This window comes from Emys orbicularis, chromosome 1, assembly GCF_028017835.1.
Source record: "Emys orbicularis isolate rEmyOrb1 chromosome 1, rEmyOrb1.hap1, whole genome shotgun sequence".
NCBI classification, from domain to species: domain Eukaryota; kingdom Metazoa; phylum Chordata; order Testudines; family Emydidae; genus Emys; species Emys orbicularis.
In genome coordinates this window covers 162,560,172-163,713,604 of record NC_088683.1, presented here as the reverse complement: position 1 = coordinate 163,713,604, position 1,153,433 = coordinate 162,560,172, and the positions used below count along the sequence as shown (strand labels likewise).

Sequence of the window (1,153,433 nt, the reverse complement as noted above, 5' to 3'; positions counted from 1 at the left end):
CGAGAAAGTGAGCTCTCTTCTTCCCTTTCCCTACCAGCTCTGTAGTAGAGATGAAGAAATTATTTGTGAATAGTTCATTAATTCTGGTTTTGACCATGTTTGGGCCCCTATTTCTCACTTTTTGATAACATTCACGTGAGCTAAATTCTGCTTCTATGTATGTTTTTGGGAAAACTAATTTCAAACCTGTAGCTGAAACATTTAATTTTGTGATTAAATGGTGGACAGTAGTAGTTTAGATTATCCAGTCGGGGACTGGAAACAATACTATGTGGTTTAGATAACAAAACATGCAGTTCAAATAATAAATACTCATACTTGCACAAAATGGAGTCCGAGAAATCCACAGACTGTAGTTTGTTTGCACAAAAAGTTTCAAATAATTACAAAGAGCAAACAAATTCATAAGTCAATGAGCTTGTGTATAGGTGGTGAACTGTATAAATTCATTTCCAGTTGCTGATTCAGTTCTAGTCTCTGTGGATCCTGTTGCACAGTCAAAGGAATATCCCTTGCATTCAAGAAAATTCCTATATCAATAGAGATGAAGTGGGTGCAAAGTGATTCTGCTATAACGAGACTCTTTCTTGTGGGTAATGAGTATGCGTGAACCTCCCTTTGCAAGCTCTCCTGGCCTGCAGAGCAGGCAGATATTGATCCTGGCAACTGCTTTCCACTCATTGCTATAGAGCCATGAGTGGTATAAAATCTTCTGTTCTCACTGAACAAGAATGGACCCATGTGCCTGGCTCTCTTATGCATTTGCAGAGCTCCTAACACTGCAGTAGGTAGGCACCATTCCAGGACTGGAGGCCGAGAGGCTGCTTTTTGTGTAACTGCTGAGTTGTTCAAGCAAAGTAAACAATCACATAGACTGTTGGCAATCGCGCAACCCATAACCAAGAGTGCAAAAAGGCCCAGGAACAATCTTAGAGCTTGTCTTTACTGCAGAGCTCACTCAGCTCAAGTGAGAGGGCCACACAGCAAAATAACCCTCAAACAGCACAGAGTGTTTGTGTTAGCAGTACAGTGTAGCTATGTCTCAATTGCATTATTAGACCCAGCAGCACTTGAGCTTCTACCTACACCCCCGAAGGGCCAGCTAACTTGAGTTTAAAGCACCAGTTAACCTGAGGTAGAGATTTTTGCACGTGCGTGGGAGTCAAGTTAGGGGCAACATTCAAATTATCTTGAGCTAATGCTGCAGTGAAGACAAGCCCTTTTGTAATTCTGCATCTTGTTTAATCTCTACAACGTGCCTTGTACTATTTTTCTACAATGTCATTCCACTGCCAGCTGTACAATGAAAAGCCAGATGGTAACGGATGTTTGTATGTTTTGGTTTTTGAGTGATTGTCAAATGTATAATTAAAATAAATGAGAACTTCTAGCCATTTGTATCTGTGGTCTGTCCTTCCTACTTAGACCAAGAAATGTAATCAAGTGCTTAAAGCAGAAGAAACGGAATCAGAAAATCTTTGTTCTAAGAGTGACTCTAGAACTAGCCTTAGAGCTGCTCGGACCATGTTCTCTCCTTCCCCCTGGAAAATTTTGACTTTTTGTCAAAACGAGAAAAATCAGGGGGTTGGTCAGAATTTTTCAGTTTTCAAATGAAAAATTGAAATTTTTCAAGGAAAGCAGACACAGACCCAGATCCACAAATATTTTCCCATTACTCGTATTGAGGTGCCAAATTCCCAATGAAATCCATACTTTGAGGACATGGGCCTTGCTTTTGTTTAAAACGCAATCTCCATCAAGAAATAATTTTGACAGAGAATTACAGGACCTTAATCAAGTCACTTTACAAATCCCTCTGTCTCAGTTTCCCTCACTGTCTGTCAAATGAGATAACGATACTTATCCTCTGGTTGTAAACCGCTTTGAGCTTATAAGTGACAACAGAGGTAAATAGTACTATGATGTGCTTATTAATTGGGTCTTGTTTTTAAATGAACTCTCTTTGCTTTTTCCATATGTGAGAGAAGAACAGATAGTAGATAATGTTTTCACCCCTCAGCTCATAGAGAAATGAAATGAAATTAAATGAAAACGGACTTTTCATTAGAAATACAAAAATACATAGTGTAAGAAGAGGAGAATATAGCTGCTGTTTGCATAGGTGCTCAGTGGGAATGGGGGGTAGGGTATGAAGCAAACACTAGCTAAAGGCTCAGGATCTAGTCTCAGCTGGACTGACCCTTCATTAACAAATCCCACTCCGAGCAGGACTTGGGACTCTGCACCTCCTGCCCATCCCACTCATCTGACCCCTGTTGTGAAAGAGCCAATGTGAAGCCAAGCATGACCTCTGACCCACTTGCTATCTCTATATTAACTTTGTGTAAGTGCTTGTGTTTCAGGCACACTTCTACCCCTGCTTCTGCCAGTGAGAGAGAGAGCGAGGTAAGAGCAACATTCCATCTGCCGTTTCCAGCTGTGCGAACCTTGTAACTGATTGGTGTCTATATGGAATGTACAGGAGGGAGTAGAACAGGGAGGCTGTTTCTACCTCATTTCTTCTTACAGACCAAGGGCTGGATTCACTCAGGTTGGTAGCCCACGACCCCAAGGCAGTAATGCTCCCTGGAATGGGGGTGCATTGGCAAAAACCATCTGCAATCCCTGTTCCCACTAGGGATCTGGAGTCAGCTGGCACATTTCCAAAAGCTGGGTAGGGCCAACGCAGGAAGAGGTGTGCTGATTCAGTGCTTTTCCCAAGCAGCCTCCACCAGCGGAGCTCCAGGCTTTAAAGAGGAGAGATTCCCTATCCCTTCATGACCACATGGATGCATATTATACCTTAGGTCCGTAGGGGTGAATGTGGCTCCAGGACTAACAGAGAGGAAGCTACCTAAGCAATAGCTGTCAAAGTGATAGCTAGTAACCAGCAGCTGTCTGGTTGCCATCGGCAGCATAGCTTCTAATGTGGACTAGGAAGGTGCTGTGGAGAGAAGCAGCCTTAGGGATGCAGGCTAACGGGGAGCATCCCCTTGTAGCCACCTGGTGTTAGGTTAGCAAAACCCTCAGACTTGGCAGCCCAGCAGCCTTCCCTGCCATGGGAAGTCCTAGCACTGAAATGATTTGATTTGACTAGAGGTGTTGTAACTTAATTTAAATCGAAGCATGTTAACTTTCGAGTTATTTTCCAGTATGTGCCCTTTGAAATCCACTGTGTTTTAAAAGCTTATTTAATTTTACCCCCATGGCTTGGCCTCATATTAGCTTTGCACTTGACCAAGCAGAAAATAATGTCCAGAGAAAGAAGCTTGGATGAGAACAAAGCAGGATTTGTGCTTAGAGCGTTAACTACATAAACAATGTTTTTGCTCTTAATTATCCCCAGCATGAACATGCCAAGAGAAACTCTTTTGGACTCCCAGGCAGGTCATTTCTCAACCATAGGAATACAAACAAGAGATCAGTTCAGGCCATCTGGTTCAGTATCCTATGGCCAACAGTAGTCAGGACCAGATGTTTTAGAGGAAGGTGCAAGAATATAGTGTACAATTTAAGAAGCAACCTGCCCATGGGGGAAGTGTCTTTCTGACCCCTGTGTTAGGTTAGTGGTTGGCTTTACCCTGAAGCATGTGAATTAACTCTTATATAGGATAAAGCATTTTTGCTGTAACATAGCTAATGTACGCTTGGATGTTCTTACTAATTATGCATATTCATGGTACCACATAGGTGAAATAACACTGTATTAGCTTTTTGCATTGAATGTCCTCATCTTTTAAGGAGGTAAAGGATATAATGCAAGAATGATCTTGATGTCTCTCTTTGACTTGTTGCCTGTTGTTAATTCGGGGTATACTGTTCTTCTCTAGTCAGTATCAAAGTGTTTAATTGTGCCTCCAGCTGGTTTCTGAGGGTACTGCATTGAGCTTGTGCTGCAAACCATGCTTCAGTCCAGGGCTTTGGCGGTGGCTCTGATTCTGCTCCTCAGCACCAGTCTCTCTGGTAAGTCTTAAAACCCTTCAGGCTGGCGGGGATATTCCTCAGCTTTATATGCACTTAACCTGCTTTGCACAAGTCTATCCCAGCCATGAACTAGGATTAGGTAGAGGGTAGAGTGCATGAATTTTCATTGTGACTGGGAGTGTGAAGCCAGTTACTAGTGCATCCTCCCACACCCACGGCTTAGTGGGGAGTATCTTAGCACTGTGTTCTGCTGTCTAAAGTCCCACTGCATGTACAGGTATGAGAACGCTGGCTGTGCTGTTTAAGTTTCTGCAACATGTAGAGACTGAAGGTTTGTTGCCTAGAACCAGTGTTCTAGAGCAGGGGCGGGCAAACTTTTTGGCCTGAGGGCCGCATCGGGTTTCGGAAATTGTATGGAGGGCCGGTTGGGGAGGGGGTCGTGGCCCGGCCCCCACCTCCCATCTGCCCCCCCCCCCCCGGGACTCCTGCCTCATCCAACCCCCCCGTTCCCTGACGCCCCACCCCCAGGAACCCTGCCCCATCCACACACCCCCGCTCCCTGGCCCCTGACCGCCCCCCGGATCCCCACCGCCCCATCCAACCCCTCCTCTCATTTCTGATGGCCCCCCTGGGACCCCTGCCCCATCCAACCACCCCTTCTCCCTGTCCCCTGACTGCCCCCAGAACCCCTGACCCTGACTGCCCCTTGCTGCCCCATCCAACCCCCCCTCCTTCCTGACTCCCCCCCCCCGGGACCCCTGCCCCCAATTCAACCTCCTGTTCCCCCCCCCGAGCCCTATCCACACCCCAGTCCCCTGACCACCACCCCGAACTCCCCTGCCCTCTATCCAACCCCCCCTGCTCCGTGCCCCCTTACCGCGCTGCCTGGAGCACTGATCGCTGGCAGCGCTACAGCCGCGCTGCCCAGCTGGAGACGGGCCACTCCACCACCATGCAGCACAGAGCACTGGGTCAGGCCGGGCTCTGCAGCTGCGCTGCCCCAGGAGCTCACAGCCCCGCCGCCCAGAGCATTGCGCCGGCGGCGGAGCGAGCGAGCTGAGGCTGCAAGGGAGGGGGGACAGCTGGGGAGGGGCTGGGAACTAGCTCCCAGGCCAGGAGCTCAGGGACTGGGCAGGATGTAGTTTGCCGTAGTTTGCCCACTTCTGTTCTAGTGTGTGGATCCTACACTTGGACACTGGCCTTTGAATTCTGGGGAGACTTTGAATCCTGCTACAGTCTTCCAGCTGGTCTCTTTCCACTGCACCTCTTGGGAGAGCTCAGTGCTATCATGGAAAATGGTCATTAAAGATGATTAATATTCTCTTCCTCCTCCCCAGAAGTGGGTGCTAAGGCAATCTCAAAGAGACACGTCCGTCGTGACTGGCTGATCATACCGGATTCAATTGCATTTTACATGTACGAATCTGTGAACAAAGTGTCCCCAAAAGCTGGTCAGTTCTTGGCGGAAGCTGTTCAGACTCCAGTAATCCTTGAGATCAGGTATGAAAAGGTTTCCTCTATTCCTGGGGTGGCTTATGAGGAAATGGGGAGGATTAACTACATTTCCATACAGAGAGATCTTTGGGACAACAAAAAGAACCACTCATCATAGAGTAAACATTATGAAACCCATATACCAAAGCATATTTCTCCTCTCCTCCCCCCCCCCCCCCCCCGGTCGGTCCTTCCTACTTAGACCAAGAAATGTAATCAAGTGCTTAAAGCAGAAGAAACGGAATCAGAAAATCTCTGTTCTAAGAGTGACTCTAGAACAGAGGTGGGCAAACTATGGCTCGCGAGCTACATCCGGCCCGCAGGACCGTCCTGCCCGGCCCCTGAGCTCCTGGCCCGGGAGGCTAGCCCCTGGCCCCTCCTCCGCTGTCCCCCCTCCTCTGCAGCCTCAGCTGCTTGCTCCGCCACCGGCGCAATGCTCTGGGTGGCAGGGCTGTGAGCTCCTGGGGCAGCGCAGCTGCAGAGCCTGGCCTGACCCGGTGCTCTGAGATGCGTGATGGCTGCAGCAGCAGCGTGGCCTGTCTCCAGCTGGGCAGCACGGCTGTAGTGCCTCCAGGCAGCGCGGTAAGGGGGCACAGAGCAAGGGCGGTTGGATAGAGGCCAGGGGAGTTCGGGGTGGTGGTCAGGGGGCGGGGGTGTAGATAGGGGTCGGGGGCAGAACAGGGGGTTGAATGGGGGCAGGGGTTCTGGAGGGGCAGTCAGGAAGGAGGAGGGGGGTTGGATGGGGCAGGGATTCCGGGGGGACCGTCAGGAATAAGAGGACGGGTTGGATGGGGCGGCGGGTGGCAGTCAGGGGCGGGAGCCCGGGGGCGGTCAGGGGACAGGGAGCAGGGGTGTGTGGATGGGGCAGGGGTCCCGGGGCGGGGGGCATCAGGGAACAGGGGGTGTTGGATGGGGCAGGAGTCCCGGGGGGGGGGCAGATAGGAGGTGGGGGCCAGGCCACGATCCCCTCCCCTAACCGGCCCTCCATACAATTTCTGAAACCCGATGCAGTCCTCAGGCCAAAAAGTTTGCCTGCCCCTGCTCTAGAACTAACCTTATCATTAGAGCTGCTTGGACCATGTTATCTCTCCTTCCCCCTGGAAAATTTTGACTTTTTGTCCAAATGAGAAAAATCAGGGGGTTGGGCAGAATTTTTCAGTTTTCAAATGAAAAATTGAAATTTTTGACTAGGAAAGCAGGGGTGGTAAATATCTATTCCCCAGGTAACGGATGATGGCAGGCAGAAACAAGAAGTGTGCACACCTGGGGGATACACAGTTCTATATTGCTACTCACAGCCACACACCTATCTTCCTCCTGAGTTGAATCCCTACAGGGCAGTTCAAGAGTCCCACAGCCATATTAATGGACTCATTTGCCAGGACTAATTTGTCCCACAGGCAAATATGAGAGAGTGGCAGCCCTATGAAAATAGAAACAGCGGGTACCCCACCCAGACATGTACCTTACTGATGTGTTACTGTCTCCTACAGGAACTTCCTGATGAAGGAGACCTCTAAAATCAGTGTGCTGGCAGAACAGCTGATGGAAAAATTAACAGGTCTGTGGAAGAAGAAAGAGGAAGCCCCAGCCCAGCAGTAGAATTGAGACAAGTCACAAGGCCGCTTGACATAAGTAATTAGAATGTGCAGTGTTCCCTCTCCTTATGAACTGAGATCAGCTACTACCATAGAATTTCAGAGTAGCAGCCGTGTTAGTCTGTATCCGCAAAAATAACAGGAGTACTTGTGGCACCTTAGAGACTAACAAATTTGTTAGTCTCTAAGGTACCATAGAATTGTTGTCCCTGATGATGTCACTAGAAGGGGTGGGAATACCAGCTTCAAAGATCAGAGAACCTGTCTCCCTGGGGGGGCAGGGGGGGAGGGAGGAAATGCACTATCAAAGTCGCTGCTGGATGTGGGAAAGGGAATAGAAGGAAGACAGATTCTGTAGTTGAATCTTGAAAGCCAATTTCTCCTTCAACAATTGGGTCACTTGACCTTCCACCTCACCCCAATAAAGTTTTGGATGTGTTTATAGTTCAGTTGTTTCCTCCTTTGCATTAAATGTTTAAGTGGGTGGTGGTTTTATAACATCTTGTTCTGCTGCTGTGAGAGCTGATATGATGTAAGGAAAGTGATAAGGCTCAACTGTTATCAGTGATACTAAGCATCAGCCAGACAAGTGTAACCAAAATCAGACACTTCCCCTCACCACCTTCCTCGTAGGGGGTCACCTGACCTGTGGTGTAGTCTTTTGGGGGCACTTGGTAGCATGCCAGCTGTAACAGTCCAAAGACAGTCCTGTAGCTGCTTCAAACACTGTCAGATAGGTTCTAGCACCAGAAACTACTCACACACACATCAATGGATAAATACTACAGTTTAGCACACTAAAGCACCTTCTATCTACAAATACCAAATCACTTTGAAAACAGTAATTTATCTCAGCCTCAACACACACCCTCATGTGGGTGGGGAAGCGTATCTCCAGTTTACAGGTCGGTAAATTGAGATCAGAGGGGGTAAGTGACTTGTCCAAGGCAGTTTGTGGCAGAAATTGGAATAGTACACAGGTAGTCTGGTTCTTAATTCTCTCTTATCATTCCAGCAGGCAGGCCGGATGGCCTAGTGGTTAGGAGCTCCTTACTAAGACGGACAAAAAGCTTTTATTAAAAATGAGACGTTAACCTTCCAAATATGAGGCAGGTATAAATCAATGCAATGATGTCTTCCCAAGTCCGTTTGCAGCACTGATTCTGGGATGTGTTAATGGGGACCGGGGCATTCACTTCATTGGGGTGTTAAATGTAAAGCCCAATGTCAATTTAATGTCAGCATTACCTATGTCATTGTTGATCATTTTAGCAGATGGAATTTAGCAATTTCCCCATAAGAATTAATGTAAAGAGGGAGGGTTAGGTTCCAGGGAAATTTTTTTCACCAGACAAAAGACTATATTTTATACTGTGTGTGTGTGTGTGTGTGTATATATATAAGTTTTAAACAAACAATTTAATACTGTACACAGCAATGATGATTGTGAAGCTTGGTTGAGGTGTTGGAATCAGAGGGTGGAAGAGGGTGGGATATTTAGCAGGGAATGCCTTACTGCTAAATAATGAACTTGCAATCGGCTGAGCCCTCAAGGGTTAACACGTTGTTAATGTAGCCTCACACTCTACAAGGCAGCACAAATGGAGGAAGGGGAGACAGCATGGCAGAGAGAGACAGAGAGACACACCTCGTGTGTGAGAGAGATGCACATTGCCCCTTTAAGGTCGCTGACACCACTCTAAGTACATTGCCTTTTTAAGTAAATCAGCAAGTTGAGACAGCAGCTGCTGCCAGCAAGCTGCCTCTGTCCTGAGCCTTGTGTGCCCCCCTGCCCCACTCTGTGGAGATGGAGTAAAGGAGTGGGGGGCAGGAGTGGGGAGGAGGGGGACACCCTGACATTAGCACCCCTCTTGCCCCCCCTTGCACAGCAAGCAGGAGGCTCCCAAGAGCAGCTCCAAGGCAGAGGGCAGGAGCAGCACATGGCAGTGAGGGGAGGGACACAGCTGAACTGCCCGGCAATTGATAGCCTGCTGGGCAGCTGCCACACAGGTAACTTAGGGGAGCTGACAGGGGGGCTGCCGGTCCACCCTTCCACCCTGGTTCCATGCCCCCACCAGCTAGCTCTAATGGGCTGCTTTTCCTGCAAGCAGTGGACAAAGCTGGCGGCTGCCAAACAACATTGTAAGGGAGCATTGCGCAACTTTAAACGAGCATGTTCTCTAATAGATCAGCAATGAAACAACGTTAACCGGGATGACTTTAAGTGAGGAGTTACTCTATATAGTCCTAAAACTTGTAGCCTGGCCAATAGACAATAATTAATAATGGTATTTGGCCCTCTCAACAGAATGAGTTTGACACCCTTGATCTATGGTATCTCTATCACCTTGGAAGCATTTAAAAAAAAAAAAAAGTGTCCTGCTCTAACAGAATGGTACTAACTCTTGATATTCCTCTGTGTATCCAGGAGCCTGAAAGAGTCTGTGATCCTTTTCTCCTCTTTCTTTTTCTTCCCTTTCTCAATGTTGCGTTTAAGCACCACAGGCCAGAGGGGCTTGCCTGAAACACTGTCTGATACTTCCAACCCTCCGTCAGTGGCCTCTCACAAAATCTCTGCCCCTGAAAATGGGCTCCCTCCAGCGGCTTTGTTCTCACAGAGCACTTGGAGGGTTGCAGAGGGTATGGCAGGTGCTCTCTGGGGAAATAACACCCCCAGTCCATTCAGAACTGTAATTTTTGAAGTACCAAATGGACAACCTACCAAAACTAGCCCCTTATTCAGCTGATCATTTGTCTGAGGTAATAAAACTCACTCTACCTTCCCCAGATTACAGCAGGCTGATTAAGGCTATGGACAGCAGCTTGGAACCAATTTTGCAGATCCTTAAACAGTACCTCTGGATCCGTTCCCTCTACAGCACAGCCATAAACTGTGCTGTGCACTTCGCTGCCTTAGTTCTGATTTCACTGCTGCTCTTTTGAGGACCTGTTTTGTGGATTTCTTTGTGGCTGTCATTTAGATTGAGGCTTGCTTGGTCAAGCAGGCATGTGCGCAAACACGTACGTATATGAAAATATGCTGGTACGTACGGGAAGATGTAACAGGGTTCAGTTTTTGTTGGAGCTTACCACATGAAAAAGTCAGAAACTTCGGCTATTTTCATTATGAAAATACCCTACTTTTGTGTGGTGACATCTCACCCTGTTTTTTCTCCTTCCCTCTCGCTCCACTTTCACTAGTTTTTATTCAGTAGTCTAAAAGCATTCCTGGCATACTAGGTCTTTAAACGACCAGGGGATTTTTCTCTGGGTTGTGCTTACCTGTTGTCCTGCATAAAAGAGGAAGTAGCTCTTTCTTCTAGGGCTAGGAATCCAGGGTCTGCAGGAAAGAACCTGACTCCACCAATAGAGCTTGGTGGCCAGCAATGCTGGCTGAACTATGTTTCAAATATATATCTCGTTTTGTTTAGCAAATTGTTCAGGAATGAATCCTGATTTCTTCTGAATATATTTTTACATATTTGACAAATGGGTGGACAAACAGTTTTTGGACTAAAAGTTATTCATGACCTCTCCATTTCAGCTAGACACTATTTGTTGTGTCATGAGATTTAAGACACCTATGCAACATAGTATTATTTTTCCTCTCTTTCACTGGATAAGAACATAAGAACGGCCACACTGGGTCAGACCAAAGGTCCATCTAGCCCAGTATACTGTCTTCCGACAGTGGCTAGTGCCAGGTGCCCCAGAGGGAATGAACAGAACAGGTAATCATCAAGTGATCCATCCCCTGTCGCCCATTCCCAGCGTCTGGCAAACAGAGGCTAGGGACACCATCCCTGTCCATCCTGGCTAATAGCCACTGATGGACCTATCCTCCATGAATTTATCTAGTTCTTTTTTTTCTTGGCCTTCACAACATCCTCTGGCAAAGAGTTCCACAGGTTGACTGCATTGTGTGAAGAAACGCTGGATTACTGAAGCAGGCAAATCACGTGCTTCCAGTATGAATTTTCAGGTAAATAATCTGTGAAGTTTTTGATGTTCACAAACATTCTTAGTGGCAGCCCTTCAATTCCTCTCAAGTAATATGTCCCCCCTGCCTGCCCACACACACACACACACACACACACACACACACACACAAATCTTATGGCTAGGCCATGTCTACACTAGAGACCTTACAGCAGCACAGGTGTACCAATGCAGCTGCACTGCTGTAAGGTCTCCTGTGTAGCTATTCTATTAAACCACCCACAATGACCAGAAGAAGCTATATTGGCGGGAGAGCATCTCCCACAGACATAGCACCAGAGTAGACAGCGCTTAGGTCACTGTAACTTGTGTCGCTCGGGAGGTGGCTTTTTCACACCCCTGAATGACGTAAGTTATATCGACATAAGCGATAGCGTAGACCTGCCCACAGTGAGTAAATGTTCATCAGCTATTTCTGCTATTTAACTAGTATATGGGTAAATCTGAATAAGCCCAAAGTTCTTTGTGTTTGTATTTGAGTTACCTGGTCATTCTTCTATTTGTGTGCACGTGTGTGTGTGTGTGTGTAAAAAGCAGTGGCTTGCAGATCCATTAGCCTGCTAATCTTGAATAGTCTGCAAGAAGCAAGGCTGTGGATGCCTCTTGCCTCCATGCTTCTGGCCAGCCCCACTTGCTCAGATCATCTGTTGATATAGTTAAAAAGCTGGAGAGATGGCTAAGAGAGCAGTCAGTCAGGGACAGGGGAAGGAGAAAAATCTGCTCCCAAGCTGAAACAGTAACTCATGCTCTATTAGTAAAAACACCGAACTGGGATCCTATATTTTATTTCCACAGACTCATCACACGACTCTGAGCAAGTCACTTGATGTCTTTGTGACTCAATTTCTGTCTGTAAAATGGAGATGAAAACACTTTCCTGACTCAACTACTAATTTTCATTAAAGTTCATGAAGTTCTTTGAGATCCTTGGATAGAAAGTGCTGTAAAAACAAAACATTATTACCTCTCATTTAGCAGCTTTGGGAAAGTTTGAGGTAGAGCTGGTTCAACAGTATTCGTGAAACTAAAATTTCAACACATTTGCATGGGGGAAAGGGAGTGGTGGGTTGGATGGATGAATTGTTCCTGATTTCTGCCAGTACACCTTTTATTTCAAAGTATCCACCCAAAATAATGATGAATAATTTTCAGGATAATTTGTTTGTGAACTGTTCATAAGCTGTTGAATTTGGACTATTGATGGCATATGCTTGTTCACAGGGTATACTCTTGGGCTCTGATTGTATGACTGAAATCTTGGGGAGGATGAAGATTGACTGACTAATAAATTTCCAGTCTGCATAAGCTGGGGTTGCTGAGCGTTTTTGTGACTAATGGTAGCTATGCATGTTCACAGACAATGGCTGACACCGTGAATACCAGCAAATTGAAAGTAATTTATTTGCAAAAAAGAGATGTCCAAAGAATAGAAAAACACTATTGTGAAAAATTGCAACATTTTGAAGTTATTTTTGGTTAATTGTGTTGGAAGCAGATCTGTTTGGCTGAGTTTTTGGTGACATTTTTAATAGAAAATATTATCAACATTTGTGTTAAAATCGTTATCAAAAGTTTTCACTTACTGAAAACCCTGTTTTTGGTAAATGAAAGTTGTCTATAATGATTTCAATACCATTTTTAATTAAAAACGTTTACCAAAAGAATCACAGGAAAAGTAAAAATGTTTTTGAATAAAAGGCCACTTGTAATCAAAGCTTTTAATATGAAAAATGCCAAGTAGATCTATTTAGAACCATGGCATGCAGCTGTTTTTATTCTTCAGCTAGCTGTGAGTGCCCTGCAGACTGATTTCTAGGAGACATCTGCGCCCCACTCCTGGCCCCAACTCGGGGGGGGGGGGGCGGTAAAAAGTTTGGGGTGGGGCCCTCTGGCTTTCAGCACCCCCACTGTACAAAATGTTCCAGCGCCACTGTCCTCTCTATCGGCTGCACTGAGATGCCTGGCGTTAGCTCTCCCTGGATTCCTGCAGCCCCCTTTGCTGCCCCTCAAACCAACTCCGACCCTGTGGATTCTCGGTACCTCACTCACAGGGCCGGTTGTTTAGAAGGGAAATGCTGCAGGTGTTTAGATTTACTTCAAAGATAGAGATCAAATACCAGTGCTCATTCCCACTCGATCTGATTCTTGTCTTGCAGCTTTTAACTCTCTTTCTCTCTCTTTTTTGCCGTCACGTTGCTTTTCCGTTTTCTTTTTATCTCCCTGCCTCGCCCCGTCCTCCTCGTGTGCATTGCTTCCCCCGCCTGCACGCTTTTCCTTCATCTATCTCGCGATCTCTCTGCAGCGGTTAGCTGTCTTTCATATATGCATTTCTCTTTCTTTGCCTTGCTGCACTCACTTCCCAGCTGCTCTGCTGTAGCCTATCTGGACGGTTAGGAATCTGAACTGAAACGGAGAGAGACTCTCTTTGGTTTCTTCCTTGAGCACAAAACCTTTGCGTGCAAAGGCTCGGGGAGAGAGATCAGTCAGCATCTGCCCCTTTCGGCTCAGATTTCACCGATTCTCTCTCAGGGAGTGAGAATTGACTCAGCTCAAGCACGACAGGCCTTGGGGTTCTTCAAAGTTTGCACGCGATGCTAACCCATTGAGCAGCGTGCCACGGGGGAAACCCATCAATCTTTCCTTCTGTGTGTTCTAAGCACGCAATTCCTCCCTGCCCCCCCCCCCCCCCATCTCTGCATAACCATAGACTATTTCATTGTATCATTAAGCACTGCAGGAGATGGCTGTTCTGTACCTTCACCCTTCAGGTAGGATCTGAGACTAGCCAGAGTTTTTGCAATGGTGGGCTGAGGTGTTGGTTGGTTTTCACAAGTGCCTTTCCTTGATTGCTTCTCTCAAGGTGGTTGTGTTTTACAAGTGTGGTTGCAGATTGTTACACTTTAAAAAACAACCTCCAGTTCAATTCTTCTATTCGTCTCTCGGGTCCGAGATGCGCGGGGGAAGCACACCACCCTCTATGATTTTGGTTGCTATTTTCAATTCATCCATTTTCTGAAGCTTTCACCTGTGGGGCTGAAATTCTCCAGGCCTGGCCTCTGCTTGGTGTTGTGTTCTGGAAAGTTTGAACAAATGGAGGCGGGAGAGACAGGAGTAGCAACTTTTCCTTGTTATTAAAAAAGAAAAAAAGGCTGTGAATTTTTATTTACGTACCTCCAGCACCAAAACAGCTGTAGAAAGTACCAGAGTGGAAAGGTCTTTCTACTGAACCCACTCTGCTAGCAGATATTGAAATTCTGCTGGGAGGCCTAGGGGATCCCAGCTGACTCAAGTGTGGCTTGTTAATTCCAACCTGGCTATAAGGAACATGGAAAGGGAAAGTAGAAGTGGCTCTCTGGGTAGATTTCAGAGTAGCAGCCGTGTTAGTCTGTATCCGCAAAAAGAACAGGAGTACTTGTGGCACCTTAGAGACTAACAAATTTATTAGAGCATACGCTTTCGTGGGCTACAACCCACTTCTTCGGATGCATATAGAGTGAAACATATATTGAGGAGATATATATACACACCCATACAGAGAGCATGAACAGGTGGGAGTTGTCTTACCAACTCTGAGAGATCTCCCCTTGTAAGTATTTTCACACTTGCTTCTTATCAAACTGTCTGTACTGAGCCATCTTGATTATCACTTCAAAAGTTTTTTTTTTCTCTTACTTAATTGGCCTCTCAGAGTTGGTAAGACAACTCCCATCTGTTCATGCTCTCTGTATGGGTGTGTATATATATCTCCTCAATATATGTTTCACTCTATATGCATCCGAAGAAGTGGGTTGTAGCCCACGAAAGCTTATGCTCTAATAAATTTGTTAGTCTCTAAGGTGCCACAAGTACTCCTGTTCTCTGGGTAGAGGAATTTAAGATCTGGTGCAGAGAAGGATCAGAAGTATTTCTCTGCACCTAAAGTTACTCCAAAAACATAACTCCATGTTGTGGACACTTTTATTCTGAAATAGGAGTATCTTGTTCCAGTTTAGCTTAATCCACTTTGTACATGGATTAAGCTAAATAGGAACAAGGCACTCCTCACAGAATCAGAAGCATCTTCACATGGATAAATAATTAGGAATAGTTATCCATTAAATTCACACCCTACTTCAATCCAAACACTTGCTCCAGCCACTCCAGCAAAGAAAGGTCGGGCAGGAGGTAGATATGTTCTTATTAGTTTGTTAATAAAGGCAAACCCTAGGAAAGGAATACAATTGACCCCATAGAGTGTGCACATAATTTGTTTGGAGCAGAATAGGTAAATTACAGTCGTAATAGTCTACTCGAGGGAGATGTCCCTTTCCAGGCTCTGGGGGAAATTGCTTTGGATTTGACTGAGTTATAATAGTTTGAAAATCAGAACTAGTGCAGTAAAGTACTTGGGACTGAAGTTCATTGGTAGTAAAAGCAAGAAAAGGTTGCCTTGCACGTATATAGGTATCTAACTTAGCTGCATAGTTGCTAAGGTATGGCTTGAATGGGGATGGGTATCCTATAATTTAGGTGCATAGTGAATATGGTGGTGCTCTACAGAACTGAGTGAAGATGCACATTGCAATGAACAGGGCATTCTAGGGATGTCAAGCTGAGTGGCCCCAGGTGATGGAATTCTTCTTTCTCCATTCTTTTGGAGGGAGGGAAGACTCCTAGGAAATTCCATTAGAAAAAGTTACCTTGGTAGGATATTAAGCTTTCACCATTGTAAGTTTCCAAAAGTGAGGGAATGCTGAAGTTTAAGGTTGCATGTGCAAATTTAAACCCATCACCATGAAGGTATGTCTTATACAGTCTTTAATTATGTGATCACATACTATTTCCCAGATGACCTAGTATGCAATGTTTCCTATGACATTAGTTATATATGCATAGCATCTTGTAGAAAGCAATAATCTGGGCATCCAAGGCAAAGATTGTCCATGAAAATCGGTTATACCAAAAGTACCCAGCAAACTGTACTTACACCATCTACTAAAGCTTTTAACAATGCAAAGGAGCAGTGCAAGTGTGCTAGGGTGACCAGATAGCAAGTGTGAAAAATTGGGACAGGGGTGGGGGGTAATAGGTGCCTATATAAGAAAAAGCCCCATAAATTGGGACTGTCCCTATAAAATCGGGACATCTGGTCACCCTAAAGTGTGCTGACATATATAGGCCACCTAAAAAGGCAGATAAATTATCTGCATAGCTGCTTCACCCTGAATTGTAATGGGGCGGGGGAGAGAGAGAGGAAGTGTAGATGAATTACAGCGGTTCTCAAACTGTGGTTTGGGACCCCAAAGTGGGTCGTGACCCTGTTTTAATGGGGTTGCCAGGGCTGTCTTAGACTTGCTGGGACTTGAGGCCAAAGCCCAAGCTGCAGGATTCAGGTTACAGGCCCCCGGCCTGGGGCTGAAGCCCTTGGGCTTTGGCTTTGGCCCCCAGGCCTGGGGCAGTGGGGCTTTGGCTTTGCCCCTCCCCCCCGGGATAGCGGAGCTTGGGCGGGCTCAGGCTTCGGTCCCCCCTCCTGGGGTCCTGTAGTAATTTTTTTAGTCAGAAGGGGGTCATGGTGCAATGAAGTTTGGGAAGCCCTAAATTAGATTAATAGTTAACTGCTTCATTCACAGAGCTGCACCTAAAGAGAGCGGTTGGTTGAAAAGAAAATGTGTAAGACATGGATGTTAAGAAAACTTTTGAAATAAATGCCTGGAGAGGAGAGAAAAGAAATTATCGTATTTAAATCAAAACAAAACAAGAAAAAATTCAAGGCTAGGTCATCCCTGGCACTTGTGCAATGTGAGAATTAATCAATTTCCTACTAATGGTGACATATGTTTCCTATTTTAGTATTGCATGAACTAGATCTTCCCAAACAACCCAGACCACAGGGACAAGAGTTCAAAATTTTGAGTGTTGTTCCTTCTCTTTTGAAGTTTAAGGCCTTCTGACGATGCCAAGTGCTATGGCATACTTAACATAAGGCATAAGAACAGTCATCTATCTGATCCACCTAGAGCCAGGAATAATCTGTTCTGCATTCAGCAGAAGAGGGCTGGCGCTGGGGGTAGCAAGCAGGACAATTGCCAGGGAGCCCCACAAAGCTGTTACATCATATCTACAGAGTCCCTGTGGTAAATGTAATGCGAGTATTACAGTAATTTAATCTCTAAAAGTGGAAATAAATCACACTAAAGCAAAGGTTTTCAAACTGTGGGGTGCGCCCCCCTAAGGGGTCTGGAGGAACATTTGGGGGAGTAAGCGGCGATGGCAGGCAGCTCAGGCTTCAGCCTCGGGCGGTGGGGTGTGCCCATTCCTTCATTTCTGCCCTGGGCCCCAGCGAGTCTAACGCCAGCCCTGACTCTGAAGTATATTCTTAAAAAACAAAAATCCTTTTAATAATACTGAACCAAATCCTGAGGCTCTTTCTCAATTTTACTCATTCTTTTGTGAGGCAAACTGCCACTGGAGTCACTGAATACATTATCTTTCTTAGGCCAGGTCTACACTACAGACTTCTGCTGGCACAACTGTCAGTCATGGGTGTGAAGAGTTGCGATCTCTGACAGACATAGCTGTGCCAGCAGAAGCCTCTACTATAGATGCAACTCTATGGACAAAGCTGTTTCGTTATTTTTTTTTTAACCAATATAAATTGTTTTCCTTAATGGGGTTTTGTTTTACTGTATCAGTACAAAGTGTAGCTTTGACACCATAGCTCTGTGTCCACACTAGAAGTGCTCTACTGGTATCGTATGCCCGTATTCCTATACTGCTAGAGTACTCCTTGTGTAGACATGGCCTTAGGGGTAGGTACTGCCACCTATCACCATAGCATCTGAGCATCTTTTACATAAAACAATAGAAATAGTGAAGTCCTTAGAGGACTTCATGGAGCCTCCGGCATTTCTCCTTTTTGAGGTCAAAACTGTTTGGAGGCAGAGATTTTGGTTTTGATTTTTTTTTTCTTTTTTAAAGATTTTATTAATTGCCTTTGTTGTTATTGTTGGTAGGGGCTTAGGGTTAGAAGGGGTGTCAGAGTTGTGCTAACGAGTAAGGATATTGGTCCAGTAAAAGGCAAAATCTAATTTTACAAGATACAATTATCAGATCTCCTTGAATGCTGAGATCAATCATTCTATTGTCAGGTTATTCTTTTTCAAACTGAAAGAATTTTTAGGATACCTCAAAAAGCCAGCGTGCGCGCTCTCTCTCTCTCTCTCTCTAGCTAATCTAATACAGCATCTAATGCATTTTGCATGAAGCGTTGTTTCTAAAACATATGGTACAGTGACTGACTGTGCCTTCAAACAATCACAAATAGCTTGACTCTTCAACAATTATTATAAGTCTAATGGGATGTCAGAATATACTCCTGCTTTGCTTTTAGCTACAGTGCCAGATTTTCTGCTAGGAAAAAGCCAGTGTTGTAAAGAGAATATAAAAGGTCAGCTTCTAACTGTGGGAAGGAATCTGGGGGTCATAGTGGATCACAAGCTAAATAGGAGTCAACAGTGTAACACTGTTGCCAAAAAAAAAAAAAGCAATCATCATTCTGGACTCTGTTAGCAGGAGTATTGCAAGGAAGACACGAGAAGTAATTCTTCTGCTCTACTCCATGCTGATTAGGCCTCAACTGGAGTATTGTGTCCAGTTCTGGGCACCACATTTCAGGAAAGCTGTGGACAAATTGGAGATAGTCCAGAGAAGAAGAACAAAAATGATTAAAAGACTATAAAACATGATCTATGAAGGAAGATTGAAAAAACGGGGTTTGTTTAGTTTGGAGAAGAGAAGTCTGTAGTAAGAGGAGGCCCTGAGACATAAACCCTTGTATCAGAGGCCTGGTATGAGGCCTAAGGCCTGAACTAAAATACTGGTCAAGACTTTGCTAACATAAAGCAAAGTTAAGCTGTAAGCCAGAGGCAGGCCCTGCTCACAGAAGCTGGCAAGGAAAGGGCTGATGCTGCAAAAAGAGACATACCTAAAAGGTACTGGACACCAGATATCAGAACATTTGCATACTTGTACATTCCACACACAAGGAACAAGCTGACCCATCCCAATGACAGGGCCAAAAGGGGAATATGATGGATAGAGTTGCTTTGTTCAAACCAACATGTACAAGGTGAGAGGCGGCACCTTACTATGTAAAGGGGTTGTACCTTGCTGCGTAGAGGGGTTGCACCTCAATACGTCAGGAGTGATGTGTAACTTGTTTGTATCTGGGTATAAGAATGCATCCCTGAGTGGATATCTTTGTCCAGCCTAGGGGGCAGTGGAAAGTCCCGCCACTGACTGAGCTGAGTCCATTGTCAGGGATCACATAAGTACTGGCTAGCCGCACCTTAGCAGCACCTTAGACTTCGTTTGCCAGGGAAAGCTGGAGACTGTGTTTCTCTTCGACAATAAACCTGGCCAACGTGCTTTCATACGCAGCCAATTAATATCAACATTGAACAGAGCAGAGCATCACACCGGAAGCGTCTGACAAGCAAGGCTAAGGGGGGACATGATAACAGTTTTCAAGTTTCAGAGTAGCAGCCATGTTAGTCTGTATCCGCAAAAAGAACAGGAGTACTTGTTAAAAATAGGGCATGTTCACATGAAGGAAGCGCAAAAGGCTGATGTACAAAATTGAGGACCAAATTCATTTCACCCTTTCAAAAATAACTCCTCTTTTGAGAGAGATCTCAGTGAAAACTGTAAAGGTGGCAGCATCCACACACTGCCCTCTCTTCTGCACTAGGGGTAAAGAGAGGTTTCAGAGTAGCAGCCATGTTAGTCTGTATCCGCAAAAAGAACAGGAGTACTTGTGGCACCTTAGAGACTAACAAATTTATTTGAGCATAAGCTTTCGTGGGCTACAGCCCACTTCATTGGATGCATAGAATGGAACATATAGTGAGGAGATATATATATACATACAGAGAACATGAAAAGGTGGGAGTTGCCCAACCAACTCTAAGAGGCTAATTAATTAAGATGAACTGTTGTCAGCAGGAGAAAAAAAAACTTTTGTAGTGATAATCAAGATAGCCCATTTAAGACAGTTTGACAAGAATCTGTGAGGATACTTAACATGAGGAAATAGATTCAATGTGTGTAATGGCTCAGCCATTCCCAGTCTCTATTTAAGCCTAAACTGATGGTATCTAGTTTGCATATCAATTCAAGTTCAGCAGTTTCTCGTTGGAGTCTGTTTTTGAAGCTTTTCTGTTGCAAGATTAACCTCTTAGAGTTGGTTGGGCAACTCCCACCTTTTCATGTTCTCTGTATGTATATATATGTCCTCACTATATGTTCCATTCTATGCATCCGATGAAGTGAGCTGTAGCCCACGAAAGCTTATGCTCAAATAAATTTGTTAGTCTCTAAGGTGCCACAAGTACTCCTGTTCATTTAATAGTTTTCAAGTACATAAAGGTTGTTACAAGGAGGAGGGAGAAAAATATGTTCTCTTTAACCTCTGAGGATAGGACAAGAAGCAATGGGCTTAAATTGCAGAAAAGCCAGTTTAGGTTGGACATTAGGAAAAACTTTAGGGTGGTTTTGAACATCAGGGTGGTTAAGCACTGGAATAAATTGCCTAGTGAGGTTGTGAAATCTCCATCATTGGAGATTTTTAAGAGCTGATTAGACAAATACCTGTCAGGGATGGTCTAGATCAGGGATCAGCAACCTTTGGCATGCGGCCCATTAGGGAAAGCCGCTGGTGGGCCAGGCCGGTTTGTTTACCTGCAGCATCCACAGGTTCGGCCGATTGCCGCTCCCACTGGCCGCGGTTCGCCGTCCCAGGCCAATGGGGGCTGCGGGAAGCAGCGGCCAGCACATCCCTCAGCCCGCGCCGCTTACCGCAGCCCCTATTGGCCTGGAACAGCGAACTGCGGCCAGTGGGAGCTGCGATCGGCTGAATCTGCGGATGCTGCAGGTAAACAAACCGGCCCGGCCCGCCAGCGGCTTTCCCTGACGGGCCGCGTGCCAAAGGTTGCTGATCCCTGGTCTAGATAATACTTAGTCCTGCCTTGAGTGCAGGGGACTGGAGTAGAAGACCTTTTGAGGTCCCTTCCAGTCCTACAAGTCTGTGATTCTTTATTCATAAAAAGTTCTTCTTTTTCCCGCTTAAATTCTATGTTTTTCTTTTCATGATTCATGGTAAGTGGGCAGATTTAAAATCTGTACTTCAGCCCTCAACTCCTTTAGCACTTCCAGTTAATCATTTATTATTGCTTAAGAGTGTGTTTAGAATAGAGGGGGCTTTTCTCCTGTTTTAACTTGTTTATTGATATTGGTATTTATTAACGCAAGTTAATTGGCCATTGGTTAACTCAAGTTAGCTAACACTCCACAAACACTTATCACAGGACACACACATTTGTGGTTTGGTGGTTGTGTGTCCTGACTCTAGCCCAGCTTTTAGAAACCTCAGCTAATTTGAGTTAATTGACCATGTGTTGCCAATTATCATGATTTTATTGTTATTCTCCTAGTATTTGGTGTTTTCCTTAAAGCCCAGCTCCTGGAGGGAAGCGATTGCATGAGAATCTCATTTTACTTTTTTTTTGTTATTAAAGTTTCTAGCCTTCATGGTTGCAGAGCAAAGCTTAAAAATGTGACCCAATCATAACTTAATGGCTCAAAGGCCAGAAAGCAAATAAAAAGACCTCCCCACCTTTTTTTAAATCTCATGATTATTTTGTGGCTGGCACTATTTTTGAATGATTGGCCCGACAATCTGTGAGGTAAACAGGAACAAATACTCTAGTCTTGATGTAATAAGATGTAAAGGAAAAACATAATAAATGTCATACTTTGTCTCCTTTTACCTTGGATAAGGTTCTGTCAACACTGGTGACTTTTAGTACCTTTAGCTTCAAGCAGCACACTGTACCACCATCGTGTTTTCCAGGTGCATTCAGCGAAGTGCATCACCCTCTTATTTTTCTCCTCCACCCTTTCCGCATTTCACACAATAACCGATACTATATTAACCTTGTGAGAGAATCCTTGTTGTAGTGTTCTTAACCATAACAGCATGGCCACTTCCTGCTATGCTTGAGTCCAGCTCACAACAAATGACATCTGCTTTTAGTTTAGCGATAAGATGGAAAGCATCAACTCTAGTGTATGCTCTGTAGCGGAGATCCTGTTTCCATTCTTATCTCCACTTTTCAGTGCCTCGGAACCTAATCAGAGAACTTGATTTGGGTCTGAGATTTTCAGGCCGGGCTCTCAGTCCAAAGGTGGTTTTTTATTTTTGAAAGTCTGAGCAAAATTTGTCTCTTTCAGCTACGTCAACAGGAACAAATAGGCTGTCCCCACTGACAGTTTCTGCCTGATTGTTCTGTGAGGCAGAGGGGAGGGTTGGTCCCTGCCCCCCATAATTGGTAGGGGCTCCGACCTTCCAAACCTGTGGAATTCCTGTGATTCACAAGGCTGTTTTGCCATGAGGAAGGCCCTGTGCTTTGAGCATATCAGCCTCAAGGAGAATACTGTGGTATCATGGGCTGCCTTACTGACCAATTCCTGTATTTTTTTTTAAACTGGGGGGGCGGGAATATTAATAGACCCATTAAATCTCCCCTTTCCCTGATTGAGCATGCTCTTCTCAAGAGGAAAAGTGATAGTGCTGCAGGGCATGCCATGCCAGAGGTGGTTGCATTTCAGTGATAGGGGAAGTGATCCGGATTCTGTCCGTTATGCATTTTGGGGATCTTTTTGAATTAAGGGCAATATCCAAATGTTGGAGTAAGGTTGTTGCTATATTTCCCTTCCTGCTGCAGTCTGCAGCAAGAATCTCTGCTGGAATTTTCAGCCTAATGCTGAGTGTCCTGGTTCGTGTTTCCCTCAGACCCTGAAAGTTGCTTTCTCATAGATGTTTTTTGATACTTTGAGTACAGTATCTGTGGTGTGATGTTTGAATGTGTTGGTGAGTCATTCCTTTACCACGGCAATATCTTAGTAGAGAGAAAAGAGACTATGAACCAGGCAACCACAAGTCACCAAAAAGAGAACAAATCAGGGACCCGATTCAGCACTTGTCAGGAGAGGCCAAAGCTCTCTGAGAGCTCCTCAGCGAGGATGAAAGGGACTTCCGAAGCAGGCAGGTACCAAGAGAGAACGTCAGTAACCTTCAGTCATTACACAAGGTGTGTGTGTTTCCCATGTCCCTCTTTTATGTGAGGGCAGCATTCAGCTAGCTAACAACAGCCAAGTAAACCCTGGGAGCCAAATCCTCAGGTCTGGAGTGTAGGCTGGGATCCACATATTAAGGGGGCCCTCCTAATGTGGATTTCCCCTTGCTGGTGCTCACCTTCCTAGTAATCATCAGAAGGCACCTTTCCCTCTTCTCATGAGTGCTGCATGCAGGAAGGGCTCTGCCACAAACCGGAGACTGAGAGAGGAGCTGTCACGCTCCAGTCCCCCTAATCCCATGGATTTGGGAGTCAATGCTCACTGAGCAGCATGAACTTCCCATGACTCCTGCCCTACAGTTGCTATTGCCAGCAAGGATCCTGACGCAGTGGAGCCAGGAGCAGTCAGCAGTCCATGTGAACGGTTCCTCTCTTTACAGATAAAGGGGGTGGGCATGCAGGTGTGCAAATTTCACGAAGCCCCAATTCCCTCCTCATTGAGAGGAATGGTTAGTAGGAAGCTCTGCATGGGGACTCCATGGACTTTTCCATCTCTTCATGCCTGGCCTATAGGTTTCTCCACCAGAGGGTGAATGATCTGGGGCTTAGATTTTCAGTCCTTACTTCAGCCCAACTGCCATTGATCCTGTTAAAATTAATAGTATAAAACTCCCACTGATTTCAATGGGACCAGGATTTTGCCTGTTGACTTCAATTGGTGTTTGCTGAAGCAAAAACGGGTAAGGAGATGAGAGTGTAATTTGTAATTCTTACCCTAATTATACGAGTATAGCAGCATGAGCAGCATGGTGGCTTTCTACAGCTCCTTTCGTATGCATCCAGGTATGCTAGAGGAGTCATGCAGGAACAAAATGGATATGGACTGCATAGTCAGTCAGCAAATGAAGCAGCCACCCTGTGCTTGGCAATTACTCTCACAGAATTGGGCATTAGAAGCTATTTTATGGAGAGAGAAAGATTTGTCTAGGACAGGGGTCGGCAACCTTTGGGAAGTGGTGTGCCAAGTCTTCATTAATTTAAGGTTTTGCGTGCCAGTAAAAGGTTTTGCGTGCCAGACCGGCAGTGCGGGCAGCAGACGGAACCCCAGACCGGCAGCGGGCTGAGCCACTCAGCCTGCTGCCGGTCTGGGGTTCCGGCCGCCGGCCCCTGACAACCAGGGTCCCAGCCGCCAGCACTGCTCAGCCCGCTGCCGGCCTGGGTTCCATGCATCCAGGCCAGCAGCGGGCTGAGCAGGGCCGGCGGCCGGGACCCCAGCTGGCAAGGGGCCAGCGGCCGGAACCCCAGACCAGCAGCGGGCTGAGCGGCTCATCCCACTGCTGGTCTGGGGTTCCGTAATCCAGGCCAGCAGCGGGCTGAGCGGGGTCGGCGGCTGGGACTCTGACTGGCAGCAGCGTGCCACTAAAAATCAGCCCGTGTGCCGCCTTTGGCACACGTGCTTCAGGTTGCCGACCCCTGATCTAGGACACTGCTTATCCCTCACTGGTGTTGGAAAGATCCAGGCTAGGCCTGTCCATCTCTCTTCTCAGTGGCTGTGCCCTGTTACATTTCACACGTACACCCCCATTGCCAGTTGAATTCACTGTTAGACGTTATATGTTAATATTCTGAGTCTGTCTTTCGAAACCTGTTCCATTGTCTGCATGAAAAAGCTGCATCGCCAAAACTCCCTCCTTGTTTTGTTAGCTCGTTTACTTATTGAACATTTTTGCTTCTCAGTTCTTCTCTGTCATGATGTTCCCTAGGGATACCAAATTATTTAGCTCTTAGATTCTAGAGGTAGTGAGAAGCAGTGTTGGCCAGTGGACTGGGAGTCCAGGAAATTTGGGTTTTGTTCTTGGCTCTGCCACTGATTTGCTATGTGACCTTGGGCAAATCATTTCACCTCTCTGTGCCTTTGTTTCTCTCCTCTCCCCTTGTCTTTCTTTCTGTGAACTCTTTGGGGCAGGAACTGTGTCTTATGCTGCATGTGTACAGTACCTAGCATAATGAGGCCATGCTCTAAGATGAACAATATTACTCACAAACAACTATGTTAACCATTATTCAGGTTTCAAAATCAAGCACTCAATCTAGGAAGTGCCAGAATTAAGGTTACTTGTGCCAGTTGCTGTGCTTGCCCAGTCAGTCCTCACCTCCACATCTGGGCTCACTGCCAAAGTCCCAGTCTCTCTATCTCCCCACACCAGTCCATTTCCTTGTGCAGCCAGTCCTAGTCTTCCCCATCCTCTCACCTTCTCATCCTATTTCAGTATTCCCCCCCCCAAGCCAAGTGACACCCAGTCCCCACCCAAGTTTCCCTCACTGGCTCCTAGTCTCCTTGCTCAACCAGTCCCAGTCTCCCCTCTCCCAGAGCTCCAAGTCCCAGTCTCTTCTTTCCAACTCCTAATAATAGTTTCTATCTGCTCCCACCCAGTCCCAATCTTACCAGACTCCTTATCTCAATCTACTCCTTTCCCTTCCTCCTGATCCAGCTTTTGTCCCCTCTGCATTCAGATAAGACGGGTTCCTGCTCCATACAGCCAAGCGTGGGGGGTCACTGACAGCACAAGCTGCCTGCTCTCCGGTCCAATGTCCACCCCAGTCCAGACCAGCCTTTACAAGGAAAGTCCCTCTGAGCCCCCCTGTAGCCCTGGGCTGGAGCATGCTTGGTGGCTGTGTGGGGAAGGCACTTGCATGGTCCTGTCACATGTAGGAGCTGTGATGTGATGGAGGCTTTGGAGCAGACTCGGGGAGGATGGAATCTTCAGAGATTTTGGCTGCTAAATTCTAGCAACTCTCTATTGTTATGTGCAAAATGTGATTTCCCCCCCCCCCCCCCCAAAATTAGAGCTGGTCAAATTTGGGTGGATTTTTACAGGGATGGCAAAAGACACATCACTGACACAAAGGCCAACCCCTGGCCATATTTGAAGTCCCTGCCCCAAAGCAAGGGGGTGCTAGAGCATATCAAAGAAAAGGTCCTCAGAATTTTTTAACACTGGCAAAACAATATCTTTTTCTTTAGGCTCATTCTCAGAAATGGCTGCACCATTTTGGCTGACATTTTCTTTTTAAAAAAATATCAGACTGAGGCAGACACCTGGCAGGGAAAATTTCAGCCCAAGAGGTCAAAGTTTTGCAAAGTTCTAAGCAATTGAAAACAGGGTCTGATAATGGGAAGTGTCGAGCATGCTTAATGTGTCACCCTTAAGTGAGGTCTGTCCTTAATATCCCATTTTCTATAATTGGTTATAATTATGAAGAAAGGTTAGACAAATATGTTTATGCTAGGACTCTCAGTCCTCTGTGCTCTCTTCTCCAACCCTCTTTTTTCTCACACACATTATTTTTGTCCTTACTTCTACCTGTCAAAGTTGTCAAACCATATTGCCCAGAGTACACATATATATTTTCCCCATTATTTGAGATTTTTTCTTTGTGTGTAAGGGTGTGGGTAGATGTTTGTGTGGTTCTGTCAGGGAGGGGTGGTGTGGGTGAGAGGAAGTAAGTGTTGATGGGTGAGCTTGTGGTTGTTGTGCAGCTGTTTAGTCAGTGCCAAGGGGGGGGGGGGCAGGGGAGGGAGATGTGTGTGAGAGGGTCAAGCAGATGTGTATGCTACTATATAGGGCAAATGTGCATTGTGTGTATTTGTAGACAGTGTCCTCACTAGAAATGCTTTTCAAGACCCGCTTTCCAGACCAAATGATCTATTTTGGGGGCAAACTCAAGGTTTGAATTGAGTTTGAAACCACTGATCGAGTTTCATTCTCTAACTCACTAATGTGCCACACAGGTTCACAGTTTGGTTTTCCTCTGCCTCAGATAGTGGGTAAAAGAAAGGCCATGCCTCATGTAATCTCAGATCTTATATTGTTAATATGAACGAACTACCTACCAGGTTTCAAAGATTCAGCAACAAAAGTCTTACATTTTCAAATGTAGTGGTTGCTCAGCACTTTCGTAAAATCAGTCCTCTCTAAGACATCACAAGTTGGGCACTCAGGAATTGAGGCATCCAAAATCACTAGTCATTTTTGAAAATCTTAGCTTAGGACCCCACATAAAAAAGCAGCAATTCTAGTTTTAAATGAGAAAAACGTTCTCCACTGGTTGTTGGCTTGCCTGTCACACAATCCCACATGCTTTAGGAAATGTGTTAACAATAAAAGAACCTTGTCTAATAACTTATACCAGCAGGCGTAGTGATGGGAGCTGTGGATTCAGATTCTTCTCTGTAAGTCAGAGAGAAAGTTTTTGGAAGTTTGAAGAAGTTGGGGGTATAATTGTTCTGCGCTATTATGTTACTGTAGGGCCTACAATAAGCTGTGTGCTCTTTAAATATATAAGAAGGTGCAGTCACTGCCCCCAGAGCACTTGCAATCGAAGACAAGTGGCATATGAAAGGTGAGGGAGAAGGATAAAACCTACAGTCAATATTTTAAAAATAAATATCAGCTCTCCCCACTGGCTCTCTGCCTGGCCATTGCTAGCTGGCAGTTTCTTGTAGGCATCACAGGAGAGGTGGATCCTCTTTTAGGTAATTTCCTTTAGCAATCAATATTTCTTGAAGTTCTGGGTTTCTCACACCCCTTGCTTTTTTGTGCCCTTCTACAATCTTATTTCTTGTTCCTCTTTACTGTAAATCCCTACTCTATACCTGGGATTTTCAAAGGAGCCTGAGTTTGGGGCCCAAATCCCATTGACTTTCACTGGGAGTTGGACAGCTAATTCCCTTAGGGCTGTCTGAAAATCGAGGTGTGCATGCTGATCTGAGCATCTAGCACTGGATTATGGGTGTCCTGTTGAGGTGCCCACATTCGAAAATTGGAGTTAGTTGCTGTTGAACCTTAAATGGCAATTATGATGCAGTAACTGGAGACTTGTATGGTAATGATTATATTATTACTGGGGATAATAAAGGATAGATTCTGTTTTTTTCAAGTTAGATTCCAGGTAACATGGTAATTACTTTTGGATCCACTAAGAGAAATATCAAGAGTTGGCAGAGTTTTTAATTGTGTTTAATATGCATTATGAATTTAGCCCTTCTTTCTGTTCACAAACCAATCCCAGTTTCTTTGAATGACCATGTTACTCCTTAGTATTCAGTAAATAGTTTATGCGAATGAATTTCACATTGTAGGCAAACTGTTCATTTGGATCAGTGGTCCCCAACCTTTTTGTGGCCAGTAGCACATTCATGTTTTCAGAAGAGTGTGGCGGGCGCCAACAATTTTTCAAGGCTTATTTTGTATTTGTACATTAAATAATATGAAAAACATCATATTTAATATTACATAATATATGAATCCAGAGAGAAGGGAGAAGCCGGAGAGAAGCCGCGAGGCCAGAGAACACCAGCGCCCGCAGCCCCGGAGTACTCTGTCCCCAGCAGGCGCGGGGCCCCGGCTTCTCTCCCCTGCTGGGCACTAGGCGGGCCCCGCACCTGCCAGGGACCGAGAACACTGGCGCCCGCAGCCGGCAGCCCCGGAGTTCTCTGTCCCCGGCAGGCGCGGGGCCACAGCTTCTCTCCCCTGCTGGGCACTAGGCGGGCCCCGCACCTGCCGGGAACAGAGAACACCGCGCCCGCAGCCTGAGTTCTCTATCCCCGTCAGGAACGGGGCCGCGGCTTCTCTCCCCTGCTGGGCACTAGGCGGACGCACATAAATGCCCCGGCGGGCGCCATTGCGCCTGAGGGCACTGCGTTGGGGGCCACTGATTTGGACTATTTGCTCTGCGATATTTGCAATGTCACATGGAGTTATTCCCTGCTGGATGACAGAAACGTTTTACATAGGAGAGTAACAAACTCATTTTCCTATAGGAATTTTTGGATGTGTAATAATTTGTGCTTAAATTCCTGATTAACTTTCAAGATTTGCAAACATTTCAATGGATATCTGCAGGGCTTCTGAATACTCATGAATAACATGATCCTACAAATTATTATTTATTATTTGTATTATGATAGAGCAGGGGTGGGCAAACCTTTTGGCCCGAGGGCCACATCTGGGTATGGAAATTGTATGGCGAGCCATGAATGATCACAAAATTGGGCGTTGGGGTGCGGGGGGGGGGTGAGGGCTCCGGCTGGGGTGTGGACTCTGGGGTGGGGCTGGGGATGAGGGGTTGGGGTGCAGGAGGGTGCTCCGGGCTGGGACCGAGGGGTTCAGAGGGCAGGAGGGAGATCAGGGCAGGGGGTTGGGGCGCAGGAGGGGGTCATGGGTGCAGGCTCCCGGCGGCACTTGCCTCAAGCAGCTCCTAGAAGCAGCGGCATGTCCCTTCTCCAGCTCCTACGCAGAGGCGCGGCCAGGTGGCTCTGCGCGCTTCCCCGTCTTCAGGCGCCGCCCCTGCAGCTCCCATTGGCCATGGTTCCCGGCCAATGGGAGCTGCGGGGGTGGCCCTTGGGGGGGACAGCGTGCGGAGCCCCCTGGCTGCCCCTATGCATAGGAGCCTGAGGAGGGGCGGACATGCCGCTGCTTCCAGGAGCCATGTGGAGTGGGGCAATCCCCAGACCCTGCTCCCTGACTGGAGCGCCGGAGCAGGGCAAGCTCTGGACCCCACTCTCCGGTAGGAGCTTGAGGGCCAGATTAAAACTTCTGGAGGGCCGGATGCGGCCCCTGGGCCACAGTTTGCCTACCCCTGTGATAGAGCCTACTGGTATGTCTACATTGCAATAAAAAAACCTCATAGCTGCACAGACACACTGAGTGGCTTGCTGCCCAGTGAATTTGTTACAGAGCGGGACTAGAAGCGTGGGGTGAGATCCTGTCCTATTAAACCCAACAGAAGTTTTGCTGTTGACTTCAGTGGAGTCAGTATTTCACCTCCAGTCTCATGAGTGCCAGCCAGTACCTTAACCACCAGATCTTCCTTCCTTATTCAAATAGTAGCAAACTAACCTCCCCACTTCTACTTCTGAAAACAATCTTCAGTCACCATTTGTATTTTTCAACCAGCGCTATAATCGGCTGGAAACTTAATTACTATTCAGTTGCTGCATATTTTCCAAAATTAAGTTGCCCTAAAATGAAACAGTAGTCACACAAGATCTTTGGCCATGTAACTGAAAATACTTCCCATTTGTTTTGTTTAATTTTAATTAAAAAGAAGAAAAAGTTAGGTTTAAAAAAAAATTCCCAGTCTTACCAGGTCCGCTTGCATGGTTTCCTGTTTCTTTATTTCAAAATTATACAAATGAAAAACAAGCAGTAAAAATTACTTTAAAAAGTTGTGGCTGGGGCTCACATCGCAATTACATAATTTCCAAACCACCCTGTAATCACTTCTGTCTCATAACAAAGATCAAATGCATTACTCATCATAGCTGGCTAGATGACATTTGAAATCACTATCATTTATACATCACTATAGGTTTACATGGCTCTATGAAAACTAATAAAAAATCGACAGCTCCCTACCTACAGGTACTTACACTCATGATTAGAAATAAGCAGAAATAATGCATAAGCAAAATTGCCATTGTCATGACTTAAGGTAAATATTGTTTAAGTGAAAAAAACATATAATCAACTTCACACACTGTCTGAGTGAAATAAGCATGCTCAAAATATATTGTTATAACATGATGACTTGTGCCCAATAAAAATATAAGTGTAAAGTGTTTTGTTTTGTTGGACTAGTTTTTTTTCCCCCTTTTCCCTTTTATATTCCTCTAAACCAGGGGTAGGCAACCTACGGCAAACGTGCCAAAGGCGGCACGCGAGCTGATTTTCAGTGGCACTCATACTGCCTGGGTCCTGGCCACTGGTCCGGGGACTCTGCATTTTAATTTAATTTTAAATGAAGCTTCTTAAACATTTTAAAAACCTTATTTACTTTACATACATCAATAGTTTAGTTATATATTATAGACTTATAGAAAGAGACCTTCTAAAAATGTTAAAATGTATTACTGGCACGCGAAACCTTAAATTAGAGTGAATAAATGAAGACTCGGCTCACCACTTCTGAAAGGTTGCCGACCCCTGCTCTAAACTAAGCTTTCACTGTGGTTTTTGTGGAAGACCCTGCTCAACTTTTGTAATGTTTTGTGAGCTCATTCAGTTTGCTGCATTCACTGGGGAGGCAGCCATGGTAAGATTTTGTAGGTAGAGTGGATTCAACTCTGACATTTTTTTTTAAAGCTTTCAAGAGGAAAAAAAATAGTAACCTAAAGTTTAAAATTATTAGAGTCGTTCTTAGTCTAATTTTATTCTAGAGAGATTGCTATGCTTCATGTGGGTAAAGAGGCTAAGGGAAATAATTGGTATTGTAGGGATCTGAGATAAAGAATTACTTGTATTGATTTTTTAAGGCAATCCTCCTTTAAAACATCACCCACACTTCTTGTGGAATATAAATAATGAATAGTCTTCCTGGCCTAGAGATTTCATCCTTCTTTTTTTTTAATAATAAATTACATCATTTAATGAGTTGATAAAAGCAGGGGTATTGTTGAGAAATCTGGACTGGTCTACTGTTTTCACGTTTCTACATTTGTTCCTTCTCATGGGAGGGTCATGCAGTGAGGTAGAAGGCTTGTTTTGATAAGAGATACGGTGCTCTCCAGGAATTTCTGATGTGACGGGATTAGAATCTGAAGGGAAGCTTTGCCTAATTTCAACCGTTGTAGGTTTGAAAATAGAGAATAATAGGGTTCATACTCGTTCTGTGTGAGTCTGAAAAAGGGAGCAAGGGGGGGAAATCAAATGCAAAGAATAGGATGCAAAATGAAGCAATTGTGGGGAGGGGAAGGACACAGAGAAAGGGAGAATGTGTGTGGTAGGGAGATCAGAAAGAGGGGAAGAAGAGAATGACAGATTCTAATAGAAAAAGAAGTTGATTCAGTTGTTGATATTTTTCAAAGCTGTCTAGGGGTTTTAGCCACACATCTTCTATTAAAATTAATAGAAGATATATGGCTTAATCCCCCAGGCAACTAGAGCACACTTTTGTACTGGCTTAATTTTTGGCATGCTTTTCCATCCCAGAATTTAGCATAAATTTCCATTTTAGGGATAAGAAAACTATTTAAAAAACCCCAAAACAAATAACTTAATGACTGCCACTCCATTAATTGCAACCACTTGCAGCATAGCAGAGGAATAGCATAGAAACTTTTGTTGTTTTTAAACACGTCATGTGCAGGAGGATTTCCTCCCGTAGCAGAGCTGCATCTCTTCACCTTAAATAATTACAAATATCTATAAGATCTCTTTACTTATATTGAAAATCATGAATTGCAACATGTTCATTTTATCATATGGTGATGATTATCAAATGATTTCTGCCCTCTAAACCCTATTGTGGATTTTGCAATAACTAGTTTTGGATCTAGAAAGGCTAAATGCAAAAGGAAAAAAAAGGAATAAAGAAAGATAAAATTGTAAAAACTCAGGAAATTCAAAAGGGAAGTATCTAATCTTTCAAATGGCAATCTCTAAACATTGCAAATCCTGGATGCTTTATGGTATAGATTTATTATTTTTATGACAAGCAATAGTAGATTAAGCTACATATTTAACAAGTAAAGCAGGAGTATGGGACATGTTGCAACACAACGGAGTTAACATTTCTGGTAGAACCTTAGTTCTCAGCATTTTAACTGTATAAACCTAACATTGGGCTAGCTTTTAGGGGTGAGTATTTACATGACTGGGCTTTTAAAATTGAAAAAGGGGGAGAAAATGAAAAAACATGAAATTAGTTGGCTTTACAGAATTTATAGTCCCAATCTGTGGAATTTACATGCTCCTCCAGTTTTGCCCATAGTGATAAAAACAATCCCATTTGCCATTAGAGCTGGCACTATTTGGACAATTGGTGTGTTTGCTACAGCATATCAAATGTACAGTTCTATGGCATAGGCATTTCTAAAAGCTCACTGGTGGTTTAACCACCAGCAAAAATGAGAACCCTGCAATTGCTGCAAACCTGTTTTCTGTGAATATTCTCTCACCTTTTTAACAAACTAACACTTTTCCCTCTTTTGTGTTCCCTTCTATGAACATTTATGTGACTGAATCTTGCTAGCATGAATGCTCACAGAAAACAAATTCCAAACTCAAGCATTCAAATACTTGTGTGACACACATTTTAATTTTGTTTTCCACGAACATCTGCACCAGAAACCGGACTGCAGCAGCTGCACTCCTCCGATGTGGGAACTGTAACAATACCAGGTGACTGAAATTATTAACTGCGATAAGCAACACAAGCTGAATTTTGGATTTCGAACAATACAGCATTGACAACTCAAGCATTCAAAAATCATGAGTCAAGCCCCAAAATATCATGGTTGTCTTAACATTCAATATTTTATGAAAATAATAAATGTTGGGTTCTTTTTATTTGCCATTTAGCTTTGAGCTTCCAAGTTACACTTGGGTCACATTTTCCAGCTTTGCTCTGCAACTGTGAGGGCTAGAAACTTTTTTTAAATGAAATTTAGGATGCTCCCATAATTCCATGCTTCCAGAAGCTGAAGCTTTAAGAAAAACATCAAATATTGTGAGAATCGTGATAAAACTGTGAGAGCTGACAACACTGGAATGAATAAACAAAATACACAAAATCAAAAACCTCAACAAATTTTGAATAACAAATACATGTTGAGAAAATCATGACTACTTGGATTTTCCACAAACAAAAAAGAAGGTAAACTCAATAAACACATTATTTTTTCTGAATTATTTGCTTCACTCTAATGAGCATTTCCGCTCACAGGCTTCCTGAGTGTGACAAGCTAGTTCTGAATCTGGTGAGTTGCTCTATAGTTTGTAGTTATTTGTGCAGAGCATTGGGATTTTGATTTTAAGCATTTGTGTGTATTTCTCTGTAGGCTAGTTTTAGATCTGCTCAATGTAATTACACGGTAATCTGCAGAACCCTGTAGTTATTCTATAGTTACAGTGTTATATTCCAATTATAACTATATAATTAAAGGAAATTAACATGATATTTTCCTCTGTAACTAGAAGTGCTACCATATTACAATCTCTCACTCATTCTCTCTACCCCTTTCACTCTCACACTCTTTTTCTTTTTTTGCCTTCATGCTTTTTTCTGTGGACCTTTTTCCCCCCATCATCTCTCCATTGGAAGAAATGTCTCCTTCCAAAGTCCCCGCTCCTCTCAGAATGACAGAGAGCGCCTCCGTTTCCTAATGGCATCCTCCCCATGAATAAAAGTGGACAAGGAGTAGCTGATGCGAGTGTCCAGGGTGTCAGAACTGCTCCCAGTGCTGTGGCCCTTCACCCATGGACACAGGCACTGTGAGATGTTCCTGCGAATATAGCCATCGAAGCAGTAGTAGATGAAAGGGTTGGCACAGCTGTTGGCAAATGCAAAGGGGCTGCTCACTTCCATGCCCGCCTGGGCAAGGACATAAGGAAGGCAGAAAGGTGGCTTCAGGTCCTGGAGCCCAGAGATGATAGCCAGAAGCTTGAAAATGTTGTAGGGAATCCAGGAGAAAACAAAGGCAGCCACTACAATGAAAACAATCTTGATAGATTTCCTCAGCTTTTTGTCATGTTTCCCAGATTTCTGGTAATGCATGCAGAGCTTCTTGGTGATGGAGCAGTAGAAGGTCAAGATGCTCAGCAAGGGGAAAAAGAAGGCCAGAATTAACATTACCAGTGACACAATCCGTTTAGCAGGTGTGAGCTCCACATCTGTGCAGTAAGCCTGGCCATTATATTGCCTGAGTTCTCTGGACAGAAGGGTGGGAAGCCCTAGGAGGCAGGAGAGAATCCAGACACAGATGCAAAGTCCATTAGTGTAGAATCTTGTTCTGACTTTCCTGGCTACAGAGGGGTACATGATGGCCAGGTACCGATCAGCACTCATGCAAGTGAGGAGGAAGATACTGCAATACATGTTGACTGAGATGATGTAGGAACTGCCCTTGCAGAGAAAGGAGCCTGACCTCCAGACCCCCAGCCAGATCTCCTTGTGCACCCAGAGTGGCAATGTGAGGAGGAAAACAAAGTCAGAGGCAGCTAAGTTGAGGATAAAGGTGTCGATCAGCCTGCGGACTCCAAATTTGAAGACCAGGGCTCCCATCAGGATGGAATTGCCGACGATTCCCACCAGGAACACAGTGGCATACAGAATAGGAAGGAAAATGCCCATATATGGCATGTGCAGAGCTTGGCAGTACTCTTCAGGACTCTCAGTGGGAAAGAAATATTCATAGCTATCGTTATAGTTGAAAGGTGTCTCAGACATCTTAAAGAAAAAAAATGATTGAACTCCGTCTCCGGATGAGCTAACACCACCCTTACTATTATCATCAGAGATAGCAGTGCTGATCTTTCTTCTTTTTTTCAAAAGATCTTAAGAAACATCTTAAAAAAAACCACACCCCCATACACACCCCCGCACACCCCCTCACACACTTTGATATTCACAATTCTGCATCCCTCTCAGCCAATCATATAAAGACAAGCAAAAGGAGGGTCTGATTAGTCAAACCCACTCAAGTCAGACATTCTGTAGGAGTTGATTGGGTTAAGTTGTATTTTTTTATCTAACTGATTTTTATCTGCATTTTGCATTTGACCATGATGGCTTTTAAGATTGGCTTTTTTTTTTTAAAGGTTTTGAACTGTTTGGGTAAGGTTTTTTTCTTTCTTTCTCTTTAAGTGGGATATTATTATAGGTGAGAAGGTTTGAGGTGATGGAGAGAAACCAGGAAGTGGTTAATACAGCATTATGTTCTTTTTTCCTCTCTCTCTCTCGACTAAATTGTTGTTAGTCTGTTTATATATTTTTCTAAGGCTTGGAGGTTTATACCTTGGCTTATTTTGTCAACTGATTTTCTGGTTACAGTGACTATCACCTATACAAATGTGTAGTATCTGTCCTTCCCAGGCACAAGGATAGACTAGATTTATGAATCATCAGTGATCCAGGGAACTTTCCCATTGGTCCACTGAATGAAAGATGTTGAGAGCCAACTGGTTTGGGATTTGGTGTTTTTTGGATATGAGGTGGTCTGTGAAAAGATCTCTGTTATGAAGTGATCATAGAATAGAAAGGTTTGAGACCCCTTGGACTGAACGAGATAAAAGATCTTTCCCATCTCTTATTTCTGTGATTCTGTGGCACAGTGACTAGAGATGGCTGAAAAATAAGAATAATTTTCGCAAAACTTTGTCCCCGTATTTCTTTTTAAAATGTTTAAATTCAGAAGTTTTCAACCAGCTCTAACAGTGAGTTGAGAACTGAGCCAGTTTCATTCATTTCTATTCAAAGGGACTTTTTCCTTCAAAAATCACTTGCAAAATTGTATACCCAGATGGGATGGGATGGGCATTCCTTTCCCTTCAGTCACTGTGTCAGGAAATATGCTAAATTAAAATTAGCTCCACAATAATTCCAGCATGCTAGCAAATACATATGATATATTCCTCTATAGTGTATTTAGAACTAGATTCAGGGGACGCTCATAAATGTATGCAGGGCTCTCTCCCCATCTCTCATCATTAACGATTTAATAGCAGTTTCTCCTTAAGATTATCTTTTTCCACAATGCTCACAAGAAGTGAATCAGTCATAAATATTTAAAAAGACGTTAACTGAGTCATCAAGATATGCATGTGCCCAAATTGAAAAACTACAGAGTTGTACCTTTATAGTTTCACACTCCATCCCTTCCCTACAGTTTGTTAAGCACATTTGTTTAGTTAAAAATTAGAGTGTACGCTGTTTGCAACAGGGCTCATTTCTATTTGTTCTGTAGAGTATCTAGCATGCTTTCTGGGTGCTGTAGTGAGTTATCATATTACTAACAATTATTTTACAAATAATTCAGAACATTTACAAGTCCAATGTGAAGCATTATCATAAATAATTAAAAAGTGATCTATAATTGTCAAAAAGGCAGCAAAAAAGTATTAGCCTTGCTTTTGTATTGTGTTGATTCAGTAAGGACTCTTATTCATGTAGGGCCAGATTTTCTGGCACTCACAGCTACAACCAGGTTTTCAATAGAACTTAGCTCCCATTTATGCACCTAAATTAGGACCAGATTTTTCAAATGTGCTCAGTACTTCTGAGCCACCATTGTGACCAGATCGGTGGCCAGATTTTCAAAACACTCAGCTAAGATCGTTTGAAAATGCAGCCACATGGGAGCTGAAGTCTTCTGAAATCTGGCCCTAAATTCAGTCATTTCTAAGCACTAGTTTGAATTAGCACTGTTCTCCTTTAATGTTTATATTTTTGCAATGTTCAAAAAGGCATCTTGGGACAATTTAACATATGTTTGTCATGCTTAAAATGTACTAATTGCCTTAGATATAGAACTAATATTACCTCAATATTTGCAGTACTGTATTCCCAGTCTTCCCTATGGGAAAAACCAAGGTAATTTAAGGCAAAATTAGGACGCTCTTAAGCATGATGGCTGTAAGTTGAAGTGTAATTGTGTTTCCCCTAAAGCTGCAGCAGCTTTGCAGAAAATAGCGATCATACCAGTTGATTTCCTTGTTCTCAATGGTGAAAGGCTGATAGTACATTTGTGATACTCGCCTTCTGATTCTGTGATAAACTCAGAAATGAGATACATGGCCACACTATCGGCATAGGAAGTCTAAGGCAATATTGATTTTAATTTCTTGAATGCAAATAAAGTTTTCTGTAATCTTAGATTCATGATTCAGCACTTCCAACATCAAGATTTTTAATCGGCTGATAGTCTCTCTCTCTATATTTACTTATTAAATGTGCTTTTCTTGTAAATTTACATGTGCCTCAAGCTTTTTGCCCAGGGGTGTTTATATAAAATGAAATAATAAATACATCAAATAAAAAGTGACAGTAATAAACAGTGAGATAATATGAGGGGAACAGAGGTAAATTTGGATATAAAACAGAATGCAATAACTCATAACCGGATACAGTTCAGAAGCCTGCACTAAGGGGAAAAACAGCAGGATCTGCCCACCCATTAAAGAGGAAAGAATGTATAGTCTTGCTGACACTGACTATGGCAAGTTTGCAGGCACCCAGCTAATACAGATTCCAGCCTGGGGTCTCTTTAACACTTGTCATTGTAATAGCAAGAGGCATGCCAGCTGAGAGGGGTCATTTTCTCTGTTTGGTACCAGTTTAGGATACCTGAAATGCTGTTTATGCCAGATGTAGGACATGTTGTTCCGTAGGGTCCTGCAACACTGGGGAAGCTGTAACACTAGTTAGGGTAAGAACTGCAGGCACTGAGTCAATATATAGGCAAGGGGGTAGTTTTGTGGATGGAGGTGCCAACCGAGGCTATTCTTCAGGATGGTTGTGGCAGATGTAGGGCACGTTCTCCCCCATTGGGTTTCTCTCCTAGTGGAAATTACAGTTGACAACTAGGGTTTGGAAAAACAGAATCGATCTGTTGGTTGGCTGGGTCCTGGGCCACTGATAAAAATAAAGAGGACAGAAGAAACCAAGTGAGCAGTAAAAACCAAGTGAGCAGTAAAAACCAAGAGACTATCTGAAAAATTCTAATGGAGTCTACTGGCATTTCTACTGCGGTTTAGGGGGATTTGAAATGATGGTCATTAGAGTGGGTTACAATTTTTTAACCAAAATTTTTTAATTAAAAATGCTCTTTTTACATAGATATTTTTTTTAAAAAATCTATTTTTGCTATTTTTTATAAAACTGTTGTATTAGCCTTCATTATCTTTCCATACAAGTATTAAGAAATCTTATTAAGAACCTGTATTTTTCTTTAAAAGACCAATTTATGCAAAACTTTTAATAATTATTTATTATAAAAAAATTCATTTTTTACTATTTTAAAAATAGCAAAATTTCCAATTTTTTAAAATTTTTAAATACATTTAAAAAAATCTTGCTCTGTGGCTAAAATGACCAATCAAATATTATACAGAGGGGAAAGGGGAAAATAAGAGAAAATGAAAAAGAGAAGAAAATTTTTTTTGTTGTCATCATCTGTGTAATTTTTATGTCATCTTAATCACATGGTGGGATTTGAAAAAATGTTTCAAAATTTAAAATAAATCCTTTTTAAAAATTTCCATTTAAAAAATGAACAATGCTAAACGAAAATGTTTGAAAATAAATGTTAAAATATTGAAACAAATGTGTGTGAAAACTTTTGTAAAAAATAAAGTTCTGCTTCAAATATTATTTTGAAACCAATCTCTCTCTCTCTTTCCCCCCCCCCCCCCCCCCCCCCCATTGTTAACAGCATTCTGGGTCATGTGGACTGTGGAAGGCTTTCCAGCTGGTCAAGAGGTGGAGTTGGATGGGACTGTCCTATGAAAAGCATTAGAGATGGGGAGAACCAGGATGAAGGGCAGGAAGGACATGCACTGTTGATTGGGCAGGAGGGAAGAATTTAAAGATTCTGGTGATGTTCAGCAGGGTTCAGGGCAGGGCATATACACCCTGGCAGAAATCCTGGGGGCCTCTGACCTCATGTGCCGCCTCTCCCCCCAATCCCACACCGCATCTCTGATGGAGGCTTCGGTTTTAGTTTTGCACAATTGTGTTGGTCAGTTTTTGGTTTTGTAAAACCAAAGCTGGGAGTGGTTAGACTCTAGGTTTCTAATCAAAACACACTTAACATATGGATTCCTTTGCCCATTATAGGCCCCTCATTTAACCTGTGCAGGATGTGTAGGAGGGGTGGGGATTTTATTAAATGGGTTGGGGAGGTAATTGTTGTCAACACTTGTGAATTTATTGCTGGTCTCACACACTTTGTTGTTTTCCTTAAAGCCCCAGCTCATACTGCCAGGGCAGTGTGTGAGAATCAGCTTCCATTTGAATGGGGCAGGGAACATCTGGGAGACATGACGTCATCTAAGGAATGTTTTTTAATAATTTTTTAATTATGATTTTTACCATGCTGACTGGTGAGTTGCAGGTGCCCAGCCACACTGGGGGATTGCAGAGAATTTGCTCTCTATCCTCAGAGGTGAGGAGAAGAGCCAACCAGATGCATGTGAGGCGGCCCTAACTCTGCTTTGCCCAGGCACAAATGTAGCTGCTCCCTGCCCCACCAGCGCCTAGGGGGCGCACTGCCCAGGCAGTGACAGACTACAACTCCCAGGATGCCGAGCGCTGTGCAGACTACAACTCCCGGGATGCGTTGCGAACAACCCTCCAGGTGAACGACAAGGCCCAGGATGCCCCGCGCCGGGACGGCCGCGAGCGCCGAGGAGCCAACGGGGCACTACAAGTCCCAGGATGCCCGGCGGCTGGGGGGCGGATGAGCGTCTCCGGGCTGCTCCCTCTCCCCGCGTGGTGCGGGGGTGGGAGACGGAAACGGCACCGCGGAGCCGGAAAGGGGGAATGAGGAGGTGGACGGTGAGTGCGGGGCGGGGAGGGATATGGGTAGTTGGGGCACGGGTGGGGGGATAACAGGAGGAGTGCACTGAGGGGGTACATTGGGGGGAGTACAGACAGGGGGGACAGGGCACCGAGGAGGGCTTGGGGGAGGACAGAGGGAGGTGGGGGCAGGGCACGGGGGGTGGGGAGAGGACAGAGGGAGGTGGGGGCGGGGCGGGGCAGGGCACGGGGGGGGGAGAGGACAGAGGGAGGTGGGGGCGGGACAGGGCACGGGGGGGGGGAAAGGACAGAGGGAGGTGGGGGCGGGACAGGGCACGGGGGGGGGGAAAGGACAGAGGGAGGTGGGGGCGGGACAGGGCACGGGGGGGGGAAAGGACAGAGGGAGGTGGGGGCGGGACAGGGCACGGGGGGGGGGGAAAGGACAGAGGGAGGTGGGGGCGGGACAGGGCACGGGGGGGGGAAAGGACAGAGGGAGGTGGGGGCAGGGCACGGGGGGGGAAGAGGACAGAGGGAGGTGGGGGGCAGGGCACGGGGGGGGGGGAAGAGGACAGAGGGAGGTGGGGGCAGGGCACGGGGGGGGGAAGAGGACAGAGGGAGGTGGGGGCAGGGCACGGGGGGGGGAAGAGGACAGAGGGAGGTGGGGGCAGGGCACGGGGGGGGGGGGGAAGAGGACAGAGGGAGGTGGGGGCAGGGCACGGGGGGGGGGGGGAAGAGGACAGAGGGAGGTGGGGGCAGGGCACGGGGGGGGGGGAAGAGGACAGAGGGAGGTGGGGGCAGGGCACGGGGGGGAGGTAATGGGTTTTTTCCTCTTCTGATGGTTTTGTGCATATTGATTTTTATTCCCTTTTATTCATTTATTTTCACTTTGAGTCACACCCCTTCTCAAATCCCTACAATCTCCTCCTCTCAGAGGCTGGTGCCTGTCATGTTTCTCCTTCTACCCCGCCCAATTAAATATAATGAAATACCTCTCAACACCACCATTGCCCTTGCTAGCCGCCTGTGTGAGATAAAGGACACTGTCAGGTTAAAAGTCGTATTCTCTCCTTTTGTTAACTTTCATAAATTTCCTTACTAGCGTCACTGATTATCTGAGAAATCATCAGGACAGAATTTGAGGAACTTAACTATTCACCCACTCATTTATGGTTCATGTATCTTGGTCAGTGAAACTGGACTGGCTACTTTCACCTCCTGCTTCCTGGGTGTGAGCATGGTGGTGCAATATTAGGACTACACACAGGAATTTTTGCATTCAAGCAGATGTTTTCATTGACTTTTTTTAAATTAACAATTTTGTAAGGTTAGTTATTTAAAATAGAAGTTAAATGGTAGGCTTAAACTACCTCATTTATCAGAGGGGTAGCCGTGTTAGTCTGGATCTGTAAAAAGCGACAGAGTCCCGTGGCACCTTATAGACTAACAGAAGTATTGGAGCATAAGCTGTTGTGGGTGAATACCCACTTCGTCAGACGCATGTGGTGGAAATTTCCAGAGGCAGGTATAAATATGCAGGCAAGAATCAGTCTAGAGATAACGAGGTTAGTTCAATCAGGGGAGGATGAGGCCCTCTTCTAGCAGTTGAGGTGTGAACACCAAGGAAGGAGAAACTGCTTTTGTAGTTGGCTAGCCATTCGCAGTCTTTGTTTAATCCTGAGCTGATCAGTTTCTCCTTCCTTGGTGTTCACACCTGAACTGCTAGAAGAGGGCCTCATCCTCCCCTGATTGAACTAACCTCGTTATCTCTAGACTGATTCTTGCCTGCATATTTATACCTGCCTCTGACGAAGTGGGTATTCACCCACGACAGCTTATGCTCCAATACTTCTGTTGGTCTATAAGGTGCCACAGGGCTCTTTGTTGCTTTTTACTTCATTTATGTCCCTCTAAATAGATCATCATTTGTGAAATGATGGTGTATAAGAGAAAGCTGAATGAATGGAGCCGTTAGGGCAGATGGGAAATTTGCACTTCATTTTTCTGCTTGCTACAAAAAAAAAAAAAAAAATGCTCAGTACCTTCGATAAATAAGTTGCTCCACAGTGAACTCAGCACCAGTGATCCCAGGGCAGTTCAGAGGCAGAATTTTAAGTTAGTTTTGAATAACCTCCCTTCCTCTCGGGGTCTTAAAAACAGGGCACTGTTTTTATCCTTATACAGAGGGAGGATCACCACACTGTAAGACTTCTGAAGAAAGTAAAAAAGGGTAAATAGGGTATTCTGGGATTTTCCTCCCTCACTTCCAAAAAGAAGCACATTTTGTGTAAATTGGATGCTGCAATGTGAAAGAGGCATGCTGATTTTAGTGCAATAGAGGAAACAGGAGAAAGTTAATAATTGGAGGCTAGGGGAGGGGGGTCAATGCTAATTTGAGTTCTTTCATTATCTGCCTTCAGTTAAATTCTCTTGAGTGCTATTTTCCTGGATTTTTGGTCCCATGAGATTCAGTGCAGTCTGTCACAAACTCACAGGTCATGCCCACTCTTGGCCCGTACGGCCCCTGGAGGGAACACCCTTCAGTGTGACAGCCCTTCTCGGGGGTCCACTCTCTCTCGGGGGTTAGACCCCCTCCACCTTCTGGAACCGCACCTCTCTGAGCCTTAGCACACCTGTCTCTCGCCGTGGGCCCCTCAGGGAGTCCATTCGCTCTGGAACCCTGGGGCCTCCACTCCCAGAGGGAATAATGCAACCATGTTCTCTAGACTGGAGTGACTCTTAGCCAGCATAAAACAGGAGAGTTTATTGAGTGTCTGAACACAGCATAGGAAACTCTCAGGGCCCTCAGGCCTGGCCTCCCTCAGCACAGCACATCTAAGTCTCTCCTGCATCCAGGTGGGCTCTGCCTGCTTTCCCTCTCCAGTCCCAAATCCCCATGCTTTCCAGCTGGGCATCTGATATCACCTCCCCCAAGCCCCATCTCTGTCCATTGTCTTCCATCCAGGTAAACAGGGTTGTCTGGACTTCCTCTTCTCTCAGCTATCCTTTGCACCCCACTGGCCAGAACCTGCTGTGACTCCCGAGCTGGGCCACCAGGTCACCAGTTGCTGGAGTATCCATTCTCCAGGCCATTGGCTGGGGTCCCAAGTGCCATCGCCGGTCCTCTGTAACAACTCACTAAACCAGTAACACCCAGGGAAACTGAGTCTCACCCCCTCTGCATGCAAACCATTGAAAAAACCAAGAGAACCTCCCCCCACTTTGTGTCACGGTCACTTTCTGACTGTTTTGTTAACAGGTGTAAAACTAAGGCCCTGATCAATACCCAAGATATTTTTCCCTAGTGTCCTGAGCAAATTTCAGTTAGGGCATTTACGTTCTCCCTATTCCGGTTGGATATATTATTTACTCCTGGGGGAATTCTGCACCAAAAAATTAAAAATTCACACAATATTTTAAAATTCTGCATATTTTATTAAAATAACACAATATAATCATGCCAGTTTCAATTATTTTGGTAATTCATTTCAAAATACTCATCAGCAAATATGTCTAACAATACAGATGATAAAAAAGATCCATGGAATGTTTTTTTACAAATATTCTTTAACAGGAATATTAATATAGAACTTTGAATAATAATACATTTCTGTATTGTATTTAAATTAATTTCCCACACTACTCAGAAGCAGTGCAAAGGCATGGGAGAGTCAGGAGTAATGGAGGAGCTGAGGGAGAGGGAAGTAATTGCTGGGAAGGAGCTTGGGAGTGAATCTGGAGGGTTGTTGGGTGTTGGTGGGAGACATATGGAACCGTTTTTTGGAGGGGGAGGGATTGTTAGGGAGTTGGGGAGCCTCCCCCATGCAGACCCTAGCTAATCCGTAGTCTCTCACATTCAGTCAGGCATATCTGCACATGTTCCCGTGTGTCCCTGCACCCCCACTCAGCCACTCCCCCATCCCCGTGTGTCCCTGCATTCCATCCCCATGTGTCCCTGAACCCCCAATCTCCTGCCTCCTTGTGCCCCTGCACCTCCACTCCCATTCAGATCCTGGCTTAGTGCTGTCACCCTACTAGTTCCTGTGCCCCCACCTGTCCCCTCCCACCCCCCCTTGCCCTTCTGAACTTAGTCTATGTGACCCCCACAGCAGCCTTGTTTGCCCTGCATTGTCTCTCCCCGCCCTTATCCAGTGCCTCCTCACCTGGTCCCACTGGCAGGGCACTGTGAGGAAAGCAACCTTTCCTTCTCCCACTCAGGCTTTGTCTTCACTACCCGCCAATCCGGCGGGTAGCAATCGGTCTATCGGGGATCGACTTACCGCGTCTAGTGAAGACGCGGTAAAATCGATCCCTGATCGCTCTGCCGTCGACTCCGGAAATCCACCTCGGCAGGAGGCGGCAGCGGAGGCGGCGGCAGCGCAGCAGCGGTCGACTTTCCCGCGTCCTCACCGCCAGGTAAGCCGACCTAAAATACTCAACTTCAGCTACGGTATTCACGTAGCTGAAGTTGCGTATCTTAGGTCGGACCCCCGCTGTAGTGTAGACCTAGCCAGAGACTGGCTGCTCCAGCCTGGAGCTTCCTGCTCTCTCATCTGGCACCACAGCAGCCCCTGGTGGGCAACAGTTGTAATTACAGGACCTCCCCAGGAGAATGTATTTTTTGTGGGGTGGGGAGGAAATCTGCATAGCAGTGCAGAATTCCCCCAGGAGTAATTTCACTTAGAACCCTGCCAGGCTGTGAGGCTGGTTTCACCTCCTCTTTGGCCTTGCATGGTCCCATCTTTCCTATCCTGCAATCCTACTAAAATGTTTTTGTAAAATTCTCTTCCTTTCTTGTTACTCTGACTGTGACTTCCCCCTTTTTTCAGCTCTCTGATGACTTTCTCTTTTCTTCTATATGAAATGTAAGCTGCTGCTTGCTGAAAGCTTTCACTCCATTCTTTACTTTATCACCTCATCCCCAGTTTCATCACTTGCTGCTGTGAAAATAGCTTTTTTTCTTGTGTGCACTTTCTCCTTCACCTACTCCATTCTTTGGGCATTCTCTCACTTCTCTTATTGTTGTAATCAGTGTACATCAATCTCCCTTACCTACTTTAATAAAAACACATAAAAACAAAACAATATTTGACAGAGCATTCGTACTTCAGGGTCCGTATGCTGCTGTGTTTTGTGTCCATCATCCCTTTTTAGACTCTAAGCTCACTTATTACTTGCTTGCCACTACCCAAATTGTATAGAACCAAGAACACTGACACACTCAGTGCTACTAAATATACCTTCTGTAAAGCAATTTTAGATCCTTGTGGACAAAAGAGAAAAGTGAGACACATCACTACCAAGCTTTATAAATCTTAATAATTCCCTCCACTCTCCCAGTCACTGAGGGTAGGTCTACACTGCAGTTAGACACCCACAGCTGGCCCGCTCGGGCTAAGGGACTGTTTGATTGCGGTGTAGATTTTCAGGCTTGAGTTGCAGCCCGAGCTCTGGGACCCTCCCACCTCACAGGATCCTAGAGCCCAGACTCTAGTCCAAGTCTGAACACCCCCACAACTACACAGCTCCTTAGCCCGAGTCAGTTGGCATTGGCCAGCTGTGGGTGTCTAATTGCAGTGTAGACATATACTTAGTCCCTTCCCATCTTTAAATCTCAATTAAAGCACTTCCTATATGCTTTGGCACATAACTGACAATTTGTAAAAGATTTTATGGTATGACATAAATATTTAAAAGTGTGCATTGTACTCCTCGTGTTCTCTCCCAAGCAGTTATTTTACTGTGTCTGCTTCCTACTCCTACTGAGTTTTGCCTGGAGCTAGAAGCATGACAGTTTCTTTTCTGTAAACGAATACACCTGTGGTAATTGAGCATGAGTGGATGTCTGTTGCAAATGAAGTTGCATTGGGTGTGGGCACTGTAATGGGCCGGACAGACAAGTGAAGTAGGATTACTGTGGTAGAAGGGACCTTGGTTAATATTTCATCTTAAATGTTCACTGAACACTTGAGCCGTTTATAATCAACTGAAGGTTCAGGATTTGGACGGAAACATTGCTCCTTCATTGCCGCATGTTGAACAAGAAAAGGAAGAGATATTGTTATGCATCCAGGGAGGGATTGGTCGATGGATAAAGGGAGCAGTTTATCCCAGCAGAGTCAACCTTGTGCTTGGTCTCGTGGGGTTACCATTATTATTAATTGAACCTCTGTGTTTCTCACCTTTCTCTCCCTCCTCCTCCTCCCCCCGCAGTTGGAACACCATGATGGATAACCGCTTTGCTACAGCTCTAGTAATTGCCTGCGTGCTCTGCCTCATTTCCACCATTTATATGGCAGCCTCAATCGGTACAGATTTCTGGTATGAGTACCATAGCCCAGCTGGAAATGCCAGCGAACTTGGCAGGAGTATTTTGGAGGAATTCATCAGTATGGACGCAGATGAGAAGAGTTATACAGATGCACTGTTCCGGTGCAATGGCACAGTTGGATTGTGGCGGAGATGTATCACTGTTCCCAAAAACTCTCACTGGTATAGCCCACCAGGTAAATTAGTCCATCCTCCAAATAGCATTTTCCTCCACCTTCCCTGTTCCTTCCTGCCTTGAGCTGCAATTTAAGGGTTGGATATCAAACAATATTTCCTCAAAATGGATCTCTTTTCCAGAAAGGTTCTCTGGTTATTAAACAGTTACGGCAAATATAAAGTTTTAAAGATGCAAAAGGAAAGCCTTATGCAGCTGCTAGTGAGTGTTTAGAGAACAGGATTTGATATGTTAAGGTCTTGTCTACACTTACAGTGGCTCAGCTGCACCAATGCTACCGATGCCGACAGGAGAGCTTCTCCCATCAGTGTAGGTATTCCACCTCCCTGAGAGGCGGTAGCTATGTCAACGGGAGAATACCTCCTATTCGCATAGTGCTGTCTACACCGGGTGATGTGGATTTTCCTCACCCATGAGTGATGTAGTTATACCAACATAAGTGGTAGTGTAGACCAAGCCTCAGTTGCATCTTAAAGTGAGTCCAGTGTAATTTGTTTTTTTCTGCACTTTGTTTTCCAATTGAGAGAAATATCATTGTTACTTTTTATTAAAGTTTAAAAAGTGAGAGTAAATATTACTTGCAAAAGTGAAAATGTTATTGTTTCTGACACTTTAAAAAAAAATTTTTTATTGTTTTCCCCACTTTTTTAGAGGAAACATTGTGGTTGAAAAGGTGGGCATTTTCTCACAATTTCTAAATGAAAAATTTTGAATATGCTTAAATTGTGTGTTCCTGAAAATTTTCATTTAGAGACTGTTTTTTTGAAAAATGAAAAATTGTCACAACGTTTTCCCATGGAAACGTTTTCAGTGAAACCCCATTTTTAATGAAGGATCTTTTTGATGGAAATTTCAACCAGCTCAACTCAAAAGCATCTTTTAGAACTTCAAAGTGGCGATGGACAAATTTTCAGTGGGAACAAATACCATGAAATATTAAAAAAATTGTTTTAAAAATAACAGAAATAGAAGTGTTTAAAAAGTGTACTTGTGTTCCATGAAATGTTTAACAAGGCATTGAGCTCTTCACATTGAGCTAAACACAGCTGCTTTGTTTGGATATCTAATTTAAAGAATGGAGAGCACTGACCATACAATATTTGGGTATCTTGCATCACATTTATTTCAATCTGTTGTATCAATAAGCGCTGGTGTAGACCTCTCTAGATTGCCTGGGGGTGTGGCATATTTTAATTTTATGTCACACTTTGAAATAAATGCACAATACGTTTATTTTAATGGAATATCAGTATAAAGAAAATTATGGTTGCATAGTTAAGCACTCACTATAATAATTTGGTCAGCACTCACGCATATTAGATACTTTATTTTCAGCTACCACAACAACCTTCCTGAGGTGTCATGTAAGGGATGAGGCAGGTGGCTGTAAAGCTAGCTTGACACAAAACTTGAGTGACCTGTATATGCCAGCACAATTTTTCAATATTCCTCTGATGTAATACTTAATCTCTAGTAAATGCAGTTTACTATTGTAACTCCTAATAATGACTCATTAAAATGAGAGTATGACAGAGTTGTTTATCCTTCTGACAAGGGGACATATTTCTTTCCTGATTTAAGAGCACTGAGAGTGCTGAACTGTGAAGGAGTTATGGTATTTATTGCTTTGGCTGTAAATGTGTGATGTGAATTGATCCAGGAAGAAGTGGGATAAGGGGGAGTGGCTAGTCTCTCTAAAGATTAACTATTTTTAGGGTGAGAACAGTTCTCAGAAGTAAAGGGATTTCTCATGTAAAAAGAACAGCAGATACTGGATGAAGCAGGATTGTCAAATGAAAATAAGGAATAAAACTAATGGTGGTTATTGCATTTTTTCCCCCCCCGCTCCAGAAACTGATATGGTCAGAAGCTGCATCAGTTTTTCCCTCTCTGATCAATTTGCGGAGAAGTACATGGAGCCTGGGAACCACAATAGTGGTAGTGACCTGAACCGGACCTGTAAGTGCCTTTCACCTCTGGCAGGTAGATGTGTGGGATAAAGGAGACTGGGAAGGAGAAGAAAAGAGGACATTTTCACTTCCAGATTCAATCATTAGTGAGAGAATAAGGAGAGAAGTAACTCTATTTTGATCTGCCCACCTCAGCTAACACTTCATATAATAACCCTGGGTATTAGTCATGACTTGAAGGCAAGGGTAGGAGATTTGTTTGTTTGCTGTAGGAAAGGATTAATTCAGAGAACAGTGTTGTGGGAAAACTCAGTAAGTGAACACACATTCAAGTTCCTCCCTCTCTTTTCACAGGAGGCAGTGGTCCTTCCTAGCTCAGGTTGAAGATCCCTGATGGCGTAGTGTATGGGAATGAACATAGATGGGCAAGGAGAATGTCAGACACTGACATGTTTTTAACATACTTGTGGATGTCTCTCTCATACACAGATCTTTGGCGTTTGCAGTTCCTCCTGCCCTTTGTCAGCCTAGGGCTGATGTGCTTTGGGGCTTTGATTGGCCTTTGTGCTTGTGCCTGTCGAAGCCTCTACCCTGCCATTGCCATAGGAGTCCTACATTTCCTTGCAGGTGGGTCCTGTTCTGTGCTCCAATCCTCTCCCTCTCCTAGCAGTGTAACTTCCGTGACCGTGTCAGCCAGGGCATCTGTACTGTGAACTGATTGTCCTTTACTGTTTATTCCCCAGGTCTGTGTACGCTGGGCTCAGTCAGCTGCTACGTAGCTGGAATTGAGCTGCTCCACAAGAAGCTGCACCCACCTGATGAAGTGCAGGGTGAATTTGGCTGGTCCTTCTGCCTGGCTTGTGTATCTGCTCCTTTACAGTTTATGGCAGCTGCCCTCTTCATCTGGGCAGCCCGCACCAACAGGAAGGAATTCACGCTCTTGAAAGCGTACCGTGTTGCATAAGTAGGACACTTCATTCATGGCCAGTTGCTGCTTCACAGTATTTTGTTTCAATATTATAGGCCTTTTCCCATTCATACCCCATCCTTCTTTTGGTCAGGTATTTGCTCCATGCACTGCGTGCTTCTTGCCAGTTGAGTTTCAGTGGTCTGTAGGTTTTGAAGACAAAGACCTCTGGGCCAAATTACCAAACTTGAACAGCTTTCTCTTGCCAGAAGTCTGCAGAATTTTAACAGACTTTTATTATATAATTAAAAAAAAAAAAAAAAACTTTTTGTTTTGTTTGTGGAAATAGTCTTAAGAGCTCATTCCCCTTTTTAATTATACTACCCTAACTGGACACTCGATCTAAATCTGATCGGAAAAAACTGGAGAGGCATTGTGGGGCACAGGATGAATAGGGGAAGAAAAGAGGGAGATGCAGGAGAAGAATGAGAGAACTGCAGAGTGTGAATAATAGAGAATTGGGCACTATGTGTTATGAGATCTCAGCAGGTGATGCACCCTAAGAGCACCAAGCAGAGATGGATGTGCAGAATTGTGTGTAGAAATGTTATAGCTACATCTATGTTGTTACCTAGTTTTTCTTTCTCTTACTCTCATTAGTTTCTCCTCTCAGCCTCTTCTGACCAGGTTGATGTAATTGGGGCAGTCAGCTGTAGCTTTTGTGCCTGTTGTAAAATAGGGCCCCTCCTTTATTGTGTTTGAAGAGACAGGCCTCATGCAAGGTTTGGATTTAATTTGGTTAACGTGTGTGTGTGTGTATATATATATATATATATATATAACTTTTTTTTAAAGCTTATTTATTTACCAATGTAGCACACAACAGGTTTTTTTAAAATGTGCTGCTTGTTTCCCACCTTGCCCCACACCTGTTTAAAACACAAATAAACCAGAGTAAAGGCTCAACAATTTTATCAGAGTTGTTGTGAATTTGATTGAAAAAGGAAATGGCCTAAAACAGATTAATACAATCTTGTCTGGTCACTGTTGTTCATAGTGCTCAAGTATGGGAGAGAGATGACCAGTTTCTATACAAAGCCTTTTTCTCTTTGCCTTAGGGACTCTTTAATGGAGGAAGAGAGTGGAGTGTTTTTTTTGTTTTTTTTTTTTTAAATCACTTAATTTTAAGGGTGCATGTTCATCTTCACATCTTTGAGTTAGAGGCGGAAAAACCTTAGTTCCCAGTAAGCTCATCCCGTATAGAAATCTGCCCTTCAACTGCTCAGAGTCCGTTCAGCCTTTGTTGTACGTCTTGGAGGAAAACAAGCCCAACATTCAGAGAGTAAATAATTCTGTTCCCAGTTCGTTAACAAGTTTTAACCCCCTTTCCTTGCTTGCTGCTGGTTTGATAAAAGAAACATCTAAATGAAAGTGAATTGAGTTGTAACAACTTTCTGAACAAGAGTACCCATCAGGATTGCATTTGCTGACTCAGTGAATCACACCGAACCGGATTCTCCTGTCTATCTCACCTGTGTAAATCTACAGTAATTCCATTTCAATAGAGTTGCTTTGGATTTACACTGGTGTATCTGATAACAGCAGAATTTAGCTCCTGTCCCTTTGTTGGGCAGACAGAATCTTTCTATTACTCTGATAGCAACTGTCAAAGTATGAAGAGATGAAGTTATTTTGTGTTCATTAGAAGAAGGCACTTCAGCAGAAGCAAGTGTAGTATTTAAACATGCTTACACTGATACATCCTGCTGCTTAAAACTGGCATGTGCTGAGTAGCAGTGTGTGTCAGCTAAACATTATAGTGCCTCTCCACCCTTTTGGAATTAATCATTTGAAAGATTTTGCACAGTTGTCTCTACTCAAACCAAATTACTGTGTAAAGGGATAAATTTTAAAAAATAAAAATGACAGTTGGAAGGACATGCTGATCATGTGCAATACCTTATTCTACTGTGATACACCAACATCAAACCAACTGCTAAGGAGTGCCTGTATATAATTGTGTATACTTCAGCATCCATACTTCTATCCAAAGGTACCATACACCCAGCATGAGTGTTCACCATAGAGTTGAGAAATGGACAGAACAGGCTTTGGAATTCTGCCAGCCGTCAGCTAAGGATAGTATCAATTTCCAAAGCCTTTTGCAGCAATAATGTTAACACATAGCACCCATGAAGCACTGCGAGTACTAATAGAACAGCCATTATGGGATATAGAACTAAAAATCTGTGATATAATCTGTTAGTGCTCTGTTGTAAATTTGGTGCTCTGATCCTTGTGCCTGTAGGGGTGATGATTTATTATCAGTGCAGGGATCTTTACAAAATGAAAGGAGGTAGGTATGTCTGTGATACCAGAAAGCCACAATCAACATGAAATGTCAGTTGATGCATGTTGTTTGGTAGTTCCTTTCCCTCCGTTCCTAAAAGGTCCAGAATGGTGATGCTTCCTTCCTTCCCCAAAATGTCCCAATAGAGTCAATATCTAGTCCAAGAGAGCGATGCATTCTTCTGTGCAGAGCTAAGAGTAACCAGAGAGCTTCTAGTTGCTAGTTCGTGACCTGATCTGTGGGGGGTGTTTTTTTTTCTCCCCCCCCCCCCTCCTCCCCCCCCGACATGTTAGTTCCCTTGGTGGGAACTTTTCTCTGGTTGTTTCTTTCCCCTTTCTTCTTAAGAGCTAAGGCATTTGAACCCTTACTGGGACATTTGTCTGCTTGGGTCAAAAGGAAAGAAGGAGGTGCTGCTATTCTCCCCCTTTGAAAAAGCAGAGGAGCTGCTATTGCCTAGAAGTCTGTACCAAGTTCTCTCTCTACTCTTACTTAATAAATGGTTGGTACTGTAGCTCTCAGCTTTCCTGCATCAGGTCCGGGGCAGTGCAGTTTACGGGCACGCTAGCTTTTTTGTTTCAACCAGATGATTGTCAAGGTTCTGGATCCTTGATCCCTTTTCAGCCTAAATCATGGGACCCCTCTCTCTTTTTGGAGCCAGACACTCTTCTCCCCCCCCCCCCCCCCGTGTAAAGCTGTAGATGTTTCTCAAATCCTGAAGCACTCTTTTTTTGACACTAATGGGGGGTGTCCACCCCACACAAGGCTTGATTGAGTAAATTAGGCCAATTAACCTATAAGCAACACCTGGAGGAAAGCCAAGGAGTGCTAAGGCCTAATTGGCTGAGGAAGTCCAGCTGTGGGAGGAGCTGGGCCAGATTTATAAAGCCAGGAATCTGGCAACGGAAAAGGGCTGCAGGGAAGTAGTCTGCAGTCACTCTCTGGGAGAAGGGAAGTGTGGTTGGGGCTACAGAGGCAGGTAACCTATGGTTATTCCCTGGGAGGTGGGAATTTGGGCTGCAAACCCAGAGGAGTAGGGAGAGCCAGAAGGTATAGAAGCAGCTCGGGGGGAGGGGCAGCAAGGTTCAGGAGGGAACAGATGGCTGCTGACTAGTGTCCCTGACCTGGAACCCCGAGTAGAGGGTGGACCTGGGTTCTGCTACCAGCAACTGAGGGAGTGGCACCTGGGGCAGTGAATGGGAAGGTTGTCTGAGACTGCTGGTGAGAAGAGACTTTGACTCACCCCCGGAAAGGGAAACAATATAGCGACCTGGCCTGAGTCACAAAGAGGAGGCTGCAGTTCCTGGGACTAGAGAGGAGAAGAGATGGAGTGCCGGATGGGCTGTTGACCTGGCAGAGCTAATCCCCAGAAGCACCACAAGGCAGTGCCATCCACCAGCGAGTAGAGCCCTCCGTCACACACGCATTACTAGGGCCCTACCAAATTCACGGTCCATTTTGCTCAATTTCATGGTCATAGGATTTTTTAAATTGTAAATTTCATTATTTCAGCTATTTAAAGCTGAAATTTCACAGTATTGTAATTTTAGGGGTCCTGACCCAAAAAGGTGTTATGGGGGGATCGCAAGGTTATTGTTGGGAAGTTGCTGCTACCCTTCTGCACTGCCGCTAGTGGTGGCGTTGCCTTCAGAGCTGAGCAGCTGGAGAGAGGCGGCTGCCGGCTGGGCACCCTGCTCTGAAGGCAGAGTCACCACCATCAGCAGCGCAGAAGAAAGGATGGCATGGTATGGTATTGCCACCCTTACTTCTGCGCTGCTGCCATGGCATGGTAGGATATGGTATTGCCACCCTTACTTCTGCACTGCTGCTGGCCGGGCACTGCCTTCAGAGCTGGGAGCCAGGCCAACAGCCACCACTCTCCGGCCGCCCAGCTCTAAAGTCAGTGCAGAAGTAAGGGTGGCAATACCATGATTTCCCCAAAATAACCTTGTGACCCCCCCCTCCCCTGCAACTCCCTTTTGGGTCAGGACCCCCAATTTGAGAAACGCTGGTCTCCCCTGTGAAATCTATATAGTATAGGGTTAAAAGCGCACAAGACCAGATTTCATGGTCCATGATGCGTTTTTCATGGCTGTGAATTTGGTAGGGCCCTACTCATTACAGTTTGTTTTTTTTATATCTACATAGATCTCGGTGCTTTTTAAAAACAAAAACCCAACAATGAAATTAATAAATTCTGAACAACAGAAGCTCTAATTCTGTTGCAGGCTCAAGGCCTAAATAAGGTGAAAAAGAGAGGATACAACTGGAGGAAAAGATCAGGTGGGTGAGTAAAAAGGCAGGCTCTAAAATATCTCTGGGCCTGAGCACATGAGATGCTGAGCACCCTTGATTTCTGTTGACTTCACATTAGCACCTCACGTGATCGAGCCTAGAGAGAGATGAAAAAGGTAAAAGCTTTGGAGTGGGGGAGAAACTGCTTAATTATATCACTAAAGCACAGGCCAAGAGGAGTGGAATTCTGAAGACACTTTAAGATATCTGGAGACACTTAAATAGCATGAAGGCAAAGGAGAGAAAGTAGCCCTGAGGTATTCAGCTGTGTGTTCAGAGATGGAGTGTGATTAGAGGCATCCTTGTGTTTATTTGAGAGCAAGCTGACTATGAGTACTCTAACCTTTAGCATAGTGGGTAGCTAACTTAGTAAATTTAGTCACAAGTACCTTGCAGAGTTCCGTACCCCCAATGTTTTTCTGTTAGCAACTGAGAAGAAGATACTTCGTAACACTTTGAACACTGGGCTTCTTTTCCTGTCAGCACAGGGAAACCATCAGGAATACAGAATTGCAAGGGGTTAGCAGAGACCTGCACAGAGGAGGGAAGTGGTTAAAATAAACAGCAGCATTTAAAAGCAAAGTTTCCCCTTCAGTGTAATAAACATAAGGCGGGGCACTCAGCACTGCAGGTGAGAATTAATCTTTATTAATGCAGTCATGCAGAAATTCCCCATCAGTGTTATAGGAGAGAGTGCCAAAAACACCCAACCAGAAGAATCTGTAGATTGCAGATCACTCACAAAAATCTAGAGACCAAGAACATAAAAATCTTGAGAACAAACTCTGTCCCGGTCTTTGATTCTTCTCTACCATTTCTTCATTATTTATCTGTGGAAATAATGGAGAGAAACCAAAATGTATTTAAGATTCAGTAAAGAATAGTGGAACTGTTCCTTGGGGAAATCTATGGGAATTACCAGCTGAATGTCAGCTTCCAAGCACACACCTACAGGTCTTTTGATGTCAGTGTAAATAAATCATTCTTAAAAGGGAAGCTCATCTTCTAATCTACTACTGAATGTGTTAATCATATGACCAAATTGGGAAAAATAAGGCACTGCACCTTAATTGGTAATATTAGATTAACCAGTGGAGATATGATCATTCATATCCTTTTAAGAAATTAGTATTAGAATATGGAGGAGACCTCTGGATCATCAGGTCCATCTCTCTTCCAAGGTTTCCCACAGGTTGTTTTCTTGTGTTTTGTGCCATCTAAGTGTAGATGTCCCAGAGGCATTCACCTTTAGCTTTCCATTTCTGAATTTCACCCTATTATCTTTAGATTTTAAAGACCATACAATCTCAGTGTGAGACCAGCAATGGCCAGTTCCCTCCTTGTCAGTTTTTATATACTATATTTGTCCGGCACATCTAACACCAAGTTATGCATTGACTCGCAATCTGTTTTACCATACTCAGGACAGGTCTACGCTAGAAGCGCTACATGGGCGCAGCAGCACTGCTGTAGCGCATCTGGTGAAGATGCTGTATGCCAACGGAAGAGCATCTCCCACCGACATAACACCGGTGTATACAACGCTTAGGTTGTTGTAACTTGCATCACTCAGGGGGTATCTTTTTCACACCCCTGAGTGATGTAAATTAGATTGAATTAAGGGGTAGTGTAGACCTGCCCTTGGTCAATTCTATGATTTAGAACAATGAGTGTTGAAAACGAGCGTCCTTTAGTATTATGTGAACACATCTGACACCTGTTATTTATCGTGACAATCTGAAATGAACATCCATGACTTATTGTCTTTACATTTCAGATTCTCTATTGCCTTAGATGTGTGTTCCCTGCTAGTGTGATTTGTGTATTTCAGCAGATAAAGATAACGTTCCCTTTCTTTAATCTACTCATTCTTTTCTCTGTTGAAATAACTACACCTTGGAGTAACGTTTGCTCTTATTATTTGAATTACTGTGGAACTTAGGAGCTCTAGTCATGAACCAGTACTCCATTGTGCTAGATGCTGTACAAACAGAGCAAAAAGGTGGTCCCTTCCCCAAGGAGCTTATAATAAGACAAGGGCTCTTGAGGTTTTTACAGCAAGGCACCCAATAGGGGGTGAGGGAAACTAGGATCAGAAGTCGTTCTATGAAGTATTGTCACAAAACCCTCTCTTACTGCAAAAATGTTACTTCTTCCTCTATTTTTGAACTGGAGCTTTCAAAACCTGGAGCAGCACTACTAACCTTGGTGGGAAATCAACTCTGTAATTTATATAGCTGTACAGACACCACATATGTGGCAGTGAGAGCCACATGATAAACTGCAGAGCCATGTGATAAATTGTACTTATCAGGGAATTTTTTTTTTACCAACTTTCTTTCTTCCTTCCTTCTCATCCTGTTGAAATGTTGTGTGATATTAAATGGATGTAGAATATTGCCTCGTGTATCTTACTGTTTACAAAAAAGATAAACTCACTGTATTTTGTATCATTTTATTTACGAAGGAAAAAAACCCTTAATATATTTTCTAACAAACCAATCTCTACAAATCTATGACTTTAAAATGGTAAACATATTTTAAAAGTATTTGAAATAGTCACCTAAAGAACAATATTGATTGTAGTGTATTCTTTCAGAATTCTTTAATAGCTGGGGATTGCCAATACATATATGGTGTTGGGTATTGTGCACATCTTGTTGCTGTACGGTGCATTGGAACCAGACACAATAAATCTGAGCTCTTGCAAGCACCCAAAGTACTGAGTGATACTGAAAATCACATCAGTCAAGGAGCCTTTCTGTGCCTCTTATCTCCCACAACTGTCTATCCTTAATATTAACCCTCTTCACTGTTAGCGGTATCCTATATATTTGAAATAGAACTTCTTGTTGTATGATGGACAGAAAATTCATGATCTAGTAACATAAATCCCACTCTGGGACCACTCACCAGCAGTTATGATTTTAGGTTTACCATCTCTGGACTTAAAGGGTTAAACCATAGAGCTGCTAAACTCTCCCATTTCTAGAGAGAATCAGAAAGCCCTGGCCTAGGGAAGGAGAGAGGGGATGTCATGCTGGAGGGAGTTTCCTGTGCCTGGCCAGCTGCCGGTCCCCTGGAACCTGGTGGCTGAGCCTTAGGCTATGTCTACACCAGGGGTCTCAAACACGCGGCGGCCCGCGGAGCTCTTCCCTGCGCCCGTGGAGCTCCCCACGCCCCCCCCCCCCCTTACTTCCTGTCAACGCCAAACTCCCCTCACCCCTGCCTCCCCGAGTTATTTTCTGTGCCTGTTAAGCTCCCCATCCGCTGCTCCCCAATGTTTGGGGCACCTGCCGCCCCCTCCCCCCCCCCCGAGTGTCTCCCGGCACCCACTTGCTGCCTCCTCACTGCCCCGGAGCCTGCAGCACAAATTGAATCTGCTCCGCTCTGCAGGCTGCCGGCTTCCGGCAGGTCCTAGTGTCCTTCTTGCTAGGGCCAGGGCAGGCTGCCCTTCCCCTGCCCTTCTGCCCTAGTCCTGAGCCTCTCTCTTCAGTAAGGTGCTGCCACCCTGGAGTCGCTCTAGGTAAGCGGCGCCAGGCCGGAGCCTGCACCCCAACCCCCTGTCCAGAGCCCCCTGCCACATCCCACACCCTCCTGCACCCCAACTCCCTGCCCTGAGCCCCCTGCCGCACCCTGCACCCCAACCCCCTGCCGCACCCTGCACCCCAACCCCCTGCACCCCACACCCCAATTCCCTGCCCTGAGCCCCCTGCTGCACACCTCCTGCACCTCAACTCCCTGCCCTGAGCCCCCATCACACCCTGCACTCCTCCTGCACCCTAACCCCCTGTCTGGAGCCCCTGCCACATCCCACACCCTCCCACACCCCAACTCCATGCTGCACCCCTCACCCCTCCTGCACCCCACACCCCAATTCCTTGCCCTGAGCCCCCACCGTACCCTACACACCTCCTGCACCTCAACTCCCTGCCCTGAGCCCCCATCACACCCCGCACCCCTCCTGCACCGCCTGGGGGCAGAGAGGGGGCAGAGTTGGGGTGAGGACTTTGGGGAAGGGGTTGGAATGGGGGCAGGGAAGAGATGGGGTAGGGGCGGGGCCTCATGGAAGGGGTGGAGTGGGGGCGGGGCTGGGGGCAGCAAGGGGTGGGTGTCAGTGATGCGGCTCTCGTGGTCATTTGAGTTTGAGACCCCTGGTCTACACTGTAGCTGGAGCAGGTGTGATTTACCACGAGTGCTGATGGCAGCTGGTGGCCACAAGGGGATGGATCCCTGTCTCTGATGGAAACAGCCTGCTGTGCACAGACCACAAGGGACTCGCTGCACCCGCTCCCCGGTGTGCTGACAGTAGGAGCGGTGAGTCTGGGCGAGGCGCTTCCACGGGATGGGGAGCAAAAGGAGAAGGGAAACAATCCAGCAGCCGGGCAGGGGGGAAGCTCTGTCAGCTTCAGCCAGATCCGGGGTAGCACAGGGGGAGGAGTGACGTGTCTCAGCTGCAGCCCAGCAGGGACCACTTCCCTCCAAAACAACACATGGAGGGGTCTGTGTAGCTACAGGCCCCTACTAGCCAGCCAGCACAGAGAGTTTGTGGAGGGGTGAAGGTAATCCAGGGCTTGTATAGCAGAGGAAGCTGTGGGTCAGGGCTGAGATGCCATAACAGAGCTGTGAGGGGAACCAGGCCAGCTTCTCTAGCCTCCAACCCAAGAAGCTGGGTGTTCCCTCCCAGACCTAATCCTCTCCTTGCTGTAACAAGCACCAAAAGATAAAATAAGACAGTCAAGCAGGGAGACAGTGTAGGCCTGGTCTATGCTACAGAATTTCCCCCCAGTTGAAGCCAGTTGTGAACAGTCACAATAGCTCACCAGTCAATGTAGACCAGGACCAATCACACTGAGCATTACATCAGCTAACCATAATTAAGGCCATATCAAATTGCATTCTTCTTCTTGCAGCTGACCATGATTAAACTCCAGGTCTAAGCCCAGTTAGCAGATGTCGTGCTGGACACAGTTTTTCTTGGTCCACACAGATCACATAGTCGTGTTCAGACTCGTGCTAGCTAACTTGTTTTTTCCCATGCATGTTCAAACACAGTAACATTTAGTAGTGAAGACAAGCCCTGAGAGGGCATTTTCTACATTGACTGGGTACAGGCGGCTGGCATTACAGGCTTGGAGGAACATGTGGGTGAGTTGCGGTGGGACCTTTCTGTACTGACTGGGTTTCCTTGTTAATCCTCCGAGAGTCATTTCTTGCTCCTAGAAGTTTACCTGCACAAATAAAAATGCAAATTTACATTGACCTTGATTTAGTCATTGATTAAATCTACAATGTAATCATTGAGAAGACTTTACATTTATTATAGAGACCTGGCTGGATGATACTGGGGGGGCTATCTGGCTGGTAGGAGTGTGGACAGTGAGGCACGAGTTGCTCACCAGTGCTCAGCTGTTTGCTGTTTAGTTTCAGGGAGGCATTATTTCAAGAGGCTGCAGAACCATCTCCTCAGCCCCTTGAAATGGTGTTTTTTACCTGTTGGAGCTGAGCACTGCATGGTTGGGGGGCTGTACGGAGGATTCCCTTAAACCTACAATTCCCTGGTTAATGGACTTCTTCTCTGGCCTGCTGTTGGAGTCACTGTCATTTATTACCCTGAGTAACTTTAATGTTGATGTGGACAATGACTCTACAAGTGAGATGGTTTGGGTGGTGTTTCCATCAGTATCTGGGTAAAATTCAGCTCCATTTTCCCAGAACTGGAGGGCAAAGTTTCTGCTTTCCACGTTGTGATGGGTTGGATCACAGAAACTCAGACTGCCATCTGATGTGCCTAGACTACCTCTGAGCCCGTTTCCCCTGCCAGCTTGGGACTTCAGTACCTTACCTTGTTTGAGCCAGACACGCTTGCCTGCTGCAAATACAGATCCAAGTCTGAACCACATCCCCCACAAGCTGCAGGCTTAACTGAAAACAGCTTAAGAAGTGTTCCTGTCTCCAGCACTCAGATACTCAGCTCCCAATGGGGTCCAAACCCCAAATAAATCTGTTTTATTCTGTATAAAGCTTATACAGGGTAAACTCATAAATTGTTCGCCCTCTAGAACACTGATAGAGATATGCACAGCTGTTTGCTCCCCCAAGTATTAATTAATTAATAAGTAAAAAGTGATTTTATTAAATATAAAAAGTAGGATTTAAGTGGTCCCAAGTAATAACAGACAGAACAAAGTGAATTACCAAGCAAAATAAAATAAAACACGCAAGTCTAAGCCTAATACAGTAAGAAAACAGAATACAGATAAAATCTCACCCTCAGAGATGTTCCAATAAGCTATCACAGACTGGACGCCTTCCTAGTCTGGGCCCAATCCTTTCCCCTGGTACAGTCCTTGTTCCAGCTCAGGTGGTAGCTAGGGGATTTCTGATGACTGCAGCCCTCTTTGTTCTGTTCCACCCCCTTATATATCTTTCGCACAAGGCGGGAATCCTTTGTCCCTCTCTGGGTTCCCACCTCTCCTTCTAAATGGAAAAGCACCAGGTTAAAGATGGATTCCAGTTCAGCTGACATGATCACATGTCACTGTAAGATTTCATTACCCACTTGCCAGCACACAGGTATACAGGAATACTTACAAGTAAACAGAGCCATTTACAACCAGTTGTCCTAGTTAATGGGAGCCATCAAGATTCCAAGCCACCATTAATGGCCCACACTTTGCATTATTACAATAGGACCTCAGTTATATTTCATATTTCTAGTTTCAGATACAAGAATGATGCATTTATACAAATAGGATGAATACACTCAATAGATTATAAGCTTTGTAATGATACTTTACAAGAGACCTTTTGCATGAAGCATATTCCAGTTACATTATGTTCACACTCATTAGCATATTTTCATAACATCATATGTAGTGCACCGTCACACACGTATCTTTCCAGGGTTGTGGCACTAGCTTCTTTTTGCAGGCAATGAGCTTAGTTATATTTTGATGTGTTGTTTTTTTTTAATCTGTATTTATGTGCACCAAGGAGTTGTGATAGATGCACTGAAAAATAAATTCATCCAATAAATAAGTGTCTGATTTGTGTAAAGGTTTTCAGTCTCTGAAATGTCTCTCACAGGTCCATAAATGATCAGGACATCCCAGATGGTATCAGCTGCAGGATATGACTAGAAGTGTTGACCCAACTATGGGACACTAAGGCCTGGTCTACACTAGGAGTTTATGTCGAATTTAGCGCCGTTAAATCGAATTAACCCTGCACCCGTCCACACCACGAAGCTATTTAGTTCGACATAGAGCTCTCTTAAATTCGACTTCTGTACTCCTCCAAAACGAGAGGAGTAGCGCTAAATTCGAAATGGCAATATCGAATTAGGCTAGGTGTGGATGGAAATCGACGGTAATAGCTCCGGGAGCTATCCCACAGTGCACCACTCTGTTGACGCTCTGGACAGCAGTTCGAGCTCGGATGCTCTGACCAGCCACACAGGAAAAGCCCCGGGAAAATTTGAATTCGTTTTCCTGTCTGGGCAGTTTGAATCTCATTTCCTGTTTGGACAGCGTGGTGAGCTCAGCAGCACTGGCAACGATGCAGAGCTCTCCAGCAGAGATGGCCGTGCAATCTAATAGAAAGAGGGCTCCAGCATGGACTGATCGGGAAGTCTTGGATCTCATCGCTGTGTGGGGCGATGAGTCCGTGCTTTCAGAGCTGCGCTCCAAAAGAAGGAATGCAAAGATCTACGAGAAGATCTCTAAAGCCATGGCAGAGAGAGGATACAGCCGGGATGCAACGCAGTGCCGCGTGAAAATCAAGGAGCTGAGACAAGGCTACCAAAAAACCAAAGAGGCAAACGGACGCTCCGGATCCCAGCCCCACACATCCCGTTTCTACGAGGCACTGCATTCCATCCTAGGTGCGGCCGCCACCACTACCCCACCACTGACCGTGGACTCTGAGGATGGGATATTGTCCACGGCCGGTTCCTCGTCGGAAATGTTAGTGGACGGGGAAGATGAGGAAGGAGATGAGGAGGACGAGGCAGTCGACAGCGCTGGCACCGCTGATTTCCCCGACAGCCAGGAGCTCTTCATCACCCTTACCGAGATCCCCTACCAACCGTCCCCATCCGTTACCCCGGACACCGAATCAGGGGAAGGATCAAGCAGTGAGTGCTTTAAACATCTAAACATTTATTTTTAACATAACTGGAATATTTATATTGTTAACAATGGGGTTTTCATTCACTCATTTAAACATATAAACTTTTATTTATAACACAACAGGAATATTAATAATATCAGCAATTGGGTGTTCATGATTTCTTTGCCTTAGGCAACTATTTAGTCCCAACTATGTAAAAAAAATCAAATAATGTCCGGATTTTCATGATTAGGCAACCACAGGACGCTCCACTCTGTAGTCCCTTGCAGTACAGCTACACCAAAATACGGTCTATATGTCCGGGAATTGACACAAAGTCCTCATGGGAGAGCTCTCCTGGAGGTACTGCTCAAGCCTGTGCATCAGGTTCCTTGGCAGGGCGATCTTGTTAGGTCCACCGTGGTACGACACGTTCCCACGCCATGACTCTATCAAGTAGTCCGGGATCATAGCACGGCAGAGCATGGCGGCATACGGCCCTGGTTTCTGCATGCTCTCCCGAAGCATCCGTCCCCTGTCGCTCTCCGAGATCCTCATCAGCGTGATGTCGCACATGACGCCCTGCTTTGAATTAGGGAGGGGAATGTTAGTATTGGGACTGCTTTACAGCCACGCGGTGGAGGTGGCAGAGGGGCAGCATACAGGGATCTTTCCCTGGGACAGCCGCGAGGTGGTGGGACAGGGGCAGAGCTCCTGCTTCCCTGATTGCTGCCAGCAGAGAGTGGCATTGCTTTCAATGCGAAAGGAGCCCAGTGCTACTATTAAAGTTTTAAGCTGCCACAAGTCTACGGCTTACCATGTTTTCCTGCTACAAAAGTTGAGGTGTCCTGCCACGCTTCTCAGATCGCAACTGCAAGACCCCAGGCACTGAAGGCGAGGGCCGAAAATTCGACCTTGTCCCGAGTGCGCATGTGAAAGGTGCAGTGCATGGTGTTGTTCACAGAGAAAGACTATGTTCTTTGTTAGCAACTTCATTTATCTGTCTTAGGAATTCACTCCCTTTTTCCCATTCCCACAGACACATCTGCGACTGTCTCCCAACCCAGCCTGGCATCACACTCCCAGAGGCTAGCGCAGATTAGGAGGAGGAAGAAGAAGACGCGTGAGGACATGTTCTATGAACTAATGGACTGCTCACGAGCGCAGGCAGCCCAGCAGACACAGTGGAGGGAGAACTTGTCACAAATGCACCGAGCAGTCATGGAACGGGAGGAGAGGTGGCGTCAGGAGGACCAGCAGGCTACTCAAACCCTGCTTGGACTAATGAGGGAGCAAACGGAGACGCTCCGGCGCCTTGTGGATGTTCTGCAAGACCGGAGGCAGGAGGACAGAGCCCTGCTGCAGTCTATCTCTAACCGCCCTCCCCCGCCACAAAGTCCCACACCCCCCTCACCCAAAGTCCGAAGAAGGAGGGGCGGCAAGGGCCGTTAAAACTTTCAGTCAACCCCTGCAGACTGCTGTAGCACTAGAAGGCTCTCGTTCCACAAAGTTTGAAAAGTCCTTTCCTACCCATCTCACACAAGCCCCCGTCCAAGTTCCCCCCCCCCTTTTCATGTGCGGTTCATAATAAAATATTTGTTTCTGTTAAGTACTGTTTCCAAGATTTTCTTTTAGAGGAGATTCTGTCTGAAGGGGGGGAAGGGGTTTGGTAATTGGACAGGACAGTCACCTTTAGCAGGCTACAGAGGCGGGGGCAGGTCCAGCATCAGGACACATACACAGTGCAGTCACCAGTTACCCTGGTCAGTCTGGGAGGTGGTTTTCATGTTCTGGGGGGCGGGGGGGGGGGTTGTTCTGTGACTTTGTGTCGGGGGAGGGCAGTTAGAGATCTTATGCCGCGGTCCTTATCCTGGATCACAGAGCCACGCAGCAGGGGGTCTGTAACCCTCCGCCCCCTGCCAGAAAGTCACTTGGCCGACACATACACGCAGTCCCACCCAGGACTGCTGGCAGGCTCCGTTGAAACAACCAATCCACCACTGCGGAGCCTGTCATTCCCGGAGTTTAGAAGCATCATTTGCATCAGAACACTAAACCTGCCCCCCGCCACAGTCTGCGTCCCCGGTTTAAAACATTCCCGCGAAAACAGTAAGAAAGACAACGTTGTTCATTAACAAAACGGAACAGATTTTATTTCTTGGGAAGGTGGTGAAGGGGGTATGTAACTTGGAAGGATAGTCAACAGTAACTGGGTAAAGAAACGGGGGCAGGTTCAGCATCTGTGTCCACAAACTAAACAGTCACTGGAGACCCTGCTCAGTCAGGAACCTAGCTTTCAAAGCCTCCCTGATGCACAGCGCGTCCCGCTGGGATCTTCTAATCGCCCGGCTGTCTGGCTGGGCGTAATCAGCAGCCAGGCTATTTGCCTCAACCTCCCACCCCGCCATAAAGGTCTCCCCCTTGCTCTCACACAGATTGTGGAGCACACAGCAAGCAGCTATCACAATGGGGATATTGGTTTCGCTGAGATCACAGCGAGTGAGTAAGCTTCTCCATCTCCCCTTGAGACGGCCAAAGGCACACTCCACCACCATTCTGCACTTGCTCAAACGGTAGTTGAACAGTTCTTTCTCTGAGTCCAGGGCGCCAGTATAGGGCTTCATGAGCCAGGGCATTAGCGGGTATGCAGGGTCCCCGAGGATCACTGTAGGCATCTCCACATCCCCAAGACTGATTTTGTGCTCCGGGAAGTAAAGACCTTCCTGCAGCCGTCTAAACAGACCAGAGTTCCTGAACACGCGAGCGTCATGAACCTTGCCCGGCCAGCCGACGTTGATGTTCGTAAAACGTCCCCTGTGGTCCACCAGTGCTTGCAGCACCATTGAAAAGTAGCCCTTTCTGTTAATGTACTGGCTGGCCTGGTGGTCCGGTCCCAGGATAGGGATGTGAGTCCCATCTATAGCCCCACCGCAGTTTGGGAATCCCATCTCGGCAAAGCCATCTATGATGAGCTCCACGTTTCCCAGGGTCACTACCTTTGATAGCAGTACCTTGACGATTGCGTTGGCTACTTGCATGACAACAACCCCCACGGTAGACTTGCCCACACCAAAGTGGTTCGCGACTGACCGGTAGCTGTCTGGCGTTGCAAGCTTCCAGAGGGCTATGGCCACTCGCTTCTGGACAGTCAGGGCTGCTCGCATACGGGTGTCCTTGCGCTTCAGGGCAGGGGACAGCAAATCACAAAGTTGGATGAAAGTCCCCTTCCGCATGCGAAAGTTTCGCAGCCACTGGGATTCATCCCAGACCTGAAGCACTATGCGGTCCCACCAGTCCGTGCTTGTTTCCAGGGCCCAGAATCGCCGTTCCACAATATCCACAAGACCCATTGCCACCGTGATGTCCTGGGCGCAGGGTCTCGTGGTTTCTGAGAGCTCTGAGCTACTCTCCGACTTCAGGCCCTCACAGTGGTACCGTAGCCTCCTCTCCTGATTTCTCTGCAGCTGCCTCTGGTAAAGGTGGATGAGAAGCTGCGAGGCGTTGAGAACGGCCACAACTGCAGCGATGGTCGCAGCGGGATCCATGCTCGCACTGCTGTGGCGTCCGCGCTGTCACTGATCAGAAAAGTGCGCAAACTGATTTCCCGCCGGCGCTTTCAGGGAGGGAGGGAGGGCGGGAGTGACGGACGGATGACGACAGGTACCCAAAAGCACCCTTGACACATTTTTTTACCCAGAAGGCATTTGGGGCTCGACCCAGAATTCCAATGGGCAGCGGGGACTGCGGGAACTGTGGGATAGCTGCCCACAGTGCACCGCTTCCAATGTCGACGCTTGCCCCGTTAGTGTGGACTCACAAAGTCTCACAAAGTCGAATTACTGTCCTTAGTGTGGACACACACGTTCGACTTTGTAATATCGATTCCACATATTCGATTTAAGTGAAATCGAACTACTCTTGTAGTGTAGACATACCCTAAGGTATAAATCCAGAGGTTGTGACCAGTGCTGTTCAATATATTAATAAATGATCTGGGAAAAGGGGTAAACAGTGAGGTGGCAAAGTTTGAAGACAATACAAAATTACTCAAGATAGTTAAGTCCAAAGCAGACTGCAAAGAGTTACAAAGGGAGCTTACAAAACTGGGTGACTGGGCAACAAAATGGCAGACGAAATTCAGTGTTGCAAAGTAATGCACATTGGAAAACATAATCCTAACTATGCATATAAAATGAAGGGGTCTAAATTAGCTGTTACCACTCCAGAAAGATCTTGGAGTCACTGTGGATAGTTCTTATAAACATCAGCTCAAGGTGCTGTGATAGTCGAAAAAGGCAACAGAATGTTAGGAACCATTAAGAAAGGGAGAGAAAATAAGACAGGAAATATCATAATGCCACTATATAAATCCATGGTATGCAAACACTTTGAATACTATGCGCAGTTCTGGTTGCCCCATCTCAAAAAAGATATATTAGAATTGGAAAAGGAACAGAGAAGGACAACAAAAATGATTAGGGGTATGGAACAGATTCCATATGAGGAGAGATTAAAAGGATTGAGACTGTTCAGCTTGGAGAAGAGATGACTAAGTGGGGGATATGATGGAGGTCTATAAAATCATAAATGGTGTGGAGCAGGTGAATAAGGAAGTGTTATTTACCCCTTCACATAACAGAAGAACTAGGGGACACCCAATAAAATCAATAGGCAGCAGGTTTAAAACAAACAAAATGAAATTCATCTTCACACAATGCACGGTCAACCTGTGGAACTCATTGTCAGGGGATGTTGTGAAGGCCAAAAGTACAACTGGGGTCAAAAAAGAATTAGATAAGTTCATGGAGGATAGGTCTATCAATGGCTATTAGCCAAGATGGTCAGGGATGCAGCCCCATGCTCTGGGTGTCCCTAAGCTTCTGACTGCCAGAAGCTGGGACTGGATGACAGGGGATGGATCACTTGATAATTGTCCTGTTCTATTCATTCCCTCTGAAGCATCTGGCACTGACCGCTATCAGAAGACAGAATACTGGGCTAGATGGACCATTGGTTAGACCCAGTATAATCGTTCTATTATTCTGATGTTCTTATTCTCCACCTGGTATATGACTGAGGTATGGAGAGGTGATGACGAGAACACAGACCAAAGCTCGAATAAGGCAATCTCCCAGAAAATGATAGTGACCACAAAGCATGAGTTAAGTTTCCAGCCACAGGCTCTGCCAGAGCAGATGGGACAACCTAAAATAAATGTGGAGGAGCAAGGTGAGGTAGACCCTGGCCCAAGAGAGGAATGGAAGCGAAAAGGAAGGACCTGGGCCTTCGCACTTGCCTGCTCCTACTGAAGTGAATGGCAAAACTTTCATTGACTTCAACGGGTGTGGAACTAGGCCTTTCATTGTCAAAAGTTGTCTGTGGGGGAACACCAGGGGAGGGTGTCATGTGGAGAAATGGAGTTGGCAGTCAGGACAAGAAGCAGCAGAGTTAATCCCTATGAAATGTAAAAATCCCTGCGCAGCTTGCAGACTCCAAAGGGACTTCTGTCACTGATCAGTTCATCAACATTTTTTATAAATGGAAGGAAACTCCCCATGTGCTTTAAAGTGGAGTTAAGGTTGAAGATAAGTAACAGTAATTTAAGGGGAAAATATCTTATAGGAACAGTAGTAGCAGATTCACATAACTATGATGTATCCAGGGTTGCATGTAGAATGGATCTCCATCTTGAACGGTCCCTGGCAAGTCTTCTTTCTTCAGCAAGAGTCAGTGTGGGAGGATTTGGGCTTTTAAAATTCCTCAATATTGTATCTTCCAACATCTTTCATGGTCAGCCTTATGCCTTACTTCCTTCAACCTCAGCGCTATAGACCTTCTGTAAAAGCATACCTTCTCCAGTATGTTGGACATGACCCCACCACTGCAGCTGTCTTGTTCTCAACTGGTGCAAGATTGCAAGTTGCTGGGATCATCTAAGTATCTCCTTGTTGGTAACAAAATCAAATTGACAGGTGTTAAGAATACACCATAACTTCTGACACTGAGTACTGTTTAGTTTCCTCTCCTCAGCTCTTTTTTAAGTCATGTTTCTGATCCATACAACAGGGTTGTCATCAGTACCACACAGAATACTTTTATCTCAGTTGTCACACAGACATCTTGTCACCCAAACAGGTCTTTGAAGATGCTCAAATGTCATTGATGCAAGACTGATCTGATGTGTGAGTTCTTTGGTTATAGAACCTCCTGCTGCAACTGACTTCCCAGATAGATAAAACTATTCACTCATTCAGTGTTGCCACGCACATGCAGCATTGGTAGGTCATTCATTGCCATCTATATTCAGCATCAGCGGGTCATTTGTTCCTGTTTTATAGGAAGCATGCATAGCTTTGGCTTTATCACCATTGATCTTAAATCCCATAGATTCTGCTTTTTTCCCCACAGTTCTAGTATTAGCTGTAGTTGGTCAGTAGTGTCTCCAAGTAAGGCAATATTATCCATATACTTGAGATCCTCTAAGGATGAATCTTTAAAGATCACACCTTCTACTTTGGCCTCATCAGCTTTGTCATCCATTTGTCCATTAGAACATTAAATAACATAGATGAGAGAATGTGTCCCTGGTGGACCCCTGAATCTCTTGAAAACCAGTCTGTAATACAACCATTGACCCTCACACAGTTAAATATACCATGGCATGGTTCCTCCACTATGCACACTAAGTCCTCAGGCACCCCAAACTAGCATCACAGTATCCAAAGTGCTGATCCATGCACTGAGTTAAAAGCAGCTGCAAAGTCTATAAATGCATGTTAACTTTCTATTCTCTAGGAGTTTTTCAGTAACATTCCGCAGACCAAATATAGTATGGGTTGCAGAATGAACGTCTGGAAACCACATTGGTTGTCTCTCATTTTGGGGTTGAGACAGTATTTTAGTTAGTTCTGTAATATGTATTGTAAACACCTTCCCTGGACCGACAGCAGCATTATTCACCTATAATTTGAGCAAGTTGACTCCTTTCCTTTTTGAAAAAATGGAGGATACAGCTGCTTATCCAGTCTTCTGGCTGTGACCAGTTTGGGAAACTTTCTAGACAACTCTGAAGCCAGTGAACTAAATCCAGGCCTCCACTCTTTAGCAGTTCTGATGAAATAGTGTCAAGACAAGGTGCTTTATCATTTTGTAACTGTTTGACCACAAGCCTCACTTCCTTTAATGTCACTGGCCTGTTTTCTGCTGGATTCATTTTGGATTAAGTTCTCATTTGAATCTTGGTGGCGATCTGTTCATTAATTCACAAAAATGCTCACACCAATGCTTAAATTGTGCATCAGTATCTTGGCAGCATTTCCCATTTTTGTCCTTAACTGGCAGAAGGTGCAAGAATGGATGTCCAGTTAGGACCTTTAAAGTCTCAAATATACATTTGTGCTCATGTGTTTCAGAGGCTTCTTCATTACGCTGCACCATGCTATTCCACTATTGATTACAATCATTCTGACTGGCCCACTGCTCATTCTAGACATTTCTTTTCTTCTGTTGCCCATTTCCTCCTCTCTTCACTGACTCAGCTCTGATCTTCCCGTGTGCCCATTTTGCACCGTGCCTCTTTTCTTCTTTCCTATAATTTAATCGTATTATCTGTAATCCAACATTACTTTTTCATTCTTCTTAGTCCTAGTTGTTCTTCAACACTCTCAGTGATAGAATTCCAAAATAGATTCTTCCATGATAGACAGCTGGTCATCCAACATAGAATATTTATTGCAAATCACTACCATGTAACTCTTAGCGATCAATTCATCATGAAGCTTATTAACAATGAAGCATTTTGATGCAGCAGATACGCATCTTTGGAACTTTATTAAACAGAGGATCCCTATTGCTATTAGGAGTCAATGATCAGATTCTGGAGCAAAATCAGCACTCCCAAATATACGTACATCCTGGATAAGTTTAGTCAAGGGTTTCCGAACTAAAATGTTGCCCAACAGATATTGAAATGTATACTTATGGGAATTCTTGTGCTGAAATCAGGGGGCCATGAAAAGTAGTCCAGGTGTGGAAGCAAATTCTAATAGACACACACCATTATCTGATTTCTCTTTTGGTAAGCTCTGTAGTCCCAGTCCCAGTTCAAATCCAATTCGGCCAGTTCTGGCATTCATATAGCCTAAGACAACAATGGATATAAACTGGACATTAGGAAGTTTAGACTTGAAATTAGACGAAGGTTTCTAACCATTAGAGGAGTGACGTTCTGGAACAGCCTTCCAAGGGGAGTAGTGGGGGCAAAAGACATATCTGGCTTCAAGACTAAGCTTGATAAGTTTATGGAGGGGATGGTATGATGGGATAGCCTAATTTTGGCAATTAATTGATCTTCGATTATTAGCAGGTAAATATGCCCAATGGTCTGTGATGGGATGTTAGATGGGGTGGGATCTGAGTTACTACAGAGAATTCTTTCCTGAGTGATGGCTGGTGAGTCTTGCCCACATGCTCAGGGTTTAACTTAAAGGTGCCACAGGACCCTCTGTTGCTTTTTACAGATTCAGACTAACACAGCTACCCCTCTGATACCTGCTGAAATAGCTTCAAGGACTCAGGACTCTTCTTTCTGCAGCAGTACAGACCCCAGTGCCCCAGAATGGTACTAGGGTGCTGAGCTGGCATGCTTGATGAGAGAGAGAGCAATTGTACTGAGGTCCTGAACTCAGGGCCCCCCAACATCTGTAATAGGGTGAAAAGGGGGGGGGGAGTCCCAGCAAACATGGTGTACTGGGGCGCCAAATTTCTTTCCGTGGGCCTAAGTGCTGCTGAAGGTGTTGTCTTTTTGATGGGATAAGTCCTGGGCATTGAGGGTCATTAGAAATCCCATTGCACTCTTTAAATAGGGTTGCCACCCATCCGGGTTTTACCCAGACAGGCTATGTCCGTGTGCCGAAGAGTTGGGGTATTAATTAACCACACTGTCCTGTGAGTGCTGATGCCATTCTATTAATATAATCAACTTCTAAGCTACTTCAACTTAATTAAATCAGGTTTATCCGGGATACTGCAAGAAATTGCCATATCTGTCACAATCTTGGAACTGCTAGCAATTATCTTGGCGAACTCATGGGGGATGGTGAGGTCCCAGAGGACTGGAGAAGGGCAAACATATTACCCATCTTTAAAAAAGGAACAAAGATGACGTGGAGAATTATAAAACTTCAATAACTGGAAAGATTCTGTAACAAATTACTAAACAATCCATTTGTAAGCACCTACAGAATAATAGGGTTATAAGGAATAGTCCGCATGGATTAGTGAAGAACAAATCATGTCAAACTAACCTATTTTCCTTCTTTGATAGGGTAAGTGGCCTAGCAGATGGAGGGAAACAGTAGATGTGATATATCTTGATCTTTAGTAAGGCTTTTGACTCAGTCCCACATGGCCTTCTCATAAGCAAACTAGGGAAAATGTGGTCTAGATTAAATAATATAAGACTGGTGCACAACTGGTTGAAAGGCTACTCTAAAAAGCAGTTATCAATGGTCCGCTGTCAAATAGGGAGGGTGTATCTAATGGGGTTTCGCAGGGGTGAGTCCTGGGTTGGCTGCTATTCAATATTTTCATTAATGACTTGGATAATAGAGTGAAGAGTCTGTTTATAAAATTTGCAGATGATACCAAGATGGAAGGGGTTACAAGCACTTTGGAGGACAGGATTAGAATTCAAAATCACCTTTACAAATTGGAGAATTGGTCTGAAATCAGCTAAATGAAATTCAATAAAGACAAGTGCGAAGTGCTACAATTACGAAGGAAAAATCAAACACACAAGCACAAAATGGCAAGGTGGTAGTACTGCTGAAAAAGATCTTGGGGTTACAGTTGGGTTAAATTGAATATGCGTCAACAATGTGATGCAGTTCTGAGGTATATTAACAGGACTGTCACATGTAAGACATGGGAGGTAATTTTCCCACTCTACTCAGCACTGGTGTGGCCTCCTTTGGAGTAGTGTGTCCAGTTCTGGGTGTCACACTTTAGGAAAGATGTGGATAAATTGGAGAGAATCCAGAGAAGATCAAAAAAATGCTAAAAGTTCTAAACAGCTTGACCTATGAGGAAAGGTTAAAAAAAAAAATCTGGGCATGTTTAATCTTGAGAAAAGATGACTGAGGGGGAACCTGATAACAGACTTCAAATATATTAAGGGCTGCTATAAAGAGGACTGTGATCAGTTGTTCTCCATGTCCACTGAAGGTAGGACAAGAAGTAACAGGTTTAATCTGCAACAAGGGAGATTTAGGTTAGATATTGGGGGTTGGGGTGCGGGAGAGACTTTCTAACTATAAAGATAGTTAAGCGCTGGAATAAGCTTCCAGGGGAAGTTGTGGAATCCTTGTCATTGGAGGTTTTTAAGACCAGGTTCCACAAACACCTGTCTGTGGTGGTCTAGGTTTACTTGGTCCTGCCTCAGACCAGAGGGCTGGATTTTATGACTTCTGGAGGTCTCCTCTAGCCCTACATTTCTAGCATTCAATAATAGTAACAGTCCAGTGGCTAGGGCACTGGGATGGCAGTCAGGAGCATTAGGTTTTATTCCCAGCTTTGCCACTCACCTTGTGTGTGAGCTTGGGCAAGTCATGTCCTCTCTCAGCATCTCTTTCCTCATGTGTGAAGTGGGGATACCTTTGAAAAGAACTTTGAGCTCCACAGTCAAAAAGCTGCTAGATAAGAGACAACTATTAGAATAAATTAACTTTATTTAGCACCATTGCACACCACTAAGGATAAGGAATCTGTAACTGCACCTGTGGGAACAGGAATAATGGGAAAGGGAAGTTCTGCAGGGCATGATCTGGCCATAAGATACTCGAATCCCTAGACATCATGCAATCCCATAGCCTATCCCATAGCTGGGGTGAATATACAGACTATAATAGTGGTGAGGATATTTCCTCTCCGGCCTTCAGGAAGGATCTGGCAAAGCAGATCAATGCTTCCTCTAATTTTTTCCATCCATGTGCGGAATAAATTTTGTTATGTGCACCAAGGTATGTGTGGATGTGCACCACCAGTAGAAACAAAAAAACCTAGATATAATATATATTTTTTAAAAGTTACCATAGGCATAGGCGCCGACTCCATATGGAGCCCCCTCGGCAGCCCTCCTATCAGCTCCTCTCCACCCACCCCCAGCTCCTCCCCCTCCCTCCCAGCACCTCCTGCCTGCTGCGAACAGCTGTTTCACGGTGTGCAGGAGGCTGGGGGGGGGAGGGGTGAGGAGCAAGGATGTGGTGCACTCGGGGGAGGGGGGCAGAACTGGGCAGGGCAGGGGTGGAGTGGGGGCAGGAAGAGGTGGGTAGGGCCTTGGGGAAGAGGTGGAGTGGGGGCGGGCCCTGGGGCAGCCAGGACAGATTAGGCATTTTAGATCTCATTACTCAAAGAATTAAATTTAAGTGGAAGAGAAATAAAAATTATGAAATGCATAGACCAGTCAAAACACTAAAATAACAGACTTTAAAAGAATAAAATTACAGAGAATATATGTGCATTGTAGGAAGCACCAAGAAGTAACAAAAACAGTAATACAAGTATGTGTTGGGAGGTGAGTGTGAAAGAGACAGAGTGTGTGTGAGAGAGAGAGACACACACAAAGAGACTGTGTGTGTGTGTATCACAGAGACAGTATGTGTGTGTGTGCGCGTGTGTGTGTGACATAGAGACAGTGTGTGTGCTGGCTTCTGGGGAAGTTTCTGAGAGACGCTGTGTGCTGTCTCTTTAAGGCACTCACTGAAAGCTCTCCTGCTTTGTCCTGAGCCCTGTCTCCCCTGCCCCCGCTTTGTGAAGATGGGGTACGTGGGCAGGGGGAGAGAGAGAGAGAGAGAGTGTGTGTGTGTGTGTGTGTGCGCATGTGTGTGTGTGAGGGAGAGAGAGAGACTGTGTGAGCTGGCTGCTGGCGAAGTTTCAGAGACAGTGCACTGTCTCTTTAAGAAAGGCACTCACTGCCCGGAGGCTGGAGTCTTCAGACCTCAGACCACAGCAGCTCCAAGTCCTGAGCCAGGCTGTCCCTTCTGCCCTACTTTGCGGAGATGGGGTACAGGGGTGAGGAAAGGGGGACACCCTGACATCACCATACTCCCACATCAGCGGGGGGCTCTGCACAGCCAGCAGGAGGGTCCCGGGAGTAGCTGCAGGAGCAACGTGGCTGCAAAGCAGCCTGGGGAGGGGTACATGAACACACGCTGCCGGATGTGCACGCTCTGCTAATCAGCTGCATGGCACTTGAATCTCTCCTGGGCAGCTGCCTAACCGTGCAGCTTACAGGGAACACAGAAGCAGATCTCTGATAGGGTGGACTACGTCCGGAGGCCCCCTGCTGGAGGCCTCGTGGCCCTGCCTCAACCCACCCCAAAAAAGAGCAGAGGAGAAGTCCTCCAGGCAGCTCAGAGTGGCTGCTGGGGAAGCAGCCAATCAGAGGGGCTGCTGGAGTGACCAGTAAGGGGCAAGGAGGGCCATATAAAAAGGAGCAACAGGAACAGAGCAGTCAGTTGCTGCCTGGAGCTGAAAGAGGGAATACAGGTTCGTGGCTGGGTGGAAGAGCAGCAGGACCATGGACAGCTCAGTGTGGGCAAGACTAAGTCCAGGGCGGCTGTGGAAGACTGGGGGAACTAAGAAGGAGCGCCTTGCTGGCTGCGGGGATCGAGCAAGGACTGAACCCAGAGCCTAGTCAGACCAAACGAAGGTCCTGTGATGGGCCCTGCTGATCTAGTTAAAGACTGAGCACAGGGAGGGCTGCCAAAAGGAACACGCCAAATGAGGGTGCCATGGTGGGCCCCTGTTGGACTGTTATAGAAGACAGAGTCTCCAGGGAGGAAGTCTTGGCAGTACAGCCCCATGCCAGGGACGTGGGGGAAAAAAAGACCATATACCCCAGAAGGTACAGACAGTGTGTGTGACTCAGCCAGAGGACTGAGTCACTGAAGACCTGCCAAAGAAACCATCTGCCAGGGGTGCGCTCATGAGAGGTGGGTACCACCCCATTCCAAAGCAGAGATTGTAGACACATCACTGGCCAAAGGGGGGCCGCTCACAAGAGGTGAGTGCTCACCCTGTTACAAGATCTTAGAGAAAACATCATTTGTAGGAGGAAGAAAATATTATTTCTTAGAGGTATCATCATCATCATATGGTAGAGCATTAAATAAGTTGCCAGCCAGGAGTTCACTCATCTAGAGAAAAATATCATCAAAGGTGAAAAAAGCGTAGTAAAATCTGTTGCCTTCTAAAATATTAGTTAAAACAGAAAGTTTTATTAAATGACAGAATAAAAGATTTCAGATCTTTAAAACCAAATGTGATTGCTCTGTGCTGCAGAGAGCGACATTCCCCAAGGACTCAGCAGGTTGCTTGTTATTGACAAAGAGTGTTAGTGACTGGTGCAGCTGAACCCATGTTAAGCACGGTCAGTATAGATTAGGACAATGTTTTCAGCCCCATTTTAGTCACTGTGGTTTAAGGGCACACATCACGTAGGCCTCCTCTACATTAGGGCACTGAATCGACGGTGCTTCATTTGAGTGCAGTGCGCAAGTGAGCACTACTGATTGAGTGCATCCAAGCTACTCACTTTAAATCAGTGCAAGGTTTGCACTTGTGTCCACATAAGCCTACCTTATATTGATTCAGTGATATCTTCTTCAGACACGCTACACATTGCTTAGAGCCCAATTTCTTGTCAGCACCCAGCATTTTAGGGATCCAAACCAAACTGCAGTGGCACAGTCCTACCAAAAACCACAGCAGCTCTAATACACACGACCAGCTGGGTTGGATTTGAAGGGTTAAACATTGACTAGCAACTGCTAAAAGTAGGGTAAAAATTTATTTTTAAAATTGCTAGGAGAGAAGTTATGGTTCTCCTGACCGACAGACTGCATTTGAGGACAGATGGAGCTTAGACTACAGAAAAGAGCCATTCAGCCAATTTTTGGTTCTGCATAAGGGACATGTGCCCCACTGATTACTGCTTTGGAATGATGTTCCCCAGTGGTTATTGCTTTACATAAAAACATAAGGACAGCCACGCTGGGTCACACCAATGGTCCATCTAGCCCAGTATCCTGTCTTCTGAAAGTGGCCAATACCAGATGCTTCAGAGGGAATGAATGGAAAAGAGCAATCATCAAGTGATCCATCACCTGTAGTCCAGTCCCACCTTCTGGCAGTGAGAGGCTAGGGACACCTACAGCATGGGGTTGCATCCCTGACCATCTTGGCCAATCACCATTGCTTGAGAGAAAGAGAGAGAGAGAATTTACAACATCATGATTACACACACACACACTCTCCCAAGAGTGTAGAATTTCAGCTGCCATTAATAAAATCCATTTTAACCAACTCTGTGGGCTGATTGCCCCCATATCAATAAAAAAGCCTGTTACGTACGGTTCCACACAGACCTACGCGGCAAAAAATATTTATACTTCAAAGCAGTCTGTTCTCAGTTAAAGGCAGCACTCTGATGGCTCAGTGACCTTTGCTTTGACTACAGTTAGCAAGCAAATATTTTGAAACAATCAAACAGGGTGGTACTGGTTTACGTAAGAAACTTTTCTTAGGGTGCTGCTGAAATCTGCCTGCATTATGAAAACTAAGGACGATTCTAGTTGACTCATGCAGGCGCATGCAAGGAGACATCTGATACTCCCTGCCCCCCAAATGTTTGCACCCCACACTGGGGCTAGCCACAATTGTAGTTCCTGCACTTCACTGCCTGGACCTCCACCTGAAAAGTAGGTGATGATCATAGCACAACCGGGAGATGTTTACTATGCCCCTAGTGTCCTTGCAAAAGGCAAAGGTTAGGTCCAGGGTGCATCTCGCTGTGTGAGACCACTTGGGATAATCCTCGTGGTCACCAGGGTGGACAAGAGATCCTGAGCCAGCTTGCTGGAAATGGCTTCCCTGCAGATACTGAAGTCCCCCAAGGCTATGGATGCACGGTATCTGCTTGCCCAATGTTGTGACAATTGAGCCTCTAACTTTTTGCCTGCTTGAGAATTAACCATGAAAAGTAGGTCAAGTTATCTTCAGTAAAGAATGCTATAAACAGTGCAGGCAAACCAGACAGAGAGAGTGAACTAGTCCAAACGAAAAGGCCTAGTGATATAACTCAAGGACTGGTTAAGATCTTGATCAACAAGAAGATGTGGATCTGGAACTTCATGGTGGATATGAGGCTTAATTAGTGGACAAAATAATGAAGGAGTGAATTATGCTGCCCACCTTACCTTCCCCTGCTTTTTGGGGTTCTTAAGAGAAGACTTTGAAACACTGTCATGGCTTCATTTCCTAGCTCGACTCATCTCAACCCAGCTCAACTCATCTTCCCAACCTCAAGACAGTAGGCGCAGACTAGATAGAAGGACTTTCTTCCTGAGAAGCTGTGGCTTGTTCTTGTGGCTGAAGGGTGAATATGGATAGCACTGAAGAAATGAGCTAGCTAGTTAGATCAGTTTAGAACAAATGGGCTGGGTATATATTTTGCTGTGGCATGGCCCAGAATAAACTCAGTTGGTTTATATTTAGACACTTGCCTTTCATGATATTTCAGTCAGATTTTATAGTTTTATATGTTCAGTGTTAAACAAAAAGGAATTATCTGCAAGGAAAAGCCCCCCCCCCTCCACCCCCCCCACACACTGTGCTACACCACAGCTATCAAAATCTGAAAGTCCAGGTCACAGAAGCCAGGACTCCGACTTCTCCTGTGAAGCAGCTAGGAGGTTAACTGGGGTCTGTAGGCAAACAGCTTAGAGAAGGAGCACAAGCTTAGAGACTTGTCTGTAAGAGACTGTGCCAGTCTAATTCCCTTCCAGCAGCCCCTCCCTACAGGAGTGATATGCAAATAGAGGCACAGAGCCCTGCTGGCAGAAAAAGGGGAAAGGACCGTGCAGCAGGCTCAGCGCACAGGGCACTTGGGATTTCAAAGGAGAGTGTCTTACTTTTGTGTGTTTGTGTATGTATATATGAAACTTTGGAGCAGATATGGGAGCAGCAGCCTAGGAAGAGTGTTATACACACCCACGCCTTGGTTCACCTGGTATACCAGCTGAGAGCAGCTCTGCAGGGACCCCCCAGCCGCTCAGGCTGAGTGTACAAGACAGTGTTAGAAAGGGAGAGGCATACAGGGCGCTGACAACCCTCTAACTTCCCAATGGGGCTCTGGCTGCTGATGCTGCTGGTGCTTCAGGCAGGTGAGTACAAATTCTGTACAGCTGTGGTTGCTGGACCCCTGGGAGCACCTATATCTCTGCCACCCTCTTGTTTCTCCCACTCTGTGTGTAGGGCAGCTTCCCCCTTCACTTTGGCAGCCCACGTACTGTATTAGCCTTGCCTAGTTTTACTTGCCCAAGGCAAATCATTGGCATTTGGACCAGTGAGTTAACTATCGTTCATTTTCTCATTATCACGGTAAAGAAAGTCTGAGTATATTTTGTGCCTGGGCTGATTCATTTCCATGGTAATTCTGTAAGACTGTAACTGTAGGAACATGTTTTATTTTCTCTTCTAATTTAGAAAGTTTCCAGTTTTATTCTGAAAAGCCTCATGTGTTGACTTTTCTTCTCTGAAATATTGTTTTCAGTTTCACCCCTTTTCTTTATACCAGTGACTCTTGAGCAAATTGTTTCCAATTCATCTAACATTCAAGAAAAAAAAGGAGTTAAAAACGCAAATCCCTTTATAAAAACACAGCTGTATTCTATAGCCCCTAAACACTGAGGTAGCATTAAGGTTAGTGATCATTAGTGCAGTACAATTTGATTAAGTGCAAAATCCTGTACTAATGCACCATAAAGGCTGACAATTTAAACACCGGAAATAACAGGAAAGTTTAAGTTTTCAGATCCATCTTAACTCAGCCTGATTTCATATACAAAACAGATGAAAGTGCACAATTAGTGCACTAATTGTGCACTTTCATCTGTTTTGTATATGAAATGTATGTTCATATACAAATGTATGTACATGTACATTTTGTATATGAAATGTATGTTCAATGCCAATTGAAAGTACTCCAGATGTGCCATTTGGCTACATTCAGATTGCTGTGGGGTTTCTCCAACTTTTCCAAGGATCTTACAGCAGTGTTGAGTCATTGACACATAAAGAGTCATTTCAATTACTATTTAGGTTGCTAACTGTGCAACTGAATGTATAGTGTGCTTGCAAGGCAAGCAAGTTAGAGCTGACTTCAGAACCATAAAGGGATACTAATGTCAAATTGAAATCTAATCAGTTTTCAAAAAAAGAAAAAAAAAAATAGTAATGTCAGACACTACACTGGCCCCTGTTTTGTTTTAAATGCAGGGGGAGCGCAGATTCTAAAGCAGCTCATTCAGGCTCAGTTCACTGGGGTTCTTTTTGTCCCCCAGGAATAACTGTGATGTTGTTATAGTTCATAGTTTCTCAGGGATGTTCTTCTGGGACTGGATGCATATTTCTGAGAAAGAAACAGCCTCCCTCCCATACATGCTGGATATGATCCGGATATAGGTTATCTGGGTGCAAATCCAGAGAAATGTTGCTAATTCCAGTGGAATTACTCTGGATATACCCCAAGGTAACTGAGAGAAGAATCTGTCTCTTACCCCCATTCACTTGGCACTTATAGCAGGGAAATAGGGTCTTCTCTATGGTTTCTAATAACGGAGCTGTTGTTTGCTTTTACCATTTTAAAAAAAACCTGAATACTCAGGGTAGTGTTTAGTAAAGGGAAGTTGTTACTTTTTCAGGAATGTGTATTTAATCCCAGAGGGAATGGCATGAGAAACAGTAAGAAGCCTGTGTAAAACACTATAACATCAGTGCACGGAATTCCTCCTGAAAAAGGCTGCTACAGTCACCTAAAATGCTGGAAAAGATTCAGTGTGTTGTCTTTTCCTTGATTGTGCTTATGCTGCTGTTGCACTTTTGTCAGAGGGTTCTTGATCATTTTAATGCTTAATATTCGGTTACTTTATGAGGTCGTTTTTTCCTCTGAAGAAATGAACCTCTAACTTTTCAGGACTGGGGAAAGATTCCCATTGACTTCAATGGGCTTTTGAATCAAGCCCTTAGAGAAAGCTACGGCATATGATACACGCAGGGAAGAAGGATTAAAACTGCAGGTTTTAAAAGGAAAGCAATGGTCTTAATAATAGCATCTAGTCCCTACCTCACATGGATGGTTTAGGGGATTAGTCAATGTTTGCACAGCACTTTGAAGATGTCAAGTGTATTCAAATAGCAGGGAATAAGTGGCCAGGCAACTTCAGTCTGGGGTTGTTGGTTCTGAAATATGATCCCACTCTTGAGTGAAGAATGCTGAAAAATCCATCAGTTTATTTTAGCTTTTACCTTAGGGGTGGGTTGAGTGGTTATGAATGGATGGAGAGAGAGAGAGAGGCGAAAACTGAAGAACAGAGGAGCTGGGTGGAAAGTATGGGGAGGGGCTAATGCTAACTGTTAGTATGATGCACTCAGACCAATGGATAGGTGCACTGAGGCATCACAATAAGTGAAAACAGTACTAATTGCTGCTATTGTTATCATCATGTTAGGCACCAAAATCCATATTTAATCATCCAAATAAGAGGCTTGATTTTCAGAGGTGAGTCCTCGGAGCTCCCACTGCAGTCTATGAGAGGCGCAACTTTGAATAGGAGGGATACAAGATAGAAATAAGTGTTTCAAATCAGGGTATTGTTTAAAGGCCTGCAACTGAAAAATGGTTTAAGGAGATTGCTTCAAACTATGCAGGCACATTCTCCTTTGCCTTCAGAATAAATCTGAATTTTTTAAGGCCAAAATTAGTGGGGTGGCCCTAAAATAAGGCTTTATAATGGAAGGTGGATATAACCTTTAATATTACCTTAATAAAGCTGCCATCTCTTCAAAATAGGGAATGGAATGTTATTGTATGTACTCAGTGACTGTTAAATGACGCAGGCCTTCCATTGCTGATAAAGGTGTAACTTTACAGTCTGTGTGGCTTGTAGATATTACTCTGATACAACAGTAATAAGGAATAATAAGGAAAGTGGCAGTGTGTTTGTGCACTGGGCCCAAACGCACAATAAGGCCTAAAATCTGCAGTGGGAATTTGAAAGAAATCAGCAATGAAAATCCTTAAAGGTGTTGTGCAAACCCTGTGTGAAACAACATCCTCTCTTTGCAGTTTGGAAAGGCGCACTGGGGAAAACCCATTCTTTGCACACAAGAGGACTCCTTGAATTAGCAGGAACCATATCCTGTGGCACAGGACGCAATGCTTTGGCGTATCTAGGTTACGGATGCTACTGTGGTCTGGGAGGACGAGGTTGGCCTAAAGATAAAGTGGACTGGTAAGAACATCACTTATATGCCCATGTATACTTCTGGTCTCGCCACTAAATTCTTCCCTCAGTTACATCCATGTATAGGGTTGCCAGGTGTCCAGTTTTTGACCGGAACACCTGATCGAAAAGGGACCCAGGGGGCTCCAATCAGCACTGCTATCTGGGCCGTTAAAAGTCCAGTTGGCGGCGCAGCGGGGCTGGCAGGCTTCCTACCTGGCTCCGCGCAGCTCCCAGAAGTGGCAACATGTCCCTCGGCTCCTAGGCAGAGGGACAGCCATGGGGTCTTCTTGCGTTGACCCTGCCCCACCCTGAGCGCCAGCTCCGCAGCTCCCATTGGCCAGGAACCACAGCCAATGGGAGCTCAGGGGCGGTGCTTGTGGGTGGAGGCAGTATACAGAGCCACCTGGCCGCACCTCTCCCTAGGAACATGTTGCCGCTTGTGGGGAGCTGCCCAAGGTAAGCGCCACCCAGAGCCTGCACCCCGAAACCCCTCCCACACCTCAACCCCCTACCCCAGCCCTGAGCCCCCTCCCTCACCCAAACTGCCTCCCAGATCCTGCATCCCAAACCCCGTCTGCACCCCAACCCCCTGCCTCGAGCCCCCTCCTGCACCTAATCTCCCTCCTAGAGCCTGCAACCCAAGCCTCCTCCTGTGCCTCAAACCCCTGCTCCAGCTCAGAACCCCCTCCTGCACCCTAAACCCCTCATTCCCAGCCCCACCCCAGGGACCACACCCCCAGCTGGAACCCTCACCCCCCTACACCCCAACCCCATTCCCCAGCCCGGATCCCCCTCCCACACCTTGAACCCCTCATTTCTGGCCCCACCCTGGACCCCGCATCCCCAGCCCAGAGCCCGTACCCCCTCCCACACTCCAACCCCCTGCCTCAGCCGGAGCGCCCCACACACACACACTCCAAACCCTTCAACCCCAGCCCAGAGCTCCCTCCTGCACCCCAAACCCGTCATCCCCAGACAACGCCCTCACCCCCTCCCGCACCCCAACCCCCTACCCCAGGCCAGTGAAAATGAGTGAGTGAGTGAGGGTGGGGGAGAGCGAGTGACAGAGGGAGGGGGAATGGAGTAAGCAGGGGTGGAGCCTCAGAGAAGGGGAGGAGCCTTGGAGAAGGGGCGGGGCCTCAGGGAAGAGGGGGGGAAGGGGCAGGGCAAGGGTGTTCGGTTTTGTGCAATTAGAAAGTTGGCAACCCTATAAAACCCCATTGACCCCTTTGCCAAATGCAAACCAAGAGAAAATTAGGCCTGGTTTGGGACCAGAAACGTAATTTAAAATGTGGTAACACAGACACCATTGTAAGTGTATGTCGCATGGACATTGACAGCGGTATTGCCCAGCATATTCATGAGGACTTTTAACCTCTGGTGAATGGTGGCAGAGTTCCCTGGAGACAGAGACTCCACTAGGGGACCAGGTTGTGGCCACCCAAAACTGGTGCAACTTCACTTACTGGGGGTAACCAGTATAGTGGGTGGTGCTGACTGAAAAGGGGTCCCACCCTAGGGGAGTGGATGCTTGGCAACACAGGGAAGGGCAGTAGTGGAAACTCTGCTTTTCCTCTCCTATGAGAGAATCCCATATTGGTGCAGGAGCGACTCAAGCTCCTTGCCTTCACCCCACGTCTGTTTACTATATTAAACCAACAGATGATTTTGGCGGAACAGTATATTGTAATGGGTAATATTCTCTCCCTTCTCTGGCTTTTGTATTTGTTGAGAAGATGTTGAGCTATTTATTTTCAAAGCAGGAGCCAATGCTTCTATAAACAGGGCTGGCTTTAGGCCGATTCCCCCGATTCCCCGGAATCGGGCCCCGCTGGTAAGAGGGCCCCACGCCTTAGGCTCACCCGGGGGCGGTCTGCTCCGGTGGCATTTCGGCGGCGGGGGGTGGTGGTGGTTCCACTCCGGGGTCTTCGGCGGCGGCGGCGGGGGGGGGGGAGGCTGCTCCGGGGTCTTCGGCAGCATTTCAGTGGTGGGGGGGTCCTTCAGTGCTGCGGAAGACGCAGAGCGGACCCCCTGCCGCCGAAGTGCCGCTGAAGACCCGGACCACGGAATTGGGCCCCACAGGTCCTAAAGCCGGCCCTGCCCCTGTTCCACTGCAATACTTTTACTTCTCTTACGCACACTGACTGGCGTATATTTAATTATTTTGTCTGATAGGCTGTGATCCGTCTGAATGCCTGTGAGCTCTGATCCTTTTGCTATAGAAAACTTTTGCCCACGTTGCAGTCCATCTCTGCACCTTCAAGTTAGCCACACAATTCCATCTGCTTATCTAAAATTAATAAGCAGGGTGGCTCTTACACTTACCTTTTTCTTTCTTCAGGAAAGAAGGCAGGTGATATCAGCCCATTTAGTAAATAACTCACTGTGCTTTACCAACATATCCAGCTGTTGCAGGCACTTGCAATTTTTCTATACAGCCTGGCCACATGGAAATCAATGGGAGTTTTGACATTGACTTCAGAGGGGCCAGAATTTCACCCTAAGTGGCTCAAATCAGGGACCCAACAAGTGGAGGCACCCAAAATTAGTGGCCACTTTTGCAAATTTAAACTTAACCCTTTAACTACAGATATTAATACTCCTTGCCTGCTTTGCTTGGTTACAGAAAATTATTTTGTAGGCCCCCAGAAATTCTGGGTCAATTCCTCAGCTGTTATAAACCAGCTCCATAGCTCCACTGGATCTGGCCCTAAACATTTTCCTTCTCATATTTGTTGGAGAAAACTTCTGGGTTCCTCTCCCTGATGACGCCGTTACAAAAATCAACACATCATGCCGTGTTAGTGATGATGAACCCGGCTTTTGCAGTATTTCCCATTGTAAGTATAATGAACACCACAAATACTGTGGTAAAGCCAACTTCCTTGAGCAGTAAATATTTAAAATGACTCATCCTTTAAACATTTCTGCTTTTGCTACTGACACCATTATAAAATCAGTCATCTCTGTCTAAATATTAAAGTAGGTCTAAATATAGACATTTTTTATTCTATAAAAAGGCATATTTTTGGGCAACTGGTTTAAAAATGTTGGTTTCAAACACTGGCTTTGATGTGCTATTCTAGTCATTACATTTCCCCCCTCCTCCTTCCATCCTCTCTGTTCTTACAATGAAATGAACAAGTAGTGCTCATCTCCTGTAGGTAAAGGTCAATAGACTTCCTTCCCCATCGCACTCTGCTGGATGTTTTGTGAATTTCCCAGAACTTCAGATATCGCTGTTTAAGCTCAATGAGCATGCAGAGGACTTGAGCCACAGTCACCTAACTAAGGGCCTGATTCTGTGAGATACTGATTGAAATCAATGGAAGTTAGGAGCCTAAACCCCTTTGAGGATCTGGGCCTGTGTGAATGAGCCATCTAGCCTTCTGCAAGACACAAAGAATTAAACAAAAAGGACAGAACAGACGATGGTGTCTGTTCCTCTAAAATTGCAAACAGAACCTATTGCCACAGTGACATTCGCTCATTGCACTGTTCTCCTAATCTCTGGTTGTCCTGGGCAAGGAGTTAGCTAGTCAGAGCTGCTTATATCCTTAAGTGCAGGTTTTCTAGCACATACTTTATGAATAAGCAGTTTCCAACTAGTAGAGGAAACTGCTTTCATTCCTGTTGCCCAGTGCTCAGCCAGCCTGTAATCTCGCTGGCTGACACTGATTGCATTTGGTTCTTCTCATTAGCCCTTTCTTTGCTGTCTCTGTCTGTTTTTCCAGCTCAGCCTACTCTCCTCTTCCCTGTGTTCTGCTCCTTCCTCTCCCTTTGTGCCACTGTTCTAGCTCCTTCCTTTTCTCTGGCTCCCCACTACTACTCCTTTTCTCTTGTCCTCTGGCTCCTTACTCCCCCTCCTCCTCCCTCTCTCCTGTCACTCAGGTCAGGCCCTCCACCAATGGGCTGCTCCTCCTATCCTCACTGCTCCTGAATTACCACTCCTCCTTTCACCTCCACCCACATGGCCAGCACCTCTCACCCATCTGCCAGCTGCTGCTAATTCTTCCCTCCCTCTGATCTTGGCCTCTGAACTTTCAGAAAGAAAACCAGGAACAAGGTGATCTGAAAGTAGGGAATAATTAACCTGTGACTCATCATCACTACTATAAACCCAATAGAACCTTCCTTCTCTGTGTGTTGCATTGTGGGCAGCATAAATTGGTTTGCTTAGCCATTAGCAAGTGCTACAGTATCCAATGGGAAAACAGGACCTCAGTCTGAATGTTCTGTTAGGTTTATAATGTAACAGGTGACCGGTCGCATTCTAATGTCCTTTAGGTGTTGGGTTGCTGCTTTTAAATTACGTTTCTAGAATTCTGAATGTAGCGAATAATCTTGTGGTCATCATTGCTGATGTCATACAGGCAAGCTCAGAATAAAACCTGGCATTTATCTGGCAGACAAATCTGTGGGATGAAATTGCTGCTTTACTAAATTGGGAGTGCAGATGGAAGGAAAGCACACTGGGCTAAATTCAGCCCTTGTATAGTCACAGGAGGTAAACGAAGGCTGAGTTTGACCCAATGGGCCTGATTCTCTTCTTGTTTTCACAAGATTTACCTGAGTCTAGCTCCATTGACTTAACTGACAAGAGTTACCCCGGTGTGGGATCCGAATCAGACATGTTATCTTTGCTTCTGATCACTTATGAACATAGGTGCAATGTATGGCTAGGGCTAGAGGGGGCTCAGCCACCCCTAATCTATCTCGGTCTGCCCAGCTCAGCAGGCAAAGGCCTGCGGCTGGTGGCACCAGGGCCAGGAAGGGGACGGGACATTGTAGAGGAGGAGCCCTACCGGTCCGGGGACATGTGCATCATGTGACGTGGTGAGCGCCTACGAATTCTGGCGAGAGCCAACAGACGGGCATGGAAAGCAAGGCCCAACCCTTCAGGACAGGAGCCGCCACTGCAGGGTGAGTGTGGAGTGAGCTTGCTCTCCAACCCACCCTCTAGTCCTCCCTTCCACACCAGGCTAGGATAGAGACTAGGACCTACATACGGAGCAGAGAGCAGGGCTTGACACGCACGCACGCACACACACACACACACACACGCGTGCACACACACACACACACACACACACATCCCACCCCCAGAGAGCACAGTAGTTATTAAGTTTTGCTCATCCCTCCAAATAATATTTTTACCAGCTGTCTATGCTTATGGACTATCCCCATTTCAAGAAACCCAGCCTTCTGGGCTATCTCTTTTCAAATGACATGTTAGTACTCATGGCCATAAAGCAGTTTCCTCTATATAAAATATGATTGTTTGTTTGTTTGTTTGCTTGGTAGACACAGAGCTAGTTTTAAGAACCAAATAATCAAAGGGAGAGATCTTTTTTCTATCTTCAGAATATGGCTAGGCATAAGGTCAGAACATGCATAACTTCTGTGAATACTTACTGGATCTCGTCCTGTAATTCTGGGCAGGAATTGAACGTCCCATCCCATTGCTCTGAGTCTGGATCACAGCAATTCTGAAACCCACCAAAGAAGCCATATGAGCGGCAAAAAGGATAGATTAGATCTAGTCTAGTTTAGAGGTTCTTATGCCACACTCATTACTGTAGTGTCTGAGCACCTTGCAGTACTGCATTACGCAAAATGCGACTAACATCTGCCACATGATTTGGTTTTGGCACCCTCTTGCTAGAGGGAAAATTGTGCGCTGTGGGGTGTTTTGATTTGATTTTGTTTTTTAAATGAGAGAGGGAGAGAGATGTTGCTCTGTATTTATGTTAGAGAGGGCAGAGTCAAAGCAATGCACCTTGCAGTTAGAGCAGAAGGTGGTGAGGTTTGTGATGGCCCTTAGTTCTTGGGCGAGTCCATTCCACAGTCTCGGACTGGCCCCTGAGAAAGTTCTGTCTCCTGCACAGGCTTTACTCTTATTATACAAGTTCCATTGTGCCAGAGGAGCAAAGCTATAAATCATGGTCTTCATCTCAGAGCAATAATTGATCTTTTAGATGCCCTGGGCTCAAGCCATTGAGGGCCTTGAAGATAAGGACCAAGACTTGAACTTGATTCAATGTTCTACGGGAAGCCAGTGCACAGAGCGGAGGATAGGCCTGATGTGCTCACAGTAACCCATGTTGCTGAGTAGATGTGCTGGAGCATTCTGTATTAGCTGGTATTTCCTACATGCTGAAGGCTTCATGCCCAGGTATATTGCATTGCTGTAATCTAGCCAAGAAGTGACAAAGGCATGAAGTAGAAAATTTCTACCAAACGTGAAGTGAGTGGGACAAGAGGGCCCTGACCTGTTACACTCTGAAATAGAGAGGTTCAACACAGAGATGGCTTCTAATTTTTTTTTTTTTACCATTTTGTTGGGGGAGGGAACAACACCCCAGAGATAAAACCAGCATTAATGATCTCCCCTAGAAGCTGATATCTGTCCCCTAGATGACTCCCCAGTCAACTACAAAGTAAGAAGGTAACAACTCTAGATGAGGAAAGGGGAAGAAGGAGACATGAACCTCTGTCAGATCCCTCACCTGTCTGAGCAGATAAATAATACATAATACACACATTTTGTGTGAAATCTCTCTTCTGAAATGTCCGGATCTAAAAGTAACTACATGGCAGATGCACTTGAAATGCCATATAGGGATCTATACTGTTGCTTGGTGAGGAAAGAGACATGAACCTCTGTCAGATACCTTTCTCATAGAGCTGGAAGAGACCCTGAGAGGTCATCAAGTCCAGCCCCCTGCCTTCACTAGCAGGACCAAGTGCTGATTTTTGCCCCAGATCCCTAAGTGGCCCTCTCAAGGATTGAACTCACAACCCTGGGTTTAGCAGGCAAATGCTCAAACCACTGAGCAGCTTGGGACTTCAGTACCCTGTCTTGTTGAGCCAGACATGCTAGCCTGCTATAAACACAGACCCAGATCTGAACCACGTCCCCCAAAAGCTGCAGATGTAATTGAAAATGGCTTAAGAAGTGCTCCTGTCACTCTCACCCAGATACCCAGTTCCCAATGGGGTCCAATCCCCAAATAAATCCATTTTACTCTGTATAAAGCTTATACAGGGTAAACTCATAAATTGTTCGCCCTCTATAACACTGATAGAGAGATATGCGCAGCTGTTTGCTCCCCCAGGGATTAATTACTTGCTCTTGGTTAATTAATAAGCAAAAAGTGATTTTACTAAATATAAGAAGCAGGATTTAAGTGGTTCCAAGTAATAACAGACAGAACGAAGTCAGTTACCAAGCAAAATAAAATAAAACACACAAGTCTAAGCTTAATAGAGTAGGAAACTAAATGCAGGTAAATCTCACCCTCAGAGATGTTCCAATAAGCTTCTTTGATAGACTAGACTCCTTCCTAGTCTGGGTCCAGCAATCACTCACACTCCCGTAGTTACTGTCCTTTGTTCCAATTTCTTTCAGGCATCTCTTTGGGGTGGAGAGGCTATCTTTTAAGCCAGTGGAAGACAAAATGGAGGTGTTTCCAGGGCCTTATATAGTCTTTCTCTGGTGGGTGGAAACCCCTTTGTTCTCCTGTGTAAAATTCCCTCAACAAGACGGAGTTTGCAGCCACCTGGGCAAGTCACATGTCTATGAATGATTCAGCTTTTTGCAGGCCGACGCCATTGTTTACATGTTAATTTGAACATTCCCAGGAAAGCTCAGATGTGGATTGGTGCCTCCCAAAGTCCATTGTGAGTTAAGTGTTTCTTGATTGGGTACTTACTGAGAATAGTCCTTTCTCAAGAAGCTTTCTTCACGGAGGCTACTTAGAATCAAACAAGTACTTAGCCAATATTCATAACTTCAAATACAAAAATGATACACCCATACAGACAGCATAATCATAACCAGGAAACTACAACCTTCCCATAGACACCCCACTTGGCCTCCTTTGTATAAGAACTGGTGCAATCATAGGACCCTGGTTGCAACAATGGTCTGTACGGTCACAGTTTATGTCAATAACATCACACTTACAGTTGGGTTCTTCTCAGGGTCCTGATCTAGTTCCACATTCTGAACAGCATTTGACAAAACGAGTGGAGGGAATTTTGTTCCTCTGTAAATATTTGTATTTATGACTCAGCGGCTGAGAAAACGAGTGGAGGGAATCTATACCCATACGAGTGGAGTGGCTGACAACAAGTGATTTATTTATCCACAGCCCAAGTATGGCACAATGCAAACAGCTCCACTTTTAATTTCCATTTCCATTGTTCAGATAAACCTCTCCAGCATTTCCTGGCATTAAATCATTCTTCCCTTTTATTTGTATTGAGTCAGCCATAACACCTCCCTGGACCAGTAAGGACTGCTGTGCTCTAGGTTAGGGCAGTTGACTTGCCCTAAGGAGAAGGCATGCAGTGTTTGCATCGCTAATCTCCATTGGGGGTTATGTGAGGGAGGGCAGCTGTTAGCTGCTGCATTAGAGAAGGGCTAGTGGAGGCTGTCACAGGCCCTTGCCTTGGCTTACCATAGAGTTAGCTCAGTTCTATTTAACTCACCCTCCAAACTCATTGCTCTTAGCCCTGCCCCTCCTTCCTAGCTCAGTAATACCTGACTCTGCACTTGTAGGTGCAGGAAATCCCCGTGGGGGGGAGCATTTATTCTGGCTGGGTCCAGCTCCTGTGCTCCCTGGATCTCTCAACACCGAGGGCTTTCTCCTGTGAATTTGCTTCAGTGACCCTTGGCTGGCCCCTTTGCTTTCTGAGTTGAGCAATTCTATGGTAAATAGCCCATTGGCTGGCCCACCCAGCACCTTTCCCCCTTTATCCCTGTTTTACCCTTACTGGGATGACCTGGAGCTGAGCTGGGCTGGGCTGTGGTCTCACTGGGTCATCACAATGTCTGGGCCTATCCCTGTCCCTCTGACCCTGTATTTTCCCTTTCTCCTTCCCTGCCAGCACCTCAGGATCTCGTGGACACATTCCCCTCTGCTAGTGCGGCAGCCTCTTGGAGGGGTTCACACAGAGGCCTTTACAGCGCCCCTCGGGAGCTGTTTTAAGGGTTGTGTGTCCCTCGTTTCCCCATGATGTCAGCCTACACCAGCTCCACTCATTGATTAAAACAATTGCTCCTTTGTGCCCTTAGCTTCACCAGCTCCTTCTGGGTGCAGCCATTGGACTGGCCAGTGCCATTTCATCTCTGGCTGCAGAGGCTGCAGCTCTAGTCACTGTAGCAATGTCCCTGCGTCACCGGCAACGATGACTAAATATAAAAACACCTCACGCAAGAATCTTTCCCAACAAATTTTATTGCAAATTGTCAGCATAAAATCCCAAACCAAGCCAATTATCCTGCCAAATGTGGAGTCCTCAGGAGACTAAACTGTCCTTAGCCACAGCCAGAAAACAGGCAGGGCCAAGGTGCCACCAGAGCTTGAGGACCCTGTCGTGAGAGGAAGCTGGTGTCTGTGTGATAGGCCCAGGTGATCCTAGCAGATGAACCTACTCGATGCTGCAGAGAAAGGCGAAAAACCTACAAGGTTTGTGCCAATCTGACCTGGAGAAAAAGTCCTTCAGACCCCAAATCTGGCCATCAGTTTAATGCTGAGCCTGTGAACAAAGATCACACAGCTAATCCACATCTGGGCTCAGAAGATTTATAGTTATTGTCTCAGACCATTGGTCCCTTTGGGCTTGTGTCCGGCCTCCAGCTGTAACTAGGATCTGATGCTTCAGAGGAAAGAGAAGAAAAAAAACAGATAGTTCATTCAGCCAGTTGTGAATTGGGGGGGGGGGGGGAATCCTTCCTGACCCCAGCAGAAAATCAGCTGAAGCTCTGAAGCATGAAACTGGATTCCCCTAATTATCTTACCAACGTGGATACAAGTGTGAACATTGTGTGGAGAAAAATAAGGTGTGGACATGGTGGATAGAGGAAGGAGAGGGATGGGGGAAGATTGTATTGTCTCTGGGGAATGTTTGTGGGTTTCTCCTATTTACTCTGCGTGTTCCTCAGGGCAGAGAAGTAGGTTATCCATGTTCTGTGAACTGCAATGCTGGTAAAAATACTTTCTCTAGCTCGGTAAATATGCATTGTACTTTGGAGAACCCAGATAAATCAAGTCCCCGCCACAAAAAACTCACAATACCAAATAGCACAAGATAAACACTCTGACTTCCTGCTTCTTTGTGACCTGTGGATGCTGGGCAGGCTTTTCAAACTGCTCTTTGCTAATGGGCTCCAGTCTTTTGCTGCAGAGCTCTGCCTTCCCTCCCCCTCTGTCGGTTGGCGACGCTTGCGCATTGTGAGACCTATGGAGAGAAGTTGTATTATTACTGTAGCCCTGCTGTGTTCCCTGTGATTGTGCAACTACAACCTTGACTGTAGAATGTGACTGTGATGTGCTCCCCCCGGGGTGCCACCTGGAACTGGGGGTACCACTGAGCCCTCTGATCCACCAGCCTGGGCTCCTTTTGATACTGTGCTGCTGCGACAAGCTGCAAAGCCCTCCAAGCTTGCACTTTCACCAGCATTCACACAGGTAGGGGGACACCCAGCTGCAGTTACATGCTGGCTCTAACCACCAGCCTAGGACCCCAGAGCAGTACCGTCCTGCCCTGGTCAAATCTGGCCAGTATATGGATTTAACACCCGGTCCGCCTCTCCCTCACTGTGAAGATGACCATGCACACTTGTGGTAACCAAGCTGAGATTTTCCCCAGACACGCTCACTGGTTTGGATTAAAACATAAAATAAGTTTATTAACTACAAAAGGATAGATTAAGTGATTATAAGTGATAGCAAACAGATTACTTAGTAAATAAACAAAACCGCAAACTGAGCCTAACATACTAGATAGGTAGGATATGAATTAGCAAATTCTCACCCTGAGTGATAAACAGTCTGGCAGATTCTTAAAGCACAAGTTGCCTTGGCTTTGCAGCTTGGGTCTCCCAGGTTTTCATACACAGTCTAGAAATCCCTCTAGCCTGGGACCACCACTTCCCCCCTGTTCAGTCTTTGTTCCTCTGGTGTTTCCAGGTGTGTTGTTATAGGGAGAGTGAAGTCCTCCCATGATGTCATTTCCCCGCCTTTTATATCTTCTTCCCCCTTGCTGGAAAGCTCTTTTGCTGTGTCCTGGGTCAAACAGTTCCCATTGTGCAGTGCTATCTCTGAGAGGTGTCTATTGTACACAGTTCCTAGGGTAATCCTTGTGCTTGTGTGCATTTCCTCAGTGAGCCATTAACATTGTTTGGCCTTTTTACTGTTGTACCTGAAAGGCTGCTTGTGGGTGTTTTCAACCTCACATGTTTCAGTAACACATACATAGCCAAATTTCATAGACAATAGCACATACAATCCAACGAGATTTTTTGCCTTCCTCTGCAGCGTGGGACATGGGCCACTTGCTGGTGGATTCTCTGCACCTTGAAGTCTTTAAACCATATTTGAGGACTTCAATAGCTCAGACATAGATGAGGGGTTTGATACAGGAGTTGGTGGATGAGATTCTGTGGCCTGCATTGTGCAGGAGGTCAGACTAGACGATCATAATGGTCCCTTCTGACCTTAAAGTCTATGATTCTATGATTACTATCTAGCAGATCAAGACTTTTAGAATGATACCTCACAAGGCATACTTTGTACAAAACATACCCTAATTACATGACAGTGGTGAATATTGGGGTGCCAGGGTGTCACGTGACATTTGGCCTAAATTGCACCAAGTTCAGTGGTGCTGCTGCGGAGGGCCTGTGTCACCTTTGTACAGTAGCCAGGGGTCCAACGTTGCATTTTCTGCCTGTGCCCTGTAGCTGGCCATTGCTTTCCAGCTTTCCCCACAAGGGGAGTTAGTGGGATTATGGTGCTTACTCCCTGCACTGTTCCAGGGAGCTAGGCAGCAGGAGGTAGGGGAGACACAGAGGGAGTCCAGCTTGCAGCCAGGGAATGAGGAATGGGGGGTAGGCTGTGTGAGAAGAATGCCTGGACAACAGTGACAAAGGGACCAGAGAGATGAGCCGCAGAATCCCTCTCCCTTTCTGAGCCAGACCACTTGGAAACTATAGCAATAGCCGGATCCAGGACAAGTGGAATAGTGCCCCTGGAGAACATGGCAGGAGACAGGTGCAGGGATGGGGCTGGGCCCCTGGAGGTCATGGGGATCCTGTTCATTACTGAAGATATTCATGAATGAAGTTTACACCCAGGAGTATTTTTGACCCTGACCCTGAAAATACTCATGGACCAAAGGCCCCTAAGTGTATATTTCTTGCAGTGATTATTTCTGACACTGGATTTCTTTGCTCTATTCTCCCGGCCGCCAAGCTCCTCTCCCTGACTTCACAGGCCTTTTCTGGTGCCTCCCTTACTGGTTTATTCCAATTGTTCTCAGTATTAGTATATTTCCCCCATGTTTCAGCTAAGTGTTTGTCTCCTTAGCTTCAAGACATTGCTCCTGATTCTGCCACCATGCAGGGCTGTGAGAAATCCCCGTTCTCACTTATACTGTTCCCTGGAAGACACTTACAAGCAACGTCCTGTCCCCTCACACCCTTAGGACCCAATCCAAAATGCCCAATCCCAGATTTAGCACCCTTAGGACCCAATCCAAAATGCCCAATCCCAGATTTAGCATCCTTAGGACCCAATCCAAAATGCCCAATCCCAGATTTAGCACCCTTAGGACCCAATCCAAAATGCACTGGAGTCAACAGAAACACTTCCATTGACTTCAGTGAGCTTTGGATCAGACCCTTAGTTCCCAAACCAGTCTCGTATTTTCTCTCAAGCAGCATCATTTCAGCCAGTATAGGCTGAAGGGGGCCTGGAGCAAATTCCTGGATCTAAAGACCCCCAAGCTCTGTGGAGGTTTGGAATCTGAGCCAGGATCTGGCTTGGAATATCAAAACTCTTCCTCTCCCCAACCCATCCCCTGTAACGGATCAAACCCATACCTGAGATCCAGACACTGGGGCTTTTGAAATCTAGATCTGAATTTAGCACCTCGGCCCTTTCTCTATTTATTTTATTACAGATACGTCAGTCAGTGACCGCTCAGGGAGACCTGTGAGCCTCCTCTTTCTGCCTTACACAAACAGGCGGAGGGAGTGAGCACAGACCAGTTGGGAATGGGCAGCCATCCCCATTAACCCATGCTAAGTACCGTCCTGAGACTCGTTGTACTTACTTATTGGAAGATCAGGTGCTTTGCTGACAGCCCGCAATGCCTTGCTGTGTTGTTATCACTGTATCAATTAGAGATGGGCCTGAACCAAAACCTTGGAACCCAGCATCCCCATTCTTTGGGGTCAAAGTTCGGGTTGGGATCCAAATCTTTTTGCTCAGGCCCATCTCTATCAGTGACAGAGCCTGGCTGGGAACGGCCCTGGTGGAATTGAGAGAACTGACACTGAGGTGCAAGGACTGGCTCTGACAGAACATAGTGGAGAGATGAAGTCATCAGCATTGTGACTCCCATAATGATCTCACCCACTCTGATCTGCTGCTGACCAATGAGATCACTGTATTTCAATTGATCTCACAATCAGGATGTAGAGTAGTAGGAGGAAATGAAGCAGTTCCCTTCCCTTCTCCTCCTCGCCCTCTCCCAGGCTTGAGAGGCCCAGCTCCTCCTCATTGCCGACTGGTGAAGTGCGGACTCACCAGGCAGGGACATGGGAAGAGGGAGCAGCAGGAGGAGCTGGTGTCTGGCTGGGGAGATCCTGGGGCTCCCAGTGTTTTCTGCCAGTGGGTGGAACAAGAAAGGTGGCAGATGGGGTAGAAGAGATGCCCAGCTGGGAGTCCCCTGTTCACCTCCTCTCCTCACTCAGCTGGCTCCCCAAACCCTATTGGGAAGAGGGGAAAAGGGACAGACCCCTGACTGGCTTCCCTGCCCTGCAGGGGAGAGGGGATGAAGTAGAGCAGATTAATAATCTGTGACTGACAGAGACTCTGCTGAAATGTCCTGATCTAAAATACAAGCACTGTCATGGAAGGTGTCACATTTCACCTTGTAGTATTCTGGCCCTGACTAATGGCCTGCTTGGCCGTTGCCGTAAGATAGAGCAGCTCTTGGGCTGAGAATACTTGGTGCATGTAGTGCTCTGGCCCTACTCCGCTTTCCCATTTCCTGAAGTATGCCTCCTAAACCAGGAGTGCAAAGGAGTCTGGCCTAGAGCCATTCCGCCAGCTCTATACCAACTAGGAAAGCTTCTTACACTGGAGATGTTCCCCAAGATGGGAGATCCACTGCCCTTGAGCAAAAGAGAATCAGGCCCACATCCTGGACTAAGCAGTCACAGAAAGAAGTGTTGATGACACACGTTCTTAAGCACCTGCTGTAAGTGTACATGAGAAAGGGCAGCACAGCCTAGTGTCACTCCTCTGTTTGCTCCATTAGCATCTGCAGAATATTAATAACAAACTCTGAAGGGTTGTTGCTTTTCACTGTAATGATCAAACACTTGTCTGAACAATAGAGAATTTCCCCTCCAGCCTAGGGAAATACCCGTGCAAATAGTCATAAATTGTTTTGTGTGACCACATAGTTCCTGCTGCATACTGGGAAATGCCCTGAGAAAAGCCCACAGAAAGTAACAGACACAACTCAATCTCTTTGTTGCGGAAAGGTGTTGCCACAAGCATGACTGCTGCTATGACAAGGCAGAGCGGGAAGGCTGCAGCCCCAAGATGCTGAGATACGAATGGACTTGTGAACGCAATGCTGTGGTGTGCGGTAAGGAAATGACTCCACTTTCCTTGTGTGTTTTAGATTTATTCCATTCCCTTTACATTAGGAGCCACTTCTATTTAAATTCATTTTGTTTGGGTACTGCAAATGGAGCAGGAGCATTTAAAAAATATTTTCTAAAACCATGATTCTCTCTCCGTGGCCTCAACTCCTTCCAAACTCCTTTAATCCCTTCCCTCCAGATCTTCACCTATGGAGGGACTATCTTGATGTAGCTAGTCAAGTTCAACCCCAAATGTGGGGGGCGGGGGTAGTAGCTACAGTCAGGTAAAACTACCTGTGCCTCGTCTCCACTTTGATTTGACTTTGGGTTAGCTATCTTGATGTAAAAACACACCTATTTTTTGCTGTGAAAGAATAGCCATAGTGTGGCTGTGAGGCACAGCCGTAAGTGCACTAAACACAGGTATGAATGTTGTGTGAGGATGCACTGATTCATGGTCCCTACAGTCACACAACAAACATGAGTTAAATAGAACTGAGCTAACTCTATGGTAAGCCAAGGCAAGGGCCCGTGACAGCCTCCACTAGCCCTTCTCTAATGCAGCAGCTAACAGCTGCCCTCCCTCACATAACCCCCAATGGAGATTAGCGATGCAAACACTGCATGCCTTCTCCTTAGGGCAAGTCAACTGCCCTAACCTAGAGCACAGCAGTCCTTACTGGTCCAGGGAGATGTTACTGCTGACTCAATACAAATAAAAGGGAAGAATGATTTAATGCCAGGAAATGCTGGTGAGGTTTATCTGAACAATGGAAAGGAAAATTAAAAGTGGAGCTGTTTTCATTGCCTACTGTGGGGAGGAAGGGATAGCTCAGTGGTTTGAGCACTGGCCTGCTAAACCTAGGGTTGTGAGTTCAGTTCTTGAGGGGACCTTTTAGGGATCTGGGGCAAAAATCTGTCTGGGGATTTGAGCGGGGGGTTGGACTAGACAACCTCCTGAGGTCCCTTCCAACCCTGATATTCTATGATACTTGAGCTGTGGGTTAATAAATCACTTGTTGTCAGCCACTGAGTCATAAATACAAATATTTACAGAGGAACAAAATGGAAACCCCTTTTACAGTGGGACTTATTTTTTCCCTCTTTTGCTGCTACCGTGCAATTTTATTTGCTGAACGAAAAATGGAGATACCATTTTCTTCCATTCAAACATGCTTCAGAATGTGCTTTGCTCTGTCTTCTGCCCATCTGCATGTGAGAATCGCATTCCGTAAACACTCAAAATACTAATATGAAATACTGCAAGCTGCAAGGCAGGCTTAAAGATATGAGTCCGCTCTCGCGGCAATAAGTGCCAAGCCAAACTGCTTTAAGTGCAATAAACTGAAGATGCTGGGCATGCTGCAGAGAGAACTTGAGAGGGGAGGGCAAGGCAAAAATAGAAATTTTTGAGGTGGGGCTCCCTCAGTCGCTCCTGTTGGTGTGGCACTCTGGATAAATGAAAGTCATTGGAACCCAAGAGTGAGAGAACCCAAGCATGAGAACGACTCTGTAGGCTGGTGGGCTGAGCATTCACCCAGGATGCAGGAGACCTAGACTCCAGGCCTCCTACTCTCAAGTACTCATTAAGTATTTATCTACAGTGGAAAAGTTTCAACAGCAGAGACTGAGGGAACACCCACCCCCAACACAATAGTGCAGTAGTTAGAGCATTCATGTGAGAGGTTTCAAATCCCTTCGCCTCATCAGATGGAAGGGGGACATAAACTGAGGGTCTCCCACATCCCAGGTGAGTGCCCTAACCAGAGGGCTAAAAGTTATGTGGAAGCTGCTCCCCATCCCCACTTCTTGCAAAAAATGCCTTATGTGCCCACCTCCAAAGAGGGTTCACAGCTGAGAGTGGCTAGCAGCAGAGATAGGTGCCAATCTACACAAGATGGGCTTAGACAGCTTGTGGCACCTATTTCTCTACATTCGTTGTATCAGGAGCCTGGGTGCCTAACTCAGGCTTTGGAGATTGCAATGTGTTCCTGTGATTTTCTAGGTGCCTAAAAGTTTGGTGATGTGAACTGGGTGTCACAGCACCTACATACCTTTGTGATTCTAGGCCTAAGTTTTTACTGAGTTTTATTCTGTACCCTGCAAAGCCAGGAGAGCTCTGGAAGAGGAAGCAGGGTTCCACTCCTCCTTGAGCACCATCAATGGAATTGCTTACTAAGTTCCAATCAGTTATGCCTGTGCAAACCTGTCAACAACAAAGGGGCTATACAGGGGGCCCTTGAAAGTCTAATTTGGCCTGCAGATCCTTTATGACAGGGGTGGGCAAACTACAGCCCGGGGGCCGCATCCGGCCCTTCAGACATTTTAATCTGGCCCTCAAGCTCCCGCCAGGGAGCGGGGTTGAGGGCTTACCCCACTCCATGTATGCTGTGGCTCCGTGCGGCTCCTGGAAGCAGCGGCATGTCCCCCCTCCGGCTCCTATGCATAGGGGCAGCCAGGGGGCTTTGCACGCTGCCCCCGCCAAGCGCCATGCCTGCAGCTCCCATTGGCTGGGAACTGCGGCCAATGGGAGCTGTAGGGGTGACACCTGCAGATGGGGCAGCGCGCAGAGCCGCCTGGCTGTGCCGCCGCATAGGAGCCGGATGGGGGACATGCCACTGCTTCCGGGAGCTACTTGAGGTAAGCACCGCCAGGAGCCTGCACCTCTGACCCCCTTCCGTGCCTCAACCCCCTGCCCCAGCCCTGATCCCCCTCCTGCACCCCCAACCCCTCATCCCCAGCCCCATCCCAGAGCCCACACCCCCAACCAGAGCCCTCACCCCCCCCACACCAACCTCCAGCCCAGAGCCCGCTCCTGCACCCTGAACTCCTAGTTTCTGGCCCCATTCCACAGCTCGCACCCCCAGCCAGAGCCCGCACCCCAAACCCCAATTTCATGAGCATTTATGGCCCGCCATACAATTTCCATACCCAGATGTGGCCGTTGGGCCAAAAAGTTTGCCCACCCCTGCTTTATAACCAGTTATGGTGTTTCTGAGAAGGAAAGAACTCAACTTGATTCTCAAATGCATGTTGAATTTCCAGGGCTGAGAGCTGAGAAAAACACCTTCTTGTAAACGGAGTCACCTTTCAGAACAGAAGCAAAGTTTAATATATGCAGCTTTTTGAGAAGTGGTGGAAGAAGAGGAGTAACCACATTACAGATGCTTATAATAAGTACAAAGTGAAAGGCTGGTTAAAAAAAGATTTAGGTGCAAATTTTCAAAAAGGGTCACTGAATTTGGGTGAAAACTGAGGCACTTAACCCTCATGACCACTTAGGAAGATGAGTTGAACATGTATTCAGTGGGTATCGTATGGCGGGCACCATTTTCTAGACACTGCCAATTTGCCGCTAGCTATTACTGTCTGATGCTCTTGGTCCGATTTGAACTGTTCACCCTCTGTTGTCATTTTCTTTTTCAGATACACTGACAGATAGATGCCAAAAAATGGTGTGCCAATGTGACCAAGAAGCAGCCAAGTGTTGGGGAACAGCCTCTTATAACCCACACTACGTCCTCTGGCCAGATTTCTTATGTGGACAGACTACTCCCATGTGTCATGTTAGTTAGATATTGGGGGACAAGACTAATCTTCCGGAGACATTTTTCTAATTTCTAAGCTACTGTAATAAAATTGTTCATCTTTGATCAAGACTGATAGTGGTGTTAGAGAATTTCTGGCAGCCTGGAGATGGTGGGGAGGAGAAAAGGATTGGTTAGGCACCTCCTCGGTCTTTGGAATTAAGGATCAACCCACCTCCTTAGTTGAGGAGGGCCAAAGACATCCAATAGCGTACCACAGCAACGCCACACTGCTGTTATAGATAGAAAGAAAAAGTGTCAACAGCAGCCGCTGGCATGCTGTCCTTTCACATTGCCTTACATTGAGTCCCCATATGTTTTGGAAAGCACAGGGGTGCTCTATTTGGCTGTCTTTAATTAATTCCCACTGATGGCTACACTGTCCATCAAAGCCCCAAAATGGCCCGTTCTGGAAGTGCAGAAGTCATACTTTAAGTATGGGGGCTCCTGGAGATGGGTAGACAGGCATCCTCATTTTCTCTGTCATGGGGGACAAGCTTCCAAAGGGCATGGTCACTTCTCTTTGTAAAGGAACCTGGACTCCTGGCAGGAACCGTGGTCAGGGCAAGAACTGAACATTTATCAGATTTTTGTCTCTCTAAAAGTCCTGACCAACAGTCTCTTCTTTTTGTCATCTCACTTCACACAGCTGGGAACACCTCTGAGAAGAACCTCAGAGGTGAGAAGAGAGTCACATTTTTCTTTTTCTGTTGTAGGGGCAGTAACCATTCATGGCTTCTACCCATAGGCTCATCAAATCCTGGACACACCAAGTGTATAGTTCCACTGCTTCACATTTTAGGCTCTGATCTGCTTCTGTCCTGTACAGAACTTAGCTTATCCCACTTTCTCTGCTGTATATGATTGCCTTCAGAAATATTAAATCATGCAGCTGAGTTTGTAGACAGCATTATTCATGTTAAAGCAATCAATTCCACCTCATGTAAAAGTTTCTCATTCTACTCTTAGTTGTGTCCTTTATTTTTGGGTCTCTATCCCATGTTTGAGTCATAGCACCAGAGAATGGACATGATGTCAGCTTAATCTCATCATCCAACATGAGGCTGGGTGGAACTGCAATGTGGTAGGTGGCTAGTCATGAAGGTTTTAGCAGAGTGTGATAGCCTGCGTACCACAAGAGAGACCCAATTGTGTGACTGGAGCCTGCCCAGAGATGAGGGCCTGGGAATTTGTGCCTGAGGTGAAAATGTGGTCTCTTTACATGAGAGACCTCTAGGAGCATCAGGGTGCATGTATAAAGGGTGAGATTTTCAAAAGTGCTCCACATGGGCCTAACTCTGCTTCCACTGAAGTCAATGATGAAATGCCCATTGACTTCAATAGGAGTGAAGTTAGGCCAATGTCCAGTGCTGTTGAAAATCCCACACAGAATCCCTACTGTGTTCCAAGGAACTCACTTGACCTCAGAGGACAGACCTTAACATGGGAGATCTCCTGGAGCCTCTGAAAAGCCCTTGGCTAAATTACTCCCAGGCTTTGTTGAAGGTTCAAACTCAATCTGGAATGTTTCTGGACCACTGTAAGAGTGTTGATGTTGCCTTTAATTATCTTATTTTGTTAGAGGCTTGAAATCCCTTTGTTTTCTGCCTAATAAATCCTCTGGGTGTGTAAAATCAACCCTCAAGAGTACTTCAATTCCTTTGGCCAAGGTATTGTAAAATGGCTCTTCCTCTACCTCTACATTCCTTCATTACAAGAGCTCACCATGACAACCAAGTCAACAGAACAAGGTAAACTATACTGGATGGTGCTGATAGGTTAGAACATTGACTTTCCTTGATCCCCTGGAAGGAATGCATTCAGGACAAATAATATGAGGGTACCAGTTAGCAATTGGTGAGATTGAGTATTTCACTCATCCATCAGTCTCTGTTGAAACAGGTGCCAGGTTTTATGCAAGAATTTTGTAGCTGAAAATGCGAGGGCACTACCTTTTAAAACTTGAAACAATGCAAGGAAAGATCCAGGGTGACGTATAAGAAATACACCTATTCTTCCAAGATACGTTGTCAAGTTAACCAGGACTATAGCTAATAATAAGGTTAAACTCTTATAAAAGGCTGTTTTGGTTCTCAACCAGGGCCCCGGGGCCCCCTGGGGGGCCGTGAGCAGGTTTCAGGGGGTCCGCCAAGCAGGGCAGCATTAGACTCGCTGGGGCCCAGGGCAGAAAGCTGAAGCCCCACTGCATGGGGCTGAAGCCTGGGGCCCTGAGCCCTGCCACCTGGGACTGAAGCTGAAGCCTGAGCAGTGTAGCTTTGTGGGGGCCCCATGGCATGGGGCCCCAGGCAATTGCCCTGCTTGCTACCCCCTAATGCCAGCCCTGGCTTTTATATGCAGAAGAACAGTTGCTGTGACACAGGTGGGCTGTGGAGTTTTTATAGCATGTTGCGGGGGAAAGAAAAAGTTGAGAACCCCTGGTGCATGCTATATGAGGCAGTTGACCATACTACTGTGTATGTAAAGGCAACAGTAAAGAGTCAGCATGTACTGAAAGCAGGAATGTGTACTGAAGCAAACATTTTTATTATAGCTATAGACAGCACACATGGATAGCTCAAAAAACTGCCCCTTTTGGTTCACAGAATGTGACAAGTTATGACACACATGGAAAAAACTGTTTAGTCTTCTGGTATTTTCTGTAACCATGCAGCTCAAGTTATGCTGTGCAGGAAGGAAGAGAGAACAAGTGAGTGATGCGGATATAATACAACACAACCAAGTATCCTACAACCGCTAAACTGTCATAGGCGTTGTAGAAGCAAATGCGTTAGTGAAGTCTACCCATCCATGTGGTTTGGAACGCAAAGTCTTGAAGCAAAAGGGGCTACCACTTGGGGAGCTATTCCTAGAATCAGATAGAGGACTTAGGCTAGGGGTGGCCAACCTGTGGCTCTGGAGCCACATGTGGCTTTTCAGAAGTTAATATGCGGCTCCTTGTATAGGCACCAACTCTGGGGCTGGAGCTACAGGCACCAACTTTCTAATGTGCCGGGGGGTGCTCACTGCTCAACCCCTGGCTCTGCCATGGGCCCTGCCCCCACTCCACCCCTTCCCGCCCCCTCCCCTCAGCCTGCACTGCCCTCACTCCTCCCACTCCCCCCCAGCCTCCTGCACGCCAGGAAACAGCTGATCGGGAGGTGCGGGGAGGGAGGGGGAGGTGCTGATCGGTGGGGCTGCCGGTGGGTGTGAGGCACTGGGAGCGGGGTGGGGGAGCTGATGGGGGGCTGCTGATGTATTACTGTGGCTCTTTGGCAATGTAAGTTGGTAAATTCTGGCTCCTTCTCAGGCTCAGGTTGGCCACCCCTGACTTAGGCAGCCAAGGTGGTAATTAATATTCAATAGAGTGGAATGAAACAGAGCAGTGTGCGGACTGCGAGCCCTTTCTAGGACTGACCATAAGGTGGCAGCACTGCTTTAGAGGAAGAGGTGTGTATGTGTGTGCGTGCGTTAGAGGAAGAGGTATATAAGTGTGTGTGTGCACATCGCTTTGGAGGAAGGTGTGTGTGTGTGTGTGTGTGTGTGTGTGTGTGTGTGTGTGTGTGTGTGTGTGTGTGAGAGAGAGAGAGAGTGTGTGTGTGTGCATTGCTTTGAAGGCAGATGTGTGTGAGTGGCCATGGCCAGACTTCAGAAGTGCTCAGAATCAACAATTGGCCAGTTTTTCAAAAGAGCTCAGCTTCCATTTGGCCAAATAAATAAGGTTTTCAAAGGTGCTCAGCTCCCATTATGACAGTTAGCTAAGCACTTTTGAAAAATTTGGCCACTTCTTTTGTCGCCTAAACAGGAGTGAGCAGCTTTGAAAATTTGGCCCTCTGTATCGCTGGGATCTTTGCAGCCACTCGGAGAAAATCCATGTAAGGTCTTAAAGGGTGAGGGTAAGAATGGTGGTTCAGACTGAAGGGGGCAGGGGAAGGGATTGAAGACAACTCAGTATTTCTGAACGGTCTGTGTCTGTTCAACGTGTATCTTTGTGTGGGAGTTTGCAGGCAAGGCAATCCTTCCAAGCTTTTTGTAGGTGAATGATGTGCTGTGTCCACACAGGCTGTTACAGCCAGCGTAGGTTTGTCTGAAAAACAGACACAGATTTACATCTGTCTTTGTCACTGGATTTCACCAGGACTGTCCAGCTATCCTGTTCCTTGCATGTTCCCTGCCCAGTCTGTGACTGCTAAGTGGCTAAATCTACAGGAGTTCTAAAGGTACTTTGGACACATGTAACATGTTGTCTGTGTTTTATGAGAAGCTCATATTTTTATAGTAACTGATCTGAGAATTCACTGTCTCCTCCATACCTTGGTGAGGTGCTTGTTTTATGCACAGGAGACACTTCCTCAACCGAGGAGTTAGAACTATAATCAGAACCACCAAGCCTCCTATACCAGCTGCCACAACCCCAATGATTGTTCCAATGGATTCTTCTATGCCAAACAACCCTGAGGAAAGAGGCACAGTGACACAAGACATATTACATGGAGCTATATGCCCATGGAGGATAGTACACAGGAGAAGTTACTGATTTCTACAGTATCTTGCCGAGGATGCTGCCTACTGTGATACAGATTATATGGATTTCTTGATGGGCAAGAAACTGCAGGTCTCTACAGCAGAAAGAGAGAGTATAGTCCACTGCAGATCATGTGGATTTATTTCAGCATAGGCAGGAAGCAGCAATACACTATGGGGACTGGAGACAGTGTATTGCACACTGATTTGTTTCAGTGCAGGGCTGTAGGCTGTACTATGCTGTGAGGTGATAGTGAATTATGAATCAGGCTGCATTTATAGGGATCTCCCCTGTATTCTTCACGCACTCATAAGGTATGAGCAAACAGTAAAGAATACTTTGCAATATTCTGAGTATTATAACTTTTCTGCAACTTTCCAAAGGAGACAGCACCAAAGAGGGGTAAGATCTGAAGATGTTTGTTTCTCACTGGGACATGGGGGCATCCACCACCACTTGACAGGTAGGTAGAGATGTGACAGTTCCACATTCTTTGGGATCATTACATCCTGAGGTTCTGGGTCAGAATTCACTGGAACTGAGTATTGCTTGGGGGACATAGAAGGTCTCTGATCTGGGGAGGGTGGTAGAATGGAGAAACAGCAAGAGGAAGTATGTCTTTAGGAAGAAGGAAGTGAATGGGAGAACAGGTCAGGGATCAGCAGGGTGTGGCTAGACCAGACTTAAAATGGCATTTTATCTTTACATCTGAAATGCAATAATTTCCCCAGCGAAACTGCCAGATTGATGCACAATCAGACCTAGGTCAGGTATTCATTACATCCCTGTTTGCTGATAAATTTACCAGGCACTAGAAAATGTGGACAACATTGTCCACTGTGATGGCTGCAGGACAGATACTGAGGTCCTTACTCAGTTTTAAACAAGTCCTCAATTAGGAAAGCTCCCACTGACATCAATGGGAGTTGTCTGAGTAAAAATAACTAGACCTCAGAATTTGGCCATGATTCATCATTTCTTAAGTTAATTCCACTGACCCACTCATCTGCTTAAAATTAAGCATCCTTTGCAGAATAGTGATAGGGTTGCTCCCCATGCATTAAGATAAGCATCTGTTTGAATGCTTTGCTGAATCAGGGCCTACATGCAGAGGAGGCAGCTTATCAGCAGGTGTCACTAGTTTAAAGGCCTTTGCAATGGACCTCTTTTACAACCATGTAAAATGGGACAGAAGGAAAGCAAAGTGCTGGAAGATTTTGTCTGAAAGGACAGTCAGAAGGGCATGGAATAGAGGAAAAGGAATTGCTTAAGAGAGATACAAGAATAAAGGAATTAAAGCGAGTTAAGGCAAATATTAGGCACAGCTTCAGGAAAAATGTCTTAATATGAGATCTATTACAATGTACAAAAACCTCCTATGAAAGGTGAGGAAATGCCAAAACTAGTGTGGGCATAGCCAAGAGAATATATTATGGGGAACAACCCTGTAGCTTGATACACAGTTTGGCCAAGAGGTGGACTAGTCAACCTAATAGATCTTTTCCATCTCTAAAGCTCTGATTTATTTAGATCAGTTTTAGGAGGACCAAGTTTTGTGGTAAATAATGTCCATTGTGAGTTAGATTTCTCTCAGGGCATGTCTACATTTTGCACTGGATCGACGGGCAGCGATCGATCCAGCGGGGGGTTGATTTATCGTGTCTAGTCTAGACGCGATAAATCAACCGCCGAGCGCTCTCCTGTCGACTCGGGTACTCCACCGGAGCGAGACGCGTAGGCGGAGTCGACGGGGGAGCGTCAGCCATCGACTTACCACAGTGAAGACACCGTGGTAAGTAGATCTAAGTACTTCGACTTCAGCTACATTATTCACGAAGCTGAAGTTGCGTAACTTAGATTGATACCCTCACCCGCAGTGTAGACCAGGCCTCATTCTCTGGTCCCTTTCATTCAAGCATATTGCTGAACTGATGCATTCCACTGCCCCAGAAAGATGGAAAAGCAGCTACATTGGTCATGAAGCACAGCTTGTGGGGATGACGTGTTAATGAAGCTATCAAAACAAACAATGTGAGATTTCACCAGACAAAGGCCAAGATCTTGTGAGAGGCATACACTATACTGTCACAGTTATTTTACCAATTAGTATCAGCTCCAGACCTCCTCTTCCATCTACTAGTGCACAAACCAACTTCAAGGGGGGAAAAAGAAGAATTGAAATTAACACAAAATATTACCTAGTGCTCTCCTGATCCTGAGCTTTGTACCACTCCCCATCACCACCTTCCCACTGGACAGTGTCACCTGGCAGAAATAAATGCCGTGATCACTGGCTGTCACATTGAGGATAGTCAGGGAGGCATCTCCTTGGGATAAGTTCCCATGTATGAAAGCCCTGGAGTAGTTTGTCAAGACAGTCACATTGTTCTCCAGTAGGTCCCTCTGCCCCTTTTCATCCACTTTGTACCACTTCACTGTCAGCTTGCTCAGGGATGGGCCCCAGGGACTGTGAAATTGGCAATTCAGGACCACAGTTTCACCCTCTTTGGCTTTCTCCTTGGCTGGGATCTGAGCCACAAATGGATGCCATGGCTCAGGGGTGGTCACCACTAGGGGCAGCACCGCTGTGTGAGCAGTAGCAGGAGAGTTGAGGGTGATGATTGCGTTCTCTTTTGCTGCATCTTCAGCACAAATTAAGACAGCTGCACAGAGAGAAAGATGAACGGTATTGAGGTTAATAATAGGGTTGCCAGGAACACCCAGTTGAAAAGGCAGGCTCCCTCCCTGCCCTGGCTCTGTGCAGCTCCCGGAAGTGGCCGACATGTCCCTGTAGCCTCTAGCTGCAGGGGCAGCCAGGGAGGGTCCGCGTGCTGCCCCCGCCCCGAGTGCCAGCTCTACAGCTCCCATTGGCCGGGAACTGCAGCCAATGGGAGCTGCAGGGGTGGCGCCTGCAGGTGTGGGCAGCGCACACCATGCAGAGCCACCTGCCCACCCCTGTGCCTAGGAGCCAGACATGCCAGTTGTTTGCAGGAGCCGTGCAGAGCCAGGGCAGGCAGGGAGCCTGCCTTAGCCCCACTGCGCTGCCGCCTGGGAGCCGCCTGAGGTAAGCACCGCCCAGCCGGAGCCCGCACCCCAAAAACCCTGCCCCAGATTGGAATCCCCTCCTGCAAACTAACTCCCTCCCAGAGCCCGCACCCCAATCTCCTGCCCCAACCCTGAGCCCCCTCCTGGAGCCCGCACCCCCACACCCCAACCTCCTGTCCCAGCCTGAGCCCCCTCATGCACCCAAACTCCCTCCTGGAGCCAGCACCTCTCCTGCACCCCAACACAAGCCCTGAGCCCCCTCCCCCATCCAAACTCCCTCCCAGAGCTTGCACCCCCTCTTGCACCCCAACCCCCTGCCCCAGCCCTGAGCCACTCCCGCACTCCAAACCCCTTGGCTCCAGCTCGGAGCCCCCTCCTGCACCCTGAACCCCTCATTTCTGGCCCCACCCTGGAATCTGCACCCCCCAGCTGAATCCCTCACCCCCTCCTACATCCCAATCCCCTGCCCAAGCCAGGAGCCCCTTCCTGCACCCTGAACCCCTCTTTTCTGGCCCCAACCTGGACCCCGCACCGCCAGCTGGAGCCCTCACCGCGTCCTGCACCCCAACCCCCTGCCCTAGCCCAGTGAAAGTGAGTGAGGGTGCGGGAGAAGTGAGCAACAGATGGGGAGGGGACTTGGGGAAGGGGCAAGGGTGTTCGGTTTTGTGTGAATAGAAAGTTGGCAACCCTAGTTAATAGTGGAACAGTGGGAGCTGCTAGGTACTTAGCACAGCTGAAAAGCAGGTCACTTACTCAGATGCCTAGATATGGACTTAGGAGCCTAAGTTTAGGCAACCATTTTTTAAAATCTTGGCCCAATTGCGTGTGTGAACTCATGGAACCTCCAGCCCAAGTCTCTGTTCAAATGAGTTTAAGGGTGAATGTGAATATTTCCCATAGCTCTCGTATTTCCCTCCCATTAACTTTTAAATACATCATCTGCCCACTTTCTACCTGGGAGAACCTGATTTTTATCCACACTGCCCTCAACTCTAAGTGCACCAGGCAGAGTAGAGCACTGGTCAGAGGGGAGAGGGGACAAAATGACAGAAGATGAGAAATTAAAAGGGAGGGAAGAAGAGAGCTCAACCAGCCAAGAGAGCCCAACAAGGAAGGCTACTGAGCTAAATAACAGTAGGTAGCTGCTTTATGGGTCATGGTCTGGCAGGAAGGACAAGGATGGGACTTGCTTTGATGTTTGCTCAACAGAAAGGTGATTGGTAATCAGCCCATTCACGGTCTCTCTCCTTCAACGGCATGAAGGTTGGAATCCAACAATATCCTAATGTCCCACACTGTTTTGACAGCTGGCATCTTGAAAGACAGAAGAGGTACTCAAGAACACTGCCAACAGACTTTTATCTGTTTATTAACAAGTCTATTGACAGTACCCAGGGTTATGTTCAAAACCAGAGAAGAGGCAGCACTACCCTGCTGCTATTTATATGTATAAATAGTAGAGATGCTGTGCAGGGATTTCAAACCACATTTCCCCGGGCTGCTAATCATAGTATCAAACAGCCACGAGCTCTGGGACAGTTGAGTGCGCCTCATTTCTGGAAACAAACCTCAGCTCACAAAACAAGAGGAATCTTTTCCCTCTGAATTGCCTAACTTGAACAACTGGATGGGGTGCCAAGCACGAAAACAAAACAGCAGTAGAGGGTTTAGAATCCATATTTAAAATATTTTTTATTTTCTTTAAAAAACAGTTCCCATTCCCCCAGTAACCACCTCTAGAATATCATGGAATACAAGACATTACATGGTGAGGGGCTGATTTTCCATTGCCTTGAGACTGCTGTTGCCATTTACAGAGTGCAGAGTGAGTTAAGAGGATGTCAAATGCTATTATTCTCCTTTAGTAGTATTTGACCCTCATGCTGCCCTCACTGGGCACAGTTGAACATGATGACGCAAAGTGCAAGGCAGTGGAGAATCAAATCTCTAGTCTCCAGGTTAAGAGTGATCAATTAGAGTGGCTTCTCCATACACACACACGCAAAATCTCTTTTGTGTTTATGTGATGCTGTATGATTGGATATGACCATGACCATTTATATCATTGATATTACCACTTTATACAGTTGCAACAAATCTTGGACAAAGTATGTCATGTAAGGTGTCAATGCAAAAGTTATGATTTGCTAAGTATGATTATCCTGTTTATATGAATGTATTATCTTTGCATCTGATGTTATGAATATTGGCTATGCACTGGTAGCTTACACTTGTGCAGGGCCGGCTCCAGGCACCAGCCTAGCAAGCAGGTGCTTGGGGCGGCCAATGAAGAGGGGAGCGGCACGTCCGGCCCTTCAGCTGCGGGGCCGTCACTCCCTCTGGGAGCGAAGGACCTGCCGCCAAATTGCCGCCATAGAATGAAGCGGTGGTAGAGCTGCCGCTGATAGCGATCGCAATTGCGATCGCAGCTTTTTTTTTTTTTTGCTGCTTGGGGCGGCAAAAATGCTAGAGTCGGCCCTGACATGTGTTGTATTCATGGGTAACACCCACCAGATAAGATTTACATCAAGGCCAGACAGCTATATGTTGATGGCCCACTAAGGACACTTCACTCTAACATCAGAGGGGTAGCCGTGTTAGTCTGAATCTGTAAAAAAGCAACAGAGGGTCCTGTGGCACCTTTAAGACTAACAGAAGTATTGGAGAAGACGCAGATGCGTCTGACGAAGTGGGCATTCACCCACGAAAGCTTATGCTCCAATACTTCTGTTAGTCTTAGGCCTGGTCCCCACTATGCCCCCACTTCGGACTAAGGTACGCAAATTCAGCTACGTTAATAACGTAGCTGAATTCGAAGTACCTTAGTCCGAACTTACCGCGGGTCCAGACGCGGCAGGCAGGCTCCCCCGTCGATGCCGCGTACTCCTCTCGCCGAGCTGGAGTACCGGCGTCGACGGCGAGCACTTCCGGGATCGATCCCAGAACATCGATTGCCTGCCACCGGACCCTCCGGTAAGTGTAGACATATCCTTAAAGGTGCCACAGGACCCTCTGTTGCTTTTTCACTCTAACAATGGGCCATAGAAGAAACTCATCCCACCCAGTAAGCCTGCCTGTGGATTCCTCAGCAAGAATATGGGCAATGGCTGCCGCTGTGAGTATCAACGCGTGCAAGGACATGTGATATACTCATGTGACCCTGGACTCCATCTTGAGCCAGTAACTTTCCACAAACTGGGCTGTGAGCTTTTTTTTTTTTATTATTATTTTTTGAGACAGTAAATTTCCAGGCACCTGGCAGAGGATATAAAAGTCCCCTGAGATATCTCCATTTTTCTTCTTTCCTGTCCTGATTCTCTGGATTTACAAATAAAAGGAGTATTTTGAACTATGTACTAAGGACCTTCCAATCTTTTGGAAGTTACCAGAGACTTTACAAGCTAGCAGTGTATATCATCATTGCTACAAAACTGATATAAGAACTTTGCAATTATTTGTATGTATATGATCTATTAACTGTTATTAACTCTCTTCTTCTTTTATTACTAAACTTTTAGTTTTTAGTTACTAAAGGATTGGCATCAGTGTGATTATTGGGTAAGATCTGAGCTATATATTGACCTGGCTAAGTGGGTGGTCTCTTAGGATTAGAAGAACCCTGTTTGATTAAATTGGCTTTCAATAACCACTCATCATAGAGTCCAGCGTTTGGGTGGTGAGACTAGGGCTGGAATGCCTAAGGAGACTGCATTTTTGATTTCTGGTGAGACAGAAGTTTACTTTTGTTACTGGCTTGGTATAATCCAATGAAAGAATAACCACCAGTTTGGGATGAGTCTGCCCAGTTTCTCAGCAGTTTGTCCTGAATCTGGCATTCTCAGCTGTGACCCACTGAGGCACAATGACAGTTTATAATTAGAATTATTAATTATTTGTGTTATGGTAGTGACTAGAGGGCCCAGTCATAGGGCCCCATTATGGTAGGTGCTGTACAAACACAGAACAAAAAGACGGTCCGTGCCCTGCACCAAAAAGCTTACAGCCTGCGTGTAAGACAAGAGGCAACAGATGGATACAAAGATGGGGAGAGTACAAGGTAGTTGTTAGTAAAAGATCCTAATTGGTTATAAAATCAATGTTAAACAGTTATATGGTGATTACATTCTGAAATGCTTTACAAAATGTGCCGTACAACAGACAAAACAGTTGCCTGTGAGGTAGCAATCCACATACTAGAGAACAGCATGGTAGTAGCACAGCATACTAGTGGCTGTAGTGTCCCCTGTGATATAGAAGAGGCAGGACTCAGTTGTAATGAATATAAAAGTGATTTTTTTATTAAGGCAACCAGATATATACAGTAGCTGTGATTCTCTCAGGCTCTCTTGCTCCGAGATTGGTTAATACAGCCTGTGCTGCCTCATGTCACCATGCAAGATGGCTGCTGTGTCACCCCCCAGAGGTGGCTGCATTTCTGTGGTGAGTGAGTAATCACTGTACATGTAGTCTATAAAGCTCTTTAGAATGAAAGCCATTTCAGTTAGTAACAATTTCTTTACTTCCTATTCCTAACAGTGACAGTTCTCTGTCAAACAGCTACCCCATTCCACTCCAGAGCTCAATGTCAGTGCTGTTAGGCCATATTTTAAGGATTCCTATAAAGCACTTTGGAATTAAAGGCATTTCAATGGGAAAGATATTCTCCTTCACTTCCTGTCCCAAACTGTTCTGTAATGTTGCTGTGTGCTGTTAAACAGCTGCCACATTCCACCCCAGAGGTGGCTGCATTTCAGTGGTGGATGAAAAAGATTAATATATAGTTAGGTAGGAAAGTTTGTAAAATGCTTAGCGATCTGAAAGGTGTTATGGAAACATAGAATGATGATTATAAATGCAAGTTATCTTCATATTTTCTGCACATTTTCTGACCCTTGATATACATTTGCTCTGTCAGTATCATAACATTGTGAGGGATAGTAAAGTGCCAGTGAGTCAGCCACCTTTCCTTGCTTGTAAAAAGCTGCCTTGGGCCATAATCAGAATGCATTGTAATAGGAGGAGTACCCTAAAATCTCTCAAAATGGTTGCATGTGATTAAAGTCTGCTGTACCAAGAGTTTATCTCCCAGGATTTCAGAACTATAAATACAGGCATCATCATAGTTATACATAGGGCCCCATTGTATCCCCACTTCTAGAAGGGGGAAGGAGGTGAAATCCATGGCTATAGCTTGGGAAGACACAGAACAGGGGCAAGATACAGCTCTGTAGCATACTCCCCACTTCCTCTCCATTAGAGTTCCTCCAGGATCCAGCACCAAGTGTAGGGAGGGGAGCAGAAAAGGTTGGGAGGGATCAGGACGGGATGCGAGTCACTCTACACAGTATACTCCTCCCCACCCACCTAGGGGAGGTGGGTCAACAGGAGCAAGTTACCGCACGCCAGGACTGGTTCGAGGGGCCCGTTATTGAGGGGGCTGAATGTTGCTATTTAAAAATCAAACCACCTTCCAGGGCTAATTAGACCTGTGGAATATATTGGATTTTAAGACATTTTAAAAGTAAAACGTGTCTGTATTTTGCTGTGATTTATAATATAGATAAAGGATGAAGACTCTCCAATCGGCTGCAGTTCCACTGCTTAATATTGAATATCTTTGTGTATAATTTGGTCTTTCTGACAATAGTTTGGGGCTCCTTGAAAATCGTTTGTGTGTGTGTGTGTGTGTGTGTGTGGGGGGGGGGGTTACAAATGTCCCCGTTGCCTTCCCAGTAGCGCCAGGCCTGCTGCAAACCGAGTCTGCAGTAACATGTGCAAGGGACTTGTGTCTGAAGGTGACTTGGGAGAGTGAAGGTGGAGAGGGGACAGCTGCAGTCTGGGAAGTGCTGAAGAGCAGGAGTTCCTGGAGCTCTCTCTACTATCTGGGATAAGCCCTGCCTGACCACTTCCCCCCAAAAAAACATATGAGAGGGAACTCCCTAGGGGAGAAAGCATCAGGTAGCCCAGCTGCTGAAAAGATACTCTTCAGTAACTGAGGGGTCAGGGAGAAATGTAAAGAGCCCTGTACAATTAGGTCCTTCAGCGTGTGTCTACACTGCATCTGGATGTGAGCCTCCCAGCCCCACTCCACAGACTTTTTGTCCTATAACTACAGAGGTGTTAATGGACCCCTTAACCTTGAATGATCCCTTAGAACATGTGCTAACTACATATGCTAAACTATCTGCTCCATCTTGTCCTTACCTGTGATACTCTGCGTACCTTTCCCAGACCTGAGGAAGAGCTCTGTATAAACACAAAAGCTTGTCTCTCTCACCAAAAGAAGCTGGCCCAGTAAAAGATATAACTGCATCCGCCTTGTCTCTCTAATGAACTGTTGCTTTAATAAGAGTGGTGAGCACCTCTGCATGCCCGCTTTCAGGAGAAGTCAGAATTGTTTTGTCATTAAATAGCCATTCTTTCTTCCTATCTATTTTGAGTATCCTACTCTTAGGGCAAATCTACACATAACCTGATGCAGCTGCGCCACTGTAGCACTTTGATGAAGATGCTCTAAGCCAGTGGTCCCCAACGCAGTGCCCGCAGGCTCCATGGCACCCGCCGGGGCATTTATGTGCGCCCGCCTAGTGCCCAGCAGGGGAGAGAAGCTGCGGCCCCGCGCCTGCTGGGGACAGAGAACTCCGGGGCTGCCGGCTGTGGGCGCCAGTGTTCTCGGTCCCTGGCAGGCGCAGGGCCGCGGCTTAAGCCGGAGAGAAGCCACGGCCCCGCGCCTGCTGGGGACAGAATACTCCAGGGCTGCAGGCGCCAGTGTTCTCTGACCTTGCGGCTTCTCTCCAGCTTCTCTCTGGATTCATATATTATGTAATATTAAATATGATGTTTTTGTATTATTTAATGTACAAATACAAAATTTCGAGGGGAGGGATAGCTCAGTGGTTTGAGCGTTGGCCTGCTAAACCCAGGGTTGTGAATTCAATCTTTGAGGGGGCCACTTAGGGATCTAGGGCAAAAATCAGTACTTGGTCCTGCTAGCGAAGACAGGGGGATGGATTTGATGACCTTTCAGGGTCCCTTCCAGTTCTGAGATAGGTATATCTCCATAATTATGTTTAAAATAAGCCTTGAAAAATTGTTGGCGCCCGCCACACTCTTCTGAAAACATTAATGTGCTACTGGCCACGAAAAGGTTGGGGACCACTGCTCTAAGCCGACAGGAGAGCTCTCCTGAGAGGCAGTAGCTATGTCATCGGGAAAAGCTCTCCCACTGAACTAGCGCTGTCTACGCAGGGGGTTAGGTCAATATAATTACGTTGCTCAGGAGTGTGGATTTTTCACACCCCTGAGTGACATAGTTATACCGATATAGGTCTGAAGTGTAGACCAGACCTTATTTCATATATCCATCTGCAGTATGATTACTATCTATTTTCCATTTATTGAGTAAGAAGGTACCATTTTTACATTGGCACTTTTCTGATCATAACTGCACATTAATTGTGTTTTCTAACATCATCACTGTTCACCACGAGTTTTACTTCCACCTTGATATAACTGACCTTGTCATCTGTTGTGATCCTGTATCTTTGTCTCAATATACATCACTGAGATTGCAATTAATCACTAAGAATCAGAACCCAAAAGAGTGGTCTGTGTCTTTTAGTGCCAGCTGTGTTTTTGGGTCTTCCCTGTGAAGGTCACAGCACAGACTTTTTTTTTTCCATGTTGCGCAACTGGGAAGTGACTAGTTCACTGATATTTAAATAGACAATGCCCTTATGTTGGCATCCAGGAATATTTCTTGCCAAATGCTTTGTTGACTCTGCCAATAAGCTCTTTTTATTCCATTCTCTTCATTAGTATAGAGATGGGTATCTCCACCTGTCATGTGGAAGTCAGGTGGACAAGCTCTATGTTTATTTGCTTTTAAGATACTTAAAATTAGGCTGACCAATGCACTGGGAAATATAGTGCAGGGGACTATCCCCTCGGGCCAGGAGGAATGCATTAGGGAACCTATAAGTAATTTTAATATAAAGCTGAGATTTTCATATCTAGGGCCAGGTCCTGAGGAGCACACAAGGCAGGTTAAAGGGGGTGGGGTGGCTCAAAGATGGAATAAAGTTTACTTTTGCTCTACCCCAAACTCTACTCCCTGGAGTAAATCAGAGCAGCCTATGGGCGTCTTTAACTTACGCCAGATGCAAACAACCTCAAGGAACTAAAATGGTAGCTGGAGATTGGCAGAGGGCATAGGTCTCCTGGTCATGCCCCCATTCCTTTGGCCATACCTACTAAGTGGACATTTGGGAGGGGAGTGGCAAAAAGTCATTATACCAGGTTTCCACCATCAGAGAATTCCCCTACACTACAGCAACTGGTTATGCTGGCTTTACAGCTGGGATCTGCCAGCAATCCAGTGCAATACGGTCACATCACATCCCAGGAACTGACCCCTAAATTCTATAATTAAGTGATAAATGACTGTATATACCTCTGCTTAATTTATAAGAATTTTTGGCTGAGGTTGGCTTTGGAAAATTAATATTTATGACTGTTCTGCGAACACACTGGGTAGCTAATATGTCAGAAAAACAAACAAGCCATAAAGCTTCTACTAATGAAGGTACATAGTCAGCCTTCTCGAGAACTAATGGAAATGGAAAGATACATTTCCCCTTTGGGATGAAATGCAAACAAACATGCCTATGAGCTAAATAGGAATGGATCTATAAACAAGAATGTGTTTTTCAATGCAAAATCCAGTACTGAATTTGACCCACAAAGTTCCTTCTGTATCCTGAGAAGTCCTTAAGGGAGAATGGCTTTAAAAAAAAAAAAGCCTCACAAACCAAATTTCAGAAATAAGTCAAACTCCTCCATATTAAGGAAGATGTTTAAACAGATCAGCACTTACCCATCCGCAAGGAGAACAGGAGAAGAGGCACTGCATAGACGTAGAATTTCCCAGCTTGCAGTTTCATAGCTGTTGAAGTATATAGTCACTTTGCCCTACCCTGTCTCTCAGATTGTATGGGCAAAAAAATATCTCTGCTGTTGCAACAGGAGTTCGCATTCTGCCCAATGAAAGTCACACTTTCTAAAGTTACTACAGCTTCAAGTTCACAGCATGCTACCTGGATGACTGCCACATTTTAACTTGTTATAGTGGCTTCCATGCTGTCGAAATGCAGGGGAGGACGGGAACACAACAATTATTCTCTTTATTCCTTTGGACTTGTGTACACCAGCACCGGAACCTGGAGCTGATGAGTGCATAGTCAATAGAGGGTTCCTTGTCTGTTGAGCCCCAAATGGAAGTGAAAAAAATCCAGCATTGGCTTGATTTTCTCAACAGCTGGGCCTCCGTAGTTCCTATTGATTTTATTGGGAGTTGTGGATACTCGGTGCCTCTGAAAATCTGGCCATATGTGCTGTGCGTGTGATGAAAATATATCCCCCCCAAAGTATTTTTTTCAGTGTAGTAGAAATCCTGATTAACCAAAGGTTGGTTAGTGTTAACCGTTGGTTAACTGAAGCTTGGTTATGGGTTATATCCCCTGGGAATGGGGAAGCGGGTTGAAAATAACAGACCTGTCTGCAAAGCTGACTAAGGTACTGTCTTGTTGTTTGTGGAAAGTAAAGCCAGGCTCGCACATAGGAACAGGTCCAACACTATTTTATGGGAAGAACTCCAGTAGCCAGCTCCACATGTTGCAACAGCTCACTCAGTACCCACTGATCCTGCTGGCAGTGTTACAGCTGCATGGTGGACACACCATGCCAGCTGCCTGGCTGGCATCTCTTCCCTGAGCTCTGGGATTGTGAACCCAGTGAAGCTTTCTTGAAGCCCACTGGCTGTTTTTCCTATTTCTGCAATGATAGCTGAAGATTTTGGCTGTTCCCCAATGTCCTTCAGATAAATGGGAACGTACTATTATGGTCTGGTGACGATTCTGTTCCACATCCATTTAAAAGTTTCCAGTAAGGGAGCCTGAGTACTTTTTTTTTTTGTACTGGGGGGGGGGGTCTGGGGGGGCACAAAAAGATTGAGGAACAAAGCTGTAGTGCTATTGAATTGTATTGGTATTATTATAGGCCTGTTTCTTAAACACCCCTGTGGACTATTCTAGTGGTTTCATTTTTAAGACAATGACACCCAAACTCTCACATACTCATTCCCCTAACTCCACATCATATCCTAGTTCCTGGCTTCCCAAATCTGGCGACCCGATACTATGTAGGAGGTTACAGGTTTAAGAGTGATTGCTTTCTTGCTGTAATTTTGGGCTGTGTTCATAGGTGCTGGAACCAGGGGTGCTACTGCACCGCCAGGTTTGAAGTGGTTCCCCTGATATACAGGATTTACAGTTTGGTTGAATGGCTCTCAACACCCCCACTATAAAAATTGTTCCAGCACCCCTGGCTGTGCCCAGATACTATGCTGATAGCTAGACAGATGGATGATGGCTCCAAAAGGTCCCCTGCAAGTGTTTTAAAAGAGCTGAAAAAGGCAACATTTTCTTTCATGATTTAAGCTTTTAAAAATAATTGTGAAATCTTCATTTTGCAGCTTTGTTGTAAATGCAGGGTCTATCCAGGTATTTTCTTTTATCTCCATGTTCCTCTGGGGAAACCCAAGAGCTCTGAGGAGGAATGACAGCATTGGATTGTCTGGAGTCCTAGAACTCGAGAGGACTGCAACTCTATAACCCTGCCTAGTGCTGTACAAGGGGGCCCTTTGGTTTCCAAGCCCTGGTGCAGCACTGAAGAGTTGTCCCTTTTGACAAATAATCATTCGGAACTGGAAGGAGTAGAAGTCCACACTGATGCTTTAAAACTGGAGGCCTGTGTTTCTGCAATAGGGGGCTCTGAATGATGCTGTATGATGAGCAAAAGGAAATATTGTCAGGGATCCTAGAAATGCATTTGCCACGGGAAAATGCGGAATTTGCCTTTTACAGAGAAGCTTTAGTTTTTACATTTTGTGAAAAAATAAAAACATATACAATAGAACCCCCGTTTATCCAAGCCTCCATTACCCAGCTCTCCATATTAACTGAACCACCAGCCGCCTGGGGCTGACAGCAGCAAGGGCTCAGGTGGTCAGCCCCCACACGGTGGAGGCTTGGGCAGTCAGCTGGAGCCCAGCTGCTGTCAGACCTTGGCAGCTGGTGGTTCGGTTAATATGTATAATGAAGGCTTGGAAAAATGCGGTTCTACTGTATATCAATAAAACATTGTGTTCAACTGATACCTATATATATTGTGGTGAGGGAAACTAAAGTTCAGCATTTCATTTTAATCACAAAAAAACCATGTAAAAGCAGCAAAGAGTCCTGTGGCACCTTAGAGACTAACAGACGTATTGGCGCATGAGCTTTCGTGGGTGAATACATGCATCCGAAGAAGTGGGTATTCACCCATGAAAGCTCATGCTCCAATACAGCTGTTAGTCTATAAGGTGCCACAGGACTCTTTGCTGCTTTTACAGATCCAGACTAACACGGCTACCCCTTTGATAAAAAAAACATGGATTTCTATGTTTTTTTATCAGATAACTTTTTTTTCCACAGAAAACTAGGAACCCTGATGATCACATAAAGGAGTTAAACACCAAATTTGAGGAAGTGGTACTGAGACATAAAACCTCATGTGTGCCCTGAAGGAGTAGTCCATGCTGAATCATTATTGCAGTGTTTTTGTTTATGCTTACCTCATCCTGTATTCATATTTTGTTTGTGCATCTCCCAATAAATTTGTTACTCCTGAGAAAAAAGATATACCAGCAATTTCTAAACCAGAGAACAAAGAATTGATCAGCTGTTGCTAAATCTCATGATTTTATTGCGAATCTTGTGATATTTGGTGTTTTTCTTAAAGCACCAGCTCCTGGAGTCATGGGATTATGAGAGATCTCAGCTTTCACTTAACATTTTTTTTTCCAGCCCACTTGATTGTGGAGAAAAGCTTGAAAACATGAACACTAGAGACTCAAAAGAATCCAGATTTTATTATTTTTAAACCAATCTCATGATTTTTGAATGCTTGATATTAGCAATACTGGCACTGGCTTGTCTGCTCCAGCAGCTGGGTGGGGACTCCAGTCACAGAGATCATTATCACCTTGAGTAATATGACACTGGGTGACTGCCAGAGCACTGTAGTTTATGGCCCATAATGCTTCCCACAGCAAAGGCCTCAAATGGCCTCCCTGGAAAGCAGCAAGAGAAGCAGATTTCTCTGGCTGGAGCACATGTAGGCTTCACTGTCACAGGACAGGCAGCGCTGCCGGGTTTGGGGAGGAAAAGGATGAAGAAACACAAGTTTGGGGGAGGAGGGCTCTGCTGGAAGAGGGGTTCCCAGGCTACGGGAGTGGGATCTGGTGGGGATCCCAGGGGGAGGGAGCAAAAGGGGTCAGGTTGTGTCAGGAGAGGAGGTTCCTCAGACAGGGGAAAGAGGCTGTATTGGATGGCTGCACCCTTCCTGGGCTGTGCCTTGGGGTTTGGGTGGGGAGAGGGGCTGTATTGGGAGGGTGAAGTCTGGGGGGATTGTGCCCTGTGGGGGTGGGGTTAATTAAAGCGAGGCAAGTGCAACGTACATGTGTAATCCTTTTGCCACCACTTGCTTACACAAATAATCAAGGAAACAAAATGGCTGCCGAGCTTGGCTGGGTGGGGGAGGGCGGAACCCGGAGTGGCCTCTAACGGCTGCTAGAGGGAGCCACGCAGGTGCACCAAGTGTTTGTGGGGAGTTGGCAGGAGCAGCCCTGCCCATTGCGGAGAGATGGCGCCTGCGCACGGGCTGTAGGCAGGAGACTCGTGTTCTGGCAGGAGAGGCCTTTGGGCCCAAGATTGAAGCTGGAGAGGATGGAACCTGCCGAGACTCCTCTGAGCCCCCAACAGGTAACAGGGCTGCAGGGCTGTTGCCTTCCATAGGCCAGGATGGGGGTTGTGGACCCTAGGGCAGAGAAGTCGCGGAGGAGAAGACCCACAGCGCTTGCCATGCACCTCCCTATCAAATCCCAGTCCCCCATACCCATTGTATCCTATACTGCCCATAACCACACACCAGCCTCACCCTATGACCAATCGTATCCCACGCCTCCCTCGCCCACGGCATCTCAGTTCATGAACCCTGGCCACTGCAACTGGATGTGCCTCTCTGACCTGAAACACCTCAGGCCCCCTGCATGGTCTGCTGTGCTTCAAGCCTCCCTGATTCACCAGGCCCAGTCCCCTGAATGATCACATGTCTGATACATTGCTCTCCGCCGCCCACAATCTGGGGCATCCTTGCCCCCATGCAGCTTCTCACTGACCCATTGGTCACTGAGGTGGAATTTTTCCTCTTTGCCACACTGCTCAATTTGTGTTTATAATGTAGGGATTTAAAGGCACAAATTTGTAGGCATGTATTTTCAAATGTGCCCACTCATGTTGGGTCCCTCTATTTGTGGGCATCCAACTTGAACCTCTCCTGGCCTGATTTTCAGAGATGCTGAGCACTCACAGTTCCAATAGAAATCAGTTGGAATTGTCTCCAGAGGGGTCCCCAAAAACTGACCGCCTGAAATTATGGAAATTTTAGTCTTTATTGATAAGGATACTGGCTAGACACACCTATATTATTAAGAATATGCCTTACCTGAGTTAATACTAACATATTCAGCTGGAACTGAAAGTACTAAAAATATAACCTACTTTTCATTATGCTGTTCGCATTCTTTGTTTATTTTACTGACCTCAGATAGTGAAAAGAAGCTGGTTTTCTTTTTTTACTATGTATTTACATATTTTATTACTTAACAATGAGTGAAGTGAACAATTAACTACAGTTTGTACAGCACCTAGCACAATGGGGGTCTCGGCCCCATGACGGGGGCTCCTAAGTGCTACTGCAATACACATAATAAATAAAGATAATAATCAAGAGAAACAGACACCTGATTCTAGAGGATGTCTTCATACATAAAGGAGAGAGAAGTGAGAGTGTTTCTCTACTTTCATAGTTAAAGTACATACATGTCAAATGTGTCTACTTAGGAGAAAAAGTCTCTATTTTTACCAGAGACACAACAAGTATGATAGATGTGAATGGCTTTTTAAAGACATTTAAACAAGTCCATGCTGCTAAGGAATTTGCAACTTACAAGGCATAATTCTGCTCCCATTGAAGTCAGTAGCAAAATAATAATAATAATTAAAAACCCCTAGCTCTTATATTGCATTTTTCATCCATACATCTCAAAGTAGGTCAGTATTATTATCCCTGTTTTACAGATGGGGAAACTGAGCCACAGAGCAGCAAAGTGACTTGCTCAAGATGATCCAGTGGCCAAGCTAGGAATAGAAACCAGGTGTCCTGAGTCCCAGTCCAATACTCTTTCCGCTTGCCCATATTACCTCCCAAAAGTTGACGTGATCACAGCCTGAGGTGGCACAACACCAAAACTCCCATTGCTTTCAGTGGGAGCAGGGTTGGGCCCTAAATTAGACCATGGTAAGAGATGACAGACAAAGTCTGGGGGACACGAGAAGGATGGGGGTTATAAAACAGCAGAACAGTATGAGATACGCTTTGTTATGTACAAGTCTTGGTTGCTTTACTGTTTTATTTATTTATTTTGGATATGCTATTAATATACTTACAGCCTGAGGGAGTAAAATCCACCAGTCAGGCAGGAGTGGTGGAGAAGAAACTACTCCTGGCCCAGTATTATTCAACCAATGAGCTCATGGCTTCAGGAGGTATTTAAAGAAGAATGTGGTTGCATGGGGCCAGCTTTTCAAGTGAGCTCAGCAGCTAGTCATTTTTTTCAAAAGAGCTCAGCAGGTTGGGTGCAAGGCGCATCCTGAGCTCTTTTGAAAATCTAACCACAAGCATCACTCTGTGAGCTGCTGGGTGCTGAGCATGTCGGAACATTTGGCCCCATTTGTGAGCGCGTAACTCTGTTGAAAATCTCACCCAAAGTGCCTAGGATCAAGAGGACTATTCCAGGAATAAAAGCCAGTGTGAGAAAGGACAGAGAGTTAGCTATGGGAGAAAGAGACCAGGGGAAGAAGATGCATTAATCTGGCAGAGTGTAGGGTGCAACTGAAATCTGTCGTAGATGTAACCAAAAGCTGGAAAGCATGGATGGTAAATCAAAACACTTACCGAATAAAGTAATTCATGATGATTGCTCCCTCCGAGAACACATCTTCAGCAAGCTCTTGTGCGTGCTTGAATCTAAAAACCATTAAGCCCAGTCATTACTGTTGTTTTTTATTTACTCTCATCCCCATCATAGGTGCCGACTCCGTGGGTGCTCTGCCCTGCCCCCTACCCCAGCTCACCTCTACCTCCGCTCCGCCTCTGCCTCCTCCCCTGAGCACGCCGCCGAGTCCTGCTTCTCCCCACTTCCTCCCAGCACTTGCGCCGCGAAACAGCTGTTTTGCACGGCAAGCGGTGGGAGGGAAGGGGAGGAGGAGGAACGTGGCGCGCTCGGGGAAGAGGCGGGGCCGGGGTGGAGATTTGGGGAGGGGTCCAATGGGGCAGGGAGGGGGCGGAGTCGGGGCGGGGCTGGGGCCAGGGGGGCGCGAGCACCCACCGGCGCTAAAGAAAGTTGGCGCCTGTGATCCCCATATACTATATTACTTCACCTTCTTGTTCCCCTGCACTGGCAAAATTCTGTTTCCAACATACCAGGGCAACATTTAAATCCAGTTATGTTTTCACAGATTTTTGTTAATTTCATGAACATATTTCCATTTCTATTAGGTTTAATAACCCTTGTTTTTCTCCTGGAAACATGTTGGGGCTAGACTACTTTGAAACATTGTTCAGTTATATATCAAGTTTACTTTCTTCAACTTGAAGGCAGGTTTTCACTCTTTCCCCTATAGGTGGCTCTGTGGAGTAGCATTTAAAATTCATTTTACATTTAAACTAGGGTAATCCATTTGTGTAATAGACCTGCAGGATCGGTCAACGCTACGCACGGCTCATGCGGTGCCTCATGGTCTCAGACACTATCCGATGGTCCAGGGACCTCTACACTGAACACATCACCAGCCATCAACAGTACCAGGAGGCGTGAGCCGGAGCGACATCGAGCATCGACTACGAGAAAGGGACCGAGAGACTTTTTCCGTTGGACCATATGAACCAGAACCATAAGATCACTGAACATTAAATCTCACCAAATGAGGGTCAATCCATCCTCATCATCGTATCCACTCATTATACTCCACACCCGAACATAGCCATTATATGAACAATATGCCCTCATATCTCAATGTCTGTACTTTGACCTGTTAACCTTTTACCCCCAATCGGGGATATTGCAGATTATGTATTCCTTACGCCATCTGATCTTAAACCGAACTTCGCACCCCTTAATAATCTGTATGTTATTCCCTGATAACCAGAAACTCCTACGCTTAAACTCTGTACCGTTCACTTTTTTTTTTTGTAAACATCATCCTAATAAATTTTTTAAATCAGATTGATGGACTACATGACATAAAATGCCTACTATCACTCCATATTTAGACAGGACCTTTCATTCAGAAGAACTGGTCCCCAAGGTGCTTTTTAAACGGCTAGGGATCAGTTCATCACATACCACTAAAACAACACAAATAATAAAATAAAATAAATAATAATAACACCTAGCTCTCAATCACTACAGAAGTTGGATTTCTGAATTCTTTTTATTGATTTTACTTTATTCAGGTTTAAATCTAGTTACAGAGTTAACAGTGAAAGAAAACAGAAATGAAGGTCTGCTGGTAAAACTACAGCCCAGAACATATTCTTCCTGTGAAACTATTTGTGGGGCTGGAGAATGGGAAAACCCAGTGAGGGTCCCCTCATGGAGTTTTTCTTGGGTCGTCCTTTTGGGGGGAAGGGCCGTGGTAATAGGTCCCCTCCAGATTCCCAGGAGAGTAGGGCCTTCTGTGCTGGAAGCTTTGTGACCCTGCACCAGCTCTGGGATACCCCTTAGTCTCCCTTCTGAAACCTTTGGAGACAGGCTGTCATTGTCCAAGGGACACACCTTTTAAGGGGTGTTTCCCCACTGCAGAGAGGGTCACAGAAGAGTTAAGGCATCCCCAGGCTGTATTAGTGCTCTTTTGCTTCTCTTTGGGACTGGTGGGACATGTATCCCTCATGGTTCCCCCTCACAATACTTTCTTCCAGCTGCAGATCCCTCTCTCTGCAGAGTGGGCTTTGGGGAGTTAGGGGGGATGAGATGGGAAGAGTGCCAGGGAGGCAACCAACATCTTTCCTTTGTCCAGGAAGTGGGGACCATGCAAAGGAGCTATTCCACCAAACCACTCACTCATAGGATACAGGAGTCTGTAGGCAAAATGTGATTTATTTTTCAGGCTGTGAACAAAAATTTAGATGTCCCCGCATACAATATTAAACATGCTAAGGAAGGTGCTAGCTGTAAGGGAAGCTCTATACCAGGCCCTGACCCTCAGGTGGCTAGCTTCATATCTCTTTTCATTAGCCAGCTTGTTCTCCATAGCACTTAGATATCAGCTAACTCTTTTAGTGTCAGGTTTACTCCTTTTATATATAGAAGCCTTTCTCCACATAGTCTTCTTATTGCTGCTGGCCCTTTAAATTGCAGATAAGGCAGCAGCTGCAGCCCTATGGTGCTCATTTTCCAGGCAATCAGCTTGCAGGTTGCATCTCTTTCTCCTCTCTATGGTAAGCATTTGATTCTTCTTTCTTAATTCTAGCTTTGCTAAGGGCCTGCTCCTTTCTGGGGTGGTTTTTAAGCCACTTGGCTTTTTAACCAGAGCTTTAATAGTCTCCTCAAACTCTGTGTATGTGAGACCAACGCTGAACCAGTTTGTTTGCTTCATCCTGAGTCCTGTAATGCCAGCTGCTGGGCTATTGTTCCCTTGCAAGCTAGCTACCCAATAACAGCTGCTAAAGCAACAAGCTACCTAGATAGGACCTACTACAGGGGTGGCCAAACTGTGGCTTACAAGCCACATGTGGCTTTTTTACTGTTAAAGTGTGGCTTGCAAGCCCCCCATGTGCCCCGCATTCTCTGCCTACCAGACTGGGTGGGGAGGAGCTCAGGACAGGACCTCTGCCTTGCAGTGGGGTGGTGGGGTAAGGGCTTCTGTCCAGCAGGGAGGGGGGTCTAGGGGCTTCAGCCCTGTGGGGTGCACCTGCCAGGGCTTGGGGTTTCAGCAGGAGTGGAGCTGAAGCCCCGAGCCCCGGCAGATGTGACCCGGCTCTCAAACTTCTGCAGATTGTCGTGTGCGGCTCGGAGGGCCAGTAAGTTTGGCCACCCCTGGCCTACTGTGACTAAGAGGAGTGGTGTTGCTCGCAGCCCCTCATCTCTGCTATATGTGAGGGTTGATTGGCATGGGGCTGTCCATCTTCACTCAGGGCTCTGCAGGGAAGGACTCCTTTGCTTGCTTCCTCATCAGTCCTGTATTTGTGAATGGGGACTGGGGATGGGGGGGTAGTAAGTCAGCTTGCTTTCTGCACTTCATCTCACACATACAGTCAGTGTCTTCAGGGGAATGGGCTGTCTGCTTGTCCCACTCTTAGGCAGCAACATTCAAAACTTGACTTTGCCTTGAACTCGCTCCCACAGCACTGTTCTGTTGGGGTCCCTGGATCCTGGCAGTTATGATGTCTTTGCTTAAGCTGGTTAGCTGCTGTTTTGCTGAGGGTAGATTTTGTACAAATTTAGGACAGGAAATGAATATTCCACATCCCTTTTGCAGGTAACTATAGAATATGTGTTTTTAAAGTATTTTTAATGATAGTTGTGCTGGTGAAAGGTATCCGAGAGAATGAAGCCTTGGAAGCTGTAATAAGCTATCTACAGAGCATACAGCACGGGCAGTGGTGATGCCTGCTTCCCCACGCTAACCTGAGGATTGGCCTCTGTTCTGCAGGGACTGCTTTAGGAGATGGCTGTCCTGGCTTTGCTGAGTCTGCCAGTTTTATGGTTTTCCTCCTGCCTACTAGAAACTGGCTGGCAACCTGCCTTCTCCTTTCTTATAGCCACCGAGCATCCATCAGATAGTAACCACTTTTGGTCACTAATGATCTGGGCTGGGTTCTAAACCACAGCCTAGTGTTGATCTGTCCTATGGCCTTTCTAAGCTTCAGACTTTCCAAAAGGAGATTATTTTAGCTAGCAGTGTTGCAAGCTGTACTCTGAAAGACCTCACTGTAATGAATACACACAAGGGAGCTGAGTTAAGATTGCTGTGAGAACCTCTTAATTTTAATTGTACAAATGGTCAGGAAATTCAGGCTCCTCGTGTTGCACTAACAAGTTTTTCGGGGTGATATGTAGACAATAGCCGTGGTGAATCCCAGCTGTTTAGAATGAAGGTTGCGTGCACGTGGGACATCTTGAGAAAACCTACTTCTCTTCTCATCCACCCCGTGCTTCTCATTACATCTCATCAGGGAGGTGAGAGCATCTCATCTTTCTCTCTCCTGTGGTGGAGAAGGTTGGCGTCTATTGCTCTGCGACAGGTGTTCCTATTACTGGAGGGCACACAGCAGCTGCCCTGGTGGCTGAGTGTTCCCCCTATTCTGTCTCATTGCAAAGGGAGAGCTCCTGTGATTGTCACTTGGCCCTCTCCGCTTGAGCTCAAGAGCGCTGTACATGAGTGCTTCCCCTCAAAGCAGGCAGAGTAAGGAGTGCTCCTGTGACTGGTGCCATGCTCATCCTTAGGCAACCCCAGCAGAGAGTAGTATGGTGCTGATCAGTGGGCTTACCCCCCCCCTCACCTCCCAAAGTGAGCTGATGAGCAGATCAAGGTGCCTTACTCATGGCAGCTCCATTTGTTAAAAATGGGATAGTGCAGGGGTGACCAAACCGCGGCGCGTGAGCCAGATGTGGCTCTTTTACAGTTAAAGTGCGGCTCACGGACCTTCCCCCCATTCTCCACCTACCAGGTAGGTAGGGGTGTGTGTGTGTGTGTGTGTGTGTGTGTGTGTGTGTAAAACTCGGGGTTTCTGCCCTGTGGGAGGGTAGTGGAGCTAGGGGCTTCTGTCAGAAACAACTGGTGCCTGCTGGGGAGGGGGCACAATTTAAAGGTTCGCCCCCTCCCACAGCTTGAGTCACGCCCCCTTAGGCATGCCGCCCTCTTACCCTCAGTGGCCCCTCCCTGCAGCTCCCAGGTATTAGTTCTGTGTGGAGAGGCAGCAGCAAACAGCTGGGAGCTGCAGGGAGGGGCCCCTATTTTAGCTCTGCAAGGAGAGGCAGCAGCAAAAGCAGTAGCTCTCCCTGCAGCTCCCAGCTGTTTGCCACTGCCTCTCCCCATGGCCGCAGCTCCCAGCTTGCTGGCTCCAGCAGCTGCCGCACAGGGAGGGGGCCCAGCAGCACCATGTGACCGAGTGGGGCCAACAAACCCTGGCAAAAATCTGGGAGGGTATGTGACCCCATGTGGTCCCCACGTGTCGCCTCTGGCTTCTGCCCAGTGTGGAGGAGGTTTTCAGGGCTTCAGCCCCATGGATCAAGCCTGCCGGGGTTTGAGCAGGAGCAAGGCTGAAGCCCTAAGCCCCGGCAGGCATGCCCTGGCTCTCGAATTTCTGAAGACTGTCATATGCAGTTTGGAGAGTCAATAAGTTTGGCCACCCAGTGATAGTGTCGTGTCTTTTTTTTTACAGGCATTATTGGATATTACAGGCAGTGTGGTTAAGTGGTTAGGGGCCTGGACTGGGACTCAAGACTTGGGTTTTATTCCTGGCTTTGCCACTGGTCTGCTGGGCAAGTCACTTTGCCTCTCTGTCTGTTTTCCCATCTGTGAATAGTGCTAATGCTATGGATCACCTTTGTAAAATACTATGAGATCTACTGATGAAAAGCTCTATATATGAGTAAAATATTAATAATAATACAATTTGACATTTCTGAAGTGCTGTGTTTATGTACATGTGTATGGACAGTGAATAATTAAGATTGGAATCAGTAAAACCAGATCTCCCCCCCCCCCCCTCTTTTTTTTTTTTTTTAAAAGGATTCCTTTGTAGTTTATTTTTTAATAATTTGCTTTGAGATTGTCAGTTTAATGGTGGTTAAAATAACATTTATGACTGCCTTTTGATTGTTTGCAAAACACTGATGTCCGGGTTGAGGGACATTTGGGAATAAAACCTTAATGTTTATAATATAATTGACATTGAAAAATGTCATTCATTAGTTAAGAATCAATAAGTGGGAAATGTTTCCTCATCATTCATCCTGTTAAATGTAGCCCTTTAAGATTTTATTTATAAAGCCTGCAAACTTTTATTCCAACACCTTTCCCCTCCATTATCAAACTACATGGTATGCTTGCTTGCTTGGTTCACAGGAAATCCATGAAGTGGATCATGGTCTTATCCGCCAGTTGCTTGCAGATTCAGAGGAGACTCTTGGTGCATGTACTGAGAAAATGCAGGCCCCCGCTCCATATAACTGGAGTGCTGACTGGAGCTTTTGGGTAACTCGATTGTTTTTTCTCTTAATTCATTGTTATAAATTCTAACGCCCGAAAGGACCATTGTGATCATCTAGTCTGACCTCCTGTATAACGCAGGCCATAGAACTTCCCCAAAGTAATTCCTAGAGCAGATCTTTTAGAAAAAAAAACATCCAGTCTTGGTCTAAAAATGATCAGTGATGGAGAATCCACTAAGATCCTTGGTAAATTGTTCCAATGGTCAATTACCCTCACTGTTAAAAAGTTATGCCTTATTTATATATAAACTATAAGTGCTTTTTATGCAAATTTAATCATAGCCTTTAATTAATACAGCCTCCCAGCCCATTCTGGGAGATAGGTAACTTATCGTTATCACTTTACTGCAGGATAAATGGAGACACAAGGAAGTGAGGTTATTTACCCTATGCCGTGTATCAAGTCAGTGGCAGATCTGGATATAGAACCCTGGAGTCCTGACTCCCAGTTCCTTGGTTGGGTCATTAGATCATACCTCGTCCCTGTTTTATGCTTGTAGAAATTTATTGTTGCTACTTTTTCTCTGTAAAGGCTGAATTTCAATCGCTATGAGAACGTAGCATGATCTGATGATACTTTTATATTTCACCACAAAATGAATATTACGCACCTCCTTTTTGGAAAATGTGTCCAGGCTTGGTATGCGTCTGCATAAGAGAAAGAGCTACTGTAGACTCAAGCTGTGTGTAGGCATCTATTTTGCCACACCTGTAAAGATGACTTAATGCTGAAAGGAGTGAAGGGCCATTGGTTATAGAGTTTAAGGCCAGAAGGGATCACTGGACCATTTAGTCTGACCTCCTGTATATCACAGGCCACCAACACCACCCAACCCGTGCACACTAAACCCAACAACTGAAATAAGACTAATGTATTACAGCACATAGGAGACTAGACTAGTATGTGCCACAGGCAGAGAACAGGAGAGACCAAGGTGCACCAGTGCCCAAGGCCCCCACAATGGCAGGCAAATGATTAAGTGAGAGATACCTGGATAATCCTGGCAAGTGACCTGCACCCCCATGCTGCAGAGGAAGGTGAAAAAACCCAAAGGTCCCTGCCAATCTGACCTGGGGGAAAATTCCTTCCTGACCTGACATGGTGATCAGTTAGACCCTGAGCAGCTGAACAAGAACTAGCCAGCCAAGCCCCTGAGAGAGAGAATACTTAGCACACCTCAGAGCAGGCAATAAGAATCATTCATTTAAATCCTTCTCCCATTACTTGCTGAAGATTTCTTTGAAATAGCACCAGAGAGGCCTAGGAAGGGCCACATATAATGTGTCTAGAACTGGTGTTCCTGTTCAACACGAAGGAGTGGGGAACATGCACTGTGCCCAGCCAAAGTTAGATTATGAGGAAAATATCCTGACCAAGGGGCTAAGGTTCTCACTCCAGAACTCAGTCATTGCAAAGTAACTCATGCTCCACCCCATGTGGCATTGGAGCCTGAGTGGTAAATAATCACAATGCTGCAGCTATAGGTTTGGGAGCATTAACTGTAACAGCTCTGGCGGCAGTCATGTGAGGCGAGTAAAGAGTATTAATCACATTTTTCAGATGAGAGGAGTGAGTCAGAGAAGTTAAGTGACTTGCCTAAGGTCACGCAGTGAGTCAGTGAATCAGTGGAATAACCAGGAATACAAGTCAGCAGTTTGATTCCCAGTCGCATGCTCATATCTCTAGCATATGTCTTTCTTTTCCCACTCCCCACCTCTCTCTCTCTCTCAAGCTGGAATGTGATATTTTAAATAATCAAAGCATTGACTTTGAAATAAAAACCTCCTGGAAACTTAAACCTATTAGGGTTGACTCCGCCCTTCCCTCTGCTGAAGCAAACGGAATGTTATGTTTTGTACTGTGTATCTGATGAAACCTTGCAAAGTCAAAATGCATCATAGAGTTCCATGTTTATCCTATCTGTTACTCCAGATCAAATTTGTTCAGTTTAAAAGTAAACCTGTTTTTCTGTCAGCCCTGCAAACATACACTAGGATCTGAGATTCACATTTATTTCTTTTCTTTTCACATGTTCTCACCCATGTTAAAGATCCTACAGGCAAATATTCTGCCTGCTCAGCTACATCTGTGTACCTGAATTAAGGGCTAATCGAGTTACACAGATGTAGTAGCTGTTAACTACGTTTTGTTTACGGGGCTAAATGAGGTTGCACATGTGTCATTGTGTAATTCAGCCTACACAACTGTTGTTGTTGTTGATAATTCACAGAAAGAAAAAACCCAGTTTGACTCTCAGATCTCAGGGGCAGTTTGATGGTCTGGCACTTAGAAAAAGACATCTGAGTTTTACTTGTAAGCTTGGCAAATCTGAGCTGAAGTCATTGAGTTACAAGTTTGTACAGTGCCTAACACAATGGGATCCTGGCCCTTGACTTCCAGGTGCCATGGTAATACAATGAATAATAAATACAGCACCTCATCATGCCACTATCACAGTCACCTCTTCAGGCAGAATTGCACTTTTAGGATCCTGTGGCATTTTGCCTAAAGGTAGAAGCTAGGCCCAAATTTTCCCTCCTGCCCATTTTTGTACAGTGTGTCATTCATCCATGGAGTGCTGCAGTCTGCCTCAGAAATGGTTAAATTTCAGTGGTGCTGTCTGTGTGTAGTTTGTCAAGTGTTTGGGATTCTTTGCTGTGATGAAGGATGCTATGTAGGTATTCTAATATATTATGTATCTCTGTATTATCTAGTGAAATAAAATAACACTTTTTTGTGATTGCTATTTCCTGAACTCCTGGATGTATTTAAGCCTGTAATTCACGTTTACCTGTTTATATAAGTATTTTCCTGTATTTAAAACAGGGGACTTGTATAATAGTTCCATATACTTGGCCATTGAAAGGCACCACTGTGGTCTGAAAAGCAATACCTATGCTGCAGGAGCCAGATGCTGTCATAGATTATCTCAAAAAAGCCTCCCAATTATTTGCTTAAAAAAAAGAAAAACCCATAATTTAAAAATGGGAAGTAAATCTTTCACCTGCTTGTTAGGGGCTGTGGTAATGAGATGTTTATTTTCCAAGTTTAAAGGTGACAGCATAATTAGTGGGGATTGAATGAAGAAGCAGCAGGAGGCATAAAGAATGATGTCATGAGCCACGTCAGACAATAGCATTCCTGTGCTAAAATGAAATCATTAGACTCCCCTGCCATTAAAATGGTGTTATGTCATTTTCTGCCTCTATCCCAGGGAATGAAAATCACATGTTTCACTAATGTCTTGCCTGGTTGGCTATCAGCTGTTGGATATAAACTGGTTCTTATAGCTCCTGTGAATCATAACAGATGTGTAGGTGATAACACAGCAAACGATGTGTGCCATTACATAAAGCATATGTCAGTAACATTCAGTCAAAGATGATGTAGCTTTCTATGACAGGTATAGACTTTTAGTAGGCTCCTTCCCACTCTTTTAGCCAATAGAAAAGCTGGGAAATTGCAATAAACACGGGGCTACTCCATAAACATTAGCATACACAACACTGAACAGATGTCAGCTCTGCTAACTGGAATATTTGCTGCACAAAACTGTACTTTGCTGACTAGCCACTGACTTGTTCCAAAGGCTTTTCTACTTTTCTTCTCCAGGTAAGTACAAGGATTTCCTTGAAGATGAAAACCAGGCACTTCTCTATAAAATCCTGATTGGTCTGATTTTCAAATCTACAGTGTCCATTGACTTGAGTGGGGGTTGGGGATGCTCAGCACCTCTGAAAGTCAGGCCAGAGGTGACTGCCATTTTACAGAGACATTGTGATCTAGTGGAATGAGCACAGGATTGGGAGTCAGGAACTCCTGGGTTCGGCTCCTTGTTCTGACACTGGGTGATTCTGGGAAGGTCACTTAATGCCCCTATACCAATTTCCCCCCACTCGTCCCCCAGTCTCTAAAATGAGGATAAATACTTACCAGCCCTACTTCACACAGGTGTTGTGAGAATTAATTGGTTAGGGCCTGATCACCTTACTAATGTAAGTAGTTCTCATGTGCGTAGACTTCTCACATGTATAAAAGTTTTCAGGACTGGGTCCTTAATGTCTGTACTGCTCTTTGAATGTGTAAATCATTTCTTAAATGCCTAGTATTATTTTATTGCTACAGAATTTTAATAGCAGCGTTTCAGTTCACTCAAATGCATTTTTACTAGAGCTGGGGGGAAAAGCAGGGGTGCTTTAGATTTGGAGGTTGTAGAGTACCATTTTTATCAGAACAGGAGTACTTGTGGCACCTTAGAGACTAACAAATTTATTAGAGCATAAGCTTTCGTGGGCAACAAGTACTCCTGTTCTTTTTGTGGATACAGACTAACACGGCTGCTACTCTGAAACCTATTTTTATCAGAATTTCTAATCTAAAGCTTGTGTGTGCTTCTGGATAACTGGTTCTGGTTGGGTATAATCTAATATTCAAATATAAATGGGCAAAAACAGAGGGGCATTGAACATAGCAGTTATATCTGGGAGCTCTGTCCCAAGATTCTCTACTTTTTATCTTTTTTATTATCTTCCAACAATATAATTACGTTCCATTTCCTGGGGTGAGGAAACGTATAAAAACCTAACACCTCACTTAATTAAGGGGATTTCAAAACAGTGAAAAAACTAGTCAAAAGGACCTTCAAGTCAAAAGTAAGGAAGTTAAAATTCTTAGACTCAGTATGGGGTTGTGTCCTAAAGCATCCCAGAAAGGGTGTATCCCTCTAAATTGAAAAGGTCAGCAAGAAAAAAATTCGGTCTTGCTAAATGTCAAGGTTCAGGAAGTTATTTGAACCAAACCAGGTATCTTTCATCAAATGGAAATCCAGTCCTAATTAAGCCAATAGAAAAGAATATATGCTATGGCAGGGGTTCTCAAACTGGGGGTCGAGACCCCTCAGGGGGTCGCGAGGTTATTAGATGGGGGGTTGCGAGCTGTCAGCCTCCACCCCAAACCCCACTTTGCCTCCAGCATTTATAATGTTAAATATATTAAAAAGTGTTTTTCATGTATAAGGGGGGGTCGCACTCAGAGGCTTGCTGTGTGAAAGGGGTCACCAGTATGAAAGCTTGAGACACTGTGCTATGGCAAGTAACATGTCCATTGGAAATGAGGAGCGCTAAGAGGGAATTTGAAGAGCCAGTAGCCAAAGCCATTAAAACAAATAACGCAAAATGTCAAGTATACGTATAGTTTAAAGAAGAGATAAGAAGGGACAGAACAGAGATATACAGAATAATGAATGACACAGTGAATGTAAACTGTGTGCTTCTATTTACCCTTTCTCATGATATAAGAACAAGGGGATGTTCAGTGAAATCGAAAGGGAATACATTTAAAGCGAATACATTAAAATGCATAATTATCCCATGGAACTTATTGCCACAAGATATTAAGTAGGCCAAGAGGAGAGCAGAATTAAAGGATTTGATATTTATATGGATAATGGGCGCACCCATAGTTACATTAGACCGGATTAATTTATTGAAGGGATATAGAATGTTATGCTTTGGGGCATGAGCCAACCATTAACTGACAGGGGTTAGGAAAAAACTTCGCCATGGGCAGATTATTCTATAGTTGTCCACTGTGGCACTTCTTGCACCTTCCTTTGAAGACTGATACTGTTCACTCAGAGACTGCACTCAATCTGATCTGGTATGGCAATCCCCATATAGGGAGCATGTAGCATTATAGCCTGTTAACAGTTGCTTCCTCTTACATGTTATTTACTCAGTATTTTATATTTTCCTAGGCATTTGCGGAGAGTTGAAAGGTAGAGATTTGCTTGGATTGTGTTGAGGTACCTCCATTAGTGGACTGATGGTTGTTTGTCATATTACAGCAAGTTATTTTAGCCTGATTTTTTTATTTTTAATTGTATGATATAATATTTAAAAAAGGAAGTGGGGAGGGGTAGAGGACCACATGGATGGTATATGGATCCAGAGAGGTCAAATAAATATTGGCTGTGGCTCTTGAAATAATAAATAAATATTTATTATTTCCATGGGCATATTTTGTAACATAAAACCTCAGTATATGCTCTTGTTGCTTGTAGCATGTATTGTAATTGCAATTATTTGGAAGCAGTGTTTAGTTATCTTGGAAAAAAGAATAACAGTGCTTTAACTACTGACACCTCAAGGAGCTCTCTGGTAACAGGAACTAAAAAAGGAGAAATTGATTATTCTTTAGTTGGCCTAGAACTTTCACCAAATGGGCTGTCTCTACATTAGACTTTTCTGGGAAATCTGTCTTGTTGTATTGCCGTGATGGTGCAGCTAGAATAGCTGTGGCTCTGGCATATGTACTTCGTTGTTGAACTCTGTTCAGAACAGGCTGAAACAGGACTGTGATAAAAATGCTGGTGCCCCATCTATCACTATTAAACTGTGCCAGTGGTAATGCAACAGTGGGAGATTTTTAAAAATAAATCTAGTGTAGACAAGGCTCTTGAGGGTGAGCCTCGAATCAGATTATCTGGTTTTGGTTGGTAGGGGGGAAAAAATTTCTTTAATTTTAGGTTCAGAGCTTTGTTTTTCTTTTTCAGGTGTTGCCATTGGGAACAAAATTCCATTAGAAATACTTGAGTTATTGTCTAAGACCAACAGGAACTTGTTTGATTGAACATATTTATACCTAAGGCTAGATGTACACTACAAATGTCTGCTGGTATAACTATGTCAATCAGGGATTTGATGGGATATGATCCCTGACACACATAATTGTGCTGACAAAAACATTTAATATAAATGCCGCTGTACTGGGGGGGCGGGGGGGGGGGAATGCACTTTGTTTAGTATATCTTACTTCACTGAGGGGGTATAAGCTGCGTCCACATTAAGAGCTCTTTGCAGGTAAGAACAGATTTAAACATTTTATTAAGCTGAAGTTTAAAAAAAAAAAAGTGAACGGTACAGAGTTCAAGCGTAGAAGTTTCTGGTTATCAGGGAATAACGTACAGATTATCAAGGGGTGCGAAGTTCGGTTTAAAATCGGATGGCATAAGGAATATATAATCTGCAATAACCTTTTACCCCCAATTGGGGATAACGGGTCAAAGTACAGACATTGAGATATGAGGGTATGTTGTTCATATAATGGCTATGTTCAGGTGTGGCGTATAATGAGTGGAGACAATGATGAGGATGGATTGACTCTATTTGGTGAGATTTAACGTTCAGTGAGTTTATGGTTCCGGTTAATATGGTCCAACGGAAAAAGTCTCTAAGTCCCTTTCTCATAGTCGATGTCGCTCCGGCTCATGCCTTCTGGTACTGTCGGTTGCCAATCATGTGTTCATTGTAGATGTCCGTGGACCATCGGATGGTGTCTGAGACCATGAGGCGCCGCATGAGCCATGCGTAGCATCGACCAATTCTGTACTGTACCAGCATAGCTATACTGGCAAAGCCTTCCAAGTGTAGACTTGGCCTTGGAGGTAGGGGTCTCCAGAGTGCACTTGAAGGAGAACTTTAAAAGACGACTTTCATTTTTTCCCCTCTATGTAAGCTTTTTACATTTGTGGCTTGATTGCAACTTAAAGGTTGTTACTGTAAACAAGCAGCAGCAAAATAGCTTCCCCTGTTTTTCTTTAAAAAAATAAAATAGTCTGTTCCAGGTGAGCTACTTATGTTCCTTTGGGAAAGCAGATAAGCAGAGAACTGCAGCAGATGTATTTGTTTAGAGTCACTTCTCATATTATTGATTAGTCATTAGAAATGAGTGGGAGCAGAAAATCCTAAAATAGGTTTTAAAAAAAAGCACTCCGGATTTTCTTGACCTGTATGTGTAGAAGATTTGGGGCATTTACATACTTTCTGATACAGGTAAGAGTTTTCTGGAGAGACAGATAAATGACTGGGGCTTTTTTTGTATACAAACTACTTTGTAACTTGTTTTACCTTGGCCAGAACTGTTTAGGATATTCTTGTATTCTCTATCTAGCTTTAGTACATGATGATTTGCTTTGTCAAGATGTAAAATATTACTGATATTACTAAAAATATCATTGGCAATAACTTGGAATAAGTTAAGTAAATCCAGGAATCCCAACAATAAACAAAGTGCTTTTTTTTCTTATTGCAGTCAGAATCGCTGAGCTAGTGCAGTTCAAGACTGGGGGAATGTTCCTACACAAACTAAAAACGTAGGGCATGTCCTCTCAACAAAATTATGTCAACCTAAGTTACAGCCACTGCAGTAATTCAGTAAATTGGTTTTGTGTGTCCACACTATGCTGCTTGTGTTGGCAGTGCGCGTCCTCACCCGGAGAGCTTGTACCGATGGTACTGTCAGTGTGGGGCATTGTGGGATAGCTTCTGAAAGACAGTAACAGTCAATGTAAGCAACACAGTGTCTACCGAACTACATCAACATTGACTCTACATTTTGTGTAGGTGGAGTTAAGTCGATGTAACAGAGCAGTTACGTTGGCAGGACCAAAATTTTAGTGTAGATGCTTCTGTAGTTAGGTCAATGTAAAATGCCTTGAGTCGACATAACTCTGTAGTGTAAACCAGGCCTTAAAGTTAAGATTGTTAGACTGACACATATCCCACCAATGCAAATCCTAAAAAAAGGGAGAGAGCGAGAAAATAAATTAGTAGTTAAGTCATTCAGCACCCAATTTACACTATCAATTTCCCATCTCATCCTCAGCTTCTTCCCTCCGTCTATCACCCACAGCCCACATATCTCCACACTCATTTTGAACGCTGACAGCTGTCTTGGAACTCAGCCATGTTGTAGTTTTGTTTCGATGATTGATATCAGGTTTTTCATTGGTGTGTGTAAGTAGGGTGGAAAACATGAAAACAGAAAAAATGTGACTGCACGATCCATGTTGACAGAAAGTTCTAAATTTGGCAGCAATTTTTATGTAGAAACTACAGAGCAAAAATTTGTATTATCTAAATAGGTTAGAAACCTGGAGAAATGTCCAGTGAGAGGTAATCTAGTTAGAGATGATATTAGGAAATAAAACGGATGAAGGTCCTGATTCAGCAAGGTACGTAAGCACATGCCTAACTTTAAACATGTGAGTTATCTCATTGACTTCTGTGGGACTACTTATGTGCCTAAGTACCTTGCTGAACTGGAGCCTAAGTGAAAAGCCTGGGGGATTATGGTTGATACAAATACAAAACCTTATTTAGCCAAATTCTTAAAGGAAAACTTCATTGATCCATTATGTCACCTGGGATTGCTACATAAAAAATCACAAATTTCTATTTTTAAAATTTTAATTTTCAGCATGTCTCCATTTTCAAAGTATCTTCGTAACTGTGAATGTTTCTGGTGTCCCTCTCTAAGAGAGTATTTCACTGACATTTCCCAGCAACCATTGGGGATCGGTGCTGAGTTCAAGCTGCTGGGTGGGAGACTACCTGGTCCAATCCTGAGGTCAAGCTACAAATGGGAGTGTTGGGGACTCTAGTACTGAGGTCATCTTAATTTTATTTGTGTGCCCTTGTATCTATACGTGTATTATGTTTAAAACAAAATCTGGGACGATTTTGAGGGTCAGATGGGGAAAATTCAGGGGGGAAAGTGCAGTTTAAACAGTTTTTTCTTATTTACACAGCCTAAGTGGAAGTGCTGGTGAAGGGAAACTAATCTGAATGGGGCAGATGAACTTACAAATAATATTGCCTAATATTTGCACACGTGTGGGATAGGAAGAAACATGAGTCAGCCAAAACAGATACTCAGAAAGGAATGTAGTTTTGTTCTGAAGTAAATTATCATCTTGGGCTGATCTGGAACATGATGCAATGTCAAGTCAGTAGATTTCAGACTGCCGAAGCTTGAGAGTTATATCTACAGGGCTTACAGTTAAACTGCGGATACAGACGTGTTGAGATATGTCAAATGGACTGAGCCAGCATCAAGAGGCAGACATCTTGGGCGTTGAGGACAAAAAAGGTTCTTTTCTGCTATGTAATGTAGGTAATATTTCAATAATAATGGCATTCATCTATTCAAGTTAGTTTAGACTTTTGTTTCATGTTGTCGCTGTGTTCTAGATTTCTGTATAATTGCCAATAAAAGGTTATCTTAACTGGGCTTTGGTGCTGTTAGTTCAGGCATTTACTGATTTCCCTGAGACACAAAATGTGATCTGATCTTGGTGGAAACAGTAGTAGGTAACAGCTTGAATACATGGTCGCAGGCACAGCAGAGAATAGTGGTGAATAGTGCCACAGACAAGCTGGAGAGGGCCAGTGAGGACACAGGTAGAGCTGAATGACTTGAAAGGTGAGAGGTATATAATTTGTTTTTGTTTAATATAGTCACATAATAAATTTACATATTCTTTTTTTATGAGAGTTTCTGTTAAAAGTGTTTGGAACAGTTATGTAATGAACATAGGACTAGAGCTAGTCAAAACTTAAAATTTCTAGTTTGCTGGAAATTTCAACAATTTGAAATTTCTTCGTTCACAAATATTTTTGAAATTTCCTGTGAATCAGAAATTTGGGCAAATGTTGTTTCAGGTTTCCACATTTTGTTTTGGAATTGTGTATTTTCACTGAGGAATTTCAAAATTTGTTTCAGATTATTTTATTTCGCAGTGTTTTGTACCCATGTTGGTCCCAGGATATGAGATACAAGGTAGGTGAGCTAATATCTTTTATTGGGCCAACTTCTGCAGCTGTTACACTACATAGAGGAAGATGACAGAAATTGGTACAGTGAAAGATATTAGCTCACTTAGCTCGTCTCTCACTTTATTGTATGATTTTTCTTTTTTATATTTTATTATGTGTCAGTAGTAACATAATACACAGTGCTTTGTGTCAGTCTCAAATTGTTTCCTTAAAACAGAAATAGGAGACACTGATTTAGAAGATAAAATTTTTAAATCAGTACTAAGTAGCAGCTGCCCTTAATGATTTAAAAATAAATAAAAACCAGACTGTTTCAACTATTCTATCATATTATGACATGAGTAATAGTACGTATTATGCAGTACTACTACTGACACCATGAAATAATGTAAAGTAATAAATGTAATACAAAAATGAAAAAACACAAAGTAAAATGCAAAACAAAATTAAAGTTTTCTGAAACTGAACATTTTTTGTTTCAAACATTTTTTTTCCATGGGCATTTTGGTCAAAGTTGACACATTTTTCAAAAAGCTTCAATTTGGACTGAAATGGGATTTTCTGTCAAGAATGTTTTGATGATAACTTTCTGACCAGCTCTACATAGAACTTGATAGTTCTGATGTTCTTAATAAGACAATCGAGCCTTTACCCTCTCCCTCAGTGGTGTATATTTGATCCAGGATAGCGCTGAGCGATAGTTGCTGCAATGCCCCATAATGGTTGGACAGTGGCCTCAGTTAGATTCCTGGGAGGCACTCAGTCAGATACCGCAGTGATGGATGCAGTAAAGACTCTGAATAGAGCTGTAAATACATGTCCGCAGGACTAGTCAGTTTTCTCTTTGTTCTCTGTGAATGAAAATCTTGGAATCTCTTCCCTGTCACTTCTCAATGATTCCCTTAATTCTTGTGACGTTCTAGGAGGATGTATTTCGGAAGACCTTAACATACAGTTTTCTGTGGTTCAGGAGAAGTCTTCCCCCCCCATCCCTTTTTGAATATACTAGACCTGCACCAACCTATAATTGCACTAGCCAGAGTTTCAAACTGGCTTTCTAGCTTAGCTAGAGCTTATTGTCATAAGGCATGGAGACTGTTAACAACTTTAATAGCCTTATTGTGTGTGTGTGTGTGTGTGTGTGTGTGTGCGCGCGCGTGCACGGGCGGGGGGTGGGGGAGTGGAAAACATGCATAGAAATGATCACACATCCATTTACATGGAGCCCATCACTGAAGAAACTGAACAGATTTTACATGGCTTGAATATGATCATTGTTCCAAAGAATAGCTGAAAAGGCACTTTGCTTCCCTGTGGCCTACATCTTTAAGGCACAGGATGGTGAGGGACCTTGTTAATCAGTTAAGAGCTTAGGATTTCACAGTTCGGTTATCTGAAACCTAGGCAAAGAGATGCATCTCACAGTTCTTAATGCGTATGGTCAGGCTTATGCTTGAATGTATTTCCATCAGTGAATTCCAGAGGAGCAGACCTGGAATTGAGAATGCCCTCTATCTCTCTCAAGCTTCACTCTTCTCCAGTATTCTCAACTAGCATAGGGTCAGATGGTGTATAGGAGATGGCCTTTAAGGAAATCTGGGCCTAGGCCATTTACAAGCACTTGGAATTTCAACCAAAAATCATTTGGCAGTTAGTGCGGAGAGCTGAGCACAGGTGTAACATACCCTTGTTGGCCCACCCTGATCAGAAGACAGGAGGCTCTAGCCAGGTTGGTTTCCATAGTTAGACAGAGAGAGAGCATGTCATAGGGCAGAGGTCCCCAAACTTTGGGGCATGCCCCCGTAGAGGGTTGCGGAGGAACATTTGGGGGGGCACGGCTGGGGCCCCAGCCAGCCCCCATGGGGCGGGGGCATGGAGGGAGCACCACCCAGCTCCGCTCCTGGCCCTGGCACCAGCTACTGGCCTCGGCTGCCAGCCCTGTGCCCTGAGCCCCACTACCTGTCCTGCGCCCATGGCCCCGGCTACCAGCCTTGGCCCCCAGCTGAGACTCAGCTCCTGACCCTAGCTGTGGCCCCAGCCTTGGCCACCCTCCCCCTGTCTGCATCCCCCCCCTCCTGGAACCCCAGCCCTGCTCCTGACTCAGGGGTGGTGGTGGCAGGCAGGCATAAGGGGGGGACGTGAAAAAAGTTTGGGGACCACTGTCATAGGGCATGGAGCCTGCACCCCTAACTTCCTTATAAGTGGTCTCTATACTATAATTCAAGGTTGTGACACGTTAACAAAGTAGGATGAGGAAGCATGTACCACTGCTGTCTGGATAGAAACTGACTTCAGTGCTTTCAATCAGGCATGTTTACCGAGTACCAAACCATCTGTAAAAGCAAAGACCAGTATCTTGGGACACTTGACTAGTGGTGGCTTTATGTTAGCAAGAGTGAATAATTGTTCCTATAAATTCCAGAGAGGAGGAGTAAATGCTATTAACATATATTAATAGCACATGGTGCGAACAGGAAGTATTAGTTGCTTTTTATTATTGCACTTACCTCTATCCTTTTTCCATGTTAGGGTGACCAGATGTCCCGATTTTATAGGGACAGTCCTGATTTTGGGGTCTTTTTCTTATATAGGCTCCTATTAACCCCCCACCCCCATCCCGATTTTTCACACTTGTTGTCTGGTCACCCTATTCCATGTGTACAGTTTGTTCTGGAATTTGTAGCTCTGGGCTGTCAGTGTCTTGTCTAGTGTCTGTGCTGGAGTGTATTCTGTGGGCAATATGCTTGTTAACCATCCCTGCTGTAGCAGGAAGACTGGGTTAGTCTGTGAATGAACTTCTCATGATATCACCAAGAAATAATAGTGGGATAGCACAGCATCATATGCAGCATTAATTTTAATTTATTTAATAGTATACAAACGCATTCACTGTCCCAGAGAGTTTCCAATCTAAGGGGCCTAATTCTTTATTATCTTAGTAATTAATGCTGGGCAAAAAAAAAAAAAAAAAAAAAGTTTGGATGAAACTTTTCACCAAAAAATGCAGATTTGGGTTGACCAAACATTTTGCAAATTCATGTTGATCTCAATAAATTGGTTTGGCTGAAATGAAAATAAAAAAGGAAATATCAAGACAAAACATCTCAATTTTGGGGGGCTAGATTCACAAAGGGATTTTTTCATCAGGAGAAGGTGGAAGTGGTTCTCCCTCCCCCTTATACTTAATAGCACAGTGGTTGGGTCACTCACCTGGGATATGAGAGATGCAGGTCTGAATCTCCACTCTGCAGGAGGGACTGGAACCAAGTGTCCCCCCATGGCGAATGCCCTAATCACCTGGCTACTCTAGGGTAGGGGTCTCAATCTCTTCCCTTGAAACTGTTCCACTTTGTATAAATAAGTTGTCTTTGAAGCAGGGACTGGAACCCAGGTGTCCCCCCTCCCAGGTGAGTGCCCTAACTACTGGGATATAGAGTCAGTCTCACTCTTTCTCCGGTCCAGTGACTATTCAAGTATTGCTATACAAGGTGATTATGTGGCGGTCACGAGCCCAGCCCTGTGCAGGCACTGTCAGCCCTGAGCCTCTGTTAAATTAAAAATGAGGGCGTGTAATTTTAATTTACAAGGGGGGGTCTCACTCAGAGGCTTGCTGTGAGAAAGGGGTGCCAATACAAAATGTTTGAGAACCACTGCATTATAGCCTGGTGGTTTGGGCATTCCCTGGGAGGGGGGATACCTTGGCTCCAGTCTCTGCTCCAGATTGGGGATTTGAACCTGGGTCTCCCACATACCAGGTGAGTGCCATGATGACTGGGCTATGATTGGGGGCATGGGTACCCCCTCCTCCTTGGTTTTTGTTAATCTAGTCCTTCGTTTCCTGTGCTTTTACTAAAAATAGCCAAAGCGTTTCCGTTGAGCCAAAATGTTTTTCCGACTTTTTTGTTTTGCTGAAAATTTTTTAAAATGTTGGGTTTTGTTTGATCCAAACCAATTTTTTAATTTTATCAAAACTGCCAGCAAACTGAAAAAATCAGTAATTCACACAGGTCTAATACCCAGGGTAATACTAATTTTCAACAGTAATCCTGTTAGTTTCAATCCAACTACTTGCTGTAGTTAGCACTAAATTTGATAGGTCCCAAAACCAGACATAAAGTAGCCTTCGGGTAAGGGTAAAGGTAAGGTAAATGCCAGTATTTACTAGATATTGGTAAGCATGTGGTGACCTTATGGTTACTGATCAGCCAATGAGAGCTGTTTTGATGACCCAACTCTGTTTGTCTCTTGTGCCTGAGCAGTTCTTCAGTATCCTGTTGGCACAGAGCTGTGGTGTTGATGTTTCTTTGAATTGCCCCCACATGCATTAATGCTATTACTCCAAGCAATTCAAACTTCCTCATACATTTCCATGTCTGCATTCCTCCTTGCCTTCAAAATTGGCAGGGTTTCTAGTTCCTTATTAAAAGAGCCTGTATAAAGAAGATTTTGGTTAGCTGGGAATCCCAAAGGAATCTGGCTCATATCCTATCTAACTGCCTGGGTATCTATAACCACCTCAATAGTTACATTGGTCTATTTTAGAAAACTTTATACAAGCTGTACCACCTTTCAAGAAGTGAGGGTATGCAGGGTAATACAGAAGTGGGTTTGCCTCAATCAACAAAGCACTGTATAGTTACTGATTCAGAGCTATGGAGATTCTTTTTCTACCAGTAGTTTCGCAGCCCATTTGGGTTTTTTAATTTTGTTCTTTCATTTAAAATTTGAATATGAATCTAAAAAGTTCGTATACTAACTTGAGGCTGCTTCCTGGTAACTCTGTTATTAACCACCTTCTGGGCTAGTAAAATCCTCAGACTTTTTTTTGCCTTGGAGTTGATTCACTTTGAACATTTGAGTCTGGTAATTCAGACAGCCCAGGAGGAGATGATGATGATCTCATCAACAGGAAGCACCCTCAAATTGCAATTATAATACCTGTGCTCTTGGTGTGTAGCCTAGAGTCTCGTGGCGTACCTGAGTCGTGCTGGCATCCTGGTATTGCCAGTTCTGTTCGCTGAGATCATTTTCACGTGCCTGAGGTCTTCCTGAAAGGAAGATGCAATCAGTGAATATTCACTGTAGTGTTATTGTAGGTCTCTGTCTCCAACCCTAACCCTCTATGCTAGTAACACCCTATGACTCCATGTTATGTATGCATGCTATGTATTCCAGTCAGGTAATGGTTACCTTGTTTATCTGGAAAAACGAGTTCCTGGGACTTATTTAGGTATTTGACAGAGTACATACTGGCCAACTATATTGTTACTACCCAGTTATACACCTCTACCCCGATATAACGCTGTCCTCGGGAGCCAAAAAATCTTACCACGTTATAGGTGAAACCGCGTTATATCGAACTTGCTTTGATCCGCCGGAGCACGCAGCCCCGCCCCCCCGGAGGGCTGCTTTACCGTGTTATATCCGAATTCGTGTTATATCGGGTCGCATTATATCGGGGTAGAGGTGTATGTAAATAGGCATTTGGATAACAGTAAAGTGAAATTATGGTCAACTGTCTGTAACTATGGCCCCTTTTTATACAACATATCTGCTCCTTTCACACATTCAGAGTCGCATCTATTGACTTCAGTGATTAAAATAATTTTTTCTTACTATTCCTCTTTGTTAACCCTCCAGAACTATACAGGTCTGGGAGAGGGAGCGGTGTTCTTTTCTGCCTTGTGTCTTATTAGGAATATTTTAGGCTAAGTTCCAGAAAAGGGCTTGATCACCACCCTGGTGTGCCCAAATGTCCAGGTGAATGAAGTGGATGTAACATGCAGAGCTTAAAAATTCTGCATGCTTCTCCTCATGGCGATTAAAACCTTTGTATGTATGTATGCATTTATTTGCTTATATATATTGTGGTAGCACCTAGAGGCCATACTAATGAATCGGGGCCCAATTGTGCTAGTCAGCATACAAATGCATGAAAAAACAGGCCCTGCTCTGAAGAGTTTATAATCTAAATATAAGAGAAGAGACAACAGGTAGATGCAAGAAATGGATGGGAGGGAGCATGAGACAACAATGAAGACAATATTTAATATCTGCAGATGAGATCTGCTGGGGTTGGAAGCTCCACATACTGTATTGGTAAGTGGGGGAGGAACATGCATTTTCTCTTTACCTGCCTGGGAACTGACCTCTCCAGGCAAGACCAATGTCTCCCTGGTGGTGGTGGATCCCTTCTCCTACCTGGGATTGGACATCCTGGTTTGGATGGACTTGATTATAAACTAGCCCACTCCACCACTAAAAATGGACTTGGTTTGGCTCCCAAAATCAACTGATACAGGAGTGTTTTGTATGAGGATGGGGAGGAAGCATGGCACATACTTGTATATACCCTCCTTAGACTGCACATTGAAAGAGATGTGTGTGTGCTCCCACCTGCACTGAAGCCTGAAGAGTACGCCAGCTTTGAAAACAGGCAAAAACTGGGATTGGCAAAATACCGCCAGGTCTGTTGGGTCTCATCAGAGCATTCAGAGCAAAAGGGGTTACAGAGGGGAACTGTAGGGACTACTTTTCATGGAGCAGGGATTTCCAAAGTGGTTAGGCTTTGCCAGGGATCTGTGTGGATAACAGCAGATGTCTGCAAGAAAAGTAACACAGAGGGCATGTTCATTGTGCGGTTTTCACTGGCTTCTAAATTTATGGGTCAACCAATTGTTTTTTAACTGAACAAAGTGTTCCTGAATTCAAAGTACATTCCAAGTTTGAAGTTCTACGTCCAAATTGGTTTTGAGTATTCAAAGCACAACAGTATCTGAACTTTTTTTTTTTTTAATGCCAGAGAACATTTTTCTGGGACTTTTCATTTAAAAAAAAAAAAAAAAAAAAAAAAAACTTACACTTCTGAGCTGAGAATAACAGTTTGCAGGGCAAGAGAGATAATACTCCTAAATCCAGGTTTGCATGAATGCCATCTCAGCTGTAACTGAAGCATTACTACCATGTTTCCAGCAGGGATAAGTACTTTTATGGTTATAAAGTGTGTTTCCTCCTGCATCTGGAGGACGAGGTACTTAATTAGGGTCTCTCCTGTATGGATAGGAAGGAGGTGAGGGAGGGCAATTAAATCCTGAACTACCATTTGTGTTAATGAATATAATTGTGTGCATAAATCCCACTTACACTGAGTGGAGAATAAAACCCAGTGTGGTTTACTATACAGCTGGTCGGAGATACTTTGATGAAACCTTATTCCATGAGACTATGCAGTTCCATCAGAATCAAAACACTTTGCGAAATGGGGTTGATTTTGTTGGAATTTTGTTTAGGTAGAAAATGGGGGGTTGGGGGGGAGTTCAGACAATTTTGAAGTGTCCCACTTCTACGTTTTTGGAATGGAACATTGAGATTTTTCATTTTGAAACAACTTTTTGTTTCTAAGTTTTAAAATTAGAATACAAAATAAAAGAGGTTAAAATCAAAATGAAATGTGTTGATTTTGTGAAAATGAAATGTATTAAATGACCTGAAACCAAAATTATCTATCTATCTATCTATCTATCTATCTATCTATCTATCTATCTATTTTAATTTTTCTTCATGGAGAATTTTGACATTTTTGGAACAAGTCAAATTTCAAAATCCTCTGCGAATCAGAGGCTCGGCTACGTAGCTCTAGTTAAATAGCTTGTTTTACTCCTGCGGGAATTCTGCATCAAAAAATTAAAAATGCTGCACACAGTGTTTGAAAATTCTGCATATTTTATTTGTCAAAAGAACACAATATAATCACGCCACTTTCAATTATTTGGCAATTTATTTCAAAATACCTGTCAGCAAAGTATGTCTGTAACAATACAGAAAACAAAAAAAAATTCAGGAAATGTTTTTGACAAAGAGATTCCTTAATAGGCATATTAATTCATTTAAACTTTGAGTAATAATTCATTTAAACTACAATGCAGAAACATATTTCCTGCACCTGTCAGAAGCAGTGCAAAGGCTTGTGGGGGTCAGGGGTAACAGAGGAGCTGAGGGAGAGGGAAGTAATTGCTGGGAAGGAGCTTTGGCATGAACCTGGAGGGGTGTGGGTGGGAGAAGTATGAAATTGGATTTTTTGGGGAGGGGTGAGGGATTGTTAGGGAGTTGGGGAGCCTTCCCCATGCAGACCCTGGCTGACTCCAGCCTCTCCCATTCAGTCAGGCACATCTGCCCCCATCCCCATGTGTCCCTGTACCCCTCACTTGGACACCACCATCCCCATGTGGCCCTACACCCCCCATTCTGCCCCTGCCCCAATCTGTCCCCCCTCTAGCCCGTCTGAATCCCAGTCTATGTGACTTCCCTAGCAGCCCCATGTGCCCAGCTCTCTCGCCCCCCCCCCCTTATACCCCGTGCCTCATCACCTGGCCCTGCAGGCAGGGCGCGGTGAGGAACATAGCCTCTCCTCCCTATTGGCTGCTGGCTGCTATGGATGGTGAGTTGGAGGCCCTCTGTTCTGGTGCCACAGCAGCCCCTGGTGGGCAAAAGGCGTAACTGCAGCACCTCTCTGACAATGAATTTTCTGTGGAGAAAAAAAATCTGCAGGAGACATGAATTCTGTGCATGTGCAGTGGTGCAGAATTCCTGCAGGAGTAACTTTGTTTTTAACAACATGTTCCTAGTTTTTTAAGCAACAGAATTATATTACTCTGCTAATCTGCACTATAAATGTGACTGTTCAAGAAATGTGCTTTGATATGATAGTGCCCTGACCTGGTTATAACATAGTTTGATCTTGCCTATGTGGATGAAACCAACCTATGTTGTTGCAACCATATTAAGAAACTGTGGTCTAGGCTCTAGTAAAGACCAGGGAGTTGGTGAGATCTGTGTGGTGGGAGGAGCTGAGTGTGTGCAAATAATTTACTTCTAAAGATCAGAGTGCCAATCCAATGGAGTCAGAAGATTAAATAAGTTTGGTGATGAGCTGTGCCTGTTTGTGAACTGTTTGACAACAATATTCCAGTACCACCTTCAGCTGCTTTTCAGAAAAGCATAATATGCTGCAGGTCAGGACTGAGGTGCCTTGGTCAAGGCCCAGGACTGGGATAACTTGGGTTACCGTTGATCAGGACTGAGGCATATCAGCACAGAGCAGCATGTGGGGAATCCAGGACTGGGCTACTATGAGGGTGCTATGCTCAACATGGAAGTGAGTTGGCAGGGCAGTGTAAGGGGCAGCTTGCATAGCATCTGATTGTACTACACCTGGCTTTTAAAACTAGGGTGACCAGATGTCCCGATTTTATAGGGACAGTCCCGGTTTTTGGGGGGCTTTTTCTTATATAGGTGCCTATTACCCCCACCCCATCCCGATTTTTTACACTTGCTATCTGGTCACCCTATTTAAAACTAATGTTAGAGGGACAATGTGTGGGTAAGGTAATATCTTCTATTGGACCAACATCTGTTGGGAAGAGAGAGAGCTCTTCCTGAAGAAGAGCGCTGTGTAGCTCAAAAGCTTGTCTCTGTCACCAATAGAATTTGGTCCAATAGAAGATATTACATCACCCACCTTGTCTCTCTAATATCCTGGCTACAACTACACTTCAAAAAAACAAATATTGTCAGTCTGTCTTGAATGCCAAATTCACTCAATTTCATTGTGTTGGTGGTTGTGTTTTTTGTTGTTTTTTTAATTATAAATGGACATCCAGTAGCTGAGAAATGGTGCCAGAATATTTGATCTGAGAAAGTATTTTTATAAATGGACATTCACTTTTCAGACATGGTTTGGATTTATATGGATATGTGTTGGGCTGTGTTCCCTCCAAGGTGCACGGCTGCACAGGAGCCCATCAAGGGCTGCTCACTTAATTAGCAGAGCCATGCAGGCGTGCACACCGCACAGAGGTGCAGCCACAAGTGGACCTGGAAGATGGCAGTGGGGTGAGGTGGGGGGTAGTGATGGGGGAGCTTGGGGCATGCAGGGCTGCGGCGGGGAGAGATGCAGCAGCCCCGGGTCTGGGGGTGCCCCTTCAAATCCCCAAACCTATCCCTGCCAAACCCCTGGCTTCAGGATTTGTGAGGCCCCCATGGAGGTCAACGTATTTCAAGCATAAAGAAAGTGTAACAATTATTTTATTTCATGCATCAATACTAATGATAAAATATTTTGTTTTCTATGTCAAGAAAATGGATAATTTTGTTTTATGCCTCAAAGGAATAGATACATGTAAGATTCGAAAAGGCTACTGAAAATTTTGCAGTGTTAATTTTCTTTTTATTTGAGTTCATATTAAAGCAACATCTCAAGCAGTGCACCTTGTTAATTATTCCTTGTTTTAATATTCTTTCTTCTTCCATACCTATAACTTTTAAAAGATATATTATATCTAGGCTTTTTGTTTCTACTGGTGTCACACATCCACATAATACCTCCATATTGGTGCTGTACGTAACAAAATTCATTCCGCCCATGGATGGAAAAAATTAGAGGGAACATTGGTAGTGTTCCTTCACAAAATCTTCTATACAGACACTTGATATTTGGATTACTATGCTCCTATACTTATAGCCTACTGTGCATCTGTGGTAGCCATTAGTGCTTACACTTTCATTTGATGGTTTGGGACTCTTGGGGTATGTCTACACTCCATACTTACGACAGCATGTGGAGTACATACACTACACGCCCCCTAGCATGGGTATAAATAGCAGTGTAGATGGTGAGGCACTGCATAGGCGAGTAACATGCCAGAACCTTAGGGTATGAACCCTACATGGCTCTCTACATGCTCAGGCAATGCATCCCCCATCTACACTACTGTTTTTAGCACTGTAGTGTTATAGCCTTTCCCCGCTGCAGGGAAAGACTCCATTGGGGAAATGCTCTGGCAGCTCTCTGCAGCAGGGAAAGGCTCCAGCAGCTGCTAAGCAGTGAGACCTCATCTCTGTGTTTCAGCTGGAATATTTAGTACATGAGCATTCACCTTGTGTTTTGTATTTTAATGTCCCTTTTCTAGAGATTTTCTGTGTTGTGCTCCTAAAGCAGAAATGATGTAGCTGGAATGAAACCTTTTGTAATCCTACTGGAGAACATCTCACCTGACCCCAGGTCTGACTGAAGGAGTAAACTATCTCTCTCTCCATTCTGTCAGCACAGATAATCTGAAAACATTTAAAATCTGTTTCTCCTTCAGCCTCTGCAAATAGGAGGGGGGCTGGGCCAGAGAAGGGGACATAATGACACTAGAACACAGACCTGTGCCTGCCAGTGGCCAGCTGGAAGAGTGCCCTGTGCTTAGGAGACTCTCCTCTCCAGAGCAGCTCAGGGTGAATGAAGAGGATCCGAAAATGAATGTAAGTAAGGCCTACTCCTGGCTCTTTAAACTTTTTCCTACAGTGGCTATGAATATGCTTGCATTTCCTTCATTGCCTGCAAATTTCTGGTAAACAGACTTCTACAGATCCTACAGCAACTGGGATGCCTCTTCCAGCATTATATTTATTTTCCCTCTTCTTATTGGTTAAGAAGTGCCTCACGTGACCTGTTAAATGAAGCATGGTTGTTTGGAAAATCTAGGAATAGGTGACTACAGATGCTCAGATGGCACCATTTTCAAAAAACAAAATGGTTGACAGCATGCGCACACTCCCTGTCCAGGAGGGTTTAAATCCCCCACTCTACATGCTAGAGAAAAGAACAGTCTGGTGCATGGTTGGAACAGGACAAAATTCATGTACAAGCTACCTGTCTGAACATGTAGCCCATGTTGATAGTGATTGAAAGTTGTTACCATCATGCAGCTTTTTGGCTTATGTGAAACAAGACTATGGCCTCCATCTACCTACTCTTGGTTAAACGACATTTACCGAAGTTAGACATTTTTAAATTAGCAGGGCCAAATAAACTCACATCCAGAAGTTTCAAAAGAGATGGCCGAGGAGCTGTCTGAATAGTTAATATTGATTTTTAATACTACTTGGAAAATTGAAGACGTTCCAGAGGGCTGGAAGAAAGTTAATGTTCTGCCAATATTTTTAAAAGGGTAAACGGGATAACCCAAATAATTATAGGCCTGTCAGCTTAACATCAATCCCAGGCAAAATAATGGAATGGCTGATCTGGAACTGGATTACTAAAGAATTAAAGGAAGGTGATTTAATTAATGCCGATCAACATGGGTTTATGAAAAATAGATTTTGTTAAACTAACTTGATTATTTTTTGATTAAATTACAAATGTGATTGATAAAGGCAATGTTGATATGATATACTTAGGTATACTTCTGTAAAGCCTTGTACTGCATGACATGTTAAGGAATTAGAACAATACCAAATCAACAAGGCACATGTTAAATGGATTAAAAATTACTAAATGATAGATCTCAAAACGTAATTGTAAATGGGGAAACATCGGTGAGTGGGTGTGTTTCTAGTGGGATCCTGCTAGGATCAGTTCTTCACCTTACTTTAACTTTTTTTTTAATCAGTCTCCTGGAAGAAAACATAAAATAATTACTAATAAAATGTATGGATGACACAGAGTAGGGGAGTGGTAAATAATGAAGAGGACAGATCACTGATGTGGAGCGATCTGGATCGTTGGTTAAACTAGGCGCAAACAAGTAACGTGTTCCAATATAACCAAATGTAAGTTGTACATCTAGGAACAAAGAATGTAGGCCATACTTATAGAATGAGGGGACTTTATCCTAGGAATCAATGACTCTGAAAAAGACTTAGGGATGGATGTCTGATCCTAAGGAGCTGAAGTAAGAGACGTTTGAACAGGAAGAAATTCATTACTGAAATCCATGGGGAAAACCACTGGGCTTCAAATGCTGATTTTAGGTAAGTTTCAATATATATATATTTGAGTGTGGTGGTGGTGGTGAGATAAATGCAGTTTGATTGTAACCTAAGTGGTGTTTCTGAATTTTATTGCTAGACAATGTCCAGGAATTCCAGATGAAAACAGTTACCCTGCACTTCACTATCCCTGAGAAATGGTGCACATCTGGTCTCTATTCTTCTGTTTCTTCAGCCCAGTCTTCTCAAAATACACCACTCCAGGCCATATTTACTTCCAACCTGCAGGCTGACTTCAGCACTGTGTTCCTTCTACTCCTCTACCTTGAAGGATTTGCATTGTTGGTGGAGAGATGAGGTGGCTCAGCACTGCTTGGCTGTAGACACTGGGAGCAGAAATGAAAAGACAGGCGTTGCTGATTGTAACTTGAGGGCTAAGTGAGGCTAATGGCTATAAGCAGTGAATATCTAATGCTGACGGCCTGAGGGCTTTACATGGCACTGGGACCCAAAGTGCTGCCCTGAGTACTTAGCAGGAATTGGTGCTAAGGTCAGAAAGCACTGTTGGGTGTGAGGGTCTGTGGTTGAGATCAGGATATATGTGGGGGTATGTCACCACTGGTAAAGCCACAATTTTGTTCATAGCTATTTATATTTGTGTTCATGTCTGTAAAATAAAATCCAGAGAACACAAGATGTCCACTAGTGTGTGATGTGGTTTGTCGTTTCTGCTCTTGGACGCTGCAACCAACAACAAAAAAGGCAAATGCAATAGACTATATAGCTCTTCTCCTTCAGGTCCTGATTCAGCAAGGTTCTTAAGCATGTGTGTTGTCCCATTGACTTATACATGTTCTCAAGTAACTTCCTTTCCTAGTGGTTGCCTGAGATGTGTTCAGATTTTTTGCACTTTCTAGGAAACATTACATCTTAGGGATAGAAGGACAAGATGCAGTTTAAACAGTTCAGTTTACCTATGGAGCCTCATTGGAAGAACAGCATAGAAAACTCTAGTTCCTTATCTGCTGAATACATTATTACCTGAAGGTATTTTTTAGTAAGACTCTATTTTATTGCAAAGAGACAGAGCTAAGGTTGCTTTTGGAACCTTGACTCTGAATTTCCTGACTGATGCAGTTTTAAATAGGACAATCTGGAAAGCCTATGGGTTGGCTCGGTGCTTCCTAAAGATACTGTGTACTGAAGTAACAGTCTCTTCTGTAATACTTTTAGTTCAGGAATGCGGGCTAGGCTTTGCTTAACTCCGCTGATATTTTTTCACAAATTGCATGGCATACATAAGGGCATTTATATAATGGACAACAAAATTTCATAGATTAGTCTTCATTCCCTACCCGACCTACAATGATTTATTTTAATACTTACAAAAATTGATAAGACAGTTGGTGATATGGTAGTGCATAGTTTTTCACAGGTTGTCTCCACATCTCGCTATCTAGTTTCATTATAGTATTGTCCTCGTGTGGTGTTGCATGATATCACATGTATGATGACGACATTAAACTGTGAGAAATGCCCAGGCTCTATAGTGCTAAAATTGAGACATCTACTTCCCCTATAAAATGCTAGAGCTTCTGTCTATTCAATGCCTGTCCTCTACATAACCTCTGTGGCATCTCATGTAGCCCAGAATGAAAGCCTTTTATACATTTCACTACACTTAAGCTTGTAGAACAAAAGTACAATACGGTAGCTTGAAAATACGAGGTGTAGTTCTTGGAGAAGTTGAAATGTCTTAGGAGTTTTTTGTTTTTTTATATTATTAATTTATTTGTATTATCACAGCACCAATGAGCCCCAGCCGTTTTGTGCCTGTGGTCTGGAAATTTGTCCCATTTGTCTTCCAGCACAACTTGCCCTGCTGATTATGGCTGGCTGATTTAAAAGATTGGGGTGGCTGGAAAGTCAACACTTAATTCTAGCCCTAGGAATGCGAACCAGTTGCTATACAAAGCAAGGAAAGGAGAAGGTTAAGAAAGTTCAATGTCTAAATTCCTTCTAGTGGAACTGGACTGATTAGATAAGAATTCAGAGCAGGTTTTTCCTAGCAGTCTGAAAAGCTTAGTGTGCAAATAAGCAGGATGATTTCTTGTTGTTGTCTTCTTTTCAAATGATTGGAAAAACAGACATGATTTCATATGCCAACAAAGGGCTCTCAGGTAAGGAACACAGAGATAACAGGTTTAATGCCCTAGAGATTGAGGTTACTTAATGTTTAGATTCTGGAGGCTCTCTAGAGTTTTGATTCTCTGTGCTGTTGCCTGAGTTGTGTCAAGCATTAGCCTTCTACAGACACATTCACAATTTCTCCACTGCCTGATCCCCTTTTCCTAATATCTAGATTTTGCATAGCTCTTTTCTCTCACACACATTGTTTGGAGACATTACGTCTCCTTCCCCTTGGAGGGGTGGTTCCTTAAATTGGTGCTGAAGCCAGCGTGAGAACGCTTGTAGTTTGATTATCTGCATCACATTTACTGTACTGGACTGTAAATACATTTGTTTGTGTGTGTGTACTAGTGCTCCATCATCACAAGCGCAAATTGCAGTCATCAAGCATCAAGTTCAAAATCCCTAGACTCCCTGAAACCACAGGAATCTCAGCAGGGTTGACTCAGGGACCTAGGTGGCGGAAGGTCCCGCCCCCGAAATGCCGACGATGACCGGGGCGGCCGAAGATCCGGCCGCCGCCCCCCAAATGTTAGCGCCCTAGGCGACCGCCTAGGTTGCCTAATGGGTTGCACCGGCCCTGCATTGACTTGTAGAACACGCTGGTCCTGATTAAATGTAGTTTCCTGCAAATTCCTTTCCAAATGCTATCCAGCCTTTGAATTCCCCTGCCAATTCTTCTTTACAAATCACATCTTTTTCATTTTTAAAAATGTTTTTTTCTCCCCTGTTGCTGTATGAAAGCCGCTCATCAACCAGGCGTGCTGGCTGTCCCCAAAGTTCTGTTTCAGTAAACAAACTGAAAAAATAAAGAGAAATATTTTTAATCCCTTTTATTTGGAGTCATCTTAAGTGGTATTTGTAACATTGCTGACTTTTTAAAAAAAATACAGTTAGCTAAATGAAAAAAGAGCACTTGCTAACCTATGAGGACTATTCATTTCAACCCATCACCTCATAGTACCTATTTCCTTGTCATCCTGACTAAAGAACTTGAGTCCTGAGCATACGCAGACAACCAGTGTTTGATTTATACAGGGTCATCAGTTCTGGCAGTATGGAGCAGAAGTCCCAGATGGGAATGTTAAAATCATAGAACTGGGGTTACATGAGGATTCCTTCACTTAGGAAGGAAAAATCAAATGGCACAACTACAAAATGGGGAATAACTGGCTAGGCAGTAGTACTGCTGAAAAGGATCCTAGGGGATATAGTGAATCACAAATTGAATATTAGTCAACAAGGTGGAGATAGTCCAGAGAGCAACAAAAATGACAAAAGGTTTAGAAAACCTGACCTATAAGGAATGGTTTAAAAAAAACTGGGCGTGTTTAGTTTTGATAAAAGAAGACTGGACCTGATAACTGTGTTCAAATAATGTGAAGGACTTCTATAAAGAGGATAGTGATTGATTGTTCTCCATGTCCTTTGAAAGTAGGACAAGAAGTACCGGGCTTAATTTGCAGCAAGGGATATTTAGGTTAGATATTAGGAAAAAAATTGTGATTATAAGGGTAGTTAAGCTTTGAAATAGGCTTTCAAGGGAGGTTGTGGAATCCCTGTCACTGGAGATTTTAAAGAACAGGTTGGACAAACACCTGTCAGGGATGGTCCCGGTTTACTTGGCCCTGCCTCAGCAAAGGGGGCTGGACTTGAGGATCTCTTGAGGACCCATCCAGCCCTACATTTCTATGATTCTATGCCTAGAGCTAATGTACTTGGGCCATCACTATCATTCCTTTACTAAAAATAACTCCTAGCTAAAGACTAATTTACTCTAGGGTGGAATTACTTTGAAAACTTAAAATTCACAGCTACAACTGGCTGTTAACTGATACAGTGCACATCGTAATAGTGCATGGAAAATGGAGTAAGGGTTTATAAAGGAGTCTGGTCAAATGGCCAAAAGTGATTCATTGTATTTTACACTGAACTGCTTGATACGATGGTACAGAAATGTGTGTGTATGGGACATGTCAAACATCTGTTGACACCTTTATTATTCAGAAAGAGCAATGGCCAATTGTTGCTTACATCTCTTAATAAAAGTTTCTCACACACTAGATTTAACGAGGCTTTTATGGTATGTTTATATCTCATTGTTGGGACACCGGGAGATGAGTTCTTCCTCTTTCAGTTGCAATGTTGCTAAAACACGATGATTTGTACAGCAGCAGTTTAGTTTATTGTAAATCACCTTACTATTAACAGGGAATAGATTAGAATTTGTTTTAACAATACCATTTTATACTGAAGGCATTCCAAAATTCTTTATATATTATTGAAGTTTAGATCCACATTGCAAAAACCACCACCATGTTAGTACCAATTGGCCCCTTTGTTGGCAGCCTCAGCAGAGAGGCTAAGGCTTGGTCTTCGCTACAGACTTATGTTGGTATAACTACATCGCTCAGGGAAAATCCACATGCCTGAGCGACGTAGTTATGCCACCTAACCCCTGGTGTAGGTAGCGATATGTGGACAGGAGGGCTTCTCCCATCAGCGTAGCTAATGTCTTTTGGGGAGGTGGATTAACTCTTCCAATGGGAGCAGCTCTCCCTTCACTGTAGGTAATGTTTTCATTAAGCACTACAGTGGTACACACTGCAGTGCTGTAAGGCCTGGTCTACACTGGGGGGGAGGGGTCGATCTAAGATACGCAACTTCAGCTACGAGACTAGTGTAGCTGAAGTCGACGTATCTTAGATCGACTTAGATTGACTTACTTCACGTCCTCGCGGCGCGGGATCGATGGCCGCCGCTCCCCCATCGACTCTGCTTCTGCCTCTCGTTCTGGTGGAGTTCCGGAGTCGACGGGGAGCGCATTCGGGGATTGATGTATCGCGTCGAGATGCGATACATCAATCCCCGATAGATCGATCTCACTATCCGCCGACAAGCCCATAGTCTTAAAGGGGCCCTGGAGACCAAACTACCCTGTTACCCCTAAAAGTGGTCCCTTTATTAAGGGGTGAATCATATAGGTAGAGCAGGATCTGGAATCTGGTGGTGCTGGTACCTGCCTTGTACCTGTTCTATGGACTTTGGTCTTTAGTGTCACCAGTCTACCAGTTTAATTACTGAAAGTGGCAAAAATCCCATTGTGCAGCTGCATTTCTGAGACAATGCTGTATATAACAGATCTGATATTTCAATTTGGGGTTGTAGTTTATAGCAGCATAGCATTGTCTAACAGAGCATAATGACAGTGGTAAATACATTTAGATACTGTCTATTCTTTTCCAGTCTTCTGGTGTTTATTTTCTTTGCACTATATCGCTAGTTTCCTGCTAGTATGAAGATAGTTGGTAGCTGAAAATAAAGCTGTTTACTTTAACCTTTCACCTTTCATTGTTGCAGATCTCAAGTTCCACTTATAAATATAGGAGTGAGGAGTTTAAGAGACAGTTTTCACATCTGCCAGATTTGGAGAGGCTCATAGTAGGTAAGATGTGAACAAACCAACCAAACTCTATTATTGTTGATAATGCCAAAGTTGCAGCAGCAGGTGTTTGTAAGACAAACAACTTTAGCGATAGCACGGGAATCTGTTTCACTCCTCCCTCCTATGTGGACTAGCAGCAAACTGCTTTTCAAAGAAGAGCTTCCCAGCTCTTCTCCCTGTAACCCTGACCTTAAAAGTAGACTCCTATGCTGGAGGAATGCCTCCAGCCCCTCTGGATGGTGGTCATGGGGTGTCTCTTAAGGTAACTTCTCCTATCCTTCCCATAGATGGCAAAACACCTATTGGCCATGGAACGTATGTAAGGTAGCACCTGTCACAGGCAATCATGAGGGGAAAGGAGAGGCCAGGCCATCCTGAGAAGGATGTGCTGGGACAGCATATTGAATAGATAGGCTCAGAAATGTTTGGATTATGACTGGCTTGGAGAATGTGAGGAAAGAGCAGAGTTAGAATTATATCCTAGACATTTTTATTTGTGCCACTGGACTCTTTTCTGGCATGGGCAATACATTTGGTGCATCTTCACATTTTGCTGCTTCAGACACTTAACAGATGTTGAATGAGAGGGAGGTGAAGGGGGGCAATTTTTTAAAATGGTAACTAACAAAGGCTAACTAGGTCTAACAGAGGAGAGGGGGTTAATACAGAATCTAAACTCAAAGCTCTCTTGAAATGAGTCTCAACAAATGAAGCCTAAAAAAATTAAATAAATCATGTTTCTCATTAAGGTGACACTGGGTTTAAGTGAAGCATCTTTAAAAATGTGTCCAAGTGCAACCATTTCTCAGGCTGGCAGGGAGTTGAGCACTGTGTTAGTGATGCCTATCAGTCCATCTGTCTGGCTTCTGCAGGAGATAAAGTCCCAGAAAGCATTGCTCACAGTTGTCATTGCATGAGTCCTGTTTCTGGCACTGCCAGTAGAGATTTTGCCACCCATGAGAAAGCAGCAATGGCACAGAGGATAGTAGATGTTACCTTGACAGACAGACAAACACATGTCCAGAGGGACTCCTGAAAGCTTTCTCCTTGCATAGAAGTCTGTTTTTTAAGAAGGTCAGGATTGCAGGGAGAAGAATTGGGATGCTCTTCTTTCTGAAGCAATAAACAGCCCATGGCGGAGGGAGGAGAGAAACGGACTTGCAGCACAGAACTGTCACTTCTTCCTGGTATGCTATTTCAAAGGACTGTATAAGGCAGAAGTCTAATATGAAGGCATTTCTTCTGGAAGGTGATATGCCATGGCACCTATGTCAGGTGTCTTATCAGGCAAATGGTTTGTGAAAAATTCATTTGCCAGGGGCGGCTCCTATGTCTCAATGGTGGCGTTTTTGTGGTGGTGGGGGGGGAGTAAAGGGAAAACTCCCTCTCCCCAAAGTCATGGCCTATGAATTGTGTTGCTAAACTCCTTGCTTTGAGGCAAGGTAGTGAATGGGAAAGAGAGAGAATCATATCATCAGGTTTACCAAAGACTATACAAGAAATGAAGCACAACAAGCAGTGTCTTTCTGAGGGATTAATGTACCTCCCAAGGGGCATTCTCAGGTAAAAATATTACCTATTTCTTGGGGTCCTGTGATGCTAGCCTAGTGCTAAGCAGAAAAGGGAAAAGATGCACATTTTAAATTCACCATGACCCAGGCAAATAAGTTTGGATTTTTTTTTGTAAACATGTCAGAATATTTTTGGATATTAGACAGGTGGTAAGAATTTCTAAGGTGTCTCGAATAGCTAGGTAAGTCACGCTTACCATGAGCTCTGTCCCTGCTCCTTAATAATCAGCTCAGAACCTTTATGAGAGAGCAAGGACCTCACTAATAAGTGGTCTGCAGAATTTAGGACCATTCCATGGAGTCTTTTCTTCAATCTAAAAAGAACTTTGGGTTTGTTGGGCTCAGAGAGAAAATACAATGATATCCGCTACCACCAGCCCATTTGCCTCAGATACTTATAAGAAATGCATAGTGAAAATCGCTCCAGATCTCACCATAGTTATGGAAATGAATTGGAAAATATGTAAACTACTCTACAAACTTAACTGGATGACTACTGCTAAAAAGGATAAAGCTTGCTGATCACCGGGGTGAACTGGAACCATGTATACTATCAAGAGGACATCAGTGGGACTGCAAGGACAGGATTACAGATCTGGAGAAAAAGAATGTTTCGACTAGAAGAAAAACAAGGGGTTAGTGAGAAAAGAACATCAAGCTGTTGTATTTACCTGAAGGCACTGAAACACCTATTTTGAGCCCTGCCTTTCCATTCTGCCAGTTGTTATCAAATGGAGAGCTTAAAACCCAGCAGACCCACTATCTTCTTGCCTCTGTACCTGATGCTGATGACACACCTCACCATTTCTTAATAGGTCACTCAGCAAGCAAGCCTGACTGTACCACTGGAGACCCACTTAACAAATACACTGTATCAGAGATAAGTATTCTGATACCAAAATAACATCATGGTTTTTCAGGGTTTATCTCTTGCAACAAAAAGGCAGCCTTTAATCCAGGAAGACAGTCTTGCTAGATGCTTGGTGTTGTGGCTACAGCACAGTCTACCCAGAAACAGCAAAGTGCTTTTATAGAAGAGAAATTAGAACCTTCACGCACCTGGAAGCAAATTCTATTAAGCATATTTGCCATGAACAGACTACCTGGGATTTGAAGAATACACTTGCTGATGGACTAATCCCAGCAATATAGCACCGCCTCAGTCAGAAGCAAACAAAGTCATTATTTTATGTAATTACTCTTTTACCCCATGGGAGCAGCATTCATTTAAAAGGACCTTTTCTGACCTCCAGTCTTAAAACCATTCATTTGCTTGGTATAGTGGATTTTAACCCAAGCTGTAGTAGTTATTATTCATCTACAAATATTTAACGTAGTTATCACCTACTCATTGTTGTCAACAGAAATGTAACTACTGCTGTTCTTTATAATATGTTTTTCTTTTTTGTAGTTACTCTTGTACATTCTTATAATTATGAGAATTAGAGATAAAGATTATACAAAAATGACAGTGATTCCATACCTATCCTATAAAGTAAGTGCCTTAGATTTTCATAGTGTAAACGTTTAAAAAATCTGATTGGAAGAGCACCAGTTCATTAAAAAGTTTGTTTTCATCTTTAACATTTTATATCTGTTTTTACAATTCGGCTCATAGGTTACTAGCACTGGGATTAACATTTAGTCTCAATTTTCGGTTTGCCTGTTTTGTGCATTTTGACATCCCATTGTGTATAGTCAGTTCCACTGTTTTGTTGCTGATCACTTGCATCATGCTCATGCTCTACTCTGGGGGGATCCCCATGTGCATATTCTTCCCTGAGCTCTGCAAGGAAGCGTGTTTACTAGTAGCAGCAAAGCTGACACCAAAGAGGCAGCTGGTTGGCAGGTATACAGAGAGAAGGGAGATAGGGTGGAGAAATGGCCCCAATATGTTTTGGTGGTGACGTTCTTATACCTGTCCAAAAGACCCTTATAAACACAGAAGGGCATAAAAAAAATTAATAAAAGGGTTAAGATGGAATTCTTTTAAAAGTCAGGACACAGTATTTAAAGGTTTCTCTATCAGAAGACTGATTTGGACAGTGTCTCTTTTAATATTTTCTATGCTGCCTGTTAACTTGAATTTCTTTCAGCCTGTGCTAACTTGTTTCTTGTCAGTTCCGCTTTCAGTTTCTCATATATTGGGGTTGCAAATATTGCCGGGTAATTTTAATTTGTTGAAAACACTGTTTCCATTTGAATGTGGGGGGAAAATTCAAGGAAATTTTTATCGGTCCTCAGTTTGTAAAAGTTGATGTGTATTAAAGCTAAATTTTGGCCCAAGTTTCACCTGACAATGTCCCCGTAACAGTCATGGTTGTTTCAGCTTCATGCATGTAATTTAATACCTCAAATGTGTAAAACAAATCAACCTAGTATTTATATAGAATTTATATTCTTAGGGTGGGATTTTCAAAAGGGCTTAATGTTGTCCTAACGTTGCTTTCAGTGTAGTTAATAGGAATCTTACCCTTTACTTCAGTGGGAGGAATGAAGCCAGTACTAGGCATTTACGAAAATCCTACACTTACTGCTTCAATGGTGAATCTTTCTGCTCTTTAAATCACAGTGACACCAGTAAAGAGATGAATTAGCTCCTTGCTGTTGTTAATAGAGATCCATTAATGCAGGGGTTCTCAAACTGGGGGTCGGGACCTCTCAGGGGGTTGCGAGGTTATTACATGGGTGGTCGCGAGCTGTCCGCTTCCACCCCAAACCCCGCTTTGCATCCAGCATTTATAATAGTGTTAAATATATTTAAAAGTGTTTTGAATGTATAAGGGTGTGTGTGTGTCACACTCAGAGGCTTGCTATGTGAAAGGGGTCACCAGTACAAAAGTTTGAGAACCACTGCATTAATGGACTGTTCAAGATACAGTCAGTTCCCAGCAGCGATATTTCAGCCAGAGGCCATTTCATATAGGTAATAAAAGTAAAAAGAAACCTTGACTGAAAAAGACCTCTGACTGAAGTGTCCTGGCCAGATATCTACTAAGTATGGATTTTTTAGCTCTTTGTGAGTTGTGATATGATAAGGAGTGTAAAATGATTCACCTTAGAAATGTACAATACATTATATTGTGGTATGTGTGACTGGTTGACTATATATTCTGAATTAGTAGACAAAATATTGCCTTTGTATTCTGCCACTTCATTCAAGTGGCCTGTAGCTTGACTTGTAGAGTGCAATTTCTATATTCTGCTTGATTTTCTTTGCAAAACAGAAGTTCATTGACTGCCATGCCTTGCCAGATACCTGAAACCAGAGGGTAATACACAATGGCCAGAGTTCTGCTTTCCCTGATCACACAAATAATTCCATTGACTTTGGTGATGTAGGACATCAACAGGATTCCTTGTCATAAATAAAGTAAACTAGATTTGGCCCAATATGAGTTTAATTTTTATGGAGTTTTCCTTTGAGTAATGAAAGTTATTCCCCTAATTTTGAGTTCTAAATCAAAGAGAGTTGGGTTAACAGAAAAAAATAAGGTTGGTCCTATTGGACTGTAATGAGTGAGTAAGCTCATCTTGGTCTTTGTGTATAGATTATGCCTGTGCCCTCCAGAAGGATATTCTGCTGCAGGGACGCCTGTACCTCTCTGAAAACTGGCTCTGTTTCCACAGCAACATCTTCCGATGGGAGACCACAGTAAGTTATTTTGTGTATTTGGTTATTGGTTTGCTTAAAAGAAATCCCTTGTCCCTTTTTGTTTTGGGGGATCATATCTGAAGCTTTCTGGTTGAGGTATCCTTCTTGGTGATGGTAATCATGGAGGGCATCCCATTGGTGCTGGTCCTGCAAAAGGCAGCCGGCCGCTGTGACTGGAGTTACAAATCTCTATAGTACAGTAAAATCAAAGAGCAGCCTGGAAGTCAATGGAACACTAAGATCTGTCTGTTCAAAATTGTCTCTATCCCTATATTGGATAACTTGATCTGATACCATTTTTTGCAGGTTTTCCCCCTACATATACTTGAGGTGCCCTTTCACTCTTTGACTTTTTTAATCCTCTGCCAAAAAAAAAGATTCTTCATGAAGACACTTTGCCTTTTATGAAAGAATGGGTGTATTATATTATGTGTACTCAGATGGATCTGTTATCTGTTCTCATCTGGTTTGTTTTGGCATTCCCTGTGTTGCATACTTGCAATTTGGTTTAGCTGCTGATGTGGGCTTGCCTACACAAACAGTTAATTCACGGTAAGCGGGGATGTGAATGTACCCTGCACTAGCCCACCACGGATTAACTGTCCATGTGGATTCCACTGACGCAAATTAACAGTTTTAGAAATAAGACTAGCTTGGACCTACATCAGAACTGCTGCAGAATACAGATCCCCTGTAGGAGAAATGTTTTCTGTAAAATATCTTAGCTAAAGGTTCTGAAATTATGGTCAGTGTCTTTCCAGTGGTCTGAAGAAAGCTGGATGTCCACATGGTGCTGTCTCCTTCTTATTTTCAACTCCTAAAGTGCATTAAAAAGCAGCTACAATTATATTACTTTTTCATGAGAGCAATTGCTGTAGTTGCCACAGGGATGTTATGCAGTTGAGAATAGGGAAGAGAAGGGTGGTCTGCCCAATTGCCAACGGAAGGGGATGGAGGCGTTAACAATTTCTGAATTAAAATGTAGTCCACACTGTGAAAAAGTTTGAGATCTTTTGGATTAGACAGTACCAGTGCTTTTTGAAGAATGCAGGAGAAGTGATAAATAGCCTATTTATACATAAAATATAGAAAAACTGTTAATGTTTTATTCAGCATAATGATCTAGGTTGTCTATACCAAGAAGTCAAATTCATCTGCGGGGTTACTCCATTGAGCTTAATGCTGGAGTTACACCGGGGATGGATGTGAGGTGAAGTGTTTAAAAAGGAAATGCCAAAAGACCATGATGAGATTTTTCTATTTGGATCTTCGGCCTTGTGTGTATAAGCTATGCAAAGATGGCTTCCAGCTGAAACAAGCATGCTATAACTCTTACTGACTGACCAGACGGAAGCTCTTTTTTGGATCACCTTGGGGAGCTGCTTATTAACATTCTAGATGGTTGCAGTTTAAGTGTCACCTGTACTAATGTGCAGAGCACATGCCTGCACCCCACACGTCAACTGGGAAGACCCCACAGCAGTGTTTATAGACTCATAGACTTTAAGGCCAGAAGGGATCATCGTGATCATCTAGTCTGACTTCCTGCACATTGCAGGCCATGGAACTTCACCCACTCCTGTAATAGACCCCTAACCTCTGTTGAATTACTGAAGTCCTCAAATCATGGTTGAAAGACCTCAAGATACAGAGACTCCACCATTTACACTAGTTTAAACCTGCAAGTGACCCGTGCCCTGGGCTGCACACCACTTGGCAAATGTACCTGCATGCACATCTGTCAGGCTGCTAGCAGAAATGAAACATTACAGCAGAAAAAGCGAGTACAAATGTCTTCTCCAGTGTAGCAGCCAGGATTGGCATTCAGATTTGTGGGGCTCAGCTTGCTGTCAGGATAGGGTTTGTGTCATGAATCTTCTAGTCTTGCTGTGGGAGGGTAAGGGTGCAGTGAGTTGTCAGTTCACTATTTGGTCCTGGTGCGCTCAGCTGGGCTGGGCAGGGCTGTGAATTATAAGGCTTTGGTATGCTTGTGCTTAAGGCCGGTCCTAGTGTCCTGCACCCTACATCTACTATGCTTTATTCAAGTAGCGTGGGTTAGTTTGATGTTGAGTTCCTCTTGCGTGTCTTGTACCCTGTGGATTTCTGGGATTTATAACTTTTCTATGTGTGTTTTTGTATCTATTTCTGTTCAGATTTCTATTGCCTTGAAGGATATAACCTTCATGACAAAGGAGAAGACTGCGCGGCTCATCCCAAATGCCATCCAAATTGTAACAGAAGGGGAGAAGGTGAAAAGCTAGTATTTCCTTTTTTCATAATAATTCCTGGGGTGGAGCATTTGTTGATTCCTGTTGGCTAAGGCAACTGTCCCAATTGTATATTTAAACTGCAGTTATGATCAGAGAAGTGACTGTTTCTTTAAAAAAAATATATATATATATCTTACTCCACACACCTGCTCCCTGTGTGTGTCACAATCAGATCTGATAACTTTGGTGACTACAACAAGTGTTTGCTACTCTTTACTTGGGTTAGCACTGCAGTGTCAGCACAGCTGTGGGAGAGGATGTCAAAGTCTATTCTGTAACATCAACAGAATTGTCAGCTAAGTTTCAGTTGCAAAATCTTTATTACTAGTGATGATGCCTAGGCCAGAAAGAACCCAGTGAGTCAGAGCTAAAAACTAGTAATATCTTTTTACTTGTTATTGGAGCACAGTTGCTGTGGAATCAGTGAACACAATAAACACAGGGCCCCATGATGCCATTTTTAGGGATTTCCTTTTCAGAGTGGGTTTGCATTGGAATTTGATGTTTTGCAACCTCTATAAATAAAACACATTCTTGGAAGACAGTTGCTAACTGCTAATAGGGCTGTTTTGTAATGGGTTTTGGTATAATTAGGAGCTTCTCCCTGCCTCCTGGGTGCTGTATTCTGCACTAGCTGTAGCTTCTGGGTGAATTTCAAAGGGATTCCAAAGAGCAAGTTGCAATAGGTTAGCTTGCCCAATCTGGATTGGGATGGGAGTTGGCCCATCACCAGCTTTTCAGTAACCTTCTCTCACAGAAAAACAAAACTGTTAGGCCGAAAACAGGGTGACAGGTGCCTAGTATGAGTCTGATGTTTTTGAGGAAGGGTCCAGTCGGCTGCTTATTCAATATAGCTGACACTGAAGGGAGACCCTTGCAGTTCCATAGTGGGTCCCATGAGTCTTACTAGTTTTTACCTGCTGCGAAGGACATGATTCTATCCCTGTGCTGAACAGGTTACAAACTTTAAAAAATGGAATGAGTAACAGTGAATGACAAGGCAAAACACAAGAGAGCAGATTAGGTAAACCAGAGATTCTCAAACTTTTGTATTGGTGACCCATTTCACACAGCAAGCCTCTGAGTGCAACACCGCCTTATAAATTAAAAACACAGTTGTTTATATTAAACACTGTTATACATGCTGGAGGTGAAGCGAGGCTTGGGGGTAGAAGCTGACAGCTTGCGACCACCATGTAATAACTTCATGACCCCTCTGGTCACAAGCCCCAGTTTGAGAACCCCTGAGGTAAAGGATGATGTGCCAGGCCTTGGTGAGAAGCTTAGCAAGAAAAAATCATGCAAACAGTGGGTGTGAAGGAGGAGGGTGAGGGTACTGATAAGTGGAGACTGTTGCAAGCATAGAGGGATACATGAAGGTGCAAGTGGGAGAAAGAGGTTAAGGGAGCAGATAAATGATATACAGGACATTTTTTATACTGGAGTAAGTGCTTGCAAGTAGATGCCACAAAAAGCAACAAAAATGTTTTATATAATGTATAGACAGTGGGAATCTAGCCCTTTGTACAGGCTTCAGTAAGTGTCCTCAATAGCTGCATATCACATTGACTGCCTAGTTGTAGGTATTAATCCATTTCCCTGGGGCCATGATTTTGAGGGAATTCAATAAAGCAAGCTATCATCTTATCTTCCATACAGTTTTTCTTCACATCCTTCAGTGCTAGAGATAGAAGCTACCTCAGTATCTTCCGCTTATGGCAGAATGCACTGCTGGACAAGGTAAGGTTTTTTGTTTTTTGGGGGGAGGGGGGGAGAGTAATGTAGCTGATCAATACTATTAAAAAAAAAAAGGCTAAGGATCACTTTCTCTAGTGAGCACTAGACCTGCACTGGAGGCTAAATGATTTCAGAAACAGAGGTTTGGTTCTTCAAGTATTCCAATCAATAGTTGAAGTTGGGGTGGGGTGGAAGAAAGTATTGGTACTCTCCCAGGCTCCACTCACTTCAGATTCCAGAATGAGACTCCAGTCAAAGAAGATCTTCATAATATGATGATTCTTCTCTTCTTGCATTTACATTTAAAATGTTGTCATTATCTGCAAAGTTAATAACTCCGTTGGGATGGCAGAGCAGCTCACACCTCTTTTGGAGTTATTGTTTCAGGCTATCTGTAAACTCAGGCAGATATTACTGGATTGATTTATATTTGGTTCACATTTTTAAGGTCATCTTTGTGACCATAAGAGAGAGAGACACTTTTTTATGAATAGGCTTAGATTCTGGAAAACAAATTGGCATCATCTCAAGAAAAGTAAACTAGGTTGAACCCTCTGCCAACCAGCTCAATATGACCCCTGAGCTGAAAAGACACAACAAAGATGAAGGCTGAACTACATACAGGTGTGTTTTGGCAACTTCTGCTAGGTAGCTTGAGTCATATGGCAACTTGTGTACACTTAATCTGATGATTCTTCCTGAAAATGCAACGACATGTTTGTTGCAAAGAGTCAATGCAAATAACATGCTTCTCTGGATCTCTTTCCTATAACTCACAGTTCTCATTGTTTCAATATTTCAAAACAGAGGCAGCTAAGCACCAAGATACACAAATATAACATTGAAGGAGAATGTCCCCCAGAGACTTAAATCTGCTGCACTGTTTATATACATATCCTGCACATAATCTTAGCTAACTTAGAGTTAAGGTGGCTCAAACGTGTTTAAAAGAAATACAAACACTAAAATTCAAGGAAAACACCATTTAAGGTAACATTTAACTTCCAGATCAGCCACAAATCCACATCCCTTACAAACCGAATACTGTCACACTCATAACTCCATGTCAAACTCTTTTTCAATTCCAGCATCCAGTATAGACAACTACAATGTATCCACCCAATTCCTCACTATCTCCTATTCAAGTGCGCAACCTTCACTCCAACCTCATATTTTTCTTGTACTGTACACATTTTCTTGTAGATGTTACCACTACAGGAATGGGTATGGATACTGTATCTTAATCCAGCTCATCGTGGATAAAAATTGATGTTACTAATAATAAAAGGAGGCAGGGGCATGTGCAGGAATTTAAATTTCACTGTTTTTGGAGGGGCACATTCTGGGCCCCGTCCTGGGGCTGAAGGAGCTGTCAGCTCCCGCCCCGGGGCCGGAGGAGCTCTGTGCCCCAGTCAATTACTGGGGAGCCTGTGCCCCTGCTTGTCTCCCCTTGTGAATGCCTTGGGAGGGAGAAAAATGATTTTCACTTTGTCATGGTGGCTAGGGAAGCTGAATGAGGGGGAAGCCTATGGCATTAGAGAGCTATTGTGGCAATATTTTAAAAAATTATCTCTGTCATTACTCAAAAAGGGAGCATTTTGAAAATTTCCTCATCAAGTTAGTCAATATTTTAAAAAGTGTATGCTGTCTTAATGTAGAGTCACTATTGACCTATCCGTAATATAATAAATTTCACAGACACTGAAATGTATATTAGTAGCTTCACGTCCTATAGTCCCTTGGTGTCATAAATGTCCATTTGCATTTTGTTGAGGGAGAATCAGCAAAGCAAAATCTAATCAGGCATGTCATTAAAACCCTGAACAAACATAACAAAAGTGCTCCTGATTTCTAACAGAACAAGTATAACTTGTAATCAGGTTTCAGTTTCAACTCCTGCAAGTTTTCTTCCTTAGCAGTTTTGGATTTATTTTTCACTCTGAATTTTAGTTTAGTCAATTAGCTATTTTGAGCTTTCATAGAATCACAGGGTTGGAAGGGACCTCAGGAGGTCATCTAGTCCAACCCCCTGCTCAAAGCCGGACCAATCCCCAGACAGGTTTTTACCCCAGTTCCCTAAATGGCCCCCTCAAGGATTGAACTCGCAACTCTGGGTTTAGCAGGCCAATGCTATCCCTTCCCCCTTTGCTGGGTACAGAATTGCTCCTGAGTGCAATTACATTGCAGGAGGCAGAAGAGAGCTTTAGGGGTGTGGGATCAAGTAGCTAGAATTCCTCTTGATGTTTCCGAGGCATACATACCAGAGCAATAGCTCTGCCACCCTTGCAGCCAGCCAACTCCTCAATGCTGATGGGGGTATGTGGGGGAGTCTTTTCCTCACTCCCTTTTGAGCAGCTAGTGCTGTTGTAGAGAGCTAATTGGGAGCAGGGACTGCATTCTCCCAGACTAATTCTAGCCATCCTTGTGCAGGGGCACAAGGGAGTATGGGAGGGAGGGGAATTTGTTGTGCTTCTCCCTCCCTACTCCCCTGCACAACTGGCCAGAATCTATTAACTTTTATCTTGAAAGTCTGCAGAGATGCACAGAAAGGACGTCTGTTTAGTTTCTCATCCAAACTCCTATAATTGTGAAAAATGCATTCCGTGCTCATTCTGAAGTATCGTAGGGCAGTATCAATAGGGTTACCATTTGTCCGGATTCCCCCGGACATGTCCGGCTTTTTGAGCTAAAAATAGTGTCCGGGGGAAATTTGTAAATGTCCGGACTTCCCCCCCCATGCAGAGCGCGCGCCGCTAACAGGGCAGCCGGCCGGATGGTGCCATTTACATGGGGCTCCGACAGCCAGAGAGAGCCCCTCCTCCTCTCCCCTGCAGCAGAGATCACTCCCTCCCTGCATTCGCAGATCGCCTCCGGCAGTCTGGAGCTCCTCCCCCGCTCCCCAGAGTGCCGGGACGAACGGCTCAGGCCGTTCCTGAGCAAGCTCACAGAGACATTTATTTATTTATTTATTTATTTATTAGGCGAAGGCCAACAACAAGGGGGCCAGGGGGTCGGAGAAGGGACAGGGAGGTTCTGGAGGGGGCAGTCAAGAGACGGGGGGGGGGGTCGGGAGTTCGGGGGGGGCTTTCTGGGGGTGGGGTGTGGATAAGGTTTTGGGCAGTCAGGGTACAGGTAGGGGGTAGGGTGCTGGGGGGCATTTTGGGGGGGGTCCCAGGAGGGGGCAGTCAGGGGACAAGGAGCGGGGGGGGTGTTTGGGAGTTCTGGGGGGGGGCTGTCAGGTGGCAGGGGTGGGGAGAGGGATCGGAGCAGTCAGGGGACAGGGAGCAGAGGGGTTTAGATGGGTCGGGAGTTCTGGTGGGGGGCTGTCAGGGGGTGGAGAGTGGTTGGATGGGGCGTGGGAGTCCCAGGGGTCTGTCTGGGGGTGGGGGTATGGATAAGGGTTGGGGCAGTCAGGGTACAGGTAGGGGGTAGAGTCCTAGGGGGCCAGTTAGGATGGGAGGAGGGTCTCAGGCGGGGGCAGTCAGGGGACAAGAGGCAGGGAGGCTTAGGTAGGGGGTGGAGTTCTGGGGGGCAGTTAGAGGCAGGGGTCCCAGGAGGGGGCAGTCAGGGGACAAGGAGCGGGGGGAGTGTTGGGGGTTCTGAGGGGGGGAAGTGGGAGGGGCAGGGCGGGGCTAGGGCAGGATGGGGTGGGGCTAGGGCGGGGCTCCTCCCATCCTCTTTTTTGCTTGCTGAAATATGGTAACCCTAGTATCAAGAACCGCATGCTAGTGTTGGATTGTAACATGTGACCTCCTGGTCCCGAAGGAAGAACTATATTGTTTGAGCCATTCTTAAACATGTAATGTGTTAATATGAGAGAGTCATGAGTAAATTGCATGCATTTGTGTTCTCTTGACCCTTCCACCTGTACTTTGCCCACTAGTTCAGCTATACTTGAGATAACATCTAATGTTTCTGAGCTGCTTCAAACAGGTCCTAAAAGAACCACAAAACTGCCTGCCCCAAAAATAATTTTCTCCCTCCCAAAACTGCACTATCCTGAATCCTAGGACAGGCAGGATTTGATATTGGACCAGTGACCGGTTTAACATCCGTTATCAATTACCAGAGCTAGAAACAGAAGAGTTGAGAATATCTTCTTTCCAGCGGTGTAAGACTTTTGTTTCTAGATTTAGTAGATTTTGCAATATCAGCCCTTTAATACTGCAATGTTATGAATACGAAAACTATTTTATGGAGACTTTTTAAAATGCATTAGATATTTTCTTCTCCCGCACCGTGTACAGTTGGACTCGTACTAAGGCAGTCTGATTTGTGAGTTAGAGGGATATGAAAAATAGTATGATTCATCTTTTAAACTCTCTAGCACCTTTGCAAGTTGGTCTTCTAGTAAATTATGTCATAAAATAAATGATGATGTGGTATGTGGTCAAGATTTTATTAGAAGCAGAACTGGTTTCATCCCAGCTTTGAAATCTGTGGAAGAAAAATCCCGTATAGGATCAACATCTATATATAAAATGCAAGGTGGTATTGTTACTATGTAAAGCACAAAAACTTGCCTGCTATTAAACTGTAATAGACAAGTTACATAATTCAGCACTGAACAGATAAAGGTAGCAAGGACACTTTCTCTTTCAGTGTGGTTGGGCATAGGATGTCCTGCTTTTCCATTTAAAACTCATGCTGTGGCACATGCGTGTACTGACAGCAGTGAAAAGGTTAAATGAAGAGGCCTGATAAGAGAGCTGTGCTAGCAATGCAGGAATGTCATTAAAAAAGAAGGTTCTCTCATTGCAGTAAACAGTGGCTTAACCTGCTTTAAATGGAGCTATTAGTGACAAAAGCTGCAGCTTCTGAAGCCACTCCCTTGAGAAGCAGTGTGTTGGATTCAAGGCATTCTTTAATGTCTTTAGATATTTAAAATACTGCTTGAATGAATGGGCATTCTAAAACTCAAAATGAGTTTAAATAAGTCTGTCTCCAGCTGTCTCTTGCTGAACTTTAAGTGCAGTTTAATGTGTCTGGGAGAGGAAAGGAAAACCAGACTGTGTCTTTAACAAACCCTGCTTACCTACGCTTCCTTAGTGGGAGCGGCCTAGGAACCAGTCCGGAATCTAGCACAACTTCCAGTTCTGCAGGCAGACCAACCCCCTTGTGAACAGGTCTGATACTGCCAAGCAGGAAGTTACGGAGAAACAGGTTTGAAAGAACAGCACAGTCCATCTTCGACAAGGCAAAGATACGTCTTAATAAACAACAATGTAAGCAGCCTGCTTACCCCAGGAGTTTTGCCACTGTGTAGTGGAGTCGTCTTCATGTTGACAGCTCAAGGCCCATTGTGTCTTGATTAGAGCCAAACTAGCATGTGCTGGGAATTCTTCTTCTGAGTTTTTGGACTTGCTTGTTAGCCATGCGGCCCATTGGGTTCATCTGCTTCACAGAAAACTCAGCCCCTTGGGGTGAAATTACATGCTTCTGAATGCAGGAGAGTTCTACAGCCCCAGAAGCACAGGTTGCTGTCTTTTGGTGAGATCCTGTTTCCTGAGCATCAATATGAAGTTGGCTAAGTAGGTGAGGAGTTTGAGAATTGAAAATGTAAGGTTCTCCCCACTTTCTGTTGAAAGGGACACAGAGCAAATGTGATTAAAAACCATGCTTTCATAATCAGAAATCTGCTAGTAGCCTTAATAAATCAATAGTTGTTGAAGCTGAACATTTTAAAATAGAACTTCCAAATACATTCTGCATTTGTGGAAGTCTTAAGATATAATAGTAATATAAGAAAAATCAAGTGTGTGTGTGTGTGTGTGTGTGTATGTATATATGAAGGTGTGTGTGTGTGTGTGTGTGTGTGTGTGTATGTATATATGAAGGTGTGTGTGTGTGTGTGTGTGTATATATATATATATATATATATATATAGCTACATATTCGGGCTTGTGTGTTACCTTTTTTGTATCTTTAAATTGCTGTCACTATTGCAAAACCCTGCAATTTGAGTAAGCAGAAAAATGGTGTCTTTTTTTAAAATGTATTTAATGCACCGATATTTTGATTTTCACCGATAATGATTTTTCTTGTAAATTGTTCTTACGTTATTACTTCATTCATAATGTTTGATTCCATTGATCTATATGGATCATGGCTGATACACAGTTTCCAGCTTCTTTAGAGACCATTAATGACACTCTTCTTTCACATCCATAAACTACTTATGCCTTCTTTTCCACTTTTTTCGAGTTCTTTTAAGCAAGGAAAATGGACCTTGAGACTTGTTGTTTATTTTATGGATATGGATTTAAGTGTCCGGATCCTTTCTCTTTTTCTTACCCTTCTTGAGAATACCTGAGAGCACTTGAATAGGTCAAAGTGTGAATTTTATTGGTGGATGGGGAAATCTGGCTCAATTTCTTAACAATGAAATGAAAAACCTAGCACTGGATTTCTATAAAGGAGGTATCTGAGCACATTTCTAAGGGCTGGTCCACACTGGGGCGGGGGATCGATATAGGAAACGCAACTTCAGCTATGAGAATAGCGTAGCTGAAGTCGACGTTTCCTATATCGAACTAAAAGTACTTACTTCGGGTCCACGCGGTGCAGGCAGGCTCCCCCGTCGACAGCGCTTCCTCCTCTCGGCGAGCAGGAGTTCCGCAGTCGACGGGGGAGCGCTTCTGGGATCGATCTATCACGTCCAGATGAGACGCGATAAATCGATCCCAGAAGATCGATCTCTACCCGCCGAATTAGGCGGGTAGTGTGGACCAGCCCTTAGATTCCCTTCACCCTTCCCGAGAGTAATAGCCTTGTGTATTCATAAGAATAACCATACTGTCTCATATCAGTGGTCCGTCTAGTCCATTATCTTGTCTCTGGCAGCCGTCAGTACCAGATACCCGCGTCTGATGAAGTGGGTATTCACTGTTAGTCTTAACAGTGAATCTGTTAGTCTTAAAGGTGCCACAGGACTCTCTGTTGCTTTTTACCAGATAATAGTAACTTACTATTTAGGTACACCTCTACCCCGATATAACGCGACCCGATATAACACGAATTCAGATATAATGCGGTAAAGCAGCGCTACTGCGGGGGCGGGGCTGCACGCTCTGGTGGATCAAAGCAAGTTCAATATAACGCGGTTTCACCTATAATGTGGTAAGATTTTTTGGCTCCCGAGGACAGCGTTATATCAGGGTAGAGGTGTAGTTCTGTCCATCTGTAAAACTCAGTGTTTTACAGAAGTGTGTAAGCTTCATGCGGAAACTGAGGCACATATCTTTTACACAACTTACCCAAAGTCATAAGGGAGTCACTGGCAGAGCTGTGAAAAGAACCCAGATCTCCTAAGTTCTAATCTAGTGCCGTATCCTTTCGATCTTGAGAGGGAAGCAGACGGTTCTTCTGTTCTAAGAATGTCCAAGAAAACATTCATGACAAGTGAAGAAACACTGAAGTGTGGCCATTAATACATTAGTTGCATTTTAAACTGTGTATATTACTTTTCAAAACGTTGTATGCATATGATTTATTTGTAGCTGAGTGCTAACGGTATATGGGGTCTTTACAGAGCATGGGGCAGACAGGGTACAATGTTCAAAAGTGACTTAGGCACTTAGAAACCTAAATCAGACAATGAGACTTCAGCTCCTAAATCCCTTTGGACAAATGTGATGAGGAGTTTGAGTAAACAGGCACACTGAGGAAAGTTAATCTGAGTTAACTGGAGGTGTGAATTAAAGTGGATTAATTCAACCCTGTTCGGACACTTTTATTCAGAATTAGTGACCTTCATTAAGTTCAGTTTAAGTCACTTTGGAAGTGAATGAAGCTACACCGAATTAAGATCATGGTAATTCTGAATGTCATTTAAGCACTTTTGAAAAATTTACCCAAGGTGCCTGTCTTGATCTGTGTTTGTATTCTAGTATTTATTTGTATTGCAGTGTCACCTAGAGACTCATATCAGGCTCAGAGCCCTATGGTGCTAGGTGCTGTACGAACATATTAAAGGGACAGTTCCTGCCCTGAAGAGCTTGTGATTAAATACACTGTGATTTGTTATCAATAGTTTGCACAAGTACTACTTTGTCTGTGACCGATTACCAGCACCAGATGATGGGACTCAGTACCCAGTGCATTGTGGATGCTACCAGAAATAAATATTTATAAACAATAGAGACTGAGGATGCACAGTAAGTGGGCTTTGAGGAGCTATTTGAAAGAGGAGGGATGTGTTTTATTGCACTGGGATAAGGAAGCATTTCAGACATATGAGGGCAACACGTTGGGAAGGTGCAGGGATGAGTGGGAGTAAGGGAGTGGCTAGAGAGAGCCTTGGTATTTATGGACAGACTTATGAAACCATTTTTCTGCCACCTTTTGTGTTCAGTGATCACACCTCTATGCCCAGAAGCAGTTTAAGGATTTGGGGATTTTCAAATCACTCCTTCAAACAAGCTTTTCGCTGTGCATCCTCAAAGCTATTACTAGAAACAAATAGCAGTATTATTATTTAGTACAGTGATAGTGTGCTGATCTATTGGATCTGCTACCCTAACCTGTGCTAATCTTTCATAAAGTGACACTTGTCTGATTTTTGTTCTTGGCGATTTCTATTAGATTAGACTGTAAACTCTTTGAAGGGATTGTCTCCTATGCTGTGTTTCCACCGTGCCTCATACAAGAAGGCTTAGATCCTGATTGGGACCTGTAGGCATTACTTGAATCCAAACAACAAATAATAGTAGTAGTTCCTAGAATGTAAGCAAATTAGTGAAAGGCAGCTTGCCTGCTTTATGTTCTCTAGAGTGCCCAGTTCAACGTAGGCGGTCTCATAGAACTAACACAACCTTGTGTGTGTGTAAAATATGAATTTAAAAGGGATAGTTGTCCAAATAAGCTGTATGGTTTGTGTACTATGGTGAATTCTAGTGCATCATAGGCATTGACTGCTTACTCCTTACATCTCCCCTATGAGGTTGGTAAGTGTGATCATCCTCATTTTTCAGATGGGGAAATTGAGGCATGGAGAGAAGTGAGTTGATAAAGGCTACCGAGGTAGTCTGTTTAGAGCAGGGATTTGAATGTAGCAGTCCCTTGTGCTTAGTCACTGACTAGACCAGGGTTCTCAAACTGGGGGTCGGGACTCCTCAGGGGGTCGCGAGGTTATTACATGGGGGGTCGTGAGCTGTCAGCCTCCACCCCAAACCCTGCTTTGCCTCCAGCATTTATAATGGTGTTAAATATATAAAAAAGTGTTTTTAATTTATAAGGGGGGGGTCGCACTCAGAGGCTTGCTGTGTGAAAGGGGTCACCAGTACAATAGTTTGAGAGCCACTGGACTAGACCATTCCACCTCTCGAGCTGCTGAACTGTCTTGTTATTCAGCGAAGAAGCCAGCTGAGCTGCATGCAATTTGGCTGGGAGGGAATTTGTGACACCCCACTGTCATCAGTGGCAGCCTGAACGACGAGGCTCAAGTCAAGGGACTGTGACTTTATAGTTTTCACGAGCCCTAAAGGGCAGCTCTGGGCAGCTGTTTGGGGGTTGGGGTGGAGGGGTGGAATGGGAGTAACCTGTGATATTAAGGAAAAACCAGTCATGACTTTTCAGCTCTAGTGATCAGTTTATATTGGGTTATGTTATCAAACCTGTTTTGGCTAGAAGATTAGCTATTTAAAAATGGAAGCTGAGAGTCTCCTTTATATTTCTAAGGAGGGCTACCAAGTGCAGTGGGGTCTAAAATGGGTGCTGTTTGTTAGGCAAGAAGCTTTCTTAAAAATAACAGGGAAGGATCCAGATATATCTGGGATCAAATAATCTGTTTGTGAACAGGTAGAAGAAGTAGCTCTTCACTGCAGCTTTTGACCAACAATGTGCTTTCTCTTTTCAGAGACTGACCAAACAGGAGTTCTGGCAACTGGTACAACAGAGCTATGGCTCTGAGCTGGGCCTGAACAGTGAGGAGATGGAGAGCTTTTACTCCTCCTCTGAAGACAATGGACAATCTAGGTAAGAAGATACTACGGATACTTATCTTTTATGGAAATAGAAAACTGTTTCCACAACTCTGTCTTAAAATCCTCCTTCAAAATTGCCTCCATTACTGGCACTAATCTGTACGCATTTTAGCAGCCTTAGCAAAGGGGCTAAAGTACTGACTAGGCATAAAGACTCGATTGCCTTCACTCTATTGTAGGTTGAGCAGAACTGAGACCCCCTTAGTGTGGAGAAGTATGAGGAAGCTCGTGTTTCCATAGCTTTTCCTGGTTCTGTTCAGGTAAAGGAATCTAGGAATTATGTATGTCATATTTTAAAAAAATCCCATATTGTATTACTAATGCCACTTTAGATTGGGGATTCTCAATCTTCCCCATGCTAGAATCTAGTCAGGCCCATCATGCTAGTAAGCAGGATATTGCTGAGGGATTATGACCCTCTGCTACCTTTTCATGAACCCCAGGTTGAGACCCTCTGTCTTAGATTATTAAAACTGAAACACTTAAAACTGCTGCTTTATTTTTCACCATTTTACAGTTGGTTAATTATTATTATTATTGGCCAATGAAAGTGGATTTATCAGTGTCTCTTTCTGGTTCTGATACAGTTTATTTGACTCCTTCAAATGACCTGGAGCAAAATTGTTAATTTTCAGCTTTACTCTTTAAACAATGTGGTTTTAATTTTCTACATGCCCTTAGATGGGCACATCTTATAAAAGTGAACAAAAATTAATGAATGCACTAACACTTAGTGCAGTTGTGTTTTGAATGAAAATGCTGAGGAAATGTGTATATCCCAAAAAAAGCCCCTTCCTGTTTTTTTTTTAATGTTTCATAGTATAATCTTCAAACTATTTTGACATAGGATGCTAGAGGGATGGGTGTAAGAAAAATGCCTGTTATAATAATAATTAAAAGGACAAAACTTTTCATTTTGAGGCCTAAGATACTTTTATCTCCCTACCATCCACAACATTAACTTTCTCCCTTGGTTCACCATAGCCTTGATTTATTAACTTTCCAGACACACTGCTAAACCAGGGTTTTCTCACGGGCACTTGGGGACAGGGTAGCTTGATGGGTTAATGAACTGGATGTGGGATGACTGAGCTGGCAGTCTTATGTGACAATTCAATTAATGGTTTGTAGTGCATGTTTTTAAATTAAATAAATCTCCAAAAGTATGAGTTTGGTGCCATAAATGCTAAGAAATTAAATTAACACTGTCTTTATTATCTTTTTGCTTTGGACAGATCCAGCATTTGTGATGACTCTGGAGACAGAGATGAAAAATTACCCAAAGCAATCCGTGAAATTCATGAACCCATCATTCAGATAGTAGAGGCAGAGCCATTCCATGGAAACACACTGACAGGAGTAAGTATTTAGAAAGCCTCTCTTGCTGTACTTAACAAATACAAATGTGTAAATCCTACATCCTTAAGTGTGTGTATGTGAGGATACTCCTTCTCCTACCTATGAAGGATGTGAAGATGAGGACAGTTTAGAAGATTTTAGCATCTGGAGATGAATGGGTTAAGGTCAGTTATTCATCTTTCAGTGTTTTAAGACTTTTGCCCTGCTGGCTGCTAGCATTCACATGAAATGGTAGTTCTGATCACTTTTGAATTTCTTTTACTTAAATGATACATTATTATTTATTGGCAGTGTGATCAAGTGGATAGGGAACTGGGTCGGGAGTGGGGAGCTCCTGGCGTCCCATTCCCTGTTCAGCCATTGACTCACCATGTGACTTTGGACAAGTCACTGCAACTCTTTGTGACTGCGTTTCTTTATCTGTACAAAGAGGATAATTCTATTTATCCATCTTTATAGAGCACTTTAAGATCTACAAATGAAAAGTGCTCCATAAAACCTCTTATTGTCTTTTTTCCATTTCTATGTTCAGACCCACTTGCCTGATATTTTTGTTCCAGATTAGAATCTCCTCACACTTCCCTATAATTATTCTAGGTTTTGTTAAAAGAACTGAGCTTAGAGGGAGGATTGGACTACTGGGGGAACAGACTGACCTAGAGATTGGAGTGTGTGGGATAAGTTAGACCTACCTAGGCTTTAAGTAAGACAAGGTGTGTGTATAGGCTTTGTAGTTTTAGCCCTTTTCTCAGAATGCTATGTTCCTATGGATAAGTAATACTCTGAAAGAAACTATTCTGAGTCCCTGCATTGTACTGGTCACAGCTCAAAAAGGGAGGTCTCTTACACTGCTAAATGCATTTGGGCCTGCTGAGGAATCATGTATGGTGAACAGGTGCTGTAGCCTAGGGTGGGAGAACCGTGGGATTCCACCCTGAGAGGAGTGGAGGTGCAGGACCTGTCATTTGAAAGCGTGTGCTCAATGGAGACCTAACAAGGGGAAAAGTTACAGCTAACCCTGTAACAATGAAAGTGCCTTTGAAAATCTCACCCAGTAGTGCCATTTTGATGAATATAGGCTCCAATCCTATGCACAGGCTCAATTTGTTCTTCGCATCCGAGCTCATTGAAGTTTGAGAGAGATGAATCTGGGGTATCTGATTATTGCATAACTTACAAAATGTATGACAGTTCTATTTAGGTATACATTTTGTGTGATATTTGCTAGAGAAGTTGAGTGACAGAATGCAGATATTTCAGGATTACAGAAGGAATAGAGATTTTCAGTAGTTATTAAAGTATTGCTGCCATAAGATGTCTGAGTAAATCCATGAAAACTCATGATGTAGTTTAGAGGTGACCTGCAAAAGGGGAAAAACTGACTCATTCCCTTTTTGCTGCTTTTTGATGTATAAAGAAGGACTGAACCTTTTTCCCAAAAGAAAATTAAAAAAATAAAGGGCTGAAGGATTCTTCTTGTTTTTCACATGAGAAATTCAGATCTTGTCTGCTGCTGAAGAACCTATGGAGAACTAGTAGGGTTTTGACATCATAGGAACTAATGTGATGTGATATATGTATGGTGAATATTTTAGCTCCCGTTACACATTTGAGTCATCCATGGAGATCTCAGAAAGACAAGACGCCAACAATCGTGATTGTTTTCATAGATGTTAAGAATAGAAGGGTCCTCTGTGATCATCAAGTCTGGCCTCTAGCATAACCCAGACTGAAGAATTTCTCCCAGTTACCCCTGTACTGAGCCCAGTAACTTGCAGGAGGAGGGAAAATATTTCATGCCTTATTTATTCTTCCTAAAGAAGAAAAACAAGGGAAAAGCACAGCATTTCCCACCCTTTGCAGGCCACCTTTAATGCTGTTTAAATACAGCAAATATTTGCCAGGTTGTGCTTTTGAATGGAGTGTTTTTGCTCCCATTATTATTCCAGGTGGTATTTCCAGTTACATTAATAAATCCATCCAATGCATGTCTTCTGAATCCTACATGCATCCTGCAGACAAGTCACAATGATGTGAGTTTATTCAATAATAAATATTTCAGTAGCCATAAGGAAATAGGCCATCAGCATACAGCATGACGGCTCCTTGATCCTCACAGTGAGAGGGGTGCGGAAAGTATAGCCTGGTTCTAGTAAGCCCCGTGGCAAAAGATTCAAGGAAGAATGAAGAGTATTGCAACTTCATCACCATTTATGACAAATCCCACTTGAGTTTTTGGGGGGAGGGAGAGTGGGCAGTGTCAGACCTCTGCAAACAGGACTTGCCCCAGGGTCTTGAACAGCCATCTCCGCATTCAAGTCTGTCTTCAGTTTTACTAAGATTAACTTTTAGTGATACATTTTAATACTTTCATAGTTGATATAATGTAATCTCAAGAACATTTCAAGGGCTCTTGTATCCCACAGTTAATGTTTGTTTCTGCTTGACAAACTAGGAATTTGTTTTTATTAATTCTCTAATTTTTTTAAAAGAAAGTGTGCAGCCTTTGTGTGCACCATCAGTCATGGTTTTCTTTTAAAGCACAGTGCATCTAACAGTATACACCAGTCTGTTGCCTAATTTTCCCTGCCGCCAGAAATTGGTGCACAGCCATCAAGACTCATGGTGCTGTTCTCCTTGACAAAAATTGCATGCACTGATCCCCATTCTTGGACTCTACTAGGCACTAGTAGCACCAAGAAAGTCTTAGGAGAAGGTTTGCCAAGCTTGGTGCCAAATTTGGGGTTTCAAAGAGATGTACGACACCACCTCCCTCACTGTACATTTTCAGCTCCTCTTGAGGATGCATGGAACCACTAGACTATGTATGTGCCTCCTACTGCTTTTTGATTTTTAGTAGCAGGTGTTTTTTTTTAAAGTTAATATTTCTCTTTAGCCCTTGTCTTAGGTGTGTTATGGCTGAAAGGTACGAGAAATCTGGGTTTATAATGCATATGTCATGCATGCATAAAAAAAATCTCTCGTGGGCCAGTATGTCTTGGGAAGGGCTTTCTTCTCAGAAGTGTCTTGCTTAACCCATTGCCTTGGGTTAAGCCTGTGCAGGGTGGTTTAAACTCCCCTGTCTTCTTCAAATCCATGCTCTCTGTCAAAATACCATGAGAATAAGAATTCCTTGTATCTGTATCAGGTGTGGAAAGATGGATGGGACCTTTGTCTGCTATCTGTACAAAAAGTGCTTGCCACAAATGGCTGCTTCATTGCTCTCCTCACCCAGACTGGAGAATCTTGATGCTGAAATACTGATGCACTGAATTATTTTCCCCCCCTCCCATTGTCCTACTTCTTCCTTTGCACTACATTGTGTTGCATGGAATTCACTAATTGCTTCCGATTCAATACCAGTGTCTGATTAATTTGCTTCCATAATTCAATCTTCCCTTTATTTTGGTGTTGTAAATACCTTGCCTTTTTATATTGACTTCACAAATTCAGTGCTGGCTTTTATGCCCTTCAGCCATCCAGCTTTGTACTTTGAATCTCTCAATCACCCAAGATATGTAAGGTCAGGTCTACATTTTGATAACAGACCGCCAAGGAACATTCGAGTGCTACAGAAAATTGTGATGATGATTCACGTAGATGGAGCTCTTCCTTATGAATCAGTACTGAATTAATCTTCCAACATGGTGGTAAGGCAGATGAGTTAAAATCATGTAGGAAGAGAGCTTGATCGCATTATGCGCCACACATCAGAGCTACAAAGTTTAAGGCCATATACTGCTCTTGATCCACAACCAATGTCCCACTGAAGACGGTGAGAAGTTTGCACAGAGACTGAGGATAGAATATGGCTCTTATGTAGGAACTATACCAGTAGGAGGACCACCATCCCTGCCCTTTCTTTGGCTGTGTTGTTTGCAGTTAGCAGATTTGCATGCCCAATCTCTATAAATGTATGCAAATTAGAATGATAGAACCATAGAAATGTAGGACTGGAAGGCACCTCAAGAGGTCATCTAGCTCAGTCCCTTGCACTGATACAGGATCATCCCTGACAGGTATTTGTCTAACCTGTTCTTAAACCTCCAATGACAGGGATTCCACAACCTCCCTTGGAAGCCTGTTCCAGAACTCAACTATCCTTATAGTTAGAAGGATTTCCCTAATGTGTAATCTAAATCTCCCTTGCCACAGATTAAGCTCATTACTTCTTGTCCTACTTTCAGTGGACATGGAGAACAATTGATCACAGTCCTGGACACAATACTCCAACTGAGGCTTCACCAGTGCTGAGTAGAGCATGACAATAAACTCCCGTGTCTTACATACGACACTTGTGTTAATACTCTCTAGAATATTAGCCTTTTTTGAAACTGGATCATGTTAACTCGTGTTTAATTTGTGATCCACTATAACCCCTACATCCTTTCCTGCAATACTACTGCTTAGTCAGTTATTCCCCATCTTGTAGCTGTGTATTTGATTCCCCCTCCCCTTTCTAAGTGTAGTACCTTGCATTTGTCTTTATTGAATTTCATTAGGTGTGCAGTTGCTTGCCTGAATTTCTAGAATAGTCTGGCCCCACAAGTGTCATAGTTAGGGTTCAGAGTTAAATCATTATGAGTCAGTCAGTCAATAGGATTGATGGGGATAATTCACACCTTTGAGTGTCTCAAATGGTGCTGCATCATTTCACTCTTGAAAGGTTACCTTCACAGAAATAGTGGCTAGGAACTGATTTCAGCTGAAAGCTTCCATTTGGCAGAATCTGCCTTGGAGCTATATAAATAGATGAGGGAGGCTGGATCCAAAGAAGGAATTTCACAGTCCAGTGTTAGGGGCAGTACTTGCCCCAGGTAAGTGGTAAATAGAATTTGGACAGCTAGCTTGTTTACACTTGTCAATTGTAACTTTTTTTAAACTAAGGTTGTATATAAAGTGTTTATGAAGGTTATTACAGTCAATTATACCATTTGCCGATGGCTTTTCCCATAGGGGTCTGAGCAGGAGGAATCCCAAAATGAGAAACAGGACAAGAGGAGCCTTCTGTTGCCTTCAGAAAAGAAACCAGTTAAGCTAGAGAGACGCAGGCTCCCAGCACAGTCCCTGGAGCCGATCGAGAGTGAGAATCTTCTGGAGAAGAGCAGTGCCTCAGATAGCGAGGAAGAAGGTAAATAGATGCTCATTTAGAAATCCAACTGAGAGCCATAACATGACTGTAATCTGGATCTCAAAGTACTCTACAATCCCCCAGGAGGCGATTACATGTCAGAGCTGCTTGAACATTTTCTGACCAAACTTGGTTTCATCAGAAAATATAGCTTTTGACAAAACCTTATCTTTTTACAGAAATTCATCTTCCAAAATGTTTTTGAAATGACAAATTTGGGGGGGGGGGGGGAGTTTTAGAGTTTTGAAATTGTGGGGATTTCCCCACTTTTTGACTTTTCCAGCTTTTCCCAACAAGAAAGCATGTGGGAGGGAAAGCGTTTCCCCACATTTTTGAAACTTTTCCAATGGGAACATTTTCACAAGGGGATTTTTCTCTCTGATTTTCACAGAGAACAATGCCTGTTTTCCATCTAATTCTTTATCCCAATTGTAAAGATGGGGGCTGGGAGGGAGGGGAGAGGAACTGAGTCAGAGAGCAGGGAGAGATTTGTCCAAGATCACACAATGCATCTGTGACAGTGTCAGGAACATAACCCAGATCACCTGAGTCCTAGTCCATTATTTTTACTATTAGAACATGTTTCCTCTTGAAGGCTTTTCATCTTCAAAGATGATGAGATGGGAACAAAGAGGAAAAAAACTTTACAAAAGGTTTGTGACTGTGACTGGGCTTTCTGTTTCAGAATAACAGATGAATGATAAACTCCCCAAAAGAGCATGTGCAGCGCTATGAATTTACGTTTGCATTACACGTGTACAAATCTTACATGGTGTTGTGTAATAGCTTACCCCCTTTCTAGTTTGTGTGCTATATAAATAATTTACATGCATTTCTCCATCACAAATATATTGCCTATAGCAGTGGAAAGTTGCAGGCGCTATCATTTTAGAGTCCTCCTACAGTTTTCTTGTTTGTCCTAGAGCCTTAGCTTTTTATAGTCTCTCTTTTTTTTTTTTTTTCCATTTTGAAAACACTTATAATGTAATCAATTGACTCTTTGTCCTATTCACCCAGCTGGGCAGAAAATGTACCCAACATTAAAAGAGCAGCAACAAAGATAGGCTCTATCTTAATGGTAACTTTAAAGACTAGTTGAGACTATTTGACTTCTAATGTTAAGCAAATAAAATCTGACAAACTCAAGTAGATTCAAGGCCTTTTGTTCAAGAAAGAAAAACTCCTATTCATGCTTCTTGTCCTCCTGCTTTTCTAGGGTGAGCTCTTTGTTTATTCTTGAAAGCAGGACTTTCTGGTCCCACTGCATAAACTGGAAAGAGATTAAGGTTTACTCTATGCATGCTTGGATTTTTTCCTCTGTTTCCCAGTCTGTTATCTAGCACAGTGTTTCCCAAACTTTTGAAAGCTGATCCCTCCTCAGAAACCAATTGCCTTTCAACACCACCATGTGACGTTTTACGCCTGCCCATTTTGATTTAGACCTCATCTGTGCCCTCTGCCTAGTCCGTTGTGCCCACCCGTTCTGCGCGAGCTGTGCGTCACGCTTTGGGAAATGCAGTGCTAGCAGGTGCAGTGGGGAATGATCACATGTCTGTCCTCCTCCAGCAGCTTCTGAATTTTACTGGTTACCACAGCATCAACTAAACCTGAGCTGCCAGAGTCTTGCCTACACTAGGGATCCGTTTGTTGCTTTTACTTATTCCGCTCTATTTCAGTGAGCACCAGTGGCATTTTTTTTTCTATCATTCTCTAGTGCTGACAAGGCTTTAACAGTGCACGGCTGTCTGGTGGCCCAGGTATATGTATTTCTACTTGTGGTACCATAGTCCTGGATTCAGATCCTGTGGTTGCCCAACATTGACACTCCCTTGTAACCAAAAAACCCCAACAAAGCTCAAAAAAGAAATTAATAAAATCTAATTAATTAAAAATGAAACCCTCAATCCCAAATGGTGTTTACCTCAGAAAGGGAGACGTGCCAGAGACCGCATATGACTCCAGGGACTTCACTTTTTGTTAGCAATTTTACATGGAAGGCACCCACATGGTACCATGATGGGCAGCAGTAAAAAACCCTAAGATGGTACACAGAAAATAGACTAGCCTGTCTTTTCAGTTACTTAACTATGTACAACAGAGGGACAGCTGTAAGTGTCTTGAATTCTTTGTTTAAAATCTTAAGACACACGTATTAATTATCTTTTTTGGATTTAATTTCCATTTTTAAAAATGAGGGTTGGGATGAAAGAGAGAATATAACTGTCTCTACACAAGTGTTTGCTTGAATGTGTGATGTGAGAGCCAAGTAAGTGCACTGAATGTTTGATTTTTCTCACAGGTAGGTGGGATCACGCGTTTGAAATTTGGGATGACTGAAATAAGTGCAGTTGCATTTGTTTGGGTGTGCGTGTTTCCAGATCCACAGTACACATGAGAAACAGGAGCTGTGTATCTCAATACATTGTTTATAATGTTGTTAAAAGCATATTCTGTGTTTAGTATACAAATGTCAAATGCTTATAGCTTTGAAGTTTTAAAATCTATTTGAGTTATCTAAAATTTAAAAAAAATTGAAGCTTTTTATTAGTGGAAAAACAAGGTTTTCCTTTCAACATTGACTCAGAAATCATACGCAAAATTTTAAATTAATATCACTTTTGAGATGAGATCGATCATGTGAGTAATCAGCCCAACCATGACTAATGTAACTGGTGCAATCCTAAAATGTGGCCTGTCTGGCCTGCATAATTGTGCTCATTCCTTCTATCACACTCCTGTCTGTGAAGAGGTTTCCATGATTTTGAGTCCAGTTGTTTCAAGGGCTCTGTTCTCTGTGCACAACGTTGGTGATATTTTTCCAGTGGAGTGGAAATCTGTTTGGTTCCTTACCTTTACACCAGCTGTTTCTGGTTGCCAGGTCTCTCTGTGTATACAGTATGGCTGATATATTTTTTCCATTGGAGTGGAAATCAATTTCTCATTTGTTTGATATGCCCTGTTCTTGTCAGTTTGGCTTCTTCAGAGTTCGTTGCTCTGGCATGTATTATTTTGGGTTTCTTGTTCTGCTGTTAGGAGTTAATGGGATTTGAGCTGAGGCATTGGTTGAAAGGAGAGCAATTAGATTTTGAATGTCTTCCCAATTGTCTAACCTGTAGATGAGGGATTAGGGTTTTTATTCTTTTTTTAAAATTTATTTATTTAATTTTGTGCAGCAAACCTTATAGGAAACCTTATAATGTAATGGGTCTGATTCCGCATTGTCCAGCACAGTCTGTTGTCATTTACATTGGTGCAAAGTATTGCAAATGCTACCAAGTCCAAGTGGTAGCATTTTATATTCACTTTGCACTGGTGTGAATGAGCACATAAAGTACAGGGTACCAGAGAATCAGGCATGCTGTCTCCAAGTTGAACCAGGACATTTGAGGTGATGGGTTTACGCTAGGTTTTGGTTATACAATGTAATTTTTATTTTTCATGTAATCTGTTCAGGCCAAAATATGCATGCAGTTGCACTCCATATACTTGCCTTACAGGCTTAAAAACTGAGGAGCTAGAGTGATACATTAGGCTAGCAAACTAACTTTTCACTTGTAGAATCTTTATTTCAAAGCCTGATCCAGGATGTTAGTAAAATGAGTTTGGTGTCCACATAGGGGGCATGTGCCTATGACAAATTATCACTACATGGTCCAGCACAGGACTGGAAGAGCAGAAAAAAAACCTACCTAAAATTTGTTGGTGCATAACAACTCATCACTTATGCTGGTTAGGAATCCTCAAATGGTCTATATCATCCTTAATTAATCACCGCTAACATTGACAGTGTCCCTTTATTTATTTATTTATTTATTTATTTATATATATATATATATACTAGATTTATTAGAGAGAGTCAGTCAGTCAGTCGTACTGTTTCTGCCCCCAAATCTCTGACAAAGTTACTGGGTTTGTATAATCACATGTAAAAGTGTTTCTCCCCCACTGCTGTGTGAATAGACCCAGACAAACCAACAAATTTTAGGTAGGTTTTTTTTCTGGGAGATGTTAAAATAAAGTATCTGACTCCCTGTAGATCAGCTGGCACCCGGTTGTTCAAAATGGATGTTTATACCAAACTGTATAAAGCTTGCTCTCTCTCTATGAGGATGGTAAATAGGCAGTACAAAAGGCAAGAAGCAGGTTAGAGTTGGATGTTAAAGCTGTATAAGCTAACATGATAAATGTAAAGCTCACCCATAGTCTGGGCTCTGATGGCATTTACGTGGAACTCTACCCATAGTAAACACTGAAAATGTCACTGTGTAGGCTGTAAACACTCCCTGACGTCCTGGCTCCTTGTAATGTATTCCAGTGCAGAAAAATTCTTACCATAGGGAGTAATCACTTTACAGAATTGGTTGGCTAAATGGGCATCTCTGTAAACATGGTCTTGATCTTCTGGTCCACCCTGTACTTACAACTGGAAAAGCATATTTTGTAATCAGAACATATCACAGGAAGAGAAGTGCATGTGTTTATGTAAACCTTATTTTAGTCTCCTGTTTGGGATGTAAATAGGGCATTCAACTTTGAATTTGGGACCCCAGAAGTGCAAATGTGATGGTATCATAAAGGTGATTTTTGTTTTGGGTCACTTGTCTGCGTATCACAACTGGAAGTTTTGAATGGGACAGATACAGGACTAGAATACTAGCTGGCTGAAAGCATTCTCAGGGGGCGGGCATGGGGGAGGGGAGGTAGAGAATAGATTATGAGCTGCCAAGGACACCATCCTCCCTTTAAAGGAACCCCCTCCCTCCCCCCCCGCTATCACATCTGAAACCTCAAAAGCTCATTCCTGCCTGGTAGCAGAGGCAGGGCTGGCTCCAGCATTTCTGCCGCCCCAAGCAATATATTAAAAAAAAAAAAAAAAAAAGCCGCGATCGGCGGCAGCAGTTCAGCGGCAGGTCCTTCACTCCTTGAGGGAGTGAGTGACCTGCCGCCCCCGAATTGCCGCAGGTGCCGCCCCTCTCCCTTGGCCGCCCCAAGTACCTGCTTGTTAAGCTGGTGCCTGGAGCCGGCCCTGAGCAGAGGGTGAAGGCAAAAGCAAGTAGCCCAGCAGCTAAAGAATGAAACTCTGCAGTGGAGCAGCACTGGGGCTCCATAGAGACAGCAGGACAGTGGATGCGGGAGCAGGAGAAAGCATCTCCTCACAGCTCTGTGTTAATGGGGGATGAGGGTAGGGCAGGTACCAGTGCCCGACCCAGGATTACAGGGTGGGAGCATATCCCCTTCATACAGAGACACATGGTAGGTGAGGAAGGTATTTTTTGTTAGGGGCAATATTTTTTTTTCCAAATTAAAAAAAAAAAAGTCAATGAAATATGTTTTACAAGTAGTCTCCTGCAGCACTTACACAGCAAACATTGTAGCATCCTGCAAGAGTATGGCAAGCTGAAAACCAACCGGACTAGAAAACCACCCTGACTACATTGTCCAGATTGAGTGATGTATACAATGCAAACAGCTGGCCTAGAGTAAATAGTGTCAAGTAAATCAATAACATAGTATTCCTTCTATTCTAATCCCCTCAGATGGGTCTAGGAGGGCTGGTAACGCATTTAAGAAAGATTTTTAACCTGACAGGGACCATGTTATTGAAGGAGTAAGTGATGCTATTGAAAGGGACTGATTGTCACCAACTGAGGCTTTCTACATGGAAAAGTATTGGTGAAAGGATAGTGGATGGGACTGGTTGAAAGACCAGCTCTGGGCTGTCTCATAATGGTAAATACTGTGCTGTTAGGATTGTGGGAGTGGAAGAGAAGTGTGGATTAATGTTTGATTATTGGTTGAGCCACAACAGAGGATCAAGCATTAAAATGTCTTTTTTACTGTGGGCAGATGATGGGTCCCATCCATTTCCTTAACCTGTTCCTCTCCATTTCCTTATCAGCCAAGGAGACTGTCCCTGAGAATGACCTGCACGGGAGACTCTTTATTAATAGAGTTTTCAATATCAGCGCAGACAAGATGTTTGAAATGCTTTTCACCAATTCCCATTTCATGCAGAGATTTCTCAACACCAGGAATATAGTAGGTAATATAGTTTCCCCTTTCAATTCATGTAAAGATTTATGCTAGAAAAAATTACATTCTCAATCTTGGTGAGAGAAGTGTTAATGTCGTCTGAGATGAATAACCAAAGCTCAACAGATTCCCCCCATAAAGGGGGAATTAAACCTGCTTTTAAAGATAAGGTTCTGCTTTGAAAATGACTACGTAAACCTGGCCCTTTCCTTCTCCCTGTGTGTGTTAAGACTCAAAGCTCTGACCGAAGTAATAAGTGTTTACACTTTTACTTCTTTTTGCCAAGTTCAGCTCTAGGACAATGAGCTGGAGTCTCTTCTACCTACTGCATCAGAATTGCTAGCTATGTTCCAGTGACAGGACTAATCAGTTACATCTATACTACCTCACTGACGACAACAGCTAGCACAAGCGTAACTGAGGGAAGAATGTGACGGTAATAGGGTTGGCCAGGAGTAATAATGGCAGGATCTTTTTTACAAAACCTTTCTTCTTCAAAATGAAAAGAAATCTAACTGAACTACCAAGGTGTGTACAAGATTAGATTGATTAACCTCATGGATTTTATCGCTGTAACCTATGTGTGTCCTCACCCCACACCCTCTTTATTGTTTTAACCCCACTCATTATGTCCTAGATAATATCAAATCTTAATTTCTTCGGAGCAAGGACCATATCTTTCTATCTGTGCTGCACTTTGTCTAGCATATTTTTGGTGCTGTAAAATAATAATGCTTATACAAGAGTCAAAAAGAAATGAGCTTGACTTTTAGATATGAGGGTGAGTGTTCAGGACTGTCAGAAAAACATTTTTTATTTATAAAATGAGTGTGCTTGTTCTGGAGTTAGAGACAATGAACACAGAAACAATACCCTCTTTACATTCACTTTTCAGAGTAGAACCTTCACAGTACATATTAATGTTGTAACATTAATATCAATCACATATTAAATTATTTAAAGTCTCTGCTTTATTGATTAGGGTATTGGCTCAATAGTTGTTGTTTTTTAAATCATGTTATATTCAAGTAATAGTAAAGTTCATACAATTTGCACGTAGAATAAATCCTTGCATCCTCCTAAATAACACTCACAGGCTTTAATTTTCTGGGCAAGTAAATTTTATTTATTGAGATCATAGAAACAGAAGATAAAGTCCAAAAGAGAGTAATTGTTCAGTGTCAGATTTTAAGGCAAATCAGCAAGAGCTATCTCACTAATGCTAATGAACCTTATAACCTCCATCCTAGGCAGATGGAACACAGTGTAGCTTTTCATTTAAAGCCTTTCTTTAATTTTTCCCATGGTCTATTCTGCTCTTCTAGCATCTAGCAGACATAAGAGTCCAGAAATACTGGCCAGTGCTTCTGTCACTTTTCCCTATTCTTGTAAATTACCAGCCATCTGGATTGGTTCCAGGCTTGCCTTTCCACTGGAAAACTCCTATGTCCAAAAGCAAGAAAAGAGTTACAAGCAGAAAGTGACAAGACCGTGTGTGTGGAGGTATTACCTCCTCCTCCTCCAACACACTTCCGAATTCTGACCTCTAAACACTCAGGCCCCATTCTCCATTTCCTTACCTTTGTGTCCTTGTTTACACCTATTCAGAGTTGGTGTGAAATGGTCTCCAACCAGAGTGATGGTGTTTTGCAGTCACTGACATTTCACAGGTGTGAATGATGACAAGGTGTGCAAGGCAAGGGAGAATCAGGCTCTCTGGCATCCCTCAGTGAGTAACATGAGCTGATTCTACATTGCGTTACATAGTAAACATACAGGATCTCATGAAGGAGAGGAGCAGACCTTTAGCCTGAAACTACGTTCAACCAAGTTAAGGATTGAGACCGCTCCCTGTAAATTGTTGGACATTAATAATTATACATTTTATGACTAGATGCTGTATCGACCCCTTGGAATATGGATGGCAGTGGCAATCAGTTGAGGACCCTCACCTACACTATAATGATTAACAATCCGCTCATTGGGAAGTACACAACTGCAACAGAAAAGCAGGTACTGTGTGCATTCACAATGTGTGCCAGAGTAAGAGAAACCCTCACTTCAGTATCTGCTACAGTGATGACCACACTGCAGAGTTTAGGAGTTTGAATGTGGCTCAGCAGTTAAATGTGTCATTTGTGATGATGGTCAGCTGCCTTCCTCATCTTTAATAAACACTTATGTGGTGCCTTTCATCTTCACAGAGGTTCGTAAACCTCACTTCTTCCCCACAGTCCTTGCGGGAGTAAGTGTGAGCCTGATTTTGTAGACAAGGAAACTAAGACACAGTCAAGTGAAATGACTATTCAAAGGTCACACAGTGAGTTAGAGGCAGAGCCAGGACTAGAACTCAGGAGTTCCTGGTCCCCAGGCCCATGCTGAGAGTTCTAGACCAGTGGTTCTCCTCTTTCATACCAAAACCATCCTGTCCTGCTGGGAGCTAACTAGGAGCCTTCTCCCATTTGGCAATGTGGGAAGGACAGTGGTTGCCAACCCCCGACCCCTATCTGTGACCACCATGAGTTCTCCACCTGTCTCATTTTCTCAAACTATTTCAGATTCTTTCCCTACTGCCAGTAGCTTTTAGGTGGTAGTTTTGCTGGCATGATGAACCCAAAGACTGAAGGAAAGAGAACTGAGACTGTGTATTTAAAATGTCTTTTTCCCCCTTCTTTTTTTTATGGGTAGATCCTGAATAAACTGAGCCAGAAAGGTCAGTCTTACCGGGTAGACGCAGAGGTGCTGACACATGATGTCCCATACCATGATTACTTCTACACTGTGAACAGATACTTCATCACCCGCACATCCAATCAGAAATGCAGATTACGGTGAGCCAGAGTGGTGTGCAGCAGGTGGGGCGGGAGAGCCATGTTGTATGCACTGAGGTGTGTTTACTAAAAGAGGTCCCTACAGCATGGGAAAGTTGAATTTCTTTGCACAAATTTCTTCCCTTGAAGTGTGGTTCCATTGTGAGAAATATGTAAAAATGGCCCCTTCTTATTCATTGTATGTGTTTCCTGCAAGTATTAGTCAGCTCTGTTGGCTTTTAGTGACAAAAATAAGGTTTTACTCTTGTGACCTGCACAGCCAACATAGCTTCAAGAGAATGAGCTGGGTTGTACTCCTCCTTGGGAACTCTACATGAAATTGTTTACCAAGTACCAACAAATTACATCTGTGCGTGCTCCTGCACAGTTGTCATTGCCAAAGGCATAACTTGAAGCTATTAAATTGCCCAGGTGTAAGTGAAAGTGGAATTTGGCCTGCACCCCCTCTACTAGTGGTGATGGTGCTCAAGAGAAAGAGAAACCAGCTTGAATCTCGGATCCCAAGCTGACTTTGCAGACTTGGGAGTCATGAAAATCATCTTGTAAACTGAGCACATTTGATGTGAAAATCACTGAGAGATAATGAACATGAACCCTCCTAATACCATTTTTACAGTCACTTTTTGGAGCTGAAGCACACTGTGTAAGAGAATAGGTCTAGTAGCAGTTAATGCTCAACACTGCTGTGTGGGAAACCTGGGTATGATTTTAGGCTGGGATCTTTGCCACTGGGAGTATGAAGGGAAACAGGTGAACTCTCTGCCTGGGGAAAACTGAATGCCTTGAGCAACCTTTCTAGCTGATGTAAGGACTTGTCTTCATGCACAGTGCTACCGCAGCGCAACTGCAGCACTTTAGTGAAGACACTAGTACACCAACGGGAGAGCTTCTTCTGTTAGCATAGTTAATTCACCACCCTGAGAGGCAGTAGCTATGTCTGGGAGAAGCTCTCCCATCAGCATATGCAGTCTATACAAGGGGTTAGGTCGGTATAACTACATCACTCAGGGGAGTGGATTTTTCCCACTCCTGAGCAATACAATTATATTGATATAGGTCTGTAGTGTAAACCTGGCCTACAAAGCAGCATTGACTGGCTCTGAAGGGAGACTCCTCTGGTCCTCTTTATATAGATATATGGTGATCATAGCATCTCAAGGGGAGAGGGATAGACAAGCAATGCATGTAGAGTGTATGTGTTGGACGATAGCAAATACACCATGTAACACCATTTGTAACACTGAGCTATAATTAGAGCTGGTAGAAAAATTTCTGATAAAGTTTCTTCTGTTGGAAAATTCTGTTTCATCAAACCAGAAACTTCCCAAGGGAACGTGTTAATTTCAACAAAAGTCTGTTTAAAACAATTGGGGGAGAAAAAAGCATTTTGATAAGGTCAAAAACATTCCATTTTGACATTTTCAGAAAGGTACATTTTAACTTTTTTTGTTTTGAAATTTATTTTAAATTACACCTCTCCCCGTGGGGAGCCAAAAATCCCTACCGCGTTATAGCTGAAACCCCGTTATATCGGGGTAGCGGCGGCAGGGCTCCGGCAGTGATTTAAAGGGCCCGGGGCTCCCCGCAGCAGCCGGAGCCCCGGACCCTTTAAAGTGCCGCCGGAGCCCCGCTGCTACCGCGCTATACGCGAACCCGTGTTATATCAGGTCACGTTATAGCTGGGTAGAGGTGTATATTAAAAAAGTCAAAGTCGAAATGAAACATTACAAATTCCGATTGGGAACTAAAGCAAATTTTGAAATTGTGGAATGTCCTGTGAAATGGAACTTCAAGTTCCCACAGAGCTCTAGCTGCAAGGCAGTTTACAGTTTTTCTTTACCCATGTCTAATCCCTATCTTTTCAGTGTGAGTGCTGCCAACTGACAATGTCTTACCTATTTATAATAGTGACTGTTTTGGATTATAGACAGCCACTAACTTTACCATTTATCACTCACTTTACCATTCCATTCTGTGCTGTTGCAGGCTTTCCACAGATGTGAAATACAAAAAGCAGCCATGGGGCCTCATCAAGTCTCTAATTGAGAAGAACACCTGGAGCGGGATAGAGGAGAATTTCAAACAACTTGGTGAGGATTTACTTTTTGTAGTAACAGGGTGAAATCTTTTTTGTGGCTGGATCTGGTAAATTTTAGTGGTCATGAAACTGATTCTCCTAGAAATAAATGTACAAAGTGTGAGATTCTCTTTGTGTCTCCTTCAAGTCAAAGGATCCCCTAGGTCAATATACTGCTAACTCTGGGGTGCCACTGTATTGTGCTTCCAGTATGTTATCAAAGGGCTCCTACAAAAATTTTCCTCTTAGCAATCAATAGTCTTGTGCCCAGGGGATGGGGGTCAGCTCCCAAGAAGGAGGTGTGAGGATACAAAAAAAAATCCATTAATTTGATTTCCCATTTAAATCAAAGTGCTTCCTTGGTTGTAGCTATGAGAAAGAAAGCAACAGTGCTTAGCAAATACATTAAGCTGTACTGTGCTGGAAAAGTATATATTTCATACCTGTAAAGTATCGAGTGTAATGATGTTAGTACAAGTCGATGGTACACAGTTTAAGGAATCTCTTATGTATCATATATATTTTCTAGAAGACAACAGCCTCTATTGATTTGTATGCCTTGCCTAGTATTGTCTCTATCATAGCCAGATAAGGTGAACTTTCCATTTGAAAAGCGAAGGGAAAAATAAATACTTATTTTCAACTGTAGAATCAGATCTGCTAATGGAAGAATATGCAATAAACCAATCTCTAGAAGATCCTGGGAAACTTATTGCCCTAAGAAGAAGACGACGGAATTTACACCGAAATGTGGCAGAGCTGCTTCCTAAGCGTTCTTCACAGCACTCTTCCGGGGACATTGGATTAGAGTCCCAGGGCAACATAGTAGGTGGGTATAGCAGCATCTTTTCTATTTCAGCTGCTTGTCCAAACATGTGTGTTAGAGAGGGTGTTTAATTAGTAAGACAGAACAAATGTGATGCCACTATGTGTATTTGTTAGACCCATTTAGGTAAAGACAGCTGGATTAATAGTTAATGTTTATTTTATATTACTAAAGCTTGGATATACAGGATCTGGCGCATGTCTGATCCTCTTTGCAGTGACAAGCATCTGCTGAACTCAAGTGCAATCTATAATGTATTCTGCTCCAAGGTAACTCTAAACCCAGCACAAAGCTTGCACAGGAAAAGCAATGCAACCTGATTTTAAGAACTTGCACAAAATCCCAAAGCATTTAATTTTTGGACTTTAACTACACAGGTAACTGAATGCAGTCCTTGAAACGGTTACCATTTTACAGTTGCCCCCTGGACTAATCATCCTAAATCTTCTTGTTGTTTTGTATTTTTAATTAAACTGACTTCTTTTTCAATCTCCTGGCTGCTTCAGTCGTTTCTGGGGCACCGAAACTGAGCTAGCACTATTGCCCCTTCCTGCCACTAGACATGACAGATTGACTTGTAATCAGTCATGGCGTACAGTAACTACTTTGAAAGAGAAGAGGAACGTTTGTGCACTGAGTGCCAGAGAACTCTGACTTATATGAAACAACTTAAATTGTAACCACTGAACTGAGAACACAGACTTCAAACCAGGAAAAAAGCCCTTGAGAATACCAGAGTAAGCTTGGGTTAGTAGCATATGTAATTGTGTTAATTCCCACATTCCTAATCTGCCACCACTGCTCCAGCTTTCCAGGCAAGTGCTTTTGTCTCCATGCATGTGGCAGCCTGAATGTATGTCCCTTTGCCAGGCCAGGAAATCTCAATGTTAGGAACTATTGTAGGAGATCAGGTAACTTACACAATACTAGGTTAACCAATCGGTGGTGGTGGGTGACATTCTTTCAGTTTGAGAGGAAATGTACACTTCATCCTGCCCTATGCCAATATCAGATTCCCAAAGGTGTCCAACGGGGAGCGGTTTTGCACTCAGTTGAATTTAAAGTGTTTTCTGCAGGATGATAATTACTGAAACCAGGTTGATTTTTGGTGCGATAGACAAGAAAAGAAACTGGAATGGTTACTGATATGCGGCATTGGCAATGTGATCGGGTAGGCATGTGGAAGTGAGTACCCACTGGGAGCTGCTTTGTCTAAGGGTATGTCTACGTAGCCGAACTGCAGCTGTGCTGCTGTAGAGTAGACACTTGCTACAGTTACAGAAGGGGTTTTTCTGTCATTCTAGTAAATCCACCCACTCAAGAGGCAGTAGGTAGGTCGATGGAAAAATTCTTGTGCCGACCTAGCAGTGTCTGCACCAAGGTTTAGTGTAGTGTAACTATGTTTCTGAGGGGCATGAATTTTTCACACCCCTGAGCAACATAGCTAGGTCAATCTAAGTTTTAAGTGTAGAACAGGCCTAACTCAGGAACATACTTCACAGCACTGCTTTGCATTAGCATAAGAGATGGACATGTAAACTGGATTCTCCAGCTGATTCCTCCATTGGGATGGATAGAGAAATAGTTTCTGTTATGTGCATAAATGGGCATCCCAAATTGCACACAGCTGGTGTGTCTGTCCATTGGGGCTGCCATCTAATCCACCACTTGTTGTGCATTGTAGACTCCTATTTAGGAGAATTAATGTTGAGCATTTCTAACCTGATCTTTTCCATGCCCTACAGGAAGGAAAAGGGATGCTGCAAGGAAGACCACAGCCATCATTGTGGTATTGAGCATCTTGTAAGTACTCACTGATGTTAAACCACAATTTGACTGATGTCTGAGAGCTAATCTTATTTACACCTATATGGAAGCAGGAAAAGACTATTCATGCAGTCCAGTGCTTCTCAAGCCTATGGTATATGGGCCACTAGTGGAGTCGTCTTTAGTAGTCTTCAGAGTAAAACCCTTTGTTGCTCATCATTCTTAGATTGTAAGGGGACTCTCTCTTTCTTTGTGTTTACATGGCACTAGCACAGTGGGGTCCTAATCAGGGCTGGCCTTAGGGGCAAGGGATCAGGGTGGTCACCCTGCGATCCCAGCATCCAGGGGAATGGGAGGAAGACTCCAGGGGAGGAGCTCAATTACTGCATGGTATGTAGAATGAAAAAGCTGAGTGGCTGAACTAGTCTGCTGCTGCTGCTAGTTCATGATTGTTCGTACGCTACATTTTCTAGTATTCATCCACTCTAGTTTTAAAAATGTCAAAGGATGAGACTTCCACCACTTCCTTTGAAAGACTATTTCACAGCCTAATATATCCCACTCAGATACTCTTGATACTTTAAATTCCCACATGTTGCTTTCTCAGGTTCTTTCCTGAGGGTTTGTTCAGAGAGGATAGAACATTACTCATTCTGGCCATCATGGCCCTAGTAATGCTGCAGAAGCAAAATGATAAGCAATGATTAAACCAGTCTGATTTTCTTTATACAGTTTGCTGCTCTTGGTTTTGCTGAATGTGACTCTCTTCCTTAAACTATCAAAGATAGAGCGTGCAGCTCAGTCATTTTACCGGGTCCACCTTCAGGATGAGAAGTCTTTAAAGTGAGTGAATTTCTGACTGAATTCTTCCTCGTCTTCATCCAGATATAAGAACCTGATAGCTTGGACTGGACTCATAACAAGCAAATTTCAGGAGGCAAATCTTTAAATACTTTTGTGACTTGTAGCCATTTTACAGTTAACACTGCTGTCCAGCAAATGGCTTCACATTGCACCACTGGCTTTCTCCCTCTCCAAGACATTTTAGGATTAGCCTGCCCCTTTCCGCACAGTCTACCCTGCTGTATTTCTCCATCTTGTCTCATGGAGATCTACACAGAATTACAGCCTCCTCCTTTCTGCTGATCCCTGCAAGGTACAAATGTCTCAAAGTTCATGTCCCGCTCACTTTTTAAAAGGATGAAGTGACCAGTTTTGGAGTGTGATGTAATTTAACACTTAGTAGTTCTGTTGTGCTTTACATCTTCAAACACTGTTCACATGCTATCCAATTAAATGCATTACAATGTTTGCAAAGGGACTTGAGATTCTCAAGAACCAGGTTTGTGTATCTGACTTGGAGGAGACAATTTGGGAACTGGTATCTCTATATTTAAAGGATTTTATTGGGAGGGCTGATATGTTCATGACTTTATGATGCCTTTGGCTACCCCTCTTCCATTTGTTTAATGCAGACCTTGACACCTGTCTTGCTTCACCTCTGTTGGACATAGCAGTGAAAGACAGAGTTTCAAAATCTAACCTAAACTTTAGCAGGGACAGAGAATGACAATCCTTCTAATTTTGTGCTAGGACAGACCTTTGCAATATAAGATTGGTAGAAGAACTAGATCACTTCAACTTTCCTTCATATGGAGGAATTTACTCCTGTTTAGAAGCCTGAGGAATTCAGTTTAATTACATGCATGTTCCCTCTTAGTGTCCGGTGTATACAATTGCACTAAGGCAACATCTCTAAGAAAGTGGTAACATAGTTTCAAATGTAACTGTACACAGTCTTAATGTGGTCCTGGCTTGAAAAGTGCTAATGAGTGTAGGTAGAGACCAGTGCTTGCTGGGTATGGATGTACAGATATTTATTCCATGGTATTGATGTTTCTCATCGTGTTCCCTTTTCAGCTTAGCCCCAGACATGGTGTCCAGAGAGGATATCCCTCAGCGTGACCAGGAACAGGTTCAGCAGGTGAAGGGAGTGCTGCAAGACTCTATTGCAATGCTTGAACAGGTAGGCTTCCTCCCCACACATGCTTTTGTTGCTTCTGAGGTAGCAGTGAGGAAACAAAACATAGAGGTCATTTTTCAAAAGTTTTAAAATCCCCTTTAAAAAGTGTCTTGCTCTGTGAAATAAATGAGCCGGTCTGTGGCTGCCTGTCTTCAGGAAGAATAAAGCTGCAGCAGGGTGTGTAAAGAAAGTGGCAACGTTTTCAGGCCTTGCCCCTTTTCTTTTGCCGGGCTTCATTTGTCTTTCTATACAAATTGCCTGTTTCTTGAGCACTCTGTATTTCTGTTTGCCTAGAGCACTGGCCAAGCAGAAGAAGAAATAGAAAAAAACCATTGCTTTGATATATTCGTTGCACTTTGAAGAATCATAAAAATTAGAAGCCCAGCACACCTATTGAATAATTTAGTCCCTCCTCCTGCCAGTGGTGGATTCTTCCCTAGAGAACGTGCCCCATTGGTTTGCTTAGTTCAGCTTCCTATGACTGGGCTTCAACACTATTCTTAGGAGACTGTTCCACAGCCTGGTAGATCTAACAAATGGCAAAATTTCATTGTCTAAATTTTCCTTTAAATTTTTTTTCTCCCATAATGTATAGTTCTGCTCCCTTGGATCACCCCGTGCTAAGGCAGAAATCATATCTGCCAGCATAGATAACTCCGGGAATCCAGGAGCTTGAGGCATATCATACTAAAATGCTTAAAAAGGGAACATAGGCAGGTAGATTTGAGTTTGCTTCTATCCTAGTATGGCCTAGCGATAAAGTCCTGGCAGGAAGCATCATACAGCCATTGGATTTCAAGTTGTTTCCAAATGAAAGGTGTTTGTAAGAAGAGTGGACTTGGATATACAGTGGAAAATTTCATGTTATAATTGGATTCAGATTGGATTGGCTGCCTTTCCAAGAGCAATCAATGCAGGAGTGGAGACAAACAAGAAGTCTTCTCAGGCTGAAACTCAGCCTGTCTTGCTCAGTGAAGTTCTAGGATGCCCCGGGGGCTTTGAACTACAAATCCTAGTGGAAGAATATTTGGTCCACTTGTTGGTGGGAGACCATCAGGCAGGAAAGGCACCAGCATCTCACAAACTGGTGATTTAGGCTGACACTTAAGAACCCCCCTCTTGATATGGATAATCCTTTCCAATGACATCTTTGTTTCTAACTTTGCTCCCTTGTTTTGGTGAAAGTTGTGGTGAGGCAGCTCTGGTGTTATCGGGAGACCACAGACTTCCTTGACCATTGTCGGTTTCATTTTAAGCTTGAATATAGTAGAGAGACTGTGTTGGTCTTGCTGGTAGATTATCATAAACGAGGCTGTTGGCTGTAAGCTTGTTTGGGAATGGTTTCAAACACTGTTACAAGCCACAGTGTAGACAGGACCTCAGATACAGTTGTGAAAAAGGCTAATATAATTCTGAGGTGTAGAAACAGGAGTTGTGTGTAAGACACAGGAGGTAATTGTTCTGCTCTACTCAGCACTGGTGAGGCCTCAGCTGGAGTACTCTGTCCAATTCTGGGTGCCACACTTTAAGAAAGATGTGGACAAATTGGAAAGAGTCCAGAGGAAGCAACAAAAATGATAAAAAGTTTAGAACACATGATCTACTAGGAAAGGTTTAAATATGCTTAGTTTTTTGTTTTGTTTTGTTTTAGTCTTGGAAAAAGAAACCCAAAGGGGGGACCTTCTAACAGTCTTCAAATATGCTATGGGCTGTTATAAAGAGGACAGGAATCAATTGTTCTCCATATCCACTGAAGGTTGGGCAAGAAGTAATGGACCTAACCTGCAGCAAGGGAAATTTTGGTTAGATATTAGGGAAAGCTTTCAAACTATAAAGGGTAGTTAAGCTCTATAGTAGGCTTCCAAGGGAGGTTGTGGAATCCCCATCATTGGAGGTTTTAAGAACAGGTTGGACAAACACCTGTCTGTGATGGTCTAGGTTTACCTGGTCTTAGCTCAGAGCAGGGGAATGGACTTGATGACCTCTCAAGGTCCCTTCCAGTCCTACGTTTCTACGATTCTGTGATTTCCCCTTTGCGATGGACAAAGAGCAAGTGTCCATGCTGATCCTTTTACATCTATCAAATACCTTTGATGTTGGTTATGAGGTGGCTTTGGCGCATTTGTGAACCCAGGAAAAGTTAAGATAGGGTTGCTTTTGAATGGCTCCATTCTCTTATTTCTGAGAGCACTGGGCAATTGCTCAATTTGCTCTGAGGATTTTTTTTGTGCAGGGTGCCACAGGCTTTTATCTGGTCATCCCTCTTGCTCTATGTGTATGTAAGATGGCAACAGGTAAAGATGAGCTGGCTTCACCTGCAGTGGCATCAATGTGCAGATATTTGGCTCTGTCTCCATTTCAGTATTTATATTAAAAACTCCACATTTTTAAAATATCTGTTAGAGGGTGTTCGAGGGAGAGCAGATATTTGTGGGATCATTCCTTTCGTCCTTCCTCCTTTCCAGGCTCCTCCAGTTGCTTAACGCTGTGGTTTCAGGGCCGCCCGGGGGGGGCAAGTGGGGTAATTTGCCCCGGGCCCCACAGGGGCCCCATGAGCCCTGGCCCGGCAGCAGTCCGGGTCTTCGGCGGCAGGGGGCCCTTCAGTGCTGCCGAAAACGCGGAGCGACTGAAGGGCCCCCCGCCGCTGAAATGCCGCCGAAGACCCGGACGGCCGCCGGGTCTGTACAAGCGCCGCAGCTCCCCCGCTTTGCCCCAGGCCCCCTGAATCCTCTGGGCGGCCCTGTGTGGTTTTCAAACTTTTCCATACCATGACCCTATATTATAACAGGAAAAAGTTTGGGGACCTGCCCCACTTCCATCTAGCTATAAAAACAAGGAGGGTGCAGACCGCTGGATCGAGAAGCCATGGCTTAGCAAATGAAAGATTTTATTTTTTTACTTTTTAGCCTATTAACCTTTTAAACTTAATTATTTATAAATCATAGAAATGGGATAGAAGAGTCTGTTTGGGTACAGAAACTGTGGAGAAGCTCCAAGCTACTCCTGCCTGTCAGCTGCTTAATCAACCTTTCCCCATGCTCCCAAGGAAAATCACATGAGACAATGGTAGTTTTTGTTCTTCCTTGTCACAGGTGTACCCTGCCCATAAATTGCTGCTGATCTGATATTAACCACTTCTAGCACAGTTACAAAAGTATCTCTATCAATGAGTGATGGAAATCTCATAAAGTAGAAGCGGATTCCCCATATTTTTTTTCTTATCTTTCTGACTCTGACTCTCCTCTTTCCTAACTTCCTACCATTCTGACAGTAGTTAATTCCAAATAGCTAAAATGGTATTTTTAAAGAACATAGAAAATTAAATATTGAAATATATTGAGTGAGAATTTCACATTTCCTATCTTAAAAAAAAAAAATCACCCTCCACTTTTTTCCTGTGCAAGTCAAGATACGCTTTAAATTGCTATAATATTGTGCCCTTTCTGCTTGCTGGCAGTTTTCTGCCTTCACCCTTGTGCCTTAAAGCACACTGAAGGCATCATGCCTCTATTATAGGGCACATCTTGTTGCCGTGTTCCTTTCAGTATTTGCCACGTGCAGCAACTATGTTAAAAATGACAATGTGATGGTTTCTTTCTTGCAATGTAGCCAGTGCTACTGCAGCATAGTCTAGCAGGGTAACAGAACTTAGGACAGCTCTGTAACTACGTAGAAATGACAGTCTATGCTGAGTACTGTGCTTGCCTAGCAGCTGTAATATAAATGATTTAGTGCAAACTACTGTTAATATGAAAGGGTGGGAGGGAATTATTCTGAATGTAAAAATAAAACATTTACATCTTATCCTTGCAGCAGCGTAATTTATATACTTTGGGGGGACTGGGGGTTGTATCTCCACAGCTGAAGAGTTCCCTTTCTATGCTTCAGAGAAGCTTTGATCACCTGAACAAGACCAAGAGTGATGAGACTGAGAGTTAACATTATCAACGCCCACAACTCAAGATGTCATGAGAATGAAGATGCTGCATGTCTGTTTGAGGGTGGGGGTTTTGACATTCTGTTGTCTCAGGACTTTTTACTATTTTTTGCTCAGCAGCTGCTGGTGCAGCTAATAAAGACCTCTGGATAAAACAGGGCAAGTTCTGAGGTCCTGTAACTCTGAGAATCTCTCCCCATCCCCCCCCATACATGTGGTTTTCTTATGAACAAGCCAGAGGTGTAAATGAGTGAGAACATTGTACTGTATTGTGTAACTGTGATGTGCAAATTACAGAGAAGAGCAACCTCAGCACAGCAATGATTGTATCTAATGAAATCTGAACTCTTTTATATTGATTTGAAGAATCATTGGCACTAAGCTACAGCAGGGGCAGGACGGGGGATGTTCTGTAAAAAAATAACAGCAGGTAGTGGTTTCACATCGCCAGGGTATTCATATGCTCCTTCCTAGACATACATACTCTGTAAAACAAGTCAGCAGTTTGAAATACCCATATTTATTTTTTTAAGACTGTATTTTTTTGTTTCACTCACAGTGAAAGAGCTCTGTGTTTAATCTCTTATTAAATTGTTCTGCATACTGATGGGCTGTGGTAATTCCTCCCACTCTACCCCACCACACCTGTTCAGCTTGCCTAATGAAATTTCAGCACTCCAGGAGAAATTGTTCCTTGAGTCCTTGGTGTGATGCCCAGCAGTGAGGAAGCTATCTTGTCTCTGCTATCTCTAGCCTTTGCAAATGGTCTGACATATAGACATTGGGAAAGGACCAGATTAGAAACAAAAATGAGGAGGCCCTTATATTGGTTGAGGAAGCCCTGTTAGCAACTTCCTAAAAAACCTAAACCAGGGTTATCCATGGCTGCTGCTACAACATTGCCAACTCTACACTAGAGAAACTGGCATGTATAATCATGCTTGAAAAACATGCTTGTACCCCAGCTGTGTTATGGTTTTCATGTCTTTGTGGACAGCAAAACAACACATTATATATGTATTTTAACCCTCAAAGGTGGTTTCCTGATGTGACTGTGTCATGGGTTTGGTTTTATGTTTACACAAGCAAGAAACAACTATATTATAATGTGGCTAGGTTACAAGTATGTGAAAGATGGCTGTTTTGTAGTGGAGGAAGGGCCACGATTTCCCTGACCAGTATGAACTGTGCTACAAACCCATTTACTGACCAGTGTATATTGTATTTTGGAGTTCCTTTAAAATAGAACTATATCCTGTAAAAACCAGTGTCCTGTTTACACTACAACTATGAACTGTGTCGGGGACCTGCCCGACCCAGTCTATTTTCCAGTATAGAAGGGATGCTGAGTATTTTATAAGTATTTTTATCTAATACAGTTATGGTCTTGTCTGTGTTGCAAACTAGAGCTGTTCCAACCAAAGGACCACAGTTGTTACCAGGTCCCCGATGCAGTTGTAGTGTAGATGGTGCTGCAGACCTATAGCACCCTGTGGCAATGAAAGTGTGAGTTCAGTGCCTTGCTCTGTATCTACTTGCTGGAATGAGCGAAGTCCGTGACAATTATAGGCATTATTTGCCGCTCCTTATGTATTGGCAGGGGGCCAGAGCCGGCTTTAGCAAGAGCCGGCAAGCCCCGCCCCCAGGAATGGGGCTGCTCTCCAGCTTGGATCGCGGGGCTTGAGTCCGGGCCGGGACCGGGGGTGCTCAGCTGGCACCGGGCCAGCGCGCGCGGCCGGGGCCGGCACCCCGGCGCCCGAGCCGGGCCGGAGCCGCTGGGGCCGGGGGTGCTCGGCCGGGGCTGGGCCGGCACCCCGGGGCCCGAGCCGGGCCGGAGCCGCTGGGGCCGGGGGTGCTCGGCCGGGGCTGGGCCGGCACCCCGGGGCCCGAGCCGGGCCGGAGCCGCTGGGGCCGGGGGTGCTCGGCCGGGGCTGGGCCGGCACCCCGGGGCCCGAGCCGACCCGGCCCGGAGCCGCTGGGGCTGGGGGTGCTGGGCTGGGGGTGCTCGGCTGGGGCCGGCACCCCGGGGCCTGAGCCAGAGCCGCCAGGGCCGGGGGTGCTCGGCCAGGGTCGGAGGGAGCCGCTCGGCCGGGGCCGGACTGGGCTGCGCCCCCCCGGATCCCTCCTCGCGCCACCCCAGCTTACCTGCTGCCGCCTGCCCCTGCTTGTTTTCAGCCTTCCCGCCAACATCTGATTCGCGGGAAGCAGGGGAGGGGTAGGCGCAGGGAGCGGAGTGTTCAGGGGAGGGGAGGAGGGGGAAGTGAGCTGAGGCGGGGTGGACAGCTGCGGGGCCCTTTTAGGTGCGGGGCCGATTCAGTGGAATCGGCTGAATCAGCCTAAAGCCGACCCTGCACGTGGCCAGCCTGCCTTTCTTTTTGTAAAAAGCAACAAAGAGTCTTGAGGCACCTTATAGACTAACAGATGTATTGGAGCATAAGCTTTCTTTTTGTAAGCACGTGGGTAAAGGCAGCTCGTTTTTAGCAGTTAGGATGCAAGACTGGTGCTTGTCTACTACTAGGGTGACCAGACGTCCCGATATTATCGGGACAGTCCTGATTTTAGGGGACTTGTTCCGCGTCCCGACCTTACATTGGTCGGGACGTCTGGTCACCCTATATGAGGGGGACCGCGGCAAGCCGGTGCCACCGGCGCCACTCACCTTCCCTCCCTGGGGCAGCGCGCAGCTGAGCTCTCGGCCCGGCTGGCAGGAGCCTGCAGAGCGCAGCCCTGCCCCTGCCCTTGCCCCTGCCCCTGCACACAAAGAGGCAGGGAGGTCTTGCTCTGCTGTGTGCTGCAGCGGGGCGGGGCTTGTAGACTCCGGCAGACAGCCCCCGCCGCCCCTCGACCCGACCCGACCCTAGGAAGGAGCCAGAGGGACTGGGAGGGACCTGCCTGCTGGATGCTTCCTGGGAGCCGCTCCAGGTAAGCACTGCTGGGCTCACCTGGCCCCCTGGCAGGTCCCTGGGGGGGCTCCCCTCAGTCCCACTGCCCTCAGGCCCCACCCTGACCCTGTTCCCTCAGCCTCCCCTGCAGTCCCCCCTGTACCTCCACCCTCAATCCACTGCCCTCAGCCCCCCTGACCCTGTTCCCTCTGCCTCCTCCGCAGTGTCCCCCGTGTTCCCCACCCTCAATCCACTGCCCTCAGCCCCTCTGACCCTGTTCCCTCTGCCTCCCCCACAGCCCCTCCCCCCCCCCACGATCATCTTACCCTGCATGGATGTGGAAATTTGTCCCGGATTCCAGGCTGTCGTTAGCCCCTGGGGCAAAAGATCAGCAGAGGTTTCCAAAGGGAAGTTTGCAGCCTTTGCTCAGACCCAAACATTTTCACTTACATAAATAAATAAATAAATACCCAAACCCATCCTGACGCCCATCTGCTCTTTCCAGATTTGCTGTTATCCCTGTTGAGGCCAAAGTGGTTTGAAAAATTAAAAATCCTTGACACCATTGTGTTGCTTCCCCCTGTGTTGCTCGTTAATCTGATGGACCTGCCGATAATGAATAAAGATGAATGCCCTGGGAGCAATGTGTCAGGCAGACAGTTTGTCAAGTAGGAAACTGAATGCTGAAGCCCCCACAAAATGCAGAGGCTTTTCTTAACCTGAGAACTGAAAAATTGCCAGATACCCTGCATGGGTTTGAAAGTGACAAGAGCCTAGCGAGGGACCAGAGCAGCGCCAGGTTTGAAGTGAGGAGGAGGGTCTGTGTCATGAAATCTGCATTTCCACTGAGGACTCTTCCATCACCAGGGTAGCGCTGGCGCAGGTCTGCCACCCTGCACAGCAATCCTGAGAGGTGCCAGTGTAGACCTGACCCACTGCCCTCAGCCCCCACCCTGACCCTGTTCCCTCAGCCTCCCCCGCAGTCCCCCCTGTACCTCCCACCCTGAACCCACTGCCCTCAGTCCCTGCCCCCCTGAATTATTTTCCTCCAACAGCCTCCCCCACAGTCCCCCTGCTCCCCCCAACCCACTGCCCTCAGCCTTGCCCTACCCCAAATCTCTTCTTCAGCCTCTCCCGTCATCCCACCCCCATCGCTCCCCCTGCTGTCCCACCCCCTCGACTTCCCCCCATTCCAGTCCTGCTCCCCTCTGTCTCATCCCCTCCAGACCCTGTCCCTCTCCCCAACCCCCCGATCCGCCCCAGCCCAGCCCCATTGTCTCCCCTGCCCCGCCCCACTCTACACAGCTCTCTCTACCCTGTCCCATTCATGCTCCCCTCAGCCCCTACCCTACTCCCCCCATCCCACTCCTGTCCTATCCCCCTCAGCCCCCCCGACTCCCCCAGTCCCAATCCTGTCCCCCTCAGTTCCTCCACCCTGCTTCCCCTGGTCCATCCCCCCACACCCACTGACTTCCTCGACCTCCCTCCCCCCAATCCCACTGTCTGAACCCATCCCCGTCCCACTCAGGACATGCAGGAAAAAGAAGCAATGGGCTTAAATTGTAGCAAGGGAGATTTAGGTTAGACATTAGGAAAAACTTCCTAACTGTAAAGGTAGTTAAGCACTGGACAAATTACCTAGAGAGGTTATGGAATAGCAGTCGTTGGAGTTTTTTAAGAGGTTAGACAAACACCTGTCAAGGATGGTCTAGTGTTGTTATTACTCAGTCCTGCCTCAGTGCAGGGGTTTGACTAGATGACCTGTTGATGTCCCTTCCAGTCCTACATTGCTGTGATTCACACTGAATTGCCTTGTGCCACTGTCTAGTAGTAATGGCACACAGTTCTCGGACATGCAGGTTTATAAAATTGTACTTAATATACAGTTTAGAGCATAGCAGTTTTAAAGCTCTGCATGTTCAGACCAACTGAGCTGAAAATTGTGATCTATAATATTCAAAACTATTAAGATGTGGCCTGAAATAAAATCAGCATGAATTGCTCAACAGTATCAATGGAATCAGCATTGCGCTGCTATATATTGTAAAACATTACAGTGAAATCTTGCAAGTATTACATAGCACGCCGCCTTGCCCAAGTGGTAACTAAGCATAACATCTTCCTGTTTCAACATTCTTAACTTGTATCCCATAGCTCCTAGAAGTTGTTTTTTTTCCTGAACACTGAATACTGCTAAGTTATGAGTTTTAATAGGTTTTTTTTCTTTTAAACCACAGCACTGAATGTTATTCTAAAATTGTTTTCCAAATATTCTTAAACTCCCAGTTTATCCCCCGCTGATGTTCATTGTGAAAAGTATTGCAGGTCTAATAATAATATTTGGCACTTTTGTAATTCACTGTCCAACCTGTGTTTTGTGCCCTCCTCTGGTGGATTTTTAGAGGATAACTGTATCGCTACCAGCTAAGGGAGTTATATCTTGAAGTCAAGTAGTAGAAGCTCATGCTTTTAAGTCTGGATGGCTCGGGTTCAATCTTTGGTGACTAGCTATGATGGAGGTTGCTACACTTATAATCCCTTTAATCAGAGGTTCTGAATATGCTTTGTTGTAGGCAGAGCTAGCCTATAGTTAAGCAACCGAAAATTTAGAATGGGAAGTGTTGAAATGTTGGGAAGCCTTATAATTTTGCCAGTCTGGAACGAACATCCCATCTGAGGGATGGGGGCGGGGAGACAAGAGAGTGAGACAGGACCAGGAAACTAGGACAAGGAATCCAGAGCGGTAGTGGGGGGCAGTTACATAAGAACATATAAGAACATAAGAAAGGCCGTACTGGGTCAGACCAAAGGTCCATCTAGCCCAGTATCTGTCTACCGACAGTGGCCAATGCCAGGTGCCCCAGAGGGAGTGAAACCTAACAGGCAATGATCAAGTGATCTCTCTCCTGCCATCCATCTCTATCCTCTGACGAACAGAGGCTAGGGACACCATTCTTACCCATCCTGGCTAATAGCCATTAATGGACTTAGCCACCATGAATTTATCCAGCCCCCTTTTAAACATTGTTATAGTCCTAGCCTTCACAACCTCCTCAGGTAAGGAGTTCCACAAGTTGACTGTGCGCTGCGTGAAGAAGAACTTCCTTTTATTTGTTTTAAACCTGCTGCCTATTAATTTCTTTTGGTGACCCCTAGTTCTTGTATTATGGGAATAAGTAAATAACTTTTCCTTATCCACTTTCTCAACATCACTCATGATTTTATATACCTCTATCATGTCCCCCCTTAGTCTTCTCTTTTCCAAACTGAAGAGTCCTAGCCTCTTTAATCTTTCCTCATATGGGACCCTCTCTAAACCCTTAATCATTTTAGTTGCTCTTTTCTGAACCTTTTCTAGTGCTAGAATATCTTTTTTGAGGTGAGGAGACCACATCTGTACACAGTATTCGAGATGTGGGCGAACCATGGATTTATATAAGGGCAATAATATATTCTCAGTCTTATTCTCTATCCCCTTTTTAATGATTCCTAACATCCTGTTTGCTTTTTTGACCGCCTCTGCACACTGCGTGGACATCTTCAGAGAACTATCCACGATGACGCCAAGATCTTTTTCCTGACTCGTTGTAGCTAAATTAGCCCCCATCATGTTGTATGTATAGTTGGGGTTATTTTTTCCAATGTGCATTACTTTACATTTATCCACATTAAATTTCATTTGCCATTTTGTTGCCCAATCACTTAGTTTTGTGAGATCTTTTTGAAGTTCTTCACAATCTGCTTTGGTCTTAACTATCTTGAGTAGTTTAGTATCATCTGCAAACTTTGCCACCTCACTGTTTACCCCTTTCTCCAGATCATTTATGAATAAATTGAATAGGATAGGTCCTAGGACTGACCCTTGGGGAACACCACTAGTTACCCCTCTCCATTCTGAGAATTTACCATTAATTCCTACCCTTTGTTCCCTGTCCTTTAACCAGTTCTCAATCCATGAAAGGACCTTCCCTTTTATCCCATGACAGCTTAATTTACGTAAGAGCCTTTGGTGAGGGACCTTGTCAAAGGCTTTCTGGAAATCTAAGTACACTATGTCCACCGGATCCCCCTTGTCCACATGTTTGTTGACCCCTTCAAAGAACTCTAATAGATTAGTAAGACACGATTTCCCTTTACAGAAACCATGTTGACTATTGCTCAAGAGTTTATGTTTTTCTATGTGTCTGACAATTTTGTTCTTTACTATTGTTTCAACTAATTTGCCCGGTACCGACGTTAGACTTACCGGTCTGTAATTGCCGGGATCACCCCTAGAGCCCTTTTTAAATATTGGCGTTACATTAGCTAACTTCCAGTCATTGGGTACCGAAGCCGATTTAAAGGACAGGTTACAAACCTTAGTTAATAGTTCCGCAACTTCACATTTGAGTTCTTTCAGAACTCTTGGGTGAATGCCATCTGGTCCCGGTGACAATCAGATGAGGAGCTGGGGCGGGTTAGACAGCAATAGGATAGACATAGACTGGAGGGGACGGGAAGAAGGGTCTTTGACTACTAGAGACCACTCCATTCAGGAGCCTGGGATAGACCCAGGATTCCTGAGTTTCACAGTTCCTCTTCTGTCAGCAGATATCTGTGAAACCCAGTGGCAAAAAAAGTGTCTCATCCCCCTATAGAGCTGATCTATCACATATAGGATGACAACCTACTGCCTCTGCCATCACTTACTCCATTAGCTCAAGTGGCAGAAGTCTGTGCAGTGGATCTAAAGGTTCATCGGCAGGGTTGGAGCCATGCGAGTTTCACGATGATGCCACATGCCAGAATTTCTGGGGCAGTTCAGTTTTGATTTTTACAAAAAAACCTGGGGAAATGCATACAGAAATAGGGTGACCAGATGCCTAAATAGGGGAATCTCAAGCAGGAGTAGAGAGGTTACTTTATCTCTGTATTTGGCACTGGTGCAACCATTGTTGGAATACTGTGTCCAGTTCTGGTGTGCACAATTTAAGAAGGATATTGATAAATTGGAGAGTGTTCAGAGAAGAGTCACAAGACTGATTAAAGGATTATAAAACATGCCTTATAGTGATCGACTCAAGGCCCTCAATCTATTTAGCTTAACAAAAAGAAGGTTAAGAAGTGACTTGGTTATAGACTGTAAGTATCTACATGGGGAACAAATAGTTAATAATGGGAACTTCAGTCTAGCAGAGAAAGGTAGAGCATGAGCCAACGGTTGGAAGTTGCAGCTAGACAAATTCAGACTGGATATAAGGCATACCTTTTCAATGGTAAGAGTAATTAACGATTAACAATATACTAAGGGTCATGGTGTTTTTCTAAAAGCTTTTTCTAAAAGCTATCCTCTAGGAATTATTTTGGGAAAGTTCTATGTCTCTGCTATACAGGCGGTGAGACCAGGTAATCACCGGATCCCTTCTGGCTTTATAATCTCAGAACTAGGTACATCAATTCACATGCAAAATTCTCATTGAATTCAATAGGTGTCCTTGCCCTGTGGCTTGTGGTGCGGGCTGCAGCAGGGGCCGTACAACCCCTCTCGCAGCTTCCTAGGGCCCCCTCTCGCAGCTTCCTAGGGCCCCCTCTCATGGCTCTGTGCACCTGTGTCTGTCATTGTCGTCCTCTCCCCTCCCCCCGCCCCGCTCGCCCAATGTGTCCTGATATTTCACTCTTGCGATCTGGTCACCCTAAGTCTCAGTGACTTAAACAGGAATTGGATTGATATTGAAACTTACAAAGGCAGCTGGCTGAACAACTGTAGCTCTTAACAAGCAGCTTAATCGAGCTAAGCAGCAGCGGACTTAACCGCGGGAGCTCACCAAGCGGCTTAAAAATCAATTAGCCAGTTATTGGGGTAACCGGTTTTAGGAATGAATGTGGTTCATTCATAAAATGAATGTGGTTTCATTCTTAAAACTTGACTTATGAAGTTACATTGATAAAGTGAACAATTAAAAACAATTTCATTTATCACTTCTACACAGGTGGCCGGGGTGACGTGCCCGGAGGCAGCAGGAGAGATGGGGCAGGTTCCCCTTGGAGGGGGCTCTTGGGCACGGAAGCCCCCAGGGCAGGGCAGGGCAGGGCAGGGCAGGGCTCACCTTAACCTTCTGGGCCCAGGGACTGAGGCGTTTCCACAGCAGCCACCAGCCTGAGAGGCTGTCCCCATAGTCACAGAGGTCAGTCTCGTCCTGGCTGCCCACGTCGATGGCGACCACTGATTTGGGACCCAGGTTCCGGGCAATGTCCACTAGTGTCAGAGAGAGCGCGTCAGGCCAACCATACGCTGAACTGCGTGGGCTGAAGGCTTCCCTGTAAGTTTTTGTAATATTTTTTGGAACGTGTGTGACTCAGTTTCCCTATTGTGTAATGCCACCCCCTGGGTATGAAGGGGTTAATCACTCCTCAGGGACGGGGAGATGAGAGATGGGGTGTGGGTGTTACGCAGGCAGGTCTGGGGTGGTTTGAATGAACTATCAAGAACTGTCCCCACATGGACAAAGTTGCCTCGGAGACAGTGACTGTTACAGACTGGGAGCTGAGGGGAGCACAGCAGGATAGCTGCTGAGACAAAGAGAGCAGGTGTATGTGAGTGGAGGGTGTTAAGATGGCTGCTGCCAGGGCCGGCTCTAGGCACCAGCCCTCCAAGCATGTGCTTGGGGCTGCACTTTCTAAGGGGCGGCACTCCGGCCCCGCTTTTTTTATTTTTATTTTTTTGCTTGGGGCGGCATTGCCGGAAGTCGGCCTTGGCCCAGCCACTCGCCCTGTCAGCGCGAGCCGGGATCCGTGCCCCCTGCCCAGCCCGGCGGCACCCTGCACAGCCCACTCGGGAAACGCCGCGCCGCCCTGGGGAGACTCGGAGCGGCAGCAGCAGCGGCTCGGAGCGGCAGCAGCAGCGGCAGCAGGACCCCATCTCCCGCCCTGCATCCCGCCCCCCCCACCAGCTCCTCACACACTCAGGGAGCCTCTCTCGCTGCCGCTGCCTCTCGGGGCGGCGAGAGGGGCTCCCAGAGTGTGTGAGGAGCGGGGAGGGAGGGAAGCGGAGTCCCCTGGAGCCGAGCCCGGGCTGCGGCAGCGGCGAGAGGGGCACCCAGAGTCAGGGCTGCCCGGGGGGGGGCGGGGGAAGTGGGGCAATTTGCCCCGGACCCCGCAGGGGCCCCACGAATATGTCCGAGGCTCCCCCGCCTCCGTCTTCCCCCATCCCTCGGCATCTCACCCGGTAAGGGGGCGGGGCTGCGAGCTGCGGCCGAGCGGCGGGAACTCATGACCCACTGGAGACACCATGCGGCTGCTGCACTGTCCGGGAGAGGGGGTAAGCGGCATGGTAAGGGGACGGGGACGGGCACCCCCCCGACCCCATCCCCCTCACAGCCCTGACCCCCAGCTCCGAGCTCAGCCCCTCTGAGCCTGCAAGAGGCCGAGCACCCCGGCCCCCGGCCAAGCACCACCGGTCCCCGGCCCCCGGACGAGCACCGCGGGAAGTAGGGGAGGGGGAGGGGCAGGAGGCTGGGGCGGAGTTGGGGCGAGGCCGGGGCCTCGTGCAGGGTCCTCTTTTTGGACACTTAAAATATGGTATCCCTATATGGTATCCGGCCCTGCCCCAACTCTGCCCCCTCCCCTGCTTCCCGCGAACATATGATTCGCGGGAAGCCTGAAGCAGGCACGTAGCAGGTAAGCTGGGGATGGGGATGGGGCGGGGGGGCGCGGCTCAGTCTGGCCCCCCCGCCCGAGCGGCTCCCTCCGGCAGTCGGTGTACACCCGAAGTAGGGAAACGGGAGCAGGGTCTGTTTGTGTCACTACACTGGCCAGCCGGCCCATGCCAAGAGGCTCTGGCCCTGGCGTCTCCCGCCCGGCTCGGCTCAGGCCCTGGGGCGTCGGCCGAGCACCCCCGGCCCTGGGGCCCCGGCCCAGCTCCGCCGGCCCAGCGGCTCCAGCCCCCGGCCCAGCACCCCCAGCCCGGCTCCGGCCCCTGGCCCCCGGCCCAGCACCCGCGGCCCCCCGCCCCGCCGGCCCCTGGCCGCCCCGCCCCGCCGGCCCCTGGCCGCCCCGGCCCCGCACCGCCGGCCCCTGGCCGCCCCGGCCCCACACCACTGGCCCCAGCGGCTCCGGCCCCCGGCCGAGCACCGCCGGCCCCACCCTCCCTATTTTCCCGTACATGTCCGGCTTTTTGGGATTTCCTCCCGGACGGGGATTTGAGGCCCAAAAAGCTGGACATGTCCGGGAAAATCCGGACGTATGGTAACCCTAAGGTGGGTCAGAGACCAATGGCAGGCAGGGAGCCTGCCCCAAGGGCCATCACATGGCCCCAACTCCGCAACCTGCCACGCAGCTGCCATGCCTCCAACGGGGCAGGCGGCCAGGATGTCTGCAATGGTGCTCCCAGCATGCACTGCTCCGGGCAGGGTGGTGGGTGGCAGGGTCACTGTCCCAGCCCCACTCCCATGGCTCTTAATGGGAGGCAGTGTTTGTGTACCAGTAGGGACATAGGGCTGGGAGCCAGGACTCCTGGGTTCTATTCCTGGGTTTGTCCCCCCTGCCCACTGTAAAGCTGGGGTTGTGGATGCCTATGGCCCCCCATTAGGGCTGGTTTGCGCCTGGGTGCAAAGGAGTGCCATGGGAATTCAGTGCCCCAGCCAGGCCCTGTCTGAGCCCCTACCTGGCCCCTCCTCCTCCCAACACCCGGGCAATGCTGTTGCCAGCCAGGACCCGTGCCAGTCACTGTGCCGGTCAGCGTCCTTCTCAAAGACCTTTGCGTACATCTCCCTCTGCAGGGCCAGGAGCGAGAGTCAGACAGGCTGCCACCCCCCAAAGCAACCCCCATACAGCACGCATGCACCCCCAGAGCCCACTCCCCACCCCACAGCAACTCCTTCCCACACACACAGCACCCTCCCACCCCCTTATAACAGGGAACCCCCTGGCTCTGCACCCCGCACTCCAGAGAGGTCTGATGCCATCACAGACCTAGGCCAGGCTGGCATCAGGCTCTGCCCAGGTTAATGCCATGGAAGGCAGCAGAGGCACCACAGGGACCAGACTGGCCTGGGGGTCTTTTCTGAGACAACAGCTCTGTGCCCACCCCCATGGGGTCTTGTCTTCCTTAGCACAGACAGCTTCGCCGTGTGGCACCATGCTGCACCAGCCCAGAGGGTCCTGGGGACGAGAGGGACAGTACCAGCTTGTTGGAGCTCCGGCGGGAGAAGACACGGCGTGGGCACTTGATGTGAAGGTGTCCTGAGCACCAGCTGCGCATGTTGAGCCACTCAACAGTACGGGAGGGGCTGGGGCCATCCTCCCGGTGCAGCAGAATCAGCTGCTTCAGGGCACGCATGGCTGCGTTCTCCAGCATCTGCTCCAGCTGCAAGGGCAGAACAGGGGCCCCTAGAATGAGCCAACTCCCCGGTGGAATGATCCCCGCCCCGGCACAGCACACACAGCCCCATCCCAATGCACAGATGCCTTTCCCGTCCCCCACGAGCCTCCATCCCTGCACGACATACACAGCCCCCTCAGCGGGCAATTCCCCCCCACCCCACCCAGCATGAGCCGAAGTTGCAGAAGGGACTTGGAAGCTGGTCACAGATTCCCACACCAGAAAGGCCCTGTGGGATGTGTGTGCTAAGCCCACCTGACCCCTCATCCCGTGATGGGTTTGCAGCCTGGGTCCCAGGTGGTGACATGCCACCATCACCCTGCCCTGTGCTTGCCACCTTGCCCCACACGAAGTCTAGCGGAGATGAACCTTTCCTCCACAGGGCCTGGATCTCGGCCTTGGCTGGCTGCTGGGCTCGGGTGAACGTGGTTGTAGGCTGCTCTCTGGACCTTTTGGCCTGAAGCCGTGGGGTACCCCCCGGATCCCTAGCTGTCCTTGGCAGTGCCCGCCACTGGTTGGCTGCTCTACCCGAAGGAGGAAGCGGGGGCACCCCAGCCTTGGTGCAGGGACCCATGGGCACTCGGGTTCTCACACAGGAGCACCAGCGGCCATACCGGACAGTGTCTGCACGGGTGGGCGAGGACTCCACAATGCTGCGGCTGCCGGTCGAGGCCTTCTCTGCCGTCTTCGAGAAGTACCCCGAGAGCCTGGTGCAGGTGAGTGCGGCCTTGGCCCCCGTCCCATGTGCTGATGCCCTCCCCTCCCCTGCATTGTGCCGCACGCTCAGACTCTCCCCTTCCCTTCCAGATCATCGTGGTGCGTCTGCAGCGGGTCACCTTCCTGGCCCTGCACAATTACCTGAGGCTGACTAATGAACTCTTCAGCCACGGGAGTGATGGGCCCGGCCCTGGAGCTCCTCCCATGGGAGTGGTGGGTCCTGCTCCCTGCACCAGAACCTTCGTCCTTCCCATCCCCGGTCCCTCCTGCCCATGGCAGTTTGGGCCAGACTTGGGCCAGTGTCCAAACCCTGGTCCCACTAGCGGGGCTGGAGGCCGGCACCTGGCTGGGGAGGGGACAGAAAGAGCTAGAACCCCCCGAGCAAAGCCCCTGTGTCTGCAAGGGGGGGATCCCTGTGCAGCAGGGATGGAGCAGGGCCTGGCAGGGTGCCCCCTGCTGGCAGCAAGTCACAGTGAGAGGCCTTAACACCCGGCCTGGTGGCTCTGGAGAGGTGAAGAATCCTGCACCCAAGCAGCCCCTCCCCCTGGCACAGCCCTGCTCTGCCCTCAGACTTGGCTGCTGGAGCAGCGTTCCCTGCCTTGCTGGGTGGAGCACCTGGCTCAGGGTGGAGCCAAGGCCTGTGGGAACAGCCGGGTCCATCCTCTGATGCCAGAGGAACCAGCCCAGTGTTCAGATGGGTCACTGGGCCAGCGCTGTGACCCCCTCGCCCCAGCTGCCAGGGAGCCAGCAGCCGAGAGCAAGCTTTGCGGGGCCATCGTGTGGCGGCAGCACCTGGCGCTCTGGGCTCAGCTGGGCTCTGCGCTCTCCTTGTCTACAGTGGCACATCTGGCCCCTCCCACATTACGCAGCTCCGTGGACACGGGTCTCCCTCACACAAGCCATGCGGCTGCTGGCGTGGAGCATGTTCCCTCCTGGGCCATCAGCCAAGTGAGGGGAGCCAAGCCGTCCCTGTGCCCGTCCCCGTCCCTGTGCCCGTCCCTCTGCCTCAGCTCTGCTCTGGGGTGGGGGCAGGACTCGCTGGGGGAGGTGTTGCCCCCTGCGTGATGGGAGAGGTCAGACAAGGTGCTCTGAATGGCCCCTATTGGCCTTGAGTGGTGGGTGTGGCTGGTCCCCAGGCTGGCACTGCCCAGCCTGGCCTGGTGCTGATGCCAGCTGTGTCATGGAGGAGATGCAGCCACTGCGGCTCTTCCCCCAGCCCAGCCATGCCTCGCGCACCAGCCCTGTCAGACACAGCAAGCGCGTCATCAGCATCTCCTCCATCGACCACCACAAGGAGAGCTCTGGAGGCAGCCAGATGCCAGCGCCAAGGACCTGGGTAAGGGTTGCCCTGGCTCAGGGAGGGGAACGCAGCAGCTGTGCTCCCCCTCAGAGCAACTGAGCTAGGCATGGACCGGACAGGGGTGAAAGAAGTCAAGGGTGCAGAAGGGCTCAGTACGGGGTGCTGTGCTGCAGGGAGCGGGGTGGAGGCCCGGGCACTCCCCTTGCACGGAACTGGTCCACACCTTCCATATGCCATGAGAAGCTGTGGAGTGGCTCTCGTCACCAATCCTGCCCCTGGAGGTGGCCTAGCTACAGGGTCCGACCCAGGGCAGGGGAGGCTCTGGACTCCGTGTGCTCACTGTGCCAGTGTAACGGGATGTGTGTGTCACCCTCACAGCTGATTAGCTCAAGCTGGGGTCCCTGGAGCCCTCTGCAGTGCCACTGCTGAGCCGCTGCATCTCCATGCCAGTTGATATCTCAGGTAAGTGGAACTCTCCCAGGATGGGACCAGGTTAATTTATAAGGGGGGATTGCACTGATAGGCTTGCTGTGTGAAAGGGGTCACCAATAAGAGGTTTACAATGCAAACGCTTGATGTAACTACACCATAGGCTCCAGTGATGTGATAAGTGAGATCAGCATCCTACAAGCATTTCAGTATTTCTAAACACCAAACACATTCTCATCAACTTCGCATCTATTCTAACAGTGCGAACTCACTGGTGAGCCAGCCTGGTTCCCGGCTCTGCATTTGTCAGTGCTCAGTGAGACCTGGGGGCCTTGGCATGAGCTGGCACCTGGTCTGCCAGCATCACAGGGCCTTGCTGCTTCCTCAGCCTCTCACGCTGAGTCCCTCCTTGCGGAGGTCAATGGCACTGTGGCCATAGGTGCTGACGTCTGTTGGTGCTGGGTGGGTGCTGCCCACCTCTCCCTCCACCCCTGCCCTGCCCCCTCCCGCCCATGCCCTGCCCCCATTCGAACCCCTTCCCCAAAGTCCCCACCCCAACTCCGCCCCCTCCCTGCCCCTATTCCAACCCCTTCCCCAAATCCCCTGCCAACCCCCGCCTCCTTCCCTGAGCGCGCCGTGTTCCCGCTCCTCCCCCTTCCTCCTGCAGCTTGTTATGCTGTGAAACAGCTGTTTTGCAGCAGCAAGTGCTGGGAGGTAGGTGGAGGAGCAGGGACCTGGTGCACTCAAGGGAGGAGGCGGAGGCAGAGGTGTAGGTGAGTTGGGGCAGGGGGGTGGGGAGGGAAGCTTGGCAGCGCCCTCGCCAGAGGTTCCCTGTGCGCTCCCCCCCCCCCCCCGGGCTACATGCCTTTTGGGCAGGTGGGATGGCAGCCCCCCCGACCCCGTTTCCTCCTTCCCGGATGCTGGGCCTCAGGCTTAGGAAACATTAAACCCCTGCACAGCTGGAATGGGGAGGGGTTGGTTCCCAGGGAGCTGGGGGAATTTATGCTGGGCTGTGGCTCTGCCAAGCTTAGTGGGGTGCTCCAGAGAATTCAGGCTCAGCCGGAGCTGTAGGCTGTCCCCCAGGTCTGCTGGCCGCCTATCTGTGGGTGCGCACCTTGGGGGCAGGCCTGCCCCTCACCCTGGTGCTGGGGCTGACGTTCCTCTCTATCCTCCGCCCCCACCCCCCAACAGGACGTCAGCCTTCACTTCCTGTTGTGGGGCTGCCTACACGTCTACCAGCGCATGATTGACAAGGCGGAGGATGTGTGCCTCTTTCTGCCGCAGCCTGGAGAGATGGTGGGCCAGCTGGCTGTGCTGACCGGGGAGCCCCTCATCTTCACCATCAAGGCCAAGCGTGACTGCACCTTCCTCAAGATCTCCACGTCGGACTTCTACGAGTTGGTGTCTCCCTTCCCCTCCACATCCTGTGGGCAGGGTCTGCCCACCTCCCACCCCACTTCCATCTAGGCTGGTGGCCTGGGTCAGATTGGGACCAGTGTCCCCTAGAGGAGAAAGGCACCGTGTCCCATTCCCCACCCCCATAAACCAGCCAGTCCCCTGCCCTGGGCTGGATTGGAGCTGCCTCCCCCTAGAGGGGAAAGGCCCCATGTCCCAGTCTTCCAATCGTGCACCTGTTGCATGGGCCTGGATTCTCCTGCCCTGGGCTGTGATCTGTCCTGGTGCCATGTTTTCTTGGCTGGCTCTGTTCCAGAGGAGGTGGGTGACTCAGGGATGGGGCGGCTGCAGTCAGCAGCGCACTGGCAGCAACGGGGCCACCTGTGCACTGACGAGCTGCCCGCTGTCTCCCCAGGATCGTGCGGGAACAGCCCAGTGTGGTGCTGAGTGTTGCCCATACTGTGGCCGCCCGCTTGTCCCCATTTGTGCACCAGATGGACTTTGCCATCGACTGGATGGCAGTGGAGGCCGGACGGGCCTTGTACAGGAGAGTGAGGCCTGTGCTGGGGGGGTGCTTGGAGACCCTGGCTGGGGAACCCCAGCTTCTCCGCCTAGCCCAGGGCACACCTGGGACCAACTCTCCCTGCTGTGTTTAACCCCTTCCATGCCAGGGTAATGGGCACCCCTGTTACTCTCAGCCTCGTCCATGCCCTTCCTGCAGCAAAAATGACTCAGGCATCCCAGCGCTCTGGGCGGGCGCTGTCCAGGCCAGCATCTGTGCTGTTTCCAGAGGGGCCAGGCGAGACCTGACCAGCTGCCTGTGACCCCTCCATGGGACTCAGGTTTTCACCGGGGCTGACCTCACTTCAATCCCTTCCTGACTGCAGATGTTGGATTGAGAGCAGCCCGGGTGCTCTGGGGATGGGGGCGTCCCAGCCCAGGGTGGATGCCAGCTGGGGCTGTCAGACTCGCCGCTCATTGCATGTGCTCTCCCAGCCTAGGTGGTAGGGGACACTCTAGTTCTAGGGCTGGAGGAACCCAGCCCTGGGGAACCTAGGTCCTGCAGGATAGCTCCATTGGGAGGGGACTTGTAGAAAGAAGGAGTAGAGCTCCATATGAACACACAAGTGACATAAGCAGCACATTGATAGAATTACAGACCCCCCCCCCCCAGAAGAGTAACCCTAATCAATGAGCCTACCCAAAGTGACGGGCACATCTGGTAACAGCATGCAAAAAGCCTTTTTCCTTCCTCAGGAAAGTTGGATCCCAGGCATGTTGGTTAATGACGATGCTGGGAGATTGCTTTAGGTGAAAAACTGCTGTAATAATTGATTTTAGCCTGTTCATGTAAAATTTAGACTCTAAGAAGCATGTTATGATTTTCATTTTATATGTAACCAGTTCTGTTTCCATTATCCTGACTCAGTACCTCTTAAATCTAAATCTTTGATAATAAATTTAGGATTATTCCACTATACATATATCTCATTGCTGCGAGGTTATAAACGATCTGATCTTGAGCTGTACCAATCAAGCTGTTTGGATTCTGTTCCCTGGTAATTTCTGTGAGTGTCCTGTGACAGTAACCCGATGCTACTGGGGGACACTTTCAGAGGGGCTTGGGGGCTGCGATGCAACTACTGTTACCGTGCAAGGCAGAGCAAGGGCTGGCAGAGCCCTGTGGAGATTGGTAGGATGGCTAACAGACCGGTGATGTTATGCTTGACTAGATATCAGCTCCCTGAGAAAATCTTCCTCTCGCCAGATGGGTAACAAGGTGACTCAGAGCCTGGGCACCCCAAGAAAGCTGCACACATACCCCTGTAACCTGCTTTCCCTCCTCCAGGGGCCTCTTTAGCTTAGCCAAACCTCAAATATGTTCAAACCGTGTTCAAATATGTTAAGGACTGTTACAAAAAGGACCCTGATCAACTGTTCTCCGTGTGCACTGGAAGTGGGAGAAGTAGGAATCAGCTTAATCTGCAGCAAGGGAGATTTAGGTTAGATATTAGGAAAAACGTTCTCACTATAAAGACAGATAAGCTCTGGAATAGGCCTCAAAGGGAGGTTGTGGAATCCCCATCATTGGAGGTTTTTAAGAACCCATTAGACAAAGAGCTGTCAGGGACGGTCTAAGTATAGTGCCGGATGGGATGATCTTTCTAGGACCCTTCCAGCCCTACATTTCCAGGATTCTCTGAACTGTGGAGTTTAACTGGTGAGCCCCACAGCGAACTGACCCTGCATCCTTCACCCAGCTCTAGTCCAATGTGAATTATTAACAAAATGAGCTGGTCCCTGATATGGAGAAGTCACAAGACCAGTGAGCACAGCAGGACATACCCTATCAGAGATACCCAATGACAGTCGTTCCCTTGTAGTGCAATGGGGGAAGCTAGGGAATCCAATGGTTCCTCTCGGATAAAGTCTTGCAGTACACAAACAGGGACTTGGCTTAGAAAAGCAGAGATGCCTTCCCTCGCCCACTATTGCAGGCACCTATTCGAAGTCTGTAAGTAAACAGACGCGGTTCACAGATAGCCTTCTGACCCAGAAATAGACTAGACAGGAGGGAGGATAACTCACCAGAACACAGTCCATTCCACTTACAACCCAGAATTCATCAGCAACACTGAATTCCCAGAAAAACAAAGATGAGAATATGATTAAGAACCAGACCCCAGATCACTAACTACAGGGATTAGATCTAGCTTTGTTGGTGTCATGGACTCACAGATCGTGCCCACTCGTGGCCCTGTGCGGTCCGTGGGGGGGGCACCCCTTTCAGTGAGACAGCCCTTCTCGGGGGTCCACTCTCGGGGTTAGGCCCCTCCACCTCCTGGAGCCACACCTCTTTGAGCCTTAACACGTCTGTCTCTCGCCGTGGGCCCCCTCAGGGAGTCCACTTGCTCTGGACCCCCCGGGGCCTCCCTCCCCCTGAAGGGGATGATGCAACCCTGTTCTCTAGACCGGAGTGACTCAGCCAGCGTAAAACAGGAAGGTTTATTGAGCATTGAACACAACACAGGAAACACTCAGGGCCTCAGGCCTGACCTCCCTCAGCCCAGTACATCCCAGTCTCCTTGCACCCAGGTGGGCTCTGCCTGCCCCTCCTCTCCAGCCCAGAGCCCCCCTGCTTCCCAGCTGCATCTGAGATCACCGGCCCCAAGCCCCCCTCTGTCCATTGTCTTCTTTCCAGGTAAACAGGGTCGTCTGGGCCTCCTTTCCTCTCTGCCCTCCTCTGGCTGGAACCGGCTGGTTGGGTCATGGGGTCCTCTCTTCACAGCCCATTGTCCTCCCACTGGCTAGAACCGGCTGTGACTCCTGAGCTGGGTCTCTGGGTCAGGGTCTCAGGTCACCGGTCGCTGGGGTGTCCATCCTCCAGGCCATCGGCTGGGGTCCCAAGTTCCCTCTCTGGTCCTCTGTAACAACAAACTCCCTCTCCCCTCACCTCGTTAAACCAGTAACACCCAGGGGCACTGAGTCCCACTCCCTCTGCATGCAATTCATTGGAAAACCACAAAAATATAAGAAAATCCCCCATTTCGTCACAGTGGAGATCCTGGAAGAGTGGTTAGAAACCCCAGAGAGGCACTGTACTGAGGTCTTCTTCCATCTCTGCAGAGAAAGGGTAAGGGAGGAAGCCCCCACATCATGGTTACAGTGGACATGCAGGAAGCCCCAATTTCTCTGAAAGAAGAAATCAGGCCTCTGAGCAATTGAAACAGATACTTCAAACAGTTTAGTAGGAAATGTGTGCACAGTAAATCCAAAATCTGGGGCTGGGTTATTTACATATGACCTTCTTTGTGAGATACTTGGCCAGCACCTGAAAAAGAAATGTGAAGAGTCATGAGTATTTGTCCAGTGCCCCTTAATACACATAAACAGAGTGGAGAATACTAGGGAATACCAATCTGATAACATGGACCGGGAATAAGCTGCTGGATACGGTATAGAAAGCAATCACCAAAACAGGAAACACTACAAGATTAGAGGAACCCATATTACTTAATATAGTCGCTTTTGAATGAGCGGAATGTGTCAATTCAGCAGGGATCTCTATTGATTTCCTTCCAATATTCAACTGTTACAGGAACATTGTCTCCCCATTGAGAGCTATAAGCAATAACATCCCAGACTCCCTCTGCCTTTCACCCTCCTCTGCTAACTGCTGCCTGGTGAATCCCCACAGGCCCTGAACCCAGGGGGACAGTAAACTGGAGAATGAGGTGGTGATGGAGACTAGAAGCCTGATCATTCAGTGACCTTTTTCTATGAGGTGGAGGATCATAGTAGCTAACTTTGGAGGATGAGTTCTATCTGCTGAGCACCTTCTCTGAAGGGCAGAGCATCCTTATCTCCCAATAACATCAGTGGGAGTTTGAGAACACTCAGCAACTCATAGGATTGGGCAATACAAATACAAAGGCCTTGGGTGACTAAAGTTAAGCACTAAAATCTGCAGTTAGATGCCTAAATACTCATTATAGCCACCTGCAGCCGTGCTGATTAAATCTCTATCAGCATTGTGGTGTTTAAAATAGATATTTGAAAAACAAGGGGACTGATGTTTATAGGCATATTTGTCCTTTGGTTGACATCAGACAACTTTATGCCAGGTGAGTGAATTTTCCAAACCTGGATACCTAAACTTTGACTCCTAACAACCACATGTAGGTGCATAAATAGGGGTGGGATTAGTGGTAAAGTCACCTTTTTGCTGCCCTATGTTGCAGTGGAGCAGGACAAAGTAGCCATAAAGCTGCCCTAAGAGGCAGCTAGGATTTCCCCAGCAGGTGCAAATCCCTAACACAGAGAACTAGCATATATAGTGTACTGCCAGTGTAGCTGGCTGTATGTCACCAACTCCTAGCTTCCCACCCAAGTATATGGGGTGTGAGCTGGAAACAGAAGATGGCACACACAGTGTGCGTTGTGCTACAGCAATCTCCAGTGCAGCAATGGCTGTTTCAAGACAGCATAATTTAGAACAACCCAGAGTCTAGAGCTCAGGTGTATTTGAGGATCTGGGACAGTACTTGGCTGTTACTATAGTAATGACCCCTGAGCAAGCAGTATAATGTACATGCTTATCACTGAGCTTGTCCAGAGGCTACATGTCCATCAGAATGACTAGATGTCCTGATGTGTAATAAAAACGCTTTGAGTAATAAAAATCAACCCAGGCTACTTTACAGGGCCTCATCCTTCTCTCACTTACAGCATCTGAGCAGTAGGACAACGGCTAATACTGCCCAGTATAATAGTTGCCTCTCTCTTCTTCCAATTTTGGGTAGCGGGAGCGAGTAGTATAAGGGCCCTACTGTCAATCAAACATTAACCCCACACCTTGACCCAATAAGCCCTGCCCACCGGTCATTGGAAGTCCCACCCCATGGGGGTATTATTTCCGGGGTCAAGGCGGACACATGACCGGAAGCAAGGTGTGTCATGTGACCCCTCTAAGAACTCCTCCCACTGTCCTCTACCAATCAGGATGGGTTTTGCCCTTGATAGGAATGCCCCGAGAGAAGATTTGACCAATCAGGGGGAGTTCCGAGTTTTGCGTGACCCTTCTAAGAACTCCTACCACCATCCTCTACCACTCAGGAGGGGTTTCAGCCGCTGGGGACCACCCCGAGAGGAGATTTGACCAATTGGGGGGAATTCTGGGGTGGGGTGACCAGTCCGGAAGTGGTTCATGTGACCCTTCTAAGAACTCCTCCCAACACTCTCTACCAATCGCGATAGGTTTCGGCTGCAGAGAATTGCCCCGAAAGGAGATTTGACCAAAATAGGGCAGGTTCTGGGATGGGGTGAAGCACCCAGAAGAGGGTCGTGTGACCCCTCTAAGAACTCCTCCCAATGCCCTCTGCCAATCAGAATGCAGCACCGTCACCCCGTAAGTCCCAGCGCTGGGCAGAGGAGGCCATCTCTTACCAAGAAGATGTGTTTTAGAAATCGTGGAAAGGCTGAGAGGAAACATGGACTCCTTTGCCACCCCCGTGAGAACTTTGGACTTTGTTTTAACCCTGAGGACCTTTGGACTTGTGTGGAGAAAATGTTACAGCAGCGACAGTTCCGAAGAGGATGAGGGAGCAGCCGAGGGGATTCCTTTGGCCCAGCCATTGATGGATATGCCAGAAGCCAAACCCGAAGCCCAACCACTCATGAGACACCCCGATGAGCATGGTGGCCTCTCGTCGTCCACCACCCTGGAGGAGGAAGGGGATCATGGCTTGGGGGAGTCACCGGTGGACAAGGTGAATGGAAAAGACATCGCTCAGGTAAATGAATGATTAAGAAGTGACAGTCGATGATGGGGTGTAATGGGGTTAGGAACCTGGGGTTGTGTAAATCTAAAAACAAGCAATGGGAACTTACACTTGTTTCTTGTCTGAAAATCTCTCGACAGCTCGACGATGCCTTTCTAGAGGACCCGGAGGCCCTGGTCAGCATTGCATCAAGCAGCGAAGATGAACTCCGAGGATGATGGCTATGAGTAGTTTAGGAGGAGGTTTGGCATGGAACTCGCTGAGCCAGTGCCACGTTGTGAGCGTAAAAAATTATGCGGACTATTGTACGCGTTGCTGTTTGTGCTGTTCTTAATCACTGTCTTAGGGAAAAGCTTTTTGAAGATTCTGAGGGCTGTGTCATAGATGCACCAGCCCGCCGGCACCATGACCATGTGACTTGGACTTCAATGGATATAAACTGCAAGCTCCAGGGCCTGTGTGCTGAGCTGTGTTTGGAAAGCTTATTGAACACTATTATTGCCATAGGTTATGCTATGCAATTTCTGTGCCTAACCCAAGAACATTTAACACAAGGGGTGACCTTGATAAATGCTGTGCAATTCAGTGGAGACCCTGATCATGTTTTAAAGAAAATGCCCAAACCGGAAGATGCCTGCTTACAGCGTTATGCTGACCGTCTGGTCCGCACAAAAAGTGACAGAACCCTGCTTAAGAAAAAGACTTTTTGTAAGAAATCTAATAGGATTAAGTTAGAGAATGGTGAGGGGACAGCCTTAGAAAGCCTGAATCCTCAGAAAAGTATATTTTTTAATGATTTTGAATACACGCAGAAGACTGGGTTGCACACTCCCAATTACATTTTTGCTATGTCCCTAAAGCCGGAAAAGTCCTGGGAATTTAAGGGCGATGAGTGTCTTTCTTTGGTTGTTAAGACCTTTATTGGCAAAGAGTTCCAGGACTACACATTCCTAGCACACAATTCCAAAGGTTACGATGTGTACTTCATCGTTAGACAGTTACTGAAGGAAAAGATGTGCCTAGAATTGATCACTCAGGATAGTAAACTAATGTATGTGGAAGTTAAGGTCCTGGGCATTCGTTTTATAGACTCTTTAAACTTCTTGCCCATGAAGCTTAGCAAGCTCCCACAGGCAATGGGGTTTGAAGGGTATTTTCCACATTTTTTTAACACTTGAGAAAAATCAAAATTACATGGGGCCTATGCCCGGCATGGAGCACTGTGGTGTAGAAAGCATGATGCCCAGGGAAAAAGCAGAGTTTCTCGACTGGTATCGGGACCATAGGTATGAGATATTTGACTTGCAGAAAGAGCTCGCGTATTACTGTGAGCAGATGTCAAAGTTTTGAGACAGGCTTGTATCCTATACAGAAAAGAGATTATGAAAATGACGGAGAAGGGAGATATAGTAGAGAGAGGACCTGGTAAATTCACTGAGATAAAACTGTGTATAGACAAACGATATCCGCCTATATTACAAACCTAACCCCAGGGAAGAAATTCACTATTATGATTTTACCAGCCTGTACCCTTTCGTAAGCAAAACCCAAGAATACCCTATCGGACACCCCAATATACTTTATGACAAATTTGGACCCCTTGCAAATTATTTTGGAATTGCAAAAGTTAAAATGTACCCCCCACGAGGCTTCTTTTCCCCGTTGTTACCTGTCAGAGTGGGTAACAAGCTTATGTTCCCGCTATGACAAACCTGTGCTGAAACCGAGCAGCGGGAGACATGCATCCATACTGACGAGGAGAGGGCCATCCTGGGGACTTGGGTGCACGGTGGAATTGAATGCGGCCATAGCGAAGGGGTACACAGTGGCTAAAATATATGAAATCTGGCATTTTAATGAAAAATCTGATGAACTGTTTTCAGAGTACATAAAATTACACCTCCACCAGAAACAAGAGGCTTCAGGGTATCCCAGCTGGTGCACAGACAAAGAAAAACAAAATCAGTACATTAACGATTTCTACCAGAAAGAAGGCGTGCATTTACGCCAACACGAGATCAGGTTTAACCCCGCTAAACACCAAATCGCTAAACTGTTTTTAAATTCTCTGTGGGGTAAATTCGGCCAAAGAACAAACCTACCAAATAGCAGCATCGTGAGAGACCCTGATGAACTCTTTCAGTACCTGTTTCCCCCCCCACTACGAGGTTTCATCCTGTGAGTTTATTGACGATGAAACAGCGTGCGTGTCTTGGAAGCATGCAAAAGACTAGTACTCAGTCTCTGGAAATACCAATGTTTTCATAGCCTGTTTCCCCACTGGTTACGCCCGCTTAGAACTATACAACCTGCTAGACAGGTTGCAAGAGCGGTGCCTGTACCACGACACTGACTCGCTGAGATCTGTGAAAAGGGAGGGTGACTGGAATCCCCTCTGGGGGATTATTTAGGGGACCTCACGAGCAAGATCCTGCCAGATCAACACATCACCCAGTTTGTGTTGGCAGGCCCGAAAACATACGGGTATAAGCTGTAGAGAGGAAAGGCCTGTATGAAAGTCAAAGGTATTACCCTAAACATAGCAAACTGTGAAAAGATCAACTTTGACAGTCTGAAAGATCTAGTCCTGGACTATTGCACGAGCCTGTGAGAAAACACCTCAAAAAAGATAGAGGTGCAGCAGCCCTCTATCGTAAGAAACAAAAATCAATGGCAAATAGACAAAAACCCTTAATAAAACACAGAAAGTCGTTTACAACAAGAGGGTCCTAGGAGAAGGGTTTAAAACCCTGCCCCATGGCTTTTAAAATGGATACAAGGTGGAAATACCCCTTTTCTGCAATTCTCGTGGGGCCTAGCAACTGTGGGAAAAGTTACTTTATAAAAAATGTGTTGGATAATGCTAAACAAACATTGTCTGTTATGCCTGAGAATATTGGATAACATGGCTATCAAAATCATTGCAAGATATGCATGTCTGGGCTTGTTGAAACATGTTTTGAGCAAGGCTAGGCATGCCCAAGAATTTAAATTTAGTTTTTACAAAATTCATCACCATCCGGTCGTTTTGCACTAAAGTCATTAGAACAGAATTTTAAAATCCAGTCAAAAGTTAAACCCTTGCTACAATGACGTAAGAAAAACACGCAGTGATAGCCGCAGGCGACAGAGCAGGGGTCTTGTAATTGTCTATTGTGAAACACAATGTCTCTGGCATTTTTGTTTAAAAATTTCATAATGCTTTTAGGAAACAACAGGCTGTTTGGGGGGTGCCCGTATGAGTCAAAAAACTCTCCACGGATACGCTCCGCCAGATACAAGTTCACCAACTTGGTGAACTTGGTGTTCACCAAGTTGGTTGTGTGGATGCGTGTTGACCACCAAAGCTAGGGGTCTGCTGCCAGGGAGCCAATCACAAGGGAACACATCTAAGAAATTCTTTTTCGTGTAATGGGCCATTGATAAGACATGTGAGAGCTGCACGGTGTCCATGTTCACATATAGTCAAACAGAACGTTTCTCCTCTGATTTATCTCTATGACGTTGTCAAAAACCCCATACACGATCATATTGACGGTGACGGTTAAAGCCTTCCCAAAACGTATTTCTGTTCTCAGGTTCCCGGTTTTAATCAGGGAATAGTGATCGGCGCATTGCTGGTCGGGAGACGGGTCAAAGGCAAACAAGGTGTAACCCTATGCAAACTCCTCACGGTCGATTAACAGAGAACGATCTTTCGTGTGATTACCAGCTGTCTGTACCACATTCATGTATTCTCTCACGCAGCGTCCTGCCTCGAAGTCTGGTTGCAGAGGCTTGGTTGGTATCTGTTCACCATCTACATACAAGGCCAAAAAATTTATATCATAATGTTGAAAATGAAAGGGATTTTCTGTGTAACTTCTGCTAAAGGCATCATTATCCACAAACCCCAGGATAAGCATTTTGGGTAACTGTCCCAAAAACAGGTTCTCTGGGTTACTGACCCTGCTGCTCGCGGGGATGCTAAACACTTTCATTCTCACACGATCCATGGGATATTTAGCATTAGTGGTAAGCAGGGCCTCCGTGTGCCCCAGATGAACACTCGGGGCCACCCGTACTTTCTTCACAAAAAGGGATGCTGACACAATGCCATTAAACAGAAGGCGTCTTTACTGCGTGTCAGTTTAATTTTCACATCCACTCCGTTCAATAAAAGTTTTTCTTGAAAAAACAGGTCGCTGTGTAGATGATCCAGCAGCTCTACCGTCCTGCTCTGGGCAGTCAGCTTTGCACGCCTCACAAACCCTAGATTCCCGCCATCCAACTCTGTTTCTTCGTCTTGTCTGGCAGGGTCTTTGTAAAACAGGCCAGTGGAAAATTGCGTGGTAAAGGTGTCGTCGCTGTAATTGAGCGCCGATTCTATAAAGGCCCTGTAAGGGTAACAGTTGTTGCTTTGGCTTACAAGGCGGTCTCCCAGCGTGACATCCAACTGACTGAAAACAGAGGCCACGGGGTAATTCACCAGGCCCACTTCGGCGTCCATGGCAAGTTCAGTTCCGTCTCCTTTTACAATCTTGCAACATAGATACAGCAGTGTGTTGTTTAAATCCATATAATCGATGCCATTCCCTGTTATAAAAACATCAATGGGGGCAGACTCCGTAACAGCCGATAGAGGCGGCACCTCAATGTAGATGCTTTTCTCAATGCTGGTCTGGGTAGGGGCGATTTGAAACAAGTCTAGTTCGGATTTGGTGCACTCTTCAGACCCGCAGTGAACAAAAGCCATGTTGATTAAAATATCTCTCTTTTACCAGGCGGAAAGCGTCTTCTCTTTCGCCCAGGCTTCCTCTTGGACTTTCGCTTATGGCTGGCCCTGCGCATCAAAGCCCTTCTTTTAAAGGGTATTGGGGGACCAGTGCGTTGCAGGTATGATACATTTCTCTTTCTCTTCCTCCTTTTAATGTACATCAGCCCCGATCCTTTCTGTGAAGCTGTATTCGAGTCGGTTTGTGTAAAGTGTAAGCATCCTGGTCTGAAAGCCAAGCTGTTACCTGTCTTCTAGTTAAAGTTTTACCATGCTTGTTGGCCACTTGAAAAAGAGGATTCATCGCGCCAAAGCTCCCAACTTCCCTGGGGGTATAATATATTTTCTTTAACAGAGTCATCTGTGGAGACATGACTGTTCCCGGTACCGTCTTTTACTAACACAAGTATGGAGGGGAACACATTCATATGGACACATTTAAATAAGTTTTATTCATTGCCTGGTTTAACACAACCTTTTACAGCCGCCTGTAAAAATGGATGCCATGACCCCTACAATGAGGGAGTCTGATCTGGTTCATTCTTCTATTTTGTCCTTTTCTGGATTTTCCTCTTGAGATCTGTGTCTCAGACAGGAGCAAAAACAGCTGATGCATGATATATTTACTCCCACAGGGCTACCGATGTGTAAGTTCTCAAAGGCCTCTAGAAAGACATCGTCGAGCTGTTGAGAGATTGTCAGACAAAAAACAGTGTAAGCACCCCACTGCTTGTTTTTAGATTTATGCAATGCCAGGTCGATTCCTAACCCCATTACACCCCCATGATCAACTGTCGCTTCTTAATCATTCATTTACCTGATCAACGTCTTTCCTGTTCACCTTGTCCGCTGGTGACTCCCCCAAGCCATGATCTTCTGGTGACTGGTGGGCAAGGGGTGGGGGTTAACGTTTGATTGACAGTAGGGCCCTTATAGTACTGGAGCGCCTTCTTCTGTTTGTCTCCGTTCCGCTTCATTCCCCAATCACTCGGCCAGAACAGATGTCACTTATGATCTCAGTTGCCACCAGCTGGACAGTGGGACTTGGGTCTTTCTGTAGGACCTGGAGAGCTGAAATTACAGAGGACAACACGTTAGTGAACAGACTGTCAAATCACAGCTAAGTGTGATCACAGAACCTTGAACTACCTCAGCAGAATGATCACATGGAAAAATGTGAGACTGGGCTCAGTCCTTCTATTGGGATGGAAAATACATGAGAGATGAATATGCCTCACTTTTCATATAGTCACCTGTGCCTGAAATAGCTGGAGACTTATTACCTCTGAATACCACACTACAGCAGCTCTCCAATACAAACAAAGCTTTAGGTTCCTCTACTGGGTCCCTTACATGCTCTCAACTAGGGGGAGACCCTGACTCTACCAGAAAGTCATCCACTCTGCTGTAAATGGAAGAAGGCCCATTGTTTCAATAGCTTCCACTTTTAAGTTTATTTTCCATCTCTATTCAGGAGACACTGCCTGAGCTCAAATAAACCTGGAATTTAACAGAGGCCAGGTCCAAGCTGGTTTATGCATGATACAGGGCACCTACTGGAAGAAAAATTGCTGGTGGGAAATTTGAGGTAGCAGAAAGTGGCTACAACTTCTTCTCACCTGGGGAGTCCACAGAGAGCCAATAAAGCCCAAAGAGTGGATAGCACTGGCTGTGGAGGGGGAATTGCCAGGACAACCAGGAGATGTACTGACTCATATCACACCTTCTGCAGCTTCCTCCTTTAGGGAAAATTAAAGCGGACTTTCTACTGGGCAAGAGTTAATTTGTCCTTTGCTGTGTGGCTGATGCACTTTGCACCAGTGGTATCGGTTACTGCTGCTTGCCAGCTAAATTCCTTTAGAACTCACTAATGAACAGGACTTCAGCTGTATTTATTACTTACACATCAGCAGATATTCCAGGTCCAGCCATTTCATACGCTGCCTGTCTGTGTGTTCCACGATGATGCCTAAATACACAATGTAAAATAAATAACAACAATAATAATAAAACCTTCCCTTGTTGAGTGCAAAGTGATATTAGCAGCCCCTAGACAGGTCTTTGGCGTCTCCTACTGTGGGCCTAAGGGTGAGCTGTGGGGCAAGAGGATGCTAGAGCAGTTTAGAGTCCACACTGAAGAGAATGAGAGAGACATTTTTTAAAAAGAATGTTTCCATAAAACCCATTTGCTTGAAACAGTCTGTGTTCCTCTTGCCACTGCTGTCAGTTATTGGAGACATACTAAGATAGTGTCTTGGTCTAGTGGTCTGTGCAAAGGACTGGGGCCAGGAATAAGTGAGTTCTAAGCAGGGATCTCACAAGGTGACTGATAGATGAGACGTAGGCCACAATGCCTGCCTGTCTCACATGGGTGTGCTAGGGTGAAGAGGGCACAGGGCCAAAGAGGAGGAACCGAATGCTTCCTTGACAAGGTGGTGTGGCCAGGAACCTGAAACAGCAGGTGCTATGGGGAGGTGGGCTGCATGCCTCCCAATGATGAAGTAGCAGTGAGGAGCACTGAACAACACTGTGGGTAGGTCTGCACTTTGATCTAGGGGTATCACTCCCAGTTCAATGGGACATGCCCACACTGGCTCTGACAGCGATAGCATGCTAACATTAGAATGTAGCTAAGGCAGCACGAGCAGTGGGAGGAGCTAGCCACCTTGAGAATAGACTTTGGGGTTTGGATGGGATCATACTTGGGGTGGTTAAACCTCCTGCTGCTCCTGCCATCGCAACTACTCTCTATTTTTAGCACGCAGGACTAGTGCGGGTACGTCTCATCAAGCTGGGAATTATACACCCAGCTCAAAGTGTAACCATGCCCTACGTGACAATGTCCCTGCCTCTACTACTAAATGACTGCACCGTGCTTTCCCTGCAATGATCCCGAAGCACTTGATAGCAACTAATCCACCACACTGGAGAGGTAGGGATATTAACATCTCCATCTATGGATGGGAAGCTGAGGCACAGAGAGATTAATGGCAGCTCAGCGCTGCACAGTGGGATTGTTTCTGTCTCCCTCAATGGAAATACCAAAAGGGACACTGGGCATCATCTCTCACCAGCTAAGTTGGCTGCAACTGCCCGGATCTCTTCCCAGCTGTTATAGAAGTACGTGATGGTGATTTGGTACAATTTCTCCAGCAGCTCTGCATTCGTTTTGGCCTAGAGGAAATCAGGGATACATGAGCTCTCTCTGGCTAGAAGTGCCCTTTGACTGCCAGCACATGCTTTTACGAACCCCAGGTAAATAAGATAGAGAACAGGTGGCTGGGTAGAAGTGGGAACAATGGGAATCTGTGGCAGATTTACATTTCCCATCACCCTCAGTCATATATCCCACTCTTACAGTTATTTACATTATCCATCACACATCCCCCCCCCCCACCTCTACACCACCACTCCAGTCAATAATCTCAGACAGTTCAACAGCTCACTCACAAGGTGTCTGCAAATGTCCACCTGGAGCTGTTCAGGCTTCAGCTCGGCTGTGCAACCAAGGTGCTCATTAATTGCACTTCGGAGTCTCTTCAGTCCCAAAAATGGGAAACAGAGTTGAAACGTAGCTCTGCATTCCTGAAAAAGAGTGTCACACCATTGAATTGTTCCCTACCGAGTGCTATGTTCATTCAAAGGGAACTCATCTGCGTGACTGCTCATCTGTTCCAGGATCAAAAAAAGGGATTCATCTGGATGTAATTGGCAGAAAACATGCAGGAATGACTAATAGACGGGAGAGCTTCAACTGAAACCTGGAGATAGCATCAATGTCTTTTGGGAACAGATATACCGATGAAAGCTGCTACACCAGGCATAGCTGTGGTCTCTCTGTTCTGGGGAGGCAGGGGCCTGGGGTGCAGAGACAGACAGGAAGAGAGACCTGTCGGGGTCAGACCCATGACCTCTCCTGGATTCTGGTGAGGCAGCCATGGACCAACCTGGCTGGAACTGACTCAGCAGGAGGGCAATGAACTGAGAGGAGAATTTGGGCCTCCACAGCAGGCAGGAATAGCAGAGCTCCCGTGGCACTGGGAGGAAGATTCCTTTTGCTTAAAAATAAGTCACTGTCGGTCTTACCATTGAAATCTCAGGGTTTGGGTCTTGCAGGTGCAGCAGAAGTGTGACCCAGCTCTTTTTAACCTGGTCGGCGAAATAGGTCTTCCATTTTCTCTTTGTCAGCTGGGCCAGGATGCCAAATAGGACAAAGGCCATTGAGCGAAGAGCATCATCCTCCTACAGCCAAGAAAGCCCTGCAAGTTAGTAACTAAGAAACAATCACATCATGCACTTTGCACAGCCATCTCTTCTACGCTAAAGTAGAGTGATTCCAACTACAGCTAGTCGGAAAAACGGTAATTAACCAATTTTTTGTTCGAATTTGCTGATTCATCAAAATATTTTAGAGACAGTTCAGTTTTGATGAAATTCCTCCGGAAGCCAGGTAGGGGTCCTTAGAAACTTGCCTGCTGTCTTTCCAGTGCACCCATCCATCTCTGTAGCAGCCAATCTAGCAGGCTGATTGGGATCATGGGCTTCCAGGCCCCCAGCTTCTGGGACCCCTGGCTCTCAAATTTGCAACTCCCTGGCACCTCTAGCTCCCAGAGTTTCCTGGGTTCCCAGCACCGGGATAGTCTGAGAGCAGACTGCCCTGGGCCAAGGCTTCCAATAGAGCTAGGTTGAGAGTTTTGAACTTTGGGGAGAGGGGTTCCCACAAATAGGAACAAAACCCAAATTTGAAATCTCTAAATTCTGTGCAAAACAGAATGATCATTCCAACCCTCTCACATAAAAATGGTATAGAACAGGCCCAACACTCTCTATTGTACTCTGTAACCCCCATTTCATGGTTATCTAGCTACCTAATCTAGTATTCAGACTTTCTTTGAGGTTCTCAGTGGCAATAAAGAAGAATAGAAGGGTGAGACTGTGGGAGCAGGGATGTCATCCCCATCCTCCTAATGTTCTCCTCCTCTGTAAAACACCTCTCTTCCCTGGGGCCTAAAATCTCTTCACTCCGACATGAGCAATGCCCAGGGAGTCCACATCACGCATTGTAAATGGAGTCTAATCAAGATCGGTTGAACTGGGGTTGGAGAGATCTGTTCACATACATCGTCAAAGTAAGTCCGGATCTGTTGGGTGAGGCCTTTGAAGGAGGAACCTATGTCCTTCTCTTTCAGCTCCTTCAGGACTTTGGCCAGTGCTTTCATGCTCTCGCCAATGACTTCCGAACTGAAAATGTCATGTAAGGCCCCGATCAGTATGTCCAGAAGAAACTTCTTGTACTTTTTCACCTGTACAAACATATGACATTAAAGAACACTTATCACTGATCACACTTCTAATAAGTTTTCTTTAGCAGTTATGAAGCTGTGGGAATTTCATCAACCCCGTCTCCCCCCCAGAGACCTATAGCTATATTTCAGACCAGGTGCTAGCTACAATGAGCCCAACTTGGTGCCATAATACACCTGTGTAATCCAATTATTAGATTCCTAGTTACTTAGATTCCAAGGCCAAAAGGGACCATTGTGATTATCTGGTCTGACCTCCTGCATAACATACAACTTCCCCGAAATAGTCTCTGTTTGAACTAGAGTGTATCTTTTAGAAAAACATCCAATCTTGATTTTAAAATTGCTAGTGACAGAGAATCCACCACCACCTTTGGTAAATTGTTCCAATGGTTAATTAAAATTACCATTAAAAATGTATGCCTTATTTCCAGTCTGAATTAGCCTAGCTTCATTTTTCCCCATTGAATCGTGTTATACCTTTGTTTGCTAATGTGAAGAACCCATTATCAAAATTTATTCCCCATGTGAGTAGTTCTAGACTGTCCTCAAGTCACTCCTTAACCTTCTCTTTGTAAAGCTAAATAGATTGAGCTCCTTGAGTCTATCACTAAAGGTATATTTTCCAATCCTTTGATAATTCTTGCGACTCTTCTCTGAATCCTCTCTAATTTATCAGCATCCTTCTTGAATTGTGGATACCTGATCTGGACACAGTATTCCAACAGTGCTCACATGAGTGCCATATTCAGAGGGAAAATAACTTCTTTACTCTTCTTCAAGATTCCTCTGTTTATACCTCCAAGGATCATTTCAGCCCTTTTGGCCACAACTTCATATTGGGAGCTTATGTTCAATTGATTATTTGCCATGACTCAAGTTTTTTTCAGCATCATTGCTTCCTGGAATAGAGTCTCTCATCCTGTAAGTATGGCCTGCATTTTTTGTTCCCAGATGTATACATTTACATATGGTCATATTAAAGTGAACATGGTTGACTTATGCCCAGCTTACCAAAGGATCCAGCTTGCTCTATATTTACTGCAAAGAGGTTACTAGGGTATATGAGAGAGCAGAATTTGGCCTAGTGCATTTTGTGCAGCCTCTGTAAACTCTGAACAACTCTCTCTCTTGGTTTCTCTAGTTATGCTGCATTCTATTCAGTAATCTCTCTTACCTTCTCAGGTGCCCCATAGACTAAATTTCCCAGGCCTCTCACAGCCATCTGGCGGACAATGCTGTTCCTATCGTGTGACCTTTCTTCCAAGATGCTCAAGACAGACTTAAGGAACTTCTTCTCCCTGAGCATGGAATCACTCATTAGCTGAAATAAAATCAACATGTCCATTAGCCCCAATATGATCATTAAGATTGGGAATATAATTTGAGCAGACATGGAATACACTAAAAACAACAAGGAGTCCTCCTACAGCCACAGTCTTGTGGATACAGACTAATATGGCTACCCCTCTGATACTTGGCACATAAGACACTGTAACTTTATTATTCCTCACAAATGAGAAATGTCTTAAAACATGGAGCTTTCCTTTTGGGCACTATAATAGGGATCCACTCACCTCTTGAGAGCCTCTTAGTGGCTGGGTCTGGTACCACAGTCCTTTTCTCACCCCTGGCGCACCCTGCCAGCCGACCTCAGTGAGTCTTCTGTGTCTCAGGCCTCTGGCTGCGTCCCAAAGTCCAAATGAACCCCTTCTGGGGTAGTCAAGAACAATCCCATCGCCCACACTAGGGTCTCCAGCCCCAACTCTGGGTTCTTGAAATTCTGCCCTTTGTTCAAGCTCTCCATAAGCATTGTCCCCTCCGTGGGGCTTATGCCACTGTAGATGGTAGGGGAACCAGGGCCTGCCCATAACTCTGGGTTCCAAACCATGGACCCTGGAAACAGTAGCTAGGCACTGCTTGATTTCAGTTCATTTTTGCTTCTTCCTACCGGTCACTTTTAGCTTCACCCTCACCTCTGGGTTAAAGTTCTTAGGGACCCTCTTCCTGCAAATCCAGCTTAAGCAAATGCTGCCAGAATCAAACTCTGGCTATCCCCTGAATGTCTGTGGCCAGAGAGCAGCACCCTTTCTTGCCCCTCCAGGTCCTGCCAGGAACTGACCTGCTAAGGCCCTGCAGCTCCTTTTAGCTGAGACTGATGGGCTCTGATTGGCTGCTTTCATGAGTCCTCTCTAGTCAGACCCAGATTTGTGGCTGTTTTCCTGGGGCAGGGTGTAGTAGGACCACGGGGCCTCTTGTAAGGAGCCTCAAAGCCCAGGTACAGCCCATCACAGGCACAGATCAATTGTTTTTCTTAGAACCAGATGAGCCCCTAAGATAGTTGCTTAGCATAAGTGGGAAATATGATGCCGATGTTAGAGGAAGGCTGTGGAAAGGGCGGATGGTTCAGCTGTTATCACACTAGCCCAGGACTTAGGAGACCCAGGTTCAATTTCCTGCTCCCTCAAAGACCCTGGGCAAGTCACTTAGCCCTTCTGTGCATCAGCTCCCTGCCTGTAAAATAGGAATCATTGTGCTTCCCTACCTCCCAGGAGTGTCGTGGGGATACAGACATTAAAGAGTTTTGAGGTACTCAGATACTACAGTAATGAGAACCTAAGATAGATGTGAATGTATTTGTATGTTGCTTGTTTTATAGTATTAGGACACTAGGTTCATTCAGAAGATCTGCTGAGCTAAACCAAAATCAGGAGCTGTTGGTTAGTATCAGCACTAGGACTTGGCAGAAGAGGTCCAGGAATTCAAACTCTGTCTGTATCTCTCTCAGCCAGCACCAATGGTTGTGTAGCTAGCATAGGCAATGACAGCAATAAAAATATCAGAGAGAGAATGACTCAGAAAGGTGTAATGAAATTCCTTGTGAGGTTTCCATATAAAGGAGGACCCATTCTACTATCTAAAATGACAATTACTCCTATGAACTGAACTGTACAACTCCCGAAAGAAAGGCAAACATGAGACAACAGTCTAATGGTGAAACTGCTCTTCAGGGCCCTGTGTCTTACCTGGGCAAGGAAAGCTGTGCTGGTGACTCGGAGGTTTTCTGTTGGGGAATTCACCCAGGGGAGGAGGCTCTGTAAGATCTCAGGTGTTATTAGTCCAGCTCTTAGCAGAACACTGGAAGACAAAATAAACCGCTTATGGGGTAGTTTGCACACTTCAAAAACTCAGCTGCTCTGAGCATACAGCACTGATATCTATGAATGGGAGCTGTGTGTTTCCACCCAAGGCACCCCCCACAAAGCTATAAACTGGAGGTTCCCTCTCAGCCACTCTATTTGCTACTGATTCCCAAGGATAAAATCATGCCTCCTAGATCTCTTACCTCACCAGCAGACACACTCCCTCATGGTGAGTCTTGGGGTTTTCAAGCAGACTCCGTGTTCTCTGCTCCCTGAGCGCTCTCCCCAGTCTCTCATTCCCAGCTTTGAAAAGCACAGCCTCTAATGCTTGGATAGAAAGCCTGGGGAAAGAGAGGCACAGAACTGCAGCAATCAGTAGGAAGGTGCAGCCTGAACAGAGCGAGGAAGCCCTGGTTACTTGTCAGGTCTGCTGTTCATCGACAGTTCATCCATTGGCAATATCCTGGACACCAGTGTCCCTGGAAGGACTTGATGCTGGGAGGTAAGTTTCAGTCTCATATATCTCATATGACTAGTTTTGCTAGGGACAAAATTTTGCAGTCATTTTTCCCTTTCTGCAAGGAGTATGGGCACTAGCAGAGTACAATGATATGGAAAAGATACATGATCAGGACCCAAACACTGGGGACATAGAGTGTGGTGATCACTAATGGACATTTTGGGGTCATATCTCCAGATATGATGTGACAGAGAGCTGAGGGTTTGCACTTGAATCAGCACTCTGGTCACTATTAGTACTAATTTGGTTCCTCACAGAAGGCCTAATTGGACAGAGGTGTACCTGATTACGAGGTCAGATTGGGGCTAGTGAGTCAAGGAACCAATCATTCCATTAACAGGGAAACTGTATAAAAGGACATGGGCAGGAGCTCTTTGAGGGGACAGACAGAGAAAGAAACTTGGGTGACCAGATGTCCCGATATCTGGGGCTTTATCTTATACGGGTACCTGTTACCCCCCACCCCCTGTCCTGATTTTTCACACTTGCTGTCTGGTCACGCTAGGAGAAACAGAAAGACAAAAAGCTAGGAGAGCCTGACAAAGTGAGGTCTCTGAGTGGAAACACCTTAGCCCCCACTTTTGGAGAAGAGTTTAGAAAGTTGAGATACAATATAAAGGTGCTATGTATTGGTAGGGGGATTAAATAGACTATATGTTGGTGCTTACAAGCAAGAAAGTCTCAACGCGGTCTGTGTTTGTGGAAGATGTGGGGGTGCAACACCCCTCTCTGTCACAGCTGGGGGCTCATCAGGGATTTCCCTGTTATCTATGCAAATGGAGAGCCTGTTGGAGAAGCCGGTGTAGAGGTTTTGGCAGTCCGGGTGATGGAGGGAACACTGAAATGGATGGTGAAGCAGCAAAGAGAAGTGTAGAACAGGGGTTCTCAACCTTTCTGTTTCTGAGACTCCCCCCACCCTCAACATGCTACAAATACTCCATGGCCCAGTTCCAGGCCTCTGCCCTGCCAGGCATCAGAGTTTGGGGCTCCTGGCTCTGGTTTTTAACCTCATGGGATGCAGAGGCTCGGGGCTTTAGTGCAGGTGCTGGGCCTCAGGGCTCCAGCGTGGCTGGGCTCAGAGCTTCAGCTTTCTGCCCTAAGCCCCAGCTAGTCTAATGCCAGCCCTGCTTAGCGGACTCCCTAAAACCGGCCTGGTTGAGAACTGCTGGTGTAGAAGACCCTACAGACCTTCCAACAATCCCACCATGCAGAAAAACAGCCTTTGCTTGCCTGGTAGGTTTAACAGCAAAAGAGCCTTCAGGAATTTATACAGGAGCAAGCCCAGGTCTGGCAACAACTCCTCCAAAGTTTGGCCAGTCCTGTGACAGGAAATGGAAACCAGGCACAGGAGATCAGACTCTGTAAAATGGGACCTGCGAACAACCCTGATGTGTTTTTGATTACTCTTAAAGGAGCAGCAGTGAGACCTCATAGGGCCAGAACAACGTGGGGCCTTCAACTGACACCCTATTTAACCGGGGAAGCACATATATGGGTTTTAGTGATTAGCAGGCAAGAGATTATGACATGATTAAGGCAGCCATGCTGGACTAGGTGGGGCCTGTCCACAGAAAAGTACTGCCAGAACTGGAGAGTTGAAAGATGGATTGAGGGATTATGCTTCTGTGCATTTGGACAGAAATTAAAAGATTGGGCCACTCATTGGTAAGGCCAGATACTCAAACTGTGGGGGAGATCATGGACTGCATGATTCTGGAAGTTTCTTCAGAGTCTCCCTGAGCATACCCGAGCATGGGTTACGTGGCGCCAGCCAGTTAATCTGGACCCCACAGTTAAAGTTGCAGAGGAATTTGCAGAGGCGGACATTCCCAGAGTGAGGCAGTGGTTTAAGGGACTAGATTTGAGAAGGACCAGAGTGCCTCCAGCTGGGAAGGGCAGCAAGAAGAAGAGGGAGGCGCCTCAAGGAACTGTAGTGGGAGCTTGTCCTACAGTGTGCTACCGACATAGACGTGAAGGACATCTAAAAAGAGACTGTCCTAAAATGGACTGTGGGTTTGCACAGTTTTGTGGCTGGGATAAGACTCCCAGGCAGGGAAGAAAAAAGAAAGTACCTACCATATCGGTCTGGGTAGGGAGGAGCCACCAAAGGGACTAATGGACACAGCTTCATCCTGTTTGTTAATTGGGCAGGAGTTAGTGAAACCCCACTGGATACTTCCCAGAGGTAGGATCAAAACTGAATATGTACATGGGGACAATAAATTCTGCCCAATGGCAGAGGTGACTCTGGAAATCAAGGCGAAGTTTAGGCAGAAACATGTAGGGGTAGTGGATGGATTGCCCCACTGCCTTCTACTGGGCATGGACTGGCATCCCTTTCTAACAGGGACACCAAGGCATGTATGGAGGCTCAGGAGGGTGGAAACAAAACCTGAAGGGCCAGGTAAAGAGGAAATATATGTAAAGGGGCTGGAGGAACCTAGACACGAAAGTACAAGCCACAGAGAAGGTGAGGATGCAGAAGTCCCCTGAGAGACAAGAGGGAGGAGAAAGAAAACAAAGGTCAAGAGTAAAGGTGACTTAAGATCATCCATTGGGGTCAAACAGTCATCAGAGCCCTTACCACCAGGATCTCAGGAGCGGGCATCCCGAGAACACTTTGGAGGGACTCAGCACAGTCTGTGTTCATGGAAGAGGCCGGGGCACAGCATACCACCCCTCACATATAGGTACCTAAAATAGGCCTGCACATGGGCCAACAGCATGAGCAGAACACTTGTGTCTGCAGCACCAGCAATCACATAGCTAGGTACCCATCCATGTGAACAAATTCAAGTTTTGTGGACAAAGCTTAGGCACCCATGTTTGAAAACCTGACTCACTGTGGCCACTACATAAGACCAGCCTTACTGGGTCAGTCCAATGGTCCATCTAGTCCAGTATACTGTCTTCCAACAGTGGTCAATGCCAGCTTCTTCAGAAGGAATGAACAGAACAGGGCAATCATGAAGTGATCCAATCCCTGTTGTCCAGTCTCAGTTTCTGGCGGTCAGGCATAGGGACACCCAGAGCTTGGGGTTGTATCCCTGACCATCTTGCCTAATAGCCATTGATGGACCTGTCCTCCATGAACTTAACTAATTCTATTTTAACCCAGTTATACTTTTGGCCTTCACAACATCCCTTGGCAATGAGTTCCACAGGTTGACCATGTGTTGTGTGAAGTAGTACTTATGTTTATTTTATAGCCACTGCCCATCCGTGAACAGAGTTTAGATCCTGGTTTCCTAGGAAAATTCAGAGACATTATAAAACCATGAAGTCTGTAATTTGAGCACCTTGTTGGCACAGAATAAAGAAACACAACAATAATAGAAACTAATAATGTTGTGAGATTGGTGGGAAATGTACATTAATGGGCTATCAGAGCTGAAGTCAACTGATGACTCAGGAATCTCTTAGTGTTAACTGGCGAGGGGCACAGAGTGGGTGCCGAGTGGTCTGGTATGTACATTCTAGTTCACTAAAAGATTGCCATATGAGTCTCAAATAAAAGCCCATGTCACCAATATCATTGTGAAACACATGTACAGATGCGGTGTAAAGAGTCATGTATATGCATTGAAAATTACATTTTTATGATCTGTGTCTAGGGACTAGTCACCAGGAAAGGTGAAAAAATGGTTTTCTTTCAGGCAAGAAATGTTTATCCATCTGTTTCTTTATCTGTCAATTAAGCATGTAGGGTTCACATTCAGTTCAGAAGGACTGTGAGAACTTCAAAGAAAGAAAAGTAACAGGAAGTAGACAGGGGGTGGGGACCCAATTTTGGGGTACACATCAAAGGTGTGCTCTAGTATATTTGGGGGACAAAGAAGACACCCTGGCATCTTTCACTTAGGAAGTAGATGGACAGTGATATGGACAGCGGGGTTGCTATCAGGCGTGGTTGAGAACTTTGGGTGAGAAACATCTTTAGACAGGGGGTTAACCTGTTGGTTAAGTTTAGTCTCTAAGAGCATGTTATGATTTCATTTTACATGTAACCATTTTTTGCTCGCATTCTTACTCACTATCACTGGAATCTCTGTTCTTTGATCATCTCTGTTCTTGTTTGCACTATAAATATATCTAAGTGCTGTGAGTTTTGCCGTATAGTATAAGTAATAAAGTATAGAGTCTAAAGTATAAGTAATAAACTGGTGTGTACTGTTCCACTGGGAACAGCAGGCCTGGTAATTCTGTGGGTGTTCAGTGGATAAAGGTCTGGACACTATATGGAACGGTCAGAAGACTCGGGGGTTGGTGTGTGCCTATCACTAACCTGTACAAAGAGACTGAGGTCTGAGGAGGCCTGGATGGCAGTGTTTGTTTTGCCAGAGCCTGGTCGTTTCAGGGAACTGACCCACAGCAGGCACAGACAAGACTTCCTCACTCTAAGGGCCGGTGATGGTAAGGTGCCTCGTAACCCTGGGAACTCCTGGGGAGTGTCACACAACTCTATTGGAATTCTCTTTGTTTCTCTCCCTTCCTTCTAATTACCGGCAAGGGTCGCCCTCAGTATGTTGTAGGTCTTCTCGGAATAGCATCCCGCTGCTTCTCCTGGGCAAAGGCATCTCTTGTCCTAGGGTTCGGCTGACCTGCTGCAGGAGAACAGGAAACAACTCTGGGAGCAGCTCCTGCACAGCTTTGCTCGACTGCAGTGCTGACACCACCTCAGAGATGGCACATGTTGCCTGAAAGGAGAGAATGGTAAAAAATGAGAGCTCTTCCCAACACCATCACACCCTCTCTCCCCTTCTGAGATCTGCTGTACGAAATTCTCACTTCTGCCAGTAACTTGAATGACTGCGAGCAACTCGCTTAACTCGTGGCTCAGTTTCCCACATCTGTACAAATGTGGATGACCTACCAAGGCATGTTGTGGGTCCTAAGGAATATTTGCAAAGCACTGTGAGAAACCTGGTTCAAAGACTTTCTAATTGCCAGATGTTATTAAGTAAATCAGCCACGTACTCTAAACCTGCCGTATTTGTTCCACAGACAGCAGAGCTGGACTCAGGGAAACAGTACATCAGAGGAGAAGTGCCCACACAGCAATATTATACCAGACTTCTAGCTTTGCATCAGCAGGATTGTCACAGGGCAGAGGAAAGCCTGAAAGTCATGTCTGTCTTTACTTACTGAGAGAGGTTCAGCAGCTGCCAAATCCCTGTCGATTTCAGTCTCTGAGGTGATGCGGCCTTCTTGTCTTGTTGGAGTCTTTATCTTGTCTATCAGGATCTTTAGGACTTGAGTGGCAAGCAAGGGGTCTCCCCCCAGAGATCTCCACAGCTCAGTGATGTCACTGCAATTTAACAGAAGTTACATGTGACCCCTGGACACTTTTGTGGCTCAGACTGAATACGTCATATTTAAGTAAAGACCAAATTTTCTCCTTGCCAGGGTTGTAGCCCACGAAAGCTTATGCTCTAATAAATTTGTTAGTCTCTAAGGTGCCACAAGTACTCCTGTTATTTTTGTCCTCCTTTAACGCTCCTCGTGTTTAAATATTGAGTTTCCAGTTACAGAACTAGGTTAAGTGACCTAGTCTTACTGCAGCCTCACCATTAATACTAGACTTCAGAAGGACAGGACACAGAGCGCCAACCTCAGTTCCTGCTTTCCCATTTTCCAGTAAATATGGAATCATGAACATGTGGCTACAAAGATCTAGGGTTTGGAAGGCAAGTTGATGAAGGAAAAGCCATATTCCTACTAACTGGTGTGATATAGCACGGCCAGAGGACAGCAGGAGAGTGATAGATGGGAGATATGTAAGCCCCAGGATGATGAGAGCCTTAGTCCCTGTAGAGGGAAGAGAGGCTGCTACAGATTAATTAGAGCACCTGAAACCAATTAAGCCAATTAGAGCACCTAAAGCCAGTCACCTGATAAACCCCCCCTGCTTCAATCAGACAGTTGGAGGAGTTGAAGCAGAGTGGTTTGGTGTTGGAGCAGAGAGCAGTTTGGAGGAAGCAGTTTGGAGAAGTGCTGTGGCGGGCCAGAAGACCAAGACCCTAGGTAAAGGGAAACCTGGGTTGTGCAGAGCAGAGGGACTCTACAGGCACAAGGGGTTGGGAGAAACTTGGCCCAAGCGGAGAGAGGGCAGGAAGCCCCACAAGCTGAAGGGCCGGAGAGGGAAGTAGCCCAGGGGAAGGAATCGCTAGTTCAAGTGGTTCACTGCTATCCCTAGAGCCCCTGGGCTGGGACCTGGAGTAGAGGGTGGGCCCAGGTCCCTCCCTCTCCACTCCCCTTTTCTGGGACACTAATGGGACAGTTGATACTCCAGTTCAGGGGTGAGAAACGGTGCCCTGCACCCCCACAAGAGGAGAAAGTGCGGGACGCAACATAATAGTGCCGGCAATTTGCCACACTGGACATACAACTATGAGACCAAATATTCGTGGCCATCCTATGTCCCCTTCACAAAGGGTGTCCCTATCCTCTGTTTGCCAGAAGCTGGGACCGGGCAACAGGGGACGGATCACTTGACAATTACCTGTTCTGTTCATTCCCTCTGGAGCATGTGGCACTGGCCACTGTCGGAAGACAGAATACTGGGCTAGATGGACCTTTGGTCTGATCCAGTATGGCCGTTCTTATGGTCTTAGATTCCAGCACTGATAACTGATAACTCAGTTAGGGATCTTTAAATGAAATGATGGATCTGCTTCCAGTCCAATTTTAAGTACCCAGGACAGCAACTCTATTCTAGCAGCCACACCCTGACTGATACCAAGCAGAGCTCTGATGATAATATTGGCTCTATTCTTTGTAATCAGCCAGGGATTTGGACTTGAAGCTGTCATGCTACCAGGAAACCAACAGCCACTGCTAATTTCCAGAGTGAGGTCAATTCAGGTATCTAGAGAGGTAGATGTTTCCAACAATACACTCCAGTTATACCAGTAAAGATAGGTCTTTAGGATATCAAAGCAGCTATTAATTAATGGAAACAGAATGACACTTAGTTTCTCTCCGCACCCCACCTTAACATGCTCTTGGACCTTTCTGCAGAAAGACCCAGGCTATTAACCTTTAGGAATTATCCCAAACTGTCTGCTGCTTAAATAAAGCCCTACATATCCCAGTAAAGCTGTGGGATCCATGTTTCACCAAGATGAATGCAATAGGTAGCGGTATATACCTGTCCATCGGCAGATGTTCGCCGAGGACGCTGGAGATCACTGTCTCTAGGTCACGGTGAGCTAAAATGGCCACCGCCTCCACCAGGAACTGCCTCAAGCTGCCCTCCTGGATAGTAGGCATGTGGCTATATATTATAACCAGGATATCTGGCATCTGGAAGGAACAAAACCAGAAAGAAATGTCCCCTTTTCTTTCTCTCCATTCATTCTACAGAATCAAAACCTTTATTTAGCCATTTAGCCAGTTGCTGCTTTTTTAGAAATTCTTCACTTCAAGAAACAAATGTTCAAATATGTCTGCATAAATTTAACCCACAAAAATTGCCCACACTTGGCTGTAAAAACTAACACTGACACACACATATACATACCAGGTAATTTAATGTGGTGGTGCCCAGCTAGGCATTAAATAAACCAGTTCACATGCACAAAAGAAGGCTTTGCTTGCCCACATTTTGCAGGTGTGATTTAAGCAGCCAAATCTGACCATTTGCCTCGAAGAATGCGGAGTTCATAAACAACCACAAGCACAAAATATGCAAGTGCTTTAAACACAGTGTGCAAATGCCTGGGACTATGAACAGGTGATGACCTCTCATATTCACTCCTAGCCCTTCACATCTTCAAAACACTGTGCAAACATGGCAGTTCTGCTGCGAGGGTTCCCTGTCCTGAGACCTTTCACCAGCCTCGTTAGAAGATTTGTGGAGTGCTCCTTTCATCTAGCCCTAACGCACTGGGCTCCAGAATAAGGCATATAAATAGTGGATCCCAAAGACACTATAGTTTTCTCCCTCCCTCCCCCCTTCTATTCTTAAAGGGTACGTCTACACAGCAAAAAAAATCCCACAGCAGTGTAAAAGTGTAGCTGTTCCTGCTCGGGCTGGAGCCCAGGCTCTGAAACCTGGCAAGAGGGTGGGTCTCAGAGCCCAGGCTCCAGATTGACTGGGAATGACCACAGTGCTATTTTTATCCAGGTAGCCCTTAGCCATAGGCCTCCTAAGAACTGGATGATTCCAAGTGCCAGTCATTCTGTCTTGTTGTATTTTCCCCAGAGTCTGTTTTTTCAAGCCTTTCTTGGCTGAATACTGTGGCAACAAGCTAGACAAATAAATAACCAACCATCTTCCTTTTCCCTTGGATTATCTCTGTCTACTGCGATTGATTCTGCCATTACCTATCTTAGGGTAGGAACAGAGATGGAATCGACTCTATGTCCGAGGGGGAGAAACAGCAAGATTTTTGTTCATTACACATAAGGGCAAAGATCTAAAAGCCTAGAGTTTAGGCAGAAAACCTCTCCAGTTTCCCGTTTTACCTTGTCCAGCATGGCATCTCCACACTCCTTCAGGATGATCTTCATCCACAGTCCAGCTGCCGTGGCACAGGTGGGGCTGGCAGACAACATACCACCCAATGTGGCCTTAATAAAGTCTGTGGCCTGTTCTGAGGGAAAGTACTCACTAACAACCTGGGAACAAATCAAAAACAGGAGAGACTGCAATGATGTCTGGCTTTTTAAAAATGGAGGCCTAATATCTCTATGAAAAGATATATGCATCAACAAATTGTTAATTAGCCTCATGTCTAGCGAGCCATTTGTGATTACAATTCTCTCTACAGTCTATATACGACATTTTTGTATTCTACACTAATGATATCAGGTTAGAGGCAAAGCCTCTGTTGCACAGTTAGCACAACATTGTACTGGATATGCAGGAGGTAAGTTTCCAGTTTGTATTCTCTTATATATACTGCATCTTTTTACAACTTATAAAATGAAGTAAAGAGAGGCATGCACACAAATATAGGCTAAGGCAAACCCACAAAGTGACAGAATGAAGACTGGGTGGTTTCTCAGCTTGATGTTCCACTAACACAGTTTTTTCTCATGGATGGCTGGATAGGTACATGTGTGCTCAGCTGCGTGCGTATTTTCATGTGCGTGCAACATTCTGTGGAATCTGGTTTTTACATGGCATTCATAGCACACATCTATGAAAAGCATCTTGCTGGTTACTAGCAATGAATGCCCCGCTCCCACAGCTCACTCCAAGTACTGAAAGGCATCATAAAAGCTTAAATGTAAAATGAATAGTGCCCCGTCACTAGAACATCCGCACAAGCTTTTTGAGTCAGTTACCCTGGCCATTTTGGAAGATGCCTGAAACAGAGCCTCAGGGTCTGGAGCTGTTAGTGCTTCACGAAGACCTTTCAGCTCCTCCGCCGCTGACCCCAGGTTCATGGTCTGGCCTGGAGTGGAGAAAAGGAGAAAAAGTACTGTAACGATTCATGAAACTGAACCTCTATTGCATGGATATTCATACAGAAGGATCCATGTGCTATGCTGTTATCAGCATAGTGTAAAATCTTGGCCCCATCAAAGTCAATGGCAAAACTCCTGTTGACTGTAATGGAGTCGAGATTACACCCTAAATGTCTGAAAGTTAACAGTAGTGGTATGTTATTGTGAATGATACAGGATTGAACAAGCACTGTATTCAGCTTGGAGCAGCTTTCTGGGTGTGTCTGGTTTCAGTAGCCTCTCTGTTCTCAGTATTTAAATCTAATCTCATAATCAAGTACAACTCATGCAGGTAGATCTGAGGTTCCAATGTAGAGGTGAATCCCTCCACCAAACTCTCATTGTAAAAGAGATGGGGGTGGACAAAACCTTCGGCAGGAAACCTAGGCTCATCAGTCACTTCTAAACAATGCTGGGATTTCTATCTTGTACATTCAAAGATTGGAGTCCCTTCTTCTGTTTCTGAATCACCAACACTGTTTTTAGGACTGATTAATAATAATTGGAAATAGGGTGACCAGATGTCCCGATTTTATAGGGACAGTCCCAATTTTGGGGTCTTTTTCTTATATAGACTCCTATTACCCCCCACCCCCTGTTCCGATGTTTCACATTTGCTGTCTGGTCACCCTAATTGGAAATGGCCTTAAACGATAACCAAGCTCTATCCCTTTACATCTAACCATTAGGTGAAAAGAATATCCTACTCTTTCACAAAGGGGAAAATGGCCTACATTTACTCCAATAGCTTTGAATGCTCATGACAGAGGGCTGCTAGAAGAACTTTTTGTTTAAAGAATTATTCCAGGAAACCCCTCCAATACAGTCAGTGGCAGGGTAAAGAGAATGAAAATGTTTAGTACCAAGGGCTTGTCTACCTGGAGATAGTCAAGAAAGCTAATCCAACTTAATTTTCAAAATGCATTAGTTAAACTTCATTAAACACCTATGGGGACACACTTATTTAGAATTAAAGGGGCCTTATTTCAGGTTAGTTTCATTCATGTAATTCACTAAAATTAATAAGGGCCATTTTAATTCAGAATCAGAGCATCCACACATGTGTTTAATGCCACTTTAAATTTACACCTTTAGTTCATTTGGATTAACTTTCCTTAGTTGTCCCTGTGTAGAGAAGCCCTAAGGAATTTGGCAGTTATCTACCTGTAGGCAGACCATTTATTATTTGTACAGTTCCCAAAAGTGTGCTAGGCTCTTTACACATCATAATCTTCTCTTCTAATGAGGTATTTACAAGATGCCCACCATTCTGTTATCTAAATGCCAACAGACAGGACAGAAAGAACTAGACAGGCAGAAAAATGGACATTACAACAGTGAAAGAAGGTGAAGAGTTACTTATACCTGCTAATGGTGAAGAATTACTTATACCTGCTAATGGTCTCCTCACCTTGTATACAGAGAAGGCAGCTGATACAGTCAACCACCCACTGACGGGACGTGGCCAGTGAATCACAGCTGTATGGTGCTATTTGTCCAATCAGAGATCCAAACTGATTAAAAGTTTCCGGAGTCTAATTAAGAAAGAATGAAGAATGAATGTTCTCCAGCTGTACGAGCCTTCACTTGCCATCCTTATTGTTGATACCAGTCAGATCTGTGTTTTTGGGGAACCAGGGCGCAGTATCTAGCCGATGTGACTCATGAAGGACACCCCTCACCCCGTCTCTGTTTGAACCAAAACCGATCGGAGAAAAGGCTTGCAGAGAACAATGAAGGGCATGGGGAGACACACCTAGACCCCCCCTGACAAGGGTGACAAGATTAAGACGTCTCCATTTTTGCATACAGAATGTAGAACAGAGACAACTCCCCTAGCCTCATCTGCATGAAAGATGGGATAGGGATTTGCATAAAGAATGAGGAACGGGGAACCGCACTGAACTCTGGGACCAGAAAAGCAGGGACGCACTGCATCATGGGAATCCCTGCTCCAGATGCTAATGAACTTACACCTGCGCACACCCAGCTCAGCAATTATCAGAGCAATTCTAGTAATAAATCTTTGATTGATATCCCAAAATACTGTAGCAGCCTAGTTGCCTTGTGAGCTCCCTGTAAGAAAACAACACCCATAGCCAAGAGTGATCAGCTCCTATTGTCTAGCCCAGGGGTCGGCAACCTTTCAGAAGTGGTGTGCCGAGTCTTCATTTATTCACTCTCATTTAAGGTTTCACGTTCCAGTAATACATTTTAACGTTTTTAGAAGGTCTCTTTCTATAAGTCTATAACGTATAACTAAACTATTGTTGTATGTAAAGTAAATAAGGTTTTTAAAATGTTTAAGAAGCTTCATTTATAATTAAATTAAAATGTAGAGCCCCCCGGACCGGTGGCCAGGACCCGGGCAGTGTGAGTGCCATTGAAAATCAGCTCGTGTGCCGCCTTTGGCACGTGTGCCATAGGTTCCCTACCCCTGGCCTAGCCTAAAGAAAATCCTTGAGCCATCAGTTTACCCATAAACAAATCTAGTGTTCTCCCTTGAGCCATTGTATTTTCTCTACAAAACCCCCGACCTATGCCCAAGTAAGGGTTCTGATGTATAGACCCAAACTCTGCATCAGTTCCATTGGGATTCCATCTCCTGACTGATCGTGCTGGGGGCTCTGCCTGTCTCCAGCACTCAGGACCCTGAGCTACCACCATCACCTGGGAACCCCGACCAGTTCAAGCCTCATGGAGTGGGGGAGATCCCTCTCTCTCTCTGTTTTCTTTTCTACCTCAGGTATTAACCTTTAAAATGTAACTGTTATGTTTGTTTAGCCCTCCTTGTGTAGTTATCACTATTATTCAATAAATAACTTTTATGGTTCAGCTAGTTGCTTCTCTCTCTCTCTCTCTCTCTCTCTCTCTCTCTCTCTCTGAATTTTACTCTTTTGTGTTTTTAGCTTCCCCCATTTACTCTGCAGCAACGCTTCTTGCACCTAAGCTAAAGATCCCTGTAGTGCCCAAAAATACTGTGGGGTTTGCTCATCAAGTGTGTTACTCCCAGTACAATTGTAATGTGAAAGTGTGATAGGGACGTGTTAAACTTGGGGCACATAAGGGAGGGGCAGCTGAAAGTGCTGTTCAACCCAGCCTATTGAGACCAGGGGCACATAAGGGTACCAGCTTGAAAGTGCTGCTTAACCCAGCCCACTGAATACAGGGACATATGAGGGGATCAGCTGGGGAGTGCTGATTGACTTGCTCTGCTAGTGTGTGTGTGTGTGTGCGCATCTTCATCTAGTTCTAGTTATTAGCCCTGGGGAACCTAGGTCCTGCAGGATAGCTCCATTGGGAGGGGACTTGTAGAAAGAAGGAGTAGAGCTCCATATGAACACACAAGTGACATAAGCAGCATATTAACAGAATTACAGAAAACTCCCCCTCCCCCAGAAGAGTAACCCTAATCAATGAGCCTACCCAAAGTGACAGGCATATCTGATAACATTGTGCCTCTGATTCCTGTACTGAACTGGGTAATGCACATTGGAAAACACAATCCCAATTGTACATACAAACGGATGGGGTCTAAATTAGCTGTTATCACTCAAGAAAGAGACCTCAGAGTCATTGTGTACAGTTCTCTGAAAGCATCTGCTCAACATGCAGTCAAAAACCATAACAACATGTTAGGAACCATTAGGAAAGGGATCGATAATAAGACAGTAAATATTATTATGCCACTATGTAAATCTATACTACCCCCACACCTTGAATACTGCGTGCAGTTTTGGTCATCTCATCTCAAAAAAGATATGTTAGATTTGGAAGAAATACAGAGAAGAGCAACAAAAATTATTAGGCGTATGGGACAACTTCTCGTACAAGGAGAGATTAAAAAGACAGGGACTTTTCAGCTTGGAAAAGAGACAACTAAGAGGGAATATGATAGAGAACTATAAAATCATGACTGGTGTAGAGAAAGTCAATAAGGAAGTGTTATTTAGCCCTTCACATAACACAGGAACAAGGGGTCACCCAATGAAATTAATAGGCAGCAGGTTTAAAACAAACAAAAGGAAGCAAAAATAACAGGAGTACTTGTGGCACCTTAGAGACTAACAAATTTATTAGAGCATAAGCTTTCGTGGGCTACAACCCACTTCTTCGGATGCATATAGAGTGAACCATATATTGAGGAGATATATAAAAGGAAGCATTTCTTCACACAATGCAGTCAACCTGTGGAACTCCTTGCCAGGGAGATGTTGTGAAGGCCAAAAGTATAACTGGGTTCAAAAAAGAATGAGATGAGTTCACGGAGGATAGGTCCATCAATGGCTATTAGCTAACATGGTCAGGGATGCAACCCCATGATCTGGGTGTCTCTAAACCTCTGACTGCCAGAAGCTGGGGCTGGGACTGTCCAACAGGGGATGGTTCACTTGACAATTGCCTTGTTCTGTTCATTCCCTCTTAAGCATCTGGCACCCACCACTGTCAGAAGACAGGATACTGGGCTAGATGAACCATTCTTCTGGGGGATCCAGGATAGCCACTCTTATGTTTTATGTTCTTAGCTGATTAAATAGAAATTCAGCTTTAGCATCCTGGGAGCATAAGAACCAAGAATGCATTTGTGACACTGGCAGACCAGTCAACCTGTGTATGACCCATAATAACTTAACAAGAGGCGCTTCTACTGTATCAAGACAGTTCACTTGCATGTGAATTTCTAAGAGATGTATTAGTCTAGCAATCATCAACTCATTCAAAAATGAACAATAGAGGCTAAGTGTATTTGTCTGTGTTTATCTATACCCGGTTAGAAGTTTCACAATGTAACCAAATTAGCTTGTAGATGCTAATTCCCTTTCATGTCTTAATTGCCTTAATTATGTATGCAAGGTGTTCAGTTAACCTTAAAATCAAAGATGTAAGACACTCCAGGAAACCAATCATTTCTACATTATCTTCAGCTTAACTATCTGTGTTATAATGGAAGAACGGCTAATTACCTTATGTGAAGGAATGTAACTAGTTTACTGTGTTAATAGAATGATAATAGAAGATTATCTTCAAAGCAAAGTACAACAGGTGATCTGCATTGGGGGAAGGTCTTTCTGTGAGGTAGGCTTGTCAGCCTGCTAGAATAGCTATAAAAGAGAAGGCTCGGGCCTGAGCCTATCATCTCTAGTCTGCTTAAACTTTGAACAGGGAAAGTGTAAGCCACAGGACAGAGATTTTCCAAATAATCATTTGGAATAACCTGGAAAGTGCATGGAAAAAACTAACAGACTTTACATCTAAGCTGCCTTTGGATTCTGATCTGTTGGGATGATTCCAGAGAGACTTTTACAAACCAGCAGTTTATTCCGTCACTGTTGTGATCTTGAACTATGAACATTGAAAGTCACTTGTATGGATATTGATCATTTAACCATTTGTAACTCTCTTCTTTCTTTTAACAATAAATCTTAGATTTAGTTATTAAGGACTGGCTGACAGCATGATATTTGGGAAAGACCTGAGATTCATATTGACCTGGGGATAAGCATCTGGTCCTTTATGATCAGTGACCCTCACATATGGTGAGCCAGGTTTTCAGTAACCCCTCACTATATTAGACATAGAATATCAGGGTTGGAAGGGACCTGAGGAGGTCATCTAGTCTAACCCCGTGCTCAAAGCAGGACCAATCCCCGGAGAGATTTTTTCCCCACTTCCCTAAATGGCCTCCTTAAGGATTGAACTCACAACGCTGGGTTTAGCAGGCCACTGCTCAAACCACTGAGCTATCCCTCCCCCTTTTTCCAAGACATGGATGTTTAGATGGGAACCAAGGTCTGGACTGCCAAAAGGGGACTGCGTTTGGCATCTTGTTAACTAGGGTGGGAGCTCTTCTGTTGTTGACTTGGTGAATCTAATTATAGAATAAGCCATCAGTTTGGGGGATTGTCTGCCCTCTACTTCTTGCAGTCTGCCCGGAGTGTGGTCACAGCATTGTTGTGTAAACCTCTCTTCTGGAAGCAGGGGGATCTTAGTCACCTTGAGATCCCAGCTGCTGCCCTGGAAGAGTTTTTCATGCATTTGCGTTGAGTGTCAGATCTGATATAAGCAGGGAAGTCAGCTCAAGGAAGAGTAAGAGGCTATACTCACTGTGCTATTAACTGCCTCTTGATAGGCAGTCAGCAGCTGGGTGCTGGCCTGCAAGGCCCTTTCTCTCTCCCACTCCTTCCCTGAACTGAACCATGTCCTTAGTAGCTGTTGGTAGAGCAGGGGAATGGACAGAGTTAGTACCAGAAAATCCCTCCCAAATGTTCCTCTTAAACAGGTTTAATTGTCACTAAAATCCCTCTCCAAAGCATCTGATCTCGGTGTAGCAAAGGAATTACATGTCTAATGGAAGAGCCCCTTAGATATACAAGTCCCAGGGACCAGATTCACCTCTGGTGATTGAAGCCAAAGGAGTTACATGAGAGATGAATCTGGGCCCGTGTATGTGATGTCTGCTGTAGACTGTCTGATGGGAGCTGTCTAGCACATCGCATGCTGGTTGATGTCTGCTGCTGTGGTCTGTTTCCTGGGCAACTTCTCCCACGTCGAGTGGCAAAATGACAGAGAGGAGCATTTCTTTATATTAATTTGAATAAGAGCAGAGAAGTCCCCCCCGCCTTTTATAACTTCATTTTTATACTGAAGGTGCATCAAACTCCCCACCCCTCAGCTCTTCAAGATATTCTGTTCATGTCTGAGGAACAGGAAGTCTCCTCTGAATGAGTTTCCATACACAGGGCTTAACTCAATAGTAATGAATTCCTCTTAGAAGAAGTGATCAGTTTCAACTGGTTCTCTTGGATTTGGCTACTGCAGTGGTGATTTTCTTGCCGGTCCAAGTAGTGTCAACTCCATTGTAAGAACTCGATCCCAATCCAGCCCTGGCATAAAATGGCATAGCTTCCGTGGATTTCAATGGGGCACATGCCCACTTATCACAAGGAAGAATGTAGTGCTTTCTCCCTAAAATTAACTCCGTTGTGGAAAATTCCTCCACAACTGAAGCTTGACCCCCTAAATCTCTGACTCTTCCCTGCTGTAACACAAGAAACAATCTCCACCGCGGTTCAATGGTCTACTCACTTCAAACATTTCCTGGAACCAGTCTGCGGTTGGTTCTTCCTCCAGCAAAGTCTTCATTAGCTTGCCAAGGGCTTCCAAGGACCTCACGTACAGTGACTGAAACCAGAAGAGAAGGAGTGAGGCTCAGCACAGATCATTTGTGTGTGTGGGCCGGGGAAAGCTAACCATAACCTTGCCAGGGAGGCCATGTGTGACTGCCATCACCCAGTGCCTGTTGGGCAGAAATACAGTGGATGGTGCCAGAGGAGAATTGTTGTCACGTACCTGTCTATGCAGAGCATCCTTTGCTGTCTCGCCTTCCTCTTTCATCTTCTCCAAGGGAGGAAGGGGAAATAAACTTTTACAACACTCATCAAGGAGCTCACGGTTTTCCTCCAAGGTCAAAGATGGTTTGAGTTTGCTGGCAGAAGAAAGAGAGAAAAGTCATGCATTAGACTCAGTACCACCTCCAAGTAAAAGAGTGGGTCCAATGGCTAGAGATTGCCCCAGTCTAGAACCCCAAATGCAAACAACCCTTCACTTTGCAGCTGAGCACCTCTTTGCACCTCTATTAAGTATTGGCTCATCTAGAAGTAAAGCTAAAGCTTCAAGTCCCCTTTTTAGAGAAACCCACAAGCTTCCTTCCCCCTGCCAGCTAGCCAGACACCTCCCTCCCCATCTGAACTCTCCTCCATTGTCCTGCATGCCCCTCAACCTCCAATCTTGTGTCTTTCAAGCACAAACCTCCAAATGGACACATTCAAACCCTCAAGAACGAAAGTTCTGCTGGTGAGCAGCATGTGAGCCAAACCCTGCAGGCATCAGACTGCTCCCAACCTGACACTCATGAATTAACAAATAAGAAGTCACCACAGTGCCAGGAAATATGGCAGAAAATAGCCTACCTCAGATGTCCAATGGCAAGAATTGCCTTGTAGCGAACTGGAGATGCCAGGGAATCCAGTGGTTCCTTTTTAATGAAGTCCTGAAATGCATTAATAGGGACATAAAAAATGGGAAATGGATTTGAAAGGCAGAGAGGTCTTCCTCTCACACCCTGAAATAGGGCCATATGCCAGACCTGTAATAAACAGACACCGGGCTCAGCAGGCTCTCTGCCTCTGAAATGGACCGTAGGGCCATCTGCAGGCTATACAGAGGACAAAAAGATAACTCACCAGACACAAGCCATTCCTTCCAGTTACAGCCCACAATATGTCAGTGTCTCTGCCGAGCTCAGAGTGGACCCAGCATTCGGGGTGCCATGCAGGTAGCTCATGAGACTGCAGTAGTACAGTCACAGCCAATGGATAAAATAACATCTCCCTGGAAAACCAGTCTTATTGCATTACAACAAACTCCTTTGTACTTCAGTCCTCAAAGCTCCTAATCACTCACCAGCATGTAGCCAAGGAGCTCCTGTTTGTAAGAGAATTCGAACTCCCGGGAGTCTCTGGTCTCCAAGATGGCACAGCTAATCTCCGTGACATTCTGGATGAGGGTTAATTTTAGGTACATGTCCTACATAATCCAGAAGGAGAAACAAGAGGATGTGGATGAGAAACTGAGAGAAGAACCAGAGTCCAGAAGATAAAGATCAGGAATTAAATCTAGCCTCAGGAGAGGAGAGAGGTGTCCGCAGACCCCAGAAGGCAGAGGACCCCAGCTCTGCACCCACCTCAGAAGAAAAGAAAACCCAGGTTCATCAAATAAATCCAGGTCCACTTACACCAGAGCAGCCAGGACTCCTGCTTGATGTAGCAAGGAAATCAAGCTCTGTGCAATTTAAACAAGCAACTTGTGTATAGAAAATGCAAGACCTGTGAGCAGATTATTTAGAATTTACCTTGTTCGTAACAGTGATGCCCAGCACCTGAAAAACAAAATGCAAAATAGCTATTAGCAATGTATGTCCAACATAACACACATCCTCAAAATGTCCTGGCTGGTGAATATGGAGCAGAGAGAAATCACTATTGTTAAATCTTCCAAAAGGCAGGAAATGTATCCAGAGGGGGTGTTTAGCAGAGGTCAATATCAGGGGCCACACTACATAATATTTGCATTTGTGAACTACTAGAAGATATCAGTTTGGTTCAACTGTTTTTGACAATGCCTAAATGAGAGTCTCAGTCAGACAGGGCAGAATTGAATGGCAAAGTGACGTGGAGAGGTTGCACGGAGATGAGTCAGTGCCAGCAGTCAGACACCTAGGGAACAGAAATAAGGAGCACACAGACAAACAAGAAGACAGATAAGAGGTAAGGGAAGTAGTGTGTCCAAGAAACAGAGTGACAGCAAATCAACTGAATACAAGCTAGCACTAGTCTCTCTTGGGTAGCGAAAGATAGCGCTAGATACACATACATATTAGGGGAGTTAGAGTGTTATTCTGAATAGCCTGAGTCTGAATGCATCTGAATTACTGTGTAGCTGTGGTCTACAGAATTTCAGAAGAATATAGAGAAACTAGAGAAAATACAAAGAAGAGCAACAAAAATGATACAACATGTGACAGCTCACGCTCCATCCATTACAGTTTTAAATTTGAGTTATGTGACAAATTATTGCTCAAAGGAGAGTTTTAGAAAATACAAGCCCTCTCTCTATAAACTCAGAGGCAATGCTATAACTTCAGGGTAATGCCCCTAACACTTATCACACAAAAGCTCTTACCTGACAACTGGCTCTGTAATGGTGAAGGATGTTCCCTGTGATGTCTGCTTCTACTCGGGAGAGAAGCTGGTCTTTTGGAGCATGTATCAGAGGGGTAGCCGTGTTAGTCTGAATCTGTAAAAAGCAACAGAGGGTCCTGTGGCACCTTTAAGACTAACAGAAGTATTGGGAGCATAAGCTTTCGTGGGTAAGAACCTCACTTCTTCAGATGCAAGTCTTGCATCTGAAGAAGTGAGGTTCTTACCCACGAAAGCTTATGCTCCCAATACTTCTGTTAGTCTTAAAGGTGCCACAGGACCCTCTGTTGCTTTTTTGGAGCATGAACAGCCACGTTGCTGTATGTCAGCATGAGGGTGCTGCGAGTCTTGCCTCTTTTTCCACGGTGGTAGTCCTAGACAATCGGAAACGTCACTAGAGACAAGTTCTTGTGATTCGTTTTGCCTTGGAATTCTGATCTGCTGCTGACCGAGGAATTGCTCACAGCAGCAATGGCAGTTTGCACTTGCAAAGCTCTTTTCAGCCAAAGATCTCAAACCACTTGCAAACAGTATTTAAGCAATATAATAACTGTGTGAGGTAGGGAGTTATTAGTATCTCCATCATTCCCACGGGTCACTCTGACACAGAGAGCCTAAAATGCTGAACCTACAGCAGTGAAGTACACGGGAGCTTAGTCGTTGACACTGGTGGGTACAAGATCAGGCGCTAAATGTCTTGCCTAAGGCTGCACAGTGAGTAAATGCAGAGCCAGCAATGGAAGCCCAGAGGCCTAGTCTCCTGCTCTATCCTTTAGATCAGTGGTTTTCAACCAGGGGTACTTGTGTACCCCTGAGGGTCTGCAGAGGTCTTCCAGGGGTATATCAACTCATCTAGATATTTGCCTAGTTTTAGAATCATAGAATATCAGGGTTGGAAGGGACCTCAGGAGGTCATCTAGTCCAACCCCCTGCTCAAAGCAGGACCAATTCCCAACTAAATCATCCCAGCCAGGGCTTTGTCAAGCCGGTCCTTAAAAACCTCCAAGGAAGGAGATTCCACCACCTCCCTAGGTAAAGCATTCCAGTGCTTCACCACCCTCCTAGTGAACTAGTGTGATTCTATCAACAACTTATTGTAAAGTTGAACTGTTTATGTTAATACATATCATGGATCCAGTCATGGAGCACAAAGTGTCTGGAGCCCCTGGCTGTGTCCATGGATAGAAATACGGATTGAAGATATTTTTAAACTAGTACATGTAGAGTAGAGTATGTAGTGAGGGAAATATGCAGCAAGCTTTTCCAGGCTCCTGACAGTCTGGGATGCAGCCTGCATAACCTCGGTGTTTTGCTGATAGTTTATGTATGCTTCAACAGCCACAGAATTGGGCATCATTATGTTCTCTGGAGAGTCTATTTAAAACAAAAAGATGTACTTCCTTGTACAAGAACATTTCACTGAAAAATGGTGTTTTCAGAATTTTCAATGTCTCATCAGAGGTTTGAGTAACCTAGATAACTCTGTTAGATGTAAATACCCAGTGTGAGATTCTGATCTCTGTTACACTAGTATAAATCCAGAGTAATGCCACTAAAGTCAGTGGAGTTACCTTGACTTTACACCAATATAACTGATCAGATTCTGGCTCTAATCATTCATGTCCTTGAGTCAAAACTCCCACAGAAGGCAAGGGGAGCAATCAGCATGCAAGTATGGTAGGACCAAGTCCTAAGTGTTAAGAACTCTCCTTACCAGTTTGCTGGTGGACACACTGAGCTCGCGGAAAACATATGCTACCATATCCCATTCTGCACAATTCTCCACACTTCCTGAACTGAGCAGCTTCCTGATGAAATGAAGAACTGCCTTCCTCACCTGCAAGAGTAGAGATTACACACAAGAGTTATTGTTATCCCTTCTGCCTGAAATAGGAGATAGGATATGAGACTCCTTATGCTTTTGAGTTTATCTCCTTCGATTATAAACGTGGATACATTTAACACTGGCAGGAGAATGACATGCCTTCTCTAGTCTGCAGTCTCTCCTCTGGATCTGAATGAAAGCTCCACCCAGATATCCATTCATCCTATATCATTGAAAAAAATGGAAATATTTCACTGCTCCACACACAATCTTACCTTAGCATTCTGATCACTGAAAGTGGATTTCACTGCCTTCACAATCAGAAACTTTTTAACTCTTGTCTCGGGCACTGAAAGATAAGGAGAGGTGTACAGTACTTCTTTGTTCCACTCACTCACTTTCCACATTGGAATTAATCCTGGATTTCAAAGGGCCCTATTTAAGAATAGTACCGAGCTTCTCTCATCTACAGAATCAGTGGGAAAAACATAGGACCAGACTCTGGTCTCAGTTACACCAGTGTAAATCTAAAGTAATTCCATTTCTATAAAGTGTGCCATCATACTACCATGATGGAAATATTATAAAAGCGTTAGATAGACTGAGGTCACTGAAGTTAATCTGTGTTTACACCAGTATAACAGAACTCAGAATCTAATCTATAGTGTATAATACTGACGAATATCGAGTCAGGAGTCCTATTTTATTTTTATCTGATTATTGTTAACATGCATTAGCCCCAAGTTAACTTCTGTATTTGAAGTTGAAAAATATCTTGGGCTACATTCAGCACTTAGTTGAACCTGTTGATTTCTGGGTGGCCATAGGTGGCTAACTTAGGGCAGCATTTGGTCCCTTAGTGGAGATCCAAACCACTGGTGACTGTGTGTTATAGAGACTCTGTGCCCCATTTGCAGAGGCGATGAGTCTGTTACAGCCCTGCCGTGCCTACAAAGCCTTGGTTCTTTAGCTCAATCTATAGTAGCTCATGCTTTTAGCTCTGGATCAGGGCCGGCTTTAGGCCGATTCCCCCGATTCTCCTGAATCGGGCCCCGTGCCTAAGAGAGCCCCGCACCCCACGCCTAACAGGGCCCCGTGCCCAGTGGCCTTTTTAATTTTTATTCACCCAGCGGCGCTCCGGGTCTTTGGCGGCACTTCGGCGGCGGGTCCTTCACTCCCTCCGGCTCTTCGGCGGCACGTGAAGGAGCCGCCGCTGAAGTGCCGCTGAAGACCCGGAGCGAGTGAAGGACCCGCCGCCAAAGTGCTGCCGAAGACCCGGAGCGAGTGAAGGACCCGCCGCCGAAGACTTGGAGCGCCACCTGGTAAGTACAAGCCCCACGAATCGGGCCCAGCACTTCCTAAAGCCGGCCCTGCTCTGGATGTCCCCAACTCAACCCTCAGCATGTCGGCCAAGAGGGCAGCTGGCACAGTTGCTCCTGTGTTACTTACAGTCGGCACCAACAATAGTACTGAGCAGATTCAAAGAGGCCACACGAACAGCCTCATTCTCAATCTCCAGCTGCGAGAGCAGAAATGCTATCAGATCATCAGGAGAAGAACGGGCTGCAAGGGAACAAATCACGTCCTCACTGACAACAGAACTCTTATTCTTACCATACCTGACAAAGGAAGTTACAAGGAAACCACTGTGTAACTCTTCCCCTTACCTAGCAGAACTACACAATTGAACAGCTCTGCGTGATTTTCCGTGCTGAGCGGCTTAGCTTGAGAACAGATCTGTGGGAAGAAGGGAAATGGTCAAAGAAAAACTAATCAGAAGCAATTGAAAAGAAAACGTTCAATTAATTTCTAAGCTTCCACTTCCTACTTGTCCAAATAGAGGTCTGAACCCCAGGTAGATGGTACTGAATGCACAGCAAGAATCAAACACAATGACCAATACATTAGATAAGAGAAGCTAAAGGGTTTTGAGCAGCAGAGCTGATCTAATCAAGACACAGCCACAGTTTTTACTATACAACTCTGACTCCCCCTGATAATAGGCTTATGGTGAAATTGCTTTACAAACTGAGCTGGATATTAGCTAAGAAAATGAGACCGCTACCTCCTTACTCCTGAGCCTGCAGAAATCAGTAAGGCATGAGGAGGTCCCCAGGCTCTGCACTATCATTCGATAGATTTTGATTGTTAATATGCTTCAGGTCTGCTGTGCCTAAGCTCAAGCGATCCAAGCAAAACCACCCCTCACCTGGTTGTGCAGAGCACTGCAGATGGCTTGAAACTTCTCTTTAGGTAGAGGGATCTTATATTCACAAGAGACCTCCAAGAGCTGGCTCAGACTCTGCAACAGAGGGTGAAAGTCAGATGGTGGGCACACACAGGAGCAATATGTAGTGACTGAAGCAGCTTCAGGGGATTCGTAGATTCCAAGGCTGGAACGGATTATTGCCATTGTCTAGTCTGACCTCCGGTACAACACAGGCCATAGACCTTGCCCAGAATAATTCCCAGAGCAGAGCTTTTAGAAAAACATCCCAATCTCAATTTAAAAACTGTCAGTGAGGGAGAATCCGCCTCGGCCCTTGGTAAATGGTTCTAATGGTTAATTATCTCACCATTAAAAATGTACGCCATATTTCCAGTCTGAATGTGTCTAGCTTCAGTTTCTAGCCATTGGATCAAGTTACACCTTTCTCTGCTAGACTGAAGAGCCCATTATAAAACATGAGTCCGTCGTGTAAGATATTATAGACTGTAATTAAGTCACCCTGTTACAGGACAGGTCCACCCCGTCAGGTTGGTACCAGGTTGTGGAGGAATTGAAGTAGATCTGGGGCGGCCCCACTGGCCTAGTCTCCCTAGTCACCGCAGCAGTCCTGGCTCCAGCCAGGGCACCAGCCCTTCTCCACTGGCTCCTACCTATTCCACAGGTCCCAGCCCAGGGCCCTGTCTTGCCGCAGGGGTATCTGCCTCCAACTCAGCGGGGATCCTTCCAAAACATGCCGAGTCAAAGCCCGGTACCTCAACTGGATCAGTGCTTAGTCCACCTAGGCTACTTCCCACCCGTTCTTCCGCAGCTGGTAGTCTCCGGGATTCTGTGGTCTCTCCTCCATCTCTGGCACTGGGTGGCTGGGGGTCGGTTGCAGCCACAGTCTGGCTGGCCTCTGAATCCTGGAGCTCTGGCAGTCTCTCTGCGGGAGCCTGCAATGCACCTCTGCTCCCTTCGGCAGTCATCTCAGCCTGAGCTGAGCGGCTCTTTCATATCCTGGTTCCAGCTGAAGCATGCCCAGCAGAGATGGGGGGGCATGGCCTCCTCGGCCCACAAAGTATGATTAACCCCTGCTGAACCAATGCGGGGTAGGTAAACCCCATCACACACCCTTTTACTGTCTGTTTGTTAAACTAAATAGATTTAGTTCCTTGATTCTACCACTATAAGGCATGTTTTCTAATCCTTTAATCACTGTGGCTCTTCTGTCAATATCCTCTCCAATTTATCAACACCCTTTTTGAATTGTGGGCACTAGAACTGGACACAGTATTCCAACAGTAGTCACACAAGTGCCAGATTTAGAGGTAAAATAACCACTGTACTCCTACTTGAGATTCCCCTTTTTATGCATCCCAGCTTTAGCTTTTTTGGCCACAGCATGAGTTCGTGTTCAGCTGATTATTCATCATGACCCCCAAAATCTTTTTCAGAGTCACTGCTTCCCAGAACAGCATCCACCATCATGTTATGTATGGCCTAAATTCTTTGTGCCTAGATGCATACATTTACATTCAGCCGTATTTAAATGCACCTGTTTGCGCCCAGTTTACCAAGTGATCTAGATCACTCTGAATCAGTGAGCTGTCCTCTCCATTATTTACCACTTCCCAATTTTTATCTCATCTGCCAACTTTATCAGTGATGAGTTTATGTCCTCTGCCAGGTTATTGATAAAAAAGATGAAAATCTCATTCCTTCCTGCATCTAAACACTTTTCTCCTTTGCTGCTTGAAGCTTCCAGAATGTCTCTGATGCCATCTACATATTTGACTATGTTTAAGCAGTTGTGTAGTGCCCTGATGCTATCAAACAAGTCCATGATGCATTGGTTCCCTCCAAATCATGGGTATTTCAACCCCAAAAGTGACCACATACTCTGTACCAGAAAGCTTCAACCAACAGAGATGGTGAGTAAATATCACTACCAAGAAGTTATAGCTGGTCTCATGACTTCATTTACAACTGTGTAGCTCCACTGAAGACAGAATATGGCCCATTACTTCTTGCTCATGTGGTACTGAGGTAGATGAAATAGAGAGACAAGGGGAGTGAGACAATATCTTTAATTAGATTATCTCACTCACCTTCTCACTCTAATATCTTGGGACCAACATGGCTACAACAGCACTGCATAGAACGGTAGATGAAATAGACAGGCAATGCTTTTATATCGATCTAGTTATATAAGCCAAAGCAATCACCCTCAAGCCTCCTTAGTATTAATTTTCAACCACTGACAGTTGGTTTGGTACTGACCAGAGACAACAGATGGCAGCCCCTGCTCTGAGGAGCTTATGATCTAAAAGAGAGACACAGAGTTGACAGGATGTACTGGGAAATCACAAGGAGGGAGTATCTTGTTGGGGAGTGGGGCAGGTGTTTTGTTTATCATCTCCTTATCATCCTCCCCAGGAAACAGAGGATGCTTTTCATAAGAGGCATTTACCTACAAATCTTGTTTCCTGGGTCACCATGTGCATAAACCCAGAACTCGTGTGGATATTTATTATCTAACAAGTCACTGTCTAGACCAGGAAACCCCACTGGCAGCAAATTCCTCATGCAGTTCATACATGCACACGCATAGACAGTTACCTTAATGAGTGGTACCTCACCTTGGTGACGTGAAAAACATCAATGTCCTCCTTATATTGCTCAAGGAGCCATGAGATCGGTTCAAATACCCGATCGTGATGCTCCTCTTTGTGTAGCAGGAGGCTCATCATGGGACCAAGGGCTTTGATGATGGCCTGCTTGAGCTGCATAGATGAGATACAGAATTTATGTTCCTAAGAATTCATTCAATATCATCCAATGGGCACACCTTTTCTACTTCTAATGAGTGCAACTTCCCTTGTTCCACTGTAGGAACGGCCCTATCTCAATATTTCCTGGTTAAAGAACCGGGATTCGTAGGGTTGGTTTCAGGATTATATTCTAATGGACCTCACAGCTATACCAGGTAAAATATTCCCCAGATTAGTATGCATTCTCAGCCAACTCAAAACTGCTGTAATTCCACTGGGGCTGAATGGACTTATACCAGGAATTAATTTAGCCCACTATCCCGTGTTCATCTGCACATTAGGTGCATAAAACTAGAAGCTGTGTACACTGTGTACAGACAGAATTTCCATGATGTGGTGACATTATAAATATATGGGTTTTAGATGTTTTACATGACACTCTGTTCCATCCAAAAGGACCTACCATTAAATGCCATCATCACAGAGAGTGACAGATACATAGAATTTAACATTACAATTTCTGCTAAAGGTTTAGAAAGCCAGCAATTCTCACCTGCAGCTCCTCACATTTCAGCCAGTTGCTGGTCACATGACAATAGAATGAAAGAATTCTGTCGAAGAATCGCAATGTACCTATGCTGGGGAATGTGTTCTTACACCAGGTAGTCAAAAATAGATTGATTGCCCTTGACCATTTTTCCAGAACTGCATGGAAGGAGAGAAGACAGGCAATGTGAAAAGGACATATTAGTAACGAGGAGAAGTTGCTTTATCAGTGAACTCACCCAGGCCTAAAGTTTACTACAATTCCATGGCAGCTACTGCTTAGTTCAGGACTACACGCTGAAATCCCACATCAATTTTGAGCTATTTCTCTTCCCCCCATTCCATGTCTTGTTTCTGAAAAGGCTTTTAAATTTGTATATCTCTCAATCTTTTGTCAATTACCATCATTTGAAGACACATTTTTTCTCCCTTCCTTGTTACCTCTTAATTAGAGCTGGTTGAAAAAGCAGTTTAAATTAAATGAAAAATCTTTACTGATAGGTTGGTGTTTTTTTTTCAAAATTGCAAAGTATAAAAATCATTTATATTTTTCAAAAATCAAAAAAATTCAGCCACCTCTTTAGCTGCTCCAAAACACTGGATGCACACTTCCTGACCAAAATTGTCATTGACATTTTTCAGGTTTGTTTTTCATCAAATTTGGAAAGAAAAATTATGGAAAATATAATTAAAAATCAAAATATTTCAACCAGCTCTCCTCTGAATGACTCGCGTCCTCTGCAGTTATTGTTTATTTAACCCTAACACTGTATGATTTCATCTTGAGTTACAGTTTGTCTGAAAGATGTTCAGTGCCCCTAACATCCATTGGCTTTACTGGGATTTGAAGGTATTGGGGAGCACTTTGCCCTAAAAGTAGGTGTATCTAGTGTCCTTGCTAAGAAGAATTAGGGCCCAATCCTGTTCTCTAGGAAGTTGATGGCAAAATTCCCATTTACCTCAAAGGCACAGGATTAACCCCTTACTGAGCATCACCTGAAAAGCAAAGGAAGAGAGAAGTGGAGAGGAAGAGAAGACAGAGAAAGAGGGTGAAAGGAGATGATGATAAAGAAACTAAGGGGAGAGAATGGGTGGAGGAGTGGGAAACAGGGGCTTTTTAAATGTACAGTAATGAAATCTGCTCCCTTCACCTCCTCCCCCAGGAGCCTCCTGGCAGATGGGCAGCGTCAGCCTTTGTGTCTGTTTATTTTAAATTATATCCATGAGTCATAAAGGGCCTGAACTTACAAATGCTCAGCACCTCCTGCAAAGTACGGAGCACTCTCAATTTCACTGAGTGCCACGGCAGCCAAGGAACGCAGCACCTGGTGCAATCCAGGGCAGGGAGCATAGTTCAGGGCCTGTTTGCAAACTTGGTCAGTCACTTCAATCTGTACCAAGACCCCCTCAATATCCATTTTGGGCACTACAGTAAGTGCTGCACTTACCACCACAAAATGCTTGTCTCAGCCTGCTGTCCTTGACTAACCCCAACATGGAGAACATGGCGTTCAGGGTCCTTCCCACATATGGGATACACTCAAATGCTGCAGAAAAAGGCCAGAAGAGAAGGAAGATATCTCAAAAAAGATATACTGGCACTAGAAAAGGTTCAGAAAAGGGCAACTAAAATGATTAAGGGTTTGGAACGGGTCCCATCTGAGGAGAGATTAAAGAGGCTAGGACTCTTCAGCTTGGAAAAGAGGAGACTAAGGGGGGATATGATAGAGGTATATAAAATCGTGAGTGATGTGGAGAAAGTGGATAAGGAAAAGTTATTTACTTATTCCCATAATACAAGAACTAGGGGTCATCAAATGAAATTAATAGGCAGCAGGTTTAAAACAAATAAAAGGAAGTTCTTCTTCACGCAGCGCACAGTCAACTTGTGGAACTCCTTACCTGAGGAGGTTGTGAAGGCTAGGACTATAACAGAGTTTAAAAGAGAACTGGATAAATTCATGGTGGTTAAGTCCATTAATGGCTACTAGCCAGGACGGGTAAGGAATGGTGTCCCTAGCCTCTGTCTGTCAGAGGGTGGAGATGGATGGCAGGAGAGAGATCACTTGATCATTGCCTGTTAGGTTCACTCCCTCTGGGGCACCTGGCATTGGCCACTGTCGGCAGACAGGATACTGGGCTAGATGGACCTTTGGTCTGACCCGGTACGGCCTTTCTTATGTTCTTATGTTATGTTCTTATGAAGAAAGATAATCAGCTGCTCTCTGCCTTCTTACAATACACTCAGAAACACCGTGGGGCAGGATGCTATGGGCTCCTAGGCCATTTTGTGCTGCGTAAGCAGAGCAGAATGGCTTTAAAGCAGCCATTGAAAGCCAGTGGGGGATTCACCCTGAAGAGGGGAATCCTCTACCAGGGTACAGCTGTGCCCGATGCCCAACTCACTCCCAGAGTAAGGAGAGAGAGCACTGGGGCAGGATGGGAAGTGGGGTGGAGAAGAGCTCCACTAGACCTGATCTTCCACTCATTCCCATCCTCAAGGAACTTCAGTCAGGGGCATAAGTTAGAGCTTGCACCTCCGTCTGGATAGCTCATGATCTGGAAGCCAAGAACTAGCAACAGCAGTTAATCTTGTGTCTCTCCCCAGACACACACGCATGCACACACGCAAACAGAGCTCTGTTTAGCTGTAACATTTTTAGGTAGAGAGTGTAATCCCCTGTCCTTAAATGAAAGACAATAACTTTGAAACAAAAGATGGAAGTTACCATACCATAAGCTGATGACAGGTTGCCCAGCGTAATGAAAATATACTCTTCAGGCTTCTCCAGTAGTTTCAGATGATACTGCAGCTCATACATCACCTCATAGAAATAGCAGCGTGCCAGGGTCACTAAGGTGTTGCTAGCTGCCACTTTTAGTTCATTTGTTGCTTCCTAAAAAAAAAAACAGAGAGAGAGAGAGAGAGACTGAGGTGACTGAAGCCGGTTGCACTAGCCAGAGTTGTTTATATGAGTCAAGTCCTTATTTCTGTGCATAAGTTGTGAATGAACCCTCCCAACTTTCTGTGGATAGAGTCATTAGTCATAAATATTCATCGAGTCATTTGGCTAAACAATTTTCAGCCTTTGAGTTCCTTGCAAGCTGCTTAGTTAGACTATTTACTATTAGCTACTTGTGGTGGATGTCATATGATATTTTCCCCTGCTCTTCCCTGAGGAGGTAGTGAGACACAGACTGGGCAGCTTCAAGATATTCAGAGAGCTTTCCTGGAATAAACTGTCCCCCAAAAGGAGGCTGACTTCCTTTGGAACAAGAGAGGGATTTTTCCATGAGTTTTCCTGCTGGCAAACTATATTCTAAATCCAATGCTGCTTCTTTTGGAGATAGCTCAGATTCTGTCTGTCTTGGGGCTTTATACTGCCACTTATCGCTATAGTATCAGAGCGCCTTCCACATAACATCAGGATCAATAATGAAATCCCTAGTAGACTTTGGGAAAGACTTGCTCGTTAAGAAACCATAGGCCTCTCTCTGTGTCTGATATCATGTGTCTCGGGTCCTGATCCTGCAAAGCACTTAAGCACATGTGTAACTTTCGCATGTGAGTTCTCCCATCCTATGCATGTGCACAAGTGCTGTCTAGGACCTGGGCTTTGGTCTGGAGGAAGGTGTGGGCCTCTAACAGGAGAATACATTTTCGTTTCAGTATATAGTTTACCCCCCAAAAAAGAGAGTTTTAATTAGTTAAAGCTTTGGATCCTTTGATTAGTATCTCGGGAGAACTAACTTACCTGAGTCTCTCTGATGTGGTTTGAGGCCAGGGTTATTATTTGGTTCAGTAGCCTACTCTCTAGGGCCCCGGTGTCCTGCTGTAATACTTTCTCCAGGACACAGTAAATGTCAACTCTGTCTCGCTGCGGACAAAACATAAAAGAGAATAAACAATTGGAAAAAGGTTTTCTTGATGACCACACAGTAATTTGGCTAATAAGCCACTGCCCTAAAGAGTTTACAATCCACACATGAAATGACTAGCCCAAGTCTTATCATAACAGAGCAGGTCCGTGGCCAGGAAGAGAATCCATGTCTCCTGAGTCATTATCCAGAGTTCTATCCACTAGGCCACACTGACTCCTCAGCCTGCATGCTCACACAACTAATCCATTGGCTTAATTGGTGTAAAACATGCCGTGCCTGCCACAATCACTGCATTTAGCAGCACTTCAGAAGCAGCTGAGCAATTTACATATTTTAATCTTCCTGGAGAGAAAAGAGCCAGAATAAGCGCCCTTCGCTGCCCCCTTATCTAGTGTCATTTATTTAAAACAAACAATAAAAATGAGCACCTTGCCCTTGCTCTATCCACTCCAGACAGAATTTGTAAATTTGTAATTACAAAATACCCAACTCCCGCAGTAAGTCCTCAACAGCTCCTAGGGGAAATTAGCTCAGCAGTTAGAACTACATTGACAGTCGCACACTCGAAGGTGTCTTTTATGAGGCCCATCAGTGTAGAAATTCACAGATGATACTAAATATGGAGGAGTTGTGGTATCAGTTGGGACAGACAAAAACTAAAGAGGGACACAGAGAAATTAAAAACCTGAGCAGAGAACAAGATTCATTTCAGAAAACTGCCAACTAGCACATCTGGAAAGGAGGTAGAAGTAACTGACATAATGGGAGGGAGAAAAGTGGGAAGCAACAAGTGCCCTGGGGGTGACAGTGAAAAACAAAGTCAACACGTATATGCAAGGTGTGATGGCTCCCACAAAGAGCCATGTGGGTTGGGTCTTTTACACACAGGGATCATGGCACAAAGCAGGAAGACACCAGTTCCTCTCTGTTCAGCTGAGGTGTGACTGCATCTGGATTGTTGCATTTTCTAGCACCACATTCCCAGAGAGCGCAACAAATTGGAAGTAATTCATGGGAGAGCAAAAAAAGAATGCAGGGGGGTGGCGGAATTGACTTCTGAATAGAGCCCTGCAACCTGACCCAAATCCTACGGGACCTGACTATAGGCGTCAGGGTCAGGTTGGATGAGAAAACCCCTCTTGGGCTCGGGTCAGGTCGGCTCTCCTCCTTTAGCCCATGGGATCGGCACAACCGTGACTGTGTGTTCCTGCCAGCCACCACCTCCTTTCTGCGCTGCATGCACTGTGGAGTGAGGATGCCAAGGAGTCACAGCATCTCTCTCTCTCTCTGCAGCACATACCGAGCACAGCAGGGGGCAGTGTCAGAGGATGAAGCCATTGCTGCACATTGTTGCAAGATGCGGTGACAGAATCCGGTTTAGGGGGAAGGGTTGGGATCAGGATGGAAAATGATTCAACCCTCTCAGGGTGAGGTGAGTGGGCTTGGGGCCAGTTCAGGTTGGGCTTAAAAATTGGGCCCAAGCAGACTTCTACTTATGAAGACAGCCTGAAAGAGCTGCCTATGGCAGATGCGGCCAAGGGATGACTATGAGGGAGACATGATAATACTATACAACTATCTGAAGGGTGTGAACACCAAGGAGGGAGAGGAATTTTTTAGTATAATACATTTAGGTAAAAGTAGGAGTAATGGGATTAAACTAAAAAAAGACATACAATTTAATAACAGGAAAAATGCCCCAACTGTGAGACAGGTCTATTAGGCTATGACATAGTCTTCCTAGGAAAGTGGTGGAAGCTCAGTCATTAGGGGATTTTAAAATTAGTTTGGCCCAAACAGTGAAAAATGACTGCTGGGAATTCTCCTGCATTAGCGGGGAAATGGACTGGATGATCCAATGGGTCTTTTCCATCTCTGTCTCCTGTGAGTCTCTAAATCTATGTGACCTGCATGCCAAGGTCATAAAGCACCTTGGAATGTTCAAAGCCAATCAGATCTCTTGACTGGCTAAACATTCCAGTGGTTCTGCTTGAAAAGGAATGCTTCTGCAAACTGCAATCATACCAGACAGCTCCACTGGGGAGAAGCTCCTTCCATTCATTTTTAAATGGAAGGAGGATTTGTTTAATTGAAAATTGTCTCTGATAACTTATGAATACATAGGCACTATGTAATTCAAGTAATTAATCAAATTAATTAACATAATTAATTGAGTAATTCAAATAATTAAAGTACTAGGAGGCCATGTTCAGTTCTGAACTGAACTGCTTATCTTGGCCTTCTAGTACTTTAATTGAAACTAAAATGCCTTCTGTGTTGGCCCTTAATAGAGAAATGGACTTTGTTGGATGCAAGTATTAATAAATGGAAAAAGGGGTCTGAATATTACTCCTAGGGGAATTCTGCACTACTGCGCATGTGCATAATTAATGAGCCTAGGATTTAGAGCAGGGAGTCAGTTCACTTGGGTTTTATTCACATTCTTTTACTAACTTGCTAAGTGGTGTTGAGCAAGTAACTTAATTCCCTGTGACACAAATCATCCATAAATGGGGATAATGCTTACCATTCTCACAAGGGTGCTGTGAGTCTTAATTCATTAGTATTAGGTAAGTGCTTTAAGATTTTTGGATGAAGATGCTAAAGAAGGGCAAAGTATTATTGGAAGAACTTACTGCAAGTCCTATAGTGTACTTTTACTATATCCAGCCCATGTACTCCACTGTGTGTAAAAGGACAACGCTTTCTTTATAGAGCATTATATCATCCTGATCTGTAATAACAGCATTTTGCATTCTGAGTTTATGCCTGAGGACAGAAGGATGAATACTGATTATACTGATGGTGCGCCAGGCCAAGTTCTATACTGAATTACCCCCAGGCATTCCCCTATACCCCCATGAAGTCAGGTAGAATTTGGTGTGGACACATGGAAAGCAGATGTAATTTCATGAAATTGCCCTACCTCATCCTGTTGCAGTTTCTCTAGCAGAACTGTCACAACGCTAGCCAGCTTGCTCTCAGCTATACAGGCAATCCTGAGGGCAATTTTGCCCTTATCTTGGTCATCCAGGAGGGAAACAACCACATTATAAACACCTGAAATTAAATAAAAGGATTTGGCTGGTTACCACTGATAGTAGAAATTGATGCCGGCCTCTTTAATTCACTGTCCAGTAAAGATTCTGCAGGAGCCCAAACACTGTGAGAAGTAGACCTGGGAATCATGTAAATCCTCTTCCTTGCGCCTGATGACCAGGTTTGTTTGCTGAACTACCCAATGTGTTTGGGGGGAAATCATAATGAAGAAAATTTGCTCCTTCCAAGTAGATACCCACATAAAATAATCTTCCTTTCCCTCTTTACTATCAATTCAAGAGTTTTGATCGCATACAAAATAATAATTTATGGTCAAAATTTTCAAAACTGGGTGCCTAAACTTAAGCTCCTAAATCCATATTAAGGCACCTATGCCCTGAGTCAGCATCCTAATCACATGCTTAACTCTAAGCCAACAAAGAGACCTACAGTTAAGCACATGTTTAAGAGTTTTGCTTAGTCAGGGCTTCATTTTCAAAAATCCTAAGCACCCACATGTACCTATTGGCTATGCTGGGAACTTTTTGGGGCTCAGTATCTCTTGAAAATCAGGCCACTTTTTTAGACATTGGTATGAATTTAGAAGCCTAACTTTAGGCCCCCTGTTTTGAAGAAAGCCTTTCATCTTATTTTATGGTCGTTTAAATACTTGCAGAGAAGACTCATGGAACAGAGTTCATCCGGTTGCCTGTAGAGGTCATAAAGGACTTTTCCCCCCATGTACAATTGACTAGGTGTACGCTGTGAGTGGGGTCAGGTGGTTCCCTCCAACCTTCATCTGAAGCATCAGGGATTGACCATAGCAGGAGAAGGGACACCTGGTAAGGTGGACCAGTGCTCCAAGATGGTTCAGAGAATCTGTTTCCTTAGATGTTCTGCTCACATGCTCAGGGTCCAACTGATCTCCAGAGTTGTGGGTGGGAAGGAATTTTCCCCTGCTCAGATTGGCAGGGACCTTTGGGTGGGAGGATGGGGCACTGATCACCTGCTAGGATCATCTGGGTATATCTGACCTAATCAATTCTCTACCATTGCAAGGGCCTCAGGCATTGGTGGAATCGCAGTCTCTCCTGTTCTCTGCCTATGGCACACAACAGTTTAGTCTCCTAAAGACTGAAATGTTTTAGTCCAAGACAAGTTTTTGGGTTCAGTGTAGGGTTGCTAGGTGAAATTTTAATGGCCTGTGAAATACAGGAAGTCAGGCTAGATGATCTAATGGTCCCTGCTGGCCTTAAACTCTATGAAACTATGAAATAGCTGATATATTAAAAGAATCTGGATTTTATCTCCCATGTATCTCTTAGCTGTGGGCAGAAATTCTCCAGGAGACTTACTATTTAACAAGAACTCTGAAATGCCATATTTATCTGTCTCCATTGTAACAGCATTCCAAAGCATGAAGGAGGAACTAACAAGATTTCCCCTTCCCAGGAAAGACTGCTTGAGGTTAGGTGATTGCCCATCCTTTATGCAAATTGCATCCTTCAGTTCTAACACCCAGATGCAAACTGAATCATAACTATCCTACATTGCCCATCTAGCTGCAGTAATGATAATGTCGGATTAGAAGCACTAGTATTGCTAAGAAATGTGACCCCATGCTTTCTTATCCTGCATTTAAGATATTAGCAGAGCTTCATTTAGACAGCTAGAGGAGAAGTCCTTCTGCATTTTTTGTTCTAATTTCTCCCATCTCTGATGGATTCCACAGCTAGATGTTGGCTCCATGGATGCAGAAGACACAAAATGAGGACCCATAATAAACATAAAACAACTGGGAGAAAGATGGAAGATCTCCCCCATAGCATTCAATAGAAACTCAGATTCTCAGGAAAGTTTGCAGGTCCAGAGGCTGTAGGCCAACTCCTCAACTGGTGTAAATCAACACAGCTACAAGGAAGTCAACAGAGCGACACTGGTTTACAGCAGCTGAGGTTCTGGTCATATAAATGGAGAACATTACAGCTAATCTATCTGTATGCCTATGCTTTCTAAATGTGTTTGTGATTATAGAATGGATATCGAGAATACAATGCTGACCCTTACCTCTGTCGGTTACCTCCTGCTTACTCACAAATTGATTCATGTTTAATACTTCCTCCAGTCCAACCTCCAAAGAGCTCCCGTACTGATAGGCAGCTGGCCTCTCAGTCAGTCGTGTCCAGGATAACCAGTTAAGATTATGCAAGCACTATTATGACATCCATGTGATTGTGACACACCACATAAGCTGCTGCTGACCAGGTATGTGCTGTAATTACATGGTCAAGATCCTCAAAGTTATTTAGGCTCCTAACTCGCACTGAAATCAGTAGATGTTAGGAACCTTAATACATTTCAATATCTGGGCCCATACATGTAAGCAGTCCAATAGGTGGCTAAATTTGCTCCAGTGTCGAATTTCTCATTCTCTCTACGTCATTTTGAATTTTGGTTCGGTCCCTCTCTCAGTTTGCCACACTTTCCAATATCGGTTTAATCTGAAAATCTGCTCCTGGTTGAATTTATATAAAATAAAAGCACCAAAGAAAAAGAAACGGCCTTGGAGAATGCACAGTGACACTTGAGTGTGGTTGGTTGGTTGGTTGGTTGGTTTCCTTTGCTTTTTACTTTGGTTGATCAAAAAGCCAGATGAAACCTTATTGAACTGTATTACAAATATTGATTTGATATTGTTTTACAATGAATTGAAATTTATACTTCATTTCCATGTCCTGCCAAACAAATCAACGGCATTAATTTTTATTGTGTTTAATACAGTGTGGTGTCATATGTATGGCCATATGTAGAGCCAACACTTGATTTTGGAAGTTATGTTGCCTTTAAAGCATTCAGAGTGATGACACTCTTTGCAGTAAACCATATGGAAAAAGAATTCCAATTACATTTGTCCCTTGCTATGCATAACTTATTTTGTGCCTTTCTACCCTTTCTGATTTTGTCCTTACACATATATGCTATTCTTTTGTACTCCGCCTTAGTAATTCGTCCATGTTTCCACATTTTATAGGATTTCTTTTTGATTTTCGTGTCACTAAAAAACTTCTGATGGAGCCATATTGGCCTCTTACTATTCTTCCTGTCTTTCCTTTGCATTGCCAGTTGTGCCTTTAATATTGTCTCCTTGAGAAACTGCCAGCTTTCCTGAACTCCTTTATGCCTTAGATTTTTTTCTCATGGGTGGCTACCGACCAATTCTCTGAGTATGTTAAAGTCTGCTTTTTCTAGTCCTTCTTCTATCATTCTCACTCCTTCCTTTCCTTAGAATCATGAAATCTATCATTCATGATCACTTTCACCCAAATCACCTTCCACCTTCACATTCACAACCAGCTCCTCCCTGTTGGTCAGAATCAAGTCTAAAATGGCTGTCCCCCTGGTTACTTCCTCCATTTTCTGAAACAAAGCATTGTCCCCAGTATATTCCAGGAACTTATTGGATAATTTTGTGTTTTGCCATATTCCTTTTTCAACAGATGTCTGGGTAGGTAAAGTCCCCCATTATTATCCAGATTTGTGTTTTGGATATTTCTGTTATTTGTTCTAGAAATGCCTCATCTCCCTCCTCTTCCTGATTTGGTGGTGTCATAAGTATAAAGGGAAAGGTAACAGCCCTCCTGTGTACAATACTGTAGAATCCCTCCTGGCCAGAGACTCCAAAGTCCTTTTGCCTGTAAAGGGTTAAGAAGCTCAGGTAAGCTGGCTGACACCTGACCCAAAGGACCAATAAGGGGACAAGGTACTTTCAAATCTTAGTGGGGGGAAGGCTTTTGTTTGTGCTCTTTGTTTTGGTGGTTGTTCGCTCTTGGGACTAAGAGGGACCAGACATCAATCCATGCTCTCCAAATCTTTCTGAACAAGTCTCTCATATTTCAAACTTGTAAGTACAGCCAGGCAAGGCGTGTTAGTTTTATCTTTGTTTTCTCAACTTGTAAATGTTCCTTTTGCTAGAGTGTTTACCTCTGTTTGCTGTAACTTTGAACCTAAGGCTAGAGGGGGTTCCTCTGGGCTCTTTAAGTTTGATTACCCTGTAAAGTTATTTTCCATCCTGATTTTACCTTTCTTTCCTTAATTAAAAGCCTTCTTTTTAAGAACCTGGTTGATTTTTCCTTGTTCTAAGATCCAAGGGGATTGATCTGGACTCACCAGGAATTGGTGGGGGGAAAGGGAAGGTGGGGGGGAATGATTAATTCCTCCTTGTTTTAAGATCCAAGGGGTTTTGGATCAGTGTTCACCAGGGAATTGGTGGAAGAGTCTCTCAAGGCTACCCAGGGAAGGGACTTAGCACATTGGGAGTGGTGGCAGCAAAAGCAGATCTAAGCTGATAGAGAAGCTTAGAGGTTTTCATGCAGTCCCTACATCTGTACCCTAAAGTTCAGAGTGGGGAAGGAACCTTGACAGGTGGTATGTAATAGACCCCTACCAGGACATCACCCCTGTTTTTTCCCCTCTTTTATCTTTACTCAGAGACTTTCAACTGGTCTGCTTCTCACCTCCTTCTGGACCTCAGAACAAGTGTACAATGCAATACTTCCTCTTTTTTTTTCCTGCCTGTCCTTCCTGAACAAGCTATAGGCCTCTATACCAATATTCCAGTCATGAGATTTAACCCATCAAGTATCTGTGATGCCAGTTAAGCTGAGTTATGACTTATGTACTAAAACTCCCAGTTCTTACTGTTTATTCCCCATTATTATCACTCCTTGCATTTGTGTATAGACATCTAAACAAAAAGTGAGAACTCTGTTATTCTCCGACAGATGTTAAGCAGATGCCCCCAGAGATTTCCCTCTTGTTTCTCCTATAATTCGACTGCAATTTTCCACATCTACTTCTCCTCAAATATCTAGTCCTCTATTAAGGTCACCTTTTTTTACCTGGTGGCTTTTTTCACCTGCCCCCTCTGAACTTAGTTTTAAGCTCTTCTCATAAGGTTGGTGAGTCAGTGCATGAAGATGTTCTTCTCCTTCTTGGTCAGACGGACCCCATCTCTTCCCAGCAAACCTCCTTCCTGCAATAGCAGCCCATGGTAGAGGAAGTCAAACCCTCCCATAGACCCATCTTCATAACCCTATTATGTGGACATGCCTACCATTGAGTGTGTATTGAGCAGAAAGAACACTCAGTGCAGGAGACGAGGAGACTGAGTTAAACTGCAGATGTCAAGTTCACATACTTCCATTTTCAGTGACTAATCTCTTGAGCCAGTGGGGATGGCCACGGTACAAAAGTATTTCTGTAGATCAGCATGTGATTATTTGTATTGCAGTACAGCCTCATAGTCCCAGTCACAGACCAGGATCCCATTGCGCTAGGACCTGTACAAACATGGAACAAGATGGTCCTTAACTGTCATTAATGAACACATATTAACAGCACAACAAACAGACAAGAGGATAATAAAGCAAGCAAAAAAGCCCCCTTTGACCAGGTACCAGCATATAACTAATAGAATGCTACATATTTAGGGAATGTCAGGGCAGTTCACAGTCTGTGCCTCACGCTCCCAGGTCTCCTGCCCAGGCCCTGGCTGTGCTGCAGGGATGCTGCAGGTCGGACACTTGCTCTGGTGGTGGCCACACGCCCTCTGGCTCTAGGTGTCAGGACCCTTGTTCCCAGGGTCAGTCCCCCTGTCAGGGTTATGATCCCCCTCCACGTCTGGCCTGAAAGGCCTCTTGGCTGGGGGGCATCTCCCTGCGCTGCGCCCGCTGTCCAGGTTCACCCCTCGCTCCCCACAGTGCTCACTGCTCCAGCTCCAGCCCCAGCACTGATGCTGTTCTGCCTCCAGTTCCCTGGGCTGCTTTTCTGGCCAACCAACCGCCTCCCTCCCCCCCCCCCCCCCCCCCCCACACACACACACACACACACTGAGTTTCAGTAAGGGGCCAAGAGTAACCTTACACAAAACTGGGGCCGTACCGCCAACCCTGTAGATCTGAGACACAGTCCTTCCAATGTGAGGAGACATTAATGGGATGGAAACGTAGAATCATAGAAGATCAGCGTTGGAAGGGACCTCAGGAGGTCATCTAGTCCAACTCCCTGCTCAAAGCAGAACCAATCCCCAACTAAATCATGCCAGCCAGGGCTTTGTCAAGCCGGGCCTTAAAAACCTCTAAGGATGGAGATTCCACCACGTCCCTAGGGAACCCCTTCCAGTGCTTCACCCCCCTCCTAGTGAAATAGTGTTTCCTAATATCCAACCTAGACCTCCCCCACTTCAACTTGAGACCATTGCTCCTTGTTCTGTCACCTGCCACCACTGAGATCAGACTAGCTCCATCCTCTTTGGAACCCCCTTTCAGGTAGTTGAAGGCTGCTATCAAATCCCCCCTCACTCTTCTCTTCTGCAAACTAAATAAGCCCAGTTCCCTCAGCCTCTCCTCGTAAGTCATGTGCCCCAGCCCCCTAATCATTTTCGTTGCCCTCCACTGGACTCTCTCCAATTTGTCCACATCCTTTCTGTAGTGGGGGGCCTCAAAACTGGACGCAATATTCCAGATGTGGCCTAACCAGTGCCGAATACAGGGGAATAATCACTTCCCTCGATCTGCTGGCAATGCTCCTACGAATGCAGCCCAATATGCTGTTAGCCTTCTTGGCAACAAGGGCACACTGCTGACTCATATCAAGCTTCTCGTCCACTGTAATCCCCAGGTCCTTTTCTGCAGAACTGCTGCTTAGCCAGTCAGTCCCCAGCCTGTAGCAGTGCATGGGATTCTTCTGTCCTAAGTCCAGGACTCCTAAGTGATTTCCTAGGCACCAAGTGTGAGGCTGACAGGCAAAGAGCCAGCTCTTGTCCTGGCTGCAGGCATTAGCTAAGAACCAATGACCTCAGAGCTGGAGATCAGACAAGGTTAGTTTTGCAGGTTAGTTTTGCTCAAAATAAGGATTAGTCTTATAAGAATGTGTTCAGTGTAGACTCTGTGAAATGCTTGTTTGTTGCTGCTGCATCAATCTCACTGGTAATGTCTGTATCCCAAAAATTCATAAGATAAGTTTCAGTGTTTGCTCTGAAACTGGAAGCCCCCACAGTGAGGAGAGAAACATTACCAGGTGTGAAATACTAGTTTGCCGCAGGAGCTGTCATCTTCTGGCCAACAAAAGAAGGCCCATAGACACCAGACAAACCGTTGTGGAACATCAGAAGACAAAAGACTTTTTTGATTGCTCTGCCCCCCCATCCGCCAAAGAAGGGATGTGCACATGGACTCGTCCCATCACCTTGAACTGTGGGGGAAGGGAATAAAAATCCCTGACAAGAAGAAACGGCACCTTTGTGTCTGTTTGAACTCTGAAGGGCCAGAGACTTGAAACTGAAGCCAGAGATCCCCAGAGGCTGCCTCCTGGGGTGCCTTGAAAGATGCTTTGAATTGACAGATCACGACAATTCTGTCACTCTCAGGAGTTAGATGGTAACTCATTGGTTGTACATGTTCACTTGCTTTGACCTGTAAATGACACTCTTAGTCACCCATTTATATATCTTTTGCATAAGGCGGGAATCCTTTGTCCCTCTGGGCCCCCCCCCCCCCCAATGGAAAAGCACTAGGTTAAAGATGGATTCCAGTTCAGGTGACATGATCACATGTCACTGTAAGACCCCAAGCCTTCATTCCTCCCAGCCTGACTCAGAGGAAGGCTGCCTGTAAACAGGGGGCTGAGCCCACCTTTTCCCCTAGAGGCAGGGCTGCTGGACAGTTTGTATCGTGGGGGTGCTGAGAGCCCTTGAACCAGACTGTAAACCCCATTTAGGTAAACCCCATATAGGATGGAAACCACTTCAGCCAATAGGGGCTGTGGGAAGCTGCGGCCAGCACATCCCTCACCCTGCACTGCTTCCCGCAGCCTCCTTTGGCCTGCAGCGGCGAACCAGATAAAAGTGAAACGCTTTCCAGTGACTAAAACTGAACCTAGCAAGATACAGTCTTTGTTCAAGATGGCTTTTCTCACTCAAGGTCTTCCAGCAGGATGGTGGCTGTCCCTCCCACCCTCAGTCAGAATCTCCTCTAGAAGCCAAAGTGCTGGCTCCTTTCTTAGGTGAAAGAGATCATTTGGGGCTCTTTGCCCCTCTCTTTTTTAGTCCAGGGAACCTTTGCAATAGATCCTTCTGAAGGTTACACCTCAACATTTAGTCAAGCTGTGAGGAAGGTGACACTGAGCCTGGTGGCGAAGGAAGGGCCACGGATCATTGGTGTGCGGCTGCTTCTGCTTCCACAGCCCGTAGTGTGCTTCTTCTTGCTGCTGCTTTTCTGCCTCCCTCTCCTGGGCTCCTGCTTCCCAATTTTGGTGTTCACACTCTTTGGCTTCCTGCTCAGCTAAACAGTTCTGGCGTTCATGCTTCTGTCGGAATTTGTCACTCTCCAATTTGGCACTCCTGGTTTTGCTTTACTTTTGTTCTGTTTCCTTTACCCAAAATAAACAAACAGAAAATAATAAAATTGTAACCTTTCCTTGGGCTGTTCTCAGTCCCTACACTTGAGAATCACGTAAGTGGTTCTCAACCAGAGGTACGTGTACACTGGAGGTACGCCGTGGTCTTCCAAGGGGTACATCAACTCATCTAGATATTTGCCTAGTTTTACATCAGGCTACATAAAAAGCACTAGTGAAGTCAGTACAAACTAAAATTTCATACAATGACTTGTTTATACAGCTCTATATATCATACACTGACATGTAAGTACAATATTTCTATTCCAATTGATTTATTTTATAATTATATGGCAAAAATTAGACAGTCAGCAATTTTTCAGTAATAGTGTGGCTGTGACACTTTTGTATTTTTATGTCTGATTTTGTAAGCAAGTAGTTTTTAAGTGAGGTGAAACTTGGGGTACACAAGACAAATCAGACTCCTGAAAGGGGTCCAGTAGTCTGGAAAGGTTGAGAGCCACTGACTTAAACTATTAGCTGTAAATCTCAGTTCAAATAGCAAGCAGTATGTAAATCCTGCATGACTACACCACTGTCCCACAAAAATTCTTCGTCTGCCCTCTCTGTAGCAATTTTCCATGTAACTTGAATGTAGCATTCATATTTAAAATAATGTTTCAACTATTGATTAGTTCAATAGAAATCATCAAAATTATTTGCGTAAACAGTAGCATGTATTAAAGCAAAGGTGTCATGATAGCTTCAAAACTGTCGGGATAACATACGAGAGTGAGAACCATTTTGTATATTTCCACAAACATGGTCAAACTGAGCGCTGGCATTTCTATGATGGAGTTTGGGGAATGTAAAAGGAAAGGAGGTGTAGGTATTCTAGCCATATGATAGAGTTTTCCAAACTCTATTAACGCATACCAAGCCACATTGCTGCTGTACGAGTCTCCCTAAACCACTCAGGATGCTAGCTGGTTTAACTTAGTGTAGTATATAGGACTAGGATAGTATTTCTTTAAGTAGTTTGTGAGCACTCTACTGCTTCGAGACAGACTCGAATTTGAAGAAGGACTCAGAGATCCGACCCCACAGTGATAGGATTAGGGCTAGAAGACAAAGAGTTTGTCAGCACTGTAGTGTTATTCACTATTGTCTATATTTTAGAAGCCATCAGAAATCACTGAGAACCGCAGGATAGGTTAAGCTAGACCTTGGATGTTGGCACATAGTTAATAAACAGGGTTATTTGGGAGCCAGCTATGCCCGAGCAGTGTCTTCATATGAATTTTGCTGCGTAACACGCAAAACACACAACTTTCATAATGTGTTTTATTATTTTTATTAACACAATGAAACAAATTTAGGTAAATGTTGACATTTTCCTGTTCTTAATTCACCAAACAACAAACTCCTTCATTTGTAACTAGTGTATAATGTCCCCAGACGGGGTGTACCAGACCCGCCGAGGCCCTGTGCTGGAGGCCTTGTGGCCCTGCCACTCCCTGCCCCAGAAAAGGGCAGCAGAGAGGGTCCTTCAAGCTGCCTAGAGTGGCTGTGTGGAACACAGCCAATCAGAAAGGGGATGAAAGGAGCAGCCAATCAGGGCCCAGCAGCATAGTATAAGCATAGGCGTGCGCAGCACATTTCGTTAGGGTGTGCACCCAGGGAGTCCCGCGCCCGTTCTGCCCCCATCCACTCCCTCCTACTTCCTGCCCCCTGACTGCCCCCCTCAGAACCTCCAACCCCCCCTGCTCCTTGTCCCCTGACTACCTCCTCCTAGGACTCCTGCCCCAACTGCCCCCCAGGACCTCACCCCCTATCTAAGCCTCCCTGCTCCTTGTCCTCTGACTGCCCCCTAGGACCCTACCCCTTACCTGTCCCCTGACTCCCCCGACCCTTATCCACACCCCTGCCCCCAGACAGGCCTCCGGGACTCCCACGCCACTCCCTGCCCCCTGACAGCCCCCCGCCAGAACTCCCGACTCATCCAACCCCCCCCAGTTCCTTGTCCCCTGACCACCCCCTCCAGAGACCCCCCACCCTAACTGCCCCCCCAGGACCCTCCTTGCTTCCCGTCCCCTGACTGCCCTGACCCCTATCCATCCCCCACCTGTGACAGACCCCGGGACTCCCATGCCCCATCCAACCCCCTCTGCTCCCTGACTGCCCCCTCCAGAGACCCCCCCACTCCTAACCACCCCCCCTGGGATCCCACCCCCTATCCAACCCACCCTGCTCCCTGTCCCTTGACTGCCCCCACCCCTTATCCAACCAGGGCTGGCTCCAGGTTTTCGGCTGTCCCAAGCGGCAAAAAAAAAAAGCGCCGCAGCAGCGCAATCGCGCCGCTCCACTCTTCAGCGGCAATTCGGCGGCAGGTCCTTCGCTCCGAGAGGGACTTGCCGCCGAATTGCCGCTGAAGACCCAGACGTGCCACCCCAAGAGCAGCCGGAGTGCCGCCCTTTAGTATCCTCCCCCCACCTGCCTAAGGATCTGGGATGGAGTGCGGGTGGGGGTGGGGGAGGGGGTCTGGGGTGCAGGCTCTGGGATGGAGTTTGGGTGCTGGGTGCAGGCTCCGGGCTGGGGTAGGGGGTCGGTGTGCAGGAGGGGGTGAGGGCTGCAGGCTCTGGGAGGAAGTTTGAAAGTGGGAGGGGGTGCAGGCTCTGGGAGGGAGTTTGGGGGCAGGAGGGGGTGTGTGGGAAGGGGGAGGGGGTGCATGCTCTGGGAGGAAGTTTGGGGATAGGAGGGGGTGCAGGGGTGAGGGCTGTGGGGCTGAGGATGAGGGGTTCATGATGCAGGAGGGGGCTCAGGGCTGGGACAGAGGATTAGGGTGGATGAGGGCTGGGGCTGGGGATGAGAGGTTTGGGGCGTTGGAGAGGCTCAGGGTAAGGGCAGCCTGCCCTGCCATTGGGGTTGGGGGGCACTAGGACCCTGGGGCAGCAGACAGCAGTTGAGCAGGAATGTGCTACACCAGCAGCACAAGCAGGCACCGGAGAGGTGCTTTCTTTCAGGCAGGGACGCCCCGGGGTGAGGGTGGGGGTCAGAGGCAGGCGAGACCCACGGGGGGTGGGTGGCAGGCGAGGTCCGGCCCGGGAAGGCAGGGGAGGGGCCGGCGGCTTGCTGCTGACCGGAGAGTGGAGCCATTTGCCCACCCGTGCATTAGGGTGTGCCCGTGCACACCCCGTGCGCACGCCTATGAGTATAAGATGAGCTGCAGGGCCATTCTGAAATCAGTTCCTTACTAGAGTTGGGGGAGTGCTGTGGGAGCTATCGGACCTCAGACAGAGCAGTGCTGGTGGAAAGAAGGAGCTCTGGGCTGGTTGCTGCTGAGGAAGGGATGGGGATACTGGGAAGTGGCCCTGGGAATTAGAGCAGTGGTGTGGTGTAGATAAAGGGGCACGACGGACACTGCTATCTGCAGGGGTAGTGAACGGACCAGGGTCTTCCTCACCTGCCATTAGCCACTGGGGGAAGTGGCCTGGATTTTGAGATACCCCAGATGGGGAACTGAACTCTTTAGTGGCCCAGTAGGAGAGCTGGGGCCTGAAACGCCCTCTGAGGACATTGCCTCCAGGGGGAAGCCCTGGAGTAAGGCCTGCTGTCAGAGTTGAAACCACTACTAGACTATGGGACTGATTAAGGATAAGGACCTAAGCCCAAGAAGGAGCTTTAGGGAGAGGAAGTGCAGGCACTGCACGCACTCAACCAGGGGTGCTCATGAGACATGGGTGCACCCCTCTACACTGAGTGAAAAAGTTATTGCTGGATTTAAAACCCACGAACCATTGCTTGTTGTTGATTTGTACGTACATATTGTGTGTTAAGGGACAAAGTAAACCCAAAATAAAAATGGGGTAACACATCTGTCAGGCCAGAAATCAAGGTTCGGCACCAGGAGTGGCATAGCCTTCTCTCTCCATAACACAAGAAGGGTTACGTGGGGTGGCACTTTGTCACCTCCCACCTGGCTGCTCTGTATTGGAGCCCCGTGGTTAGAGGCAGGAAGCCCTTCACCGGCATTGCTTCGTGCAGCCGCTAGGCGTCCCCGCGCTGCACAGAGCCCCGGCCGCCGGCGGGAGAGGCCCCTGGTAAACAGCCGAGGCCAGGCTGGAGCCGAGCGGGGTGGAGGACGCGGGCTGCAGCCGGAGCTCGGTAAAGCCGGGTCCTTCGGCGGCGGGGCGGGCATTTGATGTCCTTGGCGCACCAGTGGGGGCCTCTGTGCGGGGGTCGGGCTGAGGCGGGAGTGGTCGGGCGGCCGAGCCCCCGCGGCATGGTGACAGGCAGAGGGGACGGAAGCGGGGCGGGGCTGCGCAGCACAGCGGCCCCGAGCCTGCTCCAGGGCCGCTCTGGGCACGCTGCAGCCAGCCCGGTCCACTCCCCCGGCCCCAGCTGGCTCAGCGTGTGGGGCGGACAGCAGCCCTCCATCAGCCAGGCCGCTACACGGGGGGGTGCAGAGCTGCAGCCTGCGAATCTGCCCCGCCCCCCAGCCAGCTCCGGGACAGCTGGTATGGTGTGCGGGGGGGGGGGGGGAGGGCGGTGATCGGGGTCTGTGCAGAGGGGTGGGCTGGCTGCTTTCTGTGCAGGGGTGTGTGTGTGTGGGGGGGGGGTTGGCTGCTCTCTGTGCAGGGCTCTGTGTGTGTGCGTGGGGGGGAGGGTTGACCTGTGCCTGTGCAAGGGTGTGTGTGTGGGGGGGTTGTATGCTCTCTGTGCAGGGCTCTGTGTGTGCGTGGGGCGGGGAGGGATGACCTGTGCCAATGCAGGGGTGTGTGTGTGTTTGGAGGGGTTGGCTGCTTTCTGTGCAGGGGTGTGTGTGTGTTTGGGGGGGGTTGGATGCTCTCTGTGCAGGGCTCTGTGTGTGCGTGGGGCGGGGAGGAGTGACCTGTGCAGGGGTGTGTGTGTGCGGGGGCGGGGTTGGCTGCTCTCTGTGCAGGGCTCTGTGTGTGTGCGCGTGGGGCGGGGAGGGGTGACCTGTGCAGGGGTGTGTGTGTGCGGGGTGGGGGGTTGGCTGCTCTCTGTGCAGGGCTCTGTGTGTGTGCGTGGGGGGGAGGGTTGACCTGTGCCTGTGCAGGGGTGTGTGTGTGTCGGGGGGGGGTTGGATGCTCTCTGTGCAGGGCTCTGTGTGTGCGTGGGGCGGGGAGGAGTGACCTGTGCAGGTGTGTGTGTGGGGTTGGCTGCTCTCCGTGCAGGGCTGTGTGTGTGTGCGCGTGGGGCGGGGAGGGGTGACCTGTGCAGGGGTGTGTGTGTGCTGGGGGGGGTTGGCTGCTCTCTGTGCAGGGCTCTGTGTGTGTGCTTGGGGGGGAGGGTTGACCTGTGCCTGTGCAGGGGTGTGTGTGTGGGGGGGGTGTTGGCTGCTCTCTTTGCAGGGCTCTGCGTGTGCATGGGGTGGGGAGGGGTGCCCTGTGCAGGGGTGTGTGTGGTGGGGGAGATGGTTGGCTGCTCTCTGTGCAGAGCTCTTTCTGTGTGTGCGTGGGGGGGGGGTGACCGGTGTCTGTGCAGGGGGGGGTGTGGGCAGGCGGGGAGTGACCGGTGTCTGTGCAGGGGTGTGTGTGGGCAGGCAGGGAGTGACCGGTGTCTGTGCAGGGGTGTGTGTGTTTGTGGGGGCGGGGGAATCAGTTCTGGGTTAGGGTTCTGTCTGGTTCTGTTCAATATCTTCATCAATGATTTAGATAATGGCAGAGAGAGTACATTATAAAGTTTGTGAACGATACCAAGCTGGGAGGGGTTGCAAGTGCTTTGGAGGATAGGATTACACCACTAGTGGTGTTATAGTCAGGAGCAGAGGACTGAAAAGTATAATGTAAGGGCCGGATCAGATGATAAACAGCCACATAAAAAAGAATCTGGCACATCAGAAAAAGGCAGGCTAATAAACAGGGACAAGTTTTTAAAGTGCTTTTACACAAATGCCAGAAGTCTAAATAATAAGATGGGTGAACTAGAGTGCCTTGTGATAAAGGAGGATATAGATATAATAGGCATCACAGAAACCTGATGGACTGAGAGCAATCAATGGGACACAATCATTCCGGGGTACAAAATATATCGGAAGGACAGAACAGGCTGTGCAGGGGGAGGAGTGGCACTATATGTTAAAGAAAGTGTAGATTCAAATGAAGTAAAAATCTTAAGCGAATCCACAGGTTCCATAGAGTCTCTATGGATAGAAATTTCATGCTCTAGTAAAAATATAACATTAGGGATCTATTATCGACCACCTGACCAGGACAGTAATAGTGATGATGAAATGCTAAGGGAAATTAGAGAGGCTATCAAAATTAAGAACCCAATAATAGTGGGGGATTTCAATTATCCCCATATTGACTGGGAACATTTCACTTCAGGACGAAATGCAGAGATAAAATTTCTCGATACTTTAAATGACTGCTTCATGGAGCAGCTGGTATGGGAACCCACAAGGGGAGAGGCGACTCTAGATTTAATCCTGAGTGGAGCGCAGGAGCTGGTCCAAGAGGTAACTATAGCGGGACCACTTGGAAATAGTGACCATAATACAATAGCATTCAACATCCCTGTGGTGGGAAGAACACCTCAACTGCCCAACACTGTGGCCTTTAATTTCAAAAGGGGGAACTATACAAAAATGAGGGGGTTAGTTAGACAAAAGTTAAAAGGTTCAGTGACTAAAGTGAAATCCCTGCAAGTTGCGTGGGCCCTTTTTAAAGACACCATAATAGAGGCTCAACTTCAATGTATACCCCAAATTAAGAAAAATAGTAAAAGAACTAAAAAAGAGCCACCGTGGCTTAACAACCATGTAAAAGAAGCAGTGAGAGATAAAAAGACTTCCTTTAAAAAGTGGAAGTCAAATCCTAGTGAGGCAAATAGAAAGGAGCACAAACACTGCCAACTTAAGTGCAAGAGTGTAATAAGAAAAGCCAAAGAGGAGTTTGAAGAACGGCTAGCCAAAAACTCCAAAGGTAATAACAAAATGTTTTTTAAGTACATCAGAAGCAGGAAGCCTGCTAAACAACCAGTGGGGCCCCTTGACGATGAAAATACAAAAGGAGCGCTTAAAGATGATAAAGTCATTGCGGAGAAACTAAATGGATTCTTTGCTTCAGTCTTCACGGCTGAGGATGTTAGGGAGATTCCCAAACCTGAGCTGGCTTTTGTAGGTGACAAATCTGAGGAACTGTCACAGATTGAAGTATCACTAGAGGAGGTTTTGGAATTAATTGATAAACTCAACATTAACAAGTCACCGGGACCAGATGGCATTCACCCAAGAGTTCTGAAAGAACTCAAATGTGAAGTTGCGGAACTATTAACTAAGGTTTGTAACCTGTCCTTTAAATCGGCTTCGGTACCCAATGACTGGAAGTTAGCTAATGTAACGCCAATATTTAAAAAGGGCTCTAGGGGTGATCCCGGCAATTACAGACCGGTAAGTCTAACGTCGGTACCGGGCAAATTAGTTGAAACAATAGTAAAGAACAAAATTGTCAGACACATAGAAAAACATAAACTCTTGAGCAATAGTCAACATGGTTTCTGTAAAGGGAAATCGTGTCTTACTAATCTATTAGAGTTCTTTGAAGGGGTCAACAAACATGTGGACAAGGGGGATCCGGTGGACATAGTGTACTTAGATTTCCAGAAAGCCTTTGACAAGGTCCCTCACCAAAGGCTCTTACGTAAATTAAGCTGTCATGGGATAAAAGGGAAGGTCCTTTCATGGATTGAGAACTGGTTAAAGGACAGGGAACAAAGGGTAGGAATTAATGGTAAATTCTCAGAATGGAGAGGGGTAACTAGTGGTGTTCCCCAAGGGTCAGTCCTAGGACCTATCCTATTCAATTTATTCATAAATGATCTGGAGAAAGGGGTAAACAGTGAGGTGGCAAAGTTTGCAGATGATACTAAACTACTCAAGATAGTTAAGACCAAAGCAGATTGTGAAGAACTTCAAAAAGATCTCACAAAACTAAGTGATTGGGCAACAAAATGGCAAATGAAATTTAATGTGGATAAATGTAAAGTAATGCACATTGGAAAAAATAACCCCAACTATACATACAACATGATGGGGGCTAATTTAGCTACAACGAGTCAGGAAAAAGATCTTGGCGTCATCGTGGATAGTTCTCTAAAGATGTCCACGCAGTGTGCAGAGGCGGTCAAAAAAGCAAACAGGATGTTAGGAATCATTAAAAAGGGGATAGAGAATAAGACTGAGAATATATTATTGCCCTTATATAAATCCATGGTTCGCCCACATCTCGAATACTGTCTACAGATGTGGTCTCCTCACCTCAAAAAAGATATTCTAGCACTAGAAAAGGTTCAGAAAAGAGCAACTAAAATGATTAAGGGTTTAGAGAGGGTCCCATATGAGGAAAGATTAAAGAGGCTAGGACTCTTCAGTTTGGAAAAGAGAAGACTAAGGGGGGACATGATAGAGGTATATAAAATCATGAGTGATGTTGAGAAAGAGGATAAGGGAAAGTTATTTACTTATTCCCATAATACAAGAACTAGGGGTCACCAAAAGAAATTAATAGGCAGCAGGTTTAAAACAAATAAAAGGAAGTTCTTCTTCACGCAGCGTACAGTCAACTTGTGGAACTCCTTACCTGAGGAGGTTGTGAAGGCTAGGACTATAACAATGTTTAAAAGGGGACTGGATAAATTCATGGTGGCTAAGTCCATAAATGGCTATTAGCCAGGATGGGTAAGAATGGTGTCCCTAGCCTCTGTTCGTCAGAGGATGGAGATGGATGGCAGGAGAGAGATCACTTGTTCATTGCCTGTTAGGTTGACTCCCTCTGGGGCACCTGGCATTGGCCACTGTCGGTAGACAGATACTGGGCTAGATGGACCTTTGGTCTGACCCAGTACGGCCTTTCTTATGTTCTTATGTTCTTATGGATTAAAATTCAAAATGATCTGGACAAACTGGAGAAATGGTCTAAAGTAACTAGGATGAAATTCAATACGGACAAATGCAAAGTTCTCCACTTAGGAAGGAACAATCAGTTGCACACATACAAACTGGGAAATGACTGCCTAGAAGGAGTACTGCAGAAAGGGATCTGGGGGTCAGAGTGGATCACAAGCTAAATATGAATCAACAATGTAACACTGTTGTAAAAAAAGCAAAGATCATTCGGGATGTATTAGCAGGAGTGTTGTAAGCAAGACTCGAGAAGTAATTCTTCTGCTCTACTCCACACTGATATGCCCTCAACTGGAGTATTGTGCCCAGTTCTGAGCACCACATTTCAGGAAGGATGTGGACAAATTGGAGAAAATCCAGAGAGGAGCAGCAAAAATGATTAAAGGTCTAAAAAACATGACCTATGAGGGACAGTTGAAAAAACTGGGTTTGCTTAGTCTGGAGAAGAAAAGGCTGAGGGGGGACATGCTACCATTTTTCGAGTACATAAAAGGCTGTTACCAGGAGGAGGGAGGTAAATTGTTCTCTTTAACCTCTGAGGATAAAGACGCCATGGGCTTAAATTGCAGCAAGGGCAGTTTAGGTTGGACATTAGGAAAAACTTCCTGTCAGGGTGGTGAAGCACTGGAATAAATTGCCTAGGGAGGTTGAGGAATCTCCATCATTGGAGGTTTTTAAGAGCAGGTTGGACAAACACCTGTCAGGGGTGGTAGATAATACTCAGTCCTGCCATGAGTGCAGGGGACTGGGCTAGATGACCTCCCGAGGTCCCTTCCAATTCTGTGATTGGGGGAGTCGGGAGAGGGGCTGCTTTGCAATGGCAGCACCAGCTGGCGATTGCTCTTTGGCCAGTGGTAGCATTCAGAGCCACTTGGAGATCAGGCCTTATGGTGCCGGGCCCTGCACAAGCACAGAACGAAGACGCTCCTTGTGCCAAGGAGTTGGGGCGCTGTCCCAGTGGCAGGGGTCCCTGGGCGTGCTGTGGAGTGTGGGGGGTTTCCTCATTAGTGTGAGGCGCTTCCTCCCTAGGTCGAGTCCAGTGGGGTGATGCTGTCAAGTGTTTCCAGCAGGAGCACGCTCAGGGCTCTGTGGCTCAGAAGACCACAGAGCTGTTCCCTGTAGAGCTCCGATGGCCAGGCTGTGAGCTCTGAGCTGCTTTGGGGCTCTTTCGGGAAGGCCGTGGTCGCTTTCCCCTGCAGGGTCTGTGTACGCAGTCTGCTCTGGAAAGCGCAGGAGTCTCTGCCAGCCCCTTGTGCCCGAGGGGATCGCTGGCTCTCTGCCCCATGCAGTGGGGTCCCCGGTGGGGCCGTTGGCTCACGGGATGTGGGCTGAGGTAACTGGCGCTTCCCGGGCTTGCTCCTTTGCACGGAGTTGGTGTTCACCACACAGGGTGGCATTAGCCAGGCCAGCTGTTTCCCACCAGTCCCGTTCAGAGGCTCAGTCCTGGCGCCGCACGGAGCCAGTTTGGTTCAAGTCTGAAGCCGGCAGGGGGCTTTTATACCCCTGTGTTAGTGAGCGGCTGTGGGGCCACGCTGGCACCATGGCTCGGGGATCCCATGGGGTCGTCTCCCCTCCACTCTGATTGTTTGTGTCTGAATTGACCCTCTTGTGTTTCCAGGGGCATTTCCTGGCTGTCCCGTCCATGCCAGCCCCGAGTAGCAGATGAACGCCGAGCTCGGCGGGTATTTACCTGGATCCCACCTGCTCTGTTCTCACCCAGCAGGGCCCCAATCCCAATACTGGATGGAGCGAGGGGAAGAGCTGCATGTCCCAGATCTCAGCAAAGGCGAGGACGATGAGAGCAGGCCGGGCCCCCAAACAGGTGAGGGATAAATAAGCCCAGCTGAGAGGGGTGGGGGCAGCGGCAGGGCCAGTGCAACCACTAGACGACCTAGGCGGTTGCCTAGGGTGCCAGGATTTGTGGGGGCGGCATTTCAGCGGTAGCTTCTCGCGGAACCGCCCCTCTCCTGTCCTCTTCCATCCTTTTTTGCCGCCTGTGGCAGCAAAAAAGCTGGCGCTGGTCCTGGGCAGCGGGGAGCCCCCACATCCACCCCTGCAAGCCCTCCTGGCCCAGCTCCTCTCAGAGGTTGTCACCACCCTCTCCCTGATCTGTGTGCACCACTGCACCCATCCCACCACCTGCGCCAGGGCCCCCAGAACCATATGAGAGCCATGTCTTGGCTCTCACTGAAAAAGCAAATAATATTTCCAGCCCACACAGAGGCAAAGAAAGGCTTGTGAACCTGAGCTGGGTGGTGCTGACACCTGCCTGAGTCTGCAGCAGCCTGAAAAAGCTGCAAGAGGTGTGACCGCCTCCTTCAATCCCAGCTCGGAAACCGGCTCCGGGGAGGGGCAGGGCCACTTGAGTGGTGCCTTGGGCTCTGACTGCCGTAGTTGGGGCCCTGTCCTAGCCGGCCTCCTGTGGGGACGGCTCATGCCTGATTGCCCGTTTGTTCCTGCAGGTGAGAGGCTGGCGAGCGTGGCTGGGGCAGAGGATGCTGCACCGGGAAGAGGCGGCACCAGCACTGATGTGGAGCTGGTGGGAGCGTGGCACAAAGACCCTGTTGCGGGGGCAGAAGAAGCTGTGCGAGGAGGCAGTGCCAGGGTGGAGGAGGCTGTACCAGGAGGTAGCGCTGATGCAGAGCCGGCGCGGCACAGAGGCCCCACCGTCAGGTGGCCCTTTAAATGCAGTGAGTGTGGGAAGAGCTTCTGGCAGAGTGCCACGCTGACAAGGCACCAGCTCCTCCATGCGAGCGAGAGGCCTTACATCTGCACCACCTGCAGCAAAGGCTTTTGCGACTACGCGGCGCTGGCCACGCACCAGCGGGCACACACAGGTGAGCGCCCCTTCCCCTGCCTGGCATGCGGCAAGGCCTTTGCTGGCAGCTCGGCGCTGCTGGTGCATCAGCGAGTGCACACCGGTGAGCGTCCCTACCGCTGTGGGGAGTACGGGCAGAGCTTCCGGCAGAGTGCCCACCTGGCACAGCACCAGCAGGGCGCCCACGCCAGCCAGCGCCCCCACGCCTGCGCTCACTGCGGCAAGAGCTTTGGGCTGTGCTCCACGCTGGCACGGCACTTGCAGACACACAGTGTCGAACACCCCCACGCCTGCCCTGACTGCCCCCGCCGCTTCCGCCAGCGAGCCCACCTGCTCCGGCACCGGCTACCACACACAGGTGAATGTCCCTTCCCCTGCCCGGTCTGCGGCAAAGCCTTTGCCTTGAGTGCCACGTTGCTGTGGCACCAGCTGGTGCACACGGGTGAGCGCCCCTACCGCTGTGGGGAGTGCGGGCGCAGCTATACACAGAGCTCCTACCTGCGCCAGCACCAGCGCAGTGCCCACGCTGGCCAGCGCCCCCACACCTGCCCTGACTGCGGCCGTGCCTTTGCTGACCGTGCCAACCTCCTGCGGCACCAGTGGGGCCACACAAGTGCCCGACCCCACACCTGTGCTGAGTGTGGGCGGTGCTTTGCCCAGCTGGCACACCTATGGGAGCACGGGCGCACACACAGCAGGGAGCAGCCATTCCGCTGCAGCCAGTGTGGCCAAGCCTTTGGGCACCGCTCAGCCCTGGCTGCGCACCAGCGCGCACAGAGTGGGGAGCGCCCCTACCCCTGTACCCAGTGTGGGTGCCACTTTGCCCAGCTTGCCAGCCTGGTGGAGCACCACTGGCGGCACACGGGTGAGAAACCTCACGAGTGCTCCCACTGTGGGCGCCACTTCTGCCACCGCTCAGCCCTGCTTCGCCACCAGTGCTCCCATGCTGGGGAGCGCCCCTTCATTTGTGCCGCGGCATCCTGGCTCCAAGACATGTCTCTTTGGGGGCTTTTGTTGCCACCACATTGTGTGTGAACATGGGCAGTGCCACCTCCCTGGTCTGTGCCTGTCACTCTGAGAGGAGCCAGCTGCCTCCCTCATCTCAGCGGGGCACGATCCTTTGCACTGTCAGTAACTGTTTCACTTCCCAGCCTCTCAGCACCGCAGCTGGAGGTTTCTGTTCAGCGTGCAGTCCCAAAGCGTGCCCTCTCTTCCAGCCCAGTTTCTCCGGCCGCCAGGTGGGACGGGGCTAGGCTGGCTCTGGTCACAATCCTGCTGTGCTGCGAGACCAGCCTGCATGAGGACACCATCGTCAGCTGCCTCTGGAAATCACTAGCACGCTGTGGCCCTGAGCAGGCTCTGCATTTCCTCTGCCTGGAAGTGTCTATAGCTGCTGCAGAACGGCCTGCAGCAGGCCTGGGTACTCAGGGCCTTGCTTATGGGCCCAGAGCTCCAGATCAGCTTTACGCCTCATCTTCCCCCTGTGGGGTGGGACATGGCTGCAGCAGCATGGCCAGGCAGCCAGTGCTGAGTGGCAGGTACAGCCTGGTGTCAGCAATGCGGGCCGACAATGAGCAGAGGGGAGACGGCTTCAGGCCAGGGGTGTCTGTGCCCGGGTCTGGTGGAGAGGGGCAGCGACTGGGTCTTGGCTTTCCTAGGAGCCCCAGCTCCTCATAGTTCCAGCTCCCTAGACCTGAACACTCCCTGCTAGGCAGCAGGCTGAGGGGCACCAGCTCTGCTGCATGCTACTGTGGGCCTGGTCACTGGCAGCCGGCACCCTGGCCGTTAACCCCTGGAGCATCGATTCCCGGTAATGGGGCCTGCATGCTGCATGGTGCCTTGGCCCTGGATTTAGTGTAAGCATCACGGGTGCCCAGCTGAGGGGTGTCTCTCTGCTAGGGGGCTGGTACCTGGGGGAGGGGGCTCTTGGGGGTTGCAGTAAGGGGGTGGGCCTGCAGTTTGGGTCTCTGGGCAGGCCTGAGCTTTGACATATAGTGGAGGCTTCCTAGAGCAAAGCCGGGGGGCAGCTCCTGGACTCCCGCTGGCCCCTGCTGGGAGCCAGACTGGGCCGCATTTCCTGGGTGGCTGGAGTCACTGGTGCAGCGGTCCGGGCCAGAGGGAAGCCCTTAGAGCAGGTGGGAGGTGCTGCTGCAAAGGCGGGAGGCCACCAGTGCAGTGATCCAAGGGCAGTAACTGGGGAGTAGCTGACAGGAGAGCCAGGCCAAGCAGCAGCCATGGCCAACTCCTTGCTGCTACTAGACCAAGGTTAATTGCAGAAGCTGGGGCCACATGGGTCCTGGTCCTTGGGTTGGGAAGTGACAGTGACTGCTGGCCAGCAGATCTCATCGAAGAGCCTGGGCCGATGTGCACCCCCTGAGCTGCAGCCGGTCCCAGGCCAGGGCGTCCTGCAGCTAGAGCTGGCACCAGGGCCAAAGCCACCTACAGGAGCAGCCCCCAGGGCTTTGCTGGGAATTCAGGCCTGGGGGTTGGGCTGCCCAGCTGGGAGCAGTTGCAGTGCTGGGAGGGGGGTAGATTCACCTTCCCAGCTGCTGGATGCAGGCTGCAGGGCCCATGGGGGATGCAGCCAGGTGGGCACAGCGGAAGGGAAAGAGTCCCACACAGCATGGATCTGCTGGGAGCTGATCCTGCACCACATGGCGGGGGGGCGGGGGGGGAGGGAGAAGGGCATGAGCAGGCACAGAGCCTGCCGAGCACAGGAGCTAGGCCCCAGTGCAGCACAGAGGATGGAGTTGGAGCCTCCTCTGACCTACCAGGCACCTCCCCCTGCAGTGAGTTGGGGGGCCAGGCCCAACCCCAGTTTCCTACATGCTGGAGCCCACGAGGGGAAGGGAACTGTGCATGGCTCAGTGGGCGCACAGCTTGGCAGGGGCTGCACCCACCTTTGGTGGGACACGACTCATGGTCTGAGGGAAAACAAGCCAACCCCTGCCCCAGCAGCAGCGGCTCCACAGGCTGCCCAGAGCAGGGGCAGCAGCTCCTGAGCACCTTGCTTTCTCCTGCAGGAGCCAGCCTGGGCTGAGCTGGGGCCAGTGGAGCCACAGGCCCACTCTTGTTATTCCCAAACATGTCCCCGGGAGGAGGCTGAGCCGGGGGCTTCCCCGGGGGCCCCGGGGGCTGATCAGAGAGTTGGCCGAGAGTGACCGTCAGCCCGGCCAGTGGAAGCTTTTATTCTGGCAGGATGGGCAGACCCCGCTCCAGCCGGGCAGCCACAAGCAGGTTTCTTTTAAATAAAAAATAAATAACAAAATCCCAGTGCCCAGGTCTCTCCGTGCCAGCCCCTCCCCCCCCTGCAGCTCCCACCCTCAGCAATAACTTAACAATCAGTGGCATCTAGGGTTATATTGCTCCCACCCTGGCCGCAGCTGGGATGTGGGCGCTCTATGACAGTGATGGGGTGCCTGGAGGGAGGTGCAAACAGCAGCTCAGCCAGGAATGGGGGGGTGCCCAGGAGCTGGGGGGTGAGGAGGGGAGGGTCCATGCCTGCTGAGCCCAGGATTTGCTTCCCTGGGGAAAGGGGCTGCCCCAGGAATAGCAGCCTGAGCTGGTAGAGTTACATGCAGCCAGGGAGCGAGGCTCTGGCCTAAATCACCCACCACCCCCTGGCTGTGGGTCCCCTGGCTTCCCCTACAGGCCAGGCAAGCTGGGGCTATAGCAGGCCCTACTGATCCCTGATCCTGAGTGCAGGGCCCAGCCCTGCCCCCCATGGCCCCAGGAAGCCCAGGCCCTCTCTAGGGGTGGCAGGTGGGGCTGGGAAGGAGAAGCAGCTGCAGGAGAGATGCTGAGGGGCATGTCCCACAGCAGCAATGCGGAGGAGGGCAAGAGGGAAATGACACTGCCCCTATACACAGTGCATGTAGGGGAGGAGGGAGAGGCAGTGTTTTCACCAAAGCACTCAGCCTGGGTGGGGGGATACAGGACTCCCAGGTTCTGGACTCAGTGCAGTGTTCAGGACCCCAGGTGGCGATCCAGGGGAAGAGAAGCTGGCAGAAGCTGGGGCTGGACCTAGAAGGGCTTGGGGGCATTTACCTCACCCCTCAGGCACCTCCTCTTGGGAACCCCACCTCGCAGCAGCACCTGGCCAGGAGGTGAGCCCTGGCACACAGCAAGGAGCGTGCAGGGATAGGGCCATGGGGGGAAGGGAGCAGGGCCCTGCCTGCCAGCTGCGCCCCGTGGCCCTCCATGAGGCAGGCAGAGGGCAAGCGAAGGGAGCAGCAAGGAAGGGCCATGGGCCCTCGTGTGTGTGGCGGGGAGGGGGCTGGGGTAGTCCTGCCCCAGTATCCTGCCCTCATCCCCACCCCCTACCAGCGGAGGCTGCTGGACTGGGCCCTGCTGTCCCTGGAGCAATGCAGGGCCTTGGAGTGAGCAGCAGTGGCCTGTAGCTGATACAGCGGGTAGCGGTGGGTGCCCCGGGACCTGCAGCTAGGGTGACCACATGTCCCGATTTTATAGGGACAGTCCTGATTTTGGGGTCTTTTTCTTATATAGGTTTCTATTACCCCCCACCCCCTGACCCGATTTTTCACATTTGCTGTCTGGTCACCCTACCTGCTGCAGCACTGGCCTGGGTCAAGTACTGGCTGGTGGAGGGTGCTGGGCCCAGTGGCTGCCACTCCACCCTGAGGTGAGCCCGGGCCAGGTCCCACTGCACACTGGGAGATGTAGAAGGGCTGCTGACCCCAGCAGAACCCTGGCCATTAACCGAGTGGAACCAGGCTGGCCTCAGGACTCCAGCAGCAGATGCAGGCCGGAGGCTCCAGCGCAGGATGGGCTCCAGTGCCCCAGCCACATGCAGGCTGCAGTCTCCTAGTGCCAGCCCTGGGCCTGCAGGCTCCATCTGTCCCAGTCTGGGAGCAGGCGGCTGGGCTCGCTCCGGGGGCGGGGAGTTGCGGTGCCGCAGACTCTTCTCCTCATCCGGGAAGAAGACACCGTGTGATGGCACAGACCCAGCCCTCGGGGAGAATGGGGCCCGGCCAGCCACCAAGCGGCAGGAGGGGGCAGCAGTGCTGCTGTCATGATGGGCCCTTGCCCCCAGGCCAGAGAGCTCAGGGCCAGGAAGGACCAGCAGGATGAGTGTGAACTCAGACTAGAGTCCAGTCAGTGGCTGAGTGGAGAACACACCCGCCATCCCTCCATCCAGTCCAGAGTGAGACCCCCGCGCCCCAAGAGAGCTGCCCCCCGGGCAATCGCCCTGCCTCTTCCCAGGCCGAGGCAGGGACGATTCAGGCCTGTTTAGTGAGAGCTGGGTAAGGACGAGCCACGTGGCCAGGAGCCCCCCTCCTCCCGAGCACACCAGGGTCATCTAGGGCATTGGTTCTCAAACTGGTGGTTGCAACCCCTCAGGGGGTCACAACCCGGTTATGTGGGGGGTTGCAAGCTCCAACCCCGAGCCCTGCGCCGGGCTGCCAGCCCAAGCTCCTCCAGCCCAGCTCCACCCCCAACTCCACTCCACTCCACCTCCAGCGCTGCTCCGCCTCCAAAGAAAGGGTGCCAAATAGAAGTTTGCCCAGGGCGCCCTTTTTCCTATGGCTGGCCCTGGTACTGAGACAACATTAGAGGGCTTGATTCGCAGCTGAACAAGTACTTTATTAATTAACAGTCAGAGACATAAGTGCAAACTTTTTCCTGAAAATAATGGCCACTTGTACTCCTAAAACCGCTAAAAAACGAAAGGATCTCGAGTCTTACATTAAACTTGGCTTTACCAGGATCATCACCTCTGGTATTGAAAAATCGCAATGTGTCATTTGCTGTGAAGTTTTGTCTGCTGAATCAATGCAACCATGCAAACTGCAGTGACATCTTGAAACTAAACAACCTGAGCATAAAAATTGAAACATGGATTTTTTCAAACACAGAGAAGAAGCAACAAAGGTCAATTCATTTTAAGCAATAGGGTTTAAAATTAGTATTTAACATAGTGTTAAATATAAAAAATGTGCTTTTAATTTCTAAGGGGGGGTCGCACTCAGAGGCTTGGTGTTCGAAAGGGGTCACCAATGCAAAAAGTTTGAGAACCACTGATCTAGGGCAACATCTGGGTCCAGACAAGCCCCATGTTGCGGTGGGTGGTGCTGGTTCCCCCCCTCAAGAGGGGAAGGTCCATTTCCCACCCTCTCCCACACGACTCTTAGTCCCACCCCCAGGATCTGGCCTCTCTGGACTCCGGAGTTGGGCAATGCCAGCCTGTGATGAACTGGGACTGTTCTTAATGTGGTCTTTGAATGCTGAGTGGGGAGTGTTGGCTGGGAAGGCAGGGGAGTGTGGCTAGGATGGTCTGCATGGGGGGATGGGAGACTGGCCGAGGGAAGATACCTGAGCATGTAACACGAGAACCCAGGAAGGGGTTAGAGGCCAGGTGACACCTTTGCCCGGGAAACTGAACAAAGGGTGGGGGGAGAGTTTCAGAGCTAGCTGATGGAATGGCTGGGAGGCAGACGGGGCTCTGACCTCCCAAGGGGGCTGGGGTGCCCTGGGACCCCAAGATGGACCTAACTGAGGGGGTCCTGTTGTCTGTGCCTGAAAGACCTGTCTTGGACTGTGTCCCTGTTGTCTAAATAAACCTTCTGCTTTACTGGCTAGCTGAGAGTCATGGTGAATCGCAGGAAGCTGGGGGTGCCGGGCCCTGTGTACCCCCCCACTCCGTGACACAGCCTGAGAGCAAGGAGCCCAGGAGCTGGCATGGAGAGTGTGAACGGGAACCCTCCCCCCCGAGGAGTGGGGGAGTGTGGAGAGCACCCCGTGGTGAGCCTGCAATATTTGTGCAGGGAAGGGGGGCATGGTCCCAGGGGCTGGGGAATCCAGGCCCACCCTTGCTCCCTGGAGCATGGGCAGCAGCATCGGGGACCAGCGCTCCCTACAGCTGCCAGAACAGTGACACAGACGGAGCCCCACCTCGGCCAGCTCCCCCATCTGGAGAGGGCCCCAGGAGAAGCAGCTGGGCCCAGCACACGCCATCCCCAGGGAGCAGAGGCCAGAGCTTACAGTCTCAAATGCCTCAGTGTGGGTCCACTCAGCCGGCGCTAACAGCTCCTCCTCTCCCCGCGCGGGGTCCAGCCCTTCCTCCTCGTACTCCGTCAGGTAGTCAGATTCCTCACCTGGGATGGGAGCACACATGGGGCTGGCAGTTGCTCCTGGCCTGGCCCTGGTGCCCCTCAATCCCGACCCGCAGTCCCCCTTCTATCCCAGCCCTAGCTCCCCTCCCCCAGCCTTGCTGGGGCCCCAGAATCCTACTGGAGTGACATGGGCAGAGAGCCCTGCGTCGCACCCCCTGCCCCCACTCACCATCAGCGTAGCCATCGGACAGGTAGCTCTTGGCCGGCTCGATGCAAGACACGATCTCAGCCAGATCAGTGAACCCCGCGCTGGGGCAAGTCAGCACCTGGGGGGTGAGAGCCAGGCTAGAGATGCCCCCGTGAGGTAGCCTGGGGGGGCTGGGACACAGGGAGGAAGTGCTATGTGGGCCGAGCTAGAGAGCGGGTGGTTCAGGAGGGCTCCAGTGGGTGAGGACAAGGAGTGGGGGGCATTGTGGCAAAGGGTGTGGGTCAGGCTCTCACCCCATGCAGGTGGCTCTGAGTCCAGCCCCGAGGGGATCCCCCACTTCGCCAAGGGGCTCGGCCTAAGGACAAAGGGACCAGAGCCACACGGCGGCCCCTGCTGGAACTGGGGTCTGCACTGATGAGGGAGGGCACTTCCTTGCCAAGCCCCCCCACTCCTCTTGGAGCCCCCAGCCCTACTGCTTGGGGCGCCAGGGCTGAGCTGGTTGTTCCCCTGCCCCAGGCACTGGCGCTGTGCCATGGGGCTGCTACAGCCAGGACCCTGTAGGAACGTCAGCTTGGCACAAAAGGGAGCTAAGTGGCTGGAGTGTGACGAGGCACAAACTGTAGCTACCCATCCCCTGCTGGCCCATGCCCCACTGTTGCCCCCTCACTCACATCCATGCGCTTGCTCTCGTAGAAGTCGGCCGAGCGCCGGTCCTTCACCATCTTCTCAATGATGTCGCCGCGGCTCCAGCCGCTGGACATCACCTTGCCGTGCTGGTAGCCCACGTCCTGCATGAGATGGATGGGCAGGATGCGGGGCCCACTCCTTTCAGCCAGCTGCGGGGGGACTGGCCAGGCCAGGCAGCACCTGCTGCAGAGCAAGACATGGATTTGCCCTGGGTACTCCAACGCAGCTGGGGGGCTGCTCCCCACAAGGGTGGCCATCAGATTTCCAACCCATCCCCTCAAGCAGGGCCTCTCCCTCCCCAACCTGGGCACAGCCAGTGGCCCAGATCGGGACCTCCCACCCTCCCCACCCCCGGCCAAGCGCAGCCCCCAGTCTCCCACACCCTGCTGAGCACTGACCCCCCCCTCTCCCAAGATCAGGGCCTCCCACCCACCCCCGTCTGAGCACAGACCCTCCCTCGGCCCCCCCAGATTGGGGCCTCCCACCCTCCCCACCGCTGCCCGAGCACAGACTCCTCTCCCCCTCCAGATCACGGCCTCTCACCCCCAGCCCAGTGCAGCCCAGGGCCCAGATCAGGGCCTCCCACCTCCCCGTCCCCAGCCGAGCACAGACACTCCCCCCACCCCCTAATCAGGGCCTCCCACATTCCCCAGCCCCGTGGCCCAGGCCATCTGGACTCACGTAGATCTCGTCGAACTTGCCAAAGTCCATGGTTTTGAAGCGGTCGATGGGCAGGCAAATGTATTCGCAGTAGGAGCTCGACTTTACCACCTCCAGCTGGCGCACACACGACACATAGGCCAGACGCGACTGGATCTCCGCCATGTCGGGCACCTGTATGTGTGTGGGGGAAAACAGGAGTGTCCTGCAAGGGGGTGGATCAGCCCCACCTGGGACAGCATCCTGGGGCAGGGGGCTGCAAGGGACAGTCTCTCCTACGTTCTGCAGGTCTGACCCCCTCCCCCCCCAGCTGGCTCAGTCCAGCTGAGTGGCCGGAGCCGGATCCCAGCAACTGCCACTGGGGCCTGCAGAGCGCAGCCCTGCCCCTGCCCCTGCCCCTGCCCACAGAGAGGCAAGGAGGTCTCACTCCCCTGCGTGCTGCAGCAGGGCGGGGCTTGTAGACTCCGGCAGCAGGCAGCGGTCGCCGGGCAGAGAGCCGCCCCCCTCCCCTCGACCCGACCCTAGGAAGGGGCCAGAGGGACCTGCCTGCTGGATGCTTCCTGGGAGCCGCTCCAGGTAAGCACTGCTGGGCTCACCTGGCCCCCTGGCAGGTCCCTCTGGGGGGGCTCCCCTCAGACCCACTGCCCTCAGGCCCCACCCTGACCCTGTTCCCTCAGCCTCCCCCACAGTGTCCCCCTTGTGCCCCCCATCCTCAATCCACTGCCCTCAGCCCCCCGACCCTGTTCCCTCTGCCTCCCCCACAGTCCCTCCCCTCCCCCCCATCATCTCACCCGACCCACTGCCTTCAGCCCCCACCCTGACCCTGTTAACTCAGCCTCCCCCGCAGTGTCCCCCCTGTGCCCCCCACCCTCAATCCACTGCCCTCAGCCCCCCTGACCCTGTTCCAACAGCCTCCCCCACAGTCCCTCCCCCCACACCCCCGATCATCTCACCCTGCATGGATGTGGAAATCTGTCCCGGATTCCAGGCTGTCGTTAGCCCCTGGGGCAAAAGATCAGCAAAGGTTTCCAAAGGGAAGTTTGCAGCCTTTGCTCAGACCCAAACATTTTCACTTAAATAAATAAATAAATAAATACCCAAACCCATCCTGACGCCCATCTGCTCTTTCCAGATTTGCTGTTATCCCTGTTGAGGCCAAAGTGGTTTGAAAAATTAAAAATCCTTGACACCATTGTGTTGCCTCCCCCTGTGTTGCTCGTTAGTCTGATGTACCTGCCGATAATGAATAGAGATGAATGCCCTGGGAGCAATGCCTCAGGCAGACAGTTTGTGAAGTAGGAATGTGAATGCTGAAGCCCTCACAAAATGCAGAGGCTTTTCTTAACCTGAGAACTGAAAAATTGCCAGATACCCTGCATGGGTTTGAAAGTGACAAGAGCCTAGCGACTGACCAGAGCAGCATCAGGTTTGAAGTGAGGAGGAGGGTCTGTGTCATGAAGTCTGCATTTCCACTGAGGGCTCTTCCATTGCCAGGGTAGCGCTGGCGCAGGTCTGCCGCCCGGCACAGCAATAGTGAGAGGTGCCAGTGTAGACCCGACCCACTGCCCTCAGTCCCCACCCTGACCCTGTTCCCTCAGCCTCCCCCGCAGTTCCCCCTGTACCTCCCACCCCAAACCTACTGCCCTCAGTCCCTGCCCTACCCCAAATCTCTTCTTCAGCCTCTCCCGTCATCCCACCCCCATCACTCCCCCTGCTGTCCCACCCCCTCAACTTCCCCCCATTCCAGTCCTGCTCCCCTCTGTCTCATCCCCTCCAGACCCTGTCCCTCTCCCCAACCCCCCGACCCTCCCCAGCCCAGCCCCATTGTCTCCCCCACCCCGCCCCACTCTACACAGGTCTCTACCCTGTCCCATTCATGCTCCCCTCAGCCCCTACCCTACTCCCCCCATCCCACTCCTGTCCCATCCCCCTCAGCCCCCCCGACTCTCCCATTCCTGTCCCCCTCAGTTCCTCCACCCTGCTTCCCCTGGTCCATCCCCACACACCCACCGACTTCCTCGACCTCCCTCCCCCCAATCCCACTGCCTGGACTCACCCCCGTCCCACTCAGGACATGCAGGAAAAAGAAGCAATGGGCTTAAATTGTAGCAAGGGAGATTTAGGTTAGACATTAGGAAAAACTTCCTAACTGTAAAGGTAGTTAAGCACTGGACAAATTACCTAGAGAGGTTATGGAATAGCAGTCATTGGAGTTTTTTTAAGAGGTTAGACAAACACCTATCAAGGATGGTCTAGTGTTGTTATTACTCAGTCCTGCCTCAGTGCAGGGGTTTGACTAGATGACCTGTTGATATCCCTTCCAGTCCTACATTGCTGTGATTCACACTGAATTGCCTTGTGCCACTGTCTAGTAGTAGTGGCACACAGTTCTCTGACATGCAGGTTTATAAAATTGTACTTAATATACAGTTTAGAGCATAGCAGTTTTAAAGCTCTGCATGTTCAGACCAACTGAGCTGAAAATTGTGATCTATAGTATTCAAAACTATTAAGATGTGGCCTGAAATAAAATCAGCATGAATTGCTCAACAATATCAATGGAATCAGCATTGCGCTGCTATATATTGTAAAACATTACAGTGAAATCTTGCAAGTATTACATAGCACGCCGCCTTGCCCAAGTGGTAACTAAGCATAATATCTTCCTGTTTCAACATTCTTAACTTGTATCCCATAGCTCCTAGAAGTTGTTTTTTTTTCCTGAACACTGAATACTGCTAAGTTATGAGTTTTAACAGGTTTTTTTTCTTTTAAACCACAGCACTGAATGTTATTCTAAAATTGTTTTCCAAATATTCTTAAACTCTCAGTTTATCCCCCGCTGATGTTCATTGTGAAAAGTATTGCAGGTCTAATAATAATATTTGGCACTTTTGTAATTCACTGTCCAACATGTGTTTTGTGCCTTCCTCTGGTGGATTTTTAGAGGATAACTGTATAGCTACCACCTAAGGGAGTTATATCTTGAAGTCAAGTAGTAGAAGCTCATGCTTTTAAGTCTGGATGGCTCGGGTTCAATCTTTGGTGACTAGCTATGATGGAGGTTGCTACACTTATAATCCCTTTAATCAGAGGTTCTGAATATGCTTTGTTGTAGGCAGAGCTAGCCTATAGTTAAGCAACCGAAAACTTAGAATGGGGAGTGTTGAAATGTTGGGAAGCCTTATAATTTTGCCAGTCTGGAACGAACATCCCATCTGAGGGATGGGGGCGGGGAGACAAGAGAGTGAGACAGGACCAGGAAACTGGGACAAGGAATCCAGAGCGGTAGTGGGGCGCAGTTGAAATCAAATGAGGAGCTGGGGCTGGTTAGACAGCAATAGGATAGACATAGACTGGAGGGGACGGGGAAGAAGGGTCTTTGACTACTAGAGACCACTCCGTTCAGGAGCCTGGAATAGACCCAGGATTCCTGAGTTTCACAGTTCCTCTTCTGTCAGCAGATATCTGTGAAAACCAGTGGCAAAAAGTGTCTCATCCCCCTATAGAGCTGATCTATCACATATAGGATGACAACCTACTGCCTCTGCCATCACTTACTCCATTAACTCAAGTGGCAGAAGTCTGTGCAGTGGATCTAAAGGTTCATCGGCAGGGTTGGAGCCATGCGAGTTTCATGACGATTCCACATAACAGAATTTCTGGGGCAGTTCAGTTTTGATTTTTACAAAAAAACCTGGGGAAATGCATACAGAAATAGGGTGACCAGATGCCTAAATAGGGGAATCTCAAGCAGGAGTAGAGAGGTTATTTTATCTCTGTATTTGGCACTGGTGCAACCACTGCTGGAATACTGTGTCCAGTTCTGGTGTGCACAATTTAAGAAGGATATTGATAAATTGGAGAGTGTTCAGAGAAGAGTCACAAGACTGATTAAAGGATTATAAAACATGCCTTATAGTGATCGACTCAAGGCCCTCAATCTATTTAGCTTAACAAAAAGAAGGTTAAGAAGTGACTTGGTTATAGACTGTAAGTATCTACATGGGGAACAAATAGTTAATAATGGGCACTTCAGTCTAGCAGAGAAAGGTAGAGCATAAGCCAACGGTTGGAAGTTGCAGCTAGACAAATTCAGACTGGATATAAGGCATACCTTTTCAATGGTAAAAGTAATTAACGATTAACAATATACTAAGGGTCATGGTGTTTTTCTAAAAGCTTTTTCTAAAAGCTATCCTCTAGGAATTATTTTGGGAAAGTTCTATGTCTGTGCTATACAGGCAGTGAGACCAGGTGATCACCGGATCCCTTCTGGCTTTATCATCTCAGAACTAGGTACAGCAATTCACTTGCAAAATTCTCATTGAATTCAATAGGTGTCCTTGCCCTGTGGCTTGTGGTGCGGGCTGCAGCAGGGGCTGTACAACCCCTCTCGCAGCTTCCTAGGGCCCCCTCTCATGGCTCTGTGCACCTGTGTCTGTCATTGTCGTCCTCTCCTCTCCCCCCGCCCCACTTGCCCAATGTGTCCTGATATTTCACTCTTGCGATCTGGTCACCCTATCTACTACTGACTGGAATACTTTGGTTTGAGTTTGGGACCATAGGCATTACCTACCCACCCACACTATGCTGTCACTATGAATGTCTAACGGAACCAAGAACTTCCCAGGACTGTGTATTGAGCAGGAAGGATAGTTGTAGTTGCTCCTCTCTGTTGCAGCTGCGGGTGAGTCGGATTCTCCGGTAGCCTTTGGCTTTGTCTTCACTACCTGCCGATCCGGCGGGTAGCAATCGGTTTTTCGGGGATCGACTTACCGCGTCTAGTGAAGACGCGGTAAAATCGATCCCTGATCGCTCTGCCGTCGACTCCGGAAATCCACCTCGGCAGGAGGCGGCAGCGGAGTCGGCGGCAGCGGTCGACTTTCCCGCGTCCTCACCGCTAGGTAAGCCGACCTAAAATACGCAACTTCAGCTACAGTATTCACGTAGCTGAAGTTGCGTATCTTAGGTCGGACCCCCGCTGCAGTGTAGACCTAGCCTTTGTCTACAGATTTCTGTTGTACAGTTTTGATTTTGCAAACTGCCCCTGGGGACGTGCTGTGTCTTGCTTATCAGCTGCTATTTTGTTGGGCAGTTCCTTTCCCTTTGCGCCTTTCAAAAGTCACTAGCGGGGCCTGCAGCGGTGCGAGGATACAGCGACGTTAAACCGGAGCAAGCGTGCGTGGCGCCGGCCCATCCGTTGACAGCAGCGGTAGCGTCCACCCGCGGAGTTGCACCGGGGGCACGGCCCGCGCTTAGTTAAACCGATACAACGTCTGGGGCGGGTCCTCAGGGCCTGGGGGAGGGGGCGGATGCAGCGGCGCTGGCTCGCAGAGGAACTCGCGGCTCCTCCAGCCCGACCCGGGCTCGCTGGGCGGGAGCGGAGCGCCCCAGCCTGGCCGGGCAAAGCTACGGCCGCGCGTGCGGCGCTGTCTGGGTACCGGCCGGGGCAGGGAGCACGCGCGCGGCCGGCTCTGTGACGTAGCGTTCTGTGCCAGGCTCCGGGCAGGCTGCACCCCCACCTGTCGCTACCCTCCTCGCCCTTTAAGCAGGCGGGCCTCTTCCGTGACGTCATGGCTGGCCCCGCCCCGCCCGTGTCGGCATTGGGCCGTCCCGGCTAACGTTGGCATGGGAGGCGAGGCTGTGCGGAAGCGGTAGGGTCGAGGCGAGGGAGCAGCGGGTGGTGGCGGCGGCGGCTGCTGGCTGCCCACCCTCAGCCGGGAGGGGCGGCGGGGCGCGCCCTGCTCACGTGAGGTGAGCGCCTGCAGGGGGCGTAGCCAGTCACAGCTGCTCTCCTGAGGGGGGGGGGGTGAATGGCGAGTGGGGTGCTGGCGCCGGAGGAGGGGGCTCGGGTGGAGCAGGGCTGGTGGGTGTGCGGGGCCGGGGCAGGACGGGCTGAGCAGCTGGGTGGGCTCAGGGGGCACCTGGGACCCCACGTTCTCCCTCCGACGGGCTGGCCCGAGCCAGAGCAGGGGGGCCCCGGAGCTGCTGGTCTAAGCCGGGGAGCAGATGAGTTGCTCCTGAAGCCCCGCGCCTGGCCCCGCAGCCCTTTTTCAACTCACGTCTTGCTTTTGTGTCAGAAAGAGCCGGCTCCTAACTTCTGCAGTGCCGGGATAGCCCGGTCCCTGTGCCCTTCCCCGCTGCACCCCCCCCCCGGCTGGAGTCTCCATCTCATGCTGGCCAGAGCAAGCGGGAGCCACAGTTGCCTGAGGAATCAGCTGCAGGAAACCTGGGAAAAGGTCGAAGGGTCCGAGATGGAGGAGCCGCTCTGCTGCTGCGAGTACATTGACCGGACGGGGGAAAAGAACCACCTAGTGGCCTGTTTCTGTGACTGCGAGGACCTCGATGAGGGCTGTGAAAGGTAAAGAGCCTGGTCTTTAATCTGCCTTCACATAGGGGGGCTCATACCACGCTCATGACCATGGTATCTTGAGTGTCTCTCTCTCCCTCTCCCCCCCCCCCCTTTAGCCAGCTTCTTTAGAATGGGGCACTGTGTGGTCAGGCTCAGCTTTGGAAACCCAGTCTACACATAGCTGCTCCATTTGGCACTTTTAAACATCTCCCTGTCTGATAGGAGTGGTTGTCTGTGCCAGTTGACAAGTGCCTGGCCATTTCGGGAATGTCAAAAGCCTTCTGCCCAGTTAGGATAAAGGCTGGGGCAATAGAGCTGGCTGGGAATTTCCAGGCAAAACAGGATTTCATCAGAAAATTCTCATTTGTCAAACCCAAAATGTTTTGTGGAAACCTACTGGGTTCAAAGAACTTTCACTGAACCACAGGCAGGGTTGCTGCCTGCCTGGTTTCCTGCCAGCTTGCATACAGGGCTGCTAGAGACCCAGGACTTCCAGGGTCTGCAGCATTAGGGTAAGCCCCACAGTGTGGACTGCCCCAGAGCCAGAGATCTGTGGACACCCAGACCTGATTCTTGTCAGTTTCACAGCTGCTATTCAGCTGGTTTCTGAATCAGGGCTAGATTTTGTTGAAGTGGGTAGATGGAATCACAGAAGTTAGAGAGCGTAAAGGCCTAATATTATTAATAGAATAACCATGCATGGGACTTTAGAGATTTCTTTAAAAAGGCACAGCTCCTGTCCCAGAAAGATTACAGGCTACATCACATGGGCATAGAACAGGAAGAGGCTAAAGAAATGGGAAGGGAAATGGGGAGTGAGAGTCAATGTGATTGATGTGAAGTGATTGAATCTTGTGGGTTCTGATGGATTGTAAGGAGTGATTGAACTAAGAGGGGAGCAAACAGCACAGAAGTGTCTCATGTATGAGAGCAAAATCTGTGCTTTTCCCTAACAGGTGGCTGACGTGCAAATCTTTGCCCCCGGGGACTTTAGAGAGAATTGCAGACACCATTTTGGATCGCTTCCGCATTCCCTGGCTTAAGGGGGCCATAAAGATCAATATCACCCTGCTCCCACCACTCGTCCTGCTGCCAGTCTTCCTCCACGTAGCAGCTCTGCACTTCCTGTTGGCACTTGTTATTCTGACATCCCTTCCTGTGGTGGTGCTGTGGTACTACTACCTCACACACAGGAGGAAGGGACGGACTCTCTTCTTTTTGAGCCTGGGGCTGTTCTCTCTGGGGTACATGTATTATGTGTTTCTCCGGGAAGTGGTTCCGCGAGGCCATGTGGGGTACACGCAGGTGGTTATTCTCACCTGTGGGCTAATTCTCATGCTTGTGGCCCTGTCTCAAGCCAAGAGAGACCCTGGCTACCTTGCCAGCCAAATGAGCAATGACAAATCACCATGCCAAGGCAGCAATGGCTTGCCAAACAGGAAAGTCCTGGGGAGCTCCAATGGGCTTCACGGAGCGGCTGTGTCTGGCATTGCCAGCTGTCATGCTAAGAACGATGATGCCAAGGGCTATTCCAGAATGTTGGCCGAGGGACTAGACAAAGCAAAGGACTGGTGCACCAAATGTCAGCTGATTAGGCCACCTCGGGCTGGACATTGCCGGTTGTGTGGCGTATGTGTTAGGAGACTGGACCATCACTGTGTCTGGTAGGTGCCACAGACTTCTGAGGTTGTTATTTAAGGTTAAAGAAGTTGCTGCTCTTTGATCCAGATGCTACCAGTCAAATAGGGCTGCCACTTGGATTTGGTGCCTTTCCTCTTGGTACAGAGAGCTGTCATTTGTCCTAAGTAGGGTGACCTGATAACTAGCCAACTCTGGTGTAGATCTGTTTCAAGACCAGTTTTTGGTCTCTGGGCCCCTAGTCTGTCTGCAATGACAGTTTTAGGGAAATTTCCCACTGTGATTGTAGAACCAGTACATTCCACTGAGGGGAATGCTAGTGATGTAAGAAAGGGCTCAGGTTTTTTACCACCATGATGTTTAAATGTCCTCTAAGGAGGTATAAATGTTGTGATACACTAGCACTCCTGCAATTGCTTCCACCACTGGAGCTGCACTGGTGCTACAGCAGCAGGGGGAGAGTCCCTAAAATTACCAGTGTAAATGCAGCCTGAGATCCCAGGGATGGTGGTGTGCAGCCATATCAAGCAAGGAGACATCACCTTTCTTAGGCTTTTAGGAAAGGCTAAGAGCCTTCCAGCAGGCAATCGACAGGATGCGGGAGGCTCTCCCAGAGCTATATTGATACTGGCAGCATCTGAATATGCTGTTTTTACATTTCCTTCAGTATTGGCCTAAACTACTAGCCTGTGCCCTTGAGTGGATTTTTGTGCACTCTGGTAAGTGTATTATACAGACACATCTTGGAGCCAAATTCTCTGCTAGTCAAGGGAGAGAAACACTTTTTTTTTATTTTTTAAAGTAAAGAAAAAAGTTTTATAAAATGTTCTTTCCTTTGGAGGATTAACAGCTGCGTAGGGGAGCGGAATCACCGAGCCTTTATCCTTGCGCTATCACTCTTCCTGCTCACCTCCGTTTATGGAATTACACTGACCCTGGACACCATCTGTAGGGGCCAAAATATGTTCATAGCGCTGTTCTACTGCCCAGGGACCTATGCAGACTACAGGTGAGAAATCTTCTCAGGGACAGGGCAAGGGGTGGGGACATGGGTCCTTCCTCGGAGGTCAGATCATGTAGCTCAGTTCCCACCTATTACTTGATTCCAGTTCCGGAGGCCCCAGTCCATCTCCTATGGCCTGCATTGTGCCTGACAAACAATGAATTTATCCTCAACTCCTGGGAGACTGAGAAGTGCTGTCCCCATTCTACAGCAAGGGATGCTGAGGCACAGAGTTAGTTTCTCAAGGTCCCAGTGAGTGGCAGAGCCAGGACTGGAACTCAGTTCTCCTATGTCCCAGTCCTTTGCCTTAAACACAAGACCATCCTACCCCTCAGTGCTTGTCCCTCCTGCTCTGTCCTTTCACCTCATCCTCAGTGTATGAGTCTTCCAAACTGTAGCTTCTTCATCTGACTCCCTCCACCAATCCCTGCTGACTGTGTCCCCAGACTTCTCTTCTTACTCTCTGGCTCCCTCCAAAGACCCTCACATGCTCCCTTCCGCTGCCTCTCCGGTGCTCAGGAGCCCTCATGTTGCCTGGCTGCATCCCACCACCCCTTCACCAGCTCTGCAGACCCTCCTTCCATCCAGCTGTGTCTGTGTTGTCCTATAGTTCCAGTATTTATTTATTTATTATCCAGGAGCACCTAGAAGCCCCCATTGGGATGGGCTCCCCTTTAGACTAGATCCTGTACGGCTTACACAGTAGCTGACAGCCATTGCTTTGAAGAGATTACAGTCTAAATCAGGGGTGGGCAAACGACAGCCTGTGGGCCGGATCTGGCCTGTCAGGGCTTTGGATCCAGCCCGTGGGATTGCTACCCCCGTGGTGCTGCGGGGCTAAGGCAGGCTCCCTGCCTGCCCTGGACCCGTGCCGCCCCCCAGAAGCGGCCGCCACCACCTTCCTGGGGAAGCGGGGGGCAGAGGGCTCTGTGCGCTGCCCTTGCCTGCAGGCACTGCCCCCCGCAGCTCCCATTGGCTGGAGGTACCCACAGGCGAGGGCAGTGCACGGAGCCCTCTGCCGCGCCCCACCCCCTCGGGGCCACAGGGACATGGTGCCGGCCACTTCCGGGAGTGGTGCGGGGCCAGTGCAGGCAGGGAGCCTGCCTTAGCCCCGCTGCACGCCGCTGCCACCCCAGAGCTGCTCAAGGTAACCTGGGCCAGAGCCTGAACTCCTCCTGCACCCTAACCCCCTGCCCTGAGCCCCCTGCCACATCCCTCCTGCACCCCAACCCCCTGCCCTGAGCCCCCTAGTACACCTCGCACCCCTTATGTGCTCCAACCCCTTGCCCTGAGCCCCTTCCTGCACACCGCACCCCCTCCCACACCCCGCACTCTCTCATGCACCCCAGCCCCCTGCCTTATATTCATGGCCCTGCATGTAATTTTCCTACCCAGATGTGGCCCTCAGGCCAAAAAGTTTGCCCACCCTTGGTCTAAATAGACAAGATCGGGGGTGGGGAGAAGGAATTCAATATACAAGGAAGTGGTCAGGGAGGTTGGGAGATGAAATGCCAGGTCCAGGAGTTTGGGGGGTTACTGGGTGGGGTATAGCTGGGGAGTGGCAGTGATGTAGGGAAGGAAAGAGGTTGAGTTGTAGGAGAGGAGGTGGGAGGGCAATGGAGAGGTTGGCTTTGTGACTGCAGCAGAGACCTAACCAGTCCAAGTTATGTATCAGTCAGGACATCAAGTGGTTGTCGCCATGCGGAGGTTGGCCTTCATAGTGTAGCACTTTTTATAAGCTGCCCTGAAAGCTCACCCCCTTCTACTCCAATGCAAATGGTGTGGGAGAGTGGAGGCTGTTAGTGTTTAGAGCATTTGAGTGTCTAGATCCAGTGAATAGACAGGGAATGAGGGCTGGTGGGGCCCTGACTGCAGCTGCTACCTCCTGTGACTGTATAAGTTGAGCTCCCCTTAGAGTCTGATTGTAAACAGTGTGATCTAGTGGTTAGGGCAGAAGAATGTGAGTCAGACTTCCTGGGTCCTTTATCCAGCTTCACAAAAGATTTGCTGGTGTAACTCTGAGCGTGTCACTTCACATCTCTGTGCATGAGTTTGTCCAGCTATAAAAAGGTCTTAGTGCTTGCCTCTCTCCCAGGCACGGTGACAAAAACATTAATGTTTATACAGTGCTGACCTAGAGGCTGGAACACTGGACTGAGACTCAGGAGGACCGGGTTCAAATCCTGGCTATGATGGTGACCTCAGTTTCCCCATTTGTACAATGGGGATATTGATACTGCCCTCCCGTGTAAAGCACTTTGAGATCTACTGATGAAAAGCACTAGATGAGAGCTTAGTTTTATTATGATGATGATTAGTCCCCAATCTGGGCCTCACTTTCCCCACCTGTAAAAGGAAGATGATACTGACTTTTGTAAAACACATGGCATTCTATTGGTGAAAAGCGCTGTATAAGAGCTGGGTGTTATTATTATTGGAAATGTATATGGCTGTGTAAGTGCTAAGCATCATTATTAGGGATGTTGTGGGGCTTTAATGTCTGTAAAACCCTTTGGGATCATCTGATGAAAGGGGCTGTTGTAGCAGATGTGGAAAGGGACAGAAGGGAGATCTGTTACCAGGGGAAATCTCTCTCTAAATCTCTGAAGCTACAGATTAAAGCAGCTGTGCCCACATTAAATGGCTTCCTTCCCATCTCTTTCCCCACTGCCAGCTCTGCTCTGTCATTCACGTGTGTGTGGTACTGTGCCATTGTAACGGCCGGGATGGGCTACATCCTCCTCACCCAGCTATTGAACATCAGCTACAATGTGACTGAGAGGGAAGCTCGGCTGGCTCTGCGGGAGGACACCGGGCGCAGGCTTCTGGGCGGGATTGTGGTAGACACGGGCAAGTATAACCGGGGCTTCCTGTACAACTGGGGCCAGTTCTTGACCCTGGGGTCACCCACTCCTCAGTGCTCTGCTGAAGACATTGTATGAACCCCCTCTCCCACTGATCGCAGTGATGTTCTGTGGAAGTGAATGGCTCCTTCCACAGGGATCCCATTGCTATTCCCTACTGACTTGGAGGCTGGGCCCATCATCGGTGTCTTAAGAGGCATTAAAGTACAGATAGCTCTCGTACACCAGAGGTCAAAAGTAGGGTGCAGAATGAATTAAGCCATATGCACCAACTGGGAGACGAAATCACACTCCTCCCCCACCTGCCTCCACACAGAGAAATTATGCAGAATTCAGCAAGATTAACAACAGCACAAGACTTTGAGAATGTGGGTACTCCACATCTGGATTTCAGAGCCAAGATAATCAAATGCCAGGCTTCAGGCCTCAGCTGGACACTGCAGGGGTCAGGACAGACTCCCCTCTCTTACTCACGTGCAGCATTTCACAAATGATGTGATGCCTTGTGCTGATGAGGCGAACTATGTGTACCAAGAGCAAGCTATTCCAAGAGACAGGATCGCAATTATAATGGACCAAGGGGAAGATGTTTAAAAGGGGCTTTGTCTCATGGTAGCTTCAAGAACTAATTAGGACCTCTCTTCTCTCTTGTGGGCATATTTTTCAATCTTCCATTCCATCCCATCCATAAAACTGCATCAGCTGTTAGTGCTTCTCTTAAGTGCCTTTGTGAGCAGTACATCTATAGGGCTGTTTGAGGTCCTGTCCTCTCTTAGCCCTCCCCAAAGGGACTATTGCATCTGTGTGTGAGGGGGAGGACTGGTCCTGCCTCTATGTGCCAGTGATTTCTTCCCTTTGCTTCTCTGAGTTGATCCAAGGGCTTGACTCCCTTGAAATATTTTTGTTCCATTAGCAATTGCTAGCATCACACAGCTGGTAAATATTTTCCAAGTAAGAAAGCTGTAAGTTCCCAAGTAGCTGTTACTCATTCTGGGGCAGTGGCCCAGGTGGGAAGTAAATAGACCCTTGTCTGATGCTGCTACTGGCTTGTGATCCCCCTCCCTGTGATGAGAGAGGAATAATAGTACTCCTGGGAGATAGCTCACAGCTGAAGTACAGCTGCCCAGATCCCTCTTCCCCCAATCATTGAGAATGTGCTCTACCCCCGATAGACCTGTTTCTCAAAGGAACTGGAGAGGCAAGATTCAACTCGGATGCCTGGGGATGAGCGGAGGGTTTGTTGGCCTTACAGAAGACTGCTGAATGAAAATGTTGGTTGCCATGTTGTATAATCAGGATATTAGAGAGACAAGGTGAGTTAGGTAATATCTTATTGGATCATCTTCAGGTCACATGAGCTTGAAAGCTTGTCTCCCTCACCAAAGAGAAGAGCTCTGTGGAAGCTCAAAACCATGTCTTTCACCAACAGAAGTTGAGCCAATGAAAAAATATTACCTCCCCCACTGTGTCTCGCAAATGAAACTGTTGGCGGGGGTTACAGTGGGGTTGCTAGAGGCCCGTGAGGACTGAGTGCACCTGCGTCTCAACCGCACATAGGTGGGCTCCACTTAGCTGAAATCACAAGTGATGTCATTTGGCAGATCTTATCCCAAGCCCTGTTTGTGCGTGTTGTAAACACCACTGTAATTTGATATGCCTGGCTAGATAAGCCCTGGGCTCGGAGAGCATTGGAGTATTGTAGATCCGGACTGAGATGCACAGGCAGAGCTGGGAGGAATCTCACTCTAATTATTGTGTGTCCACTCCACAAAAACAGTCAGTGAGTAGCCTCCTTGGTGGCAGACGGACCAAGGACTGATTGGAGACTTGAACTCCCCTCTCCTTGCTTAGAGGTCATCTCTTTAGGGCAGGGTTGATAAAGTGTATTACCAAAGGGTGTGTGGGGGGGAGGGGGAGCAGGAGAGATAGCAGGGCAAGCTTTCCCTCCCCATCTTACTGTACATTCAGCCCCCAGTCTGCTGGTCTGGCATCTTTCACCATCACCGTACCCACTCATGATGCAATGCCCAAGTTCAAGTCGATATGCCCCTCTTTGCACTGTTCTGTTGCTTGCTAAAGTGGTACATGCAACTTCTGTGCCCCAGAGCATAATTAATGAGCCTTAGGAACAGCTGTGCTTGGAGCCCAGTGACATGGAAAGAGCTGCTGACTTGTGCAGTCCCCTTTTTGTGATCACTTTAAAAGGGAGAAACCTCTGTCTCCAGTCAGAGGGAAGGAAAGAAGAAAATCAAGAGATGTGGAGACCTCTGGCCCTTTATTATCCCCATTTCAATGAGAAAGCAGTCACATGGATCACAATAATCATGCCGGGGATGAGCATGATGATCTGACTTCTCTTGGGACTGGAGTTATGCTCACATCAAGAGCTTGCCTCAATGCTACTTAACTGCAAATGTGTCTGTAGCAGAAATACATTTAGAGGGGCTGTGGGGAGCCTAGATGGAGGGGTTCTGTGTCATGCAGTGATCTCTCACAAACCTGTCCTGTTGGGAATTTGGAAAGGTTGAGATAATGTTGCCTTCTGGGCAGAAAAAAGCCACTAGAGGGCATGTGGTGTAGAGCACAGAACTAGGAACCAGGACCTTGGGCAAGTCACCTAACCTCTCCATGCTTCAGTTAACCCCTCTGTGAAGTGGGAATAAAACTCTGAACTAGTGTGTGTTTACCAGTGCCATCTAGTGGGTGGGATTGGAGCTGCTCAATTGCGTGTCGGGCCCAAACAGAGCTTCAAGTGGTTAGAGGCCTGTGTTGTTGCCGCAGGAGGATCTGAATTCTATTCCTACTGCATGGAAGTTCTAAGTGGCCATAGAATGCACTCTGGTGGCAAATGCACTCTCTTAAATGGCCACCTTCTTGTTTACAGTCCTAGTCTTCCTCAGAGCGGATTACCTCATGAATGTCTTTGGAGAGGGAAAGCACAATGTTAACTTTCTGCTCTGTGTTTCTACAGTGCCTAGCACAATGGGGTTCTGGTCTATGATTGGGGCTCCTAGGCACTATAGTAATATAAATACTAATAGCGGGAAGTATGACCATGAAAAGGACAGAACAGCATGAGCTTCAGATTTACTTGGGTTTGGAGTTTCCTTTGAGTAAACTCAGTGCAACAGAAAGTCCAAGAAGGGCAGTGCCCCCCTTTTTCATTTCTATTGAGCGTGGATTATCTCACATTCTTTGCTTTAACCTTGTCTCATTGGACTAAGGGTGGGCAAACTTGCAGCAAAATGTTAAAATCCACCACAGTACTGGACATGAAGAGAGTGTCTTGGGGCTGTGAAAAAGGGATAGAGATGCAGTAAAGCAAGGCAGGCTGGTGAGGGATAGTCATGTGAGTAATGATAGATGGGGAGCATGCTGCATTTGACAGATGAGCTGCAGGGTGGGCACCCAGCTGGGTCCAACAGATGCTTAAATGTAAGCTCCTTGGGGCAGGGAGTAGCCACTTACTTGTCTGTAAATTGTCATGCATACACATAACAATGAAGAAATCATTACCATTCTGGCCCTTTAAAGGCTCTCCTGAGCGGCAGAAGAGGCATGTCTAGAGCTGGTAAAAGACTGAGGACTCTAGCAATTTTTTAAATTGTTTTTCCTAGTTTTCTGCCTCAACATTTTGAAATGTAAAAAAAGGGGGAGGGGGGGAGATAACTCAGTGGTTTGAGCATTGGCCTGCTAAACCCAAGGGTTGAGAGTTCAGTCCTTGAGGGGGCAATTTAGGGAACTGGGGTAAAAATCTGTCTGGGGATTGGTCCTGCTTTGAGCAGGGGGTTGGAATAGATGACCTCCTGAGGTCCCTTCCAACCCTGATATTTTGATTCTATATCCCACTCTGGTAGCATCCTTTTTAGAGACTTTCTGTGCTATTGAGTGAGATTCACTTTACAGACCAGGAAGAATTTTAAAGGGGTAGGACTGTCCTAATACTACTAGAATTGCAGATACCAGTGTGCTTTTTGGTGAATTTAGTGAAAGCTGTTGCCCAGTTAGATGCATGGTATGAGCGACAACTTGGCACTCTGCCGTAACTGCCACTTGTCAATTTTGCATTCGTGCTCTGGTAGACGAGTGACTTTTTTTTAAGACCATTTCCTGACTCTCACCTTTACCCAAATGACTGAAGTCACTGCTGACCAAGAAATGCCAGAGATTCCAATTACATTTCAGACTCCATGCTGTAATGGTGCTTTCCCCTTCAAAATAGACTGCTTTCAAGTGTCTTAAAAAAATCATGTGCTGTAAAGTTTCTTCTCTAGACAAATGAATTCTGCCTAGTGTCTTAATAATCACATACTCTATGACTTCCTTCTCTGTATAAATGCATATTGCCTCATTAGAGCAGGGTGTGTGTGTGATTATGGATGTATTTTCCCTATCTCTGCTATTCTCTACTATGTTTTCAATGGAGGCATCTGCTCCCTAGGACTTTCTTCCACCACAAGGATGTTTGTCAAGTGAAAACCCTGCAAGGGACAAGGTGAGATTCTTCCTGAAATCAGGAATCTGACTTCCCAAGAGTTTACATCTTTCGGGAAATGGTTTTAATGGTAAAATGAAAAATACAGGGTCTGAAAGAAGAATTGTTTCTAACTTGGATGTTTTTTTCCTAAATAAATGTGAAATGCTGTAGGTGTGAGCTTTATTAAAAGGATTGTATTGAGTGGCCACTTTGTAACATGCCCAGCATTTGCAGAGGGGTGTAGTTATGAGTTCAAATAAATAAAAACTATCTATAGAGTGGTCTTGGTTAATTTATACTATGTTACAGTGCAGATGAACTGAATGCTTCCATCCAATTGTACTGGGTTACAGAGACTGGCATTTCTATTCAAATCCAGCCAGGTCAGTAGTGACTGAAAGCTACCACCATCTAGTGGCTGTGAAATGAATTTGGATGTTGGAGGGAGTCGGCCCAATTGCCAGTGAGTAAGCAGCCATAGCACGACACCATCATCACATCTGGTATTGCCTGGTCCCATCACTCCTAGTCTCAGAGGGAAAAGGATTGAATTTCCCCAAGTGTTTCCTCATAATCTCAAGGACATGGGTTTCTACCATTAAATTCTGCATCAATTCAAGCTTTAAAGCCCTGAACTGTCCTGTTGCCAGCTGCCTGCAGCTCTATCTTGCTGAGAAACTCAATGTGACCCTGCCTTTGTCATCGCACTAACTGCAATTTTACCTATACCAAGAATCCAGCCTTAGAGGGGGGAGCAGGCGAACATACCGTTCCCACATGGCAGCTTCCTGATTGGTGCACAAATACAGCCGGATGAGAGAGGATTAAAATGTTCTCTCTATAAAAAGGAGGCTGGTAACCTGAGAACGGAAGGGCTGGCTCTAATGCATCCTAGTATGTAGAGACTGCACTGGCAAGATTTCAGCGAGGCCCGTGTGCACCAACAGGCAGACACTGCTGCTACTGTTCTATCATCACACATTAGCTAGGAACGCACCAATGAGTGGAGGGGAGTCTGTAAATTGGATTGAGGAATTGAAGCTGGCAAGGTTGGTCCTCTGCTCTTCCCCTCTGCCCATGTCCCCTATCTGCTGATCTTTCTCCAAAGGAGATCTTATACCTTCTGTAGTGCCCACCCTCTCCCCCCTACACAAGCGATGCCCCAACCCCCTTCCAGCTGCTGTTCTCTCACACAATCTGACCTTAATGCTTCCAGCTGATCTCCCACCACAATCACCTATCCTTCATCCACACACTTCCAACTCCTTTCCTTTGCTAGATAAGTGCCCACATGACTTGACAACAGTTAGGTCTGGAACCAAGATTTGGGCAACAGGCATGTCTTGCATTCCTTAGCATTTGGGAAGTAGGCTGTGGGAGGGAAAATTAGGGAATGATAGTCTTAACTTGTTAGGATAGAACTGAGAACCTGTCTGCCTGTCATGGTAGAGGGTCTGCTTTGTAACTCACCCTGCTCTCCAGCCAATCCTTGCACCCAAGCAGGCAAAAGCCTGAGAAGAGAGGAGCCCTTGTTTCCAGCTTTGTTACACCAGTGAAAGAGAAGCAAATTCCAGTCTCCCAACTGCCTGTCTCCATTGCTCGGGTGTTCAGAGCTGAGGACTGTTAGCAAGAATGCCCCAGCAGATAGATCTCAGCAGACACAACTAGCTAATATAGACAGGAGACTTTTTTAAACAACTGTACTAACCAAATCCCCATGTGTACGCTAGAGCAGCGTTTTTCAAACTTTGGGTCGTGACTGGGTCCCTAGAAAAAAAGTTTGAAAACCACTGGGCTAGAGCACTATTTCTTAACTCACTTGCAACACTATAACATGTTAAGGCCTAATCTTGACTAGGATATAAAGGGGTGATGGTAGCTCATGTTAGCTAGTGTCTAGCAAACACTTTCTAAACCTCTAATCGAGACAAGGGAAGTTGTACTTCAGCACATGCTAAACTGGTAGAATTAAATTAACCTGGGGGGAGCCCAGGCTTCAACACCACCAGTTTAGCTTATGCTAAAGTTCAGTTTGCCTTGTTCTGGACTAGAGTTTTAGAAGTTATCTGATCATGGTAACTAGCTTGATCTAACTAACAATACATCTTTAAATCCTAGTCTAGACAAGGGCTATGTGTGGATACAAACAAAGGATCTGGCGGCACTAGGAACAGACTAGGAAAAATGGGGCTTTTTAAAAAATGGACCTAGTTGCCATGATTTGAAACACCACTCAGCACCACGCGTAGATAGTTTCATGCCTATACACTTGAGTTAGCTGGTTGTGCTATAATTTAGACTCGCTGCTAGGGTCAATCGTCAACCAACTAAAGGTTTTAACGGTGTTCAAGTGTCTACACAAAGTGCTATGTTTGTGTTTCAAATCCTGTTAGCTAACTCAATGGCAAAACACCTGCTTCTAAAGTTTAGCCTCCCTCTCCTCCCCCAACACAATGGTTTAGTAACTGTTCCTCATGTGGGCAGGGCTTTGTGTAATGCTTAGCAAGACATGGGTTGTTCAAGGATGCAGCTATCTTTGAGGGTAAAAGGACTCCATTCATTTATTCGCAGATACAGCCACATTGTGTCAAACCACAAGGTGAGAGTACTGACAACAGAAAGGCATCCAGGGCTCTGCTCCAGCACAAAAAGGCACATTTTGGTTCTGCGCTTCCTGTCTCTTAGGGAGGAAGTTCAGTGTCTCAATTCGACAGCCCTATGCTGAAGGCAGCAAAAATCCCTGGGGAGGTTTGGAAGCAAAGTTTGCATCTGGCCTGGAATTTATCCTGCCTTGATTCTCGTGCTCTAGCCCCACTTACTGCCCATCTGACAGGGTGTTGCTCTGGCATGTTCCCACTGTGGGAAAGCAGCCTGGTGGCTAGAGAGTGATGCCAACAGTCCAGTTTTCACTGTCGTCCTCAGGTTAGACTGAATGTTAAAAGTGGCACTTGAAACACAAGTGGCCATGGGCCCTAGAATGCCCCCTTTGCCCCCACTGCACCAAACCAGGAAGAGCTCCTGTCATTCACAGGGGTGAGCTCACATCACTAGCTGAATCCTTCCACTTAGGTCCACTCTGCTCATCAAGGACGGAGCGTTGCCCAGAGTCCTTCCTGTCATCTTCGGAAGTCGGGGAGAATTTCGGCTACTCTCTTGCGTAGCTGCTCTCTCCTTGCCTCTTTCTCTCTTTCCTCCTTCATCAGTGCTGGGTACTGCCTCCAGGCCCTGAACATGGTCAATGTTATTCTCCTTTAAAAAAGGGAGAGGGAAAGAGATGAATGGACAGAGCCATCACACATGGCCATTAAAAGCCTCCGCTCTATTCTAGAGCAGCCAGAGACCCCCAGGATTCATCCCCTCTATTGCTACAGTCAGGGCAGTCACAGGTTAAAACTCTCCAGTGCAGGCAGTTTAATTACAGATGTCAGTCAACCCAGAATACTAACACTTTGCCCTTCTCTCTTGCCTTCCCTCCAGATTTCACTCCTCTCACTGGCAGCATTCATTAGTCAGAGTTTGCTGAGCGCTCTGAAGAGAAAGGTGTTATATAAAGGCTAACGAGGGTCCTTGAGAAAGAGAAGGTGAAGGTGGCTTCTTCATGGGAGGCTCCCTCATGGAAGGATTGAGAGAGAAGAGCAGCCTCATTCAGTGCAATTGAATGGCTTGCAGGCCCAGTCACTTCACTTCTAGTCTCTCCGGAGTCTCCTCAAGTTCACTGTGCCTGTCACCGATACCCAGGCACCATCCCGATCTTAGCCCTGTCAATCAGGTTCAGCATTAAACTATGCAGGAGTGTGAGCTAAACTTGCAAACTAAAACCAAAAACCACGTTGATTTCATTGACTCTTCCCATGAGCCGGTGATGGAGCTCGTCTGCACCGATCCCACATTTATTACACAGCTGAAATGCCATTATAGTCAGAAGGGGGAATGGGATTTGACTTCTCTGCTTCCTGCAGTGACTTTGAGACTTAACTCTTCACTGTACTGACTATAACAAATGTCCCGTTAAACCTGCACTACAGCACAGCTATGGGAGAGTACATTGGAATCTGTTCAGCTTCATTCATCATCCACAAAACTGTCAGCTGAGTTCCCACTGCAGAATCGGGTAAGAGGTAGGAAGAACCACCTGGATTCTCAGATCCCAAGTGGCGTTTGCAGCTAATCAGTTTTGGATTCATAACCTGAGCCCATTCAATCTGCAAGGTCATCAAGAAGAACAGCTCTGGAAACCCTGCAATGTTATTCCCATACACTCACTTGACTCACTATCACTGTACTTAACATTTTTTTCTAAGCTGGCTTTTTAACAGGAGCTGTATGGCCAGATCCACTGACTGACTCTGAAATTCTCAACCATTCATCAGCTTCTCCCTGCCCCACCTCCAGGGAATTCAGAATTGCTGAAAAGATTAAGGACCAAAAACTTCCTTTTCCAATCTGCATGGAGCCATCTTACCTCAGATGTTCTGCACCCTCTGTCAGCTCCGTGCATATCGTGAGACCAGAACATCACAAGCAAAAGCTGCCTTTCACCCGTAAGAGAACAGCAGGGTATTGTCTTAATATAGTGGGTTGAAGGGGAAAGGCCAAACACTCAAAAATGTCCCACAGGGTAGACACATGCCAAGTAAGAAGAACTCCCACTAGGGGAATATGTTTACCTATCACTGTGCTCAGCTGCGATCTTCTGCTTTTCCCATAATGCACTCTTCTCCTCGTTGAGCAGGTCAAACCATGCCCACAACAACTTCTTCTTGAGGGAGGCTGCATAGAGCCTGCTAGCTCTCTCTTCCAGAGCAGAGAGATAATCCTTGTACTGGAGAATGGACAGAGGGAAAGAGGTAAGCATGTTCTCCTGGCCTCCCCACTAAACAACCACAGAAGAGTATCAAGAAAACCTCTAGTGAAGGTAATGGGCATGGGAATGAGAAAGGCAGGCAGGGAGGAGCAACAGGCAGTGGAGTAAAGGGGTAATGACTGAGGGGAGCAAGAGGAGGCTTGAAGGGGTGAGAAGACGAGCAATAGGAAGGGGGAGTGATAAGGGGAGGAAGGGAGCAGAGTGGAGTAAGGGGTGATGAGGACGGGGAAAAGAGAAAAAGGGGCTGAGGAGGCAAGTGACATATGTGAAAGGGAGGTCAGTGTGACATAGCAGGCAGCATGCAATGTCCATGTGATGCAAGGCTCACCTGGAGCCTGTGGGTGCATGTGGTAGGCCGTGAAGTTGGGTTTGGAGTGTGAGAGCAGTTGGTTGGGTTAGTAACATCCCCTCCCCTTTGGTCTGGGCTCACCTTTAACCAGCTCCTGAAGCCCCTTCTAAGTAACATGCGGGAAGAGAATTCCTGAGCCCGAGCCATCTTCTCAGCGAGGCTCTCCTGGACGTGCCGGAGCCAGGCCAGCAGGCACTTTCTTTGCAATCCTGAGCAGCGGTGCTTTTGTGCCACCTGAGCAGAGTTAGGAGGGAGAAAAAAGGGCCAGTTACCTAAATAAATATGTTGTAGGGCCACAGCCATGGAAACTCCACTGCAAAACCACCTCGCAGCTTTAATGTAAAAGGTCCCATGACACACCATGCCCAACTGTGCCACGCTCTACACTGGCTTGCATATGTCTTTCTGACCAAGTGGCTGATCAATTTGTGGCCTGACGAATGAGGACTGAAAGCCCCTCATGACTGCGAGTCATTTTTGTCTTTGTATAACTGCAGATGCCCTCCTTACTCAGAATGTCACACTGATCCTTACCACACTATCAGCCTCAAATCATGGGAGTATCGCAGGTAACTGCATGCTAATCAGAAATTATTTGCTTTCATCAGCTTTGAATTTACTGTCTTTATTTCACTGTGTGGCATTTTGTTCTTGTACGCAGGAACATGGGAGCACCCAGTTGAGGTTTTGTCTGTCCTTCTTTATTTCATATACAACTACCATGTCTCCTCTTGCTCTTCTCCTTTCAGATTAAATAGTCCTAGAGTCAAATTTTCCAAAGCACTAAGGCCCAGACCCTCACAGGTATTTAGGTACTTGAAATTAATTGGTGTTAGATACCTAAATACCTTGAGGATCCACTGCTGTGTGAATTTAATATTGGAAACATCCTCTGTTAAGGAAGGTTTCATAGTAGCAGCCGTGTTAGTCTGTATCCGCAAAAAGAACAGGAGTACTTGTGGCACCTTAGGGACTAAGGAAGGGTGCAGTGCCCTGCTCTTGCAGGGGGAGGGACTCAGTCAGTCAATAGTTTTTTCCATCTCCTTCTGACTTCAGAGTCCATTACCGGTTTCTCCCCCACAACCCATTTGGCTGCTGCTTCCTCCCTTTCTCTTCCCCTCTCAAGAGCCCACTTCCTCGGTTTTGTCCTCAGTAGGCATTTTACCACCATGTTTTCCTTGGCTTGGTCCGTCAGCCTCTTCCAGGGCTCCAGCCCCTGCTTTCTCAGCAGGACCTTCTTGTAATGGTCTCTGGCTTTTGCCAGGAGCTGCTGCTCTTTCTCCAGCCTTCTCTGCTTCTCCAGTTCTTTCTGCAATTCAAAGAGCAGCAGTTTAACTCATCTGGGGTGAAATGGATGGTAAGGCACATAACCACAGACAGTGAGTAGATGGGGATCCTGACCTGGCCAGAAATTAGTGTTTAGCTACTACCACAAGGTGGCCAAACATCTCTGACACATACAAACGCACCCGCTGCCACTGGAATGAGCCAACCATGGCTGTGTGGAGCAAGGGGAACAGTCTCCCTCAAGAAATCATGAAGGCTTGAAACCAAATGGAAGAATGACCACAGTACTAGAGAAGGTCACCCCAACTTGTATGTCAAAGGAATGGAGAATCTAGCACATGTATACATCGGTATGGCTCTGTCTCTCAGGGGTGTGGAAAAATTCACACCCGAGAGACACACCTATACCGACCGAGCTCCCTGGGTAGCTACCGCTATGTCAACGGAATAATTCTTCCATTGACCTAGCTACAGCCTCTCGGGGGGGTTAATTATCTACACTGACGGAAGAACCCCTCCCGTCAGCATAGGAAGTGTCTACACTGAAGTGCTACAGCAGCGTTTAGGTCACTGAATGGGAGAGAGGAAGCATATCTCTGGGATTTAAAAAGCATCTTGCTGCTTGGGCTATTGCCACAGCTCATTCCCAAGCAACAGCCTTAAGATGGCAGTTCCTGCCTGGCAGAAACTGCTGGTGTACCAGAGGAGATATTTCCATTCTTTGGGGGGAAGCTGCCACACTATAGAACTCTTTCTAGGGCTTATTTAGTTTAGGCTACATATTTGTTACTGGTGTATAGGGACATGAATGAAAAGAGCAACCCAGAACGAGGTGTGGATACAGCACAGCCAGTCACAGTGCAGGCTTCCCCCACACCGCCTCACTGATGCACCTCAAACCTGACAAAGCATCTGCAGGGACCATCAACTGGACAGTGAGTGCAGCATCCACGGCCCATTCAATCCTCAACCTCTGTTGAAACTGCCAGTAAGGGAACATCCAACAGTGGCAGTGGGTTTTATTCTGTGGACACCAGTACACTAACTGAGATCCCAAATCTTTTCATTCTGGCCACTGAACAGTTGCCAGAGGGTAATGGCTTTTGCTCTCTACCGTCGTGGTTGTGCGGAGAGGCATGCAATGTTCTGCGCACCAATTTCTGTTGTCTCCTCTCCTCCCGCCTCTTCTCCAGCAGGGCCTCTTTTTCAGCAGCCTCCTTCCTCTGACGCTCTTCCTCTTCAGCCTTCAGCTGCACCTTGGAAAGAAGGACGTGGCTGGGATAAAACCAGATTCACCACATTTGAACGTTCACAGGAACAAAGGACATTCAGACCAAAGACCAGCAAGGTGAGCGTCCTGCCTCTAGCAGTGACCAGCAACTGTTGTGCAATGATGTACATTAGGGTGGGGAAGGACACTGCTCCCTGCAAGTGATCGCTGTACAGCCTGAAGCATTGCATTTGACAACCCTTCTCTGGGCCTGAATAACTTTACACATTATTGAAGGTTATCCAGCCCCCATTTCTCACTCAGCCCTGAGTTCCACAGGCTGCCTCTATGATCTGGGATGTTCTACTTTTACTCCCACACAAAACCATCATGAAGTTAGTGTTATGGTGGCTCAATTTGTATTTCCCTGATGTGCCACGGACACTAAAAATCAAGGAAGTTGTTTCACTGAGGCAACATTCACACCCAGCCCAGCACCATTCTCCAAGTATTCACCCTCTCCTGTCACAAACTTCCCATCTCCCAACACCTTCTGTAGCACAATCACTTTCAATTCAACAATGCTGTCACCTTGAGCACACACATCGAAGACCAAAAACCATACTGCCTAAGCCCTCAAGGCTTGTCAGTCACAGATGGGCAAACCTATTTGGGTACACAGTGAAACAATCTGGATCCTGGCCTGCCCACCAATTAAAACCTTCTCTACGGTTTGGTTAAGCCTCTTCTACCCACTTCCCTCCCACAGGAGGCAAAATATCATTTTCTGGAGGATCCTTATTCTGAACTTCCTGATTTCAGTGCAGATAACATCACAACCTCAGCATTATAGTAACAGTTGGTTGCATTTAAGAGGGCCCCTCTGTCCAAGGGACATCTATGACAGTTTCCAGCAGAGACTATAAACCCACGAGAGCACCTGTGATAGAAGAACCATGGAGACTGGCTTGGCCTCCTTCCATTCCACCTAACTCAGGTCCTTGGTGAGATGCTGCTTCATCTGAAAGCAGCTGGGCTCAGGATTTCATGTGGATTATCTGATCATCTGACTTTCAGGATTTATTTCCCCTATAATAAGATAATTCACATCTAAACAACTCCCTTCCTGCCTCTAGCCTTCCAGGCATTTGTTTGAAACTGCTGCCTGAAGATACACAGGTTGGAGATCCTGGAAAATACTTTCCACGGGGTAGAGTGGGGCTAACCACATTAATTACACAGACACACACATACATGGTAAATCATCCTTATTTGCTGGCAGACATTTGCTACTAAATAAAGAACTCTAGGATTTGCTGTACTGGATCAGATCAAAGGTCCATCAAGCTCTGTGTCCTCCTGATGTTACAGAGGAAGGTAGAAAAAAACCACACACCTGGCTGCATGTAAATGGGTGGAGCAGGCGAAAAAACCCCATCTGAGCCTGTCTATGATAACAAAAATCAGAAGTCCAACCATTTTCCTTAGGTTTAAGGACCTTGTGGAGGGAGAGACGGATTGGCAGGTGAAGAGATGGTGACACTTTGGATGAGCCCAGGATTTTCAGGGACTCTCCCCGGATGCATAAGAGATTTCTTATTTCTAGGAGTGCTGAAGATGCAGCATGTTCATCCAAGGAGCAAGAGAAGCAGAGAGTCTAGTATTTCACATCACTCAGTGGTGACCCATGCGGACCATTCGGTAATGGAACTGATGGGCTCTGAAGAGAATCCCACCCCATCCTCCTTGGCTGGAAGGTTAGTAGGCATGATGGAGGGGCTTGGAAGAGGGGCAGAAGTGGGGGGAAATGAGTGCCTTCAGCGCTCCAGCAGGGAGGTCAATCACTCACCAGGTTGTGTGGGTGGGGATGTCCTGTTGTGATAGGGTTTTTTATCCGTTTTTGGGGTGTCTATCAGACACTTACCAATGGGCTCAAGTTCATCATGTAAATGAAGGAGGTGCTTTTCCCTGCACTTGACTGTGAGGGGCTTCCTTTCACAGCCACACTCTCAGATGGGGTGTCTCAGTTTAACTCTCGGCTTTACTTACCAGTTTCTCCTCCTCTCTTTTTCTCTTGGCCTCTTCCAGTTCCCTCCTCCGTTCTGCTCGGTGAATTGCTCTCTCTTCCATGGCTAGAGAATTAGGACCAAGGGGACACGAGGATTAGTATATACGAGCTACAAGGCCATGGTAGCAGTTTGGGAACAGGACGAATGTGCAGTTCTGTCTCCAAACTCACACTCAAGCTTGGCTTGGCATGGTCAGTGTTGAGGAGCTCGGGTCCCGCCAGCTCTTCAGTCTGGCAGTGCAGTGGAGGACTTGTGGGAAGAGTTGGGAGTGCCTGACATTGGTTATGTCTGACCCCCTGTGGCCACCTCTCAGAGCAACATTGATGGGCTCTGGTAGGAGCCACGGCCAGAGTTTCTGTAACACAGAACCTTTAAGGAGGTAAATGCAGAGAATCTGTTCCTTTCCTCTTTCCCAGCCCTATGAGACACATGATGGCCTTAGTAAGAAGCTCTATATGTGGTCAGGATATGCTAAGGCAGAGGTTCTCAAACTGTGGTCCGAGCTCCATTCAGGTGGTTCCCGGATAGTTCCCTCTAAGGTGCGCGCCTGGGCGGCGGCACACAAGAGAATGAAGGGGCACCCACCTAATTAATGGAGCTGTGCAGATGTGGCTCCACTAATTAGGTGCCTGGACTCTAAAGAAGATGCACATGTAAGGTGAGGTGGTGGCCTTGGGGGGAATAGGGGGTAAGTGGGAGGGGGAAGTGGGGGTGGGGGGAATTTGGGACCTGCAGGGCTGAAGTGACCAGAGAAAGAGGTGACTTTCCCCAGCTCTAGGGCTGTGGCTGCCGGGGAGAGACCCCCCTCCTTCCCAGCATCAGCTCGGGGGTTGCCGCGGCGGAGGAGAGAGGGCACATCCATCGCATTAGAAAGGTAAGACTACTGATATTAAAATATGAGTTGTGTGCATTTATTTGTAGAATAAAAAAAGGTAATTATTATTAAAGTTTTTTTTTATAGAGAGCTTTTATCCAAAGCGTTTTACAATAGTTAGCTAACGGTACAAACAACATTTGGAAAGATCATTAAGTGGTCCGCCAAGACCCTCAGCAATTTTCAAGTTGTCTGCGGAAAAAAAGTTTGAGAACCACTGTGCTAAGGATATTGAGCAGATAATACAAGAGTGCAGGTTCAATATAATGGTACAGGACATTCTACAAGCAGCCCTTCTCCATCCCTGGAAGTGGCCAGTTTAGGTGTAGCAGAGTGTTCACACGGATTTTGCTTGAGAAGATACGCAATGCTTCCTTGCGGTGCTTGGGGAATCATTCAATGTGGTTATAAATTATTCCAGCATCCACAACAGTCTCATGTAGCTAGTCAGCAAAAATGACCCACACCTGGGGTAACTAATACAAAAGGAGACTCAATCCCCCAGAAGGCCTCATGTCTTTGCAATTTTGTTTTTACTGAATGGATGTGCTTGTCCATTGAAGCCTCTGCCAGCAGAAGAGACACCTCACATTGGAAATAAACCCTGCCTAGATGGTCAGCTTCCACCCATCAGATCCGGGATCACAAAAAGCCCTGGGGGTTCACGTATCTGAGTGAACAATTGATTTGAGACCAGAGGTTAGTCCATGGCAGAGTGATTGGGCTGACTTTTGACCTCTACTGTTCAAAGTCACAGCTTACCATGTACTAGAGTTAAAACGGCGAGAACTAAGAGAGAGAGAGAGGGCATAAGCTAAAAAGGCCTCTCAGCAAATGTCAGCCTGATGCATGTATCATAGCAAAGCTCCTACCCAAGGTTTTAAGATGGGCATCTCTTATTGAGAGGAGAAAGCTGGGTTATGGGCATGATAGGAGAGGCCTTTGCTCTACACTCCTCAAAAGCGATGAGTTTTGTCCTAAGTACAAAAAGACAAAGTGTCCAAGGATGGGACTGAATAGATTCACTCTCCCTGTGGTAACTGAAAACGGACTTACAAGGCCGGGAACAGAGAGAGAGAGTTGCCAGCATGACAATGAAGAGTCAATCGGGCACGGTCCCTAGGTTTTACCCTTCTATGCTCAGGCCATCCACATAAAACATCCTTGTCACAGCGTGGCTGGCACTTTAAAAGGAGATGGGTCTCAGCCAGTGCTTAATTTGTGCCAGGGCTGAGCCCCAGCACCGCTAGGCTTCCCAGTTCGTAGCCCCGGCACCTCGGGGCTTGCTGCATCAGTTATACATGTAAAAAAATTGCTTGAGCCTCAGCACGTCTTTCATTATAAATTAAGCACTGGTCTCAGCCCCAGCTGTGACATTGCCAACTGTACTCCCCAGGTGGGGACATGTGACCAGTGGGTCATGTGATTCAATCAGGGCCTCTTGGATAAATGAGGGAGAGGCCTGGATAGAGAGGTGACCCGGAGGTAGCAGGGGAGAGAAACTTCATCAGTGGCCCAGCTGCTGAGAGCAGCTAGGCTCTTGCAGGGACCCTGAGAAACCAGGAAAGCAGCAGAGGGGTTTGCCTGATGACCTCTTGGAGCCAGAGAATTGGACAAGGCAGGCAGAGGCCTGGGTAGGAAAAGCCTGGGAGTGGCTGCTTCAATTATTTTTGAGACCTTAAGGATGGTTTGAATTATTCTGAACTTTATGTTAATAAACCAGACCCCAAGAAGGGCTGCTCTTATTGGACTTGTGACAAGAGTCCAGGAGGGGAAACTGAGGCAGAGTGCCACAGAGCTGCCACAAGGGGGTGCTTAGGAGGCAGCTCTTATTGCAACCCTCAACAGCCATCCTCTCCATCCTACAATGGCTGGGGCTGTTATCTCCCTTACCAATAAAAACTGGCAGTACTCATCAGTCAGACTTTGAGAACAGTCCCTTGGAGAATTTTTTTCCCCGATCCTTCTGTTTGGGTGCAGAGGTGCAATGCAATCTCCAAGAGACCTGGACAGATTGGCTGGTGAGAGAGGTAAAATCCAAGGGTTCAGTCCTGGAGGCGTTACTCATGCAAGCAGCTTCCTTGGCTTACTCACAAGGACTTCAGGATGGAGCTCTTCATGTTATTCTGACTCTTGGGGTATGTGTACAGTTATTGAGATGCCACTGCTTCTCACATGGCTTTTGTGAGATCAGTTGAAATGCAGCACTCTCATTGGTCAGCAGAGAGGGTGAAATCATCATCAAGGTGTCATAGTGCTCATGACCTCATCTCTCCTGTATGTTCTGTCAGAGCTAGTCTTTGCCCCTCAGTGTCAGAGTGAGGCAGTGACAGGTGCAGTCAACAACCAAAGGCAGTTCAGTCTTTTTATCACAGTAAAGAAATTGCTTCCCCAGTTCTGCCAGGGATTTCCCAGCCAGGCGGTTTTGCTGTTAGAGATGGGCCCAAGTCAAATGGATCTGGATTTTGATCCCCTCCTTCAAAGACTTGCGTGGGGGGAGAGGAGGGGGTTGGTTCAGCCGCATCTCTAGTTGATACAGTGATAACAACAGAGCAGGGCAGTGGGAACCATCACAAAAGCATCTCATCTTCCAATAGGTAAGTGCAATGAGTCACTGGACTGTACTTAGCAGGAGTTAGTAGGGAGTGAGGGAGAGAAAGAAGAGGCTCACAGGTCTCCCTGAGATCTCACTAACTGATGTACCCATAATAAACACTAGAGATGGGACTGGGGTGCTAAATTCAGATCCAGATTTCAAACACCGTAGTGTCTGAATCCTGGGTTTGGTTGGATTCATTATAGGGATTGGGGGGCGAGGGTGAATAGCTCTGAAATTCTGGTCCAGATCCTGGTTTAGATGCAAAACCTCCCCAGAGTTTGGGAGTCCTTTGATCTGTGAATTTGGTTCAGGCACCTCCCCAGTTAGTACAGCCCGATACTGGCTGAAATGAGGCAGCTTGAGAGAAAGTAAGAGACACAGGTAATGACCGAGGTGTTAAATCTATGCAACACAGCACAGAAAGGACACATGGGCTGAGGGGACTTGATGAGTGTTGATACATTTCTGCCAGGGAACAGAATAAAGAGCGAACAGGAATTATTCACGGCTTCACATGGTAGTAGGAGCAGTAGCAACGGCCAAAGCCAAAGAGGGGGAAACAGAGCTGAGACACTAGGGAAATATATTAACAGTGATAGGGATTGGTTATTGGAATAAACTAGCAGGGGCAGTTCCACCAGTGCAGAGATTCATGAACAGCTGAGGAAAGGCTTTAGCACAAATGGCATTTGGGTGGGATTTTTAATAGTCCCTAAGTGAGGTAGGAGCATAATCAAAATCAATGGGACTTGTATCCCAGGGCACTTTTGCAGATCCCACCCATAGTCATTAAGCAGGCTTCAGACACGATGATCTATTGTCCATAACTATTTATCAATGTTTTTCTCTCCTTTTCTCATGTATAGTTTTCTCTCTTTCATACAGTTCCTTTCCTATCTGTCTCTCCCTTCATGCCTGTCTTGAACTTTCTGGCTTAGTGGATCTTCTATTCTATATTAGTTTGCCTCTTTTTAATAATTGCAAAGCATCTTGGTTAAGCTTGATTTTTTTTTTTTTTTGTCCCGAGGATGTTTCCTGGCCCTACTGTGCATGATTTTATGGACTCCGTTGCCTTGAATGGAACCAGAAAACTAGTTGTAAAAGGAAGAACAAGGATTCAATTCTGGTGGAAGTTGAGTGGTTGAATAGACAGGCACAAATAGTGGACTGGGGAAATGCAGCAACCCCATAGGGGAGCTGCAATTCAAAAGGGCTGTCTCAGTGGGGATGTCACATTGGCGATGGCACCATATTTCTATCACTGTCTTTCATGTCCCAGGCCCTTGGGGTCAGGCTGGGGGATAGGGAGGCAGAGCCAAAACCAAGCCAACTGTACCATTTTGCTAGACTAATTAAACTTCTCTGCACAGGTCTCACAATGACAAGCATCTCCAACCTACAAAGAGGGAGAGGCACAAAGTGCTGCAGCAAGAGACTGGGGCCCATAAGCAAAGCAGCCCAGGCCCCTCAGGGCAGCATCAGCCACTCCTCACAAAGAACCATCTCCCACTGATGCATGTTAAAGGGAATCAGGTGCCAGGACTCTGGAAAGTGGATGCTGAGAGATCTATGGAGCACAGGAGCTGGATTAGCCAAAATAAATGCTGCCTCTCCCCTAAGGGGATTTCCTGCACATGCAAATGCAGGTTCAGGTATTACTTAGCTGGGAAGGAGGGGCATGGCTGAGAGCAGTGGGTCTGGAAGGTAACTTCCCATCTGGTGTGATCTTAGAGGATGGTCTGGAGGAACAAACTAAGATAGCCTGTATTGTTAGAGATGGAATAACATTAGTCCCAAGTGGCCTAGAACAGCCTTGGAGCTCCTCAGGGCTAAGCAGATGGCACCAGCTGATCCTTATTTGTGACCTTAGCAATGGTTAGCATGTGAAACTAGATTTGGACTCTAAGGAGAATCCAGCTGTAAGTACCTACCAAAATCTGTGGTTACTTCCTTTGTCCTATGGTGGTACTGCAATGGGGTGTCCACCTCACACAAGGCAGAGCAGATTATTAGGACAGTTAACCTGACAGGCTGCACCTGGGGGACAGCCAGGACTGAAAGACTAATTGATGATGAAGCCCAGCTGGGCAGGGGCAGGCTGAGCTTGTATACAGCCAGCAAGCTGAGACCAGAAGGGGGCTGCAGGGAAACAGTCTGCAGTTGTTCTCTGGAAGAAGGGAGGTGTGTGTGGGGCTACACAGTCTGGTGAGAAGTCAGAGGGGGAAATAGCCTCTAGTTACTCCCCGCGAGAAGGAGTAAGGGCTGGTAAACCCAGAGAAGGGGGGCCAGAGACTAAAGCAGGGAAGTAGGAAGGCATCTAGGAAAATAGCAGCAGTGTCTGGGAGGAAGCAGACTGTAGTTGCTAGACATGAGGTCCCTGGACTAGAACCTGGAGTAGTGGGTGGGTCTGGGTTCCCCACCAGCTGCTGGAAGAGTAGCACTGGACCTGCCCCTGGACTGGAAGACTGTCTGGAGCAGCACGAGAACAGCTGGTCCAGTGATATTTTGATACTGTAGAAGGGGAGGACTGTACAGTGGCCTGACCGGAAGGCTCAGCCACGAAGAGGAAGGGGGAGTTCTGGGATGGGAGGAGGAGCACGGTGTGAGCAACTGTGGGAAGTGGGGGCATCAGACCGGAATAGAGCTAATCCCCAGACATGGCCACCAGATGTCCCCGTGGTGAGTAATGAACCCTGTGACAGGTATCAAGTATCAGAGGGGTAGCTGTGTTAGTCTGGATCTGTAAAAAGCGACAGAGTCCTGTGGCACCTTATAGACTAACAGACATATTGGAGCATACGTCTGACGAAGTGGGTATTCACTTATGCTCCAATACGTCTGTTAGTCTATAACAGGGGTTGGCAACGTTTGGCACGCGGCTCGCCAGGGTAAGCACCCTAGCGGGCCGGGCCAGTTTATTTACCTGCTGACGCGGCAGGTTCGGCCGATCGCGGCCCCCACTAGCCGCGGTTTGCCGTCCCGGGCCAATGGGGGCGGCGGGAAGCAGCGCGGGCGAGGGATGTGCTGGCCGCGGCTTCCCACCGCCCCCATTGGCCCGGGACGGCAAACCGCGGCCAGTGGGGGCCGCGATCGGCCGAACCTGCCGCGTCAGCAGGTAAATAAACTGGCCCGGCCCGCTAGGGTGCTTACCCTGGCGAGCCGCGTGCCAAACGTTGCCGACCCCGGTCTATAAGGTGCCACAGGACTCTTTATCGCTTGTGATAGGTATCGTAGATTGCTCTATGTTGTCTGAAGAACATCTGCTATTTTACACTCTGCAATGGAACAGGTCTGAGCAGCACCTGATCCTGCATTGTGTTCTCTTGATTATAATTTAGTCACAGGGATGTCTGTAGAGAAACACCCATTAATGCTGGAGAAGTGCTTACGCGCCTAGAGCAGCAGAGAGTCTGAGTGAAGCAAAGTGTGGGATATCTAGGCTCATGCACTAAAGATGCTGAAGACACACTTGGGCGCTGAAAAGACTGCAGTCAGGCAGGCACCACAGCCAAAAAACTATGTTACTGAATTTTTGTTATTCCTAGGTCTGTTTAAAATATTACTATGGCCACATTTTGGGAAACCTTTCAAGCAGGCTAAGGCCTTACATAAGTTTATACAACGCTACAGGTCCCTGGGAATGGTTAAAGAAACCTGATCTTGCTTTAATAAATGCAACCTCCTCATCTCTGATGACATTTACACACCACTTGATATAGACTGCAGGGGGGAAGGGTGTGAAATCACATGGGATGGCAAATGGGAAGGGAAGCCAGACAGCTTTTGTCTCTACAGCTTTAGCCTGCAGTGAAAGGGATAAAGCGTGAAGTGAACAAGATGCCAGCTCTATAATTTCTTGTGGAAAAATCGAGCATGGTCTTTGGGGACAACAACTCACTTTGGTTTACTGACCACAAACCACAGAACTTGCAAGGACCCATATGCTCCAAATGCCTGACTTGGATATTAAGGGCCAGACCCTGTAACAAGCTGCAGTGCACGCTTAAAGCAACCCATCCTGTTGTTGTTTAGTAGCTTTGATCCTGCTGGGAGGGGACTGAGTGGGTTTTGCTCATGCACTGTTGAACACCCATATGGAGGAGGGATGTGGACAGGAAAGAGATGCTATTCTCTGGGAAGAGGGCAGGAATGGCCTTTACTACCAAGCAGAACGATACCTTTCAGTATGGGATGAGCTGAGGTCAGCAGATTTGAGCTCCTCCTGCTTTGGGTCACTTTCTTTGTGCTCTCTGGCCCCAAAGGCACAGGTGAACTGTGAAGTGAAAGAGAAAAGAAACTAGTATCATCACCTTCCATAGCAAGGAGGCTTTGTGTATAATAATCAAGGGTGAGAGTCGGGATTCATGGCTTCTATTCTGTTTTGCTGCAGTCTCATTGTGTGACCTTGGGGAAATCACTCAGCCTCTCTCGGTCCCAGTTTCCCCATCTGTAAAACAGGGTTAATGACATATTCCTACATCACAAGAGGGTTGTGAGACTCAAGTAATTAGCGCCTGTGAAGTGTTTTAAGATCCTTGGCTGAAGGATGTTACAGAAGCACAAAGTACTGATAGTATTGTTGTACTAAATAAATCCACTTTGCTCCTATCTTTAACAACAATAGAGCATTTTGCATCCCAAGGTGCCTTACAAGTTTAACATGCCTTTGGAGCAATGCAAAACAGTCAGAGCAGCATCAAGGATCTGGCCCAGCTAACACCAGGCTTGGCACTGGCTCAAAAGGAAGAGCAACACCTAGTGCACCATTAACACCACTTTCAGCTGCACAGAGGTATTACATGGAGGTCTACCATGCAAGTGCTGACCCAAATGACCTTGTTCGGCTTGTGAGCGGGAGTAAGGTGCTCTGGATAGTACAGTCCACCCGCACTATGGCTCAGTAAGGTGGCTGTACCTTAAAGATGACACACTCTTGCAGCTTGACGGATCCCCTCTCTTCAGCATTTTTTCCTTAGTTTTTGGGACTGGATTGTTGAGTGCCATGGTGACAGCTGTGGCTTGCTCCGCCTCTTGCTTAGCCCTCCTCAGCCGTTGGTTTTCCTGCAGTTCGAGGATCACCTCCTGCTGTTCTTGAAGCTGCCTCCTCTGCTCCTCAATCAGCTGCTGCTGGAAGGCATGGCGGTGCTCAAAGTGGCCCCTGAAGGCAGGGGCCACTTTTTTGCCAGGTGCCCCAAACCATTGTATGGGACTGACTGTTTGATTACTGGATTCGGCGTGATCCTGTGAATTCACAGCAGCGTGTTGTAGGGTAACCTGCCAGGCATACTTGGGCTTCTTGCATGAACGAAGACTGGGGGTCTGACCAGCACCCCGACAACAGGGTTCTACCGGATTGATGGGCTCCTCCTGAAGAAGGGGCGTTTCAGTCACCTGCAAGGGAAGGATTCTGCACTGACTGAAGTCAAGACCTCTGCTGCCCTTGAAGAGCTAGGAGCATTTTTCTGAATGGAGCAACAGTGAAATCAGTCTGAGAGGCAGGGTAACCTCAGGTGTGTACTCTCGATACAATTCTTACCAATAGTAGTGCTGTCCCAGGGTGGGAGGAGGTACAGGAGCTACAAGGTAGCTCTACACCATCCAAGACTCCTGAACTGGCCAAGTCCATCTGGTTTATGGCTGGTATGTACCCCTGAGGCATCAGACAGGATTCTTATGGGGAGGCCCTGTGGCTCAGAATTTTTGTAATGCAGTTGATGACACGGGGGATATTAATTCAGTGAGAGGGTCTAAACCCAAACAACGTTAATGCAATCTTATTTGGACTGAGGTGTTCTGATTAGGCATTAAGGCTAAGATTAAAAGAAATGCAGCTGCGACAAGGTGGTCTACAGGACCAATCTATCTGGCTAATTAAGGAAAACGTAAAAGGGACTGATTCACTATGATACTACTCTGGCTTTACACCACAGACCTGCACTGAAATTAAAGTAGTTACATGATCATAGAATTAGAGCATAGTGACAAACCAGGCCCAGACTTTAAGACACGTGGCCTTCCCTCTTAGAATTGTATGATTAGGGAATACTTGAGTCTCAGATCTACTTCCTAGGCCAAATTCTGCCCTCAATTACAAACATGACGCTCCCATTAGAATGGTGTATCTCAGTGAAGAAACTGTCCCACTGGGGTTGCAAAGATGGAACTGGGGAATTTTGCTTTCACTTATCCCCATGCAACCCCACTGAGCTCAGAAGTTACACTGGTGTAAGTGCAGGAAAAGTCTGGCCTGACGGGAATATATATTCATTTTTTATTTTTTATCTATATTATGGTAGCACCTAGAGGCCCCAATCAAGTATCAGGGCCCTATTATGCTAGGAACGATACACACCTAAGGAAGATGGTCCTGCCCGACAGCTTACAATGCAATTGTGCACACACTTATTCTTTTCTTTGATGTGCATTACCTGGACACTTCCTGGGCCAAATTCAGCTCTCGCATTCTTTAAAGTCGAGAGGGTTGCACTCTGTTTAACCAAGGGCAGAATTTAGCACTTTCTTCTAATACCCTGGTTTTAGTCAACCTATATGGTTCTTTGGCATATTGAGTCATTTAAAAAAAAAAAAAAAAAAGTGACTTTAATCTCCCTTCAAAAGAGATCCCGAGGGCGCATGCCTCAACTTGGTAGCCGATATATGGTGGGATTATACTTTGAAAGCACTAGAGGCGGATTTATTTTTTTAAAGTCTACTACCTTCCCATCCACCTCTGATCTTTAAAGACTTGTTTCTAGAGTGCCTGAACTACTGCTGGAATGTGCACGTGACATCGCAGGTACATGAAGCTGCACTAGGAGAGTGCCCGTCCCTGTGTCATAAAACACCACAGAGGTTAACTTTTAGAGCTATGATTAATCACTGTGGGAGGGACTGGGATGAGGAACCATATGGGAAAGAACTTTACCTCCTCTTGCCTCACAGATTGATCCTGGGTCACCTGTCTCATCCTGGTCCTGCCGACATCCCATGATCCGTCTGTGCCAAGTTTCCCCACTGATGCTGCCTCCAGCAGCTGCGCCATCTTCTTCCTAGTTTCCTCCTGTCTCAATTGTAGCTCTCTCTTTTCAGCCTCGGCTCGGCTCCAGAGCTGCCACTCAATAAAGCAGCACCGTAAAACCTGTTTCCGGTTATGCTCAATAGCCAACTGTTTTTTCCTGGAAAATAAAGCACTTCCATTAACAACAGACATTGAACAGGCCTCTCTCCTAGCCTGCTTAAAATTAATATACCCCACTCTTATCTAGCACTTCTCATCAGTGGATCTCCAAGGGCTTTACAAAGGAACTGAGTGTCATTATCCCCATTTTAAAGATGGGGAAATGGAGACACCAAGACCTGAAGTGACTTGCCCAAGGACACCCAGCAGGCTAGTGGCAGAGCTGGGCCTAAAGCCCAGGTCTCCCGAGTCCCATCCCAGTGCTCTATCCATTAGGCCACACTGTCTCTCCAGGTGGTGGCATTTACCAAATGGGTGGAGCAATCCAGAACAGGTCATAAGATTTCATATTTTTCTGAGTTCTGCTTGATATCACTTGATTCTGGAAGACTTTTAAAACCATCAACTATTTAAATATAGTTCTTTAAATATATTTTCCTGCTTGTTTTACAGTCCCCATCCATTCTTATCTTTGTGCTATAAGAGGAGTAAAAGGGATACACTGTTGCCCTCTCCAGCTGTCTGGAGGTGAGGGATAGCCCCACTTGCAGAATATGCTGCTGTCTATGGGGAGTCCAACCAGCAAGCTCCTTCTTGAAGGCATCAGGCCTAACTAATCGCTGATGTAACTCCAATCGATGAGTGGATTAATCAGGGATGAATTTGGCTCTTCACGTGCTTGGGGCCTGGAGGAAAGAGTGAGCCAATGAGGGAGGTTCCACGAAGGACACCCAAACAGAGAAACTGGAGGTTGTTGGAAAGAGGTGTTCAAGTCCCTGCTCAGATCCAGCTTCGTTTCAGTCTATGCCATGGTGTCTCCAACTGCAGGTGACGAGTAGATTTACTAGAAACAAGGCTTTCCACATGCTCATAAACAGACCAGACCATTTCACAACCCTCCGCTTAGCACTAGACTCTGTTTGAAGGCTGCTAGCTTCCATGTGAGAAGGAGGCATTCCATAGGCTAAGGGGCACTACCTGTTTTGATCCCTGAGATGAGTCTCCAACTGCTCAGTCTCTTGCTTCAACTTCTGGACCCATGTATAGTCCCTCCAGGCTCGCAGGGCCTTCAGCTGGCACTTCCAGTCAGCAAGCGCCCTGGCTTTCCCCATTTTAATCCTATGATCCAGAATGAATTTGTACCAAGCGGAGAAATGCTGCTGTAGGCACTGCAGTGAAAAGGTGTATAGAGCCAGTGAGCACGAACATTTCATCACACAAATGCTGATCCTCACAATCCTTCCCTTGGCCTTTCCTTTTGAACAACCTTATATCTTCAAACCCCCAGCAAACACTTCCGGAGGGTGGAGAACTAATGTGAAGAGAGCAATGCTTATTGTGCAGTTCTACTGTGAAAACTGACTGTAAAAATAGCATCATGGGACTCCATGTTTATTGTTTCATGGTGACTCCAAAGCAAAATGTGCTCAGTTTACAAGTAAAAAGGAATAAACCATGAGAGAGAAATATAAATTCTAGAATCAGGATTGTCCCTAAATCTAGAAAGCATAAGATTCTAGAGAAGACTGCCCTCTATGTAGAACTTTTTCAAATTACTCCATAAACTATAAGCTGCTCTTTAAAGACCAAGCACAAACAAGACAATTCCCAGTGCTAAAATTTACAATGTGACCTAATCTTACTGTCATCACTGGGAAGCTAAAGTTTTCTCCCAAGGAGTAATCATACTGGCTACCTCTAGGAGTGATTTACCTTGGACAGAAGAGCAATTTGCTATCTAATCTACCTCTTAATTCTAGCCCTGTCACTGGAGATGCTGTTCATTTTGATCCTCCAAGTGGGTCAGCTCATAACAATTCCTCAGCTGTTCCTCTTCTGTCATAATGTACTGTGTTAATTGCATCAACATTCTCAGACATGGAAATCCAAACAGAGAATTATGCAGAGGACAAAATGTCAACACGCTAGCTACTTAAGTTAATAATGAAGGATTCATTATTGCTTATCTCTGCTCAGCTGTAGTTTCTGCCCTTGAAAATGTACAGCTCAGATTATACCAGTCATAAATCCCCCTGTAGTTTCATTTGGACTCTTCGCTCCCTGTTTTAAATTGTGGTGTAGTGTTGCTGTGCACATTCCCTCCAGCAGCAGTAGCATTTGAGTTATAGACAAAGTGATCCTTTGGGATAGCTGGCTTCTCAATTTGAGTGCTATGGGATTCTTCTGTATTAAATGTGCTACAGGTATATATGATGTAAGTGATGATTCCTTCTATATTAATTAAAAATATATTATGGGGTCATTCATGTTGCCACATGAGGAACCTTATTCCTTATAATGAGTTTACTCACTCTATAGGGTGTTCAATACAAAAGGGTCTTTTCATTTCCAGATGTTTAATAAACCTAAATTTTTAGCACAGACTTTGTCTTGCTGTTTGAGACTTTCCCTTCCACTCTGCAAACTCTGTCTTTGACAATTAGCAGAAACAGCAAGGGAAACGTCTGGGGAAACATATAGAAGTTCCTGTGCCTGCATCTGTGTTTCATGAGACAAAGTGTAGTTGGTCTCGGCATGCAAGTCTGTAAGACAGATGGTTTCCTATTGGCTGTTTTAACCAAGTTGCATCACCTAAAACTGTAACTTGACATTAAGAAGTGAGGAGACAGGTTTATTATGTGCCATTGCAGGAAACCTGAAACTTCATGGCCAGTCAACATTCCTTTCCTGGATTATTTTTCTGAATTATGAAGGGTGGGAGAAAGTGCTCAGGGCATATGTCCAACAGCGAACCAGGGCCACTGGGAGCTGCGGGGGGCCGTAGCTGCAGACGGTCATCAGCAAAATGTCTCGTAGACTGCAATCAGATTACCCAGATGGGCCACATGCGGCTCGCGTGCTACAGGTTGCCCACCACTGCTCTTGGGGCTTCCATGTGCTTCATGGAATCTCCACAGCCCCACATGCTGTGGCCCCACTCCCTGGCCAGCCTCAGCCTGCTCCCACCCTTTCCTATGCCAAGGAATGAGGGAGTCCTCAAAGGGCAGCCCTATGGCTGGCTCCACAGTGCTTATAGCAGAAGTGGGTCTTTTAGGGCCCCTTTATACCACTCCAGACCTTTTACTTGGTGCTGAAGGGCTGGACTGGGGGTGAGGATCTCAACATGAATTTTTCAAGGCACCCTCTGTGTGTCTGCTTGATCTATCACACTGGGCTGCTCTCTGCCCACAACTGCTCCAACAGCGAAGTTTTACCCACAACTCCCTTTGAAGCCCCTCTAGAGAAACTGAGGCACAGAGACATTAAGTGACTTGCCACCGTGGACACCCAGCAACAGAATAAGGATTAGGATTCAGGAGTCCCTTGCTCCCAGTTCCCTGTTCTAACCACTAGGGAACAGTTCCCCAAGCCATTCTCTACTTTCTCTCTCGATGGATCTTTTATCTTACTCTCCCTACACAGGACACTCAGGAGGAGGCAGAAGACCTGGCAGCCAGGGCTTTTGACTTCAGTGAGAGTTGCGTGAGCACATAGCTGAGGGCAGAATTTGGCTCAGAGTGCTAAATACATGAGGAGGATGCTCACTCTCTGGTTTTCACTGTGAATCTTGCTCATCAGCTCTTGCAATCTCCTTTGTTTCTCCTCTTTCTCCTGCTTCAGGGGCTTTGGTGTAGTGTGAGACAGGCCCACCGCTGCCAATTTCTGAGCTTTTTCTAATTCTTGCCTCTTCCTCTCTCTGCAAGTAAGACAAACACCAAGAACCAAAGGTAGACAGTAAATAAAGGGAGTACTTCAGTATGGGTCTCACCCCCTTCTGAACCAATCCTGTGAGAATGACCTCTGTAGCTTTGACAGATGATAGCTACTGAAGCCCAGCCTTTATAGAGAACAGGGGTAGCTTTGGGATTTGGGTGCCCAGTGCCTATGAGTTACACAAATTCAACACAGTCAGGAAGGGTTCCAGTACACAGCAGTAAGAGGGAATTGGGATGTCAAGAAAGCACATATGGAGAACTAGGATCTCATAAATGCCTATGGAGATAAGTGGCCATCGCAGTGCCCCCTGGGGACTGCAGCACTGTGGAAGGTATGAGCCCTATGGAGCTCCTAAGCTCAGCAGAAGCAAAGACTCTGCCTCTGCAGAGCTTTGAGCTCCATCGGACAGGCACGTTCTTTCCCCTCTCTAAAGAGAGGATGTCTCCAATTTTAAATGCCAGAGTTTTGACGTATACAAGCTGATAGATGTCGGCATTTGATTCCTTCTTTCAGTCTGTCAGCTTCTGTGATGTAACTAGAGACAGTAATGTAACTAGAGACAGTAATGACGCTGCCTCCAGGATTAGTCATTTAAAAATATATACGTTATGAGAGGTCAGGGCCCCAGGAGGCAGTTTTCCTTTGAGACTACCCTGTCTTCTATTTTTAGAGCGCTCACTGCAGCCAGAAGCTGATGACTGAAGAAATTCCCTATCATTTGGGGTTCATAGGCCCTGTAGCCCAAATGACTAGATGGAGCTTGAGTTCCACTCTCCCTCCCCACCCCATCTTACATTCTTCGTGCTTCTCCCATGATGTGCCTCTTCTCTGCCATCTCCTTCCGCAGCTTCACCATCTCCCGCTGGATCTCCTCCTCCTCCTTCCTGGCCTTCAGAGCCTGCCTTTTGTTCTCCTCCTGCACTCGCTGCTTGGCCTCAGCCAGGGCTAATTTTTTCAGGGTCTTTTCTCGTCTCTGGAGCTCTAGCTCCTTCTGACGCCTTAAACAGTTTTCTTTAACCTGGGAATCAAGAGCACAGCAATGAGTCAAGGCAGCGGTAGTGACAAGAGTTATATCATCTGAAGAAAGGCTTCTGGGAGTCTCTTTGAACTGAGAGGGTGGGTCTCAGTCAGGTTGCCAATACACAGATGGCCACACCACACAAAATCTCATTCTTTCTTTGTACTCCCCCATTGATTGGTTCATTTCCACCTATCTCTTGTCCTACACTTAGACTGTAAGTTCTGTGGGGCACGGACTGTCTGTTTGTTCAGTGTTTGTACAGTACCTAGCGCAGTGGGGTCCTGGTCCCTGGCTGGGGCTTCGGGGGTGTGATGATGATGATAATAATAATAATAAAGAAGCTGTCATCTCTATATTTGGCATTAACTGGATATGACTGTGTTCTTAGGCACACCATTGGGGGAGTGGGATGGGGTATGTGAACCCCATACTGGCCAGGAAGGGGTTAACAAGCTGCAGGGTCTACAATGAACCCCACCCTGCTATACTTGTTCTCGAGTCAGGCCTGGAAAGAGGAGTTAAAAAGAGGGAAGCAGAATGGCAGCCTCTGTATTGTGTGAGAAGCCTGGTTGTAGCCAGGAGCTGATTGGAGGCTATGGTCTGCTAGAGCCTCCCTGTAGGAGGACAGGCCTGATCCTGACTGTGATTTAAACGTAGAATCATAGAATATCAGGGTTGGAAGGGACCTCCGGAGGTCATCTAGTCCAACCCCCTGCTCAAAGCAGGACAGGACCAATCCCCAACTAAATCATCGTCAAGCCTGACCTTAAAAACCTCTAAGGAAGGAGATTCCACCACCTCCCTAGGTAACCCATTCCAGTGCTTCACCACCCTGCTAGTGAAAAAGTTTTTCCTAATATCCAACCTAAACCTCCCCCACTGCAACTTGGGACTATTACTCCTTATTCTGTCATCTGCTACCACTGAGAACAGTGTAGATCCATCCTCTTTGGGCATTAAGGTAAGCTGCTGCAGCTGGGGTCAGCCTGAAAGCAATGGGGCTGTATGCTGAGCCCAATGGGCTGAAGGTTCTTTTGGTTTGTATTTATGTTGGACTTTGACTTGAGGACTCTGCCACCCTGGAAAGTGTTAAAACTCCCTCAGTGACTTGGCTGTAGGGCTAAGCCACATCCTTAACTGAAGAGTGCTAAACTCTGTTGGGGAAACTGAAGCAGAGCGGCTGCAGCACCATATCATGTCATAAGAGGGTTACAGGGATGGCACCTCTGTCACGGGGGCTCAGGATTAATGCTTCTGAAGTCAGTGGAGTTATACCAGTATAAAACTGATGTAATCAAATATCTGAATCAGTGTCACGATCTCCCTTGTTGGTAGTCTTGTCAAAGGAGTCAAATTCTGAACATATCTAGTGAAAATTAGTTATTGCTTAGGTGCAAGTGATCATGACTTGATTACACTTGTGTTCACAGAGTAAAATCCCAACCAGTAGAGTGTGTATATGTCTGTATATATACACTGTGACGTTATCTGATTAGAGCATGACCATTCAAATCATTGTTGCTACCACTGTTATATAATTGCAACAAATCTTATACAAAGTGTGACGCATGGCCAGAAAGGGTTAAGCAGCTTGCAGGCTATTTGACCCAGGTTCAACCTTTAGGAACATATTGGTAGATAATGTTTGTGTTTTTGTGTGTTTACATATATATTGTTGGAGGTTAACAATGTGATCAAATAGTCCCTGTCTATGATGTATTCTGTTAATTCAGAGATCAAAAGGAAATCTCAACATTTAAATGAACTGAAAACATAGGGTATCGCTGTATTCATCTCTCTTTGAAATGTATAGCAAATCACCTGCGAATGGTGGAAAACAAGTAATTGCCTTATGTTAATCCATGCAGCTAATTACCGGCGATGCTTAGGAAATGGGTTTCAAAGTCTCCATGATTGCCTATTGTTCGCCTAAGGACTCCGACCTGTCAAGAGAAGGCTTGGAACTGTATAAAAATCCCTTGGGTCCTGATCCTTTTTATCTCAGATCTGGTTGATGCTTCAAGCAGGGGATGCTTAAGCCAAAAAGCTGAGATCTCCAGTCCTAATCTGGTTCACCCTGAATATGAACATTGGACTATAACCTATGGACTAATTCTGAAAGAACTCTTTGCAACTACAAAGCTCACCATCCCTACTATGAAACTGATCTCAGAATTTTACTCATGTCTGTATGTATATTGATCTTTTAACCAATACTCTCTTCTTTTTTTAATAAATTTTAGTTTAGTTAATAAGAATTGGCTATAAGCGTGTATTTGGGTAAAATCTGGAATATTAATTAACCTGGGAGGTAATGTGTCCTATCTTTTGGGATTGGTAGAACTTTCTTATATGATGAATAAGATTTTCAGTAATCCTCATCATATTTCACTTGGGTGTCTGGATGGACGCCTGAGGCTGGGTTGCTTTAAGGGAACTGAGTTGTTTGTTTCTGGGTAACCAGTAAGGTATTATAGAAGCTGTTTTGTGCTGGTTTGGTAAATCTAAGTATTGGAATATCCACCCGCTTTGGGAATTGTCTGCCCCATTCTTTGCAGTTCACCCTAATTGAGTGACCTCAGCGTGGATACCCTGGGATTACTTATACACACACACACACACATTTGGTGCTTTAATAGGACCAATTTCAGAAAGCTGAAAACAATTATGAAGCAAGTCAGCTGGGAGGAAGAATTTAAACAGAAAACAGTGAATGATAACAGGAACTGCCTAAGACCACTCTACCAGATGCCCAAAAAGCCTCATTTGACTTTGAGGGAAAGTGAAAGCAGCAATAAAGAGATACTACATGCAACAAATGGAAAAAAGGAGAAGTTGACAGTAATGAATATAACACATTAAAGGCTAAGAACTGTAGAAAATTGGTAAGGGAAGCAAAAGTACACACAGCGAAATCTATGGCAAATTAACAGTTAAGGATAGTAAAGAACATTTTAAAGTATATCAGAAACATAAGGAATATGATACAACATAAGATAACTTGCATCCAAGTTTGAGGAACTTTCTGGATCATTAATGTTGATTTTTAATAAGTCATAGAAATCTGGAGTAGTTTAAGAGAACTGGAAGAAAGCGAACGTTGTGCCAATAATTAAAAAGGGTAAACGGAATGACCTGACTAATTATAGGCCTGTCAGCCTGACACCTATTCCAGGCAAAGTAATGGAATGGTTGATATGGGACTCAATTAATAAAGTGTTAAGAGAGTAATATCATTCATGCCAATCAACATGGGTTTATGCAAAACAGATCTTGTCAAATTAACTTGATCACCCTGGAGGGTTACAAGTTTGGTTGATAAAGGTAGTTGTATTGACGGGCAGAGCTTGTGAGGCCATACACTCAACTTTCTTGAGAGAGACAAGATGGGTGAGGTAATATTTTTTTGAACCAACTTCTGTTGGTGAGAGGGGCAAACTTTCGCACTTACACAGAGCTCAGACCTGAAGAAGAGCTCTGTGTAAGCTCAATAGAGCTCTGTGTAAGCTCAACTTCTCATCAATAGAAGTTGGTCCAATAAACCTTGTCACACACCTTGTCTCTCTAATATTCTGGGACCAACACAGCTACAACACTGCACTCAACTTAATGACATTTCTGTGTTTGCATATATGTAATGCAATAATGATCAATTCCAAAATTTATGCAAGTGTTCTAGGCATCAATGGGCAGAACCCTACTGCTTCTGAAGGAAAATCAGGAAAACCAAAAAGGGGAAAATGGAAGACATATGGAGCCCCTACCATCTCTTTAGCACAGCCACAGCTTCAAGCACCTCTGCAATTGTCTATAGATCAAACAACAGCTTCCCGCATAACACCACCCCATCTCAACTCTGCCTGTCCTCCCAAGAGAATTTAACATGCTGACATCTTGAGAAATAATTACTCTCCCTGCTGAGAGCTGTGGAACAGCTTTGGGATGGATGCTCAGCCAGAGGGAGAGGAAAGAAAAGGAGACTTCCTTCCAGCCTCCTCAAAGCCTGCTCCATGGTGTGGGGAAGACACCAGCTGTGCACCCATCCCTTCCATTCTGGGAGGAAGAAAGGTACTTTGGGAAGGAGAAAAAGGAGAGATACACAGTGTATATTTTCACTGCAATTAGACATCCATGGCTGGCCTGTGCCAGCTGACTCGGGCTCACAGGGCTCAGCCTAAGGGGCTGTTTAATTGCAGTGCAGGTCCCAGAGGTTGGGCTGCAACCCCAGCCAGAAAGTCTATCCTGCAATTAAACATCCCCGCAGCTGGAACCCGAGAGCCCCTGGCATGGTGGGGGAATGGAGGGCCTGGTGTGGGGGCAAGGAAGGGTAGAGGGTGTCAGGGAGTCCCTGAAATAGAGGGGGGATTGGAAGGTGGCATTCAGGGAGCTTGTGGGACAGAATGGAGGCATGCAAGGGGAGCCTGTGGTGTGCAATAAGGTCGACCTACAGACAGAGTGTGAGCCCCCTAGTGTAATATACTTCGACTTCTGCAAGGCTTTTTACTTGGTACCATATGACATTTTAATTAAGAAAATAGAAAAATGCAAAATCAATATGGCACCCATTAAATGAATTAAAATGTGCCTAAATGGTAAGTCTCAAAAGGTAACTGTAAGCAGGGTTCATCATTGAGCAGGTGTTTCTAGTGGAGTCCTGCATCAATTGGTTCTTCACCCTACACTATTTAACACTCTTATCAATGACCTCAAAGAAAACATAAAATCATTACTGATAAATTTGCAGATTAATACATAAACTGGGAGAATGGTAAATAATGAAGAGGATGGGCCACAGCTATAGAGCAATTTGGATAGCTGGGCACAAGCAAACATGTTTTAATATATCCAAATGTAAGGTCATATACAAAGAAACAGAGCGGAGGTCATATTTGTAGGATGTGGGGATTCTATCCCGGTAAGTAGGTACTCAGAAAAAGACTTTTATTCTAGTCTATATAGGTTTTTATACCGCATTCATTGCCATAACATCTGAGCACCTTCCAGTTGTGCATTAAGCAACATGACTTCACTTCTGTCATCCTCTCCCCTGGGGGAAAATCCGTGTGCAGTGAAGTGTCTTGTTCTGGTATAATGTTTTTTTTAAATTAAATGTACCCATTGCTATGTGTTTATATTAGAGAAGGCAAGGTCAAAGAACTACACCTTGCACTTGGAGCAGAAAGTGGTGAAGTTTGCGATAGTTCTTAGTTCCTGGGTGAGTCCATTCAACAGTCTCAGACCCAGAGAAAGTTCTGTCTCCCACGCCGACAAACTTTACTTTTGGTCTTGAGAGTTCCATTGTGCCAGAGGAGTGTAGTTGTTGACCATGGTCATCGTCCCAAAGTGTTAGATGATTTTTTAGATATCCTGGGCTCAGGCCATGGAGTGCTTTGAAGATGAGGACTGAGTCCTTGCACTTGATTCAAGAGTCTATGGGAAGTCAGTGTAGAGAGAGGAGGGAGACAGGCTTGATTTGCTCGCAGTAGCCTGAGTGCTAAGGAGATGTGCTGCAGCGTTCTGTACTAGTTGGAGTTTCCTAAGGGCTGAGGCTTCAAGCCCAGCTATACTGCATTAGTGTCATCCAGCTGTGAAGTGACAGAGGCATGAATAACAGACCAGGTCTTCATCCACCAGCATGGAACGGAGCTTGCTAATCCAGCAGAGACGGTAGAAAGCTTTACTCGCAGATGCTGCTATAACTTGGGGGTCATGGTGGGAACATGAGCTCTCAGGGTGATGCTGTGGCCCAAAGGCCTAATGCGATCTGAGTCGAAGCTACACAAACTCAGACTAGAAATAAGGCACACATTTTTAACAGTCAGGGTAATTAACCACTGGAACATGTTTCCAGAGGTGTGTTGAACTCTCCACTACAGGAAACTTTTAAATCACAACTGGATGTTTTTCTAAAAGATGTGCTCTAGTTTAAGCACAGCTATTGGACTTGAAGCAGGAATTCATTCAGAGAAGTCCTATGACCTGTGTTAGACAGGAGATCAGACTAGATGATCACAATGGTTCCTTCTGGATTCTAAGTCCAGAAATCAAGAGCCGAACACTCCTAAGGAACTCCTAGGGCAGGAGTGAGGTATTTTGGTGGGGAAAGCTTGCCCTGCTGCCTGTGGTGTACACTCTTCTGTGGATTTATGAAGACATCAGCATTTTGGGCTATCAGTCTTGTAGTTTCCACCAGTGCTACCGTCTCATTTTTTAATTTTTTTTTAAAGCATAAGCAGAATGTAGAGGGCCTTTCAGAGCAAGCACAATTTGAAATAGATGGTGGCAGAAGCACAACAAAGGCCACCAGACCAGTAACTGGGGCACACAGCCCCAGAGCACAGGAGGTTTAAAACTGTAGGACGGACTCCCTTTGATGCTATTGCAAGGTGAAGCATTAAAAATCATCTGGTTTTGAGACAGCATCAGAAATGACTGAACATTCCTTCCCCCCCCCCCCCCAAAATGACTGAAATCAGAGTATGATGGACACTGTAGCTATCTGTGAATCTCTTGTACTAAGCCTACAGGACAACTGTATAAGTTGCATATGATTTCTAGGGCCCGGACCCTACATCAGTGCTCCACAGTTCAAATGGAGGGCTGGATTAGAGGTAGGGTGATGTGAAAGCAGCATCCCATATGTAGAACAGAGCCCCACGCTGTGCGGTCCTCTGTGTGCATTGGCATAAAAGGGCCAGGTAAATGGCAGCATAGAGGGACACTTCAGCAAATAGGCTAAAATTGCCCAGTAGAACAGCTACATAGCCACTTTGCAGCCTGGGCGAAGGATTTCTTCCCCCACCCATTTGCCCAGGTATGTGAGATGAGTACTAACAGAAGGATTAGACCTTAATGCTTAAGAGGTTGGTTACTGAATAGGGAGATGCAATAAACACTCTGCTTACTCCTGACTTGAGCAGGGAGGCTAGCAAAGAACAGTCACTTGCTGTCCATTCCTGGTGACCAGATGTCCCAATTTTATAGGGACAGTCCCGATTTTTGGGTCTTTTTCTTATATAGGCTCCTATTACCCCCCACCCCCGTCCCGATTTTTCACATTTGCTGTCTGGTCACCCTAATTCCTGGAGTGCACAGATCCTTACAGCCCTGAGCTAGTGCAAATGCTATCCTCATTCACAGAAATGCCTAAACCTTTTGAGAACTGTCCTAATCTGTTTGCATCAATTATATCATGTGGCAATGAGTTCCACAGGTTAATATGTTACATAAAAAGAGTGTTTCCTCATATCAGTTTCAATGTACTGCCTTTTCCTCACCTGCTTGTGTCTTAGCTCCATAGTAATTCGTGGGTCCCTTGTTTTTTTCTTTTCCTTGATTTCTTCAATCCTGAGGTCTTCCAATGTCCCACAATCTACCACTTCATTTTGCAGAAGATGCTGCAGAAAATCCTGAACAGTGGTACTTTCCATTTCTTGTTCCAGATAACCACACAAATCTATAACAAAGAATCCAGATCACCTCACACTAGTTTGTAATTAACAAACCCCAGAGCCTAACGCCATCAAGCATAAACTGATTAAACAGAAAACTGCCCAGTTTGTGAATGTAATCCTGATGAAAGAAGCCATATTGCTTGCACTCCATTTAGCCTCAAGAATCTAAAGCAGTCTCAAATTCACTGTTTAGATGATGATGATGATAATACTTTCCCAATCTTTACTGCCCTGCATCTTAGGATCTCAAACTGTTGCACAAATCTTACAAGCCTTATAGCCCTTCTGAATTAGGGAAATATTATCTCCATTTTACATAAGGAGCAAATGAAGCACAAAGAGTTTTAGGCTTATTTCTGTAATGTCTCACAGCAAGTTAATGTCAGAGCTGGGAAAAACCAAGGGCTCTACTGACCCTGGTTGTTCCTAAGGAGACTATTACCTTGGTATGTACATGACTCCTGGCTTTCAAGCCTATGAACTAACCACTGTTATCCCCAAACAGTCTTTAAAAATAAGTTAAGAAATGTTTTGTTGTGCTCTCACCATCAAACCTCTCGTACTTCAGAAAGCCAGCAGGGGCCTCTTCAGCAGGGGTAGAGTCAGCAGCAGCATCTCCAACATTCTCTTCTTGGTCACTTTCTAGCTCCAGTCTCAGTTTGGAATTCATCCAATCATTGAGCAGCTCCTGGGCTACGGTGAGAAAGGGATCAAGGGTTTTACTAGGATTAGAAATATCATAGTAAGTTTAGGACGGCAAAACTCTGTCCTCTTAGGATCGTTATGCAATGTGCTATGCAGTTTGTTTAAAATGACTGAAGGGTGATCTGTAAAGGAAAAACTCATTGGGTGGGTGCTTTCCCACCTCTCCCATTCTTGATATGTGAGTAGGCTTGAAAGGTGGAGGGTTTTTTTATTTCTCTTTGTGTTATATGCATTAGAAATTGTCTAGTCTGTTTTTCCTGCAAGACTCTCTGGACAACAAGAGAACTATTAAGATCATGACATCATGGATACCAATAAGGTGAAACCTGATTGATAGATCAAGTGGTTTTTTTTTTTTTTTTTAACTGACTCCTTAAAACGTTTAGTTTTTCACTCACGTTCTGATCCTGCAAATATGTACATGTAGCCTCAACAGGACTACATATGGGCATAAAACTAAAACCATATGTAAGTCTGGTAGTAGGAATGAGGCCATGGTTTTTTTGCTAATACTTAGTTAACTCAAATGCCTGACAAACAGTTGGAAGAAAAGCTTTTTTAAAAAAAAATACAAAACCCTACTCCTTTAATTAAGAACTAAGAAAGCACTCACTCCAAGTCTCTCTGGTACTGCAACTAAGTTATACAATAAAAACGATGGAGGATATAACTTAGCATTCCACATATTTCTAAGAAAAAATATAAGCAACCTTTTAAAAAAACAAAGAACACCACCACCAAAATTTTCCCTTTTTAGGCTTCTTTAAACACTCTATAAAAGTTCAAAAAACAAAAAAGACACAAGTACTCAGGCTTTTTAATCCCTTTCAAGTCCTTTTATCCCAACTTTCAGTCTATAATTAGCCCAGTTTAACAACAACAAAGTTTATTCAATAAGAAAAACAGAAGTCAGTTTATCTTATTGAGGCTGTGTCATTCTTGGACAAGAGAGTGCAGACTCCTCATATTTGGAGTAAATGAGCTTTAACACTTTGCTTATCAGTATGTTTCTTAACATGGTGGGGTGACTGCAGATAATCAATATTCTTATGTATTATAATTGTGGTGCATAGATAAAAGGCTTACAGGCAGTTCTGGAACACTCATAAATAGATTACTATATGTAAAAAGAAGAAACACACAAAGGCAGGGGAAGAAAAAAAAGAAGGCATCTTTCATATTTTAGACACTTGCAGAGAGTTTGCTCCATCTGTGAGAGACATTTGACATTATATACAGAAATCAGAGTGTACACAGATTTATTCATCTGTGCTATTAATAGTGCCTCATATTATTGCAAGTGAAAGAACTGACTCTGAATTTATTAGAATGAGAACTCTCAGAGACCTTATCTTTCTATTTGTTCAGTACTGTGCCTAGCACATTTTTAGGTGCTGCAAAATAATAAACATTTATAAAAATCCAATTTGCTTCCAACTCTTTTTACTGTCAGTTTAGCTTTTGCATTTCCTTCACTTTGGACAGCAGAAATAATTGAAGACAGTTTCCCTTTTGCTTATAGACATTTAAGTTTCAGATTTGTAGTTCTGCAGGGTTTGGGATGCAACATTGCACAAGGAACATTTATTTATTTGGGGAAAAAAAAGAATGGGAATGAAAAAGATCAAATAAAATTATTCATAGATTTTAAGAGACCATTTAGGTCATCTAGTCCCACCTCCTGTATAACACAAAATTTCAGCCCGTTACTCATGTATGGATCTCAATAGCATGTGTTTGACTAAAGCATATCTTCCAAAAAGGCATCTGGTCTTGATTTGAAGACTTCAGGGAGAATCCACCACTTCCCTTGGTAGTTTGTTTCAATGGTTAATCAGCCCCACTGTCAAAAATGTGTATTTCTAATTTGAAATTGTCTGACTTCAGCTTCCAGCCATTGATTTTCATTAGGCCTTTCTGCTCTAGATTAACGAGCTCAAATCTAACCCATATTATGAAATATTTCTATTTGGTCTCAGGTTTTGAAAAAGACTGGTGATACACAAATCTACCCATTGGCCCAGTTGGATTTCATAGGGTTCCTTTAAGCAGCTCTGGGCTAATGCTATTCAAACTCACCTTCTGCATAAGCCTCATCATGATCCTGCAGCTGCTCTACTGTTTCCAGATCCACCACAGGACCACGTGGCCTTTGAGGATAAGCTGACTTTTTAAGGGAAAAAGCTTCAGAAACAGCAAACTCGGAGGCTTGTTCCACTCGCTTTAAAATAAATAAGCGAAGAAAAACATTTCTTATAACTTGCGCATACTCAGTTTCAAACGCTACAGATTCCAGGTCCTGATCCTGTAAGATACTCTGGAGGAGTGGACCCCTGCATGTGTGCAGAGCACCACTGACTTCAGAGGGAGCTGCATGAAATAAGATTCATCCATATATATATATATAGAGAGAGAGAGAGAGAGAGAGAGGACTGGAGCCCAAAGCATTACTACAGTCTCATGGGCATGATGCTATTGATAAGGCTGAGATAGCACTTACATGATCAGATCCTGTCCTTAGGTGCTTATAACTTTCCAAAAATGTTACCCCATGGGGTGGAAATTTCTGAGGTTTGTTTTCAGGCCAGAGGCTGTGGTGGATTTGTTTGGGACAGAGATAGATTTAGGCACATCCCATTTGGTTGTTTTTAAGATAAATAATTGGGGGTGGGGGAGAGAAGGATTACATAAAATCTTCTGATGCTCAGATCACTGAAAATGAATAGTTAGTCTTGAATCAGTATAGCACCTTTCACCCTGAAAAAGGACAAAGGGCTTTACAGATTGTATCTAAGGAACATTTCACTCTCTGGGGTTTGAGCTGGCCAAAGGCCCCCACTGACCCCAGGCTGCAGGCCCTTCTGTGTTAGAGGAGCTAAAACGGTAGCAGAAAATTTCAGCTTTTGTTTTTTAAAATAATGCATTTCTAGACCTCGTGAAGATAGCATTGAAAACATAAATCAATCAATAGGATTGAGGAAACAAGCACAATGGGGTGTCACTTCTATAGCAGAAGGACCTAAACACACTCACACATGCTTTTTATAACAAAGCATGTCCTAAGCAATCATGAAATCCCTCCCCCAAATTCTCAGGCTGACTTTTAGCATAGCAGGGTGATAACAGGGAACAGAGATGTGTTATAAGTAGGGCTGGGGCAGACAGATCCGTGTTTTATAAGCCCATGCCAAAATGTTAAGGGGAGCTCTTATCATGCAAGTGCTGTCACCTGCATGCAACTGCTGTCACCTGGAATGTGGCAGCTGTTTGACAACCCACAGCAACACTTCACAACAGTGCAGGATAGGATGTACAGAATACTGTAAGCAGGCCTAACTGCTGGGAAAATGCAGGGAAGCAGAATGTAATTACCAAACTGGAATTTGGCCAGGATACTTGAGTTTAACACCCAGTCTTGCAAATGGTTTCACAGGATTTTTTAACAATCACTAGTAGTCTGGACCTCAAATTTACATTTCACACAAAAGAAGGCACCACCAGTAGCATAGAGACCTTGTGCATCTTGCCAGGCATTGGCATAGTATGGGCTCTAAATGAACAGTACCATCTACTGAATCATGAAAACCACATCCTGCAGTTAGCTAATTTTTCCTGGATGCATCTTATCCAAGTACTCACTGGTTCAACCAAGTACTAACAGGATCACAACAAAAGGGAATATGGACTGCCACAAAAATTTGCTTTCTTTTGAAACTTCACATTCCTCATGGACTTATTACATTTGACATGTCTGAAGATACTTGATTCATACATAATTAAGTTATAGTCATTGGTATGTTGATGATCACCAGCTGTGGTGGCAGATGCATGTTGTAGACATAGGGAAACCAGACACCCATCAATTTACTCCCTCGAATCCATCAAGCAATTATCAGATGGTACCAACTTTTTGTCACAGTCAACCTGAACTGGATGTAAACATAAGACTGAAAGGCTTTCTGTCCCACTTCCATCCCACTGAGCCTGCATGTTCCCTGACTCAATTACTTTTCTGTTTCACAAGTTCATTTGCAAATGACCTTACCTTGATCCAGTGCTCCACATTATCAGAGTCAAAATTTGGCTGGAAATAAGATGCAAAATGTTAACTTCAAAATGCTTTTTTGCTCACTTTTAATTCTCATTTTAATGTTTCCAGGCCTAGAGCCAGTCACTTGAGTACAATGAAAAAGCCTGTGCTCTTTCTCCAGAAATATTACTCCTATCCTCAAACAACTCCCCATGTTTCTCATTCATTTCTGAATCAAACGGTCTTGTGGTTAAAGCACTGGATGAGGACTTAAGATGTGGATTCAAATCCAGGCTCTGCCACAGATTTCCTATGGACTTCACTGGCACTACTCACATGCTTAAAATTAAGTATATTTGTAAATCTTTGCAGGGTTGGAAACTAATCACTCTTTGCCTCAGTTTCCCATCTGTAAAATGGAGATATTTCTTTTTATCCCACCCTTTGTCTGTATTGTCTATTTACACTGTTAACACTTTACAGCAGGGACTGCGCAACATCTAGGACAATGGGACTTTGATCTTGGTTGGAAAGGGCCTCTATAATTCAAATATCAATAACAGTAATAATACTGCCAGTTAAAAATTGCCCTTCTTGTTTTTTAAAATCCACCATATCATTGGTTTGGGGCTGACAGTGTTGCCAACTCCTGAGATGTTATCACACGCCTCACTATATTTCATGTTTTTCTTAAAGCCCCAGCTCCTGGAGTCAAGTGATTATACAGGAATCTCTGCTCTCATTTCAAAAACATGAGGGATTCCAGTCCTAATGGTGGCCAAGAAAAGCTTGAAAACATGACTGCAGTGAACCCAAACACTCAGAAACCCGAAGGCAAAGAAAAATAAACGCACATTTGTTACTGTTAAAAGAAATCTCATGATTTTTAAGCCAGTCTTGTGATTTCTGAAGGCCTGGGCTTGGCCACATGCCCTAGTTGGGTAAAGCTGAGCACAGGAGGCACCTGCCGGCTTTGGCCTCCATTGACCCTGGGGCGTGACCCGCCACAGGAAGGCTGGGGGCAGGGACCCCAAGGGGCCCCAGTTGCCTGACCCCGAGATTCCTCTGCTGAGCAGCACTGACCCCGGGTGGCAGGGGGAGGAGCCCCCTGATTGGCCAGGGCTGGCCAGGGTGCCCCGCATGGGGCTGACAGTGACCCAGGGAGACCCCTGATTGGGCGCTGGTGACCCCAGGGTGGAACACGATTGGGCGCTGGTGACCGGGGGCGCCCCATGGGTTTGCTGGTGACCCCCGCGTGAGCCCCCGGGCAGGCTCCGGGATTGGGCGCTGGGGACACGGGGGGGGGGTGACACCGCTCCCTCCGTTACCTTGGGCCTGGCCGCGGTGGTGAGGCGCTGCCAGCGATAGAGCTGGGACCTTGGCGCTGGGAAGGCCATTGCCAAGGCTCGGACAGAAGCAGCATCCCCACCCCGCCTCAGCCACACGGGGGGAGAGGAGCCTTGTGGGAAACGGAGTTCTCCATTGGACGGGGCGCACGGAAACCTGGATCAGCACGAACTACAAGACCCAGAATGCACCGCGCCGGGAGGGTCGCTTCTCTATGGCAACGGCGCAGCCACCTTTACTCCCGTCCTCGCGACAAGGATCTCCTACGTCCTTCAGTGATGACGTATCGGATGCGGATTGGACCCGGGAAGAGACGCTTATGCGACTGAGGCGGCTGGCCCGAGCCAGGTAAAGGGGGGAGGGAGCGGCCCCTTCGGGCGCTGGGTCTGTTCTTCCGCCGTCTCGGTGCCGCTCACTCGCATTGGGCCCGGCCGCCCTCGGTCACCACGACGGGGCCGTCGAGGCTAGTTAACCCGAGCGGGGCTGCGACCCCCCCCGTCCCCGCCAGGTCCCAGCGCCCCAAGCAGGGAGCCGGACCCGGCCCGGCCCGCGCGACAGCAGCCGCCGCTGTGGGGTGAGCGCGGGACGGGCTCGCTCCGCAACTCCCCCCCCCCCCTTCCAGCACAGGGCCCGAGACCCGCCCGGCGCCCCCCGGGGGTGAAATGAAATAGCAGGAAAGTAGCGAAAGGCCGCGGGGGACTCGGATCCTGGCGAGCGAAAGAGCGTGGCAAGGCCTGGCGGAAACTCGGGCTGCTCCACCTGCAGCGTTGTCATCCCCACACGTTCAAATGTCCATTCCTGCGTCTCCCCCCCCCCCCCCCCCCCAGTCAGGAGACTGGCTTAAAAGTCACGAGCTCTAAATGTATCTGGGGGAGTTCTGTTCCCATCTGCCTTCTGAGTTGTGAACCTTCAGGGTTCCCATTTTCAAACTCTTTCCTGGACGGCTAGAAACAGACTTCTTAAAATGAAAGTTTTAAAGAGGGAGGGATAGGTCAGTGGTTTGAGCATTGGCCTGCTAAACCCAGAGTTGTGAGTTCAATCCTTAAGGGGGCCATTTAGGGAACGGGGGTAAAAATCTGTCTGGGGATTGGTCTTGCTTTGAGCAGGGGGTTGGACTAGATGACCTCCTGAGGTCCCTTCCAACCCTGATATTCTATGATTCTATGAAAGTTGAGATTCTAAGGGATTTGCATAATTCCAGGTTTTTTTATTATCAATATTGAATATTGGGGTACACATCAAATTGTTTCAGAGTAGCAGCCGTGTTAGTCTGTATCCATAAAAAGAACGGGAGTACTTGTGGCACCTTAGAGACTAACAAATTTATTTGAGCATAAGCTTTCGTGGGCTACAGCCCACTTCATCGGATGCATAGAATGGAACATAGAAGAAGAGTATATATATACATACAGAGAAGATGCCATACCAGTTCTAAGAGGCTAATTAATTGCACATCATCAAAGATTTACAACCTATCCTGAAAGACGATCCCTCACTCTCACAGATCTTGGGAGACAGACCAGTCCTCGCTTACAGACAGCCCCCTAACCTGAAGCAAATACTCACCAGCAACCACACAACAAAAACACTAACCCAGGAACCTATCCTTGCAACAAAGCCCGATGCCAATTCTGTCCACATATCTATTCAAGTGACACCATCACTGGACCTAATCATATCAGCCATGCCATCAGGGGCTCATCCACCTGCACATCTAATGTGATATATGCCATCATGTGCCAGCAATGCCCCTCTGCCATGTACATTGGGCAAACTGGACAGTCTCTATGCAAAAGAATAAAAGGACACAAATCTGACATGAGGAATCATAACACTCAAAAACCAGTAGAAGAACACTTTAGCCTCTCTGAACACTTAGTAACAGACCTGAAAGTGGCAATTTTGCAACAGAAAGACTTCAAAAACAGACTCCAAGGAGAAACTGCTGAGCTTGAATTGATTTGCAAATTAGATACCATTAACTCTGGCTTGAATAGAGACTGGGAATGGCTGAGTCATTACACTACTTGAATCTTTTTCCATATGATAACTATCCTTACACCTCTTGTCAACTGTCTGTAATTGACCATCTTGATTATCACTACAGAAGTTTTTATCCTGCTGATAACAGGTCATCTTAATTAATTAGCCTCTTAGAGCTGGTATGGCATCTTCTCTGTATGTATATATATACTCTTCTTATATGTTCCATTCTATGCATCCGATGAAGTGGGCTGTAGCCCACGAAAGCTTATGCTCAAATACATTTGTTAGTCTGTAAGGTGCCACAAGTACTCCTGTTCTTTTTACATCAAATTGTGATACCTAAAAATCACGAGTCAGCAACTCTGCCCAAGTTATCCTATTCCTTTATCAGTCAGTTTATTTGCCTTTTTAAACCACAGCTATGTATTGAACAGAGGTTTTCCTTGAACTGCCCAGATTTTTTTTCCTGGGTGTTTACAGTTAATTTAGAATCTTCCCCTCCCCACCACCATGTTTGTGAATAGTTCAGATTATTATTCCCAATGTACATTACCTTGCATTTATGGACACAGAATTTTATCTGCCATTGTACTATCTTGGTTTAAGTTCCTCATAATCTTCCTTAGTCTTGACTAATCTAAGTATTAATAATAATAATTTGTATTGGCACCCAGAGGCCCCAGTAAAGACATGGGTCTCATTGCACTAACTGCTGTACAAATACAGTGAGGGACAGTTCTTGTCCAGAAGAGTTTACCATCTATATAGACAAGACAGGCAAAGGGTGGGAGAGGAGATGGCACCACTGGGAAATGAAGTGACTTACCCAAGGTCACACAGCAACAGAACTAGGAACAGATCAAGGTCTCCTGCAGGGTGGATTTGATTTAAATCATGGTTTAAATCACTAGTCAGGAAGACTCAATTTAATCATGGATTTCTACATAAAAGTGCATTCTTGTTGGTTGTTATAACCTTAATACATATTCTTCACAACTCAGAGATAGATGAGACCCAAACTGGGTCTCTTTTATGGCCTGCTGTCATTATTGGTTTTCCCTTCTAGTGAGGGAATGGTATGGTAGATCTCAAATGAATGAAGGCTACACTCAGAAAGAACTCAAGACTTCTGGAATATGCTGCTCAAACATTTTCACTTTTGTTTCTCCTGCCTGTCCCTCCCTTCTCACATTTATCTTCAGACTTCTTCTCCTTGTCCAGATCTATTCTGCCTCCAGCAATCTTCTATTCATTGAACTTTTTGAAACTTTGCACCTTTTAGAGAGAGAGAAGGGATTGCCTCTGTGTACGCAGATTTGCAGAGGGACAAATAGGGTTGAGGTCTGTTATTTCTCACCTCTCTATATTTATTTATTTAAAAACATTTTTGCTGTTAACAAGCATGTTATCTTGACACACACACCCACAGTTTGAGAATTGCAAAACTAAGCATCTCTGATGGTATCTTCTAGACTTAGCACTGAGTCCCATTGGGTAGATAGAAATATTAACCTAAATAATCTATACAGAAGCCCCTGGAACCCTGTAAGATTGGGTCTCTAATCCATGAACTATTGGAACTCATTTACAACACTTTTCTTAAACATTACATGAATATATTGTCTCATGCTATAGAATTAGAATTCATAATCCCTATTACATGATGAGGTATCTTTGAGTTATAATATATCTTTATCTTTAGATAAAATTATTTTTGAGGAAAAAACCTATAAAAAAAAATCCGATTTTAAAAAAAAAAACATAGATTTTTATCCACCCTTGTCTCCTGAGTGAAAGTTCATACCATAATACCTCTCTTGTGAGCTACCTCTTCCCCCACTGCTACTAATGGATCCATTGCAGGTGTATTAGAATCCCCAGTAGCCTTAGAAACAAACAATTTACTTTTCCATTTCCGTCAATTACTAAGCTTTTACAGATACAAATATTAACCCAAAACCTTGATGGAGCAAGACCTACCTAAATAATCTCTTTCTTTTAAGGACCTGGACGCTGCCTAACAGTTAACCAGGATGAAGCTGAGTCTCTCCAAAGTGGTCAGTGGGTGTCGTCTTGGGACACTGACAAACCTTGGCAAGAATGGGGTTCAAACCATGGAGCTTCCAGGCTGCCTACTGTATACCAAAACAGGATCCCCACCACACCTCGCCCATGATACACTGCAGGCAATTAAAGGGGTTCCTGCTGTTGTACAGCTCACGCTTTCAACTCTGTGAGTATCAAGCCTAGCTGGGACACCGCTTTTGTGTTCTCAGTTTCCCCATTGGAAACAAGAAACAATACTTCCTTGCTTCACCAGAAGGGTTTGAGACTTATCTCATTAAAGTTCATCAGGACAATGAGATTATAGAGAAACAGCTATTCCACCTCAGACCACATGATGTGAGACTGTTACAGCCCCAGATAGAGAGTATTGGCATTTTAGCTCAAGATGTAGCCGCTCATGATTTTTACCAGTGGAAGTCCCTGATTCGGTCCCTGGTGTGTTGGCCAAGATGTTGACCATCACACTCTACCTTATGGTTGGATTTCTTGAGGGTGGATGGGCTGCTGTGCATTTATTGTAGGTGAGAGCTAAGAGCAGATGTATGTAAGGGGAAGCCTTTTTTGAAAAGTGAACAGGATGGTGTAAATGGCCTTTCCCTGTTTCTTTATGACTTTTTGTAAAACTCTCTAATGAGAAACCTCTCATCACCCTAATCTAATTCTAAAAGTTGTATTCTTAGGCTGCATGTACCTTGACAAAAACGGGACCTGTAACTCCTCACTTGTGCAGATCCACTGTGGTACTAATGGTGGAAGTTGTAGTGTAGACAGGGTTTAGGTTTCTTTTCCATTATCTAGTCTAATCCAAATTTGGACAACACTTTAGTGAAGAAGCCTGAATCTTATCTATATGACAGCTCCATCTTGCAGGTACAGGGGCAACAAGATCTTGTGAGATTTGGTGTAGTGACTATGTCATTCCTCCATCTCCATTCTGACTCCATTCTGTGGCTGAAACTTCAAGGCTCTTTTTGCAAAGATTGAAGTGTGTCTTCTAACATACTGAGGAATTAGCTCATCCACAGTCCTCTCTGCAGGCTCATTCTTATTATTTTTTTTTCTAATGTGTATTCTTTTATGTTTGGACACAGGGTAGAACTTCACGAGGTCTTGGAGGAATATAAAGAAGGAATTGGGAAATTTATAGGTAAAATTCTGTCTGTGTGTTTAGATGTAGTCTGATCCCATCTAATGCATCCTCTACACTTCCATGTTGCTTGGTGCAATGAATTAGGGGACAAACTGTCCATCCCTAGAAACTTGAGTGCAAATCTGTTGTGGATCCCAAGTGAGTTGTGTGAGAAGCTCTTTTTTTCTATTCAAAGTGGATTTAATGCAGTTGTGAACTATTACACTCACTACAATAGAAACTGAAGTTATTCACAGTTACAGCTTCCCCCACAACGCTCCAGCAATGGGCTTCAGCACTCATTTGGAGGGACCCAACTCTGGGTTAAGAAGGGAGTTGAGTATCCCTGGACCTTTCAGTCCTTGACCTCTGTGCTGTGAGTGTGAATAAGTGCCATTTGTGATGATTTTTTTGGCGATTTTTTTTTTAACACCTCTCCCACCAGAAACAATACAAAGAACAACTTTCTTCACGCAGTCTCCAGAAGGTAACAGCTTTCAGGTCCCTGCTGATCTGGGCTAGGTTATTTCACCCACAAAACAAAATCAGTTTAGTTTGATACAAAGCCCTCATTCAGCCTCGGCAGTGCAGAGCAGCACAGAACAGTCAGTCTCACTTAGAAAAGTGGTAGGATCTCTTGACGGGTATTCCTGCCCCTAGAGCAGATCGGTTCTGTTAACTGAAGGAGCTGTTTTGGGTGGCTGTCTGGGGAAGGAACCATGTTACAAGCCTGCAGAAATCCCTGAAGGGCAAGCTTAAGGATGTGGACAAACTAATCTTGCCATCCTTTCGGACCAGTGGGGAGCTCACATTTACCTATCCCACCAAACTTCTCCTTATTTTGCTCCCTTTGTTCTCCATCTTTTTTTGCTTTGCTCCATGGTGGGTGGCTGGCTGGCTACAGGAATGCTCCTTTTGTTTCAGGAAGAAACACACACAGGAGTTCAGACCAGTTGTGCCCTTCACCCCCCAGGTAGCCAGGGAAAGAGAAGTAAGGGCTCCAGGGCCTTTCACCAAGGCACCACTTATCTACCTTAGACAAACAGACACTTCCTGTCTTCCTCTTTCCCCACTGCATCACAGTCATCTAGCAGCACTGAACCAGTGTCCTCCTCTGAGGTCCCCAGGACTCCTTAAAGGAGTTGTTTGCACATGAAACCTTAATTGTGGCATTTCCTGGTTCTAGAATTCTTAACATTGCAACCTTTGAGTTCTCCTGATGTAGTTTTTTTTATGGTATATACACAAATTTGTCATGTCCCCTGTGTTGATTAGGAATATATTTATGTGATTAAAGACCTGACTCTGCATTCTTTATGCACTCAAAACACCTACTGGAGGGAGTTCTGAGTGCAGAGAATGCCCGGTTAGAGGATTTAGACAATTTTCATTAATTGTAGTGGAAGTTATGGTTGGAATTTTCAAAGGAGTCTAAGGACATTAGGTGAAATTCACTTCCCAGTGAATTTCAGTGGCATTTGGGTACCTAACTCCTTGGGCTCCTTTGGAAGTCCCAGCCTTTGCATCAAATCCCCTAGATCAGGGGTTCTCAACCTTTTTCTTTCTGAGGCCCCCACAACATGCTATAAAAACTCCATGGCCCATCTGCGCCACAATAACTGGTTTTCTGCATATAAAAGCCAGGGCAGGTAGGGGTAGCAAGCAGGGCAATTGCCTGGGGCCCCATGCCACAGGGCCCCCCACGAGGCTACATTGCTCAGGCTTTGGCTTCAGCCCCAGGCAACGGGGTTCAGGGCCCTGGGGTTCACCCCCATGCAGTGGGGCTTTTGGCTTTCTGGGCCCCAGCAAGTCTAACCCTGACCATGCTTGGAGGACCACCTGAAACCTGCTTGTGCCCCCCCAGGGGGCCCCGGACCCCTGGTTGAGAACTACTGCCCTTGATGGCTTTGAAAAATCTCTTATCAGTATCTATAAAACAGAGACCTTTATTGCATTCATTGCATCTAGCTTGTTCTGTGTCTTGTGAAATGTTCATAAATCTCTCATTGCTACAGCTCATTCTACTATCTTGGTGTATATATTGCCCTTCCTTTAAACTCCAGGTCTGAGACTGTTTATGTCACCCAGCCTAGACGATGTCAGATGTCCCCAGAGCATTCATTCAGCGGACAAGTGAGTCAGCTGTCATTGCGTCTGGTTTACTTTTGGCAGCAGTAGCATTAATCAAGTAAACAGTCCAAAGGCTACATATAGTTTGTGGCGTTATATAATGCTACTCTTGTGGTTTTCTTCGCTCTTCCCTGTAACTAGTAGAATGTGGACAGAGCTGTCCAACTGAATGTGTTGTTGCTATGGAGATCCAACAAGCCATGTCTGTCTCTGACGAAGATGTCAGGTGTGTGCATTTATTCCTGGGTTACCCTTTTTGTAAATTCATAGCCATCTCTTAGCAAGTTGCCAACATAGCCGTAGTGGTCTACAAGATTACAGCTGACATTTATTTTTCTGTTGTGCCTCCAGATATGCCAGAGTCAGTGCTGTACTGCTCTCTCCATGACCCCGGTACCCCCTGCCCACCTGGCTACAACAACAACAAGGTACAGCGAGTGTAAAAACTTATGAGAGTCCAACTTAAACCTCACAAAACTTATGTCTCCTAGATGCCATCGTGTGTGCCCTGCTTAGCAGCTACAGAATGCCCTCTTTGGGGTTATAGGAAAGTGAACCAGTGTATGCTAGGATACAATGTCCAGATTTTCCCCACCATCTTCCGTTGGGGTTTAAAGTGGAGGTATGGTCAGATAGAGGCACTTTTTTATGCACCAGACCTGCTCCTGGGTGTTCTTGTCCTGTCTGCTGACTTTGTAGGGCCACACAAATATGGATGAGCAGACTGGATTCATGTGCAGTTGATTATATGTCAGTTAAAAAAGTCGTGGCTTGTAAATTGAGCAAATTTTCTCCAGTTTTATTGGCAATAAACATGGAGCCCTAGGAGACCACATCATATTTTGAGTCTCACTTGTACAGCCACACATTCAGGAGGACCACATGAAGGGAAACTTAGTGCTAGTGGAAGGTGCTGACATGAGTGCCCAAGAGTAGGAAGTTTTGTGTATATTCACAGATTATGTACAGCAGCAGTTCAGGCTCCTTGCACACACTTTGCTCTGCCCTTACTGCTTACTGTCGTGCCTCAACCATAGGGAAGCCACCTCTGAGGGGCTGTGGGAGGGAGTTTATTTTTCATGAACCGTTCAGTCTTGGAAGTATCTGGTGAAGGTGTCAACAAAAGGGGATAATTATTTTTTCTTTTTGTGGTGGTGATTTTTGTGAAGAGGATGCCTGGGAACTGGGCTGAATCCCACCCTACTCATTTCACACAAGCTACAATGTTGTCAAATGGCAACAACTTCTTATCGCTACTCACTTAAGGCTTGATCCTGCTGTCATTGAAGTCAGTGGCAGTTTTAACTTCAAAGGGAATAAGATCAGGCTGTTAGGGCCCGATACTGTAACTGGATCTGCACTGGCAGATGCCCACCCTGGTATGAAGTCTCTTTAAAGTTACTGCGACTTTAGTCATAAAGATCTGCTTTGCAGAATCAATGTCCCGGGTTGGATTTGAACCTCTGGTCTGAGGCTCTGTAGTCTTTCACCAGTCATCTGGGCCATCTCTTTCCCCATGGTTTAGTTTTATTACATAAAATAGCTATTCTGCTAAAAAACCAAAACTGTGTTTATATTTTCCACATCAGCTTGAGAAGTGAAACAAATCTGATTAGTTTCACTTTGTGGGTCTTGTGCACTAACACAATGCTGATTATTATGGGTTTCCAGTGCAGCAGAAGAGTGAATTTTATATTTAAATACAGAAAAGCTGTTCAGTGAACCAAAAAAGTAATACAAAATCATGAAAACACGTGTATTCATGTTAGAGTTTGTAAAATCCTCTTTTTTTTAAATGTAAAGCCCTAAATTACTTGGGTGTCCATTAAAAACCTAAGATCACAAGTGTAGCAAGAACAATAACAACTCAGCTGGAGCAATTGCCAGGCAGCCCAGACAGTGTAATTACATTATCCACAGATAGAGATGAAACACATTATGCCCATGGTGGTGATGGCTTCAATAACCCTTCCGAACTCTCGTTCAGGCCCATGCGTGATGCTGAAGAAGGCTGGCACTTGAAGAGCAACGCCTTTGTTTGCTCAGAAGCTTGCATGCAAGAATGACAGTGTTGGGCCAGTGCTTTATCTTCCTAATATAAAAAGCCTACATGGGATAATATGAGAATAATGAAAATGGAAGATGAAAGCCAACACACACAGACATGCTAGGAAGAATGGGAAAACATGTGAGAGAACTTAATTTCAGGCCTCACATCTGACCACTTGGGAAATGATGGAATTACCCTCAGGAGTGTGTGTATGTATAAGTTCACTGTTGTGTAGGCACTGCAAAATGACTTGCAATTCCTTTTGCCATAGTTGGCAACTATTCATGGGGTAGAGCAGAGGCTGGGAGTCAGGAGATCTAGGTGTTTTCTTGCTCTGCTACTGATTTGTTGGATGGCCCTGGGGAAGTCACTTCAGCTCTCAAGCCTGTTTCCCAACATCTCTGGGAGGTAGATTAGTGTTGCCATCCCCATTGTAAAGATGGGGAAACTGAGGCATTAGATGACGTGACTTGCCAAAGGTCTCACAGGGAGTTAGTGTCAGAATCAGGAAGAGAACCCAGTACTCCTCATTCCCAGTCCCCTGCTCAAACCACTGGACCTTCATGCCTTATGCTAGAGGCGGTTGGTTTTCTGAGCTGTGTCCCTTTGAGAGTTTGTCCAGGGAATGTTATTGCAGTGGCAGGCATTTTACCAGGACCAATTGTCCCCCTGAAAGGTCTCTTAACCTCTTCAATTAACATCCATCCCTGTGTTCCCTTTGCTTGCGTTTGACAGACAGTGTCCGTATGGGGATACGGAGGGCGAATGGAAATGACAGCTTCCAAGTTCATGAGCATGCAGCGTGCTCTCCAGCCAGATTGGCTTCAGTGCCTCTCTGACGGAGACACTATTTCTGGTGAAACCTCCAGAAAGCGGGCCAAGAAGTCTGTGGACCGGTCGCTTTCCTTCCTGGATGAGTGCCTTCAGCTGCAGGAGAAATCACCGGTAAGGTCCAAATGTATCAGGGGCAACAGCACTGCAGCTGCTTTTCTGTGTGTGCTGAGCCTTGTGAAGGTCCCAGTGTGTGAGCAAAAGAACACCTAGTGCGCACAGTGGGGTTAGACCTGCGTGATTTTAGGGTTGGAGTGGAGATGGAAATCTTTAGGCTATCCACAGATCAGGTATAACATGGGCAGCAGCCTAGCAAACTTCCCTCATGCTGCCCTTGTGCCTCACCCTTGACCCAGACGGACTAACCTCTAGGAGTGAGGAGGAGTTCAGCCTCCATGGCTTTTAATTCCTTCTGTTTTCACAGAACAGTGGTCTCCTATCCTTTAGAGTCACATTGTATTCCTGGGTAGAGCAGGGCATAGGATTTTCTCCTTGTTCAGAAATCAGAGATCCCACCTACCCTGCCTTTCCATTTAATTTTTTCCAGCTTTAACCCTGTCTAGCCCTGTGTTGCAACCACAGTCCGCCTAGCTGAGGGGAACTGAATAGGACTCGTCAGTACTACTCCTTAGCCCCTCCAGTGGGTTTGCGAGACTTCCCCTGTTCCTAGTGTTGGGGGGCATGGCTGGACCTGGACTAGCGAGGAGACCTAGCCTGAGGCTGCCAGGAACTGACGCTAGAAATCCCTTGAAACGCCATGAGACATGCATAGTGGTGGGTGACAGCCATGGTAGCAACAAGGCATTGGGGCAGGGTCTCCCTAATGTGTTCTGCGTTGATACTTGGCATTTCTTTAGTGCTTTTGCCTAAGAAACACAAGGCAGGTTGCCAGGGTGGGTCAGTCTTATCTCTTTATGGGAGATGGGGATAATGAGACGCAGAGATGAAATGAGTTGCTGGCAGCATCAGAAACAGAACCTTCATATTCCCCTGTTCTAAACCCTAGACTACACTACGTCCTACTTGGTCCTAATTGATACATCCGAGGAAGGTTCAACTACCACTGAACCCAACGGTGCCCAGGAAGCAAATGTAGAGTGCCAAGTGGCCAGACTCTGTGCCAACGCACCAACTCCTGGGGGGTGGTGGGCTTTCCTGGAACAGCTTTGTTTGGTGAAGTGCACTTCTCTTACATTTGCAACTTTCATCTGGGCCAGGAGCTGCAGGGCAGTGTGATGGTTGGAGTGATCGAAGGCGGGGACGTGTTGGAGGAGAGACTCAGGTCGGCTAAAGAGACTGCCAAGCGACCTGTGGGTGGTTTCCTGCTGGATGGTTTTCAGGGACAAGCCATGGCCAAGGAGACCAAGCTGAAACTGATGGCCTCTGTCACAGCGGAGCTGCCAGAGGATAAACCAAGGTCAGATTTAAGGGGGGTGTAGAGGTTCGGACTCACCACTGCAGCGCCTCCTGCTGGTCGTCCAGGGAATTAGCTCACCAGCCTCTCGAGTGCCCTTTGCAGGCCAGTGATCCACCTGTCCCCTTCTGGCGCTCGTGTCCCTCCCAGGACCCAGTGCCCCTATTACTGGGATGCTGCCCCCCTGCCAGTACCCCACAGGTCTGGGTCTCCCCTCCCTGGGGAACCCCCACCCACTATCCCCACCTTGCCTCAGCCCTAAACCACTGCCAGTCACCAACTAGCCCCTGCTCCCTGGGGCAGACTGCAGTATAGGCCACTCATCGCTGGCAAGGGGGGTTTGGACCTGCTGCCTTGGATTAGCCCTGGGCTGCCCTCTGCAACCCCCAGTACCCCTTGGCCTTCTCCTAGGCCACAGCCTGGGGCTTTCCAGGCTGGAGCTCCCCAGCTCCTCAGCCTGTCCCCAGCCCTGCTCCACTCAGGTACGCAGTCTCTAGCTTGCTGCAGCCAGGCCCTTCTCTCTCTCTGCACTCAGAGAGAGACTGCTGAGCTTCTGGCTGCCCTGGCCTTTATAGGGCCAGCTGAGTCTGTTTGGGGCGTGGCCCCAGCTGCAGCCACTTCCCCCAATCAGCTCAGCCTAAAAGCTGCTTTCTCCAGCCACAGCCCCCTCTGGACCGGAGCGGGGTTACCAACCCGCTACAGGGGGATAGATCAAAACCCATGTGTTCTACTGCAGGTAATTACCACAGTAATCTATTTATACTCTTGAAGGTTCTTGAGTGAGCCAAATGCTGAGTCCTTTGCTATTTAAATACTGACTTTGATGGCCCCAATTTTACTTTTAAGGAATAGTTGGCACAGGGCAAGAAATATGGAACAGCCCACAGTATGGATGTGATCTCTTCCTTTGGGGAGGATTCAGAGTTTGGGTTCAAACCTATTTCTAGACAGAATCATGGGTGGGATTGGTACGAGCCCTTCACCTTTGGCCTCCGTGGATCATGACTAACTTGGAACATAGCTAAAACCAGTTTTCAGTCATTGCATCTGCAGTGAATGTTTATCCACCTAGCCAAAACTCCGACCCGGTTTGCTGTAGCTGTCTCCTCTCAGAAGACTGGAATAGGAGGGCTGCAGATCAGGAGTGAGAGGCATTGGCAGATGAGGATGGGGAACACTTGTACATTGCCTGCATGAACTGTGCCTGGCTCCAGCCATTACCAACAATACCCTGAATCTTATAAATGATAGACACCCATTCCAGATTCCCAAAAATGTTTATAAACATGCCAGAGGCTCCAGAAAACACAATCCAGTGCATGTTAAGAGGGCCAAGATGGTGCAGTTGGAGTCTTTTGGGAGGAAGGGGTAAACACAGATGCCTCGTTTATACTCTTCTGTGGCTCTTATGGAGCTCCTGTATCAACTCAATGAATGCTGCCTTTTCCAACGTTTCCTGAGGAGAATGATTCACGCTCTGCTACCTCCTGTAGCTGAGCTTCCCTCTCAGGACCCCCCTTGTCCTGGCCACCTTCTAAGACTTGAACCCTCCGTTTATGGTGATCAAAGGGAAGGGAAATGCAGGAGCCTGGTTCTAGCCTTGCCGTTATCTCTTGCTCAGAGGTACCTGGAGTTTGGAGCTCTCCATAGCTCATGTTGCTGCCATCCAAGCTACCTTAAATAGGTTCCCCAATGAGCTGTAGAGTCTTATCAGTCCAGCTAACCTGAGTGACTGTACAAGTACATCCACCTCATCTATCCAATAGTTTACTTCTCTGTTTCAGACAAGTGATCATGACCGCTCTTTATAAGAGTAAAGGTGTTAGCCCTGGGGGTCCTGTTTGAATTTCACTTGGTACTTACATCCCACTTTCTTACTTTTAGTTGTAGAAGCTATTTTTTACACACACACACGCACGCACGCATGCCCCTATTAAAAATGTGTTGTGTAGTTGGTGAAGAACAGGTGTTGTGTCCCACTCCAAAGATGGCTGCTTTCCTATGGTGAAGGAGTATAGCCTATGTACATAGTCTCTAAAGCCCTTTGGGATCTTTTAGAATGAAAGATGCTGCCTAAACCTATTGCTTAGAAGGTTTTGTCTTCTCATTGTGACCAGAGCATTCTTAGAAATCTCAGCATCTGCAAGAAAGGTTGTATACCCTTGCCCTCTGTAAGAAACATTGCAGTCAGGGAGTTGATCACATGTATAATAAGTACTCATTGTTTAACTATTAAATAGCTTTTTCTTCCTATCTGGAGCAGGGAATGTAACAAAATCATCTTGTAAGCTTTTCCCATCCACGTTCTGTGCTCATACAGATCTTATATAATTATGGTCAGAAAAAAGACTTAAAATGGCACCTTATTACTGCACTTCTCAATCTCTGTTTATTTTCCTAGTGATCTGTTCATGGCCGTACATTAGCTTTTACTGTTGTCAGCACAGCCAGTGCACCTGGGGGAAAGCACGACTATTATATTCTCTTCTGCCTCACCCATCCTCGACAAAGCTGCCAGCTAAATTAGGACAGGAGTAGTATCTGTGTTACCACTGATGGAGTAAGAGGCAGGAAGAGCCCAGCTGGATTGCCAAGTCCCGGGGGAGTTGATAGTGCTGGCTGTTGGGGGGAAATTGCCTCTTAGGAAAATCAGCTAAAAGGAAATCCCCTTGTGTGAACTGGGCACATTTGAGCTGGACATGGGGAGGGGAGGAAGGGGGAGGAAAACTGAGCCCTCCCACAGTGACTTTTCACATTAGTGCCTCTTCATGCAGACAGATCCCAAACACTTTATAAAGTAAATATGTGCTCCTTCCCCCCCTTCCCCCTTCCCCCCTCCCCGCTGAGATGTATCATCTGCTAATACCCTTTGCACCTGTTGGAATCTACTCCCATAGCCTTCCAAATACCTTCTACTGAGGATCAGCTGTCAATTATCTCCCATGCACCGTGATGGAAGAGTAGGGTGAAATAAGTATGAATTCCTTTCTTTGCTCTGAGGACCCAGTTCTGTAAACACAAGTAACATTACTTGCATGAATAGTCCCACTGCCTTAAGGAGGACTACACACAAGTAAAGTCACTCACGTTACCTATGTGTTTGTGGGTTCCGGTTTTGGGAATCCAACTCCACCCACTATCCTTGGGGTGGATTTGTGACTTTGTTGCTGGATTTCAAAAGGATCCTCCAACACATGGAATGGTGCTTTGCTAGTTAGGAGTCCCATGTAGTAAATAAATCCCCATACCTGGTAATCATTTGCTACCCAGGGCATAGAATGTGCAACAAAGTATCTGACCCAGAACGTAAGGTGTGAGATGGATCGTGAGATAGAATCATTGTACATGGGTGTTGAGGGAGCCAAATCACTTTAAACACAATTTATAATGTTTTGACGTTATTCTTGAGTTAATGTGTGGCTGGTGTAACCTTCTAAACAAAGGCAGAACAGTGGGCACTGGGAGGTAAGGGGAATTCAAATGTGCTGCTGTATACCAGACAGATGGGACGTGGGAGAAGCATGGTCTCATGATTGGTGATAGACCGTGTGTCAACTTTCACCCTGTTTAATAACTGTAGGGCTCACATGTTACTGTTGTCACTGGCTGAAACACATTCCAGTGTATTCCACTCTTGGGGTTTCTTATACCTTTCCTGAAGCATCTGGTGCTGGTCACCGTGAGAGGCAGGATGCTGGACTGGTTGACTCTCAGGTCTAATCCATTAAGGCAATTCCTATGTACCTGTGTCCTCTCCTTGGAGAGAGACTGCAATGACCCAGTAAGTTCCATTCAGTACACTTTAGACCTATATTGTTTTATCTCTCTCTTAGACTCATTCATGGTATTGGCAAGCCGGACGAGGTACTCGAGTGCATCGAAAGAGGAGTGGACGTGTTTGAGAGCTTTTTTCCCTACCAGGTGACAGAGCGGGGCTGTGCCCTATCCTTCAGCTACAATTACAATCCTGACCCTGAAGCTGCAGGTAAATTTTCATGATAGCCTTGCCATTGTGATTGTAAGATGATGTAACAGTGGTATCATGCCCAACATAGTTCATGCTCCACAGTCATCTTCCATGTACCTCATTTGTCATGGGAAAAAGTATTGTAACCAGTGAAGTCAGAGAAAAGCAGCTGAGTCCTGCTCGTTCCAGGGGAGAAATTACTTGGGATGAAGTTAAGCAAAGAGAACTTGAGACCTTAATTTAAGACCTGGGTTATCCAAATCCAGTTAACCAAAACATGGTTATACATCCTCTGAGGTTCATTGAACAGAAGCCTTTGTATGCCTGATCCTGTCATGTGCTGAGTCCCTGGTTCTCCCTTTGGGCCTGCGCCCACTGGAGTCTATGGCAGAATTGCCCTTACTTTCAGCAGGACAGGCTTGGGCCTATACATTTCAATGGGATTTGAAGGCACCTGGCAGTGTCAAATTCAGTGTGTAATGTAGCTCTTCTCTCCCTCTCCAGCTGGGCAGTGTTGGGGAAGCCAGTCTTCTTGGGCAGTTCTTTTTCCTTGCCTTCACCCAGTTTGCTCCCTTGATTAATATAAATGCTGCCAAAATAATGCAGGTTAGTCAAATCCCCATAACACAAGGTATCTGCTTAAATGAGTAAGTAAAGGCTTGGTATTACACATGGTCCCACCAAATGTCTGAGCAATGCAGAGAGACTGTTATCCTTCCTATACAAAAGTGTTTTAATACAAAGAAGTATCTAACAGTTCTCTTAATGGCTGGAATCTAGTTTTGTTTTTCATGCCTGGGTAATTCAAACCAGCTGAATAGACTTTCAGCACATTTGTTGTCTCATTGTTTCCTTGTGCTCCCTCCTCCACCCATCTGCATCCTTGTGTCTCGTGTCTTATACTTAGGTTGTAAGTTCTTTGGGCGCAGGGACGACCTCTTTTTTCTGTGTTTGTTCAGTGCCTAGCACAATGGGGTACTGGTCCATGACATGGCCTCGTTGGCACTATCCCAGTACAAATAATACATCATAGTAATAATTTCCCAGAAACATCCCCTCTGACTTGAGAGCAAGCCTGAGAAATTTCAGATGCCAAGGTAATGATTTGTCAAAGTTATGTGCTGCTGAAAATCCAGGTGTGGAACCTTCACCCATAACTGCATTATCGCTGCCACAACAGTCAAGACTTTCTGACTTAAATTGTTCATCCAAAAAAAAAAAATCAAACTCAGCAACTGCAAAAAAGTGGATTGGATGCGCATGAATCCCTTGTCAACTCCAGCAGAATCTAAATCTAAACTGTGGTATGTAAATGTTTAAATCAGCCTCTGTACCAGAAGACTGGTGGATAGCTAATGTAATGCTGATTTTTAAAAAAGGCTCCAGAGGTGATCTTGGCAATTAAGCCTAACTTCAGTTCCAGGCAAATTGATTGAAACTATAGTAGACTATGGTAAAGAACAGAGTTATCATGCTCATCTGTGTGTCTGAGATGTTGGGGAAGAATCAACACTGCATTTGTAAAGGGAAATCATGCCTCACCAATCTATTAGAATTCTTTGAGGGGGTCAACACACGTGGACAAAGGTGATCTAGTTATATAGTATACTTGGACATTCTGAAAGCCTTTCACAAGGTTCCTCCCCAAAATTTCCTAAGCAAAGTAAGCTGTCATGGGATAAGAAGGAAGGTGTCTCATGGATCAAAAAACAGGAAACAAAGGGCAGGAATAAATGGGCAACTTTCACAATGGAGAGAGATAAATAGCAGGGTCCCCCAAGAATCTGTACTGGGACCAGTGCTGTTCAACATATTAGTAAATTATCTGGAAAAGGGGGTAAATTTTGCAGACGATACAAAATTACTCAAGATAGATAAGTCAAAAGTGGACTGCAAAGGGTTACAAAGTGATCTCACAAAACTGGGTGACTGGGCAGCAAAATGGCAGGTGAAATTAATTGTTGATAAGTGCAAAGTAATGCGTGTTGGAAAACACAGACCCAACTATACATACAAAATTATGGGGTCTAAATTAGCTGTTTCAATTCAAGGAAGAGATCTTGGAGTCATTGTGGATAGTTCTCTGAAAATATCAATTCAGTGTGCAGCGGCAGTCCAAAAAGCTAACTAAATTTTAGGAAACATTAGGAAAGGGACAGAAAAGATCATAATGCTGCTAAATAAATCCAGTGTACACCCACACCTTGAATACTGTGTTGAGTTCTGGTCATCCCATCTGAAAAAAGATATTAGAATTGTAGAAAGCACAGAAAAGGGCAACAAAATTGATGAGGGGTATGTAACAGCTTCCATATGAGGAGAAATTAAAAAGCCTGGTACTGTTCAGCTTAGAAGAGAGACAACTGAGGAGGTTATGATAGAGGTCTATCAAGTCATAAATGGTGTGGAGAAAGTGAATAAGGAAGTGTTATTTGCCACTTTACATAACACAATAACCAAGAGTCACCCAATGAAATTAATAGGCATCAGGTTTAAAACAAGAAAAAGGAAGTACTTCTTGACACTACACACAGTCAATCTGTGGAACTCATCACCATGGGATGTTGTGAGGGCCGAAAGTATAACTGGGTTAAAAAAAGAATTAGATAATTACCTGGCGGACGGGTCCATCAATGAGTATTAGCCAAGATGGTCAGGGACACAACCTCATGTTCTCTAAACCTCTGACTGCCAAAAGCAGGGACTGGACAACAGGGGAGGAATCACTCAATAAATTGCCCTGTTCTGTTCATTCCCTCTGAAGCATTTAGCACCAGCCACTGTTGGAAGACAGGATACTGGGGTAGATGGGCCATTGGTCTGACCCAGTATGGCCGTTCTTATGTTCTTACGTTAAGTTAAATAGATCAATAATCCAGGTGATCACACACTGTACAAAATGCAATTTAGACTGCAAGGATTTTTAATGACTTTAATAAAAGGAATTAAACTCAGATCAGCAAAAAACTGTGCAGCTATTTCAGTTCAGAATTTTTATCAGATTAGCTGAGTCCCTCCCACCTCACTCTTCTAGATCTGAGTTTGATCACTTACAATTTATTTGGCTTAACTGTTGTATGATAATTAAAGGAAGATAATGGAGATGGAAGTTCAGTCTGTAACAAGGGGCAGCTGAGATGCCTCTTGTCAGAATATTTTTCACCTTTACTTGTCTGCTTCTGCCTATTGATGAAGTGATATTGTTTTGTTACAGTCATTAAACAAAATGGGATCCAGGATGCAGGAAAAAATGGCACTGAAAAAGACATAAATGAAACCTCAAAAGCTGACCCAGAAATAACTTCGTTCGAGATATTTTTGAAGGAGAAAAGGTAAGTGGGTTTGTGTGTGGTGGCTTTTAAATAGTGTCTGTAGCCTTCACACTTGGAGCTGTGATTTCATCCTCCATGCAGGGTCACACTTGGACAGTCACTGGACGGAATATCCACTGAACGGTTAGGGTGTTGCAGGAAATGTTGGTCACTAAATGGGTGGCCCTCTTCCCTCTGAGTTGGTATTGGACAAATGCCCCAGATTGATACTGGGGGGCAATGCACTGCTGAATGTGTCATCTTTCAAATGACTTACAACCAAGGTTCTGACCATTTAGTTACTAAAAATCCTATGGCAATTTTCACAGTATGTTGTGGCCAACTTGAGACTCATTGGAAGGTGCTGATTTTCAGCTAGTGGCTGAGCCCCCACCCATTGAAAATCAGGACCTTTTTTGTGTCTCAGGTTGGGCACCAAAAATGGAGGCACCCACACTTCTGAACATATTGGCCTATATTCCTTCTCTCTCTCCCTCCACCCGCCATAATATCAGCTATGTTACCACTACAGAAATGGTGAACGTAGCGATGATCTAATCTACCATCCCAGAGAATCCTGCGTTTCAGAGGTGGATATAAAGGTCCCCCATGGAAAATGATTAAAATATCACCGGTGTGGCACCCTCAGAACACACTCAGTTGCAACCACTATTCTGTTCAGCTAGTGCCAGGGGTTCTCAAACTGGGGGTCGGGACCTCTCAGGGGGTCGTGAGGTTATTACATTGGGGGGGGGGTCGCAAGCTGTCAGCCTCCACCCCAAACCCCGCTTTGCCTCCAGCATTTATAATGGTGTTAAATATATAAACAAGTGTTTTTATTTATAAGGGGGGTTGTACTCAGAGGCTTGTTATGTGAAAGGAGTCACCAGTACAAAAGTTTGAGAGCCACTGGACTAGGGCCTGAATCAAAAGCCATTGAAGTCAATGGAAAGACTCCCACTGATGTCAGTGGGCTTTGGGTCAGGCCCTTAATGTTTGCTCTCACATTATATCCATGAATGAAACTGTGTTTATTTCCCTTGTTTCCCCCGGTCTGTCAGTTCATTTTAGTGTGTTGTGATGCAGTGGGAGTGTGACTTTAAAAGCAGTAATTTGTTGATTTAATAATACCATACAGTAATGCAGGCAAAGCTGTTTTGACTTATTTCATGTGTGGCTATAATATCACCGCTCACATAGCCTGTCAACTGGCATTAAAACAATGCTTTACTGCACTCAGTTCATGAACCTGCATGTAGTGCTCTTTGCAATGCAGTTAGTGTCAGAGGGGACCACATCAGACTCCACACCCCAAAGAGCTGGACTGAAACCCACAAACCTTTTGACTCAGGCCACCAAACAGCTGCTACGTGGTAACTATGGGTGCTCCCTACTACTTGCGATTAATTTTTTTTCCCATTGCCTTTTTACCCCCTCTACCTTCTTAGGTACCGGGATGATTTTGGTCCCTTGGTGCACGGATGTACCTGTTACTGCTGTCAGAACCATAGTCGAGCCTACATCCATCACCTCCTGGTGACCAATGAGCTGTTGGCTGGTGTCCTGCTCATGATGCATAACTTTCAGCACTACTTCAGCTTCTTCCACTCCATCCGAGATGCACTGAGAGATGACAGGCTGGATCAGCTGAATGAGCTCATCTTCAGGCAGGCACTCTGAGCCCCAGGAAATGCATAGCCAGGCCAGTGAGTGTAGGGGAGAAGAGGTGAGAGAGAACTAGTGAAGGGGGGAAGGCTCCAGGTTTTGTCACTTCCCAAGGGGATCATATTATCTGGAGTGCCTGCAGTGTATTCTGGATTTGTGAGGCTAGACGACAGGAAAGGAGGATTTTTCCCCTCGCACCAGTTAAGTGGAGGAATTGGAAGGGAGACTAGCTGGAAAAGACCCTCTAGAGGCTTGCAGGACCAGTGCAACTACCTTTATATTCAGTGATCAAACAGCATTTCTGGGGGCAACAGAACTCTCAGGCTTGGGGTGGGGAGAAAAGGAGACGGATGCATTAGGGGAGACTCCCAGCTGCCATTTTGGGCTGTTGCTTCAACCTCAGTGAATGAAACAGATGAATGTCAGTCTAATTAGGATTTGTATCTCTTTAAAGAAATCCTTGTGGGGGACAAGGGAAGGGATAGTCTTCACGTATTTGCTTGGAATGAGGTTCAGCCTCATCCTAACACCTCTCTTCTCAAGGCCACAGCCAACATTCCTCCTACTGATGTTGACTGCATGGGAGGCTTTCGAAGCTGTTCCATGCCAGCCCCTCTTCCTCCTCTCCTCCATGCTGCCTCACAGTTCCTGTCCAGGGAGAGAGGGATAGTATATAGCTTATAGCTATCTCCCATGTCACAATTCAGAGCACTTGCCAATAAGCCAGCACACCAATCCCCCTTGGGACCCTCCAACCTAGGTCTGGCCTTGCATGGTACTGCAGAGCATCAGCCACAGGGCTGGTCCCCATCCGTGGCTCTTTGGGCATTTGATCTATAGTCTTTCTGGCTATATATTCTGCTACAGGGTTTTTTGACTCTGCCATTCTGCCTTTATGAGCTACAATCTCACTCCCAGACTGGCATGTGGATGGCACTGAACATGCTACAGTCACGTTGGCTATATTTGGCTGCTGAGATCCTAGTGGATTACACAAACGCTGATGTGAGATGAAGCCGCATAAATGATCGAGACCCCACAGGACAAGGCATTGTTTTAAAACCATATGATTCCTTTTTTAATATTTTTCTCTGTTATATTCCTCTTACTAGGTTTTTTATGTCCCTTATACTGGAATCATTGATGTATTTATCTCATTTTATGAAAACATCAATAAAACTATTTTTCACACTCTCTGAATTGCTTCCTAGTCTGACCAACGGACCACAGGCCATACGGTTTCCCTGTATTAATTCCTGCTTCATTCTTACGGCCTTCAAACCTACATGGGAGCTGCACCTGTTTCTCTTTAAGAAAAGCTGCTCAGTATCACAGGGAAGTTTTCAAGTCTGTAATTTCCTTTCCTGACTCTTTTGAGCTGTTGGCACATGCCATCATAGTGACAGGTTGTTTAGTTGCGGTTTTTTGATTTGGCAGTAGAGATGGATTCATTGATTATTTTTCTTTTTCACCAATTGGGAACTAGGATCAAAACCAAAGCTAACATGAATGTTTACGTACGCCAGTTTAGGGCTAGATTATGAATGCCTCTGCATGGCTATGCAAAGTGGAAGAGAGGTCACATGCTACACACCTTGTGAGCCAGAATTCCAGTGGTTGTGCTCCTTGAGTACAATGTGCAGGTCAAAACAAACCCCAAAGGGGGTTGTGTGGGATAGGGGGTTACAGCACTGACTCTTCATACCCCTGGTGCTCCCAGAAAAGGGGTGTGCATGCAGCATCTCAAAAAACGTGTGAGAATTGCACCACCCCCACCTATCAAAGGCCTTCTTCTGCCTGAAAATTCCCTAAGCAGAATGCCTGTGGGAACCTCTTCTGCTGTGGAGTACCTCCACACCCATCCCCAATACCTGGCTTTAGATGTCTTGATTTGGTATGAATTATCATACTGGAACACAGCAATGGTCTAGCTTACATCCTGTAACAATGGCCAATCTCAAATGCCTCTGAGAAAACCCAGACCATAGACCAGGTTGTGCTATACATGGCGTTAGTTGAGGGTGTTCAGTGACTCTGAAAAGAGTAAGCAGCTCTTTTCTTGATAACCTACCAACTTCTCAGATCTGCTTCCAACCAGATACCTAGTTTCATTTGTGGCCTATAATACCCTTCTCACTATAAGGCAATTTCCCCTCCCTATCTGTTTTGTTACTGAGATGCAAAAACTAGAAGGGATGGATGGGAGTGGAGTGCTACCCTGTACATAACGCCATCTCTGGAAGCTTTCTTGGGTGGCTCACTCCCCAAAACTACTGGAGGCAAGGAGTGGAAGTGAGCGGGTAAGGCACAGAAGTATAATGTTCTGCAATATCATTATCTCAGCTGCCCTGTTTAGCCCTGAGCAGCAGCTGTAAAATGTTGTTCTATGTACCACATGTGGTGGCGATAGTTCACAGGGTCCTGTGATAAATCATATTTACCACGCTTCTCTGACCACTCTGCCTGCACGCTGCTCACTATTTCATTGCTCCCAGGGCAGCTTTAGCATTCCATCCTCTCAGCAGTTTCAAAGATCTGCTTGTTTTATAAATTCAGATCAGTCTGTCACAAAAAATATTTCCTCCTTTCCCCCAGATGTGTGATTTCTATCTCCCCTCCCATAAATTATCCAGTCCTACTACCCATTACAGGCCATATTCATTCCTGCACCAATGGCAGGTTTAAGGGCAGATATCATGTGACCCTGCAGGTTAACAGAAGTTGTACCCCACTAGAAATGGGGGGTTTCCAGCTTTCCAACTGAATGGACAATTTCCTTCTAAACCTGGCTGGTCCAGAGAGCTTTAAAATCATGACACTCATGGATAGAAAATCAATGTTTTTGGTAAATTCTAGAGGTGCTTTAAATAGTAGCTATTTTCTTTCTTTCTTTTTTTTTTTAAATGGGTCCTGCTCATTTTCAGTCATGACCTGGCCTTGCAGGTAGAGGGCTATAAAAACCATCTCCAATAAAAAATTTAACCCCCTTCTAAGTTATGTTTGAAATAGTTTTTCTATGGTTTTGTCTACACTACACAGCTTTTAGCGACATGGCTGTGTTGCCACAGCCATGCAGCTAAAAGTCACGCAGTGTAGCTGCTGTTTGTCGGCTCGCCTGTCGACAAAAAACTTCCACCCCCAACGAGCGGCATTTGTGTTGTCGGCAGGAGCGCTCCTGCCGACAACACGCTCTTCACACTGGCACTTGTCACGGCAAAACTTTTGTCTCTTGGGGGGCGGGGGAGAGGTAACAACTCTGAAAGACAAAAGTTTTGTTGTTCAATTGCCAGTGTAGACAGCCTAAGGGTACGTCTTCACTTACATCCGGGTCCGGATGTAAGCAATCGGTTTTCTGAGTTCGATTTATCGCGTCTGGTTAAGACGCGATAAATCGATCCCGGATCGATCCCGGAAGTGCCCCGGATCGATCCCGGAAGTGCTCGCCGTCGACGCTGGTACTCCAGCTCGGCGAGCGGAGTACGCAGCATCGACGGGGGAGCCTTCCTGCCGCGTCTGGACCGCGGTAACTTCGGACTAAGGTACTTCGAATTCAGCTACGTTATTAACGTAGCTGAATTTGCGTACCTTAGTCCGAAGTGGGGGGGTTAGTGTAGACCAGCCCTAAGACATGGACAGGATGCATAGAATTGATGATAGTGCAGAGCAGTCCAAAGGATTAATCGGTGCTGCTTTGAGGTGACCCGCATAATTCACTAGTAGATTCGTCTCTCATCAGTAACGCAGCTAGCCTCTGCACACATTGGAGAAGGCTTTAGAGCGCATGCTGCCATCCAGTCTGTACCTGTCGTAGGCATGGTAACAGCAATCCGACAAAGAGGGAGTGGAGTTAAAACCCTCTGATAACTTGGTTATAGGCAGACCTGGCTCTGGCATGAAAGGGGATAAAGAAGAGTTAACATCCTACCATAGCAAAAGGCTTCTGCTCTTTCTGCTTTGGAGCTGCCACTGTATGAAGGGCAGAGGGTACAAGATCATCTACCTCCATCTTCCCATTAGGGCATATCAGATGGGAGATGCAGTGGCTTCTGTGCTGTGAGGTGAGAGATGAAAGCTGTCAGCCCTGTTATTTCTACATCCATTCAGTCTAATTAAACAGATAAGGAATGAGAGCTGTGAAGGCAAGAGACAGACTGACATTATCTAAGGCTTCTGACAGTTTCAATAGGTCTCTGTCTCACTACCTCTATCTCATTAAAAGTGCAGCAGAAAAACCCCTCCCCTCTTCCTTGCTCAGGCCCCCACCCCTGCAGTTTTTTTATGCCTATATGCGTATGAATACTCCACAGAGCACTTTGTGATTGTAGTTTCTATGGAGGGGGCTTGCTGTGTTGTTGACCTGGCTTATTTAAACTTCAAGGCTGAGATTTTGAAAGCTGCTTCTAAAAGACTTGGATGCTCAGTCAGTTCACATTGAAATTAATGGGAATTGAGCATCTAGATCCATTAGACAGCTTTGAACATCTCAGCCTTAATATTTTCCACCATGTATAACACATTCTAGCCAAAGAGATGGCATAGGGGTCTAAGTATCAAGTTTGAAGCATCCAAACGCTCTAATCGAACCTCAGATGTGAAGGTCATCGGTTTTATCTTAGCCCTTCATCCTTCCGGGGTAGATACACAGCAGTTTTCATCACGTGGGTCCTTTAGAAAAAAACTTAAATCCCAAGGTCCGATCTGCTGTGCTTAGACATTAGATCCCACTGACGTTTCATGTGGGAGGGGTTCGTTCCTAGAGCCTTGGCCAGACTTTCCCTGCTCCCTCTGTTCTGCTGTGCACCCGCTGACTGCTACCTTCCAACTCAGTGATGGCTGCATTTCAGTGGGGCTGTGTGTTGTGAAGCACTCCCTTGGGCTGAAGGATGCTGTGTAATAATGCTTTGTACTTATGTGGACTTGCAGTGCCCCACAGGATATAGCTCAGACTTATCCCTATTTTACAAACAGGGAAACTGAGGCACGGAAAAGTGAAGCGACTTCTCCGAGATCTCACAGCAAGTCAGTGGCAGAGCTGGGTATAGGAATTCTTGATTCCTAACCATGTGCCTTAATATTGCCCTTTCTAGTTGTACTGCACTCTGCTGCACAGTACTGTACTTGACATTTTGCAATGTGTAAGAACACTTTTGTGTGCTGTATGTAAAAGGGGTGTCTTCTTTATGTCTTAGGAAATTAAATTAAATGGAGATATCCTATCTCCTAGAACTGGATGGGACCTTGAAAGGTCACTGAGTCCAGCCCCCTGCCTTCACTAGCAGGACCAAGTACTGATTTTGCCCTAGATCCCTAAGTGGCCCCCTCAAGGATTGAGCTCACAACCCTTGGTTTAGCAGGCCAATGCTCAAACCACTGAGCTATCCCCCCCAAGTTAGATGCTAAAATAGAGGAGGAGCAGGTGGGTTGGAACAGAACAGGGATTGGGATGGAGTAGGTGTCATGGAAGAGTTACAGATGGCTTTCACGGAGTGGATGAGGGAATGGAGATGAGGTGTCTGGGGGGATGGAGCAGAGGTTGAGATGGTTTGGACTTGGCAAGGCCTGCACAGAATAGAGTGGGAGCTGTTCCGAGTGCCCACAACAGGCATCGCCAAGACTGGCGTAAAGGTGTTACTGGGAACTAAGTTTCTAATTTCTTTTGTCAGTTTCTCTTTTTTTTAAATAGTGGGGAGGAACTCTTTTGGTGTTGAGAAAGTTCTAAACTAGGGCTGTCAAGCGATTAAAAAAATTAATTGCAATTGCGCTGTTCAACAATAATAAATACCATTTATTTAAATATTTTTGGATGTTTTCCACATTTTCAAATATATTGATTTCAATTACAACACAGAATACAAAGTCTACAGTGCTCACTTTATATTTATTTTTTATTACAAATATTTGTACTGTAAAAAACAGAGAGAGAATTTTCAATTCACCTAATACAAGTATTGTAGTGCAATCTTTTTATCATGAAAGTTGAATTTACAAATGTAGAATTATGTAAAAACAACAACCCTGCATTCAAAAATAGAATAATGTAAAAGTTTAGAGCCTTCAAGCCATTCAGTCCTACTTCGTGTTCAGCCAATCACTCAGACAAACAAGTTTGTTTACATTTGCAGAAGTTAATGCTGCCTGCTTCTTGTTTACAATGTCACCTGAAAGTGAGAACAGGTGTTTGCATGGCACTGTTGTAGCAAGATATTTACATGCCAGATGCGTTAAAGAGTCATGTGTCTGTTGATGCTTCAACCACCATTCCAGAGGCCAGGCGTCCATGCTGATGACGGGTTCTGCTTGATAACAATTCAAAGCAGTGTGGACTGACGCATGTTCATTTTCATCATCTGAGTCAGATACCACCAGCAGAAGGTTGATTTTCTTTTTTGGTGGTTTGTGTTCTGTAGTTTCTGCATCAGAGTGTTGCTCTTTTAAGACTTCTGAAAGCATGCTCCACACCTCATCGCTCGCAGATTTTGGAAGGCACTTCAGATTCTTAAACATTGGGTCGAATGCTGTAGCTATCTTTAGAAATTTCACGTTGGTACCTTCTTTGCATTTTGTCAAATTTGCAGTGAAAGTGTTCTTAAAACGAACATGTGCTGGGCCATCATCCGAGACTGCTATAACATGAAATATATGAAAGAAGGCAGGTAAAACAGAGCAGGAGACATACAATTCTCCCCCAAGGAGTTCAGTCACAAATTTAATTAACACATTATTTTTTTAACGAGCATCATCAGCGTGGAAGCATGTTCTCTGGAACAATGGCCAAAGCATGAAGAGGCATATGAATCTTTAGCACATCTAGCATGTAAATATCTTGCGACGCCAGCTACGAAAGTGCCATGCAAATGCCTGTTCTCACTTTCAGGTGACATTGTAATTAAGTGGGCAGGGTTATCTCACATAAATATAAACAAACTTGTTTCTCTTAGCAATTGGCTGAACAAGAAGTAGGGGACTTGTAGGCTCTGAAGTTTTACTTTGTTTTGGTTTTGAGTGTAGTTATGTAACAAAATAACTACATTTGTAAGTTGCACTTTCAGGATAAAGAGATTGTACTACAGTACTTGTATGAAATGAATTGAAAAATACTATTTCTTTTGTTGATCATTTTTACAGTGCAAATATTTGTAATAAAAAATAATATAAAGTGAGCACTGTACACTTTGTATTCTGTGTTGTAATTGAAAAAGATATATTTGAAAATGTAGAAAAACATCCCAAAATATTTAATAAATTTCAATTGGAATTCTATTGTTTAGCAGTTTGATTAATTGCAATTAATTTTTTTAATCGAGATTAATTTTTTGGAGTTAATCATGTGAGTTAACAGCAATTAATCGACAGCCCTATTCTAAACCAATGCTGCATGTCTGACTAGAAGGACAAAGGGCTGAAATGGAACTGATGAGCTTCAAGCCTGTGCTTCCAGAGAAGCTGGATGCTCTTGCTTCACACCTGATACTCAGGCCCATTATGCCATCCCCTCCCAACCCACAGACATCTACAAGACAATCAGCCACCCGCATTTACCCAGCCGGTTCACACACCGCAGCTGGATAGAAAGGCTGTCATGCGACAGCTGATACAATGTGCCGGGTCACCCGTATCCACTTCCTCGTCACATCCAGGCTCCTTCTTGCTAACACAGGCAGCGAGGAGTTGCTGAGAAAGCGGCAGGGTGAAATGGTGAGCTGTTCCTGCCTGATTGGAAACAGCCTTTGCTGTACTGTTCAATTAGTCTCATTTGTGGCTATGGGATAAAGCTTATTAAAACTGACAATGATCCCTGGGGCAGGGAGCCAGAAAGGTCAGTCCCACGTTGCTGATCAGAAAGCAGCCTGGTTTTGCCTCTTAAAAATATTTAAGTAATTATACTGATATTAATTTTTAATTACATTAATTCTCTTGTTGGTTGTGAGGTTTTTTTCCCTGCCTCATATTCCTGTGGGGTCGGGAAGGTGAGAGATACAGCTTCTGCCTGGTGCTTGGCAGCAAGAAGAAACCCATGTGTGATCAAATTCATGAGACAGTCTCTCATGGGCCTTCCTCACTTGCCCCCAGCACTGTCATGTGGTTAAAGCAGGGAGTGGAACTAGGAGTCAGAAATTGTAAGTTCTATTTGTGGCAGTCGGAGAGGTGCTGGGCCAAGGAAGGGCTGATATGGATGATGGCCAGGGAAGCAGTGCTGGAAGGGCTTTTGCCCTGCAGGGGGTTGAGAATGGCTAGTTTGGGAGTAACAGAGCTGGACTGAGTCAGTAACATCTGACCGTGCAAGGACTCATTGAACAAAAGCTAGATGATACCATGCTTAGGATTTGTCCAACCTCAGCCTGCCAGCGTGTGATTCTGTATGTTTGAATACGACCATTTATTTAATTGATATTACCACTTTATACAGTTGCAACAAATCTTGAACAAAGTATGTCATTTAAGGTGTCAATGGAAAAGTTCTGATTTGCTAAGTATGATTATCCTGTTTATATGCGTATATTATCTTTGTATCTGAAGTTATGAATATTGACTATGCACTGGTAGCTTACACATGTGTTGTATTCCTGGGTAACACTCACCAGGTAAAATTTACATCAAGGCCATATAGCTATGTGTTGATGGCCCACTAAGGACTCTTCATTCTAACAATGGGCCACAGAAGAAACTCATCCCACCCAGTAAGCCTTTCTGTGGATCCCTCAGTAAGAATATGGGCAACGGCTGTGCCTGTGAGTATCAAAGCATGTAAGGACATGTGATATGCTCATGTGACCCTGGACTCCATCTTGGGCCAGTAACTTTCCACAAACTGGGCTGTGAGCTTTGTTGTGAGACAGTAAATTTCCAGGCAGATGGCAGAGGATATAAAAGTCCCCTGAGATATCTCCATTTTGCCTCTTTCCTGCCCTGATTCTCTGGACTGTGGATTTACAACTAAAAGGAGCATTTTTGAACTATGGACTGAGGACCTACCAACCTCTTGGAAATTACCAGAGACTTTACAAGCTAGCAGTCTGTAACATCACTGCTACAAACCTGACATAAGGACTTGCAGTTGTTTGTATGTATATGATCTAGTAACCATTATTAACTCTCTTCTTCTATTATTAAACCTTTAGCTACTAAAGGATTGGCATCAGTGTGATTATTGGGTAAGATCTGAGCTATATATTGACTTGACTTGGCTAAGTGGCTGATCTCTTGGGATTAGAAGAACCCTATGTTTGATGACATTGCTTTTCAGTAATCACTCATCATAGAGTCCAGTGTCTGGGTGGTGAGACTAGGGCTGGAATGCCTAAGGAAACTGCATTTTTGACTTCCTGTTAACCAGTGTGGTGAGACAGAAACTTACTTTTGTTACTGGTTTGGTATAAGCTAATGAGAGAATAACCACCAGTTTGGGATGAATCTGCCCAATTTCTCAGCAGTTTGTCCTGAATTTGGCATCCTCACCTGTGACTCACTGAGGCACAATGACACAGAGACATGCAGTAACTCTATGGGAGTATCAGAACGAGCTGTTGGTAAGTGTCGAACCCAACTACTTGCAATCATTTGAAACTATGGTATTTTATCTTTCTTTGGTACTAAGGCGAAAGATCAGATGGGAAGCAATCAAAGAATGGCTAACTGCTCCCAAACTTATTCACTGTTACTCTTGAGAAGTAAAATGCTCAGTTAAAATGTTCACCCAGAGGGCAGTGTATTTATCTAGACTGAGTGCCTGGATGATGTGTAAAATAAAACGGACATGACAGTTTTGTCTGAGGGCTGGTCTACACTGGGGGGGGATCGATCTAAGATACGCAACTTCAGCTACGTGAATAGCGTAGCTGAAGTCGAAGTATCTTAGATCGAATTACCTGGGGTCCACATGGCGTGGGATCGACGGCCGCAGCTCCCCCGTCGACTGCGCTACCGCCGCTCGCTCTGGTGGAGTTCCAGAGTCGACGAGGAGCGTGTTCGGGGATCGATATATCGCGTCTTAACGAGACACGATATATCGATCCCCGCTAGATCGATTACTTCCCGCCGATCCGGCGGGTAGTGAAGACGTACCCTGAGAGATAAAGTTACTCACAGTGTCAGCATTTGCAGCTCCCCTGGGGAAAAAAGCAGAGCTGAGCTTGGGGGTGTTGTTATGCTAGCGTGTTAATGGTTGCTATCAAGGGATTCTTTGCTCTATAAACAATTATAGAGGTGGTTGAAGCCACTTGGTCTGCTAACCAGATGCCAGGGACTCCATGCGTCGCTCCCTTTCTCCTTCTGGTTTTCACCAACATCAATTGGGTTCTGCTCATTGATGCATAGAACATTCCCTGAAGTTTTGGAAGTGATCAGATGCCGTGTTCCAAAGTTATCACATCACATTAGATACAAACAGATAATTGAGTGTTGGGCCTCACTTTGCTCAGCTAATGATCAATAAATACTCTGATTTGTGTTTAAGGCTGGTCCCAACTGGAAGAGCTGATTGGAGCTGATAACCCCACGGGCCTGCGTCCACACTAAATTGCAAGCAGAGAATGAGTTCCACTAGGCAAGCTGGCAACTGTTCTTCCCTGAGCCTGTCCCAGATAGGTTGTATGTTCTTGTGGAGCTGTATGTAGTGATTGTCTAGGTGCAATTGTCTGAAGGGGCATTGCTCACACTGGGTCTTATAACAGCATTCTACTGAACTCAGTCTGTTAGACCAACTGATCCAAACCATAAGGATTTTTGAGGAGGGAATTGACTGCCTGGTATGGTATCTTTGTTTTGTGTCTTTTTTTCTGCTCCTGCTCCGTATTTCAGCAAGTTGCTTCATTTTAAGTCTGGATGCAACAGGGTTTGGTAAATACACAGAGGTGCATAATCACTTCAAACCAAAGATGTAATTGAGTCAATCAGTCAAACAGATTCAGCAGCAGAATGACAGGGCCCAGACTTGTTGAAGAAACATGTCTCCTGCTCTATTTCCGTACCCTGGCTGCAGGCAGCTTCCCCTTCCTAAAGCTTGTTTTAGCTTCTTCACAGTTAGGTTTAATTCTCTTCCACCTAAAGAGACGCCACAGCCTAGATGATGTGGTTCCTTCCTGCAAGCGTAACCCCCAGGTGTGAGCGTGTGTTATAGGTTCCCTTCTGTGTCTGATCTGCAGACAATATGTCCGCAGCAAAGACCATTGCCACTACAGGGCCCCCTTGTTGGCAGAGGCCAAAGACTGAATGGCTCTGAGCGTTGAGACTGAACTTCTCTCTCATCCCTAGAGACTGTCCTTCCAAGTCAGGGGTGAGATACACTGTGCTTGCATCTGATTTATGCAGCTCAGGCAGATGGAGAGAGGATGTCAGTCTCCAGGACTGTCAAAATGGTGCATGGTGCATCTCCCGCCACAACACACACCTAAGGGGGGGGGGGGGGGGCTTTTCCTGATTTTGGTGGGCTCCACCCACCATCCCAGTTATCAAATAGACTGGTATCTCTCAACAGCCATAAAGGAGCCAACTGCTGGTGCTCGGTGCAGCTGTTTATGCACAGTACCCAGCCTAGCTAAGGCTCTCTTGCTGCCTGTCAGGTAAGGGGTGAAGGGGAAAGTACTATTACAACCCAGGCACATGCTACATAAACCTTCCCTGTTCCCTGCCACTTGTCCGGCCACAATGGCAACATAGGTTCTTCCTCATCCCTGGCACTGGGAGCTGCATCACAGCACCCGGAGGCTGACCCCCCTCCCTCCTGGCCTCCATGAGTGTATTTGTATACTCTATCTCCCCTAATGTGATTATCCGTATCTTACTGAAAATCAATAAAACAGCCAAGCTGCAAAACGAGACAACTCAGGCTGGTTGGTGTCCCTGAGCAGAGAATACAAAGTCATTGCTCATCTCTCCCCTCCTGTTATTTGATGTTAGAAAAAACAAACAGCAAGAACAAAAATAATAGGGACTGGAAGTTAAGAGAAAACGTTTTAATTAAGAAACAAGGGAAGGAATACAGTCCACTAGTCAGAGCAGAGGATCATGAAGCAAGACTCCTGGGTTCTCACCCCAGCTTGACCACTGATGTGCTGAGTGACCTTGGAAATCACTTTTCTGTGTCTCAGTTTCCCCAACATTCCTTTGAGGAACTGTAGCATTACCATCCCCATTGTAAAACAAGGGCACAGACCAGTGAAGTGACTCACCCAACGATGCACACTGGCAGAGCTGGTCAAAAGGATATTTGCTTGTAAAGTGAGCTGTCTGAAATACTCTGCTGGAAAGGCAGTAACGGTAGAGATGCAAAGCATTAGTTGGCGCCAAACTCTGCCTGTGTGACAGACTGGACCAGGGTGATTGGAATGCCTAAAGAAATCTTTACTTGTCAGGTAGGTAGCTTGTATTTGGAGAGATCAATGATTGTTTTAAGATCTGATATCTCCTAGCTCATTACCAACCAGGGACATAAACTAATACTAAACAGTACACCAGTGGAAAGCTAGCAACCGCACACAGCAGATCTGTCCTACCCCTGGTGGTTCCCAAGAAATCTGACCTTAAAATCACATCATTCTGATTACAGCTTGGGCTTTTATCACTGCCCTCCGCATGCCTCCCTCAATTCTGAAATGACCTTAGAGGTTAGAGAACAGTTCCATCTTGAACCAATGCTGCACACGCCATCTGAGGGACTGTGTTCCCACTTTCTGGAGATATAGTTGTTGTTATTTGTATCGCAGTTTAGGAGCCCGTCATGAACCAGGACCCCATTGTGCTAAGTGCTATACGAACACAGAACAATTGAGGTTGGTGCCTCTAGGCACTATCATAATGCAAATAATAAATAGAGGGGGAGGGATAGCTTAGTGGTTTGAGCATTGGCCTGCTAAACCCAGGGTTGTGAGTTCAATCCTTAAGGGGGCCACTTAGGGATCTGGGGCAAAAATCAGTACTTGGTCCTGCTAGTGAAGGCAGGGGGCTGGACGTGATGACCTTTTGGGGTCCCTTCCAGTTCTATGAGATAGGTATATCTCTATATATTAATAGGTTTCAGAGGGGCAGCAAACTTCTTGGCTCAGAGCATTAGCAGCAAGACAAGCTAGAGCAGGGGTGGGCAAACTTTTTGGCCCGAGGGCCATATCTGGGTATGAAAATTGTATGGTGGGCCATGAATACTCACAAAATTGGGGGTTGGGGTGCGGGAGGGCTCAGGCTGGGGGTGTGGGCTCTGGGGTGGGGCTAGGGATGAGGGGTTGGGGATGCAGGAGGGTGCTCCAGGCTGGGACAGAGGGGTTCAGAGGGCAGGAGGGGGATCAGGCCTGGGGCAGGGGTTTGGGGCACAGGAGGGAGTCAGGGTGGCAGGCTCCGCGTGGCACTTACCTCAAGCAGCTCCCAAGTGGCATGTCCCCCCTCTGGCTCCTACGTGGAGAGACAGCCAGGCGGCTCTGCATGCTGCCCTGTCTGCAGGCGCTGCCCCCGCAGCTCCCATTGGCTGCGGTTCCCGGCCAATGGGAGCTGTGGGAGCAACGCTTGGGGTGGGGGCAGCATGCGGAGCCCCCTGGCTGCCCCTATGTGCCAGAGAGAGGACATGCTGCTGCTTCTGGGAGCTGTGCGGACTGGAGCAAGACCCCGACCCCGCTCCCTGGCTGGAGCGCCAGAGCAGGCAAGCCCCAGACCCCACTTCCCGGCGGGAGGTCAAGGGCCGGATTAAAACGTCTGGAGGGCCAGATGTGGCTCCCGGGCCGTAGTTTGTCCACCTCTGAGCTAGAGGCTAAATTCCTGCCCCACCCCCCTAATGTTCCACTTATTGAACACACTGTGTATGACAGTTTGTATTGCCCTGAGACGCGAGCCAGGTGAAAGGATGACACCATGGGCTTGTCTTAGCACAGATCAGAAACACATCTGCCACATTTTTCAAAGTACAAATATTACTATATGATGTTACTAGTGTTTAGAGCACAGACTGATTTCCAGCTATGTCACTGATATACTGTATGGCACTGGGCAAATCTTTTCTTCTCTGTGCCTCATGTTCCCACTTTGTAAAAAGGGGGTAATGATGCCAATCTCACAGAGTGTTGGGAGGCCAGTCATCACTTAATGTTTGTAAAGCATTTTGGGTAAGGCAGATGAAGGGTGTTATAGAAGTGCCAATACTATACCAAGCCACAACCAGCAGCTGCAAACTTGCTTTGCATCATTCTATTTGATTGATACAGTTTCCAGGGCACCTTCCCAAGCAAACAGTCCCAAGGACGCCAATTGCTAGCATCCAAAAGGATATTAATAAATCTCAGCTATAGAGCCCAGAAGCTAAGGAGACTGTTTAGCCTTTGTGCTAAAGAGAAAGGAAGCACTTCCCAAAGGAGCTGTGGCATAAGCAAGGGCGTGAATAGATCGACAGCTTCAGACGACAAGTGTGTGGGTAACAACACATTGAAGTCTGAGCTCAGGAGCAAGACAAGAGACTGAGCTGGAGCCACTGATGTATCAGGCTTAATATTGTACAATGAGAGAATCCGAAAGAAATGTTGTGAGATCAGCCGGGGAAGGGCTTCTTGTGAAAGGAGACACGCTTTAGATGCCTTGGCTCTTGAGATGGGGCCCATGCCGCATAGGGCTGATGTGATCAACCTATACTGTGCTTCAGAGCAACAATTGCATTCAGGAATTATGAGGGATGAATATCCGCCAACAAGGGATGGGATCATAAAGGGACAGTAGTTAACAACTCATTCCATGATTGCTTACTCCAGGCCAGGACTTAGGGAGACCCTGTGTGGTGACACAAGGCAGCACAGGCTGTGTCAGTCTGGGAGCAAGAGAATCAGAGAGAATCACAGGGTCTGCGTGCATCCAGCAGCCTCAGTAAAGAATCCTTCTATTCTAGTCTTTACAATTGAGTCACCGCTCTTCCCTACCACGAGGGACACTATGGGGCAATTGCCATAGCTGTGTGTACTTGAATATTATAACATCAGTAAAAACAAAGCTAAGCCCTTACTCAAGCTGTGTTCTTGTGAGGGACAGCAATGTGAATAGAGCAGTCAAATGGGTCAGGGACTAGTAGGATAAACCCTTCAACAGTGGTCACCTCCCTCCACCTATGTCTCTTTCTAGCTATTGGTTCCTGTATAGCAGCTAGGCAGCAAGAAGACCACTCTTGGCAGAAGACAGAAATATGTGGCTGTCACCCATATTATAGTGGAGTCCGAATCAATATCGCTTGTTTAATGGCCCTAAGAGATGACAGCATATACAGTAGATCATTAGTTGCCAATTTATTGCTGATCCTTGGGTTAGGAGGAAAGGCAACATTATACATATGGCAACCTGGTGAGCTTCTGCTGACACAATCTAATTTACTAATACAAATCTCACCAAGGGAACAATAACCCCTCCTGCTTGAAGTATCAACACAGCAGACTCTTATGCAAGCTAGACTATGGTGGCATCATCAAAACTGATTCTAAAATTACTTAATTTTAGGCACAGTCACATGAGTTTATATATAACAAACAACAAAAAGGTACCAGCAGCAAAGAGGCTGTGTGAAGTGAATGATATCACTGCTAGGAGTGAAAGAACAACCTAAGCTTTGAAACCTACAGGCAGATCTTAGGACCAGATCCTCAGCTGATGTAGATGGGCATAGTGCTAGTGACTTCAGTGGAGCTATGCTGATTTACACCAGCAGAGGATCTGGCCCCTGATCTGGTTTAAAGGCTTATTCTATCCACTCTGTCTAGGTTTTCATACTACACTGCTCTGTAATATCTGAGTGCTTGGATTGTGGTCTTTTAACTACTGAAACTGAACTGATTGTAGAGGTCAACCCCTCGATGGAGACAACATGGGGACACTGGTTCCTCTGTACATTATTTACTATCTCACTTACTTAGTCTCATCGGTAGATTTGTGGGGAGCAATTTCTCTCTTGTTCTTATACACCCCAGTGGGCACATTCCTGACATCTCATCAAGAAGACAGTACAAACACCACCCGCTGTTAGCAATGTGCTTTCCACAGTGAGAGAAACCAGCAACGAAAGGATGAGTAAGTTCTTAAAGCATATGCATGGATACTAAGGATATGGCTACACTGCAGTCAGAGGTGTGAGTGCAGCACATGTAGACAGACCCAGATGAGCTTTAATCTAACTAGCATCATACTAGCCACAGTAACACCAGCTTCAGTGCAGGTTGTACAAGCCCACCCAGGACCCTGGGTATTTACTTGTGCAGCCAGTGCACACTTAGGTTCATATTGCCACAACTTCACTGCTGTTGGTACTCATGTTAGCTAGGGGCTCATCTACACAAACATTTTGTTTGTGGCAAGCTGGGCTGTGAATCTACCTTGCGCTAGGCTGCCATGGACAAACCGATTGTGTGGATCCTGCTGACATGCATTAATAGTTCATTAATATGCTTTGATCTAGTCCCGGCTCATCAGCAGGGTCCCCATGTATAGTTAACCCATGGCAGGCTTGTGTGGGATAGAGTCGCACCCCAGCTTGCCGCAAATGAAATGTGTGTGTAGATAAGCCCTAGATTAAAGCTAGTTGGGTACGTTTACATGTGCTGGAATCACACCTCCCATCACAGTGTAGACAGATCCTAAGACTCCCATGTGGCTGCTATATTCCTAAAGGCTAGAGATGCCTGAGAACTCTTAATGAGGATACACTGCTGCGATTAATGTTCCAGTGTGTGCTCGTGTTTGAATTAGAGAGCCACTGAGGTGTGTGCTGCTTCTTTGGCTCTCCACCTCCCCAGAACCTTTAGCTGTGCTTTTGAGGAAACCTTAAGCATTTAAGGGAATCCAAGTGGGAGCTTTGTGATTCAGTGAATGAAGCCAGCCAAACTTGGCCCGCTCCCATTTGTTTTGCACTGGGCAGTGTATGTGCTCTGCACTCCAGAGACCAGAGCGCCTGACCTGCTGAAGTGTGTGGGATCAGGCTGCTCTCTAGTGGCTACAGCTTGCAGGGGATAGAAACCCCGATACAGCAACAGCCAGTGGAGATTCTTCTTTAGCTGAAGCGTTTGGGACTTGTGGGACAGAAGATCCTGAGCTTTCTCCCCGTTGATGGCTGAGAGCGTCTATCCATGTGGCCTCTCACTATGGAACTACCTCAGTAAGCTCCTGCCTGCCACACCCTCCTGGGTTTACTATTAAATCAAGCCTTTGTCCTTCCACCCCCGCTATCAGCAGCACAAGATCTTGAGGAAAGCTTTGCGGAACTCAGTGTTAAAGGTCGTGTAAATGATGGGGTTGAGAGCGCTGTTTACATAACCAAGCCATGTGGTGGCACTGTAGAGCTCCCGGGTTATGTGACAAGCCTGGCAGTGGGTGTTCAGGATGTGGGTCATGAAGAATGGCAGCCAGCAGACTACGAATGTCCCTAGGGTTTAAAGGAGAGATGAGAGAACATATTGATTTTGGATTAATGCTGTTGCTCAGGGCTAAACTCTGCCCCCACTTATACCAATGCCAGACTGGGTTCTTCTGCCAGATGTGTGACTGGGCACGTCACTTCACCTCTCCATGCCTCATTTTCCCCTTTTGTAAAGTGAGGTTCATAACACCCACCACAGTCATGTTCCCTGCATGCACATGTTCACCAACTCAGGCTGGTTCCTGCTCTTTAAGACACATGTAACTCACTAAACTACAGAAACCAATAGAGAGGTGTGGTCTTATTTACAGAGAGAGAGACATCATCCTAGTCTCCACTACTGGGAGATCGACACTGTTGCAGTCGAGGCAGCAGGGATTGATTTAGTGCATCTAGTGAAGACCTGCTAAATCAATGGCAGAGTGCTCTGCAATCAACCCTGGTTCTAGGGTTGCCAACCCTTGCGGTTTTGCCGGGACTCTCCCAGAATCAGGCTTGATCTCCCAGAGGCTACTGCAGCCAAACCGGGAGATTTTAGGTGCTAAAACTCCGGCGGCGCAGCAGGGCTAAGGAGGCTCCCTGCCTGCCCTGGCTCCGCGCCACTCCTGGAAGCGGCCGGCATCTCCCTGCAGCCCCTGGGGTCTCCATGTGCTGCCCCCACCCAAGCGCCAGCTCCGCAGCTCCCATTGGCCGGGAACTGCAGCCAATGGGAGCTGCGGGGGTGGTGTCTGCAGGCGGGGGCAGCGCGCGGAGACCCTCTGGCCTCCCCGCCTTGTAACCACTGCCAGAGGGATGTGCCAGTCGCTTTCAGAAGCCACCCAAGATAAGCGCCACCTGGCCGGAGCCTGCACCCCGATCCCCCTCCCCAGCCCTGAGCCCTCTCCCGCACCCAAACTCCCTCCCAGAGCCCGCACCCTGTCCCGCACCCCTGCCCAGCCCTGAGCCCGCACCCAAACTCCCTCCCAGAGCACCTCCTCCTGCACCCAACCCCCCTGCCCCAGCCTGGTGAAAGTGAGTGAGGGTGGGGGAGAACAAGTTACGGGGTGGGGGATTGGAGTGAGCGGGGGGCAGGGCCTGGAAGAAGGGGCAAGGCTGTGGCCTCGGGAAAGGGGCGGGGCAGGGGCGGGGAAAGGGTGTTTGGGTTTGTGCGATTAGACTGTTGGCAACCCTACCCAGTACTCCAGCTCTCTGAGAAGAGTAAGGGACGTCAACCAGAGAGTGTCTTCTGTCAGCTCAGCACGGTGTAGACACCGCAGTAAGTTGACCTAAGCTACGTCGACTTCAGCTACGTTATTCACATAGCTGGAGTAGTGTAACTTAGGTCGACTTACCCCGGAGTGAAGACAAGCCCTTAGGGACTTTTCTTATTGACCTACACCTGGGGTGGTGGTGGTCAAAAATAAGTGATATATCAAAAAATTCACTGTCCAGAGAGGCACCGAAAAGTTGAGATGATTATCAGAACTTTTAAGTCTCTCTTCCTTGTCCCTTAATGTTTCCTTCTGCGGAAGAAGAGATCTTTCTGAATTCAGTGGCACTGCAACGATTCACACCAGCTGGGGCCCTCAGTTACAAAAGTCCCTTATGTTACTTTATGCTGGTATTTTGCATTTCAATAGCATCTTCCATGTGGAGATCTCAAAGCACTTTCCAAACACTTAGCCTCACAGAAACCCGCCCCGTGAGATGGTTAAGCAGAATGCTTCTCACTCACCCAGAACGATAGCCAGCATCTGTGTGGCCTTCCTCTCTCTCAGCTGTACTGTCCGGGGCTGCTGGTGCACTAGCTTCAAAGAGGTCAAGATTTTGCCATTGCTGAGTTTATGCACCTCCAAGCCCTGTTCCCTGCTTCTCCTCTCCTCTTTTAGCTCATTTCCATTGGTCCCGGCCCTGGGGAAGGAAGCTTGGTGGCAGAAGCTGCAGTACTGCTGCAGGTCAGAGGGGGTCAGCAGCTTCTTTTCAGGGGAAAGCTCTTGGGTTGGGGATTTTAGCTGCAGATGGGATGAGAGGGGATCTTGGTGCCCATGGTGCAAAGTTTTCCTCTCTTTGTGCTCCTGAAATGGAGGAATCCACAGAAATGTCAGGAACTATGGGTGAACAATGCAGTTTGCCAGGCCACGTGTAAAGCGGGACTCAGGGGAGCTCTTGTTCCCTTTTGGCAGCAAGGAGTAGGCCTGAATCAACACCCAGGATGCAAATTCACCCAAACTTTGGGGAGGTTCCAGATCCATTCTTGGAGCTGGAGCTGAACTTTGCACCTGACCCCTATCTCACAGTGGGATGACCTAGAACCCCGCATCTCTACTTTGCACCGAGGCCCAGATCCTTAAAGGTGATCAGGCTCCTAACTTGTACTAATATCAGTGGAACTTAGGAGCCTAAATTAGGACCTGTGCCCTAGCTCTATCTTTAATTGGATGAACAAGCGCCCTGGATATGAACCCTCCACTTCCCAGCCACCCGACTTCGGAGTATATTTGTGCTTAGTAGTATTCCCTGCCTCCCCTTATGCATATTTTCCAGTGTAGCATTATTTTGCGAACAGGGGCTGCTAACAGGGAGTTTCGCAAGGGAGTTCTCCAGGTGAAGGAGGAGCAAAACAGCACCCTTTTGGGGTAAGTGACTGTCTGTAGTGTGTGTTTGTTTGTGTTTGGGGGTTACTTGCTGTGTGCTGAGCTTGTGTTTGTCAGGCTGTTTGGTTGGTTGGTTGTTTGAAGGACCGTGTGCTGTAGCTGGCAGTTGGAAGCTGTGAGCTTCAAAGGAAGGTTTGAAACCTAGAAGCCTCTGGTAATTGGCTGAGCCTTAATCAGTGGGCGGGGCATTCATACAGGCCAGGACTTTATAAAGCAGCGCACAAGCGACCAGGGAGCTTTTCCAAACAGGGGCTGCTAACAGGGAGTTTCGCAAGGGAGTTTGGAAGGGGAGTGGGAAGGGGCGAGGGTCCCTTGCCGGTTCTATCTGTTTTCCCTTTATTCCCCTTAAAACTTTAAACTTCTTGCTTAAACAACCCTTTCAGCGGACAGGGGGCTGCTGACGGGAGTTTGACAGAGGGAGGCTTACGATGGTTAGGAAGACCCGCAACACCTGTGCCAGCACTGCTTCTGTCTCCTCCTCCTGCGCCTGTAGCCAGACAGAGCGCCTGAGCATGGATGCTTCTACCCAGATCCTGGTGTGGTTTTGCAGAGACTGTAACTTGCAATTTCCACTTACTGATATCCAGGCTGGGGGGACCATCCAATGTGAAAGGTGCCTGCTGGTGGAAACTCTCAGGCAGCAGGTGGGAGAGCTACAGGAGGAGGTGGCTAGGTTGAGAAGCATCTGAATCCACGAGCAATTCCTGGACAGTGTCCATGTGGAGACGGCTGAGGTAGCTGTCCCAGTACACAGGACTGCTGATACACCACTGGTGGAGGAGGAGATGGCTCAGGGTGGACACTGGCAGCTGGTTACTTCTGGCAGCAGGCAGTGCTCCACCCCTGCTCCGAACCCTCCCGCTGTGGTAATAGGTAACCGTTATGCTCTTCTTGATACAGGAAAGAAGGCATCACCCCCTACAGTAAAGGAGGAGAAGCCTCGTACCCCTAAGGCTGGGAGGTCCTCTGCCACCACTGCGAATAGGAAACGTAGGGTAGTGGTGGTCAGAGACTCTCTGCTGAGGGGGACGGAGGCGCCCATCTGTCGCCCTGACATTTCATCTCGGGAGATATGCTGCCTGCCGGGAGCCCGTATCCGAGATGTTACGGAGGCATTGTCGAGGATTATCCAGCCCTCTGACTACTACCCCATGCTACTCATCCATGTGGGCACAAATGATACTGCACGGTGTGACACTGAGCGGATCAAGAGTGACTACAGGGCTCTGGGAGTACGGGTGAAGGAGTTTGGAGCGCAGGTGGTATTCTCTTCGATTCTTCCTGTCAAAGGTAGGGGCCTGGGCAGAGACAGATGCATCATGGAGGTGAATGCCTGGCTGCGAAGATGGTGTCGCCAGGAGGGCTTTGGCTTCCTAGACCACGGGATGCTATTTGAGGAAGGACTGCTAGGCAGAGATGGCGTTCACCTTTCGAGGAGGGGAAAGACCCTATTTGGACACAGACTGGCTAACCTAGTGAGGAGGGCTTTAAACTAGGTTCGACGGGGACAGGTGAGCAAAGCCCGCAGGTAAGTGGGGAACATGGAGACCTGGGAGATGGGTCGGAAATGAGAGGGAGTGTGGGCTATATTGGCAGAGAGAAAGGAGGGTCAGGACAAAACTGGGAGGAAAGATCAAACCAGTATCTTAGATGCCTATATACAAATGCGAGAAGTATGGGTAATAAGCAGGAAGAACTGGAAGTGCTAATAAATAAATACAACTATGACATTGTTGGCATCACTGAAACTTGGTGGGATAATACACATGATTGGAATGTTGGTGTGGATGGATACAGCTTGCTCAGGAAGGATAGACAGGGGAAAAAGGGAGGAGGTGTTGCCTTATATATTAAAAATGTACACACTTGGACTGAGGTAGAGATGGACATAGGAGATGGAAGTGTTGAGAGTCTCTGGGTTAGGCTAAAAGGGGTAAAAAACAAGGGGAGGAGAGTTGGCAGTTTTTCAAAGGGACACTATTAAGGGCCCAAAAGCAAGCTATTCCGCTGGTTAGGAAAGATAGAAAATGTGGCAAAAGACCACCTTGGCTTAATCACGAGATCTTCCATGATCTAAAAAATAAAAAGGAGTCATATAAAAAATGGAAACTAGGACAGATTACAAAGGATGAATATAGGCAAACAACATAGGAATGCAGGGGCAAGATTAGAAAGGCAAAGGCACAAAATGAGCTCAAACTAGCTACGGGAATAAAGGGAAACAAAAAGACTTTTTATCAATACATTAGAAGCAAGAGGAAGACCAAAGACAGGGTAGGCCCACTGCTTAGTGAAGAGGGAGAAACAGTAACAGGAAACTTGGAAATGGCAGAGATGCTTAATGACTTCTTTGTTTCGGTCTTCACCGAGAAGTCTGAAGGAATGCCTAACATAGTGAATGCTAATGGGAAGGGGGTAGGTTTAGCAGATAAAATAAAAAAAGAACAAGTTAAAAATCACTTAGAAAAGTTAGATGCCTGCAAGTCACCAGGGCCTGATGAAATGCATCCTAGAATACTCAAGGAGCTAATAGAGGAGGTATCTGAGCCTGTCGCTATTATCTTTGGAAAATCATGGGAGACGGGAGAGATTCCAGAAGACTGGAAAGGGGCAAATATAGTGCCCATCTATAAAAGGGGAAATAAAAACAACCCAGGAAACTACAGACCAGTTAGTTTAACTTCTGTGCCAGGGAAGATAATGGAGCAAGTAATTAAGGAAATCATCTGCAAACACTTGGAAGGTGGTAAGGTGATAGGGAACAGCCAGCATGGATTTGTAAAGAACAAATCATGTCAAACCAATCTGATAGCTTGCTTCGATAGGATAACGAGTCTTGTGGATAAGGGAGAAGCTGTGGATGTGGTATACCTAGACTTTAGTAAGGCATTTGATACGGTCTCGCATGATATTCATATCGATAAACTAGGCAAATACAATTTAGATGGGGCTACTATAAGGTGGGTGCATAACTGGCTGGATAACCGTACTCAGAGAGTTGTTATTAATGGTTCCCAATCCTGCTGGAAAGGCATAACGAGTGGGGTTCCGCAGGGGTCTGTTTTGGGACCGGCTCTGTTCAATATCTTCATTAACGACTTAGATATTGGCATAGAAAGTACGCTTATTAAGTTTGCGGATGATACCAAACTGGGAGGGATTGCAACTGCTTTGGAGGACAGGGTCATAATTCAAAATGATCTGGACAAATTGGAGAAATGGTCTGAGTTAAACAGGATGAAGTTTAACAAAGACAAATGCAAAGTGCTCCACTTAGGAAGAAAAAATCAGTTTCACACATACAGAATGGGAAGAGACTGTCTAGGAAGGAGTACGGCAGAAAGGGATCTAGGGGTTATAGTGGACCACAAGCTAAATATGAGTCAACAGTGTGATGCTGTTGCAAAAAAAGCAAACATGATTCTGGGATGTATTAACAGGTGTGTTGTGAGCAAGACACGAGAAGTCATTCTTCCGCTCTACTCTGCTCTGGTTAGGCCTCAGCTGGAGTATTGTGTCCAGTTTTGGGCACCGCATTTCAGGAAAGATGTGGAGAAATTGGAGAGGGTCCAGAGAAGAGCAACAAGAATGATTAAAGGTCTTGAGAACATGACCTATGAAGGAAGGCTGAAAGAATTGGGTTTGTTTAGTTTGGAAAAGAGAAGACTGAGAGGGGACATGATAGCAGTTTTCAGGTATTTAAAAGGGTGTCATAAGGAGGAGGGAGAAAACTTGTTCACCTTAGCCTCTAAGGATAGAGCAAGAAGCAATGGGTTTAAACTGCAGCAAGGGAGGTCTAGGTTGGACATTAGGAAAAAGTTCCTAACTGTCAGGGTGGTTAAACACTGGAATAAATTGCCTAGGGAGGTTGTGGAATCTCCATCTCTGGAGATATTTAAGAGTAGGTTAGATAAATGTCTATCAGGGATGGTCTAGACAGTATTTGGTCCTGCCATGCGGGCAGGGGACTGGACTCGATGACCTCTCGAGGTCCCTTCCAGTCCTAGAATCTATGAATCTATGAAAACCTCACACGTTAATGCAATATTGTGGAGCCACATATGGAGCAGAGCAAGCAGAATTCTGTAGCTGTTTGACCCTTTGAGTCTGCTAGGTGAGGAGAGCTTTAACAGGTTGCAATCCCTGAGGCTCTGATCATTAAAATAACCGTAAAAATTAAAAGAAAAAAAAAGCCAGAATGCTGCAGGGTCATTCTGTCACAGCTCTGAAGAAACACTGATTTAGGCCTTGCCCTTCTCTGCTGTGATGGTCTTAGAGAGTGGAGATATGGATACAAGCTCCAGAACAGTATCCCCTTGTTTGAGACTGGGCAAGGCTTTAGTTGGAGCCCCTATTCCAGGGGTGTTTCTGCTGAGCAACAGGCGGTATTTTTCTTCCTTCACGCCTAGCACTGAATGCCTTGACTCCCAACCCCTCCCAGATTGGGCAGCAAGAGTCAAACCCGGGTTTCCTATGTAGTGATGGAAAGCGCTAAGCAATAGGCTCCCCAGGCTCAGGTTAAAGGACGGGGGTGGAGGCAGAGAATGCTCTGACATCTGATCAGTTCAGACTGCGTTCACTTGGGTCTTACTTTCTGTGTGTAACAGGCTCTGATGCTGATGCTATGGCTGGCCTGCATGGAGAGGCTTCGTTTCCTCTGTCTCTGCCTCAGCACGAAATAAATCCGGACATAAAGCAGCAAGGTGACCACGAAGGGAAGGTAGAAGGATACCACCGAGGAATAGATGACAAAATCAGGGTTCGATATAGAACAGACACTAGGATCCCCTGGAGAGAGAAAGAGAGAGAGAGAGCGGGGAGTGGTTAATGTAGCCTAGGGACTATGTCACAGAAGTGCAGCTCTAGAGATATAGGTCAGCATGCCAAGTTACATCTCGGCCTATCTATCTATCTGTCTGTCTGTATATGTGAGTGCCTCCACTTTCTGGGTAAAGTCTAGGCTCAGCTAATCAAGCACAGACCAATGCACTAGAACAGCAGCAGGTGCCACAGTCCAATGTCAGACTGGAGAGTGCCCTAAAATATAGGGCCTCCTTGTGAATTGAACCCCTTTTCCTCTTTAGATGCAGGATTTGTAGTTCTTAGCAGCTGCCTCTGACGGTCAGACTTTGTAGGCCACGTTTGGCCTTTGGGCCAACTTTGGGGACCCCCATTTCTAATCCTGCTCAGACACACCTGCTCTGGAAATTGCTGTTACCTGTGGTATTGAAGCCAAACAGGAGGGGGCAGGACACAGCAAATGCCAACATCCAGACCATCACGATCATAATGGAAACCCTCCTGCAGGAGCTCTTCCCTGTGCCGTACTGATACTGAACTGGCATCACCACTGCCGTGTACCTGCGAAAGGAACCAGCTCCAAAGAGAGGGGGAGGAGGAAGAAAGGCGTGGAAAGGAGACAATGATCAAAACAAAAGAGAAAGTGAGAGAGAGAGAGAAAGGGCCCAGGTTTGACAGGGAGGAGCGAAGGCAGCGAGAGAATGGGAGACAGGGAATATGGTAGTGAAAGTAGTGGATATAAGAGAGAGGGAGAGACCCAGGAGATTGAATAATCAGAGCAAGGATTTGCAATGGTGGTAAGCAGGGTGGGAAAGGGAGCAAGAGGAACAACAGAGAAGCAGACGGTCACTTATCATCCCTAAGGTTAAGATTTTGATGAACAGCTGATATTGCCCCAGTGATGAGGCAGAAGGCTAGAATGGAGGCTACCAGCTCTGGATGCCGTGAGGTCTGGGGAAGATGACAGATACGGCTGGAAACTCAGAGTATGAGCCAACTCATTGATACTGTCATTGAAATCAGTGGAAAGGCTCCCACTAACTTCAGTGGGCTTTGGGCCAGGCCCTCTGCGAGGCTTGCTTTGCACAGTTTCCTCTGAATCATGGCAGAAGGCGAATGGCAGGATGTGTTTCTCCCCCAGTTTCCCAAACCCTAGGGAATTCAGCCCCCTAAAGCTGCACCTCCTGAGGTCTGTGCCGAGTTTTGTGACCATCCCTATCACCACCACCCACAGACATTCACTGCAAATTGATTTAAACACTAATCCCTTCAGTCCCACAATGTTACCAGTCATCTGCTCCACTTCAGGGTGCGTTAAAACTATGGCAAGGCTGGAGAGCACATCCAGATAGTTTTTCTCTCTCTTTTAAGCTGTGTTTATTAAAACCTCACAGGTGAGACTTGCAAAGGCAAAGGGCACTTAAGTGCCCACTCCCATTGAAAGTCAGTGGGAGTTAGATGCCTAATTCACTTTTGTACTTTTGAAAATCTTCCCCTCTATTATCGAGGCATGGAAAACCACCCCATGAACACTTTCCTTGTATGATGTGCTTCTTTTCCCCACTCTCTGTTTCCCTGCCTTTTTATAGCATAAGCTCTTTCCATCAGGGACTGTGCCATCTTCCGTGTTTGTACAGCACCTAGCACATGGGAGGCACGACTGTAGCAACAACAGTACTAGTCACAATGATGATGGTGGCTGGAGACTTTCAAGAAAGACTGGGTTCTCACAGATATCTGCTTTACCTTTGGCATTTAGACAAGGTATTTGTACCCAACCATTGTGCAAGCAGGCCCAGCCTGCTATCCCTTCCATCCCCAGTCCCGAGACCTACTCCTAGCTTCATGCTAATCTCCTTGGCTCCTACCTGTCAATGCTGATAGCACAGAGGTTTAAAATGCTGGCTGTGCACATCATCACGTCCATAGTGACAAAGATGTCGCAGCAGACACGGCTGAAATTCCAGACTCCTCCAGTCACCTGAGCATCAATTTCAAAATATTAGCCTTGCTTCATACTGGATACCAATGCATTGCACTTCTATTGGTCCTTCCATCTGACGATATCAAAAGGACTGTATGAACATTAATGATTCATTATTATACCCTTTTTACAGAGGGGGAAACTGAGGCATGTAGTGTTTAAGCAATTTGCCCAAAGTCTCTCAGTAGTAGGCTCAAGAATAGAACCCAGGAGTCCTGATTTCCATTCCACTGCTTTGTGTGTGCTGCAAGGGGATGAAGGTGAGAAAATTAGGAGAAAACAGCCCCTACCCCAACGTTTTAGCATGAAGACTGCCACAGAAATTGAATTACAACTAATGTAATACACAGTTCCTCTGTTTAAGGAAAATCACAGACAAAACAAACAAAAAATGAGTGGCTAAGAATGTTTCCCAGCTTGGCTTCTGGAATTATTCCAGAGCCAATGAACTGGGAAAGTGACTCTGTTGCCCAGGGATTTTGCATATTCACATGACACACAGATCCTTCTCCAGAATCTTGTCTGAAATCTTATTTCACTTGTTCTAAAGGAGGGCCTGAGCTGCCAACTGTGAATATTACATCTGGATCCAAACTTTCCCAAAATTCACAGGGTCGTGAAATTTGGGGGTTTGGTTTGCGCCCATTTCTAGTTTCCTTTCATTTACATTTAAAATATAATGTAAAATATATGGAATAATGTCATGGAGGTGGCTAGTGACGGATAAATCACATGCTCAGCCCAACTGTCAGATTTTAGTGAGGACTTTCAAATTCTGCATACGCTCAGTTCAACACTTTGGCATGTAAATGCCTGTTTTACCTAGCTAAGCACCAGTGCGGAGGCCCAGTTGCAGGATTGTAATGTCCTCTTTAAGTGCTAGTGTTGGGAAGTTGAATCTACAGGAGATGCTTTGGGAATTCTGAACACACCAAGGTCAGATGTGAACACCTCCTAGATTATTAGTTACTGAAGAACAGGCCATAGCTCCTTGGACCGTTCATTTCCCCTAGATTTCTAATGAAGACTCATGTTGCTGACTCACCTCTGACACTGATGCCAGGCTCGAATTCCACTGGCTAGGTTGTAAAGCACCAAGGATCATTAAGCTGTTCAAAGCACTTGATGAACTGTCCATTACAGGACCTCTAATAAATTTGTTGCTAGTGCTGGTGAAAAGTATTTGAGTGACAGCCACGGAGACAGAATGCTTGTTTTTAATCCACAGAAAATCAAGGGCAGCAGAAAGGAATGCTGCCCCAACCTTTCCACCCCACAGAAATAGTGGAAGAAAAAGCTGCTTCGAATGAGGGAATTTGCCCTACTTTTTTACTCAGGATCACAGTTCATGGTTTCAATAGGCTCCTCACCTGCCTCAATGCAGTGACAGCAGCAATGACCAAGAGCACTTGGTCAGGCTGTTGCGACCTTTCCTTTCAGATGTGGGTCTCATCACAGTGATCCCTGCCTTTGTTCCCTCCAGACGGGATCATTGCAACGTGCTCTACGCCTGAAAACCATTTGGGCACGTCAGTTAAGTGCAGAATGTGGCCGCCAGCTTGTTGAATTGATCATATTACCCATGTGCTCTGTGATCTGTACTGGCTCCCAGTTTATTTCTGGGGACAGTTTGATGTGTCGGATTTAAGCAATTAATCCCTAAAGGGGATGGGTGCTGGTTATTGCAGCAGCTGCCTCCCTCCCTGGGTGATACCACGGCAGCTGTGATCAGCAGAGGTGCTCAGACTTACTGTCCCCTCATTGATAAGGAAGGGGGCTGGGGGGGGGGGGAGTGTTTGACTCCAGAAGTAATTTTCTGTGTTGTTCCACAGGAGCCTGAAATTGTTGACTTTCAGGTCATAGTGCAAAGCCCATCCATTCTTCCAGGCTTTTTCTAGGGTGCAGAGCTGAGTGGGTGATGGAGACTCTAAGTCTGGGTGTGATCAGGAGGGTGTTAGATCTGGATGTGGTTATATTTTTGTACCGACACCATTTTTAGTTGACTGGAAAACAAATGAGTTTTGACTCTGGAGGGGCAACCTCTAGGGCTGAAAAGGTTGTTCAGTCTCCATTCAGTCCTTGGCCTGTGTGCTGAAACTGCCAGCAAGGAGGGGTTACTGTGATGTGGACACCTGTCCACTAAAAAGCATACTGAATATAAATTGGATTTTTAAAGTCTTTTGGACACTATTGATCTATTAATGGCTTTTCTGATGTGCCCATCATTGTAGTAGTTAGCTATTTGTCATTTAAACCAGCAACCTGGCACTTAAAGTCTCTGAGGCTAGTACTAGGGTTGCCAACTTTCTAATTGCACAAAACTGAACACCTCTGCCCTGCCCCTTCCCTAGGCCCAGCCCCCACTTACTCCATCCCCTCTCCCTCCGTTGCTCACTCTCCCCCACCCTCACATTCACCCGGCTGGGGCAGAGGGTTGGGGTGCAAGAGGGGGGGTGAAGGGTTTGGGGTGTGGGAGAGGGCTCCAGGCTGGGGCAGGAGGTTGGGGTGGGGGGTGTGAGGGATGTGGCTGGAGGTGTGGGCTCTGGGGTGGGGCTGGGGACAAGGGGTTTGGAGTGCAGGAAGGGGCTCAGGGCTGAGGTAGGGTGTTGGGGGTGTGTGGGGTGCTGGCTCCCAGTTTGGGTGCGGGAAGGGACTCCGGGCTGGGGCAGGGGGTTGGGATGCGGGAGAGGGTTCAGGATGTGGGGTCCCAGCAGTGCTTACCGCAGCTCCCGGAAGCAGCTGCCAGGTGCCTGAAGCCCCTAGGCTCAGGGCGGCCAGGGCAGTTCCACGCGCTGCCCTCGCACCCTCAGGCGCCACCCCCACATCTCCCATTGGTCGCAGTTCCCGGTCAATGGGAGCTGGCAGTAGGGGTGGGGGCAGTGCATGTAGCATCCCTGGCCGCCCATGTGTCTAGGGGCTTCAGGGACCTAGTGTCCGCTTCTGGGAGTCGCGTGGAGCTAGGGTAGGCAGGGAGCCTGCCTTAGCCCCGGGCCCCCACTGCGCTGCTGACCGGAATTTTAATGGCCCGGTTGGCGGTGTCGACCGGAGCCACCAGGGTCCCTTGTTGACAGGGCGTTCCAGTCAAAAACCGGACGCCTGGCAACCCTAGCTAGTACCAGTCCCCTAGCACTAGCCTCCCTGTTCTGGATATCAGGCTCAGAGGGGCAGGATCTCTCTCTCTCTCTCTCTCACTCACACACACACTCACTCACTCTCCCCTCCTCCCCCAAGTCTGCTAATGAATCTGGTCTCCTGATTGGTTGAACTCCAGCAGGCACTTTTTTAACACCTGAAGCAGGGCGGGGTCTCTGGCTGCTCAATACAGTTCTATGCTGGCAGCTGTGTTTCTGGTCTTGATCTTGCCTACTCCTTGCTCTTTGTAGTTGGTTCCTGCTCCTGCCCTTGCTGCTACTCTGGTTCTGACTCTTGCCCCCTGCTTCCTGGCTCTGGCTTGTTCCCTGGACTTGGTAACTTGACTCCTCATTTGGGTTCTGGCCCCTAGGCCTGATCACCCCTGTTCAGCCATTAGGCCAGCCTCCTGTCCTGACCATTAGGTAAGGCTGTCCACAGCGTGCTTCTTAACACACATGCCTCTTTCCATGCTGGCAAAGGGAGGGGAACTTTCAAAAAATAAAACCAAATTCATTTTTTGAAATGAAAATGTTACCTCTAGGAGCATGTTATGTCTGTAACAAACACCTCTGTTTCCCAGCTATTGGGATGGCATGAGGTCTTGCTCCCAGCTCCTGCTGCCATAGCGATCTGTGTAGGAGGAGAGAAACCAGAAAGAAGCGTCCCTTCCATCAACTAAGTATAATCAAAGGTGCAGAGTGAGCTACTGCCAGGGCCTGATTTTATCCTCCAGAGGGAAAACCTGTGGGGAGGAGTAAGGAGGAATCCAAATTCTGATTTCAGGAGGTTGGATTTGCCCTCCTTTTGCAGAGGAACTGGGGGTTCAGCTTCCAAACTCTGCAGATTTCCTGGAATCCAAGTGGCTCCTGGATATCAGCCAGGCATTTGCACTGGCTCCTTACCAACCTACCCCAGCTTCCTGAGAGTGTGGCTTCAAGGACTCCTCAATAGACAGCTGCTTCCCCGTAATAGGATGCATCACAGCAGAGAGGCTCTGCAGGAAAACTAATGCAGTATCTGAGTGTAATAATTTTCCTCCTCATTTCCTGTGGGGTAAGTGTGGAATGATGCGCTCCCCCTCTTATCCCGAGTCTGCATCCAGCCTTCCTGGGCCTACAGAAAGTGATGCATGACATCTGGAGCAGAGGATGATGGTGTCATGAAAGCAGCTTCCTACCACACCATGGGCAATCAAAGGTGTACAATTCCTCACCTCAGGAACACTCATGCAAGGTCAGTCAGTACGTGGCACTGTTATTAATCTCAGCTTCTAAGGCAACAGGCAGTGTGGAAAGTGCAGAAAGCAAACGAGGAGGCAATTCTCTGAAATGAGACCACTCTGCTGCTTACTAATGTTTTTAATTACCGAAAACTATGTGCTTGAGTGAATAAAGCATTCAGCATCTGTTCAGCTCCCCTTTATGGTCCTACTGCCCAGTGTCTGAAATGCTCATTGTTATTCATTAGTTACTGTTTGTTTCATGCCAGCATTCCCAGAGATGTGTAAGCAGGTTAGAAGCAGAGCTGTGCAAAATGTGGTGATGTATTGTGCTATCTGGTGTCTTTCTTGAAAGCTAAGATTCTCACCTAATCATGTCTCTCCTGGAGACACATGATTAGGTGAGAATCTAACTTTTTTTTGTTTTGTTTTTTGTTTTAACGAAAGCTAGGTTTCTAGCCCTCATGGCTGTGGAGAAAAGCTTGAAAACCTGAACCATAAAGGCTATGAAACTAGAAAACAAAGACCCTACAAGTTATTTTTATAAATCTAAATTTGTAAGCCCATGTCATGATATTTTGAGACCAAAGTCATGATTTTTTGAATGTGTGAAGTTGACAATACTGAAAACTTTTGCAACAGAATCACAAAAAGGGCATCTAGCTTCATAGTTTGATGCAAACACAAAACTCATTACAAGTTTGTCATAAGTAGGGTTACCATATTTCCACAATCAAAAAAGAGGACACTGGGGGGGGGGGGAAGCCCCGCCCCATCCACTCCCTCCCACTTCCCACCCCCTGACTGCCCCCCTCAGAACCCCAACCCCCCCTGCTTCTTGTCCCCTGACTGCCCCCTGCTGAGAACCCCCCACCCTAACTGCCCCCCCTAGGACCCTACCTGTCCCCTGACTGCCCCATCCCTTATCCACTCGCATGGGTGGCAGGGTTGTAGAAATTTTGGTGGTGCCCAGACCCCCCCCCCCCACCTGCCTAAGGCTTTGGGAGGGGGGAGGAAGTCTGGGGTGCAGGTCCTGGGCTGGGGATTAGGGTGCAGGAGGGGTGCAGGTTCTGGGATAGAGTTTGGGTGCTGGGTGCAGGCTCCGGGCTGGGGCAGGGGGTGGGTGTGCAGGAGGGAGTGAGGGGTGCAGGCTCTGGGATGGAGTTTGGGGGTGGGAGGTGGTGCAAAGGGAGGGGGTGCAGGCTTTGGGAGGGAGTTTGAGGGCAGGAGGGGGGGTGTGGGAAGGGGGAGGGGGTTTGGGAGGGAGTTTGGGGATAGGAGGGGATGCAGGGGTGAGGGCTGTGGGTCTGAGGATGAGGGGTTCATGATGCAGGAGGGGCTCAGGGATGGAGCAGAGGATTAGGGTGTGGGGGGATGAGGGCTGGGGCTGAGGGGTTTGGGGCATTGGAGAGGCTCAGGGCTAGGGTGGAAGGGCAGGGTAAGGGCAGCCTGTCTTCCCATTAGTGGATGGGGGACGCTAGGACCCAGGGGCAGCAGACAGCAGTTACTGCTGGCTCTGGCAGTACAAGCAGGCAAGGGAGAGGCAGGCAGGGAGGGGTTCCACGAGGGGGGGATGCGCGGAGGGGGGGGGTGGCAGGTGGAGGCCAGGGACCCATCCAACACTCCCCCGCTCCCTGACTGCCCCCCCCCCCGGACTCCCCTTACCATTCTGGCTCCACGTGTTTGCAAAACACGCTGCCCGGTGGGTCGGTTTGTGTGTTACACAGGGCTGCAGACAGAGGGAGGGGGGAGCAGGGGAGGGCTCTGGCTGCTGGAGGCCAATGGGAGCGGTTCAATTGGCCCAGCCGCCCAATCAGCAGCCGCACTCTGCATGGAAGGGAGGGAGGGAGGCAGGCGAGGGAGAAAAAAACCCTGGACATTTTAACCTTGTTACCAATTCCTCCCAGACGGCTATTTAGAGACGCAAAAGCCGGACATGTCCGGGGAAATACGGATGGATGGTAACCCTAGTCATAAGGTCTGTGGAGGTTCAAGAACCTTTCACCAGGAGTTTGGGGTTTGCATCAAAGCCAGGTGCAGATGACACAGCTCACGTATGTCAAATGTGGTAGCTTCCAAAGTTCTGGGCTCATTAGCACAGGAAACTCTGGGAATATGAACCACTGGAAGTGAAACTGAAGAAAATCTTGGCAGAAAATGCTCTGAAGTGAAACCTCTCAGGGTTACACATTCAGACTAGACTGACTACATACTGAGTGTTAGCATATAGAAAAGGGATGTTTGTCAGATCAAAATGATGAGTTGAAATCTGTTCTCATTTGCCCCAATCAGCACTTCTAAATGTGGAATAACTCCATTGAAGTCAGTGGAATTACTTAATATTTGTTCAGGGGTAGCTGAGATCAGAATTTGACGTAGATTATTACAACTGAAAAATTTTTATAGACGTAATTTGCTTTTTGCTATTTTTGATCTTTCTTTTCTTCTTCTATTCCACTTAGCTTTGTTAACGAAACTAGAACTTGCCCGTTTGCCTTTCTGGTTCTCATATTCTAGTGGGATACTTATGTGACCTTCCTAGTGCCTTTCATCTGAGGATCTCAAAGCATTTTATAACTATTAACTAAATTAATCCTCACAACCACCCTTGTGAATTAAGTGGGTTTTAACTCGATTTCACAGATGGTGAACCTGAGACACAGACAGATGAGGTGACAGGCTTCTGAGATCACGAGTCAGTGACATTGCTGGGAATAGAGCCCATGGGTGAAATCCTGGCAAAACTCCTATTGACTTCAGATTTCTTGACTGCTAGTCCTGTGCTTTATCCACAAGACCAACGTTATGTTTAGCTGTTCCAGCACTGTTGCAAATATTGCCAGTGAAAGGTATTGGATTGACAGCCATGGAGACTCAAAAAAAGGTAGAAATGATAAATGAAAAAAATTAAAATGTGAATGTCTTAAACACATCTTGAATAATAGGATTATTATTCAGCACTTTTCAAGGGGTGGCACTCTGTTTTTTTTGTTTGTTTGTTTTTTGTTTCAGCGGCGGCAAAAAATCTGGAGCCGGCCCTGCCTAGGAGTCCAGGAGCAATGATGAACCACATAAAAACATGAGGTTGAGAGTCACTTTGATAGTAGGGGAAAACATGCACCCTTAGTTGAAAGCTATTGTTGACTTGACTGTCTACTTTATTGTGCTTCTCATTGTCAATTAGCATTGTCTCTCTTATTTAAATGTGGCTTCCGCCATCTGGTTTCCATCCGGATTTCAAACTCTGCCAGACACTGGTGATGGCTACCTTCTAGGTCTGAAGAAAAGGTGCTGGGTGTCATTAGCCTTCCGATGTTGTAGCCCGTGTTCTGCATTGGCTTTACAGAGATGTAAGGAAAGAAAGGACTAACTGCTGTAGGACTCCACAACAGAGAGGCCACTAGGGGGACAAGCAGTTGCCCACCCCACTCCTCTGAGATGTCAGACAATTCCATCCACCCCTGTGGAGATGGAATTTGCATCCACTCATGTCAACAGCAGCTCATGATCAATGGTATCAAAGATTTTTTTTTGAAAGGTCTATGGTAGCAGTAGCCATAAAGGGGATTGGGCTTCACTCACTTCCCTCAGCAAATCATCAAACACTGTGATGAATGGGTGTTTTTGTGCCAAGAAACCTGACTGGTTGGGCTCCAAGACTTTGAAGCTATAAGATGATGCTATGGTTGGCCTGCTAGCACCATCTCAATCTTTCTCAGAAAGGGATGGCTATAGGCTGAATGACATTTGGCAAGGACATTAGGGTCCAGAGTTCATTTCTTGGGCAGGGTCCAGGCCAGATTGTAAAAATTTTGATAGGCAACCTTCACACAAAGTGCCTTGGGATAGCAAATGACTTGTAAATGTAAAACCTTCAACCACCTTTGGTCGTACCATAAATTATGAGATGGATGGCAGCAGGCTTCAGATGTGTCTTGGCAAACATGGACCCTGGAAATAGCTATTTTACATGACTTTTGATATTGGAGTGGATTATTCAGTCTTCCCTGGGAATGGTTGGTCACTGCACTATTAGATGAAACACAACAGATTCACCATTGTACTGGAGAATGATGCTCACAGGTGAGAGACTGCAGCCAATAGGTGGGATCACCTATTCTATAAACTTGGCAAAATCCACCTTCTGTACTCTGAGTTTCTCATCTTTGTATTACTAGATGCATAGGAAGTGCTGTGTAATGGTCAGAGTAGTGGACTGGGAGTCAGGACTCCTGGGTTCTCTTCCTGGCTGTCCTTCTGATTCTCTGTCTTCTTTTGGATAAGGCACTTCACTTCTCTGTGTGTCGGGGGTGAAAAGGATTTTGCTGCTACAAAGTGGACCACCTTCCTATTCTTAAGCTGTGACCCCAAAGCTACATGGAGATGGAATTTGCACCACAACGTGCTTCAGTTTCCTGGTCCATAAAATGTGGCTAATAAGAGGATTAATGAACTCATTAATGCTTACAGAGCACTTTTCATCCTAGGATCTCAAGATATTGTAGATGCAAAGTGGTGTTGGTTTGAAATGAGGATAGTTTTCTAACAGCATTTCTCTTCCACCATTAAAATTTCATTCACTCCAGTCTCTCCTTCCTGAGTGTTTTTATTTTCTTTATTCCTTACCTTTTCTCATTGTGCACCTCATTTTTTTGCCTCCTTTCCATCTTTGTTTGCTTTCTCCTCTTGAGGTCATAGATCTAACACCTTAGTACTAGATATTCCTTACGTTAGCTGTGGTATAGTTCTAGATAGATTTTTCTGTATTTTGCTACTGACTTAATTAGGAATGTAATGTGGCATGCAATATGGTATTCTTTCATTTCTGATCCACTATGATGTCATAAATAATCATCAATGTCACTATTCATATCACCTGTGAATAGAACAGGTCCTTCATTTCTCTTCAGGGTGATTCTGCAATGGATGTCAGTTTAGGAGAATGACCCAGACAACATAAAGGAAACATTAATGGAATAACAGTCTCCAAAGCCTTTGTAGGTTTAACCAGGCTTAATGACTATAATCGATGCGCGTTAGCTACAATTGTTACATATCTCAGTGGGTTTCTCTGAACTTGTGCAAAAATAGCTTTAAAAAGCCTCATGATCGAGCTAGGCATGGCCCCACCGTTAGTGTTCTACACTGCTGTGTGGGGAAACTTGAATTTTAGGGTCATATTCTCCATTGCTCTGCACCACCTGTAGTCATTTACACCAATGCAAAGTCAAAAGGTACAATTTTCTACCCATTTAGCACTGGTATTTGACTGCATTGGATGCTGGGCAATGGAGAGTCAGGTTCCCTGTCTCTCTCTTTCTCTGTGCCAGCAGGGCTTGGAAATTATTGCCAGGGGCTGGCCTAACACTATTAGCGCTTTGGTACACTTTGTACTCCTGGGGGAATTCTGCACCAAAAATTTAAAAATTCTGCACACAATATTTTTAAATTCTGCATATTTTATTTGTCAAAATAACACTATATAATCACACCAGTTTCAATTATTTTGGTAATTTATTTCAAAATACCTATCCGCAACTATGTCTGTAACAGTACAGACACAAAAAAATTCCTCCAGGAGTAGAGAGTAAAGGAAACCCCTACAACAATCCAGTTCCTGTTTCTCTGCCCCCAGAGCCTAGTGGGGGTGTCAGACACTTGCAATCCCTTCCCCACAGATCCCAGCTGCAGTGCTCCCCAGCCCAGACAGTTGCACCCCCTCCCCTCCAGAGCCAGGGATCCAGAGGGAGAAACAGTCTGATGCTGGTCCCGAGGTTGTGTGGAGTTTCCTGCATGCCGCCTCCTTCCTTCAGGGCTTGCTGAGAACTGCAGTTGCCAGGAAGCCTCCACTCCCTCCCCCTCCTCCCGGCAGTGTCTTCTACTTGCGAGCTGTGCTCTGCTGGGTCCAGCAGCCCCTAGTGGCAGCCAACAGCTCTGCAGCCCATTTCTGTGGAGGAAAAGGAAATTCTGTGCAAAAAATATTAACTTCTTCACAAAGTCTGCATGTGGAGAGGTACAGAATTCCCCCAGGAATAACTTTGTAGGAGGCCTGGATTCAACTTCTTTCTCCAGGCCTTCTGCTGCTTAGACCAGCAGAAGGAGAGACCAGTCTGGGCAGTAGGCTCAGCTTGTGGAAGTATAGCAATAGGGAATGCTCAACAGTGGCTGCTGGCTGATTCAGGAGTGGCCTTCATGTGCTCTGAATGTGTCTCATTCATGTATAAATGCCACAAGGCACTGTTGCTATTTAAACATAGCCTAAGATGTACTCACCTCCAGGTATACCACCCACGGCATCACCAGTGTGGCCACCAGCAAGTCTGCCACGGCCAGGCTCACCACCAGGTAATTCGTTGTGGTTTGCAAGGTGCGTTCTCTTAGCACTGCTAGGCAGACCAGCACGTTCCCAAAGACAATGGCCAAAATCAGGGTGCAGTAGCAGAGGGCGTAGTAGGCATGGGAGTATGGCAGGCCAGGCTCTGTTGAGTTCTCTTGCCCATGTGTGACAGAGCTAGTAGTGTTGAAATAGCTGTTGACTCTAGTGAAGAGCGCCATTGGGAGGCAGGTAGAGAGCTGAAAATAGACATAGAGCAACTCTAGTAAGCAATTTCTTCAGCTATGACCTGCATCTTTCATCCAAATTATTGCACCGCCCCTACAGGCCATGAGCCAGATCCTGAAGCCTTTACTTAGGTGAAGTTCTTAAAGCCAATGTGAGTTTTGCCTGAGTACAGAGAGAGTAAAGGATTCAGAATTTTAATCTATTTGTGTATCTAATGCACATTTCCGCTGCCAATGAAATGCAGCCATGTGGAGTTGGGCAGCTGTTTAGCAATGTGCAACAACACTGCACAACTGTGTAAGAGAGTTAGTGGAAAACACCATCTAACTGAGAGAGCAGAGGAAATCCAGGAGGGCAGAATTGTAGTTACCTGAACTAGAATTTGGGCAGAACCCTGAGGCTAACCTCTCTTCTTTTGCAAAAACTGCTATGGACTCCTTAATAACTGCATGTGATCAGGATTTTGGTTGTATAGTTTGGCTGAACAATGGCACCTCCAATATCAGGAGCACCCTACAGTCATATTTGGCCTTAAGTTCAGTACTAACTCAGAAGGCAAGCTGAGAATTCAGCCCTCAACTCTGTTTCAGCTGTTGCAGGTCTCAGGCTCTGAGCACTGTGTGTTTCTCTTGTTCTGTTGAGTACAGATCATGCCTGCTGTAGTGAGAATCACCATTATTGAATTGCCATTACCATTTTCTGCAGTACTTCTCTGCTGAAGAAGGTATCCCATCCAACTACTGATCAGGTCCAATTGTATTTTAGCTTGTAGGCTTATTACTTTTTCTTGTGGCACTGATACTGTGCTTTGCCCTTTCTAAATGCAGTAGAAGGCGCAATCGTTGCACTAAGGAGCTCAGCTGATAGACTCCTCACTCATGGTAGCAGGGCAGGAGCCAAATTCAGGGGGCTTCAAATTGCTCTCTTATAAGGCAGCTGCAATCATCCTCAAAAAACATACTTTTCTCCATTTACTTAGATGACTTATTTTAATTTTTTCCAGATGTATTAAGGCTGCTGTCCCAGTGTCCCATTCTGTGACATTTAACTCATTTGCTTACTTAGGGTTACCATCCGTCCGGGTTTCCCTGGACAAGTCCGGCTTTTGTAGCTTTAAATGGCCGTCCGGGGGGGATTTCTAATAAGGTAGAAATGTCCTGGATTTCCCCCTTCCCCTCATGCAGAGTGCGGTGTGGCTGATTGGACGGCTGTGCCTGATTGAAAGCCGCTCGCAGCCACTGGGGCCTCTAGCAGCCAGAGTCTCCCCCCTCCCCCCCCCCGCAGAGCAGCGCCTTATTTGTTTGGCTTCATGTGGAGCCTGCAGCTCTCCCTCGGCCTAGTGGGGGGGGGGGCAGGCAAGGGACAGGGAATGGGGGGGTTAGATTGGTCGGGGGTTCTGGGGGGGCTGTCAGGAGAAGGGGGTGTAGTGAGTGGTTGGGGCAGGCAAGGGACAGGGAACGGGGGGGTTAGACTGGTTGGGGGTTCTGGGGGGGCTGTCAGGAGAAGGGGGTGTAGAGAGCAGTTGGGGCAGGCAAGGGACAGGGAACGGGGGGGTTAGATTGGTCGGGGTTTCTGGGGAGGGCTGTCGGGAGAAGGGGGTGTAGAGAGCAGTTGGGGCAGGCAAGGGACAGGGAATGGGGGGTTAGATTGGTCGGGGGTTCTGGGGGGGCTGTCAGGAGAAGGGGGTGTAGAGAGCGGTTGGGGCAGGCAGGGGACAGGGAATGGGGGGGTTAGATTGGTCGGGAGTTCTGGGGGGGGGCTGTCGGGAGAAGGGGGTGTAGAGAGCGGTTGGGGCAGTCAGGGGACAGGGAGCAGGGAGACTTAGATAGGGGGTGGGGTCCTGGGGGCAGTTAGGATGGGGGAGGACAGGTAGGGGGATTCTGAGGGGGGTGGGAAGTGGGAGGGGGCGGGGCTGGGGCAGGACTAGGGCGGCACCCCGTGTCCTCTTTTTTGATTGTTGAAATATGGTAACCCTAGCTTACTTCAATTATTTTCCTAATGCCCCCATCACTGAAGCATCGGGGAACATGTTTATTAAAAGCAGGCATAGAACACTGCACAGGACTGTCCAGGAGGTGGTGCTAATGATAGCCCTGTTCCACCCAACCCGTCTAAATGAAACCTCCCCCGTAATAATTGAGACTTGTGCAAATGCTTGACCAGAAACTGTGTCATGAACAATAAGTATAGTGGACAGATAGACAGATTGCCAGTGGACAGAAATCCACATAATTAAAACCAGCATTAACTGCCTCCCTTCTTGACAATCTCATCAGAGAGGCCAAGGGCTGGATGGGCCATGGAAGCTGAAGTCGTCTCTCTTCCCTAAATGTGGGTCCCCCAGACGGGCTGAGACCTATTGGGAATGGGGTGTGAAGGAAGCTTAGCCTGCTACTGTCTATGCCGCACCACCTGTGGGGATGCATAGAGATGCCCAGATACGTTAGTGCTGGCCCTGGAATAAGAATCGGTATGGAATAGAATCCAGTCTCCAGTGCTGATGAGTCAGCACTTTCCACCAGCAAGAAATTGATATTTAAAAAAAAAAAAAAAAAAAGCAATCAAAATTAATGGAGCTTTTCCACATCTTGCACATGGTCGTGTGTGAGTTTATGCTGGTCCTGATTTAAAGCAGACCATCTAGAGCTATGCCCAGCCACAATCCATTCTGTGATCTCTCTTATGGCAGAGCACTTCTGGTACTGTAAATGCTGTGCTGAACTCATAGCAATCAATCAGCTTTTACTCTCTTAAGCTATGTAATGCCAACTCTTTCACCTAAAGAAGAGGTTGTGCTAAGGATCTGCACCTCTGATAAGCAAGCTCCATGTCTTAACTACATAGTTGGTGAACAAGCCAAAGGACCAATACAATTTTAATGAAAAGCTAAACAAAACTGAATTGGAAACTTGTTTTTCTCCTAGAGCTAAATTGCTGTTCTAGGCTTGCTCCCTCCAGATTTACATGACAATCCTGACTTGCTACCTCTGCCTGATATTTCAGTCCCAGGCCCCAGACAGCTTTGCCAGTGACCCTCAATCCTGTCCTGGAACTCCCCCTCCCCCCGCACTGCCCTGCTATTCCTGGACTTCCCCCCACAACTCTACCAATGCACCTCAGTCCTGACCCGTAACACCCCTCTGCTATTCTAGTCTTTGGCTCTGCTCTGATAGCGTACCTCACTCCTGATCTGCAGCTTCCCCTGCTATTTCAGTCCTGTGCCCACCCCCCCACCCCCCCCAGCTCTACTAAATGTGTCTCCATCCTGACCTGCAGCACCCCTTACTATTCCATCCCAGAGTTCATCTTGAGCACAGACTCCCTACTATAAATCATGCCAAATTATGCTATAGTTTGTAGTGCATAATATGAACAAATATCAGCTAGGGACTCATTATATAGGATTAGTCACTTTCTCCATGCACATGCATACAACTGCTCAGTATGCTAATGGAAGCTCCCAGAGTGTGCATGCAAAAAGGACAGCTGTGCTATCTCCTGTAGGGAGATAGCACAACTGGAGAGTGGACAGACCTCTCATGTCCAAAATCCAAAGCTACAAGAATGTGCAGAGAATTACACCAAATCAAGAAAGCAGCAAACAGTTTTAAAGAAACAGAGCTCCTATGTACCCAGCGAAATAAGGGCAAGCTGAGAATTCAGCCCTCAACTCTGTTTCAGCTGTTGCAGGTCTCAGCCTCTGAGCACTGTGTGTTTGTCTTGTTCTGTTGAGTACAGATCATGCTCGCTGAAGCGAGAGTCTGGTTAAAGGGACAACTGATCAGAGCAGAGATGATCCATTGCTAGTTTTGATCCTGTCCATTCTGTTCCCCATTGTGATCGTTTGGGATACTTCTGTCTGGAGGAGCAGCAACAACTTTGTGAATCTCTTTCCCTATCAGCTCCCCCTTTATCCCCATCTCTTTCCTTGCTCTCAGACCAGGTAGGCATTCCCCATTCACATTCAAGGACAAAAACACCAAGATGACCTGGAAGTGGCAGACTTTAGAAGCAGAGTCTTAAAAATCCATAACCCATCACAGACACTGGGAATATCAGACTCCATGTGCTTCAGGTGCTGCTGCTCTGTCATTTTGTGTGTATTTAAATCAAATGCATGCAGTGGAAGTAAAGCCTAACTGCTGTGAAAACTAGGGCACTAAATAAAGTCAATATCCCACCCCATGCATGTGTTTTTTAAAATGCCATCAATAAAGACTATGCATAAAATTCCCATTTTGATTAGCATTTCTCTGTTGGAGAATAATCTTTCCTGTCTGGAAACCTGTCTCCTTTGAAATATGCGGTGCTGTAAAAAGAAAAGTCTTTCTCTGTCAGAGATTTCTAAGTTGGCTCACCGCAGCATTAAAATGAAGGAATCTAAAGTAAAAGAGCCTCAAAATTACAGGAACCTAGGAGGGGAAAAAATATCAACTTACTTCTGACTCCAAGGTTCCTTTTTTCCAGTCCCTTTTTAATGCCTTGTCAGTGTGAAAGAGGTGAGTGAACCTCAGAAAATCCAAGTGAATTTATTTGGGAAAAGAAAAACAGGAAGAAAGAAAAGGTCAATGCCCCCCAAACACCCAGACACAAAGGAGAGGATTTTTTGCAAACAAGATTGAAGTTTGAGAGCAATGTTTTTGGTGCAATAATTCATTTTTCTTTCAGACTGAGTGTATTCTTAGAGCCTTGCAGAAACTGTAAGCCAGATCTTCACAGACACAATTAAGAAACAACAGAGAAATAATTACTTACCCTCACAATCTGTTTGTGTTCCTGAAGAATGTTGAACTGAACACCTAAGCCCATGCAGCTGCTTGGAGCTGACAAGACATGCCCAAGGAAGGCAAACTTTGCCCTTCTCAGGGCACAGAAACGGAGCAAACGAAGGGAGAAACAAATTGCCCGTGTTCGACTCCAAAGTGAAGTCTGTGCTATGAATGTTCTTCAGGCGCCCCATCACATCTTACTTTGTGCCTTGGAGCTGATTGTAGAGCCATATGTTCCCTTGATGATTTTGGGAGGGTCTCTGAGGGCTAACATGGACCAGCTGCTCCAAGTCTTCATCCTTGATGCTGACAAGATAAAAGGTGGAAGGTTCGCTCTGTTCTTCTGTCCTCTTTTTCTCTTCTCTCTCTTCCGTCACTGTCTCTTCCCTTCAGTATAGACAGTTTCACAATTTTTCTGTCACACACATCTAATTCTACATCATCTCATTGTCTCTTTAATTTGACGTTATCATTTCTCTTTATCTCTCTCTTTCACTCACACCCTTCCCTCCCTCCCTCTCTCTCTCTCTCTCTCTCTCTCTCTGGTATTGCTAGAGCAGCTGGTCCATCTTTGTCATCTTCCCCCCCCCCCTTTTGTTGGGATGAGTTTTTGCAGTGCAAGTTGAGATGTGAGACAGGATTGGTGAATGCAAACCGTAAATATACAATAAGGCTTTCTAGAAAAAAAAGCAGGTAAAAGGAGAGGGCTTTAATAGGCTAAGCCTCAGCTCAGACTGCTTGGAAACATAGGTTAAAATTCTGGGCTCAGGCTCAAATCCAGTGAGGCTTAATGTTGAGCAGGGCCATATCCACTCTGACACTCAGAAGGATGAACTCAGTTTACTTTGCGTGAGTTTTCCCACTGAGAACTTTCAAACTGAGGTCCTCTGCAGAGACTTTAAGGCCAACACTTTCAACCCCCCTGAGGGCCTAAAGCCAAGTTCCTAAATCCCTGTTCAAACACCTACACAGAAGTGGCCTGATTTTCAGAGGCGCTGAGCAAGTCTGGCTTCTGCCGAAGTCAAGGGGAACATCAGGATATCATCTAATGCAAATCAGGCCACTTCCATGTAGGTGCCTGAAACAGGGATTTAGGAGCTTAACTTTAGACTGCCACATTTGAACTAGGGTTGCCAGGTGTCCGGTTTTCAACCGGAACGCCCGGTTGAGAAGGGACCCTGGCGGCTCCAGTCAGCACTGCTGACTGGGCCGTTAAAAGTCTGGTTGGTGGTGCAGCGGGGCTAAGGCAGGCTCCCTGTCTGCCGTGGCTCCCAGAAGCAGCGGCATGTCCCTCCTCCGGCTCCTAGGCATAGGGGCAGCCAGGGGGCTTTGCGCGCTGCCCCAAGTGCCAGCTCTGCAGCTCCTACTGGCTGGGAGAGCTGCAGGGGCAGCGCCTGCGGACAGGGCAGTGCGCAGAGCCGCCTGGTCGCGCCTCCACATAGGAGTCGGAGGGAGGACATACCGCGGCTTCCGGGAGCTGCCTGAGGTAAGCGCCACCCGGAGCCTGCATCCCTGCCCGCCTCCTGTGCCACAGCCCTGATTCCCCTCCTGCCCTCCGAACCCCTCGATCCCAGCCCAGAGCACCCTCCTGCACCCCAAATCCCTCATCCCCGGCCCCACATCAGAGCCCGCACTCCCAGCAAGAGCCCTCACCCCCTGCACCCAACCCCCCTGCCCCAGCCCAGAGCCACCTCCTGCACCCTAAACCCCTCATTTCTGGTCCCACCATGGAACCCGCACCCCCAGCCTAGAACCTGTACCCCGTCCCACACCCCAACCCCCCTCTGCCTCAGCCAGAGCCCCCTCCCGTACTCCAAACTCCTCAGCTCTACCCCCCCATCCCAGAGCCCACACCTCCAGCTGGAGCCCTCAACTCCTCCTGAATCCCAGCCCACTGTCTCAGCTTAGTGAAAATGAGCAAGTGAGTGAGGGTGAAGAGAGCGAGCGACAGAGGGAGGGGGCTGGAGTGAGCAGGGGTGGGGCCTCGGAGGAGGGGTAGGGCAGGGGGCAGGGCAAGGGTGTTCGGTTTTGTACGAGTAGAAAGTTGGCAACCCTAACTTGAGCATTTTGGCCTAAAGAATTCACATCACTCCGTATACGAGTAGGGTTTTTCCTTTGGCCACAATTTCTCTTCCCCAAGCAATTGTGTTGTGTGCTGGTTGACTGTTACCCTATATCCCCCAGACAGCTTCGCTTCAGAGGTTCTATGTGTAATATAGCTCAAGTTTAAAGGTAAAAAGTAATTAATATTTGAAAGAAACATATCAAAGGAGAGAGAATCTAAGTTGAGACACAAAAGGAAAAGGGAGAACATTAAACACACCCATGAAAACTAAGGTGGAAAGCAAAAAAGTACTGGTCACTAGTGTGTATGAACAGCAGGAAAAATTTAATCACAGCAGTTCTGTTGCCTACAAGATTTAGCAGTGCATGCAGTTCAATTCAATAATACTTCATTGGCTTGATAAGCTATACAAGCGTGCCCAGCATGTGAAAGAATCATAGAAATTAGGGCTGAAAGAGACCTTGAGAGGTCATAAAGTCCAGCCCCCTGCTCTGAGGCCCCAGACTTCTGTACAAATCTGCCCATGATAGGGCTGCACGGTGTGTTTGGGATTTGATCCCCTTTATCCAGGTGCCATTACTGTATAGTCCTGATTCTGTGGGTGTGCTGTGTACTGTGATGCTATCTTAGCTGGCTCTCTTATATTTGGCTGGCTTAGGCACATTTGCTTCTCCCATTTTCAGCTCCAGTGTGCCTAAATGATGTCATGTAACATGTTTCCACGCAGGTGAATGGAGTTTAAACCCATCCTTGATTTCTGCCTTACTCAAGGTGCGTTTATTGACATAAACTCATGGGAAATCCAAGCCCTCGACCGACCAAAATGGAAAAGGACCTTGTGGCAGGGATCCCAGTATTTTGAGATCCAACAGGAAACAGAGAAACAGGAAAGGCGGAAAGAACACGCCGCAGCCTGACTCAACAATCCAGATCCACCCCTTCCATTGGGAAATGTCTGCCCCAGTTGTGACAAGATCTGTGGATCCCAGATCGGTCTCATTAGCCACCTTTGGATCCATACCTGGCTATCGTTTTATGGAGGACAATCCTCCTCAAACTCCGGGGGATCGACAACGACTCAAGGTGGGAGTGCTGCAGCAGGTGCCTGGTGGAACCAGCTTTCAGGAAGAAAGTGTTGTTCCCCCGACATACAAAAGTTAGTGACATCAGGCTAGCTCGTAGATAGAAGAGAAGGAGAGGAAAGGTAACAGGTCATTTAGCTTACAAATGGCCTATCTTGGCCGGGATACCGTGGGACTTTCACTGGCTGGGTTATGAAGCCACATTGGTAATGCCTAAGAGACCCTTGTCCTAGGAGAAAATGGAGCAGGGTTGCAGATATGAATCAAGCGTATGTGAGAAGTTGGCAAATGCTTACATTGGACTGCTTGGGAGGAAAAGAGGAGGGGAGAACAAAGTAAAGCAAGTATGGAGGACTGGATGTTTGTGGGACAGAGCAATGAGTGCCACAGACTTTTACCTCTAAGTGAGGCATTCAAATCCAGCCCAGCTTGGGAGTGACACTTGTTACCACCCGAAGGCTATTCAATGGCCTGTAATAGATGAACTTGGTGGGTCTCCGTCCTGTTCTTAATAGACTACTGTTCACATCCCTCTTACCCCCAGCACTGCTCCTTCACTGTTGTGGCGCATCAGTGGGTTGAGACACAGAGTGACAGAAATTTTATTGCCTATGCTGTAACTGTTCTGCTGATTAACAGAGAACCAGAGCTGTCAGTCCTGTGCTGCTCACCCACAGGGAATTCACTTTGAAACGATAGATGCAATACTGGAAAAATATCTGAACAGAGGCGCTTTAATGCCTAACAGCAAATACGCTGAGCTGGGAAACAGCCCAATACACCCACATCTGGGTGCCAAAATCAAGGGGAGAAATAATGATCATTTCCACATATTCCTTCTGGGAGCAGATTCCAGGAGCACAGGAAAAACATTCCCAATCACCACTCAAATCAATGATGTTTACCAAGGAGAAGTGCCACCTCATGAGCAGTGGGAAGCAGAGGGCTGGAGTTTTCAGGCAGACGGTTGTGGAGATGGATGTGAAATGCTGGAGGCCTTTCACTGGTTATTTGAAGAAAGGATGGCCCCTGCCAACAGCACATTTTTACTTGACAGAACAAGTTCACCTCTTTCTGTACCAGTGAGGTCAAGGCTAGAAAGTTAGGAAGGATGGTCCTATGGTTAAGGCAATGAACTGGGACTCAGGATACTGCCAATCAGGTCCCAGCTCTGGAATGGATTTCTTTGGATAAGTCACTGAATCTCTGTTTCCCATCTGTACATTGAGGGAAATTTCATCTCCACCCTTCATCTGTTTTGCCTATTACAGGTAGCGCTGCCTATAGTTAAGGTTGCCTAATCTTTTCCATGATAAGACCTTGGTTCCAGTTGCTTATAACTTTGACAAACTTTAACCACTTAAGTTGAAATTTTCCATGCTGGGTGTCTGGTTTAAATTGATTTTTTTTTTATTTTTATTTCAGCAAAAATCGTTCAGCCATTTCCAAAAACAAGATAAGGGAAAATATTTTGTTTTTTCCCATGTTAAAAAATTCTTACAACTGTTTTGTGGAGAAGCTCTTGTGCCTCCAGACTTTGGAGCAGGGACATGAAATTTGGTGGGGGATCAGAGCAACTGGCCATCCTCCATTCCCTCACAGCTCCTTGTGCTGTGCTGACCAGACTGCCCGTGAACTATCCTCACCCAGCAACTGAGCACGCTCCATTCAGCCAGGGCTTCAGGAGCTGAGCAGGACTTTCCCTGCATTTACTCCTTCTATCTGCTGGGAGGATGCCAGATGCAGGAACTGAGGGCAGGTCTTCACTACAGGGGGGGGGTCGATTTAAGATACGCAAATTCAGCTACGCGAATAGCGTAGCTGAATTCGACGTATCGGAGCCGACTTTACCCCGCTGTGAGGACGGCGGCAAAATCGACCTCCGCGGCTCCCCGTCGACGGCGCTTACTCCCACCTCCGCTGGTGGAGTAAGAGCATCGATTCGGGGATCGATTGTCGCGTCCCGACGAGACGCGATAATTCGATCCCCGAGAGATCGATTTCTACCCGCCGATTCAGGCGGGTAGTGTAGACCTAGCCTGAGAGTAGGGAGTCTCTCTCTCCTGTGCTCTCAATGCTGCCCCTGCTGGCACCCAGGCAGCATGGAGGGAAAGGAGGAAGCAAATGACTGTAATGCAGAAGGGTGAGGAGCTGGGTCTGGGGGCAGGTGACCAGTGGGGAGACTGGGATAAGGAGCTCAGGGTAAGGGACTGGGATGTGGCTGTGAGGATGAGGGGGGAACTGAGATGAGGTCCCAGGGAGGTGGAGGTGAGCAACTGAGATATGGAGTTGAGTTGGGGGACTGGGACTGGGATGTAAAGCTGAGAGGGAATGGGGCTGGGACAAAGGCCGGGGGGTCCAAGACACAGGTGCAGAGGTGGAGGGACTGGGACAAGGAGCCGGAAGGGTGTGTGAACTGGGATGAGGAGCTCACAGGGATTTCTGGGGCAAGGAGCTGAGGGGGCTCAGGTAGGGAGACTGGGACAAGGAGCCAACGAGGTGCACTGAATGAGACAGGGGTCTGGTGGATAAAATAATATGTGGTCATGTAATTAAAGTCTGTATCATAATGGATATGCATAAGTTGCACAGGCAACCTGAATAATGGCATTTCCTAATTTTTGAGTGCTTGGCTTTGGCTTAATAAATGTTCTTTTAATGTAGTTTTGTTGTATATAGTTTAGATGCAATGCATGTGTTGGGGGCAAGGACTGTTTCCTAGCTTGCTGGAGCCTCTACGAGGTGCCACTGTAGTATTTCTACTAATAATCCTACATATCTGATGCAGTGGAAAAGGGGGAATCAGTAGAAAGACACAATGAGGAAGGTGACATGGACTGAGCTGAGGAGAGAGAGATTGTGATTTGCCGAATCTACTGATTTAACCATAAGACCATCCTTCCTCTGGTTCAGGTCCATATCCTTCAGACGCTTCACAATTTAAATCTTCCCTATTTATTTGCTTTTGTATGTTGTTCTATCAATTCCCTCATCCCCTCCTCTCTTCCAAAAATGCCAACCTCCATCATTTCTCTGCTTCTGTTAGAAGCCTTTTTGCTTTATTCCCTTGTGCATGGAGCACCCTTCTTCTTTGAGTGCTTGCTCACATCCATTCCATATTAGGTGTGTGTGTTTGCCACATGCACCGGTGCTGGACGTTTTTCCCTCAGCACTATCCGTAGGGGACTGGCTCTGGTGCCCCCTGGAGTCAGGGCCGGCTCCAGGCACCAGCTTAACAAGCAGGTGCTTGGGGCGGCCAAGGGAGAGGGGCGGCACCTGCGGCAATTCCAGGGCGGCAGGTCCCTCACTCCCTCTAGGAGCGAAGGACCTGCCGCTGAACTGCCGCCGCCGATTGCGGCTTTTTCCCCCCCCAATTGCCGCCGCCAATCGCGATTGTGATCGCGGCTTTTTTTTTTTTTTTTTTTTTGCTTGGGGCAGCAGAAATGCTGGAGCCGGCCCTGCCTGGAATGGCAACTGCATGGTGCAGTATAAGGGGCGCCGCCGGCTCCCCCCACCCTCAGTTCCTTCTTGCCACCAGTGACGGTGCTGGAACTTCTGCTGCTTCAGCTAGCGTTGTTCCGTTCTCAGTTCTTGCGAACTTTGAAAACCTGTAATATAGTTGTATATATTTAGTATTTCTTAGTTACCCTTAGTAGTAGTTCTCAACTCTTCGTTAGTCCTGAACGGGACTCAGCCGGGGGATGGGGCATGCCCCAGTCCTCAGGCTTTAAGCCCTGTGATCACTGCAAGCGGTCTATGCCCGTCAGCGATCCACATACCAGCTGCCTAAGGTGCTTAGGTGAGGAGCACATAAGTGACAAGTGCCGTATGTGCAAGTCCTTCAAACCTAGGATGAAGGAGGAGGCGCAACTCTGCACCGAGCACCGTGGCCTCCGTGCGCAGTGCTCCGTCGGCACCATCCTCGAGCCAGCACTGGTCCCCCTCCACAGCTTTGGTGAAGAAGCCGAAAAAGACTGTGAGGGGAAGATCTCCTACCTCCCGCAAGGGAAAGGAGAGGGCTGGGGGCGAGCCACGACCCGTGCCGGGCAGCTCAATGCCCCCATTGGGAACTCGGGCCCCAGCTCAGGTCGAGCAATCCAGCCCATCCCATACTTCACCTGTGACCCTGGATAGTGGTGCAGGCCCCAGCTAGCTTCAGGTGCTGTCGATGCAGGAAGCCCTTCAAGCGGCGCAGGAAATTCTGACCCTCCTGGTGTCACCCACCCTGGCTCCAGACGTACCCCGGTCTCGGGGAAAACCCGGGTTGGGACCTATACGTCTGTCCCCCACTCAGCGGCGCCATTCCCCATTGAGAGGGACATCCCGCCATCACTCACCCACCCGAAGCTGTCACGCCTCAGGACTAGAGAGGCAGGATCAGCTGAGCCCTCTTTGGTCCCTGCCCCGGGGGCACTGATTGAGGGACTTGAGGTGTACCTTGCCGGTGGATTGGCTCAGACTCTCTAGGCCACGTGCCACCCGGCAAGAACTCCAGGACCGTCCCAGACTATCTCCAAGGGCCCGGTACCGATCAGACACCAAAGACCACTGATTGCCGGGCCGGTATCACCCATCTCTGAGAAGTAGATCGCCCTACTCAGGATGATCCTCCCAGCAACTGCCCTGTAATATCTCCCGGTCCCGTTCGACGTACCCCTACCGGTCGAGTGGCGTGAAGCGTGGATTGCCGGGTATCTGACGCAGATCCGCCAAACGACATCGGTCCCCGAGAGCCTGACCAAGCCAATCTCGCTCGGACAGGTCAGCTTTGGGACGCAGCAACCGGCACCGGTTGGACAAGAGCCACCGCTCAGCCCAATCCTGGTTGCCCGGGACCGATCGCTCTGCTGGTAGCTCCATCTCGGAGCGAGGTTCCCTGACTGTGGGACAAGCCCCAGTACTGGCAGTGCCGACTACGTTATCAGCACTGAAACCTGCCCCATGACCCCAAGCGCAGTGGCCGGCGCCATGGTAGCCGTGAAACCCCTGGGGGTTCACCCAACCTTTTCAGGCTGCTTGATCGGTGTCGGGAGCCTCAGAGAGGCCAGTGGCCTCAGTATCCCGTCCCCCTCCGGTGCTCGAGTCTTCAGGGGGTAAGACCCCGCAGGTCCAGGAGGACCCAGGGGAGCAAGCTGCTGGATCATCAATGGATGTGGAGGTTCCCGCGGCACCGGCATCAGCCTCGTCGTTGCCAGACGAGGCTATCACGGGGTTCCCTCACCCAGTTCCTCAGGATGACACCAAGGTGCACCTGGAACTTTTGAAGAGGGTCGCTTCTAACCTGGGGCTTCAGGCAGAGGAATTGCAAGAGCCCTTAGACTCTCTGTTTGACTTCCTTTGTTCCTTGGCTCCCGCCATGGTGGCCTTACCCCTTCATGAAGTGGTCTCCAAAATCACTAATGCCTTATGGCAGACCCCCTCTTCCCTGGCCCCTATCTCTAAAAGGGCTGAACGCAAGTACTTCGTGCCAACCAAAGGGCATGAGTACTTATATTCCCACCCAGCCCCCAATTCCCTTGTGGTCAAGGCAGTTAACCACGAGGAGCGGCAGGGACAATCCAGGGCCACCCCCAAAAATAAATTCTTGAGGAGGCTGGATCTTTTTGGATGTAAAGTTTATTAGTCTTCCAGACTTCAGCTGAGAGTAGCCAACCACCAAGTCCTCCTTCAGTATGACTTCAGTATGTGGCAAGCCATGGCCAAGTTCGAAGGGTCTCTCCCCGAGGCTTCCAAGAAGGAGTTCTGAGCGATTCTTGATGAGGGCACGACTGCGGCCAGGGCGGCCCTGCAGGTGGTATCAGATGCTGCTGCTGCCTGCACCATGGCTTCCACTATCTCCATGCGGCGAGTCTCTTGGCTGCTCCTCTCTGGGTTGTCCGCCGAGGCCCAGCAGTCATTGCAGAACCTGCCCTTCAACAGCGGGACCCTATTTGCAGAGCAAACAGACAGCAAGTTGCATGGCCTCAAGGATTCCTGCACCACCCTGAAAACCCTGGGTCTCTATGTCCCAGCCCTGGCACGTAAGCAGTTCAAACTGCAGCAGCCTCAGGGCCAGGGGAGCCAGCCTCAGCAGGACCAGCCCCAGAGGTAGCCTGAATGATCTTCCAAAGGTGGGGAACTCCCCAAGTGGACCTGTTCGCTACCAGACAGAACAAGAAATGCCACCAGTTTTCTTCTCGATAGGGTCTGAGCAAGGACTCCCTCTCTGATGCCCTCATCCTGTCGTGGTCAGGGAGCCTGATCATAGAATATCAGGGTTGGAAGGGACCTGAGGAGGTCATCTAGTCCAACCCCCCTGCTCAAAGCAGGACTAATCCCCAGACAGATTTTTGCCCCAGATCCCTAAATGGCCCCCTCAAGGATTGAACTAACAACCCTGGGTTTAGCAGGCTAATGCTCAAACCACTGAGTTATCCCTCCCTTGTTAATGTCATTCATACAAAGGTGATTATAAGATGTACGTGTTCCCTCCGATTCCACTCATCAGCAGGGTCCTGGCAAAGATCAAGAGAGACCAGGCGCAGGTTATCATGATCGCCAGCACTGGTTCAGCACGCTCATGAGCCTGTCAGCAGCCCCTCCCTAGCCCCTGCCCAACCGACCGGACCTGCTGTCGCAGGACCACGGTCGGCTCTTACACCCCAACCTCGGGTCCCTCCACCTCCCAGGGTGGATGCTGATTGACTGAATCCGGAGGAGCGGACCTGTTCGAAAGGAGTCCAAGAGGTCCTCCTGGGAAGTAGGAAGCCCTCAGCCAGACTGACTTACCTGGCCAAGTGGACGAGGTTTTCCCGCTGGGCGTCCGACCGGGGCATCTCTCCCTCGTGTTCCTCCATACAGGCTGTCCTGGGCTACCTGCTCCATTTGAGGAGCCAGGGCCTGGCACACTCTTCCATTAGAGTGCATCTTGCGGCCATCTCCTCATTTCACCCGCTGATCCAAGGACAGACGGTGTTCTCCCCTGACATGACGGTCAGATTCTTGAGAGGGCTGGAGAGACTCTTCCGCAGGTGCGGGCTCCCGTCCCACAGTGGGATCTTAATTTGGTCCGTTCTAGGCTCACTGGCCTGCCCTTTGAACTGCTGGGTTCCTGCTCCCTTTCCCACCTGTCATGGAAGGCCGCGTTCCTGGTGGCAGTGACGTCAGCGAGACAGGTCTCGGAAATTAAAGCCTCAACCCCAGAACCGCTGTACACGGTCTTCTACAAAGATAAGGTTCAGTTGCAGCCCCACCCGGCCTTCCTGCCACAGGTGGTCTCCACCTTCCATATGAACCAGGACATCTTCCTCACGGTGGTCTGTCCCAAACTGCACAAGACCAGTGAAGAGAGGCGTCTTCACGCCCTGGACATCCGGAGGGCCTTGGCTTTTTACTTAGAATCTACCAAGACTCTCCGTAAATCGACTCAGCTTTTCATTGCTACAGCGGATAGGATGAAAGGTCAGTTTAAATGACAGTATAGGTCCTATGGGCCTGAACCAAAACTCCAGTTCCTTACAGCCCTGAAGTTTGTGTTCCTTTCTAACTTCCATCCCTTCTGGATTTACACTGGTTGATTGCCTGTGTCACTGACATATAGACACTGGACAGCATTAGATTTTTCAGTGCTGTTTATGCTGCTTCGATTCATTTGGGCTATATATCATGTAGCTTCTTGCAACATAAAGGGTTTTCTTGTATATTCATTTTCAGTAATTATGCAAGTGCCTTTAATTACAAATCTCATGACATCTCCCACTCAAGCCTGGCAACTTGGCCCCACAGGTTCTCAGCTCAAATTTCATTTTCTGACATCTCTGTTCTACTCTCAGTTAAAATGTTTATTTTTATCACACTCCTATCAAAAGACTTACATTATCTGTCTAATTCCTCTCTTGCATGAGATAAAGGTGTGTGTGTTTTCAGGGCTCTTGTGGGAAGGCGTGTTTGGGGCCCTTTCTCCTGTTTGCGGTTAACTTGGGTTGAATGAGCTGAGCAGCTAGCTGGAGGTGAGGCTATGGATCTGACGAAAGTTGACTGTGAAAACCATCACTTTGGGTGAAATGCTGTTGCAACCTCTAAATTTTTTTTACTAGGGAGCTAATTTGTGTATGTGTAGTGCAGCTTTCTCTCCCTTAGAAGGTTGGGAGGTAGTTCTTGAAGAATCTACTGTTTATAGGAAGTCTGATCTTTCAAGTATCAGAGGGGTAGCCGTGTTAGTCTGGATCTGTAAAAGCAGCAAAGAGTCCTGTGGCACCTTATAGACTAACAGACGTATTGGAGCATGAGCTTTCGTGGGTGAATACCCACTTCATCGGATGCATGTAGTGGAAATTTCCAGAGGCAGGTGTAAATATGCAAGCAAGAGTGAGTCAGGCTAGAGATAACGTATATCTTTATACCTGCCTTTGGAAATTTCCACTACATGCATCCGACGAAGTGGGTATTCACCGACGAAAGCTCATGCTCCAATACGTCTGTTAGTCTATAAGGTGCCACAGGACTCTTTTTGCTGCTTTTATGATCTTTCAGAAGCTTTACTTTCAAATCAAATATCCCCAAATCCTCCAAAGCACTTCTTAGATCTCCTTTCTAAATTTCAACTTTCTAGTCCCAGCCATTCTGACTCTACTGCTGTGCAAAGAAAATGCCATTAGATACATTGTTATAAAGAGGAAAATATATTTTCTCCCATTCTCCTCATTCTCAGAAGTGCCCTAACCATTTTTGCTCATACTCTTTTTGATCATTGGGCGGATGGCAGAACTGTAGAATTACAGCCCCGAAGGTGACAATGCCAGAAAATTATGAGGAAATGAAGAAAGGGAGGTTAGAAAGGAAATGCTCTGGTAACTTTAACTATAGCTTTCAGTGGAGCTTCAACTGTAACACACACACACACACAGAGCACATAATAAAATAATCTCAAGTGAAAATTGCTTCTGTGAACCTAAGGTGTATGCACTAGACAGGTAGCTCCCTGGGTGTGAACTTGAAATCAGTCTGTGTGCCCTCATTTTCCCAACCAAGGCACCTCTGATTCCTTGCCAACTCACATCTCAGTGACTGACTTGCTGACTCAAGCCCCCTCTCTCTTCCCCCCCCCCCCCCGTGACTCTTCTAGCAAGCTCAGCACAATCTGCCTTGCTGCCTGTCTTGAAAATCTTTCAATACAAACTTTTGCCACGTTCTCTCTGGCTGGTGGGGGGAAAAAATGATAAGATGTATTGCTGCCTCTCTGTGTTCCTACTTTGTACAGTTCCTGAAGTGCATCTAGAAGAGAAGAGCAGACAGTTTAACACTCTCTTCTTATTTGCATTTCCCTTTTTAGTTGCCATTTACACGCTGCTCAGGTTTTAAAATCTTGGTTTAAGAGCTGTTCCCGAGGGACCTAATAGCAGCTTAATCAGAATCCATCTGCACTTGCATTTGTGAAATCTTAATGTAGCTGGGGATTAATTAATTTATTTCCATAAAACCAGAGCTCTGTGAAAAGAACTGACTAGAATTCTGGGATATTAATGTACAGCCCTGCAATGATAATAGAGTTTTCTGGAGTTTTCTTTTTGCGATGTATAGATTAGTCAGAGCAGAGTGTATGAGAAGGAGTGAGAACAATGGGGATGTCATGCTGTGAAGCTTTAATGGAGAAAGATACACTTGATAAGTTCTATAGCAGATCAAACTATTCAGAATTATTGTGACTGATGAAGTCGGGGGAGGGGGGGCCCTTTTAAGAGCACTGGAACAAAAACAAATCCAAGACTCTGTGGTCGAGGACAGAGTTGCCAGCCCCAAAGATCACAGGATTGGCTTAAATGTCAGGAGATTTTAAAAAAATTACTACATGTTGTTTTTTGTTTGCCTTCTGGTTCCCTGGCCTTTAGGGTTTGTGTTTTCAAAATTTTCTCAGTAACCACAAAGGCTAGAAACATTTTTCTTTTAAATGAAACCTGAAACTTCTCCCATAATCACATGCTTCCAGGAGTTGGAGCTTTAAAAAAAACGCCAAATATGGTAAAACATAAGAGTGGCCATACTGGGTCAGACCAAAGGTCCATCCAGCCCAGTTTATCCTGTCTACCGACAGTGGCCAATGCCAGGTGCCCCAGAGGGAGTGAACCTAACAGGTAATGATCAAGTGATCTCTCTCCTGCCATCCATCTCCAGCCTCTGACAGAGGCTAGGGACACCATTCCTTACCTATCCTGGCTAATGGCCATTAATGGACTTAACCTCCATGAATTTATCTAGTTCTCTTTTAAACCCTGTTATAGTCCTAGCCTTCATAACCTCCTCAGGCAAGGAGTTCCACAGGTTGACTGACTGTGTGCTGTGTGAAGAAGAATTTCCTTTTATTTGTTTTAAACCTGCTGCCCATTAATTTCATTTGGTGGCCCCTAGTTCTTATATTATGGGAACAAGTAAATAACTTTTCCTTATTCACTTTCTCCACACCACTCATGATTTTATATACTTCTATCATATCCCTCCTTAGTCTCCTCTTTTCTAAGCTGAAAAGTCCTAGCCTCTTTAATCTCTCCTCATATGGGACCCATTCCAAACCCCTAATTATTTTAGTTGCCCTTTTCTGAACTTTTTGTAATGCCAGTATATCTTTTTTGGGATGAGGAGACCACATCTGTACGCAGTATTCAAGATGTGGGCGTACCATGGATTTATATAAGGGCAATAAGATAGTCTCCGTCTTATTCTCTATCCCTTTTTAAATTATTCCTAACATCCTGTTTGCTTTTTGGACTGCCGCTGCACACTGCGTGGACGTTTTCAGAGAACTATCCACGATGACTCCAAGATCTCTTTCCTGATTGGTTGTAGCTAAATTAGCCCCCCATCATATTGTATGTATAGTTGGGGTTATTTTTTCCAATGTGCATTACTTTACATTTATCCACATTAAATTTCATTTGCCATTTTGTTGCCCAATCACTTAGTTTTGTGAGATCTTTTTGAAGTTCTTCACAGTCTGCTTTGGTCTTAAATATCTTGAGCAGTTTAGTATTGTCTGCAAACTTTGCCACCTCACTGTTTACCCCTTTCTCCAGATCATTTATGAATAAGTTGAATAGGATTGGTCCTAGGACTGACCCTTGGGGAACACCACTAGTTACCCCTCTCCATTCTGAAAATTTACCATTTATTCCTACCCTTTGTTCCCTGTCTTTTAACCAATTCTCAATCCATAAAAGGATCTTCCCTTTTATCCCATGACAACTTAATTTATGTAAGAGCCTTTAGTGAGGGACCTTGTCAAAGGCTTTCTGGAAATCTAAGTACACTATGTCCACTGAATCCCCCTTGTCCACATGTTTGTTGATCCCTGCAAAGAACTCTAGTAGATTAGTAAGACATGATTTCCCTTTACAGAAACCATGTTGACTTTTGCCCAACAATTTATGTTCTTCTATGTGTCTGACAATTTTATTCTTTACTATTGTTTCAACTAATTTGCCTGGTACTGACGTTAGACTTACCGGTCTGTAATTGCTGGGATCACCTCTAGAGCCCTTTTTAAATATTGGTGTTACATTAGCTATCTTCCAGTCATTGGGTACAGAAGCCGATTTAAAGGACAGGTTACAAACCATAGTTAATAGTTCCGCAATTTCACATTTGAGTTCTTTCAGAACTCTTGGGTGAATGCCATCTGGTCCCGGTGACTTGTTACTGTTAAATTTATCAATTAATTCCAAAACCTTCTCTAGTGACACTTCAATCTGTGACAATTCCTCAGATTTGTCACCTACAAAGGACAGCTCAGGTTTGGGAATCTCCCTAACATCCTCAGCCGTGAAGACTGAAGCAAAGAATTCATTTAGTTTCTCCGCAATGACTTTATCGTCTTTAAGCGCTCCTTTTGTATCTCGATCGTCCAGGGGCCCCACTGGTTGTTTAGCAGGCTTCCTGCTTCTAATGTACTTAAAAACACTTTATTACCTTTTGAGTTTTTGGCTAGCTGTTCTTCAAACTCCTTTTTGGCATTTCTTATTACATTTTTACACTTAATTTGGCAGTGTTTATTCTCCTTTCTTGTTAAGCCACAGTGGCTCTTTTTTAGTTCTTTTACTGTGTTTTTTAATTTGGGGTATACATTTAAGTTGGGCCTCTATTATGGTGTCTTTGAAAAGTGTCCATGCAGCTTGCAGGGATTTCACTCTAGTCACTGTACCTTTTAATTTCTGTTTAACTAACCTCATTTTTGCATAGTTCCCCTTTCTGAAATTAAATGCCACAGTGTTGGGCTGTTGAGGTGTTCTTCCCACCACAGGAATGTTAAATGTTGTTATATTATGGTCACTATTTCCAAGTGGTCCTGTTATAGTTACCTCTTCGACCAGCTCCTGTGCTACACTCAGGACTAAATCGAGAATTGCCTCTCCCCTTGTGGGCTCCTGTACCAGCTGCTCCAAGAAGCAGTCATTTAAAGTATCAAGAAATTTTGTGTCTGCATTTCGTCCTGAGGTGACATGTACCCAGTCAATATTGGGATAATTGAAATCCCCCACTATTATCGAGTTGTTTATTTTGATAGCCTCTCTAATCTCCCTTAGCATTTCATCATCACTATCATTGTCCTGGTCTGGTGGTTGATAATGGATCCCTACTGTTATATTCTTATTAGACCATTGAATTACTATCCATAGAGATTCTATGGAACATGTGGATTCATTTAAGATTTTTACTTCATTTGATTCTACATTTTATTTCATATATAGTGCCACTTCCCCCCCGCACGACCTGTTCTGTCCTTCCGATATATTTTGTACCCTGGAATGATTGTGTCCCATTGATTGTCCTCAGTCCACCAGGTTTCTGTGATGCCAATTATATCAATATCCTCCTTTATCACGAGGCACTCTAGTTCATCCATCTTATTATTTAGACTTCTAGCATTTGTGTACAAGCACTTTAAAAACTTGTCACTGTTTATTTGTCTGCCCTTTTCTGATGTGTCAGATTCTTTTTTATGTGAATGTTTCTCATCTGATCTGACCCTTACATTATCCTGTTCCATCCTCTGCTCCTGACTATAACCTGGAGAATCTCTATCATTAGACTCTCCCCTAAGAGAAGTCTCTGTCCGATCCACATGCTCCTCTGCAGCAGTCGGCTTTCCCCCATCTCCTAGTTTAAAAACTGCTCTACAACCTTTGTAATGTTTAGTGCCAGCAGTCTGGTTCCACTTTGGTTTAGGTGGAGCCCATCCCTCCTGTATAGGCTCCCCCCATCCCAAAAGTTTCCCCAGTTCCTAATACATCTAAAACCTTCCTCTCTACACCATCATCTCATCCATGCATTGAGACTCTGAAGCTCTGCCTGCCTACCTGGCCCTGCGCGTGGAACTGGAAGCATTTCTGAGAATGCCATCATAGAGGTCCTGGATTTCAGTCTCTTCCCTAGCAGCCTGAATTTGGCCTCCAGGACGTCTCTCCTACCCTTCCCTATGTCATTGGTACCTACATGTACCATGACTACCAGCTCCACCCCAGCACTAAACATAAGTCTATGTAGATGCCTCGAGAGATCCGCAACCTTCGCACCAGGCAGTCACCATACAGTTCTCCCGGTCATCACAAACCCAGCTATCTATGTTTCTAATGATCGAATCTCCCATTACTAACACCTGCCTTTTCCTAATGACTGGAGTTCCCTCCCCCAGAGAGGTAACCTCAGTGCGAGAGGATACCCCAACATCATCTGGAAGGAGGGTCCCAACTATGGGAAGGTTTCCCTCTGCTCCTGTTGACTGCTCTCCTTCCCTGAGCCTTTCATCCTCCTCAACAGTGCAGGGGCTGTCTGACCGGAGGTGGGACAAATCTACAGTGTCCCGGAAAGCCTCATCAACATACCTCTCTGCCTCCCTTAGCTCCTCCAGTTCCGCCACCCTGGCCTCCAAAGCCCGTACTCGGTCTCTGAGGGCCAGGAGCTCCTTGCACCGAATGCACACATATGCCACCCGCCCACAGGGCAGGTAATCATACATGCTGCACTCGGCGCAATAAACTGGATAGTCCCCAATCTGCTGCAAGGGTTATCATGAGAGTTGGCAAGACTGAGTTGATTCCCCAGTTCCTTCCTTTCTTTTTTCTTTCTCTGAATGCTAAAGCTTAAGATGTAAGGCGGGGGGAAGTCATCACTTCAGTGACTGGCAAGATAATAAACTTGGGGGCAAATTTTCCACATGCTGATGACTGGTTTCCCTTTTTCATGGGAGAGACTGTGATCAATTGTACCTCTAATTGTTTGATTTGCACCTGCAAAATGGAGGGCCACCCTTTTGAACATACAGCCATTCAGCCTTGGTGACAGATGTCTAATTGACAGCTCTGGAGACTGAAGTTCCCTGCTTATTCCACAGAACAGGTAGTGGCACAAGCTTGTCCAAAACCTCGGGCCAACATGCTTCCCACCCTGACCAAGGGGACCCACTCTGGCAGTGAAAAAGGGAGTTCAGTCTCTGCCTGTCATTCACTCCTTCATCTCTGTGCTGAGAATGCTGAGAAGGGGCCAATTGTGGCAATGTTTGTGGTATGATTGCTTGATCACTGGGCGCTTGACTCAGAAAAGAAAAATTACAGACTACTGAACAGCCATCAGCTGGTAACAGCTTTAAGTTGCTACTAATGTGTGCTGGACATGAATCAGTGATCTATTAGTGAAAGACACTATACACCAGTACCAGTCACCGGTGCCATCCAGTCCCCAAACTGGGGACTTTGTTATTTCCTCCAGGTTGTTTTGACTGAACACTGTACTCAGATGGAATGAAGAGTCTCCATCAACAAATGTACTGATTGATTAGTGCAAAAACACACCACTCCAGTAGGGCACATATAATGAGTGAAGAACACACATTTTGGGTGCTTGTATGGTTTCTTTACTCTGGACAGAATCCCTTTGAGAGTAGGAAGGAGTGGTTATATTGAAGAAAGGTTTTACTAGAAGTGGAGGTAGTGAGGGTAGTAAATTGGCAGTTGATTCAATATTATAGATAAGTAAGACACTTCTGTGTCTGATTTCCATAATGCATTAAATAGATTGATAGCTCCTTGGTGCAGGGACTATGTCTCCTTCAATGTTCTATGCACTGTGAAATACACTGGTGTTAAGCAAATTGGAATGTAGGATTTGCCATATTGGATTAGACCAACAGCCCATCTACTTCAGTATCTGACAGTACCTTTAGTATAGGCAATGCAGGTAATGTTGCCTTTAGTTACTTTCCATTATAAGACCTTGTTAGTTGCTTATAACTATGCCAAACTTTGCCCATTTGGGCTGAGATTTTCCATGCCAGATGCCTGCCTCAAGCTGATTTTTTTTTTAAAGTTTCATCTAAAACAGTTAAGCTCTTTCCAAGCACAAGCTTAGGGAAAAATAAGTTGTTTTGCCCATGTTAAAAAAGCTTCGACAATCGTTTTATTGAGGAATGCTAGCTCTAGTGTCCAGGATGTGAATTTTCCTGGTCCTGTGAAAATTTGCCAAAATTTGGCCAAGGTGTGACCCTCTGAAAAATCGGTTTGCACATGCTCAGTACAGACTTGTTACGAGTTTGCAGCCAACTTCTCTGAAGATTCTGTCTGCATTGGGCATGCTCCAGCCCCACACAAGCCTTACGAGCCAACAGGACTGTGTATGCGCCATCTCTGCAGAGCAACTGAGAATGCTGGGGAAAAAATATTATGTGATCACATAATTAAAGCCTGTATCACAATGCATACATACGGGGGGAGGGGAGCGGGGGGGAGGAAAGGTTGTACAGGCAATCTTAATTCTGAAATTCCCAACTTTTGAGTGCTTGACTTTGCAACCTTCATGTCTTTTTTTTTTCCAGATGTAATTATCTATATTAAAGCAACCCTTCCAAAGCCCGAACTGAGCTCATGATCCCATTGTGCTAGGTACTGTACATATAGTAAGAGATGGTCCTTTCTCCAAAGACCTTAAACAGACAAGACATACTTCCTTTCAGATAACCTTTGTATTATTCTTCGAGTTTTACAAATGGTGGTAGAGCAATTAAGTGACATGTCCAAGGTCGCATAGAAAGTCTGGGAGGAGAAATTGAACGGCATTCTCCTGAGTCCCAGTCAGTACCTTAACCATAAGGCCTATCCTTCCTCTGAGTAGCAGGTGCTTTAGAGGAAGGAGTACAGCCACTTTGCTGGACAATTATGCAATAACATACCAATGTGAGACGTTTCTTCCGAATGTAGGCCAGTCAGTTTGGCTTCTGCCCTGAAGCATAAATCTTGATATCAATTATAAATGTTTATCCTAGCTAGGATAACTGGGGATGGTGCACTTGCTCTGCAGATAAATATCTAATTCTTGCTTGAATCCTACTAAGCAGTTTGTCTGAAAAATATCTGGCGGCCATGAGTTCCACATGTCAATTACATGTTTGTAAGCAAAGTTTCTCTTTGTTAAAATTGTTGCCTTTTGGTTTCATTGAGAGTTGTCTTGTTCTTGTAAGATTATAATATCAGTAATGAGAAACAATAAATTCGTAAATTGCATTCACTTCCAGGAAAGTTTTGCTAGGCTCATAATGTACTTATAACCCAAAAGTAAGTGAGTGTGTGTGTGTGTGTGTGTTTTACAGGTCCCAATCTAGGTCTGAGCTGCAGAGGATGTGTGTCTATTACAGTTGGCTCTTTAGTTGTAGCAACTCATTTTTTTGTCTCTTGAGGTCCCTGGTTGAATCCCCGGTGTGGAACCATAGAGTATTGAAAAATCTATAATTCTTAGCAGATCAGAATTTTATCCAAAGATGCAACACAGAAAAAATGCAGAGAAGGGTGAAACAGGAGAGGTAGGTGAGACTATTGTGTTGGTGAGAGGTGGCAGAGGGGCTATGGAGAAAGCTGCATGGGGCAGTGAGGAAGGTGGCACAGTGAAGCTGAGTGAGGCCGTATCAGGGCAGAGAAAGAATGAATTAATGTAAGTGTCATGCAGAGAGAGTGGCAATAAAACATATTCTTAGTCTGAGTCGATCTAAGAGTTGCCTGGAAGCTTTGTTGGTAATTGATGGGCCTCAAACAATAAATTGAACCAGTTTGTTGGAAGTGAGAAGGCAGAGCCTCCTGGATATGCGACTGCGGTCTGGAGTGAGAAAGGGTGTAATCGGGCCTGGACATGTATTAGAAAGTGAGTTCTCACTTAGTAGATTCATCATGGTATTTGACATTCCCTTGCTCCTCCTTCTCTCCCCTTAGTCTCATAGGTTTATTACTGCAATGACAAATGCTGGATTTATCTCCGATAGTGGCTAAGGACATTTTAAAGATAAATGCTTGATTTTTTTTCAATGAGCTGCTTTCCTTTGAACGGCTTCTACCCACTGCTTCCTTGCACAGTGACACTGGGGACACCATGTGGCCATGGAGAGAACTGCAAAATGTGAAGTTCAGGTGCAGACAGATAAATAGAAGCATGATATGGGCATTCACATATGCAGACGCATGCACACACAGAGAGGCCAGTCTGTTGCTCCCCCACCAGCAGTGTAATCCTAATCCATTTCACTCCCAGGCAGATTTACCACATGGTATGGTCATTAACACCAAGCTCTACATCTGCCACTACCCGCAGTAGAAGGAACTACATTGAAGTCAGTAGAGAAGTGCTTCCTAACACCAGGGATGAATTCCCACAGAGTGAAGCTGGGCCTATAGAAAGGGTGGCCAAACTTACTGAGCCTGCAAGCCACATATGACAATTTTAAGCAGTTCGAGAGCCGGGGTGCCCCTACTGGGGCTCGGGGCTTCTGCCCCATGGGAGGCACCTGCTGGAGCTCGGGGCTTCAGCCTCGCTCCTGGTTGAAACCCCGAGCCCTAGCAGGCGCGCCTGGTGGGCTGAAGCCCCGAGACCCTCCTCCCTGCTGGGCAGAAGCCCCTACCCTGCTGCAAGGCAGAGGTCCCAAGCTCCCCCCCACCAAGTCTGGTAAGTGAAGAATGGTCTAGGGGTGGGGGCGGGCTCAGTGAGCTGCACTTTAACTGTAAAAGAGCCACATGTGACTCGCGAGCCGCAGTTTGGCCAGACATGGCCTATAGCAGGGGTCTCAAACATGCAGCCCGTGGGGTTCTTTCATGCGGCCCGCCAAGCTCCCCATGCCCCCCCCCGCCCCTCTGCCTACCCCGTGGCGCCGCGAGCCCCGCACCGCTCCCTGAAGCGGCTGGAACTATGTCCCTGCAGCCCCGGGCGGGGGGGAAGTAGAGGGCTCCGTGCTCTCACTTCCAGGCACTGCACCCCGCAGCTCCCATTGGCCGGGAACGGGGAACCGCGGCCAATGGGAGCTTTGGGGGAGGTACCTGGAGGAGCAAGAGCAGTACATGACACCGTTCCCCGCCCCCCTCCCCGGGACTCCGGCTGCTTCCTGGAGCAGGGCGGGGCCAGGGGCCAGGGCAGGCAGGCAGGCAGTGCTGCCACCCCGGAGCCGCTCTTGGTAAGTGGCGCCGGGCCGGAGCCCGCACCCCAACCCCCTGTCTGGAGCCCCCTGCCACATCCTACACCCACCCACACCCCAACTCCCTGCCCTGAGCCCCCTGCCACACCCTGCACCCCAACCCCCTGCTGCACCCCTCACCCCTCCTGCACTCCACACCCCAAGTCCCTGCCCTGAGCCCCCTGCCGTACCCTGCACACCACCTGCACCTCAACTCCCTGCCCTGAGCCCCCATCACACCCCGCACCCGTCCTGCACCCCCTGGGGGCAGGGAGGGAGCAGAGTTGGGGTGAGGACTTCGGGGAAGGAGTTGGAATGGGGGCAGGGAAGGGGTGGGAAGAGGCGGGGCAGGGGCAGGGCCTCATGGAAGGGGTAGAGTGGGGGCGGGGCCGGGGGCAGCAAGGGGTGGGTGTCAGTGATGCGGCCCTCGGGCCAATGCACTAGTCCTCATGTGGCCCTCGTGGTCATTTGAGTTTGAGACCCCTGGCCTATAGAGTCACAGGCACAGCCTCTCTTCGGTCCCAGTCCCAGAGCATAGCTCTCTCAATGCAGAGAGGATGAGCTGCGTGTTGAGCTTGGTGAGAAACCAAAAATAATGTTGCCCCAGGTATGTATTTAAATTCTACACAATAGCTCCCTGGAGTGAATTCCTGAGGAGGACAAGAAATACCATAGTCTGTGTTCCTCCTATGAGATGACACTGCATCCGAGGGCTTAAAAACAGCCTGGTTAAGGCTGGTGAAAATTGCTTCTCATTGCAAAACAATGAGACCTGGAGAATAGAACAGTTAAGGCTGAAGCTGGCTAACAGTTTTCAGCATTTTACTGTGTGTGTTTGTTTTTATGTGGAACATTCACTTTGAACTTTCACTTTATTTAACAATTGAAACACTGTCTTAAGGTTTTTTCTCACTAAAAGTTGACGGTACCTCTGCTCAGCATTAACTCCAGGTTAATGAAGGTTTTTTTTGCCTGGCAATCTGGTACAAAGTTGGCTGCCTATGCTCAGCAGCAGACAAGGACTGGAGTGTACAAGGGTATGTCTACAATACGAAATTAGGTCGATTTTGTAGAAGTCGATTTTTAGAAATCGATTTTATACAGTTGACTGCGTATGTCCACACTAAGCGCATCAAGTCGGCGGAGCGCGTCTTCACTACCGTAGCTAGCATTGACTTACGGAGCGGTGCACTGTGGGTAGCTATCCCACAGTTCCCACAGACTCTGCCGTCCATTGTAATTCTGGTTAAGCTCCCAGTGCCTGACGGGGCAAAAACATTGTTACAGGTGGTTTTGGGTACATGTCGTCAGTCGCCCCTCCCTCCGTGAAAGCAACGGCAGACAATCGTTTCACGCCTTTTTTCTGCGCAGACACCATACCACGGCAAGCGTGCAGCCCGCTCAGCTCACTGACACCGCCGCTGTTGTGTCCTGGGTGCTGCTGGCAGCAGACGGTGCAGTAGGACTGCTGACGGTCGTCATACACGGCTTCCGCTGCAACTCTGCTTTGCTGATATTGCTTCAACAGTGAATTTCTCCATGTTGTCTGTCATGGGCTCCTGGGTACTCGGGAAATGTGTACGGTGCTAACCGTTGTCCTCCACCGCTTCCACTGCAATTCTGCTCTCCTGGTGCCATGAATCCACCTTGCAGGGCCTCTCGTCGTTCGGTATAAATATCTATTCTCGTGGCATCCGTCGTCATCCACCGATTCCGCTGCAACTCTGCTTTCCTGCTCTCCTGCAGACGCCATACCACGGCAAGCATGGAGCCTGCTCAGCTCACCGTCACCGCTGCTGTTGTGAGCATTGTAAACACCTCGCGCATTATCCTGCAGTATGTGCAGAACCAGAACCTGCAAAAGCAGGCGAGGAGGCGATGACACCGCGATCACAATAGTGATGAGGACATGGACACAGACTTCTCTCAAAGCACGGGCCCTGGCAATTTGGACATCATGGTGGTAATGGGGCAGGTTCATGCTGTGGAATGCCGATTCTGGGCCCAGGAAACAAGCACAGACTGGTGGGACCACATAGTGTTGCAGGTCTGGGATGATTCCCAGTGGCTGCGAAACTTTCGCATGCGTAAGGGCACTTTCATGGAATTTTGTGACTTGCTTTCCCTGCCCTGAAGCGCAAGAATACCAAGATGAGAGCAGCCCTCACAGTTCACAGATGAGTGGCGATAGCCCTCTTGAAGCTTGTAATGCCAGACAGCTACCAGTCAGTCGATAATCAATTTGGAGTGGGTAAATCTACTGTGGGTGCTGCTGTGATCCAAGTAACCAATGCAGTCACTGAGCTGCTGCTATCAAGGGTAGTGGCTCTGGGAAATGTGCAGCTCATAGTGGATGGCTTTGCTGCAATGGGATTCCCTAACTGGGTAGGGCGATAGATGGAACGCATATCCCTATCTTGGGACCGGAGCACCTTGGCAGCCAGTACATAAACCACAAGGGATACTTTTCAATGGTGCTGCAAGCACTGGTGGATCACAAGGGATGTTTCACCGACATCAACGTGGGATGGCTGGGAAAGGTGCATGACGCTCGAATATTCAGGAACTCTGGTCTGTTTGAACAGCTGCAGGAAGGGACTTACTTCCAGAAAATAACTGTTGGGGACGTTGAAATGCCTATAGTTATCCTTGGGGACCCAGCCTACCCCTTAATGCCATGGCTCATGAAGCCATACATAGGCACCCTGGACAGTAGTCAGGACCTGTTCAACTATAGGCTGAGCAAGTGCAGAATGGTGGTAGAATGTGCATTTGGATGTTTAAAAGCACGCCCAGGGCCGGTGCAAGGAAGTTTCGCGCCCTAGGCAAAACTTCCACCTTGCGCCCCCCCCAACTAACCCTGCCCCCCCCATGGCAGCTAATCCAGCCCCCCACCTGGGGAGCCCTCCCCCCGGCAGCAGCTACACCCCCCCCGCGGCAGCTAACCCTGTCCGGGGAGCCCCTCCCCCGCCGCAGCTAACCCCGCCTCGGGAGCCCGTCCCAGCTCACCTTGGCTCCGCCTCCTCCACTGAGCACACCGGCGCCGCTCTAATTCTCCTCCCCTCCCAGGCTTGCGGCCCCGATTGGAGGAGATTTAGAGCGGGGGCTGTGTGCTCAGCGGAGGAGGCAGAGTGGAGATGATCTGGGGCAGGAAGTGGTTCCCCTGTGCGTCCCCCTCTGTTACTGCGGGCGGCCCTCCCCGCATCCCCCCGCCCCAGCTCACCTTCACTCCACCTCCTCGCAGGGGTGGCATGTTTGTAGAAACTTTGGTGGTGCCCAGAACCCGCCCCCGCCCAAACTCCGCCCTCCACCTGCCCAAGGCTCTGGGAGGGAGTTTGGGTGAGGGAGGAGGTCTGGGGTGCAGGCCCTAGGCTGGGGTAGGGGATTGGGGTGCAGGGTGCAGGCTCTGGGAGGGAGTTTTGGGATGGGAGGGGTGCAGAGGGATGGGGTGCAGGGGTGAGGGCTGTGGAGTGTAGCTGCAGATGAGGGGTTTGGAGTGTGGGAGGGGCTCAGGGCGACAGTAGGAGTGTGGGGGGTGAGGGCTCTGGCTGGGACTGGGGATAAGGTGTTTGGGGTGCTGGAGGGGCTCAGGGCTCTGGCAGAGGGTTGAGGGTGCAGTGGGGGGGTGAAAGCTCTGACTGGGGGTGTGGGCTCTGGGGTGGGGCAGAGCTGGGGATGAGTTTGGGGGTACAGGCAGGCTGCTCTTGGACAGGGGCCAGAGAGGAGGACTCCCCCCAGCTCTTTCCCTGCCAACAGCAGCAAGCTCTGGGGTACGAGCCCCCCTTTCCCGTCCCCCACCCCCACCAGCACACTCACCCCCACCACTGTCACTGCATGTGCTCCTAGGGTCCTCTCAGGTCCTGGAATCTCCCTTGCCTACCCCATGGTGGGGCGCTGCGTGTGCCTCCTCCCCTGCTGTTGCTGCTGACTGTAGCCTCACTGGGGGTGAGGGATGGGGGTGCCTCCTTGCCCAGCATGGGGCAGCCTCCTTGCCCAGCATGGGGCAGGAGTGGTGACTGCGGGCAGGGGGGTCCCCGGTGCTGCTGGAGGGTCCCATTGGAAAATGAAAGGTTCTGAGGGGGAAGGGCAGGCTCAGAGTCAGTCTGCCCTGGCAGTGGACAAGGGGGGCACTAGGACCCTGCAGAAGCAGTTGGTGCAGGGAAGCAGCATGGAGGAGACAAAGACAGGCTCTGCTCCTGGACAGAGACGTTCAGCTCCTCTGCTCTGGGGGCCCGTGAAAGGCGAGCGGGGGGGTGGAGGCAGCAAGTCGGGGCCAGAGGACACTCGGGGAAGGCGTGGGGGGGCTGCTGGTGGGGCCGGGGGGGGGAGGGGACGCGTGGTGCCTGAGCACCACGTGGATAAGGAACTCCCTGCCTATGCCTCCTCGCCTGAGCGGGCTTTTAGGCGCCCCCAACCACTAGGCGCCGTTTGCCTAAATGGTTGCACCGGCCCTGAGCACGCCGGCGCAGTTTACTGACTTGGTTAGACCTCAGCGAAACCAATATTCCAATTTTTATTGACACTTGCTGCTCCACAATATTGCAGCTCCACAATATCTGTGAGAGTAAGGGGGAGACATTTATGGCGGGGTGGGAGGTTGAGGCAAATCGCCTGGCCGCTGATTACACGCAGCCAGACACCAGGGCGGTTACAAGAGCACAGCAGGGTGCGCTGCGCATCAGAGAAGCTTTGAAAACCAGTTTCATGACAGGCCAGGCTACAGTGTGAAAGTTCTGTTTGTTTTTGTTGATGAAAACCCGCCCCCTTGGTTCACTCTACTTCCCTGTAAGCCAACCGCCCTCCCGTCCCCCCTTTGATCACCGCTTGCAGAGGTAATAAAGTCATTGTTGTTTCAAATTCATGCATTCTTTATTAATTCGTCACACAAATGGGGGGATAACTGCAAAGGTAGCCCGGGAGGGGTGGGGGAGGAGGGAATCACGGGGTGGGGGAGAAGGGAAGGACAAAGCCACACTGCACTTCAAAACTTATTTATTGAATGCCAGCTTTCTGTTGCTTGGGCAGTCCTCTGAGGTGGAGAGGTTGGGTGCCCAGAGGGCCCCCCCCCCATGGTGCTGCAAGAACTGGTGGATCACAAGGGACATTTAACCAACATCAACGTGGGATGGCCGGGAAAGGTACATGACACTCACATCTTCAGGAACTCTGGTCTGTTTGAACAGCTGGAGAAAGGGACTTACTTTTCAGACCAGAAAATAACCGTTGAGGATGTTGAAATGCCTATAGTTATCCTTGGGGACCCAGCCTACCCCTTAATGCCATGGCTCATGAAGCCATACACAGGCACCCTGAACAGTAGTCAGGAGCTGTTCAACTATAGGCTGAGCAAGTTCAGAATAGTGGTAGAATGTGCATTTGGACGTTTAAAAGCACGCTGGTGCAGTTTACTGACTCGGTTAGACCTCAGCGAAACCAATATTCCCATCATTATTACCGCTTGCTGTGTGCTCCACAGTTTCTGTGAGCGTAAGGGGGAAACGTTTATGGCGGGGTGGGAGGTTGAGGCAAATCGCCTGGCCGCTGATTACGCGCAGCCAGACACCAGGGCGGTTAGAAGAGCACAGCAGGGTGCGCTGTGCATCAGAGAAGCTTTGAAAACCAGTTTCATGACTGGCCAGGCTACGATGTGACAGTTCAGTTTGTTTCTCCTTGATGAAAACCCACCCCCTAGGTTCACTCTACTTCCCTGTAAGCCAACTGCCCTCCCCCCTTCGATCACCTCTTGCAGAGGCAATAAAGTCGTCATTGTTTCAAAATCATGCATTCTTTATTAATTCATCACACAAATAGGGGGATAACTGCCAAGGAGCCCGGGAGGGGTGGGTGTGGAGGGAAGCACTGGGTGGGGTGGTGGATGAGGGTAGGAGGGAAGGACAAGGCCACACTGCACTTCAAAAGTTATTGAATGCCAGCCTTCTGTTGCTTGGGCAGTCCTCTGGAGTGGAGTGGTTGGGTGCCCAGAGGGTCTTCCCCCCTCCCCCCTCCCCCCCACGTTCTTGGGCGTCTGGGTGAGGAGGCTATGGAACTTGGGGAGGAGGGCAGGCGGTTACACAGGGGCTGCAGCGGCGGTCTGTGCTCCTGCTGCATTTCCTGCAGTTCTACCAGATGCCGGAGCATATCGGTTTGATCCCCCAGTAGTCTCAGCATTGCATCCTGTCTCCTCTCCTCTTGCTCCCGCCACCTCTCATCTCGCTCTTCCCTCCTGTCCTTGCGTTCATTTTCTGCTTTCCTGGACTCTGACATTGTTTGCCTCCATGCATTCTGCTGAGCTCTTTCATGGCGAGAGGACTGCATGAGCTCAGAGAACATTTCATCGCAAGTGCGTTTTTTTTCTGCCGCCTTATCTGCACTAGCCTCTGGGACGGAGATGATGGGGGAGCGTTGAAACATTTGCAGCTGCAGGAGGAAAAAAAGAGAGAGTAGTCTTTAAAAAGACACATTTTAGAGAACAATGGGTAGACTCTTTCACAGTGAACCAATCTGTTAACATTAATAGCACATGTGCTTTCGGTACAAGGTCGCATTTTGCCTCTTATATTGAAGGCCTGCCAGTTTGGTGTGAGAGATCACACACGCAGGGCTGGGCAACAGAATTCGGCTTGCAGGCAGCTATGGTAAGCCACAGTCTTTCGGCTTCTTCAACCTTCATAACATGTGGGAATGGTTTCAAACAGCAGTGCCCTCCTTTCCCATACCAAGCACCCATTGGGTTGGCCATTTAAAAGGAGGGGCTGTACTGCCCGAGAATGCATCCCAAGTCTTCAGGGCAAATTAATCATTAAACACACTTGCTTTTAAACCATGCATTATATTTACAAAGGTACACTCACCAGAGGTGCCTCCTCTGGCTTCATGATCCGTGAGCCAGAGTTGGGGAGGGTATTGACTCCAGGGTGATAAACAGTTCCTGGCTGTCAAGGAGAATGGTTTTTCCGCTTGCTTGTTGTGTGCTATTCTCCTCCTCCTCCATCTCCTCATCCCCAAAATCCTCATCCCTGTTGCGTGAGACTCCCCCCTTGCAGATGTCCACGGACAGGGGTGGGGTAGTGGTGGGGGTCCCCCCTAGAATTGCATGCAGCTCATCATAGAAGCGGCATGTCTGAGGCTTTGACCTGGAGAAGCCGTTTGCCTCTTGGGCTTTTTGGTAGGCTTGCCTGAGCTCCTTAATTTTCACGTGGCACTGCTGTGTGTCCCTGTTGTAGCCTCTGTCCTTCATGCCCTTAGTGATTTTTTAAAATATTTTGGCATTTCGTCTTTTGGAATGGAGTTCTGATAGCACGGATTCATCTCCCCATACAGCGATCAGATCCAGTACCTCCCGTTCAGTCGATGCTGGAGTTCTTTTGCGATTCTGGGACTGCATGGTCACCTGTGCTGATGAGCTCTGCATGGTCACCCGTGCTGATCAGCTTGCCACACTGGCCAAACAGGAAATGAAATTCAAAAGTTCCCGGCTACTTGGCCAGTGCATCTGAGTTGAGAGTGCTGTCCAGAGCGGTCACAATGGAGCACTCTGGGATAGCTCCCGGAGGCCAATACAGTCGAATTGCATTCACACTACCCCAAATTTGACACAGCGATGTCGATTTCAGCGCTAATCCCCTTGTTGGGGAGGAGTACAGAAATAGATTTAAAGAGCCCTTTAAGTCGACAAAAATGGCTTTGTCGTGTGGACGGGTGCAGGGTTAAATCGATCTAACGCTGCTAAATTCGACCTAAACTCATAGTGTAGACCAGGGCCAAGAGAAAGAATAAGGTGCATTCACATTGCTACGTACGGCCCTGCACTAGCATAGCAGAGAATACTGCAGGTCAGGCTTTATGGTTCACTGGCAGAGCTATGTGGGAGTTCAGGATTGCAAAAGCAGGAAGGGTTGTAGGTCAGAATGGAGATTCATTGACAAATCTGTGGGGAGCTCAAGATTGGAACACCCGGGTGTACTGCAGGGCAGAAGAGAGGAGCATTGGCAGAGCTGTGTGGGGAGCCCAGGATTGGGATAGCAGGGGGGCTGCAGGTCTGGAGTGAGGGGCATTGGCAGAGCTGTGTGGGGAGCCCAGGGCTGGAATGGCTCCTTTTGTATACATGATAGAGGGCCTGATCTTCAAGTAGATGCAACCATGTGTTACATATGGGTGTGTGCACACACCGGAGCCAGTACCCGTCGGGGCAGCACTCACACCCTGCAGCCATAGTCCCTCCCCTGGTTGTATAAGGGTGGCACTGCCTTGACCCCTCTCAGTTCCTTTTAATCACCTGTGGCTAGAGTCGGCGCTCGGTGTGTTGTCTTCACCTCATGTTTTCACTCTCTCAGATTTCTGAGACCTCTTCTTGTATATTCTAGTAGTAGTACGTTAGGTGAAGCTTAAGTCTTAGTTTAGTGTTAGTAGAGTAGTTGGCTGCCCTGTGTGATGCCCTCACCAGGGTTCAAGCATTGTCCATCATGTAGGGGGGACCACCCCAACAGCAACCCCCACGTGAGGTGCTTGTCATGTCTTGGCGAGGGACACATTAAAGAGAGGTGCTCCATCTGAAAGTCATTCACCAAGAGGACTCAGGTGATGAGAGACTTGCAGCTGAAGTAGCACCTTCTGCAGAAGACAAGCATAACGTTGCTCTGCAAGGACTCCCTTGCAAGTTCTGGTGTAGGGGGCATGCTGGAGATAGGGCCATGGCGTACAACATTGCAGAGATTGTAGGCAGTGCTGTGGCCCACAGGACAGCCTCAGGAAGGCTGCTGTAACTTGGACAGGTCCCGAGCCAATATCCCCTCTCCCTGGGCTGAAAATTCTCTGTTCTGATGTTTTGTCTAGTCCATTCTGAAGGCAAGCAATATGTTCTTAAGAAGTATGTTTATGACCCTCAAGGCATACATCTCATTCATAAATCCACCATAGCCTGTGCTTGTATAGCATCTGAGCCTATGACCCAGCCAACCATCACTTTGTCTGCATGTGGTGTGGAGCCCCAGGAAAAGCAATGCCCTGTGAATTTCCTCATAAACCCAGGCCAAAGGCCAACACTGATCATGTTTTTTGTTGGCTTTTGCATTAGTTGGCTCTGACAAGTTAACAAAAAATAGGTTGCTTGGTTCAGCTACAAGTGGAAACGTTTTTTTTCAGAAGTTACTACTTACATTCTAAGTGGTCACCACAGGAAACCAGAACACTTTGGTGGTTAGGTAATAAACCTTTCTTTAACGCTCTCGTGACAACATGCAGAGACAGAAAATGAAGATTGAAGGTCACCAAATTCCTGAGCATATTTAGAAGTTGCAGTGCCTGTTTCTTCCCTCTGGCTTCTCAGAAGCATTCAGGACATCCGGAGATGGAAACAGATAACAGTGTGTTTACACACTGAAGAGGTCCGGCACTATTGGGCTCAGACAAGTATTTCACTCCAGATAGGTCAGACCATTTCTGAAAAGCTGTTTGGATCACACTAGTGGTCCAACTAGTCCAGTATTGTGTGTTTGACAAAAAAACCAAAATGTAGTAATGCCTATGTTTATAAAAACTACCCTGCTAAAACAAAACACTACACTGCACACACAATTCTCCTCCTGAGGGAAAAGAACAAATCACATGTAACCGATATTAGTCATGTCACTTAATGCACTGCTGGAAGGTGCTCATATACTATGGTGAGCGACAGAGAATAGACAGAGGCCTGTTCTAGAGAGACTTCAGGAGAAGGCGCAAGAAACTTTGTATTGCAGAATTGTAGAATAATTTGCCCTTAGAGGAAGCTTCTTTCTAACCTGAGACAGTTAGTAGCTGGCTGGTGTCCTGATGCATGAGAGTTTTTAATATCCCTTATACATAGTTTTTCCAGACTAATGTAACCATGTATGTTCTCATTATCCATATAAACGTCTAATCTTTTTTTGAATTCTGCTAAGCTCTTAGCTGCAATGATACCTGGTGCCAGTGAGTTACACAGGATAATTACGTGTTATGTAAAAGAATGTTTGTTCCCTTTTTTTCAGTATTAACTTGGTCGCTTTTTAACATCATCAAATGTCTCCTATATGAGAGAGGAGAAATAGGAGCGCACAACTTCTCTACACCAGTCATTATTTTATATACTTCTTATTTATCTCCTGTGTTAGGTATGGGACCTGTATTTGCACCAATTAAAGGCAGTATTTGGCCAAATAGTGAGAGGTATTTTTCTGTCTCCCTAATGGATACCTCTGCACTGTTTGTATAGTTATAAAAATGAGTTTGTGTAGCTTTAAATCTTTATTTCTTTGTTGTACTAAGGACCACAGATCTGCTACAATTGGTACTTGAGCCTGCTTCCAGCTTGGGGGCAGAATCAGACTTGTCAGTCATTGGAAGCAGGGGAAGCCCTAGCCCCAAAGGTCCCTCCAGTTTTCTCTGACTCTCCAGTGGTCGGTGGCTCAGCCAGGCCTCATAGACTTTAAGGTCAGAAGGGGGACCATCATGATCGTCTAGTCTGACCTCCTGCACATCATAGGCCACAGAACCTCACCCCCCACTCCTTTTAATAGACTCCTAACTTCTGGCTGAGTTACTGAAGTCCTCAAATCATGGTTTAAAGACTTCAAGTTACAGAGAATCCACCATTTACACTAGTTTAAACCTGCAAGCAACCCGTGTCCCATGCTGCACAGGAAGGCAAAAAAACCCCAGGGTCTCTGCTAATCTGACCCGGGGAAAATTCCTTCCTGACCCCAAATATGGTGATCAATTAGAGCCTGAGCATGTGGGTAAAACCCACCAGCCCGATACCCTTGCTCAGAGCTTTTTCTGAGGGAAATTCTAAACTTTTTTCAACTTTCTGACTATCAATTTGGTTCAATGATGTGTGCATCTAATTCCTAGCCATGCTCCAGGGCTTCCTTTGCCCGTCCCATCAGCTCTGCTTCCCCTCTGAGGCATTTGCAGCAGCTGGTGCCCCTCCAAGCTTCAGGGAGTGAGTTGGGCCAAGAAAAGCGGGAGCCAAAAGGGAGAGTCTGTGTCTTCTGCTGCCCCCGATCCAGTATTTCCAGCGATCCCCTCTGCATCTCTCCATCTCATCCCTTGGCAGAAATCTAGGTCCAATTGTATATTCTCTGCTCCCTTAGCTGGAGAATGGAAAAGGTCAGATTTTTTTGAAGGGAACCTCCCCATTCAGTTGAGGGAATGCATACCAGAAAGAAAGAGGACAGCATGTACCAGCTGGGGTACAATGATTGGTTGAGGTCACAGAGCACTGTGCCATCCAAGAATCAGCAATCTGTTCTGGTGGTAACAATCAACACATCTGATGGGGTTTTCATAAATCACTAGGAAGAACATAATTGGCCCTACCCATAGACAAATTTTCCTGTCCGAGGCAGAGCAAAGTTTCCCATTGCTATCTCTATTGCCCACCAACGGGGTGATGAACACCAAGGCCAACATGGCAATTTTGGATTAGCAGAGTGGCTCAGACATCCAGAAATCTCTCACTGATTGTAAATTAATTTGGTGGGACGTGAGGTTGTGAATGACCTCTCGCAGGTCTGCGCAAAGTCCCTGCTACGTGTCTTCCCCCCTTTTCCGCTGCTCCCCAGGACAATACAAGAGATAGGAACAAGAGCGCAGTAGCGATATTGTTTATGCCTTTCTGACTGAAGAGGCTATGACTCCCAGGCCTGATTAATGTAGCACTGGGTCTTCAGAGGCCGTCTCTGTCTCACAGAAGAGATCTGCTATTGCTCTCGTGGACCCCAAAAGAAAGGTCAACAAATAGAAATTATTCTGCTGGCTGGTGCAAAGCCCATAGTTTAAACAACATGTTGCACCAGTGAAACATAGCCTTGAGTTCTGCCATGAGGGTCTTGTTGTGGGTGTATAAGAGTATCCAAGCAAAAAAGGTGAAGTTTCAGTAGTATGGTGTTCTCAGCATGTTCAAGAAGAGGATGTTTTGTACAAATCTCAATAATTTAAATGCTTCCTTAGCATGTCAGTCCTTATTCCACTCCCACACCGTCATAAAATGCAACAGTGGAACCTCATTCTGCTCCCTGCAGGACTATCCAGGTTGGGTTCCTCCAGAAAGTCTCATTCTATTTCTATCCATCCAATGGCTACTATCGCCAATCAGATGATTTTTTTTTTTTAAGTTGTGAACTTTCTCTAAGGAGACCATGTCATGTATGTTTAATTCACACAGGTAGTCCTCACAATTGTCATAGCATTCATTCCCTAATTAATTCAAGACCTATTCAGTTAAGCATCAAAGCCCAGTCCTCAGTTGCACTGACAAGCTGAGGTGGAGTAGTCATGTCTCCTGTATTGACATCTGCATGGCCATCAGTATTTAAATTCACTAAATTCTGCATATTGATCATCCAATATTAGACAGTCTTTTTGGTGCAGACATCGTCTTAGCACACCTTAGTGTCCAGGGGAATATGGAAAATATACATAATAACCCTCATTTTGGATATTCATATTTAAAGCATGATCCTGCTTTCCAACCTGGAGGCACACGTCAGGACAAAATAAATAAAGTTCAAATGCAAAAAACAAACAAACCATACACCCAAACTATAATGTTGTTATATGGGTAAAGGCCACACAACATCTTGAGAATAATAAAAGCAGTCCAGTCAAGTTAGAGATCACATTCAATAGCAACTTTGTTTATATATGCATGGTGTTCACTTATTTAAAGGGCATATATAAAAATAACCAACCAGAAAGAAAAATTTAAGTATGGGTAGGGATGAAATTATACAGATTCCAAAGAGAGAGAGAGAGAGAATAAGTCCTTGCAATGATAGGGGGTGGAGGAGCACATGTTGTAGTTCATGATTTATATTACAATAGTGCCCAAGGCCCCAACCGGGATTAGGTCCCCATTGTGCTAGGCACTGTACAAACACATAGTGAAAAATAATCACTGCCTCAAAGAGCTTACAGTCTAAATAAGCAAGTCAAAGGATGGGAGGGGAAGGAAAGACAAAATGTGACTGGCCTAATGTCACAGATCAGTTCAGTGGAAGAACGAGGAATAAAATTACTGCTCAATGGCTTGCTGCTTTTCCTTTGGAGTCACACCCCAGAATCACACCCACAAAAACTAGAGATTTTTTTTGACTTAAAAAAAGATGTTAAAATTCAGGCCCTAAATCAGTTCCACTGAATCTTAAAGCCCTTAGCAGTGTTGGTTGAGGTCACAAGTAGAGACCTCTTCAAGGGTGAGTGTTTTACTATTGGCAGCAGGCAAGACTCCAGAAGTGGGATATGTTCTCGTTCAGTTTGTCAAACCCTGTGTTTTTGGAGATTTATGTGCCGTAACATAGGAAAAGGAAGTTTGTCTTAATCTTTGGAGGTCTCTGGCCAGTTTGTGCTGTCTTGGAATGTCAGGATTAAAATGCAGAGTCTGAGCTGTGCTAAGAGCTGGCTAGCTCTGAGCTAGCGGCAGCGCTGCTCGTCAGCACTGAGGTGCATTGACAACGTTTTGTTAGTGGCCGAGAACTGGAAGAGGAGGAGTGCTGTTGCTCATGCTGTGCAGGGAGCCCAAGATTGGAATGGCAGGGTGTGTGCTCTTGGTGAAGACTGAGGTGCATTGGCAGGGCTGTGTTTTATATGGTGCTTTAGGATATAGGCCCAGATTTCCTCTTGCAATCTGGTCCTTGTACTCTTCTCTGGCAGCAAAAGAGGCTGGAAATTGGCGCTATTTTCCCAGCTGATAATTCCCCCCAGTGTGGAGGAATCCTTAGCTTGCATGAGAGCAAGCATGGTTGGCGCTTACACTCCTAGGCACAGTGTGGGGCTAAGAGCAGGAGGAGGTGAGGCCAGTGCTGGTGCATTCCAGCTAGTCTCAGATAGTCCCTTGGGACCTGTTACCAGCCCTGGGCTGGGGTTAGCCTGGAGCTGGCCTGAGAATCAGGAAGATGTAACTGGCTCCTTGGAGGCCCTCCTCTCCCCCCTGCATTTCACAGAAAGTGGGCACAGAAGAGAGAGAGGCCCATAGTCTCTGCATACAAATGATCAGGCCCACTGAATCAATATGGAAGACTTTGTGAGAAACCACCTCTCCCATAGATTTTGTTGGTGGCCCATTTGCTAGATTCTCCATGTGGCTCTAATGGCTACTGGAAATCCAGGTGCTAGTAAGGAGACTACATGGCTGTTCCTGTCTTCTAAACTGAGTCTAGCCCCTGAAAACCAAGTAAGCCAGCCAAACTGCTCCACACTTGATGGCTGCAGAAGCAAGTGCACGAAGCGCAGCAGCACAATGACGAAATGTAAAGAAGGGCTCATCAGAATGTGGTTGGAACATTTCCGATGTCAGCAGCCCATGCTTGTGCTGTCCTCTGAAGTGCAAAGAACATTCTGCTTCTACAGAATGACCAGCACACATGCTGCAAGAATATAAGTGTAGAGGGTTGTGGTTACGATACTAAATTTGAAATGATTTTTCCACTGTACCCTCCAATTTTCAATTGCATGTAACTTCCCCACCCACCCACCCACCCACGTCAAATTACTTTTTGGGCTAAAATTTCTCTCACACAGTCTCAGTTCATAGGGGAACCTTTGTGTAGAGAAGTTTCATATGTTAATTCATCTCTTTTTGAGTTTTCCAAATGTGTGGAGGGGGATGGAGCAGGTGTTGAGTAATTTAGGAAAGTATCCAATGATGTAGTTATCAAATGAAGGTTTTTCCTTACTGGGAAAGAATTGTTTTTGGCTAGAAATTTAACCAGAAGTCTCTGCCTCTAAGAACAGCCGGGCTGCCTGTCTGCTGAACTAAGGGAGAAGCTGGTTTTCCCTGTCAGCCGTAGTTCTATTTGAGGTCTGTAAGCAAAAATGTGATGTCTGACCAACTCCTTTTCCTTGGGAGGGTGATCAGTGCTTGGTACATTCCAGGTCCTTTGCTTTGCTGTGCGTCCATTCTGGGCCTCTCCAGCCACCTGGCAGCATTGGGGGAGGGAGGCCACAGCCTCCACTGAGCCTCTGACCTTTTGTGGCCTACTTATCACCCACTCTTGGTGCTGCTGCTGCCTCCAGGGTCAGGGTAAGATTCTCTCTCAAAGATGCCAGCCAATAGATGTCTCAACTAATAGCCCCATTCAGGTAATTTTAAATAAAAAGAGGTTTTATTGGCAACTGTACAGAAATGGAGCGGGGGAGGGGAGATTATCTGCTTCCTTTGTGCTGTTACGGTGTAAGGTTGTGGTAATACAGTGATGAATCAGGTCTAGGGTTGCCAACTGTCTAATCACACAAACCCAAACACCCTTGACCCGAGGCCCCGCCCCTTCTCGGAGACCCTGCCCCCACTCACTCCATCCCCCCTCCCTCCGTTGTTCGCTCTCTCCCACCCTCACTCACTTTCATCGGACTGGGGTAGGGGGTTGGGGTGCGGGCTCTGGGCTGGGGGGGTGGGGTTGAGGGGATCGGAGTGTGGGCCGAGGCTCCAGGCTGAGCCTGGGGCAGAGGGTTGGGCTGCAGGAGGGGTTGTGGGCTCTGTGAGGGGGCTCAGGTGCAGGAAGGGGCTCAGGACTGGGTCAGGGGCTTGGGGTGCAGGCTCTGGCCAGGCGGTGCTGCCAGACTTTTAGCAGCCTAAAATCTCCCGGATTGGCTTAAGTAGCCCCCGGGAGATTGAGCCCGATTCCAGAGGACTTCCAGCCAATCCAGGAGGGTGGCAACCTTAATCAGGTCCTAAATCTCAGGGCATCGAAGCTGGTGTGATCTCCATGTCGAGGTGAGTCAGGTGTAAGGAGGTGTCAGTTACACCATCTTAAAGAAGATGTAAATTACACCAGTTTAAATTCCCTCTAATTTCTTAGTTCACCTCTGAATTCAGCCTGTTAAGCATGCTTTTATGAGCATGAAGCCTGAGATGAGAAATGGTCCTCCCCAAGCAGTGAAGAGACTCACCTTCCTTTCTTTTCAGTCTGTGAATACAGAAAGCGGCAAAATGAGAGAAGAGTGGGAAAATCTTCAGTTAAGGCCTGTGGCCTGAAAACTTTCAGGACAGAACAACAAATCAGTCCTGCCATTGTCCTCTAACCCTGAGAAGTGCTGGAGACGGGGAAGATCTAGAACTACCTGAGACACTGTGGGAGCTCACTTGTACTCTCTATCTCTCTGAAGCAGTAATAATTAACTGGCAAAGACATGAGGTGCTTGAATGGCAAAAGCACATCTAGACAAGCGGCCTGCATGGCCATGTCATTCAGCCATTCTGCACTACAGTAGAATACAGCTGAATGACATGGGCATGCAGGCAGCAGACTACAGTTGAAACTCCTTGGCTGTTTTGTTTTCTATGCCAGGGGTTCTCAACCTTTTTCTTTTGGAGGCCCCCCCAACACGCTAGAAAGACTCCATGGTCCACCTGTGCCACAACAACTGTTTTTCTGCATATAAAAGCCAGGGCCGGCATTAGGGGGTAGCAAGCAGGGCAGTTGCCTAGGGCTCCATGCCATAGGGGTCCCCACAAAGCTACATTGCTCAGGCTTCAGCTTCAGTCCAAGGTGACTGGGCTCAGGGCCTCGGGCTTCAACCCCATGTGGTGGGGCTTCGGCTTTCTGCCCTGAGCCCCAGCGAGTCTAATGCTGGCCCTGCTTGGCGGACCCCCTGAAACCCCCTTAAGGGGGCCCCGGATCCCTGACTGAGAACCACTGTTCTATGCAAAGCCCCAATCAAATACCAGTACATAACTGTACTGATAGCAATACTATTGCTTGTAGGAGCAAGGATAGCCTTACAGAGTGTGTGGCCTTAAGCAGAGATGATTGGGGGGAGGGGTAGCTCAGTGGTTTGAGCATTGGCCTGCTAAACCCAGGGTTGTGAGTTCAATCCTTGAGGGAGCCACCTAGGGATCTGGGGCAAAATCAGTACTTGGTCCTGCTAGTGAAGGCAGGGGGCTGGACTCAATGACCTTTCAGGGTCCCTTCCAGTTCTATGAGATAGGTATATCTCTGTATATTTATGTCAGATGGCCACCTCAAAACACCAAGCCTCCATTCCCACTATGCTATTTTCAGGGGGACATTGGATTGAGAGTTGCCTCCCCCTTCAGCCCAGCTGCAGCAGGGAAGAGGAAGAGGCTACATCTTCCTGAGTCTATGGGAGATCTTCCTGAAGGGCAGGGCAGTGACTTGCTGGCTTCAGTTTAAGACCAGCCTTTTGTGTGATAGGAATAACTGGAGCGAAGCAATAGCAATACACATGATCGGTGTTAGCACTCAGTGTCTGAAGGAACTCACTGATTCCTTGTAAGGTGGAAACTTTTTGCTTGGTAGGTTAAGTTCCTGGTGACATGGAACTTCATGGTGATCTTTCAAAAGTAATTATTAATACAAGGGGATGAGGAAGGGGCTGCTGCCCAAATCAGTTATCACAGGATTCCCGTAAGCCACTTATCAGAGTTTGAGGTCAGGAAGCCTAAATAAGGGCACCTTTGTTAATGAGTGAAGTGGTGTTTGAGTCACCTGCAGTTACAAGTAACCACTACCTGTTGTTGCTGTAAAGCGTTCTCTGTGTTGTCTTTTCTGAAACACGCTCTCCACGGCTCTGTGGTTTGTGTTGCGTCAAGAATGAGTTGGCTCACCCCACCCGCCCCAAAGCTCTTTCTCTTTCCCCCCAACTCGAGCTGCGGTGTTTTCACAGCTGCAGTTCTGCAGCCCTGCCAGTCTCCAGAGCAAGCAGCTGCTTTTTTCATGACTCTCTGGTAGCATGGGTTATCCTCTCCTTCTGGGACAGCTGCTGTGGCATATGGCTCCTCTCCTGCATGTTTCAGGTATAGTTCTAGGAGTTTGCTAGCTTATTATGATTTCTTATAAGTTACTGCAGAGACTTGTGAGTCAGGGATCCTGGGTTCTATTCCTAATTCTACCGTGCATTTGCTGGGTGACATTGGGCAAGTGAGTTTTGACCTCTCTATGCTTCATTGGATGCTGGTGGCATCTGAAATTGAGTAAGGAAGACAGAGTTAATCAGGAATAGCTATTCTGAAATAACTTCCATGTAGATAAACCCTGATTCACTTAGGTGCTTTGGAAAATTTAACTCACACGCCATAGATCTGAGTTATTTGTAGTTTTGTTGGCAGTCTTACCATTTTCTTGGATTTGGGTCCCTCTTCTTTTTTCCATCAGCAGCTTTCTTTTTAGTCTTGCTGATTATCGGAATCACATTAAAACCGTACAGCTACCTTGTTCGCTCTGTCCCAGCCATCTGGTAATATAATTAATGCTAATCGACACGGGCTTATGGAAAATAGATCTTGTCAAACGAACTTGATATCTTTTTCTGATGAGATTACAAATTTGGTTGATAAAGCTAATAGTATTGATGAAATATACTTAAGACTGCTATAAGGCATTTGACTTGATACTGCATGACACTTTGATTAAAAAACTAGAATGATACAAAATCAACATGGCATACACTAAATGGATTAGAAACTGGGTAACGGAGAGATCTTAAAATGTAATTCTAGAAGATGTGTGTTGGTTTTTTTTGGTTTAGTGGGGTACTGCAGGTATAGGTTCTTGGCCCTCTGCTATTTAACATTTTTATCAAAGATCTGAAGTAAACATAAAATCATTACTGGTAAAGTTTGCAGATGACAGAGATTGGGGGAATGGTATTTAATGAAGAGGACAGGTCATTGATACAGAGCAATCTAGATTGTTTGGTAAACTGAACTCAAGCAAACAATATGCATTTCAGTACAGCTGAATGCAGGTCATACTTAACTTTTCTGTTGTTGTTTATTAGTAGTACCTTTCACCCAAAGGTCTTAGAGCTGGATGAAAATTTTTACGCAAAACTTTATTTTTTTTGGGGGGGGGGGGCAAAAATGTACATTTGGGCTGACCAATACAATTAATGAATTCAGATCAGTTTTGGACAATTGTGTTGGTTTTTTAAAAAATCAGAAATGTTGAAATGGTTCATTTTGGCATTTCCAAAACAAAATATCTTTCAAAATAAAAAGTCAAAATGTTTTTATTTTGGAATTTTTGGAACACTTTTGTTTTGGGTTGACCCAAAGAGAATTTTTGTTTTTCAGACCTGCCCCTGAACTGAATATTCAGTTATTTGGACATCTCTAGTATCAAAGCACTTTACACATTGATGATTTAAACCTTGCAGTAACTCAGAGATGTATTACTGTCCTTGGTTTACATATGGGGAAACTGAGGCATGAGGCAGTTAAGTGATTTACCTGAAGCCACACAGGGAGTCAGTAGTAGAGCTAGGAACAGAGTCCAGGAGCCATCACTTGGTTATTTTGCTCTGGCCACAATGCCTGCACCAATCTAAATGAATGAGTGACTGCACAACTAGATTTTGCATCTGTTTCCAGTTTTTAAGTCCAGTGAAATTGTGAGGACAGGAAGGAATTTTGGGTGTGTGGGGGGGAGAGTTAGTACTGGGAACATAAACTAGTGGTATGAATCGACTGTTGGGTTTTTTTTTTTTTTAATCAAACTTACCTGTACACTCAAGAGACTTTCATCCCATAGAAGTTGCCCTAGCAGATCAAACTATGGGTCATCTAAGTCAGTATCATTTCACCAGCAGGATTCTGTACATAGTGCTTCAAAGATAAGAGTAAACTGCCCACAATCTCCCTCCACCCCCGAAAAAACCAAACAGTCAACCAAATAAATAAACAAAAACCCAATTCTCCAAAAAACTGTTGTTGATATTTCCAAACCTTCTGAAACCAAATATTTCAAATCTGGCTTTTCCCAAATTCCAGGCCAAAGGAGGTTTGATCATTTAAATGAGTTTCAGATAAGTACCTGGACATTTGAGTGCTAATCTGAAATTTTGGGGATGCTTGTTTATGGCAGTTGCATACTGCTATATAAGCGCATCTCCGTCTTCCCTGACTGGAAGAAAATCCTTCCTCAGCAATTTGGTCTTCTATTATCACTCAGTCCTGGGCTTCCATACATTTCTCCACCAACAGATCTGAGCCCTCCTCTTCTGGGACCATCTTCCCTTAGAATAAGAGAAGAATGTGACATTGCACTCCATAGGTTTTATGGAAATATGCTTATGAGTGTAAATATGATGTAACTGGAATATGCTTTATGCAAAAGGTCTCTTGTAAGGTATCATAACAAAGGTTATAAACTACTGAACATATTCCTCCTATTTGTATGCTTGTATTATTCTTGTATCTGAAGCTAGAAATATGAAGTATAACTCTGAGGTCCTATTGTAATTATGAAAAGTGTGGGCCATTAATGGTGGTTTAAAATCTTGATGGCTCCCATTGACTAGGACAATTGGTTGTAAATAGTTTATTTACTTGCAAACCTTCTTGTGTACATGTGGGCCAACCCAGGAAGAATGGAGACTAGGGGTCTTACAGTGACATGACCATGTCACATGATACTGGAATCCATCTTAATCCTTGTACTTTTCCATTGATGAGGTAGGGGTGGGGATAAGCACAGACAAAAGATTCCTGCCTTGTGCCAGAGCTATAAAAGGGGGTGGAGCAGGACAAAAGGGGCTGCCAGTCATGAGAAAACCCCTGCTTACCACCTGAGATGTCTGCTGGAACTAACAAGGACTGTACCGGGGAAAGGATTGGGCCCAGACTAGGAAGGAGTCTAGTCTGTGAAAGAAGCTTATTGGAACATCTTTGAGGGTGAGATATTGCCTGTAATCAGTTTCTTAATGTATTAGGCTTAGACGTGCGTGTTTTTGCTTTATTTTGCTTTGTGGCTTACTTTGTTCTGGCTGTTATTACTTTAAAGAACTTAAATCCTACTTTTTATACTTAATAAAATCACTTTTGTTTATTAATAAACCCAGAGTAAGTGATTAATACCTGGGGGTAGCAAACAGCTGTGCATATCTCTCTATCAGTGATACAGAGGGTGAACAATTTACGAATTTACCCTGTATAAGCTTTATACAGAGTAAAATGGATTTATTTGGGGGTTTGGATCCCATTGGAAGTTGGGTGTCTGGGTGCTGGAGACAGGTAACCTGCTGAGCTGTTTTTAGTTAAAGTCTGCAGCTTTGGGGACGTGGGCCAGACCCTGGGTCTGTGTTGCAGCAGGCTAGCGTGTCTGGCTCAACAAGGCAGGGTTCTGGAGTCCCAAGCTGACAGGGAAAACGGGCTCAGAGGTAACTTCAGCACGTCAGGTGACAATCCCAAGGGGATCTCTGTGACCGAACCCGTCACAAAGAATTCCCTTCCTTCTCAAATATAGTTCTTTCCTGTTTGGTTATTGCTTGTTTTATCTGATTTCAATGACTGCAGTGGAGTAGGAATTTAGGTAATCAAATGAACCTTCTCTCTCACAAGCTGTGGGGAAGCCCTACACTGCATCACTCTCATGACTACGCTTTGGTTTGCTGTCTTCCAGGGGACACAACTGAGAAAATTCTAACAGCTGGGAATGTTTCTGCAGTTGAAAACAGCAACATCACCCTGCAGTGTTCTCTCTCTTTGACCAATGCCATTGTGTCACAGGTGAACTGGAACAGGTGTAACAAGGTCATGCTTGCAGTTTACCTAAGCAAAGATAAAGCCATGGTCCAGCCGGCATTCACTGAGAAGGTATCGCTGGCAGCAGAGTATGGGATAACAATCCACTTATTAGGAGTCAATGACACTGGGGATTACTGCTGTGAATTTCACACCTTCCCTTATGGGATATATGAAGGGAGAATGTTCCTGGAACTGACAGGTGAGCCAACAAAATTACAGATAACTCAGATCTATGGAGTGCGGGTAAAATTTTCCAAAGCACCTAAGTGACTCAGGGTTTGTCTACATGGGAGTTATTTCAGAATAGCAATTCCTGATTAACTCCATATTAATCAGAGGGAATAAGGCACTTTTTGGAAGCCGATTAAGCTAATTGGTAATAAAATACTCTTATTCCAGAATAAGGGCTTGTCTACACTGGCAACGTTAACGCGCTTTAACGTGGCTTGTGTCATCGCGGCACAGCACTCCCAGCGCTCTAAAAACTCACCTCCACAAGGGGCGTAGCTCCCAGTGCTGGGAGTGCGGCTCCTAGCGCTGTAGCAATGTCTACACTGGCACTTTGCAGCACTGAAACTTGCAGCGCTTGGGGGGTGTTTTTTCACACCCCTGAGCGAGAAAGTTGCAGCGCTGTAAAGTGCCAGTGTAGACAAGCCCTAATAGTATCCACACATGGAGTTAATCAGGAATAGCGAAACTGCTTTAAATTCACACCCTATCTTATTCTGGATTAAATTTGTGTATGTAGACAAGCCTGTAGGAGAAGAGCTGCATGAATAACTGATTTTTTCAGTTTGAGGGCTGTACTGAAAAACCGAAAGAAAAAAAAAAAAAAAAGTTGATGGACCAAAAAGTCGAAAATTAATTCATTTCAGGTAGAATGAAACTTTTTGATTGACTAAAAATGATTGTGAGGTTTGTTAACCTTTAAGACAATAAAATTGAAGTAAATTTTGAAACCAAAAAAGCTTCGAATAAAAAATTGAAACGTTTTGTCTTGACATTTCAAAATGAATTTTTTTGATTGATACCATTTTTGAACATGACTTCTTGAAATGTTTCAGTTGACTCAAATCTACATTTTTCGGTGAAAAAAAGTTCTAGCTGAAAAGTGTCACCCTTTTCTATTTAGGAGCCTAAGAGTGGTGTTTTAGGCACTTTTGAAAATTTACCCCTTTAGACACCTTTGACAAGTTTATTTTGCAATTGAAGAATTAGCATCATCCAGAACACCCTCTTTCTTTCCCTAGAATAGATTCATTTTATGGGTGACATGGCCAAAATTATTATTTTTAACGTTTACCTTTTGCCTTTGTTACTAGTAAATTATATTATTAAAGCTGAAAGGTTTTAAGATCTAATTTACTTTTCATCACTTCTGTGGATTGTGTACTGTTTGTTTACGTTTTGCACTTCTCACTTAGCTTGGACAATAAAGCTAGATTGGTCAATGTCACTTTCTGTTTGTGGTCAATTTCACTTGCCATTTCTCCTTCCACTAGCCCAGTGCTATGCCAGATCTGTTTACTTGAATTACAAAAATACTTGCCTACCATACAGGGAGTGTGAAGGCTAATTGGAGCCAAATTCTGCCCTTAATACAAGGGTACAATTCTCCCTGTAAGGGCCTGGTGCTGCTGGGGAGAGGGGAGAAAGCATACAGCAGCTGGTGGGGGTGTTACCCGAGGTTTTCAGAACCCCCAGCAGGGGCAACGTAACTATTTCACTCTAGGTGGGTCAGGAATAAATCAATACGAACAGAGCTATTCTGTCTGATCAAGGATTAAATGCAAGTAAGGGTGCTCTTGTCTAACACTGCAGTTTATTAGATGTAAGCACACGCAGACATAAGCAATAGGTTTAGAACATACAGATGTTTACCTAATATCTGGAATGGTATTGAGTAATTAACAGCAGGTTCGCGGTGGCCAGTTGCTCACCTGCTGGGGAGAAAAGGTGTTAGGAAAAACGTCTCTCAAGATGGCTTCAGAGGACCGCTCCAAAGTACACTCTATTTGCTAATCTTTTATAACTAACGTCTACAAAACATATAGGTCATAATGACCCCTACTGTATCATCACTTTTCTAATTTTCAATAAACTTTTAATATCAACGGCATCTAGATTCAAGGTTTTCCAGCCACCGAGGTTTTCAGACTCAGTTGTTTACTTGTCTGTCCCCTTCTCCCATTCTGATTAGCAGAAACTGTAGCTAGTTTTGACCTTGCTTCTGAAAGCCTGTCTCCAAATTAACCCTTAACTATGTGGTGGGTCTATTTTATTAATTCAGGTTGGCTAAATGCACATAATATGGTTGCACGTAGCTTGATCACATTCTGGGGTATACACACCCCTCAAATCCAGGGCTACAGGGGCCAGAGGGTGGGCCACTTGTTGAGACCAAGGAATACCACTTACAATTCCTTAGAGCTAGAAGTCAGAATTCCAGGGCGGTAACTGCCAGAATCACTCTTCTTTTCTTTTTAGCAGATTGGTACCATGTTTGCCTCCTTTTCCCATCCTGCTCTCCCCACCCGGTCCTTTGGTAGCCAGTTCTCCAGGGCTTTCCAAAAACAATTGTCACTTGGTGGTAATAATCTAATGTTCAACAACTACCAACAATGACATTGGCCTTGCAGGTTCTGTATCTTGGGATACAGTTATTCGTTACCTTGTCAATAGGAAGAACCCTCGGGGTATTAAAATATCAGCTTATGGCAGGCAACCTACCAAAGTGAGATTTGAAAAAAGAATTGTTTTGGTGACAGTTGGACAGGTTGCTTTTGTGTTTTACTCAAGGTTGGCGTTAGAGCCCAGGTTTATTTCAGGCAGTTCACTACAGGCTGATTGTGCAGTGGTATGAGCGCTTCTCCTAGGAGGTCCTGAGCACAGTCAATGTAGGATGGGGCTCCCCATTGAAGTGTTGGTGCACATGTGTACCCGTGATCTCTGCTGGAGTAAGAAAGACTTGGTACAGTTGTCAGCAGTGCCTCTTCTCACGGAGACACAGAAACGGAAACTGACTTAGTCTGCAGGATTCAATGTCCTGAGCTGGATACAGCATATCTTTGAGTTGTATTATGCATGAAATAATTAAACAAGGTGGTCTCCATGGGGCATTTATAGTCACCAGGTTTTACCCCCAGCATTGTTTAAGATGAAACCAGTTGGAGGAAGATCCAGACTGTCCTGAGGAAGAAGGAGGTAGAGTGCCCTCCCATCAGGGTTTCTTTGTCAAGCCTGGACACGTGGGGCCTGATTCTGATTTCATTAAAACAACCGTCATTGAGGAGTAACTCTCCTGAAGTCAATGGTGTTACACTAGTGTAAAATAAGTGTAAGATTAGCATCAGGCCTGAGGATCACAGCTGTAGCCTTGTACCCCCTTCTGCATGCCTTTGGTGAATGTGGCCAAGGGTGATTTTAATGCCAAACTCACATTTCTCTTCACTTAATTTCAGGAGCATCAGAGGAGACGACCCTTTGGAAGAACCTTCCATACATAATCATCAGCCTGATATTGGGAGTTCTGCTCCTAGTGTGTTTCATAGTCTGGATCCTCAGGAGAAAGGTAACCGGAAGTTAGTCCCAATAAGGTCACCAGCTCCCCTTCCACTCATCCCATTACTTTTCTTAGCTATTGAATCTTTAATTACATTGACTGGATTAAACACAAAGATGCAGTGTAACTTTGATGGGAAACATGGCGTCTAAGTGGACAGATTTCTGCTGTCCCCAACTCCAGCATTCACTTAGAGTTGCTCATTGTGCTTCCTAGTGTATTGACCTTAAACTGGCTCTGCTGCCCACAGCCTCAGGAACTCACTTGATTTGGCTGAATTTTGAGCATCTGCTGAAAAATCTCCACCGCATGGCCAAGAAATCATCTCAGCCCCTGTGCCCTAGTAACTCAGCACCCAGCTCAGACTGAGGGCTTTGCTATGGCCCCTAATTCCCTCCCCAGTGAGTGTAAGGGCTCTGCTGACCACGCTAATACACCTGGGCTGAGTGTGAGGGAATTTCTCATATCACCCATCCTGTGACTGACTATGATGGAATATCTGGGGTCCCTCCTCATTCCCCTAGCTGAGGGTGAAGGCACAGTTCATGTTTCCCCATCTGGGCTGAATGCATCTCAGCATCCCCCCTTAGATGAGTGTGAGAGACCTTTTCAGAGTCAGCAGAGAACAGGGTGTATATTTGGGCCCCCTTTCTTTCAGACTGCTTGCTGAGAGCATATTTCAGGCTCCCCTGAAGTGTGACAGTGTGTCTTAGTAATCACCCCTCTTTCATTTCACTAGCTACTATGTGGAGACCTCTCAACTACTGCAGGAATGGTCTGAATGTGAGGGTACATTTCAGGCCCCATGCCCATCCCACTGGCTAAGATTGGGGTCCCCAGCTAGGTGTGAGGGCATGTCAGATGGGGGCCCCAATCTGTCAGCTGTCAAATATGTGGGCACATCTCATGGGCCCTGTCAAGGCTCCTTCCCCACTCTGAACTTTAGGGTACAGATGTGGGGGCCTGCATGAAAACTTCTAAGCTTAACTACCAGCTTAGATCTGGTCCGCTGCCACCACTCCCAATGGGCTAACTCCCTTCCCTGGGTAGCCTTGAGAGACTCTTCCACCAACTCCCTGGTGAACACAGATCCAACCCCTTGGATCTTAAAACAAGGAGAAATTAACCATCCCCCCTCCTTTCTCCCACCAACTCCTGGTGGATCCAGACCCAATCCCCTTGGATCTAAAAACAAGGAAAAATCAATCAGGTTATTAAAAAAGGCTTTTAATTAAAGAAAAAGGTCAACATCATCTCTGTAAAATCAGGATGGAAAATAACTTTACAGGGTAATCAAACTTAAAGAGCCCAGAGGACCCCCCTCTAGCCTTAGGTTCAAAGTTACAGCAAACAGAGGTAAACACCCTAGCAAAAGGTACATTTACAAGTTGAGAAAACAAAGATAAAACTAACACGCCTTGCCTGGCTGTACTTACAAGTTTGAAATATGAGAGACTTGTTCAGAAAGATTTGGAGAGCATGGATTGATGTCTGGTCCCTCTTAGTCCCAAGAGTGAACTCCCACCAAAACAAAGAGCACAAACAAAAGTCTTCCCCCCCACCAAGATTTGAAAGTATCTTGTCCCCTTATTGGTCCTTTAGGTCAGGTGTCAGCCAGGTTACCTGAGCTTCTTAACCCTTTACAGGTAAAAGGATTTTGGTGTCTCTGGCCAGGAGGGATTTTATAGTATTGTACACAGGAGGGCTGTTACCCTTCCCTTTATAGTTATGACAGGCCCGTACCTGCTTCACTGGACAAGGGGGCTGGTGGATGATGGGAGGGGTTTTATTCCATACTGGCTGAGGGCTGGATTCATGGAGGACCCTACTCCACACCAGTCAAGGGTGAGGTTGCTTCTCAGGGGGCCACCAGTGTAAGGGCACATCTCAGGCCCCCTTCATACCCAACCTTCTCAACCCCTCCATAACCCACCCTCCTCTCTCTCTCTCCCCTCTTAGGAAATAGGTGGAAGGATGGTGGGAACCTGAGGAGCTGTTTAAACGTAAGGATGAGCCTGATCTCAACCTGTAGACAGCAATCCTGCCCAGACTCTGGGAAAATATGGATCTGAACAATGGCCCTTGGGGCTGTCTCTGATTTAAAATGATTGGAGGAAAAAAACCTTGTGGCTTTGTTTTGTAGAAACAAACTCAGAAGATCCATGTGCCACCCCATGTCCTGCAGAAGGCGCCCTCCAGCAGCAGCGGGGAGGACTGCAGCTCACCAAACCCCACCACAGGCAGCTCAGCAGAGGCCAGCGTGGCATCTGCCAGCAGCGTGGGAGCTCAGGAGGAGTCTGATGATGGTCACGACTATTTCAACGTCCTGCGATACAAAAGCCACAGCAGCAGTAGCACTGTGGTACAAATGGGGTAGCTGGGTGGGGAGGAGGGAGTTTTGGCCTTGGGGAAGCATAGCGATCCTGCATCAGATCTTTTGTTAAAACTTTTCTGCTTCCTCCTATCAAGTCCCATAAAACGGTCTGGAGATTGGCTGGTCAAGAGAAAGGGTATGTGTGGTGGTGGTGGTGGAAGGGAGAAGTACACAGCATTGATGTAGACAGGCTCAGGGTGTTTGCACTGGATGAATCAAGAGATTGGGAAGGGCCTTTACCTTCTAGGGTTTTGTTCAAAATCCCATCCAGGCTGGTAGCGACAAGATGTTGTTACTAACTGAAGGGCTGCGTGGAGGTCTCAGGCCAGTTTCCTAGGGGTACCAGTGATCACATCACAACTTGGGGAAGAAAACTGGTTCAGTAGAGAAGCAAGGTAATGACTGAGCCATGGACATTGCCTTCTCCTCTCATCTCTGGAGATGGTCTCTCAAGAGCAGGGCTGAGGAACACTAACTGGGGGGCTATGTGTGGGAATGGTGCCAACCCACCTGCTGCTGCCTGGACTGTACCTGATCTGATGGATGGATAGAGGACTTTAGTCTCCAGAGCTGTCAGTGCAGCACCATTCACAGAATTTAAGCATGAAAATGGATGTGGGGCAGCCAGTTGCCACTCACTTTGCATATGGGACCTGCTGGATAATGGGAAGCAGCCTTTTGATCCCACAGGACCCTGCTGGTTAACAACATGCCTTGGGGTTGCAATCCTCAGGCTGAGAACCACTGGAATACATCCTTGGATTGTTAATATGGCCTTGGGGTGCAGTTTTGGTGAGTTTACCTTGTTTTGAGAAGAGTGCCTCCTGGCTGTAGCATGAGAAAAAAATTCTAGATTCCCGTTAAACGGCTCTTTCAACCCCTGCTATGGAAATGATTATCCAATGTGTTTCTATGACCCTCATCTTTTAGCAATGATGTTGCTTTGCCAGGACTGTGGGGACGATTCTTAAGCATCCCATTGGGGGAGGATCTCATTTTCAGGCTTATGTCTTGAACTTCTAATCTTTTAGGGCAAAACCAACAGCCTCGAGGAAGGAGGGTGGGGATGGGGGTGTGTTTCCTAACTTTCACAAGAGGACACCTAAATTAGGATACCTTGTTTATACATTTGGACTCAATCCAAGTGCAGAACTGGGTGCCCTAAATTAAGCCTCCCCATTTGAAAAGTGTGCTCCAGAGGTGAAACTGTGGTCCCGTTGAGTCACTGGGAGTTTTGTTGTTAGTTTCAGTGGGACCAGGATTTGGCCAAGGATGTGAAAGAAAAATCAAAACTAGTAATTGAGTTTGGGGAGGAGGGATGGGTTAGGGTACGCAGGGCACCTGCCTTCTCAACTCTTGCTTGGCCTTCCAGTGGCATCTCCAGCCTGGCAAGTCTTGTGCTCTGGCTTGAAACCCTATAACTGCCAGCAGCCATTGCTGCCTTTTTACCAATGGAGTCTTGGATTCAAGCTTGACTTAGGTCACCAATGAGAGAGTTTGGTGACCTTTGCCTTATCTTAAGAGGAGGTTTATGCAAATCACGGAACCAAGATATTGCAGCTCAGAACTGAAAGAGAGAAGCTGAATTGTACAGGGGGTGTAGAGTAGTAAAGATATTGCAGGTTAAGACTGAGCTGCACTAGCTGACCTGTAAGGGGTCCCAGGACAGGACTAGCAGGGGGACTGCAGATCAGGATGGAAGGGCATTGGCAGAGCTGTGTGTGAGGAGCCAAGGACTGGAATAGCAAGGGAGGGATGCAGGGCAGGTTACGTACAGTCTGCTGTTGTAATGGGATTTTTAAAATATTATTTGACCAAAAAGCTTCTATTTGTAAGAAGTCTCCTTTTTGCCATATTTTGTGATATTATGCTTCCATTCAGCGAGTTCTCTGTGTTACAGGGTCCTCTGGAGAAGTTTAGCCCCAGAGTCAAATGTTGCAATATAGTCATACAGTGAGTGCGCCAATGTGGTTCTGTCCTATCAACTGCAGGATTGTGTCTTTACATGCAACCTTGTATAGTCTAGGAGGAAAATAAACCCACAGACACCTGCCAAGTTTTTTACCTTTTTTTTTTTAATTATTCCTTCATATTCAAACTTCACAAACAGTGTGAACTTGTACAATACCTCAGAAAGTGAAACTTACAAAAAAAGTGCTGGTAACATTAAAAAAAACCCAAAAAACAAACAAACAAACAAAAAAACAAAAACAAAAAAACAAACATCATTCTTAGCAACATCAATTACTCTTCCACACAAAACAGAAACCTTGTAAAATTTATTTCCGTATTTTTAAGGCGTAATACTTCCGTATAAAGTATATGCAAGAGATAAAACTTCACAGTATTCCAAAATGTCACAATAATAATAATAATAATATAGTATAATGAAGCGCTAGTTAATTTTCTTTTTTTTCTTTTTTTTTTCTGTTTTAAATAACAAATACAAGTCACAGGTAAATATACGTGAGAAAAATACGAGGCTAATATTAAATGGCAGGTAAGGATACTCTCACTGTAAGAAAAAACTGGCAGGATGTGTGTATTTATTCTATATTTTAAAGCACTTGATAGAAAAGGCGTATGCAAGGGTTTTTTAAAACAATTTTCTGTTTGCTTGTTTAATAACTGACATACCATTTACAGAGTATAATAAGAGAAACAAAAGGAACTCATAATCCCTCTAAACTTTTGACCTGCTCTTCATATCTTCACAAACCATATCTCTAGAGATATCTGTGTAGCAGTGTGTGTGAGTGTATAAAAACACACACAGCCACAACAACGCACATTGGTAGAGGCAAAGACCTGTCTCCTGAGAAGCAGCTTTGCCTGCTGGGGACCAAATCATGAAGTCTTTATTCTGGCATAACTGCCACTGAAAGCAGTGGGCGGGGAGGCTGCCTGCCCAAAGACTGCAGGATTTAGGCCTGGATGCAGTTTCCCATTCACTCAGCTTTGAATGATTGTTGGGAATTTCTTTGTTCCCAATAAGGAAATGTCCCCTCCCTCAGCCATTGATGAATTTTTAACTTTGTCCGCCAAAAAGGGCAGAGACCGGTTAAGAAATTTCCCTCTAAATTCAAACCAATCCGATGAGGAACGGGAACATAGATGGAGCATCACACACACACACACACACACACAAAGATATCACAGCGGGGTGTGCGTGCATGTGGGTGCACATGTAGCATTTCATAGAAAGGCCTGTGTGTATGTGGAATGCACTAGGTGCACACACAGCCATCCTTTCGCCCCTGCATATGTGTGTACATGTTAACAGCCAGCCATTCAGCCAACAGGTAACAAAAAGACAGCAGATAGCATAACACATCAATAAGGTGCTCAAAGAAAAAAGGTGGCTACCACTCCTGGAATGGGAAGCCACATTAAGGTGCTTCAAAAAAGTTTTTTTTTTTCTTTCTATTTTTTTTTTGTTTCAGACATTAAAAAAGTACTGATTTTGCATGTGCTGATTGAGAGCAAGGCCAAGAGTTTTGAGATCTGACATCTTCCATAAACAAGGGCTTTTTCAGGACAGGGTTTGTTTTTGTGGGAGGATCATCTATTTTTGCAGATTAATTAAAAAACAAAAACAAAAAACCCCCAAACAACCAAGCTGAGAATTGGTGTAGCACTTTAATTGCATTATTGGACTGAGAGGGTTTTTGCCCATTCATTCAGTTGCCTTCAGTTAGCACCGTTCCTTTTTATTCTGGTTACAACCCACACCTACTATAGTTATTGAATGTACAGAAAGAACCAAAGTCACTTGGCAAGTAGCTGTTTTCATTTTTTGTGATGTGTTTCAAGAGCCCAACCGTAATTCCTCTGCTGCCTTTGTGTTTGTGTAGCATCTGGTTTTGTGAGCTTAACTATAGACAGACTCACTACTTAAGCTTTGTGTGTCTCGTAGTGTGTATATGGATATGGGTATGTGTGTGTGTATACACACGTCTATACATACACACACCACAGAGTATATTTTAACTGGAGATAAAGTGAACTGGGTTCAGACACTCATGCACTATCTTCCTCCTGTGTATTTGAAACAGTCTGGAGCATTGATTTTTTTTTTAAAGTGCATTTAAAGCAAAATAAATGGCATTCATGTACCCCATGGAAAACACTTACAGTAGTGGAAAAAGCCTGACTCATCTAAACCTCCTTGGACTTGACAATGCCAACAACAAATGGGGCTATGCATGACAGGCCTCTGGTTGGGCAGCTATTCTTGGGCAAACTGGACTCCTGGCAGTATAGCAGCACCATTGGCAGGGAGCGGGGAGGAGAGGAGGAAGAAATATTGCTCAAATTTGGAATGTTTGAAATTTTCCAGATTTCAAGGTGATTGTATCAATCCCACCATGGCTTCAGTTATTTTTGCTAATGACCTCTACCCTTCCTGTGTGTGGCTCTGAGGTACACTTTGACTCTTCCCTCAGTTTGTGTTGTTTTTGAGGCTGAACTTGTGTGTGTATGGGAGGGGGGTTTGTGTTTGAGTGCCAGCATCTATTAGGAATAAGGCACTGTAGAAGTCACAACTTTACAAAAGCTGGGGCGGGGGGAGATACGACTACCCAGCCAGCCAACCAATCCATTTCCCACAATACTCTCCTCCCCTCATCAAAATATTGCATGTGATACAGGTTATTCTTGTGTACATTAACTGTGTTAAATCCAGGTCTTGGAAAAGAGTTTTAACCCAGTCAGCACCAAAGACCTCTAGGAATGCACCCTTTGTCTCCACACCCACCCACACACCCAATACATGCAATAATGTGGGGAATAAATTCCCTCCCCCCAGAGCTTAACATTCAAGTAGAAATTTCAAGTCCTTGTCCAAGGTTAGCAACTATTTATATATATGATGTTCCAAATAATTTCATGATGTTGAGAAATTTTTCATATCTTTCTTTGTGTTATTTGCTATTGATTAGAACAACATTGTGGGAAATTTGGGTTTAAAATCCCTCCCCTTTCTTGCCAAATTCACATTCCAGGTGCAAACTTGTTTGTTATAGGTTTGCTAGAGGAGGGGGATTCTAGCACGAATTCTTTAAAAAAATCTCCTTACAATGCATCCTGCCCACCCCTCCCCCCCCTAAAAATGACCCTGCCTATATGCAACAAGATAATATGTGGGGGAAAGTAGGTCAGCGTTTGGGACGAAGGACTGACAGTCTCCCTTTAAACAGTCTTTCTTTGAACAGTAGCAGTTAGGTGGTTGTAGCTCAGTTTTAATTAAGCCAAAGAGCCATTTTACTTTTCATCTTTGGCCTGGGGACAGCACAGATGTATTACAGTGATTTGATGGGGTTTGTTGACCCTAGGCATACTGCAATCAGCCCATCAGAAGCTTCATTTGCTCTAGCAGCTGTTATGCCCTTTTACCGCTAAAAGATCCAGAACTATATGAAATCCAAATCAGCCACCACGGACCTCCCATTGGGTCACCATAATACTCAAGTTGACTAGTAAAGCAGAGAATGCAGTGGAAAGGATGTGAGTAAAGCAAGCAGACAGCAGGGCTCTGGACTGGATTGACGTATAGTAAGGGAAGCATAAAACTAGAATGTCCAAATTTAATTGCTAGTCTACCAGCTTAGCCTCCATCATTACCATCACCCTCAGGATGGACTGAGAGAAAAGGTCCTAAAGGCTGATTATAAAAATGATACAAACTTCGGGCACAAATGGGTTGGCCATTTTTAGGGTGAAATCATGGGTTAAAAATCATTTCCATAAGGCCACAAACTTTTTTTCTTCTTGTCACTAACATTTTAAGGGGCGTGAACTCTGCCCAAGAGAGAAATTGTTTCACTGTGCTAGGATGGGAACAGGAGTAACCCCCCGCCCCATTTCCCATTAAGATTGGATTGTGGATAAGATGCGTGTGTGGGAAGGAGAGGAAGATGTCTCCCTGGGAAGATCTGTGTAAGTGTGTGAAGAGAAAAGATTTAATAAAATATTCCTCCTCATGTTGTTTTGCTGGATGCCCAGTAGACAAATAGCACTTTTGACAGCTTCCTCTGTCTCTTACGTGTGCAAGCTGTGGGGAAGGGAGAAGGGGGCTGAATTACAAAAGGGGGAAAAGAAGGCACATGATTTTTAGTCAATCTTGACTGAACCCCATGTTTTGAAAGCAAGGGCTGTTTAGGTGGAGGGTGAAAAGTGCTTACTGGAACAGATGCCCACAAAGCAGTAGTTTCAGGGGAAAGAGAAAGAGGCAGAGAGGGAGACTAAAAGGCAGGAGAACTGAAGGCCACTGTTCAGCTTTCTGTCTGTTTGACAATCTCAAGATTTGGCTCTTATTGTCCAGAACAGAGAAGATTCTGGTTGGCCTAGAATGTAGCCCAGTTACATATCTCCAGTTGATTATTACAGCTGTTGGTGTCTCCCCTTTCCCTTCCCTCCAACCTAATGAGTTTTTAGATCACAGCTTTACTCTTACTTTAGCCCTCTTCTTTCTTTTCTTCAAACATGAAGAAGCTATGTGGCAACCTCCAGCCTTTATCCCTCCAATTTAATAGTTAGCCAGGGCTCCCCACTGATGGAAGGCAGGAACGCCAAGGAAGCTGGACTTGGTGGCTGAAACTACAACCCACCCCAGAGCTCTAGTTTACAGAAAGCAATTGGAAACAGTTACAGAGCTCAGAGGTCTCAGCTGGGTTGGTTGGTCACAAAGATCCAGGTGCTCTTACTTGGCGAGCGTGGTGGGGCTTACAAGAGCAGGGGCATGGTTACTGAGAAGCTGAGGTGTCATTTACAGACATGGATATGAGCACCGCTATTCTCACTCAGACCCTTGTAAGCCTCTCTCCTCACGCTGCTACAAGGAGGAGAAGTGAAGCTGGCTGATCACATCATAGGCAAGATTGCACAATACAATTTTGCCTTTGCTTTTTCCAGCCTTTGTGTTGAAGACTCATTTGTTTCTGCCTCCCACCCCCATCAGGCTCTACCTTGTTACCCCTCTGCCCCTGAATTCACCTCATTCAGCAAGTCATAAGGCAGAGGAAGGGAAAATAGAGTCACCAACAGCTCTGTGAAGACACAAGGTGGTAAAATGCTTCCACACAAACTCACCGTCCAGTGTTTGTGACATTTCATAAATAACTTTCTTAAAAAAAAATAAGAACAATCCCTTTACTTACTCATCTGAAACAATATTTAACAGCAGTGGATATAAACTTCTTCTTGTAACAATTACAAAAAAACCCAACAATACAATCCCCCAACTTTAACACGTCATGATTTTTTTTAAAACCTCAGAACTGCAGCATATCCTTAAGGGCAAACTTTTCAATTAGTTTTTTCTTTCTTTTCTTTTTTTTTTAAATAATGTCTTCACAAGAAAAAAAAATCCACAAAAGTCTTGTACCAAGAAAATGCATTCAAAAATAGAAAATATTACACAACAAAAATATGTACCCCTCCTTTCCAAATAAATCTTCCAAAAAAGGTAGAGAAAAAAAATCTGACATCTTTTTTTCCCTTTCCTAAACATTTATCTTTCAGCCTAGGGCACAATTATTTATTGATTTAAAATGTATGTTTTTGCATAAAACATGGAAGATACAAACCAACTATTAGGACTGTGAAGTGACAAACAATGGATCCTGCCTTCTCCCCACCCACATACCCTCCTTTGAAAACAAAACAGAAGCAAGCAAACATTTGAACACATGATTTCAAGCCAGCAGGCTAGGAAATATTGTGAGCTGATGGAGGGAAATCCAAAGACTATGGCATGCGGGGAAATCATCTGCCTTTTAAAATGTTGCATCTGTGTAGTTTATTTCAACAGGAATATCAGCTCTCCTGTCTTCAGTGACAGGAACCGTGCTGAAGGGATATTGTTCAGGGCTGAATGAGCTATACAGAGAACAGGATAGTGAGAGGTTGTTCTACTTACTTTACTTGCAAAGGAACTTTGTAGCTCTTTTGAAAGACAGAGAGGACTTTCCCATATGCCCTGAAAGTGCAAGTGAGTGGGGGACTTTTTTTGGATCAGACTATGGAAATGTTTGACTGTTTTGAGTACTCAAAGTCAATTTTCCTGCAAGGGCAGGATCTCAGCACCGGCGTCTGATCATATCAGTTATTACCAGTGGGGTGAATTACATTGGAAGGTTGACAGGCAAAACTTATGCATAAATGGTGCACACTGAACCCATTTACTCAATAGGGAATGGGTTTTGCCTACTCTGAGCAACCTCCACTGGCTATTATGCTAATAGCACACATCACCAGAAGACCATTCTGACATCAATTAAAAAAATGGCTGTAGGGACTGGGGTGCCAAGAGGAAGTCTTGCTGTAGATTGAACACATATAGTCAAATCCATCCCTGGTGTAACTCACTTGACTTCATTGCAGTTATAGCTGCTTACAGCTGGGATGAATTTGGCCCATGTGTGTGTGTGTGTGGGGGGGGGGGGGACTGGGGATTTCATAACTGTTGCCCAACCCTGAAAACCTTCTGTGCCAAATACTCCCAATTGCATTGCTGGGATCAACACCGCTGCTCTGGGCTGTTTGTTTGGGTTTGGTCTTTTTAGCTTCTATCTACAGGGACCTTTTTTAGAGGCCATCCCTGAAATATGGAAGGGTGGGGGCTGGATCTTTCCTGGCCTGTTCCTTTAGGTGGGGGCGTGATTTCCTTTTAAGCAGTCAAATGTTTTCAATTTTACTTCCAGTGCATTTTTTCTCAAAAATTCAAAATAAAAAAGAAAATTTTGTCCTGTCCTTCAAAAAGAAACCAACAGACTGATAAAAAAAATACAATACAATAAAAACCAGGCATTGTAAAAGACAACATTGTGTGCATCGGCAATAACAAACAAAAGGAATATATATATACATCTAGGATACAAGCATGAATGAGCAGAGAAATCTATCTGACCCCACTACTGGGTGACTAGTGAGCATTGGTTAAGAAATAGGTAAGGCTACGCTTAGATTTCTAACAACATGATTAACCATTGCTTCTCGCTCACCTTTTCTTTTGAATTGTCACCTTTCACTCACTGGTCTTGTATGTCTAGAAACTGATTTTTCTTTTCATTTTTTTTTTGGTCTGCAGAAGAATGACACATTAATAACAGCAAAATAAAAACCAACTTATCTTGAGAGGTTGGTAACACAGCCACGGCCCAAAAGAGAGAAGACACAACGGTTGGATTCCATTTTTAAAACATGGGTGCCAGCAGGGACTGAGCAAAACAATCTTGGCGAGGCAAGCAGCAGAGGCTATAGGCTTATATAACCTCCCAGCAAACTGAGCCTGGCCTCTAGATTTTGCTGCAGTCCTCAAGGACTTCAGCAAGCCAATCCCAACTCAGCATAGTAGCTTGTCATTTGGACCAAAAATTTATCTGTCATCCACTCACCACTAATCACACTACTGCTTTGGTGGAAAAACCAAAAAGAGAGGGGGGAGACGACACCAAGACATGTAGGCTGGGCCAAGTGTTTTGGTCTTCTTGATAGCCTTTAAAACCCATCAGACCAGGGCAGAACTTGGACTGTCTAACAAGAATGAGGCTGGCCATAGCGGGAGAGACTGAAGTTCTGGATCCAAAGTAAGACTGCACCAGACAGTGTGAACATCTGAGATTTCCCAGCCTTCTCCTTAAAGTGGATGATTAATCTGGGGAAATGTGCACAGTTGCCCTACAAGCATAATCTCTCATTTTTGCAGAGACAGGGATGCATAACCTTTCTACTGTTTTGAAAACAGCCTTTATGGTATTCAAGCATGACCAGCCACCAGAAACATGTTCCCTATAAGCTTAGCTATCGCGCTGTTACTATGGCTCTGTAATGTTTTCTGGGCCTTTTCTGTTCTTCTGATACTTCTGAAAAGTGTCAGTGTCATTTCTCCCCATCCCTCGCCACAGTTACGGTGTCAAATTACTGCTCGCAGAGCCATTATAGTGCAAACACCATCAGCATTTTATTGACCCCTAGCTATGCCGCACAGTTCTGAAGAGCGTGCATCCATAGTGTTTCTCAATGACTAGGAAGAGAAGCTATATAAACAAGACGATGATTAACTAGTAAGGCGCAGTTCTGTTTTGGATCTAACCAACTGACCAATGCCATTTGGGCTTAAGAGAAAAGAAGCACGCTGAAAAGTGGGAGGAGGATTGTGGAAAAATAGTTTCTCTCCATCTGGCGATAACACGGGACATTAAATTATGTGGCATCTCTAGTTGACACTACTTGTTTTGGATTCTTAATATAAAACTCAAGTTAGCCTTAGTTTCTCACTCAAGCATTGTCTAGAGTGAGCTTTGGAACCATGCTGGAAAATTTTGTTTTGTATTTAATCTCAGGTCTAGTTAAACTGGTTTCAAACGTGGTTTGGCTTAACATGTAACTTGGAACAACCTATTTTAAAAACATTAAAAATAAACAACCATGCTTAAGCCCAAGGTGGGACCTGATAGAGCGGTGGCACTGTGAAAGAACCTAGGCTTGAATGTGGCTTTCAAAAGCAGTTTTAAACTAGCCTGCTCCTCATTTACAAGCACTAGCCAAACTTTGGGTGAAACTGGTTTGGCTGGAATCGAGTTTAACCTGAATTCAAACCTACTTTTTGAGCATGGTTCAAAGCCCAGTGGGGACAGGACCTTTAAGTCTCCAGTTTGCATTATTTGTTAGAATCTAGTGCAAAATGTCATCTTATCACAGCAGTGCAGGCACGCAGTGTTCTACCCCCTGCCAAAAGATGGCCAACCTCCAGTCAGATCTCATGGAAGGAGTTTGCAGCAATCAGCCAGAAGAGCTCAAATTAAAGAAGTTTGTTATTTTACCACAGCAGAAAAGGCACTCTGGACACAGCAGGCTCAGACAACCTTCAATTTCACTTTTCTCTGGAGTAGTCATGGGACTGCCACTGGCAACACATGCAGTTGGCTTCACTGCAGCAGAAGACATCCCAAATTATTCTCTCCCAAACTTTACTAGAAGGGGTGGGTAAAAGCTAACCAGTCATCGGCACTTCAGGGCCCCCTAGAGAGACACTCCCTTCAAACCAAACACTCCTCCCCAGATAGAGTTGTTTCTTCCCAGCCCCTGCGACAGACCCAACACTCCTAAGTCCGAGATCTTTTTCTCGACCGAGCAGCAGCAATTAGCTGTGCCCTGTGACACACCCTGCTAAATAAGGGGTGACTCCCTTCTGAGTGTAGGGTTCAGCTCCAATCCTTCCTTAATTCACAGCAGGGTGCCCATGAAGCCAGACGTTATTTCTCAACCTAAAATCTGCTGTGAAATTTGTTGGTTTGTGGAGAATCATGGGGAGGATTTCAAGGGCACAGATGGACAGTTAGTTAGGCACAAAACTGGGCGCTCAACTCCCATTGTTCAGCTTTTGAAATCTTCACTCCCTGACCATTTTGTGCCAAGAGTTGACTCCTGCACTGCAGAACTGGAGCAGATGTGCTCATGTGCTTGCTCTTCTCCGTGAAGCGCAGAGTTTCCATACGTGGAGTAATCTGATTAATCTCTACCCTTTTGGCAGAGGTTATACCCACGCTTTAACTTTATGACATTTGATCGATTCGACACAATCTTTTGTGAGGTTGTGGCCCACGTGCACTTACAGCAGGGGTGAATCTGGCTCCATATTACTAACCGTTCTTTTGTATTACGCTTGTTAAAATCAAGATATAGACCAACCTACACCATGAGTACAAAGATTCTGTTCAGCTCAGGGTTCTGTTTGGTTCCAGCCAAAAGACCCCATTAAGGTTGGCTATTCACTTGAGGGCCACATGAAAGAATCTTAGAACACTGATCCCTTCAGGAATCTCAACAGGAACACTGAGGATGTTCTGTATAAGCAAGAATATTCTAATCTGGGGCAGTTCCATTTCATCTCTTCCCCCGCCCCACATCTCTCCCCAATGGTTTGACCAGCACTTCTTAAAACACGTGTTCATAACTCTTGTTTATTGCACTGTTCCCTTAACAGCCCTCTAAAAGAAGTGCTTTTTCAATGATCTTCCACCCTTTGGTAGCCTTTTTCACCTTTTGGGCTGAGAGTTCATGCTTAGACTGAAGGAATACAAACTAGGGATACAGAGCAATCAAGTGCTCTGCTAGGAGTTTGTCTGACATTTGAATCTGTACTAGAGATTAGTGACTTGGTGCTGAAGCCTAGAACAGGGATTTCAATTTCATATTGAACAGTTCTCCCAGATCTCCCTCAGTCCACATACAAAGCTTGTTTTTCAGCTGAGTTTTCTAACACCTTGAAACCACTTGTCCTAGGATGCCTGTTTAGTTTCATCGGCAGCGCTAACTCTTTCCCCCGTAACTGATGGCCAGAAGACATTCAGTAGAGCTGTCTCAGTGTCTGATTAGTTGCCTGGAGTAAAGATAGCGCCAGCGTTATCCTGCCAGATGAAGGTGGATCTGAAAAGATGTAGTGTTTTGCTGCTCCCTGTGCTCTGTCCCTCCCCCGTCTCTTCTCCCTCACTGGGCCCTTGTGTACCCTTCCAATCCCACCACATGGAAATACATTTCAGTAGTGCAATGCAGTGCAGTCATACTTAGTGCAAAAATAAAAAGTCTTATCCAGACCAAAAGCTCAAACCTCCCCCCCCCCAAATCAACTCTCATTAAAGTATACACATGCCCCCAAACAAAGTGGGATTTGCAGTCTCCCAGCCATACTTTCACATCCCTCGTCTTCTCTCTGCCCACTCAATGCAGAGTTGTCATTAGCAGATGTAACCTTTATTACTTGAAACAAAAAGGAACAATAGAAGTCAAATGGCTGAAAAGCAGAGGAGGCAGGTCATTGTGAAGGGGCAAAATGAGGAAGAGAGAATTGAATTGAATGGATACAGCAAAAGGTCAGTAGTGGTTTTTACACAAAGATGATCAGATGGCTCCATCGTAAAGGGCCTGTGTAAGTGTAGAAAAGATATAAAGCTTCTCTGTTCCCAAAACACAGTCCTTACTTTAACAGTGCCCAGTTGAAGGTTCTGTAGTGCAATCAACTCATTGAAGTGGCAACTCTCAGCAGCCACCCTAAAACAGACAGACAGATCAACACTAGCCGTAGTCCTTTCCCTCTCACACAGACACACACACACATATATTCTCAAATAAGGGCCCTTTTTGGGTGGGACGGGGGTGGGGGGCTGGTAGAGGTGGAAATTATCAGCACAGATATGAACTGTTCAGTATTTAAAAACAAAAATGCCCAAGGAAAACAAAATAAAGCACACTTATAAAATGGACACGTGGGTTACTGAATCCCAATCAGTCTGCAGTGCTCACCTTCCCTTGTTGTTTTTATTAAAACAATAACCATCCAGGGCTTGCCACTTAGTTAATGGTCATTAGAAGATTATCTTGGAAAGCACAGGAAGGACCCGGGAGTACTCAATAGTTTGAAGATTATTTACACATCTGAGGGTCTTCAAGAGTCCCCCTTTAAACCTCACACAATCAGAAAGGAGTGTGAGGAAGCCATTGAGAGCATGGAAACAGAACAGGCCCCATCGCAGAGCAATGAGCTAAAACATAAACACATGCAAAGTGCTATACGGTAGGGTGATTTTCCCACTGCCATTCAGCAGTACACAGAGTCCAGACAAACACCCCCACCCCGAATCCTTGACTAATAGTGGAGGGGGGAAAGGAAAAAGACCTACTTTCTCTCCCTTAGCCTTCTCAGGAAGACAGGAGTACTCATCACACTCTGTTCCACTTCAGTGCAGGAAAGATTTAACACGGTTTCAAATAATCAGAAAGAAGAAAGGAAGGAATCAGAGATTCCAAGGCCAGAAGGGATCACTGTGATCAGCGGTGTAACACCACCCCTAGAACTTCCCCAAAATAACTCCTAGAGCAGATCTTTCAGAAAAATATCCAATCTTGATTTAAAAAATGCTAGTGATGGAGAATCCACTACCCTCCCCCACTGGGAAATTGTTCCAATGGTTAATTACCTTCACTGCTAAAAATGTACACCTTATTTCCAGTCTGAATTTGTCTCGCTTCAACTTCCAGCCATTGGATCATGCTACACCTTTCTCTGCTGGACTAAAGAGCCCATTGTTAAATACTTGTTCTTCATGAAGGTATATATAGACTGAAACAATCTCTTTGTTAAACTAACTAGATTGAGCTCCTTGAGTCTATCACTATAAGGCATGTTTTTCTTTAATCATTCTTGTGGCTCTTCTCTGAACTCTCTCCAATTTACCAACACCCTTCTAGAATTGTGGACATCAATGCCAAATACAGAGATAAAATAACCTCTTGACTCCTACTTGAGATTCCATTATTTATGCACAGGATCGCATTATCTCTTTTGGCCACAAGCGTCACACTGGGAGCTCATGTTTGCCATAACCCCCAAAGCTTTTTCAGAGTTACTGCTTCCCGGGATAGAGTCCTCCATCCTGTAAGCATGGCCTGCATTCTTTGTTCCTAGATGTATCTAAGCAGGCAGAGTCCAAATAGGGATGTGGAGATCCTGGAGGTACATCGCAAATCTACCCCGTATACCTCAACTGCAGAAAAATGACAGTTGTAAGAACTAGTTTTGTTGTTGAGAGCCCACTGTGAAAAGAGCTATATGGAATCAGAGTTGACAGAGATGGAAAAGATATAATCATTCTTTGAAGTCCTTCCCCAGAGCCTCCGCATGGCAGAGAATCTATAAACTATAAAACTGATATAACACTCACTAGCTCTTATGTAAAATATGTAACACCAACCTACCCAATACAAAATACTATCATCAAAAGTCCTAGATACTCATCTGGCTGCACTTCAGGGCCATAATCTCTATTTGCTGAAATGTTGAGCTCAGGCCACTTGGTAGTCACTCACATCCATTCTCCTTCACAAAACAGTGTGGTACCTTATGAAGAGAGGTTGCCTACAGACAACCTTGCATAGTGCAGTGTGATTCTAAACTTCAAAGGTACTGGGGTGGTACTGGGGTGGCAGGTCTATTCTATTGCACAGAAGCAGGGTTGTCTCACCCACCTTGTTTTCATGAGATCTGTGATACGTAAATAGTTCTGCCTAAAGTAGCCTAATGACTAAAATCAATTGACTCCAAGTAATACCACTGGAAATTCACAGGGCCTGCTGCTCAGTTACACTAGGACCTCCTTTGCCCCACTCTGGCACTATAAAGGTGTCTCACGGTTGGTAGAGAGTAAAGGGGTCTTCATGTAAATGATTGTGTCCATACTTTGGGCTCTCTTTTTCGTTATTTTCTAGTTACGATAAAATTAAATTACATGTTTAAAGGCCAACCAAAAATATGGACTTGTGGGAGGAAGAAAAGGTCCAGGCTAGTAATGAGGCTAACACAAACATCTTGTGCCTTGTTCTAAACGAAGCAGCTTCATCTCCGTTCAGTCTTTCAAGTAGGAGAAGCATCAGCCTAGCAAAGCAAAGCAAACTTTTAACCATCAAACCCTTGAATGAGGTGAAAGCTGCCTGGTGGGGGAAACCCAAACATTGAGTCAGGTTCACCTGTGGGCAGAAACAGGCCATGTTCACGCAAGTCCTGTGACATGCTAAAGGGAGTAGGTGAAATTGATATTTAGGGTTCTATCATTCCATATGGCTTGGTTTGCCTTCCTGATGTGAGTGGGTGCACGGAAGCCCAGGAGAATGCTCACGTGAATAAGGCTTGCAGGATGAGGCCCACAAAGTAGTGCTCAGAGCAGCTTACAATAGGAAGTAATGATCCCACTGACCCTGACTAAGAATGTCCATCCTTTCTGTGCTGACTAGCTCCTACTGCCCAGTTTTCTAGGCTGAGTTATGGTTACAGATGGAGTTACTGGGAAACTCAGTCCTTTCCCAAATTTTTATTTGAGACTTTGAACCTGAAACTCAGAGCAAAACTTCAGGGGTGTGCACCCACAACACATCTGAAATCAGGAATAAACCAACAGGTTTGCAGATAATGCTGACCTACCTCCTGACATTAATTAAAAAGGAGATGAGACAAACTGTAAGGCAGTGAAACTTGTTTAGGGCACTTATGAACAAGTGTAGCCCTCAAGTGACTGCACCCCCACCAATAAAAAGCATTCGGAGCTTTTAAAAAAAATCTTTTTTAAAGCGGAACAGAAACAGCAGATGAAGCTTCACTCTTTTCCTGTACTGGGCATGGGTGAACAGAAGTCCCTTGTGTGGAGTGTGCAAGCCCTCCTTTTTCCTGGGAAGTCTCCCTTTCTTTGGTGCAATACCTCTCATTTTGGTACAAGGGCTCCAAAGGAGAAACTTTCCCTCCTTTATTATCCAACCTTACAGTGAAAAGCCTTAAAGAAAATCCCTTTCTAGCCATGTATAAGTAGCACAAACTATGTTCTGTTAGTATAAGTGCTCCCTCTAGTGGTGACAATGTTACTTAACCTGTTGCGTTAGTCAACTGCTGTGTAAGAATAATAATAATAATAATAAAAGGAACTTGAGATGGGTGCCTGCTGAATACAAGTGCTACAGTCTATAGAAACATGAGATTGCAGCTTGCATTAGTCTATAAGGTCTAGTTAACCAGTTAAGGATTAGAAAGAGAAAGTTATAATGAATGATATACTGGAATAAAAGCTTTCCTTGATGTCTATGCCAAGGTAGGTATCAAATCCAGGAGTCTATAAGTTTTCAAAACCTGCACAGTAAGAGAATGGCAAAGCATGCTAGTTCAAAAATGGGTCCTTAGAACATCACAATACTTCTGGTTTACATTTCTACAGAGAATACAAAAGAAAAGATAAGAATTCAAAATGCTGCTCAAATGCAAGATTTCTGGATAACAAATGACTGTCTTGATATGTTAAAGTAGTTTTCACCAGCGGGTTATTTTTGTTAGTTTCACTTTCATTTAGGCGATTGTATCCTATACACACTACATTCTAAAAGTACAATCACTAGTGTGGATAATCTACAAGTCTGTTACCATCCTGTTTGTCAGACCACTTTTAGCCTAAAAATACACACTGTAAACTGCATAATTGTAAAATGAACCGAGGTTTTGCAAAAAAAAAAAAAAAAAAATGCATTGGGAAAAATAAAAGCAACAGTAAAGATAACAAATCAAGAGACATGATGGTAACTAATAATTTATCCTAAGTGAGTTACTGAAACTTACAAAGGATTAGCAGAGGAAAGTGTGGAATGGCTGTGTAGTTGCTTAAATGATCAGGCATTCACACCAGGGAGAAAAGGCTCTTTAGGAAAATAAACATGATTTCGAAACTAACTAAAGGACAAGGCAAGGGTTGTGATGAGAAATCATGGACCTTTGGATCAGTGCTCTCTGTATCATGAGCTTAATGGAATTAGCTTGATGAATATGGCAAGCAGTAATTCCTTGGACTAACTGGACCAGAAGGTGCCTGTCAGGAAAAAAAAAAGCCTCCTCTATCTCACAAAATGCTACTATTTGTTACCTGTGCAATTGCTTTAGAGAGGCTGCTCCCTTCCCCCTCGTGTCTCAAAGAGTCAAAACGATAGAGAGAGAACAAAGAAAGGTTGGCTGTTGACATCTCCGTTGGAAGACTGCAATGTTTAAATTGCAAGTGGAAATGGGGAAAGGAAAGAAATGGGAAGCTGTAGTAGTCTTGTTTCCACTGAAGTGAGTATGTTAGATGATCGGAATAGAGTATGTAAAGAACGTCAATACCCGCTGATCTCCAAGTTGAAGTCCCTACTTCGTTATTGTACAAACAGAGGAAGAGCTAGTCTACACTTAACATGCTGCAGCTGCGCTGCCATAGTGCTTCAGTGAGGATGCTGCCTACGCCAATGGGAGGACTTCTCCTGTTGCCGTAGATAATCCACCTCCCTGAGAGGCGGTAGCTATGGCGACGTCCTGTTGACATAGCACTATCTATACTGGGAGTTAGGTCAGTATAACTGCGTGGCTCGGGATGTGGAAATCCCCTGAGTGACGTAGTTATACAAACATAAGTTGCAAGTGTAGACTAAGCCTGAGGATAACATTTTCCCTCCAACACCAGTTCTAAGTAAACTGATTTATGGTGACACAGCTCTTCTCACATCTGGGGAAGTATGACTTCTATATGGACTATCCCTCATTCCCAGCAGCTCTGTACAGAGAATGAAGAAATTAGGTACAATAGATACTTTATCCCCATCCACTTAGCTTTAGCCATATTCAGTTAGAAGAGAATGATAAATCTTACCCAAAGAGAGATGGGTCTGAAAGAGAATAACAGATCTAAATTCCCCCAAACTCGTATGTAGTTTAGATCTGGACTTGCAGCTTGGGCCCATCTGGTGTATCAATACCAATTCTCTGATGAAAAAATAAAGGGAAAGAAAAGTCACTCTGTAATTTCAATCAAGGGAGGCATAGCTGTTGCACTGACTCTAGAGATGGGTCTGAACCATGAAGTTTGGTTCCAGGTCAAATCTTCCCTACAGTTCAGGAGTATTTGGATATGGGGTTTGGTTAAGCCTTTCTCCAGTTAAATCTTTTCAGCAACTCTGGGGATAAAGTAAATCTGTTTGGATAAAATAAGATCTGGCCCAGACTTCAAACCAACTAGGCATTTCTGGAGTGTTGCACAAAAATTAGAAAAGACAACATCCAACATGGAAACTAAAGCATGAAACCTCCTGAGCTGACACTCATATCTACTGGAGGTTGATGAGATCTGAAAATGGGGAAGGCAAAGATGACACTTAAGGTGTGATCAGAACATGTTTATGGCAACAGGTAAAGATAATTCTTTTTCTGACTCATATCAAACTCCACTGGTCACATTCAAGATAGCAACAGAGAATTTTGTTTCCATTATCGTAACATTAACTTGGTGGGGCATCTAAGGAAGTCATAATCTCTCCTTTGAAAACTTTTGGAGAAACAGAATAGAGAAGAGTGAAGGGATCAAGATACTTCATGGCACCATTCTTCTCGGCCAGTAATGGAAGAAGGAAACCTGCCATGTGCTTTCCCAAAATGAAACGATGAAACTGAATATCCTTGAAGAGAGCTCACAGATGCCTTCATGTTTTTTGATTGCTTTTTCTTCTGATATAAAAGGGATATCAGGACACAATCATAAAGTTTTTGTAGAGCCTAATACTGTTTTATGTTGGTTTTTTTTACATTCACCTTCCTACATTTTGCTAAACAGATCAATTAAAAAAAAATCTAGAAAAAAAAACCTGTTAAGACAATACACAAGCCAATAATATAAAAAGCAAACTAGAGTTGTAATAATGATCATTAAATGCTTCAAAGTAGCTGCGGCAGGTTGGTGGTGAATGATAAATGTAAGCGATCATTTTTCTATGATCATAGGCAGATGCAAAATTTAAAATGAATATACTATGTATATATAGAGATATAAAGTTGTTATATATATTGTGTACTGTATGTTCTAGTTTTCAGAAATACTGCATTGTAGTGTATTGTATTTAACTAAGCAGAGCTAAATAGCAACTTCTCTTCTTCCACAAAGTCACTACTACTGTTAATAAAAATAACATATTTTTCCAATAAAAGAAATACCTTCAGTGACAGTCACAGACATTTTAACTATAGAAAGACAATGAACATTTAACAAAATGAAAGAAAAGAAAAGAAAAAAAATTGTTGCCTAACTTAAAGGAGGAAGGAAAATGCCACCAATACTTGAAGATACACGAAGAGAAATAATATGTACTCAACTCTGTATGAGCAAAACTATATATATATATATATATATCACAACAGCAAAACCCCAATCTGGCAAATGAACTCCGGAGTGAAGAAATTGGTTATTATTATTTCAGGGCTATCATGCTTCCATTGTAGGTGACCAAAGCCAAACTTGCTCACTTAGCCCACTAAATAAACTAGTGTGACATGATTTTTGGCAGTCTGATATATGCACGAACTACACCTAGAATACTCTTATAGCTCACTGAAATTTTCCTCCTCCTGATAGTCGATTGGTCTGCTAGACACAGTAAAAACACATACTCCTGGAAAGACTTTGGCAAAGGCCACCTTGGTTTCAGGAGACAGTTCATGAATTATTGTTAGTTGCTGCACAAGGAGACTGGATTAGATATATGTGTACATGTATGCACAGGCCTATGCATAGTATAGTACATGAGCTGCAGAAGCAGCTGTTTGATATGGGGCTTTAGAGATTCTGGACCTTGAAAGTCCCAAGGCTAGTCCTCATTCTCATTAATGCAGTGTGATGATTTGCTAATTTCAGTTCCTATCCGTTTTTTAGGGCGATGGAGGCATCAAAAAAGTCCATTACTGCTGCTGTGCTCGAGTCCCATAACTTATTTTTGTTCTTATTAACTCAAAGGCATGACCACAGCAGATGGAAATAAGCGAGTGACCATGGGAGCAGAGTTACAGAGCAGAGAGCCTTCATGTGTGAACATTTCCGTTGCAGTGAGGAATGCAATGCTGGGCTCTCTTGATAGTGCCGTAAGGCCACATGAGGTGCTGTGAGGCACACTTGGCCATCCCTGCAGTACCGGTATGTGTACACATGAAAATATGCTGGGCAAAATCCTGAGTCAATACTCAGTTTTTAACCAAGATCCTGTTTGGGCAAAGACCCACTTAACAGCATTTGGCCCACAGAGATGGGTGTGTTTATAAAGTAGAGAGACATGCATATATGCTGTAAACATATATATATGTCCATAATGTATTACGGAGTCATGCCAATGGCTCCATAGTTGAAGTTGCAACCTCCCTTTCTTTCTAAGCTCTTTTTCTGATCATCTCTCTTTGTCCAACCCTCCCCACTCCAAAACAAAACAAAGCCCCATAGACAGAGAGCCAAACCTGAAGTCTTTAATCAGTTCTTATTCTATCAAAGATCTCATTGATGTCAATGAGAGTTTAGATCAAATGAAAACTGACTAAGGACTTCACTGAAAGATCACAGGAAAAAGCTGCAATGGATGTTAGTGAAATGTACATTTGTGTGACTATGTCATAATTCCTCAAGAACGTGATATTCTTTTTCTATCGAATATTACATATTCAGTATTGGGTGATTTTTGAGACAACACAAGCATCAACAAATATTGATAGCATCAGTGCTGCAAACTAGAGGTGAGAACAGAATCAAACCTAGATGGACAAGGCACCTAGTTAAAACTAGGAATCACAGCATATACCTGGCTGATACTAAGGAACATGGAGCTGCAGAACCGTCAAGCCCCAGTTTGGGGTCCACGTTCAGTGAATGTCTATCCAAGTTATGAACACCTCTTGAGAGCACTTTTGAATACTGAGTACGGTGGAAATCACCAGTGAGTCAACTGCATGAGATGTACACAATGCATATTGCTGCAATTCTTCTTTTAAGAGCATGTCTACACTAGGAAATTTCTTACTGGGGTTGCACTAGTGCTGCCAGTAGCATAAGGTCTAGAGGAGACGATGCACAGGTGTTTTTGCCACAATGTCACCTGAGTCTGGCCTACCCTAGAGCTGATATCACTGGTAGCAGTGGTGCAGCTGCACCAGTGCTGAAAAACAGGTATGAAACTTCTTAGCATAAGCAAGGTTTAGCTGATAATGAAATCGCATTGCACCAAGAGAGGAAACACAAGCCTGTAGCTCATGGGATTAATCGGACAGAAGTGTCATGCAAGTTGGGACCTCAGGGATACATCTACCATAGTAAAGATTATGGGACGACACTACGTTTTTCCTAGCAGAAGTCATCACTGAACAGTACAAAGGGCCAATGTCTGCTGTCAATGACACCCGTACAATCCCGACATCAAGGGGTTGCATTGGTGTAAACTAAGGGCAGAATTTAACATAAAGACTTGTAGGAAAGAAAGAGAAAGAAAGAAAATCTTCATTAAAGTAGGGATGTAACTTTTCAGTGGAGTCTCTCTCTCATCAACTCTGTTGGGATTGGTGACTGAGTGAGTAGGCCAAATCTCAAAGCCTGTACTCAAGTTATTAACATCAAGGGAGTTCTGCCTGAGATCAAGACTTGTCCTGTAGTGGTTTATGAAGAGACAATGTCAAGAGCAAGAAAATGACAAGAGGACTATTTTAGATCCCAAACCTGGAGCCATCACTGAAATTAACAGACAGCTGAGAATGCAGTGCAAATAGATTCCAGATACTTCTTAATTAGTGCTCATACTTTCCCACTGGTGGAGTTGTCACAGCTCATCTGTCCCCTCCCATCCCAAGTGCTGCCACACATCTTGAAGAGGAAAACACAAAATACTGCATTTCACATAAATAAATGTTTTAAATCAGATCTATTTATATGGCAATACAAAAAATAACGACACTCCACCCTCCCCAGAGGGATTTCTGTTTTAAGGCAGCAATTCTACATAAGGTTGCAATACATTTGCTTCCCCAAGAAACATTCCACTTGATCCTACTTTCCCTAGGTTTTGAATCATAGTGCTAGGGTGGGTTTTATTTCATTTTATTTTTAGCACAAACGTGTAATGCTGAGGGTTAAAATCTAAATTAACAGTGTGCTTTGGAAGACACTCCTCCTTCCTGACCCCACTCACACCGATTTCGTTCTCCTCCTGGCTCCCATTTCTCCCTGGCAGTTCTTACTCATGAGGAGACTGGGTCCTTGTGTTCACTGCATGGCTGTATCTTGCTATGCACAGTCCAGTCCGAGACAAAGGGCTGTAGAGGTTACAGGGGCTATTGATAATCAGATCTCTGCTATGCTAAATTTGCATTAAAGAAACATTAGGTGCTTTCCTAGTATATTTCTTGTTGTGCATACAAGCTCATTTCACTGAGTGCAGGGAAGGGAATGCCAATAGGGAAATAGATTTAATTTTAGGCTGCAGACATGGGATCGTATTTTTAACTTCAGAAACCATGAAGGTGGATTCTCATGGTAATTGCACTCATTCACGTTATCAAAAGTCTCTGAAACTATGCAAGCGTGTCTCCTTTGTTGTTATTTTGGATAGTTTTCAATTGGTAATTAAAGGGAGAGTATTGTGAGATTAAAAACCACTGGCCAAGTCCATCCCTGGTGTGACAACTAACTTCACTGCAGTTACGGTAGGGATGAGTTTGGCCCTCTCCTATTTTATAAAAAACACACAAATATCCATACTTGAGTTACTAACTACATCTTAAGTTATTAGCCTGCAGGAATGTTACAATTCCAATTTACTTTTCCTCGTTCCCTACTTAGTTTCACCTCATTCATGGCGGGGCAGTGACACCTGCCAGTTCCACCTTCTGGTTCTCATGCACTAGCACAGAGCTGTGATATGTGGAGAACAAACATTGCTGGAGACTGTTTAAATGCAACCAAAAAAATACTGTTTGACTCTGTTAAACAATAGCATGAGAACATTTCTAGTTCTATTAGGTTTGTAAAACATTCTTTTGTTTTCTTTTAAACTAGAGAACCTACATTTTGGACCAAAAGTACTTGACAGTGTCCTCTTTAATAACTAGAAATATTAGTTTAGAGTTGGTAAGTTTTCATATATAAAACATTGGGTCTGATTCTCCTTGCATTCACACCAGTTTCACATTGGTGTAGCTCCATTGATGTCAGTTGAGTTACTGCTGATTTACACTGGTGAGAGGTCAGACTTAGTCCAACTGATTACTAAAACTTCCTCCTCTTTGTAGAGAGAGTATTCTGGTTGAATAGATACCAACATCAGGGATAATCAGATTACAAAGCCCGGCCTCTTTCTCCCCTATTGTCATCAGTTCCAGCCCCAGAACTCTCGGTTTCTGATGGTCTTATACTATTTACATATTTCCCTCCACTGTCAATGCAAGCACAACGAAACAAACAGCCTTTTACTTTTAAAATAACATACGAGAGTGAGGCTGCCTCATTTTTAGACAGGTGCTTCTTAGCCTGGGTGAGTGTCATGGCGACGGAATATACCTGACAGTTCTATGCTAAAAGGAGTTTATGCTTTCCTTTGGCTTTTGCTCTGCGCTGAGCTAATCTGTATGAATAAAATGTATCTTTCCTTCTTCAGACCACATGCTTTTTCTTTGTTTTTACACTTTATTTCCACTCCACCTATGATGAAGTAAGCGGGGGGGTGGGAAGGGAAGAAAGCTGCAATTGTTTTTGGCTGGATCAGCAGCTGCTTCAGTTTGGCCCCCTGCTGAATTCACTTATATTGGGTTTATTTCAAGGGTTCATAGGAGCTGAAGATGGGGATAAGCTGATTAGATAATCAAGGATCTAGCTTCCCTCGATAGAGGACGTATCAGGTACTAAATTGATACTGTACTTGATCTTAGAGAAAGAAATTGTTCCTAGACATCCTTTTGTTTAGGAACGTGGAGAGAGAGAATAGGTGATGGGCACTCTTGGAGTAAGTCAGCAGTCACATCTGTGCTGCTGTGGAAGCGTGAGAGTGGGCAAATCTGACTACGAGGCAGGCAAACCAGCAGGATTTCGGCACTGTGGAGAAGCAAAGCAGGCGAGAAAGAGACCTGTGCCATTGCAGTGGCAATCCCTGCTGCTTAAGAAGCAGAAGGGACACTGCGAATAGGGAAGCTCCCTCCTAACAGCGAAGATAGACAATGCTGCGATGTAGCCAGGGATGGGGAGAAGGAAGGGTTGGGCAACTTACTGCAGGGCTGGTGGTGCGCCCTGCTGAACAGGAGTCATTTTCAGCAGTGAGCAGTGCAGATTGCATTAGGATGATGACAGACCTACCGCCTTGGACACTGAGGGTATGTTAACACAGCATTTGGGACCAAGTGGGGTTGACAGACTTGGGCTAGCAGCACTCTAAAAATAGGCCACCTCCCTCCCCAGGCTTCAGATCCAGAGCACCAGCCCAAGCCACAACTTCTAAGTGCTGTCTATACACTAAAATGCAAGTCAAGCCCAAGTCTATCACTGTGGGTTGGGAGACTCAATCCTGCTCAGTACAAAATGCTGGGTAGACATTCCCTGAGGGGCTTGCCATGTTTGAAATGGTTTGGATGTTTCACACTTCAGATTGGATTCAAGTATCTTGAAATGAGTCTCTTTTGTGTCTCATCCTTCAGTGTTTTTGGTTTCGCCCCTAAGAGAAGAAGGTCCCAGTGGAAAACACCCACTGAATGCAAGAGGTTTGTTTCCTAAGCTTGCTGCTTGCAAAGTGAATGATCCAGCATTCAGTGGGCATCTCAAACTCCACTGGGAGTTTGGGTCTGCAAGAAATGAGGGACTGGGCTCATAGTGGTTATACTCATGTTTCTCTTTTGGGTTAAAAAAATTCAAACTAACAAAGAAAAATGGACTTTGCTTGGCCGCTGATCTTGGTGCAAATCTAATTCTCCGAGGACATGCATGGCAGCCTTAAGTGCTAATGCTGCCTTTCCAAAAACATCTCTCCTTCCAGTAGAAATTCATCACAAATTTGGGGTGAATCTGAGTGCAGCTAAAAGCATTGGCTAGAAGCAGGCATAATGGAGACAGCTGCTGTGCAAGCTATTTCAAAGCATCTCGTGCAAAATACCCACATCTATTCCACTCCTCTACCTCCCCTTACCAGAGACTAGTAATTGTGCCAAACTGTGAGAGTTCTGTGACAGGGACAAACACTAGGGCCTTGTGTGAAGCTCGTCCTATTCAAGTCTCCAGAGATCCAGAGGCGTAAGCTGGTGTGTTCAGCCACTGTACTGGCTGTAGTTCCCATGAACTACAAGTTGTGCCATCACCTCCTCTGCAAGAGATAATTACAGTAGGACCTCACTAATTCCCCCCCCCCCCCAGAATTCACACCTACACACAAAACACTTGTTCACTCCTTACTTCTCAACAAAGATATATGGCTTGGTTCTGCATTCCTTGCACATTCAAATCTCCCAGTGAGGCAGACTTCAACTGAATGGCAGAGAGCAGGTAAATCTGGTCCTCCTATTTACCCTTGCATATAATACAAGAATAAAGGGACAATAGCAATATATTTAATACTGGAAAGGAAATATTTTTTATGCAAATAAACACCTCTGGAACTCGCTGCCACAATATATTATTGATGCCAAGCGCTTAGCAGGATTAAAAAAGAAAAGAACTAGACATTTATAGGAGAATGAGAATGTCGGCAGTTATATTAGCTAGAGTACAAAATTAAGGGACATGAACTATCAAGATTCAGGGCATAAACAGATATCTGACTAACAGGGACTTCCCTTACAGGCAGGTTAGTCCATTATTCTTGCTCCTTCCTATGAAGGGGCTGGTACTGGCCACTGTCAAAGACAGGATACTGGGCTAGGTGTACGATTGGTCAGATCTAAAATGGTACAATAATTCCTATACGCTCAGCTGACTTCATTTGGTCTCCGTGGGAGTTCTGGGTGCACAGGGGCCTAATTCTCATTTATCCAAAGGCCAATTTTACAGCATTCTGACATTGTAAAAGGGCCTTAAAGTGGGTGTAATTTACATTAAAAGGAGCCTCAGGGTAAATGAGAATCAGGCCCACGGGATGCAGAATAAGGCCCTTTGTACTGGCGCATGCCCAGAACAACGGGCGTGCTGGTAATTTCAGAACAGCGCGGGCCAACCTGCTTCTCCACTGGCATGACCTTGCACACATGATGAAATAATTAAAAAACAAGGCCTATATTTTCAAAGATGAGTGCCTAAAAGAGAGGCTCCCGACTCCACAACGAGGCATTGAAATAAGTGGCCTGATTTTCAAATGCTGAGCATTTATCAGCTACTACTAAAGCCAAACAGCAGGGTGCTCAGCACTTTAGAAAAACCAGGCCACTTATTACTGAACATTACTAATAATGTACTACAATCAGTTTAAATTTAAGGCAACCATTTTTGAAAATCTTGGCCTGAACTGCTGGTCAAATCAGTTAAAGTTCATTCGGGGATGCATTACCCTTACCTCTTATTTATTTAAAATCTGTTTCTTTGTTTATTCTCTAATTAGCATAACTTAATCATTCATAATGGGTCTTTAATGCACTTGTGAGAATTGATGAGGTCCTGCTATAAATCTGTACTTTGAAGATGATGCTTGTTTGATTTAGGGAAGGTTGAAAATTGAAGCTGTCTAATCTGAACAGGATTGTTCTGTCTAAATTCAACATTCTGAGGATGTAAATCCTGATCTCATGCGCTCTGGTGTATCTCCTTTGACATCAGACTCACATTGCAACTATCCAATGTCTTGGCTTCTTCACAAATGTCTCAATGGCAAATTAAACAGCTTTTCTCCAGGCCTCAGCTGGTGAATGGGCAGGCTACAACTATAAAGGTGTGGGAAAACTTTCATGAGACAAAACTGTGTCCGATCATTTCATTTCATTTCACTTCCAAGGGACACCGTCAAATACTTTTGTATAGTTTTCTCCCCCCATTGTCGTTAGAACATTTTTTCCTGTACAGATTTAGTGGGTTCTTTATTTGGCAGACATTAACTTTTGCTCTTTGTACCATAGGCTCTCTCTCTTTCACTTCCTGGTTCATCATGACAGCATCAATATTATCAACATAGATGTGAGAATAATATTTGCTAATTAACTTGCATTCCTTTCATAGCCAAGTCAAAATATTGGAGAATGATACAAATATGTCACTTTTAAAAACAACTGGTAACAGAAAAATGTAAATTAAAAAAAATAGGGCCTGGTTCTTATTTATATTTAAGCCTGCTCTGAAGTCCCTTTACACCATCTTATTGTAATTAAGAATCATGCCTTTCATATTTAGGATCTTGAGGGTATGTTATACAAAAATGTGAGCCTAAAGTATCTGACAGTATCCCCTTAAGTCAGTAATCGTATACACCTGACCCACAGCAACTAAGTCACCCGTGCTAAATTACAGACATCTGAAATAGAAGTTGTAGGCTTAAGAAATACTCAGCATTTAGTGAGAAAATCTACTGATTCAATTTTTAGAAAGTTGTCTGGAAAGAATGACTTGGAAATTTTCAGATTTTACAAGCAAAGTTTTGTAAACCTAAGAAAGTTTAATTTAAATACAGACCCATTTAAAATCTAAAGAAATAATTTTTCTTTTCTTTCTTTCTTTTTCTTTCTTTCTTTTTTTGCATATTATTGTTAGGTGCTTCTTCTCTGCCTAAAATATAAAGTCTAGAGTGCAGCAGGTGCTAATCCTAGATAAGGATTTCAAACAATACAAAGATAGTGTCAGACACTGTTCCAGCTGAATTAAGAACCCAAGTACTTTGAGAGTTTGCCTTGGGGGAATTCTCACAAAGGTCTTCATGGAGGGAGGTAAGGGAGAACGCCAGATGAGAGACAACAGAACAAAATAAAGACACTGACATATATGCTGATCAGGAATCTTAAATGCTGATCCTGCATTCCTTGCACAGTTTTGGGTGCACAAAGAATGCAAGACATGTCCTTTGATTTGACATTTTTGCAAATGAGAGGGAAGGGCAGATTATTAGAAATTGTTTGGAAAGAAAGTTATTTTGGCATCAATACAAATTAATGGGAGATCAGTTTTCCACACAGCTATGGAAGATCCGTAGTGAGCAAGATGGAAGGGTGACAGCAATACAGCAGATTAACTCTTCTCCAGTGACCACAAGGAAGGGAAATCCTAACCTCCGGATCTTACATACTTTTTGACTATAAATTCTATCATTCCAGAGGCAAAATGAACATTGCTAGAAAACCTGCTTCTCACAATGAACCTCCCTTCAACAGGAACAAAATCCAAGATGGAACACCAAAAAATAAACAACAGGACCTTGATAAGAGCCAAAAGAGAACCAAATATCCAAACAAAGTAGCAGTTCAAATGCCATTGCAGGATGGACAGACTATAGTAGATGACCTCACAGTGCCCTCACAGACCCAGGTAATTCTCAAAACAATAAAAAACAAAGGAAAAAGACAATAATACTAGAATAGAAAATGAAGAAATATCCTTCCTCTTTTTAAAACAAAAATCAGGATCACTCCCCCCACCCTCCCTCTATCTGGAAGCAGGTTAGCTAACCTTAACAGTCTCAATTTAAAAGTTTATATATATACATATATATATATATACACACACACACACACACATATATATATGTATATATATAATAAAAGAGAAGATATTAGTGGCAGTGTACGCAAAACAAAAAAGAAAACAAAGAAAAATTACTTTTAACAATCTCACTTTTTTTGTTTGTTTTTTTTACACAAATACTGTTGTAAATATATTTAAAAAAATCAGCATTCTATCTGGTAAATGTCACTTTTGCCCCTCTATAAAATTTTCAATTAAAAAAGTCCCAAGAACTCTTATTTTTTTTAATTATCCCCTCCCACCCTCCCTCTATTCCTCTTTCTTTCACAAGAATAAATCCTGATGCAACTTTTTTTTTTTTTTTGCAAAGCTTGTGGGAACTAATCCTTCTCTTGTACCTCGATTCGCAGGTTGCAAACCTCTATATTTGTTTTTCCTCTGCGTTTCTCTTTGCCTTCTGTGAAAGTCCCTCTTGATTGTGCTGAGGCTCTAGGCTCAGCGAAGACACTGAATAAATTACAAAAGAAAGCCACCGTTGCTTGTTGTCTGAATCTTCCTGGTGTCTGCTGAAAGGTGGTGTTGGTGGTGAGGGGAAAGTGGGATGGGCGGGTGAGCTTAAGAGCATGGGATGGAGCAGAATCCAGGAGAAGAAGCTGTGATTCTTATTCCTGATCCTGAAGGGATGCCGCACCATCCAACCCAAACTCCCTTGCCCTCTCCTCAGCCCTTTTAGAGTGAGAGTGTGAGAGTGTGTGTGTGTGTGTGTGTGTGAGAGCGAGAGAGAAAGATAAAGCAGACAAATGGTGGAAACCAGCAGGGCCTTGTTGCGACTGGTTGCTGTTCAACCAGAAGTGATCTATTCCACAGTTCTAACTGGATACTGTGAAGTCCGAGAGCGGTCAGAATTGTGAATTAAGTCCATTGAAACACTGCAAGCGGTGTACTTAAAACGACAGTAGGCCTTGTAGATTTCGTAATATACTCTTGTTTTGTTTTTTTGTAGTGCTCTTCACAAGTGAGAAAAAAAAAGATTTTTTAATTTTTTTTTGTTATTTTTTTGTTTGTTTTTTTTGTAGTAAAGAAGGGTTGTATTTAGAGGCCAGTAGCTAGAGATCCAACCAGTGGAGCTCCTGAAGCACTACCTGGCCTTAAGGCCACCATCCAAGGGAGGTCGGGAAAACTATTATTCACCCAGCCTCCGGAAATGTAATGTACCAGCAGGCAAAAAACAGTTCTTCATGTAGTACAAAAACAACGAAACTAAAAATAAAGAAAAAAAGGAAGAAAGAAAAAGGTAAAAAGGAAACAAAAACATTTCTTAAATTCTAGTGCCATAGCTTTTTTGTTGTTGTTTCTATTTTTTTTGTTCATAACAAAGAGACAGAGATTCTACTTATCCGTCTGACACATGCATCCTCATGTGGTCGTTGAAATGCTCGATTTGGTCAAACTTAGCTGGACAGACAGAGCAGACGTACGTGGTCCCCTCCGTGCAGGCCACCACCCCGGCAGGGACAGCCCTGTTGCCGGTGCCTGCTGCGCCGGTCGTGCCATTAGTGGCACTGTGCAGAGCCACATGCCTCTCCAGAAGGGTCTTGTGGGAGAACTTCTTCTTGCAGATGTAGCACTCGTAGGACTTCTCCCCACGGTGGAGGCGCATGTGCACGTTGAGGGAGCTCTTCTGGGTGAAGCGCTTGTTGCAGATGCTGCACTGGTAGGCCCTCACGCCGGTGTGCGTCACCATGTGTTTGATTAGGTAATCCTTTAAGGAGAAGGAGCGCCAACAGATGCTGCACTGGTGGGGCTTCTCACCTGCCCAGTACCAGAGAGAGAGAGAAACATAAACAAATAAACAGGCAAAAAAATTTTTTTTAACAAATTAAGCTCAGTTCAGTGAGGCTCTCTGGAATAGGCTAGTTCCAGGTCTTTCTGGAATCTCTGGAGACATGATCTGGGGGAGGAAGAATGGTTTTGTTAATAATAATACAAAACTTGGGACATAAACAATACTTTTCATCCATAGATCTCAAAATGCTTTACAAAGGGGACGATCATTATCCCCAATTAAACAGAGGGTGAAAGAGATTCAGCCCAGATTTTTAAAGGTATTTAGGCATTGCTGTGCTCAGCATTGCAAAGTCTAACTGACTCAGAAGACTATATCTCATTTTTAGAAGTGAGTTGGGAATGTAGGCATCTAAATTCCATCAACTGTCAATGGGATTTTGGCTCCTAAGTGCGCCTAACTCCCTTTTGAAATGAGATGCAGGCTCTTAAATCTGTTTGGCGTTGCATCACTGAGCACAGTAATGCCTAAATACCTTTTAAAATCTGGACCTTAATGACTTGTCCAAGGTCACACAGCAAGTCGCTGGAAGAGTCGGGAAGAGAACGCAACTCTCCCTTGCTCCCAGATACATGTTCTAACCACTCAGCTACAGTTGCTCTCTGAGTACAGGGCTGGGAACTAGAAAATGTGTTTCATTCTTGTTTTCTAGCGCTCACCTCCTGGCTGGCCTTGGTCAAATCACTTCATCTCTCCGGGCCTTGGTTTCTCCACCTGTAAATATTGGATGGGGATAATGATTCTGACCCACCTCGCATGGGAGCTGTGACCCTTAATACATGAATGTTTGTAAAGTGCTTTGAGATTCTCAGATGGAAGGTGCTAGAGAAGGGCAAAGGATTATTATTTCATAAGAGAGGTTTACATTTGTTGCTCCTTGTTCTGGTCAAACTTGGCAGCTAAACAATTTGCAAGAATAACTACAAAGGCTATTTGAACACACAAAAATTCATGAGCCAGCTGCACAAAGCAAAAGTGCATACAATGGCTACATCTCCAGCATGACAGTCACGAGAATTAAACTGTGTGACTGCCATTTCAATCGAACACCAAAAATCATGGGAATTAGGGATGTGGCCCTCTATCACAGTGAATTCTCCGCCCACAGCCAATCTAAGATCGTTCCCTACAGCGGGTCTAAGTCTGCCCTCAGTTTGATCCAGGCAACCCAGTGACCAGAAGGGTGCAACTGATGGCATCATTTAGTCCAGTATATGTGATAGATTTGTCCAGATTAGGTTCAATTGTCCCACGTGATGTTCCACCCCTTACTTTGGGAGACAATTCCCAGCCTCATATACTGTACTGTCAGGCAATGTTTTCATGATATTCACTCCACATTTTAGCATTCATCTAAATCCCTAAATGCCACACCAAAAACCATAACTCCTTAACTTTATTTCTTAAATCATATTTGGGGCATTCAAGTGTTTTAATTCATCATCCCAAGAACTTATTGCCACTGAGAGGGATTCTAACATTTCATTTAAAAAGATTGTAATGGCACTTTTTTTTTTTTTTTGCCCATTGGTCACTCACCAATTTCCTAGCCCCTGGAGATGCTTCACTTTTTTGAAGAGACATTTCCGCTTTCTCTTAAAGTATATGTGTTGGCTACTTTAAACTCTAATATGGCGTAGTCTCATATCAATGTGCAGAGAAAAGGACATGTCATTGGCAACATTTAATTGCTTTCTTGTGCTGTGAGATTACAGTATACGGCTCAAACTCTGTGTCAGAAAAGATCATTTAATTCGGACTGGGCTGGGAAGGGTTTATACTTTTATTATGAGCCTTTATTCCTCTCCAGCTACTTTGCAGTTGAATAGACAGGGAATGCGTGGGGCCAAATCAGTGGCTAGTGTAAGTGGGTGCAACTCCATTGTCTTCAGGCATTGCACTTCCTTAAACCAGTGGTGAATCTGTCCCATAGCTTGCAAAATTATTGGCAAAAGCACTTCCTCTCTCCCCGTGTACGCCAATGTGGTACAAATTTACACCACTTGTTCTCATCTCTGCCTCTCCAAATAACCAATTCTTTCATCTAGGATTTAAGCAAAAGGTTTAGCAACCCTTGCCAGTCATCACGGTCACAGGTTTTCAATAATCTGCATACATAAACGCGGCTGAAGGGAGAGCTTCCTTCCCATCTGTTACGGCAAACAGCGAGGGTTTTGATCCCAAAGGTCTTTGATGAGATTGGTCGAAAGAGAACTGCTGGGTGTGATGACCACCTACATTGTGCGATTGAGCTTTCTGAGCAAACGAAGCAGAAGCCTGTTGATATCCCTCCATTTGCACTTCCCCCATTTTACTACCTCCTCAATGCAAGTGCATTAGTCTGGATGGTACAAATATACAAAACTAAGGACCTCTTCTCCACTATAGGTTTTTACTGAGGTTTTAAAAAGGTAATAGCAGGTAGTGTGATTGATTCAATGCAAAACATGGTAAACACGATTCCTAAACATGTGGGTTTCCAGCACTTCGACTCTGTTTCTAAGCACATCTGTAACACAACTGCCAGGCTGTAATGGGGCTTTAGCATGGTGAATTTGCTGCATAGATGGGATTATCTAACTGTGCCTGTAACTAGATTAATCAGCTCATCTGACCTATACCTCTTCAGAACCAATCTTGCTCCCATTGAAGCAAATAAGTGTTTTGCCTATTGATTTCAATGGGAGCAGAAGCCAACCCATTACAATGCGTACTCCACACGTTCAATAGTTTATCTGTGTCAACCAGGAAATTCCCCATTTCATATCCTTCTGAACTCCTGTTCCCTGGCTTCAGATGGTCAATAGTTTCCTAGCCAGGAAAATGTATTCTCCTGCCCTTCCTCCATGTTTGCTACTGTTTGCATTATTATATCCTCATATATATTGTGATATGGTATTTACCCCGTCATTTGCTTCAAAATCTTTGTGTGGGGTCTTCTCTCCTAGGAATCTCACAAATAAATCAATATTTTTTCAGATGCAAATTTATTTCCTTACCAAACAATCCTTCTGTCACGTTTTCTTACTGAGAATTATTTGCATCAAAACAAGCAGAGCCATGAAAAAATGGTTACTAACCTTTCTGTAACTCTTGTTCTTTGAGATGTGTTGCACATGTCCATTCCAGTGTAGGTGTGTGCACGCCCCAAGCACAGTTGCTAGAATTTTTCCCCCTAGTGGTGTCCATCGGGTCGGCTCTCGTGCCCCCTGGTGCCGCATTCACACAGCACCGGTATAAAGGTCCCTTTTGACCCTGTGCCCCCTCAATTCCTTCTTTACCAGCTGACTCTGACTAGAGAGGAATGGGGGCACGTCTTGGAATGGATATGTGCAACGCATCTCAAAGAACAACAGTTACAGAAAGGTTAGCAACCATTTTTTCTTCTTCAAGTGCTTGCACATGTCCATTCCAATGTAGGTGACTCCCAAGCAGTTGCATAAGAGGTGGATTCGGAGTTCATTAATATGCTGACTGCAATACTGCTTGGTCAAAGCTGGCATTGTCTCTGGCCTGCTGGGTGATGGCACAGTGAGTTGAGAATCCTCTACTGCTATGAATAGCTGAGCAGATCTATGGAACGGCTTGGTCCTTTGTAGATAGAACGCCAGGGCCAGTCTAACATCTAAAGAGTGTAGAGGTTGCTCCTCCCTGTTTGAATGCAGTTTTGTGAAGGACACAGTAGGAAGATTGCTTGACTGGAGTGAAATTGCAAAACCACTTTCAGGAGGAAAGCCGGGTGCGGATGCAGCTGCACCTTATTCTTAAAGAAAATCATATACCAGGGCTCCGACATGAGGGCACGAATCTCCAAAATCCATCTGGCCGAGGTGATGGCCACTAAAAAGGCTACTTTCCAGGAGAGGTGAACTAATGAGCACGTTGCCAGGGGCTCAAATGGGGGACCCGTAAGCCTTGATTAGACGAGGTTTAGGTCCCAGGAAGAAATGGGATCCCTAACCTGGGGTACAACCTCTCTAGGCCTTCAAGGAAAAGGATAACCATCTCATGCGAGAAGACAGACTTCTTGTTGCCTGGGGGATGGAAGGCCGAAATCACTGTGAGGTGGACCTTGACTGAAGAAATAGCCAAATTTTGTTGTTTCAGATGTAATAGGTACTCCAAAATAAGCTGCAAAGAGGAACACAAGGGCAGAACTCCATGTTGGGAAGACTGGATGGAGAATTGCAAAGTAAGTGGTCCTGGTGGAGGGCTTCCTACTGCCTAGCAGGACCTTACAGATCTGCTCCAAGCATGCCTGCTCCTCTGGATTCAGCCATAGAACTTCCAGGTCATCAGATGGAGGAAGCTGAGGTTTGTATGGAGTAGCCAACTGTGGTCTCAGGAGATCAGATCCAGATACAAAGGAAGCAGGAGTGGGGCCTCTGCCGAGAGGCCTAACAAAGTAGCAAACCAATGTTTCCTTGGCCATGCTGGGGCTATGAGAATGACCTTCATCAGAACCTCTTGCACTAGTGGGATAAGATGAAAGGTGTAATACAGGTGATCTGTCCACGGTAGCAGGAAACTGTCCATGAGAGACCCCAGGCTGTGGCCTTGCAGGGAGCTGAACTGGTGGTATTTCTTGTTGATCCGGGTAGGTCTAATGGGGGAATTCCCCACTGTTGGAAAATGATCCTTGCAATGTCCGGCCAAAGGGACCGTTCATGGTGAGCAGAGAAGGACCTGGTGAGGCAATTCACCAGCTGGTTCTGTGCTCCCAGGAGGTGAGAAGCCTTGAGATGGATTGAACGTGCTATGCAGAACTCCCACAGATTAATTGCTTCCTGACACAGAGGGGAAGAGCATGCTCCACCTTGCCTGTTGAGGTAGAACATAGCTATCATGTTGTCTGTGAGAACCAAAATGACCTTGTTTACAATGTGAGGTAGGAATGCCTGGCAGGGTAGGCGGACCACCCTGAGGTCTCTGATGTTGATATGGAGAGAGATCTTTTCTGAGGACCAGAGACCCTGAGTCCTGAGGGACCCCAAGTGGGCTCCCCAGCCCACGATGATGCATCTGAGATCAAAGACATTGAAGGTTGGGCCGCAAAAAGGGTACACCCATACAGACCATGCAGTGGTCCAGCCTCCGCTCCAGGGAGATGAGGACTTAAGAAGGTATGATGAGAACTGAGTCCAGATGGTGATGGGCAGGTGAATAAACCATGGCCAGACACACTTAAAGAGATCTGAGACGCAGCCTTGTGTGTTGCATGATATGTGATGCCATGTGGCCCAGGAGACTCAGACAACTCTGTGTTGTCATAACCGGATGGGCCTTGAGGGACCTTCTCAGGGTCATGATCTCCCAAAACTGGTCTCCTGGGAGCAAGGCTCTGGCCTGAATGGAATCGAGAACTGCCCCAATGAACTCTATCCTCTAAACCAGGATGAGAGTGGACTTTTGTGTGCTTATTAGCAGGCCTAGGGCCTGGAAGGACGATTGGATGAAGCGGATATTGGATTCCATCTGAGTCCTGGACTGGCCTTTGACAAGCCAGTCATTGAGATACAGGAAGACGTGTACTTTGCATTTGGTGAAGACTCACGGGGCAGACTCACAGGCTGAATGGAAGCAAAGCGAACTGTAACATACCTGGTTTATGATGAATCTGAGGAATCTTCTATGGCCTTGGAAAATTGATATGTGAACACATTCATCTTTTAAATCGAGGGTGGCATACCAATCCCCTGGATTCAGAGAGGGAATGATGGAAGCCAGGGAGACCAGGCAGAACTTTAAGTTCTTGAGGTAGTGGTAGAGGCGGCACAGGTCTAGAATAGGTCTGAGACCACCCTTGGCTTTCAGAATCAGGAAATAATGTGAGTAGAATCCCTTTCTTCTCAAGTTTTGTGGAACCTTTTCTATGGCTCCCACCCAAAGGAGAGACTGGACTTCTTGTATTAATAGTTGCTTGTGAGAAGGGTTCCCGAAGAGAGATAGGGAGGGAGGGTGGGAAGGTGAGGTATACACAAACTGGAGGGTGTATCCCACTTCCGAGCTCAACACCAGCGGTCCAAAGTGATGCAGGCCCAGGCACTGAAGAAATGGGAGAGGCAGTCCAAAAACAGAGGGGTAACTGGATCCAGTATCACGGGGACTGGGATGTCGACCTCGAGCATCCTGACAAAAGGAGCGCTTTGAGCTCCCTGAGTGCCTGGGGGCAGTTTGCATTGGACCCGAGGTGAAAGCTGGCGGAGGAGGCCTATGCCTAACCCCCCTGTTCTTTCTTCTCTGTGGGTCCTCCTGGGCTGATGGGGCAAAGTACTGGCCAGCCTGCTGGGGCCTGTAATGTTTCCTAGAAGCTGCTGGGGTATACAACACCAGGGACGTCAAGGTTGCCCTGGAATCCTTAGGAGTTTAGCATCAAGTTTGCTCCGAGAAGAGCAAGATTCTTCAAAGGGGAGATTCTGAGGGTTTGCTGAACCTTCTGAGGAAACCCAGACGACTGCAACCATGAGCTCCTATACACGATTACAGCTAAGGCCATGGATCTGGCCGCAGAGTCAGACACGTCCACGGCTGCCAGTAAGGAGGCCCTCGCTACTGTTTTTCCTTCATTGACCACCGAAGAGAACTCCTGTCTGGCTTCTTGAGGCAGCCAGTCTTTAAACTTTTGCATGGCATCACACATATTAAAGTCATACCAGCCCAGTAGTGTCTGCTGGTTTGCTATGCGAAGTTGCAGCCCTCCCATAGTATACACCTTTCTGCCAAACAAGTCTAGTTTTTTGGGGTCCTTCGCTTTAGGCATTGCTCCCGACTGCCCATGGCAATCTCTTTCATTAGCAGTTGACATTACCAGGGATCCTGGAGGGAGGTGTGAGTGTAAGAACTCATAACCCTCCTCTGGCAATCAATAACGCCACTTCGTACACTTTGCCATGGGAGGAAGGGAAGTGAGGGTCTACCAGAACACCTTAACTGGGTCCATGATAGCTTCATTGAGTGGCCCACTGCCATCTGCCTGGATGCCCAGATTTGAGGCCACTCGCTTTGAGGCCACTTGGGGAGCTTTGTGGTTATCCTGGGGAGGAGACACACCAGCTGTCACCACAGCCTCATCTGGGGAGGAGAATGAGGAAGCCACCACCGGCTAGGGAGCCTCCACCCCTCCTTCCATTTTGCTGCAGACCCATGGGGCCTCCTCTTGAAGTTCGGTACTGGGCTCAGTACCGGAGTTCAGATCAGGAGTCTCCTGGAAAGGCACTGGCGGTGCTCTGCTCTCAGAGGCCACCAAGTAGGAGCATCCTGAGAGAGACCCCTGGGCTGGGGGGAACTCCCATGGATTCCAGAAGGGCCACTGCATGGGCACTGGCCCCCATAGATTTCAGAAGGGCCATGCACTTGTTGGCACCCCTGCGTTTGGGGCCATAGAGGAGTACGAGTGCCTCAGGGAATAGCGTGGGCGGCTGTGAGGGCAAGAGGAGAACGACCCCATTCCCCACTACGATGATGAGGAGTCTCAGTGATGCGACCAGGGCAGTGTGGACTGGGCTGGTCTACACTGAGGGGGAGGGATTGATCTAAGATATGCAACTTCAGCTACGAGAATAGTGTAGCTGAAGTTGACGTATCTTAGATCGACTTACCTCGCATCCTCACGGCGCGGGATCGACTCCGCTTCCGCCTCTCGCTCTGGTGGAGTTCCGGAGTCTACGGGGAGCGCGTTCGGGGATCGATTTATCGCATCTAGACGAGACGCGATAAATCGATCCCCGATAGATCGATTATTACCCGCCGATCCGGCGGGTAGTGAAGACGTACCCTTATATAACTAAAAACTGACTAACTACAAACAACTGATTAACTATTTACACTAGAAAGATAGTGAAAAACCACTGGGAAGTTTGCTGAAGCAACCAGAGGAGTCCCAGCAACCGTCATGGGCGGTAAGAAGGAACTGAGGGGGTGAAAGGTCAGCAGGGCTCTTTATTCTGGCTCTAGGAGTGCGCAGCACCAGGAGGCACCAGAGCTGACCTGATGGATACCACACTAGGGGGAAAAATTCCAGCAACTGTGTTTGGGGCGGGCAAATACTTACATCGGAATGGAAATGTACAAGCACTCGAAGAAGAAACTAAGGTTACAGGAAACATTACTTTTCAGGACACGAATCCCATATCAGTTTTAGCCATGTGCACTTCTAAAATGCATGTGTTCCCCATTTTGGGTCTTTCTCCCATATCTGAATCTCACTAAGGAGAGTGGCAGGAAATACTGACCAAAAATTATCAAACCATGACATGAAGGAAAAGGCAGTGAGGCTTTAAAATGTGTAAGGAAGGTTTTCTAGAGCTTTAATTTCATAATACTGCACATCTTAGTTAAATAATTGCACTGTTGGATAGGTTAATGCCAGTCTACATGAGACAGAGTATTGATCCTATATGTGTGGGAATGAGGCATGCATACATGTATGTGTGTACTACAGCACCTTTGTTGTATGCAAACCCCACCAACATTTAGTTTTTGGAAGCATGGAAGCTGGGCAGATATTTTATAGACTCCAGGTCTTTGAATTCTCATTTGGGCTCAAAGTCTCCTAAGAGTCTTGGGATTGCATTTCATATAGCAAGTCCAATCCACAGCCTGTGCATTTTATGGTTCCCCACTTGTTCCCTGCTGCTCTGATGCCCTTCTAGAGCTTCTTCTCTGGGATTCTTTTCACAGGTCTGAGCACTCTGACAATGAAGCCACTCCTCCAGCCACCCAAGCAGTGGACACAGTTGGTCTTCTACTCCCCTGGCCTCTGCTGTTTGGCCCAGGACCTAGTCAAATTTGCACAGTACTCTTAAAGATTCCTTTCAGGTGTGCCTGGAATCTGCTCACCCATGTACTGGTTTTCAAGAGTATCCCAGATGTCAGTTAGCTCCCAAATGGAAATGCAAGTCACTTGGGAAATATGTTAAGATTTCCCCTTTGCCTCTTCGCCCACTGAAACACTTGTCACTGAAAGTATATGAATTTTGAATTCTCTAATCCACACAAAGAGAATCTTTGCTGACTCAGGACTGAGAACATCTAGAGTCAGTGGCAGCTCTAGGTCAAATATTTAGGCAGGGCCCTGTATGTTTCCTTAACTACTCCACATGTGCTATCCTTCTGCTGTCTTGAAGCTCCTATTACAACCTGCAGGATATATTCTTAGCTACTGGAACAGCTAACCCAAATGGATCTTTCATAGAAGAGCCATTCTAGCTCTGGGAATTGGGATGAAACTCTGTGACTTGATTTTCCATTTTTTTTGCGTTAGGCAATGCCACCAATGCAGAGGCTTTAGCTACATATCCATGACTGGAAAGAGGGAGCTGAGATACGGCCACACTTGGTACCCTTTGGATTCAGGACTGCTTCACCATTGATTTGCTTTATATTTGGCCTAGAAATGAGAGGAAGTGAGAAGTATACGGAAATGCTCCATTTGGGACAAGCAAGGTGAATCTCATGTTGAATTGGTTCACCTGGGTGCATTTCTATGGTTGATCCTGGCTATTTCTCAACCACTAGTCTAATGTTTTGCCAATTAACTACTGTAGGTATCAGCTGGTGATGGCAAGATATCCTGAGACACAAGTGCTGCATGTAGAGAAGGCTGGCAAGGGGATGCTATGCCAGTTTTGCTGTGTCAACCCTGAACGCCACAATACTTATATACATAACAGCTCCCTGCAGTCCATCCCTGGGTGACCCTTAAGTGATTCTATAGTGTATGTGAGTGGATCAGGGAAGGGGCTCTAATTCAGCCGGATGATTTTTAAAACTGCTTTCTATGCATTTGCATGAAAGATTTCCTCAATGCTGATCATGTGATTTACCTAAAGCAGCCTGCATAACCATCTCCTATAAGGTTTTACAAGGCAGAAGTCCTTATTGCTTCTGTAACAATTACTGTTTATAGAGCAAGAGTATATATCAATGCCACAGGACTTTTATATATGATTTATAAAGCAATATAATATATAATATATAACCAATAATGTATATCTTAGATGTTTTAGAGCATGCTTCACAATAGCATCTAAGTGCTATTTATATATAAATATAAATAAAAATATGTACACGCTATTTTATATATACATATATGCCAGGTGTGTGGAAGTGATATCTATGTGAGAAATTGGAGAGGCATGAGACACATTTCTCTCTCTCTTGTGACTGCCTCTCCTGCCCATTTCCCACCCCATCCATATTATTCTAATATTTCAGTGCTCACACAGCTAGGTAAATATTTCTTCCTTCTCCTTCCAAATGTGGAATTTCCTCCCAGAATTATAACTGCCTGATAGCCGGGATTCAGTCCTGAACCAAGGACAGCTTTTCCATACAATAAATGTCATTGTTTCAAAGTCTCAAGACTCTACAAGGCTAGAAAAGGGAGCTTTATCCCAATGGGAAGTATAGATTCCCAGTTTCCCAGTGGGACACAAATCTTTTACTTCTAACCCTAGAAGGTCCCAAGACACCAGCCTTTAATGTAGATACATTTTGGATGTATAGGAAAGCTGTTGTAGGTCATTTTTACAAGGTTGTCTTGGCACTTGTTTAGGCTGACCTGCATAACTCAGACTTGGCTTCATCACTCATGAGTAATGCAACCAACTGAACGTCACACCACCACCAAGTATTCCATGCACACAGACGCACATAGCAGTGAACAATACTAATGACCCCTTCTCCAACAGACAAATTCTATCTTTAATGGCTCTCAGTTAAAGATTCCTCATGTTGTTTCCAATAACATTTTGTTTGTCCTTTAATCAAAGGTCAACTTGTGCTAGGCGACATGTGTTAATTATTTCCTTGGATAGTCACCTAAGACACATTTCATTGTATATAGGAAGAGTTTCCTTCCCTGTATCCTTGACACCCTTAGATCCCTATTAACCAGGAGCCTGTCCTGAGGCCCTTACTCATTCACTGACTTCAATAGGACTCCTCATGTGAGTAAAGGCTGATGGATCAGGCACCCAGTGTTTTCCCTTCCCATGTTGTGGTGAACACTAGTTATATTCTCATCACGGCAGTAACAGTGCCCAGAGATAACTGGAATCCTCTAAGGATCTGAAGACTGTCTCACGTCTGCGTTAGGGACTGGCACGCTGGGAAATGGAATACCTGTCAAAATCAACTGCATATTTGTAAAGGCCTGTCCCTGGGCTCACATATAAGCCAAGTGGCCATGCACTCACCTGTGTGTACAAACATGTGCTTGACATAGTTCTGTTTGGCGGTGAAAGTCTTGTTGCAGAGAGTGCACTCGTAAGGCTTTTTTTCACCCTGTCCACCTGCTGTGCTGTGGCCCGCAGATGGGGCCAAGGGCTGTGGGGCTGGCAGCTGGGCAGTAAAGGTTGACAGGCCAGGCTGGGTCACTGTCACAAACTGTGTCTGTTGGCCAGCTAAGGGCTGGGGCAGGCTGAAAAGGAAAGGTTTAGGTCCACTGCCAGCAGACTGTGTGGTAAAGAGGGCGGGCAGGTAGGTGTTGCCAGCTGTGCCAATGACCTGTGTGTTGCTGGTCAGGGTCAGCGGCATTCTCAGATTGCTGGTGAGGGTTTCTGTCTGGCGTAAGTAGAGTTGGGTGCTTGGCAATGGTTGGGCAACTGTTGTGTTGACAGAAGGCTGCAAGGCCCCCTTTTCGCTGTTGTTACTGACAGTGAGCACTTTGCTGTCCATTTCAATGTCATTGCTTCTGTCTGGCGAGGAAGTGTTGGCATCTAGGTGTTGCGGCTGGGTCTGTGTGCCTTCAGCAGGGACTTCATTTTGCTCTGCTTGGGAAGGTTCCTGTTGACCCTCTCGGCCCAGGTTAGCCATGAACTGCTGCTCCATGGAATCAGGCTCAGTCCCAATGGAGGAACTGACTCCAGAGTCAAAACTCTCCCCCTTGGGCTCACTCTCAGTGCCTTCTGCTTGGTCAGTGTCCTCAGTGCATTCCTCAGACTCATTACGCTCCAGGATCTGCACCCTCTGCTGGCCATAGTAGTCATAGTCATCCTCCATCTCCTGTTTGATGTGGATGTTGCCCACCAGGGTCTGGATCCGGACCGGGCGTGGTTGCTTGCGGCAGTGTGTGGTCTCTGGAGTGGTGGAGAGGTACCGCTCCATCTGCTGTGAGCGCTCGTGGATCCGTGTAATCCAGCTGGGGTCTTCCATGTGATGGTCTCTGGGGAGCCCCAGGGCTGTTTCATGGTGGCTGACCACTGCTCCGCTGTAGAAGGAGCGCTCCCCACTGCCATTCTGCATGGAACAGGCATAGAGAGCCGAGTAGATCCTGTCCACGCTGTGCTGCGAGTGGCTCTGCAGGTAGCCAGACTCTGTGTCGCTGCTCTGCCCTGAGGTGCCCGATTCGGGGGTCCCCCTGGGCGTCTCCTGCCCAGAGTCCTGAATCACTGGGTAGACCTCCCCCACATTCTGCGAGACGATCCTTGTGCATTCGTCAATCACAGTCTTGATCTGCAGGATGCTGGCAGCTGTGAGGATCTGCAGGGCCTCTGACTGTGAGACCCGCAGCACCCCACTGTACATGAAGTCAATGAGCTTTTGCACGGACTGGACTGACACCACTGAGGGGATCTCGATGTCGCTGTACCCCAGCAGCAGCTTGTCCTGGAAGAAGGGGCTGCCAGCCGCCAGCACGCAGCGGTGGGCGCGTAGCATGCTCCCGTGGATGCGGACCGTCACGTCACAGAAGTGGCCACGGTTGCGCTGCTCGTTGAGGGTCTCGAGCACAGAATTGCTGAAGTTGTGAAGGTTGATGCTGTGAATGCGCTCTGTCATCCCCTTGCAACTGATGTTACCTGTAGCAAAGGATGAGACAAAACAGAGAGACAGATCAGGGCTCGTCCTCTGCATGTCCACAGCTGAGATGCTGGCTAAAACACCTGCCCACTGGATATACGCTGCAGGGAATATCTTAGAGGTACCATAAAGGGGCACTGAGCACAAAGCATCACCTCTATGCGTGGAGACGATCAACTCCCCAGGGAAAAGATTTAGCAGGATCTCTATGGGATGGATGAGCAGAGACCCACACCTTGAATCTTCAAGCAAAACTAGACAAGACTCTAATGGTCAGATTCTCACTTACAGTAATGATCTTTACACCACACTGGTAATATGATGAGGCTGTCATTTAAAAATTTCTGGCCCTCTATCTAGATCTGGATTTTGAAACCCCCAAAGTTAGGGCATAGTTAGATCCTGTGTATTGTAGTTCAGCCCTTAATAAAGGTGGCAGCCATTTGCAAAATCCAAATCTGGACCATGGTTTGGATTTGAAACCTTTCCAAAATTCCAACTGTATGTGTGTCCAGGGTTTTGGTTTAGGTCATTCATTACTCAAAAGTGAACTAACCCTCGGTCAAGAATCAAAGGAGATCCATTAACTTTCTCCCCTATTTTCACTGCACCTTGGGGTTTCTGACACTACACCGGCTGGGACTAGAACTGCTGCCAGGGCCGGCTCCAGCATTTCTGCCGCCCCAAGCAAAAAAAAAGCCGCGATCGGCGGCGGCAGTTCAGCGGCAGGTCCTTCGCTCCTAGAGGGAGTGAGTGACCTGCCGCCCCCGAATTGCCGCAGGTGCCGCCCCTCTCCCTTGGCCGCCCCAAGCACCTGCTTGTTAAGCTGGTGCCTGGAGCCAGCCCTGACTGCTGCAATACCAAGACAAAAGCTGTCTGAGGGTATTTATTGCCTGACCAGAAGTGGGAAGTAAAAGAAACCTGGCCAAAATGCCTGTTCTCTGGAGAACTTCATCAACTTGGCTTAACCAAGAAGTCTGGATAGTTTGGACAAGACCCGAATGTTCAGGTACAGATCTAACTGGTCCTCTTATTTACCTCTCACTGCTTTTACAGCTGGCTAAAAAATAACTATCTTTTTAATCTCTCAGTCCACTTCTCTCTCTCCCAAGAATTATTTTTGATTTAATATTGCTTCTCTTCCCTCTCTCTTGTCCGTTTAGATCAGTGGTTCTCAATCAGGGGTATGTGTACACTTGTGGGTACGCATGCATGAGAAACTGAAAGTGAAACCGACTCTATAAAATCAGTAAATCAGACTAGCTTATTTTTATGGTTTAAGAAAAAAATGTAAAGCAAATAAACAGCATCTAAGGTGATATTAATAACAAATGTAAGAATGGTTACATTTTTTAATATATGATTTTTAGCCTGCCAGTGTTCTTCTAAGTCCAACATAAAGAACAATTGGTCATTGTTATTATTCTCATCTTAGAGACAGGCAGCAAAATGCTACCAACTGCAATTTGCTGAACAATGCAGCCCCCTCTCATTCACGCCCTTTCCTCCTCATTTACCCATTCCTGCTATCTTAAGCACCCTCTCTTCTGGTGCTTCAAAGAGAAACCATATTGGACACAAGTGGTTATTTAAATTCTCTGATGATAAAAGGGGACCAAAAAGGTCAGGAACTGGACATTCTGACAGGGACAAGCTGCCTAAAGGAGCCTGATGCCTGCAGAAGGAAACAGGCCAGTATTAGGGATTGCACTAATTTCTGTATGAAACTGGTGATGCTCATATGGCAGCAATGCTTGGGAAATCACTAGTGGAATCATGGAGACTGTGAATTATATCTGTTCTGTTCACAAGCTTTGCCAGGACACATGAGCTTTATCCCTGACTGACGAGGACACTGGAAAGGCCACTCCTAGATACTGCAGGTACCTCATAGGTATTCACTCATAGATATTGCAGGTATCACATCAAGTAATGTGAGTGGGCCTTTTCCTCCTCCTACACCAAGACAACCACCTCCCAGAGTCCCCCTGGCCAGCCATGGACACTTCCTTATGTGTCAGATCACAGGAGAATTCAAGATGAACTCAAGATAAAACACAAGGAATCTCCCTCCGAAAGACAGAGAACTTGGAGCACTATGGGGGTGGGGCCCCTGCAGAAGCGGGAGTGAGCTGTGGCTGATTGTTGAAAGGATGGCACCTCCTTTCTTCAAGGCCATCCCTAGATAAGGGCATGACGACGTCTAATTGAGCGGATACACAAGACATTTTCTTTTTCCCAAGTTCTGCCAGGTCAAAACATACCTATCACAATCTGTTTTGATCATGAGGTATTCTTTTCATTCAAACTGATCTTTGAAACCAGTTCTCCCTGTAATTTTAATCCATTTTATAAAAAAAGATTTATTAATAATAGCAAGACGTGCAACAGCCTAGCTTAGCAAATCAAAATGGTTACTGCGCACATCCAAAGAACACTGGAGGGAATACCCCAGAAGCACCAGGCTGATTCTATAAACGTATGGTTTGATTTTCAGAGGTGCTGTGAGTCCCTTCTCCTTTCGATGAACCAGTGCAGCCCACATTAATTTGGAAGTTGTACTTTTGCAAACACATTCATAGGAGAAGATACTTCAGTTCAACTTTATTTATTTCAAAAGAATTTAGCTCTGGTGAAAGTTGCTGGACTGACAAGACTAAAGTCTACTGTTTATTCACAGGACAGGTACAACTTGAGCAGCATCAGGGCAAGCTTTGTTCATACATCCCTCTAGTATTCCCAAGCCCTAACCTGAAGAGAAAGGGGAATTCTGTATCTATGCTCCATTCAGTTATTGGAATAGAAGGGTATAGCTTGTTCAGGAAGGATAGGCAGGATAAAAAGGCAGAAGGTGTTGCATTACACATCAAAAATATATACACTTGTTCTGAGATCCAGAAGGAGGTCAGAAGCAGACCAGATGAAAGTTTCGGAGACAAGATAAAAAGGGGAAAAAATAAGGATGATGTCATGGTAGAGGTCTACTACAGATGACCAAATCAGGAAGAGGAGGTGGATGAGGCATTTCTAGAACAACCAATATAAATACACAAAACACAAGACCTGGTTGTAATGCGGGACATTAACGACCCAGACATCTGTTTGAAATGTAATACGGCAAAACACAACATTTCCCATAAGTTCTTGGAATGTATTGGGAACAACTTTTTGTTTCAGAATGAGGAGGAAGTAAACAGGGAGGCAGCCATTTTAAACTTGATTCTGCCAACAGGGTGGAATTGATAGTGAATCTGAAGGTCTAAGGCAGTTTGGGTGATGTGATTATGAAATGATGGATTTAATGATTCTAAGGAAAGAAAGTCATGAGAAAAGCAGAGTAAGGACAATGGACTTTAAAACAGCAGATTTCAACAAGCTCAGAGAACTGGCAAGTAAGGTCCCATGGGAAGAAAACCTAAGGGAAAAAAGAAGTTCAGGAGATCTGGCCTAAAGGCACAACTGCAGACTATCCCAATGCAAATGAAAGATAGGAAGAATCGTAAGAGGCCAGTATGGCTCCATCACAAGCTCTTTAATGACCTGAAAATCAAAAAGGAATCCTACAAAAACTGGAAACTTGAGCAAATTGCAAAGGAGGAATACAGAAGAATAGCACAAGTATGTAGGGACAAAACCAGAAAGGCAAAGACACAGAATGAGTTATACTTAGCCAGGGACATAAAGGCAATAAGAAGTGGTTTTAAAAATACATTAGGAACAAGAGAAAGACAAAAAGGTCCTCTACTTAGTGGGGAATGAGGGTTAATAACTGAAGACATCAAGAAAGCTGAGGTGTTTAATGCCTAGTTTATTTCATTCTTCACTAAAAAGGTTAATGGTGATCAGATACTCAAAACAATTAATATGAACAACAAGGGGGAAGGAACACAAGCCAAAACAGGAAAAGAAAATGTTAAAGAATATTTAGATAAATTAGATGTATTAAAGTCAGCAGAGCTTGATGCAATTCATCCTTGGGTACTTAAGGAACTAGCTGAAGCAATCTCAGAACCATTAGCAATTATTTTGGAGAACGGCAAACATAGTACCTATCTTTAAAAAGGGGAACAAAGAGGACCTGGGGAATTACAGACCCATCATCCTAACTTCAATACCTAGAAAGATACTCAAACAAATTATTAAATAATTAATCCGTAAGCACCAAGAGGATAATAACGTTATAAGAAAGAGCCAGCATGGATTTGTCAAGAACAAATCATGCCAAACTAACCTAATTTCCTTTTTTGACAGGGTTACTGGCCTAGTGGTTAGGGGGAAGCAGTAGAGGCAATATACCTTGATTTTGACACAGTCCCATATGACATTCTCAGAAGCATACTAGGGAAAAGGGGTATAGATGAAATTACTGTAAAGTGGATGCATAACTGGTTGAAAGACCGTACTCAAAAAGTAGTTATCAGTGGTTCGCTGTCAAACCGAAAGGGCGTATCTAGTGGGGTCCCACAGGGGTCAGTCCTGGGTCTGGTACTATTCAATATTTTCATTAATGCCTTGGATAATGGAGTGAAGAGTATGCTTATAAAATTTGCAGATGACACCTATCTGGGAGATGTTGCAAGCACTTTGGAGGACAGGATTAGAATTCAAAACCTCCTTGACAAATTGGGGAATTTGTCTGAAATCAAAAAGATGAAATTCAATAAAGGTAAGTACAAAGTATTTTACTCAGGAAGGAAAAAATCAAATGCAAAACTACAAAATGGGGAATAACTGGCGAGGTGGTAGTACAGCTGAATAAGATCTGGGGGGTTATAGTAGATCACAACTTGAATATGATTGTGAAAAAGGTAATATCATTCTGGGGTGTATTAACAGGAATGTCGAATGTGAGACCCAGGAGGTAATTGCCAGGCTCTACTCGGCACTGGTGAGGCCTCACCTGGAGTACTGTGTACAGTTCTGGGAGCCACACTTTAGGAAAGATGTGGATGAATTGGAGAGAGTCCAGAGAGCAACAAAAATGATAAAAGGTTTAGAAAACCTGACCTTTGAGGAAAGGTTAAACAAACTGGGCATGTTTATTCTTGAGAAAAGAAGACTGAGGGGGGACCTGATAACAGTCTTCAAAGATGTTAAGGACTGCTATAAAGGGGACAGGGATCAATTGTTTGCCATGTCCACAGAAGGTAGGACAAGAAGTAATGGGCTTAACCTGCAGCCAGGGAGATTTAGGTTAGACATTAGGAAAAACTTTTTGACTGTAAGGGTAGTTAAACTGTGGAATAGGCTTCAAAGGAGGTTGTGGCATCCCCATCACTGGAGGTTTTTAAGAACAGGTTGGACAAATATCAGTTAGGGATGGTTTAGGTTTACTTGGTCCTGCCTCAGCACAGAGGGCGGGACTTAATGACTTTATTTCTATGATTCTCTGCTGAAATGGCCAACCAGGGACCAGTCAGTACTGATTGTGAGGGGATTTTTGATGTGATGTGGACAGCTGGGGCTAGATCCACAAAGGGAACTTAGACTTAGCGTTGCAGTTCCCTGTTGCCTAATGGAATCCATACCCCTGAATTAGGACCCCAGGCTCCCTATAGAATGCATAGGGAACAGTAGGCTCCTAAGGCTGGGATTCACTGAAGCCAGCAAACTGAGTGGGGAACTGCCTCAGCTAGCCAACAGGAAATACTGAGGAGAGGCATGCAGGGTTCGGGCCCCGGTGAAAATTTTTTTTGGGGCCCCCCAGCAAGGGCGGACCGGCTAAACGGGGCCAACGAGGGGGGGGGGAAGCCAGGCCCCAGGGCCCCTTCTGGACCGCCGGGCCCCGGTAATTTGTACCGGCTTCCCCCGCCTCTTGTCGGCCCTGGAGGCATGCAGGCTAAGCCCCACTGCTCAAAGAAATGTAGGTGCCTAATTCTGATCCTGAGGAAGGTGGTGTTGGTGCCCTCTCCCTTTCACCCTAGAGCCCAGTGATTAGAGCACTCACCCATGCTATGGGACACTCAGGTTCAACCGCCACTTTGCCTGAGATGAGCAGGGCGCTGAACCCAGGTCTCCCACCTCCCAGGAGAGTGCTCTAATCACTGGGCTCTGGGGATTTTTTTGGAGGGGAAGGGGAAGGAACTCTCTCAGTCTCTCCTGTTGAAGCTTTTTCATTTTGTATAAACACTTAAAAATGCCTGCTCCACAACAGGCAGAGAGGGGATTTGAACCTGGGTTTCCCACTTCCTGGGGAGAACAGGTAATACCCCCACTTTGTTTTGTACTGGGCCCAATCCAGTAGCACACCTATTGGATCAGGCCCCACAGGTGAGATAGGTGGGGGAATGCTTAGTTTGAGAATCCCATTGAGGCGTAGGCATGTGATAGACTCCAGGCATCAGGATTTAGGCAGCTGGGTGCATGCCTATTGGCAGAAATTTAGGCGCCTGTGGAATTTAAGTGCCTACTGGGTTAGCTGGCAGCTGAGCAGGGGCTTTTGAGCCTCTACATTTTGGATTTAGGACCTAAAGTGGCTGTGAAGTGCCTAAATCCCTCAGTGACTCTAGCCTCTGTCCTCTAGGAACTGGACTGACCCCCACTAGAGTCATTTCATATACAAGCCAATGAGCAGACAGTAATGGCTTTTGGTTACTAGCATCATGGCAAAACTTTTTGTTTGAAAAATCCATTGTTTAGTGACTTACTACAAAACTTTCATTTATCTGCTTCCTTCCCTCCTTCCTTCCAATCATCACACCCAGGTTCCAAGTCTACACACCTATTACAAATGTCAAAAGGAGCCCTACCCCACTGTGTGAGAGTGAGGGGACCTGCAGCTGAAGTGCCCATACCTATGAGAGCCTCAGCTAGAATACAAATAACTAGGACAAACAAGAGAGACTTGGGGTGCGTAGGAAAAACAGGGAGAGAGTGGGGGCAGAAAAGCATGGAAAGAATATGATGAAGTTCTTTCTGGGTCTCTGTCTGCCAGTTGTCACTAGATATAGCTGTAGGTATCCAAGGTAAAGACAACCCCAGAAAGCTTGAAAACAGATCATTTGCCACATTGTCAAACGTGCTAATACATGAAATCTAGTAGTACAAACATGCAGTAACGCCACCCAGGCAAGCACATTAACTATAGGGATTGGCCTGAATCAAAGCTCCAGGTGCAACAGCACCTCCCACACTCTAAGGAAGATTGAATTCAGACCCAACCTTTGTGTCTGTCCCTTACCTATACAATGTGCCAAACCAAAAGTCCAAAGTCAGACACCCCCATAAAATGTGAGCTTTGCAGTGTGGGTCTGAATCTAAAATAGACATTACTTCGCTACAAAGAATAAAGAGAAGGGTGAACACTATATTGCAAGCAAGAATGTGTGTCAATTTCTTGAAAGCCCAAGATATCAGAATGAAGTGTAATGAAAATATGCTTACACACCCCTACCTTACAGTCACTGCATAGAATGTCTGGCAAAGGGGAAAAGACTGCGGTCCCGGTTTAGTCCAAGGCCTTCCACTCTTTTTAGAGTTAAGACAGTGGGAAACCTTTCTGTGAAATTTCAAGCAGCCTTTGTTAAGTGCTCCCTTTCTTTTCACCCGGTGAACAGCAACATATAGATCTTGACGGACTCATTCTGAGAAGCTACTGTAGGAGGGTTTTGTCCCTGTTCTGTGAAAGCAACTTCTGATTGGAGGAGTATTTAGAAACTGGTTAGGAAAGAAAGAGTGTGAAAATGCAAAAGCCATTAGATAGGCAATGAATAGGCATTTGGTCCATTCAGAAAGAAAGAAAGAAATTTTTTTTTGCACAGATTATGCACATTTGCAGCTCTCCTGGGATTGGGATATGAAGCTGCCATTGTAGAACGGTGAAATGTATTACTGTGCATGTCTGAAAAATGCTCAGTTTCCCCATAAGCAAATGTATTGATTAAACTGTCAGATTATTCACAGAAATATGCATGGAATTCATCCTCCACTGGTATGAAGGAGCACAACATGGATGGAAAAGGGGAAAGACGTCTGTTGCGTAATAAATGACCAAATGTTTAGTTTACTGCTTTACTGAATCCAGCACTTCCCGCTGACCTTTATGCTGCAGGTGTCCAAAAAGAAGGAGGGCTTTAACATTAGAATAAAAATGAGAAAGAGACATTGATGCACAGTACTGTATGGGAAAGGGATGGCAGAAGGAAACAGCAGGCAGCAGTCTCCTGGTAGATGCTATGGAAAATGTAGATGGTAGTGATGAGAAGCTGAATTATGGAGCAGTTTTGAATGTGGATTTCTATGTGCAAAAATATTGCAGAGAGAGCTGCACAACGTTCGGCAGTTCCCGTATGTTTAACATAAATGCAGAAAATGATCCCTGGAATCCTTCAGTAACAGTTCAGTTAGCAGGGGATGTAAGTGGTGCTGAAGACCGCTAAGGCCACCCATGAGTGTTAAGTACTTTAAAGCTTATTTACTGTAGTAAGTTTCTACTGTGTGGCCACAAGGTGTCCTCAACTGCAAAGTAAATGCTCGACTCTTGAATGCTGACAGCTGAAAAAAAAATCACAGAATTTGATTTTCTATAGTGTTCTTCATCATGATATCTCAAAGCTCATTACAATGTAATGACTGTTGCATTGCTAGAGGTGCAGTGACCGGGCAACCACAGAAGCCATTATTGCTCAGCAGTATCTCTACAGACAGCCTTGTACTTTAAACCTCTTTGACTCAGAAAGGGAATGGTGGGCAGGACACCAGCATTATCTCTTATTCTTTTTTGAAACATACGAGGGGATCTTTAATGTGGATAACCAGCAGAGCTGAGCAGAAGGGCCCTGCTTCACTTTCTCACCTGAAGGGGAAAAAGAAAGATGAGCCTATATCCCGGAAGAGTTTTTGCCTAGGTTTTCCCCAGATGCAATGGAGAATTGTTTGGAAATCTGTCAAACTGACATTTGTGAGCTTCTTCGCCTGCATACCAAATGCCTGATCCTGAGAGGTGCTGAGCACCTCCTGAATGGTGCGGAGTATCCTGAACTCCCACTGATATCATGATAGGATCCCAAGAGGAGTTTCCCACTCGTGCTACTTTACCCTTGGGATACATTCTAATATGCCTGTCACAATGCATGTCAGTGCTTCTCCTGAAATGTCACACTGGATAAACCTGTTTTTTCTGCTAATTTCTTTGAAAAAGCGTATTTAACTCTCACACTCCCGTCAGTGCCTGTCCATCATCAAAATGCCACTTCCTACTCAGAAGGGTGCAGAATCTGATTGGTAGGGCAGTAACCTGGGAGTTTGGAATCCTGAGTTCTCTTCTTGGTTCTGCCACTTACTCACTGTATGCCAGTGGCCCAGAGACTAGCTCCTATATGCCCCATCACAGCAAACTAATATAACCTTCTTCTGCTACTGCAGCCCAGCTGGGTCCCAGCATAACCACCTGCTCCTCCTAGCCCACTATTGTTGCAACCCTCTGCTTCCCTACAAGCATTGTTGGAAACCTGCAATTTCTGGTTCTACAAAACTGCTCCAAAAATGCTGGAGCTACACAATCTTCTGACTTTTCAAAGCAATTGTGGGAGGCCAGTAATCCTGAATTCTGATTTACAGAGGGGTAACTGTGCATCTGCTATTGCTGCTGCGGTTACTTCAAGCACCTTCTCTTTGCCGATTCAACAAGTCATCACTGTGCTTCTTCAGTGTTGCATTTAGAGCTGACAGAGGTGCAGCAGGTTGAATACCACTTAGGAAGCTTTGCTTGATGCATTTCAGCACTCCTGCTCACACTTAGAAAACAGTGGCATATTATACCTGCAGTCCTGATGTTCTAAAATCTAGACTGAAATACACTGGAGACTTAGTGAATGTTTCCTTTCATTTTCCCCCAAATTAACCTTCTGAGATGGGAACCACGTTCTCACTAGGACTGCGCGAAATAGACACGAAATCCCCCAGATCTGAAGATTTCTTCATTTTATATTTTAAAAATTTTCGAATGTTGCTCCCTCTCCCCCCCCCATTGGAAATTTTATAGGTTTTCATTAAAAAGCAAACCCACTTCTGAGTGAAAAGGAACTTTATTTTGGAGTGAAAACTTCAAGATTTGCATAAATTTGACATTTGGTTCAGCTGAAGTTCAGCATTCACATGAAAACACATGAACATGTTGGTAAGTCCTAGGGTGACCAGATGTCCCGATTTTATAGGGACAGTCCCAATATTTGGGGCTTTGTCTTATATAGGTGCCTATTCCCCCCCACCTCATCCCGATTTTTCACACTTGCTGTCTGGTCACCCTAGTAAGTCCTACGTTTTGAGGAGGAACCAGTCAATTTCCTAAATATTTTGAATTTCCTGAGCTGGAAAGGACCTACAATGGAATGCTAATATATTTTCATAAAATTTCACCAAAAGATTTGTAGTCAACCCCTTGATTCTGGCTGAGAATATATGACAAGTCCACATGATAAAGAAAAGGTCAAAGAGAAAAGGGAACTATTTTTCCTTTCCATTTAACAGGTTGTGGGCCTGATTCACCACTGTTTTACTTTCCACTTATTTCAATGGAATTACACCAAAATACGACTGGTGTAATGCAGTTCAGTGCTTTTATATACCTGGCCTATAGCAGGATCCTACCTCCTGAAGCCAAGCCTAGTGGGAGAACTTCTGTTGCTCAAGGGAATGATCTGCTTTCAAATCAAAATGCTTGGAAGTCTCTCCTGTCCTGCTCAGGTTGGTCCTTACGACCGTGTGGCCTCCTTGAAAGGGGACTTTAAGGGGAAATGCTGGTAGGGAGTTGTGGGAGGATGGATGAACATTTGCAAACTCTACGGGAGAGCTGACCAGGAACACCCCGGCTTTCTGTTGCTTTAAAGGTTTACTGGAGTTTTCGCCTTATCATCTGCTTGAACATCTTGAAAATCAGTATCTCTTTGTATAGTATCTGTCTAAAACAAACACCAGATGACACTACACAAGTTGCCTTTAACCCTACCAGATTGTTGCTAGAATCAAAATATGTAGCAGTCTACATCTAACAGGAAGTACTGTATTTTTACTAGCATAACAACCATTAACATGTCAGTAATGTACTCTGTGTAAGAAAGGACTGTGTGCTAAAATCCACCAAACATCTTTTGATTTTCTAGTCCAATAACTAAATCTATTTGAGAGGAAGAAAACAACATGGAATAAAAAATGTAAAACCTCTCCAGGTGTCTGGCAAATGAGCAAGAATTTGCACTTCCCATTGATTTCCTATCTTTGCCTTGAAATCTTAGTTGAAAAGATTTTTACTTTTATTTTATGCAACACAGATTCTTCCCCTTCCCTGCGCAAACTGTCCTGCACAATTCCCTGCTCGTCTGCCCAGTTATGACGAATCCATTTGGCATCTAAACAAAGACTAAATACAGACCTTCCTCAAATAAAACTGCATGGTGCCCAGGATTTGAATGTCCTACCTCCAGCAAGCACAAACCCCCATGCTGGGGATGGCAGCCTCTCTATCACCCCATGGGCTGGAGGAGCAATCACCATGGTTCTAACCCAGGCTCTGCCTGCAGGATGGGAGGAGGATTCTGCTTGTTTACTCCAGCTTTGTGAAATGTTGTGGTGCGTGTCTTTCACTCTCTTGTGCCTCAGTTTCCTCATCTGTAAGATGGGGATAATACTACTGGCCCTAACCTACAGAAGAGATGCAAGCATTACAAATTGTTTGGAATTCCTTGGATGAAAGGCACCAGAGACAGGCCAGGTATTAACTCCTCTGATTCCTTTAGAGTTTTGTTCTCCAGGCTTGAAGACACTGAGTTTTCTTTCTACACTTTTTCAATGCCTTGATCCCCACCCATGTCTTCTGACACTCTGCAGCCTACTTATAATTGCAATGCACTGGTTATAAGTAGCAGTTTCCTTTCACAGTATCTTGGTGACCATAGGTTTCTAACTGCCAATGACATGCCCAACTATTTTTAAGTTAAAAGATTTATTCCTGTTACAAGAAATAGGATTTAGCTCTCACATTTTCTCTTCAGACATGTACTTTTGGAACATAGGGAGAGTAGAAGAGATGAAAGGTCCATCCAGCACAGCATCCTGCCTGCAAGCAGCATCCTGAACCTTTACAGTTCCTTGCAATTCAGAGGAATGCTTTAAAAACATATGCAATGTACCTGACCTCTCCTCCCATCTACCACTGAAGTTGCCTCTGCCTTAGGGTTTATATACCTTGGAACATGGTTCCTGATTCCTTCCTCCATCCTTCCACAGTGGAACTGGATTAGCACTACTATGGTTAGGGCCCTTCATACCCACAAGGAGGCACAGAGCAGAAGGCATTATTCCTATAGTCATTTGTATCCTTTCAATTTTTGATAAACAAATGTAATCTGTTTTCTGGTTTTAAATCACACACCACCGCCTCCAGCATAAATGCGCGCACACACTTACTTCCCTTCTCTCAGTCCTGTGCAGGGTTTGCTGATTTTTATCTCCAAGACTGACAGCAAACTGGACAGAAAACAGCAAGGAATCAGATGATAAATCAAAAAACTCCAAGGCCAGATCCTTAGCTGGTAAAAATCAGCATAGCTTCATTGACTTCACTGGGGTTACGTGGATTTACACTAACCTCCACCCCCCAGTGTATTAAAAAAAAAGAAGAAGAAGAAAACAGTTTATAAAAGTGCCCTCCCATAATTGGACACAAACAAAACAAAATGGCCACACGATGGCACCATTTCCTCAGATGAGAAATCAAGCTACTACTACTGCTACTGTCTTTATTACTTGAACTTTTTAATGTCTCAGTGAAAACTGTTTCTGCTGTGCTCACCTGTTCCCAAAGATACAGGAGTGAGAGCTGCTTACACCAAATCCAAATTTGGCTCAGATTTCATTTATCTGCTATGGGTTTAAGGCTGTTTGACTAAAATCCGGGTGTTCTGTACTGCTAGTATTTCCCTCACAGAGCCAATTTGTATTACTCATAGGATATGCTGTACTTGTTACAGTGTATCATCTACTGAACAAATGAGATGGAGCCAACAATGCCCATGAAGTTACTGTGTCTTTGCGGGTTTTTCCTTCAAGTTTAAAATGGAGGGATGTTTACTGGAGAAGGTAGGAATTTGCTCCTAGGAAAATGTAGGCTTCACTGGTGATGTATCTTTCTTCTTTAAGGTCCTTATTCAAAGCCCAGTGAAGTCTCTGGGAATGTTTTCATTGGCTCCAATGGACTTTGACCAAACCCTCAAGGTGCCCCTGAGATTGAAGCCCCATAAGAAAGATGAGTGTGGGCTCTTCTTGCTCTTTTCTCTGCATACTGCAGGGATCTACACCGTCAATGGAAACAGTCCTTAGGAGGGGAGTGAATGTAATAATTGGCACTGCTGCACTGATGACCGTCTCCCAAAATGGTAACTGTTACCCTTAAGCGTCTCTGGATTTGCCCCTGTATCAATTACCTTTTCCCAAGACTGGGAGGAAGTGTATCAGTTTGAGTGTGGTTAAATACAGTAAGGCTAAAAGCCTGTGGGCTTTGGTTAAAAGGAAAATATAGATTAAAACCCCTTAAGATAATTACCTGTTTAGAAGGTTTTTACTCAACCCAGAATCCCTCTATAGGGAGTATTTGTAGCAGTCTGTGAAGGAAAGGGAGCCTTTATAGGGAAGTAGTGTGTGGAATTTGTTTTATCTACAGACACAGTGGCTGATTGGAATAACTTGGAGTGGGGAAGCAGCTTGTGAAAACCTGAGCCAGAAGTGGGAAAGGGGTTTCTGTCTGGACAGAAGCTACCATCAGACCTCAGGCGGTAGAGAAGTAACTGAGGGCGGCTGGACCACACATCGCTATATATACGTCCCGCGCACAGCACGAGAGAGGGGAGTTGCGCATGTGTGGTCTGACGGACACTGCTATTGAAGATCTCCGACTCCAGACACAAAGGCATTGCTGCACCTACAGTGGAGCACCCAGGGGGACATCACTTGAAGAAGAATGCTTGGTTTTGTTTGGTTAGTCTTTTGATGTGTCTCCTTGATCTGTTAACTAAAGGGTAATTTTTAACTAGCAAGACTGGCTGCTGCAGTAAATTTTCCAACCCTAGAAATAACATGAGAGAGAGAGAGAGAGAAATCTCAAGAGTTGGACTGTGGCTTTTTTACATTGAGTTTTCAGGGAAAGGAGGGAGCTGTCTCCTCCAGAAGGAACACCAGAGAGCAGGAGTGCACAGACGGCTATTGTGAAAGTTCCTTGTACAGTCCCACGCAGGAAGAATCTCTGTGCATCCTTCCATCTCTGCATGGCTGTTCCCATATGAGCAGAGTGATAGTGGCACATACTCAGCATAAGACATGATTTTGTTTCTGGATATTACAGCCTACTAAAACAATTTCTGTCCTCAGCTACACCTGTGCAACCATAAGCAAAGGTATATCGCCAACATCACCTCTTTTAGTTTTGGTGTGATGTAAGTAATAAAAACAGATTCAGCCCTAGGCTACATTTAGGGTTATTTGATGTTATTAGACTGATCTGTGGCAATAAGCAGATATTGCAGTTTTTAATATTCCAATAAAACATTTGAATTTTTTTAAAAAAATTGGTGTGATACATATACTGACACTAACAGGGGATACTAATATCGTGGATAAGTTATCACCTCTGGGTCAAATTCTGCCCTCGGTTACGTCCCACACCCTTCTCAGTCAAGAACATCACCTTAAGCAGGGGTTTTCTCTCATTCATGTACTGGCCTGGCCCTACCTTTTCCAGAATGACTGAATGGAATCACAGCACAAGGTACACCTATTAAACTCAATGTGGTTGCATAAGGTATCCATGAATCTGTGTGGAGAAGTCACCCTTTTTGTTTTTATTTCCTCTAGCACACTCCCCCCTTCCCCCCCCAAAATCTACTTTGTCTTTTTTTCTCTATCTGTATAACATCAATAAATTACATGTTACCACCCCTCTCCTCCAGGTATAAAGAACTTTTCAAGATTTTTAACAGATGTACAATATTGCCATACTTACATTGTCACTGGTTAAAACTCAAAAATAGCTTTTGGGAGACTACTTTTAACTCACACTACTTCTCTCTTGGGGGCTTTCACGGAGAAGCATTACCCCGCACATGTCACATACTGGTACAGAGTATGCTGTGTATCCTACCTATGCAGAGATCTTTTCAGTGTTTAACATAGCCAAGCATAGTGCACAAACTAGGGATGCGTGAGGGTTCTAGTATTTGTTTTTACATGTGTCGTGGGCTTTGAGAATACCTCAAGGAACCTTTTATAGTGATGAATTAACTAGAGATCTAGACTTCTCACAGTTTATTTCAGTTCCTGAATGGTGGAAATGTAAGACTAGATCTCATGTTATTTTGTCCTCATAAATGACTCCATGAAACAACAAAAACATTCACAGCAAACATAAATACTGAGACAGCACTGAACACGCTGTTGGTGCCACTATAAATAGTAATATTTGAATTGCTATGGAACCCAAATGCACAATGCTTCCATAAACAGACAGTTGTGTTCACTCATCACACAGCAGGCTGGTAAGACACGGTATTCATGATAAAAGCAGCAGGTCGGTCAGAAGTTTGGGTGGCACCCTTCAGTCACAAATACCTTATTTTCACTTCCATAATAGTTCAAAGCATATTGTATGTACTGTAATACTATGATCTTCTCTAGTGCCTTCCACCAGAGAATGAGAAAATGCTTTGCAAACATTTATGGACTGTAATGACTAGGATCTCAATTTTATGTTTTAGTATCTCCAGCAGCACAGCCCATGCGAGAGCCCTACCCAGTCAAGAACATCTCTTCAAGTAGCACCTGGGTTTTTCCTCTCCTTCAGGGGCTGACCAGGCCCTACCCTATTTGGAATGACTGAATGGGATCATGGCACAAGGTACTTAGGCTGCTTTCAAGAGAGAAAGCAAAAGAAATGCAGAGCAAGTGAGTCTGGAACGCCGAATGAGGTTTGCAAAAAGTTCCTAAGTTGGAATGATGAGAGAACAGAATGGCAACAAAATCTACCCTACCAATAATTGTAAACTTTGGTTACACAAAGTAGTTGGGTAACAGGACATGGTCTGGTTAATAATTCCTCGATCCCTTAAATCAATGTTTCCTAAAGTGTGGGTTACACATCCTAAAGGAGTGCAAATGACTAGCCAGAAGGGGCATGGAAGATGTGTACCTTCAGATGAGTAGTCCTTTAACAACACGTGACAGTGCTGAAAGGGGTGTGATTACTTTTCATTTTCTTGATGGGAGACTCACCTTTCAAAAGGGTGGGAATTGCTGACATATAATTGTTGTGTGAGACAGCTCATTCTGGAGCACACTAGGAAGGAGCTACTCTTAACAAAAAGTCTTCATGCACCTGAGTAGGAGGTGGCTCAGGAAATATGTGTAGTTAAGCCATCAAATTGCAGTGACCAGAATATTATTAAGTTTGACACCCTTGCAGGAGGATCATATCACAAGGTAGGCTCTGACATGCAACTTCAAGGAGGAGGATTATTAAGAAAACTGAAGAAATTAGTTTGAAAGAGCCTGAAAGGAAAAGATAAGAAATTAAAATCCATAAAATCAGCAGGGAGGTGGCCTTAAAAATCCTTTATTAGGATCAATATGCATATCCCAGGACAACAGCAACAACCGAAAAAGGACGTGGAATAACACCAGGATGGTTAAGTAACAAGGCACAAGAGTTTATTAAGGCTGAAAAAGTTTCCTTCCAAACATGGAAATCATGCCTAAGTGATGCTAATAGAACAGAGCATAAACTGTACCAGGCAAGATGTAACATGGAGATTAAGGAAGTGAAGAGGAAATTTTAAGAAAAATAGCTGAAGGTATAAAGAAAGTACTGTAATAACAAATTCTTTAAATACATCAGAAAGAAGAAGGTCACAAGGCAATGACTGGTGCCTAAGAAATACCTTAGATAGCATGGACAGACAGATTAAATAGACAAGAGACTTAGTGGATTAGGTAGGCCACCGGTGCGCAAAAAAGGTAGGGTAATCAAAGAGGATACAGCAATTTCACAATCTATGTGATTTTTTAGCATTGGTTTTCAGCATGGAGAATGATGGGGCAAGGAAAATGATCTCAGGGTATGAAGGTGATGGCACCTTCCAGGAGAACATTATAAAATAAATAAACAAACAAGCAAATAAATAAGTAAATAAATAAATAAATAAAGGAGGGGGTAATAGAATATTTTAAGAAATTAAACTGTAATGGATGGCATTAATCAAGGAACTATGAATGAAGTTGCTGAGCTACTAATACAAGTATGTAATTGAGGGATTACAGGGTGACTCACACCTTTAAAGAGTGATACTAATGGGTGATCTTGAGAATTAGAGAGACCAGCACATTTTACTTTAGACTAGAGTCAGGAAAATAGTTGGGAAATGTTAGTGGATAGCTATAACGTATCTAGGGGAGTGTAATGTGAGTCACAAACAAAAGCATCACAGTACTGCCAACCCCAAGTGTCCAAAAATCATGGGAGTAATAAATAAATAAATACAATCCTGGCCCTTTTTCTTTGCCTTCTGGTTTTTGAACCTTTAGGATACACTGGGGACACGTTTTCAAGCTTTTCTCTGCAACCACGGGGGCTAGAAACTCTTTTTTTTTCTTTCAAAAAAGGAAAGCTGAGATTCTCATGTAATCATTTCACTCCAGGAGCTGGGGCTTTAAGAAAAGCACCAAATATCATGAGACCTGATAACACTTCATCAACTTAACATTAATGTCACTTAAAAAGGAAATTAGCAATTAAGGTCATTACATATAGTTTTCAAATGCACCTAAATGACTTACAATCCTAAGTGCCATTGACTTACACGCCAATGGAACTTAGGAGCCCAAGTCACTTAAGTGCTTTTGAAAATTTACCCATTGATTATGTAACTGAAATACCATTCCATATCACATGCAGTTTAACAAAAATATAGATGAGATAACTGTTAATGTGAACACGCTGTCTGACCCTGCACCCAAGGAAGTCAACAGGAGTTTTCCCCTGGAGTTCAATGGGAACAGGACAGGGGCCCTCCTGAGGTGCATTCTAACCATGTGTCCCAGCATCTCCCCTGTGCTGTGCTGAGCTCTAAGGTCCCAGTGCAGTCCATAGGAGGGTTGAGCAGTGAAGCCCAGGAGAAGGAGACAGGAGGATACACATCCACCTTGTTCCTACTACAGAACCTCAGAGAGGGGACATATAAAAATTAAAACAAAAAAACTGGAAATGACAAAATTCCACTAATCTGCAACTTCACAGAACCCAACACTAGCACTAGGCAAAACAGCCCCACTGAGTCACAAGGAAGGTGTATAGACCCTTATTGATTGCTCAGGAAAAATATCATCCTGAGTTTCCTTCCCCCCTACCTCAGTGCCCTGTGGAGTTTAGGAATCCCGAAGGGTATTTGCCTCCCTCTCTCTTCCTTTCCCTTAAAGGCCCTGTGGAGTTTAAACGGCAAACAGCCATCAAAATAAGAAAGTCAGATTTTACTAAGAGAAAAATGCAAATAGAATCTGGCTCAATGTTTCTGTCCTGGTCTGCAATGCGGTGAAGCCCACGTCTGGATCTGGACAGGCACGAAATGTGGGGGTTTACGGACAGAGGGTTGTGGTTCAGGCCCATCGCCAGAGATTAAAAAGTGCATTCCTTTCTATATGCAAGAACTGTCTTGGCCCCCAATTAAACATAAATGACCTCTGCATCCCTTCATCCCCTCCACTTACTACTGCTGTTCCATGTTTCTTCTTTATCTTGTCTTACTTTCCTGCTTGGACTTACATTCACTGTGACAATTTACCTTCAGGCCAGCCCCCTTTTCTGTGTCCTCTTAAATCATAAACCCCATACCACCCATTTTTTTCAATAATCATCCAACCTGCTCCTCAGTCCCATGGAAACTCTTTGCTAAGGTGTTGTCTTTCCCTTATCTGGAGCAAATTCCTTCATAGATGGGCCGTCTTTGCCCTTTCAATGTCTAAGAATAACACTTTTAACTATCAATAGACACAAAGAGATTCAGCTGCACCATTCCTGTGGGATTCCTATGAGTTTAGACACATCTGCTAAGATATATATATCTATATATATATATATATCAGAGTCTGAATGAAGCTTTATTTTTATTATATCCCTAAGCATCTGTTGAAATTTTCTGCCGGAATGTTCTTATCTTTTGGCACTCCCAAAACATAGGTCTATATAGTCACTGATGTTTGAACAGCTCCTGTGTTATCTACACTCTTGAAAGCCTAGCCTATTCACATGGGGCCATGTTCTGAAGTCCTTATTCACTCTACATGCATCGCAGTCAAGGGGAGTTTTGTCCAAGTAGAAAGTGGAGTATGACCTTAGGTTTTGGCCCCTACTAACCGTTACCATTTGCTCTTTTGGTGATTAGGAAAGTGTGTGGAATCTGTGCACCATCTGACAATAGCCTCATTGCTTCCTTGTAACTATTTCTGAACATATAGGGCCAGATTTTCAGTGGAGACTCTTAGCCTGTGTCTGCAATTTACACCCAAACTCTTCAAATTTCACAACTCTTCACACCAACATCCGCATGTACACCATGAGGTATTTAGAACTCTAACGTCTGGTATAACTCCAAGGGAATTCAAGGTACTGGTTGCTATCTGCAAAGCCCTACACGAACTAGGACTCAGCTATCTCAGGCCTGGTCTACACTACGTGTTTAGGTCGACTTTAGCAGCGTTAAGTCGAATTAAGCCTGGAAACGTTCACACGACGAAGCCCTTTCTTTCGACTTAAAGGGCCCTTTAAACCGGTTTCTTTACTCCACCTCCGACGAGGGGATTAGCGATAAAATCGGCCTTAGGGGGTCGGAATTGGGGTAGTGTGGACGGAATTCGACGTTATTGGCCTCCGGGAGCTATCCCACAGTGCTTCATTGTGACCGCTCTGGACAGCACTCTCAACTCAGATGCACTGGCCAGGTAGACAGGAAAAGCCCCGCGAACGTTTGAATTTCATTTCCTGTTTGCTCAGCGTGGAGAGCACAGGTGACCACGCAGAGCTCATCAGCACAGGTAACCGTGATGGAGTCCCAGGATCGCAAAAGAGCTCCAGCATGGACAGAATGGGAGGTACGGGATCTGCTCGCCATATGGGGAGACAAATCACTGCTAGCTGAACTCCGAAGCAGTAAACGAAATGGCAAAATATTAGAAAAGGTCTCCAAGGCCATGAAGGACAGAGGCCATAACAGGGACGCACAGCAGTGCCGCGTGAAAATTAAGGAGCTAAGGCAAGCCTACCACAAAGCCAGAGAAGCAAACGGAAGGTCCGGGGCAGAGCCGCAAACATGCCGCTTCTACGCGGAGCTGCATGCCATTCTAGGGGGTGCAGCCACCACTACCCCAACCGTGTGCTATGACTCCCTCACTGGAGAACACAGGGAAGCGGGTTCGGGGTACGAGGAAGATGAGGATGGAGATAATGTAGATAGCTCACAGCCGCAAGGAAGCGGAGAAACCGGTTTCCCCAACAGCCAGGATATGTTTATCACCCTGGACCTGGAACCAGTAACCCCAGAACTCACCCAAGGCGTGCTCCCAGACCCTGAGGGCACACAGGGGACCTCTGGTGAGTGTACCTTTGTAAATATTACACATGGTTTAAAAGCAAGCGTGTTCAATGATTAATGATTAATTTGCCCTGGCAATCGCGGCCAGTACAGCTACTGGAAAAGTCTGTTAACGTGTATGGGGATGGAGCGGAAGTCCTCCAGGGACATCTCCAGAAAACTCTCCTGGATGTACTCCCAAAGCCTTTGCAAAAGGTTTCTGGGGAGGGCTGCCTTATCCCGTCCGCCATGGTAGGACACTTTACCACGCCAGGCCAGTAGCACGTAGTCTGGAATCATTGCATAACAAAGCATGGCAGCGTATAGTCCCGGTGTTTGCTGGCATGCAGACAACATCCATTCCTTATCGCTCTTTGTTATCCTCAGGAGAGTGATATCATTCACGGTCACCTGGTTGAAATGGGGCAATTTTATTAAGGGGACATTCAGAGGTGCCCGTTCCTGCTCTGCTGAACAGAAATATTCCCCGCTGTTAGCCACGCGGTGGGGGGGAGGGGTGAAGTGATCATCCCAGAGAATTGGGTGTGTGGGGGAGGGGAGTTAGTTGGGTTTGTGCTGCATGTTAACCCTGAAACCGCAGCCCCTCCTTTTACATTGCAAACCCATTTTAAATGGCCAACCCAACGGGTGCTTGGTATGGGAAATGAGAGCACTACTGTTTGAAACCATTCCCACATGTTAAGAAGGTTAAAAAAGCCAAAAGACTGTGTCTTACCATGGCTGCCTGCAAGCTGAAATCTGTGGCCTGGCACTGCGTGAGTGATCTCTCACACCAAACCGGCAGGCCCTCAATATAAGAGGAAAAATGCGACCTTGTAACGAAAGCACATGTGCTGTGTAATGTGAACAGCAAAATTTAACGTGAAAGAGTGTACCCATTGTTCTCTAAAATGTGTCTTTTTTAACCACCTCTCCCTTCTCCTCCACCAGCTGCAAATGTTTCTCCTTCACAGAGGCTAGTGAAGATTAGAAAGAGAAAATGTAGGACGCGGGATGACATGTTCACAGAGCTCCAGATGTCCTCCCTCGCTGACAGAGCACAGCAGAATGCGTGGAGGCAGTCAATGACTGATTACAGAAAAGCACAATATGAACGAGAGGAGAGGTGGTGTGCTGAATCGCGGGATGAACAGAGCAAGTTGCGGGCTGAAGATGATAGGTGGCGTCAGCTTGCAGACAGAAGGCAAGAGTCGATGCTCCGGCTGCTGGAGCATCAAACTGATATGCTCCAGCGTATGGTTGAGCTGCAGGAAAGGCAGCAGGAGCAGAGACTGCCGCTACAGCCCCTGTGTAACCAACAGCCCTCCTCCCTAAGTTCCATAGCCTCCTCACCCAGACGCCCAAGAACACGGTGGGGGGGCCAGCGGCCACCCAGTCACTCCACCCCAGATGATTGCCCTAGCATCAGAAGGCTGGCCTTCAATAAGAGTTAAAGTTTTAAACTGCAGTGTGTCCTTTTCCTTCCCTCCTCCCCCACCCATCCCGGGCTACCTTTGCAATTATCCCCCTAGTTGTGTGATGAATTAATAAAGAATGCATGAATGTGAAGTAACAATGACTTTATTGCCTCTGCAAGCGGTGCTCGAAGGGGGGAGGAGAGGGTGGGGTGGTTGGCTTACAGGGAAGTAGAGTGAACCGGGTGGGGGGGGCGGAGGGTTCATCAAGGAGAAACAAACAGAAGTTTCACACCATAGCCTGGCCAGTCACAAAACTAGTTTTCAAAGCTTCTCTGATGCGCACCGCGCCCTGCTGTGCTCCTCTAACCGCCCTTGTGTCTGGCTGCGCGTAATCAGCGGCCAGGCGATTTGCCTCAACCTCCCACCCCGCCATAAATGTCTCCTCCTTACTCTCACAGATATTGTGGAGCGCACAGCAAGCAGCAATAACAATGGGGATATTCTTTTCGCTAAGGTCTGAGCGAGTCAGTAAGCTGCGCCAGCGCGCTTTTAAACGTCCAAATGCACATTCCACCACCATTTGGCACTTGCTCAGCCTGTAGTTGAACAGGTCCTGACTCCTGTCCAGGCTGCCTGTGTACGGCTTCATGAGCCATGGCATTAACGGGTAGGCTGGGTCCCCAAGGATCACGATAGGCATTTCAACATCCCCAACGGTTATTTTCTGGTCCGGGAAGAAAGTCCCTTCCTCCAGCTTTTGAAACAGAGCGGAGTGCCTGAAGACGCGAGCATCATGTACCTTTCCCGGCCATCCCACGTTGATGTTTGTGAAACGTCCCTTGTGATTCACCAGGGCTTGCAGCAGCATTGAAAAGTACCCCTTGCGGTTTATGTACTCGGTGGCTTGGTGCTCCGGTGCCAAGATAGGGATATGGGTTCCGTCTATGGCCCCACCACAGTTTGGGAATCCCATTGCAGCAAAGCCATCCACTATGGCCTGCACGTTTCCCAGAGTCACTACCCTTGATATCACCAGGTCTTTCATTGCCCTGGCAACTTGGATCACAGCAGCCCCCACAGTAGATTTGCCCACTCCAAATTGATTCCCGACTGACCGGTAGCTGTCTGGCGTTGCAAGCTTCCACAGGGCTATTGCCACTCGCTTCTCAACTGTGAGGGCTGCTCTCATCCTGGTATTCTGGCGCTTCAGGGCAGGGGAAAGCAAGTCACAAAGTTCCATGAAAGTGCCCTTACGCATGCGAAAGTTTCGCAGCCACTGGGAATCGTCCCACACCTGCAGCACGATGCGGTCCCACCAGTCTGTGCTTGTTTCCCGGGCCCAGAATTGGCGTTCCACGGCATGAACCTGCCCCAGTAACACCATGATTTCCACATTGCTGGGGCCTGTGCCTTGTGAGAGGTCTATGTCCATGTCAATTTCCTCATCACTCTCGTCGCCGTGCTGCAATCGCCTCCTCGGCTGGTCCTGGTTTAGCTTTGGCATGTTCTGGCTCTGCATATACTCCAGGACAATGCGCGTGGTGTTCATAGTGCTCATAATTGCCGCGGTGATCTGAGCGGGCTCCATGATCCCAGTGCTAGCTATGGCGTCTGGTCTGAAAAAAGGCGCGAAACTAGTATCTGACGGACCAGGGGAAGGAGGGAGGGAGGGAGGGAGGGAGGGGCGAGTGACGACATGGCGTACAGGGAATTAAAATCAACAAAGGTGGCTGTGCATCAGGGAGAAACACAAACAACTGTCACACAGAATGGCCCCCCCCAAAGATTGAACTCAAAAGCCTGGGTTTAGCAGGCCGTTGATTTGATGGAGGGAGGGGGAAGCAAATGAATACAGAACAAATCTATTTTTTACATCTTAAGACGACGGTGCAGCATGACTGATAGCCCTCGGCATCTTCTGGGTGCTTGGCAGCAAATACTGGGCGCTTGGCAGTTAGTGTACTAAGACTGATAGCCACTGCAGTATGGCGACGATGGATACCAGTCATAATATACTATCTACTGCCAAAAGGCAAGGGGCTGCTGCTGTGTAGCAGTGCAGCCCCACGTCTGCCAGCCCCACGTCTGCCAGCACCCAGATCGCCCTCGGCCTCTTCTGGGTGCTTAGCAGAAAATACTGGGCGCTTGGCAGAAAATAGCATACTACGACTGATAGCCATCATTGTCAAGACAGTTCGATAGGACTGAGCATGTCTGCCCAGGTGCCCATGATTGACAGCCACTGCAGTACGATGATGACGGTTACCAGTCGTAATAAACCATCTACTGCCAAAAGGCAAAAGGCAAGGGCTGGTGCAATGCAGCCCTACGGCTGCCAGCACCCAGATCGCCGATGAAGGCTACCAGTCATGCTGCACCGTCTACCGCCAAAAGGCAGTTAACTGCTGCTGCTGTGTAGCAATGCAGTCCCACGTCTGCCGGCACCCAGATGACATATGGTGACGGTGAGCTGAGCTGAGCGGGCTCCATGCTTGCCGTGGTATGTTGTCTGCACAGGTAACCCAGGTAAAAAGGCGCGAATCTATTGTCTGCCGTTGCTCTGATGGAGGGGGAGGGGCCTGACGACATGTACCCAGAACCCCCCGCGACACTGTTTTGCATCATTCGGGCATTGGGATCTCAACCCAGAATTCCAATGGGCGGCGGAGACTGCGGGAACTGTGGGATAGCTACCCATAGTGCAATGCTCCGGAAGTCGACGCTAGCCTCGGTACTGTGGACGCGGTCCGCCGAATAGAGCACTTAGAGCATTTTATGTGGAGACACACACAATCGGCTGTATACAACCGATTTCTATAAAACCGGCTTCTATTAATTCGACCTAATTTCGTAGTGTAGACATACCCTCAGAAACCACCTCTCCTTCTGAACTGCCATTCCACCTGCATTTGCCTGGAATGCTTAAGCTAATCTCTCCCAGCAGGGAAAGCAATGGGAGCTTGAAGCAATGCATTCTAGATTGAAAGTCCTTGCTTCAGGAATTTCCTCTCACTGGTAATATGTCTAAGCCCAAGAATAGGAACATTTAAGACCCAATCCTACAGGGGGCCGAGTCAATGTGGCTTCAGTGGGGGTTGATGGCACACAGCACCACACAGGAGGCACTCACCACACAGGATGGGGCCCTTAAGAGAGCATTGTATAATACATCTCTTTGCCCAGACTTTTTGTTAACTGCTTGCCTCAGCACCGTTAGCATTCAAACTACTGCCTAAACTTTCTTTGTCTTTGTCTTTTAAAGATGAGGTGCAGCTGGCTGTCTTGGTGTATTTGCTACCTATATTCGGGAAATTGCTCTTAAGCTGAACCATGTAGAGAGTCCAAAATAAATAAGGACTCATGTAACCTGCGGTAATAGATTCAAATACCTGGTACACTGATCTAATGCTTCAACCACCTTACAAAACAAACCCAAATCCCAGTCTTATCCAGTGACAGGCATCTCAAATTTGAAGAGAATTTTCCTTTGCACCAAATTGTATGGTGCTTCCTTTTCCATTGTCTCATGCCTCTTTCTCTTTACCAGGTCACAGGGCCAGCTTTAGGGAAGCCTCCTGATGCTGTTTATTGGTTCTATTAAAACTGTGATCTCAAGAAGAGGCTCATAATGAATAAAGTCAGAAGGTGGCAGGAGTGAATTGCCGCTGAAGTGATTAGGATAGCAATTATCCCAATAACTTGGTTGCTTCCAAGATTGGCCCTCAGGCAGGTCGTTTAAATTAAAAAAAAGAAAATATCTTACTTTTTACCTGGTATTTTTATTGCCATGCCCAGATTTTCTTTTTATTGACCTCCGCAAAGTTTAGCTGGCTTCTGAGTTCTTGGAAGCTGGCTTCCTCGTCTTACTCCCCCCCCCCCCTTGTACATTTTAACAATATCTTAAAACCACTCCAAAAGAGGCAAACTACCACCCTTAAAAAATGGTGAACGTGAGAGCTGACATAACCCAATGAAGGGATGGTTGTAAAATTTCAATATATTGAAGATCTGCTATGTATTTCTGTCTTTTCAAAATCGAGTTCCAATTGCTCATTTCCTTGTTTTGGGGTTGTGGGGTTGTTGTTGTTTTTTTGGTGTCCTGGATGAAACGGAAAAGAACATTTTAAAAAGGCCAGGAAATCTGTGCTGACTCATCTTTGAGTTAATACACTGAAAACATATCAACAGCAAAGGAGTCTGGCCTATCTGGTTGCACTGGGCCTTGAGTCCTCCAGGTCCCCACCATGCTAAACCCAATCCACCTCACAGAGCATCACCGGGATTCTTTGCCTGAAGCCCTGTTGCATCCCGGGGTCTGCTAGAGATTTGCATTCCCTAATTGCTGTCCTCCATTGTGGCCTGGGTTGGGGTTGGGGTTGCAGTCAGAAGACAAGCGGGGATGAGGAGAAACACAGCTACATGAAGATGAGGAACCCCAGTCCTAGGGAGGGAGGGAGCTGGTGGGGAGCCATGCACATATTATTTCACAGAAATTAGGGCCAGCCCTGCATACCTGATCTGTGCAACTCTCTCAGCTTTCTTAGGCTGACTGAATAATCACGACTTTATCACAGAAAACTTCCTGGAAAATATTCTGAAGATAAATGGACCAAAAAAAGGAGGAGGGAAAGGCTGATGAGGTCTTGCTGATGACATTATGGAAACAACATGCATCAGGCTGGGAAAGCTGGTCCACGGTGTGGAATGGTATTTCACCAGCTCCCAGCAACTCGTCAGTACATTGGTGTACTCACAATCAGATGACCCTGTGTGTGCGGGCAGGTTTGTTGGTGACTGTGATGAGTGGGTGAGGGCTGGGCTCAGAGGTGGAACAGCTTCAAGGTTCAGGCAGGGAAGGCCTGGCTTGGCGCTGCATGCACCCGTCTGAGTAATCTCATTCTCCTCAGACGCCTTCTGGTTTTCAGCTGTCTTGGGTTTCTTCCTGAAAATAAACAAAGAAACCTTTGAAGGGACTAACTGCGTATTTGGGAAAAGGCATTTTTAGAATCTGTTAAAGATAACTTGCTTTTTTTTTTCCTTAAAGGGAGGTAGCAGAGAGGACTCCATGCCTCTTGTTTGGAAACAAGCTGCTCCTTGTTTTCACTCTGATGCAATGGCCCTGAGACCACATTAAAGCACAGAGACCAAGTCAGAAGCTCCCCATTCTGCCCCTACTGACTACATATAAATTAAAACCTGTCTGAGTTCTTTACACAGTCTGAGCTCCATGTGACAAATATTAATCAAGGCTGCATCACTCTGAATTGAAAGTTATACAGAAATATATAGCAAATGTATCTGGAAAACAAATAAACACTGATGTTTCCAGTTCAAGAAGTGTGAAAGTATAAGCTGGTACTTTGTGAAGAAGATTGTGGGTGCAGGGGGCAAGGATGGTGAAAGGGGGTAATTTAGAGAGGCAGAGGTCATTTATACAGGTGAAGCAATAAGATTTAGAGCCTTACACAACCAGCAATAGCCACACTGCATGCTGGCTTCCTCTACGTCCCTTAAAAGAAGAGAGCCTTTAATTACTAAGTCTAATATTTGTACTTCTTTAGTGCACTCCATCCAGGACCTCAAAGCACTTTGGAAACGTCCAGAATGAAGCCTCAGAAATCCCACGTGAGGCGGGTAAGCAATATTATCCTAATTTTACAGGTGGGAAAACTGAGGCGTGAAGAGGGAAAGTGACTTGCCCAAGGGCATACAGCAAGTCTGTCACAGAAAGGAAAAAAGCCCAGAGCTCTGTGCTTTAAATCCTAGAAAATGCTACCTCCCTCTTTATAGAAGTAAGTTACAGCTGGAGCTCTAATTGCAGTGTTTAGTTTGCAAAATCATTGTCTTGGAGAAGCAATGACTTGTAACTTTTGGCCAGCAGACTGGCTGCCCTACTGTATGTCTGGATCCAGGCAGGTGCAGTGCTCATGGAAGTGAGCAGAAAGTTACGGGGGGTAAACATAGCAATTCAGGTACTACCTGCCATGATGGCAGCATGTGTCACTTACTCCTGTTCATAGTACAACCTAATGAAACCTGATTTCAAAAGCTCTTCTTTGGCCTAGAATGATGCCCACTTAAAACACAAATAACTGTTGAAGAAAGCAACCTTCTTAAAATGTTTTCTCTACAACAACGGCTATGCATTATTTTTCACCCAGGGAGCCCTCCATTTGTGTTACAGAAGTTCTGAGGGTTCTCCTGTTGTTTTATCCAGTTTCCCCACATCACAGCAACCATTCTACAAACAGAGCACCAGACTATTCATCACCGTAATTCCTTAAATGGCTGGAATGGTTGCTATGTCAGCAGCCCCTTCTGAAGTGCCTATTGCCCTGGTAAATGCAAATAAACAACACAACCAGTTTTCTCCTATTTCTCCACCACCAAAATCCTTACTCAACGTGTCCTGCAAAGATACAGGCTCATTAAGACAGCAAAATCATATCTTTGAGAAATAGTCCTGCCTCTTGCCTATCTTTTTTTTTTTTTTTTTTTTTAACAGATTTTACAAAACCTGTTCTAGGGTCCAAGCACCAGAAAGGAAAAAAAAAAAGAAAAAAGAGAAAGAGATACACACAAGAAAGAAAGAGCATCTATCACGCAACAGAGAGCAAAGCCACTTTGCCATTAATCGAGAACATTGTCTCCGGATATATAAAAGAATTATATAAGCCTGGCATATCTGAGGGCATAGCATGTGGAAGCGCTTGTCAAACCTTGGTGGCTGCCAGTACTAGCTGGTCACCTTCAGAGGGCAGCAGAGCACCACCTGGCTCCAGGCTACATTGTAGTGAGACAAAACCTCCCTAGAATCTTCCTCCTGGTCACCATGCCAGAGGTTAAGTCTGCCAAGCTCCTTTTTTTTTTTTTTTTTTTTTTTTAAATTCTTTGCCGTAAGTGTTAAAATTACACACTCCAATGAAGTGTCTCCTCAGCCGGAAAATGAAAGCTCAAGTGAAAAAAGTTAAACAGGCCTGCCCTCAGCCCACCCCCCCAATAAAACCCAGCTGAGCACCCAAACCCAAAGTAAAACAATAGAAAAAGGAAGGAAAATGTGAAAAAGAAAAAGAAATAAAGAAAAGGCAGACACTGCATGAAGAAACACAAAGCAAAACTGGGTGTGTGTACACACACACACAGAGGCATGGAGAATCCAGGCCAACCTCCTTGGGTTTCCTCATGCCCGAGTGACCGGGTTCAGTGGTCAAAACTACATGGCTGCAGGCACCTGTCTTGTGCTGGTCAGTTCTACTTGAACCTCCCAAATTGGATGAAAAGCACAAAAACATTTTGGTCTTCCCACTGCTCATGTTTCTGTTTCCAAAGAGGCTGGTCCAGGGTTTTAGATGGGAGTTTTAGGTGAATCCAGGCTGAGTTAGATTTGTTGTTAACCCCAGTGGTGCTGGCAGCTTTAGTGTATTTTATGTTGGGGGAGCCACCCTTCCCAAAATCAGAGGCTTAGTGCAGTGGAGAATACTCCGTCCTGTACACTGTATGGTAGGGAACAACATATATTACAAATATGTTGAAAATATGGGCCAAATTCTGATCTTACTTACACCAGAGTAAATCTGAAGTAACTCTATTAGCTTCAGTTGAGTTACTCAAATTTGTATTAGAATAACTGAGGCTAGAACTGCATCACTGTAAATTACATGAAAATCAGACAGTTTTGAAATATTGTAAGTATACTTCATACAGAGAAAGGTCTGAAAAATAAATTAAGCATCTCAGTCCCCCCCACCCCAATTCCAGCATGCTTGAAATCTGGATACCAATTCTGCTGCTAAAATCTACCTCTAGCCACACAATCTATTGCCACACAGCAATGTATTTTAGAAACTTGAGTAAGGAAAGTATACCTTTTGTCCATGAGAATACTTCAAACATTATCACAGGCTAACTCTTGTCACATTTCCTAGGGCCTGTAGAGAAATATCCCCCCTTCCGCTCATTCCCAGTACCTTCCTCCCTCTGCACATGTGTGTACGTACACACACACAAACACACACACACACACACCTCTTTCACAGCATTGTTAGTTGTGAAGCTTTCAGGCAATGCCAGTTCTTGTTCAGCCAGCAGTGGATCTGGGGGGCGGTGGTGGTTGGAGTGGCTGGATATATGGTGTAACGAACATCCCCATCCTTGGTAACAGATTTACAACATCTAAGGGTTTGTCTTCACTGCAGTTAACCCGAGCTACAACTCAAGTGTTGCCCCTAACTCATGTCCCATCCTCACACACAAATCCTGCACTCGAGTGTGTTGATGGTTTTAACTCGAGTTGGCTGACCCGTCATGGAGTATAGGCAACAGCTCATATTAGCACAGTTCATCAGCTGCTAACACTAGCACTCTGTGCTGCTAATCCAACCACTCTGTGCAGCTCAAGTATTAGTTTGCAGTGTGGCTGCTCTCACTCAGACTAGGCTAACTTGAGAGGAGTTAACTCAAGTGTAGATAACTTGAGTTAATTCTGCAGTGAAGAAATAGCCTGAGTGCCATGTTGCTAAATAATTTCTACTTCTCTTGCATCACAAGCACTCAGAATCAAGTACAGAGGCAGGTTAGAAAATGTTTTAACTATAGGCTAAAAAAACAACGAGGAGTCCGGTGGCACCTTAGAGACTAACAGATATATTTGGGCATAAGCTTTCGTGGGTAAAAAACCCATTTCTTCAGATGCATGGAGTGAAAATTACAGATACAGGCATAAATATATATTGGCACATGAAGAGAAGGGAGTTACCTTACAAGTGGAGAACCAATGTTGAAGGCCAATTTAGTCAGGGTGGATGTAGTCCACTATAGGCTGTGGCCCCAGTGACATTATGGATAGCATCCTCTACTCCCATCTCTAATCTCTTTCCTCTCTGAATGGGTTTATTTGCTACCGTTGCTCTCAAGGGAGACAGTATACTATCAGGAGGCCCTCACAACAGAAACCATTCCAAATCAGAATGCTGTGGCCCTACTACATGTACTCAGTGGAAAGGGAAAGGAGGCAATGATGCTGTTTAGCACCAGGGAAATAAGTGTTCACAACATTACTCCTCTCCTTTCTTACTGATTAGAGAGCTTTCTCTGTATCTGAGTAACTTAAACATATGAGAGGGAAGCAGCAGGAGGAGGGAAGCTCAGGTAAGGGAAACATCAAAGCCAACTTAGAATTTAGAGAAAACTTATTAGAAAAAAGGCTCGGCACTCACTTTGATCAGAAACTACCTATGTAGGAGCGCAGGCACTGAGGCCTTATGAACAGTCCTCTCCTCATTTCTCCAATCCCCAAGCTTAGACTCCGATAGTCAGTGCTATGGACAGGCAGCAAATCCTGAACCGTTTATTACACAACGTGTTCTTATCTCCTTATTCCAGGAGGTAAATTGGAGCACTGTCTCACCTCAGTCAGTAGCTTCAGAATGTGCCCACTGGTTGGCTGTGTCAAAAGGAATGGAAGAGCTGGATTTGGTTGGTGCATAAACAATGGGAGAAGGAGGCAACAATGGCTGGGGTTTGGTGGGAGGGGCAGCTTCTCTAAGTGACTGTAGAGTATTCCGACGTCATTGCAGTTTGTACATCTTCCCAGATTCTTACTCTGAGCTGGCTACAGTGCTTGGCAGTAGCACATCATAATTTCACCTGTGGGTGTCAGTGTAATGCACTACTTCAGTACATGTGATCATGTTTCCGTCTAGTAACAGCCTATTTACTCCCAGCTAACAGTTACTCAGTTTCATAAGGCTATGAATCAGGCCCCAGGTGCGGGTGGTACCAGGTTTGATCCCCAGGGAGGACCATGCTCTTTCTCTGTATGTGGTTGTGGTTTATTATATTAGCTCTTCCAGTCATTGAAGCTGAGTCTGAAAACACTCAAGGCACCACCATCATCATCATCTTTACCCTCATTATAAGGAAAACAGGGCCAAGACACTGGGAGAAAAGGACACTATGGTAGATAGCCCTGATGTATAGAATCCTAGAAGTTAGACATGGTGAAGACTCATTTATCTTACTCAACTAGCCAATGCAGGATTGTTCCTTAGAGTTCATTTAGTATGGTTTCATTCAGTCTAGTTTTCAATGGCCCTTGTAATAAGGCTTCTACCCAATTCCTTTGGAAGACTCTTCCACAGCCAGATACATCTCTTGGGAAGTGTTTCATGATATTCACCACTTAAAATATTTCCCCTTCTTTCTTGGCTGTATACTCTTCAAATATCCATAGACTGTTATCAAGTCCCCACCATGTATTAGTCATCACTTAACCAAACTGCACTTATTTAGTAGGTCTTTCAAACTTTTCTTGTAAATCAGTCCCTCCAGCCTCTCATCCCTCCGAAGTGCCAATATCTTTTTGGTAACGAAGTATTCCCCCTTTTATCTATATAAGCACTGCAGCATTCTTTCATAAAGGTCTAGAAACCTGACATCTCACAATAATGCAGCTTCAACATGATGTTAGGCACTGAATGTAGAGTAGCACAGATTTTTTTTGTCTGTCTATTTTAAAGGCAGAATGGATCAGAACTGACTGGGTGTGGTAGACTCAGAGCTATACAGGTAGGGAGGCCTATCTCCTTGCTTCAGGATGCCTCTCAAACCCAAAATTGTACTTACTTTGCTTGCTACCATATTGCATTGCAAATTCACACGCAATTTGCTGTCCAGCAATCCTCCTCAGTCTCTTTCAAACGTTGTCTCCCCAGGTTTCTCCCTCACAACAATTATCTGTGTTTGGGATTAATTTCCCCCAGATGTATTAACATGTCACAACAAGCAAACCTCTCAGTCTGGTCTCCCTCAAAGACAGGCAATTTAGTTTGCTCAGCTGCTAGCATTTCCCACATGTCAGCTAGCGAACATTTGAGGCCCTTTGAAACAGACATCGGCCCGAATCCCAGTTCTGGAAATGGACCCAAATGCGCTGTGTCTGAGGTTCTCCACTTTTAGAAGCATGTCAAGCCCATTTCAACTGATGTAGGTTATTAAAAGGATTCAATTTCTCCTGGTTACTCTTCACTCCGGCATGATCTGGGATTAATGTATGAGACAGGGCAGCTGAGTGGTTTTTTTATGAGTTTCTACTAGTTACTTCCTTAAGCCCCATCACAGAGCACAACACACTATCAAACAGCTAAATTGAGCAAGGTATAGGTGAGCCCAAAGGTAACCAAGATGCCTAGGGCCCTTCAGATCAGCATCTGTTAGCATGGGGAGGTGGTGAGCTGGTAAAGGTGGAGGCTGAACTCTCTAGCCTCTAGACAAGGGACTTATTTGCGGGCAGGGCTGGGGTGCTATGGCAGCAGAGAAAAACATAGAGCAGGTACCTGTCCCATTCTGTAGAGTAAAGCTTTTCAGTGAGAAATACAAAACTGAATTATTATTTAATGGTCAAATTATGATTGCTCCTGTGTGAATGCACTGGGAACGGGAGGTGGCAAAAAGGTTAGAATGAGCCCTGCCTTCCCTAGTGCATCTGTAAAGGAGGTAGTCATAATAAGACCATTTGCACTCCCTAAGCACAAAGGGTCAAGCAGAGATGCCACATAACTGTTGATAGTTGGGGGTGGGGGGGGGGGTGAGCACAATTTAAAGGTTTTGGTGGTATGCAGCGGGGTTCAGGGCAGGGCAAATAAACCCTAGCAGAAATCTGAGGGGGGGGGGCACATGGCTCCAGGTGACCCTCCGCATAGTCAAGGATATGTTAGCACTGCTAGCAGCACTACACACCCTAAGGAGTATGTCTGGATGGGCTGGGTCATGGTCAAGCCCTGCTCCCTGGAATACCAGCTAGTGCTTGGAGGACAATGCCAGGGGATTGCTAATGATGTAACAAAGACTGCTACTGACTGAGTTTCCGCCCTCCACATTCCAAGTATTATGCCTAACAGAGGCATAATGTCTCCCTCCAGCCACTGCCCCCTGAGAGCAGCATCTGTAGTATCCAAGCAAGCATTCCACTGGCTTTTTGAGTCATAATTTGGCTTTAACATAGTTAGTGCACACAGTATATATATAAATCGAGGCATCTGGCCTTTCCTGTTTTAAAAATGTAAGAGAGAACAAGCTATTCTTCAGAATTTTTAAGCAATATTTTTGAGTGTTTTACTACACATTCATCTCCCGCCTGCATGTATGATACTCATGCCACTCCTGATATCAGTGCTTCTCACTGTGAGTCCTGACCCTCTCTCAGATGTGACATTGACAATATGTGATGTGTGGTTAGAAACTGATTATGCAAGACAGAGATATGAGTACGTTCAGTTAAAGACAAACCAACCAACCAACCCCGAGAGAAGCACAGAAGTCTGACCAGATACCTGACCACAAAACTAAGATGGAAAGATACACAGAATTCTGAAAGCAGCACCATAAAAAGTTACAAGAGACAGAGAAATCTGAACAGAACACAAAACTGGGATGGGAGGTAGGGAGGCTTGATCAGAATGGCACTGGGATCCAACCCGAGCAGGATAAAACTATCATGTGAGGCACAAAAACCTGTGCATTGAGGCAGGAAGCTACAAGTGAGAATCAAGTCAATTTCACTAGAACAGTAAAAAAAAAAAAACTATATTAAGAGGAACAGAGATCTGCCCATTACAGTTTAAAACTATAAGATTATGCCCTCCAGGGCAGCAGGTAAGAGATCATTTCAGAACACTGTGAAACTACAAGAAGCAGAAAACCCACTGAGAACATCAGAAAGCTCCACTGAGAAGCACATAGTCCAACCAAGCTTCTGCAAAACTACAGTGACACACAGAGACCCAACCTGAATTATACAGAACTACAAGAATCATTGAGACTTGACAAGAGCAGCTCAAAACTTTAATGAGCTGCAGGGAAACTAAACTGCACTGCATGGAACTGCAACAAGAAATAATATGCACTGATCGCATCAGACTAGTAGTTCTACAAAAGACAAAGAAATCTAATAAAAAACAGGGCAAAACTCCACTGAGAGACATGAAGACACCACATTAAACTTGAGTAATAGGCAGGGGGCTCCTACCAGAGCAGTGCACAACTAGAAGATGCACAGAGGTCAAACCACTGCTGAACTACAACATGATGCCAATACTTACCAACTTTTTTACTGGTATGTTTTTTACCACTTACTTCCCAGGTAAATGTGTAATGTAAAATTTAGCTCGTGTTCACCAGCAATGGCCAGGTGTTGAAGGTTTTTGGGTGTTTTTTGTTTTTGTTTTTTGTTTCCTTTCTGCTGAAACAAGAAGTCTTTTGTAGGACATAAAATTTACTTACAGTGGTTTCCAAATGGTGTCACTCTTCAGGTAAATCACTCCAAGCCTTGGCCCTAGTGCAGACATTCATTGGGGCAGGGGACAGAGAGAGGCTGTGTCTGTACTGGAAAGAAACAAAAGGAAAGGAGACGGGGGAATTGTTAATGATTTATCAAGAGTGAGAGAATTTGCTGCAAGGTTAATCAGTATTCTCCACATCTATATGGCAGAGTGAGGCCTAGCAGGGCAAAATTCTGTCCTCTGTTACATCTGGGCAACCCCAGCTATAAATGAGGATAGATTCCAGTCCCTCGTCTCCATGGCCTAACCATCCAAACTATTTTGGGTAGGTAAGATGGGGGAATGAAGCAGCAAACTGCCACACAATAGAATTCCTTCCTGGTCTTGCAGGTTTCCTGCTATGACTGCAGCCGCACTGAGCAACAGCAGGTGCCGTAGTGTAGAAAAGGCACCCGAATTTTCCCCATCATGTCATCTAACCCTGCTCAGAGGAGAAGACAGAAAGAGCTGCCTCTAAGCTAAAATACAGGTGAAGGAAGGAAAAGGACCTGCCTTTCTCCTCCTGCTTTCTTTGTATCACAGAAACAGTGGCTAAAATAAAAGTATATCAGTCCAAAGGCAGAAACTCCACCTACTTCCTCATTTGGACACCAGTGGGTGCTACTTTAGTGACAAAAACCAACCAGGGAGATAATTTATTCTCAGTCTTTCAGCTAACATCAAACCTTAGTAGCAACTTTATGTCTGAAATGTCTTCTCTGGAGGCCATATCCTGCCCAGAGGAGGGGGTAAACTCCATGGTCTAATACAGAATGGGCCCCGAAAAAACCCTTCAGAACCAAGCATCCTTGATATTTGGTAGAAGGGGGAATTCAGCATCCAGACCTGACTTTTGCAATGATTCCTGCTTTTATAACTGGCTAAACCAAATCTCTGGATCGGAACTCTACAAAATATTGGGATTTTTGAAATCTTTTGCAATTGAATCCATCACTAGACTAATAGGACTTCTCTTTCTCTAACTATTATAATCCTTTAGTAGTTGACTGTGGAGGATGGAAGTGTATCTTAAAACAACATGCAGATGACAAGCTAAATCCTGCTCACTTTACTCATGCAAGTAGCTCCATGGACATCAGTGTCTCCAATCCTGCCCACACTGAAGCCAATGGTGCTACTCACATGAATACGGGATTTTCAGTAGGATCAGTGAAGAAAAATGAATATTTGCTTTATCAACAAAATCAAACAAACCCACAGGTGAACAAAAATGATACAAAGTGTCACTGTTATTTCACAGGTAATTAACATTACTGTGCAGGTCAGAATGTATGCTAGGAAATTCATCACAGTAATATTCAAAACCACTAATCAATATAGCAGACACATTGGAATGAGTGCCTACCAACACAATTAAGTATTCTCTCAGTGCATTTTAGATGACACTGTAATACTGCATTTTACGAAGTATACTTTCAAGATCAGTTTAATGTGCACCTTTTGTAATAATGATGGCTAATGGCAAGCTGGATCTGTATAAACAGACACACGATGCACCACTTGGCAGTTGCACTTCGCAGGGGCTCAAGCACACATTTTCTCTGAGGTTCCAGTTTTTGTAGGCACACACCCCTCCCTAAAGTTTGTTTTGAATTTCATATTTAAACAAATTTGAAAGATCAATACAAAACTTATTCAGAACCACCGAGTTTCACTTGTATTTGGAGTCAGCTCCTGATTTGCTTGAAGGGTTCACAAACCAGAGTGACAAACATCAAGGGTTGAATATCAAGGGTGTAATGATGCCCAATATGTGCATAGTTTTAGATTTCATTGCTAACATTTAGCATAAGATTTCCTTTCAATCCTTCTCCCTGCTTACCTTGTTTTCCATACACCCCATATCTCCCCTTCTATTAATTTCGACCTTGCTTCCTATGTACATTTCATCCATGTCATTCTGTCTTTTATTCTGCCCCTCTCCCCACCTTTCTATAGTCCAAATCCTGAAGTCCTTACAGGGGATCCAATCCTACAGTTTATCTGCATGTTTAACTCCCACAGTAGATTTTCAGGCAGAAAGACCAAAGGATCAGGCCCCCAGTCCTTCTTCAGCCAGACAAAATGTCTATTGACTAGAAGTTTCACATAAGTCAAGACTAAGGAGGGACAGAGTTAGCCATATGTATTTTGTTACACCTCTTTCTTTCTACAAAAAGAACAGGAGTACTTGTGGCACACAAGTACTCCTGTTCTTTTTGCGGATACAGCCTAACACAGCTGCTACTCTAAAACCTCTTTCTTTCTGTGTCATTTGTTGTGCCTCTGGTGTTTGGGACTCTAAACTAACAGATCCTTGGTTCTATTGGTGTGGCCAACACTCACTCTGTGGTTCATAACCAAGTGTGGCAGGAAGAAAGGATGTTGGGGATGGGCTGTTCACAATCACACATGGGAATCAGGTATTGAACTCCCATTGAAAGTCAACTGGATTTAGGAGCCTTACTCCCTTAGGTACTTTTGAAAAACCCACTCTGGGTGAAGAGCATGAAGAAAATTGTAAGTCCCAGAACACGTAGCCAGCTTCATTGTTTCTTTCTTCAGAGCTTCTTGTATGGCCTGAACAGCTTGGCTGTTTTCATTTAATATTAAAAACATACTATAGTGGGATACATGACACAGATGATTTTATTTAAAATACAAAATCAATGAAACTGAAGGTTGATCAGACCGGGGGAGGGGGGGGGGAAGACACAGTGGGGAAAGCAGCATCCAGAAACACTCTAGGAAAGGAGTCTTGAGCCAGATGGGAAGGCTAACAGATGACATGGATTTTGGAGCGTGAGAACATTAGGCAAAAAATAAAACATCTTTCACAAATAACAGTAAGGAAGCAGGGGACTGGCTGTCAGGATTCCTAGGTTCTCTCTGTGATTCTGCCACTGACTCACTGTGTGAGTTTTGGAAAGTCACATAGCCCCTCTGCACCTTGGTTCCTCCTGTTATAAAAGAAGAATATTAACATCTACTCCACAGGGTTGCTGCGAGGCTTAATTAAGATTTTGAAGACACTGAGTTTCTTCCATGAATGCACTATGGAAGTTCGAAGTATTAGTTAAAAACTTTCCATTAATGTTACTAACTTGGGTATTTTATACATATTTATATATATTTACATGTATTCCAACCCACCCAAGTCTTACTTAGTATTTTAGAGGGAGGAAGACATATTCATCATTTCATTATTTGTATTAAAGAAGGTTCATTTATGATAGCAGTGAGGTACTTCAGATTGTAATTTAAGAGGTGCACTTTAGGTCAATTTTTGTGATGGCTTCAGTAGAGTTGCAAGGGGCATAAAGTCAGCACAAAATGTGGTCCTTTATAATAGTGCTGATGATTAATGGCCTCCCTTACCATAACTCCACATCCTGATGCTCTAATCCTCCTCTTTCCCCTTCAGTAATTTGTGTCTTCACCCTTCTTTATTTGTTTGCTACCTTACTTGAGCTGTTCATTAATCAGCACCACTGATCAGAAATGATCCGTCAAAGCCTATTATTTAAATTTCACATAAGCATGTGGTGTTTCTACTCTGCTCCTAACACAGTACACACAAGCAAACTAATCTAGATTTATCCACTTTCTTGTGGTTTCCTTTCTTGTTAACTTAAATAACAGCAAACATAAGCTTCCTGCCAGTTCTTGGACCTGAACTTGGCTGTTTCCAGGGGTTGTTTCTTGCTGGACCCCTCTTTCTCTGTCCCTAACTCTAGTTCCTTTTGCCTCAGACACTCTCAGATTCCTTTTCTACTCCCTGTTTGGAGCTAATAGGACTCACATGATCTAGATGCCATGGTCAGTCAGCAAAACAGCTCTGCATTTCTGTGCAGGGATTCAGCGCCTGCTGTCCAGATCTGGAGTTATTCTCTCTCAGTGATACATGGTCAAATGGGCTCAATTTTGTAGTCAAAAGCTGATTTTTGAGGTTGCCAGTGCTGCAAACCTGCACTGGGATCTGCAAATCTTTGTTTCTTTCTGCCTCTTATATCATCCCCAGCAAACTGGTTTGTTGATGATGTGTGCGGCAAGAAATAATCCCACTTGCTGTCCTCATGTGGTATTGGTTCTGCAGGACTAAATGGCAGTAAGAACTTGTTTATGTCATTAAAAGGAGCAGATCTGATTCTGAACACACATAAGGCAGATCTCTTGAATAAGAAGGGATCATTTTTACAGCCACTTTCCTCATCAGAGAGATATTTTAAATCTGGGTTGTCCATGCCAAGTATAGTTTTGGTCTTTGTCATTATTACTTTTTGGAACTGGAGACAACCAGAAACATATTTGGGTGAAATTCTTCAAGCAACTGCAAGGAGATGGTGCCATCCAGCATATCAGGTTCAAGAGTTGTCTAGTGGCACAAATGAATGATTCTAGGTGCACTTTACTGATCCTTTGTAACAGGATGATACGCACCCTGACTCATATGTACTGCAGACATCAGTGTCGAAGCTGGGCTCTCCTCCTAGCAGTCAGCTGATAACCAGCTGTGCTGCTTTACACCCAGGAGGGAGAGGAAGACAGAATTCTGTGTCTGTGTGTGTACATAAGAACATAAGAACGGCCATACTGGGTCAGACCAAAGGCCCATCCAGCCCAGTATCCTGTCTGCCGACAGTGGCCAATGCCAGATGTCCCAGAGGGAGTGAACCTAACAGGTAATGATCAAGTGATCTCTCTCCTGCCATCCATCTCCAGCCTCTGACAAACAGAGGCTAGGGACACCATTCCTTACTCATCCTGGCTAACAGCCATTAATGGACTTAACCTCCATGAATTTATCTAGTTCTCTTTTAAACCCTGTTATAGTCCTAGCCTTCACAACCTCCTCAGGCAAGGAGTTCCACAGGTTGACTGTGAGCTGTGTGAAGAGGAATGTCCTTTTATTTGTTTTAAACCTGCTGCCCATTAATTTCATTTGGTGGCCCCTAGTTCTTATATTATGGGAACAAGTAAATAACTTTTCCTTATTCACTTTCTCCACACCACTCATGATTTTATATACCTTTATCATATTCCCCCTTAGTCTCCTCTTTTCCAAGCTGAAAAGTCCTAGGCTCTTTAATCTCTCCTCATATGGGACCTGTTCCAAACCCCTAATCATTTTAGTTGCCCTTCTCTGAACCTTTTCTAATGCCGGTATGTTTTTTTTGAGATGAGACCACCACATCTGTACGCAGTATTCAAGATGTGGGCGTACCATGGATTTATATAAGGGCAATAAGATAGTCTCCATCTTATTCTCTATCCCTTTTTGAATGATTCCTAACATCCTGTTTGCTTTTTTGACTGCCGCTGCACACTGCATGGACGTCTTCAGAGAACTATCCACGATGACTCCAAGACCTCTTTCCTGATTAGTTGTAGTTAAATTAACCCCCATCACATTGTATGTATAGTTCGGGTTATTTTTTCAATGTGCATTACTTTACATTTATCCACATTAAATTTCATTTGCCATTTTGTTGCCCAATCACTTAGTTTTGTGAGATCTTTTTGAAGTTCTTCACAGTCTGCTTTGGTCTTAACTATCTTGAGCAGTTTAGTATCGTCTGCAAACTTTGCCACCTCACTGTTTACCCCTTTCTCCAGATCATTTATGAATAAGTTGAATAGGATTGGTCCTAGGACTGACCCTTGGGGAACACCACTAGTTACCCCTCTCCATTCTGAAAATTTACCATTTATTCCTACCCTTTGTTCCCTGTCTTTTAACCAGTTCTCAATCCATGAAAGGATCTTCCCTCTTATCCCATGACAACTTAATTTACGTAAGAGCCTTTGGTGAGGGACCTTGTCAAAGGCTTTCTGGAAATCTAAGTACACTATGTCCACTGGATCCCCCTTGTCCATGTTTGTCGATCCCTTCAAAGAACTCTAATAGATTAGTAAGACATGATTTCCCTTTACAGAAACCATGTTGACTTTTGCCCAACAATTTATGTTCTTCTATGTGTGACAATTTTGTTCTTTACTATTGTTTCAACTAATGTGCCCGGTACTGACGTTAGACTTACCGGTCTGTAATTGCCGGGATCACCTCTAGAGCCCTTTTTAAATATTGGCGTTACATTAGCTATCTTCCAGTCATTGGGTACAGAAGCCGATTTAAAGGACAGGTTACAACCCATAGTTAATAGTTCCGCAATTTTACATTTGAGTTCTTTCAGAACTTTTGGGTGAATGCCATCTGGTCTCGGTGACTTGTTATTGTTAAGTTTATCAATTAATTCCAAAACCTCCTCTAGTGACACTTCAATCTGTGACAATTCCTCAGATCTTCACCTACAAAGGATGGCTCAGGTTTGGGAATCTCCCTAACATCCTCAGCCGTGAAGACTGAAGCAAAGAATTCATTTAGTTTCTCTGCAATGACTTTATCATCTTTAAGTGCTCCTTTTGTATCTCGATCGTCCAGGGGCCCCACCGGTTGTTTAGCGGGCTTCCTGCTTCTGATGTACTTAAAAAACATTTTGTTCTTACCTTTTGAGTTTTTGGCTAGCTGTTCTTTAAACTCCTTGTTGGCTTTTCTTATTACATTTTTACACTTAATTTGGCAGTGTTTATGCTCCTTTCTATGTACCTCACTAGGATTTGACTTCCACTTTTTAAAAGATGCCTTTTTATCTCTCACTGCTTCTTTTACATGGTTGTTAAGCCACGGTGGCTCTTTTTTAAAACTACTGCACACAGTGCACCTGTACAACAGAGGGCACAACTTGCACCTCAGAAAACATGAAATCTCAGGAGCACAGGGCACCCTGTAAGAAGATCAGAGTGTGGTTTGTTCATAGCAGATAGAGCTTTAATAAATACCACCACTGAAGGGAAACTTGCCTTTCCCCTGCCCTGCTAGGAGCATTGTGTATCCATTTCAGACATGTGGTCCTGAAACTCAGACAATCATTCCTCTATGGATTGGATATTTGTAGATAAACCATTTAAATGAGATGCACTGGGATACTGCTCTAGTCTGGTAAAGGCCAGTTTCTCATAAATACATCTTTGTAAAAAGTACTGCAGAGAAATACTTTCCCTTGAATCCCAAGGGTTCCTATCGAAATCTGGAACAGCAATTCATGTTTATAGTAAAGGCTGCATCATGTTCCCAGTATTTGTCATACAAAATCTCTATTACTTATCTGTATCTATTTCTCTCTTTCCCTAGCCCCCCCCCTTTTTTTATCTGACAGTGTAACATTTCACCATGCTTAAGCCGCAATTCTTTGCTTAAGCTGGAATTTGGCATTTAAAAAAAAAAAAAAGTCCAGACCCCATCATAATACATTGAATTGTCAGTTCCTGGAGAACTAGCAGGCTGGAGAGGAGGATTTATCAAGGTGCTCTTGTGAATTTTTGTGCTCCTCTGTCACTGATTGGATTGACTCTTAAGTAATGTTCACGGTCAGTATCTGATATTCCTTTCCCTTTTGCAATGAGAGTTCCCAGTTCAAAGTCTCCCCTGTCTCAGAACAAAAGAACAAGCCCCTTCCCGCCAAAATCCCACAGAGTATAAGTGATTCCTTCTGCCATAATGTGCTGCTCTTCGTTGTGTCAGCCCAAACACCACTGGCCCAACACTGTGCTAGCAGACACTGGAGAGGTTGGCTTTCATTTAAGATATAAAACAGAAGACCTGGCTATTTGCTGTTAAGAAAGATCTCATCAAGTCCAGATTTATGCACAGGCATAGATAAAAAAAATGCTCTCACACTCACACAAACATGGTATGGCTAATATATAATGTATATATTTTCCTTTACTACATTTTTGAAATATCTTATTCAAATTTTAAAAATACATTATATCACATCCAATTCTGCCTGTCTACATTCTTATAAAGTGTCCATCATTATTGTATTTGAGTGCCTCGCAAAATTACAAAGTGGGTAAACATTTCCTATCACCCTATAGAAGTCAGACATGAGTAAGTGAGACAAATATTTGAGGCCTGATTCTGGTTTCACTTGTGCAGATGGAAATAAGGAAGAACTCTCCTGTGGTGAATGGAGTTACACCTGCGTTCGGCCTCTGGGGTAGGGACTGTTTCATACCTGCATTAGTACAGCACTCATCACAGTGGAGCCCCAATCCTGACTAGGGACTCTGGGTGCTGTCCTAAGATATAGATGTACTACTTCTACGACTAAAACCAGCGTGAGCTCGGAAACAGGCCCATACATGTATGTGCCGAGAGTACAACACTAAGACACAGCCTTGTACTTACTACAGGTTACAATGAATCAGATGTATGAGTTAGAAGTTCAAAAAAGGAGAACAAGGTCATAGATAGAGGAAGAATTAAAGAAGAGAACAAGCTGCCTTTCAGAAGTTTTTTGAAGCCACAAGCAGCAGCAGTCATCAAAGATGGCCAATGCAGCATGAGGGCAGCTGCTTAGTCACCAAGAAAAACATTTGGACAGAATTACATTGTCGTGCAATTTCAGTCAGCAAAGAATAAAAGTGAGTCCATTCCCAGAAAACATGATTATCACCAATACCCCTGCCACTGAAATTTGAGTTGCCATCACTGCACCCACTAGGGACCAAGAAAATGACTAGGAATTAACAGTGTAACAGTAATGTATCCATCCCCTCCACTGCTTTGGCTAGTTATGACAGATGAGCTTCATGAACATTTCATTGCCAAGGAACCCTGTCAAAATATTGGTGATTTCTCCAAATCTGTTCAACATCATGGAGATGTCAAACGAAGTCTGAAAGGACATTATTTTTGAGGCAGAACAAAAACAATGCAAGCATCAGGGAGAATGGCTGGTCTATGCTTCACAAACTGGTTCAGTTTACTGCTATGCTTGCAAACTTTTCAGCACCTCTCCAAAACAACAGGCTCTTAGCTCCACAGGTGTCAATAAATGGAAGAATTCCTCAAAGAGGAAAAGATCTCCATTTCTCATAGATAAGAGGGTTGCAAACTGACAATCGATTCTCACCTGTCTATGTACATTGACTGCATAATGTAACAATAAATAATGCATCTCCTGGCAACTATCCTGGAGAGAATGGTCAGAAGTGTACAACACTTAATGTAGTACGGTTTGGTCCTTTTTGGTGGCCACAAGATCCTTGGTTCTCACTCTTTCATGGTTATTTGCAACCAGCAGCCTGGATCCATCCCTTCCTGGCTAATTAAAAGCAACTGGCTGCTAACTGATCCATTCCTGTGGTTCACCTTACAGTAAAGATGCTGTAAGTATGTGCAGTAACTTTGCAATATACGTCACAATCATCCCCGGTGTAGTTCCACTGATGTGAATGGAGTTATACCAGGTATGAATCAACTTGTCACAGATATGCAGAGAACAAAAAGAAGCCAAAGAAAATTTGGATTCATCATGTATTTTCATCTACTCCTCCATTTCTAACACACCAATCACCAAAATGTATTAAAATTGGCAAATGCAAGAATTAAAAATATCTCAGCATCATCTTGGTAGAATTATTTTCCTCCCTCAGCAAGATTTTAGCAGGTGACTTTATTTGGAGAGAGGTGTCTTTTAGGAAGAAGAAAACTTGCTAGCTAATATGAGAATGTGATGGTTTGCACTATTACGGTCACCAATTTTACAAGACTATGATAAATTTTGTACAAAGCATGCCTTGTGATGTATCATTTGAAAATTCATAATCTGCTGAACATTAATGTCCTGGTAAAATATGTATCAACATTGTATGTAAAGTTATAAGTTTCTACTGTATAACATTTCTATAACACGCTCCAAGTTTAAGAAAAGCAGACCCAAACCAATTTCTCAAGAACAAAGGACAGACTAACACCCAGCCAGGTGTTAAAGTTCTATTACATGCTTAAGCAGCCATTCTCCAGCAATAGGAAGGTGTAAACAAGAAATTTACATTTCTTCTCAGGGACGGTTCAACCCTCACCTTCACAAGAGACTACTTGTTGCCTGCACCCCAGCTGGGGGTAATCCTCAAAGAGGGGTGGGTGGTATAAGAGAGAGAGAGAGAGAGACAGTGGTCTCCACTTCACCTCTCTCCTCCTTCATCTCTGCTCAGGACATCAATGACTCACAAAGAACTTAACTAAGCGAAGTGTCCAGGGTTGAAAGGAGACCCAGCGTGTGAAATTTACCAGAGTGTATGGTAAGGCAAAACCTTTTGCTTTTAAGTTCACTTAAAAGTGCCTAGGGAGGTTGTGGAATCTCCATCTCTGGAGATATTTAAGAGTAGATTAGATAAATGTCTATCAGGGATGGTCTAGACAGTATTTGGTCCTGCCATGCGGGCAGGGGACTGGACTCGATGACCTCTCGAGGTCCCTTCCAGTCCTAGAATCTATGAATCTATGAATCTATTAACTTGTTGAAGTTAGGTATTAGCTTGCATTTTACACTTTTATTTTCTTTTTGCAACCAATCCTGACTTTTATGCATCATCACTTGTAATCACTTAAAATCTATCTTTCTGTAGTTAATAAATGTATATTATTGTTTTATCTTAATGTGTTTGGATTAGAGCGCGTGGGAAACTCCATTTGGGATAACAAGGCTGGGGCATATATCATTTTCCTTTGATGAAATGATGGACTTTCTATGAGCTTGCATTGTTCAGTAGTGGGCTGGACAGTTTAAGACACACATTTCAGGGGAACAAGGCTGCGACTACGGAGTTGTTGGTATTGCCCTGTATGTAATTCATGAATGGCTGGCCATAGCATTCATGTATTCAGCTGGGAGTGATTTTACATGCTAGGGGCTATGTATGAACTGGCCAGAAGTTGCTGTTTATAGAGAAAAGCAGCGTAAAAGGCACCTCAGGCTAGAGAATTGAGGGGACACAAATATTCAACAGTCCAGATTGTACCCTGGGGAATGTCATAGGGGGGCCTATTTGAAAATGTGTGTTTGGCATTGTGTTCTAAGGGTACGTCTTCACTACCCGCCATATCGGCGGGTAGCAATCGATCAATCCCCGAACGCGCTCACCATCGACTCCGGAACTCCACCAGAGCGAGCGGCGGTAGCGCAGTCGACGGGGGAGCCGCGGCCGTCGATCCCGCGCCGTCTGGACTCCAGGTAATTCGATCCAAGATACTTCGACTTCAGCTACGCTATTCGCGTAGCTGAAGTTGCGTATCTTGGATCGATCCCCCCCCCCAGTGTAGACCAGCCCTAAGAGAGGCAAGACATAAGCTCTCCCTGACCTTGTAGGGTAAGGAGTTCATAACCAAACATCCTTCACTGAGAATGTCTCATCCCCAGCTCCTGAGATTCTCACCATGCTAAAAACGCTAAGTTTCACATGATGTTATCAGCAACAGCATCCCAATTCTCTTGCAAGTCAACAGTTATAGAATCAGTAACCAACCCAGTGAAAAGACTAGGTAAAAAGAACCAGCAACATACTTTTCCAGATGTTTATATGGCTCTTCCTGTATACTTGATGATTCCAGACTCAAATTACACAACTGAATGCTCATTTAATTTATGTCAAAAAGGATTAAAGAAAAATACACAGGATCCATAGTGAGAGAGGGAAACTCTGAGCTTTGGTTTCATTATCCATTGAGTGATAACTGACTGCGGTCTTGGAGTTTGAAGATTTGATCAAAGAGATTGCTTCCTGAAAAACAAGGAGAAAGCCACCGTAGACTTCCTGTTTCACACTTCAGTGACAAAACACTAAGCTAAAAAGTTTTAGATGAACACGTGAATTTATTCCAAACCATTGTTTAACCAAACTGGTGGTTATGCACATTTGTGAAATATATCATTTAAAATGTCAAGTCATTGAATGAAATAGGTCCTGAGGTGTGATGTATATTTGTTATAATTATTTGATATTTTAAATAAGTTAATGTATTAACTGTCTCAACACAGGATTCCTTAAGTATGTCTAAAATGTACAGATGACAGCTCAAGCTGCCATGTTAGGATCTGGCTTTCAAACACTCTGTACGTCTGGTAGGAAAGGTTGGATTCAGAATTTGAGTGCAGACCCATTTGTAATGAATTGTATGTGCTACTTTTCACTTCTCTCCTGAAAGTGTGTATAGTGTGGCTCACACAGAATGACTGCTGAATATCAGTAGCAGGTAAAGTGATCCCTGTTGCATATGGCATAGTGCATTAGTAAGAATTAAATAATAGTAAATATTATTTTAATTGTTCTTATTCCAGTATTTGCCAGTCTTATTCACTTGGGGTTTATTGGAGTTCAGTATTTAGCTCTCTCCTGTGCATATTAAGGGATATTTTTCCAGTTATTTCAAAAGGCTTTGAGGAAAACTGAAGGCAGTTGCCTCTCCTGTTAGATAAGTGCTGCTAATGTAGGAGTGCTGTTTTCTGAGTACTAAAAAGACCATTTCCAACTCCTTAGTTTCTTCTCCTTTGACAGCAGAAGTTACTACGTAGAATGGTTTAGATGCGTTTTTGCTGAAATTTACAGCAGTCTTCCAGGTACTGCAGAGAGTGGCCCAGGAACACTGGCTTTGGGTGAGTAACAGCTACTGCAATCCTTTGCCTTTCCAGGAAGGTGGCATTGTAGGAAATGGTGTAAGTGTGTTGGTTTTGTGGGGCTCACAAATACTCCATTCTCATATCAGCAAGAGGCTCTGAGGGGAATGGTGCTGGATCGGCTGTTAGGGAAGCTCATACCTTCCCTGTGCCAGCAGAAACCACTGCAGAGAATGATGTAGGTGAGTGGGGCTGTGGTGGAGCTCTCAGCTACTTTGAGCCCTGCCTCTCCCAGCAGGAGGCACTATAGAGAATGATGCAGAAGTGCTGGCTGTAGGAGGCCCACAGCTATTTTAGTTCCAATCAGACTTCACAATTTGCTCTAAACTGCTTGTTGGCAGAAGTTCAAAGCTACTCCAGGTCTTAACTCTCCCGGCACATGACTATAAAAATGATGTAGAAGTGTTAACTACAGAGAAGCCAAAAGTTGTTTTCGTTCCAGTCTTTCCCAGCAGAAGTAACTGAGAAATAGAGTAGGAGTGCTAGTTCTGTTCACAGCTACTTCAGTCTCACCCAGCATAGCGGAGACACGGTTGGGAATGGTGTAAAGAGTGCTGACTAGGGTCCATTGTCAAAGCTCCTGCAGACTCAGCCTCTCCAGGCCAATGCCACTGACACAGATGCATCAACTCAGTGAATCTGGGAGACTTCAAGAGATCCAGAATTAGCAACAATCTCCACTCCTGATAACCCAAGTGCTCTGCTTGAGAGGCAGAAGATAGCAGGAGAATGGCTGTACTCAGCCAGCATTGATTTCTCCAGCCTTTTGTCTGTGTCTGCTTTCTGTCTCGTTTGGAGGTGGTTACTGTTACTACAAGTAGCATGAATCATGTCTCTGTTAAAAAACAGAGCTTCACTTGTCTTACATAACCCCTGGTAACTGAATATCTAATAATAGCAAGCCATTTCCAGGTAGGGAATCTGTCTACCTAACACACACACACACACACACACACACACACACACACACACACACACTCTCTCTCTCTCTCTCTCAGGATGGAGTAAAGGTGATTTTTTAAAATTCTGAATTACAGGAGCTGGTGACTATTGTTTTAAAATACAGCTCATATTAAACACCTCAGGAATGTGCAACACTTCCTGCAAAAACAGAGCACCCAGAGGGAGCAACAAGAAACCCAGCCAATGCCTCTGATCTTGAGATGAGTTTGAGCTGCAAAGTTCACATTTGGATCCTGAGCTGAAAGCCTGACTGTCTCTGCATCTGTGGTCCTTCTTTACTCTACCGAGGCAGGCAAATTTTGAAATAATTCATTACTGTATAATTCCGGGGGAGGTGAATTAAAACGGAAACTATATCACTTTGAAACAATATTAATAGCATGTTTCAGGGGTATTTCAAAAAACTAAATGCTAGAAACTCAGGAAATTCACAAGTCTTCAACACCAATCTTATTTCTGAACCACCCAAAACCCTCCACACACCCACATAAAATAGCAAAATAGGAGAACCTCACCAAGAGCCTGATCCAAAGCCCACTGAAGTCACTGAGAGTCTTTCCACAGACTTATATACTGAGTTTTGGATCTAGCTCCGAATGACATAAGAAACTTAAATCTGCCCTTAGAAAGTATGGGTTCAACTATATGAAATGCCACCTCTCACCTACCCTCCTTTCAGCCTACATCAGGTACCCAGGGATCCCTGCTGTGTGTCAGGACAGATTTAGGGTAGATCCTTGTACCTTGGGATTTTAATGAAAAGTGAATTTCATTAGCTTGAGAATTAAAAGATCTGCAATCTAAACTTACAACTAGGTAGGGTGGTCTTTTTGTTAAAGCCCATGATTTGGGATTTGGCACATGTATTCTTTCCCAGCTTCTGACACATGCTTAAGTTGCTTAAAGGCAACAGAGGGTCCTGTGGCACCTTTAAGACTAACAGAAGTATTGGAGCATAAGCTTTCGTGGGTGAATGCCCACTTCATCAAACGCAAGTAATGGAAATTTCCAGAGGCAGGTATAAATCAGTATGGAGATAACGAGGTTAGTTCAATCAGGGAGGGTGAGGTGCTCTGCTAGCAGTTGAGGTGTGAACACCAAGGGAGGAGAAACTGCTTCTGTAGTTGGATAGCCATTCACAGTCTTTGTTTAATCCTGATCTGATGGTGTCACTCTGTGCCTCAGTTTCCCCACATGCAAAATTGGGCTATTAAGACAAACCCCATTCCTAGAGTACTCTGAGACTCAATTAATTAATGTTTGTTCAGCACCTTTAGATCTTCAGAGTAAGGGGTCGATAGACATTCAAAGTATTATTGTAACTCAAAAGTAGCTATCAAAAAGGCAGTGGACAATTATCGAGTGTGAATGAGATCTCACAGAAATTATAAACGTTCAGACTAAAACTAAAAAAACCCTATTGCCATTTTATGTTCTGCAGGATATTGTACCATCTGTACTTTTCCTTAATGGGACAAAACTTAGCATCTGATTTGCCATAATGGAGCACACCATGGGGTCCATCAAATCTAGTATCCAGCCTCTGGTAGTGATAAATATCTGATATTTCAAAGGAAGCCATAAACGCAGCCATAATACACTGCACTTTGATTGTAAGCTCATTGAGGCAGGGTCTGTCTTTCTGTTCTGTGTTTGTACATCACCTAGCACCCTGGGTCCTGGTCTGTGACTAGGGCTCCTAGACACTATAGGAATACAAATAATACACAGTAATAACAACAATAATGGCTTATTAATAACAGCCCAGACTTTGAATACTGTGTGCAGTTCTGGTCATCCCACCTCAAAAAAGACACATTAGAATTGGAAAAGGTACAGAAAACGGCAACACAAATGATTGGGCGAATGCAATAGATTCCATACAAGGAGAGATTAAAAAGTCTGGGACTGTTTAGCTTAGAAAAGAGATGACTGAGGAGAAATATGATAGAGGTCGATAAAATCATAAATCATGTAAACAAAATGCATAAAGAAATGTTATTTACTCCTTCATATAACACAAGAACCAGGGGTCACCCGATAAAATTAATAGTCAGCAGGTTTAAAACAAACAAAGGAAGTACTTCACACAACGCACAGTCAACCTGTGGATCTCATTCCCAGGGGATGTTGTGAAGGCCAAAACTATAACTGGATTAAAAAAAGAATTAGATAAATTCATGGAGGTTAGGTCCATTAATGACTACAAGCCAAGATGGTCTGGGATGCAACCACATGCTCTGGGTATCCCTAAGCCTCTAGCTGCCTAATGCTGGAACGGGCAATAGGAGATGGATCACTTGATGATTGGCCTGTTCTGTTCATTCCCTTTGTAGCATCTGGCACTTGCCACTGTCAGAAGACAGGATACTGGCCTAGATGGACCACTGGGCTGACCCAGTATGGCCATTCTTATGTTCTTATTGCAAAATGATGCTCACAGAGAACAAATTCCTCCTGACCTCTGCAGTTATCAGTTTTCACCCTGACATATAACATCAGTTTATCCTGCATTTCCAAAATAAACTCAGATCCTGATCATCCCAAACTGCTATATTGTAACAAATTTAAGATGGGTTTGAGCAACTAAATTTGGAAGTGGAGTTGGATCTGGACTTTCCTAAAGTTCAGGGCTGTTCAGATCTGGGCATTCAGTTTATATTTATTCCTGCTGTGTATATGGTTGCCAACTCTCCAGGATTGGCCTGGAGTCTCCCGGAATCGGCATCCATCTCCCGGTGACTAATGAAAGCAATCCAGGAGATTTTAATACGCTATTTTAAGAAAATGACATTATGTCATGCTGGGAAAAAAAAATCTCCTGGAACAGCTTTAGTCAGAGTTGACAGCCCTAGCTACGTACTGTGGGCATACAGTAAGTGGTCAACTTGATTGAGGGCCCAGTGGAAAATGGTCGATTACAACTGTTATTTCTCATCTTAATGTTTTCCTCAGCCATGACTATGTTTCCAGCAAATTAGTCACTCTAAAAGTCAGGGAGGTGATGTGGCCCAGTGGAGAAGGCACCAACCTACACATCAGGGGATTTTGGTTCTATTCCAAGTTATGACCGTGACTCACTGTATGACTATGGGAAAAGCACTTCTTCTCTCTAGAGGTAATGCTACCTACCTGCTTTGGGACCTATGGATTATGTGTGATATAGCAAGTATTATTATTATGAAAACAAAGTGGTTCTAAGTTATCAAAAGCATCTGAAATTAGAGATGGGCCTGAACCCAAACTTATGTTGAGATTCAGATATGGTTCAAAAAATTCCACTGGACCAGTATCTCTTAGAAATATTTTATGCAACAAATACCTTTATTTTTCACTTGATGACAAAAAGGAGACCAAATGTGTTGTGTATCCAAAGATCCTTGCTGGTCTGAAACAAGAAATTTCAGACTAAAGGGTTTTAACAAAGGTCTGAAGGCACATGAAAAAAGCTGCTTAGAATTGCAGGCAAAATCATCACTACCATCATGCTAGCATTGTCAGGCAATGCTACAATATCTAGCAATGCCACTGAGTCAAGTGTATGCTCAAGCACATTAGCACCAGGGGAGGTGAAAGAAAGAGGAGCAGGTTTTTCTCTTTCAGTCTTTGGCTGTGCACTGGTTCTGCAGAGCCAGCCAAAACCAGGCTAGTTGCTATGCACATGTGTATGTGTGCACCTGCACAACCTTTAGTGGCACTGATGCATACTACAGCTACTAAAGGAATGAAGTCACTGTTCCTGGGGAGGACTAAATCCTTCCTCCCTGTACAAAGCTGAAGTAAATGTACAAGTTTCTCTACTAAAGTTGTGGGGGGACAGGGGGATGGAATCTTCTCTCTTAGGCTGCTACTTCAGCCCTTGGTCTGCAGTAGACTCTACAGCTATTTCCCCTTCTCCCTAACACACACTGCCCCCCCTCACACCTCTGTTTAACCATGGCTCTTCCTGCCATGCCCTTGCCCCTGTCCCCATTCCTTCATGCTACCATGGATGGTAGACCAGCAGAAGGCAGCCCTGCGGTATGCAAGCAGTTCAGATACACTTCCTGTGAAAACTCTTTGAAGCCTGTTCTCCTCTTCTCTAAGCTGCAGATCCATTTCCAAACTAGATCTCTACTACTGCCTATTACATGTCCTATACACCAGTGAAAAGAAGCCAGGATTTGGGCCTAGCAAAACACCACTAAAGTGGCTCGCTAAACTTTGTAGTCCAGGAAGGGTGTGGACAATGTCAACTCCTGGACAGATATGGATCTGTTAGGAGCATTCAGGATGGAACCTAGTGCTAGTTCAGGATTCACTCAGAAAAGAAAGGTGGTTTATTTCACGTCTTAAAAAACTACATAGCAGCCTTCCCTTAAAAGGTGGAGATGTGGTGAGGACTGATGGAAGCTAATCAGCAATGACAGACTCACTTTCATGCAGAAATGGCCAACCAAATTCTGCCCTCAGCTACAACCATGCAACCTTGTTAATAGGCTTGGATGGGTGTAATTGAGATATAAATTTGGGCCAGTAACTTCATTTGTAGTAAAAAATACAATGAATACAAACAGTACCTTGCTGCACCAGGCATCACTGTAAAAACTCCAAGGAGCCAAGCAAGTAAAAATTCTCCCAAATCATGCTGGGCTGTAACTGCAGATGACTTGTATTATGCAGATATGGTCACAGGACTGTGTTATTGCCCTGAGGCAAGGAGTGTAGCTTTTCTGCAGGGACTGAAAGTAACTTTCCTTCACTGGCTAGTGATCCCCAAGTCAGGCAGTAACACATTCAGGTGTTGGTCACTGTGCTACTGTGTGAAAGTTAGAGAGAAAGATGCAGGAAAGAATCTTGTTGAAGCCTGAGCTTGGACATGAATTTCTGAATCTATAACACTAATTTGGGAATAACGGAGTTAATCTCTTCATTGCTGATCATAGCATGATGTCCAGGACATATTCTCCTCCTAGAGAGCTTGGCACACAGTCTCTAGTGCATCTTGACAATTTTTCTTTGGATTGAAGTTAGTGCAGAAAATTGTCATGAGCAGCACAGTGAAGGGTTAAACAAAAGTTAGACTCAAGTTTACAAAGCCATCTGAACTGGCTTCAAGAAGACATGAAACACCAATGCATCTGGAAAATGGAACTAGCCATAGACAGTTCTTTACCATCTGGTCTCAAGAACATTTTCCGCTTGGGAGTTGCATAAGCAATGAAAAAAAGCACACAAACAGCTTCCTGTACCATGTTTTCGGTCACTTGTAATGACGCATTACAAAGTAAACCAGCTAAATATGCGCAACTGTGCCTCACTCCAGATGACAACATGTATTATATAACAGCAATCCCTGACAGAGAGAGACTTAATGTAAAAGATTAGGACACAGAGCATACCCAGGGGTAAATACTCTCTGTGTGCGAGGCTTGGAGGCAAGCCTTGTTTCCATCCCAAAAACCCCAAATCCATCCTAGAAGCCAGAATAGCGAGGGGTCCCACTTTGTTGTTGTTGCAAATTAAAACAATATGACTTGTTGCATCCAGTGCTTTGAAGGGGAGTTTAACTGAAATGGATGTCAGCTTTGCATTGTTTGGTTTAAAAAAAAGCTAATTTAACACATTTTAGTTTAAAAATTTATTTTAACCAAAAAACAACTCCTTCAAAGATATATCACTTGCTTGGGCTGGCTCTATCTTTTGAGAGACTGTGGGCCAGATTTGCCCCTTGCAGGGTATAAATCAAGAGTAAACCCTCAGAAATGAGCTGCCATAAATCAGAGCAATATTGTCCATCTATCTAAGCTGGTATAAGACTATGTCTACACTGCGTACCTTACAGCGGCACCGCTGTGCCGCTACAGCCATGCTGCTGTAAGGTATACAGTTTAGTCGCTCTACTGCCAACAAAATAAAACCACCCCCAACGAGGGGCAGTAGCTTTGTCGGTGGGAGAGCGTCTCCTGCCGACAAAGCACTGTCGACACTGGCGCTTTTTGTTGTTAAAACGTCTGTCAGTCAGGGTGTGTTTATTTCAACCCCGAGTGACAAAAGTTTTAACGACAAAAGCGCAGTGTAGACATAACCTAAGTGTTAGAGGAATCAGGCCATGTGTGCGTCCCTCTCCCGTTCTTTCAAGTAACTGAACTAATGAAATCAAATGAAAAGTATGGAGAATGCCCGTTACCAGTGTAAGTACAGGGAAGCGTTGTAGGTGAAGGCGGATAGAAGGCTAGAATGAAGCAGAACATGCTACTGAAGGAATGGAGTCTGCATCTTCTCTGGTGCAAGTTTTGAGGTTAAAATCAGTAAGACTTTCCCCACTGGAATTGCTGGGTGATGTGCTCAAGGTTGGTCTACACTGGGGATTTTTGCACTGATGCTGGTACATTGGTGTAACTACATAGGTACAAAAAGCACCGGCGAAGCCACACCCTCAGGCATAAGGAATTTAGGAGGAACAGAGGAAACTGATTCTCCAATCCAATGTCTGTAACTGTCAGAAGTCCAGTTGGACTTGGACCTCCAGATTTTCTAGGATAAGCGACTGCCTGGTTTGGTAATACTGGGTTTTCCTAGAGGATGACCCTGCTTGCTAGAAATTGCAGCACTGGGTTACTTCTCTTCTCCTAAGGCTACTCCATTTCTAAAGAAATGGCTCATCTTACAGCAGCAAGGGCTCAGGTTTGTGCAAACTGTTTTGAGATTTCACCTGAAATCAACTAGATATGCAACTCATGTAGATCACCTCTGTAGGAGGGGAATATTAATATAGCTTCTGAACTTGCCACTTCATTTACAACAAAGTCTGGACTGCATCCACCCTTCTCCCCTGCCTTCTCTGGTGGCCCTACAGCACAAACACCCCTTCTCCCGACTCTAATATTTAACTACCACTCATCAGAAAGATTCTAGGCTAAACTCTCCTCCCACTTACAAGGGTACATCTCCTGTTGATTTCAGTGGCAGTTGCATCCATGTAAATACGAACAGAATTTGGCCCTCTGTTTTTTCCCAAGGAAGACTAATGATCAAATAATTTTCTCACATCTCTGTTTGCACTTTCACAGTCTGGTTACATTGATTTGTGTCTCATAAGTAGACGTTTCCTTTGTTGGTTACAAATCAATGTTATAGACCAAGGCTGCCTGCACATTTCCCCCCCTCCTCCTTGTTTGTGTGAAAAAACAAAGTATGGTTTCAATTCTGCTTGCTTTATACATGTGAACTTTCTTAATCAACCATACATTTAAAAAAACCAACTGAAATTCCAGCTCTCCCTTCAAAAACAGGAAATGTCTTTCCTTACATTTCTAATTACTGAGATGCTTTATGGTATGATAAACACCTTTATCACTTCGGTCCTGCCACTGCTTTGTTAACCTAGTTATAATCCTCTCCTTCAGACATCATAAGATTTCCCATAGTAGCCCACTGTGATATCACAGACAGCTATGACTTCATGGTGTGAGTAACGAAAAAGTAGGCAAAGGTTATAGTCTGCAGCAGGATTGAGCTGCCACACAAATCTCCCGAGAGGAAAAAAAAGAAAAAGGATTTTCAGTTGGCTATAGAGCGGCAATGAGATTTCTGACTAATGTATGAACATACAACACTGAAGATAGCTGGGTATTTTATTACAAGTGGATAAGCATAAAAAAAGAAAAGGATAAACAAGAAAACAGATTCATCAATCAGAACGTACCAAGCAAAGGAAGCTACAGGTGAAAATGCAGAGCAGCAGTTTGATTTGCTTACATTAAAAGAGCTATGCACAACATCCTTTTTTTCACCTCAAAAAGACCCAATCAATTTTGATTTACCTACTGTGAAATAGTTTAGGTATGTCTTAAAGTTCTACTGGTTTGATAGAAAATACATGGCTGCCAGTAAATAGCAGCTATGAAGGAGAACTGGCAGAAAAAAAGGTTTAAAGAACAGAAGATCAAGAAGAAATAATCAAAAAATCCGTTTTTAAAATAAAAAATTAGTCTTACATTGTTTTCATCATCATCATCCAATAGAATGTTCATCAATCAAAGGGAACTATGATCTAGTGGTTAAAGTACAGGACAGGGAGTCAGGAGATGTGCATTCTGTTCCCAGCTCTGCTGCTCAGGCATTGCATGGCCCCTGTCCTTCTCCTCAGTTTTCCCATCTGGAAAATCAGGATAATACTATAGTGACATTCATTAATGTCGAGAAAATTTCCTGAGCTGCTTGTGTGGAAGGTGTTATAGAGAGAAGTGAGAGAAGGAAGGAGGAGATGAGGGAGATGCTAAACACCCCCCCATCCCCAAATCCACCACAAATCAGAATCCATAATACTAATTGCCTCTTGGGAAATAGGCAAGGAAATCAGACCACTTCTTGATTGGATGTCATCTTTTTGGAAGATTCTCATATTACAGTGATGGGTGTGGTACAAAAACCTAGACAGAGTAAATATATAAAATAGGCTAGAGAGACAGAGATAAATAGAGATATGGATAGAGTGCACTAGGATACAGGGATTTTCCACCCCACTTTGCATAGGTCTAAATAACAACAGAAGATGTAAGGCAGACAACAATCAGGCCCACAGAAACTAATCTATCAATCTAGTATTTCTATAGAGCCTGTCAGTGTAGTAACTAACTGCTGAACAGGCATATTGGATTTGCATGGTGGTGGCCATTGTGGACTTTATAAAAGGTTCTGCTCTTCATGCTTCATGTTTTGAGAAGCTTTGCTTGTATTATTTGTTGGCTTGTTTTAAACCAATTTCAATTAAGATAGTAGGGGCTAAAGCAAAACTGGTATCTGAATAGGGTTGCCAGGTGTCCGGTTTTCGAGTGCCTGGCAGCTCCGGTCAGCACTAAAAGTCCGGTCGATGGCACAGCAGGGCTAAGACAGGCTCCCTGCCTGCCCTGACTGTGTGCCGCTCCCGGAGGCGGCCGATATGTCTGGCTCCTAGGCACAGGGACTGCCCAGCTCTGCAGCTCCCATTGGCCGGGAACCGTGGCCAATGGGATCTGCGGGGGTGGTGCCTGCAGGTGTAGGCAGCACACAGAGCCCCCTGGCCGCTCCGCCTAGGAGCTGGACATGCCGGCTGCTTCTGGGAGCTGCCTGAGGTAAGCACCACCCTTCCGGAGCCCACACCCTGAATCCCCTCTCACACCCCAACCCCTGCCCCAGGTTGGAACCTCCTCCTGCATCCTAACTCCCTCCCAGAGCCCTCACCCCATCCCCAGCCCTCAGCCCCCTCCTGCACTCCAAACCCCTCATCCCCAGCCCCACCCCGGAGCCCACGCCCCCTCCTGCACCACAATCCCCTGCCCCAGCCCTGAGCTCCCTCCTGCACTCCAAACCCCTCAGACCCACCCTGGAGCCCCTCCTGCAACCCAAACCCGTCATCCCCGGCCCCATGCCATAGGCCACGCCCCCAGCCAAAACCTTCACCCCCTCCCGCACCCCAAACCCCTGCATCAGTCCAGAGCCCCTTCCTTCACCCTGAACCCCTCATTTCTGGCCCCATCTGGAGCCTGGAGCCATCACCCACTCCCACACCCCAACACCTGCCCCAGCCCGATGAAAGTGAGGGAGGGTGGTGGAGACTGAGCGACGAAGGGAGGAGGCATGGAGTGAGCAGGGGTGGGGACTCAGAGAAGGGACAGGGCAGGGGTGGGACCTCGGGTAAGGGGTGGGGTAGGGGGTGGGGCAAGGGTGTTCGGTTCTGTGCAATTAGAAATTTGGCCACCCTATATTGGAATCCAAACATCTTCAAAGTTCATATATATATGGATATGGGGGTTTGATTCCATCTATTGTTTATATAGGTAGAGGTCAGCCATCTGGGTTCAGCTCCTCTAGAAGTTCAGGATGGGGAAGAAGTCTGGAGCCCACATTTTGCTACAGATCCCATGTCATTTTAAAGTTACTCTCCTGAGGGGCCACTACCCTGGATGTGTGAGATATCACACTTATCCCTACATTACAAACAGCTGCACTTGACTGAGTTTAGTGGGAGTGTATGGCTAGCTGAATGCAAGTTTTTATATACATGGGGAAAAATGGTGTAAAACCCAGTCCATGGGAGTTGGTTCAGGACATAAGTATATCTGAGCCATTAAATAACAGTGACCATAACAACAGCCACAGGGGGAGGGGGAGAGGGATGTCATATCAAAAGTTCAGTGAGAAACTTAAGGAAGTGGAATTTAAACAAGAGAGTTTCAATCAGGAGTGGCCTGAAGGAAAAATTAAGTTCAGCTCCATAGAAACAGCATGGAGGTTGCCAAAGAATCTTTTATAAGCGCCCCAGATGGTGGCCATAGTCCAAACCAAACACAGAGAGGAAAAAGTTAAGAAAAATTTGCACCATTAAAAAATTGAGCAATCACATCAGAAAGGCAGTGAGGTACAGTAATACAGTCTCTATATGACTCAGAGGTGACATCACCTGGAATGCTACATTCATTTCTGGGCACTTCCTCATCAGCGTGATTGGAGAGAGTTCAGAGAAAAGCCACATAAATGATCCAGGTGCTGGAAGGACTGACTTATTAGCTAACATTAATAGCTCAATCTGTATAGACTGGCTAAGTGACGATGATTAAGAGAGGGGAGAGACCCGATAACAGATAACAGTATGCAGTTGACAGGTGTAAAAATACCAAAAAAGGAGAGGAGTTACTTAGAACAGTACAAAAGGTATAGACATAAGATTAAGAGTTGCAAAATTTAGGCTGACAGCAAAATATATTAGGCTGTGGAATAGCCTCTTAAGGAAAGAGACAGAAGCCCCCCTTGCCTGGAACTTTAAAACTAGATTGGAAAAAGCACTAGAGATGTGATGCAGAGAACAATCCTGCACTGGACCCTGGGAGATGTGCTGGGAAGGATTTGATATTGACAGTTTTTCCAGTTCCATGACTCGAAGGTACAAGAGTTTTTTCTGGCCAAAAAAACCCCCCCTTCTGTTTTAAAAATATGGAAACACGTGAAACAAACTTCAGCAGACAAAATGATGAATAGTCAGAAGGAGACTAAATTAATGCCCAGTGGATAATCCATTGAATTAGTCCCAGATGGCACTGTAAAGAGACAGCTGAAATGGCCTTTTTAAACTCAGGTGATATAGTGAGGAGAGACTGACTAGTCGAGCAGGGTAATGACTGAGGTGAATGGAGAGATACACCTATGGAACAAGGATCAGATGTAACTATGAGTGGGGGTAAGTGACTCCACAGGGGGCAAATGACCTTCTGAATCGGGGGGGTAGGTGGCTCACTGAGGGGATAACTTGTGTTACTACAATCAGCAGAGATTTAAAACTCTGCAAACCTGGCCCTGCAAAGAAAGGGCTAGATCTTGCTCCACTCCCAGTGACATCAAGAGGAGCAGGAGCAGACTGTCACAATAGAGGGGCTCAATCTACATCAGTAATGCTTCTCTAGCTCTGAACATTATATTTAGGCTTATGAAGGGAAAAAGCAACTCTTTCCCTAATTGAGCACTAAAATGCCATGCAGTGCAGCACACACATACAGATAGAAAAATCATAATGCCGTTCAGGTGGGGGAATGGAGGGAGGGCAGACATATGGAAGCGATGAGATGAAATGCTACTGTCAATTCCCATTCATAAGCACTGTAGCATCAGGGAATGGAGGCAGGATAACCACCAGCAAAACCTGAGATGTACAAGTTACTGCACAAAGATAAACCAAACCAGATCCTGTGCGATTTCAACCTGCAGTGCAACTAGTTCTGAACTTCCCTACCTAACTGGATAGTAAGGAATTCAGGTGGGGTGGCGGAAGGGAAATAAACTTTTCTTTGCTGAAAGTTTGAAATCACAGGCTCAGTAGGATACTGGCTTTTCACTGCATTCAGCCCTATCAGCATGTTATCTGAATGACATTTGCTTTTCTTTTTATATTTCTTTTAATTAACTTTTAGGGTAAAAACTTCTCTCTGGGCAAGAGAATGAAGTGATGAACCCAGGAACTGAAGCCTCTTTTTATGGCCTACAAAGGAAGTGCTCCACAGAATGCTCACAGTTTAGTTTCTGCAGATTCCAATACCTTATTATTTTGGTGGAGGAGGAGAGATCTGGTAAATGTTAGCTCTCATGAAAGTGAAAGGCTAAAAACGCTGGCTAATGCTAGGCATGTTGAGCTCAAGCACTTTGTAAGGGTCTCTCACAGAACTCTGCCAATGCACCTGCCACTGGCCTGCTATTACAGCCCTGTGCTCTCCACCCAGTACTACCACTATACCTCAGCAACCTGCAGCTTCCGTGTCTACTTCTGTTCTGGCCCTCCCACACGGCTCTGCCAATGCACTTCCTTCCTATCCCTTAGCACTCTCTGCAATTCCAGTCCTAGACCTCTTGAGCAGGGCCTGCCAACCATGGGATGGTTTCATGATGTGAACAGAAACCCCAACAGGAATTAGGCTGAGATACCACCAAACTCATTTTTAATTGTGACCTAAACTAGTGGAGATCTCTTTTTTTGGCTCATATACTAGCTCCAGAGGGTTCTTTCCCTCAACTCCACCTACAGGAGTATGGTCCAGCATATAATACATCATTAGAGAATTAAAGCGATGTGCAATAGTAATGTTACTTGCATGTGATGCTAGACCTGTGTGCAGGAATGCTCCCTTGTGGTCCATGCTCTGACAGCTTTGTAGCTTTCTGCTGTCCCCTGCCAACTAACCCCATGCACCTGTCCAGATATACAGTAGGGCCACTTGTAGCTCTCATTAAAAGAATTGGAGGGAATCCCTGCTGAGCCTGAGAAAATACTAGGCAAGACATGCAGGCACATGATACTGTGAGGTATTACAACAAAGTGGGCTTGATTCTGTGTCAAACACAGCTGATTGCCTCTGCATGTGCTTTCCAACTGATTCTGCATGTTGGTACCTTGATCTTCATATTTAGAAGCTACATGTGATACTTCATTGCTTACCATATCTTCTGCAGGCACTGTGCTCAAAAACCTAAGCAACACCATAAAAAACCTTCTGCATAGCCAACAGACGAGGCATTTCTGGCAGTTATTCTAGCTAGGATACTATTTAAGTAGGTATTTGAGAAATGCAATGTTTAATCACAGCCCTCTCTCCACATGTGCAAACTAATTAAAAAAGTTAAATCCACAAGTCTCTCTCTCTCTCTATATATATATGGGGATATTTTTCTTACCCGCGGGTTATGTTCAGCCTGCCCATCCCTGCAATCCTTGCCCTAGGGCACTGCTGTTGTGACTGACAGCTGATAGCTTTTCTAAACACTCAAGCAGAGAATTACAAAACTCACTAGTGACTGTAACTGTTTGGAAATAATGTAATTTTTATCACTTTGACAATATTTACAACAAACTCCCTAAACCATAAAATGTTTTTCAGTTTTATTTGCTAAGGTTTATAAAAATGAGCCTATCCAAAAACACTAGGCACATATATAAATTAAACCTAAAACTCATATACAAAGAAGTGACTGAATTTGCCCACTATTGCCATTAAAATGTTCCCAGGCCACAGAAACCAAATCCCTCTCTCCCTCTATTCACTCATCCTCCCCTCAATTCAGCCTCTCAGAAAAAGCCTGGGAAAATAGATAGGCCTTTCTATTGAAAGTCAACAAACTTGTGCTCTCCCAGACCAAGAGAGGAAAATGAATGTCAGAGCTGATCATCCACCAGTGAGACACTGAACACTGCAAGGGAATGACAGGTCAAGCATCCCAGTCATTTGTTAAGTAAAAGCACAAGGAGAGAAGCCATTGCTAAATAAAGGTCCTTACTAGGTCAAAAAGCAAGATCTAGAATTACACCTGGGAATGACCTGGAAGCCAGTGCAATCTCCGGAGCACTGGCATGACATGCTTCACATTGGAAACATTGTTATGTAAGAAGTAAGCTGGGCTGTGCACCAGCTGGTTTTCAAGTGCCCTTCAGGTGTAGTCCCATGTAGAGCAGATTGGATAATCCCATCTGATGGCACAGATAACCCATGGCAAGGCCCACATCCAGAAAGATCCAGTTGTAACCTCCTTGCCAAATACAGGTGGGAAAAAAGCACACATATATGCAGAAGGAATCAAGTTTGCACAAGAACTCCAAGTTCTTGCAAACCTGAGTAATAAAGGTCAGTCAAACTCATGTAGGTCCTAATTTTCAAATATGGTTACCTAACTGGACATCCAAACCTTGTATTTGGACTCTCCATTAAGGACTTAGTCCCACAATATAGGTATTAACACACTTAACCTCCAATCTGATGTCTGATCCAACATCTCCTGAAGTAAAAATTGGCATCTTGAAGATCCTACTCCTAGGGGAATTCTGCACCACTGTGCGTGCTCAGAATTCAAGCCCCCCACAGATTTCTTTGCTTCCCTGCAGAAAATGATGGAGAAGCAAAGGCAAGCTGCAAGAGTGGTCATGCACACATCCCCAGCAGTGCGGGGGCATGGCTTTGGGTGACCGGAGCAGCCGATGGAGCGGTAAATCACCATGGGGGGCAGGGCTCGTGCAGGTAGTGGGGAGCAGGGCTAGGGACGCCCCGGCTGGTGGCTCCTACACTGTGCTGGGCTCAGCTGTTAGTCCTGGCTTGGCTGGGGAAGGACGGGACTTGTTCTTCTCCTGCAAGGAGCAGCCAGGGCCAAGGCCACCACCCAAAACCTCCCCAACTGCAGGAAGCTGCACTCCAGCCCCCTGCTTCCTGCCCCCATTGCTCCTCAGCCACAGGGGAGGAGTCACTGTACAGGGAGCTCCTCCCCTGTCCGCCAAAGCCCCATGCCTCCAGACCCGCCCTAGACCCAGACCCCCTGTCAAATCTCACCCCCCTTCACCCAGAACACAACCACTGAGCCCCTACACCCGAACCCCCCACCCCACTGAACCTCATCCACTGCATCCAGAGCCCCTTTGCACCCAACCTTCCACACTGAGCCCCACTCCCCTACCCTCCCACCAAGCCCCTCCTGCCTGCATCCGGATCCCCCACCCCTGCACCCAGACCACCCTCTGCTGAGCCACCCACCCACACTCAAATCCCCACCAGGAACACATTGATGAGTCCCCTGCACCGAGACCCCCATCCCACTGAGCCCCACTCTCCCAGCACCCGGACACCCCTGCTGAGGCCCTCCACACGTACATCCTCCCTGCCAAGCCCCAACCATTTTCACCTGGACCTTCCCGCAGAGTTCCATTCCCCCTGCACCTGGAACCCCCCCAGTGAGCCCCTTTGCATCCAGATCCCTCCTCTCCCCAAACCCACTGAGCTGCCCGCACCCAGATTGCCCCACACAGAACCCTCTCAACCCACACCTGGATCCCCCCACATTAAACCCCTCCACACTTGGATCCTGAGCCTGCTTGCCCCACACCTGGATCAGGGGCCAGGGCTGGGTGTGCATGCGAGACTCTACCCCTCTTGCTTACTATCTTAGTGCACCTGGCATGGAGGGGCAGGGCCCTGGGGTGTTTCTCGGGCAGGCCTGGCCCTTGCATTTTGTCAGGGTTGGGTGCAGCCTCACTGCCGAGTCCGTGTTCCAAGGAGGTGCTGCACAATGAACTCCCACCTTCTTGTAGCCAGTAGCCTGTGCTCCCCACTGCCATGCTGGAACCTCCACATTTATGTATTGACAAAATATGCAGAATTTTTTTTGGCACAGAATTTTTAATTTTTTGGCGCAGAATTCCCTCAGGAGTAATCAGATCCAAATGCAAAGTTAGGACATTTTATTATGACACCCATGATACTATCAGACTTGGTTGACAATCTTACACAAAGAAGCCTCATTAGACAGAAACAATGCAATACAAGCCTATCCTACAACCACTGTGGGGCGGCTACAAAAATAACTCCAGCAAAGATCTGTACCATCTCTTCCCTGCATTTGACCTCCTGTGCACCAGCAATTTGGGTGCATCTACTGCTGGCAGCAACAGATGCTAGAGCAGGAAAACCCAGCTACCAGAATGGAAGGATTAATGGCGCATTAACATGAAAGCCCCAGTTGTGGCTATTTAAATGCTAACAGCCTTAAGCGAGTTATCCAACACACAAACTTACAGCGTGAGCCACTGGAACTTAATTATGAAACATCTGGGGCCAAATTCTGCCCTTTGGATTTGCACAAAGTGATCCTACTGAAGCTAATGGGAGCCCCATGCACCATATGAAAGGCGGCGCCTGGCTCCGGAAAAGGACTATTTTAACACTGAAGTAAAGGGTTAATTTTTACCAAAGACTTTTTTAAAATATGCCAAACATCTTTTTTTTTCATTTTTAAATTAATCATCACCTAAACTCCTGGGTTGGTCAGGCATGCCCTGATTTACATTCTTCTCTAATATCCTTGAAAAACTAGCTAAAGAAAAGCACAGTTTTAAAGCCTGGCATGTTGAATTAATGTTCCGTTAAATCTGGCAGATTTTTGCCCATGGTTTTCTATTGACCCTGCTTGCAATTCTCCTTTTGACACTCTTCTGATGCACCTTTTCCCATTCAGAGGGCTTTTCATGGTCCAAAGACATTTTCTGCCCAGGCAGAGCATATTTTCACCTCCTTCTCACCTCCCAGAACAATATTCCAGGGCAGATCAGGAGGTATGCTATTAAGCCCAAAGCACGAACACAGCAACTCTTGCATTGCTGCTAACAGATCTGTTCGATTTCAAATCTTCTGGGCAGCAGTAGGTAAACAGAGATTTTGTTTTAGCAGCTCAGTTACAGTTAAGTGAGCATCTCACCAGGTTGTACACAATAAACCTCCTATAATAGTCATTACGTTTTGCTTTGGTTTAAATTTTGGCATACGTGGCCTTAGTCCCAGTGAGATTTTGGTTTCCAGCAAATTTAGAAAACATACTGATTTTCCACTGCCTTGCCCCTTTACACCCGCGCAAAATGAGTGGAAAATATTCCCACCAGTGTTGGTGCATACTGATTTCTGGTTTGGTAGCATCATACACCCACTTTGCACTAGTGATAGTAACTCCACAAGGTGCAGGGCAGTTAAGAATCAGGCCCATTATGTTCTCTGCTACTTTTTTAGAGATAGGCCCACAAATTGTCAGTGGGGCAGGAGGGGTCAGTCACTGAGAGCACAGGAGAAACAGACTCTTCCTGCTCTCAGTTCTGGTACCCAAATGCAGATCCAGCAGTCTGGAGCTGCCCAGAACTGCGACTGCAGGGAAAATCCTGCTCAACTCCCAGCTGCAGCATGCTCAGTGGGGACAGAATCTTCAGAGATCGAGGCTAACGTATCTCTACGGAGCATAGGCAACAGTGATGTTTCAGAGGCTTATAACTTGGCCAAATTTGTACAGATTTTCATCAGGATGCAAAAAGGAAGGCCACCCCACTACCAAATTTCAAGTCCCTACTTCAAAGCATGGGGGTGGTACAGCTTCTCAAAGAAAAAGTCACCAGAATATTTTAACATGGGCAAAACACCTTATTTTTTCCTAGCCTCATTTCTGGATATGGCTCCACAACTTTGGCTGAAATTTTCCAGAACAAATTGGTCTGAATCATATATGCAGTATAGAAAATTTCAACCCAAATGTTTAAAATTTGACAAAATTATAAGCAACTGAAAATGCGGTCTTATAATGGGAAGTGAGGGCAACCTTAACAGTCGGCACTGTTACCAGCTGCACCCATAACCCAGAAAAATACCACCCTTCAGACACACACATTGTACAATATATGCATTCGCATTTAATGAAGTGCCAGGGGTCTATTTTAACCTTGATTTATAGGCTTTTAGTCAGGCAACACTCATTAGCGTTAATGTGTGCTGTTAAGAATATAGGGTGGGATTTTCAAAAGCAGTTAGGAGCACCAGTCCCATTTAATTTCAATAAGATTTGTGCACCTATTTCACATAGGCAGTTTTGAAAATCACCCTCATATCCTTTAGAGTAGGTATTCTTATGAATGGATGCATTATAAATTGTACCTGGCTGCTTCATCTCATTTTCCCTTTTCTTTTTCTTTCCTTTTGGCTATCCCTTATTTATCTTTTGTCCTTCTTTAACATTCCACTTATGTTCTGTACTCAGATTTACTTACTTTATGCAGGGCCGGCTCTAGGATTTTGGCCGCCCAAAGCAAACACAATTTTGGCCGCCCGCCCCCCCCGTTTTTTAATTACCCCACCCCTGGCCCCGCCTCAACTCCGCCCCTTCCCCAAATCCCCAGCTCTGCCTCCTCCCCCCGGCTCTCAAGCCTAGGAGGGAGGGGGAGAAGCGGCGCCCGCGCCGCGGCCACTTGGAGTCTCCCCCTCCCTCCCAGGCTCTCAAGTCTGGGAGGGCGGGGGAGCAGCGGCGCGCAAAACGGCCGCTCGGGATCTCCCCCTCCCTCCCAGGTTTGAGAGCCTGGGAGGGAGGGGGAGACTCCGAGTGGCCGCGGCGCGGGCGCCGCTTCTCCCCCTCCCTCCCAGGCTCTCAAGTCTGGGAGGGCGGGGGAGCAGCGGCGTGCGAAACGGCCGCTCGGGATCTCCCCCTCCCTCCCAGGTTTGAGAGCCTGGGAGGGAGGGGGAGCAGCGGCGCGCGAAACGGCTGTTTCGCGTGCCGCGGCCGCTCCGGATCTCACCCTCCCTCCCAGGCAGCAGCAGCGGAGGTGAGCTAGGGCGGCCGCGGCACATTTTTAGGGGCGGCATTCTGGCGCCGGCCATGCCGCCCCTAAAAATGTGCCGCCCCAAGCACCAGCTTGTTTTGCTGGTGCCTAGAGCCGGCCCTGACTTTATGATAATATCCTCTCATCTAAATTTATTTTCTTGCTTTTCTGTCCATGTCTCCCAGATTTGTCAATGTCATCCATCAGGGTAGCATCTAAGTGCTGGGTCATAATTTTTATGTTTACCTTTAGCTTGCATTTATTATGATGAACTCTCTCAGCCTTGCTCCCACACCTTTAGTTAACTCTTATTTCCTAATCTCCTCAGTTCACACCAAGCACAGGGGAGAATTAAGTACTTGTAGAGGCAATGTTGGCTGTCAGAGATTGATTGACAGCAAGCACAGCATCTGCAAGTGCCAAGACGCTACAGTTTGTACAGTGAGGTGAGACCTCTGTGCCCAATACGCCTTCCTTGATTGGACAGACATTTTGAGTGTGACTGCCGATCATTGTTAGCCCAATGACTCCCTGCATCCTCCTCACTTCCTTTTCCCAGGCTGTCAGCCTGGTACACTGAAGAGAAATCACAGGTTTTCTAATTGGGTTTGTGCCTGCACAGAGGAGAAACCTAAATACAGGCCAGATCTGCAATGATCATGAAGAGTGCACTACCCAGATTCCATTGGTATGGACTATCAGACTTGTGCCCATCTGATTAACTTTCCAGCTGTTCCCTAATTACTATGATAAACAAATAAGGACTGTGGCCTCTCAAGAAAGAAAGAAAAAGATTTATCAGCAAAAACTCACAAAAAATCTCTAAAGTCATACATTATTTTATCTTCTATGGTTCAAGTATTTCATATGTAACAAATCTTCTAGACGGCACATGAGACCCAGATGGTCCTGTAACCAGCTTGGCAGAGGGAATCCATGCCCACTTCAAAGGTGTCAGACTGGAGACTACTGTTGGGGCTATGTGGCTCTATTCAGTCTTCTTGACTGCTACCTGCATGGATGTTTGGGAGGCATCATGCAACCCACTCCAATGCTATTTCCTCATTGAATCTGTGACTACCTCTGGCAAAGGGGAGGCATGTCCAGCAACATGAACACTATGTGGCCTGCCCCAAAGGGGTTTTTCTATGCTCAGGATGAGTAGCTGAGGAATCCAGCCAGGATGTGCAGCTGCAACAGGCTGTGAATCTGACCCTATAGATGTAACCTTTCCTTGGGTTTAACTAAGATAGGATGGTCCTTTGGCAGGTCACTTTTCAGCAAAGTCGAGGATAGAAGTTATCTAAGTCATAGACTGCACTAAAGCTCTTGGGAACTATGGTGTCTCAAGTGTTCTGATAGAAGGCAGAAAACATAGACAGTAAATCTCCTTAGTTTATGAGTGGTTTTATGGGTAGCCTTGGCTTACATAGCTCAGTAGCTCGTGACTACTGCAATAACAAAGAGTTGCTTTTTTTGCTATATTTTTGCAAGGTCTCATGGGAAGCTTATTTTGCATACACTGAAAGAGTGTTTGCCTGATAAACCGCACGTACTGTATGTCTGTCTGGCACAAATGAGAGAAATTTGTCCTCTCATTTACAAGAGTCTATTTATAGTGGTACTTACACGATTGACCCATGGACTCATGGGCTTCCTGTTCCCCCCACAAACATTGAAACAGAAGCTTTCACACTCGCCCAAAGCCCATGACAATCATGCCTCTTTAAGTCCTGCTTCCACTGAGGGTGATCACAGGGACCACAGATGCCTACGGAAGGTTCTGATGAAATAGATCAGTAATAGCATCTGGCAAGGTGCATGGTCACAGCAGAAATCTACATACCTCAGGTTGCTGTGAGGCACCAAAGGTGGAGATCAGGTGTCTTTGAACACATAAGGAATGTAGTGTTTGTTGTTACTATCTCCTCCTGAAATATAAAAAGTCATGCCCTGAGAGAAGCTATACAGGTGCTCAGCACCTCTCAGGATTTGCCTCAAAGTACTTTGCAAAAGTAGCTTAATAAGCTCTCAACCACTTTGATGAAATCTCAACAGCATAAATCTTTGTCATCTAGTCAGATTCATTCTTTATAATGTCCAAAACAACATATACCATATATCTAGAACAGATATCCTTGTGTTACATTCCATAGGTATGTGCTAAATAAATTTATCATAGGCCTGCATAGTCTACATAGCACAAATCCTTTCTCCTAAGGCTTATTCTAATATTTCAAAACACTGTGCATCTTCAAACAGCCACCGTTTAAAAAGCTTCAACAAGCTAGAGCAACATTTCCTATTTCTCCTCACAGATACACAATTCCTCCTTAAAAATCACACCTGCCCAAGGCATGGGGGTTCAATCCTGCCCCAGTGACAGGTTTTCTATCTATACAAATGTCACTGCTTTAACATCTGATATTTGCACTGGAAGAAAGAGTTTTGTCCCACTGCGAAGGAGAGTTTTGTCCCAACTTCCTAATGGGATATGCAGCACTCACTTCTAGCCCTGATCATGCCCAAGAGATCAAAATTAATGTAATGTCATTCACAGGCTATTTTAGGTCATTTGTAGGGTTTAGATATTTATTAGTTGGAATATTTTTCTCCCACTGTGCCCTACACTGTAGGATTCATGAACCTAAGGGACCTGGCTTTGCAGATAAAGACAGGTGACAAACTGTTCCAATACATTAAAAAAAAAAAAACTAAATTTTTCCTCAAATATTTTTTCTATAATGTGTATGGCATCTACAGAATATATAAAGGTGTATATATAAAGATAGAGCTGTTTGTAGTATTCATTGTGAATACATTAACAAACTCAGGGTATGTCTACACAACAAAAGCAGTGCACAGGCTAGCCTACACCAAACTTGTTTGAATCCAGCTAGCGTAAGTAACAATAACAGAGAAGCCAGCATGGGCTTTAGAGCGACCTAATGAACAAAGTACGTAGTACCCAGGGTCTGTGCCAGGCTTGTGTTACCCATGCTGAAGCCTGTGCTACTCTGTCTCTACTGCTACTGTTACCTGTGCTAGTTGGATTCAAGATAGCTTGGGCAGGTTAGCCAATACACAGCTTTTGCTGTGCAGACACACCCTCATTTACCCCTTTTTTCTGTTTGGGAAGCATTTGTGAGCCAAGTTAAATTTTGCAAACATATTTGCTATTCCTAAGTATTCGCTGACTGACTTGGATGAATGTTTTTCACCCTATCGACTGTTTGTGAACGGTTCACTTTTACCATATGTTATTCATACTGTTTTATTCAAAGGTCAACTAAGTCACATGGAATGATTTCTGCTCCTTGATTTGTTAACCAGGCGGGATAGAAATCGATGATTTTTTTTTAAAAATTGATTTTTAAAATTTAAATTCAAATATTTTAAAATTTAAATACAGGTTTATTTTTTAAAAACAAACCTATTTAAAATTAAATTTGAAATTATGACAGTTTATGTTAAGGCCTAATCTTACTACACTCTATGAGTCAAACCACTGAGCTGGTTGAAGTCACTGGCTAAGCACTAGAACCAGAGTTTTTTGAAGTGCTAAACCAGCTTTTGTTATTAGTAGCCTTTTCTGCAGGTGCAGCCAGAATATTTTATTAATTTCAGTTTATTCAACTTGTTCAGTTCAATGACTAGTTCATTCAAGGTTAAGAAACCAATCAGAGTTGAGAAATCAGAAAAACATTGTTTTCCTCTTCCAATATTTGACTAAAAACTAGGTGTAAGAGGATGAATTCTACTAGTTCTAAAATCTTGAAGGACATGGTAACTAGAGACCATCAGCTTAATTCAATAACTACAGATAATACTTCATTTGTTTAATAAATCAATTAAGTTTTAAATGTAAAACATGTTTTGATAAGGAAAAAAAATATCAGAAAGTTTATGTATCCAGCCCATTTAAGGGGAAAAAATGCTGGTTTTGTGCATTTTTAATTTAATTTGAATTTCTGTCCAAATGGAGCTTGACACAAATCAGAAGTAAAAAATTAATCATCACCTAGTAAATAAGAAATGCATCATTCACCATTTTATAACATAATAAAATGGTAAACATCAAGAATAATTACTTACATATATGTAGACAGTGTACAGATACAGTGTATCCGCCCGGTTAGCAAAGAAAAAAAGGCAGCACCAAATATAATGCAAAGGCTATATTTCGTTGCAAATCATCATGTTTTCAGTAATTCCCAGGCTATGAGAAGCAACCTTTCTTTAGGAAAATAACTAAAAAGTACAAATGCAAAATGAGATTAAAATAGATGGTTTAAATCAAGATTTTCCAATTGCTGGTTTAAATCACAATTAAAGCCAGTGATTTAAATCAATCCATCCAGACGCTAACTGAAGACTTTTCACCTGAATATTTGTGACATGCCAGTAAAAAGAGGCACAAATATAGTCAAATCAAATAGACATTAAAAATGTGAACAGATATTCACTGACAACTTTTCTGCAGTGTCCTGCCAGCTCTAGTACTAAGGTATGTTTAAAGGTGGAGGGATAAGACAACTCATGCAAACAACAAACTCTCACATTTGTAAGCAGTTTTGCTGTAATATATAAAAACCATATATGAATTACATGAGGGGGTGGGATGGAATAAAGGATTTACCAGCGCTCATGTCAGAAGTTCTGCATGACTTACCTACTGGTGACTTCTCTACTTTCGAGCAACGTGGCCATCCCAAACTCATGCCTTTAAAGACTTGATGCCGCACAGCATTGTTCTGTACACTCTATCCACAGTGCATCAGTACGAACTGAAAGCTACGCATTAATTATGTGAAGTATCAGAGGGGTAGCCGTGTTAGTCTGAATCTGTAAAAAGCAACAGAGGGTCCTGTGGCACCTTTAAGACTAACAGAAGTATTGGGAGCATAAGCTTTCGTGGGTAAGAACCTCACTTGCATCTGAAGAAGTGAGGTTCTTACCCACGAAAGCTTATGCTCCCAATACTTCTGTTAGTCTTAAAGGTGCCACAGGACCCTCTGTTGCTTTTATTAATTATGTGATTTAGCCTGGCCATGCATTTTGCTATTACATGGGGATTCCAGTTTGGGTCCACTGACTCCCCTGACCAAGAGAGGCTGGGAGAGATATGGAGGCAGCTGACTTAGCTGCTGGGAGAAATGAACATTGATGTCATTTTCTAGTGAACCTTCTGGGGATGGTAGAGAGCACCATTCCGCTCTTGTCTGTCAGAGAAAGGACTGTTACGATGCATGGAGTCTGAAGGTGGTGGCAATGGGGAATGAATTGTGGGGAGTACAGGGAATTTACAGGGTTCTTCCTCACCCCACTGAAAAAAGTCAATGGATTAATTTATGCAATAGCCCATCACCATCTCAAAAGCAAGACTGTTAGCTGGCTGCTTTCCTGCAAGCTATGCTTTCACCTTAACTGAATGTATTGAGAAGTGAAATAGTAGTGCATTAGTGGACTAGGTTGCATAGCAATGAAAATGGAAGAGGAGAAGACATTTGCTTGTTAGCACCACGGACAGAGCAGTTAGCAATAGGGAATCCCTTTTTGTCTGGGAGAACAAAAACAAAATCAATGTCAAATTTAAATGTGCTTCTTGTCAGTCTTATACATTACAACCAGATTCATTTTTTATACTTACTAACCTGTAAAGGGGGGGAAGGGAGGAGAAAAAGTCTAGAAGATAAAATCCCAAAGCTGTCAGCAAGGATTTCTTCTGATCATGAGAGGTACTGAGCTCCTGCACCACTGACATCAATGGGAGTTGCAGGTGGCTCAGCATCTCTCAGAGTCAGACACTTAGCTATGTGATTAATTCACTTTGATACGAGTCATAAAACGAAACCCCCTGCAAAATGCTTTGAAAATTACACCTAAGAAGCGGAAGAGAGCAGGACCTTAACATACCTCTCCCTTTCCCTTTGATAAGAACAAAAGCACTTCATAGGACCAAACCTACATTTCACTGTTCACATATTACATTTCAGCATTTCTGTCTATCTTAGGTATTTATACAGTTCCCACTACTACAGTATCTGAGCACCTCGCAATCTATACTATATTTATCGTTGCAACCCCCTGGTGAAGTAGGAAAGCACTACTTATCCCTATTTTACAGGTTGGGAACTAAGGCGCAGATGGGTTAAAGCCTGGATTCACAAAAAAGAGTTACGTGTTGTGATGCAGAGCATCACAGCACCTAGCTTTTAGGTGCCTAGAAAATCACGTCAATTCACAAAGCCTGAGTTTGAATGCAGGGAGATATGATATACAATGAATGCAGGGAGATACACACCTTAGACAGTGATTCACAAAAGACAGCACGCTAGGCAGGGAGCTGCTTAAACTAGCCAATGGGAATGGCCGACCAGAGTGTATGCTATGTCCTGCTCCTCTGATGGAGATAGACTCCTAAGTCCAGGCTGCAGGAAAGCACCTAGATCTGCTAGCAATTCACAGCTGGGACCCCTCTATGCTGTTTTTGCAAGAAGCAAGGGTTTGAGTGGAGGGGAAAGAGGACCTCCCTCATAACTTTTAGCCCAGTGGTTAAAGTACTCTCCTGGGACATGGAAGACCCTCAGTTCAAGTCCCCCCTCCACCTGAGTGGGAGAAGAGATTTGAACAGGGGTCTTCCACCTCTCAAGTGAGTGCTCTAACTATTATGCTGTGGGATAGTCTGATGTACCAAATAAATAAAAAGTCATTGGAACAGGGGAACTGGATCCCACTTCCTGGGTGAATGCTCTAACCACCAGGTTATAGAATCATCCTAATGCTTGTTCTCTCTCTCTCTTTAGCCCAAATGACTCTTTCATTATTTGTCCATAGTGAAACAGCTTCAATAGGAGAGACTGAGGGAGACCTGAACCAGAATATCCCACAGCTTTGCAGTTATGGCACTTACCTGAGAGATGACAGAACTGTATTCAAATCCCTTCTCCCCGTCAGGTGGAGGGGGACCTGAATCAGGGATCTCTACAATCCAGGTGAGTGCTCTAACCACTGGGCTAAAAGGCATAAGGAAGGTCCTCCTTCTTCTCCTCTTCCCCTGGCTATTTTGGGTGAACTCATCTGAGAGGTGTGGTCTGGCAGGTATGCTCAGAGAGAGCCTACTGGGTTGGGGCCTGCAATGCCTATTTTTCCCTGGTTCATGAATCACTCTGGGGCTTAGGCAGGAGATAGGTGCCCAGGTGCCTAGAGGGAGGCAGCACTGTGCATGGTCACAGGCAGAAACATAGACACCTAGGGAACTTTTACTGAAAAAATGTAGGCGCTGATCTCCTTTAGGCACCTACAGTGTTCATGGGGAGTTTTGTGAATTGCAGTGGAGCCTAAAATTGAGACTTAGGCACCTAACTATTTTTGTGACTCTAGGCCTAAGTGACTTGCCCAAGATCACACAGGAAATCTTTGGTTCAGCCGGGAACTGAGCTCTGGTTTCCCAAGTATCAGCTCAGTGCTCTAACCACTAGATCAACCTTCCTTTTCCATTTTGGTGTTGAAGCCCCCTCAGTCTGTGTTGGAAACATACCTGTCCTTCCTATGTGTCCTTCCCATGTGTCCTTATGCCATGCCCTGGTCACTTCTTCCAAAGGTTTTTGCCCATTTTCTTTTCTCATCTCTGCTGACCTTTTCTGTCTCCACTTTTCGCCCTTCTTGCCTCTTTCTCCCTCAGCTCTCAGCCATTCTTTCTCAGATTCTTCCCCCTCCGTCTCATTTAGTCCTCTTTCTGGTCTTCTCATCTTCCTTGGTGCTACACCATTTCTACCCCCTCCGTCTCCCCCTCCACTACACTTATTAGAAGGATTCATCGTGCTGAAAGTAGGGGAGGAGCCCGTGGAGACAGGTACTCTTCTGGAAGCAAAAAACAAGCACCCTGGGTGCTCCGCTGCTTGAGCAGAGCAGAAGGAACCACCTGCCACTCTCTGCTCTCATTTCAGGTACGTTTCACCAATGCGCTGGGATATGCGCACACAGTTTCTGGGTGAATTTATAGCATTGGTATTAATCTGTAAAGCTAAATGGTTTGGGACTGGCCTACTCGAAAGACCGCTTGTCCTTCCGTGTCCTACCGCTGAGAGCAGCAGAGGCAGCTGAGCTGGAGGCCCTACAGAGGAGAGGTTGCTGCTGACAGGGCAACCTTAATTCAGGGTCTTTGACCTTGGACTTTCTGTCTGTGCTCCATCAGATCTGTTAACCTCTGGGCATTTTGCAAAATCATTTCTTTTCCCCCAGGCTTAGCGGCTGGGCTATTCTGGGGGTTGCATGAGTTTGGGTTTATTTTATTATACTCATTATATCTGTTGCTGAGGATGGATAAACAGCCCCATATCGTATTGTGTATTTTAATTTCTGTATTGGGTGCTCGGAGCATAGCATGGGCAGCTATAGAGGCTTTTATAAATCTAAATAAACTCATCATTATATACATGGGAATCGCTTCTGCAGCCCAGTTAGGAGGCATGGCAGTTCCCCGCCCCCGTTTCTCCTCTCTTTCCTTTCTTTGCCAGCACCTCCTGCTGCTCCAATCTGTCGCATGGTGGCCAGTGAAAGACAGGCAAGGGACAACCCTTGTTGCTTATAGGTTCCCTTTGTTTATTTTTGCCGCCACTGCTGACTCAGGCTAAATGGCACTGGCAGTCACATAAAGCAGGGACCACTGCAACTGAGCCCTGAAGAGGTCTTGGGCCCATCTGGGAGCCAGACCTGTAGACTGAAAAATGAAATGTGCATTTAACAGTGTAAAGCTCAAAGTACAAACTAAAAGAAACTGTCAGTTATAAACATTAATGTGCATAGTAGGGGCCTGACATGAAACAATGTCCTCTTGGGGCAGAAACCCTGTCTTTTTATATGGCACTACAGCACAATACAGGAGCCTGACAAAGAAGACGTGAGAAAATGCAGGTTGACGGTAGTTCCATGATAGGCACAAATGGTTAAGTCCTACATGCTTCTGTTCCATGTCCCAGCATTCCCTGGCACTAGGGCACATCCTTAAGCATGGATTTCTTGGCTTTTATTGGCTTTGCATTCTACCCTTAAAGCTCTGTCACTGTAATTTTAATGCTTGAATTTATTATACAGTTTACTGCACAAAAAGTTCCCAATCATATTAGAAACAAGTCTCCAGTCCTGGATTTTGGGTTGAGTCTTTTCTGCTTAGATTTTGAATCCATTGCTGTTGTTAAATGGTGTTTCCCCATCTTTTATTCTTGTTCCTGTCTGTAAATAATGTTAAGGTGGGTCAGCACCTGGAGCTTTGTTGGTTTTCCAGAACAGCAACAACTTCTCTTAAACCCCAGTGAGAGAAGAAACGCTTTTTCTGCCTGGCAGCATTTCAGAGGCATTAAGTGTAAGAGGGAAGGTAAGTAATTCGCCATGCTTCCCCATTTCTGTAATGGGGGAGGACATCTTGATACATTTACAATACTCCGCTGGGGATATTTCATCAGTTATGCCTAACTCTAATGGACAATAATTGATTTGAACTTTCTACTTAGCACAGAGCAGTAAACAGCCTCACTCCAGGCTGCAGCAATGAACTGGCATTTTGTAAAATGAGAGAAATTTGGAAAACTTTTGCAAGTATCAAGACAAGAAACAGCTTGTCCTCTTGTTTTTAATAACAGAGCTAATAGTTACAAACGCAGATTATATATATTCCATTAGAATACCCCCACTATTCTTTCATCAGGGCTTTATACTTCAGCCACATAAATTCACTTTCAGCTGAGATTTGCCCTACCAGGATACAGTGTGTGAATGTATTTTTATCAGCAACATATTAAATGTCAGGTGTTTTTTCTTTTTCTTTTGTAGAATCCAAAAGGGCAGATTCTCCATCTTCTGCTCCTGGACAACACTTCCTAACTGCTAGAGCCCATTCACAAAGTAGGCTCTAAGGTTGGTGGACTGATGCCTCCACTTCCCTGGCATCTTTTTTCAGGGCCATGCCTTGTGTTGTTTCACTGCTGGGCATAAGAGCAAAATTCCATCATTTTAGATTTTACAAAATTTGGCAAATATAACATCATATCCTTGCCAAGGTTTGCAAAGTGAAAATACAGAGTTTCTTCTAGTTTTGCTAGGGAGTAATTGAGCAACCCTTGCCATCACATGCTGTGCATGTAATGCCCTGTTGCATTACAGATTTACACTAAAGGTTGCAATTGCACCAAATGATCATATCAATAATCCACATTTTATAAAAACTCCCTACATATATATCTGCACCATGATAAGCATGATGGTGAGCTTTGAAAACAGTTTCATAAGGGGTTCACTTTCCTTTACCAATAATATCATCCCTTCCAGAAGAAGATCAGCAAAAAAGCTGTGTTTTCTGATAAACATTAAGGTTGGAATACAGACAGACAAATTCAAAGTTAAGACCAGCTCAGCTTGTTGTTTCTCGGAATAGCAAGCATCATGCTGTATGACTGCTTTCATGCACTCTTTTTGTTGTGTGGGGGACAGAGGGGATCTTTTTTTCTGCGTCATCGTCTAGAACCGGTGTTAGGAACAATTTACTGACCCTCAAAGCTTTTTTATTGGGCCACAAAAGTGTTTCTAACACTGGCAGGTCACTAGGGATTTGTCTACACTACAATTAAAAACCTATAGCTCGCCTGTGCTAGCTGACTCGGGCTCACGGGGCTCAGGCTAAGGGGTATTTAATTGCAGTGTAGACATTCGGGCTTGGGCTGGAGCCTGGGCTCTAGGACCCTGTAAGGTGGGAGGGTGCCAAAGCTTGGGCTCCAGCCCAAGCGTGAATGTCTACAATGCAATTAAATAGCCCCTTAGCCTGAGGCCCACAAGCCCAAATCAACTGGCCTGGGCCAGCCACAGGTGTCTAACTGCAGTGTAGACACTACACGTCAGACTTTAAAACCACACAGTTCTGGCTGCTCTTACGGTCATGCTATTTGAAAGCTGGGATCTCAACCTACTTTCAGATGATATCAAATACTGAGACCTGATCTTCAGGCTTTTCTCATGTGAGTAGTCTCATTGTCTCACATGAGTAAGGCCTGAGAAGGTCAGACTCTTGATTTCCAGTTCTACTGGTTCTCAAGATGATACCCATTAAAATCATGTCAGAATTGAAGTGAGTAAAAAGGCAAGATCCCCAGAACGATGTGGCTTTAAGATTTCATATATCATGAACTGTCATGGTGAGTAATGAAAAGCATTTGAAAGTCGAGAACCACAGCTTTCCATGGTATATGGCATGCATTTCTAGGCCTGGTGATTTATGATATATCGGCTATTAAATAACTACTGGTCTCCTGATTTGGCAGTGCTTTTGGCACTCATCCAGGACTGACATATACAGTTAATAGTAAGTGTAAATTTCATTCGTTGGTGTGTGTGTGGAAGTACTACATATGAAGGACCCTCTCTCCCACCCCATGGTCACAGGGAAACTGTATAGCCATTGTTTCCTGGATCCATTCTCTTTTGGAGATTGTGATTATCTCTACAGCAGTCCCACTATTGATGAAACTTCACATCTGCCTGGTGGAGCATGGTATGGGGGGAAGGACAAGAATATTACGCCTGTGTGTTGAATGCAAGCATCTCTCTGTTTATTTCTTTGGGATGTTTTTTTTTTAAATGAAGTTTATTGATTTTACTTTACAATAATGGGAATAGCCATATTCTAAGTGTCCTAGTATGATCTACTCTCAGGTACACATCCCTTAAAACAATATCTTATTCAGGATGAGACAAACTTGCAATTTGGGAATGGTAGAAGATGAATATGAAGAAAAGCTTGCACTGACACAAAGCACAATGGATTTCAGCTGAGTATTTCACAACTCCAGCATATCTTAGAGGGAAACTGACAAAGGGAATTGAGAAGTCTAATATGGCCCTTTACAAAAGTAAGGCCATGTACACAGAATGGGCTGAAATCATTAGACTTCAATAGAATTACACCAGCAACACATTTGGTCCAATCTCTTTCCCCACATCTATATGCAAGGATATTGATTCTGAAATAAATGGTCCCGTTTATTTTGCCCATCAGTTGCCTTCTTTCATATACCTTAAAAACAGCAACTTTAGATGTTTAAGTCCAAATTGGTGATCCAATTGATTGCTTCAGGTGTCATGGAGTGGATGGCAGAGATACCACCAGGATATGATCACTTGGGACAGTGGTTGACAAGATGTTCCACAGTGTGAAGTCCATTCCTGCAGTCACAAATAGGATTGTGTCTCAGTTCCCATTTATGGAAGAGGTAGGTGCATCTGTCATGTGATGTGCAGATGCAGTTCAATATCTTTCTTGGGAGGGAAAAGCCATTGGTTCTTCAGCTGGATCCTCGATGAGACGTTTGTTTAGGATGTTGAAATCCTTCCACCTTGCTCACAATTGATCTTTGGGGGGAAACCCTGAGTCTTTGAGCACTTGCACTGAAAGCCAAAAAGGTTTTCTAGATTTGATTTTGAATCTTAGTATTTTATTTAGGTCTTCATGTATTGGGATATCCTTGTTCCCTGGAATACAATGGGACTCCCAAAGAATTCTCATATCACAATGAATTTGGGGTGGGTGATTGTGTGCCAGTATGGGAAGCCACAGATGTGGTGTTGATTTTACTGTTCTGGTAATTATCTGTATGGCAGTGTTAAGTTGAGAGTCGATGAGTGATGTGTGGGAGCTGTTGTCAAGAATGGTGAGGAATATTCAGTGGTAGAATAAACAAGGGCTGGTGAATGGGTCCATAGATTTTTTGCATTGGCTCCCCAAGTTGTTCCTGCTAGTTTCTGGATAGAATTTACATACATTTTTATTTTGTCATGCCAATTAGTGCTTGCTTCACACAACACAGAGGTTAGCAGATGCCAAGAAGTGGCACAAGATCTGATTCTCAATGCTTAGAAATTTCCTCTTCTGTTGCAACAATACTTAAGAATACAGGAATTGCCATACTGGATCAGAACAGTAATCCATCTAGTCCAGGAGGTTGGACTAGAGTTCTCTTCCAACCCTAATCTATGATTATATGACTTCATTTGGGTTGGATTTTCACCTTCTGAAGGATATCTGTTTGGCATGAATAACCTCTTATACCTTTGCCATTTAACCATACTGGGTTTTTCCTTTGCCTTCCTGCTTCCTTTCTTGTTTTTTGGCATGCATGCCTTCTGTGACACCGTTATAGCATGATTAAGTAAACTTTATGCTAATTTCAATTTCTTCACCTGGACATTAGGATCTTTACTAGTTTCCTCATTTCATTTAAAAAAAAAAAAATCAACCCCCACCCCAAAAAACAACACAAACAAAACAATTGTTACAGTTGAGTTGGATGGATGGTGTTAGTTTTTGGAACTTATTAATAAAAGCATTAAACCTGAAGCAATTCCTTAACATCTTGTAGCATACTCCAGTTCCTAAAAGACATGCTTTAATTGGGAACACCATGCTATGCAATGGATACCATCCCAAGCATATGATTTAGTTCCCTATCCCTTTTATCTTAACAAGTGTAATTATTATGTTATTAATTTACTTTACAAGGAAGTACAGATGCAGCATCTGGCTTCCAGTGATATTCTGATATTTACGCTATTGTATAGCTGGACTGGATGAAGCCTAGAGAGATTCATACTGAGAGAGTGCTTAGTTCCGACAAGATGACAGGACCCTTCTAACTCACACCCTTTACTATCCATTAACACTGTTCCCCCTATACAAGAAATGAACTGACTTCTATATTCAACGCCACAGGAGGCTTCTGGCAGAATTTTTAAGTCTTTGGGAACCAAGCTAGATAGTCAGGGGCACAGAAAAAGTTTAATTTCAAGTGATTTCTTGAGTATGTCAAAATTCCATATGTACAATTTTTAATGTGGATTCCCCATATAGTGTTAAAAAGGGTGCTATTTTCCTTGCTGACCCTACCAGATGGGTCCAAAGCTTATACAAAATGGGAACTAGCATATCTGATTTCCAAACTTTTTTCATCCATGGCACTGAGTACAGCCAACAGATGGCTGAAAGAAGAAAATACTGCAGGACACCCCTTTCATGGTATAAGTTGGGTAAAGGTTCAAAATAAATTACACCAATCCTTTATCCATGCAGTTTAGGATGGTTCCAGATGGAAGAAAGATATTAGAACATCATTCCCATCACCTATTAAGGGTAAATTATAGTACCCAAATAAAGATGGTACCATATGATTGTGGTCAAAAGGCCAAGAAGCAGCTTCTCCCACCCTAAAATGCTCAGGTCAGCTCCTGACTGACTGATTATAGTCCTTGAAGGACTGATTAAACTTAAAGAGGCCTGTAGCACCAGAGAGAGGAAATGGGGATATTCAAAAAGGAATGAAGACACCCCTCCCACTCTGTGGTTGCACAAACTAGTAAACAGGATTCCTCCATGCATGCATCCATCTATCCCAAACTACAGTACAATTGCGTTTCCCAAAATTAGAACTTCAAAACCAGTAACGGTGGTCCCGTATCTAGCACTCTTTAAAAAAAATTAACTTGCATTTCTTCTACCAACCAAAATATTTAGTCAATTAATTATAACAACAATTTTTAATCAGAATGTTGGTAGCATCTGGAAGAGGTAGAACTAGAAAGGCCAGTGCTTTAATGGATAAAACCAAGAACTAACTAAACTAGAAGATCGGGAAGGGAAAAGCCTACAGTGCCAACTCCGTTCTAGCAGAGAGAAGGGCATAATTTTGATTACAGAGTGCTAGGTAACAGGAAAGAACCCCAAGCCTTTGGTGACACCCAAGGCAGCTGGAATAATGGAGACTTTCTAAGGATGTTCTTTAAAAGAACATGTTAAAATAGGGATGAAGAAAGAGTACAGGAAAGGCATAACTTGGTTTTTTTCTGTTTATTAAAGGAAGTAAAATACACCCCCCACCCCCTTATTGGAGGCAGACAGATTAGCCACACTCATATATTTAGTCAGTATATTAATAAAACTGTTCTCAAATTCAGTTTCACAAGGGAGACGTAGTTCCAACACATTGCACAGATATAGTGGCATGGAAAATCTCACCCTCCATAGTGGCCTGAGTGAGGCAGTCTCATTAACATCTGTCTGCCAAATGAATCAACAACAGATTCAATAAGACCAGGAAGAACAAAAATAGATCTTTTGACCAAATATAAGACTCGTAATGAGCTCAGAGTGAATTTAATGGGAACCCTTCTTGTGCTGGATAGACAAGATCCCAGACATCCTTCTCCTGGGTCTCAGTAGTTAAGCCAACAGACTTCTAGTTGCATCATTAGGTTTAAAATCAAATGGACTGTAATTGAAATAAAAGTCTTATTTTTGACTTGCTGATCTAAACAGGTCAAATGAGCCCAGGGGCATGACTTTCATCAGAACCTCAATGCAGTCTATAATTTTCCATGCATGTATAATTGCACCTGCAATTAAACATGGGCACAAGTGATAGCATTTAGATATCTGACTATCTGTTCTGCAGGTGCAAACAGATAGTACATTTAGAGGTGCCAAATGCACCTTCAATTCATGGTGGACACCATTCTTTATAAACACAAAATTGCATCTGTGGACTTAGATGCCACCGTTGAAAATCAGGCTCCAAGTTTTTTACTATTACTTTCATGTGCGTGCCTGCTGCTGTATTATAGTCACTTCTTTTTTAAAAATAAGTTACTTACTGTAACTGTGGTTCTGCGAGATGGGATGCAGCATATATTTCATTTAAGTGTGTGTGTGTCCAGTGCACCAGAGCCAGAGAATTTTGCCTCACAGAACCCATAGGGGGCAGTGTTTGTGCCTCATGACCATAGCCCCTCCCCTGGCTATATGAGGCAGCACCGCCCCCCATCCCCAGGTCCTTCATACCAAATGCGGAGAGTAGACTCCGATGCAGAGTGGACAGAGGGTAGTTCGTGGAATACACATTTGCATTACATCTCAAAGAACCACAGTTACAGTAAGTAACTGTATCTTCTTCTTTGAGTAGATGCAGCTGTGTATTCCACTTAGATGACTCCCAAGCAGCACCCATAGGGGTGAGGCTTGGAGTCTACTTAAACAAGGACTGCAGGACCGCCTTCCCAAAGTTTGCATCTGCTCTGAATGCCACGATAATGGCATAATGATCCACAAACGTATGTATGGACGACCAAGTGGCAGCCCTGTAAATGTCCAATATCGAGAAACCACTTAATACCATTGACGTGACTTGCATGCTTGTAGAATGAGATCGCATTAACTGAAGAGGTGTAGTTGAAGCTATTTTGTATGCCGCATTGATACAGGAAGTTTTCCACTTAGAGATCGTATGTGAAGAGACTGCCTGTCCTTTCAGACAGTCTCCATACAACACAGATTAGGTGAAGCAGAAAAGGGTTTAGTTCTGCCCAGGTAGAAGGCTCAACATTGTCTGACGTGTGTAGGCACTGCTCCACAGAGGATGAATGTGGCTTAGGAAAAAACACAGGTAAATACACTGCCTGGTTCAAATGAAACTGAGAGAACACTATTGACAAAAACGTTGGGCGTGGCCACAGCATCACTTTGTCTTTGGAGAATTGTGTATAAGGAGGTTCTGCCATCAAAGCCTGCAATTCACACTCTCCTTGCAGATGTTACCGCCAACAGAAATGCAGTTTTTTTTACACAAAAGCGGAAAGGGACAAGATGCTGAAGGCTCAAACGGAGGTCCCATCAGAGCTGCTAAGACCATGTTAAGGTCCCATAAAGGAACTGGTTCCCACACCGGCAGATGAAGACAAAGGATTCCTTTTAAGAATCTTATTACCATGGCAATGGAAAATACTGATCTTCCATGAATTGGTGGATGAAATGCTGAGATCACCAACGGTGCATCTTCAATGAGCTAAGCATAAGGCCCATGACTGAAGATGCAGTAAGTACTCCAGGATGTCCTGGATATACCCCAGTGATCTATTGAGTAGGACCTGTCGAACAGCTGCCAGACATTGCTCTTTCTCCTCATTCAACCATAGAGCAGCCATGCCATGAGATGCAGGGAGCTGAGCCCAGGACACAAAGTGTGATTGTGATTGTGTGAGCAGGATAGGATGGAGAAGAAGGGATATGGGAGGCTGAATCGACAATGTGAGAAGTTTGGAAAACCAACACTGCTTTGGCTATGCCAGGGCAATGAGGATGAGCTTGGCCCAATCCGCTTTCAGTTTGAGGATGACTTGTGGAATGACTGATATTGGAGAAAGAGCATAAAAGGAGAGCTGCTTGCCAGCTGAGGTAGAAGGTATCAGACAGGGAAACTGGACTGAGCTCCCTCAAGAACAGAACAGATGGTATTTCCTGTTGTCCCTTGTAGCAAACAGGTCAGTTGTCGGTATGCCCCAAGCTGCGAAGATGATTTACAGAACACTGGGCTTCAGAGACCACTTGTGATTCCGGGAAAAATTCCTGCTGAGATGGTCCGTGAGATGATTGTGGATCCTAGGCAAGTGGTCAGCTATCAGAGTGATGCTCTCCTCGATGCAGAACTGCCATAGCTTGATTGCCTCTTGGAAGAGCACCTTGGAGTGTGCTCCCTCTTGCCTGGTCACATAATACATCACAGTGGTATTGTCAATAAGTAAGTGAACCACTTTACCCCGATGCAGTCCAGAAAAGGGTGACAGGTATTGTAGATCGCCCAAAGTGCCAGCTCGTTGATATGAAATGAAGCTTCATGCGCTGACCACAGACTTGGAACTTTCAGCGACCCCTGATGTGCTCCCCAATCCATCAGGGAGGCATCAATGACAACAGTCCTGGTTGGTAGGGCTGGACAAAGGCAACACCCTGACATACAGTAACTCCTCACTTAACGTTGTAGTTATGTTCCTGAAAAATGCGACTTTAAGTGAAACAATGTTAAGCGAATCCAATTTCCCCATAAGAATTAATGTAAATGAGGGGGTTAGGTTCCAGGGAAATTTTTTTCACCAGACAAAAGACATTATATATATATATATATATATATATATATATATATATACACACACACACACACACACACACACACACACACACTATAAGTTTTACACAAACAATTTAATACTGGTACACAGTAATGATGATTGTGAAGCTTGGTCAGAGGGTGGGATATTTTCCAGGGAATGCCTTACTGCTAAATGAACTTGCAATTGACTGAGCCCTCAAGGGTTAACTCTCACAACACTCTACAAGGCAGCAGGAAAGGAGGGAGGGCAGACAGAGACACACACCCTGTGTGTGAGAGAAAAAAGGCGCATTTCCCCTTTAAGTAGCTGCCCCAGGCTTAAGTACACTGCCTTGTTAATTAAATCAGCTTGCTGAGACCTCCTGAGACCACAGCTACTGCCTAGATGCTCCCTCATCGTGTGTACCCCCTGCTCTATGGAAGCTGGAGTAAGCGGGGTGCAGGAGCAGGGGGGAGGGGGAGACACCCTGACATTAGCCCTCCTCTTCCCCCCTCCCCCCGTACAGCAAGCAGGAGTCTCTGGGAGCAGCTCCAAGGCAGAGGGCAGGAGCAGCACATGGCAGTGTGGGGAGAGACACAGCTGAACTGCAGGCAGCTGCTGCACAGGGAACTCAGGGGAGCGGGGAGCTGATAGGGGGAGCTGATAGGGAGGGCTGCTGGTCCACCCTGGTTCCAACCACCCACCAGCTAGCTGCAACGTGCTGCTCTTCCTGCAAGCAGTAGACAAAACAGGCGGCTGCCAAAGATGTTAGAAGGGAGCATTTCACAATTTTAAACGAGCATGTTCCCTAATTGATCAGCAACTTAACATCGAAACAACATTAACTGGGACGACTTTAAGTGAGGAGTTACTGTATATTCTCCTGAACTGTCCACCGCTGCAAGGAGTCCAGGATGAATGGAGGGAGGTGGACCAACCTGTCCATGGAGTGAAGAGTTGGATGGTAAGCTGCCCTGAGCCACAGTGGAAGAGGATGAAGAAATAACCTGGCATATTGAACCACATGTGTGCATGCGAACACATGGCCCAAGAGCCTCAGGCACACCTGAACTGTTGTGGAAGATAGAGACTGCAGACTGAGACAAAGGCAACGAACTGTCTGAAAACGGTTGGTAAAAACTTGTCGAGTCTGTTAGGGCCCCAGTGAACTTGATTTTCTGAGTTGGGACAAATGTTGACTTCTCAGTGTTTAGGATGAGACCCAGATGGTCGAGTAAGCACAGCGTAACGTGTACGTGAGAAAGAACTTCTCTGGTCCCACTCCTTAGTAGCCAGTCTTCTAGATACAGGAAGACATAGATTCCCTTCTTTCTGAGGTACACCATCACCACAACCATACATTTGGTAAACACATGGGGGGCTGAAGGCAGACAGAAAGGAAGGACCGTGAACTGAAAATGGTGGTCTGCTATCACAAACCAGAGAAATCTGCTGTGGCTCGGTAGAATTGCCACATGAAAACAAGTGCCCTGAAGGTCCAGAGCAACAAACCAGTCATTCTGAATCAACATGGGGAGGATAGTTGATAGGGTGACCATTCAGAACCTCATGTATCTGATGTATTTGTTGAGGCTGCCGAGGTCAAGAATAAGTCTTACCCCCTCCTTTGGATTTGGGAACCAGGAAGTACTAGGAATAGAAGCTTTGACCCTGATGCTTCGAAGGAAACTCTCACACCACTCCTAAAGCCAGTAAAGACTGAACCAGTTTGAGCAGCAGTATCTCATGAGAGGGGTCCCTGAAGAGGAACAGGGATGGAGGGTGAGGAGAAGGAATGGAGAGGAACTGGATAGCATATCCCGATCTGACGATGTTGTTGGTAATCGAGTCCCAAACACTGTGAAAGCAAGCTAGCCTGTCCTCAAACCGAGGGGCTGGGCTAATGGACAAACAAGTCAAAAACAGCTCTTGGTGGATGTCAGGGGAGGATGTGTTGATTGGCCAAAGCCAGGACCCAAATGTCTCTGCCTCTGGGAACTATGCCCCTTTCAGGTGTAGTCCCACTGTCTGGACAGAGGGAAAGACTGCCCTAAGTGGTGTTGCAGGCAGTACTGTTGCTGCTGCTGTTATTGATCACCGTAATGGTGCCTTTGCACTGCTGGTGTATACACCACCAAGGAATGTAGGGTAGCCCTGGAATCCTTGAAGGAGTACAGAGTTTTGTCCGTTTTGTCTGAAAAGAGCACACAACCATCAAAGGGCAAGTCCTCTATAGCCTGCTGCACATCGGCGCCAATGCAATCAGGTTGCCCTTCTCCTGGTCACTGCCAGCTGAGGCAAACACTCTGGCTGAAGTGTCTGCGACATCTAACGCAGACTGTAGTGACATCTTGGCCATGAAGCAGCCTTCAGTGATGAAGGCCCCAAATTCCTCCATTTACAGATCAGCTAGCTGGTCTGTAAATTTAGACATAGCTGTCCAATTCACAAAGTCATATTTGCAAACCAGCAGGCATTGCTGCCCAATCTGTGTTTCCAGGGAAGAGGGGGTATAGATCTTTCTACCCATTAAGTCCATCCTCTTAGAGTCCTTGTTGTTAGGAGTGGACTTAAATCTGTCCTGCTGAGCTTTGTTGTTCGCTGCGGTTACAACCAGGGAATTAGGGGCTAGGTGGGAGTAAAAGCCCTCAAACCGGTACAAAGCAGTGTTTCTCTAAATACTTTGCAGTAGGCAGTACCAAAGCTGGCATGCTTCAAAGAACCTATGCAGGCTCCAGGATCACATCATTAATGGGAAGGGCCACTCTCCCTGGGGCTGATGGCTGCAGAATGTTCAGCAACTTATGGGTATTCTCCTGAAGAAACTCTGCCTGAATGCCCAGGGAAGCAGCCACACACCACAAAATGTTCTGGTTGGCCTTGAAGTCCTCAGGCACTGAAGGGGAGGAAGAGCCAGGCACCGCTGAATCATCCAGGGATGATAAAGAGGCAGTTAACTGTGCCAAGGCTGGATCCCGCTCCTGAACTTGTGGACCTGAATGGGACAACTCCAGAGGCTCCGCAAGGGGAAGATTACCTGAGACCTGAACATGCAGTGGGTCAACAACTCCAACCACTGACGTGCCTGGGGATCTTCCCTTGGAACGGTGAAGAGCAGTGCAACCTCTGTGACCGAGGAGCAACCCCACAGATTCCATGGAAGCTATTGGGCATAAGGGTAGGGCATTAGTGGCCAGTAAGTTCCAAGCCAAGGGCCCTTGTCCTGACTGAGAGATGAGTGCCAATCTCGGTACCCAGGCTGCTCCATGAACAGCCCTCGATGTGGGTCAGGTGATGGAGAGCAGGAGCAGGATCCCGACCTGGATGCTGAGGCATCTCGGGTGTCCGGGGATAAGGGTGAAGCCAGCACGGAGGGCAGGAGCAACGAGTCCAACTAATCTGTTGCTCAGAACAAGGGAGGAACTGGTGCTGATGGTGGAAACAGCACTGAGAACACCTCCACTGTCTCCGGTGCCGGGTGTGCTGTCGTTACTGAAGTCAGAGGTAGTGCCGATGCAGCTGACAATGCCAAGGGGGAGGGTGCAAAGTGTCGCCACAGTAACATCGGCAGTGCAAAGTGCAGCAGTGCTGAGCAGTCTCACAGCGCCAAGGAGGTCCCTTGGGCCGAGCCCATCACCGGCCTCACTTCTGTAGTCTAGGCATGGAAATATTGGGATATGGTGCCAATGGACCCAAAGGTTCAGCAGCCTGTCCAGACAGCAGGGTTGTAAACATCATAGTCCTGGTGAAGTCCTAGACCCATGGAGAACTCAGGATGGAAAGGCAGAGGAGGTCCACTGCCACCTGATATGACACCAGTGAGGAAACAGCTGGTGCTGGCATCACCCTCATTAGTACTGGACTCAACGGATGCTCCAGGGCCAGAACCGGAGTCGACAGTATGAGGTCTCTCAGTTCCCTATGCATACCAGGGAGAAGTTGGAAGGACTTGCTCCATCTCACATGCCTGCAGTAATGCTATGCCATACTGTTCCTGAAGGAGGAAGAAGAGTCTCCATGAGACTTAATTGGTCTTATGAGTCCTTTTCCTTGGTGCAATTGAGGGAAAACAGCTTCTCCACCTCTTCAGAAATGCACCGACTCCAGAGCATGAAATATTAACACACTCTGAACCCAAGGGCGACCTATGATCTGATGTAGGCCTCAGTGTCAAAGCAGGCTGCATGACCTGTTTGAGAAGGTGCTCCGTTACGTAAAGGTCCTTAGACACCTGAGTCCATATTGTGAATGATTAACAAATCAAACACCACTCTTTATATGGATCTCACCTAAGCAAAGCAAATGGGGGGATCATTGTTGGGGATCACTCCCCCAGATGATAGACAGTGTTTGAACCCTGATGAAGGCATCACCACAGAAAACTTAATTAAATCTAACTAACACTAATGGTACTAACTAATTACATACAACAAGAGCAAGTCACTAAAAGGATAGAGGAATTGTGAGGTTAAGAACCATATAGAGCTCTGGCTCCAGCCACAGGCAGTAAGAAGGAACTGAGGAGGGGTCGGGGCGGTGCCATCTCATATAGTCAGGGGAGGGGCTATGACCACGAGGCACAAATGCCACCCCTCCAGGTACTGCTAGGCAACGTTCTCCGGCTCCAGTGCACTGGGTGTGTGCACACCTAAGTGGAATACATGGCTGCATCTACTCAAAGAAAAATAACGGATGTCAAAAACATGCTCTTTCCTTGCTCAGGAAGATAATAAATTGGCCTCTTACAGCAAAAGCTGTGTTATCCCGCACTTTACCAACCAGAAAGCTCTATAAACCAGCATTTCTGATCTTCATTGAAAGTCTGGTTTATAGTCCCGTTGGCATGGGGCCAGCAGGATCCCTACCTGGCTTTGCATGGCTCCCCAAAAGTGGCGACGTGTCCTGGCTGCTCCTAGGCGGAGGAACGGCCACGAGGGATTCGGAGTGCGGGAGGAGGTGAGGGGCTGGGGTGCAGGAGGGGGCTTGGGGCAGGGGGTTGGGGCACAGGAGGGGTTTTGGGGTGCTGGATCTGGGCAGCACTCACCTCGGGTAGCTCCCCACAAAGCGGTGACATGTCCCAGCTGCTCTTAGGCAGAGGCATGGCTAGGCAGCTCTGCACGCTGCCTGTGCCCTGAGCACTGGCTCTGCAGCTCCCATTGGCTGGGAACCATGGCCAATGGGAGCTGCAGGGGCGGTGCCTGCAGGTAGAGGCAGCGCACAGAGCCGCCTAGCCATGCCTCTGCCTAGGAGCAGCTGGGACATGTCACCACTTGCGGGGAGCCACCCGAGGTGAGCCCCGCCCAGATCCAGCACTCTGCACCTCCTCCTCTGCCCCAACCCCCAGCCCTGACCCCCCCCACACAAACTCCCTCCCAGAACCCACGTGCTGCACCCTCTCCTGCGCCCCAACCCCCCACCCCGCACCCCCCACACCCAAATTCTCTCCCTCTTAGTTAACCGCAATTTTTCACTTACCAGCACCTCCCATTCCCCCAACATGCCGGATAAAAAAGCTTTTACTGTATTATGACCTTAAATGTGTCCAATAACCATTGTCCATGGATGTACCCAAGCATCTCATGCACCCAACCCTCTCACTTCAGTGGAAATTACACGATAGGGCAGGAAGGCCAAAACATTTATGGGCAGGCATCCAGACTTCAAATCAACAGAAAGCCAGTGATCCTAAATGGTAACTTATAGTCAAAAGCACACTAGCTGGATCCACCGGAGGCATGTGGTGGTGGAGAATTGAGAGAAATGACAAATCCCACTCTCATCTATCCAATTTATCCCATAGATGAATGAGTAATACAGACATACTATTATCCATTTTCCCAGTGTCCTGAAGCTTGGCCTCTAACCTAGTGTCCCGCACACAACCAGAAATGCTGTTCACTACAAAAAACAAACCCTGCATGATGCTTTAGTACTCAAAGCTGCTTCTTCGTTCCATTTGCTCTCCGTATAGGAGAGTATCCACATTATAATGAATTAAGACACAAGGGAGTAAATTTCAATGTGTTGCACAGGGATTTAGCCACATGATTCCCATTGATGTTAATGGGAAAAGAGTGTCTAAATCCCCGTGTAATAGGTTGAAATTTTATCCTAAGGAGCCTAGCCATGGAGGAGCTCATCAACACCTCTTGTTAAAAATACAGTGAACACATCAATCCTGCCCTACTTGATCTATCTTCACTGGTGACCGGTCCAGTTGGTCTCTTAAAAAGGGCCCCCTGAAATTAACTCTATTTCAGCATTTAAAACCATTTGCATATAAATTGCTTGACTATTGAGTAATGTACCTGATACACAGGCTAAGGGCATGACAGAAGCGAACCTTGTGCTAGTCATGTCACTTTCATGGGCTGATATTCCAATGGAACACAGAAATAAAGGGAGGATTGAATGGGTTCAGATCCAGCAACAAATGGCTCAGTTTCTAGCGATAAGGACATCCTGCTATAAAATACATCATGAGGAGCTTCTAACCACAGCCAATATCAATAGGTTGTAAGGAATTCGAGAAAGATACTAAGTCCCTTAGCTTTATTCCTGCCTTAAGGAGGATGGAGATAAACATCAGATTAAAGTAAGGAAATCTCTTCTGTTTTCCAATTATATAGATATAGTCACCTGCAAGACAGCACATTTCTAAGGCCCAAAATCTACCACCAGATCTTTTCTGTGGATCTCAGATAAGACATTTAACTAGAGTATATGGGTCTGATTTTTTCTCACTTATATTAATGTTACTTTTGAGATACACCAGTGTAAATTAGAAAAGAACCAGGCCTTTTTCCTATCTGAATTATGTGGTGATGTGCCAGTGAATCCTCCGATCTTCCAAATAATGTTTTTTGTTATAGTCATATCATGGATCCCCCCCCCCCCGCACCTCCCAAAAAGGGGGGGGGGGGATAGGGGAAGAGGTTTGGCCAAAAAGAACGGTTTTAACATAGCACACCATTAAATTGGATTTTACTGTCCTAGTACTACCTTAAATGAAGTCTGGTTCAAGCAGAATAATTGAAAAACAGCAGCCTCCTTATAAATTCACAGCTAGCAAAAAAGGTTGATGTATACTTGTATTTTTGCACATATATTTGCTAATGTTAAAGTCTCAATGCAAATGTTAGAATTCAAGAATATTATGTGGATTTGAGAAATACCTTGAAGATTTTGATTATGGTAAATATAAACAGCTTTTGTGTGTTTCATGAAAGTTAAAGGGAAGGACATAAATTTTGCTCCAGCCATTGCATTACAATATCAAAAGATAAGCCATACTTCTCAGAATGTATCCACTCTGAAATACTGTAGATGTGAAAATTAATCTGGCATCATCTTTTGAAACTGCAGGCTTCTGGGATGAGCAAATGGGTACAGTTTTCTTGTAACTGTTTTTGAACACCATGTGTTGAGAGAAAACAACAGAACGGAAATTGCTCATCCAAAATGCTAACTTGTGGCATGGCACAGCCAAAAAGCAGGTGTGTGGCATGCCGTTCACTTCATTGACATGCCTACCACATGTCACTCAGTTCTGTCACCCCCATCATTTTCTTTTGGAATTTATCCTCTTGCAGACGGTAAGATGTGGTTTGACAGAGAGTCTAGCACAGATATGACATGACCTTTTCGTGAGCAGACATTTTGGGAAAACATTCACTGGGATAATCCATCACAGAATAATCCTTTGGATTATCTGTTGTGACCCTAGTCTTCCAGCACAAACATAAATGTGCTTCAGATAATGTTATTCCCATTAGCATAATATTTTGTATATATTGTCAGGCTAGAGAATACAATCTTGCTAATTCACACTAACGACCGAGAGAGTGACCCATCACAAGTGAGCAAATTTTGGAAATTAGCAAAAACGTGAACAGACAATACCAAATAAAAATAAATATCAAGGATAATGCATCAGAGAACATACTTTGTTCATTTTTTATTTTGACAACTGCTTAGTTTTAATTTATGAAAATACTTTACAATATATCAGTAAATGTGCTATAGTAAACTTTGTAAAAATAATGAAGTCTTCATATTCTGCGTGTGGCTGTCTATCCGTGCATTTCTATTGCACTAATCATGATGGTGACTGGGAACCAATAATGCAACAGCTCACTATATGGCACTTGGCTAATTTGTCTACGGGAGAAAATGGGGGAGAGAAAACAGCATTATTGGTTGGTTCTCCTTCCTCACAGTTCTCTTTGCAGTTGGATAACCCAGCGTGCACTGACTCATAGGCAGCTAGTTTCACTCTGTGTGCATGTCCTCTGAGCAATCTATCCCACTGCTGAAACATTATAAAATAGCTGCCCAGATTTTCCCAGAATGCACATTGCAGAATGTGGCTAAGCAGCATAGTAGATGTGAACACACAAACAAGTTTGACATGTATTGGGAAAAAAGTTGCTGTGTAATTACAACTCAACTGGATCAGATGGAAGTGTCATGACCAGGTCACCAAAGCACACCTATACTTGTAGTGTGAATGGGTCCTATAGGTCAAATTTTCAAAGGGTCCTCAAACTGACATGTAAAATTGCAGGTGTCTTCTCCCAACCGCGATTTAGATAACTAACTTATTTGAAATGAAGTAGCTTGTGTGCACTGAGCACAGTTTAATCTGCTCAAAAAACCTTGCATTTGCAAAATCATACTGAGGGAGGTATGGGAATTATAGAAGTTACTTTTGGAACTATAACCCTACATTGTATAAAACATTAATCCATCCAGCCTTGGGGAATTTTCTTGATTTTAAAGATGCAAGCGAAAATGTTGCCTTTTCTAAGGAGGAAATGCAAAATGCTTTTTGGGAGTGGTACTCTTCTAAGAACTGTGTTATCGTCTACAACATCTAATAAAAGAAGAGGATATCTCATCAATATAGTTTGAGAGTTGATCAAACCAGTGCTGTGTGGAGTGTTAATCTCGGGGATTATCTCTCACTCTCTGCCTTTGTGAAGCACCAAGCTAGCAGTTCACCAGTGTTGTTATTCCATTTGTTCAGTCTGGCTCTGAAATGTTACAGATATTGTTCCACAACTCTTTCATTCAAGAGTGCATGGAATTCTTGATAAACTTTTGTAGAGGAGTCAAAGCTGTTTGGATCCCCACTCAGAGAATGTAATTTTTTTCCTAACTTTTCCCTTGATGCAAAAGTATTTCTATTCGGGAATAAAGTTCCTTTTCCCAGATAGAGAGGCAGTGCAATGTCCACCTGCAATGGGAATATTTTAAAGCTTCAAAAAATGTAGACAAAGCAAAGCAGAATGAAATGTTCCTATTAAATGAGAAATGGGCATGGAAGAAGTTTAGAAAATCCAGATAAGGCAGGAGAAAGTTATCAGGCTGTATGAAATGTGTTAGCTTTGAGTCAAGTGATTTCTCAATGGTTGATTTAGTGGACAGATTGAACAGCACTGGTCAATTGGGTGTAATGTGTGGTTTTGCAGAATTTAAATTTTCATTTAAAAAACAACAAAAAAGGTTCTACCCCTTCAAGTGGCTAAAAGAACCTGCCATGTGTGAGCAGATGCAGGGCTGTCTATCTGAGGCTGCAGAAAAAGAGCTTAAAGCAACAGTTTTAAGAAAGGTGTTACTGCTCCATTCAACTCAATTGGGTGTTAACTCTGATACCTAAAGATGAAAGTGGTTGTGTTAATTTATCCTCTTCACCCATTAAATGGAAACTGAAGGGGGAAAAAAGCTGGGGACAGGGTGTTGAGAGTGAGATGGACTGAATCAATGATTCAATCCCTTGAAAGGGACTTATATAAACTTGCATGAGATGGGAGCTAGAGGTGTATTGCATGCTGAAGGCACATTTATTTACCGCAATATAGGCCTGATCATGCAGTTCCCTACTCAAGTGAAACTTTCATTGTCTGGACTGGACTTAAAAAGACTATAGGTTTGGGCCCAATGTTTGCATAAGGATTAACTCAGTAAAATGCAATGCTGCAGTGGCTACCATTAACATATTTATTACACAGTTATTGTGTAGTTTACCTAGGGTGACCAGACGTCCCGATTTTATCGGGACTGTCCCGATATTTACTTGTTTGTCCCCCATCCCGACGCAAATTGTCCCGATATTTTGCGCTCTGGCGCACAGGCAGAGGGGGCTCGCGCCCCCCCACCCCAAGTCTGCCCCCTCCCTCCGCAAATCCCTGCCCTGGCCTCGCCTCTTCCCCAAGCACGCCGCATTCCTCCCTCCCAGGCTTGCGCTAATCAGCTGTATGGCGGCGCAAGTGCTGGAGGAGGCGGGAGAAGCAGGATGCGGCAGCCAGCTCAGGGGAGGTGGAGGCGAAGGTGAGCTGGTGTCGGGGGGACGGGGCGTGGAGCTGCCAGTAGGTGCTCAGCCCCCACCAATTTTTCCTATGCTCCGGTGCCTCTTTCTTTTTTTTTTTCCCCCTCCGCCGCCAGCTCTTGGGGTTGTTTTTTTTGCTCTGCCGGCACCCCCCCGCGTCCCAATATTTCACATCTCTCATCTGGTCACCCTAAGTTTACCACTAAGTTGTCTTGAACTGTCACCCAGTATTTCCAGGTGAATAAGGGACAGCCCCTGCCTCTCTGCTATTTGCCAATGTGGACAACACTGATGGAATTGAAAGGCTTACAGTTTCCCATTGCCAAAAATGTAAGTAACTCAAACAATCTCATGCAGTTTCAAAACATAGGATGGAAATGGGAGAACCAGGTCATCGCTCTGCAGAAATGCAGTTGCTCCACTGGCAGCTTTCCCCTCCTCCTCAGGATGGAATGTATTATCATAGCTCAGAACTACGACTTCGTTCTTGGTGGTTGCATTTGTGTACAAATTTCTCTTTGCTAGCTACTTAGGCTGGGTGGGAGGGGTATCACCCTGGAGGATCATGCTGTTAGAGGACAAGAGACAGCTCAAAACATTGTTTTTTTAACCCTCGTCTCATTATCATTCTGCAGTGGTACATACGTAATGCAGATAAGCAGTGAAAAGAGGAGATGAAATGTCCATGATGAAATATAGAGGCATTAAAGTAAGGGAAAGCTGCCTCTCTTACTATGGGTTTGAAGTTAGCAGACCTGCAAAAAATTATACAGTGGAAAAATGAAAATGTTTTCAACAAAAGGAGACTTGATCCTTTCTTCAGATTGCTCACAGATTGCACAGCACAGGAGAACACAGGTCCATGAGAACAAGCAAGTTATAAACTGTGTGGCTTTGAGAGCTACACACTGGATGTTGTTCTGCCAGTGCACTGCAACATCTTTCTATTAAGCAATATACCCAAGGGACCATGTTGATACCCTCTGTTCTGTTACAGCACCTGGAACTGTCAATGTAGTCACTACTAACCAGTCCATCCCTAAACATAATCCAATGGGGGAAGGCAGGGTACTCTGTTAAAGGCCTGAATCTGGAAGGCTGTTTTCTCTTATGGTTGCCAAATCACATGTGTGGCATCCTTCAGGGCAGGGCTTAAGCTTCTTTTGTTCCCTTCTGCTGTTAAACGGGGCGGGGGGGGGGGGCACTATCAGTAATGTGTGTTTAGGAGAAGTGCTGCAGAATATTGTTGGGAGCTTTCGAGGATCTCTTTTGGTTGTGTCATCTTATTCAGGATACATCATGTTTTTATTTATTGTAACAAACCAGTAAGTCACAAGTCAACCACAGGTTTATTGCACTTGTGCTTAAGTGGGACAGAACCAGATATTCCTCTAAAAGCAAAAGACCTTAGCTTGTGAGCTAAAAGAGACTTAATTGTTTGTAGAACAGAGCCTATGACACAGTTTACTAGCTGAAGGCAATGATTAATACATTGGCTAGTTCATTAAATTATTCTTTGTTAAAAAGCCCAAAGACCTTTGTGCAGGAGTTCCTTAAAATTATTATCTTTTTAAATATAAAACATTATAACACTCACAAGCAAAAGGATGAGAGCACAATGACTCTCTAAGCCATCCATCATTCTGATGATGCCATACTAAGCTCTGACTTCACGTCTTACACATCTGAAGGACTTCAGCAGCTCTTTACAAGGAAAGACAAAAATCAGGAACTGCAATAAAGTCACTACTGTTTAGATCTAAACTCTCCTGCAACAATTTTCCTGGCCTGTCACATCACAAGAGAGAGTATCAATAAACTTTGCAGAGTGAGATTTGCAGTCCCCGTCATTGCATATGTAATATCCTGTCAAAACATTGACTTGCTGACATCCTATCAGGTACGGAGTCTGCTGTTGTCACTCAGTCATGTATAGCATGCTGTCTGGGGATGAAACAAGGTGGAAACAAGAATAAATCCACAGTGCTGCACCAGGATGCTTACTGCAATGTGCTGGTTTGCTCTTTTAAATCAGACACAACAAATATCCCAACTCAGGAGGCGCAGGGCTTCAACAGAACTATTCACATGTTTAGGTTTAGGCGCATGCTTAAGTATCTTGCTGAATTGGAGCCTTGATGCCCTGGTCATGTCACTCCCCTCCCATGAGTCTCTGGCACTGGCTTCCAATCTCCTTTTGCATCAGATTCATACACCTCATCCACAGTTTCAAAGCTCCTCACAGCTCTGGCACTGTCTACATCTTGTCTCTCTTCCCCTACTAATGCCCTCCTTGAAGCCTGCCCTTGTCCCAACTCACTGTGTCTCCTTCTCCACCAAATGATTTTGCACCTTTTTTCATGCCATGACATGCCCTGAATCTATACCTTTCTTCTCCTATTGGTGTACTTTGTTCCTTCAAACTATTAATGTATTAACATATTCAAAGCAAGGAAAATATATAGATACATATCTTTAAGTAAGCTAATTCACAGAAGAATCTCTCATGATCTTTTATTATTGTAGCCCTCATCCTTCTCTTCCTCCTCAAATTTGGTTATTACTCACTGTGCTATGGTACCATTTAGTCTAACGTACGGCCAGTTCCTGAGGGATGCTGAGTGCCTACCACTCCTATGGAAGTCAATGCAAGCTGCAGGTGCTCATCACCTCTCTGGACTTGGTACTTAGACTGTAAGGCCCCTGATTCCAATGGGAGTTAGGCACCTAAATACCTTTGAGGATCTGGGCCTAAGTTCCTTGGGGCATGGAGCTCTTGTTTTTATGTCACCTGTTAAGTGTCATGCACATCAATAACTTTCCAGAAATAATAAATAATATGAAAAACAGTGGACAAAATCAACATATTGCTCCATCAAGTCAACAGTCTATTCTCTTATGGTATGCCTACACTGCAATTAGGCCCTGACAGCTGGCCCACCTCGAAAGGTCCTAGAGCTCAGGCTCCCGCCCAAAACTCGCTGTCTACCCCACAATTAAATAGCATGAGCCTGAGTCAGCAGGCATGGGCCAGCCATGGATGCCTGATTGCAGTGTAGACATATCCTCAGGGTCTCACCTTGCTGAGTTTGGAATTCATGACAAGTCTCCCATTGACTTCAATAGTGTAGGAACATGGCCTTATGGAAGACTCCAGCCATGACTGATTGCGCATTGCCTTCTAAGACCATAACTAGTGGTGAAAAAAAGACATGCAGGATGGGATAAAGTCCTACTTCCCTCTCCCCACATAACTCACCTGATAAGTAAGCCTGGAATGAGGGTTTGCAAACTGCCTGCATATGACAACTGGGAGCTCTGATCTAGGTCTAAGTTAGCCTTAATTGCAGAGACAAAGGTTTAAAGAAAACATATGAATGAATAGAGAGTTAAAACTACTAGAGAATGCTCCCTGGGATTATCTGTACTATCAAGACAGGAAAACTTTGCAGATGCTACTGTCTCTCTAGAGGAATAAATGCTTGCATTTTAATATTCTCAGCAGCTGGTTCCTGTTGAATGCCATCAGGATGATTCAGCCACCCACCAGGAACACCAGTAGCAGCAAGTGCGCGCACACACAGAAATCTGCAAAACTTTCTGCTCTCAGTGCCAGGGCCATTATTCAGGCAGTCTGATCTTCATTAACGATTCATCATTACCTCCAGCAGCAAGTTTAGCCTCATGCCAAGGTGGTGAAATAGAAGAACTAGTCCACAGTCTCACAAAGATCCCCATAATCATCCCATCTGCCTCGTGTCTATAGTGCATCCTACAATCCACATTCTCGGCTATTTACTCTGTGGTTATTTCATTCACCTTCAGCTTGGCCACAGACATCACATCCCTCCTATCAGCTTGTTTCATCAGACCAGTGGTTTGCGCTGTCTGGTATCATTCCCCTGCTTCAGTGGTCAACACCTACTACTTCTATTTAATGTGACAATCCCCAATAATGTACATAGCCAATTACTCAGTTCTACATGGTCTTCCTGAGCCTACTGATGATCAGTAGTATAAGGGTGGCTATCTCTTCCAATTTTCTTAACCTCAGTGGCTTTCCAACTGCGTCTGTGGAGCATTTGCAGGTGGTTTATGGAGCTGCTTCAGTAAGCAACGATGAAGCATCTGCCACTGCTGAAGGAGTGATGCTTCCTGATAGCTGTAGACTAGACCAGATCATGCAGGGATTCTGGGGGTGGGTGGGTTAATCCCTGGAAAACTCAAAAACAAACACACCTTTCTGCCCCCTCTGTGGCAGATTTGCATCTCTCTTTCATCGGGTCTTTCCTTGGTGTAAATTCAGCTATGATCAACTCTGCAGATACTCCTAGTGGAGAGGGCAGAAATCACACAGAGGACAGAAACAAGCCCCACGCTGGCCTGGTGCGAGTAGAGTAGTGGGGGCTACTCGTAGCAGGGAAAGCTTAATTTGGTCCAACAGCCAGGGAATGGAAATAAATAGCCCCGATACAAAACAGGGAGAGGTAATAAAGCAAAAGGAAGTATGTTCATTTTAATGTTACCTCTTTAATGGCATTCCTTTCCTGGGGACTGCACCTTGATGAGGTGGCAGACTTGTGTGTTCCATGACCCTATGAGCTATGCGGGTGGGAGGTTTAGCTTCTGGTAGGGCCACCCAAGTGGGACAGGTCAAAGGCTAGGAAGCAGACAAAAAGCAGTCTACTGCTCCTCTTGGTTGGGGGTTGAGTAAAAGCCTAACAACAAGCCCTCATAAAAATATTAAGTTATAGAAACACAACAAGGTAGCCACTTTGGCAAACAGCATGACAGACAGAAATGGCAGAGCGTTGTTCATGTCCTGAGCAATGTCCAGCAGTGCGGGAAGGACTCAGATTGCTATTGTCTTTTCATGCAGCTCCACACTACAGCTGCGGCAAGAAAAGGTGAGGAGTTAGTAGGGGAGGTGTCCACGACAGGTTCTCTATCTTAGAATACATTAAAAAAAAACAAAAAAAACGAGCAAATGATCTACCTAGTGTATTGCAAATACTATTGCTATTCATATAGGATGAAATTTTCAAAGGGGCCTTTCAATTGAAATTAGGCGCTAATTCCTTTAAGCATTTTTGAAAATGACAGCTCTATATGCCTGCTGCTGTCCTGAATCTTGCTAAAGTGTTTGCTTCAGAAATATCCTGTGGCAGCAAGTTCCACAGATTGATTATACACTGTATAGAAAAATCATTGCTTACATCTATTTAAAAATGACTGCATTTATTGTCACCATGACTGAGAATCATGGTTTCATTGTTTCTCTTCAACATTTGGACCTAAACTACACCTTCAATACAACAATTACCATTAATTCAGTACCAAACTATCAACCCAGCTGCACTGTTCTTGTTGCTAGAATTATAACCAATGAACTTTGATGTCACCTGGCTAGAGGCGTCAGCTTGCCTTTTGTTTTTGAGAAACAGGTTTACTCTCTCCCTAGACTTGTCTGGTAAACACATTTCAGCCATAACTTCAGCTTATGTTCATAACTTTACATATAATGTTGCTACACACATTTCACCATATTATTGATCAATGAGTTAGTTTTCAAATGATACCTCACAAGTCATATTTTGTACAAAGATTACTACAATAGTGTGTAGGGTGTGAATATAGGGTGCATTCGGTAACAGGGAGGCATCATGCACTTTATGATTATATCAAGGAACTGGGAGTCAGGGTGCCTGGGTTCGGCACTTGACTCTGTCACTGACTCAGTGTGCGACCCTTGACAACTTCTCTGTGCCTCAGTTTCTGTATTTGGGAATCCCAGTGGGGTTAATGATCCCAACTGTGGTAAAGTTGTTTGAGATCCTTATACAAAAGAGACTATATAAGTGTAAAGCATTAATATGGTCATTAGCCTGAGAATTTGGTCAGCCTGTTGATAGGATCACATGGTAAAGATTTTACCTTGACCCACGTGTAGTTTGTTAAGTTTTAGGCTTGGTCTACACTACACAGTTCAGTTGATGTAAGGCAGCTTACGTCTACCTAATTATGTCAGTGTACACACTACAGCCTTGCTCCTGCTAATTTAAGTGCCCTACTATGCTGACATACCACCTCCACGAGAGGCGCTGGGCTTAAGTAAGTGTAGTTAGGGTGACGCAGTGTCTGTGTAGACACTGTGTTACTTATATCAACTATTAGTGCTGGCGTTGTAAAATTGACAAGAAAGCCGGGCAGCTAGAGCCCAGCTGCCCCCTGCTCCCCTGGAGAGTGGGGCGGCTGGACCCCACTCCCAACTGGGAGCCGTGAGAGAAGCCTGGGCGACTGAAAGCCGGAGCAAGAAGCCTGGGCGGCTGGACCCCACTCCTCAGGGGTGAGAAGCCCTGGTGACTTGACCCCACTCCCAGCGGGGAACAGGGAAGCGAGACGTTCCGGGCAGCTTCCCCCCACTCCCAGTGGGGAACAGGGAGGCAAGAAGCCCCGGGCAGCTTCCCCCAGACCCAGTGGGGAATGGGGAGCTGACGGGGACAGCCTGCCAGGAGCCTGTGGGGCAGCCTGGCTCCAGGTAGCTGCCAGTGGAGCTGAGAGACCTGGCTCTCATCTCCCCACATTGCCCCTCTTAAGTCGATGAAAGCGCTCCAGGTGAGGATGCGCACCACTGACCCAAGGAGGGTAGTGTGGACATGCACCACGGCAGTAATTACTAATATAGGTCGACTTACATTTTTAGTGTGGACATACCCTTAGTTACTATAGTAAGTGTTTTATATTTATTTCTCTTGTAACCATGACTTATATTTCTACTCACTTAAAATCTCTCTCTTTGTAGTTAAATAAACTTGTTTTTTTCTCTAATCAAAACTAATCCAATGTTGTGTTTAAACTGAATTGTTTGATTTAGTTGGGGCTGGTCCTTCTTTGAACAGGGTGTTGGACTAGATGACCTCCTGGGGTCTCTATCATTTTATGATTCTATGTTTAGTAACTCCAATTATAGTAGCAAACTGTTGTCCATTGATCCCTTACAGTGGCAATGGACCTATAATATCTGAACTGTCCAGGAGAGGGCTGGACGGTGCAGAACACACATTTTGGGGGAAAATCCAGGACTGGGAGTGTGTTGGGGCCACTCTGCAAGAGATTACCAAGGCTGCTGGAAGCCAGAGTGTGGCTGGTATGTTGCTGCTGGGTCACAGTTGCTGGACCCCAGGGCTGCAGCTATCCATAGATGCTCAGAGTGTGACCTGCATGCTGTTTGGCTGTTTGTGAGCAGCCCAGGTGGGAGCTACAGCAACAAAGCATTGTGAGGCACCCAAGGTTGCAGGGCAGATGGTGACACAACCTGTCACTGGTCTGGATTGCACCCCAGAATGAGATACTCCCCTTCACCATGGTATTCAGCAACACAGGAAGTGATGCTATCACATTCCTTACACTCTTCACAATGAATGACCCTCACAAGCAGTGTCGTTTTCCTAATCCACACTCTTAACCCAAACCAACCTTACATCAACAAGGTTAAAGTGACCACTGCTACCAACTCTTCTTGACGTCAAGCTTACTCTGTCAGGTGCACTATTTGTTAGTTATTCAGGGTAAGTGACCATTCATAAGGACGGGTCAAAATTAATGCTTGACTTTATTTATAAAAATGACTTTTCCCAAACAATAATTTTTAATGGAAATTTTCATTTAATCAAAATTAAAAAGCAACTAATTTTCACATAAAACATTAACAGAAACAACATAAAACCAAAACCTGACACAAATATTTGTTTTTTAGTTAAACCAAAAAATGTGCAGTGTTTTTTTTTTCTTGCCAAGCAAAGGAAACATTTCTCCTAATATTTAGATCATTTTCATTTCTTTCAAAAAAAATTGAGGCAAATATTGACCATTCACCCTCCCCGCACCAGCTCTTCCAGTTAGCTCTCTCACTGGACAGTATGTGGAAACACTGGAGCAGTACTTTGTGCAGGTAAAAGGTGGGTTTCAGCACTGGGAATGGATTACATTGTTCTCGCCTTGTTAGTTTAGGCCCCAAGTATATTGATCATTCCTTTTTTTAAATTGCCTTAAGCAGAATGTAAATCCTCACCATGCCAGTGACAGGCAGTAATGGTTTTAGGAATGATTTTCATGTTTTTATCAGTTATCCTTTTTGCTCTTTCTGAGCCTTTTTTGGCTCACACAAATTCACTGGGATAGCATTGTTTGAAAAGTGTCAGAGTACAACACTCAGTGATCCATCAATCAACAAGAAAACCCAGATATGAGTTTCTAGCAAGGAATCAGTATCGTGGAGTTTACTTCCATGGACTTCATTCAAATCAGAGACAAGTCAGTCATACAAAGACAGTTTGAAAGGTTGCTTTTTACCCCTTTAAGTGTACTACAAAAGCATGTAGCTTCTTAAAAGTCAGACTGATTGGTCCAGATTAGCAGTGTCAGTGTTTAGCCTATAGTACAGTGGTGGGCAATCTGAGGCCTGTCAGGGTAATCCGCTGGTGGGCCGCCAGACAGCACATCCCTGCGGCCCGTGCCACTTCCTGCAGCTCCCATTGGCCGGGAACGGCAAACTGCGGCCACTGGGAGCTGTGGGCAGCCGTGCAAATGTAAACACACTGTGTGGTGACTCTCCAGTGGATTACCCTGACGGGCCGCGTGTGGCCCACGGGCCGCAGGTTGCCCACCACTGCTATAGTAGCTGCTTAGAAATTATTATTTGGTCTCAACCTCTTTATTTTCCTGGTCTGGTTAGGACTCAGGCCTGTGATTTCAAGAGGAAATCCAAGTCCTTCTAAAAAAATGCTATTTTTTTCTGAATAGAAGCCAACCCTAGTTCTACCTTGGCCAAATGATCTTATCAAGATTTAAGAAGAGAAGAGTGGTAATACATTACTTTCAATGTGTGGAATTTATTACCTTCACACACAGTACTCTTAGAACATTACTGACAGGCGTTAGCAAACTTATTTTACAAGTTAATAAAAATACAAGATAGACATGCCTGGGAATCTGAGAGGCAAAGATCTAAGTATTCCAATTTCTCTATACTTAACTGCATGAGAATCAAAGATTAATAACACTTTGCCCTTCTACAGAAGCTTGCATCTAATGATCTCAAAGCATTGTACAAGCCTTGCTGAAGTAAGCGTCATAACCCCCTGTGAGGTAGAAAACTATTAGTCCCATTTTATAGTTAAATAAACTCAGACAAAGAGGTGAAATGACTTGCACAAGGTTGCACACCGAGTCTGTAGCAGAGTTGGGAATGGAGCCAGATCAATGACTAAATCCTTTAGCCTAACCACCAAAACATGCTCTCTAGAGGAAAGCCAATATACCATTTCAGTACTACAGCAAGGTATTCACGCCAGAACAAACTTGAAAATCAAAATAACATTTACACATAGACAGATTTACTTGGACAGCTCACTTCTTTGGTCCCTTTGCTCTTAATGAAGATAGCTGTGTATTAAGAAATGCTTTCTCCCTTCTAAGCCAGCTTCACTTTTGTTAGATCCTGAAGGCCAGGACTTAAATCCTGAGCAGTGATGGGCCCAAGTCACAAAGCTGAGATCCAAAATTTTCCAAAATTGGCATTTGTGTTCAGGCCATGGGTTGAAAAATGTACGAGTCCCCTACTAATCTGAGCACTAAAGACACCATTTTCAAAAGCGTCTAAGTGACTTAGGAGCCTAAGGGCTGTCCTTTTTAAGGTGTATATATACACACACCTTTAAAAATATGGCCCTAAGTCCCTATTAGCCAGGCTGAAATATACATGTAAAGCCACATTCCCTTCATTTTAAAACAACACTTTGCCATTTATTGTGCACTGTACCAAATTATAAGATTGTTAATCATCTTGCTATATTTTTAACATAAGTTACTCTGTCTCTCATGCTTTTGTGTTGTACCTTCTGACCACTACTGGCTCATTTCATTTTTTCCCCCTCTTTTTTTTTTTGCCTGTAATAGCTCATGATGTATCTCTTTTCACATTGTTTTCTCTATTTCTTTCCGATGCTTCTCTCTCCCTCCAACCCCTTATATCCTTTTCCCTTCCCTTCTCTCCAGTGGGACTTCCACCTTTTTAACGAATTTTCTCTTTTCCACCTTGCCAACCTAGGGAAAAAAAATTCTCTTTCAAAGTATGCTGCTTCTCTTTTCTATCTCATCAATCACCTTCCCCTTCTACACCCCTACACCCTACTCCCCACCCACAACCTAACTCTACCTACACACTCACCCCCAACCCTTCAACTGCACATCTGGCTTCAAAAGTTCAGCAGACATCTAACAGCCAGAGGACCAAGCTAAGGACTATGAATACCTACATGGGGAACCAATTTCTGACAGCAGAGGGCTCTTTAATCCAGTAGACAAAAGCATAACAAGATTCAGTGTTTGGAAGCTGAAAGTAGACACATTCAGACTAGAAAAAAAGGAGTAAATATTTAACAGGGAGGATAACTAACCATTGGAACATATGATCTAGGGGGTGTGGTGAAGCCTCCATTACTTGAAGTTTATACATCAAGATTAGATGTCTTTCTAAGAGATATGCTGTAGCTCAGCCAGAAGATATGGGTCTGAAGCAGGAATCACTGGGTGATGTTCTATGGCCTGTGTCTGCAGATCAGGTTAGATTGTCATTATGCTCCCTTCTAGCCTTAATATCTCTGAATATATTTCAACCAATGCCCCGGGGAGAAGCCAAGACACTGCCCAACTTGCTATCTCTGGATTCTGTTTGGTAGTCTTATCTTTTGAAGCCCCCAGCTAGTAAGTGTTTGATAAATAAAAACCACCCAGCTCCCTTTGACTATTAGGAGAATTTTCCTACTTCTTGGCTATCCTCTCCCACCCCAGAGCCTGCCAGCTGCTGAAAGAGTGGCAGTGATGGGCATCTCCATTAATATACTCCCCTCCACAACCTCCACTTTTGGATGGTCCTCCCTTGTGCACAATTCCAATGCCGCTCAGAGCTTTTCCCAAAGAGCCTCAGATTGAAACTGACCTGATTCTTGTCAGCTTCACAAAGGTTCCCACCTGCAGCTACAAAAACTGTCAAGACCGATCAGTTTTTACCCCTCTGCAGCTTGGAAAAGCTTTCAGCAGCAACACAGCTGAAAGACTGCGGACTTATGAAATCAACAGGACCTTGATTTAAACTGAATTTCCATTTGAAAGATTATCTTCATAACCATAAGGGGTAGATTTTGTTTAAAACATAAAAGTGTAAGAACTCAAGATTTGACAATCACCCAGGTGTGTTTTCTACTGGCCCGAGCTGAATGAATTTTTCAAGCCCTGCTTAGACCCATTCCAAATTTTGGATTTATGGCATTGCTGTAACTTACTACAACATTATACAGTGCTTTGAGCTTACAAAGTATTAATACTATTGCCAAGATCTCAACATCATGACTCCATTGCAGGGATTGGCAACCTTCAGCCCGCCAGGATAAGCCCCCTGGCGGGCCGGGCTGGTTTGTTTACCTGCCGCGTCCACAGGTTCGGCCGATCACGGCTCCCACTGGCCGTGGTTCGCCATCCCAGGCCAATGGGGGCTATGGGAAGTGGCGTGGGCCGAGGGATGTGCTGGCCCCGGCTTCTCGCAGCCCCCATTGGCCTGGAACGGTGAACCGCGGCCAGTGGGAACCGCGATCGGCCGAACCTGCGGATGCGGCATGTAAACAAACTGGCCCGGCCCACCAGGGGGCTTACCCTGGCGTGCCGAAGGTTGCTGATCCCTGCTCCATTGCATGGTTAAATAAAGACAGAGCTGTGAGTGTGCAAATCACTATTTAAAACACAAATAGCTTTGGTAACTATAAGCAAGTGTGGCAATATAATAGATGACAGTTCGTGTGAAAGAGAAACTATATGTTAACAACAACTTACATTTGGAGAGGCAGCGTGGCCTAGTGGTTAGAGCATGGGCCTGTGATCCAGGATTCCCAAGTTATCTTCCCGGCTCTGCCAACGATTTGCTGTGTGAATTTAGACAAGTCACTCAAAACTCGCTGTGCCTCAGTTTCCTCATCTGTAAAATGGAGATAATACTTACAATTATCATCTGGGTGTTGTGGAACTTAAATCATTAATGTTTATAAAGCATTTTGTCATCTTTAATTCAATTATGCTATAGAAGTGCAGTGTGTTAATGCTAATATTATTGCTTACATTTCATTCTGATTGGATTCCCAAATATTTCGTTTTATTCATCATTGAAATGCAGCAATCTCCGGATGGGAGATAACATAAGAACAGTCATACTGGGTCAGACCAATGCTTCACCTAGTTGCCAATGCCAGGTGGTCCAGAGGGAATGAACAGAACAGGTAATCATCAAGTGATCCATCCCCTGTCATCCATTCCCAGCTTCTGGCAAACGGGGGCTAGGGACACTTCAGAGCATGGTTTTGCATCTGGTACATCCTGGCTAATAGCCATTGATGGACCTATCCTCCATGAACTTATCTAGTTCTTTTATGAACCCTGTTATAGTCTTGGCCTTCACAACATCATCTGGCAAAGAGTTCCACAGATTGACTGTGCGCTGTGTAAAGAAGTACTTCCTTTTGTTTGTTTTAAACCTGCTGCCTATTAATTTCATTTGGTGACTCCTAGTTCTTGTGTTATGAGAAGGAGTAAATAATATTTCCTTATTTACGTTCTCCACATCAGTCATGTTTTTATAAACCTCTACCATATCCCCCCTGGCAGCTGTTTAACAATACCCAGCAACGCTTTTCCAGCAGTTCACGTCAGGAAGTTCCAATTGAAACTTCAGGGGGAATTTAAGGAAGCAGAATGCAATGACCACAATTGATATTTAGTCAGGACACAAATGCCAACCACCTGCCTCAACGAGGGCGGAACCTGATGGGGCCGGTGGAGAAGGTGGGCAGTCCTAATAGTGAGGGAGGGGACACTCTCTTAGGGACACCAGGTAGCTCCTCTCCTCCGAGACTCTCTGACACCCTTTGGCCAGATGAGGGGGAAAGGTGCTGCAATGGAGTTGAAAGAGACTACACATTGTCCCTACTTCAGGTTGAATCCTAGGAGCTGGGGAATGCTGGCCAATTAGTACCAGAGATTCCTGGGGGTGGGAGGAATTACCTGGTCTCCCTCAGCATATGTCCCCTCCCTTGCTGCTGGGACTGTCCCCCCTTCACTGCCAGCCCCATCAATTTCCTGCACCCACTGAGGCTTTTGAGACAGGACACAAATGGCCTAGATCTCTATTTTACATTCCATCCAAAAGACAGCACTTCCAGCACCACAGATCACCCCCCACCATCATGCTGGAGCATTAGTTCAATACTGATCATACACAACAGTGTCCCCTACTCAGTCACTGACTCCACTTTCTGCAGTGCACGTGTATGTCATGAAGGTCCTCCAGCCCAAATATGGGCCAAGCCTGATCCTGGCTGAAAGGAACAAAATACAAGGTAGTATGGCTGCAAAATGCAGGCTTACGTTTCACATTATATGTTATATTTTCTCTTTATGAATATCTCCTTCAGAAAAAGACAGATAAATAGACTGGACCTTCAACTGTGTTAGCAGGGAGAGGCCATGTGATCAGTGAGTGCCCATTTCAACCATGCCTTCAGGACACAGATCTCCCACTAACTTTAGTGGGAATTCCATGCATAGAGCGGTTGCAAGATTGGACCCTGAGGGGAAAAGTTATTAGTTACAGAGGGAAAAATTCCATGTACTGTACACCCTTGTGGCCCTGCAGCACACAGGCAGGAACAGTACGTAAAATGCAGAGCAGCGTGCTGGCTCATTTCATTAGTGGGGAAGCCTGCAGCTGATCAGCTCTGTTTTCCTCTCTCCAGCTGTACAGTGTTGTTGTGGCACTGGGAATTTGCTGTGGCTTCTGAAGATTATGGGGATATGCTTCAGCAAGCCAAAAAAAAAAAAAAAGTGACAAACAAAATTAAAAAAAAAAAAGTAAAGAAAAAGACAAGAACAGCTGATCTCCTCACTGGAGAAGACTCTGGCACCTTCCTACATATGCACACACAATTTTCTTTGGTATTTCCTGGTTTTCTGGCCAGAAAAATCATCACACAACTTTTTTATGGGGGAGGAAATAAAAATTGTTTCTCATACTAGTTCTTCAAGCTTTATGGGATATGTAGTTGAGATTAACAGGTGAAAGAGTTTAATGATCCATGCTATTCAAGAGAATGCACACAAAATATTCTAGGTAACTAATTTCTTCACTACTCTCCAGACAGTCAAAACTGTAAAGGCCATCTGACATAAAATAAGTTTTTGGAAAATGCTATGAGAAATCTTACCCAACGGATCCAGTTCCACTCCCATTGACTCCAGTGGGAACAGGATCAGGAACACACTTTGATTTATTATCTTAAATGCAATGCCATGATTGCAAACTTAACTGCACAAAAGTCTGGAAATTAAATGTTATCTTTTTCAACAGATATGGGCTCAAACCACAAAATATGGATCTGGATTCCCTATGATTTCAAATGTTCAGGAGTGTTTGGATCTGAGTTTTTTTGGGCACCTGTTAGAAGCCTAAGTATTTTCCAGGCTTATGAAAAGGAGGATATAAGAGGTGTTAAGAGGAGAGTGGCATCTGCAATGTGGCAGAGTTACAGTGGTTACAGAAACCATTGCATGGATTTTTTTGGATTTTTTTAGATTAAAATTTGTAAATTTAATTACTTTAAGGAAATTAGTTGCTTATAACTTATATTTTTATTAAACACTAAAAATTAAAATAGAAATAGAAAAAATAATGTATTTTAGTAATTAATCAGAAGTGTCTTTGATTGTCCAGTCCTAAAAAACCAAAACAATTATTTTTTTCATATCTTCCAAAATAATATTCACCTCTGAGCTGAGAACAAATATTAGACACTTCAGCTCCAATTTATTTATTTATTGTGAAAGTGGTAAACTCTTGAAAATTGGTGCTTAGGATGAAAATATGATCTCACCCATAACAATAATAAATTCATCTAATAAATAAATGCAAAATAAACCTGACAAAAATAAACCAAAATTGCAAGGCTTGCACTGATGTGGCAAATACAGAACAGAGGAAGTCCATGTTCTGCAAAATGTTAAATGAGCTTTTCCTTACTTGTCAGCACTCGTTTTCACCAAGAAATTTAACTGGAGATCTCTGGTATTTGAAGGCAGCGGGGTAACCTATCATGCTAAAGAAGAATCTGTGTCTATTGTCAGTAGTCATCCTAAGAGGCCCAAAAGCAACACTCTGGTGCACTACAGATACATGTGTTAGACAAACTGATTTCTCATTGGCAATCACCCACCCAAATAATGATCAGGCCCAACTCTGCTTGGCTTTTAAAAATCAGATGGGAGCAGTCACATTGAATCAAGCACAACCCTGCTGTAATTCCAATGGCTTCAAGTTATACTAATGGAGTTACACTAGTCATGAATTTAGCCTAAGACCACCGCAGCCCTGCACTTTCAAACATCCAGCTACTGTCACTTCAGTTTTAATTTTCTGTGACTCCACAATCTCATGATGCACCTGTACATCTACAATATCATTATTTGGATTTACATGAGCATTACAATTTAATAATTGACTCTGCAGGTAACCAAGTTAAAAAGTTTCAGGGGGTGGGTAGTTCTAGGATAAAGAGTTTGAGCAAAGCTCACCCTGATCATATGGTCAAAGCTTGTAAGAGGGTTTAGAAGTCTTCTACATTATATCTAGAAAGGTCTCCAGCTATAATTTGACCCCTCTACTTATTGTCAAGTCAACTAGATTCATGGGTGGTTACGAAAATGATCTTGCAAATAAATATTTGCAGCTATGACTATTCAGAACATTGGTACGTGCTTAAAGCAACAAGGAACATAATGTACCATGCAGGAACAGTACATAATTTTTAAATGTTCATAACATTTATTTCAAAACCAAATTTCTTCCAAGACAAACCCCAGCTACTCATTCAGGACCGTGTACGTGCCTAAATACAAAATATTAAAAGAAAGAAAGAGAGAGAGAGGGAGAAAGAAACCTTTAAAATGTCTTAAGTGGTTAAAGATTCTTTTTCATTCATGCTTAGATGACTGCAAAAAAGGGAAACACGTTGGCTTCAAACTGTTCAGACAGATCATGAAATATTTCTCAGAAAATTACCATTGAGGCTGAAAGTGAGGAGATGAAAAATAAGGTTTAAGAATGGAAGGGCCATCTCAATCACAGCTATAACATCTCTACTGCAAAGGCTGTGTGCTACATATTATACATCTATGTTATTCTGTGTGATATTATGCACACAGACATTATTTTTCTGTTTCCATTTATAAGTAATGGGCCTAATCCTTAAATCCCAACTCTGTTTTCACTTAGCCCTTACTTGGGCAAACTCTCACTGAGTTCAACATTGTCAGATTTGGATAAAAAATGAGTAGGGAACTCTGCATTTGGTTCTACATATGTAGGGTAACACTGAAATGCAGCTACCTCAAGGTCTGTAACGAAGTCTGTATTAGTGACATATGTCTGACATATGGGCTTTACAGTGCTCATCTGCTGATTTAAATATAAACTAATAATAAAGTGGCCCATTTCTTACATCACAGTCTATGCACACATGTACCATCTACCCAAACTATAGCATACTAACTGTATATACAAAATACAAACGTTCCTTCCACTTGAAGATGGCAACCAGCCAGTGCACAGCAGGTTGTAGAGCGGTGTGGGGAGGAGAACTTTTGGTCCTTGGAAACCAAGCCTAAACGTCCACTTCTTATAAAGAGTGCCACGGGTTCTTTAATGACTCTCTATAGCAGACAGAACCTGGTTTTTGAAGTCTCCACAAGTAAAGACATAAGTACATCGAGTTTCAGAAAAAATGTAACAATAATCTCCATCTGAGTGATTTATTGTTAAAACCAGCACAAGTGGGGAACACAGTCATCTCACTTAGCTAAAAGGTAGGTCCCTACAACAAATGCTGTTTCCATAAGGATTGTTCATATGGTCATACACCTCTGATTCCCAGTTGCTTTCTTCCCCTCCCCCTCAGTTATTAGCCATCAATGCTCTGTTACAGGCATCGTCCATTGTAACATACACACCCCAGGTCTGATTTGTATCCTGTACTTTATTCTATATTTCCTATGCAAGATATTTTCGTTTCCTAACAGCCTCCTTCTGAACTTCCACTGTTGCTCATACAGACGCACAAAAGCTCAGCCTACAGTTCATGATCCATGAAGCTTTCAAATTCAATAAATAAAAGATGTCAAATAAATAAAATAAATAAATAAATGTTTACTGAAGTGAAATTAGCAGCATAGATTTGAATCAGCTACCAAGGGCCCAGTGTTTCTCTTCCTTACACTAAGACAGGTGCTTCCTAACTTATCCCACTAAAGTAGAAAAGAAAGAGGTGTATATATATAAAAAAATGTGTGCATACATATGAGGAATAGTAACGGAGATAAAAGGGGTAAATGATAGAAATAAAACCAAAAGAGGTATTTTAAAAAAAAATCTACAGTGAAGTTCAATTTTGGCAGAGGATTATAATCAGCCTTTGGAAATAATTAAAGCTTTGTCTTTAAATAAAGCATCAGAACAAAAAGCTGAGAAAATGAAAGGAAAACATACACATAGACACACAAAAACAGGGGGGAATAAGGGAGAAGGAAATGAAAGAAAAAGAAAACAAACAGAATCCTAACAGGCCCATTCTACGAAAGGGAGTCCAAATAAGGAGTCATATGATATCTGATAGTGCAGGACACGTCGCCAGGAGCAGATTGCCTGCAGGAAGAAAGAGCCAGTGTGTTCCTGCTCAAAGAGCTTTTCTTTCCTTGTTTTCTATTTTTTCCCCCTCTCTCTTTTCTCTTCTACTGTGAATGTGTTACTCTCAGGTCAGGTCCATGAAGAATCCCAGAAAGACAGCTATCGTCATTCACTGTACTTCTGGAAACAGAGATAGCCGGTGGAAGATGCCTTCTAGCTGAGACTGAGGGGGACTTATGTAGATTACAGTACTGCATGCCCTGCTCCTTCTGTCGCCACCTCCGGGGTTGCAGACACAAAATGCTCATGTAGCATGTTATAAAAAAAGAAAAAAAAAATATTCGGGGAGGGGGGGAAATGAGATCTCTTCTTCTATGGAAAACTTCAAAGGCCGAGTTCCTTCTCAGCATGTTTGTGTTTACTTTTCTAGGTAATTTTTTTTTTTTTTTTTTGGGGGGGGGGGGGAAGAGACAAAATCATAGAAAACATTAAAACAATGAACAGTCAGGAGGTGAGAAAAGTCTCCAGAATACTGAAGGAAATGAGGACTTAAAAAACACCACCACCACAAAACAGAAGGGAATATTTGACATTTCTAATTGTCTGTCAACAGGCCACTGAACTTCTTGCAGTGTCCACCACTTTCTCCCAACTTCTCATTACTTTGGCATTTCACACGCAACTATGGAGTCCATGAGGCACTTCGGACCAGGCTCTGTCCTCAGTTACACCAGTGTAAATCCAGAATAACTCCACTGCAAAGAAGTTACTCTGTACTTAAAACATTGTAACTTAGAGAAGAATTTGTCCCTTTCATCTTCTGTAAACACATTAATTCTGAATATGCACCTATTAAATGCACGGGGTTGCCAAAAAACAATGTCGTGTAAATGTATGCAGTACATATGTAGCTATAAAAGATCACTTCTTGGGAGAGAGGCATGCAGCATGAATAAAAGAAAAAAAAATACTAATGATATTTTGTATCCAGAAACAATTGTTAGAACTGCCTTTGATCTAGTTCTATATATTGTGTATTTATGATTTTTGGGTGTGTACATATTGTTTTCCTCCTTGTTTCCTGTATGATTGATAAATAATGTAGTTTTTGGGTCTGAAATTTGACAAAGCAAGGAAAATATAAATCAATAAAAGAAGGAAGGAAGAGTTTAGCTTAAAAAGCATTTCCTTGAGCTTGCAAATTTGCAGCGGTCTGTGTACTCAAACATCTGAACAAATGTACAGGAGGCACTGTGGATGGGATTTAGTGTATTTTGTATACTATGCACACATACATTTCATATACAAGCATCTCCTTTACCACAATATACTATTAGCTTGTATATTATATGTGTGATAGCCTATGTATATTACATGTACAAGTGCACATAAGAATATGCAGATTACACAAAATGCACATACATAAACACAAACCTATAACGCACATAGATCCCTTGTGCAATCATTATCTGTGGCTCCATTAGAGAACTAAGCACAGTTTGTAGATGAAACGTAGCCACTCTGGAGATGGTCCCATCTAGCAGGAGGAACAAAACAAAACAAAAACAAAAAAAATCCTAAGTCCCTCTAAACATCTGAGGCTGCCAATGAGAAGTGAGTTTTAGAAAGATGGCCAGGAAAAAGCTGTAGCCATTGATGCATGCCGTAGTGCCCCATCTGTATTTTAGGAACCCAGCTTCCACAAGCCATTACTAACTTTTTTCCTAAGTGGCAGAAAGTGAAAGATTCCTGCCTCCCCTCATGTATTTATTTTCCATTGCATCCTCCCTCATTTCCTTCCTCATTTCCCCAATGAGAATCTGGTTGTTTGTTTTTTTCTTTTGTTTTTTTAAAAAGTAAACAAGCTGCTCACAGCATAACTTTTATGGTGAAAAAAAAAGCCAGGTAAAGTCAGCAAAGCAGCTGCTGGATTTAGAGAGAGATTTTAAAAAAGGAGAAGAGAGCAACATATCAAACTCACTTGATCCCGTTCCCCCCTCCATCTCTCCTTTGATTTATTCCAAAATATAAATCGGGGGTAAGGGAACTGAATCTCCTTTCAATATATTTTGTTGCTGTCACATATTCTGTGGTCTGCTTCTGTCACTTTCCTTTAAGGAGAAAAAAACCACCCTAATAAAAATAGAAAAACATATCTCCGGCGTTAAGCTCGCTCTCCCCCTACCCTTTGTAAAGAACTCTTTGTTCTCTAGTGAAAATGCTGAAAAAATCCCCGGGCAGCGACTCCCTGAAACAAGTGCAAAACACTTAGAGGCTTTTGGGCTGGCTGAGAGCCAGAAACCCTCCCGCTGTCTGGTTAGGAAGAGGGGGGGGGGGGGGGAGAGAGAGAGAGAGGGGGGAGGAAATTGGAGCTTCCTTTAATAGATATAGGAAGCTTTTTTTTTTTTCAAAACTGGCGGTCAAGCGTTAAGTAACTCCCCGTCTAAATCCACCTGCTGGAAATGAACTTGGGTAACCCCCCCCCCAGGAGTGCACAAAGAGAGGAGACACAGTAACATACTCCATACTCTTCTCCCCACCCGCCTCTTTTGCCCTGCTTCCATTCTTCCTGCTCCCATCACACGAATGCCCACAGATTCTCTCCCCCTCCATCCAACAACAAACATACCAAAATAAATGCTCGCTCCATCTCCAAAAAAAAAAAAAAAAAGCTTTCCATCTTGCTTGCGACACAGTGATAAGGGGTAGGGAACATCTCATACCTGGTGTGAATGCTAATCAGCCAGGAGTTCTCCTTTTTTCCCAAGACAGGGAACTGTTTCCTTCCAAATTTATTAGAACCTCCTCCACTGCCTCTTTGAAAAACCTTCTTTGTCACCCTCTTCCCAAGTCCTGATACTTCTTTAAAAAAAAAAATGGCTTCGGAGCTCCTTCTATTCTTGATATTGATTCTCTCTCTCTCTCCCCCCCCCCCACCCCTCCTCCTTTCTCCTGTCTCTGTCTCTTCTGAGTGGTCTATTGATAAGTCCCTAGAGGCACTGGGTCAGCCTGCCCGTAGGAAACCAGACACAATGCACAAATCTCCGAGTGCCATTCTGCCATCAGCAAGCAGACCACGTTTAGGAGAGAGAGAGAAAAAAAAAACAGTAGAGCAAAAGACAGAGAGAGAGAGAGAGAGTGTGAGAAAAAGACTGATTGGAACAGGAGGGAGGGAGATAGAGAGAAAGCAAGCGAGAGAGTGAGAGAGAGGGAGAGAGAGAGAGCGACGCTGCCAGTCAGGTTAATCATCCCTACTTTAATTAGCTGTTCGGCTTAGACATAAAACAATTGAATTTGAATGATCTGTCAGTGGGCTCGGCTGAACCAAAGGGGAAATGCGAATATTACAAAAAAGACTGTTGGTGTATTCTGATAAGCTAGACTGGAAAATCCTCAAAGGGTAACTATTAAAACTTACCACCGAACAAAAAGTACAAATACAAATGGCATTATACAGAGGCCCTCCCTAAAAAGCTAGGAGATTCCTTCTCTCTTTTTTTATTAACATGCTATCGAAGGTTCTATTGGTGGACACACACACACACACACACACACACACACACACACACACACACACACACACACACACACACACACACACACACACACACACACACACACACACACACACACACAAAATTCTGTAGCCTTCAAATTCTACCTGTCCTGCAGGATGGTTGATTTTGTTATTAGAGGTATTGTTTTTGTTTTCAAAACAAGAGCTTAATGTTATTCAGAGGAATTTTCCTGATGGATCAGGTGGACTTTTAAGGTGCAGAGACTATATGCTCTATGTGGGTATATCTTTGGTATCAACGGCTAGGTAGGGTAGACAGATGCCACAGACAGACACAGACACCAATTGTAGATGGATGGATGCTGTAGATAGAAAGGCAATCCCAGGTATTATGGATCGATAAGTCCTAAGCATAGCACAGGGTCTTCTTAAAGGCAAAATTTCTAACTACAAATAGGTGCAAAACAATCTATTCATTCTGCCCTGGGTTGCAATCTGAGTTGCAGCTAAAATGGATTAATTGTAGTGATAAACAGTGCAGTGAAAGTACTACATGGCAGGCAGGGGAGGTATTTATGACACTTCTGAAAACTCTACTTTTAACAGGTATGGAATAGCCACCCTCTCTGCCTGAAAAAAGGGAAGCAGGTAACATAACTGCTGCTACTAGAAGATGTTTAACCCTCAGGACACTATGCACACAGGACATCCATTTATCAAAATGGTGGAAATTCCCCCCCCCCCATCCCCACCCCCAACACACACATGGAAAATGTATTACGTGCAGGAGGTATGGTATGTTCTAGATATTCCAAATGGGGTAGGGCTGGAGAACTAAATCCATAAATTCCACTTTATGAATATCTGCCGTAGATCACCATTTGCACAGATACAGCTATGCCACACAGGTTCATTTCTAAAGTGTGGGAACAGGGTAGAGAGAAAGGGATAATCCTTTACACTTAAGACTCTGAGGAGATGATTGTCTATCTGGAAGACTAGCTCTGGGCAACTCCTCTCATACTGTATATTTTGGGTGGTAATGCTTAAAAAAGAAGCATGCTCTATAAATTAATTCAGAGTTATCTTTTCTACATGTGATAATCCTATCAGCAGGGTTAGTGCTAGCTGTCTGCATATGCCATACTGTAGGTGGACAGTTGACAGCTGGCCACAGCATTGTAACCTATTCTCACTGCCCTGTGCTTCAGGAAGAGGGTGGTTTGGTCATTTGTCACTTATAATCCAGTGCTCTAGGTGACATTATCCTACCTATCCCTAAATCCAGCTCTGCCCATCAGCTGCTGTCCACCGACTAAGAACAGATTATCAAAAGAACTAATCCGGTTCAAAAGGAGACAGATCCACTAAAGAAGCAAACAGGTCACCTGGCATAAAACAGATTGATAAACATATAAGTCCCCCTCCCTCACACAAAGAACAGTTGCCCATAGAGAAGTGAACAATGTCCGTTAGTTGTGCTACAGAAATGAAGTCATTTCAGAGGAGCGCAAAAGAAAATCTCAGCGAAATACAGTGCAGTCAAGAGCCCACAAAGAAGGAAAAGTTCCTTCATTTAAAAAAAAAGGAGCTTCTAGAAATCGCCATGAAACAAACTAGTGTTCTTTTCTCTGCTCACTACTGAACTAATAATCCAAAGAGGTGCTAGCTGGCTCTGTGCGGATGGAAGTGCTACATTTCTGATGAGATATAGCGAGGTCCTGATCACTTGAGTCAGGGGTCCAGTGGAAGAAATAGTAGGTACTCATGTAATCAAAGACAATCACATAATATCATTATGGCACTAGGCAATATTATAATGGCACAAGGGGGCCAAACGAAGGTTGCACAGGCAACATTATTACTGGCATTTCATAACTTTTGAGTTCTTGACTTTGCAACATTAATCTTATTTTAATGAATTTTTTAAATATAATTTCCTAGTTTTGTAAAAAAAAAAAAAAAAAAAAAAAAAAAAGCACACTGAACAATCAAATTCCATCATGTGGGACCATACTGACCCTGACATGGCTGGAAGATTTAGAGTTACAGCACAGAACTCTAGCATTTGAACTGACACAGTAACTGGTAGCAGTTGTACGCTGTTATCTTCAAAGTGCACCAGCCACCACAGAGGAATGAGAAAGATATTTTGCTAGTGGGTTTCACAGCTATCTGTTGACAGAAGAAGAATGCTGCGACTCAGGAATCCTGGGTTCAATACCAGGTTCTGAAGGGAGGGAGCTCTAATGCTTACAGACCCTCTTGCCTCCATCCCCAGCTTGTCCTCTACTGCTCTTGTGCCCAACCATGTACCCCACAGCCTGGGCCCTTCGGATCCCCATATTCCCTGCTCCTATCCCCTCAGCTCCTGTCCCCCAACCAAGTCCATCCCATTCCCCCGTCCTTTTGCCTCCCTCAGCCTGTCCCCTTCCCCTCCTGCTCCTGTCCCCCTGCATCAGCCTGTCCCCTGCCAGCCTCTTTCTGTTCCCCCTTCTACTATCCCCCCGCCTGTCCAACCTACCTCCATCCTCACCCCTCCCTATTCAAATCAGTCTGATTTTTACTTCTCATCCATGCTCCCTGGGCAGTGGGCACCAGCAGATTGAGTACTGAGAGCACATGAAAGGCAGTTTCCTTGCACTCACTTCTGGTGTCCGGTGCCCTTGGCTTGACCATGTCCGTCACTCTCAGTGGGGATCGACCATTCTCAGTGTGCTTAGTATGGAGCTCTGTGGGGATGGAGCATGCGCCATTCAAATGGAATGTTCGGATAATTCAGCTGTCAGCCTCTAACAAACCTCTACTGAACATGCGCACACAGCTAATTTCAGAGGTTTATAATTTGGTCATATTCAGAAGGATTTTCACGGTGAAAACAAAAGGAACATCCCTGACTCTCTCCCAGCCAAATGCAAGTCACTGCTCCAAAACATGGAGGCACCAAAGCTTCCAAAAGAAATCTTTGTAAGAATTTTAACATTGGTAAAACATCATATTTTTCTCTAAAGTCATTCTCAGAAGTGGCTGAACATTTTTTCCAAAAGATTCATCGGAAGAACCTGATTAATTGACTTCTCAGTTCACTTTCTTGATACAATGCCCCTCTGCCATGTACATTGGCCAAACCGGACAGTCCCTCCGCAAAATAATAAATGGACACAAATCGGACATCAGGAATGGTAACATACAAAAGCCAGTAAGTGAACACTTTAATCTCCCTGGTTATTCTATTACAGATTTAAAAGTCACTATCATTGAACAAAAAAACTTCAGAAACAGACTTCAAAGAGAAACAGCAGAACTAAAATTCATTTGCAAATTTAACACCATTAATCTGGGCTTGAATAGCGACTGGGAGTGGCTGGCTCATTACAGAAGCAGCTTTTCCTCTCCTGGAATTGACACCTCCTCATCTATTATTGGGAGTGGACTACATCCACCCTGATTGAATTGGCCCTGTCAACACTGGCTCTCCACTTGCAAAGTAACTCCCTTCTCTCCATGTGTCAGTATATAATGCCTGCATCTGTAACTTTCACTCTATGCATCCGAAGAAGTGATGTTTTTACCCACGAAAGTTTATGACCAAATAAATCTGTTAGTCTTTAAGGTGCCACCAGACTCCTTGTTGTTTCTTGGTACTAGATACTATGGTTGAAATCCCAAGCCTTTTGAAGTCTATGGGAATTTTGCCATTGATTTCAGTGGGTCCAGGATTTCACCCTAGGTGAATTTCTCCTATAGGACATGTATTTCATTAGCAGACAATGAGCTCCTGATGAACTGGTTCCTGAATCCCCTATAGTTCCTAGTGTAGAAAGCAACCCTAAGGGCTCTGCTATCAGTGGGTCTGATTCTACCCTGAGTTACATTGGTCACACAGCCACTGATTTCAATCAGAATTGTATAACTGAGGGCAGAAATGAAGCATAAATGCAAGAGGCCAAGAACGAGTCTAGAATTGCACAACACCTTCATCTCAGGAGATTTTATCACAGTTATTAATTCAGCTACACCCTTATGGCCTCTTTCTTTGTTTCTGTCTCTCACCCTCTTTAGCCAAAGAACTGAAATGAAAGCCCAGTGTATCAGCCTGAGTAGTATTTGCTGTTTCTATCCTAATGGAAACAGGTGAGCTACAGTGGAAGAAGTTGGGAAGCCCTGATGCATGGTATGCATTCTATAGGTACAGAATGAGTACATAACATAGGAAAGACATTCACATATGAACACTGCCAATGGGTTTCCTGTTAGCAAAGGGCAGGATTTACACAAGAAAAAAACCATTAGCATAGCTCTAAACCTGCCAACTCCCTAATGTGTTACAAAGATGACCCCAAAGGAGGAACGCAATAAAAATAGAAGGGTAGGAGGGAGCTGGAAATGACAACGTTCATTTCTTTAATAAATATAACTTTTGCTATAAGCCCACTGATGACATTTAGCATTTCACATGTCAGTTCACATTAACGGGAAATCACCAGGTCTGTGTGGTACAGAGGAAAATTTAGTTCTAAAAAGCGTGAAGTGCTTTGTAATGAAGGACAGTTAAGAAATAAGATGAGCAGGTTAAGAAATCTGTCTACCTGACAAAAGTGGTGTAACTATATTCTCTCAGGACAATTTGTTTAAATTTATTCCTTCAGACTTCATTGACTGATTCAGATATAAAGAGCTCTAAGTCTATGCAATGTGATTTTTATTAAGAGCAGTGGTCTAAATTTGCACAGCCTGTTGGAGAGGGTGTGGACAGGGATAAAGTTCTAAACAACAGGAACCTTTTGGACAGGAAGACATGAAGGTCTGTCTACTGTATACTCAATCCCCTGCCTCCAGGCAGGCATTACCAAAAAAGTTATGAGACTCCACGTAGATACCTTGCCTATCCATTCAGGATCACTACTAGCTCATACTATTATGTTTGACACACATATCGACATGTCAATAAGGTGAAAAATGCCACACTTGCTATCCAACCTAAATCTCTCCTGTCTTAACTTTAGTTTCTGATTACAAGGAATTTACCCTTGTGCACAATGAACAGGTTCATTCCTACATCTTTACCCTATGTATAGACTTCCCAAGCTTACCCCCTTGTGTACCATAATTGGATCTGCTTTCTAGCACCTGTTCTTGAAGCATCTGGTACTGGTCGTGTTCAACTCCCAAAGCATTTCCTCATAGGAATTTGCCTTCATTCCTTAAAATAGCCATGGTAGCCTTTTGCTGCATCTTCTCCAATCTTATGGAGTGCTTCTATGCTGAAAAGTGACTCAATTAAAATGGCATAATCAGTGCTCCACGTTCATTGTCTCTTAGTGACTCCAAATCAAATGTGCTTATTTTTACTGGTAAATTAAGCTTTTTCCAACTGCCAGCACTGCAAGCTCACTCAGGGATCTAGGAGTCAAGTCTTTATTCCCTTCTTGCACATGATCAGCAATAATAAAATCCTGAAGACCAAATTATGTCCTCAGCAACATCTCTGCAGTCCTATTGCTTCAATTGGTTTCCAAAAGTTCAGCCTATAGAGACTTTATAAACAATCTAGCTGATGAGACACAAGACTAAATAGATTCCTGCTCCCTCTCTTCTCTTAGATGTATAGGATCAAAAAGCAGTAAAAACTTATTTACATCACTAAAATAACCAGATCAGACTCCAACACACACAGGGAAGATTAGGTAAGTTTCCATTTATACAGTCACTGTTCAGGGTAGAATTAAAAAAAGACACCTATCACTGCACTCTGTGCCTCAATTAAGGAATGGGAAGATGTTTAGACAGTGAAATCATTAGATTCCTTCCTTACCCATCTCCTCCCCATAATCCATTTTTTAAATGTTGTTGTTTGAAAATACATTTACAATTACCAGTACAACAGACTATATTTCTGATCAAAAATTAAAATGGTTAAACAGCACAGCATGTTATATTAACTCTATTTTTCTTAAGAGACTCTATGAACAAGTAAGTACCAGGTGACTGAGGTACCAGTGACCAGGTACCAGTGACTGAGGAGGTTTAATTTGCACTCACACTTTCCTTGCTAGGTGATTAGAGTGCTGCTCCAAGAAACTTTAAAGGAAAAGCCTGTCTCAGATTCTTTTACATGCCCAAGTGAAGTGTGTTCTAGGTGTCTCCTGCAACTCATTCCTCTGCTAACACGTTCACAAACCTTATATGCTGGTCTTGTGAGTGTTATGCATTGCGTCCCCACCTTTCCTTAGGCTTTTCCAGCTCTAGTCCACTGAATATAGATTGTAGTTATTTTAATAATCTTCAGTTAGGACAGACACATAAGAAGAAGGTTGGAACTTTTAGTAAGTTTGGGGGTACCACACGCTACCCTCCATCCCCTATAAGCTTGCCCCTAGCTGTCTTGCAAAATATTTTAATCTCTTTAATAAAATATGGAGAGCTAGCATGTCTAGTGGTCTCAGCACTGCAGGGGACTTTGAGGCAGGCACTTCTGGGATCTCATTTTTCTCTTATAGTGACTTGTTATTTATCCTTGGGCAAGTCACTTAATTTCTTTCTCTCTCTGTTTCTCTGGGCCCGATTTTCAGTTAATTTATCCTTTTGGCAAGAACAGAGGTGAGAAAGGAGTGTTAAGGGGGCTTTATACCACTTTAAGGCATCTTTGCTTTCCTTGGGTGAAATCCTGGCCACAGTGAAATAAGTGGTAAAACTCCCATTGTCTCCACTGGGGCCAGGATTTCACCTATTGTATTTTGGGACCACACAGGGTCCTGCGTAGCCCCTAGTTTAAATTAAACACATTGAAGGCTGCTCTGTTTTACACTTTGCTTCCAATAGCTCCTTAGGGTCACAGAGAAGTAGAGAATAGCCTTGATGCAGTGCATTCCGATCATGCCTTAACATGTCCACAACTCATCCCTTACACTGGGAGCTGGGTATAGAGCCCTTAAACATGTTCTGCACTGGAGAGGCATAAAGGGGCCTTCATGTAATTAAGAATTAGGCTCAGTGCCGGGTCCATCTGTGTGCAGTCAATTATAGGATGGGGCCATAATTATAGCAGCTAAGGTAGAACTTTTTACAGTTCTATTATATAAGGGCCAGATTCTCATTTACACTTAGGCCCCTTTAAATCACTCTGGCAATGTAAAGTGGCCTTAAAGAGGAAATAAAGAGCAACATAAAGAGGTAAATGAGTGTAAATGAGAATCTGGCCCAACATGTTTAGGGGAATTTCCAGAGCAGTTACATTCATTCTTGCATAGTACATTTGATTATAAAGAATTTCTCCCTACAAATGATGGCACTTAAAAGATTATTATAAAAAGTTAAACATCAGAAAGATAACTATTTTAAAAATGATATATATGAGAATGCATATATCTATATAGATATATAAATACACACACACAGAGATGTAATTTACTCTGTAAATAATCGGATATACACACATTGCACATTAGATCTGTACAAAATTAAGACAATTTTTCTGTGAAATTTATCTGAAAAATGTTTGCTGATTCAGATGATTTCATGCCTCTTCCTTTTTAAATTTTCTGTGGAATTTTATGGAACAACTATATTTGTGAAGAAAACGTGAAAATCCAAATTATGAATTTCAAAGACATCTTTAGGTTGAATGGGTTTATCTTCATTTTGAGATAAACTTTTAAAGTTTTCAATAAACAAATTGAACCCAGTGCTTTAAAATCTGGTTAAAGGTAGATTCACAAGAAATATTTATATTACTGTCTACATTTCTCTATGTTTCCTTCTTATAACTTTTTAACACTCCCTCCCCTCAAATTAAAGGATAATCTGTGGGCAAAAAACACCACTTCCTAAACCATTAATGAGTCTAGCATTAGTGGGATTGGAAAAAGTACCATCAGTGCTGGGGTATTACATAAGACCATGCTAGTAATAGAATAGGGAGTCTAGTCTGTTAAGATGTGTGTTATCTGACCTCTTTGCAAAGTTCAGGAAGAAAAGCCGTATGTCAATATATTCATTTTCTTGCTGTGTTTAACATGTCAGTTTTTCCAAGGGGTCCATTTTCAGTGAAAAAATGTGTGAAATGCGGCTCAATATTTTGGCAAATGCAGCTCATTTTCAAGTTTGTGATGAAATGTGAAAAACAAAATCAAATGTCAAGCAGATTTGCTCTTTGTTGTAAATAATACACACACAGACACACAGACACACACACACGGTCCTGAGCCTGTAAAAAGATAGAATCACTTGTAGTATTATTACCACGAGTAGTCAAATCCCATTACAATCAATGGGTCACATGGCCAGCTGGTGAAAATCAGCATAGCTCTATTGAAATCAATGGAGCTATGCCAGTTTAGGATCTGGCTCCAAAGGAAGCACTATGCCAGATAAGTATTTGCAGGATTGGGCTCTATATGCTTGAAGCAAGAGAATGGCAAGTAGAAGTAGGCCATGCTTTTTCAGGGACGGACGTGGGAAATAATTAACTGAAAATAAGGAAATAATAAAGCACTACATCGCAGACTTCATATATGCTCAATTCTGGTCAAGGAGGTGATGTGAGGTTTCCCTTTGAGTCAAAGCAATGTAGCAGATAAAAAGGACCTGTATAGCCAGGGGGATTTCCTGAGGCCATTGCAGACCAGCTCATATGCTGTTAAGAGGCTCATATTCATGAGAGTTTTGGTTGCATTTGTAACATTTTTTCCAGGTCCCCTAGAGCTTTAAGTGCCACATCACAGTGCTCCAAGCACGGTACTAAATGCACGGCACAGGATTAAGCATCTTCCCTTTCTACTCTGGATTTCCAGGAGTCAGATGGTGGGTTTCAGTCTCTTTGTCTTGCTTTGATTTGTGATGGAGATTTTTTCTTCATGCAGGCTGAAGAAAACGTTACTGGTTTATATATATCGTTTTGTGTTGGAAGAGAGGAGGTTAAGTTTTTTCAAACAGGTTCATTATTTTTTCTAAACTGGAAGGCTTGAAACCTGCCATCAGCAAAGCATATCAGCCTGATCCTGCTCTCACTTATATCAGAGTGAATCAGGAGCAATTCTACTTAGGTCAATGGAATTACTTTGGGATATAAATCGTGTAACCGAATGCAGAATCAGGACCATTGAGCCAAATGCATTAGTAAGGTCAGTAATGGTGAAAGTTAAATGTCAGGTCACAAAGTGGAGGTACAGTAGAACCTTGGAGTTAAGAAAACCAGAGTCACGAATCGATCAGTCAACCACACAACTCATTTGGAACCGGAAATACACAATCAGGCAGCAGCAGAGACAAAAAATAAAAAAAGCAAATACAGTACAGTATCATGTTAAACATAAACTACTAAAAAAATAAAGGGAAAGCAGCATTTTTCTTTTGCATAGTAAAGTTTCAAAGCTGTAGTAAGCTGTTCACCTTAGCCTCTAAGGATAGAAGAAGAAGCAATGGGCTTAAACTGCAGCAAGGGAGGTCTAGGTTGGACATTAGGAAAAAGTTCCTAACTGTCAGGGTGGTTAAACACTGGAATAAATTGCCTAGGGAGGTTGTGGAATCTCCATCTCTGGAGATATTTAAGAGTAGGTTAGATAAATGTCTATCAGGGATGGTCTAGACAGTATTTGGTCCTGCCATGCGGGCAGGGGACTGGACTCGATGACCTCTCGAGGTCCCTTCCAGTCCTAGAATCTATGAATCTATGAATGCTCAGTTGTAAACTTTTGAAAGAACAACCATAATGTTTTGTTCAGTTACGAACATTTCGGAGTTATGAATAACCTCCATTCCCAAGGTGTTCAGAACCCTGAGGTTCTACTGTAGGTGGCAAAGCAGGATAAACTTGCTCAAATTTGCCATTGAAAGTTCTCGTAAAACAAGTGGAACTTGCACGCTGGGGCAAAAAGCCCATGTAGCAGAAAATGAAACTGACAGGAAAGTATATGATGATGAAGTCCGGGATAGGGGAAAATAAATGGAAGTCACACTATTTTGCCACTTACACCTACTTTTCTACTCACTTATGTCCAGCTTCGGACTCATTGTATCATTTAGATCACTGCTGAATTTAGCCCTATGGGTTTAAACTTTAAACTATTAATTATTTCGTGTGATATAACTATTTCATTTTAAAAACTGGTTTGATCGATAGATTAGTTCTAGATTAAGTGATTTAACTACAGATGGGTAGGTGTTTGCTCTATATTAGGCTAGTGTATTGCTGAGCAGGTACAAATTTTTACATTTGAATGTCTTTAATTATTAATAATTTTAAAGTATGAATTGGCAGTGCAACTGTCTCCGTGGAACAGTGCATTCAATGTCTCCAAATTCTATCCAATATCCAAAGGTTCTGGTTAAATCTTTTAGGGATCAGTTATGGGGTATGAGCAAGTAATGCTACCTCAAAAGATAATGAAAAGAAGGAAGTTTAATTCCATGGGCAGCACCTTTCAGAACTTATTCCAAAACCCTGGGCAAATAATGTGTCTTAGTTTCCCCATCTCTGAAGTAGGAATAATATTACCCTATGGTGTTGTGAGGCTCATTTAGTTAATTTATGCACTAAGTTCCCATTTCAGCAGATCACTTAAGTTCAAGTTTCAATCTACTCCTACTCAGCAAAGCACTTAAGCACATGCTTAATTTTAAGCATCTGCTTCAGTCCCATTTGAGTCAACAGGACTGAAGCACATGCTTAAAAGAAGTGTGTGCTTAAGTATTTTTCTGACTAGGGGTCCAAGTCATTCAGTGCTTCAGTTTTCTCAGGTGTAAAATGGGAAAAATAATACCTGCTGTGACAAAGTTCCTCCTCTATCTTGGTGTGTCCTGCGCTTATTGGCGGATTTTCTTGCCTCAGAGATTCACCATGTGGGTTGGGGAACAGCCCAGAGACCTTCCCCTCTGGAAGAACCCACAGTCCAGGTCAATTGGGAGGTTTGGGGGGAACCCGGGCCCGCCCTCTACTCCGGGTTCCAGCCCAGGGCCCTGTGGACTGCAGCTGTCTATAGTGCCTCCTGTAACAGCTGCATGACAGCTACAACTCCCTGGGCTACTTCCCCATGGCCTCCTCCAAACACCTTCCTTATTCTCACCACAGGACCTTCCTCCTGGTGTCTGATAACGCTTGTGCTCCTCAGTCCTCCAGCAGCGCACCCTCTCACTCTCAGCTCCTTGCGCCTCTTGCTCCCAGCTCCTCACATTCCCACCACAAACTGAAGTGAGCTCCTTTTAAAACCCAGGTGCCCTGATTAGCCTGCCTTAATTGATTCTAGCAGCTTCTTCTTAATTGGCTCCAAGTGTTCTAATTAGCCTGCCTTAACTGGTTCTAGCAGGTTCCTGATGACTCTAGTGCAGCCCCTGCTCTGGTCACTCAGGGAACAGAAAACTACTCATCCAGTGACCAGTATATTTGCCCTCTACCAGACTCCTGTACTCCACTGGTCTGGGTCTGTCACACTGCCTACCCAACACGGGTGCTACAAGGCTGAATTCATTAATATCTGTGAAGCACTTTGAGGTCTGCAGATGGAAGACATTAGAGAAGAGCAAAGTAATATTAGTTACAATTATGAACTGCAGCAGAAGAAAACCTGGGCTCTGAACTCATTTCTTGGAAAGTTATAAACCTTTTGAATATATCTTTCCCCTATGAAGAGTACTAAAAGGATCTGATCTTGTTTTTTTGCTTCCAGACCAGCAGAGGCTGGGAACATAGCTCTTGGGGGCGGGAGAAGTGCTCTGTAATGCTTTCTCTAATGACATTTTCTATTCAGTGGAAGGAGCCATATCCTCTCCCTACTTTACTGAACAGAGTCACCATGAGGCTGTTTGACCTTTGAAAGAATTGGAAGGGGTAAGAATAAGAGGAAGTCAAGAAGGGGTAGGTGGGATGGGGGAGATTTTCAGAGGGGAAAAATCCATCAAAGGCAAAATTTAGAAAGGCTGGATAATTTTATGGCTTCTTCTTTTTTCTGTATGCTGCTTTTCCAGGTGAGGGTCGTGGCGGCAGCATGGAGAGTAGGGAGGACGAGACCTCCTTTACCTCCACAACAAGTTCAAGCTCCTCCTGGGGGATTCCCTAGCCAGGTGGTATAATCCCTCCAGCATGACAAGGGTCAGCCTTGGGGCTTCCGCCCCATGGAATGTGCCCAGTATAGTTCAAACAGAAGCCTCCCAGGGGGCAACCTTATCACGTGCCTGAACCACCTCAACTGGCTCCTCTCGATCTGGAGGAGTAGCGGCTCTACTCCAAGGCCCTCCCAAATAGTCGAGCTCCTCACCCTATCTTGAACAGCAAGCCCAGCCACGCTGTGGAGAAACCTCATTTCCACCACTTGTATCCGTGATCTCATCCTTTCGGTCACTGCCCAAAGTTCATGACCATAGGTGAGTATGGGGACATAGAGCGACCTGTAAACTGAGAGCTTCATCTGAGAACTCAGCTCTCGCTTCCCCACCATGGATTGGTACAGTGCCTGCATCACTGTCGCCACCACAACAATCCGCCAATTGATCTCATGCTCCCGCTTGCCATCACTCATGAACAAGATCTCTAGATACTTGAACTCGTCCACTAAGGGCAGCTGCTCCCCACCTCGCCTGGAGAGAGCAAGTAATGCTTTCTTCCGGGAGAGGACCATGACCTCTGATCTGGAGGCACTGATTCTCACCCCAGCTGCTTCACATCAGCAGCGAAACATTCAAGTACGCGTCAGAGATCACAGTCTGAAGAAGCTAGAAGGACATCATCATCTGCAAACAGCAGAGATGCCACCTCCGAGTCCCCCAGACTGGATGCACTCCACAGTTCGGCTGCACATTGATATCCTGTCCATGAAAATCGGGAACGGTAGTGGGGACAAGATGCACCCCCTTGGTGGAGTCCAACGCTCACCTTGAACAAACTCGACTTAATGCCAAGAATATGAACATAATTCTCACTCCGAGAATGGAGGGACCGGATAGCATGCAAAAGCAGCATTGGCACCTCATACTTGTGCACCACTTCCCACAAGACATCTCGGGCAACACGGTCATATGCCTCCTCCAGGTCTACAAAACAAAGGTAGACTGGATTAGCAAACTCCCATGACCCCTTGAGTATCCATGAGAGAGAGCAAAGAGCTGGTCCCTTGTTCCATGGTGGGGACGGAATCCGCAGTGTTCCTCCTGAATCCAGGGTTCAACTAATGGGCGTGACCTCCTCTCCAGCACCCTGGCATAGGCTTTGCTGGGGAGGCTGTGGAGTGTGATCCCCCTATAGTTGGAACACACTGTCTGGTCTCCTTTCCGAAAGATCGGGACCACCACCCTGGTTTGCCAGTCCAGAGATACTGTACCTGCCTTCCACGCAAAAGGTGATGTGGACCCATCTGGTGGGCTCACCACCTATGAGGCGAAGGGTGAAAGTCAGGTGCGATGCTAGAAGGGTAGCAGGAGGGACGGACCACAACGGACTGGCCCTCCACAATGGAAACTGGCTAATTTTATGGAAAATAGTATTATTGTAGTTATGTAAACTAAGATGAATTACTCAAATGTCATGTTGCAGAGGCTCCACCTTAGGGCTCAGGAAGGACGTATGCATTTAGGGGACAGCATTGTACAATTGGTCAGGTGCATTAAACATGGTTTTCACATTTGTTTGAACTTCAGGTGCTGGACAGGGTAGACCAGACTCAAGGGACCAATGGTCTGATCTGGTATATGGTAGCAAGTCCTATGCGTCTATGAAATATTATTAGGTGCTCTGAAATGATACCCACAGAGGGCTGAGCAGTGGATGAGAAGTAATGTACATTATGAAAATGAACTGGAAGTTTAGTTAAAGGTTAATAAGTCTCCTTCCCTCCACTTGCCATCGAAATGAATGACGCCCGTTCTTGCTTTGGCAGAGGGAAGGACTAGATGAGCTAATAGCTCTTTTCCATCTCTAAATTCTTTGAATCAATGACTAACAGACTACAGCATTTCACTGCAAAAAATATTAGGCTAATATTCTAGTTAGAGAAGCACAAATAGAATCCACAGCAAGTCAGTTTCAGGGTCAGAGGGTTGTTTTGACATTTAGGAAATACTAAAACAGATTTTGGTCTTTAAATTTGTAAAACGAAAGTCTTTCCTGACCTCAGATCTAATTTGCCAAGTTTTAGCTGTCCACAGACTTTTCTAGCTAAGCTAGAATTGTCAGAAAAACAGCATTGTTGTGGATAAATTGCCTCTGGATTTTTAAGATGGAAAAATGATAGACTCTTAACTATGGCATGGTTTCTGACCAATGCTTTGTTTCTAACAGATACACCTCTCACAGTCACTAACTCAAGAGGCAAACCCATTATTGTTACTTATTACTGGATGATACATTTCCAAGTATTGGGAAACCCAGCAGCTTGAGATGGCTGTTTCATTTGTATTTTTGTTGCTTTATTCGCAACAAATTAATGAAAATAGGAACATTAGAATTTCAGAATAGATCTGCTCTAATGAGCTCATTTTAGCACACAGGAACCCAGGTATTTCCTCTTGTTTTTGATCAGTGTTTGTACTCCTCGCATTGCCCTCTGTTCCAAGTACAAATGGAAATAATTTTAACACTGTATCTGATGAATGGGTGGGCAATTGCAGAGCTCAGATAAAACACATTGTAAGGTGCAAACAGTTTGAGACAACGACTCCTAAATAACCTGTAAGATGAAGTGGGCTACATGCATGTATGGAGCATACCCTTTCTTCACAGGCTTTAGTGAAACAAAATATATGTCAATGCTCAAGTATCTAATTTTCAAATGGCCATTGACTAACTGTCAAAGCAACAACAATTTCCCCAGAAACAAAGCCATGCATTGCTCCTCACTGTGGGCTATTTCCATGCTATATTTTCCTCTTTCACAACCTTTGCCCTTTTCATGGCTCAAGCTATTCAAAAAGGTTGCAAGGTCATTGGGCTTTTTATAAAAAAACGGGACAGGAGTAATGCTCTCCCTCACCGCCCACCACACACACTCGCCACTCACTAAAAACAGCCGGACCACTTTTGCTCAAGCTTTCAAAAAATAAAAACATTTTAAAAAACATAAAAAATCACCTTTCAGTTCAAAAGGTGATGGTTTTAGGAAGTTATTAGTGACTGAAAACAAGGAGGATAGAATGACAACCATCTGGAAACCTTCTTTATAGTGGCCTCTGCTGCTCCTGACACAAGAAATCAATGTTCTTATATAAAGGTTGCCCTGCTAAGGAAACTATACACAGTGAAAACTCCTTGGAATGAAGCAGCAGCAAAGAGGTTGCTGCAATGGTTCTGTCTCAAGCAGGCTGCATTTATGCATCTGTATTATTAAAAATGTGCCAGCTCTAGCAAGCTCACAGTATGGCGCAAAGTGCTATAGTTACAGGTAGGAATGTGTCTTTTAAGCTGCTTCACTTACTAGATTTTGGCTTGTTCCTCCTTCGGGGGTGGGGTGGGGTGGGGTGGGGGGAATGCACTAGGTTGGATTTATTTATTTATTTTGGAGGCGGATGTTTTGTAAGTTCTAGCTGGATTTTAGTGAATAGGAAAGCAGGGAATTTGCCAGCCTGTTACTCAGTCACACAAACTACGGTCTTTCTAGGACATAGAAGATGTTTACAGATCCTTCAGAGTAGGTCTTAAAAGATGCAACTCCTTCTCCAAGGAGGGATTTATCTCCATCAGATTAGCAAACTCAATTATTTTAACTTTTACTCTCTCTCTCTCTCTTGTTTTCTCCATCCATTCATCTCAATATATCTCCTCAGGTTGACCTATACCCCAAATCACATGCCAAGACATCTCATTGCACCTCAGCCTGACACCTCTTGGTGTGTGAGATATATATGTACTGTACAGTCATAGGATAGCTCAGTGGTTTGAGCATTGGTCTGCTAAACCCAGGGTTGTGAGCTCAATCCTTGAGGAGGCCATGTAGGGAACTGGGATAAAAATTTGTCTGGGGATTGGTCCTGCTTTGAGCAGGGGGTTGGACTAGATGATCTCCTGAGGTCCCTTCCAACCCTGATGATCTATGATTAATCTATGATAATACAGTACAATACAATAACAACATTCAGCATTTAAAGTACTGGGTACTTTCAATACATGGATCTCAAAGCAATTAAATGTTATGGGCCAGAATGTTATGATCAGAAGTTTGTTTGCAAAGATGAACAAGTGAAGTTGTTGGAAAAGTGCAAAAAGCATCCTATCCCTCCATCCCTGAGCAGGAGCTGGCCCTAACTGCAGTCTTTGTGCATCACTGAGGCACACACATTGCTTTTGGTGAGAAATATTAGCAGCACTAGCCGCTACAAAAGGGGAGAAGAGGAAGAGAGCCATGGCCCACCCCTTCACCATGGTTGGCAGAGCAGGCTGGCCACAGAGGGGAGAACACACTATAGCCTCTGAAGGGGTTGTGTGGCCTTGCTCCCCCTAGGTGCCTGAGAGCTCTTGGAGGCATGTGCCTCCCTGAGACACACTGCCTCCCTGAACCCCCACTCTGACAGTGTGCAATTTCACATCATCCCTGATGTGGGGCTGGGGCTTAAATTAATAATTTAGCTGTAACTGATTAAAGTTTGGGTCTAGTATGTGACTGTAAAAATGGCATTGTGGGGATCACATTTACTGTATCTTAGTGACTCCGGATCAAATGGTCTCAAAATACACATTAAAAGATGTCCCCCCCCTCCCAAATGCTGCATACTCATCCTGAGAGTCCAGATTCTGAAATAAAAACTTAGGTAACAATTCTTTTGATCATACATAAGGCAGAATGGCATTCTGTACCTGCTCCCAGAGTCATTGGTTCTCCAGAGCTAACAAGAGTAAAGAATGGTGCAGTCTTATCAGTAAAGCAGATAGGACTCTCTATATGCAGAGAGAGCATGTCTGTGGAGTAAGAAGGTACTGGTTTTGTAGACACTTTTCTGAGCATAACTGAACTTTAAGCCTCATATTCTTGCAAGCAAAGTCATGATTATCATTATCTTACAGATGAGGAGAATGAGGCATGGAGTTGCAAGGTGAAGAGATTGGTTTAACATCAAAGAGGGACTTACTATTAGGGCTAGGATTAAAATATGAGTCTCAGACCCCTGAGCTAACCATAAGACCATACTGCTTTTACTAGAACCAGGTTTGTCTTCCCATTATTGTACCTTTTCTTCTTCTGTCTGCCCAGTACAATCACCTGAGAATACTTTAACACAGTGGTTTTCAATCTTTTTTCATTTGTGGACCCCAAAAAATTTCAAATGGAAGTGTGGGCCCGTTTGCAAATCTTAAACATAGTCTGCGGACCCCCAGGGGTCCATGGACCACAGGTTGAAAACCACTGATCTAATACATTTCTCTTCATATTTCTAAAAATGTCATGACAATATTTTTGATTTCTGGAAATAAAGATGTGACCTGTCATGATTTAAACGACTGCCAAGAAAACATGTACAGGTCATAATGCAGTGGCTCTCAAACTTTTTTACTGGTGACCCCTTTCACACAGCAAGTCTCTGAGTGCAACCCCCCTTATAAATTAAAACACTTTTTAATATATTTAATACCATTGTAAATGCTGGATGCAAAGCGAGGTTTGGGGTGGAGGTTGACAGCTCGCAACCCCCCATGTAATAACCTTGCGACCCCCTGAGGGGTCCCGACCCCCAGTTTGAGAACCCCTGTCATAATGGCAAATAATATGCCATTTTACTAAAGCATTGAAGCAATTAGGAAACACGTAAAGTAACAGAGCAGAGATTTCTGCAGCTCAGCTCCTCACCCAAGTCAAGGAGTGGTGAGATTATATTAAATCACTGGCAGAGGTTTCAGCCAATAAACTATTGTTACTGAGTTACCAATTTGATGATATCTTGAATAACAGTCTTCAGGTCATGTATTCAGGATCACCTTTTCAACCTCATTAGCCTTCAGCTGGGTGGTGGGAGATGGGAAGGCGTATGCACAGGTTTAACTGGGGACAAAATTATTTGGAGACAGTGGGTTGTACACTTGTAACTGTGGGTATAATTTGGCACCTGGAACATGTTACCTACTGATAATGTGTGAGATGGAAAGCAGAGCTTGATTTCAGAGCCCATGGTGAGTTTATGGGGCTGGTGACCTGCTCATGAACAAAACTGACATTTCCTGTTGTGTCAGGTTGCAAACGGGAATGCTACAGATTTGGAAACTGTGTCCGACTATATCCGGACGGAGAGACTACTCCTGGTTACTGATGAATGATCTCCTCAGCTGGTCTGCCAGATTGTTGTGGACACCCAGAAGCTGGGAGGCTTTGAGGTGGCGATAAAAAAAAACTCCCAAAGCAGTATTGCTTCTTGGCACAGAAGCGATGATCTGACCCCTCCCTGTCTGTTCACATAGAACATTGCCACTGCATTGTCCGTATGAACTAGTAAATTCCTTCCCTTGATGCAGGAGAGAAAATCATGACAAACTAGATGAATGGCTCTTGACTCTCTTATGTTTATATGGAGAGCTAAATCCTGGCCAGATCAGAGACCTTGAGTCTTCAGAATTCCCAGATGGGCTCCCCAACCCAGGGCAGAAGCATCTGTAACCAGAGTCAAAGTTGGCTGTGGGGAAACAAAAGGAACTCCCACATATATGTTGGATGGGTACATCCATCAGTCCAAAGAGGCTAAGACTTCTGTGAGCACCTGAACCAGCATATCCAGTGGATGATGCATTGAGGAGCATACTGAGCTCAGCCAGTTCTGCAGCTTCCCGAGACACAGCCTGGCATTCTGAACCACATAAATCCATGAGTCCATGTGCCCAAGAAACCTGAGGCAATTCCGTGCTGTCAAGGCAGGATGGGATTTTAGGTCTAATGAAATGTCCAGTACTTTCTGGAACCTGGTCTGTGAAAGGAATGCCCTGCCTCCCACAGAATCCAATAAACTCTATAAACTCTATTTTCTGAACAGGTGAGAGGACTGACTTTCCTCCGTTGATCAGCAATCCCAGTATATCGAAGGTGGATTGGATCTTGGCCACACTGGATATCACCGAGCTCTTGGATTATCCTCTCTTCTCACCAACAAGTCGTTCAGGTATGGAAACACTTGAACTCCTGATTTCCTTAGGAATGAAGCCACAACTGCCATTAATTTTGTAAGAACACCATGGGGGCCGTAGATAGTCCAAATGGCAGGACTGCAAATTGATAGTGGGATTGATTGACCATAAATCTGAGGAATTTCCTGTGGCATTGATATATTGTTATATGAAAATGTGTCCTTTAAGTCAAGGGCACCAGGATCTGGGGATGGGGGTGGGTAATGGATTCCAGAGTGACCATGCAAAAACTTTATGTATTTGTTCAGCTCTCGAAGGTCTAGTATGGGTCTGAGACCTCCTTTTGCTTTTGGAATTAAGAAATAACAAGAATAAAATCCCTTTCCTCTGTGCAGAGGAGGAACTTCCTCTATGGCTCCCAACAGGAGGAGAGATTGTACCTCTTGAAGGAGAACTTTCTCATGAGAGCGGTCCCTGAGAAGAGATGGGGAAGGGGGGCAAGATGTAGAAATAAACCGAAACATGTATCCCGTTTCCACCATGCTTAAGACCCACTGGTCTGTAGAGACATGGGTCCAAGCACTTAGGAAATGGGATAGCCTGTCAGAAAAAACAGGGGTAGGGAGAGGCTGGCAAACTGCAATCTGGAAAGCTTCCCTTGACAAGAACCTAAAACTAACTCCTTAGTTTTCCCAGTCTGTCTGAATGAGCATGCGGTAGATGAAAAAGGAGGTGATGGTGGTCTGCTTCTGTAACTTTCCCCTTTCCTCTTAGATTGGTCCTGGTGGGAAGGTGAAAAGGAAGCATAATGGCAGGACAGTTGTGGATGGAACTGCTTCTTCTTTGTGAAAGGAGTGTAAATAACCAAAGACTTGAGTGTAGCACTAGAGTCTTTAAGGCTATGAAGCTTGTCATCAGTCTGCTGTGAAAAAAGAATCGGTCCCTCAAAAGGGAGATCCTGAATGGTTTATTGGACCTCCTGAGGAAGACCTGATGACTGTAGCGACAAAACATCTATGCATTATAATGGCCAATACCATGGTTTTGGCACCAGAATCCGCACCATTCAATGCAACCTGAAGCAAGGTCCTAGCCACCATCTTTATCTCATCCACTACTGTGATAAATTCTTGTCTTGCCTCCTCTAGCAACTTCTTGGTAAATTTTACAACATTGTCCCAGAGATTACCTAGTAACAAGGCAGCGTGGTTCCAGTGGGCAACTTTGGTCACTAAAAAATTAATCCTGCACAAATGGAAAAGTCAATCTCCACCAAATGTTGATGCCTCGATCAGTGATATGGCTGACCTTGCAGCTAATGAATGGCTGGCATTCTGCAGAAAGGGATTGCCCGAAAAATTCAAAGCAATTTGGACTGACTTTTTAGAGGTCTATGATTAAAGGAGATCCTGAAGACAGATATGTCACTTCCCCTCCCCTCTCTTTATCCTAACCCTCTCTAGTTCCTTTATGTATTATGATGAATCTGGTATTTTGGTATATTTGTTGTATTTGGAAAAAAGTATAAAAAATTATAAATAATAAAACATTGTGTCCCAGAAGGAGAAATCATAATGTCCTAGCAATGCTTGCTGATTAGAATTCCAGAGTTGTAGTCCAGCTGTCGAAAAAGCTTTTCTGCCAAAAAAACCTTCAAGCTTCTTTCCATCTTTTGATTTCGGGCAGATGCCTGCTGACCCTAGCACTCTCTTTTGTGTGTAATCATGTTCAGACCCCAGTGAGGGGACCTCTGCTCAGTCCTTTTAGCTGTAGGGGGCAGGGAAGATAGTGTTTGCCACAATACTTTTGTGGGCTCTGATCCAGAGTAGCCTCATTTATGAGGAATGGCACTTGAGAAGGCCCACAGATCCCAAGATATCAACCAATCTGTGTGAGTTCTCCTGAACTACTTCCACCTGTATATCTAGGAAGGACGCCACCCTCTTTAAGAGGTCCTAGTGAGCTTTGTAACCATTCAGGTGAGGAGAGGAAACACCAGGCACTGCCTTCTCGAACGATAAGGAGGAGGAACCAAAGGCTGGCTGAGGTGGAGCTTCCCCCAATTTCTCCAAAGGGGGATTCACTGAGGCAGAATACCTATGACTGGTATCAAACTCAGTACCAGGAGCAGCTTTCTTGCAGTGCAGCTTCATGATGTCTAGTGGAGGATGTAGAAGGGGAGGGTACGGTCAGGATCTGGAGGCTGGAGGAAACCCCCATAAGTTCCAATACAGCCATCGATATGGCACAAGAGACCAATTTTTTCCTGATCATGGCTCCCTACTAGCTGTCCAATGCAGAAGCTCTACTGAATACCAGGGGTGAAAGCCCTTTGGAAGAGAGTGATGGCTAACATGATATAGCTTTTACACATAAGATTAAACGTCCAACTCAGACGACAAACTTGAGTCATCCAACCAGGAAACTTGCCTCTCAATGCTATCATAGAAGGTGATACTATAGTGTCCAGAGGTGCCCATGGTAGCAGGATGCAATCCCATGTTCTGAGTGTCCCTAGCCTCTGCTTGCCAGAAGCTGGGAGTGGACGACAGGGGATGGATCACTTGACTATTGCCTGTTCTGTTCATTCCCTCTGAAGCACCTGGCATTGGCCACGGTCAGAAGACCTCTGGTAGCCAACAAATCCATGAAAGCATCTGTCAGTACCAGGCAAGATAAGAACATAAGTACAGCCATACTGGGTCAGACCAATGGTCCATCTAACCCAGTATCCTGTCTTCCAACAGTGGCCAATGCCAGATGGGTTGCATCTCAGCCCATCCTGGCTAGTAGCCCACTGATGGACCTATCCTCCATGAACTTGCCTAGTTCTTTTTTGAACCCTGCTATAGTCTTGGCCTTTACAACATCATCTGGCAAAGAGTTCCACAGATTGACTGTGCATTGTGTGAAGAAGTACTTCCTTTTGTTTGTTTTAAACCTGCTGCCTATTAATTTCATTGGGTGACCCCTAGTTCTTGTATTATGTGAAGGAGTAAATAACACCTTCCTATTCACTATCTCCACATTATCTTTCTTTTCCAAGCTGAAAAGTCCCAGTATTTTTAATCTCTCCTTGAACCTCATGGGCAAAGCCAGCACTGAGAGACTCAGCAGATCGCAGATGCCTCAGGCATTGAAGGCACAAAGAGAATCTTTGCAGCAGCTGTTTCTGAACCAAAGATGATGGCATTGCTGAACAGGATAGTGCATCCTTAGAGATCCATCTCATTGGTACTGGTACCGGTGCCGGAGTCAATGACCCTGCCTGAGGTGCTATCTGTACCAGGGACTGCCTCAGCAGGATAACACTCTACATTCCTCCCAGCTTTTTTCCTGGACGTTGGTGCTGGGGAATTCAATCTTCTGGATGATGGGTCCCTCGATGCAGTCTTCTGGTGCTTCTTCTTTGGTACCGGAGAAGAAGATTGGAGACAGGACTCTGCCATGACAGGAGTAGCACTTGTAATCAAAGTAGAGGTGCTTGGTGCCCTCCCCAAACCGGAATGCTCTGAGGGTGGGAGCAGAGCTGCCTCTATAAGAAGGTGCTTTAGTGTGACCTCCCTATCCTTTTTAGTTTCAGGCTTAAAGTTCCTGCAGATTTGGCACCTGTCCCTGATATGAGTTTCTCCTAGGCACTTCAGAAACCTGGAATTAGGGCACTGACCAGCACCTTGCATCCAATGCAGTTTGAAGCTTGGGGACTGAAGTATGCACCAGCACTGGATGTCAGTATCCCAAACCAGTGGGAACAGAAGTGTACAGTAAGTACGCTAATAAAACAAGAAACCTACTAGCAGAAAACTACACTAAGACTATAAACTATCAACTGTTAACGAGTGCCAACTATACTATCGCACGGCAGCATGAGGCAGCAGAGGGCACATGTGCCACCTTGACAGGTACTCTAAGGGAAAATCTCCAACACTAGTGCACTGGGCATGAACACACCTGAAGTGGAATGGACATGTACAATCATTCAAAGAAGAACAGCTCTTTACTTTCAAACTGAACATATATGATAAGGCAGGGGTTCTCAAACTGGGGGTTGTGACACCTCAGGGTGTCACGAGGTTATTACATGGGGGGGTTGCGAGCTGTCAGCCTCCAGCATTTATAATGGTGTTAAATATATAAAAAACAGTGTTTTTAATTTATAAGGGGAGCCACACTCAGAGGCTTGCAATGTGAAAGGGGTCACCAGTACAAAAGTTTGAGAACCACTATGATAAGGAAATCAGTGAGAGACAATAAATATGGAACTCCACTATGTCATATTTAGAAAGTTGTGTTTTAGAAAAGAATTGTACTTTGAAGCATAGGATAAGGAGACATAAGACATGGGTTCTAATCCTGGATCTGCTACCACCTTCTTATATGACCTTTAGCAAGTCCCTTACATCTCTGTGCCTCAGTTTTCCTGTTTGTAAGATGTGAATAACAACACTTCATTAAGTCACAAGGATGTGACAAAGCTTAATTCATTACATTTTTGTAAAGAGCTTTGAGATTCACAGAATGATGCTGTTATGCATGTGCAAATTATCATTTTATTACAGTATCATATTAACAATGCTATAGTTGAAGTTGAGATGAGACTGTCATACTAAATCCCTTCCATTAGTTGCTTATGCCACTCCAAAACAGTTACCTTTGGTCAGACACTTGTCATGCCTTGTCTCTATCCAAAAGTGACTTTTTAGGAAAGTTTCACAAAAATCCAGTTAGCCGTTTTTGAGTCATCCTATTATGTAAAAAATAGTTTCCTGCTGTTAATTTTTCCATAAGCTTTCCGCCCTTAAACATGCTTGTGTAATTAAAATATGGCTTTGTTTTAAAACATCAAACTTGACATATACATAGTCCAGAAAGAGAAGTAGCAACTTTACCATGTTTGAAAGCATTTGGTTTTGAAATAAAGTTATTACCATTTTAGAATAGCTAAGTGAGCATTTACTGCCTTAAAGATTCCAATATGCTCTGTGTTATGATTTTCAGATTGTAGCCATTAGTGAATCTACTGAATTGTGTGAAGGATGAGAGTAGAGGTGTGAAGTTAGACTTGCAGGCTATTTACTCCAGAGGGAATTCTGTGTCACTGCGCAAGTGCAGAATTAATGTCCCCCGCAGATCCCTCCCCCCAGAATAATTTATTCTGACTGGGAGGTGAAGGCAAGCTGCAATTACACCTTTCACTCACCAGAGGCTGATGTGGTGCCAGAAGAGAGGGCAGCGGTCTCACAGGCCAAAGCAGGCAGCCGCGGGGAGGGAGGGGGCAGAAGCTGTCTTCCTCTCAGTGCCCTGCCCACGGGGCCAGGTGAGGAGGCATGAGATATGGGGGGGAAGGAAAGAGTGGGGCACACGGGGCTGCTGGCGTGGGGACACACAGACTGGGTTCAGAATGGGTAGTGGAGTGGACAGACTGGGATGAAGGCACAGGAGCTAGGGGGTGACAACATTGAGCCAGGAGCTGAATGGGAGTGGGGGTGCAAGGCCACATGGGACAGGGGTACAGGGAGTGGCTGAGTGGGGGTTCTGTATTCATATGCCTAAAAAGGAACCTATTTGTAAAAAAACCCAACAACATTTCCTGAATCTTTTTTGTTGCCTGTATTGTTACAGACATACTTGCTCACCAGTATTTTGAAATAAACTACCAAAATAATTGAAACCGGAGTGATTATATGATGTTATTTTGACAAATAAAATATGCAGAATTTTGCACAATTTTAAAATATTGTGCGCAGAATTTTTAATTTTTTGGCACAAAATTCCCCCAGGAATTGGAATTATCATACAGAAACCTTATATAGCCTCTAAAGACCTTGGAACTGTTACTTACGTGAGCAATCAACAGCACCACCCTTTCTCCTGAAACAAAACCCCTCTATAAATTTTCAGTGTGTCATCTCTGAAAGAGTTTATAACATTTTAAAACTAGCATATAAAAATCAAATAATGATAAGTACATTCTTTGAGTGCATGCTGGGATGCATAAATTATTGACATAAGAAGTTGCAACTAAAAGGCCAGTGGCTCAGGGCATGAAAAGAAATGGCCTAGTGATCTGAATAACCCTGATGTTGTCTGAAAACTGAGCAGGCTTATTCTTTGGCTGGAGATGATCTGAAAATATCAGGTATTCTAGGCTTCATGCTATTCTGTGATGGTAATGGCGTCTCTTGAAGATTTTGAGACTCATTTTCCATTGTCATTTACATCTTTGCATGGTGGGTGTAAAACAGTACCAGATCAGACTGGTGGCATTTTGCATTCACTTTATACAGTCATAAATGACAAAGTAAAGTGCCAGGAGGGTGAGAATCAGCCCCTTAATAATTAATTTAATGTGAAATGTTTTAGATTTTGATTTCTTACCTCATGGACTAACCTGTGGTTATGGTGTGGTACCACAGTGTTGGAATATTAATAATACCTAAAACAGATTAGATTGGATTTGATAGATGACTTGGATTTGATTCCTGACCCTGTTTTCTCACTCCTACAATATAAGGGCACATGTATGATACACAATGTGGAACAAATTGTGGCTTTTCAGCCACTGAACAATCTGAGGGCCTCAGCTGGAATTCCTCCTTCCAAGGGTGAATGGCAGCTGCAACACTTGTGCCAGAATGCAACATGTGCTGCTCTCTGGCCTTATCTACACTACCGCAGTAAATCGATCTAAGTTACACTACTTAAGTTACATGAATAATGTAACTGAAGTCGATGAAGCTAGATCCACTTACCGCGGTGTCTACACCATGCTGTGTCGACAGGAGACACTCTTCCACTGACTAACTTTACTCTTCTCGGGAAGCTGGTGTACAGGAGTCGATGGGAGAGCGCTTTGCCATTGACTTAGCGGGTTTTCACCAGACCTGCTAAATCGACACCGCTGCATCGATTGCAGTAGTGCTGATCTAGCTGTAAGTATAGACAAGCCCTAGGTGTGGGGTTGAGCTCTACTAATCTGTGTATACAGCTACTCCCTACCCACCTCAAGGAGAGTAGTGGCGTTGGTGACGCTAGACCCTTACAGTCCTTGTCCTTCCTGAGCCTGATTCTTCTTTTGTTTATGTGAAAATCATGAGAAATCGCTGATGTCAATGGAATTACAAAAGGTGTATGTGAGAGGAGAATCTGGCCCATCTGGGCACAAGGTGTGCAGTTATGCCTGGCTGTTGCATAGGGGCAAATATATATGTGTGTAAGAGAGAGAGTGAGAGAGACTCTTGATGCCCTCTCTCCCATTTGTGCTGTCACATAGGGTTGGCACAATCTGTCTCTGTATGTACATCAGTGTTTTGGCTTTATATATCCATTAGATTATGAAGTTTTGTATGTGTGTTCTGAACAGCGCTAAACACATTATTGGTGCTTAGCAAATAAATAATCTCCACAATATGATTATAGAAAAAACAACAGTTCCTTCCCACCTTACCGTCTTTTCTAAAAGTAGTATGTCACATTGCCCAGCACAGAGCATGTGATCATGTAGTGAAAGACCTCATGGAAATGAACACAGTTTACAGGGGCAGAGGTAAGGTTGCTGTGGGAACCTTAACTCTGAATTTCCTGAGTTTAGTGAGATTAAAATCTCAGTCTCCACATTACATCAGCATAATTTTTGTGTGTGCGCATATCACGTGGTCTAAGCCAGTGCATTGTTTCTAAATGCAAAGGTACATTTGTGTGTGTGAAAGGGCGTCTTTTTACATTTTGGCAACTATGAGCCACTTAAATTAGTTCTGATCGACAGTGTCAGATTTTTAGCCCCACCAACATAATAAAATCAAGTTAAAAAAACACTGAGAAAACAAACCAACCAACCATCAACCCTATCGTACATTATGTGCTCTGCAGTTCTGAGCCTCAGTAACAAGACAAAAGGAGACTGAGACTTTGTCATTCGCTAGCTGTTAATAATCAAGAGAAGATCTGCCAGACAAGCTCTTTGAGGGCTCTGTCTGTCTCGGCCAGGTAGATGCTGCAATACACAAAGGACTTCACACGGGGAGAAAGAAAGAGTGTTCATGGACAATGATGCAGCTTTCTTAATTAAGATTTTCATTACTGATACATACATTAAGGGTTTGCAAATGCAAGTGCCCAAGCACTCTCATGTACAGGTAGATGTCTCTGATTCTATCGTAAGGCACTAGGCACACTTTTGCAAAATCATCATGAACATTCACCAGCTAAGGCTCAAAATCTGCTCACCTGCCCTTTGCCATGAAGACAATGAAAAATAACAAATGATATTTCACTTGCTTATCAAAACAAAATTAACCCTCTCTAGGTGAGCAAACAAATGGAATTTTGCAAGACTGGATATTGAAACGGATTCTGATCTCACTTACGCCTGTTTTATGTTGGAATAACTTCAGGGGCTTCAGTAGAATTATTCCTGATTTGCACTGGAGCAATGTCAGTAAGACCTGAAACCAGGACTGTTAAATGTGCCCTCTTGTAAATGCTGCAGTGTGTGAAAAGTACCAGATATCCTACTGTTAGGGACACACAGGTTCCATAAAAGCTAGATGTTGTGATGCATCCTTATACAAAAACAAAAGAAGAAATCTTATAGTGCAGCTGCAGTCCCTACATTATACCAGATATCTGAAAGCTGATCTCGCTCTTACAGTAGTTTGCTTTGTAGTTACATTAATCATCTTATTTTGTGTGTAGACAGGGGAGGTGTCTAAAGAGGTGCAGTTGGAATTTGAACCCAGATCCATATTCAAATTTTACAAATGGCCTTCAACTTTACAAGTGACTGAAACAGAACTATGGACATGAACAACCCAGAACTGTATGGTGTTTGAAATCTGTATCTGGCTTCTATTTTGTGGGTTTGGCTTACTCTAGCATGGCAGGTTTTGCTTAAAGAATCAAGGTATCATCTGCTTAACAAGTCAAAAATTGAAAAATAGGAACCACAGGGTTGACATTGTTGATGCCATAAGAGACAGGAATCAGCTTGTTGAGATGGGTGAAAACCAGACATGCATGCATCCTCTGGGTACCACCAGAAAAAATTGCCATTGGGTTGTCCTCAGAAAATTTGGTGTTGCTTGGTGGGCACTCTAATTATTTGAAAAGTATTCCCTGAGTATGAACTAAATGCACACATGAGAGAGAAAAAAAGAGAAAGAGAAGAAAGTGGAGGTGAACAGGAAACTGGGGAGAAGAAAACATTGTTTCTTCATATGCTATGGATCTTTCATCTCTAAGATTCCTATTCCCAGCCTCTAAATAAAGCAACTGTCACCAAGTGTGGTTTGCAAATGGATCATCAGTGACACCCATACAGATGTGTGCATCTGTTTGATTGTATATAGGCAGCCGGAAGGCAGATGGATTTTTTTTTTAAAGCAAGAGGGGTGGAGAGGAAAAGGAAATTGCTGAAACACTTTTAAGAACTATTTTTTAAACATGGTACCTTATGTAGGACACCCAGAATAAATGTGGAGGCTCTGTTTGGCATTTAGGTCTTTGAGTGGGTATGTGTACAAGTGCCAGTTTGAACACCCAGATGTGAGATCTGGAGCTCCGGTAAAGGCAGTTATATCTGCAAATTGGGATTTTCATGGTAACCAGAACTCAGTGTTACTCGTCTTTACTGCCTCTGTTTTGCTTCCTGTCTACAGTATAAATTATACAGAGATAGGTGTCCAATCTGAAATTAGTCAGCACTGACTGCACTAAACAGGGGTTTTTGGTCTGTAAAAATGTAACAGCAGCACTACCAATGTACTCAGGGTGGTAGTGTGGAATCTACTTGTGCGATGGTTGACAATATAGGTAGAGTACAACAGGCATGCCAGATCCAAGATAATTTCCCACTACAGCGAAGACACTACCCTGAAAACTACAACATGGCCTGCAGTCAAACCACCTGGCGTTATGATCCCATCAGCTCTAACAAATGAGGCTTAATATTTGGATGGAAGATCTCTAGGTTGCTGCAAGCAGCATTGCCAGTGATTCAGCAAGTGGCCTTCTTCCATCTGAGTCTAGAAAAGAATGCACCAGTGTGGAATAAAGGAGGACTGGGAAATCAGATTTTTTTTTCTCTCTCTTCTCCCTCCCTCTAGCTCTTTCTTTGCTTCCTTCCTTGGTTCCTTCCTAAATCTAAAATCTTTACCCACCCTGAATTTTCCAGATTCAGATCCAGATTTTGCAGCTGTAGCCTGTTATGTTTCTGTGCACCCTATAATCCAAATACCTTCAATAAATTCAATTACATTACTTGGATGAGAGATAACATACAACAACATCTCAAGGAAGCACCATCAGAGGGCTCCTTATCCTAAGTTGCTGCCCAGGCTACTCCTTAGGTTCAGTCTCGTTCAAGTTGAACAGATCCAGTTTTGGGCTCCACAACCCGGGGTTACAGTGATAGTCAGCACAGTCTATAAAACTACATACACTGAAGAGTCTGTCTCTACTTTTCATCCTTACATTAACTTCTAGTTAGCATTTGCCATTATCAATCATTAAACAATTTGAAAATTCACACTTGAACGAACGATATTGCCAAAACCCTAGAGCATACATTGGTTCCCTCTTTTGAGTGGATTTCTGCAAGGACTTCCTGGCTAGATTATCAGAATCTAGTCTTACTAAGTTGCAATAGGTAGAAAATCATGAGGTTCATCTTATTTTTTTCACAACACTCAGTTTTCTCATGTAATCCTGTTGCTTAAGTGCCTTCAGTGGTTACATCTTATGGTGGAGAATTCAATTTAAGGTCATGACCCTTGTGTTTAAGGCCCTTCATTTCTGGAGGGCCTTCTTAGTCATATGATGTGATTTCTGTACACATACCAGTATAAAACCTCTACTGTTTCTAATTTGTTGCTTGTCTCACCATTTCTTCTCTTTGCAAATGCCACGTTAAGAGAGACTGCCCATGTGCTCCCTTTTCAGAGCATTCTTTCTCTTCAGAAGATATTCAGTAATTGGGAAAGGTACTCTTCATTTTCTATCCCAAAATGTTGTGTAGTATTACCATCCACCTTAAGCAGATGCTTCATTTCCCCTCCAAAGAGCTGAATTTCAGAGGTGGATGGAGTGATTCTCGGGGATAGTTTGTATATCAGTTTATTAAGCAACCCGGGATACTTCAGGAAGAAAATTACTAGATACTGTAAGATTTATTATACTATAGCCCTTTTGTCATGCAAATGCTCTTTCACTGATTCACAGTTAAGGACAGTTGACCTAAATGGTCATATCCTCCTGTCAGATACTGGGAAAAGTGCTAGTGTATCTAAATGCTCAACAACTCTGATAAACAGAAAGTTGCTTTCTAGCAGTTTTTTATGTTGTGACCATTGCTACAGCTTTTGTTGGCTGTTACTGGCGCATTCAGTCTGCCTCATATTTCCTGAATTTGCTGAAAGTTAGTTTGTCATTAAATACACTGATTCTTAACCTGTAAATCACCCTATTCAGGAATTCTATGCATTAAACTATATCTAATAATCCTTGGCACCTCCATGTTCATAGAACTCCAGATATTCTGATGATTGTTACAGCAGATGTTTCCTGTTGGGAAATCAATAGGAAAGAATGCTTATGGGGGAAAAAAGATCCACTGAAAGATATTATCTTGAAGAACATCAGTCCTCTCAGCCATAAATAATTATGTCTTCACACATAAATCAGGCACAAAATGAAATTAATAAGCAGCAGGTTTAAAACAAACAAAAGGAAGTATTTCTTCATACAACGCACAGTCAACCTATGGAAGTCTGTGCCAGAGGATGTTGTGAAGGCCAAGACTATAACAGGGTTCAAAAAAGAACTAGATAAATTTATGGAGGATAGGTCCAGCAATGACTATTAGCCAGGATGGGCAGGGATGGTGTCCCTAGCCTCTGTTTGCCAGAAGCTGGGAATGAGCGACAGGGAATGGATCACTTGATGATTACCTGTTCATTCCCTCTGGGACACCTGGCATTGGCCACTTTGGTCTGACCCAGTATGGCCATTCTTTGTTCTTAAACTAAGAATTCACAGATATTAAAGAAAATCCTATCAGAACATAAGAAATGTCATCAGAACATATGGTTCTGGCAAGGGATTTCTGGCAAAGAAGGGTCTCTTTGTCTAAAAACCCTATATAATGACAGAAGTTGGGGAATTTAGTTGGGGAATGAAACTGCGCATCCCACCAGTTGCAGTGAGGAAGAGACACAGAGCCAGCTCTTCACCTTACATCAAGGGTGGTAATGTATCTATTCTTTCTGTATTCTGTATAGTGCCAAATTAATTTCTGATTGATAATCTTTGATTAAATAATTCATATTGACCCTGTTTTTTGACAATCTCGAATAATCATTAACTCCAGACATGCAACAGTGAGGACTTCTGTTCTCATGTCAAGAAAGATTGTGTGACCCTTGTGAGAGACAATGTGGTCTAGTGGACTAGGAACCAGTAACTCCTGATTTTTAGTGCTGTCTCTATCACTGACTTCCTGTGTTGCACCGAGCAAGTCACTTATGCTATGTCTCAGTTTCCTCGCCTGTAAAATGGGGATAATGATACTAACAAACTTCACAGGAGTGTTGAGAGGGATAGCTAGTTGACATTTGTACAAAACTCTATGCTACAGCATGCTGACTATAGGATAATTAATTGATGAGCAAGTTCCAGAAGCATGGAACACACATATGGATATCAGAGACTATTTTAGTATCATCTGTCTGATATAATGAATACTCATGCTCAGACACTGGCAACTAGCAGTCTGGAACACTGCCAATTGTGTTTTGACACACATATCATTGACCATCTGACTGATGATTTTCATATCTATGATGACGTCAACAGGTTGCCACTCAGCTTCCTTTAGGTCATCATTACTCTACTAGAGAGGACTTCATGAAGCTGTGGAATAAATGGCATTTTCACAGCAGGACATTCAAAAAGATATAAGGGTCATTAACACCTTCCAGCATAACAACACCCCCATCTCAGCTCTGCCCATTCTCCCAACAGAATTGAAATGTCTACACCCTGAATAATTTAGCTTCAAGAAAGAAAGAAAGAAATTAAAACATATACAAGCTTACATATTTATATATGTCCCTGAAATAGAGAGAGATGAGAGGGTGTTGGGGGGGGGGAAATGAAAGGAACCTCAGTGTGTGCAACAAACTCCGCCTACAGACACAACAAAGTGTGCGACTCTCTAGTGTTGCAGATTAGGAAACTGAGGCTTAGAGAGGGGAAATGACTTGCTCACCATCACATGGTAAGTCACTGACAGAGTGGGATTTGAAGCACAGAGCTACTTTATATAACAGAACTATAACAATGATGAAATGGTCAACTACAATAAATGCTGATGCCATGTGGTCCCCAGTGTTTCCATGAATGGCTTCTGATGCAGAAAGGATTAACATAAATGTACACATTTGAAGCCTTTGAGCATCATTCATACTTTCTATCGATACTCTGAAGTTCTGCAGTGACAATAACAGAATTTGTTAGGGGCCATTATGAACCACCCCGTTGGACAAATACATGATGGCAAAGGGCTGGTGGGACTTTAATCAATTTCCTTACTCAGTCAAATAAATGTCACATTACACGTAAGCCATACTTCATTTTTGAAGGCCTCTGTGCCCCTTGATGTACAAGCCTGGCACTGCTACTAACATAAATAGGAGCTCTACGCATATGCATAGACTCCTACCTATATGTAGCAAATACACCAGAGTGAAAGTGGAGCAGGACATTGTAATTTATGAGTATGGGACACCTTATAATGAAACAGAAAGAGGAAAGGAAAGAAATATGGAGACCACATAAGCATAGGCAAATTCATCTGCATACGAGTTGGCACTGTCATACCACTTTGTGCAATAATCATATCATATCTCTGGCTATAATTTTTCCTATGGGAAAAAATGTTCCATTTTTCCCCTCAGCAACATGGCAAATGTTGTGAGTCAACTTTAAATCTCAAAGTCACATGTTGTAATGTTTGATACCAACCAAACAACACTCCGTAGGGTGCTAGAATGTTTCAGCACACACCTGAAGAAATTAAGAATTTCCACTCCCTTTTTAGTTCTACTTTGAAAAATATTCCCAGAAACAAAAACAAAAAATAACTTGTGTATAAACTTGCAGATGTAAATGCTTCCAGCAAATTAAAAAAGAGCTGCTTGTTACATTGTTTTTCTTCCAAACAGTTCTTTAACATTCAATTGTTTTTCCACTGAACAAGTATTGGACATGGGTTTAGGCTGCAAAAGTAGAACACATCTTAAAACCCCCAAAGTTTGGATCTGGAGTTTTAGGCCTAAATGTTCAACACCCAGTAATTTTGCATTCCCATTTAAGATATCTAAAGCCCCATTTTCAGAGGTGTCGACTTCAGTTGAAGTCAATGGGAGCTGCAGATTCTCAATGTCTCTGCAAATCAGGTTCAAGGGGTCTCAAGTCTGGCACTCAAACTGAGGTGCAAAAAGTTAGCAGACACTTTTGAAAATTTTGTCCTTAGTTCTGGCCTATCTCTAATTACCTGTTACAATTATGACTGCTTGGCAGTGCTAAGGTTCCTTATATATTGTATTAAGAAGTCTTACTGTTTTACAGAATCACTAGATTTCACAATGCCAATGTATTATGAAATATTAGGAAAATGTAAACTTGTTTAATTAAAAAAACACCATATCCTAGAACTTGGCAACATTTGTAAAAAGAAAACCTCAGACCATGAGAGAATTTTACATTTTTGCTGCCCCAGATCTCAAAAAACAACTCCCTAAATTAAAGCAATATTTTTTTCAACGAAAAAAAAATCACTGAGCTGACAACTTACATACCAACGACCAAGCCCAAGTGAAAAGCCATGCATAACATAGGTTTGCAAAGGAAACCACTGATAGATTTTTTTTAACTCTAGCATTGTTGGGCAGAAATGACCCGTAACTGTTGATAGTGGGGGGGCCCACAATTTAAAGCAGCAGTTTTTCAATTTTTTTGAGCAGAGCCCCCCCTTTGAGTTACAGTTTTTGTTTGCACCCCCCAAACCCAAAAAAAAAAGGTGAGTCAGGGTAGAGCTGCCGGGCTGAAGCCCAAGCTGTCTGGCATCATCACTCCCCCTCCCCTCCCACCCCGAACGTTCCTCCACACCCTCTAGGGGGTGTGCCCCAAAGTTTGAAAACCTCTGATTTAAAGGTTCTGGTGGTATGCGGCAGGGCATATGAACCCTGGCAGAAATCTGGAGGGGCATGTGACCCCATGTGTGCCACCACGCGTCGCCTCTATTGTTGGGGCATGCTAAAGAAACTATATTACGTACACTAAGACTTAGTGAAAACTATGCTGATGGTCAGTCATACACATTGGTGTCAATATAAGCAGTGAGGGTTCACATACTGCTGCCAACTTTGCAGTTGCAGGCGTTCCAGGTCATGAAGTTGTATCCCAGCAAGCACAGGTTGAAATGCTAATGAAATATTTTCTGTACCTGTTCCAGTCCTGGATGATGTGGAATACAAGCTGCTTTGTGCTGAATGAGAGCTCTGGGATGGGATAATACCCATTAGGAAATCATGGCAGGCTTTCCCCATATCTAACAGGAATCCTCCATCCATTGAAGCCTCCCTAATTCAATCTAGAAATGCACACACCACTTCTGCACATGCTCCCTATTCTCCCCATCACACAGTGGAAATGAACCATTCTGAGTCTTACAAACTGATGCTGTACAGAAGTTTGGGACAACTGGGTAGAACAAGGATACACACTGAATATCAAGCCTTGCAGCCAGAGAGACCTAGAAAATACTTCACAGGGGCTTCAGATTTGCTTGAATGGGCCCTGAATAAAACACATGACTCTTGTCACTGAAAGGTACAAAATGCTGAGTACTTACATGAGACACAGAAAAGGTTCCTTCAGGAGAAGAGCACAAACTGATCGTCAAGGACCTGAGGGGAAAACAGGAAAAACAGCATGAAGAAATAAAGCAGGTATAAATAAGCTAAATGACACCAAAATAAAAAGGAGACCCAGGAGCCGCAGGGATTCTTGCAATTCCTGCAGAAAAAATAAATTTTTCACTTCATGGATCACATAAACCTTGCAAGCTCAGAAATTATCAGAACCAGGGGACTGGATAGCTCGGGGGATTGGTAATAGGCTAGGGAACCTTTCATCCCTAGGATGCTAGTCTGAATCCATTCCAAGTCAGCAGAGATTCAGTGATGTTACCATCTGGTGGCTATTCAGTTGCTTATGTGAAATAAGATGGTGGTCCCTGTGGACAGGTGTTCTCTTCACAAAGCCCACCACCATAATTGGCACTAATTGGCCTCCTTGTCAGTAGTCTCAGCAGAGAGGTTAAGGATTAAATTGGCCACAGAGAGTGAACTCCTCTTCTTGGCCCTAGATACAGTTCCTGCAGGTCAGAGGTGAGGCACATTATGGGGGCAGAGTGGTGAGGAAGCTTACACTACAGCTACTTGTTTTGTGGATAAATAGTGGCATGTCAGTCTCTTCTGTCTTTGGCCTAAAATTGATGTGTTACCTACAGCCTTAGGAGAAAAGAGATCTCTGCTTTGAGAGAGAATGTTTGGGGGAACTATTGCCTTCTGGTAGTCTAAGTACTTAGCATAACACAGAGTCTCTGGATTTACCTATCTATGTTATGGATTATCTGAGCTATACTGTAAACCTATTGTCCAGGACATATTAACATGGAATGAATTAATGAACAAGATGAGTCAAACCCTGCTACTCTGATGAGTTGTTCCAAATGGATGATCTGTTCCTATTTGAGATTGAAAGCAAAGGTTTATACAAAAGATTGATGTTTTGAAGTATCATTTCATGGAAGTGGAGGTGCAGGGTCTGGGACGGAGTTAGGGTGCGGGGGGGGGGGGGGGGGTTATGGCCAAGGGCAGTGAGTTCGGGGTGCAGGCTCCATCCGGGCAGCGCTTACCTCAGGCAGCTCCCGGTTGGCGGTGCAGCGGGGCTAAGCAGGCTTCCTGCCTACCCTGGCTCCACACTGCTCCTGGAAGTGGCTGGCATGTCCGGCCCCTAGGCGAAGGGGCCAGGCGGCTCTGCGCGATACTTGCGCCCGCAGGCCCTACACCCACAGCTCCCATTAGCCGTGGTTGACAGCCAATGGGAGCTGCATAGCTGATGCTGGGGGCGGGGGCAGCATGCGGAAGCTTCCCTGATTGCCCCTGCTCCTAAGGGCTGCGGGGACATACTGGCCGCTTCCAGGGAGCTGTACAGAGCCAGGGCAGGCAGGGCGCCTGCCTTAGCCCCGCTGCGCCACTAACTGGACTTTTAATGGCCCGGTATCAGCAGTGCTGACCGGAGCCACCAGGGTCCTTTTTCCATCAGGCATTCCAGTCAAAAACCGGATGCATGGCAACCCTATGTGTAAGGAGGGGTGGGGCAGCAGATTCTGGGCCAGGGAGAAGAATGGTGGTGGCGGTGGTGGGTGGGTGGCGGGGGGACGGACAATAAAACAGGTAGGCTAGCAAGTGGGAAGGAATAGCTAGAGAGAATTCCAGGGTAGAGAAGAATCACTGGAACTGTAGGCCAGCTAGCAAGATGCATACAGCTTCAGTTGGGTTGGCCATCCCGGGAACAGCAACATGCTGGCTGGCATAGGCATCAAGAACAAAGTGACCTCAGGAGCATGAGTTTTGTTACTGAAAAAGGGTTGCAATTCAAGCTATAACTCACAGACACCAATTTTTTTTCATGGGAAATTCCAAAACCATTTCAGGGTTGTTGTTTTTTCATTGAAATTTCCTGAAAAAATGTTTTATTTTATTTTTCTAAAACTGTTTTTGACATGAACATTTGTGCTTTTGGTAAACCTATTTTCAAAACCAATTTTTTAAAAATTGAAAGCCAATTTATTTTTTGAGTAAAATTTTTCATTTTTGAGAGAAAAACCCACTTTTTATTTCAATTACTGTTTGATGAAAAAATGTTGACAGCTCTAGTTATAGGTCCATCAGTAGGAGCTCTGCAATCCTTTCATCAAACAAATTGGTATGATACTAGGGGAGTTTAAAAGGGTCAAGTGGAACCTCCCAGCGGCAGAATGGAATGCTGGGAAATGGATATAGTAGAAACTTATTTGCAGCAACATCTTGTAATAGCAACCGTCACTTGCAAGGAACACTTTCCCTACTGTGAATTGTCCACCCGGTAACAGCAACATAGCTGCCACATAAGAGCAACATTTGTGATGTTGTGATGTCATATTCGAAGGTGGAGATTGGGGGGCATATGGGGCATTGCTCCCCCCCAAACTGTGTCTTTCCACTCCCCTCCTAACTCTGGCCCTTCAGCATACAGCCCCATCCATTTGCCCTACCTGACAGAGCCTGTCTGTGTGGACAGCATGTGCAGGGGGCAAGGTCTGGAAGAGAGGGTTTTTTGGGGGGGAGGGAGGGAGGAGCTGAGGTCGGGGAAGCAGCAGTGGCACAGCTGGAAAGTTTCCTACTCCCTTCCTCAGCATCTGGCTTGCAAACAGTGGGGTGGGGGGTGTTGCTATTTTGCAGTGGGGAGTATCAGGGACATCGTACCCCTCACACTGAGCTATCCCCTCCACCTCAGTTGCTGGCGGCGGGGTGTGGGTGTGCTGCTTTGCAGTGGGGGCTTGGGAGACTCCCCCAGTGCACTGACCTGTCCCTTCCCCCCCTCCCGTCTCCACTGTCTGTGCTTGGAGCTGCCACCCCCTTTCCATTCCTCCTCCTTCTCCTTGCTGACTGGGCATCAACATGGAGAGAATTGAGACCACAGGAGATACAGTCTCCCTGCTTTCCATTTCTGTGTCCAGTACCGCAATAGCCGCAGTAGCTGGGAGCAGTAATTCAACCTAAAGTCCTGCCCAGCCCCTGCAGCCCTGGGTTGGAGCATCCTCAGTGTAGATAGAATCTTCGGAGCATTTGGTTGACAAACTCTAACAAGACCCCACTGAATAGATGCAAACTGAAAGTGTCATAACTTGGTTAACGTTAGGTAGATTTTCACAGGAGTGGCAACAGGCACATCCCTGACACCAGGCTGACTACCTACGTTTCAAGTCTCTGATCCAAGCATAGAGGCGCTAGAGTTTCTCAATGAAACCACTGTAAGAATCTTTTAACATGGTAATTTTTTAATAATGTATTTTTCCCTAATATTGTTCTGAGAAATGGCTGAACTGTTTCTGCTGAAATTTTCAGGAGGGGAAAAAATCAGCTGGAGGCAGACCCAGCATGAAAAAATATCAGCCCAAATTCTTAAAGTTTGGCAGTTCTAAGCAACTGAAAACAGGGTGTTATAATAGGAAGTATCAGCCAATCTTAAATATAGGTGTCGCTACTTGCATTATTTACAGTAACAACTTTAATGCCAAAAGATGCCAAATTATAGGACTGGGCCCTTAGTTTATAAAGTTAAGTACTGAGCATTGACTTAATTGGGAAGCGAGGGCTCTCACCATTTGCAGAACATATTCATCGGCTTTTGCAGAATTAGGCCACAGAGAGCGTATACAAAAATCACTTTAACTATTGAAAGGCAGTCAGTTCTGGGGTGGCACTCAACAACTGTAACAGTGCATAGCAACACTACAGAAATGTTCAGTGGAAGTGAGGAAGAGCACTATATCCAATGAAAACTGTATGGAAATTTTAGATGAGTAATTACACTAGGCCTAAATTGGAATTTGGCAAGTCACCAGGGCTAACATTCTGCCAAAAGTGCCATAAAATCTTTAATGATCACAAGTGGTCCAGACGCTTGATTTTAAGTCATGTCCAAAATATAAAAATAAAACTTTCCATGTGAAGTATTGAAAAAACAGGATGTATCTGAGGAAACTGTGATTCACTCCATGTTAGATAAATATAGAAAACATATAAGATGTGGGCCAAACTCTACTCTCTTACCCCTTTGCAACCTAATTGACTTCACTGCAACTAAGAGCAGAATTTGACCCATTAAAATGAAAGGGTGTAACTTTTTATACAGCACTTTGAGACACACTTTGTCACTAGAGACATACAACCTAATTACATTGCATTAACACAGCAGATTTCTCCAGGACACGCTATTATATAACATGTAAAAAAATAAAATCTATGAAAATTGACCATTTACTTTCCAGTACTCCATGTTATAAGTGGAATAATCCTCTGACTCATATGCCACTGTTATCCTTCTCTTTCTAATGTCACGTGTTTTCAACCCAAAATTAATATATGTGGTGTGGGTGTACAACTGATCTCCTTCTCCAGTTCCTAGGACTATTTAACAGTTCCCAAGGAAAAGCCACTACTACTAACCTTAGCAGAATTTCACTTTTCCATAAGGGCCCACAGTGATGGTAGTGGTCGGGGGGGATAAAATCCAATTCCTAACTCACCAGCAAGATGTGGGTCATGCCACTAATGCCTCTATGGCCACTACTTTGAGGCAGTGTTGTCCAGTAAATAGGATACTGGTCTGGGAGTCTGGACACCATGTTCTATTCTTAGCTGTGCCATTAACTCCCAGTGGCCAGATTCTGCCACCTTTACTCACACTGAGTAGTACTTTCCTCTACATTGTTTCTTGACTAGTCCTATTTAAATCATGGGACTACTTGTGGTCTGAGTTACTACTCCATAGGAGTAAGGATGGCAGAATCTGGCCCTATGAGTAAAATTTTCAAAAGCACCTAAGTGATTTAGGTGTCCAAGTCCCATTTTCAAAAATGACTCGGGCATCTAGGAACCTAACTATAATTGAACATCAACAGGACTTTGGGCTTGTTTCCATGGTAGGGTAATGTGCCCTATACGGGTGTGATTTCTAAAGTGCATTAACATGTTGCAAATTAATTGGTCGGTGTAGACTGGTTGGTGCTGGTGCACACTAAAGTTTCCCAAGTGTGCTTTAACTTAGAACAGGGGTCGGCAACGTTCGGCACGCGGCTCGCCAGGGTAAGCACCCTGGCGGGCCGGGCCAGTTTATTTACCTGCTGACGCGGCAGGTTCGGCCGATCGCAGCCCCCACTGGCCGCGGTTCGCCGTCCCGGGCCAATGGGGGCGGCGAGAAGCGGCGTGGGCGAGCGATGTGCTGGCCGCGGCTTCTCTCCGCCCCCATTGGCCCGGGACGGCGAACCGCGGCCAGTGGGGGCCGCGATCGGCCGAACCTGCCGTGTCAGCTGGTAAATAAACTGGCCCGGCCCGCCAGGGTGCTTACCCTGGCGAGCCACGTGCCGAACGTTGCTGACCCCTGATTTAGAAGCATGCTAGGCAACTTTTAGTGTGCACCAGCAGGGTCTACACAGACCAATCAATGTGTAACACATTAGTGTGTTTTAGAAATCACAACCCCATAGTGCACATTGCTGCTTCATGCAGACAAGCCCACAGGATTCTAAGTGCATAAGTCACTTCTGCAAATGGGACGCAGGCTCCTAAGTCACTGAATGAGCTTTTGAAAATGTTTATCATATGTGGCTTGGATAAAGGCATTTCACCTTTCTGTGCCTGTTTCCCAATCTGTCAAATAGAAATAATGCTGATTACCTTTGCAAAGTGCTTTGAGATCTAGCAAATAAAATGTACTATAGAGGTGCTGACTATTATTAGTTCAAAGCCTGGACTGGAATAGAGGGTGCAACTCCTGAACATCTGTTATACAGGAAAGACGGGCACTGGATCCGGGTAATCATGAACTAACTGGACATGCTCCTACCTCCAACTGCCCTCTCCAAGGACCTATGTGGAGCTGGCATGGAGCACAGCTCTACCACATGCAGTCTGTGCTGTATACCAACTCCACAGAAGGTTCTGTTGCACTGTAAGCTTTCCAAGGCCTTTAAACCACTGGATGTGTTTTACCCTTAGAATATCTGATATAGAACTTAGTGCCAAAGGAGGATGGGGCAAACAAGGCAATAGAGAAATCCTAATGTTATTACATTCTCAATCCAAATAGGGCCCAAACTAATCCAAGCCCATATCTGGAAAAAACTGCAAAACACCATACCCTTCTGAGATGAAATTCAATAGAGCCCTGTGAATGATCTGAATCTGAGGTGGAGAGAAAGTTCATTGCGTGTCTGACATGGGCAGAGACAGATTACAGCAAAATTAAATTGAGGATTTTAGTGGATATAATTGTTGTTTTTATATATTAATGAACAACAATAATACGTGATCCTGAATTGAATATCAGGGCTGACATTTAATCTGAGCCCTCATGCTATTCATAAATGTTCATAAACGTCACAAGACCCCTACCCCTTGATTGAATTACGACCTACTATGCAATTTGGGAAACATGGATTAATCTACATAGATTCATATTTCTACAGGTTACATTGTTATTTTGTTGATTTATGCCCCTTTTCACTAAATGTCCTTTTCATCCAGAATCCAAGACAGCGCATGCAAATAGCTGACATGAGAGTGAAGGGATCAGCTTAAAAACCAGTAGCCAGCAGCAGATGGAAAACTGGTATAGTGAAACCTGTACTAATTACCTCTTGCTATTTGCAATCACCTCTGTTAATGGCCAGCAAAATCTCAGTCCCTGTGAGATCTCCTATCTCCTTTACATTAACTCACACTGTAGCAGGTGGCCACCTAAAATGCTTCTGGCAATGTACTGACCTGCCCACCTGTGTAATAAACTATATTACAATCAGCTTGCGAAGGAGGCCAGAGGTGGAACCTTCTTTAATATAAGGGGTTCACTCCAAGAACATAATTTTTAACCTCCTATCAATGTGAGAGTGCATTGGCAAAGGGCGTTGCATTAAATTGAGAGGTGTGCATCAGGAAAAGTGCCTTGGCAAAGCACAAGGAAAACTGATCTAAAAGGACTTATTTTTATTGTCACACTGTCTTAAATGGCTACCTATTAACAGTTAAAATATCTGCGGTCCTCTTATTGCCTGTTATTAACCGATGTCACGGTACAATGATATTTGCTTGTAGACTGATTATTATTATTTACTATTTGTATTATTGTAATGCCTAGGACTGTAGTCATGGACCAGGACCTCAGTGCTGTGCAGCTACTCAACCAGAGTGTGTTACAGCATGGAAACAAACTGAGCAGGCAGTCAAATGGTGGGCCTCCCACAAATCCTGTTTTCAAGGGCCCAATCTTGCTTCCTTTGAGGTCCATTGAGTTTTCTCATTGGGTACATCCATATTGGAGTTGGAGGTATAGTTTCCTGCTTGGGTAGATGTATGTGCTCTAGCTTTGATCAAGCTAGCATTCTGAAAGTAGCAATGTAGCCGAGGTGGTAGAAGTGGCGGGACAGGCTAGCCTCCTGACTACAATCCTGTCTGAGACCCTAGGTACTTACTTGGGCAGCTTGCCCATCCTACTGCCCATGCTGCCATGGCCACACTGCTATTTTTAGCATGCTAGCTCAATCAAAGATTATGCACATACATTTACCCAAGCTGGAAATGACACTTCCAACTCCAGTGCAGACATACTGGTAGATTTCAATGGCAGGATCAGAAACAGACACCAAAGGAGTAAATGGCCAGCTTCTCAGTCTTCTTTCATATCTTTCTACTTCTATTTGTTCCTATTAGCAGACAGGCAGCTTCTTAGTCTAATACATTCTAGCTGAGCAGTATATCTCTTCTTGAGATGTAGTAAGGGAATGACTTGATGTTCTGGGGCTATCAAACAAGTCAGGAGGAAATGAAAGACAGCCTAATGGACTAATGCTAAGTAAGCCAAGACTCAGAAAGAACCTAGAAGATGGTCTCACGATTGTCAGCCTCTATCCAATCAAGGCAAAATATTAGCAGGGGATGCTGCAAGTCAAGCTTAAGCAGCAATGGCAGAGCTGTGTATGCAGTCTCACATCTGGAGTAGAAGAGAGTTGCACAAATAACAAGCCATATTTACACATACTTTAAAGTTAAGACATGTTTTGATATACAGTGAAATGTATTTTATATGCATGCCGTGATTATGTTTTATAATGAAACTGAAAAAAATGAATTTGAAGATAGAAAGGTATGATACAGTTAAACAGTGTGAAAAAAGTTACTGGTTCTGTAAGTTTTGCATAATAGGGTGTGATAAAGACTTAACAATTTTGATTTACTGATGATACATAGGTTACCTGTTCTTCAAGGACAAAGCTTATAAAACATCTCCAGAAGAGACAACTCCAATAATAGGAGAAATAACTAGATTTCCCTTTTCTCTACTTAAAGATAATAAAGTTGCAGTCTTCTTAATTACACATTTTAAAATGTACATAATGCAAGATAACTATACATTGTCCTTCCTTTAACTAGTATATGAGTTAGTTTATTTTGAAATATGGTTGCATTTTGCACTTGTAATGGAACAAAAAGAGCTCCCCCCCTCCTTTTTTTGGTAATTAAAAACAGATGAAAGAAACAGCCTTGATTGCAGCTTTTTGCTCTTTTAGTAAGATGTAACATACATGTTAAGGTTAAGGAATACTAACTGTATAAGGCTTTATATTAATTAATTATATTATATTATATTATATACATACACACACATATATATCTATATATAGATATATACACACACACACACACACACACACACACACACACACAAACATTACATAGAATCTATTAATAAATCAAGGAGTTTATACAATTTTCACTTGAAGATATAAAAGGAACAATTTGGGGAAACAGACTTTTGAATAAATGCTGCTTGACAATAAGATTGGGCGATACAGTTTTTTACATAAGACACAGGAAGCTAATCAAAATCAACGTCTTAACTCCAATTGTATATGAGCTACATTCCTTCGATAACTCCATCAAAAAGAAGTCCTAACCGCAGTTTTCATAGAAACCAATGAAAGACACATACAGTAAAAGAGGATGCTCTGGGATCTGAAAACTGAACTCCAATTAACATCCATCAGGAGTCTCTAGCTGCCTGAGGAGAATCTTCAATCTCTCCACACAAAGCACCTTTGAAGAAAGCACGTTCAAAGAAAGGGCTGTAGAGCTCTCCAGAAGATACATCACAGCTTCAGCAGCTGAGCTGCTGAGGCTAGTTTGTGGTTGAGAATAAGTTTTCACAAAGCGCCACAAAGGGTTAATGTTATGTTGTCCATAAGCCAGCCACCTACATCTAGAGCATATATTTTGACTTAAAGATGACAAGAAATAGTACTAATTATAATTTGTAATAGCTTTAGTCACAAACCAATTCCTTGAGGGAATTCAACAGGGACAGCTTAAAATCAGTTGATTTTGAGTCAACTGATTTAAAAAATTTCCTCTGTTGGCCATTTCTGAAAGAGGGCTTAATTGCAATATTTGGACTCAGCTTTAAGACCTCGATGAAGGACTGCACTTTAGCACGTACCTAAATTCAAGCATGTGCTAAGTGTTATCCCGAATAGAGATGCCTTTCTGAATCACAGCCTAAGAAAACAGAGGTTTCCTCTGTGCCCATCAGTGGATGTCACAGAGATTACAGAGACCCAGAACACTTCAGAAAATCCCTATCTCACCTGGACAGAAGTCAAAGCCTTTATGAATATGGTGTTCCGAGACACACAAAGTTAAATTAAAATGAATACTGAAGTATTAAGCAAACTGAATATGAATAACTCAAACACTAAATATTGAAATGTTAAGTTGAAAAATGTTGTACTAGTGATGACATGCATTGGTAGTTAATAAAAGCAATTACTGAAGTCTGGCTTGTTGTCTAGCGTTAATAATTAGGTAATTACTTTAAAAGTCCAATAGTTCATATAAATAGGTTACTGATGTGAGGAAGAGACCCTGGGAAAGGAGTACAGTTATTGATTGATGGTTTTTATTAATAATTATTACTTGCTTGCTAGGTATTAAAGACTTCCAAGGGTGATCCAAAAATCTAGTGTGTTCTGATAATTTGCTTATATGGTGGCTTTTGAATTGCACTTGCAACTCAAGAGCCAAGGCACTCCAATGAGCTCTATGTAATTCCTTTCCAAAGTCAAACATGCCAATTCTCCCCAAAATCTCCTTTACTCCAAGACATCATTAACACTTTCAATTTGGGGCATCGGGTTCAGAAATGCTCTTCCCTCAAGGGCGCTGCAGGTCAGCAGTGAGGGGCTTGAGCAGAGCTGTGAGGGGAGCCCAGGAATGGAATAGCAGGGAGGGATGTAGGGCAGAACTAAGGTGTATTGGCAGAGTTGTGTGTGGAGACCCCCGGGGTGGAATAGCAGCAGATGCTGCAGGAGACGATTGAGGTGCATTTGCAGAGCTCTGTGAAGACCCAAGAATAAAAGTAGGCACTAGAAATCAGATTTATGGTATATTGGGAGAGCTGTGCAGCCCGTGTTGTGGTTTAGGACTGGAACATTAGGGCGCATTATAAGTCAGGGATGAAGTGTCTAAGCAGAGTCATGATGAAAAAGCCTGAATATATTAAGCCTAGATCTACAGAACAAAATTCAATACAAAATTTTAAAGAAAAGAGACCGAAAGTTTCTTCTCCATCAGTATACCCAATAAAACAATCACACCATGAGACTATGCAGACAGACAGGAACATGCTAAATTGTCAGACATCATACACAACAGCAGCAAATCCTGGGGATCTTAACCTTAGTGACATTCATTTTGTTCTATAGTTTTTACAATTTGTACTGCCTGTAACAAACTGTGCTCTTATGGTAGCATGTAATATTTGGACCTAGACAAAAAGCATTACAGGAAAAATTGTGCTCTCTTTTACACCCTTCAATCCCACAGAGGTCAATGGGGTTATGCAGCTGCATGAGTAAGTGCAGAATTAAGCTCACAGTAAATAGAGAACGGCTATACATCAGTGGTATCTAACCTTTTCAGCCAGATGGCCAAACACATAATTTCAAAAAGGCCAAGGGGTCACAATCAATATTTCGGACATGATTCTCCTACTTGTTCTGTTCCCCTTTATGCTTCTCAGTAGCTAAAAAGAAAAATCCCCTCAGTTTGGGGAATCCCTACTAGGCATACAAATGGGATAGCTGGCTCCTATGCCTCCATTCACACAGTCCCTGTCTGCTGACGGTGTGTTGGGTATTAGGAGGGGTGTTTTGGAGGAGAAGACTGGAACAAGCTGTGCTCCGGCTGGAACAGTAGATGATCCTTCGGGAATACAGCCAGCCAGTGCACCTAAGAGCGTAACCTCAGGCTCTGACTTACACTGGGGCAAAGAATCAGGATCCGTAACTGGTTGCTGGTTCTCAACTTCTCCCCAACTCTCCTGGGATGCTTTGGGTGTGTGTGTGTGTGGGAGCCATTCTTTGCTTGCAGCACCAAATAGGCAGTGTGTGGAAATCAGGCTTTTCCCATGTTCCAGTTTCCCAGTTGTCACCAAATTCAATAGGTCTCTTCTTCCCATAGATGCCTAGACCATTCCCTGAATTTTTGAAATTGATGAGATGTCGTCTTCAAATCTTAGCATAATATAGTCAGACAAACAGAGAAATGCCATCAAATTGAACGTTAGGCCTCACTTCTTTTGGCCAATTATCATTATCTCCATTTTTCAGAGGAAGAAACCAAAGAGCAGCAAGGTAAAGTGACTTGTCCAAAGTCACACAGCAAATCAACAGCAGAATTAGGAAATGAACCCAAATCTCCTGATGCCCAGTTTTTGAACCACATCAAATGACACTAGAGATTTTTAAAGAAGATCTATCTGAAAATTCCTTTTGCTGAAGAAAACCTCATACCTTTGATGGCAGAAGCCAAACCAAATAGCAGAGACGGAGATTTTACAAGTCACTGAGTGGTGAGTTACGGTTTTGTTATCTATTTATCAGCTTTCCTATGAAGCATAGGTGTCTATTCACAATGACAACAACAAAAGAGAGAAGACAACAAAGAAGCAAACAAATCCATGAGTTTATCCAAACCCAGTTTATATAGCTCATCATATTAATTTCCTGAATGAAAAAAAATCTTAATATGGGTTGGATTTGAATATAATCATTAAACCACTTGCCCAGCACCTGTAAACAATGCAAGAAGTTACACCAACCAAGGCCAAGTCAGCATAAAGATCAGCACAGTAAATAAAGCGGCACCGCTTTATAAGAGCATGCCATTTCTGTAGATGGGCTCTGGCTATTACAGCCTCTTGCAGGATTATATTCAACATTAGTAAGGGGTGGGGGAGGAGAATCAGTCCCAATGTCTCTTGTAAAGATTTTGTACAGCACAAGAGAAATGCTGGCTTTATTTTGCAACTCATTATCTCCATAAGAACATGAATCAAGAGATAAACTATGCCAATTTCTTCATTGCTGACTTGTTACAGGATATTGTTTGAGTCTTCACTAATGACTCCTTGAGGTTGGTTATTACTGTGATCAGGAGTTGGGAGGATAGAGGTCTGAGACCTTTCAAAGGAAACATTTTCCTTCAGTACCGCTACAGAAAATAAAGCCAGCATTAAGGTAACTTTAACAACTCAACTAGGATAATGGTCTGTGCATGCAGCCAGTGCTTCTGCTGTTTTAAATGAGGGGAATAAACTGTGCATAAGCTGGGAAGCTGAGCTAGCCAGCTATTCAGTCTTGGGGATCAGGAAGCTGTTAATTTGAGCAATGTGAGAATACGTGGCAACAAGCAGGGATTTAAGACAGAAGAAAGGAAACGTGGTGCAGTAGTTGAGTGCTACCTTGGGAAATGTCGGTTTGCTTCTTTTCTCCACCATGTACTTTCTGCATAACTGTGGGCAGGTTAGTCTCTAGGTGCCTGAGTTCCCCATCTGTAAAATGGGGGATAATAGCATTTCCCTACCTCAAAGGTGCATTTTAAGAATAAATACATTAAAGATTTTGAGGGGCTTAGATACTACAGTAATAGGAACCATATTAATACCTTAGATAGATTTTCCTTCCCCTGGAACACACACAAAGGGTTGTTCTTCTTTGAGAGTCACCTCATAAATACTGATCATCATACCCTCCCATTGACTTCAACCAGAGCGATGCCAGGAGGTAGCTTTGTAATGATGCTCATTTGTACCAAGCCTTGCATGGCAGATAGAAAGTATTTCTTGGAACTCAAGCAGTGGTTTTGTGGTCTAGTTTCTCCCTAGACTCCATATGTGTCTCTGTGGAGTCAAGCCTGAGTTTTCGCCCCATGTAAAATGGGGAGAATAATAATTCACCTCCTCACAGAGGCGTTGTGAAGTTAATATTTGAAAAAAATGTTAAGCATCATTATTCCTTGCCCTCCACAAATTATCAGCTCTAGTAAACATTCTTCTGATTTTCCAGTTTATATCTGTGCTGTTTCTTCAGCATTTATCAGTGCCAGAAGCAAAATACAGCACACAGCCCTTTGTTGCCTTAGGAGGTGGAGAGGTGCCTTTAGTGATTGACGAAGGCATACTACCATCCTGTAACAGAAAGTCAGTAGAGGACACTCGCCTGCTCAGATGTTTGAGTGCAACTAGGAAATCTTCATTTGTCAAAATTCTTGGCGGTTTCCATTTCAAGACAAGTGAGACATTGATAAATACCAAGTAAAGAAACCTGATCTGTGTCCAGAGCATTTTAATAATCAGAGTTTAACAAACCACCAGTGGTGCTCTATCAGATGAGATCATGTCTGAAGTCCTAAGGGCTCAAGGAGAAGTTATGGAGCAGTCCAGCAAGTAGACACTACATTACCCCGGGGGCATTTTGCACCAAAAAATTAAAAATTCTGCACACAATATTTTAAAATTTTGCAAAATTCTGCAAATTTTATTTGTCAAAATAACACTACATAATCATACCAGTTTCAATTATTTTGGTAATTTATTTCAAAATACCTATCAGCAAGTATGTCTGTAACAATACAGACACACAAAAATTCCCCCTGGAGTAGAGAATTAAAGAAACCCCTATGATAACCCAGTTCCTGTTTCTCTGCCCTCCCCCAAGCCCAGCCAGGGGGCCAGACACCCACGACCCCTTCCCCTTAGCCCTGCCGCGGGGCCACCGCAGCCTATATACCCCAAACCCCTCCCCCCAGAGCCCAGCCACAGAGCCCCCCAACCCAGATACCCACACTTCCTTCCCCCCATAGTCCAGTCATGGGGCCCCCAGCCCAGATAATCATACTCTCTCCCCACAAAGCCCATCCATGCCCCTTCAGCCCAGACACACACACACTTCTCTCCCCCAGAGTCCAGGGATCCAGAGGGAGAAACAGCCTGATGCTCAGTCCCAGGCTTGCACGGAGTTTCCTGTGCACTGCCCTCACCTTCCCTCAAGGCATGCTGGGAACTGCAGCTGCCAGGAACCCTCTAGCTCAGTGGTTTTCAAACTGCGGGTCGCGACCCAGTACTGGGTTGTAGAATGGAAGGCACTGGGTCACGGCAGCTCTGGTCAGCACTGCCGACCGGGCCATTAAAAGTCCCGTCGGCGGTGCTGCCCGGCTAAGGCAGGCTTGTCCCTACCTGTTCTGACACCTCGCTGCGCCCTGGAAGTGGCCAGCAGCAGGTCCGGCTCCTAGACACGGGGCTCCGCACGCTGCCCCCATCCCAAGCACTGGCTCCACACTTCCATTGGCTGGGAACCGGCCAGCGGGAGCTGGGGGCGGCGGTGCTTGCGCGCCTCCGCCTAGGAGACGGACCAGCAGCTGACCACTTCCGGGGCACAGTGCGGTCTGCGGTGCCAGGACAGGCAGAAAATCTGCCTTAGCACCCCCGCTGCGCTGCTGACCCGGAGCTGCCCAAGGTAAGCCCTGCCCAAACCCCATGCCCCAATCCCCTGCCCCAGCCCTGAGCCTTCCCAAACCCAGAGCCCCTTCCTGCACCCCAAACCCCTCATCCCCAAGCCCACCCCAGAGCCTGCACCCCCCCGGCCCAGACCCCCTCCCACACCCCAACCCCCTGCCCCAGCCCAGAGTCCCCTCCCATACCCTGAACCCCTCATTCCTGGACCCACCCCGCAGCCCTCACCCCTGCACTGCAACCCTCTGCCCCAACCCTGAGCCCCTCCCACACCCCAACCCCCTCATGACCAACTCCATTGGGTTACAGGCATCAACAATTTTCTTCAACTGGGTCGCCAGAAAGAAAGTTTGAAAACCACTGCTCTAGCTCCCTCTCCCTCCCCCCAGCACTGTCTTCTATGTGCGAGCTAGGCTCTGCTGGGTCCAGTGGCGCCTAGTGGTGGCTAGCAGCATTGCAGCCCATTTATGTGGGGGAAGGGAAATTCTGTGTGCACAATGTTAATTTCTGCAAAATTCTGCATTGTACAGAATTCCCCCAGGAGTAACTACATGTACAGCAGTAATTGCTCTGTTGAAAATGCTGATGTTTCTCCAAAATGTGATGGGGAAGGGGGGAAGGAGCCACCTTGTAACCCCACAAATTATCACAGTTTTCTAACTTCAGAAAAGAAAAAAAAATACATGAAAATTGTGGATGATTTAATGGAATCAGCTTGTCAAAATGATGAAGCTGAAAAAGCTTTTACAGAATACGTCCAAGACAAAAACTTTAACATGATGTATCTAGTGGAGAGTGGTTTTTGTAATGGCAAAAACAAAGGAATATCATTAATTTAGACACTAAGTGTAAGATTCTGCTGAAAATCTTCATGGGATTTAGCACAGAAATATAGCCTTGCTTGGCCAGACAAATGCAGCCTGGCAAGTTCCAGTTCTTGTTAGAGGCTATCGAAAAAGCCACTGGGCTTTTAAATTCTGTCATCTCTGTCAGATATGATAAGAAAAGGGCTGGGTTGCTTTCTTCAGATCTACCAGCATCTGGCTCCAGTCTTATTGAGGGATATACATGATTGGAATGGAAAATGAGCTGTTTTAAAACTACTTTTTAAAGGGACCCTGTTCAAACACAGTACTTTCTCCCCAAATCCTTTATGGGAAAGAAGCTCATTATGGGCACTGAGACACTGTCACAGCACAGGCAAATGCTGTATAATCTCCCACCCGTCCATCAGCTCAATCTAACTTGCAGCACCTCCTGCTATCCTAGTTCTGGGCTCCCCACACAGCTCTGACTCGCTCTCCCCCCCCCCCCCCCGTCTTCCCTTCAGCACATGCTGCCATTCATGCCTAATAGCAAGGTAGAGCAACTTCATTATGAAACCCTGAATGGTAAAATCTTTGTTCCCTCTCTTTCAGCGTGCCCTATTAAAACAAATAAAACAACCTGAAGGCCCAGAGGTGGTAGAGGCGTCCCTCAATTCCAGAAATAAAATTTCAATTCCATGTTAGTTTACTTTTTGTTTTAAAAAAGTTTCAGACTGCAGCCCTTTAAAATTCCATCCCTAGCTGATTTATAGATCTGTCTCTGCTATTTGCATCCACCTCTGTGTCAGCATTAGGGGAAGTAGAAGCTAATAATGAGAGCAGAGAGAATAATTTCCAAGGAATAATATACTTGACTAATTTAGCTCTCTTTCTCTGCTCATAGATGATCCATTAGCAGATTGCAATTACCTTCAATGTAACTGGCGTTTTTGTTGCTGTTGCTTGTTGTGGGGCAATGCTATGAACTGATCATGAACAGTTTGCTCCAAATATTTGATATTTGGTACTCTGGGTTAATTAGTTTGGACCAATCAACACAGTTGGTTGCTTTTGTTCATGAGTCACATGGTATTGGTTCTGCTTCCTGACTGGATTAGTGCAAAACTCCCATAGGCCCTAAATCAACAAAACACTTAAGCATGTGCTTACCTTTAAGCACTTGATTATGTTCCACTGACTTCAATGGGACTCAAATGTGATTAAAATTAAATGTTTTGCTTAATAGGAATGAATTTAAGCACGTGCTAGAAATTAAGCATGTTTAAATGCTTTGCTTGGCAGAGATGGATTCAATCACATGGCTTAAGTGCTTTGCTGAACTGAGGTCATAATCAGGAGGAAGTCTTGAAGAAGCCACTGGGATTTTGATATTCTCAGGGCAGGGAGTAGTTTAGTGAGAGGAAACAAATAGTTTTAGGGAATTTTAGTAACTTTCTAGACTACATAATCCTTCCTGATGCATGACTTCCAAAAACACTAATATTGTCCAATTGATTAGATAGGGACAGAGTTTAATTTTCTCGCATTCCATCACACAAAATACTTGTATTTGCAGACACAATGCTAGCTGTGGAAGGTAAGGTCAGACTCCTGTCTGATCCATTTGTCTCTGTGCCAGTGCTCTCCCCAAGGGCTTGGGGAGCCCTGGGTAGAGCAGAATCCCATCCTATATAAAATATACCTCTTTCAGAGGAAATAAATGAGTTGATAGTTCCCTATCTAAAAGTACAGGAGCATGTGATTTTAAAGAGTACTTTTGCAGGTATTCATGAGAGTAAATGCTTGAATGTTTGCGCAAAGCAAACACAAAAGGGGTGTGAGTACAGCCAAAGCAATTTTTAATAATTTTTTTTGCAATGTCTACACAACTCTACTTCTATTAGGCATATACAGTCCCTCTGGCTCACATCAAGAAAAGACACATCATTATTCAGCCTCAGTGAATATTCATACACAGCAGCCTACCCGATCTGTCAATATGCCCTATGTATGAGGAGAAATGGGTTGGACAGAATCAAAAAGTCAACGCTGGTTTGAGAGTAGAACCAAACCTCAAAGGAGCCATTCCATTGCCTCTATAAAAGATAAGCCATTTTAAGAGTCTTTTTCCCTCAAGGAAATCAGGAATAGCCTGATATGAATAGCTGCAGAACAAAATAAGGTCACAGAGGAAAATCTATTATTAGATTGAGTCTATGGTCAGTGATTCCAAAGGGTTTAATGTTCATGAGACCTCTTCAAACTATTGTAGTATCTTCCATGTTCTCATTTCCCAGTTCCCTGAGAATGCTTCAGAACCCCTGAGGCAGAGTACATGCCATTAGCTGGAATGACATGTCCATGTGTCCCTGCCTTACAGAGTGTATCATATTCCCACTGGAATGATGCAACATACAACCTCCACATTCCTTAATAAAGGAAAGGATTATAAGGCTCTTAGAATATGAGACACGGCCCCAGTAGCCCCTCTGTCACCTCAATTCCCCTCTCTCTAGCCACATTACACAGCCTCTAAACTAATTTATCTTAGGTAAACAGCACTGAGCATATTATAAACAGCATCAAGTCCTCTTCAACTGGTTATACTTTTTTCTCCACATTCTTTATAAACAGAAGTGGGAAAAAAATGTATGTATGTAACAGCAAATGTTCTCTCGCTATTTTTTGTTCTGTTTTTTTTAACTGTTTTTATCTTATATAAACAGTGGTGATGGAATTATAAACACCATTATTCCACCTCCATGTTAATACTTTTATTATCTTGCAGAAACAGAAGTGAATGAATATGTACATGACACCAATCAATCCTTTTTTTTTTAAAAGCAGTTTTTATCTTTTATAAACAGCGAAGGAAGAACTTAATGAATTCAAAATGTAGTTTTCCTGTTTATATTTTTCATGATACAAAAGTAGAAACCAAATGGATGTATATGCAATGTTGTACATGCTGTCAGTTACGAAATACTTTCTGTGAACTTTCAAAGTAAATTCAGTGCTAGTGGAAGGAGCTGGATTGAGAGCTCTGGAAACTGATGGCCTGAGTTTATCCACAGAACAGGTACAGTACAGACAGGGTAGGGCAGGCTTCCCCAGCACTGCCCCTGCTAATGTGCTTCCGCCTTTTCATAGAGGGATCGCTCATAGGACAGACTGGGTAATTCAGTCCCTGAGTCTAACATTCCATACTTGGTCATTTTGCTGAGACTGTCACAAAAGGCGGGGACACTTAGTACAAATGGGTTTCGCATGATGTGGACACCTGTCTGCTAGAAATTGGGCTCAAATCCCCAACTCATTTCCCAGAGGCCATCCAACAGCTATTCTACACTAATGACTTCTGGGCATTACTAACCTGGGTCAAATACGAATGTGTGACTTTAAACTGATGGGCTCCATATGCCATTACTAATCCTATGGTACCACCCAGTCCTGAATCTCCAGTACAGTCAGGGCCGACTCTAGGCACCAGCAAAGCAATCAGGTGCTTCGGGCAGCAAATTTGCAGGGGCGCAAGAATCCAGCATGAGAGCTGAGAACCAACAGGGAGCCCTGGGAGCTGTAGTTCCTTGGTTAGCTCTCTGCCTATAGAGCCAGCCCTGGAGCAGGGAAAGAACTACATTTCCCAGCATTCCCTTGGCCGCAATTAACAGGAAAGGGAGGGGGAAGGAGTGTAGAACTGAAACCTCATGTTACAGCTTGCTGTGAATGGTAGGAACAGAGCCAGCTCTAGGTTTTTTGCCGCCCCCCACCTCAGCCCTGGGCTCCCCCCGCACCCCTGTGTTGCCCCATCCCTGGACTCTCCCCCGCCCACACCCCCTGCTGCCCCAGCTCTGGCCCCCACCTGCACCCCCCTGCTGACCCAGCCCTGGGTTCTCCCCCCACCCGCATCTCCTGCCACCCCAGCCCTGGCCCCCACCCGCACCCCCTGCCGCCCCAGCCCTGGGCTCTCCCCCCACCCGCACCCCCTGCTGCCCCAGCCCTGGGCTCTTCTCCCCCCCCTGCACCCGCACCCCCTGCCACCCCCGCTCTGGCCCCCACCCGCATCTCCTGCCACCCCAGCCCTGGACTCTTCTCCCCCACCCTGCACCCGCATCTCCTGCCACCCCAGCCCTGGCCCCCACCCGCACCCCCTGCCGCCCCAGCCCTGGGCTCTCCCCCCACCTGCACCCCCTGCCGCCCCAGCCCTGGGCTCTTCTCCCCCCCTGCACCCGCATCCCCTGCCGCCCCCCGCTCTGGCCCCCACCCGCATCTCCTGCCACCCCAGCCCTGGACTCTTCTCCCCCACCCTGCACCCGCACTCCCTGCTGCCCCAGCTCTGGCCCCCAGCTGCACCTCCTGCCACCCCAGCCTGGGCTCTTCCCCCCCCACCCCGCACCTCCTGCCGCCCCACTCCTGGGCTCTCCCCCAAAGAAAGAATTGGGTGGACTAAATGGACATTGCACCTCTCTATCTGAAGCCTAGCAAGGCAGGTACGTGGATCCCACTAGAATTTAAAATGAAAAGTAAGGGAGGGGAGGCTCTACTAGACTGGGCAGCTTTAGATACAGTACCAGGCACGTAGGAGGATTTACACTTCTGAGCCATGGAAGCAGAAATTGACTTTTCTTTTCCAGATTTAGCTAATATTCAGAAAGGGAATCCAGCACCTGCCTTCCAGATTTGAACACCTCAAAATTCAGGAGTGCTCAAGCTCAATTTGGGCAGCTGTTACTTCATTTCTCCCAAATCAAATATACTGATCCACTGTAACTTGCTGTAGAAAAAGTAGAATAAATTGAGCAAGAAATGCTTCCCAGTGGTTATTAGGACTGGAATTGCTATTTTCAACAGCCATTGCTTTTTTTTATTATTATTATTATTTTTAAGTTTTAGTTTTATTTGTTTAAAAGGAAGACAGTGATATTGCATTGGCAAATTCCCCATAGAAACAAAGAATGGAACAAAAGAATAATAAAGGCACCTCAACTTTTCCTCATTTATGTAGGACAGTCTTATAATATGCATCCAGATAGCCTTCAATCACACAAGCTGAAAATTGTTCCACTTTACTGCAGTTCTGTAACCATATGGGAACCAATCCTGTCTGTGTTCTGTGCACATCCAAAATTCCTGTTGAATGATCCGCCCTGGGAGCGAGTTACCAGTGATCCAGGGCTGGGGTGGCAGGAGGGGGCAGGGGGGGGGGGGAAAGCGGGGGACAGCCAAAAGTTTTTTTGCTTGGGGCAGCAAAAAACCTAGAGCCGGCCCTGAGTACAGCTGGTGCTACTGGTTGGTCAAGAGGCCAATCTTAAATTTCTTTTGAAAGCATGCACATTCTGTACCATGGGATGCTAAGCTGAACACAACAAACTTATAAATGTAGTTTTAACTTAGACCCTGTTTTCCTTTCCACTGCACAGCTAGGACCCCGATTTGTCAAGGAGGATAACTTAAAAACAAGGACTTAACTAGGCTGCATGGGAATGGCAAAGCAGGAATGTCAGGATCACACACAGTGTGAGTAGGACTGAAAGAGAAGAGTGAGTATGCTCCATTTGAGGGCAATTTTGCGTCACTGTAACCTGAGCATAAAGAATAAAAATTTACCCTTAAAAAGAGCTTCTCAGCCAAACAGGCTATTTAGAACAGGGTTATGGGGCTAGCTCTACACTTATTTTTATATTTGAGCTACCTCCAAATACTGGCTGCCACACTAACACAGCCCCACCACCTATTGCACCATTTGGCATGACCCCATTACACAGTGCCCCACTGGCCTGAGACATCTGCTTAATAACAGAGATGGACCTCAGATGCAAAGTCCAGGTCTAAAGGATCTGGATCTGAATTTTCCCCAAGTGCGTGGGTGTTCAGATCTAGCACAAGGCCCCGTCTACTTAAAAGCATCTTTGACAGCAAAATATACACACTAGAGAGAACTAAGGCCTCTTAGAGGAGGCTAGCCAAATATAGAAGGAAAAACACATTTCACCATTTGTTTTGAAAACACCAAAAATGATTAAAACATATTATAAACTAAAAAAAATTCTTACCATATGAACTAATCCCTTGCCAAGTTTAAATTTTAAATCAAAACAATTTTTAGGCTCATATGTTGAAAAAGAGAGTCTGAAACTAACAAACTTAACTAATATATTTTAAAAAGCCAGTCATTTAATTTAAATCAAAACTGTCAAATTTGTTAAGACCTACTGAGGGAGGAACCTGCAGTGGTTTGGGTTTAATCTACATAAACCTCTCCAAAACTGTGACTCTCCTTTCGAAGCTTATACAAACCATCAAGAAGCAGAGAGCGGTGAGCCCCACGCAGCCTGATTTCACACCCATTCACTATAGGCTCCAAAATTTAGTGCAAGTGTTACTGAGTTTCATTCCACTCAGGAGAGACTGTGAATTTAGAAGCAGACAAGGGGAGACAAACAAATATGTGCAGAGAAACTTATGAATTAAGAAGCAATGGGTGCGGGCAGGGCTTCTGGGTGGATTGAGAAAAATACAACACAGCAAGGAGTAGGGTCAGAGTGCTAATCAAATACAGAGAGAGTTAAATATTGAGGAGAAAGAAAAAAGTGAATGGAAATTAAATATCACTTGCACCTGCCCTGCTTTTGGGGGGTTCTTCTAGAATATATAGCAGAGATTTCCCTTTACCTAGGATAATACTTTTAAATTGTAATCAACCTTGAAGAAAAACCGTGAGTTTAAATTGTAGGGGGAATGGACTGCAAGCTCAAACTAGCTTTGTGAAAAATCCACAAACAATTAGTGAGGTTCCAGAATTCTAGACCTCCTTATTTGTAACGGTCCCTGTTACAGTTCCTCTCCATACAATAAGAACGAGGAGTCCGGTGGCACCTTAAAGACTAACAGATTTATTTGGGCATAAACTCTTGTGGGTAAAAAACGCACTTCTTCAGATGCATGGCGTGGGTTTTTTACCCACGAAAGCTTATGCCCAAATAAATCTGTTAGTCTTTAAGGTGCCACCGGACTCCTCGTTGTTTTTGTGGATACAGACTAACACGGCTACCCCCTGATACTTCTCTCCATGCAATGCTTCTTCCTTCCCTCCATCCCCACATAGCCTTGGTCCCCACACCTTTTATTGTCTTCTCTGAATGTAGGCCAAATACCTTGCTATCCTCCTTCCCCCTTGATATGTTCAAAGGGCAAACCAGCACACCAATTCCCTCTGACATATTGAGGAGGACCTAGTCAAATTCTGGTAATCTTCTCTAGGATTGCCCAGCAGGTCTTCCAAAGCCTTCTTAGGGGACAGTCATGCTCCCTCAGTTGACTTCTGTAGAGGTCAGCTTGCAGCCTCCTTTTCCCCCCTGCCTCGTTCCCCACTGAAGTTTGTCTCTTTAGGACTTTTATCATTTAACAATAACAAAATTAATTCTGCATCTGGTGACTGCACAGACTTGCTTTCCTGGAGAGTTTCAGTGTTAACTTCCTGGTGTCCAGATGACAATGAGTCTGGATCCAGATCTAAACAACCCTTAAAGTGCAGGCACTGAGTGGGTAGGTCAGATCCAACGTTCTGATTCAGGCTCATTTCTATGCTTACCTGACAAGAGTGCTGTGAACATCAAAGGGTAAAGTTGTATAATTACTTGGTATAATTATTATAGAAGGGCAATTTTTTTTTTATTAACAGAATGTGCTGGTTTAAGAACATTTCCCTCCTCAAATGTATGTAGTGAAATAATTAATCCTAGTTCAAAACTATGAACTTAATGTGAAAAAGTAAGATACAGCTGCAAGGCAGGCCCCAGGATTAAGTAGACCGAGACAGATATAAAATCCAACCTAATACAATAAAAGCTACAATATGGCTGCAGTGTGCTCCCCTAATATTGAGAGCCAAATTATCCCCTCAGTTATACCTGTGCAATCCCGTTGTCTTCAAATTTTCCCCATAGTGACACCTGTGCAACCCACTGTCTAAAATTTATGCCATCAGCCACACCAGTGCAAACACAGTCTGACTGCCTGTAATTTATGCCATTAGCTACACATGTGTAACCCCACTGCCCGCAAAATATGCATTCTATGAGCCCTGTGCAACCCCACTGCTTTCAATGAGGAGGCATGTTGTAACAAAGGATAAAAGTTGACTATGTGTTTTTGTTTTTGTTTTTTTAAAAAGCACTTTTTGAGTGTCTCCTCATTACAGCCTAATTGGTAGCATATTAAGACAGGATCTTGCAGCACAAGATCCAGGTCCCATGCTTAGAAAAGGTCTCTGAATTTGAGAACACAGAGCACTGGACTCCAAGGAGCTGCCACATTTCAGCATAGGATCGGTGTCTTGCAGTGCAGATCCATCTGCCACAGTGTTTATCAATGGTTCCATGCTTAGTCCCATCTCCCTGAGAGCAGAGATGGAACAAATAGGCTTTTAGAAGTTACCATTTTTTAGGTAGCCTAACATTTAGATTGAGTTAGGTCCTATTAAAGTCTTAACTCACCTACTTTGCTCACAGCCTCAGTATAGGAATCACTGGGATGGTGGGATTTCACCATCCCTGAGTTGCAGGGTTCTGCCGGGCACATAACAGTGACAGCAATGAGTATATGCCAGCTTCTGAGTCACAATTCCCAGAAAAATGAGGATTAAAACAGATATGCTGATGCTAAATTAACCCCTTACAACGGACTACTGTGTCAGCATTCTTTCACTAAGACAACTATGCTATGACAAATGGTTACCCACTTAAGTCATTCATAACTTGTTCTTCTATAAACATGCTGTATCAGATCAAACACCCATGTTGTTTGTGTAATATGGAAAGACAACTAGATTATTAAAGCTGCAGTACACAAGTGATCACAATACTACAAGCAAGACAAGAAGGCTAAATTCTGCCTTCATTTACAACTACATAAACCCTTTGTGACTGGGTACCTGAAGGCTGAATTTGGCTCCCAAGGTTTCAATCCACGCAAAACCAAAGACCAGATCCTGTGAGGTGCTGAGAGCTCTCAATTCCTACTGATTTCAGTGGGAGTTGAGAGCCCTCAGCACCTTGTGGGGGAGGGGGCACTTTGCAGGACACAGCTTTTAGTTTCTGAGTTTCAAACATGATCTTCTTTTTCCCCCAACAGAAATGTGTGAAAGCATCCTCACCTAGGCAAAGACAGCATAAAATCACCTGGTTTTGTACGTGTATAAGTGTCATTTTGTGTGGAAAAGCTGGATTTGCTGGGCAAATTTATAGCTGGAGTAAATGTATGAAAAAAATCACAATTTAATCAAGAAGGTGACAGCTCACCATTTTTTCCATTCTCAAATTGGCATTTGCTCTCAGAAATGGCAAAGCTGTGACTCAAATCCAAAAATGCTTGTGAAAACATGACTGTTGGCAAGTGAATGCTCACCAAGTACTTTAGTCACACACAGCTCTATAAATAGAAGTTGAGAAGGAAGCATGGTATAGGGGTTAGGGAAGCTTTGCAAAACTGTCATGAAAATCTACCCGCCCTAAGGCTGCAGTAGCTTCTGCAGAGAGGCTTTCTTGCCATGCCATAGACTGGGATGAGGGCTCCCTGGCACAAAATCTACTCGTTTGCCCTTTAGTACAGTAATGAACAGCAGCAGCAACAACAAAGATATATTTAAGTCCTGTGTTTAAAAAACCCCAAACAACACCTTCTGTACAGTTAGAATTATTTTGATGCTGGTTTCCAGAACAGGAGTGTGGTGCAAGAAGTCATGAGTCCTAATTTCCTTTTCTCCTGGTGACTCTCTGGGGCAAGTAATTGTATGTGAGAACTTCTAACTGGCAAGAGGAGCACATTGTTTTCCACCGGGATCTAAAGAGTATGAGAAAATACAGTAGGAGACTATTAAAATTAATCACCACATTATAGTAACAGTATGTTCTTTTAACAGGTCCATTCCTTAAACAGATGTTTGTGCAGTGGCTGCATTGTGCTGTAGCTGGAGCCCACAAAAATATACAATTAGATTGTTCAGTCTCTGGTAAATACTGTATGGTCTTACAGCTGGGATATAAATGTAAGATCTACCTGATCCCAACTCCCTGAAATGACTAATACCCTACAACAAGAGGCAATGCCGTCCATTGTCTTAAGGCTGCTTTACAGTTCATGTGGATATCAATACCACTCTGCTGTGCTAGAGACAGAGAGTAGGGGACAGAGAGCCAGAGACCCTGAGCCTTGATGTCCCTCCCCACCCACCTCATCCTGTTGCTGTCCCCTGTGCCAAGCTACACCAGCGCCCACTTGGTATTAGCCCAGAGCTCAGGGGTTGGGGGCAGAGTTGACGTATGAGGTTTGGACAGCAAGGGTGTGGGGGCTCAGGGAAAATACAAACAGGTTTGATCTTTCACCCAGAACTCAAACTGAGGGAATGATTCCAGAACTGCAATAGCTCTGGGAAGACCAACAAAATCAACAGGAAGTCCACGCGGAAAGCTGCTGCATATTTGGGCCTTGAACCTTGTCTGAAGTTTGAAAATTGTGGTTGACTTTCCCCATACTGTCAATTAATTGTTGCTTTTTGCATCTACATTTCCAGGTTCTAATTAGGCCTGAAAGCATAAGTGCCAACAAACTTCACACAAGACAGTTCTCAGGAGCTTCTCTACATAGCTCTGCAGATTCAAAAGCTTCACATTGATTTTCTACCCTTTTGGGTGCTCAACTGAACAGACCCTCCCAACTCTTTGACCATCATTACTAGAGGTTATGTGAACAGGGCACAAGAAAGAGTTGGGAAAGCTGGGGTGAAATCTGGTTCCCACTGAAGTCACTGAGTCTTTTGCCTTTAATTTCAAGGATCCAGGATTTCATCCCTGGATTCTAGTCCCAACTTTGTCACTCACTCACTTTCTCTATGACGTTTGGCAAATCACTTCATCTATCTGTTCCTCAGTTTCTCTCTTTGCCAAAAGGATATCTTCAGTTGTAAAATAAAGTGCTTTGTAAAGAAATGAGAACACTGCAGAATCAAAAGTACAAGCTAAGCACCTAAGAAACTGCAGAACAGCTCTACAGTTCCATCAGCCCAGAGTCACTCAATATCTCAGCAAGAAACAGAAACTTAGCATAAAGGTTGTGCCTGTCATGAACATACTCAAATCCTCTGTTCCTATTTCTAAGAATTGGGAATCTTTTGAAAAAGTGCAACTGGATCGATATAGAAAGCAAGGTCTGGGAAAAGAGTTCAAAGTAGCCTTGCTCACTTCCATTCCTTATGTAGCCTCTGGAAACAGAATGTTCAAAATTTTAAAAGGTTAAGCTGTAAAAATGCCTGCTCTGTGGATCTCTTTCACAGCCATTGTCTTTTGTGTGTCTCATAGTTAAGTGGATATACTGTAGTAGGCACAACATATCGGATTTTCACCCGCTTTGATCAATATTCTTGTTGAGCAGAAGGAGGATAGACTATGACAGGAAGTATGATCTTGAAGCTAAAGCACTAAAGCAGTGGCACTGGAAGTCACGAGATGGGGATTGTCTGCCCAGCTTGGGTAAGTCACTTCCCTTCTCTGTGTTTGAGATACAACACTGGAGTCATGCAAAATCTGGTACAGCCAAGAAAACTTTGGCTGCTTTGATGGAGTTTCACCCTGAGATTTCAAATTAATTCTCTCTCTCTTATGTACTTATATGACCCCCATCGCCATAGTATCTGAACACAATCACAATCTTTAATGTATTTATCCCCATGACACCTCTATGAGGTGAGGAAGTGCTACTATTCCCATTTTGCAGATAGGCAACTAAGGCACAGAGAGACTAGTGACACACCGAAAGAATATAATAGAGCAGGGAACTGAACCCTATGTCCAAGGCTAACACCTTAACTACCAGACAATCTTTTCTCCCCCATATAAACCCCAAACACAAATCAATATTTGCAGGGGTGGGAAAGGTAAAGTCTGTTGTGTTTCACACATATCTCCCACAAACAGCTTATTCACATTAACCACATTCCCTTTGTCTCCTTGGTTTCTCTGCCATGCTATCCCGGGCTCATGTGCTGTTATAATCAAATGGACCTTCCTTATCTATTATTTGATCAGTATAGCACAACATCAATTATCTGAATATCATGCCAAATGCATGCATTGTTCCTGCTAGTCGATATTTCAGATAACCAAGGAAATTTTCATTGGCACAAGTAGGCATCCTGGGGCATGAATGTTTCATAGAATTTACAGCTGATCAAAATTATTCTATATTCTAAATTATTATATTTGTAAAAATCCAATGATCCTTTCATCTCATTCTGTAATTTCTACCACACAATCATCCAAATTTCTTTGTTAATTTTGTCCTCTTTATAAGTCTCCATATTCTCCATCAGTCACAGGTGGAAATGGACACTACTGAACTTTCCTTTCTTTAGATCTACTATACAGAGATTTTTTTTCCCACCATAAAGTAGAGTTTCCCCCAAATACTCATCCTAGCAGCTCTTAGGCCTTGTCTACACAGGAACACTCAGGAAAATTAATCCAAATTAACTAAAGGTGTGAATTTAAAGTGCATTAGTTAAACTGCACCACCCCCTGGTGTGGACGCTTTCATTCAGAATGAAAGTGACCTTAATTTGGTGTACCTTAATTCAATTTCAAACTGAATAAACCTAAACTAAATTAAGGCCATTTTAATGATGAATAAGAGTATCCACACAGGGTCTTAATGCAGATTAACTAATATACTTTAAATTCACATCTTTAGTTAATTTGGATTAATTTTCCTGAGTATTCCTATGTAGACAAGCCCTTAGTCTAACATTTGGTTCAGTTCATATTTCCATCTAATATTGATTCATAAAAGTCAGGTGCTTGAGATAACACTGGTTGATGGTGATACAAAACCCCTTGACTCTGATCCTATGGGATTCCAGTTCATTTTCAAGTGGAAGTCCAGGCCTCAATTCTTTTTTTGCTGCAGCAATTCCTCTCCCCCCCCCCCGTTTTACTTTTTGTGCTAAACACAGTATAATAGGGCATATACTGACAACCCCTTCTCCCATCAGTGTTCCATATATAGGGCCAGCTTAGGAGTGGGTGATCAAGGCATAGGCCCTGGGCACCGACTTTTGGGGGCACCAAATTGTTCAGCCTCTTGGCCATTTTTTTTGGTCCACTATTTGGAGGAGAGTGGGCACTCTGGGCAGCAAAACACCGAGGGCTGGCCCTGAACATACGTCATTTACATCAAAAATACCAATTTGTCAAAAGTGAAATGTTTTACAGGGGGACATGTAGATTTTGATAAAAATTTGTTTAAAAAAGAAACCAGAGCAGAGAGTTCCAATTAGGTCACAACAAAACATTTACAGTTTCCATTTTGAAATGACATTTTGTTTCAATTTTTAAAATATATTCTATAGTATAAAATAAAGAAGTGCAAATCTGAACAAAACATTCAATTTCATCTACACAAAATGTTTTGATTGACTCAAAATATTTTCCCCCAGAATTTTCTTTCCTGAGAAGTTTCATCATTTTTGTTTGTGTTCGTTCAGAACATTTCCTCCCCCCCCCCCCCCAAATGGTGGAATTTTCCATGAAATGGAAAATCCAGTCGCCACCCAGCTCTACACAGAGTTAAAGATTGTGAAACTGGTGGAGTTTTGCTGTGCATATGAGAGTGGCAGAGGGTGGAAAGTCTACGTGGCACATAGCTTTTCCTGCACAGAGCTGCACTGTCCCGTGTGTCTGGATCTGCAGTGGAGTGGGGAGTTAGAGGAAGGCTAGGTGAGAGGCAGCAGCATGGCTAGGGCTGCTGTGATTATATAGATCCACTGACCATAGAGGATGGATCAGCACCTGTGGGCACTACTTCAGCCCTAAATTTGAAATAGCTTCTGCAGCAGCTTCAGCCAGTCCACAGGCTGGGAGAAGGGCTTCATCAGTAGGATCCCAGTAGGACAGATGTGGGCTGTAATTAATATAAAGGGAATTCTTTACTGAGGTGGCTGGACACAGAGTGACTCTGTAGTTTTCTCTGACTCTTGCCCAACAGTTCAACACAAGATCTACCTAAATGCTGGCCTGGACGAAGCAGTCGTGGAAGGGACAAGTGACTACACTGAATTATGTAAAGAGCTGTTACAGAACCTACCTATACCAAGCCCAATTACCCAGGCTTGGCACACGGACCAGGATATTAACTCAACACAAAGAAATGAAGGCTATATCATATAGAAATACAGACCATGGTTAATTTCCATAATGGTAACCCTCAAAGATCATTCATGTATGTAATGCTGAATCTGAAGCTACATATTTTTTAAAGCATTCTTGTTATTACACAGACAATGATACTTTTGCTTTATGTCTATGAGGGAATAACCACCATTTCCTAGCAAACTAAAAGGGAAAGACATATGAGGACAGAGTTCAAACATGAGAAAACCTTAACCCAACAGCTGATGACTATAGTACCATAATGCGCTATAGAAGAAAGGATTCCGGAGAACATTAGGACAGGACATTAGCAGATTAATATTAATCTCTTGAGTTTCAGATTAACATGCACAGGAAATCAATGTCCTCTTGATTATGATAGAAAACAATGATACAAAAAATTGTTCAATTACAAACAGTAGTGGAGACTTAAAATATTAACAACTTTTAGAGCTTTTAACCCAATATCTATAATTAAATGAAAAAAGCGAGGTTAATGCAATGTTAAAGTTGAGGTTTTAATTGTGCAAAAGTCAAGGAATTCAGAGTCAAAGTTCACACACTATCTTAATCCTGCCGCACTAGGCCATATTCTGCTCTCAGTTACATTGATGTAAATATGTAGTATTCCCACAGAATTCACTGGAATTACTCTAGAATTATACTGGGTAAACAAAAGCAAAACTGGACCCCTTGTATGTACATGCATAATAGAACTTCAATCACATTGACAGTATGTACACAGTACACAGCAAAACAGACATAAAACACTACATATGTGCATAAAGGAGTGTATTTGAGTTATAAAACATGCACAGGATAAGCTTCTGGAAGATCAGTACAGAAAAAGTGTAATACCTTTCAATTACATTATGTCGTATTATTTGCCAGATAGTATCTCAGATTGCCCAGTGCATATATCATGAAAGATATATAACCCACACTTGCAAAGGAGTGGAATTATATTGATTGTGCTTTTGTTGAAGTAAAATCTCAATCTTAACACTCAAGTAATATATTTTTACAACTAGAGCCTTGTTTTCCAAGCATGGCTTCCATTCTAGCCCACAAAATCTTGAGTGCGCCGTCACATTTGCAGACAATCTAGATGAACTATCACTTGCATCCACAAGGGACAGAATTTTCATGCGCAAAACCTCATGTTGAACACAAATGGGTTCTGCACCTGTAAATTTTTGTGCACAAGGAACAGAGGGCATATGACTTATGCACACAACGTTACCTGCAAAAATCCACTACAATATGTCTTTTTAAAATTGTTCTTTTTTAAAAGGCAAAATAATTTAAAATGGGGAAATAATAAATAAATAATAATAATAATATACTTTGTTGGAATAAGTGGGTCATCAAAAATAAACGCACCTATGTTTATTGGAACATCTTGTCCTCATAAATGGCTTAATGGATTTTTAAAAAAAACTTTCTGCAACAATATTCATCTCTGAGCTTAGAATAAGCTTGAACAATTTCAGCCAAAATGATAATTGTTTCAGAAAGTTATAAACCACTGAAGATAGGGGGCTTACAATGAAAGCACTGTCTCAACCATTACTACAATAAACACAGCTAATGAATAAATGCAGTCTGGCAAGAACAAAGAACATTTGCAAAGTCTGATGTGCACTGCACAGACTACAGGAAGGTAACCAAGTGAGTAAATGTCAAATGAAGGATTATCCTTTTTTCGGAGGAATTCATTCCAGCACAAAATTCAATAGAGGACCTCTGCATCCAAAAGCAGTAAGGTTACTTTTTAAGCTAGAAGAAAATCTTTTTTTCCTATCAGTGTCAGTCTTATCTGGAGCCTGTTAGCAACACTGCATCAAAGATACATATGTTATTACACAAACTGTTAATTCTTCATCCAAACAATGATAAGACTTTCTCCTGCTTACCTTCCAGAATCTGTCGTGCCCAAACCAGTACCAGTGCTACACTTTCAAATATCCAACTACCAATTCTTCAGTGGCAATTCTTTGTGACTCACAGTTTAGTTATCTCAGGAAGTATTTACATCTCCTCAGTATCATTATTTGACTTTGTTATATCACTGAGCTTTAGAATTGTCTAGGTAACAAACTCTGCATTGTACAGATGACAAACTGGAAAGTTTAGGACAGTTATAACTGCTTTGCCTCAGGTACAAAGAGCCAAACTCTTAGAAGATATGTGTTTGCTGTAAGATATTCAGAAATATCTCCAGGTTCTAAAGATTGCCAGGTTCAAATCATCCTGTCACTGGGCTCAGGGTGCAATCCAGACCAGTGAGAAGCTGTGCCACCACTTGTCCTGCAACCCTGGGTGCCTTACAATGCCTTGCTGATGTAGCTCCCGCCTGGGACACTCACAACCAGCCTACAAGCACATGGGCGACAACCTGAGTGTCTGTGTGCTAGACAGCTCTGGTTCAACAGCTCTAACCTCAGCAGTCTGTCAAAAGCCCCAAACTCCTAGACCCTTATCCTATGCCTAGAATTGATGATATGCTGGATAGCATAAGCAAAGCTAAATATCTCAGCTCTTTTGAGTTAGTGAAGGGATACTGGCAAATTCCTGTAGATAATGATGCACATTAATTAACCCAAATGGTAACATTTTGAATTAATTAATGCAGGTGCCACTTTTCAGAGGCTGGTCAACCAAGCATTACATGGATTACAGGACTTCACAAGGGCCTATGTCCATGATATAATAGTGTTTAGCAACATTTGATCACAAGAAACACTTGGGGATTGTGTTGTCAAAGATCAGTTGGAGGAGCCACAGTTCCTTATTTGGGACATTGGGTAGGTGGTGGTCAAATCACACCTGATCCATTAAAGGTTGAAGCTATTGATAATTGGCCTGTGCCTCAGACCCAAAAGCAGGTCCAATCTTTCATGGGTCTTGTAAACTATTACTGAGAGTTTGTGTGTGAGTTCAGTGACACTGCAGCTATAATCACAGACTTATGGAAAAAGACAAAGCCAAACAAAATAGTATGGTCAAATACATGTCAAGAGGTAACGAAAATCTTGTCTGAAAAGCCGGTTCTGGCTAGTCCACACTTTGACAAAATATTTGAGCTATGCACGGACATCACATTAGGTGCTGTACTAATGCAATCATGGGAGAGTTACCAGAAACACCTCACTGCTTTCTTAAACAAGAAAATGACACCAGCTGAACAGAATTATTCGGTTATAGAAAGAGAATGCTACGCCATAGTGTCAGCAGTTAAACAGCTCAGGCCCTGTCTCTTTAACAAGAAATTCAGGGTCCTAACTCATCACTATCTACAAGTGTAGTTGCATAAAACTAAAGGCTCCAATTCCAAAGTACTACAATGGAGCATGATGCTCCAAGAATACGATATGGAAACTGTACATATAAAAGGGGGGTGGGGGAGAACAGGATGGCAGATGCCCTGTCCAGGGAAAAGGGCTCTAACCTGCTGCCTCTGGGTCAACCAGTGGCTAATGATTTTGCACCTTTGTAAGAGAGGGAGGTGTGATATGAAGCACCCTCAATTCACATCCTACACATTATTGTAATAATATGTGTACAAAATGTGCCTTGTGAGGTATTTGAAAACTGAGAATTTGCTGGTCAACAACATAATGGTAAAATGTATGTACCAATATTATACATAAGGTTATGAACTCCCCTTGTAGGATGTCACTCACATATGTTCAAGACTAGATGCCCTTGCCTAGATAAAGCTGTTAAATACGTCTAACCCAGATAAAGGAATGTAGTTTCCCCACCTGGGAGTTACTTCCAAAATATTTTGAAAGACAATGAAAATGTATTCACATATCTTGTAAACAGACCCATCAATCTAACAAGGGGTGGAGGCACCCTCACATTACCATGGCAAGGGAAAGAGACTGGTGATGACATATCTAATGTTCATTCAGTTGCACTGGAGGGGGCAGAAACTAAATAATCTGCATTTTAGCAGACAACTCCAGAGCGGAAAGAAGCAGTAGGACACTTCCAACAAGGCAAACTCCATGTTGCCCACCTAACAGCTGGAAATAAACTTTTGTCTGGAGGTATCTTTCAGAAGAATCCATTTAAAAGGCTCATTGGACTATAAAAGAGAGAGGCAAGGAAACCTCATGTTATCTGTCTTTCACCTAAGACAACAAAGGTACCAGCCCTTTGACTTTGGGGGACAGATCCTGACCCAGAGGTTTGGTCAGCCATCTTCATGAAAACATGTGATGAGAATTTTAACTTGAACCAAGTCTAGCTTGTTAAGTTTTAGTTATCAGAAAGCATTTTATCTTTATTTCTGTTGTAACCATTTCTGACTTTAAGCCTTATAGCTGCACTCCATTAAAATCCATTTCTTTGGAATGAAATCAACTTGCTTTATTTTTAATCTAAACCAATCCAGTGTGGTGTTTGAACTGAACTGTTTGATTACTCCAGTTAAAGTAACAAACTGATAGATATTGACTCCTTAAAGGAGCAACAAACTTTAACATTCCTCCGATTGTTCCAGAACAGGGCTGAACATTTCAAAACATATTTTTGGGAGAGTGTGGCGTCACCTTACCAGTCATTAGCCAAGGCTGGTGGAGGCCAGTAGAAGGCTGTGGTATTGCAGGAATGCTCCAGGATCCAAAGTGTTGCACCAGGGCTGCCCAGTACATAGACATAGATGGCATGCTTGTGGCTGACTGTTGGTATCCCAGGCAGAGAGCCACAGTGGCAAGGCATTGTGAGGCACTCGGGTTACAGGGTAAGAGGTGACACACCTCTTTACTGGTCTGCATTGGACCCCACAATATAACAATCCCTCACTAGGTTAAACAGGATGCTGCTTTTAAATAACTTTAACTCTTTTATTTCAAACTCAACCTTCACCGACCATAAGCTAGGCACAAGTTCTTATTATGTCCATCTACATGCACTGGCACAACCCCCTTGAATTTCAGGGATAGGAAGGAAAGAGGGTGGATTATTTTCAAATTGGATTAAACTTCTCCATTTCAAAGCTGCAACCACAGTTTTGGCTGAGTTGTATAGAAAGCCAGATGGGGCTTGTTCCTGGTTCCAGTCCAAATGCAGCCAAAATCTCCTAAGAACAAGCCATTCATGGGTAGTTGTGGCACAATATAGCAGAAACCTTGTGAGACAGCTGGTCTTGCATAATTTCCATTCAAGATGGCAAAAATTTCACAAAAAGAGCTCATGAGATATCAGTGCAGTTGAATTCAAATTTGAACCCAAACTCTAGCCTTGATTCTACCTTGAACCCAAGCCCCAAATCTCAATTACACTTAATCCATATCTGAACATGGCCTCCTCAGCCCATCTTTAGTATGTTATACTATAATTATAACATGGAGCTATCCATGTCACAAAGATGTGTCTGAGAAGTCAATAGTTGACAAATGCTTTTTCCCCTCCTGCAGTTAACTCAAAAGCAACTGAATGGATTTTTATAAAATTTTTCTCACCAAAAAACCACCGCACCCACACCTCTGAGAAATTACAACCCAAAAGGTAGCTGTGGGGAAAATGGTAAGTGAATGGAACGAAGAGCCCAGACCTGCAGTTGTCACTTAAACATTACTCTCACTGAAGTCAAGGGGAGATTTGCATATAGGAAGCCTGGAGAATCAGATCTCCAAAATCAATGTGCCATCTCAGTCTTAACTACAAAGCTGCTGTTAAAGAACACAAGGCCATCATTTCTTGCCATGTTCTGCTGATCTCAGTACATTGCACAAAAGGAAAGGAACTACATGATAAATAATCCACAATCCCCATAATGCATGTTGCAATTGTGAACAGAGTCACCACAATCATTTTAACATTAAACCAATAAAGCCCTCAGTTCAAGCAAGGTCCTCTTCAAATCCTACTTTCAAAGAGTCTTTTGCCAGTGGTTTGTTAACTTGTTCCAAAAGTCGTTCTGCCCCTTGAATGTCTTTCCTCACAGTCTCTTTAACCTTCATTGGATACAGAACATTAACCTCAAGTTTTTCCTTGGAAAATGTTTTCTTTAGAGCATTCAGGGATCTGCGATTGAACTAACTGGATGGATCAAGTCCAGGGGGGAAAAAAATGAATTCTTAAGCGATGGGAAGAACTTTCAAGCTTGAGCATGTAGACTGGGCAACTAAATTATTTTCTCAGTATTTACTGGGCATTTAGGCACGTAGGCCCAGATCCTCAAAGCTATTCAGGCACGTAACTCCCACTGAAATCAATGGCAATTAGGCACCTAAGTATCTTTGAGGATCTAGGCCCTGGGCCCTGATTCAAAGCCCACTGAAGTCAATGGTAATTTATTGCCTGCAGTGAGCTTTGAATCAGATCCTTACAGTGAGTGCTATTTTAAAAAATGGACATTTATGCAACCATGATATTTTTTTCACTATGGTGTTTGTGTATTTCCTATACCATGGTATTTACAATATTTCCTAAACCATGGTCAAGCCTGCTTATTGTTAGCTTCCTCAGAGCATTGCAAATATGGAATGTTGCTGTTTGGCACAGTTGCTTTGCCAAACAAACCCTGTATTTTTGTTTCCTTCATTAGGAGGCCCTGGAACTCATAGATTCAAGCACAAAAGAAATACAGGTTATTTTGTTTTCCTTTCCTTCAAGCATTTTATGACTCAGAAAAGCAACAGAAAGAGGACTGTACCTTGGAGAGAAATTTCTTCTTGGCTAAGATTTTAAAAAAATGGGAGCCCAAAGTTAGGCTAAAAAATGCTAGTGAAAATAATCTCCCAGGCTCGGTACGTTTGAACATCAGGCCACTTATTTAGTGCCTAAGTATGGACAATGGATCAGATACTCAGGTAGTGTAAATCACCATAGCTCCATTGAGATTAACGGAGCTACGATGATTTATATCACCCGAGGATGAGGCCAGTTGTTTCTTTCGGTCACTCAAGATGTGTTTTGAATTGATATTTCGGTAGCTGTGCTTCGCTTCCTTCTTGCTTGAGAGCTTGAACCATCTTTTCTCTCCCAGTGTCGTTGAATGCCTTATCTACCAATCTATGATAGTGAAAACACAGTACAGTGGACAGTTATTGTTATAGGCTCTCTCTATAACTGGACCGGTGATGTGGAATATGGTCTATTGCTGAGTATTTGTTTATCAAGCCAAGCCATGCTCACTGTTGGCTGGTTGAAGTCCAAATTGCAGTTGATCTGTCTGTACAGTATTCTAGTGTAAATATGACACCCAACAAGCCTACCATTCTTCAGATCAGTTTCCTCCCTCCTTAGGGAGCACAACATGAGGACAATAAGTATGCTGTTCTGGCTTTCTGTGCAGTGCTGATTGTACACATTTTTCTCCATCCGTTAGGAAGTCAATAGTAATTTCATATTTTCTAGCTTCCCTTTTATTCCCCTTTCTCCTTCTAGTACTTGTTCAGCTTCTTCCTTGGTGGTTTTTGGGTCAATTCCTCGTTGTTCAAGGCTCCTTTAGCACTTGTGTAAGGGTTGAAGCCCCTTCCAGTGCTACAGCCTACTTCCCCCTGCTCAAAGCAGAGCTGCTGAAGAAGCTTTTGCTGTAGTTCAAAAGCAGCAGACTGGAGCGATTTTGCTGTCCCCGGGTTTATATGGGACCAGACTGGAAGATACTGAGAATTCTACCAGTGTCTGTTTCTGTGACATTAGTTGGTGTGGTAACCCAGGGCCAGATTTTCAAAGATATTTAAGTACCTGAAGAAGCAGATAGGCACCTACTGAGATTTTCAAAAGTACCTAAGTATGTTAGGTGCCTACCTCCCAGTAATTTCAAATGGGAGTTAGGTGCCTAACCTGCTTAGATGCTTTTACAAATTTCACTAGGCACTTACCTTCATCTTTAGGCTAAACAACTCAGAAAATTTGGCCTGCTATACTCAGCTCCCCAGAGCAGAGGATGCTCTGTATGTGAAAAAAACAGGTGGTCATAGGAAGACCTCTGGCCAAATGGAACCTACAATATGCTACGATGTGGCCAACAGCCATCCCTCCTTTGGACTATGAAACTATGTTCCATAGATACTACACAACCTAGTATGCCATGATTCTCTATTTTGGTCTATGCACCCTGTAGTCTCTGGATGCTACACTCCATTCTCATGATAATTGACAATCATTTTCCAGTTCAAACTGATCCTGATTCTTCTAGTCACTTTGTAATTAATTGAAGATGGTGTGAATGAGATGTTTAGTGGCTGGCAGGTAATGAGTTTCATTGTAAATAATAGCGATGGATGGACAATCTTTCCTCCTGACAAGGGGGGCAACTCAACATGGGCAAATGGCACTCATCCACAGCTTCATGTGAGCTTAGAGCTGTGACAATGTAGAAAGACTATAAAGAACACTCCCTTGTTAATGTCAGTGTGAAACTACCCTTGAGTTTTTCCAGCTCATACTTAAGTAGCATGGAATTGATCCAGATTTTCCATGAAGATAGGATGGTTCGATTTGTGACCTAAGGTTTACTGTTCTATAAAAAGAAATCTGATCTGTTTAAACACCTAGACATGCCTCTTCCCAGTTACTCCCATTCATCACAGCTGCCAATGCTTCTCTGAAAGAGAAATGAGCCCCAGGCATGGGATAAAGCGCTATAGAAGACCTACGAATGCTACTGCCAAGGGAATACATTGATCCTGTTTCACTGGGGTTTGTACATGCATTATGAAAGACCTGCATCTACTGAATTATAAGTTACTGTTCACACCTCTTATAAAGGAGACCATGTTTTAGAACCACATACCATGCTGACTTTAATGATCCCAAATATGGGAGTAATAGATTTGGACTAGTTCACTCATCCAGCTGGATGGATTTAAGCAACTGGTGCTGAATATCAGCTCGGAGTCAATCAGAATACATCAAAAGATAACAGAAGAGTCAGAGGTCCAAATTCTTCTCTCATTTTCACATGTGCAGTCTCACTGACTTCTCATGCCTTTTTTTGTGTTTTTAACAAAAAGCAAAAACAACCTTTTCATCCAAACATCCCGCGAATGCCATTTGCCTCACCACAATAACCATCTTATGAGGAAAACAAGAAAACTACACTTTCTAGTATTTTTTAAAAGTAGGTCAGCATGGATGTTCTGTCCATACTCTACCACATTCCACAGCTAGACAAGTTTGGCCTTAATTTTCATGCTCTGAAATGAATATCCTTTTCCTCTTTCCCTAGAGCGATCCGATCATTTTTATCATACCTCTGCTTCAAAACTTGGTAAACGATCCCAACGCTATGAAAGTTTCATCCAAAACACGTCTCTTCCTAGATTTGCTCCAGATATCCTTTCTAGCTTAAACAGACTCAAATGATCATCTGCTTTGATCCTTTCTCCTTCAGCTCTTTTAGGGGCACTGTATCTTCAGCGCTTGTAGCTTATAAAAAAAAAAAAGACAACTATATTTTTGATATGCCTTTAAAGTTATCTTCCAAAGTATCTTTGATTTTTAAATTCTGTTCAACTCTTTCACCATTAACCTTGATTTCATTTAGGAGTTAAAGTAACTACAGTTTTCTTGGAAAGCTAATTTAGAAATCTTGTCTTTTCTTGCACTATTTTTTTTCTCTTTAGTTGGAGACCTAAGTGAGAGGTTACAAGAAAGTGGTCAGTGTTTAAAATTAATTTTCAGCATGAAACTATTGGTAGGCCAATTCTTTTCCACGTCAACATTTTCCATCTAACTTCACAACTTGCTTGTTAAAACATTAAGCTGCTGGCAGATGGGATGGCTCTAGAGATTAGTAATGAACCATAGAGACCTTCACTAGTATATCAGGGGTTCAAATCCTGTCCAAGTTTGGTGTGGCTTAAGTTGTTACTAGAGGATGACTGTTTGGTGGCCTCAGTCCAGCTCCTAGTAAACAAATCTTCACCTCACAAGAGAAACAACTGCACTTTCCCCCCAGTCTCTGCAGAAAAGTGCCAAGGACGGATTGGGCCATTTTTTGTCAGCCAGTTTATATGTAGATAGTATAGCAGCTGGAGTTTGCCACAGCATACATGCCGGGGTCAAAAAAGAATCATTGATGGGCAAGGCGATTTTGTCATGAGGAGATGTATGAAGGATGTCCAGCAGAGAATGTTGGGATCACTGTATCTTTACCAATGGAATTTGTAAGGTCTCTGCTGTATGTTTCATAAGGTCTTGAAAAGCCTTGTAATAAATCAGTGTAAGATGGTGGGGGAGGCATGACAGCCTCATCTGATGATGATGATGAGGATTTGTGGGAAGGTGGTGTTTCTTCTTCCTCAGCTGGCTCTTGCTCCTTTATAAAATTCTCCTATGGAGCAGGACCCAAGAGCTGAGATTGTGGTTCCTGATGTTCCCTCTTACGAGATGGGACCCCGTAGAACTGGTCACCATAAGGGGCCCCTGGTTTCCAATAAGCCCACTGTGGTGGGGCATAAGGGAAAGAGGCAGGGCCCCAAAGTTGTCCTTACAGGATAGCCAGGTGAGAGTTTCCCCTGCTGAGAGTTTTGTCCTCAGGGTGTACTTCAAGGGATGGAGGCTGGAAGGACAAGGAACCTTGTATAGACACCTTGAATTGGATGAGGTATCATCACCCATGTCTATGAGAGGGACAAGCGGTGCCAGTACAGATGGTTGAGTTGGTACTTGGGTCTGGAGAGGGTCCTGTAATTGCATCGGTATCTGGAGGTCAATAGTTGGTTGGCTGGTGAGACAGCACAGGAGGATGTAGTGTTGCTACCAGCTGGAAATGTCTCTCTGTAACCTCAAAGACTTTGTGTGGGGCTCGTGACTGTGTTGGTTCTGGATGATGAGTCACCACTGAAGTAGGATCAGAGGATAAATAGGCTTCAGAAGGTGAGTTGGTACCAGTGGAGAGTGTCTCTCAATAACCCCGCAGTAACAGTGATTCAGGCTGTTATAGGAGTCAAAGGTCCTCATGGAATAGCAGCCTCAAAGGTACCAGGGACTCTGGATAGGGTCTGGAGTTCTTGTGTTTTGAAGGCACTGAGAACAGTGCTGGTACTGCTCCAAGTTGTTTACCTGATGATTCTCAGTATATGGCATGGTCTTCTTAGCTGGTGCCGTGGTCTCGATACCAGAGGTGATGGAAGCCTCAGCAGTAACTGTGTGATATGTGAGATCTCCTGAGACCCACTGTGGGGGGGGGGGGGGAGGGGTGACATTGCCCTTGTCTTATCCCATTCTGGAGAATGGGATCTTTTATTCTTTGAGGGTTTGGATGGTACTGAAGGGCCCCTGGGGTCTTTCCTTACCATTGCAGCAGATACTGTTACCAGGGCTCTCTGGTCAATCGGATCCAAGGTACAATGGGGTGAATTGGACCCTGCGGGTCTCAGAAAATGCTCCATTAGCAGGAATTTTAGTCTGTCCTCCCTCAATTTCTTAGGTTTGCATTTAAAACCTGAGCAGATCTTATGTTTGGAGGGCATGAGAGTCTTTCCGAGGCAGAAGAGGCAGCTTGAATGTCCTTCGCTATGGGGGAAAGACCTATGGCAAGTCTGGCAGGGTTTGAAGCCCGGGGTCTCGGGCACAACCTATACATGAGGCCATGGATCAAGACGTGTGGGAAAAACCCCCAAAGGCCCAGAATGAGCAAATGAAGAAGGTAAGAGGAACAACCCCCCCCCCCCCCACCACATCGCCCAAAAGCACAATCAATGTTAAATAACAGAAAATAAAGAAAATACCAAAGAAAAGATAAAGCGAGAGCGGTAATGAGTTGCATAGGAAGCTAATGGATACTGTGATGCTCCAACTCAAGCTGCAGGCAGTTGAGAAGAACTAGAGTGGCAGCAGGTCTGCCCCTTCCCTATATACTCTTTCACCGGGACATTAAGGTGTCAGAGGCACAGGTGTAGACCCACAGACACTGACAATCTCCGCTCAAGAGTACAAGGGCATGCAAACATCGTGATGTGGGGCACCCAAGTGACACTACTCAAAGAACAACTGAAGACTCTGTCTATTCATCTTATACACAACCCAATGACTTCTGCTCTCCTTGGGCTGACATCAGTTAAAGTCTCAAAGCAGGAGATATTTCCCCTTAGACAGTAGTGGAAAACCCATGACTTGGGAAATCTGAAATTAGTCTCCACATAACAATAAAAATGTACTTACTATAGGAAAGAAACTCGCATTGGCTGTCAAGTATCTCCAGTAGGTATTTTCCATCTCTAAATTCTAAGATTCTTTGAGACTTGTTCCTTATCCTCTTGACAAAAACATCTCAAAGATGCATTCAGCAACAACTGAATCTGACAGAAAATTCACTTCCAGTGGTAAGAAGGGACAGATTAAGGCTAATCATGGTCAGCATCACAAATATTCAAAGAACCAAAGGGCTCAAAAATCCTAAGACTTCTTTTTACATTCTTGCCACATGCAGGTGGCACTCAGATAAACTTCAGCTCCTTGAAAAAATCCCCCATATACAGAACTTGCATCCAAATGGGTCTCCCTTTTATTTGCCATTTTCCTGTCTTCTTCCCATTTCATTCCTATTTTCCCTTTCAAATCTTTCCTGATTTTCACTTCTCATCCTTTGATGGAAGAGCTTAGAAGGCCTTATCCTGAACTCCTTACTCAGGTGAAACTCCCACTGTGGAATAATAATGTACTTGTGAACTTCTTGGAGTAATGGAAATGAATGTGTCAATCATTTTCAGCCTCTGCATGGGCTCATCACCTCAGCCTGTCGCCTTGGCTAAAGATCACTGGTAGAATCTAATGCTTCCTTCCCAAGAGCATTTATCATGCTACCACAATTATCTTTATGGGATATCACTCTAACACCTAAGCCACGGGACTCTCCGAGCTTCTGCCAAGATGTCATGAGGGAATTCAAACTCAGATCATCAGATATGTGCCCTTTACACAGTTCTTTCCCATCACTCATCACATAATCTATGTGAAGCATCTCTGACAGAACAGCATATGCAGGGTGCTACACGACCTATTTACAGCACTTCTCATCCTCCACCATTTAAGTGTGTGGTCTTAACATCAAAATTCCAAAGCCCCACTCTCCAAACAGCCCTTCGGTCAAGCATGGTTCCCAACTTGTGACTTTAAAATTTCAGCTTGGGCTCAATAGAGGAGAATAACATCCTGGTCCTGCTGGAAAGCGTTCAGCATCAAGAGGACCCGTCTTTATGCTGATAACACTAAAATATAAAATAATGCCAACAGCTGGTGCTACAAATGGCTTTTAAAAACGATGTTCATTCACTAAAATTCCTCTTGCTACTTTTGACATGAAACACGCAGTCTCTAATTATTCTGATCAAGACGGTGAAATACAAAAACAAACTTTAATTGTGTTTAACAGATATTTAATCAGGACTCACTGAACTACAGATTAAAGCTGAAATTCATAAACCATAATTACCCGATTGTCGCAATCTTTTTGGTCCACATTCTGCTTCCGTCTGGGCGTCTGGCACTTTGCCCCGAATTTCTTTTAGTGTCTTCTCAGCTTCATTGCTGTTCATGTTTTCCAGCAGAGATTCAGCACAGATTATAAAATATCTGTTCTTGGCAACTTTATTAGCTGTTTTTTCTTGCAAAAAGTTTATTTCCCCTACCCTGACCCTAAATTGCTGTATTAGGCATATGCTGTGGGTACTGATGACACGAACTAGAAGCAGAGATCTTCCCTCTGGGATTTGTTTGCGGAGTGTCTCCATCTCCCCCGGCTGATATACAAGATTTGTCACCTCTGCAGCACTTTGCCTCCACCTCTTAACTCAAGCGGATGCCTTTCCAGTGTTGCTTTGCAGAGATGGAGCACTGTGGACTTCAAAGGTTGGGGCAGAGGAAAAACGGGGCTGATGCCGCTCTCTAGGATACTGTCCATGCAGAGCCCAAGAATTTCAATGTGTACATGCAGTCAGGAGGTAACACAATTGGGAGTTATATTACCTCCCTCCGGATTCCCACCAACTGTACCGCACTAAGGGTGAAAGGCAGTGCTGCTGTTGCTGGAACTATGCTCCCAGAGCCAGTGGAGCTGCAGTTGCCCATGTAGGATGGCTCTTGTCTCCATGTGAAAGTGGTCTCCCTCCCAAAGGGCCTCAAAATCCATGATGCTTCAAACTCCTCCCATCAGATGGGCTGGCTCCTGGAAAACTCCACAAAGGTCTCCTCACCAGCCCCCTCCTTTGGATTTTTCCATTGGCGATGATAATCTGGCCTTTAATGATCAGGAATAGTAGCTCAAGTAACCGCAGATCAGATACTGGTCCACACTGAAAGTCACTTTGCACCACCAGAGTGTTGAGGCAGAATCCTCAGCTGCCACCAAACCAGCCCAGCAAGCCTGCTCAACAGTGGGGAAGATGCTATAAAAGCTCATGCTGACAGGGTCAGAACTGCTTCACCTCAGAAACCCTTGCAGGGTTGTGGGATGGTGATACTGCGGCAGCAACTGTCTCCACCTCTTTCCTAACCGCACAGGCTAATCACTAAAGTGAAGTGCCTTCTCGGGGAGAATATGATGTGAAATCGGCACTGTCCCCCATGCACATCTGCAGCTTTTTGCTCCCTTGAGGTTCAGCACACCTCAGTTTCTCTGCCTGACAAAGCTGAGAGTCTGGGTGGAGACGTGCAGAATCCATGCTTGAACTTCCTCTGCTGTGCCCTGTCCCAGATCCCTAGCCCTCTTAGTCAGTCATTAGGTCCTGTCAGTTGCAAGGTGCAGCTGGATTTTGTTACCTTGTTGTGACTCCCGGGAACACAAGTTAAACCTCTGTCCTTTTCCTTGGATCTGTTCTGAACCAATATAGAATGACTTGAGTAATGGGACCCGTTCTTGCAATATCTCAGTTTTGTAAAAATTGTCTAAAATGCTATTTAATAAATCTATTTCCATCAGAATCATTTTGTCCTAGCCCACTTCCTCTAGTCCTCTTTACACAGATCAGCCAAACAGCCCCTCTCCCACTGCCCGGAGAACAGTTACACATCCTTTTTTCCCAAGCCTGGGTGAACACCTCTTGCACAGCAGAAACACATCACACCAGAAGTAACTGAAGCACGTAAGTCAAAGCATCACCCGTCTTCTAGACACTTTCTTAGGATCCTTCATCACAGAGCCACTGTAATTGGCTCTGTTGGTGCTTGTAATCCAAATTTCATAGCACTGCAACAACACCACAGGCCCAGACAGGAAGAGAATGAGACAAGGAAACATTGGTAATTTCTTCTTTCTTAGAAAGCAAAATGCTCCTTGAAGCAAGGGCTTTAGCTTTTATTTCTTTAGCTGAACTGGATAATTTGAAGTCCAGCCTCACTGAGATCTTTACATCTCACAGACCAGTTTGAGGAGAGGGTATGTGTTATTTGGTGGCCCATGGTGCAAGGCAAATATGATTTTTTACTAACAAGTTGCTTTCCAGCTTGGTACCATCATCGTTAATCCAAGGTTTCACTTACACATTTAAACAGAGATAAAGAAATTGCTATACAGTGTTAGTGTCGTTCTTCATTCAGACTGTTCCTCTGAAAACAGCCTACAGCCTTTGAGATGCAAAATGTATCACTTTAATGTAGTCGAGGTCCCCACTCACTGCATTGCTAAATCTATTTAGCAGATTCTTCTTAGAATAATCTGTCCCTAGACCTGAGGAAGCTCAGTGATTTTAAGTGTTTTAAGCTAATGATAATGGTTAGTACCAAGAACAGATGTACCTGGCTGTGGTGTGATCTATTCTCTTAGGCTGTTATGAGCTGTGTATTCATACTGACTTGGCATTTTATATCTATTTTCAAGGTGTAATGGCTGGATGGGGTGTAGTCTGTATTTCTCCCTGATGTGTGATGTGTCATCATATGTGTATTTTTGCAAACAGTGGTGGCTGTGCCAACAGTAGTGTGTGTGTGTGTGTGTGTGAGAGAGAGAGAGTGAATTTTCCCATTTTGATGGCTGCACCAGGTATTGTGTCTGTTTGTACTTCCCCAACACAAGATGATTGCATTCAGGGGGTACTGTGTGGGTGTGTGCAAACATGCACATTTGTATATATTTCCCAGCGTGAGGCTTGTGTAACACTGATAGACCCCGGTTGTCAGCAGGCGGGATTGAACCTGGGACCTCTGGAGCTTAGTGCATGAGCCTCTACTGCATGAGCTAAAAGCCAACTGGCTCTTAGCTAAGGCTATAGAACAAACTCATTTAACTCTCTCTAAGTGGTCTCAGTGCCACTAGATGGGACAGAACACCACACCCAGAAGGTATGTGGGTTACACTTGCACAGCTGGGCTATAATGTGTGTGGGGGTGTGACAAAGTGGGAATGTTCTTAATGTTTTCTCTGAGTGCTGTGTGGGTACCTCAGTTTCCCCAATGCATTTCTCGAGTGTCTAGGGGTGTGTGATTGTTGCAGAGCCCTAGGGGGCGAGTGTGATGCTGTCTGCACAGACAATGGCTGACACCCTGTCTCCTGGCAGCTGATGGCCTGGGCCCCTCCCCTGCAAAGGTGCCAACTGAAGGTGTTGGAGAACAAAGAGATCAGGTGACCTCCTGGCCCAGGAAAGAGACAAAGGCAGAGGAGGGGCTGGGGAGGTTGCAGTTTGGAGCTGGCTGGGGAAATGGAGGGGGGCCAGATAGGCCCCCCTAGCCCCAAGATGGATCTGACTCAGGAGGTCCTATTGTCTTTACCTGCAAGACCTGTCTTGGACTGTGTTCCTGTCATTTAAACAAACCTTCTGTTTTACTGGCTGGCTGAGAGTCATGGTGAATCGAGGAAGCCGGGGGTGCAGGGCCTTGTCTCCCCCAAACTCCGTAACAGGGGGCATATGTTCCATAGTGTACAGGGACTGCATCAAGTACTGTCTGAGTGTACTTTCTCCAATGGGCAGGCTGCTTGAGACACTGTGTATGTGTGATGGTTACACTGGTTTGTGCTGCCAGTGAAAGACATTTCACTATAGTGTACTTCTCTGTCTACCGTGCACTGGAATAAAACATTTTGGTCATATACAGAAATGGTGCTTCATGTGCCATGGACAGAATGAAGTGAAATTTCCACTGAGAATGCCTTCTGATCACACCACAGACTAGGTGCTGTTATTCCTAAGCACCTGCTCCTGTCAGTCTCTGAAGAGGATACATTATTTGGGATATGTTGCACAGGAGGTCTTACAGTTTAAGGTCTCTGTAGAGAGCCAGGGTGGCTTCCCTCAAACCTGAGGGTAAAGAGCCACTCTCTCAGCCTGAGGGGGCGGGGCCAGACCAAGCTTACTCCACCCCCCGGAAGGGGAGGGATGGAACAGGAAGTACAAAGGGCAGGGCCCTTAGCCCAGTCAGAACTGCACCGGGGGGGAGGCAGACGCGGACCGCTCGCTGGCTGTTCCCTTCAGACCCTTCTGCCAGTCCAGGGGAGGCCCTGGACCAGGAGAAACCTGACCTGGAGAAAGGACTGGGGCTACCAGGACTGCCCGCCGCCGAGTACCCGGAGGAACTGGAGGAGCCTGAGGCGGAGGGGGAGCTGGAGCTGCCAGCAGCGGAGTACCCGGACAAGCTGGAAGGACCGGAGGGACTTGCTCGAGTGACCGGGTAGGAAGGAGCCCAGGGACAGAACTGCACCGTGTGGTGAGTCTATTTGGTCAGCATGTTGCAGAGGGACCCCGCTGACCCAGTGGCAGGACCCTCGCCCCGCTACTGTCAGGGCTCTGGGCTGGAACGCAGTGGAGTTGGGTGGGCCTGCGTTCCCCTACCCCGGCCAACCCGCCTTGGGTAGCAGAATCCCGATAGCGCTATCGACTCTCGCCGCCACTCCCCTGCCTCAGGGGCGCGCTATAGACCCTTGCCGGGGTCCCTCCCTCCGCTAATTCCCTAGTGACAGACGGCGTGACGCAGGCCGGCCAGTGGGACAGTAGCTCCCCACTGCCCCCTAGCAGCTCGGTGGGCCAACCAACACAGGTCACAGTCTCCATCCTGCAACACATGAGAAATCTGTCCCTACTTACATGAGTTGAACCACTGACTTCAATGGGACTACTAGTGAAAGTAAGAGTTGCAGGACTGCTCTCTCACAAAGTAAACAGAACTGTGATTGGTCCATGCTATCATACTGCAATATTAGGTATGCTGATTGAATATGAATACTCATTCTTTAAACAACTCCCAAAAGCACAATTGCTACCCGGCAAGAATCCTAAAAGCAGATGCTCAATGCATACCACACAGGGCACCTTCAGAGCCTGTATCCATCCTGATTAAATGAATGGAACTTATACAAGGAAGATCCAACAAGGTTAAAGCCCAAGACTATTTAAATAACTAAAATATGGACAAGCTGGGAGGCATCGGAAAACAAGACAAGACACTAGGTATCCAACAGAGACAAGTAAATTACTACCTTGATCTGGGAAGAGTAACTGAAGGTGTCAGTGCAATTCAGATCAAAACACTGTGGGCCACCACAACATAGGTCCAAATATCATGCCTGATTTTGGGCTAAGAACCAGTGCTGACACCACAGCACAGTTCCAGGATGCACTGCAGTGCTAGAAGCACCATTGGTTAGATAAGAGGTTAACTCAAGATGTCTTCATTTCTCTGATGGTTTGCCCACATTGGCTCTGGCAGGGCCATATTAAAGCAGAGGCTCTATAGATCTGTGCCTAGGGCCCTAGCTCCTGTAGTCATATCATTACATCAACAGCAGAATCTTAGCTTTCCTTGAAAAACAACGTCAGTTTCTAGCCCACACAATTGTAAAGAAAACCCTGAAAATGTGACCCAAGTGTAGCGACAGCTGCATGAGGATGCAGCAATGTGTGTCTAGGGCCCTGGATTGCCATGGCCCTTTTCAGAACAGAAAGAGCTAAACCTAGAATCCTGGACAACACTCCCATCTCTCAATAAAACAAGTTCTGATCACCAAGTCTCTTTGGGAGCAGCCACATCTGCCTGCAAATTCACTGCAGCATCAGTATCTAGCACTTTGCTTTATATAGTTCTTTCAGATCATTTTAATCTGAAAAGTGCTATATAAAGGTGTATTCTATTCTATTCCTAACTTTCAAGACTCTTCATGGCTCTACCCCCACCTTCACCTCTGTTCTCATATCCTACTACTCCCTCTCCCACATCCTATATTAGATTATACGCTCATTGGAGTAAGGACCTAATATTGCTTCATATCTGGAGAGCACCATGTGCCCATGGTGTTATTTAAACAAACAACAATTATTATTACTTGGGAACTATGGAACAACATATTATTTAAGACAAGAATTTACTAGGATTAAAAATAGGTTTACGTATTTATATGGAGACTGAGAACATCCACAGTTATAATATATACCATAATAAATCATAGTAATAAAATAAAATAATAATAATAAAGATTGTGTTCCACGGCATAAACCAACCACTAGCTATTAGGGTTAGGAAGATGTTTTCCCTACAGGTGGGTTATTCCATCATTGGGTTACTTGCACCTTGCTGTGAAGTATATATCACTGGCTACTGTCAGAGACAGGACACCGGACGAGATGAGGTGCACAGATGAAAGGCATTATAGAAGTATGCACATTATTATTTAGTTCCTATATTACAGCAGTGCCCAGAGGCCCCAGAGAGAATCGGTACCCCATTGTGTTACATATTGTACAAACACATATGAAGGCATGGTCCCTGCTTTTATACTATAAAAAGACAAGTTACATGTGATGAATAGAGAGGCAAAGGACACAACGAAACACACACACACACATTTGCAATTCCCCCTCTTTTTATTCTTGTATATAGATAAAATAAGTGCCAACTACCCCCATTTATCCCTAAATCCAGTTATTATTAATTGGCTGGGTTTTTTTAATAATTGTCACAAAAGAGGTAGGTCTTAAGGAGAGATCTGAAGAAGGAGAGGGAGCTGCCCTTTGTCAGGGAGAGTGTTCCATGTGTAAGAGGCAGCATGGGAGAAGGCACCGAGATGTTTGTGTAAGAAGCTGAGAAATGGGTGGCCATCACTGAAAGAACTGGGGTAGCAGCACAGTAAGAGACAAAAGCAGACGGGGAGGGGTAGAGTTGTGAAGGGCCTTGAGGCACAGTCGAAAACCATAACATTCTAGACTTCCAAAGATCCCTGCACAAAGCTGGAACATAAGAATGGCCACACTGGGTCCGACCAATGGTCCATCTAGCCCCGTATCTTGTCTTCCGACAATGGCGTGTGCTTGATGCTTCAGGGGGAATGAACAGATAAGGGTAATTATCAAGTGAACCATCCCCTATCATCCAGTCCCAGCTTCTGATACTTAGAGGTTTACGGAAACCCTGAGCATTGGGTTGCATCCCTGATCATCTTGGCTAATAGCCATTGATGGAGCTGTCCTCCATGAAGTTATTTAAATCTTTATTGAATTCAGCTATACTTTTGGCCTTCACAACATCCCCTGGCAAGTGACTGTGCACTGTGTGAAGAAGTATTTCCTTATGTTTGTTTTAAACCTGCTATTAATTTCATTGGCTGATCCTGGTTCTTGTGTTATGTGAAGGGGTAAATATTCACCTCCTCACCATACATGATTTTATAGATTTCCATCATATCCCCCCTTAATCATCTCTTTTCTAAACTGAACAGTCTCAGTATACTCTCTCCTCATATGGAAGCTGTTCCATACTCTTAATCATTTTAGTTGCCCTTCTCTGTACCTTTTCCAATTTTAATATATCCTTTTTGCGATGAAGCAACCAGAACTGCATACAGTATTCAAGGTGTAGGCATATCATGGATTTATATAGTAGCATTATGACCTTTTCTGGCCTATTATCTATCCCTTTCCGAATGGTTCCTAACATTCTGTTAGCTTTTTTGACTGCCACTGCATGTTGAGCAGATGTTTTCAGAGAACTATCCACAATGACTCCAAGATCTCTTTCTTCAGAGGTAACAGCTACTTTAGACCCCATCATTTTGTATGTCTAGTTGGGATTATGTTTTCCAATGTGCATTACTTTGCACTTATCAACATTGAATTTCATCTGCCATTTTTTTGCCCAGCCACTCAGTTGTGTGAGATCCCTTTGTAACACTTTTCAGTCAGCTATGGACTTAACTATCTTGAGTAATTTTGTATCGTCTGCAAACTTTGGTGAAGGACCTTGTCAAAGGCCTTCTGAAAGTCCAAGTACATTATATCACCTGGATCACCCTTGTTCACATGCTTGTTGACCCCCTGAAAGAATTCTAATAGATAGGTGAAGCTGATTTCCCTTTACAAAAGCCATGTTGACTCTTCCCCAACATATTGTATTCATCTGTCTGATAATTCTGTTCTTTACTAAAGTTTCAACCAATTTGCCTGGTACTGAAGTTAGGCTTACCGGCCTGTAATTGCCAGGATCACCTCTGGAGCCTTTTTAAAAAATCAGCATTAAATTGGCTATCCTCCAGTCATCTGGTACAGAGGCTGACTGAAGCGATAGGTTACATACCACAGCTAGTAGTTCTGCAGTTTCACATTTGAGTTCTTTCAATTCCTCCCCAGCACTGCACATAAGTCTATCTACATGTGTTGAGAGGTACACACCTTTTGCACCCAGCAGGCAATTTACCATGCGTTCTCCCAGTCATCACAAACCCAACTATCTATATTTCTAATAATCGAATCCCCCATTACTATTACTTTTCTCTTCCAAATAACTTGGGTCCCCTACCCATGAGGGGTATCCTCAGTGCGAGAGGATACCATGACGTCATCTGGAAGGAAGATCCCAACTATGGGATTGTTTCACTTCACTCCAGCTTGATGTTCTCCATCCTCAAGACTTTCTTCCTCCTCAACAGCAAACAGGCTGTCAGACTGAGGGTGGGTCCCCTTTACTATGTCCCTGAAAGTCTCCTCTGTGTACCTCTCTGTCTTCCTTAGTTCCTTCGGTTCAGCCATTCTGGTCTCAAGAGCCTGTACTCGGTTTCTGAGGGCCATGAGTTGCTTGAACTGAAATGCACACATATGCCATCTGCCCATAAAGCAAGTAATCGTACATGCTGCATTGAGTGCAATAAATTGTATAGACCCCACTCTGCTGCTGGACTTCTGCCTGTATTCTTTTTACTATTGAAGGGGTTTTTGTTTGTTTTGTTTTTTTGGAGGGGGATGGGGTGTTTATTGGCCTAAGTTTAGCACATGCTTGCTAGGCATATCTGACTCTCACACTCCCTCACAAAACTCCCATTTGCTGCTCCTGTTCATTAGTGCGCCTGGTCACTTAGGAGCTGTCTTTTTAAACCCTGCTCTCCCTGAGTTAGCCCCACCCCCTTGTCAAGGAATCCTAAAAGGATTAGGGATCAAATGATAGCAGACTAGAGCCTAGTTAGGCAGCTCTTAGCTTACCTCCCAGGCTATCACAATAGCAGATTCTTCACCATAATGAAATATGCAAAACTAGAGCAGACACTTACCAAATCAGCTACCACAATCTAGAGGTGAAAACTTACAGGTACAAACCACAGTCTGAAATCAGAGATGAGAGACTGTTCAGCTACTGAGACAAAGGAGAGATGGACACAAAGGGAGACTTTCTACTCCAAAGTCCCTAATGGGAGGAAGTGTGAGAAAGATATTTCCTCCAATTATCAGGAATCATAAAAGATAAGTTCTCATCAGAAAGCAATGAGGCAAAACAGTGCCTAAGCCTGGGAGACAGGAGAGAGATGGCAAAGGTGGCATTATGCTCCCAGATCAGGAATGAGCACTAATGATAAAGAGACACAAGGAATCAAACCCCAAGCACAGGGTGATACCCTGAGTCATACTATCCTCCACAGATATATGGGGGAGGAGCGGTGGGTGGCTGACTGACTTTCTTTTAGTTTGGCAGCACCTCTATAGCTTGTCATGCCAATGAAGCCTCCTGGAATGGAAATGAATTGAACTGAAACAGAGGGAGGCAGAGGGGGAATTTAAAAAAAAAAAGGTGATGTAGTCAGAGTGAGGGACAGGGAAGATGATCTTATTCCTTTACACAAACAATAATTGCCTCTGTAATCAGAAAGGAAATGAGAAGACGACAAAAACCTATTTGTACTTGATCCTGTGATGAAAATATTAATTACCTTCTAATAATAATTTTTCCTTTAGTAGCAATCTTTTTAAACTGGCCACAGATATTAATTATAATTTGCTTGTCAAACCTACACTTCTGAAATACTTTGTGTTATGAAAAAAGCATTAAAAATAACCTCAGCCTGTGCCTTTGGGTCTAACACATGAGCAGTCTGATTGAAGGAAGCAGGCCTACTCATGGAAAGGCTATGGGATCGGTCCCCATATTAGCAGTAAAAGCTGCCCTTCTTTCTTCAGTCTTATTATTGCTAAAAGATATAAAAATCCCAACAATCTCATATTTTCATTATAAGATTTGGCAACTTTTTCATATTTATTTAGACTGCAAGATATAATTTGAATGTGGGGTCTGTTTCTCCCTCCCTCTCTAGGAAAAAGAATAAGTTATTTGTACTCTGAATAAGTATTTATTATTAGTGGATCAGACATGGCTAAGGTATATTATTACAACCATGTTTGTTAGGTATGATTTATATTGTTTGAATGCATATCATCTTATGCAGTCTTTACTTTTATTATACTTTGGGGGGGTTGTTTGGTTTTATGCATTTAGTCACAGTGGGTTGTGTTTTGAACTTTGACAAAAATTAATACAAAGGAAATTAAAAAAAGAAAAAGAAAATATTTTCAAAATGATGTGGAAATCAAATCTATCCCTCAGTAATTTGATTTGTAGGAAATGGAAAGCAAAGCATTACAAACAGAATGCCTTGAAGTGCATCATAATTACTTACATGTGCAAATACATTGTCTAGGTTTAAGCACATAGTTAATAACAATAGCAATAATAATGCCCTTATACAATTTCATCCAAGGATCTCAAGGCTCTATGCAAACGTTCATTAATTAAGCCTCACCATTACATGATGAGCTACTTGTAAGCATTATCCTCCTTTGCCAGATGGGAGAAACTGAGGACCACCAGGCCAAAGGTCAAGGACATACTAACAGTTAGTGTGTCAGAACCAGGAACAGAAGTCAGGGGGTTGGGGAACTTCCAAGTCCAAATGGGCCAGAGCTGCAGAAAGCTGGAGCTGAATCTGACCTTCCCAGCATTTGGGGTCACTGCAGTGATAGGCCAAGCTGAGCAGTTTTGATCTGTGCTTTCCCAAAGTTTGGGGGTTGAGATGGGACTTGGATCAGAACCATGGCTAGTCCTAAGTAGAACTGGACCAATTTTTTGTTTCAAAACCCAAAGGCTGGTGAAATGTGCCTGGTCTGGGATTTCATTATCAATGGGAATATTTCTTAGATCAGGTTTATAGAGGATCACAAACCTTACAAGCAAATCTAGGCCCAGTGTCAAATGAATGTGGCAAAAAGGTATAGATTTGCATCAAAACTATGTGAAATTCAGTTGCTTCAACCTGGAAAAAAGAAAAGAAAAGAAAACTTTGGTGGTTTCAACTGCGTTTTAATTTGGGCTTTTAGGTTTGTCTGAATCTGAAACTCACAGCAAACCCCAGGAGGTGTGAATAAAAACCAAGAAGGTTGTGCACAATTCCCTCTAGTGTGAAAATACTGAGATTTACACAGCTCCAGTGCTGACTTCCTGTCCCCTGCTCTGACCGCTAAGCTATATTCCCTCCCTTCCAGAGCCAAGAGTTGAACCCCAAAATCTTGGCTTCTTGGCCCTTTGCTACCCACTAGCTGACACTCCCCTCTCTAACTATCTTTAATACATACTTACCTGCTTCACTAGATTACCATGATCCAAGATTGCCAAGTTATCTTTGCTCTCTCATTTAGCCTGCAATAAAGTTTATGCTCTTAAGTGCCACCTACTGAAGTGATAATAAGTGTACTAGTAAAATTACCTGCCCAATTTGACATGCAATTTGACAGTTCTCAGTGCATAGACACCACCATGTCATATTTAAAATTTAGCCCAAAGGTTTTTGAACCATGTAGTTGAAGTAAAAACATTTATCTGTGTATTTTGCTTACCTGTTATGTTTTACACAAATGGAAACACTGGATATTATTTATTGGCCTGGCAGACAGAAAAAGCTATGCTTCAAACGTCACTCCAAGGTGTCACACACATCAACACTCTAATTATGTTTCAGGACTCCCTAAAGTAATCTCTAACTGTGCTTATGGGCTCTGCGGTCACCCTGACAAACTGGGACAATGTTGGCAATCTCAGGATAGGTGTTCAGTAGCAATCCTACTCAGGAGGAAATGCTATCATGCTACAAGTACAATTAATACTGCAATTCTGGGACCACACACAATCAAGAGATTTCAAGAAACAACAGCACTGACTACATAAGGCCATCACAGTCAGAGCCTGTCCGGTGTACAATTCTACACCATGGAATTACTGGGCCACAATCATCCCTGGTGTAACTTCATTGCAGTCAATGGATTTTACCCAATAGATGATTTTGTCCCATTGACTTATTTTTTTCCATTTAAAAATCTCTAAAGCTCCTCTTCCCCACCATCCCAAAGGAAGTACAAACTGCACTCAGAAATGACTCCAGAGACAGATGGGCAGTTGTTCCTCGAAATCATGACCACATTCTTATAGTGCAAAGCTCAACAATCTGCTCCACTCATCCCCCTTAGTGAACTGAGAAACAATATAGATGTTAGGTCAAGCTTGACAGCTGCTGGCATGTCCTCTGCCTTCCCACAGGCCTTCAAATGCTAGCAGGCAATAGCTGCAGTCCACAGAATATCTTGAACTATGGACTCTACCAAAGAAGGGAAAGATAAATTGTGATAACTCAGAAACTGCTTTAAAGTTCTGCCAAGAACATCAGAACCTTTCACCAATTTTAAAATTTAACTTAGGATGGTGGAGGGATGCAGGGGCGAGTGGAGAGCAAAAGGTTCTGAAATTCAATCTTGAAAAAATAAAATAACCCACCACCTCAAAACAGAACAGATATTTGTGTAGGGCCTAAAAAAATACTGTTATCTTGTCCTCTGAATCAACAGTAGAGAAAGGAAGAAAGAAAATCTTAATAAGGAAGCTTTCTTTTAAAATGTCATAGAATCATAGAAGATTAGGGTTGGAAGAGACCTCAGGAGGTCATCTAGTCATCATGTGACTGTTAAGCACCATTAGAAAAAGTGAGATCAGGGAGCAATCTGTCTTTACCACATTTAAAAGGGCGATGAGATGAGGCTGAGAAACTTCACACCAGCACAAAAAGGGTTAAAGAGAGTCCATGGGCCCAGCTAGCCCTGCCCCGCTATACCTGCAGCCAATGCCAGGCCTGGAGGGGCAAGAAAGCGAGAGAACCTGGCTCACTTAAGGGCTGACTGGTGAAGAGGCAGGAGACAGCTCTGCCCCTCTACATGAGGGGAGCATCACTAGGAGGCTGACAGCCAGGCTAGCCACCAGGGAGAAGCACAGAGTCCCTGATTGAGGGAGACTGCTGAGGAGACCAAGGAACACCCAGCAGTGAGTGAACTGTGTGACTGAACCACAGAGACATTATGGAGTTAAGACCCTGCAATATTACATCTGCTCCCACCAAGAGGGACATCAGGCTGGGGCTGGATGCCACAAAAAGTCCACCAGGGGGTGTCACTCAAGTCGAGCCACTACAGACTGTTTGGGTTACAGAGGCCAGGCCCCAAACTGAAGAAACAGAGGTAGGAAGTAGCCCAGGGCAGCGGACTTAGATTCTCTGCTGGGAGGATCCTGCCAGTGTTGCTTCACACAGGGCACTTGGCTCGGACCTGGAGAAGGAGGAGGGCCTGGGCCCCCTACTATTCCTCTTTAAGGAGTGAGGCGCTTCTGCCAGGGAAGCAAGTTGCCAGATGTCAGGTGCACCAATCACTAGGCCGCCCAGCCTTTTGAACACCCTATTACAGGCCACAAACCTGCTAGTGAAAGTCATTTTATTTTGAGCTTTCTTAGGGGTCTCTATAAACAATAGAAAATAAGAAAAAAAGAAACAAAACTGTCTGTACTTTTCATTGTCTATTTCTTTACGAAAATCAATAAAAAATTAACCACACATAGAACTGAAAACTACTAGACATCATCCTGTCCTTTCAGTTATGTTCCATGCACAAGGTCCCAATGGCTATCATCCTCCAGAGCATGTTTTGCAAACCATCTAACTAGTATATGACTGCCAAGGCATTTTCCAGGAATCCTTCTGAGGATGTATATTACAGTCCATGGTCACTGAATCAGGCCTGCTTGTTGAGCTCTGCCCAGCTCCATGATATGGATCATAGAGGCCCCAATATGGCACATCACTTACGCATGCGTTTAACTTTAAGCATGTGCTCAGGTGATTTCCTGAATCATAACCAGGATCGGCTTTACTGTTATCTTCCAAAGTATCTTTGCATTTTAAGTTCTGTTCAACACTTTTACCATACGTCTACACTACCCGCCGGATCGGCGTGTAGGGATCGATCTATCGGGGATCGATTTATCGTGTCTAGTGTAGACACAATAAATCGATCCCCGATCGCTCTGCCGTCGACTCCGGGGGAGCGGCGGCCGTCAATCCTGCACCGCGAGGACGCGAAGTAAGTGATTCTAAGTTGATCTAAGATACGTCAACTTCAGCTACGCTATTCTCGCAGCTGAAGTTGCGTATCTTAGATCGATTCCCCCCCCCCCCCCCCAAGTGTAGACCAGTCCTTTCATTTAGGAATTAAATTTCCTTACTTGTTACATATACTACTGTAGATATTTCAAAGTGAAGGAGTGCACAAGACCTAATTTACTTTTTCCCCATTTAAGCTGTTTATTTTCTGCCCTTCATTCACCTTGGAAAGAGGAACTAGATTAGCCAGTTTCTCTTTCCAGCCCTCACGCACAAGCACCATGTGGCAGCGCTACAGGGGAATGTTTAAATCCAAAGAAAAACTGTTTTCATTGTATTTTTAGAAAACCATGAAAACATTTATATTTATATATGTTTTGTAAATCCCTTTGCCCTTAAAAAAAACTCCCACACAAAACATATATTTTGGCCCTAAACTGCACAACATTTGCTCCAATTCTGATCCCATTCATATCAAAGGCAAAACTTCAGTTGACTTCAATAGGAACAGAAGCAGATCCGGTGCCCCTTTAATCCTTCAGAAGTTGGAGTGGGGCTTAGGGAGAAATGTTAAAATGTGACTCTCAGTTTCATCCATCAGAGGGGTAGCCGTGTTAGTCTGAATCTGTAAAAAGCAACAGAGGGTCCTGTGGCACCTTTAAGACTAACAGAAGTATTGGGAGCATAAGCTTTCATGGGTAAGAACCTCACTTCTTCAGATGCAAGTAACTTGCAAGTAACTTGCATCTGAAGAAGTGAGGTTCTTACCCACGAAAGCTTATGCTCCCAATACTTCTGTTAGTCTTAAAGGTGCCACAGGACCCTCTGTTGCTTTTTACAGTTTCATCCATGTAACCTCATTAAAGTCAGTGAAATTGCACAGGTATAAGATGGGAGAATTTGGCTCAAAACACATTACCACACAACCGCTACTGGAAAAAGGCTGTGAAGATTCACTGGCTTGAAAGAGTTAAACAATACCACTAATAGGAGCCCTGTAAGTGGGACAGTTTTGAATGGGGCAAATGAAATGATTGCAGCTCATGTTGGCACTGGCTTAGTTAAGGTTATGTCAGCATTTCCCTTAATAAACTCTCTTCTGGGGGGTTAATAATCATCCTTTCATGTTGCACCAAGCTGAAAACTGGCAAGTAGGCTGAGAATGGAGATACGATTTGATTCTTTTTCTACAAAGATATATTTCAACTGGATAAGCCATAAGAAAACAACCAAAAATGTAGAGCTAGTGCAATTTCAGAGGCTTTTTGTGCCAGCCAATTCTGAATTACAGTAATATTTCGCTCGTTGCATTTATAAATTTACATATTTTTATATTGGCAATAAAGACATTATGCAATCAAAATTATCTGAAAAATAAAGAAAACAGATGATCGCTGATAGATCACAGTTTACAAAAGAAAAGAACAGAGGAGCACATTAAATTTACCATAAACGAGGGGCTTCATACCACGACAGCAATTGCTAATATAATTCATTTGTCATATAAATTATGTCCATGGGGACGTCCCATAAAATTAATTAGGTCAGAGACAGAGGAAAAACAAATCAAAAATTTCTAAGAACTCCAGCAAATAAGAGGTTTTAGAACCAGCAGCATCCACAAGATCAGTCAAAAGTTCCTCCTCCTTGCCTTGTTCCCGGGAGGCTAACATTGAGAAATATCTCAGGCTCATCAACATGACATAAATTATATTGGTTGTCAGGAAGGTACACAGCAATTTTGAAATTTCAAATTTTGCAAGCAGCACAGTCTTTCAAGTGGACTACATTATAAACTGAATGGAAGAATTTCAGAAATGCAATTAATTAATAAACTAGGCGTTAATTTTGTGGAAGTGGTTGGTATGAGCAAAGTGACATCAGCAAAATAAAGCACATGTTGTATTCATCACACAACATGGAACAAAAAAACCGCTAAAACCCAACAATTTTAAAAATTAATCAATGGTGTAATTCCACTGAAGTCAAAACCACTGAATTTTGCCTATCCACAGACTTCAATGGAGTTAAAACATGACTGCCCCATGTATGTATCCCATACCACATTGGCTTATTTTAGTGACAAAACATGTTCTTACTATTTTTTACTCCTGTCAACACAGCAAGCATAGTCAGCGGCTGCCACATGACACACCCACAGAAGTTAACCGATAGGCCAAATGTTAGTCTGAACAGCAGGGCACAGGTTTTTGAAAGGAAGGTGCTTAGGAGAAAAATGGTGAAAGAATTGTTTGGGGATTGATTAGCTCAGAGACTCCCTGACATTAATAAGAGTTGTGCAGTTAAAACTCGACTGGGCACTTAAGAGAATTTAGAGGTTAGTTTTTAGAAATGTGACCATCAAAAACCCTAGTTCTGGACATCCCCAAACTTCAGTGGGCCTTATCACTCCTACCAGATCTAACCCTACCCACCCATCTGTGAACATCTGTGAAATCTGGATCTGAAGTATGTGGGATAGCCCATGTTAGAGTGCAGGCTATGAAGTCCTTCTGTCATAAAATATTTGTGATGGCAAACTTCATAAATGAATAGTGCACTTTTCAATGCATTTGAGTGTCTTGCCTCAGCCTTAGGGAGGCTTTGGAGGACAATAACCATATTAACTTGATTTTTCAGTCTGGAAAGCCCAGGATAGCCCAATCACTGTGCAGCTTCACTCTCATTGCCACATTGTTTCGCAACAGATTAGATATCCCACCAAGGATACGTATGGGATGGCTGCACAACACTGGACAATGCTTCAGACTCACAGGAAATACTCATCTCTCAAGCACAAAGCAATATGGATAAATATAAATACCATGAGCCAAATTATGCCCTTTCTCATGTCCTCCCATAAACCTCAGCAGAGGTGTAAGCAAGCACAGAATTTGATTCTATATATCAAGTTACCCATAATTTCTAGCGCTATTGCTCTTTGGGGGACCCACGTATAGGAACATGTATACTAAAAGGTGTAAGCACAAAAAAGGCTGAGCTAGCAATCTCTTAACTCAGAATTTGATTAGTTTTTGTAGATTTAGCTCAGAGCTTTAATGTAATTTAAATGCACTGTCGTCGTCTGCATTACATACATACCACACTGGGTAACTGGGTGTGTGCATGATGGTCTGAGAAAAGGATTTTGTTTTAATTTAATTTTGAATTGATATGGTGAATTCTAGTGCACCAGAAACTGAAGCACCAATAACACTAGTTGGAACTGGGCATTGTGCAGGCTGACACTATGCAAGATTCCATCATTCAGCTCTGCCAATGCACCTCAGTCCTGACCTGCAGCCTCCCCTGCTATTCAGCCCTGGGCTATTCATGCAGTTCTGCTAATGCATCTCAATCAATCCTGTTCTGCAGCACCCCTGGCTATTTCAGTCCTGTACTCGCCACACAGGTCTGCCAACAAAACTCAGTTTGTCCTACAACTCCCTATGCTATTTCAGAAATGGGCTTTCACTGAGACATGACTGACAATCATGCCAAATTGTGTGCACTGGTGATGTGAAGCAGACATACAATACACTAGTCAAAGGACTAGACTGAGACCAGAAAACTCTATTCCCTTCTGCCTTAACCTAAATATGAACCCAGGTTTTTTCAGGCAAAAGGCTACTGAATTAGCCTGTGTACCTGATGCATAGGTACAGACAGATACTGTAGGTACACAGATGTCAGGCATTCAACCGTTCCAACTGGATACAGTTAGGAATGTATTGCCAACGGCTTTTCTGGTGTGAATCAACAGGTGGCTTGGCACCAAGATGACTATTTCCTTGTGGTTTTCACCTCTGGTTTCAGGACAGAAAATGAGATGATACCTTTTCAATGCTGCATTTCAAGTCGGCTATATGGAAAGCAATTCCAGCCAATTCTCTCCCTCTTGCAACGTAGAGGAAAAGTGCCAGCCACTGCTGCTCTTGCCATCAATCCACAATGCAGGTGTTGGGAAAATGCAAAGAAAAGGGGGGAAAAAGAAGAAACAATAAAATACACAAATTGAGTTTTGCATACATGACAATCAGAATATATAATTACCACTTCTACAGAAAATAGCATAAAAAGGTAAAAGCACCAGAAAGAAAACAAAAATAAAAAAGTTGCTAGTCTGACAATCAAAGGTTTTCCTGAAACTGACAATTAGAGGGATAATTTCAAAAACAATTTATGCATGAACAACAACAACAAAAAATGAACCCAGACTTTATTTAATATGATAGGATACTTTTTTAAAAACACAATGTCTTGGGAAGTATACAGTAAACTTAAAGGGACACCTGTTAAAAGAATACACCTATTACAAGAATAGAGTTTGCAGTCACTAAACCAAAGTATACACAGAAACATTATACCCCCACCCCCAAAAGCGTGTGTGTGTGCATATGTGTGTTTTCTCAGAAAAAAAAAAGTCACAGTAGTTGAAAACAGGCTGGTACAAGACGTTAACCTGTTCTGAAGGCCATGAACTAAACCCTTCAATCAGAAGCCTCTTGAAATTTGGGAAGAATTTGGATTCAGATCCAAACTTTAACAGACTGAACTATATATAATTCCAGCTCCAAACCCCCTTCGTTTTTTGGAAAAGTCTGGATCTGAACTTTATAGCTTGCTCTCTGTCTCTGCCACCTCTTGTTGTGCATGTCTTATTTTCATAAGCCGAACACTAGTGACATCTACCTCTTCTATGACATGGCTGAGATTTTTAAAAGCTCTCAGCATTACTCTGCTCCAATTGAAGTCTGTGGTAAAACTCCCATTGACTTTAACGGGAACAGAATTTGGCTAATGCTGAGTACTTTTGAAAATCTCACCCCATACATGTATCTGATTACAACAATCTCCCAGGAACTGGTGTCTGTTACAGAGTGATACATGTAATGCAAAGCTAAGTTGCAAAATGAGCTTTTTGGAACCAAGGAAAAATATTTTATTTCAGAGATATTTTGGAAGAGATGATTGCCAGAGTGCAGCGTACTCCAAAAAAGAAATCAGGACTAGAAAAAGACTAATGTAAAATGTTTCCTCTGGTAGTTTTGAATGTTAATTTATATCACAGAATTCTGTAGTTGGACCCTTTTGAACAATGATTAGGAAAGAAAAGTCAGCTAAACCATGCCTTTCAGATCAAGGCTTTGAAAACGAAGCATGTCTCTCCTCTCTGGTGACAAAATGTAGTAGTAACGTGTACAAAATCAATATGGCCACCAACCAACATAATGGGGCCTTATTCTTCAGTCCACAAAGTGGGATCATAAAGAGCTGTGAGAAACTTTCCTTGACTGGCAATTATGGAAAATATGATCCTTTAGGAAGCTCCACACACTAGTGTACCTACAGAACATAGCCCTGCCTGATTAGGTCATACCAAAGCATCTGCACTAATAGTACTGAGGAGCCAAGTCAGGGAAGGTAGCATGCACAGGGCACTGGACTGATTGGCAGGCTGTATTCTTGGCTCTTACACTGACCTGCAGCTTGCTCTGGGGCAAGTCATTTCACCCCCTCTGTGCCTCTATTTCCCAGCCTGCCCTCTTGTTTATTTAGACTGTAAGTTCTCCAGGGCAGGAACTGTCTCTCACTATGTGTTTGTAAACTGCCTAACACACTGTGGCCCTGATCTTGGTTGGGGCCTTTAGGCATTACAATAATACAAGTAATAACAATAACAGTATATTTTCTCAGACAGCAGCCAATACCTGATGGTGAGAGGAAGGGAAAATACAACCCAATTGTGACAACACATTGCCAGTTGAATAGTATTATCCACAGGTTAAAAATACCTTCCTGTCATAAAATTAACCAGCCTTTTAAAAATCCAGCCACAGTATTTGATACCAACAGCTCCTGCATAAGCAAAATCCACTACATGCTGAGTGGTCAATAAGGGTGGCCTCATGATTTGTGTTCCAATTCACTAGAAGTGAGAGATCAGAAATGGGGGATCCCGTGATTCCACTGTTAGAGGGGAAGACATGGCCGGCCTATGAGTTGCTGTGGTTGCAAAGGAAAAGCAGCTCTTTGACTTACTTATGCTTAAAGCCAGTGTTGTTGAAAATATAGTTCCTTTAACTGTTTCTAAATAATTCATGCTATTAATTTAATATTGTGACTCCTTCTTAGTACTTGGCTCTGTGTACTAACACTGCATATACTGAAGAGTAATTGGAGATTCACAGTGTACTGAATGCCTCATACTCGGATTGCATCAAGAGCTGATATCCATATCCACGTGCCCACATATCTGAGGCACACAAACACGGTGTGCATGGAGGATATCAAGGAGTACTTTTGTACACAGCTCCGTATCTAGCGGAGTGCCACAGGGGTTGGTCCTGGTGCCCGATTTTGTTCAACATCTTCATTAATGATTTGGATGATGGGATGGATTGCACCCTCAGCAAGTTCTCGGATGACACTAAGCTGGGTGGAGAGGTAGATACGCTGGAGGGTAGGGACAAGGTCCAGAGTGACCTAAACAAAGGTGGAGGAGTGGGTCAAAAGAAATCTGATGAGGTTCAATAAGAACAAGTGCAGAGTCCTGCTACAGGCTGGGGACCAACTGGCTATGTGGCAGTTCTGCAGAAAAGGAACTAGGGATTACAGTGGACGAGAAGCTGGATACAAGTCAACAGTGTGCCCTTGTTGCCAAAAAGGCTAACGGCATATTGGGCTGCATTAGTAGGAGCATTGCCAGCAGATTGAGAGAAGTGATTATTCCCCTGTAATCGGCACTGGTGAGGCCACATCTGGAGTATTGCATCCAGTTTTGTCCCCCCCACCCCACTACAGAAGGGATGTGGACAAATTAGAGAGAGTCCAGCAGAGAGCAACAAAAATGATCAGGGGGCTGGGGCACATGACTTATGAGGAGAGGCTGAGGTAACTGAGCTTGTTTAGTCTGCAGAAGAGAAGAGTGAGGGGGGATTTAATAGCAGCCTTCAACTACCTGAAGGGGGGTTCCAAAGAGGACGGAGCTAAGCTGTTGTCAGTGGTGACAGATGAAGGTGCAATGGTCTCAAGTTGCAGTGGGGGAGGTCTAGGTTGGATATTAGGAAAAACTGTTTCACTAGGAGAGTGGAGAAGCACTGGAATGGGTTACCTAGGGAAGTGGTAGAATCTCCATCTTAGAGGTTTTTAAGGCCCGGCTTGACAAAGCCCTGGCTGGGATGATTTAGTTGGGGTTAGTCCTGCTTTGAGCAGGGGATTGGACTAGATGACCTCCTGAGGTCTCTTCCAACCCTAATCTATCTATGGCACATGGACACTTGTTTGGAGCATCTTTAAGAGCAGTAAAAGGAAGGCAAAGTTCTCTTCCCACTCATACCAACATTATCCTGCCACTGCTACTCCTTCTAATGTTTTCTGGCAAACTCCCAATTTTCAGTCTTACTGTTTGCTTGAGAGAAGCACTCAGAGGAGACTGTGGTTGTCTTGCTCTTGGAGCAAAAACACACCAACTTGTATCTCAAGATAATGGTTCAGGGGTAGATGGAGATTGAAGGAACAGGAATGATGGCTGTACAAGGGTATGCCTACACTGCAATGAGACCGACTCGGGGTCATGGGGCTCTAGCTAAGCGGCTGTTTAATTGTGATGTAGATGTTCGGGCTTGGGCTGCAGCCCAAGCTCTGGGACCCTTCCACCTCACAGGGTTCTAGAGCCCGGGCTTCACACTGAGCCCAAATGTCTACACCACAATTAACAGCCCCTTACCCCAAGCCCTGCAAACCCAAGTCAGCTGGCATGGGCCACTCATGGGTTTTTAATTGCAGCATAGATGTACCCAGAGGGTATGAGAGCTCCCTGCTGACTAATCCACATAGGTCATTGCTGTTGGCATAAGAGGAAGATGAGCACTATACCCAAGGCCAGCAGAAGGAAATGGATTAGGGTGTAATAAGTAAGCCCAGAACTACACAATTCAGGTTCCAATTTAGGCCAACCTTTTGTTGGGGCCAGCTGCAGGGAGTGCAAACACACATTCAGGTGCCCTAGGAATGGGGGCAACCACCACCAGTAACACAGCAGTTCCATGCAGTTCTCCAGCACGGCGAGTATAATGACAACATTTTCTTAACTCTGTCATTGGCTGTGAGAGCACAAGACCCTGCTTTACTGATCCTCTACCACTGCAGTGGCACTTCTTGCCTCAGAGATGTCAAGAGGTTTTATGGGAAACCACTTAGTGTTATGGTTTAATAGGCCTGTTTTCAACCACATGCCTGAAAGGCCTTTAGACATTCCTTCCACTAATTTGTTTATTTTAAAGAATAGCAAGTGCCGAGTGCATAGCATCCTGGTCTACACAGAGATGGGCATGAGCTGCTAAGTTTGAATCCAGAACCATATCTAAATTTCCCTAGAGCTTGGGATTGTTCCGATCCATAGTTTTGAACTGACCTGGCACAGAGATACAGGACAACAGAGAAATTCAGTATGAGATGTGAATCACCTCAATATTCAGGATGCTTGGTAGAGCTGAGTGAATAATCTGCAATAAATTAAATATTTGAGAAATTTTACATTTTTTTTCTACTTCACAGAATGGTCAGCAAAAAGATGGTGACATAGTCTGTCTGTTATACTAAATTATTTGGGATTTTCTTCAGTGAAGGAAGTCTGCAGATTGTTCAAATTGTGAATTGCAACTTGTGCTGCATTGGTGAGTCATGTGGTATTGGTTTGAGTCTCCGATTGGGTGATTTACAAAACCAACCAACCTCCTAAAAAAGCTAATTGAGAATTGCATAATGTATTGTTAAAATTAGCAGCACACACTAACTGACAGAGAATGAACTGCAAACGTATAATTCAAAATTCGTTTTTGGTGAATAGCTGGGCATTTGAATGAAAAGTGTTTTAACTACAAAAGCATGAGCATGCAAATCTTCATGGAAAGTGAACAAAGTCATATCAAAATTCCTTTTCAAATGTGAATGAATATCAACTAACTTCCCCCCTGCACACTATTGTGTCAATTCAAGTGTCTGGATCTGGATTTTGCTTCAGGACTCTAATTCCACCATTATCTGGGACCTAGCAAATTGTGCTGCACAGGCAGGACAGAAGAAACAGTGAGTAACAAGATAAGGTGAACACCCCCCTCCACAGATTTATCACAAGGGGGTTGGGGTGAGTAAGATAGAAGGAAAGGAGGGAGGAAGCCAATGGTTCAGAGTGGACTACTGCTTTGGTCAGAGATGTCAGAGTACACCAGAGGTAACAACAGGACAGAGAGAGACTTTCATAGAAGAGGAAATGGTTTGTAACCTTGTAACAGTCCACTATGCAGAAAGCTAGTCTTACTACATCAGAGAGGAGACGAGAGGGTTGGAGAGAATGTGGATGAGCCTCGTCTCCTACATTTTATTCATTGCTCCCTGCTTAACGGTCCATCTGCCTCTGGTCTACTGGGTCAAGGTTTGGCATTAGTGCTTTTTAAAATTATGATTTAAAAAATTGAACTGAGGGAAATGAATGCTGAAGAATTCTGCATATGCTAGAGAGTCTGTTTCTAATCTTCAAAGTCCTTAATTGGTTATACAGACTGACTATCCTAGAGGCTGCCCTCTCCATCTGCAATTCACTAAGACAGCTAAGCTCAAAGGGAGAAATTAATCTCATTACTGAAAAACCACACAAGGCCCAATCCACCTGAGCCCTTCATGTGGGGCTTGAGTAGAGCCAAGGGATTGTGCAGGCACTGAACACTGGAGCGAATTTCACCCAAAAGGAGCACTATGGCTGACGAATCCCCGGATGAAGTTCTTGGTAGTGAGTGTCAATGCAATCCGGGTAACAGTCTCTTCTCCTTTGCAGAAAGCATCAGAATGTGCACTAGCCGGAGCACATTCAGCGCATGATGCAAACCCCATCTTTTTGCACAAGTCTTCCCCAACAATGAAGGCTTAAGAATGTCCTGGTTTCATTTCTCATGGACAAATGTCGATGGGAAAAAATTAAGTAACAGTGATTGAAGCAAGGAAAGAGAAAAAAAAAAAAAAAGCTGTGATCGGCGGCATCTCTACCGCTGCTTCATTCTACGGCGGCGATTCGGTGGCATGTCCTTCGCTCTGAGAGGGAGTGACAGCCCTGCCGCCGAATTGCCGCCGAGTGGCCGGAGGTGCCGCCCCCCTCTTCATTGGCCGCCCCAGGCACCTGCTTGCTACGCTGGTGCCTGGAGCCGGCCCTGTCCCCTTCATAATGTCAGCAATACACAGCTAACTAGTCACTGTGATTTGGAACTGGAACTAGGGGAAATCTCAGTCAGGGTGGGAATGATCATGCAGGAAACCCTAAATCATTATTTTTGATGTGGAGCACTGGGAAATGCTACCACCAGAGATAAAGAGGAGTTTGAGCATCAGCAGTTTAGTCTCCTGGGAGAAACCTGTATTTGCTCACTTGCCTGCCTATTTTTTTGTGAGGGAGACAGAGTGGTAGGAGATGAGGAAGACATCTTTCCTGCGGCAGCAAGGAACGCTGAAAGTGTCTGCATTTCAAACTTTGCTAAGAATGTATCTTTTGTTCCTTCTCCTGCTTTGTTTCCCTTTAATGATAGCTTTGCTGTAAATCCCATTTGTGAGCAGCTCTGATAAATGCAAATTTTAACTTGTAAGCAATACTTTTCAAAATACTACTACATTTGAAAATGAAAATATAAGAGCCTGAGGCATAAGATCTTCCCCACTCTACTCAACTCTCCAGCGTACAGTACCACATGCTATTATTATTGTTGAATAGCATGTTGGGTTCTTGGCACTGTACACATCTACTGTACAGGGATATACAGCCTGTGCCCCAAGGAACTACCATACGAAGTGGGACAGAGCAAAGGGTATCGCACAAGAAATAGTTGCTGGAGGCAATTTGTCTGTGAAGCTCAGGACAGCAGAATGGCTCCTGGAACACTAGGGAAGTCCACAGAGGTGTTGAAGAAGGATGATGTCATAGTTGATCCCCTAATATACCCAACCATAATCTCTCTTTATCACTTTGTGCTCAGGCATTTCAAGTACTAAAATTCTGGTAGTGCTTCAGACGGAAAGGTTTCCTGTACTCTTTTCCACACGCCTTCACCCCACACAGTCAGAGTTTGGCTGTATAATTAATATAGGCATGCAACAGCGTTCAGTCACATACAACGGTGTGTAACCATCAAAGCAGTATGGCCTAGTGCCTAGGGCACTGGTCTGGGAGTCAGGAGACCTCAGTTCTGTTCCTGGCTCTGCTGTTTGCCCATGGGCAACATACTTCGTCTCTCTGTGCCTCTATTTGCCCTCCCATCCTGTGTCTGTCCTATCTTCTTAGACTGTAAGCTCTTCAGGACAGGGTCTTACTGTGTCTCTGTACAGTGCCTACCCCAACAGGACCACGATCTCAGCTTAAGCCTCTAGTGTCTACTGCAATACAAATAATCATCAATGGTGGTCCAATCTTAAAGTAGGGGCAATAGGTTAGTTTTGTATCTTTGACAATCATGGGAAAACCAATGGTCTTATTAATTTATTACAATAAAACTAAAATGTAAACTTGTTGTTTCTATCTCTTCAAGCCCAGTTTTAAAAGGTAGAAAACAAGTGGCCAGCATGGTCTTGTACGGTGGCACGGCAGATCCCAAGATACTCTCAGCACTATTGGGCCCCTGCTCCCAAGGACCAACCCCATTTGCCCTCCCAGCTAGAGAGAAGTACCTGAATTAAAAGAGGAAGAACTCCTTAACAGAATGCTAACAGGTGTATTCCCAATTCTCTGCACAGGGCATTAGCCAGGAAACCCTCATTAGTGTTAATGAGAAGCGCATGGCTAAATTGCAGCCCATTCAGTTACCAACATGAGCCTAAGGCATGTCTCTAAAGCACTACAGAAAGTCTGTGTGATTGAAGGAAAGAGGCCTCTTTGCACTTGTTTTGCAGTCCCCATGGATCTCAGGATCCCTATTTGTTTCAGGGGGGAAGTCCTTAGAACTGGATAGAAAATAAACAATACAAGAATAGAAAATGAAGCAACAACACGAACTCTTCACCTGCAACACATAGCATTGAGGGCTGGGCCAAGGGAATTTTCAGAGCATAAATGTCTGTCACTGGCAGTAAGTTTAGTCATGTTTTTAAAACAGTGCTGAAAATGTGCCCCATTACATGTTGAGATGAAGCTCCCTGGGTACAAAAGGATGGTTATTCTAAGCTCCTGTGTTATTTCTCAGAGACAATAAGGCAGAACAAAGCATATACTGAGAAAGAACAGTACAGACAATTCCTCTAACAACCCATATGCTGGACACTTCTACTGGCATAGGCCTGATCCTGCATACTTCACTCACCTAAAAGTTTCATTGAAGTTTTAAACCCACCCTGCTTGTATTTTCCTCTGGCTGCTACTCCATAATTGGCAAATGCATATTGCTGCTCTCAATAATAGGAGACACAACTCACCCTTCTGAATCTCCATTCCCCAGAGGCTGAGTCTCGACCCCAACCACCTGCTAGTGGACTGTTACAAGTTTACAAACCATGCTGATCACTGGCAATGTGATATCACATCCAGGGTTTTCATTCACAGTGAACAAACCTCTTAAGATGTGAGTTTCCCCCTCCCTCCCATGCTTAAGCTAAAAGAGCAATTATTATAATTCAAAATAAAGCTTTTTTCTGCTGGCTGTCTATACTTATTTGCGGCGGCTGCTGCTGCCTTACCAGTAGCACCACCCGTATCCAGAGAGCTCCTGAGCCTTTTTATTTTCCCTCTGCTGCTTGCCTGCCTGAAGCAGTGTTACCAGGTGGTTAATTACCTCTGCAGACCTATTCAAAAGCCTTCTAGGGTGTATCAGGATTGTTTTAGGCAAGTGAAAAAAAAATAAACAGGTTCAGGTGTTCTGGGGATAAAACAGGAAGTTGGGCTTACATGAAATTCTGGTTGGAGGAAGAAAATAGTACCTGGGTGGGTGTCTAGGAACAATGCTGAGGTGATGGGAGTAACATTTAGAAGTGGGTAGTTAGTTACTCCTGGTGCTGGCTCGCTCTCACAAGCTCATTACAGCAGAGTAACAGATTGTCATGTAGAGTCTTTCATAGCGTAACTGGAAGAGGATTGGAAGTTCAATGAAGGGTGTTTTGGGATGTTACTTGAGGGGTTGCAGAGGTTATGGATTCTAGTTATCACTGGAAGGAGTGATGTGATTTCAGGTTAGGGGGTACTGGCTGCTCTTATTGGAGGATGAACTGGGGTTATTAGAGGTGATTTGGGGGTATTGAAAAGGAGGTGAGTTCCAGGTGGCATGACTCATTCCCCTCCCACCCACCATCTGACCTTGAAGGGAAAACTGCAGTGAGAAGCCAAAGACACTCCAGCAGGTAGAGGCTGATGCAGCAAAGCAGAGGCATATGGTCAGGTAGAGAACTTTCTAGAGTGTTGACTGGACTTTCTCTGAATTGTATTGGTTGTTTGCTCTAATCCCTCCCCACAGTCTCTTCACTCCACAGCTGCTCCCTTACTATCTTCTCCCCCACCCCATTCTCCTCACCCACCCACCTTCCCTTTTTTCTCATTTAGCTGATTTCTTTTGAAGATCTCTTTTGAAGTACCCTTCAACAACAACAACTCCTAAAACAACAACTGTGGCACTAAAGTGAAGTTTGCTGCCATCATATAGTTCACTCCGCTTGTGTGTCATACCTCTCCCCCCACCCTGCGTCTGTCTGGTCTACTTAGATTGTAAAATCTTTGGTGCAAGGATTATCTCCTACTGTTTTTGTACAATGCTCAGCAAAATGGAGTTTCACTTTTGGTTGACCCTTAGGGTCATGTAAGAAACATGATTAATAATAACAGCTGTTGAAAGATCTTTGCCTGCTCATAGTGCACCAGCAAAGCAAAGGGGGTGGGGTGGGGTGAAGTGGAGAATAAATGCAATAGAATAGATGTTTATGAATCAGTTTGTTGTATTTCTCACCCATGCCAAAAATAAATTTAAAAATGATGGACCACATTCTGCTCCCCTGGTACTTCTCCACTATGTCAATAGGGTTACACAGGTGACTGGGAGCATTTGGCTTGAGCTTCAAATCCATTTTATGAAATGTGGGGGAGGCAAGGAGAGAGGAGGGGAAGGTGTGGATTCTGAACCTGCTCCTACGGGTTTGATTTTGAGGGTGATTCAAACTCAGAAATGGCCCATTTTCCAGTTCCAGTTTGGAGCTGGCTGAAATCTTGCTACAGCAGCAGTTCTCATGAGTTTTTTGTCCAAGATTTTCACTATTTGGAGCTGAACTCTCACAAGATTTTTGGCACCATGAAATCTAAATCCAAACTGTTTCCAATTCATCCAGCCCAGATTCCACTGTAAGCCTAATTTTGTTCTGAATCCAACAGTTTTGACCAGAGCTGGTTATAAATTTTCTGGAGCAACTTTTTTTTTTTTTTGGTTGGAAAATGCATTTGTTGAAACTGAAACTTTTTCATGGAAACATGCAGGTTTGAGGAAACTTTTTTTGAGACGGGTGCTCAAGTCCAGGATTGAATTTCTGGTTGAAAGCAGAAAATGAGAGATGGAGAGGACCCTGGCCCTGCTCTGCCTGACTGGGACCAAGGACAACTGAGGATGTGGGTCTCCCACATTCCAGATGAGGGCCCTGATTACTTGGCTATACAGTCAATCTCTCTCGTGTGGGAGTGGGTCCTCTTTACACCTATAATTAAATATTCACTGAGGAAACAGCAAGAGGATGACTCGATAATCTGGTGGTTAGGGCACTCACCTGGGATGCAGGAGACTAGGGTCTAAATCCCTGCTCTGATTCACTGAATACGGAATGAAAACAAATTCCAAAAACTCAAAATTTCTCTCAAAACAGAATTCTTGGTTTTGAGCCAGCCCTAGCCTCAACCCATTTCCACTGTCACATACAGCGTGCCATAACATCATCTTTGACCTCAGGTTTTACAATAGCCTCTTTGCGGGATACATATTTGTGTGTAAATATATGAGCTACATCAGACAAAGAAAGAGGAGAAGCCCGAAAGGAGGGGGGTGGGGAGGTAAGATACCTACCAAGCGGTTTGTCTCTAAAGTGTTGCCAGTCGTGAAAGGACTTGACGTGCTAATATCCGTTCATTCAGACTCTTAGAGACATGCTAAGAGCGTGACGGCTGGCAGGCGCTGCATTTAAGTGCTGTTACTGAGGCCCCCAAATATTGACAGAGTGCCAGAGTCTAAGAAACTATTGATGTATGCAGCCGGCCGCTGCTCCAGACACCTCTCAGACAGAGTCTTTAAATGTCACAGATTAATGAATTTTCATGAAATGGAGAGTGAGAAAAAGAATAATAAATAAAAAAAAATCCCACAGCATCCACATTAAAGCAACTTTTATCCCAACACAAAACTCTGTTCCAAAGGGTAGAAATCACTATTAGATGGTATAGGATTATTATAGTTAGAGAGGGTGTGGGAAGGAAAAACCCAAAGATCTATTAGATTGGTGTTTCTCAACCTTTTTGATACCAGGGACCAGCTTACTGCCTTCCTAAACGTGAGGAAGATCTCAGGGTCCAGCACTGGTCCACGGACCAATAGTTGAGAAACAGTGTATTAGATCATCCCATACATCCTTAATGCAAAGGCAGGATTTGAGATGATGATGGTTTTGCAAAACCACAACCAGGGATCATACAGATCTGGGTCTCCCTTTATCCAAACCTACTAAGGAGTAGGTTCAGTTAAACAGTTCCCATTTGGGGTGCAAAAGGGCTTAAACTGCAAAATCTGCATCTGGATTTCAGACAGCCCTAAGTTCAGGGCATTGTTAGAGAAAGTTTTGGTTGAAGCCCCTGTTTACTAAAAGTACTATGCTAGATCTTAACCAAGAAGCTGTATAAAGTTATCTGATGACATGAAATGTCATGTGATAACAAATATGCTGATTATTTTTCTTTCTGCATTTATACCAGTGAAGCTGAATACGAATGAAAGAATTTCAAACACCATTAAAATGTAATAATGCAAAATGCAGTCAGCACATAAATGACAACCCTATGCACGAGACATCATTTTAAAGAAGGGGAAAGTGAGAGGATAATACAGGCAAAGGTAAAAATGGGCCATTTATAACCAAACTACATTAAAAATACTGCTTTAATGAGCCCCTCTATGCACAGTACGTTGGAGTCACAGATCCACATGCTATTTGTTCCATTGTTTACAGAAGCACAGATGGTTAACTCCTGTCAGGCTGAATTGTCCTCATGTCCCCCCCCTACAAAAGTTTCCTTGTAGATTTCTATTGAATGTGGTGACACCTAGTGGGGTGTGGGAAGAGCTGTTCAGCTAAGGGCTAGCTTCTTCCCTCCCCCAACCGGTTTGCAGGGTCACTTGATAAGACTTGCACAAGAAATGAGGTGCTGCCCAGACCAGAATCACCAGGATTTAAAATGAGGTCCCGAGAAGCTCAGAGTGTATTTCCAAAGCAACTGAAGCTCTGTATTAAAAGCCACCCGTCTGTGAAGGGCAGTTTTCCCTCACTCTGGTGTGCTGTGTAACTAAAAGTAACTATATCATACACACTGCGGGTGGGGGGGTAGGCTTAGTCACATATGCTACAAGCTGGGTAGCTGGGTATAATTTACACACAGGCCCAGCAAGTGGACAGTATCCTAGACTGGAGAGTAGTCCCTTCTGTGAGGAGAGAGAGCAAGCAAGCTAGCAAGTAGCAATATATAAGCTTAATTAACACAACAAGACCCTATAGTTCTCCAGTTCCATTTTCAACTGTGGGAAAAGTTAACTCTCTGCCCAGAAGTATTAATGTCAACATCCTCTGTCTCTTGGCCACCTACAAGTTCATTTTAAGAAGAGGAAAATATGCAAATGAGATTTTGTTGTCACATCATCTTGTCAGTCAGGTTATTTGTGACTTAGGCCTGGTCTACACTAGGCGTTTATGTCGAATTTAGCGCCGTTACATCGAATTAACCCTGCACCCGTCCACACCACGAGGCTATTTAGTTCGACATAGAGGTCTCTTAAATTCGACTTCTGTACTCCTCCCCAACGAGGGGAGTAGCGCTAAATTCGACATGGCCATATCGAATTAGGCTTGGTATGGATGGAAATCGACGCTAATAGCTCCGGGAGCTATCCCACAGTGCACCACTCTGTTGACGCTCTGGACAGCAGTCCGAGCTCGGATGCTCTGACCAGCCACACAGGAAAAGCCCCGGGAAAATTTGAATTCCTTTTCCTGTCTGGGCAGTTTGAATCTCATTTCCTGTTTGGACATCGTGGCGAGCTCAGCAGCACTGGCAACGATGCAGAGCTCTCCAGCAGAGATGGCCGTGCAATCCCAGAATAGAAAGAGGGCCCCAGCATGGACTGATCGGGAAGTCTTGGATCTGATCGCTGTGTGGGGCGATGAGTCCGTGATTTCCGAGCTGCGCTCCAAAAGACGGAACGCAAAGATCTATGAGAAGATCTCTAAAGCCATGGCAGAGAGAGGATACAGCCGGGATGCAACGCAGTGCCGCGTGAAAATCAAGGAGCTGAGACAAGGCTACCAGAAGACCAAAGAGGCAAACGGACGCTCCGGATCCCAGCCCCACACATCCCGTTTCTACGAGGCACTGCATTCCATCCTAGGTGCGGCCGCCACCACTACCCCACCACTGACCGTGGACTCTGAGGATGGGATATTGTCCACGGCCAGTTCCTCGGACATGTTAGCGGACGGGGAAGATGAGGAAGGAGATGAGGAGGACGAGGCAGTCGACAGCGCTTACCAAGCTGATTTCCCCGACAGCCAGGAGCTCTTCATCACCCTTACAGAGATCCCCTACCAACCGTCCCCAGCATTTAACCCGGACACAGATTCAGGGGAAGGATCAAGCAGTAAGTGTTTTAAACATCTAAACTTTTATTTTTAACAGAACTGGAATATTAACGATAAGAACAATGTGTTTTTCATGATTTGTGTGCCCTAGGCGATTAACGTTTCAGTCCCAACTATTTAAAAAAAATCTAACAATGTCCGGTTGTGCATGATTCTGCTGCCCAAGCCGCTCCACTCTTTAGTCCCTGCCAGTGCAGCTATATTAAAATGCGGTCTATATGACCGGGGATAGAGCTGAAATCCTCCAGGGACATCTCGACGAAGCTCTCCTGGAGGTAATTTGAAAGCCTGTTCATCAGGTTCCTGGGGAGAGCGGCCTTATTGGGACCTCCGAAGTAGGAGACGTTTCCGCGCCAGGAGATCCTCAAGTACTCCGGGATCATAGCCTTGCACAGCATGGCGGCATAGGGCCCTGGTCTTTGCTGGCTTTCCCGAAGCATCCTTTCCTTATCGCTGTCCGAGATCCTCATTATTGTTATGTCGCTCATGATGACCTGCTTTGAATTAGGTAGGGGACTGTTAGTATTGGGACTGCTTGCCCGTTCCTTTACAGAACTGTAACCGTCGGTTTACAGCCACGCGGTGGAGGCGGGAGAGGGGCAGCATACAGGGATCTTTCCCTGGGACAGCCACGAGGGGGTGGGACAGGGGCAGAGTTCATGCTTGGCCGATTGCTGGCAGCAGAGACTGGCATTGCTTTCAATGTGAAAGGAGGCAAGTGGTACTACTAAAGTTTTAAGCAGCCACAAGTCTACGGCTTACCATGTCTGCCTGCTACAGAAATTCCGGTGTCCTGCCCCGCTTCCCAGATCGGCAGTGCAAGACCCCAGGCACTGAAGGCGAGGTCCGAAAATTCGACCTTGTCCTGAGTGCGCATGTGATAGGTGCAGTGCATGGTCTTGTTCACAGAGAAAGACTATGTTCTTTGTTCACAACTACATTTATCTTTCGGAGGAATTCACTACCTTTTTCTCATTCCCACAGCCACATCTGCGACTGTCTCCCAACCCAGCCTGGCATCACACTCCCAGAGGCTAGCACACATTAGGCGGAGGAAGAAGAAGACACGAGAGGACATGTTCTCAGAACTAATGGGCTGCTCCCGAGCCCAGGCAGCACAGCAGAACCAGTGGAGGGAGAATTTGTCCCAAATGCACCGGACACACATGGAACGTGAGGAGAGGTGGCGGCAGGAAGACCAGCAGGCGACTCAAACGCTGCTTGGACTTCTGAGGGAGCAAACGGACACGCTCCGGCGCCTTGTTGATGTTCTGCAGGAACGGAGGCAGGAGGACAGAGCCCCGCTGCAGTCTATCAGTAACCGCACTCCCCCGCCACCAAGTCCCATACCCCCCTCGCCCAAAGTCCAAAGAAGGAGGGGCGGCAGAGTCCGTGAAAACTCTCACTCCACCCCTGCAGACTGCTCAAGCACCAGAAGGCTGTCATTCCCCAAAATTTGAAAAGTCCTTTCCTGCCCGCCTCACCCAAGCCCCCGTCCAAGTTTCACCCCCCAGTTTCATGTGTGGTTGTTAATAAAAAATACGTTTCTGTTCATTACTGTTTCAATCATGTTCTTTTGGAAGAGAGTCTGTCTGAAGGGGGGGAAGGGGCTTGGTAATTGGACAGGACAGTCACCTTTAGCAGGGTATAGAGGCGGGGGCAGGTCCAGCAGCAGGGCACATACACAGTGCAGTGACTAGTTACCCTGGTCAGTCTGGGAGGTGGTTTTCATGTTCAGTGCATGGGGGGGGGGTTGCTCTGTGACTTTGTGGCAGGGGAGGGCAGTTACAGATCTTATGCAGCGGTCCTTGTCCTGGATCACAGAGCCACGCAGCAGGGGATCTGTAACCCTCCTCCCCCTGCCATAAAGTCACATAGCCCCCACATACACGCAGTCCCGCTCAGGAGGGCTGGCAGGCTCCGTTGAAACAACCAGTCCGCCACTGCGAATCCTGTCATTCCTGGAGTTTAGAAGGATCATTTGCATCAGTACACTACACCCGCTCCCCACCACAGTCTGCGTCCCAGGTTTAAAACATTCCCGCGAAAACAGTAATAAAGACAACGGTGTTCATTAAGAAAATAAAACTGATTTTATTTTTTTGGAAGGGGGTGAAGGGGGTATGTAACTGGAGAGGATAGTCAACATTAACTGGGTAAAGAAACGGGGGCAGGTTCAGCTTCTCTGTACAGAAACTTAAAAGTCACTGGTTACCCTGCTCACTGTGGAACCTAGCTTTCAAAGCCTCCCGGATGCACAGCGCGTCCCGCTGGGCTCTTCTAATCGCCCGGCTGTCTGGCTGGGCATAATCAGAAGCCAGGCTATTTGCCTCAACCTCCCACCCCGCCATAAAGGTCTCCCCCTTGCTCTCACAGAGATTGTGGAGCACACAGCAAGCTGCTATAACAATGGGGATATTGGTTTCGCTGAGATCACAGCGAGTCAGTAAGCTTCTCCATCTCCCCTTGAGACGGCCAAAAGCACACTCCACCACCATTCTGCACTTGCTCAGCCGGTAGTTGAACAGTTCTTTTTCAGTGTCCAGGGCGCCAGTATAGGGCTTCATGAGCCAGGGCATTAGCGGGTAGGCTGGGTCCCCAAGGATCACTGTAGGCATCTCCACATCCCCAAGAGTTATTTTGTGGTCCGGGAAGTAAATACCTTCCTGCAGCCGTCTAAACAGACCAGAGTTCCTGAAGACGCAAGCGTCATGAACCTTGCCCGGCCATCCGACGTTGATGTTTGTAAAACGTCCCCGATGGTCCACCAGTGCTTGCAGCACCATTGAAAAGTAGCCCTTTCTGTTAATGTACTGGCTGGCCTGGTGCTGCGGTCCCAGGATAGGGATGTGAGTTCCATCTATAGCCCCACCGCAGTTTGGGAATCCCATCGCGGCGAAGCCATCTATGATGACCTCCACATTTCCCAGGGTCACTACCTTTGAGAGCAGTACCTTGACGATTGCGTTGGCTACTTGCATCACAACAACCCCCACGGTAGATTTGCCCACGCCAAAGTGGTTCGCGACAGACCGGTAGCTGTCCGGCGTTGCAAGCTTCCAGAGGGCTATGGCCACTTGCTTCTGGACAGTCAGGGCTGCTCGCATCCGGGTGTCATTGCGCTTCAGGGCAGGGGACAGCAACTCACAAAGTTCAAGGAAAGTCCCCTTCCGCATGCGAAAGTTTCGCAGCCACTGGGATTCGTCCCAGACCTGCAGCACTATGCGGTCCCACCAGTCCGTGCTTGTTTCCCGTGCCCAGAATCGCCGTTCCACAACATCCACATGACCCATTGTCACCGTGATGTCCTCGGCACTGGGTCCTGTGCTTTCTGACAGGCCTGTGCTACTCTCAGACTTCAGGCCCTCACCGCGGTGCCGTAACCTCCTCGCCTGGTTTATCTGCATCTGCCTCTGGGAAAGGTGGATGATAACCTGCGAGGCATTGACAACGGCCACAACTGCAGCGATGGTCGCAGCGGGATCCATGCTCGCAGTGCTGTGGCGTCCGCGCTGTAACTGACCGGAAAAGTGCGCGAACTGATTTCCCGCCGGCGCTTTCAGGGAGGGAGGGAGGGCGGTAGTGACGGACGGATGACGACAATTACCCAAAAGCACCCTCGACCCTTTTTTTTTACCCAGAAGGCATTGGCGGCTCGACCCAGAATTCCAATGGGCAGCGGGGACTGCGGGAACTGTGGGATAGCTGCCCACAGTGCACCGCTTCCAATGTCGACGCTTTCCCCGTTAGTGTGGACTCACAAAGTCGAATTACTGTCCTTAGTGTGGACACACACGTTCGACTTTGCAATATCGATTCCACATATTCGATTTAAGTGAAATCGAACTACCCTCGTAGTGTAGACATACCCTTACTTTCCCCCCGCACACACACTATACTGGGCACTAACATGAAAGGACTGGCACATCCTGGTGCCAAAGCAAAATATTTTATTTTTAAACCACAAAGCTCTTCTTTTGATAAGTCAGATGGAAATTGGTTTATGATCTTTCTCATGTTGAACTCTGACTACTGGCATCACAGCCTCACTTGTAAGTAGCATGGTGGCCCTTGGAAGTCCTTCTGCACTTAAGAACAGCTTGTTTGCAGCCTTACCAACTCAGTTCTGCAGCCCGCACTCCTACGTACCTCTCAACTACTGTTGTACTAATCCAAGTAAATTTCCCTGGAATGGCATCCAACTCTTTACCACAGTCCATCCATCCATTCCCATCATCCATTCCAAAGGGAGGCATTTAAACCACTTACTGCCACCTAGTGAAGCTGGTTAGATTTCAAACAGGGACTGGTGAAGTTGCACATGGAGGTTTCAAAATTGGGGCGGGGGGAGGGGGCACTGCAGCAGCACCTCAGAGCAGCCACGTGCCAATGTACTGACCTCCTCCCCAACAGTGGCTGTCAGCAGGGTTTAAACCAGGATCTTCTGCAGTGCTTCACAAACCTCAGCTGCTTGAGCTAAAGACTAAATCCAGGAGCTGGGATGAGTAGCAGGCAGCTCTCCTCTGTGGATCAGCCATGGAGAGGGGAGACGTAACACATGGAGCAGTGGGTTACACTAGCATGCATTTGCACATGGCTGTCAGATAACTGAGCACTCAAATAGGTGAGGAGGCAATGTGTCCAGGTGTTCCTCTTTAAATACTTCATTAATCATTAAAGACAAATTAAATATAGATTTTTCACAAGGGATCCATTTAACACATGGTAGGAAATTGGGCCCTGATAGAATATACTTCAATATTCTTTCATTGGGACTTTTGAGTGGTTGTTTGAACTATCTCCATTTCTCTCTCTCTCTCTCTCAATCTCTCCTCTCTCTCCCACAGGAAGTGCTATACTGGATCAGACCAGTGGTCCACAAGCCCAGTATCCTGTCTCCAGCAGTGGCCAGCAACAGATGCTTCAGAGGAAGGTGCAAGAGACCATATGCCCCTATGAAGGTCTCATCCTACTCCCTAACAGAGGCTGGCTTCTGCTTTGAAGCAGGAGGTTTAATATACTGTCTAGAATTTGGTAGCATTAACTATTGTAACTCTAGGTATTCTTGTTATTCAAAGAGATGTTTAATTCCTTTCTGACTCTTGCTCGCTCACTCTCAATCAGTTGCATTGAAATGTATTTTCCCTGAACTCTGCTCAGTCTGAGGCTGTGTTACAGACAGTACAGCACACTTCATTCCCAAACCTGTGCTGCGAAATGACAGGCCTATCACAAAACCCAGTCTGTGATGATCTCTGTCATCACAAATGTTGACTATACCACCGGGCAATGCAAGCTCTGTCTCCTCAATGATGGAGTTGTACAGGTTTGGGTTTCAGATAGAGCTGTTTGTAACAAACATCCATGGGAAATTTGTCTGCATCGTCAGGGGAACATCATAAAGTGGGGTTAAACGGATTTTAAAAAGTAACAGAACTGGAAGTGAGGATGTCAGAAAAGGGTGATTGGTGCAACTTTTTAACTCACTTCAGAAATGGTATATGATTTTTCAATGAGCTTTTGGCATTTTGATCAGTTTAGGGCTGGAATAAGTCTTGTGACTTATCCAAGCTCGTGCAAAGAATCACTGGCATATCCTCGTATTGATCCCAACATCATGCCAGGTCCCAGTCCTTTCTTACAAACCCCTAGATGAGCTCTCGCTAAATGTTGTTGCTGTTTTCTCTGAATAACAGTGCTAAAATCAGTCCTCACTTCTCCATCCCTATTGCTAAAATGCTGCATCAGCAGAAGGGTGTCAGGGTCCTAGGACAGGGATAGCAGAGGCTACTGCTGGTCAGGATTGAGGTGCATTGGTGGAGCTGTGTGGAGCCAAAGTGTAGTATGGGGTGCAGCAGGTCAGGATATGTACGCAAGACAATCAGTGCAGGAAGTAGCAGGAAAGAAAGGATTACCGAATCATTGAATTTAATGACCAATGAGGTCTCTAATTTCTAACTCCTTCACCTAGTTTAGGATTATCCCATGGGCTATCCCTGCCTATCTAGCTATCTATCTCTTTTGTTGTCGCTGTATCCCTCCCATCAATGAATTCATTCATTCCCTGTAATCAGCACTGATTAGAGTTGTTTAATATCAATCTTTTTTACTTTTCCTCCCCCGCCCCTTTTTTTGCTATAGAAAGATCTCAATCAATTTGCGCACACCCCTGCTTGTTAAAAGTTGCACTTCTCCTGCTGACTTACCGCTCTCTTAATCAAAAGGGCAGGAGGAAGCAGTTGGGATTCATTCTTCTTCTTCTTTTTTTTTTTAAACCACACAAATGTCAACTTCCTAAAAGGATGTTTGGCATAGCCGAGTTCAGTCATGTAATGTACAAAGTCGGCATGATCAAAAGGTTGCAGGACTGCCCACTGCTAAAGAAGAGGGGAAAAAAGGAACCTGGGATCTCTTCTGAAGTGTTAGAGAACACACGAGCCAACTGTCACCACTAGAAACACTGTTTCTAGTAACAGTAGAGATAGGCCTGAGACACACACAATGTAGGTCCAGATCCCAATAACTGCTAAATCTGGGGGTGTTCTGATCCAGCTTTTTCCAGATTGAATAAAAAGGGGGCTTTATGTAGCTATGGTACTGTGGGGGGTTGTTTTTGTTTTCTCTGTATTGCACCTTTACGGTTGTAAGAACTCTGCCTGTGTGGAGAGAGAGCAGTTGTTTTGTCCTCAGCGTTGTTGCAGCTTACACACACACACACACACCCCCACACCCCCACCCCCACCCATCCATCAATGGGTTTTATATTGCCACTCATCATTCTACTGCTTTTGTTTCTCCTTGTTATTGTTTTCCTTTATCTAACAGTCATTTTGGATTGAAAGTTTATCAATGGCTTACTTTCTGGTGATGGAATCATAAAAGAAGTAGATTGGATGTCAAGATATTTTTCTTCAGATATTTTGTTTTATCATTTTTCTCCCCGCAGTTCTTTTTAAATGATTCCTTGGAAGCTTTAAGTGAAAACAGTTTCCCTATTGAAATTTTTAATTTATATATTTTAAACGAAAGTGGTGTTAATTTTGTGCTGGCGAAAGGCACTGGACTGACAGCCTTAGAGAATGAAGCTTTTATATTCACAAGTTACGCACAGTGCCAGTGCAAACTTCCTTGTGCTGCTTTGTCACTGGGCACAGCTACACAGAAACCATATCTTGGGAAGATGGCATAGATCAGCCTCCTTGACCCTTCAATCCTTGGTTTCTTTGCTGTGACGGGTTGGATCACAGAAACCCCCTTGGGAGCTGCCACCTGGTGTGCCAAGACTACCCCTGCTTCTGTTTTCCCTGCCAGCTCAGGACTCCAGCACCCTGTCTTGCTGAATTAGACACTCCAGTCCACTTCAACACAGACCCAGGGTCTGAATCACTTGTCCCAAAGCTGCAAGTTTATCTGAAAACAGCTCTCAGTAGTGTGCTTGTCTTTAGCACTCAGATGCCCAACTCCCAATGGGGTCTAAACCCAGATAAATCTGTTTTACCCTGCATAAAGCTTATGCAGAGTAAACTCATAAATTGTTCGCCGTCTATAACACTGATAGAGAGATATGCACAGTTGTTTGCTCCCCCAGGTATTAATACATACTCTGAGTAAATTACTAAATAAAAAGTGATTTTATTAAATACAGACAGTAGGATTTAAGTAGTTCAAAGTAGTAACAGACAGAACAAAGTAAGTCACCCAGTAAAGTAAAATAAAATGCGCAAATCTATGTCTAATCAATTTTCATGAATTTAAGTGTCAACTGTGGTGTGGACACCTGTTGACTGGGAAGTGGATTGAGACCCACCAAACTCATTTCACAAGGCTACCAAACAGTAACAATTTTTTTGGTCACTACCAGCATGGTAGTGCTGGTTATGAACATCTCTGAAAATGGAAAAAGTCTGTTTTCCATGACAGATCTCCTGAACTTTTCTTTTAAGTGTCATCTCATATGCAAACTGGTTTGTTATTGTAGGGTTGCTCACGAGAGGTAGGCTGCAGGCATTCATTTATATCTCCTCCTTTCTGATGCAATGTTCCTGCTGTTTCACCCACACCATTTTTGCTCCATTTTGCTCTGCTTCTTATGACAATTTTCACACCTTTCTGCAGAAGTTCAGCATTAGAGAACACTTCAACTGTCCCACGGGCTTCAGCCAGATGTCTGAGCTCTCAGAGGCCTTCTAGAAACACTGGTGGTCAGACTAATTTGTGTTAACCCTTCAGTGAGCCTGGATCCAGTTTACCAACCAGAAGAAAAATCAGTCAGTAGACAGGAGCTCTCTGTCAATCTCTATTTAGTACAAAAATCTTAATTATAGATAGATTTCAGTCCCAGAACAGTAGCCAGGAGCCTGTGATTAATTCCCCCAATAGCAAAACATGTGAATAATAATCAGAATTTGGAATCCGTTCCCAAAGGGAAGAGTCTCTGAACTGTATGTCACAGGGATTTGGGATAGGTTCCCAGAGGAGAAAATATCTGCTGGGGAACTGGTAGAATGGGATTGATGTCCTGATAATAGAATATTTGAACAGCAATACTGAAATCTCTAATGAAGAGAGGATGTGGACACTACCATTTATATTGTTTCGAAGCCTCTCTGTTTCAGCAGACAGATGACGATAAAGCATGAAAAGCTATGCTAGCCATAAACAAGTCACTTTGGGAAAGGCAGTGTTGCCTAATGGATAGAGCCCTAGGCTGGGAAACAGGAGAGTGGGGTTCTATTCCTGCCTCTATCACTGGCCTGCTGGGTGACCATGGCTAAATCATTTCAATTCTCCGTGCCTCAGTTTTCCCATCTCTTATTAATGGGGATGATGATACTTCTCTCCTTTGTAAAGTGCTGTGAGACCCACAGATGAAAAATTCTATGTAAGAGCTAAGTATTGTTATACATTTGCTTATTTTACATGGGAGAAAATATCAATCTGAAAATAGTACTTTGTTTAATAATTAAATGGTGTACAAAGCAAAAGTGATTCTTGTTCTCAAGGAAATGCCAAAATGGCAGTGGGAGGGGCAAACAACACGACCCTGAACATATCCTCGGGGGAAAAAACATCTTTTGTAAAGTTCCTCACAATGTATTGAAATGACTAATTATTTGTAGAGAACAAAGACAACAAGGGGGTTCTGCAAATCTCCTTTTTCTTTTTGTTTCTGTAATATATAGTTTTTTGTTTTCCTCACAAGTTGGTGACTAATTTTAATGACCATGAGTCACATCTGAAGCTACACATGCTAAGACAAATCTACCTTCGCATTTTAAGGTAGATCATATCCTATAGCAAGCTTCAGGCTGCAGCTGATCACTGCAAGGTTCAGGAAGGAATTAGTCTACATGCCAGAGTTTCAGTATTGCACAACTGGCTCCTTGCACTATTGAGGAGGGAACACCTTCCCCTGAAACACCCAGTACTGGTTGCTTCAAAGGTGGAATCCAGATGAGACGGATTGACCGTCTGCTCCAGTAGGGCAAATACTGTGTTCCTAATGGATCTGTTAAGCCTTTAAAAATATTTCAAAACATGTTTTAAACTTCCCAAATTGTAGACGACCCCTTTAACTTAACAAATGTTTGATGCAGTGACAGCACACGAGTCAGCTGGGGTTCCCTACTAGTCTGCATGCCACTCCGATCCATAACTGTCCCAGGATCAATTCCTAATTCTCAAAAAAATATAAAATGTGCTGCCTCTGCCAGAAGCCATTAATCATAAACTGCTATTGCTTTCATTTTACGAGTAAGCCCATCTTCTTGTTCAAATCTCTAATTTTCCACAGTGACAGAGCAGTTCTCTATACGTCACTCAGCTCCACCGGCTTCCTAGATATGCTCAGAATTAAAAAATACAGTCAAGCCCATTCAGCCTCTTGCTCACTAAAACATGTGTCTTCTACTGATTTTAAAAGACCTGAATTTGCCTTTTCCCCTGTCAAAGGTGCATCTCCTTCCCCACAAAGAAAACCGATCAAAATGTAACCAGTCATTCAGCTTTCTCTTGCACCCAGATATTGCCCCTACAGAAGAGGGTAAATGTTATGGAATAACAAGGTATCACTGAACAGAATAAAAATACTAATATTAATACAGTGAAAACAGCAATAGCATTGCCCAACCCAACCAGCGTTTCAGAATGGAGACTCCAATAAGGATGGAAAGGAAATGTTCACACTACTTACTCTCACAGGCAAGCTGGAAGTCTCACACTGAAGTCACAAAATGATACTGATGAGCTTGTATACATTAAAGACAACCCATCACAGCTCATTTTAAGTTACTAAAAAAAGAAACAAAAATCCTAAACATTGAAGGCCAGAATGATCATCTGTGATTCTGTCTGCTATCAAAACTATAGTTATGTGGCCTAATGGTTAAGCAGGGGACTGGTGGGTAGGACTCTTTGGTTCCATTCCTGATTGTGTGCTGCACTCACAGTATATTAAATTAATGGAGATATCCTATCTCCTAGAACTGGAAGGGACCTTGAAAGGTCATCAAGTCCAGCCCCCTGCCTTCACTAGCAGGACCAAGTACTGATTTTTGCCCCAGATCCCTAAGTGGCCCCCTCAAGGATTGCACTCACAACCCTGGGTTTAGCAGGCCAATGCTCAAACCACTGAGCTATCCCTCCCTTTAAGAAAGTAATTCACCAATCTCTGCCTCAGTTTCCCCATCTTTAAAACAAGCATCAGAATCTTTCACAAACATTAATGAATTAAGCCTCACAATCTCCCAGGGGAGTAGGTCACTATCATAACCTTCTTTGGAAAATGAAGGAAATGGAGGCACCAAAAGGTGAAGTGACTCACCCATTGTCACACAAGTTAGTGACTAAACATTATGTTGCAGAGCCCAGAAACAAAGATGATGGGCCCATTAGCAATGCAATACATTAGGCAGGCAGAATGATACTTTAATTTTGTAAAACCCATTGTTTTATCTATTATATTTTCACCAGATTTTAGAGGAAATAGCCTTTGCCTCACATCATTTCCCGACAAAGTAAGTTACAGCCTCTACAGCCTCTTTACATCCAGAATCTGGAAGGTTATCCCATCGTGATATTTTCAATGAGAAGTTGTGTGTGTGTGGTATGTACATGCATATGGTGTTTATAAATTGTTTTTTAACTTAAGATATTTTATTCATTTTTCCACATGGCACAAGTAGAACACACATCTTTGTTGGATAGACACCAATACAGTAACATAACTTTACATCTCAGGCACTCAAATTCTGCATGAGCAAGGCTCCACTCAAGGAGCTGGAGTGCTGAATAGAGAATATGTATCTTCAGGGACTCAGCACCTTACAGAAGGTGCTCAGCACTACACCGATTCAGTTGCCTATTTTGCACAAAATTAAAAAAATTTTGGCCACTTTCATCATTATTAAAGGTAGAGATGTAGCCCATGGAAACTACAGATCCCAGCATGCACTGCATTATCTTGATCCCACTGTGTGCGGGGGCCTGCTGTCTCCATGGGCTGCACCTCCACATTAAATATGAGGCCAGCCACAGAGCATATTTGGCTCAAGGGCGTCAATTTTCTTTCATCTGCTTTATATTTACAACCTAGTCTTTGACAACACCAGTGATCAGAACCAGACACCAATAATGGGGTGAAAGAAAGGAACAGCAGCAGCTGCCTGGTTCTTCTCAAAATGAAAGGGTTAAGAAGCTGGCCCAGTAACATTTGGACCTATACACCCACCCACTGACAAGCAGATCAGCTTGCTCTAATGGATTCACTGAGAATACCTAACAGACAGCACTGGGATAATATGTTTACACACACTACCAGGTATAACCCTTTCTCATGTAAATGGAAGCATGCGGAGCTTAAACCCGGCCCAGAGAGAAGTCTGTCCTTTCAATGCAGACCTTCATGCCTCATGTTTATACAAAGTTGCTTATTTAATTTCTACACTGCTCTTCATTTAAACTGTGCCGCTGTCTCAGGTGTCACTTTAAGAAGCAGAGACATCAGTTTAATTGATTTTCCAGGCCAATGGATGCCATAGATAGCACCAGAAGGAAAATAAAAAAATATTTTTAAATGATGGAAGTGTTACTAACTTAACTGAGTGTTTTTTACGTAAAGTTTTACATGACTAGATGTCATTCTGTTTAATTTAAATGAAATTTAAGAATGGAGAAATTAGTCCATTTAAAATAAATAAACATGACTTGTATTCCTACTGGTAACAATTAGCACCTACTTTTCACCCGATCTCAAGGAGACTTACAAATGGTGTAATTATCCCTGTCCTAGCAGTTGAGGAAACTGAGGTGAAGAGAAGCTAAGGTCTCAATTTTCATGTGTACACCAATTTTGGGTGCCTTAATTTTTGGGTGCCCAACTTGAGACACCAAAATTAGGCTTCTGAACACTGAGGCACACAAAATTAATAGGCACTTGTGAAAATTTTGGTTGACGTGACTTGTCCAGGGTCGCATAGTCATTGATCAATCAAGGATTCTCAGTCAGGCTTCCTGACTTATGTGATAACCAATGGCCCACTTCACCTCCTTGATAAAAAATAACAAATATCCTTCAGCCTTCACTTACCCCTTGAAATAACCCCAAACATGAATTTTAATACTTGCGCAATGTGTCAGATTGACAGACTGGGAGACTAGGAAGTCTGTTTCTTAGGAAAACAGGGATTCAGGAGCAATGCACATTTCCTCACTCCCCTGCCCCCCCCCCCCCTCAGTCCCCTAAGGGGGAGACTACATTTCATATTAAATGGACCATTCAATTTTTTGAATTTTTGTTGAGTCTCCCAGTGAGAGAGAGCCCATTAGTGGTGGTGGAGGGGGATTTCAGCTGTGGATAGCTGTCCAGTAGGAGACAGACTGAAACCAATAAAATCAATTCAGAGAGGCCATTGAACGGCCTTTATTTTGGTTAGTGTCACCTGTGCAGCGGAAAGGCAAAACAGGCAAATTATAGCCTGGTCATTGCCCCATCCATCTCTTTTTGAGAAGATTTGAGGAATCTTTGCTCTCAGAGTATGCAAGGATTGATATTGTGAGGCAGGGGATGAACAGAGGAGAAATCTTAGCTCAAAACGTCCTGACATCCATCAGTTTGACTTTGGCCCTATGCATTATTTCACTAGAAAAAATTGTTTAATTCCTTCCTCTCTGGTGCATCAGGTCACACTCCTGCGAAGCTCTGGTTTCATGGATTAGACACAACAAATCCTGCATCTTGGCAGGAGGTTAGACTAGATGACACTTGTGGTCCCTTCTAACCCTATGGATCTATGATTCTATGAGCGCTCGGTTTAGTTATGAATCCTTTTCTCATATTTTCTCTCTCTCCCTCTATTTCCTCTATTGTCTCTTTCCCCAGCAGCATGCCACTTGTGGGACTCCAGGGAATGACTTTAGTGAGGCATGGTATAAATAGGAAATGCGCTGTGCTGGGGTGGATCACAGGATGGCACAGTACATTTATCTTCACATGTGCAAGGATGTACGTCTGTAAATTACAAGTGGGAAAGGTCAGATATGTTAGCTATGATGGCAACAAACAGCTTCACTAGTGAGCACGGGCATGTTCTTCCTTTGCTACTCCCAGTGTGCTTCAGCTTCCTGAGCCACACTGGAGAAAAGACAGAGTTCCCTCCGCTGGAGCATTAGGTATACCTGTGCATGAAGCCTTGCCTTATATCTTGACATTCTCACCTCTTTTATCCTTCTCCCCCACCACTCGGGAAGTTGAGCTGGCTTTTCCAACCACTAAGCTAGTACCGATTGCAAGGGTAGCAGATAACTGTCATTTTATGGAACTGCTCACTATACAAGCCTCTGAAGAGATTTATTATTTATAGGCACATAGATGAAAACATTAAGTACATACATATGGGCATGCATACCCTGGGGGGGAGGGGCAATTACTGCTAGGCAGTAATTTCAGCCTGAAGTTCCTATGACTTAAATAGCCACTTGAGCTCTGCTCTTGCAGTTTACGATGTCAATAGAACCCCTAAATGAAATTACAGCCTTCTGATACGCAGCAGGGTAGCTTTTCTTTGCTGTGTAATATACGCGGCCAGAAGAAATTGCTGTATATATGGAGCTTCACTAAAGCAGAGTTTATCATAAGAATATTCCCACTAAAATATTATTAGGCTTCTTGTTTGCTGGATAACACATCTAATGACTCAGGGTGCGCTTGATAGCCATGTTTCTGTGAACTCAGACATATGCCCTGAGGTGAACTGGGCAATCCGCTGCTTCAAAGCACCAGGCTATTTCAGTTCCACCGTAATTTGCACCTGCTTTGTTTTGCCAGCAGTATAAACCCATGCTAGCTCTGGAACTGACATGTATTATAGGAACTTGAAACATGCACAGAGGAAAAAGAAACAATCCCGCAATGGGGGTATCTTATTTGCTGTATTGATAGGCTTTTCTATAACACTAATCACTGTAGTATCTGAGCCTCTCACAGACACTAAGGAATGAATCCTCACTACATCCCTGTGAAATCAGGAAGCATTATCTGCAATTTACAGATTGGGAACTGAGGCACAGGATGGAATTAAGTGACTTGCCCAAAGTCACCCAGAGAGAAAGGAGCTAGGATTAGAACTCAGATTTCTTGAATCGCAGCTTCCTCTTGAATTGAAACAACAAACACCCCCTACTACAAGAAAAGACCTCCTTTGTGCCTGCTCTCATGCATCTGGCCATTTTTTAATGTCTCACTTAGAGGCATGAGTAGAAGGAAAGTCTACATGTCAAAACTTGGTAGATACAATTTTAGACCTTAATGTGACTAGTAACTTCAAGGGTGCCTCAGTTTTTGGGTGCCCAATTTCAGACACCTTAAAGGCCCCTTAAGTCACCTTCAGTTGGGCACCCAAAATCACTAGTCACTTTTGAAAATCTTGGCCTGTGTTTTGAGAAAAAAATGATTATGCTTAGCCAGCAAAGCTCAAAGACCGTAGTGTCCCTGCTCCTGTGGACCTTAGTATGTGTGCAGAACTGGAGGAGACCCCATTCCCACTGTCCTATGGCAGGTTGGAGAAGACCTCCATTACTTTGTACACAAAGGGTATGTCTACAATAGAAAAATGGGTCAAAGTTAGATTGAAGTCTTTTAACTAACTGCAACCTAACCACAACCTTTTTCCATGTATGGATGCAGTGCAATGCCCTTTATCTCAATTTTTAATGTTTTATTTAAAGGTAATGCTGTAGTTTCATATTTTTAATACAGTTACATTACTTAAGTAACCTTAATTTAAAGTGAATGTTTTTTGTGGTATTTCCTAGTGCTTTGTCCTGTTTAGGTTGAACTATATCATTATAATAATTAACTAGTTATAATGAAACCTTGCTGTTTTACTTCAGTAATTTTTTCCTATCATATTATGTGTATTGTATGAAATCTAGTTTCACTTTTTGTTTTTGATTTACAAGAAGGAATTTGGTGGTGTTGCCATTAAAGTGTGGATTGCTCTGCAAATCCGACAAGAATGGATGTCAAGGCTATTGTTACGTTTTCAAAAGAGGCAGGCTGAAGATACAAAACTTAGATCTAGATTTAGGACACCTTCAAAATTCCAAGGTGCTTGAACTGAGGCATTTTACTTGGACCATTAAACAAATGTGGGCATTTGCAAAATCAGACTCTGGATCCAGCTTAACATTTTGTACTTCTGATGTTTATGATGAGGAATATTAGTTATTTTGAATCCCTGTCTGTGTCATGTTCATGACTGATGTGGAGTTAACAGCTACAGACCAGCAAACATTTAACTCTAAAGCACTGTGAAGATACTGATGATGGCTTTCATTCTGCAACACATCTCTATGCAAAAGGAAGTACAGATTAGTGGTTAAAACACAGGTCTGGCAGTCAGCACATCTGGGTCCTATTCTCATTGTTTGCCCTTGGGCTGCCATAGTCTCATTGTTTGCCCTTGGGCAAGTAATTGTACCTTTCTGTGCCTCAGTTTCACCATGGGTAAAATAGGGAGATTTAATTCATAACTCTTTACAAAGCACTTTGAGATCCTCAACTGGAAGGTGCTATACAACAGTAGTGCTAACTATCATATGCAAATCTCTGGATTTATACAAAAATACACACACACACACATATATATATATATATATATATTTGTGCTGACTGTGAAAGCAATTGTGATAAAATATTACAGAGCTGACAAAGGAGATAATTTACTATCTAACTTTTCTGTAGTGCATAGGCAATAGCTGAAGGGGATGGTCCAGTAGTCTAAGCAGGAGTTAAAATACTTCCAACTCCTTGAAATCACAGATTTTAATCCCATATATTTCAGCCCCCAGGTAGGCCTCTTCCACTGTAATCCTGAGCTGTAGTCTATACAGTTGAAACTGTAGTGAGGAAGATTACGGAAGTTCTCCACAGTACTGTATATAAGTATGAGGAAAGACAACAACATCATTTTCTCTTGTTACTTCCAAGGCTTGCAAAATAAATACATTAATTCAATAATTTAAACTCCAAGAGGTTTAGAACAACACAGATGTTCTTAAAAACTAAACTAAATGTTGTTTTAAGCACTGCTTTCTCATCCGCAGACTGCTGGTGAAAGATACCAGTGACAGCCCTTGCCTTTGAAGTCTTCTGTGTACCCACAGAACAAGAACTACATGGGCAACAGAAGTTTCAGACAGAAGCACTGAGCTTTAAGCAACTTTCCATTTCAGAAGTATTGACGTCTGTCTGATCTACTCTATCTGGAGGGAGCGAGTAAATAAAGGACAAACTTCAAAGGTCAGATCTTAATCTAAACTCCCCTAAAGTATATGGGTGTCTAGAACAGCCCATTATATAGACAAAGAACAGCCTTTATGTTTGGATCTGGATCTAAACTTCCTCAAAGTTTGGGGATGTTCTGAGCAGTTGATTTGTTTCGGCACATTAGAGAGCTGGGGGACCAGCAGCCAAGTTTAGATCCTAATCTCAGCCGCCTCAAAGTTTGGGACTATTTGGACTTGGGCCCATCTCTAGTAAATTATGACCAGAAAATTATTTTACTTATATGTACAACTTCATTACTAGTAGAACCAGGGAAAATGAGAGCAACCAAACCACAAAATTCACCTGGTTGTGGATTTTGTTAAGAGCTGGACACTTAGTTCAGGTTCATAGGAAGGTTCCCTTGATGTCTGTGAACGTTAAGAGCAAACCTAAGCCCAGTTTTGAGAAATCCTAGGGCCAATGTATGGTATTATGTCAAAAACATGAGAAGTCACTGCTCTTTTTGGTCTGATGCAAAACCAGATGAAACTCAGCATTCCACTCGGAGTTTTCAGGTTCAGTCAAACGTAAAGCTGAAATTGAAACTCTGGAAGGGATTGAGAACCCCACAAGGATCAAAACCACAGAAAATATTTGCAGAAGTAGCCACACAGTGAAATCACCAAATCTTACTTATTGGTTATAAAGAAATATCCAGTCCAACCCTAAATTAAAATATTTGATTTCACACTGGGCTCAATTCTGCTTCATCTGAAGTCAATGGCAAAACTTTTAGTAATTTCAGCTGGAGAAGAGTCAGGCCCAAAGTCTTTATAAATGCTCCACACAGCCTAAGAACCCTGGTAGGAGGTGGCTGACTTTCTCTATGAAGTTCACTAATATGCACTTATGGGTCAATGGCAATGGCTCGAGGAGTTAAGTCTCCATGGAGGTAGGGGACGCATATGTGTTGATACACCCACTGAAAGCATCCAGTTCAAAAGCTGGGGGGTGGGAGAGGATAGCACTCCACAATTAGTATCCCATGTGAGTTATGTTGGCACCATTAAAGATTTTGTTCTTCTGCCAAGGACAACATGTTTCAGAGAACAGAATAATACCTAAAAATGCAAATATTTTGACTCCTACCCTGTGTTTTTTCCCTATTCCTACTTTATTAACTGTAGAAAATGTGCCTTTTCCTTGAAATCAGATAAAATGGGAGATGATAAAGGAGAATCAGAAAAACCCATCCACTACCCTGGCACAACAATCATGAGATTAGGAAAAATGATATCTATTTAACATGGGGTGGGGAAAGAGACTGGGTGTAGTTTGGGACTAGAAGTGAGAAGCTATGGGTTCTATTCCTTGCTCTGTCACTGGCTCTCCCTTGACCTTGAACAAATCACTTGAGCTTTCTCTGTCTCACTTTCCCTATCTGTAAAATGGGCATAATTCCACCTAAGTCCCTCACAAGGTGTTGTAATACTTAAGTCATTAATGTTTGTAAAGCATTTGGATAGAAATCTCATCAAAGGAATTAGTATTTTCCCCAGTGCTTTGATATGCCACTTCCCTATATGGACTCAAAGAGAAAACAAGGCAAGGGAGAGAAGTAGAAAAAACAAACAAACAAACAAAAACTAAAAATCATGGACTTGCAGTCTATAAACCAACTAGTTCTTCCTATTCCCAGAGGTGGCCTTCACAGAACGACTTTATTTTCCTATGCATCCACTGTAGAGTTTCTTTTCTGCTTGGCTGGGCAATCAGGTATTCAGAGCATAATGTAAATGCTCAGAACACAGAGACATGAAAAGTTGCCAGACAGAAACTCCAAGTGAAGGATTAAAATTTTTCTCTCCCCCACAAACCCTCCCCATTACCAGCTCATCCAGTCCTCTTGTCTCCTACAAGCCTTGTTAGCTGTTGCTAAGTCTGACACCCACTGGTGGCAGCAGGAAAGCCTACCAAAACAGGCTAAGTCATCCTAAACACAGGATCTATTTGGTCTGTCACTGCCTAGTGAATACAAAGCGCAGTTTCCTCAGCTCTGCAAAAACTGTTAAAAGCTCCATCTTCCAGCGTGATTGTTGTTACTTAAAATAATAATAATAATAATAAAAAGCTTTGTTTCCTGCTTTGCTTCAAAGGCACCAAGAATAGAATCCTTGACACATCAAATTCTGGAACCTCACCACTCACCAAGGCTGTAGTTCCTGATCCAAGCAGTGACGAAGGAAAATCACCTCACAGTCTCTTGAGAGTGGTAAGGCTTGGCTACTAAACTCCCCCTGCCCTGATGGGCTTTTTGAGTTCACTGTGTTCCAGAGCGAGTGCCGAGGCAGAGAAATTAGGGAGGGGAGAGGTGGGAAGGAAAATCACTGGAGCCTCTTACGATCAAACTTCCACTAACCAAGAGGAAATGTCTTATAAATAAACAACAGCAAGAGAAACACAAAAATCCATCCCATCCTGCCAGAGGAATGTACATTATTGTCTCTCAACGGAAAACTTTACACTACATCAGAAAGCAAGAAAGCAGCCATGTCTCCTGAAGCTACCTCCCGTGAAAAAAAAAAAGCACAACATGAACTTAAAAAAAAAAAGTTATTGGGACGTTCATGCAATTTCCCAGTAGACAAACAAAACTGTCCAAATTCAACAGATGTCACTGTTCCAGGATTTCTTGTGGCAGCCTATTAACGAAGTTTCTTTAGCTCTGTTCATCACTGCGCCATTAGCACAGTTTCAGAAGGGAAGTTCAAGGCAAGGGGAAGAAGGAGGAAGGTCAAATAAAATATATAGAGGCATTGATAGGCCATGAGCATTGCAAGGGAGGTACTATTGCTCTCCCTTTCCACCCCCCGCCCCCTTGCTCTGAGAAGATTTATGGGCTAGTAAGCTAATGCCATGATTCTCATCCCAGAAGACTGGAATTCATATTTACTTATAGATAGGTTTTATCTTATCATAGGTCACAAGTGAAGTGAGCATGGTGATCTCAATACAGTCCGTAGACTCTTGTCTAAAACCAAAACAACTGTACAGCTTGGCACAATGCAGTGTGAGTCACAATTCTCTGCCCATGAAAGGCCAAAGATTGCAACAGTAGAGGCACTGAAGGCTAGATATCATGCTATGTTGGGGGAGGGTCCAGGACAGCAAGAGCAGGGTGATGCTACAGGTAGACTGGTAAAGCTGTGTGGGCCCAGGGCTAGAACAGAATAGGCTGCTGGTCAGAATGAGGTGCACTGAAAAGTTGGGTGTTGGGCCAGGACAGGAACAGCAGGGGGTGCTGCAAGTTAAAGGTCAGTTGTGAGTGGGGGGAGGAGGGGGACATAGGATGGGAACAAGAAGGGGTGTTGGAATAGCAGTGAGTCCACTGGCAGAACTGTGAGAGTGTGGCCACTACTAAAACAGTAGGAGCTCTGTCATTCAAGACTGAGTTTCAATGGAAGAGTTGCACAGTTCACCCATACTGCTTCCCTGAGCACCAATGTGTTCATCAGATAAAAATTAAAAATGCATATTTGAATATGGTGCCCTGCTGGTGAAGTGGTGCTCTCCCTTTCTGGACTCCCTTCCATGATAGCACTTTACAAATGCAGACAGATTAGACAGACAGAGGCATGTTTAGATAGGAGGTAAGATCAAAAATAAAAGCTGAGTGAATTGAAGATGAAAGTTATGGATAAATATTGCTCTTTCAGGCTCAGGCCTCTTTGGGAAGCTATTATTGTTAAAGCATTTTGAGGTATAAAACTCAAGCAGACCATAAAAAAACCAAAACAAAACAAGGAAGAATTTTAAAAGGCTCCTCCAAAGGCAGAAAAGTCAGAGTGACATCAGCAACACATCACATGACAAGGTGTGGGAAAGAGAAAACTTACTCTAATCGATCATGCCAGTCTAATTGATTAATTGTAGATCTGACCACCTGGCTGATGCATGGTGATACCAAGCATTATTAATGTGTAATCCGAATCCAAATGCACATCCTCTCCAGCACCATCCACAGTAAATGACCACCCTGAACCCAAGGTCAGTTTATCAACCTGTTAATCTGACTCGCTGGGAAAAAAATGGTCATATTTCAGTTTCATCCCTTACACAGCCAACCTCCTCCAAGCCCCCTTCCTGGGATGTATTTTTTCCCACTAAAATCGATCTGCAGTTTCAGTACAGTCAGATTTTTCTAATTGTGGGTCGTGGTTGAAGTTGTTGTCTCAATAACCATTGCCTAGTCCGGCCCTATCACTTTACTAGGAATCTCTGCAGATAATGCACTGCATTTTCTTTCTGTCATTCATTTACCTGTACATGGTTGGAACCTCCATACACCTGCAGGACACTTCTTCAAGCCCACTGTAAAAACACTTGATAGTTTCTGTAGAGCCTTCAAACAAAGGGTGTCAAAATGATTCAAAAATATTAATGTGTTCAGCCTCCCAAAACCTATGTGAGGTACTGCAGACCAGTATTACTGCCCCCATTTTACAGACGGTGAAACTGAGGCACAGAGAGGCCCAATGTCAAAGAGTGAGTCAGGAGAAAGCCAAGAATAGAATGCAGAACTCAGCCCACTGCTCTAATCTGCTCCCCAGAACCTATTCTCATCTGTTTGGTCATCTATTGGATTATCCTCACGTTTATTCCTCACTTAATAAGATGTTTTCTGCTTGGGTTTTGAGGAGACAGTTCTTTTACGAACACTGAGCCAAATTATACCCTCACTTCAGTGAAGCCCCACTGAAGTCAATGAAAAGTCAGAAATAGTAGGTGCTCAGGTAGCATGGTGGTGGGTGTGATACAAGAACCTGAAAAGAAGTTGAGAAAATAATTCCTGACCAAGCCTCGTAAAACATCCAACACTTCCATGCAGAAGATAAGATCTGCAAGATGATCAACTCACCTTGGGTTCCCAATGATTTGCTGAATTCAAAGAATTTGCATAGATGAAAGTGAGGGCATTATTTGGCCCTCTGTGATTAATAAATTAAAGATCAGTAGTAGGTATTAAATTAAGCACATTGGCATTTGGATTATTTAGTATCATGGAGCATTAGGGAAGCCTACAATATGAACAGGGAAAAGAAGGCCGAATTAAACCTTCCATTAAAAAAGCCTACGAGGTTTCCCAAAATTAGGACTAAACAAACAATTTATGCAGCAGACGCATTATGAAGATCATGATCCAAATCTCAGCAAATTCCACTGGTTGCCAGTCAATGCAGATTCTTTCCATTACAGATTTTAGGAGCAACTCTGAATCATGCCATTCTTATTTCACCTCCGTTACCAGCGGCCACAGCCTCAGCATCACAAAATAATAAAAGTCAGGAGGGCAATCATTTTCCTCCAATTCTTTATTTTGACATTTCCCATTTGTGCCCTTTTTCAAAGTTTTAATTTGGTAAAGGCACTTTGCAGCCTGTCTTTTAACAGGTCACTAATAACCTGGGATGCAAGAGCTCATTTTTTTGCTGCTGCCGCCACTAAATATTTCATTTACCTTCAATGCAGCAGGCCGCTTTGGAAGACTTTATTTTTATTTTTTTTCTTCATTGACATTGTTTACACACTGGTTCTAGGGATTTGTTCTTCACTATTAGACACGTTTGCTCATAGCTAATTAAGCAAAAATAATCAGTTGGCCACAGAAACATCTCCACTGTGTGTACTATATGTTCTAGTGAGGTCTCTTCAGAGATTCCTTCTTGAGACATTTTTTCTTTTTTTTTTATATATACTATCACCACTGAAGCTTTACTGATGCAGCCTGTCTTACCTGTTATCTCTGGGACTAGAGTCTGGCAGACTGGCACATCAGGCTGTGATTCTACAGGTGCACTCAAAATACACAAACATAAGAACATAACATAAGAACGGCCGTACTGGGTCAGACCAAAGGTCCATCTAGCCCAGTATCCTGTCTACCGACAGTGGCCAATGCCAGGTGCCCCAGAGGGAGTGTACCAACAGGCAATGATCAAGTGATCTCTCTCCTGCCATCCATCTCCATCCTCTGACAAACAGAGGCTAGGGACACCATTCCTTACCCATCCTGGCTAATAACCATTAATGGACTTAACCACCATGAATTTATCCAGTTCTCTTTTAAACGCTGTTATAGTCCTAGCCTTCACAACCTCCTCAGGTAAGGAGTTCCACAAGTTGACTTTGCACTGCGTGAAGAAGAACTTCCTTGTATTTGTTTTAAACCTGCTGCCTATTAATTTCATTTGGTGACCCCTAGTTCTTGTATTATGGGAATAAGTAAATAACTTTTCCTTATCCACTTTCTCCACATCACTCATGATTTTATATACCTCTATCACAGGGGTTGGCAATGTTTGGCACGCGGCTCGCCAGGGTAAGCACCCTGGTGGGCCGGGCCAGTTTATTTACCTGCTGACGTGGCAGGTTCGGCCGATCGCGGCCCCCACTGGCCGCGGTTCGCCGTCCCGGGCCAATGGGGGCGGCGGGAAGCCGCGGCCAGCACATCCCTCGCCCGCGCCGCTTCTTGCCACCCCCATTGGCCCGGGACGGCGAACTGCGGCCAGTGGGGACCGCGATCGGCCGAACCTGCCGCGTCAGCAGGTAAATAAACTGGCCTGGCTCGCCAGGGTGCTTACCCTGGCGAGCCGCGTGCCAAACGTTGCCGACCCCTGCTCTATCATATCCCCCCTTAGTCTCCTCTTTTCCAAGCTGAAGAGTCCTAGCCTCTTTAATCTCTCCTCATATGGGACCCATTCCAAACCCCTAATCATTTTAGTTGCCCTTTTCTGAACCTTTTCTAGTGCCAGTATATCTTTTTTTAGACAACTTCCCAGTATTACTGAACAATGTCCGTTTAGAAACACAAGAGCAACTCAGGGGCTCATCTGGCTGTCTGATGTATGCTGCAAAATATATAGGTCTCAAAGAGCCTGATACTCTCATGACCCTGTATGCAAGGCAAAGGAGATCAAAAACCATTAGAAGTAGGAGGGAGTGCAGGATAGTGATGCAGACGCCGTTGCGTATTCTCCTTCTCTCCATGCAGTTAGGGTTCTGTGGGTCTGGAGGATGCATGCTGGGGACAACACTGGGGATCAGCTGCAGATATCCACGTGGATGTTAATTCAACTCTTATTTCCATTAACTTCTGTTCCACCTCTGTAACCCCAGTGGGGAGGAAAGGTCTTGAGATGACAGAGCACAGGCCACAGGCTGGGCAGCGCTACAGAAAGGCTGACACACAACGTGGCTGGCGCTACCTCCGTCCAAGGATTCTTGGGATCCACTGGATTTAGACACTATTTTCTTGGTTTCTCATCAGGGTGAGAATACTTCTTAGAAACTCTACAAAGCTCTGGAACATCCTGGTACCCTTGTCCCCTTTTGTATGTTTCTCCATGTGTGAGGGTGTGTTGAAAGGTGCAATGTGCCCAAAATAAACAAAAGCTTCGAGAATGTAATGACTTGCTTTGCAGAGCCTTCCTTCTCAAGCTCTCATAGCGCTTTACAAACACCCCAGTCAACCATCGTACGTAGTATTACTTCACTATTTTACCATTTGGCACACACAAATTAAGAGTCACAGACGTAATCAGTAGCAGACCCAAGATCAGAACCCAGGATTCCGGACTGCCCGTACTCATATTCTGCTCTGACCACTAGAACATGTTTCATCCAACAGCACCACCCCCCGGGAAATAATCTATTCTAGCATATTTTCACCTCAGTAACATAATCCTCCTTTCACGCATCAAACAACATCTCTGCGTTTGTCACTAAGCTTGGACCTTGTATATGCCGCAGCTCACAAATACTACTAGACTATGACATGTGGCTATTGCCAATGCTGTTATTTTAGAGAAATGGGGAGCATGTGCTCAGAGCACTGAATTAGGCTAAGGAGAAGGGTTCAGTTCCACACAGACTTAAAGTCTGATTTCTCTCTCTTTCCTTCACAGCCTTACCTGTAATATGGAACTAATAATACTTTCCTATGACACTGGGGCTTTGCAAGGATAAATTAATTAATCTGTATGATACTATGGTGATTGAGGCCATATAGATACCTAGATAGATAGTTATGCCTGCCCTTTGGATGCTGCGGAACATTAGGGAGACTACTGTAACTCTCTTTTTCCAATTTCTGAACCCTATGACGCCTGCATTTGCATGGAAAGCTGCCTCCAGAAATGTCCATGGTACGTTCTAGATCTGTCCCATTCAATTAGGTCAGATTAGATGATGATAATGGTCCCTTTTGGCCTTAAAATCAATGAATTTATGAATGAGGTGTGTGCACTGCTTACTTAACCCACTCTTCAAAATTCTGCTGCATGGACCAGCCTTACACACCTGTCCACATTTATGAATGGTCACATGGAAGTTTAATCTGGTCCACCAGATGGACTGCTTATCTTCTGAGTGAGAGACATATTTGGGATCACATCACATTATTCCTCTATGCTCTGCAATGGTTCACCATCCAATTCTGGATTCACAATAAGGTCCTGGTCTCCATCTTTAGAACCTTTACCGGAACAGGACATGCCTGCCTCACAGACCACTTCTCTCCACTGTACTGCAGAGAGAATACTGTGGGAGAATATTCACCTAAGTGCTTTTAAAAATCCAACTAGGTACCTTTCTACCTCTTTAGGCACCTAAATATATTGGAAATATGGCCCTAAGTGACAACCAATGTCATACAGGAAAACCTGTTGTAGAGCTAGGAATGGAACCCAGATCTCTGAAGTCTCAAGGTAGCATCCAGACCCCTCTTATACTTAATTCTTGTAATCTGATGCCTACATATTGTGGTTATGGATGCAGTAGCCCTACATTAGAGTAGATCAGATAAACCAATCTTTCCAATAGTTTCCTCCCGATGCAGTATCTAGATGTATAAATATAGATATTCTGCTAGTCTTCTCCTGATGCAAACACAGGTTTGTTTGTGGGGGTTTTTTGTTTTTGTTTTGCAGAAACTATTAAAATGTAACAACCCCCAAAATATTCCTGTGTTTAAAAAAAAACAGATCATGGATGCAGGAACAGTCACTCATGATTTGGAGTGGGCAAGCAAATAATTTTCATTTGACTGTGCCCTTGTATTTGCAACTAGCTTCTCTGCTGTGACCCACTACACTTACCTTGTCTACTGCTCTAACCAACAACATGCCTTTTTAATCTGCCTTCCTGGGGTCTGCATTTGATTACAGCATTCATGTTCTATTTAGATTCTTTTGTATCATGCCCTGTGGTGCAAGCACGAAAGGTGTTATTTATAAAATGAAATTCTGTTGTATTGCAGCTTGGATTCAAAGAGGACAAGTGATATTAAATACTTACTTTATTTAATAATATCTTGGATTTATTAACTCAATTTCCTTACAAGATTAGACATGGGAGGGCAGAAGGGATTATTAACTAATGAACAAGCTTCAGGCAACACCCTCCTCCCAATATATATACACTATTTCAATCATTTCTATTTAGAGGGCCAGGATGTGCACCTCCAGCTTAGCATAGTGGCTTTGTGTACCAAAGGCATTGCATATAACCATTGTTGGAAACAGTGTATGGGGAAAAGTGTACTACCCCTTTAAGGGACAACCAGGCAATAATCTAGGAGGCCCCATCCTGCCCTTGGGCTAAGCTATTTAAACACAGGGATAGGAAACTGAGAAGTGACAGGGGAGGGAGGAATAGAGAGTAGAAGCCAGGGAGATTGCAGTGGGTGGTGATTTCTCTCTCAGGCGCCTGGAGACAAACCTAACATGACTCACAGATTTGGGTTTGTGGATTTTGTTTGGGAGCTCTGCACCAGAGTCCTGACAAACTGTTTGTTGTAATGATTCCTGTCCTGAAACCATATTAAAAAGGCACATGACATTTGGTTAATGTGTGTTGGCTTCTCATAGGTCCCATTGCCATACTCCTTTCTCACCTCCTCTTTCCACAGTTCCACTTCATCATGAGCCACTTGTCTGGGAGGCCAGCATGCACCGGGTAAGGAGCGAACTCTTCCAACACTGGCACCTCTATAGACCTGTATATAAACCATCAGTAGATGCTTATGAAGCATCCAGCCTTCATCCTAACTCAGAGGTGAGTTCTACCAGCCTGGGGAGAAGGTGTAGCAAGCTTCCAAACTTGTGTCCCTCATGTACAAGCATGCTATGCCTCTATGATCTGACATTTAGCCCTTCATGGTATCTACAGTCCATCTTTAACAATCATGTATTCATAATAACAGTATGTTTAACCTGAGAACCTTTACCCTACAAAAAATGCAGTACATTTTCTACCAACAAAATCTAGAGATGGGCCCAAGCTGCAAAGCTCAGACCTGTGTTCAAAATTCCCAAAAGCCCTAGGGTGGTGCACATATAAACTTTTGGTTCGGGCTCATTGCTAAACAAAAACTAAACCCCTCAAGCCCCTGTTCCTAAAAAGCTTTTACAAAACAGACACAGTTCACATAACTTGAAATCTGTCAAGTCCACAAGTAAGACCTGAGTCTGACATAGGAAAGTGAAATAGTGTCAATGTCACAAATGCTACTGGCAGAAAATTCCCACTCCGAGGTGCATGACAGGTAAAAACTTTCACCCCAGGATCTGTTGCACAGTTAGAGGTGAGTCACCAACATCCAGATTCATTAGACCCAAAGGTGCCACTCAAATAAGACAAGCTATTGCTAGAACAAGAGAGATTAGACTTTTAAAGTATCTGATAGCTTAAAAGGAAATTGTCAGGATATGTTAAATGGATATTCAAGTACTTTAGGCCCCAATTTTCACCTACTTAAAGATCTTAAAGCTGGATGTGAGACAAAGATCAAAAATAAGGGGTGACAACTTTTTTTACTTACATGGCATCATTGTCAACAGCGACCCAGTGCAATGTAAAATTCACTGCATGAAGATTATCAGTGGCTAAGAACAGATACGGAATAAAAGATGTTCAGAATCAGGATTTGAGTTAAGGATCATCTCTAGACTCAGGAGAAAAAACCTTCAACATGGATCGTCAGGGAGAATGTTCCCAATAGAAAAGAGGGATAAATAATAGGATTTGATGGAGCAGAGGTTAAATTTGGGTCAAAAGTGAAGAGTGACTGAGAAGCAGACTTATGGTGAATCTTTCAAAGACGTAATAATTGCAACCAGAAAAGACACTCATCCATTGCACCAATAAAAACACATTCTTGGACCCTGTACAGGCAATATGGATTCTGTCTACCACTGCCTCCCTCCTGCTGACCCCAAGACATCTTTCATTTGAATTTTATTCCATGAATATTCCATAATGAAAAACTCTGCTCCCCTTTTTCAGGAAAGCTGGTGAAAATACATTAGCTAATAAATGGAAGCTTATGGATTTCCTGACAATCACAAGTTGGTCACCATGAGTATGAGAAGTGGTCTCAATGGAAAAGTTACAGCAGTACAGTTATCCAAGTCTATACATATTATGAATGTGCAAAATGTCACACTTTGAAACTACTGAACAAAATTTGGCTCATTACTTAGATCTCAGTGAGATCTACAAAACAAGCAAAGTTTGAACAACATTGGTTTTGAGTTTATTTTGAATTATGCAGACACAAACTTTTGTTACTGAAACATGTTGGAGAGAGCATAATCTACTCTCTCTCTCTCTCTCTCTCTCACACACACACGCACAAACACTCTTCAAGAACTATATTTTTTTCCTTATTTTTCAGACAAATTCACCTCTGAGTTAAGCATGAAAAATTTCAGCCCCAAATTAGTTTGAGAATGTTGTAAGCACATGAAAGTATGGAATAAAAATGGAAACTGCATTTTAGCACTGTCTATAGAGTATGTTATTATGTCTGAATTAATTATTATGGTCAGCATGCAATGAATAAGTTAGGAATGAAAATATTCTGTGATCCAAGAACACAGATTATGAGTGGCTTTCTTGATGTGCTGCTTTCCAAACCCACCCACCTTCTATTCTTCCATACCTGCTCACTGAAGGTTTTCACATCCCCTCCATTTGAGCAAAGCAAGCAGAGCAAGGCAGAAAATCTGGCCCATTATTTTCAAGCTTTTATGAAGAGATTAAATCCAGAAATGCTGCAAAATCTGGACTCACTTCTGAGGGTGTCTGGCTTTGTGGTTTTGGTTTGGGTTCATTTCTAATTAAGCTAATTGAGAATTAGCCAAGAATAAGAAAAGAGAGAATACAGAAAAGTAGTTGAGAGAGACATTAAAAACCCAGTACAACTCCCATCAAAATCAAGGTGCACCATCCACTAGCTTCAATGGAGGTAGACTGAGCCCTAAGAGAATGAACTGATTGAGTAGCCAATACAATACTGGGAGAAAGGGAGATAAACAGTTCAGAATGACCCTGAGTTAGGGAGAACCTTGCTGGATGCATTCTGCACGACTCATGAGCTGTGATCACGGCAGCTGTGATCGCCACAGAGCTCTGTCAGAGATTCTACTAGGACGTGACATACAGCACACACTGTACCACCTTTCTAAAGTGCTATCTGAATGCATTTTGACTCATACTTTTCAACCCCCAATCTGTCCCCCCATCCCTTCTGAACACTCTTTAAGGCTCCTCCTGAACATCAAAAGCAGATCTCTCCTTTCCCTCAATGCAATCTTTTAAAATATCAGATTGGGACAGACATATCTCCAGTCAAACAGGAATCAAATCATACCATAGTGCACCCTGGGAGAACTCTACCCCGTCTCTGAATGCACTCCCTTTGTCAGATAATATCAGGGGAGTCAACCTTTGAAACCTATACACAATGTGGTGCAATAGCTCCTTAATCCTTTATCTCTGTAAAACTAACACTTTCAGCTCACTGTGAAATTTTGGGATAGTCTATGCTGTAAAAATTACTGTGTCAAGGGACCCAGTTACAACACAATTACAGGTCTGTCGCATCCTTACGCGCATTTAACATGCGCGAATTCAGCTTTACGCGGTCGGCAAAAACAAAAACAAAACAAAAAAAAGAGAAAAATAACAATTTAAATACTGATCCTGTAGTGCGGGCAATTCCGCCCGTCATTACACTCAATGTAATTTTAACTATACGCCGTTTTCGCTTTACGTGCTGACCACGGAACGTAACCCCAGCGTAAGATGAGACAGACCTGTACAACTGAAATGCCATTTGGTTTTGCAGTCCTTACTGGAAGCAAACCATGTTTTAACTCTACACCCAAAGTATGCTACGGCCTTGGGCTTTGCAAGATGGCACCAAAACTGGGCACCTAGATAAAATATAGTTGGATCTAGTCTATAGTTAAAAACTGAGCTGTGCTATAACCATGCTGGGGGATAACTTTGTTGTAAATGAGTCGCCTGAGATGTCCTGTTTCATAGCAGAGATGAGCTATTTAAACACAAGTTACAAAGGGAGTGGAGGCTTGGGTGTCAGAACTCCTGAGTTCTACTCCCAGCTCTATCCCTGACTCATTGTCTGACTTTGGGCAAGTAATTTTACCACTCTGTGCCTCAGTTTCCACAACCATAAAACTGCTTGTGGAAACTGAGGCAAAAAATTCTTAGGTACTTCACTGGAGGGGGGAGAGGTTGTGAGGCATAGCTCATTAATTTCCATTAAGTGCTTTCCGATCCTCAGATGAAAGGAGCTATAGAAAGGCAAAGTATTACTATGATGTTAATCGATTTTTTTCCTCACACTGATTTTGCTGTAGCACTCCATGGCTGTTGAAAGCAGACAGCAGGTAAAGCAGATGTATGTGAGATCTCATGAAAGATCACCCACATCTATTTTCTTTAGGGTAAGTTCATTTTCTGTGCCTGTTCTGTGGGCCCTTGGAGATTAAATACAGCTGAACACTATTAAACACTTAGCCTCGGTGCATGAAGAATATATTCTTTTAGCAGTTTTATTCCTTTATCAATTACTACTTTAAGACGCTTGCACTGTATTATTTTATATTGGCCAGTTGTAAAGATAATTTACTCCCTGAGCAGTTTTATTCCTTTAACATTTCAAACTTTTGTTCGATGTTTATCACGTGATGGTTTGTGGCAGATACTGAGAGGAATTATTTACTAAAGGAGATGATACACTGACAGACTTTTGTGCATTTTTACCACGCTTCAGAAAAGAAACCTGGATAAGGATTCTGGTGAAGCTCCATACTTAGCTGTTAAGCAAAGTGAGGTGCTTTCTCTCCTTCTATTGGGGGCAAGACCTTTACCAGCGCCTTGCTCCCAGCTACAGCCATATAAGTATTCACACAACAAACTATAATATCGTGAGTTTGTTACAAACTTGAAACTCAGCCCAATGGGGCATTGCTCTGTAAACCTATCAAGTGAACCTGGAGCCAATTTATGTCTTCATGGAGTTCATGCTCAAGCCAAGAGAATTTGGCAGGGTCAGGTGACTCTGCCACACAACATGATTAAACCCAGTAATTTATTTGAACCCAAACCACAGTAAATGTCAGGTAACTTAATGTGAAGGCCTCTCATTCAGAGAGCCCGCCCTCATGTCAGTATTGAAGAGCAGGGTATGGTGGCAAGATGCCTGAACATGCTCAGTAGCATCCTACAAGGTCACAAAACAAGGCTGCATTGCCATGTAGGCCATACATAATAGAACAATGAAAGAAGGATCCAAGTATTGCCATCAAGGGAAGAGCTGGTGGCTGGATGGGGCGTGCATCAAAGTAAAGATGGCATTGCAGGGCTGCATGATCAGAATTTAGCTTTTGTGGTGACAGTGCTACACAGATCAACAAAGCCTTCACAGCTCAGCAGAAGACTCTGATTTCATTGCAAAGCAATAATTCAGAGCAGATGATGAAAGATTTGCTGAGGTTCACAAACCCTTTAAGTGAATCCGGACCCAGTTTTGAGTGATCCTGGGGCCGTTGCCTTGATACCAGGCAAGATTTGAAGTTCTGTGCAATTTCCACATGGACCTTTGAACCCTGGAAGCTCACCTGAGTTTTGCTTTGAACACAGAAGTCAAATTGAAGCTTTGTGAGAAAGGGGTGCAGACCCTGGCAGATCAAACCTACTAATACCTAGCTCTTATACAGTGCTTTTCATCAGTAGCCCTCAAAGGGCTTTACAAGGAGGTTAGATGGGGAAACTGAAGCACAGGGAGGGGAAGTGACTTGTCCAAGGTCACCCAACAGACCAGTGGCAGAGCAGTGACTAGCACTTAGAGTTCTTGAGTCCCAGCCCAGTTCTCTAGCCATGAGGCCACAATGCCTCATGAGAGTGCTTGCAAAGAAAGGGCCAGCACGGAGTTGTATTCAGCTCTGCTCAGCAGCCACAGACAGGCCAATTCCCTAAACACATCCCTTAAATTGTATAATTGAGTTCACTTACTAGCTCTGGATGAAAAGAAGTGTCTTACTGTCTAGAAAGCCTGATGTCAATCTTTATCCCTCCAAAAAGCTGGCTAATTTTAGGTTTTCCATGTTCAAATACAGTTGTAAACTATTAAAGCATTCTCCCTGGTGCATGGAAAACATAGGGTTTGAACAATCTTAGTCCTTTATGAAGGACTGATTCCTGAGAGTTGCACTGTTTCCTTTAGCAGTACAGCATGCTTCTTTGTTGCACAGAATGTTTATTTTTGTAACTATCTTTTCCTTCTTTCCACAGGTATTTACTGGAGGGTTTTTTTTACATACACACAAATTATATATATACATATTAAAGAACATCCTTTTGGATGTGACTGTAGGCTGCCAGTCAGGATAGAACACATAAAAGTGAGGTATCCTTGGGATTGATTACATGCCTTTCACAGTTTGTGCATCCAACCAAATTAGACCGGGGGGGGGGGGGGGCAGAACCTGCTTGTTGTGTAGTTTTCATTTGTTACATGTTCAGTTAATGCATTAAAATGACAAGGAACAAATCTGCTGAGAGAACAGTCACAGACCAAGACCTACATATAGATCCAGAAGGGATTCCCACACTGTACAGGCATCCAACTCTCTACTAGCACAGAACTTCCAGTGTTGTCCCAAAGTCCCCAAAACTTAAAGCTATGACTATCCTGAATTTTAGTTGTTTTCCTCAGTGGCATCTTCTGTGTCCAGACTGGAACCATGAGAATCACTCATTTTCTCCCAGCTCTAAATCTAGCTTCAACCACTGAAGTCCTAAGTCCCAGCTACCACTACTGGAGAGAACTCTGTTCAGACCTTGCCAATGCCATTCCTTCACTGTCAGATGGATTGCTGTTATATGATATGACATATGAGGCAGTTCCTCCCCTGGTGGCACTGTGCACACTAACTGCATTACTCCAAACTTATGCCTGCTTGTGAAGAAAAAGGAACAGGCATTTATCTCAGGTCTCTTGCATGACAGTGCAGATCTCCAGATAGCAAATTATCTTAAACTTTAATTGCTTTATACTAGAAGGTGGAAGAGAGAGGAGTACATGAGGTCATGTCAGCCTGTAACATCACTAGTAGCTGAGGACATATTTGTCCTTGGCCATCATTTGTGGACAGGGATGCAACAACAGGTGCTCGCCAAATCCCATCAGACGTTAGAGATAAAAGGATAGGAGGCATCTCGCTCACCAGCAGAGCTTGGATACATCATCACCTCTGAGCTGACTGATGCATGGCTTTCTACATTGCCCATTCAGCTATGAGGAGGAGCAGGGCTGGCCCCACATCAGCCCTAGTAGATATGAAAAATAAGCAAAGAGAGTTTTGTCCATAATGAAAGAAAAAGATCGAGCACCTTTAAAGTTGTTGGGAGATTCAGAACTACATGTGGTAAGGAACATATTGGAGTTACAGTCTATGTAATTGACAGCCCCAGTGCAGGGCTCCAGCTGTAAGTACCCCACAAGGCCCCACTTCAGTCGGTAGAAGCGCCCCTGATGACAGAAGGAGCATACTGTGGATGTGAACCACCATTTTAATTAATGTGGTGACTGTATGTCAACTTAACTTAATTGGGCCTGGTCTACACTGGGGGGAGGGGTGGGATTGATCTAAGTTATGCAAATTCAGCTACGTGAATAATATAGCTGAAGTCGACATACTTAGATCTACTCATCGTGGTATCTTCACTGTGGTGAGTCAACTGCTGCCGCTCCCCCGTCAACTGTGCCTGCGCCTCTCACAGCGGTGGAGTACAGGAGTCGATGGGAGAGCGCTCAGGGGTCGATTTATCGCGTCTTTAGACGCAATATATCGACCCCTGCTGGATCGATCGCTGCCTGCCAATCCGGCGGGTAGTATAAACATACCCTTCAACTTGATTTTGTAGTGCAGACAAGCCCTGAGTCTGGAATAGGAGTAAACTGTGTGGATAGAGTGAATGGAGAGCTCTGATGGGAAGAAATAGCAGGACTAGAAGTACAGCTGGAAAAGGTACAGTAATTCTGAAAGAGAAAAGCCTGGGAACATCGTAAAAGCTGGATACCAGGTGATGTACCTGGAAGAGGGAAGAGAAAAAAGCAGAACAGTCACATTTTTGGATTCAAGCATCTATTTTTTTCTTGCATGCCTCTTTTCTTCCCCCTTTCTACTCAGACATTTTTCACATGGAAGACTTGGATTGGTTTGGGAATTTGTACTCATACAGTTTGGGCAGAGTGACATTTAAATTCCTAGTTTGCCTAAACAAATCTAAAATATTGCATGTACAAATGCCTGGTTGCAAAACCTGCACATGTGGTTTTAAAGTCAAGATGGATAAAGTTGACCCATGGTATCAAAAAATACATATTCACAGATATTAAGGCCAGAAGAGGCCATTGTGGTAATCTAATCTGACCTCCTGCATAAAACAGGCCACATAATTTCATCCAGTATTTTTTGCATAAAGTCCATAAGATAAGAGACATCTTAAACTTGTGGGAATAGAAGGGAAAAATCTGAAAGAGTAGAAATCTAAGAAACAAGAGAGCTAGAACAGGCACCAAGGAAGATCTATGAGTAAAGTAGATGCAATGAAGGGAGTAGAGTTGCAAATAGCTGCCTATCTACTGTATTTAGGTATTTATGGAGGACCTGGTAAATCAGTAACAGAGGCACAGAGAAAAGACAGGAAGGAATAAGAGTGAGATATAATACTGGAAAAGATAAAGGTGTACCAAGAAATGATCAAACAAACTAATTGTAATACATACATGTTAGCTGAAATTATCTGAACTGTGATGCTTGAATTGTGGCCTCCTGCTCCATGCTAAATTATTGTTCAAAGAACGAGCGAGAGAGAGAAAATGGAGGGAGCAAGCTCTCAGTTCCCAGAAGGGACTTTGAGAAGAAATACTACTTGCTGCATTTGTCTATACAGTTTCCTGCCACTCCTGCAGAAACAGTGTGATAGACTTAATCACCTAGAGTGCAATTAGATGAGAGCCCAAGTGCAAAAAACCTCAAACACAAGACTTACTGTTTCTCTAACAAACTGAAACTCCAAGTTTCTCCAGCATCATTGTTCTGTCCAGAAACAGCCCTCAAATATCTGAAACATTCCTGGAATTAACAAATATGTGCTGATTTCACCTTGCTTCCTGATATCTCTCTGGCTGGCACTGATTTACAATGCATGGCATTGTTGTGCTGCTGGAATATATTTTGTCTTTTTTATTTCTTCTTAAATTTCCCAGTAACCGCAAGAGGGAGGTTGAGTCATTGAGTAATAATGTGACTCCTTAAATCAAATGATGAGTAAGTGTAAGCAAGCTTTTGTTATGGACAATTTCTTATAGGCTGTAGTCCACTAAATCAATGTTAATGTTAGTTAATTTGGCTCTAAAAGGTCATTTCAACAGACACAAACTTTTTCATGGAACTCAGGTACTCATTACTTTGGTACTGAAAACCAGGACAGGGACCTGAGTGGCAATGTGTTTCTTCTAAACTCTGCTGTAAAAATGATTTTTTCCATGCTCTGTAGCAAGAATGAATCTAAGACCCATAGGATACAAAACCTATAATTTGGTAGAAAAAGACAAAAAGAAAACAAAGATGACAAATGTTTGTCAATTTCCAAGTCAGTAAAGGTGCAGTGTTCCAAATTTGCTCCATGCAATATAAATGAACTGTAGGACATGATGCACAAGATAACTAGAAGAGAAAAAATCTAATGCTCCCTACTTTAGTGCTTTGGTCACATAGTGAAGCCCAGAAAAAGATAATTTAGCTTGCAGGCTGCCAGTTGAAACTAAGCATCCCATGTATTTCAAACATTTACTTAATTAACAAGGAATAAAAGTAAATAAATGTGCATTCCCTGGGTTACTTACAAATATAGTCCCAAATTTCAGGTAAAGTTCATCTGAATTTCCTTGGAAATCATCAAGGCCGTGTAAGAGGGTTTAATCTCCTGCTCCCCCATGCATTTATGCAGCCAATTTTCATGTCAAATAGTTCTTGCAAACATTATCTAGTTAGTTCTCACAACAACTCTTTGAGATAGGTAAGTATCATCTTTGCTATTTTACACATGGGGAAACTGAAACAAAGTGGTAAAGTGACTTGACCAAGACCACAGAGGGAGACGCTTGCTAGAGCCCGGATTATTCGGAAGTAGGCCCACCTGATCGCTATTCCTGTGCCTAAATCACTGTGTCTCAGTAATGTACAAATAACTGCGCTGGCCCCTCGATTCCCTTCTTCCAACCCTGCTGTCTTAGGAGAGACGGCTAAGTTTTTATTTGATTTAAGAACAGGCTACCCTAATCACAAAGACCCTAAAGGCCACATTACCCTTTTCCAGTCTGAGGGCACACAAGACCAGAGAAGGCAAGGCAGTTTCCAAGCAGTTTGTTCAATTTATACTATCATTAACTCCCACACTGAATATTTTGGGACCCCTTCCTAGAAAGCTGTCTCTCCCAATTTTCTGAGACAAGTGAGGTCCTGACCTTACTGTTCAGATGTGGTTGGGGAAAAAATTCTGCAAGGAGAGCACATGCCATTTCTACTTGCTTTACACAGAAGAAAGAAGTGCTATGGGAAATTAAAATCAGTTCTAACAGCCTTAAGTCCCAGATCACTGGGACTGGAGCTGCTATATCCAGTGCATCCCTAGGGTATATAGTTATATTTTTATATATGTAATATATATACACACAAGAAGTAACAATATGAAACTGGTTGGCATGGTGGCAGCACAACACACCTGGGACTTGGGCCAGAAGTGGCCTCAACTCACGCTCTCCCAGGCTTAGCAAAGAGTGATTGTAAAGCATGAAGGTGTCACTCTTGCTATCTTGAAGGGAACAATAACAGCTGCATAACCTCATCTAGCAATTCTTTCCAGAGAAGTCCATACAGCTGCTTAGCACAGGGTCCTGAGAAAACTGAGCTTTCTAGTCTCCCTACTAGACAGTGAAAGGAAAATTACAGTTGCCTTTAATAAAGTGAGATCAGGGATGTGTCCCTCTAGTTAAGAAACAGAATTAGGAGTCATAGGTTCTAGTCTCAGCTCTGCTACATGACCTTGCCCAAGTCATAACACATCTCTGTACCTCAGTTTCCCCATCTGTAAAATGAAGATAACTATATTGACCTACCTCTGTGAGGTTTAATTTATTAATATGTATAAAGAGCTCTGAGTCCCTTCAGTAAGTGGTACAACATATAAATGTAAAATATTTATTAGTTTTGGGAAATAAAAAGGCAAGTGGGGTGGGATTACATTTATGCTCATTATAGCTGGACAGGAGACTAAAACCCATCTGCAAATCTAACAGCAAACCAAAACAAAACAAAAAATCAACAACACATAAACATGACTGTAGAGCAGGGGTTGGCAACCTTCGGCATGCGGCCCATCAGGGAAATCCATTAGCGGGCCGCGAGACATTTTGTTTACGTTGACCGTCCGCAGGCATGGCCTCCCGCAGCTCCCAGTGGCCACGGTTCGCCGTTCCCAGCCACTGGGAGCTGCGGGCGGCCGTGCCTGCGGATGGCCAACTTAAAACAAATCCGCGGCCCGCCAGTGGATTTACCTAATGCGCCGCATGCTGAAGGTTGCTGAGCCCTGCTGTAGAGCTATTGAATTACTATGAGAGATCACTTTGCCAGCTATTGAAAACTAAACAGCATGGCTATTCTATCTAAGAAACATTTTTTTACATTAGATATTATTAAGCAGTGTATTTGTGCAACTAGACAGTCAACATCTTCTTGGTTCAGCAGACAATCTATAGTGATTTGACCTCTGAAATCTGTACAAAACTTCATTCCCTAATTCTCAATTTTCAAAACTTAAGCCACTCAATGGCTACTGGAATAAGAAAGCCATTTTCTGATGTACAAACAGCAAGCTACAGGCCCACCCAAAGCTTACAGTGCAGTGATACACAGTAATAACAATACTGTTCTCTAACACTTCCATCAGATGATCTCCATGCATCTAACAAACATCAATGAATAAAGCCTCACATACATCCCTGGTAGTATCATTAACCCTATCATACAGATGGGAAAACTGAATCACAAAGCAGTGAAGTGACTTGCACAAGGCCACACAACAACTCTGTGGCAGACCTAAGAAAAGAACCTGAGGCTGCCTACTCGCAGTTCTGAGCCTTAACACAAAGATCTTCTTACTTCCATCACAAAAAAGACCCAGAGATTTTGATCCCAATGTTCTAACGTCAGTGTCTAAATTCCACAATGATGTTGTCAAACTTGACACATGGTACCTAAATGGGACATTTTTTAGATTTTATTAGGGTATGTTCCCTTTTTCGTTTAAGTACATGCTTTATGAGACACCTAAAGGCCTTTGGGAATGTCGCACAATAAAAAATTACCATAATCATTTATCTTGGAAAGATGGAGGGCTGAGTCAACCCTACTGGGACTCAAAACTGTGGCTGCATGAAGTCTAAGTACCCGCAAGCCAGAACTGATGCTTAGGCAAATAACACTCTCCCCTGTAGGATACAAGGTCCATTTAATCAATTTACACACAGGCTCATGGAACAAGCAATAGTAGGGCTCAAAAGAAGAAACAAAGCAAACCTACAGTCATTTATCTGAATACACTGAACTTGGATGTCTGGATAAACTGAGAGCCGGACATGAACTACCCTCAGTTTTGCTTTTCCAAAACTAGTCCTAATTCTGTCCTTCTCTGCTCATAAAGTACTGATGGGCCTGAACCAGAACCTTGGATCCTAATTCTCTCAAGCTTTGGGGAAGTTTAAATCCAGAACCAAAGTTCACAGCTCAGACTTATTTCTGCTCAAATGTATTTGATTCTATTTCGCTGCAGGGAAAAAATAAAACTTTTCCTCTAAATATTTTTTCTTTGTAAAGTGGCATATTTCTCATCTTTTCCAACTGAGACTATTCCAAATGCACAGCTGGGAGGATAAAATCTTTGGGATCCCTTCTTCCCTAGATGTAAAAGGGATTTACATGCATGAATTCCATTAGTATTAGTAGGAGTGTTCTGAGGAAATCATCCATGCATTGAGATGAGAATATGACCCAGAGTTTAAACAGACTCAAAGTTCAGACATCTGGGGCCCCCTGCCATGAAGGAAAACAAAGAAGTAGAGAATGTAGCAGAGCTTAGCTTCACAGTAAAAGGACATCTAGCCTGGCAAATCCAAGTCTCCTTGATCCAGCAGCAGAAATAATTTCGAGCTAGACATGTAGGAGGATTTGCTTTTCCTTATGAGTTATTTAAACATTCAGAAAACAAAGCTATGTAAACTGAGTAGATGTACATGGAAGAGCAATAACAACCAATTTTTACCCATTTTATTTTAAACATAGCAGAAATAGTACAATTATCTCCAATTAGCTGACACAGATCACTATGTTACAGTCCAGTCAGATCAGCCTACACTGGACTCAGAAGTACTAGTTCAGGTCACACCGTAGGGGAAGGATTCTAGGCATGTATGTTCCACAATAATTTATTACCCCATGAGATTATTAAAATGTTCAGGTCAATGGTAAGTCCCCTTGACTAGTTTATTAGAGGTAATTGGAATTTTTCTCATTTCATTTATTAGAAGGACAGCATACAAGCACAGATAGTTTGTGGTGTGTCCAAATGGTGATGCATCTCTGGGGTTCAGCGGTGCACTGTATGCCTAAAGGGAAACACTAAAGGGAAAGATATTATGTCAATATCATCTTGATTCCTTACTGACTAATCAAGCAGCTTAAATGCTACATCAAAGAGCAGGGTAAGAAAAGAATAACTTTACCATATATTGCACCTGTTTTAGCTTCAAATAATTGGGAAGTTTACAGTTATTAGGCTACTTACAGGGAGGCCAGCTCCATACTGTATAAACCCCAAACCTAAACACTATTGAAATACCAAATGACATGCCACTCAACCCTGTCAAATGCCTTATATGCACTCATGGATTGAAGAAGGCTATCTTTCCTGAGAGAGTCATGACATTTAGATTGTCACTAGAGCCCACTTAGAAATCTGCAGCATCTTTTATATGAAACAAAAATATGAGATGTTTAGAATTTATGGAGGACTTTAGTACATTGATTCCAGTGTCCCGGACAAATTCCAACTTGGGTAATTACATTTTGGTTATGTATATCCATTCTAATTTCAACTAGGCATAAGATTCTTTGCTTTCTGTCTTAAGCTATTGTGTAGTCAAACCGCTGCTGTATTTTACTCCAGAAATGGCCATATTTTTATGGTGGATGATAAGATACTTGCATAGTTTGTGTAGAAATTTAAAGCCCATATCATGAAATACTTATGCATATGTTTAACTTTAACCACGCGAGCAATACCACTGAATGTTGTCCAGTTCAAAGGGGCTACTCACGTGCTTAAAGTGCATGCATAGGTATATGCGGGATCTGGGCCTAAGTTTGTAAAGTGCCTTGGAAACATTTGAGGTCAAAGTAGATATATAAATGCAAAATATTATAAAAATGAATATGTTTGAAAAGCTTAATTATTTTGATTTTAAAAAAATGCATCCAGTCAGTGCTCTGGACATATTATAATATTTATAAATACAATCCACAAATTGAACCTCATGTCTCAAAAACAAATGAACCCTCCCAACCAGATCCTTCAAAACAAAGCTCTCCTTCCCTGGCTATTAATGTATTACAAAAGGTAGTGTCCATTACAAAACCTTTAAAATTCTAGTCAATACCTATCCCAATTATCTTTCTCAGAAAATTTCTGTCTAATTATACTGCCCTCATCAATGTGCTGTGTGACCTGCACTGTAAAATGTTGAGAAGTTCTTATTTTCTCAAGACACTGGTTACATTCTACTTTTGTAATTATATTTTTCTGAAAGTCCATAATAGACAGAGAAGGCAAATTTAAAACTGCAGCAGAAGGCTCAGGCCTTTCCTTAAAGATCAATGAACTTTTCTACACAAACCTTTGCACATTCCAACAAGTCCCAACGCTGTAACTCTCAGCAGCACTGCACGAGGCCAGGTATTCACAGTGTCACAAAATTTTGGTGACATGTATAAATGTGTTTATTTTGTTATTATAGAAAGAGTACAGAGTCTGAAACACGCTCATGCAGATGGTTTGATTGTTCCTCCAGTACCTTTTAATAGACTAGTTATAAAAACTGTGATAAAGAGGTTATGTTTCCAAAAATAACATGTTAAATGAACAACTAACTGAATGAGTTTTGAGTCAGCTGGTCTGGGAGGAGAGGTTTAAAAGAATATATAAAACAAAGTTGGTGTATATGCTGTCTCAGAATATGAATATAACAAGAAAGAAAGAAAGAAAGAAAGAAAGAAAGAAAGAAAGAAAGAAAGAAAGAAAGAAAGAAAGAAAGAAAGAAAGAAAGAAAGAAAGAAAGAAAGAACATAGAGGTTAATGTGGTTATAGATTTCAGGACATCAGGTACAATATGCCACTGCCTCCTATGTGGGAGCATGAGCACTGAAAAGCATCAGGCAAAGCCTGCTCAGCAATACTCAGTCCACTGCATCTCAAGCTGTCCTAATACAACACAAAACAAGAACTTCTATAATCTGCAAAGAGAAAGGGCTGTTGTAATAACCACAGCAGAGTTCTAGACATGGTCCCATTTCTATAAACCAGAACTAGATGTAAAAGACTCCAGCAAGGAATTTCTGGGAACAGAGGTTCACTAGACTTTGGTGAAGTCTCTCTAGAATCCGGTAATAGGTTTTGCACTATTTGTCTCTTTTTAACCCTCCTGAATCCAGCTGAATACAAATAACCCAGGGGTTGAGATCTATACTGCCTTTAGAGACTTGCCACATAGCAAAGAACAAAATACATTTTGCTTAGCATGGTGGCCAGGGAGCCAAATGGCGATTCTTAAATCTCCTTCACAACAGTCTGTAATTCTTCATTTGTTCTTTTCCTTGGTCTTGCAAAACACTTAGAAATCATGAGCTAATCAGGAAATTCAGAAGGCTGGGTATTGAAAACAAACAAACAAACAAACAAACAAACAACAACCAAGCCCCCTGCACTAATAATGGCACCAGTTCTGTGTATCACCACTTACACATGATATGAATACTAGTACTTTCAAGAGCTATATTGGATACCGTCCTAGGATCCTGAAGCTCTTAAAGAACATTCATGAATTAAGCCTCACCAAACACATGTGAGGTAGGCATTATTATTCCCCTTTTACAGATGTGGGAACTGAGACACAGAATGGTACAGTACTCCCAAATACCATGATGCTAATAAATACAAATAATAAATAAATAATAAACAAAGTTACTTGTCCAAGGTCTCCCAACAGGTCCAGGGGACAGGCAGAAATGGAACCCTTTTCTTCTGATTCTTAGCACAATGCTTTAACCACTAGAACATGCTTCCTTCTATGCCTAGTTTAAGAGTATCATCTTTCATTTTCTGAATGAACACAGGACCTAAGAAATGACAATGCTGACAGAGAGTGTTTCCTGGTGCAAGTTACCAGCATCAAGAGTGCAGGTCCTCACAAGGATCCTAAATATCAAAACTTTCTTGGCTAGCTTCATTTTTAGGGAAAGATTTTCAAAACAGTCTCCATTTGTGCATGTCCATTCAATTACTTGTACACACAGCGATGAAATATACACGCTCAAAACCAGTTGCACAACCATTAGTGACAGTGTGCAAAAAATTGTGTCTGAAGGTGATTGTGTGTGTACAAATGCCATGTTTTGGAAATGTGGTTCTTAATGGCTTTGTATACACTCCACAAGGTTGTATCTCTCCAACAGACTACCACATGGTCCCTTCCTGATTGGGAAGCCCTTTAACTCGATTTTCAGCAAGAGACTGAAAACAATTTCTATTCTCATCTCCCATACAATGACAGAGTATGACAGTCATCAAAGAGTGTTTATTTGTTCCTCAACTGAACAAATTCTCCAGTTTACATTTGTCTGCACACTAGACATTCAGTCAAGACTTTTAAACTCATTTCATTTGTGACCCACAGCAAATGTGAATTTGATTATGCATTACATTAGTCCTCTAGTCAGATTAAAGCCTCCATACCTCCTCTCTGCCCCCTCCCGCCTTTAATCTCTGAATGCTGTTATGTGGAAGATGCCAACTTTAGAGCAGATAGTTCTGAAAAGAAGGCAATTAAAAAAACACAGTACTTTAGAAATTTAAACAACAGGCCTGTGATCAAAATAATTCATAAAGGGAAGGATTTCATGAAGTAATTTCACGAGCACACAATGCTTTTTTTTTTGCTTTGTTTTTTAAATAAATCCGTCAGTACACATGCCAAGGCAAGACATCTGAATACAATATCAATGGACACACCCTGAAACGCTGCAACTAGGCTGTTCCAGAGCTGCAGCAAAAATTAAACGCTGTCCTTTCCTCCTTCTCTCTTAAAATGACTATTTTACCTCTTTTAGTTTTGGAATATAAGATCAAACATTTCTTTTCCTCTTTTATCAGTGCTTCCTTTCTCCTCCCCTCACAAAACACACAATTCAAAAAATGGATTTTTTTCTCCTACTGACGGTAAGTGTGTCTGTTTAAAAAAAAAACATAAAGAGATCTAACTTATAATGAATCCCTCTGGCATAAGGAAGCCTGTTCTAATCTCCCTTTATTGGGCTTGAGTGATAGTTTTGCTCAACCAGTATTGACAGGGCCGTCCTGTTTCTCAGGCTTTCGTTTTCCCTGAGCTGGAAAGAGGATACAGTGCATTTTCACATTCTCCAAGTCTGCAGTTGTTTTTATATAAGAAGTAATTTGCTTAGGTCACATCAGGTCAAATGGGAAGCCTGCCCAGCTCTTGGTTTTAAAGGAAAAACATACAGAAAGACACAAAAACACAGCAGTTTCCTTCATTAAATTCCACTCTACCTGCCATGGGCTTTCAGCCACAATGGAATTTCCCACCCTGGCTGAGCATAGCTCAACTTTTATTTTTAGGTGTTTTTTTTTAAATAAAAAAACCTTATTTCAAGTGAACTTTGAGGTAAGGGTTATTATAGTCCAGTGTAACTGTCCTTTTAAAGAAAGAAATAAAATAAAAAAGAATTACAGATGTGGGGCCAAATCTTGAAGTCCTTATGCAGGGCCAGATTCTGGTCTCCTTTACATTGGTGTAAATCAGGAGAAATACCACTGAAGTAATGGGAGATACACCTGGGTAAAAGGTAGTGTGAGATCAGAATTATGCCCTAAGTTTTTAACTCAGTCCTCACTCAGGGAAAACTTCAACTGACTTCAGTGGGAGTGTTGCTCAAGTAAGGACTGCCTCTGAGCATTAAAGACTTGTTTCTGCACTGTGCTGAACACTTTATTGTGCTCTCAAAACTTACAATGATTTGAATGGAAGTTGAGGGCGCTCAGCACCTCATGGGAATGTTCAGCAAGGATCGTTCAGCATGTTAAGAGCTGAGGACTATATACCCAAAGAACTGCCCAAGTTATTACTTGATAATGGCCAGTGATTACCAACCTTAGGTAAAGACAAACAAATGTTGCCCCAGACACTTCAAAAGGTTCACAAACAAATGGAAGATATCCACATTTCTCCTTCTTACCCCCAAAAGAAACCAGGGGCAACATTCTAACCTGATTTAGCACCAGGCAAGGTTGCTGGGCTTATAAGAACAATAGGTTAGGAATGGATGCTTGATTGTTTTCAATTCTGAATGGTAGTTTGGCCTGAATAAGGACTAAGAACTGTTGGTCTGGCCTTTAAACAATCTTTTGGACTTCTAGAGAGACTTTCATCCAGAGAGCTCAAAGCATTATTTGCTACTCTGAATAGCAGTTTGAAGCAGTATGATAGTGGAGAAGATTCTCACCTGCACTGCCCTTCCTCATCAATCTGGAGAAGAAGTTCGTTTTTAAAAAAACTTCAGATCTCCCTTTTCAAACCAAAGCGTGGCTAGTGGGAGCCTACTAGGTCTTCCTGCCCCCTTTCTCTCCGTGGTCACATAGTCCATCTCCTCCATTTTCCTCCCTCACCCCAAATCCTGTGTCCTTCTAGCTGATCCTTCTATTGTCCTCCTTAACATAAATTTCCTTACCCAGCATGTCATTTTTCTCGGGGCATTATTGCTCTTCCATCGCTAATACTTCTCCTCAGCAACCCCCCACCCCAGTGCCTCTTTAAAGTTGTTTGCTGCAGCATTTGTTCCTTCAGCACTGCAAAACATTCATAAACTGGAGATTAGTTCACTTTGTCTGGCTTCCAAAGCCATTTGCTGCTTGAGACCATTTCATGAGCTTGTCTACTCATGTGGATAAACAAAAAATCTCAGCTATAATGTGAATTAGGAAGAGGAAACAGCAGTTGCATAGACCAAATACCAGTGAGGGTGAAATTAGTGACAGTTACAGGTTTTATTGGTGCTGCCCCTGCCTGCGCTATTCTATACAGGCTCATCTTTAGATAGCAGAATATTTCTTCCCAGCAGAACTGAGTGACCTACCCTAACATTTTGCTTGTGATTTTAGTGCTTCTGCTAACTCCATGCTAAATAGCCCCTAGAGTCACAACCTTGTGTCCAGATGATTAATCTCAACATTTTTGCAGCTCCCCAGAGCAGCACATTATACCCCCCAAAAGCTTTGGAAAACCTAGGATTTTGCACTACGGTCTGTTTTACATATGTGCTTACTCCACAGTGGTAACACATCTTCCTTTAAACCAAGGGCCAGTACTGCTTGAATTCATACTTCAGACAGAATATGCCTGTGCCCTGGATTAGGGAACTAGGGACTGGCTGATGAGACATATCAGATATTATAGATACAACAACAGAATTCAGAATGTAATACACCTCTACCCCAATATAACGCGACCCGATATAACACAAATTTGGATATAACGCAGTAAAGCAGTGCTCCGGGGGGGTGGGGTGGGGCTGCGCACTCCGGCGGATCAAAGCAAGTTCGAAATAACGCGGTTTCACCTAAAACACGGTAAGATTTTTTGGCTCCCGAGGACAGAGTTATATCGGGGTAAAGGTGTACAAGACTCCATATGTCCTAAGGTCACCACACTCACCTGCTCACCCTACTTCTTACAGACTTCATGGTCCAATATCATGCTGATTGTAAAATATATTAAACTTTGGTTTCCTTCATCCAAGTAGTGAGCACCTGTGTATTCAGATAATTGACTTGCAGATGTCTGATGCCTACTAAGGCAGCAGCAATCACCGCTATTTATTATCTGCAGAGTTAAGAAGCATAAAATCTATTTATTGTTTTTGACAAACACTGGTAAAACTAAGCAAGGATGAAAAGGTTATAAGCGACCCAGTTCAGTAACTATTGCTGTTGGTGTCCAAAGGAAACACTTTGGTCCCGGGAGCCGATGGTAGATTTCTAAATCATGACTATGTTGATTGTTTGCAGCTTAAAAAGATGGCTGGAGATTGGCAAAGGAGGTTTCTATTGCTTTAAAGGAGAAACAATGGTTGGAGCCGGAAACAGCATAATTGGCTAAATTCAGCAGCATACGGCCTGCAAGATGGTTTGCTCTCCCCATAAGTCACTCCAGCCAAGAGTAATTTATGACAGAGGGTTCTCAGAGTACCTTATAAAATCTGAGCCACTCTCACACACCCTAGAAGGCTCTCCAAAACCCTTTATATCGATGGCTAAATACGCAAAACATGGTGCCCTGTTTCTGTAGTTTAAATGCCATGGGTCTGAGTCTCCTCTTGCATAAGTTTACAATGGTGTAACTCTATAGACTTCAGACTCCTGACTCACACCAGTGTGAGTGAGAGGAGACTAAGTAGCTGCAAACATAAGTGTACTGTTAAGATGAAGTGCAAGGAATTAAAAGCACAGGGCATTTTCAAATATGATGAAAATCCACGCATGCAGTGAGTTGTGACTTGTTCAGCACTGACTGATAAGTGAAAAGAGGGCAGAGTTAGACAACCAGGTGTGCCAGTGAATTCTTCCAGAAACGTGTATATACAACTTCTATTCCAGTCAAGAAACTTTAGCAGACTTGAACCCCAAAACTGATAAAAATAAATGTCTTCTAATTTCATAAATACAGCAGGAATGCCTGTCATTACACATATTAGCAGATAAAATGCCTCTAAGGGATGGGATTATAAGGGGGATCCTTACAAAGGAAAACAGGAAACAGGCTCATTGAACACATCAGCAGCATAGAGTTAATCTAAGGAGAAGCCTTCTCTATATTCATTTTCTATGCCAGGCTTGATTGTCATAAGACAAATTATATTCTATCAGTTCTAGGAGCTATAGCTTGAACCCCTATAGAAAACTGGTTTACAATGATAATCATGTTAAGATATCATGGCCATTTTTTTCCCTTGAAGATGTGGCTGGCAATATTCCTAGAAAGAAGTATTTAAAATAAACGACTTTATTATCTGTGTTACTTAGAAGTTTATCTGAAGGCAGAGCAGCAAGAGTTTCAAATATATTACAAGTACTTCTCTTTCAAATTGTCAAGATGCTGCTCTCAAACTCAGGCCTAGTAGGTTTTTGGAAAGGAGTATTGATTGGATCAGGGAATTCACAGTCTTGGGTGGGCCAGCTTCCAGGGTTCTGTGACACACTTCCTGATTTGCGACAGGGTCTTAGCCCTCACTGGCTGGTGACTATATATAAACTTCCTGCTTCCCTTCTGGACCTGTCTGAGCAATGAGCCATTGCCCACAGGTACTACTCTGACCCACCTCAACCTGCATTGCTGCCTCGCCCGATCCTGCCAGCCAATTCGCTGTACCTTTCCCTTAGATTGGATCTCCCAGTGATCAGATCTCTTGAGCAAACTCTTACCGCTGATCAGGACTGCCAGTTAACCAGCCTGATTCCCAGGCGTGATAGTTTGCTCAGACCGATTCTTCAATCTCCTGGTCTTGCCCCTGCTCCAAGGAAAGTGGCATGGAACCCACAGGAGTAGCATCGCTGAGCTGCCCAGCCTCAATCAGGGGGACCAAACCTGGGTAACAAGGAAAACCTCACTGGCCAAGTCCTTCCAGGTATCTGCCCCACTCCCTTAAGATCATCCCCTCACCTACAGCTCCAATTCTTACATCAGAATTCCAGACAAGCTGTTCCTCTCAGGCAGGCTTTTACTGACTCTGGGGCAAGGGATAGTTCCACAGATACCACTGTAGCACAATTCCTTGGTCTCCCCAGGCACCCCCAGGCTACCCCAATCTGGATGAGACAGCTGACAGCTCACTGCTGACCTTTGGTCATGTCAGTCAGGAAACGACAGGTCTGGAAACAGTAATTGGGGAAACATCATGAACTCAATTGATTCAGCTTAATCTGGGCCCCACACTTCCCTGTGATACTTGGAATCCCCTGGCTGGCCAAGCAATATCTGAATATCTTCTGGTGGTACCATATTGTGACTTTTACAGAGTACTGCTGAACCAACTGCCTTTCAGCCCCAGGTCCAGGTTTCCAGAATCCCCAGCCAGACACCCTTCAGGTCTGGTGGTGGAGGGTGCACTGTCTCAAGCAGCACAAAGAGCTTTGTTACTTCTTGGGTCAGCTGTTTCTCCCCCCATAAAATACCATGCAGACGTGATCCCGGAGCTGCTAGACCTAGTAAGGACAGCCCAGATATTCACCAAGCTGGATCTCCTGAGAGCCTACAATCTAGTCAGGATCCGGCCAGGGGACGACCAGCTTACAAAGATGGCACACTTCATTCCCTGCGCACAACTCCCCACCACTGAGGACACTGCCTGTCTCTTCATCTCCCATGTTTTCTGCCTCCATGGCCTCCCAGACACATTACTTCAGACCAGGGACCCCAGTTTATGTCACGGTTTTGGAGAGTGGTATTCCACTTACTAGTGGTGCGTCTCCATACCTCAATCTCCTATCATCTGTAAGAGACAGTCAACTAGAAAGAGTGAACGAGGTACTGGAACAGTCCCTATTTCCACCAACATTTGCTCTTCACTGGTTCTATATACAGAATTCGCATAGAATAACATGGGCCATGTCTTGACCTGTATTAGCCTGTTTTTTTGCTAACTACTGTTTTCACCCCCATTTTCATCCTGCTCTTCTCATGGTGCCTGCTGTCCCTGCAGCCTTAGATCTGATACACCACATCCAACAAATCCAAGAGAAGCTAACGCAACATCTTGATGCAGCTAAGAAGGCATGTGCCACCTACAGGAAGGTTTCATTTTCACTCAGACCCACCTGACTGTCTTGTTGCCTCGCCAGACTCCGTCAGCTACCTTGCCATACCTTTCCCTTGGATTGGCTTGCCCAGAAATCGGGCTTCTTGTGCAAACTCTAACCACTGATTGGGACAGCCTTTTGACCTGCCTGACTTCCGGGCATTACAAAAATGCTCATGCCATATACATTTTGAATATCATTTATTGTTTATTGTTTTTACAGTGCCCAAGAATCTGACAAGCAGTTAAAGCAAGGTAAGAAATGCTACTAGTAGATCCTTGCCCCTAAGGGCTTATAATTTGGATATTTAGGATGAAATCCTGACCCCACTGAGGTCAATGAGAATTTTTCCATTGACTTAAACAGGGCCAGGACTTCATCCTTACAATCTATTCATATTATAAATAATTTAATGTCTACAGTATCTCAGTACCAGAGAACTGGGCTAAATACTGTGGAAAGGGACACCAGTGATAAGTTAAATTGCATATATGGGCCAAATACTGCTTCATTTATTCACTTAATTAGTTCCAGTGAAGTCAATGGGACTTACTTGCTTCAATAAAGCAAGCAGGATTTGGCCCTATAGGAGCTGGGAGGATGCTCAGCTAACAGACTGACACAAATATTTGAAGGTTCTGTGAAAAACTAAATATGTAGCAAGAGGCTGATTTAGTATAACTTGAAACTTGTAATTTAGGTGGGCAGTAGATACATGCTTTCAAACATTATTTCATCACAGTCACCACCTTTGAAAATAATGCATTTTTTTTCAGAAGCACTTAGTTGCATTTCCAATATAAGTATGACTTGGCCAAAATGACTGCAAATATCCGCAATTCCTGCATCAAAAGAGGGTGATTTAAGGAGCTAGTCAGATACAGTACTAGAGATACCATGGTGAGATAGGTGTCTTTAGAAATATCCATAATAGAATGAAAGGTTTCAATGAGATTTTCCTTGCTTTAATCGGTTTGAGCTAGACCTTTAGCATTCTCTTATAAATAATAGAAGCTACACACTGCACTTTTATAACATCTTTCATCTGAGGATCTCATAACTTAATTAAGAGAGACACTGTAAAGTTAAAAATCATATATTTTTTATTAAGTAATTTCCTTACCTGTGTTACTAATAACACTTGGGGCTATTAAGCTGAAACTAATTTAATGTTCCACTATTATTATGTTTTGAGGTTGGTTTATTTTTACATGCTGCTTATCTTGGGAAATGAAAATTGGTTTCTCAGCTTTATTTTTATTTCTAGTAAGTTTCAGTTGGAGATTCTCCTATGCTAGAACAATGTATTTCCTTTGGGGTTGTAAAAACGAAACAACCCTCCCCCCCATTTCTATGTGCATTTAAAAAAATTACACCAAATGTTTCTATTAATATGAGATTTGTAAGGCATTTAACAAAAATAAAGCCTAGATTGTGGTGCAAAGCTACCTAACAATGTGTTCCTGTTAGCCTCAACACCCCCATGAAAAAGGTGAGACTTATTGGTCTTGTAAAGGTTAGTTATAAGCATACAGAAATTTGACTTGTCAGGAGAGAAGGCACGTTTAAGAAATGCACTTGGCTCAGTCAAAATCTGCTCAGAGCTCTAGAAATATCTAGTTAGCTCACAATAAGCATGCACGGAGGCTTATCACAATTATTAATTACCATTATATATATACTAATATTATCTTTCTCAACAGTCACTCCCATACTAGTCACATAATTAGTTAAATTGTAAGTTATGTGGGACAGGGACTGTGTTTTCCTTGGATGTGCACAGAGCCTAGAACATTGTTGGCACTACCAGAATACAAGCAATTAAAATAGTAACAGCAACCATTATAGTACCTATCCTTACAACCTCTACTTACCACGGGGGTAAACTGAGACACAGAGAAGTTAAATAATATGTCACAGAGCATGTCAATGGTAGAACCAAGAATAGCATCCTAACTACTACTTCACTGACTACTGACTAGATTGCTCTGCATCTCCCTTCCATTTCAGTGTATTTTATATCAAGAACAGGAAAGTATTCTTCCCCTAACACTCCAGGCAGCTGATATAGCAAAAAACAGTTTTTTTACTTCAAGCAGCTCTCTTCGCTCAGCCATGAGGTTTCCTCTTTCTCTCCCATTCCCTAGGTTCAACAATCAGCAAAGCAGTGATTTACTTATGTGACTATAGAGCTCCTGCCTCACAAGCAAGGAGGAGTTTTACCTTTTGGTCTGCTTTTTACTGGTCCACTGCTCAGACGATCTCAGGGGATATAATGTCAGCTACTAAACTTTTTAAACAGGTGGCGGTTGAAATGGGAAGCAGGTCATGGAGTCAACAGCAGTGAGTCAGCTCGGCCTGCTGTTTAAAAAGAAAATTGTAATAAGACCGGAAATAATAAATAAAAACCATAAAACATACAGCCAAAAAGAGTCTCAGGAGCTAGTCAGGAGCAACACAAGTGCACTAATGGCAACTTTGAAGCATGATGATGCAGCCTGATATTGAAAATAGAATCCGACACAGTTGTGCAGATGAATCCTTTATATGAGAAATGTTAGTTTTCCACAGGCTTCAAATGAAATTCTCTCGGTACTCAACTGCAAACATTTTCTTGCTGCATGTCTAGTGTTTATCAGGGATGAAGAACCCCACAGTTTAGTAGCCCAAGACAACATGAAGTCAGGCCAAGGACAACCTCCTCATAAGAGTCAAAAGATGTGCAGGGCATGAAGGATCCGAATCAAGCAAACATGTTATTATTCTGTCTGAAAATGTGCTTTCTTTAATAAATATGTGGGCTATCAAAAGTAGCCTTTGGTTGGCTGACTGGATTTGTATGCTATAAACATATGTGATCATTTATTTGTTTGGTCATTTCTAGCTTACTGTAAAATCACTAGAATAGATCTAAAAGTCTGAAATCAGTCTTTTATTATTCCATATTACATTATCATAGGGGAGTGTCAGTTTCCCACATCTATACACTTTTTCACATTTTGTACCTGTTCAAGAACCAGAACACAATATGTAAAATCCTACATCTACAGCCAACTCTGACACAAACTGACTGTGTGTCACTGGTCAAGTCTTTCAACCTCTTTGTACTCCAGTTTCTTCATTTGTAAAGCACCTGGAATACCTGTTCAGGCAGTGCTTGAGTAGTGCAAAGTCTTATTACTGTTAAGCATATTTATCTTGACTGATCTAGTCAAAGAACTCCTGATAGTTATGGATGAAATGATCTATTTAAAAAATCCTAAGAAATATATAGATTAATTCAATCTGGAATCCAGTGACAATCATTTGGTGACCTAAAGCATCTGATTGCTTGGATCACAGTATGTATAATTATTTATAATCCTCAAATGGATCCTTTCAATGATCAGTTGTATGTACTGTAACCAGAGAATATAACCTAAAGGATGACATAGTACTTTGCAAGTATATTGTAACATAATTTTTAAATGCCATTCTGAGGAAGTCTGAGGATATTTTGCCTTCTTCATAGGCCACTACTGAAAGCAGAATACTGGATTTAGAGAAATATTAGTTCAATTTAGGATAGTCAATCCTACGGGCCATATTCTGCCCCTAGCTATTGATGTATACTGCCTGGCCACTTAAAGGGAATCCTGCATGAGTATCCACATGGCAGTTTAGAACCTATGTTCCTATATGCTTCTTGTGGACAGGAGCCTCCTTTTGTTCTGTTTGTATAGTGCCTAACACAATGGGGTCCTGGTCCATGACTAGGGCTCTTAGTCGCTACTATGATATAAATAATAAATAAGTAAATAACAATAACAACAATAATAATAATTAAAGAGGGTGTTATTTTTAAATTTAAAAAGCAACTCCTATGCCAACTCAAAAATACTACTGACACGAGCACAGAAAAAGGCACTAATAGCTGATATAACTTACAGGTAACACTCAAGCAGTAACATTTTTGCTCCAATTACTGAGGAAAAAATCCATAGCTACGTGCACCTGTTTACAAAAGTGTTTTACACAGACTCTGAAGTCTGATATCCTTATCTCAGGGATAGCCTTAACACACAGTGGAGATGCTCATTACATAGTATCCTATATTGCCACAAAGATTAGCCACAACACAGTTTTTACCCAATGTCCTCATTCCTTTCAACATGAAGGCCAGGATTTTCAAAATGACTATTATCCTGAAATAATCCTGTTAGGCCACTGCACGGTGACATTTATTATGTGTGTCCAGTTTAAACAGATGGAGCAAAATATAAGTAGATGATGTTACTTTGTAGAGTTGAAAGCTCATAATGCTTCAAGAAAGCAGTTCCCAGTTCCACAGTACATACTAAGAAATACAGTAAACAAAATGGTACTCTATGGGTTGGCTACTGAGAGAATAAAGGAATGGTTTCTGTTCCACATCACTCTCTCCCTTGCCCATTCTTTCTCATGCTTGTTCATTCTCTAATTCACCCACACATTGGCTCACTTATTTTTTCCTGTATGCTCTCAATCACTCTTACATTCATTCATTCTCTCCTTCCATCACCCAGGCACCCATTCATTTGTTATAACACGGTCATTCTCTCTCTCTCACCCAACCACACTCACCTTCACCCAAACAAATACACAGAGTCCGGGCGGGCCTCACTCACTCTCATCCATCAGTCAACTTCCCCGTGGGCTCGGAGGAGGGGGTAGTCACAGGAACTCACTGCAGGCACTAGTGAAAGCTGGGGTCCAGAATATCAGAAAGAGCTGCTCCTTCAGCAGATGAGAGGGCAAAGGGGAGAAGACAGGGCCCTGTTCTTGTAGGAGTTGACTAGCAGAGGAGAGAGCACACTCCAAAGTGAAAGGGCCTCTCCTGTGTGGAAGAGAGAGCGAGCAAAAGGAGCACAGAAGAGGTTCTAGCTCCCCAGGAGGAGTCACTCCTGTGGCATCTGGGGATGAGGAAGTCCAGGGAGTGCGTCAGGCTCTTTGCACCAGAGAATCAGGCCCTGGGAGCAGTACCTGTGGGACAGCCAGAGAGCATGTTACTATACATCAGGTCAGCACAGTTGTGTCCTAGGGAAGGAGAAACAAGTACTCTGGCTATGTAGAGCAACACAGATCAGACCTACTGACTGGGGAGCACACTACCACCCTGGTAAGTGTCACTCTCCTGCCCAGGACTGGACCAAATACTTATGATGTCCAATTCTGGCAAGAACCCTGATCTGGATTCTGTTCCTGGCTCTGCCCTTAACTATCCACGTGACTTTGGGCAAGTCACTTCACCTCTCCATGTCCCAGTTTCGCCATCTGTAAAGGGGGATTATACTAGTTTAGTACCTCCTGTGTGGAAGGCTTCATTCATTAAATGCTATAAAGTGCTTTGATATCCTCCAAAGCCTGGTGTTATGTAAGTGCAAATTATTATTCTAGTTCTCAGTATGTCCAAAGCTATTTCTGGTATTACCAAAAGGCTTCACTGTAACACATTAAATTGCCATCATACTGAAAAATAATTAACAACCTACATTTTTGGGGTCCATTATTTGAACTATTTGACTGATTAGTGAATTACCCAGCATCTTCAAGCTGTCAAGGGAGAAAGTAGAAAACATTACAAAGCAGTACCTAGAAAGGACTGTCTGAAAAAACAGACTAAGAAAGAGAATGGGTTCATTACAGCAAAACAGCAGGTAAAAGTCAAAGTAATCAGATGTACTGGACAAAAGATGTTGCTAGTGATACTGTATAAAGATGATCAAAAGGGATTGTAACTTGTAATCAATGGACTGATCCAAAACAACCAACAAAGTAAAAGGCTATTAAGAACGGTATATACCGTCCCCAAGAGAAGGCATAACACACTGTGGCTGTACTAATTTTTATTTCAAATACCACCATACAAAACAAGATCTGATGTATGTGAGAGAAACAGCCTGAAGTGGTCTGAGCCCAGGGATGGGAGGCAGGGAGTTCCAGTCCTGTCACCAATGCCGCCCAACTGTGGCTTTAGACAAATCACTTTCTGTCTCTGTATCTCGAAGAAGTGGGTTGTAGCCCACGAAAGCTTATGCTCTAATAAATTTGTTAGTCTCTAAGGTGCCACAAGTACTCCTGTTCTTTTTGCGGATACAGTCTAACACGGCTGCTACTCTGAAACCTAACATTTATTAGTACCAGACCCAAATGATAACACTACTTATGAACATCCCTAAATCTTGGAGAAATTTGGATCCAGATCCAAATGGTTGGCTGACCCCATGATGGACTGGACTGAAACTCTGTATCCAAATAAACCTCACGCTAGAGTGCACAATTGTGTATAAACTTTGTGGACCACTTACTTTCCTATCAGGGAGCTTTAGTTAGTTAATATCTGTAAAGTGCTTTGAAGATGAAAAAAACTCTGTAAAAAGTCCCAATTATTATGCATGGAAGAAACGTCCAGCACACACATTTAAACTATAAAGGAAGTGAGCTGTGCTGGTTAAGGAATTCGGAGCCAGATCAACAGCTCTAGTGAAATCAGTTCAGCTATGCCAATTTACACAGGCGAAGGTCTGGCCCTCAAGGTGCAACTGGAAATATTTGAGGAGCACAAACTGTATTCTTTGTGCACATCTATGGGAGTGGGGTGTCATTGAAAGAATCTCTCCTGGCCCTGCCACTAGCAATTCCTTACAATCCCAAAGCTGCAGAAACTTGTCCTCTTTTCCACATTTTGTTCCTGACTGCCAGCACTCAGGGACAAACCCACATCCAATACAGTAGGCTTCCAGACACTGAGGAATTTCTTGCCCTGGCATCACATGCCCAGCTGTACTCATCAAAGAGGAAAAACTGACAGCATTGTCTGAAAGACACAGCTTGGGATAATTGCTCATTGTAGCTCCCCTGTCAATGAATATTATCATATTCTTTTCACAGATAAGGTTACTGCACCTTTTCATATTCCTTCATGCTCAGCCACATAGTAGATTTCTCTTTCTTTACTGGAGTGGTTCAAATGTAGCATAATGTGAGGGCCTGGTTTTAAAATCCTGAGGATCTCCATATACACAGCTGCGTTCATTGCTGTTTTATACAGTCTAGTTGTGACAAGGTGGGGCAATGGAAACAACACACACACACACACACATATGTATTTACATGCACAAGTACATAAATAGCTTGGAATGGATGTTTATCATTACTATGTTACAATTATATCATCATTTTATAAATCTAATAAGATCATCAATCTTATAATACAAATTATCTAAGTAGTATAAATACTATATTCTATATTTTAAATGCTTTAATGGACAAAACCAACATATAATCCAACACGTAGCCTAACAACTGAGCCAACAGGCCTTTGGCCAATGGGAAGTTACAAGGAAAAGTTGTGTAGTAACTTGGGGTCTGCAGAAACAATAATTAGTGGATATTCAACAGACCCCAAGAGGAGGGAAGAAGTATTTCCTAGCACGGGTCCAAGTTTCTATCTTGTACTCATTCACTTGACTCATCATATTGAGTCCCTATGCCTATTTTAGCTAATAATATGGGCCCCATAACTATACTATCTGAGCAGCTCACAGTCTTTAATGTATTTACCCTCACAACGATCCTGTGAGGTAGGGAAGTGCTATCATCCCCATTTTGCAGATGGGGAACTGAATCCAGAACTCAAGTCTCAGGCTAGTGCCCTAACTACTGGCCCTTCCTTCCTTTCTCTCAGGTATGCTATCCCAATTCTGTCAAAGCTTTGTGGTTGAAATCCAGGTCCTGTTGAGGTCAATTACAAAACTCCCACTGACTTCAGTAGGGCCTGGATTTCAGCCCTGATGATTATCTCTAACATTGTTTGTTGTTTCCATTCTACATTTCCCTCCAGAGGCAATAGAATTGAAAGTGGTATGTGGGGTTTGTTTTTTGGAAATTATCATTTTCTTTACAAGGCTAGCTGAGCTACATAACACTGGCCAGCAGGAAAGAATGCAAAGAAAAAGAATCTGATGCTGTTACCGACCACAGTATTGCGCTGAAAATAGTTAAATCTAAAGACAAAACTGAAAGCATTTTGTTTCCATTTCTTACTGCTATGGGGTAAGTCGTTATTGTTATTCTGATGTGAGGAAACAACATTTTGCACTGCCTGTTGGACTTTCATGGTGGTCTCTCTCTGAACCATACTCCACCCTCAGAAGTGTACATGCTGCTCCCAATATCTGTGGGATCAGTCTGTGTTGCTCTCTTGCCTTTATATTTTTAATGGAAACTTATATTAATAAAAATAAATTAACCTATGAATTTTAATGTCAACTCAGGGTTGGCTCCACACCAGTCCTGGTTTTGTCCTGCTTACTTTGAAACAGAGATGGGTTAAAAGCAGACCCAGACCCAATTAACCAGTCTGACAGAGTGTGACTGTGATGTGAGATAGGTGCCTCTAACAGTGTTGAAAATCTAAATAAATAATGGAATGCTTAGGTGCTACCAGCAATAAAGTTGGTAATTCAGTAGGTGTCACTCTTCTTCTGAGTCACTAAAGAACCAATGCCCATAGTCCACTGCTCTAATCACTAGTCCAAACAGGCTTCTCCCACCTCACTGTTTAGACATAGGTGGTTGCATATAGATCCATAGATATAGATTAGATGTACATACATAGATATAGACATATTGGTCTAAATTTTCAAAAGTAACTAGCTATTTTAGGTGACCAAGATACACCTTAAAGGGACCTCACTGTGTCTTTAGTTGGGCACCCAAAAACTGAGACACAAAAAAATCACTAGTCACCTTTGGAAATGTAAACTAATACATATACAAAGGACTCACATATACATTACATATATCTAGTGCAATAGTTGCCTTTTTCCTATCCATTTTGTATATTGTGAATTGAAACCATTAAAAATGAGACAAATTAAAATACATGCACACATACAGAAAATGACGAGGCCCTTTCTAGAATGAAAAGAAAATTAAGAGTTGCATAAACAACAACTCAGGATGTGACGGGGCAGCTGGAGAACCACGCTGGGGGACAGAACTTCTAAGTGAATCCATACACAGTAAACTGTCTCCCCTGACAATCTGTTGTTCTTCAAAGAGAATAATGATTCTAGAGATGAGTTTGCATTTGTCTTTGGATATCACAGTAAATGCTAAGAAAGCAACTGAGAATTATTATTTCCTCTGTGCAGGGAGGATTTAGCTAGAATCTTTACATTCTTGGGATCTGGGCCCAGCAATCTCAGGGGCTAATATGGACCAGTAGCAAGTCAATGAGACACCCTGTATCTATCCAGGGATTCAGAGGGATTCAGGGGTCTGTGGAAGGAAGATCAAGGAATCCAGGGCTGCAAGGGCCCAGTTATACCCTTGAGACACAGGGCCATTAGGAGTGGAGAAAGTAAGTGGACGGCTTGAAAAGTGGTGGCCGGAGGCATTTTACTTGCCAAGACAAAGAGTACATATAGTGCCTCCATGGGCACAGTGCAGAATGTACTCAATGGAGGTCCTTGCTACATCTTTGAAAAAGCTCTGAGCTGGATTGTAGCTGGCATGGACCATATCCAAGTGTACACCCCATCCAGATGTTCTCTGCCCTGGAGGACTCATCATGGCAGGCAGCATTAGTTGCCGCCATGTGCTCAAGAGCACCAATTGCCATATTATGGGCAAAACACACCCTCTCTCTCCCCACAAAAGCATTCATGCAGGGGTGAACATAATCTGGGCCTCAATCTAAAATCCAAGCCAACCTCTGAGAAAGTAGATGCTTTTCCAACAAGCCTGACCACTATAGAAAATCAGCCTTGTTTTCATCAACAAAAGGAGAAATTGCTTGTACGAGTATTGGGATTTGGTGATGTCTTTCACAGTCTGGGCTGCAGTTTGTCCTCTTGCTCCCTGTTGGTTTGCAGTCATTGCTTAGTCTCTGGTGTTCGGGGTTGCAAGAGATGACAAGAGATTAATTTCATTTTATCATCTGTCTGGCCTTGCTGTTTGATTTTGTTTATGATGGTAAGATAATGTGTTACAGACAGAATTGGAGTATGTCCTTGTACTTGCCATAGAGGGGACACAGTCCAGAACAGATCACTTCAGATGTGCAGGAGGAGGCATGCACTCTCCCTTCCAGTGGACGTTGATACTGTTTGAAAGAAGACAGGTGGGACTGACACTTAGGACAGAAGAATCCCATGCACTGCTACCGACTAGGGACCGAATGGCTAGGCAGCAATTCTGCAGAAAAGGACCTAGGGGTTACAATGGACGAGAAGCTGGATATGAGTGAACAGTGTGCCCTTGTTGCCAAGAAGGCTAACGGCATTTTGGGCTGTATAAGTAGGGGCATTGCCAGCAGATCGAGGGACGTGACCATTCCCCTCTATTTGGCATTAGTGAGGCCTCATCTGGAGTACTGTGTCCAGTTTTGGGCCCCACACTAGAAGAAGGATGTGGAAAAATTGGAAAGAATCCAGCAGAGGGCAACAAAAATGATTAGGGGGCTGGAGCACATGACTTATGAGGAGAGGCTGAGGGAACTGGGATTGTTTAGTCTGCAGAAGAGAAGAATGAGGGGGGATTTGATAGCTGCTTTCAACTACCTGAAAGGGGGTTCCAAAGAGGATGGATCTAGACTGTTCTCAGTAGTACCAGATGACAGAACAAGGAGTAATGGTCTCAAGTTTCAGTGGGGGAGGTTTAGGTTGGATATTAGGAAAAACTTTTTCACTAGGAGGGTGGTGCACTGGAATGGGTTACCTAGGGAGGTGGTGGAATCTCCTTCCTTAGAGGTTTTTAAGATCAGGCTTGACAAAGCCCTGGCTGGGATGATTTAGTTGGGGATTGGTCCTGCTTTGAGCAGGGGGTTGGACTAGATGACCTCCTGAGGTCCCTTCCAACCCTGATATTCTATGATTCTATGACACATAAAGGTGTTAAAACGAGTACACAGCAGCTGGCATGGCAAAGATCACACCCAATCTCACACACAACAGGATAGGCAGGGCCCATCCCACCTCCCTTGAGGAGCCTCGACTGCTGCTTTGGAACACTAGATTCACATTTCTATTCCAGCCTTTGTTTGTGTTTTTTTACTTGCTTAGCTCTATGGCATGTTTGAATGTCTCTGGGTAGCCACACAAGGTCTGAAAGAGACCTGGGATTATGTGGTGAAAGCATCACAATATTAAAAAGAAAGTGCCCAGAAAAAACAGACACAGGAAGATGCGATGATGTAGAATCTCCTGAGCTCATGATCCTGCTGTACCACACGGAGCAGAAACTGTCTCAGTTGGGGGTGGGGGAGTATTATTAAAAACCCTAACATTCAGAACAGGTCCCTCTTAGTGTCTTGCTCCCAAGAGCAAGATGGCACAGAAATTCAGTCTTGGCAGGACACTGATTTCTGATGTTGTCAAATTAAAAACTTCTAATGGCATTTTGAATGGAAAAATCTCAGAGTGTTTTCTTTATTGAAACACCCAGTTCCAAGTCTTGAATTATTAGGTTAAGCTCCGTCAGCAGCGAGACCAATATAAATGCTTTTCATACCATCTGTCTTGACAATAAATAAATAAATAAAGGAAAAGGAAGAAGAGAAAATGGTTGGGTTCCAAACTCTCCAATTTCAACCTGTTTCCCCTTGGTACAAAGCTGAGAATTCAGGCCCTAAGAACATAAAATTATACATTTGATTAATTTTTTCTTTTGTATCTTTTCTCAAATCCTTACAGAACATTCACATCACCCAGTGTTCCAAGATCTGAATTTTTTATATTTTAAAATGGGGGAAAGCAGCTTAAAATAAGTGAATCAGCAGCCAAATGATTTTCTCTCTCTCATGCACTGAGAAGTGCTTGTAACAGTATATGCACTTTATATTTGCTGCTTATGAGGCTTAACGTAATTATCCAGGGCTCCCATTTTCTACTGAAAAACAAATGAGGGTGGTGCACAGGAGTTTGGGGTACTAAGGAGGCAGCACACCCGGTCTGTTGTGGAGGAGGGAGGACAGTGCATCACGGAGGTCATCACTAACCCTGTGGGCCAATTAAGGAGTGGCTCTGAGAGAACCCAAAGGCATTCCTTTCTGATGGTGGGGTCGGGGAAGGTTGGTGGGAAAAAATAAAGGGGACTCCTCGAGAAGGACATGGAGAAGCTTTCCTCACCACCATAACAGAAAGGAAGGTAAACAAAAGCACCTAGAGTTATACCAGTAAAGAAGAGAGATGGGCCTTAACCAAAAATATTTGGCAACCAAATACTCCTTAAGTTTGTGGTGTTTTAAATGAGGATCTGGATCAGGATTTTATGGCTTGAGCTATCCTCGATAATGAATGCCCCAAAGCCCTGTGCTCTGTGTGCTGTCTTCCCATTCTAAACACCCTTGGGAGCCTTGAGATTTCTGACTATGTTCTTCCTCTTCCCTGGCCGTGACTGAGAGAATCTTCCATCTCAGATCACAGACTTGGAATCTAAGAGGTCCTGGAGGGTTTGCAGATTCATAATATTGTACTGTAACTTAAAAAAAAAAAACCTAGTTTTGAACTTTTTTGGCACCCTCGATGGTTTGTAATATAATCTTAGATGCTGAAAATAGCATTTCTTCCTGAACAGATTTGTCCTTTTCTCTATGGTAGACACCTTTTCCTCCCCTATGCCCAGGGAGCTGAAATTAACATGCCTTTCTCTGTTCATAAATCAGTCACCTTTGTCTGCTTCCCCACCACTTCCCTGCTCCCCCCTGCAACACTGATGAAGGGAGAGAGTTAAACAACATAAATGTTGTTTGATCCCTGCCTTCTGGCCAATCCCCCCTTCTATGCACATCACCTTCCCCACCCGCTGGCTACATTGAACTCCCTCTGGATGGATCCGCATGTCTACCCTCCAAACTTAAAGTGACACGGGAGTGATTTTCCTTAAGAAAAAATGCAGTATAAAAAGTGTGGGTGGGAAATATGCAGCGTAATGGAACTGAAATCCCATAAGGGAAATCAACACAGGCAGCCGCTGATACACTATTTACTTGGATAAACCATTCATTTTTCTCCTGGGCATGATGACATGAGGTATCACCTACCCAGGATGGCAAGTGCAAATATAAATAAATAATAAATAAATACATCTATCTGAGGAAGATTTCTAGCTGTACTGTTTTTTTGTACAGGACTAAGTTTCAGTTAAACTTAATCCTTGCTGTCTTCTGTCTCTCCAACAGCAGAAACATCTGGTCGGTTTTAGATTCCCCTTGGATTCCCAACTTCAAAGGGAGTTATAAAGAATAACAAATACATGTACTGGCAGTGAAAAAAAATTAGAGCAGCAGGAGAGAATGGTAAAATTGTCCTTATTTGACTGCTAGTGACAGGCGCCACAGGCAGAATTGTGAGAAAAAGTCTTCGAGGCTAAGGCAAATCAGCAGTTTTTTGGTGACTGGTTCTCTTTAGTAATGGCACACAGAATCCATGGGCTCTCCATGCCAGGGGGAGGCACACATTTTCAAAGGAAGATGCATGCAGAGGCAGGTACAGAGCACAGGCTTCACATAAGACATGGTCTAAATACTAGACTAGGAGCCAGGAACTCCTGCATTCTATTTTCAGCTCTTCAACTGTTCTGTGTGTATCATTGGGCCGCATTTTGGCTCTCAAAGGTAGTGGGGCACTGGGGAGAGTGACTGTGCCCTCTTCCCCACTCCATTCATGCAGGACCAACCATAATTTGTTCCTTACCCTAATCTGTAACCTTTCCTCCGCTACCTCCATTCACAATGAATCCACAGAATCCACATTTTAGAGATGTTCAGCAAATAAAGTCCAGTGATTACTGAATTTAGAGAGACTGATCGACTTGGGATACTTCTGGCGCAGATTAAAAAAAAAGGCTACAAACACCACCAAATCATTTGTTGCAAATTATTTGCCCAGCTCTACCTATAGTTGCCACCATGACATTTTGTTATGACATTATTTCACCTTGTTATGTCACAAAGTCAACAACCTCATATTGTTTCAGCGGCAAAGGTATTTCGGGATCTTTTTTTAGATCTATGACAGCGTGGCCAAAATCAGGATTCCCCTAAGAAAAATGATGATCTTACATTTATAGAAAACCTTTCAACCTAAAGAATCCTAAATACATTTACAAACTGAGGGCCCAGTCCGGCAAGTGACTCTGCATTGGAGGCTGCCTGTTTCCTTGCAGATCCCCATTGAATTTAATGGGACTCTGTACAAGAGCAGGGACCTGCCTGCTTGTGCACAAATGGCAGGATCAGGGCCTTACACTAACATACAAAACTACTGAATACAAGAGATCACAGCCGCTATCTCTGAAATGCAGTCACCTATGGGGTGGAAGGCAGCAGCTTTTTAACCTCAACACTACAAAACAGCAACACTACAACGTAGTTTAGGACATGAAGTAAAGAAGGATCCCAGATCAACCTGAAACTACCGGGGAAGCAGAAATGAGCCAAATCTATCACTGGTGTAGCCCCAACAGGAGATACAACAAGATAAGCGTGGCCCGTTATAATTACCTGGATTTTGTCCAGCACACTGTTTCTAAGACCCACACTCTTTTGAAAAGTGGAGTGGGAAATTTAATGACAATGGTCACAAATGATCGGGCTCTTGCTTTTACGTCTCCTGTGAAAGATGATGCCTTCAGCAGCACTGTGACCCCTAGAACACTGATCCAACATTGACTCAGAGGGAAGAGTGCTGCCTAATGATTGACTTCTTACTTTCTCTGTTGTTAGCCACCAACTAAGAGCTGAATGTAGGTTACCTTTGGCACAACACTTAACAACCTCAACTGCCCAGCAATGTGGCCTACCTGGTAGCTTGAGGAGAGTAAGAAAGGATGCAAAATAAGATGGAGGAATCCTCAGCGCTCCAGCAAGGGTATGGAGAACTCCAGACCAGGGAGGAATTTCCCAAAGCAACACATGATATGTGATAACATCAGAAGGGCCATATCTTTATTAGCAGCCAGAGCAGCACAGACTAAGGAGACTATGGGTTGAGACAGTGGGCAGCATAAGCTGTGTAAGTCAGTCTGTGAGCTAGAGAGCCAGAGAGTACCATAGGGTCTGTCTGTCTTCAGCAGCCTGAATGCACAATCCCCATTACAGACTTGATCCAAAGCCCACTGAAGTCAAGGGGTGGTATTGCTCTATATGCATTGCAGCTTACCTGTCTCGTTTCTACTACAAGACACACAGCATATGGCAAAAGACATTTAATTAAAAATCATATGAAGTCACATTACATGAATATATCCACTGGAACACTCACCCCTCCAGACTGCAGAGATGGCCTTTGCTTTCTGCAGAAAGATTGATAATAGAACCTGGGGTTGAGGCCCAGAGAGATGTGACAGCATTCATCTATTACAAATATAACAGGTGAAAAGAAAGAAACAGAGAGAAAGAGATTTCTCACTGTTTATACCAGACAGCCAGGCAAGATCTACAGATGCTTTCTGTTTGCTTGGGATATTTTATTGCTTATATTATTACCATTTTCATGTGCTCTGCTCTACCAGCATGCAGAAACATTTTTGACCGTGTCCACATTGTAAACTATTATTTTATTTATTTATTTTTACAGCTTTGAAGTGGGGGAGCTTTTATTTTATTTTTTTAAGGTCTAAACACATCACTATTCCAGTATTCACTTTCGAGGCCGATGGAAAATCTATTCTTCAGATTAAATCAACCTTCTTAACAATAAATTCACTTTATACTGATACAGTGTGTTACATGCTTAGTCACATACCAAATTTCTTATGAAAACAGGAGACACCTGTTGGACAGAGCATCAATTCTGACTATATTGTCACAAGCCTGTAACTCTAAAGCACTGAAACTGCACAGCATCATTTCTAGAGCATCTTTTTGATTAACAAAGGCTTTTTTTTTTCTATTTAACAAAGTAAGAAGCAAGGTCTGAAAAACAGAACCATAAAGCAGGTAGTTTAATGAAGGCAAAACCCTCTCCTTTTGGATTTGCATTTTTATGAGAGATGGGCCCAAATTACAAACTAAGTCTGCAAACATAAATTTCCCCTAAATTGGGGGGAGGAGGTGCTAAGATCTGGAGTTTGGGATCATTCCCCTCTGTAATTTATGTAGACCTAGATTCTGACACTTTTATTCTTATTAAGAAGAACCTTATTGTACCAGCTAAATGTAGGAAAACTGAATGTGACTAACCAAATTGGAATTGTGCATGACATCACGGTTAATGCTCCAGTTCTTGCAAAAAGTGTCCTCAGAACTTAGAATGAGATGTAGTTATGAATCTTATGTCTTATCTGAAATGGCACCTGTAGTGTAGCACTCCCCAGCAATCTGCTCTGGTGCCGAGTCAGTATTTACTCAGGAAGGAAAGCACACCTAATAGTCACAGATACCACTCCTTAATTCACCTGGGCTTTCCATGGAGGTCTCCCATTCAATTACTGGACCAGTCCCAATCCTGGTTAACCTGGGTTTTGACAAGATTACTGCCTGATGTGGTATAGCTGTAGCCGTACCGTTGTCTCAGGACTCACAGAGTTGTCAGATGGGCTTTACTACTCAGACACATCAGGCTTGTACAAGCAAAGAGAAAAAAAGATATGTAGTATACTGAGGAGAAAAGATGTGAGGTTCTGGGTGCTGGATACAGTCAGGAGAGGCTGACTACAACAAGCATGGACTCCTCCATTAAGGGTCTCTTTTACCAACAGCTCAGACTATGACAAACTCAAGTGTATGCACAACACTCTATTTGGCTTGCTTACACTCACTTTCATAATACAGGTATGGCCCACCACCTTTAACACTGAAGATATTTGGATTCAGCTCTGGGTACAAACTTTGCAGATTTTGCCCAGGCCTAACCCATTGCACAAGTAAGGAGGCCAGAGCAGCTGAAATGCTCAAACAGATTTGCCCAGTTCACTGGCTAGATGACTATAAGAACAGAGACTCAGATCATTTGGTGGAGGGGAACTAAGTGTAGTTATTCCAAGACAAATTCTGAGTAAGTGTAATGGAGATGGTGAGTCCTGTTAAAAGAAGATCTTAAGTTACCCCAAGAAGACACGTCCATCATTTTATATACATACATAGAAAGTGAGGTCAACAGTATCATTCCTTTGAAAGATATGAATACATTTGGGGTTCATGAATGTGAATAACAACAACTCAATATGCAGTACGTTCATACACAGTCTAAGGGTTCTCCACACCCTACCTAAGCTTTATCAGTGTGTCTCAATTCTGACTGGCTGCAATATATCCTGCTATCATACTCCTGGATCCCCAGATACCTCTGACCGTGTTCTTCAATCCTACTTTGCAGCATCCTTAATATTCCAATTCTGGGCCCCCAAACAGCTCTTCCAAAGTCCCATCCAGAAGTGTGCAGGAAACAGAATTTCCATTTCTCCGGAACCTTCGCTGTTTCTAAAGTGGTTTTTGTTCCAAATCAGAATGAAATATCAAATTTCAAAATTTCCCACAAAATAAATATTTAAAAAAATTGTTGTGGGTCAATCAAAATGTTTTGTTTTGTTAAAATCATTTCATTGTTACTTATAATTAAATATATTTTGAGATAAAAAGTCGCCTTGAAACAAAAAAATCAAAAAATTTCATTCTAAAAATGTTAAAATACTTCGTTTCAGGGTTTTTTCCAGAGTGAAATGTAATCATAATCAACATGTTCCTACAGTGTTGCGATTTTGACAAAACTGCATTTTCTAGCTGAAAAACATTTTGTATGGATTTTTTCAACCAGCTCTCATCCTGATCTTCAGTATCTCTTGCTAGCCTACCCTGGTTCCTCACATACAATAGCTCTATCGTTCTGCTAATGCACCAGTGACAATTGGCGGGGTGCTCTGTAATAATTATCAACAGTGCAACTGGATCTCTGACTAGTGTGGTAGGTCTAGACCAATGGCTCTCAACCTTTCCAGATGACTGTACCCCTTTTAGGAATCTGATTTGACTTGTGTACCCCCAAGTTTGACCTCACTTCAAAACTACTTGCTTACAAAGTCAGACATAAAAATACAAAGTGGCAAAGCACACTATTACTGAAAAATTGCTTACTTTCTCATTTTTACCATATAATTATAAAATAAATCGATTGGAATATAAATATTGTACTTACATTTCTATGTACAGTATATAGAGCAGTATAAACAAGTTATTGTCTGTATGAAATTTTAGTTTGTACTGACTTCGCTAGAGCTTTTTATGTAGTTTGTTGCAAAACTAGGCAAATATCTAGATGAGTTGATGTACCCCCTGGAAGACCACTGCGTACCCCCAGGGGTATACATATACCTGGTTGAGAACCCCTCTAGACCATATAGGGGGTTGATAGTAAAGCCTACCCACCTAGGGAAAGAGGGAAGAGGCCCTCACCTCACATCTTACATAACAGTTAGGAGGCATTGCCAGAGCAAGTACTCTTAGTGGCTCTAGCCATTTTGAGGAGCACCCAAAACAAGTCTGAACAGAAGAGAGAACCAGACTGGGAACCACACAGGAGGATGTGGGCTGGTCAGGAGAATTTATATCTCTGTTTGTTCCTGCAACTTAAGAAGAAAGACTGTCTAACTTAGCTGGTAGTGAAGCACAAGATTAAATATGCGGATAGACTGGTGTTTTAAAATTCCTTTTTCACCAATACTCTGTTCCAACTAAGTAAAAATACTTTGTTTTAAGATGGCTGTTGGTCACTGATCACAGGTTTCCAAAAGGATAAAATTAGTAGAGTCATAGATTCCAAGGCCAGAAAGGACCACTGTCATCATCTAGTCTTCTCTTCCCCAACCAATTGGGGATGAAGTAGAAGAAGGGGACCAGTGTAAAGGCTGCCTCCTCCCCCATAGCAGGTCAGACACCAGGAGAGCTCAGCAGTGAAAGGCGGCCTGCTGAGGACCCCCAGGGGAGCAACCAGAATCTTCCTAAGGAGGAGGCCCAGAGCTCTCATTACACCCAGCCTCAAGCTCTCTCCCCTGCATTCTCCCCCTGCACCCAGCTCTACATACACTCACCTCTTACTGCCCCATGCCTAGCCCTGCATGCTTCCCCCCACGCTGACCTGCACCCAGCCCTGCAGTGTCCCCACTCAACTCCCAGCTCTGAGCTCTACCCAGAGAGGCCATCCCCACAGGGGCCAGGCCAGCTGCTGGGTTGTCCTTTGTAGCCAGGGTTTGAGCTAAAGCATGACTACAAAACATGGCAAGCATCAACACAGTCCAAATACAGATTCGCCCCTCTAGCGTTACCCGAAGAGTGTAGCTTTGGCCATCATGTAACTATAAGTGGATGCGTCATTATAAAACTGCATGTGCAGCAGGGTTTTAATGACTTGTTTCTCTAGCTGCTCATGGGTTTTTCTTGCTTGGCTGTAACCAGTCGTAACCAGTTGTGAATAAGTTGTTATCCCTCTGTGCAACTCTCAGGAACTAAAAGAAACCAGCGTTGTTATGCAAGTTTTTTTTTTAAAAATGTTGTTTTATGGTTAATTATCCATGGTCTATTTACAAAATAAATCAACCCCATTGTGCACCACCAGGATTTGTAGCCCCATCTGAACTTTACTTTACATTAATCACTTTATAAATAAAAGCTAACTAGATTTTGTTTTGTTTTGTTTACTACTTGTGTTCTGGGTATAAATTGTAGCAATGGTGAGAGAACAAACTATGGATTATTCACCCTCAGTTTCATGTCTGCCAAGATACAGGGCTTGTCTTTTCTCCATGAGCTTAAATAAATGCACAATTCAAAAATTCCAGCCTCCTGAGCAGATGCAATCAAAAGAGGATGAAATGTTTTAAAAACGAAAACTTTGTTTTATGCTAAGAAGGGGGGGGGGGGGGGGAGAGAGACGGTAAAAGAAAAGAAAAAGCTTCCCTTTGAAAAAAGAAAATCACAATTTAAGGCCCTAGTCCAGCAAACATGCACATATGGTTAAATTTATACATCTGAAAGGGACTTCTCATGTACGTAAATGTATTTGTGTGTAAATGTTTGTGAGATCTGGGTGTAAATATGCTCAGTTTAAAGTAGTGCTTAAAAGTTACCTGCATATTGGGGGGGGGGAGAACAACCCAGGTATTTGCTTTTTTCTGTTATTTTATTATTTATAAAGGAGATCTGAACATTTTTTATCCAAAGAACTAGTGAAGTTCTGATATCATAAGAGAGAAGTGTTTGAAAGCTGAACACTTGAAAAAGAAAGGATTTTTTAGTCAATCTGTTTAAAATGCATTTTATTGACATGTATTTAACTCCAATGCATAAGAAATGCTTGGGACAAAAGACAACTTTGCAAAAGATACAACATGCCCCTAGTATTTCAATTAAGAAAGCTCGAAATACGTATTTGAGACCACCAATGAGCCCTCAAACAAAACCAGAAAGCGGTGCAAAAACTTTCAGGCCTTTCTGATTCAACAAAAAGTTGCCAAACAATAGAGTTACCAGACGTCCAGGTTTTCCTGGACATTGCCTCTTTTTTGAGGCTCCGTCCTCTCTCTGGGTAGATTTTTCAAACAACAGGAAATATCCAGGATTTTTGCAGAGCAGACATTGCAGCTCAGAAAAAGCCCAGAATGGTCTTGAAGGAAGGCGCTGACTGACAGCTGTCGCTGCACCCTGGGCTTGTGCCAGCCACCCTGACACTGTGACCCCCATCTCCAGTGAGTACCCCCACCACAAGTACGCCCTCCCTCCCCCCTCCTCTGGCAGTGTCCTCTTTTGGGGAACCTGAAATATGTTAATCCTACCAAAAAGGGCACAACTGTTTTTGTTTTGTTGTACGTTGGTTGGGTGGGGGGTTGGGAGGGGACTGGTTTGTTTTTGTTTTTTCCTTTATGGATCACCTTTAAGAGCTCCCAGACTTTCTTCTTTTTGCTGTCCAAAGAGGGAAGTCATAATTCTGCATGTGACATCACCGACCAAGTTATTGGAAGGACTGTATTGCCACTAGGTCAAGAATGTGATTTCACTGCACTCCAAGACTAGATCTGAACCAAATCTCCTGATTAAAACACCCCTGAGGTGGCCTCAACTATTCAACTGGTTGAACAAAAGCAACAAGGAAACTTTTTAAAAGTTGGGGTCCAGATTTAGACCTAAGACACTAGATTTATAATAATAAATATTAGTAATCATAGGTGCCAAGGAAGCTATTTTTGCTTCTATGTTAGTGTGGTTTGAGAATCACCGACATCTGAATGTCAAAGAAACCTGCTGCCTCCTTCTTTGCTTTGCAGATGGCTGGGCTGCTTTAAACTTCATTTGCAAAAATAAACTAGTTCCTACTTAAGTGAAAGTAAAATTTAAAACAGCCTACACCTGCCTGCAAAGCAAAGCAGCCAGGCTGGAGGAGGAATGGGTGGGCCTCAAGAGAAAACAAAAGTAGTTTTAAAGCACTCCTGATGTGAATGTCTGCCCTTGCAGCAGTACTGTGGCACTGCAGCCGCTTTCCATTATAAATGCTAAATTGGGAAATGTTTAACATTCCCTGTTTAATTTTTGCAGTACAAAGCAAAAGCAGCTGACATTTAGAAGCAGAGATGGGCCTGAACCAACATTAGGGTTACCATACGTCCGGATTTTCCCGGACATGTCCGGCTTTTTGGGCCTCAAATCCCCGTCTGGGGGGAAATCCCAAAAAGCCAAACATGTCCGGGAAAATAGGGAGGGGCCGGCGCCGCTGGGTGCTGGGCCGGGGGCTGGGCCAGGGCCCGGGGGTGCGGGGCCGGGCCGGGCCCGGTGGTGCGGGGCCGGGGAGGGGCTGGCGCCGCTGGGTGCTGGGCCGGGGCCGGACCGGGGCTGCTGGGCTGGGGCCGGGGGTGCGGGGCCGGGGGTGCTGGGCCGGGGGCCGGCGGTGCTGGCCTGGGGTGCTTGGCTGGGGGCTGGCCCGGGGCCGGCACCCCAGGAGCTGAGCCAGGCTGGAGACGCTGGGGCTGGGGCCGGCCGCCGGAGGGAGCCGCTCGGTTGGGGGGGCCAGACTGGGCCGGGCCTCCTCCCCCCACCCCCCCAGCTTACCTGCTGCCTGCTTCAGGCTTCCCGCGAATCAAATGTTCGCGGGAAGCAGGGGAGGGGGCGGAGTTGGGGCGGGGACTTTGGGGAAGGGGTGGAGTTGGGGCGTGGGCGAGGCTGGGGGCGGGGCTGGGGCCCCGTGGAGTGTCCTCTTTTTGGACACTCAAAATATGGTAACCCTAACCAACATCATGGATCTGTACACCACCAAACAGAGCAGATCACGTTTCAAACTATAGGATTGACACTCCTTTATCAAAAATCCATACTCAAATGCATCCCAGAACTTGAAGGACAGGGGAATGAGTTGGATTGGACCCCAACTTTGCACTCCTCTCTAGTCAGGGGAAGGGGATGTGACGAAGTGGGGGGTTTTCTTGTTTTCAGTGGAGTTTCAATGGTTTGCATGCGGAGGGGGTGGGACTCAGTTTCCCTGGGTGTTACTGGTTTAACGAGGTGAGGGGAGAGGGAGTTTGTTTTGCAGAGGACCGGAGAGAGGACTTGGGGACCCGGCCGATGGCCTGGAGGATGGATACCCCAGCGACCGGTGACCTGGCGACCTGGTGACCCAGAGGCCCAGCTGAGGAGACGCAGCCGGTTCTGGACAGTGGGCGGACAATGGGCTGCAGAGTGAGGACCCAGTGACCTAACCAGCCGGTTCCAGCCAGAGGACAGAAGCGAGGAGAGGAGGTCCCAGTTTACGACCCTGTTTACCTGGAGAGAAGACAATGGACAGAGGCGGGGCCTGGGGCCGGTGATCTCAGATGCCCAGCTGGGAAGCAGGGGGGCTCTGGGCTGGAGAGGGGGAGCAGGCAGAGCCCACCTGGATGCAGAGAGACTGGGATGTGCTGAGCTGAGGGAGGCCAGGCCTGAGGCCCTGAGAGTTTCCTGTGCTGTGTTCAACTCTCAATAAACCCTCCTGTTTTATGCTGTCTGAGAGTCACTCCGGTCTAGAGAACAGGGTTGCGTCAACCCCTTCAGGGGTGGAGGCCAGGGGTGTCCAGAGTGAGTGGACTCCCTGAGGGGGCCCACGGCGAGAGACAGACGTGCTAAGGCTCGGAGAGGTGGAGGGGCCTCTCCAGGAGGTGGAGGGGCCTAACCCCGAGAGAGAGTGGACCCCCGAGAAGAGCTGTCGCACTGAAAGGGGCACCCCCCCACGGACCGCACGGGGCCAAGAATGGGCACGATCTGTGAGTCCGTGACGGGGCATAGCAAATCCAGGGCACATAATGAAAACCTTTTCAGAAAAATCATTTAAAAATAACTGTAGTCAAAATGATGGACCAGAGTGTTTTCAGCTACTTCCTTACCCTTTTCTCTTAACACTTTTCTGCAAATAATTTCTCACTGTGGAAAGATATTGCTATTATGTATTTGTTTTTATTTGCATACATAAGAACGGCCATACTGGATCAGACCAAAGGTCCATCTAGCCCAGTATCCTGTCTTCCGACAGTGGCCAATGCCAGGTGCTACAGAGGGAATAGAATAGGTAATCATCAACTGATCCATCCCCTGGCGCCCATTCCCAGCTTCTGGCAAACAGAGGTTAGGGACACCATCTCTGCCCATCCTGACTAAAAGCCATCGATGAACCTATCCTCCATGTATTTATCTAGTTTATATTTTAGCCCTGTTATAGTTTGGCCTTCACAACATCCTCTGGCAAAGAGTTCCAAAGGTTGACTGTGTGTTGTGTGAAGAAATACTTCCTTTTGTCCTGCCTATTAATTTCATTTGGTGACCTCTATTTCTTGTGTTATGAGAAGGAGTAAATACAAAAAGCATCTATTGAAAACTCTAGGTGCCTTTGACACTTATTCAGAGTACAGTCATGAAATGGTGAGATCAGCATCCTCTTGCAATCTTCATAATCAGAAATACTCAATGACAAACGCCTTGCCCACAACTGCCAGCTCGTGGTGTATCCCTGCCTCCTCCAGAGTATAGCTAAAGAGATGGGTTTTGCAGTTTGCCCTGAAAGTCAACAGATACAGGCTTCTTTGGACAAAAGAGGGGGACAAACTAAAACTGAGAATGCCCAGCTCTCAGTTCTTTTCTTTCAGTGGAGAAAGCTTCACCTTAATAAAATAAATAATAATATATGGAGACATCCTATCTCCTAGAATGGACCCTGAAAGGTCATTGAGTCCTGCCTTCACTAGCAGGACCAACTACTGATTTTGCCCCAGATCCCTAGGTGGCCTCAAGGATTGAACTCACAACCCTGGGTTTAGTAGGCCAATGCTCAAACCACTGAGCTATCCATCCCCCCAGACACTTCAAGTGTCTCTGCTGATCTAAAATGTAGAGGTATCACATGGGGAGAATGGTGGCCTCTCAGCTAGGCAGGTCCCAAAACATTTAGGGTTTTATAGGTCAAAACCAACACAAATAAACTCCATCTGGAAACTCCAGCAGGCAATTAATTCAGTTTATGCAGTACTGGTGTAATGTGCCTGTGGTTGAACACACACCTTAGCAAAAGTCTGAGTTTCCAAATCGATTCAAGTAGTGCCAAGCAGCAAGGTCCAAATCCCAAAGAAATGGTTGCAATCTCCTAATCAAATGGAGATAAGGGGGGGGGGGGGGGGAACAGCCATCCTATCTTGCTCACCAGTCATACCTTACTGATGGTGAAGGACAAAAAAATGTTATAAAAGTGCACCCAAATCATCAGTCAGTAGAAAAAATATTCTCCTTCAGATTTCTGTCAATAAAAATAAATCCTGCCACCTCACTCCTGTGTAATGAATGACTTTTCTGATCAATTCAACCACATTGGATAAAGCAAAAGCATGTGCACTGGCTATTTCTACAGTATTGCCTTGCCAACCCCAAGAATGAGTCAGGCCACAAAAATCTTGAGAATGGCTTTAAAATCACGATATTTTAAAAAACAGAATCTATTTGTGTTTCCTTTTATTTTCCATTTGTTTTTTGAGACTCTAGAGTGTCATACTGTCAAGATTTTCTCCTCAACATCAAGATCCAGAAGCTTACCTTTTAAACGAATGAATGTTCAAAGTCTCACATAATCACATGACTTGAGGAACTGAGACTTTCAGCAAAATAGCAAATATTGAGAGACTCGCGAAGAAATCACAAGATACGTCAACAATGAGAACTCCTTTAAATAAAGCTCTAGCTAATAAAGATGCAAAGTGAATTGGCAGTCATTAGAATTCAGTATTACAACACTGTTGATAAGAATGGGAGCAGTTCATACCCCACTCTCTTTGCCTCTGAGCTCAGAAAGACAGCACTGCATAAGGTAAAATTCCCAGGCATTTCTTTGCAAACATAATGGCCAAAAATGTGCTTAAAAATTGAAATGAGAACTTGAATTCTGCAGAAAACATGAAATTTGGTGGCCACCTAAATGTGTATTACAGCCAGATTCTTTGCAGTATGTATTTCCAGGGATCCTACATCTTGCTTAATGAGTAATTGCAAAGAAAATAATTATAGGTATGTGTGACAGGGTACAATGGCTAATTCCCTGCTTAGACCTCACACAAGTGTACACTGTGGAATAACAAGGCAAGGCTGGGGAGTGAAGGCCCAATCAGGCCCTGGGCGGGTAATACAACATCCTACAAAGCAGCTACTTTGTGGTTTGGAAAGAAGGGAAAGGCCTTTGAGAAGGAAAAACTGCATGCCAATGTTACAGACACTCTACTTCTGAAAACCCATTGTGACTGTGTATCTCTTCTTCTGATTAGTACAGTCTAGAACACTTACGAATAAAACCCTGAGGAGATTTGTTGAAAGACATTTCATTTTGAGATATCTGAGCCACTCCAACAGCTAACACTATATTAACTGTAATGCTAATAAATATATTTAGCACTTTCATAAAGCTCTGCCTCTTCAAAGCAGTTAACCAGCTATTAATGAATATGATTTTAGCACCTTCCACATGTGGACCTCAAAGCTCTTTACAAACCTTAGTGAAGTGGCCTTATAATTTCCCTGTGATTTACAATAGAGCAGACATCTACTATTATCCCCAATGTACAGAGGGGGAAATGGAGGCAGAGAGAGTTGAAGTGACTTGGCCAAGGCTACAGAAGGAGGCAAGATCAGAATCAGGAAGGGAACCCAGGTATTCAAATAGACTTTTGATTATGTATATACTCTCCAAGTTTGAACTACAAAGACTTACAGTGTTCAAAAGCTCTTCCTATTTTCACAAAAATGTCTATTTTCATTTGAAGTTTCTATCTCAAGGACAACTGTTGAAAAGATGTCTACGCTTCAAAGATCTCTGTCTATTAGCATTAAACCATCTTACTTATTATTCATATGGAAATCCTCTGTAAAATCTTTGGTGATCAGTTATAATGTGAAAGAGGATTCTTTGGGTCTGATTCTCATTTTCACTAAGGCTCTTTTACACTGCTCCAGCAACTGCTGAAGCAGTATAACAGGGCTTTAAAGTGGATATAAATTACATTTCTGCTCATTTTATGGCTCCTTTACATTGCCAGAGAGGCATAAAGAGTCTTAGTATAACTGAGATTCAGGCCCTGTGACTTTATATTTGACCAACTACATCCCTTGTGTTACTCCAGCAAAATCAGCAGCATTACACCATGGAAGAATACAATCAAGAAGGTGCACCCAGCAGAGAACTATCTATGAAAGGAAGAAGAAAGCTGATCAAAACATAATGCATTTAAATACAATGGGTCAGACCCTCAGCTGGATTAAATCAGTGAAGATCCAATGACTTCAATAAATGTAGAAACATTTTTACTTCTAAAATACGATCAGTCAAGGAATATCAACATTTTTCACTACAGCCCCTTCCATTTCCCGAACCCCCAGAACCCATTATCTTAATTTCTCTTAGTGAGGATATCTATTTCAGTTTATCCATATGTACAAAGCATCCCTTTATACATCTATCTGTCAGGCAGAAATTCATTAAAAAATAGAAAATAAAACAACTCTTATCAGAAGAATTTTTGGATCTCTGTGGACATCAATCAGTTAACTGAAATGAAATATTATACAGGAAAAAACTAAATACCATAAGTCCAATCCACTGTAAAATTTTACTATGTGTCTGCACTTGCCACTATCATGTGGAGAGTGACCTAACACTGGGGGCTAGGTTGAGTGGGGAGGGGGAGAAAGCTTCCATTGTATACATCCAAAGTTTAAAAAAAAAAAGAGAGAGACAGACAGAGAGAGATACACACACTGTGCAGAAGTCACGGATGTTCCAGGGAACACTGCAACAGGAAAATGCTCAATGAGAAGTACACAAGCCAAAAAGAGATCTTAAATAGATCCATTGTCTCCCAGTCTGAAGCTTTTAAAAAGGCTAGAAATTAAAGTCTGTGCTGTGGGCACCCAGGCATTCTGCCCCTTCCTCAGGATATGCATGTTTGAATATAGTTTGTTGTGAGGAAAAACATTAAAGCTACATAGTCCGTTGAGGTAACAAAAGCAAGAGGCAGACAAAGGTTACATAACTGGCTTTTTAAATAAATATTACATCGAGAGAGAGTTTGTTTTCAGAGAAGGGAAAAAAGCAACAACACACACACACAAGAAATCAGTCCAGCCTCCTCTAATTCTCACCCCCTTTCCCGTTTTAAAATTCGAGTATTTTAAGTGTTTTTTCTTCTCTTTCCATTAAAACATATATATATATATATATATATGTTTATATATAACCAAAGCAGCCTTACACATTTCACAATAGTTTTTCTTATATTACCTGGAAAGTGCACCACATCATGGAGGGTCAAGAAAGTCTTATTTCAACGCAAGTTAAGGCACTAGTAATTCTGGCTTGTTTAGCTGCAGCCTAGGGCAATTAGAAATGGCCATGGATGTTAAACTAACTCCCCTCTCAACAGTCTGAGAAGAGGGAAAAAAAACTGTAAGTCTCCCCATCTGTTATTTCCTTTTTTTTTTTTTTTTGGCTGTAGAAAAGTAAAATTATGCAAGAGCTCTTGAATGTAAAGGCTGTGTGTGCTTTTTCCCTTTTTGTCTCTGTGTACATGGTATGTGATGTTGCGTAACTGAGTACAGAGTGGGCGGTTAGCGTTTGCTATTGATTTACACTACTCCATATAATGAATTCAGAGCACTAAAAGAGAGAGAGAGACACACACACACACACACAGGGAAAGACAGAGGGGGCGAGAGAGGGGTAGGGGGGTTCAAGAGAGGGCAGGGAAAGGAACCATTTGAAGGAAGAATTCCACCTGCCTGGAACAACAGTGTTCATTTTCCAACATTTCTGTTCTATTGCTCTTTGTTTAGGTCTTTGGGAGAATGGATGTGTGGCCCAGCCCTGACACAATGACCATAAACCCGTGCCTAGTGTGTGTCTAATGTGAGCACCCCAACCGCCACCCCCCATTATGCAAGACTGGGAATATTATTAATTAATTATTATTATTATTATTATTTTGTATTGCAGTAGCACCCAGAGGCCACAGTCAAGAGTGGCGCCAGTTCTGGTACGCATACAAACATAGAGGAAGACCCAGGTTCTGCCACAGAGCTTACAATCAGTCATGAAGATGAAGCCAAGGCATTATATATTGCATAATACATCAACTGTAGATTTATACCAGTGGTTCTCAACCTATTTACCATTGTGGGCCCCATCCAATACCAGCTGTATGGCCCTGAGGATGTCACATGGGCCGTGGCTCTGCGCTGATCGGGCCGCAAGCAGCCTATAGGCCGCAGGTTGACTTATACCCACTACAAGAAGGGCTGCAAGGATATTAAAGTCAGTAGTTGTACACTTGTACGCTGCTCCATGCATATTTGTTTGTTTTTTATTGGGGATGGGGGAGAACTTGACATCTGATTACCCCCTCCCTGCACATCTACTGCCTCTTTCAGTTGCTGGGATCTTCCCACTCTCATACCCCATATTCTGAAAGATGCACTCGGGTACCCAGACCTCTATCACCCTATAATGACATGCATGATGAGTCAAGTCCTTCTAACAGCAGGTGACATCCTCCCTTCCCCTATCCTCCCTACTGCTCAGTGCTCTCATTTCCAAGTTGTGAAATCCATCCCTTCATTTGAGATGTGTGACAGGCGTTATTGCAGTCCTGGGGCCCCAAATGCCCTACCTGACATAAGAGCTGTAAAACAGAGTCAACTGCTCTATAGGAGAAAGACACAAAACTGACCACCTGGCCATTCATTGATTTATTTCCTGGGGTTTATGGACTATGCAAAAAAAGCCAGTCTCTATCTTTGGCACTTCAATATCACTGCTAAATCCTTACAGTGAAGATACATACCGAATTATACTCAGAAGGGGACTGGATGGCTCAACAGGTTATAAAGCTTCTTACTAAGTCACCAGCTGAGACCCAGTCCTGGTTGGTAGTGACTGTAAGCTGTTCTGAGCTGATTGCTATTTGAGGTGCTATGTGAAATAAGTTTGGTCCTCAGTCCAGTCCCCAGTGAACAAGTGAACACATCACAAAAACTGCCAATAGCACTAATTGGCTCCCTTGTTAACATGGTCTCAACAGAGACACAGAGCATGCAAACTGTAAGGAGAATGAACTACCAGCATTTTTTGAGCTTGTACAGGCCCCTCACAGGGCAGTGCTGGGGAAGAATGCACTGCCACTGCGTATTCTGGTAATAGATAAAGCACTTTAATCTCCAGGTCTCACAATCAAGCTTGCAAAATTCAAGAAACAAACCAATCCCTATCATCACCGACTTGGTTAACCTGTTGTGAGGAAAAGCCACAGGTGGTGCCCAGTTATGCACACAACAACATTTCTGACATCAGTTAATAAACTATATTTGCATGTGTTTTCTCCAGGGATTTTTCTGTGACCTGGTGTGAGGCACAAGTAGGGGTATTGCTCTGTAAGGCTCTAGTACTCTTCATTGTCTATGCACATGAATATTCTTCTCCTATGGCACACCCACCAAGGGCAGGGATTTATTCTGTTAGATACTCTGGAAGTCAGTGAAAGGGGAAATCACTATGGGTAATCCAAATTGCGTAAGCTGAGATACAAGTTGCCTGATACAGAACACCTCTGTAAAGAAATGAGAGATAATATCAAGCTATTTATTATTATTATTAGCCTGATCCTTCAAGCCATTCATGTGTGATCTGCCATTCACTTCCTTGTTGAAGTTCCCTATGGTCTGCTCCAGCTCCCATTGAACTGAGTGGCAACACTCCCCTTGACTTCAACAGGAGCACAATAGAGTAAGACACATTCCTCTGCCCAAAAGAGCTTACAGCCTCAGCATATATATATTCTTTTTCCTGTTTAAAGAACATTATTTAATTAATCCTTCCCACAAAAAAAGATTGGGGGAATTTGAATACAGGGTGTATGTTCAGGTCCATCAAGACTAATACTAACTACCCACTACTGTCCATCCTGGATTTCTCTCTGTCAGTACATTAAATAGATTAGATAGTGATGGGGAGAAAGATAGCACACTTCTCCCACCCTCACTCACACATGCTCATTCATTTTGTTGTCTGTTGGGCAGGGCAAAATGCACTGAAATTCCTCTGGAAGAGGTCTGCTCAAAAAGTCACAAGCTTCCTGTTTAACTCTCTGAATTGTTTTAAAATGAAACTGATCCTTACAGAACTAAAGAGAAAGTTATTTGTAAGGGAGTAATAAGGCATGCAATTTGCATTAGGCACACAGATTAAAATAAAGTGGGCTGATAAAAAAGATGTATTAAGGTGCATTTCCTTTTTTGAATAGGAGAATGCTAATGAAAGGAATGACCTATGGAGGACATAAACACTACCTCATAGTCAATGGGTCACTGGCAAAAGTTTTGACAAAGAAGCTCTCAGTGATGCCTTGTAGGATGACTGTTTCTGGCAGGTTGAACTAGAGTAGTAGAAACTTAGCAAACAATGTAACAGCTTCACCATCCCATATTGGTTATGTGTGTCAAGGTTTAGGCCAAACACTTCAGTATGATTTCGGTACTTAAAGGTTTGGACGCAGCATCTAATCTGCCATCTCATGTCCAGGAGAGATGTAGTGAGAGGAAAGAAGAACACATACACTGAGACAAATTCAGCTCTGGACTCAACGAGGGCAATTCCAAGTGAGTGGTATTATGCCTGCTTCGCCAGCAGTGAACTTGGCCCAGAATGCATAGGTGTATTATATCTAGAGAGGAGTACTGAGTTGTAAATTTGAGATACAGATCAGGATCTAAACTTGTCCAAAAATGTGGGGGTTCATACCCTATATAGTTCAGATCCATCTCTAATATAGTTTATGGGTAGAGAGCTATTGATCTAGCTATGGCAAAGCTAGACAACAAGTTTCCAATATGACCAACCTGTTTTCAGTTGTTCCTAACTTTTTGAAAGTTTTGCCTCTTGGACTGCAATTTTCTAGACCTGGTCGCTGCCTAAATGTAAAATTTTGAGGAAGGCTTGAACAAAGTTCATTTGTTTTTGCATATAAAAAGAGTGAAAAAATTAACTTTACCCATTATACAGTACTTTATTGCAAACTTGTTTTAAACATCTGTAGTACCAAAGCAGGTGGGATCAGGGGGTAGAAAGATGAATTTTGTCAGGAGCCCTGCCTCACTGAGTGTGCATTGGCTCACACAGTTGAGAATGTTATATACCAAGGGCAAATGGTTTTCCACAACAATGAAAACTTTCGGTAGGATGTTCAATAGTGCTTGGGGTTGGCGTACTCCTAGTGAAGTCAATGGGAGTAGGATCGGGCCTTAAATGAATCAAGGGCTCCTGTCTCACTGAGAAGCTATGAAATGAGTGAAGCAGGTAAATGCAGACATCCTTGTCTCACAGAACGCTCTCCTCGTGTGCACACGACATTCTGGGATGGAAGGAGGGGGGCCTAGGTAAATAATAATTCCAGATTCTGAACTTTTCTTTTCTTCTTTTTTCAAACCTAAGAAATCTTATTAAAAAAACAACACCACATTAACAGTTGCATGGTTAAGTACTCAGAAGTCATGAAATCCAAAAGTTAAGTTTGCACATTCAAACTTAAACTGCCCTCTTGTGCATATACATTATGGTACAGCCTTTAATTTCGCCGATAATAGAGTATGATCATTTTTTCTACAACCTTAGATACATATGAATATCATAATTTCCACTAATGTTTTTTGTTTGTTTGTTTTTGTAGCTGTTTGTTTGGATTTGATATACTTAGAGTAATATGTGAATAGAATCTGAGTGTATCTAAGGATGCAGAAAAGAAGAATGATATTTTATTATTAGCCAAGAAATAATATGTAGTCCTGTAATTAAAGACTGAATCATTAGGTATATGTACTAGGGACGGAGTTAAGTTTATAAGCAACTTTAACTCTGGCATTTCCTGACTTTGAGGGCTTACCTGAACAATCTTAACATTCTCTTAATACAGGGTTTGTCTTTTAATGGAATAGAAGTCCAGGGATTCTCAAACTTCATTGCATCACGACACCCCTTCTGACAACAAAAATTACGACAGGACCCCAGGAAGAGGGACTGAAGCCTGAGCTGGAGCCCCGCAGCCCTAGGTGGGGAGGGGCAAAGTCCAAGCCCAAGGGCCTGTAACCTGAGCCCTGCTGCCCTAGGGCTGAAGCCGAAGCCTAAGTCCCACTCCCCAGGGCTGAAGCCTTTGGGCTTCGGCCCCAAGTGGTGCAGCTTGGGCTTGGGCTTTGGCTTTGGCCCCAGGGCTCAGGCTTTGCACTGGGCCCCAGCAAGTCTAAACACCAGCCCTGGTGATCCCATTAAAACAGGGTCGTGACCCACTTTGGGGTCCCGACCCACAGTTTGAGAGCCGCTGGATAAACGGAAGGGACAAGTGTAGTGCTAGGCTGCTGTGGGCAGACAGTGACAAAATGAATAGTACAGAACAGAAATAATGGCAACAGAAAAATAACTATGGAGATATACAGCAACTGTTTCTGCTACTGAGAGTCACTAGAACCTTTTGCACACAAATATTAAAACTGTTTTCATTACAGTGATGTAGCTGGCAATAAATATGCTGTACTTTGCTATTTACCTTTATTTTCCTCCCACGGGCTTCTCTGTTTCATATGAACTTCCCAGGCTCCACCATTTTGGAAACTACTATGACACAGCAGAAGCTATTAAAAAAAATCACACCATGTGTAATGGTATGGTTTATAATGGCTGATACACACTGACACATTTCCAAGATGGTTGTAGCCAAAACGAACTGCAGTGCAATTGGCAGAGACTCAGAAAAGAAGGTCCAAGAATACTAGCAGAGAACTTAGAGTCAGGAAAGTGTCTCTGGATATTATGGCCAATCCTGCCAGAATCACTATAATCGAGGCTGTGTCAGTGTTTCCATTATAAACCTCATTGTTTAAGACTTCATAACTCAGCTGTAATGATCTGATCTGTAAGGAGCTGAAACACAACATGAACGTGGTCTCAGACCGGGGCAAGGCTTTTTAAAATTTCTCTTTGCAAATATAGAAAACAGCACAGTTCAATCCCTTTATACGGGTTTTTTTTGAGTGCTGGAGAAGGCGGGAAAGAGGGAAGTCGCAAATAACATTTGGAAACCAAGATAAATGGTCTTGGTACTTGGTACTTTGTTAGGATAACCTCCACACCAGACTCTGAAACTGTACTGTGAGTGACCTGTAACGAAGGGCCCAGTGCAACTCCCGTCCCAGTCAATGGAAAGACATTCTGATGACTTCACTCAGACTTGGATTGGTTCCTATGGGGGGAGTTCTATTTTGAAAATCAATATACCTGTTAAAAATAACTGGATAACACTGTAGTAAGTAGTTACGGATTAACTGGTACATAGCAACGATGGCCCCAAAATTAAGGGATGTTTGGACCCAGCGTTTTGGTGCTTTCCCATATATTGTGGGCCAGATCCTCAGCTGGTGAAAATCAGCATTGCTCCATTGACTTCCTTGGAGCTGTGCTCACTTATACCAGCTCAAAATCTGGCCATATGAGTTTTAAACATTTTATGGATCTGTAGTTTTACAGCTGCAAAAAAGAGACCAGGAGGACTTGTAAGAACTTTCTGGGTCATTAATAGTTGTTAGGAGTCTCTAAAATACTACATCTTACAATGTCAATTTGTTACATTTCTTGTATCCCTTTAATGCTACTCCTAAAATAGACAATGAAAACTGTGTAATACAGTCCCACTAACTCAAAATACAGGCAGAAAACATGTTCTATACCCTTTTTGCTAGCTTGAGGAAGTACTATAGTATCATACTTTGCACTTGTCCTAACAGTTGGACCACGCTGCCAATATCCAGTCCTGACTTCCCCATAGTGATTGTCCATATTCAGATTTTTCATAGAATCATAGAATATCAGGGTTGGAAGGGACCTCAGGAGGTCATCTGGTCCAACCACCTGCTCAAAGCAGGACCATCCCCAACTAAATCATCCCAGCCAGGGCTTTGTCAAGCCTGACCTTAAAAACCTATAAGGAAGGAGATTCCACCACCTCCCTAGGTAATCCATTCCAGTGCTTCACCACCCTCCTAGTGAAAAAGTTTTTCCTAATATCCAACCTAAACCTCCCGCACTGCAACTTGAGACCATTACTCCTTGTTCTGTCATCTGGTACCACTGAGAACAGTCTAGATCCATCCTCTTTGGAACCGCCTTTCAGGTAGTTGAAAGCAGCTATCAAATCCCCCCTTCTCTTCTGCAGACTAAACAATCCCAGTTCTCTCAGCCTCTCCTCATAAGTCATGTGCTCCAGCCCCCTAATCATTTTTGTTGCCCTCCACTGGACTCTTTCCAAATTTTCCACATCCTTCTTGTAGTGTGGGGCCCAAATCTGGACACAGAACTCCAGATGAGGCCTCACCAATGTCGAATAGAGGGGAATGATCATGTCCCTCAATCTACTGGCAATGCCCCTACTTATACAGCCCAAAATGCCGTTAGCCTTCTTGGCATCAAGGACACACTGTTGGTGCAAACCTTCTCTGCTTTCCATTCAAGTAATCAAAAGTACTGTACAAACATCAATTAAGCCTCACAACTAGTTTGTGAGATATGCATTGTAATACTCACTGAACACAGAGGGAAATGGCTATCTTCAAACTTGGCTGCCTAAAGTTAGGCACACAAATCCATATTTACTCACTAAGGACAAAATTTTCAAAAGCACCTATGTGATCTAGGAGCCTAAGTCCCATTGAAAGTTAGGCTCCTAAGTCACTTAGGACCATATTTTCAAAGGTACTTAGGCACCTAAAGATGCAGATAGGTGCCTAAGCACTTTTAAAAATCCCACTAGGCACCTATTTGCATCTTTAGACACCAAAATACCTTTGAAAATATGGCCCTTGGATACTTTTGAAAATCTGACCCTAAATCAGCATTAACATTAGATGCCTAATATGCGTATGTAAGTGTCAAAATACACATCTGGATACTTAACTATAGGCACACAAGTTTGAAAACTGTGTCCTTAAGTGATTTACACAAGGCCAGATAGCAATTCAGCAGTAGAATCAAGAACAGAACCCAGGAGTCCTGAGTTCTTCCAGTTCTTTTACTTTTACTATTAAACACTCCCCTTAGATTAGATTCCACAAATATACACTGGCCTGCAAAATGTAACGTTAAGGGGAGCTGAGTGTGTCCTCAAGAAGGGACGAATAGACCCCAGTTGGTGGTGTGACATATTATACCATAAACGTTTCAATGTCTACACACAAGGGGTCGAATGTTACTAAGGGATTGCCAGCATTGTTTGAATTTCCTGGTTTTTTTCTTACACCCTTAATGTTGCTTATACTCTGAGTGTGTATGTATGTTGGTGTTTATTTCTATTCTGCTTCATTATTCAGCTAGTCCAACTAGAGAAAACTGAAGATACTCATCAGCTAATAGGGCCTATTTGAAAACAATTAAAAAGTTACAAATAGATGGACTGCTTGCTTATAGTATATAACTGGGGTAGGCAACCTATGGCACGCGTGCCGAAGGCGGCATGCGAGCTGATTTTCAGAGGCACTCACACTGCTCAGGTCCTGGCCACCGGTCCGGGGGGCTCAGCATTTTAATTTAATTTTAAATGAAGCTTCTTAAACATTTTAAAAAACTTATTTACTTTACATACAACAATAGTTTAGTTATATATTATAGACTTATAGAAAGAGACCTTCTAAAAACGTTAAAATGTATTACTGGCAAGCAAAACCTTAAATTAGAGTGAATAAATGAAGACTCGGCACACCACTTCTGAAAGGTTGCCGACCCCGGTATATAATAATAATTAATAATTTGCATTTTTGTATCTTTTGCTCCTCAAGGATCTCAAAGCACTTTGAAAACATTAAGAGCCATATTCTAACTTATCTACTCACCTTGGGTTGTACCTTACTCCATCAGTAGTCCCAATGAGCTCAAAGTGACTACTTACAGAGTAAGGCACTATTCAACTCCATCCCTGTGAGAAAACTATTATCAATTCTATTTTATAAATGGGGAAACAGACACAGAGAAATCAAGCGATGTGGCCAAGGTCAGTGATGGAAGCAGAACTCAGGAGACTTGGCTGCCAGTCCCCTTCTCAAGCCATGTTACACTGCCTCTTTGACGATCATATTTACTGTAGAAAAGAAAAACAAAGCTTGCTATTGACAATATTCTGGAAATCCCCAGCAATTCCAAGCTCTCCCAATGTCTTAATAGAAACACCAAGGAAGACAAATTTTCTGCCTTTTCAGATCAACTTGAATATAGACATTGAGAAATATTTCAATCTAATAAGATTAGGACCCTCTTGTGTGAGGCAGAACCCGCAAGCAAACCAGGTCAGCTGCACTAACTTACCCTTCCCACAGAGTCTGCAGTGACTCAGGCTTCAGGCATGTAGCAGCAGCCTATCACTGAGGAGACCCTGAGTCAGATGATCCCCAGGCTCAGGTACTTCCCCAGCCCCGCCAGAGCAGGGGATCAGTTTGTGCAACAGCACTACTTGGCCAGGAACCCTCCTGCTGCCTCACAATGTACCAGCCTCTCCGGACTCCCAGCCTGATCCAGTTCCTGCCCCAGTCTTGCCTGAACCACTGTTCCAGTTTTGTCCTTGCCCTACTTTGAGCTTGCTCCAACCATGTTACTCCTTCACCCTTTGGCCTGTATCTGGACTCTGGCGACAGTACTGATTTGGCTTGCTCACTGACTTTCACTACCCAGCATTGACCCTTGGCTTGCATCTGGACTCCGTCTATGGTACTGATACTTGCTCGTCTACAGACTCTGATCTCAGTTCTGACTGGGGTTGCCAGGTGTTTGGTTTACAACCGGAACACCTGACCAAAAAGGGACCCTGGCAGCTCCGGTCACCACCGCTGACTGGGCTGTTAAATGTCCGGACAGCAGAGCAGCGGGGCTAAGGCAGGCTCTCTGCCTGCCATGGCTCCGCATGGTTCCCAGAAGCAGCTGTATGTCCCCCCTCCGACTCTTACGCATAGGGGCAGTCAGGGGGCTCCTCACGCTGTCCCGCCCCAAGCCTCGGCTCCACAGCTCCTATTGGCCGGGAACCACAGCCAATGGGAGCTGTGAGGGCGGCGCCTGCAGATGGGGCAGTGCACGGAGCCGCCTGGCCGTGCCTCCGCGTAGGAGCCGGAGAGGGTGTCATGCCGCTGCTTCCAGGAGCTGCTTCGGGTAAGCACCGCCTGGAGCCTGCACTCCTGACCCCCTCCTGTGCCCCAACCCCTTGCCCCAGCCCTGATCCCCCTCCCGCCCTCTGAACTCCTCGGTCCCAGCCAGAGCACCCTCCTGCACCCCAAGTCCCTCATCCCCACCCCCACCCCAGAGTCTGCACCCCAGTTGGAGCCCTCACACACACCCCGCACCCCACCCCCCTGCCCCAGCTTGGAGCCGCCTCCTGCACTCCGAACCCCTCAGCCCCAGCCCAGAGCCCCCTCCTGCACCCCAAATCCCTCATCCCTGGCCCCACACCAGAGCCCGCACCCCCAGCCGGAGCCCTCCCTCCCTCCCGCATCCTAACCCAATGCCTCAGCCTGGAGCCCCCTCTCGCACCCTGAACTCCTCTTTTCTGGCCCCACCCTGGAGCCCGCACCCCAGTTGGAGCCCTCACCCCCTCCCACACCCCATCCCCCTGAGCCAGCCCGGTGAAACTGAGTGAGTGTGATGAGAGCGAGTGATAGAGGGCGGGGGGATGGAGTGAGGGGGGGCGGGGCCTCAGAGAAGGGGCAGGGTGTTTGGTTTTGTGCACCCTGAGTTTGAGTAGAAAGTTGGCAACCCTAGTTCTGACCCCGGCCTGTCCCTGGATGTCAATTCCACCGCTACCCTCAGCCCAGTCCCCATCCTACTAGGCCTAACTATTGGGAGACAGCACCTGATATCTTGTTTCTAAATATATATATCACTATAACCACAGAATAGACTAGTCAAAACTAGATTGTCCGACAGGGCTAAATGGACTAAAGAAAAAAAAAAAACGATTTTCACCAGTAAAAGCAGACACAATGTGATTAACAAATGGGAGACAAAGATGTGCATACTCTCTCTCTCTCTCTCTCTCTCTTACACACACACACACACACACCCCATTAGCCATGATTAATTTTTTTCCTTGTACTTTAAAATCTTTCCTCATTCATTGCCCCCCAAGCTCATTTGCAGAGACAGGCAGAAATGAAGCAAAGCAGACCTGGCCAGCACCAGAAGAAACAAAGTTGACAATCATGCATGTGGCTCACTATAGAAATAGAAATTGGACGTAGTGTGTGCTAGATGGAATGGTTCCCCTTCCACTGAATCTGGGTCAAGATTTTTACATTATTTACTTATTTTAGGGGAAAATTACATATTTGTACCTTGCTTCCACCTTCTTTCATCACCCCCAAAAAGATCATGCAAAAACTTTTATCACGCAAATAATTAAAGGCAATAAATCTTCCTGCTTAAATGCTCTTGATAGTGGAGAGAGAGAGGTTATTTTCTTACCTTACACTGTGCCTTCTGAAATCTGACAGTGTCACCCAGGCAATCATTTCAATGTCAGCTACTCTTTTATTATATGGAATACAAGTAATAATGAAACTGTGCTGATCTGCTTGCTTTCACTCTATATAGTGTCTATATTTATACACTTATGCTTCTATTTGAATCTATATTTATCTGCTCTATCTGCCTACAGTGCATCTGTTTCTCTACACACATACATAATATATATATATACACACACACAAAATTATGTGTGTGTGTGTATATATATATATATAAACACATGCTGATACACCCAAGAATATGCATGAATGTACTGTATGCTCATGAATTTCCATCAGCAACAGCACAGGCGTATAAATATAAACATGTGCAAAATATATATAACACATGCATTATAGAAATGTATATAAACACACAGAGCGATACACAGCTGAATACTGGGGGTCTGAATAAGTCTTCATGGTTGCTGGCCTTTGGAAGCTTTGTTAGCTACTGGGCTACAGAATCAAAGGCCTTGTCTACATTGAGTTTTCCTTACGTTTCTCCACTGTTGTAGCTCTGCTGGTGGTAGCAGTGCTGGGAACATCCGTGTATAGCAAGCATTTGCACCCACCAGTGTTTTTACTGCCATGCCACACAGACTTGCCCTGAGGATGCCTGGGTGACACAGTAGTTAAAAAGTTGAGTCTACATTAGCACTTCCACCATTGCTACTACTAGTGGAACTGCCCCCATGCTACAGCAAGAAATTTTGTGAAGAAGATCAGTAGAAAGCAGCCACCGAGACTGATTCTGAGTCCAAGAGGGCGGTACCCCATGATGAGAGACCAAGGGATGACTCCAGACCCAGGCTGATGAGGCATTTGGAAAGGACATTATGTCAGTAGCACATTTCCCTTAGGCCCTAACCACAAAGTGGGTTTTTCCCTTGCCAACTCACCTTCTGTTAGACAAGGTGTTAGAAAGGGGTCTCACTCAAGCAGTAACAAAAGAACCTTCATGAGAGGTTTCAGAGTAGCAGCCGTGTTAGTCTGTATCCGCAAAAAGAACAGGAGTACTTGTGGCACCTTAGAGACTAACAAATTTATTAGAGCATAAGCTTTCGTGGGCTACAACCCATATGCATATGCATCCGAAGAAGTGGGTTGTAGCCCACGAAAGCTTATGCTCTAATAAATTTGTTAGTCTCTAAGGTGCCACAAGTACTCCTGTTCTTTTCATGAGAGGGTATCTCCTCCAGGACTTCAATGATAACAGGGCCCACCGCCCCAAAACAACAATAGAAAGGAATCACGGTTGCATGCTATGATGCTTCCCTGGGTTACCCATGGTTGTGAGGCACCTCACCACTACCTTCCCTTAGTGGGAAACAGTCTTGTCTGTGCCTACTATGGATTAGCTCCCTGAAACCACCAGCTTCTGGCAATACAAGCACTGCCTTCCAGGCCTCCGCAGATCTTGCTCTCTCAGTACAGGTTAGCAATAGGCACACACCACCCGCCCGAGTCTTCCAAGCACTCCCTGTAGCATCCAGCCCCTGATCCACGGAACAATCATAGAATTACCAGGCCTGCTGTTCCCTGAGGAACAGTACATCGCAGCTTACCTGTTATACCTCACAAAACCGCTCTGCTGAACACTCCGCATGTAGATATATTTATAGTGGAAACAAGAACAAGTGTATTATCAAAGAACAGAGATTCAAGTGATAGTAAGAATATTGGAAACAAATGCTTATATATAAAACAAAATTGTAACATGCTTCCTTGACACAAAATTTAACTCGCGTTATCCTCCAGTCTAAAGAAGCTAATCTGACCCAAAGTTCTCTCCAGCATTTTCAACCAAGGCCAGCAGAGATCCTGTTTTTCATTAAACAAACTCACTTACTTCCTTGGTGAAGGATGCCACGGTATTTCTTTGCACCCCTAAGTATACCAGAATGGATCTTTGATGTGCACTTCAAGTTAGGGTCCCCCTCTTCCCCCCGTGGTGTGCCACTTCCAGATAATTTCCTCACTTCGAAGATTTCACAACCCTTCATTAGCATTACATTCAGACTGGTGAGTGAAGGCCCACTGGTGAACCATACAATATTTAATTTACATGTGAACAGGCAGATAAACAAACATTTCTTGCCTGAAAGAAAATCTGTTTTTCCCATTTGCTGGTCACCAGTCCCTAGACAGAGACCTTAGGGACATGATTTTCAGTGTATAAACATAACTCCTTACATAATATCCATACATACATTTTGCATCAATACTGATGACCAGTGTGACACTGGCTTTTATTAGAGATCTCACATGACCCCTTCTGGTGAACCAGAATATAAATACCAGGCCCAAGAGGTTCCTGTTACCCTTCTGTACCCCTTATGCCCGCTGCCAGCGGGCATCAAGAGTTCCCTGGCTCACACACAGAACTCTCCATGATTTTGTGAGAGGGAGGTGGGTAAGAGCACCTGTATGCAGCCCTGTTGCACTCAAGATACGGAAGAATTTCAAGGAGCTGCACAGCCCCAACCTGTGAAGATCTCCATTTCAAGAGGTACATCTTGGCTTCCCAACTACTTAAAAGTCATTGAAAACGGAGGTCACAGACTCAATATGTAACTCCTGGCTTTTCCAGGAGTGGATAACCCTGATCCAATGATTTTTCCCCCTCTGAGTAGATCCTCAGAATACTCGATTTACAGGTAAAAGGGAATAAGATAGAAATGGCTAGATCCTACTGGGCACCAAGGACAGCTGCAAGACTCTACCTTCACCCCAATCTGTACTTATCAGCCTACTTAACTTTAAAGTCAGACAATATAGAGATTTTATCAAGATGTTTCTTCCCTTTTACAGCAGCAAAGAACTGCTTTCAATCCAGCAAGGACTGTACTCAGAATCCAGGGTATTAGGTATATTAGCTTACACCTAGTGACCCTGAAGATTTTTCAAAGAATACAAACTTTTATAGCATGTTTAAAAACCCCAAACAAGATCTGAAATTTGCAGAGTCAAGAAAAAATAAAAATTAAGAAATAAAAACAAACATACATATCTTAAAAATACCTTAAAATATTTTTGGTGTAAATTACACAGGCTAGTGTGTGTAACTAAGATGGCAATACTATTTGTTAAATGAAATATATTTACATTTTTTTTTAGGTTTATGGCCTAATGTTCTATGTTAATTATTGGAAAACATCTCCTATAATAATTTTATAACAACCTATTCTTTGACGGTCCTGTCTGAAAGCAGTCTTTTCCCACATAATCTACAGACTATCTAAAGGTGCATATAAGAAATACCTTTTTATATCCTTTTCATGTACATAGAACCTACAGTCTTTTCTTTTCTTTCTTTATGATCTTGACAGTCCCAATTCTTGATCCTCATATTTGACTAAGACTGCTAAATAGGGGTAAACTAAAGTCCTTCACACACTCAAGGATACATCTTAACTCACTGATTAATGTCTGATATAGCCAGTTTAAGAGGTTTGGATGGCATACTTTACATTTTGCCATGGTTAAGTTTATTAATATTAAACAAAATAAACAAATTTCATAGTGCTTGAAAAACTCCCTCTCCTAGAAAAATAATAAGGGTTTAAAAGGAGGGAAAAGAGATGATCATTAGTTAGCATGCTACGTTAGTTCAGCACTATCAGCTAGGCACCACTATGAGAATACTAACAATTAGCTAATAATACTAGTTGTGTGATAACTGTAATGACTGGACATTTGTACTATTTTTAGCTGTGGTCATATAATAACCAGACTATTCATTTTGCCCCCAGCAGGTTGTTGTTTATTGTTTTAGTGCATTTAAGAACACTGTTAAATTGAGAAATTTTATTTAATTATTCATTTTGCAACAGATGGATTACTAGGGTTGGCAACCCCGACCGGTTTCGCTGGGACTCTTGTGGAATCAGGCTCTATCTCCCAGAGGCGACTGAAGCCAAACCGGGAGATTTTAGGCTGCTAAAAGTCCAGAGGCACAGTGGGGCTAAGGCAGGCTCCCTGCCTGCCCTGACTCCGCGCCGCTCCCGGAAGCGGCCGTCATGTCACTGCAGCCTGTGCGGGGGGAAGGGGAAAACAGGGTATCAGGGGGTCTCCGTGCACTGCCCCCGCCCCAAGTGCGGAACCGTGGCCAATGGGAGCTGCAGGGTCGGTGCCTACAGACGGGGCAGCGCACTGAGCCCCCATCCTTTCCCAGGGGCCGCAGGGACATTCTGAATGCTTCCGGGAGCAGTGCGGGGCCAGGGCAGGCAGGGAGCCTGCCTTAGCCCCACTGCGCCACCGACCGGGAGCCGCTCAAGGTAAGCACCGCCCGGCTGGAGTCCGCACCCCAATCCCCCTGCCCGAGCCCTAAGCCCCCTCCTGGAGCCAGCACCCCAAACTCCCTCCTGCACCCCAACCCCCAGCCCTGAGCCCCCTCCCGCACTCAAACTCCCCAATCCCCTGCCCCAGCCCTGAGCCCCGTCCTGCACTTAAACTCCCTCCCAGAGCTTGCATCCCGCACCCTCTCCTGCACCCCAACCCTCTGCCCCCTGGCTCAGCCTGGAGCCCCCTCCCACACTCTGAACCCCTCAGCCCACAGCCCGCACCCCCTCCTGCACCTCAACCCCCTACGCCAGCCGGTGAAAGTGAGTGAGAGTGGGGGAGAGCAAGCGACGGAGGGAGGGGAGATGGAGTGAGCAGGGCGGGGCCTCGGGAAGGGGTGGGGTAGGAGTGGGGCCTCAGGGCAGAGGCGGGGCAGGGGGTGGGACAAGGGTGTTTGTGTGATTAGACAGTTGGCAACCCTATTGATTACCCAATAGTCTACCTTTGGAGGGTGTCCTACAAAGCAACATTTATACATAGAGGAGACATTTAGACTAGTGCAACCTCCCACCTCATTTATCCTGCTTTTTAAAAAATTCTGTACAGAGAACATTATGAGTATCTACTACCTGCTAAAATGTAAGAAAGTTCTATCCTTTTTTATGAAACGAAGGTGAATATTGCTCAAATTCAGGAAACGCATCTAAATTCCTCTGTATACAATACACTGAGAAAATATTGGGTGGGACATGCATGTAATGCATCCTACATTGCTTAAAAGGGAGTAGCTATATAATGTTAATACATAAACAAATACCTCTTGCTTCTTGGCACATTGTCTGGAAATATATTAATGTCTGGTCCATGTAAGTACCTCATGATAATTTTTCTCTCAGATTTACAAACCAATTAATCCAGTCTTACCCTCAGGTCCCCAGTATTGAAGCCAGCCTGCTGGGTCCCCAGATGGCATCCCTAGCCTCCATGCTATGGCAATAATTCTGAACCACTGCCTCTAACCACTGGCCTTCATGCTAAAGATCTAGAGCTCCACAGCAGCCACACCACAAGTCCCTGATTGGCTGGACAGACAGCATTCCCATTGGATATCTGGGCTATATAATGAACAGGAAGAGGAAGCTGTCTGAGCAACAGGCCATTGCTTGCTGGTTGCTGCCTTTTAGACCACCTTGACACCCTGCTGTTTTGTCTAACCCTGCCATACTGCCATTGCCTTGTCTGATCCTGCCTGCTGCCTCACTGACCCTGCCTTGCCACCTCGCCTGACCTTGCCTCCCTCTCCTGCCAACCCGGCCCCCTTGGATTGGATCTCCCAGCTACCGATCCTTGTGAGAATTCTGACCTTGCGCCAGACTGTGTCTAATACCAATCGACCCCCTGGCTACCACACACCACTTGACGGTGGCTCTGGACCATTTCAGCCACTGGGAATTACACTAACAAATAATAAATTATTACTTGGAGAAGATTTTAATGCTCTGGTAGAACCCAAATTAGACAAAGTGCCCCTCTATTTCCAATTGAACTGAACTCTAAAACGTTCAGTATTATCCTCGACTAAACACAAAAGTTGGACCACTTTGTACAGACATAGCTTACTCTTGTAATGGAAAAGGAATACACTAGATGGGTATAACACACCTTTATACCAATATAATTGTGTCCACAGTAGGGGGTGTGCTGGCATAAATATTTTGGCAAAAATATCACCCCCCTATCCAAAATAGTTATATTGGTATAAAAGCTATGTGTAGATCAGGCTGCTAAACTCAAGTGGTAAAGATTTTCTTTCCAACGTCCATGCCTCCTGATCTAGAGGAGCTATTATTTCAGTAAGGCTGAAACAGCCCCAAAAGATATAACTTCTAAGATAAGTGTGATATTTATCTCAGATCATGCACCAGCATACACATTGCTAGAAGCCCAGGATGTCAAAGACCAGTATGGTATTCAGTGATTACCCAGTGCTCAAGGCATTTGCCAGAACTCTGATTTATTCTGTGTTTGGTTCCAACGGACTGGGCATAATGAGACCCTCACTGCACTCCTCCTAGGGTCTCTGTCCGGGAAGCTCAGCTCTTAAATGCACTGGGCCCAACACCACAACCAGATACCCAGATGGAGATTCCCCTCTTATATGCTAAAAATGAAAGCATTTATCTAAGTTATCAATGAACAAACAACGGTGTTTTGGAATAAAGGACAAAAAGGCTATTCTTTTCACAGGTTTTGTGGGAGACATTTAAAGCATCCATTAGAGGAATGACCGTGACACATACTTGTTGCAAACCAAAGGAGCCATTTCGGATCATCTTAGAAAAGAAGCTCAAATCTCGTCAACAACTAATCATTGGCGCTTCCCAAAAAACAAAGCTTAAGCTGTAGATATGCATGTGCAACTTGGCAACATTATCACATCTCTAGGCAATAGCAGCTCTCTCATATGCCCAACAACGGTTTTTTGAATTTGGAAAAAGAGCCAGCCGTATGCTTTCAAAAATATGCCATTCCACCAATGCCCCAACCATTATACCTCCAATTGTAACAGAAGAAAAACTTGATAAGAAAGCAACAACAGAAACATCTATTAAGTTGTACCAACCTGCCTCCCCACTTTGAACACCCTCAGGAACCCCTTCTATAGCACAAAGGCATAATTTTTTGAAGAACCCCAAATCCTGTGGATTATTTAAGAACAAAATGTAATATCTGAAGCAGAGATATTGACAGATGAAGTTCAAAATGGTATATGGGACCTTCCAAATGGCAAATCTCCAGGGCTTTAACAGTGAGTTCTCTCAGTCTTTCCAGGAGCTTCTAGTGCTTTGTATAACTCAAATGTTCTGTCACTCCCTTGAACTGGGAAAATAGCCCTCTTCCTATTTGGAAGCCAGTATAACCACATAAAAATCCTGAAGGTGGTAGATCATTTCGGCCAATATCTTTTATTAGCCCAGAAAATAAAATATGACTAACAATCTTAGCAAACCAGCTATCTCTAGTCCTACTATTACTAATTCAAACTGTCCAATCTGGCTTTATTTCAAGGAGAGATATAAACCATAATATTCAGTAAACATTAAACATCATTCATCACAATAAACAAACCAAAACAAGTACCTTTTTCCTACCATTAAGTGTGGAGAAGGTAGGGTTCTTGGGGACTATCTTTTTGAAGCAATAGGGAATTTTAATTTCAGACATCAATTTATAATCTCCATCTAACTGTTAAGAACGGCCATACTGGGTCATACCAATGGTCCATCTAGCCCAGTATCCTGTCTTCTGACAGTAGCCAGTGTCAGATGCTTCAGAGGGAAATGAACAGAACAGAGCAATTACTGAGTGATCCATCCCCTGTCGCCTAGTCTCAGCTTCTGGCAGTCAGAGGTTCAGGGACTCCCAGAGCATGGGGTTGCGTCTCTGATCATCCTGGCTAATAGCCATTGACTGACCTATCCTCCATGAACTTATCTAATATTTTAATGTGTATTGCTTTATTTGATAGATTCCTGATCAGAGCCTTAGGGCCTAAGCCAAAGCCCACTGAAATCAATAGAAAGACTCCCATTGACTTCAGGGGGCTTTAAAGAGCCAAGGCATGGATGTCTTTTGTCAACTCCTCTGTTTGCTTTGTCCAATGAATTGCTGTAATAGCTATTGCAGATTCTCCAGAGATTTGGGACATCACAATCCATAATAAATAATATAAGATTGCTCTTTTCATCTTGCTTTATCTCAGTGAAATGTGAGTCTTCATTAAATGCTTCAAAGAAGTCTAAGACGTCTACAGCTCAATATCTGTTTTTTATGTAAATATGACTAATCAGAGGCAATGATCTTAGGCACCCATCCAACAAGAGATTATTTAACTTTCTAGGCCAATGGCCACTTGAGAGATTCAAAGACCTGGGGGTATAGATTTCACCCAGTATAATTAGATCATTAATACTAAATCTGCAACCCCTTTTACATACCTAAAGTCAAACTTCTAAGATGATACCATGTACCACTATTTACAACTGACTGAGTCAGCTTGATAAAAGTGAATGTCCTTCCTTAAGTGTTGTACTTCCACTTTTGGTATATAAAAAAAGAACTCCATAGAATATTCAGAAATTGTATATTGGATGAAAAGAGACCAAGAATCAGCTGGCTGAGGCTCCGGAGACAGAAAGGAAAAGGAGGCAATGACCTCCCCAAGTGGAAATTCCAAAACTGGTCAGCTGTCATTTGATATGTTTGGAACTGGCTATATTGAACAGAAACTCAAAGCAACCCCAACATAGCAAAGCCATTGAAGAAGCATTCTGCTCTCCTTTTTGTTCTTTACAATCTCATTTATGGCAAAGCTATTTTGCTCCCTGAGAAGAACAGACAACATCAAATCCTATGAATCCTTCTGGAAATATGGGAATAGACACTAACAGCTACCTTGGTACAGAACCAAAATCCTTTTTAACTCTCCTGATATGCAGGCTACCAGGTTTTCTTCCAGTAGAGAAAGATGCTAACTTTAAAAGATGGGATGCCAAAGGACTATCAATCACGGGAGACTTTTTCCAGGGCATAGCACTACTGAATTCTGAATAGCTCAGAATGGAATTGAATTTATCTTCTTGGAATTTCTATATGCTACAAGGTAAATACCTTCTAGACATAGTTACTAAAGCAAAAACTCCAGAATAACAGATTAAAAGATACATTGAGACAGTGACCTAAATCAAAGAAGTTCCTATCTCTACTTTACAGTTTCTTTATTGAGAAGAACTTGACATGTTTCATTTTGAAAATGTTGAAACAATTTCCCCCCTTCTTCCTCAAAATGAACAATGCAGCTAAATTAATACAAATGTTCTAAACAATTAAAGTTTTGGCAAATCTGCATTTTTCACCAAAAAGAGTTTCAGCCAGAAAATTTCACCCAGCTCTACTCCTATTGGCCGTTCATGACAGAGTCTGATTCTGATCTCAGTTACACCATTGTAAACCTGACACTGGACCTCAAACATACATTGTGGGAACTGAGATCAGAGTGAGGCCCTTGATGCAGTGCCATGTTGGTTCCTCCTTTGTGCAGTAAGAAGATCATCCACCACTCACACTGATGTTTGGACCGAGGTAGAGTCTCAAGGCCGACATTAGCCTATAGTATTACAAGTCACAGATACAAGACACCTGTTAAAAAGGGAGATACCTTTTCTGCACAGACCAAATCTTTTCCTGTTCAATGCATTCTGAAATAGTCATTCATTTTGTGGCAATGACTTCACTGGGCTCTGATCCTGTTATATGGGCCAGATGGAGTTTTCTTTTTTTTTTTTAAACCAGTATCATCTCAAGCATATAGAATAATGATTAATTTTTCACATTTTAAAATACGGTAAAGCCTCAATTATCCAAACCTCAGTGAACCCAAACAAGGTTATATTCCCTGTCATTTATTAATTAAATGGTAAATTGAATCTATTATTAATTATTTCCACAAAGCCATAGGCATGCAAGGCATTTTGGTTATTGGTAAACTTTATTATTAAAATTTATTCAGTGTCCTTCCCATGTTATTCAGACTCTAATGTACACTGAAAATTATTTGTTAAAAAAAAAAAACATTTACAGCATGTCACTGGGTGGGCTTTGAGTTCTGTAGGTCCTCTGGGGTAGAAGCATCCTCACGATGCTTTGGGAGGCAGCACTCTTGACAAGTAAACAGACAACAACGTCTCTGTGTTTTGTACATAAAACAAAAGCAAAGCTATGTCTTGAGTGCAATCTGACAACTTCTAATCCCACCAGTGTATTAGTATGAATGAGTGACTGACTGTTGCAATGGCATGTTACCTGGTAAGATCTTATACTAAATTGTCTCTTTCCTGAGTTTTACCTCTATTCAAGAAAGTTAATGGGCATGTAAAAAGGACAAAACTTCCAGTGGTATTAAGTAACATGGTGTTCATTCTGATGGCTCTTGCAAGGAAAAAGTGGTCTGCAGTCCAGGGATGCTCTATCTCAAAATGACTACTAAGGTATGGGGGCTCAACAGTGGCTCTCTCCTAGGGGGCTTGAGACATATTGGGGAGAAAAAGGAGGCTGACTGCCTGAGCAATTGTGCCTGGAGATAGTATGCCCAGGAAGAGTTCACTGGGCAACAGGACTTAATATGTCAGGAAAAGGTATGGCCAACTCTTCTCCCAGAGCAACTCTGCCAGTGCAGAGGATGAGTAGAAGCATATCCCTTCTCTCATGCTCTCCATTACAGCCAATAAGATTATGGCTGACTTCTTCGTGGATGCACTGGCTCCATGTACACTTTACTCCTCCTTTTGCACCCACACAGTACCATTCACAACAAGCAGTGTTGCCATTTCGGATATTTCTTGGGGGGAGGGGAAACAGGGAAGGAAGGAGGAAAACTCCTATCTGGACAGAGGGACGGCCAGGACAAATTTGAGTGGTGTTATGGTCCCGCATGCCTGATCACAATGCCACTCACTGAACTTTGGCCTGCCCTCCCCTCCATCTCTACAGAGTCAAAACTGAGTGGTGTTGTGACCATGCAGCCAAAGCAACACTGGACTGCTCCAGAAGCAGCTGAACTGATTTAGTATGAGACCACTGCTTATAAGTGGATGGACCATGGCCCCTGCAGCTCCACTGTCAATGGAACTTTGAGCAAGTGCAAAAACCTTGGGGAAGGGGCAAATGCCCCCCCCCCACCTAACTGGCATCAGAGCTAGGGCTGCTCTAGACCAAATGGCACCCCAGGCAACAAGCATATTTGGCGCCCCCCCCCCCATTTGTTAAACTTTTGAATACCTAATTTTTTATTGCATTTGTAGCCCATTTCACGACTTTGATGCACAATTTGCATGCATGATTTATCCCACTCATATAAAACGATAAATTTGCATGCTAGGATCTGTAAATCTGTATTTATTCATGCCATATAAGCAAATAAAAAAATTCATTTCCTCTCAGCTTATAGAAATTTTTTAATTTTTAAGAATAACAGAAATGTACTAACATCAAGAGACTGAACTGTGCACCAACACTAGGAGGACCAGTATTAAATAGTGTTACAGTAGGTGACAGCCTTAGAATGTTAACCTTAGTCCTTTAGTTCAAAAGCTCACTTTTCTCACCTTTGCCCTCACAGCGTCTGAGAGATTCAAAGACTGACCAATGGCACTTTCAAGTGATAAAATATCAAGCGATGTCAGTCTCTCGTCGAACATCGTCGACTGAAGGTAAGTTTTCACTAGCCTGAGCTTCGTAAAGCTGTGCTCCCCACTCGCGACTGTGACCAGCAACGCAAGCAGAATCCTCAAAGCTATCCACACATTAGGAAAAGTGTGCTTCCACTCTGCATCATGAATGAACTGGACAGCTTGCTCTCTGATCTCTATTTGGTGGCATTCAAAACCCCTGTTTCCCAGCTAGCATTCTACCGCAAATATAACCTGAAGAGTTCCCATTGTCATTCCCTTGCTGACTATTTAAAACAAATAAAGCAGAGAATTAGCTACCACAGCCATAAGACCGGTTCAGAACAATGGCCCATCTAGCCCAGTATTCTGTCTTTCTACAGTGGTCAGTGCCAGACGCTTCACAGGGAATGAACAGAACAAGGCAATCATCAAGTTATCCATCCTCTGTCATCCAGTCCCAGCTTCTGGAAGATGGAGGTTTAGGGACACCTGGAGCATGGGGTTGCATCCCTGACCATCTTGGTTAATAGCCATTGATGGACCTATTCTCCATGAATTTATCTAATTCTTTTTTTAACCCAGTTATACTTTTGGCCTTCACAATATCCCATGGCAACAAATTCCACAGGTTAACTATATGTTGTGTGAAGAAGTACTTGTATATGTTTGTTTTAAACTTGCTGCCTATTCATTTCATTAGGTGATCCCTATTTACTGTGTTATGTGAAGGGGTAAATAACACTATTCCCTTTTTCCACACCATTCATGATTGTATAGACCTCTATCATATTCCTACCTCAGTCATCTCTTTTCTAAGATGAACAATACCAGTCTTTCTAATCTCACCTTGTATGGAAGCTGTTCCATACGCTTAATCATTTGTGTTGCCCTTCTCTGTACCTTTTCCAATTCTAATATAACTTTTTAGAGATGGGGCAACCTGAACTGCATGCAGTATTCAAGCTGTGAGCATACCATGGAATTATTACATGAAAACTACATGAGCAGAACTCTGAGCATGCGAATTATAAAAGTAAGAAAGTCTCATCCAACGAGTCTGAGCCCATCAACTTATTTCAGGAAACTATTGCTGTTTACATAGCACCATTGTTTCACCCACACTACTCAAAGAAACAGAAGCAGCTCTCACCTAGTCAGGGAAAAATGAAAATTCCAGTGGTCAGCAGATATCAGACAAGGCCTTGACCCATTAACGCTTAACCAGAAATTTGTCCTCGTCTCTGTCCATTTCCAGTATCAATGGGCCAAATCCATTCCTTTTGAGTTAATGAAGGTACACAAGGGATGAATTTCATCCAATATGCGTAAATCCAACTGGACAGGACTGTTTTATTTTCTCCAAACTACCTCTGACTGGAACCTAGGTCACACTAATAAACACAGATGAACCCAGATGCAAAGTTCATACCAAGAACCATATCTAACTTTGTACAAAGTTTTGTGGGAGAGGATGGATCCAGGAATTTTCTCTCCCCCTTTAGAGAGGCAGGTGCCAGATAATAAATAATAACAACAGCAGCTGATATTTATACAGCACATTACATCTGTAGGTCTCAAAATGCTTTACAAAGGGTCCCCATTTTGCAAATGGGAAAACTAAGATAAAGAGAGCAAACAACTTGATTAATGGGAGTCTGTGCCAGAGATGAGATTAGAACAATTAGCCACTGCAGCATGCTGAATTTCCCCATAATTTAGGGGTGGTCAATCTGAGGCTTTTTAGTTCAGGTCCATCTTGATTAATAAATGCAGAAGAGAAAAATTTCTGCTTTTCCATTCCCTCTTGTTCCTGAGTGTCACAGCTTCCTGTTCCTTTTGCTTCCTTTTATAGTCGTCTCTCACCAAGTATTTCAGAAAAAAATGCTAAATAAAGATCACAGCCTGTTCTATTATGTCCCCTTCTTCTCCTCCTCCTCCTCCTTTCTGCATTTTGTGCAATGTTGTGGCACCTATTAACTACCAATGTTTTCAGAATGACATTATACAAGGTGCAGGCTGTACCACTGTGCCCTAAAAATATCAACAACTGCATTAGTCTCACAATAATTAATGGCAGGCATTATGCAAATGACAACTTTTTCACTGCAAAATAATGACATTTCTTCATTTTGAGCAGAGTTATGCAAAACAATGAATTGGGGATGATAAATCACACAGGAGAATTAAGAAAGCCATAACGTTCCTGCCCAAGCAGGCAGAAAGACAGACAGACCGACAATTTAGAACACACAGTTTGTTCTCACACCACCGTTAAATAATAAATAAAAGCATAGCCAGTTGGCTATTAGAATATATGTGCAGTTTGTTTTCCCCCCTATAGGAAACTATGCATAAGGGGATGTTAAATTCTAGCAACTGGATCATTACAAGTCACAAGGAAATTTTTCTTTATTAACCTTAATAAGTCATTCACTCAGAGAATATACTCGTCAGGCACATAAAAAGTATCACATGTCATTCTCCTACACATTAACTAATTTCTTATGCAAACATCACAATGTATAGCAATTACTGCCGCTCAGAAAAACAAAGTTGTTTTCAATTTATTTTATTGCTTTTGTACTTGGCTATTTCCCAGAGCACTTTATTGTCTTTCCCTACAGCAGCTTTAGGTGCAATCAAAAAGAAATGCACCAGCTAGGAGCTGTTTCCATGGCACATTCTGACATCTTGTTTTCCTTACAGTGACTCCTTCAGGTAGAGGGTGGGATAGATGGGATCCTCATGTACCAGTGTCTACAAAGCTCACCTAGAATAGCTGTGAACTCCCCTATATCCAGCCCTCCTGCACCATTCTCCACAGTGCCTCCTGCTGGGACTGAGGGAGCTGGGACTGGAGTATCTGTGCACTCCTTAATAGGTAGTACCCCTGGACCCTTCTTTATCGTGACCACTGATGGGGAGAGACTGATGTATCAAAGAATCATAAAGATTAAAGTTGGAAAGCCCCACTGTATTAAATCATCTCCTCCTCCTCCCACCCCCAAGCAGGGGTATTCCTTACAATATTTTTCTCCTGTTTTGTTTAATCTTATTTTAAATGTGCCATATCACAGTGCTTTCACCTTGTCCTTTGGGGGAGAATTCCACAGCGTAATAGTGAGTGACAAAGTGAGAAAGTTTTCCAGATAATCAGCATTTTTATTAATTTCATTTTATTAAACAGATGTGTTTAATAATCCTGTAACATTTGTTATTGTGTCTCCTGCTGGTGGACTCTGGGACTGAATTAGCTGTGAACTCCCTTAAAGCAATAGTGCCAGCATTATACCCTGCAGTACTTCCCATCGCAAGGTCTTCTCTCAGTCTCTGAAAGAGACTGGAAGTAGAGCAGCTGTGATAATGCTCTTACACTACTTTACAGTGACTTCTCTTGAGGGATTAGTATAAATATGTAATCCAGACAGCAATTCTATAACGTTTTGTTATAAAATTACCTCCCTTCCACCTGGACCAACCACTCCCGCCTCTCCACCAAAATGTAGTATGGTTGCAGTTACAAATACTCAGCACGCAGTCTGTCAGCAAGGGGCACATATACCACATGATGTGTGGTGATTAAACGGCATGGCTCCCATTAAGGTTAATGGGGAATGGGAGACCAACTACTCATGCATCACAGTGAATAGTCACCTCTAATTGTACCCGAGTCAATGGAAGAACAAGCGTCACATTTTCTTTCTCCAAAATGTTAAGTGCCATTCCTGTCCCTTTACCTTCACCAAGAGACAACTCCGTACATCACTACCGAAGCCATTCAGCATGCAAAGGGCTGAAGAAAGGTAACAACTTGTAAATAGCTGGGTTGAAAATAACCCGTGCCCTAGTAAGCGCAGTGGGAGTGATTACCCCCTCCCTTGCTCTTCCTACAACCCATGTTACTATTTTTGAGATGCAGTATTTCTCACCACCCTCCCTCCTGAAAATATTTGGAAAAAATCCTCCTCTCACCCTGAAGTTAATAACATTTTGCAGCTCTCCTTAAATAAAATTCAGCCCATGCTGGATCAATAAGAATGATGCCTATTTCCCTAATGGCAGCCGATTGCCATTTGCTATTCAAATCAGACTAGATAAATTACAGTACATGCCAAGGAACAGGCCAGTGAATTAAGACAGGCCTCCTGAGGACCAGCGATATTATTAATCTTTTAAGACACTATCATATTTCTTCTTGACAGTGTGCGTAGACTCACAGACACGCTGCACCCAGATTGAAATATCAGCTGCTGCAAAAAATCAATAGCATTAGAAACACAATCATTTTCAGTCTGCAGGGCCCTAGAAAGCAACATTTGTGTCCCTCCTTCCTTTTGCATCCCTGCCCCGATATGTTTAAAAGAAAAACGCCAAATATCAATTGCTGAGGGGAAGCCACCATCATTGTCACCTTTTATCACTGAGGCCATACTTTGATTTTTGATAAGGAAGCGGTACTTCGAGGCGGGGTGAGATATGCCGTGTTCATCTGTAGATCCCTGCAAATCTGCGGATATCCGCAGACCATGTTTGCAGATCGCGGATCGGATGCAGATACAAATTTTGTATCCACCCTGTGCTCTATTCATCTGCTCACCTCGTACACCTTACACCACCAGTGTTGGCTCTATCTCTCTGCAGGGATTACAAAGTCAGACACTGCTAGTGCATCTGCTATCCCCAGGAAAAATGAAAACAGGGACCTTGGACCTGAACTCACAAAGGGAGACTGTACAAGACAAGAAAGCCAAAGGCCTAAGGGATTTCTCTCCACACTGGTAACAGAAAGAGTCAATTCAAAGGATCTTGATCTCTTTAGACTTGTGGATGATTTCAATAGATGCGGTGACAGCCAAGTAAGCTGTCCCCCTAGTTTCTCCACTGCACTATGTGGGGAAGAGGAAAGGGATCCTTCAGTTGATAATCCAGGAGCAAACCTTTCAAGATTCAGAAGAGGAGTAGGCCCTGGGGGGACTAGATAGCTCAAACGCTTTGCAACGAGTATGGAGAGCCTGATTCCCCCTTGCCTTGCCCCTGTGTAGTTATTTACTCCTGTGAAAAATGAGAGTAAAACACTACCATCTCTCCTCACTTCCGATGGTAAGATCAGGGCCGGCTCCAGGCACCAGCCCAGCAAGCAGGTGCATGGGGCGGCCAACGGAAAGGGGCGGCACGTCCGGCTCTTTGGCGGCGAGTCCCTTAGTCCCTATCGGAGGGAAGGACTTGCCACCGAAGAATAAAGCGGCAGCGGTAGAGCTGCCACCGAAGTGCCGCCGATTGCGGCTTTTTTTCCCCACCCCGCCGCTTGGGGCGGCAAAAACACTGGAGCTGGCCCTGGGTAAGATCATTTTATACCCACTCTGACTAGGGGAAAATTACTACACAAGGGGCAAGGCAGTGGAGATTCAGGCCCAGGAACTTTTAAATGTAGCTTGCTAGCTTGAATCCAGCCCAGGTTAGCAGTGACCCAAAAGTGTTTGATGGGTTGTCCATCGTCTTGTGTGACATGAGTTGATGGCCCAACTCCAGTTACATCGCGATTGCCACTAATTGCCCCCCTCTCCTCCACACACATTGTTGGCAGTATCACTAGAGGGGCCAGAGAGAAATCAAATCTTCTCTTTCACTAGAGATAGTCCCCGCTGGTCACCTTAGGGCTCATTAGCAGGTGCGTTCGGGGGAAACTTGCATTGTTGTTGCTCCCGCTCTCCCTGTTTTATGGCTAAATGGAGAACGTAAGGCCCCAAGGTTCTCAGTCCAGGACCTTTTCCCACTGCACAAACACTCACAACAGAATGAGGTGTAGAACAAGGGGCCTGCAAATTAACACAGGGCTGATGGGGAGGGATAATATTAATTGCAGCTGGCCGGAGGATAGCAATTCAAGATTCAGAATGTATTTTTGTTCTGCACTGAATTGAAAACAACACTTTTCAAAAGCTTTCATGGAAAAGAACTGAGCCAAAATTGCTGGGTTTGGATCAAAGATCTCTCTCTTGCTCTCGTCAGAAGTGACCAGAGAGCCCTAGAGCTCAAAACCCTCTCATCAAAAACTCTGTGAAAACCAATACATCTCTGCAAACCACTTTAGTTTTGAGGAAACAATAATCAAAAATATTTTGGCCGACTCTTAATATTAAGATAATAAAATCAATGATACAATCCTCGATTTTAAAAAATGCTCTGTCCTAGTTATTCACACATCCTGGGGCAGGGCTTGAGAGCCCCTGAAGTACAACCTTGGTACTTGATTCTCCGCCAGTTTTACCAGCTCCCTTGACTTCACTGGAGTTGTTCCTGATTTGTGCCAGTGTCAGGGAGGGGAGAATCACACCCTTTATTTCTACCAGCAAATTTCACTAATTCCATTTTGGGGCATGAGAAGAGGTTGACAGAAACCCTTGGGTTAATCATTTCATTTACTTCTTTTTTTAATGTGCTGTCCCCTTAAATTAACCTCTAATCTTATTAATCCAGGAAAAACAATATCCTGATTATCTACCACCACATTTGTAAACAGCTGTCTGCCCAGTTGTACATTAACCTGGGAAATAAAAACAAAGATGAGCTGGGCAGAAGCACTTGCTGCTATTGTCATTGCTTGAGGGCCTGATCCTGTAGCCTTGACTCACATGTAGTCCAATTAAAGCCAATGGGGCTCACAAAAGAAATGGCTACAGGATCTGGCTTTTAAGCTATAGAGAGAATGATAGAGGTGGCAACACAAGGCAAAAAGTAAATATGCAAAGAGGGCCAGTCCAGGTTGCACTGGTGCCTGAGGAAGAATGGGATTTGATGTCTCCTCAAATCACTCCCTTATTTGTTGCTCCCCCCTGTCCATTGGTCCCCTGTGTGTGCCATTTCCTCTGACTAAAGAGCATCCTTGCATGTCCTTGATCCCTTGGAGTGGGAACCGCTAGTTCTGAAGATACCACAGAATCTGTTGCACCAGGCACAGCAGGGCTTCTATGGAAGTCCCACAGCAGTCATCCCAAAGGATGGCGCAGTTCACCTAAGATCTGCAGACACCAGCTGCACACTCTATAGAAACAATGACAACTTTCTGGGGAGGAAGTGGGAGGCAGAAACTGAGTTGCGAGAGATAAGCAGTTTGGTTCAGCCTATTGGCGAGCAACTACAGCCGTCCCAATACTACGCTGCTACTCTGGAGGTCACTCAGCCTATGCCAAACTCCACAACTGTACAAAAAGTCACAAGGCTACAGACATCAAAGTGTTTATCAGACAATACATGAAAGATAAGAATTACCCTGGGTGAACATTTATAAATGCACTGATCACTTGGACAGCAATTCAGGGCTTCTAGAATACTGGATAATGAAGGCTCCTTCATATACCCACAGGGTTTGCATTGAGCAATGCAGGGCAGGCTCACCCACACTGTGTACGCTATTACTGAGCCACATGCTGAGCCTGCAGGGACCACTGTCTCATTGCAAAGGAGCATAATTCACTCAGATCTGTCTGCACAAATTTCATTTTTTTAAAAAAGGTGCTGCTATGGACTTCTCCTGCCCTCCATTACACTCTACATGGTGCTTTGGTGATGTGATCTTTTCTGTATTAACTGCCCATCCACCCCCTTCAGGCCTCAGAGATATCAGATATTTTTCCCCTGAGAAGCAAGATCATGACAGCAGCGGGATGGTACTAGGAAGGCCATATCACTAGATGAACTCCTTCATGATGAAAAATACTCTCTTGGGATTTAAATGGGGCTCTGCACATTTTATTTCTGACATTTCTGTTTTAAACCGAGGGCAAAAGAAACGTTCATGTAAAGCATTAGGGCCTTTGCTGCTGATCAAAGATTGGTCAGGGGAGATTCCTAGGCAAGTCCCTCTGGGTGCATGCTGCAGAGTTTGCACACTATAATGTTTAAATACCATTCCGAAGTTTAAACACTAGTGACAAACCCAGTTAGGTTAAAAGCGAGATTTCCATTGCAAAACACCCCTACATGCCATCCTTGTTGACAGGCAATGCTTGGCACTGCTGTCAGCTACAGGCTACAAAAGGAAAAGGAAGAAAGTAAATGTACTGCCAGCTTAAGACACACACACACAAACACACACACACACAGAGCTGTCCGATATTTCTCCCCACTCCCATGTCTCAATCAAAAGATACTGCTCTGGTTTTATAGGGCAGGGAAGGGAAGGTCACTGCATTGAAATCTGCCCATGGCATGTAATCCAGCACGTCTGGGTCCACTTCTCAAGACTGACTCTTACTCCCCTTGTGGTTGGCCTCGCTGGTCAAAAGTGCCGAGCAAGCCAATCCTCTGATGTGGAATCAGCATGGGGAGGGTGATCAAACTGTGGGTAGGGATCCACTGTGCCCACTCTGTAAAAACAAAGGGACAGAGATGGAAATTGTAGGTGTGATGACGGGAAGTGAATGGGCAGAGGACAGCCAGTAGAGGAACCAGAGAGAAGGTTAGGTGGCATAAAACAGAGAGTGAGGGGGGCAAATTGCAAGGTGTGGGATGAAGGGAACATAATGTTAGGGAAGGAGGAACGTAATGAGGATCTGGATGGGAAAAGGAGGGAGAAGAGTCAGAAAGCAAGGGAGGAAGGAAGGGGTGAAGGCACAGAGGGGGAGCTGGAGCAGAGAACAGAGAATGGGAAGACGATGAGGTGCAAGAGAATCAGTGGAGTGGAGGGGAGGGGAGGAGAGGGGAGGGAAAGAAAAGGGATGAAAGAACAGATGTGGTAGGGAAAGGAAGGAGAGAAGAGAGCCCAAGTGTTCAAGAGATGCCATCAAGGAGGAGAACCTCCCTATTGCTCTATTGGAGTAAACTATTTTCCAGGGCTGAGATAGGCATGCTTCAATCTCTAACACTTTCAGAGGCTGCTTTGGAATGAATAGAAAAATACCCAAATAAAATTCGTACTAGGATATTTGAAGCCTTTCACCTCTTGGTCACTGGTCCAAATTAAACCATGCTCAGTAGTGACCAAAAGTCATTGCTCTCTGGTGACTGTTCAGTGACCTCTGTGAAATGAGTGTGGGGTTGCAGTACACTTCCCAGAGTACAAGTGTCCATGGCACATTAAAAAGAAGTCCCAGCTGACACTGATTGGTGCTCCTGTTGGCAGTCTCAGTAAAGAGGCCACAGAGATTGGGGAACTAATCCTGAGATATATTGAGTACCCGCTATTCCCGTTCATTACCCTGGAACTGAAGGGCACTTAGCCTCTTGCAAGAAGCAATCAGCAGTTCACCTCACCAAGCAATGAGCTCTCCCCTGGCCCAAAGAAATGGTCCCTCCAAGTCAGCGATGAGTCTTGTTAATAGGCAGTGAGGCAAAACCAACCATGCTGTAACTCTTGTGTGGGTAAAGAGCTGATTTCACGCACTGGGGCTATCAATCACAAGCAGTGAATTCACACATGCACACACAACCCCCCCCCCCAGAAACATCAGCTGAAGCCATGAGTGTTCATCTAATTCAGTTACTAGATTTTAATTGCAAGGAGACACACAGCAGATGGTTGGCTCTGCTTGAACCTGTAGGAGTCACTGAAGTCAATGGGAAATGTATTAGAAAGAGCTCCAATTTAATTAGCCAGAATATTTTACACAGATTACTTTCTGAAGCAAGCCCTCCCACACCTTACTCAGTACCCATCAGGTTGCTGTCTTTTTCCATCACTCTCTCTCCCTGTCTCTTAGTGTCTTAAGAAACCAATGGCAATAATGACAGACAGATGCAAACAAGGTTTTGGTAATTACAACACTGAAGCTGGTGGTTGTTTGAATATCATTTTATTCCTTCCAAGCAAACAGGTCCTTGGACTCCACAGCCCTAGAGCTTCAGACAGGGGCGGTGGTGATTATATTATGACATTACAGTGCAGACTGGCAGATCAGACAAAGTGGATTTCACTCAGTAATTAAACTGCAGTATCTTTCGTCTAAAGTCCAGGGCAGGATTAATCGAAAGGTAGCTCTTTATCATTGCGATTAGTGCTGGGATTTGAAGAGCAAGTCCGCAGATTCACGATTTGATAGCTAGTCCTGAGCACCAGCTGACGGGGCATGCACAGCTGTCTAACTTGCAAAAAATAACATCAGATCAAGAAGCATTTGTGAGGTTATACCCTTCCCTTTATTTTATTTGTAGCTGAAGTAAATGCAGATTGATTAAAGCATTACAACTTCTGCCACTTTGTTTGGTGGTCTGTGGATGACCATTTAAACAACCTGTTAATACAAAATTCCCCCTAGTGCCACACTCTACAGTACCTGCAGGATATACTCATCACTTTCTCTGTTGCCTGAATTTTAATCTGCAGGGTTTGAAAAACCCACTTGTCTGTGACAGGTAGGCAGCTTTCCTGGGCGAGTGCCATTGGTTTCTACAGTACCTAGATTTTCATTTAAAAAATGAAAGGGTAATATTCCCAGATGGTGGAAATCAGCATTGCTTCTTTGTAGCCAATAGAGCTATGCTGATTTACACCAGCTGAGGAGCTTGCCCTAAGTTTCTAGTTTTTATGGTTGTATAATGTACCTGTCCAACCATGAACTAAGTGAAAACTGAAGCTGTCTTTCTGAGTCTGCAAAGAGACAGCTCCAGTACCTCTGGTTCTGCCCATAGCTTTACCCAGCTGCACCAAAGTGAAAACAAACCAATATTGCCATTTATCATCTGCCAGGCAGCTGTGAAATTGATAGGAAGCAGGTCAATTTCACTCTGCTGCTACCTGGGAAAACAACAGTAGAGGCAGACACTGAGGATATTTACTGGGGAGGATAACCCAAAAATGGAAGGGAATGGGGGGCAGTGATGGAAATTTCTGCTTTCCCCCTCCTCACAGCAGTCAGGAGACTCTGGAATGGGAGGATATGGGATGGGGATGGGGAGAGACAACATGAAAAACACCCTTATTCACATAAAATCACATTAAAACTATTTGAAAATGTTACAAAATTACAATATATACATAAAAATATATGAATAAAATAAAGAAAAAACATGTCTTAAGTGAACATTAAACATGGATCACTAAAGTAGCATTATCACCAAGTTCACTCAAAATATTGTTTACACACCAAGTCAACTGAAAAGTGTACAGGTTACAAGTCAGATTATCAAAGATGTAATCAGCCTGGACACAGTCAGTGTGTAGAACAGCCCAAGCACATCACACCACTCCACTCCGGCCTCTCTGTTCTGATGAGATTTCAAAAACGGCTAGGTTTGCTTGACCCAGTAAAAACTTAGCCAGGCAGAAAACCGGCCAAATGCGAGCATTGTATCTCACTCCGAAAACAAACAGAAGCTTTGAGAAAGCAAGACGCAAACCACTGAAAAGCAGCTGAAAACAAACAAACAAACAAACAAACAAACAAACAAACAAACAAACAAAAAAAGATGAATCAAACAGAGGCAAGGTAGGAAAAAATGAAATGCTGTGTCTGAAATCGAACAGAAGGGGCACTGTGCAGACACCTCAGAGGTAATATGGTGCACAAAACAATTGGTTGCTATGATGCTATGCAGGACTTTTCATTGCAAGTCACTGGATACTCAGGAAAAGGAGGTTTGTACAACATATTCCAAGCCGGGAACATAGAGTTACTCAGGACAGAGGCATCCTCCAGGCTGTATCTGGGAGATCAAAAAGGGTGTCAGCATAACCCTGCACTTTGACACACATACCACAAAGCTGTTTCTTGGTCACGCTTGCTAAAGCAACATTCACCAAACCCTTGCAGGACAACAATCTGCCTGGCTGCACAAGGATCTCATCCACAGAAGGGGAGTGAGGGGAACACAGGATTTCCCCCTGAAGGAACAATCCCCGAAAAAAACCATTCTGCAAATACTGAGCAGCCTGTTGAGGTAGCGCTGCCTGGAGTTCAGAAAGGACCTTATCCAAAAAATACACAGACTAGATTCTGGTCTAAACAGTAAGAGGTATTGCCAATTTCCAGTTTGACAAGCTAGGCGCCATCAGATGAGACAGTTTGGTTAACCCAGCCTGAGTAAAGGCAGAAAACAGGTTCCTGGAGGAAACTGGAGGAACAGCGGCTCTTCCAAGAGCCATAAACTGGAAAAGGCCTGGATCAGATGCACACTTCGCAGCAGATGCCAGGCATTAAAAAAGAGTATTATAGAATGGAAGCAAATATAGACTCTGTACTCAACCAGGTGCCAAAAAAATTAGTGAGTAAAAGTCCATCCCACTAGCATGATGGCGGAGAAAGAAGGCAAGGGACTTCCAGGCCAGTGGGGAGTCAGAGTACAGCAACCGCTGAGCAGGCCAGAAATGAAAGGCCACAACAATTGCATAATTTGTAATGAAAGAAGTGCCAGAGGTCAAGCAATTAGGTGCCAGGGCTCCAGCAATTTTTTTACATTCATAACTGAAGTGGCCGGCCCAGAGGTGCCGGGGCTATGAACTGCCAAGCTTAGAGGTGCCGGGGCTCATCCCAGGCAAGCCCTGGCACAAATTAAGCACTGGCTGCAATCCTGACTACATCAGTGAGCCCCTGACCCCCTTCATCTAATGGCAGGAACAGCAAAGGAGGGCACAACCAGTGGTAATGATTCCAAAAGAAATGGTAAATATGCCTCTGAATCCAGTCCTAAAGGCCCAGGGAGGGTCCAGACACACTAGCTGGTGCCACACATGGAGGTCACAAGGCTGCTGGCAATCAAAACCCACCCCCGCAAAAGAAAGTCCAGGAAGGAGCTAGTATCATTTCTGCAAGTGCCCCGAACCTTCTCCTCAGCCCCTTCCCAATTCCTTCACATATATTGTTATTGTTGATCTGAAAAAGACCCTCAATACCTTAATCTGAGAGTTGCCCCATGGCAATTGTTGAGACAACAAAGGGCTGCACTGCCAGGAGCCCAGTGAAATCGAATTGCTCTTAGCCCAATTAGTGTGGGCAGAAGATGACTGTTCATACACTTGTAAACAAGCACAAAGTGCCTGCACGTCACTGTTAGATGTGATAAAAAACGGAGATATCATCAGCACAGGCAGACGGATGAACCGGGGAAGCATCCGGCACCATGGCACAGAAAGGCCAGTAAGACAGCTTCGTGGGGGAGGCGGTGCAGGAATGGCTCCAAACTCAGAGCACACAGCATCCCAGACAGAGGATACCTCCGACAAATGCCTCTGCAAACTGGGAAGCAGTGGCTAAGAGCTGTATTTATTTTTAGGACAATAAAAATGTTTTAGTACAGTAAAGAAATATATGAAGAGAACACAGGCCCAATCCTCAAAGCTTCTAATATTTTTTAAAGATAACTATGGTTAACTCTATCAAAGGCCTTCCCCTGGTCCATTGAAACAAGGCCCACATCAGATTACAAAGTTTGCTAACAGTAAAAACATCACAAATTAAAAACAAATAATCAAAAATACAGCCGAACGCAATATATTTGATCAGGGTGTGTAAAGAGCCCAGACAGTCCTTCAGTCAATTGGCTAAGGTTCTGGATAAAATCTGATAATCAGATAAGAGAAGGGAAATAGGTCTCCAGTTCTGTAAGTCACAGAAGTCCTCTTTTTGTGCAGCAGGGTGAGCACTGTCCTGCAGCAACTGAGGGGCAGCTCTTTCTCCTGGATATGCTCCAGCATCACCAGAAAAAAGCAAGGACTGATAATATGACAGAAATACTAGTAAATTTCATATAGCAGACCATCAATACTTAGGGCAGCTAGGGTTCTCTGTAGAGAACTGGTGAACTGAAACAGAGAGCTCTTGCAGCAACAGCGGGGTGTCCAGACACCGCTGTTCCTCACCAATCAGATGGGGTAACTCTTGGTGCAGTTCCTCCATTGCCAGCACATCACAGAGTACCGTAAAAAGAACCTGCTGTGTTATGGATCTCAGCAGCGTCAGCCATCAGATGACCCTCTGACAGTCGTAGGGAAAAAATCTGCTGATGGCCCATAGACTTTTTTTCAAACCCAAAAAAGAACATGGTGGGAGTGCCAATAGCATGCAGCAGAGTATAATGGACCTGAATCAGGGCTCCTTGCCTGTCTCTTCCACCAAACATCTCAGGAGCTGGTACTTCTCAGTTAAGGTTTGGTGAATCTGCACTGGGTTTCCCATATCAAGGTTGCCATGAAGGTCCAAGTTGTCTCATTCCAGGACACTCGTGGCCAAAGCAAGGACTGCGTGGCAACCTGGGTACACTTATGGCAGAACAGTTGGATCTGGATCTTTCTGGCATCCCTCCACTGTCTAATACACTGCCCCACCACTGTTTCATACAGAGGCTTATGCTGCCGCCAATGTTCCCAAAACACAGCAAACATCTCAGTGAAATTCAAGTCTTATAATTTGGTATTAAAGCATTCAGCCACTGTTGTAACATTCTCATAATTCACGAGGGAGAAAGATTCAGTGCGGGCAGATAGCATATCTATAGTCTCAAGAGGGGAAGGCAGTGGGTTGGGACTCAGCATCATCCCTGCAGCATACAGGATCGGGGCTTGAGGACTCACCATGCCAGAAGAGGACAGTATCCCACTGGAAATGCCAGGCATGGCACTATCACCCAACACAACACTATTCTCCTTCCCAGGGCAAACAGCTCCATCCTCAGCCACTGCCAGAAGCTCAGGCGCCACCAAAGTCTTAGTCTTTTTAGAAATAGTGCTGCATAAATCCATCTCATTGGTCTGTTCTTCACCCCCATGTCTAGACCTCTCTCTGCTTCCTCTGCAGGGAGGTGCAGCTCAAACTCCAGGACTCACTTCTGTCCAGGTATAAGTGATGGAGTCACGACAGGGGGCGCTTTTCCCTGGACAATGGCAGACCATGTATGGCAGTGGTGGGGGGAGACAGAATCTGACAGTGCAGATGCAGGCTCTGTCTCCTGCTGGCCCCTTGGATGTCCCAACACCCCCTGCTCCCCACTATACGGGGTTCCCACATTCTTACCAGGGACCCCCAAGCCAGCAGTGCATATGCAGAATCAGGGTCACCACAAAGAAAACATTTCATATTTTCAAACATTTCATATTTTAGCAAATACTGTAAAATCTGCCTCATCTATGTGGTACTTTAAAACGTAGTTCAAGGGCTGTTCAGGGGTATTTAGAACCACAGAAACCAGGCACCGGAATGACAGAACATGCCCTGCATTTGGGTTCTTGCAGACGAATGGAATCATCCTAAGAGCAGGAACTACCTTCCCCTAATGGGAGAGATCAGACACTGGTGTCTCGTTGTGAAGGAAGGGGGGACATTGGTACTTTAGTAGCAGGAGTAAACAAGGGAAAAACTTGAACAAAAGTCTCCTTGACCCAGAGTCCTTCCTGTACTGAACGATTCACAAACTACTCGTGGGCCAGGAAAATCACTACAGATTTGCTTATTCAAGAGGCAGATTTTATATTAATACAGCCAATAACATTACCTACACTCAGCAACACATCCTCCAGTGCAGGAGACAGCAGGCACACACCGAACCCCATGTTTGTGGATCAAACTGCTAAACCCCTCTGAAGTGGACCCCAAGGGGAAAACCCCTCCATACCCACAAGGAAAAGGATGGAGGCGGGGGAGACCAACAACACTCTTAAAGCGAAGAAACAGCAAGTAATAAAAAACAAAACCAAGTATTTTCATCCTGGCTAGTAGGTTCAGTCCTTGGGTTTGCAGATGTTGACTTGGGTTTGCAGCTGTTGGGTGTATTTTTCAAGCCATACCAAACACAAAAGATGTGACTCAAGGACCACTGTTTCCAACCTTTTTTTATTTGTTTCCCAACTAGGGCTGTTCAAAACTGTATTTTTCAACAGAAAATTGGGGTTTCGACTAAATGATTTTCCCCCCAGAAGTGTCAATTGTCCTTGAAAATTTTATCATTTCTGTCAGGAAATTCTCAGCTGAAAACCCAGAAGTTTTCAATCAACAGCCAAGAAGTTTTCATGTGAATATTCATGGAATGTGTGCAGGTGTGTGTTTCCAATAAAAAAATCAAAACTTTTCAAAGAGAAATTTTTTTCCAATCAGCTCTATATCTAACTTATATGAGTATGAAGACTCAAAATGACAGGGTGGGGATGGGGCAAGCAGTGTGTATGCAATTAGGATTGAAATGGTTTCATTTTATGTTAGAAATGAGCACAAATCAAACCCCTGGGGTTCTGAGTGTGAAGAATTGGTTTCTGCATCTGGATTAGAACTTCATTGCTTGGCCCCATCTCTGTAATTTGACCAACTCAAAATCTCAGAAACATCCTTTGACATTTTTGTTTATACACTGTATCTCATGGTTTGTCTGCCTTATTTATTTAGACTGTAAACTCTTTAGGACAGGGATGGGCTCCTACTCAGTGTTTGCATACCACTTACTGCAGTGGGGCCCTGATCTTGTCTGGGGATTCCAGATGCTATTGCAATACAAATAATTTATAAACTAAAATAATAATAAACTAAAGAAATGATCAGGCAAATGAGTTATCTTATTTGTAAAACTTTTTGTAGCTATTTTTTAAATGGATTCTATAGAAAAAAGAATTAATAGACAGCTGTTCATTTTGAAGGACCAGAAAGTAATTTCAAAGATTCACAGATGTTAAAGCCAGAATGGATCTTTATTATCATCTAGTTTGACCTCCTGCATAACACAGGGCATAAGATTTCACTCAGTGATACTTGCATGGAGCCCACTAACTTGTAGTTGAACTAAGGCGTAGCTTTTATAAAGACATCCAATCTCGATTCAGAGTTCAAGTGACAGAAAAACCACCACATCCCCTGATATTTTGTTCCAGTGGTTACTCTCACTTCCCAAACTCACTATTAGCAGAACTATTGATCAATTAAAAAAAAATCTTAATTAGGGATGGATCCAAGCTCTAAAATTCAGGTGTTTATCAGGCTTGGTCTACACTTACCGCCCAATTCGAACTAAGGTACGCAACTTCAGCTACGTGAATAACGTAGCTGAAGTTCGAAGTACCTTAGTTCGAACTTACCTCGGTCCACACGCGGCAGGCAGGCTCCCCCGTCGACTCCGCGGTACTCCTCTCGTCTAGCTGGAGTACCGCAGTCGACGGCGAGCACTTCCTGGTTCGACTTATCGCGTCCAGACAAGACTTCGATTCCCAGCCGCCGAACTAGCGGCTGGGTGTAGACATACCCTCAGATCTATCTGGTTTGTGAATGCCCGAATGTTCAGGGGTGTTTGGATGTAACAGTTGGGTCATTACAAAGACAAGAATCAACTGCAATGTTTGGACCTGGATTCATATATTGAACACCCATGAATTTTGTAGGGGCTCAGATCTGGGCTTGTGATTCATTCTCATCTCTAGTTTCAACTATCAACATCCATTATTTTAGGTCCTGCATGTGAAGTCACTCGTGATCCTGAGAATATCCATTGTAAAGATCCAGGTTTACTAAAATAATAAAAATACAGAAATACAGGGAAAGCAAATGGGTTTGTAATCAATAATGAATGGAATGAGTGACAATCCCTTATCCAAATCCCTCATTGCTCTTTCACTGCAAGGCAATTCAGCCTTGAGACAGGGATTTAGTGTAGCTCCATTGTAAATAAGATAAGGACTTTTCAAGCGTACCCTATGAGAATGCTTTCAAGCGCGTTGTCAGGAATTCTCCCAGTCAGCTGGAAAGGTATTTCTAAGAACACCTTTATTTTAACCTGCATTGATCTCCTTAAACAACTGTCTGTTTAATTGATAATAATTAAACCCATTAACTGACTTAAGAGCATTCTCAAGCTGTAAAACTTTATATATAAACTTGTTGCAGGCTTTTTAGTTGCTCTGTGGCTGGGATCAGCCTACTAGCCATAGACTCTCACAGTCTGGCATCCTTTGCCCTCTATCTTTTGAGATTTAAATATCTGCAGACTTCTCTTCACTGAGGAACAGGTTCACCTGCTCTTGGTGGCAGAGATGGCTAGCAGTGAAGGTTTTTAGCTAGCCAGGACCACCAGGGATGAACTTGTGGCCTCACTGAAGTCAATGGGAAAACCTCCCATTGACTTCATTGGGGCCAGGATTTCACCTCAGATTCTCACAAGATTGGAGATCAAAAGGTTTCTTCCTGAATCATCTAGCAAGCAAAAGCCTATTACATTCTACATCAGACAGCATTTTTAGCTAAAGTTTACATGCCCAAAGAGATTAACTGTTTCCTCAGATCAGACACAGAGGTCAGTGGGCAGTGATTCTCTGAAACGAGGGTGTAAAGCTTGGCTTTTAGTTCATCAATATACACTAAGAATTAATGTGCATGCTTTTTGCCATGAAATGACATGAAGAATTGGAGACAAAGATGAAGAAGACAGGAAAAGAACAGCTGAAGCAAAAAGCCTGGGTCCCGTGGTTATGTTTTTATTCTATTTTACAGTCTGCTCTTAGAGAGCCCTTTCGCATCACAGTAGTGTGACAACTGTATGGAGTTTGCTTGAAGGGTTTCTGATAGCCCTGCTGGCAAAACATAGACCAGTTCAAGGTCCTTAATACTGCTACAGACAAAAGATTAAGTCCCCAGTTCCCCTAATCCAACTATAACCATAGTATGTGAACAAAATCTCACTTTAAAGACCTCATGTTATGTATATAAAGATTCTCAACCAAATTTCTAATTAAATGCAAGGAAATATTCCATCAGCCCACAACCCCAGTGAAGCCACCTCTGGAGCCAGCTAGACAGACAGACTGTACAAAACATGCTGCACTAAAGTGGGGAAAAAAGGAGGAAATTTTTCCCAAGGACATTGAGCTAAACCTCTAGCAAACAGACAGACAAATAGAGAAATGCCATCAAGTTGCCTGTTAGATCTCACTTTGCTCCGCCAGTCATTAGTAACAAAGATCAATTATTTATCTATATGTGCATATGCATGTAGATAGATAGGCAGAAAAAGCAAATTTTTAATCTGCGTCCCTTCAATATTCACATAGGGTGAAATTCATGCTGGTTCAGAGGGCCAGCACAATGCCTAACAAAGTCCCACTGCTTTACTAGCCCTCTGCAGAGAGGTAAATTTCACCCACAAAAGCAGTGAGGGCCACAGTTTTACAACCTCAGCTGAAATACAAACATCTAGTACACTACCAGGCAGTTAATTTATATACCTCAACAGGATAAAGGACTAAGTCGCTGCTGTGGAGATTTGAACTTCATTTGCAGAAATGGCAAGGGACTGCAAATCTGGTGCTCAGATCACTAATCCACCCCCTGGCCAAAATGAAAATATAATGTAAGTGCAACATAGCCAATTCCAAGTGTTGAATGAATCAGGCTTGGAATCAGGCCACCAAAATCCTGAGACTGACTAAAAATCATGAGATTAAAACAAAATCAGTGTTGGGTTCTTTTTTCTTGCCTTTTAGTTTCTGAGCCTTTAGGTTACCTTGGGGTCACATATTCAAGGTTTCCTCCACAACTTTTTTTTTTTTTAAATGGAAGCTGAGATTCTCATCTAATCACCTAACTCCAAGAGCTGAGGCTTTAAGAACAACAACAGAAATTGCAATACTCACAATAAAATGGTGACAGTTGGCAACACTGTAAACAATGCACACACATCCCCTCTGTCCAGGACAGAGTCACAGGTTTACATAACATATACAAGCATTGAGATTACACATTAAGGGCCCAATTCCACATGACCCTGAGCAGCTCTGTGGATGCGCTGAGCACCCTAAGCAGGCAGTGACTTCACTATCCATGCTAAACCCTTCATAGCAATACTCTATACCTTGTAGTATGGGGCCCTAAAATTCCAAATCCTGATTAACTCAGTGGCAAAACTCCCATAAACTTCAATGTAATAAGACTAGCACGAGTATTACATTTACTGGGAATAGTTGAAAATCTAAGTCATCAAAGATACTTAGGAACCACCATACTCCTTTCCATTCCACCAACCACTTAGAAGAATGCCTTTCAGAATTATTTTGCTTTTTGAAATTTAAGTCACAGATGAATGCTTGGACAAGACAATGAAAGAGAGGAAGAGAACACCCAGACACCTAAGCCAAAAGTAACTGCATATGTTCCCCAGACTCAGGAGAAGCTCTTAGTTCTTAGCCCATATGTTAGGCAGATGAACTAAGTTAAATCATAAGACTACAGGAAGATATCCTGGGGACTGTGACTGTGATGCACTGATTAAGAATCTGTTCTTCCCAATTAAAGACATATCCATAATTACTTCCACTTGAGTCACCCACACTTTCTGTAACATATATACCCTCAAAAGATATTTAATATATTATGTTAAGTGTGTCAAATACAACATCAATTAATAATACTTTACGTCTGTGGTGCCTTTTATCCAAACCAGAGCAGTTTACAAGCATTAATGAATCAATACCCCTGCATTAACAATCTGATTTATGATATAGGGAAACTGAGGCACGGAGTAGTGACATGCACCAGAGTCACACAGCAACTTCTGGCAAATCTGGGAATGCTTCTGATTCCCCGACCGGGGCTTTAACCACAAGTCCATTCTTCAATTGTAAAATTGTTTTTGTGTTTTACAAAAGCATCAATGGCTTTCCACAATCCAATTAACACTGAGTATGGTTATAAATAGTCAAGGTAACCAATGATCCTCACTTTTAAGGCACCCTGTCTTTATCAACTCTATTAACATGTAAGAAATACAGTTTTCAAAACAAAAAACAGTTTGTATTTTTTTTTAATCAACACAGGCTTTGCTAGCATAACTCAGTGCCTCATTCCCACTGCATCAGCATTAGGAAGGATTTACAATATCTCTGTCCCACGTGGTATTTACAGGAAACAGTATGACTGTCCAACACACAAGATTAATAAATTAGAGGGGGGGAAAGAAATTAAACTGTTTTGAGGATTTCTGTTCTTTCAAGCTCGATTTCAGGTGCGGTATCTTGAAACTAAATCTTTCAGCTTTGATTGTTGACAAAACAAAATGTTTCCATTGAAGATATGTACAGAATGCTTTAGGAAAAGGTCACTATAGGATTTGCAATATTCAAAAGCTCTTCAGATTTTGCGATTGAAGCAATCTGCCCCTTCATCTCTCCTTCAGTTGAATGCACCAAACCCTGTAATACTTTACTAACTTTTTACTTGGTCCCTGCTTGCGTAAAATACCTAATGAAGTCAATGGGAGCTTTGAGTGAATAAGGATTGAGAAGAAAATTTGTAAAGGACTTCAGATTTTGTCTGGTTATTATCAAGATGAGCAAAAGGGTCCAGAAGACCATCAATGAAGCAAATGGAAAGAAATGTTTCATGCATTCCTAGTTACTTTTAACTGCCCACCACACAAGCAATACATACCACAGGTAGATCTGACACTTGTAGGTAAAGATCCTGGGCCAGATCCTCAGCTCATGTAAACCAGTGTAGGACTTCAGTGGAGCTGAGTCAATTTACACCAACTGAGGATCTGAGCCTTTACCTGTAAATAGATCATTCTACATAATTTTAATGGATAGCTAAAAGATACCTCTAATGGCTACTAGGACAGCATAGTCTCATAAATTATCATATGATTGGAGTGTAGACAATAAATCATGCGCCAGTCATGGTAATTCTGCATGTTAAGTTACATTTTTATGCTTTCAGTGTCCAGATTGTTAGTGCCTGTGTGTTTTTGTAGTTGTACCTTTCCACATCCTCATCGATTTCAGAGTTGTTATTCTCGGTCCATAGCAATTGCAAGAAAATCAAATTCCATCTGTTTCTGGCAAAACAAGAAAGCGGAATGAAGAAATCAACAGAAAACTCTGCTTCCTAAACCCCAGTATGCACCATCCATGCCTTGGCTGTGAACACTCACGCCCAGGTGATCTGTGCAAAATAAAGTAGCTGCAGCTAGTAAGAAAGTCCCATGACCTATTGGATGTGCCAGATGGTCACCAGCTGACTGACTTGAAAAAAACAAAGCAATTGTGGGTATCTACACACTATGAGCTAGCTTTCCATTAGTGTATGGCTTATCCATACCCGTTCATTAGGGAACATTTTCAATGAACAGCTCAATGGACAAGAACTTTTTTATTAAGATATCTGTGCATATCCAGATCTCTTCTATACTGTAGCAGAGGATTATCACTTAATTGAAGGCTTCCAGTTTGAGAAAGTGAGACTTCTATATATCTATTTTGCAGCCTAACCAAACCAGACCTAGGTCTTTGGTCCTGCTAAATAAAATAGCTGCAGATCTATTCACCTCCTTTTTGAATGAGCTGGGGAGAATTATGAGCTAATCTGGTAATAAATACAGCATCAAAAATGGCATTTATCTTTACAAGATTTATTCTGCATGTAAAAGGAAAATACCTTCCTGCACTGGCAAACTGTGCCTAGTCAACAAACTCGGGGAAACTCATAATATTCCTTTATAAATATTACAGAAAATAAGCTTCTGAGTATCCCCCAAGTGAAAAATGAATATTAACTCCCAGACTCACAACTCCCTTTTTGCAAGACGTTATAGACCATATCCTCAAGCAAAGCACAGGAATCAGCTTGTCATCTTCGGAAGACACAGTTAACCAACTTTGGGACTAAGCCTAATTTTGTTAACATTGCTACTCATGGCTCGGAAAATATATGCACACCAATCCAGCTATGTCCAAAGGGAAATGGGATGAGAACTTCAGCCTTGCTATATTGGTTGAAAACTGGACTAGGATTTAGCAAAATGTCTAACAAGCATTTTCAACGCCCATTCTTTGCTTACCCCCAAACCAAATTTTTATAGATATTATTGGTCTCTAGGAAGATGCTGCTGAGCTAAATCAACAGAATACCATTAGAGATGTATCCCACATTGGCATCTCACACATATACTCTGGTTCTGTGTCATGATACCCTCCCTTTGACATGAAAGCTTGTAATCTAACATCTCAGATTCTAATTTTTCCCATCCATATACCAGCCATACAGAGCCTGTTCAATTTAGGTGAAGACACCCTATTCCATTGTGCCTGAGAAAATCAGCTTAGAACATCTTTGAAATAGGTTTCCTATGCAAGCAGAAAGACCAAGTCTCTCTTTCTTTAATTGAATGGAAGCAAGGGATCTCAACACTCCTCATGGAGACAACTGCACTTTTCATGAAACAACCATGTGAGGGAATTCTTCCACTCCTGAGAACATCCACAAGATATATAATATTTTTGCCCATAAATCTCTTCTATTAAGGCATATTCACTAGCAGCACTCTCTGGATATTTTCTACCTCGTCATTCTCTCTCTTTCTCAACAACTCTTTGCCGCTTCTCCATTGACTTCAATGGAATTACTCCCAATTTTAAACTCCTAAATAGTCAGGAGAGTGGTACATAATCAACTTGCTCATTGTATCAATGCCAGTTAGGCTTTCTGTAAGTACCTGGCATTCTTTATCCTTCCAGTATGTGAATTTTTGTTTGTTTGTAACTGAATGTAATTATTGCATGTGGGCTCAGATTTCCCCCTTAATTAAAGGGTTTGGGATTCTAAGAAGGAAAGCATGTATCGTCTTACTATATCAGCCCTTACAGCTTCTAATATGTTGGGCACAATCCTGATGAAAATTATCTGGCAAAATTCTTGTCTGAACAAACCGCAATGAACTCAGTTTACACCTTAGTGTGAGCTTTGTCTGAGTAAGGACTGCAGCATTGGATTCACTGGGCCAGACCCTCAGCTGGTGTAAATCATTTACACCAGCCAAATTTCTGGCTCACTGGCTTGAAAATGTTTAGCCAGATTTTGAAAGAGGGAGTTTTGCTTCTTTGTTCCCGCCCCTTCTCCCTCAAATACTTAAAGCCCTTGGGAAAACCAGCTGACATGAAGAAGTTTCTCGCCAAAAGAGTGTCTCTCCAAAGACCACATACTGGCATGTTCTCAGACTTGAAAATATTCATTTAAAAACTCAGAGACCAATCCATATTTATTCAAGAGCTCACTGAGATGGCAAATACTAGATTGGGGTTTGGATGAAAATAATATCATCTGCTAACAGCGCAATCTTCTGTTCGCTGCTCTAAATGAAAAAGCCTAAGATTGGTGGAAGCACTCAGGCTGCAGCATAGATTCTGATGGCTCCATAGATTTCCTTTTATTTTATCCATGCTTTCTGTGCTTCATTGGTAGTGCTGCTTTTTAGGTGGCTATATTTCCCCCCATCTGTACATTAAATACAAGACATTTGGTTTAGAGCACTGAAAGGCTTAGTAGTGCAATGTGCACCCACAAAGGAGACATGGGTTTGGACTGGAAGCAACCTTGGGGACATTGGTCAGTGGAGTACAGACATATTATAACCACAAATTAATTGAAAAAGGAGTCTCCTTGTGCAATGAGAAACTACCATGTTTTTCAGCATTTTTCTTGCCTTCAATGCCGTGCAACTCTTCGAGAGACAGTGTGCCTAGGAGCTCAGCAGGAAACTAAGTCAGGACTCCTGGAGTCTATTCCCAGCTCTGCTACTTACTCGCTCCATGACCTCAGGCAAATCATGTAAAATAAATATGCATCCATTTATTGATCTGTAATACTGCATATGGATGTAGCAAGCCTGACTTAAAGTGCTTTGAGTTCCTTTGATGAAAAGTGCTATTGGAGTAGTATTATTGTGGCTTCTTCTGAATTTTTAAAGCTCCCTATCTGAAGTCATCGTCAGCTTCCTTCCTGAATTTTCAAGACTATTCTTCCTCTAAGAGTTCCCCTTTCAGATGGCAATGCTGTTAATGGTTAGTGTGCACTTCTTTTAGAGGTATATGAGATGTTGACCTAAGGTCATTTGCAGTGCCAGCAGAATACAAAGAGTTATGAATTGATTGTCTTCAAGTCTTGATTGCACAGGAAGAAGAGAATGGGATATTTTGCTGGCATCTCTCTACATAACTCTATTTGACTTTTGTTTACAATTCTGCTTGTATGTATGGACGGAATTCTGTGTCCTTTTCATTCATTCCATCCCTGTAGATTCTCTCGAATTTTCTCTTTGTAGAGAGCCATTCTCTTGAAAGTGTGTGTTCACTGGGTTCTATGTTGTTGTTGTTTTTTTGGTTAAGCAAATATATAGAGTATATACCATTACCAAACCAGTGAGATAGCTTAGGAGATTTGGTCATTCAAAGCACAAATCAGTGCTAATCAAAATGCTGAGGGTCAGGTGCAGTAGGTTAAAATACTGAAGGGAATTCAGTTACATTAATTAATATTTAGGAAAGTCCAATAATCTCAAGCAAAGCCAAATTCAGCCTTTGATGTACGTTATTTCCATTGAACTCAACAGGTGTATCCACTTAGTCCCTGGCTAAGCTTGACTGACAATGTACAGTAACTCCTCACTTAACGTTGTAGTTATGTTCCTGAAAAATGCAACTTTAAGTGAAACATGTTAAACAAATCCAATTTTCCCATAAGATTTAATGTAAAGGGGGGGGGGGTTAAGTTCCAAGGAAATTTTTTTGGGGCAGACAAAAGGCTTTATATACTGTACTGTACTGTGGTGAGGAGGTGCCCCTGGCTTACCCCTGGGGCTCAGGGCTGGGGTGCAGGGTCTGGGAGAGAGTTAGGGTGTGGGAGGGTGCTCAGGGTGGCATGCTGGGTCTGGGAGGGAGTTAGGGTGCGGCAGGGCATTCAGGGTGGGGTGCGGGGTCTGGGAGGGAGTTAGGGTGCGGGAGGGCATTCAGGGTGGGGTGCGGGGTCTGGGAGGGAGTTAGGGTGCGGGAGGGCATTCAGGGTGGCATGCTGGGTCTGGGAGGGCGTTAGGGTGCGGGAGGGCACTCAGGGTGGGGATGCGGGAGGAGGCTCGGGGCTGGGGCAGGCAGGAGGTGCAGAGCACTTACTTGGGGCAGCTCCTGTTTGGTGCAGGGGGTGTGCAGATGGCTCTGCGCAGCGCAGCACCGCCACCATGGCCGCGATTCTGGGAGCTGCGATTCTGGGAGCTGCCTCCCTCCCCCCCCCCACCTCCGGCCCGCAGGGCCACTCGGAATACAGGGGCTTTAGGGGCTGCAGGGCCCTGGGCTAAGGGGGCCCCGGGGCCCTGGCCTGCAGCTCTAAAGCCCCTTTCGGAATGCAGCCCTGCGAGCACGGGCCGGAGGACTCAGGAGGAGCAGGGGCAGCCGCGCAGCCAGGGGCCGGAGAGAAGCATCGCTTTCCCCTTCAAAGCGCCGCTTCTCTCCGGCCAGCTTTGAAGGGGAAAGCGCCGCTTCTTTCCGGCTGCTGGCTGCCCCTGCTTTTTGAGTCCTCCCAGCTCCCAGAATCGTGGGCCCTTCCCAGATGTTTTAAACTGAGCCTCCAAATATTGAGGCATGCAAAATGAGAAGCCACTTTTGAAAAATTTGACCTAGATGGCATGCCCAAAGTCACATAATGAATCCAGTGAGTGGCAGAGCCGTGAGTAGAGCTCAGAACTCCTGTGACCATTTCTTTAGATGATGCAACCTCTCTAATTATATGTGATACAATCTTGAAACAGGTATTTGGGTCATGTAATCCCACACTTGCATGGCACACACCATCATTTTGAAGATGGGACAGATAAGAAGAAGGTAGCAGTGGGCCACACTTGGGAGCTCTGCGGGCTGCACTTTGGTCACCGCCTGATTAGAAGCCTCTTCACTGAAATAGTCTACAGTTCATAGGTACAGCTCTCTTGCCTTAAACTGGGAGTCCTCTTCAGCTAGTGTGAAAACTGCCTTGGTGGGATTACTTTTAAGGCAGAGGGTCTCAAACAGTGGTCCATGAGCTCAATTCAGGTGGTCCGCGGCTAATTCCCTCTAAGGTGCGCGCCTGGGCAGCCGCACATGAGAGAATGAAGGGCACCCACCTAATTAGTGGAGCTGCGCAGGCGTGGCTGCACTAATTAGATGCCTGGACCCTGGAGAAGATGCACATGTAAGATGAGGTGGTGGGGGGACTAGGGGGTAGGTGGGAGGGGCAGTGGGGAATTTGGGATGTGCAGGGCTGCAGTGGCCAGATAAAGAGGCGACTTTCCCCAGCTCCAGGTTGTAGCTGCCAGGGAGAGACGGCCCTCCTTCCCAGCCTCAGCTCGGGGGCTGCAGCGGCAGGGGAGATACCCCCCTCCTTCCCAGTCCCAGTTTGGGGGCTGATGCGGTGGGGAAGAGATGGCACATCCATTGCATTAGAAAGGTAAGACTAGTAATATTAAAATATGAGTTGTGTGCTTTTATTTGTAGAACAAAAAACGTTACTTATTATTAATTTTTTTTAATATAGTGCTTTTATATAAAGCGCTTTACAATAGTTAGCTAATGGTACAAACAACATTTGGAAAGATCATTAAGTGGTCTGCCAAGACCCTCAGCAATTTTCAAGTGGTCCGCGAAAAACAAAGTTTGAGAACCACTGTTTTAGGGTATTGTTTTACTTATACAATTGCTTCTGCTTTGTTATTGTTCAAAAAGTAAATCTATTCTTCACAGACAAACTTGTTGAGAGGAAAACCCTTGGGCTTGTCTATACTGGCACTTTACAGCACTGCAACTTTCTCGCTCAGGGGTGTGAAAAACACCCCCCCGAGCGCTGCAAGTTTCAGTGCTGTAACGTGCCAGTATAGACAGCGCTGGGAGCCATTCCCCTCGTGGAGGTGGTTTTTTCAGAGCGCTGGGAGATGCCACGACTACACAAGCCATGTTAAAGCGCTTTAACATTGCCAGTGAAGACGTGCCCTTAATTAGTGTTATCTCGAAGCTGATGCTACCAAACAGCCATCCAAACTGGCATGGTGAAGAAAGTATTTAAAGTGGTTGCAACCAAAAGAGCCAGAAGAAGTGGGACAGATGCAGAAGAACCAAAAGGAGTGAGATGTAGCTCACTGTATAAATGAAAGCTAGAACCCCAAAACACAAAGTAACTGTAATAAAAGCAATAACAATCATAAATATAAATGTACATATTATGTATATATTGTACCATATGTGTGCACAGCACTTGAAATTAGCAAACGTGGCAGTGTCTGTCCAGCGTCTTCCACCACTGTGCCTGTCTATTACCAGTGCTGTCTATTAGCTTCTCAAATGTCTTATACTCAGATTGTAAGCTCTTTGCGGCAGTGACTGTCTTTTTGTCCGGTGTTTGTATAGCACCAAGCCCGATGGGGTCCTGGTCCATGATTTGGGCTCCTCGGCCCCACAGTAGTAATAACAATAATAAAACTGTCATCTGCACTGAACGCACACAAAAATGTAAAACAAAGGCCATAAATAAAGCAGGCACTGACAACAATCAGAGCATGATGGGATCTGATGTACTTCAAATTGGGCCCATTCCATCCTGCGCAATGCCTAGATGCTGTGGGAAGGGCACATTAGAAAGGCCATAGATTAGGTAAACTAGATCAGATAGACAGAATAACAGAATGACTCTTTATTTTGGTGCCTACATAAGCATTCTTCCCCCCACACTACCACTATAAACTTCTTTGACCCAAGTAGCGAAAGAAAGGGCCACAAAGGAGTTGGATAAAAGGACTTTTTTTGTTGTCCTTTCTTTCCCCTTCACCAGGTGACTTTTTAGGGACTTTCCTGCATCTTAAGCATCTTTTTTGCATTGTTTAATATTATCATTAATAATTCATATTTTTGTCTTTCTCCTCTCACTCTGACAACTTTTATTTTTAATCAATGGGCATATGTCAAATTGCTTTGTTATTTATTTATAATGTAAGCTGACAAGGGGATGGAATATGTGATATAAGATTGAGAGACAGTTTCTTTCATAGGGCAGATTTTTCTTAGCAATAGAGATATATCACCCTCTCCCTATTGGCTTGAGAGGGCAGTTGACACCAATAACCAATGTTGCCACAAACACCAAGGGACATTTTTATTGAGATTATTACTTTGTGGTTAGTAACACAGAATTACTATGCTCCTCTGGAGTTGAATGACTCCACGTTTAAAATGTTGCTTTATTCCCAGACCGGTGTATTTTCCCTGGGAGGGAGAAGGGGTGTAATCCACAGAAAAAGCCATGCATAATATTCATAATGACAGGCCAAAATCTCATTCATGCAAATCTCCAATTGAAATTAATGTGATTTGGCCCATTTATATAGCAATGATCTTCACAACCTCCCTGTGATACAGGTCAGTATTGGCATCCTTAGTTTACAGATGGAAAATAAAAGAGGTTCAATAACTTTGCCAAAAGCCAGGCAGCAAGTCAGTAATACAGTCCATACTCAAACTATAAGGCCATGCTGCATCAGTACATATATTAACTAGTTAAACAATTAATAAACAATTTCCTCCCTGAATGTGTGAAAAGGGAGCTGTCATTGACAACTGGCTTCAACCGTATATTCTTGGCATTTTTCTTTTGTGCATCTTGGATACACATATATTTTACCCTGACTCTGATTTGAAAACTCCTCTAGTTATTCGCTGGGATTATTTCATATAGTGAAAGCATCCCATAGTTCCGGTTGAGTGGAATTTGACATAATGACTGCTTTAGTGTGTCTTGAGGGAGGAGACAGCTCTGTCTGGACTGTGGGAATGGCTTGGCGGAGCTTTGGATTGTACTTGGCAGTAATGTTTGCACGCTGGACAGGATGTTGTCATACGGTGCGTAGTCCTTGAAAAATACAACAGAAAGCTAAGAAAAAAGGGATTAGACATACGTTTTTAGGATGTAAAGAATATTTTGGCATGCAAGTGCTAAATCAAAGGAGGGGATGGACTGAGATTGTCTCCCAAAACTCCTTCCGCCTGAAGAGTTCTTGCTTCCCAAATTCCTATGGTTACCATCACTCAGCTTGTTAAAATCTCAGTGGGGACTCTGTTTCAACTTTTTATTTCAAAACATAGTGAGAGGCTTGGTGGAAAAAGTAACATCCCCTCCCATTGCCAGGCCAGGCACAGTGCAATGGCAGTGGATACTAATGCTAGCCAAGTAATTTGTTATGGACCTATGAGCCAAGCAAGTGAGCTAGTGCAGTAAAAAATCCCAAGCTAGCCATGTGACCTGGCCAGTAAGTTTGAGAAGAAGTGTAGAGGAAATGGAAGCGGGGGCTTGTCAACATGGGAAGTTTTTCGGATTAACTTTAGTTTTTTCTCAGATAAACTGCCTTGAGTTCACACTCTAAAGTTCTTTTTTCAAATAATCTGGTGTCTCATTCTGCATTAATTAGTCTGGAAAAGAGAACATGAAGAAGTTTTCTTTGATGTTATCCCAGTCTTAATGCCACCTTTGAATGCCTTCATCACCATGCCAATCACACTGAGAATAAGCACGGCATTCATGATGCACCCTCCCTCATGATTTACACTTTGGGGATATACAGAATATAAAATCTCCGGATAGTTCCAGTGAGCATACAGCATTTAATAACCATATGTTCTCTGTCCTAAGGCTGCTATTGATTCACAGTTGTTACTGGATCCAGACTCCAACTTGACCACATTGTGGGAGAACAGATTGTGAATTTACACTACCAGAATTATTAGTAAAAGGGCCAAATCCTGTTCCCCACCGCTTCCATGAAGTAGGGCCCACTGGGGCACCAAGTCTCACCGGGGCTCCACAGCCACAAAGCGCAACGAGAATCGTAAAGCAACCAGAGTTCCCTCTTACTCCCAAGTGGCTGAGTACCCCTTATGCATCCAACCCAACCCCATTTCATAGGAACAAGACTCTTCCTAGCCATGCATGGCAGCTAGGCCCCTGGTGGGATGTCTGAGTTGCAGAGCTTTCCACAGTAAAAGCCAGGGAGACTGACTGGGATGCACAGTCCATAGACAGATTTTTCGATGGACAAATCCAGAACAGAGCTGTCAGGCTGAGAGGCACAACAGGGGGTGATCAGATCCAAGAAACTCATCACCACCCCCACAACCCTATGATTAGCCAATAGATCCCCCTTGCTGACCTCTTCCCATGCCCCTTCAAAACCAAAACACACTGAGTGACCACCAACCATTTCTGCCTTCCTCCCTCCAGAAGATGCACAGGGTCTTTTATTGCTATCAAGGGCTGGAGCAGCCTTTGCAGCCAGAATGTGGGGAAGAAACAGAACCAGGATTGATGTACGGCTACTCGGCAGAGGAGGGAGCTCATTTGCATTAGATCCTGAGTTCCATGGGTAGCCCTGTGCACACAGCAGAGATGAATCCCTTCCATCCTTTTTATACACTAGACTAACCATCTTTAGGACCTATCTGGTGCTAAATCAGATTACATGCCAGCCTTGGGCTAATGCTGCTATATAAACTGGGCCTAGGATTTGGCCTGATGACAAAACTTTGCAAGTATATCTAGCAACTTTTATCCAGGGTTTCAAAGCACTTTACCAACATTTATTAATTATTAATTATTATTATTACAGTAACATTATTACACCTTTTTGCAGATAAAGAAATAGACACAGAGAGTGGTTAACTGACTTGCATAAGGTTACACCATAAATCAGTGGAAGAGCTGGGAATTAACCCCACAACCCACGCTGTCATTCTGCAGCTCTAAATTACTACACAGTGTTCCCCCCCACCCCATGAAGAACCTTATATAGTTAATAATCTCCTGTTATTTATACTGCATGATACTCGTGTATGGCGCTTCACGGACAAGCTCAACGAGAAAAGTCCTTGGCTCAGAAATTTGACAACTTCATGGAGTTAGAAAGACCAGAGGCCTAGCCTTTTGGCTGTACCGATGAATGGCTTCCTATAGCTCAGCAGAGGTAACTGAGGAGGCAGTAATTTGGAAATCAAGACAATGAGGTGGGCTGCCACAGCTCTCTCTGTATGTGAAGTAGGCCACAGCCCTCTACTTATCTGTGTCTCTAAAAAAAAAATAATGCAAGGGATGAGGTGGGTTTATTTAGTTCTCATATGGGCCAACCTTATCCTATTTAAGGATGGGATTTTCAGAAGTACTCAGCATTGGCCTAACTCTTATCCCACTGAAATCAATGGCAAAACTCCCATTTATTTCCATGGGAGCAAAATTAGGCCAGTGTTGAGAGCTTTTGAAAAGCCCACCCTAAAGATATTGCAGAAATCGAATATTAATATTTTGTGCCAGTATATACCTGCTACACAGGTCCTCTCTCCTCACTTTGCTCTCCTCCAAGTATTTTCATTTCACCTCAGCTGAAGTCTCTCTTTTGTTCTTCCATAATGTACTTGATTTCATTGCAATGGCACTTAGATACCGTACCTATATCGATATGCATGGGTAAAGAAATCTCAAGGGGGAAGGGCTTCCCATACATATTGCAGTTAAATATTCAATGTATACTGGTATATAGAGATCTATATAATTACAGTCTGCCAATAACAGGAGTTAAACACAGTTTAAAATATATTATTTGCTATGTGTTCAGACTATAAACTGCCACAGAATTAAAAAGGCAGAGCTGCCTAGCGAGCCAGTGTTTCTCTACAGAATCAATGATTGGAAGACTGGATCTTGCAACAATGATGGTGTTGTAAATAATTAATAGTAAAATGGAGTAGAACAGGAAAGAAAGATTTAGTACTTAAATGTCAAGTGTGTACCAGAAGCCAAGAACTTGGGGAGGAGGGGCTATGTGGGAGGGGAGTTGAAGTCTGCTTTTCACTGGCCAGCCCCTCACCCTGACATGAGACTGATGTCTGACTATAATCCCTTTGAGTCTAAGGGCCAGTAAGAATACTGCATTGATAAGGGCTTCAGTTGTCTTTTTATAGGTATCTGTTTTCCGAGGGGCCAGTGGAGGGGAAGCATATTCTGCACAAGCTGAAATCAGCCTGAATTGATGTGCACACTACTGATGCAATTGATCTTCTGCTTAAAGCCCAGGACTAGGGGTCAGGGCTTATGGATCCTATTCCTACATCTGCCATTGACTTGCTGTGTGGCCTTAAGCAAGTCATTTCATTTCTCTGTGCCCATTTTCTCCACCTGTAAACTGGAGATAATTTTCCATAACACAGAAGCATTAAGAGATGTTGTAATATATTATTGTTTACAGAGCACTTCGAGATCTCCATAGGAAAGATGACAATACTATTGTTGCTGTGAAAGCAAAGAGAATTTATCCTTCCATTTAATCACTTTATTTGGTACATCAGACTATAGTACCAGGCTGCTGTATACACTATATCTAATCCAAAATGAATTATAATAGGATATGAGCCTTGTAATTCAACACAATGAACCAAATTTTATCTTGACTTATGCCCTGGGCAACCACACTGATTGTCCAGAGATGTAAATGAGGGCAGAATTTAGCCCAGTATCTTCCTCTCATCTCACAACCAGTTTGCCATTCCATGTCAGTTTCCTACTATGACCATAGTATACTCCCATTCACAGGATTGGATACTGCCTTGCAAGTTTTTGAATATTATTAAAAACAGATATAAAGAATAATGTATGTGAAGAGGTTCTTAGTTAAAGCTGTGCAAAATATCCACAACAATATTCAGAATTCTTATCGCAAATTTGAAATTGCTCTGACTTTTACAAAAGTTTTGCAACATTTTCATTTACTTTTAAGCGAAATAATTTCCCCCATTTTTGAATGTCTGGGAAACCACATGATAACATTTTCACAAAACACAAGCATCTCAGGGGCATGAAAACAGAAGTAAGAAATTTGCAGAACATGTTTTTTTGCGAGCAATGTTTCAGCAGGGTGAAAGGGCATGAACCTGGGGAATGTGATAACAGTATTTTTACTACCTGCCCTACTAGCTCCATACTAGAGAATCTTGATTAGTGATCTGGTTCAGGTAGATACTTAAGCATATGCCAAACTTTAAACACACAACTAGTTGCATTTAAATCTATTTGCATGCTTCAAATTAGGTGTGCACTTAAATACGTAACTGAACTGGGAGCTTGGGTTTCCTGAATTCTAGAAATAAGACTATATCGATAGGAGTGCCCTAGGAAAACATATACCTATAAAAAGACAACTGAAGCCCTTATCAATGCAGTGTTCTTACTGGCCCTTAGACTCAAAGGGGTTATAGTCAGACATCAGTCTCATGTCAGGGTGAGGGGCTGGCCAGTGAAAAGCAGACTTCAACTCCCCTCCCACATAGCCCCTCCTCCCCAAGTTCTTGGCTTCTGGTACACACTTGAAAGTTAAGTACTAAATCTTTCTTTCTTGTTCTACTCCATTTTACTATTAATTATTTACAGACATACCCATCTGGACACTGTGCAAAGATGGGGTCTGTTCAGCTTAGAAAAGATACAACTAAGAGGGGATATGATAGAGGTCTATAAAGTCATGAATAGTGAGGAGGTGAATAGGGAAGTGTTATTTACCCCTTCACAAGAACAACAAAAGAACAAGAGGTCATCCGATGAAATTAATAGTCAGCAGGTTTAAAAACAAACATAAACAAGAACTTTTTTATACAACATGTAGTTAACCTGTGGAATTTGTCACCATGGGATATTGTGAAGGGTTCAAAAAAGAATTAGATAAGTGCATGAAGGATAGGTCCATCAATGTCTATTAGACAAGATGGCCAGGGACACAATCCCATGCTCCAGGTTTCCCTAAACCTCCATCTCCCAAAAGCTGGGACTAGGTGACAGGGGATGGATAACTCAAAGATTGCCTTCTTCTGTTCATTCCCTCTGAAACTTCTGGCACTGGCCACTGTAGGAAGACAGAATACTGGGCTAGATGGGCCATTGGTCTGAACCAGCCTGGCTGTTCTTATGTTCTAGTCTGAGTTGGCCGATTTTTCAACACCTCTTGCTGGAATGCTCAGAATATGCTCAGAATGAAGGAATTGGGCTTTTCAGGTTTCCCCTATGATAGCCAGAGTTCTTTGCCTTTATTGATTCTCCTAGCCTCTCCCAGCTGCCTGCCATTTCTTCATCTCTGCGAAGTAGGCCAAGCCCCCACCCAAGGGCAGGTTATTAGTGACAGTACCACTGGTAAAGATGCAAGCATTAAGGGCCAGATTTTGTAAACTGCTCTAGACACCTTCAGATTTTCGAAACAGCTCAACGTGTTTGACTATAAGTGTCACAATGGGATACAATGGGTACTGTTGGATGCTGAGCTCTTTTAAAAAGCTCTAAATAAATATCTGTCACAACAATGTTCTAAAGCACAGATAGGTAAGAAAGAACCATTTATTTAAGCTTCTTGACCCTCTTGAATTTTGGGATTTAGTCAAAAGGTATTAAAAACCACCTCCAAATTCCCATAATGCTGCCCATCCCTGTTATAATACTTTGCTTTGCCCTGTGTATTAACTGTTAAAATAAAAAGTATCACATAATATCTCTACACATCCATTTCACCATCTGTACAGGGGATAACATTTCCCCATCTCACATTGGTACTGCGACACTTCATCAATTGTTTATGAAGCACTTTGAAATTCCCAGATAAAAGGTGCAACCGCAAATCTAAGAACAACAGAGTGCTTCACACTTAATGAAGTCTCCCAACAGCCCTGTGAAATAGGGATTTCTTGTTATCCCCTTTCACAGATGGAGAAACTGAGGCCCAAAGACACTAATTGGTTTGCCCAAGGTCACACAGAGTCTAGAGCAGAGCCAAGAAGAGGATCCATGTGCTTTATTGCCAGTTCCTGTCTCTAACAATTAGACAACACTTCCTCCCTACAGTACTTCCTGGGCATGATGGCACTGTAATTCAAAAGTGAGGCATTACTTGATTTCAGCAACTCATAGGTCTGAGACACCAACATAGCTCTGTCATCTTCACCTACTTATTAGAAGTCATGTGTTTGTCATCACCAGCCCCTGCAATTCACAAGTGTGAACTGCACTGTTTAGTGCTGCAGAAGTACAGAGCCATTTACACTAGACGGGAACTACCTGCTGGCAGCAGCTCACTTAGTGCTAATCCTACGTGGCAGTTGCTTTTAACTTTTATTATTTATTTAAAAAGCTTAATTGGGAGGAATGAAAACTCATCAGGAATGTAAGATTTCTGAATGTGAAAAAAAATGGAGGGGATGGAAAGCTGAGGCAAACAGACATGCATGAAAACACAGGGCTGGAATCTAAAATGTAGCAATAAGTATGACTGCTGCTCCTTTAGGGATTTTTACTGAGTCTTTCCAAGGGATGCCTTCAATTTTTTTTTAAACATTTGAAAAGGAGCAATCTACCAACACCAGGTTAACATCAAAAAGAAAAATTAACAGTGAGTGCTGCGGGTGCGCACTGTGAAACTTCTCTGCTGGCCGGGAGCTGGTAGATTGAAAACCAGCAATAAGGTTGGGGAGGCCTCGGAAGCAGGGGAGGTAAGGAAAGTGCCAAGAAAGAAGCCATGAGGAGAAGTACTTTTGGAGCACATGGGGTCGGAGTCAAAGCCACAAGAAGTAGAGGTCCTGTGGAAGGGGGAGGGAAAGGAGACTGATCCTCTGTTTACTGAGAGGTTCTTGAATGAATGCACTAATAGTCTGAATTAAAGTAACTAGCTATCAGCTCCATTGAACACATCCACATTATGGATCTATGGAGAAGTGACTGGATTCATAGATTTTAAGGCCAGGTAGAACTATTATCGTTATCTAGTCAGACTTCACAGTCCTGCCCCAACATAGAGCAGGCTGGGTCTTATATAAAACAGGATTTTTGGGGGTGGAGTCTCCTTCATTTGTTCCAAAGTTCTGATCAAGAATTTGGATGGAGTTTTCCTATAGTATTACAGGCAGTACCAGGAGATGAAATTCTGCGGGTGGGAAGCAGTAGGAGCTGGAATTAGGACTGGAATGACTAGCGCAAAGTCTCCCGGCCAATATTTTTTCACCACACCACAACAGAACAATATTTCCTCCCAACGAGGCCCCTCGGGCACACTTTATTCCCCCGGGAACCAGCACCTCACTCTTCCTCTCAAGTAAAATCCATCCTCCTTCTTTGCTCCCTTCCTTAGAGGAGGAAGGAAAATGCCAAGACCAGTGGCATGGGTGGTGGGATTCAAAGCATCAGGCATAAAACAGCAGAAAATAAGGTTGCGGAAAAGATGCATTATACAAAATAAACTGGGCAAATATGAAGAAGAAAACAACCAAACCCCTAGTTACCTGGGCTAAATTCTCCTCCACTAAAGTCAGAGAGTGTGCAAGTTAGGCCAAAATTTAGGCCATCAGAGTCTAGAGGTTTAGGGCACTAACAGAAAAGGGCTGAATCAATTCCTTTGCACTTCATTTCACCACCACCTATCATTTATGTATATACAACAAATACTATGCCCATAAGAAGCTTCCCTACTCCACAGTTTGTCCTACTGCCAACACTAAAATCAAAGGTAAGTCTGCCATACAGTACCTCCCTGACATCACAGCAGCTCATGAAGCTAATTCCCTTTTCCTCCATCTTTTCTTGAGGGCTGACAAACTGCCATGGTCTTTAGGGTAATTTGGCCCCGTTGGTAATACCTGTTTTGTCCCATATGCTTTCTATTGTTCTTTGCATTTCTCTGAGATCACATCAGATCAGGGACAAGTGAGACTATGTGAACAGGTGTGGTGAAAAAACAACCATACTAAAGCAGCATGGTAGGGGCAAATCACTTCATGAAAGGACACTGTATCACAGGCTAAAGTCTATGTACTTTTCACATGTCATCTCAAAGGGCTGTCAAAACTGGAGTCACCTGACAGTAGTTCCTATTCTGTCACAGAGAGAAGGCAATCAAGAAAAGTTCTTGAAATTTTTGCAAGTTTCTCAGTTCAGTTTTTACAGTATTTTGCTAATAAAACTAACTGAACTCTTCCTTTGCTTTCGCTAGTGTTGCTCACTGCTGCTTCCACAGTACTGAAACCTCCTTTACATTCCAGGCCAAAGGGTCTCCCTGGGTCATTTTGTACACACTGCTGCTTTAGTGACATCTTCTGTGCAAACAAAGGGTTGATAACAGCCCAGGTAGGGGAACGGGCATTAGCTTTAATCTAACATGGGTAACAACAGCAGTGAAGCCATGGAGGCACAGGCTTCCGCACGGGCTAGCAGCCTGAGTACAAGCCTGCCAGGGGCCCTGGGTATGTGCTCAGATTGCTAGCTGAATCCCATGCTGAATCCCATGCTGCCCCATCTATACCATTATAATTACCAGTGCTAGCTGCCTACCCATGCTACAATCGCACCCTCACTTGCAGTGTAGACATGCTTGTAGAGGTGAATTAATTCTGCAGTTATCTGAGCAGTGCTTGAAATAGGCAGGACAGCGGTGATTCAGTTATAGTGAACTGGAGTTGTTCATATAAATGAGTGAGTGACATTGCCCACTAGTTGTGGGGCCAGTGAGAGATTAAGGGTCCTACTACAGTTTACTGCTAAGGGAGAGCTCCTTTAGCTCAATATGCAGAGGACCCTGGAACTGAAGGGCCAGGATTTGTATCCCACTCCACAGGTGCAGGAGTAGGAGAAGGATGTTTGTATATCAATGGCTTCTGTTGCAGTTGGCTAGAGAGGACTCTCCTCACAATATTACTCTCCATCAAGACAGCTCTGTGATCAAACCCTCATTTCACCCACTCTCTTTTTTACAAACATCTCCTGATCTTTTACTCCCCACCCCTCTAACAGTCTCAGACTTTTCAACTCAATCTTCTTTCTTATTTAAACTTCTTCAAATTGTTTTGTAGTCTTTTCAACTCCCCTGCCTCAATTTTTATAAATTTTGTGCCAGTCCTAGAACTAGGGGATTGTCTGTTACAGAGCAACTGCATGTATATGATGTTCCAGGCACCCGCATGTGTATAGCAGACACTGTGGCTTTCCCCTAGGAAAACTGTCTGCATAAAATTAATGACCTACAGTGAACTGTGCCCACTCCTGTTTTATTTCTTGATGATGGTTATTAAGAGTTTGTTTCCTGGTAGGGTTTAATGGATTGTACTTTCCTAGTAACTTAAAGTTTACCGCCTGATATTAACACTTGAAAAGTATGAGGAGAGGGCCTGGAACCTTGTTCATTATTTGCCCATCTCTCTAGCCTCTCACTACTAGCTAAGGATTCTGAGAGGTTCTGGGTTCTCTGCTTCTTGAACCTCTCTTTTGCACTGAAATAAGGGATACAGGCTTCTAGTACTCAGAGTAGAGGATTAAGAGCCAGGATACCTGGGTTCTATTTTTAGCCATGCCATTGAGTCACTGTGTGGCCTTGCATAAGTCAATCCATCTCTGTGGACTTCACTTTTCCATCTATAAAATGGGGGTAATAATACCTACACATCTTTCTGAAGTGCTTTGACATCCTCAGATAAAGGGTGTTATAAACAGGCCCATTGAAGAGCTCTCAGCACTGTACGGAACTGGTTCAGCAAGCATGTGTCATTGATTTTGACGGGACTACTCATGCTTAAAGTAAGGTATGTGTGCTTAAGTACCTTGCTGAATCAGGGCCTAGATCAGGCCTATTAGCATATGGTCGTTGTATTCTCCAAGCATTTTCTGTCTCAGCTTGGATTTTTTGGCCGCATGAGTGTGGATCAAAGCTCTATGCCCAAATCATCAATAGATTACAGGAAGCAAGTGTGATGAAGACTGGACGAGTAGGATAAGTTAATATGTCTGTAGACAACAGTAACTGTGTTCTTTAAAGGCCAGAATGTGAGCAACCAAGTTAGACAGCCCCATATCAAAACTGAGAAAAGGTAAGCAAGGGGCGAGAACTTGCTTCCCTCCTTGGTCCACCATAGCCTAGATGCAGTGAACTTCTAGACATGCTCTTAGAGCCACCTGTCTCCCCAAATATTTCCTAGTGTGCACCAAGGAAGGTGAATTATGGAAGGCGAAATTGGACTGACAGAGGATATGGGGGAAGCTGGGTTGGACAGTGATGCTTAGACTGGAAATAGGTACGGGTAGTAGTAGTTTTTTCCTTCCTTATTAAAGGTCTAGATGTGTTGTCTTGCTTGAGAATGTGTTTAGTTATTAAAAAGTGTATTTTACAAATTTTTGGAATGTACTTAGAGTTGCAGTAAGCACAGAGAATAAGCATAAATACATAAAAAGGCAGACACTGTTTTTAATAACAACACACTTTCCCCTTCTCTATCACCTGCAATCCAAAGTTCACAAAGTAGTGAAGCAGCATTAATTAGTTACTCCTCAGCTATTACCCTGCTTTTGCAAATGGGGAAACAAGCACAAAGGTGAAATGCCTTGCCCAAGATTACACAGCAAGTCAATGACAGAGCCAGTATTCAAACCAGATGTCCTGCCTCAGTGCTGTTCTTTAGCCACATACTCATCTTCCCTCTTAGCAGTGGTTGCTTTCAAACATGTAAATGCCCTTTCTGCATAATCTAACATAAACGTAACTTTGAAAACCTAGCCCTTTGTTTGGACTCTAAGTCCACTTCATCACTAAATCTTCTCTGATCTGTTTGGGAAACAGTATTTCTTTGAGTTGTAGAATCTAAAATGGAAGCTGCACCTATTAGTTCTGTGGTACTTCAGGGCTTTCTATTCAGTCATTTCCTTTTTGACATGTATTTGCTACCTTTTGGGTAAGTAAGAAGGCAGTAAGTATGCTTTATCACCTTACTGCTGAAGGTGATCATTTACACTGTAGTTCAAAAATACCAGGACAAGCTCTGCATTTTTGACTAGGGGGAGGAGGGAAGGAGATTGGAGTGAAACTCATTTACCTCCAGCAAAACTCAACATGCAATTGCACTACATGGAAACAAGACAGCTTCTTATTGATGCTGCTCTTCTTGATCAGTATATTGTAAATAGGTATAGATAAAAAATCTGCCACTCTGGACTGAAAGAAGATTGGTCCAGACATTTTAATGTGATTGTTAGTCTTGAATTAATGCCTGCAATTCAGATCATTCAAGTATCATAGTGCCACCCTAGGAATATTCTCAAACTTCGCCTGTTTTTTCCAGGAAGGGTGGACCAATGACTGATTCATACTTCCACTATATCACAATTATGCTTTTGTTTGGCATCCTCATGTCTGTTGCAAGTCACTTGCAGATAGTCCAGAAGCCACAGGACACGCTGTACTTCGTTCTCATCCCAGCCAGCACCATTTTATGCAATCTTTCTAGTCTACCACAAGGTACAGCTATGTTTTCTACTGGATCTTACTTTTGACATTCAAGCCTTTTCCAGGGCTTGCTCTATTTTAACGTTGTGTGTTAAATTCCTTGTCACCACTCAGGAAAAATAACTTTGGTATCACTGTGGACAGCATAATAAAAATTGCTCCATGTGCAGTGGCAGTTGAAAAATGAAACAATATTCGGATTTATAAGGAAGGGGATGAAAATAGTTGTGGGAATACTGTAATGCCATTATATAACTCAATGTTATGGCATCACCTGGGATACTGTGTCACCCAATCTCAGAAAGGATACAGCAGAAATAAAAGAGGTTTAGAGACAGGTGATAATAATGATTAGAGGACTGAAGACACGTCCATCTGAAGAGAAGCTGAAAAGATTGGGAACTCATTGTCACAAGGTATAAGAAAGGCCAAGAATTTACTAAGATTAAAAAAAAGGAGAAGTCTGCTCCATGCTGACTGGCTATTTGCTCCAACTCTCCTACTTTCCCTCCTAGTCCTCCTTCCTCACAGTCTCTTCACCTAAGTTTCATTCCACACCTGCTCCTCTCACCTTCTTCTCCCCTTTTCTGTCCCCCTTATCCACCATTCCCTTTTCTTTCTATTTAGCTGACCCCTTTCTATAAGTAAATATCACCCTCACCCTCTCCAAAAAATCATGGAACTAACATGACATTTGCTGCCATCACATAGGTCATTCTGCTTATGTGTTCTACCCCTTCTCCTGCCCTATGTTTGTCTTATCTATTTAGACTGTAAGATCTTCAGGGCAGAAACTGTCTGCTTCTCTGTGTTTGTTCAGTGCTGAGCACAATGGGGCCTCAAACTTTGTTGGCCCTTATGCACTGTGGTAATAAACATGTTAAATAATAGAATAAGAAATACAAAAATAATTATAGACATTCATATGGATAAACAGAACATCCACAATTACATTACAATACAGTATACATATAAGGACTGTACACTCTCATGGTTTCAGGGCAGAAGCCAATCTCTAATTGATAGCTGTTGAGCAGAAACTTCCCCTATGGGCAGGTTATTCTATAACTGTTCATTATGGAAGATTCTAGCACTTTTTTCTGAAGCGTGTGATGCTATCTACTGTGGTGCTCATCGGGAAGCTTCAAGGGAGCCGGTATGCTACCATTATGTGACAAACCCGTGGGTGGGCCATAAGGTGCACAGGCGCTCACCAGCCAGCCCGCCCGCCAGCTGTCAGTTTGCTCAGCTCAGTGCCCAGTGATCCCTTCAGGTGGCCAGTCTGCTGGCATTTACAAAGCAAAGCACAAAGGCCTGCTTCCTGTCAAACCAACAGCAACATGGGGGCATTCCAGGGCATTCAGGGATACATGGCACCTCTATTTACGCATTCAAAATGAGATTGTTTTGATCATTCACATTCATGCAGAGTACGGTGTGGGCATGGGGAAAGTCACTAAAGGGTTTGTTTGTTTTTTTGGTGGCAAAATATTTCACGGGCTTGGCAAAAATTGGTAATCATGGTTCTGTCCACGTAGACATAAATTCAAATATATGTTCACATATATTTGTATGTGCTCATATACAAAATGTATAGTGTGGACATTATGATGATCTTAGGCACAGATACCGATAGCACTATTTTTCTCTACATATATCATGTATATGATGACCAAGACAAGACTGATGATTATATGTTAAGGCTGAGTTACTTTTAACCACATTTAGAACTTCCTGGCCTGGAATGCCTTATCGCTATTCTGAAATGGAATTTATATATCAAACAAACAAAAAACAAACAAACAAACAAAAAGAGTCAGACTCAGGCATGTCCTGGTTACTGCTGAAGTGGGGAATTTCTCAGAGCCACTCAAAAAGATCCATAGATAGGCAAAGCTCTATAGGCACATGTGAAGCTCAGAGATACGAACACCTCAGTAATAGGGTTACCAGTTTTGGTTGAATGTATTCCTGGACAGCGGCGGCTCCAGGCACCAGCGCTCCAAGCGCGTGCCTGGGGCAGCAAGCCACGGGGGGCGCCCTGCCGGTCCCTGCGAGGGTGGCAGTCAGGCAGCCTTCGGTGGCATGCCTGCAGGAGGTCCGCCGGTCTCATGGATTCGGCAGCAATTCAGCGGCAGGTACCCCGAAGCCGCGGGACCGGCGGACCTCCCGCAGACATGCCACCGAATCCGCGGGACCGTGGACCTCCTGCAGGCACGCCGCCAAAGGCAGCCTGCCTGCCGTGCTTGGGGTGGCAATAAAGCTAGAGCCGCCCCTGTTCCTGGAGGTTCCATCATATGACATAATCTTTCATTAAAGATTCATCTTTATTTCCTGGAGACTCTAGGACAATCCTGGAGGGTTGGCAACCCTACTCAGGAATGGAGGTTGTTTGTAACTCTGAACAAAATGTTATGGTTGTTCTTTTAAAAGTTTACAACTGAACATTGACTTAATACAGCTTTGAAACTTTACTATGCAGAAGAAAAATGCTGCTTTTAACCATCTTAATTTAAATGAAACAAGCATAGAAATAGTTTCCTTACCTTGTCAAATATTTTTAAACTTTCCCTTTATTTGTTTAGTAGTGTATGTTTAACACAGTACTCTACTGTATTTGCCTTTTTTTTTTTTTTTTTTGTCTCTGCTGCCTGCGAACTTCTGGTTCCAAATGAGGTGTGTGGTTGACCGGTCAGTTTGTAACTGTGGTACTGTATTTGTAACTCTGAGGTTCTACTGTATTTCCCAAACAAAATTAGATAGCCTTAGATGTAGACAAAGAGGGGCTGATGATTCTTCCCCGTTTTATTCCCAATGAAGGCAGTTTAGTTATTTACAGGCATTTCTATAGGAATTGTATTAATTTAACTAAGAGTAGAATTAGGCCCATTCAGTTTGTACTGAAGTATTTTTTTTAAACATAGACATATTGGTGCAGATACAAAGCACGCACAACAGCCTTCGATGACCCTTCTGCTTCCCCAACGTTTGCAACAAACATAGCATTGAAACCAAATTTCCAATTTCCTTGGAAACAGTACAGTATTCCAGTAAACAACAGCACAATCTAAATCTCGAGAAACATACACATTAATACACACACTCATACCTGCATGAGCCTGTAACATCAGCCTTTGTATGTTTTTTTTTAAAATGTACTTTGTAATGATGCATTTTTTCTATGTTTCTAGTGCTTGGGAATGCCAAGAATTTAGGAAGAGAGCCATAGCTTAACAGAGCAATTATTTGCCAGTAAATACTCCATTTGCTTGTTCTGTGATTTTTCTTCTCCTAACTCGCACATTCAATAATCCGTCCCTTGCTGCGTCACAAGGACAAAAAGTCTTTTCTCCAAAGCAAAACATGTTCACCAATCATTCTCCAACTATGCCAAGCCTCAGTTAGCAAAAAGCTATTTTGTAGCTTTAATTAAGAACTTTCCCCTACTGATCGTTTTTCTATAACCTTACACCTCCAGCCCAAGAAACTAGAAGGCAGTGACTCAGTCTGTGGGGATCACATGCCATTAATAAACACTTTCAACCACATTCATGTGGTTTACAAGATTCGGGACAACTCAGCTGAACTACTGCTTTGGGTCCAGATTGTATTCAGGTGGGGCACATATGTTCCTCCATGCACTAGAGAACAGCTCATTTGCACCAAGATACCAGGAACATTTTCTCTGTGTGCCTCTATTTTAAGCAGACTGCAAAAATTTACTCCAGAATTGTTAAAAATTTAAAGTTAATTCTCAAAATAAGGAGTAATTACTTTTGATTCAAAGCAGCTTTTATGGCCTATTACATCAGTAATCCACTTACTAAAGAACCTCTTGGAAAAAAAACAAGGAAATGCCCCCACAAAAACTGTTCTAGTAATTGTAAGGGCTAAATATTCATCTGCACCCATACTTTGAAAAACTAAGCATTTGGGCGTACGCATTGAGTCTCAGTCTCTTTGTCAACAATTTAGGCACACAACCAATTTCTGAAGAGGGTGTAAATCTGTGCAAGCAGCATCACACAACTAGATTAGCACCTTGCAATAATGGGTCAAGTGGGTATAGTAAGAAATCTAGATGTGCACATTATATTTCCTTAGAAATTTCATATAGCCAAGTTCCACTCTGCTCAGTTAAGAGGAGAGTGAGAAATAGTATATTTGGGAAAAATAAATAAAATACAGCAAGAGTGATGTGAATTACCCATATTAATTGCTAAATGCAGATCTAGGGTCTGGACTCAGAAGCAGGAATACTCTTACAAGGTTCAAGGAACAACATTCCAATGTGACCCATAGCACACTGATACTGTAGCTATTCCATCTGGTCCTTGTAAAGTAACATATCTAGATAGGTGTAGGACAAAGAGCCCAATTTCGATTATTCAGATTGTTTCTTAGGGCAAAACATGGCCCTGTTTTCAAAGTCACTTTGGGTCTGGTTCTTACTCAGATGAGTAAGAGCAACTTGTGTGACCAAAGTTGCCAATTAAGGCCTTATATTTCTTGCTCTTTTGATACAAGCTGTATTTGGAAGTTCTGAACATGTTTCCTATGATATGGTCAGATTCTAGGAACTATGGAATTTACCTATTTTGATATCACTCAACCTCAAGATGATAAAATATGCCAGGTTACGACAATAATTCCTTATGAATAAATATAGAATTTAAAGCATCGTGCTTTGGATGGATGAACTGTATCTACGTTATTAATCTTACCTAATGAAATGTATTGATTTCATGTTTTTCACTATATATATCAGCTGCTTAAAAGCAGACAAGATATTAGGAATTCTTTAACTTGCATCAATACACCAAGCAGCCAATGTGAAATATAGCAAAAAAGGACTAGCTAGATCCTTGAACCTTGTAAGGGTCCTGGGCATCTTCTGCACATACAATGCCTTCCATGTAATGTGATATAGCATGGCCAGAGGGCAGCAGGAGAGTGATCGATGGGAGATATGTAAGCCCCAGGATGATGAGAGCCTTATTCCCTGTAGAGGGAAGAGAGGCTGTTACAGATTAATTAGAGCACCTGAAACCAATTAAGCCAATTAGAGCACCTGAAGCCAGTCACCTGATAAACCCCCCCTGCTTCAATCAGACAGTTGGAGGAGTAGAAGCAGAGTGGTTTGGTGTTGGAGCACAGAGCAGTTTGGAGGAGTTGAAGCAGAGTGGGTTGGTGTTGGAGCACAGAGCAGTTTGGAGGAGTTGAAGCACAGAGCAGTTTGGAGGAGTTGAAGCAGAGTGGTTTGGTGTTGGAGCACAGAGCAGTTTGGAGGAGTTGAAGCAGAGTGGTTTGGTGTTGGAGCAGAGAGCAGTTTGGAGGAGTTGAAGCAGAGTGGTTTGGTGTTGGAGCACAGAGCAGTTTGGAGGAGTTGAAGCAGAGTGGTTTGGTGTTGGAGTGGAGAGCAGTTTAGAGAAGTGCTGTGGCGGGCCAGAAGACCAAGACCCTAGGTAAAGGGAAACCCGGCTTGTGCAGAGCAGAGGGACTCTACAGGCACAAGGGGTTGGGAGAAACTTGGCCCAAGCGGAGAGAGGGCAGGAAGCCCCACAAGCTGAAGGGCCGGAGAGGGAAGTAGCCCAGGGGAAGGAATTGCTAGTTCAAGTCGTTCGCTGCTATCCCTAGGGCCCCTGGGCTGGGACCCGGAGTAGAGGGCGGGCCCAGGTCCCTCCCTCTCCACTCCCCTTTTCTGGGACACTAATGGGACAGTTGATACCCCAGTTCAGGGATGAGAAATGGCGCCCTGAACCCCCACAAGAGGAGAAAGCGCGGGACCCATCATAATAGGGCCGGCAATTTGCCATAGTAAGAAAGATTAGACAAAGAACTGAGAGGAAGTGTGGCATATCTCAATGGCAAGAGTAAACATCAGGCTATATGATCACAACTAGGCTATAAGAAAGTTGTGATATTTTGGTTGAAAAGTTGCGGCTAGTTTGTTAAAGTTCGGGCTCAAGGCATGCAGCCTACCTTCCAAAGCAGGGCAGCAGTGCAGAAGAGATACCGTGTGTCCCATCTGGCTCTAAAAGGTAAACATGAAGGAGGGGTGGCCAAGCCAAATTTGAGAGAATGGCATTGTGATCTGGTGCATAGGATTGCAAGACCTCTAAAAGTTTTGACAACTACAAAAAGTTGTGGCTTGTGTTCAAAGTTGCAGTTTCTGCAACAAAATTGTTACCTGTGATTTTCTTACAGCCTTAATTATAATGGTCTCATCTGGCCTTCAAATCTGTAACTTTGAAAATTCCTCTGAAATTGGTTCATAGGAGATGTTCCATTAATAGATTAACCAGCTATGCAAGTGTCTGCAGAACAAGACAGGCAGATTTTCAGTATTCGCTTAGGTCCATTCATGCTCCCATTGAAGACAACAACAAAACTCTTACTGATGTCAAAGATGAGGGCCCTTTATGAGGGCAAAGCCTTTGAAAAATAGAGCCATTTTTGGCTAAGAACATTTTGGTATATTAATTGCATATTAAACAGTCATAAATTTTCCCTAAGGGTCTCACACATGCAATGAAATTTAGGATTAAATCTGACTTTGATGTCCAGTGTGCAAGACCTATAAATTAAGGGCCAGTAGATCCGATTTAAGGGATGCACTCAGGTCAAATTTTCTTCATTATTTCAGTTGTGTAGAAATAGACTTTTATAACATTTAAAACCAATAAAAATGTTTCCATCATTTCATAAAATTTCTCCAAAACAAATAAACCCATTATCATTCAGTGAGTGTAACACAAACAGTCCAGTATTGTGCTAATGGTGCTGGTGCTTAGATAGATACCATGGTAGCAAGTGTTTCCAAAGTGTAACATTACAGAAAGTCAAATGGTGCTATTGAAGGTGGTCACCTTAGTGCTATTCTCCGGAACATGTATTATCAGCTGTGATGCAGATTTCTTTAAATATGAGCATATCATCACTACAGTCCATTCTGCCTGAATTCTCTGAATAAGAATAATTAAGTGTAGTTGTTGTCAACAGTTTATTTCCACACAAGGAAACAAAAATGTTACCTGATGTCAAAATATCACAAGTAGTACCATGGACATCTGGACCTATCTGAGCTTCAGTTTCCCTCACGGTAAAATGATGATAATTTAACCTTCCTTTGTAAATTTCTTTGAGCTCTACAGATTAAAAGTGCTGTGTAAGTGCTAAGTATTATTAATATGAAGGATTCATAGATTCATAGATTCTAGGACTGGAAGGGACTTCGAGAGGTCATCGAGTCCAGTCCCCTGCCCACATGGCAAGACCAAATACTGTCTAGACCATCCCTGATAGACATTTATCTAACCTACTCTTAAATATCTCCAGAGATGGAGATTCCACCACCTCCCTAGGCTATATGAGACTTTGAAAGTGAAACTTTCAACTATAAACAAACATGAAACTGACAAGTCTGTTTCCATGGTCCAAACTTAGAAGGGAAATAAACAGTATTAAAATAATGAAAAGTAAAGTAGGTTTTTTAAAATTTACTTTACATAATCAAAGCAAACTGTCAGAAAAGAAATTTGTGTCTGAAAAAACGTTTTCAACATAATGTTCCTTTAATGCAAGAGTTTCTTAAATTTTTTGACTTAACTTAAACTTTTAACATTAATGTACTTGTTTTTCTTTTCACAAGACAACTTGGGAAAAAAGAGTTGACACACTCTTAGGGACAACTATTTAAATGGGAATTTACTGGATCAAGTCAACACACAACAAATTCTTACTTATCCAATGCGACTCACGTAAAATTACATTCTTCCCAACAGAGACTGCATAGCAAAATTGGATATTTGGTTTGCTTAAAAGATGTCCCCATTAACTGTTTTTTTAACACATTAAGCAATCAGCCAGTGGAGCCAGACACTGGCCTCAGGTAACCTCGTGCAGCTACCCTTAGTGCAAAACACTGTCGTTTCTCAGACTTCATACACTCTGAACTGCTTAGTTCTCTCACATTCATCTCCTGAGGGATGACAGCAAAGTGTGCGAGTCCCCCCTTCCTGCATGGACTGGGGAACAAGTGTTGACGTGGCATGATGTCTTATCAGCAGTGATGAACTTGGCTTGCTTAAACATACATGTTTTGGGAGGGTTCCCTTCCAAATTTGTCTGAAATAAAAGGGGCACCTGGTCCATGTTATGTCCCTTCTAGGTTTGGCTTGTATTTTTTTCCCATTAGAAGCTCTTACCACACATATTTGTTTTCAGTTTGAAATTTATACTTATTTTCAGAAGTTGGAGAGACACTCTGAAGTCATGTCTGGTAAGAAAATGGATCTCTCTCAAAATGTCTCAATGCTTTTTTTATATACCACAGAATCTTGCTCTTCCCCACTGAATTAGCTATTAGCATCTATCCATCTAAGCTATAATAGCATACTTATCGCCCTGGTATCAACCACATCTGAGCATCCCTAACCACAACAAGTAAGCCGCACTCAGAATACAGAGCAATTAAACTTTAGTAAAATGTAAGCGGTGGAGGGAAAGGTGTAATTACATAGACACTGCAGTTCAAATTTATCCCATGTGTAACTTGACTAATATCACTGGAGTTAAATGAGGGATGAATATGGCCCAGGTGGCCAAAATCAGTTGGCAAATCCTGAGGTCCTTATCCAGGCACATTCCTATTGAAGTCAATGAGCCAGTTTCTGTCTGTTACATTGTAAAACTGGGGGAACTCCACTAAAATCAATAGAGTTTACTCCAGATATATGCTGGTGTGACTGAGATCAAATTCTGGTCCACTGCGGGTTTTGCCTGGATGAGGATGACTATAAAAAAAAGTAAGGCAGTTAGGATTTCATACAGAGAACTTGAAATTAGAAGCCATCTGAAAACGACTTGGCCGCCACTCCTGCAACCTGTTCTGGAAGTCAGTGGGACTCTGTCTGAGCACAGAGTTCTACTCAAGCAGAACAAGTTGCAGGACTCAGCCTTAGAGAACAAAGTTGAACGCTATCAGTACTAAACATGGGCGTGAAACAAAACCCAATTCAAACGTTGATGTTTTCCAAAATCTGGATCTAAATTCTGCAGCCCAAACTCAACTCTAATCATCAATGAAGAAGAAAGCAAATATTAACACCCATTCAGACAGGGCTAAGAAACAAATATTAGCACCCTTTCAGACAGGGCTAATTGGAAGAATGCACAAAGTTAGCAACCTTGAGTTTTTATTCTCTTGGGTTACAGATGCCATAATTTACCAATTGTAAAGAAATGTTTTGCTTAATGTTGCTTAAAGTGTACAGAACAAAGGAATGGGGGGGAGCGAGGTACCAGGACAGACAAGGACAAGAAGTAGAGGATCAGGGAGGAAACTGTGCTTCCCTGTCTCAGGATGGGACCTAACTGGCACATAGGCTTTTTGCTAGCTCTCCCTAAATAAAAAAAAAACATACTATTTTTTTTGTACATATGCAACAATATATTATTCAGAACGTGGCAATAGAGTATAGCTTGGATCAGGTGGGGAGGTGTAATATGCAAAAGGTGTTAGAAAGTGAAAAAGGAAGATATGGCATGAATGATTAACGGCCGCATCCCATAATTGTATATGCGCAGACTTTCACTGTTATGAGGGTTTGGTTTTTTTCAGACAGAAAAATTATTCTATGGAAATTATAATACATTTTCTGGATGTTAAGTAGGCTCCAGCGATACATATTGTCAATCATCACTATTTCCTAACTGAGTTTTTAATGTATTAATAAATATAGATCTTCAGTTGCTCTTCATGCAGGATATCATCCTTGCAAATCTGGCATGAAAATCTAACACTACAGGCAAAAATGTGATAGCCTGTCCCAGTATTAATATAACATATAGTTTGCTTGCCCGTCAGACAGAATTGCTTGCCCTGGGTGAATGGGCAATAGAATTTTCAAGGCTTCAGTACATATGCACAGATTGTGCCCAGGGCATATATGATAAGCTTCTTTAGCACCAATAAACCAGTGAATAATCAATAACAGGCAGATCACTACTGCCACATGACATTTGGTGGATCACAGCTTAGGAGCCACTGCTTTTTGCAGTGGAAGAGAATGAAGGAGCAAGAAATCTGCTTCATTGTCCAAACTACTGGCCAGATTGCAAGACCACTTGCTACAGCATCATCCCTCTTCAGACATGTGGGGATCATGCTGACCCTGTTATGTGCACTCCCATCTTATGCTGTCAAACTTCACTGCCCATGAAGTGGGGAAAAGGAGGAGCTTGTATCAAGCAAATGCTGGCAAGGAGATGGATGTTCTCAGAAAGTAGTATGGAGCTCCTATCTGCATTCCCCAAACTATACCAGATTTCCTAACAAACCTCAAGACATCTGTGTGCTGGGAGGGAAACACCTCACTATCCATTGTGAACAGTGGAAAATCCACCAATACATGTATTAGTTACTGGGGTCATTACCAGTGTCTGAGAACCTCACAAATATCCATAGATTTAGTTTCAGACACCTGTGAAGTAGGGAAGTATTATCATCTCCATTTTACAAGCGGGGAGTGAAGGCAGAGAAGGCTTGCCCAGGGTCACGCAGACAGAGACACAAAAAGAACCCAGATCTCCTAAGTCACAGTTGTGCTCCCTAAGTACAAACCCGTCTTCCCTCTTTGCTTCAAGGCCATGGAGTTTTCTGTTCAGTATTTTTACAGAAGAGCATAATCTGGGCCTAAGTGATCATGTACACAGCAAAAAATTAATGCCATTTCATCTTCATGAGAAACCCTAACCCCGAAGTTGAAGTAACAACAAGAAAGAAAAACATTGTTGGTACTTGTGACTTCAGCACACATGGCTTGAAGGTCAGAGAAAAAAAGACTTCCATAGAATGGAAACTTTTGATTTTACATGGTGCTTTCAACAGAGAAAGGAGAGGCTTCAAAATATCTCTGTAACGTTGGATATATTAAGTTGGTTTATTGTGTTTTGTTTTTAAACAGATTAAAAACTCTCCCTGGCTTAATTGCTCTTAACATGTTATTCACCCCATTATTAACTTAATCAGAGCAAAGAAAAAATCAGCTTGACTTTTTTGACAGCAAAGTCAAGCCAACTGGAAAATTCAACTCCTACAAGAAATGTGGAAAGGGAAAACTCTGGTTTACAACAGTGTGTAGGGAAATGTTTTCAAATGCAGCCCCAGCTTCATGGAAGTAGAATCTCTATTCTGCCTGCCCTACCACCTCACACACACACATAGAGTCAGGTATCCTTTGTTATACTTTAGAGACTGCACACATCTGCAACAAGATGAGTGACTGATACTAGGTTAGGGGCCTGACTGTTATTCTTTTAAGATTATTTTGCCCTCTGTAGTACCTTTTGACAGAGGCTCTCACCGTATTTAGCAAAGATGGATAAGTATTATCCTACCCATTTTACAGATGGGGACAACTGAGGAACAGAGAGGATAGCCCAGGATTACAAATCAACAGCTGGGAACAGAATTAAGACTCCCAGTTTCCTGCTCCCTGTTGTCCCAGTCCACTCAACTCCCAGTCTCCCATTCCCTGTCATCCTAAGCCCTCTCCTGCCTCCAAGTCCCCCATACCATCACCCAGTCCTCTCCAGCCTCACAGTCCCTCATTCCCTGTCAACCCAGTCCTCTCCTGCCTCCTAGTCCTCCACTCCCTGTTGTCCTGGCCCTCTCTGGACTCCCAGTTCTCTGTTGTAACCATCAGGCAATACTTCTTTTTTATCTTTTCATTAAAAGCTAGAATTCAAAGAGGTGAAATCTGCTCTCTGAGGACATGGATTTCTAGTGCAAGCTAACAGCCGACTGCCCCAAATATGTTCATTTCCTTTAAAGGGTACCTGAGAATGAACCTCCTTCCTCCTTTTATCGTGTTTCATTCACAATGCTTGGCACTGCAGTTTGAGGAATGTAGTGGTACATGCCCTTTACAGCTGGGTTTGAGGGAATTTGGCCAAAGGCATAGCCTCAGACACTACCGTATAGACAAATAAGAGAAAATAAATGGGGAGACAGATGATCTTGCATAACAAGCTTCCATTTTAGTTTTGGATTGACTTAGTCATGTTTTTCATTGGCTGTCTGGATTCTCTCAGGTCCGTTGGACAATGGATTTCATGGAGTCTTGCATATACAAACTTTTGATCGGTTTCCATATTCATTGCCAGTATCCTAGGCACCCACCAGTGGGTCTTGCTAAGTGCTGTTCTAACTCAGGAGGAATGGCAGATAAATGTCACTCTCCCCTTATGTTTTCTTAAGGCCAAATCTGAGTCCCAGTGACATCAATTGGAGCTTGGCCATTTATTTCAATGGGACTAAGATTCGACCCTTATCTTATTTAGTCATCATTACCTCCCTTCTCTGAAAATTAAGGTGTTAGCTTTCCAGACAGGTTAAGTTAGTTCTCCTACAGACAGAAGAAGGGTCAGATGAAAGAGCAACAGGGTGGAAACAATCTTTAGAAAAGCCAATGTGTTTGTGTTGGTTTAAGTCTAAATGGGATGCAAGGAGAGGCGGAAGCTTGCATTTGATTGTGCTGAAGACAAACAGTAAAAATAGAGAACATTTACCTGATATTTAGAGGAGGAATCTCCCCACCCCAGAGTCAGACCCAGAGAAATATGTATTAAAGGGAAGGTGCAGTTGTAATAGCCAAATTTATAAAAGAGGGATCGGATTGTCAAAAGCACTCAGCATTGGCCTAATTTTGCTCAACTGAAGTAATGGTAAAACTCCTATTGACTTCAATCGGAGCAGAGCGAGACCAACGCTGAGTGTTTGTAAAAATTCCACCGGCAGTGATTTCTTTAGAGCAGTGCCCCCCCTTCTGGCTCACTCAGCTTTTATTTATTTTGTTGTTGTTGTTGTTTGTTTTGTTTTTTGTTACTAGAAAAGTGTGGCGGATTGGGGGAAAACATTATGGGACTATAAACATCTTCTGGAGTAGCTCATAGCTACCAAGGGAAAGAAAGGCCAATGCAGAATGATGCTTTTATGCCCTGCCTTCTCAAGTTCATGCTTTGGAAAGGCTTTAATATGCCAATATATATTGTTTGGCTCTGTGTTACTGGACAGAGCTAGAAGAGGACAGGCGTTGAATGTAAGTGGTGCCAAGAACCCAGTCCTTCAATTCTCTGACTTTAACAAGCATTGTGGGCACTCAGCCTCTGTCAGAACCATACTCTGTCCTGCTATGAATGACAGAGAGCAACTCAGGAACCTCACCATGCTCCAACTCCTGAAGGCTGACTGCACTGCTTTCAAGGCACATCGAAAGACCTGGGATTTGCCTAGCTACTCTTGAGCTCTCCCTTCCTAGCGTACAACACAATACCATGCTGTCAAATGCTTGGCCTGTTATTGACCTTGTATTTCATAACACACCGTGCCGACAAATCACTTGGGAATGAGATCAACACAAATATGTAAGCTGTGCTGCCTACAATACACTCAGAAAGGAGTTGGTGAGGGAAGCAGATGAGTAAATGCCATTACTGTATATTTAATGGGAGCTATATGGTCAATAGCCCACATTAGATTGTAAACTTAAAACAATATATTATACTTAAACAGGACCTTTCATTCTGAAAGAGCCCAAAGTGCTATACATACACCCAGAACTACCAGAAATGCAACCACCTCTGTGATAAACCATCACGCTGAGAGATGAATGGAGCACAGCATACTGCACAACAGTAGGGAAGGGGAAAGTTGTGGCTGCATACACCAAAGCAGACTCCTCCTCTTCCCAAACTGCCCCAGTCTCTTTTATATGATGACCCTGACCTAACAGGACCTCAGTTTTAAGGACTCATCTGGAAACCCATTAAAGTAAATTGCATGAACTTCAATTTACTTTCACAGAGGTACAAAGAGATGAATGGCTGTTGGAATTTGGCCCTGGACTACATAGAATCAAGGAGTTTCAATCTTGAAGCTTACACCACTAAACAATCCTACAGCAAACCTGTCTGATGTAGTTTTTCTTTATGCTAAGGGATAAATAGTCAACATGATAATTTAGCCATTGTATTGATGCATTGAAAATGTACCATAATTTTCTAGCTACCATAAATTACAAAAATGAAGGGTGTATCATACACAAGACATTTTCTAGCTGACATTCAAATCCGTCTCTGCAGTACACTCTCCTCTGGAGTTGGGCCACGGAATGAAATGCTATGGAAAAACAAAATAAACCAAAACCCTGCTGTGGAAACAGGACAAATCTAGTTTCACATCCCCTGCAGAGAGAGAAACAAGATGGAAGTAAAAGGCACCAAATGGAGCTCACAAAGCTTCAGTATGATCTCAGCCTCCACATTCTGGCAGAGACCACAACCTAAGATATCTGCTTTGCTTCAAGTGAGAACCGTTCTCTCATTCTATTATGGGTACAAAACTGTAGTGTCTATGAGCAAAATCCTCTTAGCCTGAGCAAGTCTTGATTAAAGGGAAATTGTGGGGGAGACCAAGAGGGAGACGATGGAATTCTCTCTCTAAGGCCTCTTAGCACCCACACATCAACTCTATCCCCACTACTGCAGCACAGGGACAGTAGAAGTATCCACATAACTCACCTTCTAAAGGCTCTATATCCTACCTGAGTGTGCGGTGGAATTGCTCCACCTATCAGATCCTACATGTCCTTGGGGGCAGGTTTTAGACCTATATCTAAACCAGATTGTAATCATGCTGGGTTCATTCCCTCTTGAGCAACATCTCCAGTAGTCTTATTACATCTCCTCAATTGCTCCTGCACTACGCTCAGTTGAGCTAGGTTTCTTGGTGATGGCTATTAAGTAGGCAAGAACCCAGCTTGACACCTGCAGATGCCAAGGCGAGTTGCTGGCACTGGCAGTTAGACAGAGCATCTTTATATGTATAAAGTGAGCACATTTGTTTGGGAGTCACTGAGAGACAAACAATGCCAAAGCTCAGTTTCTGAGTAGACTGCACTTTAACCAGGACTTTTGTCTGGAAATTTCAAAAAGAATGAGCAGATCCAGGACATACAAGCAAATCAGCAATGCAAAAAGCCAGGTGTGCTATGTATTTATTGCTAGATTTATGCCCTCAAAATGGGGTGGATTCTGCATATGTTGAAACTAAGGGAAATGTGCAGATGGAGAAAGGGAAAGATATACCCCTGAGCACCTGGCATCCATACTCTGCATCCTAGTCACTGCCACTTGACCTTTAGTTACACCCACAATGGAGAAGTAACTAGTTATATGAGAAATGATTCCTGTGCACTCAGGTGTTTATATATATGCAGAGTATGAGGGGTACATGACCTGCTTAAGGAGACCCATCCCTGGCCATTCAAATGCATTTCCCCCTATGGACAAAACTGGGATGAATATGATGAGCAAACATCACTGTTCTGCAGAGAACTTTGCAGGATGCAGATGGATTAGTCCCCTTTGCAGGAGATTGTCCAATACCTGCTATGCCGCTCAAAGCCCCTCTGCATCCCACACAGGCTCAGGGAGGATCTGCTCCCACATTTGGATCCTTGTTTGTATTTGGTTTCTGGCAGCCTGTCTATGTACCTTAAGTTTTTACAGCAAGAACATCTTAAAATGCCATATCACAGGATCCCCTCCTGTTAGTCTTTACTCCTTTATTTAATACAAAAAGACACAATGTTCTGCAGTGATTTTTTGTTGTTAATTAATTCATTTGAGACAATTCCTTAAAATTTCATTTTAACAATTTTTGTGTGGGTGCATTAATTACTTTAAAAGATGCTCACAATTGACACTTATTAAAAGCCTTTGTTCATACACACACACACACACACACACTCTCTCTCTCTCTCTCTCACCAAAAAACAACCTTCCAGCTTCGTTCCCCCCTCCTCCCTTCTGAGCAGGTACCTGCTATCAACTGCTGGAGTGTGCTCACTCTGCACCTAGAGCTATAATTATTTTGCTTTAATTTTACAAAACCTTTTGTTCCATTCCCACGAGCCCACCTGATCCTTATATTACACTCGCTCTATTAAAACACTCATGCAGAACAAAGCACGGTTGTACTGATTCATAAGTAACTACCCCCCTTTCCTTTCATAGTAGAAACACACCACTGGCTGGGTTTTCATGACACTGTCCCTGGTTTCAGATGCTTGGTCCCAGTTTTGTTTCTTTGCTGTTGTTTTTACATGTTTAGTGCCTGATCGCACTGTGGTGTTGCTGTTGTTTTGAAGAACCATTCTCAGACATTTTACACTCTGCTCTGTGACACTACAAGAGGTTCAGTGCAGAGAGTGCTGGGGAATTTATCTGAATTATAATCAGACTCCAGGATTTATTTTTTTTTAGTTGTATAGTACACTCACTAGGGCTAGCCCTACATTTCTGTGTGCTAAGTAGAAGACTGTACTTAGGCAGACTTCTGTCATCCACATGGCATGTCTGGTATGGCAGGACATAGCAGCAGTGTAGGGTCAAGGGGTGCTCACCATTATCTGGACTTTTACACAAGGACAAGCACACTGATAACTCTTAGGCTGGGATTTTTAGAAAGACCTAAAGGCTTGAGGAGACAAATCCCTTTTGAAAACCTCCCCCTTAATAAATAAAAAAATGACTATGAAAAAGATGCTTGTAAATTCTAGGAAGAAAGATAGGGAGAAGAGAGCTCATTACTGGAGGTGGGAGAATCATAAGTGTTTCTTCATCCATCTGCCTTGTAGAACGCAAACTTCTTTGGACTGAGACAGACTGTACTTTGTGTCTTATACCGCATCAAACACACTGTCAGCACCAAGTAATTAACAAATAATAGTCAGAAGGGCAAGGGGTGGATGTGGGCAGGGAAAGTTTTGGCAACTGGGAAAAAGGGTTGGCTTCCTGTAGTTCAGCTTTTCAGGATGGGGGTAGAAAGTGTCACAATGGCCTACTGAGTAAGGGATGTACTAGGTGTGTGTTGGGAGGTGGTGCTGGCAATGTGGAGCCAGCCAAAAAGAAGCAAGCATGGTAACGCAATGTGGAGTGCAGAGAATATAACTGGAAAAGGATCACAGTGAAGCACATGCAAGAGGGAAATATGCCAAAGCATAGGACAATGATGGCTGCAGAGCATGCAAGTAAATGTTGCAATTTGCCAAAGAATAACCATTCTGCATATTTTATGAAGCATGTCAAATCTATCAGATTTTCTCTTATGAAATCATCATACTATAGCAACAATCATTCTCTCAATCAATCCTCCATGCTGTTAACTGAGTAGTGAGAGGTGTGGGGGAGGGGAACTTTCATCTAGATTTGGGTTTTTTTATAATCTGATTTTGAATGATGGATTCACTGAATAAAAATTCAAGTTTTAAAATATATACACACATACATGTGCACATAAACGTATGCTGGCTCTGAAAATTGGCAATGGGATAGTAACAGATCCATTCACCTCTTGGTGGTTGGTTCAAATCCAGCCCAGGTGAGGTTTTACTTTCTGATAGCCGTTCTGTGGCTTGTTTGAGATGACTTTTATGACTCAGTCCAGTTCCTGCTGGTCAAGAGCCTGCATCACAGAAATCATGACCGCCATAGCGATCATTAACTGGCTTCTTTGGTACCAAGGAGTGAATCAGCAATGGAGACTGAACTCTCTTCTCACCCTTGTAATTGACCGCTCCAGGACAGAGGGTGGCGTATGCATGTTTGTGTTCACACATGCAAGTTTAAAAGCAGGAAAAAAACAACAAATCAGCTATGTTCACATCACCAGGAATTGTAGCATATACTAGAAATTTGGCTTAATCCTCGTAAGTGCAAACCACACCCAGCCTCCACTGAAATCAATGGGTGCTACAGGCGCGCTGCATCTCTCAAGATCAGTCCTTTTGTGATTAAAGAGCTGAGAAAGAGAGAGAGAATGCATAATAAACCACAGATTTCCCATTTTAATTACTGAGGAAGAGCTCCTTGGCTTTCTGTCTTTTTGCCGCTTAAAATCAAAGAACAGCAGGCACAATGCTTCGGACTTTGGCCATTCTTTGGGACATTGTGCTGCCAGATGAGAGCAATAAATGAGACATTCCATCCTGTAGTGGATGTAAACCTCAGGATGACTATGTTGCACATTGGGAGGATTTTTACTGTATCAAGCATGTGATTGATTATCTGATGACTTAGTTGGTGTTGGTCCTGCTTTGAGCAGGGGGTTGGACTGATGACCTCCTGAGGTCTCTTCCAATCCTAATCTTCTATGATTCTATGATCTACTGCACTGAACAAACATCCCAGTGCATCCAAGAACACAGAGAAACTCAGGCAGTTTCCCCAGGGCTCCTGCTTTTTAGGGAGGATGAATCATTAGATTCTCTGAAGAATTAGACTCTCTAGTTTCATTCTTTATGATATGTTTACTAACCTGAGGGGACTAAAGGTCTCAGGACCCGAGAGTAGTTTTAAGTTTTTCACCATCTGTCTGAAGTGCAGCCAATGCAAATTCCACCTTCAGATCTGCACTCCTGTGCCTCCTTGTTATGTTTCATTTCACACTTATTGTCTCTGTTCCTTAGAAACAGGAAAAATGCGCATCTGATCAGCTTGCTGAAGTCATGTACATCATGTAACCTGAAATTGTTCCTTCAGTAGGTGCTGCTTGGACATCCACTTAGGTCTTCAAAATGAGCAAAAATGGAGCTTGTTCGAAAATGGTAAGTATGTTTTATGAATTTTTGTTTTAAAAAACATTGTTTTATTGAAAATTTGTGAATGTTTTCAAAATTTTTGATGAAAAAAATGAAAACTTTGGTTCAGTTTTTCCCCCTTGCTTTCTCTAGTTTATTTTTCCTCTCCTTCCCTTCCTTCCTGTCAGCCCATTTCGTGACTGAAAAAAGGGGGAATGGTAAAACAAAAACAAAAAAACTTTTAAAAAATTGGTTATTGTCATTTTCTTTTTCAAAAATCAAAATTTCAATACCAGAAAAATTTCTGCCAAAAATGTATCTATTTTTTAAAAAGGCCATTTTTTGACCCAAAAAAGTTTCAAATGAAATACTGTGGTGAGTTCTAATGGGAAAGGATAGAGCATGTTAGATGTACTTCTGCATGGGTGAGGTCTGACAGTACAAGATATTTTGCTACTGTGATCCTTATGGGCATACACTGGACTGAAGCTCTGGATAATAAATGATCAGCAGAAAGTATGGATGAGCCCAAATCCAAATACTGGATCTGAATTTCTTCCTTTTCCTGGAAATACGGGGGTCCCAATCTGGATTCAAACTGCAGTTGAAACTCATCTCTACCATCAAGTCAAGAGCACTACATTAGGGCTCAGCTTAATTCAAAACTTCCATCATTTAAGTATTGTAAAAAGTTGGGAATTCCATCCCAAAAACAGAATTCCAGTAAAATGTATGAAAATTCTGGACACCGCGAGACAACTTTTCCAAAGAAACTGGATGAACATAATTCCATCTGATGAGCTGACAGAAATAAAGAAACAATGTCCCATAGAATTCCTCAGACCTGGAAAGAACATTCTTTCCATGAGGTAAAACCAAGTGCCTGACACAAGGGATGGTGATTTAGCTCAAGGGCCAAAAGATTGGTGGCCTTTGCTCAATTACTGAGGATCAGAAATCCACAGAATCTCTTCTGAGTTTGGGGAGCTACAGGAATGAGGCACCAACTATTAAAAGGAATGTGCATTTCTACGGTAGCAAATGTCTAACATCCAATATCTGAAGATGGCTTGGCCCAGCACAGATAGGAGCTGCCACTATGGTGTCCCTCCTTGCAGAGGAGAGAAGGGACTGGCTGTAATGAAAATAAGAGGCATTCCTTACTAAAGCAGCTCAACAGGCAGACTTTGCAGGTCTCTTTAGCTCTCTAAATCCTGACTTGCATTAAACAGTTAAGCAAGAGACTGCTGACTACAGTTACAAAGTTTGGATCTGCATTTTCACAAAGTTTGTGAGAGAGAGGCTGAATTAAAGCAGGATCTATTGGGTGAGGGCCCACCACTGCAGTATGTTGGGATCTGCCATGGACACTGGGAGCAGGAGTCAGGAGCATCACAAACAAATTTGACTTGTTGTGTGGAGGGCCTTTGGTAGGAGTGAATCCACCTCTGCATGGGGGTACGGATCCAGGTTTTGATTTTAATTCCTACTACAAAGACCTGAAGAAGAGTCTGCGTAAGCTCAAAAGCTTTTCTCTCTCATCAACAGAAGTTGGTCCAATAAAAGATACTACCTTATCACCTTATCTCTCTAATATCCTGCGACCAACATGGCTACAACAAGCCTGCATACTACAAAGCTATTGTAAAGCTTGCTTACAAAGGTGAAATCTCCTTTATCACCCAAAAATAATCCAGGATCAGGTGATCATCATGTAGATAACATGAGTAACAGCTGCTCCATAGATCATGCTGAGACTCCATTTGCCAAGTCAGAAGATGCTCCTACTTACTGTGAACTGTCAGGACTTCTCCAAGATGAGTTGCTTAATGATGAGAATGACAATAAAGCAATGAAGAATTAGGGGCGTGGAGCCAGTACCTTTTGAATGGTGTCTCAGATGAAAACAGAGTGTGTCCAAAACAAAGACAGCTTCATCCAAGCTTCCTTAGATTTGGGGGTGGTTTGGAATCTGAACCCACACCAAGTACTGAATTTTACAGTTGGCTGAAAATGTCGTAATTATCTTCCTGGTCTCCCCAGGAAGTGGTAGAAGCCCACTTTAACAGATAAAATTACACTGGACTTAGCTATGGAAAGTATACTGTAGGGAACAACCATGCTCTGCAGAGTTTATTTATTTATTAGTGTCAAGAGTACCCAATGAAACAAGACCTAACAGTGTTTATTGCAATGAAATACCTATGTCCAGTAAGAACTGTCCACAACATAGACAGTTCTCTGCCATTTCCCCCCGCACCCCCACCCAATCACTCACAGCAAAAACTCAGTTTGCTATTGGACCATACCAGGTCAGCAAAAAGCCAGGTGACCACCAAAATCTTTCCACTTTAGTCCTAGAGGAGGGGTAGTGAGAATTAGATGTGACCTTTATGTATATACATGGCAGCTAGATACAAAAATGGCAGGTACATCAGAAATTGAGACAGAGATGCATCTTCCATTGTTTTGTGAAGAGCATAAGATTTGGCTGTTGTAGGACCACACGAAGGAGCAAATTCCAAAGCTGAAGATCCTCCACCCTTTCTGTCTCCAGGAGTTTAAACCTGGGGCAACCCATCAGTCCTACTAGGTGACCTAATAGGTCCCTTCTCCCTCTGTCTGCTCTGATCCACTGCGTATATAGATTTGCCATGCACTTCTACTTACACATTTTGCTGGCTCATCACTCAAGGTGATTCTATTTTAACAGAGATTTAAGATGAGCCAAACCAAAAGGTCTTTACTTATTTTTGGTCCTGCAGCAAGAGCTACACTCAACAGTTACTGTGTCTATGTGTATACATACCTATTTCCCATAAATGCCTCCCCCTCCTACCTCGACAATGTCACTGGGTTTGTGGGTATGGTGTATGAAACAGAAATAAAGAAAAACAATTTATTTTCCTCTGTACCAGTACAGATCTACAGGGCAGAGAGGAGCAAAATCTTGTTTGGACTGGTAAATTGAACAAACATAACACAGGAGCCACAGAGGAAGCAATTATATGCAACACCAATTCCTGTAATTTTTATTAAGTTAGGTTTCGGTTAGAATTTTTGTTTGTTTTCCTTTTCCTGTTTCTGCCCCCTTCCAGCCAATCAAAACTGTACTATAATCTAGAGCTGCTAACAAACAGGTTTCTGAGAATGATTTGTGGATTAAGCTTATACCTCATATTGGAAATGAATTAGAAATAAATGTCTCAGCTTTATAAGTGTGGGAAGAAATGCAGGATCCAAACCTTCAAGTATTCAGGCAGGTAAAATTCCCACTATAGTTAGTGGGGGCTTTACTCACATGTCTCCTTAACACATCTCCACCATCTCCCATTTAGCCCTGCCAAATTGGTGGTAAAATTTAGCTTTTAAATACACACACCAGTTGAGCTGACATTAGGCTAGTAAATTGAGATTTTGAATTGTCCAGAATGTGCTTTGTTTATTTCACTAAACTTAACCAAATACAGACCAGGGGCCCAATCCACAAGCCCTCAACATCTGAAAACCTCAGTGCATGAAGAGGGCTTGCAGACCTGCTCTGCATGGAAGTACCAGAGCAGAGCGGATCTGGGGACTGGACTGCATCAACTATAGAAAGAGAAAAGTTTTATCACTGATCTGAATGGGAGTCAGTGCAGAGCCACAGAGCTAGTACAGGACCAGTGTGTTTAAAATGCAGATAAAATTGACTAGTGCCTCTTCAGTTCCCATAAGAGAGGATCGTTTTGCTGGAAAGAATAAATCAGGCAAGGGAACACAGGAGTCTTATAAAGTGGAAAGACAAAGAAGGGGGCCATGCTTTATAAGAAAAATAGTCTTATGAACCCTAAAAAACAAAAATTAGGTGATAGAGTCACAGAGCTTAGGCCAGGAGGAATCACTAAATCATCTAGTCTGACCTGTATATCTCAGGCCTCCGACACTACCCAGCACCTGCACGCTAAACCCAACAACCGAAATGAGACCAAAGTATTACAGCCCACGGGAGACTAGACTATTATATTTCACAGGCAGCGAACAGGAGGGACCAAGGTGCACCACTGCTCAAGATCCCTGCCACGGCAGGAAAATGATAAAGTGAGATATACCCAGATAATCCTGGCAAGGGACTCACCCTCACATGCTGCAGAGAAAGGCAACCCCTCCATCTCAAGGTCACTGCAAGTCTGACCTAGGGGAAAATTTCTCCTCAACCCCACATATGGTGATGTGACCAACCAGGCCATGGACAGTCAGGCCTAGTGACTGAAACAAGAGTTCAGCATACCACTTAGGGTCCACGGGGGCAGAGTCCAGGAACAAGCTCAGGGTCAGTACTGGAGGGACAGAAGCTGAATGCCAGAGCCAGAGGGTAACCCAAAGTCATAAGCCAAAGGCGAAGCAGAGGATTGAAGCCAGAAGTCAGAAGCCCCAGGAGAACAGGGGCTGGAGCAGGAGCAGGTTTGGAATCAAGGCCAGAGCAGGCTGGACACAGAGCAGGAGCAGGGACTGGAAGCAAGAGCAGGGCAAGTGCAGCTATGCGCACGGTACGTTTTGAGCAGCTGCTGATCTGCTCTTGGTGCCAGGCTTATAAAAGGGGCTACTAAACCAGCAACCAATCGTGCTGTAACTACTCTGTCAATTCCAAGGCAGTGCATCTTGGCTTCCTTGGTTGCCTAGCAGTGAAGTTAGTCAGGGAGCAGGCCAGCAGCTGGTCCTAGCTGGACTGGCCCCTGACATCATTCGCCTCTGTTTGAAGCTATCTCCGAAGAGACATTGGACCAGGTTTCTCAGGGCAGGCCCAGTGGAAGGTCCGCAGGAGGTCTGGGGCATGGATGGTTCCCACGACTAGAGCCTCTTCTAACTGGCATCTAGGTTCCTGATGTACTTGGTGAATGTGCATGGCAAGGCATTGGTGAAAGAAGGAATGCTCGGTGCCACCCCACGCAGAGTCCCATCTTCAGCCATGGCTGTCCCTGATCCTTAAGAGGAAGGAGATAAAAACCTCCCAGAAAATGATGGAGAAAAATATCCCTGCTTGATCCCTACCAGTGGCCAGCTGAAACCCTGAAGCATGAACTTTAGAAACCTAAGACATAAACTACAAGTGAGCCCCAGGATTGTTCAAGCCTGCCCCCTACCATCACAAGTAATCCCATTATACAATCACAGTCATAAATTTTTCCATCTCTCTCTTAAAACTAATTAAATGTTATGCCCCCACTACGCCTATAGGGAGCCTGTTCCAGAACCTCACCCCTCTGATGGTTAGAAACCTCCTTCTAATATTCAGCCTGAATTTGTTCATGGCCAGTTTATATCCATTTGTTCTTCTGCCAGCATTGTCCTTTAGCTTAAATAGCTCTTCATTCTCCCTGGTATTTACTCCCCTAATGTATTTATAGACAGCAAGCATATCTCCTCTCAGCCTTCTTTTGGCAAGACTAAACGAGCAAAGCTCTTCCAATCTCCTCTCATAAGATAGCCCCTCCATTCCCCTGATCACCCTAGGAGCTCTTCTCTCTTCTCCTGGGCAAAAACATACATACAGTGATCTATACATCATTGTTTTATAGTTAAAGGGCAAATGTAATTGTGCCAAGAAGTGTTTCTTTTGAAATCTATAAAAGGACATCAAATATTTATCTTCACCCTGTAGATTCCTTTCCTCTACGTCAACTCAGGAAACGCCTGCATTTCCTCCTTTACCTTGAGGTTGACAGCACAAGAGAAAGTACAGTCAGTACCCTAGATCCAGTGACATTGGAGTTGTGTTCAAGAAGTGAGAACACCGTGGAGAATTTGCTCAGTTATACCAGTTGCTACAGCTGTCATGAACTCCCTCAACACTGCTCTCATGCTGCTAGCTAGTGCATGTGGAAGGAAGAGGGGAAGGCAACAGAGTCACTGCCATACCCCAAGTCCATCTAGGTATGCTCCAAAATTAAAATGTGTCTAAAATATAATTAAATATAATAATCATATAGAGAGCTGTGGTCATGAGAATCTGACAAAACAGGGCCATAAGAAATATGTCTCACCAATGGCATACTTAGGAAATCTGAGACTGCCTGAGTTGCTGAAAGGTAAATTCTAGAGGGGAATTTAAAAAGAGTTTTACCTGCTGTTATATTAACAAAAAGTATAATTTACCATACAGCGTTGAAATTCTCCCAGATGCTACTGACTGCAATGGTGAGAATGTGTTTTCTGTGTCTTAATCCACTTACTAGCAAGAAATCCTGTCCAATGAAATATCTGTAGAACGTCAGCTCCCTCTGAGAGACACCAGCATAAAATTTAATTAATGGAAATACTGAAAGAGTGACAAGTGGTTCTAAACATGACTTTGATATGAGAGTAAACCTTCCTGTTCCCCACCAATTTTCCTATCTGTGATTTTGGTTTGGCCCATTATAGAAATAAGAGTCAATTATGAAATTTGGAGCCAGGTTCAGATTCTGAAATCTCCTGAAGTTCAGGGAGTGGTTGGATGCAAGGATTTGGTTCAGGACTACTCATAACATACAGACTAGATGATCACAATGGTCTCTTCTGGCCTTTGAATCTATGAATCAACTATATTGTTGCATGTCTAAATTAATTACAACTCAAGACTGTCAAATAGGTTCAATTGGAATTATTTAATCAAAGATTATCAATCAGAAATTAATACAGCACTATATAGAATACAGAAAGAATAGATACATTACCATCCTTTGATGTGATGATGACTGATGATGATGTCTCTCCTTCACTGTACCTGGAGAGATGCAGCAGATTCGTTCCCCAACTAAATTCCCATACCAGTGTCATTATATAGGGTTTCCAAACAAAGAAAACCTCTTTGCCAAAAGAATCATGTTTTGATATCATTTCGATACATTCTCAGTTTATGTGATTTAACTGTGAAGGCATGATTATTTACAGCTAAGAGGACTAGCAAGATAATATATTTCAGTGGGTCTTTCTTCTCCCATAATTATTCTTCCCGATCTGCTGCGACAATTATCCCTTATCAGTTTCCCAGGTTTATATATGCTTATGTAAGCATTATATATATGAAGGGAATGGTTTCCCAGATTATCTGGAGTTCTGTGGACATAGAGTGCCCAGGATTATAATATGTAGTCTAACCCATAGAATTCCTGAATAGGATTACTTATCGTTCAAGGACCAGTGTGCTGGGCCTTAGAATTCAACATACTCTTTGTTAATACCCTAAAGATTCTAAAGAACAGTTAATATATAAATGAATGAAATATACAGAATGACAAGGACTAAAAGGGTTAATACAGGGGTAGGCAAATTTTCAGTGGCACTCACACTGCCCAGGTCCTGGCCACCGGTCCGGGGGGGGCTCTGCATTTTAATTTAATTTTAAATTAAGCTTCTTAAACATTTAAAAAACCTTATTTACTTTACATACAACAATAGTTTAGTTATATATTATAGACTTCTAGAAAGAGACCTTCTAAAAACGTTAAAAAGTATTACCGGCACGCGAAACCTTAAATTAGAGTGAATAAATGAAGACTCGGCACACCACTTCTGAAAGGTTGCCGACCCCTGGGTTAATATTTACTACCAGATAATAATAATATCATATTTGTTATACCTTATAATCATACATAGTAGTCATGGTCACCTTATTGCAGAAAGAATTATTCTAAGTTCCTCCAAAGAGGTATACACCCGAGACAGGGCAGCAAAACATTCAGGTGACATGACAGGTATCTTTAGGAAACTAAATATTTACTAGATATCTAAGGTATTATTAATCACTGAAGTTTTCCTTTAAAGCATTCCCAGACCTGGAGTCAGCACACACACTCGTGGGGCTAGTAACATGACGAAGTCATCACTAGAGTGAAGGGGAGTTCGCCACGTCACTTACAAATGTCTCATGACACGATGAATGCAACAGGTCCCAAGGGTAGATTTAACTGCATAGGATGTTTTAAAAACCATGGGAAAAACAGGCAGGAGAAACATCTAAGCTTTACACTAATTCGTGATGTTGGAAGAAACAGTCAACAGTCCTTGGGCCTTAAAACTCCATGTGCCAGGAAGAGTCTCAGGGTAAATTCTAGTAACACCAAATTCCTGTCCAACCCCCACCCCCAAAACAAAACAAAAAACACTTCCTTCCTGCAGGACAGATAAAGTGATAAGAATTTATAACTTTATATGTACGTAGCTCAAGCAACAGCCATGGTGGATACATACTGAAAATAGTATAGTCTATTGGCTCCTGGATCGTCATCGCCCCTATTCAAGGCCCTGACAGTCCTCTCACTGTCTGACTCTTCTGCTCCAGCTCCTGCCATTGCTGCCAGGCTGGAAGAACAAGGAGGGAAGGACGAGGAGCAAGGGGGCATGGCCTCTCTCTGGGCAGGAGGTGGTGGGCCGTTCCTGCTCGCTCACCTCTCCACAAGCTGATGCACATGTACCTTGGGAGGTAGTTCCTCCCTGCCCTCATAAGCTCTGGGGATACCTCGAGGCTAGAGGAGCTTGAGTGAGGCCTGTGAGGTCCTAGGGGCAGGGACATGAGAAAAAGAGGGAGCAGCCCAGCTGTTTGTGTTCTGCTGGGGCCACCCACCTGGAGCATGTCCCTGGCAGGGGATGCTCAGGGGCTGGAGAGCAGTGGGGCACATCAGCCAGGATGAGCTCCTGGACGCGAGGCAACCACTGAAATACTGTTTTTTAGAAAGATGGGGGCATGCATGGAATACGAATTTCCAAAGAGGTGCACAGCAAAAAAAAAAAAAAAGAAGAAGTAGTAGTAGTAGTTTGGGAACCTTTGCACTACTCTACTCTCTAGGCAGGACTGGTCTAATTCCAAACAGGGTCCAGATTCTCCCAGACATCGGCTCTCTGCCAAAAACACTTCAGGCTTCTTTCCTCCTTTCCCCTCTAAGACGACCACTTCTCCCAGCTGATTTCCCTCCTGTAAACCTAGGTTAAACTCTTTTTCTTCCTCCCATGCACAAGTCCTTGACTCTTCCCAGAGCCCACTCCGGCAGGCAGCTGTTTGTCTTCAAACAACTGTGCCCTGTACTGCCCCCTGCTATTCTGTATCATTTTTCACTTAGATGCTCTGGGAAGTTGGGTCCCAGAACCCAAGGATCCAAGGCTCACTTCCTAATCTGCCCCTGGCAGGGGTTCGGGGATGGCACACTCTGAGCAGTGACAGTTCAAATGAAAACAAGCCCATTCCACAGACATCCTCCAGCCTTGACTCCCACATGGAAGTAGCAGGAGGAGAAATTTCTCAATAGGGGGTGACTATTAGCATTTTTTAGAGAAAGAATGTGAGCGAAAAAAAAAAGATTGTATTCTTGGTAAATAAGATTTCCCCTCCTCCCTAGCCACCGGAAGCTCTACTAAGCAGATAATGAAACAGGGAGTGCACTAGAGCTACTAGGAAAATGGACCAAATGGGAAACTGATCTTCTTCCATTTCTATCTTTCCCAAGGCCACATGGAAGCTGCCTGCCACGGGTGAACCTTATGAAAATGATACTGGCAATTCTTCCATTCGGGGCTTGCTCCTGCAGCCTTTATTCTCATTAATGATTCCAATGAAGCCTACACAAATGAGCCAGGATCATGACCTAAGAGGGCTCATTTTCAGCAAGGGCTTGCAGTAATTTGGCACACAATTCCCATCATTGCTGCTGGGAAATGCATGCCTAATTCCCTGAAAATGTGCTGCTGCTAAGAGTCACAGGACTCTTGATTACTTCTTGCCAGTCTTAAAGAGATTAGATAAGCTACTTCCATCTTATAAAAGGCTTTCATTATTCAAAATTTCCATGAGAACTGTATGTGGAACTGGAATGAGATGCTTAACAATATGTTATAGGCCTCTTAAAAAAAAAAAAAAAAAGGCTACCACGGATACCAATTGGTTCAAACGATTTGTTAATGCAGTTTCTGATTCAGGGATGCCATCAATATTACTGACATTGAAAACATCTTGCAAAGCCAGACCCTGTTCCAAAGGCCTTTAACAGCACAGAGCATCTGCCAAGTGCTTTCCATTTCCATTTGTGCTTCCCCGCTGCCACCTCCAGCAGGCTCAGTGATGGGCAGAGCTGCAGAAGCAACAGGTTGGGAGGAAGAAGTTGCTCCATTTAAATGGAGGATATGGGGAGCTCTGGGATGAGCACAAAGTATTCTGGAAGCAGACTTCTTCTGTCATTAGAAAACACAGCACTTCTTAAAGATGTGTTCAATGAGAACATTTCCTGTCAGAGCTCACAAGACTAGGCAGAGTTTGTGTTGGCACCAGAACTGCTAATGTGTCCACAGTTGAACTCCCCCAGAGGACTCTTAGAAAAAGAAAGAGGGCAACATTCTGATCCTCATTGCACCAGTGCAAATTACTGAGATTGATGGATTTACATTGGTGTAACTGAGATAAAAATCTGTCCCAGAGGTGATATTATCTAAGGATGGGTAGTGGTGATGGAAGAGATACAGACACAGACAGGGTGACCAGATGTCCTGATTTTATAGGGACAGTCCTGATTTCAGGGTCTTTTTCTTATATAGGCTCCTATTACCCCCCACCCCTGTCCCAATTATTGACACTTGCTGTCTGGTCACCTTAGACACAGAGGACCAGATCATGTACTGGGGTGAGTCAGACCTACACCAGTGGAGGATCCTGCCCAGAAGGTTCATGTATCTCACATATCTGAGGCTTTGACATTTCCAGGGATGTATTTAACTATCTCCAGTCTATTCTGCCAAATGCTGGCAACAATGTAAATCCAGAATAACCATACTGCTTTCAGTGGATTCACTCCTGATTTACACTAGTCTAGCAGCAGAATTTGGCTCTATGTGTTGAGGAGAAGAAATACATTTATAGCAAGGGCTGGCAAAAGCCAGCATGTTTGTGTCAACTCTTTTTTTTTTTTTTTTTTTGGTAACTTCTTATCTAATGACATCTCTGGCTATAGATTAACTTTCCTTGCTCAATATTCTTTAGTCTTTCATTTCCCTTGAAGTGAGACCAGCAAATGCTTTGATAAGTGGAGTGAAAGATTATCTCGTTTTACTGTAGCCTCTTTAAGTGTTGAAATGCTACAGTATTTTATAACTTATTAAAGCAATACTGCTCAGGGAATCAACACTGAAATCCCTGCACCTTCTAAAATGAATGAATCACGACCAATATCCCTACGCCTAATAGAGCAACTGTACACTAGAGAGCTATTTTCCTCTCTCTACCTAATGTAGCAAACACACCACTAAAACAAAAGCTGCATGCTACAATATACTTTCTACACTGTGAGTGCTCTAGCCTGCACTTAAAGTACAGCCAGATATCTAAAACAAAAAATGCATGATGGACATAAATAACGTTCAGTCCTAACTGCTATCAGTTGACTTGCAGATGGTCTGATTAAAGCCAACCTAAGAGCAAACAAAAATATCTACTGGGTTATCAGCGTTCCAAGACGATTGTACCCAAAATGGTCTCACTATTGTTCTTTTGAGGATGTTTAGCTGGAGATTCAAAGACAACAAAGAGTCAATCGTGAAGTTGCATAATCTCCTGAGAAATTTGCTTTTTGTAGAAAAGGATTACCATAAGCCCCGCTGCATATTTATTCTTTTGATCATCCGCTGTATTTGCACCTTTAAACTGTGACCATGTCCCATGTCAGAAGACCTAAAATAAGGTGATTTTTTAAGGAACAAACAAGTATCTTAGATTTTCTCATTTCATCTGAAGTTTAAGGACCAGATATTCCAGTGGCGTAAATTAGTATTACTCCACTGACTTCAGTGAAACTGTGCAGATCATCATCATCTACAAATCTGGACCCAAATGTCTACATTAACACTCTCCCCATCTTTGTCTCAAAAACAGGGTTAAGAAGTTGTCAGCACCCCACAGAGTACCGGCCCGTTACCTTCAAGGGGCCTTGCCGAGAATATAAATAACCAAGGATAAAATTTTCAAAAGTGCGTAAGTGAGTAAGCCTGAGTCCCATTTTCCAAAGTGACATATACTTAGGAGCCTAAATTGAAATCCAATGACACTTGGACTCTTAAGTCACTTACACACTTTTGAAACCTGTACTCCAGGTCAGATGATGCAGCAAAACAGACTTCTGCCTTCTCAGCCCATCCAATGCTGGAGGCAAATTCTGCCTTGACTTACATCTGTACTACCGCATTAACTTTGATGGGGTTGCATGAGTAAAAATCAGGGTAGAATTTATCCCCAGGAGTTTCTGGATTGATGCCTCATTGTAGGAGAAAGAGAAGGCAAAATTAATTCCCTTTGTTAGTGCTAATACAATTCTTCAGTGACGGCCCCAAGACATTGAGTTCTATTTAGGGCAGGCAGAATCCCAAACAATTTTTTTATACAAACGTCTTCTCCAGCAGACCTCTTTCTACCACAATTTCTTTGGCAAAAAGAGCTTAGCGTGCCATCATTCTGTGATCAGTGTTGGAGCTGATGGGAGGAATAGGAGTTAGAGAACTGCTTGGAAAAACAAAAGATGTCTCAGGCATGCAACTCTGGTTAAAACAGTAAGTTACAATATTGTGAGCAGATGCCCATGTCCCCCAAGCGCTATGATGTTCAATGCACTGTAAAGGAGAACCTGAAGGATATGTTAGGGTGGACTGTTTGTTGCTTCAAAATATTTCTTTCTTTTAAAAGCACTCCTCTGATGGAAGAGGCCCTTCTTAGCCCTGACATCCTGACGCTACGCATGCAGCATGCACTCTGGGATGCCTGCATTCCATGTCACATTGGCTTGGGTTCTGCCACTTCGTTTCCTTATGCCTGCAAGCTCAATTGAACTTATGAAAATTCAAACTGTCTTCTGTCTGTTTCATACATCATCAGCAAACATAATTAGTAGACAAAATGAATTTGTTCTTTGTAATTTGGACGCTATGCAAATGTCTCTGCTGTATACTGCAGAGGAGGGGATAAAGTTTGGTAAGCAAGGTTAATTCAGCATGGAGGAAAGTATGGAGACAGACAAACAAATAAAGAATGTTTGCAATAAAAATACTCAACAGTGAGGAGAGTGATATGGGAAGTATTTTTGTAAATTACAATTGGCCTGGATACCTTTGAGTGATGGAACAAAACAAAGGCACAAGTGTGTTGTGAAAGATCATCCCAGTGAGTGACTATATCTCCATCCCAGGTGTTTTGTGCACACAAGGTGTTTGTTTATAATAACAATGCTTAGCACTTTCAAGAGCTTCACAAACACTAACTAAATAATGTTCACATAGGTATGTCAGTATTATCCATACTTTAAAATAGATATGAATGGTGAGGTCCAGAGAGGTTAAGTGACTTGCTCAATGCCATGCGTGTCTGAATCAGGATAAGAATACAGGATCTCTTGGCTATTAATCCTGTACTCAGACCACTAGGCCACATATGAGCTGAAATTTTTCAAGGCAGCACATACATAAAAAATTTATCTACTATATGCAATTCTTATAAGTCTTAGATAAGGGAAACATGGTTAAATCCCTAGACACTGCTTTAAAAATTTATCCCACACCCATATAAGTTTTGGACAATTTTAGCTTATATGTACAGTATCTTTCCTTTGTGCAAAGATCTGACTCCCAAGTCAACAGCGTATATGATTTGCACCAGCTGAGGAGATAGCCCACATTCTGAACAATCAGATGATGTAGGGACATCACATCCTGGGAATGATCTCTTCAGACTCCAAATTAAAAAAAAAAAATTAAAGAAATAGGTAGTTCTCTATTTACAGGAAAGCCATATACTGGGATTAATTTCATCCCAGATCTCAGAAATTAGCAGCCACTGTTCACAGTGAACCTCAGTAAGAAACAACGCAAAACTTCAAAGCATCTTTAGTTCTATGGCTAATCACCATGCATAATAATTGTTTTGTGTTACTGCCTACATGGACACTCGAATGTAACAGCAATATCCAGATTTCATTATTATGATTTGCATGTCCAACCATAAAAGTCCCTCCACCATGCTACTCACAGCATAAAGAATCGTAAAGCACCAACAATCCTGGTATATTTCAAAGGTGGGGCTGTATGCTGAGGCTACAAAACCTAGGAGCATTTAGGAGTTTACAGGCAGGATACTTTTGAAAAATGAATGATGGAAGTAAGTTGGAGATAAGATAATGCATGCAATAAAGCAGAGGTCCAGCTGAGAGTTTGATAGAGCAAAAGGAAGGATGGAATTGTGCTGAGTCAGGATCCTGTGTCCTATTCCCAACTCTAGGTCTGATTCGCTGTGTGACCTGGAGCAAGTCATTTAACCTTTGTGTCTCAGTTTCCCCATCAGTAAAATGGAGATACTAAGGTTCTCTTTCTGCAGGTCGGTTCCACATTTATGTTAGGATAACAATTTACATTTAAAGTTGTTTTCCTCTACCAATGAGTCCCTAATCTGCTTACCAAGTCATATAGCCCAGCCCAGCTGGCAGCCAATCATCAGGGCCATATACTGCTACATAGTACTTCGTCTCACTGCTCCATCAAGGACCCAATGACCATCTGTATCCCAAAGATCCAAAGAACCAGCCTTAATTCACTCCTAGGCTAGGTCTACACTGCAGCGGGGTTCCGACCTAAGATACGCAACTTCAGCTACGTGAATACCGTAGCTGAAGTTGCGTATTTTAGGTCGGCTTACCTAGCGGTGAGGACGCGGCAAAGTCGACCGCTGCCGCGCTGCCGCCGACTCCGCTGCCGCCTCCTGCCGAGGTGGATTTCCGGAGTCGACGGCAGAGCGATCAGGGATCGATTTTACCGCGTCCTGACTAGACGCGGTAAGTCGATCCCCGAAAAACCGATTGCTACCCGCCGGATCGGCGGGTAGTGAAGACAAAGCCCTAGATTAAATTTTGGTAAGAAAATGTCTAATGCATTCCAAGCAAAATTCTCCTCATTATAATTTTATAATATACAGGGAATTACAAAAGGGCTTTTAGATTCAGTGTTCATACATTCCAACGGCTTTCCCCCCAACCCATCCTCTCTGCCCCCCCCCCAAATGTTATGTCATTGGTACCACTAAATCTACTAGTACCTTTAACCTAGGTCATAGGCTCAGAGTTACAGTGATGACCATGGTGGCCAGGGATACTGCTTGTGGTAGGAAGTTAAGAACTATGAGCAGAACATTTTAAACCCAATTCACTGGCCACAGTCTGCAGTTAATGCATAGTATTTAACAACACAATGGCATGCCCCTGCCAGTAATGTAAAAACGCAATGGACTGGTGCCAGAATGGCACAATCTGCCTCACTGACTCACGCCTGGCATTCCATTCCTGGAAGGGGTATTATGTACCCGCAGTATGCTGTACCCTTCAGCTAGTCTCCAAAGTAAATTCATTAGAGTTGAAAGGGGGTGAAAACCCCCTTATGTAACAGTTAAAACACTGAAACACTTTGTGCTATAAAACAAAGATATCACTTAGGAAAAATTCATAAGCTTCTGGATTTCATTACCAAACTTACATTTTCATCTTAAATGAGAAAACAGATTGATTTTGCTTTGTAGTATTTCACAACCTTTTATTGTGAAACTAAAATCCCTTTCCCCCTATCATCTTTAAGATTTTGTTTTGTTTCTTTTTTCTTTTTAAACTCGGGGCATCTGAATCTTTTACACTGTCTGGTCATTCACTTGCCTGTTATTCATGCATTGAAATCCCAAGTATTAATTGTTCTCTCGAGTACATTGACAAAACAGCTTCTAAATAAGGATAGACCAGACTGATGTAGACTCTGACAAGCATTTATGGACTAATGGGGCTCTTAGAGACAGTCTCATCTCTCGTTCGAAAACATAAGATATGTTATTTTGACTGTTTCCTAGCACAATAGGGAACACACATACACACACACAGAAGAATTATGCATTTCTGATCCCATCCAATGTCCTCAGGCAGATGACTCCTTTTGTGATGTCACCAGAAACTTTCTCTTTCTTTCAATTTTTCTTATAACAAAGGACAAAAATGTCCTATGACATCACAAAGGAGAATTAATTCTATTTCTGATGCCATCAGGAATCTCTGCTATTTTCCATTATCCCTGCATCAAAGTGCAGGAATCCTTGGTGACAGGATGACAGGAAATGTATGTCAATTGGGACAAAGCTACACACCATTCCTAATAAAATTTGAAACAGCCAGCGGAAAGAATTAGCAATTTGGGGTCTGACATAAAACCTGGTAAAGATCTAGCACAACTTCCTTTAAAAAAATAAATAAATGTCATTTAAACTTGTAAATCCCATCCAAGGGCACTCTGACCTTTATCCATGTCCAGTTACCGTGCTAACACTTTTATTGTGTGCACTGTATTCAGAGAAATACTGACAAAAGGTACCGAAAAGCTTTTACTTACAGGAATGCAGTGCAGCTTAATCTTTTTGTTTTTAAGGTGCAGTGATTTCAGCATCTAAAATTTAACTTCAGGCAGTCTGAAAAGAAACAGGTTAAAATCTCTTTCAGTTATAATTGGTATTTCAGATTTAATTAAAAATTAAACTTTCATAATGTTTCACCATCCAAAGCAATGCATTATCAGTCAAGCGTGGCCTTTTTTTTTTTTTTTTTTTTTTTGGTTAAAAAAAGCTCTTCCTGAGAAATCTGTAATGAAGAAAGAGGGGGGGGGGAAAAGCAATTCACAAAAGCAAAATATGCCTCTGCATTAAAGGATCTCAGATTAACATGGAAAGAAACCTCCTGCCCCTTAATTTCAACAATCTACCTTCTAAAAGAAAAATCAGGCATAACAATTAAAAATGACAGAAAGACAACATCACATACCGATGAGTGTGGAAAAAATGTTAATTTCAGCCAAATAAGGAAACTGTTAGGACCAGAATGTACAAACTGAAAGAGAAAATATGATTTTAAGTAATGCTAGCCAAAAATATTTTTAAAATCCGTTCTACAACACGTAGTACTTTCAGACAATTGCACAGACGGGAAAAGAAAGACAGGCAAATTTAGAAAGAGGAAATGTGTTGTGCAAGGTGTAAAAAGTACAGGGCCTATATATCCTTTTGCTAAAGGATACAAAATAGCTGATTTAGTTGTGAAGTTTTTATCTTGTAAAATCAATGACCTTTTACTTTGCAAAACAGTAGATTAGGAAGTGATAGTTATAGACATTCATACCACTTGAACAGATGCAAAATCAAAAACAATTTTTATTTTTCAAATAACAGTTGGAATGGCATTAAAAACTCCAAGGGTTACACCATAAGTCTGAGTATAAATGTTATAGGAGCATTTAAAATCAATGGTTTTAATTCTATCCAAATGTAAAATCTCTGAAAACAGAAAAAAAGGGAAAACCCAGAAATCCAAATGAGAAAAATTATTAATACATTACAACAATTTGACATTAAGCTGCCAGGGTTTGGGACTCATAGTAACAAAACTCATATTTTTATATATGTAATGTTTTAATAAGAGGAAATAAAAACAAACAAGTACATATCTTGGTTAAAATGTTTTATTTTGAAAATATGGCAGTGAAACTTTTAGAATGTAAAAATTCACAATCAAAGCTGACCCCTTCATTAGCAGAATACAGAGAAAGACCCAAGCTACACACTTTGGATCTGAATCCAGATTCATATTTTGAACACCCCCAGAGTTTTGGGGTTATTCAAATGTGGAGTTTTAGTTCAGGCCTGTCTTTAATAGAAAGTATGATTTTCTAGACACCATTAACAACTGCTTTTTAGAGCAGCTAGTCCTGGCACCCACAAGGGGAGAGGCAATTCTTGATTTAGTCCTAAGTGGAGCACAGGATCTGGTCCAAGAGGGGACTATAGCTGAACGGCTAAGTAATAGCAACCATAATGTAATTTAATTTAATATCCTTGTAGGGGGGGAGATAGATACCTTCAACTACACAGAAGAGGGGAAGCTAGTTAAATTAGGGTTACCATATTTAAAAAATAAACAAAGAGGACACTCTACAGGCCCTGGCCCCGCCCCTTTCCCACCCCCAGCCCTGCCCCAACTCCGCCCATTCCCCACCCCAACTCCGCCCATTCCCCGCCCATTCCCCAAAGTCCCCGCCCTAACTCCCCCCCCTCCCTCCCAGCCACGCGAAAAGGGCTGCCTGAGCGCTACCGGCTTCACGGTTTGCCGGGCAGCCTCCAGACCCTGGGCCCCCGGCCGGCGCTTCCCCAGCGCAGCTGGAGCCCGGGAGGGGAAGCACCCAGCCAGGGGCGCAGGATCTGGAGGCTGCCCAGCAAACCGTGAGGCCGGTAACACTCGGGCTTCGGGCAGCCCCCATGCCTCTGGACCCTGCGCCCCCGGCCGGGCACTTCCCCTCCCGGGCTCCCTCTGCTGTGCTCCTCCTCTGACTCTTCAGCTCTGTTTAAGAGCCGAGCTGCCTGAGCGCTACCGGCTTCAGGCAGCCCCCATGCCTCTGGACCCTGCGCCCCCGGAGCCCGGGAGGGGAAGTGCCCGGCCGGCGGCTCAGGGTCCAAAGGCATGGGGGCTGCCCGAAGCCGGTAGCGCTCAGGCAGCTCGGCTTTAAACAGAGCCGAAGAGTCAGGGGAGGAGCACAGCAGACGCGGGAGGGGAAGTGCCCGGCCGGCGGTATTTTTCCCGGACATGTTCGGCTTTTTGGCAATTCCCCCCGGACGGGGGTTTGATTACCAAAAAGCCGGACATGTCCGGGAAAAACCGGACGTATGGTAACCCTAGTTAAATGGAAATTAAAGGGAACAGTCACAAGAGTGAAATACCTCCAAGGTGCATGGAAACCATTTAGAAACCCCATAATAGAGGCTCAAACTAAATGTATATACCAAATTTTAAAAAACAGTCAGAGGACCAAAAAAACACTACCATGGATAAACAACAAAGTAAAAGAGGCAGATAGAGGCAAAATTTGAAAATTGGAAGTCAAATCCTACTAATGAAAACAGAAAGGAGCATAAACTCTGAAAAGTCAAGTATAATTAGGCAGGCCACAAAAGAATTTGAAAAGCAAGTAGCAAAGGACTCAAAAAATAACAGCAAAATTGTTTTAAAGTACATCAGAAGCAGGAACCTGCCAAACAATCAATGGGACACTGGGCAATCAAGGTGCTAAAGGTGCACTCAAGGAAGACAAGGCTATTGCGGAGAAGTTAAATGAATTATTTGCATCAGTCTTTACTGCAGAGGATGTGAGGGAGAATATTGTTAGGTGACAATAAGAAGTCACCAGGACCAGACGGTATTCACCTATCGCGTAAATCAGCCTCTGTACCTGATGACTGAAGCATAGCTAATGTAATGGCAAAGTTTGCAGAACTTCTGGAAAAGAGATGACTAAGGGGGGATACAACAGAGGACTATACTAAAGTCATTAGTGGGGTAGAGAAAGGAAAAGGGAAGTGTTATTTATCCCTTCACATAACACAAGAGCCAGGGGTCACCCAATTAAATTAATAGGCAGCAGGTTTAAAACATTAGGAAGTACTTCTTTACCTAACGTACAGTCAACCTATGGAACTCATTGCCAGATGATGTGGTGAAGGCCAGAAGTAAAACTGGGGTAAAAAAAAAAGAATTGGATAATGTCATCTATCAGTGGCTATTAGTCAAGATGGTCAGGGATGCAATTCCATGCTCTGGGTGTCCCTAAACCTCCAACTGCCAGAAGCTGGGACTGGAGGACAGGGGATGGATGACCCTAAAATTACTCTATTCTGTTCATTCCTCTGAAGAATCTGGCACTGGCCACTATCAGAAGACAGGATTCTGGGCTAGATGGTCTACTGGTCTGACCTAGGATGGCCATTCTTACGTTCTCATGGATCTCTCCAGTCCTCATTATTACAAAACAGGAAAGAGAGATGGATTCTCTCTCGGGATTGTGGGAGCTTCTGAGAGTGAGGCTGAGTTTATGTGCTCTGTGCACTAGCCAGGTTTCTGTTAGGCTGTGTATGGTTTTGTTTTGTTACTTGCTGTTTCTTTACTTTAGGGGTGTTATTGGTCCCCCATCTCCTTTTCCTTGCAGGAGTTGGTGGGGTTCTCTGCCTCAGAGGGTTTTAGCAGTTTAATCCACAAGCATGGGATTCAGTGTGTACCTCCTGTCTCCTATACTGTGCAGGATGAGTTGCTGAGTGTAGGTAAGATTATTGACTATGCTAATACAAAATCTGCCTCTCGAATGAGCAAATTTATAGTAATTTTCCTGGCCCAAGAGTAGTTTGTGAATCGTTTGGTACAGGAGGGACTCTGGGTCAAGGAGGCTTTTGTTCAAGTTTTCCCCTTGTTTACTCCTGCTACTAAAGTACCAATGTCCCCCCTTCCTTCACAAAGAGACACCAGTGTCTGATCTCTCTCGATGGGAAGGTATTTCCTGCTCTTAGGATGATTCCATTAGTCTGCAAGAACCCAAATGTGGGGCATGTTCTGTCATTCCGGTGCCAGGTTTCTGTGGTTCTAAATACCCCTGATCAGCCCTTGAACTACGTTTTAAAGCATCACATAGATGGCATAGTTTTTACAGTATTTGTTACCTTTGAAAATGTGAAATGTTTCCTATGTGGTGACCCTGATCCTGCCCACGCACTGCTAGCTTGGGGATCCCTGGTAAGAATGTGGGACCCCAGGATAGTGGGGGTGGTTGGGACATCAAGGGACATCTGCACTGCCAGATTCTGTCTCCCTCCCCCACCGCCATATGTATCTGCTATCCTCTAGAGAAAAGCCTCCCCACCACAGGTGTCCTCTGTCGTGACCCCATCACTTGTACCTGGACAGAAGCGAGTCCCAGAGTTTGAGCTGCACCTCTCTGCAGAGGAAGCAGAGAGAGGTTCTAAAGATGGGGGTGGAGAACAGACCAATGAGATGGATTTATGCAGCACTATTTCTAAAAGGACTAAGACGTTGGCGGCGCCTGAGCTGCTGGCAGTGGCTGAGGATGGAGCGGTTTGCCCTGGGAAGGAGAATAGTGTTGTGTTGGGTGATAGCGCCATGCCTGGCATTTCCAGTGGGATACTGTCCTCTTCTGGCATGGTGAGTCCTCAAGCCCCGATCCTGTATGCTGCAGGGATGATGCTGAGTCCCAACCCACTGCCTTCCCCTCTTGAGACTATAGATATGCTATCTGCCCGCACTGAATCTTTCTCCCTCGTGAATTATGAGAATGTTACAATGGTGGCTGAATGTTCTTCTGACCTGGTGGAGTCTCAGGGAGATGAAGAGGATGATGATAATCTCTCTTACTCCTCACTGATTCCTGATGTCCCAGCCAGTCAGCTAGATAAGAAAGGAGGTACAGTGTGAAGGAGCTTAGTGACTTTTTTTGGATAGCCCTAAAAGGAAATGGGGAGTTGATTTACAGCATTTTATTCATTCAGCTGCCCTTGTCTTGAGAGATAATTCGGTTGACTGTAGGAAACGTTTCTGTTTCAAAAAGTTGTTGAGGAAGGTGAGGAAGTGTGTTGGAATTGTTCAAGATACACAGCCCTCCCCGTGGCTTGTTTTGTTCACAGTATTTCCACTTTCCATTGTCTCCCTCTGCTGCTTGGCTCTCTCTTTCTAATCTCTGTGGTGCTGCTTACCCTTGGCTCTCAATATTAATGACTGCCAGGATGGTCACAGAAGGGCACAACTCTGAATTTCTTAATTAAGCAGGTTAATGTTTTTCTTTTGCAAGGGACACACTCAGACCTTGATAATCAGGAGATCTGGTTAAAGGAATGCGAAGGGGAAGCTTTCTTGAGCCATAGCTCCAATGTCACAGCTGGGGGAACTGTTCTCTTTCCCCGGAACACAGGGACACAGATCTTCTCTGTGAATGAGATTGTGCAGGGCCAGCTCCTCCAGGTGGAGACACATATTGGCACTACTGTTTTTAATCTTTTTACTGTGTATGCCCCTACTCTGGGGCGAGATCATGTCTCCTTTCTGCAGACACTTGTCCATGCCATGCTTGGCTGTGACCCTGATGGTAATATTGTCCTGGGAGGGGATTTCAGTTGCACTGTAGATTATGTTTTAGACAAGAACCAGAAGGAACTACACCCTCAGTCAGCCAGGAAACTGTGTTGTCTCCTGCCGCCCTTTGGGCTAACAGATGTTTGAGGTACTCTCACCCCAGTGTTAGGTAGTACTCTTGGCTGAAGGATGCTCCCAAGCAGGTCTCAAGGGCTAGACTGGATCACTTTTATACCAGGAAGGCCAGTGTGGTCTTCCCTGTCTCTGATCATCATTATGCCTCTGTCAATGTGTCTCTCCGTCTTCCTTCCTGTGCTGCCCACTGGTGTTTTAATACCAAATTATTACAGGACTTGAATTTCACTGAGATGTTTGCTGTGTTTTGGGAACACTGGCGGCATAAGCCTGTATGAAACAGTGGTGGGACAGTGTATTAGACAGTGGAGGGATGTCAGAAAGATCCAGATCCAACTGTTCTGCCATAAGCGTACCCAGGCTGCCACGCAGTCCTTGCTTTGGCCACGAGTGTCCTGGAATGAGACATCGTGGACCCTCATGGCAACCTTGATGCTGCCTTCTAGCCCTGCTGTATCACAACGAATAGGCATCTGCTTGCATGAACTGGGCTAAAAGCAATTCAATCTTACTGGGCTCTTGGCAGTGCAGCAATCCCCCTTTGTTGCCCTAACAATTGCATATGGGCAGCTCTGGGATTTAGGTGTTGGGGGACCTTTTTGCATCTGAACAATATATATGAAGGAACCAGGAGGGGGCTGAAGAGATGGTGCAAGGGCATCTGAGAAAGGACAGTGGCTTCTTCCTAGGCTCTCTATTTGGGGACAGGTTTTGATTGCCAATAACCATGTGTCCTCAATGATGTGGCACCAGCTAGTATGTCTGGACTCTCCCCCTGGACCAAATTCAGAGGCATATTAATTATATTTTGGGGGAATAGGTACCTCTGATTGTGCCCTGCATCTGAAGAAGTGAGTTTCTTACCCACGAAAGCTTATGCTCCCAATACTTCTGTTAGTCTTAAAGGTGCCACAGGACCCTCTGTTGCTTTTTAATATTTTGAAAAAATAACAGGAGTACTTGTGGCACCTTAGAGACTAACAAATTTATTAGAGCTTATGCTCTAATAAATTTGTTAGTCTCTAAGGTGCCACAAGTACTCCTGTTATTTTTGCGGATACAGACTAACACGGCTGCTACTCTGAAACCTGTTAATATTTTGAGTGAACTTGATGATGATGCTACTTTAGTGATTCATGTTTATTGTTCATTTAAGATGTGTTTTGCTGTATTTTATTCATATCTTTTTGTGTATATATTGTAATTTTATAACATTTTAAAGTAGTTTTTAATGTGATTTTATGTGAATAAAGGTGTTTTCCATGTCATGTCTTTTTACCTACCTACCTATCTACGATTCTGTTAAGGCACCTATCAGTGTGCTAATATTACACAAGACGACATTTGTGTATTCTTTTGTATCCATCGTATCCATATACTTTACAAACTCATCCCACCACACGCTCTTGCATGCACATATACAAAGTGCATATGTGAATGTGATCAGCAATTTATTCTAAGGAGTTAAAGTATTACTTCAACTCAGCAGACAACAAATCAGTTGACAGAAGACCAAAAATTATGATGTCTTAGGCAGAAACAATTAAATGAAAGGAAAGGGAATCCACATATTTGTGTAATACAATGTCATAAGATAAACTTACTAAAGTAAACCAGGATCAGACACAGTTGCCAACTTTCACGCGGTAAATAAGCACCACGACTTTCCCAATAAGTCAAAAATCAAGCTAATCCCATTTCAAAACAGGCCAAAACAAGCCAATCCCTAAGAACCCCAACACTCTATGTGACTAGATCCCCCTGGCGTGCAGTCTGGGACTGTGGTGGGCCTGCTGTGCACCCATGACTCTCTCCCTCCCTTGCCTCTGCTTGCCGGGAACCAATCAAAAAAAAGAAGAAGCAACAAGCCAAACAAGCAACAAGCCAAAAACTAGCCAACAAGCAACTCACAAGCCAATTAAGCCAAAACCAAGCCCAATTTCTGCGGGGGGTTTTCCACGGTTTAGCATGTCTGGGAGCAGAAAGTAACAAATGTGTCACATATCAGTAATAACTGTAATACTTCGCATTGCCATCTGAAGATCTCAAAGTGCTTTGTAAACTTTAATAATTAAGCCTCAGAACCCCCAGTGAGGTTGCACGTCATATCCCAGTTCTACAGACGTAAAAACTGAAGGTTAAGTGACTTGCCCCCTGGAATCAGAGGCAGAGCTGAAAATAGAATTCTTGACTCCTTTTGTGCTGTCCTTTGAGTACAAGACTATCCTTTCCTCTCCTGACTGGCATATACACAGCACTAGTGAAGAAAACCAGACAAATAAGGTGAATCTATCAGAACTAGCTAATGGTGCAGCTGTCAGGTGAGAGATAAAGTTACCTGATCTGAACTTCTAGTTCTTTCTTTTCCCCCCCATGTAACATCTCAAAGATCACATTGTGGCTTTCTGGCAGAGAAGAGAATGGGGCAGTTGCAGCCAAAAGCTATTCCTTTTGATATATGCAACTGAAAACTGATCTCAACTGAGAAAACAAAAAATATTCACTGAGTGTGAAATGTATCCCTGTGCACAGAGCCAGCAAAAAGAATACACACACACACACACAAACACCCCGAAACCCTATTTTGACAGTTTATGTGGGACTTACGTGGTGCATAGGCTTTATGTTGGGCCTCTTCACCACAGTGATTTTCATCCAATATTTGTTTCTTCTGTAAGGGTTCTCCCCTTTCCCAAGTAAATCCAAGCATAGGTTTATCTGCCTTAACATCCCTAAAGGCTGGTCTCAGGGATACTCACATCTTGTTCTATGGTATCTTCCTAGTGTCAGTTTCCAATCTGAAGTCCTCGCCTGTGCCATACTCACCTTTCTAGTAGGAAAGGGGGCAAGGAAATGTAATGTCCAATGTCACTCTGCAAATCAACCAGCAGGGTCTACTCTTGTTGGTGAAAAGGACTCCCTCTCCCCAAAGCAGTCCAAGTCCCTGATCTCTGTCATGTGCCTAGGATCCACCAACTCAAGAAACAGAAGCCTCAGCAAGGTTGCATGACAGCCTATTTTATTCACAGCATTTTCATTACCATCATGAAGAATTTGGGGAAAATAACTATAGTTAACATAGGAACCTTGACATACAATAAGTGTAGCTTACAAATCCTGATGCGTTATTCCAGCTACATGTTGCTAGTGAAACTGAATCAAAAGATAAAGAAAACATGGCAAGAGTGGGAATATCATCTTGTACCACTTTCCATCCAAAAATGTACACTAACTTTACAAATACAGACTTTCATACTTTATGCCATAAGTATTATTATCTTAATTGTGCAGATGGGGAAACCAAGGAATAGAAAGGAGAAATGATTTGCACAAGATCAGTCTGTGTCAGAGCTGGAAATAGAACCCAGATTCTGTGTTTAACCACAAGGCCACTATTCCTGTTCTCCAGGCAGCACGCTTAGCACTTTTGAGGAAAGGCGGAGTTGGCTTAGGGTACATCTACAATGAACACCATTTGCAGCAGCATGTACAGCATGTGTACAGTAAAAAGCAGGTGTGTCCACACTGCACTGTGTATTTACACATATCAATGAAAAGCTCTGGTGGGGGGAGGCAGTGGGGAAAGGCTTCAGCAACGCAGAGCTGCCAGAGCCTTTCCCTGCTGCCAGAGTCTTTCTCTGCGGTGGGGAAAGGCTCTGGCTGCTCCCTGAGGTGAAGAATCGCTCCAACATCTTTAAAAATAGCAATATAGAGACGGGGTAGCCATTGCTTGGGCATGTAGAGAGCTGCATAGGGTACATACCCATAGCATTCAGGTATGTCTTTGCTTACCTAAGCAGTGCCTCACTGTCTACACCGCTATTTATACCTGGGCTAGGAGGTCGTGTAGTATATGTACTCTACATGCCACCTAAAGGAGTGTGCAATGTAGACATATCTTTAGATTTGTGGTGCACATCAAGTCCACATCGAACCCTGGGTAATTACAGGTGGCTAGCCTGCACATCAAGGAACGGCACTTAGAAAACAGCTGGGGAGCTTCTGCTCAAGAAAATCCCAGGACTTGGTAGGTGCATTAGTAGATATCAGAACAAGTTTTAACTTTCAATTAAATGTTTTAAATACAAATCTCAGAGGTAAGCATATTTTCCCTACTGTTTGGTCACTCCTAAGCCCTAGGAAGACTGTATGAAGGCCCAGGACAGGGAGAGCAGAGCTGTTATAGAATGATTTAGGTTTACCGGCATACTTGAATGGTAGAAGCCTACACAGCACCTGTCTCTGCTATGTCTGGCTCAGATCAGTACTCTAAGTCTTCCACCTTCGTGAGAACTAAATTTATTCACAAAATAAAAAGAAAATCATTCCCTATCAAAGAGCACATTCCCATCTGCAGCCTGTTCCTCAGCTGTAGGTATCATGCATACTCATGGTGTGTCTGAAAGTGTTTGATTTTCCTGAATTTAGATGTAGTAAATTAATCAGGATTATTTATATTCCTTGATCAATGATTTTTTAAAATATTTTTGAATAGCAATCAGAGATTGATTTAATTTCCCAATCAAAATAGTATATCACCTATGATAGCTTTGGGATTCACATATGGACAATTTATAACATCAGTCAATAATTTTCAATCCACTTATTATTCCCAATTCTATTGTTACTAGCAAAGGCACTTGATCCTGTGGATCTTTCATGACAGGATCCCTACAACAGCTGCTCATGCTGTGTAATGGATAACTACAGTAGGCCAAATACTGAAACCCTTACTTACTCCTTACTCAGGCAACACTCCAGTGATTTCATTGAAAGAGTTCTGTCCAGGAACGGAGTAAAAAACCAAGACCATTGATTTCAGTGGGGCTTCACACGTGTACCAGGTTCCACCCACACTGATCTCATTGCAGGACTGGGGCCTAAATAAGGACCACAGGATATGGCCCAAAATGATTCCTCTCGCATTTCAGTTTTGAAGGCATGACCAGAAAACCAGGTAGGGCTGTGGATTGCATGAGTAATCTTGGGCAGTCACTCAGGGTATGTCTACACTCCAGTCACAGGCTGTTCTTGCAGATCATGTCGCTATACTTGAGCCTGCTTTAATCAGCCTAGTCCACGTACTATAGTAGTGCAGCCACGACAGCACAGGCTCTAGGCAGGCTAGCCGCCTGAGTAATTACCCTGCACTTTATGAAGGCCTCTACAGCCTGCCCTGAAGCCTGCACTGCTGCAGCTGAACTGCTCTGGCACCTGAGCTAGCAAGATGAACGCTCGCTCAGGTATGGCTACACATGCTGCACTCACACCCCATGATTGCAGTGTACATATCCCTAGTCCCTCTGTGCCTCAGTCCCCATTCTGTAAAATGGGGACATAGATCCTGGAACTAGGCGCACTGGGGGTGCCGGCTTGAAGTGGCTTCCACCATTTACAGGGTTTACAGTTTGGTTCAATGGCTCTCAGCATCCCCACTATACACATTGTTCCAGCACCACTGTAGGGATGATTCTCTACCTCACAGGGGTGTTGTGAGAAAATATACACTAAAGATAGTGCAGAGCTCAGATACTATGATTATAGGAGCCACGTAAGTAAAGTAGGTAGATAGATACAGACAAAATAAAGAAAATAAATCTTAGCTGAAGAAGCTCAGCCAGTTTGGCTCAACACTCAACAGTTTGGCTACCAGCTCAACACTCAGTTTGGTGAAGACTTGCAAGATTTCAAGGGGACTTTAACATGTGCCTAAAGTTATGTATGTGCTTAATTGCTTTCCTGAACTGAGACCGCTGTGAACACTACAAAGTACAGAGGAGCTTTCCCCCCAGCACCAGTTCTGCCTTCCAATTCACCATCATTTAGATGGCATGCCCTAGCTGTGTACACATGTACACCACATCCTTCCGTTGGTGCACACCTAGTGAGATTAGTGAATAAAGTCTATCATACTCGGAGTGTGATTTTTTTAAGCTCATAACTCAGTCAAATCAAAACCAGTTTTCTGCAGAACAAGGTCATATCCCGCTCCTCGGTGAAAACTATCTTCTTGCCAAATTTCAACTTTCAAACCGTAGCTGTTTCAGCAGAAAAGGTTTTCAAACAGACACACCTGTACATTTTAATCATGGGAAAGGTTTATTTTTTCCTACTTTCCTTGTATCGCAAATTTGCTGAACTGTTTTTACTCACACTTTAAGGGGGAAAAAGTCACTTTTGGACAGAAACTAATCATGGAAAATGTTGGACTGAGAAATGAAAGTTTCAGAAAGTGGTGAAATAGGGGGCTAGCATGGAGACTGTTATGTACACATAATCATAATGGCCACTGCCAGGTCAAAACTAGATCCCTAGTTCCCATTATTCACTTAGGCCACCTGCATCTGAGTTATTCAAGGAATGAGAAAGCAGCTCTTCAGAAGCCCAGCTGCTAAAGCACAGTAGTAGTTGAACTTCTCACTCTGCTGGAGTAAGTCTCTTTATAACTCTATGCAAGACCTGACCTGGCATCCTGAAATGCACTATAGTATTATTTGTGCTGCAGCTGAGGTGGGACCCAGCATTCCTCTTAATACCTCTTGAAGCTTTCCTCCTACGCAGGGGTGATGATGATAATCAAGCTGGCTGCTGAAAACCACGACATTCCCTATTCCAACTGTTTTCTTGCACAAGCTGTCCCTAGATCCTGTTTATGTTCCCAAGGAACAGGAATAGTGACAGCATGCAGCTTTTGCGAGGCCTTGCCCAAACAATTCTTTCTATAAAGATACAATTCTCTGTGAAGGCAGCTCTGATGCTGATATTCTCCGAGTATCACTCAGAACACAGCTTGAGGACTTTGCTTATACTTTTTACAAGTCATTGTAGCATATAAGCCTCTCCCCGTTCTTTTCAAGGTTCATAATGCTCTGATCTTCACAGCCCCACTGCTCCTGTTGAATGATATCATCTCCCATGGCTCAAATTATCTTTAGTGCATAAAATGATAATACCTGTTAAGAAGCAGGTTCTATCACATAATCACAGCAGCACCTTCACATTTGCTCTGGTTCAACACAGAAACTTACATCAATAAATGTTTCATTGTGACGGGTGTTTCAGTGCAGTGACAAACTGGGTGGATAAAGGAAATGTGGCGGATATAATTTGTTTGGATTTTAGCAAGGCCTTTGACACTGTACCACACAGGAAGCTCATAGAGAGACTACAGAATTATGGTCTGGATAATAATACAATAAGGTGGATAAAAACTGTCTGACAGAAAGGAAGCAATGAGTTATTAATCAGTGATGTTAGATGAGAATGGAGGGAGGAATCTACTCAGATGCCACAGTGATAGGTGCCAGGACTATTATTATTAAACAGATTTGTTAAAGACCAAGAAAGGAATTTAAAAATTCAGTAGTGATCAGATTGGTAGATGACTCAAAGATAGGACATATACCAAATACAGACAGAGAACACAGATCAAAACTACACTGAGTTCAGCATAACTGAGATGTGGCTGGGTCAGAATGGAATCATATTTAATGTAAATCAAAAGCAAAAAACTGTATTAAATATAGACGCTGTAGAAGTCCAGAAATTTAGAATCTAGGATTCCACAACAAACAAACTCTGCTCCTTTGTGAATGAACATTACAAGAAGAATTTTTATCAAATGACTTCCCACCAGGGTCCTAACCACTAGTGGGCATTCAAGATACCGTGGCATTTTTCCTAACAATAGGATGTTAGCTCTGGTGTCATGGTCAAATTTCAACTCAAGTAATTCCATTCCACTTCCTTAAATTCTCTGGCAGTTTCATTTGGATACAGTATTCTTTTCTACTTCCTTTGTTAAGCTGTTGTGTAGTATGGCTGGGTACTGTTAGTTGCTGTTTCATGCCACAGGAGGTTGCGTTTCTATGATAGTGTTCCTTTTCTATCTCTTATTTACATCAAAGGGGTATTGTGAAGCTTAATCAATTAGTGCTGTTGTGGTGGCCTAAGAGGTTACAGGGAGCCCCATGTAGGAAACAGATATAAACTGGCTGCAAGCACTCTGGACAGTACGGAAGGGGGCAGTAGAGCTGCCAGAAGTGCTTGCCACCCCAGAGGAAGCATATATGGGTGGGGCCCAGGCATGCTCATAGCCCTACGCCCTGTGCGTCAGCTAGTGCTGAAGGTAGTACTTGCTACGCTTTTCTACAGATGTATCAAATGTTGCTGCTCAATGAGTTTTCCCCAGTGTCCTAGAGACATTGTATCTTAAACAGATGTAATACCCCCAGCCATCACTACACAAAGAGCACTCCTCCCTCTTCCATCCCCACTACAGTTCTGCCTCCAAGAGGCACAATCTGTCCCTTAACGTCTGTGAACCAGTTTGAGATCTTAGATGAAAGGTGACTTAGAAACGTTATAACTGTGTAATGAAAGGCCCTACTGCAACGCATACGTAGATAGGGTCAAAACAAGAATCTTAATTCCCTGAGCGTTGTGCAATTAAACTCTAAACCTTAACATTCAGAGAATAAACTCAGAGAAATAAGATAGGGATAAGACTTAGTAGGTCCCAGGCATTCCATTTTCCCTGCCAATGCGGGAATGTTCCCTTCTATAGCACATTATCTAGCGTTCCATCCAGTCTAGTTTTAAAATGTCCCAACAAGTGATGGGGCTTCCACCGCTTCCCTTCGTGGGAAAGCTCTAAGCCTAAAACGACTTAGTGTCTGGGAGCAGTTCATAATTGAGATTCAGCCCAAATTTTCTCATCCTTAATTTAATCCTAGTTGTATCCCCTAGAACATATGCACCAACATTTTTTATTTATTTGCATTTAGTTTATTTTTTAATTATCTTCAAAAATAGCTGAGTTGATTTTCTTCAGACTTTTAAAAAAAATTATCTCTGGGCTGAAAACAAGCATGAGACAGTGTCAACTCAAACATAAGTGTGAGAAAAGACGCTTAGGGAATAATAATACACAGACCAGATATAAACTAAGGGGTTGTTATCTGGAAAATAGTTATGATGAAGGAGGAACCTTGGGAGTAACTATTGATAAACTGAACAACAATTCTTAGTGCAACGCCACTAGAAAAAAGTCCATTCTGGGATTATACAGAGGTTAGAGAGACATGGGTTATATTACCATTTCATATTGTTTTGGTAAGATCACAGATGAAATACTGTTAGAGTGCTGATCACCAGACTTCCAAAATTACATTGACTAGAGAGAGAAGATTCAAACGTCATTTAACATTATATGACATCTTAAAAGTATAATAGTCATTGCAAGAACTAAATTTGGCTAATTTACAAAGACAAAAGTGTACAATATTACTGAGAAATTGCTTACTTCCTCATTTTTAAAATGTAATTATAAAATAAATCATTTGGAATATAAATATTGTACTTACATTTCACTGTATGGTATATAGAGCAGTATAAACAAGTCGTATGTATGAAATTTTTGGTTTTACTGACTTCACTAGTGCTTTTTATGTAGCCTGTTGTAAAACTAGGCAAATATCTAGATGAGTTGATGTATCCCCTGGAAGACCTCTGAGTACCTCCAGAGGTACGCGTACCCCTGGCTGAGAACCACTGGTCTAGTCTTGCAGCTTTGACAAGTTGTAAAATGGCATAATTCTTTTGGCGAGCCCATGAAGCATGCTATATTCAGACGCATACCCAAGCTGTAAGTCCTTTTTGTACTTCTAATTTATGAAAATTAATAAAAAATAAAATCACACAAAAATTGTTTTGATAAATCAAGATTTGGGCCAAATGCAGAATTCAGACCAGGGATAGACAGGTGCCACTCCGCCGGAGACAGTGTAGTTGTTCTCAGTTACACATGGGCTGCATTTTGGTCTTAGTACGGGCAAAAACACAAATCAGATATACGCTTTATCTTGGGCACATCACATATTCTTTTGCCACTAGGCCATTAAATCTAAAGTCTGAGGCCAGCTCCATCTTGCACAATACAAAGAGCCATGCCCAGAGATTTAGCATTGTTCCAGTTTATATAACTGCAGTATTAGAGTTTGAGACCTGGGGAACAATATCTTATTGTATTAGGAGACTGAGACTCAATCTTACAGTGACACTGTCAGCATAAAAACACTTTCATACATCTCACAGATCTTTGGGTGAGCTTTTCAAAGAAATTAATGGGAATTAGGCTTCCAAATCCTCTAGACAGTCTGGAAAATCTGACCTTTAATCTTTAAATGTAACCCACCAACATGAGCCCCCTCATATTTTCCAGCACACTCTACACACAGGGACGCAATCACCCATAAGTGGTGAAATTCAGATCCACTTTTGAACTTCCCAAAAGTTTGGGGAAATTTAGCTCTTGTGCTTTGGCTTGGGCCCAGGTCTATTATACATTTCTCAGGGGAAACAAAACAGAAAAGAGAAAATACCAGCAAGCATTCATATTGGTCACCAGTGTTGAAACAGAATAATAGGCTGAAGTTGGGGCAATGGTCATCTGAGTTCAGATATTAGTATAAACATACAAACAAACAAAAACTCTTTTGATTGATAATCATTCCCTGGAACAGTTAACCACTTCAGTTAAGCAACAATATAATCACTAGATTTAAGGACCAATTAATAGGTTTATGGAAAGAGTAAAATAGGGCCATTCTTGCTGGAGGCAGAGAGGATGGAATACTTAAGAGCTTTGCAGGACTGGGACCAGAGTGCTCTGCATCTTGCTGGACTGATCCCATTGAGATGATTCCTGCATATATTCCACGAACCACAGTCCTGAATCGCCGCTGTCTTGCATCCTGTGCAATCACTTACACCTATGCAACTTTTACCCACTTTGAACATGTGGGATAACTATAGAGGATGTAAGGAAGGTAAGAAATTGACCCAGTAAGTCTGCTGTCCCTGACTGATTGATCAATACTAAGAACAGCTGAGATTGAACATCATTTTGGATCTACTTGCACCTCAAAAAGAACCATGCTTAAAATATAAGAGACAATATCAGAGAGTTAAGGTTGTATATCCAACCTTGCCTGTTTTATACTTTATATTTAAAGTAGGGCTCTCGATTAATCGCAGTTAACTCACGCGATTAACTCAAAAAAATTAACTGTGATTAAAAAAATTTATTGCGATTAATCATACTGTTAAACAATAGAATACCAATTGAATTTTATTAAACATTTTGGGATTTTTTCCTACATTTTCAAATATATTGATTACAGCACAGACTACAAAGTGTACAGGGCTCATTTTATATTATTATTTTTGATTACAAATATTTGCACTGTAAAAATGATAAACAAAAGAAATAGTATTTTTCAATTCACCTCATACAAGTACTGTAAGTGCAATCTCTATCGTGAAAGTGCAACTTACAAATGTAGATTTTGTTACATGACTGCACTCAAAAACAAAACAATGCAAAAGTTTAGAGCCTACACATCAATTCAGTCCTACTTCTTGTTCAGCCAATCGCTAAGAGAAACAAGTTTGTTTACAGTTACGGGAGATATTGCTGACTTCTTCTTATTTACAATGTCACCTGAAAGTGAGAACAGGCGTTGACATGGCACTTTTGTAGCTGGGGTTGCAAGGTATTTATGTGCCAGATATGCTAAACATTCATATGCCCCTTCATGCTTCGGCCACCATTCCCAAGGTTTAAGCATCTGAAGTGCCTTCCAAAATCTGCAAGGGACAAAGTGTGGAGAATGCTTTCAGATGTCTTAAAAGAGCAACACTCTGATGCGGAAACTACAGAACCCGAACCATAAAAAAAGAAAATCAACCTTCTGTTCGTGGCATCTGACTCAGATGATGAACATGAACATGCGTCGGTCCGCTCTGCTTTGGATCGTTACTGAGCAGAACCTGTCATCAGCATGGACGCATGTCTTCTGAAATGGTGGTTGAAGCATGAAGGGACATATGAACCTTTAGCGCATCTGGCACATAAATATCTTGTGATGCCGGCTACAACAGTGCCATGCGAAAGCGTGTTCTCACTTTCAAGGTGACATTGTAAACAAGACATGAGCAGCATTATCTCCTGCAAATTGTAACCAAACTTGTTTGTCTGAGTGATTGGCTGAAGTAGGACTGAGTGGACTTTTAGGTTCTAAAGTTTTACATTGTTTTATTTTTTAATGCAGTTATTTTTTGTACATAATTCTACATTTGTAAGTTCAACTTTCATTATAAAGAGATTGCACTACAGTACTTGTATTAGGTGAATTGAAATATACTATTTCTTTTGCTTTTTACAGTGCAAATATTTGTAATAAAAATAAATATAAAGTGAGCACTGTACACTTTGTGTTCTGTGTTGTAATTGAAATCAATATATTTTAAAGTAGAAAACATCCAAAAATATTTAAATAAATGGTATTCTATTATTGTTTAACAGTGTGATTAATCGCACGATTAATCACGATTAATTTTTTTAATCGCGTGATCAATCACAATTAATTTTTTTAATTGCTTGACAGCCCTAATTTAAAGAAAACAGAAATAATCAAATTCATCCCTGGTGATCAATGAAACCACAGAGCTAGAACCAGCCTAGCATTTTAAAATAATATTAAAGTTGTGACAAGCAAGAACTATGAGAAGCAAGAAAATGCAAAGTTAAGATTTGTCATAGTAGTGTGAATGCCGGGGCAGGGACAACAAAGCCATATGCTAAAAATCTGTCTGAATTTTATCATGGCAGGGCGAGAAAAATTAAGGTCTATGCATGGTGGCTAGATTTCTAAATAAAATAATAACTCCGTCATTTTCAAGTCTTTTCCAAAATACCAGAAGTGATTAGAACACATTATGGACCAGTCACTTGCCAAGTTTCATGTTTGAAATCAAAGCTGTTTTTGAATTTCATGAGCAACAAAAAAGCATTTTAAAACCGGTAACCTTCAGTTGTGTGGGTATAAAGAAATAGCAGCCAATTTGATTTTTTTGAACACTCCTGACCTAAAACTTCTGTACTAACACTAAGTGGAGGGCAAATATTTAAGAGCAAGGTGGAAATGCAATGAGGGTGCTATTCACTGATAAAATGTAAGAAAGTACATATTGCATAACCAGGCTTTTTATTCCATTGAGGGTGCTGTAGGTATAATATCATCAGTGATATTTCAGAGGTTTATGATGTCACCAGAACCCTGAGACAAAACTATAGCCATGTGACAAGTTTTGATGTGTTTATCATTTTTATACAGATACCTAAAAGGCAAACTAGAAAGAATTTAATCCAAAGATATAGCAAAGGAGCTAAAATTACTACTTTTAACGGTGGACAAGGATGGCAAGGGCTCAAGGTGACTTCCCTTCACTCCCACTCAGGTGGGGCTGACAATTGCAGTCTTTGTGCTCACCATAAAGATGAGATTGGCCAGAGCTCGCTAGCCATGGACAGAAGATCCCTTTTCCCCCCCACAAGCTCAGGAACTCCACAATGTTCCCTGGAGTTCCCTCTGGTGTGATTCAGGTCCACTTTACACCACCACCAATATGGAGTAGTGCCCATGAGACACAATCTGGACCTACATCTTCCATTGTGGATGCACTTGCAAAAGAGGAGGAGCTTGCCAGGATACAAACATCTTACATTAACGGCTTGAATTTTCTATTCCACCCATCCAAAGTGTCTCTCTAACGACTGTTGTATTGCTATTCTGATCTATCAAGGAAAAAATGTAATTTTAGGATGTCAGATACCATAGGTAAGTTTTGGGATAACAGTTTAAAAGAAGGCAAATACCAGCATCCATATATTATATACATCTATTTTGTTACCCGCTCAATTTAGGGCACCCCACCTATACCCTACCAAGGGCTCAAGGCGTGACCCAATCAATTTAGGCACCCCCACCCTTTCCCTTCCAAGGGTTCAGGGTGTAAAGCACCTATCCTTACTCCCGGGGCTCAGGAAGAAACCTTCTCCCAGTGAAAGAGCCTTACACAGTTGTGCTCTAAACATCTATTTATTAGCAACACACACAGAATACATATACCAAGCAAATCTCTTATGCTCACCACTCCCAACAGACAGATAAATTTCACCTGATGGCCAGTCAGGATTCATTTATCTGGGGGTTCCCAGCAACGCTTCTGCACGTCACGGTCGTGCAGAGGGTTCAGAGGTCCAGCAGCTTGATGTTGAACTGCAGTCCGGAAATGGTTCCCAAAGAGCATTGCTTTTCATTTACATTATATAGATAAAACTAGCTCCCTCCTTCAAATTTACTAAACCTATCACATTATCCCACACTCCTAAATAACAAAAATCTTAACCAATTATGCACTGGCATCTATGTGTCCTTCTTCCTGCCTAAGTTCTTTACAATATTCTTTCATTATGCATATGTATTTAAATTAACAAAAATAAGTCAAAAGAATATTACTATATAAAATAATACTATAAAATACTTTATAATTTCTGGACCACAATTTGCCCTCATTTACACACCGGCTAGCCCCACTAAAATCGACTGGGCACAATAACATGGAACAAATTGGCCAGCTAGAACCAAAGTCTTTCCTCCAGTATTCTCAGAGTGCTTTATAATTGCATTCCCTTTTTTACAGATGGGTAAAATGATGCATTGAATGATTAAATGACTTCCCCAGCATTACCCAGTCAGTCAGTAGGAGACATACGAACAGAACCAAGAAGTTTCAACTCCCAGTTCTCTAATTTAACCATTCAACCACACTATCTCCCATTTTCTTGTCTTCCTCTTTTGACATAGCCTTTTGAGCTTTACTGCAGCCCTATACATATTATTACCTTATATTTTCAAATCATGACTGAGCCCCCTGATTGGGCAATGCAGAAACTCTCCCTCGTATGAAACACAGCTCCAATCTAATTCAGGATTGTAACTCACTCACATAGTCTCAGCTCTGTCCTGTTTGACTGGAAGTCCTCATTACAGACAAACAACAAGGGCTGCTGGGTCCCTGAACTTCACAGGGACAAATATAGATCTTTCCAAATAATGTATTTTAAAATGCTTCTTTCATTGGCGAACTACAGGAGGAAAGTTGTTTCTTTTTGCTCTAAACCACAGACAGCCCAGGAGGAGGAAGCCCTACACAGTAAATGTGTACAGTACAGTTTCCTACCTCTGTGTGATGCAGAAAATCCCACTGTGTTAAGTAGAGTTCTACCAAGGCCACTTAAACACATTAGCCTATTATACCCTGCATTTTTTTATTATTCTCCAAAGGCTAATGAAATGTTCCAGTGCAGTGTTTATGCTGGAGTACTTCTGGAAGGCAATACACTACCGATATTTCTCTTAAAGCAGTGGTTCTCAAACTGTGGTCCTAACACCATTGGTAGGGCACTTGCTGGTGGCCTGCAGAGAGCTGGTTGGTCACGTGGCATTGGCTCACCTTATTTCCAGCTGCTAAACTGCATTAAAAAGGCAGCTAAAATACATTTAATACTTTACTTTTCCTTGAGAGCAACTGTGGTAGCTGTTGCAGAGAGGGCTATGCAACTGCAAACTGGAGGGGAGGGGAGCCACATGATTGCAAAGAGGAGGCGAGGTGATCATGAGACAAATGCCCTCCCTTTGTATTGGAATGCTAAACTGTGTTATACTGTTCAGCCACTAGGCGGTGCTGTGAATAAAATATCTTATTTAAACAAATCTCAGCCATACCTGGCAGAGCATTACAGGATTTTATGATGAACACATCTAGTATGTATAAGCAAGTTCTGAAGCCAGTCCATATCTGGTATAGGGACATGACACAGTGTCAGGAGTAAACTAAGAACAGAGACAGAAGTAACAAAGCAACAAAGGTTGCAAGATCTCATCAACATGCCATTCTTCAATGCCCCAGAGAACTTCAGCTTTGACAAACCTTTACAATGGACAGACTGGAAGCACTATTTTGCAAGATTTCAAATTGCAAACAAACTCCACAAAGAAACTGGAGATATACAGGTATCTTCTTTAATTTGTGCTAAGGGGAAGCAAGCAGAGCATATCTTTATATCCTTTGACTTTACTGAAGACCATCACAAAGATGACTTTGAAATAGTTTTAGCTATGTATGATGCATACTTTATACCTCAAAGAAGTGTGCTTTATGACAGTGCATGTTTCTACCAGAGGATTCGGAAATGTTGAATGTTTTAGAAGAGCTCTGCATATATTGGCTAAAAAAATTTGATTTGGGGAATGTAAAACATGAAAATATCAGAGACAGGCTGGTTATTGGGTTAACAGATAAAAACCTTTCACAGCGGCTACAACTAAAGAGAGATTTAACCCTAGCCATGGCTATTCAAAAGGCAAAGCAGTCTGAGCTGATGAGACTGCAAAACCAAGAGCAACTTGCCAAACTTGAAATACAAGAAACTGGCTTAGAAGCTCTTAACAGATGCAATCTGAGTGCTAAAAGTCATTACTCATAAGACCCCTGAGGCAAGGAGAGAGAATGCCCAGGATAAGAGGGACAAATTCCAGCCTACATGCACAAAATATGGAAACAATGATATCTCAAGGCATGGTGCATGTCCAGCCAGAGGCACATGGTGTAATAAATGCATGAAATATGGACATTTTGCAGCTGTTTGCCACACCAAAGCAGTCAAAGAATTGACTCATATTACAGAGAGTCAAGATCCATTTTTTCTGGGACCTATCACTTGTGATGTCATAGAGTCTGCCTCGAGAGTAAAACAAAATATACACAGCAAGACTACTGACTTTAAAATTGGCTCAGGAGCTGATGTCACAATAATCTCAGAAGGGACTTAAAGTCACCTTCAACCCCTCCCAGAGCTGAAGTCAGACACAGATCTGACTAGCCCTGGAGGTATTCTGAACTCTAAGGACCAGTTTACCACAGAAACAACTTACAAAGACAAAAGTCATGCATTCAGAGTGTATGGATCAAAGGACCACAGAACAATAGCCTTCTCAGCCACAGCATGGCAGTGAGAAAGGTGGAAGAACTCAATGGAATATTTGGCGATACTGGACTTTTTAAAGGATATTGTGTACAAATAACTGTAGGAGACAATGCTGAACTATCTAGTGTGCCATCCCTCACAGGATTCCTAACCCATTACTTCATAAAGTGGAAAATGAGTTAAAGAGAATGGAACAGTTTGGCATAATTGAGAAAATCTCTGAGTTAGCAGCATAGTGTGCCCCTATGGTACTAGTTATAAAGAAAAATGGAAAATATAAATCTGTGTGGATCTTGAAAGACTTAATAAAACATTTGCGAGAGAAAAATATATCCTTCCAATACTGAATGACTTCCTTTCCAATGTGAAAGGAGTGACAGTATTCTCCAAATTGGATGCCTGGAGTGAATTCTGGCAAATTCTTGTAGCCAAAGAAAGTGCTAAACTGACTACCTTTATCACACCGTTAGGGAGATTTTCCTTGCATAGATTACCTTTTGGAATTAACAGTTGTGACACTCTATACTATTATGGTCACCACTTTTACAAGACTATGATACATTTTATATAAAGTATGCCTTGTGAGGTATCACTTGAAAAGTCATAATTTGCTGAATATCATTATCCTGTTAAAATATATGTAGCAACACTATATGCAGTTATAAGATTCTACTGTATGACTGTTACTGAAATATGTTGTAATTCTGGGTGACATCCACAAACCAGTTTTTCAGAGACAAAGACTCACTAGCACCGCAGACAGGTGTTAAAGGGTCATCACATATGAAAGTGGCCATCCTTCAGCATGAGGGAAGGTATAAACAAAAAATTTACATCACAAGGACAATTCAAACCTCACATCAACAATGACTGCAAGACACCATGACTCAGCAAGGATGTTTCTAGCATAAAAATTGAAGTATAAAGAAGGAGGAAAACAATTGCAATTGACTTCACTATTGACTGAAAGGAGACCCAGCCTGTGAAATTTACAACCGCGTATGGTGAGATAAAACTTTTGCTTTTAAATTCACTTAGCTTGATAAGTTAGGTATTAGCTTGCATATTACTCTTTTATTTTCTTTTGTAACCAATCCTCACTCTTATGCATCATTACTTGTAATCACTTAAAATCTATCTTTCTGTAGTTAATAAACTTATCTTATTATTTTATCTTAACAAGTATGTTTGGATTAAGGTGTGTGGGAAACTCCATTTGGGATAAGAAAGCTGGTACATATATCATTTTCTTTTGATGAAATGACAGACATTCTATGAGCTTGTATTGTTCAGTAGTGTGCTGGACAGTACAAGAGGCATATTTCTGGGAGATAAGACTGGGACTAAGAATTTGTGGGTGTTGCTTTGCAGTTTAATTAATGAGTGACTGGTCAGAGTGCTCATATATTTAGCTGGGAGTGAATCTGCATGCTGAAGGCTGTGTGAGCAGGCCAGGACTGGATGTTCTGAAAGGAAAATAATGTAAAAGGCACCCCAGGCTAGCGAATTAAGGGTACACATCTGTTCAACAGTCCAGATTGTACCCTGGGTAATGTCACATCAGTGCACCTCAAATTTTCCAAAGACATATGGCAGAATTGTTAACAAACACAAATGGAGTTGTTGCTTTCATGGACGATATTCTGGTATATGGATCTTTGATGGAAGAACACAACAAAACCCTTAAAGAAATCCTAAACCTAATCACATAGTCTGGACTGAAGGTAAACAAGGAAAAATGCATTTTCTGCCTACACCAAATCAAGCTTTTGGGACAGACAATACACAAAGATGGAATCAATCCTAAGCCTGAGAAAATAAAAGCAATTTGAGAATTGAAGGTACCAACTAATGTACCAGAACTGACATGTGTAATGGTGGTGATAAATTACCTTGGTTGATACCTACAAGACCTTCTTACAGTGACAAAACCACTGCATGAATTGTTAAAGTCCAATACATTGTGGTTCTGGGGGCCAAATCAAGAAATTGCCTTCAAAAAGATAAAATAAATTATCTCAACAGCTCCAGTTCTCAAGTACTATGACATGAACAATCCCATAATGCTCAGTGTGAATGCAAGTAGATATGGCCTAGGTGGTGTATTGTTACAACACCATGGACCTGAGTGGAAGCCAGTTGCATTTTGCTCTCGCACACTCACAGAAGCAGAAAAATGATATGCATAGATTGAAAAGGAGTGCCTGGCAAGTGGATGCACATGTGTGAATTTTTAGAGATATCTGTGTGGACCGTATTAATTTACACTGATAACAGACCATAAACCACTTGTAACCCTCATCAACGGAAAAGACTTGGATCAAGCACTGCTGAGATGCCAATGTCTATTGCTACGGCTAATGAGATTTAACACAATTGCTAAATATGTTCCTGGAAAAAATCTGGTAGTAGTAGACCCTCTGTTACAGAGCCAAGCATCACACTCAACTACCCATGAGCTCGAAGATGATGTAAAGGTATATGTAGATGCTGTGCACATATACAAACCAGTATCAGAAAAGAGACTACTCCACCTACAAAAAGCAACCTCAAAAGACATGCAACTTCAGGAAGTTCTAAGTTACATTAGGGGTGGCTGACCCAAGTATCTAAAGGACACTAAGGAAGTGGCAAGAGACTGCGTTCTGGTGCGTAGACAATTAAGCAAGTGGCCTCATGATTAAAGGCAGTTGCATCGCAATTCCAAATGAAATGAGAGGAGAAATCCTAAATCTCGTCCATGAAGGACATCAAAGATTAACTAAATCCTGTGAGTGGGCCAACAAGTCTGTTTGGCATCCAGGCATCAACAAGGACATAAAGAATAAACTATCTGCATGTGAACTTTGCAGAACAAACAGACTAACATAACACAAAGAACCTTTAATAACAACACCACTACTAGCCAGACCTTGGAAGACACTAGCTGCAGATTTTTGCAAATTCAGAGGACAGCATTACCTCGTTGATGTGGACTATTTTCCCAGATATATAGAAATAATGTACTTGGGAGGCATAAAATGCCATAGTGTTACCAAGAGACTGAAGTGCACTTTTCCTCACTTCGGTATTCCAGAACAACTAAGGATGAACAATGGACCACAATTCACTGTTGCAGAATTTAAGTCATTCCGAATGAAATATGAGTTTGATCATATTACTAGTATCAGAGGGGTAGCCGTGTTAGTCTGAATCTGTAAAAAGCAACAGAGGGTCCTGTGGCACCTTTAAGACTAACAGTTAGTCTTAAAGGTGCCACAGGACCCTCTGTTGCTTTTTATCATATTACTAGCAGCTCACATTACCCACAGGCAAGTGGAGAGGCTGAGAGAGCTATACAGACAGCCAAGAAAATCCTACCACAGGAAGATCCATTCCTTGCTCTTCTGAGTTACAGATTAACATTGACAGTGGCTACTGGATATAGTCCGGCACAACTCCTCAGAAGACAACTAAGAATTACTGTTCCTATTTTGGGAAATAACCTATTTCAAAAATGGCCAGACATTAAGAGAGTAGCAAATCGTAAACAAAGGCTAAAAAAGTTTATGACCACTTTTACAACAGATATCACTTAATTAGAGAACTGCCAGGTCTAGAACCTGGTGACTGTGTTCATATCAAATTGGATGGAGAAAAAGGATAGACAACTCCAGCTGTTGTAAAGAAAAATAATTTAGTGCCCAGATAATATGTGATCGAAACCAACAGTGAGGAGTTCAACAGAAACCATCAACATCTACAGTTTTTTCCTCAGAAAGAGCAACCAACAGAGGAGATTCTACAGATGGCAGACACAGAACAAAACGATGACATCTCTAGGATTCCAAACCAACACAGCCAGTGGTTGCAACTAATGGATAGCCAGATGACCACATTTTTATGCATTCAGGTTGTGTAATTAGAAAACCAGTATGATTCAGAGACACTTAACAGACTAATACATACTGAACTTCAAAGACAGCATTATAGGGTAAATATGGTAAATTGTAATGTAGAACTTAAAGGGGGAGATGGAATGGAATGCTAAACTGTATTATACTGTTCAGCCACTAAGTGGAGCTGTGTGTAAAATACCTTAAACAACCCTCACCCATACCTGGTAGAGCATCTGATGTGTATAAGCAAGCTCTGTAGCCAGTCCACATCTGGTACAGGGGCATGACACTTGTTAAAATGTGGTTGATACCATGGAAAAATTTGAGGATTCCTATCTTAAAGCTCCATAAATGTAATCCACTCCAAAAAGTTCTTAGGGGTGTCTCTGGGTCATCATCACGTCCTCACACTGAATGTTTAGCTAAAAATAGGGAGGTTCCTGAAAAAACATCACCCTCAAAAGTCATTCCATATGTATTCTGCAAATGTTTCCCCCTCATTATAAAATGGCAACAGCTTGAATGCTAGAAGCCAGAAAAACTAGACTGGTGTGAGGTCAGTCTAACGAGACAATTCAATTAACAGTAGGATACCAAGGGAGGAAAAATAACTTTTCTAGTGGTAATGAGAGTGGCCCATTTCAAACAGTTGACAAGCAGGCGTGAGTAACAGTAGAGGGAAATTAGTATGGGGGAAATAAGGTTTAGGTTTTGTAATGACCCAACAACTCCCAGTCTTTATTCAGTCCTAATTTGATGGTGTCCAGTTTGCAAATTAATTCCAGTTAATTGAATTGTCTCGTTAGACTGACCTCACACTTGGTAAGGCAACTCCCATCTTTCCACGTATTTATACCTGCTCCTATATTTTCCACTCCATGCATCTGATGAAGTGGGTTCTACCCACGAAAGCTTATGCCCAAATAAATTTGTTAGTCTCTAAGGTGCCACAAGGATTCCTCGTTGTTTTTGCTGATACAGACTAACACGGCTACTGCTCTGAAACCTGTCACCATGCAAGGCCGAGGATTAGTAGAATTTTGACTTCAGAATCGCCTTGCAAATTCAAATTCAAATTTGATTTATTAAGAGAGTAAACATTTTTAGTCTTCTGATTGTTTCTAACAGTGTTTTGTAATCCTCTATTTGACTCAAATGCTTGAGTAACACTTGGGAGAAACAGATCTCACTTGAAGAATCAACACAGCCTTCAATTAAGACTTGAGAAAGTTCACTGTCTACATTTGAGACTTCTAAGGATTTCCCAAGCACTGTGAAAGAAGACCAGTTATGTCATTCTTAATATTTTAAGGCAGTGGTTTTCAACCTTTTTTCATTTGCAGACTCCTAAAAAATTTCAAATGGAAGTGTGGACCCCTTTGAAAATCTTATACATAGTTTGCAGACTCCCAGGGGTCTACGGACCACAGGTTGAAAACCAGTGTTTTAAGGTAAAAAGAAGCAAGAGGGGAAAAACTTCTGGGACAAAATGAAGAGCATTTTCTTCTCACTAGATGTACTGGACTCCATCAAAAAATAAAGATTAGAAGGGAGGCAGCCCCAAAACAGAGCCCCCAATTCCAAGAAGAATTAAAACCATGTGGCTGCAAGTGGAGTTCCCACAGATCCTTAGTAATCCCACCAGTATGAGTACCGTTAATGGAAGACTAAATGCTAAAATAACATGCTGCAAGATTAAATTTCTAAGCCACGGATAAGGGGGTAGAGATAAAATGGTGTAATTAATTATAATTGTGGCACTGCTATTGCAACCAATTTCCACTGCTCATGACAATGTCATGCCATGTCAACTGAGCTACATGTTGTGGGCCAAATCCTGCTTCCTGTCCATAACCGGATTAAGTTGGTTATGTGCAGTGGGACTGCATGGCATTTTGGAGAATGGGATCCTCCTTTCCAAAGTAGAAACCCAGCCTGGAGAACCCTGACAACCCTTACATAGTAACTACTGCAGCCCAAGGTCTGCAGAGGCACCCACTTCCTCCTACACTGAGTCTACATGAGTTATAGCTTGTACTTGTGGACTTATCTACTATATCCCCGTCGCCATAAGCTTGCTGAGCAAGCAGCCTTGTAACCGTGCTCCACAACATGTAGGGGTTGTGCAGTCCTGTGCGCCACACCCGGCCTGTTCCTATAGACAGGAACACCAATGGTCTCTGCTGCATTTCAACTTCTCAGAGCCCTTCCATGACTGGGAAGATTTGGACTTCTATAAATAAATGACGGTAAAAACAAAGCAAGGTCTTGACTCAATAAACTGGTTTACATTTCATTTGGCTTGCCTAGTCATAGATAATGTCCACCTGGGGACCCTAAAGGTATCTTACATTATGCCTGTCAATACTTACTGAGTGCTCCCCACAGAATACCAAAAATAGCCTGCGTCTTGATAGTAGAAAACCCCATACATGACTGCAGTAGCTATTGAAAGAGTAGCAGCATCTCAACTTCTGAATGATACTATGGAGCAACAAAAGCAAACTACAATGAAGTATTATAATGGATCCTAAAAGGGACAATGTTACCCTTACATGAGGAGGGAAAACAAAATTCATGGAATATTCAATTGCTCAGCTTCAGCACCAATAGGCAGCTCAGTCTTACCCTGAGCTAAGCAATCAAAATCAAAGAAAGATGGGACATGGTGCGTCTCAGTTAACCAGAATATGCTTATGGGGTGGAACATTTGGGGAGCCACGGGGTATGGAGTTGTAAGAGGGAAAGTCAGGAAGATCTCTGCTCCTTAGGTGAGAGACGGAGCCTCCAGGAAACCAATGAGGAAAGGCAGGCCTGGGATACACATTGTCATAAATCCATCTTTCCTCTGAGAATGGGATCAGAGGGATTCCATAGGAAGAGGTTGCTGCAGGAAAATTTCTCAGGAGCCAGTTGAGGGATAGAAACAGTCAAGGAGCTGGGTCACAGAAAGGGCAGGTGAGGCTACGGAGGGAAGTGCTAAGCAAAACCTTAACTACTATTCTCAACCCCCTCCCTGCTAACCTATGACCCTCCAAGATGAGGAGATTGGATCTTCCACCTGGCCAACAGGGGGAGATGCCAGAAACTTTTTGAAATGGGTTGACCCAAGAAGTGACCCCCCTCTCTCTCTGGGAAGGCAGTGGCACAGCAGGATAGGCTACTGAAACCACATGGCAAGGTGGGACCATGTTAGGGAAGGAGGCGCTGGAGAGCTAATGAAGGAAAACTGATCCTGGCTGAGAAATCTGCAACGTATTGACTTCTCCCTAATCAAGGAATGAGTCAGCATTTGCCTCGGAGTTATGCAACAGAAAATTCAGCTCAGGAACTGCAGCCAGGAAAAATTGGAGAGGCATGGAAATGTCTGTGACAGCGGGACCAATTTAGGGTCATCCTAGTTGTATGTGAGTTTAATTAGATCAGGTAAAAGCCAGAAGAAGCAAGGTTCCCCATGCAGAGACATGGAGTAGTTGAAATGGTGTGAAAGTAAGTATGTAGGTACAGACATGTGTACCTTTGGCCTGGTCTACACCTACAACTTAGGTTGACCTAGTCACACCACTTAGGGCTGTGAAAAATTTTGTGTCCTGAGCACCAAAGTTAGGTTAAACTAACCTCAGTGTAGACACAGTTAAGTTGATGTAAGGATTCTTCCATCAACCTAGCTACTGCCTCCCAGAGAGGTGGATTACCTACATCAACAGAAAATCTCCTTTCATTGATGTAGGAAGCATCTATGCTACGGCGCTACAGTGGCACAGTTGCAACACCGTAGCTGTGCTACTTTTGCGGCTGTACAGCAGATATGGCCTTAGTGCGTAATGCTACTTAGTGCAACTTTTGTAGCCACATCACCTTCTAGTCAACACATCTTTACTTCCTTTGTTATGAACCACCCAGTCATTCCTGGGTGAACCAAACAAAGTGTTTGATGCCCACGTAGCACTATTGGCTGGAGTGCCACCAGCATGTGCCTTCAGAGTTTGTGTTGCAGCTTGCACACATATCAATGCTACCAAACTTCTTGCAGCACTGCTCGCACTGGATCAGGCCTATCAAAAACTATATGTAGGTTTGATTAAAGCATAAACTACAGACAAGAAATGAGAACAAGCCTCGGTGTTTTGACTAGTTACAGCCAGACTGGTGTAGAAAAACAAGGAGAAACTAAATTATTGGGTATTACCTTTATATAATATATCACCTTTCCCAGCCAGCTCTAAAACAAAGAGTGCGCACTGTGTAGAGTGAAAAATTCACCTCTTACTGGGATCTGTCTTTATTTTAAAAAGAAAACAACAACACCCTAACAGAGTTCAGCTTAAACTTTCTCCCCAAATTTGGCTGCTCATAGGATTCATCCCTCCAAATTGCTCAGCCCATACCCACCACCCTTTCTCTACAGAGCCATTTTCACCTGCTTTTGTGAACCAGCAGAACCCACTTAAAACTTTCAACAGAGTCACTATCTGAAAACAGGGTTGAGACACTGCCAGCCTGTTACAGACTCCTCCCCTTTACCACTTGAGATATCAAGGACCTTACATACCATCGTGAATTTCCTATCTCCATGAGATAGGAAAGTATCATTAGTCCCATATTAGTGCTGGGGAAGTGATTTGCCAAAGGTCACATATCAGCCTGGAGCAGAACCCAGATCCCTGAATATCAAGTTTTTTTCTCTATAATCCACTGAAAGTCTTTCCTTCTACTCCACTTTCCTTCATCAGTCCTGATGAATAGGATTCTGGAAGTGTCTCCTTCAACTAAAGCCTTCCTATTAAGTTATTCCTGAATGGAGCTCAGCTGGTATTGTTATGTCTACTCTACAATATTTGGTAACTTCTACACCAATGTGACAGGGCAGAAAGGATAGTCTTGTGCTGGGTAAAGAACAGGAGGGGGAGTCAGAAGTCCTAAATTGTATTCCCAGCTCTGGCATAGACTTGTTATGTGATTGGGGGCAAGTCTGTGTCTCAGTTTAATGTCACCTGTGAAATGGGGAGAACTCACACACACTGATTTTTAAACCCATGTTTAAAAAGCACACTGAGGTTCTCAAGAGAAATGTGCTAAGTGTAAAGATTTATTATAAGAGGAAACTCTGTTGTTAGTAGGAGAGTCAGTATCCTGAACCTTGATGATGCTGAGTAAGAGGTAAAATTGATTTCCAAACCACTTCAGTTCTGCGAACTAGCACTTGTAAGCTGCCAGTTCCAGAACCCTTAATCACAAGACAAACAGTATGTCACTCACAATGAAGCACTATGAGGTGGCTATCAAGTCTCCTGCTCCCCGATAAAAACACAGAAAAGATCTCAAATGATTAAACGTCCTATAGTTTGAGATGAGGGTGTTTGCCATGTGCTGGAAAAGGAAGAAAACTGACACTGATGTAGGAGCCAGTGGAGAAAAGAGTATATAGTTTAGCAGTGCCCTCTGAGAATAACCATATTAGCCCTGTTCACAATAATGGGAGCTTTGTGCCTCTCCTTATTTGAAATATACCTTACAAAAAGGTTTGCAAGGAGATCTGGTCCGGCTTCTTTCATTTCACTCCTCTCAGACTTAATGAACTGATTGAAGTGTTATCATAATATACATTTTTTTAAAAATAAATGTCACTCTACGGACAAATGGTAGGCCTGCTTCATTAGTCAATACCACTGTTTTCTACAGCAGTTGTCAGTAAAATATCAATTGATACATTCAGTAAGAAATAACCACAGTATCTCAGATATCACATTGTGATAGCTGTAGGAAATTGTTGACTACTGTATATACTGGATGCGATTCTCCTCTCATATCATTTTTATGCTCAAGTAGCGCCATGAACTTCAGTTGAGTAAGTAACCTCTAATTTATCCCGCAACGTACCCCTTTATCAGGCCTGTGGAGTGCTGGGCACTGTATGACTGTATGTTAACTATATGTTAAATAGAGTAGTGTCTATTCGCTTGATCATCTTTCACCTTTCCCTTCTGTGCTGTGAAAGGGTAGTGGCTGGGCATGCCTAATCTTTGAGGCATGCACACCCAAACCTGCATTACCTTCTATTTGGCGAGGACAGAGACACTAGCACATAATCATGCTGCACTGCAAATGTATTAGTTATAAACAAGCTCTCAAATACTGTAAGAAGGAGTGAATTGGCAGCACTCCCATGAATCCTATAAGTGCAGAAGAGCTAATGTAGGCTCTAATTACTGAAACTGCAGAAGAAAGTGAATAGTTCCAACTTCAGTGAAGAATATGGGCCCTCCTGAACAAAGGCCCTTGGTAAGCTAGGTATTTCTTTTGTCCCTTCTGCGTCATTGTCAATATCATCACATTCATTGTCTTAATTCTTGATACTAACCCTCCCACTTGTGAGGCAGAACTTCTGGGGAGAAAGTCACAGCGCTGTAAGCCTCACCTGGCTAGCAATGCAGCATCACTCCAGGTAATACCTTCTACTCACGATCACGATATTTCTTAGAGTTATACCCTTCTATGACAGGTTGACTTGCACTGATGAATAGATGGAGATGAGGGTATATTAGTTAAGGGCACAGGTGGAAGAGGGGAGAATTTAAGAGAAGTTCATCTCCAATCTAGCTCTGGGACCAAACCAAAAACCTTGGATCCAAATACTCCTGCATACTGGGAAAGTTTGGAAACTTATCTGGGCCTGAACTTGGCAGCTTAGGCCCAACTCTGCTCTCATATTCCCCCATGCTCTACTTCATATCCCAACCCTAATCATGTATGCAGTACACACTGATGGTTTCCAAACTACAGCTCATATCCAGTCCCCATTTCCATCTGCCCACTAGAGACCTGCACCTATTCCACAAATAGAAAGAATTCAAATGCTTTCCCCTAGTTCCCTGCTTAGGATTTCATTATTAATTATATCTGAAGGTTATTCAGTTAAAATACTAACTTTTTTTATTTAAACATTTATATTAAGCTGCTGAGATTTCTAGCAGCTTAACAGCATTACTTCTGTGTAAGAGAATAAGCCTCTTAGATTCTGCACACAGGCCTCTCATCTAAAATGAAAGATGTTAGAAATGCATTGAAAGGTAACACCGAGTTAATGATGCTTTTTAAACTGAGGACTCAAAGGCCGATCATGCAGAGATCCACTAGTTATTCAGCCCACTGAACTCAGTCTCTCTCTTGTGCTCTGTTACCATTAAAACTGAGCTGGTGTAGGGAGCAGCACCACCAACACTTGTAGTTACTGTCGTTCAAAATAGATCCATCTGAGCCACAGTATAAAATCTCTTAGTAGTGGCGAAGTCCCATTTTGGGCATTGGCTACTGTCCGGAATTATTTCCAGGTTGTTACAATTAGATGGAAAGTGAAACCAAAAGCCTGGATCTGAACACCCCAAAGTTTGGCAAATAGTTGGCTCCAACCCATTGCTAGTCACAATCCATTACTTTGAGCTTTTACTTCCACTGAGTAATAAATCCAAACATCTCTGCAAGCAGAGTCAGGATGAGCTCTACCCTGACATCTGGTGGTGAATTGTGGCGAGTTGTGGAAAAGAACTTCAGGGGCTGATCTTGTTTGCATAGGCACACCCACCCCGCCTAGCATGAACCCACAGCAGCCCAAATGGTCACTTTGGCTGCTGTGGGATCCCCAGTTATTATTGGGGCAGGAAGAATAAAGTGTTGTTACCCTGATTATGTGAATCAAGGACAATGAAACTGTTTTATGACAGAGGGACTCGCCATCAACTCGCTAGACAAGGGACATGGGTTCCAATTCCTAGTGAATGGAGAGGCAGGCAGGCAGGCAGGTGGACCTGATGGTATGAGCCCCTTTTGAGGGCCTGAAATACCAATTGCACCTCCTCCTCTCTCTACTGTGGAATAGAAAAGCTAATTTTAATTCCATTAGGAGTCTAGTTACAGGCTGCTGAGCTGAATTCACTTTGGGCCAATGGTGCACCAGCACTGAGGCTCCCCAACTACAAGCTGAAATCACTAAGAGCTAAAATCACTGAGTGCTGTGGGGGGGCCTGAAGCTATGTTGCTGAGTGGCTGGCGGAGCAGAGCAGTTTGCGGGACGACTGGAGCGGCTCACGGGACAGCTGGTGGAGCGGAGTGGCTGGCGGAGCAGAGCAGTTCGTGGAACGGCTGGAGCGGCTCACGGGATGGCTGGGGGAGCGAAGCGGCTGGTGGAGTGGCTCACGGTGAAGGCTGCAGCAGAACCCCATGGAGAGGCGGGGCAGTCGGCCTCGGACACGTAAGGTGCCCCTTAACACCACTGCACGGGTCCCCCCCGAGGCTGAGAGGTAAAACTCTGCAGATAAACTGTTGAACTCTGGGGCTGCACTGACCGGGGACAGAGACTTTTGGGTTGTTGGACTTTGGGGTGATTTTTGGGTTGCTGGACTCAAGAGACTTTTGGGGTGTTGGACTTTTGGGACTTTGGGTGATTTTTTTGGGTTGCTGGACTTAAGACCCTGAGGGGAAAAGGATACTACCAAACTTACTTGGGGGTTGGTCTTTTGCTCATGGTTTGTGTTATGAATCCTGTTTGTGGTATTTCCCCAACATAATGCTGCATTGTTTCCCTCCTTTATTAAAAGGATTTTGCTACACTCAGACTCTGTGCTTGCGAGAGGGGAAGTATTGCCTCTTAGAGGTGCTCGTGGGGTGGTATGTAATTGTCCCAGGTCACTGGGTGGTGGCTTGAGCCGGTTTTGCATTGTTTTTATTGAAACGGAACCCCTAGATACTGAACCCAGCCCTTGTTGCTGCCAACTCAGACGGGCAGAAGGGTTACATCTGGAAGTAATTCCCAGATGGCGGCATATAACTAATTTATACTATCATCACTGGAGATAATCTGGGTTAGATATGATACCCATTGATCAGGGATGGTAATTTTCAGGATAATGAAATTGTTTCAACCAGGGATAGGGTGACCAGATGTCTCGATTTTATAGGGACAGTCCTGGTTTTGGGGTCTTTTTCTTATATAGGCTCCTATTCCTCCCCCCCCCCCCCCGTCCCGATTTTTCACACTTGCTGTCTGGTCACCCTAACCAGGGATGCTGGGTGACAGACCTGATGACTCCTGTTCAAAAGAGATTTCTTCAATCCAAATTCTGGGCTTCAATGTGACGAGCAATTATCTCTTACTTTACTAGAGAGCTAGCCAAATTCTGTTCTCAGATAGACCAGTGTAAATCCAGAACACCAGCACTATAAATGTCCATGGACTTACTCCTGATTTACAATAGCATGAGGGAGATTAATTTGGCAGATTCATTATGGTATAATTACATTAACATCAACTGATTTATACCAGGAATTAATAGGATCCAAAGGGTCACATTTTCAAAAACTACATCCTAGTTTGTGTCCACAAAACTATGCAAGGCAAATTGCACAAGACAAACAGGTAAGTCTTCTTACCCAAGATGACTGGTACCTTTTTTGCATATTTTGGGTGCACAATCAGGAGCTGATTTTTGGACCCATTTTTTTTTTTGCCCACCCTACTAGTTGAACTTTGCATGAACTCTCTGTCCTCCATGCATCTGACACTGACACATAGAAAGATTCATTTTTCAAGCCAACTTTCTATTTCATGGCTGAACCAATCCAATTGTTCAACTGACCGGACAGACTAACAACTTACACAGTTGGAAAAGTGCCTAGGCTTGTCTGCAGGACACACACACCTTTGCACCAGCAATGGGAGCACTAAACAATTTTGAGGACAGCTTAAACCCTCACTGTGACCGCTTGTAATATCAAGAATAGTTTCCTGCCATATTTTCAAAAGAACAGCCCAAAAAGGCATCTCATGTTTGAGACAGATGACCCTTCAATAAATGTATTGACCCCTGTTCTTTGATTTATTAAAGCAAGGAAACCCAACAGACAGTGTTCTTCAGTGTGATTACAGAATGCCTTATATTGGCTTAGATGGGATCAGGGCAAAGGTTGCATAATTGTAAGCACCCAATCAGTATGATGGCCTTGAATTACACTGACTGGAGAGTATTATTGCTGTTATGAAATAATAATATACTTAGGACATACATTACATCCTTAAAACTCTGTACAAATATTAACTAATGAATGGAAGCTAATTAAATGGAAACAGTAACTAATTAAATGGGTTTTATGCCTTAAAATGAGGGGAAACAATAGAACATTTTATTTTTACAAAGAAAGAATCACATGGGCCTTGATTCTGACCTCACTCTGATGTGAATCAGGAGGGAAGCTTTGGAAGTCAGTGGAATTTTACTTGGGTAAAACCAATGAAAGTTAGATCAGAAGGAGCTCCATAGTTTATACATAAAAACTTTCAAAGGATGCTGTCTGGCATATGGGTAGATCTGTTAAGAAAGCCAGCATCTCTAAAGTCATATATACCCAGAGGCATAATGCTACATCATAACCTCTGCTCTCATCTGCCTACTGAATAGGGTGACCAGATAGCAATGTGAAAAATCGGGACGGGGGTGGGAGGTAATAGGAGCCTATATAAGAAAAAGCCCCCAAAATTGGGAATGTCCCTATAAAATCGGGACATCTGGTCACCCTACTACTGAAAGGAGCTGCTCACACACCTATACTACATTTTAATGTCAGGACGTTAAAGCAGGATAGCCAGTTTCACCACCACTTGCTGAGACCTCATCTCATGTGCCAAGTTTCAGCCAAGAGTGAATTTTTAACAGCAGAGTTATAAACCTGTGAAAATAGGGGCTTACAATGGAACTGCTGACAGACCCTTAACTATAGTGGTGCACCAGGCGCCAATAATAGACAAAACTGCCCCATTTTATAGCACACAGAAAGGCTGGAATTCAGCTGTTATAAGGGATAATAATAAACTTCTGCTGGTGACTCAGGCTCTCAGTCTTGGATTTACATTCCCACTGTCACTAAGAGTTTTTAAGTTAAACAATTTTATATAAAAATGCAATAAACAACATTTATATTACCAACGGCATTTGTTCCCACTGCTTTTGCCCTAAAACACTGCACAATTCTCCTCCTGTCCTCCTCCTTCTCCTCCTCCCTTTTCCCCTCCTCTCTCACCCACCCAGCCTGCCCCACCGGAACTGCAAACTGCCTGGATACTTGGACTCTCACGCACCCGAGATTAAACCCAGACGTGCCAATGGCACAGGGCCCATCCACAGTCCAATGCCAACTGCCGGACTGCTGTGATACAAAGTTATTAACACATAGCACTGCAAGCCTCAATTCCCCCTGCACCATAGTGCAAGCTGTGTGGCAGCTCTCAGTTTAATTACTCTAGAGAGAGAGAAAAAAAGAGGTCTACAGTATTCCTATTATTTTTTTTTCAACATGGTTTTCACAGCACTCTTTAAACCATATCAAGAAAAAAATGCTGTGGTTCAACATTTATATCTGCACTCCTTAGAGATTTCTCCCAATTACGAGTCACAGTCAGAAATGGAGAAAGTAAGCACCAATGAGGGTTGCCTTTTATGTAACACATATTGGAGGAAATATCTGGACTACTGGAGGTGAAAGGTCTTGTAGTATTGTTACCTGAAATTCTAAAAATCATTTGTCTCCCTCACGCTGAAGATACAGGCAATGTGGCTGTAAAGCAAACTTTCTCACACATAGCTCATCCATCTTTGAGGTTTTCTCTTGCCCCGATAAAGCACCCTTTAAGAATCAGAATTGCACTGATGCATTTAAATTTATCTGCCCATTTATTTATTTATTTATTTATTCAGTCTCTCCGGAACAGCTTTTAACACATTTGGATTTTTTTTGTCATAAAATATTCTATTTATTTCTCAGCAGCTGGTGTCAAAAAAGTTGTTGTTTTCTTTAAATATTACTCTTAAATAAATAAAATCTGTTTTCATATCATGTAAAATTAGTTTTGCCTGCTGTGAGTTTGTGGCATTATGAAGAGATCATTTTTTCCATGAATTATTTAAAGTGAGGAGATATATAGATAGATATAAGATTGAACAATACACCATGCCATTTAATTTGTATAAATGCAGCATTCGTGCAAATTGGTTGCCACACACAGCTCCGGTACTATACACCTCCTTTGGAGTTAGAGGCTACAAACAATGACCTGCTGTTTCACAGGAGGTGAATTCTTCTTTGTTCCCAGGTGTCCATCGTGAATTTTTCAGTGGGACAAAAAATAAAATACAAATAAACCTCTTTAGCTGGCAGCAATACTGATGTTTTAAACAACTCTGTCCTGGTTGTTCATACTGGGTATTGCTTCTAAACTGGCCCTGGATGGCATTTAACTCATTTTATTTATTCTTTGTTTAAATCTCTAGTTTGACAGTCTCTCTCTCTTTCATGAAAAACTATTGGTATTGTTAGAAATTCCTCAGGAGTCTTCAGATTACCCTGTCTTTCAGCACTAATATAACTGCGTAGCTGTAATTATTCTCACTTTTTATTCTGACTGTCGGTTTTGGAAGGGGGCGATGGGTGGGGATTTAATGAATCACTCAAGCTCCTCAAGGCACAGTAAGGTACCATGCTAGATCTACTATGAGCTTTTAAGGAGGAGGGCTTTAATGAATTAATAGCTAAACTGCTAATGAACAAAATACAGTTAATCAAAATGATAAACCAGAGGGTGAAAAATAAGGTAGGGACTAAAGATTTGTTTCAACTTGTTTTATTACATATTTTAATATATGTATGGTAGAATGGAAGGGAAGGGAAACTCCTTTACCAAAATGGAATATTTTGTATCCTAGTCAGGGTATACTACTTACTGAGACAGCATAGTCTAGTGGTAAGAGAATGGGTTTGGGAGTCAGGAATCTTATATCTGCCAAAGACTCAGGACAACACTGACAAATCATATAACTTCTCCGTGCCTCAGCTTCTCCCACCCATAAATTATCATCATTAAAATATTTATATCACAATAATGCCCAGAGTCCCCAATGAAAAATGGGAGTCTTTGTGCTAGGCACTATACAAACACATACAAAGAAATGGTGTTTGTCCCCAACAAACTTAATGGGGATCATAATATTTACCTATCTCACAAGAGTGCTTTGGGAAGATTGGTCCTTGTCCTGTACAGTGCTTTGGAGAAGAAAAGGGCTATATAAGTGTTTATTAAGTTCATGGATATTTTTAAGTAAGGGTAAACTGGGCTGACGGTGAAGCAAAAGAGACTTTTAAAAGAGGTTCTTGTTAGTCAATTTCCCCGAGAAGAAAGAAGAGATGAGTCCAAACCAAAATCCTGGACCTGAACGCCCCTTTATTTTGGGGGGAAATTGGAGCCAGATCCTAACTTGTTGGCTCAGGCCTATTTCCAGGAGAAAGATGTGGGTTGCATGCAGTAAAGTTATGTTCATACCATGATGTCCTTCCAGGATAGAGCACACATGTCTGTCATTAATAAAAACAGGATCAGGGCAGACTGTAACCACCAGTGTTCCAAATGCCATTATCTGTACCTATGAGCATTAGTCTTTTCTGATTTAATTTTTTTAAGTAGGCAACTCCTCTGTACTATAATTCTTTTTCCTCCCCATCATTGCCAGCCCAATTTTCACTAACTTCTCTCATCCTGAAGTCAGACACAAATGAATGCATACTTTTTTAGTAAAATTAAAAAAATAAAAATATACAACTCAGGGCCACATCGTGCCCTCCCATATAAAATCCTGTAGGGAGGCCAGAGTAAAATAGAAAACTCTACGAAATCTTGCTTGCAGAGATTCCAATATGCTTTCCTAACAGGAGACGAGGGCTATAACAAACATTTCATGGTCGACAGAGAGGGCAGAGAGTCTCCAAATGTCCCAAGAACTCTTGGGAAATCATACAGATTTGAAGCTATGTGAGTGGAAAGTTGGGACATTTACATTAGTCCTCAGCCTCCCTCCCCCACAGCAACACAGCTGCCTTATGACACATTTGCATCGGTCACCTTACCCATGCCTACGACCCTGAAACCCCTTGAGGAATTTCCCTGTAGATTCCTGATCAGGACTTTGAACAACAAAGAAGAGCCTGGCCTCCAGAGAACACATCCATAGCTTTACGCTGAGCAAAGTGTATAATGAGAAAGAACTTTGAGAGTTTAGATGGTGTTCTGTGGACAGCCACGTAGTGTATACACGATCAGTAATGATCACAGTTGTGTTCTTAGTATCAAATGCACAATGACTGGGGACACACCACCAAGCAAGGCACAGGGAAAGTTTCAGACCCAGCATTAACCTTCCTGAGACATTCTAAAGGCACGCTGATGAATTAGAAGGGCAAAGATGCTGTTCAGGACCCTCCTTACTCTCCACTCAATGGACAATATCAGCTGGATCTTTCATGCATTCATTCACACCTAAGAGTAGAAGGTCTGAATTGGCTCTCAGGGCCCTAACATTAACTAAAATAATTTACTCATGGCATTTATAAAAAATGGAAACAAACCAAAAAACTTCAAGCACGCTTCAAAAATATTGTAATTAAGCAAGATGCTAAATAGAACCATGCACAATTCTCCTGACATCAGTGAAGTTGCACCCACATATGCCAAGGCTGAATTTATTGATAAAGAATCAAAGGATAGGAATATAATTAATGCCAGTCAACATGATTTTATGGAAAATAGGTCTTGTCAAACAAACCTGATTTCATTCTTTCATGAGATTACAAGTTTGGTTGATAACGGTAACTGTGAAGATGTAATATACTTAGATTTTTGTGAGGCGTTTGACTTAGCACCGCATGACATTCTAATTAAAAAATTAGCATTATACAGTATCAATAAAGCACATGTTAAATAGATTAAGAACTGGCTAACTGACAGATCTCAGAAAGTAGTTGACAATGGGGAACTATCATCAAATGGGTGTGTTACTAGTGTGTTTCAGGGATCGATATTAGCTCCAATTCTGTTCAACATTTTCATTAATGCTTTGGATATAAATATAAAATCATTTCTTATAAAATTTGCAGATGACACAAAGATTGGTGGAATAATAAATGGTAACGAGGATAGGGCAGTAATACAGAGCAACCTGGATTGCTTGGTAAACGTTCAAATAAAATGTGTTTTTATACAGTCAAATGCAAAGTTATACATCTAGGAACAAGAAATGCAGGCCATACCTACAAAACAGGATACTGTATCCTAGAAAGCAGTGACTCTGAAAAGGACTTAGGGGTCATAATGGACAAGCAACTGAACATGAGCTCCCACTGCAGCAGTGTGGCAAAAAGTGCGAATGGATCCTGGGATGTATAACAGGGGAGTAGTGAGAAGGAGTAGGGAGGTGATCCTACTTTTGTATATGGTATTGGTGAGATCCAAACTGGAATACTGTGTCCAGTTCTAGTGCCCACGTTTTTAAAAAACTGAAAAATTGGAGAGTGAGCAGAAAAGAACCACAAAAATTATTTGAGGGCTCAAGAAAACACCTTACAGTGAGAGATTTAAAAAGCTCAGTATGTTTAGGTTTGAGAGGTGACTTGATTACAGTGTGTACGTACTTTCAAAGGGAGAAAATACGAGGTTCTAATGGGCTCTTTAATCTAGAGGAGAAAGGCATAACAAGAAACAATGTCTGGAAGCTGAAACCATAAAAAATTAAATTAGAAACTAGGCACACATTTTTAACAGTCATGGTGATTAACCATTGGAACAAACAACCAAGGGAAGTGGTGCATTCTCCATCTCTTGATGTCTTCAAATCAAACCTGGATACCTTTCTGGAAGATATGCTTTAATCAAACATAAATTGTTAGACTAAACACAGGGTTAAATTTAACGGCCTGTGGTAGATAGAAGATCAGACTAGATCAGGGGTTCCCAAACTTGGTTCGCGGCTTGATCAGGGTAAGCCCCTGGCGGGCTGCAAGACACTTTGTTTACCTGGGCGTCCACAGGTATGGCTTCTCGCAGCTCCCAGTGGCCGCGGTTCACCATTCCCGGCCAATGGGAGCTGCGGGAAGTGGGGCGGGCCAGGCCACCTCTTCCCGCAGCTTCCATTGGCCGGGAATGGCGAACCGCGGCCACTGGGAGCTGCGAGCGGTCGTACCTGTGGACGCTCAGGTAAACAAAGTGTCTTGCAGCCCGCCAGGGGCTTACCCTGATCAAGCCACGAACCAAGTTTGGGAACCCCTGGACTAGATCCAGGTCTAACGCGCCCTTCTGGCCTTAAACTCTGTGAAAGTATGAATCCATGAATCCCTCAGTAATGAAAATTGTAAGGTCATGTTTTATGTGACCTAGTGTGTTTAAACTACAGGATATTCTTATTCTGAATGACCATAACAAATGATGTTCACACAAAAGACGCAGTTGTATGAAGGAGAGTCTATGGTAATCCTTGACCATGGATCTGGAGGGCAATGTATTGTGAGTTTTATCCTGAAAAGGGTTGCTTTGGTTAAGTGACTGTAGTTCATTCTCTACCAAAACCTCAGATCCAAATGATCCTGAACTTTGGAGTGCTTGAAAATCAGACTCAAATCTGAATTTTGTTATTTGGACCCTGTGACAGCCCTAGCTCAGGGTTGGTTGGTATGGGAGCATCGCCTAGTTGTTAGGGCTTAGGCAGGTAGCATGCAGCAGGGTTGTTGGTAGGGGAGCCCAGGCCCTCCCACTCCACCAGGCTCCAACCCAGGGCCCGTTTAAGGGCTATCAGCACTCTGATAGCCAGGGATGCTTAAGGCAGCCCTCCCTGGGCCACTTCCTATCTCCCCCCCCTGCGATTGTAACAAGGTCGCCATATAGGGTAAGGCAGCGTGAGGGCTGTCAGCTCACCACAAGGTGCCTCCTGGTCGTGATGGCATAGCCACTGTTTCCTCCTGTGATATGGCCCAGCATCCTGGGCCAGCTCAGTCCAAGGGCTTTCCCCTGCTGGGACAGTCCAAACAAAAACAAGGGAATCAATCAAGTCCAGAGTTCATATCAGAGGGGAATGCTTCAATCTCAGGCTGTCCCCACAGCAGGCCTTCTGTTCCCTCAGGGAGGGGCCTTTGGGCACTTGTTTTGGGAGAGATTTTGCCTTCCCTTAGCTGATCTCCCCTGGAAATGCCAGTAGCAAGTCTGCTCTCTTCCCTGGTCTGCCCCCAAATTAGCTGCTCTCCTGCTTTTTAAGTCCTCCTCCAGCTAGTGCGTTTGCTACAGGAGTTACAGGGCTGGGCTAGCTAAACCCAGAGTAGTTCTTAACCCCTCGTTGCTCACTGTGGGGTTTATACACCCCATCACAGACCCATTTCTAGATTCAGTCTTAATCTGGATTGTGAAACTACCTGAAAGGTACTCTACAGTAAACAGTCTACATACTGTAACTGGGACATACAAAATCTGGCAATTTCCCTTCACAGTGGCTTGTGCTGTGTTTAACCTTCTTTGGTTTCGGTTCATGGGGATTAACAACCCTTGAATTTTGCTTTGAGTTTTAGGTTTGAATGCACGCATTAAATTGTGAAACCACAGTGTGTAAGCCCCAAACCAAAAATCAGTTCAGATGCAGACCTCTGTCAAAAAGTGGTAATGGGATCTTAAATAGCCAAAAGTTGTAAGGACCTTCGATTTTAGGCCTCGACTGGAAGACAGAACCTGCACAAGCACAGTGTACTTTAACACCATGCTGGCCCATGTTTCAGAATTGTCGTTGAAAGAAAAGCACCACCTATAGAATCGCCATCATACCCCCCTGTAGCATATGTATCTTCATGGCTGGTCTCTCAGCCAAGTTCAGACCAGACCCAACTCAACTTAAGTTAGGAAAACTAACAAGATCACAGCCCAATGTGGTAGGGCTGCCGGCATGCAAAAGATCTGAAATGTTCCTTAATATTTAGTTTGAAATTTCCCTCCTGCCTTCTATATATAGTTCAGATTATAAATATAATAGATTTGTGTTATAGTTACAGATTGGCAGATGCCACTCATCTACATATTCTGCCCACTGCCTGAAAACAATATGATTTAAGGAGTAGGTCAGCAGTAAGAGAGGATTCTTCCCAACAGATTAAAATGTGCATTTTAAAAAAGGAAACACTCATAGAAAGCAGAGCAAGTCTTATGTTTCTGTAGTTTATTTTTCTGCTTAATGAAACAAGGTTTTCAGCTTCTACAATAGCAGTTACAAAGACACTTTATTAATCTCCTGCGTGCACCGCCTCTCCCTAATACCTGTAGCTGCCCTGCTCTAGCCTCCTGAAAGTTATCTGATGGCACTGCATCAATATCCCAGCACAAGAAAAAAAACCAAGGACTCATTTAAAGCTATTCAAAGTCTGCTGTTTTGTACAGAAGGGATCCAAACCAAAAATTCCAGGCCCTGATACCTATGAAATTTGGGAATCTTCAACAAGAGATAGGAACACTGCAGCTCAGGCTTGTCTGTATGAGAAATAAATCAAAAGAGAACCTCTGCATTTAGTAGTTATTACTTCTGTACCTAGAAAGTCAAATGACAGCCAGTGGAAAAAGACATTTCCTCAGGCTCAATATATACAGGGTCAAACACTGCAGTCCTTATTCGACCAAACTTCCAATTTTTCCAGGGGTAAAGACTATGGGCAGAATTTTCAAAAGTGCCTAGTTGACTTAAGAGCCCAAGTACCACTGAAAGTCAATAGTACTTGTGCTTGTGCTCCTAAAGGCACTTCAACATTTTTGAAAATACTATTCCACATGACTTGGCCCAAAGATTATAGACTTTGTTTTTTTTCCTGCCTTCCTCTGGAGTATTCAGCTGGAATCAACTGTTGAGAACAGATGAGGATGTATCACACAATCTGTTTCTAGGGGCAACAGCAGTGGTGAACCTCAGTCTTTTCCATCTCCTGTTTCTTAGTGTAAATATTATATACTAAGATGCAATAGCCTAAAAGACTTCTCAGGTTGTAGTGCATGTGAAACCCTGGAAAGACCTAATTTGTAGAGGGATGTTTCATCTAGAAGGAGTTAGCTACAGTGTCATGCCCTCAGGGTATGAACATTAATCACATTTAACTCTGATGTTGTAATATGTGTCACTTGACATGATATGGTGCTGGTGAGCATGGGTGGAGTTTCTAGTAGAGTTGGTCGGAAATGTTCAGATGGAACTTTTTTTTTTTTTCAGAAAAATGCCAATTTGTCAAAAGTAAAACAGCTCATGGAAACATGTCAATTTCAGCACAATTTAATTTTGAAGGAAAAATGGGGAAAAAAGCTTTTTGATAAGGTTGAAAAGTTCCATTTTCAGCTTTTCAGGATGAAGTGTTTTAATATTCCATTTTGAAGCAACCATTCTTTTCATTTTTGTTACATATTATATTTTGTATTTGTTATTTTATAATATATTATATAACACAAAAATTGAAAAATTGCAGTTGGAACAAAACATATTGATTGCATCGAAATATGTTTTTCAATCCAAAACTTTTTTTTAATGTCATTTTGTGGGAAAGTTCTATTTTTTTTTTGTTTTGTTCTGTTTTACAACTAAAAAAATTTGAAAACATACATTTCCCCTCATAAAAAATCCAGTTCCTGCCCTGCTCTGGTTTCTAGGAAACCAGATAGAACAGGAATTCGCTTACTGTCCAGCCTGCTCTTGCAGTTTCAATTTAACTCTGTCAGGATAATCTCTTCCTCTTCATAAAACCAGGTGGATGTTTTTTCTTAACTTGCTTTCAGACTCATGAGTTTCACTCCAGGCAAAAAAAATGCAGGACATACAACCTTCCACATCTGTGACTTACGTGCATGGCAATAGGAGCAGGAGAAATAAAATGAAATAAATGAAAACTACAGAGATGTCTCCAGAACAGAGAGATGAATTGTTGAATACATATATTATTTTCTGGTAGTGAAGTGATCTTTTCAACAGAGGTCTTTAATTTACTGAACCTTTGATTTTCATTCAACTGACCATTTCCATTGTAAACTACACAGGGCAGGCACCATGTGTGATCTGTACAGAACACATGGATGATCCTTGATAGAAACTGCTTTCATGGTAGTTATTTGTTATATGGGCCCTGAGGAACAAACACCTCTCACTTTTCACTCTCCCCACCTTCCCCACCCTAAACACAACCATCATCTGCCCAGACATTTGCTGCCCACATAGAGCAACAGCACAGCTAGCCAGGGTAAAGTCTGCTAATTGATAAAACAACATGTATCATTCCACCAATGGGAGAACAAGCAGGTTAAACCTTTGTTGTTTTTTATTTTTGTTTTTTTTTTTTAACTAAAAGGGGAAACAGAAGCAAAAGTAGAGCCGATTAGGAAACAATTCACCAAAGAAAAACAAAACAAGGGGGGGAAAAAACCAAAGAAGAAGGGGAAAATGAACAGAGGAAAAACAATTATCCCAAGCGCTAGGCAAAAGTCTGTAATATTATCTAGAATGACAGCACAGCCATTGTTAGTGCTGCCAAGGCACTGCATGTTTGCTATATCACCCGAGGTCCTAGGAGAATAATAAACTAAGCAGATTAGACTTAGACTGATGCCTCTGTGCCACTTTTACCTTCACACAACACACACACTGTTCTGTGTTTCTGAACACACGCAGGCAGGTAAACCCAGAAAATGGGTACTCCATGTTGTCAGGAGGGGAGAGAGACTGCCAACAACCAGGGCCTGTTTATTATTTAACAGTTGGTATTGCTAGAGGCCTGGCACTGCAATAGGGCAATCTCTGTTTCAGCACAAGTAAGCCTGATTACGAGAGTGTGTGAGCCAAATCATGTTTACCATAGTCTGTGAGAACCGCGGTGCCCCCAACAGACATGGAAATTCTTACAACAGCTCTCGTCCAAATGGACAGGAGGATTCCTGCAGCCGAGGCAAAGAGCTGATTTTGCTTCCTGTAAAAGCCAGGCAAGGATGAAGGTCCACGGGGAAAACCACAAAAATTGTAGTCCGCTATCTCAATGCCAGTGACCAACCTAACCTCTCTTCCCTAATTTTCATGGACTGATGCACTGCTCTACCCTCCCTTTCCTTCTCTACTTCTAGCAGCTACCTAAAATCACCCAGCACCCAAACCTAAAATCAACTCCCAGCCTGGGCTGTGTGGCAAAGGGTGCTTTTAATGAAGGGTGATTACCATCTCCCCAGTCACGCCATTCTGCTGGCAGAGAACGAATGTGTCAATTAGCCCAGTGAGGTGCTATGACCACAAGAAGGGGACTTCACTGACAAAGAACTTCACTTAAAAAGCAAACCCATCATTCCATCCCAGTAGAGATATCTTAATCTCTGCTAGAAACATCCGGTATCAAGGAGAAAAGCTAAGAGCAAGGACCATTTCAGCTAATCCAATATTTTAAAATTGTTTAAAGGAGTACTCATAGAATATCAGAGTTGGAAGGGACCTCAGGAGGTCATCTAGTCCAACCCCCTGCTCAAAGCAGGACCAATCCCCAGACAGATTTTTGCCCCAGGTCCCTAAATGGCCCCTCAAGGATTGAACTCACTACAACCCTGGGTTTAGCAGGCCAATATTCAAACCACTGAGCTATCCCTCTTCCCCATCCCTACTGGCCTAGATTCAGACAGTCTATAAAATGGATGTCATGGAGTATGGAATCTGTTTATCTAATGAAAGTACTATCCTGAAATCCAACACAACTGGGACAGACCTTAATGCCGAAAGGAGGACTGAATGGCTCAGGTGATTGATGACTTTCAGGTTTAGAGCTTTCAGGTTTAGCTTGCTGATGTAAATACTGTCCCATTTTGGTTATGACCAAAAGGAGATAGCATCTGATGACTGTTCAGTGATCTACATGGAATGAGTTTGATGGCAGTTCATGGAACCCTCAGTTCACTTCCGATATCACCTTTTACCTATCTCACAGATGTGTGTGAGGCTTAATTCAGGGAAGTAGTATGATACAGGATGCAGTCCTGGAAGTTAAGAGATCTGGGTTCTATTTCCAGCTCTGACATATATGTGATCTTGGGCAAGACACTTCCCTCTGCTTCCCATCTGCAAAATGCGGATAGTGAAAAAAATATGTATAAGAGCTCATTATTAATTACTTAATATTGATGAAGAGTTTAGTGGCCATGTATTGTAGGGCACAATAGAAATATAATAAAGCTTTGTATTATATTATCACAAATCACACCATCACAATTTGCACCAGCTGGCATGCTAAGCAGAGAGCTGAAGTACTCAATGGCTCATAGGCACATGAACTACAGTCTCACTTTAAGTGGTGACCCTCCAGGTCAGGGTTGAGGTAGGAAAGGGGTGGATTAAGACAGGATCAAGGGGTCCATTGATCCAGGTTTCAAACTGGAGGGAACCCATGAACTTACAACGTTGGAATCTGACGATCCACAAGGAGTTCTACTGCCAAAGAAAGCTGTACTGTGCCATGGGGACTGGGGAAGACAAGAGAGTATTTCTAGGACAGGGTGGCTAGAAGCACCACTGCACATCTGGTCCCAGACCAACCCCCTCCTCTCACAACTTCCTCCTCCCACTGACTGTGGCCCCAACTACTCTCAGCTGGCCAAGAGCAGCTGCACTGAGAGGCTGAATGCTGGCTGCATACTGGTAGTAGGCAGAAAGGAAGCAACTGCACTCTCGCTCCCTACCCAACAGAGCCTTCTATGGCCAATCATGCCAGAAGAGGATGACCTGACCTGAGCTCACACTTGATGCCCGCAACTGATTTATGTTCCACTGAAGAGTTCTCTCTGTGTTGTGACTCTGCTGACCTGAGCGAGGAAAGGATGCAGCAGGTAACCGCCTTCCAGTCTTGTCTATCAGTTCTGACAAAAATGGGACCCAGAATCCTCCACCAGCATAGGCGCCAACTCTGTGGTGCTCCGGGGCTGGAGGACCCATGGGGAAAAATTAGTGGGTCCTCTGCACCCACTGGCAGCCAAGCTCCCCTCAACCCCTGCCCCACCTCCTCCTCCCCCTTCCCTGAGTGCGCCCGGCCGTCGCCAAACAGCTGGGGGGATGGAGGAGCGGGAACGTGGCGTGCTCAGGGGAGGAGGTGAGGAAGAGGTGGGACTGGGGCGGGGATTTGGGGAAGAAGTTGGAATGGGGGCAGGGCCTCATGGAAGGGGTGGAGTGGGGGCAGGGACGGGGGCAGAGAGGGGGTCGAGCACCCATGGGAAAGAGGGGAAGTCGGCACCTATGTCCACCAGTGGTAAAAATGGTGGAAGCTGTAGTGTAGATAGGGCTCAGGCAGCGGGGAAGTTTGTGGAGAGCTTGCTCAACTGCTTTTCTTGCTGTATCTGTTCCATGAATACACAGAGGATTTCAGTCTCCCTGGCTGTCAATTCAGCACCTTTCACCAGCATGGAATTCACAATAATAATGTTTAAAAAATCCAACAAAAATATTTTAAAGATAGTAATTAGGCAATTTACAAAGTGCAGTTGTATTAGACATACAGTCCAGTCATTTTTCACATGGTGAAAGGCCCTTGACTAAGGAATCCACACCTTGACAGGCACCAGAGGTAAGCAGGTATATAGATTTAATTGCATTCCTTGTGAGTTAGTGTTTACATATGAGAAATGCATGAAGAGCTAGCACAACGCCTCCTTCCTCAAATAATAACTAAGTTTCATACTGTGCTTGAAGTGCTCTTTATATCGTTCATAGAAAATAGATTGTGTAAAGATTAAATGTGTGTGAATTGTTCACAACAAAACTCAAAAGCTGGTGTAAACTCGGCTAGGATTGGATTTCATTACTAACTCAAAACTCAGCCCAGCTTTACCTTACTGAAACCATGAGAAGCTTGGTACCAATGAAGAGAGAGAGAGAGAGAGAGAGAGAGAGAGAGAAGTGTAAAGTGTCATGGAAGAGGCAGGTAAGAGAGGGAGGCAGAAAAAAAACAAGGGAAGTTTAGTCACTTCCCTCGTACCCCAAGTCACTGCCAATTTCCAGGTGGTAGAGGGGAGGCAATGGGCCAGTGAGCGTTTATGTCTTTTCCCTGACTGTTTGCAATATTGTTGTAGCCATGTTGGTTGCAGGATATGGCAGAGACACACTAGGAAAGGTAATATCTTTTATTGACCCAACTTCTGTTGGTGGAAGGAATAAGCTTTCGGGCTGGAAAGAGCTCTGAAGAAGAGAAGCTGGTCCAATAAAAGATATTACCTTACCTGTCTTGTTTCTTTCTTTCCCCTGATTGACAGTGAATATATCTTGCTGTATTGCAACCATACTACAATGTGTGGTTGTAGAATGGGACATCTGGATTCTGTACGGGGGGAATGCTCCTTCCACTGTGTGTGTGGCTACAGGATGCCTGGACTCTATACTGTGATACTGCTCTGCCACTGTGTGATGTGTGTGGTTATAGGATGATTAGATTCTATACAGAAGCAATGTTCCCCTCCATTCTCTGGTGAATGTGGTTGTGGAATGCCTGGATCCTATAATGGACCAATATTTTCTCACTGTGTAAGGTGGGGGAGGATGGGATGCCTGGATTCTGAACTGGGGCAAGGGTCTCCCACTGTGTGTATATGGGATGCCTAGATTCTGTACTAGGATAATGTTCCCCCATTGTGTGGTATGTTCCCATCTGATGTTGTCTTTTCCACATTAAAAAAAAACTAATAAAAAAGAAAATTAAAAAAGATACAATAATTGTTACTGCACACTCTAATGAATTATTGTGTTCAAGGTTCCTACAAAAAAAAGTAATATTATACTCGGCTTATGTTTTAATTGATTTATTAATATTTTATCACAGGAATGTAATTTAAGCTCCTCATGATTTAGATCTCATAAACCTTTAGCATTTTGCAAATTCCAATTCCAATTTAAAGCCAGGGCGAGCAATTAACTTTTCTATCATCTTGTCAGGGGAGAAGGTTCGTGTTTAATTTGAGACAAAGTGACAGAAATATATATACACTGTATGTATTACTCCAATTTAATTTATGAGTCAGCACCATCCACCTTCCAAATGTAGATTTAATAGATGGGGAAGGGGGTGGGAGAAAGGCCCTGCTTTCATGGCACTTGCTGTGATAGCTGCCCCAAATTTGCTATGAAAAAATGTCCCTGGTTTATTGAGATACCAGACTAGATTGATTACAGGTCTATTTTCAATCCCTTTGTTTTAATTTCCATTCACTCATCACTTTCTCATATACAGTATATTCTTTCAAATATCACCTAGCAGCTCCCAGCCAGTGTTGGACAGTGCTGTCACTGCAGTCTCACCCTAACCCTTGAAGTACAAGACAATCCAAAGAAAATTGCCCACGGAGTTTATGAGCTAATGCCTATGGAGCCAAATCCGGCAGTCCTTACACAGGGAAAACTCCCATTAAAGTCAATGTGAGTTTAATCTGATTAAGGAAAGGACTGAAAAGAATGACGATACTTGGACATTTGTTTTTATTAATTCCCCTTCAAGCTAACACTCCACTCCCACTTATATGTAATGGAAGAACCCTGGCATCTAAATTTGCATGGACAAAAAAGCCTCCAACTTTGCATGAACAAAGCGGGTAGTTAGATGGCCGACTACCTGATTTGCATACGCAAATGTTGTTTTAGGACAGGCAGGGAAGGGCTGAGGCATGGCCACAGGGTCAGTGATTGTGCAGATCCAGTAGCCACAATGCCCTGTGTGGAATGTCCCTAGGATTCAGCTCACAGACTAACCAGCTGCTGAGGAACTGCCCCACATCTTGCCCACTGGACTCCACTATCTGCTTAAATCCCCACACAAAGCAAATTTTACTCTAGCTCTCCACAGGGAGTGTGTCTGTGTATAGGGACTGCAAATTTGTGTGTATTTACTGAATTTCACCCTAATATAGATACTGTATGAAACTTTATTGTGGCAGAGCTTTCTGAAAAGGAATCAGGGCCCAAAATCCTGCTCTAATTCCATTAGTTGTATATAATGGGTGGAACCAATACCCTATTTCTGAACACATGCAAAATGTGGATTCTCCAGATTTAAATCCAGATGTTCCCAAATTCTGAGATGTTCAGATTTCATTGTTCATTAGAAAGCTAATGTTCAAGTTGCAAACTGAGAACCAAATCTGCATTCAGATCTGGATAAACATGACTGTAGCTAGCAGGACTTAATCAGAGTGCCAGTTATGCCAGCCAATTTATAGCTGAAACTTGTTTAGCTGGAACCACATTCAGATTTGGGTTTCAGACATGGTTCAAGGTCTAGGATACTTTCAGCCCATGCCGAAATAGTAGGTTATAAAGGACTCTGCAGCCTATGTTGGAAACCTTGTTTCATGCCTTATTCACTTGTGAAGCTTCACTCAAACTCAAAGCCTTACCACTTTGAAAACTCAGGTAAAACAGCCTTTGCTGTCATGCATATTTTTAGACAAATTACAGCAGAGTGTCTTGCAATTTCCATTACTTTGTGGTGTCTGCATTGCTGATAGACACCAGCCCACACTGGCATCGCTGCCGAGGTGTCCTAATACATGTCTGAAAAATACTATTAACTGCACATCATGGGCATTTGAAGTGCATAAGAAAACCATAAACTTAATTACTTTGGAGGACTAGTGTGATCTCACATGAAATTTGAGCTACTGTTATTAAAAATAGAGAAACTGCATTTACTTAATGCTTCTTACAGTAAACCAGTCAATTTTAAACTTTCAAGGTTGTATGGTGAGACAAAACAATATTGGGGGGGAAAGAAACTGTCTGGAACTTAATAGTACAAGCATTTCACATGTCAAACAACAAAATTTTGGAATATTCCTTTTAGTAGAATCAACTGAAATTATTATTACATATTTGGGATAGAATTACTACTCTTAGGCTGCACAGCATAAAGGGTTAGAAAAAAATAATCTGTAGGAAGTGTTAGCTGCTGCAAACGGCTCTTTTTTCCAATAATTTGTGGATAACAGCCAGCTTTTAAATTCTTTCAAAACATTCTCAGACCTATCTCCAGTGTTGTGCAGACATTGTGCCCTGTGATCATATCCATAGCATAGGTAACCTTTCCCACAGGATAGCCACTCTTGGGGAAGGAGGCAGCACTTTTGCAGTCACTGTAGCTAGAATTTTCTTGTCTGATCTAGGAAGTTTATCTGAAGGGGAAGGAAGGAGGCTTTCTATTTCAAAAGCTGCAGCTGCGGGAGACATGGATTATGGCTAAATGAAAAAAAATAATATAAAAATCCAACAACCCTGTGACACATTTTAAATGTTTGAATCAAGCCTTAAGCTAGGAAATTGCAGCTTCTTAGAATCAGTCACAACCAGAAACACTTAGCACACCATCTCTCTCAGTTAGCTCTCCTGTAAATAGTTCAAATGGGGCAAATCCTTCCTAAAGGGCATCACTTGAATTGTCAGGCTGTGTGAGGAGGGGGAGGAGAGGGACTGCAGGGACTGGCATGGAAAGAATCCACCATCCCTCCCTGTCCTGGCTTCAGTGTGGCACCAGACCCACATTGCAGCTGCTATTATTCCATCCTTTTGCTAGAGGCACACCCTTCCCCCCAGGGCTCAGGTTGGGGCCAGCGTCCACAAAGCAAGTGGCTTGCCAGTCAAAAAAGGAATGCACACTAATCCAAGAAGTTGACAAAAATTAAACCATGCTCCCACAAAAGACCAGCGTATAAGTTATATGTACTGAGACCAAGGGCATGTCCTGGGCCTAATCCAGTGAGATTCTGAACACCAGAAACCTCACCGAAAATAGTGGGAGTTGCAGATGTCCAATACCTCTCAGAATGTGGCACTTTATTTCTGAACATTACCACTTAAAATCTGCTTTCAAATAATCAGTGTATTTTTTTTTAGCCTGCAAACATTTCAGCCTCACAAATACGTCTTCATGTCAGACTAGTGGCTGCAGCTGGAGCCATGCAAAGCTTACAGCCTGTGCTTTCAGGGACTTTGTGCAGAAATTCTTCCCATTTCATTTCACACAATTTCAGTCCCCTAAAACTGATAAAAAAAACAACAACCCATAAACTTTTGGACAAATAGCTATTTCCACACAGAAACAAGCTCATTGCCATTCTATTTTCTGGAAATGGGTCAGCTTTATTTTTATTTTTTTTATTCTTTTTTATGGTGTACCCAGAGGTGAACGTAAGCTGGTACGGTCTGGTACGGCGTAGCAGCAAGAGGCCATACACCGTACCAGACCGACTTCCCCAGGCCGGTGATTTAAAGGGCCTGGGGCTCCCGGCAGTGGCTGCAGCCCCGGGCTCTTTAAATTGTCACCAGAGCCCCGCTGCCGGAGCCCTGGGTAGTGGAGGCGGCCGGGAGCCCTGGGACTCGGGCGGCAATTTAAAGGGCCCAGGGCTCCCAGCCGCCGCTACTGCAGCCGGAGCCCCAGGCCCATTAAATCTTGATTTAAAGGGCCCAGGGATTTAAAGGCCCTGCCTCTTCTGGTTGAAGCCCCGCCCCCCTGCTCAGGACTCCAGTCCTTTAAGTTACTTTCACCCCTGGGTGTACCTGAAGGACACTTTTTGAGGAAATTATCTGTATCTGAGATGGTAACAAAACTTGAACTATGTGCATCTTAGTATTTTGTTACAAATATTACTCCTGGGAGCATTCTGCACCAAAAAATTAAAATTCTACGCACAATATTTTAAAATTCTCCAAAATTCTGCAAATTTTATATGTCAAATAAATGTGGAGGCTCCAGCATGGCACTGGGGAACACGGGCCACTGGCTGCACAGAGGTGGGAGATCACTGTGCAGCCCCGCTCTCCTCCGGACTCAGTGGAGAGGCTGTACCCAAGCATGACACAGTGTAGGAACAGGCCCTGCCCCAGAAACACCCCAGGGCCCTGCCCCTCTGTGCCAGGTGCACCAGGTAGGCTCAGCAAGGCAGGATCCAAGTGCTGAGGGGCTTACTGTTGGGTGATCCAGGTGTGGGTTGAGAGGGTTCTGTGTGGAGCAATTTGGGCTCAGTGGGGGATCCGGGTGCAGAGGGGATCTGGATGCATAGGGGCTTGTTGGGGGGTTCTGGGTGCAATGGTAATGGGGCTCTGCAGGGGGGTCCAGGTGAAGGTGGTTGCAGCTCAGCGGGAGGTCTGGTTGTGTGGGGGGGTCCAGATTCTGGGGGAGTGGGGTTTAGGTGCATCTGGTTGGGGCTTGGTGGGGTGGGGATCTGGATGTGGGTGGCTTGTTGGCATGGCCCAGGTGCAGGGGGAGTGGGGTTCATTGTGGGGGGGTTCTGAATGTGAGGGGGGGGGTTATGCTCGGCAGGAGGGTCTGGGTATGAGGGGGTCTGGATGCACGGGGTTTGGGTGGATGAAGGAGCAGCTCCCTGTACAGGGATCTTTCCCCCTGCAGCTGAGGAGCAATGGGTACAGGAAGTGGGGGTGGGTGAGTGGGTTTGCAGAGCTTCCTACAGCCATGGGAGAAATCTGGGGGTGGGTCTGACCTGGCCCCGGATGCCGTGCAGGGGAAGAGGAAATCCTGTTCTCCCCAGCCCAGCCCATACAAGCAGCTGAGCCCAGCACATGGTAGGAGCCACCAGCCGGGTCTTCCCCAGTTCCACCTCCTGCCCAACAGTGATTTACCTCTCTGTCGGCTGCCCTGGGCACATACTGCTGCTCTTGTGGCTTCCCTTTGCTTCCCCATGAGAAAGTCATTTTTCTGTGGGGAAGCAAAGAAATCTGCGGGGGGCATAAATTCTGCACATACACAGTGGTGCAGAATTCCCCCAGAAGTAAAATATCTCACATAACTCTAGCTACAGTTCCTCTTCTAGTGAGTGACATGCAAGGAGCTGCAACAAAGGAATGGGAGCAACTCCTGCTCTTGCTACCTCTTGTCTTCAGCTGAACTTGCTATTAAACTCATAGGTATGAGAGCAACAAAGAAGAGAAACAATGGTTGAAGTAACACTAGGCAGGGAGTCTTTGGAGCCTCATTCTTTTGCTAGCTATGTTGTGTTAAGAAACACTGTACCCTTTTTGGTACCTATCCTACAAAACACTTAAGTATGTACGTGATTTTGCTCACATGAGTAGGTGCACATGAGGATGTGCATGTTTAAATGCTTTGCAGGATTGAGGCCTAAGAGTTAGACTTAAATAAGAAAATTAACAACCACGTTTTTGTTAAGTGAGAAATTCAACAGACCTTAAATTAAATTGCACAGGCAGGAAAGTTAGACTATGAAATACCACAATTTGGTCTTGTAAAAAGCAACAGAGGGTCCTGTGGCACCTTTAAGACTAACAGAAGTATTGGGAGCATAAGCTTTCGTGGGTAAGAACCTCACTTCTTCAGATGCAAGATTTGGTCTTGCTTACCTGGATGGGATCAAACCACATTACAACACAGTGTTCTGACTAGGTACATTTTATAGATGTTGTCAGGCCCTAAGGGAATATTTATACCATGGCTTGTAGGAAAACAAATCCTTGTTCACAGTAGTCAAGGAAATGATGCTAGAAAGAGATGGCAATAAGCATGCTAACCTGCTGGTGTGGTTTCAAGCATAGTGTCGATAAGGATCAAGATTACAAACAGTAGTTTAACCTGGTGAGAAAGGACGGGCCAAAGGCACCCTAAAAATATGCCTGTTATGTCCCTGATTAGTGGGAGCTCCTTAGAATCAAGTAACTGAGACTTGATAGTGGGGTACATAACTGTTGGCCAGATCTTCACCTTCTCCCCCATTACACCATAAAGGCCAGCAGAGCCCTCTCCAGCCTTGTATACACTGGGAAAAAGATGTAGATCTAGCATATTAGTTGTGGCGGGGAGAGGAAACAGCAGGGATTCACTGTGTTTGGGGGCTTCATCCCCCTGATGGAAGGATGAGGGATCTTCACAAGAGAATTTGCATAAAGATTTTCTCCAAAAAGTCCATTCTGGCAGCTTTTAAGACAGAAGACACAATGTGACTGTAAGACTTTTTAACCCTTTACAGGTAAAGCAAGTAGAGAACAGCTACCAAGAGGGATTTTACAGTAACTGGCTGGCTGGGAGTCCATCAAAGACAGCTAGTTCCCCCTTTCATTTATTACAGTGACCCTGTGTGATTTACTAATCACATGTGCACTACTGGGTTATCCCAGACAATACTTGTTGAATTCCCAAAAGTCCTGTCTTAGCCCACACTACACTCATTTTAAAATCTGAGATGGATTATCTCGGGGAAATCTCTTCTTTGCTTCCTCCAAAGTCCACATGAAGTAAGGTTGACTCCATATCATTACAAAGACCATTCCATGAAATCAACTTTTTTTTTTTTTGCTCATAAACTAGCAGGTGAAGAGATTATTTATTTTTCACTTTGGCAATAAAATGAATTAAGATATAAGGGATGCAAGACAATGCTAGAGGCAGAGCCACTTGTACCAGAAAGTACTGGACTTTCCTCAAAAAATATTTTCAGATGCATACCTTCAAATTTCACACACTGCCTTACTTAACATTCCTTTTCATGTTTCTACAGGTTCAGGTCAAGGATACAGCAATCCAGAGCATTTCTATCATATACCTTCCCGTCCATGGTAATTTTCTCTTTCAAATTCAATCCAATAAAATGAAAAGTAGTAAAATAAAACAATCGCCGTACATCAGTTCACTTGGCATTCCTCAGCCCTTATTGTGCTGTGTCTCTCATCAGGTCTCGTTTACTCAGACAAGGCAGAAAGTGTTCATAGATCCTATTACATTTTCCCACCCTATTTCCCATTTTGTTTTTTTGTTTTTTTTTTCCCCTTCAGATGATGCTTATTGTGACAACTGGAAAAAAAAAGAAATAAACAAATACTCTTTGTATTTTGATGAAAATAAGTGACTCCTAGGCCTGGTTTCTCTTCATAGCAATACAATATGGAAGAGAAAATTCATTAGAAAACAGCTTAAATTCCACTGCTTAGAAAATGAAGAGGCCTGGCTAAAGGGAGACAAATTCTACTCTCATACTTGCAGCTCCTAGTGAAGTGTCAAGAGGAGTTTTGTGCTTGTGTGTCAGGGCAGAATTCACATCATAGTGACCTTACCACCAAGTGAAAGCAGTGAGGTCAACATTCTGAGATCTGCTAATTTGTGCAGGGGAAAGAGATTTGTTCAGAAGGAAAGGGTTGTTTGCTGAGAAAGTAGTACAGGAAATATACTGGTAGAAGGGCTAGGGGGCTCTGCATAGAGACGGTAGAATGGGGTGTTGTTACAGGTATTACATTTTCTAGGAAAGGGAATAGAAAGGGCTAAATAGATTCAAATATGAATGTAGGAAAAAGTTAAAATTGTACTGGCAACCTTAATTCTGGCATTTCCTAACTTTTGGGTGCTTGACTTCATAACTTTAATAATATTTTTAACATTCTTTTATTTATTTGTCATTTGCTCCATTAAAAAAAAAAGCAAACTCATACAAAAAACAGAAAGTCCATCACGTGGCATCATATTGACAAGCACAAGGATCACCCGCAGGATAGGAACCTTTAGATTCCTGTGCACAGATCTCTGGCCCTTGAGCTAACAGAGTAATTGACAGCAATACTAGGTTACCATCCCCTGGACCAACACGAGACACATACTTCGCTAGTGTGTTTCAGAGATATTTGATGACAGCAGAGGAATGGTGAGACTCAGGAATCTTGGGTTCCATTTCAGACTCTGGAGAGGAGTGTGCTCTAGTGCAGTGGTTCTCAACCTGTGGTTCCCGGACCCACTCTCACGGGTCCACGAAAGACATACTGAGAACTCACCTGATGGAATACAGACATTAGATTTCCAAATGGGTCCGCACCGCAAATGAAAAAAAGGTTGAGAACCACTGCTCTAATGGACACAGACTCTTCTCCCCATTCCGTTCCCTCCTACCCAAAGCTTGACCCCTTCTGCCCCATAACTTTCCAAAGTGTCCCTGTCCCAGTCTTGTCTCTTCCCCATTCCTGGCTCCATGTCCCAATCTCTCTCATTGCCAACCAAATCTCAGTCTCCACTCCTCAGGTTTCTCATCTCAGTATCCCTATCTAGCCAGTCCCAGTTCCCCTGTTCTTGTCCCAACTCCTTGACTCTAGTCTCCTTGCATACACAATCCCAGTCTCCCTGCCCCCAGCTCCTTGTCCAATCTGTCTCTCTCTTCCCCAAATCCCTCACTGCCTTCTAGTCCTCCCTCCCCAGGCTGCTCATCCAGTCTCCATCTCACTCTCACCCCTTCCCTCCTCTTTGCTACAGTCTTTGCTTAGTTAGACCCATTTCTCTCCTCTTATGCCAGCTCCTTTTCAGAACTGTCTCCCCTCCTCTCAGCCCCTATTTCCTCCCCACACTGGTTTCTAGTCCCAGTCTCCTTATCCAGCCAGTACCAGTCTTCCCCCTCCCTCCAGGTCCTCATCTGATCTCAGTGTTATTCTCAGTCAAGGAGGTTCCCAACCCTGCCCCCCCTTTTCATCACTGGCTCCCAGTCACCCTTCCCCAACCCTGGCTCCCAGTCACCCTTCCCCAACCCTGGCTCCCATTCCCAGTCTCCTTGCCCAGCTAGTATTAGTTCCAGTTTTGATCGCACCCTCAAGCAATGAGGGTGAAATCTTCAGACAATTTAGCTGTTAAACTCTAAGAAGTCTCTACTGAGCATATGCAAGCCATGATTCTTCAAAGGCTTACAATTTGGTCAAATTTGGGTGGATTTTCATAAGGTCATAAAACCCACATCCCTGACTCAAAGGCCACCCCCTGCCAAATTCTAAGTGTGGCATTACACCCCATATTCTTCATAGTAATATTATTGTGATATGATTATGGCATAACTATGATGTATTTTATGCAAGATAGGCCATGTACGATATCATTGAAAAGGTTATGATTCACTGAATATGATTACCTAGTTGTATGGATCTACCGTTTTGGTATCTGAAACTAGGAATATTGTCTATGCATCTACTACAAATGTGTTTACACCTGTGGAACGCCCACTAGGCAGAATGTAATCAGTCTAAGTGGCTGGCTGGGAACAAGTCAAAGGACCATTAGGGAGAACAATAGATCTTAGAAGACGCTAATCTCCCACTGGGGAACCTTCCTGGAGAGTCTTCCTGAGGACACTACAGCCTGTGACTCATGGCTGCTATGACACTTTGAGTTCATCTGACCAAGTCACCTGGTACTGGACTCCAGCTTGGAATACCAATGTTTTTCCACTGACCAGGTGTGGGAACCAAGAGGAAAGACAAACGGTTCCTGCCATATGCAAAAGCTATTTAAGGTGGGGTGGGGGGGTGACAGCATCATGGTTCTTCACTGACTCCCTGCCCAAGAAGACTGCTGGAAAGACCTGAGGAACAAGGACTGGACTGGGGGAGAAGGGCTGAAAGGAATACCTGGGTTTTAAGCTGCAAGCAAGTGCAGCTTGCCCTCCAGAATCTCTGCAAACTGTCTAAATCAACAATTAGGGTGAGAATTTGCTACTCATATCCAATCTCTTTAGTATATTACGCTTATATTGCGTTTTTGTTTATTTGCTAGGTAATCTGCTTTGATCTGTTTGCTATCCCTTATAATCGCTTAAAATCTCTCTCTTGTTGTTAATAAACTTGTTTTGTTTTGTCTAAAACTGTCCAGAACAATTCATCTTGACACAGACATCTATCCAACATGGAAAACTTCAGATCAAATGGCTAACCTTTGGCAAAGTTCTAAGCAACTGAAAACAGGGTTTTTGTAATGGGAGTTTTGGGCAATCTGAAAAATAGGCACCTCTTACTGGCCACCCTTATAACTATAATGTGCGTGTGTGCGTGCATGCATGCATGTAGTGTGCCTACAGCAATTTAGGTCACCATATAATAAATAATGCTAACTCACACTAACAATGCACTAACATGATAAAGACACAGTTAAAGGAAAAGGTTCAAGGAACATTCACTAGAGGAATGGAGGCTGATTGATTAGGCAAGATTCTTTCTTGGTGTAATTCCATAGTCTGTGGGGTTACACCAGTCCTTCTCCATGGACCAAGAGGTGCCTGCATCAGCTCCAGAGCTTTCTCTTCATTCACCATCATAGAGACTAAGATGCTGGCAGTAGCAACATATGAAGAAAGAGAGTATTTGACTTTAAAGGAGAGAGAAAACTGTTAAACCATCACCACAGCAGAGCGGAGAGGGGGGTGTCTGTCCCCATGAATTTTGGTGTGCGTAATGACTTCAGTCCTTTTACTTCAAGGGGAAACATACATCATCCTCATCACCACTGAATAACCCGAGAGCCCCCAGACCTGTTTCCTAATTAGACAAAAGGCTAAACTAACTTGATTCCTACCAGATAAATCCTATGTGGCTTTTCTTGCATATCCACTTGCATTAATTTGAGCAGGGCACAGCATGTCCCGCTTGACTAAAATGCCTGCTACAGCAGCCCCTCTGTTCCTCCACAAACACAAAGACTAATTCACTGCACTGAAGGGAGAAAAAACCTGTTCATCTGGTCATGTTCATAAAAAAGTCTTACCCTGAGCATACACCCAAAACTGCACCACTGCTGCTAATGTATATATTACAAACATATACAGGTCTGGGATTTACAGTCAACAAATAGCAATACAAACAACCACTAGGGAATGTATAAACACTCGGAGGAGCATAAACGCTCAGCCTGGCTGCACCACACACAGGGTGTTTATTTATCTCAGTTGCATACGATCAATGGGAGAAGACATTCAAAACAACTTTTTAAACAAAGTGTCACTTTGTGTTAGTTTATGCCAGTGGGGCTTCTTCCAACTATTTGTGTCATAATAAGATGTGTATGTGTTAAGATATTTTTCTTCCTCTTTTACTCCTGTCATGGCAACTGGGTATGAGAGAACAGAAGAGGAAAAAGGCTGCTAGTGTAATCCAGTTACTGATCTAACATTCACAATCTCCCCAGCCCAAAAGGAAGTGTACATTCTTACCCTGAATGCATGTTAGTAACTTACAATTGCCAGTCTGAGCACCTACATTTTTTTCTTCATTAATCCCCTATTGCGGCCCAATCCCGTGTGGGCCACTGAGCACACACAGCTCCTGCTGAGGTGAATGGCAGTTGAGGGTGCTTTGCACCTCTAAATAAATACACCCTCAAGGAAATCCAAAAGCACTTTTGCAATGCTGACATTCTGCTACTGAGACTTAAAAGATCCCAGCTCAGACCAGAACCTACTTCTCAAACCACAGGAGGCCTAGGATTCTTTGTTTATGCTTCCTTAACTATTTCTAACCCCTTAGGCCAGTACCAAGCTAACTGAGTTTTATTCCTCTTAAATTTTTTCGGAAGAATTTACCTAATCTGTTTGTGTGTTTTTATTATGAATTTACTATAACTTCCTTCAGAATTGCTGTAATGACACTTAACACTTATAACTGCCTACAATACATTGCACTTATATACTTCATTTCATCCAAGGATGTCAAAGTGCTTGAAAAACAATGAGTTAAGCCTCCTCCATCCCCATTCCCTCCTCCCTTCCCATGAAGTCAGTCAGAATCACTATCCCTATTCTACAGATGGGGAAACTGAGGTAAAAAGAGAGGATGTGACTTGTCCAAGGTCACAGAAAGGGTCCATGTCAGACACACGTCTCCTGGCTTCTAGTCCCCTACCTGAGTCAGAAGAGCAACCTTCTGAACTAGTGGAATGCAACAGATGTCATGATCGCGTCTCAGGAGGGTTTAGATTTTAGACTGTAATGTGCAGACATGGCAGTACATGGATTATACTAATGGTGTCAAAGTACACAGCAACTCTTAGGTTAGAGGTGGTGAAGACCACTCATAATATAACAAAACCTTTAACTATTTTCTTTATAAGAATCAAAGACTAATTTGTAAAGATCTGAGTGAAAACTAGGGATACAGCTAAAATATAACCCAAATTTTCAAACTCCCTCCCTTCCCATACAGCATATACAGCCAATTAACAATGGAAAGGTAAACAGATAATTCAGTATATATGGCCACCATTCTTCCTAAAGTACAGCACCCAAGTGAGCATCTGTCTCCTCTGAAGCTGCAGGATGCCAATGGCTTCACAAGAGCAAAGGATTTTTTTTTTTCTATTGTGGTTGACTACACACACTCTCCCATTGTGTCTCATCAAAGAGCTGACGAAGGAGGAGTGGAGTGCATATAGTCTCCAACGCTTGGGAAAATCCAGCTGCCTGTAAATCTAAGCGAAGGTTAAACCTTTGTGACATGCTATATATGGGATTCAAAGACAGTAGTGAACCGAGACGGCTGTTTCCTGACCAGCTCGACTTTACTTGAAGAGCCTCCAGCACTTACTATATCTATCCTAGGCGCCCAGTTATCCCATCAGCATTAGATTTTTCTATTCACCAGTGATTGGAATATGTTTAATTGCTGTAGAAACCCAATGTCACTAGATTAAGCATTTGCTAAACACCATGGGAAAATCCATCCAGAATTAGGAGGTGGTTTTTTTGGCAGGGGAGAGTTTTGCCCATAAGTAGATGCTGAAATCCAAATTTGAAGGGCCACTGTTTCACAGACCAAGTGTCTCAGTTTAATCATTCATAAAGATGCAAGCTAATTCCTTATCTAACTTCTATGCTAGGCTGGCTGCTTTGTCTCATGCAAACAGTGTGTACACAATTCCGTCAATGTCATTACCAATATTTATGCTTGGCGGCTATAATATTGCTGTTTTCTGTGTATCAATATGCTTAACATACAATTCCCACTAGGGGTTATGTAATCTCTAAAGCACAGTAATATAAATATTATTGAAAAGAAAGTTATTGTGTGTGAAGTTGCTATAACTGCTCATTTAATGCAGGTAATACAAAAACCACCTGAAGCAAGAGGCCATCCAGAAACCCAAACAAGCATTCTGGTGACCATGATATGAAGTCAATTCTGATAGCTTCTTGGACTAGGAAGAAAGTTTGTTTCCATCTCTGAAAAACATTTGCTATCTGCACAGGATGCTGAGTGCACCTATCTAGCTCTGGACAACTAGCAGGCCTCCTGGGGCAACAATTAGTATCACATCAGATCACAGTAACCATGCATCTATAGCATGCTGACAAGTTCAGTGGATTCATTTCACACCCACCGAACATAGATTTGCTTGCACAGATGAGTTATGCAGGATGGAAGTAAACATTCCTGGTTACTAGAATCCTCCCACCAGTTGTAGTCTATTTTGGGTTGGCTAGTAAAAGTCATTGTATTTTGGTTGGTTTTGCTTTGCAGCAGTCTTTTCCAGGACCACTTTACAATTTAAACATTAGAATAGTGGGGAAATATTTTCATTCACTTAGTGCCAACCGACTTATATAGTTGAAGGACGCCCAAGTACATGGCTCTTCGGGGGTGGGAGGGAGAGGGGGAGTGTTAAGGGATATCACTCAGCAAAAGTGACATAGGATGTGCAAGTAAGTACCAAAGCTACTGCTAACAAATACAACAATGGCAGAATACATGTAGTCAGCCTGTGGAATTCACTTCCACAAACTCACAAGGACAAAATCAGGCTTGGTGCAAGTAGGTATGACTCCACTGCAGCAGCACCTCGATATTACAGTGACCAGTGTTCTAAAAGGGACTGAGCTAAGTCCCACTGAAGTCCATGAGTCTCTTTCCATTATCTTCAGTGGGCCCTGAATACTTAAAACAATGGAATAATGAAAGTTTATGCTTCAGGCCATTTGTTCATTGCTACTGGGGTCAGGAAGGAATTCTTCCCTTCATATACAGTATTTGCACAAGTGGGTGAGTGCAATAAGGGCTTTTTCACTTTCCTCTGCAACATCAAGCATAGGCCTCTTTCAGAGTCAGGATAGAAGACCTGATGTAACATTAGTCTAATATGGTATAGTGATTCTTATGCTCCTAAGGCTAGAACAGCAGTTTTCATGGAGGAAATGCACATGTGAGTGAGAAAGAAATAGAATGCATACATGTAAATGTAAGCCCACCCACTGGTCAGCAGACCCTTCTCTCTTCATGTGAAGATTGTTTCCTTAAGATGGTAATAGTTCCGTTGAGTGATGTTCACTAGCTATCAAGAAGGCAACACACATTCTTTTTCAAATATTAGTTTCAGCTACAAATTACTGATGTTACTTCCTGTCCTGAATGTACTTGATAATCTGGCACTACTCCTAATAAGCAGCCATTTACAATAGTTAATTTCAAGCATAACTTCCTGTGTATTGCTGCCTACTAAATTCAAGTACTGAATTTATTACAATCTAGTAATTTTTTGTTTTAATGATTCCAGAATATCTTCAAGGCATTTCCCAAAACATGACAGAAGCAAGTACTCTCCACTCTGGGTGTGCCATTTCCTAGACAAACAGTAAAAAATAATTCCTATTCCCCACATGCCAGCAGTAAAATGTATTCAGATAAAAGATACTGAGCAGAAATTAGTTAATCATCAACCACCACAAAATGGACAAGTTGGACCAACAATACATTATGAGAACCAGCTAAGAGCTTACTGGTTCATAAAAAATTCTGCTTTACCCAAAATGTGTAACTAGCATGTGATTGCAGACTAGGAAGGGCAGCATGGAGTAAGATCCCTTGTTAAGACTTGCCTGAAGAAGGTCTACTTGTGGATAGGTTACTTAATGAAATTCATTGTGAGCGCTCATCTGATAATCTCCTAACACAAATTTATCTTTGTTGATCATATATTATGTGCCCTCTACCTCCCAAGATTCATTATCTGCATTCTGAGTGCAAGTGCTCCAAAGATGGTTCTCTTTGTTAGATTAGGGCAGACTTCCGTAATATTTTCAGCCTTCTTGATTACACACCCCTCCCCATCAAGTGGCAGCCACTTGGACTCCAACCCTCCAACGAAAATTTGCCTGACAAGATTGACTCACGTGTGACACCTGCTACAAAACCTCTCTCAAGCTATACTTGAACAAAAAAACTTCAGAAACAGACTTCAAAGAGAAACTGCAGAACTAAAATTCATTTGCAAATTTAACACCGTTAATTTGGGCTTGAATAGGGACTGGGAGTGGCTGGCTCACTACAAAAGCAGTTTTGCTTCTCCTGGAATTGGCACCTCCTCATCAATTATTGGGAGTGGACTACATCCACCCTGATTGAATTGGCCCTACCAACACTGGTTCTCCACTTGTGAGGTAACTCCCTTCTCTTCATGTGTCAGTATAAGAATGCCTACATCTGTAATTTTCACTCCAATAATCTGAAGAAGTGGGTTTTTTACCCACGAAAGCTTATGCCCAAATAAATCTGTTAGTCTTTAAGGTGCCACCAGACTCCTTGTTGTTCTCTCGACTGTGTTTGTCCAAGTCACTTCACTCAAAGTCTAACAACGACTGTCCAACACCAGGCAGTATGAAAAACAAAAAATCTGCCTTGCTGTGAGAGAAGACATTACCTTTCCAGAACCACCATCATCAGGGCTCTTTCCTTCGTTCTTTATTTTTTAATGGAGGCAAAACCCCCCTGTCATCTCACCTACTCCTCTCTTAATAAGGAATGACTGCCGTGACTACCCCCATCTAGGAGCGCCATTCACCACCAGCACCTCTGCTCTCCTCATGTGCTTAGAGAACAACTGATTAGCTCTTTGCATAATTAACCTGATTAGCACTGTGCATAATCAAACTGATTAGCACTTTGCATAATTAAAAAGAAATAATAATAATAATAACAATAATAAGCACTAGGTAATATCAAAAGCCGTTAGTCCCACAGCCTGTTTGTTAGTGCCAGGATTAGTTTAGTGCAGCATATTTTATTCCATATTATATATATATATATATAAATAAAACCTCAAACTCCTGATATTCTCAATTTTTTTCCGAACACTGAGAAAAATACTGGTTATTCCACAACTGTCCACTACAGGGTTTCCTGCATCTTTTTCTGAAGTAGCTCATCATATCCATTGTTGGAGGATACTTGAATAGATGACCCATTGGTCTGATTCAGTATAGCATCTCTATTACATTCCTATGTTACCAAGTCTGTATATCTAGCTTTCTATCTTAGGTAGTTATATGTTCTCCATTATCATAGTATCTGAGTAAATCACAATCTTTACTGTTTTTGCCCTCACAACATTGCTGCGAGGTAGGAAAGTGCTATTATCCCATTTCTGTAGATGGGGAACTGCGGCACAGAGTGGCTAAATGACTTACCCAAGGTCACACAGGAAGTCTGTGGTGGAGCCAGGTCTTCCAAGTCCCAAGCTAGTACCCCAACCACTGGACAATCCTTCTTCTCCCATTGGACCATTTTTATTTCCTGTATGGACTGGTTACCTAAGCAATTTACCTCCCACAAACATGTTTTGGGGAGAAAGGAAAGCATGACCCTGAGTGCAGCCATGTGAAATAGCTTCTGTTTCTGTTCCAATTCAAATCCTCTGATTTTCATTTTGGGTTTCAGATTTGCACAAACACTCAAAACCCTATAGAATCTGTTAAATTTTGACTGGTTTGGTTCAAAACTGTGTGAAACCATGTACTTTTCCGTGGTTTCTGCCTAAATCTTAAACAGGCCCAAATCCCCTGGGATATAGAATGCTAGATGCCCTAGAACATTTACAAAAGTATCCCCACAGTTCTAGTACTGAGACTTTCCCTCATGAAATAAATTAAGGGAAAACTATGGGAGAAGGGAGCAATAAAAGGGAACCTTACAGTAATTATATAAAAATATATTTCCCAGCCCAGGAGGCCTTTCTATTACCATAAGAAAAGGAACCCAAATGAACAGTGAGTGGTCTCCAGAGCCAGTCACCCATTTCTAAAGTTGTTTAGTTTCAGAAGAAAAGTGTTGTTGTAGAGATTATTCAAGTCCAAATGTTCCTGGGGAAGGTAGTTCCAGTAATTCTGGGAAGGAGGCCAATCCCTTTGGCTTTATATGTAAATATTTGAAAAACATTATTTTTATATACATATATTTTAGACACATATACATATACGTCTTTACACTTCCAGCCTTGCAAAACTGCTATGAAAAAATGTACCACTTCAAGCACAAATATCTACTAACCAGAACCATGATAAATGACAAAAAAAAAAAATAATAATGCTCTCCCACCTGTTAAGTTAGGTGCCTTAGGCTACGTCCTCACTACGGGGGGAGGGGGGGGGTCAATTTAAGATACGCAAATTCAGCTACGCGAATAGTGTAGCTGAATTCGACGTATCGGAGCCGACTTACTCCGCTGTGAGGACGGCGGCAAATCGACCTCCGCGGCTCCCCCGTCGACGGCGCTTACTCCTACCTCCGCTGGTGGAGTACAAGCGTGGATTCGGGGATCGAATGTCGCGTCCCGACGAGACGCGATAATTCGATCCCCGAGAGATCGATTTCTACCCACCAATTCAGGCGGGTAGTGTAGACGTAGCCTTAGACACAAAGGCTCCAACTCTAAAAGCTGTTCTGCTCCTTGGGTTTCAATGATACGCAGGTCAGAGGAAGCTACAGAAACCTCTAAAAATGATGAGAAATAGCCTTTCTATTCCTAATCAAGGCATGAACGTAAGGTCCATTACTTAAGAACTTTCTAGGTCTAAACAAACTTTGTGTGTTCTATCCACAAGATGGTAATCTCCCACTTTCAATGGTATAAAGCGCCCATTTCCTAGGATTTTAGGACACTGAGATATCAGACTTAAAAACTGTGACTTTTTTATCTACAGAAAAATCACTGGCCCAAGATTGAATCTTGTGCATCCTTCAAGCAGTGGTAATTTAGTGGGAAATTCTACATTTGAGGGAGAGAAGAGAAACATTTCTGTGGGAGGCTGATTTTAATTAATTAATTAAATGGTGGACGCTTGAAGCTGCTTGGGAGTTGGGACACTGGAATAAATCCTTGGAAGATAGACAGATTAGTGGGGAGACTGCAGGAGAGGCAGTCAAAAGTGGATGATAAATAAATTAATCCATGCCTCTGGAACTTATCACATGGCTATCACCTGCACATATGTGGTATACAGAAACATACATTAATAATTATATTTATCCCCCCCCCCCGACATACATACACACTTAAATCATTTCATAAATATATACATAGAGAGCTTGATGAAATTCTTGGACAAATAGTTTATTAGAAGAAAAATGTAGTTTCAGTCTAACTAAAACTATACATGAATTTGAGATTAATATTTTTGGCCATTCACAAAATGGCCAGAAGAGAAGGAAGTGGCATCACGGCTCACCTGCCTTTATAAGCTTTAGCTCAATGTTTTGGTTACCCATCTGGGATGTGGGAGATGCAGGTTCAAATCACAGCAGTGGAATTGAGCTGAAACAGACTTTCTAAATTCACCAAAAATTCCAACAAATTTCAGATTCGGTTTGACCTGAACCAATTATTTTTTTCGGAACTGCCACTGATCTGAAACATCAATTATTCACCCAGCTCTATATATACCCACATATATATACACACACACAAATATGTATATTTTAATCTGTACCCACATATATATATCCTACGTGGAGGTGATGTAAATATTTCACAAATATATTATATATAATGCTATTTCTGTTAAATATTTATATCACTGCCACATGTAGGGGTATTTGTATGTTTTAACATATACACACATAAAATGTGTAAGTTTGTACATATGTGTAATCTCGGTCTGTCTCTCTCTCTCTCTCTCTCTAACACACTCACAAATACACACACACACTCACAAATGGAAAGACCAAGAATAGGCCAGACCTTTAATAAAATATTTTAATGGGGTTTTTTTAGAAATCTTCACCCAAAGTTTGAGGGGTTTCTTTTCTTTTCTTGCTATCTTACATTTTTTTATTGCAAAATACACCTGCTTTCTTTTCTTTTCTTCCCCCCCAAACTAAATATTTCTTCCATCTAATGACTCTCTTTATTAGACAGCATCTAATTTGCATACATTTACATACAATTTAACTGCTAGCTTGTGAGAACAAAGAAATGGCTCTGTATTATACTGAAGGACAATACTCAGAAAAGGAAGGTATAAAAACCAGCTAGCTCAGTGGCTGTGTATTCCCTTTGTTTCAGAAATACCCAAGATTTTAAACACACCACTTAAAGGGTGAAAAAGATTATTTCATCAAACAATGAAAAAAGATACAGTGCAGTTCCCTTTTAACACATTTTCTCTCTGGCCTGGTTAATGGGATTTAAGGGTCCAAGATTTCTTTACTTTCCACTGTTTCCTTTATAGAATCTGATGGATTTATTTCTGTCACATATTTTAGTTCATATTTTATTCTTATAACAATCTACATTGAAGCTCAGCTCCAATGCTAATTCAGTACCACCTTTTCCTTAGAGTCAGACTGGGATATGACCAAATGATCTTTGATGGGCATCAAGTACTCTGCCCTCAATGCCCAGCACTAATAGATTTTATAAAAAGGCTGCCAGGACTTTACCCTACGGCAACAAGGATAGAGATAATGGAAACTTACCATGTAGCTGACTGGGAATCAACAGGAAGGGAAGCAGGGCTGAGCTCCACTTGTGAGAACAGGGAGGGACTGTGGTCAGGGTAAATGCAGGAAGTAAAGGAGAAGTCAAGCCCTCTAGTTCCCTAGAAGAAGAGGAGGAAAGAATTTTAAGACCTCATATAAGGGAAGTATTTAGAGAAAGAAGATGGAGACTCCTGTCCATACCCCACCCAAACACAATATACACCATCCAAGGCATTCCCTCCAAATCTTCACAATGGAAAGTCCAGTTACACTGGTTCAATTCCAATCCATATGTAAATGTCACTAAAGAACCTCATTAAAGGAGGGGGGAAAGTACATGGCTAGATGTGTACTGATCACCCCAATGTCCCCTCGGGTGTGTTCAGCCCTTTGAGAAGCCCAGGTATACAACCCGTTTTGCAGTTTGTTACTGCATTATGTCATAGCTGTTGGCTTTATTTCCTAAATCACTCCGGCTCTCCTGCCTTTGACCTCTTCTCTTTGCTCAATGGTGAAATTCTAGAATTTTACATTTCAAAAAGAGCATGGCATGTGGTCACTGACTAGGAAAAAAAATTTCTAGTCATTTTGGGGCAAGTGAATGATCACAAGGGCCTGATGCTACAGAAATGTGCTACCAGGTGTAGCACTTTCTAGTGTGAGTAGATCCATTAAAGTCAATGGGATGGGACTACTCGTGGTAAGGAACATTATGGCCAGTAGTAATTGTTTCCAAATCAGGCCCAAGATTTGAAATCCTCATTGATCATTTGGGCTGCTCAGTTTCTCCTAGCCATATGTGACAGAGTACAGAAGCTTTACGTGATTAACATGACGAAAGGGGATCACTCCCTGGTCAGACCTTGCACAGGTGTATGGTGCAGGTACTAACAACAAGGCAGGTCTGAGGACTGAAGGCCCAAATCAGGATCTCAGAGAGCATACAGGAATTCTTTTTGTTCTGACTATCCCTTGCTGTGCCTCACTGGAGCTCTAGGCACATTACAAAATATTTACAAATATAAACCTTTAATTAGTGCTCACTGCAATTTTTCAAAATTTTGAAAAAATCTGATTTTTAAAAGAATTCAAATGGGGGGGAATTCTCCCCCCCCCCCCACATAGCTATTTTTAATATATTTTCCAATCAGCTCTGCTTTAAATATAGATATATCTCAACCAAACCTAATCCGCCTTACCCCCCCCCACCCCCAAAATACCCTTAAAAAGCAGTCTTTGCATCCTTTCCCCTCTCCTGCTTGAGAAAACATGTGAGCCTTGCAGTGTGTCCTGAAGTTTACCAAAAGCTGAGAATTTTGCCAGACGCTGGGAATGGGCAACAAGGAATGGATCACTTGATTATTTGTTCTGTTCATTCCCTCTGAGGCACTTGGCACTGGCCACTGTCAGAAGACAGGATACTAGGCTAGACGGACCTTTGGTCTTACCCAGTATGGCCATTCTTATGTTCTTAAAACCTGGTTGTGGCAGAGCAAGGGAAGAAGGAAGTTCCAAAGCTAAGGATCCCTTATAGATCATACCATATCTGCAGCCCCCTATTGTTAAAACCTTTGGGTTGTTAGTTTGAGTGTCTTGGAGGGTTGTGGCTGCCATGGTATCACCCAGGAAGAAAGGATCCTATGAGGTAGTTGGGATCCAAGTTATTTAGGGTTTTATAGGTCAAAGTCAACTCCTTAAACTTCAACTGAAAATCAGATGACAGGCTGTACAGCTCAAGAAGAAGAAATGCAATATGCTTTTGATGAGACATTCCAGTTAAAAGGCGCACTACCACAATTGCCACATAACACGCTGAATTAGCCTCAAGTAACGTGCAATACAATAATCCTATCTTGAGGTGATACAACACAAAGTCCCAAAATGAAAGGATGCAACCCTCTTGCAAAGAGCAAATGATAAAAATCATGATTAGCAACCACTACTACCTGAACATCCAGAATCACCTGAAAACCAGCAAAACCCTTAGAAACAAACAGCAGGAAAATGTCAGATATTATACAGTTATAATACTGAGTACTTGCTTTGGCTATTTCCCCAACCGTATACGCATTACCTCTTGCTTGGAGTGAGTGTCAGCTAGCTAGCCCTCTTACACGCCACCATCTCTGTTGAACACTGAGCAAGTCACCCCACAATGCTGGTAAAAGTGAAAGGGATGGAGAAAACAACACTGGATATCAACTGCATCCAAAAAACAATGCAACCCAAACCTCCTCACTAATCCTTTTATTTGCCCCATATACATGTAAAAAAAATAGGGATGACAAAATAAAAACCCACAAACCTTCCATGAGAATGCCCTCAGGGAAAATAAGCAATCATCCAACACTACTCCCTGGGATCTCTCAGAAAAAAAATAACAGTCTCTCATGAGCTACCCCACCAACACGGCGGCCACAGATGAATCACCATCAGTGGTACAGAAGGCAGCTGACAGAGCTAAAAGAATCAATACGGACACCTCATCTTCATCTATTTTCAGCAGAAGATCAACAACCAACATGACCAAAGTCATCGCTATACTACTTGCACAACTAAATCAGTTCTAACAGGGTCAAAAAGACCCGAGGACTCTAGATACTTTACAGTACCACTGAAGTTGTTTCACCATAATTTCCTAAATAATCTCCCTTCAAGGGACTGGAGTAGATGACCTATTAAGGTCCCTTCCAGTCCTACATTTCTATAATTTCTATGACGCAAAGGTAGTTTGGATACCTTGTTTGGGAAGTGCAACATTAACTCTGCATTTCTTGGGTTACTAGCACTCGAAGGGGTCTTTTTGTTTTATGCTCTGATGTTTTTGACAGGTAATATGCCTTAAAACCAGTGATATGGGCCTGAAACTTTAACTTCACTTTAACAATGATTTTTGCATGGTAGATAAAGGTTAAAATCATGTTTGGTTAATTAGAATTATTTTTGATATATTTTTCCTGTATACACAAAGGTCTGATTCTCCTCCTTTACTGTTATAAATCCAGAGTAATACCACTGAAATCAACTGCGCTACACAAGTGTGAAACTGGTGTAAGCAAGAGGAGAATCAAGTGCAAAGTGCTTTTGCTTCTTATATAATGTGCACATAAATTAACACTTGCCTTTATAAACCTCTAGGTTTGGTGTTTTGTTTTTGTTTTTTCATTTTTGTTTTTTTGTACACAGCTGTTTTATTACATTTTAGATTAGATTTTACAGGTGGAATTATCAAAAGCAGCGGTGGCCTTACTCTGATTCTACTTAAGTCAATGTTAAAATTCCACTTGACTTAAGTAGAAAGCGAGTTAAGTCAACTTTCAAAATTAATAGGCACTAGTTTAAAACAAATATAAAGAAGTACTTCTTCGCACCACACACAGTCAATCTGTGGAACTCTTTGCTAGGGGATGTTGTGAAGGCCAAAAGCATAACAGAGTTCAAAAAAGCATTAGATAAATTCATGGAGGATAGGTTCATCAACAGCTATTAGCCTAGATGGTCAAGCACCACCCCATGCTCTGGATGTTCCTAAACCTCTGACTTCCAGAAGCTGGGACTGGATGACGGGATGGATCACTTGATAAATTGCCCTATTCTGTTCATTCCCTCTGAAGCATCTGGCACCAACCACTGTCAGAAGACAGGATACTGGGCTAGATGGATCATTGGTCTGACCCAGTCTGGCCATTCTTATGTTCTTAGGTGTTTTTAAAACTCCCTACTCATGAGTCCAGTAAATTTCCATCATTTTGGGTCTGCTTTTTGTAGCTACAGTGGTAGCACTTATAGCTTTGTCCATTTTAAGAAGTATTGACAGTTCCCTTTTAAGTATGGGGAATATTTCTCAAACAGGTAGAATCTTTCAGCATGGAAGAAAATTTTAAAGTGTGGCCACTGTGATGAGTTATGTTGGTGAGGCAGAACCCTATTCTACCCACCAAGGTTCACCTCAACCAGCTAACCTGAATTAAAGTACAATTTGCCCTGTTTACACTGAGATTTTAAAACATGTTAGTTAAAACATCTAGACACCATTTTTGCTATTCCAGACAAGATCTATCTGAAGAATAATAGTGAGTGGAGAAGGCTAGAAGTCTAACCAGACTTTCCTCAAAAAATGCTTCCGTAACATCTCAGAGGAATCAAGGTAACTACCCTTAACCCTGAGTGTTAGATAGAAAGAAAACTGTCATTTGGTGGCAGCACAAGAAGTTTAAAATTTGCCCACTGAAAACAAAAGACCAAATTTCCATATTTAGTTCCACATTTAGGCCTGTATGAGCTGGATATTGGCACTAGCTTTGATACCAAGTGATATTTTGTTCAAATTACAGGATAATCCTTTGAATTGGGACACCCTAATTGGGATGGCCTATTGTCTTGATTAATATGTTGTCTCAATTAAGAGAAGCAGCCATTTGAAAAAAAATTGTCCAAAAAGATTTGAAATGTAGTAAAATGCTGTACCGAATAAAAATAAAAGTATAAAAATGGTTTATGCTGTATTTAATCTTTACTTCTTCTCTTAACCTTTATTTGGCGACTGCTATATTAAAAGATTAGAATTTAGAATTTCACACCCGTTAAACACCTGGTTAAACACCACTTAACCCACTAGTACCAGCCAAATGTGTCCCCATTAAGCAGAAATATTGGCAACGCTGTCCCGATTAAGCAGCATCCATTACCATTCACTGTCATTAGGCTAAATCGTTTTCCTGGGACACAACCTAATTTAACAGATTTCTCGTTTAAGAGCATCCTGATTAAGTGGAGAATACTGAATCAGTAAATTTTCATGCAACGTGTGAAGGCTTCTGGCCATTGAAGTCCTATCCCATCTGTCTGGTTTGCAGGCCAAGCTTAGAATCCTGGGTGTGTTGTCCTGTACCTAAGGAATTGTCTAGGAGAGTTGCACATTCTAACAGGGCTGGGGGAGTTTTCTAGGACGCAACTGGGCCAACTAACAGAGTGCAGAACTGATGGAGTTGGACTGAGATTCTTTCTTGGAAATGCTCTTGTGAGATTAAAAACTGTTTCCCTTCTTATGGCTTTGTATCAGTGTAGGAAATCAGCCCTGTTTGATTGGCATAGAGGGTTTAATTTATTGGTTACACATATAGCACAGTGTCTTTTATAATCTCTGTAGTATTAAATTGTTCATTGTTTGTTTAATTTTGTGTGTGTGTGAATTCAGTGATGGATTGACAAGCCCAGAGAGTAAAGTTCTCCATTCATACATCAGGTATGGCACAGACAGTGGCAATGCAAGCTTCCCAAATATGCTTCCCAATGTTCTTTAAGGCTGTTCTGTAGGAATCATCTGCATGGGTGAAAGAGGAGTCTTGTCTTGTCTCTATGATCCATTGAACCCCATGGCCTCCACTGAGACTGCAGATAAGGGTGTCGATAAGTGCAAGGTCTGGTGGTAATTTATGTTATGTGGGAATTTTCCAGGGGGAAACAGACTCAGCAACTCATTTCCAGGTAAGGTCACCAAAATCTCACCTGATGGTGATTACTTTCCATTGCTACTAACCTCTTAGGTTGGAGCTAAACAGTGACCTACCCACATCTGGAAGGCTCAATCTCCATTGCCCAATCCTGTGTGGTTCCACTTCAGTGTCTGCTTATTAATGGCACTCACTCTCACCTACTACTGGTGATGGATTAGATCTGCCTACTGAAAGTACGTTACTCCAAGGGCAAAATGTTAACATAATATACATACACTTGGATGGTTAACTGAATCAAAGAAAAGGGTTTACACTGGGGGCTGAAGGGACATAGACTCCCCTTCTGCCCCCATCTGACTCTCCTATTCCCCTTTCAGGTGTCTCCTCCCAGCAGCCTAACCCTCCTGGCCCATGAGTCCCTACACCCATCCCTTCCAATTTGAGTGAGTGGCATTGCCACTCAGGTTTGGCCCAGACAAAAAGTGGTCAGGCCATGGCCCCTGCCAGCTCTGTGGCCTATGTTATACGACTCCTAAAACTGATACTTTAAAATTAAATATATATATTTTAAAAATTAATAGCTCAACACTACACTCTGCAGTGCAAAAGTGACTTTATATGCTCTATAATTACTGACCCAAAACTATGGTTATTTCCCAGAGAACCATATATTCTGCAGATCCTTTTTTGGTTTTGGTTGGCCTACTAGTGATACGTAGGTAATCAGAAGGTAAATGTCTGCAACCTTGGTTATTTCTCAATAACTACTAAGGTAGCTTACAAAAGACTGCTTTCTAATGTGCTATTGCTCTCTGTTTATATATTCATATGACATTTATCACTGTCTCTTTGAAGCAACTGATTGTCAGAGGGAGTGTGCATGCATATTCCTACTAAAGTCAATGAATGCTGAGGGTACTCAATACCTCTGAATATCAGGCCCCGATCCACTAAGGGACTTAGGACTTTTAGGTGCCTCGACAAATCACTGAAACAACACGAGATCCACCAAGCCTTAGTTAAGCACCTAGGCTCCCTATACAGTGAATAGGAACCTTAGCACAGAATCTGCAAAAGCCAGCATGCTAGGCAGGGAGCTGCCTAAGCCAACCAATGGGAGATGCCAAAGAGAGTGGTGTGTCCTAAACCCAGTCCCTCTCAGGGAGTGAGGCACCTATTTCTGGTAGTGATCCACCATAAAGAACCCCTCTCCTGGAGTCAGGTGGCTTAGGCAACTAAGTCATTTTTTGTGAGAATAAGTCAGGCACCTACCTGACTCCACACAAAACAGGAGGGAAGGGGAGAAAAAGGAAGAGGTGGAGATGGCCTGTCTTTAGGGTGACCAGATAGCAAGTATGAAAAATCGGGGAAAAGTGTGGGGGGTAATAGGCGCCTATATAAGAAAAATCCCCAAATATAAAATCGGGACTTCTGGTCACCCTACCTGCCTTATATGCTTTAACTGAGTGGTCAGAGCACACACTTGGGATCTGGGAGACCAGTTCAGTTTCCCCTCTGCCTGATGAGGAGAAGGGATTTGAACAGCCAAACCACAGTTTCTAGTGGTTTATGTCAAAAAAGAAGAGAAAAGGAGAATCTTTAAGGCCCCGTGAAAGAATAATATAACCTACAGAGATCTCATAGAACTGGAAGGGACCTTGAAAGGTCATTGAGTCCAGTCCCCTGCCTTCACAGCCAGACCAAGTACCATCCCTGACAGATTTTTGCCCCAGATCCCTAAATGACCCCCTCAAGGATTGAACTCACAACCCTGGGTTTAGCAGGCCAATGCTAAAACCACTGAGCTATCCCTACCTTCTAGGCTAGAGCTTCAGCTGGCATAAATCAGCATAGTTGCATTGACTTTGAAGGCACCAGGCCAATTTACACCTATTGCAGATCTGGCCCTCTTTTTTCAGGGCAATAAGTGGTCACATTCATAGTTGTATGGCCTGTCATTACAAAACACAAGTCAATGCAATAGGATATTACAGTGGTTTTTACTATGGAGAAGCCTAATATAAACAGACGTAGACGGAAGAGGAGAATACAATTGCACTAAAATCAGGAAATGAAGTGTTTCCACAGCACCTAGATACTACAATGATGGGGCACCCTAAAAAGACATTGATAGATTAGATAAGTGATTTGAGGAGAAAGGAACAGCATAGAAGAAGAAAAGAGTGGGTAGGTGTGAGGTGTGGAGAGTGTGAAAGAAGGCTGGAAGAAATAGCAGGAGAAGAGGCAGATGTGGACTAGAGCAAAGACTTAAAAAGGACAAGGACTTGATGCATAAACTTTATACAGAAAGTGAAGGGAATTCACTGGAGGAATATATTCAGAAATTAATGTTTCAATATGCCATATTGTAATCTCACATCCAAAACCCACACCATGCTGTGTTGATACCGTATTTGACCAAGTGCACCAGTGTGTTTAATCTGAATGTAAGATTATGATAGATCACACAATACAGGAAGGAAACCAAGTGACTCGCACTCCCTTTTCAAATCTTAGCATATTAAAGTTTAGATTGTGGCAGCAATACAATAAGTAAAGTCTACCAGACTCGCCACCAGAGAACAGGAATATTGTACAGAACATCCCAGAACCGCATGGCCATTTGTTAGACATTAACAAACCCCTCATTGTGCCAGCAAGACTGTTAGAGCAACAAATAAATTTGGTGCATGTGTTTTAATTTGATACAGCAAGGCACGGTCTTCCCAATTTTCAAAGGAGGGCAGAGGGACCCAGAGCACCTGATCACTATTAAGCCATCTTTTATTGCTTATGAAGAGGAGAGCCTGTATTGGCAGTGCACTGGTTTAAGGGGGGAGGGACGCAGTTGCAGGAGGAGAAGCATAAACCTGTTCCTGCTCACTACCAACAACTTTAATTCAGGCACCAGTAATGAGGTGGCTAGGTTGGAAGGGGAATGGGATACAGGATCTGGAGTGCTTTATCCGCTCCAAGACCAATGCTGGTTTTGGCACTACTTTCGCTCTAGCGAGTTACAGAAAAACAAGCAGGTGCTAGCAATCTGAGACCACATGCCAGCTACAGCTGCTTCAAACTGATTCAATTACATCTGCCTGAATAGTCCCAGGACATTGAACTGGTTGAAGAGACCCATAGCTTGAAGGGAGACTAAGTCCATTCTGATTTTAGTGCCCTATTAAAATGAAGTGCAAGTCTCCCTTGGGGGGAAAAAGAAAAATCCAAATACATCTGGAAGCAGGTGATCATTTCCAACCCCAGGGATAAGAGGGAAGCTTGGGGGTAGCATGTTTGCACTAATGCTACAATATACTGAGAAAGCCCTTTGGAGCTCAGGCCTTAAAAATACTCTGAAACAGTCTGACAGCATTGCCTTGTTTCCCAAAACACTGGGTGCAGCATATTTGCTGAACATGCTCTTGGGATCGGGACTTCACTCCAAACCTTGTTTGTACAAAAAGGGGCCAAGCAGCTGGGAAATTCTGGAGTGCAGTGTGTCCTCATTAGTTCCCATCTGCCATCAGAACTCAGCTTGTGGCAAGTTTGGCTAAGTCCTGGTGTTCTCAGGTCCAAATCTGGGTCATTTTTAATTACACTATACAGAATTCAGAGTGCAGTTTTTAAATCCTTATTATACAGCGCAGAAGAACGGGCAGCTCTCCAACTAATCAATTTTTTAAAAGTACATATATAAAAATTTTAAACCAGGCTAGACAGACAGTGGGTGGAAGAGAAAAAAAAAACGTATGAGTGAGTACAGGGGTTAGTTAAGAGAACTGTTAGCAAAAGTGGGTCACCGGCAAGTTCTGCTTGAAAACTTCAAAGGAAGGGGAAAAAAACCTCTCTTCATTTATAAGACAGAGAAACTGATGTATACAATTCACATTGCTCTTAATGTCAGGATGAGTTACCCACAACAATGCGGCAGCCAGTTTACTGTAAAGGCAGGAAGGATGGTCTTGTGGACCTGGGTTCTATGCCTGGCTCTGTTACAGTCTCCTTGTGTGGTTTGGCAGAGTTACTTTCCTCACTCAGTAACACCAGGATTATACTCCTTACCACACACAGACGTAGTCCCAAAAGGGGTTATGAGGTTTACCAGTTGAAAAGTATGGTGGGATGTTTGGGTAGAAGGTGATAAAGAATTGCAGGATGATAATATAAATGCCTACACAGATAATGCATTTTGGATTGCACAAGAAAGACTTAGTCTCTCCCATCCTATGCCCCTTCAATATCGATTGGTCAGGGTTTGAAAAGAACACAAGGTCGCTGGCAAAAATCATCACCACCACCACCACCACCGGAGGGAAAAAGTACTGCACGTTGCTAACTGAAGAGAAATTTGGGAATAAGATTTGGCTCAGTATCCTATCTGTATAAATCAGGCCAACAACTACTCTCAAAAAAGATGTCCAGAGCCTACCACGCTGAGAACCATCATCAGATGCAAGGAAGCCAGAGCAAATCTTCATTGACAGGTGCTGACATAAAGCTAGTTCAGGAATGGAGGATGATCAATGAGCAGAGTAAATACAGATGAACTGACACATGCTTGTCTGGAAAGGTATAATATTCTGCCACCTTCTACTCCTAACATTTCCTTGCTTGTGTTTCTAGTTTTGTAGCAATAAGTCATATGCATTAACAAACCTCTCTTAAAGAAGGTTTTAAATCCCTTGTTGTTGATCTTACTATCTCACTATAGTCTTCACCTTGGACTTGACAAATTACAGAAGTTGTTAATAAGACAAAGGTGTGATACTTGATAGCCCTTTTTAACTGCTTCCTTGGCAAGTGCTGTATGCCATGCATCCTCCAAATCCTTTGTTGCTAGATGTACCTACACTGCACGTAGCATACAGTGGCCCATCACAGTGCTCTGTTGGGTAGTTCAAAAGCAACTACCTGAGACAAGACTAAGCAGCCAGGACAGCTCTGCAGTGGTGGCAGATGATGGCTCCTGCTGGGCATCTAACAGCTTAGAACTTTGAGAGTTCCTCACATATTTGCAAACGAGCATGCAGATTGAGGAGCTGAAATTCATTAGGATGGGGATTTTTGGAAAAGTAGCATTATTTTAATCAAAGTCTATCCATCTTTATTAAAGACAAAATAGGGCAAAACACACACACGCTAATACAAACAGCCTAGTCATAACCCTCCTTTCCCTATCTCATGCTAATAAGAAGCAGTTTGTGAATGAGGGGGCATATGAGAATGTTAACACACAGGAGTGTACTACTCACTAAAAAGACCTTGTGACGAAGTAGGATTAATGAAATATTATAGAAAATTCACATGTATGCCTCAGTTTCTTCTATATTTAGCATGGCTACCCAGTGGGGGGAAAGGGACTAAGATTGCTCTCAGGGCAGGCTGGGAGACATAAGTGCGTATGTCACCTAGCTGTGTGAGTACGAGTGGGTCATTAAAAAGGACTGGCCGAGGCTGACCCCATATCAATGGAAAATCCAAGAAGACAATGCAAGAACCAATCAACAGGACATTGGCACCTAGCAACCAACAACCCAGAGGGAGATGGATTTCCCTGCCTCTCAGCAGGGAAGCTGAGACCCCAGCTCGAGAATAAAGGAGTGAAGGTGGGAGGATAGAGTGTTGACTTCTGGAGGAAGCGAGGCTCCTGGACTCTCACCGGGAAACTGATCAAGGAGATCAGACTGAGAAAGACACAGAGCCTGAACACGGGGTTCATCTACAGCTTGACTGGGGCTCTGAGCTAATCAGAATGGACGATACTTTAACCTTCATTTCTCTGTGCTAACCTAAGGACTTGCTATACTATGTTCCAGTTGATTTATAATCCCTACTGTTTTGACAACACTGCCTAAGTGTCACTGTAAATACTTGGTGACTTGCATTAATCCCTGAAGAGTGTACAAGGAGTCTATAACTGTTGGACTCGTTGAACAGAGCTCACATCATGAAGCAGGAGTGCTGAAGCAAACTTTCAGTCTTAGGAGGCAGTGAGGCCGCATGGCCTACCCTGGAGGAAGAGTGAGCCCCTTTGGGGTCTGGCACACTGAAGGGGTTCCTCCTAGAGACTGTTCCAAAGCTAGGGGTATAGCACGAATCCGGTAGATCCATGACAAAGCTATATACTAACATCCACCCAATGCAAATAATGTTTATTGAACTTCTTAAATACATATGCACTTCAATGTTTCCAAGCGGCTGGTCTCCTTACAGAGCCTTTCACTGTACAGACTCCATCTGAACACCTGCAGTGACAACAGTAACACAGCCTGGCCTGTTAAACATGGCTCACTTCAGCCTTGTATTAAAAAAAGCCGCTCTACGAGATCAGTTCCAGTGCTCCAAACTCCTTAACACCATGCGTGTTCGACTGTTCTGTTTGGGTGTTGGGCTGATTTAAGGCAGTGCCATTGATTTGTCTCAGGGTATAAGGATACATAATGGGCATTCAAAGAGACATTACAGGTGCCACACAACTATAGGCCATGAAGAGTGAAGTAATATTAGCTCTCTCATATTGTTTGCATTGCAGCAGTTAAGAATTTCCAGCAATGAAAAAATTTCTGCCAACTTGCCTCATTGGAGGTTGGGACTGGAGGCCTGTACGCTTCATAAGAAAGGTTCACCCTTGTCTAAAAAGACCCAAGCAATCTGTATTTGCACATGAATTAATTTCATGAGTTTTAAGAGAAAATCATGCTCCATGTTTTTATTTGACTGTTTTCCAGAACTTTTTCTCCCCCGCCCATGATTTTGTTTAAATTTGCTTTTCACTTTTATCTGCCATCTGCCGGCCAAAGAGAGGTGTCTAATGCTATAGTGTACATGCCAGTGCTCCAGCAGCACCACAAAAGGTATCACTCACTGTCAGTCCCACTGGCTGAATTATAGAGAAGAATGAACACGGGCCTCTGAAGAAACTTTGCATTCCACCTTCCAGACATGTGCAGGTTTTACAATGGAAGTCAGACCGTTGTTGTGTTACATCATCTCTATGTAAAAGGAATCAGTATATGAAAATGCAACACATATCATCATGTGCTTAGTAAACACACAACTCGTGACTTCCATGTACAGTGCAGCACAGCTATTATTACTGGCTTACAACATGTCCTAACCTAATAGAAGAGGTCTTACAAATATCTGCCTTTTGTGACTTTAAAAAAAGTGGTATAGGATCAAAATGAATTTGGTAACTTCCTATGCTTCCAGTATGTACAGTAGGCTGGTATGCATGGAGCAGTCACGAAATGCACCAACATGAGTGCTCAACAAGGTCAAAGGCTATTCAACTATAGAACTAAAAGGTATCACATATATTGTCTTGGAAACTGATATTACATGTTTACAGTTCCAAAACTAAACACTGCAGGTAAAAAACTGGCCCCACTGAAGTCAATGGGGAGTTTTGCCATTGATTTCAATGGGGCCAGAATTTCACCCTGCACCGGCAGATAAAAGACCCAGAACCACAGATCTCAGAACGTTATCAGGCACTCCACACTGACTTACTTTCCCTCACTGACCAATCACAAAAGCAGTGGCTAATAAACTCTGAAGGGACTCTATGCTGAAGAAGAAATGTGATTTGAGTTTTTAAGATGATAAAAGATATATTGAGAGTAGACACACTCTTTGAATTTATGCAAACGCCACAGGACTTAAAGACACAATTAAAAGGAGTTTACAATAATATTTTTCATTTCTATACTACTTCCCATCCAAGAATTTCAACATTCCTGACATTCAAGAACTAAGCCTGCGAGGGAGCCAACCATCATTACCCCCATTTTCAAGATGCAGAAATCAATGCACAGGGAAGTTGAGCGACATGGCTCAGACCATACAGCAAGTCACGGTGGTGTTGGGATGAGAACACAGGATTCCTTGGCTCCTTGTGTTCTGTCCATTACACCACACTGACTCTTAATAGCCACGTTTCTATTATGTCTAACTAAGAAATTCAACAGCGATATCAAGTAAAGATCCATGCCAACACTTGCCCATCTAGTAGTCAGATTCTCTTCCACTCTTTATTGATCTTGGCTAATAAAGTGGTTGTAACACCTTGGACTGTCATCAGCTCCACTGTGTGTCTAAAGGAGATTTTCTGGAAGTTTCAGAAAAGAAGACACTGATACAAGCATAAGTAGAAACAGGCTATTGTGTATTCAGTCTTTCTGGGCTGAACCAGTATGAGCATAAATAGGGTTTAAAGCAATCTCAAAGAAATGCCAGGCTTGCCATTATGAGGATGGGGATGTCAATAGTTCATAATATTTTGAGATTTGGACAATTTGTTCAAATCTACTGATAAAATACTGACTTCCTTTGAGTAGGGCAGAATAGGGATGTTTATACTAGATAACGTAGAGCGGATACAAAGATGAAATGGTCTGAATTTGCCAATCAGGTAGTGCTGTGTGACTGAATCAGTTGCTAAGATGATGCTGAGGGTAGACCCAGACCGGGCATGCAGCAAAGACTAATGTGATTGTTAGCCCCAGTAGACAAATGACAGAACTGCCAACCTCAAGAGATCAGAACCAACAATAATAAAAAAAAAATTATATGAATTATATGAGAGATTTCCAACCTAAAATGTAAACCCGCCCACCCAACAAACCAAAACAAAAAACACACTGTTCTCAGGCTATGAGCCCTTGTGCTCCACATGGCATCACTGCAAAAAGATCCTGAAAAGAACAAGAAATGTAGAGAAAAATACCCTGTGGTGAGGAATGTCTGTGCTTCTCTCCTTGTTTGCCAGTCAAGAAAGCACTGATTCACAATTAATCCCTGCCTCACTTCCCTGCCCCTCACCAATGACAAACTCACCTTAGAGCTCTCTAATTCTTTTCTTGGCTAAGTATGCAACTCCAAGCAACCCAGCCTTGATCACAGGCACAAATGAAGAAAAATCAGCCAAGAGTTTGCCATGATCAGTGCCTGTCACATAACACAAGCAACCTGCTAAGGAGCTGCTATGTGCTCTCTCAAAGTCACAGCTGCCAGCAACAACTGAGCAAGTGCAGCCTAGCTTTTCACAGGATTCCTGCCTGTTGCCCAGGAACCACACAAAGCATTGGAGATTTTAAACAGGTGCAAAGAGTGCTTTTCTCCCATGCCTTGTCCTCTAGTGCATCAGACTGCACAGCATCAGTAATGGCTACACAAGATGAACTAAACAGCAGAAAATTAAGTTTTAAAATTGGATCAGAGCCCATATTGATAAGCTACACTTTTATAGCAATGAGAACAATGGACTGCACTAACGTGGTGCACACATGATGCTAAACAAAGGGTCAGTCAGGATTGCCATTGTGAAGACTTTGTATGCAGTGTTGTAGCTGTGTTGGTCTCGAGATATTAGAGAGACAAGGTGGGTGAGGTAATATCTTTGACTGGACCAACTTCTGTTGGTGACAGAGACAAGCTTTCAAGCTCACACAAAGCTCTTCTTCAGGTCTACAAAGACTTGTTTTTTTCAGGAATTTATAACTACATTACAATTTCTGTTGGACTGAATAATTCTTCTAAATTTGTCTACATTTTTATCCAAGAAAGGATTTTTTAAATTTGAAAAGACACCACTCTGGAACATTGTATGACCACCAAAATAAATGAGAACTGTATATTTTTAAGCAGAATTTTTAAAAATGAGTATGTGTAGGAATTTTGTTTTTATTTTATGTAGGTGTGTATAATGTTAAACTGTAAGTGTACAGTATGCATAGTGTGTATAATTTATATATACAGTATATATATAGTGTGTATGTAATTTATATATATATATATATATATATATATATATATATATATATATATATATATATATATATAATTATATACCCACACTATATATACACTGCACATATACAGTATATATATAGTGTGTATGTAATTATATATATATATATATATATATATATATATATATATATATATATATATATATTATATATATATATAAAATTATATACCCACACTATATATACACTGTATATGTGCAGACACCTGTTTAACATAGTAATCTTTTAAATATACAGTTCCTGTGCATGGGTGGTATGCAACAGACAGACTGAAAAAATTATTTCAGGACTGAAAATCCATGAGGCAAATATTTTTTAAAAGCAGATTTAGTCAGGAGAGACTGTAATGGCTCCAGAATGGTTTATTTTGTCAATATCATCCACATCACATTAAGGTCATCTGAGTGTATTCTGAGTCACATTCCGATGTCATTACTTAGGCAAATTCCTGTTGATTTGAGCAGGAGTCTTGTCTGAGCAAGGATCTAGGAGAAACTGATTAGGGACTTCATGATTGGCTCTGTTACATTATGATTAACTGGGGGCTACTGTCCATTTGGGATGCTTTGTAAGCCTACTCACCCCAGTAAGTAAAGTCAAGCCTGGAGCAAGACTCTCAATGTTTCTCCAAGATTGCTATCATACTGACATAAACATCAAGGCTGCTGTCTAAAATGGAACTCCTCTGTTAGATTTTGCTTTCTCGAATTCTGCTTTCCAGTTGGATGGAAGGCTGCAAGGGCTGAAGGGTTCTCTTGTACAGAAGCCAACAAAAACAAAGGTAAACTTAGAATTTTCATTAACTGTAAATTACAAGAGCAAACAGAAATAAGGATTGATGTGAGCAAGAGGGAATGCTAAAGCCTTACCAAATGTAATGCATAATGCCTCAACCCAAACATATTTTGGGATGACTGCCAGGAAGATGGGTATAAATGTGGGAGGCTTAGCAGAGCACAGTTTGAGCTAAAATGTGTAAAGTTTTCATTTGTTCTAAGGAAACATTCATCTCTATGTAAAAACAGGGCCCTATTAAAAACCAAATTCTGCAACTAAACTAAATCTTCCTGGGCAAAGCAACTGTTCCTGAACTAACCATATACGTAATTTTCAAGATTGTTTATGGTGGCATCTAAGTTTATTATTGTGTGTGACACGGCCATAGCTCAGTTTGGCAGCGGAACACTGCAACTCTCTTGTCCCCTGGAAGAGCACCTCATCTATAGATGGTTTAATGCTCTAATGATGGTGATAGTTCTAGTCACATAACGATGAAAATAGCGTTAGTCATTCAGTCAATCCAACCATAGTTGTGTTCCTCCAGTGGGTACAAATTGGTCTGGTCCACAGGCTAGCATCCCCACTGTCAATTTTGGACCCAAACGTCTTCATGTGCAGCCTCCTCTCTGTGTCCCTCACTTTCATGTACCACTTCAGTTTACATTTGTTGTTTGTCAGCATACAACCTTGCTTACCATCAAAGCTCTTAAGCAAAAACTCCTAAAAGTAGAGGATGCAGCAACCTGAACTGCTAGACAGGTTCTATAATGTCAAGTATCCTCCTGAAGGGCAATCAATTATGGGATTTATGTAAGAAATCTAAGTATCCTGTGTGGTAGAAGAGGTGGGGTGGAAGAGGCATCATGAACAACTCCCACAATCCTCTTTTCCAGCAGCAACAACAGAGGCCTTATGGAGTAGCTATCTAGATCTTCTCAGAATGCACTGATACTACATTGGTTAGGCAGAATGACAGGCATTGAGCCATGGCTGTGATTGTAGATAAACTGCAGTGGGAGTGTATGAGATAAGAGTGGCATGGCCTGATTAACCAAAACATTTTTACATCAAAAGTAGTGCATAACCTGTGACCATAGTTCATCTTCCATCAGATAAATGAAAGGCAACTCCTGTGGAAACCAAAAAGCTAAAGAAAAAAATGTAGGTGGCACTGTTTGCAATAAAATCACTATGAGCTTCCAATGCAGGCTCATTCTTTGCCTTCTGCTTCCAAGCTGCTCTCCTCGTTAGAGAATCATCCACTTCTCTAGGCAAGGAAGACATCTGCACCACAATTTATTCTCTTTCAGGGTATATACACAGTAATAAGGTCCCCAAAAGCAGTTTGACTAGAGACCACTTCAACTTTTGTGATCTGGTTATTTCAAAGAGGCAATATAATGGATTAACAGGTTACACTTCCCGTTGGGCTTCTGCAACTCAAGATTTGTCTGGGGACTTTGATTTTCCCTAATCTGTATTCAGCTTTTAAAAAAAAAGGCAAACTCCCCAAACCCTTGGTCTCTGAAGACAGAAAAGTTCATAGGGCACCCCAATGAAATCCTGAGATTCAGGAATCCTCTAGAAGAGTTTCACAGAAGGATTTGCAATCCCTCATTTGGCAGGTTACCAGGACCCTCCAGTACTTCTCTCCTCCTGCTAAGAGATGATGACAACAAAGATGTCTCCCCCTGTGCTGAGGAGGGCAAATCTGAAAGAATTCTGGCGCTGTGCAATATTTGGTTCAGTCCAGCTGGTAGAGATTAAAATTACCAAAGTAATCCTGACAATATACATACACAGTGCTACTAGTCACCAGAAGGAGATCTTAGTCTCCATCCCTAGGATAGACTTGATAGTCTCTTCCTGTATTAAAATTTGTCTTCATTTTCTCTGGAGAATGTCTCCTTTGATGCTATCACTGGCAAGAGAACTGGAAGAGCAGTTCCAGTTATGTGCTAATGCAGGTCAGCTGGAAGTGATTATTCATTCTTTGTATCCAAGGTTGCCATTGACTGAATGGCAGACAAAGACACTTCTAAAGTTGTTCAAGGAAAACAGATAGAAGTTCACCCACTGTGTGATAGCATTTAATGGCATCAACAATTCCAGGGGCTCTCTCTGAACACTCAGTAAGCATCCATAGGCAGCATGGTATCAGCCGAATACCAGCAGTTTGGCTACAACTCTGGAGGCACCTTTTCCTCTCTAAAATGAGACGGTTAGCTGTAATTTAGGGGGGGGGGAGCCTCAACGTGGTTCTGACAGCAGTCAAGGGAAAGCTACTGTTTTCCCCAATAGTTTCTCAAAATAGAGTAGTGGGTCTGGTGCCAGACCACAGAGGGTGCCATTGACACTCCACTCCACAGTAAAAGCTACCATACATTTTAAAAGAGCATCAATTCTATATTCAGCCCCAGCAGGGCTATAACCCAACTTTAGATCTGTTATAGACTGTCCCTTCTTACTCAAGTTATGGTTATACAAGACATTATTCCATAAAGAAAATCATCAAAATATTTCCTAGATATTCAAAAACCTATAGGGTACTCTATCCAGATCTAAGCAAACATGGAGACTTTTGAAGAGCATCTATGGTACCATGCAAGCCATCACTCTTCTGTTTTGGATTAATACACTTTCACTCTATAGCAACACCAAGCTGTTCCTTCAAGTGCATTGTATCGCTTTTTGCTCACACATAATTATTTATAACCCAAGGCATTTATCTCCTACTAACCTTATGTTCTGGTCCAATATACAGAAAATATTACTTGAAAAATTAAGATACCTATGTGAGCAATCTCCACCCAATCAGTGCCAGCCTCAAAATTGAGCAACCATAGTGGCCACCTTGGGCACCAACTTCTATGGGTGCTAAATCAATAGCCAGGGTGTGGGTGCCATATTGCATGGCCACCTGGCCTTTTTTTTTAATACACTGCTCAGGGCGCAGAAACATTTTGTGCTCTGAGAAGCGGAACACTTAGAACCACCTTTGAGCACAATATTTTAGAAGACAAATTCTGTCCTCTGTTTTTTGCATACAACCCCAATGAAGTCAAGAGACTAAGGGTATGTCTACACCCAGCCGCTAGTTCGGCGGCTGGGAATCGAAGTTCCGGGTTCGATTTATCGCGTCTGGTCTGGACGCGATATATCGATCCCGGAAGCGCTCGCCGTCGACTGCGGTACTCCAGCTCGGCGAGAGGAGTACCGCGGAGTCGACGGGGAGCCTGCCTGCCGCGTGTGGACCGCGTCTGAACCGCGGTAAGTTCGAACTAAGGTATGTCGACTTCAGCTACGTTATTCACGTAGCTGAAGTTGCGTACCTTAGTTCGAATTTGGGGGTTAGTGTAGACCAGGCCTTATAATTACAGTCCAAACCATTTTTCTTCAAACTGAGTCACAGATATACTTTACTGTCTTTTATGTAGAAAATCAGTGGACAAGTGAATAGACCCTGAACTTGGGATCGGTAGACATGAATGCTATTCCTCACTCAGTGACTAAATTATTGTATAACCCTGACTAAGTCACTTATATGCTCTGTGCCTCAGTTTCACCACCTATACAATGAAGATACTGATACTTGTCCTTTGTAAAGCACTTTGAGACCCTCAGATTAAAAAACAGAAATAAATATTATTATTATTATGCTGAAACTTCTAAAACACACTGGTATTTCTGAAAGAAGATGTAGATTATATTATGCGTGATTAAATTTTGCTAGAAAAGTTTCTAGCTATAGTGCTCTTAATGGAATTTATACCTTTCTTATAACTATGCTGAAATTGTCTGTATATATTATGCCTATTTTCAACCAAATTAATTATTTATAGTTATTATAGCTATGATATGAGGATATGATGACACTGTACGATGTTAATGTAGGATTTTACATTTTGTGAGAATTTTGGGCTTGATCCAATTCATATTTAAATAAATAGGAATCTTCCCATTGACTTCAATGGAAGTTGGATTGGGCCCTACCTTATTTTCTCACAGGCAATGATTCTTCAGCTAAGGTATCATTTAATTTTATGAAGCGTGCGATAATTAGGGAACTAAAACAATAGCAGAACATTGTGTTCTGCTTCCCCCACCCTCTTCTCACCATTATTTGAAAATTATGGCATTTGATACCGAGAACAAAGAGGAGTCACTACAGTATATAAATTCCTGTGAGATACAGGAAAGTTTATAGTGATAAAGACTGACTGTCAGTCAATGCATCCTTTGGTACTTCTAAAAAACCTGAGCTTATATTTTATATCTGGAGATGGTTTAAAGGCTAATTTATTTATATGTACCTTTCAGAGCACAAATGATCACATTTTGATGCTTTATTAGAAGTTTAAAGCAGACACAATTTGCATCCACTGCAACCTATTAGTCAACTGAGTAGCTTTTGAATTGTTCTTTGAGTACTTATCCCATTTAGATATACACTTTCTAGATATACATGGACATACTCCAAAATGGGCACTACCTACACACCACAATTCAAAGTCCATACATTTATGAGTTATCTATGTAAGAAAAAGCATGTAATATTTTTTATTATAGAAAAAGGATATTTTCCCCAGCCTTGTATAACAAGAACAGCTCAAGAAATTTTCCCCAACCAATTTACATTTCAGATGTCACCAAGTATGGAAAATTTCAGCCCCAAAAGATTAATTTTTATGGAAGTCATGAGCAACCGAAAACATGGGGTCAGAACTGCTGGAGCTGTTTCACAAACTTAGTGATAGCTTTTGCTATGTAGTAAATGCTAAAATAATCACACTAATGGAAAAATCATTATAAGGCAGATACTTTTTCCACTAAGGCCTGGTCTACACTAGGAGTTTATCTCGAATTTAGCGCCGTTACATCGAATTAACCCTGCACCCGTCCACACCACGAAGCTATTTAGTTCGACATAGAGCTCTCTTAAATTCGACTTCTGTACTCCTCGAAAACGAGAGGAGTAGTGCTAAATTCGAAATGGCAATATCGAATTAGGCTAGGTGTGGATGGAAATCGACGGTAATAGCTCCGGGAGCTATCCCACAGTGCACCACTCTGTTGACGCTCTGGACAGCAGTTCGAGCTCGGATGCTCTGACCAGCCACACAGGAAAAGCCCCGGGAAAATTTGAATTCCTTTTCCTGTCTGGGCAGTTTGAATCTCATTTTCTGTTTGGACAGCGTGGCGAGCTCAGCAGCACTGGCAACGATGCAGAGCTCTCCAGCAGAGATGGCCGTGCAATCTAATAGAAAGAGGGCCCCAGCATGGACTGATCGGGAAGTCTTGGATCTCATCGCTGTGTGGGGCGATGAGTCCGTGCTTTCAGAGCTGCGCTCCAAAAGAAGGAATGCAAAGATCTACGAGAAGATCTCTAAAACCATGGCAGAGAGAGGATACAGCCGGGATGCAACGCAGTGCCGCGTGAAAATCAAGGAGCTGAGACAAGGCTACCAAAAAACCAAAGAGGCAAACGGACGCTCCGGATCCCAGCCCCACACATCCCGTTTCTACGAGGCACTGCATTCCATCCTAGGTGCGGCCGCCACCACTACCCCACCATTGACCGTGGACTCTGAGGATGGGATATTGTCCACGGCCGGTTACTCGTCGGAAATGTTAGCGGACGGGGAAGATGAGGAAGGAGATGAGGAGGACCAGGCAGTCGACAGCGCTTGCACCGCTGATTTCCCCGACAGCCAGGAGCTCTTCATCACCCTTACCGAGATCCCCTACCAACCGTCCCCATCCGTTACCCCGGACAGCGAATCAGGGGAAGGATCAAGCAGTGAGTGCTTTAAACATCTAAACATTTAAGTTTAACATAACTGGAATATTTATATTCTTAACAATGGGGTTTTCATTCACTCATTTAAACATAGAAACTTTTATTTATAACACAACAGGAATATTAACTATATCAGCAATTGGGTGTTCATGATTTCTTTGCCTTAGGCAACTATTTAGTCCCAACTATGTATAAAAAAATCAAATAATGTCCGGATTTTCATGATTAGGCAACCACAGGACGCTCCACTCTGTAGTCCCTTCCAGTACAGTTACACGAAAAGACGGTCAATATGTCCGGGAATTGACAGAGAGTCCTCCTGGGAGAGCTCAGCATAGCTCTCCTGGAGGTACCGCTCAAGCATGCGCATCAGGTTCCGTGGCAGGGCGATCTTGTTCGGTCCACCGTGGTAAGACACGTTCCCACGCCATGACTCTATTAAGTAGTCCGGTATCATAGCACGGCAGAGCATGGCGGCATACGGCCCTGGCTTCTGCATGCTCTCCCGAAGCATCCGTCCCCTCTCGCTCTCCGAGATCCTCATCAGCGTTATGTCGCACATGACGCCCTGCTTTAAATTAGGGAGGGGAATGTTAGTATTGGGACTGCTTTACAGCCACGCGGTGGAGGCGGCAGAGGGGCAGCATACAGGGATCTTTCCCTGGGACAGCCGCGAGGTGGTGGGACAGGGGCAGAGCTCATGCTTCCCTGATTGCTGCCAGCAGAGAGTGGCCTTGCTTTCAGTGCGAAAGGAGCCCAGTGCTACTATTAAATTTTTAAGCTGCCACAAGTCTACGGCTTACCATGTTTTCCTGCAACAAAAGTAGAGGTGTCCTGCCACGCTTCTCTGATCGCAACTGCAAGACCCCAGGCACTGAAGGCGAGGGCCGAAAATTCGACCTTGTCCTGAGTGCGCATGTGAAAGGTGCAGTGCATGGTGTTGTTCACAGAGAAAGACTATGTTCTTTGTTAGCAACTTCATTTATCTGTCTCAGGAATTCACTCCCTTTTTCCCATTCCCACAGACACATCTGCGACTGTCTCCCAACCCAGCCTGGCATCACACTCCCAGAGGCTAGCGCAGATTAGGAGGAGGAAGAAGAAGACGCGTGAGGACATGTTCTATGAACTTATGGACTGCTCACGAGAGCAGGCAGCCCAGACGACACAGTGGAGGGAGAACTTGTCACAAATGCACCGAGCAGTCATGGAACGGGAGGAGAGGTGGCGCCAGGAAGACCAGCAGGCTACTCAAACCCTGCTTGGACTAATGAGGGAGCAAACGGAGACGCTCCGGCGCCTAGTGGATGTTCTGCAAGACCGGAGGCAGGAGGACAGAGCCCTGCTGCTGTCTATCTCTAACTGCCCTCCCCCGCCACCAAGTCCCACACCCCCCTCACCAAAAGTCCAAAGAAGGAGGGGCGGCAAGGGCCGTTAAAACTTGCAGCAGTCTGCAGGGGCTGACTGAAGCAATAGAAGGCTCTCGTTCCACAAAGTTTGAAAAGACCTTTCCTACCCATCTCACACAAGCCCCTGTCCAAGTTTCCTCCCCCACCCTTTTCATGTGCGGTTCATAATAAAACATCTGTTTCTGTTAAGTACTGTTTCCGAGAGTGTCTTTTAGAGGGGATTCTGTCTGAAGGGGGGGAAGGGGTTTGTTACTTGGACAGGACAGTCACCTTTAGCAGGCTACAGAGGCGGGGGCAGGTCCAGCATCAGGACACATACACAGTGCAGTCACCAGTTACCCTGGTCAGTCTGGGAGGTGGTTTTCATGTTCTGGGGGGCGGGGGGGTTGATCTGTGACTTTGTGGCGGGGGAGGGCAGTTAGAGATCTTATGCCGCGGTCCTTATCCTGGATCACAGAGCCACGCAGCAGGGGATCTGTAACCCTCCGCCCCCTGCCAGAAAGTCACTTGGCCGACACATACACGCAGTCCCGCCCAGGACTGCTGGCAGGCTCCGTTGAAACAACCAATCCAGCACTGCGGAGCCTGTCATTCCCGGAGTTTAGAAGCATCATTTGCATCAAAACACTAAACCCGCCCCCCGCCACAGTCTGCGTCCCCAGTTTAAAACATTCCCGCGAAAACAGTAAGAAAGAGAACCTTGTTCATTAACAAAACGGAACAGATTTTATTTGTTGGGAAGGTGGTGAAGGGGGTATGTAACTTGGAAGGATAGTCAACAGTAACTGGGTAAAGAAACGGGGGCAGGTTCAGCATCTGTGTCCACAAACTAAACAGTCACTGGAGACCCTGCTCAGTCAGGAACCTGGCTTTCAAAGCCTCCCTGATGCACAGCGCGTCCCGCTGGGATCTTCTAATCGCCCGGCTGTCTGGCTGGGCGTAATCAGAAGCCAGGCTATTTGCCTCAACCTCCCACCCCGCCATAAAGGTCTCCCCCTTGCTCTCACACAGATTGTGGAGCACACAGCAAGCAGCTATCACAATGGGGATATTGGTTTCGCTGAGATCACAGCGAGTCAGTAAGCTTCTCCATCTCCCCTTGAGACGGCCAAAAGCACACTCCACCACCATTCTGCACTTGCTCAGCCGGTAGTTGAAGAGTTCTTTCCCTGAGTCCAGTGCGCCAGTGTAGGGCTTCATGAGCCAGGGCATTAGCGGGTATGCAGGGTCCCCGAGGATCACAGTAGGCATCTCCACATCCCCAAGACTTATTTTGTGGTCCGGGAAGTAAAGACCTTCCTGCAGCCGTCTAAACAGACCAGAGTTCCTGAAAACACGAGCGTCATGAACCTTGCCAGGCCATCCAATGTTGATATTTGTAAAACGTCCCCTGTGGTCCACCAGTGCTTGCAGCACCATAGAAAAGTATCCCTTTCTGTTTATGTACTGGCTGGCCTGGTGGTCCGGTCCCAGGATAGGGATGTGAGTCCCATCTATAACCCCACCGCAGTTTGGGAATCCCATCTCGGCAAAGCCATCTATGATGAGCTCCACGTTTCCCAGGGTCACTACCTTTGATAGCAGTACCTTGACGATTGCCTTGGCTACTTGCATGACAGCAACCCCCACGGTAGACTTGCCCACACCAAAGTGGTTCGCGACTGACCGGTAGCTGTCTGGCGTTGCAAGCTTCCAGAGGGCTATGGCCACTCGCTTCTGGACAGTCAGGGCTGCTCGCATCCGGGTGTCCTTTCACTTCAGGGCAGGGGACAGCAACTCACACAGTTCTAGGAAAGTCCCCTTCCGCATGCGAAAGTTTCGCAGCCACTGGGATTCATCCCAGACCTGCAGCACTATGCGGTCCCACCAGTCCGTGCTTGTTTCCAGGGCCCAGAATCGCCGTTCCACAGTATCCACAAGACCCAGTGACACCGAGATGTCCTGGGCGCTGGGTCTCCTGTTTTCTGAGAGGTCGGAGCTGCTCTCCGACTTCATGCCCTCACGGTGGTGCCGTAGCCTCCTCTCCTGATTTCTCTGCAGCTGCGTCTGGTAAAGGTGGATGAGAAGCTGCGAGGCGTTGAGAACTGCCACAACTGCAGCGATGGTCGCAGCGGGATCCATGCTCGCACTGCTGTGGCGTCCGCGCTGTCAGTAATCAGAAAAGTGCGCGAACTGATTTCCCGCCGGCGCTTTCAGGGAGGGAGGGAGGGCGGTAGTGACGGACGGATGACGACAATTACCCAAAAGCACCCTCTACACTTTTTTTTTTACCCAGAAGGCATTGGCGGCTCGACCCAGAATTCCAATGGGCAGCGGGGACTGCGGGAACTGTGGGATAGCTGCCCACAGTGCACCGCTTCCAATGTCGACGCTTGCCCCGTTAGTGTGGACTCACAAAGTCTCACAAAGTCGAATTACTGTCCTTAGTGTGGACACACACGTTCAACTTTGTAATATCGATTCCACATATTCGAATTAACTAAAATCGAAGTACTCTCGTAGTGTAGACATACCCTAAGTTACTCAATTTTGGTTACAGTTGATAGGAATTTACAGGTGTTAACTAAGCTACAGGAGAGCTCCTCTCCAGGTTAAAAATTAGCTACATATTGTAATACAAAGGCAACAATGTACAAAACAAAGTTAGATACCCAGTTCTTATCAAGATTTATGTACATTCAAATTTTCATACAAATTAGACCTAACTTACTGGGAGTTATGTTTTAAGAACAAAAAGCAAAATTTCCCAACATATTAGTCATTATTCACTCATAAATAAGGCTTGTAGGTGGCATTTAAACGAATATGTCTGTAGTTAAAAAAAATAAAAGGATAAAGTTGCAATGTTTATTTTGAAGTGATATTCTAGATTCTCCATCAAAATCATCATTAAGATAGGCTCCAATTCAGCAAGGTACTTAATGGCATGAGAGTAACTTTGAGAAAGGAAATAAGTATTCCCACTGAAGTCATATGCTTAAAATTATGCTCATGTAATCATCTTGCTGAATTACAGCCATAATGGCAGAACTTTTATTCCTCAAGTCATTACTCCAATTCTCAGTACATTTGCTGCCATACTGGATTTTGTAGCAGTATGTCCCTTTTTTTGTTGAACCTGGGCCAGATCTTCAGTTGGTATAATCTAACATAAACTCCATTTAATTTAATGAAGCTATGCCAATTTATGCCATCTGAGGAACTGACCCTGCCTTTGTGCTGCAGTGTAAAAAAATACTACAGTAATGGTTACTACTTTCATCATGTTCCCCGAGTCTCACAGCACCACTTCAAGGGCCACTAATGTCTTCTATCAATACACAATATCCCCAATAGTGTCAATAAGAGTTGCAAGCCCATTTTGAGGGCTGCATATAGCCTTAAATAGTTATTCAAATACATTACTCACATGGATAGCAATGAGGATCAACACAACAGATTTCACTCCTCAGGTCCATCCTACCTGGCTTAAAAACACAACAGTCATTAACCAAAGTACATGCAGTAACTGCTATTTTCTTAAGCCACTGTATCACAATCACAGTGTACTGGTAAATGTTATGTTTTTAATGGCAGCCACTCTACCAAAGGTTAATTGCATGACACAACTGCATACTAACCAGTCTCTGAGGTTCCAGTTGAGGTACTGTACTTAGTACTGAAGTGTCAAGACATAAAAATACCTAGCACCAACTATATATTGAGCTTTTAGAGCCATACATCGCTTTACGAAGATGGATAAGTAGTATCATTATTCCCACTTACACAGATGGGGAAACTTGGATATTGTAAGGAGAGGTGACTATTCCAAAACAGACACAGACAGTGATAGAACTAGGACCAGTACCCAGGTTCTTTTATTTTCAGTTCCCTGCTCTTTCCACTGGACCTCATGGTCTGGAGTGTCATGCATTACATTTTAGTAGAATCCCAACAGCCAGCGGAATTAAATGATATAATATTTTATATCAATAAAATATTAAGTGCAGTAAAATGTTCATTAATTCACAAGTGGATTACTGCAGACCTGGTGGGGGCATCCATTTGCCAGTTTATGTAGGGCAGCCCTGTGGGAGATGGGAAGAGAATGGTGGTGTTCTTTGGGGCATTAAGGTTATCTCAGCCCTCATCCATTTGAACTCCCTACATTTCTCATCTTCCCTCCCACACCTAATTATCTCTTCAACATGTAGGTTATTTTGTTTTAAACACCTCGTACCCTCAGGACTCTCAACTTTGAGAGCTTGCTGAATGTTAAACAAGCATATTGAAATCTCTGTCTTTAAATGAGTAAAACAAAACTTCTAACATTTCACACAGAAAATACTTATTCTCCACCTACTCATTAGAATTTGCATGTTATAGCATCATGCATATTCCTAATCAGCTTCCAAACGGAGAATCAAAAGGAAACGGACTCATTCTAGAAGTAAATGAACAACCAATGCCTTTATGTTGGCTTAAATGTATGGCCCAAAATGCATATAGTTTGCTATGGGTAAAATTTAACTACCTGGTAAGAACCGAAGGCCAAAACACAAGGAGTTAAAACCTGGCTCCATTGATTTTAATAGGAGTTTTGCTGGAGTAAAAACTTCAGAATTTGGCCACAAATGATCAGGGTCACCAAGGGAGAAATGAAGGAGGAATAACAACAATGAGAGAAAAAACAACAACAATCAATTTAGTTTAGCAAAGAAAAAGTTAAGGGGATATCTTGATTGTAGTCTATTATAGTCTATCTATACCTACATGGGGAACAAATATTTAATAATGGACTCTTAAATCTAGCAAAGAAAGGTATAATCAGGATCCAATGGCTGAAAGTTGAAGCTAGACAAATTCAAACTGGAAATAAGGCATGAAATTTTGAATGGTGAGAGTAATTAACCATTGGAACAATTTACCAATGGTTGTGGTGGATTCTCCATCACTGCCCATTTTAAAATCAAGATTGGATGTTTTTCTAAAAGATCTGTTCTAGTAATTATTTTATGAAGTTCTATGGCCTGTGTTACACAGGAGGACAGACTAAAAAAGAGTATCACAGTGGTCCCTTCTGGCCTTCAAATCTATGAATCTATGAGAAGGATGCATTAGAACAGATGACATGTGGGGGAAAGGATAAGAGTAAACAGGAAAATTTAGAGGTATGGATAGGAATGACAACATTCCACAGAGCTATATTGGTTTCTTTAAATCTTTATTTATTAAAATGCTCTGACTCCAGGTGAAATTTCTTTGCTCAGTATTTAATAGTCTTTCATTTGTCATGAAACTTGGACCTTCAAATAGATAAATGGAGTGAAGAACTCTCTAGTTTGATGGTAGCTTTTGTAAGTGCATCTGTGCAATCTGGCTGAAATGGTATTTTATAATTCTTACAATGCTACTCGGCTGGCATTCACAGCTGGTATCCAGCCCTACATTTCTCACTGCATCAGCTCACTGGTGGAGTGAGAGCTGTTTTTCTTCTTTTGCCAGCAATGGAAACACAATGGCATCTCTCTAAGACCCTGATTCAGGAAGGTACTTAAGCAGGCGATTTTAACTGTACAAATAGTCCCACTGAAGTCAATGGGAGTGTTCACATGCTTGAAGTTAGACACATGCTGAAGTACCTTCCTGAATCAGAGCCTAACATACAAAATCAGGACCCTGGTTATATCCACAGTATTTATGATAGGTTCTGCACTTAACATGCATACATAAATATTGGTAGGAGTAACAAACTGAAGGAGAAAGGGAAGAAAAAGGAACAAATACAGAAACTTGGGAGGAAAAGATTGAGAAGTTAGTTTGGAAGAGAACAAGCAACTTCAGCCTTCCAAATTTTACCTGATAGCATCACATGGAGGCCTATAATTTTTCCTGCCCTGCTATGTTGGTGTCCCAATATATGGGCTTTTGACCCAGGCAGCGACTGCTGGAGAGGGGCATTTTCTAGAAGTCGAAACACCTGGCAAACTGTTTCATCTCTCTCTCTCTCTCTCTCTCACCAGAGGATGGAAATTCTGTAGAGGCCCCAAGCTTACTAAGAAGAGTTCTTTATGCTAAGAAGAACATCCTGCAAAGACTGATCATTCTGGAGAAGAAAATAAAAACAATGAGAGACAAACTTGCTTTTTCAGACCTATGATAGGATTAGTGATCCACACATCCATGACGTCATGCTGCTGTTTTATAATATTTAATGCTGACTGTAATGATAAAGAAAAAAGATAATAGTAAAAAAGTTGCAAAAATATTGAATGGCTATTGTAAAGTGAATTTTTCCCTGTACAAGTTTATTTTCCTCAGTGATCTGACATCTGTCAACCAGGGCAGCTATTCCTGGGATATCCCTAGAAAACAAAAATGATGGAAATAACTCCACAAAAGTGTTCTGTGAAATCACTCCTCCTTAATTCATTCAAGACCTCCTTCAACCTGGACAGCCACTGCTATGTGGTATCAAGCAACAGATGGAAGAAATCTCAGGGGAGGTACGAAACAGAGAAAAAAAAGACCACACAGAATAAGATTTCAGAACTACAACCTATGGAACTGCACAGCAAAACACTGTATATCTTCTATAGGAGAGACCTTCCCCCTTGCAGTGATTTAGGGAAGAATATATGGAAGCCTATATGACTGCTCACCAAATTTCTGATGCAAAGTAGCCATATGGCTGATGAAGTTACCATGAAGCTGGATGTTTATTTATCAAGAGGAAGCCAAAGTGATGGTGGAGTGTATCCAATTTGTTAGCCTCTGATATTGTATCCCAAGGGAAGTATTGGAAGCCCCATTACTTGGGACATTAAAATTCAATGGGACAGCATATGAGAAAATGTTTCATAAAGAACAATTCTGGACTGGAAAAGGATGGACTGGAAAAGTGTTGACTAAATCTTAAGATGACAGATGTGATCCATATTATAAAAAAACCATTTGAGAACCTTTTACATATTCAATTGAAAGTGCAAGAGGAATAAAGGGATGCAGAACTTAACTAACCCAACTGATATTTAACCAGATCGTTGGGGGTTTATGCCCTTAACTCTTGTGAAAAGTGCCATACATCTTTAATGGCCAAGACTTTGATTTCACATCCCATCCAGAGGGCATATATCTCTTCATTCTAATAGAGTTATAATCATTTTTCAAAAGCCAACTTAGTTTCAAAACCCAGCTCTTTTCATATTATTAACAAAGACTGAGAGAAAAGGAAATTTAGATCTAGAAATGTGTGACTGACTCATCCAGAGGGGGAAGGGCTGGGTACAACTGGCAGAAACATTGTATCTTCTGAGGTTATTTAGTCAGGAAATTTAGCAGACAACCAAGAAATCTCATTGATCAAATTAGATTTGTCCTTATTTTTTAAGTACACTTCCTAATTAAAAAAATAAGCATTACTTATTTTTATTTTAATGGATTATCTTTACCTAAATTTTAGAACAATGCATGAATGTGTTTAGCCATCCTTATTGCAGATGACTAGTGCAGTTTGTACAAATAAAATCGAATCACTTCAAGATAAAGTATATGGCAATGGAGGCACCAAGCTGGGAGAGGGAGGAGGTCACATATCTTTAAGATGCAAATTGGAAATGAAGCATTGCAGTAATGGAGTTCTGCTGATTTTGCTGAGAAGGTGCAAACCATTCTTTACATTTTTAGACCTGCTCGGGCTTGTTACTTTGTTTCATAATTTGTTTAACATGAATGCTCTCAGAAGCAATTAAGAGACAGCTGTTGAGCAGTGATGTGGTCTGGAGGAATGAACAAACCATTGGGAGTCAGGAAAGCCCTGAGCTCTAATCTCAGCTCTTTTGCTGATTTGCTGTGTGGCGTTGGGCACACCTCTTTGTGGCTCAGTTTCACCATCTCTAAAATGGGGATAACACCTAGCTCAAAGGGAATTGTTGGATTACTTAAATGTTTGTTCAGTGCTTTGAACATGTAGGTGCTAAGCGTAAGTTCTAAAAGAAAAAACGGTTACTCACTTTCTCGTAACTGTTGTTCTTCGAGATGTGTTGTTCATGTCCATTCCAAGCAGGTGTGTGCGCGCCGCGTGCACGCCAGCCGGAAGATTTTACTATAGCAGCATCCGTAGGGTCGGCTTCGGCGCCCCCTGGAGTGGCACCTTCATGGCGCTGTATATAGGGGCCAGCCGACCCCCCACCCCCTCAGTTCCTTCTTGCCGATACTCCGACAGAGGGGCAGGCGGGTGGGTATTGGAATGGACATGAACAACACATCTCGAAGAACAACAATTACAAGAAAGTGAGTAACCGTTTTTTCTTCTTCGAGTGATTGTTCACGTCCATTCCAAGCAGGTGACTCACAAGCACGAAACTAGGCGGTGGGGTCGGAGGTCACTGCAGACTGGACGACTGCGCGGCCAAAGGCAGCATCATCTCTGGCCTGGTGTGTGATGGTGTAGTGCGCCGTAAAGGTGTGGATTGAGGACCAGGTGGCCGCTCTACAAATTTCCTGCATCGGGACCTGGGCCAGGAACGCAGCGGAAGATGCCTGCGCTCTTGTGGAGTGGTCCGTGATAGGTGGGGCTGGTATATTGACCCGACTGTAGCACTTCCGGATGCAGGTTCTGATCCAAGCCGAAATTCGCTGTGACGTGACCGGGAGGCCTTTCATCCTGTCAGCCACAGCGACGAAAAGTTGGGTTGACTTCCTGAAGGATCTTGTCCTTTCGATATAGAAAGCGAGAGCCCTGCGAACGTCGAGGGAATGCAGCCCATGCTCCTTCGCAGAGGAGTGTGGTTTCGGATAAAATACGGGGAGAAAAATGTCTTGACCCATGTGAAATGGGGAAACCACCTTAGGCAGGAACGCTGGGTGCGGCCTGAGTTGGACCTTGTCCTTGTGGAAGACGGTGTACGGGGGTTCAGATGTTAGAGCTCTGAGTTCTGACACTCTCCGGGCTGATGTGATAGCCACCAAGAACGCGACCTTATATGAAAGATATAACAGCGAGCACGAAGCCAGCGGCTCAAAGGGGGGCCCTGTGAGGACGGACAGGACCAAATTGAGGTCCCAAGCAGGGACAGGTTGACAGATGTGCGGGAACAGTCTGTCAAGGCCCTTAAGGAACCGTCCAACGAGTGGGTTCGCAAACACTGAGGTACCCCCCTCTCCCGGGTGGAACGCCGAGATTGCAGCAAGGTATACTCGAACCAATGAGAGAGTCAGTCCCAGGTATCTCAGATATAGCAAATAGTCCAATATAAGAGGGACCGGGGCGAGCAAGGGAGCCTGGCCCCGTTGTGTGGCCCAGAGGGAGAAGCGCTTCCACTTGGCCAAGTATGTGGTCCTTGTTGAGGGTTTCCTGCTACCCAGAAGGACCTGCCTGACCTGATGAGAGCATTGCAGCTCCACGGGGTTTAGCCATGGAGCATCCAGGCTGTAAGGTGGAGCGACTCCAGGTTCGGGTGAAGCAGGCAACTGCGATCCTGTGTGATCAAGTCCGGTAGTACGGGCAACCTGAGTGGCACCCGCATAGACATGTGCAGGAGAGACGTGTATCAGTGCTGGCGCGGCCACGCAAGCGCTATCAGGATGAGCCGAGCGTGATCTCTGCGGGCCTTGAGGATTACTCTGTGAATCATGGGAATCGGGGGAAAGGCGTAAAATAGCCCGTCTGTCCAAGAGAGGAGAAAGGCATCTGTTAGGGACCCCGGACTGCGTCCCCTGAGGGAGCAGAATTGATGACACTTCCTGTTCTCGCTGGAGGCAAACAGGTCCACCTGGGGATGACCCCAGAGCCGGAAAATTGAGAGAACTATATCCCAGTGGATAGACCACTTGTGACCCTGGAACGAGCGGCTGAGTGCGTCCGCGAGCCCGTTGTGCATCCCCGGGAGGTAGGATGCTGTCAGGTGAATTACGTTCTGTACGCAAAAGTCCCATAATGCGAGGGCCTCCTGGCAAAGGGGAGAGGAGCGAGCACCACCCTGTTTGTTGATATAGAACATCGTTGGAGTATTGTCCGTGAGGACAGAAATGCACTTACCTGCCAGCTGGGATTTGAAGGCTATGCATGCGAGGTGCACAGCTCGTAATTCCCTGACATTGATGTGCAGCGAAAGATCCTCTCGTGACCAAAGGCCTTGGGTTCTGAGGTCGCCCAGATGTGCACCCCATCCCCGATCCGATGCGTCCGTTACCAGGGAGAGGGAGGGCTCAGGGTCGAGGAAAGGAACTCCTGCGCAGACCACCCGCGGGTCGAGCCACCATTGAAGGGAGTCCAACACCGACCGAGGTAACGTTACCACTGATTCTAGGGCGTCCCTGACTGGCCGATAAACCCCTGCCAACCAAGACTGGAGTGGGCGCAGTCTGAGTCTGGCGTGTCTCACCACGTAGGTACATGCTGCCATGTGCCCTAGTAATTTGAGGCAGCTTCTTGCTGTGGTGGTGGGGTAACGTTGGAGGCCGAGAATAATGTTGGATATAGTCCGGAATCTGGCCTCTGGGAGATATGCCCTGGCATGTGTCGAGTCCAGAACTGCTCCTATGAATTCGATTTTTTGGGTTGGAGATAGTGTGGACTTGGCCTCGTTGAGTAAGAGGCCGAGCGTGAGGAAGGTTTGCCTGGTAAAGACCACCTGAGCCTCCACTTGCGCCCTGGACCTGCCCTTGATGAGCCAATCGTCCAGGTAGGGAAACACCTGGATCCCGTGCCTGCGTAGGAAGGCAGCCACAACTGCCATGCACTTCATGAAGACCCTTGGGGCTGCTGACAGACCAAACGGCAGAACTGTAAACTGTAGATGAGCGTTGCCCACGAGAAACCTGAGGTAATGCCTGTGCTGAGGGATTATCGCAATATGAAAGTATGCGTCCTTTAAGTCAAGGGCGGCATACCAGTCTCCTGGATCCATGGAAGGAATGATGGAGGACAGGGAGACCATGCGGAACTTGAGCTTCTTCACAAACTTGTTGAGACGCTGCAAGTCCAGAATAGGTCTGAGGCCCCCTTTCACTTTCGGTATTAGGAAATATCGAGAATAGAAGCCCTTGCCCCGTAGCTCCTGAGGAACCTCCTCTACTGCCCCTGATGTGAGGAGGGACTGAACTTCTCAAAGTAGAATTTGCTCGTGAGAGGGGTCCCTGAAGAGGGACGGGGAGGGGGGCTGGTGGGGCGGGAGGGAGGAGAACTGGATAGAATATCCCTCCTTTACCGTGCGAAGCACCCAAGCGTCCAATGTGATCCAGGCCCATGCACGATAAAAGGGGGACAGACGTGATGAGAAGGTAAGGTTGGACGGATCCAGGGTTCTGACTGGGAGGTCGTCCTCCACCAAGCCATCAAAATGGTGGTCTAGGCCCCTGTGTAGGCCTTGGTTGGGCAGATGACTGTCTGAAGGGCTGCTGTTGTTGCCTCCTCCTGCCCGTCTTTGGCCTTCTGCGCAAGGCATCCCCTCGATTTTGAGGCTGGTACGGCCGAGGGGCCTGCGGTGGCCTAAACTGCCTATGCTGAGTGACAGGGGTGTGTAGGCCTAGTGAACGGAGAGTGGTCCGTGAGTCCTTTAGGCTATGAAGCCTCTTATCAGTCTTCTCCGAGAAGAGCGTGGGCCCTTCGAAGGGGAGGTCCTGGATCGTTTGTTGGACCTCGTGAGGGAGGCTGGAAACTTGAAGCCAGGCTCCACGCCTCATGACCAGACCAGTTGCCAACGTGCGTGAAGCCGAATCGGCTGCGTCCAGGGCCGCCTGGAGGGAAGCCTGGGTAATCAATCTCCCCTCCTCAACCAGGGCTGAAGACTCAGTTCGCGACTCCTGCGGGAGGAGGTCCATGAACCTAGATAAAGCCGAGCACGTGTTGTGTCCATACCGGCTCACTATGGCTTGCTGATTGGCAATGCGCAACTGCAGGCCCCCCATTGAATACACCTTGCGCCCGAACAGGTCCAACTTTTTGGCCTCTCTATTTTTAGGCGTAGCCCCCTGAAAAACTTGGCGTTCTCTCTGGTTGGCCGCATCAACCACTAGGGAGTCCGGGGGAGGGTGAGTATAAAGATGTTCATAGCCCTTGGTTGGAACGAAATATCGCCTCTCAGTCCTTTTGGCCGTAGGGGCCAATGAGGCACGGGTTTGCCACAAGGTGCGGGTTGTGTCCGTAATGGTCTTTATGAAAGTTAGGGCTACCCTGGATGGGCCTGACGGGGTCAGGATATCAATCACCGGATCTGTGTCCACCTTGATCTCCTCAGTCTGGATTGAGAGGCTTTAGGCTGCTCGAGTAAGCAGTTGTTGGAGGAACCTATTGTCCTCCAGGGCCGGTGCCGCTGAAGTACCCGCTACTGCCTCATCCAGAGATGAGGAGGAAGAGATCCCTTGAAGAGGGCCTTCATCTACCCCCTCTCCCTCTACGAGGGCCTGCGGCACACGGTACTCAGGCTGCGCGGCCGGTGCAGGCTCAAGATGCGGCACCGCGGCCGGTACCGGGGTCGACACCGAGCGACGAGGCGTCCTGGATGGTGCCTGCGGTGTTGGGAGCAAGGTCCCCGTTGGTGCCGTTGTTTGGCTGGGCGGTGCCGCGTCCTTTTGTGGCACACTCCTGTCAGACGGCAGTGCCGGTGGTGGTGGCATTAGCGGTGGTACCGCCGACGTCAAAGATACAGATGCGGCTCGTGAGCGGGGTCCGTATGCCTGACCCACTGACTGGTGGTAGGCCCACGGTGTCCAGAACGGCCACTGGGGGGGCAGTTGCCACTGCTGCTGCTGCCACTGCGGTGGGTACGGTTGGGCACTCGTACGCGAGGACCATCGCCTACTTCTCAATCCATTAGAGCGGTACGAGTCCGCCTCCGAGTCCGAGGTTTCTGAGTAGGAGGACATGGGAGGCGCGGTACCCACTGTCGCCATAGAGGGTGCTGTCTGCACCGGTGCCACTAGAGTGGCGCGGCGCGGGGAGCGCGGCGAAAGCATTGCCGGTTTGCCCCTAGATTGATAATGGGGCCGAGCGGTAGCCGGAGGTTCTCTGCACCGGTGCGGCGACGCCGGCACTGGGAGGTTCAAGAGGTCTGAGGCGGCCTCGAACGCCTCCGGCGTCGATGGGAGGCGCACTTCCTCCATCATGTCTGGGGATCTAGGCTTTTCCGGACTCGACCGTACCCTCTCCGGGGCGGGAGTCAACGGGATGGCCGGATGGGTCTGCGGCGTGAATTGTCCTGTAGTAGACGTGGACGCCGCCGGCCCTTTAGAGTCCCGGTGTGGAGAATGATCCCTCACCGGCCTGTTCTTTTTAACTGGCACTGGCGATGGAGAACGGTGCCTCATCGAGGATGGTTTCTTGTGCGCTGACTCTCTCCGGTGCCAGGGTTTGGTGGCCTTGGCCTCACGACTTATCTCCGGTGCCGGAGCACTGCGCACCGAGGATGAAGTGCTCGGTGCTGTCTCAGTAGGCCCGGGATCTGATTGCGGCCGCAGGGCCGCCTCCATTAGGAGGACTTTAAGTCTCTGCTCTCTATCTTTGAGAGTCCTGGGGCGAAAAGCCCTGCAGATACTGCACCTGTCTCTTTGGTGGCTCTCCCCGAGGCACCTCAAGCACGAAGAGTGCGGATCACTCTTCGGCATGAATTTCCCGCAGTCCCGGCAGAGTTTGAACCCTGGGGACCCGGGCATGCCCCAGCGGGGCGACGAAAACTTGGGGAAAACCCCCCAACTAATAACTAACTAAGCTAACACTAAACAACAAACTAACTAACTATTTACAACAATGACGGAACACTGCTACGATTGCTGAAGAGCAAGCGAAGTTCCAACTAGCCGTCACCGGCGGTAAGAAGGAACTGAAGGGGTGGGGGGTCGGCTGGCCCCTATATACAGCGCCATGAAGGCGCCACTCCAGGGGGCGCCGAAGCCGACCCTACGGACGCTGCTATAGTAAAATCTTCCGGCTGGCATGCACGCGGCACGCACACACTTGCTTGGAATGGACATGAACAATCACTCGAAGAAGAAGCTAAGGTTATTATGGAATTATGGAAATTGTTATTATACCTGCTACACAGAATTATGATATATCTATAAATACTTGACAAATCCATTCCTATGTCATTGTACTTGAAGAAGTTAAGCTTTCCTTTAAAAAAGTCTCTACCCCTTACAGATGTCAAGAACACATTTCAAACAGAAACCAAGTGTGACTCAATGCAGTATCCCTTTCCTTAGTCTGTGTAGACCAATGGCTCCAGTGCCTCTGCTACTGCTCAGAGCTTTGCAAAGCAGCAATAGCATGAAATTAACAAGATTCTGGGTAATTTTCACTGCTGCTAATCAAAGCCCTGTGGGCAATAATGAGAATGTCACGTTCACGGTGTCACTGCTGCTGCTTAGGAAAGCGGAGGCAAACACTGGCATTATTAACAAAGAGGACTTCAAGACTTATTCACAAAGGAGGACCTCAAGGCTGAGTGAGGAGCCAAGTCACACAGACCCGTCCAGGTCATAGCAGCCAGGAGGCACTGGAAGGGGAGAAGAGAAAGTAAGCGCCTTCTTTCTTCCATCAGCTAGAAGGGGGATAAAGCTCAAATATTGTCAGCCAGGGTCTGTTGTGGAAGATGAAGCTTTTGAGCACTTTGGTAGACATCCCAGCACCCTCCAGCTTCCCTCAAACTGGCAGCAACAGCATGTTGCCCCCAGACCTTGCTAACTGTATCACTCATCTTTTCATATCTACCTTGGGCTGTTAGATTTAGTGTTCCAGCTAGTAGGTGTCTGGTAAATTTAATAAATATATCACTGGAGATTTAATATCGGTTACCCAGTTGCTTGTTGGATGGGTGTTTTGGAGTTGGATACTGTGACAGCGTGCTATCAGCAGCACCCTGATCACTGACATTGCTGCAGCCTGGAGAAGGCTGCAGGCCCAGCTGAGGGCAACGATATACTTTCGGGTGGGAGATTGTGAGCACCTGGGTGACGATCACTCTGTTAACAAGGTAATTGGGTAGAATATAAGGAAAGGAAACAGGAAGCAAGGGGAGCGCAAGAGGAGCTCAGAAGGAAGCTCAGAAGGTGAATGAGGACTGCAGGAAAGCCTGTCATTGCTATAAGCCTGTGTTGCATGTTATTGTTATGTAAGAGGGAAATAAATGCACACCTTGGTTAAAGATAAAGAGCCTGGTGTGCATTTGTGACTGCAGAACCATCTGAACTTTGCTTTGTATGTTCCCTTCTTTGCTGTCCAATAAAAAATAATTTTAAAAGGTCCAGTTAGTGGGTCAGAAGCCTTCATTTAAAACTGCAGTAAATTTAGCTCCTTAAGAACCGACTCCCTATTAGTCTGTCCTCTCTGCACCTTTACTTTAACTCCTACACAGCACAGGGGTGGTTTGATTTGCTTATAACAGCAAGAAATCAGGGGTAAAGGACAAAAATATATCTGTGACCCCATACTCAATGGGATATTCTATAGTGTAATAAAGCTATTAAATGACATAGGGCAGTAGTGAAAGGAAGGTATTCTGTGACAGCTCCTCAGCAGCCCATGAGAAATTAGTTGGAAGGCCTTTGTATTCAGTACATAATGGACAGGTGTCCACCCACCAAAAACACCGTACTTCGCACTAATTGGCCACTTTGCTCTCAGACCGAGCAGAAAAGACTGAATGGTCTATGGAGACTGAATGTCTCACCCCTGCAGGAGAGTCACTCCAGGTGAAGAGTGAGTCAGTATGAGGGAAGTATGCACTGCCACTGCCCATGCTACGCCTGTACTTGGATAACTAAGATTTAATTTTTATATATTATCAACCTACCTGATACTGTTCACAAGCCCTAAATTCAATTTAAAAGACTGTGTAAAATGGAAGTAGGGGATTTCCTTGATATGGAGCCAAATCCTGTAGGTACCAATACTTCTGAATTGACTTCAGTGGGAATTTTGCTTCAGTAAAGGCCACAGGATGTGACTCATGGTTTGGAGTTGACCAAGAATTAATACATTTTTGATTTAAGCAACTAATTTTTGGAAGTATCTGCCAGTGCTATTAAATGAGTTGGAGGAAACAAGCTTGACACAATCAAAGAAGATTCTCATTAATTGCTTTATCTATTGTACTCCATTGGATACTGGTTAAAAGTTCAGTACCACCTCCAGATGAATGGGAAAGGGATAGAAAGAAGATGGGAACTAATCTGTGTCTTCTTTTGGGTGCATTACATACAAAGGATAGCCATTTTTCCCTAAAAAAAAGTTTGAGTTCTTCTCTAACCTCCTATTTGCTGGGTAGCTGAAACTGTCAGAACAAGAGAGTTATGTTTCTTAATTTTTTATATTTATGACAAAAATAAATGTTGTCTCTCTCTTCATCTGCCTGTTATGCTGGGTTTCTTTTAAAAAAAAATAAAACACTCACAACTGCTACTAACAGGCCAAATTTTGAAGTCCTTGCTTAGGACAAAATTCTGTCCTACCTGCTGATAGGGATGCAATGGTGCTGCATGGTGGTTGAAGCCACCAGAAGGAGTAGTGGCTGAATCATATGGGTGCATGCTGGAGTCTATCTAGACATCTTGTTATAGTCTATACTGTACAGGCTATGCAGTCCATTCACATAACCTTTCACAACCTCTTCACTCTCCCTTTTCTGTTCTTTTCCATGAAGCCTCCATTCCCCTCCACTGTGAGGGATGGAGGAGACGCAAAGAAGCAAAATAAATCTATTTGAAAGCTCCCTAAAGAAGGAGAAGGAGTGTGTGGTGCCTCCAAAAGAAATTCCAAGTGAAAGCCCTTGTGTTGCAATTCTATCGGGTTGGGCCAGAAGGGGGAAAGGAAGCAGATGCTCTATGTGCTAGGAAGGGCCTATCTTATATCAGCCCTATACATTGTTTTTTCTTCCTACATGTGTTTTTGGTGCAGGTCACATTGTTTGGTACACCCACTAAACATCACATCAATGGACATCACTGTGCTTTGCCACTTACATTTTCCTGACCATTTCACACCATTGTGTATGTCATTACAGAATGTGACCCTGTAAATCCTAAACATAATACACATCTCTCATGCACAATCTGAGGTGCTTCCTCAACACTTACTCTGTCTAAACTCCCACTGTCCTTAATGGGAGTTATTACAAAGGACTTGAAGACTGAGACTAACATTTGTAAACATTATAGTCAGGTACACACAGCACTGCACAGTCAGTACAAGATTTACCAGAGCAGTAGTATACTGTTAATTGGACAGAATCATGTCTCATTGACTCTTTCAAGAATCCGGAGACCACACATTATGGCTCATATTTGGACTCCACCTCCATGTTTTCCTAGATAGATCTTCCTATGGGGAAACAGAAATTGTTGTGGGATCTGCTTCTGTTTAAAAAAATGCACAATGTCTGCAGAAGTGTAACTAATGATAACCTTCTCCCTCACCCTCCTTTGGAAGAAACCCTATAATAAGAGCTTCCCAAAATGTCAAATAAAACTTGTCCCATAACAGGTCTTCTTTGTTCATTTACCATGTCTCCTTTGATATGCACAAATAATAGAAGTTAATGAACTAAAAGGTAATATATAGTAGAAGTCAACACTAATTTTGCACAAATATGTCTGGATTAATAAAATGCCATTGTGATGATTATATCATAATGTCACAGCTGTTAAAACAACAGAGTACTCATACTTCCATTCCTGACCTGGCTCTGTCAACTAACCAGTTGGGATATGAATGACGGGTTTATACCCCCAATTATTCCCTGATGAGTTAGCTCAGAATAGTGTTTATACTGACATGACTGAACCTGAAGGTGGTCTAGACAGAGATATATGGAAAACTAAGTGTTTCCATAAAGCAACATCAATGTGCATATATGTTTTCAGGTACAAAGTACTCAACTGTATTAAGTAGTAACAATAGCGACACAGTAAAATCTAGTAAGGCTTAATCCTGCAGGACATAATTACCTGAGTAATCCTTAATAACGTGAGTCGTCCCAAGTGAAGACCTTACTAAATAACGGTTGTGAAGGGCAGAGAATTATGAAGTTTTTATCATCTCCATTCAACAGATGGGGAAACTCAGGCACACAGAGGTGAAGTGACTTAACCAAAGTAATACACAATGCACAAGTGAAAGATTCAGAAATAAAACCCCATGAATCCTAGCTTATTTTCTCATCCTTTGGACACAAGAACATCCTTCCTTTGACAATATATTTTCATAGGTAAATGCAAACTCATCATCTGAAGATTTGTTATATTTTTATCATTATCTCAACATACTACACCTCTACCCCGCTATAACGCGGTCGTGGGGAGCGAAAAATCCCTACCGCATTATAGCTGAAACTCCGTTATAACGGGGTAGGGGTTGCAGGGCTCCGGCAGTGATTTAAAGAGCTCCGGGCTCCAGCTGCTGTGGGGAGCCCCAGGCCCTTTAAATCGCCGGTGGAAGCCCGCTGCCCCAGCCCCGGGATAGGGGTGGCAGGGCTCCAGCGGTGATTTAAAGGGCCGGTGCTCCCCACAGCAGCCGGAGCCCTGGACCCTTTAAAGCGCCAGGGAGCCCCACTGCTGCAGCCCCGGGGTAGCGGCGGCAGGGCTCCGACGGTGATTTAAAGAGCTCTGGGCTCCGGCCACTGCGGGGAGCCCCGGACCTTTTAAAGCGCTACCCGAGCCCCGCTGCCGCAGCCCCAGGGTAGCGGCGGCAGGGCTCCAGCGGTGATTTAAAGGGCCTGGGGCTCCCCGCAGCAGCCGGAGCCCCGGACCCTTTAAAGCGCCGCCAGAGCCCCGCTGCTACCGCGCTATACGCGAACCCGTGTTATATCAGGTCACGTTATAGCTGGGTAGAGGTGTATTTCTTGATTGTATTGAAGAAGATGCTTATTAAACCATACCACAAGACCATCTTTGGAATCTTTAGGTTTGTCAATTGCACGAAAAAACAACCCTTTTTCAGGACAAAAGATCAGCTAGTACATCTACAATGGTCACAATTCATTCCCAGGAGAAAAAATGTGGTGATAAGTTCTGAGAAAAAAAAGAAAACACTTGTGCACTCTTCAGGTTGTGCTCCAGCAACAACCCCAAAAGTGGTGTTCATTTAAATCATGCAGAGGCAGCTATGCATGAGAGACTGGACTCTGCAGGCTCTATCAGTGAGAAGTCAAGGATTTATCATACTTGCCCTGCTAATTAGCCAGAGTGCCATTGTGCTTCCACTAGCATCACTCAACTTTCTTTTTTAATTTGGTCTTTTTTCTGCAATGAATTTACGTATTTCTCAGTCTCTCATCCCCTACTATGTTTTATTTATGATACAGACCTTCCTGATGGTAACTTTAATATGAAGGAGGTAGTAATTAGTGTCCATATCTGCTAGGTTAATCCCTTTCCCACACTGTCTGCAGAGAAGTTTAAGGTAAGTAACAGTTTACAGACTATATTAGGCTTAATTATGCTTAATGAGAGTTACTGTCTCTCCTTACTAACTACACCTAAGTCTGTAGCTGTAGCTAGATAAGTTTGCTTCCCAACCTCATTCTGAAATGCTAATAGTGCCACTGTGCACTATATGTACGGTGCTTTAGTCCATAAAACTACTTCAGGAGAGCCAAGCATCTGAGGTACCTGTTTCAACACAGATGCCCTGGAACCAGTGCAGGTTTAAAACACTGTCATCTTTTTGTGAGGAGCAAGTTTCATTATCCAGCTCTTTAATGTATGCAGCACATTGAAAAAAAGAAAAAAATTACCCCCAAAAAGCTTCTCCTCCCAGTCTGTATAGCTGGTTCCCAGGAATGTCTCCTGTATAAGTTATTACCTCCTTTCAGTTCATCTAAATTCTAGTTCAATAAAACTGTGCTAACACTTAACACCTCTAAGGGAAATAAAAAAAATGTTTAAGACTTACTCTACTGTTCATCCACCATTGATACGCATCATGTGTAACTAGAATAGCTTTAGAGACAGGTTATAACTGCACCAAGATGCCTTAAGATCTTTTCAGATTAGAAATGGTCTCTAGCAAAATCCCAGATCCAAACACATTCAAGCTTTGGATGTTAATAACTAGGGTCTGCATCACAATGCTGTGGTTTGAGCCTGTGTTCCCTTAAGAGAAAAGTATGAATTTGGGGGTTGTTCCTTTATACTCTGCAATTTCACATTTTATCTTTCCTTCATCGCTTCATCTGTTATCCCTATGGGGAAGTTTCTATGATGTTGCTTATTTCCAATAACCTATGAGAATGTAGGCCCTTTGACTCTTTGGGGTGCTTGGATGTCCCTTGTGGAGATTGACTTTACAAAGGAAATGTCTGAAAACAAAGTGCTTTTGTTTGCCATGAGAGATGGGGCCAGGATGATAACAAAAACTGTTCTGAAGCCAGAGAAGCTCATCCTTTTGATTTGTCCAGAGCATTCCAGAAAGTGAGCTCCGTATGTAGTTCATGTCAAATAAGTGTGAAGTTTGCTCAGGCTTAGCTCAGGAATTTTTTCTGCCTGGTGAGAATTCTGCATTGGGTCCATGGGTTATTTCCTTACTTTTCCTGCTGACAAAAATTCATGAACAGAAAAATCTCTCTTTAGAAAACTCTGTGTTTAAAAATAAACAAGCAAACAGCTCATTCAAATCTCATATATAATCAAATAGTTCACTGTACTATTTAAATACTCACCTGTTATTTGTAGCTACTGTAAATGTATTGCCATTGCTAAATGTATTGTCTGAGCGGTATGTGAAACCTTGTAATTCCATTAAAGGTGGCCTGCATCAGTATCCTGAACTTTTTGGTGGGGAGTCAAAATCCAAACCCAAATTTCACAATTAGGGCCTCCCAGGTATTTCTCTAATATGCCAAACTGGAATCCAAAACACAAACACCTCTGTAATTTGAGGGAGGTTTGAAATACGCTCTCCTACTGCGACCCAGATTTTGCAACTCAGTCCCACCTCTGAATTGTATATTTGAAAAGAGCAAAACTTGAACATGCAGGACCAAGTTTAGCTCTGATGCCACACTGCTGATTGTGTTAGTGGCACTCACAGGGTACGTCTATACTCCACCTGGGAACATGCTTCCCAGAGCAGGTAGACAGACATGCGCTAGCTCTGCTCGAGCTTGCATGCTTAATATAGTCGTGTAGCTGGAGGTAGCACAGGCAGCAATGCTAGCTAGCCGCCTGAATACAGACCTGCCCAGACCCTCTGGATAAATAAGTAGGGAGCTAACCCCAACCGCTACCCATGTCACCATAGATACACTGTTATTTTTAGTGTGCTAGCTCAAGCAGAGCTAGCGCATCTGTCTGCCCGTGCTGGGAAGCACACTCCTGGCTGCAGTGTAGACGTACACATAGTGACAATGTGAAAACACCTGTCTGTGCAGTGACAATATGTGATTCTTCTTGCTCACGAGTGCTGATATCCAGATAAACACAGAATCTATTTTGTGAGATAAGAATTTAGATAGATAGGTAGATAGATAGATAGATAGATAGATAGATAGATAGATAGATAGATAGATAGATAGATAGATAGATAGATAGATAGATAGATAGATAGATAGATAGATAGATATTATACACACACAAACATATAGGATGTACATTGAAGTAGACAATAGATGTAGAAAGGGTCATTTTACTGGCTGAGATCAAAATCCAGCAGCCAGCTTAGTGTAATGACTTGCAATGCTAGGGAATGACTATGCAGGTCTGGAAACATGAACAGCTCACAATTCCAAGACAGCATAATGAACGATCTGACTGGAGAATGAAAACATTCAGCACAACTGTCTAATGCTAGTTAAGGGAAAGTGCAAATTACTCCTCACCTGCTGCTGCCTTTCAGTTACTGGCTCTGAACCATAAACAAAACCTAGGCAACTGAACATTGAGCCCCTGTACTATAGCAAAGACCTAGAGAAACTAAAGTTACTTGCCAGCATCCAGAATTCTCTTTATATATTTTCTCCTTAGAAGTCCATGTGTGAAGCTCAGAACCATGGAAAGCAAATCATTCTAGGAGAGAGCCACGTCACATATGCAGGTGGTCACTAACATTAGAAACACATGTAGGGCTTTTCTCTCTCTCAGAGAACTGAGGCTCTGAGGAGCAACAAAGCTAATTAGTTTCCCCCTTGCAATGTTGCTTCCATAGATCTAGATAAGTTCGTGGAGGATAGGTCCATCAATGGCTATTAGCCAGGATGGCCAAGGATGGTGTTCCAAGCCTCTATTGCCAGAAGCTGGGAATGAGTGACAGGGAATGGATCACTTGATGATTACCTGTTCACTCCCTCTGGGGCACCTGGCATTGGCCACTGTTGGAAGACAGGATACTGGGCTAGATGGACCTCTGGTCTGACCCAGTATGGCCGTTCTTATTTCTATCCTCAGAGATTAGCCAGATGTAACAATACACCCTGGGAAGAAGAATACTTACAGATGAACCACATAGCAGCCCAACAAGGGGCATCTCCCAGACTTCCACAGTGGGCGTGGGTGACGATCCTATTTTTTGTAGATTCAAGAGTCCCAACAAGACTAATCCTCCCAACATAGATCCAGGAGACTCTACCTGCTGGTGTGCTGAGACCACTACCTATCATGCTAACCAATACTGTCCAGTTGTTTCCTTATGGTACACCCTCAGTCTGTCTCTTGTCTGTATCCATTCATGGTCTATTGTCTTATATTTAAATTGTGAACTCTTCGGGGCAGGGACCATCTTTTTGTTCTGCGTTTGTACAGCGACTAGCACAATGAGATCTTGGTTCATAACTAGGTCTTCTAGCAATTACAATAATGCAATAACACAATAATAATAATCATCTGCTTAATTAGACTCTTCAGTACAAAATTCAAAGACCTCCTTTGATCACCATCATGATAAGGACTAGATGCGTCTAGTCTTGATTGAGGAGCTCATCTGGGAAATTTACCATTTTCTGGTCTGTGGAATTCCAAGGAGGCTTATGTCATGTATTGTAACTCTAAGCTAGATGCACAAACAAGGTAAAATTCACCCCCAAGATGCCTATTATATGTTTGCATATTAGCAAAGAGTTTGGGGCTGAGGTGCCATATTTTATCACTGAGTAATTAGAATGCAGGAATTTCTCTCTCTTTATACTGTTGGTGAGAGGCACTTATAAGGGAAGGCTGTCAGAGTGGGGCTTTGAGTCCTTGGGACATAAAGCCTAAAGAAGCTGAGCAGTTCCAACTCTCAAAGAACATAGCAAGCACCATTATGAGATCATTTTGATGTGCCCATATCTAGCTCTGCAAAGATACTTTAATGCAGAGAAAAGAAAAGTACTTTTCATGCTCAAGGACCCAAGTTCTCTCCCTTTTGGTGGCCTGGGGTCATTACTTCAGGATTTATTTATTTTTTTAAACCCATCCTCTGGACTGACTACCAAGGTTACTGTTGTTGGTCTCTTGCCAGCAAAAATTAAACTAGTTTTCAGCTGCCTGTTTTCCTCCAGGAGTTTCTGACCACTTCCCAGCGTCTTCTCTTCTACCTTTAAAGGACCTCTTCTCCTCTTCATACAAAGGGACATATGCACTGAAGATCCATTAACACTAATGAGAATTATGCACGATAAGACTCCAAGCACTTGGAAGGGAAAAGATAATATAGACTTTACCCGTTCTAAGGCTGAAAGCCCAGATGCAGCTCTGAGAAAACATCTTCCACTTAACCCTGTAACATGCTGCTGCCATTTCAGTGGCCCAGCCCACACACATGTTGGATTCTTGATGTCTCCAACTCTGCCATCTGCCATTTTATTTGCTTCTTTCTTTCTTTCTTTCTTTCTTTCTTTTTAACCCTGTTGTTGATAGCACTAGTGTGGTGACTGCATAACTTGAATCAGCCTTGACTAAAAGTCTTACAAATTAACTGGGCACCTGGAGGGCACACTGAATAATATTATAACACTGCCACATAGGTCCTTGAATCAATTCCAAGAAGAAAATAACTGTCTGTTTAAAAAGAGAGAAAGGAAAAAACAACCCATAACTCATCCAGCCAGTAAAAGATACAGCTGTTGAAGTTGGTGGGATGCAACAAAATGCTGAAAGCAAAAATCCCAGACCTCCTGCAGGAGATGTTTGCCCCTGCCTTTTACAGCAGCGCTCTCTGTCAAATCAAGTTCTTATATTGGTAGCCACAACTGCAGTGTCTGAATGCCTGGTGGTTCTATCGATGCTCCATCAATAACACTTGCTCAGTGAATAGCAAAAAAGTCACTTGCCTGAGCTAAGCAAGTTGTTCACTGATTGAAGCTAGTTTGCTCCATGCAGACACCGCATCAGCTAAAGGGCAACATTTTAAACTATTCTTACACCTGGGCACAGGAATCTTAGTAACAAAAAGACTGCTTGTTACTGAATGGTTTCTCATCCTTGCTGTTGCAGTACATGGAATCACAGAAAGAGATGACTGAAAGGAATCAAGTGCACCAAAGTCTGTTCACCCTGCACAAATGCAAAGGGTCATGTAGGCCACACCCACCTGACACTAAGAGACAGTCTATGGACCAGAGGAAGATGAAAAAACAAAGTGCTGTGAAGGAAAATTCCTTCCTGACTTATAACCTGGCAATTAGTTCAATCATGTGCATGTGAGCAAGGTTCACTGTGGTTAACTATCTAATTCCCAATAGACCCCAAGTTTCCATTGATATCCTAGTCATAGTCCACAGTTTTCCCGAATCCCAGTGGTTTGAGTTCTGGTAGATTAAGACAGAAGTGTTGTCCTGTTCACTGCACAAGTGCCAGCTCACAATCCTCAAAAACCAACACAGCTCAGGGGCAACTAATCCTAAGATGTTCTCTAAGTCAGCCAAAACCTTAGCATCCTGTGATTCCATTCTTCCACTAAAGTTGGATGAGGAGCAACATCACAGCAGAGTTTTGCATAAAGAGACCAAACATTTTTGCATGTGGTTGGAGAAGTGGCAAGGAGGGGGGTAAACCTTTTTTTCCCCAAAAGACAGACAGGTTGACAGAGTCTGGCCCAGCTCTATTAGCTTTACTGGAACATATGCTGAAGAATGCTGCGTATATGCATATGTGTAAACAGAAATACACACACACAATGCTGAACTTTGTGTCGGCGGCCCAACTGCGGTAGCCCATGTTCCCTAGGCAGTGATCAGTTATGAGGGAACAGGAAAAAGTTACAATGTAATGATTAACTAGCGCACTGGGCTATTATTCATGGCAGGTAGAACAGCAGCAGCCACCGCAGCAAAGCTGGTGGCCTCTCCCCATCAGGCAGTCCTGCCAATCTTGGCTGGATGCTTCGAACCAACCAAGGTAGGAAAAACAGCAAACTCCAGTGCCAGCAAAAGTAAGAAGCCGATTTCTCCATCTCGCATATGAGGAACAAATCTGCAGGGATGACAACTTTCCCTTTAGATTGGCATACCTGATGTTTACAGGATGTGACAAATACCGATATCACTATTTACCAACTATACATAGCAACGTTATTGATACTACCTATCTAGAATTACCCCCTACACTGCTGCAAGTGAATGACTTTAACGGTAGCTGGCAAGTATCAATGTCAATAGGCGTGGCTATGGTGCCAGGGCTTGAACAGATGGTCAAAGTGTGTCTATTTAACTGAGGGGATAGTCTGTGGATGCCTCTAACCCTGATCAGCCAAAACCAAACATATCACAATCACTCTTCTTCACTTTGTTTTTTTACCTGCACCTCACAGCCAACTATGGAACAAAAGGAAGACAATCAAAGAAAGCCAAATCAGGGAATTCATAACCCTTAGTGCAACCTCTCCACAAAGAACTTTTTAAGAATTATAAAGCAGTACATCAAGGGGAATCCCACCACAAAAACAGCTGTACTTGTCCCAGGGTTATCTCAGAGCACAAACACCCAGCACTAATGTCTCATCTCCAGTGTTAGGAAGGTGGAGTCAATCTACCCTATTCTAGCTTTGTCAGTGATTTAACTTTCCGAAGCTATGCAGAGTTACATAGACAAACTTCTAAGTTACAGCTTTATTTTTTATTTTCCAACAGAAGCTTTGGCTGTTTATTTAACAAGACCTTGAAAGAAACTATTTACCAAAAAGCAAATTCTTCCTTCAACAAACTCTCTCCCTCTGAAAGGCTTTGCTCTGAGTGTGGATTATTCATTTACTTTAATGATTTTAAAGAGGCAGTGTTAGGATGGGGAGGAGTGAAGAATCCACAAGACAGAAGTAGTTTCTAGAACTAGTTATTATAATAAAATGTTCTGTTGTATATGCTCTGTCTCAAATTTGCTCAAGGAAAAAATTAGTATTTTAGAAGCCATTTTTTCAAAAGGAGCATTGTTGGAGAATCTGGAAGCTGCTATGCCCATGGTATCTCTTGAAGAGCACTATATGATGGGATTTGTCCTACATGGCCAGGTCATCTCATTCTGATCACAAACAGAGCAATAAATAATCCCTTTCTCTTGCCTTCAGAGAAGCCTAAAATGTTGCTCCTGCCCACGCCACCTAAATACAGGAAATAAAAACCCACCCATAGGAGAATGGTAACAACAGCAGCAAATTGTCATCTTTCATTGTCATAGAGTAGGGGTCGGCAACCTTTCAGAAGTGGTGTGCCAAGTCTTCATTTATTCACTCTAATTTAAGGTTTCGCGTGCCAGTAATACATTTTAACGTTTTTAGAAGGTCTCTTTCTATAAGTCTATAATATATAACTAAACTATTGTTGTATGTAAAGTAAATAAGGTTTTTAAAATGTTTAAGAAGCTTCATTTAAAATGAAAATGCAGAGCCCCCAGGACTGGTGGCCAGGACCCGGGCACTGTGAGTGCTATAGTTTGCCTACCCCTGCCATAGAGCTTAAGGCCACAAGGACCACCAGATCACCTAGTCTGTCTGATTTCCTGTATATCACAGGCTACCACCCCCACAGCAAGCCCAACAACCACAATTAGATCAAAGGATTACAGCCCTCAGGATATTAAGTTATTGTATGCCACAGGCAGAGAACAGGATGGACCCAGGTGCATCAATGGCCGAGGTGCATGCAATGGCAGGGAAATGATTACGTGAGATTCCATGTCTATTGTACATATGGATGTACTGAACACAGTGACCAAGTTACAGGGGAGAATTCAGAGGGCCACAATGAAATACACAACTGAGGCTGATAATCAGAATGGAAATAGAAGCCTTTTATAAAAATCATCTGAACAGTCAAATCTCTCTTTCTGTCTCTCTCACACATGCACACACACAATGTTGTGCTTCCCCTCGCTAACTGTTGTCTTTGGCCCATCTAGCCAATTGGTTAATGGATGCACATGCCATAAGGTCATCTCTTAGGAGACATAAGAGTGTGGGGGGCTGGACATTGTTATCTGCAGACATTTGCAGAGGGAGGGAGCAGAAGGGAAGAGGTATTGAGCTTGGAGACTTGTGGAGTATTTTCTTACCTTGAAATGTTATCACATGTTTAAATTTGACACAGGACACCAGAGCAGAACACCCCAAAAGTTTGGATTCTAATTTGTACTTCACAGCCCCCCCCCCCCGACACCCCCCACACACCTCTGTATATAAAGCCAAAACAAAACCCTGGCTCCAAACATCCCTAAACTTTGAAAATGTTCTGTTCTGGATCTCAAGTGAAAACTTGTCACCCAATCATAGGTAGTATTCATTAAGGGTTCTGTAATCAGTTGTGTAGCAAATTAAACCATGTTCCATATATCCCCAAAAAATAAAAATAGGGAAACGGGTGAATTAGGAGTTCACACCACCCACCCCTACAGCATACTGGGGTCTTAAAAATCAAGGGGGAAATTTATTAGATGTGTCTGGAAAACAAGAAAACATCTTCCCTGGGCAGCTTCAAATGCCAGAAATCTCCCAGTTTTCAACAAGTATTCCTGCTCTTTGATCATACTTCCATATAGATTTATAGCTCATCTGCACTGCAACCGTGCTCCTTGTAATTAGAGAGATAAAAGCGGGGAGAATTAAAGGGGTGGGAAAACAATTCTGCACTATGTTGGCCACAGTTGGTGCCCAGATCTTTGGGCTGCTTGCTTTAAAATACAAGTTGTTGCTGAGGTTTGATTTAAGAATCCTGTCAGTTTTGACATTCAGGTGAAAGAACTGCTGCTGGCTCCTGAACAATCTGCATATCGTATTACTAAATAAAATGTCTGAAGTGTGCCCAAGTGTGAAGAAATTATAAGCGAGAGTTCATGCACTCCATACCACACTTATGCACACACTCCATACCCCCCCACACACACATCTGTTGGATCTCCTGTCTCTCTCCCACCTGCAATGTAATCTGCACTTTACTTCTCCGTAATAAATTATATGACCCATCCTTTTCTAGCTGGAAGGTTTAACCGTGCTTGTAAAGAGAAAAATGATAACAGTCCATTCTTCTTCATGCCTTACAGTTAAGGACCTACCAAAACTGTGGATTTTTGTGGATAAATAGAAATGCAAATTTTGCTTCTCTCAAACTGCCAGATGATTGGGGAAGATCCCATAAACTTAACACATTTTAATAAATATTTCCCCACACTTTCAGCAAAAAAAGAAATTAAAAACTATGTCTCCAATCCTGCAAACACTCAAATGCTTGCTTAACTTTAAGCACTGTGATTAGTCTTATTGAGTTCAATAGGACAACTCACTGTGCCTAAAGAGAAGCACATGTGTAAGACTTTGCAACAAATTTTGTTAGCAACAATTAAATACATAGGACTAGAATGAGTCTTTAGGCACAGTCTTGCATAAGTGGTGAGGAGCAGATGCAACCACCCCACGGGGAGGTCAGGAAAAGAATTGTCTTTCAAAGTGTAAATTCCCTGCCTTGTCCCTGGGGAAAGTAACTCACTACAGCAATTTAACAGATTATCAGCTTCTTCCATGGACCAGCCACCAAAGGTGGGAGAAGAAATGTAGGGTCCCCCCATTTCCCATTCCCTTCCCGATCCTTTCTTGACAAAACACACCAACCACACAGACCTGGCTCTCCCTCTCTATACCCATCTGCAGCCAAGATGTACAAGAGTCAGGGTTAGGGTTGCCAACTTTCTAATTGCACAAAACCAAACACCCTTGTCCTGCCCCCTGCCCTGAGGCCCTGCCTCTGCTCCACCCCTTCTCTGATGCCCCACCCCCCACTCACTCCAGCCCCCCTCCCTCCATCGCTCGCTCACCCCCACCCTCACTCACTTTCTTCACTGGACTGGGGCAGGGTAGGTGGGATGATGCAGGAGGAGGTGAGGGCTCCAGATGGGGGTGCAGGCTCCAGGGTGGGGCCAGAAATGAGTGGTTCAGGGTGCAGGAGGGGGCTCTGGGCTGGGGCAGGGGGTTGGGATGCAGGAGGGGGTGTGGGCTCCGGGAGCAGGCTCAGGGCTGGGGCAGAGGGTTGGAGTGCAGGAGGGGATGTGGGGTGCAGGCTCCAGGAGGGAGTTTGGGTGCAGGAGAGGGCTCAAGGCTGGGGCAGGGGGTTGGGGTGCAGGACGGGGTGTGAGGTGTGGGCTCCGGGAGGAAATTTGGGTGTGGGAGGGGGTTCTGACCTGGGGCAGGGGGGTTGGGATGTGGGCTCCAGCCGGGGCTTGCTTACCTCAGGCGGTTCCCAGTCAGTGGTGCAGTGGGGCTAAGGCAGGCTCCCTGCCTGTCTTGGCTCTGCACTGCTCCTGGAAACAGTCGCCATGTCCGGACCCTAGATGGAGGAGTGGCCAGGCAGCTCTGCACAGTGCACGCTGCCTGCCCCCACAGGCACCGCCCTCGCAGCTCCCATTGGCTGCAGAGGCGGCACTCAGGGTGGGGGCAGGGCGTGGAGCTTCCCTGATCTCACCTGCACCTAGGGGCCACAGGGACATGCCGGTCGCTCCTGGGAGTGGTGCTGACCAGAGCTGCCAGGGCCCCTTTTTGACTGGGCATTCTGGTCAAAAATTGGATGCTTGGCAACCCTAGTCGGGGGGGGGGGGAGGGGAGGAAGTGGGTCTTCCCCCTATTTATGATCCTATGCCACAATGCAGTACCAGGCCACAGTCTGGCCCTTACTTCTAAAACAGTGGAAATGTATGCTGCAAATGCTAATTACAGCAGGGCAAATGACTGATAATTTAAGAGAGAGAAGGTAGGTGAGGTAATATATTTTATTGGACCAACTTCTGTTGGTGGAAGTGACAAGCTTTCAAGCTTCACAGAGCATTTCTTCAGGTCTGGGAAAGGTAACCAGAGTGTCACAGCTAGCAGTATAGTTAGCCAATTATACTTTTTAATATGTTCCTGAATTATCTATGCATTATTCTCTTAAATTTGTTATTGAAAATTATTTGAATAATTTTTAGTCTGTATCTCATTGGTGAGCAGATCGTTACGAACACTTACATTTGAAAGACAAGATGTTTTTACTGGGCACATAAATCATATGTTTCTGTTTTCGGACAGGATGAGTAGCTCTCAGCATCTTGTTTCAAGTTCAAATACTTACGAATGATAATTCAAAAGTTGCTTTCTGTGAATATTCTCTAATATTTTCTTAAAATATGCTGTTTTCACAGACAGACCTGCTTGTAAATTTGTTCACTCAAATATTTGTTAAAAGGGACAGGAACACTGCAAAACTACATTGTGTTTATGAAGTTCACGTTTTAATAAGTAGGAAGATTATCAATTTTTAATATTGCCAGTGCTTTGTTATACACAGTAGTAAAATGACTAAATATTTTAATTAGTTGTTTAGACCTTATTCACCCTCAGTTAGGCAAAACTCTTACTGAAGGATTCTTGACTGAAAAAGGAGATGCAGCATTTGTCTCACTGAATTAATAAAACTTAAATATATACATATATATTATTATTGCACCATGATCAATCTTTAATACTTCTGAAAATCCCATTGAATTCCTAATATTTGTGAACTTGTATTGCGTAAATTATATACATTAATGTTTATGGTGGTTTCCAATTTATAATCTGTTCTTGCATAATTTCTGCCAAAATTTGCAGAAGTTTCCAAAAAGTTATTGTAATTTTTGTATTCTCTATCTCCTGCCCCAGCATCCCTCCTGTTCTTCAAAGTTCTCATTTTTGAGCTCTCTAAAAACATCAGCCTGAGTGTGCTAGGTAAATAGCATTTTCAAGTAGATACAATGTGTACCTTTAAATATCCAGAAAATGTTGCTTAATGTTACCTTTTCTCTTCCGACTCCAAAGGGTTAAGAGCAGCTCCTAACACTTCTCTTTTATGCTGCTGTAAAGAAAAGAAATGCTTATATTTAGGGATTTACTCAGACAACACCTTGAGTTTTCATAACGTGCAAATGACTCAGTGTTCAGTTGGAGAAGTAGGTGGCTCACTGTGTATATATCAACATATATCCATCTGTTGGAATAAGACAAAACAAAGTCCTACACATTCACATTCAGTATGCAGGTGAAGAACATGTAAATAAGAAGGACTAGAAACGAAAACATCACACCACACATGTACTTTATAGGGGAAAAGTTGCACATGAATACCATATTATGTAGGCATTCACAGAGACTCCAAGGCTACAAATCCCTTCACTTTTTTTTTTTTTTTAAAGTGGGGTTTTATCATCATTAGGGACAAAACAAATGCTTGTCATAACCAAAATTATACCACTTACTCTTGCCTTTCAGAAGCATTTTTGGGAAAAGTTACAAGTAAATACTTTTAATAGTTCAGGAGTTAAAAACATCACACATTTTCAAAATTGAAGAACTGGAGTCTAATGTTTTATAATTATACATATATAATTTATAAAAGACTTTGTTTTAACCTTGAAACTTTAAGATATCTAGATAGCATCAAAGTTGTTAGTACTACTTATCATAATGGCCAAAATTTTCAAAACTGGGTGCCAAAAACTAGGGGTAGATTTTCAAAGGCACAAATGAGAATTACACACACAACTCACAATGACTTGCAATGGGAGTTAGGTCCCTAACTGCCCTTGAAAATTTCCCCCCAAGTTCCTAAATCAATATTGAGGCATCTAAATAAAAGTGGCCCAATTTTCAGATGTGCTCAGAACTCATCACTCCAAGCAAGGTAATAATTTTCCATTGCCCAAACACCTGAGACTCTTCAGAGGAGTCCAATGGGGCTGCTTAGCCTAGTATTACAGCCCTGCCATTTAGAAGTTACTACATTCAAGTTCTGAGAATTTTATTTGTCTTAAATTTTTGTTAGTAATAATCCTCCCAAAATGTTATGTCAGCAAAAATTCACACAGCCCATGGAAAGAACCTTCAGTATGGTAGAGCTATAGCATTAGCACAAAGCTGAGTAACCCCATTATGATTCACTGAAGATTCTCATATCCTTTTTGGAGGGAAAAATCAGGGGGAAGGGTTGGCAAGTCCAACACATCCACCTTACTAACAACCTGATTACAGCACTAGAGTTTTTCATCATGGTAGGAAGGCATGGGAACACACAACTCGTTCCCAACTAGTATAAAACAGTTATATTCATGGCCAGCTTATAAACAACATTAACCATGCAACTGCACACACAAAATGTGTGAAAAGTCATATTGGACATTCCAACTACAACCTTAACTCTGGCTGGATCCTAACTGCTCAAACTTTGCAAAGGTTTGGATCTAGATCTGGATCTCAACTTTTCTTCCCTGTTCCATCTGCAGCTGAAACTTCTTATAACTACAAAAGTGATGTGTTAGGTTTGTAGACAGAGTTAAGGCAGGTATTAGACTGTGCTGTATGAATTTTCTCATAAACAGATGGAGTATTACAGTCTTTACTTACACTACATCTTAACTGATCAATGCTTATATTTTATTAATGGTAAACATCCTTGCCATATAGTTTTTGTAATTGCTATTTTAATTGACAACCTAAGTTTACATTAACAAAACTTTATGTTTGTGATGAACACTGAGTATTTAAGATACTGAGACACAAAGTCCTACTGAAATTGCAAGGAGTTCAAAGTCACAAGCCATTGGCTAGATTTTCAGTGCCAGCCCTAACTTATGCGATTTTTTTTTTTTAGCCACAATTAATTTTTCCCATATTCCTGTGCCCACAGTTAATTGCCGGTACAAATCTTGCCGTTTAGATACCTCAGTATCTAATAGCACCCACAAAATGTTAAATGGGGATGCAAAAAGGTGAATGATATTTAGGGGATCAGGTCGAGTCTCCTTTCAAAATCAAGTCCCATATAGCAATCAAAAGTTAATTTTCAGTAGATTTTGCAATGCTGTCTCATGTTTGACTTACTTAGGGTTACCATTCGTCCGGATTCTCCTGGACATGTCCGGCTTTTTTGAGTTAAAAATAGCGTCCGGGGGGAATTTGTAAATGTCAGGGCAGCCGGCCGGATCCTGCCACTCGCACGGGGCTCTGGCTGCCAGAGCCCCTCCTCCGCTTCTCCCTCCTCTCCCCTGCAGCTTGAAATCACTCCCCTCCTCTCCCTCCCTCCCCTTCCCTGCACACCGGCCGTTCACATCGGGCCTCCGGCAGTCTGGAGCTCCTCCCCCTGCTCACCCTCCCCTGCTGCCCAGCGCGTCGCTCCGCAGCACTCTGTTCTGAGCAGCATGGTAAGGGGGCCAGGGGGTCGGAGAAGGGGCAGGGAGGTTCTGGAGGGTGCAGTCAAGAGACAGGGAGCAGGGTTGGATGGGTCGGGAGTTCGGGGGGGCTGTCTGGGGGTGTGGATAAGGTTTTGGGCAGTCAGGGTGCAGGTAGGGGGTAGGGTCCTAGGGGGGCAGTTAGGGTGGGGGGGGTCTCAGGAGGGGGCAGTTAGGGGACAAGGAACAGGGAGGCTTAGATAGGGGATGGGGTTCTGGAGGGCAGTTAGGAGCAGGGGTCCCAGGAGGGGGCAGTCAGGGGACAAGGAACAGGGGGGGTTGGGAGTTCTGAGGGGGGCAGTCAGGGGGTGGGAAGTGGGAGGGAGTGGATGGGGGCGGGGCTAGAGCGGGGCTCCCTCCCCCCCCCCAGTGTCCTCTTTTTTGATTGTGGAAATATGGTAACCCTAACTTACTACCTCCAGATTGCAAGGCATTAATGATCCGCATATAGGCACCAAGCAGGCAAACACACAGCCTTTGTAATTTGCTGGAAATGAATGTATTTACAAGAACAAACTCAATAAACTAAACTCACTGATTTCTAAAAAATTAACATATTGGATCGAGATATACCCAAACACAGGAGGCACACAGGGACCCAAGCACATGCCTAAACAGTCAATGTTCTATAACAAAACAGAGATCAATTAATCTAAGCAAATTACATATTGATATAGTCCATATAGATAACAGTAACATACTGTGTTAAACTGAATTTTTCACCCACAAGCAGTAACGGACTATATGTTTGTTATATTTTATTGCTTCCTTTTCATACTAATACCAAAATAAGTTGCGTGGCATAATTGACATAAACCATAAATGGTAAATGCTTGTGACCTTTACAGTACTGATAAAAAGTTTATTCAATGAATTGCAATCTGACCAAGAGAGACTAAGATAAGCTTAACCTTTCAGTTCAAGAACATCTGTGTTATTTATGTTTGCTCTAGAGTTTACTGAGATTTCAGCATGACTGAAATGGGGGAGAACCCTAGAGCATGATAATTGGGGAATTCTTCTCTCCCTTTAAGATTCTGTATTCAGTAGAGTATATAATTTCCACTCATATTTGTATCACTTCAGCACAATTCTTCATCTAGCAAACACAATCATCACACATGCAAACCATTTTATTCAGTGTTTTGGGGGGGAATCACTATTGATCATGGCAAGAACACAGGAACCAAAAGGATTTCAGCCAATGATTCACTGTGTGACCACAAGCAAGTCACTTGGCTCTTCTCACACTTCAGTCAATCCAACATGAATATTAGGTAAAAGCAAGACTTCGCCAAAATGGAGTATGCATCAGAGTTAAGACCTTTCTTTTCAAAAAGATGTTTTTGTGAATTTAGTACTCATGCAGCTTTGGAGTTGAAATCCTGTAGCCTGAGAACAGATATAGTACATATTTCCTAACATAGGCTCACCACTGTGCCTCAACCTTTCACTGGGGAGGCCACTTCCAGTGGTTAGACTGTGGACTAGTTAAGTCTCAATGGCTGATACAGCCTCTTTTATGGGGCTACAAACTATAGGCCAATTACTACCAACCATGGTAATGATTTTTTTGGTACAGACACTTGTCCACTGAGAAATAGATTGAGATCCATCTAACTCATTTCAGGAGTTAAGCTTTTCTGACTGAATCAAATTTAAAATAGACTATCAAATGGCTAGTGCGAATCTACCATGTTCAATGGTAGTGTCTGGAGGATTTCAACAAGTAGACTGCCAAACGTAGACTTGACCTGCTGAGTACAAGACAACTAACTATTGAATCTGAATCGGCTCAGCTGCAAAAGAGGAAGTTTGGTATGCTTACATAGGAAGTTTAAAGGAACAATTCTCAGCGTTACAAGTCTGTTCTCAGCGTACAAAAAATTTCTTAGAAAACAGGCCATTCAGTTCCCTGTGCCAGTCTAAATTCCAACTGAAAAAGCCTATTTATCCATATTCTTCTTGGGGAAAGCCTTATGTCAACTGTCTGGCCAAACGACCAAAAAAACCCAAACTTGTTAAAACACCGGAACCATAATGGCAGAAGAGAATCAGAGAATACTTGCAGTGTCCACCCAACTACCCAGCCATTACCTTTACATACGGAATCTTTAATTAAATTTATAAGGAAAAACAGAGTCTGGAATATGAGACCTGAAATGTGTTTATGTTACATTAGCAAGGTAGGAAGGAAGCCCTGGAAAGAGGTACCAGTTGCAATATACATTTCTTTAGAGGAAAGTACCAATGCAGATAGGCAAATAAATCATATCATACTATAACAACATATGAAGACCTCAACTGTCAAGAAAATCAGACTGTTAATTCTCACAAACATTTTTTTAAAATCTTTGATTTTTAATTTACAATTCAAAGATCACTCTCACAATTCAGCAGCTTTGTCTTTTAAGGCCAATTACTCCAAATGGCTTTTCTCACAACAGAGTGCTTTCTCTCAGCTTTGGGAAAGGTGAGTGAAAACTACCAAGTGATGTCTTCTTCTGCCAAGACCAAATGAACAGTTTGAAAGATTCAACTGATTGATTTGCTTTTGGCACATCAGGGATTAATGGTGGGGTGGATGGCTGCACAGCAGGGGGAAGCAAACAACATATAAAACAAACTTCTTTCTTTTGTCAGGCTTAAGAAGAAGGGTACCAAATGGCTCACAGGTTTAAGTAGCGGGCTGTAGGAGTTTTCCTCTCTAAGGCCTGGTCTACACTAGGCTTTTATGTCGAATTTAGCGCCGTTACATCGAATTAACCCTGCACCCGTCCACACCACGAAGCTATTTAGTTCGACATAGAGCTCTCTTAAATTCGACTTCTGTACTCCTCCCCAACGAGGGGAGTAGCGCTAAATTCGAAATGGCCATATCGAATTAGGCTAGGTGTGGATGGAAATCGACGCTAATAGCTCCGGGAGCTATCCCACAGTGCACCACTCTGTTGACGCTCTGGACAGCAGTCCGAGCTCGGAGGCTCTGACCAGCCACACAGGAAAAGCCCCGGGAAAATTTGAATTCCTTTTCCTGTCTGGGCAGTTTGAATCTCATTTCCTGTTTGGACATTGTGGCGAGCTCAGCAGCACTGGCAACGATGCAGAGCTCTCCAGCAGAGATGGCCGTGCAATCTAATAGAAAGAGGGCCCCAGCATGGACTGATCGGGAAGTCTTGGATCTCATCGCTGTGTGGGGCGATGAGTCCATGCTTTCAGAGCTGCGCTCCAAAAGAAGGAATGCAAAGATCTACAAGAAGATCTCTAAAGCCATGGCAGAGAGAGGATACAGCCGGGATGCAACGCAGTGCCGCGTGAAAATCAAGCTGAGACAAGGCTACCAAAAAAACAAAGAGGCAAACGGACGCTCCGGATCCCAGCCCCACACATCCCGTTTCTACGAGGCACTGCATTCCATCCTAGGTGCGGCCGCCACCACTACCCCACCACTGACCGTGGACTCTAAGGATGGGATATTGTCCGCGGCCAGTTCCTCGTCGGAAATGTTAGCGGACGGGGAAGATGAGGAAGGAGATGAGGAGGACGAGGCAGTCGACAGCGCTTGCAACGCTGATTTCCCCGACAGCCAGGAGCTCTTCATCACCCTTACCGAGATCCCCTACCAACCGTCCCCATCCGTTACCCCGGACACAGAATCAGGGGAAGGAAGCAGTAAGTGCTTTAAACATCTAAACATTTATTTTTAACGGAACTGGAATATTTATAATATTAACAATGGGGTTTTCATTAAGTCATTTAAACATATAAACTTTTATTTGTAACAGAACTGGAATCTTTATAATATCAACAATTGGTTTTTCATGATTTCTTTGCCTTAGGCGCTTAACTATTTAGTCCCAACTATGTAAAAAAAATCTAACAATGTCCGGATTTTCATGATTTTGCTGGCCAAGACGCTCCACTCTGTAGTCCCTTCCAGTACAGCTACACCAAAATCCGGTCTATATGTCCGGGAATTGACACGAAATCCTCATGGGAGATCTCTACGTAGCTCTCCTGTAGGTAATGTTCAAGCCTGTGCATCAGGTTCCTTGGCAGGGCGATCTTATTAGGTCCACCATGGTACGACACGTTTCCACGCCAGGACTCTATCAAGTACTCTGGGATCATTGCACGGCAGAGCATGGCGGCATACGGCCCTGGTTTCTGCATGCTCTCCCTAAGCATCCGTTCCCTGTCGCTTTCCGAGATCCTCATCAGGGTGATGTCGCTCATGACGCCCTGCTTTGAATTAGGGAGGGGAATGTTAGTATTGGGACTGCTTTACAGCCACGCGGTGGAGGCGGGAGAGGGGCAGCATACAGGGATCTTTCCCTGGGACAGCCGCGAGGGGGTGGGACAGGGGCAGAGCTCATGCTTCCCTGATTGCTGCCAGCAGAGACTGGCATTGCTTTCAATGCGAAAGGAGCCCAGTGCTTCTATTAAAGTTTTAAGCAGCCACAAGTCTACGGCTTACCATGTTTGCCTGCTACACAAGTTCAGGTGTCCTGCCCCGCTTCTCAGATCGCAACTGCAAGACCCCAGGCACTGAAGGCGAGGGCCGAAAATTCGACCTTGTCCTGAGTGCGCATGTGAGAGGTGCAGTGCATGGTCTTGTTCACAGAGAAAGACTATGTTCTTTGTTCACAACTTCATTTATCTGTCTCAGGAATTCACTCCCTTTTTCCCATTCCCACAGACACATCTGCGACTGTCTCCCAACCCAGCCTGGCATCACACTCCCAGAGGCTAGCGCAGATTAGGCGGAGGAAGAAGAAGACGCGTGAGGACATGTTCTCAGAACTAATGGACTGCTCCAGAGCCCAGGCAGCCCAGCAGACACAGTGGAGGGAGAACTTGTCCCAAATGCACCGAGCAATCATGGAACGGGAGGAGAGGTGGCGTCAGGAAGACCAGCAGGCGACTCAAACGCTGCTTGGACTAATGAGGGAGCAAACGGACACGCTCCGGCGCCTTGTGGATGTTCTGCAAGACCGGAGGCAGGAGGACAGAGCCCCGCTGCAGTCTATCTCTAACCGCCCTCCCCCGCCAACAAGTCCCACACCCCCCTCACCCAAAGTCCAAAGAAGGAGGGGCGGCAAGGGCCGTTAAAACTTTCAGTCAACCCCTGCAGACTGCTCTAGCACTAGAAGGCTCTCATTCCCCAAAATTTGAAAAGTCCTTTCCTACCCACCTCACACAAGCCCCCGTCCAAGTTTCCCCCCCCCCCCCCGTTTCATGTGTGGTTCATAATAAAATATTCGTTTCTGTTAATTACTGTTTCCATGATTTTCTTTTGGAGGAGACTCTGTCTGAAGGGGGGGAAGGTGCTTGGTAATTGGACAGGACAGTCACCTTTAGCAGGGTACAGAGGCGGGGGCAGGTCCAGCATCAGGATACATACACAGTGCAGTCACCAGTTGCCCTGGTCAGTCTGGGAGGTGGTTTTCATGTTCTGGGGGGGGGGGGGTTTGATCTGTGACTTTGTGGCGGGGGAGGGCAGTTAGAGATCTTATGCCGCGGTCCTTATCCTGGATCACAGAGCCACGCAGCAGGGGATCTGTAACCCTCCTCCCCCTGCCAGAAAGTCACATAGCCGCCACATACACGCAGTCCCGCCCAGGAGTGCTGGCAGGCTCCGCAGAAACAACCAGTCCACCACTGCGGAGCCTGTCATTCCTGGAGTTTAGAAGCATCATTTGCATCAGAACACTAAACCCGCCCCCCGCCACAGTCTGCGTCCCCGGTTTAAAACATTCCCGTGAAAACAGTAATAAAGACAATGGTGTTCATTAACAAAACAGAACAGATTTTATTTTTTGGGAAGGTGGTGAAGGGGGTATGTAACTTGGAAGGATAGTCAACATTAACTGGGTAAAGAAACGGGGGCAGGTTCAGCTTCTGTGTCCACAAACTTAACAGTCACTGGTTACCCTGCTCAGTCTGGAACCTAGCTTTCAAAGCCTCCCGGATGCACAGCGCGTCCCGCTGTGATCTTCTAATCGCCCAGCTGTCTGGCTGGGCGTAATCAGCAGCCAGGCTATTTGCCTCAACCTCCCACCCCGACATAAAGGTCTCCCCCTTGCTCTCACACAGATTGTGGAGCACACAGCAAGCTGCTATAACAATGGGGATATTGGTTTCGCTGAGATCACAGCGAGTCAGTAAGCTTCTCCATCTCCCCTTGAGACGGCCAAAAGCACACTCCACCACCATTCTGCACTTGCTCAGCCGGTAGTTGAAGAGTTCTTTTTCTGAGTCCAGGGCGCCAGTATAGGGCTTCATGAGCCAGGGCATTAGCGGGTAGGCTGGGTCCCCGAGGATCACTGTAGGCATCTCCACATCCCCAAGACTTATTTTGTGGTCCGGGAAGTAAATACCTTCCTGCAGCCGTCTAAACAGATCAGAGTTCCTGAACACGCGAGCGTCATGAACCTTGCCCGGCCATCCGACGTTGATGTTTGTAAAACGTCCCCTGTGGTCCACCAGTGCTTGCAGCACCATTGAAAAGTAGCCCTTTCTGTTTATGTACTGGCTGGCCTGGTGGTCCGGTCCCAGGATAGGGATGTGAGTCCCATCTATAGCCCCACCGCAGTTTGGGAATCCCATCGCGGCGAAGCCATCTATGATGACCTCCACGTTTCCCAGGGTCACTACCTTTGAGAGCAGTACCTTGACGATTGCCTTGGCTACTTGCATGACAACAACCCCCACGGTAGATTTGCCCACACCAAAGTGGTTCGCGACTGACCGGTAGCTGTCCGGCGTTGCAAGCTTCCAGAGGGCTATGGCCACTCGCTTCTGGACAGTCAGGGCTGCTCGCATCCGGGTGTCCTTGCGCTTCAGGGCAGGGGACAGCAACTCACAAAGTTCGAGGAAAGTCCCCTTCCGCATGCGAAAGTTTCGCAGCCACTGGGATTCATCCCAGACCTGAAGCACTATGCGGTCCCACCAGTCCGTGCTTGTTTCCAGGGCCCAGAATCGCCGTTCCACAATATCCACAAGACCCATTGCCACCGTGATGTCCTGGGCGCTGGGTCTCGTGGTTTCTGACAGCTCTGTGCTACTCTCCGACTTCAGGCCCTCACGGCGGTGCCGTAGCCTCCTCTCCTGATTTCTCTGCATCTGCCTCAGGGAAAGGTGTATGATAAGCTGCGAGGCGTTGAGAACGGCCACAACTGCAGCGATGGTCGCAGTGGGATCCATGCTCGCACTGCTGTGGCGTCCGCGCTGTCACTGATCAGAAAAGTGCGCAAACTGATTTCCCGCCGGCGCTTTCAGGGAGGGAGGGAGGGCGGGAGTGACGGACGGATGTCGACAGGTACCCAAAAGCACCCTCGACACATTTTTTTACCCAGAAGGCATTTGGGGCTCGACCCAGAATTCCAATGGGCAGCGGGGACTGCGGGAACTGTGGGATAGCTGCCCACAGTGCACCGCTTCCAATGTCGACGCTTGCCCCGTTAGTGTGGACTCACAAAGTCGAATTACTGTCCTTAGCGTGGACACGCACGTTCGACTTTGTAATATCGATTCCACATATTCGATTTAAGTGAAATCGAACTACTCTCGTAGTGTAGACATACCCTAAGTTACAGTTTCAAATCTAGCCTATGTCAACAATGATTCAAGGTAATAAGATACTGTGCATAAAATTATTTGAATGCTGATCTCAGTCTATTTCTCAATAGTCAAGTATTCACCTTCTAATAACAAATCAGCACTATTTGGCCTGATCATTTCTAATGACAGCAAAGATGCCAAGCATTGAATGGGCCATGTGGAAGGAGCGATCTTCCACTAAAGAACCTGGCTCCTCAAGGGGCAGTATCAAGTATGTTGGTAAGGGAAGCATATCTTGCCACTGGCCTGTTGTAGTGACAAGGAGGATTTTAGACTTCAGAGATGGCAACCTAGCACCTTTCACCAAGATGTAATTCAGACAACAAGAAAGGACACAGAATACTTCTGTTACCACAAACTTGTATCCCATCTCCAATATTGGACAAGATTAAATCTTCTCAGTCATTTTCTTTGCTTGAGCTAAACCTGCCTCCACTCAAAAAAGAGTCTCCCTGTTAATAAAAACCTAATTAAAATTTTACCTCATAACAAAGAAAGCTTCCTTTATCCTTAGTCACTATCATTGAATATCCTGAGTCAAAGCTGGTGCTTATTCCTTGAAATCTTTATGAACCATAAGAAAATTTCTCTCAGAGCACCATGTGCAGTTGGAGCTGCTCTAGTGAAAGGAGAGAGCAGGGGTTCTTGTTCGAACTAACCTCTCCCCATTCTCTCCAGTTAACATGTTTCCCCACACACATTGGTTTATTGTGTGGCTCTCTGTATCCCCTCTTCTCTATCTCCCTCTTGGCAGAAGCGTCTTTAACTTAAAAATCAGCCCACATGAACCAAATAAAATAAATAAAATAAAAACTCAACGTCTATAAGAAATACACAGTCTAACCTGCTTAATTATTAACAGGTAAACACAACACATCCTGAATTATTTACTTAATCTTTTTCAACTACAAACCTCAGACTTTTAGAGCATGAAATACGTGCTTTCTTTAAGGACAAAAACCAGTTTCTTTATACAGCATTTTTTAGAAGGAATACAGGCCTCTTGTTAACCCCATGCTGCCACCCTCCAAGTAGTACTTCTATGGAGTATTAAAGCATGGGACTAAAAATCAATTTGTATACCAGAGTTTGCAAGTGAATCAGCTCTTTGGTCCTGCCTAGTAACTCTGAGGGAAATCATGATTCCTGTGAGGTTTATATGCACAGTTTCTTTAAATCTGCAGCAAGAAGCACGGCAGGAGGGGGAGCCGGTGAATGTGACAGAAGTTTTACAAATGAAGCAGAGAAAGACAGAGTAGCTTTAGGGACAACCCTGTCTTCTTTATTCTAGTCAAGTGTCTTGTTCAATGTTAGAAGAAAATAGCTCTTTCTTTCATATGGCATTGCTTACTGATCTTACTACTACAAATGAATGAGTTGTATCTAACTTTATCTTGGTTCATCTTCATCGTCTACAGCTTGGTCATTCTTGTTCTTAAGCCTACTGCAAGAAACTTCTTGTTGGTGCCTTAAGCAAAAAAGTCAACATCATATATCCCACAGGATCTAATCAAGCAATCTCCTAGGACTGACCTCCAGCAGTCTGCCATGAGGTTCTTCCTGCTTCATTATTCTGCCTAGCACAGAAGGACTACTTGGTAGGTCTTCCAGTCTCTCATTGCCTGATCCGATGGAATACAGTCTACTGATATGTTGTGAGAGCATATGGGAAATTAGGTGGGTAACAACATCATTGCTGAAAATGTGACAGAGCATTGATTGCTGAGGATAGAGTGTGCCCTTTGAGCTCTTCTGTGTTCAAATCTCAAAGCAATTTTTTCTCCTCTCTAGCAGACCATGCCATCACACATCTGGTTGCCTTTACAGATGGGCTCAGGTCATAGTAAAGAGATAAATCATTATAACTCAACAAATGTGCTTCTGACTGGCAGGAGGCCTTTCCCAGTTACCCTTTCAATGGAAGAGATGGCATGACACCTCCTCCTTGCCTTAGTCCAACAAAACACATATGCATACAAACCAAAGTTACACAGTAAATCATGTTAGCCAAATAGGCTCATTTCCCCCTGGAGCTGCCCAATTACTCCAAGGAGGCACGGGAGTCTAGAAGACGGCTTCAAGTTCTTTATTGATCAGTCAGCTGAGTGGGTGTCCCCCTCGACTATTGCCAGAGGGAGGAACACACCTTACAAACGCAGAGCAAGCTTTTTATACACAGTAACAAACAACTTAGCATGCATACATTCTGCTAACCTATGGAATTTTTAAATTCCTTTCTAGGGGTAAACAGGATACATCTGTTGGACTTCCTTGATTGATTGTTTTGTATACGTATAGGCGGAAGGCAGCCTTTTGCATGTGGGGAATAGCTGGGAAAATAGGCAAATAGTTGACCTTTGCTCTAACAAGGTTCTCCCCCCTTAAAAAGCATTTTGAGAGCTCTACGGCCCCCAATCCTCAGTTTTCACCGGCTGGTACAGTGCCATCATTTGATGGTATACAATTTGATTAGTCATTCGTCGGACTAACGCAACTAAACAGGGAGCAAAGCAAGCTAGGATTAGTAGGGTTGTAATAAAGAGTACAAAGAAGAGGAAACCTTTTTGGAGCCATCCTAGTTGCGGTAACCAGGAAGTAAACCAGTCCATATCCCACCCTCCCCAGGTCTGAACTGGGACATGGGCTAATTGCCTTATTTCTTTCGTTAACTGTTTTACCGCTTTTCCATTATCGTCTATTTGTAAACAGCAATTAGACTCATTTAATTTTGCACAGACTTCTCCTTCCTCCGCCAGTAAATAATCGAGGACTATATGATGCTGATAGATCGCATTCCTCATCTGGGTTGATTGATCGGCCAAAAGGTCAAGAGCCGCGGCTGTTTGGTTAGTTAAGATCTCCAATACAGCCTGTAACCTAATTATTCGATTTAGGTTATAAATAGGTTCTCTGGCCCCAGATATTAACTCATTAGGATTCCAAGTGGCTGGTCCATAATGTTGTATAATCCTCTCAGGGGGCCACTCCTGAGCTCCCCATGTTTGGGAGCTTCCGGCGGCCAAGGTGGAGTCCACGAACCGCCTTTCCCTAATCAAATCGTCATACACCTTAATTCCCAATTTATTTCCCTGCACCTGGGGTAATAGAAAGAACAAGGGTCTAATATAGCCGATGTAACATATTCCTGACCAATTTGGAGGCAGTCTTTGGTAGGCATAGGACCCACAGATCCAATAATGGCCTTCCAGGGCCCAAGTCCCACTAGCAAAGGGACCATCCCAGGTCTCAGAGTCCTCTGGTTGTTCAAAATATAAATAAGTACCTGGCCCTAAAGGTCCCCCCACAAGCCCATCACTGTAACCGTACGAGTCGCAATAATTACATTTCCACGCCCCAGCTCCCATCTTCCAGACACAATCGCAGCCCCATTTTGGCTGATTGGTGCTAGACCAGAACTGTCTAAAACCTTCGACCCGGGTCCCATTATGATGCTGCTATGCCCACTGATACCACCGCACCACATGGTCCTTACTAGTGGTATTGTCTTGCTGGCAACTTAAAGATAGGGCATTAAAGAACCTATCCTGTCCTACCGCCTTGCAACCTTCGCCTTTAGGTTGTTGGTAGGAACATTTCACCCAGCTATTATTGGTAAGTTTCACATGGGTGTGGTTCCATCGCCCTTGATATTTAGAACAGTCATACGGGCGACAGTAGGGATCCCAGCAATCAAATCCTCGGGATAGAGTCCACTCACACCTACTTTCTCCCATGTACACTCCCTCCTGTCTCGTTTGATTAAGGCAGATAATACCCATTCCAGCAGAATAGAGTCGCCAGGGACTACCATCCTCAGTCCAAACTCCTGTTTCATTGTGGACTATACTTAAATTACTGAGCCACCATTTAGGTTGCACTGGTTGGGCTACCCAAGGCCATTCATTTAATTCCCCTGGGCCTCCACACACCCAACAGTTACTGAGATTAAAAGAGTTTGCTATTGTTTTCCCCAGTTGTAAAAACCTATTTTCCCAACCATAATAGTGATGGAAGTACATAAACAGAAATATTAACAATAACTTCATTATCTTTTCCTAAACAATCCCTTCAGTCCGTCCAGTTGTTGGTATTCCCAGGTGGAGTCTTCACCTGTGCCACCCTGGGCATCCGGAGCCGGGGCGGGCAGAGGGCTGGTGTCCTCTTCCGCTGGTTCAATCTCCAGGTTTAGGGCTCAGAAACCGCTTTACCCACGTATGGTGCGTCCATTTGTCACTCCCAAGAATTTTAATTGCAGCTTGGCTAATGAGCGAAACAGTATATGGGCCTTCCCACCGTGGTGTGAGGGGGTCACGTTTCCACTTCTTGACAAGGACCTGATCACCGATCTGGAACGGGTGCACGGGCTGATCCAAGGGAAGGGCCTGAAAAGGCACCGCGTATCCATGTAACTGTAACAAGACAGATTGCAGCCCAGAGACCTGTTTTCATAAGGAGTCCTTCCCCATTTCCCAGTTTACATCCTCCCGGAACCCCGGGATAAGGATTCAGGGAGGGAACCCGAAGACCAGTTCAAAGGGTTAAAGCTTAAGACCCTTACACGGGGCCCTCCGAATGCGGGTAAGGGCGAGCGGTAGCGCATCAAGCCACTTTAAACTAGACTCTGTGCATAGTTTAGTGAGGGTATCCTTGAGAGTTCTATTCATTCATTCTACCTGACCCGAGCTTTGCGGCCTCCAGGGTGTATGCAACTTCCATTGTATACCGAGTGCCTGGGACACTTGTTGGACCACTCATGAGGTAAAGTGGCTTCCCTGATCAGACTCAATCGTTTCGGGGAGATGGAATCGGGGAAGTATTTCATGCAACAGGGTCTTAGTAACAGCCCGGGCCTGATAGTGCCGGGTGGGGTAACACTCTACCCATCCGGTAAGCTGGTCCACAAATACGAGTAGGTATTTATAGCCCCTGCAAGGGGGCATTTCTGCAAAGTCAACTTGCCACTTTTGGAAAGGGAATGTGGCCCAGGGCCAGCCTCCCATTGGGGCGGGAGGGCCACATCCCTTTTGGTTGGTTCGTTGACAAACAGGGCAATTACTAACAATTCTCTGGGCTTTTATGTGCATGCCCAGCCCCTTAAGGGATCGGGTGGCCAAATCAACCATTGCCCCCGACCCCATATGTCCCTTTTTATGTATGTGCCGAAGAATTTCCTGAAGCACTGGTCGGGGGACAAAAATCTCTCCCCCCCCCCCCCCGGTAATTTCCACCATCCAGAGGGAACCTGCTGGGCCCCCGCAGCCTGCGCGTGGCATACTTCCTCAGCTGTGTATTGCGGGGGGGGGGGGGGGTTTAGCTTTTGTATCTTGAACCAGGAGGAGCCATGAGGCTCCTTCTTGTGCGGCCTCCTTTGCGGCCTGATCAGCCAATTGATTATATCTACGCTGTTCGGCCTCCGGGGCCCTTCCATGGGCACGCACATGTATTACGGCAACCCGGAGGGGAAGCATCAGGGCCTCAAGAAGTGTTTTGATGAGACTCCCATGTGCGATTCTTTGGCCTGACGCTGTGATAAATCCCCTTTCTCTCCACAGGGTCCCGTGAGCATGTACCACCATGTAGGCATAGCGACTATCAGTATACAGGTTAATAGTTTTCCCAGTCCCCAACCGGAGAGCCTCAATAAGAGCCACTTTCTCCGCCGCTTGGGCGGACAAATTAGGGCTAAGTTTAAACTTGTGTATTCCTTTGTCCTTAATTACTACTGCTGCTCCGGTAAACCGCTTGCCATCTATCACATAGCTGGACCCGTCAACGTACCCTTCGATTTCAGGGTTGGGCCAAGGCAAGTCCGAGAGATCAGGGCGGGGTTTGGTTTCCTGTTGCAAGACTTCAATACAGTCATGAGTGGGGCTGGTCTCATAGGAAACCCGAGGATCGGGCAATAGGGTAGCTGGGTTAAGGGAGCTAACTGTCCTAAAGGTTAAGTTAGGGGCTAGCAAGAGCCCTACTTCATATCTGGTATGTCGGCTGGGATTTAGGTGCTTTTCCCCAGCACCTGTTCCCAGTATTTGAGGCACCCCATGGGGACCCACAACCTCAGTGCCCCCCCCCCCCCCGGGTCAACTTTTCAGCCTCCTGTACAAGGAGAGCGGTTGCTGCAAGGGCCCGTAAACAGGCAGGTCACCCCTTGGCGACAGGATCCAACACCTTTGAGTAGTATCCAATGGTTCGCCAGGTTGGTCCCGACCTTTGGCACAGAACTCCAGCAGCCACCCCTCCCCTCTCATGAACGTATAGGGGGAATGGCCTCCGAGGGTCTGGGAGGGCTAGAGCGGGAGGCTGAACCAAGGCTTCTTTTAGCTCTCGAAATGCTTTTTCCATCTCTCTGGTCCACGTCCAATGGAGCAGACCTTCTTTAGTTAAGGATTCATATAATGGTTTGGCTCTTTCCCCGTAGTTAGGGATCCAGAGCCGACAAAAGCCAGTCAATCCCAGAAAAGCCCTTAATTCTCGGGGGTTCCGGGGATGAGGGCTATTAAGTATAACCTGGATTCTTTCTTTACCCAGACTACGACTTCCCTGGCACAAATGATACCCGAGAAAAGTGACCTGCTGCTTAACCAGTTATGCTTTTTCCTTTGAGACCTTATACCCCTGTGTCCCAAGGTAATTAAGGAGCTCTATAGTTTGCTCTTTACAGGCTGCCTCTGTTTCAATACTTAAGAGCAAATCATCGCAATACTGGACTATGTTACATGAAGGGTGTTTAGCCAGGAATGGGGCAAGGTCCCTTTTTAACTGGCTGCCAAAAATCTCCGGTGCACAGGTAAGTCCTTGTGGGACAACGGTCCAAAGGTATTGAGCTTTGTAGTGGGTATCTGGGTCCTCCCACTCAAAGACAAACAGTCTCTGAGACTCCAGATCAAGGGGGATGGAAAAGAAAGCATCTTTTAAATCTATGACAGAGAACCAACTGTGATTTTTGGGAACTTGGCCCAGAATAGTATGGGGATTCGGGACAACTGGATAGGGGGCTATTAACTTGTTAATTTGTCTTAGGTCCTGGACCAACTGATACTGCCCATTAGGCTTAGGCACCCCCATTATCGGAGTATTGTATGGGGACGTGCCTTCCCTGAGCCACCCGCACTGCAGAAACTTTTGAATCAGAGGTTTTAACCCGATTCTAGTGGTCAGCTTAAAAGAGTATTGTCGAATTCGGACCAGGCTGCTTCCTTCCTTAAGGGAAATATGCACTGGTGAAGCATTCCGGGCCCGAGCGATGCCTCCCTCCTCCGCCCAAACCTCAAGGTTAACCCCTGACAGCTGGCTCCCTTCATTCCTCCCCTGGCACTCCGGGGAGTGATTTCTAGCGCTTATCAGGGCCATCTGGTAGTTGGAGGATTGCTGTTTAGGAAGTCTAACTTCCATAGTCCCTTTGTTGAACAAGATCTTCACCTGCAGTTTAGCAAGGATATCTCGTCCAAGCAGCGCGATGGGGCAAGAGGGGCTGCAAACAAACTGGTGGGAAATTTGATGGTCCCCTATTTTCACTAGGAGAGGCAAAGTTTTTTTCCAAAGCTGTAGTTTGTCCCTCTATCCCTTGGACCATGGCACGTCCCCCAGCTCTACCTCGGGAAGCCTTATTAAGGGGGAGCAAACTAAGAGTGGCCCTAGTATCAATAAGGGCTTCAATTGGGCGGCCCTCCACTTTAATTTTTACCGTGGGATCCAGGCTGGCAGCTTGTGCTGTCAGGAGGGGCCGCTGGGTCCCCCGGCCCCCCTATGGGGAAGACTCCTCCCCTGAACGTCCTGTACTGTTGTAGAGGATGGGAAGGGACGGGGTTTTATCTTTACGTTCCTTTCCCATGGCCTGTTGCCGGGGGCATTCATTCTTCCAGTGCCCCTCTTCCCTACAGATAGCGCACTGATTTCGACCCAGGCGGGGGCCCCGGAGTACCGGGCCACCCTTGCTCGATGAGCTAATAAGGGTAAACCGAATATCCCCAGGGTTATAGTCAGATGACACGTTCCACTGCTCCTCGGAGCTCTGACCTATCACAGGGCCAGTCTTGCTCCTGGTGCAATTAGACACCGAGGAGCTCAGAGAAGTTGGAGGGGACTCCCGTTTGGAAGAGCCCTGGTGGCTTAGCTCACCCCTTTCAGCTGAGGCATTATCCTCAGAGGAGGGGGGGGCTTTCAATTGAGGGTGCCAGAACCGGGAGGCCAGGATACAAAGTGGGAGGGGGCATAGGATCAGGGGCAGAAGGAATCACAGTCGGCGGACAAGATTTCTTAACAGGGGGACAGGGTTTCCTAACAGGGGCACGGGCCATTAAGGTCTTAATAGTTTGTGATCTACAGTTCTGCAACCATGGGGGAGGATTGGCCACGAGGTCCTGCCAAATATCTATATAGGGATATTGGTCCCAATGCCTATCCCGGGTCACAATGCTATGTACTGCTTGTACAATCCCTGGTTTGAGCGTCCCTCCCTCGGGCCATTCCACCCCGAATGTCGTCCATTCAAGAGTACAGAATTTTACAAGATTGTCTTTACATAATACAATTCCATAATCAGCCTGGCGTCTAAACGCCTTCCAGTTATCCAGCATACATCCCAGGGGTGTCCCGGAGAAGGTGCTTTGTCCGGACCCCATTATGCTTTACCCAGAGTTTTTCGAGACAGAGGTATCAAGAGGGGGAAGGGGTAGGGATCAGATATCCGCTGGGTCACGAGGTTCGGCTGACCCCCCTTGCAATCAAGATATCCTGGTTACCGGGTTTCCCCTTGCAGGAGTCTTGGGGCAGCTGAAGTCAGCTTAAGCCTCAGACCTGTCAGCGGCACTCATTCATCTTTCACATAGATCCTTTAATCAGTTACAATCTCGGTTTCCAACACACCATTAAGAGGAGAAACAAGATTACCCCTCCCAGAAACAAGAGTAATCCCTGAGGTTGCTCCAAGTCCCAATAATTGTTAAAAACGGCCCATGGACTTGTGGAGTTAGTTACGTTACTCATTGGCTGTCATTTGCTTACCCTTTAACCAAAAACACAACAACAAGACATTTACAAAGCTACAATGATGTTAACATACCTTCCCGTATACAGGCTGCCTAGGGGATTTCCACCGTCCAACCCACACCTCGGGGGCGTTATTCCTCAAACCCAGGAGGTAAACGCACTTACCGCCCGAAGTGGCCGCGTCCGGCAGTCAGACTTCCCCTTCTTCTGAAGCCGTCTTGCTTCCGTGTCCTTCAGAGTTCTCTTCAGAGAGGACGCAGCCACCCTGGCCGATTGTGACGATCCGAGGCCCGAGCAAACCAACAGCTCGAGGTGGCCACTCCTCGGAATCGCCCTCGGCCGTCGGTCAGTGCCCTCTACAGGGAGAGAAGTCCCGGCGGAGTCGCCATTGTTAGCCAAATAGGCTCGTTTCCCCCTGGAGCTGCCCAATTACCCCAAGGAGGCACGGGAGTCTAGAAGACGGCTTCAAGTTCTTTATTGATCAGTCAGCTGAGTGGGTGTCCCTCTCGACTATTGCCAGAGGGAGGAACACACCTTACAAACGCAGAGCAAGCTTTTTATACACAGTAACAAACAACTTAGCATGCATACATTCTGCTAACCTATGGAATTTTTAAATTCCTTTCTAGGGGTAAACAGGATACATCTGTTGGACTTCCTTGATTGATTGTTTTGTATACGTATAGGCGGAAGGCAGCCTTTTGCATGTGGGGAATAGCTGGGAAAATAGGCAAATAGTTGACCTTTGCTCTAACATCATGCAAAAGGCAAGTAATGCCAAAACTTGCCCCCGAACCTTAACTCTGTCTCTCCTTGTGGATAAACTTTATGATATATCTTTAATACGATCACATGCTACTTCTTAAAAAACATTTTTACCACATTTAGACACACGTGTAATATTTTTATTCTTTTCTACTTATTTAATTGTTATAATGATCCAGCATGATTTTATTGTCTCACACTTGTTATATGATGAGGTTTCTTCTCTCTCTGAATTTTAATAATTTTGTCAATACTTGTGCACTATACATTTTCATTCCAACCACAGCCTTCCTTAGGTGCAATTCAGGGGATGAGCCAGTTCATTACAGAGCTAACTTAGCTGCTATTTTAGGTGGCCTACATATGCTAGCAAAATTTTATTGTCACTTTATGCTCTATGTTTAATATTTAGTATATTGTATAGGAATAGTTTACTGTATACTTCTCATACAAATTAAATTCTGTTTGATACTCACAGAGTAATACCATTTGCTACACATATATCTAAGATGGCAGAAAATAATGATAGGATATATTGCAGATATTTGAGAAATGCTGTGTAATTATTTAGTTAGGGACCATGTTATATTTCATAGCCCAAGTGGGCAGAGTTAAGATTATACAAGCAATTTTAACAGTAGCTTTTTTTTTTTTAAACTTTCAACCACAAACCCTCTTCTCCGAACCTTTCATACTGTCTAGCTGAGAAAGGGACAAAGTATATTTCCTAGTTGCAGAGATCTTAAGATACAAAGGAACTTCATTCTTTGCACGTAACAAAGCACACAGCAGATTTCCCCTAACCTTTTTGCATCTCACCAGACTGAGAGGAATGGAGACCCTTGACTGAGCCATAAACGCTCTCAGTGCACTTTTCACAAGGCACTTGAGGTAGCCACAGGCTCATGTGTAATGCAACCTTCCTTAATGTAAATAATGAAGCTTGACTGGGAAAAAAAAACAACAGTAAAAAATATCCAGTGCATGAGGAGGATGTAATTTCAAAAGGGTCAGAACTCAGCCAAATCAAAACCAAACTTCCGCAGAATATTCAAAAAGCACTTGAGTGAGAACTATTTCCATGCCAAATTCCAACTACTTATCCCCAGACATTTTGGGTGTAAAGCTGTTCAAAAATGACCCCAAAATATTTGTTTCTTTATTATGAGAAAATATATTATTTTCCACTCTCCTTGTACTTAAAAAAAGTCTGAATTAGGTACAAACTGACAGGCAACTCTAAGGTCCACAAGAACGTTTGTGGGGAGGAATAGCTCTGTGGTTTGAGTATTGCCCTGCTAAATCCAGGGTTATGAGTTCAATCCTTAAGGGGGCCATTTAGGGAGCTAGGGCAAAAATCAGATTTGAGCAGGGGGTTGGACTAGATGACATCCTGATGTCCCTTCCAACCCTGATATTCTATGCTTCTGTCTCACTAAGGACTGAACTCAGTGGGACAAAAATCATCCATGCTGTGATTCCTCTGATTTATGGAATTACACCAGAGACATATTTGGCCAAATATCTGCATTAGAATCTTTTTTGTCTCTGAAATGACTGAGCCATTATGGGTTGAAGAGACAGCACCTTCTACCACCCACTTTTGATTTGAAAAGTGACTGTTTCTCTGAAGCCAGAAAAAAGGCAGATAACCCTTGATCTCTAGCAAGTGCTTCACTCACATTTCTCTATAAACACTTGTTTTTCTGAGATTCTCTTGATGCAGGTAAATATTCACTGTGAGGGAGAGACAGTCTCAGTAAAATTCTGGGTTGAGTTGCATCCTGTCCTGGTTCTGAAATCCAAGGAATCCCAGTTAAGAAAGTTGATGCCATCCAGAGAGAAGGTCTTGCTATCACCCACAATGCTTTGGATTTTTATATTTCAAAAACCATAATTTGTCAACAGACTTATAAATCCTTTTACAATGAGTTGTGAAGCTAAGCTAGAGGTTCAAGCTTTAGCAAACAGCAGACTTGTCTTCCTGCAAAACTGGGAGATCACAGCAACAGCAATGTCTTTTTTTCATGGTAAGGTATTTGTGTACCATTTTTAAAAAGGAATCTAATTGTTTATTACAATCCCTGACAAATCTCAGTCCCAAAGCTTTTCTCAATTACTGCTGTGGATGCTTGTCAAGTGACATGCAAACCATTTTTTTTAATTAAAAGAGTGGGGAGGGAGAGAGAGAGAGAGAGAGACAATTTCACATTCTTTCTTCCCCAAGTACTTTTCTGAATTTTTCAAAAATATTCCAACATGTGCACACACATATAACACTTAAATGGCATATACTAAAATTACAATAAAGGATTTCTGTTAACATTTCCTCTAGGAAAAAAAAAAATCTACGAAACCTCTCTGAAAATGCATCTTTTCCCACTTACATTCAGAGGGGACCATTAAAAATTCAATGTTTGCCACTCTGCAGTGACTGAACCACTGCAATGGGTTTATCTTAAGGTAAGTATAGGAAAATACCATAGTTAATGCAGGTCCCTGGCACAGTGAATTTTGAATATTCAGTGGCACCCAGCATAGAAATAAATGTTGGCATGATTTGAATTGCTTCTCTTTCTTTCTCTTTTATTAATTCCTTGTAACAATACACTTTACTTATTTTTGATAATCATCAAAGGGTACAAATCAGTACACACAAACCAAGTAACAAGAATGAGCACAAACCCAATGCAATATATTAAAATAATTAATGCCTGTATAAAAATAGCAATTATGTTAATCAACATCAATTCCTGGACAATCAAGTCAGTAGGATATTTTAGAATTTTAACATTCATTTAACATTTCATCCATTTTTAAGGACATTGGGATGACTGGTTTATTAACACCATCATTCAGTTCAAAGACATGGATGAAGTGTGCCCAGATAGTGAAATATTGCTTATTTTTATTATGTTGCAAGCTAGTAAATTTCTCCGTGGCAAGAATGTCCCATATTTTTTTGAACCAATATCACAAAGTGTATAGAGATTCAAGTTATGAAGTTATGAAGTTATGAACAACCCAACAAGAGGATTTACTTTTTCAGGTTAGGATTCCTTGTCAGCACTCAGCAGAGACATGGATATTTTATTGGGTCAAAGTCATTTTTACAGGGTAACACTACTGAAGTCAATGAATTTACACCAGGGATGAATTTAGCCGATTCTAGTGAATGTTATAACAAATTATTTTTAATTAACAACTTGTTAGTGTAAATATTTTCTTACATAAAGAAGTCTGTTTTCTTAGGGAATAGCTACAAAAACATGAACTTGGGATCTCCTGGATTTTTTTTATTGTTGCTTTAATTCTATAAAAATTTGTGCTCCAAAATGTGTGTGTGTGTGTGTAATTAAAAAATGACTTTCGCTGATTAATATTTAAAACAGTTTAATGGATTAACTAGCTTTATATCCTCTTAGACTAACCAGAGGCAGATAAGGTTTCTGAACTGTATCATGTTGTACTATATTTTAAGAATATACATTATTATAATTATTAATTATTTGTATTGCAGTAGCATGTAGGGGCCCCAAGTGAGCTCAGGACCCCAGTGTGCTAGGCACTGCATAAATACATAGTGGGAGACAGTCGCCCAAGAGCGTACAGCCTAAATAGTCTGGAGAGACAGATAGTGAGAGAAAAGGAGTTCCATTAACACTTCTAGAGGGGAAACTGAGGCAAAGAGATTATGTTGCTTGTCCAAGGTCAAACAGGAAGTCTGTGGCAGAATGGAAATTTGAAATTACCCCAGGTCTACACTACAGATCTATATTGGTACAACTATGTCGCTCAGGAGTGTGAAAAATCCACCCCCCTGAGCAACGTAGTTATACTGACCTAACGCTCCCCAGGTAGACAGCTCTATGTTGACGGGAGTGCTTCTCCCATTGACATAATCGACTTTCCTTAGAGGTGGTAGCTAACTACGCCAATGGAAGAAGCTCTCCCTTCTTCACGTAAGCGCTACAATGGCACAACTGCTCTATACAGCATTTTAAGTGAAGACCTGCCCTTAGATTTCCTAAGTACCAGTTCAGCTCCTTAACAAGGCCATCCTTCTTTCTTATTAATTAATACAAACACGCTTCACGGGAATTCCCGTGATAATTCTCTGTCCCAATCAGTTTTCATTTCTAAACATAATATTTCACATTTATATAAAGACTTTCATCACGGATCTCAAAGCACCTTGTAAGTTTGAATGAAACCTCACAAGATGCCTATGGAAGTAGGCATGTACTATCCCCTTTTTATAAATTATGAAACAAGCACAGAGACATTAAGAGACTTGCCTGAGGTAACAGCACAACAGCAAGCAATGGTGAGACCATGAGCCCCGACTTCCATCAGATACCCATCAGACATCCAGGGCTACTTCATCTGAACCCAATGTACAAATCTCTAATGCTGACTGTGGCAAAATATCTTTAATTCAGCCCCCAAATAGTCTTTCAAACTGTAAGCACTTTGGAGGCAGGCACTCTAGGTTTGTACAGCACTTAGCACAAGGAGGCCTCAATGTGGTTGAGTCTGTGAGGTTCAACCCCAATATAAAATGATAAATGCAAAAAACAATTCATAGCAAATCCTAAAGAAAATGTATAAAATCAGCTACCCGGCATTGCTCTCAAATTTTACTATTCAACAAAGGAAATTCCTGGGAGTCCTAGTAAAAATAAACCTGGCTGGGGCTGAAATGTCTTTTCAGAATAATGGGAAATGTTTGGATCATTGTCTGTGGGAACACAAAGATCAGGCATCTGTAGTGTTCAGAAAATGCTTGACTCTCACATAGACTTGCAAGAGGTGAAAATTACAGTATTAAACTGCATAACAGGGATTGAGAGTGCTGAACTCGTGAAAGTAACATTTCAAACTGCTCCTCCAAAGAGAAGATTAACACAAAACTAAAAAGATACTCTCATCTTACTAAAACAGGACAACATGCATGAAAGATACCAGCATGTACAACAAGAGAATGAGCTGCTCCAGAAGATTTCATTTTAAGTATATAATACTACATAATACATCTTAGTGCTGTTGCCACATACAGTACGTCATGAGAAAGATTTCCCTGAAAAACACAGGTTACTGATGAAGTCACATGATGGGATACTGGAGCTTTCACTCACAGTTAGTCACTTTCTCAGTCCTAAAAGGGATTAATTTCTTCCTCCAGACATGAACAAATGATGATTCCTGAAGTGCCAAATATTGAGTGTAAGTGCAATCTTCTTTGCTCAGTTACTGGCAAAAAGCACCAGTTAAATACATGCAGAAAGAATTCAGGTCCTGATTTAGAACACTGCAGTGAAGTGTATTGCATTAAGCTGAAGCTTATATACTCTTCATAACCCTAGCAATTAGTGTTGAGCCAGCTGTTAGAAACACCACTCTGACCCACATGATTATCTCTTATATCATGTCTCTCTGTTTATGGTCAAAGTCATATGCCCAGGGTTCCCAAGCCATGGTTTACAGCGTTGCTCATGTCACAGTGGAGAAACATCAGAGGCTCGGGCAGTAGTTAAAGACATTCTCCATCTCTGCTCCCTGGCTTATGGTGGGAGGAGTCTAACCACACTCTTCTGGCACAATTAGGGAGACCAGGTGTCCGGTTTTCAACCGCAACACCTGGTCGAAAAGGGACCCTGGCAGCTCCGGTCAGCACCGCCAACTAGGCCGTTAAAGGTCCAGTCGGCGGTACTGCGGCAGGCTAGTCCCTACCTGTCCTGGCTCCATGCTGCGCCCCAGAAGCAGCCAGCAGGTCAGGCTCGGGGGGCGGGGGGCACGAGGCTCCGCGCGCTGCCCCCTGCCCTGAGAGCACTGGCTGAGCATTCCCATTGGCCGGTTCAATGGGAGCTGGGAGGGTGGTGCCTGTGGGAGAGAGCCGCGTGCGTGGAGCGTCCTGCTCCCCCCGCCTACTAGCGCTGGACCTGCTGGCCGCTTCCGGCACGCGCGCAATGCAGTGTCAGGACAGGCAAGCGGCCTGCCTTAGCCCCTCCCTCCCCCCGCACCGCTGACTGGGAGCCGCCTGAGCCCTAACCCCCTGCCCCAGCTCTCAGCCCCCCCAAACCTGGAGCCCCCTCCTACACCCCAAAGCCCTCATCCCCGGCCCCAGCCCAGAGCCTGTACCCCCTCCCACACCCCAAACCCCTGCCTCAACTCACAGCCCCCTCCCACATTCAGAATCCCTCAGCCCCACCCCCCAGCCTGGAGCCCCCTCCTCACCCCAAAGCCCTCATCCCCAGCCCCACTCCAGAGCTCGCACCCCCAGCTGGAGCCCTCACCCCCTTCCACACCCCATGCCCCTGCCCCAGCCCAGTGAAAGTGAGTGAGGGTGGGGGAGAGCAAGCCACCAAGGGAGGGGGAATGTAGTGAGCAGGGGGTGGGGCCTTGGGGAAGGGGTGTGGCTAGGGTATTCGGTTTTGTGCGATTAGAAAGATGACAACCCTAGGCACAATGAACTCTCTAAAATAAGGGTGAAGCTTGTCTGTGCAGGAGACAGAATGTTCCCTGGGGCCAGTCCGAGACTGTGGAATGAACTCCCCCAAGAACTAAATACCATCACAAACCTCACACCTTCTGCTCTAAGTGCAAGGCACATTTGTTTGACCTTGCCCTGTTTAACATAAATACAGAGTAACAACTATTTAAAAAAACTAAATAGATAACCCTACCAAAACTTGACACTCCACAACACATCCTTCTCCCACTGGGGAGATGATGAGAGAACAAACAACACGTGACAGATATTAGTCACATTAATTAATGCACTACTGGAAGGCACTCAGTTACTAAGGTGATAAGCGCAGTATATGAACCTACAGGGCTGATGGGGAAGGGAGGGAGGACAATTGTACTGGGGGCTCAAGCTCAGGGGATCCCCCAAAACGGCTTTATAAATATTCCCAGAAATAAAGGGGGTGGAACCCCAGCAAACATGATGTACCAGGACCCGAAAATAATTACATTTCTCTCGACGGGCCTGCAAACCTATATACAGTAGAACAGAATTTCCCTCCCACTCTCCCTTGTGCGCAACTCATTAACTCAGGCTGAGATCATGGGACCAGAATTTGCCACTAAGTGCATGAGGTGCTCTAGTGTAACACAGGGACTCTCTCATACGTTGACCTTCTAATAATTCCCACTTTAGTTGACAATTTGTCAGTGGTAATTTTCTATAGTGCCCAAAATACTATCAAGATAAGGAGTTCTGGCTAGCTGGCAACTGCCATAGAGCCTCAAAATCATCTTTTCCCACCACTCCTTTACCTAGCTCACATCATGGTAGTTACAAACAATGACAAAAAACAGAAGTTGAGCAGGTCACATTCTAATAGTTTTGTCCAAGCGATGTCTGCATCCAGCCCCATAACACAGGGAACTTTCCAATTCAGGCATGCACAGAGAAGCAAGACCTACACCATACACAGGAATGCTCCTTATTTGTTAACTGTTTATTTTTAAGTGTTTAAGGGGCGGAAGAGAACTTCTTAAACTCTGAACTTTCTACTTTTGCTAATAATTGCCAAGTTATTTATATATTAACTTTATTTAATTATTAATTTATACAACAACATTAAATTTATTTACAATGCATCTTTTCCTTTGATTTTTTATTTCAGATTGGGCAGAGTGAGGGAGTAAGGCATTCAAATAAAATAAAACATTACTTGACAGAAGGCTATAGACTATGATGTATTTATCTGAGAATAACATCTATTATTTAGCTTGGAGCAAAGGTTAAACAGTCTCTTTCAAATGGCAGATTTTTTAGAAGTACAGCATGCCCCTGATATACCCAAATAGCTCTATTTTTAAAAGGGGAATCTGTATTAGGTAATTTTTAAAATGTGAATTACAGTATGTACCAGACATAATTGCTTGACTGTTTACTTATCAATTATAGAATCAGATTCTTCTACCAATAGACAAGGTGGAATTTGTTTGAGAGAGAGTGAGAGACTTTTTACATTACATTTCAATTTTAACACAGAATGGGTTTTTTAGGTCTGAACACCTGACAAATAAGGGACTATCAACAGAAGACAGTTAACAATGATAACGTAACAAGAATACATAACATAACACTACCGCCTTCCATCACAGGATCTCAAAGCACTTTTATTAAGGCTGGCATTATTCTTATTTTACAAATGGGGAAAATCAGACAGAGGGGTGAAAGGAGACAGTGATAGAATGGGGAACTGAAATTAGGCATCCTAACTCCCAGTCTGTGTTTAGACCACTACACATTGCTCTTCTTGAGTGAATGGCATTTCGGGCCCATTTTTGACAATACAAATTCCTGTATTTTTAAAGACCCTCTTGCACGCACAACTGCAAACCCACATTTTTGTGAGCAATAGCATGACTACAATCATACATCCCAGTATTTATGCATATAGATGATCATGAAGACCCTGAAAACACCATTTGTATGCATAATTTCAACAATTTGGGGGTTTGCTGTATAAAGCCTTAAATGTTTTGGATCCTGCTATTCAGGTGACTCCCTCCGAACACATACATACCCCTCAATGTGATTCCACAGCATTTCCAGGTCAGTTGGAGCCCCGTCAATTTAAATGAGCAGGAGATGATGGCAGGATGCTCACTGGAAAGGGTTCTCAACTCTTGAATTTGCTCACACTGACAAAGTCCGGCTTTGTTAACTTTCCAGATATGCTGCAAAATCCATCTTTTCTCTTGGGATTTCAATGGGAGGGGAGTTGAGGAAGGGTTTAGTTGTTGGATGAAGGCACATAAACGGATTATTATTCTCGACTGTGGTTATTTTAATTATTGTGGGATTATTATCCTACTGTATGATCCTATGTAGCCATTTCCTTTGTGTTTTCTGTGTCTATTTGTAATCTAATTCATAACTGTTGTATTTTAAATTACTGTAGAGCACCTAGCACTTCAGACAGGTGCACTATAAGTTAGGAATAAAAATCAATACACAATTACATGTGCAAATCTTTTTGTTCATGGATTGGGCTTCTACCCCCTGAGAAACAGTCCTTAAAAATCAGATATCAGCAGAGAAAGATATTTAGAGAAATGATATTTAATATATAATTTGCTATTTGAGTATTCCAGATACACTTCATAATGACCATGGCCAAACACTGAGCACCAAGAGAGGAACAAACCTTTTGTGTTGATGCAAAATTTGAGTGGCAGGGAAAAACACAACAGAAGACAAGGGTTCCCTCTCACAATGCAATGTAAATTAAAAAAACCATGGATACAAAAGAGCAGAAACAAGAAAGGTAATATACAAAACCTACATTTAACCCTCTGTCATTGCCAGGATCAAAACAGGGGCACATATCTTTACTGCAGCCAGTTGATCATTATAAGAATAAATTGCACTAGCCCCTAGAAAAAAAAACAATATCAGTGGCTTACTTATATGCCAAATAATAAAACCCTACAAAGTTTGGGAAGCAGTGTAGAGGAGTGGCAAGCTGTCTTGCAGTACATATAGGGCCTGATCCTGCTTCCAGAAATATGGACTGCCTTTGACTTCAATGGGAACATCAGTGGGTTCATAGATTTGCCACAGTAAATCAGATTTCTGTTTAAGGCTCAAATCTTAACTGTGCTGTAACAGCAAAGCGAAAGAACAGACCAAAATTTAATGTGGTGGAAAAGCTTCTGCTTGGATTTAATGCTGTAACTGCATCTGTACATCTGCCCCTCACAAGCCTGATACTTAGATGTCTATAGATATTTATGCGGATTATTAAATGGCCTGTTAGTAGTAGAGGTGGATTCAGGACACTGCCACATTTGAACTCTGTATATGCAATTGGACTCTGACATTTCATTTGGATACTTAAAGCATTAATGTTATTGAATCCTGTAGACCTATATTAACAAGTTTGATTTAACAGATGGGAGCATTTTAAAAAATATATAACAGCTGATCTGAGAGCCAGTGTACCAGAGACAGTCCTTTATATAGACAGACATTGCAATGAAGTATAGCAACTTTACTGTGTGCTCCATCAAACACATAACAGCATAAAGAGAACACTTTATATAGTGAAGGATTATAGTGAACTTAAAAGGCATATGATATCTCCAGATTTTCTTGTTTCCATCATTACTTTCAAATAGGACTGTTTCATTTGGCCTATTATATCCCTGCTCTAGTGCTCTGTTCCCAGACTTTTCTCCAAAAATTTAAGAGCAGAATTTGCCATCTACTAGCCTGGGTTGCTAATTTGTTCTAAATCCGACTGTAGCTAACTGCAATGCTTCTTACTGTGTGTCCTTGGGTTTGCTGTCATGCTGTCATTTGCCAAGCTCTGAAACAGCTTTTATGGCATTTAACAAAATATTGTGGAACATTTTTAGAACAATCAACTTCGCAGGACCTTTCTGATTGGCTGTCCGCAAATGTGATTATTTGTGTAAGTACAAGTTATGAATCTTTTCCTTAAAAATAAAACTCCCAGTAACAATGAGACACACCATGCAATGCATTTCTTGGGTGAAAGGGGCTTGGGTGGTTCATCCACTTCATCTTCTGCCTTGTCCAACATATGCAAGTGTGTCTTTGATTAAAATTATTACAAATATTTAATTCTCCAGTTTCACCATTTCCCCACTTCATTTCTTCCTTACCATGCTGGAAACAGCTGTGTTTCACTAACGATGTTTCTAGTATGATTTCTGCAATGCAGTAATATGGGCACAAATGGTGTTGCATGTCCTCGAGTGGTAGTTCTAATTACAGTACTTTTCAGTACAGGAAATTACCTATTGGACGGCACCACCCAGAATACTTAACAGGAAGTTAAATGCACCTGTATTTGTGGAGTGAAATTTAAAGCCTAGTGGATTGTTAGCAGCAAACTACAAGGTCTCTGTCTTTATTTACAATAAAAATAACCACAAAATGTTATGCATCCTCAATGTGTAACAGTCTAGCCTTCCCACCCCAACTAATCTATAGCATGATTTTATTAACTCAGTTTAATGAGGAAAAAATAAATCCCAGTTCACTTTGGTCAGTGAAACCAGGTTAGAACCTTGCTAACAACGTCTATTTAAAACTGCAGCTAGCATGAGATCTAGTGAGGTCAGTATCATTAGGATTGCAACTGTTTAATCGCACAAACCTAAACACCCTTGCCCTGCTCCCTGCCCTGCCCCTTCTCCGAGGCCCCACCCCTGCCCTGCCCCTTCTCCAAGACCCCATCCCCCACTCACTCCATCCCCCCTCCTTCCATCACTCCCTCTCCCCCACCCTCACTCACTTTCACCAGGCTGGGGCAGAGGGTTGGAATGTGGGAAGGGTTGTGGGCTCTGGGCTGGGGGGTGGGGCCGAGGGGCTCAGAGTGTGGGAGTGGGCTCCGGGATGAGCCTGAAGCAGAAGGTTGGTGTACAGGAGCGGGTTCAGGGTGCGGGCTCTGGGAGGGAGTTTGGGTGTGGGAGGGGGCTCAGGGCTGGGGCAGGGAGTTGGGGTATGGGAGGGGGTGCAGGCTCTGGGAGGGAGTTGGGTGAGGGAGGGGGCTCAGGGCTGGGGCGGGGGGTTGGGGTGCGGGAGGGGGTGAGGAGTGCAGGCTCCAGCCAGGCGGCGCTTACCTCGGGCAGCTCCCAGAAGCGACCGGCATGTCCGGCTCCTAGGCTCAGAGGCACCACCCCCGCAGCTCCCATTGGCTGCGGTTCCTACAGTCAGGGCAGGTAGGGAGCCTGCCTTAGCCCCGCTGCTGCGCCGCCTGGACTTTTAGGGGCCTATTAAACTCGCCCAGATTGGTTTCAGTAGCCACTGGGAGACTCCCAGCCAATCCAGGAGGGTTGGCAACCCTAAGGATCATACACCAATCCCCCTGTACACAGACATCTACTTCCTCAACTCTCTTCCTCCCAGGAGTATATAGCATGTGTTTTACAAACTGTTATGATTCTCAGGGGAAGATCTCTTCATCCTATTGAGCTAGTGATAGTATTAACAATTACAAGTGGTCCTGGTACAAAAATCATTAATTTTGTGCTTCTCTGTTTCTAACTTTCTTTAGCATTTCTCACTCATCTGCTGAATTCTTCCATTTATTGTCTCAATGACACTTTTTCCGTGCTTTTGGTTCCTATGCAACTCTCTGCAGCTTTATATGACAACCAAACTGACTCCTGCTGTCTTTTTGGATACTTGGACATTAACTGGGCAGACGCTACATTCTGTTGCTTTAAATGTTCCTTGAACAACTCTCTACCTGCACTTGGTAGATCTTCAGACTTTAACTAACATCCTTTCAAATTCCCTTTTTGCCCCAGTCCAGTGTTTTTGGTAATATAACCTTTATATAAAACAAATGTTTCAGCACACACAGAAGACTAAAGGAAATAGGGTGGAACTTAGCTGTCCTTTATTTTACATGTGTTTAATGTTATCTCTGAGAACTCTACCCATTTTTTGAACCTAATTTACAAACTTTTTTTTTTTTTTTGGATTGTACATAAGCCTGGATGCTCACTGTTTGAAAAAATGAAATATAGCTTGTGGCACACACTCTATGCTCAGAAGCACCACTTGCTCGATAAAGGACAGTGTTCGCTGACACTCAACCACTTCTACTTTCTTTAGAGACAACAATTCAGGGGCATTTGGGCCCACAATTTTGGTTTAGCCCATTATAAACAGGAGCCCTCTACGAAACTGTGATCCAGATTCAGATTTCCAACCCCTATTCCAGTTGTGAGGAGTGGGATGTTTGAGTTGAAAGTTTTGATTTGGATCATTATAAAGATAGATTTGAGCTGTGAACTCATAGATCTAAGGCTTGAAGGGGTGCTATGATCATTTAGTTTGACCTCCTGCATAACAGAGGCCATAGAATTTCAATCCATAATTGCAGTTAAGTTCAGATCCAGATCTCACTATGAATCAAAAGTGACCCAATCTTCATAGGCTCTTTTCCCATTACTAAATGCAAAATAATCCAGCTTTGTTAGTATTTCAACAAGTTGTGTGGGTTCAATATGAACCTGCATGAGGAAACTTTATTCCATCATGGACAAAAACAATTTTTCTACTTTTGTCTGAACAGACTAGAACAATGAAAGCATCAGTGGGGGAAAACTGCCTTTTTGGCAGTGCTCACAGAACTTTAGTCAGGGTAGGTGGAGTCCAGCTGGTTTTAACCAATTGCTCAGGTCCCCATAATATTTCATTGACCTCAGCTACTTACTGTTGGTCAACAGCTCAGAATATGGTGCAGAAAAATACATTTTAAAAATATTTACATGACACAAAACTGGTGAGCACACTTCCAAAGCAGATCAATTGCCTTTACAATTTTCTAAGAACAAAATGTTCCACCAGCAGATTTAAAAAGAAGAGCCAAAAAAAATGGAAAACATTCGCTACCAATTTACTGCAGTCACCCATAAACTATTACAAGAACATTATGTATTGGGGTTCAAGCCAGAAAGCTATTAAAGCGGACCGCATGGTATCTTCACTGTAATGCTACTGAAGCATTAATAAGTCCTCAGGGAATTGTATTTATGGTGAAAGAGTCCTCATATAATCAAATTTTCAAAAAAAAAAAGCATCTCTTTAGATGGGCTCTGTGCCTTTTCTTTCTCCCCCTCATTGGCCAGTGTCTCACCACCTCCACAAATACCATAATCTTTTCATGTTTCTGTCTGGCCCAAACCTTGACGTACATCCTGTGTGTTCCAATTTGGACATATTTCAAGATAAGTGGTACTAATTGAGAGTATATTAATGGGTACGGGATGTACCACATCCTTGCCCGTTGCCTTTATATGCGAGTGTTTCTCTCTCAACGCACAAAGAATGACTAAGAGGAGGAAAAGAGTTAAAAGATAATGCTTAAAAAGGGTATGTGGTTTGTTTCGGTTTTTTGCTTGGATACTTAAATAATAAATATCCAATGGCTTTCTATGGGATTATGTGTTTAATCCCACTTGTAGGAAAATCTCTAATAAATCAAAAAAGCCTCCTTTCTCATTTAAGAGATAACTGTGCTACCCAACAAGATGATTAACCCAATGATCTAATGCTTTTACCTCAACCAACATTATTTTCCCTCGGATGGTGAAGAAAGTCCTTGTAGCCACACTATCTTTTCAGCCCCTTCCCCTAATGGCATGGTACACAGGTGTAAAACATATATATGATGAGGCCCAGTAGAACTATGGTAGGTGCCTGTCTTGTTGGGAGATCTTACAATAGGAAGTTCTGACTCTTGGCACTGAAGAGTTAAAATGAATCCCAAACCCACTCACCCCAAAAGGGTTTAGGATTCCATTTGGATTACATCACATGTGAAGTAGGTATAGTGGGCACTTAATCACATTACAATACATAAATAATTAGTTAATATTTGTAAAGGGCTAAGTGCTAAGTATTATTATTTATTAGATTACCCCTACACACGCATACCCAGCACAGTTTAGCAGGAGTGGAATAGCAGGTATGGGAAAGACAAGCTCACTAACAAAGCACCTTTCCTGATTTTTTCACTTCATTCCATGAAAATACCTACTATGAGAGAAGCCACTAGGAAAGCATCCATGGTTGCAGGCTGACCCATGTTTCCTCAATGGATGGAACAATTTACTTCTCTCTGTAACCCGGCAGAATCTTCAGCAATGAAGTATCACCTTAACAGCAGTACCTGTCACTACACACTTCCAAATATTTATGATGTTTTGAACAAATTTAACTGATCTGATGAAATAGTACTAATACAATTGTTTCAAATGCCCTAATCTGGGGAAATGCTGAGTACCTGCAGCTCTCACTGTAGTCAATGGTAATTGCAGGTGCTTTGCAAGTCCCTGAATCAGGCCCTTAATTTATGAAAATAAACATAATGGGTCAAATGTATCCCTGATGTAACTCTACTCAAATCCACTGTGTATTTTATCTCTTGATTTATGGCTGTAGGATGTATTGCTTTCTCAAATACCATGCTTATGTGGGCGTGTTTTTTTTAACTTTGTTGTGTAATTAGTTATATTCCAATCAAACATACATTAAAAATAATAAGCAGTAATTTCTACCTGTGCTGGTGCACAGGACACCTGGGAGCGATTTTGCAGCAGCTAAGCAGGCCAAATCTACAACTAAATCTCTCTCTATGGTTTGCATGTTCACAATGGGGCTCCAGGCTTTGCTGTCATCAGGACAGCCAATGAGGTTTTCAGCTCCGTGAGTCCCTTTTGACACTTGCAAGAAGACAGTAACATGTGCAGGCATGACAGCATGTCAGGAACTTGTTTTAGAAAGACCCTTAGCTCAATGCTGAAACCATCTCCACTCCCGAGAAACGGAATGCAAATACTCAAGCAGAAAATCTACACCCCAGATGAGCTTAGGTAGGTTTTAGATCTCAAGAGGAGTGTTTAGCACGTGTGCGCACATGCATACACACACACACACACAAATTGTCCCCTGCTTCATTGAAAGGTTTACATTAAGACAGAAGTTTGGTGCCCGAGAGAAATGTCCTAGATGTTTCCTATCCAGAACAGGAAAGTTGTGCCTAAAATGGTTTTGCTGTAAAGGGCAACAGAAGTATGGTATTAATAAAAAATAGACTGTGTTAACTTACGTTAAATCTTTCTCTTCTCTCCAAAAATCAGAACTGAAAAAAAAATCCTACCCCACCACTATTAGGGCATGAGCAAGTCCTCTCCATCTGCCAAATATCTAGGTCATTTCAATGAGTGACAGAGACAAAGAGGCCTGATTTTAATTCATGAAATATTCCTGCTAATAGCAAAGTTATTGAGACATCTGTTAAAAGCCTGACCTGTTATAATAGGGGAAAATCTAAAATGACTGGAATTTCTATTTAAATTAATGCTACAGTGTTTTATTGGGCATTTGAAATAGGTATTGCCATTAACAAAAACATTATATAAATTAAAAGCAGGCAAGCAATAATCCTCCAGATAAAATCTAGTGCTGTGTTATAATGCTATGGTATGAGCTTTAAGTGTGTGTGTGTATGTTACACACACCTCAGTGTAACAGACACACAAAAATCCTAGAGTTATAGCAGCCCAGTTTAAAGTTTGGCAGGGAACAGTTGGCAGAGTATACGAAAAAAAAAAGGAAATATGTCTCATGGCCTGTATATAATTGAACATTCTTCAAATTCCTCAAATGGAAATGTCAATACCATGGAAATCCTTGAAATGTGGACAGATAAATGTGACTGATCAAAGCCAAACACCTCCACCCAGAATGCGTAATAGGCCTTCATAAAACTGCCCCCCAACAACCCTATAAAAAAATATTGCAGCATGTGGGGAGTGGGGCCAACATAAAGAAAGCAGGCAGGATGACTGCTCTGTGAGGGAGAAATTAACAAGGCCTCCCCTATTTTATCACTTGAACAATGAACATACAAAGGGCATACTGGGTCAGACCAATGGTCCATCTAGCCCAGTATCCTGTCTTCTCACAGTGGTCAGTGCCAGATACTTCTGAGGGAATGAACAGAACAGGGCAATTTATCTAGTGATCCATCCCCTGCCGTCCTGTCCCAGCTTCTGGCAGTCAGAAGTTTAGGGAAATCCAGAGCATAGGCTTGTATCCCTGACCGTCTTGGCTAATAGCCATTGATTTACCTATCATCCATGAACTTATCTCATTCTTTTTTGAACCCAAGTATTCCTGGGCAATGAGTTCCACAGGTTAATGTGCACTGTGTGAAGACGTACTTCCTTTTTTTGTTTTAAACGTGCCTATTAATTTCATCGGGTGACCCCTGGTTCTTGTGTTATGTGAAGGGGTAAATTATACTTCCCTATGCATTTTCTCCACACCATTCATTTTATAGACCTTTATCATATTCTCCCACTCCCCCCATCTTCTCTTTTCTAAATTGAACAGTCCCAGTGTTTTCAATCTCTACTCATATGGAAGCTGTTCCATACCCTAATCATTTTTGTTTCCCTTCTCTGTACTTTTTCCAATTCTAATGTATCTTTTTTGAGATGGAGCAACCAGAACTGCACTCAGTATTCAAGGTGTGGGTGTACCATGGATTTATATACTGACATTATGATATTTTCTGTTTTATTATCTAGCCTTTACCTAATGGTTCCTAACATTCTGTTAGCTTTTTTGACTGCTGCTGCACACTGAGCAGATGTTTTCAGAGAACTAGCCACAGTGACTCCAAGATCTCTTGAGTGGTAACAGCTAATTTAGACCCCATAATTGTGTATGTATAGTTGGGAGTATGTTTTCCAATGTGCATTACTTTGCATTTATCAGTATTTAATTTCATCAGCCCTTTTGTTGCCCAGTCACCCAGTTTTGTGAGATCCATTTGTAACTCTTCGCAGTCTGCTTTGGACATAACTATCTTGAATAATTTTGTATTGTCTGCAAATTTTGCAACTTCACTGTTTACCCCTTTCCCCAGAACATATATGAATATGTTGAACAGCACTGGTCCCAGCACAGATCCTCAGGAGACCCCTCTATTTACCTCTCTCCACTGTGAAAACTGGCCATTTATTCCTACCCTTTGTTTCCTATCTTTTAACCAGTTACTGATCCAGGAGAGGACCTTCCATCTTATCCCATGACTCATTTTGCTTATGAGCCTTTGGTGAGGGACCTTGTCAAACGCTTTCTGAAAGTCCAAGTACACTATATCCCTTGTCCACCTATTTTTAAATGTTTTTCTCTCCAGTGTTGCTATGTGAAAGACCCACACAAACAATAAGGGAAACTAAATATACAAGAGAAACAAATTTACTGTACAGAAAGGCCTATCGAATGCACAAAGTAAACAAACTGAAATAAAAAAGAAAGCATTTGGGGTTTTTCCCCCTTAGCTGTTTCAGTTATTCTGATCTAAGGTGCTATCTGTAACAATATTAGGTATAATTTTGTTTTGAGAGAAGTGTGAATTTTAAGTTGGCTGTATCCCTTTGAAGTAGAATGCCCAACCTTAACTTTTGAAGTTCGTAAATTCTGAGTGCTTAACAGTACAACTTTAGACATTCTCTTAATTGGGGGGGGGGTTATATAGAATATATACTATATGCACACATATTAATAAAGCACAAAGAAACAAGAGGCAACACATAGCTGGGTAATAATGTTCCAGACAGGGTGCAATCAGGGGACAATTTGTTTAATGGTATTTCAGCCCTCTCCCCAAATTTATATGCCTTGGAGACCAACTTCAACTAGGGCAGGTAATGGATTGGTTTCTACCAAAATTCTTCAGCATCATATATATAATCCCTAGTTAGATGGCATCAGATCAGAGCCACCCAAAAAGTTCAACAATGTCTTCAAGCTGCCTACTAGTGGCCATTCTGAAAATATTATAAAGGGGGAAAGGAATAAGGGTCAGATCATCTTCTGACATAATTCAATGCACTACACTGGTTTACACCAACTGAAGATCTGGACCTGGAGATTTTCCAGGTGCTATTTATATGGACAGGACTCTGCTGGTAGATTTGACACAGCCATTCAGAAAAGTCCAATTTACACCCATTGTCCTAGTGTTCACAGCAGTTACTCCCTTAAAAAAAACAAAACACCTATTTTCAGTGGCACTAGAGACTGAGTAATAATACTTAACCTCTGATGGAAGGCACTAGAGAGTGTAACTCAAAGTATTCCGCAAACTCCAATGAATTACCTGCCCCCACCCTCTTTTTTTTTTTTGCAGATGGAAAAGCAGAGGCAGAAAGGTGCTGTTACTTGCCCAGTGTCACACAGGATGTCTGTTACTACAGTTCCAGCATTCCCAATTCCTAGCGCTGTGCTTTAACCAGGACACTATGGTTCCATTCCATGGGACATTTTAGTTAATATTTCAGGTTCTAGATTTTGGAGCCCTAGTCCAGCCAGATGGGTACTGAAACCAATCCACTAGTCAAAAACATTCAAATAACAACCTCCTCCTCGCACTTTTCATTCAGAAACTTACTTCATAGACCTCTGTTTCAAGGAAGCAAAAGAAGAAAATCCAACCCACCCTAACTTTGGGCTGGAAGGGAGGGATAGTGGATCTGAACGTTAGAAACTGAACTAGAAAGTAAAACTTTCCTTTCAGAGAATTGCACTGCCACCTTTTCAGACCACTGGGTTCTTGCAAGCATGTTAATACTTAGGAAGCAGATTATTAATACGAATAAGGAACTCTAATAAAAAGAGACTCCTTGCACTTGAAAAATCACATTTGTCTAAAATTTTTTGGTACTACTATAGTTAAAAGTAACAGCTAAGGATCACTACATAACCTCACATTGGGCCTACTCCAGCTCCAATTAGTGGGAGTTGGATCAGTTCCCTGGGACTGGATTCACAAAAGGACTCAGACACCTAAAACTGACACTTCAGGAGCCGAAATCCCAGAATCAGGCTCCATTGGAATTCATAAACCCCCATTCATTGGCCCCTGACACCTGTAGGCCCCTACACTCACTTGGCGCCTATGTTTCTGCCTCTGAGCATGTGCAGTACAACCTCATGTCAGGCATCTAGATGCCTAAGTCACAGAGCAACCCACAAACTGGGAGAAGATAGGCGTCCCTCCACGTAACTCAGTAGGCGCATTCAGTAGGTGTGCTCAGATCTCATCTGCCAGACTGGACTCCTATAGATGAGTTTAAACAAAATGGAGCAGAATGGTTAGGGTACTAATCTGGGATGTGGAATACTCCTAGTTCAAGTCCCCCTCTACCTGAGAGGGGAAAAAGGGATCTGACCTGAAATTTGCCACCTCTCAGGTGAGTGCCCTAATCACTGGGCTATAGCATATTCTGATGTGGAAGCTCCCTCGGGCTCTCCTGTTGAAGCTATTCCACTGTGGCTAAATAATTTAAAAAAACAAAAAACACTGGAGCAGGGGGACTGGATTGTGGTTTTCCTGCTTCCCAGGTGAGTATGCGAACCATCAGACTAAAGAGTCATATGTATGCTTGCTTGCTTGCTCTCTCTTTCTCTGGCCCACTTTTTAAAAATTAGTTATCCAGAGTGCAACAGCCTCAGCAAGAAAGACAGAGTGAGGCCTACATTATAATAATATATGGAGATATACCTATCTCATAGAACTAGAAGGGACCCTGAAGGTCATCAAGTCCAGCCTCCTGCCTTCACTAGCAGGACCAAGTACTGATTTTGCCCCAGATCCCTCAAGTATTGAACTCACAACCCTAGGCTTAGCAGGCCAATGCTCAAACCACTGAGCTATCCCTCCTCAACCTGGGTAAGGGAAGGAAGGGATTTGAACAGGGATCTGCCACTTGACAGGTAAGTGCCCTAACCATTGGGCTCAGAGATTTTAGGGCACTTACCTGTCAAGTGGCAGATCCCTGTTCAAATCCCTTCCTTCCCTTACCCAGGTGGAGGAGGGACTTGAAGTGGGAGTCTCCCACAATCCCAGGTGAGTACCCTAAGCACTGGGCTAAAAGTTGTGAGGGAGAGCCACATTCTCCCAGCTTCTTGCAAAAATGATGTAGATGCCCAATGCCAAGAGAAGGTTTGCAGCTGAGAATCCCAAGCTGAGGGAGGCACCTCCCCGCAGAATGGACTTTTCACCTATCTCCAAGAGAGATGCAGGGCTTAGAACACACCCCTTGGCTTGGCACCTCCCATTGGCTACCTTAGGAGGAGAGTGACCTAGTGTGTTGGCTTTTGTGAATCCCATTCTAAGGTACCTATCTCTCCCCATTCATTGTACAGGGACTGAGGCGCCTAAAAGTTAGGCCCGGTGATGCTCAGCATCACAATACCTAAGTTTCTTTGTGAAGCTAGCCATAGTGCCTGCCCACAAAAGTCAGTGAGTGTCTTTCCATTAACTCAATGAGTTCTGGATCAGGCCTAGAGAATCCAGTTTAGTCATGTGCGTACATTTTAGAACTAATTTGTTTACTGGACTAAAAAGTAACATGGTGCAAACCACATATCTAACATGGACAATGGCCTAATTATGAGGCCTTTTGCTCCCTAGAGTTCCCTAATGCAGACTACAGACAATGTGGCTGTTGATCTGCATTGAAAGCTCTAGCCCCTTAAACAGCATAAATCGCAATATGTTTCACTTATATAATAATTTTCATCAACTTACAACACTTTATAAACATTAATGAATTACCTCTGAGATCTTCACTCCCCTATATGTGGTAGGTAAGTGTTCTCTCCAATTTATAGATGGGGAAACTACATAAGGTAGAAGGCAGCCAGGTAGGTTTATATCCTCTAATCAAGTATCAGAGGGGTAGCCGTGTTAGTCTGGAACTGTAAAAAGCAACAGAGGGTCCTGTGGCACCTTTAAGACTAACACCATGCAAGGCACTGCATTTAGCCGTATGGAATGGAAATCTATCAACCTCATGAAGAAACTTGCACAAATACAGACAGATATCATCTTCCTTTCCAAATGCAAATGGATGGACATCATACCAAATGGACTGAAGGTGAAAAATCCATTACTATCTACATACTGCACAGACCACAGTGAGAGATTATGCCTTACACTATCAAAGAAACTGAGGAACCACCTGATCAGCATCCTATACAGCAAACAGGATACATCTGTTAGTCTTAAAGGTGCCACAGGACCCTCTGTTGCTATCCTCTAATCATTTATTTCAAGATTAGGCTCTTCTCTCCTCTTCTCTCCTCAGAGCCTGAACCTGATTCTCAATAGATGATGTGGCCTCCCCTGAGCCTATGGAATCTGTAACATGCACTCTGCCCCCTGCCCCTCCATATTTCTAGTACTTTTTGTATTAGCCAAAGGAGTAGGAGAAATTGCTTAAATTTCTTGTTCCTCCTCATCTTTCACAAAGACAAGGTGGTTTTAAGGACTGTACCTAGCCTTCTGCCTAAAATGCCCTCCAGATGTCACCTAGGTCAGGAAATATCCATTCCTATCCTCCATCTTTTCCTCTTACACAAAGCAAATGCATTTGACACTTGCTAGATGTGCATGCACAGAGCACTAAAATTTTAGCAGGAAAAAACTGAACCATGTCAGACAATAGAATCCTTCCTTACAGCCTATCTAGCAGTTAGGGCAAGAAAGAACCCAGGACACTTGGTATCTATCCTCAGTTCTGTCAATGAAGTGCTTCATGTCCTTGGGCAAGCCATTTCATCAAGAATTTACAGGCCCTGATGAAGGTCCTCAGCTTTTCCAGAATAAAGAAATTTCTCCCTATCTTTCTGGTAAACACCACCTGCATAACTTTACCAAAGAATGTTTCCCCGGGTGGAAGAGGTAAGGAAAGATTCTATGAAACTAGAAAAGGGACCTGGAAAGTTCACATCCAGATCCAAATTTTCCAAAGTTCCACTCCAAACTTACATTTATAGAAGTCATGTCTTATTACACCTAAAGCTCATTATAAAATGGCACCCCAGAAAAGACCTGAACTCCTGTGGACCTCAGACAATACGGATGAGCTTCTCTTAAAAAGGGAGTGTATAACAAACTGCCTCAGTGTCTGCACTCTCTCTCCCTGCAGTGGCTTGCAACACAAAGGATAAGAGCCTTCTATTTACAAACCTTTGAGCAGACACGGAAGATGGTTCACGGGTTAAGGTGCTAACCTGGAACTTGAGTTAAATTTCCTACTCTGCCACAAATGCCCTGTGTCACCTTGGGCAAATTACATAGACTCTTTGTGCTTCAATTCTCCATCTGTAAAATGGGAATAGCACTTCCCTACCTCACTGCATTGTAAAGATAAATACATTAAAAAGTGTGTGGTGCTCAGATACTATGGAAATGTGGGGCACAGAAGTTGTGTCTTAAGGTCACACTTCTGGTGCTAAAGGTCATGGGTTCTAGCCATGGTGGATTTTTTTGAAAGTTCATAGCTAGGGCTTTGATTAAGGTTCCTCTCTATGTAAAATAAAAGACAGTTATCTGTTCCGTAACTGGTATTCTTCGAGATGTGTTCCTCATGTCCATTCCACATTAGGTGTGTGTGCTCGCCACATGCTCCGGTGCTGGAAGTTTTTCTCTCAGCAGGATCCATAGGGGTTTAGATAAATCTCTGATAATTTTCATATGACTTTACATTGTGCCTCTTCAGATAACCCTGTAGTGGGTCTACCCACGTGTGACCTCTGTTTTCATGAAACTTTGTATCAAAGCCTCATATAGAAACCTTGTACTGATGAGCCTTGGTATATGGAAACTTGGTATCAAAGTCTCATGTAGAAACTTTGCATTGAACCTTGGTATAATGTTATAGCCCCTAAGGATAGGTTAAAGTAGAAGAAAAATGTCTTTTTGCTAGGAGTAGAATAAGATCTCCCCCCACCGCACTCCCTTAATCAATTGCCCTGTTGAATGAATGAGGTGTGAATGAGCAAGGCGTGGAAGGCAAGCACCGCCAGACAGCTGCAACAGTTGGAAAGGGGATGGAAGGCAGACCCAAGGACAATAAAACTTGTCAAGTGGGCTCACTAAAGAAGAGCAGACATATTGACTGCCTTGGGGGTTAGAAGAAAGCACCTTCTTTTGAAAACACCCTCTTTGAACAGCATTGGGACAACACCCAGAGAAAAGCAGCACAAAGGACCAATGGACACAGACACAAATTTTGAATCTGGTACAGATTTGCAGGAGAGGGAAGCTGCTATAAATGTGAGGTGTCTTGCAGAGGACCCTGGGTCTCGTCTTGTCAACATGGGAGCATCGATCCGGATCGGCAGAAGCCCGGCTCCACCCCCTCCCACATCTAACTCACCTGGCCAGTGAAGTTAAGGGGAGCAACTAATTGGTAACAACAACAAGACGGAGTGTGCTTGTGTGTGTATGTAAGTGCATGAGTGTAATATACATATATATCACATGCATATGATACAGTATCAGAGGGGTAGCCGTGTTAGTCTGAATCTGTAAAAAGCAACAGAGGGTCCTGTGGCACCTTTAAGACTAACAGAAGTATTGGGAGCATAAGCTTTCGTGGGTAAGAACCTCACTTCTTGCATCTGAAGAAGTGAGGTTCTTACCCACGAAAGCTTATGCTCCCAATACTTCTGTTAGTCTTAAAGGTGCCACAGGACCCTCTGTTGCTTTTTATATGATACAGTGTGGATTGATACATGTATTACCAGTAAATGTGGCACTTTGCCTTATTCCCCCTGAAAAGATCCTGGGCAGTACTTTAAGCATAAACAGGGGAGCAGCTCCGGTATCCTCTGAAGTGGCACCCTCTGAAGGGGCACTGCCGGCTCCCCCCATCCTCCGTTCCTTCTTGCTGGAAACTCAGACAGCGGGGAAGGAGGGCGGGTCGTGGAATGGACATGAGCAACACATCTCGAAGAACACCAGTTACGGAACAGGTAACTGTCTTTTCTTCTTTGAGTGCTTGCTCATGTCCATTCCACATTAGGTGACTCCAAGAAGTTCCCGTGCAGGCAGATAGGAGTTCACAACTGCACAGATTGTAATACAGCTCTGCTGAATCCAGCGTCGTCTTTGGCCTGCTGAGTGATGGCATAATGAGACGTGATTGTGTCTACTGAGGACCACGTCATGGCTCTACAGATGTCCTGGATTGGGATGTATGCCAGGAAGGCTGCTGACGACGCCTGCACTCTAATCGAATGGGCCCTGATGATCGGTGGCGGCGGGACCTTTGCTAGCTCGTAACAGGTCTTTATGCAAGAGGTGATCCAACTGGAAATCCTCTGCGAAGAAACCGGAAGGTCCTTCATCCTATCTGCTGTAGTGATGAAGAGCTGGGTTGATTTACAGAAAGGCTTGGTACGCGCCAAGTAAAAAGCCAAGGCCGTCCGGACGTCCAGCACATTCAGACACCTTTCCTCGGCTGTCTTGTGCGGGTTGGGACAGAACACTGGCAGGAATACATCCTGGCTCACGTGGAAAGAAGATACCACCTTCAGCAGGAAGGCTGGGTGGGGCAGCAGCTGGACCTTGTCCTTATAAAACACTATGTAAGGCAGTTCCGAGGTCAAGGCCTTAATCTCTGAGACTCGTCTCGCTGATGTCACTGCCACCAGGAAAGCGACCTTCGGGTAAAGCCTCTCGAGGCCCCTCAGGAACCTGACAGTCATGTCATGAGAAAAGACAGTCTGACCTTGGATTGGCTGATGGAACTCAGAGATGGCCGTAAGGTGCACTCTGATGGAAGAATGTGCCAGCCCCTGGTTCCTGAGCTGCAGTAAGTAGTCCAAGATGGACTGCACTGAAGAACGCGAGGGAGAAATGTCATATTCCGACGCCCAGTGGGAACCTCGTCCACTTGGCCAGGTAAGTTAGTCTCGTGGATAGGTTCCTACTTCCCAGGAGGACCTGCTGGTCTGCCTCTGAACAGGTACGCTCCTCCGGGTTCAACCATGGAGCATCCACGCCGAGAGGTGTAGACTCGAGGTTGGGCTGTAGGAGCCAACCGTGATCCTGGGACAGCAGGTCCAGATGGTAGGGAAGGGGCCAGTGCTGGCAAAGCCATGCAGGGGCGATCACGATAACCTGTGCTTTGTCCCTCTTGATCTTTACTAGGACCCAGCTGACCAGAGGGATCGAAGGGAACGCGTTCATCAGACCTTCAGCCCATGACAGGAGGAAGGCATCAGAGAGGGAGCCCTTGCTCAGGCCCTGCCGGGAGCAAAACCGATGGCACTTTCTGTTTCTCCTGGTGGCAAACAGATCTACCTGGGGAGTTCTCCACCTCTGGAAGATCATGCAGGTCACCTCCAGGTGGAGTGACCACTCATGGTAAGAGGAGAAGTCCCTCCTGAGGTGATCTGCTAAGGCATTCCTGATGCCAGGGAGGTGACCAGCTTCCAGATGGATGCCATGGCTGATGCAGAAGTCCCAGAGACAGGGATCCTCTTGGCAGAAAGCCGACAAGCGCGCTCCTCTTTGCCTGTTGATGCAGAATATCGAGGCCATATTGTCCGTCAGGAATCTCACCACTTTTCCCAACAGGTGCGGCAGGAAGACCCCACAGGCCAGTCAGAATACTCTGAGCTCCTTGACATTTATGTGTAACGCTGCTTCCTCTGGGATCCATGTCCCCTGGCTCCAGAGATGTCCGAGGTGCGCCCCCCAACCAAGGTCCAAAGCGTCCGACATTAGCTCGACAGATGGAGCGAGACTGTCGAACGGGACTCCTTCCAGGACCTTCTCACAATTGGTCCATCACTGCAGCAAGGTGAGAACTACCACGGGAATAGTGACCATCTTCTCCAGGTGGTCCCTGGTTTGGGAAGAGGTCAACGCCAGCCATTGCTGCGGGAGCTGCATGCGGAGCCTGGCATGGTGGACCACGTATGTGCAAGCTGTCATGTGGCTTAGCAGGCACAGGCACACCCTGGCCGTTGTCAGGGGAAAATGCGGACACTTCCTCGATGAAGTCCATCAGGGTCTGAAACCTGTCTAACGGCAGGAACACTTTCCCCCGAGTCAAGTATGGCCCCGATGAATTCTATCCTTTGAACTGGAACTAATGTGGACTTTTTGTGGTTGACCAGTGGTCCTAAGGAGGGGCACGTGGCTTGTAGTACAGCGACGTTGCGTTGGACCTGAGCCTTGGAACTGCCTTTTACCACCCAGTCGTCGAGGTATGGGTAAATCTGGATACCCTGACGCCTGAGGTAGGCCACGACTACTGCCATGCACTTGGTAAACACCCTTGGTGCTGTAGCCAGGCCAAACAGAAGGATTGCAAACTGGTAGTGGGCTGAACCCACCGTAAAACGGAGAAAGCACCTGTGTCCTGGGAAGATCGCTACGTGAAAGTATGCGTCTCTCAGGTCGAGGGCAGCTTACCAGTCTCCCGGATCCAGGGAAGGGATAATGGAGGCAAGGGAGACCATGCGAAACTTTAGCTTCTTTAGGTATCTGTTGAGGTCTCGCAGGTCCAGGATGGGACCCAGACCACCCTTGACCTTTGGGATCAGAAAATACCGGGAATACAAACCCGTGTTCTGGTAAGGAGGCAGGACCTCCTCCACCGCCACCAGCTGTAAGAGCCCCTGAACCTCCTGCTCGAGAAGACGCTCATGAGAAGGGTTCCTGAAGAGGGACAGGGAGGGGGGGTTAGAGGGGGTGGTGGAAATAAATTGGGAGGGTGTAGCAGTGCGCCACCATACTGAGGACCCAGTGGTCCAAAGTTGTCGCCGACCACACCAGGAGAAAAAAGGAAAGGCGGTTGCCAAAAAGTGGGAAAACTCGATCCATGGAATAGACTAGTAGGTCGCCCTTGGGCATACCCACAAAATGCCTTTTAACTCCTTGCTTGGAGCGAGTCGAGCTTGACTGGGCAGAGGGTGGGGGCAGGTGGCTAGTGCACCGTCTATAGCCCTTGAGCTTTTTGTGCGGTGGGTCCTGCCGGGGCTGGCTCCCTTGCCCCTGAGGTAGTTGCGGTTTGAACTGCTTACATGCCAGGCCTGGAACATAGAGCCCCAGGGTTTTTAGGGTGGTTCGGGAGTCCTTCAGCCCATGTAATTTGTTGACCGTCTTCTCCACAAACAGGGCCTGGCCATTGAAGGGGAGGTTCTGAATTGACTGGTGAGCCTCAGAGGACAACCCAAAGAGGAGCAGCCAGGATGCTCGCCACATGGAGATGACGGATGCCATGGTGTGGGCGGTGGAGTCTGCCGTGTCAGATACCGCTTGAAGGGCCATCCTGGCAGTGGGCATGTCCTCGTCAAGGATCGCCCTGAATTCTTTATAGCATGCCCCGTCCCCCGGCTAAGTCCCTGACGGGACTAACAAAACTCTAACTACTGCTAAGAGCTAACTAACTCAACTACTAACTATGTACGCTAACTTTACAAGAACTCTAGTTCGTACGAACGAAGCCAAAGCAATGCTAGTAAGGGCAGCGAACATCCTGTGCACCGTCACTGGTGGCAAGAAGGAACTAAGGGTGGTGGAGCCGGAGGCGCCCCTTATACTGTGCCATGCAGGCACCACTTCAGAGGGTGCCAGAGCCGCTCCCCTGTGGATACTGCTGAGCGAAAAACTTCCGGCACTGGTGCATGTGGCGAGCACATGCACCTAATGTGGAATGGACATGAGCAAGCACTCGAAGAAGAACAATTATTCCTTCTTTATGGGGGGGGGGGGGAAATCCATGGCCGCAACCTTTAGTTTAAAGGTATCTTCATTATAAACTCCAATTTTCAGAAGGTTAAGGGGAGAGAAAATAGCTCAGATAATTTAAAGTGCACTGGGATGGAATCTTCATGCACACTGCCAATTCAAGTGCACATTTTTCAAATGCTTTTTAAATTTAAAGCAAGCATTTCATTTTTAAATGAAATCTATGGAATTTTGAACAAATAGCTACTGGATATAGACTCAGAAGCTACTTTTCACACCTTTCTCCATCGTCCAGTGTTTTAAGGAAGTATTATGGTGGGATGGAGGGATGAGCCATCAGTCCCAGTGTAGTGCCAGCCCCTAAAGTTGGAGCACTTTGAATATTATACTTACCATCATAAAATAAACATTTCAACATTTTCTTAGACCAGAGAAGGCTTTTAGGGAAGGGGATGCAAGGTGAAGGCATAAGGATGGGGGAGCCAGCCTTTAGGGAAGAACCACAATTTAAAGCTGTTTCCTGCAATATTTCTGCACTTTACTTTCCCATTTGCCTTTAGGAGCCCCGATTTTCAGAGTTAAATCTCCCAGCAGTTTCAAATAGTGTTGGTCTAGAGACTTTGGCATACAATCCTACCTGCCTAGATTCAACCTTTTGTCCCTTCTTTCTTCAACACCACCACCACCCAATAAAAACATGCAACTAATCCATCAAGCTGTTTCTGATTTACAGAGGCAAAACATTTATATAGTTCTCTGGATATTAGATGGTTTTCTTTCCAAACTCTAGACCAAAAATAAGAAGTTAGGCTTTAATGTGGGCTAAGTACTACTGACTGGTTTAGTTGAAGGCAACAAGAATGACATTAAAGAAAGACCAAAAAGAAGTGACATGACAGAAACCACAGTGGGTTTGGACTATGGATTTTTTAGAAATTATTTTAAATATTTATTTTAAATTTTCCAAATAAAAATAATTTTACTATTGATCTCTTTCCAAAGAATGGGGAAAAACTCATTAATGAACATTCTACGTAATCAGAGAAATAGAAATGTGAAGAAAAGGGAAACCAGCTACAAAACACAGCCGTAATCAAATTCCCTTTCTCCCCTTTAGTTAGGAAAAAGAGATACGGGGGGAGGGATAGCTCAGTGGTTTGAGCATTGGCCTGCTAAACCGAGGGTTATGAGTTCAATCCTTGAGGGGGCCACTTAGGGATCTGGGGCAAAAATCTGTCTGGGGATTGGTCCTGCTTTGAGCAGGGGGTTGGACTAGATGACCTCCTGAGGTCCCTTCCAACCCTGATATTCTATGATTCTATGCTCAGATGTACAGAATCAAAAGTAGCGGCCTTATGTTATCAATGTGTATTACCCTGCATGAGACCGAGTTCTCACTTTGTCCTGTTGGGCCAGATTCTTAGCTGATGTAAATTGTTGTAGCTCCACAACAATTTCTGGCTTCAATGGAGCTATGTGGTTTATGACAGCTGAGGATCTGGCCATCTATCTTGTCCTCACCAGTACAGTAATGGTCTCATTAAGAATGTCTCAACCAAAGAATCTGTGGCAGGCGAGACAACTTTCCCCTATCTACCAATTCTCTAGCATGTTATAACTTCATAGCAACTGGGAAAGTCTTTAAAAAACAAATATTTAACTTCATCATAGAGTCCTGGAACCATGGCAGAGTGCAACTACAAAGTGTAGTGCTCTCTGACATCTCCCAAGGTCAGCAAAATCTGCTCTTCTTGCATGCTTCATGAAAGAGCACATCCACAAACAGTGACCAAAGAAGGCAATACTTGACCTGCATGTTTGGCACAGAGGGGAGCTAAATACTATCTCCACTTAAACAGGACCTTCATTGTCATCAACACAGTCTATCTTCAAAGTGCCCCATGCCAAACTGAAACTACTAATGACCTTGGGACTCTCTCACCAGATTCCATTCACCATACACCTCAGTCTCACAGTAACCTTGCTAATACTAGTAAATATAAAACACAGCAGGTGTACTGCAACTCTCCCACATACCACATGCAGCAAAGCCTTGCCCCAAATATACTATCTGGAAAGTGGTTACTTGATTTGAGCAAGAACATAAGAACATATGCCCCATATCTAGTAAGTCTAATCTCTCTCCCATTTAGACCTTGAAATGTTCAACAAGTAGGAAGTTCAAACAGATGGGGTAGGACTCTGGTGTTAAGATGGAAGCATGGGCCAGCAAGAAGGAAGTATACAGAGCAGCTTTCTGATGAGATCAAGGTGTTATCTTCCTCTGGGTTTTATTTTCTGAGTTTTCAGGGTGTTGATTACAACCTCAGGTTTAAAAAAATGGCTTTACAAAAAACTCAAACCCTCCTTCCCCCCAGTTTGTGACACAACCAAACCCTGTAACCACAAAGGGTGAAGCTCTATCTTCTCAGAATCCTTCACTAAATTCTCACTACACAGTAGCTATTATTATGTTTCTTCAGTTCCCTCTGACTGTTCCCTGTCTCATTATTAGACTTGTATGTCTATGTGGGGTCTAAGCAGGGAGTTAACTCCCTACTTGTCGCAAAACCCCTTTACAACTAAGTGGTGGCTAAATGATGAGCCCGGTCTCACTAACATTTCTGCATTCCCCTCACCCCTCCAAATAATCAGATTCCCATAGACTTTTCCTCCCATTACTCTTCAGCCCCTCCAATTCTTTGATCTTCTTCCTCCATACCACTCAAATGGATTCTTCCTCCCTGCTCCTCCAGCCCCACAAGTAGACACTTTCTTTTTTGATTACTCTGATGTCTCAGGGACCTTGAGACAACCGGTTCCTCATCACAAAGGTTACATTTTTCAAAAGTGTCTAAGGGTACATCTACATTGCAAAAAAAAAAAAAAAAAAAGGATCAGCAACAGTGAGATGCAGCACCTGGGACAACTGACTCAGGCTTCTGGGGCTCATGCTATGGGTTTAACAATTGGACATTCAGGCTCAGGCTAAAGTCCGGGCTCTGAAACCCGGCAAGAGGGGAGGGTCTCAGAGCCCCTAAACATCTACACTGTGATTTTTAACCCTGTAGTGCGAACCCTGCAAGACCAAGTCAGTTGACTCGGGCTCTGAGACTTACTACTATGGGTCCTTTTTTGTGGTGTTAGACATACCCTAAGTGACTTGGGAGCCTAAGTCCCATTTTCAAAAGTGATTTATGTCATTAGGAGCCTCAGTCCCATTGACTTTCAATGAGACATAGGCACCTAATTATATGTCACTTTTGAAAAATAGGAGGTTTTGAAAATGTTACCCAAAGTTCCTGTGGTAGCTGATTCAGTACTGAAACTCAGGATCCTCCCTGGAAAAAATAATTAGATGGAAGTTACTTGTGTACAATGACACTAAATCAAAAATCATATCACAGAGGCAGAGGAAATTCAGGTTATTCCAGTTACAACTACTGGAAAGTGGAGAATAAAAACTTTATAATGCTTCATTAAAAATCCAGTCAGACAAGGACACGCAACTGACTCCATTTCACACATAAAAACGTATTCGGGGACCAAATTTTCCTACCAGTGAAGTCAGTAGCAAAATTTCCACCGAATGCAAGTGACACCAGCACTTAGCCTTTCATCTCCACCATCTAGTATCTTGTCATATGAAAGCCAATTTCCAACAAGGCTGCCTGAGATCTCCTACAAAGCCATGCAGTCAGGCACAACTATCTCTGGAAATCTTGTGGTGGTGGCAAACTGATTAAGATGGACAATGCTAGGTCTCTGCCTATTGTCACTGGCCGAATAGGTGTGCTTCTAGCATGCAAAATGATGCCAGTTGACACTGAATACATATATTATACTGAGGGTACGTCTATACTTACCTCCGGGTCCGGCGGTAAGCAATCGATCTTCTGGGATTGATCCCGGAAGTGCTCACCGTCGACGCCGGTACTCCTGCTCCGCGATAGGAATATGCGGAGTCGACGGGGGAGCCTGCCTGCTGCGTGTGGACCCGCGGTAAGTTCAAACTAAGATACTTCAACTTCAGCTACGTTATTCACGTAGCTGAAGTTGCGTATCTTAGTTTGAAGTGGGGGGTTAGTGTGGACCAGCCCTAAGATGCCAAAGTTCAACCTTTGTCCCTCAAAATGACTATGTAGAAGCCAGTTAATATTTTTTCTAGGACAAGTTTACGGGGTAATTGGATTTGGAGTCTTTAATACTGGATCCAAACTAATCAGAACTGTGCTAAAGCTTTATCATTTTCTTATTATTTCCTCGTGTCCTTTTTTTCCCTTCCAAAATTTAACATTTTATAGCTCTGGAAAATGATGGAAAAAGTAAACAGTTTGGATATGGTCCTTTGGCACTCTCCCGCCTGCCCACCAATCCCAAATCTGCCAAGAAACACTAGGATGTGCACATGACAAAGCCAGACACCAAAATGCTTTCTATAATGACAAGGAATCAAGTGCAATGTATGGCTGTGTTGACTGGTTTGGATTAGCTCCTGAAGTTGGCTGATAGAAAGATATGAGAATCTTTCCAAAAAGTTAAAACCTGCAGCTCATGAAAGAACCAGCAACACAAAGAATTGGGCTCCTTTCCCTTTAAATTACAACCCATGGAGGCACTACAGTAAACCCCTTAATCTCTTTTTAAGCAGCTATTTTATCCCAACTTCCTCTGTGGTATACACCCACAAAGCACCCACACCACAATTCAAGAACTGCCTAAGTGATGAGATGCAAGTGACTCAGCTTCAATAAATAAATAAATACATAAATATTCACCCAGAATGGACTGCCTCATCTCTTAACCCTTTGCTTGTGCAAGGCCATGCCTGTTAGACACACATTCACCATTTTTAAATCCGGTCATCAAATAGGGATATGCTGAAGGTGGTGTAAGCCCTGCCATACATTCACAGGCATGCCAACAACTTGTATGCTTTTCATGAGCACATTTCAGATCTTGCACCTTTCAGAATGCTTCTGAAGATCTTAAAGTATTATTACCATTTTACAAATGGGGAAAATTAGGCACAGAGTTTAAGGTCCTGATGCTGCATTGAGACCTGCATCCATCCCCATTGACTAGAGTAGGGTTTTGGACAGGTGCGGAGGGGGGCGGGGGGGCGTTACTGAATGGTTTTAAATGCAGGAATTGGGTGCAAGTGACTTGTGCCAGGTCACACAGCAAGTCAGAGATAAAGTGGGCAATAAAACCCAGGTCTCTTATCTCCTAGTCCTTTGTTCTAACCTAGAATAACACTGCCTCAGCCCAAGAAAAACCTTACAAACATGTTTTAAAATGAAAGTCTAAATAATTAACTTTAAATGGCGGTACTGACTAATTTCACTGGCAAAGTAATGTTTTATTTTCAGATACTAGGACAGGTTTTCTCCAATCACAGTCCACCTCCTACCAAAAAAAAAAGTAGAGTTTCTTACTTTGGGACATCATGTTCTTTGAACAAAGACAATTCCACAATGTCATAAATGTATGCCTGTGTTTCCACTGAGCTGAAAGAAAGAGGTGTTGGATTTTGAAGATGAAAGTGTTTGATTACATATTTGTCTTCCATTTGATGAGAACATCAAATGATAACACTTAGCCCTTTTACAGCACTTTCCATCTTCAAAGCACTTTGCAAACATTAACTAACCCTCACAATACCCGTTATGTAGGTAAATATCATTACATGCATATTACAGATTGGGATTCTCAGGCAAAAAGATTAAGTAATTTACCCAGGACCACAGAGATAGTCAGTATCAGAACCAGGAAAAGAACTCAGTAGCTCCTGGCTCCCAGTTCTGTTCTTATATCATGCCTCTCAATATTAAAGGCAATACCATTTTTAAAATTAAAATATTAATTTTAAGTTTTCCTTTCTGAGGAAGAAATTAGTCCATCAAAATGAAAACTAATAACACATTTACATCTTGTGGTCTAGCTAGACTTTCTATCTCCAGAGGAGACATCATTTTGACTTTTTAGGTTCTAAATTAACAAGAAAGATCACTAGTATCAAAGAGAACATATCATGGAGACGAAGGGTTATGTAGCCAGGAAAAGAGTACAACATAAATTAATTCCACATTCTACATTCTCCTTCTCTGTTTAGACATAGGCACTGTGACTATTTACTAAACTTCCCTCACATCTTTACATTTCATCATTTGCATCAGCTCTGAAATATTTGTTTTTGCTTAAACAAAATAAAGTTATCTTTTCTGGAACAGATAACTTCACACCTGGGGCTCCCATTTAAAGTCCTAACATAGATAAAGAACCACTCATAAACTGGGAAAAGGATGCTTGGTAGCTGAATTATGGGTTCCCATAATGTTTCATTCATTTTGTTGATGCATTTCTTTGAACTTTTCTGTCCTAAGTGTGCAGGATATATGGTTACATCAACACTTTCCTGACAGCCCAAATCACCCACTCTCCATAGCAATGGATTGATGTGTCATAGAGAGTGTGATTAGGAGGTCATCAGAGGTACGCGAAGCACCAGATTAAAGCTCAGAACCGAGACATATTTGTTCCTTTGGTTATTAAAAAAAGATCAGAGGGAGAAAAAAATTGTTGTAATGGAAAAAGGAATGAGACTTTTAATATATTGTTAAAAATATTTTTGTGCAAGGTATCACTTAAAATAAAGGCCAAAAGTATTTTATTTTTGATAGAGAAACATGCAAGTCAATGCATAGTTTTATAGTGGAATTTTTTTTTAAACTGTAATCTGGCCTGTACACAGCCTGACATTTTCTGGCATGCCAGCAGTATTAGTCTCTGCACTATTGCACAACACTGAACAAAAAGCGCCCTTTTGTGCCAAAAGAGTGAAATTCTAAAAACTGGCCACTTCATCTTGAATGGTCCCTTAGAATATGTGCTAATGATATATGCTAAACTATCTGTTCCATCTTGTATTTAGCTGTGACACCCTAAGTACCTTTCCCAGACCTACGGAAGAGCTCTGTGTAGCTCGAAAGCTTGTCTCTCTCTCACCAACAGAATTTGGTCCACTAAAAGATACTACCTCACCCACCTTGTCTCTCAAATATCCAGGGACAAACGTGGCTACAACACTGCACACAAATTCTAAAAACGTACTCTTCCAGCTTTTGGGCCCATCCAGGATTCTCTCTGTAAATCACCAGTGTGCCTTTGCTGACTACAATACTATATCTGTCATTAATTCTTTGGATCTATCTCTCTCTTATCTACCCCCCAATGCAAAATTAATCCACCAACTTTTATTATACTGGGATTCAGATCTGCCACTCCTCTCACTCTTCCTGAGAAAGCCCACCAGAAAGAAGGGAAGCAAAGCAAACTACCACAATGTACTACTGAAATCTGGGAAATTCTAGCCTAGCAATTGTAACAACAGGGTAACTCTTCAAAGTATCAGCAATGAAATTTACAATCCCAAGGCTAACTCCACAGTATCAGTGAAACCCTGTATGAAAGCCATAATCAATTTAAATAAAAAGTGCTTTTGACTAAATCTACCATCTACACCCCCGCTCTGCGCCCCACAAAAAAGTCTGATGAAAGTCTTCAAGAAGAAAGTTCTCCGTAGCACCACATCTGCCCCCGTGTTTTCTTGGTGACAGTCTTCAAAGAGAAATTCTTCCCACACATCCTTGGTGAAAATCTTCAAGAATGTGCCTTTCTCATGAGAAGTGGAAACCTTCAAAACCCCTTGTCTCCTTGAAGAAGGTAAAAGGATGTCTGCTAAACCCTTTGGTTTACATAACTTTTTTTGTTTTTACTTACTTATTTTTTTTAAACTTTTAAAAGGTACTTCATATTTGAGAAATAAATGCTATTTTTCTCCTCTTTTTAGTATATTGTTTGGCAAGTCATGTTTTTGATTATTTAAATATAATCTTCGTTCTAAACTGCATCTGACTCACATAACCTCCATACTTTAGAAAACCACAACAAAAGTGCCTTAATATTAGCTATAGATGAATAGGCAATGAGTCAGTGAATAGTTAAGGACATTCCATGGAAACGCATGAGCTACATTGAGTAGAATTTTGTTATTTTATAATTAGTTATTATATAGTTATTATATAGATTTACTTGGAAGGAAGGATATTTTTGGAAGTTTTGTGTTTTGTTTTTCACAGAGGAACTTTATATTATGTACAAAGGGATCAAAAACTGAGCAGCAAAAAACATTGGTGTTCTCATTGGAAACCAGTAGTCATTGTTTGTACATACTAAAGTTATATTCTTTCTCTGTGAAGAACTTTAACCTTCTCACTGTGGCCATCACACTCTACAACCTTATTGGGACATCTTGCCACAATGGCAACAGCTGCTGAAAAGAATGGCTTTAGAGCAGTCACATGCTCCTCTACAGCTGTTGAGTGCAACTTAGTCAATATTTATGCCTGATCTACTCTGTGCTCAGGCTCAATGGAAGGGGGGAGGGGGGAATCCAGTCACCTCCTACTTATTGGTGCTCATTTTCTCAGCACTAAGAGAAACACACATTGCTATGTGATTGAAATACAGAAAAAATAGGTTACTTACCAGTAACTGGTGTTCTCCAAATATCATTACCATCACAGCGCCACATTTGCGAGTCATGCCCTTTACTGCATGCTCCCCAGAACAAGTAAGTGAGGTATAAATAACTACATATAAATCCTAACTAGAGGCCACAAGTCTGAAACACAATTTCTACAGCACCAAGATCATGTCTATAAAAAGAGGCACAATAGCCCCCATTCTATCACTTCCTGAACAATCATCTGAAATATAGCAGCTCTGAAGAGCAAAATGTAATGAGTAACAGTATCAAAGGCTGATGACAAAGGTAAACTAATCTGCATGGATGAACTCAGAGGATTGGTCCTCCACCCCAAGAGGACCAAAGGTGAGCCCCAACTTTAAACCAGAGGAAGTGATCATTGGATCAAGGTTAAGGTGTAATCAATCTTGTATCCCAGTCTATAACCTAGACCGGAGTATCCCCACACATGAATGTGGTGGAAGAAGCCACCCGTCAAAGGACTGCATCATTCATTGAAGCCATAAAATCTCCAGAAGAGCCACGGTCCACATAGATGTTGAAGTCATCCAGTTGGATGACTCTAGCACCAGGCCAGGGGAAAAAAAAAAAAAAAAGGTCACCTGGGATAGGAATTTCACAATATAAGAGGATGGTTTATGCACCACAACAGTGGGAACGCAACACCCTCTGTCAGTGCTTCTCTTGACTCAAGCTGCACTATGTACTTGTATGGAGAAAGCTGAGCAAATCAAGTCCCAGCAGAATCATTCAGCCAGATTTTGGTTATTCAACAAAAATCAGGGACTTCAAAAAAATCACCAATGACAATTATAGATAACCTTATTAGTCATCAACTGGAAGAGTATGGACCATATTAGCCAACACCCTGGATTCATGACATGATCCCACAGACCTGACCAATGGGACACACACAGTAAGTGCCAAATCACAAGTTTGTCAAACAGCTTCTCTCCCTGCCTGCCACCACCATCCAAGGAAAGCTCAGCCCGCCAGAAACCATTCACCCACCTGTACTCTATTCCCTCAGCTCACAGCAGCATTGAGCAACCCTCTCTGTTAAAAGATATTTAATGACAGCAACTCTTACAGCTGAGTACCTAAATAAAGAACTCCTGGGTGGACTACAAAAACAAACAAACTCAACAGGTGCACCACACTCGCAATAAAAGAAGGGTATCCCCAAATGAGATGGGAGGGGGGAGAGAAATCCTAATGCCTTTCCCATATAATTCCCGTACATATCTATAGCGAAAATAATGTCCCACCCACACAACCAATGCAGACCAACCTCACCCCTGTTTGGATGGGAGACTTACACTCCCCTCGGTACCTCTGCCAATGAGGCTGGAAGGAGGGGTGAAACCTAATGAGATATAAAAATATAACTGGATTCCTTGTTGTATCATTTGCTCTTTTTATTTTTGGACTGTTTATCCACCAAGGTGACATGATCTATAGCAACACAGCACAGAGGGACTAGTCCTAAAACCTTGTATCTCTCTCTGCAACACTTGCTCTGGTGCATCCAGGCTGCCTTTTGAAACTAACAATGCCTGATGTTGCAGAAGAGGATCATCCAAACTCAGAAAATTAAATGCAGCAGACAAAGGGATAAAAGAATTCTTATTCTACAGGGTTTAGCCTGCAGCTAGCCATGCATGCCAGAGGGCTGTGCCAGCAACGACGGGAAAGACACTCCCTGAGAGAATAACCGGGGCAGAGAGCCCAACATTTTCAACCAGTGAGAGACATATTCTTTTGGGATGGAGGCAAATAGCTAGCTGTCTTCTAAAATGCAACTTTAGAAGAGTATTGTTCAGGGTAGGTAGAGACTGGCTGTGTCATGGGCCAGGATTCTATATGCTGTATGCACAGATCACACTGGACACGCATTCTCCCCTGTGCAAAATTGACCAAATCTAGCCCCAATCAGAACTTTCCCCACTGGCCTCCACACAACTAAATGGCCTGTGTTTTAGCCCAGCCAAGTACATTTACAAGACAGACCCAGATGCTGTCAGCATACCAAGCCCTCTGGATCAGTGGCCCATGGTATGTATTTGGTTCATCCAGGTGTGATTTCCTGCTCTGCTTCCAGTGGCTTAAAGGAAAGGAAGGGTTATTGATGTTGGGAGTGGGTCCTGGTTTCACGTTTAGACTACTATAGAGAATTGTTTTGTTTCCTTTCTCCTGCATATGTCAATGCAGTAGAATCTTCTTAAATTAAAGTTGCTTCAGCTTTAAGATTCTTCTGCCCACAGTAGGTGTGCTTAAGGGGCTATCACCCAGATGTGGGGTGTTCAATCCCATTAAAAAGAATCCCTCATACATGGGATTAACAGTGCTATCATTGCCCAAGTTGCTGCAGAGCCTATCTTGATACTAGAGAAACCTGTGGAGTTAAGCGAACACAGAATCTGCACAGGGATAGGGCCTGAACCGGCTCTATGCCAGTGGTAGCAATGCTGGCAACACAGTCCTGCATGTTTAGTTGACATGCATACAACAATTTAATAAGAAGAAACCGGGGATGGGGAAAAAAATCTTACTCTTTCTGCCTGTATCACACTAATGAAGGGCTAAAAGTTTCTGTGAACAAGGGTCCCCATTAAGCAGAGTCATCATTCCTATTAAGCAGCAGTCAGGGCTGTTAAATATCCTTAGGTTTAAATCAGTTCCCTGGGATTTGTCCTAATCACACAGGTTTTCCTGATTAAGTACATCTAAATTAAACTGAGTATACTGTATTACATTGGAACTATTATCTAACTGGGGGCTGTAACCTTTTGGGACAGCAGGCTACTTTACAGAGTGTATTTCCTTATGGCCATTTTTCTCCACGTGATTTTACCAATTATATCTATCAGTGGAGAGTCACTGAAATTCAAGATGGAAAAAAATCTATCATAGTCTTCCCCATCCCATATATTACTTTTTATGGTGTATTCTTTAATGCTTTGTCAATTCTAGTTTTGTTCTTCGAAGCTGTTGTGTTCCAGAGAGTTGCCCATGAATTGATGGGGTGGAAGTCATGGTGCCTTCTTTTCTAAACATGAGCTGGGTGCTGTAAGAAATTATAAAGGTTTCCACCACATATTTTGAAAGCCATTCCACATATCTAGTACATCTCATTACTAGGAAGATTTTCTGATATTCACTCAAATTTTTCTATACTCAATTTTATCTCATTACTTTTACCCCGTTGGAGCATCTTAAATAATTCCTTTTTTGTCTTAATGCTTTACACCCTTCAAATACATGTAGCTGGTTATTATATACCTTAGTCATCATTTAGTCCAAACTGTACATATTACATTCTTGTAATCTTTGTTCATATTTCAGTCTCTCCAGTCTCTTAACTTCTGTTGCTCTTCTGTGAATTCTGACAACTAATTGCTGACAACTTTTTGGCTACAAAGTGGCCAGAATGGTACAGTGCTGTGGTCTCCTTAATGCTGTACACAGAGAGAGAATCATTTCCTGGGTTCATGATGTGATGCAGAATATTGTGAAGTGCAGAAATAGCACTGGCCATTCCTCCATACCCAACAACATAAATGACTATCTAATTTGTTGTCCAGGATCATCTATCTTTGGCAGATATCTGCATCAACTGTTGCTCCAAAAATGTGTGCAAAATAAAAAAAAATAAAAAATCACATAAATCACAATATTTAACACATATAAAGAATCTAACATCTTCAAAGCAGTGTGCAAATGTTAACTAATTAATCCTCACTGCACCCTGGGAAGCAGTCAATGTGGAATAGTATTTACCTACAATTCTGTTTATTGGACGATATCACACAGAAAGGATTTTCCCTCTATGAGAGCAAGTAGCTTAAAGTAGGTCTCAAAAGAAAGTGAACCAATGGCATAACACCGTATATTAAAAGCCGGCCATGCCCATCAAATAATATGAAGGTTTCTCCATCACAACCCCAATAATGGAGAGAGTTATCACCAAAAAATTAACAGGACATTGCAGGAACTCAAGGATGCTTTCTCAAAACAAAACAAAAAACAAAATCAAAACAAAAAACCCCACACTTTTCAAAGATTGGGCTACTTGAATACAAGGCATTCCCCTAAGGAGGAAAAAACAAAAAAACCCATTAAGGAATGGAAAGGAAAAAACCCAACAAGTTTTGGATCTCCTTCTTTGAAAGCAAGTTCTGCAGGACTGAAAGACAAAAGCTGGGTTTTCCCCTTAAAGCCAAACACTAGCAATAATACTTTGTAAACTGTATGTAGGGAAACTCATGTGGCTGTGTGCCTACTTTGTGTATGTGAATAATGGAAATATCCTTCAGACAGTTGTAGCAGGAACATCAGCTATGTAGGGAGGGCCAGAGTTACCAGGCAGGATGAAGTGAGTGTATATGATAAAACTTTGCATTATTGATAACCCAAGAAGGGATCTTCCTCCACTGTGTTTGAATCCCAGTATGGCATGTTCTTTGTAAATGTAGCTCAAGATAAACAAGGGCATGTCTACACTGCAGCTGGGAGTGAGGCTCAAAGCCTGGGGAGACAGACTCATGTCAGGGGGGCTTGCGCTAGTGCACTAAACATAGCCATGTGGCTACTGTGGCCCTGGTGAACTCTTGGGTTGGCAACCCGAGCTCAAGCCCACCCTACCCCTGGGTCTGAGCTCAGGTGGCTAATCTGAGCCTCCGCCAGTAATGCAATGTCCACAAAGCTATTTTTAGCACACTAACATGAGCCCCACTACTGCAAGTCTGTCTACCTGGGCTGGGCGGCTCGCGCTGAGCTGCAGTGTGGACATACTCCAAGGTTTTAGGGCTCTTCTCTTATGACCCTCCAAAATAGCCCCATTACACTGGATTGTCAAATACCTACTTAAATTGTGAGTATGCACCAGATGCTTTAAAACAAGCAAATCATTTCAGGAGAAAAACAGTGGATCTTTGGGATATAGGCCCAGTATCTGGTGAGCCCTTCTACCTCAAACACCACGCCATTTCTAGCAGGAAGTCACAGCAAGCAGTAGTAGTCAAAAAACATCATACATGATTACTGCTTGTGAGCCTTCTGCTATTAGAATACAATTAGGACTCATGAAAAGATGGTGTTTCCCCTCCCATGATGAATCTCAAATCCTTCCGTCAGATCAGATTATGAACCAATGCAAGGAAGAAGGAGAGGGCTGAAGACATGGTCAGAGAGGAAAAAAATCTGGGCAGTCTTCTTGGCCCATTAGGACAGAATGTACAAGCTCTAGTCTGTCCAGGGTAGTTGGATGGGATTTGACTGCTAGGTTTGGGGGGAAGGCAGAAAAGTCTGTTGTTGGGCCTTGGCCTCAGCTAGCCTTTATTCTCAGCTAGATTTTTCACTAATATCTGTGAGGTGCTCAGATGATACTGTAGCAAGTATCACAGAAAAGACTATAAAGAAGTCAGTCATTTTCTAAGCCAGCATTTAGTAACACGCTGCCTCTCCATAATGCCTCCCCTCCGAGGATCTTCAAAGAGCTTCCCATTAATTAAACTGTGAGGGAGGGGAGTATCAATCCCATTTTATAGATAGGTGAACTGAGGTAGGAAATGTGAAGTGACTTGCCCAAGGAAACACCACAGCTGAGCTGGGACTAGAACTCAGCTCTGACAATTCCCTTGTCGGTGCTTTAGCTATAAGGCCATTCTTCTATTCTGTCCTCACTAGCCACAAAGACATATGTAAAAAGGCCTGATACTGCTCTTATTAAAGTCCGTGGCAAAACCTTTTACTTCAGTGGGGAACCAAAGCAGGTCTTAAATGCTGCAGAATTTTTTCAACAGATGATTATCATAGCATTTATTTTCCCTATCACATCAAATTTAATTGAGTATTAAACAGTGTTGTTCAGATACTCTTCTTATACAGACTGATTGCTTTCCAGCTGTGCTACCTATAAGCATAGGCAAGTGTTACATCAGCTATTGCATATATACCATATATTGTGTATTTAATGGATTTTTCCTGATGAACACTGGCAATCTTGTTTACAATGGAATTCTGCTAATGGCAGTGTACACAAGTCTACCAGATACTGGAGCTGGGAACCCAGGGACTATATTTACAGAGTGGTGAATTACATACCTGAATCCTATCAAGGCAGTTCTATCAAGGCTTGGGGTCTGTGCATTCAGGTACTACTTTGAACACTCACCTCAAATTTTCAAGCATCTGCCCCAGTCTCCAAACATAAACATTTGGAAAAATTGGCCCTTGTCTTTTGTATGTGGAATTAATCTGTGGAACTCACTGTCACTGCCCCCAAAATATTAAGGAGAGCTTAGCAGAATCCTAAAAAAGATTAAACACTTGATGGATAATAAGAACATGTGCAATTACATTAGATAGAATCCTAATTATGTAAGGGATATACACCTTGATTGTTCAGCAAAAAAAGCCATTTACTCTCTGATAGGGGGTAGGAAGCAATTTCCCCCACAGGCAGGTTATTTCATAATTGTCCATTACAGGGATTCTTGTATCTTCTATTGAAGCATCTGATTCTGGTCATGGTTGGAGGCAGGATACTAAACTAGATGGACTTTCTGCCTTATTCAGTTCACCAATTCCTGTCTTCCTACAGTTATCCATGCTGTCACTCCTAGATAAGATTAGTACAAAGCACTATACACAGTGGCTGTTCCTGAAGATCATGCAAAAGCTCCAGCTACCGCAGAATGTGGCTGCCTACTTACTTAATGGTGTTTCTTTCAGGAAGTATCTGACACCTGTGTTCTGCAGCCTGCACTGGCTTTTAGTTAGTTACCAGATACAGTGTACATTGTTTTTTACCTAACACCTTCTGACTAAGATTTTCAAAAATGGGTTCCTAAAGTTAGGCTTCTAAGTCCATATTTAGGCTCCTGATGTTCAAAGGTTCTGAATACTCAGCAGCTCTTATTGACTTCATGGGGCATTTTAAAAATTGGGCCACTTATTTAGGCTTTTAAATCCATATTTAGGTTCCTAATTCTAGCTACCCATTTTTAAGAATCTTGGCTTATATAGTCTTGGTCTAAGACTGCCTTTCTCTTCATGTTGGACCAAAGAAATTGAGATCAGACAAGCCACTAAAACTAACATCTCTGAATCTAAAATGTCTTTGGGGCTAATGGGTAACTATTTCCAGTTACGGGCCTTCAGCACTACCAGTTACTTCAGCCACTGGTCTGACAGAACTAGAGAATGTTGACCTTCCAGGCACGCTCCAGGCCAGTGGTGGGCAACCCGCGGCCCATGGGCCGCACGCAGCCCCGTCAGGGTAATACGCTGGTGGGCCACCAGACAGTTTGTTTACATTTGCATGGTCACCCACAGCTCCCAGTGGCCGCAGTTCACCGTTCCCGGCCAATGGGAGCTGCGGGAAGCGGTGGCCAGCACGTCCCTGAGGCCCGCGCCACTTCCCGCAGCTCCCATTGGCCAGGAACGGTGAACCATGGCCATTGGGAGCTGCGGGTGGACGTGCAAATGTAAACAAACTGTCTGACAGCCCACCAGCGGATTATCCTGACGAGCCGCGTGCTGCCCGCTGCCCATCACTACTTCAGGCCCATCTATTTGCAGATGGTTTTGCCCAAGAGGGTGCTCTGAGACTTGCATTCTTCGGAGTAGAGATTTCATTGACTCCTTAAATCACAGTCAATTATCAATTTTAAACTTTAATTAATGAATGTGCTTTTAATTTTATATGTACACTTAGAGACAAACTCATCTTTAATAAATGTAATACAACTAAGACAGCAAAATGCAGTGACAATACACATCTACACTCTATAGGTCACAACCTGAACAAACAATCATCAGATCCCCTTTTCACAAGAAGTTTGGGTCCCTTTAAGAGAAAATGTGTTTCACTCAGGTTGGCCTGTCACTGTCAGTGGTTCCACTATACTCAAGAAAACAATCACTTCTTTCTCCATCCTTCAGATACACCTTACCACATCATTTGGCAGTGTTGCACCCAAGAGGCCCAAAAGGAACAATTCAACCCATGAGCTGCATTTCCACTCATCTTCTTTTTAAAGTCACCAAATTTTGACTTTATGAAGACATTTACATTTCTTTAAAAGATTCTAACCTGTTACAAATATACACCACCTTTCTCTATGGCACCTTTTATCCCCAAGCACTTCAGACTACATATGCAATTAGTATCAGTGAAATGAAACCATCTCTGGGGCAAACACCCAGCAGCTGCTCAGTAAAATGATGGTGTCTAAGGACAGCAGGGAAAATTCTAACAAGAGTGCAGTAGGATCTTTAATTTCCCTTCAATAGTAGGGAGACGCTTGAGTTTCACTGTCTTGTTCAAAGTCCCCACATACAGGGAACCGTATGGAAGTGTTTATTTGCTTCTTAGAAGGACGATGAGCTGAGCTGATTCAGACAGGTTTTGAACCAGTGGTTCAAGGGAGCTCAGATCTTTCAACCCTGAAGCTTTAAAGGGATTCCTAAATACAAGTTTATTAAAAAAAAAAGAAATTAAAAAGAAGGTCCCTGCATTATTTAGCCACTTCATGCACCGAGATCAATAGCTGGCTTTGTTGGAGTTTGCCATTACTTTGTTCCCGCTCTCACTGTCTGACATCCTGTAAACCAGTCTTGGGAAATGGCAGAACTAGTGTACAGGAAATAAGTGGAAATAGGCAATGCAAAAAAGCAACAGATGAAACAAGCTGGAGAATAATATTTTTTCAGTTTTTCAAAGCTGCTAATAAAATTATCTAGATTTGTAACTAAGATCTGTGATTTTAAAGGAAGGGGGTTTCCTTCTAACCAGTGTCCAGAAGATTACGGAGAATAATTGAGTAGTATTTTATTTATGTAAGTCTAGGTGCTTAACAAAATTACAACATTCTCTTGCTCTGCCCTAGAGTCCTTAGCGGCTTAGCCTAGGTTTCTACTTCTTCAGCTATTTGGAAGGTGCGTGTTTATGTGTGTGTGTACACGCACGCAGGATGAAAGTTTCTATATTATTATTTTGTGTGTGTGTGTGTACACACGTGTATGCGCACGCAGGATGAAAGTTTCTATACTATTATTTTTATTGGCTAAGAAGTCTGAACCTCATTCCCCATAATAAACTGGAGGTAATTTCCCTAGTAGCAGTTGGCTGGAAGGCATTTAGAAGGATATTAGGGGTTATACAGAATGCCTGGTGTTTTCTATCCCCAGAATAAATTCATTCATTATAAATAAAGGCTGCGTCAGTTCATCTTCTTTTGAGATTGCAAGTCATGTCAAAGCTATATCTAGCTCTACTGTGCTTGATTCATCAGGGGCTGGAAACTGTCATGACATTATTATGGTTCTATTCTTATACTGTGCCTACCATCGTGGTATCTGAACATCTTCTGGAAGTGAACCTTAGTTTCCTGAATTCAGAGCTACACCTAATACCCCACCACAACACAAATCTTGTTTAAGCAGCTTGCCAAATGTCACAGAAGGAAGTGGGTGCTATTGCAAATGAAATGCACTGTAATCTAGCTAGACTTTTACTTGTGTTTTTAATTAAAAAGATGCTTTCAAAAATAAACTTAAAATTATTTAATTTTTAAATTTAGCAATAATTACACAAATCATTTTGGGGGTTTTGGGTAATACTACAGAGCAAAACTCTGTGATATTTTATCACGTTATTACTAAAAATAAATACCAATACTAATCATAATGCAAATGAAAGTCAAACCTGGTAGACCACATTTTCACATGATTTGCTGGAGAGAAGGACCCCTAGTGTCCATCTGGATTTTAGCCAGACTGGAGTATGTGACTGGTGACTGTACAGCATTTGAGTCCATGATGAGAGAGCAACTTACCTTGTGATATATTCCTGCAAATAGTCTCCAACCTCTTACATTTGGAAGGAAAAAATAATGGATTTTTAATTTTATTTTTAAAGGAAAATAATTATTTGAAAACACGTTATCAAGCTATCTTGTGATCATTTGGACTCTAAGGAGTCACCATTACTGATGGACAGGAATGTGTCTTGGCACAATACTTTTAGTGGTTGATTATGCATCCCAGAATCATATAAGTAACATCTACATTTGTAAAAATGAGCACTGTCTCTGGAAGCAGTTTCTGATGGGTCTTTAAAGGCAGCAACAACAACTAAAATGTAATGCTGAAAGGATGAGGGAGCCCAGCCCAGCAGTACACTAGCACTGCTTTGTAAAGAAAAAAAATCTGCACCATTCCTTATGATCAAGGTTTTACCAGTTTATTTGGCTAATCATTCAAATGGCTAAACAGACCTCTAATTTGAAAATAAAAACCGATTGATGCAATCACAAACAAGTTCTGAAATTGAGGTTTATAAAAAAAAAAAATTGGAAATTTTGTTCTAAGCCAAAACACACAGAGTTACCTTTTTCTAATCAGAGCATTCATTTCTCCTCATTATGATCTCACAAGCACATTAAAATCTTATTAACATTAATTACTTCTGAGCGTCTATGCATGAGCAGCGACAGGCTTGCGTGCGTGTGTGTGTGTGTGTGTGTGTGTGTGTGTGTCTGGATCATATCTACATTTATATACCTTGCTGCACTTTGCTTATAAAACATGTGAAAATATTGCTGCTAACACCAATTAGCTAATTTCACACACACACACAGATAGTAAACTGCTGTCTCGCTGCAAAGCTTATTATAGACTGGCAGACAGATGGACAGACAAACAGACGCAAAAAGCATCACGACTCCTCCTAAATTCAAGAGCTGGAACGCCTGACACCCCCAGGAGTGTGAGTTTTATCCTCCTAAGTCTGAGGTATGAAACAACACAAATATAAAAAAAAAAATACAAGACAGCCAAATATCCCATTTTCTACACAGATGGGTTCAATGATAAAGTGATAGAGACAAAGAAAAAACTGGCAAGCAGACAAGCAGCAGGCACACAGAGAGATAGACGGAGACAGATAAACAAAGCGACAGAGAAAGAGATGAAAGTCTATTAAAATATGTATATCTGAATTTGGGCTAAGCAATATAAACTTTATCCCACCAGTAAAATGAGGAAAAAAATGGCAGAGCGAAAAGTCACAAAAGGTCCAACCTCACAAGAAAAATAAAATCCTGACTCCCTACAAAACTATTTATGGATTCTGTTTATACTGAGAACATTACATACAGCTATTCAGCTCCGCCACAGAAACTCAAGAATAAAAGCAAGCATCTAGACAGTAAAATCTGCAGAACTACATCATCCTCTTATCTCCCAATTTCATGTTCTTCTTCACTCTTTGCATCCATCTACTTTATTATTCACCCATGTCATCCCAACAAATCACTTCTTCCTGAATCTACCCTCTATCCTTTGTAGGTAAAATATAAATCACATACCTTGCACATACATCCCCCTGTATAGCCAATACCACCTTCTTCCACCACCTGGAGGTTATCCTTTCATCTACAGACCCTTTAATCACCCAGAGATTCCAACTGGACACTCACTTGTTGTCCCTACAACTGTATACCCTGGCTCAACACCAGTGTCATCCCAACCACTTCTCCAATGCTGTTCAGAAGGACCGAGCTCTCACCCTCCTTCTGGAAAGCAGAACTCCCATTGACTTCAGTGGGAGCTCCATGCTTGGAACAAGCATATACCTTAGCATCTAAATATTTTGTTTCACTGCCACTCACCTTACCTGCCATTTTTGAATGATCTCATTATGCACAGCACAGAGGAAGGAAATTATTAAAGCTCTAAAAGAGAACATTGTGCAGAAATTTAGAGATGGTATGGACTGGCTTGTTGAAGAAATTCAGAAATCAAACATAGCTTTGAGAGACAAAGCAATGCAAGTGGTGTTAATAATTTTTCCTTTAAGTTATAAGAAGTTGAATGTGGCAATAATGCTTGCCCCTCTCTAGTGCCTTCCATCCAAGAAACTCAAAGCACTTTACACGTATTAATTAAGCTTCAACACACCTGTGAGGTTATCATAACCCCCATTTTGTAGCTGGAAGCCTAAGCACACAGAGGTGAAGTGACTTGCCCAAGATCAGTCAGAAAGTCTGGGACAGAGCCCAGGAACAGAACACAGATTTTCTGATGCATAGTTCTGCACTTCTTCCTCAAGACAATCCTTCCCTGCCTATCATTTCACTCTCTAAGTTCAATATAAAGAAGAGTACATCTCAGAACTCCCAGCTGTGTGCTTTAAATCACCAGATACTGCTTCCTTCTTTAGGATTAGATCCACAGGGGGACTTAGCAATACCTAATTTTTAGGTGCCTAGTATAATCCACATCCCTGAACTAAGTGCCTAGGTTGCCTATACAATGCATGGGGAGAGTTAGGTCCTATGAATGAGATACACAAAAGCCAATACACTGTGTGGGGAGCTGCCTAAGTTAGCCAAAAGGAAATGCCAAGAAGTAGACCCGAAGTCCCACCCTTCAAAGGGATTTACAGATGTAACTCTGGGCCAGAGGGAGGCACCTCCCTCTGCATAAGATTCACAGGCATGAACCCCCTTCAGAATCTAAGCCCTTTTGTGCAAAAAACTAAGGCGGAAGAGAAAGCAGTGGTGGTGCCCACTTGTTAGGGCACTCACTGGGGAGGTGGGAGGCCCAGGTTCCATCCTCCCTGATCCAGTGAATATTTACTTATACAAAGTGAAACAGCTCCAACATGAGAGCCTGAGAAAAACAAACCTCGCAGCCCAGAGGGTAGGGCACTCTCTTGAGACGCTCAAGTTAAATTATTTGCCTGCAGAAGGGAGAACTGAGCCCGGGTCTTCCACAACCTGGGTGAGTGCCTTACTCACTGGGCTAAAGGTTACATGGGGACTAGTACCATCACTGTTTGGGGGTGGGGAATCCAATAAGTGGCCTCTGAAAATGCCTACTGGATTGGGCTCTGCAGGCAAGATAGGTAAGGAATGCCAAACGTCCCAATTACATTACACAGAGCAATACAGAGGTACCTCTGTAATAAATCTGCTACACAAATTCAGAAGAGTGTTTCTGTAAGTAATACTTTGAAGACCAAATTGAGATGTTTATCTAGTAAAAAGTTGCCAACTTTATAAAAGTTGATAATTTTATTACAGTAACACCCAGAGACACCTATATGGTACAGACCCCATGGTGCTAACCGCTGCACAAACACAAGACAGTCCCTGCCTCTAAGAGTTTACAACATAACATTGGATAATAATCTTAAAAGCCCTAAAGACCAGAAGGATATGATTGCAATTTTTATAGAAACATATCTCAGGGGATCACCATTGCCCCAATGACCATCAACAGAACCGACTGGATTTCAGAGCCCATTTGAGCCATCTACAAACAGATCACTATGCATAAATGAGAAAGAAACTGGGAAAAATTCCCTACAGGAGAAAGCAAATATATATTTACTAGCTCTACAATATAGAGAGACTGATTTTTCTTCTATATTCTGTCCAGTCAGAATTCTTCCCAGCAAGTCCAGATCCTTACTCTGTTGTAGTCATGTTATCAGACTGTGCCAGTCCAAAGTTATATCATAGCAGCACACAGAAACAACAGGCCCAGAAAAAATGAAAATGCAGAAGAGGTGTGCACATGGCATCTGGACCAGCCCTGAGATTCACAGACTTTTGTGTCCTTTTGGAGGCTAAAAACATGAGGTTTTACTGACTCCCTCCTGGCTCTTATGAGCTTCTTATGGATTACTGAAATTGGAGAGTACATATGAGAAAGCTGGTTCATCAATTTCCTAGAAAAGACATTTATCCAGATTGCCCTCCTATCCTTGAAATGTGAGACATGGCTGAGGAGTGTTCTTTGTTATAGTGTCTCACAAATATATCCAGTAATGGTGAGTCCCATATGTCTCTGATAAATGAAAATGCTTTTTGAGCATTCCAATCTTTGCCTGTATAAACACACCACACGAGCTGAATTTGGCGCTCAAGAAAAAAAGTATTACTTGTGCTGGCCAATGAAAAATCCTGTTGTTGTTCTTCAGCCCTGGACTTGTCCTGAGCATCAAGTGACAGAGAGTCAGATTGGTTTTGAGAAGTGGACAGATATTAATTAGAGACTAGGACAGAAGCATCAAACTTATTTGCAAGCTTGAAAGAGTTGAGATTTGAACCCAAATCTCAAGTAACAGAAAGGTAAGTGCAACAATCTATTGTACAGTCTTATCGCTTACAAGTTCCAGTTTTCAGGTTGAATGTATGAGCAATTCAGTCTACCATAATGTTTATTCTCAATGACAGATGTATCAGCAGAAATGCATCCCTGCACAGTCCAGCACTTGTGTGCCCTCTAGTATTACTTGCACATGCTTAGACTCCATTGATGATTTAATCAGACAACTAACAATCTTCTCTAAATATCCCTGTCCAGAAAACCCTTAGGGTTTATTTTTTCCCTATGTGCTCGTAACTCTCATTGAGGTTAATGGCAGTTATATCTACCTAGCTGTGGAGAATAGTCCAAAAGTTTAATATACCACTTACCTCACACATAGGAGCCTTTGTGTTCCTTTGGTGACTTCTTTCATTTCACTGAAGCAGGCAACACCACTAGCCATCCCAGCCAGTCACACTTTCCCGCTGTGGATATCACTGCACAAGAAACAGGTACCAGAATGGTCCAGCTGTCTAACATCTCCTTCTTGACTGAACTGAGTAAGTACTATCTCTGGAGCTCAGAGGGGCATCTACAAGTGTGGAAAAGCCAACTGGATAATTTTTTACAAGTCTTTGAAGTTATGCTAACTAGAGCCAGGACAGCACTTAAAAAATAATAAAACAAGCAAACAAAGAAACCCTAAGAATCATTCTGTTTCTTATTCTGCTAGTAGAAGAGAGAATTTGTTGACATGTTAGCAAATCCTTAGACACATTTGGCTGACTTTTCAGTTACACTAGAGCCCTTTTATCTCACACTGGCAATGTAAAGGGGCCCTAAAGTGGATACAAGTGTAATTTACAGTGCTGGGACCCCCCCTTTACATTGCCAGAGTAGTGTAAAGAGGCCTTAGTGTAAATGAGAATTAAGCTAATCTGAGCTTCCCTTGTGCAGGGAAGATGGATTTTCCCTTTCCAAGCCTTATCTTTTATTTCAATACGTTGGGAAGGAAATGAGGAAGAATGATCTTGTGGCTAAGTCAGGGGCTCTGAGTCAGATCATTAAGCTTCTATCCCAGGCTCTGCCACTGACTCGCTATGTAACAGTCGATGATTCAAGTGCTCTCTCTTTGCCTGAGTTTCCCCATTTGCAAAATGGGGATAACAATAGTGTCTTATCTCCTCAGGGTGATATGAGGCTAAATTCATGAATTTTGTAAAGTGCTGTGCAAGATATTTGGACAAAAGTTTCTACAGAAATGGAAAGTACGATTGTTGTTATCATTAGTTGCCTCTGGTTAAACTGCCCAGATATTCTCCATGGTCATTCCCTTCTCTGGCTGTACTCCATTGATAATTGCTCTCCATTTTGAAGTGCCTGTGTTGCTCCTTTAACTAAAGAGCTCAGGAGAAACTTAGATGGAGTTGATGTGATCCTTTGGCAAGAACAAGCAAAAGAATCATATTAGGATCACGGTCTTATTCTGATGCTACAAAATGAAGACTGACTATTGTACAACTTGAATCAATGGTGTTGGAATAATTTTTATAGTAGTGGTGCTGAAAGCAATTGAACAAAACTGCAAACCCTGTATATGATGGAAACCACTTCAAGCCAGCGCATGCACCGCAACCCCAGCAGCTCTATTCCAGCATCACTGACTTGAACCTATATGGACTGATATATAAAAGCTCTCTCTTGTGGACTTCAATACTTTTGCAAGTTTCCCCAGTGTGTAACATGGATGAGGATGAACATTTCTTCTCTGACTGTCGAGTAAGAAGCCGGAAGCAAGCCCCCTCAAAAATCTGCCTCAAAGTTCTCAGGAAACCCTAAGCACAGATCTCTTTGAAAGGGTGTCCTCATTAGGTAAAATTTCAAAGAAAGATCTGGTAAGAATCTTGATATTACACATATATGTATTACACCTTCCATTAGAGAAACAATATCTAAGGTAGTGAAGGTGTTATACTCAGCAGCACCATCCTAAAAGAAACTGACTGATGGATAGGAATCACTTATAAAATCTCATGTGTGGTCTTTTCTGCTTGAAGTGAATCCAAACTTCAGCTTCTAGCACAGAAACATAGGGCCATATTCTGCTTTCAGTTAGCACAGTGTAACCCCCCCCCCCATTGACTTCCACAGAATCACTCCAGTTTTATACTGATGTAACACAGGGCAAAATAGAACCCATATCAGTGGGCGTTAAGTGCCTAAATAGCTTTGAGAATTTGGGCCACAGTCCTCTGAATTTGTAAGAATATGATTCCAGTTCACTACCCATGCGAGAGAAGGAAAAAGTTATGTCCACATCCCTCCTCACTCCACTGCTGTTTATATTAAATGCTGCTGGTAGAATTATCTCCGTTTCCTGCCACTGTGACCAAAGTTATCCCCCTCTTGTTGCATTCAGTTCAGGCTTTTTGTCCTCATCTTCTTTACACAGCTCTTCCCCGCTGCATGCATCTCAGCTTTCAGTCCTTCTTAGTGCTCACATTCTTCCCAAACCTCTCTCCTATCCTGCCCCATTTTTATACTTTTCCCATGTTGAAGCCAGTGTTCCCTGGTAACATTACCAAATCGGATTTTAATAACTTTTTAGATCAGACTTCTATCAACTAAATGTTGGTCCTGAGCACTAGCTCTGACAGGGAACTCCCATAAAGTTAGTTTTGGCTCTTTTTTTCCTACGAAGTGGGAAAGAAAAGTTAGACGAATTTTGGAACTGTGTCTAATGCCTTTACTTTTAGGGTGTCATATCTGAGGAACCTTGCATCCAATTCACTGCAAATCTCCCTGAAAAATTCCAGTTGGACCCCATAACTAAACTAGAAATTTGTAGACTGATCTGACTGTCTTTGTGGATTGGAGGGGAAATCAGTTGCAACTTTAACTATGGAGCAAACGCTGCCCTATGATCCAAGCAAGGAATGCTTGCCATAGGTTTTCCCCCAGATCCACAAATGGAGGAAGCCTGACTAAGCTTTCATTTTCTATCTGCTATATATTCTCTGCCCCGAAAGCTCTTTAAATAGAAACTATCACACTGGAATTTGAAGCAATTTAACCAGAACCACAGTCTACCATAGACATGATACGGTATAACCTACATCCAGACCTAATCTATCACATGGGTTTGTAAACCATTTTATAACACTACTAAGGCCCAGGTGACACTGGGATTTGGAATGTTAGGAGAGCCTTTCTAGCATGAATCATATTTTATATACGTGTGTGTGTGTGTGTGTGTGCGCGTGGTGCTCTGCCGAACATAGTTAAAACTCAAGGTTAGATAGGGCCTTTGTCTAATAAAGTAAAAATAAACAATTTAAACTATTAATAAAACAAAACACAGCTTCTTCTACTTGAGGCAACTAAAGACAGAGACCAAATGAGATCTCTGGTGCCAGCCCTTTTCTGAAATCACATAGGAAAAGCCTAAGTGCTCAATAACTAGATCAAGAGAACAAAGCAAGCCCACTGAAGTAAGGAAGGAAAGGTTACTATGCACCTTTGGGGAGGTGTTGTGAGGCCCAAGTCTGACGGTGAAAAGTGCTTATCATAATAAAATTATACCCAGTGCTTCTTCATTGGTCTCAAAGCACCCTCCCAAAGGTTGGTAAACACTCTTATCCCCATTTCACAGATGAGTAAATGAGGCACAGAGGGGAAGTGACTTGCTCAAAATTACACAGGGAATTAGTGACAAAACTAGGAATAAAAACCAAGCCTCCTGACTCCACATGCCATGGGTGTTTTTATTAGACAATCCACAAAGACAGTCAGATCAGCCTCAAAATTTCTAGTTTAGTTATGGGGTCCAACTAGAATTTTTCAGGGAGATTTGCAGTGAATTGGATGCAAGGTTCATCAAATATGACACCCTAAAAATAAAGGCATTATTTAATGGTTACTTACCCATACACCCCAGCTGCAGCATTATAATCTCATTACAGCTTTGCACTCTGAACTGCGGTTTTGCGCTGACAAAAAAAAAAAAACTTCATTTTTCTCTGCATACAAGTAAAGAAAATTGTCTAGAAAATGCTGAGCAAAGTTTTAATTTGGAGGCTCTGTGCCATAAAAAGGAGGCCAACAACACAGGTACACAACCCTCTGTGAGGGGGAAGTCTTAATTTCTGGAGATGTTTAGAAAAACCCTACAACAGGGAAAAGATGTGATTTTTCTCTTCAATTGGTTTTTTCTTCAATATTTAGTGCAGTTTAGCTGACCATACTGTGAAAACACTTGAACCATCTAGGAGCAATTGCTTCCACAGCAATGAAATGTTTCAGGCTGTGCTGGATTGGCTTGGTGGACAAATGGTTTGAAGTCTGTCTGTACAGCTCAGAGAGAACCAACTTGTTTAGAAAATGTCAGTATCTTTTAAATCCCCTCCAAGTGGAGCAAGTTTGAAGCTTCCAAAACTTGGCAGTCATTGGGAGAAGAAAAAAAAGCAGCTTTTTTATGAAATGCTGGAAATTACGAAACAAACTTCTTGGAATTCAAACAGTTTGTCCGTGAGTCAGTGACAACTGAGCCTTCGTACTTGTTAGTTTAGTGCTAGTGAAAGAGGCCGTATTGATGTCCCTGGGCACTGAATTCTCTGTTTAACCCCAAAGCAGGTCCAGCAGCAGGGCAAGCTACCGCCACACCATTCCCTGCTACTGTGCCTCATGTTTGACCTGGAGGGACTCAGGGGTCAGAGAGTAGCTTCAGTTCTCAATGGCCCATTCACTTCATGATGTCTCTGCTGAGACTGCCCACAAGAAGGTCAATTTCTTACATCTTTGGCCCAGACGAGTGGGCGACTATGAAGTGGGGCCTGGGAAGAGGAAATAAAAGAAGATGATGCTGGAGGCCTCCCCCAAAAGGTGGGAAACCCACAAGGAGAAGGAAAATAAATCAGTGAGCTTTTTATTTTTATTTTCTGACACTTCAAAAATGGATGGGGTCTAGGAAGTGGGCTCTGTCCACAAAGATTCAAATTATTCAGTGACAATCAGATTTTTATGTTGGTTGGGTCACTCCAACCAATGAGCAACCAAGCAGTCACCTGGAAGGGAAGCATGAGACTTGCATCAACAAAAGCTTCCATAAGTCTGGACTGACAATTTGGGCCCAGTCCTGAAGCAGCTCTACACAGTTAACTCCCACTAAGGTCAGTGGCTGTGAGAGAAGGCTCTTTATCATGATACTCTGCTTAGGTGGGAAAGGCAGCAGGATCTTGTATGACCTCATCACCCCTTCAGAAGTCTTCAATACATTCCCGATTTTCCAGGGGAATCTACAATCATTCCTGGGTTTTATCCAGGACTCAGTCTTCTCTAACATTCAGAAAACTTTGATACTATGAAGATGGGAAGTGATGGATGTGAAAAACATATGAAGTGGGAAGCAAAATGTCCCTATTAAGAAGGGAGTTAATTAAACAAACAAGTCTATATCTTAAAAAACAAAGTAGGAGGCATCACAATGAGAAAAGAGGCTAAAGAGAACCCTGAAGAAGAACAGAAGCTTTCCAGGCCATGGAACAGGATGAGACGAGCAGAGCTGTACTCAGCAGAGAAGCAGATTTAACTGATGCAGCTGTAAAAATACTGAGAGCTGCCAAAGCCTTATCTACCCTAAGGTTTCCACCACTACTCCCACTAGCTCAGCTGAAACTAATGGTTGCACCAGTAAGAATATTTTTCTATAGAGCCCTCATGTAGGAAATATCTTAGTGATAGCAGCAACAATGGGGAGAAATTCAGACTTTGGGAAATGACAGAGAAAGACTCCTGTCCCACAGAAGCATGACAAAGCAAGGGTAGATGGAAGAATCACAGGTTAGGATGTTTCAAATGTTAAAAGAACAATGATGTAAAGTATTTTTTCTAGGATCCACTGCTTTTCACGTTCTTCATATGACGCCTTCTTTCTCTACCAATGTTGTCCATTTCAAAACGGCTTGAAATCAACTTTTTTAACATCCCATTTTGTATTGCACCCTCACAGAGGGCATGGGCATGACTCTAGGGATAGGATTTGTTAGTTCTACAGAGAACCAGCAGAGGGAGCACAAGAGCAATTAAACAATTTGTCCTGGTATCTAAACAATGGTTGGTTTGTTTGTTTGTTTTCTAATTCTCAGCATTCTATCCACCTCCAATTCCTGTAATTCAGTTATCTACCAAATTGCTCGGAGTTTAGGGGCCAAGACAGTGGAGAGTAACAGGTCCTGTAGCACCTCCCCCTACTAGAAAATGGAGCCAGAGACTCTAAAGGTTATAGAGAGGGGGAGATGGGTACCACAGCAACAGTACAGAACCCAATTTCCAAGCAGGGATCTGTTGGTTTTATGTCACCTTCATCTGTGGGCAGAAGGGATAATTAGTATTTTTGAAAGAGAAAATTAAAATAAAGAACAAAAAAAAAGCTGGGGCTAAGTTATAGTTTCAAACAAAAAGACCTTTACTCTGTCAAATATTAACCCCCCCCCCCACACACACACACACAAAGCATGCCTATGGATATGTTTTCAATCCCAACCTCACTTCCTATCTCGAGTCTGCATCCCTGTTGGAGTCTCAAAGATTCCCCTCTAACCATTATCCTCAAATTCCTACATCATGGCCACCATCTATCCAGCTAAGGAGAATGGCATAGGACTCCCTGGGGAGCACATCAATAATTAACTTTCTTTCAGTCAATTGGACGGATCACAGTGAGGTCCAACAAAGCACTTTTCCCACCCCATGTTCATATTTCCAAGGGACTGATCACATTCCTAGCCTTGGAACCAAGTGACTAGAAAGCAACTACTTTACTTTAAAAGTATTCTAGTAGAGTGCAGGTAATTTCCCATGATGAATTGCCCCAGGACCAAAGGGCAGACCACCCTCGCCTACATTATTAGCAATGCCACAGTTCCAAAGTAAATTTATTGTGTGAGCATTACATTTTCAGATGATCTTTATGTAATTTATAGAATGGTAATACTTCAGTATTCCAAAAGTTTCTATAGGAACTATACAGTGTGTTGCATGCAGAGTCACAGCCTACCATTCAGGTTTTCTTTCCTCTTCACTGCTGAGTTTACCAAACTCAGTACTTTTAAAATACAAAATTAGATAACCACTAATTTAATTCTGACTGGGACATTGAGGAAGGGACAAAATGAACATGCTTTGCCACTTCCTGGGACCTTGCACTGTCACTTATACTTGTGCAAATTGGGATAAAATGCTGCCAAAGCATAATTTTCTTCTCACTCACTCACACCAGTGGTAATATTCTGCACTCATTTTGCACAGGTGTAAATAATGACACAAGGTACAAGACACTAGAGAATCAAGCCCTATATGTTGTGCCAGTGTTTGAATTAGGCAGGACTGTTCTTAATATATCTATCTACCGATCTATCTACACACACACACACACACACACACACACACGGAATTGCTGAATAATGCCAGATTGACAGTGACAGAACAGGTATAGGACAGGCAGCAGCAATAACATCTTCTTCACATTATGCTGTTGACGTGGCTTATTCCTGATGGTGAGGGAACCACTTCTCATGAGAGTTCTGTCTTTGTGCCCATTCAGTCCTTGCCCTTTCTTTTCACACTGCCACCTAGTGCCAATGGCTTTGGTGATTTGATTTTGTAATACGGATATCTTCCCATTAGGAACTGGATTGAGAGCCCCATGTTCATTTCACATAATACATACAAAGGGCTGTCAGAGAGTAACTATTTTCTTTTTCAGCATGGTCTTCTGCCATTATCCCATTTTTCCATCCAGGCCTCTCAAATGCTCCAAGTCAGATAGCCTTTCCCAATGAAAGCTGGATGTACCTCCCATTCCTACACCCTGCTATCTATCAACACTGATCCCACACTGGCCATAGAAGAGGAATGTGACAAACTGACTCCATAATACTTTCAGCCCCTGCTGACCCACAGACCATGGGACAAGCACATACCCATATCCCTGCTAGCCACAAATGTTCCAGTTCTTTCTTATGAGCCCATTCCTTCAAACCCTATACAGATAGAACATCCATTGAAGTGACTGCAATGTATACAGTGTACATGGGAAGACTGTACTATTGGGTCCTGTATAGGCAGAAAACCAAACATGCATAATTAGTCATCATTATGAAGTGCCAGATTTCTACTAAAAGGAGAATTTGATAATTACTATAGGACTAATCATTAAAATTAAAATTAGATAAATAATGAACAGGAATACAAGGGATACTGTCGACTTAAAAACCAAATTGGGACAAATCCTTAGCTCTTTACTCAAATTTTATTCACCCCTTACTCAAACCTTGATAAATCAACGAGAGCATGCCTGAGCTAAAACTGAGTAAACATTTCATAAGATCCTCAAGATTTAGACCTTAGTTAAAAAGTATCAGTTAGACTATTAGAGGCGAAAGAATATTAAAAATCCAATTTTATACTGTTGATGCTGTTTGTTTATTTTCTGAATTTTCTTGGGCCAGACAAGCAAAATCAATGAAGTCAGTTTCACTTTTGTTTACCATCAGTTTCTCAGTGCTGCAAGGTTTGAGTTGCAAACCCTGCAGAAGGAACAATTGGTTGTTTTAAAAACAACTGTTCCAATTGGAATGTTTATAAGAACTCTGAAACACTTCTATGGGTCTTAGGTTTTGTCAAAGTTTTTTTCCCCAAATATCTAAATAACTTAGAAGCTAAATTTGAGTTATTAATTTCCCTCTTATATTTGTAAACTCCTCGCAATAGTAGCCATCTTCCCCAACACATCATTGTGGAAAAAACCTAAAAAATGATATAGGAATGAAACTAATTGGATTATATAGGGACATATGCCATCAGTTTATAAACAAAACCCGTTTGGTATATTTCTGCTTAAAAACTAATGGCACAATATGGGCTGTAGAAATTAAGCAGGAGTCTCCTGAAATGACTTTTAAAACCTATAAAATCTAACAGAGTATGAGTTCCTGTCTATGGGATTTTTAAACCATCCTACAGAATTCTATAGCAGGGATCTCATTCTCCATTTAAATCTCAGTTTTATATAAATGATAATACATGTTTAAAAGTGTTCTGCAGCTGTTCCCTTATGAGTAAGCTGGGCCTATGGAGAAAATGTGGAAATGGGAAAACTGTGAGTAATATTTACTATTATGATATATCCAACTCAGGAAATTACAACGACTGTGTATATTAAAATAAACAAGATTGATATTTATCTCTCCTCCTAAAAAAATTACTAAAAATAATTTGACTTAGTATTTATTTGGCATTTGGGTTTAACTATCTGGTATCCCCATATTTTGGCCCTATTAAAAAATCCAGCACTCACTTTGATCTCACAGGAGTTAAAGAGACATATACACACGCCATTCAGTCCAAAATTGCATTAGCTACAGGGCATGGCAAAGCATGAAATAACTGCTCCAGAGTACTTCCTCATGTGGGTGTGTTAGATAACTGTCTGCTCCAACACTAAAATAAAGCATACTGCGACCCACTCAACACTGCGGGGTTCTACTCTGTTAGACTGAAAGGGTTGGTAGGACTGGAACATATAGAACCCACAACAATATGAGGTTGGCTAATGTCAGGTCTTCCAACTCTGTTATATACCCCTGTGCCAAAAGACACTTGGCTTTTGGAGTTCCAACTACAGCATCATACGCTGGCTTTAAGTTTACTTAGGCACACTCTCCCCTTTGCTTTTGTATACACATTGCAAACAGACTTTGTGCCATAGACAAAGCTGAGTCTTTTGATAGAAAATACTTTGGTTTCACAGAGAATTAAATCATTTTAATGGAAAGTATTTTTTAAAAAGAATTGTAATTTTTTTTCTTCCTGCTGGATGATAAAAAATGTTTCTCACATCCTGCTTTTCCCACTAGGCAATTCTTCTTTCCTGGGGTTTCCATAAAATTAATTGATATTTTGTAATCTTTTTTAAAGTTATTTGGAAGAGTTGGGATAGGACCATGACTTCTGTTAATCATATATTAAAGAGTCCCAACATCAGTTTCACAAAAACTCCCATAGATAGAAATCTGTGCTGTAAGAGCTCATACACACCTGTACCGGTTCAAAAGAAAGTGATGGGTGACTAGAAATGCACACACATACTTCATGTGGGGAAATGGGAGTAGGGAATGCTAATATTCCAGCTCCATCCCTCCAGGCTAACCCCCATCAAAACAGCATCAAATGTTCCCCCATTTGAGACCCCTTAATTTTTGGAAATACTTCAGCTCCCTATATGCTCAAATCAGAGTTTAGGGGGAGGGGGGAATATCTTACTACAGTGACATGTAATTTGTAGCAATAAAAACAGTTAAAGTTTGTCGACCAAATGTTAATTAGCAGCCTGAGTTGAAAAGAGGCAGGAAAGGGAGTGGAAAACACTAAATTTCATTCCTGAGCTAATAGATGGACCACCAATTCTTGACAAAATGCTACAGAAAGCCACTGAAAAGTTCCGTTTAGGCCCTGGAAAAAAACTAATAAGATGAAGTGAATGGGTTCTGTATCTACAGAGCCAGTGGATTATTTGCTGTTTTGGGTTTAAACTGATTTGGTTTGTCCAGAGAGGAGTCGCTTTTGTTGAGATGAGAGAGTTATAAGATACAGGATGTAAAAATATAAAAGATAAACCTGTTGGTACCAAAAGTTGTCTACTGTCCTAAAACAATGGATTTTTAATAAACATTTCACAAGATCTGAACCCTGATAACGTGTTGAAGAATCTCCTGTACAATCCCAGGTGGGCTAGGAATATTGCTTTATGGACATGTGTTATCGGAAAGGCCTAATAGATTTTTTTTAAATCGTCTGCCTTTTACTATTAAATAATTTGCTATTTTAAAAGGTGATTGTTATTGTCAAGAGATCTCCACTGATCAGCGTCCATTTTCTATAATTACTCATGGATTCTCCAGAATGTTTTATATAACTCACTTCCACTCACTATCTGTCTTAATTTTTTTTTTACCAACAGAGTAGCAGTTTTACTCTCCGACAGCACTGACAAGAGCTCAGATAAAAAGCCCATTTCAAATGGATCTGTTTAACCAGCCTTTAGAACCCATGATAAGGCTAGCTTGAAAAACTCAACATTGTTAAATGGGCTATGAAACGCAACACAAACCCAGAAAAATAATAATAATGAATCCACAGACACACTCTATATTTGAAATAACAAATACAAAGGTTATTTATGGAATGAAAATATGGTAAATAAATAGTTACGGTTTCTAGACAAAATGGCTCAAAAGATTTCATAAATTGTTTCCACTGTAAAAAGATATCTACCTCCCCCCTCCAAATACACATACTGAAACACAAGCACAACCATGTATAAAGGGGGGAGGGCAATCAAAGATACAAACTCCCTCTTAGAAAGTTTGAATTCATATTAACCCAGTCATGCCTCTATGATTTTACATTAAATCAGCAACATAAAAGTTAGAATATCTCTCCCACTCCCTCTTAAGTAAAATAAAGAGTTAAAAAAATTAAAATAAATGCTTTAAAAATCCATCAGGGAAAAGTACATGTACGCTAATTAAAATCACCTCCCCTTCTCCCTCCCCCCCAAAATTTTTAAAATAAAAATCTTGGCAGAAAGAGTGGAACCTGCTTTCTGTTTTTATTTAATGTACAATAAACATGGACTTTAAACTTATAGTAGATATAAAACAAAGAACAAGAGTCACAGTTAAACCTGGTCACCGGCAATACAGCTAAAACTCATTGGCAAATACTAACAAAAACCCATTTAGCAGTAAATAAGGAGAACATGATATATGGACGGACAGATGGAACTGCATAAACAGAAAAGAAAAAGCAGAGACCCACAGACATACGGAGAGAGCTGTTTTAAAAGAGTGAAAGATATTGATTTACTTGGAACTAGTGTTGGAAAACAAACATATTTGTTTCCTTCATTGATGTTAAAAAAAAAGTAATTAAAGTGAATCATAAGGGGGCACACCCTGAAATAAGTAGAAGGGGAAAAAACATTTGTAAAGGCTAAGGCCTTCTATAGATGTTCAAAATTTTAAGCTAGCAAATGGGTTTGACAAACTTACATCTCTATATTAAAAATGGAGAGGGTGGGGGTGAAAGAATAAATAAGTGTCATGGGGCTAGGGGGGAGCAGGATTTTTTTTTTTTTTATAAAAGTTGACTGGCCTACCTTGTTCCCCAGTCCTCAGTTTGTCTCCTCATAGTCGCTGTCTCCCTGGAAGTACAGTGTGAGTGGTAATGACTGCCTGCCTCCCTAATGAGTCCATTTTCCTGCTCTTGATGTTGTGTATATACACACACTGCAACCTACCTTACAAACCACAGAGACGGGAAAGGGAGTGAGAGAGAGAGAGAGAGCAAGCGAGAGTGTGAGAGGGAGAGAGAGAGAAAGGCACACACAGACAAAGCCCTCCTACCAGACAGCAGACAACCCTCCTTCCCCTATCTGGCAAAATACAACTCGGCTAATGCAGCAACAGGTTCAATACTGCCAGACTGAGACAGTGTAAAAAGGTATATAGTGCAGATCAGGATTGCTGGCAAATAAACTGTTTACAGCCAGCTGGCTCCACCTTTCTTATTTATGTTACAGAATGTTGGAATGCATTGTTTCAGACAGTCTATGTAATTATCATAAATACATTTTGTGCATATTAGCATGAAGCACTGAAATGTATCAGCCATTCTGCTCCGTAACCTTATAGCTTTAACACATGCAGGGAAGGTGTAAACATATCTCTTTTGACAGGCAGGCTACACAAAGCCCACTGATGATTTTAAAGTCATGAGATCTTTCAAGAACGAAGCTCCCGAAGACAGGTTTCCCCAGACAATAGGGGAGCAGGGAAAACTGATCTGGAGGAGGAGGAAGTCTCTACAAGAGGTTGCTCAGTAAGCAAACTAAAAGAGAGGGCCATTCTCCCTAATATTCTCTCCCCCCAATATATATGTATTAGTAAGCTTCTGCCCCTACAGCTATAATAATGAACTGTGCTTATGTCTGAACAGGTGCAATGCATATAGTACATAGTGTTGCAAGGACAGAAATAAATCCCTCAAGTAAAGAATTTTTTTTCCAATGGCAACCCGGCCAAGGTTATTTAAAATAAAGGTCCGGGCTGAAGAATACTCTCCCACCCCCATTTTTCTCACCGGGAGGGGGAGAGAAAGGGGAGAAAAAGCAATAGACTGCTTATGTCTACAGAAAACTCAGATATTACCAAAAAAATCTGCCACATCTAGAGAAAATATATGGTTTACATCAATTCTATATGCTGCCCCTACAATGTTGTAACAGCCCTCCTTCTGACCACACAAACCTGATGTCATCATGTGCACAAAACTTCCGTTGACTTAAATGAGAAGTAAGGCTGGAGGATCAGGAGAATAATGATACTTTGTACTTACACACATATCACCTGGCAGCCAAGGATCTCAAAGCATTTTTCAAAGGTAGGTGCAATTATTATTGCCCCCATTTTAGATGGGGAAGCTGAGGCACAGAGAGGTGAAGTGATTTGCCCAAGGCCCTGTTGTGAATCAGTGACATAGCTGAGATTAAAATCTAACTCTCCTGGAGTCTAGTCTAATGCTTTAATTACAAGGCAATACTGCATCCCATGCTAAGTGTTTATTCCCCCACCAATATGTCTAAATCGTATTGCTCCTGAGTGGCTTAGTGGTCTAAATAGCAGGTCTGAAACATCTAGACTCTCTAGATCCACAAATTTGAATCCTAGCAGCTGACTAGCTCTTCATGCTTCATACCGAGCCTACATAATTTTAACTAGTCTGTAGCTGGTTATTTTCAGCTCCTTATGGTGACCGGTATATCCTTTTCTACTTAAATAGCAAACGCTCCCTTTACAGAGTGATATACAGTAAATAGAGAGAGATTAAGCATGTTTTTCAGAAAGTTAATTTTTCAGAAACAACTTTCCCCACAAATCAACAAATGCTGTTCATATTTTAGTGGTGGGAGGCAGGGAAATATATACAATCAGAGAACTTAAAGATGGAGAAGTTTCATTAGGGTCACCAGTCCATCTCCTTAAGTAATACTGGGGCAAATTCACTGCTGGTATCAGTGAGGGGAACGCTACTGAGTCAATGAAATTACTCCACATTTATACAGGTGTCTCCGACATCAGAATTTGGCCCTAATAGGGGACTGGGCATGAAGAAGCCTCTAATTGTGGCTCTGCCACTGATTTACTCTCTGGCTATGGATGTGTCACTTCATCTCTGCCTCAGTTTCCCCATCCATAAAATGCATCTAAGTAATAATTACTCTCCTCACAAGAGAGCTGTGAGGATTAATTTATTAACATTTGTAAATTGCTTTGGCCTTCAGAGGAAGATAGAAAGACAAAGTATCATTATCATTATGAGGAAGAATATAGAAGCTAAGTTCAGGAGATTTACTGATAAGCATGAGTTGACCTATGTGAAACTCAGCATCTGAAGTTCACAGGGGTTTGTACACACCTTTACATTTCATATCACCTTGGTAGTCCCTGAGATTCAAATCCAAAAATATAGATAGAGATCCAATCCAGGAAATCAGACATAAACAGCCCTTAATATTTGGGGGCAACTGGAATTGGATCCAGACCTGAGCTTCTTGGTTCACTCTCATCTATGTACAGTGAATTCAAATCAGAAAAAAAGAGATCTTAACCCCAATCATGTTTTGGAGAAATTCAGACTTGGATCTGAACCAGAGAACCAGATCTGAGCCCAGGGCTGGTGCAATCTATTAGGCGACCTAGGCGGTCGCCTAGGGCGCTAGCATTTGGGGGGCAACATTTTCTTTGGCGGCGACCGCGGTGGCCGGATCTTCGGCTGCCCCAGTTGTCGTCGGCATTTAGGTGGAGGGAGCTGGGGCAGGGGGGTGCGGGGAGGGCCGCATGCAGCAAGTGGGGGGGGGCACACAGAGGAACTCCCCGCCCCAGCTCACCTCTGCTCCGCCTCCTCCCCTGAGCTCACCACCCCACTCTGCTTCTCTCCCTCCCAGGCTTGTGGCACCAAACAGCTGATTGGCGCCACAAGCCTGGGAGCCGGGAGAAGTGGAGCAGCGACGGTGTGCTCGGGGAGGAGGCGTAGCAGAGGTGAGCTGGGGTGGGGAGCTGCCACACGGCTCCCTGGGTGGGGGGGGAACTGCCACGGGGGGGGGGGTGCCTCAGGGTGGAGGGGGGGTGGGGAGCTGCCGCAGGAGGGGTGCCTCAGGACCGAGGGGGGAGGGGTGGGGAGCTGCCGCAGGGCTCAGAGAGGGGCTGGAGCAGAGGTGAGCTGGGGTGGGGAGCTGCCGGCCAGCTCCCCAGGCGGGGGGGGGGGAGCTGCCATGGGGGAGGCACCTAAGGGCGGAGGGGAGGTGGGGAGCTGCCGTGGGGGAGGTGCCTCAGGGCGGAGGGGGGTGGGAGCTGCCGCGGGGGAGATGCCTCAGGGCAGGGGGGGGGGAGCTGCCGCAGGGCTCGGGGAGGGGGTGGAGTAGAGGTGAGCTGGGGTGGGGAGCTGCCGCACAGCTCCCCGGGCAGGGGGGGGGGGGAAGCTGCCACGGGAGAGGCGCCTCAGGGCGGGGGGGAGCTGCCGCAGGGCTCGGGGAGGGGGTGGAGCAGAGGTGAGCTGGGGTGGGGAGCTGCCACACGGCTCCCCGGGCCAGGGGGGTGGGGAGCTGCCACGGGGGAGGCGCCTCAGGGTGGAGGGGGGGGCGGGGAGCTGCCGCGGGTAGGTGCCTCAGGGCGGGGGGGGGGAGCTGCCATGGGGGAGGCGCCTAAGGGTGGAGGGGAGGTGGGGAGCTGCCGTGGGGGAGGTGCCTCAGGGCGGAGGGGGGTGGCAGCTGCCGCGGGGGAGATGCCTCAGGGCGGGGGGGGAGCTGCCGCAGGGCTCGGGGAGGGGGTGGAGTAGAGGTGAGCTGGGGTGGAGAGCTGCTGCACGGCTCCCCGAGCGGGGGGGGGGGGAAGCTGCCACGGGGGAGGCGCCTCAGGGCGGGGGGGAGCTGCCGCAGGGCTCGGGGAGGGGGTGGAGCAGAGGTGAGCTGGGGTGGGGAGCTGCCACACGGCTCCCCGGGCCAGGGGGGTGGGGAGCTGCCACGGGGGAGGCGCCTCAGGGTGGAGGGGGGGGCGGGGAGCTGCCGCGGGGGAGGTGCCTCAGGGCGGAGGAGGGGTGGGGCAGCTGCCGCAGGGCTCGGGGAGGGGGTGGAGCAGAGGTGAGCTGGGGTGAGGAGCTGCTGCATGGCTCCCTTGGCCGGGGGGGGGGGGGAAGCTGCCGGGGGGGGGGCGCCTCAGGGTGGAGAGGGGGGTGGAGAGCTGCTGCGGGGGGGGCACCTCAGGGTGGGCAGGGGCGGGGAGCTGCCGCAGGGCTCGGGGAGGGGGGAGGGCGCAAGGTGGAAGTTTCGCCTAGGGCACGAAACATCCTTGCACCGGCCCTGTCTGAGCCCCTCAAGGTTAAGGAAGCTTAGATCCCAATTAAGGCCCTAGAATTGAATCTGAACCTCTTAAGCTTTGGGAAAGTTCAGATTTGGCTCTGAACCAGAGAACTGGATCCAAACTCTTAAGCTCTGGGGAAGTTCATATTTGGCTCTAAACCAGAAAATTGGATCCAAACCCTCTCAAGTTGACAGAAGTTTAGATCTTAATCAGAACTTACTGCATCTTTTTAGAATTTCAGATCTGTATCCAAATTGGAAAAACAGATCCAACTTCCCTCAAGCACTCGGGAAGTTTGGATCTGGATAAGAACTGAAGAGCTGGATTTGATTCCCATCTAGCTTTGGGGATGTTCAGATCCTGGTCTGAAAAGGAGCCCCAGAAACAAACCATGAAAATTTGAATGAAGTTTGGATCTAGTTCAGAACCACAGTACCTGATCTGAACTCCCTCAAGCTTTCAGGGAGTTTGGAGTCACATATAAGCCAGAGAGCCAGGTCCAAACTTTCTCAAGATATGAAAGAGATTGCATCTTGAGCTGAACTGATCTTCCTGAATCTTTGCAAAATTCAGCTCTGTATCTGAGGCCCCTCAAACTGTAGGGAAGCTGAGATCCGGATTTCAACTTCCTAGCCTGGGATCCTTTATAAGATGGATCCAAACTACCCCATCTTTCCAATTTGACACCTGCTGGGAACCTGGAAAAGTTCAGCTCTCGATCCAAACTTTGCAACACAGGCCCATCTCTACCAAATCTTAAAGCAAAAATCCACTAAAACTGTCCAGAGAAACCACAGGAAGATTCAAGAAGAATCTGTTAGTTATCTTCCCCATGCAGAGGCAATTTGGAAGCTTTCCCTGCAGGCAGAGGCAACTAAGAGTATGTCTGAAATGGTGTCCCCGGGGGCGGAGGCAGTTGTGTGCCTCATGGTAATGGTGGTGGGCTGAAGGCAGAGACAGTTGGCAGATGTGGTGTATATCTCTCCCCTTTAGTAGAAATAGTTAGGAGATGGGGGGGGGGGGGGGCCTGTAAGCAGTGGCAACTGAGGAGACAAAGATTCAGACTTTGCAGATCCCTGGGGCTAAAATCTGCTGCTATCAAACCACCACACAGCCCTGTAAATTCTGTCCCCTCCAGCAAACCTAACATGGAGAAGGAGCAAGCTATCTTGATTCACTAGTGTTAATATCACAGTCACGATTCACATGCATCTGAGAACAGGCAAGGTCTCCCTCCCTGACCACTGAGATCTCAGCCTGACTGAGGTACAACATAGAAACCATGGGCCTGATTTTCCACTATCTTGTAACTCATGCAGCTGGCTATTTAAACCTATCCAAATGAGGTTGTAAAACACTACCAGAGGTATATGTGAATGGAGGATTTTGATTGGTGGTGTTTTGCAAATGTATAAATGATAGCACAAGATGCAAGGCTCTGGGGAATCAGGCCCCATGACTCTGATATTAAGATGATAGAGTGATAACTAGAAGACAGTAACAATCCTTTATGCTTGTGTGGTGGCTTCCATCAGAGGATCTCAAGATACTTTACAGACATTGCTTGATTTAGCCTTACAACCCTCCTGGGATATAGTGAAGTACTATTATTTCCATTTTAGAAAGGACAGAGAGTCAGATTCATCCTTGATGTAACGCCATATGGTTTATGGAGGTTGAGACAAAAATATATTACATTCCATTTATACATTTATACCATATTTCGGTACCTAAATAAAAATAGGTTGATTTTCAGAGGTGCTGAGAACCAAAAACTTCAAATGAAGAAAATGGGAGCTGCAGGTGCTGAGCACTTCTGAAAATCAGACCATTTATTTTAGCTGTCCAACTTTAAGTCTACAAGTTTGAAAATGCTGACCTAAGTCACCTAAAAAATCAGTGGCAAAGCTGTGAAAAGAATCTGGAAGTCCTGACTTCCAGGCTGGTGCTCTAACCAGTACATAATGCTCTATCCTTCTCTCCTCCTTAATCTCTGTTGTCTTTCCCGTCCAGGGCTGAGTTTTTTGGGGAATTGCAAACTAAGCAGCTGCAGGAGGATGGCATCCCCAATAAAGCCTTAAAATAAATGAAAATTAATGAAATAATGACAGGCTCCTAAAGGTGGGTAAGGAATCACAGTGATGCGCACAGCAGGGGCCCCATCTACAGTTCTTTGAAGGAGCTGCAGAAGCCCTAAGAACATGCTGAGCTTCGTTAGTAAGGAGAAGATTGGGCGAACCCACCAGAACCGACATTGCTGTGAAAGCTTCTTTGCTCGCAAGGGACAACATTCTGCATGGCAGGCAGTCAGTGATGGAAAGAGCATACTTTAGTGCCAAAGAATATGTTCTATGGTATGTTCCTCAGTTCTCTCCTTTTAAATCCCTTTTCTATTTCATACTCCCATGCTCACTGTCATGGTATGTTAGGACACCTCTTCTAAGCAGCAATGGTTGGAACAGGAGGCACAGAATGCTAGAACTATGTCTAAAGGTATAATCCTGCTCCCATTTGAATCAATAGGAGTTTACCAGTTATTTTAACTGAAACAGGATTGAACTCTAAGTGAGGACACTGATGCAAAGATATCGGCTCCATGAACTGTCTGGTTGTCTTGTTCATCCTTGTGATAGGTCAGAACATCTCTTTTTAATACGTTGCACTGACAAATTGCAACTGCACCAGTGAATCCTGGCACTTCTCTGAAGCACTTTTTACCAGAATGTCCATCATTGCTGCTGGGAATAGGAGCTTTTGGGAAATTTCCAAATGCAACTGACCCACAGCAGCCACAACACTTGGGATCTCATTTTGGCTGCTGTAGGCTACACTGCTTCAGCTGGTCCTGAGTGAAAGACGTCATCCCAGGCATTGCAACTAACTAGTACAATTGCTTCGGTGAGTTGACACAAGATGCTATACAAGGTGTTACAAGTTTGTTTGTTGCAGCGCTCTTTCATTTAATATAGGCAGACCCTCGAAGCACTAAGAACAATATGTCTGAACCCTATTACTTCTAGTTAGCCCCTGCCACAGCATACCCAGGTCTCCTGGACTCCCAGGGTGCATCACACCATCCTGCTACCATACAGTCAGGATTGGTGATTCAGTTGTCTCTATCGATGTCCTGCAGGGTGTGTGCAACTTTGTTCAAATGTAATGAGGAAGATGCCAATTAAAAAAAGCACAAGAGCCCTGCAGTTCAGTAGCCTGATTCAAATTAGATACCTGTATGAGGTGATTAAAAAATAGGTTTTCTAAACTTGAGAATAACAAGAGGACAGTGTGTTTAATTTATATCAGCAGGGGTCAACAAAATGTAAAAGGACTATGCAAATACTTCTTATCCCTGCAGAACTGCTGTTGAAGATGCACTGAAGACAGAAGGAGAGAATTACAATGTGCTTTTGGTGTGCTGCACAATGCACAGCATCTCAATAGTTCTCCCGTCTCAGCAGTCATTACTGAAAGCCAGACCCACTTCAACAAAATAATACTTTCTACTAATATAGCAGCTTTCATCCACAGATCTCACAATGCATTACAGACACTACTGAATCTAACCTTACCATTCCCTCAGTTAGGAGGGTTGTTATTATTCCCATTTTACAGACAGGAAAATAGAGGCAAAAATAGCAAATTGCTCACTGAGAACAGGACTCAGATGTTGGACTCCCAATCCCATACACACCCTCTTTGAATCAGGAACAGGATCTCAATTAACCCAGTCCATTGACAAGAGTGGAGTCACAGTCTCTAAACTGTAGCTGACTTCTCCTAATATTATTTAATCAAGTGTCCTGTCAAATATTATGGGCCAGATCCTAAACTGGGGAAAACTGACATAGCTCCGTTAACTTCAATAGTGCTATGCCAATTGACACCAACTGAGGATCTGGGTCCAAGTCATAATGTAGTATCACTGCATCATAACCCAGATCCTATATGATGATCCTTTGGTGTCATGTGACCTCACTGCATGATGATGGCATCCATATGTCAGGATGATGTGTACATTTGCATCACCATTCTGAGGTGACATTGCTCCCCTAAAAGAAGATATTGTGTACTGTTATGACAGCGAGTCGTGACACAGAATCACTGAAAGCTAGTTTACATTAGGGATTTTTGCACCTGCGTAGCTCTACCAGTGCAAATCCCCACTGTTTCAATGGGTGCCGTGCACCTATGCTGGGGGTCTGAACCAGTAAACCTTACATCAGTGCAGAAAGCCCTAATGTAGACAAACCCGGAGTGATGACAAGTGGAGATGCAACTTCACAACAAAATGACACTTTACTACACTACCAGATGAGAGAACAATAAAATGAATAAGCTCTATTCCCCGCCCCTCGGCACTAAACACACACACACACACACACACACACACACACACACACACATTTGGGGTCCTAATTTCTTTAATTTTTTTAAATAAATAAATCTCCTCAGTCCTTTTATTGTGCTACAATTATTGGCACCTAGTAAAGCCCGTAGCTCCACTATCTAACTATGCATCTGGTTTTTCTGCCCATCCGCTAAGTTTATGGGGTGCTGGACATTACCTTTATTTGCACCAGTGGACAATTCATGACCGATTTAGCTGTTCGGCTACTGTATAAGACCCACTCCCACGCAGTACAGTTACAATGCAATGGGATCTTGTTACATAGCCTAGTCCATTGTGCAAGGCACCCTCAGTTATATAATTATATGGTTCCCAAAGGCTACCTATAACTGAATTATAGGGTGCCTCGTGGCATTTCAGGCAACATTTAAAGGACTATGAAATTTGAGCAGTCCTCTTGCCATCTGGAACAAGAATGAGACACCCCATGATTCAATTATAAATACCCTCTGGGAGGCACAGACTTAGACTATGAAGTGGTTTTACAAACTAAAAATATTCTATTTTTTAAAAAGGAAAACATTGTAATGAACTGGTTAGTACGTGCATTGACCACTGTCTTCTACTGGCTAGAATTTGAATTGCTTAACTTTGCATCAGAGGTTCTATACTACTATGAGAGATTCTCCTTTGGCTCAAGTAGTCGGGCCTGTGCAGCCTGTCCTTACTGTCACTAAGAGGTTTCAGGTGGCCATTGCATAGAACATAGTGAAAACCAGGGACTCCTAATAGGTACAGCGTTATCATATTCTTACTGTATTCACATCAAATTATAATGAACACTACTCTCTACGGCAACTGCCTAATGAGTATGGGCCAGATCCTTCAGTGGAGCTGCACTAATTTGTAGCAGCTGAGGAACTGACCCTAAGTGTGCAAAAAAACAAGAGAGACACATCACTAGCAAAGGCTTCGGAGGCTAGGATTTTGATCCCCCTGGTGTAAGTGAGGGAGTTTTTTCTCACTAGTCTGTGAGCCTTCACCCAAGTCACATGAAAAACAGTTGGGCCAACATTTTCAAAAGTGGCCATTAATTTTGGATATCAATTTCGAGACAACTAGGATCTGATTTTCAAAGGTGCTGAGCATCCACAATGCCAGCTGAAATCAATGAGAGCTGTGGGCGCTTACTATGTCAGAAAACCAGGCCCAGATATGTAGGCACCCAAAATTAGTGGCCTCTTTTGAAAAAAACTGACTCTGATGTGGATCAGAAGAAGGAAAGAAAAATAAATAAATACATTCACTTTTTTTTTTCTTTTTTGAGATTTACCATTTCACAGAGTACGTACAAGAATATCTACGTAGAAAGGAGAACTTGGCAACAAAAGACAGTACTGCCAACTCCAAGCATTCAAAATCCATGAGTCAGGCCCCCAAATCATGAGACTAAAAATTATTGGACTTCTGGGTTTTGAACCTTTAAGGTGCACTCGGGTCAAGTTTTCATACTTTAGTATAGAACTAGGAGGACTAGAAACTTACCTTTTACTAAAGGGAGTGCTCACATGTTCACTTGACTCCAGGAGCTAGGGCTTTAAGAAAAACATCAAATATCACGAGACTTGCGATAAAATCGGGAGAGTTGATGACAATAGTGAAAAGGAGCAATATTGGGCCCCACTACAAAGCTGATTGCTGCCCCATATAAATCCCTGAGCTGTCCAGGGAATAATTTTCCCAAGCACAGGCACTGTGTAAGCCTGCCATATGAAATGTAGCCCTGATGATGGGGCAGGTCTGCAGCATGCAGCCATAAGGTAGCCTGTAATCAGGAAGTCACAAACAAGGCATAGCCACCTTTTCCCTCACCTCTAGGAGGTACAGCACAAAAATCACATCCACGGTGTACAAATATCCCGAGCTCTGCTTTTGCTGTTCCTTAGCAGACCAAACGCTGCAAAGGTTGCTGTGGCCAGTAACAGTGCAGAGCACAGAAAGTTAACCAATAAAACGATCCAAAAAAGTTTTCTTATTATTATTCTGAGGCACCCACTCCAGCAATTGAATTAGAGACCTCTGTATCCAAAAGCACTGAACCAGTTTATGAAGAATTCACTGTTTCACTAGTAATGCAACAAATTAAGGGCCAAATCGTAATCATCTGTTTCACACTTCATGGGACTTTGTGTGTGTAGGTGAGCAGGATTTAGCCCTGATGATCCTCAAAGCCCGGATGATCACCAAGAAGACACTGGTGAAGAAGCAACAGCTAGATGCATTAAAGCGAAGGGTTGTCATTGTTTGAATATTCCTTGATTTTATATAAACATAAGATCTCGTGCCTGATCTCAACGAAAAACGCAGCAAGACTGGTTCCAATTAGAATTTAGTTCTTTGCCTGGAGGTGAATATTTTTGGATAGTTTGAACACAGTTTGTTCAGCTGTTTTACAGCATGTGTTTGGAGCTGCATTTTTTAAAAAACTAAATATTAATTGAAATTCTCTTTGGTGGAGAGAGAGGGACTGTGCTTTTTATTATTAAAAGCCACGCAAATTAAAAGCAAAAGACTATGTTAATTCAGATTTCAACTACACAAGAGTCAGAGTTAAGAGGCCCAATTCTGTAAAAATCAGAAGTCAGTGGAGTTATATCATTGTAAACCTGGCCTAAGTGAGATTACAGTCCGGCTCAAGGTTCCTAGAGAAAACTCTTCCCCTTTGCATACACTGTGTTCATTACTACAAGGTCTTTCATACAGGAGCATACAACACAGGTTAAGGTGTCATAGTGTTTGCAAAATGATACGATGGAAAAGAACTACACTATGTTTTATATTGCTCTTCCAGTCAGGCTTTGCAAATACACTCAGTTGTATACATACTGGTGTGTACAACAGCATTTTTTATTACTGCATAAATGATCTATGATCATGTAATAAGAGACCCCCATTGTAATAAGTATATGGAATTAAGCACAATTAAGGTTGCAATTGCTGGGGGAACTTTAACTTAATTTCTTGACTTTCAGTCATTTAAAATATCAACTATAATGTTGCATTATGTTTTTTGCTTTTAATTTGTTTAATTTCCAAATTTCTCCTGCTTTGAGGTCACACTGAAAGCATTTGATAGATTGATAAAAGGCATTTTATATTAACTGCTACATTGCCAGCCTCCTATTCCACCTGCTGAGTTTTACTGCAGTTTACAGTGAAGTCAATGGAACATCAGGATATAACTCGTATATCTGACATCAGTGTGCATTTAACTAGATATACCTGCTACATTAGGTAGCAGGATGTAGGTTAAGGACATAACTCAAAACAATTTTTGTAGTTGCCTGAGAATTAATGGACATCACCTCTACCACACTATCCTAGCCTCACGGATTTGAGGATCATAAATAGAATAGACCTCAGTTTAAAAAACAACTGTGCTCCCACTTGAGCTAAAGGTAAGTCTCCATTAGCTGCACAAGTATTAAAGCTTACATCCTCCGTGTGCAGCCAGGAGATGGAGACAAAAATCTCATCCATTTCTTCAGGTCTGATATTCTCTCGAATAAAGGATATAAGTACCACACATATATTCCAACCTATACAACACATAGCCACAAGTTAGGAAAAACTCATGCTCAAAATCTGGGATTCCCCAGGCTTCAAATAAACAAATAAATAATGCACAACAATCAAACACAAGTTGTAATACACAAAACACTTATGAGGAAGTGTTGCTTATCTATCTAAATACCATAAACCCTCATTGCAAATAAGTGTATCAATAAGAATTTTTCATGTTATCCATTCACTATTTAAAACAGACACAGGAAAGGGGAGTACAGGGGTCACTGGACAAAATTAAGGGGTGATACTTTCTTGAACGCCACTCTCAATCCAAGCTCCAACCAGTCATGATGCGAAAATGTGATCACACTTGTAAAAATCTTCATAAATATGATCATCCCTTTTCTTTCTTGTGTTCTTTGATAAGCAGTGAAATAGTTAGCAATTATGACATTTATATGATCACCATTAGACTTCAGAGTTAATGGCCCAGTTCACACCTGCCAGACCTATAATTTCAGGATGTCTGCAGACAGCACAGCCTCAGTTCACATCCAGTTCATGCTTTAAAGCTTATATTTGTGGCCATAAGGGCTAGAGGCTTACTATTTTCTAAATCACAGCTTTAATTTTAGAGCACAAAATGGCAGCCCCCAAGCAAAAGCACCAGCTCGCCAAGCTGCCAAGAGTCAGCTCCGTCTGGCCTCTGCCTTAAAAAAGCAAGGCAAAAGACTTACAGGCTCTCAGTGCTATTTGCAAGGCTCAAGTTCATCCATCTTCACCTACAACAGGTATTCCCTTCAGTTCAACAAGGCTCATTGATTAAAACAGCTCAGGACTTACAAATTTTCAAATCCACCTTCTTCCATTAATTTTAATGGAAGATAGCTGTCTAAATCCCAGAGATGGCTTTGCAGATCTCTGCTATTGTGCCTAAAGAAACATATGAGATGCAAATATTTTGTACATCACAGGAGAAGGAGGCAGAAAACATTCCTATTAAAATTGATGGGTTAGATCAAAGAATGAAATCTATCAAAAAACAGATGGACAGAATGGGAAATAAAATAAGGAAGAAGAGCATAAGCTAAGTAGCTCCCCTTAAGAAGCATGAAATAACTTCCCTTAAGGGTGTATAAGAATATGTTTCCAGTCTTTCTAACTAAAGCTAACAGGAGTCTGGATTAAAAATGTGACATTATTGAGAACAGAAGGCATACTAAGGGTCCCGGCAAACAGTCTGTAAAATTGGTGAGCAAATTATTATTGCCTTAACTACCCAATATCATAAATCTGTGGCAGGGTGACCAGATGTCCCGATTTTATAGGGACAGTCCCAATTTTTGGGTCTTTTTCTTACATAGGCTCCTATTACCCCCCACCCCGTCCCGATTTTTCACATTTGCTGTCTGGTCACCCTAGTCTGTGGCCACAAATGACTTCACCACAGTCATTACACCCCCACTGCAGGACTTCATAGTTGTATAGGGGATAGAACTCAGGATCTTTTGACTCCAAAAGCATAGCCCATGCTTCTTGAGCAAAGGTGCCACATGCACACTACCTTGCACCTATTTAGTCTGAGAGTTGCTATCTTATTATCAATGAAAGAGAGCCAAGAAGAGCACTAGGCAACTGGAAGAACTTTAAGGAACTGATGGCAGATGAGGATGGAAGTAGTCAAACACTGAAGGCAGCAAGATTGGTGCAAATTTGAATAACATAAAACATTTCTCTTTCTAAGATGGAACCCTCTGATGCACAGCAGGTATAAGGAGATGCAATTTAAAAAATCCCTAATAAAAGATGGGATTGATGAGATGGTGCAATGACAGGCAAAACTGCAGTACATTTATTCTGTTATATCAGATTTGCATCTAACCTGCTAACAAGAGTGCAAACTGACTAGGAGTATTGCAACTTTAGACAACACAATTATTCCAGAATGCTTCTCTTCAATCTGATGGTCCAAAGGGATGTAACTGTAAAAGTAGTGATAAATTATTGCATTTTTGTTGCTGTTATTTATAGCCAGTTCAGCAAGGAATGTGAGATACATTTTTATTTGAGATATATTTTCATATATAACAACAACCCAAATGGGATTATTGCAAATTTTCTCTTTTTTTAATGCCTGTCACTCTGAAGCATTGATATGAACATAACATATATTGAAAAGCATTTTGATACTAGAAACATTTGGCTCCAATTTTAATCTGAGTGAAAAAAATAACCATTCTAAAAAGTTAATAGAGAAATGATGAGAACTTCAGGATATTTGTTCCTTTTAGGAATCAGTAAGAAATTTATCAAATTGCATAGCAGCCTATCTGGGAATGAATGGTGTCACTGATGATTGGAGAGAGGGATATGGAGAGTGAACAGAACCATTTGTCACTGGATGTTGTGGATAAGCTAATGGGTGTAGATGTGAACAGGTATGACTGCTTGGTTTTCAAGGATCTAGAAACTTCTGGTACAGGGCAAGGGCATTTGATAGTGAAGTTGTATAGAAAGCTGGCTAGCTCATCTCACTTTTCAAAGTAGGTTGTGTCACAGTGTATTTAATCAAAATGGTGGAAAAATATGGACGTTAAATCACAGAAGACAGGACAATTGAATTCAGAATTGTCAGTTTTTAAAACACCTGCACTTCTGTTCAACCAACTCAACATCACTTTTACATACTTTTTAGTCTATTCAGATTGGCTTGACTAGGTGGTAAAAGCAAATAAGTCACCAAAAGTGCACTAGTGTGTAAAGCTAGATACAAAAGAGTGATAGGCCTAGTTAGTAGACTGAGGATTTCATTAGTCTGTTCTTGTGTCTTACTTACAGAATCGCAAACTTTTCATTTTGGACAATATATTCCTTTTTGTGTTTTATGAGTAAATATACTTATGAAGTGAATCACATAGCTTGTGGATAGTGTTTCATTTCATTAAATCTTTGTGGTTTTTTGAGGGGGTTTTCAATGTTAAGTAGTTTTTTCCCCCCCCAGGCTGAGAAAACGATCTCCCCCTTTTGCTCTCCACCCAGTGGAGGACAGGTATTTCAGCTAAACAACTGTGAAAATGTGTTAGCCAGTCCAATGTCTTGTGGAAGTAGCAAGGCCCAAATCCTCAAAGGTATTTAGGTGCCTAACTCCCATTGATTTCAATGGCAGTTAGGAGCCTAAATACCTTTGGGGATCTGGGCCTAAAAGACTTTCATTTATGTAGTAGTAAAAGATGGGCTTAAAATTACTTTTTAACTGAGAAAAATATATAACAGAGAAAGTTTGTAATTTCTGTAGAATTTCAAATCAAATCCAGGATTATATACATCTTTGATAAGTTGTGTATCATTGCTAATTTTACAATGTAAAAAATAAAATAAAAGTAAATAAGAAAAGAAAGTGATGTAGATTGATTTGTGTATCTATTAATATTATATATGAAAAGAAAAAGAAGGAAAGGAAAATAAACACTATGTAATCCAGTTTTGATGAAGGCTGGACAATTTGGAGACCAATAAAGTGAGTCACAGGGACTGACTCAGCATGACAACAGGAGCTCATTCTTGCATTTTGACTGAAGGAAACAAACAGTCAATGGGTTTAAACTTCATTCTTTCTTTAAAAAAATCACTGAAATATTTCCACCATATTATTCTCCTTTCTCATGTCTCCCCTTGGGTCCTGTTGTGTCTCCAGTGCATACTGAATTTACTAACTGCTGCACAATTCAACTAGCATTAGATCCAACACACACTCAACCCTTGGATGTGGCATACTATAAAATTAACTCAAAGGGGTGGAATCTCATTCCACTGTTAAGTCTCTACATATTTATATTTCACATGTGGTGTTTGCTAGGCCACTCACAGAGGGACTGTAAGGCATCTCAGCACATGGGGGACTTTTGAAAAGTCTATTATGTCCTTGCCTGCACTTAGTCTCCCCAACATGGGAGATTTTGTACTCCAAGTATTTACAATATGAATACTTGCTGCCTGTTAAATCCACAGTATTGCCTACTCATGGATTTGGCAATTGTATGATGGCTGAATTTATCTAAAAAGCTTGAATTATAGCTAGAATTCTTCTGTCCTAGTTTGTCTCTAGGAGCTTGAATCTACAAGATGCTGGGCACCTCCCTGAGAGGGACTGAACTGTCTCAACTCCCAGTGAAATCAGTGGCAGCAGAAGGGGCACAGCTCCTCAGGCACTGCTCAGGACCTTTCAAAATGGGGCACCAAGGTTGTTTAGGCTAGTGTAACTAATACATGCCCGAGATCTCTGATGGATGGGATCACATGAGAATTTTGTCTGAATACTGTATTCTCTCTGGCACGTATGCATGGCATCTGCAGAGCAACATTCTATAGCTGCATTTGTCGGTCCATAAGCCATTTCAAGGCCCCCTCTGTGACATTCTGGATATCATCCAATTCACCTTTGAATATATATCTGGGGCACTGCTTTATGATGTGTTCGATGTTTGGATGTTCTCATTGCAGTCACACAAAGGGGGGCTTTGATTTTCTATTTGTGCATCACATAGCTGCAAATTCCATGGTTTGTTTGGATATGGTTCAATGTGGTCCAAAGTCTTTGTGGCACGTTGAAACCCGTGGGGGCAGGGGGGTGGCTTGTTGTGTCAGTAATAGTGTGCTTGTTTGGAACAGTAGATGAAGTCCAGACACTTTGCCATTCCCTGGCTGGATCCAGAGACATGAGGCAGTCCCATGTGGTCCACTGTGGTTTTTGAGATTTCAGGTGTTGTTGGGGTATGTTATCCATAACCTTCCACATGGGAAGTTGTGGGTAGTCATCAGCGCTTTTAAGTTCTTGTACTGTGGCTATATCTCACTAGATAGCTGGAGATTCGATGTTTGCTAAAACAGAAAACCACAGTAGAGGTATTGATTTTAAAGTTGCTGTGATGATTTGCGTGGTGTGATTCAGCTGTCTAGCCACAAGTTGGGTATGGCAGCTTCTTGTCCACTCCGGTTTATGTGACTCTGCAATGAGTATACAGGGCCAAGGCCGATGTTCACAGCATCCTTGGCTTGTTCCCACTAGCTTCTGAATTATGTTGATTCAAGACTTTGCTTTAGAGGCTTTCTTGAGATGGTCATGAAAGGTCAGTCTATGGTCAAGGATGACATCGAGATATGTTGGCTTTGGGTCATAATGAACTGTTTCACCACAAAAATCGACAGAGTGATTTGTGCAATTCTGTTGTCAAGGTGGAAAATAGAGACTACTGATTTGCTTGGATTTGGTCTCAGCTGACACTCTTGGAAGTACTCCTCCATGATTTTAGGGTCAGAAATAAGAGTCACTTCAAGTTCTTTAAAGCTACAGGCCTGAGTTGTGAGTGCCAAATCATCAGCATACACAAACTTCTGTGCTATCATTTCAGGCATATTGCTCATGTATACGTTGAAGAGTGTTGGAGTGAGTACAGAGCCCTGTGTTAGCCCATTATTCAAAGTGTGCAGCTTGCTGGTTTTACCTCTGAGGTATATGTGCATCCTTCAGCTGCCAAGCATACAGAAGATCACTTTGGCCAGTTTCAGTAGCAGACCATCCTTCCAGACTGTGTCACATGCCGCTGACAGATTGATGAAAGTGGTACTGGTCTTGAGTTTTCGCTGGAATCCAGCCTCGATGTTTGTAGTAAGGGCGAGGACCAGGTTGCAGCAACTTCTGTGCAGTCAAAAACCAATTTTCTCCCAGGGTATGCTGGCGTCCACAGTGAGCCCAATTGTATTATACAGTAGATTCTTATTATTAAAATATGGAACTGTCTCAGGGGGAAGCTTACCTGTTGCACAAATATATTATAAAATGCACAATACTACAAATTGCAAAACTTGTTTGTGGTTGTTTTCCTCCAACATTGCCAACTCTCACAATTTTATTGTACAACATTCAGTGTTTTTTTTTCTTAAAGCCCCGTCTCCTGGAGCCCTGCAGGTATGTAACAATCTCAGCTTTCTTTTCAAAACGAATTCTGATACTCTTTAACATTTTACTGGATACAAATTGTAATGTGCTATAATACTGAGAACAGGTTTTTTTAAATGAACTCAAAAGTAACATGAAAGGTCCATATTTGTTTAGGCAGCTAAAATATCGCCTGTTACTATAACCTTTTTAAAAGCATCTTTTGCCAAATGCAACTATCCCACATCAAAAATTATCATGCAAGGAGGGATAAGGCCCTAGTAGTTATAATACAAGACAGGGAATCAGGAGATCTAGGTTTTATTCCTGACATTAACTTACTGTGTGACCTTGGGCAATTCACATAACCTCTTTAAGTCTCTGTTTATCTAACAGTACAAGGGGGCTATTTCCCTATTTCACAGGGATGCTGTATGACTTCATTAATTAATGCTCATAAAGCACTCAGATCTTCATATGAAAGGTGTCAGAGAAGATCAAAGCACTATTAATCTCAGGTGCTAAAATATGACCCTGCTCTTGTGTGAAACAAGCACTAAAATACCTGCAATTTCCATGACAGTCAATATCCCCAGTACAGTTCACAAATGATGAGAGCTAGCCAAAGAAAATAAATGTCTGGTCATCAGACTAAAAAGAGAGACAGTTTTACTAGTCCCAATCTAAATGGTAGAGATAATCAATAAGAGAATATCAGTGTCCACAATGAAACCCATATTAATTATGAAGAGAGTTATGAAAGAAACTAATCATTATTATGGCATTCGCTGTAGGAATTTAATTGCATGGGCCAATTCTACATGACTCTTATGATGCTTGAGGTCAAATATGCTGAGTTTGAAATAAACTTTAATCTGCTCTGACCTAACATTGTATAAAAAACTTCACGTAAGTTCCATAATTCTGCCCAAAATAACAACCCACTCCTCCATACTAAGTGTGTGTGGTCTGATATGCCAGGCTGAAAATAGATTTTGATGTCTTTCTTTTTTTAACTGGTGTTATAGAAAAATTTTATACATGGCTTAAAAGAGAAAATTAGATATTGTAGATAACCAATATATTTTTAGGATTACTTGGTGCAACTTTTTCAAAGTAATCACTCTTCCAAATAAACCCAGCAATGTTTATGGAAATAAAGAAACAAATTATAACAATTTTAGGTAGCATACCACAGTCAAATAAATTGTGTTTTCTAATCAAACAAACTGACAGAAACACTAATAGAACTTAACCCATGGTAAAAACAAAAAGCTCAGGACTTTCAGTTCCAAAGTCACAGAGTTCTGCTACTTGAGCTAAAGAATTATCTTCATTAGTCAACTTTACTATTAACCAATCAATCAAATGGTCCCTTTAGAAAGTACATTCTCTAGGGTCAGAGACTATGGGTTGAATTCTTAAAAATGCTCAGCACTGGCCTAAATCCATTCCCAAAGAAGTAAAATTCCCATTGATTTCAACAGGAGCAGAACTGGGCCAATTTTGAGCCCTTTTGAAAATCCCACCCTTTGCAGTTATTTATTTCTATGAAATACTTCACAATGTTTTGGGTACTCAAAAGTAAATAATAGCATAAAGACATAAGAAATGTTCCAGATTGTGCCCTGAAATCCATCAATGGAGGGGACCTTACTCAGTGGCCACTGAGAATACTAGACATTCCAGTACTTAGAGGAACAGCATGGGCCCACCCCGCCTGCATGACCCCACCTCCACGAGCGTGACCTCACATGCATGGTGGGTGACAAGTTACGCTGCTGGAGGCAGGGCTGCACACTCTTCAAAATGGTGTCCCCCATCCAATACCAGACAAATCTTAGAATAGCAGGACTGTCCGTCTTAAAACCAAATTAATGGCCTACCTAGACCCTGCTCACTTGGTTCTCCCATTCCCACACAGAAGGGGGGAGTCAGCCACCTCCACAGAACCATTCCCTCAGAAATGTGTGGAGTCCAAGATCCATGCAGAGGAGAGGAGAGTGGGAGGGCTAGGTGAGGAATGGGTAGGCCAGAGGCAAAGCTGGGATTAGGAGGGCACACACAGCCCCCTCTCTGGCTTTATGGAGATTCCCCACAAAACACCATACAACCCCAGTTATTAGTTTTTCTATGGAGCCGCCCCTGGGATGTCTGAGGAGAGGCACAATGAGGGAGCCTGTAGGTGGTGGAGGAAAGGACTTGCACCAGTGTGGAAGTACAGAGCTTCCACATATTTATGGGTCTAGCCTCCTGCAAAACCCCCTAGATCCTCTATGTTTGGGAGCAGGTCCCACAGTCTTTTCTTTGGGGCGGGAGGGACAATAGGACACTGGGGAGATCTCAGTAAGGGGATTCTCTGGAGATTTTCTCCCTCTGTGCCCCTCCATGGGGGGTGGGGGACATGACCTGGACCAATAACAGGATTAGAGTTTATATATATTGTGGGATGCAGCCACTAGAGAATGACATACTCACAAACATTTAAGCAGATGTGAAATTCTCTCCAGTAATGAGAGAGAAATGCAGTGCTCCCAAAGGCTCAAAAATTAGGAGATTGCCCCCAAAATCATCAGATTACTTTTAAGGGTTGTATTGTGTTTTTTGTCTGGCTTTTGATTATTGAGCTCCTCCTGCCACCCCTAATACGTATGTGTGACCATTACAGTTGCCAACTCTTCCAGCTGTACAGAGTGAGGCGATTCTTGCCCTGCTGCAGGAGCTCTCGCAGCTGCCTGATGGAGCAGAGCGGCCAGCTTCTCCCCAAACCCCAACAGTCTAACTACTTGATTTTGTTCCCTTTACGGTCTAGTATTACAGGGAGAGAGAAGGGAGGAGCATAGCCCAGACTGACCCATTTTTCTCAAGAGGGGAGGAAGCAGAACTGCCCTGAGCTCCCTTCTCTCTCCCTGTAAAGTAGTTCTTTCTACTCCCTCCTCTCCCGTCCCTATCCTGTGTGAATCATGGCACTGCTCCCTCTCCCCTTCCCAAAATCTCTTCTAAATTTCTGAGGAATTTGGGGAGAGCTGTGCTTACCTCCCACAGCAGCCCTGATTGGCTGCTCTTCCCCATTAGTTGGACAACTGGGGAAGGCAGCCAATCAAAGAGAGCAGAGCTGGAAATTGTGTCAGGGCTGGAACTTCTCATATCATGGCAAGACTAGTTTCAGCAGGGAGAAAAACTGCATTACTCAATGAATTCACGAGTGTCAACACTGGGCTTGTATATATTGAGGGCCAAATTTTTACATATAATCTCTGAGTTTGCCTAACCAGTTTCTGTTGTAGGCCATTTCTGTATGTTCCAAAATTCTTATGTGCATGAGCATACAGCATTAATTTGAGTGAAAAAATAGAAATCATGTGCACAAATCCTGAAATTTTGATCATGTTAAAAATACATAAATAGGACACTCAAAATGATATTCACAAAAACTTGGGAGTGCAATCTGAGTCATGCAAAATAAAGGCTGGGTCAAAACTATATGGAAAAACTTGACCCTCATTGCCTAAAGAGTGACGCAAAACTCAAGAGAAAAAGAGAGGAAGAAAATGTTGTTTTAAATCTGCTTATCTTTACATGGATCTTTAGGTTTTCTCCAATGCCCAAAGGAAGTGTGAAGCCCCTATGTATTTTTATGTTATATCCTCACATGTTTAAAGCTATTTTATGCAATTCCAACTAACTCTTTAACCCAATCCTATTTTTCTTACACAGGTGAAGCTCCTATTGAGGTCCATGGAATTTTTGCCAATGGTATCAGACACTTTAGGGGTTACACACTGAACCTATTTTTGCCTTGCCCCTCCCTTTACCCCCATTCTAATCTTGGGAATTTACTCAGATTCTATAGGGGTGACAAACGTGTAGCTCTTCAACCCTTGAACTGTGGCTCAGAAAGTCTCTCTTCTAAAACTGTTCACATGCAGTTTTCTGCGACTCTGCAGTAGGAAAGCATCACAGACTGTTATCGCTTGCAGCCATATGTACCACTTGTTGCCATAGGTTAATGAATAAAAAAGATTGGACTCGGGTCTGGCAGAAATTGGAAACACTGGGGCCTTATTATTTTAGGGCCTGATCCAGCAATCTTCTTACTAAAAGCAAAACTCTCCACACTGACTTCAATCAGTAAGTAAGGACTGAATAAGGACTGAATCTCTGAGTAAGGAGTGAATAAGGACTGAATCTCCGAGTAAGGACTGAATAAGGATGGCCCTAATTATTTTAACCAAAAATTGTGTGTGACAAAGGACTATAATATGCATGCCAATAAAATGATCTAAGACAGCAAGATGGACCTGGTCTTCTTGTCACTGAAGATAATGTGAACTTTATTGTTGAGTTCAATGTGAGCAGTATTAGGGCCAATGTATTAGCAGTCCTGCACCCAAAGCCTAACTTTGTGATCATTGTGAAGCAACTAAGTCAGAAAGTTTGGCTGTCGTTAAACTAAGTAAATGAAGAGATTCAGAAAAAGCAGTATTATTTTTCCCTTTTGCAAACTGATTACTCGTTTTGGAATCTATTCTGCCTTCAATAGTTGCATGAAAATCCCATTACCATCAGTGACAATTATGTTTGCATAGGGAAAAATGACCCTCTAAAATGTTACAAGGGCAGAAAAAAAAATCCAAGAAAAGTTTAAAGTGCAGATTTCTATTAACTCAATTTATTAATGCTGTGGGATTTCTTTTTTTGTCCTACAACTATGTTCACTGCTTACTAAAATTCTCTTGGCAACCACATACTTCCTTGCTTCTGATCTCATCACACACACACAGATGGCTCATACTTGTAAAATATTATTAGGGGAGGTGCTGGAGTGGCCTGAGCACACATCACTCCAGAGATGTAATCCGACTCTGACAGCTTCTGTGACCTCAGACAACCTGTATCTCTGCCTCTGTTTCCTTAACTGTAAAATGGAAAGAATAATGCCCACCTCCCAGGGGAACCATGAGGATTAGTTAACATTTGTACAGATTTTTGAAGAGGAAAAGTGCTAAGTGTTGTTACTATTTGGGGAGACAGAGATGGGAACTTCATGTGAGCCTAAATTTTATTCTCTTCCCAAAAACAAACACAACCCAGTTATAAATAGTGTTTGCAGAAATACAAGGGGAGAAGTTGGTGCTGTATAACAATTTTTAGTTTTGCATTTAAAGTCTGTTTAAAAGAGAGATTTAAATATTCAAGCAGATCATTTTTTACTTCTATAGTTCTGCAATATACCAGCATTTTACATGGTGGATTTTTGTTCAGTAGTATAATAAGATGACAGTATTTACAGACCAATTCTGGTTTCCATAACAAGATCATGATTTTCTTTATTGTGATCACTGGTTAATTTATTTCTGCAGTCCATCATTTTGCTTTTGTTTAGGAGGGCCTGCGTAAAAGTAAACTCTTTACAGACACTGTTCAGACTATTTTTATCAGTTGAAAAGTATTTAAAGTAGAGGAAGAATGGTCTTGTGGGGGTTCGAGGAGATCAGGGTTCAATTCTTGGCTCTGCAACTGAATCTCTGGGGAGATTTTCAAAGGTATAAATGGCAGTTAGGTGTCTAACTCCCATATTGACTGTAAAGGGAGTTAGGTGCTTTTGAAAATCTCCTTTCCCCCTCCCCCACATGATCCTGAGCAAGTCACTGAATCTCACTGTGTCTCAGTTCCCTATTTATATCACGGGGATAATAATAGTTATTTCTTTTTCCCAGCTTTTTTGCCTGTCTTGACTATTTAGACTCTATAAACTCTTTGGGGCATGGACTGTCTCTTACTAACATATGTACAGCACCTACTGCAATGAGGCTCTGGTCTCAGTTGAGACCTCAAGGTGCTACTGTAATACAAATAATATATAATGTTAATACTAGTATAGGGGTCTGGATAGCATTGATTAAAACTGAGTTCTTAAAGCCCTGGTTATAATGCTGCCTGTAATTTGGTGCTGCTAAAAATTGCCAGATTAACAGCCCTATATACCAAAATCTTTTATTTATCCAGAAGGCAGGTTCAGCACAGGCATCAGCAGAGTAAACTTCGCTCACATGGCACCCCAAATGTAACACTGCCGTACTGACCCCTGACCCAATCATTCGGATTTCTAAATGCATTAATTTTGGCCTTGTTGTACCTTTCATATCTACATTTTGTGAACATTCAAGAGATTGAGTTTTACTGGAGCAAGTGTTCACGGAATGTGAACTGGGCATTTACAAAAAATAAATGGTAAGTCTGCAGATGCATTTGCTCTACTAGTAGTAATGCACTCAACCATTCAGGGAACAGAAACAATACCATGCTACTTATCTGAGCAATCACAACTAAGCACAAATTTATTTTCAAATGACGTAGTGTCAAATTCTCACAGGTGAATTGTGTGTGATCCATCCATGAAGTCAAAGAGAAAATCTGTTGAACAAATGTCCATAACGAATAAATTCAAGGAAATCACAATTTGCTCTCACTTAGTCTGCAAGTGGAGTGACCGACAGAATTATTGGAATGCAGTTATTCACTGCACACTATTCTCTCAACTCTACTGAACCCAAATCTGGAGGGACCATGTCTAGTGATAAAAGACAATTCATGTCCCATGCCCACTCACTAATTACCCTTTAGCCTAGTACCAGTAACCAATTATAGCCAATTATGATGAGAGAGATGGAGCTTTGAATGTGGACTTAAGCAACTGGATTACTAACCAGCTATCGAATGACTATGGCTTTTGGCCACTCACTACCAAGTTAGGCCAAGTGTCTATCGATGACTTAGAAGTGAAGGTCTCAATAATGGATTAACAATCATGAGCAATTCACTTTCCCCAGCGAGCTCTTTCAAGAATATAACCAGGAGCCTGTAATTTGGTGCTGCTAAAAATTGCCAGATTAACAGCCCTATATACCAAAATCTTTTATTTATCCAGAAGGCAGGTTCAGCACAGGCATCAGGCATTGGCCCTGAGCTCCGTGGGCCAATTTTGTCCCTGATATAATTCCACTGAAATCAATGGAGTCATACCAAGTATTTATTTTGTCCAGTGCACATAACAGGCTAATTCATATCTCTATCTACTAGGCACATCCACTATTTCCTTCTTCATCACTCAGCTTGTAATCTCTACACAATCAGCCAAGTATGCAACACATGACCAGAATTCCTGCACATTATATAAATAATTCAGGAAAGTTCTTAACTCCTTGGGGAGACTTACTCACATATCACCTGATCATGGGGTTTAAAGAGATGTCAAAGAAATTCTGTGGTTGTTATAGTCCAATGATAGAAATTTCATTAATTCACGGCAAAATGTTAGCATTCCCTTTGAGTAGAACTATAAAATTATTTTAATTCTAGATAAATTAGCAGAAGCTGAGTTGATACCAGGGTGGATTGGTCTGAATTTGCCAGCCAAGGAATGTTGTACAACTGCATCTGCCACTGAGAAGCTGCTACGGTTGGATTCAGAACCAATGATGCAGCACAGTTTCACGTGGCTCTGATAAAACATAGGTAAACGGCTGGATTGCCAAATCCCAGAGGTCAAAAAAACATTGATAAAGCAAATTAAACGCATGAGATTTCCAACGTGACATGAACAAAAAAGCCCAAACAAATCCAATTCCCAATGCTCATGTCCCTGTGACCCAAATGGCACTATTACAAGTGATTCCTGGAAAGAGCAGGAATCTTATAGGAAAATACCCTGCAGTGAGGATGGTCCATGTTGAATCTGCCAGTTGTTGCACTGATTCAGACTTGGCCATATCTCATGCGCTTTTGCACTAGTAACCAACCAGGGCCGGATTTAGGGGCAGGTGACTCAGGCTTTGGTGCCGGGCTTGAGGGTCACCAGGCTCAGGTGCTGTTTTTGCTGCCAGTGACAAAAGGGAAAATAGAATATTTGAAGTAGCATGTTTCAGGTATTCTGTATGTGGATTCATTTTTCACTAACCTTCTGGACCTTTGTAGAATCTCATAGAACCTTCTAGACTTTCTGAGAACTACTTTTTCCTCAAACCTCCTAAAATGTTGTCAGCCATGCCCTTGCAGGCATATAAGGGAAGGGGCATCACCAGTCAGCCAGTGAGATATAAGAATGAACTGAAGTGAAGTGAGAGCCCAGCTGCAATATTGTGAACCTTGTTTTATTGTGTAATTGTGAAAGTGCACTTCTGTTTTAAGACTTGAAGAGTATAAGTAGCGACTAATAAAGGACATATTTAATGAGATGCCAGAGATATCAATCGAACCCCTATCTACACAACAGTATAAAAGACATACTGTTACTTCTTTTACCATGCTTAACACATAACGTTTGATGACTTCCTAAGTCTGCGGAACATAGACTTTTACTCTCCCGAATACTGTCTGTTTTCCCATGTAGAAAATAAAAGATGTCCCTGAAGAAGCCTTCAGGAGCTCAGTCTAGGAAGCAAAAAGCTCAACTGCAATCTAGTTGGCATCCAGGAGCAAATTTGATGGGAAATAAATGGAGTGGGGGGGGGGAGCCAAAGATGCTCATTTGGGGCGCCATTTAGTTTAGGGCTGGCCCTGACCAACCCTCCCTCAAAGCACTCAGACCGTAAGCTAGGTCTGCAATCTCAGGTGACACAGCTCCAAACCTTTCCTGTCAGGCAACCTTTATACCTTACTCAGAAAGCAGAAGAAGTGATAGGACATTCCACGCATGTCCAAAGACCACTAGATTTCCACCTTTGCCGCGTATACCACATATATCTAGGGCAACTGAAAGGTTATTTAAGACTGCAAAGGGGAAATTAATACTCAGTGCATTTCCAAAGTAGAAATTGCGAGTTGCTGGAATCACTTATTTAAAACTTTTTCTCAAGTACAGCAAGATGAAAGTGAAGTAAAATCGTCTAGAGTGGGTTGGAAACACTCTCTCCTGAAGCCCTAAACATCACTTCTAGTGACATTAACTTGAGCTACATGTCCCATCGGAGAGTAAGTGTCAGCAAAGTAAATGCATTAGTTAAAGCTTAATAGTAGTTTAGTGTTCAATATCTTGAAATATTAAATATGTTTTTTCCCAAAGTAAACTGCTATTCAGTTTTAATGAAGACATTAACCTGCTTGATTTGTAAGCTCCAGTGGGAAGCCAGTCTAAAATACTGTCACAAGAGGTGGGCAGAAGTAACAAGAGCTATGACAGAAAATCAAGCACATTTTAAATGTTAAAAAAGCAGCCAGAAAATGAGTCTCAATATGCTCTTGTTTTCTTTTAATTTTGTTTATTTTTTGGTAATGTGATTTGTGCCCTTTAAAAGATGCCGATTAGGGCTGGTTATAATGATCATGGCAACAGTGGGTGTTGAAATCTTGGTGAGTTTTCACTAATGAGTTAGTTAACATGAAAATGGGAAAATTCAGATTAAAACTGATTTGGGTCAGAATCAGAGCTTTGGTTTGGCTGCTTTCAAACAGAATCCACCCCTGTGGCTTTGATCCCAGTTTGAATTTTCTGGATTGACTTTGGATGCAGGATAAATCTCATGGGAACAGATAATCTTATGAATTTTCAACTAGAAATGCTAGAGATCTAGTGAGATCAGCTGAAATGATGAGTCTCTGAGCAATTAAACTGGGTGTATACTTTCCCTGAAGTGTATATTGGTGAACTAACAATGGAGACGAGCTGGCTGCTTTGTTTCACTGTGGCTGTGTTTATTTCATGCTGTCAAGCATGGATTCTGACACTTAACAGTATTAATATTGCTATTTCTATTGATATAATTAGCACTGCTATAAATAATAGCTAAGGCTGCCATAGCTAAGTATATCATTGCAATCAGCAATATCAGGGCCTCCTTTATTACACAGCAGCCTGGAAATACAAGCTGGCAGATCTAAACAAGAAGACAGTCACTGAGCGATACCAGTGATTCTAATGGCCCAGTTAAAAGTGGCTATTGCTGCATGTAAGACTCTTCTAAACAAACTAATTTATATGTGTGAGACTAAAGTTTCTCACTAGTCTCACACTTGCCAACATTTGAATGCTATAAATAGGCAACCCTGCTTTCCAGCCATATGATATGAATAACTTGTATGGACTTCAGTGGACGTTATTCATATGCTATGATGGTAGAAGAGGGGTCAGGTATGATTAGGACAGAAGTAGGGACATACCTTTAAATTCCACTGAAATACACTAGTGTAGGAGAGCTTTTTGGCAAGATAGAGTGGGAAATCATTTGCTAACTAAACAAGAAGAGGCTGATCTTCTTAAATAGGGATGCTATTTGAATCTCACACTACACCTTATTATACTTAAGAATATTTAAGTGACAACCTGATCTAGTAGTCCAAATAATTGACTTGGAACCAGGAACGTTAAAGGCACTCCCAGTGTATTTCAATGGACTCTGCTACTGTCTCACTATGGTCAAAAAGTGTCCACTAGCTTTGGGGGCATCTATTTTTTGTGTCCAACATAAAACAGCTTGGTCTGATTTTAGAGGTGCTAAATACCCACAATTTCAAGTGACTTCAAAAGGACAAGTACATGCTCAGTACCTGTAAAAATCAGCCTCAAAGTGTCTCAAGGTGTGTACCCAGAAACAGAGGCATCCTAAATTAACAGCAACTTTTGAAATGTTAGGGCTTTCTTGATTTATCTTCTTTTCATTCTTTGTAAAATGAAGATAACACTAGAGTATGTACCTCCCAGGGAGTTTGTGAAGATTAATATTTGAACACTGTACATGTAAACTGGATCCCTGTGTTTTTATTTTTTCATACAGCTCTGAGTGTGGTTTGCCATGCAAGCTTTGAGTGTTCGACCTTTTTAAGCCAAAAGCACTAGCTGTCCAAAACTCAGAATGGGTGGGGAAGAGGTTGTGTGGGAGTTTAAGTCATTTGTTTAATTACCAGTGGGTGTGAGACGTGCATTTTCAAGTACTACAGGACAGCAAAACCAAACCATTTTGTATTCCTTTTACATTAGGACAGGGCCGTGTTGATACCCTTATCTACCCTTGGATAGACTGCTCAAGAGACAGAGTTGCTAGCTTCAATACACAAACAACAGTAAATTGTGTAGCAGTACAATTCAAGGAAAACTTTGGACTATTTTACTAAGGCTATGGCTAAACTTCAGAGCTTACAGCGGCGCAGCTGCACTGCTGTAGCGCTGCTACTGCAGATGCTCTAAGGCGATGGGAGAGCTTAATTACTCCATCCCCCATGAGTGGCAGTAGCTATGTCAGCTCGAGAAGCTCTCCCGTCGCTATAGCGCTATCCACACCAGCGCTTAGGTCGATGTAACTTACGTCGCTCGGGGGGTGACTTAACCATACCCCTGACTGACATAATTTATACTGACCTAAGATGTAGTGTGTACACAGCCTAAATTTTTTTGGTTTAGCTCACTTGGTATGTGGTCAAAGTTCTCACACAGCATAGTATCTCTTGCAAAAATCCTAAAACCAAATGCATCCCTTGTATAACTCCACTGATGTCATTTAAATTACACCAGAGATTAATTTAATCTTTAGGGCCACATTCTGCTCTCTGGTGTAATGTGGACTAACTCCACCAAAGTCAAGTTACAACCAGAATTTGGCCTCTAGTGTCAAGTCAGAAGATCCA

General features: G+C 44.2%; 12 protein-coding genes across 12 annotated transcripts; 8 read left to right on the top strand and 4 right to left on the bottom strand.

Moving 5' to 3' along the window:
• The first annotated feature begins 3,902 nt into the window (after positions 1–3,902).
• LOC135873047 (apovitellenin-1-like) lies at positions 3,903–7,020 on the top strand. Its single transcript, XM_065397522.1, has 3 exons — positions 3,903–3,963; positions 5,262–5,424; positions 6,912–7,020. Exons 1-3 carry the CDS (start codon positions 3,903–3,905, stop codon positions 7,018–7,020), a joined length of 333 nt encoding a protein of 110 aa, XP_065253594.1.
• A 27,244-nt stretch (positions 7,021–34,264) lies between these two features.
• GPR15 (G protein-coupled receptor 15) lies at positions 34,265–35,272 on the bottom strand. The gene has a single exon (XM_065423631.1). The coding sequence runs from the start codon at positions 35,270–35,272 to the stop codon at positions 34,265–34,267; it is 1,008 nt and encodes a 335-aa protein (XP_065279703.1).
• A 5,092-nt stretch (positions 35,273–40,364) lies between these two features.
• CLDND1 (claudin domain containing 1) lies at positions 40,365–50,054 on the top strand. Its single transcript, XM_065412832.1, has 5 exons — positions 40,365–40,465; positions 46,637–46,929; positions 48,780–48,887; positions 49,328–49,465; positions 49,582–50,054. The coding sequence occupies exons 2-5, from the start codon at positions 46,647–46,649 to the stop codon at positions 49,800–49,802; spliced, it is 750 nt and encodes a 249-aa protein (XP_065268904.1). The 5' UTR covers positions 40,365–40,465; positions 46,637–46,646; the 3' UTR covers positions 49,803–50,054.
• Positions 50,055–78,682: 28,628 nt separating this feature from the next.
• LOC135873050 (phospholipase A2-like) lies at positions 78,683–100,091 on the top strand. The gene is made up of 4 exons (XM_065397525.1): positions 78,683–78,722; positions 81,686–81,851; positions 96,412–96,518; positions 99,943–100,091. Exons 1-4 carry the CDS (start codon positions 78,683–78,685, stop codon positions 100,089–100,091), a joined length of 462 nt encoding a protein of 153 aa, XP_065253597.1.
• Positions 100,092–120,497: 20,406 nt separating this feature from the next.
• On the top strand, positions 120,498–203,319 carry GRAMD1C (GRAM domain containing 1C). Its single transcript, XM_065418494.1, has 18 exons — positions 120,498–120,533; positions 128,964–129,092; positions 158,033–158,117; positions 163,240–163,343; positions 165,497–165,592; positions 167,273–167,353; positions 177,207–177,325; positions 178,569–178,692; positions 183,649–183,823; positions 189,723–189,866; positions 191,751–191,869; positions 192,545–192,687; positions 194,674–194,777; positions 195,414–195,593; positions 197,336–197,393; positions 198,090–198,200; positions 199,278–199,383; positions 203,242–203,319. The coding sequence occupies exons 1-18, from the start codon at positions 120,498–120,500 to the stop codon at positions 203,317–203,319; spliced, it is 1,992 nt and encodes a 663-aa protein (XP_065274566.1).
• An 88,631-nt stretch (positions 203,320–291,950) lies between these two features.
• On the top strand, positions 291,951–294,060 carry LOC135890874 (zinc finger protein 883-like). The gene is made up of 2 exons (XM_065418379.1): positions 291,951–292,029; positions 292,670–294,060. Exons 1-2 carry the CDS (start codon positions 291,951–291,953, stop codon positions 294,058–294,060), a joined length of 1,470 nt encoding a protein of 489 aa, XP_065274451.1.
• A 13,769-nt stretch (positions 294,061–307,829) lies between these two features.
• ZDHHC23 (zinc finger DHHC-type palmitoyltransferase 23) lies at positions 307,830–313,591 on the top strand. Its single transcript, XM_065423751.1, has 4 exons — positions 307,830–308,017; positions 308,965–309,672; positions 310,488–310,655; positions 313,324–313,591. Exons 1-4 carry the CDS (start codon positions 307,830–307,832, stop codon positions 313,589–313,591), a joined length of 1,332 nt encoding a protein of 443 aa, XP_065279823.1.
• A 7,515-nt stretch (positions 313,592–321,106) lies between these two features.
• CCDC191 (coiled-coil domain containing 191) lies at positions 321,107–356,783 on the bottom strand. Its single transcript, XM_065414359.1, has 17 exons — positions 356,675–356,783; positions 355,362–355,400; positions 353,396–353,537; positions 351,158–351,304; positions 350,435–350,613; positions 342,931–343,154; positions 341,966–342,116; positions 339,398–339,588; positions 338,168–338,417; positions 336,158–336,633; positions 335,421–335,515; positions 327,750–327,832; positions 325,645–325,746; positions 324,369–324,512; positions 323,285–323,437; positions 322,658–322,812; positions 321,107–321,239 (listed from the first exon to the last, which is right to left on the bottom strand). Exons 1-17 carry the CDS (start codon positions 356,741–356,743, stop codon positions 321,107–321,109), a joined length of 2,733 nt encoding a protein of 910 aa, XP_065270431.1. The 5' UTR covers positions 356,744–356,783.
• Positions 356,784–356,987: 204 nt separating this feature from the next.
• On the top strand, positions 356,988–377,258 carry QTRT2 (queuine tRNA-ribosyltransferase accessory subunit 2). Its single transcript, XM_065422775.1, is given in 12 exon segments — positions 356,988–357,041; positions 360,683–360,912; positions 361,838–361,893; positions 363,939–363,971; positions 363,974–364,008; positions 364,150–364,231; positions 364,357–364,433; positions 366,791–367,000; positions 368,104–368,303; positions 372,134–372,285; positions 375,482–375,599; positions 377,027–377,258. Coding segments are annotated over 11 exon segments (1,395 nt in total). The 5' UTR covers positions 356,988–357,041; positions 360,683–360,712.
• Positions 377,259–394,414: 17,156 nt separating this feature from the next.
• On the bottom strand, positions 394,415–414,928 carry DRD3 (dopamine receptor D3). The gene is made up of 6 exons (XM_065417854.1): positions 414,647–414,928; positions 403,907–404,019; positions 402,457–402,599; positions 401,830–402,026; positions 396,320–396,659; positions 394,415–394,611 (listed from the first exon to the last, which is right to left on the bottom strand). The coding sequence occupies exons 1-6, from the start codon at positions 414,926–414,928 to the stop codon at positions 394,415–394,417; spliced, it is 1,272 nt and encodes a 423-aa protein (XP_065273926.1).
• A 44,080-nt stretch (positions 414,929–459,008) lies between these two features.
• On the top strand, positions 459,009–468,740 carry TIGIT (T cell immunoreceptor with Ig and ITIM domains). The gene is made up of 4 exons (XM_065419940.1): positions 459,009–459,072; positions 462,677–463,000; positions 466,263–466,372; positions 468,507–468,740. Exons 1-4 carry the CDS (start codon positions 459,009–459,011, stop codon positions 468,738–468,740), a joined length of 732 nt encoding a protein of 243 aa, XP_065276012.1.
• A 30,361-nt stretch (positions 468,741–499,101) lies between these two features.
• Positions 499,102–1,123,867, bottom strand: ZBTB20 (zinc finger and BTB domain containing 20). The gene is made up of 12 exons (XM_065407938.1): positions 1,123,707–1,123,867; positions 1,111,879–1,111,986; positions 1,040,951–1,041,009; positions 986,524–986,645; positions 915,687–915,762; positions 725,588–725,680; positions 664,313–664,367; positions 619,972–620,113; positions 547,666–547,767; positions 539,142–539,329; positions 510,767–512,368; positions 499,102–499,534 (listed from the first exon to the last, which is right to left on the bottom strand). Exons 9-12 carry the CDS (start codon positions 547,728–547,730, stop codon positions 499,116–499,118), a joined length of 2,274 nt encoding a protein of 757 aa, XP_065264010.1. The 5' UTR covers positions 547,731–547,767; positions 619,972–620,113; positions 664,313–664,367; positions 725,588–725,680; positions 915,687–915,762; positions 986,524–986,645; positions 1,040,951–1,041,009; positions 1,111,879–1,111,986; positions 1,123,707–1,123,867; the 3' UTR covers positions 499,102–499,115.
• Positions 1,123,868–1,153,433: the final 29,566 nt, after the last annotated feature.

Excerpts from the sequence above, each read along its gene's own strand:
- ZBTB20 (XM_065407938.1), bottom strand. The coding sequence starts at position 547,730 with ATGTCTGCACTAGGGCCAAGGCTTGGAGTGATTTACCTGAAGAGTGAC. Across the intron at positions 539,330-547,665 it reads GACACCATTTGGAAACCACT|GAAGAAACCCAAGACAGCTG; the intron begins GTAAGTAAATTT and ends GTTTATTTTCAG. Across the intron at positions 499,535-510,766 it reads GCACATGTTTGTACACACAG|GTGAGAAGCCCCACCAGTGC; the intron begins GTGAGTGCATGG and ends GGTACTGGGCAG.
- GRAMD1C (XM_065418494.1), top strand. The coding sequence starts at position 120,498 with ATGGAACCTGCCGAGACTCCTCTGAGCCCCCAACAG. Across the intron at positions 178,693-183,648 it reads ATGGAAACACACTGACAGGA|GGGTCTGAGCAGGAGGAATC; the intron begins GTAAGTATTTAG and ends CTTTTCCCATAG. Across the intron at positions 194,778-195,413 it reads GGAGAATTTCAAACAACTTG|AATCAGATCTGCTAATGGAA; the intron begins GTGAGGATTTAC and ends TTTCAACTGTAG.
- LOC135873047 (XM_065397522.1), top strand. The coding sequence starts at position 3,903 with ATGCTTCAGTCCAGGGCTTTGGCGGTGGCTCTGATTCTGCTCCTCAGC. Across the intron at positions 3,964-5,261 it reads CCTCAGCACCAGTCTCTCTG|AAGTGGGTGCTAAGGCAATC; the intron begins GTAAGTCTTAAA and ends CCTCCTCCCCAG. Across the intron at positions 5,425-6,911 it reads CCAGTAATCCTTGAGATCAG|GAACTTCCTGATGAAGGAGA; the intron begins GTATGAAAAGGT and ends TGTCTCCTACAG.
- GPR15 (XM_065423631.1), bottom strand. The coding sequence starts at position 35,272 with ATGCCATATATGGGCATTTTCCTTCCTATTCTGTATGCCACTGTGTTC.
- ZDHHC23 (XM_065423751.1), top strand. The coding sequence starts at position 307,830 with ATGCTGGCCAGAGCAAGCGGGAGCCACAGTTGCCTGAGGAATCAGCTG. Across the intron at positions 309,673-310,487 it reads CTGGACCATCACTGTGTCTG|GATTAACAGCTGCGTAGGGG; the intron begins GTAGGTGCCACA and ends TTTCCTTTGGAG. Across the intron at positions 310,656-313,323 it reads GGGACCTATGCAGACTACAG|CTCTGCTCTGTCATTCACGT; the intron begins GTGAGAAATCTT and ends CCCCACTGCCAG.
- TIGIT (XM_065419940.1), top strand. The coding sequence starts at position 459,009 with ATGGGTTATCCTCTCCTTCTGGGACAGCTGCTGTGGCATATGGCTCCT. Across the intron at positions 459,073-462,676 it reads TCCTCTCCTGCATGTTTCAG|GGGACACAACTGAGAAAATT; the intron begins GTATAGTTCTAG and ends GCTGTCTTCCAG. Across the intron at positions 466,373-468,506 it reads TCTGGATCCTCAGGAGAAAG|AAACAAACTCAGAAGATCCA; the intron begins GTAACCGGAAGT and ends TTTGTTTTGTAG.
- CLDND1 (XM_065412832.1), top strand. The coding sequence starts at position 46,647 with ATGATGGATAACCGCTTTGCTACAGCTCTAGTAATTGCCTGCGTGCTC. Across the intron at positions 46,930-48,779 it reads TCACTGGTATAGCCCACCAG|AAACTGATATGGTCAGAAGC; the intron begins GTAAATTAGTCC and ends CCCCCGCTCCAG. Across the intron at positions 49,466-49,581 it reads AGTCCTACATTTCCTTGCAG|GTCTGTGTACGCTGGGCTCA; the intron begins GTGGGTCCTGTT and ends TTTATTCCCCAG.
- DRD3 (XM_065417854.1), bottom strand. The coding sequence starts at position 414,928 with ATGGCGCTCTTCACTAGAGTCAACAGCTATTTCAACACTACTAGCTCT. Across the intron at positions 402,600-403,906 it reads TGTGCTATCAGCATTGACAG|GTACACGGCAGTGGTGATGC; the intron begins GTAGGAGCCAAG and ends TTCCTTTCGCAG. Across the intron at positions 402,027-402,456 it reads GTTTGGCTTCAATACCACAG|GGGATCCTAGTGTCTGTTCT; the intron begins GTAACAGCAATT and ends TTCTCTCTCCAG.
- LOC135890874 (XM_065418379.1), top strand. The coding sequence starts at position 291,951 with ATGGAGCGAGGGGAAGAGCTGCATGTCCCAGATCTCAGCAAAGGCGAG. Across the intron at positions 292,030-292,669 it reads CAGGCCGGGCCCCCAAACAG|GTGAGAGGCTGGCGAGCGTG; the intron begins GTGAGGGATAAA and ends TTGTTCCTGCAG.
- LOC135873050 (XM_065397525.1), top strand. The coding sequence starts at position 78,683 with ATGGGGCTCTGGCTGCTGATGCTGCTGGTGCTTCAGGCAG. Across the intron at positions 81,852-96,411 it reads CCTAAAGATAAAGTGGACTG|GTGTTGCCACAAGCATGACT; the intron begins GTAAGAACATCA and ends TGTTGCGGAAAG. Across the intron at positions 96,519-99,942 it reads ACGCAATGCTGTGGTGTGCG|ATACACTGACAGATAGATGC; the intron begins GTAAGGAAATGA and ends TTTCTTTTTCAG.
- CCDC191 (XM_065414359.1), bottom strand. The coding sequence starts at position 356,743 with ATGGCCTTCCCAGCGCCAAGGTCCCAGCTCTATCGCTGGCAGCGCCTC. Across the intron at positions 339,589-341,965 it reads TTCACAGTGAAAACCAGAGA|TGCCTACAGCAGCATTTCTC; the intron begins GTGAGCATCCTC and ends TTTTCACTGCAG. Across the intron at positions 327,833-335,420 it reads AGCTCATCCCATACTGAAAG|CCATGGAAGAGAGAGCAATT; the intron begins GTATCGTTCTGC and ends CTAATTCTCTAG.